The 1,153,433-nt window shown below is 35.5% G+C and overlaps 6 protein-coding genes, 1 non-coding gene and 2 pseudogenes across 11 annotated transcripts; 3 read left to right on the forward strand and 6 right to left on the reverse strand.

Moving 5' to 3' along the window:
- Positions 1 to 123,859: 123,859 nt before the first annotated feature.
- Cetn3 (centrin 3) lies at positions 123,860 to 139,164 on the reverse strand. The gene is made up of 5 exons (XM_026408777.2): positions 139,036 to 139,164; positions 136,994 to 137,129; positions 135,072 to 135,186; positions 128,983 to 129,174; positions 123,860 to 124,180 (listed from the first exon to the last, which is right to left on the reverse strand). The coding sequence occupies exons 1-5, from the start codon at positions 139,050 to 139,052 to the stop codon at positions 124,137 to 124,139; spliced, it is 504 nt and encodes a 167-aa protein (XP_026264562.1). The 5' UTR covers positions 139,053 to 139,164; the 3' UTR covers positions 123,860 to 124,136.
- A 41,750-nt stretch (positions 139,165 to 180,914) lies between these two features.
- On the reverse strand, positions 180,915 to 196,449 carry Mblac2 (metallo-beta-lactamase domain containing 2). Its single transcript, XM_026408779.2, has 2 exons — positions 195,553 to 196,449; positions 180,915 to 184,233 (listed from the first exon to the last, which is right to left on the reverse strand). Exons 1-2 carry the CDS (start codon positions 196,004 to 196,006, stop codon positions 183,848 to 183,850), a joined length of 840 nt encoding a protein of 279 aa, XP_026264564.1. The 5' UTR covers positions 196,007 to 196,449; the 3' UTR covers positions 180,915 to 183,847.
- A 157-nt stretch (positions 196,450 to 196,606) lies between these two features.
- Polr3g (RNA polymerase III subunit G) lies at positions 196,607 to 234,686 on the forward strand. 3 transcript variants are annotated; one of them, XM_026408780.2, is made up of 8 exons: positions 196,607 to 196,750; positions 206,307 to 206,453; positions 210,059 to 210,188; positions 217,590 to 217,646; positions 219,302 to 219,352; positions 222,822 to 222,904; positions 227,143 to 227,292; positions 232,417 to 234,686. In XM_026408780.2, exons 2-8 carry the CDS (start codon positions 206,337 to 206,339, stop codon positions 232,501 to 232,503), a joined length of 675 nt encoding a protein of 224 aa, XP_026264565.1. In that variant the 5' UTR covers positions 196,607 to 196,750; positions 206,307 to 206,336; the 3' UTR covers positions 232,504 to 234,686. The 3 variants fall into 3 exon arrangements, with proteins under 3 accessions (XP_026264565.1, XP_077652343.1, XP_026264566.1); XM_077796217.1 differs by having other exon boundaries at positions 222,825 to 222,904; XM_026408781.2 differs by lacking the exon at positions 217,590 to 217,646.
- Positions 234,687 to 238,752: 4,066 nt separating this feature from the next.
- On the reverse strand, positions 238,753 to 248,836 carry Lysmd3 (LysM domain containing 3). Of its 3 annotated transcripts, none has more exons than XM_026408785.2 (4): positions 248,647 to 248,836; positions 247,648 to 247,724; positions 244,106 to 244,371; positions 238,753 to 239,424 (listed from the first exon to the last, which is right to left on the reverse strand). In XM_026408785.2, exons 3-4 carry the CDS (start codon positions 244,358 to 244,360, stop codon positions 238,759 to 238,761), a joined length of 921 nt encoding a protein of 306 aa, XP_026264570.1. In that variant the 5' UTR covers positions 244,361 to 244,371; positions 247,648 to 247,724; positions 248,647 to 248,836; the 3' UTR covers positions 238,753 to 238,758. The 3 variants fall into 3 exon arrangements, with proteins under 3 accessions (XP_026264570.1, XP_026264567.1, XP_026264569.1); XM_026408782.2 differs by having other exon boundaries at positions 247,648 to 247,803; XM_026408784.2 differs by lacking the exon at positions 247,648 to 247,724.
- Positions 248,837 to 312,986: 64,150 nt separating this feature from the next.
- Positions 312,987 to 821,993, forward strand: Adgrv1 (adhesion G protein-coupled receptor V1). The gene is made up of 90 exons (XM_077795043.1): positions 312,987 to 313,050; positions 317,848 to 318,032; positions 320,288 to 320,437; positions 321,768 to 321,863; positions 323,958 to 324,062; positions 326,288 to 326,401; positions 327,266 to 327,831; positions 328,191 to 328,461; positions 329,053 to 329,382; positions 336,719 to 336,895; positions 339,097 to 339,320; positions 344,399 to 344,525; positions 344,609 to 344,794; positions 345,543 to 345,723; positions 346,852 to 347,015; positions 348,155 to 348,278; positions 349,403 to 349,669; positions 354,270 to 354,396; positions 354,978 to 355,195; positions 355,888 to 356,631; positions 362,514 to 362,887; positions 370,349 to 370,525; positions 374,149 to 374,329; positions 375,394 to 375,596; positions 380,360 to 380,489; positions 383,517 to 383,597; positions 385,377 to 385,516; positions 387,040 to 387,649; positions 394,287 to 394,502; positions 397,156 to 397,371; positions 398,085 to 398,329; positions 399,585 to 399,766; positions 400,556 to 401,367; positions 403,907 to 404,116; positions 411,012 to 411,142; positions 411,738 to 411,837; positions 412,455 to 412,634; positions 413,221 to 413,384; positions 415,405 to 415,498; positions 417,497 to 417,575; positions 417,693 to 417,831; positions 418,418 to 418,559; positions 421,432 to 421,694; positions 424,041 to 424,216; positions 424,952 to 425,076; positions 426,641 to 426,798; positions 426,901 to 427,047; positions 427,377 to 427,484; positions 435,449 to 435,713; positions 436,456 to 436,578; positions 442,714 to 442,936; positions 443,243 to 443,447; positions 447,542 to 447,688; positions 450,137 to 450,392; positions 451,839 to 452,041; positions 453,816 to 453,992; positions 454,360 to 454,542; positions 456,825 to 457,004; positions 460,098 to 460,259; positions 467,372 to 467,489; positions 468,535 to 468,658; positions 469,558 to 469,696; positions 469,901 to 470,086; positions 470,349 to 470,581; positions 472,684 to 472,832; positions 474,574 to 474,775; positions 475,257 to 475,476; positions 477,632 to 477,871; positions 479,232 to 479,381; positions 480,419 to 480,892; positions 485,107 to 485,250; positions 487,278 to 487,452; positions 489,237 to 489,372; positions 491,125 to 492,230; positions 495,009 to 495,126; positions 495,907 to 496,078; positions 498,807 to 499,049; positions 510,334 to 510,741; positions 516,909 to 517,093; positions 522,979 to 523,228; positions 523,846 to 523,985; positions 525,771 to 525,931; positions 533,592 to 533,692; positions 639,236 to 639,352; positions 653,857 to 654,035; positions 733,543 to 733,700; positions 763,042 to 763,163; positions 809,709 to 809,900; positions 813,585 to 813,759; positions 821,875 to 821,993. Exons 1-90 carry the CDS (start codon positions 312,987 to 312,989, stop codon positions 821,991 to 821,993), a joined length of 18,963 nt encoding a protein of 6,320 aa, XP_077651169.1.
- LOC113180727 (developmental pluripotency-associated 5 protein pseudogene) lies at positions 808,965 to 809,365 on the reverse strand (annotated as a pseudogene).
- A 4,118-nt stretch (positions 821,994 to 826,111) lies between the features above and the next one.
- On the forward strand, positions 826,112 to 826,389 carry LOC113180752 (ubiquitin-conjugating enzyme E2 G2 pseudogene; annotated as a pseudogene).
- A 148,166-nt stretch (positions 826,390 to 974,555) lies between these two features.
- Arrdc3 (arrestin domain containing 3) lies at positions 974,556 to 987,521 on the reverse strand. Its single transcript, XM_026385903.2, has 8 exons — positions 987,029 to 987,521; positions 983,065 to 983,146; positions 981,289 to 981,436; positions 980,234 to 980,336; positions 979,660 to 979,916; positions 979,064 to 979,226; positions 978,614 to 978,768; positions 974,556 to 977,254 (listed from the first exon to the last, which is right to left on the reverse strand). The coding sequence occupies exons 1-8, from the start codon at positions 987,306 to 987,308 to the stop codon at positions 977,198 to 977,200; spliced, it is 1,245 nt and encodes a 414-aa protein (XP_026241688.1). The 5' UTR covers positions 987,309 to 987,521; the 3' UTR covers positions 974,556 to 977,197.
- Positions 987,522 to 1,082,193: 94,672 nt separating this feature from the next.
- Trnaa-ugc (transfer RNA alanine (anticodon UGC)) lies at positions 1,082,194 to 1,082,267 on the reverse strand. Its single transcript has one exon. It is a non-coding gene; the product is annotated as a tRNA-Ala (tRNA).
- Between the last annotated feature and the right edge of the window lie 71,166 nt (positions 1,082,268 to 1,153,433).

A 1,153,433-nucleotide genomic window follows, 5' to 3' on the forward strand; every position in this document is an offset into this window, starting at 1 on the left:
AAGCTCTTTTCTGTCTCAGGACATTTGCATAGATTTTTTTTTTTCTGGAATTCTCTTCTCCCAATCTTTCACTGGACTACTCCGTCTCATTCTTCAGATTCCAATGTAATTGCTACAATCTTAGAGATATTTCCTCATCTAAATCAGGTCACATCATGTCTTGCATCATCTGCTTTATTAAACAGTAACACACGGTACTTAGACATTTCTGTTTATTATTTATCAACTGCATCTACATCATTCACTAATATCAAGAGGTATTCATCCGAGGCATGGCATCTTGTAAGCCCAGCCAATATAGGGACTGTGTTTGCTCTCTTAACCACTGGAACCCCTGCACCTAGCATGGCACCTATGATATTTGGTGGATAACAGAGTAGGTAATAGGCTCAGAAAGAGCTGATTCGGAGGCATATTTTTAGAAGTTTTTAACATACAGTAGACAGACAAAATTGCTAGAAAACATTTGTAGTAAGAAGGAAAGATGCCCAAAGACTGAATTCTAGAGAAATCTATGTGTGAACAGCCTGTGCCCAAGCAAGTCAATTTCCAGTTATCAAGATGAAAAAAATAAAATAAAATCTTTGTGATTATCATGGTAGTATTGATGGCAGTGGCTTTGAAGGTAACAGTAATGTTGGCAATAGTGATAAAGAGAAATTCTTATTTGTTTCCTACTCACCATTTGCTGCACAATTTCAAGAATTTATTTTGATTTCGAACTTTATCACAGTTGAGTTCTGCCTCCTGAGCACATAAACTGCAGAACATAAATTCTCCTCTTTGAAAACCATAGGCAGTTTTGACAATGTATTTGAATTCATTAACCTCTTAACTCTGGTACAAGTCCATATTCACAAGTATGACAATGATTAAGTTAATGAGTTAATCATTCCCTTCTCATTACAGTCTTTCTTAATTAGTTGATTTAAATTGGGGAGTGGGAGGAGGAAGGGATGGATCTTGTGTGCATTCTATTTTCATAGAGCCAGATAAGATTTCTAAAGGTTGTTTTTTTTTTTTGAAAGATGCAGAAATGTTGATATCTTTCAATATTGTTCATTGTTTTTAAAACCAACAAGTACTACTAAGCTGATCAGCATATTTTAGCAAAATAAATGATTTGGCCAGCACAATTTGCCTACTCTGTTGTGACCATGCCCCTAAATTGGGCCCTATAGGGAACATGAAGACTGGGAGGATGATGAATCATATTTTTCAGAATCAGCTGTAGTCCTGTGTAGGATTTTACATATTTCATATGTAATGCTTGATAGCTAGGTTTTTAAAACCAAGTATTAATATTTGTTCTAGTTTCCCCACATGAATTAGAACAGGTGCCACAAAAGACTTATCATTGCATTATTCAGACATTGTTCTAATAAAATAAATATTTTTAACATTTTAACATCTTCCTTTCTCACATACGATTTTTAAAACTCTCACTTTTTATTAGTCTAGTTAAAGGTTTGCCAATTTCAGTTATATTCTCAAAAAACTATCTCTGCTTCATTGATATTTTGCATTGTTTTCTTTTTTGTTTTGATTTTAATATCAAAGCCAAACAAGGACACAGAAATAAGAAACTAGAGGCCAACACCCCTGATGAACATAGGCACAAAGTCTTCAACCAAACAACAGCAAATTAAGTTCAACAGCACATTAAAAACAACATTCACCAAGATGGAGAGGGATTCATCCCAGGGATGGCTCAAACACAATGGTTCAACATAGGCAAATCAATAAACACCATACATGACTTTACCAGAAGGAAGGACAAAAACTATATCATCAATCCATAGATGCAGAAAAAGCATATAACAAAATTCAACATCTCTTCATAATAAAAGCCCTCGACAAGTTAAGTACAGAAAGAAGGTATCTCAATATAAGAAAGGTCATATATGACAAGCTGTTATGGTTTAGATATGAGGTATCTCCTCAAAGCTCATGAGTAAGACAATGCAAAAAAGTTTAGAGGTGAAATGACTGGGTTTTGACAGGCTTAACATAATCAGTACATGAATCCAGTTGAATGGATTAATTGTGTGGTAACTGTAGGCAGGTAGAGTGACCAGAGAGGGTAGGTCATTGGGGATGTGCCTTTGTCCTTATTGAGGGTAACTCACTCTCTCTCTCTCTCTCTCTCTCTCTCTCTCTCTCTCTCTCTCTCTCTCTCTCTCTCCCCTCCCTGGTGTGCTGAGATGCTTTCCTCCTCCACACCTTTCTGCCATGGTGTTCTGCTTCATTTTGGGCCCAAAGCAACAGAGTTGGACGTCTATGGACTGAAACCTCTGAAACTGTGAGCCCCAGAGAAATTTTTCCATCTCTAAAATTGTTCTTATAAGGTCTTTTGGTCACAACAGCAAAAAGCTGACAAAACACAAATCCACTTCTGAGGACACACGGAATAGGGTAACATTTTTGACTTTCCCTCTGTGATCTACAATAAGACAAGGATGCCCACTTTATTCCACATGGTACTAGAAGTCTTAGCCAGAGCCATTAGCCATTCAAATCTGAAAAGGAGAAGTTAAATTGTAACTTTTGCTCTTATTTTTAAAAAACAACAACAATTTGGAATTAATAAACGAATTCAGTAAAGTCGAAGAATACGAAATCAATATATGAAAATAAATATCATTTCTACACAGTAGGAGCCAACTGCATGAAAAAAATTCAAGTAAACATTTCCATTTGTAATAGCTACAAAAAAAAAAGTGTGGGCAACAAAATGAACACTCAAAAATAAAGTTAGCCAAGGACGTAAAAGATCTCTACCCCAGAAACTATAGAACATTGATGAAAGAAATTCAAGAATACTTAATATGTTCATAGACTTTTAAAAAAAATTTTGTTAAATTATGAATACTATAAAGGGACACATATGCTGTAAAGGGACCTTCAGATAGAAGGTAACTTTTAGAAAAAAAAAATACTAAAACTCATGTGGAACTACAAAAGGCCTTAAATAGCTAAAACAATCTTGAGCAAAAAGGAAAAAGCTGGAGGCATTGCACTAAATGACTTAAAAATATACTACAAAATTATAGTAACCATAACAGCACAGTGCTGGCATTCAAAAAAAAGAAAAGATATATAGGAGTGGGGCTGTAGCTCAGTGCTAGAGTGCTTGCTTAGCATGGATGAGGCACTGAGTTCGATCCTCAGCACCACAAAATAAATAAATAAATAAAGTTATAAAAAAGATATATTAAAAAAGATATATAAACCAATAGAACTGAATGGAGAACCCAGAAACAAATCCACACATTTAGCAGTCATTTGATTTTTGACAAAATTGTTAAAAACTCACAATGGGGAAGAATAGTCTCTTAATAAATGGTGTTGGGAAAACTGGACATCTATTTTGATCTGGGCAGTGATTTTTTTTTTTTGGCTGTGAACCCAGATGCATGGGCAACAAAAGCAGCAAAAGTGGACAAATGGAATCACATCAAACCCAAGAGCTTCTCTCCAGCCAAGGAAGCAACCGACAGAGTGAAGAGGGAGCTGCAGAAGGGGAGGCGACACTTACAAACTGTTCATAGGATAAGGAATCAATATCCAAAACACAGGGACTCAGACAACTCAACAACAAGAAGATAACCATGATATAAAATAGGTTTAAAAAAAACTGAGTAGACATTTCTCAAAAGAAGGCATACAAATGGTCAACAAGTCTATGAAAAGTGTTCACTCTCACTAATCCTCAGAGAAATACAAATCAAAATCATAGTGAGATATTACTTTATTGTAGTTAAGATGGCTATTATCAAAAAGACATAAGGGCTGGGATATAGCTACATACTAGAATGCTTAACTAGCATTTGTGAGGTCCTGGGTTTATTCCCCATCACCAAAAAACAAAAACAGACAAAAAAATAAGTATTAACAAAGATTTGGAGAAAAATGAACCCCTATACACAGTTGATGGAAATTTAGATTAATACAGATATGGAAAACAGTATAGCAGGTCTCCAAAAAAAAATAATAATAAAAATACCACATGATCCAACAGCCCTACTATTGAGTGTATATATCTAAAATAAATTAAATCTGTATATCAAAGAGACATCTGCACTCCCATGTTCATTGAAGCACTATCCACAAGAGCCAAGACATAGAAACAATCTAAGTATCCATCATTTAATGAATAGTTAAAGAATATGTGATATCTACATATACATAATGGAATATTGTTCAGTCATGAAAAAGAAGGAAAGCTTGTCACTTGTAATAACATGGATGAATATGGAGAACATTAAGTGGAATAAGCCAAGCACAGAAAGATAAATACCATATGATTCACTCATATGTGAAATCTAAAAATATTGATCTCATAGAAGCAAAGAATGGAGTGGTGGTTATCAGAGGCTGGGGTGGTTATGGGGGAAGATGTAGGTCAAAGAATTGATACATAATTCAATTAGATTTGAGAATTAAGTTCAAGGAATCTATGATGGAGCATGCTTACTATAATTACGACGATATATTGCACTCCCACAAAGAGAGTGGGTATTAAAGGTTTTCACCACAAAAGTAACTATGTGAAATACTAAATTTAACCATTCTATAAGTGTGTATAACATCATATTGTACATGATACATACAATTTCATCTGTCAATTAAAATTATAGTTTAAAAAATAAAAATTTAAAGCTAAAAGCTTTAAAATAAATAAGAAAAATAAAAAGCTAAAACTCTCCCTAGTGACCCTAAATAAATGTTGAATCACAATCTCAAATTTCCTCACTCAGTAATTTCTTTCTTGTCAGTGCACCTGTTAGTGCAAAGATTTTAAAACATCTTTGCTTTTCCCTTGGTACAGTATTCAAAATTGGAATGGTGCATACTCATCCTGTGCCTTTGGAATTCAAGAGACTTCAATTTTACATTCCTGTGTCTGTTGCAGAAAGTAGAAAAGTGAGTGATTCAGTATCAGGGAACTTCATTAGGAACTTGGGAACTGATACCAGAGATTCATTGGAGTCTTAAGAGAAGTGATTTTTCATATAGCACTTTCCTTGCAGTTTCTCCTCCCCTCCACTCCCTAAAACATTTCTGATTCTCACTCTCTCTTTCTCATCCTTCTGATTGTTTCTCCCTTGCCTATTTCTTCAAATCTTAAAATAAAAATCTTACTGGGTTCAACTTCTTTTGTCAAACTCAAAGCACATTTCAATTTAAATGCTTTGAGAGATTGATTGATTGATTGATTGATGCTGGGATCAAACCAAGAGCCTCACATGTGTTACACCCCCAATCCAAGAAATTTTTTTAAACTATACATTAGGCTCAAGGACTCCAAATTAATCAAAATTGAATCTCCATGATGCTAACATTTGAAACTATAAAAAAGAGAATTTTTACTGTAGAAGGGATCTTAGATATCATCTAATTGCAATTTTTTTGCAAATTTATCTTCATTTTACAAATGAGCATACTAAGACCTCTCTGAGAGCAAATTGTCATCATTCTCTTCAGTCAACTTAAGCCCATTGTAATAAAGCAAGCTTTGTAAAAGGTAGGAATTTGCTGAGAACTAAATCCTTTGTGAAAAGACCAGGGATCTCCAGACAACCACCTGGGTCAACAGAAAGGGCTCCTTGTTTGGTTTCTACATGATGCAGACATTGGCCATGACAACAGAGATAAGGTTTCAGGGTGGGTCCCAAGCCCCCAAGAGGACCAAGAAGAACAAGAGGAAAAGAGAATGTGGAGAAGAGAAGCAAGCTGAGCACTGACCTGAGCCATCATTCTGTCAGTTAATTTCAGATTTGAATTCTTTTACATATTCTGAAAAATAAAGAAACCAAGAATTATATGTAAGACATCAAAGAACACGTCTGTGAAAGGTAAATACCACTTAATACTTTTCACTTTGATACAAAAGAATCATTTTACATTGTTTATACTTTCTATTTATTTCTTACAATATTGTTCAACTTCCTTCTAAGCTTATTTTCCTACTCAACTATAAACATTCTGGAGGCAGAAGCCTTGTTACAGGGTGTGTACATATTGCATAGGAATCATATATGTGTTTGTATGTGGAAATGAAATACAGTCCATCATTAATTGAAAGTTCAGTATCATAGGAAGGAAATTAATATTCTATTTTGAATTAGGGGAGATCTTTACCTATATTTCAGTAAACAAATTGAAAATGAGTTGAGAAATTTCTTTGATAATTTTACACAAGTGTTACTTATTAACCTGTAATTTTAAAAACTAAAAGTAACAGTATGAAAATTCCAGTCTAGCTTTATATATGTATATATATACATATATAAACACATGCACATATATATTCATACATACACACTCCCATTACAGATAGATATATACAGATATTCATGCATATGTATATATATATATATATATATATATATATGAGAATATATATACAATTACACTCAGGGAATGCACACATACGTATGTGCATGTACAAGTGGTATATGGAAGGAAAGAAGCACATCTGAACTCTGAGCAGCCATGTGGCTAAAGAAGACTACAGCCAGCGTGACTTAATGCCCTTAAGATCACACACTTAATTAATCAATCCCTGACTTGACACTGGATAAGTCAAGTCTCCATCGATCTGCAGCCTCACTGCCACAGAACGTGGTGTTAGTGGGTGGAGGGGCTGGCAAGTGGGAGAACTCAGAGTGCAGAGGGTGGAGGGAAGAATGGTTCCCTTGGAACCAGGGCAGCCCAGAGCTTTCTCTTCATGGAGCACATAAGGGAATACAATCCTTCAGAAAAGCAACGGCAGCAAAACAAGGAAGAGCCAGCGATGCATCCAGCATGATCAGACAAAGTCCCCCAACAAATAAGAATATGTAATTCATGAAACAGACTCTGTGTATCACAGGATAAAGAAATGATTTGCCATTACTCAGTCCATCGGATCAATGTAAGGAATCAACTTTTAGACCACAATGGGTATTTTTCATACTTGTTTGTGTAGTTTAACCAATTTCACTATCTAAATCAATCAGTTTAAGAAGATTGGATTTCACCACCTGAATTTTTTTCCACAGGGATGTAGTCTAAGATTGTCGCAAGAATGTTAAAAAATCACATACACACAGTCATTTCATAGATGACAGATTAAAAATGGAATTTCTATTACAAGATAAAATGATTAAAATTAAGTGGATGGTGGTAGAAGTTGTGTATATAAAGACTACTCTAAACACTTGAGACTGTAGCTACACCTCTGGCTCCATCAAGCTGTCCCCAGGTACCCTTTCTGTAGAAGGTGAGGAGCATGTGATTGGGGACATACCTTGGGATAGGAAAGGGACTTTTTTGGCCACAGAATCCTCACAAGTTCTGAGAAGTTATTCCAGGGAGAGAGACCACATTGGAAGAGGATTGACAGTTTCGACTGAAAACAGCTTTCCAAGAGACTAATCTTATAAAGTACTGCAAATGAATAAGGGCAACAGGAGTAGGTGTTCACCTGCCAGTCTCCGCCGCACAAGATGAGAGCCTGTCTGTACTCACACATGCGCCGACTTAAAAAAAAAAAAAATCACATAAAAAACAACATCTTTGCTACGGAGACGTTTTTAACAAGTATTACAGAAAGAGCACCAGCTACCAAAAAGAGTTGCCAGGGCCAGAAGGAGCCATCAATCGAAACAGTTTACATTTCAAAGTTTTTCCAAGAAGAGTGAAAACGTCTCCCCTCCTTGATGGAAAACGGAGGAGCTGTAGTAAAGAATCAATTAACTGCCTTCTGAGTCAAGTTTTTTTCTCCAGAGTGGCCCTTTAACCCTTAAATTGATGCCAACAAGGAGAGAGAGAGAGACAGCAGTGTTTGTGTCTCCTGGGGTTTGTGCCCTGAGCAGCTTACTAAGCTGTGGAGTCTGAATAAAAATCCTCTTCTTGTGAGTTTTATTGTTCAGAAGGAGCCTTTTTGCTCTTGGGCATTATTTGAAATTAACAGGTCACTTTTACTTCTGCACTCTGTTCTTCCTGACACCACTTAATGACAATCACACCTATCAGCCCTGGGATGTTTTTTCCTCCTCGAGATAGTTCTGGATTGACTCTTAGTTGTCTCAGCTTCATTTATAACCTAGGAAATAAATGCTAACCATGCTACCTTTTTACTAAAGAATATATTTGTTTTTTTTTTTTTTTTACTATTTTATTTTTTTATTTGAAAGAAAAAGTTTCCATGTTTTGTTTTGTTTTTCCTGAGTGGGGGAAAAAGAACATCTTAAAAATTGGTAACAATTTTCTAAGGCTATATAATCAAGTTATATACTTTTGTATTTAGCTTTTGAATTTTCTGCTTAATTTTTCCATATTATTTCTAAACACCAAATTTGATTCCTGAATTCATTAGAATAAACCCTCTATAACTTCATTCTTAGATCTAAAAGCAGGTCAAATGAAAGTGCCCAAGAAAAAATTTTAATTTCACAATAAAGACTTGGGGAAAAAAAGAAAACCAACACTGGGAACATTTTGTCACTGATTTATGTCCCATAAAAGTGCTTATTTGTGCATTTCCTTTCACACAATATGCCCCCTGTGCCAATGATTCCACGACAAGATTCAAATGTGAAACCTCATCCCTTTGACCAACAGGCAATTTGTACAACCATAATGAAGACTCAGATGCCCTGATAACCCAGAAGTATTACCATGACCATTTTCTTAGATTGCAGTGTGAACAGAAAAGAAAAAAAAAAAAAAACTGCAAAGACCCCCTTCTATTTTGGCACACATATACAAATGCTGTTCATTATGTTTGCAGAAAGTACAGTCACTTTCTTAGATTGACTTATTGATACAAATTGCACAATATCACTGAAAAATATTGCCAATTTCCATACCAACATCCTTTGCAAATACAATTGGTTTTCAATGAACTCGTTCTGACCTCCTAGTCTTAGGCTGTCACTGTGTGATGTACATAATTCTCTCAACACTGATCCATTACTTCTGCTCAGTGTTGGGGGTCAGGCCAATAGTGTAAAGTCAAAGATAATTAGCAGCCCTATCAATAACCAGCTACAGGATTGCTGCCTAAGTGACAGGCCAGAAAAGCCAAGAGAGGAGGCAGTAATATAAAGTGGAAGGGAAGTGCTGGTATATTCTGTGGTTCGAGCAGCTGCTATGGACGATCAGCATCACCAGGAGACCTCATTGCATTAGCATAAATTCAAATGACAAATGCACAGTGCTATTCAGAGACTCATTAATTTGCAATGGGTGCAGTGCTCATGACATATTAGTGCAAAATTCAAATGTCTTTGTAGCAATGTGAATTTAGTTGTGAGACCAAAGTCGCTAAAATGAAAATGTGTGGGTTTTTTAGCAGTTTATTAAATTATGAACTGTGATGACTATATCCGTGCATCTTTTTAAGCAGATGAGGTCCAGCGTGCTCCAGCGGCAAATCGCATGGTTTGTGTTGATATTTTCCTGTCAGACAATTTCCAAGCAGCAGATAAGACACCAGACTGTCTGCTTTGCTCGACTGCATACGGACTGAGAGCTCCCCCTTCTGGACAAATGGCATTGCCACTCGAAAAGAAAACCCAGCCATTTATTGTCTTCTTTTTATATTTTTAATAGATTTTCCTGCAAAGAATTTCTGTATCTACCCAAAGCCAAAGACTATAACTTGGAATCACTGATTGTGAGAGTACACAATAACTTCCTAAAAAAAAACCCAGAAGAGTTTTTAATTTTTAATCCTCAATTAAAATCAGTCTTCTGTAATTTTGCATGATGCTTCTCCAAGACCTCACTTACAAGTATCTTTTTAAAAATGATTGCCAGGTTAATATATTCGAAGAATATATGAAACAGAGTAATAAAAATAGTTGCATTAGTATTGTTTCCATAATATTATGAACAAGCTCACAATTACTAGCATTCTATTGCATAAATACAAAAGCAAGCAGATACATAGACAGAGTCTTTTAAACAAAGCAACCAACTGTATGTTGTATTTGATTCAGTTGAAGAATATGAACAGACCAAGTCCAGGCCAGTTGGATCACACCCGTGCCACACATGTGTAGTGGGCTCTCTTTCTACTTTACATAAGCAATCTTCTTCACTTGTTTCAAGTTAGTCAAAGCAGCTACATCACTAGTGCATCTTTTGAAAATTAGCATACTTTATATATATATATATATATATATATATATATATATATATATATATGACTCCAATTAGTAAAACAAAAGAGTGAATAAGGTTAGTTTTGTCTGAAATTTTAACATAACCAAAATGTACAAAATGTCAACACCTATATCTCTCAGTATCCATGTTCATAGCCTGTTACAGCAGGCCCACATCCTAATTAATAGAATCTGCAATCTCATATTCACATCTAATACTGAAAAGACTTACATATAGCATTTTCAGTGGAAGTGATAGCTTGCCAAACTATTTAACACACCTCTGAACACATGGAAAAGTATGTTATCATTTGCTTTTAGGAGAATAGAAAATTCAAAAGTGAAAGATTCATTCTTTAGCCATTTGAGCTAACTAATCTCCATTGGACTATCAAAGTATACGTTAGCAGATTCATATGAAAAATTATGTTTATCACTTTTTAAACTTTAAATTAAAATGTAAAAAGGAGTTATGGCATCCTGTTAACTCTTATAGACTTAATTATGTACTTTCTGGGCATTTTGTTTATGATGAATGGGGGGGGTCTTCTGATGAACGCTGTATTTTCAAATTATATTGTGCAATATCATTGATGCTTTGTGTCATCTTCCACAATTAAAAGTAAGACCATTGTAATATATTCTACTTACTTGCAATTGAATTGGTCTTGAGTTATTTAGCAGACTCATTTTATTTTACAGTAACTGCTACAAGGAAGATATGGAGCTAATGAGGATTGAGAAGGATCACTGTACATTAAACATGTGGCAGTAGTATGTAACTGAACAATATCAGATTTATCGCTGCAGCCAGATGTCTAGCCATTGCTTTTCCCCCGATGAGTTCTCTTTTACCAAGTAATTAGAATTCCAGGCTCACGGAATTTGTTAGAGCTAGAAGGGCCACTGTTGGTCATCTCTCATTTTATGGGTGCAGGAACCACAGGATCAAAAAGTTGAGCAAGTTTACCAAGATCTAATGCCTAGAAAGTGACAAAACTGAGATAAGAAACCTGTTCTCTAGAATCCCTTCTCCAAGTTAGCATACAACACAATCACCCAGAAGGCTTATGGAAACAGATTGTTGGGCCCACTTTCAGAATTCTTGATTCTATAAGTCTGAGGTAGGGCCCCCCAAAATTTGCATTTCTAACAAGTTCCATGTGACACAGCACTTGCGAGGCCTGGAACCACACTCTGAGGACTATTGATTTCTAAACCAGTTTTTGAAAATCTGTGTTGCTTTTTCAAATAAATGTTCTCCTGATGAGCAAAGCAAACTCAAGCTAATACTCACCACATTGCTTTGGTGTCTAGTCAATAGATGGCTGGGATAATATCTACCTTGTGAAAAGTCTGGAAGGGTACAGACAAACAAAAACCAAGGCACTCAGTTAAGGCATTTAGGGACACTAAACATAAATGATCCCTGAGCTTTGCTTTTCCTGATCATAACAGAATCTAGTTAGAAACCAAGTATAGAGAACACGGCCTATCCTCCACTGTCTTTCCCTTCTTGCTATCAGTATTTAGACCAACACAGATGTTTGCCTTCTTTTCAGTTTCTGAAATAATATAACAGTCATCGACCTAATGAATCAAAGTGTCACTCATCATTACCTGTATAGCATTAGCAAACGTAGGGCTCAAGAACAGAAAAAGGAAAAGTCCCTGTCAAAGTGACCTGAAATCTCCTGTGCTTAAAGTATCATCTCAGAAGAACAGGGGTGCATAATCAAGGGGAACTTCACCAGGTCATGTTCCAGCTTGAGCCCACAGGCCAGAATTCAAACTATTTGGCAGTTTGGTCAGGTTTTCTTTTTCTATTTTTTTTTTCTTTGTGTATTTACTCATTTGGAGAATAACTGTGATGAAGTTAATCACTAAAGTGCAAAATATATTTTTATTGTTTTTTAAAAAGTGTCAGTTTAAAAAATAAAAGAGGGTGGAGTTTAATTATATATGTTAACCTTGATGCTTTTGTGGAGATGTGCCTGTTTTTTATTAAGATATAATTATCTCTTTTCATAAATTTTTTAAGTAAATTGCCTTTTGTCACTTTTCTAAAAAATTCTTGATCTCATAGAATGAATGGGTTTGGTTCCAATTCATGCCATAAATAAAATGGCATTTTTTCTGAACATTAAGAGTGATTTCCCCAAAATATCATCCCTGTTCCTGGGGTTCTTTAGTAAGTTATTTCATTAAAATATAAGTTAATATATTGGACAAGCTTCCACAGAAAATAACCTTTTCATCTAAAAAATAATTTTCAAATACAAATAGTTCCCAAGAAGAATTTACTGAGCTTTTGTTTTCTACTTGCTTTTCTACCATTGTCCCCAGTTTTCAGATAAACCAGCCAAGTCATAGAAAAATTCACATCAGTTTTGTCATGATTAGGGGTGCATCCAGGGTGCCCTAAGCTTACTATGTGCTGTGGCTAACACCGTTACACTCACCATTATTTACCTATGGCCTTCCATTACTAGGCTTCTCATCCCAAAATCTGTTCCCACTCTGGATGCTGCCTTTCTCATTTCTTCTTCAGTTTTGGACATGAGAGACCTTTTCTCTGCCATAACTCTTCAGTAGCTCAATTTTCCTGAATTTAGCAAATTTTATTTTGCTATGTCTAAATTAAACTGAATTATTTAGTGTTTTGATCATCATTATAAAAAATACATTATGAGTGGCAAACTTGGAATTATTTTATTCAGAATGTAAGTCTGGGATAATATGATTCTTCTTTACAAGATGATAGAATACTTAATTCTTAAGGGAAAAAAATCTCAAAATATTGTCCTTTTAAAAATTATTAAGTATGATCAAATATTTTAACTCAGGTATTTGGCAAAAAGTATATTAATGCAAATGACTAAAAACTAGCCCCATGTGAATACCGAGGCAGATAAAAGGTAGTCTAGTATTTTGAGTTTTGTGTGCTCTACAACTGCATTTTTATTTATCCCTTTTTATTTTAACATATATGCACGTATAATATTTTTATCCCTGAATTAAAAATAAAGCTAAATAGTTTCCGGTATACTAAGCAAGTCTGTTCTACCTGTTTCTAAAATCTTCTCTCTAATATTTTAAGACAGTTTCTGACACAGACTCTAGAAATGCAGAGGCAATAAAAATGAATATGTTTTGTCTCTAGGAAGAATCCTTATTAATGAATATGTGAACAATCTCTGTACAGTTAAATATTCTGCATCTATGCACAAAAATTCTACAAAGAAGTATATTTTTGTGCTTGAGTTGATTGGTAAATTTGATTTTAATATGAAATTAGTAAAATATGCATATTACAAATGAAGAGATTACAGGTTTCTCTCTGCCATTTATAGTAAGATCTTATATTTCAGAGCTTAATAGTGAACATCTCTGGGGAAGATTTAATAAAGCAGGTGCTCTGGTAGTGCAGGCAGTCTGCTTTTCCATCTCTCTTCTTTTCCTACCCCCAAGGGGAAAACAAACCTCAGTAAGATCCATGACCCTTGTATCAAGAATAAATCTAGTATGGTCTGGACTGTACACCACCTAAACTGATCCAGATCTCCAACCAAACCCACTGTTCGTTACTGAGTTTATAAAGTACAACATGGCCTGTGAAATTATAGGTTAGAGCATTCTCTCTTCGTCCTTACCGCAAGAAGCACAAAACCAGCTTAGAGTAACTGGCAATTGCACAGTGTTTCAAATTTAAAGGAATACAAGTTCTGTCGGGGGTGGAATGGGGGTGGGGATAGTTCCTAACTGTTCTTTTCTCCTACAGAACACTGAATGTCTAAAACATGTTCAATCCCGTTAATGCTTGTCAAATATTTCACAGTTCAGCTTTGTTCACATTTTTTACTGACTATGAAAAATCAATTTGGTGGGATTCAGATTCACGGAGATTGAGGAACTAAAAGAGACCTTAAATAACCTTGTTCCACCAAGTCTATAGGTGAAAAACTGAATCTCAAGGAAATGAAGGGATTTGCCCAAAGCATTGCAAGGAGTCTAGCTTGGAACCCCAGTCTGCAGATGCCCCTTCCCACTGCTCTTTTCATCTAATTTTTTTTCTTTCATAATTAAACAATTTAGAAAAGCTATACAATGTGATTTTGCAATTAAGATAAAGCAGTCATATCCAGGGTTATGTACAATTTCACTTATGTAGAATTTCTCTTAGTATTTAGTCATTACAGTCAAATAGTATCATTATCTTTCAATTACAGAGATCAATTTTAGTTCATTAGCAAAATAAAATGCTTGCAGAAAGTCCACACAAATTCTCCAAAGCTGCAATCTTCTAAATGTCAGAATTGAAATACATTTATTTAAAAAAAAAATGTGACAAAAGTACTTGAGGTTAAACCACAGCTGTGCAAGAATACTGCCCTCCATGATCGCAGATCTGCTAAAAAGGCATAATTCAAAGTTCCGTAAAAGAAAACGTGTGTCATTGCCAACTAATAATTGCTGTTTCCCAAGCTGCATTTTGCAGCTTTTCCGAGAGAGATTTGGGAGGTAGGATATTGTGACACAAATAAAGCATTATGTGCCTATATTTAAGCTTAGATGACCTAGAGGCTGCATAAAAGGAAGACTAGACTAATGTTTAAGACTTATGCAAGGATCACTACTTATAGGCAAAACAATTGTCCAAACAATATAGCTATTAAGGATGATGGAGACCTTTTCCAGCAGCAATGTTATCAAATCTAAATGAATGCCAATATCCTCTTACTAAAACTGTGTCGCGTATCCTGGAACAAATCATTTATAAAATATATATAAAGTTATTGCTCCTTAACATGTTCAGTTATTGTGAGATCACCATATTAGACTTTCTAAGATGACATGGATATTTCAGTGCTAAATTGTTAGCGTGTATAAACTAAAAATATGTTCTCCGATTTTCCAATATATTTTTTAAAGCAGATACACTTTTCTCTAAGGAAGGAAGTAGTGATGTAGTCATACTCTGATATGGCCACATTAATATCATGACCAGAAATGTGTGTGGTATGTCAGATTTGCAAAAAATCTGACAGACATGGTCATAAATTTAAGATTTAAAAGATGAAGCATTTCAAATTATGCTTTTATATATAAGGTCTTTTCAATGTAAATAAATTCTTCATAAATTTGGTTCCATAACTTAGTATAAAATCTTATTCTTCTTTACAATTTCCTATTTCATAGGACACAATCACTGGGATTCTCAATAAGTAGAAATTCAAGAAGTTTCTCTTAGTTTGATAATATGATAGAAAGGTGAGGAAGACCCTTCTGTGTCATACTGGACAAAGGGCAGTCATCAAGAAGAAAGTAAAGCAGGCAAGCAAGTATGTACGAATTAGGAACAGTGAAAGTTGCCAGATGTGAAGGAGGGCCATGGATAAGTCAAAAGACCAGAAGCAGATGAAATGTAATAAACAAAGATCCCTAAAATATTGTTGAGGCAAATTCTGACCCAGACAGTAAACTCTTAGGGCAGAAGCTGAATATCCTTGTTTAGTGGGAGGAAAGGGTAAACAAGTATTTATAGGATTCTTAATAAACAGACACTGAAACAACTCTGGGCCCAGCAATGGAGACTCCCAGGAGAACTACGTGTGATCAAACAGACTGGGCACTGAGGAACATGGGCTCAATGTCTGTCTCTGAGGGACTGGAGGCACACTCCTTGAAAGAGCACTTGAGTAAACCCCAGGAAAGTTCAGATGGAAGAAGGCTGAGTTCAACTTCAGGAGAATGTGTCAGCAGAGCAGAGTATGTACAGAGGGCAGAAAAGGAATAAAGCTACTCTGAGTGCATCCAGTGCTTGGTGAACTGCTGGGTAAGGCTTGTTTTTGGTTTGCAAAATTGCTAAAAAAATTCCTGGACAATCCTTGCAACTTATTATTCCTTCCCACTCTCCCCCAAGTAAGAAATAACTGTACTTCCGGCCAATCTAGCATGTAGAGGCGTGAGCCAGTCCTAATTTAACTTAGCAGGCAAGGAGCTATATGACTGTCCTTACATGCAGAGCCTGGGGATTGTTTTGTCCCAACTACATAAATACTGTATCATGTTGCTATCTCTTCTGTTTAAAAATACCACTACCGAAGCTGGGGATATAGATCAGTTGATAGACTGATTGCCTTGCTGCACAAGGCCCTGGGTTCAACTCTCAGCACTACGAAAGGTAACTGCTACTGTGCAAATCAAATTGAGAACCCCACTGCACAACTCTCCATCTGTTTTGCATTTTTTTACTTACAAACCTAGTCATTTGAATTATGATATTTACCACTAAAGGCTTTATATAAAGAAACAATTAATTGTAATTGTACTTTTTAAAAAAATATTTTTAGTTATAGACACAGTGTCTTTATTTTATTTATGTATTTTTATGTGGGGCTGAGAATCAAACCTAGTGCCTCACACATGCTAGGCAAGTACACTACCGCTGAGCACAAGCCCAGCCCCAACATGAATTATACTTTTGATCTCACACTTGATCCCATAAATGAATCTACATTATTAGGGATGCTGATTTTCAAATTGTCCTGAATCCTGCTACTGTTTCTTGGAAACTTTCAGCAATCCCCTGTTGTTTTGTGATGTCTCCCAGCCTCCTTCAGTTACATTCATCTTTTACAAAGAAAAAAAGAACTAAAAAATGCTTAGAGATATTTATGTTCTCTTTATTTAACTTAGAGATAAAGGGGAAAAAATGATAGCCCCAGGGTTTATAAAATACTGGAGTTTCAAGGAATGAGGTTTTCCATCAATAAATACTTTGAGAGGGAAAATAACAGGCTATCTTGAATAACTTTGATATTCTGTTTAAGGGCAAGAGCCCAGAAAAGATAATTTCCTTTAAAATTATTTTAATTTCTCAAATGACACATTTGTGCATTTGCATTAAACTGCAAACATTACAAATAACTCTGAAGTCTCAGTTGATGTTCATCCCAAACCAAACCCAAATCAGCTCCCAAGAGGGAAGCACTGCTTCAATTACTACTGTACTCTTCTAAACTGTTTCCTATGTACTTATAAAGATATATAAAATAAATAGAAAAACTGCATAATTTCCTTCATATGTATAATCAGTGCATCAAAACATAGTAGGATTTGTTCTTTTCCCATGAACAAAGAAATCTTTTAGTTCTAGGATTGCATAATTTAATTATTCTAAGCAAAATAAAACATTTTTTTGGAATACTGTTCTGGAAGCTAGTGCTGAATTTTGTTTTGGAAATGGCATGTTAGCAGGAGCCTCTCCTGCATAAGGAGGAAAAACCTGCTCTAATAGCCCTATCATGTCCTTGGCAGCCCCCTGACAGACAGCATATACTTAGCTTCAGGCTTATCAAAAACAAAAACAGCAATGTTATTCACACTCAGAATCCATTATAAACTTTGTACCTGATGAACCTCAAAGCAGGTTTTGGGATCACATACTCTTTTGATCTCACAACTCACTGTACTCATCTTTTATTGTCATTGCTTGTTAAATTTACAACACACACTCGCGTGCACACACACAGAGACACACACACACAGCCATTGAAGGAACTGAGTCCTATGCTTTTTTTTCCTTGTGGTGAAGGACAGGAAAGTCAATATTCAATATTTTCTGTGGTTATCTAAGTATATGCGAGAGAGAGAGAGAGAGAGAGAGAGAGAGAGAGAGAGAGAGAGAGAGAGAGACTCTCTCTTGGAGGTGGCTTGATAGAAGATGAGTTTACAGAAACTTTAAATGGTCACTTGTTCTGAGACCTCTGAGACTTAACTTTTTTCAACTCTAATATTCGTGGGCTGTTCCATTTGATGTTTGATTTGAAATGAAAAGGTTTAAATAAATGCTTGGAAGTATAGTGGATGGCAGTATTTAGCAATCTTGTTTTCTTTACATAATGTAACACACTAATGGACTACATTTTTCTTTGCTTTTTGCTGTTAACTTTGAAAATAAGCAAGTTACTGTCCAAATCAGAGCCAAAAACACCACAGGGTTTCTGGCTGCGAAGGGACACTTCATGCACAAATGTGGGAAAGGAAAAAATTGATAAACAGCCAGTTGGGAAGTGTGAAGAGATTATTTTTATTTCATGGTGTTTTCAGTGTGTAGTATCTCAGATGTTCAAAAATATATCACTGTGCCCAAAAGTTTACAATCCCCATAGTAGATATTATCCAATGTAGTAGAAAATGAGATAACTTACAATGGGGACTCTGTCCTGTGTCTCCTGCATCTCTCCCTCTTTCATTCTCTCTATTACAAACCTAATAGGGTTAAAATGCAACTTAACCAAAGGCCAGTTTAGGTACATTGAGATTTTAATGAATGGGTTCATGAGATGCGGTTCTTAAAAAAAAAAAAAAAAAAAAAAAAAAACTGTAAAACTGCTGTGTTCTCTTTTCCTAGTTATTTCTATTTTTTCCCTGGTCAAGAGTCCAGTACCTTAGGGTGATTTTTCTTTGCTTAACCATCCTCTTTCCAACATAACACCAAAGTATTATGTTCCAATCTCAAGGTTTATAATGACAGTGTTTGGACAAAACGGGAGGGGGGAGAAGCTTGAACAAATTACAACCTGCATTCCAGTCTTGATCCTGAGAGTTTTAAATGTGTGTAAATGTAGAAGTGAACATACACACACATGCAGATTACTCTGGATCTCGAAAATGATAAAATTTAATAATCTGACCAAAGTGCCAAGCTTCAACATCTTTGCAAGTTTTCTAGTGTACATTACATATTTTCTTCTACATGAAACATTACCTGCACCAGTCTTGCTTATTATTCCATTCTTCTCATTGTCATTGCCTCTGATTATTTTATTAATTATGGTTTTGACTGTATTATAATAGACTGTGATCATTTTATGACACAGAAAACATTTGGAATTTAATAAAACAAAATTGAAACTTTATTATTTAATCAATAAACGTGTGCACTTGGGAGCACAAATAGAAAGTAAATTATTTTTTTAATTAATTTTTTTATTTTTATGCGACATCAGGATGCATTATAATCGTATTACACATATAGAGCACAAATTTTTCATATCTCTGGTTGTATACAAAGTATATTCACACCAATTCATGTCTTCATACATGTACTTTGGATAATAATGTCCATCACATTCCACTATCATTTCTAACCCCATGCCCCCTCCCTTCCCCTCCCAATTCTCTGCCCTATCTAGAGTTTGTCAATTCCTTCCATGCTCCCTCTCCCTACCCACTATGAATCAGCCTCTTTATATCAGAGAAAACATTTGGCATTTGATTTGGGGATTGGCTAACTTCACTTAGCATTATTTTCTCTAATTCCAGCCATTTACCTGCAAATGCCATGATTTTTTTTCTCTGAAAGTAAATTCTTTTTGAAAAGTAAATGCCACAATAATGGAAACACAATAATATTCAAAGTACTCTTTTCTTCAAAATGTTTTTTAGTTGCCAATGGATTTACTTTATTTGTTTATTTATATGTGGTACTGAGGATCAGACTCAGGGCTTCCCACAAGCCAGGCAAGCATGCTACCACCAAGCCACAACCCCAGTCCTCAAAGTACTCTTAATAAAGGACAAAATGATACATCAATGTCATTTCATAAAGGAGAGTGGCAATATAATCAATTGAATCTTGTATAGATAGTCATGATTATAAATTATTTTTATTGTGTTCTAATATTTTGTATACACCTACTAAGACATCCAAAAATCATTTTAAATTATACAATTTTTAAATTAAACAACTATGGCATATGAGCACCAAACTGTTCACATTTGTGGAGTATTTTGTCTATTGAAAAGTAAAAGTCTATGAAGTATACATCATAAAAGGAAGAGAGAGTTTTTGTGAACCTAGAAAACAATTTAGAACCACCATGTAGTCATAATGGATGGCAGTACATGGATAACTCCACTCCGTATCCCATGCCTGTCCATTGTTGAGAAACTAGAAAACTCAGGACACATCTTGTTTCTTGGGCTCACCATCAAAATAAACCAAAGCAAATTATGGTATTCCCAGATTAATTTTGGAAGTTAGTCAACCCTCTGTTTAAGCTTCTTAAAATTATATTGGTAAAACAGTCAAATCACAGACTCCTATCTGTTAGCTTTCCAAAGATGTGGTTCTTTTGTCTTTATGCAAAAAGGAAGGTTATTTCTAATGAATAAACCAGTTTATGGGAAAAAATTCAAACAATTTCATCAAGATAAGAACAATGTTTGTAAGGAAAGAAAGAAAGCAGTATACCAAAATATCACGTTGTAAGGCAAGATTTTTTTCTTTATATTTGCAGTTTCTTACCAAAACAAGGAAATAACCTCTTCTTAATATCAGTTTTCTAAATGTTAGGTATGTCTGACAAACATAAAAATGTTTAAAACGTAATGATGTCTCCTGTAGATTTTAAAGATGAACTACATTGGGGCTGATATTTGCACACTCTGTGAATATATTAAAAGCCACTAGACTGCATTCCTTAAAAATAATTAAAATGGTGAATTTTATATGATATGTGAACTTTGTCTCAACTTGAAAACAAATAATGCTAGCACACATGACCTGACTCAGAAAGACTTCAAGGTCAGTGGACCTGGCTCAAGAGAACTGAAGACCCTGATAGCTGAGATTGCTTGCAGCAATCTAAATTGGGTCAAGTTCCTATAGCAATGCTTCAGTGCCCAAGTTTGCTGTTTTAAAATGTGGCAGCTGTGGCCCTAAAGATAAAAATACTGATATATTGCTTTTTTCTTTTTTCATTCTTTTTTTTTCTTCATTGGTTCTTTGTAGCTACACATGACAATAGGATTTATTTTGACATAATTATAAAAGCATGAAATATCTTGTTCTAATTCAGTCCCAAGTATTTCCCCTTCCCCTCCTTCTCTCCCCTATTCCCTTCCCTCTACTCTTCTGATCTTTCTGCTGTTTATTTTTACTTTCTTAAATTAGTGTCTTGTGAATATAAATGATGGTGAGATTCACTGGGGTAAATTCATATATGTACATAGGAAAGTTAGGTCAGATTCATTTAATTGTCTTTCCCAATCCCATCCTTCCTCCCTTACTTTCATTCCCCTTTGTCTAACTCCACTGATCGTTCTTCTACTCTTTTTTTGTTTGTGGATTAGCTTCCACATATCAGAGAAAACATTCAATCTTTGACATTGGATGATTGGCTTATTTCACTTACTATGATAGTCTCCAGTTTCACCTATTTACTGGAAAATGCCATAATTTCATTCTTCTTTGTGGCTGAGTAATATTGCATTACGTATATGTATCAAAATTTCTTTATCCATTCATCTGTTGAAGGGCACCTAGGTTGGTTCCGTGGCTTAGCTATTGTGAATTGAGCTGCTATAAACATTGATGTGGCCGCATCACTCCAGTATGCTGATTTTAAAACCTTTGGGTATATGCCAAGGAGTGGGATAAATGGGTCAAATCGTGGTTCCATTCCAAGTTTTCTGAGGAATCTCCATACTGCTTTCCAGTGTTCGCACCAATTTGCATCACACCAGCAATGTATGAGTGTACCTTTCTCTCCACATCCTCGCCAACATTTATTGCTAATTGTATTCCTGCTAGTTGCCATTCTGACTGAAGTGAGATAAAATCACAGTGTAGTTTCAATTTGCATTTCTCTAATTGCTAACAATGTTGAACACTTTTTCTTTTTCTTTTTTTAAGAGAGAGAGAGAGAGAAATTTTTTAATATTTATTTTTTAGTTTTTGGTGGACACAACATCTTTATTTTATTTTTATGTGGTGCTGAGGATTGAATCCAGTGCCCCAAGCATGCCAGGCAAGCGCGCTACAGATTGAGCCACATCACCAGCCCCTGAACACTTTTTCATATATTTGTTGACCACTTGTATTTCTTCTTCCGTGAAGTGTCTGCTCAGTTCCTTTGCCCATTGATTGTATTTTTGTTTTTTTAGTGTTAAGTTTATTGAGTTCTTTATATATTCTATATATTAATGCCCTATCTGAGGAGCTGATGGCCAAAATTTTCTTCCATTCGGTAGGCTCTCTCTTTAGTCTCTTGTTTCCTTTGCAGTGCAGAAGCTTTTTAATTTGATGCCATTCTATTTATTGATTTTTTATTTTGTTTCTTGCACTTTATGAGTCTTGTTAAGGAAGTCAGTTCCTGAGCTTCCATGTTGGAGTGTTGGGCCTACATTTTCTTCCAGCAGGTTCAGGGTTTTGGATCTAATTATTAGGTCATTAATCCACTTTGAGTCGAGGTTTGTGCAGAGTGAGAGATAGGGGTTACGTTCCACTCTATAACATATAGATTTCCAGTTTTCCTGCACCAATTGTTTAAAAGCCTACCTTTTATCCAACAGATGTTTTTGGCCCCTTTGTCTAGTATGAGATAACTGTATTTATGTTGGCTTGTCTTTGTGTCTTCTATTCTTTTCCATTGATCTTCATGCATTTTTTTTGGTGTCAATACCATGCTGTTTTTGTTACTATAGCTCTGTAGTATAACTTAGGGTCTGGTATTGTGATACCTCTTGGTTAACTTTTCTTGCTAAGGATTGCCTTGGTTGTTCTGGGCCTCTTATTTTTCCAAATGAACTTTAGGATAGATTTTTCTATTTCTATAAAGAATGTCATTGAAATTTTAATAGGAATTGCATTAATCTGTGTAATGCTTTTGGTAGTGTGGCCATTTTGACAATATTAATTCTGCTTATCCAAGAACATCTTCTGAAGTTTTCTTAAATTTCTTTCTGTAGGGTTCTATAGTTTTCATTGTAGAGGTCCTTTACCTATTTTGCTAAATTGATTCCCAGGGGGTTTTGTTTGTTGAGATTATTGTGAACAGGATAGATTTTCTGGTTTCTTTTCAGCAGATTCATCATTGAAGTATCCTGTATTACCTTGCATCCCTGGGATTAAACCCACTTGATCATGGTGCATACTTTTTAATGTGTTGTTATATGAAGTTTGCCAATATTTTATCATGAATTTTTGTATATATGGTCACCAAAGATATTGGTCTGAAGTTTTCTTTCCTTGATGTGTCTGTCTCTGTTTTTGGTATCAGGGTGATACTTGCTTCATAGGATGAATTTGGCAAAGTTACCTCCTTTCTTATTTTTTGGAATAATTTCAGGAGGATTGATATTAGTTCCTCTTTAAAGATCAAATAGAACTTGGCTGAGAATCCATCCAGTCCTAAACTTTTCTCTGTTGGAAGCCTTTTGATGACTGCTTCAATTTTATTATTTGAAATTCATCTGCTTAAGTTTCCCATGTCCTCCTGGTTCAATTTGGGTAGGTCTTGTATCTAGGAATTTGTGCATATCATCAAAATTTTCTAGATTATTGGAGTATAAATTTTCAAAATAGCTTCTGATGATCCTCTGGATTTCATTAGTGAATGGTGATATTTCCTTCTTCATCTCAGATTTTGATAACTTGTGGGGGTTTTTTTCCCATCTTTCTTCCATTTAATTTGTCTAAGGATTTATCAATTTTTCTTATTCTTTCAAAAAACCAACTGTGTTTTGTTGGACTTGTGTATTTTTTTAATCTCAATTTCATTTATTTCAACTTCAATTTTAATTATCTCCTATATTCTACTGATTTTTGTGTTGTTTTGTTCTTCTTTTTCTAGGGCCTTAAGGTATAATGTTATATTATTTATTTGACATCTTTCTATTATTTTAATGCATGAACTCAGTGCAATGAAATTTCATCTTAAAACTTCCTTTATAACTGTCCCAGAGATTTTGATATGTTATATTGCTAGTCTTCTAAACTTCAAAGTATTTTTTAATTTCTTCCCTGATTTCTTCTGCTATACATTCATCATTCAACAGTGTATTATTTGATCTCCAGGTGTTAGAGTAGTTTCTGTTTTTTTTTCTTATTGTTGATTTCTAATCTTATTCAATTATGATATGATAGAATGCAAGTTATTATCTCTAATTTATTTTGTATTTGCCTATATTGGCTCTGTGACCTAAAATGTGACTTATTTTAGAAAATGTTCCACGTGCTGCTGAGAAGAAAGTGAATCCAGTCATTGCTGGAAGAAATATTCTATAGATTTCTGTTAGGTCCATATTATTAATTGCATTTTCTATTTCTGTAGAAAGTTTCCTCAATTTTTGTTTGGATGATTTATCCAGTGATGAGAGAGGCATGTTAAAGCCACCCAGTATTATTGTATTGTAGTCTATTTGATTCTTATTATTGAGAAGGGTTTCTTTAAAGTATGTAGATGCTCCATTGTTTGGGGCATAGATATTTTAAATCATTTTATCTTGTTAATGTATGGTTCCCTTAAGCAGTATGAAATAACTTTTTTTTCTCTTCTAATTAATTTTGGCTTGAAGTCTACTTTATCTGATATGACAAATAGAAACTCCTACTTGTTTATGAGATCCATGTGAATAGTGTGGTTTTTCCCATCCTTTCACCTTCAATCTGTGGATATCTTTGCCTATGAGGTGAGTCTCTGGCAGACAGAATATTGTTGGTTCCTGTTTTTTAATCTAGTCTGCCAACCTATGTCTTTTGATTGAAGAGTTTAAAACATTACATTCAATGTTATTGAGAGGTGATTTTTATTTCCTACCATTTTGATTTATTTCTAGTGTTGAAAAAGGACTTGATTCTCCTTTAATTGACTATTTTTCTAGTGTAATTCCTTCCTACACTGATTTTTACTTTTATTTTTCATTTCTTCTTTATGAAAAATTTTACTGAGTATGTTTTGTAGTACAGGCTTTCTAGTTATGAATTCTTTTAGATATTGTTTATCACAGAAGGTTTTTATTTCATCTTTAATTCTGAACCTTAATTTTGCTGTATTAGTATTCATGGTTTGCATCCATTTTATTTCAGAATTTAGTATATATAATTCCTAGCTTTTAGGGTGTGGGTTGAAAAATCAGTTGAAATTCAGATTAGTTTACCTGTAAATGTAACCAGTTGTTTTTCTCTTGAAGCTTTTAAAATTCTATCTTTATTCTGTATGTAAGGCATTTTCATTATAATGTGTCCTGGAATTTAACTATTTTCATTTTGTATATTTTGAGTTCTATATGCCTCCTATATTTGAATTTCTATTTCATTCTTAAGGGTTAGAAATTTTTCTAAATATTACATTGTAAAGGCTGTGTGCTCTATTAGTTTATATTTCAGAGCTTTCATCTATCTAAATAAATCTTAAATTTGGCTTTTTACTATTATCCCAGATTTCTTGAATATTCTGTTCATAGTCTGTTAGTATCTTTTCTCTGTGGTGAACTTTATTTTCAAGATTATATACTTTGTCTTCAAGGCCCGAAAATGTATCTTCAAAGTGGTCTAATCAATTGGTGATACTTTCCATTGAATATTTAATTCAGCTTATTGATTCTTTCATTTCAAGGATTTCTGTTTGGTTCTTTTTCAGCATCTATCTCTTTATTGAAGTGATCTTCACTTCCTCTATTTTCTCTCTTATTTTACTTCTTACATCTTGTTTTAGCTCATGGAACAGTTTAACTATAAACTTTCTAAAGTTCTTCTCTGATGTTTTCTCCACTGTGGTGTCAACAAAGTCTGTTGTTGAAGCATTATGGACTGTCTGGGATGGTTTGTTCCCTTGTTTTTTCATATTGTTTGTATGTATGCCTATCTATCAGTATAGTCCTGACTTCTTTTAAATGAATAATTATTTTGTGAGATTTTTTTTTCTTAAGTGCCCTTGGTTGGGTGAATATCCAAATAATGATATTGTAAGTCAGTGTATGACCTCTGCTGATCCCAATATCAGCACCACATTAAGAGATGCCACTGAACCCTATTTATCTATAATCACTTCTGAGACAAGCCTCGTTCTATTCAACCTTATAAGAAGAATGGGAGTTCATAACCCACTTGAATCAAAGTGTGAAATATGATATGTCAAGAACTATGTAATGTTTTGAACAACCAACAATAAAAAACTAAATAAATAAATAAATAAATCCCCAGTACTGCAGGGAAAAAAACAGAATGAAGAAGTTCCCTACATATTGATATTGAAAAAATTTCCAGGATATATTAATAAAAGCAAAGTAAAGAACTGGAAGCAAAGAATGTTGCCTTTATATAAGAAACAGGTTAAGTGAGAGAGTAACAGATAAATTCATCCTACATTTACATTAAGGAAACACTGGACAGCTACTGAAGAACATAATAGAAATTATTAGTATGAGGTATGGGGGCAGAATAAAGTATATTGGAATATTGATAAGAACGAGTTTTCTCACAGTGTATGTAGTATTAGCCTATATACTTTTTAAGTTTATAAATGAAATAAAATCTAAAAGATTCAAAAAAAAAAAGAAACAAAAACTTGTTGCAATTGTTCTGTGCAATTCTTCAAATTCAGGTATAAACCTATAGTAAAGTTCTGGAACAGATAAAAAAAAAGTTGTTTAATTTAGTAATCTTACTATAACTTTAAGTGAGGGCTAAAAGGAGGGAGGATGAAAGATTGGATGTATAAGAGAGAGGGGAAGGAAGGAAGGAAGGAAGGAAGGAAGGGAGGAAGAAAGAAAGAAAGAAAGAAAGAAAGAAAGAAAGAAAGAAAGAAAGAAAGAAAGAAAGAAAGAAAGAAAGAAAGAAAATGAAAGGAAAGGAAAGAATAAATTACACCAAGATATAAAGGAGAAATACATGAATGGTTAGTATTTGAAGTAGTAGCCGATAAAGCAAGGGGATGAATAGGGTTTAAGAGAAGCAGGTAGAAACTAGAGCTAGGGAAAAAAAGATAGGAGGATTCCAATTAACGCTTTAAAACATTAGACAAAATACATTCAGATAAATTGAAGTTACAGTTTTGGCTATTGGGTTAAAAATTATTGTTCAAATTAAGGAGTTATTTACATAATCAAAGTTGACATTAGAGTTGCTTATAGTCCCATGTCAGGGTGAAGAAAATTTTTGTTGAATCTTGGTTTAGATTTCATTGGTGTTTAGACATTAAGCAGATGTCTATCAATGTTTGGCTGTGGATCTCTCCCAAGTTGCAGGGGCACAGGAACCAATTCCCTAGTTGCTATGAACCTCTTATCAGCATCTTCTGGTTTGACTGCTCAGAGGGTGCAGTGTTATTGGTTGGCTGTTTCTATTGTGTGCAGTAGTTAAGGATGCAGGCCCTGGAGTGCCCCTGTTTGCTGTGGGGCTCCGCTTTGCAGAATCCTTTTAAAGGTAGTGAAGATTCTAGAGCCTGGCTGTGAACACAGGAACTCTGGTTGTGAGTTTTTCACATGTGTTCTATGGTGGGGAAGTATTCCCCCAGCTGACACAGCTCTCTGAGGTACTATAATACTGAATCTCCAGTGGTTCACCTGGACTCTAGTTTCCACTGGCCCAGGTTGTGAATGGTGGGCATTGATTCCCTCGTTTTCTAATTCTGATGCAAAGTCCCTTTAGCATCAAAAAAATGCCCTGTTACTTGCCAGTTGTGATCACCATTCAGGCTATGCACCTATGAAGGCTGGGATCAGTCACTTCCTGCTGGGTCTCTGTCACTGGATATTCAGACAACTTCCCTCTGGCATGGTCCCACAATCCTAGGGACTGTCCCTGGGCTTCCTATGGTAATTTCCCCTAGTGTAAATGGTCAGAATCCATTTTCCTTTGTTGGGGCCAAAGCTGCTTCATTGTTGTCTCTGTCTGAGTCAAGCAAGGGAACATTGGGCAGAGTTTAGTAGGGCTAAGTGCACTTCCTAGCTGATATGTTGCTTTTTATTAGTCATTTTAAAACAGTAGGAATTCTTTAAACGAGTTGGATATTTTTTAGCTATTTGGTCATTAGATAAAAGAAATTTTACAGAAGAAATTTTAACTTGACTTCCTTCTAAGGTAGTCATACATCCAGTGAGTGTCTCTACCACTCCCAATGGTGCCCCAGTCTGGACAACAAATTACAAGGTCTCCCTCCTTCCAGGTGGTCACTGCTAGGCTTCCCTATTTGATCTGTCCAACAGGAATCTTGTTTATGCCAGCTTTGACTCTGTTCTCTGGCAAACTAAGTGTGATTTGTATTAATATATGCACTCTATTTGCCAAGGCATACGTGGAATGTTTGGACACATGGTCTCATTTTACAATCTTTGCTCTTATTTATTTTTTATATCCTATGGTAGAGCTAATCATTTTTGAGAACCAAAATGTTAGGAATAGATGGCATGTCAGATGATACCAGAGCAGATTTTTCTATAGGACACACTTTAAAAATAAATGAAGCCAAAATGAAAATGTCTTAAGTTTAATTTGGGTAGACCCTGATGTTACTGAATGGTAGTGTGTGAAGCAAGTCTGAGTGAAATTTCATTTGCATTTATTTTTTAGGATCAAGTTCTATAGATAATTGCATAGTTATTTATGAACATCCCTCTACATAAAAAGTAGTTATTCTCTTCTTTTCTTTTTAACCTAAGCATAGTCTCAGGCCCTATCTTCATACAAGATTAAACCATAGAAGGAAGTACTCTAAGAGGACTAAAATGGGCTGAGAGTTTTCTCAACTAGATTCCCATTGAATGCATCACATTTAATACATTCATCTAAAATAGTTCTGTCTACAACTAACTTTTTGCTTCTTGGACTTAGAAATTTCTTACTTCTACAAATTCAGTCAAATGATGATGACATGCATCCAGATTTGATCATCAAGATCATTCTTGGCAAAAGTTAATCAGGCAGTGCTTAGTTGAACTACTTTTATTACAACAGAGGTTCACATAGGCCATGTTGAGAGAAGGGAAGTTTATTGTGAGATGACTCATAGGCTCAAAGAACCAGTTACTCTCTGCATCAGCTTTCCAGGGCTAGGTGGTCTTAATCACTGCCCTCCTTTACTTATTTAAAATGTAAGCTTCCTCTAAACTGGTTTCCTTATGGCTCCACAGGATGCCCTGTTTATACCATTGTACCCATTTCAGCTCCTACTTCTTTCCCTTAGCTAAATCCAAACAACTAAAAAGAAAAACCTAATGGGTCACACTCATGCTGTATTAGACCATGCCATAGGTCATGGCCTCTCTGTGGAATGGCTGCCCTTGTTTCAAGTTCATCACTACTTTCCATACCCCAGCTAAGATTAACTCTTATGGCCAGAGAAGAAAGACTGATCAGATAGTACAATTAAATTCCTACAACCTGTCTATCATCAGAGGTTTTAAGCAAGAGAGTCTCCCTCAGAATGTGAAGTTGAATAAGCCCACTGGGGAAGGTTTTCTTTTATATTTTCCTCTCGTTTCTATCCATCTACATGAAAAACTAGCTCTGTGGAACAGCCTTACCTCTATTCCAACTGCAGTCTACTCTGGAACCCATTCTGATTAATTCTTTCCCTTAACTAAATATCAAATATTTCCTACATCAATTGATATTTAATGACATCTTAATGCTACTCCCAAGAGATTACATTTAAATTAGCTAATCGAAACAGAGTGGAAACCTATCTGGACTATTAGAGGAACATTCAGGAAAAGAAATTTCTACCAAACACCTTCCCAACCCCCAATTACATCATATTTCTATTTATGCTACTTAGGATTTTCCTGTTTTTTTCCATTCAATTCAAATTAATATCCAGTCAAAACATATTTTATATCTACGTCTCTATAATACTTTGTTTCAAAGAACAAAGGTCAAGCAATAAAGAAAGTCTGATGTTTGAAAATAGTTTTAAAAATTATAAACAGGAAAGTGCGTTGGAAAGTCCTTTCTGCAGGAAAAAAAGGCCAAGCCTGTAGGAGATAAAGTATACTATAGATCTGTGGTCTTTGCTGCACAGTCTACTGAGCCGTTTCTACAAAATTATTATAACTATCTAGTAAATGACTACCTAAAATAATATGCACTGTGGAATAATTTTATTTGTTTAACAAAAACTATCTCATTGTTCTCTATGAGTCTATATTCAGTAGATAGGTTCTTTAAAAGTCACACCCTGTTCAGAGTCTGAAGCTTTCAAATGAATCACTTATTCAGAGACTTGTAGAAAACAGCAAGTGAACAGCCCTAGAAAGTTCTCTAGGCAGAAAACTATCCCATGAAACTTAATGTTGTTTAAAAAAAGTGTATCTCTGCCTTATCTGCCTGGTGCCCCAAGCAAACCTGATGAGTTCTCCTACTTACTGTGTAGGGATTGTGTCAGCAGCCAAGGAGAGCCAGGGAGTCTGTAGAGCAGAGAGTAAGAACTACAGCCATTAGAGTTCCATGTCTGGGTTATATTTTGTTTTCTTTTCCTTATGTTCCCAGTAAATGTTATTTTAGGAGATGAAGGTGTGAGAAACAGTAAAGGAGATGAAAATATCAGACAAGGAATGGCAGGGGAAGCAGATAAATAGCCTGACATCTCATTACATTTTCTGGAATGAAAAACAAACAAACAAAAATCCTCTTAAGGAAATATTTTTTAAATATTTATGTTTTAGTTTTATAAATGAACACAATATCTTTATTTTACATTTATGTGGTGCTGAGGATCAAACTCAGTGCCTCAAGCATGCCAGACAAGTACTCCACCATTGAGCTACAGCCCCAGCCCCATCTCTTAAGTTAACACCTTCATACTTAATTTATCAACACTTTTAAAAAACATAGTGATATAAGTTCTGGCTAATTTTGTGCAGAAAATACTGTTTTCAGGCACAGACCATGTAAATGATCCTCAGGTTTATAAAGAATTGCATTTCTGGAATATGAACTATCAATTAAAAGAATATAACTTCACCTAGATTTTTCATAGAAGGGTCATGTGGATGGAGGGATGTATGTTCTTGTCTAAAACATAACATTAAACATTTGGGGGGCTGGGGTTGTGGCTCAGTGGTAGAGCACTTGCCTAATAAGTGTGAGGCACTGGGTTCAATCCTCATGATCACATATAAATAAATAAATAAAGTTATAAAAAAATTTTGTAGGCAAGCAAACAAGTAAGCCCCCCAAAACACATCTGCTTTATTGAAACTTAAGATATATTGAGATTCAACAACACTAAGTATGAATCATGGATCTATAATTTTCTAGCTATGCGACTTCAAACAACTTACCACTCGGACTAAATTTCCCCATCTGTATAAATAGGGTAGTAATGGCACCTGTCTCCTGGGATATTGTAAGAATTAGATAATCCATGTAAAGCACTCAGCAATAGTTATCAAAGACTATGTCATCAATAAAGTTTTGTTGCTGTTACTGTTCTCATATGTAATTACTAATAACAAAGTTCCTGACTGGTTACTAATCCTGTACATTGCCCTGTTCATCAAAGTTCTCTGCAGCCCAAAGATCCCAGACAGAAACACCAGCCAATGCCATTATATAAAATCTTCCTAAATAGTTCCTGACATCACTTTGGTCCAGCCACTTGTCTGCCTGGCTTGAATCATGCATCTAGCTCCCTAAAACCACAATGTGACCTCTAGAGCTCCAGTCCCCATTCTGGCCCTCGTCATTTAGTTGTCACCTGCCCAAACTAGCCATATACTCTGTACCACCCCCACATCTCAGTGAAAGGTCTGGATCACCTTAATACTCTAAAATTATACTTAATACAATCCAAACATTAAAATGTAATGTCTTCATAATTTTCTCCTTATTTCACTGAATCTTGATTCTTTCCTTATTCTTTTCCTGTCCAAACTGCTTCTTCCTGAGACCTCCACATCTCAATTATGAGTATCTCTATCACATCCCCCAAATTCTAAACGTTTATTCCTTTTTTCTCCCATTCCCTAAATTCAAACTATTAGCAGTTTCTATCACCTCGACTTTAACATGAATTCTGAGTCTTTCCTCATTTTCTCCATTATTAATTATTTCCCCTTGGAGGATCAGCATCAGCATTGCCTGCAAACTTGAGCCCTTCAGATGTAGAGTCTCAGACACCTGCTGGAAGGGAGGCATGGCAGAGACATACATTTATATATAAATATATATTTATACATACATATATATTTATACTTAAAATCCTCCAATGATTTTCTCTGTCCATGAAACTAAAATGCATTTTCCTTAGTCTAGCTTACAAATTGCTGACAAACTAGTTATTTCCTACTTTTCCAATTATGATCTGGTGATACTGAGTTTCTCTTCCCATTACTTGAACATGCTATGTCTGTTTCTACCACAGGGCCTTTGTAAAAGTTTGCTGCTGTGCTGGCATCATGCTTGTTCTTTGAGTCCCACTTGAGTTTTTCCTCATCAGAGAGGTATCCCCATTGTCTTATGTAATAACCAGCTTCTGGGCTCCGGCTTCTGGGCTCCAGTAGTCACTATCAGAGAGCCAACCTTCACTCTCTACTTATTACTCATTGCAATATTATAATTTTCTTCTTTGCTACTTTGAGGGTTTATTATCTTTCTTCTACTAGCATAAAGCCCCTGTGTGTTCACCCAGAACCTAGGACAATCACTGGCATATAGAAAAGCTTAATAAATATTTACTGAAATTATTAGTAAATTATAATAGCTGAGAAATGAATACTTTCAACAGTGCTGTGGGGTGTGCAAAGTCTGCTTTTAGATCTTGCTGAGTTACTCTGATTGGAGTCCGAGTAGGACAATGGATCAACACTAAACTGGACCCAGATCCAGAGGTACTTCAGTTCTAGCTCCACCCCTCTCTTTGCAGTCCCACCAGCAATATATGAGGGTGCATTTTCCGTCAAGTCCTTGCCAAAATTTATTGTTGTCTGTATTCTTGATAACTGCCATTCTGACTGGCATGAGACAAAATCTTAGTTTTGATTTGCAGTTCTCTAATTGCTAGAGACGTTGAACACTTTTTTCATATATTTGTTGATCGAATGTATATCTTTTTCTGAGAATGTCTGTTCAGCTCCTTAACCCATTTATTGATTGAGTTATTTGTTTATTTGGTGTTACGTTTTTTAAGTCCTTTATATATCCTGGAGTGCTCTATCTATATTTATATATTAGTGCTCTACCTGACATGCATGTGGCAAAATTTGTTCCCAAAATGTAGGCTCTCTCTTCACTTCATTGATTGTTTCATCTGGAAAGCAGTATGAATATTCCTTAGAAAATTTTTAATGGAACAACCATTTGACCCAGTCATCCCTCTCCTAGGTTTATACCCAAAGGACTTAAAATCAGCATACTATAGTAATGCAGCCACATCAATATTCACAGCAGCTCAATTCACAATAGCTAAACTGTGGAAGCAACCTAACTGCCCTTCATTAGATGAAAGGATTTAAAAAAAAACCTGTGGTATATATATACACAATGGAATATAACTCAGCATTAAAAGAGAATACATTTATGGCATTTGCAAGTAAATGGATAGAGTTGTAGAATATCATGCTAAGTGAAGTAACCAATCCCCCAAAACCAAAGGCTAAATGTTCTCTCTGATAAGGGGATGCTGATCCATAATGGCGGGAGGGAGAGGGGGATGGAGGAACTTTGATGGGGCAGAAAGGAGGGAGGAATGAGGAGGGGGCATAAGGGCAGAAAATATGGTGGAATGAGATGGATCATTATCCTAGGTACATGTAAGCCTGCACATACGGTGTGACGCTTCATTGTGTACAACCAGAGAAATGAAAAGTTGTGCTGCAATTGTGTACAATGAATCAAAATGCATTCTGCTGTCATATATGCTTAATTAAAATAAATAAATAAATAAATTCTTAAAAGTGTTTCTCTTTCTATCTCTTTTAAGTTCTACAACCATATTTATCTTTTCATATTAACTGGACCAAAATCTCTTGGGATTATTGTTAAGATTAACTACTTGATATAAAAGGGAATTTGGTCCATAAGAGAGAAACACTGTAAATTATACCTAGACATTTTACAGAGGACTTGGAGTTTCTTGAAAAATAAGTTATGTATTGCATATAACAATATAAATGTAAGTGAAAATTAGGTAAAGAATAATTCAACTGTAATCTGGTCACCTGAAAAATATATTTTGCCATTTTCCTTTTATATAAATAAAATATTTTTACATGCTGGAAACCCCACAGTAGTTTCAATTTTGTAATTTCTTGACTTTTTGAAAACCTGATTCAGATATCTTTCTTTTTCTCTCTCCCTTTTTAATTGTCCTCAAGCAGAAAGAAGTGATCATGTTTTTGGTCCCCTTGACCTTTAAGGCTGAAGTCTTACTACCATCTCAAACTTACAATTCCTACATTAGAAATTTCATGTTGTATTCTAATATTATGACTTTCATGCCTTTTAAACACATGAACCACCCCTTATTTGCAATAAAACTTCCTGATCTTTGATCATTTACCATCCTCTTGTCTTATAAATAACTGTTCCAGGTCTTGACTTGAATACTGGTCAACTTAAAGGCACACATCTCTGTGTTTAATCATGAAATCTACAAAACCAAGTCTTTGTTCTTATTGGAGCAGTACTGGTAACAGGGAGAGAAGTGAATCTGGAAGACAAATGGAAGTGGAGGCATAGTAGTGTGCTGACTATTACTGTTCAGGAGATCCCCTGAGTCCAGGTACAGGTTGCTGGAGGACTGATGATCACTCTGTGCTGTGAAGGGACAACATCGGTATAGTAAGAGAATCATCATAGACTGAGAGATCCTTAAAAGTAAATCAGGGAAAGTGAAAGTCTCCAAGTTCACAATCTATCCAAGCAACACTAATTGAATGCTTATTGTATTGTATGTGCATGCAGCATGAAAAATGCTAGGAATACAGTGATCAAAACTAAATTAAAATACAAAACTGAGGACTGCGAATGTAACTCAGGAGCAGAGCACTTGTCTAATAGGGGAGGCTCTGGGTTTGATGTCCAGTACTGCAAAATGAATAATAAATAAATAAACAGAACCAAAACCTAGTCATGATTTCTATTTCCATAAAATGTATAATCTAGTGTAAATTATAATAATGAGTCAAACACACCTATACAATAAATTTTAATGGAAATTATCATTGAATAAATATGCATAATGGTATAGGATCATGAAATAATTTTATCTCACTTGAATTTGGGTATCAATATTTCTCTGAGAAAGGAGCACTTGAACTGAAATCTAAATGTACACTTGAACTGGATGATTGCACATGAGCTGGAGATTGCAAAGACTGGGGGTTCAAAGAATTCCAAACAGAGAGAACAGCATGCACAAGGGGTCCCAAGTCCACAACAACAAAGCCCATTAGAAGAATTGATAGAAAACCAATATGATGATGACCGAAGCTGCTCAGACAGTGAGCATCAAGCAAGTCAAAGTCAGCATGCATGCAAATCAGCAATGGGTTCTAGCTCACGAAGTCTCTTATGAGGATTGAAGTAAGCAAAGGAGATAGTCCTAACAGAGCACATAGAAGAACGCATGAAAAAAATCCCTGCCATCATTATCATCATTCCATTCCTTTGTCTCCTGACTTCTTCTCCTCTTTTCTAGCACTATTTTGAATCTTATCAGGCCACTATCATCCCTCACAGAGACCACTTGCTCACTTCCTTCAGATCCATTCTCTACACTGAATTCTGTTTCTTCCCACAGAAAAGTATTTAATGATTCCACCTCTGATTAGTTATGAGTAACATTGATTCTGGATATGGTTTATCATATGCCAAGATTATGAGAATAAAAGCCAGATGTTATTTATACAGGTCAAAATATATAGAAAACATAGAGTTGTTACTGTCTAATAAGAAGTGAAGAAGGTTTAAATAAGTTTAAGTAAGTTTAAAAGACAAGGAAGAATTTAAAATATAAGGTGGCATTAAAATATCATCCAGAGTAGTAATTATTATCTTAACTAAGAGTCACCTGTCAGGTAGAATCTCTAAAATACCAAAAGCTATATTGAGACCAGGAAGATTAGATCACACCTGCTGCAGGTGTAAACTCTGGGAGGGCTGGAAATGCTGCTACCTGGAGCCTCTGGCCACTTCAAAGTAAGATGGACTTCAATAACATCTCTCCAGAGTAAAGTTCAGTGAGAGTCAGAACTCAGCTTCTACCAGATCGAGCAGCTCAGTAGGAGTGTCTTACCTTCTCTCAGACCCAGGACCTCACTTCCTCAACAGGCTGAGGTAAGAGTGAGAGGAAGAAGGGGGGGGGGCAATAAAATTTCTGCTTAAAGATTCCCTCATCCTCCTATCTTTTTTGTTTTCAATTTACTCTTGGCTAGCCTCCAAGAAAATACATGCCTATTCCAATGAAGGAATCTAAATGGAGGACTCATCAAAACCAAAAGAAAACGGGAGTGGTGGTACACACTTGTAATTCCAGCAAATTGGGAGGCTGAGGCAGGAGGATGTTAAGTTCAAGGCCAGCCAGATCTCCTCTCAAAATTAAAAATAAAAAAGAGCTAGGGATGCAACTGAGTAGTAGAGTATGCCAGGGTTCAGTTCCTGGTACCACACAAAGAAAAAAAAAGAACAGATAAAATGGAGACACCCTTGAGATTTAAAGGTCTTCTAACATCATTGTCTCAAGATAAAAGTCCAAAATTCTCAGCATTCATTCAGGAACTTTCATGGTCTGTATCCTGTCCAATTCTTCCAACCTCTTGTTAAAATTCTCCTCACTCAGTATTCCCAATAAGCTTAACCACAGTCCAAAATTTCTTTAATGGACGACTCCCCAGCTACCTTGGAAAATGGAATGTCCTTTTTGCCTAGAATTTCTTCTCTCCCTCCTGCCAACTCATTCTTCAGGACTCAGCTTAGAAATCAGCTTCACCAAGAAGGCTGTTCTAAAGGAACTAGCCTGGGTGTCCCGTCCCTACAAAATGTTCCCACAGCACCCATTTCCATCTCTTCACTTGTGCACCTTCCTATTTTATGTTTGCCTCCCCAACTGCACAGCAACCTCCCTGAAAGAAGAGACAACCGTGTCTTCATTCATTCCATTTTTCATTCATCCACCAATAGATTAGTGAACCTCATTAGTGAATAAAAAATACAGTAACTGTCTCAAAAGGCTAGTCCTTCCAACGTGTGGCAGAGAACCTGGCACACAATGAATATTCAGTAAATGGATACAGAGAGCCTCTGGGTGGATGGCACTTGTTCTCATCATCACTCCTGTTTGAGAAACCTGTGAAAGTAAGATTGGTCAGGCTATGAGAATCTAGAACTTACTTAGTCTATAATATTTATTTATTCTCTGGTTATCAAAAAGTATATTCAGCATTGAAAATTCAAAAACAATTTTGAAACATGAGAGTAAGAAATCAGATGAAAACTACACAAAGCTTTTATTGATATTTTAATAACATTTCTTATAGGATGTTTCTATGTATGTGTGTATATAAGGATGTACTCACTTTTTAAGAACTTTGAGGTACAATTCATACACCACAAAATTCACCCATTTGAAGTATGCCATTCACATTTTTTAGTATGTTCTCCGAGTAGTGCAACCATCACCACAATCTAATTTAGAACATTTTCATCCTCACAGAAAGAAACTGCATACCGTTTAATTAGCAGTCACTCCCCATTCCCCCCAACGGCCCACCCTGAGCCCCAGGCAACCACTAATCTACTTTCTGTCTCTATGGATTTGCCCATTCTGGGCATTTCATAAAAATGGAATCATACAATATGTAGTTTTTATGGTTTGCTTTTTTCACTTAACATTTAAAGATTCAGTCATGTTGTCTCATGGATCAGTTAGTCAATATTTCCTTATATGGCTATTCCAGATATTATTTATTCATTCATCACTTTTTGAACATTTGGATTGTTTTCATTATTTGGCCATTATAAATAATGCTGCTGTGAACATTCATGTGCCTATTTCTGTGTAGTTAGATGCTTATATTTCTCTCGAATATATACTAAGGAGAAGAATTGCTGGGTCATTTGGCAACTCTGTTTTAACAGAGCAAATACCAAACTGTTTTCAAAGTTGCTATACCATTTCACATTCACATCAGGGATGTATGAAGATTCCAGTATTTATTTATTTATTTATTTATTTATTTATTTATTTATTTATTTATTTATTTATTTTTGGTGCTGGGGATCAAACCCAGGAGCATTTAACCACTGAGCCCCAGCCCTTTTTATTTTTTATTTGGGGACAAGGTTTCACTAAGTTGCTCAGGACATCACTAAGTGACTGAGGCTAGCCTCAAACTTGCAATCTTCCGGCCTCAACCTCCTGAGTCATGGGAATGTGCACCACCATGCCCAACTTCTCCTATATTTTTTAAATGAATATTTTATTACACATGGTTTTGTGTTCTGCTTTTGGAAACTGCACAGGTTCTTCTCATTTTAAAAGAATTCTTTTCAATAGCTCCATTAGTGTGTTTGAGGTACCATAACAAAACACCACGGAGTAGAAACTTTTAGCAACAGGGTGTATTTTATCGTAGTTCTTTTACCTGGAAACTCCAAGATCCATGTTCCATCAGGGTCTGGTTTCTGATGAGGGCTCTCTTCCCTGGCTTGCAGACAGTTGCTTTGTCCTCAGATGGTCTTTCCTACGAGCACCTACCAAAGAGGAGACAGAGAGTTCTGGTCTTCCTTGCTCTTCTTATAAATTCACTAGTCCTGTTCAATTAGAGCCCTACCTTCATAACCTTATTTAACATTTATTACCTACTTACAGGCTCTTTCTCCAAGTACAGAGTCATATGGGGGGTTAGGGCTTGAATACATAAATTTGGGAGTAAGAGACACAATTCAATCCATATCAATGAATAAACAATGGTCTGTTGCAAAATTCTACATGCAAATAATGCTCTAGAAGCAAGCTACTAAAGTTAAGAAACTTTTTCCTTAAAATATATTATTTGCAAATTTTCTTTAAAATTCATTTTGTTGTGTTAGCTACATACCCTTCACGTCCAAGTGTGGATAAAAGTGTCTTTCTGAAATTTCTCACCTGCATCTACTTGCAATCTGGAAGAACAGACTTCACACTCTTTCAAAAGATATTTAAATTTTCTGTGTAGCTCAACTGTTGTTGTCTCTAACTCCATTTCTCTGCTAGAGAAAATGATGCCTTTTACACCATAGAGAGCCTGTATAATCTTGAAAGTTTTCATTTGAACTGATGAAGGTAAAGAGGCCATCCTAGACTTAGCTTTATTGGAAGCTTCTACTAAGCAAAAAAAAAAAAAAAAAAACCTTCAGATTTCCAAAGAAAACTAATTGGAACCCTGAAGCAGATGGGAAAAGCAGAGATTTCGGAACACCTCGGTGACCTCATTACAAGCATAATGAAGGAGGCAACGATGGAGTTAATTAGAAGAGAGTCAAGAAAAAAGATTAAATGAGAGTACAAAAACAAAATGTAACTCAGAGAAAGAGAGGCATTCAGCAAGAAATAGAACATGCTGATCTCTGCAAAACTATTCAGAAAGGAGGGAGATGGAAGCTAGAATCCAACAAAAGGAATGTAAACCAGGTGGCCACTGAGGATAAAAAGTCTGTAGAAAACACAAAGAGCAGGCACCTGGGGAGGAATTACCAGCTATCTGCATCAAGCAGAAAATATAGACCAGGTTGCCAGAGGAATTTAGCTGGTTATGTAAGACAAGTCTTTTCAGTTGGGTAGCACTAACTGTGTGCCTGTGTATGTGACAGATAAAGCTCAGCATTTCTTAATAGACACAAAAGATGTTAGTCCAGATTTGTCCTTTGCTAGTTAAGACCACCATAAGCTGTTGATAGGTTTACCACTTCCTAACTTAGGGACTGTTCATTTACTATATGTAGAGCTCCCCCACCAAAAAAAAAAAATTGTCTGAGGATAACTGTTTTCACAAGCAATATTTGTCCTTCAAACATAGGCTATAGGAAGTACATTTTTAAACTCGTTCATAAAACAGCTTTTCAGACATGCAGTTTGTTCATTTGTCTATGGCTCACACTCATTTTGAGAACAAGAAAACAGCTTTATAGCCCAACATTTTGCATGTAAAAGTTTGTGACAAACAAAGAGAACCATTTGTTTTTTGGCTCTAAATACAATTATGCTACTTGAATAAACTAACTGGTGGTTTAAATTATGAGCAATAAGTAGAGGAGGGATCCAGAAATTATTCCATTGACACAGACAGAATAACTTTTAGCAAATCCAACCCAAATTTATCTCCAAATGTTATAGATTGACTAGGTATGATGAGCACTTAGACTAGAAATTTTCTACATATTTTCTTTATTTGTACTTGAAATAATTAATGTCTATGTGCTGTAGCTGAACATGAAACCATAAAACACGGTTTTCTATGGTTCACCTCAATACCGTGATGGTGATAAATTTAGGGCTCCGTGTTCTCACTCATGCAACCCCCAGGGACATTGCCAAGCAAGCGTCAAATTGGACTGACCAGTCATTTTTGCTATAATCACATAGCTCTCTGTGTCTTAAGCATGCAAGATTTCCTCAAGCTCGTGATTGTCTCATGAATAATGTAGGAGGTACATTTCCCACACATGCCATATCTTTAAACCTCTCACAGAGCCATATTACATTGTAAGGGTAAATGAAAAACTAATGCTGCAAACTGCCTTCCCAGCATAAAGGAAGAAATGAAACTCTGAAATATAAACAGATAGAAGGGTCAAATTATTCCAAATGTGATTTTGGAAGGTTGATTTCAAATAAAAGGAAGGTAGCATCTCATCAGAACTTATTTAAGAATTTATACTATGACAGCCTATATCATTTACCCCCCTCGTGACAATTATTTCCTAGCAATTAGTCTCTTCTGGTAAATCAGAACCTCATTCCTTCAACCATCACTTTTCTAGTTCACTAATCTCTTTAATCACCCCAACTCAGCCCCTCCAATTATCTGCAAGGACAATTCCAAAGCCTAAAATCCCTAATTGTGAATTGTTCTCTTCTATTTCTTCTGGCCTGAGACTGTTGAAGATTTCTGAAAGGAAGTCAGATAGCCATGTTGATTGGCTTCTACAAACTTTTACCATATGTCTTTTCCCCAATTGCTTTTAACTTCCAAGATTGCAGTCAATGAATAAACAGCAACAGCTGTCCACTTGTCAGCTCTGGAGTCATTCCTGCCCCATCCCTTTATAACCTCTCCCCTTCAGCTTTCTTCATTGTAATTTATGTTTATTAGTAACCTTGGCTCCTTATGCACATTCCTTTTCTTGCTTGGCCTCTTGGACTTGAACTGTGTTTTGAACTATGGTTATCTGTATTTTCCTTTGCTTCTTTGATGACATGCATTCAGAGCAAAATACAATACTGCTTACTCGCTAAGGCTAGATTTTAGTACCTTTGATTCCCACACTTAAAGGCTCAGTAGTAACCCCTGAAAGGAATCTGTCCACCTTATCTACCGAGAAGTTACTGCCTAACCAGGTGCTTCCTTCTTCTTGGTTCCCTTCTGGTAGGAATCAATTTTAAGCATTATTCAACATTATTCAGGCCTCAACATTGTTTGATAACCCTTCTGGGGTTATCAAATTCCAGGTTGAATTATATCATTTCTTATAGTCTTTCCAACATCTACTATTCTCTAGAATAGAAAACTGCCAAACACTCTGATCCCTCATTTGTAATAGACAGCCTACTTTATCAATCGGGCTTTTGCCTTCTTAACATCTCAAGAGCAAGTACCACTTTCTCAAGAGCTGGGTTTGAAAAGTCTGCATCACACCCATCTGTAGCTCTACCACTTGAAGGTCCTCACAGGATCCTTGCAAGTATGGCAGAAACAAGGTGTCAATCATCTGAAGGTCTGCTGGCTAGATTATCTGTACTTGAAAACTAGGTAGAAAAACTTAATAAAGCAAAGGCTATGAAATATCAAAGGCATGAAGGAAGGAAGAAGGCTACTGATATCAAACTGAGTTCACAAGGATCCTGGAAAGCATTTTAAATACTGATCAAAGGTGTGAAAGCCAGCATCAGTCACAAGGGAAAGATCAGAGTAGACAAGCAACAGTGAGCAGAGCACATATACCAGGGTGTCAAGGCAGACAGAGCAGGCAGAGCAGGCGGGAGCAGACATTCCTCTCCTTATATGGAACTGAGATGCAGGCAGAGCTGGGCCTGCAGCGACAAAGACAGAATGGGTGGAACTGACTCAGCCAGGAACAGAGTGCCAAAGTCTTTGCTCTTACAGCAGAGAGCAGGAAAGGAAGTAAGACCACATCAATAAATAGTGATCCTCTGTTAAAATGAATCCAGAATTCCATTGTCACTAACTGGCACATGCTCTTACACAGCAAGTTCTGGTCCTGCTTTGAGTTAGAATTATATTCACGAAACAAGTATGTTCTATATTCCGTATGAAAGTTTCTGCACAAGATACATCTGGCAGCAGGGAGAAGAGATAACAATACAATTATAATACCACCATTTCGTCTATATAATATTTTATCATGATGCTTTTTTGAAAAATACTTATTTAATTGCATAAAAGAATAAATTTATAATATATAGTATTTATTATCATCATCATTATTATTATATAGCATATCAATGAAGACTATATAATATATGGTATGGCCCATATAATCAACACTATAAAATAACATTTGTCTCCAAGTCTTTACCAAATCACCTGGCTTATTCACTCCACTCTTGGCTATGTTCTAAATAGCTCACTTTCCTACCTGTCTGTAATTGAATCATACATAAAAGTACTCTCCTTAAGAATACTTTCCCCTTCACCCACTAGAATTTTTATATAAGTTCAATTTTTCAAATCTAAAAAAATTGTACAGAGGCAAAATAAATAGAGAACAGGAAGGAAGTCCCATTCACCTCCCTGGGAGCTGTGGATCAAAGAAAGTTAGACTGCATTGTGAGCTACTTAACATGTAGATAGTCACAGAGGGAAATTCTGTTAATATTTATTGCCAAGAAAGGCCAGAGAATAGGCTATTGGAAGTATCATCAGGTCAAAACCCATGGAAAATAGAAAGTTCTAGAAACCAAGGAGGTGGGGGCTGGGGATGTGGCTCAAGCAGTAACGTGCTCGCCTGGCAGCGTGCGGCCCGGGTTCGATCCTCAGCACCACACATAAAGATGTTGTGTCCTCCGAAAACTAAAAAATAAATATTAAAATTCTCTCCCCTCTCTCCCCTCTAAAAAAACAAAAAAAACCAACCAAGGAGGTGAAAAGATAGGGGTAAAATAGAAAGATAAGAAAGAAGAAACTGGTATTTAAATATGAAAATATGTGTAATACCACCCAAATGTAAACCATCATTACAAGCGAAGTGTGTTTGAGAAATGACCACAACTCAGTTTCATGTTAGAAGACCACTTATCTCCAGGGCTTACTTCACTCCCACAGGGTCACCTCCTTCAGAGCCATGGAGATCTCAGTTGTCATTTCATAGTGTAAGTTTACCTAGATGTCATGTAAGCTTTTACTTACACCGAAGTGCAATGTTCTACTTATTTAAAAGACTTAAATGCTTAGTCAAACCACAGGTTTCCAAGGAAAACGAGTGTTTGACAAATTGAAGGTTTACAGAAACAGTGATAATTTAGGATGGGGAAATAAGACAATTACAACTTTATAAACAATCCTGTAACCCTCTTTAATCTTGGTTCTGTAAATGTGTTCAATATATGTATATATACAAACATACATGTGAAATATCTTTTAAAATATCATTACTTGATATTTTAAATTTCCTGATAACTAGCATGGATTACATTTCAATAATACAGCTCTTTTGTTTCAGTAAATTCTCTTTGTTTCTTTGTTTCTGTTTTTAATACCATAGTGCTACATGGTGAGTGCAATACAAACTAGAATAGAGCTAGATAAGGCAGCAATTATAAAACACTGTCTCTTATGGATATAACAGCAATGTCTCTAAAAGAGTTAATATGACTTTCAGAAATACCAAGCCAGGGACCGCGGGAAAGCAATGAGAAAATTGGTTCAATATATATTGATTTGTGGAATTCTTGAGTTAGGAGCAAGAGTTTCCCATTTGGTCTATAGATCCAATCTAGGTATTCCTGAAACCAATATCCATAGTTTCAGCAGAGCTCACTGGAGATCTAGCAATATAACCTTTAATCAAATTAGTTACAGGACGGTTTATATGCAGGTCCACAAATGATGGTACCAATGTGATCCTGTGTACCCTCAGACCTGTTCATACGGGTCTTGGTGTGAAATGCTCAGACATCCCCCAGCAGCCAGGTAAATAATGGATGGCATTTAGCAAAATCAAGACAAAGTTAACATTCTGAATATATTCCTTTGCCTAATATAGCAGCAGAGAGTGATTTAAAGCAAATGCTTTAATTGTGCATTTCCTCTGACCGATCCCGTTCTAGCATTAAAACAGGCCTCCCACACTTTGTCACTCCCACCTGCCACTACTAACGTTTGCAGTTGTGTAGGCATAACCTATGTGCATCTAGATCCAAATTTAAAATACTCCGGAAGTTAGTGTTCCTTTCCCATGTACTTTTCTATACACAAACAGGAGAAGCTAAATTGAAGCAAAATCCGTATCTCTAACGACATTTTGTCTGGTCTTTTTTCTCACACTTCTTAATCTTCTTCATAAAACTGCTTTGTCAAATAATAGCAGTCAAATTCTTAAATAGAAATAGCTGAGGGACTGTAAATAAATAAAGAGCAGTATAAACAGCTCCTTGCTCCAAATTAATACATTTCATATTATATTCCATCGGTGTAGTTACAGCTTAAAGATATAAAGGGAGTGTCCAAGTAGTTGTATAAAAGCAATAAATATTATCAAAAAAATGAAACACGTTTTATTAGCTATTTAGGGCTTTCTATTTCTTCTGGCTAATAAAGTGAAATTCAAATATTACATTTGAAGCTGCATCATAAATCCATCAAAGAGCTTATTTTCCCTAAATCCCAACTTCCAAAACATATGGAAAATTGCCTAAAGGTAGAGAAAGTTGTTGCTTTTATCATACTGTGCATCTAAATTCCCAAGATGATTGATTTAACGAGGTTTGCACATTAGAAGCCTTTTCCATTGTTACAATAAGAGGAAATCACAAGAAAGATTAATGCCCTCCGCATGGTGCCACTGTATTAAAATGTCTTTGAAATGTCTTCACTCCAGGAGCACTTCCTACCCATGCCAGTACTTAGTAAAGTTGGTCTCAGTGTAAAGAATTTATTAGTTATGGCCGATGGAGCTGTTGTGCTGAAAATAAATACCTGTGATACGCTGACTTTCAAAGAGACGTATAAGCCCTTCAGTTTCCAAACAAAATTTGATTTCATGGCTTGGCACAAGGAGAGCATGTCTCTGAAATGCTTGCAAGTAAGGCCACCCACAGGTCTGCCACAGTATCTAGGGTCTTGTCACAACACCACAGTGTTACCAAATGGGAAGCAAAGCCACTCACCCTCCTATCACTTGGACAGCTTCTCACAATTAGATCCTCATTGGCGTTTTCTCTGAAGTGACGGAATGTTTTCTGACCTCATCTCTCCTCTACTTCACAGATCTAGGAGAAAAAGCACTTCAACCCACTTTACAATCACCGGGATAGTGACACATACTTGAGCCTGTCTCTTCTCATGCCATTCTGATTATGTAAGAGGCAACTTCAAAGAATAATGTCTTTAAAAATATGTTAAACTTCAGGGCTGGGGTTGTGGCTCAGTGGTAGAGTGCTCGCCTAGCACATGCAAGGCCCTGGGTTCAATCCTCAGCACCACATAAAGATAAATAAATAAAATAAAGGTATTATGTCCAACTACAACTAAAGAATAAATAATAACACACACACACATATATATAAAACTTCAATCTCCACATACAACTAAGAGCATTTACTGAGCACCAGTTATGTGCCTAGTGTTGTGCAAGGAGCTGAGTTATGCACAAAACAATTCATGAACCAATGAATATTAGTTTTTATTTTACTACCATGAATTAAAATAACAAAGTATATAACCCATGTAACAGCAAAACAAATTAAAGTAAAAAAGATCATATAAAAAAAATAGCAGAACTGTGGTCGAATGATACCAAAGTGTACATGGCATAGAAAGACAATGGCTTGCACAATATCAGACATTAAATCAACCAGTATGGAAGCAGAAAGGTTTCTATCATCACTTGAATCTTCTCGCTGGGTATTTTGCATTTCTGCTCCTTTTGCCTTTGCTCACATCCTGCTGGTCTGGAAAGTTTGTCTCTTCTCTGTCTATCCAAGTGATGCTGTACTTAAGGAGCCAACTAAAATCTCACTTTCCCAGGGCAACTCCAAACACCATCAATCTCCATTTCTATAAACCCTTTCAGTTTTCTAATCACACCTCATAATTCAGCAAATACTGACCCATACGGCTTGATGTTGGTTCCCTATAATTTTATAATTCTAGCTAGCTTGCAAGTTTCATGAGAATGGAAAACAATACTTTTATGAATTCTGCTTTCTTGCACACACGTATTATAGGAGTGAGCGCATTATTATTTGCACATAATAAATACTTTACAATTTGGTTTGTTCTAGGATGGTCTGTTACCAAAAGGTTTCATGAGATTATTTTTAAAAAGCTTGTGAAATACAAAATAGAAACATGTATTTATCCACCACTTTAAACTAAAAGAATAAAACCAGTTAATCCAAACATATAGAAAGCTCAGACACTGAGGTACAAATAACAAAGTGGTAAATGTATTTAATCAGGTCATTAGTTTAAAGCTGTAAGGATTAGAATCGTGAAAAATCCATAAGCAAACATTACAGGAACAAGCACCAACATTTGGTGATTAATCCACAGGCAAACACAATAGGATGGCCTTACTCCAAAAAAATCCAGCATTGCCGCTTGAGCATCCCCTTCTCCTGAAATGAAAATGTGAATATTCATTGTCAGAAGATGGCACAGAAATGGGACAAGGAGGAGTAAAATAGAGAACCTATACATGTGAGGCATGAAGGAGCCACTCTGGGAGAGAATTTAAAGACAATGAAGAGAAAAGCTGTTCAGGTCACTGCTGGTGAGTGGATGGAGTGAAAACAATCTGGACTCCAGGTCTCAGCTCAGCCACTGTCCAGTAGAAAAACCTGGGGAAATAATTTAAACTCTTAGAATGACAGATTCTATGTCGGTAGATGAGAATATGAAATCTCCCACACTGGATTGTTGGGAGAATTAACGAGTTTTTACCCCATTGTTCATTGTTGGCACCCCTTAAATTGAACAAATGTAATTGTTAGTATCGATAATGGGCTTTGAAATATTGACTAAGTGTGATTTAAAGGAAAAAGGGGCATTTCAATTCCTACTAAAACATGTATTTCCTTTTAGTATATTCATACTTAAGTTTTAAGAACTATACACTTCAAGGAGAAAACTGTGTCACCTGCTTAGTGGGTGTGCTAGTAGCGCAGAGACAACAGGTGAGCCTAGTAGGCATTGAACTTCCCATGTCTCCTTTCTTTGCATGTACCTCTTCACCTCTCCCCCTCTTTTGGCTTTTTCTTCAAGTATTCCAGGAATTTTCCTACCCAACTCTTACCTTCATCCTTCCTTCTTTATATCATTTTCACGCATTCATTTTTGTTTGTTCTATTGCCTACACACACTGCTACTGAGAACACAGAAAGTAAAAAAACACAAATATGAAAAAAATGATTCTTTTTCATGTCTAATAAGTTTAATGAGGTGAAATTGCCATTTTTTAGGGATCTCTCCCCCACCTCATCTCCCTCTTTCATGAGATATATGATATGTTTATATCAATGTCTAATTACAGATGTTATAATATTTTCTAATGTTTATAGTGTTTCAAGCTTATAGAAAGTAAAACTAACTTGATATTGGTAATATTGAAAAGACTCGTTCAAAGTGTGTGGGAATTTCAAAACTTAGTGATAAACCGTAAATGGATGTATATGAATAAACAATTAGGATTCTTTGGTTGAAATCAATAGAAGCCAGCTCTGAGCACCTTCAGCATAAAAAGTAATTTATCTAAAGATATGGTTCATGTTGTTTTTTTTTTTTTAAATCTAAACAATCAGGTCTTGGGAGAGGGCGGAACCCTGAGATTTCAAGAGCAAAAATTATTGTTCAGAATCCTTAGGAAGCTCTCAAAGAATGATAAGCTTCTGGGGGTTTTCCCCCTTGTATTTTCCTTTCAGGATTTGAAATTCAGGTAGTCTGACTGGCTTAGTTTAAGTCAAGGGTTCACACAGAATCTCTGCATTGTTCAACTCCAGAGGCTAAGTTTCTTTTTGATCTATGGCTGGATCAGTGTGAACTGTGACCCTTAAAAATGTACTACAAGTAATCTGGTATTGGGACATGTTGACTGATTCCATTTCAGTTCCCAAAATTAGGAACTGAAAGTTTCTTCCTTCCCTCAAAAGTGAAATTTTACTTCTCAAAGATGGAGGCAGAAATAAGAAAGATTCACCAAAGCCTGTGTCTGTGTCCAAAGTTGGAGTGATAGTAAAGAAATTCCTCTGAGTTAAATAACCTGACAAAAGAAAAAATATTGCACTTGCTTTCATAATATTTATACTCTAATTGCTTCTCCTTCTGAACCCTATGAGAGAACATTCTCATTGGTTGCTCATGAGGTGATCCTTGCAATGTTTTACTAGCTTAAATAGTGTAAGAACAGGGGTCCTCAGAGTATAGATACTTAAGTTTGTGTATATGGTGGGGGATGGGGGGAGATTTCTTAGGTGAAAGATAAGTCAGACACTTCTCTGGAGAAGAATGAGCCATAACCCTAGCCAGGAAGGATGAGTGTATTCATTCATCAACTACCAAAGTTCTGCTAGTCAGATATGCAGAAAATATATACTGCAGACCCTAGCCAATTCAGGAAAAGTACATTGTAAGCAGCTGGTGTTCAGCCAGGTGAAGTATCTTTTATGGAGCTTCCACACCTCCATGCCCGTAACTTTCATCCCAACACTTGACAATGTTGTTTACAATTTGGTTTCCTGAACTGCTAGGATTGCCGATCCCTGTTCCACATTTTGTGAGTACAGCATAAGTGGTTTAGGCTCAGGTAACAATTTTTGCTCTGTCATTTACTTACTAACTTTATGAACCCGGAAAAGTAATTTATTCTCTGTGCATCAAAATTCTGTTATCTTGGAAAAATGGGAATGTTCCACATCAGAGTTGTATATTATTAAATAAGTTAAAACATACATACTCAACAAAAATTAGCTATTCTTCCAACTCCTCTGGATACAGCAGTTGTTAGCACTACAATTAAAGTTATCCTCACCCTTTTGACTTTTGACACAAATATATATATATATATATATATATATATATATATATATATATATATATAAATTCATCTATGCTGAAAATTATGTTTCCTGTGTCTTTCTATGCTTAAACCATATTGTTGAATTCCCACAAAGAAATTTCAGAGACTAATAAGATGTATTGGGTAACAAGAGCTCAGCAGCATATGCACAGTGGTCACAGGGAAAGCTCCAGGCCATGAGATCATAATGCAATGACAAGCCATTGAAGCAGAGGGCAATAACACACTCAAGCAGTGGTACCACAATGACGCATGATGAATTTCATTAAGATATAAAAATAAATATTCAAAGAAACTAAAGATTATCGAGTGCCAGTAACAGTTATTTATTTATTTTATTGAATTTGTTTATCTTAATACACAAATTTATTTTAATGAATTTATTATTTTATTTTATTTTAATGAATTCAGTACTTGTCAATGATCAAAACATAAGAAGAAGACAATCACAAACAGATAGACAATAATGTTCTAACATACTTTTTGGTTGTCTACCCACTTCTCTACAATTTCTCTGCCTTTTCAGAACATGCAAATTCAACTTGATGTTGGTAACATTGAAAAGACACGTTCAGGTGTGTGGGAATTTCTCTCTCTTGTCATTTTTAAAATGTAAGTCAACCATATTCTTCCCAAAAAGCAGCTTCTACTCAACACCAAGATGTTAAGTTTATTTGGTCCCAGCTAATCATAGTTATTTCATTTCCCATTAGGAATGGACATGTGATGCAAAACTTTCCAATAAGAAATCAGGGGGCAGGGCCAGGGTTGTGGCTCAGTGGTAGAGCACTTTGTGTGAGGCACTGGGTTCAATCTCTGGCACCACATAAAAATAAACATAAAATAAAGGTATTGTGTCCATCTTAACTAACAAAAAAAATTAAAAAGAAGAAGAAGAAGAAGTCGGGGGAGAGGGTCTTCTGCAAATGCATAGACAGGTAAATTTCTTTATTTTTAAAAAAGACCAGAAGAAATCATAATGGAAACAAAAAATCCAGCATTTATTCCCTCTAATATTTTGAATAAACAAATAGCATATGAGGACAAGTCTTTTATTCAAAAATTCCAACTAATAAATGTAACTCTTATGAGAATGAATCTGGGCAACAACATAAATAAATGCTAAAATATTCTACAAAAGTTGGTGTGGAACTTTATGGTGGGTGGATCTTACTAACAAACTTCTGAATCCACAGATAGTGGATCACTTTTAGGAATACTAAGATTTAAAGTCCTCTGATTGCAAGTCTTAGGATGTACATGATACTACTTATGAAAAAGTCTCACAAAACAAAAGTAAATCCTAAGTCTCTATATTTAAATCTAGAGTTTGGAAATATGAAACAGAGAGGATCAAATTAAACTGATCACACGCAAGTAATCCGATGAGTCCAGAATGTAAATTTAGAGTACAAACTAATTTCTTCAATAAAACAAATGAAAGGAATATTATAAATTTTAAAAGTTTAGAGAAACATTAGCAACAAAAAGCAGTGTGTGGACTTTGGTTTCTTAATGTTTTCTATAGATGGTCAGGTAAAATTGAACACAGATTAATACATAAATAAATTGAAGGAACTATATTATTTTTACATGTGATAACAGTATTTTGGTTGTCCTTAATTGCCAAAATTTCATGTTAAAACATTTTAGATAAAATATATGTGTTTACTTCAAGATACTTAGGCAGAAAGAAGAAGCATAGGAAAGGAAGAAATAAAGCAGATTGTAAAAATGTCAGTGATTGTTAAAACCGGGTGAAGATTGCATGCTTGAAATTTTCCAAAATTGAAAGATAGTAGGCATATGAGAAAAATCTGACATGAGAAAGGATGTACCCTCTTCCCTTTTCACTTCTGAACACACTGTGATGCTAGAGGATGACTCTTCTAATGGTTGATCAGGAAAGGTGGCGGGGGGATTCAGTCCTTGATAACATCCTTGAATCAGTGGATGAACCAGCCTGAAACACTTTAGGATTTTATTATGTCAAGTAACAAATGCTTTATTAGTCATCTAATTTTAAAATAGGTTTCCTGTTATTGACAACTACAATTATCCTAATTGATAAAATGTTATATAAAATTATTTCGTTGCTTTTAAAAAATCATCTATTTAATAAACTAATAATTACATGTTCATTGAAACAAGTTATTACATGGCCTTTGAAACACAATAGAGAAGAATTTAGGGCACAGATTATTATTTCTTTTTATGTCCCCATCTACCTTGCCACCACTATTAATATATTTTGATTTATTAATTGAAATATCTACATCTATGTTTGCCTAGACAATACTGTTTGTGAGGACTCATTTGTGAGTCTGTGTGCTTTTGTATATATGCGTAGCCTCATATGGGACAAGGAATTTGTCTTTCAATCACCTCTAATCACAAGTGGCTAATGTACCAGTAAAATTTTAACAGGTGCTCAGTAAGCGCTTATTTGTAGATGATATTAATGTTGTTAAGAACAGTCAGACTCACAAGAATCATTTCCCAACGGCACACAAACTGAACTCCAAGTCTGCAAATGTAATATTGTACCTTCCCCGCCCCCACAGAAAAATGACAATAGAGCACAACCAAAGATACCAGCAGGTGTGCAACATGCAAATGGCAAGCATGGGAACTGAAGTGACTGACATTCCGAAGACATTTTCCAGCAAGATAAATTGTCAAAGCTGAGAACATTTGAACAGCAGGGCACAGCAAAGAGGCATTACATCTTCACATTTCAAGTCATTTGGCTGTGTACAGCAGAGTTACTTATAAAACTTAGTAAAGAGAAATCTACATTAACTGTTGAGCCATCCACAGGACTGCATTTGGTAAGGAGAGAGGGCATATGTGCCCATCTGTTCCGGATCTAGCTACCTTCCCAACCTTCCCTCTCTTGTCATTTTTAGAATGTAAACATTTTGAATGCAGGGAGGAACTGGGTTCTGTGGTATGTTCTGAACAGTTTCCAGCGCTTTGAGCACTTAGAACATTTTAAAGGAATAACAACATTTTGCATTGGACTGGAGGGAATAGAACTTCCCCTTCATTTGCTAAAATGAGAATATCTTTTATTCACCAAAAGCTGTTCTTTGGCTGACCAATTTAGCAAAAGAATAAAGAACTCTTCCTCTCATGCTTAGAAGAGACCTGTTCTTAAACAATGAAATGGTAATGCAAGGAGACATGTACTAGCAGAAAGCCAGTTTGTAAAAGTACTTTTCTGGACAAGAAAGATAGTTTCAAAATGTAGAAACTCAACTGGACCCAGCCAGGGTTCTGCTCTGGGAGGCCCCCTGATGCAGTGCAGCAAGAAACTGTTTATGATTAGGCCAGGAATGTGTCAAAGGGAAAGAAAACTTTTTGAATCCATGTGCCTAATTTTCTAAAATGGGGGCATGGCTTGTGCCAGTCTTTTAGAATCTTTAAGAATAGTACTCATTTCTTAAAAAAATCAAAGTTTTTAAAATCCTATTTGGAAATTATCCTATAGTTATCATCATTCAAGTGTGAAACAGTTGTAAAAATTAAAGTCATTGTGTACTGTCACGTGACATCTTGGAAACAATACAAATATTCATCAATAGGGGACTAGTTGAGTCGTAAACTGATCAATGCAGTGAAATATTACATAACTGTAAGAAGAGTGGAAAAGTTTTCTTAATCATAGAAAAACTGAGTGGCATATTGCTAAGTTTTAAAACAAACAATAGTGTGTATAACAGTGCCAGTTTTATAATAAAGAGAAGATAAATATCTGTATTTGTTGCAAGCACATGCATAGAGAAACTCTGTAAGGTCACATTTTAAATCTTCAAGTAACTGAGTATATGAAAGAGAAGAATTACAAGACTGATTTTTCATGATATAGTTACAGTTTCTCAATTCTGGATCATGCGACTTAAAATGTTTTTAAGTTAGTCCCTCTTAAGCCTTTATTAAAATTTAAGGTTTGTTAAACAAGCCACATTTTACCTTTAGGATAATTTTTTTTGTTTGTTTAATTCCCTTTTCCAAGTCAGGCAAAAGGAAGGCTGTGTTGTCTGCACAGGTGGCCCCGGAAAGGGAAAAAAAAAAAAGAGCAAGGTAAAAAGGAGTTAACTATACCATACACTATTTTTCCCTAGACAACTGAAAACCTGAATATATAAATACATGAAATGGCAAGTTGCTAATGTAAAATAAAAGAAGTAACCTCAGGGGTAGAACTGAACTCACAAGGGAATGACTACAATTCAGAGGAGGAGAAATACTAGAAGTAATGCTAAAACCCCAATTGTGTCCACAGAGACTGTAAACAAGAAGTCTAGGCAAGTGACAAACATTTTAAGATCTTCAGCAATGAGTGCTAGTGTATATGCTCCAGTCCATTTACATCAGTAACAGTTGTATTTATGGGAAATGTAGACAGCTTCACCCAAAGGCCCTGTTACCACAGGAAATGAAAGCATGGCATGAAGGGCAACTCTGCCCAGTGCCCCTGGCAAAATTCACTGTCAAGAATTACAATCCAGTCACAAAGCAGATGTCTAAACGCCTCTGTTAAAAGTTTAAACTTAATCCCTAAAACCCTTTGTCATATCCTTATTTTCTGCTATTTCTCAGTTGTTTTGAAAATAAGCAACTATAGTTTGCAGGGAATAAAAGCTGTTCTGTCAGAACACCATGGGTCCTTCTTCCTCAAATAATAACACACACAAAAAAATATTCAAGCCTGAGCTTTACCTTTAATATTGATTCAATGAGAAATAAGCTAATATTACACTAGGATTTTGTCTGCATAACGTAATGAGCATAAATGATAAACCAGGTAGTATTATTGCATTTGCTATTTAATTTATAGGTGTTAATGATAAATGTAAATCAATATAATGTAGGTATATTTTCTTATAGCAACAAAAATTCCACATTCTGATTCTTCTGAAATGTCATTTGGAAATGAAGTCACTTTTTAAAATCAGGCAAAATACACATAGTAAGGCTCGAATCTCTCCAAGTAACCCACAGAAACATAAACATAAGAACATTATATGACTGTCACTTTCATTCAGTGTGGATGAAGTATCAGATGCATGAAAGACTATGATTTTAAAACAGCAGGAAAATGTCCTAACAAATTATTACAAGGTATTTTATTTTCTATACATGATTTTTAATTTTATCTTAAACTGGTGTTCTTTCATAAAGTCCAGGCTACAGTATGTCAGAGATGGCATTATTTCATTTGTCACATCATTTTTTATATCAAAATGACTATCAGCAGTTGCAACTTAAAAAAATATCAAAAACACTGTTTAACAATTTGAGTGTGCTATAAAATCACCCCCCAAAAATCCAAAGTACAATTACACATCTCGATAAGTCATTTTTCATTGAATATCTGAAAGCAATAAAATAGAGGGAATTTCTTCAACAACACTTGATAATGATAATTCAACCTGGATAATCAGGTGAACTCTCTTAGTGAGAGGGAATTAACAGCCATTCCTTCTTGAATAGTCATAATTATTATTAAAATGTTCTTACAATTAGCCTCTTTGCTTTCTACCAAATGTTCTCTAGCCAAAAATAAATAAATAAATAAAATTGTAAAAACTCTTGTAAATTATATTCAATTATTATTTTAAATTATCTTAATATTTATTCAAAGACTGGGCGTGTAGTTCAATGATAGAGTACATGCCTTCTGTGTTCAAGATCTTCAATTCAATCTCTAGTACCACCCCCCCAACACAAACACACAATTATTTTAACAAAAAACACATTTTCCCAAGGAACCAAAAATAAACTTTAGATAATTCTAGATAAAAACAAATCACATTGATATAACCATAGAAGAAATTGTGAATTACCATATAGATAAAGATTAATTGGTATAAAATGCCTATCACTGTGTAGATAAAGATGAACTTAATTTGAGAAAGCAAACCTGCTTGTCATTATAATTTCTACAATTACAGGTTACAGGGCAATGCAAAAGTTTTAAAGAGTACTATCAATTCCCGAGAGGTAACTTATTATGTAAGATTTCTCATAAGTGTGCATTCTTTCCTTAGATCTTTTCCCTTGACTTCAAAAATGTGTGGTTTTTTTTTTTCAATTTGCACCCTTCTTTCAGTTACAAATTTGAATGGCAATATTTTATGGTCCTTCTCCCTCTTAGTAAAGACTGCTTTAATAAGATTTTAATTCCTATTTTTGTTTTGAGTCACTTCCAGCAAAACTAGTAAGATGTAACTGTATAACAGGGAAGAGAGTTTCTTCTGGACTTAACTTTCTTTCTGCTCTCACCTCAGCCTGCTGTTTTCTTAGGTACCTGGCCAGGAGTACCTTCATCTTCAAAATGAGACCCTTTTTATAAAAATATTAAGTAGTGGTGTTTAAGAAGCTGTGTCTCCAAAGAACCAAAAATGCTCACTGAAATAATGTAAAAGGTTGTGCTCGGCCCCTGCAGACTCTTTTCCTTGAAAGAAAAATTCTTTTTTCTGTTCTGCATTTTTATTGCAGCATACCTGCTGACTGTTGTTTTCCCTGTAATGTGTGATAAGTTTAATTGTTGTTCCTAGGATAGCAGGAACTAAGACTTAGAACTACTGAAAAAAAATTGGATATTATGCTGCTTTCAAGGATATGAAAGTGAACTGGAGTCAGAATTTCGGGTGGAACCTGCACATCTATATTTTTAGAAAGCTCCATGCATACTTCTGAAACACAGCCAGGTTTGAAAAGGCTTTTACTAGACTGCATTGCAGGAAATTCCCTCCTGGTATAATTTAAGATTAAATATGCCAGACTTTGAAAATAATCTGATGTTGGACTGGTATGTTCTAATGTGGTTTTTTGGAGCAAACACACACCAAAAATGTTCTAAGACTGGAATTTCCCTAAAAAGAAGTGAAAATGGGAAGATGCAGACACAAGAGAGACTGACTGAGACAACACATGTGTGAATGGGAAGGTGAAATTTTCTCTGCTCACGTTGGGCCTTATAATTCACAGTCCAGGACCTTGAGCTTTGAGACTCCTCAGAAGGTTCTACTGGCTGTGGGCAAACATGAACTACATTTGTCCAGGAACCAGACTATTGTGCCTATGGGAATAGCCAGTGCCAAGCGTACATAGCAGGGCAATGTCACTTTTAACTTACACTCAACAGGTGGGTTACATGTGCCATAGGGAGCACACAAAACTCGTGAATTACCCTTGTATTTGTAATTTTCATGTGTGTTAGAGTTTGTAACATTTTGTTCTGAATTGCAGTGCAAATATCATTCTATTAAAGATACCACAAATCTCCACCTGTTTAAAACATCATTTGTGGGGCCTAGGGTTGTGGCTCAGTGGTAGAGCACTTGCCAGTACATGTGAGGAACTGAGTTGGGTCCTCAGCATCACATAAAAATAAATAAATAAAATAAAGATATTGTGTCCAACCACAACTAAAAATTTTTAAAAAGAAAAAAAAAAGTAATTTGCCCCAGCACAAACAAGTGGAGCAGAAAGGGGATTTATGGCATCTCTTGCTGTTCATATTGGCACCTTCCTCATTGGCGCCTCCAGATGAAACCCTTGCTTGCATATGGCCCAGACCCTGATGGAGACAAATACGCTAGAACAATAATTACTGCTGCCATTTTCACAGATTCACCTGGACAACGAATATGTCTTTGCAAGTGGCCTTGTTCTCAGTGATAAGGCCACATTTCATAAGTGGGAATGTGAATCGCCACAATATCTGCAAGTGGGCACTGGAAACTAAATGTTGCAAAGATGTACAAGATTCATAAGATTTAAACACTTTGCGCCATATGATGGCAAATCTTATGACTGAATGTGCTAACCCAGTGGACTTCGCCACAGCTACAAAAATCTAATTGTTTATACAGATTTATCCGGAAGATTCCTATTGATGGATAAGAATGAAAAATCACCTGTTATTTTATTAGATATTACCAAATTCTCTCTGAAGAAGTTGTGCTGTTTTACACTATCCCATCATTGTAAGAAAAATTCCCCCCACTGTTATCACAGTCTACAACCAAACTTCTAGGTTTTTCCAAGTGTGACAGATGAAAAAAATGGCTTTGTGGCGGCATTTTAACTCACCTTTCACTTGTTACATGTGAAGTTCAGCATCTTCTCATTATGACTGAGCAAAATGTGTGGGCTTTTCTTTCCCCTGTTTTTTATATGTGTCTTATCATGCTCTTTGCACATATTCCTATTGGGTCCCTGGTATTTTTCTAAATTTTGCTAAAGTTTGTTAATTCTGTATTAATCAGGATTCTCAAGAAAAAAAAAAGAACCAATAGGATATGCATACACACATACCTATATATCTATAGATATATTTGATAAATAAATAGGTCAAAATATAGATATGAAATTTATTACAAGAGTCAGCTGATGAGGTTATGAAGGCTGAGAAGTCCCACAGTTTGCTGTCTGTAAGCTGTAGAACCAAGATGGCCAGTGGTGTAATTCATTCCAAGTCTAAATGCCTGAGAACCAGGGGAGCCACACAGGTATAGGTTTTCGGAGTCCAAAAGCTGGAGAAGCAGGAGGTTTTGCAAGAGAAGACAGGTGTCTCCTCACAAGAAAAGAGCAAGAATTCACCCTTCCTCTGCCTTTTTGTTCCATTCAGACACTCCTTGGATTGAAAGATGTCCATCCACACTGGTAAGGCTGTCCTGTCTTTGCTAGGTCTCACCATGCAAATACTAACCTCTTGGAAACACCCATAAAGTCAGAAATAATGTTTTACAATCTATCTGGGCATCACGTTACCCAATCAAGTTGACCCATAAAATTAACTATCACAGCTTCCCTAAATCAGCTTATAAATTTAATGTAAATTGAATAAAAACAGCAACAGGGAATTTTCAGTTATTGTTCTTCTGAAATAAGACATAAAGTGCTAGGTTTTGAGGACACTTTTGCTTGATTGCTTTTATTTATAAAAATAAACAACGTGTTTTTATTAGACTTGTTTGATTTTTATCAAACTTTAGCTGTATTATTTCTTCTCAGTTTCATATATTTCTGCTCTTACTCTTATATTTTTCTTCCTACTACATAATTTGAAAATAATTTGTTATTCTAGCTTCTTTCTGATACAAGTACTTTAAGTTGTAAATGTTCATTTGTGTACTGTTTCATTTCAGAGATCCTGATATTTTAAGCTTTTATTATTATTTAGTTCAAAGGACTTTTTATTTACTTTTCTTGTGCTTTCTTCCTTGACCTCTGAGGTATTTATAAGTGTGACATTTAATTTTGAAATAGTTGACATATGGGGGTAGTGTTCTATATATTATAAGATGATTGATTTCTAATATAATAAATCATGCAGGAAACACAGTCTGCATGATTTCAAATTTTTAAAAGTAGTGAAAATGCTTTTATTATTGATCATATTGGTTACATACACGTCAAAACTGATCAAATTTTGTACTTCAAATATGTGCATTTTATTGTACTTCAATTTTACATCAATAAAGCTATGGAAAAAATAAAATATAAAAAATAAACAACTTGAATTGTTTTTGCACTGCATTATATCCTTTTTATTACTATTATAAACAGTATTCTCTTCAATTATATCTTCTAACTAACTGATGTAGGCTATTTATTGTGTATGTTAATTTCATGTTCTGTTACCTTTATGAACTTTGTTTATAATAGTTCAATAGATTGTCTTGGAATTTTCTAGTTATTCATTCAGAGATTGCCTTTTCCTTTCCTAGCCTTATAATTTTAATGTTTTTTTCCTTTGTCTTATTCTGCTAAGACTGTCAGTAAAATTTTAATTTTAAAATTTTAAAATACTAATGTTGAAAATGAGTGTCATTGTCCTATTCCTGACTTTAGTGAGAAACTTACTTATTTTGTAAAATGTTATTTGAGAGATGATGACATACAAGCATGCAGATATATGTGTGGACTCGTGTAAACATATGTACATGTATATATGGTTAGTCCATCAATTCCTGTTTTTTGTTTTCTTTAATAAATTAAAAATGGAGATTGAATTTTGTCACATGCCTTTTAAATATCTATAGACATAATCAGGTAATTGTTCTTGTAAAATCTATCAATACTACCAATATTAGAACATTTTTACTTTTTCAGATAAAACTCTTTGGGTTATGATGTGTTTGTCTTTCAATATATTGCTGAATACTGTTTGCTTATATTTTATGTAATATAATTGCATTAATATTGAGAAGCAGGTTGACTTGTAGTTTTTTTCTTTGTTGTCCAACTTTAATAGTTTTGGTATTGATGTTGTACTCAGTTCATAAAATAAATTTAGACATTTTCCTGTTTTCTTTATTAAACTGGAACAGGTTCAATAGCATTGAAAATACATACCTCTAAAAGACTTTATGAAAATATGCCTTATAAAAATTATCAGGTCACAGTGATAGCTTACAAGACAGACAGCACCTTGACCATTTTTTTTTCTTCCTCTCCTATATTCCTCCACCATCCAATTTTAATCAATAGTCTTTTTTTTGAACTGCTTGGTTTTAGAATGTTACATAGGCTTATATTTCTTCCACTTGATTTGTCACTGTGAAATGATCTTATTTTACACCCAGTTTTACTTATGACACAACTATTAAGCTCATTCTACTTTTTGCCATCTTTCCTCCTCCTCCCACCTTTCTTCAAGTGCTCAATTCAAACACTGTCAAGTCATACAACATTTATACACTATTATATAACTCTTACCCTTTTATGCCTTTGTTTTATTCTTGGGAGTATATTTAAATCTATGTAATGCTTATTACAAGTTCTTTTGCCAGTGCTTCCTTAGTCATCTCTTGGCTGAAAGAAGGGCATCGTTGTGTTTTTATCAGTTCTATTCTGTTCATCTAAAACTTGTACACATGAAGAAAAGTTTGGCTGCATTTGTGATCCTTGGCTCACCCTCTCAGAAGATACCACTCTACAATTTTCGGTAGGCATTGAGTGTTGCCACTGAAAAGTATCACAAAAGTATTTTTCCTTGTAAGTGACTATGATTTTCTCACTATTTATCCCAATTATTTTTTTTACTTTAAGTCCAATAATTTTATTTATTTCTTATTATTAATTCTGGTTAATTTTTCTAGATATGTGACATGCCGTTTCAAAATGTAGCTTCAAGTTTTTGTGATTTCAGAAATGTTCTCTTGAATTATAATTTTAAAAGTTTGTTATATTATTTTATTTTGTTTTTCTTACTCAAGAATTTTAATTATATTTTAAGAGAATCCTGTCTTCTACATCTACCATTTTTTCCTAGAGTCTTTATTTGTTTGTTTTATTTTTTACTTATTTTATTCTTTTTGATTTCTGATACCCTTATTGTATTTTCATGACATTTAGTGTTTCTGTACGTTTTGTTATTTAATATGCATTTCTGAAATAATTTTACTATTTTCTTTCACCTTTAATTTCTTTCCTAAATTTTTTTCAATTCCCATTTTTATCTTCCAGAATCTGGTTATCTTTTAGTCTGAATTACTTTGTTTTTATTTCATTATTTTTTTGTGTACCTGTAACATGTATATATTCTGACAGTAACTATCCAACATTAGCATAGAGACGAAGGGCTCAATTCTATAAGATTGTTGTTCACTCCAGATTCCAGGCATGAATACCAGATAGTCACTTATACATTTATTCTGGGTTCCTACAGCTCCCTTCTTAGGGTTTAATAATTTGCTACAATGGCTCACAGAATTCAGAAAAAAATACTTCACTTACATTTACCAGTTTATTATAAAGGATAAGACTCAGGAATGGCCAAATAGAAGGGATCTGTGGGACAAGGTATGTATGCGGTAAAGTGTACACGGAGCTTCCATGCCCTTCCTGAACAATCCTCCTCAGTGTGTCCACCAATCCAGAGGCTTTCCAAACCCTGTCATTTAGGGGATTTACGGAGATTCTTATTATGTAAGCCATGATTGATTAAATCACTAGCCACTAGAGATTATTACCTCTAGCTCCTCCCCCAGATTCAGAGATGAGTTATGGCTGAAAGTTTAAGTTCTCTAATCATGCTTTGATCCTGGTGAATAGTCCTGAGCTACTAATCATCTCACTGGCATACAACTGGCACTTATTATTCCACATGAATTTTGGAGGGGACAGAAATATTCAAACCATGGCAGATTGCATTCTAGTTTCTTAGCTCAAGGAATCCATCCATCTTTAGGAACTTTGTGCGAGTGCCAGCGACCAAGATAAACACCAAATATACATTTATTTTTATTTTTATTTGTAGAAGGGTTTGAACCCGGGGTACTATATCCCCAATTCCCAGCCCATTTTTATTCTTTATTTTAAGAGAGGGTCTTGCTAAGTTGCTCAGGACCTCACTAAATTGTTGGGGCAGGCTTTGAATTTGCAATCCTCCTGCCTCAGCTTCCCAAGTCCCTAGGATTGCAGGTGTGTGCCATTGCACCTGGCTCCAAATATGCATTTCTTATTGTATCACATTGTGACATCTATGTTCTTTACTATGCCCCACGGCCACTGTGTTCCCCTTGTACTTTCCACAATTGTTGTCCTGATTCTACAAGCACTAATGTTCTTCCCTGCTAGTTCTCAGTCCCATATAGTTTCATTCAAATAGGGCCCCTTCCTTTGAATGGTAAATATTTTCTCATGTTATTTATGATCTGCTTCTGCAAGAAAATCTCACTCCCAGTTCATTTCCATAATACCTACCACCCTGCGGCACTATTTGACATTCTATGTTATTCACGGTTTACAAATGTTTTTCCCCCAATATATATGTTGCTTAGTTTATATATTTTTTTAATCTCCTGCTTGTATTGAAGACTATGAGGAGTTGAACTTTTTGTTATTGATTTTGTTGTTTCTACTAGAACCCAGAATTTCTCTAGTACTAATTTTAAGGGATTACCTTGAAAAGATGTTATCCAGGAGCCTTTAGTATAGTTTGATAAAACTAATAGCCAAATCTCTGTCAGTTTTTGTAGAAAATTAGGAGAAGAATCTGTGCCTATGTATGGAATCAAATGAAAGGTGTGGGGGAGCCCTGAGCTTTCTGAGGGAGACAGGCCACCTGAGCATTCTGTGTAGAAGGAAGCTGTGTCGACTCAGAAACTGTATCTGCAGTGTGGAAATAGCTGAAAATAAAACAGGATGTGTTAATTTAAAAACTAGTAGACATACTCAGGTGCCTGAAGGGGAAAATAATAAAAACAGCAACAACAGCTAACACAGAGCTCCTTCTCTATGCCAGGGACTGTTCACAGTAGTTTACATATGTCAATTCATTTGTTTCTCACAACCAAAACGTGAAATGGCTACTGTTCTTATTCCTGGTTTACAGATAAGGAAAATAAGTCATAGAGAGTATGAATTGTTATATATATATATATATATATATATATATATATATATATATATATATATAACAAAACTCCAATACTTTAGAAACCAAAAGGTAAAAAAATTCTAATCTGGACAATAGTTGTTATAGAGAAATTAATAGTTATTTAGTATCTCAATAACATTATGGGATCCACATTTTAAATACTTAATGCATTTTAGTTCATTTTAAAATTAAACTATTAATAAAAATAAATGTCTATAAACTCTGAACCATACTTGATGTTTGTTAATTAATATGAATACTTTAATTTGTATTTTTTGTATTTTATGTAATATATAACATCTTCTTTCCTTGAAAGTGTCTCATAACTAAAATGTTAGAATTTTTAACAATAACCCGTATATAACAGTCACCACTGACTAATTAGTGTCACAGTCATTGAAGATACACACAATGTATACACAATTCATGTTCTTGACCTCAAACTACTGGTCTTTCTGGGGGGTGGGGGGGAAGACGCTTTTAGGAAAGCTGATTTCCCTTTGATATCTGAAAATATTTTACTCAGAAATACCCAAAAATGATTACTCTGGTTTGAATAAAATGTCTAATATTTTTCAAAGAAAGCTCACAGTATGAAAATTTTAAATTTATGTTCATCAAAAAAACACCATTAAAAATTAATAAGAGAGATTCAAGACCATAGAGAAGAGGAAGCCTGCATTTCCAGTTGCTCTGTGGCTCAGGATTCAAGTATAGGAGTACCATTTCTCAGTGAAGTGGATGAAAGAGGGATTTCACTAAATTCCATATTAGATAGTCAGAGTGTCTTAGAGACCCAGAAATTCAGGTGCATTGAACAAAAAAAAAAAAAAAAAAAAAGAGTATATTGGAGCCAAGCCAGATGCTGCAGCACTGGATCACCTCAGAGCGGAGGGATAACACTCAAAGAGAAACATAATAGACAGATTTGGCATGGAAAAACCTGTAAGTCAGAAGAGCATCCCAAACTTAGCTGATTCAGAGGCTGCACAGCAAACTGGTGTTTGAAAAGTCATCTGTATTTTTCAACTGGTAAACAGAGAGCTGAGGAAAGAACCAGCAGCTTGCTGCTGCTGAGGCTTGGGAGATCATAGCAAACATTGCCATACTGCCCCAGCAAGAGCCTAACATTTGGCCTAGGGTGTACCTACCAGAATGTAATTGAAGGAGGCACAAAAAAGACTGTACTAATGGGAATTCAAGTCATAAAAATAAAGGGGAGCCCAGCTGTCTTTCTCTTTGGGTCTGGCAGCTCATAGCACCAGTTGAAGTGGGTTGGAAATCTTAACAGGCGAGTGTGAATATGCTCAGGGACTAAGCCTGGGAAGTCGTTATTTGTGGGCAACAGAGTGTGTGGAAAATTGCTTCCCCTGACCCATGAGTAGAATTCTTGGGAGGCTCTTGAGATCCAGACTCCCAGTAGAAATAGGCACCTGCTAGGACATAGGGGTGTGCTGATCTAATCTGTCAACCAACCCTAAAGATTGATTAGACCTAAGTCCCTGACACCTGAACTCCTTCACCAGAACTCTGCAGCAGCCCCACCCTGGGACTGCATCTATCTGGTCTTCAGACAGATCTCCAATTGAGAGTGCTTTCTATTCCATCAGTCCTTAGATTGGTGCAAAGAAAACACAGAGCTGTTTCCCCCAGCTTTGGTTTTAAGCCACTTCAACTAGCAGCTCAGTGAGCAACAGAAAGAGGACAGTATTAACAACTCCCAGAACTGACTAGCTGGTGCATGCCTCCCGTCCCCCACTTTCCATAGCCCAAGAAGAAATAGAAAGAAGGACAGTTGGGATTAGGCAATAGGCAATGATCATTCATTTTGATTGACTGTTTTTCTTAACCATCTCAGTGGAAATAATTCTTTCTTTTTTTCATTAAGAATCATTTTTCTGTTTTTCTTCTTCATCACCACCACCATCATCATCATCATTATTTTCATTTTTAATGATAGTTGTTTTGGGGGGTTTTTGTTTATTTTGGTTTTGTTCATTTGTTTTTCCTCTTGCTCTGCTTGCTTTTCCTGATAATAGGCAAACTCTCTGGCTTCCTCTTTTTCCCTCTCCCTTTACTTTTTTTTTTTCCTGCTTTTTGTTCTTTTTCTTTATGAACCTCACTTGCTACAGCTCTTCTGCATTCTCTGTGTTCACATTTTGAACATTATATATTTTCTACCTTCCTATCAGATTTTCTTTTCTCTAAATGAACTGTATTATTACTACATTCCAAAGCTAATTAGTTTATATAACTCTTTCCCCACCATTTATATTGTTGCAAATATTAAGGCTGTGGATGACAGAGTTGACACCTGCTTTTTCCTAGTTTACAGTTATGTATCACTTTTGCTGTTGGCAATTGCTTACCCCACATCCTTGTAATGATGACAATCAGTGTTGTGTATATTATAGATATTTATTTTAATGCTATATATTGGTTTTTATCAGTTGTTCTTTTTGTTTTTCTTCTTTTGTGAAGTTATAGGAGAGTATAAGGATCCCATAAGTTAGAGGGCAGAGAATGAGCTGGTGAATTGAACCCAAACCAAAGACAGTGCACTTTGCTCCACACACAAATTAATGACATTCAAACTTCAACTATACTTTAATACAAAGAACAAAAGGAACAAAAACCCAAACTTAATGACCATGCCTCAAGTAGAAATGGCTAGGGGTAGATCCTCAGGTCCCCTTCACAGACATGAGCTCCTACAGCAAAAACAGAAAAACAAAAAGAATTAACAGAAAGTCTGTGGATACTAGACCTCTGAGGGGAAGTCTCAAACTAAATCACTCCAGGATGCTGGCAAGACAAAGCTGTGCCCTAAAAAGGCCCCACATAAGAAAGAAGAGAAATTTCATCCCAACAGATTCATAAGATATGACTCAAATATATAAGAAATATGAAAAAAGTGAGGTAATATGACACCTCCTAAATGTCATAATTCACCATAACTGACAGAGAGAGAGAGAGAGAGAGAGAGAGAGAGAGAGAGGGAGGATTGAACAAAGGGGCACAACCATTGAGCCACATCCCAAACCTTTTTTAATATTTTATTTAGAAACAGGGTCTTGCTGAGTTGCTTAGGATCTCGCTAAGTTGCTAAGGCTGGCTTTGAACTGGTGATCTTTCTGCCTCAGCCTCCCAAGCTGCTGGGATTACAGGTATGTACCACCATGCCTGGCTCTCCAAACATATTGAAGTGGATAAAATATCAGATAAAGAATTCAAAAGAATAATTATAAAAATGATCAATGAATTCCAGGAGAACCCAGAAAAAGAACTGAATGAATGAAGAAAGGCAGTATAGGATGAGAAATTCAATAAGGAGATAGAGATATTGAAAAAAGAACCAAACAAACCTGATAAATGAAAGACACAATAAATCAAATAAAATGTTCACAGGTCAAATAAAATATTCATGCCTCTCTAAATAGAGCATTGTGAAGACAGAATCTTAGATCTTGAAGACCAAGTGTCAAGTCTTGAACATTCAAACAGTATTAAAAGAAAATAAGCAACAATGATAAGAATATGCAAGAACACTAGGACAACATTAACAGACAAATTTAAGAATCATTGGAATTTAAAGGACTATGAGATTCAGGCTTACAGAATGGATAACCTTTGAACTCCAAATAGATGAGTTTTTTTTTTAAAGTTTCCACAACACAATATAATTAAAATGCCTAACATCCAGGACAATGATAGAATTTTAAAAGCCTCAAGAGAAAAACTCCAGATCACACATAGAGACAAGCCAATTAATGCAAACTGTAAAAGCTAGGAGGGTTTGAAATAATGTGTTCCAAGTCCTGAAAGAAAATAACCATCAACCAAGATTGCATATCCAGCAAAACTATCCTTCAAAATCAAAAAGAAATAGAAAGCTTCCAAGGTGTAAGAACTAAAAGAACTCATGACTACTAAGCCAAAACTACAGAACTAACTTAAAGAAACACTCCATGCAGAAGAAATAAAAAAGAAACCACAGAGTTCACAAAAGAACAAATCTCATTTGAATATTATAAATAAATCAAAATGGCAGGAATTAATAAACATCTCTCTATAATAACATTGAATGTGAATAGTCTCAATTCTATAGTTAAAAGACATTGGCTAGCAGAATGGCTTGAAAAACAGAACCCAACTAAATGTTGTTTGCAAGAGACTTGCCTTATAGGTAAAGACAGTCAAAAGCTGAAAGTGAAAGGTGGAGATTGATATACCATGAGAATGGATCCCCCAAAACAAGCAGAAATAGCTAATCTTATGTCTGTCAAAGTAGACTTCAAGCCAAAATTAATCAGAAGAGACAAAGAAGGTCACTTGATTCTGGTAAAGGGAATGGTTCAACAATAATATATAACAATAGTAAATATTTATACCCTATGTTGGTGCATCTAATTACCTAAAAGAGACATCTCTCAAAGCCTTGAGAGACCCCAGTACAACAATACCGAGTGATTTCAACACCTCTCTCACCAATAGTAGGTCAAGACAAAAACTGAGTAAAGACTCTTTAGACTTGAAAAATAATATACATGGAATATAACAGACATCTAGAGAATATTCATCCAACAACAGATGCGTATACTTACTTTTCAGCAGCTCATGAAACCTTCTTCAAAATAGACCATATTTGAGGACACAAACAAACTCTTAGGGAATACAAAAAAAAAAAAAAAGGATGTATATATCCCTTGTATCTTATCAGAAAATAATGGAATGAAATTAGGAATCAACACCATAAAAGCCTACAAAAACTATGTAAAAAATGGAGATTGAACAATATACTTTTGAAGTATGATGCATGATAGAAGAAACAATTTTTTAGATAATAATTCTGAGAATCAAACAAAAATAGTGATACAATATATAGAACCTCTGGGACACTATGAAGACAGTTCTAAGAGGTTAGTTTATAGTTATGAGTGCCTACATAAGAAAATCAGAAAGATCCCAAATAAAAAACCTAATCACACATTTCAAGGCCCTTGAAAAAGAAGAACAAAGCAATTTTAATATCAGAGCCAAAACCAATGAAATTGACACTAAAGAAATACAAATGATCAATGAAAAGAAAAGCAAGGTTGATAAGCCCTTAGCCAAAGGAAAGAGAAAATTTACCCAAATTAACAAAATTAGAGACTAAAAAATATAAATCACCACAGACATCACAGAAATTCAGAGGATCATTAGGTATTATTTTGAAAACTTATACTCCAATAAATTGGAAAACCTAGAAGAAGTAGGTACATTTCTTTTTGTTTCTTTCCACATTTTTAAAATTGGTGCAGTATAGTTGTACATAGTGATAAGATTTGTTGTTACATATTCATACTTATATACCACAAAACAATATAATTTGGCCAACATCATTCTCAGTACTTCCCTCCTCCCTTCCCTCACCTCAGTCTCTAGTCCCCTTTCTCTACTTATTTCCCTTTGACTATCATGAGATCCCCCTTGGATACATTTCTAAACACATCTGACCTTCTAAGAAAAACTGAATCGAAAGGACATAAAAATAAAACCTAAGCAAACCAATAACTGCAATCAGATAGAAGGAATAGTAAAAAGTTTTCCATCAAAGAAAAATCCAAGACCAGAAGGATTCTCAGCTAGGCTTTTAAAGAAGAATTAATGTCAATGCTCCTCAAATTATTCTATAAAATAGAAAGGGATGGAACACTTCCAAATTCATTCTATGAATTCAGTATCACACTCATACCAAAAGCAGATAAGGACATAACACGGAAATAAAACTACAACCAATATCCCTGATGAACTTAGATGCAAGATTCCTTAATAAAATATTGGCAAATTGTATTCAACAATATATTAAGAAGCTTTTCAATCACAACAAAGATGGTTATATCCCAGGGATGCTAGGATGGTTTAACATACACAAATGAATAAATGCAATTCATCACGTAAATAGAATTAAGGACAAAAATCACTTAGTCATCTCAACTGATGCAGATAAAGTCTTCAGCACCCATTCATGATAAAGCTGCTGAAGAAACAAGATGTACCTCAACATCATAAAGGTTATATGCCAAAAAAAAAAACAAAGCCAACATCATAATGAATAAAGAAAAACTGAAAGCATTTCCTTTAAAATCATAAACATGAGAAGTATGTTCATTGTCATTGCTTCTATTTAATATAGTACTAGAAATTCTAGCCAGAGCATTAAGGCAAGAGAATAAATTAAAGGGATAAAAATAGGAAAGTAATAGGTCAAATTAAAGTCAAACTGTTTGAAGATAATATCATTCCATATTTTGAAGATCCAAAAAGATCCAGTAAAAGACTGGGAGAGCTAGTAAACAAATTCAGCAAAGTACCAGGTTACAAAATCAATATTTAAAAGTGAATAGCTTTCCTATATACTTATAATTAAACTGCTGAGAAAGAAATCAGGAAAAGAATCCAATTCACAGCAAAATAATAAAATAAAATACCTAGGAATAAATCTAACCAAGGAGGTATAAGACCTATACAATGAAAATCATGGAACAATGAAAAAAGAAATTGGAGAAAATACCAGAAGATGGAAACAACTCCCATGTTCATGCATAGGCAGAATGAATATTGTTAAAATGGCCATACTACCAAATGCAATATATAGATTCAATGTAATCCCCATCAAAATACTAATGACATTCATGGAACCAGCCTAGGTGTTCATCATTGGATGAATAGATAAAGAAAATGTGGGATATATACACAATAGAGTTTTATTCAGTCACAAAGAAATGTGAAATTGTGTCAGTTGCAAGAAAATGGATAGAACTTGAGAATATTTTGGTAAGCAAAACAAACCAAATTCGGAAGTCAAGGGTCATATGTTTACTCTCACATCTAGAGAGGAAACAGGACAAGAAAGTTGGGGGGAATCTCATGAAAATCAAAGGGAGATCAGTAGAGTAGAGGAAAGGGACCAGGGGAAGGGAGGCGGGAAGGAAAGGGGAGATACTGGGGAATGATCCTGACCAATTATATTGTTACATTGTGTGCGCTTATGAATACATAACAACAAATTCCATCATTATGTACAACTATAAAGCACCAATTTAAAAAAATACAGAAAAAAGAACATGAATAAGCAACCCAAATACTGGGAGAAAAATATTTACAATTTGCATATAGTAAAAATTTAGATATATAATATAAGTGTATATGTGTGTGTGTGCATATATATGATTAAGAAGTATCAGAATGTGTAAAAACTCTTGGGAATAAAAAATAAAAAGTCAAGTGAAACTAATTTTGAAATTGAGAAAATCTAAAACTCTTCATGGAAGAAGATTTATAGATGATAATTACATTGAGAATTCCTTATGAAAGCAAACTTGCATCTACATCATCACCCAGTAATTTCATTCCTAAGTATTTATCCAAGAGAAATTAAAGTTTCTATTTACCAAAAGACTTACACAGAAATAATCATAGCCCAAAGCAGGGAAACAGCACAAAAGAGAAAGAATAAACTATGACCTACTCATAAGAATGGAATACTACTCACACATAAAAAGGAATGACTTCTGAAACACATGGATGAACCTCAACATTATGTTGAACAAAGGGAATGGTACGCATAAAAATATCGATTGGAATATTCTTTTATATGAGATTGAAGAATAAGCAAGAACAATGTGTAGTGAGAGACAGCAGAAAGAGAGCACCATTTCAGGGTTAGGAGAAAGTGGCTAAAAGGGGGATGAAGCTAAGTTCTGGGAGTATTGGAAATACTTTACACCTTGCCCGTGGTGGTGCTTATACATGTGAACACAGATATCAACACTCATCAAACTGAACACTTGAGATTGGTGACTTTTGCTGTCGGAGACCTAAATCTCCATAAAGAAAAAGGAAAAAATGAACAATGATAATTTTTCACTTACTTATTGAAAAATATTTCTGGAACAAAGTTAGTAATAATTACACATTTGATTTAAAAATACGGACTTGTAATGATGGATGCAATTTATTTCCAGCTGTCAAGGGCCTTTAAGTTTTGGGGGGGGGGGTTTCCCCCATAATAAAAGGAAAGGTTGCAGCATGTAGAGTGATCCTTAAGCTCTTTGGTGAGCATCAGAGTTACCTCAAATGACCTCAGATAATGAGGATATATTGTGAACATACATATTGACATAATCTCAACCAAACCTATACACACAGCCAGGGCTGGCCCTTCAAAATTTGGAACATGTTAACAATTGAAAGACTCCAAGCAGGTATGGGAGCTAGTGAGCCTTAAAACAGAAGGACTGTGTTTATCTCCCTCTGTTACCAGCTCCTCCACTCCTGCTTTCACCAGTACCAAGCCAACTCTCTCACACTCTGTGCTATCTGTCTTCTGCCTTCCGCTTATGCATGATTTTTGCTTGCTCATAGCTTCTGCTTACCCGTTACTTCAGCTCACTCAGCCCTACTGTTGCCAATAAAATAACTCTCACTTACTCCATATATCTTCTGTAAGATGTCCCCAAATAGAACATCTGAGTTGGCCTAAATAATCAACATCATCTGTGTTTTGACAGAACTTTTATGCAAAATCACCTCATAGGCCATTCACCAGACAGCCTATAAACTAGCTGCACCAAGATGATTACCCTTCCCTGAGTCAGTCAGCTGCAATATGAAGACAGGTGATGTCATTATAGCAAGATATGGGCTGAGAAAATAAATTCAGTTTTCCCTCAGTAGGGGGATGCCTATAAGCAGTGCAGTAACTGTTCCTTAATAAGTACAATAATTACCCAGATGTGCTGGCACATGCCTGTAATCCCAGCAATTAAGGAGGCTGAGGCAAGAGGATCACAAGTTTGAGGCCAGTTTCAGCAAACTAGTGAGGCTCTAAGCAACTTAGCAAGATTGTGTCTCAAAATAAAATAAATAAATAATAAAGAAGTAAAATAATTAGTAGATACTGTGGCCTGTCTTGCATGTTGTCACTCTTAAATAATTAAAAAAATGTACCTGAGATCCATTGTAGCTCTCTGGGAGTGGGAAGAGGTAATTGGCAAAAGGGCACCACTCTGCAGAGATGATACTTAATTTTCTTTAAATACCCTAAAAACTATAGATGTTGAATTAAGCTTACTGAATCTTTACCAAAAAAAAAAAAAAAAGGATACCAGAAACCAAGTATGGAGCAAGGACTCAGTCACTTCTGCTGAGTAGTCACTTAAAGCAATACAATAATAGCCAATGCTTAAAGTTATCAACTCTTTTAAATCTCATGCTTGTTGTGGAGAATGGAGATAGAGATACATATGGAATGAGTCACATGTTCATTGCCAAATACCTGGTAAATGGCAGAGGTGGGATTTGATCACAGACAGCGTAACTACATGGAGTCCCTATGAATCATCATATAATTTAGCTGCTTTGTTTGCGGAGTAATCAAGATAGAATCTAGTTTGGAAATGAAATGTCAATATCGGCTTTAAAGAAGAGGAACGGACCCTACCCCCAGAACATGACCTGCTTCTCTTAAGGTGGCTTAATTAGAACTGGAAAGAAGACACCAGGAAAATAGCTCCTTAATTTATGGATTGTTTATCCGGAAAAACCCTGACTAATACAGATCCTAATAAGGCCCAAAGCATCTCCACTCCTGTTTTGAGTTTAAATCAAATTGGTAAAGTATGTGGGTCTTTATCATCCTCATTTCACACATTAAAAGACCCAAGTATAGTGGTGCATGCCTGTTATCCCAGTGGCTCAGGAGGCTGAGGCAGGAGGATCAGAGATTCAAAGCAAGCTTCAGCAACTTAGCAAGGCCCTAAGAAACTTAGCCCTACCCTGTCTTTAAATAAAATAAAAATAAAAAGGGATAGGGATGTGACTCAGTGGTTAATCGTCCTTGGTACAAAAAAAAAAAAAAAAAAAAAAAAAAACAGGTCCCAAAGGGTCAAGTGATTATCCAAGGACCCATGGGAATGTAAATGGTGAGAAGGAAGTAGGATCAAGGGCTTCAACTCTAGATGGTTTTCCTGGTGGTTTCTTGTGCAGTAGAGAGATTATAATTCACTTGAGTTTCTGTATGTTTGCTTTATAAAGTCATCCATCTATTCATCCAGTTGATAACTGAATATTAAGAGAAAAAAGTGGTATATTTATTAATCAAACATATACCTCAGTTCTCATAATGGCAAATAAAAGACTTACATGGATTACAACTAACTGAATCTTCATTGATAACTACATTCTAATAGATAAAAATCCATTGACCTAAACCCACACAAATGATCCATCAACATATTAAGAGTGTATCCATTATGTCTGTGTTTACAACAAGTTAGTCTAAAGGTGAATTAAATTACTTTGATCTCAAAATCTAAACAAAAACATTTAAATTTTCCAAGAAATTCATTACTTATTAGGAAATACTGTATTTATTTTAAGAGCCAAATTATATCTAGCCAAGACTTTATGAATTGAATAATTCACTTCAGGAAATAACATCCCCAACATGACTTCTTCATATCTGATTAATACTTTTTAGAATTCTCATTCTTTTACTTATTTATTAAAAAATAGTTACCATGTATCTGCTCTAAGTCATGCTGGACATGGGGGATTCAACAGTAAATAAAACAAATGTTAAATTTATTTTTACATCTCTGCCCTCATGAAGATCACACAGGAAATGGAGGCACAGATAATAAACAAGTAGGTTACATGTATAGTGTCTTAGATGGTCATAAATACAAAGAGGAAAAGCAAAGGAAGAAGACCGATGGAGATGCCATCAAGATAGGGTGACCACCCAGCGGCTCAGGAGGCTAAATCAGAAGGATCAAGAGTTCAAAGCCAGCCTCAGCAATGACCAGGCACTTAGCAACTCACTGAGACCCTGTCTCTAAAGAAAATACAAAAAAGGGCTGGGATGTGGCTCAGTGGTTGAGTACCCTTGGGTTCAATCCCCAGTACTCAAAAAGAAGGAGGAGGCGGGGGTGTAACCAGGCCATCCTCTTTTGCCCAGGAAAGCCTCATCCTAAAATCCTACAAAGTAGGGTGATTGGTCACTGTAAAACTTATATTGAGAAGCCAGGAATAGTGCTATAAAGATATGATCTGAGTGAAAAGAACATTCCCTCTAGAGGAAGCAGCAAGTGTCAAGACCCAGAGGCAGGAACACTCCTGGCTTATTTAAGCAAGAACAAGGACCAGTGCAACAGAGCTGTTGTATGCAACATGTGAGAGAAGGAAAGGATGACATGAGAAAGTAGGAGCCAGCGAGGTGCTCAGAGAAATGCTGGATGTCCTCAGCAGGAGGAGGCCTCAGTACTGCTGCCCCCTGCTGGGAAGAAACCTGTCCATATCCCTCTGGTTCCCAGTTTCAATATCTGGTTCTTCCAGAGAAGCCAAGGTGTAAGAGGGAACAAGAATAGTGATTGGGTAAAGGGAGGAAAAGAAATGAGCCTAGCCTGGATAAAAGGATCCCTCCCTCCCACAAAGCTTTCTCCCGCTGGGAAGTGTCATGTTGAATCCTTTGAAGCTCCTGCGTATTTATCCCCTCTCTCCATTTCTTCTTCTCTGATCCTGCTCAACCAGGCTCCTTCTGTTTGTTGACGACTCAGGGTTTTAAAGTTAGTACTACCACCAGGCATTCCTACTAATGGAAGAAGTCCAAGTTCTATTTGGCCACGAATACAATTACACCCACAGAAGTGTATTTTTGCTCTCAGCTTCAGTCTTCTTTTTGCCAGGTAGATAATTTATACAGAGCTAGAAAAAGATTGTTTGGGGGCAAATGACACAATATACTTGCCGCAGACAGACACAGCCTCCGTATAGGAGACCAAGACAATGAGCAATTCACTTAACTTTTCAACTCTCATTTCAGTATCCTTTTTACTTTAAATGGAGTGGATATTTCTTTGCCACCTACTAGCACAAGAAGGGTGTCTGAGGACACTTTTAAAATGCTTTCAACTACCCAGTTGAAAGATGCTTATGAGTGTTATGCGATTCCTGTCACTGAAGCTTCATTCTTACTAGCCCTATTTGTGTGTCTTTCCTTTTTTATTTTCAACAAACATGATCATCGTGCAGTACACCCATTGTCTGCATACTTGGCAAATTTGCTAACTAGGCATGCGTGTGCTCCTTCAGGTGTTTCATCCATATTTATTGATATTCATCAAATAGGCTGGGGGAGTCATGTAACCTGTTGGCTTTTTTATTTTCTGCTGCTCTAGTTGCAGACGAATTAAATTGTCTCTCAGATGTTATCAGCAGCTGTCAAAAAGTATACTGTACTTGAAGATCTATTTTGTATTCAGAAAGCACAAAATCACATAACACAGTCACTCCAGCAGCAAACTCAATAGTTATCTATAGCTGGTTTTTGTGGGCCAACTATGTGTCAATCATCAAATTCTTAAGATTGTATCTGGGGGCATTCCAGGAATGGGTAGCAACTATGTGACATGATTTCAAGGACTCCCAGCAAAACCCTTCCCTCCATGGTATTTTCCTAAGTAGACTTACTCTAAATGATGTGAGAGAGCCCATTAATGTGCTCCAGGTTTTGAATACAGGCTTCCCAAGTAAGCTGAAGTCCAAACACTCCCATGAAGAGGGTGATTTGGTTTGAGAAGGAAGGTAAGAGAATAAAAGCCAAAACATAAGAAATGCATTGAAAGAGATTAAACAGGCCATCACTGGATATGTGAGCCTCCCCCTGATGAAGAATAAAATGAAGAATGAAAAATTAAAATGCAGTTATATTTTAAAGGGAATTTAAAATATTTTGAGTCATTGAAAGTCAATTTCTACTAATCCATACCTACCACCTTGCAGGAGTTTCTAATCCAACAAATGCAGATTTTTAGAAATAGATAGCCTTGTGTGTTTCAAATGAGGAAGGGGTTGTTGTTGTTCTATTCCAACTCTCTATTTTTTCTTTTGTTTTCTTAATCTCTTTTTCTTTCTTTTTTCCCCTGGTATTGAAGATTTAACCCAGGAATGCTTAATCACTGCACCACATCCCTATCCCTTTTTATGTTTTATTTTGAGTCAGGGTCTCACTAAATTGCTTAGAGCCTCAGTTGCTGAGTTTGGTATCAAAGTTGAAATCCTCCTGTCTCAGACTCCTGAGTCACTGGAACTAGAGGCATACATTACCACTCCTGGCTTTATTATCTTTCTTTAAAAATACTAATAAATAAAAGAAGAGTAAAACATTTTTCTAGAAAACACGCACAGAGGAAAGAAACAAAGAGTTCAAGTTTCTGAGCCATTTTCCTATTCAAGATTCATTTAACATTTACATATCTTGATTCCTAATCTGTAAGATGGCTATATGGCCAGCCTTCCCTTCAATCATCGTTCCTCCATCATATGAAATAATGTATATAAAAACACTCTGGAAAACATGTAACTATGCAAATATTAGGGTGAAATTATCATCTTCTAGTCCTTAAACTATTCATTTTATTCTCCTATTGTATATCAAAGTTTGCCCTGAATGAACTTGCAAAGACAAACCTTTTGCATTTGTTTATACAGTTGTACTCTGCCACTTCCATAGGGGGATATGTTTATCTTTGTCCAGCCTCTGGCAAGCAGTTCACACCACCCTGGTAGCCAGAGGGAAAGAATAGTCCTGAATGAAAAATACGGTCAATCATAACTTTCCTATATACATATAGGAATACACAACCAGTGTAACTCCCCATCATGTACAACCACAAGAATGGGAAGTTATACTCCATGTATGCATAATATGTCAAAATCCACTCTATTGTCATGTATATCTAAAAAGAACAAATTTTAAAAAGGAGGTCAATCATCCAAGTGGCATTCATTTCTGGCTCAGTTATCTGTGTCATGATGAGAAATCGCCAAACTATACTTACATAGAAAGTAAAAAAGAAAAAGAAAAACCTGAACAATCATAGCATATTTTTTTCTCTGAAGGAATATTCCTCAGTCTGTGTTTCAAGAAGGTATTTTTGTTAAGGATCTTTTTGTAGACTTCCCAATATGTAACCTTTTGATGATGTAACCTACATCTCTATAAATTACATAGCATGTGTCAGAATCAAATGCTCTTAAAATATTACCAAAGGTTGCTAAATATATTTTGCACATTCCTTCCTAATTCTATGTTATATAGTAATTGATACAGAGCCCACAAAACATCTAAAAATACTTTTACAGCAAAATAAATGCCTACAGTTTCTTTCTACTCTTTGGTATATGTGGACCACAGAAACCAATGTAAAAGTACAAAAGTACAATTCAGAAAGTGAAGGAAAGAAAAGATAAAACAGCAGTCTCCACAACTCAACATTCATTTTGTCTCTCCCTCATTACCAAGCCACATGTACTTCAAAGAGTTAGAATTCATTAGAACCATGCCCTTTCTCCCCCCAAGTGATATGTAGAAAATTTTTATCTGAGTTAAGAGATTGCTTTCCATTGAGCTGAACAAATATAAAGAATTGGTGAAGAGTGTGGTCAAATACACAGTTATTTGCATATGCCATATGCATGTCCCTTTCTGTTTCCTAAAGAACTATGATCTCCTCGTTATCTATGCCTTCTCTCCATGACTCAGGGAGAATAACCCAACTCCCCATGTGGAGTGTACCTCTCCACAAAGCAAACAACAATATGAAACTCTCACTTTTGATTTAATGTACTAAATACACCAATCAGACTAAAGGGAATAGCATGATTCCATATTTGAGGTAGAGGATCTCACCCTCTCCTGTTGGATGTGAACAAGAAATTCACATGATGAATCTCACTTATATGAAGAATCAAAAGCCAAACTCACAGACACAGAGAGAAGAATGATGATTACAGAGGCTTGAAGAGGGGGGTGGATAGGTGTAGGCAAATGTTGATCAAAGAGTATAAACTTTCAGCCAGACAAGAGAGATAATCCTTAGTGATTGATTGCACAGAATTATGACAATAATTAAAAATAATACATTGTACATTTCAAAATTGCTTAAAGATTAGATTTTAAATGTTGTCACAGCAAATATGAGATGTGGTTAATATGCTAATTAGCTTGATGTAATCATTCCACAATATAAAAAATACATTGAAACATCACATTGTACCCCATAAATGTATACAATTATTATTTATCAACTAAAAAGAAAAGAAAAAGAAATACCATAGCATTGATGGTCCTAATGGTAATGACAAGGGGAAACAAATAACAAATAAAGTTGATGCTGAGTATGGCAGAGCTCAGAGTTTCAAAGAACTGGGTTCTTACAGACTTCACACCAGCCATGATGACAAAAAGCTTGCCTTACTCCTGGAAATTTTATGAAATAAATTTCAAAACTATTTAACAATTTACATTGTTTTTCTTTTATGTGTTGTTAACTTTCAGCCAAAAACATTCTAACTATTAACAACAATATTCCTTTCAAATTACCTTCTATTTTGTGTAGGTTATCAACAAGTAGATCTGTTAGGTCAGTATATGCAAGCTGATGTGTTCATTCCATTACACAAAAGTGATTAGCCCATCAATGTGTCCAAGTTGCTCTTACTTGCAGACAGTCAACAGTGGGGACACTTCATGTATCTCCAAATGAAAGCATCAGTTTAAGCACTTCTTTCATCAAAAGAAGAACCAAGTCAATTTAAAAGTATGCATGCTGGGTTGGGAGTATAGTTCAGCAGTTAAGGATGTGCCCAGAATGCTGGTGACCCTGGGTTCAATCTGAAGCAACAACAACAACAACAACAAAAATAGACAACGAGTACATGTTGCTTATCTTCCTAGAAGAACCTTTCCACTCTTCCTCTCTGATGTTTCTGAATCCTACTCATGTTTCAGTAATCAATTTCACTGCTTCTTCTCCTGGAAAGACTTTTATGACCCATGAAAGCAAGACTAGAATCCCTTCCTATGCATTCTCATAACATCCCCACGTTGCCCCCACTCCAGCTTTTTATCATATGGTAATTATCTCTTTGCTTTTATCCCCTACTACTATGTGAGTACCCTAGAGGTTGACCCTATTTAATTCATTGTTACCCTTGTGGTATTTAGCATAATACCTGCTTAACATAGGTGCTCAGTAATACTTGCAGAATAAACACAAGCCCAGAACATTTGGGATAGAATAAGGCAGAATTGCAACATAAAACAGCCATTCATTTTAGAAAATTAAAAAAAATATTTTAGAACAAAGAAATTTTCCTAAAAGACCATGAGCTAAACGTTGAGTGCTCTTAACTGTGTATTTCAAAATGTTTAATAAAGACCCTGACACAAGAAAAAGATGTACTAGAAAAGATAACGTAAGATAGTTTTTTAAAACAAAATCAGCAAGCTATAGAAAAAAAAGCTGAATTTACAACAGAAATACTGCCTTTTGCCACACTAAGATATCACCAGATACTTAATGAGAAACACCTAACAATCAAAATCAGAACTCATTCTATTTCCTTTATAGTTGGTTGTTCTTCAATATAGTTCATTCATTCTCAACAAGTCTGTAGTGCTCATGAAGCCTCAGACTGAACCCACTCAAGTGGTTTTGATATGGGTAACTCCTACTTGACCACCTTATGCTCAAGATTTCCTGACTAGAAATGACTGCTTCTATTATATATGTAACTTCTAATAATTATTACCTTTTACATTTTAGTCACTAGACACAATATTCTATATGCATAGCATTCTGAAGATCAATTACTATTTAAAATGGAACCAGGTACTACCAAAATTGTTTTATTACATCATAATTTGGGGCATCAAACAATAACTTCAAAAATTCAAGCATTATTAGAACTTGGAAGTCTCCTCAAAGCACTTTTCTAATATAGGACTTTTTTTAAAAATAGAATTTCTTCTTGCCATTAGAAAATGTCAAAATTGTAATAATATAAATTGTAACAGAAGGCTTTCATTTTGCCTAATTAGAGCAAAGAAATTTTTGTTTTGTTTTTAAAGTAATATTTTTATTCATGAACACCAACACCCCAAAGAGGCAATAAAGGGTGTGAAGAGCAGATTTTATGAGAGATAAAGCAGAAGGGTTACACTATGTCTCCAGCATATTTGCATTTGGTTTTTATTTGATGCCTATTTTCACTTTATCTAGTTTTCTAGTGATAACAAGATTTCCCATTTTTCTTCTGTAGAATGATAATGATTTCAGTTGCATACCTCAAGATGATACTTTACTATATCATCAAGATGATACTTTACTATAAAGATGCCCCTGGTAAAGATTCTCTAAGTATAATTTGTTAAAACCAAGCAAACAAATAAAGCAGGCTAGCTGAATTTCTTTTGCAAGATGCTATTTCAGTTCATGAAGGTTTATTGAGAACTTATTGTAGTTAATGACTCTATCCCTTAGAGTCATTAGAGATTAGGGGTGGAAGGTTGAAGGACTGATAATTAAGGACCTCCATCTTGCACCCTCGCCTCTGAAGTCTTCACCTACCATGGAAAGAAAGAGTAAGATAGGTCTAAATAGGAAATATGAGAGTGTATAAGGCCAGCCTAGAAAAATCCTCGGCTTCTTTCACCCTCTCAAAGTTACAAGGAGAGTCTTGGATCACCTTTACTGAGCACATGGCCCATTAAGTCTGAGCTCCCTTAGTTGGGACAGTGCATTCTGTTACTGCTGGTTGACTGATAGATTGATACATTGATTTTTGTCCATGGTAGAAGCAGTAGCTCCCCTGTGCCACTATGTGTGAGGCCAGTTTTTTTGCTTTACTAATATTTACTCTCATGGAATGACTGCTCTTATATACCAACCTAATATTTCCCCAAAATAGATTATATGTGTCTCTCATACTCTTACTCTAGCATTCTGTTTCTCCTCTTTTCCCCATAGGCAAGTCACTTTATTTTTTTATTGGTGCATTATAATTTCACATAATGGTGGGATTCATTATGCTATATTTGTAAATGCACATAACTAATTTGATCAATCTCATTCCTTAGAACATTCCCTTTCTTTCCTTTCCTTGATCCTCTACGAATCTCCCTATTATTAGTAGTAGTACTATTATTATTATTACTATTATTTTAGTTTCATGGAACTCACAGGACTTGCTTTCTTGGCACTTATGTTCATCTCCACACTGTAAAAGAAATGTATAAATATATATGTATACACATACGTGTGCACACACACACATGTACAAATGGAATTCTTTGTAGTATGCTCATATCTGGTCACAGAATAGTTTGGTAGATTTCATTTACCAGTACTTTCCCACATCCATCCTCCTTTCCTCTCAATTCTCTTCCTCTACTCTATTGGTCTCCCTTCTATTTTCATGAGTTCTCTCTCTCTCTCTCTCTCTCTCTCTCTCTCTCTCTCTCTCTCCCTCCCTCCCTCCCTCCCTCCATTCCTCCATCCATCCCTCCCTCCCACATATGAGAGAAATCATTCAACCTTAGACTTTCTGAGTATGGCTTCTTTCACTTAGCATGATATTCTCCAGTTTCATTCATTTTAGGTAAGTCACTTTAGAAAAAAAATGCTAAGAATATTAAGTAAGTATAAAATTACATACCCTATCACTATATGCATCCTCTTTGGGGTATTTTCTCTATTTTTTGTTTGTTTGTTTATGCAAAAAAATGTATAAATAAAATATAAATTCAAAAGCAGCCAACAGATAATTCCTACATAACACAGTAAGAAAAGGAGACTCAAGATTATCACACTGGCCAACTTGAGAAAGAAACTACAATTTGAAGAATGATGGTATTTGGGGCCTAAACATCTATGAAACTACATTTCACAGGGTACCACATAGACAAAAAAATCTGGAAAAACATACAAAGATTAGTAACCTGAACTTCAAAAGGGAAAAAGATAAAATTTGCTTACAACCCAGACACTGAATGGGAGGAAAATAACATTTAGAACAGCAAAAAAGGAATCTGAGAAATCAGAAAGTCTGGCAAACCCTCATCACTTCCACAAATAATGCAAGATGTGGAAGCAGATGTCAAAATGAACCAGAGGAACTTACCTGAAAAATAAACAATGTAATCATCAAAAGAGAACAATAAAAAGAAAAATTAAGAGAAATGAAAGTACAAATTATAGGGATAATTGGGGGGATTTTGAATACTTAAGCTATATGTACAAATATGAGATGTCTATTCAACAAAATGAGCACAGAACAATGGAGAAGAGCGTTACCTTGGGGCCCCTTTATTGAGTGAAAGTGAGTCTGAGAATCACGCCTCCCTATGCTTGCTAAGACATTAATGTCAAAACCTAATATTGATATTAAATAAATCACTAAATCTTTGCTAAAGTCTGTAATATGTAACTAGAAATAATTCCCTAAAAATGTGTGGATAAAGGTGAATACTCATAATAGTGTGCTGTGAGTACTACCATAAGCACTTTTTCCTTTTTTGATATTTCAATATCCAGCAGTGTGTAATTATATAATGTCAACCTGTTATGTTTGAAAATAATACCCCCACAGGGGTTGGCTTATATTACAGAATCTTTGAATATGAATGTAGTTATAAGAAATTTCCTTTTGATTATACCTATGTTGAGGTAGTTTGTTGCTATAGGCCATGGTAATAATATTTCAATTCTATAGCCCTTTCATCCAAGGATTTGGAAAGATGTCACTAAAAATAAGAGAACTAAAATTCAACAACTAAAAAACCAAAAGTTGTAGCTCTTTCTTTACTTATTGTGGAGCATTGAACAGCTAGATTCCTTTTGTTTTGTTTTGTTATTTTAACTATTTCTCCAATTTTTCTTTGGTAACACAGAGGATTATGCTAATATAAATGTAGAGGCAATTAAAGAAGCATACAATTGCATAATGAACTAGCATATATATAATTGAAGCAAAATTTATATCTAGAGCAAAGAAAAGACAGTAGTTAAAGATTGCTTTGGATTCTAATGAAAACACATCATTTTTTAAAAGATGACATGAGTGAGCTTCTTTTTTAATTGTTTTCTCAGAATATAACTGGATTCATGTTTGCAAAAGAGCACGCTATGCCTGAATGCTAGGCTAACTCCCCACTTGGAACTGAATCTGCCTGGTAACCATCAACGTGACCAACTGAGCTAACCCATGATATACTAAATAGTCCATCTTCAAAACAATTGGAAGAGCAAGGAGAAGGGAATCTTTAAGTTCAGTAAAGGAAAGATGTGATTTAATCTGTTTAGACACAAAAACTACTGTGCAAATATTTGTCAGTATATTGCTTGTAATAAAAAATACCATGCTGAAGTACTAGAAAATTATTTTATAGAAAAAATATTTATAATATTTAATACCAGTGTTTGTGAGTATCAACATAAAATTGGTAATATATTTCCTTCCTCTTCTCTCTTGTCAACCTAAAACTTCTCATGTAACCATATGTTGATGGCTCTCCTTTGTTTGTCGTTTTGTGTTAATAATACATTCGAATGTTAGAAAATTCAGAGTACCTCAGGGTGCTTCAATTTTGAATTCATGTTTCCAATTCCATTGCATATTTATTCCATAAATATTTAGAAATCCCTGATGTGGCCCAGGCATTGCAATAAGGACTGGAATAAAAGCTGCAAGTTGGATAGATATGGCCCCAAGCCTTAATAACAGTGTGGAGATGAACACAAGTGCCAAGAAAGCACATCCTGTGAGTGCCATGAAAAGAAAGACAGGAGACATGAGAGTATTTCACAGGATGTCTAGGAGAAGTGCTATGTAAAATAAACCCAGAAGGATGCGTAAGAGGTAGGAGTTAGCTAGGTGGAAGGGCAAAGATGGGAGTCATCCTGAGAGAATACTAACATATTATAGGATCTTACAGCAAGAAATAATATGGTGAATTTAAGAAGGGTCAAGAAAGCTGCTACACTCAGCACCACGAGGGCACAAGCTGGGTCTATTTCTTCAGCTCATTGACAAGTCATCATAATGCCTGCCACACAGCAGTCACCCAATAAATGGGTTGTTGGGTGATTGTGACTGAAGAATAGATAACTAAGAAAGGGGTAGCACAAAATGATTCTACACAGGTAAGCAAGGGGCAGAACATGCAAGGCTTTACAGACATGTTAAAGGTTTAATTTTACCCCAAAGATAATGGGAAATCTTTGAAGGTACTATGCAGAGGATTAGTCTATCCAGAAAGACAATTTTTCTATTATCATCTCATTAAATCTAAGATACCATTAATTATAAAATGCACTATCATATACAGTATAAAAAACAAATGCTATTAATTTAACTATGATACAAAGTAGATTATAGCACATATTCTGATTTCATAAATGTGAAAATACAAAAAAAAAGTCTGCTTCAGAGTTTGGAAATTATAATATGTGTGGAAAGAAAATGAAATGAAGTGGGAAACCACAGGTACAGAGTACCTATGTGGAAGGAAACTTTTAAGGATGCCCCAGTGGCTCACTGTGTCACAAAAGTGTAAGACTGGACCAGAGCAGCAGTAGTTAGAACAAAGAGAATGAACAGAAATGAGAGCTATCCAGGAAGCAGAACTTGTAACTGGTACATATTAGAATGAGAAAGTCAGAGGCTTTGGGTGGATGTTTGTATTATTTACTGAGCTGAAAACATCCATGTGGATGCTTTGCAGAAAAATCTGGCTAAAGATATAAATTTGTGGTTTATGAGTGGAGAGGTGGAAGATGGGGTTGTGGGAGCAAAAGATATCTTTTTATTCCCTAGAACAGCAGTTTTTAACCCGGGGGAATGACTCCAGCTTCATTGCTGAGGTTGAGCTGGAGAGGGTGATGATAAGAGACAGCGAAGCAAATCAAAATCTTCTTGGAGTAGTACAAAAGAGGAAAATAGGGTCTGACAAAGGCATCAGCTGCAGAAATGGAAAGAGAGTTCAGACATCATAGATATATTAGAGGCGAGAGCCTAGGGATTCAATTGGCTGTGGAGGCTGTAAGAACAGAATTATTCACAGGCTCCCTGGGTAGAACATGGTGCCATTAATTATAACAGATGCAAAAAAAAAAAAAGTAGCAGAAACAACAGGTTATAAAGGAAGACAGTGAGTTCAGCTTTTGTCCCTTTAACTGTTGACCATGACCTGTGCAAAGTTCAGATGAAGGTATTCATTAGGCAGGCAAAACAGAACACTGTTAAAAATTCTCTACCAGCCCATCTTGGAAGCTAGTTCCTCCAAAGAGAAGCAGGAGGAAAGCTCTGACCTGTGCATTCTGTTCAAGAAAAAGAGATAGCTCAGGTCTAGAGTTAACAAGCTTGAATTCCTGTCCTGGCTCCACTGGTTACTGGATGAGAGATCTGGGGCGAGACACTTAACATCTTTGAGCTGTGAGTCCCTAAAATTAAAGGAAATATTGACCTTTGAAAGGTGTTTTACAAATTAAACAAGATATAAAAATGCCTGGAACAGTGCTTAAGATGGGAAAAAGACTTTTATTTTTATAATCTGTTTTGATATACATGGAATAATTGATTCCAGCATTCATAATTGTATTTTTTCATTTTTTTAAAGATTTATTTTTTAAATCTTTATTTATTTTTATGTGGTGCTAAGGATTGAACCCAGTGCCTCACACATATTAGGCAAGTGCTCTACTACTGAGCCACAACCCCAGCCTCTATTTTTTCATTCTTTTATCAAATATTTGTTGGGCTCTGCTATGTGGGGGGTACCAGCAACTATCTGCTTATACCATATCTCTCCATGTCTTATTATAATGGTCTGAGTTACTTGTTGTAATTCCTCAGTTTTTCTATGTTCCCTGTAGTGATTGACGTCTCAACCTCCAGTCTGGGCTAATATGTAAGCAAATCCTCCCAAGCATGTCAGCAGAGGATAACATGAGTTTTTTTTTTCTTAATAGACCAAATACAAAGACATAAGAAATATACATTGGAGGCCAGATAGAAACAAAAAAAAATTATCTCATCAAATCTTATATATATTTTTTTTAAAAAGTAAATTTCTACATCCAAGAGAGTCAATTCCTCAAAATGATTTAAATCCCTTTTTCTGCTATTCTTAGGGGCAAATTCTATCATTAATTTGTGGTTTTTTTCTCTAACATTGGTGATTTTAATCCTTATTTGTGCCTTTCCTCAGGGATTTATTCTTCTTCGCTACTATTTTGTTATCATTAAAAGCCTTGGAAACAAAGTCATTTTGAAGCTATTCTTGCTTACATTTTTATTTTCTTCACTTGGCTTTAACACCAATTTTTAAATCTTATTCAGAGTTGCCTGTTGGAAGCTGCCCTTGTTACAGAAGAGGTCACCATGATTTATAATAGACCTACATATTTATCCTTTTGTGGTTTCTAGATGTCCCTTTGAGTACTTGTTTTAGGAAATTCCTCAACCTGCCTCTTTCTGTTAATTGATCATGTAATCAGATAGAGGCTCACTACCTTACTTTGAAATGGTTTCCTTTTATTTCATTTTTATCCTCTTCCAGTCTGCATGTGACACTAGGACATCATGGAGTCACCTGTCGTCTCTTTGCTAATGACCAACCACACAGCATCACATGCAGACATGGAGATCTTTCATCAGCTTCTTCACCAAAGAACACACCAATTAAAACACCAATATACATTTTCTGTTTCATTCATAGGTAAAGTCAGCATGACATTCCTTTGTTAATTATATAAACTTGTAGTCTAACTGGTAGAGACAGAACACCATGGAACAGTTCAGGAATCACCACACACACACACACATACACACACACACACACACACACACACACACACACACACAATGAAAAGTGTCCATTTGTAAGTAAAGTAGATAGAATAAACTAAATATACAAATCAGAGGATACAGAGCAAGTGAATGTTTCTGATCCAATAGGGCAAAAGAAAGTTCCTAGTGAATAGAAATTGGAAAAAAGTGGAAAACTCTGGTAGGCATTCAATCAAAGAAAGTCATTTTTGTTCTGTTTAAAAGGGCAATAATGTGAAAGTTTCAGAGTACTAGGAGACTTAAAGACCACTGAAATAATTTGAGATCTAATTTGTTCTCAATTCAAATATTCAACAACATCAGTGTCTTCCATATTGGTTTCAGCTCTGTGGCCAATCAGATATTTTTCTTGTAAATTTTTAGCAGATATAAACCATTCTACCTCTTGAAAATAGGGAGAGAAGAGAGGTTTTGCCTGAAAGTACGTGACAATTTCAAAAGTTGAACATGTTCCTTTAAAACTCCCATGGAACAAAAATGTTTAAAAGTGACAACAACCCATCATAATTCCATTTCCCTATGTAAAACTTTCTATTCTTTAGCTTCTCTATTCTTTAACATTAATATTAAAGCACAGATGCTACAATTTGAGGGTTGGGCTAAACATGGAAATCAAATCCAGGTGCTGAACCTTATCAGTGAGCTACATTCTCAGTCGTTTTTATTTTTTTGAGACATGGTCTCGCTAAGTTGCTTTGGTCCTCACTAAGTTGCTGAGTCTGGCCTTGAACTTGTGATCCTTCTGCCTTAGCCTCCCAAGCCACTGGGATTATAGGAATTGCCACCATGTATGCAACAACTTTTAAGTGGAGGTTTCTTATAGAAGTTTTCCAATTATTACAGGCTCCATTGTTGCAAAGTATGTAACATGTCTTTTGAAAAAGCTTTTATTTGTTTCACACAGATTTTACTTGTTTCCCATCAAAAAGAATAAATCATTGTGTGATGAGTGTACAGAGAAATTTGGACAAAGGACTTCCAGAACAGGACCAGTGATATAATGAAATGAAGCAAAAGGGAATTCTGAAATAGCCAAAAGGGAAAGAGAATAAGAAACTTTCCATAAATTTTCAGGCTTTACTGAAGGAAAGTTAAACAAAGAGGTTTATTCTCTATAATAGAAAAGAGATAGTCTATTGGGGAATATAATCTAGAAAAAGGTTTCAATTAGAAAATAATTTCTCCAGAATTTAGGGTGAGTAATTTCAAAGGTAAAATAAAAAAATATAATGAAAAATATATTAGTAAAATTAGATTTGATTTTCCAAACTTTATTATTCATTGTAGTGTGATATGCATATAAGAATTTACTGCTAATACAGAATGTAAATGCATGTTGCAAAAAATCTAAATTTCAGGAATCACTTTGTTTTCAAAAAGTATTTAATTTAATTTAATTTCCCATACTTGTGGGTAAAACTTGGAAATTTCAAAGTTTTAAAAAAACTTTCCAAAATGAGGATTTTGATGCCAGTTAGACTGAGTTATAAATCTTATTCTGACACTTACTATTTACTCAGTATTTTCTTCCTCTATATAAATTATCCACTGTGGAGTGTTGTGATGTATATAAAGCACCTAACATGTCCTAGTAAGTATGGGGAATTGAATACACCTGCTCTTTCTTCCCCTAAAAGTATAGATTTAGAAAGAAAAAAAAAAGAAAGAAAGAAATTAAGCATAAATTCACAAGGACAACAAAAATAAGAAAGAAGAACATAGGAGACAAAAGATGAAGAGAAGATGTGAAAATTTTGAAATTTAAAATTTGAAAAGCAAATGGATGAATTTTCTTGACATATCAGGATAAAATGAAACCTAAGCCTACAATCTAGTTGTGCCACAGAACCTGGAAAGTCTCAAGAACTGGCAACACCATGTATTTCTGAATGGTGCACATGGAGCATGACTGAAAACAACATTACAGACTCATCTCCGTCCTCCATGCTGAAGCCTAAGACTTATTCTCAGGAAAGGGTGAACTATGGGTGCTCTGTATTGAGGCCCAGAAGAACAGCTGAAGGCCTAGGCATGACACCAGCTGAACACGGAGCACCTAGTAGAAAGTTACATTCTGAACTACCTTTCCTCCAAACCCATCCCCTGCCTGGCTCTCAGAACACCAGCAGCCACACTGAACGCCCCAGAACAAATGGTTGGAAGAGTCTTTTCTGAATAAGCTGGCCCAAGGAAAAAGACATAGACATACAGAATAGAGGACACAGTAACCAATCCACAAAACTACAACTATCTTATATTTGATAAAGGGGCTAAAAGCATGCAATGGAGGAAGGATAGCATCTTCAACAAATGGTGCTGGGAAAACTGGAAATCCATTTGCATCAAAATGAATCTGAATCCCTATCTCTCGCCTTGCACAAAAGTTAACTCAAAATGGATCAAGGAGCTTGATATTAAATCAGAGACACGGCATCTGATAGAAGAAAAAGTTGGTTATGATCTACATACTGTGGGAGCAGGCTCCAAATTCCTCAATAGGACACCCATAGCGCAAGAGTTAACAACTAGAATCAACAAATGGGACTTACTCAAACTAAAAAGTTTTTTCTCAGCAAAAGAAACAATAAGAGAGATAAACAGGGAGCCTACATCCTGGGAACAAATCTTTACTCCACACACTTCAGATAGAGCCCTAATAACCAGAATATATAAAGAACTCAAAAAATTAGACAATAAGACAACAAGTAACCCAATCAATAAATGGGCAAAGGACCTGAACAGACACTTCTCAGAAGAGGACATACAATCAATCAATAAGTACATGAAAAAATGCTCACCATCGCTAGCAGTCAGAGAAATGCAAATCAAAACTACCCTAAGATACCATCTCACTCCAGTAAGATTGGCAGCCATTAGGAAGTCAAACAACAATAAGTGCTGGAGAGGATGTGGGGAAAAGGGCACTCTTGTTCATTGCTGGTGGGACTGCAAATTGGTGCAGCCAATTTGGAAAGCAGTATGGAGATTTCTTGGAAAGCTGGGAATGGAACCACCATTTGACCCAGCTATTCCCCTTCTCGGTCTATTCCCTAAAGACCTAATAAGAGCATGCTACAGGGACACTGCTACATCGATGTTCATAGCAGCACAATTCACGATAGCAAGATTGTGGAATCAGCCTAGATGCCCTTCAATAGATGAATGGATTAAAAAAATGTGGCATTTATACACAATGGAGTATTACTCTGCATTTAAAAATGACAAAATCATAGAATTTGGAGGGAAATGGATGGCATTAGAGCAGATTATGCTAAGTGAAGCTAGTCAATCTTTAAAAAACAAATACCAAATGACTCCTCTGATATAAGGGGAGGAAACAAGGACAGGGTAGGGACGAAGAGCTTGAGACGAAGATTTTCATTAACAGGGTTGAGAGGTGGGAGGGAAAGGAAACGAGAAGGGGAATCGCATGGAAATGGAAGGCGATCCTCAGGGTTATACAAAATGACATATAAGAGGAAAGGAGGGGTAAGACAAGATAATTCAAATGGAAGAAGTGATTTACAGTAGAAGGGGTAGAGAGAGAAAAGGGGAGGGGAGGGGAAGGGAGGGGAGGGGGGATAGTAGAGAATAGGACAGACAGCAGAATACATCAGACACTAGAAAGGCAATATGTCAATCAATGGAAGGGTAACTGATGTGATACAGCAATCTGTATACGGGATAAAATTGGGAGTTCATAACTCATTTGAATCAAACTGTGAAATATGATGTATGAGGAACTATGTAATGTTTTGAACGACCAACAATAAAAAAAAAAAAAAGAAAAAGACATAGACATAAAGATGAGAGAAGGGAAAATTTAAAAGTAAGAAATCCATCCAAAAGTCCAATATCAAAATATCAGGAATTGCAGAAAGTGAAAAAAAATGGAAAGTCAAAAAGAAAAGTTTCAAATCCTGAAAGTCATGAGTTTCCAAACTAAATGGAAACAAATAATGAATAAGAAAAGAATTATATCAAGTTATACCCCTATGAAAATGTATAATATTGACTATAAAAAAGGAGAAGATACGGGTAGCTCCCAGAGAAAGGAAAAACAAAAACATTACACACAGAGTAATAATTATTGTCCTCTTCTATGTGTCATCTTTCCACCTAGACCTTCTACCCAAAACTATAAAATCTATAAAAAACAACTGATTTAAGTCATTGGCAATAACTAAAGCAGACAGGACTTGAAGAGCCAAGTTCACATAAAAAAAGAGTAAAGCTCTGAAGTAAGCTTTACGTTCACCACTACTTTTTACCTTCAGGGCATTTGTTAATTTGTATTATGGGGCACTAAAACTAAATAAAGAGAATATTCCTGAGTTTGTGTCAGTCTCACCATGCTCAAATTCAAGATCAGGGATGCCTAGGTTCCCAACACTTGAAAAGCTAAAATCAAAAAAAAAAAAAAATTGGAGGGAGGAGCACAGAAAGTAGTAAATATATTTGATGGTTAATTTTATGTATCAACTTGATTGGTTAATTTTATGTATCAACTTGAGGTGTGCTCACTATCATTTTCCCAAGACAGATAAAATATTATGTGAATGTGTATGTGTTTCTGCAAAGATTAGTGTTAGAATCAATAGATCAAGTAAAGAGATTCATTGAGGGCCCAAATAGAATCAAAAGGTTGAGGCAGAGTGAATTTTGTCTCTTTCTCCTTCAATCAGGATAGTCATCTTCTGCCAATGGACATCAGAGCTTTTGATTCTCAGAACTTTGGACTCCAGGACGTATACCAATAGGCTCTGAGTTCTCAGACCTTCAACATCAAAGTAGGAGTTATACTGTTGGCTTCCTTGGCTCTCAGATCTTTGGGCCAAGATTGAATTATACCACTGGTTTTCCTTGTTATTCAGCTGTGCGAATTCTTATCTTCAATAACCATATTATGAGGTAATTCTCACAATAAAGATCTCTATATATAGATAGAGAGATAATCTCCTGTTGTTTCTGTTTCTCTAACAAACTCTGAACAATCCAACCTGACATCTCTTAGAACATTTTCCCCTAAAGACATTTACCCAGATTCTTACATTGCACACTTAGACACCAAGAAACCAAGCATAAATCTCCAGTTGCAATCTAAAAATGAAGCAGAGTCTTGTATTAACTATAGCATCAAGGAGACAAAAATTGGAGTTCAAAGCTCACTAAGCTCACTAAGATTAAGAGGTCTTGGTAAACACCTCCAGAATTTTAGCTGAAATTCACAAAAAAAGAAATACCTTTGGAGAAAGAAAGACTGTAAATAATATGTCTTCAACTGGTCTAAGACGATCCTACTCTAAATGTCTGCTGTAAGTAGGGTAAAATTCTCTCTGGATAGAGACAAAGTCATCAAGAATCTCCATTATTTTAATTTACAATGTTCAGCACTAGGTCAAAAATCATCATAAATGTGAGGAAGACAAATTGACTAAAGACAGAATGATAAAAATAAAAACTGGAAACATTCCCACGGGTAGATACAAGTGCAGATACTCAAGTTATCAACAAAGAATTTAAAGTAGATATAATAATTTACTTAAGAAAAGAAGTGGCAAGATAAAGAATTTATCTTCAGAACTGACATCTGTATTTTAAAACATAATAAAAGGAAATTCTAGAAATGAAAAATAAAATGACTAAATCTAAGATATCAATAGATGGATGTAATAACAGATTAGACAAGCATAAAAAAGGGATAAATGAATTGAAAAGTGGCACACTGGGAAAAATATAATCAAAACTAAACCATAACCCACTTACTTATGATATATCAAAGTGCATAAATGCATTCTACTGACATGTATAACTAATTTTTAAAAATTTAAAAATTAAACCATAAGAATAAAAAGTGGAAAAGTCAGAAAAAACATGACAATCAGGGGGCAAAGACATGTGACAGACAAGTGACAGCTTTGTGGCAGTAGTATAGGGCTACCAGAGCAGGTCAGAGCAGGAACACAGAGGTCTCAGGAAGGAATTTCTGTATTTCTCAATGCCTGTGACAATCACCCAAAGTGTTAGAAATTTAGTTCTGTTAGATAATTGGGATAAATTAGGGATACTTATGTAGAAAAGTAAAAATAAAAAAGAAGGAATTTTGTTTCTGGTGTTTGGAATTGACCAGGACCTTGCATATCCTAAGTATGTGCTCCAAAGGATTTTTAATTTCAGAGGAAACATGTCACATAAGAAAGGAAACAAAAGAGCATAATTTATGCAAAATAGTTGTATGATCATAACCATGTAAACAGATATTGATTTAAATAAAAATTATTACATAGTTTTATTGGAAACATAAGGAAAGGTAAAATATTTCTACATTAAAAAAATGGGGATATAGAAAACCATACCATAATCTTCTATGGCAAGAAATAGAAATAAATTATACTTAAAACTGACAAATGAAGAAATAGCAATAAAAGCTATTATTTAGATATATGAAGGCAAATATTAGAATAAACACCTAAAAATCATTTAAAATAGTGCCCCCTGAACAAAAGAATTAGAAGGCAGATATTTATTATTGAGATCATATGGCCTCAGGGAATGTGGTAAAAGATCAGTGATGTACATTTATGGGACCCAGGATTCTTTTGGAGATGGAATCTTTTTCTGAAATGTGCTCTAGTCTATTCACTCACTGAGTGTGCTTTCTGCTGGAACCTCTCGTGACAATACTCAACAGACTGTCCCACCACAGAGCAAAGTGAGTAGCTGCCTACATAAGGCTATTTGATGGCACTAAAACAGCATCTACCTATCATCTACCAGAATTCCCCAATGACATGCCAGATGCCTAGATTGTTTTGTTTTCTTTTGTTTTTCATTTTTTCCACCCTCACAGAGTCCAGCTATAAACCCACTGGTGAAGTCAATCAGTTTTCTTTAGGGGATTATTAAATCTTAAGAGAATCCTCAAGCTCTAGTTTGATTATGTTAAGTGGCCCAGGGTTATGGTAGCAGGCAAAAAAATTCTCTATGTGGAAAAGCCAAAACATTTTATTTTTAAAAATCTTATAACACATTTCTCCTCCACGTTGCAATCAGGTCTGCTTAGTGAGAAATGATATTAATAGCATGACAATGTGTATTTTCACATGTACAGCAAATCTGATAAGTACCTGTAGAAACAAAGCTATACAGAGGCTAAGATGTTTCTTATTAGGATGGGAGAATAGGCAGATGGGTATATATTTACTCAGGGATCAAAGTAAAATCATAGCATATAGCAACTTACTCATAGACCTGCAGAGTCTAAGCATGAAAGTGAGGCAACACCACATGTATCCCTTCCTCCACAATTTTGGGTATAGTTAGGTTCAAACAGCATTTCCTTATACAAAGGTATTAGAGTTATAAAGGATATTAGGAGATTGTTCAGTTGTCTTTAACAAGTGAGGAAGCAAAAGTGTTATGAAATTAAGGTAGGGGAAATTCTGGGAAGACAACAATGGCAGTTGGGTAGTTTTGAATGTCCCCAAATTCCAACTTAAAAATAGTGAAGACATTTACCACAATAAGATCAAAAGCCCACAGAACAAAGTCTAAGACAAAATAGGTGACTGAAGTATCCCTACTGAATCCCAAATTAAGAAGATGGGTACAAAACCTCAAGAGCCACAGGTCTGTGTTAAATCAACCTTTGCGTGTAAGGAGGTGGAGTATGTCTGACAACCTGAGGACAGCAAAGCCCCAGGTCATTGGAAAGTGTCCCAGCTAAAATAAGCTTGCTCCTTAATGAAAATAAAATTAGTATTTCAAAGGTATTCCTTGGCTTAATTGACACCACAAAAGATGGGTGAGATATTCTTACTCGTCATTTGAAGATTAGGCCACAGAACATTTGCAAATTGGTAAGTCAAAAGAGTCTATTGTTGTCAACATTTTAAAAGTTGGTACAAAAATAGGTAGCTGCATAAAAAACTATGTATGCATATGGGTAGCCTTGCCTATGTCAATCTATTAACATTTTTATACAGTCTTTCCTTTAAACAATTATTTTGTTTTCTTTTTGGCACAAAAGTGACTACAGAAAATCACTGTTTTAATTTTAAAATTATTTGGAGCAATGAAATTGACCTTTCAAAACATTATTTCAGCTAAGTACTCAAGATCCTTGTAGCATTGGGGATACTTTCATCTTGGGAATATCAAAACTGCTGTTCCCCCCTCAAAATGCATAAGAAGACCCTCCAGTATACATTGATATGTTGCCCTGAGGTTGTCTCTATTTATAATGTGAAGAATCTCATGAACAATTCTGGTTCCAGGCAGTAGTGCTCAAGGCAGAACAGAGTGGTCTGTCCCTAATGAGTTTCTCAAGTGGCCCCCAATAATGCAAATCAAGCTGCCTTGAGGCACCCTATAAATTTATTATAAAAATCTAAAATTAAAAAAAAGCAAAAAAAAAGTTTGTGTTGCTAAAATTAAAACGATTTCCCTCACTCAATGAAACTTTTAAATAGAACAGAGCAACAGTTGCCCTAAGAAACAATGGAAGAGGCCTCTAGCACTCTAGGAAGCACTTTCTTATACATAATTGTGAAAGAAGTAAAAAAAAGTTTTGATTTTAAGGAGTTGAAGTGTTTTTGGAGCCCTACATTCTTGGCAATCTTTATACTGATTTGTGATTGCACCATGAGCACTAACAATTAGTACAATTTGTTGTGTTGAAAGTTTGTTTGACTTTCTTATCATCTACTTTGCTGTCTCCAGAAACATCTTGGTAGGAAGGCTGAACAAACACAGTGATGCACCACATAGTGATGTTTCAGTAAATGACAGATAGCATATGTGGTAGTGGTGCCATAAGATTACACCATCAAATGATGTTGTAGCTGTCAGTGTATGTAAGTACACTCTCTGATGTTAGCACAATGATGGAATTGCCTAATAACATTCTCAGACACATCACCCTCATTAAACAACACGTGACTATAGTTAAATAAAAATCTTAAATTCCTTTTAGATTCCAGTTAACTTAAGATATCTGCTTCTGACCATGACATAGTGATGAGGAGACTTCCACCTTAAACAATGAGATAACCTGATAAAAATATTGGAAATAATTGTTTTCAGATGTTCAACAGACAGTACAAGAGTGTGATTCCCTAAGAAAAGAGAAGCATACACTATGAGCTCTACTGCTGGCCCAGCTTACTATCTAAACACAGTTTCCTGTTCTCAGGGAAAGGAACAGAATCCAGACTAAGCCCTGTGGTCTCTGAGTAGAAGAGACAGTGTTTGGATTCAGTGAGGCTAAGACAGCTAGAATTTGTGTGCAAAGAACCAGAAAGGAAGGAGGTAGACAGGAATTCTCAGACATCTGCAGTGTTCCCCTCAGATCTTTGGTGGAGCTCTGAGGTATGCATGTGAGAAAAGAAAGTAACTCTGGGCAAATAAAGAAGCAGCAGAAGCAGTAGGCTAATCAACTCACACAGCTCCTGCAGGGTTGGAAAAAATCCATGTTTCTACCAGCCAGAAGAGAGAAGTCTCATAATACACCAGCACTACAAAGAATCCAGATGGTTTATTCTTTTTTATTTTTTATAATTTTTAAATTGGTTAAACATGACAATAGAATGCACTTATGCACTTTGATATATCATACATAGATGGGATATAATTTCTCATTTTTCTTAGTGTACATGTTGTGGAGTCATATTGGTCATGTAGTCACATATATACATATAGTAATAATGCCTGTTTCATTCTACTATCTTTCCTATCCCCACATGTCCTCCCCTCCCCTCCCATCACTTCTCTCTACCTAATCTAAAGTAATGCTATTTTTCCCTAGTGCCCCCTACCTTATTGTGAATTAGCATCCTATAGTAGAGAAAACATTCAGCCTTTGGTTTGGGGGGAATTGGCTTACTTCGCTTAGCATGATATTCTCCAACTCCAACCATTTATTGGAAAATGCCATATTTCACTCTTCTTTAAAGCTGAGTAATATTCCATTGAGTATATATACTACATTTTCTTTATCCATTCATCTATTGAGGAACACCTAGGTTGGTTCCATAGTCTAGGTATTGTGAATTGAGCTGCTTATAAACATTGATGTGGCTGCGGGTTCTTAATAGTGATGACAAATTAGCCCTCTGTGGATCTGCCTGACAACATTTAAAAACAAGTCTCAAAAGAATATGATTCCTGGGACCAGGGTTGTGGCTCAGTGACAGAGCACTTGCTTATCATATGTGGCACTGGGTTCGATTGTCAGCACCAAATACAAAAAATAAGCAAATAAAATAAAGGCATGCTGTCCATCCACAACTACAAAAAAAAAAAAAAAAAGAAAGAAAGAAGGAAAGAAAAGAAAAGAATCTGATTCCTAACAACTTAACTGTATGCCAGGACAAGACCCAGCACAAAAAAACACAAAAAATTCTAAAACACAAACACAAAAATGCAATGTGTAGGATTCAATTAATAATGACCAGGCACAAAAATATGCTCACAACAGAGCTGATGAAATTAGCAGAGATCAATATAATGACAAGAAAAAAGAAGATTTGGCCAGGGTGGAGAGGATGAAACTTTTCTGAGATAAAAACTTGAGAACCTGAAATTAAAAATACAATATATGTGACTAACAGCAGATTAGGCACTATGAAAAAAAGAAAAATAAATTCATGAATTTGAAGACATGCAACAGAAACTATAAAAAATGAAGGATAGAGAAAAATAAAAGACTGGAAAAAGTATCTGTTATTTTGGGACTCCATCAATTGTCTAATACATGTGTAACTGAAATCCAAGGGAAAGAAAAGAGAGAAGAAGAGAAAAAATATTTGGAGAAATAATGGCTTTAAGCCTCCCAAATTTGATAAATTCTAATTATTTTTTAAATTCATAGTATTTCTGAGAACATTTCACTTTCTTTTTTTTTTTTTAAGAGAGGGTGAGAGAGGAGAGAGAGAGAGAGAGAGAGAGAGAGAGAGAGAGAGAGAGAGAGAATTTTTTAATATTTATTTTTTAGTTCTCAGCGGACACAACATCTTTGTTGGTATGTGGTGCTGAGGATCTAACCCGGGCCACACGCATGGCGAGCGCACTACCGCTTGAGCCACATCCCCAGCCCGAACATTTCACTTTCTAATGATTGATGAGCCTAATCCTTGACCTAGGCAGACAAAAAGCCAAATACTCAAAATTGGTCCTGGAAAATTGAACATGACATCTTAAATATTTTACCAAAAAAAGAAAAAGAAATAACAGCCTAAGAAATGAATTAAGGCTGAAATGTTGTGCGGTATTTTAACCTTAATTCTGAATTTCCTTGTTCCTAATCAATCTAAATCAGGCCTTAATGATATTTAAATGTAGCTACTTGTAATTCCTATAATAGGCAAACAAAAGGGAGGTTAAAATAATTCTATTATTTTGCAATGATGAAACAGACTGAATATTTCAATTATTCTCCTTATTATAGTACACATAGAACAATGCTCTGTAATCTGCTTCGATATATATAGGCTCTTTAACCACACCACCGTGGGACTAATACAGTCACTTTGGTTGAGCTGCACTCGCTGATTCAGTGTTGGAATAAAGTACTTCACAGATTAGCTTAGTCTGCAGCACTTAAAGGTCAGGATTTATTGTAATGTAAATCACAAAGCAATTTTATCTTGACAGAGATTACATACTGTTACAATATTTCTCGCTGAATCTAGTGATGCGTTTGCTTTTTCTTTGCAACTGCTGTGCAAATTGGACCGTAGCCCAGAAAAGAAAAAGAGATGGCAGGCTGCTTTGGCTTTTTAGAAACAACTTAATTCTCTTCATTTTTCAAAGTTCCACAAGGAAAAAAAAAATCTCTAAGAAAAAAAAACACACATAAAATCATACATAAATACTTGTAAACCTTTACAAACCCTGAACTCTAGTGCACACAGCTATCTGTAAATGACAATTCCTCAAATATTCTTATGTGTCTTAGGAAGGGTATAATTGCTAATAACTGACTACAGATCATTCATACCAAGCATCTTGATACATTATCTAAATTATCTCCATTTCAAGCAAACAAACAAAAACAATAAGAAGAGCTTGTGTTTTCCACTGACAGAAATCACAAACAAAAAAAAGTGAGTATAGACAAAAGAAGGTGAGGATTGGAAAGGCCGCTGCTGTCATTGTCTCTAACCAAATGCAGAGAACAGCAAAACCTTTCCCATTTTTCTGTTTCTTTGGAAACTGCTCATAAAGTAGAAGGAACTGGGGCCAAATACCAGGAAGAACTCTCTGATTATCAGGAATTAAATGAACTCCTCAAAGAGTTTGAGAAGTCTTTATTTTATAAAATTCTCAAGACAAGACTAGCTCACCCCGTCCTAAATCACTTCTCTCAGAGAATCAACATGCATAAAATATCCCAAAAAAAATCAATCAGAGTAAGTATAGAATTTTGCCAAATTTTGTCATTCTTCATACATAGTTTACATTAATAATGTACAAAAATGATGGTCAGACTCAGAACTTAGTGAGGAACTGTATCCAAGGCTGATTTTCAATTGCCATTACTCCATTTCTATTTCCTTCCCTGGAGCCACTATCAGGTACTTGTCTTCAACCCTGGTAAAGCACTTTACCTTGAATAAAAGGCGATACATTATTGTGTTGTTCATTCAAATACTGAGTAGCATAATTTTTCATTCTGGCTGTATCTTATCAAGCAAGTTTCCCACATATCATTCATTCCAGGTCAACCTTCACATATACGTAATTCAACTACAGTTGCCTATTTTCTTTCGATCACTTCAAATTTTTGCCTGAACAAATTTATTTTAAAATAAAACTTTTTTACTTCCAAAATTATAGATTTGACACGATAGTTTTAAAACAAATGTTTGCTGTATATCAGTTAACATGGTCTCCTATACCATCAATTTTCCATATGCCACATTTTGGGAAATAAAAACTATACAAGGAATGATAAAAATAGGAGTTGTATCTACAGGTTCAAATGATTTGTAAGCAATAAATGATATTTATAAAATGCAAGCATTTTAATTCATTGCATTTATTTATAAAATGCAAACATTCCTATCTACAATACCATATACAATTAGGCTCAGGCACTTCCACTCAAAGATTCTGATGTGTAGGTTGAGTATATATCCTGGTTGGCCTCAGATAGCTCTATTTTATATGTCTGTGGTTGTTCTGGAATAATTATTAATCATTATCCTCATTTGAATAGTAATCAAAGACTAAATCATCCTCCAGAAAACTGGACAACCAAACTGTTTGTGATTGGCCTCATTTTTATCTAGTGAGCAGCTTTCCTGTATTGAAAACAAAAGAAAAACAACAAAAGAAAAACCTTTCACCAGGTTAAGTACTTTAGAATTTATAACACACATTTGCTATTTAATCTTCACAACAACTTGGAGAGTTATATGTTATCTATAAACTACAAATGGGGAAACAGACTCAGGGAGGTTTATCAACTCACCCGGGCATCCTCACAAGGTATTGCATGGCACAGCTAGGATTCAGTCCAGGTCTCTGCTCTCCTTCAAATAATCTTTACTAAGAAATTGGGAGTTTAAGAAATTGGGAGTTTAAGAAATTGGGAGAAGTGGAAGGAAAAGGTTGGTGTCTGTGAGGGAGGACTATTCTGAGAATGGGCCTATTCCCTTTCACTGTGGATTTGGAAAGATTAGGACTAGAAACTGGCAAATCTGCAATGCTACCACATTCCCATCAGAAGACCCCATTTTCTACTAAAACTACATCATAAGTACTGGTTTGATTGCCAGAATTAGATCAACAGGCCTGAGAATAAAATGGGCTTTTTTGTTGGGCCCTGAAAATCAGACCAGAATTTTAATTACAAATTAAATTTTATAACTCAGTCTTCTTTTTTTGGTGCTGGAAAGAATGAGAGGGAGGTACAGGAGGCACCCCTTGAAGAGTTGAAGAGAGGGGAAGGACATGTAAGCAAACAGCAGGCCTGCGTCCCGCGCTACCTTCCTTCCCTCCTGTGCCACCTTAAGTGTTGTGCCAAACACGTCTATCCTCCCAGCTCACATGGGGGAGGGCCAAAAGCTTTACATTACACCACTGGTTTACACCCTGAGAAACGTCTTGTGAGCTGCAAAATACACTTTAAAGCAACTTTCTAAAAGGCACATCTATATTTACCAATGTGTTCCACATGATTAAACTGTGAAATTTGCCTCCAGTTTGGCAATACCTTAGAGAGATGTTGTGAGGTTTAGAAAGAAAATGCCTGTGAAGTGCCTTAAATTCCATGGAAGGAAAGCGCCCCGCACATCCAAGGTGCTGTTACACTCCCAGATGCTCTCTATATTGGTGCAACAGCAAGTAAAACCGCATAAGTTATGATGTCACAATGTTGTCATGCAACATCATCCACAGTGAGAGCAAGAAAAATCTGTTTTTAAAATGCCTCTTTCCCCCTCCTCTTCAGCTTGTTAAAGCATATGGTATCCAAAACTAGTTCACAGTGAACTTCATTTCTGCCACTGCTGTAAATGAAGTTTCTTCTCAGGCAGATGTCAGTGCTAAAAGTTTGGTGCTCATAAATACCAAATTTACATAAAATCTATATAGCTTTTTTTTCAAAGTCTTTCTTGGTTGATGTAGGCTGATTGGCTGGGAATCATAAGTTCACTTACTTATTCCTGTAATCATAATAGATTCCCAGACTCAGTAATTAGAAAAACAATAATTTTGACTGATCCACAAATGACATTTCCAAGGCTTGCTGGCTGTAAATGCCATGTGTCAGGCTGAAAAAAGAGAACAAATCAGGAAGTGAAGTGAGATATGCTTGGATTATGAATTTGGGCTTATGGTTTGAAACTATGGGTCAAAATGCAGAAGATAAAATAAGAAATTACTCTTATAGGTACTCTACTACCTGAAAACACCACTAAAATAACCTCTTCACAAAGCAAACCTGAATTTACCGTGTGTCACAGAGAGAGTGGCCACTTACTTCCTCGACAGGAATGTTATGTTGACTCAGAAGAGGAAGGAAAAAGACGACACCTATGAGAGTTAGCAGATTTTTTTCAGGGTGAATCTTTTGCTGTGGGAAGAGCAGTTTGATTAATGATTGAGAAAATCTGTGATTATTAGTTTATAATGGTAAAAATAAGGAGAGGAGAGTTTTGAAGAGTTTAGAGGGAATTCTTGGACAGTAAACAAGCTGCTCACTGCTACCTTAATTGTCATAGTCTAATATTTGCTTAAGTGTATTTTCAAGAATTTTCTGAAACAAACAATAAACTTCTTGGCAATTTCATCTTCCTAGGCAATAATTTTCTGAAATAATAAAATCAAACTGATGAAGACAGTGGAATAACAAAGTTGTATTAATAAAGCTACTTAATAGTAAAGTGATGTTAATGTAAACTGTAAGCAGTATGGGTGAAATGGCTGCACATTGGAACATGTGTTCTTCATATTCAACTGGAAAAGACTGGCACACGGAGGGCATCTCCTTTGCTCAGAAAAAGATTGATTTTAAGCAACAAAGCCGTCAAAGCCTTCTTGTAAGATAGCCCCATTTCTGCCTGGTTATCATTGCTGACCGCCTTCTTTAAGATTGTCAGTTCTTAGCCTAGTTATTCCTGTTTTTACTTGAGTTAGCATAATTCTATGTATATGGCACAGTCTAACACTTTGAAGACAAACCTCAAGTTCTCTGGGAACATTCCGTTGTTGCTCCCACAATAAAAGAACATGATCATAACACTGCTCTGCTTAAAACTTTATAATGTCTCCTTTGATCTCTGGATGAATACTAAACTTCTCATAATGTCTCTTGAAACACATTTCCCTCTGCTCCTCTCACTTCCCCACATCGATGAGCTCATACATGAAGTCTGTACATCAATTGTACTAAACACTTTGCCATTCCAGAATCTACTTGGCTTTCTCTTCCCTCCCTTTGGGGTCTTGCTGTGCAGAGGTGTGTCTGTCTGGAGAGTTCACCCACATTCCTCTCTTCCCCCTTCCACTGGTTAATTCCTACTCACAGAAAAGATCCCAAGCTGAGAAGTCACTTCCTCCAGGTGGCTACTTTCAAATATGAAGTAAAGGCTCCCCTCTGAGTTCCCTTTATAGGGCATATTAACCAATAAACCAAGAAGGGTTATTTGCTCCAAGCAGTAGCTCATGACTTGAGGTGGAAATCAGAAGGCTGGATGAGAAAGTGTAGTAAGGGTATGTGTCAAAATTCTCCAAGATAATTTTTACAATAATTTTCAATGCCCTTTCTCAGTACCTGCCACAACCCAGGAATGGGTAGACTCAATCTGGTAGGAAAGTCTTCTTTGAAAAACTTCCTGTTTATTTTGTGATATTATTTTATTTGCTTTTGTCTTGTTCCCTTTTCTTTCATTTAATTAAATAAAATTTTATGAAATCTTTATTTACTTTAACAAGTCAAACAATAGTTTTTTTTAAGTTAATAATTCCCTTTTCACTCTCATCCTGCTACAAATCACACCCCCTTGTGGTAATAAATATTCATAGTTTAATCCTTTCTCTTATCTCTCTGGTCTTGTATAGGTAATGTTGAGCTATACTTTCTACTAACATATTGTATGCAAATCTTACAAAACTTAAGTGAAGTAAAGAGCATGGCAAATATGTGAGATTAAAAAAATAAACTAGTGGTAAGGGAGAACATGGAGGGAAATGTGGGACATATTCAATGTGCAATAATTTAAACAATTCATTCCTTGCTTAGTGATGAGGCTACCTTCTGAGAAATGTCCCATTCTGAGAAATGCATCATTGGGGGATATTTTCATTGTGTGGATATAACAGCATGCACTTACAAAAACCTAAATGGTGTAGGTTGCCTGGCATAATTATGGTGCTGCCTATTGCTCCTGGGGCTATGATAAACAAAAGAACATAAAATTAAATCAAGAAAAAGAGAAAATGATGCAATCAAGAGACAAAGAAAATACAAAACTCATGAGGCTGTTGCCTGTGTAACATAGCATACTGCATCATAGTAAGTTTTGTCTTTGCTTTTGTTTTGTGTGTTGCTTTTGTTGTTGTTGTTTGTTTGTTTGTTTGTTTTGTTTTTTTGAGATTTTTTGCACAAGAGATTGAACACAGGGGCACTTAACCACTGAGCCACATACCCAGTCCTTTTTATTTTTAATTTTGAAACAGGCTTTTTCTAAGTTTCTTAAAGCCTCACTAAGTTGCTGAGGCTGGCATCAAACTTTCAATTATCCTGCCTCAGCCTCCCAAATCACTAGAATTACAGGTTTGCACCACCACACTCAGATATAATAAGCTTATTTTTTTAGTAACTAGAAGAACACACTAATATAATGATAAATGTATATGTATGGCAAATACATAAATCAACAAACATTGTCATTATGAAGTATTTTGTGCTTACATAATTGTGTGTGCTATGCTTTTATAGGACTTGCAGATCACAAACATGTGATAATGCATTGTGCTGACATTAAGATGACTATGATATAACCAGGCAATCTTATGGGACCATTGTTATATATGTGGTCTGTTGTTATTTAAAAATATTTAGAATCAAAACACAAGAGACTATTTTATATATATTTTTGCAGTACTGGGGCTTGAACCCAGATGCATCCCTTACACCCACATCCCTTTGTACTTATTTTTTTTAGATAGTGTCTCACTAAGTTGTCAAGGCTAGCCTCAAATTTTCATTCCTCCTATCTCAACCTCCTGAGTCACTGAGATTATAGTTGTGCCACGCCTGGCTACAAGTGATCATTTTATATCATATGTTCCAATACCATAATAGGGAAAAAGGAAAAACTTCATCCACTTCATTATTTTAATCCTCCTCTCTTTAGCTATTACATCCATTACAATGAAAGATTTAAATATTGCATACGTGATTACTATTCTTAGGAATAATTTCCAACAGTAAGAAGGAAGGTCCTGTTTTTATATCTCACAACCTTGCAATAGAGATTGGTAAATAATTATAGACATCATTCATTTTCCCTTTATGGGTTGCCCTGGAGACAGGAAGGGAAGTATAATTTTGGTTGCCAGTGCCAGCTTCAGATGGAACCTTTATTTCATGTAAAAGTTGATCATTCTTCAGAGAACTGCATTCATACTTACTTATGCTGATGGTGGCCTGACAGTTACTCAGGTTCCTGGGGAAGCTCTCCTAAAATTGCTTAGAATGTTATTCAATCTATTTTGACTTACCTTTCTGATTGTTTGTGATGTCTCTCCCACTGACAAATCTAAAATTCCTTAGGGCAAACATCACTAGCACCTCCTGAAATATGTACCAAGGCACTTGCTTAATGAAGGACAGGAAGAGGAAGAGGAAGATGGTTTGAATAAGAGAGTTCTCTTTAATTTATAACCTTGATACATGTTTTTTTTACATGGAAGATAGATGAATGTTACATACCATAAATGGAAAGGACAACCAATTAATCAGAAAAAAAACACCTTTAATCATTTTCAAACTGCCTATTAGAAAAAATGTAAACAAATGGGAAACTGAACATGATAAATACTTTTAGTCAAGTTAAATTAATCTAGACAGAACAAAAATTAGCTAAAAGATAAGTAAGAGAAACAGAATCGAATCAGTAAGCATCTATTTGTTTCACGCTTACAATGTAGGCAGTATTATTCCCATTTAACAGATGAGGAGCTTGAGGTCCAGAGAATTTATTGAATTTGCTCACTCACTCAGCTATTACATGCCAGGAATGAAATTCTTATTCAATTTGACTTCAAAATTAATATTCTTTCTACTGTACCACTTAATAAGAAAAACTCCTATTAAACTCTGAAAACACTAAAGTCAAAAATGTTAAAGTTTTAACTATATTAGAAGTAAAAATAGAGAACAAAGGAAAAAATTAAACTTAGAAAAGCAAATTCAACACAAAATAGTACTGGACTAAAAGTAAGAGGACCTGGGTTCTAGAGTGTATAATTCACTATATATCTCTTCACTTGGGACATAAGGCCTGCCTCACAAAAACCAGTCATTAAATGTTCATCCTCATTCACTGTCTGACTAAAAGGTACAAACAGAATCTTTAAAACTAATCAATCAACTAATCACATTAAAATAAAGCTTTGATTAATCATATCAATTATGAGATTGTTTAAATACAGTCCTTTGTTATCTAATCATAAATGAGGAAATCCATCTTATAGATCAAGGTTGCCATTGGACATCTCTCCAAGTCTATTTCACTAAGCAGAGTAGACTTTATTATATAGAAGAATCATTTGGAGAATTCACTACAATGCAGATTCTTGGCTTCCACTGCAAGAGATTCCATTCTAATTTAATATGTAAATCTAAGGTAAAACTCCAGGGTAATTCTGATTCAATAGACCCTAAGACAAAACTTTTTGAAAAGCACTAAGTGAAGAAGCCACTCTACCATGTTCCAACTGCTATCTGTTGTATACACCTTCTAAGGTGTCAGCCTCCTTCTCCTAAAAACATTCCACCCCATTAAGAAGTGGGTCAGGACAGTTTATATGTTGTTCAATGAACTGGTGCATTCCACTATAATTAATAAATCTGAATATGAATGCTAGATCAAAGCTCTTTCAATCAGATTATTTTCCCAGGAAGTCATATTTCAGATTAAGCAATTCTGGTTTGTCTCCAATAGGGATAAAAACAGAGATTATTGGTGCAAATGCTAGTAGATTTTATCGTGAGACTCTGTGGAAGCTCTCTTAAATGTTTTCAATAAAGTAGAAAGAAAACCATTAGCTGAGAAAAACAATGGAAAGTATTAGAAGTATGATATGAGAGGAAAACATGTAAAATAATCACACATTCAGTCTTCCACTCCTAGACTAAGGATACATATCATGATTACCTGGAATCACTAAGGTCCCACATGATGTTTGTGGTCATGTGTTTAAAATAAACCAATTGGTAAGATCATGAGTTTTTTCATTTATCACATCCAGCTTCAAGACAGCAGGTATGGAATAAGTGGAATGAATGTTATATTTAACCAGGGATGCCATCTTGGCTCAGCAAGAACAATTAATGGAGAAAGAAGAAATGTTGTCAAGGGCTTATGCAAGAGAGAATCATGATGATGTAAGCTAAGTAAGGAAATGTGAGAGGATATTAAGATGATGAGAAGTGAGATAGTGGTAGAATCAATAGATTGGTGGTCCTTGTGAGATGAAAGGATTACTGAAGTCAAGGTACTAGAAGGAGAAAGGTAGAAAAATAGCAAGTAATGGCCAGAGAGTAGACTGCATAGAACTGAAATTGTAGAGAGGTTGCAGTTACTGGTCAAGAGCTAAAGTATGATTGTGGGAATTAAATATTAAGGCTAATTATAAATACCACTAAAGGAGAAATAGTCAAAGAACCAAATATCTACATGACTGAAATTACCAATAAGTAAGATTAGAAGTAGTATTGGTGAAAGACGGGCAGTGGGGAGGATAAGTCCTAACGAATTGGATGGCCTTTGTCTCAGTTTTATGTCTTAATTATTCCCAATGACCCCTGGTAGTTTATGCTGACAAGGTAATTCATGGTGGGCATCTAGATGGTTTGTGCTAAAGAAGCAATTCAGGAAAGAGGCTGATTTCTCTACAAAGACTTACCATGTGATTAGAGAGTTCAGGCTTTGAGCCTGGCCAGGGAAGGGAGGGGACCTGGAGACTGAGTTGAATCAGTGGCTAATGATTCAGTCAATCATACATACATAATGAAGCCTTAGTACAAACTCTGGACACAGGTACTTGGGTGAGCTTCGCTGGTAGACACACTCTAGGTATATTGTTATATATCATTTTGCCAGAATGATGATGTGTCTTAACTCCATGGGGAAAAGACCTGAAACTTTACAATGGAATCCTCCCATACCTCACCAATGTGTTGCTACTTTTAGTAGATTCCGATTTATATCCTTTTTGCTAAAATTGTATTCATAAGAAAAAACACAACAAGGTGGGGCATGGTGGCACATCCTTATAATCCCAGTGACTCAAGAGGCTGAGTCAGGAGGATCACAAGTTTGAGGCTAGCTTCAGCAATTTGGTGAGGCCCTAAGTGACTTAGCAAGACCCTCTTTCAAAATTAGAGCTAGAAAGGGCTCAAGATTTAAAAAAAAAAAAAAAGGAAGAAAGAAAAAAGAAAAACACACAAAAAAAGTTGAGGCCATGTAAAACCTAAAACCTAGAAATTTTTGGAAGACTGTTTACCTAGAAAAGGAAAAAAAAATCAATCTGCAGAGAAAGCAAATCAGACACACCATAATTATAGAAAGGTTCTTCATGATTATCTTTTTCATAAAAGTGTAGAATTTCTTCATAACAGATGCTTTATAGGTTAATACAGAAAAGTTCTTCAGTTTGTCACAACTTACCTGAAATATTATAGAATGGTTATAAAATAGTAGAATTATACTTAGAAACTTCTAGTTTAAAATTAATCAATTAATTAAAATTGGTAAACAAAAGAATAAATTAAAACAGTAAGCATTTTTTACTCTCCAAGGCCAGTTTCAAAGACTCTGTATCAACCCACACATAAAGCTCTGACTGCTGCTCTCTGCCCCTCTTTTCGCTCTTGATTATGGGTAACAGGCCCTGCTGAACACTTTTCACTGTCTTGTGAACTGCATGTGATTAATAATGGTACAAAGAGAAAGCTAATGAGAAAGCCCTATAAAAAGTAGATACAGAAGGAATAATTATTTGATATTTGAGATTTTAAGGATCAGTAATTCTTTCTGATTCACTGGTACATAATAAGCATTTGGGGTAAAAAAAACTATTTGTAAGAATAATCTATAGCAAATGACTTGTGAATACAAATCAATGCTTTTATGATACCTTAAAATCAGTTTTTGCTTTACTTTTTGTATCAGTGCAACAAGATTAGACTGTGATTTGATTATAAACAACCTCCAAAATATAGCAACTTGATACAATGAGTTTTTATTAGCCCCATGCTAAATACTCAGGATGGATCACTGGGCCATAAATCTTAAATCACTAAGAAACCAAGCTTCCAGGTGGAAGGTTCATCTTACAGAGCTCTGTGATCATCCCAATAACAGGACTTTGATAGACGACATGCCGTTTCCTCACTTGAACTCATACCCACCTCTTGCAAGTAGAATGTAAATACCTGTGAATACTCTGTGACATATTTTACACTTGTGCACCGTACAACTCAACATTTCTTGGTAAGGAGTAGGAAAGCACTTCAGCTCTCTCTCTAGAGTTTCTTCCCTCTTAAGGCTCAAGTCTGGCTCAAAGATACATACTATCTAAAACACATCTGAGCTATCTTACCTCCAAGATACAGAGGAATCCACTGAAGGATTCTGGAATAGAAACTGACAACCTTTCCGAAACCAGGGTAAGAAGATTTGTATAAGGAAGGGACATAGCAGGACCTTGCTTTTCACAAATATTTTCTACAACCAAAGTCTATCAAATTTACATGTTTATGTTGAAAGACATTAAAATATTTTTAATTTAAATAGCAATATGTGTTCTGGAATTTCAGACAGAGAAGAAAAGCAAGACAACTGAAAGTATCCAAATTTCCCTGCCTAAAAATATCCATTTGTAGAAAATTCAAAATAAATGCTGGGACTGGTACTTGCCCAGCATGGCAAAAACAAACTTAAAATCAAATATTTATATAGGTACGTAGATATATTCAAATATATAATTATATATAATATATATTATATATACACACATATGTGCAAAAATGCATACATACAAAGATACATAGGTATTTGATACATGGCATTCTTCTACTGCACATTTAAGAAAACAATAGTTTCTCAGTATAATGAATAATGATGTAATGGAAATTTAAATCCATGTATCAATCTTAAATCTCTAAGTATTTGTAAGATAAATTAATTTAAAAATGTAATAACTAAGTCAAAAAGTATGTACATTCACAGAGTTCCTAATATATGTTGCTCACCTGTAAAATCCATGAGGTCAGGAACTTTATCTTATTTGCCTCTGGGTCAATAGTGCCAGAAAAGTGACAGGCACATAGTAGACATTCACTATGAATCTACAAAATGAATGAATGAGTACATTGCCCAAGGGCTTTTCAAAATAAACAGTACTTTCAAATGCAGTTATTCCTACAGAAAGTTGTCTATCACTTGTTGCCATCTTGGTCTAATTCATTATTTAGCTTATATATTTCTTCTTGATGCTAACTAAAAGGATAGATGTGTTTAAGGGTAGCCATTTCCTAGGAAACAGAAAACGGGAGGATACAAATTTGTTTTTCCTCCAATTTTACAAATGCCTTTTCTGGGACTTTAGGATTCAAGTTTATTTGAATTCTGCAGCAAGAAAAAGAAATGTACTCAATAGGCTAAAAACATTTTTTCCTAAATCTTAGATAGGAGACAGATGCTTATAGACGATAAGCAACTTAGTGTGTGTATGTGTGTGCATGCAAGCACCACTGTCCATAATGACATCACTCACATTTTGTCCCACATTAAAAATTGTTCATATTCCTCAAATTAAGCCACATACAAAATGCAGATACTGTTCCCCATTTCTACACAGTATCATAATCCCAGAACAGCTTTTGACAAATCCTGTGGCTTTCCTGGCTCACTTTTCTCTAATAATACAAACGAAGTATACATGTAGTAGTTTGATATAGAGCTTCTATATCTCAGTTCCTAAATTAAGGCCTTTCACAGAGCTTTTAATAATACAGTCCCACGCTCCTGGAATTATAGGCAAAGTTAAAAATCATTTTGCCTTTCAACAAATTTCAGTTCTCTCTCCTAACTGTGTGCATGCAAATTCTATTAATGCTAATGGAGGCAATGCACGTGCATACGGAATAGAACATATCTCTAAATCACACTTTAATCTTTAGCTATATAACTCTGGCGCCTGTTCAAATGATACATGTGCCTCAAATACACACTGTATGTCTGTTTTTTCCTGTCTGTATATTAAAATTTATTCATGTATTTTTAGTAGCTATTACAACATTTTGGCCGACAAATTTTCTTATTACTGTTATGCATGTGCTGAGTTTTAACTGGGTGCTAGATGTGACCATAAACATTTCTGATTTATTATTATGCAATTAGAATGTAAATTTGATTCCTGACCAGGTTATATTTGTTTTAAAAAAATGGAAATTTTCTGTTGTTTTCCACCTGGTTAAACATATGTAGTAAAAAGAAAGCATAATGTAAACAAAATAAATATAAGTAAACTGGTAGCTTGTTTTTGCAGTGAATCATAGTTATCATTACATAATACAAAAAAGATTTAAGGAATGCATATTTAAAAACCCAATTAAATGAGATCATACTTGGCTTATTTATATGAAAAATTGTTTCATTAACAATATTCAAGAAAATTTCAAGAAAAAAAGAGTTAGCCAAATAATTTTATATATTTTTACATAATGCTAAATGTTTTTCTGAAAATATATAGACCTAGCATTAGATATTCCTCAGAAGGGCCCCATATGCCTTCATCTTCACACTTCTTCTTTCCTTTTCCACTTTTCCATGATTTCCCCAAAAAGGTGAAAAAGGAAAATAATAGTGAAATATGTAAAATATATAAAATAATAGTGGAATATGTAAAATGATAATGAAATATGTAAAATTTGAGCTCAAATTTCATATACTTTAAGTTGAGGAAACATAGTATTTTTTTCTCTGTAATTGACCTCTTATTCTGGGGCCCCATTCCAGTGGAACAGAAACCTGTCAATTAAATGTAATTCAGTCTATTTGCATCTAAAACTATAATCAGTCAATGCAAAGTTCAAAGTCCCTTACAGGACTATTTTTCACTGTCTTTCCTCCTTTCCACTTCCTGAGAGTGTAGAATAGGGTGAAGTTGTCAAATACTCAGAGAGGCTCCCTTGTGCCCAGCATATTTTGTCAATTCTCTCAGAAGCAGCCTGAGAATGTCTTGGCCTCTCTCAACCACTGTCTCCAGACCTACAGTCTACCTTCTGCCAGAACCTCAGATAGCATACAAATCATACACCATACCAGACCCATTCTCCTAGCTCTATCCTTCAGCTATCTTCTCTTTTACACGATGACGTATCTGTTGTGACTTTATTCTAATTTCAGAACTTCCTAAAAGTCAACTATCCAGGCTTTTTACTGAAAGCCAGAATTAAAAGTTCCTTTCTAGTAACCTGAGTATCTCTATCACTCCCAACCATGTATACAATGTTCCTTCCCACAAAAGTAGGGAGCCAGAACATTCAACCCTGATCCCTTCTCCCAGTTAAAAATTTTCTACTTTCTCTTCCTATCTGATGAGAACTGTCTCTAAAACGTATGTTTTTCGTTCCCTACACTATGGCATTTGTCTCTTTCCTCCTTGATTCCTTACTGACATAATCAAGACTTTGTTCCAGTATGGATTAGGGTGTGTTCAGAAATGCCTGAGTCTGTTCTAATTTCAGAGTGTGAAAAACAATTTGGATGAAGCCAAACATTGCAATTCCATTACTCTGCTAGTTGATTTTTTTCCTCCTAGTTGATTTAGGAATGGCATGTGATGCAGTGCAGGGGACATAATTCAACCTATAATATAATACAATATAAATGGGTGATATTTATACAGTGGTTATTACATAACAATACAATGTTTTTCTAATCTTTCTCATACAGTATCCTTCAATAACCCTGTGATATGTATTTTGGCATTATCCCTGTGAGTTGTGTATTGATATTATCCCCATTTTTTAGATGAGTACAGAGGCCAGGAGAGGTCAAATCACTTGCTCAAGATCATACCATTACAAAGCCACTGACCCAAGAGCCAAATTTAGGCAGTCTGGACTCCACATTCATGTTCTTTATATGAAAATACACTTCATTCTTATGTTGTAACTTTTCACCATGAAAGCATTCAGTTGTCCTTCCAACTCTAGTACACAGACACACAAACATGCACACACACACACACACACACACACACGTACATTTCTCATCTCCCAATATTTTTTGTAAACTTTAGTTAGATCAATATTGTGTTTACCTTTTATAGTCAAGCAATATAGAACATTATTATTACTTTCTTATGCATAAAAATCTTCATCTTTTTCTTACCACTTTTTTTCTATTTATTTGCTTTGGATTTTGTCATAGGTAAGGAAGAGTTCCTGAGACTACCTGAGATGCAGGTGGTTAATTGGGAAGCGTTCCTGGGAACATTGCCTTTAAATAAGTGAGGACACAGGATTGGGCCAACTACAAAGCTGAACTATAATGCAATTGCAGTAACCAGTCTTGGGGGGTGAATAAAGGGGGTTTGTAATGGGGATAGACCTTTAAGGTTGTTCCCAATTAAGGCAAGTGAACCACAATTTTGTGTCCCCAATCTTTACCTTACATTTCACACAGGTATTGATTTGGCTGCTCAGGAGGAATGGATGTAAACTTAGGCAAGGCAGCACATTTAAGCCACTCAGCTCTAAGCCCACAGCAGAGGAAAGTGTGCTTCAATCCTGGAAGGACAGATCTTGGCAGTACAACACAGCATCCTCTATGTCATTTATGTTCTACATGAAAAGCTTTTCTCAGTTACTTGGTAATCTTTTGTTTTTCATATTTAGGAGTGACACTAAAGTTTTTTTGGAGCTCTGAGTGCAAGCTAGCTCCTGCGAACAGTTTTCTCTACCTCAGGGAGTTCTGGTTGGTCTTTCTTCTTGACTGGCCAGATTTCATCAAGAAGCATCTCCTGCCTAGACTGGATTATCAACACTGTGGCCGCCAAATGATGAAAGAGACATGAGAGAGGGGATTTGTATATTCAGTATGTAAATTATCAGTTAGTCACTTTGTTTTCAGCAAATTTCCATCCTCTTCCTGGTATATTTTAATCCAGAGTTTTGGGGGTTTTGTTTTGTTTTATCCACTTTGGAACCAGATCTCCAAAAGTCTACCAGGTTAGGAGAGGAAAGTTGCCTGGATATACAATTGGAAATTTATATAATTTTTATAATTTATATAGAAGCTTTCAACTAATTCTCCTATTTTTCGCCCCACCACAAACCCATTTCCAGAGGCACCTGGAAATGCCTGAAACTCTTGGATAGTCTGCAGTGCGAAAGCATCTCAGCTTTGCCTACTGTTAGCAAAGAATTTGGCTTTCTAGGTCTGCTGAGTCAGTACCATTTTTTAATCTGCTTTTCTAGCTTCCAAAATTTTGCTATTTTTCTTCCTATTTCATTCTTTTGGTTTTATAGGTATCTGTCATTTTAGGGAGCAAAGATATATTTGTTTACTTAAACACATATTCTTTTCCCCTCTTTCACTCTCATATACATATTTTAAATATGAAGAATATTCTCATATTTCTAGAGAAAATAATTTTCTCTCACCCATCTCTCAGTCACCCAGTTGCCTCTTTTGTCCCTAAATCCTAAACAATTGTTTTTATCAGGCTTTTATGTGCCCTTCAAGAGTGTCTTCTTCTATACAAAAAGAAATATAATTCCCCCATTTTACGCAAGATTAACTATCTTGGGTAAAGATCTCTTTGGGTTTTTTTTCCACAATGCCTTTATTTATTCTTATGTGGTGCTAAGGATTGAATCTAGTGCCTCACACGTGCAAGGCAAGTGCTCCACCGCTGAGCTACAACCCCAGCCCTATACTTTTGCAGTTTTAATGTGTTTGAAGTGCTTTACACATCAGAATAGAACTTCTTCGTTCTCCTTTTTTAAAAACTTTTTTTATAGTTGTAGATGGACAGAATGCCTTTGTTTATTTATATGGTGCTAAGGATCAAACTCAGTGCCTCACACAGGCTGGGCAAATGCTCTTCCACTGAGCTACAACCCCAGTCCTTAGTTGTCCTTTTAATAGCTATATAGTATTCCATTTCATCAGCTTCCTATCATGGAATATTTGTTTCTAATTTTTGCTATAACAAACCTGTAATGAATGGTTTTAGACATAATTAAACATGTGTACAAGTATATATGTATATGTGCGTGTGTGTATATATATACATATATACACACACATACATACATACACTAAATTCCAAGAAACATGTTGGATCAGGTGGTGTGCTGATAGATATTGCCAATTATCTATCAATATCTGCCAATTATCTTCCTGCATGGAAGTTGTACCAATTTTTAGCCAAAAATTGTCTGGTTTATTTATTTCCCCTACTTCCCAGCATTTAACAGAACATTTCATAAAAGTAATTGAATAGGTGAAAGTGATATACAATGTACTTTAATTTTGTATTTCTCTTGTTATAAAACTTTTATGTCTAAAACACATCTTCATTTCATTATGCTTGAGCTTCATTCTTTTTAAAAAAATTAGAGCACTATAATCATTAATCATTCTTGTAGAGTTAATTCTTTGGAAATTTTTCTGTGTGTGTGTATGCATACATGCATTTGTGTAAGCAGAAGTTCAAAGGCATTATTACAACACTGTTGAGTCAAACATGCAATTACAGTACATTAAAAGTAGCTCTTGCTACACCTACAATACCATGTGTTGATATAAAGGACAATGGAAATTATTCAAGTAGGCTACCCAGAACAAGGTATTTCTTATATAGAAGAGCATGTCTTTGACAGAATGCCTACTAACACTCAAATTATGAGGTCACTAGTCTATGATAAGGAAATATGCTTGAAATAATGGTTAGTCCATGTCTGGGATATGTTAAAATTAACTGGATATTTTGGAAAGAACATTGGGCTTAAAATCACAAGGCAGAGAATATTACATTAGCCAAATAATGTAATCATTCTCAGCCTCCATTTCCTTATCTGAAAAATGGGAATAGTGACATCAGTCCCACAGTGCTTACAGACTTCTGTTCACTACTGAGAACCATTAATACCTTGTAATCAATAAAATCAGAAATGAGGTAGTTACCTGAGTCGGGTAAAAAATATCTGCAATAAAAAAATTATAGAGTTCTCAGGAGAATATTCAAACTATAAACGACTAAGGACTATTAAGAGATATGAGCATAAACCATCTCTCTTAATAGTTTATTATTTATTTATTCCTAATGATAATAATGCATACAATCTGAAAGTACAAAACAAAATGTCATTGCAACCAGAAATGAGGCAAAAAGATAGATTTACTGATTTTGTGATTACAGAACTTACCATTTTGTGCTTATATATATTATAGTATGAAAATGTTTCAGAAAACCTGTAAGCCTTTAAATCCCAGATAAAATCCAGAAGGGAATAACATACACCGAACTAACAAAATTTAGAAATGTGCATAGCCAAACTATGAAACCAGCCTAGTTGTTGATCAATGGAAAAAGAATAACAGGAATATATACAATGAAATTTTATTCAGCCACAAAGAAAAATGAAATTATGTCATTTTCAGGAAAATGGATGGCACTTGAGAACATTAAGTGAGATAAACCAAACTCTGAAGGTTAAGGGTCATATGTTTTCTCTCATGTCTGGAAGCTAGAGAGGAAAGAAGAAAAGAACAATGGAGGGAATCTCATGAAAACCAAAAAGATCAGTAGAGTAGAGGAAAGAGACCAGGAGAAGAAAGGAAGAGGGGAGGGAAAGGCAAATACTGGGGAATGATATTGGCCAAATTACTTGATTTTTTTGTGTGCATGTACAAATATGTAACAAATCCGCGATATTATTTACAACTTTAATGCACCAATAAAAAATATGAGAAAATGTGCTTTATGAAAAATATCTTCTTTCCTGGTTTCTATAGGAAATCGTGTAGATATGTGAGATATAAATTATTCTTAAAGACTGAATTTATAGTTGCATCTTATAGTCATTCTACTTAAAAAGCTTATTATTGCTAACAAATCAAGACTTCATCTTATTTCTCTACTTTTAGATTTCAATTATATATAAAATAATTTATAACATTAAATATAATTATTATACAAGTACATTTATTATAATTTTCAAACTTAAAAAGAATAAAAACTATAGTAGTATAATATAACTCATGAAATGTATGTTCTTGCTCAAAACAATTTTTTAGTTGCAGCAATAGGTCCCCCTGGTGGAGACTGAAAGTATGTTCGTCCTATTTTTCTCTCCTTCCAAATCACTATTCTAATTTGAGCAATTGGATTAAGTACTGTAATTCCTTGAAGAAATATACAGGGAAAGCTTTTAGAGAAAAACTGGCTGATTAAAGGAGGTTAGTAGGCCCACAGATTGACTGCCATCTTCTCTACATGTAAATTTGTATTTAATAATATTCATAATTGCATGAATCAAAACCCCTCACCCTAAAAAAGAACATCTCCCAAAACATAGTTTAGTTGGTAGAGACTAACAAAATGGAATAGGCAATATAATGAAGCTTTAAAAAACCATATACTGATTAATAAGAATCTAACTATCTAATGATTCCTCTAATAGTCTATATTATTCATATATACAAGGCAAATAGCTCCTGAGGCAAGAAAGAACAATTATTGCTCATTGAAAACTCACAAGAATGTATCCAAATTGAAGTACCAAGAGGTACAATTTTCACTGTTAAGCTACTTTAGATGACTTCCTATCAAGTGATAATGGAAAAAACGTGTCAACTTCTTTCACACATGAGATAGAAGTTCTTGAAATAAAAACAAGAACCATAATTCCCATTCAATTCTTTCAGTTTTGACCACATAGAAGCATAACCCCTCTGGAACTCAGATTCTATTCCTTGTCTTCTTGAAAATTAATATTCAATCAGTGTAGGTCTGCAGCAAAAAAAACCCTGAAATTTATATATTCTTTTTTTTAAAGCTGTTTTTCACATCCTAAAGGTCCTAGAGATCCCAGAATTTCTAAGATCAGACTGTAGAACTGGAACCACTTGAACCCACAGGCCAATAACTACTTGGCAATCCTTTCTCTGCCATCAGTGTCCCACTGCCACTAAATATTTCTCTGTGACTTCTGCCAGTTTCCCCATCAATCTTAAGTTTCTGGCTTCCCTGATGTTTAGGAACTCCTTGGCCCCCATCAACACAATCAGTGTATTCCTCAATGCTTAATTTATTAGAATCTTGTTCAAACTGGTTCAAACATTATAGCAGTCTTAATCCCTTTAATTGCATGTTCCTATTAGTATATGAAGTATATAATTTAGCAAATGAGCATGTGAATTAATTAGTACTTCTGAAAACTTCTGCATCCATACTACAAGGCATACCATAAATCAAACTCTCTTTTACCTCTCCTTTACCTCAATCTTTTACCTCAGCCTGGACTCCTTGATTATATAGGACATTTCTTGATTATATAGGAACAGGTTAATGAGTCTATAGATTAACAACAACATAACAGAGGTCTAGCAATTTCCCACCTCTGTGGAAGGGGCTAGTTCCCACACTCACTTCAAATAAAGACATTTCTCAAAGTTAATTCAACAAATTTCTAATTCCATAGGAGACAAGGGGGAGGAGGAAAGGGGGGAAAAGGTAGTAAAAGACAGCAGTTACTGATGGAGAGGTGAGCCTTGCCCAGGTCTCTAGAGTGTCTTTTTAACCATCATTACTCTGAAAACTCTTTCATCTGACTCCAAGTAACTAAAGTTGTTTCTATACTAATTTATTCTTCCTTTTATCGGGTTTGTGATCTACATTATTTCTAATTTAATAATCTTACCATATTTGTGCTTGAGAGGTTTGCTACAAATGCTTTTTTGGAAAAAATATGATACATAAACTTTAAAAAGAACTTTTTCCACATGAATTAACCCTTTAGAAGAAGAAACCCTAGTAGATGCTAGGAAGCAAGATTAGCTTTTTCACAATTTTTCTTAAACTGATGGTCTTAATAACAAGTAGAAATATTAATCATGATTGTTAAGCTTATTTTGACAAAATGTTAACAGCATATGGTTATCTAAGATATATAAAATTATATTTCCTTCAAAGAGACTGAACATTTGGCTTGCTTACCTGTTTATGAATACTCCAAAGAAACTTTAAAATTGACCCTCAAGTTACACCCTACTTACCTGGATCTGAGTACAACCAGGCCCAAGAGGCACTGAAGATCCCATAACCTCCAAGATTACAGAATGACAGGAAATTGGGCACATAGGCCAATAATAGAACTACAGAATAAACCTAATCATAATGATGTTTGTTTTCATATAACTGCAATTCACAAAATACTTTCACAAATAAAACCTCATTTAATTTTCCCCAAAACCAAATGAGATAGTTAAAACAGATTTTTACTTTTCTAGTATTTCAAAAATCTTTCCCAGTTTTGTTCTTTTTTCTTTAATCTGCTACAGTAGTGAAACCAATTAGATTTGAATAGTTTTCTTTCCCAAAGAACACTATTAGAATCCAAATCTTGCTTCTTTTCCCCACTTTCTTTGTTTTTATGGCCCACGTTGTAAAATGCCTCACCATCCCTAAAGACTAAGATGAGCAACAGTTACCACCCAAGAAGACTGGTACAGAAAAACTCTCCTGGAAAGTTTAGTTTGGGCCAATTATTCACATTAAATTGAACATTTTTAGTTTAATAGCAAATGAGAAAGAAAATGCAGATCTTGCTTTAAGTATGGTTACATCTACCTGTTTGGCAGGACCTTTAAAAGCATGAACTTTCAAAACAACTGAATTGCACATTTTATAATGAAAGATTTCTTCTCAGTAGGCCAACCCCATACCTTTAACCTGCTATTAAATTTCAGGAGATTCTCAAGGGTAGGAAATATGATTTGGAAATTTTTATCACTTAGCATTTAGTTGATGTATATTGAGTGGTTTTTACTCTAAAAAGCTATCCATCAGAAATACATTTTCATCAATAAGTCACGAGAATTTATGTCCCACAACAGTATATGTTTCTTTGCTGTCAGGTTTTACATGAACTTTTTGGAAGGCCCTGGGGATAGGCAGTCTATCGTAATACCATACAGAGAAAATGATCACTCTTTTCAGAGAACACAGTAGTGTGTTGGACAAATGTTACAAGCATATTAAAATCAGAAATGGAAATGTCGGACTCCAAGGATCCTATTAAGTATCCCCAATATATTTTATAATGGAATAAAGAAAATCTATTTTAAAACATTTTAATTAAATATAAAGTGAAGGTAACCCTGCTGATCTTTGAGTCTACAAAATGTCAGTAATCTTCCTAAAATCATCATTTCATGAAAAAATATTTTATATATTCTCAGAACAGTACAAACATATAGCTTTCCAAAGTTCTAATAAAAAAAGATAAGCTGGATTTTATAAACAATAGATTATTAATAATTACACCTAATATTTAGAGTATATCTCATGGAGGTAATTTCACCTTCCACATATCTCTGATAAACTAGACTTTTCTCGTTTTAGATCCTTCTTGTCAATTTTTCATACTATTGAGGATGAAGATTTTAATAAATGCTTTAACTATATGATGTACTGAATTCAGAATAGGAAACGAAAACAAATTACCTATTCCAACTGAAAATCTATTCTACTAGAATGGGTGAACCTAGGCTATTTAACAAAGATCTCCAACATTCAACTAAGCTTTTACCCAGATGCCTGCCACATTTCGCTAAGATTTTCTGCTTCCCAAATTCTGAACAATTTATAATCCTACTATTAAAATGACATTTACTGATCACCACCATCACCCTCCCCCTCCACCCCGCCCCACCACAGCTCCACTGAAATCTACAAGAGCTTTGTTTTAGGACTATCAGGTCCAGGTTCATAAATTTTGCTCCCTTCTCCTCTCTGCTTACTACCCTAAAGACATTCCCATGTAACTTTTACCAACCATTCTCCTAAACCCAGAGTTCCCTTCATTTCAAGCAATTCCTAGGATAAAACCTTCTCTGGAATATTAATATGAAAAAAATACTTTCCTAAATTGTATCCTCAAAATGAAAACTTTAAGTCTTTACTACTCAATAATATGTACTTTCTCAATAAATATTTAAAACTGCAATTTTAATTATCTTATATTAATGTATTTTATTTTTTCAATGTTGTCTACATGAATGTAAAAATATAGTCTATCCAAGTTTATAAACTTCCAGAGGTCTGACACCAAAAACATTTACTCACAAGGAATAACACATAATACAATGCCCTGCTAAATTGAGCATAAATGTTTAATAAATGTTTTCGCTGCTGAGCTTCTGAATCTAAAATTCTCTTTTATGTTTTGTGGTTTTAAAGGTCTCATCCATTACATCTTAAGAGAATCTATAAAAATCACTGTAAGAAGAAAGTATCACCTAGTGGTTATGAGTACACTAAAATAAGAAATCGTGCAATCAAATTCCAACTCAGTTATTGCCTATTCCCTTCTCAACTTTGGTGTTTTTTTGTGGTGGTTTTTTGTTTTGTTTTTGTTTTGCATAAAAGACAATCCAACAGTATCTATCCTAAGAGGTTATTAAGAATAAAACATAACTTCTCAAATAAAAGTGATTCACAAAGATCAAGTGATCATATAACTTGGTTTGCTGGGACAGTTCTGATTTACACCTGTTGACCCACTGTAAATTATAGCTCACCTACACCAAGCAGCTTCACTTTCAAATTTTCCAGTAATAAAATCTATGGTCAGCAGTGCTGGTTACCGAGCTACTTTCTCCCCATAGCATAGATCTCTTTTCTACACTCCAACATGACTAGAGTTGGGACTGTCAAAATTATATTTCTCCTTTGCCAGCTGAATTTTTGTTAGGCTCCACTAATAGAAGGAACAGAGGACAGAACTAGGAAAGCAAGAAGAGAGAGAAAGAATCATGCTATTTCCAGTTTGCTTGTTCTTGTCAGCCTCCCTGAGCAATATTCATTCCAATTATAGTACCATGAGAATGAACCATGTGATTGGAGGACAGGAAGTGTGCTACTCCCACGACCACCTCCAGAGAAGGGAATGGGGCTGAAGGTTCCTTTGACCACCAAAGGTCAACAATGTAATCAATCATGCCTAATTCATGAAGGCTTCATAAAAACCCAGGGTCAGAGAGCTTCCAAAATACCTATCACTTAGAGGTGCTTGAAGGATAGTATGCCTGGAATGGGGCTAGAAGCTCCCCTTTATCCCATAAATGTGTCCTTTTATCTCTTCATTTGGCTGGTTACTTGTATCCTTTTAAATATCCTTTATAATGGCCAGTAACATAAGTGTTTCCCAGTTTTGAGAACCATCCTAGCAAATTAATTAACCCAAGGAGTAGGCAGCAGGAACTTCTAAATTATAGCTGCTCATGGGTCAGAAGCATAGGTCACAACCTCAAGCTTGTGATTTCCATCTGAAGCATGATGCAATTTTGTAGAACCAAGTCCATAAGCTGCTGGATCTGACACTACCTTTTGGAGACAGTGTCAGAACTTAGTTGAATTACAAATTGCCACTTGATGTCCACTAGAAAATCTGATGTCAGAAATAAAAACTAAGTGTAGGAAAAGTTTTTCCTACTCTTTTACACTACCATATAGTAAATGCTTAACAAACTGTTTTCTATATCCTCCCCATATCAACTACCTACCCAGACGACTATAAATCCTAAGAGCTACTAGTAATTACATAACTTCTTTAGAAAATAAGCTCTACTGGCTTACAACAAAAGTGAAGGAAAAGATCTTAGCTGATAAATTTCAAGCTAGCAAAGCTCACCAGGAAGTATAGCAGCAAAGAGCTAGGGAAGTTTAGCAGAAAATATGTTTTTTCATATCATGAAATACAATTGAATGATAAGTGTGGTTGTGATTTTAAAGATAAATGTGACTAATATCCACTCCCCCCATTATTTTTCATTTATTTTTATGTGGTGTTGAGGATCAAACTCAGTGCCTCATGTGTGCCAGGCAAGGGCTCTACCAATGAGCTACAACCCCATCCCCTTCCTTATTTATTTTTTTTTTTTTACAGAAAATACTCTTTCTTCATACTGCCGCCTCTACTATCCAACTTTATAAGCCTTTCAACTCTACAGTTACTGATTATTAACACTAGAAGAAATGGACAAATAATTCATATTCTACTATAAGACAAAGGTTACACAAACATGAACAGTGAGCATTCTTCCCTAGCCCACCGTAAAAATAGAACTACTGGCATCCCAGGGAAAGAATTTATATTAAAAACAAAGAAGATATCTCTTTAAGTAGGAGGGAACAAAAAAGGTATTGTTCCAATAAAGTGATAGACTAGCAAGTCTAGACTTACTTTAATGTTTTATTCTTCACTTTCCTGGAAATCAATATATTTCATGATCAAGACACAGAAGGCAATCATCAGTACACGTAGTACAAATTTTTAAACTTCTATTTGTTGCTCTGAATCAATGATTATTATTATGAACACTGATTTCAATTCAAATTTTCTATTCAAGGTGAACAATTAACTTGTTCCCAGAGAATTCTTTGAAATGGCATTCACTGTTCTAGTAATCCCTACTAGTTTTCTATTAAATTTCTAATGGCTAACTCTTAATACAATACTCTAGGAGGCTCACAGCATTTAAAAGTACCTCAAATTATATTAAATCTAAAACTTGAAGTTTAAAGAAAGGTCACTGAAATAGACAACCCAACTTTCTTCCTAAGAAAGCCCATATAATCAGGAAACATATTAGTGAAGGCCTGGAATGGGTACCACTTTTCTATGACCTATCTTCTGTAGTCATTTGTTTCCCCCTAATGAACTTTTACAAGGCAGAAGAGCCAATATTTGGAAAAAGTCTATCTACTGTTTCCTGGTGAATCACAGAATGTTCCTTTATTTTCGTTAAACATAACCTTTAATTATTTCTGTAGCTTACTATTTTATATTTTCATATTTTCTAAATGATCAAAATTTAAATCTTTCACTTTTTTATGAAGTTAGGTGACTCAAACTTTTCTCACTCAATTAGGTTAAGGAAACAATATTCAGATTTAACTTTCATTCTTATGTTAACATGCCAAAGGAGTTCAAGAACACAAAGTTAAACAGGTCAAATCCATATACACAATGTTTAGTCCCTCTAACTAGAAAGGCATGACTCTAAAAAGAAATGAGGCCTATGTTGAGTCATCTAATATTGAAACAGAATGTAAAATTTGATGAGATCTTTGTGATGGAAATAAAGGTATTATTCTATCACTATTTGTATTTCAATGTTTTAGAAACAGTAAAAATATAAAAAGATTTTAGAATATTCTATTAAAAGGGTTAAAAGATTTTAGAAAGCAAAGTAAAATAGAAAATTTTTAAACTTTAGAATACTAATAAATAAACATTTATTAATGAAAGTCTAAAAAAAGTGTACACCAAAAGAAATGACTAATGTTAAATTTAAAAAATCTGCAAAGAATATGTACCACGATTTGATTTTTTAAAAATTTTATAGAAACCTATATTATGAATACAAAGTTAAACAATGCTCATACAAAGAAAGTTAACAATAAAACATAAATACAGAAGATGCTTAATGTTGGTCCTTCTGGGAATAAGAACTTAAGTAGGTTTCTTTTTTAACATTGCTCCAGGCACACAAAAAAATAGAATGTTATATGGTAACTTCAACATTCTTAGTGTTTTTATCCTTGTAATTCTTTAAATATCACCAGTCATGATAGCAATGAACTCCTCTTGATTTACTGTAGTAAGAAAGAAAATAAAAGTCAGAAATAGATACCTTATTTGTTCAGCAAATATTACAACAATCATTTTATATTAATTTTTAAATTTTATATTATACAAAATTATAGTAAGTTGATGAACTTTATGAATATGAAAATACATATGATAATCATTTTAAATTAGTATTCTTTAATATTAACCAGGGAAAAGACAGTATATTATGTGTTACTTAGACAGTATCACAGTCAAAGCACTTGTATACACTTGATAAAACAGTTCAAAAACATGACATTTTAAATTTCTTAAATGGTTAAACAACTCCTTTTTATAATCTTTATTCTACTAGTTCACTTAGCAAACCCTTCCTTCACAAATAAGCTTAAACATATCATTCATGTAAATAAGTAGAATTCTAAAGAATGAAAATTAAATTTTTAAAAACTCAAATTGTTCTTCTTGAACTTTCAAAAGTTTATTTTAAAGAAAAAAATAACTGAAACCAGGTCACCACACCTCAAAAGTATCAACAGAAATGGCAATTTGAAAAATACAGATTTCATCTTAATTATCAAAGAAATATAGCAACTATAAAATATAGATGTAAATGTAGGGGGGGAAATCCACTGATAACAACTACCTGTAAGTTTACCAATGTCAGTAAGAATCTCCAGTTTATAGGGCATATTATTTAAGAAATAAACTAGAAATAAACAGGAAACAGATAATCTTATTAAATACAATTTTAAAAACACAGTATATACATGCAAACCCAAATTAATAAAAATGTTCAGAAAATAATGTTCTGTATCTGACAGGTGAGTTTATGAATTTATGGCTCCAAGACTTAACATCGCTTAAACCATAAACTATTATTGATAATTTTAATAATAGTTAAAAAAACTACACTGAGAAATAAAAGATCTGACTTCTAGTTATACCTCTGCCAAGAATAGTTCCTCATCTCATTTTCTTCATCTGAATATAATGAAAATCAAATGATGTTTTTAGATTGTTTCTAATTCTAAAAATCCTCAATGACAAAATATAAAAACACTGAATTAAATCAGACATTTTTAAGTGTCTAGAGAACGCCAACATCACACTAAATGTTATATAATAAATCAAAACAGACACTAAGGTTCTTACTTTGTAATATATCTAAATTGAAGTGAGAAAGATAATAAATAATACTATAAAATTATTGTTAATTGTCTGAGGTGCAAAACTATATCCTTATTCTTATTAATGTTATTCTTATTCTTAGTAATAATCCTTATTCTTAATAATGTTAAAATATTGGGGAGACATTTTTGACATATGGATATAGTAAAAATTTTCAAGTGGTTCAAAAAACATTTCATGGATAAAGCAAATACAGTAAAATATTAATTACTGAATCTAGGCAGGTGTACAGGGGTATTCATTGTAATAATTAAACAATTTTCTGTTTGAGAATATACATAATAAAAAGTTAGAAAAATTAACCAATTAAAAATGTTGAGGAAACAACCATGTACATCAGGAATAAAAAGAATATACTAGTTCCAAAGTTGTGTTGCAGTTGTGTACAATGAATCAAAATGCATTCTGCTGTCATGTATACCTAATTAAAATAAATAAATAAATAAGAATATACTAGTTGCAGAAATCACATTGAAAACCAGTTTCAATAACTATGTCAATTAGGTTTTATACCTTAAACAGAGAATACATGTTACTAACATAAAATATGACCTATTATTAAAAAAATATCTATTATAGAAGAAAAAAAACATTATTAATGACAGAAATTAGGTAAAAGCAAACCATTATTTGAGTTTTGAAATAAGAAGGAATTTGAAAGAGGTGGAAAAAGAATAAAAGTAGAATAATACTATCAGAAATACAGTAACAGAAAAAGAATAATGCAAACCTAGCAAAAAGAAACTTCAAGTTAAGGAGAAAGAGTTGTTCAGAAGCTGACAGAAAACCAGGAATCTATGTATTCAATATTAAACATTTACAAGGCACTGTAACATATGTGGTGAGAACAAACTCTGTAACATTCTCACACTACCTTCAAGGATCTTAGAAATTGGAGCAGTGATCTTTAAATTATGGTGCTAAATAACTACATTTGAATATCTTGTGAAAGCTATGACCCTTCTGTCCCCCTAATAAATATTTAAAAGTTCAAATATATAAAAACTTTTCAAAATTTAATCAGTATTGGCCTCCTTTTAAGAACCCCTGATTTAGTAAACATAGACTGAGGCATCTAGACCAAAACAGGTAGCAAGACTGTATGTTCTTAAGAAAAAGAACATAAGAACACTCTTAGATGAATTTACTATATATCATTTTAACAGTATAAGAGTCATGATTAAAACATTCAAAATCTACAAAATTCTTGTTCTGCTACTTAAGTTTTAAATTAAGTTTCATCACACACACTTAAGTTTATATTATTTATACATATATACTTTAGAGTATGATAGCTCTTCAAAGTATTTTAAGCTATTCCATACCTGAAAACATAAAAGGAGAAAGAAGCTAGAGGAATCAGATACTTTACTAACAGCCTTTCAGTCAATTAGAAGAGAATCAGTGCTACCTTTGTACATTTAACTTTATAACTTCTATCAACAATGTCTCATAAATCTAGCATAAAACAAGCATTTGACAAAAATATTTATTGAATCAAGCAAGTGATGGCTTTATTTTCTTCCACACTGCTGCCTTTAAGAAAATTTTCATAACTCAATCATTTCACAGAGTAAATCTTATTACAAGTTATTTATAATAAGAATTTTAGAGAATTACAGAGAATAAATAAACAGAATAAATACCTTAAAGAACATCTGTCTTTAAAAGGGATAAAACTAAAGTTTAGCATCAGAAGTACCAATTGATAGATTGCTTCCTATAATAGTATGTCATTTCTAAAACTCCATAAACATAGAAATCTAGTCAACACTCTGTTTTACAGCACAAAATGCATAAAGTATTATATATAAAAGCACATTCTTTGTTATTAAGGAGATCTGAGTTTTTGTTCCAGTTCTGTCATGTATTAGCTTTGTGATAACCTTGGGTAGGCTATTAATCTCTGAAAGATTTAGCTTCTTCATTTATTATTCATGCATCTATCCTATGCATGTAAAGGTATAATATTATATTTTACAAAAGTTATTATGAAAACTAGGCAACATAATTAATAATCTGAAACACAGATGTGTTTTATAATTCAAAGATTTTACACTTGAAGCATAAATCTAACTACTAAATAAATGTTAGCAATAATCATCATTACTTAAAATATGGTGCACAGCATCTTTTGAAATGGTGCTTTCTCTTTTCCAAAAAGATATGTACTATGTTTATTTAGGGAGATCAGGGTATGATATTATACCATTATCACAGCTTTATGTCTATCTTGTAGCAACTCCACATACATCATATTTATTTTGCTTTATATATAAGTTTTTAAAAATTCATTGTCCTTAAAAACTAGACAGCATGAAAATTCACAAAAGCAATTACTAAAGTCCACAAAAGAAGCATCAAAATAGTATGATCTTTAGCAGTTTAAAACACAAAAAAATAGTTTATACCTCTAACTAAATTTAGTTCGCAAACAAAAAAATCCATATTAAATACATGAAAGTATCAAAGCAATTTGTTCTTGTAAATGCTATGAGTCTCAATGGAAGACTCAATTCAAACACACCATTAGGGGAGGTTTTTTGAGGAAAAGCTAGTGTTTAAAATGTACCCAGTAAAATGAATAACATTTTAGCAGACAGAAATTGGCAAATTAGAGCACTCTAAGATTAAGGAACAGCATGATGAAAGGCACTGCACAAAAAAGGATACAGAGTATCCTGTCAAAGTGTGTACATACAGGAGGTGAGAGCTAAAGTAGAAAAGTGGAAGAATACAGTGGGAAATAAAACTAGTTACTTAAAGTGGGACAGATCATAGAAGGCTTTATACTTTACTCTGCGGGCAATGAAGAACCATTAAAACGTTTAAACACAGAAATGGTATCATCAAACCTGTATTTTAGGAAAATAATGCTATCAATAGACTGAAGAAGAAAGATTATAGAGATTTATGTACACCGAGTGCAATTAGAAGGCTGTAAAAGACAGCAAAGTAAGGGCAGGAACCACATCTGCCTGTTTCATTGTATAGCATTAGTCAGCACACAGAACACTGCTCCTAATAGGTAGCCAAGCAAAGAATAAATAAGGCTATTACAAAATTGCTAAGAAGAAATCAGTGTGTGAATTAGGACAGCAGCAGTGAACAAGGGAAAGACAGATTAAAAACATTCGAACAGTAAAATAAATATAACTTAGTTTAGAAATGCATGCAGGTTGAGGGAAAAAGCATTAAAGTATAAAATTTTACTGAGTGGTTAAAATTTTGGTGATGTTTTATCTTCGGAGAAAACTAAACTACTTCTTGAAGTATGGAACTTCATATTAAAATCTGTACAGTAGGTTTTAAAGATCTGCTTCATTTTAAATTGAATTTGCCAAATAGTTAAGCAAAAATATGATATTACAAGACGAATAACACACTGAATAAAAAGTGACTGTTTAGAGCAAGGCACAGTAGCTCATAACTGTAGTTCTAGCTACTTGAGAGGCTGAGGCAGGGGATTATTTGAGCCCAGGAGTTGCCCACTTTGGGCAACACCTTGACATCTTGTCTCAAGAAAGAAAGAAATGATAAGTTTGTAAAGGGTCTTGAAAGTCACTTAGTTTTAGAAAAATTTAGTGTATGTGTGATATCAAGGATACTTGGAAAATGGGTTTTATGCAAAACTTACTTTCTCCATCACCATCTTTATCAAACTCTTCTATCATAGCCCGAAGTTCTTCATCACTCATGTTTTCACCCAATTCTCTTGCAACTCGTCGCAAATTCCTCAAGCTTATTTTACCTGAATCATCATCATCAAATAGTTTAAATGCCTTCAGTATTTCTTCATGTGGGTCTCTTTCCAATATCCAGTCTGTCACTACAGTTAAAAAAAAAAAATATATATATATATATATATATATTTTAAACAAAACCTGCATAATCACAAAAGCATTCGTATTTGAAATCAGCTAAATATTAAATAAGAAGAAAAGCTGCAAATCTGTCAACATTTAGTCTAATATAGTTATAAATAAAATGTCAAATTAGATTCATTAAATTCATAGATAAGCTTGAAATTAGAAAAATCAAATCTATATTTTAGATTTTAAATGTCAACAATTTATCTTATTATAAGGGTATGCAAAACTATGTATATCACAAAAATGCAAAAAATAAAAAGGACTGCACATATACCTTATTTATTTAATGTCTACTATTGAACTGTACTAAGAATTACACTAGGTTCCACTGACATCAAGCAAAAATAAATCTAGTTTATAGCCAACTTCTAGAAAGAAATATCAAGAAAATATTTAGAGCTAACTAGATAAATGCCATCTGTTAACTAAACTTAATACATTTATTCTTCATCAAATTTAATCTAACTTAAAAACAAACAACAACACAAGACCTGAGGAGTTAACAAAAAGCACTGCTATCATTGATAGAGGTATAATCTCGGACAGTAGATGAAAATTCAACTAACATCTTCATGAGTAGAAGAAACTTTTGGTTTTCCAAAATGTGAGAAGTAAGTTAAAAGGATTAAATCTGATTATAGTAAGAAAGCTATATTTAAAAGAAAAAATAAAACCCTCTGAAAAGGAGATCTCCCTAAAGTCATATCCAATTTGCTCAGTATAATAACTCTCAACTTGCTGAAAATAAATGTGATTTCAGACCTTAACAATAATAGTTTACTTTAACATACTAAATGTAATCATATATAACAATACAGTCAGCTTAAATATTTTCCACACTTTCTGTCTTCAATAAATAGCCACAATAATGAAAACTGAGCTGAAAATCTGTGTTATAATTTTTTTAAGTTACTAGATAAAATTCTGAAAATACGCAAATAAACACTTATGAAGTTATTCTATATGCTATTCTATCTCTGTAAGAAAACGTTATTTATATGATTTTCATTATACCATTAAAAGTAACTTAGTCCTGTTGAGACTTTTAAAATCTTTAGAAAATTGCAACTGCTTGTAGATAGGAAATACTAGAACGTTTAAATGAACCCCAAATGAAAAAATACAATCCAAGTTCTCAACAAGTTGTTTTGCTGCTGCTGCTTTATCTGTATTTAGTTGAACAAGCACCTATTGAAGCTGATGTTATGTCATCTATACATATATTCAATATTTTAATCCATTAATTTTATCCAAATAGGCTTCCAAGTAACTAATTGAAGTATATTACTATAAGTATGCAAATCATCAAAGCTCATAAATATTCAGTCAAAAAGGAATTGGCATATATACAGCCATAACACCAAAATAAAATACCACACTTAACTCTATGGCTCATACTCAACTTATTTTGAATTTAGTCCCAACAAAAAAGCAGGACAAGGAAAAAAAAAGTGTTAAGAAATTTTCTTCACCAATTAAATAATTAACATGACAGGTGAACCAAAAAAGCAGCTTGCAAAAAAGTATTAATGTACTTAAAGAAGCAACAGGGTGATCTGGGGAACAGATGGGGCTCCAAGATGTACAAATTCTTATCCCACTAGTACTTTGTGTTAGTTATTTCAGATTTATGTGTCTATATAGTCTTGTATCAATACTCTCTTAGAATAAAAATTTCTTAGGAATTAAAATGCCCATAATTCCGAACAGCTAAAACATTAGCATATAATTTTATAGTGACTATCCTCCATGCTTTCACATTCTTTTCCTGTTCTACAAAGTAAAATTTAATTATAAGAACATTTTTTTCAATGAAATAAGTCAATTGTCATACAGGCAATTAAGATAAGTTTCATTTATTTTACAGAATACCAAATTTCTGTCCATGTGTCTATTTTCAAATGATTTCACTACACTATCAGAAATGTACTTCATCAAAATAATTAGACCTTACCCATATAAAAATCACTTTAGAATACAGCAAATTCAAAAACATTACATTAAAAGTAAATAAAAAATGACTAAAGGTCATGGTTGAAATATCAACTATATTTCTCATTGCCTTTTCAAAGGCTCTGTCCAAACATATCACACTTACTTAAGGTCAGCATGCTGTACTCCAAACTCCTTCCATGATCCCCATAGTAGCTCCTTGTTGAATCCCAGTCCACCAGGCCCCCAAAATCATCATTAACAGCTAGTTTCCCCTACTTCAAATATCTAAATTATATTCCCATAATCATCATCAATGATTAGCTCTTGTATTTCTGAAGGTTTTTTAAAAAACTTTTAAAAATAACCCTTTCCTTTTTATCCTCCTCATCATCAGGATAAAAAGTCTAGTACTTTCTGTCTACAATCTTTTTCTTCCAAATCATCTACTATATTTTCATCAGTTATCTTTCTAAAACACATCATATCCCATTCCTTAAAAATTGTTAATGATGCTTTGTTAACTAAAGTCAGAACTCAATATTATGCCATACTTTACTAATCTGGCCCAAGCCTACTTTCCCAGTCATTTCCCAATCTTTAGCCAAGGGCACTAACTGAAGTTTCCCAAACTGCAATAGTTTCAGTATCATTTTTTGTTGTTGTTTTGTATGCCTATGATGCCTTTTCTCTACTCTTGCAAACTTCTACTTGGAGATCTTATTCACATTCTAAAGGCCTAAATTAGAAGTCCCCTCTAGAAAATCATCTTCAATTCCTCATCCAGAGGAATCTTTCCTGTAAAAGGACAGATTGCAAATATTTTATGCTTTGCAGGGGACTCTAAGGTCTCTGTCAAAACTGCTAGGTTACCAGAAAAGCAACATAAAAGAATGCGTTTGGAAGTGTACAGAGTGCCATTAAATGTGTCCCAAGAGCTATAGTTCAACAATTCCCACCCATGACAAAATCATACTTTACCTCATAGTACCAAAGATGTAGTAAATTGTAAGCATCTGAAAAGAAGAATATCTTGGTAACTTTTCATTAATTCCCCTTCCTCACACCAGTATAGTACATAATGCCAAAAAATTCAGTGTTTGTCAAATAAGCATAATGAAAATACAATATTCCATTCTAAATAGGCAATTAAATGGTAAGTAATATATGCCAAAAACAGATGAAATACAAACATCCAATTTGTCTTAAAGACAGCAATTCCTAAAATACCTACTGCACTCATTAGCCTCAGGCTGCCTTGACTCTAAACTCGGATTAAATATATTTAAGTGCTTTTTTCCCTAGTATTATAACCCAATTAAGTGCCAGACTTCATTGGGAAATATCTAAAGGAACAGTACAGAAAATTAAGACTCGAATGTACTGATTTAGAGTCACTTGTCACAAAACATAAAACTAATCTGTGATCCCTTATTAGTTAAAAGTAATCAACAAATGGGTGTTATACATAGTTCTTGATTGTTTGATACCCAAACAGTAATAAAGCTTTATTGGATACTACTACTCAATAGGTGGCCTTAAAATAGCCAAAATATGTGTTGAGCACATCAAAAGGTTGATCTTTGAGAGTCAGAGCTTAAGTTTTACCATAGCTATTTATTCTAGAAGGAACCCAGTATTTATGCTTTGTTGACAGGGTGTCAGGAAAAGATAGACAAAATGGGCATCTGGTCTCCATTAAAATTATAATTTTAAAATTGTATTCATTTAGTCAGACACAGTAACATAAGCCTGCAATCCCAGTGGCTTGGGAGGCTGAGGCAGGAGAATCACTAGTTCAAGGCCAGACTAGCAATTTAGCAAGGCCCTAAGCAAAACTTAGGAGATCCTGTCTCAAAATAAAATACAAAAAGGGCTGGGGATGTGGCTCAGTGGTTAAATGCCCCTGGGTTCATTCCCTGGTGCAAAATAAAAGTATTCATTTAAGATGAAATAATGTATAGAATTATTAATGATAATAATAGTACTAAAATAGTCTGCATCTATGAAAAAGACAATGAGAAAAATATATGCAAAATAGGATACACTTTATGTCCCAGTGATGCATATATGAAACAAAATCTATTTTTTAAAATAATAATAGCAGGGGCTGGGGATGTGGCTCAAGCGGTAGCGCGCTCGCCTGGCATGCGTGCAGCCCGGGTTTGATCCTCAGCACCACATACCAACAAAGATGTTGTGTCCGCCGAGAACTAAAAAAAAATAAATATTAAAAAAATTCTCTCTCTCTCTCTTTAAAAAAAAAATTAAAATAATAATAGCAAACACTTAGTAGCACTTATATATGTCAGGTACAGGTACTTTTCTAAGCACTTCAAATATTACTGACTTATTTAAACCTCACAAGAACCTTATGAGACATTACTATTATCCCCATTTTACAATTGAAAATGAGATGCCAAGAAGTAAAATTATCAAGTTTTATAACTAGTAAGCGACAAAACCAACATCTGAACCCAGGGAATCTGGTTCCAAGGTAATCCATCCAAAGGAATTATTGCTCTTTCCTGATAGTATCATTTCCAAATATCCTAACACATTATTTCTATAAATGATTCAAGCTGAAACTTCAAATACTACAATTATAAACCTCAGAAGAACATCTATTTCAGAAGAAGAAAGGTGACACTATTCCTCTCGAGTAAATACTTTCACAAGCTAGAGGGAAAAAAAACAAATATGTTCCCAAAAGGGATAAGCTGCCTCTCTAAACAATCATATGCTCTTCTATGTTGTGGTTTCTTTCTCTTGATTTATCATTTATCTTTAGTCTCTACCACTTTTGGTTTGAGCTTTCAAATCAGAAAAAGAAAAAATAATAATAATAACTACTGTGAATCTATTTTTCTTTCTGCTTCCCATGTTGCTTCTTGCTGAATATTTAAAATAAGGGGCGTGTGTGTGTTTGTGTGTGTGTGTGTGTGTGTGCGTGCGCGCACACAACTGTATTTGTTTCCAAATTTTTTAAATACCTGAAAACAACTATATGATATGCTTGTATTATGATTCATACAAAGTGTTATCATTGGTTTAAAAAAATAATTTAATTGAAATAAACCTGAATATTTATACATTCTATGTTTAACATTCTAGGCAATTTAAGTTATAATAGCCAAGTCCTAGCCTTCCAGAATCTCTTATTCTGAAAAAGCCTCATCTATGTATGCTACAAATAATTCACTAAAATCAACTATACAAAATTTAATTATATTAAGTCCATTATCTTCAGTTGGAAGTTCCAAAATGTTTTCTCCTACTTCCAGTCAGCCAATTATTTCCCTTACCACAATACTCTCCCCACCCTCAGATGACTTATTCACTGAAATCAAGTCTATCCAAATTATATAGTCCCTCATAAACTGTCAACCTGAAGGCATGTGCTTCATCTACAGCCAAAGGTACTAACTGCTACAAGTCTCCTTTTCTCCCACTTTGCCAACAAAAATCACATACCAAAAAGTTTTGGGGAAATATTTTCCACACAGCAGGATACCAATTTTCTGTTTTACTGAGAGAAAATAATTTTTTGATCACCCTTTTAGTTTTAACATAAAATAAATACACATTCTTTGGAAAAACTTCTTTTCATAAAAAACAATAGTTCCTTGTTAGAATCTTTAGAATAAAATGAAGACAAAACTATAAATCTCACAGCAAAGTTATAAATATGTTTTCTTTGAAAACCAGGAAAAAAGGAGCACCAAAAGATAACCTGGATAAGAGCTATATTATACACCAACACTGAATAACAAAATTCTATAATCATGTTGCTTCTTGAGAATTCATGAGAATTTTAAGAATTTAAATTCAAATTCATGAGAATTTTAAAAAAGGAAAAATCTTGTATTAATTAGATAATTTACCAACAACAGCCGGTTACAAAGATTATTAAAATACACACCAACTTCATTAAAATCTTCAAAGGTGATTTTCCCTGTGGCTTCTCGGTCATAATCTTTAAGAATCTTCAGTACATCAGCTTTTTTTACATCAAACCCCAAGGCTCTCATTGCCACCTTTTGGATTAAAAGGGAAAAGCAAATTATAAAGCATTCTTTACAAAAGGGATTTCTGATTCTTGAGATTTTACATATTAAGAAATAATGTTAATAAAATGTAATTATTTTAAATGTTTTATATCTCTAAAATAGCAGTGTTAATGTAGTTGTTCTTCACCACTGAAACTTAATAGAAATATTTTTCTTTTATATTTTACTTTTTTATATGACTAACAAGTGTTTGTATATTCTACAATGTACTGAGTTAACACAAGTATAATTTCAACAACATATTTGTTCTCAAGGAATTAGAATCAAAATAGAGAAAAGACATGGCATAAGTATTAGAAAGTTATATAAGAGAAGAGACAAAAGGATTAAGAATTACCATCAAATCCTGAATGACTATTTACTAAAGAAGTGGTCCAGAATCCTGAGGTTAACAATGAAGGAAACAGAAAGAGAAGTTTTGTTGCTAGTAACAAAGGAGTAATATGTTACTGGTTAACAAAGTCTTACTTGTAGAGTTCAAGTTGTCCCTTATGAATAGATAAAGTGTAGCAATGGGACATTTAGAAAGGATGAGTGGCATTAAAATACACACTAAAATAAAGAATAGGTTTGAGGTGAACAGAACTATTTACCTTATCAGAAGGAGAAGAGTTCAAATAAATGAGAGCAGATAGCAAATGAGAAAAATAGATAGTAATAGAAATATAGGAAGCATTCAACAGAAAGAAAGGAATCTGAACCTTTATACAGTGTGTAATAAGGAGTCATAAAAGTTTGTCAGCAATGAACAATATGGAAAGAAAATGTAAGAAAGCTCTAAATCTAATGGTAGTATACAAGACAAACTAGAAGTGGGGAAACAACGTAGGAATATTCAGCTATGAAATGAGTCCCAAACCAAGACAGTCAATAGTAACAAATGGAAGACACATTATAAAGGAAGAATAGAATAAATGTGGGTAATTACCAAATTTAAAAAAAAAAAAGAACAACTAGAAAAAGAGAGTTAATGAGGACTGCAGGATTGAAAAGGCTAGACTTATGGACACATCATTGCTTTTATATGTTCTATCATGTCACTGTATAGTTCCTATTCCTATCTGGAATTGTTCTACTTAAAAATCCCTTACAAAGTTACTAAAATTAAAACTACCAAGTACACATTTATATTCACCTATCCATTAAAGAAAACTCAAAATCTCAAGATGCCATCCTTCACTAAGACCCCTATAACCCTAGACACCAATTTTCCATTTTATCTTTATAAATAATTCCAAGCCTCAAGACTGACATTTATCCCCATTAGTGTGCATCAACATCAAGTATCAAACAAATTATAGTGTTTGCACTAAAGAAAGTAGGTTGGTACTTTGTTACTAATATGTAACAAAGGTAATATGCAAAAACTTATAATGTTCCTCTAATTTCAAAAGTATGAGTAATCCCCATCCCACAAAAGAAAGAAACCAACACTGGGAGAAGAATATGATAAGAACTGTTTAAACTCCATGTTCTGAAATAGTTTAATTATGTGAATGAAAAATAATCACCTTCCATAGGAATAAACTTTTATGTTTAAAATGCCTTTTAAAATAACTTTATATTTAAAATATATTTCATTTTATTAATTAAATGAAAAAGATTTTCTAAATGCTATGCTAGGGAATTGATTCCATTCTATTACAGCACTTGTGAGTGCTTAAAATGGCTTTATAATTCCAAAATCAGTTTAATTAAAGTAATTGTTTAGAAATATATATTAAGCTATCAAAAATGCAAATCATTTTATAGAAAAATATTTTAATTTAGTTACCTTTAATTCATGATAATCTATTGCTTCATCTTTGTCTGTATCAAATAGCTCAAAAGCATCTTTAATTTCTTGCTTCTGTTCCTCAGAAAGTTCTCTTCTTTTTTTTCTCTTTGTTTTGTCAACTACAAGTTCACTTCTATGAAATGGAAAGAAAAGCCTTTAGTTCACTTTAATCCAAATATATTTTGCAAACTAGCTACAGAGTGATTTTCCAAATTTCAGACCTTTATTTATTTTATTTATTTGTATATGGTGCTAAGAATCAAACTCAGTGCCTCACACATGCTAGGCAAGCGTGCTACCACTGACCCACAACCCCAGCCCAATTTTCCAAGTTTCATAAAAGGAAACATTTTGGAGAATCATAAAGAAATTTTCCCTATAAGTCAAAGCACTGCTTATTTCAAACTTAAAAGGCTAGACTTATGGGCTAATAATTTGTATTCCCAAAACTGAATAGTTATATATCAGGTTATTATTAAAAGAAATAATATCAAACTTTCCCTCTTCCCTCCTATGCATTTAGTCTCACTTGTACTACCTGAGAACCAAAGCACCTATACCATATTCACAACATTCTATAAAATCATTTAAAAAGTTTCCAAATGAAATTAATAATTGATAATAACTACATACTTCATTCTCTTTTGATAGTACTTTTAAATAAGTTCTTAAAATTTCTACCTAAAAGAGAACCATGTAATTTATCTATGACTTATAAAATTATTTTGGCATTCTAAATTTTTAAATTTACAATGTTTTTAGATTATGTTTTTCTAACAGTTTGGTACTTTATTTGTAATTTCTTCCACTGATATTAACAAATCAACCAGAGTATTTATAGGCCAAAAGATATCACAAATATTAGAGACCAAAACATAGTATATAATATTTGCACTTAATTTTTTAAGAAAATGTGAAAAGTAATTTTCACTTAACATGTAAATTATATGTTAAAACTTCTTTCTCCTAACAAACTCTGGAAATGCTTAAAAAAAATAAAAAGCAAAATTTAAAATCAGAGATGTATTCCTTAAGAGCTGCCAATTTATAAAGTGGTCCAAGTTTTTAAATGAGGGTGCAACACGTGTATAAGCACAAGTTTTAAAACATGGAAGAATCCTGTAAAACTTTGACATATAAAAAAAGTTGACAGTATTCGAATGTGTTATCCAATTACACTTCAAAGTCATTTTGGTCTTTAACACATACCCCCAAAAAAGACGAGATAGCTAGAAAGTGACCAGCAGGAACAGTATAATAAAGCTGATTTTCCTTTACAAGTGACCTGACTTTACACAAATCTGGGCATTCCTGGGGTCAGTCATTCCCTTCCCAAGACTCAGAAAGCCCAAGTCCAGAACACACACGTGAACACAGCCAATGGGGACCACGATTGCCTTTAAGCACAGCAATGCACGTTTCTAGAATGGCATAACTTTGTGGATAAAGTACATCCTCTAAATACCAAGAGGGCAACATACAGAGGGTCAGAGACTGGAATTGAATGAAAGCTCAAGAAATTCAAAAAGGAAATCTAGGTGAGAATGCCAGTCGAAGTCACTAAAATGGGTCCCCAATTATCAAGTAAAGCATGACTCTCGGAGTACACCAAGCTTTTATGTTCTTTCCCACTTTCTTTCCCACTTTCACAGGTGAGTGATTACGTTAGCTGAGGTATACAGCAGGCACCGGGAACGGTAGGAAGGGAGAATCCAGGGCCTGATTTTTTTCACACAAACACCGGTAGAAACCTCGCGATATTTCACTCCCTCCTGGCTCGCAACAAAACCTATCTTCTGGGCCGACGCAAGCCCAACGCTCTGACAGAAATGACTGCCTTCGCCAAAAAGCTCTGGGCTCATCACCTGCGGGACCCCTGGGCCCCTGAGTGAGGGGTCCGGACAGGTTGGCCGAGGTTCCTTTCGCTAGTCCCAAACTGCAACCTCTTCCTAGCCTGGGCTGCAAATGGCTTCCCTTCCCTACACCCGCCCTTGGGCCCGGCTTCGGGGTGTGGGCATTGCCGCCTCTTTATTACCGACCTCAGAGCTAAACTCATTTTCTCTTCGGACAGAGATGTTCCTCTCAAGAACGATTTTAAACCCCTACCCAACGCAGCACGACTTCCACAAGCCGTTCAACAGACTCGAACGACCTCAGCGGCCTCTAGGACCGGCTGGATTGGTTGAAAGCTGCTAAATGTTTTGCCCAGTAGGGCGGAAGCTTCACGAATCCTTCATTTTCATTGGAGGAATTTCGCGTCAATCAAATAAACCGTTCTGCCCAGCTCTCCTGCTGCCCTTCCCACCCATTAGGTTGGCCTGATGCTTTTCCCCCCCAATCCTTTGCTGGACCATCCTGCAACTCTCCGCGTGTGGAGCGGGCGGTGGGCGGCGGGCGGCGGCTGCTCCCGCGCGTGGAGACCTGCAGACCCAAGTTGGGTGACTTGAGACAAGGCGGACAACTCCGAGGGAGGGGACAAGAAGAGTTTCCGGAGGCCGCCCTCCCCCTAGAAGGAGGGAGTGATAACTGGGGAAGAGATCTGAGAAAATTGGCTTCGCACTGGTCCAAAACTTTGGATGTCCTATGTCCTGGGGAATTGTTTAAAACACAGGTCTAAATGCTCCTTTCTCCATTCTAATTTCAGTAAGTGTGGATTTGTTTTCCGCTTACCGTTCAAGTGATTCTGAGGCAGGTGCTATGGACTATATACTTGGATTGTCACTGGGTTGGATTATTAGGCTATTTACGGTGAAGTGGTACCCAAACTACCCCTTCCTTTTTCCTCTTCAGTACAGTTTGAAATGGGTTTGACCATTTCTGTCCTTTATTTTCCACTTCTGTGAGCTATTTGTACATAGATGTTATCTTGAGTACAAGTCTAGTTATTACTTTTTCCTATTAGGCTTAATTTCTTGAAAGACTTCTATCTTCCATTTAATACTATTCCTTGTACCTATGATGCATAGGTCTCAATATTTGTTGCATTGAATGTAATCTTGTTGTGGAAAATATACAAATGAACTAAACAGCAAATTTCATAAAGTGAATAAAATAGACTGAGAGCGGGGGTCAGAGAAAGTGGAAGGATAAACAAATACTTTATGTGTAAAGGATGTATATAAAGAGAAGGAAAAATACAGCCAGGCAGAGGCCTCTTGAAGGAAATTATATGTTAGTCATAGAAGGATGAGATGAATTTGGGCAAGTAAACATCATAAAATAGAAGCTAAAAAATAATATATAAGCATAGCAGCCCTAAAAATAAAATATTTAATTTTAAAAGACCTTATTAATCACCTGAGTCTAAAAGGAAAATAGATTGCAATTATACACTAGAATGTAATGACATTGAAAAATATTATATTGAAAATATATAAATCAAGCTTTAGAAGAAAATAATTTTACTTAAATAAGAAAGGATGAAAATAAACCAAGCATGTACTTGAAGAAGTTGGAAAGGAAGAACAAAATAACTGATTATTGAAAAAGCAACAAAAAATTAAAAAGAATGATAAAATTAATAAATGATAAAATATTCTCATATTAAGCTACTTCTTACCAATATTGATAAAATTCATGGGTTTCTGTGATGTGTAATAAGAAAGAATATTGCCAGTAAAAATTGGTAATTTTAAAAGGAGGTTTAAAATTTATTAACTACACAACTTCATGAGCAAATATGTACTATCAAAACACAATAGTAACTTTTCAAGGAAAACAACAAATGAAGATAGAAAACTGGATTTGGTAAATAACAAAACTGAAAAAATATGCTAAAAGTACTTACACCAAATTATGATCATCCAGCATACTTAGATTTAATGGGGGAGTTTTAAAAACTCTTTAACAGTTAATTCTTGCTCTTTAATCTCAAAGCAGAGAAAATGGAAAATGGAGACTTTGGGGGCTTATTTTTAGAAGGTAACACAACCTTCAGCATCCTAAAAAAGCATTTAAAATTTCTCACTATAAGCCCAGTGATGCTCATGGTATCTCCAATACCAGGCTCATATTTGATGTTTATTTGTAAACATATGTGCAAAAAATCATAGACTTTAGCAAAATCAGTTTGATAATGTCTTAAAAGAGTATTTTATTATAATCAAGTGAAGTTTATTTTTAAAGTGCAAGGATAATTCAAAATATTTATTAATCATTCTAGATGAAGGAGATCATCTCAATTTTAAAAAGTTACTGAATAATATTCAAATATTCAATTCTAATAAGATAGATAATACAGGTACAGGAAATACTTTTTTTAAATGTGGACAACATACTTAAAATAAAATTTTTCTCAAATCTGGTCTCTAAAACTAGAATTTATGAGATGTTTATAGTCCTTTTATGGGCAAATAATCTGGTGAAAATAGATTTAAAATGTAAAACTAAAATGTTTTCAACAGAATATCCTCTTAAAGGAATGGTGGGGAAGTAATCTATCTGGAACATTGTGCCCTGCTACACCTTAAAGTCAGATCATCTATTACAAAATAAAAATGAAATTAGCAGCTCTGCCTCAGACATCATAAAACAATTACCAATATTATTCTTGAAATTCTCATCAGTGATGCAATAAGACAAGAAAAATGACATAAAATTTATATTATCTATTAATGATATGATTACCTGGAAAAAGCAAGAGTATAAAAGAATGTATTGTAATTGATAAAAGAATTCAGTAAAGCAGCTGATTATCATACAAAATCAATATATTTATGAAATATAATGATTAATAATAGCAATGTGAACTTCCTAGAAATAAATTTAACAGAAAATAAGTTTCCTAAAACATACTCAAGAAAATATGGTATCAGAAAAATCATTACCCTGAAACAGGAATGTCAGAGAATAAGAAAAGACTGTCAAAATTAAAAATATGTTTGCAGAAGTTAAAATTATAATAGAATGGTAAGGTGATTCAATTGAGGAAACATTCCAGAACATACAGTATTCAAACAAAAATGTAGGCATTTTGGAAAAAACAGAGGAGTAATTTATCATATATCTACTAGGAATTCCAGAGACAACAGCAAATGTTGGAAAGACTGAAAATTATCAAAGAAATAATTGAGAAATTACAAGGAACTAAAGATTAACACATAAAGTCTCCAGATTGGCAGGATTCACTAGGTCTGAGCAAGATAAATGGTAAAAGAAACAAACCTAGCCACATAAACAAGACATTTTAGAGCATGAAAAGAACAAAGAAGACTAAAAGCTTCCAAAGGTAAGAATATGACCTAAAGGAATAATGAATTAGCATCAAATTTCTCATCAGAAACACTAGATACCAAAGGGCAAGGCCTTCAAAACTCTAAACTGAAATTATTTTGAACTTAGAATTCTATTTTCTGTCAAGACAAAAATCATGTCACAACATAATTTAGAAAGCTTAATCATATACTCTGTCTGAGAGATGCTGTCCAGAAATATAAGAGTGAAATACAAAAATAACAGATGTGAAATATAAGAGTATGGAGACAGACTGGCCCACGAAAATGTCCATGTCCTTATCCCTGGAATTTATGAGTATATCATGTTGCATGGCAAAAGAAAGTTTGCAGGTACCATTAAGGTTACGAGCCTGAAAATTATGTATCCTGAGTTATGCAATGAACCTAGTATAATCACAGGAGCTCTAAAAATTAGATACTTTTCTCCATTTAGAAGCAGAAGTATTAAAGCAGGAGTCAGAGAGATCTGAAGTAGTTGAAAGACTCAATTCACTGACTAGCTTTAAAAATGAAGTAATGAACCAAAGAACATAGATTGCTTCTAGAAGTTGAGATGACTCTTCAATCCAACAGTCATCAAGAAAACATGGACCTCAGTCCTACAAAAGCGTGGAACTGAATTGGGTCAACAACCTGATCAAATGGAGAAGAACATTGATCCCCAGACTCTGAAGAAAGAAGCACCACTCTGATAATATTTTGGGAGTCCTTGCTAGACCCTAAGCAGAAAACTGGGTTGAGCCACACTGTACCTAAATGTCAGGCTTGTAGGAAGGTGACATACCAAATGGGTGTTGTTTTAAGCCACTAAGCTTGTAGTAATTTATTGTGACAGCAATAGAAAACTAATACACCTCATAAGGCAATGGGAAGAGAAAGGGGAATAAACAAGAAATTTAAAAGAAATTGGTCTAAAATGAATTAATGGATAGCTGAAGGAGTATTTTTAAGAAGAAAAATTGGATAGATTCCAAACAATGGATAGAAATGGGCATACAAGGTGAATGCAGTCAGTGACATATAAAGAAAGTATTTATTTCTTCACTGTAAAAGAAGTAAAAGCAATTAATTAGGAAAAATAAATTTAGACACAGACTTCAAATTTTTATCAAAATAAAGTCAAAATAAGTTAAAAGTTTTAATTGTAAAAGAAAATTACTAAAACAATATATCATTCAATAGTTTTACAATCTTAGAATTCAGGAAGTCTTCCTCAGCATAATTACCAAGTCAGAGCTCATAAGAGGATGATATATTTGACAACATAAATATGTAAAATATCACTGGGCACAGTGGCACCTACTTGTAATCCCAATGACTCAGGAGGCTAAGGCTGGAAATTTGGAAGTTTGGGGACAGCCTTTGCTACTTAGCAAGACCCTCAGCAACTTAGTAAAACCCTAAAAAATTAAAAAAAGTATTTGAATGTAGCTCATTGAACCCTGAGTTCAATTCCTAATTGAAAACAAAAGTAAAATATCTATGCTTTTAAGTAAAATGTGTGCCAAACTTTATAATTAACAGTTCACTCTAGAAAACAACAATGAAAACTGAAGAAAGTGATCAATACAGATGTCAAATATCAATGATTCTTTGGTTATGACATCAAAAACTCAGGCAACAAAAGAAAAAGTAGATAAATTGGGCTTTATCAAATTAAAATCCTTGGTGCATCATAATATACTAAGGAGAGTTAAAAGTCTGGATGTGGTGATACACACCCATAATCCTAGCAGCTCAGGAGGCTGAGACAGGAGAATTGCAAATTCAAAGCCAGCCTCAGCAACTTAGGGAGACTATAAAGAACAGCTAGATCCTGTCTCAAGATAAAACATAAAAAGTTAGGGCAGGGGGTGCTGGGATTGGGGATGTGGCTCAGTGGTTAAGTGCCCCTCGATTCAATCCATGGTATTAAAAAAGAAGAAAGAAAGGAAGGAAGGAAGGAAGGAAGGAAGGAAGGAAGGAAGGAAGGAAGGAAGGAAGGAAGGAGGGAGGGAGGGATAAAGAAGAAAGAAAGAAAGAGAGAGAGAGAGAAAGAAAGAAAGAAGAAAGAAAGAAAGAAAAGTGAAAAGACAAGCCATGTGGAAGAATGGGAGAAAATATTTGGAAAATATGTATCTGATAGATGATTAATATCCAGAAGGCATAAATGACTCCTATAATTCAACAATAACAACCAACCAATGAAAATATATGCAAAAGACTTGAATAGATATTTCTTCAAAGAAAATATACAAATGATCAATAAAAACATTAAAAGATATTCAGCATCACTAATCATTAGGGAAATGCAAATCAAAACAATGAGCTACCACATTGAGGTGAAATGTTCAAGGAATGACTGGTAGAATCTAAAATGTTGATAATATAGAAGTAGAGAGTACAAAAGTAGTTGCCAGAGTCTGAGAAGATTAGAAGGTTGGAAAAATAGGGAAATATTGGTCAAAGTTACAAATAGAGGAGAGGAATACATTCTGGTGATCCAGCTGCACAGACTACAAGTTAACAATGTGTTGTATGTTTCAAAACAACTACAAAATACGATTTTTTAATGTTAAACCACGAATAAATGATAAATGTTTGAAGTGATAGATATGCTAATTACACTAACTTGATCATTATACAATATTATGTATTAAAATCACATTGTAACCCATAAATTTGTTCAATTATTTGCATCAATTTAAAACAAAAGAATAGCTACTATAAAAACAAAGACAAAATAACAAGTGTTAGTGAGGATGTGGGAAAATTAGAACCTTTGTGTATTGCAATTGTAATATGATCTATATGATCCTGTAGTTCTACTCTGGATGTATACCCCAAGCAGAAACTCAAACAAATTCATTCATCCATATTCACAACATGGGTGCTGAGTTATTACCACTTCTCCTCACAGCAGGTTCTCTCTTAAAGAGAGATCTGAGCAGCATTACTTCATTGCTGTCCCATCAGCCTTGGAGGGAGATCTGGAGGGAGAGTATATTAAGAGGAGGAATGGCAAAGGCAAAGTCCCTAAGACAGAAAAAAAGGCTACTTGAGGAAGAGAAAGAAATATTTGAAGCATAATGAGGGGCAAAAGGATACATGACGTCAGATTGGTTAGCAGAGTCCTAATCATATGAAGCCCACAGACCATGATGTGGGGAGGTAAATTTTATTCCAAGGGTAATGGAAAGACATTAGCAGGTTTTAACCTTTTATTATGATCTGATTTAGATTTTAGATTCAAACTTTCTGAAACATTAAACTATATTTAGAGCATCCATTCCCCATATCTCATTTTCTTTCAACTCACAGCAAATCTGACTTATATCCTTTTCTCTCTATTGGAAATAGTTTTAGTAGGTTACCAAATACTTGTTAATTGCTAAATTCAGTTACTTCTCTTCAATTCCCATCTTGGTTTTTCCCCTGGGTCACTTTGGCACATTAACCACTCACTCCTTAAAATTGCTCTAAACTGGCTGATTTTCACTACATTTTCTAATTTCCTTTGGTGGCTTTTTTCCATCCATTCCATAAATGTTTATTTCTCTTTCCCTTACCCCACCTCAGAATTATGTCCTTAATATTTTCATACTATCCCTAAACACTCTCACCTCCTATCACCTACATGATAATGACTTCAACATTTCTCAAATTTTTAACTCTAGCTCTCTATGATTATTCTTCAAATCTAAATTTTCATCTGTGGATCGTGCATTTCTACCTCAATATAGCATAATGTACCAAAACAAAAATAATTATCTTTTAAAATCCTTCTGATTTTCTGTATTGAATAATAGCATCACCAGTCAGCCAGTTCATATAACTCCCCAGAATTATATTAATGCCACGCTATTGCCAAAGTATCATTTTTAAAATTTAAAGATATGGCTATTATACAAATATAAAATGAATATGTTCTAAGGTCTATTTAACTCTCTATGAGGAGACCAGAAAAATGGTAAAGCTGGCTTACAAAAAAATTAGATTATACTTAGCCATTTATAGAATGAATTAAATAGATTTATGTTCAAACTAATGTCCTATAGGGAAAAAAAAACCTACCAATATTTGACATTACATTTTCTACTAGAGAAAAATTTTTGCGTCTCTGTAAGTCAAAAATCTATTGTTAGCATTTTCAACACTCAACCCTAATCAAGAGCAAATAACAAATCAAAGATATATTTCCTAGAGAATTAAATAATCATTGGAAAACTTTATTAAACAATGCTCCAATGTGACACACACTCATCCTTTAGCCTTTCCTAGTTTTAAGTATTCTTGTCTCACACTTGCTCTTGATTTCATGTACACATTACATGGTGATGGAACTTTATCTGCATGACTCCAATGCATACTTGGCTCACAAAAAAAATGAGAGTGGTTGGCAAATTTAAAGTATGCCCCAAAAATGAACAGAAGGACTAGGAAATGTCCTCGGCTTTTCACAATCAGTAGGTCACCATAATTAAGAGAGTATGGCATTCGAGAAAGAATAGAAAACTATGGGTAGAGCAGATCTACTTACCCGTCAGCTGCTTCACTGCAAAGGCACCAGTAAAATTCAGTGGGGAAAAGATCCATGCAACAATTGGCACTGCAGCAACTGGATATCACACAAAAAAAGAAAAAAAACCTTGATCCCTGCCTTTCCTGCCTTTCCTGCCTTTCTCCATAAACAAAAATTAATTTGAGATGGATCACAGACTGGAATGTAAAAGAAAAAGTTCCAAAGCATCTGAAAAAACAATAGAATATCTTCATGACATTAGGGACAGACAAGATTTCTTAAACAAGACTTAATCCTAATCATAAAAGGAAAAATTGATAAATTATTTGTAAGAAAAAATAAAAAATGTGTGCTAATCAAAGACACCATTAGAAAACCGAAAAGGCAAATCAAAACCAATACATATATGTGACAATACATATATGTGACAAAGCATTAAAAATCATTTATGAAAACAAAAAAATAGGTAAAATAAATGTATAGGCACTTTGCAAAGTGGATTTTTTAAAATTTATTTATTTATTCTAATTAGGTATATATGACAGCAGAATGTACTTTGATTCATTGTATACAATTGCAACACAACATTTCATTTCTCTGGTTGTACATGATGTAGCATTGCACCATATGTGCAGTCATACACATTTCTAGGGTAATGATGTCCATCTCATTCCACCATCTTTGCAAAGTGGATATGTAAATGGCCAATGAGCCTGTGAAAAAGTATTCAAAAGTATTGGTTATCAGGAAAATACAGGTTAAAACCACAATCATTATGTATGTACCAAAATGGCTAAAATTAAATTTAAAAAAATTTAAAGACTAACAATAGCAAATAGTGGCAAGAATATAGATAAATTGCTGATATGAAGGTAAAATGATACAACCATTTTTGTAAAACTAAGATTAAACATTCACTTACCTTATAACACAGTGATTTCACTCTTGAATATATATATATACCCAAGAGAAGTGCTAGTCATACAACAAAAATATTCACAAAACTGTTCATTTCAGTTTTAGTTATAATAATCACAAACTGGAAATAAATCAGGTAAAAGAACAAATTTATGTTCATCCAATGGAATACTACTATAGATACAAGAAAAAATGTAGAATTATTGATATCGTCTACAACAAGGTTGACTCATGGATATTATTATTGCTGGTAATTAAACCCAGGGTTGCTTAATCACTGAGCTACATCTCCTGCCCTTGTTTTGAGACAGGGTTTTGTTAGGTCCTTGGGCCTTACTAAGTTGCTGAGGTTGATCTCAAAATTGCAATCCTCCTGCCTCAGTCTCCCAAATCACTGGGATTACAGGCCTACATCATCATGCCTGGCTCATGAATATTATTTTGTGTGAAATAAGTTAAATACAAAAGACTAAATGTAAATGAGCACGTAGTATATAATTTCATTTATGTAAAATTCAATAGCAAGCAGAGCTAATCAATGTTGACTGAATCAGAATTGTGGTTACCTCCAGTCAGGCAGGAATGGAGGTAGTAGTCAAAGAGAAGACAATTAGCTATCAGATTAACTGTGGGATCCTAGGAAAGTCCCTTTTTTTTGAGTTTTCTTATCCCTTTGATAGGAATTACTATTCTTCACAGAATTGCTGTAAAATTGAGTGGGCTGATAAAGTATTTACATAAGACAAATGGTAAATGCTAGTTCCCCTTTAAAATGGACCAGAGTAGCTGAAAATAACTCTCCAACTTGCAAGAAAAAAAAAACAGCAGAAGATATGGAACCCAGTCAACAGACACTTAACGAACATTTGTGAGGGTTGGTGCAAATGTGGGCCAAAATATCTTACATATAAATATTTTAAAAATATAAATAAAACTAACAAATTGTTGAATAAAATGTGTTCTATCCTCCTCCTTTGACAAACATAGTTTATAACAAACAACATGAAGTCTAGCTTTGAAGTTAGAATTCTGAGATTCTCTGGAACTCCATACTGAATCCTGGAATGTGGATTATTCTTCTTCCAGCTCATAGCCACACTGTGAGGTGCCTCCACTGTATGTATGTGGATATTCCATTCTACAAATACAAGCTCCATTCTCACCCTCGGTACTCTCTATCATCCTTGGGCCTAGGAATATATACTCCTATGGCATGGCCCTTGTCATACAAAAGCTCCAGTGGATGCTCAGAGCCATTTGGGCAGGGAATTCTGGGGCTCCAAGTATTTGGAGGCAGAAAGAGTGAATACAATGTGACTGTATCTTCTATGCCCTTGGAACTCCTCACCTTATGTGGAAGAGTGAAGAAGGGTCAGAGTGGGTTCTGAAACAGGGGCCCCTGAAAAGAGGCCTGTTATGCCCAGAACTGGGAATACAGCTAGTTACATTTAGGTCTAGGATTATCCAAAGCTCTGGCATCCAGCAGTAAATAGAGGAATGCTTTATTGACTAGAAAGAGAAAAACTCTGGATTAGAATGCGCTGAAAAATATAGTCCTTATTAAGAGGCTAAGAAAGGCCGGTGTTGTAGTTCAGTGGTGGAGTCCTTGCCTAGCACATGGAAGGCACTGAGTTCGAGCCTCAGCATCACATAAAGTTAAATAAATAAAATAAAGATATTGTGTCCATCTACAACAAAAAATATTTTTTCAAAATAGACTATAAATAAGCCACCTAGTCTTTTGAGTTTTTATTTAAATTTAATTTGTTTTCTTAATTGATACATAAAAGCATAAAAATCATATATATTTGCAAGATACCGTATGATATTTCAATATATGTATACATTGTACAATATTTAAATCAGGTCAAATACATTTGTTTCCTCAAATATATATTGTTTCTTTCTAGTGAAAACATTAAACTCCTTTCTTTAAGATTTTTGAAATACATTGTACATTATTATTATCTATAGTCACCCTACTGTAAGCTTCCCTATGAGGCACTGCATAAAACTGAAAGGATTTATTAATCTCAATTCTTTTCTTCAAATCAGAATATTTTGTAGTTAGTGATGGGTCTGGAAGTTGCTTTTGTGAGCCTTGGGTGAAGAAAAAGACATTTCCTAGTCTCTCTTCTTTGTCTGGTTTTATATTTCTTACAATCAAGTAAGTTGTTTTTAGATATTCATATTTGTAGGATATCTCTGAACGCAAATGGTGTTCTTATTAAAACCATCAGAAACAAAGAATTTTACATTATTTTTTGATGAATTCTCATTAGTAATGAGGCACTAAACATGCTAGTGAATACAATATAAAAGAGAATATTAATAGGGTTATTTTTAGCTACCACCTACATACAACATCAAGACAACATCAAGAGCAGGAGTGAAATAATGGTTCTTTTAGTTTAATAAACCACAATGTTCCTGAAAAATTCTTCTCTTTTCCTCCCCAAATTGTGGCATCTAATTATATAAAGTGATTGCTTTAGCAACGGCTTAGATATGAGTAGAATGGAAAAGAAGTAGAAGAAGGGAGGGAGGAAGGTGAGAGAATAAGAAGAAGGAAGGAAGAATTAGTCTATTAAACAAAAATTGTGAATTTAAAAATAAAAAAAGTATTTTTGCCAAAGAGTAAAATGTAGAAACTGGTTACCAGAAAAGAAATTCTGAAAAAGATACATTCATACATACATTAAAACAGTCAACATCTGAATATTAAACTACAGGTAAACTTTGTGAATGTAGATTAAAGAAGCCAAGAATCACAGTAGGAGCTTTCATGGGACAGGATAAGAAAATACATACACATATTTCTAAATTGTGCAATATACCCTACAAGTAAAATTCAATGGAATGTGAGGTATTATGTAAAATAAAAGATTATCCCTGGTGTATGACACATATGTTGTAACATGTTATAATATGTTGATCTATTATAACAGAAAACAATTAAAAATAAAATACATGCTACAAATGAACTACAATAAGACGAATTTTCACCTATTGAATTTGCAAAGGTCTAGATTTGGTAATACAAATTTACTCTGGTGAGTGTGGCAGGACAAGGCTTCCTCAAACATTGTTGTTGCTTAGGTAATTCAGTGATTTTTGGTTTTGCCCCTTTTTTCTTTTGAAATAAGCAAGAATCATTCATTCCAATAAGTAAATACCATAGATTTATACTTTTCCCAGAACTGATGATTGCCAAATATCTGTGAAAAGAATAAAGGAAAATAACAGGATAGAGCTGCTCAATTAGGGTGGTCAGAGGTCTCTCTACAACACTTGAGCTCAGATCAGAATCCCATCTGGTGAAGGACTGAAGAACAGAGAAAGAGCAAATGCACAAACAGCTTGGCATACTATAGGAACAGAGAGAAAGCCAGTGTCAGTGGAGTTCTGAACAGACAAAAATCAAATCTTTAGAAATTTTAAATCTCAAAAATTGTTAAATCTTCAATAATTTTGTGAAATTAAATTATATAAAATCACAATTAAATAAATGATTGTTTAACACAAAAGCAATAAATACTCAAAATTCTCCATTTTCTAATTATGATATTATTAACTAGCTAGTGATGGGTCTGGAAGTTGCTTTTGTGAGCCTTGGGTGAAGAAAAAGACATTTCCTAGTCTCTAGGAAGTGATCTGTATTAAAAAAAAAAAATATATATATATATATATATATATAATGGAAATGCTATACAATAATGTATTACTGTACATCTTCAGTTATCTCATACAGGTAGATTGAAATTAGTCATTATGGGAATATTTATACCACTGATATTGTCAAATGCTACAAATTAGGACTTAATTTGTTGTTTTTCTGATTGTGGGCTTAAGGAAATGATAAAATATTGATAATATATATTAACCCTAAAAGTATGTTATTAAGCATTACATTGTGCATAGCACAAGCAAATGAGGAAATTATCTTCCAGGATTCAAAAACTAGCATTTGATTCAGTAAAGAAGTCAAACACATCCCTGATGAAGACATTAAAAGTTTCAATGAACTTCATTGTTTTATTTTCATCTGACTTATGAAGACAGAGGGAAGCAGGAAAGAATAACCTTAGTAAAAAAAAAAAAAAAAGCAAAAATTGACAGATATTATTAATATTCAAATGGTAAGGTAATGGAGCTAAATAAAATTAACTAGAAAAAGTTAATGGGTGCTAAAAATAATAATAATAAGGTACATGACCAAAGGCATGTGAAATAATATGGCCAGAGTAATAGAAAGAAAACTAGGAAGAAAAGGTGTGCAGAAAACCAAGAAGAAAGGGGTCAACTCAGGTTAATAAATCAATGAAGGTACATTATGGTATACATACACAATGGAGTATTACTCAACCATAAAGAAGAATTAAATTATGCCATTTGCTGCATGGAACTGGAGACTAGCATACTAAGTGAAATAATTGGTCCATAAAGTCGAAGATTGAGTGTTTTCTCTTATCTGTAGAAGCTAATCTAATATAAAGAAAAACAGAGGAAGAGAGAGAGAAGAAAAAACAGAGTGGGGGAGGGATTCCATCAAAATAGAAGAAAGATCAGAAGGGGCTTGGGGATAGAGAAGAGGGACTGGGTAAAAGAAGGACAGTGGAATGAATCTGACCTAACTTTGATATGTACATATATGATATGCTACATCATTATGTATATCCACAAGACACTAATTTTTTTAGAGAATTATAAGTAAAAAGCAGAAAAATTAGTAGAGGAAAGCGAACAGAAAGAGGAAGGAGGGTAGAAGAAGGGCAAGTACTAGGGACTAAATTAGAGCAAATTATATTCCATGAATTTATGATTATGTCAAAATAAATTGTAATGTTATGTATTACTAATATGAACCAACACAGAAATGAAAAAATAAACAAAGGCACATTAGTATTGGGAGACATTTATTAATCAGAACAGTCATAGCATTTCTATTAACAAAGATTTATACAAAATGTTATTTTGAAAATTTTCTCTAATTATAAGAACTATAAGGTAGAAACCATTTTAAACTTACAGGTCCACTTGGTAATTGGAGAAATAATTTCTTCCTCTACCCTGAGTTATAATGAATCTATCCCTTCCTGCTTCCCCTGTACCATTTATTGTTTATAATAATGTTGTGGGACAGGATCAGGGGGTATAGTTCAGTGGCAGAGTGCAAACTTAGCACATGTGAGGTGATGGGTTCAAATCCCAGCTTGAGCATGTGCGTGTGTGTGCACACACACACAGTAAAGATTATGTTACAAGCAACAGTCTTATGGCTAAATTTTGTCCATGTTTGTTCAAGCTGTATAGTGTTGCCTCATATGGAATTTTTAAAATTTTAAAGCTTGGGAAGAAAATAACTTTAATCTTTTAGGAATACATATTAGTAATGTGCCCCATCCTGCCTAAAATAATAGAGAATGGATGAGTACTCGGGGGTAGATTATACTATTCTTTCTACATTTGTGTATGATTGAAAGTTTCCAGATAAAAAGGTGGTAGTGGTCATTTTTTTAATATTTATTTTTTGGTTATAAGTGGACACAATATCTTTATTTATGTGGTACTGAGGATTGAACCCAGTGTCTCGCACTTGCTAGGTGAGCACTCTACCTCTGAGCCACAACCCCAGCCCGGTAGAGGTCATTTTTTAATGTAGGGAGGAAACTAAGGTCGTCTTTACCTTTAAGAAACTTGCACATAACCTAATCCAAGGATTTAAAACTTTGAGGGTAAGAGAAGAACAGTGTGCATGACAAACAGAGAAGACATGAAGATATTTAGAGTATGATATGCAGAAAGCCAGGCTGCAGTCATGATTGGAGAACAGTAGGAATAAACATTCTTGGAATACTTTGTGCTAATTTTTGTGTAGTATGTTTTATAGGTGTTTTCTCTTACATATATCCTCTAAGGTTGAAATATATATCATGGGCAAAAAAAAAAAAAAACTGATATTGAACAAGTTGTTACTTTTCTTGGGTCACAAAGCTGGTACAAGGACCTTCCAAGAGAGTAACATCACAGGAAAAGCCAGTTTGCACTGGACAGAGGGAAAGAAAACCATAGACTAGAGACCCCCTTCCACTAAATAAGGCCTTAAAAATCATGTTGAAAATGTTTAATTGTGTTGCTAATGTTAAAAATTCAGCAACAAAGAACAAAGACTTTCAGTTTCCACTATTTTTGAAGAACCAAAGATCCAGCAACACTGGTGCTCCTACCTCTCACAGCCGAGGCACTGCTGCCCCCTTCAGGTGAGACTTATGGTGTCCTTTTGCAGGACTCCCTTTTCTGTTAGTTCATTGCAAATGCACTGCTTCATTTTATTCGTTAAAACCTATATAGGTATTTGAATTCATTTATATACTAATTGCATTCAGCCTGAAGTGTTTGACAAGCTAGCATGGGTCTGATCAGTGAAAGAGAAAGAAGTAGAGCCTTAGATATGATTCTCAATGTGATTTGTCCACCACATGTTGAGAACTACGCTCCAAACCATTTCTCTACTAATTAATCCCATACTCCTCACCTACAGTAATATCCCTTGCAGAGTTTTCTTGTGCTATAAATGCTAAGTGCCCTATGAGTGAGTGGTGTGATAATAAATACTTAGGGATTCAGAGGAGGGCATTATTAGTTCCTCAATATCAAGGCAAAGAATTTTGAAAGTTGGTTTGAAATTTTACAAGAAAAGAGAACGCATTTCAGAGCAAAGGGAAATCAAAAGAAAAAGCATGAGCCTCAGTAAGTACAAAATATGTGCAAGGAATGGAAAGTAGGCTAGGATACTTGAACTGAGGATCCTTCATTCAAGTAACTAACTCAGGAATTGAGAGAACAACAGAAATATTAAGACTAGAAAGGAATGCACAGATCATCCACATTGAAGCACTTCTCTTTTCAGAGGACAGTCCAGATTTTGAGGAGGTAGTTGACTTGCTCAATTTCACACAGCTATTTGGTGAACAAATTGAGATGAGATCTCTCCAATCCTCACATTCAAACTTTGCTTCAATGTGGGTTGTTTTCTATACAAGGAGAGAAATACTGAGTTGCTTCGGAGTTCCATATTGTTTTTCTTGACATCAAGCGAGGCCCTTTTCCTTCCACTCACTTTCACCTCATATTCTCAACCAAGAGCCAAACCAAGGAAGTATACTTGTGGGAAGTCTGATAAGTAGAGCAAAGGATTAGTGGACGCAACATACCACTTTCTGCCATTATATGATTACATTTGTCCCCCTCCAAAAATGATATGCTCAGTTTCTAAAGTCAACATTACTACCACACTCAGTAAGGGCAAGGAACCACGAGATGAGTTTTCAACCCCCTAAAGCAGGCATAAGGAAAGGCATGATATGCTGGCTGGCAACTCTCAAGTTCAGCATTTGTAATAATTAGTATTAGAGACTGAAAATAGTCACCAGCTTCAGTGTTGTCTGGAAGACACTGACAGACTTCCTCTAGCTTTCATCCACTGTTGGTGATGCCTAGTTTGCATCTTGGAATTCAGGACTGACAATATAGCATAGTGTTAAGATGACAGGCTTTGGAGAATGGGGTTGTGGCTCAGTGGTAGAGCACTCGCCTAATATGTGTGAGACACTGGGTTCAATCCTCAGCAACACATAAAAAAAAATAAATAAACAAAATAAAGGTATTGTGTGCATCTACAACTAAAAAAAATTCAAAAAGAAAAAAAAAAGATGACAGCCTTTGGATTTGAATCCAAGTTTAGCAGTTACCAACTAAGTGATATAATCATTTTATTTAACCTCTCATACATCCATTTGCACATATGGTGGCCAGAATCACATTTACCACCTGCATAGGATTGTTATGAGGATTGAGTACCTTTACTAAAGTTTCCACAAAATCAGACTCTGAGACAAGGTTTGGGGGAAAGTATATTATTTGGGAAATTATCCCAGGAGACAGAGTGTGATGAAGTCAGGGAGGGAAAGGAGAAAAGCCAATAATCACTGTGTTAATGAGTACATCCCCACTGCAGGCAGCTAGGGGCACCCTTACTAGGCACTCTTTGTGGAAGGGCTAGGAAGAGTAGTTATCTTCACCGTTCCATTTCTCCTTGGTGCCAGTAACTCCCTGACTTTCCTGGCCTTCCTGATCACACAGGTCAGGCACACTGCAGCATGCAGAGAAAGCCCTAGAAGTAAACAGGACTTGAGCTAGAATCCATTGCAGCTGACCATTAGAAAGGCTCAAGGCAATATGTCCAGCACACTGACAACATTTCCTTTTGTGAGATAATGTATTTACCTAGCAGTGCGTGGAAGCATTCAACAAATGACAGAGCTACTACACTATGTGCACTAAAATGGCAAAAGGAAAGTCTTCTCAAGTAAAAAAGGGAAACACTATTACTTAGGAGTTGAGATGAATGGAATCACACCAGAAACCTGGAAGTTGTCCTTCAGTCTACCTCCTTTGTTTCTCCCCACCTCCTACTTTTTTCTCCATGTTCCATCAATTTAATCACCTTAACATCTCACCCTTCCCTCTTCCCCACCCGAATAACACTACCTTAAAGGAAACACTTCGCATCTCTTGCTTAAATATGGTCTTCCTGCCAGTCTCCCTTTTGGGCCTTATCCTGACTTTTAGCCAATCCCTTCATTCAGTGTATCAGAATGCTCTTTTTAAAACCTAATTCTGATGAGGCCATCCTCTACCTCAGATATTTCAATGATTCACCACTTCTTTCTTGGTGAAAGTAAAACTCTTTAGATTACAAGACTGTTCATGATCTAGTCCCAATTATTTATCCAACGCATCTTCCCTGTATCTTATCCTCAACTCCTAAATCCAGGCATAAGATTTAGTACTTAATATATGTCATGCTTTCTCATTATCAGTGCCATTGTTCCACTCTTTCCCATATTTTTTTCATCTAGGAAATTTCTAGTTTTTTATTTGGGAATTCAAGTTGTAATCACCTTCTATTAAAAAAAAAATATATGCCTGGTACTTCCCCTTCACTATTGGTCTGGGTCAGTGATCAAATAGCATCTCATATGTCTCTTAAAACTTGTGTGTTGCATTTTAAATCTCCATTTATCTTCTGTCTTACTAATTATATTATTATTCTTCATAGCCAGATACTGAATATTTGCATTATCAATAAGTGCAGAAAATGATGTTTATCCATACTGCAGTCTAAGAATTATTTTATTATGACACAATTTTCCTAAAGCAAAGAACCGTTTCATTGTAATTATAGTGCCTCACGTAGCTCCTAGCATAAACTTGGCACTCAATAAGTAACATTTCAATTAATAAATAAAATTTAAAGTTCTGAATATTTACACTCTTTCACAGAGATTTTATCAGGTTGCCACCTGTGTTAATAAGACTCTTTAAAAGATAATTCCCTGTACAGTTAGTATTTTAAACTGGGACTCTCCTTGGTAATCTGCCAGACTTCCAGCTAAGTGGCTATTAAATTTGACCAGTTGTTCTACTTTTTCACCCTTGATTGCCTTAAAATCTTTTCCTTGGGAAGTATTTAGTCTTATTGGTTTAGCTGGTGGAGTCTAGAAGGGTGCTTGTCAAACTCAGATATATCAGAATAACCTGGAGAACTTTTTAAAGATAATGTTTGAACCCTAGTCCCAAAGATTCTAGCTCATGAATCAATGAGGGTGGGGGCAAAGCTTTGATTTTTGTGTTTTTTGTTTTATGTTGTTTTGTTGTGCCAGGGATGAATGTAGGGCCTTGTGCATGCTAGACAAATAGTCTATTACTGAATTATATCCATAGACAAAAGTCAATATTGATCTTGAAGAAAAAAATTATTTCCTATAATAAACAAATGTACAGGCCATATCTACATTCAGTATATCATTTCTGCAAATGGACACCCTCTTAGTCTTTATTTCCTCTAGATAAGTGTTGTAATCCATTTCGAAAGAAGTTATTAGCACACTTCACAAATAGCTCTTGAAGTTTAACAGTGTTCGAGTATTTTATCTTGATTGATTTGTCTGACTTCTTTCCTGCAGATTTTCTTGCTAGATGTCACAACCAAACCTTGCTCCAAATGTTGAGTGTGTTCCAATCACAAGAGGATCTGTGACTATAATTGAGGGGACTGCAGGATGAGAACAAGTCTTCCTCCACCTTCCCCTCATAAGCTGCCCAGGGGTGTCAAGGTAGTCTGCTCCTAGACCTTTTGCAAAAATTTAGTCATTTTATACAGAGATCAGAAACTGAAACTGTCTCATCCTCTGTTTTATTCTTTGTCTTCCCTCTTACTTCTGTTTCCACCCTAGAAAATGTCATGAAAAGAGCCAGCAGCTTGTTTGTTCCAGGATGGTTGGATGTCATCATGGTACTCTCCAGACCAAGAGTAAGAAGGGAGCTGTACTCTGCTTTACTCATGTTAAGCTATTATTGTCCCTGAAGTATAAAATTTGCTTTATGAGTGGTATCAGAATACTCAGGAACTGGAAAAGATGTTTCCACTTGATAAACCTGAGTTAATGATAACCTGGAACAGCTGAAGGAGCCCAAGAAAATTTCTATGATGGTCCAATGAAGTCAGAATGTCTGTAGAAGTTCTTATTTCTCATGGTTTATAAGAATAAAATATTTCTATAGTAGATTAGAGTGCCTCTGTTTTACAAAAGAATATAACGGTACTTTCTGTACCTATGAAGAAAGTAAATAATAATATCTGTGAATTTTTCTGAGTTTATAAGTAAAATTTGTTGATATATTTTTTATAATTTAAATGTCAAGGATTTTAATTGAATAGCTTCAATTAAATAGAAGATACATATTTTATTTTACAATCAAAGTTAATAATAATATAGTATTTCATAGAATATTCATTTGTGTCAATTTTGCTATAATTGAGCTATTTAACAAAAGCAAAGAACCATAGCTTCAGATTGTGCTTCAGAAAAGACTGTTGTATAAATATATAACATATATCCATTTGTTTTATATAGTTCCTTCTCAATTTTTGTTATAAGCTATTAATTTGACATTTCACTATTTTGTTTAATCTGTTTAAATCCAACGAGTTCTTTAGTGAAACATCATATTTTATTCATATTTTCTTCAATTATGGAAAGGTTTTGTGTGTTCTAATTTCTATTCTGAGTGTAATTGATAAAAAATATAACCTGAAAAGAAAAATATGAACATCAAAGTCTGAAACATTAATTTGAAAAAGTATATTAATAATTGCCTTCTAAAAACAAATGTCTCATATTAGAGGCCACATGAAGAAAATACGTGACACTTCAAGAGAAAAATTGCTTTACTAAATTTCTTCAATTAAACCACTAGATGGCAATATCTTTGTTTCTTTGTGAATAAACTAGACAAATGGCTCTTGAGGAAAACATTCAATTATATTTTTAAAAGATACCAAATTGCTGTTTCTCAATTCTATCTTAAAAAGGAAAGAAAGAAAAGGAAATCACAGGGGAAGAAATTTTAGTATATTTAAAGAGCAATTTATTGTGTTTGAGTTGTCTGATTACAGCAATGCCACTGTGTCACCGAGGTAGAAAGGGATGGCTTTTGCTTCCTTTTGGAGTATCTGAACTTCCAAGATTCCAAGCCCTTAAAGAGACCTCATACAGAAAGACACAGTTGAGCAGTGTTTGTGAATCTGTCCACATTCTTTCACTATTTGATTTTTATCTTCTCAAATAATTTCATCATTTCTAAAACATCTTTCTCCTCTTTGTGGATTAGAAACCATAAACAAAGATGAAAGAAAGGTTTTGAAGAGCAGACAATATTTGTGATGGAGATTTCCCTACCTCAGAAAATTTTACACCACATGCAAAAATTAGTTACTATACCCCAAGTCCTCTTTCTACCTCAGGATCACTACCACTGATTTTGTTAAATCTAAGTTTACACATTTAGTAACATATTTTTTTTGTAATATTTTTATTAGTTGTTCATGGACCTTTATTTACTCATTTATATGCAGTGCTGAGAATTGAACCCAGTGTCTCACATATGCTAAACAAGTACTCTTTAACTGAGCCACAACCTCAGCCCTGTATTTGTTTTTTATTTGAAACTATCAAAATATGATCATCAAAACATCAAGCATTTGATTTACTAAATTGCAATGTTTTGAAATAAAAGATTTAAACATAATTTTAGTCTATTGCAAACATAAAATGAACATATATGATTTTATTAAACTCATTAATGAGAAAATCAATTTAAAGGGAATTTTCAAAAACATATACATAAATACACAATCAAGAATATTGAGAAGAGCCAGCTGGGCATGCTGGTGCTCCGGAGACTGAGGCAGAAGGATCCCAAGTTCAAGGCCAGCCTTTACAACTTAGCAAGACCCTGTCTCAAAATAAAAAATAAAAAGAGCTGAAGATATGGCTCAGTGGCTAAGCATCCCTGGATTCAATACCTGGAACCAGAAAAAAAATGTTGGAAAGAACTTTGTAATGCAAAATTTTAATATTCTATTCTTTTCTATAAGGCAATAAAGTATGTTTCCACAAGACAGAAAATGATTGTATTTATAACAGACTAATTAATTGGCATTGCTGTGTTTAAGATTTATTTGTATTACTGTTAGATTTGTGCAAGTTAATTTCAACCCATATTGAAATGTAAAATAGCCTGTCCACAGGAAATTTGGTCAGGGTAATCTCCAGAAGATCTTCCAAATTCAGTATCTCTTTTACCTTTTCCAAGTAGTAGGCAATTTCCCCAATATTACCATTTTTAAAAAAAATCATGTTGGTGGGGATCAGTAATATCAGAGAAGAGTCTTATTTCATGTACTGCAATATTAGGATAAACCACAAGGAGGCGCTTTTTGCACTAGATTTCCTGAACAAATGGTGAATAGGGCTGATGATTAAATTCTGGACATTGTCACTAGGTTTTGGAATACATTAAGCAAACATTGGATTTCCTTAGGTTTATAAATAGATATCTTAAGAGATGAATAAAGAATTGTCCCTAAAGTAAAAGAAAATAGAAGTGACTCCTCTGACTTGACTCACTATTTTAAGCATGCTATGCCTCTGTGGATGTTAAGGGTGTAGCTCAGTAGCAAGTAGCACTTGCCTAGCATGTGTGAAGTCCTGGGTCTGATCCACAACACTCAAAAAAAAAAAAAAATCCAAATCTGGAAATGTGTCCTAATTTTTCCAGAGACTAGAATTGGTATAATTAGAAAATGCAAATGTCTACAAGGGCAAAGCAGATAAGAAAAATGTAGAAAGCAGACTGGATAAATGTAATCTCAGCATTTTATCTCATACATCTATGAGACAACTAGGAACTATCAGAAATGGAGGGGCCTTTCAGGGTTTGGAGTTCTAATAACTCGAAAGTCCTTGAGTATCAAATATCAGTGTTGGGCTGGGGCTGGGGCTCAATGGTAGCGCCCTTGCCTGGCATATGTGAGCATCACTTATAAATCAAATAAAGATCTATCAACAACTGAAAAAAAATCAATGCTATCACTTATTCTTCCCATCCCTACCTTAATGCTGTCATTAAGTGTTTTGAGGACATTGAAAGAAAACAATAAGTATTTGTTGATTTAGTTGTAATTCAGACAAGAGTTCAAATGGGAAGATCATATAACAACCTTAATTTTCTGTCAACTGTTTTATATCTCGTGTGTGTGTGTGTGTGTGTGTGTGTGTGTGTTTATGTACTGTTTTAATTTCTTCAAATCAGCGGAGAAAAAAAAGATGTGATTCAATTATTAACAGTATAATTCCAGAACAGAAATGGAAATATAATCACAGCCTGCTTTACTCCCTAAGGATTTCACTAAACTGCTGATGAGGGAAAGTGTATTTTAACTGACCACAACCCCTATAAAAAATATACCAAGGCCTCCACCATTACCACTGCCATTACCTGAAGAATTCTGACCTAAACTGAACCAATCAAACTCTTTTCCTCGGGACTTCTGAACCTGGGAATGGAGCCAATGAGACAGATAGTGTTAAATACTTGAACTGCAAGGTTAGGGCAAGATGTAACAGAGGACAGCAAATCAAAGAGAAGCAGAGGTAATAACACTCTGAGGGGGTAAAAGAAAACACTGGGTTTTTATCACTTTTTCATTTCCTAGGTAGCAAAATTATATCTTATTTCTTCACTAGGTTTTGAAGTTGCCAATTTTTTTTCTTTTTGATAAACCTCACCTATATTGCTGCTGATTTGTGTGTAAATTTTTTAGTTGCAACATACAATTGATAACTCCTATATGTTACAACACTGCCAGATGTGTGGAAATTCTTCTTGGGCAGAATAGAAAGACCTCATTTATGTGACCTGAGAACACGGTGGTCTGTGGTCTTCATGGTGCTTTTTTTTTTTTTTTTAGCTTTATTTTATTTATCTTTTTTTTAAGAGAGAGAGAGAGAGAGAGAGAGAGAGAGAATTTTTTTAATATTTATTTTTTAGTTTTCAGCGGACACAAAATCTTTGTATGTGGTGCTGAGGATCCAACCTGGGCCACACGCATGCCAGGGAGCGCACCACCACTTGAGCCACATCCCCAGCCCCTATTTATCTGTATTTTATGTGGTGCTGAGAATTGAACCCACTGCCTCACATGTGCTAGGCAAGCACTCAAGCACTAAGCCACAACCCCAGCCTTTCGTGGTGATTCTTACACCTGTTTCTCAAGTGATTTTATGTGGCATCAGGCAACTAAATCAATCAGGGTCATTCCAGGTGAATTAGAGCTGACAAGAATCACACAAAGACAAAGAAATATCTTTTTCTTTGGGTTCACAGCTCCCACAAGGGCGGCAAGGCAGGCAAGAAAGAGAGCAAGGAGCATGTTTTATTGGGGAGAAGCCAAATGAGGCAAGGGGTCAAGTTTCAGGGGGTTGAGTCAGCACTTTGACTGATACCTTGGAAGGCCACACCCATCTCATGTGCTATATGGGGATCAAAGGTAGAAAAAGGGAAAGGGACCCATACTTGCACAGCCCAGATAGAGCAGCATCCTCAGTCCAGTCTGTTTGTGGGCTCAAAATGGTCACAGCTCACACACACACAGCCCATGGCTGAAGTGTTGCTAAAATGAAATGAAATAAAACTTTCGTATCAGGTTGAGCCTTCCTGGGCATCTTTTTTGTAATTCTTTCCACATCGTATATTTCTATTAGAATAATCAAATTCTTAGTGGCTCTTATTAGGCCTTCTTCATTAAAGATTATAATTTTTACCATTTTAGCCATAAGAAATAATATTATTTTAAAATTTAAAAAATTTTCAATTTGTTGTCTAAATTATTTAATAGTCAAGTATTTTTAAGTTTCTTTTAATATTTTTTAAATTGTCAATGGACCTTTATTTTTATTTATTTATTTATTTGTCTATCTATCTATTTATATATTTATTTATTCTTGATGCTGAGAATCCTACCCAGTGTCTAACACATGCTACACAAGTACTCTACCACTGAACTACAAACCCAGCCCTATTTTTAAGTTTTAAATAAGCTGAATAGTTCAATGGAAACAAATCCTCTCATGATAAATGCATTTCTCCTTGACTCTTTGATCAACGATTCAATTACTCTTTTTCCCTTTCTTTATTGTGTTTCATTTTCCTAATAGCTTACCAGAATCTTTTTTTGGCTTACTTAATATGGAATACATTTCAAATAATTTTTTACTTTTATATTCACTCATTCACACATTACTTAGTTCAGTGCTATGTGTTAAATAAATAAGAATCAAAATTAATTATAGAAGATGCACTTTTAAGCTCAAAATGTAGATTAAAAAAAAGTTTTCCAGGTCTTTATGATTATATCCAATTATTCCAACTATGTTAACAATTACAGTACAGATAATTAAAATTCATTATTATTATTTTGCTATGAACTTAAGAGTACACCAAAAACAAATGGACTCCACAGCTTCTCTAACTCTAGTAACAACTTTCATTGCATATTATTTTTTACCGTCAGTAAGTAAATATATAAATATTAAAGGATATTAAGCTGGAGATCAATAATTAAAGCTAGTGTTGTAGGAAAATCCTGATATCGCTCAGATTTAAGGAGAGGAAAAAAAAATAAAGGGAGAGGAAGCACAATAGGAAATTCCTCCAGTAATCTGTGTGGGGTGAGATAGAAGCCAGAAATAAACTAAAGGGGAAGTGACGAAAACAGATAAATTTGAATCACTTCATGAAGATGATGGTGTTATTACTAGAAAAACAAAATAAGTAGCATTTGACTGGATTTCTGGAAGAGAAGTGGGAAAGTCAAGAAAGTTGTTTTATATACTTTTCTATGTACATAACCCCAATGTAATGATATCTTCAGGTAAGGCCTTTGGAAATAGATTAGATCATGGGATTAATTCCTTTAGAAATTGATGAGCTATTCGATTAATTACTTTAAAAAAAGAATAGAGTGGGGTGGGGTGGGGGGCCTGGGGTTGTGGCTCAGCTCAGCTGTAGAGCACTTGCCAAGCACATGGAAGCCCTGGGTTCAATGCTCAGCACCCCATAAAAATAAATAAATAAAATAAAGTATTCCATCCAACTACAACTAAAAAATAAGTATTAAAAAATAAGTATTAAAAAAGAAAAGGAGGGGCTGGGGATGTGGCTCAAGCGGTAGCGCGCTCGCCTGGCATGCGTGCGGCCCGGGTTCGATCCTCAGCACCACATACAAACAAAGATGTTGTGTCCGCCGAGAACTAAAAAATAAATATTAAAAATTCTCTCTCTCTCTCTCTCTCTCTCTCTCTCTCTCTCTCTCTCTCTCCTCTCTCACTCTCTCTTTAAAAAAAAAAAGAAAGAAAGAAAAGAAAAGGAACCACATGGCAGGGGTTCTGGCTCAGTGATAGAGTGCTCAATTGGATTTGATCCTCAGCACCACATAAAAATGAAATAAAGATATTGTGTGTCCACCTACAACTAAAATAAATATTTTTTAAAAAGGAACCACTGAAAACTCTTTGACCCATTTTACCATTTGAGGTCACATTGGGAAGACAGCAGGATATGAACTAAAAAATTGGCCCTCAGCAAATCTGTTGTCATCTTGATTGTGGACTTTCCAGCCAGATAGGTTCTACTGGTGATTTCTACCAATCATTGAAGGAAGAATTAATTTCAAAACTCAAACTCCCCCCCCACCACCTCCCAAAAAAAGATCAGGAACTAGAAGTACTAGTCAGAACAATTATGCAAGAAAATTAAATAAAATGCATTCAAACATTAAAAGAAGAAGTAGAATTGTCTGCTTTCATATAACATGATATTATTTATGGAAATCCAGAAGATTTGGCACAGTAGTAAACGCCTGTAATTCCAGTGATTCAGGAAACTGAGATAGGAGGATTCCAAGTTCTAGGCCAGCCTGAGAATCTTATAAAGACCGTGTCTCAAAATTAAAACTAAAAAGGGATAGAAATATACCTCAGTGGTAAAATTTCCGTGGGTTCAATCCCTAGTACCACTCACAGAAAGAAAGTCCAAAAGAATCCAGCTAAAATTGCTAGAGATAATAAAAATAATACAGTAGAATTTCAGAATACAATATCAATAAACAAAACTCAGTAGCATTTGTGTATATTAACAATGAACTACCAAAAAATTAAGAAAACAGTCCCACTTATAACAGCATCAAAAAAGCTAAAATACTTGGTAATAAATTTAACCAAAAGGTTGAAAAACCTGTACACTGAAAACAATAAAACATTGGTGAAAGAAATTAAAGAAAACACAAATAAAAGGATATCCACTGTTCATGGATATCAGTGCTATAAATATGTCCATACTACCCAAAGTGATCTATGGATTCAATGAAATCCCTAGTGAAATTCCAATTTTTTTCACAAAAATAGATAACACAGTCCTAAAATTTGTATGAAACCACCAAACACCCCATGTACCTAAAGCAATCTTAAGAAAGGAGAATAATGCTTCCTAATTTCAAATTATCTTAAAATTTTATGGTAAACAAAATAGTATTGTACTGGCATTAAAACAGATGCACAGACCAATTGAACAGAATACAAAGCCTGGGATTCGGGGGTGGGGGGATGTAAATATGGTCAACTAATTTTCAAGAAGGTGTTAAAAAAGGAGAGCCTCTTCAATAAATGATGCTGAGAAACTTGGATGTCCACCTGCAGAAAGAAAAAAAAGAGGGAAGGGAAGGGTGCTGAGAGCCATAGCCAAGTAGGAATGACTCATGGCATTTTTGTTTGAAAGGTGACCCCAGCAAGCCATTGAGATGATAATGATTATGTTAAGATGTGCATTCAGTTGGAGATTAGACCCCTGCTGTCTGCCTAGGCCTGCTACTTTGAAGCCCTAGCAGGACTCCCAGAGAGTTCCCATTGGTTGGGGAAGTGCAGTACGAGGGAATTCCAGAGGAGGGATCTCCTGTTGGTGTAGTGTGTCCCCAGAGAACGCCATGTGTGTGGTTCACAGGAGAATTCCCGGGGAGCATGTGTGGAGTGTGCTGGTGGAGTTCAGAAATAAAGTTTGTTCCTGTTTCAGTGGCTCGTGATTTGTGCCCAGCCAGACTGTGGCATTTGGCTGCCCATACGGGGAATGCCTGAAGCTCTGAGGTAAGTGAAATTGCTCGCCCCTGAGGGAAGGCGAGAGAATGGGTGACCATTTCAAAAAACAATGTGTTCTAGGTTTGATGAATTTTGTTTTTGTTTCAAGCTGCCTATCTCTAGAACTTTCTCAGGCAAACTGGGCAAAATGGTTGGCTCAAGGTTTGAAGTTGTTCTGCCCTGAGGAAGAGAAAATTGATACAACGATTTTTTGTTCCGTTTCTGTTTCATTCTGTTTCGGTTTTGTTTTGTGTTATCTTATTGGGTTGTATTATCTTTATAGTAGATTAGAAATTAGTAAAAAAAACAAACCGAAAGAGTGTTAAATAAATTGTCAGAGGTTCAGAAAGACATTTTAGATTAAGCAAAAGAGAAGGTCTCTCGAGCTAGTCAGACAGAGGAAGAAAATTTAAAGGAAAAGGGGCTATTAGGGAAAAAGCTACAACAAGAGGCTGCTACTAACACCATTCTATCACAAGAGGGCGTAATTCAACCAACAGCTCCAGAGACAGCTGAGTGGCCCTCAACCCCCGTAGTTGATAGATGGGATCCTGAGACAGGACCTCAAAGATTAGCATGCCCTATACTTGAGCAGGCAGGAGGACAGCGAATTCACCGTGCTCTAGATTTCAAAACAGTGAAGCAGTTAAAGGAGGCTGTAACAACCTATGGTCCCCAAGCACCATTCACCGTAAGCATGGTCGAATCCATTACCAACTTGGACATGACGCCAGCAGACTGGGCTAACATGTGTAAATCTGCTAAATGGAGGACAATATTTATCATGGAAGGTTGCCAATGAGGAATTTTGCATGGAGACGGCTAGGCAAATGCAGCAGCCGGTTACCCTCAAAGAAATCTAGATATGTTGTTAGGAAAAGGACCTTATGAGGGTCAATGGCAACAAGTTGAATATGATCCTGGTGTATATGCACAAATTGCTGCAGAAACAGTTAGGGCATGGAAGACTTTACAAGGACATGGAGATTTTAAAGGTCAATTATCTAAGGTAATACAGAGAGCTAATGAATCTTACGCTGAATTTGTAGATAGGTTTATTCAAACAGCTGCCAGAGTTTTGGGGGATACAGAACAAGCAATGCCATTAATAAAACTACTGGCTTATGACCAAGCAAATCGTTGCTGAAGAGAGGTAATTAGACCATGGAAACATGAAGATTTAAACACATATATTAAATTATGTAGAGACATTAATGAACAAGGGCAAGTCTTGGCAGCTGCAGTACAACAGGCTTTAGATGCCAGGCCAAAAACATGCTATAATTGTGAACAAACAGGACATTTTAAAAGGAATTGCCCCATAGGAAAAGGGTTTAACAAAACTAGATATCAAAGGAATAGAATACCAGGTATTTGCCCACAATGCTGTAGAGGGAGCCATTGGGCTAATGAATGCCGTTCTCAAACCACCATAGAGGGTACTCCATTATCAAAAAACGGACAAGGACCAGGTGTTTACCCACAATATTGTGGAGAAAGGCATCAGGCTCCATTGCCAAAAAACGGACTGGGGGGCCCAATGCTCTGGGGCCCACAACCACAAATATACAGGGCAATGGAGGAACCCAGCAACACCATCAAGGTAGTGCCCAGGACACATTATCCATTAAATCCCTCATCAGACAAACCAGAGGGAGCACAGGGTTGGACATCTGCGCCTCCACCAGAGCAGTACTAACTCCAGAGATGGGAGTTCAAATCATTCCCACAGGAATAAAAGGACCTCTTCCCCAAGGAACAGTAGGGTTATTATTGGGACACAGTTCTTCTACACAAAAAGGACGTATGATAAGTCCTGTGGTAATTGATCCCGATTATGTAGGTGAAATAAAAATTATAGGTAGTTCTCCAGGAGGTATATCAGTAATTTCACCAGGAGATAGAATAGCACAGTTATTAATAATACCCAGCCTGCATGATAAATTTTCCAGTCGTACTGTAGAAAGAGGTTCCAGGGGATTAGGCTCCACAGGTGTATGGGCTATGCTGTCTTTAAATTTAGATTCTCGCCCAATGCTAAAACTAAATATTCAAGGACATGAATTTAATGGGCTACTGGACACAGGTGCAGACCTTAGCATCGTATCTCGTCAAGAATGGCCAAAACACTGGCCATTACAACAAGCCACTCAAATGCTTCAAGGCCTAGGAGTGGCAACTAATCCCCATAGAAGTGCAATGGTATTAGATTGGAAGGATCCTGAAGGATGTGAAGCAACTATACAGCCATATGTATTGGATCATCTTCCTATAAATTTATGGGGACGAGATGTCCTTGATCAATTAAGTTTGACATTAACAAATAACATCAATCCTAATGCATCCACTACTAGGGCTAGACAAGGTTTTAGGAAAGAAAAAAAGATTAGGAGAACAAGAACAAGGTATAGCAGCACCAATTCAAATAGATCAAGGAATAAATAGACATGGATTGGGTTTTCAGAAGGGGCCACTGAGACAATCAAAATTACTTGGAAATCAGAAAGACCAGTATGGGTTCCTCAGTGGCCCCTGACTAAAGAAAAGATACAAGTAGCCCATGACCTGGTCAAACAACAGTTAGCGGAGGGACATATACAACCTTCCGTATCTCCCCATAATACTCCCACTTTTGTCATCAAAAAGAAATCTGGTAAATGGAGATTATTGCAAGATTTAAGAGCCATTAATAATGAGATGGTTATTATGGGACCTGCACAATCAGGGATTTCTCAATTGTCTGCTTTGCCAAAAACCTGGTATGTTTTAGCTATAGATATTAAAGATTGTTTTTTTTTAATTCCAATTCATCCTGAGGATAGTCCACGTTTTGCATTTACTATCCCTGCACTGAATCATGAAGGTCCTGATCAGAGATATGAATGGAAAGTACTCCCTCAAGGGATGGCTAACAGCCCAACTATGTGTCAAATTTATGTTAACAAAGCAATCCAGCCACTTAGAAATCAAAATCCTGAACTACAAATATTTCACTATATGGATGATGTATTATTAGCACATAAAGATAAAAACACATTGCTAGAATGTTATGCCACACTTACAAATTTATTTTTAAAATTATAATCTAGAGATAGCAATAGATAAAGTACAATTAAATTTTCCAATTAATCATTTAGGAGTTCTATTATCCTCAACCATGGTCCATCCACCAAAAATTCAAATACGAGTAGATCAACTCAAATCACTTGATGACTTTCAAAAGTTATTAGGAGACATAAATTGGATAAGGCCTTATCTATGCATACCAACAGGAGAGTTGGGACCTTTATTTGATATCCTAAAAGGTCCATCAGATCCAAATTCACCCCGCATGTTAACACCTGAAGCAAGAAAGGCATTAAAAATTATTGAAACATATATGGAAAATATGCATTTGGATAGAATTGATATAAGTTTGCCTTTATTATTTATTGTACTACCAACAAAAAATATTCCTACAGGAGTATTTTGGCAAGAAGGTCCATTATTGTGGATACATTTATCTTATTCTCCTAACATTATTCTTACTAGGTATCCTGAGGCTATAGGACAATTAATATTCAAAGGAATAAAAGCAGCAAAGGGAGTGTTTGGAATTTCTCCCAATAAAATTATTACTCCATATACTATGGATCAAATTGATGAGTTAGCTAATGAATTAAATACTTGGGCAATAATCATGTGTAAATCTAATGTTTCATTTGATAATCACTTACCATCTAATCCTTTGTTGTCTTTTTGGTCCTCGCATCCTATAGTTTTTCCAAAATGACAAGAAAAACACCTATCATGAATGCTCCAAATATATTCACTGATGGGTCAAATAATGGTACAGCAGCAGTAGTTACCCCTGATCAAACTTTTACATTTTTAGTACCCAAACAATCAGCTCAAAAGGTAGAGCTTAATGCAGTTTTACAAGTTTTTGTGATGTTTAAAGATTCTGTATTTAATTTATTTTCTGATAGTCAGTATATAGTTAATGCTATAGTACCCCTTGAAGATGCTGGTAGGATTTCCCCTTCCTCTACTGTTTTCTCTTTTTTTTTCCACTATACAAAGTCTAATCTGGGACAGAAAAGATCCATTCTTTATAGGACATATCAGGGCACATACAGGATTATCTGGAGCCCTTAGTTTGGGCAATGATTTAGCAGATAAAACTACACATGACATACATATTTTCTCTACACTAGAAGAAGCTACAAATTTTCATAAAAGGTTCCATGTCAATGCTAATACTTTACAAAAGCACTTTAAAATAACTAAGGAACAAGCCAGACATATAATAAAACAATGTCAAAATTGTGTGACATTTTTACCACAAGTTAATCTTGGAGTCAATCCTAGAGGATTGATACCTAACCATATTTGGCAGATGGACGTCACACACTTGCCAGAATTTGGGAAATTAAAATATTTGCATGTTACAGTTGATACTTCTTCTGGATTTTTGATGGGCTCCCTTCATGCCGGAGAAAAAACTAAAGATATTATAGCTCATTGCTTACAAAAATTTGCCACTGTGGGCGTTCCAAAACAATTAAAAACAGATAATGGTCCTGGTTATACTTCCACCTCTTTTAAACAATTTTGCTCATCATTTGGCATTACTCACATAATAGGAATTCCATACAATCCTCAGGGACAAGGCATAGTTGAAAGAGCTCATCAAACTATTAAAATGTACTTATTAAAGCAAAAAGAGGGAATTGGAAACGGGTATATATCCCACAAAGATAAACTTAAAATAACCCTTTTTACTCTAAACTTTTTAAATTTGGATTCATCAGGGCTTAGTGCTGAGGAAAGGCATATGTATCCAAAAAATGTACATAAGCCTAAGGTACTTTGGAGGGATATTCTAACAGGACAATGGAAAGGTCCTGACCCAGTGATTGTCTGGAGTCAGGGTTCTTTTTGTGTGTTTCCACAGGGAGATTAGCAGCCAATTTGGATTCCAGAGAGACTAACCCCCAAAGCAATTTCTACAGACCAAAAAGAAGATGATTTGACTCAAATCCATAGCAGCTGATATCCAGAGCTCCAGCTTGGCTATTCTTACATCTGCAACAGTGATTAACCAGGATGCTTTTTTCAATATCTATTTTATTATTGCCTTTTCCCACATCATAAAGTTCTATTTTATTTTTTGAGCTCATACAAACCTAGGTTAATGTTTTTCTGATCAGTTTTATTTTTTGACTGTGGAGTTTTTAAACATTGCATTGGAGATTTCACCTGTGTAAAGCTACAAGGCCTTTACTATTGTCTTATGTGTTGTACGTTTGTGTGCACACTTGTGTTTTGTGTTGTATGTCTGTGTGTGCGTATGTCCATATATCATATATGAGGAGCGCTCATGAAAAAATGGATCAGAATTTTTTTTTATTCAAGTGATTTTAATGGTTTAATTTAAATTGGGTAAACAGCTGTTGAGGATTGTTTTAATATGTGTACAAATAAGGAGGTTAACAGATCTGTTTGTTTACTTTCACCTTTCCTTTTCATTATATTTAATAATTCTGTTCATGATAATGTAAATTGTTCAGAGAATTGTTTTCTTAGTACCTGTTGGAATGTTACGTAATTTTTTTTTAGCATCATTGCCAGAATTCCTATCTTCATCCCAGTGCCACTGAAGACAAAGATAAAACCAAACTACAGCTTCTTTGATAGTTATCACAACAAACTGTATAAACTGATGCATCAGTGAATAATAACTCAACAAGTAATGCTCAGTCAAGGAGTCTATTTACTTTGGGAGGAAATGGACATATTGATGGATTCCTCTGCTTTGAACTGCTTGCAGAACTTGCCTGGACTATGTATCACTTGTATGCATTGTGAACTATCTGTTGGTGCAGCGAATTGTGGTAGTGCTGGCATATCTTTGCTGATGGTGTCACCCGTGATACAATTTTTCCAAAGGAGCCGTCAATTGTCTTGGTGTCGTGGCATTTCTGTATCCTCCTCCCTTCTGCTAGTGATGGTCTAAAATTTGGGGGCCAACAGAGGTGAGGCAAAGAACCTCACCCCCCATTGGCACCAAGGCCAAATTTGGGGGCCACAGAGGTGAGGCTAAGAACCTCACCTCCCCCACTGGTGCATAGGCCTATCCACAAGTATGGCTGTATGCTGGACTGGTAGTCAGTGATGGGGATGATCCAATTGCAGTGGTACCAACCTAAGACAGGAGGCTGATGCCTAGAGGTCAGCTCATCCGATGACGGGTAAGGACCATATGTTGTATTGGACAATCTAACAGGCAAGGTCCCTAAGCCACATTTCTTGTAGTTTAATTAAACAGAAGGGGGGAGATGCTGAGAGCCATAGCCAAGTAGGAATGACTCATGGCATTTTTGGTTGAAAGGTGACCCCAGCAAGCCATTGAGATGATAATGATTATTTTAAGATGCGCATTCAATTGGAGATTAGACCCCTGCTGTCTGCCTAGGCCTGCTACTTTGCAGCTCTTGCGGGACTCTCGGAGAGTTCCCATTGGTTGGGGAAGTGCAGTAGGAGGGAATTCCGGAGGAAGGATTTCCTGTTGGTGTAGTGTGTCCCCAGAGAACGCCGTGTGCGTGGTTCGCAGGAGAATTCCCGGGGAGCATGTGTGGAGTGTGCTGGTGGAGTTCAGAAATAAAGTTTGTTCCTGTTTCAGTGGCTCATGATTTGTGCCCAGCCAGACTGCGGCAGAAGGGGAAAGGAGGGAGGGGGAGGGAAGGGGAGGGAGAGAAAGGGAGAGAGAGAGGGAGGAAGGAAAGAAGGAAGGTAGGAAGGAAGGGGAAAAGGAAGGAGGGAAGAAAGAAGGGAGGAAAGGAGTGAAAGAAGAAGGGAAGGAAGGAAGTAAGGAAGGAAGTAAGGAAGGAAGGAAGGAAGGGAAATTGGAGCTTTATTCAGGCTTTTAAAATTTTACATACCAATATAGATATTGCTTTAGTTGGTTTGTGTGTATCCCAAGCATTCATACTTTTAAAAATTACTACATGATTTAAACATATAGTCAAGGCTTAGAATTGCTATTTCTCTAGATGGGATATAACTCAGTGGTAGAGCACTTGCCTACTACATACAAGGCCTTGGGTTCAATTTACATTATTGCCAATTTCCTATTATTCAAATACTTCTGGATTCATTTTTTTTTTAACCTGGAGGGTAGGTCTGGCATAAATTTTAGAGTTATGGCATACCTGTAATTTACTCTGGGGAGTTCTGGGATTGCCTTAGAAAGATTGACAGCCATTTGCAGAAAAACTGGAGTAATCAGTACGTGAGGAGCAGCTTTGCAAAGTTTTAAGGTGCCTCGTGCAGTATAGCATATTCCAGGGCAAAAAGCAGTGGGATTACATTTAATATCGACTAATGGCCTTTGTGCTGTGCTGGGAGGTCCATTAAGTGAAGTAACAAAGGCTGGCTGCAGGGACATCTTGGGAGATAAAGCATTCTGGGTAGTATTTTCCAGGATACTTTTATGATCCTTCCTTTAATCTTCAAAACTTGCTGTAACCATTTGGATGCAAATTGTTCTAAATTGTTTTTCAGGCTTGCCTTCCTAAGCAGTTTATTAAACAGAGTTCAATCTTTTCCTAATAACAGAATATCATTAGCAATGACCTGGAATAATGAGTCAGAAATGGAAGAGGGAGATGAAAATGATGAGGCAAAGCAGGGCCATCCAAGAAAGGCCAGTCAGTGGAAGCTTGCTCCCTGACTTTCAGGAACGGCAATTCGTTTTTGTCATGGCTCAGATCCATAGTTAAATAAGAAAAATTCACACTAGGGTGTGGGCAGTGCATGAACCCCAAATTCATAACTCTAATGGTATCACTGCAAGTACTAGTGTTAAAACAATTATCTCAGTTTTCCTAGTTACTTAAGCTCTGAGGGAAGCCAAATTGAAATTAGATATTAATTTTATGGATTTATCTTGAGAAATCTCTGATGCTAGGACTCAAAACTATTCCTCACAAATGAAGGTCTTCCTGTTTATGAGAATAGAGTAGGGGTTAACAGTGCAGACCCTGGAGCCAAGCTGCTTGCATCTTACTCCTGGCTGGTTTATCTATAAACTCTCTCAGGCTCTCTAGGCCAAAAAGAGGGTGGGGGAGGCAAGAGAGCAATAGCACTTGCTTTGTTGTGAGGAATAAGTAATGTAAGCAGATAAGTAACATAAGAAGAGAAAAATAGTATTGGATGTATAACAATGATATTTCTGTAAAAGTGTTGTACAAGGATACTCCAGGGCAAAAAGCAGGGCATTACATTTAATATTGGTTAATGGCCTTTGTGCTGTGCTGGGAGGGCCATTAACTGAAGTAACAAAGGTCTGGCTGTAGGGACATCTTGGGAGATAAAGCATTCTGGGTAGTATTTTTTAGGATAGTTTTATGATCCTTCCTTTAATCTTCAAAACTTGCTGTAACCATTGAGATGCAATGGGAGTGATAATTTTGCTGAAGGATAATTTTCAAAAAAAAAAAGTTAAAATCATGGCTCTGATATAGACATAAATTAACATGGTCAATGATTCTACTTAACTCATTCTTAATAAGAAAACTAGGAAGATGTTGAAAATTTCTTTTTCAAGGGGAAAGTCAAAGAGCAGGACATCTATACATTAGAATTATTGAAGTGAATTTGAAGAGACATAAACTAGCATTTTTGGAGGATGCTTCTGTGTTTCTTCTACCAAACAGAATGTATGTATGTGTGTGTTTACAGATAAGATTTTACACATCGCTGTCACCTAATTACCATTTACAGAGTGGTAAAATAGCTCAAAAGCAATGGTAATTGTAGAAATCCCATAAAATCAGATAGCCTGAAAGGATGAGCTCTGAACAATGCAAGATTTTCCATTGAAGCACAGTTTTTGCCCTCTAGTCTCCATTCTTTTGATCAAGATAACCTCACAGTTTATCTCTAGCACAAAACGAGGCTGGTCTCAGCAGGTTTGGTTTGATTCTTTACATAAGTATAGCAAGTCTGAATTACCACACAGGCCTTTTAGAAGTTTGCAAGATAATCTAGCAGTATAATGAATAATTACAAAACTAGCTTCTTCTGCAAATTTTCATAAGGAATTTCAGATTAGAACTTTACAGACCTCTATTATTTACTATTCCATGGAAGGAAGCCAAATTCAAGAAACTCTCCAAACCAGTTTTCATAGATAGTACCTGTTACAGTTTTGATACGAGTGTCCCCCCAAAGCTCATGGGACACAATGCTAGAAAGCTTAGATGTGAAATGATTGGGTGTAAAAGCCTTAACCTAATCAGTGCATTAATTCTCTGATAGGGATTCGTTGAGTGGTAACTGTAGGTAGGTAGGATGTGGCTGGAGGAGATAGGTTGATGAAGGTATGCATTAGGGGTATATATTTTGTCCATGTGAGGGGGAGAGAGCGCTCTTGCATGTGCACTTGCATTCTCTCTCTCTCTCTCTCTCTCTCTCTCTCTCTCTCTCTCTCTCTCTTCCTCCCTCCCTCCTGGTGTGATGTCCTGAGCCATTTCATCCACCATGATGTTCTGACAAATCTTGGGCCCAAAGCAATGGCACTGGCCATCTAAGGACTGAGAACTCTGACACTGTGAGTGCCAAATAAACTTTTCCTCCTCTAAAATCATTCTTGTCAGGTCTATGGTCATCACCACGAAAAAGCTGACTAAAACAGTACCAATGAACTTGGGGAAATCTCTCATTCTTGAGGCTTCCAAAATACCTTCATGTTACTGGTCTTACATTCCCCTAAGTCTGGGACCCTGTAAATGGGTACAGGCCAGCTTTCTTGAAAGGACTCTGAAGACACTGAGTCCATAAGGAAAGTCATTCTTAGTTTCCTGAAAGTGGTTTGTAATATCTGACTAAAGGACCATTCTCAAATATTACATTACATGTAAGACTTTGTATCATGAATTTTTTCAACTATATCATGACCAAACGGAGGAAAGATTCTTACTTAAACAATGGAAATAACTATAGTACCATGAAAAGTAAAAGACTCAATTGAAGTTTCTGAAGGTTGGGGTCAGATGTGGTCAATAGAAATCAGATATTTTTAAATATTTTGTTTCTATTACAACAAGCAGTTTATTAAATTGCTGTGGGCTGTTAACAGCTTAAGAAAAAGAAAAGACTTCCTTATATATGTAGGAAATAGAACATTAAGATAGCATCAATATTTTGTACCAATAATTACCATGAAATTTCCCTTATCATTACTTAAGTACTGTAGAAGTAATTTTGTTCCATTAGCTCTTGAGATAGTGATCTTAAGAAACCATCTGTTTGTCAACTAGAAGATTTTGGAATCTTGACTTGAAACACTGGTAAGCTCTGAAAGTTGCTTAAGCAATCCCATCAGAAGTTTATGCTCAAGGGTCTGTTCTTTGAAGTAACAATGGTTTGAAGTAGCTGCTGTACTACCTTTCCATTGGGCTCTGAGATGATCCTTATTTATTTTTCTTTTCTTTATATCAGGGATTGAATCAGGGGTGTTTTACCATTGAGCCACATCCCCAGGCCTTCCTATTTTTTATTTTGAGACAGGGTCTCCCTAAGTTGCATGGGACCTCACTTAATTGCTAAGGCTGGTCTGAAACATGCAATCCTCCTGCCTCACCCTCCCAAATTGCTGGGATTATAAGTGTATACCACACCTGGCTTGATTCTTTTTTGTTAAAGACAAACTCTGATATGCAGTTAATTGTACCTCCGGGTTAGGAAAGTATCAGAGTAAAACAAAACCTTCCATGGATGACAGAGGCTTTAAATGGTTGTGGCTAATCTATTACAGAAAAATTTCCAACATAAAGTGTCTGACAGAAGCTCCTAATATTAGTGAAACTGATAATGAAATTTGGTTGTTTCTTTACTATGCAAAACAAAACAATAAAGCCAGTTTTTAAAGAGGCACAAATGTATTTAGGGACAGTGATTAATATTATTTTCAAAAAAGTTAGTGAATGTTATCTTTAATCCAAAATATGTAGATAAACATTCTTTTATAAAGGACAGAATCTTAAGACATATATAATCATCCTGCAGAATGATATACAGAGTATGTAAAAAAAATATACCAAGAATATTAAGAAATTTAGTTTGTCTGGTATTGATCATGGACATCTGTATTTATATAAAACTCCATAATAAGTGCTAGTTTCAGATAATATTGTGGCAAGCGAACATTTTTTTAAATAACTAAAATTATGACTAATGATAATATAGTATGACCTGATATTATTAAGGAGAACACTGCCAGGCTTCTAGCAAATACAGAAGTCAAAAGAATATATTTTAGTCATTTACAATAGTGTTTTACCTGAAGCTAACACTTACAATGGAAAACCAAAACATTGACAACTCTAGGAAATTCCCATGAAGCACATAAAAATTTAACCTAAGGAAAGTTGAATGTCTTCTCATTTGACAACTTTTCCCTTGTAACTCACTGACAGTAACATCAAATGACCCTGAAGTTTACTGTGTTAACTTAGCTGTCCTTTGCTGTGGGGATGCCAATCTCTTTCTCTCTCTCTTTTCAGAGACAAGTTGAATGGGTCTCCTTCATGGTGCTCTCCCATCATGAGGTGGGTGGCCTATGCCACCACAGGCCCAAAGCTACAGGATCAACTGGTCATGGACTAACATTTCCAAAACTGTGAGCCAAAATAAACCTGTCCTCTTCATAAGCTGATATGTTGGCTATTTCTTACAGTAACAGAAAGTTAACTTACACAGGATACTCAGCTTTATCCTCCTACATAATAATCCTCTAGTCAGGGGCAGACCCCAGTTTTGTGGGGCCTAAAGATTATACAATTTGGAGGTTTTGAGAGACAGAATTTGAAAATAATGTATTTATACAAATTAAACAAAACATCTGAACTCATATCTCAGGCTCCATCCAGGATTTTGGAAGGGGTTCATGCAAGGGCAAGATCCTAAAAATATAGATTGCTTTACTTCATGATAAATCTAAATCAAAGTGCTAGGAATATAGCTCAGTTGGTAGAGTGCTTGCTTCACATGCACAAGATCCTGGGTTCCATCCTTAGCATCACACACACACACACACACACACACACACACACACACACACACACAGTCTAAATCAAATTCCCTGAGGTAGGGAAGAGGAAATTGCACACCAGTGAAGAGTTAGGAAGGAATCTGGAAGTCTAAATCAAACACAGAATTTGAATTAAATAAAACCCTTTACCCTCACCCCTAGAGTTGTCTAGTATCTCTTAAGTCTTTTAAGGGGGGTTGCCATTGTAAGATCACTTTCCTGGCCTAGTTTTAAGCTTTTTTGGGTTAGCCAAATCAGTTTTCATTCACCCACCAGCTTTTGAGAATTCAAAATGTTGTCGCTGTTGTCTCCTTTACCATTCTTGCTTCTCTGAATTTATGCCATTAAAAAAAAAAGGCTTTTCTGTCATTTGATTAAGAGTTACACAAAAGAATAGAGGAAAAGGTGTGTATATTCAACCTTTTTTTTTTTTTTAACATTGGGCATTGAACTCAGGGGCTAACACACACTAGGTAAGCACTTTACTCCAGCAAGCTACACCCCCCAGCCTTGTTGATCTTATTTTGATACAGGGTCTCACTAAATTGCCCAGGCTAGTCTCAAACATGCAATCCTCCTGCCTCATCCTCCCCAGTAGCTGGGATTAAAAGCATGTGTCATCATGCCCAGCTCAGACTACCATTCTTACCACAAAGACCAAATATGCCAAATATACTCCATTTACTCCTCCAAACTGGCTGGAGCAGTTCATAATGCCAGTAGTACAAAGTGAAATATCCGCTTACCCTTACCAATACTCTGTATTGCCAAAACTTTCAAATCTAGTTAAATAATTTCATTATTTTAATTTATATTTCCCCAATTAATAGTGAAGTTCTGGATCATTTTATGTTTGCCCATTGTGTCTCCTTGTAAAATAATCTGTTCATATAATTTATCCATTTTTTTATAAGCAGGGAAGGAGATAAGAACATGCCACTTTGGCATGTGGATTACTTTGAGGTGAAGGTAATTGAAAAAAAAGTAAATGCAGGAAGGCCTCTCTGATCTTTCCTTTTTGTTCCTAAAAGCACACATTTTCCAAGGAAAGAGGTGCCCTCCATCCCCATACCAGGAGAACATTCTTGTCACTGATATAAGGAGTCAATACTAAGTCAAATCTGTACAAACCTGCCATGATAGTTAATCTTGGTTGTCAACTTGTCTGAATTGACAGATGTCTGAAAAACTGATAAAGCAGTGTCTGTGAGGGTGTTTCTGGAGATAAATGGCATGTGGGTCAGTGAACTAAGTGGAAGAAGACCCGCCCTGAATGTGGGCACCACAGTTTAATAGTCAGGGGACTTGAATGGACTGAAAATCAGAAGAAAATCAAAGATACGTGCATTTGCAAACTTGATTCTTCTTGAGCTAGTGAAAGTTTTTTGGTGCTGCCACCATTGATTCTTAAAGCCTTTGAATACAGACTAGCACAAGTGACTCTCCAAGGAACTCCTAGTACTTCAGTCTTGGATTGGGACTGCATCATTGGTCCCTCTTGTTTTGAAGCTTCCAGCCTCTGGGTCGAGGCAGTTACTGGCTAGTACCAGCTTTTTCCTTTTCTCCAACCCGCAGATGGCCACTATGAAACTTTGCAGCTTCTAATCATGTAAACCTCTTACATAATCAAATAAATTCCTCCTGTAATTTGTATATAAATACTATTGGGTGATTTTCCTCTAAAAAACTTCATATGCCTACTAAACAACCCTTCTCTTCTCTTGTGTTTTCCCATGTATTTTCTATTCATTTTCCCACAATATACTTCCCATAGCTAAAATTCCCCTTTCCTTTATCTTAGCACACCTTCACAATGTATCACTCTTTGATAAATGGTATATAAACTCTCAGGCTTATTCTACTGCTGTGAGTTAATTTCTTATAAAAGAAAGCATCTGTATACATGGAAAAATGTTAACATCAAATAAAATTTGTATAATATTCTCTTATTAATCTTTCTTTCGTCAGTTTAATTCTCAGGTCCAGCCACAGAACCTAAGAGGGTAGAGTAAAGGTCTTAACTCCCTTAGAGCAGTTTACCTTTTTCTTACTGATTTGCAGGCATGCTTTATATTTGCTCTTTTCCCCCCTGTTATTCAAGTTGTAAATATTTTCTTCTAATTTTTCTTTCTCTCTTAACATTCCATGTGGCATCTAAATTCTAAAGCATTTTAAATGTTGTAATTGTTTTTGTTTCTATATAAAGCAGACATTTCCCACCCTACAGGATACATAATTTGAGGTTTTTTAATACATATGTAATTCTGTTTTTCACATTTAGAACTTTAATCCATCAGGAATTTATGTTTATGATGGTAAGAGCCTTTTTTCACATCAACAATGGTAGTATTTACTATATAGTTCATCTTTTATCCATTGATTTGAAATGCCTTATTTAATTAAGAAATAAAGGTTTATATAAGTACTTTTCTGTTTCCAGGTTGTCTATTCATTCCCAGACTTTGACTCTTCATTCATCAAGAAATTTTCAAAATTGCATTTCATATAAGAAATACCTTTATAAGAAATGAAATAGAAATTTGTTAATGTCATAAAAATACCAATTGTAGATTGAAATAAATGTTCACTTTAATATTTATCACACAAATGTTTACTTACATTTATCTGAAAATTATAAGAGGACAATTTGTGCAGTACATTCATATTACTATCCATGTAAGAACAATACATATAATTATTTATTCAACTACATCAGGATAACACACGTGGTTTTCATTTAAGATTCTCAGAAAGAGACATCATATAAGAAAAATGAATATCCTAAGATTATTAACAATATAAATAAAAATTATTTCTAAATGTCTTACATTTAACAACTTTGAATCATACTTACATTCTAATATTTCCCCAAATCATAAATTACAATAAGGGTCACTGTCAGGGTGAAAATATCTTATTTTAAAAGCTTTTTTTAAATATGTTATTATGCTTCAATATCATCTGATTTATTCTTGGCACATGTGGCATCTTGGAAAAGTAAAAATATACTGCCAATTTTATGTGTTGTGCAGGTAAAAAGAAAGAACACAGTTCAGGGGTAGACAGACCTGTGTTCAATTACCAGCTTTGTCCTGTTGTGTGAAGCTGGTCAATTACCTCTTGGTGCTAGAACCAGGATTAAATTAAATAATGCATATTTTAAATGGATAGCATGGATAATCAATGAATGATATCCTTTCCCTAATGTATTTCCATTTTATTCACACTGTAGCAACAGCAAAATACCACAGTCTTATGTTGTATTACAGTTTGAAATTTTTTTTAAAAAAATTGGGAACTTAAAAAATCATATTAATATGTTCTGAAAAATAACACTTTTAGTAAATAAGGAAATCCTTCGGGAAAAGTAAATATTTTCTAATAAAACTCAATGCCTACTGTACTCTGATTTTTTAAAAAATTCCTAAAATAAGATAAAAATGGTCAATGGTTAAGGACTCTTGGTTTTCTTTTGTGCTACTGATATAAAAATAATGGCTATATTTAAGGCTTATTAAGTGATTGTAGTTGCCCTGAACCAAATCTATATTCTTGGTGTTGTACTGTCAGTTGAAACAGACCTACTGCTTTGAACGACCATCACAGAGAATTCTCATGACATTCTATATTTGAACCAATCTTGGTCTCTATCTGACTCTCTGGTTCATTTGGTGGCATTTGACAGTTCAGCTCATCTGCATTAAGGATGACTCTTATACACAATCACAAATCTCTTTTTCTAATGTTAAATACATGGTGCTTGGGAGAAATGGGATTCCTGAAAAGGAAATTTATATTGTCACAAGCATAGACTATTCTATATAGCAATGCTTATATCCCTATTCTTGTATCTTTTTATTTCCTACCCTAACCACCTGACAAATCTTCCTTCCAAATTTGACTCAAAAACCCTAATAGGAAATTTTCCTAACTAAACTTCACATCCCTCCCTTTATAAAGTCCCTTATGTTTATATGAAATTTATATAAACATCAACTTGTATATATTATTATTCATGTTTCATGTGCCTTCAATTTCCAGCTATAATGTCTCTGACTTTTGAAGCTTCCATGGTGCTGTGAATGTATGTACATGACTCTGTTTATTTGTGTGTATGTGTGTGTGTGTGTGTGTGTGTGTGTATGTGTGTGTGTGTGAATAAAAAGCTAAAAATTCTGGGTGTCTGCAGGGTAGAAAAAGTTACATAATTTGACAGAAAAAAAACCTTCCTAATATTAAAAAGATCTGATTTCCAAAGCATCTTCAGCTTGGTTTTAGACATGTCAATAATAAAATAAAAATTTAGTGGAAAAAATGTTTAAAAAACCTTTAATACTCCAAAATGCTTTTTAATAAATGATTATTAAGAGCACCAAATCAAAATATTTTACTGAATAGTGGTTTAACCTTTCCTATAACTAAGGAATGTAGACTTGTTTTCATTCAAGACAAACAATACTGAACAGGAATAGGTGTTGTGAATCAGGATAAAAAAGGCCATTCATTCTAGATCAATATCTAATGGACATTTTGCAATTAATTTGAAAATCCTTCTGTGGTACAGACACATTATGTTAGGTAAAAGAATAGTTTATATCAGGATGTAATAGATCTCTGTAGTTGTTTTGATACTGTAAAATATGACAATACTGAAGTTGCTATTTAAGAAGAAAATTTTTGTTTATAATAGCTGTTAGTAATAAAATAGGATATAATAAAAATTATTCTCAATATGTGTATTTTCAAATTTTCCTGACAGTGTCCTTCTAAGAAATCTGACAATTTGTTATTAGATTATACACATTTGATTTTCACTTTTATGATTTAAAATATTACTTGCATAATAACAGACAACAATAAATAGTAGCTTTTTTACTGAAGTACTCTGCAATTGATATTTAAAGCTTTGCAATAAAACAAAATTCATTATAATTTTTCATAAGTTAAATTATATAGCATATAATGTATGCTACAATTACAAACAGAATAAATAAAATGAAGGAGGCTTATATAATTCTAGACAATAACCATGGGATGTTTTGGCTGTCATTCTAAATGATTAGATTTTACATGTTTATATTGAATTCTAATGCATTTTGAACCCCAAAACCTTTATCTTAAAATAATATACCAAAAAAATCAAGTTTACCATGTAAACACAAGGCTTTAGATGCCTTTTTTCACGGTCACCTAGGAAATAAAATAAGAAAAATGGGCAAGGAAAGTTCTTTCTGGTGTTGCAAAATGCCTCTTCATGTCCTTTTATATACTTATGGCATTTTTAGAGCACAAATTATGATACCTTTGGAAAATTATAAGCTTATTTAAGTGGTAACTTACTTGGAAGAAAAAAAAATAAACTAAAACTTTCCTCTTTTTGGCTTATTCATTTTTAATCTTTTTTCCCCCTCTAATATACAACAGTGGTATAAAAGCACTTTTGAAATGCACACTATTAACCATTTTAAACAGCACAAAATGAATTGGTTAATGTATACAGTTAATCAAAATAGATTATAGGCATAGATACTAGGGTGAGGTCCTTGAATTTGTTACACGCAGGGCTAAACTTGCAAGAGATCTCAGGGCAAAAGTAGATACTTTGTGACATATACCAGCTTTTGAAATATAGTTAGAAGCCAATCGAAAAAGCCTTTCAGCACCAAAGGTATTGAAATGCCCAGGGAGCACTTTCTCAACCAGACCTCTGTCCACTAATTCTATTAGACGTTCACAAGTTCCAACATAGTCACTTATCCTGCTGTATGGGAGCCAGTCAATCAGTGATCCATCATATACAACATCGCCACTGAAGAGAATCTTTCGGTCTTTGTCATGTAAGCAAATACTGCCTCTGGAGTGACCTGGCATGTGCATAACAGTGAGTTGTCTGTCACCAAGGTTGATCACATCCCCTACAAATGGAAACAGAATTTACAGATAAATATATTTGTATACTTGACTTCAAACATTTACAAAACACAAATACTTCAAGTGGTTTTAGGAAAATTGGGAAGGATAACACTCATTCTACTTTTGTTCCATACAAACTATATTTCTGAATGATGATTTAAAAATAAATGGTTAACATTTAATTACTGTTCGCTAGACCAGTATTTCCCCAAGTGAGTAATGTAGAACACTGCTTCTGCGAGTCATTATGATAAAGATGATTCTGTGGTCAAATAATTTTGGAACTGTTGCTTCTAAGAAAATTAACCATCTCTCTTTTTTTGTAGGGCTTTTAGAGTTTTTAATATACCAATGAATACTGTAGAAATACATAAGGTAAGTATAGGTGTACAATTTCTCAGACTTATTTGTTCATGAAACGTTTACATTTCAGAACAGCCCACTATCCTGTTGGCACAATTCATAAATGTTGTTCTAGTGATTTGTATTGTCCCTTGTTGGTTTAACCTATGGGCATTAGGGCTAGAGGAATTGGTACATATGATGATGCTTTGGCTAATGCTATTGCTGTAATAAATTACCCTTTATTTTTGACCCAGAAACCTCATGTCCTCTTTCAGAATCCATTAAACCATGGCAGGCTAACTTGCAAGTAGGATAAAATTTCAGACTCACTACAGTTATTCAGAGTGAGGAACAAATGGGGCTATATGGATACAAAATTGCTATTTCACTGGAATTAAACGAATACTTGTTAAGGTGTATAAATAAGTCAGGATGGTGCCTGGCAAATGTTAGAGTCTGTAAACAAGTCTAGAAGGCGCCTGGCATTTTGCCAGAGGGAGTGGTTTATGAAGTAACGCCAGCGAGCCATTAAGTGTGGAGATTCCTTATTGGTTGACTGCTGTATCTAGTTTATGTTAATTAAGATAATCTGTGTGGAATGTATATATACCCCTCTGGTCCTACAATAAACGGCTCCCACTCCTGCTGTATCAATCTACACAAGTTGTTCGTGTAATGCCCCCCCTCCCCCAGGTTATTTTGCCCAGCCAGCCGGGCTGCAGCAAATACTCACTTGAATTAAATCATGATAAGGTAAAATGTTCATATTGTAATCTCTAGTGAAAACACTACAGAAAGAAAATTTCAAAAATATAGCTAAGAAGTCAGTAGAGGAATTACATAGTGTAATAATCAGGATTGGTTAACAATAAAAGGAAACCATAAAGAAGAGATTAAGGGCTGGGGCTGTTGCTCAGTGGTAGAGTGCTTGCCTAGCATGTGTGAGGCCCTAGGTTCAATCCTCAGCACCACATAAAAATAAATGAATAAAATACAGCTATTTAAATAAAAAAGAAGAGATCTTTTTTAAAAAAAAATGAGATATAACAAATAAAACAGACCTAAAACCCTACTGTATCAATAATTTCATTAAGCATGAATGGGATAAACACTCTATAATTATGGACAGAAATCATCAGATTGGGTTAAAAAGAGAAATATACAATTAACAAAAAAGGAACTAGAAAGCCAAAGACAAAATCAGTTGAACAAGCTACACCACGTGCATATTAATTCAAGTGGCTATATTAGTATAAGACAAAATAGATTTTTTAAAATCTTTATTTATTTATTTATTTTTATGTGGTGCTGAGGATCGGACCCAGGGCTTTGCACATGCTAGGTGAGCGCTCCACTGCTGAGCCACAACCCCAGCCCTGACAAAATAGATTTTTAACATAAGAAATGCTACGGAGAACAAGTATATTTTTAAGAGGATATAAATCAGGTAAATACATTTTAAAAGAATAAATGTATATGCACATAAAACATAGAACAAAAATGCATGAAGGAAAATCTGACAGAACTGAAATAAGAATAAATGATTCAATAATCATACTTGGAGAGTTCAAAATTCCTCTCCCTGAGTAAAACATATAAAACAAATAAATAGAAAATAGATAAGGATACAAAAGACCCAAACAACTCCCTTCAATTAACTTCACCTAATTGACATATATAAAATACTTCACTTCAACATAGTGAAGTACACACTATTTTCAATTGTATATGGAATATTCACAAGGACATCAATGAAGTTTTGAAAAATTTAAAAGGAATAAACCATTTGAAGTTATGTTCTCTGACACATATAATTAAAATTATGAAAACTATAAATAATGAACCTAATTTATAATTTTTTTTTGGTTTTTGCAGTACTAGAAATTAAACTTAGATCTTAGTGCATGCTAAAAGAACTCTAAACTGTAACACAAGCCCTTTTTATTTTTTATTTTGAAACAGGGTCTTGCTAAGTTGCCCAGGTTGGTCTGGAACTTGTGATCTCCTGCCTCAGTCTCCTAGGTAGCTAGGATCACATGTGTGCACCATGATACCCAGCCTATAATATATTTTGGATAATAAAAAAGGCCATAATTAAAATAGACATACCAAAGAATATGTGAAATATCCACATAAATTAAATATAATAATTCTACCAAATTTATGAAATAAAAAATTAGAAAATTAGAAAAAAATATGGATTGAACTAGGTAAAAATAAAACATTAAAATGTATGGAATATAGCTAATCAGTAGTTAGAAGAAAATTGCTTTAGATGCTTATCTTATAAGCAATAAATGCTTAAAATCAATAACCAAAGTAACTATCTTAGACATGAAAAGAAAGGCAAATCAGACATGAAGTATTAAGTAACAAATAATAATTAAGAGTGCAGCAAAAATAAATGAAATAGGAAACATATCACTACAGAAAAAAATAATGAAACCAATAATTTCATTCTATTCAAAGGGAGAGATATACTGTCACTATTACATTCAATATCATTAAGATGGTAGTTTAACCCATTTTTCCCATTGCTCAACAGTGTTTAAAATTCTGAGCCAATATGATAGCTACAAACCACAGGCAACTAATAGCTAGTACAACAAAGAAATTAATTTTTTATTTTAAAATCTAAAATTTGTATTTAGATAGTCATATGGGCTTATAGCTACTATAATGCTCAGTACAGATTTAATACAATATCAACCAAAACGTTCACATATTTGTTTGAACAGATTGAAAATCTGACTATAAATTTACATAAGATGCAAACAACTTACAATAGCCAATACAATTATTATGAAATAGAAAAATAAAGTTGAAAGACTTCTAAGACCTAATTTCAAGATGTTCAATACACTACAGTAAGTAATATGTCAATGGCTAAATGACAGACATTATTCTCACATACTCAGGCAAGAATGCAGATTCCAGAAGTAGACATCCAAAATAGGGTCAATAGAATTTTGACAAAGTTGAAGGCAATTCAACCCAAGGTAATGCAGTGGGTAAGAGGACAGTCTTCACTAAACTAAATTAGAATATTTTGGATATCTGTGAGCAAACAAGAGTGAACTTCTCAACTTTCCACCTCATGATATTCACAAAAATTAACTCAAAAGAGTTAATTTGAGAGTTCATAGGAAAAGAAGGAAGACAAAAATTTTAGGAAAGGAAGACAAAAATTTTTGCAATCTTAGACTTATGGATATAGCCAAATAATGTGAATCATAAGCAAAAAATCACTAATTAGCCTTCATCTAAGTTATAAACTTCCTATTTAAATATTGCCATTAATAAAATGAAAAAGTAAGCCCATATACTGAGATAAAATATTATATGTGTATTTAATATATTTTACATATTATACACATATCAGTAGGATTGGGTATTTATGCCTCAATAATAAAAAACTCAATTCTCATCAGAATAGCTAAATACAAAAGAACTAACAAAGTCAAGCATTGGGAAGGATATGGAAAATTAGAACCTCCATAGGCTGTACCTAGGCATGTAAAATGGTATAAATAATTTGGAAAACAGTTGGGCACATTCTTAAAAAATTAACTTACACTTATCACATACAACTCAGGAATTCCATTTCTAGGTGTGTACCAAGGGAAATGAAAACATGTGTCCCACAGACAGATTTATACACAAACTCTCATAGCAACATCATTTATAATAGCCCAAAATTAGAAAAATTCAAATTTCATCCAACAGGTGCATAAATAAGTGAAGTTTTGTATCCTTACAGTAACAGAAAGAAATGAACTATGAATACATACAACAACATGGATGAATCTCTGAAACATCATGCAAAAAGCAAAGAGGAAGACACAAAGACTATGTATTACATAAGTGTATTTACTGAGAATTTTCAGAAAATCAAAACTATAGTGACACAAAATGATCATTAGGCCAGAGGTGAGAGCAGTTTCTGGTTTGATAGATCCAGGATAGTTTGGAAAGAAGCAAGAGGAAATTTTTTAAGGTGATGAAAGCATTTTCAAACGTGATTGTTCTTATGACTCTGTAAATGTACACATTTCCTAAAACTCATCAAACTATACACCAAAAATGGGAGCATTGGTGGTGGACTAAAATATTATTTATTATTATATATAATATATTATTTATATTTATTATGTATAATGTTATTTATATAATGTATTATAATTTGTATAATTATTATATATTTTATATGATTTATATTTACTTGTATATAATATATTATTAATTATTATATAATATTATTTATTAAACATTATTATTAATTATTTGATTTTGAAGTTCCATTTGTAAAAAGTAAAGCTTTTAAAAAGGATATAATAAGTGGAAACAATTCAATTGCTCACCAACTGGTGAATGGGTAAATAAAATGTTGCATACTCATAAACAAAAACATTATTTGGTAATAAAAGAAATGAAGTACTGATTCCTACTCTAATGTGGATAAACCCTGAAATCATTTAACTAAATGAAAGAAAGCAGGCACAAATGTCCACCCATTGTATGGTTCCATGTATATGAAATTTCCAGAACAGACAAGTCTGGGGTGGGGTTGGGGCCTAGAGATTTATTTGGGGGGGTAGAGAGATTCATGGGGGGCAAGGCATGGGAGACAGTGGTGGCCAAATGGTATGGTGCTAATTCTGGGGGTAAGGGAAATGTTCTAAAATTGATTATGGTGACAGATGCATAACTCTGTCACTATATTTAAAGCCACTGAACTGTGTTAAATATGTGAATTGTACACAAATTATATCTAAATAAAGCTATTAAAAAGAGATACAATAGAATTGATTGCAAAAAAAATCAATAATTTTTTATACCTTCAAATTCATTTTCTAAATATGTTGAGTACTTCTGGCTTCTGCTTTACAAGCCCATGGATTCATATTCTTTCTTCTATGAATTCCAGAGCAAAGGAATTCCTTGTTATTTGAATATCATTAGTATTTAAAAAAAAAAAGAAAAGCTAAGCAAAAATAGGAACTAAAATTTTATAGTAAAAGTAGGAAAGTGGTTGAAATTTCATTTTAAAAAGTCACTAAATTTAATCTTAACAGTAAAGAGCCATTTTGGTAGTTCGCTAATCAATCTTGCTAGCGTTCCAAGTAATATTAAATTTAATAATAATCTTGTAGTGATTTTTCTTTTCTTTCTTTTTTTTTTGGTCATATAGAGGATCTTTTGGGCAAAACCATTCTAGCCTTCATTAACTTTCCAAAGGGTTTTTCTAAACACTTTAGATTTCTAATTATTTGATTTTGAAGTGACATTTGTGCCACTGTCTATATCACCTTGCCTTTCTTCTATTTTGAACTGATCTAGCTCTACAACAGTGCTTCTCAAAGCATTGTATGAAGACCAGTCAGTCCAGCAGCCATAGTAGAGGTAGTAGTTTTCCATGTATTTTTCCTTCTTGTTCTTCTTTTCTTTTAAATGCATGATATAGTTTGAAAAGCAATTAAACCTCGATTTCTAGGATTTGACTGTGATGTCTGTTGGACATACACATTCTTAGCCCCAGTCCAGAGTTCTTAAATCAGTCTCCTAGAGAAGAGTCTCTGGAATCTGAATGCTGAACAAGAAACTTCCTTCATTATCAGGAAGTTGGGGAGCAATGAACTATACCAGTTGTTACCAAATGTTAAATGTGTGGCCAAATCATGGGTAGGAATTGTTAAACCATGAGCACTGGGTACTGGCCCCAGTTTCTGTTTTGATAGATCCAGTGTAACATGAAGAATCTGCACAAGTTATCAGATAGCAGCACTGAGGCTGTTTAGTTCAGAACCGCACTTTGAGAACTACTAGTTAGCCAGCATTGTCTATTCAGTGGTGACAACACCTGAAGAAGGATCAAGTGGAAGCAGTGTATCACCATAATTATACTATACAATTCTGTGCGATGTAACTCCATAAAATAATCTCTCTCTCAAATTGTGCTATGCAGACCCACTTCATCAGCATCACTTGGGATTTATGTTAACAATAAGGTTTCCTTTGTCTCACACCAGTCCTATTGTATCTGAAGTTTATGGCATTAAGGTTGAGAAATTGCTGTTTTAAAATAAGCTCCTCAAATGGTTGTTTTGCAAACCGAATTCAAGGAACATGGCCATATCTAAAGACTTTTTAAAGAGATGATTCCAAGCAATGTTATAGCCACAGGAATAAAGACTCTGAAATAAGTTTGGTTCTGATTATATTTACAGGGCAAGAGAGCAAGAAGCAAGGACCCCCATGTCTATCTGGGGTAGCTGAAATCTATTTCAGAATGTTAAAAAAAAAAAAAGCCTCATTTGCTGCTGCTTCTTCATCATCTTCTCAGGTCCCAGTATCACTTTATGATGGTGATTTCATGGTGTCCTCTCTCAAGAGCTAGAGTGGCCTGGAAAATGTATCACATGTGTAACATGCACACTCCTTCCAACCCTCACTCTGATGCAGCTGTCCAGATCCCAGTCATATTAGACATCTCTTGACGTCTCAAGTGACCATTCACATCATGGCATGTCATCCTTTGTCTTTTTTAATTTTACTTTAAAAATGTGTAAATATTTGAAATAAAATATTTAGGTCTTAAAATGTAAGAACATTTTTTCCCCATTCTCTATTGACAATTTTGCTTTCAAAAGCAAACAATTTTAACAATTTAAGTCATTTCAACCAACTATTCCAGATATACTTATTACCAAATAATTATCCTCCATTTCTTGGCTTATCAATTACATATGCTGTACTAATTTCATGTATGTATTGTTATTTCTTAGTTTCAAATTTTTATGTTACCTCTTGATTTTCATTATGATATTGAAGGATTTTTAGTTTTTTATTCCTCATATTCAATATACCATATCATCTTTACATGTGTATGCATTTCTCACCTTCTTACCACACTCAGATGCACAAGAATTATAATTTGACTGCTCCAATAAGGAGCTCTCTATGCCTGGGGTACTGTCTTTGTCAGAGTATAATCCACTGTACCACCTTGATACTTTCTTGTGACAATCCTTTGTATTCAATTTACTGTTTACTAGATGTCTTCCTCTTTCTTGTTTTTCTCCCTTATTTTGAAGGGGCTTATCCTGGTGGCTTCAATATGTGGGAAATAATATTTTGAAAACTTGATTGATAATGGGAAAGATAATAAAGTTCTAGGATGATAATCATTGTCATTCAGATTTGTAGGCATTTTTTTTTCTTTTCTAGCTCCAAAGCCATTCTAATCTGAATAAATAACCCTTGTGTTTAAATTTCTGGAAGCTCATAGAATCTTGTTTGATTCCAATATTCTGCAATATTATAGTAATGTGCTTTGGCTTGAATGTGTTTTTATTCATGGTACTGGAAATTCACATCTTTTAACTATGAAATATATTCTTGGATTACCTCTTTCTTTCCTACTTATTCTCCCTCACTTAATTTACTTTATCTCTACTTATACTATCCCAATATTGAATTTTCCAAACTGGTCCTCTACTTATTTAGTCTTTTCCTCACCTTGTTTACATTTTGCCTAACTGCTCTTCTGTATGTTGTCTTCTATATCTTCTACAAAGTAATTTCTGATGTATTAAATTTCAAGAGTTCTTTGTGGATGTTGTTCTGTTGTTTATAATAGTCGCTTGGATATCTGGTATGAACTAGCTCATTTTATCTCCCTAATGATACTGATAACAGTCCCTCACAAGTTGCTTTATGCTGTTTGTTTTAATATTTGATCTCATGTTACAGAATTTTCTCAGATTTTTCATAATGCTTGTTGCCTATTTAAGAACAGGGAATAAAATGCTGCTTGAAGCACAATAATGAGGGCTAGTGAACTATGCTTCATAGCAGAGAGAGCAGGTCAGAGATTACTTAAGAATTCCTCTACATGGGCATCTTCCTCTAGGGGTCAAATTCCTAGATAAGATTTTCCTAATTTCCTACCCTGCAGATAAAGGCCTGGTTCTTGGACTTCTGGGCATCCAGTAGGGAAACACACACATGCTCGCTCGCTCTCTCTCTCTCTCTCTCTCACACACACACACATACACACACACACACACACACACACACACACACACACACTTTCTTATACCTTTTGTTTTTCACACTGAGTCCCTGAACTCAATAGAACTCAGCATCTCTCAATCAAGAAAGTTCTCTATTTTACCATTCCCAGAGAATAGACTAACTGGATGAAGGTGGGGCATACACATAAGAAGGAAGGATTACAGAGTTTTATCAGCTTAAAATTATTACAACCAATTTTACCTTAGGATTCCCTTTGCCCCCACTGAGGTACCAACAACTGCTAATTTCTGAGCCTTTTAAGGCTTCTTTTGTGCAAACTGAATTGACTCTTGATTTTCCATTGCTGGCATGGTAAAAAAAAAACAAACAAAAAAAACTACTCAGTCACCACATCTACTTTCTAGCATCTAAAATAGTTCTCTTAGCCTATGTAGATTTATGCTTGAAACCAAAAATCATAATGTCTTACTAGCAGTACTAGTACAGCATTGGAAGGGAGCCAAATTAGATGTATCTGTTCAATTTTCTACCTTTCTGGAATCTGTATGTTGTATTTTTAATCTCCCCAAATAATTTTAGTCTACCTGAAACCACTCCTCTGAGATAATATCTGGTGACTCTGGGAAAATTGTCTAAACACATCCAGTGGAGACAAAAATGCCAGAACTTGAATCACATGAATATTGAAAAAAAAAATAGGCAACATGATGTCTGCCCATTCAAGATCTAGTACTATCTTCTCACAGGAAAATATCATTTCATTATTAATAAGGCAAGCTGTTTTTTCATCAAAGATAATGCACTGGATGACATGGCTGTTCTCTCCTTGTCCTCCTGTCCCTCATTTATAAGTCTGCTTTGGGGTTAGAGATTCAGTGCACAGATTTATGCTTCTCCATAAAAGGTGATCATCAATTCACTAAATGAAATGTAATAAATTATTTCAGCCACTTTGTGTTCTAACCAAAGTAATGAAGACTATATGCTGTTGAGTATGTACTGTGTGTGTGTGCATCTGTACATGGCTTTTTAATATAAGTATTTTATATCTCCTTCTAGGTATCTGGATTATGTTAATAGCAAGTTAACAGGCCTCATCCTCTAGAAGAGACAGGAAATTAATATTCCTGAGAAGTGAGGAAATTAGATGGTACTTGAGAGGATGAGGCATCCTGCTCTTAATGAAAAACAACTTTTGATAACACAGTACCACCACCTTCAAAGTGTTTGTAAATATTAAGCTTTCTTTTCACACCTTCAAAGCTTTAAAGCACCACACAAGTGGCTAGAAGGCCCTTTGCAGCTCCAAAAATGGCAGGATTCTACCATCAATTTGGATTCAGGAAACCTGGGTTCCCGTACAAGTTCCTTCCCCAAATGTCAAGGAGACCTCGGAAATGGTGTTCAGGTCTGTGTAGATCCTCTCTTCATCTATAAAACAATAATCCCTACCATTCTTTCGCCCTTGAGAGTCTGAATATCCATCAACTGTTTGGAAATGCTACCTCTAAAAGTATCAATTCTATCAAAGAAATATAATGATTAAAAGTATATTTAATATAAATACTTTTTTCATCTAAAATTGTCAGATAATGTAAGACTCTCACCTAACAGGTTTTGTTTTTTAAATACTCAGATTTAAAACATTAAGGAGACTTTGGGGAGGAGGATGAGACATAGACTCTTTTACAATTTTTTTAATATCACAATGATCAAGATATCATCTGTAAGAAAAACTGATTTTTGTAAAACATTTTATTATCTGCTATATTGTTTAGTCTTATAGTTAGCTTCACTGTAGTGCAAAACTGGATATTCTTCATAAAGGCATGTTTCAATAGACTAAATTGACAATTAAAATGATAAGATAGAAAGGAAAAAGGGACTTTCACATTCTGCTTAGAATTATCATAATTCTTGGTATGACTTATGGTATGTTCTTCATGCTTTGACCTATTGTGCCTTGGTTCAAATCATAGCTTTTATCACCATCTCGCTAGGCAAGACATTTAATCGAGGATTGGTTACCTCTTTTCAAATACGTAGTGAGGCTAAAATTCTTCTAAATAAAAGAGAAATATACCAAATATGCTGTTGTGGCTCATTAGATGAATTATTTAAGTTCCTGTGTGGAAAGAGTAGGGCCCCTATCTTGTTTTATTCCATGAATTTCTCTCTGAAACCGCTTCGTCTTTCATAACCAAAGATGACCAAGGCCATCTATTTATTAGTCCACATACTTCACCCCACAGGAAACAAAGCTTATTAATCTTTCTCAGGCATCGCTTTCAAGCAGACCAGATATCTGACATTACATAAGCTAGACATATTCTATTTTATGTCCACTATCAAGCTTTTTCTCTAGTGAGGCAACATCAAGAAAAGAAACCAATCTGAAAGATAAAAATGAATGCGCAGATTGGAATCATTGCTCTGATGATTTTCTAAGCCTACAGGTGGGAACTGTTCATACCAGGTGGTGACTGAGCAAATTAAGTCAGCAGTTCTCAAAAGCACAAAGTGCGACATGTACTCTTCGTGAGGCGTCATTCCTTAAAAGTCTACTTGCTATAAAATCCTGGAAATGTCAGACGGGTTCTCAGGGGGAAAGAAAGGGAAATCCCTGGTCACCGGTCTCTGTAGTGTTACTACTGCAACAGACACAGGAAACTGACTAGGGGGTGGTGCCAGCTTTCAATCGAGTACTCAGAATCACTACACTATACCAGAGCTACTGTCTACTGACAGAGAAGGCTGCGATGGCCTCGGCACTGATGTAGTGGGCTTTTACCCTGGGAAGGGTAAGACAGAAGGGATGCTTCTGCGATGTACCCAAACAATCCCACTATGGCCACGCAATTTTGCAATACGCAGTACTCGGACAGTCTCTCCCCAATCCCCTCCCTTAACGCGAACGCGTGCCCGTGGGGGCCTATTACCATCCTGCAGAATGAGGGTGGGCTGCACCGCCTGCACTCGGAACTGCCTGGCCCTCCAGCCGGGGCTGGGCGCCCGCACCACCTCGCTGTCGGAGAGCCAGGTCACGGTCTCAAAGTTGTCCCCGCGAGCGAGGGCCTCGGCTTCAGCGTGGTGCACGGCCACCTGGTCGAACTGGTAAAGACCGCCGGAGTGGTCGAAGTGCACGTGGGTGGCCACAGCCAGAAGCGGCCGAGGCGCCGCATCCTCTTTCGCCCCGCAGTCCTGCAAGAGGCCGGAGGAATACAGGTACTCCGGTAGGCTGCGCAACCCCAGGCCGGTATCGATCACTACGTCCTGCTCGGAGCCACGCACCAGCCAGATATTGGCGCGGTTGCCGGACTCATAGAAGCGTTCTTGAATCCAGAAGATGCCATCGCCCAGAGATTTGTGGGCGTACCACTCGAGCGCCGACATGCTGGGCAGGGGTGCGGCTAGGCAGGGTGGGTGTAGGAGTGTGTGCCTCCTACAGGCTGTCCAGACACTGGGCGCTGCGGCTGTTTGAAGCCCTCTGCCCGCAGCCAAGGAGGAGGCGCAGAGCGAGGGGGCGGGGATGCGGGTGGCGCAGGGTGGGGGTGGGAAGGCAGGAGGACAAGCACAGACGCTGTTGGGAGAGTCTGCTCCAGCACCCTCCTGTTTGGTCCGCAGAGTGCAGAGGCTGCGTGCCCACGCCCAGATGCGGGAATTATCGAAGCTCCAGCAGTCGCAGCAGCGGAAAACGTTAACGCAGGGGCCACTGCAGCGAACTGGACACCCAGAAGGCGACACTTTCTCCACCCTAGGGGTCTGACTGCAGAGTCTTTGAGCAATGCGTGGGAAGTGCCGGGCTTGGCTCTCCACTCCCTTACACCCCCGCCCACAGGTTGGCTGTGCTGCGCACTCGCAGCCGGCGCGGAAAGAGTCGGGCCAAGCCTGTTGGGTGCTGACTACGGCGCCTGCCAAGGGCTAAAAAGCTCTTTCCTAAGGGGCGGGGCCTGTCTGGAATGGGCGGAGCTAGCTGTAGGCTCAGAACGCGCTCTGGGGCCGCGTGGAGAGCGGTGTGCGCTTCTCCAAGGTGGAACCTGCGGCACTCCAGAGCTGGCGTCCGCTGCTCGCACCCCTTCCTTGCCGGCCGGCACTTTGGCGCACAGTTTTGCCCAAACCTCGAGAATAAGTGATCAGGTAACAGAGGAAGCTATCTAGGACTTGGGAAGGGAGGTAGAGAGTAGAGGGGAGTTAAAGAGGCACATGGAGAAGGTGGCAGGGGTGGGGGAGTGGGTCAGGGGCAAAAATTAATTAAAGCGCCTCTGGAATGAGGCGTTGGAAGATATCTTTACCTTTTTCTCTCCTGGTCTTTTCAGTCTTTTAAAGTCGTCCCTTCTAGATCTTACATAGATTTCTCATCCTGGAACTGTTCGCAGTGAGTTACAAGGGAATTTATGCTCTTACTGATAGGAGGAGACTGATGCAAAGCCGGTGCTTTATTTAGGCACTGGTCATTGCTGCATATTGCAGCTAAGGACAGATACTCGTTTATCTATTTTCTTAATTGTTGGCAACTTCTCTGTATCATGGGAAGGAAGGTTGTTAATATGATTTTTCTTTTAAAAAATGAAATTCTATATACCATTCCATTTCGGAGAGGTTCGTTGTCCTCTCTTGGAAGAGAGTAAAGAAAGTTGGTAGAAAAGCTCAATTAAGGAAAGGTGTAGTACCTTCTGAGGACGGGAAAAGTGGATAATGACTGGGTGTGGCCTCGTCAGCCACACAAATCAGCTCCTCTTACTAACTTCTGGTCCAGGTCCCCCCCCCCCCCCCCCCCCCCGCCTGCTTTTGAAACATCTACTTAGTCTGCAGAAATTCTCTTGAGAACTTGACTAACCTCCTTGCTTAGACGGGGGAAAAAGTAATAAAGACCCATGAGAAGCATTATAAAACATAATTATACAAACATTTATTGGGGCAACTAATAATAAGCCTGGGTGGAAAGAAAGGTGTACTGTCCTTCCCTACATTCCCAAAGTCTTTGGTGGGGGATGTGGCCCGAGTATTTTGCTAATCTAGGTAGAGGTTATCCAGTTACTCAGCTGGTGACTAAGCACAAGTCCCTGAGCTAGATGATGTGTGAACAGAATTTTGTGAAAAGATCATGATCTGGATTCTCAAGAATTTGAGGGAAACTATTATTTGTACATAAACCCTTGCAATGTAAGGCAGTATGTGATATGTATCACAGAAGAAGTAAAAATGAGGTGCTGTAAAGAAACAGAAGAAGGGACTGTTGAGGAGTGGGATTTGTGATGTCAGGGCCTTTTCAACAGAGAAATACAGTGCTCTCTGTAGTGAGGTATTCTTCCTCTGGACTGGAGGGGACCACTAGAGGTGAAATGGAACAAATTCTGTACTAGGATATGAGCTCAGCAGTAAGTCTACGCATAGTTATTTGACGTTTGCCAGACTCTGCTTAGCCATGGGCATAAAAAGGTGAATAAGTCTCCAAGGAGGCCTTCACATTTACAGTCCCTCTGTATCCACTTCAGCATGGATATTCTTTCATACTTCTGTGCATGGGCTCTTTCCCTCACTTTTGTCAGGTTTTTGTTCAAATATTAATGAATACGACAGAAGTTCTTCAGCTACCCTTTCCACAGTAGCATCCATGTTTCCTGCTTTACTTTTCTTCACCTACTTAGCACTTCCTGACATTTTCTAGGATTTTTTTTTTTTTTTTTTTTTTTTGCCATTTCCCATACTGGGCTCTGAGCTCCATGAGAGCAAATATTTTATTTTGTTCACTACTATATTCCTAATACACAGAAGATGACTTGACACAGAGAATGTGCAATAAAGACGTGGTGAATAGATGTTGAGACTCTCCCTGGGAAGACAGTCTAGGATCAACAATTACAACATGATTATAAAAAGGACCAAACAAGGAGGGTAGTACTTGGGAAGCCCAGTGAAAAGAGGGATAGGGTAGAGGAAATGGTCACAAGGTGTCATTTGCATGATATCTTAAAAGATGCTAGGGCTTGTTGAGGTGGATGTGGTAGGAAAGGCACTCTAGGCAGAACACTGCATGCAAAAGCTGGCATAGCTAGTGTATGATGCATGTGGTAAGAGGCAGAAAGTTAGACTTCAAAGCTCTGTTGATTAAGGAGAATGACATGACAATATTTGTATTCTAGAAAGATTACTGGAGAGTGCATTGAAAGGGGGTGTCTGGCCATGGGAAGTTTATTTGTTATATTTTAGAGGTCTAGATGAGAGATGCTGAGGGCCTACAGTAAAGCAGAGGTGACAGAAAGGGAACAAAGAAGAGAGAATAAACAGCAAGTAATCATCTACTATTAGATGAGATCAAAGGTGATAGGGCCAGAGCAGGAATGACCATCAGCCTCCTGACTGGAGCAGTTTAGGAGGCATTCATGGGAAAGATACTGAGACCTAACTTTCACTGCTCTAGGTCCATCTGTTTGTATATTTATTCAACTATAGCTATTATGTAAAGGAACTGTGTATGACATGGGAAATAGTGCATTTTAGTCACAGCCATAACTCATAAGATTTTAGAGATGGGACCATTTCAGAGATAACTCATTCTCTGCCAAGAGGTGGTTTTTATAGTGACTAGAATGGAGTTTTATATTCAGCTCTTGGTTATTTGAACTGTACCCATTTTCAAGCCTTTCAGAACAAATTCTGAGCAGGAATTTTCAGGAGGTATCCTGAAATGAAAGAATGCTGCTGATTTCACATTTTAAAATTGAGTCTGTTTTGCAGTTACTAATTCACTTCATTGATAAAAGACACTTCTGGGATTAAAAAGGTTTTCAACAAGCTTAGACATGTGCTTCAGGCAGCATAATATAGATTAAGGGGCAATGAAAAGGTTTCCTGAGGCTTTAACTTATTCCTGCCTTTGATAGAAATTAATTTTGTTTCCTTAGATTATCAGATAACCTTACTTTCCTTGTCTACAAAATGGAAGTTTTAATCTGCCATCCTTTTAAATTTAGTTTACACATTGTAATATTCTGGGTTGCTTGAAAACCAGTGCCTAAACTCTGCCTTTAAGAGGTTCCGCTTTTATTGTTCTGGAGTGAAGCCCATGGCTGTTGTGTTTTGTTCTGTGAACTTTGAAGTTCAGGAAAATTTTAAACGGCTTGATAGTAAGCTGATTGAATTGTACTTCCATGGGAAGATTTTCTCATCAAATTATTTAACATAAATAAATAGATTGGGAAGGCTTCACATTAATTGAGGAGAAATTGTTGTATGTAAATCATTATACTAAACAGCGAGGGATATAAAATCTCCACTCTTAATATAGTTGAAGAAACCAACAACAAAAAAACATGAACATTTCTCCTTTGGAAAAGGCCCATTTAGTATCCCCCCCCCCCAGAATTGAGGAGTCTATCAATATATATCACTTCAATTTTTAAAAACCCATTCATTTTAAAAGAAGATCTTGCTCAGATCAAGGTGAGATGAAATGACTTGTGGATGTTGAGGACCCAGTGTTTTCACCTTATGCTGGGTGTTAAGGTAAAAAGGGATGTATCCAGACAGGGAGGAAGGAGAGGCAGATTGCAGTGAAGAGACTGAGAGTCTAGATAGAATGACAGATTAGAGAGTCAGAAGGATAGATTGCAACCATCTTTAAAAATCCCTGAATACTTAGGGGCTTTGAATTTAATTCACCAGCCAAGAGGGAAGATGAAATGAGTAGCATAATCAAAGCTGTGCTGTAGGATAAATAATGTGGATGAATTAATTAAAAGAAACAGGTATACTACAAAGTTTGCAGTTAATCAGAAATGGGATGGGAAAGGGCTGAGCTGGATTATGGTAGAGAAATTACAAACAAAGAGACATTTTGAAGGAAACAAATAGGTGGTTGATGTATGGCTTACTTGCACTGTGCCTGGAATTCTCCATATTGGTTGAGTAATACCTCAAATTGGGCTATTTGAAGTAGAAGGATTGAATAATGAGGAAATAGAGAAAGATGTTAAAAACCCCTTCATTCAGCAAATTTGGCAGGATGAAAAAAAGGAACAAGGCAGTGGATGAAGCAATATAAAGGATTTTGAAGAGTTATCCTTAGGCCTTACCTGTGGGGCATTTCTTCCATGATTCAGTACCAGTATCCAGCAACTGCTACTCAAATCTGCAAGGGAAGAAAATGAATTAAACACCTGCAAGACTAGAAGCACTGACTCATGATGACCAAACTAAAAAGTTGTATTTGTAGCCAGAATGCGGTGTAATTACTAAGGGTGTCTCAAGAGCTAGGATTGGGTTTTCTGCCAATGGCAGAACATTGACTAATGATACCAATTTATACACCCAAATTTATATACTCAACTTATATACCCAAAGATTGCTTGATAAAAGCAATGATAGCTCATATACTTTATTTTTAGAGTGATTTTCCAAATTATTTCCCAGGACCTCACTTCTGAAGATACCAGTTTACTAAATTTGAAAACCTGAGGATCCCCTAGCCTTCTGTATGTCCTCCAGTTAAATTCTCATGTTCTCAAATTAATTCTCATGTTCAGACAAGTTTGGTAAACTTTACCTAGAATTGTTCTTAATCTTTAATTAATGGCAGATTCTGGACTGGAACACAGCCCAGTGGTCTTGACCATGCCTGTTAGGTTCCTACAGCTGTTTTTTATGGTGAAAGTGTGAACCCTCTGTTCACCAGTTTTGTACTTAAAAGACCTGATTTCTGTAGGCTCAGCATATGCTTTAGTGACTCAGCAATTGAAACAAGGCTATTTGGATATTTTTTCTCTTTAATGTGAACAGTTGGAATGACCTTGTTTATTAATATGAGTTTGCTGTATGAACTTTGTTTCAAGGTAACTAAATAGTGGATAAGGGAAATTAATCCTTGGTAGAATTATAAGTAATAAAACAAGAAGAATAAGAAAAAGTTTATATCACCATATTGCTATTCGTACTGGAGTAGTGGATCTAGGATCTAGTAGTGGATTTAGGGGCTGCTGAATTCATTAGGTGAAAATAGATGGCCACCTTATAGTAAATGAAACACATCAATAGCACCTGACCCACTAACCACCTTAGTCATAACCAAAAAAGACTTCATGTGCAGCTTGGTGCAATGCAGTAGGAAAACTAAATGTCTCTTTTAAGTGTTCTTAAGGAAGAAAAAAAAAGACTCTGAGTAAGCATCTAGTCTACTGTTTATTGGAAATCCTGTGAATAGAGGAGTACATTAAGCCATATCTCTAGTATGCAATCTTTCAAATCTAGAATAAGGGAAGTTGTCACTATTCGCAAATTGTAGTCTATAAACCAGCAACATTGATATCTCTGTGAGATTTTGGTTAAAATGCAAATTATCAGGCCAACTGAACGAGAATCCGCATTTTAACAAGACTCCTAAATAATTTGCTTGTATCAAGTTTGAGAAGCATCATACATGACAATGACTTCATTTCTTCCATAAATAAATGGTAAGGATAAAAAGGGACAGAAACGGGCTTAGTGTAGATCTCTTGCCTAGCACATGCAAGGCTCTGGGTTCGATCCTCAGCACCACATAAAAGTAAATAAATAAAATAAAGTTATTGTGTCCAACTCCAACTAAAAAATATTTCTTTTTTAAAAAAGGGACAGGAACTCTTAACTGTTGATAGGAAATTTAAAAGATGTGTTCATCAATTGTCATGGTGGATGTTTTGTATCTTGACTTACAGTAACTATAAAAACATTTATTTGATAACAGGAAATTGAAATACTGATTGTATATAAGAGGATAGTAAGGAATTATTATAAAATTTTACATGATATTATTTTAAAAGCCTTTACCTCAGAGAAGATGCATAATGAAGAGTTTTTAAAAATTTGATTCATGGGAATGGAAGAGTATGAAAATTAGTCATTATTAATTGTTGAAGTTGAATGATATGGTATATTAGTCATCTTTTTGTCATGGTGACTGAATACCTAAAAAAAAAAAAAAAACTTTAAAGGAAGAAAACTTTATTTTGGCCCATGGTTTCATAGGTTTCAGTCCAGTGGCAACAAGTGATACCATTGATTCTGAGACTGGTAAGACAGAGCATCCTAGCGGGAGGATGTGGTAGAGCATAGCTGCTTACCTTATGGAAGCTAGGAAGCAGGAAGAGAGAGGAAGAGCCTGGGGACAAGAAATAGTTCCCAAGGGCACATCCCCAAGGACTCACTCCTTTCAACTAGATCCCACCTCCTACAGTCTCCACCATCTCCCAATAATCCATTCAGCTATAAATTCTTCAATGGATTATTCTTTGATGAGGTTTTTTATAATCCAACCACTTCTCAAAAGCCTTATCTCTGAATATTGGATACCTTCAATACATGAGCCTTTGGGGGACATTTCAGATCCAAATTATAACAGGTAGGTACTTGGGAGTTTATTGCACTCTTTTTCCTACTTACATGTGTATTCATAGTATGGTAAAATTAAGTAAAAAGGCATGGAGTTGTACTTTACAATGAGAATAGCAAAGATAAAATCATCTTTTAATATTCAAGCAATTATGAAGGAAAACTCTCAAATATGGAGGCATTAAGGATGACTTTAGAAAATATACAATGGAAAATTATATCTGAAAATGTTCTCACTACCACATGCATCATATCAAACCAAATGCCATCCTACTTGAGTAATTCTCAGAAAAGAAGAAACAAGATTTCGTCAGAGAAGGATATTGAATATATGTCTTGATTTTGAGTAGTTGGACCCTTAAATGTATGAGGACATTAAAAGTGCAGCTCATTGAGTTAAGTCAGCTTTTTCACTTCTGTGACCAGAAAGACCTGACAAGAACAATTAGAGGAGGCAAAGTTTATTTGGGGGCTCTTGGTATCAGAGGTCCAAGTTAATAGATGGCTGATTCCCTTCCCTGTTCAAGGAGAGACAGCACATCATGGTGCAAGGGCGTGGCAGAGGAAAGTGGCTCAGGACATCACATCAGGAAGCAGAAAGGGATAGAGGAAGTTCTTACCAGGGACAAACTATAAAACTCAAAGGCATGCCCCCCACCCCACCCAGGGACCCACCTTCGCCAGCCATATCCTACATGCCTACAGTTAACACTTAGTCTCTATTGAGGAGTTAATGCACTGATTAGGTTAAGCCTTTTATAACCCTGTCATCTCTAAAGTTTCTGGCATTGTCTCACACATGAGCTTTGGGGGGACACCTCATATCTAAGGCTTAACACCTTGGTATTGCTGTTCCCTTGCAAATGTGTTAAAAAGTCAGGCATCACATTCTGAATTCTGTTAGATTTATAACAGTTATTTCACTTTTAGGCTCATTTCTTTAAATCTAGATAATCTGTATGATTTCAATTTCAAAGATGGAACCTATAAAGTAAGTGATCCTACAGGTATATTTTAACTTTGCTACTACTTAGTAGCTAAGACTTCCACCAGAGAAGTTTTCACATAGCAGTTTTCCTATGTATTAGAATTGCCTAGAAAAGTTTTGAAGCTATTCTTGCCCCAAGAGGTCATGATTTGATTGTTTCAGTTCAGTGGTTCATGAACTTTAGTATGCATAAGAACTACCTAGAGGGTTTTTTTTTGGGGGGGGGGTACCGAGAATTGAACTCGGGGCACTCAACCACTGAGCCACATCACAAGCCCTATTTCATATTTTATTTAGAGACAGGATCTCACCAAGTTGTTTAGCACCTCACTTTTGCTGAGGCTGGCTTTGAACTCAGGATCCTCTTGCCTCAGCCTCCAGAGCTGCTGGGATTACATGTGCACATCCCCATGCCCAGTACTTAGAGGGTTTTTAAAAACACAGATACAAACTTAAAACACCAAGTGTTTGTAACTTCTAATTTTCTGGGATTTTCATTCTAGCTTTGGCTTAACTCTCATGGTTTCATGCATTGCCCTCCCAGGAGCTACACTCAATGAGTCTGACTCTGGGACACATTGCCTGTCCTTATAGGCCTTCCTTTGAAATCTCGATTCAAGCCTCCATTATTCTTTCATTCCTTCATGCCTACAACACCAGCATCACATGGACAACACCAGGTGTGCCACTAGCTCAAGCAGTAGTGGACTCCTTGGATCATAGCAGCAGTAGCCTCTGGGTGCCACGGCAACTGACAATGATGAAACTAATCCTGGGAAAACAACTTTTTAGGCAGTCCTATGGAAGCAGGGTACTCCTGCCATCACTTCTCAAAACAAAGTCTTTCAAACAAGTTTTCACTTTTACATACTTGAGCCTGGGATGAGTGGGACTTGCTGATTCCCAAGATGCCATCAAGGCCACTTTCCTGTTGTCTCCAGGCAAAGTACTTGATTTCTCTTCAGTGGCACTAATGTCTTCAGCAACCATAACTTCCTTGAACCAAATTTTACATGGGCTTTTCTAGCTAAAATGCAAGTTTTTCCAAATGTTTCTTCTCTGCTTTCTACTTGTGATTACCACAGTAAACCTGGCTAAAAGTAGCCAGCAATACAAATGCTACTCTCTGAATTGAAATTTCTCCACCAGATAAACTAGTTCATCACCTTTAAACCCAGCCTCACATAAAACCTCAGGATATAAAAAAAAATGTTGATATGTTCTTTACCAGAATGTACATGAATAGCCTCTAATCCAGTTCCCAGAAGAGTCCTTATTCCCCTCTGGAACCCTACGAGCACACTCTTTATTGTCTCCATTCACATCAGTATTCTGGTCTTCTGAGCCCACACCAGCCGTAAGGCTTCTTTAGCCTGCATCTCTAAACATTTCCAAAATCCTCTCATAAACTATCTCTACAGGTTTCTGAACCACATGGTCAGGATCGTCACAGCAATGATTAACCCCAGTTCTTGGTATCGATTTTGTTATTAGCTTTTCCTCACTGTGGCCCCAGACACCTGACAAGAACAATTTAGAAGAGGAAAGATTAATTTTGGCTCATAATTTTGGAGGTTTCAATCCATGATCGTCTGGAAGGCTCCATTACTTGGGACCTGAGTTGAGACAGAACATTATGGCAGAAGGGAATGGTGGAGGAAAGCTGCTCAGGTCATGGTAGCCACAAAGCAGAGAGTAGGTGGGCAGAGACAAGAATCCCAAGGCCATGCCCCCAGTGCCCTACTTCCACTAATCATGCCCCACTTGCCGATAGTTTCCATTCTCTTCAAGTGTCCATTCAGCTCTCAGTGGATTAATCCATTGATGGGGTCAGAGCCAATCCCTTTCCCAAAGCCTCACTGGACATTGCTGCATTGGGGACCAAGCCTTTGATGCATGAGGTTTTGGGGGACATTCCAGATCTATACCATAGAAAGAGTCTTCAAGTGGATAGGATAAAAACAAGACAACCTCTCCTCATCAGCGCAAACTTTTCTTGTCTCCACTTTTTACATGTATCTGAGAATCTGTTGCCAAACCACAGAGACAGAATTGCATTGATGGGTTGTGCAGGCCCAGGGTATGCACAGGACATTCAGGACTTCGGTGCTGGAATTGAGGCCATCATCATCTCACCTGAAAACTGTAACTGGACATGAAGGGTTCAGCCATCAGTTTTGCATATTTGTTTTTCTACAGATTTGCTAATTTTTTTTTAAATCAGCCATTCTATATAGGGGTGGAGTTCTGCTGCATTTTGCTTTAAAATGTTGGTTTCTTTCTTTCTTTCTTTTTTTTGGTATGATCTGGTAAATCTTAACCATTAATTGTGTCTTTTAGCTTGCCATTCTTGTAGCATAACTAGTTCTGATGGCTGGGAATAAAGGAAGAGGTCGTGCTGCCTATACCTTTAATATTGAGGCTGTTGGATTTAGCAGAGGTGAAAAGTTACCTGATGTAGTGTTGAAACCACCTCCACTATTTCCTGTAAGTACCTTATAGCTGAATTCTCAATGTGTAATTTTTCATGTTTCAGAGAAAATTAAAATTCTGTTAGGGTTTGAATATATAACAGCATTAAGATATCCTCAAGTATAAGAAAGTAAAATAGTGTGTTTTACTTACCTTTAATTTAGCTATTCATTTGTTCTTCCCTAAACCTTTTCTAATTTTCCAATTGCTTTTTGTTGTAGATGGACAAGATACCTTTATTTTATTTATTTATTTTTATGTGGTGCTGAGGATTGAACCCAGTGCCCATGCATGCTAGGCAAGTGCTCTACCGCTGAGCTACAACCCCAGTCCCCAGTTGCTTTGTTAAATCTTTTTTGTTTTTGTTTTCTGATACTGGGGATTGAACCCAAGGTACTTTGCCACCGAGTTAAAACCTTTTTTTTTTCCCCCTTCACATTATTATTTTGAGACAGAATCTCACTAAGTTGCTAAGGGTCTTCCTAAGTTGTTGGCTGGCTTTGAACTTGTGATTTTCCTGCTTTAATCTCCCTAGTCACTGGGATTACAGACACACATCATCATGCCCAGTTTATGTTGCTTTCTTAAAATAATGAAAACAAGGGGCTGGGGATGCAGCTCAAGCGGTAGTGCGCTCACCTGGCATGCGTGGGGCGCTGGGTTCCATCCTCGGGACCACATAAAATAAAATAAAGATGTTGTGTCCACCGAAAACTAAAAAATAAATATTAAAAAATCCTCTCGCTAAAAATAAATAAATAAATGAATGAATGAATGAATGAATAAATAAATAAAATAGTGAAAACAAAACTGTATATTTGTTTCTATCAATATGCTAAGTACTGTGTGAACCAAGAAAGAATTATTTTCTAATTTTTGTATCTTCTATTTTTATTATTGATGTATTCTAATTATCAAAATAATATTTTAAAATGTCAGGTTAGGTTTTACAATGGTTTCCATTCTATGATGCTTTCATCTAACAATTTTCTTCATTTCTTGTATTTATAGAATGTAATTTTGCTCCTTAGTATACCATTTGTCCTTTTCTTCCCACTGAAATTTTCTTTTTGATGGTTGTGTTCGTTATTTTCCTGTTTTACTAAAGTCATTTTGAGTTTTGCTAGTTTCTCTAAATATGTATGTTAGTGTTCCTTTTAAATTTAGTGCTTATGTTGCAAGCTTAACTGGCTTCGTGTCTAGTGTTTTAACTTTATATCTAGCTTAAGATATAAGTTCACATTTCCAGATGTGCATGTGCTGTGGTTTAAAAGGTAGAATTCATAATTAACCACATGCCCTTTGCTTCATGAATCTTTTCCAATTTCTAGTGGAAAAATCCTTTATTAGAGGATTTATATGCTCACATAAGGAGTCTCTGCTTTTTGCTCTTGATATTTTGTCTTTTTGATAGTGAATATAGCCTAAATTCATTAGACAAATATCTTAGGGGTATAGGCATAATGTCCCTTTAACAGGGGTTTCTTTTAAAACAAGCTCTTCTTAGCTGGGTATGATAGTGCATGCCTATTATCCCAGAGACTCAAGTCTCAGGCAGGAGAAACATAATAAATAAGTTCAAGGTTGGCCTGGGAAACACAGGGAGACCCTGTCTCAATAAAAAAAAAAAAATTAAAAGGAATGGAAATGTAGCTAATTGGTAGAGCATCTAGGGTCAATCCCCAGTACCTCAATCAGTCAAACAAACAAACAAGCTCTGTTCCATGTGTGAAGAGATTACTTCTGAATACAAGGAATGTTAGTACTTGATGGTGTTTTATACTCAGAGTAAACTTAAAATTCCTTGATGTTGGTTCAAAGGCTTTGCCTGTCTGGCTTTTCTCATATCTTTCCAACCCCCTCCTACCACTCTTTCTCATTCTGTTATCTCTTCTGGCCTTCTTGTTCTCTGATGTCTTTGTCCCTGCTGGTTCCCTGTATGGAATATCTGTTCTCCAATCTTTGCATGAATGGCTTGCTGATCTTATCCATATCTCTACTCTAATGTGACTTCTCCAAGAGGCCATGCATGCTTCCTTGTGTAGATCAACCATCTCTAACCTTCACGCACTCTTGTCATCTTTCCTCTGACTTCCTTCATGTATTTGTCATTTATCACTAACTGAAACTGTATCTCACCTCATTGTATTACTTGCTTATTGTGTGTTTCTTCCCTGGAATATAAATTCCATTTGAGCAGGGGCTTTCACTACTTCCTCATTGTATCACCTATTTTCTTTCTTTTTTTTTTTATTGATTGTTCAAAACATTACAGAGCTCATGATATATCATCTTTCATACATTTGACTCAATTGGGTTTTGAACTCCCATTTTTACCCCAAATACAAATTGCAGAATCACATCGGTTACACACTCACATTTTTACATAATGGCATATTAGTGACTGTTGTATTCTGCTACCATTCCTATCCCCTACTATCCCCCCCTCCCCTCCCCTCCCATCTTCCCTCTCTACCTCCTTTGCTGTTGTTCAATTCTCTCCCCCCCCTTTTTTTTATTGATTGTTCAAAACATTACAGAGCTCATGATATATCATCTTTCATACATTTGACTCTTCTAACCATGTCTGGTTTATATAGGTATTCATGAAATAGTTGTAGAATGAATGAATGAATGCATTCCAAATCAAACATATGTACTGTATCCTTATTCTCTGAAATTAAAAAAAAATGTCTTTGCCATGTATGCTGGGAACTCACTTTTCAATGAATCTATATGTCCAATTATATATACCTACACATATATGTGCATGTGTGTCTATGTGTATGTGGAATATTTAAAAATCAAAATGTGTCCAAAGTCCTCTTTTGCCATTTACTCATTATATGGGCTTCAAAACTATTTATTTCTTCATTTTTTCATTGTACAAAAGGAAATACTTGTAATACTTTGAGAGAATGAGTGTTGAATTTTTGTATTATTTTTAATTTTTTTTATTTTTGGTAGTAGGGATAGAACCGATGGGTGCTTTACCATTGAGCTATGTCCCCACCCCTTTTTCTTTTTTATATTGAGACAGGGTCTCATTAAGTTGGTGAAGGGCCTTGCTAAGTTGCCGAGGGTGGATTTGAACTTGAAATCATCCTGCCTCAGCCTCCCAAGTCACTGGAATTACAGGCATGCACCACCACACTCGACTGAATGTTGAATATTGAGATTATCCTGTTTATAATAACTACTTGTTAAATGATAATTGCTATTATTTATATATGTATTCTTATGCTATTGCTCCCGCCAATTACGTCATCAATAGTTGAGATTAATAGAAACTAGAGCAGTTTCTCCCATATAGGTGCCTTGATTTTTAAGCTATGGAATCACATTGTTTGATAGACAACATAACAAAATGATTTTCAGTGTAATTTTTAGGGTCAATTAAAAAAATTATGCTCCTTTCATACCTCTAAAATAAGAATAAAGTAGGAATGGCCAAAAGATAAATAGATTATGGAAGCTCAACATCTTTTAATTGCAAAAGTTATTGCCTATAAAACACATACCTGTAAAATTAAATAAAATTGACATTCTCCAGAATGTAGATGAAAGAGATGTTAAATATTTAACTTACTAAAAACACCTTTGTTTCCTAATTAAAACAGGATACAGATTATAAACCAGTGCCACTGAAAACAGGAGAAGGGGAAGATTATATGCTGGCCTTGAAACAGGAATTGAGAGAAACAATGAAAAGAATGCCTTATTTTATTGAAACACCTGAAGAAAAACAAGGTGTGTGTGAGTCTGTTTCATGTTGTGATTTAATGACTGGATAAACAATGCCTAAGTATAAAATATGTGATCATTTAATGCAAGTTTATTTGATTTGCTTGGAGATTAACAACCACCTTTAAAAAATGTATGGTTGATTTGAAAGAAAAGATATTTTGTACATTTTTAAATTTTATTTATTTATTTTTTGATACTGGGTATTGAACCCAGGAGAGCTTAATTACTGAGCCACATCCCCAGCCCTTTTTATATTTTATTTTGACACAGGGTCTCACTGAATTGCCTTAGGGCTTCACTAAGTTGCTGAGGCTGACTTTGAACTTTCGATCCTCCTGTGTCAGTGTCACTAGTATTACAGGCATGCGTACCACTACCTGGCTTGATATTTTATTTTTTAAAATACTTCTTATAATAGAAGTTGTATATGTTCAGTGAAAATTATGAAAACTAAAAAACTTTTAAAAGGTGAAAATTACCCAGTCCTATGTATATAGAACAACTATTAATATTTTATTGTATGTTCTATATTTTTTCTTTATAAAATTGTGTTACATACTTTCCTTCTGCTTTTTACCCAGTAACATTAGCATTTTCACATATCCTTTTATTCTGAAAAAACTCAAGGTACAAGATTTTTTTTTCTTTTTGCTGTACTGGGGATTAAACTCAGGAACACTTTATCCCTGAGCTACACTCCTATCTCTTTATTATTTTGAGATATGGTACCTCTCAGTTGCTGAGACTGGCCTCAAACTTGTGATCCTTCTGCCTCAGCCTCCCAAGAAGCTGGGATCACAGGTGTGCACCACTGCACCTAGTGGAAAGTACAAGTTTTAGTAACTATTTGTTATTACATTGTGTAGATATAGCATTATTAATTGTAAATAATTCACTGTTGTTAGATATAAGGTTATTTACAATTTTTTGCTCAGGTATATAATGCTATGATTACTATTGTTTTTATGCATATCTCTAATTATTTAACATTTAGGTTAAAAATCGAAAATCCTTGATTTTTGGCTTATCATTTATGTGTCTGATATGGTAGAAAATATAAAATATGTATTCATTACTAATGCTAAGGGCAGAGAGGAAAAGGCTCAACAGTTTCAGAATGGAGGTGGGAAGTAGTTTTAGAGAACATGAACCCACTCCTGAGTAGTTATTTAGCACAGTAGAACTATATTGATTTTCAGTTTCTGCCCTTACTTGTCGAAATTAGAGAAATCAATACATCTTGAGTTCTCAAAACAACATCATTAAACCATGAGACACTCTTGTGATATCATCTCATTCCATTAGTATTGAAAATGCATTCCATTTTTCTCTCTCTGAAAGACAGAATTGGCTAAGAGTCAAAAAGGAAGTCTTATGGTGATATGTGATCATAATAAGCATGTTAGGCAAGATCACTTAATTTTCAAAACATATTGCTTGAAGTTACTTAATGGTTTGATAAGAAATATTTTTCCTCAAAACTACTTAACTTTTTTCTTTTATGATTATATTGCATGCTTTTGTCTCTGTTTAAAAATGAAATTAAAGCTCTCATTTTTTAGATTTAATAAAGATTAAATGAACTAAATAAATATTCTTAATAGAAAAAATGATAGGTCAGGGTATACTTTAGTCCTCTTGAAATTAGTCTTTTCTCTAGATTATGGGACAGATTTGCTTAATTTAATGTTGTCATTTAAGCACATGTCTCATTTAAAAAGGTATCAAATTCATTCAAGCATTTATGTGATTCTTTTAAACAGGGTTTAATTAAGAACATAATACAGTGTAGGAGTAGTTGGCTTGTACCCCTGGATCAAGGGGTACTTTTTTGTTGTTAACTATACAATAAAATATAAATCTATGTAGAATCATTTGCTTTCGTTTCTTTTAGGAAAAAACTTTTATAGAATTTTTAAATTGATACAAGTAAATTCTCCTTGAAATCCTCATGTTTACCTGTCATTCTTGATGTAATGTGTTTGAAAAATACTGATTCAAGGGCTAGGGGCTAGAGTTATATTTCAGTGGTATAGTGCTTGCCTAGCATGTGTGAGGCACTAGGTTTGTTTGTCAGCACTGCATATAAATAAGTAAAATAAAGGTTCATTGATAACTAAAAAAAATATTGATTGAAAATAAAGGTTTTTTAAATAAAATATAGACATTCATATATATGCTTTCACAATATACTTACTCATATGTATGTATCTAGGTTTATATATGTATATACACAGCAGTCCCCTCATTACTGGTGTTGGGTATTTTTTAAGACCCCCAGTGGATGCCTAAAACCACAGATAGTGCCTAAACCTATATATAAACACTGGTACTATAATTGATAATGGATATGGCTACTAAGTGATTAATGGACAGGTAGCATATGGAGTATGGGTATCCTAGACAAAGTGGTGATTCATGTCCTGAGTGGGATGGAGCTAGACTGCATGAGATTTCATCATGCTACTGAGCAAGGTGCGCTTTAAAACATGATTTGTTTATTTCTGGAATTTTCCATTTAATATTTTCAGATCAGTTTGACTAAAACCAGTAACAGAAACCACAGGAGGCAAAACTATGTATGGTGGTGGTGGGGGGATTGCTGTATATAAAAACATATATAAAATACATACTATGGAATAAAAACGATTGTCCAGACAGAAGTACCCAATTCTCCAAGGGAACCATTTTCCAGATGAAGTGTTATATGATGGTACCTCCACCAGTCTTCCCCCTTTTATTTACCACCTGGGGGCATTAGGAAAGAGAGATTTATAGACTAATGTCAAGAACTAAGTCACTAGAGACTAGTACAAACAATTAGGGTGGGAGATTGCAAGACTTTCTGATAATCATTGGCTGATGGATCAGGGAATTGAGATCTTTCAAAGAACAGAGGGCATAGGCATAAAATAATAGTTCATATTGTGATATCTTTAAAAGTTATAGTATTTTCAGGGGAAATTATATAAATGAATAGTATTTTCTTTGTGATAAAATTTATTATTTTTATAATGGAAAAACACCAATCAATATTATTTTAATGAGTTTTAGTCACAAGAGTATAGAGATCATCTAGTCCAGTGCTTCTCAGCTCAGGTTCCTGAACTACACAGTCTGCAGACAAAGAGACAGGATCATGACCATAGTGATGGTTCTTTAAGCCATTTTAAGAACTTCAAAGCTTAATTGAATTTTACGCTTACCTGCAGTAAGGCCACAAGGTCAATCATTGAATAAATAGGGTTTTGTTTATTTGTCAATGTATACCATCAGGGTCCATGAAAACCAGTTTAATTTTTTAAATTTCTTTTTGAGTAATTGCTACTATTTGTGCTGATTGGTATTCATAACTTTTATTCTTTCATAAAGGTCTTCCAAACAAAGAGAAATTTACCAAAAAAAAATAAATAAATAGAAAAGAGAACTCATTTTATCTTTGACCCTATCAGCTCATTGAACCCTTTTACAAATTAAAAATAGACTGTGAACTCTGTGTGATCTTATTTTTCCCATATCTTGAAACAGATTGCTATTTCATCATCACAGTAATAATTCCATTGTCATTCATCAAGTATTCCACATTATGTTGGCGATTTAAAATTTTTAAAAATGGAATTCTGATGAAGTTACACGGAAGGATGGTGCAGTGTTGAAATAAATCATCACTATTATGCTGTCCTTCAGTTGTCCTATTGTCTGAAGTATTACATCACTGTTGGTTTTTTTTTTTCTTTTTTCCTCTCTTCTTTTGCAGTGCTGGGTGTCAAACTCAGCATGCTAGGTAAACTCTCCACTACTGAACTATTCTCAGAACTTTGTATTTTTTAATTATTGTGAGACAAGGTCTCACTAATTTGCTTAGGCTGACCTTGATCTTGAGATCCTCCTGCATCAGCCCACCTGAGTAGCTGGGATTATGGGAATATACCACTGTGCCCTTCTGTCACATCAATTTCTAAGAAGATATAAAAGAAGTCTATAGAGATCCCCATCTTTGTAGTTGTTTTGTCCTCTTTTAGTTTTGAATACAATTGAGAATTCAGAATTTTTCATTTTCTCTTCATAATGGCAAGAAGAAAACTGACAGAGGAAGATATTTCACAATTCTTAGATGAATCAGAAGTTGAATGCAAAGAGATATATGCCAGCTCTCTGGGCACTAATAATGATGGAGAAATTGATTATGTAACTAAAATCTCAGACGGTGAGTCTTCAGATGACTATATCTTAGATGAATTTTCTCAAATTCAAGAATCAATGAGTAAACAATACATCTTTAAGAATTAAAAATGTTATCTGAAAAGGATCTCATCCCATAATATTTTATAATACGAATCTGAAACATCATGTTTGCTAAAATATCTTGTGACATATTTTTTTCTTTTATGATATTTGCACATAAAATTTATTCAATGTTGTTTGTAACCAGACAAATGCTGAAGTCAAAGGCAAAACCAAAAATGATTAAGAAAAAATAGATTATGTAGAAATGAAACAGTTTATTGGGTTGATTATATTAATGATTTCAATTTTTTTTTGGTACCAGGGATTGAACCCAGAGGCCCTTAACCACTGAGCCACATCCCCAACTCTTTTTTGTATCTACTTAGAGACAGGGTCTCCCTGAGTTTCTTAATTCCTCCATAAGTTGCTGAGACTGGCTTTGAACTCGCTTCAGCCTCCTGAGTCTCTGGGAATACCAGCAGGTGCCATCACATCCGGTGGTGATTATAAGTTTAATAATGAAAATGTTTTTCAAATATGGAGCAAAGATGACTGAGCCATCCCTCTTCAATGGAAGTATGAGCTCTTGAAGTTTTTTAAAGTATTGCATTTGATTATGAAAGTACTAGAAAAATAATTGAAAGTTCAAGTATCATAAGGCGGAATGTATTACAAATACATTTGTACCCAGGCACAGTGGCTCACACCTGTAATCCCAGCGGCTTGGGAAGCTGAGGCAGGTGGATCACGAATTCAAAGCCAACCTCAGCAAAAGCAAGGCTCTAAGCAACTCAGTGAGACTCTGCCTCTAAATAAAATGTAAAACAGGGCTGGGGATATGGCTCAGTGGCCAAGTGTTCTGAATTCAATCCCTGGTACCTCCCCACCCCCCCACCCCCCCCCACCCCCCCGCCAAAAAAAAAGAGAGAGAGAGAAAAGAAATACATTTGTACTCTGGAATTATTTAGATGATGCAAATGTCAGGAGAAAACCATGAGTAATGATAAGTTTGAACTCATTAAAGATATATTTGAGGACTGGGGCTGTGGATTAGTGGTAGAGCATGTGTAAGGCACTGAGTACTAGCCTTAGCACCACTTAAAAAAAAATAAATGAAATAAAGGTATTGTTCATCTACAACTAAAAAAATTTTTTTTAAAGATATATTTGAGGGGCAGAATTGTGGTTCAGTGGCAGAGTGCTTGCCTCGCAAGTATGAGGCACTGGGTTTGATCCTCAGCACCACATAAAAATAAATAAGGCAAAATAAAGGCATTATGTCCATCTACAACTAAAAAATATATTTTTAAACAAAGATATTTGAGATCTACAATCAGTATATACAAAATGTATACATTGTAGGTTTTTGTATAAACAGGTGATACAATCAATCAACTGCATTCAAAGAAAGTTGTCCATTTGGAGTAAATTTACCTACAAAACCAGTAAAACATAAAATATAAATTTGGATTTATTTTACTTAATTTCTTAGTAAAACTTCCAGTAAAAAAAAATAATATCTTTATTGAAATATAATTCACAAAGGGAAAATTTACTTTTCAAAGTATCCAATGTAATCATTTTTGGTGTAGATAAAAAATTATATGCAACCAACACCACTATCTAATGTTTAGAACCTTTTTAATCTATCATCCTGAAGAGAAACCCGATGCCCATTAGTAGACATTCTCCATTCTCCCCTACCTTCAGTCCATAGCTACCACTAATCTGCTTTCTGTCTTTAGGAATGTGTCTGTTCTAGACAGATCATACAAATAGAATGATATATTATGTGTCCTTTTGTGACTGGCTTCTTTCCCATAGAATAATATCTTCAAGGTTCACCATAGTATAGTATGTATTGGTGTTTCCCTCCTTCTTTTTTTTTTTTTTTTTGGTACTGGGAATTGAACCATTGAACCAGGCGCTTAATCACTGAGCCACATCCACAACCCCTTTTACTTTTTTATTTTAAGACAGGGTCTCACTAAGTTGCTTAGGGCATTGTTAAGTTGTTGAGGCTTGCCTCGAACTTGTGATCCTCCTACCTCAGCCTCCCAATTCACTGGCATTATAGGCATGTGCCATTGCACCGGCCCCTTCCTTTTTAATGGCTAAATACTATCCCATGAATGGCTATACCACATTTTGCTTATCCACTATCACTGGATGGACAGTTGGGTCAGTGACTCTTTGGGGCTATATACTGCTGTGAGCATTCATGTACATATTTTGCGAGGGTATTTGTTTTTATTTCTGTTGGGTATATATTTAGGATCAAATGATAACTATATTTAGCATTTTGAGGAACTGTCAAACTTTTTTCTAAAGTGGCTATACCATTTTACGTTTCCATCAACAGAAATTCTTCAATTTCTCCACCACCTTGTCCTCATGTTGTCTTTTTTATAGCCATCTTTCTAGCCATCCTTGTGGACATAAAGTGTATCTCATTGTGCTTTTGATTTTAATTTTCCAGCTGACATGTTAAGCAGAATGTCATGTATTCTTTGTTCTTTTACATATTTTCCTTGGGGAAATTTATGCATATTTTTTGACCCTTAAATTGGGTTCCAATAGTTGGTTTTCAGTATTTCTTTAATTTTCTGTAAATTTGGAAGTAACTTAAAAATATTGAAAAAATGTAAAAGAAAAAACCTCCATTGGACCCAAGTGATAAATGGCTAAAACAATTTTTCTTACGATACTATTTAAATTTTTTCAACATATAGAATCTGTTTTGCAGAAATTTCTAAAAAAGAAATATTGGAATGCATAACCCCCTCATTTCTGTTGACCTCTTTTTATAAGTGAGAACTTTGAGGGCAAGATTAAACATTTAATCTGAAGTAAGTTAAGTACCTAAAGAAGCCTGCTCTGTCTGGTTGTCTCTGTTTGTTCTTAGTTATCTTTCTTTTAATACAAGGTACAATTAACAAGTAGTTTGTTAATTGTACATAATTGTACTACTTGGGAGCATTTTCTAGAAGAAATTTAGATCCTTGATTTGGTCCTTGATTTTTAAATTTCCATTCTTTCAAGCTATTGTATGATGGTGTAGGAAACTCCCAAAGATAAAATAAGAGATGTTATCAGATGTTTGCAACTATTTTAGAAGAATGGCTTAAGTTTTGGATATTTCTAATGGATTTTTTTTGTTCTTCTTTTTTCCCCTAGATATTGAAAGGTATAGTAAAAGATATATGAAGGTATACAAAGAAGAGTGGAAACCAGGTATTATAAAACAGATGATCTTAAAATACTTTTTTGAGGATAAGTTTTCTATTTCACCATAGGAAAACAGTCTGGTTCATTTTCTGTAACTCATTTGTAATGTAAATCTTTTGGAAACCAAGAGGAAAAGATTTTGATACCATAACAAGGAAAAATTGAAGTGTTTTTTTTGAAGTTTTCAAAATACATTCTTATAAAAATAGGACTTGCTATAAAGCCTTTTGAGTTTTCTAGATTCAGAAGCCACAGTCACAATTTTAATTTGCAAAGAACACTTACTTCTTTGCTCTTGAATGATTTTAAAGTTTTTGAGGACAGAGTAAAAAACTAGTTTTAAGGATATTTTAAATCAAGCCCATGGATCTTCCTTTCCTTCAAGCAGACATAGGCTAGTTTTAGTTGCCAGCATGCCTTTTCATTAGAACCATAACTAAAAGAGTTTTGTTTTCAACATGTAAAATTTTACCTTGGGTGGAATGGGCTGTGGGGGAGGTCTCAACCAGCCCGTTCATTTGCGAATAAAAAGCAGTTGCTATAGAAATGAAATGATCCATCAGGGTCATTTTCCAATACATTAGAACTCAGTTTTCTTAATTTAAATTCACTTACCTTTTATCTTTGTTCATAGTTTTATAGAAATTGCCCTTATGTAAATTTCTAAATGGTACTAATAGCATTATCATTTTCATGGATTTTAGTGCTCTTTTCAAGTTAATCAACCAAGAAGATTGGGGCCCCTTGGAAATACTCATAGATCCCTCTCATTTATTCTATTTCATTAATAATCATCTCTCAAATGATTCTTTACATACTTATGATCTTCTATGAGAAGTTTATAAAAACAGATTAAAAGCAAAATTTATTAATTCATGTAAAATGACTTGAGACTTAACTTTTGTACAAATGCACAATTTATTTATTAACAATATTATTAAATCTGCTTTTATATCGCTTCAATTTTCTGCTTATCTCTATACTTAAAAATTAAAAGTAGGGGCTAGAAGTATAATTCAGTGGTAGAATGCTTGCCTAGCATATGTGAGGCCCTGGGTTCAATCACTGGTAGTTCTCTCCCCCTAGATCCCTCAAAATTCAAAGAAAATGAAGAAGTAGAGGGACCATTTTTAGCTAATTTAAGCAAAAAAAAAAAAAAAAAAAACATTTATTGGAGGGAATTTATCTTTCAACATCTATTTATATTTTTAAGTTTTCAGATAATTGTTAGAATTGTTTATTTCATTTCACATGTATTGGTATTGTGGTCACAAGTTCTAACTTTTGAAAAAACAAAGTTATATAAGAAATATCTATCAGCCAGAGAAAACTAACAAACTACAAAGTAGTCATATAATAAATAATGTTTAACAAAAACAGTTGTAATTCTAACATCCCCAAAGAATTATCCTAAGATTTTGTACCCACCAAATTTCATTGCACTATTTCAAAGTTATTTCAATGCATTTTTTTTCTTTATAGGAGAAAATTTATCGTTATCTGTTATATTCCTTATATTTTAGTCTAAATCTATACAGTTTAATACTAAGAAATTTTATTGTCATTAAATGGGCAACTGGCATATCTTTAAATAGTTATATCCAATACCACTGATTTCTAGAGGAAATGGAGATCTTTATATTTCTTCTTTTGTACACCAGATTGGAGAAGACTCCCAAGAGAGATGATGCCCAGGAAAAAATGCAAAAAAGGTACATTTAGTAGCAATAGTAATGCAGGTAGAAGGTTGTTGCTTAATTATGTTAACAGTATTATCAACCTGAAGTTATGTTCAGTGTTCTGAATGTTTTTTCTTAAAATATGTCTAGCATTTTGATTATTATGTCAAAGTTTTGTTTTTGTAACTATTATTGATTTTTGGGGGGTTGTTTAGTTGTTGTCCTTTTTTCAATTTTGGAAATTTTGTGTGCTAGGAGAAACTTCTCAATTATATAGACTTTTTCATTTGTATATCTACAAAATTTTTGATGATTATACTGGGAAACTGGCAAAATAGAATTATATTGTATATACAAATACCAAAGTGTATGTTTGCATTTTGTTTTTCTTTAGTAATTCCATTCAGTAAATAATTGAGTATTTGCTATTGCCAGACACTATGTTCAGAGGAATAAAACACAGAGCATTGTGGCACTGTCTATGCCTTACTAGAGTTGCCAGTTAAATGTAGAAAAAAACATTAAATGACTGCCTTCATTGAGAGGTGTGGGAATGGTTCTTCTAGGAAAAGGAAGTGGAGTTGATATTGAATGATGAGTAGGCGTTTACTAACATGAGGTGGTTGGAGGGACATGGACAAAGATCAGGTTGTGAGAGAAAATCATGAATTTGGTTCAGAGATGTTTTTTCTGGTTCCTTTGAGATAAACAGAAATATTTTACCATGTTGTAGAAAACAGGGGTGTGGACCTAGAATGGAGGTGGTAGTCATCAGCAGAGAGATGATAGTTGAAGTTGTGAGAAGGGATGAAATCATCTAGGATGCAATACGATAATTAAGAGGAAAGAGGCCTGAGCTTGGAGTAATGCCAACATTTAATGGACTGGTAGAGGAGTTTGAATCAGCAGAGCGAAAAAGTAGAAAGAGAGGGAGAGGTGAAACCAGAGCCACAGGAGGAAGAACCTATAATTGGGAGGGATATTTCAGAAAGTGGTCAGCAGTGTTCATGGAGGTTAAACAATGCTGCAGATAGGTCAGGTAAGACAAAGATTGAAAAACATCAGTTTATCTTTTTATATCAGTCATGGGTATCCTCAGGGAGAACTTTTTAAATGACTTGGATAGGTCTGTATTGGAAAAGGTTAAGCAGTAAGTGGGACCTTAGGAATGGAAACCTCTAGTGTAGATGAGTCTTTAGAGAATTTTGGCATCAAGAATGAAGAGAGAAAAAGGGAGTAGCCAGAGAAGTTAAGAATGGTGCACTTAGCAACTAAGAGAAGAGGAAATACCCATTGCTTTTTTAAGAGCTTTTTGAGGTATAATTGACATATAGTAAAGTGCACAGTTTGAAGGATATAATTTGTTTTTATGTATACATATGTGTAAAAACATAAATATCTACATATATATATATATAAGTTGGAAGTATTTCTATCTTATTTTAAAGTCTTATTACATAAAATATTTAGCTTGAATACAGAAAGTATGGAGATATCAGAGTTATCTACTTACATGTGCATGAAAGATTCTGGTGATGTCTTCATGGATCATAAATCAGTAGTAGACTTTCAAGAGCTGAAAAAAATGTGTCCATTTTAGAATTAATGTTTTCAAATATTTCTCAAGGACTGCTCATCCTTGGAGCTTTATGTATACATTAATCTTGTAAAATCTTCCAGTGTAGCAGAATTCCATTTATTAAAAATCAAAACAATAACAAAACTTTCTTTTTCCCATTCTGTTATAATATTTTTTATGCACATGGTATAATTTTTTTGGTTTCTTCTTCATAGGCTGTATTCTCCCTTTTGATGGCCTTCACTGATTTAGAGAAAGTAAACAGTACCAAAAGAGTCGTAGGTGAAAAAAGGTTTTCTTGAAGAACCAGTTACTGACAGGTGTTGAAAGAAAGAGAAACAAACAAAATTTCAAATATATGCATACATTTGGCTATATTTGGGGGCAAAATAGTCTTTGATACTTTTCCCCCAATTATTCATATAGGATTAGGCATTATATAAAACCCAAATAATATGTAGCAAAAATGCTGAGTGGACTCTATTCTTTAATTGACTTCTTTTTCTTAAATATAGATTGGTGTGATTCTTTTTTTTTTTTAATTGTTTTTTATTTATTTATTTTTATGCCGTGCTAAGGATTGAACCTAGCCTTACACTTGCTAGGAAAGTGCTCTGCCCCAGTTCTTGTAACTGACTTTTAGTTAACAAATCAGTAATTTATATAAGAATATTTACCTGACCATTTGTATAGTATCCATTTAACAGACTTATATATTATGAAATTAAATAATTTGATAAGTATTCCTTAGAGCAAAAGACTTCATGATATGAGTAGATCACATTCTTAGCTAATAGGTTTTGTCATTGATATTACAATATTTATTCAGATCTCATTCATATGCAATACTCTGTGTGCCACAGTTCATATTAAAGAGCTTTTGCCCTTAAGGAGGGCAGAGAAAGATAAAGATCATTACATCTGTCACTTTTGTTTGAGCAAACCTCACTAATACATGTTTGGGAGCTCTGAGCTCAATAACTCCTAAAGGGGAAATTTGGTATAACACAATAAATTGTAATTCTGTCAGTTATAGGTCATTCACCACAATCTAAAAATTTCTTCTTCTGTAGGTTAAGTGTTAATCTTTAATAAAATTACATCTTTCTAAGCCATGCTTTCTTCTGTTAACAAGTAATTTCTAGATATTTAGTTTGATCTTGGAAAAGAGATGTAATACTTCTGATGATAATGGTACAGTTTTTAGCCTATCATAATGCTTTGTTAGCTGGCAGAATTTATGTGTGAAATAATTCTATTTTCTATGCAGTTTCAGAATAGCCTTAAAGGCAATATTTTTATATGGGTAAAACAAATTATATATCCCAAATTAGAATGTTTAATTTATATGCTTTAAGTTTTGAGATTTATATGATGGATGTGTTCAGTTTAACCATTTTACTCTTCACTCCAAATGTAGTTCTTTATTGTACTGAATAAAACCTCTTTCTTGTCTCTTTTACCATTAGCAAGTGCATATTTATCCAACACTTCTTTTTTATTTTTCAAACCTAGTAACATTGCTTTGGTTAAAATGAAATGCTAATGACTGAACAGGAAGCTGATGCAGATAAAATTTTGGGAGCATTTCCTGGTAATAAAGTGCTTCCACCTGAGGTAACGTTTTAGCAATGTTGTCCCTAATGGTCCTAATTGCAAGTTCAAATTTTCAATACTTAGTAAAAATATATCTGGCTACAGTCTTAAAATATATCTTATGAGGTGATTATCATTTGTTTTGATTAGACATTGGAGAGGTGTGATAATTTATTTTGTTTACTCTTTGAGAAAATAAATTCAGTCTAAAATTATGTGACTGCTTCATGTGACATACTACTATACTATTCAGCTTATGAAAAGGCACAAAAATATAATCATGGTTGCTGTTATAGAAAAATATGTTAACTGGTGGTTTTATTTCAGCAGACCCAAAATCCAAAAAGGCAAAAGATACAGACAAAGGTACTTCACTCGCTAATACTGCAGATGTTTTGAAAAAAATTGAGGTAGGGTTTTCTTCTTACTATAAAAATAAACTGAAAATATGTAAAAATGATTCCTTCTCACTTTAATCTTTCAGCCTTCTCTTACTTTTTAATAAATGGATTTGGCAGAAGCAAGCCTCCACAAAAGCCAATGAGAAGGTTTGAACTTTGTTACCTGGGACGTTTGGAAACTTCCCCCCTCCCCCCTCCCCCCTCCCCACCCCCCCCCCATCCTTCTTGACCACTTACCTGGCAAAGTACCTCAACCTCTACCACAGGCTTTCTTTTCTACCATATCCCTATTTTCCCCTTGCATTTGAATTATTTGTGGAGAAGAGAGAAACATGAAAAGGTTGCCTAAAATATAGTTCTTTCAAAAAAAAAAATCTCATTTTTCCTCCTGTTAGTGTATATGTACTTTTTAAAATGTTTTTCCCCTCGTGTCTTATAATATATATAGCAGGTTCTATTGAGGAAAAAATTGTATCTTATGGAATTAATTTTTTTATCTTTTTCTTCTCTCTTTACCCCCCAGCCCCACTTACTTTTTTCCATGTCCCTGCCCCCAGTATGGGGGAGTTAATCCAGGTATGCAATACTATTAAGTTATATCCCTAGCCCTTTTTAAATTTTATTTTCAAACAGTCTCATTAATCTGGCCTCAAACTTGTGATCCTCCTGCTTCAAGTTAACAGTAAAGATACCATTTTTAAAAATAAACAGATAAAATAAATCAGAACGTTAATAGACTGAAAATTTGCTCTCCCATCCCTCTCCCAGTCATTTATTTCCCTCACTGTTGACTATCAATGTTTCTTGTATAGCCTTCCAGAATATTTTTATGTATAACAAAAACAGAATCTCCCTTTTTAAAGACAAAAGACAGTATATCCCAGTCTTTTGCATCTTCATTTTATCACTTAACAAAATATCTTGGAGGTGGTTCCATATCAGTCTATATAGAGTTGCCTCATTCTTTATTATTATTATTATTAGTTGTTCAAAACTTGCCTCATTCTTTTGGTGACTATACTATAAGAATGTGCCCTAATTAATTCAATTAATGCTGGACATTATGTTTTTTATAGTGTTTCACTATTATCAATAATGATGCAATAAGTTCATGTTGAGTATGTCATTTCACATGAGTAGATTTCTAGTAATGGATTTGTTGGGCCAATTGTTTTTTCTACATATAAAATGATTAATTATTGCCATATTGCTCTCCCTGGAGTTTATACCAAATTACTCACAATACCAATGTGTGTATTTACTATGCATTGATGATGATAATAGCAGTAAGTTACTGAGAACTTACTATGTGTCAGGCTCTTTGACAAGCTCTTTACATGCAGTATTACCTTAAGAGTTTGAAACACCAAAAGAGAGGTGGGTATTATTATTCCTTACTTACAGAGGAGGAAGTCAAAGGTGTAAACACAATTACTTGCCAGATCAAGCTGACACAGTTACTTGGTGGCAGAAGCTCATTTTTTTGCTATTTTATTTTTTGGCCCATACTTGAGCCTGAGATAACATGTCTGGGAAATAAAGCCAGAGGATTGATAAAGGAATAGTAATAACTGTCAGGCTTAACTGTGGTGGAATGACAGATGAGATTGCAGGACATCTAGCTTGTGAACACAGTTCTGGCTGCTCTTAAAGCCTCCTGGAAAAAGTTGCTGCAATGACTGTAAGAAGCTATAGGGAAGATTAATCTGCACCTCTGGGTGTGGTTTCTCTTCAGAACAAACTATTTTCTTATTCTTTACATTTAATACCATTTCCAGAAAACAGTGTTAAAATTGGAGTTTTAGATCTAGATATCCCAGTGAGTTAGCAACTTTAATATTACGAAAGCTATTTCTATTTGATTCTGTGATTGTTCATTTGTTCAGCAAAAGGAGGTTCAAACTGATTACAATAGAATACCCTTATATGGGGAGGTAGCAACATACAGTCAGATCTCATGAATAATCAGCCAGCAATAAACTGGCATACAAGTTTCTTATTTCTGCATGACATAGAGGGGAGGTTCTACGTGGTGCCTGTATAGTATTTAGGATAGAAGAACAGTTCTCCATATGTAAATGAACTGTCTTTGAAATGATTTTACATTATATTATTATTTTTTATTCTTAAATATTTAATGTAATAAGCTTAGGTAGTTAAATAACATAGAAGAGAAAATGGAAGCTACCAATCAGAAGGGCTCACACCGGTACCTTAGCCCAGAAGAAGGAAGTATTGAGATAAATTGTGTGGCTCTGGAATCACTTTTTAACAGAATGTCATAGAACTCTTCTGTTTGTTAATCTACTTAAGTACTTTATGGGTTTGGTTTGGGTCTGTGGGGTAGAAAGATGAAGTTATTTATTTAAAGATATTTGAGATGACAGTAGTAAAAATGTAGACTTCCTTATCTCTATGTCACACTGAATGTTCTGTATTTAAAAAATATTTTCCATAAACTGGTTAAATAACTGCTAATTATAAAATAATAATTAATAGTTTTTTTTTCAGAAACAGCAAATGCCTTGCACAGAGTTAAATGATTATAGCACAATTTCCATTTTAACTACACAAACTTATGCATTTCAGGCCTTTTTTATTTATGATCTGATTAAAATAGAAAAGACAAAATGCCATTTATTAATTAGTATTAACACAGTATTTTATATATATATATATATATATATATATATACACACATACATATATGTGTGTGTGTGTGCGTGTGTGTTTTACAGATATTTTAAAAGATCTATTTCATCTGCAAGTATTTTGTTTACTTGTAATTTTTCCGAGAACATTGCCAGTTGGAAAAATCACACACATTACAATGTAGTAATAACTCACAAGGCAACATAAAAGATGGTATCAAGATAAATCATCTCATGTCTATTACCTTGGTCTTATTTGTTCTTCCTGAGAGGAGTGTGTATACACAGGAAAAGGAGATCTTGCTAAGAAATTGAATCTACATGATGTCCTCTCATTGCCTTTGATTTCTTTAACTTCAACTTGGATATAATTAAAAGGATTTTAAAAATAAATATTTAAGAACCAACAAATAAATAGCTAAGTTGTAACCATCTCAGATATAACAGGTTTTCTGTTCATATATAATCTACAAAGCACATATATTGTGAAACAGATGGTGCATTTGTTGATGGATAAGTGTTCTAATTACTACTTATGAATAATCACAAATTGGTGCTGGAGTTGTGGCATGGTGATAGAATGCTTGCCTGGCATGTGTGAGACCCTGGGTTTGATTCTCAGGACCACATATAAGTAAATTAATTAAATAAAGATCCATTGACAACTAAAAAATGTTAAACGAAAAAGAATAACAAATTAGCTAAAATAAAGCCTTCATTATTAGTATTAATATGAAATTATTGTTATACCTACCTTCTAGAAGACTTTTGAATTTCTAACATTTTTGCAAAGTGAGCAATAGTACAATTTAGGAGAGTGACAGTAATAACAACAGGTCTTTTTTTATCTAATGAAGAAAATCATTGATAGTCATAATAGAAATGCAAAGATGCAATTTTAAAGTAAAGTTTATATGCCATGAGAAGGTAGCATAATGATTTTTACCAAGTGGATAAGTGTAGCCATCAGGCAATCAAAACTTTCGTAATTTGGATTCTCTCCTTTGTTTCCTCTCTTAGAGTTGCTAATGATCACTAGCGTTGAGTGTGATCTAAATTTTAATTTCCAGATATATTATAAAATCCTGCAAATGTGAAGTAAACAATGAAGAACAAGACAGAGATAGACAGGGATAGTCTGTGATTAGGATACTTTCTCCCAGAGTGACACTGGTTTTCAGCAGTCTCACTTATAAATGAAAACATGGACAATTTGAAATATTACCATTACATTCTTTTTTTTGTCCTTTTATGTTAAAAGGGAAACAAAATAACATTCTGAAAGTTTTTCTCTATAAACTAAATCATGTCAAATGTTTTAGAAGGAGGTAGGATAGAAATCATAAAAATAAAGCATTGTGCATCAGAGCTGACAAACACAGCATTACCTAAGATCCAACTATTAAGTTACAAAATCAAAGAAATACTCATGTAATTATAGGACAGTGAGTGCTTCCTTTCTTGAGTCAATTTATGGTTTCCAACTCATGGTGTGGAGGTAAAATGGGATTAGAGGAAAGTATGTTCTCTTTAGGCTGGGCTGGGAGGTCAAAGTTTAGTGCTTCCATATAAATTAATGAAAGTCACTTATACCAGGAATTGGAAAAGAGAGGTGATGGTGAAAAATCAGATGAGGAAAATGAAGAAAAAGAAGGAAGCAAAGAGAAAAGTAAAGAAGGTGATGATGATGACGACGACAATGAGGATGCTGCAGAGGAGGAGTATGATGAAGAAGAGCAAGAGGAGGTAAAGGTCTATTGGGGGAGAGTAACAGTTACCTACCATAAAGATTGTCTAATAAGTAATCAGATGTATGGTATATAATTAAAATCAATAACCAGCTTGATAGGAACCAGAAGTATATTCTTGTCACTGGCATCAATTCCTTGGTATCAAGAGGATTATTACAGCACTGAAATGATATGAAAGATAAAGTAACTTCCTACAGAAGTTTGTAAGTGGAATTCCATAAATTAAGGCAATTTATCAGATTAAGTGCAATTAACAAATCTTATCAAAACTTTAGTCAGCCATTTAAGGTAGTAGAGAGTTTAGTCATACAGGTCTGGAAGGGAGTCCTTACAGTGGTACCATGACAGCATGGACATTATTGGAGAATATTGATGGTTTAGTTTCAGGTGTCTGGCTTAATCAGGACTCCATGTTTTGGATTTGGTATTTCCAATTTAAGAAACATGGTGCATTTCAAAAGCTGGAGTTAATCAAGTTTATTGGTCATAGCCTTTTTGCAGCTGTGTCAACACTTCATACAACAAGCCTAGGCTAAGAGTTTCTTCTCTGTTCTGCTGAACTTCATCTTCAGTCCATTTCAATGTGTTTTTGTTTTTGTTTTTTGGTACCAGGGATTGAACACAAGGGTGCTTAACTATTGAGCCACATCCCCAGCCCTTTTTATCTTTTTTATTTTGAGACAGGGTTTCGTTAAGTTGCTTAGGGCCTTGCTAAATTACTGAGGCTGGTTTTGAACTTCTGATCCTCCTGCCTCAACCTCCCAAGTTGCTGGGATTACAGATATATGCAGCTGTGCCCAGCCATTCCATTTCACCTTCTTTTTTAACATATTCTGAATCTTGTCTTCACCTGAAACAGCTCCAAATGTGAAGACTTTCTGTTTTAATTATTTTGCATTACATTTTGCATTTTTTGAAATTTCTATTAATATAAATGGAGAGATGGATTTTTATGTTTCCAGTGGCTAAATGGCTGCTAAGCCCATTTGTTAAATGATTTGCTTTCCTCATTGATTTAAAACTCTGCCTCTGTCCATTATTAGATTGCCATATTTACAAATAGATGTGTGTCTGAACTCTTTTTCCATTGATCTACTTCTGGAACAAGTTGGCCTGTCTTTCCTGCTTCCCTTTTTTGTCAGAATTTTCCTGAGTGTTCTCTTTATTCTTGCAGATAAATTTTAAGTTTAAACATTTAAAATTAAACATATCTCACTTGTACCCAGCTCTCTTTCCAGATCACTCTTCTCATTGCACTCTGATTGAGACTGCTGATACAACTGATCCTTAGTCTCCTATTATTGGTTCTGTTTTAATTTCCTTCTCTAAGGGGCTTAGATCCTTGCTTACCTTTCATTCTCTCGCCATTACTCTGACTTATGTTTGGTCTCCCAGCACACTATCTAGACAAAAGCAGTCTTTGATCTTTTCTGCTCTTTGCTTCTTCTTCCCTTCAAACCTATGTAGTGAGCATTTCTGAGGAATCACAGATACTAATGCCACTAAATAAAATAGTAACCCCACTTTGTCAGCTAACATATTTCCTGTTTCTCTTGTTAAATTACCGCTGTATAATTGTTTCAGATAATCTTTGTTCTTCTCACTTCTTTACCACTTTTTCTTGCACTCTTGGCAGGAAATAGTTACTGCATATAGAAAATAGAGCCATTAGAGGAAATTCCCTTAATTTCATATTCTCTGTCTTCAAACTCAATGTCTTACCTCTTCCTTTGCTTTTTTTTTTTATCAGTGGAAGAAATTCCCTTCATCCTATTTGGTGCTAATCATTCTGCCCTTTTTTTTCAAACCATAAGCCTCAGGTCATTTCCCTTTCCATATTTTCAATATTTTTTGTACATATTTATCTCTCAGTATAAAATGTTTCCCACATTGTCCTTCCAACTCTCATGCTGTCACAAAGCTGCTTCAGCTGTCATCATTTGCTCACCTCTCTCCCCCATTGAGCAATTTTTAATCTGATTTTTACCTCCATGTTATTCAATTTATTGTTGTGAACTCTACCACAGACAAAATTTAGTCCTTATTTCACATGGCTTTTCTGAAGCATTCAACACTAGGAAAAATTATGACAACTCTTTTTATTCTAATATTTTATTTGTTCTTTTTAGTTATATTTTACAGTAGAATGTATTTTGACATCTTACACATTATTCATGGAGTATAATTTCCCATTCTTGTGGTTGTACATGATGTGGAATTATACTGGTTGTGTATTCATATGTGAACACAGGACAGTTATGTCCAATTCATTCTACTGTCTCTCCTGTTGCCATCTTCCTTCTCTTCCCTTCATTCCCCTTTGTCTAATCTAACAAACTTCTACCCACCACACACACCCATTTATGTGTGTTAGCATCCACATATCAGAGAGAACATTCCACCTTTAGTTTTTTGGGATTGGCTTATTTCACTTAGAATGATGGTCTTCAGTTCCATCTATTTACTGGCAAATGCCATAATTTCATTCTTCCTTATGGCTGAGTAATATTACATTGGATATACCTACACCACATTTTCTTTATCCATTCATCTGTTGAAGGGCACCTAGATTGGTTCCATAGCTTAGCTACTGTGAAGTGAGCTGCCATAAACATTGATGTAGCTGTGTCACTATAGTATGCTGATTTCAGGTCCTTTGGATGTGTGCTGAGGAGTGGGATAACTGGGTCAAATTGTGGTTCCATTTTAAGTTTCCTGAGGAATCTCTATACTGCTTTCCAAAGTGGTTGCACCAATTTGCATTCCTGTTGGCAATATATGAGTGAACCCACATCCTTGCCAACATTTATAGTTTCTTGTATTCTTGATAATTGCCAGTCTGACTGGAGTGAGATGAAATCTCAGTGTAGTTTTAATTTGCATTTTTCTAATTGCTAGAGATGTTGAACATTTTTTCATATATTTGTTAACTGATCATATCTCCTCTTCTGTGAAATTTCTGTTCAGTTCCTTTGCCCATTTATTGATTGGGTTATTATAACAACTCCTTTAAGACATTATTTCTTTTATTTTAACTAAACAATTAAGAAGACTGTGGGCATCTACTGTACACCAGGCATTGTTCTAAGTGCCAAGGGAAACATGGTTGCTGCCCTTTCTTTTTGATATATAATGCTTCTCATTTTTTTGTTTCTTATACTTTTTTGTGGTATCTTGAGTTCTTCCTAATAGTCTCTGAATTGTAGTAGTGTGATTATACTGGTATTATAGAAAGCTCAGTTGTTTGGACTAGAAGGAGCAAAGTGTAGATCCTAATTCAAACATGTTGCTGTCAACCAGGTCTCCTCAGCCGGCAATAATTTTGTCCTTTAAGTGATATTAATTAGTGGGCATGGTGGTGCATGCCTGTAATCCCAGCAACTCAGAAGACTGAGGCAGGAAGGATTGCAAGTTGAAAGCCAGCCTCTGCAACGTACCGAGGCCCTAAGCAACTCAGTGAGATCCTGTCTCTAAATAAAATATTAAGAAAAGGACTGGGAATATTGCTCAGTAGTTAAGTGCCCCTGGGATCAACCCCCAGTACAAAAAACAAACAAAACAAGACAAAACCAACATTAGTTAAAGTCAGGAGACAGTTTTGGTTGTCAAAACTAGCATATGAGTGCTACTAGATTCTAGTGGGTAGTGGCAGTATTCTGGACTACAGTGATTTTTGGAAAAGTCCACTTGAGTTGACTGTATATCACATCTGGATTGAAATTAAGATCTCCTTTTACAGTGGATTTAAACTGTATTGTGCAATATTTTGCTAAAACCCAGTGTAGAGTTCTTCTTGAGTCCCAGTATTCATTGTTTTTGTAAGTGGGTACATATAACTCCATTTTATTAAAAAATTAAACAAAAGCGAAAAGCTTCTTCAAACTAATAGAGAAACAAGGTATTTTGAGTGAGAAATTGAAAAGAGTACTCCATTAAAGCCTTTCTAGATGTAAAGTTATCCTTTTTGCTCTTTTTAGCTACTAATTATGTAGTTGAAAATTTGTGGCATTAATTTACTCAATGAATTGTCAATTTCATGAGCATTTTGTTTTGAAGGATAAAATGGAACAAATTATCTGTATAATACCTATATATTAAATCAAGAAAATATAGACTTTGTTCTTTAATTTTAATTTTTTTGTAGTTGTAGATGGACAGAATGCCTTTATTTATTTTTATGTGGTGCTAAAGATCAAACCCAGTGCCTCACACATGCTAGGCAAGCACTGTGCCCCTGAGCTACAGCCCCAGCAAAAACTTTGTTCTTATTCAAGGTTTTTAATATTGTAATTCAAGAAAAAAACAAGGATCAAATGAGCCATCAGTTTCAACAGCTTCTGCTACTTTATTCGTATATCATATAATTTCTCAAAATTACCTCATTCAAACCACTGAACATAGTTGAAGGAAGTGCTTATGTCTAACAACCAAGTAATATACACTTTAGGGTACTAGAGTTGCCCTTCCTTACTCATTTCTACTTTTCTCTATCAGTTGTCTTGCTTACATTTCCACACATGCATGTGTGCTGAGGTTATATATAGAATTATGACTATTTATATGGTGGTCTCATTTGAACTCTCACCCTTGCCACATCCCTTCTCAGTACAAGGCTCTGGGCTTCAGCTAGGTTTCTAGACATTTCTGAATCTTGGCACCAGAGAAGCCAGGCCAACTTTCTGGACTGGAAAAATCCTAATAACCTGGACGTAGACACTTATGTAGGAAGTCAAAGTAAGGAGATACCTCTCCATGCATTTGGTAGATACATGGTATTTTAAGTTCACTAAACGATGTATCATCCCACTAGGGAAAACTGCTTTAGATATATCTACTGTGATGAATTGGCCAAACCTTCATGTGTCTAAAGTAGTTGGTGCCTGAGAATACTAGGAAGTGGTGTCTTGAGGAAGAAAGTAGCACAGGCAGACATGTATGAAAACTAATGATTCTTTTAGAGATTTTTGAAAACCAAAGACTCTTCTTGTAAGCCTGTTTTATTTTATTACCTAAATTTGGTATTTATAAACTTAAAGGAACAGTCTTCATTGTATTCTTTAATAATAATTTTACTACTTTTTAATTTTAGTTTTACTAAGAAATGTATCATTTCACTTAGGAAAATGACTACATTAATTCGTATTTTGAAGATGGAGATGATTTTGGTGCAGAAAGTGACGACAACATGGATGAAGCAACCTACTAGCCATAAAATTTCTCAAGAAAAAAATTAATGATTATATAGCTTCTAAGCAGTTGGACAGACTTGATTTATGTTTTGTTGGACAAATATTTGTTACTGAAATAGTCATAATTGCTTTTATACATTAGTTACCTTTTAAATTTATCTGACACTCTGACATTCCTCTTTAACAACTTTGCCATCTCTCTTGTGTATGTTAGTGGATTTTTGTATTATTTGGATTTGATTATGCTAAAGAGTTTTTGCATCTCTTAATCTATGTATTCATACATACTTAAACAACTTATTCTTGTTTAACTGATCTTTTTTGTAAAATTATTACTAGTTGTAATGGATTTCTATCACCTGAAGATGACTTAATATAGCACATGGAGCACTTTAAAAACAAAGAAACTTGAAAATTATCTTTTACGTGCTATGTTCTATACTATTACATTATGACTCCTTAAACCTGCCTGGGCTCTTAAAGTACAAACTTATATGATTGGAGGTTTAATGATCAAAAACATACATGCAGGGAAAAATGTCAATCTGATGTATTTAAATTTCACATTTCACATGTCAGCCAGTACAGAGAGGCTTTCATTTGGGATGAATATTATAAATACTTGAATTTGGGGCTAACTTTATACCATACAAAATATGTTAGTGATCCTCTGTAGTAAGTTTGACATGTTCAAATAGTTGGGCTTTTGAAAAATTAGACTGAAACATCTTGTTTATTACTTAAGTACATAAGTCCTGGTTATATAAATTTCATGGTAGAAAGCATGAGTGTGAATTTGGTCTAGTATAGTGGCCTCTATTATGCTTCACAGGACTCAAAGGCTGTATAGTTGATTATAATATAGAATTAACTCAGGTCATTAATCTTTTTTGTTTAACTTAAAAGCTAGCTCCCTGCCATTTTATATTCTGGGGAGAAAATGCCTAGAAACCTCAGCCTCCAAAAACTTAAATATGCCAAAGATTTTCAATGAAATTCATATAATAGATTTCAAAAAAAGACTACTTCTCATTACCCACCAAAAGAAATGAAGAAAATTTATTTTTACCTATTGGGAAGATATTACTCATTACCCACTAACCTGAGAATCAGAGCCCTAAATTTTATTTCTACTGTAATATTAAGTTCAACCGTGAAACTTAACTTGATTAATTTTCTGTGCCTTAGTTTTTCCGCTTGTAAATTACTTCCTATAAAAAGTGTTTAAAACTAACCAGAATTTACCATGTTTACATTCTCTTACTTTAGAGAAATAAATGATCATATCTTAAATTTGATTCTTATCTTTTAAATAGTTGAAGCTTAGAAAGTGACTGAAAAACATTTTGAGAAACAAATGTTTTCCTCATAATCAGGTTTTCCCATCTTTCATTTGTGGGGAAAATTTGTATTGTCTTGTGCAATTTTGCAACATGATTGTCTCAGGAAAAAGATCATTTTCAATTGCAATACTTCCTCAAATAATTCAAGATGGGTATGAGAACCCATCTTATTAGTTTAATGCTGTACTCATAGTATGTGACTTCTCATTAAAGGAGTGTATCAAAAGATCTTTAGATTCTAAATGGAAATATGAATAAGTCTTCTTTAAAGCTGCAATCTATTAGAATAGAAACCTCATATGAAGTTTTTAGTAATAATGGCAAAGTTGTCATTTGGGAATAATTAACATAGGTGTTTTATTCTCACTTCCTTTGGTGTACCACAGCCAAATACCATTTTGTTTATAGAAATCTTATTTCTATATTTGTTTACTTCCTTTATTATAAATGTGCAGATCAAAGCTTGAACCAAGCAAATACACTGAAGGTAAAGGTATTTCTTTTCCTAGCTTTATATTTGTCTTTATAGTCCTAAAGATAGTTAGGCCAGCACCTTTGGACAGGGATTTACTCTTGAGAGGTCCTGGCCATCTCTCATTTAAACTTATTTCCCCACTTTGGAACAACTTTTTACAATTTTAAAGTATGCTAATCGTGAGATCAGACAGGGTCTGAATATTGCTTTACCAGCACAAATCATCTTTTTCTGGTTGAAGATCTGAGACTGTGAAGTTATTCCACAGGAAGGCAAGAGATATCTTAATATATACATGTGTATGTGTGTGTGTGTGTTTGTGTGTATGTATACATACATACACACATACACATACACATGAACACAAAATACTTATTGGTGATGTGTCTTTAAAATTATTATAACAAGCAAACCTGGTTGCTGTAATGTTTATTTTTCTGTATTTAACATTAAATTCTTAAAAAATAAAATTGTCTCCTTTTGTTTAATATTTTTAGTTTCAACCTTTATTAATAGGTAAGAAAAAGTATTTTGTAAATACAGGTTTTACATAGTAACTATGTATTTATTGAGCAGGGTTACCTCTGTGAAATATCTTTGAATAAACCATCACAAACAACAAATGAAAACTCTAGGTATGTAATTAATTAGGAAAAAAGTTGTGATGACAAACCAAGAGATTTGGCAGACAGTATAATATTAGTGTCATCACTGGTTTGCTAAATGACCAGATAATGCTAAGAAATTCAGACAATTCTTCTTAGCCTTTCCTCCCTTACCACCTTCAAATCAGTAGCTTTGCTTTAATGTAGCTAAAGTTTCTGGACTTTGTAAAAATCTCCTTTTAACAAAAAAAAATCTAAACACAATTTTAAGACCAATATGCTTTTAAAAATGGGAAAATCAAGGAGAAACATATGGAAAAAACCCCACAGTTTCCTCCATTAATAAATGTTCTAAAGAACTTTCTCAATTAGGATTCTTCTAATTTTTTAAAATTAGTATTTTTGAAGGAGAAATATTTTTGTCTTACCATTAAAATTTACAGATAAATAGAGCATTTTATATGATTTCATAAGCAAGTTGTAGATCATGCCTGAGCAAGTCTTCTAGGAGGAAAACCCTCTAAACACCCTTCCTCTAAAATTTCCTTTTTTTTTTTTTTTTTACATTTATGACCTATAAATAATCCAGAAGATTTTGTTTAAGCACAGCAAGTAAAAACCTTAACTCATAAACCGTTGGCAACTTTATCAATCTTAGAGTGTCTCTAGAATGTCAGTTTGAAAGTAGAGAAGAAAAGTTTGCTTTAGTCAATTAAATTCACCAGCCTGAATTTTAGATTGAATAATAAAATAGAAACTTTATTACATTTTACATCTTTTAAAATATGAAAAACGAGGCAAAAAGTTTTAAAAACCAGTTTTACAGATGTATACTTAACATAATGTTCTATTATTACATTGTGCAATTGTATAAAATACATTATACAAAAGATTTATAAATTTTGCATACATAAAATGAATTAAATAAAGCAAATATGTCTATGGTCTAACAGTGCAATATGCACATACTTATAAGAAAAATACTGATTTCCTGAGCAACATTGTTGTAATTCTAACTAAGAATGATTCCCATCATAATGCACCATTTAAATAGACTGAACTCCCTTTAACACTTTGACTGGACCTCTACTTCATTTTCTAAAACTAACTATATCCTTCATATTCCCAAATAGGTAATGTTGGAAGTAGATATTACTAAGTAGTGGTTTGTTTAAAGAACTTTCTAGGTCACTGACCAAGCAAGTAAAAGTCCAGAAAAGAAAGTAAATCAAAAAGTTCTTTGGGGAAGATAATTTGAAATTACATGTTTCTTTCTAATTCTTAACAGGGCCAGGAGACCATAACCCATCTTTTTTTCTAGGGGTGGACAGCAAAAATATTTAACCTAAATGGCTACCCATTAGTTCAAAACAACCTTTAAGCCATGTCTATCCAAAATTAAAAACAAAAACCAAAAAACCTGCCCTAAAAATAATGTATTTTTTCTTTACTTGCAACTCCCAATTTTTAAGTAAGCCAAATACTATGATTCACAGTTTTGTTACATTCGCATACACACATACAAATGTAAGGCCTTAAATTCAGACAAGGGTTTCAACACAATTAAAATCCAATATCAAACAATTATGCTTATCTAATTATATAACATAATTTGCATTTACAACAAATTGAATGTATATTAGTACTTTTTAAAAGCTAAAATTTAAAATCTGAATTCTTAAGGAATTTTTCTTTTAAAAACAAAGATTAAACTCTTTAATTCTATATATATAACCTATATACATAGAATTATATGTAATTCAAATGTACAGAAAAGGGAAACTGCCTGATTGTGTTTTATAAGGATATGATGTATTTCTTTCAAAAAGGATACTCAGAAAGACAGAAATGAATTTTAGCCAACTTCAGTATTTTCTTACTTTAAAAATAAGTAATTAGACCCCTTTGTCACAATTTCAAAGTAAAGCTAACAAAAATGAACCAGTGACTCTAACCTTATCAATTTGATGTAAATATATCTTTAAAGGATGTCAAGACTGTTCTAACTGAAATAATCTGCATTTACTATCCTAAAACTTGATTTTTCAGCAGGCTTAAATGGTATATAAACTAGCCAAATTAGCAATTAGCATAAATTGAAAGATCATACTCCTCGTTTCCAGATACCCAAGGCACATTAAAACAACTGAGAATTATTTTACTGAAAAAAATCAATTCACAACTTTCCTATTGAACACTCTGGTCATTTTCTAAAGTCCTCTGATACATACAAAGATTTTTAAATGTTTGGCTTCTTTGTCCTTGTTATGATGCTTTCTCCTGAAAGTATATAAATCCCAATTACCATAAATATTTATACCATTTCATACCAAGATCAGAGTTTCTGATGTAAGATATTGAAATATCAGAAAATATACCCAGAAAATGAGATGGTATTATATATCTTAAGGTATATTCTTTATTATACACAAAACAGGCAATCCAGACTCCACATCTCATATCTATTGAGTCATTAAACAACATTTTTAAAACACACACTTTTAAAAAATGATAGGATAGTATGCAAATGTTTCTTTTATTTAGTCAGACTGGCTGATCCACAGTATATCTTATAAAAATGGTACTATCAAGTCCTTTCAACCATCCACTTTTTGGCCTCTTTTCCTCAATGTGATGCTACAATTCAGGGGGGAAAAAAGTCTAGGTTGGATATTTTCCCTTTGAAAAACAGGTTAAGAGATCAACAAATACAGCAACTATCTCCTATTTAATGCAAAAGGCCTCTTGTTTTTATTTTTGCTTGATGAACCGTTATCTACAATAGACCTCAAAGGTAATAAAGATGTGTTTTGATTCATTAACTTGTGCTGCAAAGTGAAGGTAGAGATGAGCTTGGTTAATTAACCTATACTGAATCCAACTGGACCATCTGAAACAATGTTTAAATTCTAAAACTTATATTAACTTACATAAAGTAATATTCTAAGGCAGTAAATGTAATTAAGGCCTGTTACTATATGTAACAGCAATGATTTATCACAGTATGTAAGGAGTTATTTCCTAAATAATGCTAATCTATACATGTATAACACTTTTCATCAAAGAAGTACAAAAAATGTTTTCAAATATCAGAGGCAAATATTTTAAAAATAGAAGTAGAGGTGAGGTTAAAGGGTCTGTCTTAGGCATTCTTTAAAAGACAAGATTACATTTGGGTCCTGACCTAATCCAGTGTTCTAGTGATCAAAGAGCAACTTCCCAACCATAACACATTATTTTGGGGTCTTAAAAATATTTAATCTATTTCTCAACCTCTATTGTAGAAGTTATACATTATGTTTCCATTTGTTTCTACCTGTGTTTTCATAGCACATGTCCTAAATGTTTTTAAAGTTTCAAGATGAATGTTAAACACTCACTATCATGAATAATTTCAGAATCAAATTTTTTGCAACTAAATATTTCGGTGGTTCACAAATTTTCTTCAGTTGCAAACATCTGAAACTATCATTATTCTGATTCAAAAATTTAACATGAATAATCTTAAAGGAGAATTACTTTAACAATATTTAAACATAAATAGTCTTAAGTAAGAAAAATGATACATCTTCCAATTTGAGAACTTCCTAAGCACAAATTTAAATTCATTTCTGCTTTAAGTATTCATATAACATATTCATGGATTGACTATTTTTAACATCAACAACTAGCAATTTCAGGGATTTTATACATAATCCACTTGTAAATGGCTCAAAAACTTTTAGAAAGGTAAAAAAATAAGCATCGTCAGTCACCCTAAACTCTGCCTCTGAAGTGGATACTGGATATAATCGAGTCACCTCATTCCAGATACACTTGATCCCTATTATTTTGATTATGAGCTAATTGCTATGTTTTGTGTTGAGCAGCAGGTGGCTGAGAATCTTCTCTATATAGTTTATGATCATCTTGTTGACCAACATGTATTCCTCTAGTTGGAGGAATTCCATTTTCCATTTCTCTATGCTGTGATGGGGCTGTGATTCCTGAATGGAAATGTGAAGAGTCCACTGTTGAATGGTGACTAACATCCACTTTAGCTAAAATTTCATAATAGAGCAAATAAAATACTGGTGTTATTATACCTACTATCAACATTATCACTACTGCAGTCCACCAGCCTATTCCCCAGTCTGCTCCATAATAGGGATCCTTGCGTTGGGTGTTTTTGTTATCAGGTTCAAAACGGATTTGTTGTGCAGTTAAGGCAGACACTACCTCATTAAGGTTCTCTTTCTTGGTGTCTGTACACTTTACTATTTGTTCTATGTCTCGATCTACTTCTTTTAAAAAACTGCCAGCTGATTCACTAGAAGAAAGACAATCATTAGCTGGCAAAACTTCCTGTTGTTCTGGAGCATATTGAACAGATGAAGGACGTGAAGCCTGTCTTCCTTTTGGAGGATAAAGTGTTTCAGCCAATGAACTAAACTTTTTAACTGGAATTTTGACAGACCTAAGGGCAAAAAAGTCTTGATCACTGATGAGATTATTAACTCTCTTGATATCTGCTACCTGTAAAAAAGAAAAATTAAACATTCAACTGAATTATAAATCACACCAGAGGTAACAATTGTCACTGATCTCATTTCTTTGAGGGGCAAAAGATTTGAGCTCAATTATTAGTAATATTAAGTTACCACACCCAGAGAGATTTTAATTTTACTTGTAGATGAGAATCTAAACTGCTTTTGATCTACTAGGCTTAGGAAATCTCCAACTGCTTTTTATAATCACCCACATACTAGTAACACTAATTAATATAATTTAAGTAAATTCTAGTTGTTTCACTTTGTATATCATGCACAAATATCACTGTACTGTTGTGTCTTTAAGCAATTTGCAAAGGAAGCATTACAGATACTTATGTTCTTTATTACAATTTGGCAATTGGAATGTAAGCAAATGTTAACTTACCCAAGTGCCATCATTTATCAAAACTAAGAAGCCATCAACTCTAAGATGTACCATTATTTTGTATTATCTTTAAGGCAGGAAAAAAACACCAAATGTAATGATGAGTCATCATCCAAATTTCAAAGATGTTAAAAGTGTGAAAAAAATCTTTAAGAATATAGTAATTCATCCCTCTCATCTGTCTTCTAAGGCCATTTTTTCCCTGAACTCCTCAGTGTACATGCATACATTTGTCACATGCAATATCAGTCACAGATGATTTCTCTCCACATATTAAATAACCTCCAACTGTCCATATATCCTATGCCATTGTGATGAGGGGGAAGACAGGAGCATTTCTCAGATTACCAATAAGTATGCTAGGCTCTCTCACCACATCTAAGTTAATATTCCCATTTATTGTTCCTATCAATGTTTTAATCTAAGCTAATCATGTATTATCCAACTGATATCAGAGAGGTAATGTTGAGTCTAGGATGGAACTTAGATTGTGGTTTGGTCAACTGCATGTATGATGACACCATTCAATGAGATATGTAGTACTGTGTTTGGTGAGAACAGGATTTTAGACACACTGGCTTTAAGGTACTTGAGATATACTAGTGGAAGATATTGAAGACATGTCTGAAAACTCAAAAGAATGATTTATATCCCTGAGGAATGGCAACATTTGAGAGAGGTGTCAATAAATCCACAAAGGAGATTTAGAAGAGTAGCGAGGAAGGCAATATACAATGGTGGTTAAAAGATAGGTATCTAGGGCTGGGATTGTGGCTCAACGGTAGAGGGTTCGATCCTCGGCACTACGTAAAAATAAAGGCATCGTGTTGTGTCCATCTACACCTAAAAAATATTTTTTTTAAAAAAAGGTATGTATCTAGGTTTGAAGCCTGATTCACACTTTCTAGTTGTGTGTTGAGACAACTTGTTTAAACATTTTGCATTCAAATTTCCATACCTATAAAAGTCAGTGGTTCTACAACCTACCTTACAGATGGGCTGGGGTTGTAGCTCAGTGGTAGAGTGCTTGCCTGTTATGTGTGAGACACTGGGTTCAATCCTCAGCACCACATAAAAAAAAAATAAAGGTTTTGTGTTCACCTACAACTAAAAATCTAAAAAATAAATAAATAAAACATATGTGGAACACTTTGAGCACTAATATAAATGCTATGAATGTTAGTTATTATTAGATATTAGTAGTAGGAAAATCTGAAACCAGCCAAGTCAGGCATGTCAAGCGAAAAGCTTTTAGGAGGAAGTGGTGAACAGACTCAAATGTAGATTAGTGATCAAGTACTATGAAGAATGAAAGAGGTCATCATGTTGGAAAAATTCTCTTAGAGTATGTATGTGTAGGTGTAGGGGTACAGGACTGAAGAATAGCTAAGAGATAAGATGGCAAATATAAAGGGTGCTTTGTCATCATATAATATTTTGGGGCAGTTTTGTTTTACAGTAAATGAAGATTAATTGATAAACCCCCCAAAGGCTGACCCCATTTTCTTGAAATGCTCTTTTGTTTATATTTTATTATAGTAACTGCTCAATACTCTTTCTAAACAAGGCTTCAAAGATTTAGCGTCTACCTCTCTGAATGTACCTATAATGTTTTCTGTTTTACTAAAATTCCTTGATTGCATTTAGGATTTCAACCTTGAATTTTTTATTCTTCTCAACACCGTTTTATAATAGGCATATTTTAAATAATTCTTAAGATCATTTATAAGCGAAATAAAGCACTACTTACTGTATTTTAAAAACAATTATTATAAATCCTTTTCTAAGGTTACTATTTTTCTATTAAAAGAGCCACCCAGGGGCTGGGGTTATAGCTCAGCATAGAGAATTTGCTTTGCACATGTGAGGCATTGGGTTCGATCCTCAGCACCATATAAAAAACAAATAAATAAATAAATAAAGATACTGTGTCCATCTTTTAAAAAAAAAAAAAAAGTCACCCAAAAGGAAGCACTGCTTATCTTAATACCCTAAGTTTGTTGTATCAACTTCCCCAATACTGTGACCAATCCCATCTCTCCTCTAATGTTAAGTTATTCAGTTTTATGACTCTTCCTTTCAAATGACAAATCAGCTAATACATCCTTTGATTTTCTCCAAACACATTTTCTATCAGCTTCTTCTCTATCCTAATCATGATTATTTTGATCTAATCTCTGATAATCTTCAATTGAATTATTCCAACAATCTCTTTTCTGGATCCTTTCCAATTCCTTCTGCCACCATTTTGCTTCACTTCTATTAAAACTATAATAATGATGTTCTTTTACAATATAGACTAAACTTTTCCCCAGTTATCTCAAAGTGCTTCATCCCAATCAGCCTGAGCCACTCATTTCTGAAACACCTATTAAAATTCTTTCTATTGTTCACCTTATTTCCTTCTTGGAATCGCTGCACCATTGTTATAGGCCTGAAACACTTTCCCCCTTTCACCTCATTTTAAATATGACCTATTGTTAATTGCTCAAATGGCATTTCAAATTTCCCTCCTATGAAAATTTACTAGACTAACTGAAGGAAAGCTAATGCTTTCTCTAAAAAGCTACTGGACCATACTCTTCTCTTGGACCTCCACCTTGTTTTTGGCTTGTCTTCTGACACGACACATTCAGTCATTTATTTCCATTGGTTTATTTCTCTATAAAACATGTATACAAGATTTTTTTGCACTAAAAAATTAAATTTTATATTTTCCAATAATAATGACAGAATTGTGTCGTCGCTATACATGAACAAGTTAGGGAACAAAAACTACCACTCAGTTCTTATAAATTTTTAAATAAAAATCTATAATGTATTTATTTTGAATTTTTATTATTGAATAATTATAATTACTTAATTCAGAAAAAAAAATCTACAACCTCATGATCATAGGAAAATTTTTAAGCATTCAATTTCAACTTTTACATATATATATACATATATATACACACACATTCATATATTAAAAATCTATAAATGTGTTTATTCCTACTGCAATACAGGGAATCAGTAAAAGTTTTTCAAGTATAAAAATATTTTACATTAAGAAAAATTCTGTGAAAAGATGAAAATATTAATAAAAAAGAAAAAAATAAAGGAATTTCACACTACTAAAAAACAGCTCTCGTGTGTATGTATATATGTATATACATATAAATATATATAAGAATATACATATATGTGTGTGTGTGTGTGTGTGTATCGTTTTTAAATAAAGATTTCAGATAGCAAATCCTGATAATATTTAGAATTCCATGGACACATTTAAGAAGTATTCTAATTACAGAATTTTTAACATCAATATTGACAACACTTGGAATTACATTCTTTTGAAACTACTTTAAGTTATTAGGTGGAATTAAAACATTTACTTAAAAATATGCAAGGAGGTACATATTAGATACACCTCAGATTCTATTTCATTGGGAGTATGACAACAAAAAATTAGAAAATCAATGTTCTAACCAGTTTCTTTATCAATGTATTAACATAAAAACATGTTATGCTAAAGGCCCAAAATGGAGATAACACAGATTTAAAATGGGTTCAAATAGAGTTTATCTATTGAAATTAAGAATGTCTTTCATTTTATTAGGAACCTATCCCCAAAAGGTACTATCTTTTAAAGAATGATGATAGTGCACAATGTAAAACACCAAGAAAATTCTCACTATTCATGAGTAGAAGATATCTTACTAATACTATGAACATTATATAAGTATTCAAATAATGAGTTAGAACTAAGACTATGAGGGATGATCATGAGGCATATCCATCAAATACTAAGAAATGAAAACACAAGTTGTAAAGTAATATGCATAATATTACCAATCTTTTTTTTTTTTAGAGGGAGAAAGAGAGAGAGAGAGAGAGAGAATTTCAATATTTATTTTTCAGTTTTCAGCGGACACAACATCTTTTGTTTGTATGTGGTGCTGAGGATCGAACCCGGGCCACATGCATGCCAGGGGAACGCGCTACCGCTTGAGCCACATCCCCAGCCCAATATTACCAATCTTGAAAACAGAAATAATCAACCTTCAAATACACACACACAGTATTTCAAGCACAAAAGTACAGAAAGAAACAATACTAGTTATATCCATCCACAGACATGATACAGGATTCTGTTCAAAAACAAACAAACAAACAAAAAAAAAGCAAAATAGGGGTGAAGAAACAAAAGGACACAGAATTTATTTCAAGTAGGTTAGAGTAATGAACAAATAAGTTTATTCTGAACTGCATTATGTGAAATTAAATTAAAACTTACCGTACAACAGTACTGAAGGGCTATTGCATTTAAAGTATCCCCTTCCTGGATATCTTTTGTTAGTACAATAATGTCATCAAGCCTATCTCTTGATGTACTTCTTCGGACTTTCTCTTTTCCTCTGGATCGAAGCTCATACACTTCAGCTTCATCTTCCAACATATCAGTGTCTGTACAATTTCCAAAAGCATGTACTTGACCACTTGACTGAACTCCTGTGAGAGGAAAACTACGATTCTGATGCCTCCCTGCCATACTGCCAAAATCTGGAAAGGGAGGAAAAAACCCAGAAAACTTTGGAATGTAGCTGATCAATTTGATGTATTTACATTAGTCTTAACATTTCACTTTTTAAAAAATTTCTTAAATAATGGTTTTAGTTATTTAAAAACTTAAAACTCGAGTTTTATAATTGTTAAAGTACAACAAACATATTTGTTAGTGGAGACAACAATCCAATGCACCATTTATCACAAAACATATAGGGGTAATTATATTTTAACAAGGCAAATGCTACAGTTGTTTTTTCTTTTTGGTCAAAAAAAAATTAAGTTACTCTTCTTCTATGGGAAGAAAATTAGGCAAATTATTTTCATATACAACTATAGTTCTGAAGGAATCAAAGCATGTTTATACACACATATACAAACTGTGACGAATTCAAAACTTTCTGGCTTGTGTATTTTAAGTTCACATGAGACTGAAATATATTTACACTTACCACTCTCTGGAAGATGTTAACTTCAGAATTTATATTTAGTACAGCATTTGCCTTCTATATAGACCATGAATTTGCTCTTTGACCAGGGATTTTCTTCCCCTGAAAACTCTTCACCCAATTTAATTTAGAGTACTCATCAAATTGAATTTATGGTACATAAAGACTGAACAGATTTTTTTAAGTGTATTTTTTTAGTTGTAGATAGACACAATACCTTTATTTATTCATTTTTAGGTGGTGCTAAGGATCAAACCCAGTGCCTCACACATGCTAGGTGAGCACTCTGCCACTGAACCACAACCCCAGCCCTAGACTGAACAGATTTTAGCTGTGATTTTTATTTGTAATTTAGAAAAAGCACTCTATGACTATGACTGAGAATTGATATAAATTAAAAACATCTACCAATTAATATTTTTTGTTTACTTGCATACTCACTCCCAACACACATTCATCAAGTTGAGCTATTCTCATTCAAAATAAACACAAGAACCTAAAAAACTAATTCCACATTGTTTTGGCTTTGTTTTACTTATTCAAATAAGAAAGGATAGACTGCTTTCAGATATTGTTTTGAAAGGTGGAGCGAGGCAGTTGAGAGGAATTTAGGAGATAAATACTTCAAGCTTCAATGTGGCTCAGATTCGAAAGGAGAAGTTAAAGATCACGCCAAGATTATTGATTTGCAGAAGTGAATAAACTGTGGTGCCATTCCCTAAGCTATAGAGAGCTGGAAGAGCTAGGAGTGAGGGCATGACTATATTCGATATCTCTGACAGTGAGCTACATAGTTAGAGGAAAGGCCTAGGTTATCATTTTATGACTAATTTGCACATAAGTAATACTGAAATAGATGAGATCACCTACAGAATTCAGAGTACGAAAAGAGGGCCCAGTATTGAACCTTAAAGAAACCCAACTTTCAGGTGAGGGTGTGGGGAAAAAGGCACACTCATACATTGCTGGTGGGACTGCAAATTGGTGCAACCAATCTGGAAAGCAGTATGGAGATTCTTTAAAAACCTTGGAATGGAACCACCATTTGACCCAACTATCCCACTCCTAGGTCTATACCTAAAGGACTTAAAATAAGCATTCTATAGTAATGCAGCCACACACATCAATGTTCACAGCAGCTAACTTCACAATAGCTAAACTGTGCAAGCAACCTAGATGTCCTTCAATAGATGAATGGATAAAGAAACTGCAGTAAATACACACAATGGCCTTAAAAGAGAAAACAATTATGGCATTTGTGGGTAAATGGATTGAGTTGGAGAATATCATGCTAAGTGAAGTAACTCAATCCCTAACAAAGGCCAAAGATTCTCTCTGATAAATGGATGCTGATCCATAACAGGGAGGAGTGAGGCATGGGAAAGATGGAGGAACTTTGATTGGGCAAAGAGGAGGGAGGGTTGGGAGGGTGTATGGGGGCAGGAAAGATGGTGGAATAAGATGGACATCATTACCCTAGGTACATGTATGACTGCACATATGTTGTAATGCTACATCATAAGAAAGAAATGAAAAGTTGTGCTGCCGTTGTGTACAATGAATTAAAATGCATTCTGCTGTCATATATACTTAATTAAAATAAATAAATTAATTGAAAATAAGAAGAAAAATAAATTAGTGGGTCCCTTGGAACTTAAAGGAGCCTAATAATGAGACTATAACACAAAAATTCATTAATATACAAATGGTGGGTAGAGAAGTAGTTTTTTGTTTATTTGTTTGTTTTTGTAATAACTCTGGCTCCTTACCCTGTAAAAAAGCTCAAGATTTAGTACCTTGGTGAAGTTCTGCCATAAAAGATGAAAAAAGAATGTCCAGAGGAAAAGGAAATGTAATGCCATGGAAGCCAAGGAGGACAAATGATGTTTAGACAAAGGATTGTTATGTTTTGAACACTATGAATGAGTACTAAGAGGGAAAGGGAAAAAAAAATCAGAAAAACACAACTCCAAAAGTCTGAATTTGTAAAATGATGACAATAGATTACATTCTCTAAGTAGGCAAATCCTTATGTTTTGAAGCTATTTCATACTTGAATCCAATCCTTAAAATTTGGTTTCCAACCCACTGTAATGCTTTAAAAAATTAAGGTTTTCTATTCAGATCATATAGTAACCACAGCTATGTATTAAATAGATTATTTCAATTGTTCTCAGAGGTTCTACCTTATTTATTACCAAGAACTAGGATCTCTAACTTGACAGCCACCAAACTAAGGCAATCTACCCACATTTCACATCTCAGCAGTTTTGAAGTCATGATTACACATATTCCTACAAAGATAAAATCTTTATTTCCATTTATGTAACCAAGTCTTTTTTATCTTATATCTTTAACCAAGGGTATATGTGTGAGTCCTGTGGATTCATAGGCAAATTTTATACATGTGCATTTTCTGGGGAGAATACTGTTTCATATTCTTCAAAAGGCATCCATGATCAAAAGAGTTGAGTATCACTTAATAAACCACAATTTATACATGAGGCTATAATGACCTGATTATTGTGTCCCTTTAGACTTTTTCTCCCTAAAATCTTATTTTTAAAACTTCATAGCTTAGTACAACTAACTGAAAGTCACTAAGCAATACCTACTAGACACTTTAGATATTTATATCAATATCTCTCCATAGTATATTGCTTTATTTAAAAGACTAGAACTGCATGGATTCTCTTTCTACTCTCCTTTGCAACAAAATGCAAGCAGAGAATATAACACAAACTGGGTATTCGTGTTTGAATTACCAAAGAATTGCTTGTGCCTCTAAAGGAAGTAAAAAGACTTTGCCCAGGAAGATAATTACCTGAACAAACTACTTAGAGGTTATAAAGTACAAAGTATCCAAGTCTTCTGGCTCGATTCTTCGCCCCTCTCAAAATTCTATTAGGGCAGGAAAAAGGCATGAAATACATCTTAGGAAATCTGGAACACGCCTTCATGCTACACAGATTACAAGAGGCTAGGGGAAAAAAAATAATTACCAGTGGATACAGTGTTAAAAGCTTTCGTCAGTTCGGTCTACAACTGCAAATGGTTTCCCAAACACCGTCATACTATATATATAAAAACTGCTGCTGGTGTTTCGCTTTGACTTTCCTAAGAGGGAAGCGATAAAAGAAACACCATACGCTAGTTCAGCACTGGAACAGAATCACAGGGTTGTGTCCACCAGGGGAAAATTTGTTTTTATTTTATTTTATTTTATTTTTTAATATTTATTTATAAGTTCTCGGCGGACACAACATCTTTGTTGGTATGTGGTGCTGAGGATCGAACCCGGGCCGCACGCATGCCAGGCGAGCGCGCTACCGCTTGAGCCACATCCCCAGCCCGAAAATTTGTTTTTAAAGACTTAATTTCCCTCCCTCTCCACTGCACACTTTTTTTTTTTCCTTTCCCTGTCATCCCTAACAAAGACTAAAAGGCAGATTTTTCTGTCACAACGTCACACTTGGATGATGTGGACGAGATGCCATCAGCTAATAATCAACGCCAACGCAAAGTTGCGGGGGAAATACTGTGTTTGGGTGGGAAAAGCGCTGCCCCGGAAATCGGGCAGATAGAAGCCCTTCCTCGGAGCCTCGGTTTCCTCGATAGTTTGACAGGCACTGTGGCGGAACTGGCATCAAAGATGTTCCCTGCCTCGGGTATGTCCTCCAAGAAAAACCGGGTCCGAGCCCCAGGCCGCCGCCCCACCACACCTGCGGCCGAGCTCCGCGAGGACTCCAGGGAGGACTCAGCTGAAGTCCAACACCACTGTCAAACCCAGGACCCCACACACACACTTCGCCGCCATATTTACCTGTCCCGTTAGCAAGGGGGACGCAGTGAGGAGCCGGATGCCAGGTCCGCCGCCACCGCTCCTGTCCCGGGCAAGTTCATGACCGAGCCTAGGTATCTGGCAGTTCAGGTCCCCCAACGCTGCCGCCACCGCCGCAGCTGCCGCCAACGTCTCCGCCTTCCCGACCGTGCGCCGCCGCCACGTCCGCAAACCTGCGATGCGTCATCGCGTCAAGTGGGCGGAGGTGGGAAGGGGCGGGGGAGGAAGCGTAGGACTGAGGAGCAACCGCGAGCCCAGAACCCTAGGCGTCCAACCACAGGCCCACGCCCAGCACGCAGGCGCCTGCCGGCCTAGGGCCCGGGGAGGGGCTCTGTTTCCAGCCCTGCCCCTCCTCTCCATTTAGGCCCCGCCTCCTCTTCCCTAGTGGAATAGTTTAGTCCTTCCAAGTTCGCGCATCAACTCTAGACGCCCGACGGCCTGCTGCCTGCGCCTTTGTGCACCGTGCACACAGCGCTGCCCAAGACTGTCCCCAAGGAGAGTAGTGCTGAGAATCTGTCTGGGAGCTACTGTACATTTCTTCTTATCCTGTATCTGGAGTTTTCTTTAGGGGAAGAACACTGCAAATGCCCAGTGTTGACAGTCTTGTTTTAGAAAATTGCACAATGCTTATACCTCTCTTCATGCTAAAATCTGCAGAAGAGGCAAAATACTGGCGAACTGGGGTTAGAGCGTCCTTCGTGGCTATAGGTGAGGAAAGTGAGCCACCTAGAGCCAGGCCACAGGAAGTGTTTGCCCTGTGGCCTCTTTCTCAGACTCTATGAGACAAGCATGTCAACAACTTGTAACCTAACTTATTTCAGTTTAAAAATTAACTGGAAGTCTTTGGTAGTTAATGTTGGATTCTGTGCAATATTATTCGTTAAATAAGAAATTCGTGTATTCATATATGATATTTCTCATAAACTTACTAAACGAGAATAAACATGTTTAAATTTATGTAAATGAATGTAAAACCATTCTAGAGTCTGATGTTTCCCAGTGTTGACACTACAGAGGGTGCACTTTGACTACCAGGCTAACTCATTACAATATCCATTTTAGACAGAAATAGCCACTATGCTGGCTACATTCCTTTTCAGAACGTCTGAATACCTCCTGAAGCTGTTGAAACTTTGTCCTAAATTATTTTCAAACGGTATTTTTTTGGTTTTCTAGGATGTGTTTCAGCAAAGGTTAGGAATTCTGTATTGCAGTATTAGCCTTTATTTTGAGATGATAGGCACTACGCTCCACAATACTACAAAAAGCTTCAGAAGAAGACTTAAAAAAAAAAGTTTGTTGAAGCTGTTCTGTGTGCTGTTGCCCTCGTGACACCCTGTCTGTAACCATTTATCACTGAGACATTTTCTCATCAGTAGACAAAGGACATATTCCCCACTTGATGTGTAGGGCTTCAGCTGCTCAGCCCTCATGAATGTTAATGGGAATACAACCTTCTTTCTACATATAGGTTACTTTTCTTATTTTAATGTCAATAGGCAGTGGAATCCTTGAGAGACCCAGATAGAATTTCAAGCACTTCTACAGGACTGCTACCTGTATCCGTTGTTTAAATACTTTCTCAATATTAACTGCATCCTCTAAATCATAATTTGTATTTGAAAAAAAAATGCAATAATTGAACTTTTTACAAAAAAGCTGTGATAGAACTATATTTTATTATTCTAATATACAAAGGAAGCAGTTAGCCATGAATTTTGGCCAAGTTCCAAAACACTGGTCTGTAAGAACAAATACTTTGTCTTTGAGAAAAATGATGTCCCCAGTGCTCAGCAAAGTCAAAAGGAATTTTGGTTTTTTTGAGATCTCATCTGCCACAGCTTCCATTAAAAAGCCATAGATAGAAGAATGTGTAGTTTATAGGAATGTGTGTTTTTGTTGCCAACATTCAGGGTTTGTGAGTTGCTCCAGAGTAAAAGTTGTATGGTAAAGAGAGTGTAAATTGATGCAACCTGTTAGGAGTGTCATTTGGCAATATTTCTCAGAATTAGAAATGCAATTGACTGGACTCTTTGTTAAGTAACTACCTTACATTCACTTAGCTACATTTGGTTAAGATTTAACAGATATTTTCAAGAATGTTGACTATAAAGAAGAATATTCTAAATGTTTAGCAGTAACGGACTAGATACTTCTGGTACATTTTTTAAAATGTATATTATACTTTGGATCAAAAGAATGAATTAATCTATATTAATTTTTATTAATATTCTGATTTATTTATTTGTTTCCCTAAGAAATTTTTGTTGTAGAAAAAATACACACAAGAGCTTTAGATCTAGGCTTTATAGATATAGTGTTTAGAAAGACAATGTCCCCTTGTCGTGGAGTTTGCATAACTCTAAGCACATAAAAAAATCTTCAAAATACATTTTAATGATAAAGTAAAGCATCATATAGGAAATATGATGCTTTCCTTTTGGAATAAAGTTTTACATGTACACCTCTCCACATCCCCATTTATTTATGCAGGAGGTTGAATTAAATTTTCTTTCTGGAAAGTTACTCAATAAATTTTTGACAGTCTGAAAAGGACTAGATGTGGCAGAAAAGTGGGCATTTTTGATCATTTTTATCATATATTTTTATTATTTTTATCATATATTTTATCATTATTAAAATTACTAAAAGTGAACATATTTCATTTTTAAAGAACTAGACTTGTTTTTTTTTTTCTATAGTTATCCTGGATTGAACCATGCATCTCTTAATCATTCTTAAGTCTGTACTTAATATTAAATGATGAAGGCCTGGTGGAAGGATTCATTTTAATTTCCTTAGAAATAAAAAAAAATGAAGAAGTAACAAAACTTGAATTCTTTTTACATTTCTTATTGATTCCCGCTCTCTGATGTTTTTCAGCCCTGCTCCTTCACTTTCTGCTCTTTCCTATAACCCCTTATCAGCCTCTTATTCTTTTTTTTTTAATATTTATTTTTTGGTTTTCAGTGGACGCAACATCTTTATTTTATTTTTGTGTGGTGCTGAGGACTGAACCCAGTGCCCTGCACATGCCAGGAGAGCGCGTTACCACTTGAGCCACATCCCCAGCCCAGCCTTTTATTCTTAAGTCTACTTTCAAGAAGCAAAATTGCAAAATACTGTTGTATTCTAAGGAAATACCTAATCTCTTAAATGAATTTTAAATTGAGTTATGGGGTAATCTTTAAAAAAATCCCTCATTTCTTATTTTCAAATAATATGTATGTAGAGAAAATTATTGTGTATCTTCTCTAGAAGTCTTAGGGAAAAAACTCTGCATGGTTTAGTACCTATTTAGCTGGAATATCTATTAGAAGACCTGCCTATTTGTCTTTCACCCTGTGATTTTTAAACATGGTGATTAGTATAGTCACATCTTAGCCATAATGTGGATAAAAGAAGAGTCAAATATACCTTAGAAGTTAGAGTTGCACATCAATAAAAGAGAATAAATTCATGGCATTTGCAGGTAAATAGATGGAATTAGAGAAGATAATGCTAAGTGAAGTTAGCCAATCCCAAAAAACCAAATGCCAAATGTTTTGTTTGATATAAGGAAGCTGATTCAGAGTGGGATAGGGAGGGGGAGCATGGGAGGAATAGATGAACTCTAGATAGGGCAGAAGGGTGGGAGGGGAAGGGAAGGGACATGGGGTAATTAATGATGGTTGAATGTGATGATCATTATTATCCAAAGTACAGGTGTAAGAACACGAATTGGTGTAAGTATACTATGTATACAACCAGAGATATGAAAAATTGAGCTCTATGTATATAATATAGCATTATATATATATATATATATATATATATATATATATATATATATATATAATTTAGGTATAATATATATATATAATTTAGAGTTGCATATAAGTGGCATTAAGCCATTCAAGAATATTAAATATGACTTGAAATCCACTAGACAGGCACTATCCACTATCTCCATCTATGCAGGCTTCATTAGCTATAAATAAATACTATTCTTAAATTCTGCAGTTAGGCAATTGGTGCATGTAGAAAGAAATATTTATATACCTTCAATTAAGCAGACTATAAGTGGAAATGCTTTGTTTTGCATGGTCTTTACAATAAGTATGGGCACCCAGACAAATAAGTGCAGGTGAATGTCCCCAGGGTCTACAGCCTACTTTTGTGTGTGCCTACTCCCCCCAAAACCTAAGATGGTCAGACAAATTCAATTAAGTCTATGGCACTGAAAGAAAACATGAGATATGTGCCAGTCTATAGAATTGGGTGAGGGTTAGGGTTAGGGTGGACATGGTTAGTCTGTAGGTCTCTAGTAGTGTACTCAAAGAATCAGAAAAATTAGAGACTGGAAGCATATAGGGAGAATTGGAGAAGCAACAGCATCTTCTTTCTAGTAGAGGTCTTCCCAGATTGAGAGTGCTTCTGTGACAATCCTCAGCTTAACCAACAGTATCTGAAAAACCAAGCAAGAACTTTACAAAGTTTCTGTGCTCAAAATAAAAATCATAAAATACTGAGTCATACATTCCTAAAGGAAGGTAGTGATTTTCTGACAAAATATAGAACAAAATAACATTGTTTGGCTGACAATATTGAGCAGATACAATATTACAGGGCCCTTCTTTAAGCACTGAGGATATACACAAACAGGCCCAAAGCCTCTCCCTATGGAGCTTCTATTCTTGGAAGAATAGACAGATTAAACAAAATAAATAAATGAAGCATTAGTATGTTAGATGTTGATAAATGGATGGAGGAAGAAAATTAAGTGAGGAAGAAGTATAGAGTGTTTTGGGTCTGGGGAGTTTGCATTTTTCATAGTGTGGGTAAGGGAAGGCCTGATTGGAGAGATGATAGATGAAGTCTTCAGAGAGCCAGATTGGACGGGACTTTGTAAGTCACCGCAAGGATTTGGTTTTCATAAGGAGGATTAGGATAACAGTAACTCAGGAGAAAGAGAGGTTTGATTGAACCAAAGAATACCACCAAATGTCACAGTGATTTGTATTAAAAACACTTGATTTAAAAATACTTTTTCAGGGCTGGGGTTGTGACTCAGTGGTAGAGCGCTCACCTAGTACATGAGAGGCCCTGGATTGGATCCTCAGCATTCCTTCTTAACAGATTGTTCATTGATCAGTATTCACGTACATAAAAATATAAATGAATAAAATAAAGGTATTGAATCCAACTACAACTAAGAAATAAATATTTAAAAATAAATAAAAATGAAAATGCTTTTTTCAAGCCCCTAATTCCATGAGGCTCTTAGATTTTTTTAAAAAAGAAAAAAGAAAAAAAAATACTTTTCACTAGTTCTTTCTTGTACACATTGATTGTGACTCTGTACTTGGGATCTCTTTTTCCCCATTAATTCTAAAAAAGCCAGATTATATCTGTTAACAATGCTTGAATCTAAGTAGTTTCCCTTCTTGCTTTTTCTCATGTTTTCTTTCATTTACAGTTAAGGTTGAGCTGAAATTTTTCCCTTTTCCCCAAGCTTTAATCCTAACAGGCTTCTAAATCCCTTCGGAATTATGTAAAGCAATGAATGCCTGCTGACTTCAAAGAAGTGTTTCATACTTGGATTTACTTGGTGGCATACATGGCAAGAGCAGTGAAACCTTCTGTCCTTTCCGTGAAGAATAGTGTATTTGGCAATAATGAATGCTGATCAATGAACAATCTGTTAAGAAGGAATGTACAGAAACAATCAAATTTCTTTGATTTCTTGCTTTGAAAAGGACTTATTATCCTTGGAGTGTTTTAAAATTCTAAACCAATCTGTTATTTTTTAGGAGAATCAATTTGTATTAATTTAAACTTGATTGACTTGCTTTTTATTACTCTGTCCCTAAGATCATATTACAGATTTGCTTAGATAGCATAACATAATATAAATGAATATTTGGTTTATGAAGATTTCTAAATCCCATTGTTTTAATCATTTCTTTGAAAGGTAAATATTTTACTACACTAATCCTCTAAAGAAAATTCCTTTGGTTTTTTTTTTTTTTTTTTTTTTGGCTATGTGAAAGATAATTTATACAGGCTTTATAATTAATGCTTATGCAAAGTAAAACATTAGCTTGAGACAGGATGGTTTTTGGTCTAAAAATATTATGGTTACTTGTAAGGCAAACCAATACATAATCTGTTCTAGTAAACAGATATTCTAGCACTTTTCCTTTATTTGGTTTTAGCAACTGGATGGGACAGAGTTTGGAAGTAAATAAATGTTGAAAATTGCATGACATGGTGATTATGCTGAGTTTATAGTAAATTCTTTCATTCTGCTCTGTGTTACCTTCTATAAATCATTTTTACCTTTTTCTCAATTCCAAATTCAGAAAAAGTAGAAGACTACTGTTACATGTTGTATAAGTATAATCAGAATACCAGATGTATGGGCCAAGTTTCTAGAAAGTATCAACAATGAGATTATGAGAATGGTAACATCTACCTCTTCCAATACTTATGAAGTTAAGGCAATTGATAAAACTAACTTTTTTTAATATTTAGTTGGACATAATACCTTTATTTTATTTATTTATTTTTATGTGGTACTGAAGAGCGAACTCAGGGCCTCATAGGCGCCAGGCAAGCTCTCTACCCCTGAACCACAACCTCAGCCCAATAAAACTAAAAGCATGCTACAGGGACACTGCTACATCGATGTTCATAGCAGCTCAATTCACCATAGCAAAACTGTGGAATTAGCCTAGATGCCCTTCAATAGATGAATGGATAAAAAAGAAATGTGGCATTTATACACTATGGAGTGTTACTCTGCATTAAAAAATGACAAAATCATAGAATTTGGAGGGAAATGGATGGCATTAGAGCAGATTATGCTAAGTGAAGCTAGTCAATCTTTAAAAAACAAATACCAAATGACTCCTTTGATATAAGGGGAGTAAACAAGGACAGGGTAGGGACGAAGAGCTTGAGAAGAAGATTTTCATTAAACAGGGATGAGAGGTGGGAGGGAAAGGGAGTGAGAAGGGAAATCGCATGGAAATGGAAGGCGATCCTCAGGGTTATACAAAATGACATATAAGAGGAAAGGAGGGGTAAGACAAGATAATACAAATGGAAGAAATGATTTACAGTAGAAGGGGTAGAGATAGAAAACGGGAGGGGAGGGGAGGGGAGGGGGGATAGTAGAGAATAGGACAGACAGCAGAATACATCAGACACTAGAAAGGCAATATGTCAATCAATGGAAGGGTAACTGATGTGATACAGCAATCTGTATACGGGGCAAAAGTGGGAGTTCATAACCCACTTGAATCAAACCGTGTAATATGATGTATTAAGAACTATGTAATGTTTTGAACGACCAATAATAAAAAAAAAAAAAGTAAATCAGTCGTTTTAAAGATGTGAAACTTTTAGAAAGGGCTGAGGAAGATGTACTCTGGCCTCAGCTGTCCCCAGAAAGCAAAATAAACAACAAAAGACAGCTATTTACACATCATACTGGGGAAGATTTGCAAATCCGTTTTTCAGAAAATATGTTGTTCAATCATATCTGTTCAAATGGAGAATAATTTTCATAAAGAAACTCTAATTACAAAAAAAAAAAAAACAACTAACATTTTAATAGGTATACCAACTTTTGACCAAGTGTGGTTTGTGAACTCCTTCGTATCCCCAATTCTTAGGCAGGGTCACCAAACTATATTTTTGGTTATTGCATTCTATATATTCATTAAAACACAAATATTCTAAAATGTTTGCTTCAAAATGTTTCTTAATTAAGTGCTGGGGATATGGCTCAGTTGGTAAAGTGCTTACCTCTCATGCACAAGGTCTTGGTTCAATCCCTAGCACCACACACAAAAAAATGTTTTTTGACTAAGCAATTAAAAGGTATTCGTTGTATTAAATCCCAACTGTTGAGTATGTAGCCTTTCATTATTCCTTCTGATGAAATTAGAAATATGCATAACACCCCCCTGCTTCACACTGAAGTACAGGGGTCGTCAGGAAGAAAAGCTCTGGTGCCCTTGCTTGATTTGGGAACTGAATAAACCTTTTTTTTTTTTTTTTTTTTTTTTACCAGAGGGCACTACTTTGAATAGAAAGTGAGTGAAAGAAAAACTATAGTTACTCACAACTGAATATTTGGTGAATATTTTCTTGAAAATGAGGAAATAATGCCAGTTACTTCAAGGAAACTAAGACAGTACTTGTGACCACTGATAAAGCTCAAGTTCTCATTCAAAAATTGAATCTTAGAAAGCTTGTGTTGCCTCTGTGAGGTTAGCAGCCTCCTAAACTAAAAGAATATTGTGATGAGATTGATGTCGATATTAACAATGTGATTTTTCAAATATTTATTAAGGAAATTTGTCAACTTGGAAAATATGCATAACTCAGGGAGCCAATATTTTCCAAATAAATAATATATGCACAGATAAAAGATCCAATCAAAGTATTAGGTCAAGGTATTTTAATACGAATGAGTAAAAAAATATCCTATTGGTATGGTTTCAGATGCTACATTGCAAATAACCTTTTAGAAACTATCATTTATTGAGTTTTGTTCTAGTGTCAAAGAATATCCATGGACATTAAAATCCCTTTCTCTATTCCAACTACATATTTGTATGGAAACAGATTTTTTTTCATATACTTTAGCCAAAATAATGTAGACTGAACACAGAGCAAATGTTAAGACTGTACCTGTAATCAAAGCTAATACATGATTTTAGGACGGTTGCATACAAGGTCAAAAACAACAAAAGAATCACTGGTATTTCTATACACTAATAATGAAGAATTTGAAAAGAAAATTAAGAAAACAATTAAATTTTTAATAGCCTCAAGAGAAATAAAATATTTAGGAATATATTAGTCAGGAAGGTGCAAGACTTAACCACTGAAAACTACAAAACAGTGCTGAAGGAATTAAAGAATATCTAAATAAGTGGGAAAACATTATGTATTGATGGATTGGAAAACTTAAAATCATTGAGATTACAATATTCTCTGAAGCTATCTATGGATTCAATACAATCCCTGTCAAAATCCCAATGGTCTTTATTGAATTGAAAAAGCTGAACCTAACGTTTCTATCAAATGATAAGGGATGTTGAATTGCCAAAACAATCTCAAAAAGAAGAAGAGGAGGAGGAGGAGGAGGAGGAGGAGGAGGAGGAGGAGGAGGAGGAGGAGGAGGAGGAGGAGGAAAGTTGGAGAACTCACACATTCCAAATGCAAAACTTAATACAAAGCTTCAGTGATCAAAATAATGTGGTAGGGCATAAGGATAGACAGATAAACCAATGTTATAGAATTAAAAGTTCAAAATTAAACCCACATACCCATGTTCAAATTATTTTTGATCAAGGTGCTAAGACATTCTAAGGGAAAAGAATAATCTCTTAAACAAATGATGATGGGACAGATGAATCTCCAAGTACAAAAGAATGAAGATGGACTTCTATTCAGAGTATATGCAAAATTTAATCAAAGATTTAAAAATAGGAAGTAATGAAAACTCATAAAGGAGACATAGGCACAGATTTGCTTTCATGATTTTGAATTAGCACTTTTTTTTCGGTAAGACTTAAAAGCATGAAACAAGAAAAACAGATCTGGACTTCATCAATACTATAGCTTTTTGGCATCAAGGACAGTATCAAGGGAATGAAAGATATATATTTGTAAATCATAATCTGTTCCAGAAATGGAAAGAAGTCTTCAAACTCAACAACAAAAAGATGACTTAATTAAATAATGAACCCATGGCCCATTTGTGTATCTTCTGAAAATATACAAATATCCAATAAGTATATAAAAAGATGTTCAACATCACTAATCATCAGGAAAATGTGCTTTACTACTGAACTATATCCCCAGAAATTTTTTTTATTTTTTATATTTTGTTTTGAGACAGGGTCTTGTAAGTTTCTTATGGTCTCACTAAGTTGCTGAGGCTAGCCTCAAATCTGTGATTCTCCTGACTCAGATTCTGGAGTTTCTGGGATTACAGATGTATGCCACTGTGCCAGGTGATTATCATTTTTTTAAGTGGAAAATAAATGTTGACAGAGATGTAAAAACAAAAAAAATCGGAACCCTAATACATTGGTGATAAGAATGTTAAATGGTGAAGTTTCTATGGAAAAGTTTGACAATTCTTCAAAAATTGAAAAAAAAGAATTACCACATTACCCAGAAATTCTACCCCTAGATATAAACCCAAGAGAATTGAAAACAGGTATTCAAACAGAAACTCCTACAAGTTCACTGCAGCAATATTCACAATAGCCAAAAGGTAGAAATAACTAAAGTGTCCATCAGTAGATGAGTGGCTAAACAAAATGTGAAATACATACATAAGCTGAAGGAATGAAATCCTGCTACATGATACAAAATAATATGGGTGAACCTTGAAAAGATTATGCTAAATAAAAGAAGCCAGACACAAAAGGGCACTATTGTATGATTCCATTTTATGTAAATACAGAATAGACAGATCCAGAGACAGAAAGCAGATTAGTTGCTGCCAGGAGCTAGAGTAAGGGAGGAATAGGAAGCCTCTGCTTAATGGTTACAGATTTTTCTATTATTGGGAAGCTGGATATGTTCTGGAACTAGACAGTGATGATGGTTCCACAATACTATGAATGTACGAAATACCACTGAACTGGTACATTTTATAATGGTAAAACTGCACAATTTTGTGTTAGGAGTGCTTTGCCACAATTAAAAAAAATGAATCTAGCTATTTTCAATTAACCCAGACATCAAAGAGATTTATAAAATTATCATGCCACTTATCTCACTAAATTTTTGTTTTGGAAAATATATTTTTTAAAAAACATAGTACTTACATTAACATGAAATGAACTTGGTTTTAATTGCATTAATTAATAAATACATACTTTAAGTTGCTCTTAGATTTATTTGTTCATTTAGTGCTACTAAGGATTGAATCAAGGGGTTCTCTATCAGTGAGCTACAACCCCAGTCACTTTTAGTTTTTCATTTTGATATAGGTTCTTGCTAAGTAACTGAGGCTGGCCTCAAAGTTGTGATCCTACTGTCTCTGCCTCCCAATCACTGGGATTATAGGTACGAGACACCATCCCCAGCTGAGATTTAATTTTTAATATTGTAAATGTTGGTAGCTATTACTCATCTAATCAAAACCTTAGGTCTTCAATTTTTAAGAGGGCAAAGCCATCTTGACTAAAAAATATGAGAACCATTAAGATCAACTAGAAGGCAATCTAAGACGAGTTATTGTATTTAAGTTTCAAAAGACTTTCTAATATAAGGCAGTTGTAAATTTACATTCGCTCTTAACTGAAAGATCAAGGAGTGATCAGTTGTGAATCTACACACTAGAGATTAAAGCATAACTAGAAAATATTTTTTTCTCTTCTTTCTAGCTACCAAAATGTAAATTAGAAGATTGGAAACTGTATTATTAGTGGGAAACATGGTCTGAAGGGAGGAATGGAGTTGAAGGAAGGAAGGCAGAGGATGAAAAGCAGCAGAGTGGGCACTATCTCTACAGCTAGAATGAAGGCAGCCATGGAGAATACAGTTCCATCAGGTGAACGAAGAGAGGGTTAGGAGCCCAGCAGAATCATCCACTAAAGTCACGCAGGTGGGTTTGAGAATGGTGACAGGTTAACTACCAGTGGGTGCTGGCCTAGCAAATTCATGAGTTAATACATTAATTCAATTTGATGTGTGTATAATAATTTAATATGATGTTTTCAGCCATCTAGAACTATATGTTAATAATACATAGTTCATTATAATAATATAGTGATTGTTTATTATGTGTCACGTGTTATTCTGAGAGATTTAGTATGTATATGGCCCTACTTTTACTTTTTAATGCAACATTTTGAGGGATGATATAAGATTAAAAATATCATGATACTTCTCCCCTAAATATTTCAGCATGTGTCCTAAAAACAAAGATATTCTAAATTACTCAAGAAATGTAATATTTTTTTATATTTAAATATTCAAGATTTTCCAAATTGGAAAATCTTATCTGGGTTTCTCTTTGTGCTTATTTATTTTAAAATGAGGTCTAGGTTTTAATCAAGGATCATGAAGTGCATTTAATTGCCAGGTTTCCTTAGTTTCTTACAATCCAAAAAATGTTCCCCAAGTTCTCTTCTCCCCATTTTGAGTTTTTTGGTTTGACCTGACTTTTTATAGTCTTTAAAAATCTAGGCTATTCTGTTTTGTAAACTGTACCTCAGTTTGGATTTATTTGATTGTTTCCTCATGATTAGATTCAGGTAAAATATTTTTTGGCAATAATCCTACACTGGCAATGTTGGGCATTTCTCTGTGCATCATATCAGAAGGAACCAATGTACATTTGCCTCATCATTTATAACTGGGCATTCCCTAAGTACTCTGTGCATTTAGATTCTAAAACAATTTTATGCTATAGTTATTGCTTTTACTTCCCAGAGACTTAAGTGCTTTGTACATAAAGACACTGAGAGATTAAGTATCTTGTCCAAGGTCACATAGCTGGAAAATAATAGATCAGAGTTCTGAACTGAGATACTTGTTCCCTAATCTGCAAGATTAGCCACTAACTGCATTGTGAAGAAATCAGTAGCTGATTTTGTGATTCTTAGCTCACCACCCACCTCCAGGGTACATCAGTGGGGGCCAGGAGATGATTTTAAGCTTGTAGTGAGAATTCCTTTGGAGAGAGCTGAGGTCATGCTATTCATTCCATCTTTACCAGCCCCAGGCAGAAGTAATGGAGAGTCAGAAAATCACTTGGAGAACTTGACAAGGAGTTTGAGAAACAGAGGAACTGGCACCCAACATCTTGGAAAAGTCAAATGGTGAGTTTGACTCAGCTTTGCAGGCATAGTGATGCAAGGGAAAGTGATGGTAGTTTAGGGACAGCTATAGACACTACAAAAGGCTCTAGATTCTAAAATTACTCTACCCACAGGACCTATTGTAAAGGATAAATTGACCTCCAGGGGTCCATGATGGCTTCCAAAGGTAAATGCTAGAGAGTAAATTGCAAGCAAATGGCCTGCCCAGGGAGACCTTCCTCATGTCAGGTATTCCCACAGATGGGAATCTGCAAAGAACTCATTTGGGAAAGAACCTTCATTTACCTCTCTCTTTTCCTACTTGCCAACCCTGAAGGATTCAGAAAGGAACAGAGTGAAAGCATGAAAGTGAGAAGTATAAGATGTGACAGAAATTGAGAAAAAGAGTAACTAGGCCTTCTTTCCCATTGAAGGTTTTACAAAGCATGTCAGGCTCAAGCATGCAAGGACTTCACTCTCAAAGCTTACAGGGGAGATTAAGATTTGTTGTGTGCTATTTGAGAAATGAGATGATTTTTTAATATTTGAAAATGAGTGTGAGGCATGATATCTATTCAAGATTTCATGCAAGTACAGAAAAGAATGAAAACACTCCAGGTTTAATTGTGGTGAGAAAGAACAGAACTAAGTTAATGCAACAAAAATTGGCCACTTAGGTATTGAACTCCTTTCCAATATTTCCTCCGCAGGTTAGTTTGGGAAAGAAGTGCTTTCTCAATAACTGCCAGACTGCTTCCAACCTCAGTAACTGCCAGCCTGCCTCTAATTTAGGGGGAATTGTTTAAGGGTTATTCTTCTCCTGGGAAACTGTCCAGAATTGTGTGCTGTGTTGCTTTTATGTGAATTGCAAATAGAAGTCTTCCAATTATTGGGTGGAGTAGATTATCACTGACAACATGAAATTTTTTTCAGTATTGCCACCCAAAATTCTGCCCTTAAAATGAAAGCCAACTACAGTTTTTCTGAGCACAGGCCAAAGATTCATTTGGATATATTGATTCTTCTCTGGCTGCTGAGCCCTGGAATGTGGATAATGCCCCTCTACCCCTCATCCCACCCCCAGGGCTATATCTTTGAACTCAGTTGTAGAGCAACACTCAGAGGCAGTTATTTTTCTCTTTCAACTCAGTCCTATTCAGCAACACTCACTTCCCATTCTTTCTTCTCTCCTTTCAACCCAATTGCTTTTTTTTTTTTTTTTGGTATACTTGGGATTGAACCCAGGGCCTGTACATAGTAGGCAAGCCCTCTACCACTGAATTACATTCCAGCTCTTTTTGTTATTTTGAGACATGATCTTGCTGAATTTCGAGGCTGGCTTTGAACTTGAAATTCTCCTGCCTCAGTCTCCCAAGTGGCCAGGATAATTACAGGCATGCACAACCACTCCCCCTTTAACACTCTTCTTAAGATAAGCCAGCTTTAAGTCTTTTAATTTTGCATACTAGGCTTTGTCCCTATATGCTAGAGAAGATGATGTGGTTGTTTTGTTTTGTTTTTTTGGTTTTGGTACCAGGGATTGAACCCAGGATTGCCACACCCCCAGCACACACACACCCTCCTTTTTAAAAAATATTTTTTAGTTGTAGATGGACAAAATACCTTTATTTTATTTATTTATTTTTATGTGGTGCTGAGGATTGAACCCAGGGCCCCAAATGTGCTAGGCAAGCACTCTGCCACTGAGTTACAACCCCAGCCTCCCAGCCCCTTTTTATGTTTTATTTTGAGACACGATCTCCATAAGTCCTTGGGGCCTGGCTAAATTGCTGAGGCTGGCCTTGAACTTGCAATCTTCTTGTCTCAATCTCCTGAGACCCTGGGATCAGCAGGCATGTGCCACCGCCCCCAGACAGGTGTAGTGTTCCTGATGAGAATTAGGATGATTATCCACTGGTAGGATTTCCTTTGCTCTAGACTTGCATGACTATAAAGTTGACTCAGTTCTGCTTCAGCAGCCCCTAGGACTCATCATCAGACCTTCCATGTGTTCTTTCTCTGGACACCTCAAGGTATAGGGAGGAAGCTTGGCACTATTTATAGAAGGGACATACAAGTAGAGTTAATCTGCTTCTTAAATGCATGAGAGTATTCCATCATTGTCACAAATAAAGAAGGGCTTCCCTAAGTGCCTCATGGCCCCGACATGTGTAAGACAATTTATTAAATGTCTCTAAAAATATTTCTTAGTTAAGGGGGGGGGGAAGAACATTGATTCATGTGGTTATGGAATCATTCCATTTAAAATAGCTTAAACACTTAAATAAGGTGAAATAAAATTAATTAAAATTAAGCCAATGTGATTCTATTAAGTTATGATGACAAAGAACAGAATAGACTGCCATATGAAATTAGGAAGAAAATTGTTTGAGGTGGAACCATATGAAATTGGTATTATTCAACCATTTTACCTATAATTTGGCCACTTTAATGTAAGAAAATATCAGTTTCATATTGTTCAGTCTGATACTGATGTTTTAAAGACATTGGGATTTTAAAGCATTTCCTTGCTGTACATGCTTTCCGACTTTAATGATAATATGTTAGTCAAAGTTTTTCTTTTACATTATTTTCAATTACTTCACCCTGCCAGCAGAGTGCATTGGTTACTTGGTGATATCAATGAAAAAAAATCTTTTTTTTTTTTAAATGAAGGAACATATATACATCTGGTTCTGATTTGCCTTTCCTGCTCTCCACTTGCATAATTCAACTTGATGGTGCATAATTCTTGTTCCTTTTATTCCGTTCCATATGGTGGCAGAACAACCACCAAAAGATGAATACTTTCAGTACCTTTCATATCAAAGCTGCAGCTTTCACATTCTGTTCCATTGATACTGCATTTTGGCAGTGGATAAAGGGACACAGCTAAAGTCTGCTCATAATTGGTTTTATTTGGGAAAGATTTTCTTTTGAACTAGTGGCCACCCGTGATTTTATAATTATCAGAAATTAACTAGCTCAGCATTTCTTGTAGGAAATATTCATAATTCAGTTCCTTGCTTTTAGAAGAAAATAAAAGGAAGAAAAGAAAAAGAATAAAGAGAATCAGGGAACTCCATTTTGTTCGTGAGTGTTCCCTGTGGGATTGCTCTAATGCAGTGCTAAAGTTGTATTTGCCTGCATAGTTCTCTTTCAAGCACAATCTTAACAATGATTTTGCTCTCTCAGGACCTTACAAAGAAGAAAACTTTTAGGATTTTCTATTTTCTGAAAAATGAGACAATTCCAGTGTAAGTTTTCTGATATGACCTGACTTACCTAAAAGTGGTAGACAAAGCATTAAAGCTTTCTGCAGGGTGCACTTTATGCATTTCAATATGATTTTAAAGGTAGAGCACTTCAACCTGAAGTGTAAAACTTCTAGCAATGATGTCTGCATTAAGTGGACAAGACACCCACATGTAAAATAGAAACTTTGCAAAGCCCTTCGTGGTGCCCGAATCATACCATCAGTCAAGCCTCTCTTGGGACTGGGTTTGATTGTCCCCTGTGGGAATAGACAGTGAGAGCTTTGTTTGCAGTGGCTTTGTTTGCTTGCAGCCACTGGTAAAATAAACAGTACCTCAAACAGAAGAAATCTTTGGTAGAGCATGGGGGTCCTGAGATGGCTTTCCTTGAAAGCATAGATGACTTGTCAGGTTATCCTATACAGACTTGCCCCATTTAGGATAATTGGTTTAGTGTCCAGTGAGATCCACTGAAGAGGGACCTAGAAAGTGTGATGTTGGCTAGAAGATTCCTCTCCCCTGGAAAGAGATCCAAAGGAGAAATACTGAAGAGAAACTTGTCCTCTTTCACTTTAGCTTGGTCCTATAAGTTCAACAGCTTCAAAGACGCTTCAAGATCTTCAAGATCTATAGTTATAAAGATTTGTCATAATTTTATCTTTGGATGGTATTGATGAGATCTGTGCTGAATTTTGCCTAGTTATAACTGAAAATATATGCAATGAGTTCTTGGACTGAGAATTCACTCACTTCGAGACCTGATATACCAGAAAGTTACATGGTTATATAAAAGGACTTTAAGAAAATTCAGTAGTTTAAATTAGAAAGTTTTATAATTTTGTATTTGTTGAATGGGGAAAGTATTGTTAATGTAAATGATTAACAGAAGTATTTGGCATATGACCTGCTTATTCTGGTTCTTATTAATTATGCTTCAGGATGTAATATATAAATACGGAAGTTAAAAATTTTTCATCAAGGATTTATAGATAATTATATCAAACATTTACATTGTACTCCATACCCCCTCCTCCACCCATCCCGGGAAATTAACTTTGATTCAGCATTTGATAAATTTACTACAGGCAACAGAATGTTTTTGAAAAAATTAAATTATCTTTCACTATATCGTAAAGATTGTAAATGCAAGCCTGTAACAATATAATTGTTCGTGGATAGAAACCTTATAGTCTTTCCTCATAAATAAAGTGTAGACAGAAATCATAACCTTAGCCCAACTAGAAACTTGATGTTAGGAATGAAGGACTTGTTTGCCTCATCTCCTCTCAAACCTCAAGTAATGAATCTGAAAAGCTTCAATATTGATTCAACAAAATGAATGGCTGAGTCATTTCAGAGGCACTCTGACAAGTGGACAAATGCTGCCATGGTGACATCCTGATATGCAGCGTGGTTAGTGAGCCTTGCTGGTTTCCTCCCTCTGTCATTAAAGCAGAATGACAAACCATGGGAAGTGCCACACACACACCCTGCCTAAACCAGAGGCAACTGAGGGTGGGGGAAGGAGATTTAATTAGTTGTTCTTAAAGGATTAAAAATTCCATATACAGTTGTGTCTGATTTATAGGGAAATTCCTTTTCAAATATGAGAAAAACTGTTCAGACGTATGCTTCTTGCCAAGAAATAGAAGCTATTGTTGGTTTTTAAAGTCTTCAGACAGTAGTCTCTGTAAATGTTTTGTAAAAAGACTTCTTGAGGACAAAATGTTTTTAGCTTGGGAGGGTGAAAATTTAAAATATTTTCCATGAAACATAAAATTGTACTTAACTCATCCTTTGCTAACTAAGGTAAGACAATACTACATATGACCAGTAATAAAAATAAAATATAGTACATAATCAGATACTACCACTGTATATAATTAGATTTATAAGAACATGAAACTGTTAGGAAACAATAGGAACACGTGACTCTTACTTGACCTTAATATTCATTTGATGGAACTATTTATCAACAACCTGTATGTATGTTATTTTCTTTATAAGTTATCTTGTATAAATATATCCATATATATTAAAATCAGAATGAAAAGAAGTTATTGTAAGAATTTTCATGTGAAAATATTTTAAAGTTGGTGACATGAGTTTGTTAAATTTGGTTGGGCATGATTAGTAACATAATGCTTTCAAGATTGGATTAATTCAGAAGACAAATGTTCTTAATGCATCTAAATACATCTAGAGTAGAAAACCTTGAGATTTCAAAATATTTATGACGTATATGATAAATTGTTCACCTCTAGATAACCCAGAAGAAATAGTCTAGATAAGATGCAAAACTTTGTCAAGACAAGAGACTATGAGAACATCACTAGCAGGAGGTCTTTAGCACTTTCCCTCTGGCATACCCTAAGCTTTCTGAAGCAGTGTTCAGTCACCCCAGTGCTCAGTCAAGACCAACCAGGGCTGACAGGCTCCTCCCTGTGAAGGCATGCATTCATTTCCAGCCATAGCTGAGCTGGAATCCTTTCTGCCATTCTCTTCCCTCACACAAGTGTACACGTGTGAGCCTTTTGCGGGGCTTTCCTGCCAGTTTTGTTTGATTTTTGTTTGCAGAAGTTTGATCATGGCATCTTGGTATAGGGCAGAGAAGATGTTAAAAAAATGCCGCTCAGCAGCCATCTTGATAACTTTTCAGTCCTTCCAGACTTAGCATTTTAAGTTAGTTTTTGACATACACCTTTTACTCCTCTAAGGAACGACTCCGCTAAATTTTCCAAGACTTTCCTGAACTTTTCAACCCTCTCATGTAATACATGTCTTCTTATGCTGTCCTTGGGGGACAACTGCAGGAGGCATCATTCACATAGGTTTTTTTCTCTGTGGTCTCAGCTTAGGCCTGTCTAATTACCAGTTGTAGATGAGCAGAACATTACCAATTCAATACATTATTTTATAATATCATACAAAGAGAATGTCCATAGCAAGTTGATAGGGGTATCATATGTTGATAATTTTTATACTGATTTTAGAATGAGGAACTTGAAGCAAATTTGTTAAAGGTCAGAATTTTAGGTTAAAGCAAGCAAGAAGTTAGCCAGAATTCAGAAGCATAGCAGTTGTAAAGGTCTAGTGTGGTGGTGCACACTTTATAATCCAAGCAACTCAGGAGACTGAGGCAGGAGGATCTTAAATTCAACATCAGCCTCAGTAATTTAGTGAAGCTCTGTCTCAAAAACAAACAAGCCAAACAAACAAACAAACAAAAAAACAAAAGACTGGGTCTGTTAGCGTATAGTGCCCCTGAGTTCAATTTCCAGAATTTCAAATAAGACAAAACAAAACACTAGGCAGTGGGCTGGGTTTGTGGCTCAGTGGTAGAGCACTTGCTTACCATGTGTGAGGCAATGGGTTTGATTCTCAGCATCTTATATAAATAAATGAATAAAATAAAGGTCCATCAACAATTAAAAAAATTTTTTAAATGCTAGGCAGAAAAAAAAGAAGGGTCTAGAATAAGAAATAGTTCAGGTTTATTGCAAAGAGTCAAGAATAGAGAACATATATAGTGCATAAGAGGACTTTTGAGAACAGGACAGCAAATTCTGCTACAGAACGCCTCTTGAGGGGTGGGATCATATTCTTATTCATCTTCATATCTCTGAGGCATTATATATCAATGGTATTCCATAAATATGTGTTGGGATAGGGCATCAATGTCAAAAAAAAAAAAAGAACTTGATATATAGTTCTTGTTTCTGCATAGAGCAATGATCAATAAACCATGGCCCTTGGGACCCTTTCTGGCTGCCACCGGTTTTTGTAAATACATTTTATTGGAACTTATGCTCATCTCTTTACATATTGTCTTTGGGTACATTCACATTACAATGTGAATTATACATTAGAAGAGTTGTGATAGAAACTATATGGTGTCTTGGCCTGAAATATTTACTGTGTGGCCCTTTACACAACAATTTTTTTCTGATCCTTGGCATAAAGGTTTAAAACTGTTTTTATTTATGTTTCCTAGTGACTCAGTCAAAGCCTGACTAAACTAGGTCCTAGAAGTAGGGGTAACTGAAAGCATCTGGCTATTCCATCAGAAGGATAACAGCAAGTCCTAAGAGCCCAAGCAGGGCGGCTGTGAGAGTCTGGATTGAGCCAAGAGGAAGGTCATCTTGAGTCTAATAAGTAGTCTCTTCCTTCCCTCTCCTGAAGCATGATTGTTTGCATCTGTCTGACAGCACTGGTCACTTTGTCCTTCAGGTTTATGTCTTCATTCTCCTACTTGAGGTGGACTACATGAGCAGAGACCATATTCATATCTGAGTGTCTAGAGCTTCTCAATAAACAGGTATGCATTTAAAATATGCATTGCAGCTAGCAGGATTATGGTACTATGGGAAGAAGATAAACAAGTTGTGGCAGCTCATAGGCAATAGGCTTTTAAGTATTGTTAAGCAAGAGATGAGCTAACTGAAAATTCATTTAGAGCAGAATGTTCAAATTAAGTGGTAGTACCAAGAGATGACTGTGCTAAATGCTGTTCAGGGACTCACTCAGATTTCTGAGGCTTTTTATTTTCAAAACAACCAAGAATACTTGTCTTTTTCTGACCAAAGAGCACATTCTCAGGGTTAAAGTATTCTTAGTTGTTAAATGGATTCTCTGATTCCCTTGGATCAGGACATTATTTTCTTCGTCTCATAGATTTTTATTTTGGGTTTGACAAAGGGGCCTCCTTCTCACTTTTTGGTCCAATCACATCAATAATTTGACAAACATTTGATAGACTATATGTGTATGAGGTGCTCTCAGAAGCTCCTGTTAATGCAGAAATATTGAAAGGTGAAATGTTTAAATTATGAAAATTGTGACCTAATCAGTGCATTCTAGTTTGAATGGTTAAGCTGGATGGTAACTATACATAGGTGGGGCTTGATTGAAAGAGGTGGGTCACTGGGAGCATGACCTAGAAGTGTGCATCTTCCCTTTCTGTTTCTGTTTCTTGACCCTTCCATATGCCGTGCTCATGAAGTTTCAGAAGGAAACAAAGACTCTGTTGGGAATTGGACTAGAGGCCACTTGTGTTATATTCTGGCAAAGAACTTGGCTATATTTTGTCCACATCCTCAGACTTACGTGAGGCTAAATTTAAAAACTATGGACTAATTATTCTAGTGGAGGAAATTTTAAGACAGCACAGGATTCAGTCAGTGGCATGGATGTTGTTGGCAGCTTTTAGTCAGGTTTTCTGTGAAAATTGGGAGCAGAAAACAGAGCTAAAAGATTTTAAATACACGAAGTTTGGCTGAAAATTGCACATAAAGTTTGGAAGGCCTGGGAGGCTAGGCAAAATGGTAGCAAGATCCCTGAGAGGATGATGCGTGAAACTGTAAAGGGAAGCTAAAGATGAAATGGAGATCCCAGGAATTTAGCGAAGCCAGTAACATGGACTGTCTGCCCAGAAAAGCTGCTTGCTGTGGAGAGAGCAAGACTAAAAGAGAGCCCATATGCACTGCACCTGGCAAAGCCAAAGGGGCAGGGCCGCCCAAACCCTTTGAAGAGCACATCTAACAGCCAATTCTTTTTTTTTTTTTTTTTTTTTTTAGGGTTTTTTTTTTTTTATTGTTGGTCGTTCAAAACATTACATACTTCCTCATACATCATATTTCACAGTTTGATTCAAATGAGTTATGAACTCCCAATTTTATCCCGTATACAGATTGCTGTATCACATCAGTTACCCTTCCATTGATTGACATATTGCCTTTCTAGTGTCTGATGTATTCTGCTGTCTATATTATTCTCTACTATCCCCCCTCCCCTCCCCTCCCCTCCCCTTTTCTCTCTCTACCCCTTCTACTGTAAATCACTTCTTCCATTTGAATTATCTTGTCTTACCCCTCCTTTCCTCTTATATGTCATTTTGTATAACCCTGAGGATCGCCTTCCATTTCCATGCGATTCCCCTTCTCGTTTCCTTTCCCTCCCACCTCTCAACCCTGTTAATGAAAATCTTCGTCTCAAGCTCTTCGTCCCTACCCTGTCCTTGTTTCCTCCCCTTATATCAGAGGAGTCATTTGGTATTTGTTTTTTAAAGATTGACTAGCTTCACTTAGCATAATCTGCTCTAATGCCATCCATTTCCCTCCAAATTCTATGATTTTGTCATTTTTAAATGCAGAGTAATACTCCATTGTGTATAAATGCCACATTTTTTTAATCCATTCATCTATTGAAGGGCATCTAGGCTGATTCCACAATCTTGCTATCGTGAATTGTGCTGCTATGAACATCGATGTAGCAGTGTCCCTGTAGCATGCTCTTATTAGGTCTTTAGGGAATAGACCGAGAAGGGGAATAGCTGGGTCAAATGGTGGTTCCATTCCCAGCTTTCCAAGAAATCTCCATACTGCTTTCCAAATTGGCTGCACCAATTTGCAGTCCCACCAGCAATGAACAAGAGTGCCCTTTTCCCCACATCCTCTCCAGCACTTATTGTTGTTTGACTTCCTAATGGCTGCCAATCTTACTGGAGTGAGATGGTATCTTAGGGTAGTTTTGATTTGCATTTCTCTGACTGCTAGCGATGGTGAGCATTTTTTCATGTACTTATTGATTGATTGTATGTCCTCTTCTGAGAAGTGTCTGTTCAGGTCCTTTGCCCATTTATTGATTGGGTTACTTGTTGTCTTATTGTCTAATTTTTTGAGTTCTTTATATATTCTAACAGCCAATTCTTTATGTGGAGTGAAGGCCAGAGTTACAGGACCTGTTTGCCCTGCTAGGTTTAGATCTTGTTTTGGTTCTATTCCTTCTTTCCATGCCCCTATTCCTACCTTTTGGAATGGAAATGCTTACTCTGTGCCACTTTATGCTGGACATGTGTAACTTGCTTTTGAATTTTACAGGGACTCATAGCTAAGAGTTTGCCTTTAGTCTCAGAGGAGACTTTGGACATTTGGGCAATGCTTTAACTACTAAGATGATGGATTCTTAAAGAAGAACTAAATGAATATCACATTGTGAGATGGACATGAGTTTTGGGGAGCCGGGGGCAGAATGTTAAGGTTTGAATATGAAGTGTCCCCCCAAATCTCCTGTTAATGTAGGAATATTCAGAAGTAAAATGATTAGATTCTGAGAGCTGTAACATAATCAGTTTATCCTAGGCTGAATGCACTTACTGCATAGTGACTGCGTGCAAGTGGGTAGTGGCTGAAGGAAGTGGGTCACTGGGGACATGTGCTGGAAGAGTGTGGCCTCTTCCTCCCTTGCTCTTTCTAAGCTTCCTTACTGCCAGCAGGAAAGCATCTTCCCTCCGCCATGCAATTCCACCATGATGTGCTGCCCCACCTTGGACCCAGAGCAAGGGAGTCAATGGTCTGTGGACTGAGACCTCTGATACTTTTCCTTTAAGTTGTTCTTGTCAAGCATTTGAGTCACAGTGTTGTAAAAGCTAACTAAGACAACCTGTTATGGTGTCCCTGGGTCTTTGATAACATGGATTTAAGCTTAGTTTGTTTTTCTATTGTGTAGTTCTAAGACGATAAACATTAAAATTTATTAAGAACCTTGTTACATATTGGTATGCAAGTGAGGAGATTGGTGTGGCCAGTTGAATTATTCTTAGATAGAGATGATTCTGAGCTTCTCAATAAAGAGAAAGGACTCCAGGTTTGTGGCAAGAGCTTGGCCATCCCTATTTTATTTTCCTGTCTTGGGGCTAGGGCCTGAATAGAAGACTTCAGCAGACAGCTTTGGATACTCTTTTTTTCTTCTTTTTCTTTTTACTTTTCTTGGTGCTTTATAGTTGCAGATAATAGTTGGGTTCATTTTTATATAATCACACAAACATATAATTTAATTTACTCTGTTTCAGTCCTTGGTTCCCCTCCATGCCCTTTCCTCTTCCCTTTCTCCCTTTTTTTATTCTACTGGTCTACTTACACTCATTTATATATTTTTAGTTGATGTTTTATAGATATACATAAAGATGGAATTCACTATAGTATATTTATACATGTACACAGTATAATTCTGTCAAATTCATTCTGTGTTTCCTCTCCTTTCCTGCCCTTCCTTCCCCCGCCCCCAATCTAGATTTGGGCACTTTTGAAGTAATATCTTATAGTACTTTGGGGGTGGCCGAAAAAGAAAATAAATATTACCTAAGTTTGGTTTTACTGCTTTGGTGAATTCTTTTTTGCATGTCTAAGCTTCTACTTAAAACCTCAAGGATGAGAAATACCTTTTCCAAGGGACTAAAAAGATTTTTTGAGAAGATTTATAACGTATATTTAACATGTAAGACTTACTAAATTGAAGTAGGAAGGAAGAATTGTATGACATCATTACTTTTCCTATTAGATTAAGAAAGCTCATTACTCTTTGCTGTGATAAACAATTATTGATTTGATGACAATTACTATAGGGAAAAATACATTCTACTGATGCTATATTTAGGCAGTATTGGGAATTGGGCTAACTTTGTTTTTCAGAATGTTTTACAGAACATTCAGCTTCCCTTTCCATACCCATCTTTCTCAGTGGTAGCTGCACAGGTGTTCCATCTCCGGGCGCTCAGTAATCCTCTTTCTTTCCTTCTGTTTTCCCTATCAAAGCATAATTTGAAGAACCAAAGTCCCTCTAAATTGTAATTAATGGTTGAGGTTTAAAAAAATATCTGGATGAAAGGAGCCAGTCATATGAAGTCATATCAACAATGTGCCAAGCAGAGGGAAAGCCTGTGCAGAGGCTCTGAGTTAGGAATGCTTTGCTGTACTTGATGGTCAATATGATGAGAATACTGTGAAATAGGGGGAGAGTGCTACAAGATGAAGCTGGAGATGAAAGAGGGACAGAATCATATAGCATACATTGGTCCATGTAATGATTTGAATTTAAGTGCAATGGACATTAATTGAATAAGTTCAGCATATGATAGCATCTACTTTACTTTGTCAAATATTAGCACTAAAAATACCAGCTATACTGTTTTCTGTGATTTCATTTCTTAAGGCAGAGATCATCAGCTTTTTGGAGATCCATGTACTCTTTTTCTGTTACAGCATCTACTATAGTTTGGACCTTGAATTCCTTAAAGGCCCATGTGTTAAAGCCTTGGTCTCCAGGTGGTGCTCTTGAGAGGTGGTGGACCATTAATGAGATGGGGCTAGTGGGAAGCCCTTAGGTTATTGTGAGCATGCCATAAGAGGATTGTGGGACCCCAACCTCTTCCTCTCTTTTGCTCCTTAGCTCATGAAAAAGCAGTTTGTTGTTCCTTTACGTGCTATTACCATGGTGTGCTATTTTGTCACAGGCCCAAAGCAATGGGGCCAACAGATCCTGGATTACAACCTCCATAACTGCAAGTCAAAATAAACTCTTTCTCTTTATAAGTTGATTTTATAAGATAATCAGCTTATCTGGGGATTTCATTATAGTGACAGAAAGATCATTAACAACATATCTAGCACTCTCTGGGCTAGCATTTTTAGCTTGGTATATTTTTTCTTTTGATTGATTAAACTTTCACCTCAGAAAGAGTGCAAGTTCAATAAATTCAGCATTGTTTTAGAGATTGAAGTTCCCTTCCCCCCACAATGCCTTACAGGTTCTTCTGCTTCTTAAACACTCAGTAGCAGTTGTTAATGAGTCACTTAATTCCCTGAAGTAGATTAGAGGGGTTTACAATGCCTAGGAAGATGTCATAAACAGAGTGACTTAGGCAGGCTAGGTTCAGTTGTGAAGAATGTGTTTATTGATGAAACAGTGAAACAAGAACTAAGATGAAATATTTGTTGGTAAACATGACTTTGTCAGGGTCTTAATAAGTTAAAGTAACATTTAGCCACAAATAAGGTCCTTTTATATGCTAATAAAACAAGTAAAATGTGGGATGGAATATGCATTTTGGTAAGAAGCTTTAAATAATCAGTAAGAAAATATTTTTCTAATGTTATTGTTTTGTTTCACATTATGACTAGGATAACTAACTGATTCACTGTTTTAACCTTGGGTTGTCTTGATGTTTCATTTCCTAGACTACTGAATTTAATAAGCATGCCTGCGTGTCTACTCTGTTAATTTCCTCAACTCCAACACGTACATTTTGTACAACAAACAGGCTGTTCTCATTACCTTTTGTAGAGCCACAAAGTGCAGTATTTCCATTCTTAGGCAGTTTCTGTACAAACTGTTTTGCCTGAATAATTTTTACTTTTGATATCCAGCTATTTGTTGAGTGTTGCAGCTTTGGGGTGAGGCATTCAGTAACAACCTGTAATAATAATACTGAATTAGTACCCCAGAAAGCAGTTTGTAACTCATAGTATCTAGTTATTCCCATTCCAATTAATTAGTAAGGGTATTTATGAGCACTGCGTTTAGAACTAGGAGACCTAGGACCCTAATTCTACCTCTGCCTTTTACTAATCCACTCCATCTGCTCTTATTTTCATCCCCCCAGTCCCAATAAAAAGTGGTGAGGTAGTGTTGGACAGCTAATTTTTAACCCACCTCTAGGTCTGAGACTTTCATGAGTCTAACAATGCTGCATTTGCTTTGAAAATCTCTGGTGCAGTGGGTAGAGCCAGAGAAGTAAAAAAATTGTGCTTCAGTTGTGTACAATGAATCGAAGGACTTTCAGCTGTCATATATAACTGATTAGAATAAATAAGTAAATAAATAAATAAATAACTTTTAAAAAATCTCTGGTGCAGATGGGGGATTGCTGGATGCTCTGGTCTATTGGGGGCTTTTGGGAGGTTTTACCTCCAAGCTATGTTTCCAGTTCTTTTTATTTTGCAACAGGTCTCCCTGAATTGCTGAGGCTGGCCTGGAACTTGTGATCCTCCTGCCTCAGCCTTGGAGCTGCCATTTGCCCAGATGGGACTTTTATTTTCAAGCGGGGTTGGGGGTCAGGGATGGGGACACAACATTATCTAAGAATTTACCACGTACTAAGTGGTCAGTGAGGAGTTGGTCTTCACATGCAATCTCATTAATTCAATCCTTTTAACAACCATAAGGTAGGAATTAATACTATTTTATATATGAAGGGACAGATAGCTCATTCCAGATGTTGACTTCGGTCCCTGTTTTTATAAGTGTATGTTTGGGGTAGAGCTTTTACTTCTAATATTTCATCAATTTGTGATCAGATTCTCATGGGGTGAACACCTTAGGGAGTACTTCAATCAATGCTGAAAAAATTATACTTTTAAGAACGGTACAAGATTCAGTAAACAGATTTTCTCTTCCAAAAGAAAAGTAGGAATTGCTTACAATGGAGTATAAGGTTGGAGTGCCCCACAGTCTCTTTGAAGGATTTTGTGCCCAAGGGAGCAACTAGAAAGTTTAGCCTAAGGGGACAATTAGAAGGTGCCTAACACGTACTAATGCTGGGATGTGCTGGCAGAGGCAGGACTCTAGCTCCTGCTCCCAGGCAGGTCAGCTTAGGCGCCTCACTGCTGGAAGAATCCATTAGGGATGGCCAACGCAGGGTGTTCCCGACGCTGTAGCGCGGACTTGGTTGCCTGCTGTGCAGAGGAAAGCGTGTTACTGTGGACAGCCACCCCCACTCCATTGGTCAGGTGAGCGGAGCCCCGGGAACCGCGAGTCCTATTGGAGAAGAGAGAGGATGGAGGGGAGCAGAAGTGGGAGGAGGATGGAGCCCTCCTTCTGACCCCGTAGTGGGGAAAAGAATCAGCCGCCAGAGGAGGCGAGGGAACCCGAGCGAGAGGCAGAGGGAGGGTGTGGGAAGGAAGGACTGGCAGGGCGCGCGCAGATGTTGGTGTCCTCAGGGCAAGGTAGGCTATGACTGGGGGTTGTGCTCCTAGCATCCCAGTGCCCCAGGGAGGCGCCACAGCTTCCTCGGTGCCTCGGGGTCGCTGCTGCGGCACCTGTTGCTGGAGGTGGGAGGCGAAGGCGGTGTAGAGGGCGGGCCAGGATTGGGGCGCCCGGAGGCTGGGCGAGCGCGCAGAGCTGCGGGCTGCGGGTTAACGGGACTGAGCTGAGGGTGTGCATCCCGCCCGCTCAAGGCTGAGGCTTTGCAGTGAGCCTTATATTTCTGTCCACCTGCCCCTTTCAGAGCTTCCTAATCTCAAAGAAGGTGAAAAGTGAATGAGCAAAGTGAAAAGTTTCTTTTCTTCTCTTTCTGCCTGTTTGATTTTCCAACTCTAGCTTTAAAGTCTGCATGGAAAATAACCAGTCAAGAACGGAGCGCCATAGGTAATAATTGATAACCAGAAGGTTGAGATAGTCTTGTTAATGTTCCAAAATAACCACTGCGTTGGAGAATATCAGTGAAATATATTGATTTCAGGGAATTTGGAATTCACCTGGAATTATAGAAATATGCTTGTACATTTTGAATATCTTCAACTACCTTGAAATTTATTTATTTTTCTTAAAACTACAATTAAGAAATTATGACGGCACTCATTAGGGGAAAACTGATTTTAAGGTTCAGTAAAAACTTTAATGAAAGTTTTATTAAAAGAAACTCTTCACAACTCACAAAATCCATAGCATTTAAAAATGTATATAATGTGTTTATAAGTATAAAGCTCAAAACATACCTTATCTAATATGGCATTATTAAAAGATTCTTGCTAAAATTAGGATTACCTTAAATTACTGAAGTGCTTTTTCCTTTCTTTGTGTGTCATGTTATCAAAAGACTAGATCAAACAAAGACATTAAAGAAAAAAATGTTCCAGTTAGGACACAAATGAACACCAGCAATTTATTTTTGGATAATTTCCTAGGCTAAGTGGCAATTTCTTAAATTTATTTTATTTGAGATAAAAGTAGGCTATAGGGAGTTTCCAGATGCACTCTGAAATGTGTTATAGTAAAATAAACTAAATATATGTGATTAATTATATCTTGGCTCTGCTTTAACTTACAGTGACTTTGTACATTCAACATCTATCTGGGCCTTAGTATGTTTATTTATAAAAATAAAAGGATTGGGCTGGCTGGGTGATTGCAAAAACTTATTTCAGCTAAAAACAAATATGTTGCTCAAGATTGTAACTGTAAAAAGAAGTAATCAAAACACATCCACTAAACCTAAAGTATGACAGAATATTCTTATTTCCATGATGTTTGAAAATAGGTCACCCCTTTTGAATGCTTTGTAACTAAGGAATTCTTAGAAACCCTTTCATATTGGTTATTGTGGTTAGCACATCACCATCATAAATTGACTAGTATCGTCCTAAAGTACAGATAAAGATACTGAGATGTGGAAAGTTTGATATTCTTGTCCTAAATCCCTAGGCAGATCAAAGTTCTTTCTTAGTGCTCTTAGTACCTACTCTATACTGAATGTGAGCAATTAAAACTGAAACTGCCTATAAACTGAAGTAATTATATGAGTCTAGAATGAGGCAAAGGTAAATTATGTAACAACACTGAGTTTTTATATCCTCAGATATAGAACTTATGTGTTAAATATACAATATTTTAATAATACTTATAGCTTCATGCTGTATATATATATATTTATTAAATTGAATGACAATTGTATTCAATATCAGATAATGATAATATGAACTATATTTGGAACACAAATACTTTTCTAGTCATAAAAATGACTAGTAGAAATAATGTGGGAAAGATGAAGCTTATATTAAAACTAGTGTATGCCAGCTGTCTTTCTACTTGGAGGTGCCCAGGCTCAAGACAATGAGTGATGCTATATTTATGGGAGAAGGGTATTCAGAGCAGAGTTAGCTGTGACTAAAGTCTTTGTTCATATTCCCATGATGAATGGTAATGGTATGCTGCATTTATTAAGTGTACACTATACTTAGGAATTGTACTAAGTCCTTAAATAGAGTAACTTTATATTCAACAATGAATTAAATAGTATCCTGATTTACAGATGAAGAAACTAAGGCAGAAAGATCTATGCCCTTGGAGGACCCACAAAGATAATACTTTGTGTATTAGGTTAAGTGTGTGATACTTCACTGCTCAGAAATTCATAGGCCATGAATACAATATGAATTCTGAAAGCACTGGGACAAATCCTGGAGCCAGACTAGACCAAACCCTTTATTTTGTATTTGAGGAAACTGAGGCCTAGGAAAATTGAGACTCACTTAAGTTCACTTATTCTGTTTTCCCATTTATGACTTGAGTTATGTGTACGTTCTCATTAACTAAATATTTTAACTGATAAACTTGGTTATTCATTGTTTGATTTATTGCCACTTCATCAAATGCCACCTCATGCCCTTTCTTAGATTGCCCTTCTTTCATTGAAAATTTCAGGGTTGCACCACTTAGAATACAAAATCCTTGAGGACAGTGACTGTATTATATATTTCTCAGTATCTGTAGGATTTAGCTAAGTGGTTAATCTATTGAATAAGTGGCCGTTGTATCTACTTGCCCCTGATTCAACTCATTATTTTATGCCCCATGTACAAATTCTACACAGTGGAGGCACTGTGAAATCATCATTTTTTTTTTTTTGGCATACAGGGGGCAACTAAACAATTTGCAGATGATCCAAAGTGTATTGTGCTGCTTAGATGATTGTTTTGTGTGCTTAGAAAACTTTGTGTGTTGCCATGGAGAGATTTGGATGAGTGCTTCCCTGATTTTGTGGGAAAAAACCACATAGTTAAGCTTCACACGCATTTTCTCCATCTCTCTCTCTCTCTCTCTCTCTCTCTCTCTCTCTCTCTCTCTCTCTCTCTCTCTTTCTCTCTCTGATTTTTGACTTGTAAAGAACATTGTTTTTCATAGTCATGTGGAATGTTCAAACAGTATAGGAATTAGGAAAAATCACAGAAACCCCTCTGTTTTGGAGAACATCTAGCCAGGGAGATAGCTCTCTTTCCTTAATTCCTGACAATTTAAAGCTTTCTTTCTTTCTTTCTTTCTTTCTTTCTTTCTTTCTTTCTTTCTTTCTTTCTTTCTTTCTTTCTTTCTTTCCTTTCTTTCTTTCTTTCTTTCTTTCTTTCTTTCTTTCTTTCTTTCTTTCTTTCTTTCTTTCTCCCTCCCTCCCTCCCTCCCTCTCTCTCTCTCTCTTTCTTTCTTTCTTTCTTTCTTTCTTTCTTTCTCCCTCCCTCTTTCTTTCTTTCTTTCTTTCTTTCTCCCTCCCTCCCTCCCTCCCTCTTTCTTTCTTTCTTTCTTTCTTTCTTTCTCCCTCCCTCCCTCCCTCCCTCCCTCTTTCTTTCTTTCTTTCTTTCTTTCTTTCTTTCTTTCTTTCTTTCTTTCTTTTCTTTCTTTCTTTCTTTCTTTCTTTCTTTCTTTCTTTCTTTCTTTCTTTCTTTCTTTCTTTCTTTCTTTTCCTAATATTCTGTCACTCTCAGGCTGTTTGGATTTTAAATAAATGTATTTGTTGAGAAGGGAAGATGAACACACTACTAATAACCCATATTCTTTCTACTCCATGCAGACAGGAGTGGTATTGAAAGGTGATTCCCCAGGTCCTCACATGCCTACTTTATTCCCTTCATGAGGCTGGACCAGGAGTACAGGAGGCATCTTTATTTATATGGATGGTTCCCCAGTAAGTCAGGCCACATAGGAAGCCACAGCACCCCAGCACTGTTGTAGATGAAGTGGCAGGGGAGGATGAGGGTGGAGCTGGGACACACAAGGCTGTGATAGTACAAAGGCTGTGTTTTCTCATTCCACTGTGACACACTATACACTTTAAAATGTACCAGACCAAGTCCCTCCCCCAGCTGCTGGGCAGGTGGTCATGGGGCCCTTTTCTGGTGCAGTCAGGCATAAATCTGACTATACCTCAGAATGCAGACAGGGTTTTCTCTCTCATTTATTTAGTATTCTAGAAACCTAGAATGAAGCCCCTTCATATAAAGGGGAAACATTGTTGGAGTAATTGTCCATAAATGAGTTTTGAAGTAATTCTCATAAAATGATTAGGCATAAAGGGAGGCTGGGAGTCTCTTTGAGGCAGGCAGTGACAGCTCTTTCCATGTGTGTGAATGTAATTACATCGATAATATATGTTTTAAAGATAATGTTATTTAGTTACTTTAATTTTGTAAATTTATTTGTTATTCAAAAACCCCCTTTCCTTAGGCTCATTTTCTCTTCTTTTGGTGTTTATATGGTATATATTTGAGCATAGTGTTCTTTTGCGCTTTATTAGGGGCTTAACATGGCTTTAATCCAACCATCTGTTCCCAACTTGGCACATCAGCATATCCGAGGTGCTGGTAGGGACTAAATAAATTTCCCACATTTTAAAGGTTAGGGAAAGAGCTACCTTTATGAATAGGTTTCACATGATTCTCAGCAAGACAATGGTGCAGAAGTGGAGTAAAAATGCATTTCATTCTCTGAAGCACAAGGTCCCCTGTCTGTCTTTAGTTGTGCTGAAAGGCAATTAGCATTTCAACTAGCCAATTTGGTTACATGCAAGGAAGTACTTGGGTTTATAATTTGCTGCTTTCTGTCTGAGGCTGTTGAGTGCTAGCTCTTACATAATCCTCTCCAAGTAGCCTTCTCTCCAGCATAGTTATTGTTGCTGGTCTTAAATAACTAATCAACAGAGAGTTTTCCTTGTCTTCAGCTGTAGGGTGCCATAGGACAAGGAAAATGAAATGCCAAGCTAATAAAGGAATGATTGTAATTATAAATAGTCATTATTGAAATGTGGCACAGGTTGAAAGATATAAAGTAGCTTCAAATAAAATGCAGCCCCTGAAAGGCATTGTGTGGCACCCTTAATAGTTTATTTCTGCATGCAATATGCACAGTAAACAGAGGGTATATATATATACTGCCATTAATTGAGCTAAGATGATTCAAAATTAACAATGAAGAGGCAATTCTTAATTACTTACATTGACTTTACTTGCTATGCAAGAGGGAACGCTGTAGGGGACTATGCATCAAAGAAAAAATTTTAAGTGTTATAACAAGTGAAACAATGCTCTGAGACATTTTATGGAAGTAATTCAAGGTTTTGTATTTGTGTGCTAAAGGAAAATAGCATTTTGTTACCTTCTTTGGTCATGAATTTTGATAATTAGGTAATATTAACATGCTTCCTGTATATCCTCATATGTCTCTGCAGGAACTACTGCTATATGTTATGACAATCCTTTTGTTAGAATAATTGGAATGATATTAACTTTTAATCCATGTCATGGGGCAGTATTTCAATTTAGTTCATCTTTTAATGCAGCACTGTTTTTGCATAGCTGTACTTATATAATTATTTGAAAGTAAAATAACACGTTTTTATTATTCAAGTGATGTTGGACTGAATGAAGGCATTATGGAAGTGTTTTCAATACAAGCCTGTCAGATGATTGATACGATTTTGATAATGTGAAAGAATTGCATTGTCTTCTGTATTTTTCATCTGTGATATAAAAAGAAAGCCCTAAGTGCAGCTACATTATAGTCATTAGTTTATTATTTAGCTAAATTCAATGATGCTGATAAGCAGGAATGAAATGAAGATAGCTCAGGGATTCTATGCTAACTAGTCAGCCAAGGTTGGAAGGTGTTCTGGAAAAAGAGGGACTTGTGCTGGAAAAAGAGGAACTTGATCTGGAATGGTGGAGAGAAAGTAGAGAGAGGTCTAGAGAAGGGCCTCGGAAGTGGCTTAGACCAAAGATATAAAGGCAAGAATGATTCAGATATCTTGTTTTCTTTCTGACTGAAGTGTTGAACGAAGAGAAAAAGAGTTGGAAGTGCAATTTCTCTTTTAAAAATTGAAATATAGCTCACAGTATGTGGCCTTTTGTGTCTATCTTCTTTTACTTAGTAAAATGGTTTTAAGCTTCACCCATGTTGTACCATGTATCAGTACTTCAATTTTTATTGCAAAACAATATTCAGTTGTATGAGAATTCCTTTCATTTTTCCATTTATCAGTTAATGGGTATTTTGGTTATATTTACTTTTTGACAATCATGAATAATGCTGTTATGAACCTATATGTACAAGTTTTTGTCTATCCATGTTTTCACTTTTCATGGTTATCTATCAAGGAGTGGAATTGCTGGCTTGCATGGTCTTCCTGTATTTCACTTTTTGATGAATTGCTAGTGGTTTTCCACAGTGTGTGCCATTTTACATTCTGACTAGCAATGTTTCAGTGTTCCAGGTTTTCACATCCATACAAATGCTTGTGGTCTGCCTTTTTGATTCTACCCATTTTAGTCGGTGTGAAGTGGGATCTCACTGTGGTTTTGATTTCCTTTTCCCTAATTAATAGTGATACTAAGCATTTTTTTTTCCCTTGGGGCTCATTTGCTATCTGTATATTTTCTTTGGAGAAATGTCTTTTCTAGTCCTTTGCCCATTTTAAAATAGGGTTATTTGACTTTTTATTGAGTTGTGGGAGTTCTTTATCTATTCTTGATATTAATCACTTTCAGATATATCATTTGCAAATATTTTCTTTCATTGTACAGGTATGTTATACTTTTTTAATCTTCTAATACTTAGAAACAAAAAAATAGAAATTATGATAAATCAATGTATCTAATTTTCTCTGGGTTGCTTGTGCTTTTGATGTCATGCCTAATAAACATTGCCAAATCCAAGCTCATTTAGATTTGTAGCTGCACTTTACATTTTATTGTCTTATCCCTCACATTTAATGCCAAATTATTATGTGTAAATTTTTTTATGGGTTGAATAAGGAGATCCAGCTTCCTTTATTGCATGTGTATATCCAGTTGAAGAGATTACTTTCCTCATTGATGACTTGTACCATCATCAAAAATCAATTGACCATTATTCCTAGAATCTCAATTCTTTGTCATTGATCTATTTGTCTATCTTTCTGCCAGTGTTTCATAGTCTTGATTACTGCAGTTTTGTAGTAACTCTTGAAATCAGGAAGAATGAGTCCTCCAACTTCATGGAAAGGTTTTTTTTTTTTTGGGGGGGGGGGAGGCTCTCTTAGATCCCTTGTATTTCCATAAGCATTTAGGAACAGTTGGTCAGTTTCTGACAGGAATTGCATTATAGTTTTTTATGGTACAATTTGGAAAGTATTGACATCTTAGAACTATTAAGTCTTTCAATCCATGAGCACAAGATACCTTTACACTTAGTTTAATTTCTTTCAATGATATTTTGCAGTTTTTAAGTGCACAATTCTCACACATCTTTGGTTGAATTTCCTATAAGTGCTTTTATTCATGTCATCTGCAAATAGAGATAGATATGTCCTTTCCAACCGGGATATGTCTCTTTTTCTCTCTCTCTCTCCCTTTTTCTTTTTCTCACCTATTTTTTTCTGTCTATAGTTAGGACCATGTTTACTAGCAATGATAACAGTGGAAATCCTTATCTTATTCCTGATCTCATGGGGAGAGACTTTTGGTTTTCAAACCAATTGTTGTTAGCTGTGGATACAATTTCTCTACCAAGTTGAGGAATTACCCTTTTATTCCTAGTTTGTGAGTGGTCTTTTCATGAAAAGGTGTGTGATTCCTTTTTCAGCATCTATATGAGATGTGCATTTTTTCATATAAATATGGTACATTGCATTAATTGATTTTTGTATATTGAATCAACATTGTATTCTTAGGATAGATCTAACCTAGTCATGTTGTATAATTTGTTTATATGTTTATATGGATTTGGTTTGTTACTATTTTTTTGAGAATTTCTGCATAAACATTCATAAGTCTTAGTTTCTTTTATTTTCTTGTAATATGTTGTTATCAGGGTAATACTAACCTCATAAAATTATTTGGGAGTATTCTTTCTTTCTTTCTAAATTTTCGAGAAATTGATGTTAATTCAACCTTAAATGGTAGAATTCACCAATGAAGTCATTAGATCTGGTTTTTCATCCTAGAGATTTTTTTTTTTGGTTATCAATTCAATCTTTTTAATTGTTATGGTTTACTCATATTTTTCTTCCCCTTTTCTCCTCTTCCTTTTCATCCTTCTTTTCCTTCTCTTCTTCCTCTCTTTCTTTCTTGGTACTGAGGACTGAACCCAGGGATGCTTTACCACTGAAGTGCATTCCCAGCCCTTTCTATTTTTATTTTGAGACAAGGTCTCACTAAGTTGCTGAGGCTGGCCTCGAAATCGCTGTCTTCCAGCTTTAGCCTTGTGAATCCCTGGGATTACGGGCATGTATCACATCAATTTTGGGTGTTTTTATCTTTTGAGAGATTTGTCCACTTCTATGTTATTTAACTTGTTGGTAAACAATTATTCATGGTGCTTTTTTATTTAGCTTTATTTTTGTGTAGTTGGTAGTAATGACCCCTCTTGAATTTGTCATCATATAAATTTAAATCTTCTCCCTTTCTTTCTTAGGAAAGTTAGATAAATATTTGTCAATTTTGTTGATCTTTTCAAATAACTTATTTATAATTTTGTTGATTTCTCATATTTTTCTAGTCTATATTTCACTTATTTTCATACTAATCTTTATTATAGTATTCTGTTTTTTTTGATTTGGGTTTACAATTTCTCCTATTTTATTAAGAAGGATGATTAGGTTGTTTATTTGAGATCTATCTGTCTTTTAATATTTATACCCTTTTGTTTTCCCCCTCCCAGTACTACTTTAGCTGTAGCCTATAGTTTTTCATTTATAATTTACTTCTTTGATTCCTTGGTCCCTTAGGAAAATATTGTTAATTTCCACATATTTGTAAATTACCCACACTTCTGTTATTGGTTTCTAATTTCATTCTCCTGTGGCTAAAGAGTACTTTGTATTATTGAAATCTGTTAACTTTATTGAGACTTAAGCTGGACATGTAGCCCCAGTTAGTCAGGAGGCTGAGGCAGGAGGATCACATGAGTTTGAGATAGCCTGGGCAACATAGGGAGACACTGTATCTTAAAAAAAAATTATTGAGGTGTGTTTTATGACTTTATATAAGGTCTCCCTTGGGGAGTGCTTCATGTACCTTTGACATGATAAATATTCTACTGTTGTGGGGTAATATGTCTGTAGATGTCTCTTAAATCTAGTTAATTTATAGTATTGCTTAATTCTTTTGGTGTGTGTGTGTGTGTGTGTGTGTGTGTGCGCGCGCGCCCGCGCGCGTGCACTTCTTTGTTTAGTTGTTTTATCCATTATTGAACATTGGGTACTGAAATATCTATAATTGTTCAAATATTTGTTTCTTCCTTCAGCTTGATCAGTTTTTGATTCATGTATTTTGGTAGTCTCTTGTTGAGTGCTGATATTTATAACCAATATGTCTTTATGATGGATCGATCCTTCTGTCATTTCAAAATGGCCTTCTTGTTTACAGTACCATTTTCTTCCATAAGTTTATTTTGTCTAATATTAGTATAATGACTTCAGTTTTCTTTTGATTACTATTTGCATATTTGCATTGTTTTCCCATTCTTTTACTTTCAACTTATCTGTGACTTTGAATTTAAAGTGCATCACTTATAAAGAGCATATAATTGAGTCACTGGAAAAAAATTCATTCTGCCAATCTCTGATTTTTTAATTGAAGAGTTTAATCCATTCATATTTAATGTAATTATTGATAAGGTAGAATTGATGTCTATCATTTTTATAATTTTATATGTTTATGATTTTTCCATCATCTCTTCCTCTCTTATTGACTTATTTTATTTTTAATAGATATTTTCTAATGAGTTATTTTAATTTCATGGTTGCTTCCTTTATTATATTTTTTAATTTATTGTTGCCTTAGGTATTATAATTAATATTGGAATGTATAACACTCTAATTCAGATTAATATCATCTTAATTTCAGTGTGAAAAAACTTTGCTTCCATATCAGTCCATCTCTGCCCCTCATTTGTGTTGTTATTACCATACAAAGTACATCCTCATTCATTGTGTGCTCTTCAATATGGGGCCTATACTTACTGTTTTATGTAGCTGTTTTTTAACTCAGGACAAAAAAAAAAAAAACAGTTATAACAAAAATATACTTATGCTGTGTTTCATTTTATTCTATTTTTTGATACCAGAGTTTGAATTCCCAGGGTGCTGAACAGCATCCCCAGTCCCTTTTTTAAAGTTTTTATTTTATTTTAGTTTGAGGTAGAGTCTCACTAAATTGCTGAGGCTGGCCTTGAGCTTGTGATCCTCCTTGAAGGATCCCAGCCTCCTTCATTGTTGGTATTAAAGGTGTGAGTCACTCTGTCCGGTTTATATTGTATTTTATATTTAGACATCAAGTGAGCTTTACTGGTGCTTTTTATTTTTTCATGTAGATTCAGGTCCTTTCATTTCACCTTGAAAAAATTCCTTTAGTATTTCTTGAAAGGAAGGTTGTGAGAAACAAATTCTCTTTTGTTTTTGTTTATCTGAGAATGTCTTAATTCATCTTCAAATTTGAATGATAGTTTTGCTGTATTCTTGGTTTGTAATTTTTTCTTTCAGCCCTTTAAATATATCAACCCAATTGCTTTCTCACTTCCTTGTTTTCTTATAAGGAATCAGCTATCAATCAGGATCATGTATATATATATATATATATATATTTGTGTGTGTGTGTGTGTGTGTGTGTGTGTGTTGGACACAATGCCTTTATTTTATTTAAATTATTTTTATGTGGTGCTGGGGATTGAACCCAGGGCCTCACAGGTGCTAGGCAAGCACTCTACCACTGATCCCCAGTCCACAGCCCCAGCCCCAATCAGGATCATTTTTTTTTTAAGTTGTAGATGGACACAATACCTTTATTTTATTTATTTATTTTTATGTGGTGCTGAGGATCGAACCCAGGGCCTTCCATGTGATAGGCAAGCACTCTACTGCTGAGACACAACCCCAGCCTAGGATCTCTCTTTTTTTTTTTAGTTGTAAATGGGTCTTTTTTTTTCTTTTTTTTTATTGGTTGTTCAAAACATTACAAAGCTCTTGACATATCATATTTCATACATTAGATTCAAGTGGGTTATGAACTCCCATTTTTACCCCAAATACAGATTGCAGAATCACATCTGTTACATGTCCACATTTTTACATAATGCCCTTTTAGTAACTGTTGTATTCTGCTACCTTTCCTATCCTCTACTATCCCCCCATCCCCTCCCCTCCCATCTTCTCTCTCTACCCCATCTACTGTAATTCATTTCTCTCCTTGTTTATTTTCCCATTCCCCTCACAACCTCTTATATGTAATTTTGTATAATAATGTGGGTCTCCCTCCATTTCCATGCAATTTCCCTTTTCTCTCCCTTTCCCTCCCACCTCATGTCTCTGTTTAATGTTAATCTTTTCTTCCTGCTCTTCCTCCCTGCTCTGTTCTTAGTTACTCTCATTATATCAAAGAAGACATTTGGTATTTGTTTTTTAGGGATTGGCTAGCTTCACTAAGCATAATCTTCTCTAGTGCCATCCATTTCCCTGCAAATTCCATGATTTTGTCATTTTTTAGTGCTGCATAATACTCCATGGTGTATAAATGCCACATTTTTTTTATCCATTCATCTATTGAAGGGCATCTGGGTTGGTTCCACAGTCTAGCAATTGTGAATTGTGCTGCTATGAACATTGATGTGGCAGTATCCCTGTAGTATGCTCTTTTAAGTTCTTCAGGGAATAGTCCGAGAAGGGCAATAGCTGGGTCAAATGGTGGTTCCATTCCCAGCTTTCCCAGGAATCTCCATACTGCTTTCCAAATTGGCCGCACCAGTTTGCAGTCCCACCAGCAATGTACAAGAGTACCCTTTTCCCCACATCCTGGCCAGCACTTGTTGTTGTTTGACTTCATAATGGCTGCCAATCTTACTGGAGTGAGATGGTATCTTAGGGTGGTTTTGATTTGCATTTCTCTGACTGCTAGAGATGGTGAGCATTTTTTCATGTACTTGTTGATTGATTGTATGTCCTCCTCTGAGAAGTGTCCGTTCAGGTCCTTGGCCCATTTGTTCATTGGGTTATTTGTTATCTTATTGTGTAATTTTTTGAGTTCTTTATCTTTTATTTATATGCGGTGCTGAGGATCAAACCTAGTGCCTCACACATAATAGGCAAATAGTCTACTACCATGCTACAACCCCAGCCCCAGGATTACTTTTATATGATGATTTGCTTCTTCTTTGCTGCTTTCAAGATTTTTTTGTCTCTTGCTTTAGACCACTTGATTATCATCTTGCTTTAGACCATTTGATTAGTATGTGTCTAGATCAGGATCTCTTTGAATTTATCTTACTTGGAATTTGTTCAGCTTTTCAGATATGTAGATTTTTTTCATCAAATTTTGGAAACGTCCACTTATTATTTCTTCACATATTCCTTCAAATACATCCTCTCTCTTTCCTTCTGGCCTCCTTTATGCATATACTAGTATTTGATGGTGTCCCAGGTGACCCTGAGGCTTTGTTCACTTTTCTTCCTTCTATTATCTTTTGTGCTTCAGACTAGTTTTACTTATCTTACTGATTCCTTCTGCCTCCTTAAATCAACTCTTGAGACTTTGTAATTAATTAATACAATTAATTACAATTATTAAATACAATGATTGCACTGCCAGAATTTTTTTTTTAGTTGTAGTTGTACACAATACCTATACTTTATTTATTTATTTTTATGTGGTGCTGAGGATCGAATCCACGTCCTGCACATGCTAGGCAAATGCTCTACTGCTGTGCCACAACCCCAGCTCCCAGAATTTGTTTTTGTCTAATAATTCTTATCTTTTTATGATGATCTCCATTTGGGGAGAAATTATTTTTATACTTTGTTTAAAAATTATTATTTTTTTTTTTAGTTTTATACACATGATTTCCCTTGGTTCTTTGAAAATATTTAAAACAACTAACATAAACTCCTTGTCTGGTAAGTCAAGAACATCTGGGATGTTCCCCAGGGACAGTTTCTCTTTGTCATTGTTAAGCCCCTGTATATTGGCTGTACTTTTCTTGTTTCTTTGCGTATCTCATAATTTTTGTTGTTGTTGAAAATTGCTCCTTTTAAGTAATGTAATCTGTTGCTTTAGGAATCAGATTTTCTTTCCCATTGCTTGCTGTTACTGCTTTTGTTGTTTGTTTAGTGAAGTTTCTGAAGTAATTTTTAAATTATGTATTTTTCTTATGAATGACCACTGTAATCTCTGCTTGGTTAGCTTATGGATATACTAATGACTGGACAAAGGTTTTCTTAAATCTAGGGAACCAGTGTCTCCCAGATTTTGCCAAGGAGCTTCATGTGCATATGGGAACACGCATTTAGCCAGGAAGTGGGAGGCAAGGCAGTTTATCCTGAACTCATGACTCCATCCTGCTATAATAGGCAAGCTTAGCTCAAAAATTAATCAAGACCCTTGTTATGGTTTGGATATGAGATGTCCCAGTGAAGCTTGTGTGTGATACAATGCAAGAATGTGTAGAGGTGAAATGATTGGGTTATGAGAGCCTTAAACCAATCAGTGAATTCATCCCCTAGTAGGGATTAATTTAGTGGTAACTGAAGACAGATAAAGTGTGGCTGGAGGAGGTGGGTACCTGGGAGTGTGCCTTTGAAGCATATATTTTATATATGACCAATGGAGTGTGTGTCTGTCTCCCCCTCACCCCACCCCCACCTCTCAGCTTCTTGGTGTGATGTCTTGAGCTGCTTTCCTCCATTACACCTTTCTGCCATGCTATTCTGCTTCACTTTGAGCCCTGAGGAATGGAGCTGAACCCAGAGAAATGGAGCTGTCTCTGAAACCATGAACCCCCAATAAATTTCTCCTTAAAATTATTCTTGTCAGGTCTTTTGGTCACAGTAGTGACTAAAACAACTTTCTTGCTGTCTTCTCCAAACACAAACCAAACTCCCAAAGGAGTTTTGCAGAAGCCTTTTTCATCACACTTAAAGTGATGCAGATATACAGGAGATGGACAAGGGATATGCAAAACACTTCCACAGTTCATGTAAATTTCTCCTCAGAAAACCCTCTTATATTTTACCTTTTTGAATTTTTTATATACCTGATATAGATGAGAGAATTTTTATATCCTCAATGAAGGAATTCAAGTCAATAGAAAAACTTGGTTTGTTTTTTTTAAGAGTCCAAAATAGTCCTCTGTCTTACAATAATACTTTTATTAAGACGAATTCACTTATCTTAAATATCTTATTATAAGTAATTGCCATAAAGAAACTCTGTGTGAGATTTTTTTATTGGGCATATTACATTGAAATACATATATATTTTTGGTAGTGGAGATTTAACCAGAGACATTTTACTCTGAGCCACATCCCCAATCCTTTTTTATTTTTTAATTTTGAGACAGGGTCTCACTAAGTTGCTAAGGGCCTTGCTGTGTTGCTGAGTCTGGTCTTGGACTTGTGATCCTTCTGCCTCTGCCTCCTGAATCACTGGGATTATGGGCATGAACCATCATGCTCAGCTGAAAAATATTTTTAAACCGTTAGTCAGAAATTCACATTTTTTGAACATTTGTTCCCTAAACCATAAACAATTTGAAATAATCTTTGAATATGAATGCAAAGCAATTCAACCCTTATATGGCAATTTTATATCATATTTAAGTACTTGCTTTATATAAAGTCAGGAAACTTTGGAAATTGTTCATGTGTTAAGTTACTAAGTGCACTAGCATTTATAATTCAGTAATATGCCTACTAGTCAAGATCTATTATTATTGAGAATAATATGTGATTAATAAATTTCCTTGAAACTGTTTTAGTGAATTTTACTTCATCCCTATTCTATTTCTCACTATTCATGAGTGATATTATTTTGGGGTTGACATTTAATTTATTCATTGCTTATTGGAATATTCTAACATGGGTTTGTAAAACATGTTGAGCTGTGACTTAACCTTTCACATTTTATTATAGTTACTGACATCAAAATTTATTCTGATTTTTATAATAATTTATAGTGATGTTTTAAAATCCTTATGATTTCCTGGCAGCATCCATTTAGAAATTCTATTCCTAATCATCTAGCTCCCAAACACCTTTCCCCTCCTTCCTGAGGCTCACTTTTTTTTTTTTTTTTTTTAGATACTGGGAATTGAATCCAAGGGTTCTTTTCTGCTGAGCTATAACCTCATCTCTATTTTTCATTTTGAGGAAGGATTTTGCTAAGTATCTTAGGACCTCAATAAGTTGAACTGGTTATTATTATTATTATTATTATTTTTTGTAGTTGTAGATGAACAGCATGCCTTTATTTATTTATTTATTTTTGATTATTTATATATGATGCTGAGGACTGAACCCAGTGCCTCAGACATGCTAGGCAAGTGCTCTGCCCCTCAGCTACAGCCCCATCCCTGAACAGGTGATCTTGCTGGTGATCAGGCCCACTTCTTTCAGCAAAGAAGAGGAATGTATCCTACCGTGGATAGAATTAGGGCCTTATACTTGCCTTTTTTCATTGTTTTGCTCTATTAAAATTTCACAGTATCCACAAATAGCATTTATACTTTCAGTTAATTACAAATAACAATCACTGTGAGTTTGAAATTGAATAGGCCTTAATATACAGTAAAGTATTCGGTATAAGGATTTTACTATTCATTATGTTGGAAATAACAGATTGTTCTACCAATAAGAGACCGAGTTTGATTATGGAGAAAAGAGAATAAAATGTGCACTTTCATTTAATTATATTTTTAACATGATAAATGGCATAGATATAGTGACTTTCCAAATTATCTTCCCTGTATGACAATTACAAGATTCCTTTGTTAATGAAAGAATTTAGACTAGTGAAGAGCATGCATCTGGATCCTGATAACATGAATTGTACTTGACTTTGCATTTCCAAGGTCTGATCTTGGCAAATTCATTTAATCTCAGGTACCTCATCTGAAAATGGGCACAATAATAGCACCTTTATTGTACCTCAGATGGTCACTTTGAGGATTAAATGAGTTGACATATGTAAAGCAGTTGGAGTTGTATGTAGCCCTGAACCAGTTAGCTGCAGTTAGCTCATACTGTCACACATAAGTACAAATTGTTGATTAGGGTGCCAAAAGATCACTTTCTTGTTTAGCTTCTTTTTCCTCTTCTAGATTCCTGGAGAGGATTTAAATTTATTTTGACATCGCTAGAGCTCAAGCTTTAGCCTCTTCACAGTTTTGTATTCCTTTACTTGGATAGGAGCCCTACATTATATATATTTCAGTTGTAACCAACCACTGTAAACCTTCAAGGCTTAAAATAATCATTTATTTTGTTAATGAATCTGCAATTTGGGTAGGGTTTGGTGGGGATAGCTTGTCTGTATTCGGTGTCTACAAGCTGGATCCTCTTCCACCAATGTGCTACTTAATGATGTATAAACAAGTTGATGGTGGCTATCAACTCCTTGGCCACTTCTATTGGTCAAGTGGCCATAGAATATAAATTTAAGAATAGGGAACATGTTCTCTCTTGTAATGGGAAAGTGTCAAAAATTTGTGGGATTTTTTTTTCTTTTCTTTCTTGTTTTTTATTTTTTTAGACAAATACTTGCTGTGTTGTCTAGGCTGGCTTTGAACTCCTGAACTCAAGCCATCCTCCTACCTCAGTCTCCCAGGTAGCTAGGACTACAGGAACAGATCATATACTGGATCATATTTTAAAGCCACTAAACTGCTGGTATTAATAAAAAAAGTAACAAAGTAGCTATCATGGACTATATTGGACAGGTGTAGTAATCTGGCAATGGGGGTATGGTTTTGGGGTTATTTTAGAAAGGGAGAAAACTATTTAAATTTCCTAAAGGCATATATTCATTGATGCATTTTTCAAGTTAAAATTTTGATTTGAGGAGTGTATATCTATCATATCTATCTATCTCTATATATACACACATATATGTATTATCTGATTATATATATCATATAAATTTCTACTTATATCAAAAATGAAAAAAGTGAGTTGTGAGAAATTATTAAGAAATAGAATTTCAAAGAAGATAATGAATAGAAAATCAGTTACATAACTAGAATTCTCACCCATTAGTATATAAAAAATTAAGAGGAATAAAGTATGAAAATTTTCTGAGGGGAAATTAACATTGATAGAACTATGAAAGTTTTATGCATATCCCCTGTCCCTCTTACCCCCACCCCATGTGCATCTCTTTAAGTGTAGTGCAAGAGGCTTCAACAAAACTCCTTGGAATGTTGATTTGTGTTTGGAGATGATAGCAGGAGAGTCTTGATTAATTTTTGAGAGGGCTAAGTTTGCCTGCTGTAGCAGGATAGAAAAAAGAGTCCAGGATGAATTACTGTACTTTCCATAGCAGGGGAAAAGCAAGTGAATCCATGAAACCCATGATAGGGATGTTTGCCTTACGTTATTTTAAAGGGATTTTGCCCAAATGATAGATAGCCTGTCAAGTCAAGGGGAGCCTGGTAGTAATTTCCTGTGGGTATGTTGCCAGGGTCACAAGCTGAGAGGTAACTTGGATTATCAGACATACCCTGCAGGTTGCAGCTTGAAGTTGATGGAACTTAACAGTGAAACCCTGTGAAGGCTTCAGAAATTTAAAGAGAATGACTTAGCTAGGTCCCAGAGAGCAAGCCATCTCCTAGCAGTCCAATCATTATACAAAGTACATGTATGAAGACTTGAATTGGGTATCAACATACTTTATATACAAACAGAGACATGAAAAATCATGGTATATATGTGTATTAAGAATTGTAATGCAAAAAAATCAAAGTTCATATATAAAGGCATAAATTGGCATGAAACACTTTATATACAGAGATGCGAAAAATTGTGCTCTACGGGAGTTCATAATCCACTTGAATCAAACCGTGTAATATGATGTATTAAGAACTATGTAATGTTATGAACGACCAATAAAAAAAAAATAAATAAATAAATAAATAAAATAAAAAAAAAAAAGAAAAATTGTGCTCTATATATGTAATAAGAATTATAATGCATTCCACTGCTGTCGTGTATTTTAAAAAAATCAATAAAATATAAAAATAGATAAACAAATATAAAAATAAATAAATAAACAAAATATAAAAACAAATAAATAGTTTATAAGTTAAAAAAAAGTAAGAACCTTTCTAACCCTTTTCTTTGCTTCTCCTCAATCCTGACCTTACCCATCATCCACCTTTCTATGCCCTCATTGGCGATGGAATACAGTTGACCAGCTGAGGGAAAAAGAGAAGAGGACTCAACATTTTCTCCAACTATATGCCTCCAACCCACAGCAGTTTCTAGTGGGAGCAGGAAAAGTTAATGTTAAAATTCTGGTTAGAACTCTCATTATGTGGAGTTTGCCATGAATTTTTTTTTTTAATTTTGAAATCCCCCCAAAATATACAAAAGTACAGAGAATAGTAAAATGATCTTCTTTATACTCATAGTCCAGAATTGTCAGCTCTCAAGATTTTTCCATACTGTTTTATGTGTCTCAAACATTACAGAATATAGCTATGAAATATATGAATACTTTTTTTTTTTTACAATGCAATCAATACTTAGAATGTTGCCAATAATTCTGTGGTACATTCAGTAATGAGTCCAAATTCAAATTTCCTTGATTGTTTTAAAAACGTGTATTTATAGTTGGCTTCCTCTAATTAAAATATAAATATAAGTTCTAGATCTTCTATTCTGACATGACATTCTTTTCAAGTCTTTTGGGATCCCTTTTCCCAACCTACCATTGATTTGTTGGAGAATTTTGGCAATTTGTCCTGTAGAATTTTCACACTCTAAATTTGTTTTCTTTCTCCTTTTGCATTAATTAATATGATTCTTTATCCCATTTTCCCTTCTTCCCTTCCTTCCTTCCTCCCTTATTTTTTATTGTTATTTTTTTAGAGATGGGTTACATTATGTTACCCAGGCTGTTCAATCTCCTAAGTAGCCAGGATTATAGGTGTGTGCCACTAAGTCTGGCTTTATCCTCAGTTTTTCTTGTAAACTTGAAGTTAGCCTCAATTAGAGTCAGATTTTGCTTTTTTGAGCAAGAAGGATACACAGGTGGTGCTATGGGCATTGTACTGGTGCAGATCTGGAGGCACATCATGTGTGCTCTGTTACTTTACTGACCCTAGTATTTAGTAATGGGTTCAGGTGGTGACAGCCTAATCCCTCCACTGTTGAGTTTTCCATCAACTTTTAATCTAGTTGTTTCATCTAAGAAACAATTTTTTATTTGGTGTTACTCATAAGTGCCTTTGTTATTTTATTTGGTGTTACTGATAGGTGCCATTCTTTCATTCAGTCTTGCCCTGTAGCTGGAATTTTTCTGTAATTAAGAACTTTTTTCTTAACAGCTAAGCTATTTAGTTACCCTGAAAAGAAGTTTACCTAGGATAAACAGAATAAATGTTTAATTATTTCCTTTTAATTATTAATTTCAAAGAAGGAATTGGTGCACTAGTTACCTGCAGTGGTGGCATTCAAATTATTTTTTAAATTATACTTATGATCATATGGGTTTATATATTCAGTGTATTTCTAAAAATTGTAGTCATTATCCTTTAGATACTCAAAAATTTTAGCAAGGAGGCAATGGGACCCCTTCCATCTTTCTGTGGTGTCCTCTTGATGTGACCCCATTTAACCTTCCTTGCCAGTTTGTTTTGCATGTTTCCTTCCACAGACACCAGTTATTTCTCTAATTAGCTGTGGTTCCTTTTATTGAAGAATGGTGTTTAGAGACAAAAATCTGAGCACTAGAGGTGCTAATGTATCTGAGTTGTCATTATATCTAAGTCATGGAAAATGGACAAAACCAGGAAATACGGTGATTTTTACAAAGAAAACCAATCAGGAAGTGATGCTAATATTTCATATTCAAGTTTAATCTTTCAGAGATTTTACATAATTAAAAAATTATTGTCATTTTCTTTCCTTATGTAATTGTTATTTGCTTCTTATCTTATAGCATGTTTTTCAAAATATATGCCATATATAGAATGTGATTTCAAAGTATGTATTCTAAAATATAAAAATTATACAATGTAAAATACTAATAATACCACTAAAAATACTGAATGAAGTATAAGCTTTCTTTGCAGCTATATTTGCCTTCAGAATTTATTTTTCTAAAGATTATACAGTCAAATATTATCTTAAGCTACTAGAAACAATTCATTTGTCTGTGATTATATCATTATTTGATTCACAATTGCCTTGTTTCTTTTTGTTTGTTTGACAATACATACATAGGGTTGTAAAAGAAGTACTGACTACCTGAATTCAAATCTATTAAAAATTGTTATCTATAGGAGGAAGGAAGCAATAGGTGAATGGAAATGAGACTTCTTTGGATATACCTTGTTATATAGGTTTAATCTTGGTTTCATGTAAATGTGCTATATATTCAGAAAATAAAAAATTAGATTATAAAAAAAATTACACCTGGAGATATCACATAGTGTTTTGGAGGTCTCAACATGGAATTTAGGGATAAGTCAGGCTGGGATTGTGAATTTGGGGGAAGGTATTTAAAGCGGTGGAGTGAATGAGACCCAGTGAGAGTGACTGTGGATGGAGAGGCCTGGGAACAGGGATCCTGTATCATATGGAGGTCAGAAGAAGGCCAGGATCCAGAGAAGGAGGCTGGGGTACCTACTGCATGAGAAGGAATACCAGAGGACTGTGGCATCAGCAAGTGGCGTGAAAAAGGGACTCCAGGAACAAGGAAGTCACCTCCTGCCCTGACAGTCATGTTTGTATTGCTATCCTTCCATATCCTAAGCCGTAAGTCAATATTTCAAGTCACAGGAGCTGGCAGAAGTTAGGGAAGCAGGAAAGATTTAGAATTGGGAGAGGATGACTTTGATAATGGGAAAGTGAGTTCTAGTTAGAAGAGAAATTCAAGTAAGTCATGTAAAACCTCCTTAGCCTACCTTCTTATAACCTCATAACTCCAAGTTGATTTCATTTAATGTAAATGAACTCTGGATTTAAAAGAGCAAATGAAAATTTCACATTGGAAGAATAAAGAATCAAAAAAGTATTTTTTTTCATGAATTGTAAGAAACACAAAGAAAAACATGATAGATATCCTTTTTTTTTTTAAGTCCAATTATTGAGTGTGAGTTTTAGAAGTGAAGAAATGATAGAAAGTGAGGGTAGAGTGGGAATATAAATTCAGTGTGTTTTGTATGCTGAACTCATTGATCAAAATCAAAATAATAAAAATAGTAAAATAAGTAACATTACATTGTTAGAAAAAGACTCCCCATATTTCAGTTTATGACAGTGGATGTCCCATGTCAAGAGATGAAAGGTATCATAGTGCACACACTCAATGAATTCTAGGAAAGGCTGCCTTTGCTCTTGCAAGTTTTCTTCCAAGGTTAAGTTTTAGTTACATAGATCTCACTCAAGGCTATGAAACACATGTGTGAGGAGAATTGTGGCTTCTCTCCTTAAGTGATGCATTGCAGCTGAGGGGAAAACGTAGCATGGGAGAAACGAAGAGAATAGTTTGGAAAGAGTTAAAGAAAAGATTGAAATTTGTTTTAAGTCTGTGTTCTTGTTTAGCTTAAATGATATTTCTGTCTTTTTATTTTATTAAAAAACAGGTGAGTATGAAACATTTCACAAAGTTCTCTGTTTTGCTTGTAGGTTTGAGAATACATTTATTTAATTTCAAGTGCAAGATTGTAGTTTGTAGGTTGTAATTATCTCTGGGGGTTAACACCCACAATTCAAGTGTTAGAGTAGGGGTATTAAATGATTGGTTGTAAGGTTTAAATTTAGAGTACTAATTCCTAGTTTTTTTTTTTTTTGCTTTTCAAGAGCAGTATAATCAAGCTAAAAAATATCCAATGCAGAAACTAGGGAAGAGATAAGAGAGCACAAAGAAACACCTAAGTCACTTGAAAGTCCTTCACCCAAAGTTGACCACTGGTCTTCCAGTACTTTATTATGTACACACTGTCTTGTATACATAAATGTATTGGTGTGTTTATTTATTTAATGTAAAATATTTTATTTTGAATCACATTGAATCATGAAAGTGAAGTTTTAAATTAAATATATTCTATTTGCTGCTATGGTGATGCATGCCTGTAATCTCAGGGACTTGAGAGGCTGAGACAGGAGGATTGCAAATTTGAGGCCAGCCTTAGAAATTTAGTGAGGCCCTGAGCAACTCAGCAAGACCTTGTCTTAAAATAGAAGGACTGAGGATGTAACTCAGTGGTAAACTTAGGTAAAGCTCCCCTAAGTTAAATCTCCAGTGCAATAAGAACAACAATAAAAAAATCTATAGCTGTATCTGTATCTATCAATCTATACATATATGATCTTTGATGTTTCATCCTATGACTTTCCTCATTATTTTAAATAATTATTTAAAAAATTAAAGTGACACATTGCATTTGATTTGGGGAATTAATGTATAAAAGAAAACATGATCTAGTTATCTTTTGTTATATAATATACCACCCCAAGACTCAGTGGCTTAAATTAATTTATGGTGATCTCTCTTACTTCTGGGATAGAAGGGCTTAGGTGGGCTCTTCTTAGTTGGGATCCATAGAGTTATAGCCAGGTTGTGGCTGAGGCTTAAGAGTCATCTGACTGCTTAGTTACTCACATCTTATTATCCCTGTTGTAAGGTCATGGCTGCACATGATATGGGGAGGTGGCTGGAGGATGTCCAGGTATATGTTTTTCCATATAGCCTCTCCCTATTGCTGGCTTAGTTTCCTGGAAGTGTGGCAGTCTCGAGTAAGCAAATTGTCACTGACTTCCATTGGAACAAGCATTCCACAACAACATGGCAGAAGCTTCAAAATATTTTCTGACTTTGCTGGTGGGACTGCAGACTGGTGGGGCCAATTTGGAAAGCAGTATGGAGATTCCTGGGAAAGCTGGGAATGGAACCACCATTTGACCCAGCTATTGCCCTTCTCGGACTATTCCCTGAAGAACTTAAAAGAGCATACTACAGGGATACTGCCACATCAATGTTCATAGCAGCACAATTCACAATTGCTAGACTGTGGAACCAACCCAGATGCCCTTCAATAGATGAATGGATAAAAAAAATGGGCATTTATACACCATGGAGTATTACGCAGCATTAAAAAATGACAAAATCATGGAATTTACAGGGAAATGGATGGCACTAGAGAAGATTATGCTTAGAGAAGCTAGCCAATCCCTAAAAAACAAATACCAAATGTCTTCTTTGATATAATGAGAGCAACTAAGAACAGAGCAGGGAGGAAGAGCAGGAAGAAAAGATTAACATTAAACACAGACATGAGGTGGGAGGGAAAGGGAGAGAAAAGGGAAATTGCATGGAAATGGAGGGAGACCCTCATTGTTATACAAAATTATATATAAGAGGTTGTGAGGGGAATGGGAAAATAAACAAGGAGAGAAATGAATTACAGTAGATGGGGTAGAGAGAGAAGATGGGAGGGGAGGGGAGGGAGGATAGTAGAGGATAGGAAAGGTAGCAGAATACAACAGTTACTAAAAGGGCATTATGTAAAAATGTGGATGTGTAACCAATGTGATTCTGCAATCTGTATTTGGGGTAAAAATGGGAGTTCATAATACACTTGAATCTAATGTATGAAATATGATATGTCAAGAGCTTTGTAATGTTTTGAACAATCAATAAAAAGAAGAAAAAAATTCTTGGAAGACAGGAAACACAGGAATATTGTTTTGAATATTGTTGAATGAAGAACAAGTATTAGATACAGCCACAGCATAACAATCCTGTCCACTAAGGACTAAGCTTTGAAAAAGACTTGACACTAAGCACTGTAACTGGAAAGAGCCTTTTAAGGACCCTCTGGCGCGAAGATAGCACTAAAGAAGTGGTTGGCAGTGAAGTGACCCTCCTGCAGAGAGTCATACTAGCCCATACTAAGAGCAGAGTCCAGTGAGGCAGGAAGCCATAGCCCAAAGCAGCAAGCCTGGCCAGATGGAGGAAAATCAGCTTTGGACAGGGCACCAGGTATAAAGACTTAGTTGCAGCATAGAACAGTGTGTTCTGGGAGACATAAGACCTTTTTGAGGAATGCATAAGCCCCTGAAATTCTGGAGCATGCAAGTAGGGGAGCTCCAGGAAGTAAAATGGATTTCTTGCCAGCATGGTGCATGGCATCTGGAGGATTTAATTTAATTTAAAGAAACAATGAAGTGGTGATCCATTTGCACCAGGGGGTGTTGTGGGCTAGTTCATACTTGTTACATACTAAGGATTCCTAGAAATGAGTTAATCATTAATTAATCATTTTTTGTCGTATGACAGCCACAAGAACATTCTAGTCAAATCGAACCAGATCACATTGTCCAGGTTAAATCCAGGCTCAGTCCTTACCATTTTTGTTTAGCTTGGCAAGTAGATTTAGCACCTCTAAATCTCAGTTGTACTCCTAAACATGTTCTCTTATCAGAAAATGTGGAATTAAATCATCTACTTGAGAAAGGATTCATGAGGTCACGTGAAATAATGTATATAATACTCTTAGCACAGCTTATAGTGCTTAATTGTGTGCATTATTGTTATTAACTTATGCAATTTCCATTAATATAACTTCTACAAGGATATTCCCAGAAGTAGAACTTTAGACTGAAAGTATTTTTAATAATTAAAACAGGAATTCATTTTAAATGTTCCTGATTGGTTCACTTTTTTCCGTTACCCCAGCCTTAAGACTAATACTAAAACCAGAGTTTAAGCTGCCTTTAAAATTACACTTAATAGAAAATAAATACTATATCCTTTAATAGTAAGAAAAGAGGAGAAACAGTTAATTTTGGAATATGTGTAGGAAGCAGATCATGACCTCAAAAATCCCCAAAGAGTGGAAGTTTAAGGTAAGAAAAGAAAGTGTTGTATAAGAGTGAACGCTTTAAGAAAAGCCAGGTATATTGACCAAGCATGTTTGTAGAAGCCAAAAAGAGTAAACCCAATATATTATTAGGCAATTGCTTTTCTGTGAAGATGAATTTAAATCAAATGTGATAAATACCTGATTTAAAATAAAAAATCAGAAGATATTATAGAAATGTTTTATACAGGTCAGATTCATCTCAGTTGCTTTTTCTTTTTCTTAAAAAAATTTGTTCTTTTTAGTTATACATGACAAGAGAATGTTTTGACATATCATACATACGTGGAGCTTAACTTCCCATTCTTGTGTTTGCACATGATGTAGAGTTACACTGGTTGTGTATTCATTCGTATATGAACTTAGAAAAGTTATGTGTAATTCATTCTGTTTTTCCTATTCCCATTCCCCCTCCCTTCCTTTCATTCCCCCTTTTTAATCCAGTGAACTTCTATTCAGACTCTCCATGTGTTTTAGCATCCACATATCAGAGAGAACATTTCACCTTTGATTTTATGGGATTGGCTTATTTCACTTAGCATTGGCTTATTTCACTTAGCATTGGCTTATTTCACTTAGCAGTTCCATTCATTTACTGGTAAATGCCATAATGTTATTCTTTATGACTGAATAATATTTCATTGTGTATACATACTGCACTTTTTTTTTATCCATTTATCTGTTGAAGGGCACCTAGGTTGGTTCCATAGCTTAGCTATTGTGAATTGAGCTACAATAAACATTGATGTGACCACATCACAATAGTATGCTGATTTTAGGTCCTTTGGGTACATGTTGAGGAGTGGGATAACTGGGGGTCAAATGGTTCCATTCAAAGTTTCCTGAGGAATCTCCATATTGCTTTCCAGAGTGTTTGCACCAATTTGCAGTACCATCAACAATGTATGAGTATTTGTGGTCTCTTATTAATAAACTCCTAGGCATTCCTTGAACTGAAAAATTTTCTACTTTGGCAGAATTTTTTTTTATGTCTGATAGATGTTATTCACACTTTGATCAGTAAAAAACTGGTCTGGAATGAGTTTATTCTGGAGTCAGTGCTATTTCCGGAGGGTGTTTGGCAATCTTTTGTAGATTCATTTTAGTATATGGAAGATATGTACCTGTTTGATGTTACTTTTATAATCTTACAAAGCATTATAGAAATTCATAAAAAACAGATCGTAGGTTTTTTCATTGTACTTTTTACTTATAAACTACTATGAAATTGAGAAGCCAGAGAAGTCTAATCTCAGATTTTTCTACAGAGTTATAAGTATATTGTCAAAACATTGTAGCATACTAGATTTGTTTCTCACAAGTTCAATGTCTGTGAGGCAGATGGAGAAATAAATTAATACCTAAGATCACTGGCCTCAAACTTCCTGAGATGGAGAAATGTGTGATACAGTTTCAAAGTCATTGAGGAATGTAGAAGTTGGGGAAAGAGTAGAATATGTTCAGATACAGTCATTTCGAATTAAGACTCTTATTTTAATAGCATTTTGTATAGTCTTTGAGGCCTGTGGGTATTTTAAAAATTAGTAAGTCACGGGATTTTACTTTTAAAAAGTGTCTTGTTTAAATTAGAAAATGGCTACTTGCAGGGAATGAAAGTAGGGGAAGATTATGGGAAATGGAATGGGCCTAATTTTGTTATATTCACATATGAATATGTCACAATGAATCCCATGATTATGTACAATTATAAATGCACAAAAAATTTTTAAATAAACAAAAAAGTAGCTACTGGCAATGACAATATGTAAATGTGTCACCTAAGCACCTTATACATGGTAAAGAGAATTACGTATCTGGACCACAGTGAGCTTCTAGTTCTTTACATAAGTAATTGAACAACATTTATTTAGCCAGTGTGGCCACTTTGAAGAAGTTACTTTACCGTAACAAAGTGTGGGCAAGACCAAAATATCAAAGTGTTTTTTTTCATGTTATAGTTATGCTTGTACAGTTCTCTTCTGTGTTAATAAATGAAAGTGGTGACTGGAAGACAATATGTTGTGAACAAAATTAAATTAAAGACTACGTTTTATTACAACAAATAGAAGACTATAATAAAATAAAAAATCTTTTTTTCCTTCTTGGAGATTAGGGAAAATCCCATTCTGCTAAATAATATCTATGTCAAACTGGAACTAATATGTGAAGCAGCACACTTTCCAAGCTAGGATATCATAACATCAGCTGCTAAGTTTATTGGAATTGAGATGCAGCTGCAGCTGTCCTTGGAGTACAATCACATTTATGATTGTTACAGCTATAATAAACTGAACTGATAGAGAATTGATGAAGATTAAAGAAGAAATCAGTGCATTAGAAAAACAGAAAAGTTGTGGACTTGGTAAGTAAATCCAAGTTCAAATAATCCAGATGAAGTCAGTAGGCATACAGATGAGGAAATAGACTCCTGAAGTCCAGGGGCTCCCCAAGTGGCCACATGGTAAGCTCAGGGCATGCTAAATCAGTGGGGGCTGCTGCATTTTCTGTAGCATGACACTGCCACTCGCCAGCTAGCCCATTAGTCTAAATGTTGGAGAACAGTGTAAACTCTTATTGGCTGGAAAGTGGCTCATCAATGATATTGCCAGAGACTTTACTATTGTTTCAAGAAATTGACCTAGGAAATAGTAGAAATCAATGATCAGTTGGGCCTTGCTGGAAGCTTGAACGATAAATAGGGTATACAGCATCAGTACAACTTAGGACATTATAACCAAAGATTTATTAGCAGAAGAAGTCATGAGCTTAGACACATAGGACTTCAGAGAATTTAAAGAACAAAATCTGAAATTGCCAGTTAACCTTTTGACAACACGTCTTCAAAAACTGAACTCTGCAGTGGTTCTGTATTTCATTTATTCCGTTGGACTTCCATGTATATCCCTGGCATTTTCTGAGTCCACCACCAAGTTACTTCGATTTGCCGTGCAACATCAAATAATGTTTCAATGTCTGGTATCATTTTTAACAATGAATGGGGGGTAGAAGTGAGCTTTATTGAGTTAAAGTAAAACAGATTCTTTTAAAAAAGGAGGGGGAGGAGAGATGCTGTCCATAGTAACTTCCTTCCAGGAGTATGGTGTAGTTAGTGGGAAACACTATCTCAGCCAGCTGATCAAGCTCAACATCAATGTCATGTGGATAATATATAGTTTTGCTATGACACACTAAGTGAGAATGTCACTGGCCTACTTGGACTTATCCCCAAACCACCACCCCAGTCTAATCATGAGAAAGTCATTAGACAAATCCCAGCTGTGCCAGAAGAAACTATTATTCCTTAAAACTACCAAGATCATAAAAATAATAAAAAAAACAACTCTATGATATAATCATGTTAGGAGCTCAGCAAAAATGAGATGGTTAAAATATTTGTAGTGTTTTAGCTTGAAGATGGTACTGGGCTTTGGAGGGGGGTGGGTGGGAGGGTTGGCTATAATTCCTATCTCAAAATACCTTCTGGGCCTTTGGTCTTTTTCTTTTCTATTCCTGCCCCCACCACTTTTTTAAGCCTGAAGGATGCACAACTTATTACAGATAGAATACCACTTTTTCTCACTCTGAAAAGTACTGTTCTCTCTCTCTGTAGTGTTGAGTGCAGCCAGGATGTGGGCCTTTCCAGTGTTTCCAAGCTTTTCTTTCACCTGTGGGTCTCATGCCTGTTAAGCTGTGTGGGAGTACCTGACATACTGAGTCCAGTTGTGGAGCTCACCCAGGAACACCAGAAGCTCCACCATTTTGTTTTTTTTCAAACAGTGTTTCAATTCATTCCCCATCTGACTTGAGGTCCATTGTGAGTTTTCATTGCTCTTTTCAAACTTTCCCAGGTTCCTGTTGCTCCTCATTTATCTCAAACATTATCTTATTGTAATGTTGCTCCTGTGGGGGTGGGGTGGGGCCAGAAGGAGGACGGGTCCTCACACAGGGCAGTCTAGGATACCAATGATGTTTCCTGACCATGTGGAAATTGAAGGTCAGAAGCCTGGAACCTTGAACCACCTCTGTACCTCTTGACTACCCTAGGACTGTAGCCCTTCTTTTTACTTTGTTTTTCCCAGTTGAGGCAACTTGATGCCCAGAGAAGGGAGAGGCCCAGATATACTCATCCAGCTAGGAAGGTGGCAGAGATCAGATTAGAGCTCATGATTGATGCTGGGTCCAGTGCTAGCTTTCATTTTGGAGATGACTGAGGGCTGAACACCTGCAGTGTCCAGCTAGAAATATCAAGGCATCTACAGTAGGATGCTCACATAGGCATTGCCAAGGATATTTCCTGTTATCCTATAAAATCAAATTCCTGGAGCACTGCTGGGAGGTAGCACTCAAGGTTGTGTGCTCATGCACACAGGCATATCTCCTTTTCGACCTTTGAATGACATGAGTGTGAAAAATATTTTACCGTCCTCTTTGACTCTAGTCTGAGAGGGCATTGTGAGGGTTCTAGGGAAAAAAATCATCTGAACAACAGCTGCTTCTTGCCTAATTCCTGCCAATTGATGCCATGGAGAATTGTGGACCTGGATTTGCCAGTTCTGGTAATTTTGCAAAACAATTTAAAATGTGAATCTTCCTCAATTTTAAATCTTGGCAAAAGTGATTTTTTTGGGTATTATTTTTGTGAACACAGTATGGACTACAACACAAGTCTCTGACTTCTGTATTGAAACCACTGGACTTACAAATGAAGTCCTTCTTTTGCTCTCCTCTTTGCCTACCAGGAATGCAAATCATCCATTTAGAAAACACGGGTACCTAAATTTATCAGTAAAAGCAAAACATGACCAATAACTAGGTACAAAGGAAAAAATTACAGAAAGTGTCTTATACCTGCCCTGACCCCTGTTATATTGAATCTTAGGGGGTAAATTATTATTTCTTTTAATTTGGCTAGAATTAATTAAATCTATTTTCTGTGAAATATTAATTTTAAGAAAATTGTTTTATTGATTTTTTTGAATTTTGTCTTTGAGGTGTTATCTGAATTATAAAATTATTTTTTTGTGAAGAGTTATAGATTGGCAAAAATCTATCTATTCTTTTTTATTTTTAAAGTTTAGGTTCTTAAAACATCTACTCATAATTCAATAAATTGTTGATTTTGAAGATGGAGAGGTGCTATCTAATGGTGGCTCAAGAAAGCTAAGCATTTGATCCTTAGTTTTCTAAGGAACAAAAAGACAAGTATGTCTTAACTGTGCCTTGATAGAGATGCTGTTATAGACTCAAATTTATCAGCTATGAGGACATATCTTGACTGGTTTAGGGTTTGAAGTTTCCCTTAAAAGATTTAGAGTTGTGAGAATTTCATTTCATACTTTTTGAAAGTGGGATGGAGAAATCTTATCATTAACTGGATTCCCACATAGCTCTAAGATTGAAACTTCTATCTGAGTATCTTCCTGTTTCCTTGCTGGGCATGTGTGATCTAAGCATGAGCAGCTTGAAATGGCTTTTGTGGTCAGTTTCTGGACTTGTGCAGATGGGAGCCAATAGTCTCATGGAAATGCCAAACGTAACCATTTTGGAAAGATAGAAATCAAAGTCGAGATACTTGAGTTAAAAATCTTTATGTCTCACATCAAGTATTTACATATCCTGTTTGTATTAGGCAAAAGGTTACTTTAGTCCTAACTGCACTGTTGTTCACACAAATGAAACCAAAGTCTTATGTGTGTCATATTGTTTATTTTGAAAAAATACTACTATCTGAAAATGCATTTTGCAAAATTTTACAAACATGATTATTATACAAATATAAAATGATAGCATGTCAACGATTTTATTTAACTCATTACTTAATGAGGGAAATAAAAAGGTGTTAATAATGGTTCAAATGAGAAACAAGGAATTTACAAATAAATGAATAAAGGAATATTAAGATTTCTGGGTTAGATAAAAAACTGGTTAATGTCCTATCATTAACCTTTGGATTATCTATTTCACTAAATAAAATTGTGCCTTTACTGGATAAAATTTTCTAAAATTTTACATGTACTTTTCCTAAGTCTTTTGGAGTCTTTTATCAGTAGTAAAAAACTGCTGATTCAGCAGAAAACATTTATCTAAATGTTAGGTGGGTCTATGCAGTTGAAAGTAACTGACAAAGAATTAATATTATTAAAATGGTCACATTATCAAAAGTGTTACACAGACTCAGTGCAATCATCTAAATACCAATGACATTCTTTTTGCAGAACTAGAAAAAAAAAAGAGTTGTAAAATTCATTTAGAAATATAAAAGACCCAGAATAGCCAAAGCAATCTTGAATAAGAAGAGTGGTGCTGGAGACATCACAATACCTGATTTTGAATTACACTACAGAGCTACATTAACAAAAAAGCATGGTATTGACACCAAAGTAGACACCAAGATCGGTGGAACAAAAGATACAGAGACAAACCTGCTTAGATACAGTTTTCTGATATTCAACAAAGGTGCCCAAAAAACGTTGGGAAAAAGATAGCCTAAATGGTCCTGGGAAAACTGGATCTCCTTGTGGAGGAGAATGAAACTTAATCACTATCTCTCACCTTGTGCAAAAGTCAAATCAAAGTGGGTCAAAGACCGTCGGGATTAGACCAGAATCTCTGCAACTGCTAGAAGAAAATGTAGGCTCAATACTTCAACATATTGGCATAGGCACCAAATTTAACAAGAATCCTAAAATAAAATAAATAAATCGATAACTGGAATGGTATCAAATTAAAAAACTTCTGCACAGTGAGGAAAACAAGCACGGAGAGAGCCTACAGCATGGAAGAAGAGCATTGCCAGCTGTTCTTCAGATAGGGGATTGATATCCAGAATACATAAAGAACTCAAAGAACTTAAAACCCAAACAAACAAATAAACAAAAAACCAACCCAGTTAATAATTGGGCAAAAGAACTCAGCAGGCACTTCCTAAAAGGAGAAATACAAATAGCCAACAAATATATGAAAAAAATGTTCAACCTTTCTAGCAATTAGAGAAATGCAAATATAAATTACACTGAGATTTCATCTCACTCCATTCAGAATGGTAATCAAGAATACAAATGTAACAAATATTGGGTTAGAATGTGGGAAAAGAGGTACAATCATTCATTGTTGGTGGGACTGAAAATTAGTACAACCACTCTGGAAAGCAGTATGTAGATTGCTCAAAAAACTAGGAATGGAACTACCAAATGACTCAGCTATCCCATTCCTTGGTATATATTCAAAGAATTTAAAATCAGCCTACTATATGGATATAGCCACATCAATATTTATAGTAGCATAGTTACACAATAGTCAAATTATGGAACCAGCCAGGATGCCTGTCAAGAAAGAAATGAATAAATAAAATGTGCTTTATATACACAATGGAGTTTTACTCAACCATAAAGAAAAACGAATGAGGGCATTTTCTGGTAAATGGATGGAACTGGAGACTGTCACACTAACTGAAATAAACCAGACCCAGAAATGCAAGGTTTGAATGTTTTCTCTCATATGCAGAAACTGAGTAAAATGAGGGAGAAAAAGAAGGAGGGGGGACCAGAATTCCTTGAAGATAAAGGTCAGATCTGTGAAGGGGATTAACGGTGAGGGAGGAGGAAAAGGGAGGAACAGTGTAATGAATGTGACCAAACTATCCTATGTACGTAGGTGAACATACCACAGTGAATTTCACCTTTATGAATATCTATAGTGCCTTATTAAAAAAAACAAACAAACTTTAAATAAATAGAACAAAATCAGTAAATGGAATAGAGGGAGAGAGAAGAGGAGGAAAAGGGGAAGTGCTGGGGCCTGAATTAGGGTAAATTATATTCCTTAGTTATATAATTGTAACAAAATGAATTCCAATATTATGTATAACTATAATGCACTAATAAAAAAGAGATTATACCTGTGGTAGACTCTTACTGAAAAAAAAAAAAAAACAACTTCCACACACTTTTTTGCCTTATATCCAAGTATTGGATGTTCATTCTTAAATTAATCATTACATGAGCCTCATGTCTGTACCCACAAGCTTTGGGAGCCACCAGTGGTGGCAGAAATGTGGGCAAGGGCTTGAGACATTTAAGTCCAGTGTGGCCTGACAAGTGAGTAGAGAGTGGTTATTTACTGAGTGCAATGAAATTGCCTTTAAAGGTTCTCTTATAAAATACTTTTTATTATGGAAAGTTTCAAATGTACGCAAAAGTTGAAGAAATCATGTTGTGAACACAAAGGAAATCATCCAATGTGGAATTCAATCTTAGGTCCTTTGACTCCTGATTAAGTGCTCCATTATTATTATTCCTCTTATGATTCATGTATGGGAGTTACATGAGAGAATAAAAAAGTAGTTAAAAATATGAAGGTGATGAGAATAAACTGTAAGAAGCACTTGATGAGAAGCTCTTAAGCATTTTATAGAATCATAGCAGCCAGGATTTAAGGAGATCTTGAATATGTAAATTGAGAAATATAGTAACTGTAGAAGCACATCTTTTTAAAAAATTTTGTTAGTTGTAGTTGGACTCAGTACCTTTATTTTATTTACTTGTTTTCATGTGGTACTGAGGCTCAAACCCAGTGCCTCACATTTGCGAGGCAAATGCTCTGCCACTGAGCCACATCCACAGCCCTAGAAGCACATCTTTAATACTGTATCTACGTACACCACTTAAAACTTTATGGAAATAGACTTTAAAATTATATAAAATCACAAGGATAAGTGGAAGAGGAGAGGAAACAATAGCTATGCAGTTTTAGAGCCAGCAGGCAGATGGATGAATAGTAATTGGCTTTGCTTACCCAAAACAGCTTAACTCTAAGCCTGCTGTAGGTCTAAACAGCCAGACGTGCCCAAAGAATGCACAGTAATGTACAGACAGTGGGAGCCCCAGAAGCCTCTCTAACTTTTGATGGTAGACGGGCAACTTGATGGGAAGAAAATTGCTCCAAAAGAGCTAAGAATCATCTCCCACTCTGCCTTGTGTGACTGCTGTCTTACCCCTATCCTTTCAGATCTGTCCTGCATTCTCTCTGCAAACCTAAAGCTTGATCTTTTTACCAATGATGTGAGGCATGTTTGAGGGTAAGGCTCCTTGAGGAAAATGGGAGTAAGAGATCAGCTGTTGACTGAATGCTGAGACTCTAGTCCTTCTCCTGTTGGGTCCCAGAAGTCTTGGTCTTTATATCTGTTCAATGGAAACTGTCCCTTTATGGATGAATCTCTAATGATGACGGTGTATAATTGAGAGAGTAAACATGCTACCAATAAGAATATCTACAGAGAAGCCAGGTATCCCTTTGTACATAAGTACATCTTGGAAAGGTGTACTTATTCCTGTCTTGGTATGTGAAAGAAAACAAAGTCTGACCCAGGAATTTTTCATAAATAAATATATTTTCAGAAATACATATATATTTGTGGGTGTATACACATTAGTGTCATTTATATATGTACATATACATGTATATGTATTCACATTAGTATCAAGTATCTCTTGAAAGCTACAAATGAAGTTCACAAAAGTAGTAGACTATGGGTAGGACAAGCATATGGCTGGTGGGGCCACTGTGAGGGAGACTAATTTTTCACCATTTAATTTTGTTTTTTTTAAAAAAATATTGTGCCACGAACATACACAAGTTATTTAAAGGTAAATAGAACAATGCATTCCTTATAGATTAAACATAAATAAATAAAAATAAAGGTAATTGTGTTAGCTATATTCTGAGAGACTATTATTTTTGTCATTTGATAATGTTTCCACTCACACATTATTGCAGCATATTCACAATAGGCAAAATGATCAACCTAGGTATCTATTTATGAATGAGTGGTTACAGAAAATGTTGTATATCTACATGGTAGAATATTATTCAGCCATATAAAATAATGCAGTCATGTCATTTGTAGCAACATGGATAGAACTAAACAATGTTATTATATTAAGTGACATAAGTCAGGTGCAGAAAGATAAATATTGCCTTTTCTCACTTACCTTTAGAAGATAAAAGTTGATATAAAAAAGTAGAGAATAGAATAGTGGTTATCAGAGCTTGGGAAGGGTGTTGGGGAGATACAGTGGAGAGAAGGTGGTAAATAAATATAGGGATGTAGTTGGTTAGCAAGAATAATTTCTAATGCTTTGTAGTACATTGGGATAGCTACAGTTGACAACAATTAATTGAAACCTTTAAAACACACACACACACACACACACACACAGAAGTGACAAATGTTTGAAGTGATATGACAGTTAACCTGATCTGATCATTACAATTGTATAGATGTATTGAATTGTCCCAGTGTGCTCCATAAATATGTACACTTATTATGTTGTCAGAAACAAAATATATTAAAAACATTTCTTCTATTTTATCATTTGTTGTTAAAGTTTCAAATTTAAATTCTATTTTGGTATGAAAAAAGGAAAAGTTCGGTTTTTATAGTACTTACCAAATACAAACAACACAGATTAAAAATTCCTAGATGCTAAATAATTGATGATACGAATGATGAAACTTCTCCTGTTCCATGGGAGTAATTCTATAGTTTTAGAATGCCCCTTAGTAAATGTAATAGAATTCAGGTAATTCTAAACTTGAAAACCTTGCTCTATTAGGATCATATTTTCGGTATTAATTACCTGGTGGTCACACCGTGGGAAGATGCTTGATACATCATTGTCGTTAAAAGCTGAAGCTGAGAAGCCAAAACATCCCTTGGATTCTGCACAATGCTGTTTGTCTTTTGGGGGATCTTCTCCCATCACTCATAGATATTGTACAGTTGCTTATTCTGAAACTTACAAAAGAGAGCTAACTTTCAAACTGAGAAAAGTTTTTCTTTAAGTTGATTATTGTAAAATCATCCAACTTTGTTTTTCTTTACATTGTCATCTTTTGGGTCTTGAACCTTATCTATCTATCATCTATCTATCTATCTATCTTTCTATCTATTTACTTATTTTTAACAGTGTTAATTTTTCCACTCTGCTTCTTTAAAGTTATTGAGCCCTGAAATTGGAGACAATTGCCATGTTCTCAAAACATGCTATGCTTGTTTATTTCCTAAGGTACTCAGTCCTATAAAGTTGGATAGAGAACAACGTTAGCCTTGATAAACAAGATTTAGAATTCTTTGGTTACAACACATTGCTGTTGAGTGATGATGTTTTATGATATTAAGTGTATTATGCTAGTAATTTAAGTAAGGAACGAAGTAGAGAAAAAGAAAAAAACTTCAAAGGAAAGAAAGGGGCATCTGGAGAATAGCAGTAGAAAGGAATTAATACCTGACTGATTGAAAGAAACATGATATTGGGCTTCCTTGGTGACAATCAGAACATTAACTTTTTCAGGAACTGAGTCAATATGGTGTACTCGTGTCTTGCCATGTTCTATTCTGAAAACATTCTTTGTTTATCTAAATGTCCTAAGTTTTTTAACTAGCCATTCCCAGTTTTGAGGTGGAGGGGAGAATACGTACTTTGAGTACAGATGGTAGTGAAAATTGCATGAGCAGAGCAAAGGTGCACAGGACTAATGCTGCTGCATGCTAGAGTGGACCGGGGGACCTTCCTTGTGGCAGATCTTAACACTGGTTCACAACGTCACAGGTTGGAGATTGACATTGAAGGAGACAGAAAGTCCAACCCAAACCCATAGAACAAAAGTGTGATTCATTGTCTCAGTAACTGGAAAATCAAGAGTAAAAGTGGATTCAGAAACTTAAGCTTGGTTCTCCTTTCCACCTCTCGATTCATTCTTCAGCTATTGGTTTCATTTCCAGTTCGTGGGAGAAACTGACTCCAATCATCACAATCTCAAACCCTTGAGGTACAGATAATCTACATCCCTGTGTTTAAGCAAAAGTCTCAGAATTCTGTCTTCTTGACTTTATTACCCCCATCTGAATCATTTACATATCCCTTTGAGTTTTTTGGAGGCAAGGACTATATCTTAAGTATTCTTGCGTCCTCAGCAATTAGCACAGTGTGCTAAAACGTACAGTAGGCACTCAATATACAGTCCTTATGCTAAGCTGTAAATTGCTCTCTGAAAATAATCAATTTACATTTTAAGAGCTACTCTAATGCATTCCAGGTTTCAATTCTGAAATTTTCTTTGCTTACAGAATTAGGTGACTTGTTGGTAGAGTGAATATGATTATTAGAACTAAAGAACCTGTGGACTCTGCACCTGTGTGTTATCAAGACAGTCAAAACTTTATAGTATAATTCAGAAAATAGGAAGGAAGAAAGTAACCTAACTCTCAAGTTATCTATTTAGCACAGTAAGAGATCTATGAAGGGATGAGACATTGATTTGAAGGAACAGTTTTAACTTCCTTTGAATCATACCCAACAAGAGTGGGAGGTGTGAGAACATAGATGGTAGTTAGAAATGAGAGGGTTTGAGGACTGAAGTAGCATGCCAGTAGAGAGAAGAGGAAGAATGTCATTGATGCTGAAGTTATTCTTTCACGATTGTGACAGCATGAATTACGCACATTATGATCTTCAAACATATGTTTGAAATTCAGTTTATAGAAAAATTTAAAATAAGTGGTCTGATGTGGCATGTAAAAATTTTTTTATTAAATCTAATAAGAGAAAAAGTGACCTGTGATGTTAGTAATATTATTAATGGTGCCAATTACTTATGCCTAATCTTCTGAGTTTAATAAAACATAAAGGAAGTTCTAAACACTAAATTTTTTAGTATGACAGAGGAAAATGTACTTAGTTACTCTAAAAAAGAACTGTTCAGCTTTTGTGTAATTACCCCTGTCTTCTAATGGAAACGTCATTTTTAAAAGTTTTTTTTCATCTTTTAATTTCTGTTGAATGCCAACTTTGCCCCAACAACCTTTCTTGCAGTGTGAATAGATGAAAGCCAAGGAGTTGCAATTATCAATGATGTCACACTGTTTGAGTCATTTCCAATCATGCTTGTTTGTTCATTTTGCAGTTTCAAGCTTATTGATGTGAACCAATTTAAAATGAATTTAACTGACCTAAACATAAGATCTTAAATCTCTAATTGCCTGGGAAATTGTAAGAATGCAGCTTTTGAGTTCACTGGTCCTGACAATAAAAGATGCTGTTAAATATTTAAAATAGCCAAGAGAATAGTAGTGTCATTTAAATACATGTAACATTTACCAGAATAATAAGGTGCACACTTTTAGAAGTCTCATAATTATGAATTTTGTGGCAGTTTGGTTATTTTGCATTTTAGTTTAAAGTATTTAAATGCTTGGGAAAATGTAGTATGAATAATCTATCAGATTATTTAAGATGGAGATGTGTGATTTCTAGGATTAAAATTTAAGAGGCAGTGTAGTTGGGTCTCTGGGTAAAGGGTCTAGCAGTGGACTCTAGGATTCAAATCCTGCCTAGCCACTTAGCTTAACTGAATGACAAGACATGGTAACTAACCTGTCTGTGCCTTAATTTTCTTGCTTTTTTTTTTTTTTTTGTGCTGGGATTGAACTGAAGGGTGCTTAACCACTGAGCCACATCCCCAGCAGCCCTTTTTATGTTTTATTTAGAGACAGTGTCTTGCTAAGTTGCTTAGGGCCTAACTAAATTGCTAATGCTGGCTTTGAATCCACAATCCCCTGGCCTTAGCCTCCCTAGCTGCTGGGACTACAAGACTTAGTTTTCACACTATACAATGGTATTAATGATACTGTAACCTTCACAGAGATATGAAGGGATTGAATGCATTAATGTGTGTATAAATACCCAAACAGCACTATATAAGTATTTGTTGTCATTATTACTCTCTATAGGTCATTACAATGTTTCTTTAGGGTGTATGGAATCATAAAATGCAATTTCAGAATAAGTAGAGAAACACATGAGGAACTTTGTAGTAAGTTCACATCTCTACTATTGAAGAATTATTAGACTAGGGCCTTTCATATGTCCACTTGAAGACATATTCCTCATACTATCCCTTATATTAGCTATGATAGACAGTGTTTTTCCAAGTATATCCCAAGGATTAGTTGCATCAGAATGAATCGGATGTTATTATAAACAAACCCGAAGGACTTAAAATCAGCATACTATAGTGATGCAGCCACATCAATGTTCCCAGCAGCTCAATTCACAATGGCTAATCTATGGAGCCAACCTAGGTGCCCTTCAACAGATGAATGGATAAAGAAAGTGTTGTATATATAAACAATGAAATAGAACCCAGCCATAATGAAGAATGAAATTATGGCATTTGCTGGTAAATGGATGCATCTGGAGACTATCATGTTAAGTGAAATAAGCCAATTTCCCAAAACCAAAGGCTAAATGTTCTCTCAAATATATGGATGCTAACTTATAAAAAGAGGGGCGAGAATATAAGTGCTTTGGATCAGACAAAGGAGAATGCAGGGAAGGGAGTAGGATGGGAATAGGGAGGACACTAAAATGAATTGGACTTTAATTTCCTAAGTTCATATATGAATACATGACCAATGTAACTCCACATCATATACAATCACAAGAATAGGAAGTTATAATCCATTTGTGTATAATATGTCTAAGTGCATTCTACTGTCATGTATAACTAGAAAGAACAAGTAAAAAATTTTAAAAAAAGACTAAATGGCCTCAAACTAGAACAACTGGATCAGAATTTCTGATAATAGGAATTGGGATTTTAAAAAATGCCTGGTTGATTCTTATGCAGAACAAATTTTGATCACAATTCTCAGTTGTTTGTGATTCCCTGTTCTTCTGCTATAATTGCATGTAAACCTCAGATGTCTTCTTAATTCTATCAAGTTCTATTATACCTCCTATGCCAGGCTTTGAGAATTTTCTTTCAAAATCACAGTAGACTAAAGTCAGTCTTTCTCTTTTACACCCAAGGCCTATTCTTTCCATCATTCTAAGACATTTATTTCCTACTACCTGTCATAAGTGGGATATGAAATCATTCTGGCTTTGGAATCAAGATTTTCCCTCCTTGACTTTGGTTTAGCTCAGAGCTGCTCCTACCTATAACAAACATGGGAAAGCATTTCTCACTTATGCTTTGCTTTTTTTCCCTTCCTTTTCTCCTATTTTTTCCTCTATTTTCTTTCCACTAAGGTTCCTGGATTAGAAGTCAGGAAAGAATGGTGAAGTCAACTGTTGAAAAAGATCTGTTTTAGTTCTTTAGCCTAATGACAGGTTTGCTTGGAGAGAAGGAACAACTGTAAAAACATGTCCCGGTCCTCCAGAATCTCTGTCCCTTTTGGCCTATGTCCTTTTCTTGGACTCCATATGCACTCTGAATCTCTGTCTATGGAGGTTGCCACTGGGAGCCTGTGAGACATCACTAAGCCATCATACCCTGCATCCCCTGAATATACTTCACTGAGCAAATTGCATCTAAACCCTAGAATATATCAAGAATTTGTGTATTTGGTGATTCCTAAATAAAAAGCCATGTGTGGCCAGATGGAAATACCACATGTGTGAGCATTTTATTACCTCTTGGGCATGATAAAGATCAATGGGAGGCATTTTGGCTCATAGCATACATAAAGCAACGCTCCTTTAAAATGCATGGACTCATTAAGTTCGAGTGACTGATCACATAGATCCATTGGAATCTTAATGATCCGTGAGATAAATTGCTCACATTTTAGAGGTACATCTACATTACAAAACAGCATTTCTTTCAATAGGCCACTGCGGTGTTGTGCTTTTGAAAACAGAGCTGAAAGTAGGAACAATATTGATGACTCATAAATGCATATATTGTAGTAAGAGGAAAGCAATAGGAGTTATGGAAAAGAAGGAAATAGACACTTTACCAAATTTGCTTATTTAAAGCAATGTGGATTTTTCTAAGAAGTAGTATTGACATTTTAATTAATAAAATGGAATTTAAGTCTTGGAAATTTAGGTCTTCTTTGAAGGATTAACAGTTCCTAGCAATGACTAAATTAAAAAAAAATCAAGATAAATTAACAAACAAGTAGACATCAACCAAGAAATCAATTTATATATAGGTAAAACTTCAGCTTCAACTGTGTTAGTGTTGGCTGGTATTTTCCAGTTTTATCTGAAGAAAGATGGACTTTAATTAATTTTCTGTCCCTGCTTAGGTTTTTCTGAGACTAAATTGTGCCAATAAGTTTTGTAAGAAATTAAAGCAAATAAAGTTTACCTTATAAATACCATCATGGCATAGCAAAAAAATTGATTACAAATAGTAAAAGGAGAACTGTAAGAAGAGAGTGAAATTTTTAACTTACTCCAGCATCAAAAGTTCAAGTTGGATGGCTTAATGTTTGATGTATTTATATCTTTGTTGTCGATGAACTCTTCATTATATGTTTTTACCTATAGATACAAAATATAATGATAATATATTAGCTATGTTATGTGACTAATCTTTTTTCTTTATTCCTATAGGGATGCCCTCTGCATCTTCATTAGTAAACCTTCTTTCAGCTTTATTCATCTCTTTTGTATTTGGAGAAACAGAAATAAGGTTTGCTGGGCAAACAGAATTTGTTGTTAATGAAACAAGTACTACAGTTATTCGTCTTGTCATTGAAAGGATAGGAGAGCCAGCAAATGTTACTGCAATTGTATCGGTGAGAAATTATTATAGTTCTATTCTTATTGAAATAGATATGAAATTTCTAGTTGTAATGAAATAATTTTTTTTCTGTGAGTTTTTTTTGGAGGGAGGGTTATGCTTTTTTAATTTAGAGCTTTATACTTATACAGGGTAGTTGGGTTCATCCTGACAAACTTGTACATGCATGAAATTTGATTTCAGTTTGTGATTCCTCACTTTTCCTTTCCTTTTATTCCCCATCCTCCCTCCCCTTACTATGAGATTTTGAGTACTAGTCTATTTATGATAAATGATTTGCAGATAATACTATTCTACTCATGTCTCTTATAGGCTCATAGAGTGCTCCAGTGTAGCCATGTGCATTTGACAATAGCATTTTCAAGATAAAGACGGATGATTTTAAAGTGTTTGTGTCTTTATTTTAAAAAAAGAGCATTTTATTTTGTATAATTTGAATCCTAGCATCCCTGCTTAGACATATTGTCTACTGCAGGATGGCTTAGAGAAAATACATGAAATATGTAAATGAGAATGGTTACAATTTTTAAAAAATTAAAAAATTTAAAAAAATTAAAAAACACCAAATTCTGTTAGAGATTTCTTCTTGAGGGGGTAACTAAGCTTATTAATTTAAATAAAGTTTATTAGAATTTGTTAAAGTCTTGATCTACCTCTGCACAGTTCAATTTTTGAATGGATTGTGTATGTCATGTGTTTTAATCAAAAAGTAATGTCATAGGACCATTAAGGGTATTGGAATATAAAAGGCACAAAGTACTAGAAAATTTTGTTTGCAAAGGCAAATTTTTAAACAGTAGGTTAAACTGTCATATTATGAAACATTGCAAAAACAGAAGAAGAAAAACTACTTATGAAATCTACTCAATGTTGTAATTTTGTACATTGCTTTTAGTTTTCACTTATACATGACATATATGTATATACTTACTGAGTTTATTCTTAGTTCAAGTACACATGATATTTGATAATCTTTTAAATATAATCTTGATAGTAACCTAATAATTTTCAGGTTGTTCCATTATTTTCACTTTTCTTTTCTTTTAACCTCACAGGGAGCTTTCCCCATCATTGCTCCCAATCTTTCTTCCTTTCTCTCTCTTTTTTTTAATAGTTGTAGATGGACAGCATGCCTTTATTTTATTTATTTATTTTATGTGGTGCTGAGGATTGAGTCCAGTGCCTCACATATACTAGGCAAACATTCTACCACTGTGCCCCAGCCCCAGCCCTATTTTCACTTTTCTTGACAGTGTCATTGCATTCTGATCATTCCTTAACTGTTTTTCATTGAGGTTGCGTCTAGGTTTCCCTGATATGAATATTTCTCCATATTGTGAATTATTAACTGATTTTCATAGGTTGGATAACTGTATTTTTTTGCCACTGGCTCTTGATAACACTGATACCATGTCATTTTTCTCTAGTAAGATTTGAGCACTAGTTTTACAATATCCCTTGACAACTATTTTGATTTATCAAGTATTTAAAACTTACTTTATTTTTATAAATTAGAACTAGAAATTGACTACAATTTTTCTATACACGTTCTTCATTTTTATTTTTATGAAGTCATATTTTTTTCTCATTTTATTTCCTCTTTGATGAAAGAAATCTCATTGGGTTTGGTAATGAATTGCTCTTTTATAATTTTGTAATTATTATTCCCCTAGAATCTTATTAGCAATGCTGATTTTACAGAATTTAAGATCTTAAAAATTTAAAGAAAATTTGTAGGGACCAAGAAATTTCAGATTGGATCTTTATTGGAGTTGCTGTGGATAATATAAATTCAACTTCAGGCTGCAAGTTTTGAAAACAGCAGTTTCTTTGAAACTGATTGGGAAAAGAACTGAATTCCTTGCAGTTTTTGGCAGTTCACTTCCATCTCTTTGTGAATTTTACGTACAATTCTGCTTCTTATTAGGTTTGGTATAGCCCATTCAGGTCAATATAGAGGCAGAGAAAAAAAAATTCACAGCATTACTTTCCTATGTAATTGTTAATTTTCCATGTAGTTATTTCTTTTTCTTCTACAACACAAAGAAATGTTTTTTATATAGAATCGTTTATTATTATTATCTTTTTTCTGAAGATTTTTACTAGTTTTTAAATATTTATGTTTCATAGTTTTGTACATCCTACTATAAATATCAGCACCATTTGATTTATGCTTTGTCTCTTGACAAAGCATCAGTTTTGCTTGTCCTAACTGTTCAGTATGAATGACTTGTGTTTTGCATTTCATAGCTGTATGGAGAAGACACTGGTGACTTTTTTGACACATATGCTGCAGCTTTTATACCTGTGGGGGAAACAAATAGAACAGTGTACATAGCAGTATGTGATGATGATTTACCGGAGCCTGATGAAACTTTTATTTTTCACTTAACATTGCAGGTAAGTCATTCTTTCCCTTTTAACCTTAAGCTCATAAAAATCTTGCAACACTTAAAAATCTATTTATCTAGAGGTAAGATGACCAGGTGGTAGTGGTTTTCATAGAAGCCAGGACCACAGTGTCTCTGGCAATCCCCTATTTTGGTTACTCCTCAGACAAAATGTTTAGAAGATCCTCCAGCTAGTGTCTGGATCCATTCAGCTTTCTGAGGCATTGCCTTGACAGATGCTCCAGCAACCTCATTTTCCCTTTTACCCTTTTCCTTTTTTCCTCCCCAACTATCAGATGAATAAAGAATGAGCATGACTTGTGAGTTCAAAAGAGAAGAATACAAAAAGCAAGCGTGGAAGTCCTTTTGCCTTAGAATAAATTCAGAATACCCTGTGGGGGGGGGGAACTTGAATAGCTTAAGATTTAATTGAAATTTATGACTTGATCTGTTGGATTGAGGCAGTGACTGCTAACTTCAATCAGTCTAGTTAATTTTTCTGAGAATTTTTAAAGAATAATTTTGGAGTTATTAGTCTATTAGTTAGTTATTAGTTTTAGAGTCATTGTTTCAGAGTTGTGAAAATGACACTTGAAATAGGTGTGTTTTGCTTTTGTGAGTCATTCTTTCTTTCCTATTCTTTTATGTTGCCATTGAATATCAATAGAAACGTTTCAGAAAACTCTAGTTTTATAAGAAAAAATGCTTTAATATTTTATCTTTATTTTTAAATTATTTTTTATTATTTGGTACTGAAGATTGAATTCAGAGGTTCTTAACCACTGAACCACATTCCTAGCTTTTTTTATTTTGAAACAAGTTCTCACTAGGTTGCTTTGTGCCTTGCTAAGATGATCGGGCTGGCTTTGAATTTGCAGTCCTCCTGCCTCAGCCTCCTGAGCTGCTGGGATTACAGGCATGAGCCACCTTTTACCTTATTTTGGCTTTATGATTTATATAACAACTAATTCTTAAGTTTCAGCCCCTTATATAGTGTAAGAAAACAAATCATGTTTAAATAGAATTTCATATTGCGTAGTTAATTCCACTATATTAGTGAATGGCTTTATAGTAATTCATAACAATTTGTAATATAACATTAGTAGGCAGTGATTACTTTAATTATACTATTGTTAATAGTGATTAATAGTTTTTAAAAAGTTTTTGAAAATTATCTCATTTTGGGACCTTTTTACCAGGTTGTCTTTATTCAAATATGTTTTCTTAATCTACTTATTAAAAATATATTTGTATTTTTATTCATATTCTACATAATTAATTAGAGACAAATTCTACTGAATGATTTAATTTATTATTCTATTCTTGGACGTTTATTTTAGAAACCTTTATCGAATGTGAAGCTTGGGTGGCCAAGAACTGTTACTGTGACAATATTATCAAATGACAATGCATTTGGAATTATTTCATTCAATATGGTATGTTATAATTTGATGATTCTAATGGTTGCCAGGTAATAGTTTTTCATGATATTAGATAACATCATCATATCCTTTGATATTTGAATAAAACTCAGCATTACCTCTGTCTCTATCCCACATTCTGTAGACCTTGCATTTGTTCTACCTGAGATATTTGTGAACTGAGAAGGTTTCTAGCATCATGCTCACCACTTATAATGTCTTTCTGCATATCTTTCTACTTGTCTCATTTGTTACCTCTGTTGGCTGCTCTCTAACTCATATGTATACCCAGGTACCTTTTGCTCCAATTCCACTTACAGAAAGCATTGTCTACTGAAAGAATACTGATAAAACCCTCAGCAACCTTAAAACTGAATAGTAGACATTACAGCTCTTCAAAATTCTATAGTCAATTCCTACCCGAAAAATTTCCTGTTAATTCATGATGTAGACTAAAGATCCATCTCATTTCCCTCAGTTTTTCTCTGCAGTTTATTTTCTTCCCCTCAATACCAAATTCCTGAGCTATGGACAATCCCATGTTCAGAGGGTTTTACTTTTAGAAACAAGCACAAAAGACAGGTCTGTCCTTGAGACAATTTTTTTCTAGCACTTGAAATAAAACAGGATTTTATCTCCAGTACAATTGTATTTAGCTGCTAAGTTTTAGGCTCCAGCAACCTTCCTGAGAGTGTTTTTGAGATCTGTTGCTTAGCATCATTAATAAAATAAGATTAAAATATGATCCCAGACTCTTATTCATTTTCCAATCTAGATCACTACTACAAATGGTAGCATTATGTCCTTTTCTTAGTTCCTTATCTTTGAAACAGATGGGTTATATAGATAAATATGATCTTTAGAGTTGCCTTATCTTCATTAGAAAAGATATTAGAGTAACATAATTTAGTAGATATTTGGTAACTTGCATTAATAACATTCATTGAATTACTCATTTTAGTTTGAATTAAAGGAAATTATTATGGAGCAGGCTTCGTTAATTGCTTAATTTCTCTCTATTGCTTTCTCTCCAGGACATTCCCTCCAAGTTATCACCCCAATCTCATACTAATTAGTTTAAATGTTGTTTCCATTTCCCCCCTTTCTTTCCTTTCTTTTTTTTTTTTTTTTTTTTTGCATTATATCCATTAGTTTCTACAAATCGATCCTAATCGCTGAGATTGGTCCCAGGTCTTTGACTGGCGGGGTCTCAGTGCTGCCAGGCAGCATCTGACAGGCTCCAACGGAGTCCCATGCTCTTCAAATTAAACTAAGTAACTTTTAAGCTCAGCATAGGAGCTCAATAGGCTGACTTCAGTTTCCAGCCTTGATGATTCTATTGATAATAAACATGATACAGATGATGGTGACAATAGCCAACATTTATTGACCCCTTAGCATGTGTCAGGAACAAGGATAAGTGCTTAAAATACATTATCTCAGTGAAATCTCATCACAACCCTTTGGCACAGGTATTCCTAGCCCCTTTAATGAATAGGGATATGGAAACTTGGTGCCACTGTGAGAGGTGGCCACTGCTGCCATATCAAGCGTGGGCTCTTGGTGCATCCTCCTTCCTCCTCATCTTCCTTGAGTTTCAGCCAACCAAGCTGACATCTTTAAACATTTGAAGTTCTTACACTTTCTGTTCTTGTAGTGATCATGTCCTGAAAGTCACCAGGGGTTGTCTGGTTTTCAATCACAAATTGACCAGTGATAAGGCAAGGAGTAAGGTACAGGGGTGCTTCTAAGGACTTACTATCTTGGTGTGGAGGTTTAACTCACTTCTGTGACCTGGGCTCTGTGAGCATTTTAACTTACCATCTTTCAACTATAGAACCTTTGATTCTTTAGCAGAACAGACAACTGGTAGAACCAGGTCAAGAACCTACTCTTTGTTTGGCTAGTTTTATGCTCCCTTTACATATTATTTTGAATTTTTTAAACATTTTTATTAGCCACGATTAATTGATGCTGGGAATGTTATAGTCACAAGAATACACAATGTGAATTGATTTGCCTGTGCAAAGTTAGCATTTCTAAAGTAATAGTTTTAACCATTGCTTTCTTGTTTGATTAATGTGGGATTGTCTTTGCTTGTCCCAATAGCCTTCATCAATCACAGTGAGTGAACCCAGGGGCAGAAATGAGTCTGTGCCTTTTATTCTCATTAGGGAAAAGGGGACCTATGGAATGGTCACTGTGACTTTTGAGGTAAGTTTACTTTGGAACACTTTCAGTGAAAATACTTTAAAGTCCATACCAGATGACTATAATTTTCAAAATTAAGGTCCTTTGTAAAATAAACACAACACTAAAAAAAAGGTAAATACTTTTGCTATTTATACATTTCATGGTTAATATAAATACTTTCCTTGCTGCATATATATATATATATATATATATATATATATATATATATAATGTAAACATTATATATATAATGTTTACATTAATAAAATGTATAAATAAAATATATATAATGTTTACATGAATAAAATGTATCACTTTAAATATGGAGTTACAGATGACAAACTAGAATAATGTTATTTCTGTAAATTTCATAGAATCTTATATATATATGTATATATATATATAGACACATATATATATATATATATATATATATATATATATATATATATTTTAGTTGTTGATGGACCTTAATTTAATTTATTTATTTATTATGGTGCTGAAAATTGAACCCAGTGCCTCACACATACTAGGCAAGCGCTCTACCACTGAGCCACAACCCTAGCACTCATAGATTTTTTTATGATGAACATTTTCAAGTACAGATTTTAAAAACAGCTGTGGATTACTGAATTTTGTAGAAAATTATTTTGTATCTAGTTTCCCCCGATTTTTTCTCAAGACACTTAATGGATGGTATTAATAACAGATGCTTTGACCATGGAGGATCATGGGTGCTACAAGATGTGGCATGAAAAAGATAGGCAGAGGATGAGATGCATTTCTTAAGTGCTAGCTATAACCATTGTTTACTGCTTAATGACCATCCTCTCACCACACTGCTCTTCTATGAGGTTCACATTTAAATTTTCAGCTCATTTTTGTGTTTTATCACATATAAAATATGATCAAATGTGCTTTTTTCAAACCTTATAGTACCAATTGCTACCTTAATTATTAATGTAAATGCAGAAGATACTTGGATTGATAGAACACAAGTCTATTGTAACATAGAAAGGTTTTATTTATACTGAAGTATGGCTACATTAGAAGGTAGTCATATTAGTTACATAAGAATGTAAAATAAGTAAGACAATGTGAAAAACATCATAAACACTAACTAAATATATAGTATCCCTGCAAGTTCTACATGGAAACCTTAAGCGATTTTTCATGTTCTTAGGAATATGCATTTAGAGAATAATTTCAAAAAAAACTATTTCTAATAAAAAATATGGGAAAAATTAGAAAATAATTGGCCATGGAAAGTATATGTGCTCTAAGTTACGGTATTTTCAGCTAATCTATGTATGTCTAAAGTTATTTTATTGGATCATAACCTTTTGTTTTGTTTAAATAATTACAGGTAATATTTGTGGAACAATTTTATATTTCCATATGCTGTTCTAAGTACCTTACACAGATTATCACTGCATCTAAAAGCAGCCCTCCCCAGCACTCGGTCTCCTTCAGATTTTCATGTTCTTCTTCATAGTAATTGTCTGCATCTAACACATGTCTGTTTGTTCACCATTTGTTCTCTCCCATTATCTGTCCACATGCTTTGTCTACTATTGTATCCTCAAAAAGATCAGGCACAGAGTACTCAATAAATACTTTATTAAATGAATGATTTTATTACATCTTCATATCCAGCCTGTGAAACGGAAATTTTTATGTCCATTTTAAAGATGAGGAAAATGCTGCACAAGGTTATTAAATAATTTGCCCTAAGTCACACTGCCAGTGGTGGGACGTTTCCTTCCATTTCTTAAGGGAATTTATAATCATGAATACCCTTCTGCCCGGGAAGAAATATTTATAGAGTTCTCCCACAAGGTTTAATAGAGTGGTTTAAAAAAAAGATCTTAGAAACCACATAATTTAATTTACTAGAGTGAAGGTGTGTAATTACATTGCAGACCCTGATTGTTCTTCAGAAGGGCAGACATAGATTTGTATAATTCTTTTTTTTTAAACATCAGAAATTTATTAGTTGCTCAAAACATTACATTGATCTTGACACATCATATATCATACATTTGTTTCAAATGGGGTATGAATTCTTATTATTCCCACGTGTACAGATTGCAGGATCACATTAATTATGTATCCATGTTTATACATACTGCCATAGATTTGTATAATTCTTGATGAGCATCTTTAAATTTCAGATTTTTGTTAACTGACATCTAATCTAATGAAATATTTTGTGTTTTTTGATGGCATTGTCTAATTCTTTGCAGGTAGAGGGTGGCCCAAATCCCCCTGAAGAAGATTTGAGTCCAGTTAGAGGAAATATCACCTTTCCCCCGGGGAGAGCAACAGTAATTTATAACTTGACAGTACTTGATGATGAGGTGGGACAATTTTAAAAATTCAGAGGAGACAAGGACTCTTGTCTGTGTAATAAGAGTGATAAGAGAGCCTATGCCAAGTGTTAATTTGTGTTCAGTATTTGAAATTATTTAAGAATACAATATAAGAATGTAAGTCTTTTGTAAAGTTTGTGTATTGTGTTTGTGATAGCTTTTTCATTGCTATGACAAAATACCTAAGAGAAAAATCTCAAAAGAGAAAAGATTTCTTTTGGGTCATGGTTTCAGAGGTTTCAGTCACTGTTGACTGGCTCCATTGCTGCACACCTGTGGTGAGGCAGAGCATCATGGTGGAAAGGGTATGGGAGAAACAAAGCTGCTTACCTTGTGGCAGCCAGAGAGCAGACAGAGAGAAGTCGGGGGTGGGGCGGGGAAGGTCTGGGGACAAGGTACATTCCCCAACACATGCCCCCTGAGGCCTGACTCCCTTTACATAGATTCTACCTTCTTCAGTTTCTTCCACTTCTGATAGCCCATTTAGCTGTGACTCCAAGGGATTAATCCATTGATGAGATCAGAGCCTTCACAGTCACTTTCCAAAAGCCTCATCTCTGAACACTGCTGCACTGGGGCCCAAGATTTTACAGATCTAACCCATAATAGCAGCCAATCATACTTAAGTATGAACTCTTTACCAATTGCCTTATTAACTTTTCCATTCCTATATGAAACAGGCTATTTACCTTTGGAAAATAGTTTAATAAATGGAGACTATTTGCTCCCTTCAGTTACAGACTTTTAAAAAATTTCTGATTGATTGTATTGAAACAGTGACTTTTTATACTTTGGTTTCTTTGCTGATGTTTTGACTATTGATGTTTTGCTACTGTAATGTTCCTTTTCCAGGTACCAGAAAATGATGAAATATTTTTTATTTACATGACAAGTTTAGAAGGAGGAGCTGAGATTAACACATCTAGGAATTCAGTTGAGATTATCATCAAGAAAAATGATGCTCCCGTGAGATTCATTCAGAGTGTTTACTTGGTGCCTGAGGAAGACCACGTACTCATAATTCCAGTGGTTTGTGGAAAGGATAACAATGGAAATCTGATTGGATCTGATGAATATGAAGTTTCAATCAGATATACAATTAAAACTGGGAATTCAACAGCACATGCCCAGCAAAATTTAGACTTCATTGATCTTCAGCCAAACACAACTATTGTTTTCCCACCTTTAATTCATGAATTCCACTTAAAATTCCAAATAGTTGATGACACCATACCAGAGATTGCTGAATCATTTCATATTATGTTGCTAAAGGACACCTTACAGGGAGATGCTGTGCTAGTAGGCCCTTCTATTGTTCAGGTTACCATTAAGCCAAATGACAAACCTTATGGAGTCCTCTCATTCAACAGCATCTTGTTTGAAAGGCCAGTTATAATTGATGAAGATACAGTGTCAAGGTATGATTTACTTTAAATTTATTGCTACAATTATATTTATGTATTTTTATAAGATTTAATTTTTGAGGTGTTGGATACAACATTGAATTGTTGGGTATGAGTCATTTTCTCTGCATGGCTTCACTGTTTCCTTTGTATTTTGAATATGATTTAACTATGCAAATGAACTCATATTATGGTCATCTCCCAGGATACTTCCACATATCTACTCCTTCATTCCTTAGGTATACAGGGTTAATTATTGTTTGTGACGGACTCTGCTTTTGCCACTACAGTATATAAGGGCCAGCTTGATGTTGGGAGAACCTATCTAAGGGAAATTGTATGATGTGACAATATATTCCTGTTTAAAATTCTAGATTTGAAGAAATTACAGTGGTTAGGAATGGCGGGACCCACGGGAATGTTTCTGTGAACTGGGTGTTGACACGCAACAGCAGTGATCCCTCACCGGTGACAGCAGATATCAGACCAAGTTCTGGGGTTCTCCGTTTTTCACAAGGGCAGATGTTGGCCTCAATTCCTTTTACCATTGTTAATGATGATCTCCCAGAAGAGGCTGAAGCTTTTCTACTTAAAATTCTGCCTCATACAGTACAAGGAGGTGCCGAAGTGAGCGAACCAGCAGAGGTAAAGCTCTTCTTATGCTTTACTCTTGCCAGTATTTCTGGGATGCTGAAGAGCCATGGAATTTGATCAGACAAATCAAATTTCTATTTAGCTCAGTGTGACAGGAAGAACTACGGATATATGATTCCCTACCTGTTTATCAAAATTCACTTTTTTTTTTTTCCAGTGCTGGAAAACTGAGGACCTTGGGTATGTTAGGCTAGTGCTGTACCACTCAACTATTCCTCTAACCCTAGAATTTTTTAAAATTTATAATTTAGGAAAGTTTTCAAATATTTTTTGGTTTACCTTTTACTCTCTTACATGTAAGAATGAGTCATTGTAGACATGGTATATAAGTAAATATTAAAAATTAGAGTAGCCTAGGGGTTGGGGTTGTAGCTCAGTGGTTGAGCGCTTGCCTCACATGTGTGAGGCACTGGGTTTGATCCTCAGCCACCACATATAAATAAATAAATAAAATAAAGATATTGTGTCCATATGCAACCAAAATATAAATTAAAAAAAATTAGAGTAACCTAGATTATTTAGATTTTGATCATCTCAGATGTGAGTTTTCTGTACTTTAATATTTTATTTCTTTATTTGCAGCTTTTGTTTTACATTCAGGATAGTGATGATGTTTATGGCTTAATAACATTTTTTCCTATGGAAAATCAGAAGATTGAAAGCAGTCCAGGTGAAAGACATTTATCCTTGAGTTTTACGAGACTTGGAGGAACTAAAGGAGATGTGAGGATGCTTTATTCTGCACGTTACATTCCTGCTGGAGTTGTGGACCCCCTGCAAGTGAAGAATGGCATCTTAAATACATCCAGGAAAAACAGTCTCATTTTTCCAGAACATAAAACTCAAGTTACTACACAGTTACCAATAAGAAATGATGCCTTCCTTCAAAATGGGGCCCACTTCATAGTACAGGTACTTTAATGATAAAAAAAAACAACCAATTTTGGTTAAACTGTGAGTGTACTTACCTTTGTGAGTGTAGTCAACAGTTATTTTGCTCTCAATTTATAGTTTAGATTTTACTTGTTATTTAAAGGTATTTAGGGAGCCCCAGGAGAAATGGTGCCTGTTCCTTAGGTATACAGGGTTAAATAAGACAAGGACTCTACAAAAATGAATATTAGGCAATGTTAAATGTATACCAGATATGAAACGCAAAGTTAAATGTATACCAGATATGAAACGCAAATTTTAGACTGCACTGGATGACATAATAGAATAATTTAACAGGCTGTTGCAGCAGAGGGTAGAAGAGAGACATTAACAATTTTTTTGAGTTGATATGGGAAAATGTAACGTAAGAGTTGGGTTTTGGAATAAATACGTTTTCATAGTGAATATTATAGGAGAGGCATTCCAGAGATTAAAAAAAGCAATATGATAAAAATTGCTTTTAAATAACATGCCTCTGATTTATTTATTATTTGTAAATAGAATCTCTGGACTTTTCATTATTTAATTAAATGGAATAAGGGCCCTGAAATATATCCTTCCATCTTTGCTCTCTTATTTATGACCTTCTATTAACCAACACATTGTTTTCCTCAAGCTTTAGCAGAGCTGCACTCAGTGATGTTATGTTTTTCATGCATTTGATATTGGTTGGTTTTGAAAATTAGCAATAAAGTCTGCTTATCAAGTTTTGATTATATAAATAAATTTAATACAGAATCAAGCAATATGAATGGCTCAATAAAATTACAATCTTATGTCATCATACATTTTGTCACCTGAAATATGTTAAATGAATTTATTATATTCCATTAATTTATTTGAATCATGCTTCATTTAAATTTATTTCATAGTTTTGCTTAGACTTTATTTTATAATTTATTATTGACTCTTCTGGGATTTTTAATCATCCCCTTTCTATATAAGGGCCAACTTGATGTTAGGAGAGTCTATCTAATGTTGAACCTTGAGTTTAGATATTCTAACTTCTTGCTTCTTTCATATACATCTCAGGAATTTTTTATTGAACTCCTGAATTTTCTTGATTTTCTTCCTTTTTCTTCATGGATTATATTATTGTTTTGTGGTAATATATCTCTCCTCAAATACATGTGCAGAAAGGGTATAGGCAAGGGAAAGTTTCTCAGTTGCTGAGCAACTGAAAATGTGAAATTTCTTTACATTGATATTTTGGCTTAGTAGACATTTCTAAAATGAAATAATTTCCTCTTCAGCACTAGGAAGTCATTGTCTTTAATTTCCAGAGTTATTGATGTGAAGGGAAGAAAATTATTTGCCTTTTAGGTAACTTGCTTGTGATCTCTGAGGGCACGCTGTGACTTACCCTAGGTGTCCTGGATTACGCATATGTGTCTCCCACCTTGCTCAGCACTCGGCTGGGCAGCCTCTTTCATTCTGAAGACTGTGTCTTTCTTAGCTGATTCTCCACTCATGCTTGTGTTCTGTGAATTTCATGAGAACTCTGGCCAAGAGGCTTCCTGGTTGGACTGGGGTGGGGATGTATGATTGGTCAGTCTGTAGGGGAGGCTTACTTGTGATGTGCCGACTCTAATGTTACTAATGGTGGGAGATCTTAATTTTCATCTTTATGATTATTTTGTGTCTCCTCCAAGTGGGAAAATTTTGGTATTGTGCATGCTTTTATCTATGGGGAGAACCCACTCTCTGGAGGACCCTTAGATTTCTTTTGGATTGATGGGTAAATAGCACACAGCTTTTGTTATGGGTATGTTGTGTCCCCCAAACACTTATTATAGGAATGTTCAGAGATGAAATGATTAGATTATGAGAACTGAAACCTCATTAGTGGATAATCCATTTGATGGATTAATAATTTGAATGGACTACTGGGTGGTAACTGCTGGCAGTTGGGGTATGGCTGGAAGGCCTGGGTCACCAGTGGTGTGACCCTTTGGGATTACATCTTGCCTCTGGCTCCTCACTTTCTTTCTACTTCCTGGATGCCATGTGCTGAATAGCTTTCCTCCACCATGCCCTTCTGCCTTGCTATTCTGCCTTACCTCCAGCCCAATACAATGAAGTTGACTATCCATGGACTGAGACCTCTGGAACCCTGAACCCAGAGGAGTAAACTTTTCCTTCTATGTTATTCTTGTCAGTTATTTTGGTAACAGTGATGTAAAGCTGACTAACACAGTTTTGTTCACAATTGTGTCCCTTTCTTCCTTGGCTTGTGGGATGCTCTTGTGAGATGAGTGGTCAGATGTCAGGGATCTGGGTCTGTGAAGTGGAGTAGACCAGGCCTAGAACCAGATCTTGTTGAGCAAGAAGTTTAAACAATTATAATCTGCCACCAGGACACTTAGATGTGTATTTAGAAATTTAAGAGAAACAACTTTAAGTTTAGCACTATACAAAAATCATGCCATAACTTGTTTGGTTTTTAAAGTTGATTCTGTTAAATGGGAATGTATACTAATTTCGTGAGTTCACACTCAAGGTAGCTTGTCCAACATTTTTGAGAGTCTCTGGGGTATATCTTGTTGAAAGTAGTTTCAAAGTTTAACGGTTATTGTCCTTTCTGATGTCAGAGCTCTCGTTTGTCCTCTGCTCTGTATTCAGAGCATTCTCATTAGTATTCATCTAAGATTTTTGTCCATGATATCTCAGTGTTCAATTCTCCCTTCTATTGGATTCTGATCTCACATAGGCTACAACTCATAGGAAAACAAATTATTAAACAAATGGAGTGACACAAATATATCACACTTTGTTTTCAAAGACCCCTGGGTGTCCTGGTAATTCTAGAGGAGTTGCAATCATATGAAGTAATTGATGATGTAGAAATGTTGTTCTGGAGTAATAGAGAATATTTCTGTTTTTCTGAGAGAGAGAGAGAGAGAGAGAGAGAGAGAGAGAGAGTTTTTAATATTTATTTTTTAGTTTTCGGCGGATACAACATCTTTGTATGTGGTGCTGAGGATCGAACCTGGGCCGCATGCATGCCAGGCCAGCGTGCTACCGCTTGAGCCACAACCCCAGCCCTGAGAATATTTCTGTTTCCATTCTAGTGTTCTAGTTTATTTTCTAATAATGCCTTGCAAACAGTTTGGATAGAAACTTCTACATCTATGCTAATGCCAGCAAGTTTTTTTTTTTTTTTTTGCCAGCAAGTTTTAGATAGTAAACTTAATCTTGGGAAATATTCAATAGTTATTTCAAAGTAGCTGCAGTGTATTCCTATCTTAACAAATCTTCATTAAGAACCTTTTCAGGGTCAAACATTATCCTAGTTATTTCACTTCAGCATTCTATAAAAATATGACAGAATTTATTTTTGAGGACACTTGAAAACTGAGAAAAAACTTGAAGAAGGATGTGAAATCTGATTTTTGATGATCTTGGATCAGAAAATCGTTTGCACCATTGATTCCAGACTCTTGTTTTTTATGTATCTCTCTATTCAGTCAAAAAACAAAGCCTTGCAGTGCAGACAGTTAATGGAATGCTTGTTTGGGGGGGGCGGCGGGGTGGAAGGCAACATTAGTCACTGACACAATTCCTTGAGGTTAGCACGGTTGTTGGCTCTGGAAAGCTAGTTGGAGTAAGAAGGTTGTGTAGTTTGCCGTGCACACAATGGATAAACAACTCCAGGGTAGAAAGCATCAGACTGGGTGGAAAACTGAGGGAACTGAAGCAAGGAGAGCAAGACATGCACTCATCCTCCTCTAACTATTCTCAGCCAAACACATTAGTCTGAGATGCAACTCTTGGCAGAAATGGAGACACTATTGTGCTGTCCTAGTATCAAATCATCTGAAAGCAAAGAACTTTATGAATGAATGGAGCAATTTTGATTTAGCAGATGCTTAGGAAACCCAGACACAAAAGGTTTATAGACTAGGAAATAAGCCATGCTGATGTACCATTTCAAAATTAGCATTTCCTTTTTTTTATTTTTTAAAAAATAAATGACAGCAGAATGCATTACAATTTTTATTATACTTAAACTGCACAATTTTTCATATCTCTGGTTGTATACAAAGTATGTTGACACCAATTCATGTCTTCGTACATGTACTTTGAATAATAATGTCTATCACATTCCACCATCCTTGCCAATCCCCTGCCCTCTCCCTTTCCCTCCACCCCTCTGCCCTATCTAGAATGTGGCATATATACACAATGCAATTTTATTCAGCAATAAAAGAGATTAAAATCATAGCATTTTCAGGTAAATGGATAGTGTTGGAGAAGATAATGCTAAGTGAAGTTAGCCAATCCCAAAAAAACAAATGCCGAATGTTTTCTCTGATATAAGGAGGCTGACTCATGGTGGGGTAGGGAGCGGGAGTATGGGAGGAATGGATGAATTCTAACATTTCCTTTTGTTTAGTTTATTTAATAAACTTCTGTTGTTATTTCGTTGTTCACCAACATCAAATGTTTTATACATATATATATATATATATATATATACACACACACACACACATATATACATTGTACATATACATACACACACACATAAAATTTCTCTAGAAAGAATGTCAGTTGTGAAGTTTCAACTATATATTTACCTTTGCATTTATTTATTTTGCAAAGTAAAAGCAACATTCTAAGAATCATTTTATTTGGATTAGTCTGCCTAGCAACACTTGACAAAGTTGGTCAGTCTAACTTTTTTTTTCTTTTACTCAAATGAATACTTACCAAAAAAAAATGGAATTTTTCATGTCTTTCTCTATATATGATTTTCAAAGCAAATGTGAGAGATTTAAAAAAGACATTTGCTTTGCCCTTTAAAATTATTGATCAAAAAGTATGAAAGTATGTTGGAAATCAGTACCACTCCTGTCCACTTGTGGAAATCAACTTAATTTCTGTTGGTGGTTACTTAGTGGCATTATTTCAACATTACAAAGCCTGACAAAGGACTCTACAGAGTGGGAGATATATGATGTTTTGTTAAACTTAAAATTGCATTTTAACTTAAAATCCCTATGGCTTTTGTAGTCTGTGATGGTTCTATATTCCTGTGCCCCTCAAATGAACACTGTGTGTATCGATAAGTTGTATTTTGAAAAAACATAATGTGTAAGGTGTTGACGTTTGTATCTATTAGTATTCCAACAGAGATCAGTTTGGTGGAGGGATGAATTAAATAAAAATCTACTGTGCAGGTACTGTGGTTCTGGGTCTAGGTCATGTATTGAGGAAAATGCTGGGAAGCATACAGACCCTCAGAGAGTTCTACAGGTGTGTTAGGAAGTAAAAAGCCTGGAGCACAGAAGATGATGATGATAAAGAAGAAGCATGTTTGTAATTAAGTTCTAAGCTTACTGAGGGTAGCAGTAGAATTTCAGGAAGATGCAGCATGAAGAAGACTGGAGAATCTAGTATATCTTCTTGGAAGGGGAGGGAAATTCAGCTGAATTTTAAGAATGAGTGCTTCTTAGATATGTGAGATGAGGAAGGGAGGGCATTCTAGATGAGAACATGGAGAAAAGTTACTCTGGTGACATCTTCATTAATTACAGGGACATTGTATGTTATACAGGCATTATATTATTTACACATAAAGACACACACACATCAAGTTACAATTGGAGTTACAAATCATATTCTGATACTGGATTTGATTTTCCAGAGAAGGGAAGTGGGTGACTGGAAGTCTGGGTCAGTGGAACAGAGGCAGGAGATGTGGACAGTTAACTGGCATTTGGCTTTAAAAGTCAAGGTAGTTGGATATGGATGATGATGAGGAAAAGCAGATGGGGTTTCTGGTGATGGTAGTGGTGAGGGACCATGGAACAGAGGTAGTGATTTCTATTTGGACATTCTGTAAAGTGTGTGCATGACATTTCTGTGATACCCAGCAGCAAATGGTTATAATGATTTGGAGTTTGAGGGAAAGGTCCAAAGATTATTCATGAGATTGCAGAATATACAAAGAACTCAAAAAATTAAACAATAAGATAACAAATAACCCAATCAACAAATGGGCCAAGGACCTGAACAGACACTTCACAGAGGAGGACATACAATCAATCAACGAGTACATGAAAAAATGCTCACCATCTCTAGCAGTCAGAGAAATGCAAATCAAAACCACCCTAAGATACCATCTCACTCTAGTAAGATTGGCAGCCATTATGAAGTCAAACAACAAGTTCTGGCGAGGATGTGGGGAAAAGGGTACACTTGTACACTGCTGGTGGGACTACAAATTGGTAAGGCCAATTTGGAAAGCAGTATGGAGATACCTTGGAAAGCTGGGAATGGATCCACCATTTGACCCAGCTATGGCCCTCCTCGGACTATTCCCTGAGGATCTTAAAAGAGCGTACTACAGGGATACTGCCACATCAATGATCATAGCGGCACAATTCACAATATCTAGACTGTGGAACCAACCTAGATGCCCTTCAATAGATGAATGGATAAAAAAATGTGGCATCTATACACAATGGAGTACTATGCAGCACTAAAAATGACAAAATCATAGAATTTGCAGGGAAATGGATGGCATTAGAGCAGATTATGCTAAGCGAAGCTAGCCAATTCTTAAAAAACAAATGCCAAATGTCTTCTTTGATATAAAGAGAGCAATGAAGAACAGAGCAGGGAGGAAGAGCATGAGGAAAAGATTAACATTAAACAAAGACAAGTGGGGGGAGGGAAAGGGAGAGAGAAGGGAAAGCATATGGAAATGGTAGGAGACCCTCAATGTTACACAAAATTACATAGAAGAGGTTGTGAGGGGAAAGGGGGGGGGAACAAGGGAGAGAATTGAACAACAGCAGAGGAGGTAGAGAGGGAAGATGGGTGGGGAGGGAAGGGGGATAGTAGGGGATAGGAAACGTAGCAGAATACAACAGTCACTAATATGCCATTATGTAAAAATGTGAGTGTGTAACCGATGTGATTCTGCAATTTGTATTTGGGGTAAAAATGGGAGTTCATAACTCAATTGAGTCAAATGTATGAAAGATGATATATCATGAGCTCTGTAATGTTTTGAACAACCAATAAAAAAATAAAAAAAAATAAAGCTAATGAAAAAGAAAAAAAAAGAAATTATAAGATTAAGGGTTTAGGGAGAACCCTGTAAATATTAATAACAGGGGGATAGAAAAATCTCAAGCAGCCAGTGCAGGAGATTGATTGAAAAGGGATAGAAGGAAGAGAATGAAGTTCCCTGGTGTTTGGTGATCTTCACCCCTTTGTACTTTATTACCCACTACTATTAATGGTCTTTCTTAATTTTGAAAGTTTCTATCTTATATGCTCTTATTATTTTTGTTTATTTTAGTTGGAGAGTGTGATGTTGGTGAACATAAAACCCCCAATCCCACCTATAAGTCCTAGATTTGGGGAAATCCGAAATATTTCTTTACTGGTTACTCCAGCCATTGCTAATGGAGAAATTGGCTTCATTAGTAATTTTCCAATCATTTTGCATGAACCAGAAGATTCTGCTGCTGAGGTGGTAAGTGGGCTCTTTCTTATTGGTGGGGTCTAATGTGTTTGAGGTAATTTACAGAATATTTTTTTAATTAGTGTTAGCATATTGAGTTAACAGATCTTGAAAATGAAATAGATCTTCATTCCTTTGATAGACAACTTGACATAAGTAACTGATAAGTTACATAAGTAACTGATAGTGTGTGATTTCTCATCAACTGGAATTATTTGCTCCTGATTAGACTAGTATATTTAGATTTGATTGCTTTCAGATAGAGCCATGATATTTGACGTAATCATAGCTGAGTGTAAATCTGCTTTTTAATGGCCAAGTTGCCCTTTTCCATCACTGAGCATGCCACTTGCTCGCCTTGGGTAAGGCTGAAGTGGCAGCCTTGGGTCCTATGTTTGATACTGGAGATGATGATGGCGAAGTTGTGAAATCTGAAACTTAGGGATTTTTAATTCCATGTGTATATGTAAATTTTCACACACACACACACACACACACACACACACACACATTCACTCACATCCAGAGCACCTCTTCACCATCCCTAGTTGAATTTTTTCAAGCCTCCAGCAATCTCAGGGCAGCTCTGTCCTGTGCTACCATTCCCAGAGCTACTATCTGTCTAAGATCCTAAACGCCACCCCCCCCCCCTTAAATTTGATTTTAATTGGGTTAAGGTTAAGATCAGGAATGAGGAAAGTTGTTTTTGTTATCAAAATCTCATGTCAAAATGTGGTGACATTTCTTTTGTTTATACATTAGATGCTCTAAATGGCCAGAGAGCTTCAGTTTTCAAGATGGTTTGATTTTCCATATTTTAAAAATATACTGTTTACTTCTAAAAAGTAAAAAACATTTAGTTTATACTTAAAGAGTGGAATTGCTTTTGTTTGTCTATTTTATAAAGCTGTAAACTTCCCATTTCAACGTTTTCCCACTGAGAGAAGTCAGTTTTGGGCTCTGGGAACTGCATTCTTACCCTCTTAGGAAACTGCAGAAGTAGCACTTTCCCTTTTGCTGTGCCCTGTATACAACCCCAGCAATACTCATTCCCTCAGGTGATACAGGAGCCAGCCCTGGTACCTTTTTTGCTTTCCTCAGAACCCAGCTGTGCTCACTAGCTTTGGGTTTTGACCATTCCTAGTCAAAATAGTAGAATGGTTAGTGGTGAAGGTATTTTTTTTCCCCTAAGATGAGATATATTAAAAGGCAAGAAAAAACTATAATAGCTCTCTTAGGAGTGTAAAAAGAATAGCATAGTTACCATGGAGTATTAATTCTTTGAAAAGGCTTCATCATGATCTGTAGTGAATCTTATTATATGTTTAAAATGTAATGCATTTGAACAAAATAGAATTTGTTTCAGAATTATTATAATAGCATTCAATTATGTAGCTTCTACTAGTGTTCTAGATTGCTTAAATGATCTCTCAGCTTTACCAAAAGCTTGCAAAATTGAGACTCATTAGCTTCATTTAAAATGAGGAAATTGAGATCAGAAACCTTGCCCCAAATAAACAGGAGTCGTGATATTTTTATGGTATTTATTGTATTGGTTAGAAACATTTTATTTTGTTCCCTATTACTTTAAGATGCATTTTACACAACATAATTTCCCAGGTTTTTTTTTCTTTTTTCTTTTTTTGTATCAGGGATTAAATGCAGGGATGCTTAAGCACTGAGCCAATCCCCAGCCCTTTTTATATTTTATTTAGAGACAGGGTTGCTTAGGGCCTTGCTAAGTTGCTGAGGCTGGCTTTGAACTCATGATCCTCCTGTCTAAGCCTTGGGAGTCACTGGGATTACAGGTGTGTGCCACTCTGCCCAAGTAAATTTCCTTGTTTTAATCACAAAAGTTTATTTTTCAGTTTATATTTTGATATTCATAAAACCTCTGATGAAAATTTATTCTTCAGCAAGACTGTTCTATGTTTGTCATGATTCTTCAGCTTTTAAAATATTTGTCTTTTCATTTAAATAAATACCAGGTCAGATACATTTTTGGGCAGGGGCAATTTTCCAGATAAATTTGATTAGCAAAATTGAAGAAACCCCCCCAAATTATTATCATGCTTAAAGAGAAGACTTCTTCAATTATTTTTAATGTCACTAATACACATTCACCTAATAATACATGCATCTGCAGACTTGATTTTATTTGTGAGCATATATTATAGCGGAAATTATTGTTTTGTTTCTTTTTCCTAAATAAGATATTCATTCCCTTGCATCGGGATGGAACTGATGGCCAGGCCACCGTCTATTGGAGTTTGAAGCCCTCTGGCTTTAATTCAGAAGCAGTGACCATGGATGATATAGGTCCCTTTAATGGTTCTGTTGTATTTTTATCTGGGCAAAGTGACACAACAATCAACATTACTGTCAAGGGTGATGACATACCGGAAATGAATGAAACTGTAACACTTTCTCTAGACAGGTAATAACCCATTGAGATACTTGTTTTCTCTTCATGAAGTAAAAAAAAAAAAAAAAAAAAATCAAGTGAATTGCATTATGTTGGCCTTTAGTCTGTTACTTTTTTACAGCTTCTGGTTAGACTATGGATATAATATATTTTAGTGAACTTTTACCCTGCTATTTGTTGTGAGGAAGAATTATGTAGAGAATGTCTGGGAAGCAGTATATGAAATTTGAAGTAAGCCAATATATTGCTATTTTAAAAAAAAGAATAGACTACAACATCTCTAAAATGTTAGGTTAAGCAGATAACTCTTGTGGCTTCCTTTCCAACAGGGAAGTGGGGTATAGCTTTTTTGAGTGAGTAAAAGAAAACATTAATCTTCATTCTTTTTTACATGGAATTTAAAAGTTAAGACTTATTTTCTAGAGAATTAAAAATTACACAAATTTAAGAGGTAATTTTCCAGTCATTATCATAAGTTACTTAGCATTTCTCAGGGGGCACTTTATATTAAGAAAATATTACAAAAAAATCTAAGAATTTTTTTTTCAGTTATTTAGAAAATCTTTTCTAAAATTGAAAAGATACAGTGTTTAATTGATATTAATGATTTTTAAGGATCAAAACTAAGTTTATCTTCTATAAGTCTCTTTATATCAATGAGATAGATTATAGAAAGTTAGCGTGGCTTGAGGACATTGTACAATTCGTATTTAGAAACACTAAAATTCATAAGTAAATTTGACACATTTTATATGATATTCTTCAGGAATAAAGAAGTAAAAAACTACTTTGCATAATTCTTTGATTTTTTTTCTCTTTTATTATCAAGACCATGTAGATTTTTCTTTGAAGATGTTTTGTCTAAACACATTTTACCTACCCGATAAGTATTTTTTAAAAGTTTTTTTGTGAAAGAAAAACAAATCTGTGGAATGGCCACTGTTCATTTTGTTTGCTTTCAGAACCACAAAAAGTAAAACAACAAAAAAACGAGAAAGCAAAACCCAAACACACACACACACACACACACACACACACACACACACACTGTTTTAGTCAGCTTTTTCACTGCTATGACTAAAATACCCAAACAGAATAACTTTAGAGGAGGAAAAGTTTGATTGGAGGCTCACAGTTTCTGAGGTCTCAATTCAGAGACAGCAGGCTCCATTCCTCGGGGCTCAAGGTGAAGCAGAACCTCATGTCAGAAGAGAGTAGTGGAGGGAAGTGGCTCACGTGATGATCAGTAAGCAGAGAGAGAGTTCACTCTCCATATTTAAAATATATACCCCATAGCCATGCCCCCAATGAATTTCTTCCTCCAGCCACACCCTACCTGCTTCTGGTTACTACTCAGTTAATCCTATCAGGGATTAATTCACTGATTATGTTAAGGCTATAACCCAATCATGTCTCCTCCAAACCTTTTTGCATTGTTTCACATGTGAGGTTTTGGGGGACATGTCACATATAAACCATAATACACACATACACACTGAGTTTAAGTGAACACACACATATACTGAATCTAAATGATACAGGCTTAATATATTTTTTATATTAAGTATTAAAAGGTATTTCATGATGAAAAAAAGTCAGTGAAATATGAGAAAATACAGGACTTTGTTCATGTATCCCCCTTTTTCTATAAATTAGGTTTAAGCATGTATTAAATCTGTGGACAATGTTGAAGAAAACTAACGAAAAAAGAACAGTGATTACAAACCAAAGTTATAGCAATCTAGGAAACTTTGTTAGCTTGTTTGAGAATTCCTGCTTGCAATTAAGTATTTAAAGAATGATTTAAATTATAACTCTGAAAATTCATAGTGACTATTCTTTATATTCCTTCAAAATAGTAATGTTTGGTCATTCATTCATTTAAACATTTGTAATTCATTAAATATAACTTTGAAGTTGTTTTACTTTTTTTTCCTTTTTTTTTGCTTTTGCTTCTATTTCTCCCTTCTATGGGTAAAAATAGAATACAAGGAAGTGAAAATCATAGGGTAGAAACTATTAGAAATTGTTGGTTCTTTTCAAATAAATAAAATTAATCAAAATATATGTTAAAAATATCTTGATTCAATTAGTTACTAGTGTGTGGATAAGAATAAGCAAATTACATTTAACTGTTCAAAAAATATTTAAATAAATTTGAGAATAAAATTCATGGTTTCAAAGTGCTTATTTTATCAAAACCTTTTAATTTTGCATGTTTAACAAAAATGAATGAATGAATGAATGCTAGTATGATTATAGTGAGTCATAGGATAATATTGCAACAAAATAATAACACTTTATTATAAAACAGTGTAAAATATTCTTTTAATGTCAAGTTCAAATTCTTTGTATTTCAATTAAATGTAGACTGCAGTTGCCCTGATACTAAACAATTTATGTTACTTCCAATACCAGTTAGTTAAAAATACTCTTAATTTTCTCCTAATCAGAAACAATTTTATTATGCCATTTTACTTCAAAGGATTTTAAATTATGTGGTAATTTATCAGTGGTGCATTTGACTTTAAAAATTCAGCTCAAAGCCTTTACTTTTTAACGTGTGCTTTTCAAGACTATTTTAAAATGAAACATATTGAGGATTTGAAAGTGCTTAGATTTCCGAATATAAAGTTGTAATGAAAAATTATCATGATATGTTAGGGCTTCTCGAATATATTCCTGTGCAAACAGGGAAACATAGAGATTGCTTATAGAGTTGTGACTTCTGAAACTCGAAGAACTGGCATTACATCTGAGGATGGAGTTTCTTTAAAAAACATAATTAAAGCTACTAAGTAATTGTAAGTAGACTGAATGAGATTTGCTCAGCTGCTGTGGTTTGAGTATGTGCAGAGCTTGGCAGGCACAAGCGCCCTGGAGAGGTGGGAAGGAATGTCTTGAATGGGTCTTGCCATGCTGGCTGGCCACGGGTCATCTTCCATAGGCGGGAACTGCAGAACCTCTTGCTGGCATTTCTCAATGGATAGGACCCAGTGTGCACCATTTCCATAAAATGAAAATTAGTAGCTCTTGGGGAAAAGAAAGGGGCATTCTTTCAGCTTTTTTTTTTTTTTCACTCTGCCATTCTAAGTTTCTAGCAGTATCAGTGAATTGTGGCAAATAGTGCCTCTGCCTCCTTTTACCCCCTCCCACAGTTCTTTCTGTATTGACAGGGTAGAAACTGAAAGATTTGTCGTGTATTTTGGGTAAGTGTACAAAATAATGCCTTGTTTTTGGTGATTCACCATTTTATTTTGCAACTGACTGTTTGGTGATGAGGCTGCACTGCATGATCACAAGTCTTGAGAAATTGTGCTTATCTACCTGGCTGTGCATGATTTGTGTGTAGTTTCATTTTCTAATGATAACAGGAGACTATTATGTGAAACTTTTGGGATGTTTTCATCCCAGTAGTTTCAAATTATGAATGCATTTAAAATTTTTGATAAAATCTTTGAAACAATTTTATTATGCCGTTTTACTTCAGAGGATTTTAAATTATGTGGTAATTTATCACATTTTGAAGAACTCATAATTTTAAGTTTTCATAACCTAGAGAACAATTATTGTGCTTTTACTGGTGAAATTTTTTTCCCAACATCTTTTATGAATCTTAAAGTTTGTCCTACAGAGAATTGGCAACCCATTATCTCAACTCATCCATTATTTTTCTTAGTGTATCTAAGCAATGTCTTGCTTTTTCACTCTGTGTTTTATAGAGAGGTTTTCAAATTTGCTTTTTATGTAAGAGAAGCATATCTTAAGAACATTTAAAAAATAAAGTAAATTCATTTGTTTTATGCTCAGAGGATTTTTTTTTTTTAATTTTGAGATAGAGTCTCAAAAAATCAGTTGCTTAGGGTCTCACTAAGTTGCTGAGTCTGGCCTTGAACTTTGATTCTCCTCAGCCTCTGAAGTTGCTGTGATTATAGGCATGTATTACTGTACCTGGTTCTGAGTAGACTTTTATACTTTGTATTTTCATCCACTTTTCTTGTCTCCTAGCTTATGTGGACACAGGAAATTTTGATTAGTGAAGATATTGATATAAATTAAATATGGGCAAATTTGCTCTGAAAATTATGTTACTCTATTAACAATATAATAAATAATTGTTGTATTATTTGAATTATCTCTTCTATTAACACATGCATGCTAGGTATCAGTTGTCAGATTTCAAAAGCAAGAGAAGATGTCAGTTCATGTTGTCTATTCATAGAGTGAACTGTTCTTGACACATATTTCTACATATTAAATTGTGGTTTCATTGTGATTCTGAGATCTTATCCAAATACTTTCTAGTTCAATAGGAAGTGACATTTGGAAAAATTTAGAGCAGCTTTCAGGATTGAGAATTCTTAAGACCTTGCTGGTTTTGCGCCCTCAGAGCCTTGTAGTCTCTTTGATCATTCTAATTACACACTAAGCATAAAACCAGAAATTTAAAATAACATTTAATATATTCTTTTGATAAATATATAAGAATTGTTATAACATGTCATGCTTCTCAGATCCATTTTCTTCTTTATTTAAAAGAAAAAAAAATTGAAAGCCACAAAACTATCCTTAAAAGTCTAATCATATTACATTCATTTTTGAAAAAAATCAGTGTGGCTTGCCATAGTCTGTGTAGTTATCCAACTTGTACATAATATAATCATATGTAATGAAATTTTAGAAGAAATTCAAATGTATGTAAAATAAAAAGTTTTATTTAAAGGTATTTTCTAATCACATGTTGCAAATAATTTTTTTTTCTAAAACTAGAACAAAATCTGTAAATTTTTATATTTTCTATAAATACACTTATAACTCTTTGTTACTGTATTCTTGGGGTACATATGCCAGGTTTGTTTCAGTCAAAAAGGAAAGATGCAGTGAATTCAGAATAGTTCTTCCATAAGTGTTGTGGCTAAAGCTGTTTTGGTTTTAAGTGATTTTAATATGTATAAATTTGCTTTGAGATTTAATTCCTAATTACCTTTCTTATTATTATCTGGAAGAGTTGTAAATATTGCCTTTGAAGTCTACCAAATTCAGAAATAGACTAAAGATAACAAGTGTGTTTTCCTCTCCACCTTCTCCAGGGTAAATGTGGAAAATCAAGTGTTGAAATCTGGATATACTACCTGCGACCTAGTTATTTTGGAAAATGATGATCCTGGGGGAGTTTTTGAATTTTCTCCTGCTTCCAGAGGACCCTATGTTATAAAAGTAAGTATGAAACTTTATTCTGTACTCACAACTTAAGAAGAGTGATCTAGAAGGATTTAAAATCTTGTGGATTCTTTTTAAAGGAAGGGGATTCTGTAGAGCTCCACATTATTCGATCCAGGGGGGCTCTCGTCAAACAATTTCTACATTACCGAGTAGAGCCCAGAGACAGCAGTGAATTCTATGGAAACACAGGTGTTCTGGAATTTAAACCTGGGGAAAGAGAAATAGTAATCACCTTGCTGTCAAGACTGGATGGCATACCCGAGGTAGGGGTTTTGTTTTTCCCTTGCACTGTTGTGGAAGATTGATTGTATCTATCATGTTATGAGCACAAATATTTTAAACATTGTCAAGAAGATGTAAGAAGGGATGAGAAATACTTATGTTTGGAAAATTCAAAAAACAATCTCAAAAAGCAAAGTAAGATTCATTCAAATTAGAATGATGTATTTTGTCCTTGAAAGAGAAATACCAAACAAACCAAACATTCTGAGACTTTCAGTGTGTGATCCATTTTTATCTCCTTTTAGCTTTATTCATGTTAAACCTTATTTTATGTGATTCATATTAACTGAACTTTTAATGATATGGTTTTGAACTGAAATTTTGCTATATAATCACTTTTTTAAAGGAAAAAAATTAACTTTTGAATTAGTGAAACCAGATATTGTTCTCTAATGTTGACACACTAATGCATATGTAGATTTTATATTTGTTACTTTTATTAGTTTGACTACTAGATCATCGGTGACAAGTCCCTGACTTCTTACCATTTAGAATAAATTGTTGTTTATCTTTTCCCTTTTTGGATAATATATATGTATATCTGGCATCTCTTAACTGATAGGAGAACATGCTAAATATGTTTTAGGAGTAAAACCGGCTCTCTTGTCTTTTCAGTGAGTTGTATGTATCTTAAAATGTGAATATATTAATATTCTTGAATATACACATATTTTATTTGCTCTGAAATGTCAACTTTACATTTTTACTAATTTGACATGTTCCATTTAGTTGGATGAGCACTACTGGGTGGTCCTCAGCAGCCACGGTGAAAGGGAAAGCAAGTTGGGAAGTGCTTCCGTTGTCAACATAACGATTCTAAAAAATGATGATCCTCACGGGATTATAGAGTTTGTTTCTGATGGTCTAATTGAGACAATAAATGAAAGCAAAGCAGATAATATCTACAGTGGTAATTTTTCCTGTTTCTTACATTTTGTTTCTATTTATGGAAGAGGAAATTAATCATTTTTTAGTTTATTTCTTCAGTAACCCATTATTTTCAGTTGCTCATTCTGCTTTAGAAATTACACATAGAATAGAAATTGGTCCTTTTAAAAATAATATTTAGGGTTGCAATTTTTATGTCTGTCTTAGCATTGTGATGATACATCAGTTATATTTTTATTTCAATTAACCATATGCAGAGCCCTCAAGCACCCAGGCATGAGTCAATAGAGAACACATTAAAGCTAGGAGTTACTGCTGGAAAATATTGCAGTGGCAGGAAGTAAGAAATATTCCATCTATCTGTCTATTTATTTTTGTGGTTCTGGAGATTGAACCCAAGGCCTCCTGTGTGCTAGGCAAGCACTTCACCTTTGAGCTATATTCCCAGCCATTACATACATACATATATATTACCTGAACTTTTATATGGAGATATATATATATAGTAGATGGACACAATATTCTCATTTCATTTATTGGTATGTGGTGCTGAGGATTGAACCAGTGCCTCGCACATGCTAGGCAAGTCCTGTACCACTGAGTCACAACCCCAGTACCCCCAGCTAGTTTTAAATTTTATTTTGAGACAAGGTCTTGCTGAGTTGCTGAGGCTGGTCTTGAACTTGCTATCCTCCTGCATCAGCCTCCCGAGTCACTGAGATTATAGGTGTGCACCACTGCATTCATTGAGAAAGATATTGTTTTTAAAGAAATCTTGTCAGAGCAGGGAAATCACTCTGAGTAGGTAGGTCAGTCTTCCTTTGAATGCCTTTGGCAGATATTCTTACAGGACTTTATGATAGTTGTATCTAATTAATCACCATCTGTCTCCATGCCAAATGACTCTTAAGATCCCATACTATGATGGAAAATATTGAGTCTTGTAATTTTATTAATTTTATATCTACAGAGGGGAAATAGGATAATATATTTTTATGTGAACCTTGGGGGATATGCTAAGCAAATTGGCTTTTATTAAATTAGATTTTATTAAAATAAAGTATTATTTTTACTTTATTGGAACGATTTCTTTACTAGTTTTAATGTTTAGTGAATGTTCATATGTAGTTTACCTGTTTGTATTTCACAGCTGTTTATGGCATAATAAGACATCGAGGAAACTTTGGTGATGTTAGTGTTTCATGGGTGGTTAGTCCAGACTTTACACAAGACGTAATTCCTGTGCAAGGGACAATTTTCTTTGGAGATAAGGAATTTTCAAAAAATATCACCATTTATTCCCTTCCAGACGAGGTAAATGTTGCATGTATAATTCTCCACTTATTGTAGTTGATCAATCTCTACTTTTCATTGAAGCCAAAACATCTGGTAATACATTTTGTGTTGAAAGTGTATATAAAGAGCTCAGGTAAGACAGTGTCTGACTGAGGCAAAAGGGCAATGTTATGCTTTTGGTTTCTCTGAGTCATTCTTTACTCTTAGACTGATAGTGGTTGGTGAAATTCATGTGTCAAATTTCAGGGATTTGTGGTTTTGGGAGAGGTTAAGCTTCAGCTTATGTTTAGACTCCTTGGAGAAAGGCCATGTTCTGGGTACCCTGGTGCATTCTGAGAATCAGGACACTGTGCCAAGGGATTGTGCATCCAACAAGCTAGTTCATCTTATTGATAAAACCCAGAAAGAACTTAGTGATGGAGAGTAAACCTTCCTCAGGATTCTGCACTTAGAACATCTCTGAAGGCCTGTCTCTTTTCCCACAGACCAGCAATTTTGTATTTTAGGGTGAGGAGAGGCATAGCTCATAGGAATGATGTAAGAGAGAAACAGTGCCTACCTGGGATTCACTTAAGCTCAGATGTGGATAGCTCATCTTTTTAGGACATTGAAGTAAGGTCTCTATGACTGGCTTGTGTGGAAGCTCAGTAAACCATGTAAGAGGCCTTTGAGTGCTCATTTTGTTGTGTTCCATTATTTTCTTATAAGCAAAAAATGTGTTTACTATTTTCTTACAGAAATAATATATACAACATACACACACATATATCCTATACTATATAGGATATATGTATGTACATATAGATACATAAATAAATATATCCTATATCTATATAGAGTTGTAGACATATGGTACATCTATATACATATAGATATAGGTTATGTCTATTTTTAGTTTATGTAAGACAAAATATGTATACTTCCATTACACTTTAAAGTAAAATGCTTGTTTGGATGAATACAAATTAAAATAATTGGGGGGGGGAGTTCTGAGTCTTATAGAAATACTTTCATAAGCTTCAGCCTCAGAAATAGAAGTAAAGATTAGTACTGTTAATAGAACTTTTTTTTAAAAAAAAGAAATAATAATTTAGGAATACATAATGTAATTATATGCATAAATCAGTTGTTTTAAAATGGATATCATTTTCCAAAAGATTCCAGAGGAAATGGAGGAATTTACCATTATCCTACTTAATGCCACTGGAGGAGCTAAAGTGGGAAATAAAACAACTGCAACTCTAAGGATTAGAAGAAATGATGATCCCATTTATTTTGCAGGTGGTATTGCTATTTTTATTTGAATGAGTTTGCTTTTTTCTTAAACAGTGTATATCTTAAATTAATTTTAACTGAGCATTTTAAATAAAATGTAATTAATTGATGCTTGCATATGATTTCATGATTCATTCACTGATTGTTATTCAGTCTGTTTGAAGTTTAAACCATTTTTCAAAATATCTTCTGAAGCAAAATGAAAGTAACATTAAGTGCTTTTTTGTTATCTCTGTTTCTTCCTTTTAAATGCCAAGGTATATCTTTCCTCTGTGAGGAAAACACTTCCGTGTGATTACTTCTAATACAGAGGTTGGCCACTTTGGGACCTGATATTGTACCTAGTGACTGACCACTTAACTATAGTAGCTAATGTTTAATGGATATATTAGTTAAGGATTCTATATTTACTGCTTTTTTTTTTTTAGAACTGACTTTTGCTATATGAGGCATCTTTTATTGATGAAATTTAATTGATGTCTAATTCTTTCTTAAATCCCACTTTTCTAAGTTGTATAAAGGTCAGTTTACTGATGTGGGAACCTTTTAAACCTCTTGAATTTCTGGATTACAATTCTTAGCCTCCAGTGAATTTGTGCTTATTAATTAGTCTTATACTCAGGCTTCTGCCAAGTGTTGCAGCAAAAATAAAACAAGATATCCAGGCCTATTCTCAAAGACCTTAAAACTTCAGCTACAAAATGATATATACAAAGTGGTAGGCAGAAGATTTTAAATAATACATAATTTACTGACAGGGGTGCTGTCAGACAATGAATGCTGAAGACAATGGATTTTGTAGGAATTAAGGGAAAAGGAAGACCGCTGATGGTTGAAGTAATCAGAGGGGCTTCATGTCAGAGCTGGAAACACAGCCAAATCTTTTATTTTTTGGGGGGACACAATACCTTTATTTTATTTATTTATTTTTGTGATGCTAAGGATTGAACACAGTGTCTTCCATGTGTTAGGCAAGTGCTCTACCACTGAGCTATAGCACCAGCCCCAGAGCAAAAATTTTAAGCACAGAGAGTACTGGGAATTTCTTGTTAAGAAAAGAAAAAGGTTATCTGGAAATACATAGATGGAATCATGAAGGCTCACATGTTTCTTCTCTATGGATATTTCAGAGCCTCGTGTGGTGAGGGTTCAGGAAGGAGAGACTGCTAACTTTACAGTCCTCAGAAATGGATCTGCAGATGTTATCTGCACCGTCCAGTATGCTACTGTAGATGGGAAGGCCACAGCCAAAGAGGGAGACTTTGTTCCGGCTGAAAAAGAGGAAACCCTCATTTTTGAGGTTGGAAGTAGAGCACAGAGCCTATCTGTATATGTTAATGAAGATGGTATCCCCGAAACAGATGAGCCTTTCTATATAATCCTCTTTAATTCAACAGGTAAGCACGCTGTGTTGTTATGGTAGATCTGTTGCCTTCAGTTCTTTTCTGACATTAAGTACCACTGTCTAGTAGTTGTGCCAGCTGTACTTTCTGTGACTGTCCATGAACAAAATTGTTTGATCTACTGCTTTCTTAAGGAATGAGATGAATGATATAAGTGTTAAAACTTCTTGTGTCATATACACCCTGCTATGCTTTTGAACCTTTCTTTCATAATATTACAAAAATAGAAAATTCTGTTATAAAGACCCTAAAGCAATGGGTCTTGAGCCTATAGCTGCCACGGGCATTGCCTATGTATCCATTGCTTAGGGATTAGTAGTGTCCTGTAATGCTTTTTCCTCCATCTGGGAGGAGAGCTCACTTGGTTGGGAAGCTTAATTCTGTAGGCAGCTGACTCTAATTGGCTCCTTGATAATTCTCTGGAGTTATCCCCAAATGAGTGGCAATTTACAAGGGGAAAAAGATGTGCTCTTCCTTCTTTTCCATTCCATAAATGAAGGATATTTTGATTCTGCCGTGTGCACCCTGAGAATGTGTTGACTCTGTCTTTAGTAAATTGGAAAGGCTTTAACTTTTCTTGATATTTATTTTGTTCTTTTGGGGTTACAAGGAACTCTTTCCCTTGAACATTTTGAGAGTAAGTTGAAGATGTGATGTCCCATCATTGCTAAATACATTAGTGTGTATCTCTTGCCGTCAAGGACATTCTCCAACATAAACACAATATAACTTTCCAAAAATCAGGAAGTTAACATCTATGGGGTTATTTTCCCAGGTCCCATTCATAGTGCCCTGGTTGTTTTAATATCATTCTAGCAAAATCATCCTTTCCTTAATTATGCATTGCATTTAATTGTAATGTCCCTTTAATTTTGTCAGTCTGAAGGAATTCCTCAGTCTTTGCTGAGTATAGAAGACCACAAGCTAGGATGTCCTCGTTTTGAGTTTGTTTGATGTTCCTTTATTATTGGTTTCAGTTTTTGAATCCTTGGTAGGAATTTCACAGAAATAATTCTGTGTTCTTATCATCCATCCCTTTATAAAATCATCACAAGATTCTGATTTGCCTCTTCATTATTCTGTTCACTTTGACCACAATTTAGGTGATGACCTTCAGTTTTCTCTACTATGCTTTGTTTCCCTTTGTGACTAATAAATATTTTGTGGGGAGTTACTTTGAAACTATGAAAATGTCTTGTTACTCATAAAATATTCAGTCTTTTCATTGATATACTTATCATATGGACTTAAACTTTCTATTTAACACAGTGAGTTATTTTTCACTACTATCATTTATTTTCAGGGCCACAGTGTGCCAGATTTGACCAGTGGTAACCTATTTGAGATGACTTTCTTTGTCTTTTGGACATTTTCTTACTTTCTGACATTGCAAGCTCTTCCAAGCTCATTTTGTACTTTTCCTGTAACATTCCTAAAATTAGCCATTTTCCAAGAAGCCCTGGTTCCTTGTAGTGAAGAATGTTATTTAGTAACTAGAATCTGGGCACCCAGGTTTTGATCATCCTGGGTTCTGTTAGTGTGCAGATGGGGGTATATGCCCTTCATGTTCATACATGTACATGCATTTATAGTTCTGTGCTTATGTATGTTGAAGATCATTAGTTCATGCCATTGTTTCCATTCCTATCCAATATATCAGGTTCAGTCTAGTCTCCTCCCTTTCTATTTTTGTCATTTCCTTAAGAAATCTAGTTCCCATTATCTTTAATATATTTATGCTCGTGACCAACTTCCCCTGTGTGTAACCACTTTCTCATTGCTTCTATTTCCCTGTTACTCAGGGATTACCCCACCAGGATTTTAACTTCCTGCTCTGAGCACCCCACTCTGGCTCCAGCACCGAGAACCAAGCTTAGTTCCCATGGAGAGGGTCCCTTACCCTGTGTGAGCAATAACCCCTGACACTGGGACACTGTAGTGCCTGCCTGTCATGCCCAGTGTGAATGCCAATCTTGTGTTCTACCTTGTGCTTTTTGGTATTTAAAGAAGCAGAGAAAATGAAAGATCTCCTGATATTTCTTTCTGCTATTTCCCTCCATCTTCCTGTCTCTTGACTTTCTTCGTTGCTGACTCTCTTCCTCTTTCCCCTCTTTCTCCTTTTGTCTTTTTGTTTCTCATTTTTCACATGATCTAACTAAGAATACCCCAAAAAAGTGGAAACTAAAATCTATAATCTTTAAGGAAAAAAATGACTTTGTACAATAATGACCACAAAAGAAATCTCACAACTGCAAAAAACAGACTTACATAGACCAAAAAAAAATTGGTAAGTCCAATTATTTTCCCAATATTAAAATGAAAGAAATTGCTATAGATAAAATAATCTTGTTGAAGTAAAAGTGGAAAACCAGAAATTTTTAGTGGGAAGAACACATCAGTTATGAAGGAATGAGATCATCCATCCTACAACCATTTGCTCTAGAAATAAGCTCCGGATGACATTTATTAATATTTATTAACATTAACTTATTAACTAATTGGCATAATTCTGGTGAAATTTCTGTATTTCAAACATTTTTGGGGTTAAAATTAATTAAAATATTATCAGAAACAAAATTTCACTATTGATTAAATAGTAGATTAAAGTATCCTGAATTTCTTATTTAAGAGAATGGAAAATGACTCCTCAAAGAGTTTCAGTGAATTTTGTAAACTATGTTACTGGGGAAGAATTTTGACTTTGAGAGAGTTAGGTGGGAAGTGTGGAGAGAGAGAAAAAGAAGGAGAGCGTGCAAGCACAAGTGCACATACAAGTGCACACAGAAGTTACTGGGTTACTGGCCTGAAGTACAGGTGTTGCCAGCTTGAGGTGGCATTACATTACCATAGGAATTCTTCATTGGAAGAATTACATGCTTCTCCCTGTATTTGGCTCTGATACTTTTCCAAACATGGTGACATATAGGGATGTAATTGCTTTAGCTATGAAGATTTGATTGACAAGAATTTATGTTTTCATGCATTTTTTTCTTAGATCTGTCTTCCTTTTCTTTTCTCTGATATGGCATCAAAACCTGATGAGCTTGTGGGCCTGTGGTGGGAGGGCTGAACAAACATCACACTGCATGACCTAGTGCTGAACATAGGTGTTTATGCCTAAGAACTATTGCTCATAGTACATGTCCTAAATGGATAAAAAGCTGTGGCTACCCTTAAAGCCCTGTTAAATATTATTGGTTCATCTTATAAAGGAACGGAATGAGCTTTAAGCACCGCCTATGACATATTGCATTATAATTGTACATGATAGGAGAATCCTGCTAAAATTAGTTTTTTTATCATTTTTTATTTATTTTTTTAGATTTTATGATATGCTTTTTTTTAATTTTTATTTTTAGCATTTTCTACACAATTTTAAATATATATTTTCTTTCCATTGGCTAATTGTTGATTGACATTGATTACAATCATATATTTATGTAATTTTTTTCCTGATGTGTTCGTTTGCTATGTATAATTTAGCAAACTTGGAAATTTGTTTCCATGACAAAGTCAGAGGTTTCGTCCTCATCTAATAATAAGAGTTTTATGTGTATCAGTTCTGTAATAAATAACTCTGATCACCAGTGACTGAGTATCTGTTCTTCTAGGTATAGAATTTAATAGGAATCATTTGCCCAAGGGGCTTACAATGGATTTATGGGTGTCTGTATGTATGTGTGTGTGTGTGGGGACACTAGTGTAGTGTGACAATTGTTGTGATAGATCAACAGAGAGCAAAGTACTGTGGGAGCACAGTGGAGAGGCATTTAGCCTGGGGAGTCAAGGTAGGATTCCAGAAAAGCTGCTGCTTGAAACAGGTTCTCAAGAGTGGTAAAAGTTAGTCAGGAGAGTGAAGCTGGGCAGGACTTTTGTTCACGTGGAGTGCCCCTGGAGCAAAAGTAAAGTGGTGGGGACTTCAGGGAAGTAAGATGAAGAGACCAAACATATGGGTAGTGTGGAGAAGAAAGGAATTAGGTTTGACACCACTGGAATTGCTTATTTCTATGTATAATCAGGTCAGACTCTGCTGTTTGAAGGAAGAGACCTAAGATAAATGCTTGAGCCGATGATTCCAATAAACATGGACAGGAGCATTTTAATGTTATAGAGGAATCCTTCATTATTTTTGTGCAATAAATGAATCGTCCTAAAAATGTGAAATTAGAAAAAAACTTTTATTTTTAATTAAGCTATTATAGCAATGTATTTATTGGAAGAAATGTGTTGTTTGTTTTTAAGTTAATTAGTTCCTCTGTAACTAAATGTATTCTCAGTGTATAAAAGGAACTATTTCACAATAAACTAGGTATCTCTGAATACAATTTACATATACATGCAGATATATATGTATGTGTGTGTGTGTGTGTGTGTGTGTGTATATATATATATATATACACACACACACACACACACACATAAACATCTTTGGAGAAATAGAGCAATATTTTACACTTATTGTGTGACCTTCACTGAGGAAATTCTTGCAGAAAATTTGATTTTAATTATAAAACTATTTCTTAATTTAAAAATATTAAATTAATAGCAAGCTACCTACTTTTTTATTGCTTTGATTTTTCCATTTTTAATTTAGGTGATACAGTAGTATATCAATATGGAATAGCTACAATCATAATTGAAGCTAATGATGACCCAAATGGTCTTTTTTTTCTGGAGCCTATAGACAAAGCAGTGGAAGAAGGAAAGACTAATGCATTTTGGTAAGCCTGTTTGGATGAGGAAATTAAAAATTGGGTAGAATGAAAAAATTATTGAGTACTGAAAATTTGAAATACTTGTTAATCCTCCAAAAATAAAAAAAATGATCAAAAATTGAATAATTTTAATGTTTGTCAGTCTCAATGAATGATGAACTCTGTTTATGCTGTTGCCATTTGTCTAAACAAGAATCAGTGGAAACAAAAACATTTCAGCTGGTAAGCAGAAATTGTTCTGCTCATTCTCCTCACTCCAGTTCGATCATTTGTCAAGATTGAAAAATACAAATTATCCAAATTGTCAGAAACATTTCTAAAATGACACAGTGACTGCTCTTATTCTGTACTTTTGTTTTGAAAAAAAAATCATTAGTTATCATTAAAATATTTTCCACTTGACCTTAGAATTTGTATTCAAGTTTCTGCTTTGAAGACTTTTCAGCTGACATTTCTGTGTATTGAAAGTTCTATTTCATCTTCTCTTGGTTGGCTAGTTCACTTAAGGAGATAGCATTAACTGCTCCTACTAGAGTTATATTTCCTATGCATTCATAAAAACTAATTTTATTCAATTTATTATGTAGGATTTTGAGGCACAGAGGACATTTTGGTAATGTGACTGTGGCTTGGCAGCTGTTCCAGAATGATTCTGTTCTGCAACATGGACAAGAATTCTATGAAACTTCAGGAACTGTTAATTTCATGGATGGAGAAGGAGCAAAACCAATAATTCTCCATGCTTTTCCAGATAAAATTCCCGAATTCAATGAATTTTATATTCTAAAGCTCATAAACATTACAGGTGCTGTGTTTTTCCATCTCTTATTTTTCCAACAACATTTTATATTTTATAACTTAAATCCAATTGATGAAAGAAGTGTGTCTGTCTTGATTTTCTGATTTTAAATATCAAAGTACCCTTCTTGGTAGAATTATTATCTATTTTTATTTATTTATTTTTTATGCTGGGGGTAGATCCAGGGCCTTGTGCTTGCTAAGCATAGGCTCTACCAATGAGCTAAACCCCCAGCCCCAAAATGTTGCTTTTAGTCTCATTTTATGGTCTTACTTGGGTTCAGTTGTATAGATAGAGGCTTACCTTCACCATGAAACTTGTGAATAGACTTTTTCTACATCAAATGTTGTATTTCTCCTAAAATATTAAAGGAAGTTAGGAAGTACAAATTCATAGTGGTTTAAAGCTTTGCCATAATTTAAACGATTTGCTTTCTTGTCACTTCTGGTTTTAAGCATAGGAATTTAACATCTCCAGTTTATAGCTTTTGTTCAGGGTTGACTGATTATAAAATTGTGATGAATCAGTGTTATTTGATATGTCCCCCAAAATATGGTGAAAGCCACATGGTGATACTATGGCTCATTGATGATGCATAAATTATTTAACTAGAAGTTCATATGCTACAATTTTTTTATATGTTATACTGGAAAGTACTTCAACTGGTTTTTCATTCATTACAAATTTTCTTATTACAGGTGGGTCCCCAGGTCCTGGAGGCCAATTTGCAGAAACCAACCTTCAGGTGACAGTAATGATTCCATTCAATGATGACCCTTTTGGAATTTTCATCTTGGATTCAGAGTGCTTAGAGAGAGAAGTGGCAGAAGATGTGCTCTCAGAAGATGACATGTCTTATATTACCAACTTCACCATTTTGAGGCAACAAGGTGTCTTTGGTGATGTACGAGTAGGCTGGGAAATTGTGTCCAGTGAGTTCACGTCTGGTCTGCCCCCAATGATAGATTTTCTACTGGTTGGAATTTTCCCCAGCACTGTGCATTTACAACCACACATGCGGCGTCACCATACTGGAACAGATGCTTTGTATTTCAGTGGACTGGAAGGTGCATTTGGGACTGTTAACGCAAAATATCACCCCTCTAGGAATAACACAATTGCCAACTTCACATTTTCAGCTTGGGTAATGCCTAATGCCAATACAAATGGATTTGTTATAGCAAAGGATAATGGTAATGGAAGCATCTACTATGGGGTGAAAATTCAAACAAATGAGTCCCATGTGACATTTTCCCTTCATTATAAAACTTTGGGATCCAATGCTACATACATTGCCAAGACAACAGTCAAGAAATATTTAGAAGAAGGTGTTTGGCTTCATCTTCTAATTATCCTGGACGATGGTATAATTGAATTCTACCTGGATGGAAATGCAATGCCAAGAGGAATCAAGAGTCTGAAAGGGGAAGCCATTAGTGATGGTGAGTGTCATCTTTGCAACTAGGACTTTGAAATTTCTAGGTTCTAAAATCTTCAACTAAATTTTGATTTTTTTTAAAAAAAAGCTTGCAGATATTTATTTTTTTATTATTGGTTGTTCAAAACATTACAAAGCTCTTGACATATCATATTTCATACATTTGATTCAAGTGGGTTATGAACTCCCATTTTTACCCCGTATACAGATTGCAGAATCACATCTGTTACACATCCACGTTTTTACATATTGCCATACTAGTCTTGCAGATATTTAAAAACTGTTTTTGTATTGCCTTATTTTCTTTGAACAAAACGATGTGCCTATCAAGACCATGATAAATTCTGCACTAAATGTTTCAGAGATGCATCAAAGAGTCTTTGTTCATAAATAGGCTTTAGAAGAAGTATAGACAGATTACTGTAATAAATTTAGAAAGAATGAAAAAACTCCAAAGGAGGATCATTTATTGAAAAAACTCTAAAGGAGGATCATTTATTCCTCTCATGAGTAGTAGAGAATAATTTTTCAGGCAGAAGAATAGCAAAAGTGTAGACATATGAAGCAGAGTATTGTACCTGGGGATCTGCTACTGGTTCAGTGTAGTTGGAAGTAGATGTGGGTAGGCATAAGGTAAAAAGGAATCAGGAAAAAAATCACATTAAAATAATTACAGTATTTATAGTATCAGGAGATAAATTAGTGAATTCTGTGGAGTGTTTTGAAGAGATAATTTTTGTTGGCTTTAAGACAAACCACATACTGTTTCCATGAGTAATTCATCTGTGTGTATGTATACACACAAATGCTGGTTTTATCTATTATGTCACCAATTCACTCCATTTTATAATTTGATTCTATTTTATATTAAATGAGAAGATAGATCAGAGATTAAGTGGCTATAGTGTTGTATTTTCCCTCTGAATCTCCACCATTTGGTGTTAACTTCTGCAGTTTTTCCAGAATAAATAATATAGAAAAAAACAAACATCATGTACACATCTACCAATGTCTGCCCAAGGACTGTGCTTAGAAATATTCTATGGCATTAAATTATTCACTTTCTGATTGTGTGTATGTATACACACAAATGTTGGTTTTATCTATTATATCACCAATTCACTCCATTTAATGATTTGATTCTATTTTATCAAGGTTAACAGATGAAAGTGTATTTTCACACTTTCCTCTATTAACCTTGATTCCTTTAGTGAAAGTAATGGTGGTAGAACAAAAATGAAAAAGATTGGGGATTGTGAATACTGGTATTTCTTTCCTTTGTTTGGCTTCCTGCAAAGAACTTATACTATTTTTGAATGTGTCACTTGGAAAGAAAAAATTAAAACCACATATGTATTTATTTTTTAAAGTTATCAATGAAATATAACATATATTACAAAATATACTGAAGTGCCTGAGTACCTCAGCACACAGAAACCCCATGTATCCACCCACAACCCCAAGAAGCAGCCAAGCAACCTTTCCTGAGTAGCTTGGCCCATTGAGGTACCCAAGAAGCAACTGAGCAGCCTTATCCATCCTCCATTGCCTCAAGAAGCAGTTGAATAGCCTCTTCCTCTTCTCAGACTTTTAGATCACTGTGGTCCAGAAAAGCAGAGGCATTGGTCTTTGGGAGTCTAAATAAATCAAATCAGAGATGAAAAAGGAGACATTTCATCTGATACTAGGGAAATACAAATAATTATTAGGAACTATTATGAACTACTATATGCAAAAACCTGGAAACCTATAAGTGGATTAATTTATGTACACATATAACCTACTAAAATCTAACCAAGAGATCACAGAAAATGTGAACAGACCAATAACAATTAACAAGATAGAATCTGTAATAGAAAGTCTTCCAAAAAGAAAAGACCAGACCAAATGGCCTTAGTGCTGAAGTTTACCAAACTTTTAAATAAGAAATAATGTCAATACTTCTCAAGCTAGTCCAAAGAAGTGAAAGGGGGAATGCTGCAGAGCTCATTTTTGAGGTCAGCATTGTCCTGACACAAAAGCCAACAAGAATATACGCAAAAAGAAAAGCACAGGTCAATATCCCCCATGAATGGAGGTACAAAAATCCTCAAAAGAATACTAGCAAAATTGAATCCAACAGCACCTAAAAAAGATCATACACACAATCAAATAGGATTTATTGCTAGGAATTAAAGATGTTTCAAGATATGCAAATTGATCAATATCAAACATAAACAAAATGAAGGATTAAAAACCATATGGTCATCTCAATCAATATAGCCAAAGCATTCAATAAAATTCAACATAAGAGAAGGGAACCTATGGGATGGGAGAAAATATCTGAAAAAAAAAAGAAAATATTTATCCAGTAAGGGATTAGTTTCTGTAGTATATAAGGAACTCAGACAACTCTACAGCAAAACCCTTCAAATAATCAAATTAAAAATTAGTCAAATTACTTGAACAGACATTTCTCAAAATAGATTACATGAATTACACCAAGTATATGAAAAAAAGTTTAATATCACAAATTATCAGGGAAATGCAAATCAAAATCACAATGAGATATCATTTCACCCACTTAGAAGGGTTATTGTAATCAAAAAGACAAAAAATAACAAATATTGGTGAGGAGGTGGAGAAGGGCAATCTTTCATACACTGCTGGTAGGGATATGGATTAGTATAGCCATTTTGGAAAACAGTATTCTAGTTTTCCTCCAAAATCTAGAAATATAACTACCATGTGAACCTGCAATTGCATTGGGTATATATCCAAATCAAAGGAATTGAACTGAATATGTCGAAGTGACATTTGTTGAAACACTATTCTTAGTGGACAGTGTATGGAATTATTCTAGGTGAATGGATGAGAAAAAATATATATACACAATGGAATATTATTCAGCCACAAAAAGAATGAAATTCTAACATGAATAGAAGTAGAAAGAACATTATATTAAGAGAAGGAAATCAGGTGCATAAACAAATATCACATGTTTTTACTTATATGTGAAAGTTAAAAAGTTAATCTTGTAGAAGTAGAAAATAGAATCGTGGTGACCAGAAGCTGGGAAGGATGTAGGAGAGAGGGTTGATTAATGGGTACAAGGGTGTAGAATAACTTCTAATTTTACATGGCACATTGGGTTAACTGTAGTTGACAACAAATAATTGAATATTTCAAAATAACTAGTAGAGAGAATTTTGCACGTCCCGACATGAAAAATGATGTCTGGGTGATAGATATGCCTTTTACCTTGATCTGATCATTGCATATTGTACGTATGTATTGATGTACCCTATGTACCCTATGTATTTTTACATGTTAATTTAAAGGAAAACATATTAAAAGTGTATAAATGATAAGTATTGTAAGTACAGATAGATGAACTATAAAACTTGAATATCATTAGTTTCATCATCCACATAGTGTAACCAGCCTTCAGATCGAGAAATAGAGCATTCTAGAAGTAACTGGTGGTTCTTTTCTAGTTAGTAACTTACTACCCTGCCCACCTATGATTGGTATTTTTTAAGAGCATTAATATTGATTTTTCCTGTATTAAAATTGAGGTAAATAGAATTGAATGTCTGACTTATTTTGCTCAGCACTGTTTTTGAGGTTCATCCATATTTTTGCCTATTTTACATACCTCATGCTCATGTTTTTATAGTATTCCATTGTGTAATTAGAACAGTATTTTTTCATGGTATTTTAAATTTGTTTGCATTGTTTCCAATGTTGGGCTATTGCATTCAGCATTTCTCTTGAATATTCTTATATAAGTTTTTTGGATGAAATTTTCTCTGCTGGAATTGCTGAATCATTGTGTGTGTGTGTGTGTGTGTGCGTGTGTGTGTGTGTGTGTGTGTTTATTCAGTTTTAATAGATAAAACCTAGCAGTTTTCCAAAATGGTTGAACCTATTTATATTATCACGTTTGGTGTATCAAAGTACCATTTCACCAATGCTTATTTTATCTTTAGAAAACCATTTTGGTAGGTTTGTGATGGTTTCAAAAATTTGTATTTTTAAAGAAATAATTATATGGTCAATACAGAAATCTAGGAAAATTTAAAAGTACACATATAAAACAAAAAATAACAATCATTCTCATTACCATAATTCTAAGATCACCATTATAAACATTAAGTGTATTGTTGAAATTTTTATATCTATAAAAATATATATATCACCAATTTTTACTTCCTTGTCAAAGTAATATATATGCATTTTATAAAATTTAAAAAGCTTAGAATAATATTAAGATGCAGGGCTGGGATTGTGGTAGAGCGCTCGCCTAGCATGTGCAAGGTGCTGGGTTCTGTCCTCAGCACCACATAAAAATAAATAAATAAAATAAAGGTTCAAAAAATATATATATATATATAAATTTTAAAAAAATGTAAGGTGAATATTACCATGTTCTCTCCATTCCGAAGGGACCATTATGACATTGTAGTGTCTTTATAACTTTTTTTGTTTTGGATGATTTAGCATTTTAGCTTAAATAGTTGACACTAAAATTAGAGAAATATTGATAATGTTTGTTCCAGAGAAGTAGTCATAGAAACAAAGCATTTAGAATGCCTCAAATTTATATAGTGTTTTATATTTAAATGGCTTTTTTCATACATTACCAAATTTTAACTTCACTATAATTTATTAAATATTTTATAGGTAAGAAAATACAAGTCAGAATTGGTAAATAAATTAACTAGCATCACATGGCCAAGTTATAGAGGAGCCAAAACCTGAATATAATCTTTTAACTCAGTATTCTTTTAGTTTATCACAGAAACAAAACTAAAGAAGAGCTGACCACTTCTATATCTTTGACTCTATGCAGTCTCTTGACTGCAACAGATAGTTTTATGAGGACTAGGAAACTTACGTCATTAAAGCTGATAAATAACTCTAGAGGAGGGAGCACATCATAGGATTTATCACCAGCCTGGAGTTCAGAGGAGTGGTTCTGGTTTACTGGGCAGGAAAGTGGTCTCCATAGTAGGCACACTTGTGATAATGTGTATAATACTTGTGACTTCACTAAAGGAGCAACCTGGGTAACAATTTGTAAAACTGCCTTCATTGAGACTATTGATAGGAAACATTTAGAGCATTCTTTTCCAGAATCACTGCCAAACTCTCACTTTACATAATTCATTATCTTAGCTGAATTATTAGGCAAGAAATAAGGAGACAAACAAGAACTGGTAAAATCCTGAGAAGTGTTGTCATTGAAGTAGCATTGTTGGGCTGCATGTTATTATAAAAAGTCCCTAAGACTCACATATAATGTTTCTGGGAAGAAATGCTTTGATTTCTGTATTTATTCCACTAGTTATTTGGATAAAGAAATATATTTGACCCATGGAAACTATTTTTTTTCTGAATTCTTCATTTAGCTCAAGATGAGTTTCTAATACATCAATCTTTGAAGTTCTCTAAGAATAGGAATACTAAAGTTTTAAAGTTGTGAGTGAACTAGACCATTCCATTTTTAGACGGGCAAGTAAATTTAATAAAAAGTCATGAAGAAATGTGTATCCAAATACACATACACACAAGCAAAATACATGTATGATTATATGTATATGTGTGTAGTTATTTTTAAATCCTAAAATGGTTTTAGACAGACTGACAGAATGACTTATAAGGCTATTATTTAATTTGAAGATAGTTGTCAATTTTGTTAGTACAACATTTCATAAATTCTAGTTATTGCTTAATAGATTCATTGTTTATCACAGTAGAACATAACCTTAATTTGTATATCAGTTATATTAAATATTTACATATAAAAATATTTTTAAATAAGATTGAATTGCTTTCTAAATTAAGTTACAATTTAGGACATGACAGTTGATATGTAGCATTTAAACCTCTGTCTCATTTCAGGTCCTGGAATATTGAGAATTGGGGCAGGAATGAATGGTAATGACCGGTTTACAGGTCTGATGCAGGATGTAAGGTCCTATGAGAGGAAACTGACCCTTGAAGAAATTTATGAACTTCATGCTATGCCTTCAAAGAATGATTTACATCCTATTTCTGGATATGTGGAGTTCAGACAGGGAGAAACTAACAAATCATTTATTGTTTCTGCAAGAGATGACAATGAAGAGGAAGGAGAAGAGTTATTCATTCTTAAACTAGTCTCTGTATATGGAGGAGCTCACATTTCTGGAGAAAATACTACAGCAAGATTAATCATACAAAAGAGTGACAATGCCAATGGCTTGTTTGGTTTCACAGGAGCTTGTATACCAGAGGTGAGCAGTGAGCTGGAAAATTTTGTAATTAAAAATTTTATTATGGGTGAGATTGTTTGGGTCTGGGCTTTCTTTTATTTGGTAAGATTGCCAAAGTATTTACTTTTGTGGCCAGAAGTGTGTGGTATAGGTGGTGCTTACAAATATAAATTACAGTCTCTGCCCTTATAAATTCACAGTTTGATTCAAATTAATGAGTTGGTGGCACACGCCTGTAATCCCAGCAGCTCCTGAGGCTGAGATAGGAGAATCGCGGGTTCAGAGCCAACCTCAGCAATGAGCAACTCAGTGAGACCCTGTCTGTAAATAAAATACAAAATAGGGCTTGGGGATGTGGCTCAGTGGTTGAGTGCTCCTGAGTTCAATCCCTGGTACTTAAAAAAAAAAAAAAAAGTAAACAAGACAGCAAGTAAATCTTAGCAATTATCCTTAAAAAAAAATTTTGAAAATTCAAGTCGTATTCCACACATAATTTACTTTGGGGTACTGCTTTGGATACTGTATAAGTAAATGAACTAATATATATTAAAAGCTAGTATATATAATTGTTAATTAAATTTTATTCAAATATGAGTTTTGAGGTTTTTTTCCTTGTCCGAAGCATACTTTAGTTGTTATAACATTCTTCAGTGTTGTGTATAGATGCTTTTCTTGCCAACCTTCTTGGCCAGCTAAATTCATTAGCAGTTTTACTGTGCTTATCAGTTCTTTCCATGTTTTCAAAGATTAGTAATCATCTTGGTTTCCCATTCAGTAATATGAGAGTGAATGAAACGACTTCACAGGTGTTTTGTGTGACAGCAACAGCTCAATGTCTATGGATGTTGCCAAGAAACAGGAGAACATTTCCCTTTGCAAGTTGATTCTAATACATTTAGAAAAATGTCTATGTAAATTGAAATGATTAAGAAAAATAGGGGTGTGTAGGACTTGAAAAATTTATCTACAGCACAGGCATCATTGTAGCTTAAATGGGAATGCCTGGCTCTCTGAAATGTCACATAGTCCCTTTAGCTCTGTGGTTTGGTGATATATCATAAGAGATCTTCAAATGGTGGTCATATTTTTTATATCATAAATAGAGTACCTCTTAACTAGAGAGAACAAACATAATACAAATCTGCAACTTAAAAGAGAAATGTTCATCAACTGTGAAACTACTTTATATGAATGTTCAGAGAACTTTTATATATCAAATTTTATGTGCCTTTCTGAAAGTCCATATTATAGGTGCAGCACATATTAATTATTAGTTTCTTTATAGTAAAGAACAAGAAATTGACATTTTCAGGCACAAGAAGAAGATAACCCAAGTTGAAGTAAGTGGGAAATGATCAAGTCCTATGACTGATTTGTAGCTTAGTGATTACTAGTGCTTAATGAATATTAGTTTCCCCTTTTGGTTCTCAGATACAATGGGAAGAACTGGAATTTGAACATACATGTGTCTTGTGATTCTAAGCTGCTATCTTTCTCTCTGAGTTGTTAATATCATTATTTTAAAAAAGACCCATGACTTTTATCAAGTTATAAAAACTACTGGGGTGCCACACAAACTCAGATTCCTTTCAAGATCTGTCCTCATGTTGTTGTCTTCCTTGGTTTCTGTCTGACTTGTGTGGCTTCAGTTTTGACCTCTGGGCATTATTGATCTCTCTTTGCAACACTGTTGTTCCACATCTTCATGTTTAGTCATTGGAACCTCAGCTCCAAAGACATTTTCTGTGTGAACATCTTGTTTAAAGTAACTGATTTCTATTTCTGCCTTGTAACTCTTTATCCATCCATAGTTTTATTTTTTCTTTCATAGCATTGATCATACTCCCAAATTCCTTCTGTTATTTTAAAATCTTCTTATTTACTGGTTATCCCCCTCCACCACAAAAATGAAAGATCTTTGAGTGTAATATGGTCTTATTGTTTATTATTGTATCTATACTACCAAGAATGGAGCATGATAAGTACTCAATAAACCTTTGTTGGAGCTTATGAATATATTTTAATATTAAAACATGAAAAAGACATAGAGCAGTTCAGATTTAAGATGTATTTTGACTAAGTTAAAACTACATGAACAACCAGACTGATGGGGAAAAAAATACATAACAAAATTTTAAAACCTGCCATTATAGTTAAGATTTCAATGCTGGCTTGCCTCTTAAATTTCACTGATAGATTGTGGTGAGTATTGGTTTAGTTATCTAGGTATGTAGCTATATTCCTGTTGACTTCTGACTTTGAAAATGACTAGCCAAGCCTTTCAATGCAGAAGAGAGAAGTTTCCTCCATAGACCATAGTACCCAAGCTGAAGTTCTGGAAAGAACAAAATGGAATGGAAATAGAATGTGTCCAGATTAGAAAGAAATATTTAGATGATTAAATAGGAAAATTTTTGTTGACTTTCAGGAAGATTACACAGTTTTATTCTTAAAAAAGTTAATAGAAAATTTAATCTCTGTGATTTGAGGTAGGAGTCCTCAAATATTTTCAATATCATCATAAACAACAATGATATTTATTGGTTGCATACTGAAGTCGTTCTCAAAGTAACCCAGAGAGTCCATTTCCAAGGACCCCTGGAGTTTCCTGAGGTCCTTTCCAGGGGGTCCACAAGGTCAAAACTAACTTTTTAAATAATACTTCAGTTTTTTTATTTCTTCCTTTTAATGACATGTTGTACTAAAAACATAGCTTCTAGTGCTTTTACACAAATCAAGGTTTCAGTGTCACATTGTACCAGTTATTTATTCACCATCCATAGTTTAAAACATGCTAATTTTATGATATAAGAAGTACAAATGAAGTACTTCTGCTATATTATCAGAACATCGTAATTGTCTCCATGAATAGTAGTTATACAAATTTTGAGTCATGAGTTTAACTAGCTTCTGTTTTCATGGAACACCAGTTTCACTTAAAATGACTGACATTTAGTTATTCAGACTTGGGTATTTGGCAGACATTTTCATGAAAATAAGCAGAGTGAGCTATTGATTACAAGAAAAACAACTGACAGTTCTTGCTGATGATAAGAAAAATTCAATCTCTCAAATGAAAATTTGAATTTTGTAGCACTTTTATCTGCCAAAGTGAGCTTGACTGTTTCCCATTACTTAGACTTTTCAGATAAGATTGACAGTGATATCAACCAGTATAATTATTTTGTATGATGAAATGTGTCAACAAAGAGAAGATATGTATAACTCAGTAAACCAATATTTTCCAAATAATCATTGCATATTATTATAATATCATGCATGTGTAAAACATTGATTCAGAGTACAAAGTAGGCCAATGTATTTTAATGTAATAAAATATGCTTGAACATTGCAGCTAAATGTTGAGGAACTTCCTCTTGTCAAATTTTGGTATACTATTGCAGATAAAAACATACAATCATCTGAAAAAGACTGCAAATCTTCATCCTTTTCCAATTATGTATTTAGATAGGGCAGGATTGTCTTTATATACTTCAAGTAAAATAACAGAGAACAACAATTGGTTCAAAAAGGAGACATAAGAATCCAGCTGTTTTTTGTTAAGGCAACATGAAAGAGACTTGTAAAAATGTAAAACAGTGTGATCTTATCACTGTTTTGTTTTTAAATATAGTTACGTATAAAGATATGTTGCTCAGAATGGATTTTTTCATAGGTATTTAAGGTATGTTATTAAATAATATTTAATTTGTTCATTTTATATTTGTCATATGATAAAATATCAATAGACTTCAACAGTATAGGCAAAACTCCTTTAGAGTTCTCCGTAATTTTATGACTATTCAGGGGTCCTTAAAAGAAAATATTTGAGAACTAGATTTACTTTATGCATGGGATTGTCTTCACTCTAACTTTAACTTGCTTGTTTTTCGCAATTAAAAACTACTGTTATTTCCATAAATTTTTTCCCATTGTATTGTTGCAAAGACATTGAAAATTCCACTTTTTTCCCTTCCTGATCCTTTCAAATTTTCTGAAGGCAAGAGAGATCCTTTAAAAATACTTCTCTGAGTTATGTTACACTTTTACATTTTCTTACACTGTGTTTGCTTTTAAGTGCCTGCCATATGTTATGTGAATGAAATAAGTGTTTATCAATATAATCTGATAGCACAGATCATCACCCAAGCATGAAAGAAAATTAAAAATTAATTGGGTTTGTAATTGTTTAACACTAATCTTCTGTTCAATGCAGAAGGACAATTCATGGCTTAGAATACTATGTTTTATTTTTCCGAGTAAATACATTTTAAAAACTGGTTTTTTGATTACCTTTGTTAATACTTGATCTGAAGATTTGGCAAATTCCTGAGTTGAAAGAGGAAACAGTAGTGAGGACTGTTATTTCTATTGTGAAATTAGTGAGAATGGTTTAGAAGAGTACTGTGGATCTTGTGCATTTTCACACACTGGCCTAAATGTTTGTAGCATGATTCAAAAATCAATTAGATGAATATTTATATTAGAAAATACTATCAGGTTTTAATTTTGATTTAGTCCTTTTAAATATTTGTTTTATTTATATATTTTTATGGGGTGCTGAGGATGGAACCCAGTGCCTCACAGGTGCTAAGAAAGTGCTCTACCACTGAGCCACAACCCTAGCCCCTAGTTTTAATCTTATTCATATTAATAATTATATTGTGTAGTCTGGTGTTTCTTGAGGTGTTGTCTACAGAAGACCTTGGGTGAAAATATTTAATGCATACCACTGGAAAACCTCCTTGATTCAGGTTCCCATTCCTGGATCAACGTACTTGGTGGGGGAGGGAAAAAGCAATGTGGAATGAAAAACCTTTCTTGATGAAAAGTTTCATATATATATAGACAAGAGAAAATTATTGGTCCAGTGTGCCCATCACCTAGCTTCAGTAATTATCAGGCTTTTGCCAATCTTGTTTCATCTGAAATAGTTTTAAAAGCAAACCTCAAATATTATGTCCTTTCTCCTTTAAGTTCATAAGAATTAAAGGTAGATTTTTACCTAGCATCCTAGGTGATTTTTTTAAACAAACCCTTGATATTTAAAGGATCTTCTCTAGTTGGAAATTTATAAAGCTTGCTTTATAGAATATAGTACTAACCTGTTAAATTTTCTATACAATTTTGATATATAGCATATGTTCATACATACTCTTATAAGGATAGTGATTGCTTTTTCCTTTTTAAAACTGAAAACATTCAGAAAATTATAGATTTTGATGATGCTTTTACTAACTGAAAAATGTAGTGTGACTCTTGCAAACAAAAATCTCTTATCTTAGGCCTGGATGCTGCATGGCTATTCTCTGACTTGGAAAAATTTAAGTTGCTAAGGAACCCTCACAGATTCCTGAATCTTTGGATCTATTTGATTTATGCCTCTTGCCGAGAAAGGAAGGGCTGAATATTTATATACTTAGATGAATGATTTATTAATTTAACTCATTCAAAATATTCATTCTCAAAAAAATTTAGGGTGGGAAATGGAGAAAATCCATTGTTATTGTAATGAGAATTGAAATATATGGAAATCAGATTGCTTTTTAATGATATATGCATGCTTCTTTCCTTATAAACTGAGATAGTATTTTCATGTAGCTTTTTATTATGCATGTATGTCTGTATTTTAAAGGGCAATAAATCTCCACAGAGTCCATGAAACATTATGGTCCTCCTTTAGGAAGAGACAGAATGTTTGATAAGTGGTAGAATGAAGACACTCAGGAGTCTATGACATTAAATCTATTCTTTGTCTACCAGACAATTTGCTCAGTTTCTATTTTGCTAGTATGAAAATGCAGATGCAAAACTTTATGTGGAAATTAAATAGGATGCTGTATTAAGCATCTGGGTCTTTTTGTTACTTCCTTCTTTTCTCTCCAACCCTTTAAGGTTGGATGGCCTCACCCAGAGAACAGTTCATTCTAACATAATATGGTTGATGAGTCCCTATAAGTCATCATGCTATGCCAGATTATATAGTGAGAAACATTGAGCTTATGGAAAAGATGGGGTTAGGAGAACACTACTCAAAAACTTGGTCAGTGACATTTAAAAAGAAAGGGAATAATTAAAACGTTGTGTACATTAAATGTTTAGTGTTTCCACACTATAGTATATACAGCATATTACCTTGAAAATGACCTTATGAATATTTGTAAAAGTTGGCATTGGAAGGATTTCAGTTTGTGTGCCCTTGTAAAGTGAAGGAAGGAAGGTTATCTAAAATTGGAGGAACAGTTGTAACCCTAGAAGTAGAGAAGTGTGATAGCAGCTTCAATGTGGTGAACTGAGGCAGATGGTAGATGTTGGAGGTGTGTGTGTTCCTATATAGCTTGTTTTGGGTGGATTCAGTTTCCTGTATCCCCCATATTTTTGTGGATGAAATTGCATTTAAAAGCACATGCAAAACTCAGGTTTTATTCAAATTGTTTTTTTGCTTGTGGTACTTGGGATTGAATCTGGGATGATCTACTGCCAAGCTATTTCTCCAGCCCTTTTTATTTTGAAACAGGTTCTTACTCATTTGCTGAGGCTGGCCTTGAACTTGTGGTCCTCCTGCCTCAGCTTCTCCAGTGACTGGGATTATAGGCATCCACCACTGTGCATAGCTAATACTTGTATTTTTAATCTCTTCAGTTTTTTGTTCTTTTTTTCCCTCCAAATTACATATCTGCTAACATAAATCTAAAACTGAACTGATAGCCTGAGAGTTTGAAAGTATGAAGACTTATTTTTTAAAATGTTTCAATTTCTTGCCCCATATTTAAACTGATATTAATTTTTTTAGATCAAAACATTACCTTCTTGAAAAATACACATGTATTTTATACTTGTATATACGTATGACAAAAATATTAAAACATATTAAGCATGACATCAAATGTCCTTTTTGATCTGACTGTTGTCTCCACATTAGAGCCTCCTTGAGGCTCTCCACTTGGTACTTGATATCATTCCCATAATAATTCCTCCGGATATACTGTATTGCTTCTTATGTCTGTAAAGTTCTTCCTGATGTCATGTTTCATTCTCTACCCCCCACCTCTGGCCCCATGTGGTCTGGTCTGTGCTGAAATCATCAATAAATCCCAAGTTTGTCTTTCTCTTTAGGATTATGTTTATGCAGAGAAAGGATTATGCATTTTTTGAAAGGAAAAAAAAATCTTTTGTAAACATAGCATCTAGCACCATCATGGCACACTCTAAGAGATTCAATGAGTGAGCTGCATATACAGTTTAGAGGTCATGATTCATTTGCTTTATTTATCTATATGAAAGAATGAGAGGAAACAAATGATTGTAAATACTTCTTAGCAATCAGAAATATACCTGGGGGAACGTAGAGGCCTTCTAGTCCCTTTTAGAAAAGTGGAAAGTTGTAAATTCTGGTTAAAGAGAAGATTTCATGAAAGATTTTATCACCGATTTTAATAGATATATTCATAACACATGTCAGTAATTTATGTTCCATTTCAGATTGCAGAGGAGGGATCTACCATTTCATGTGTGGTGGAAAGAACCAGAGGAGCTCTGGATTATGTACATGTTTTTTACACCATCTCACAGATCGAATCTAATGGCATTAATTACCTTGTTGATGATTTTGCTAATGCCAGTGGAACGATCACATTCCTTCCTTGGCAGAGATCTGAGGTAAACCTTGTCTTCTTTGTTTCTTTGAAAGTGTACTGGAAAGGTTTTTCTGCTGTGTTTGTTCTGTAATTTTATTTTTATTTTTTTAAATTTTTTTTTAAAGAGAGAGTGAGAGAGAGAGAGAAGGAGTGAGAGAGAATTTTTTAATATTTATTTATTTTTTTTAGTTTTCGGCAGGCACAACATCTTTGTTTGTATGTGGTGCTGAGGATCGAACCCGGGCCGCAGGCTTGCCAGGCAAGCGCGCTAACGCCTGAGCCACATCCCCAGCCCCTGTTCTGTAATTTTAATTGCAGCTTTTTTCTATTTAAGCAACTTAAAATACTTAGGAGATGAGGTGTATATCATGGCATATATATTCTAGTATATGTAAAAGAAAATTTAAGAATTCTGAATAATATATGTTCAGTTTTATTTATTCTTTAATCCCAATATAATAAGAGTGGTATAGCTTGAGAGTATATCGTTGTGAGTATTTTGTTATAACTGATACAGAGAGAAACCATTCAGTTCTTAATGGGACTCTTACAATCAGCCAATGAGAAATTCTTTTAACTGTAATTTCATTTTATTTACATTAAATTTGGAGAAATGAGATACTTGTTTTGTACTTCAAAAGTGCAAGTTACCTCCAGTTTTATTAAAATAGTCTCGCTGCTGAATAGATGCTTCATAAATAAATGATACTTCCTATAGTGAAACTGGAATGAAATTTCTTCCTGCATCAGAATTTTAAATATTTGGTTAATATATAATGTTAGAGTATTCATATCAGTATAATTTTTTACATTAAAATATAAATAGCTTATAGTTCATCAGGCATTCATACAAATAACTTAAAGCTTATAATTAATAAATAGTCTTTGAGGAGAGTTTGAGGGACTTAACAAATTAATTGGATAACAAAATTGAGAGATCATTTCAACATTTTTAAAATAAAAAAAGCAGAACAGTAGTCAAATCTATATAATTTGAGAGAAGAAAGAAACGAATTAAATGGTTTATAACAAATGTTTCCTATTATCTGCAAATAGGTCTATGAAAAAGAATTTGCTAATCTTTGGTAAAATGAGGACACCAATAAATTTTCATACAGCTAAAATTATTTGATTTGCAGAATAATATTTTATTCTGTTTTTTAAAAAATATTGTCTTGGATTTGAACTGTTCTTTCTCTTTTCTTTCTTTCATTTTTTTTTTTTTTTGGTTCTAGGAATTGATCCCAGGAGCACTTAATCACTGAGCCACATCCCTTGGACCCCCTTTTTTATTTTTTTAAGACAGGGTCTAGCTAAGTTACTTAGGGCCTCACATTCTGAGGCTGGGTTTGAACTTGCTATGCTCCTGTTTCAGCCTCCCAAGCTTCTGGAATTATAGGTGTGCACCACCATGACCAGCAAGGTGTTCTTTCTTTATGAACTAAGATAGAGTGTGATAACTTTTTAATGCTTCTTTTTGACAAAACAGACTTGATACCCCAGATTTTCTTGTGGAAAATTTACCAGCTACATCCGGTCTGATGATGCATATCTGTAATCCCAGTGACTTGGAAGGCTGAGGCAGAAGGATTGCAAGTTTGAGACCATCCAGGGGACTTAGCAAGACACTGTTTCAAAATAAAAAAACCAAAGATGTAGCTCACTGTTTTTGTGTGCTCCTGTGTTCAATCCCCAGTACTTGGGAAATTTTTACCAATTATGAGATAAAAATGTAATTGGGAACCATTGTTTTATAACATTCATATACAATTTGGAAGAGATAAAATAGCAAATCAAATTTGGTAAGTAAAATAGTTACAAATGTTTTAGTCAAGAATTATTTAAATATTATGTTTTATAATTTTTACATTTCTTTTTCCCTAAAGAAAATAACAACATGATTCAAGAATAATGATGATATTTAGGTAATAACTGTCATTTTTAGACTGCTTTTTTTAAAAAAACACATTGATTATTCCATCTATTAACTGTAATCATAAAAATATGATTTAAATGAGATTAGAAACCAAATTTAGAGCATACCTCAGACCTACTGAATCAAAATCTTTGGAAAAGCATTTTTATAAACAAGTTGTCTGGCTACTTTTAGGCCAGTGGTCAGTGATCGGAGACTGTTTGGATTTGGTTTGTTTTCAGACTGTTGCCCCATTTCTTTCTGGGAGATAGCAGGAAGTTGCCCTTCATTCCTCCTTTTCCCTCAGTCCTCATCTATTGCCAATCAGTTCTCAAATCCAGCTATTTTCCTTGTCTTTTCTTACTGCATTGGCTCAGAATTCCATCCTTTCAGGTCAGTCATTTCTTAAGGCTTCCTCTTGCATCTCCTTTTGCTCTCTGTCCATGCTATGTACATTGTACCGTGGTCCGCCTCTTAAAGCAGATTTCTCATTTTGTCCATCTTCTGCTTAGGATTCTGAAGTTTACCTCTAATCTCTAATGAAATAAATTCTAAATTCTTGATGATAGAAGCATAAATATCTTCTATGTACCAACTCCTGGCCATTCATCTGGCTCTTTCAACTGCTCCAGAATTTATGACCTAATTACCATTCCCAGCACATGCCTTTGCCAATGTTTCGTCTTTTGTTTGGAATATCCTTCCTGATTATTATTTTCAACTGTAATAAATCCATTAGGTAGGGCTTGCTTCAAATGCCTCTTCTGTAAAACCTTTACCAGGTAGTTAGTTGTTTCTTTCTCACTTTGCACACAACTCTATCATGACATTTCTACATTACATTTTAAATTTTTTTTTATATATCTGTCTCCTACAACAGATTATAAGCTTCTTGGAAAGTGGGTCTGTGTTTAAACTCTGGGACACTAGATATATCCATTAATAAAAAAAAGAAGGAATTTTTTATTTGCTGTAAATTTTATGGAACATTGTTGAGTTATGGTTACTTCTTTCATAACTTTTTTTGGACTAATTGCTTCTGCCAGACTTCTAATTCTCAATGTAAATCTACTTTCTAAAATACTTATTAGTGGTATTAGACTCTAGACACCTGCATACTGCTCTGTCCTTTCTTACCAGCCTACTACATGCTATCATGTAGTTCCTTCATTAGGAACTCTACTGAGACTGGCAATACCGGTGACCTTGGTATGAGGATATGATATGATATTTATATAGCATATCAATATATCTTACATTACATATTACTGCATGAATAGAATACTTTAAGACAGAAAATTTTACTATGCAGCTCCTTCCTTACTTTGTTCAGACAGCTATAACAAAATGTCTTATAATGGGAAGTTTAAACAACAGATTTATTGTTCATAGCTCTGGAGCCTGGGAGATCCAAGATCAAGGTGCTTGTAGAATTGGTGTCTGGCGAGGCTCATTCTCTGCTTCATAGTTATGGCACCTTCTCACCACATCTTCTCTCTCCCTCTCTCTCTATATAAAATAAAAATAGATTTATGTACACATGTATATCTATATCCACACACACATATAAAAAGCATATACACATGTTTGCTTTAATTTTGTAAGCTTATGTAGAAATGTTATATTAAATAGAAATTTCAATTAAATTTAATTTAACTGTTTTATTTTCCTCTGGTAAGTAGTTTATCCATGCCTCATTGCTTAATGCCTTTGGATTTATAAATTTATAGGTTCTGAATATATATGTTCTTGATGATGATATTCCTGAGCTTAATGAGTATTTTCGGGTGACATTGGTTTCTGCAATTCCTGGAGATGGGAAACTAGGTTCAACTCCTACCAGTGGTGCAAGCATAGATCCTGAGAAGGAAACAACAGATATCACCGTCAAAGCTAGTGATCATCCATTTGGTAACTCACCCTGTTCAAAAGCTTTTCTTTCTACTCTGTGTGTACTTAGTTTTATTATTTTATTTTTTAAGGGACTTTTTGCAAATGACTGAAGCAGAACTCTTTGAGACCTTCTAACTTCTATGGTCTTTAATTTCTAAACTGCCATTTTGAGAGAGATTATTTATGGGAGAAAATAAAAAGAGATTTCTGAACTTAAGTAATATATTTTGGAAAGTTTTTCAGGATATTTTAAAAGTAAAAAGCAATTCCATTTATGCCTATCAGAATTCCTTTAATTTAAAAATTAGTATATGGTGATATGTTAACAAATTGAAGTATTTTCTAATTTATGTTTTATTAGCCTTTAAGAAGTGAAGTTATCTCTATTTATATTAATTTGGATCGTGTGCTGAAAAGTTATAATTTTTTAATTAGGGAACTATCATAGATGTCCGTCCTACTAAATTAAGAATATTTTTGTATGGAAAAGTAATATAAATCTAAGTAGAAACCTGGGAAACACTGGTTTTTGTAGTTATTTTTTTTTAAGTGTACAAATCCTTTAAGGTCCCACTAATCCTGTTCCACAATGGGTTCAAGAATTAATAAAAGACTCCAGTCAAATAAAAGTATGTGTTTGAAAATGTATGTTTTAAAAACCCATCAGTGTTCCTTTTTCTGATGTTTCTTTTGGAAAAAAAACTTTCTCTGAGTAAAGACAAGGGAAATTAGCATTTATACTTTTAACATTATGAAAGTTTATGAACATTTTATATCAAAGCATGTTCATCAAATCTTGGCTAGAATCTTTCTATTTATTTATTTATTTATTTTAGTTTGTTGAGGACCTTTATTTTTATTTATTTATTTATATATGGTGCTGAGAATCAAACCCAGTGCCTCACACCTGCTAGGCAAGTGCTCTACCACTGAGCCACAACTCCCGCCCTTGCCTAAAATCTTTTCTACATTAAGGCCCTCAGAATTTTGGCCTGGTGATTAAAAAAGATTGCTTCAAATGAACGAGGAATTGTCCTGTAGGCGACTGGGAGAAGAATGCCCTGTCTCTTTGCCTCCTCTAGGCTTGCTGCAGTTCTCCACAGGGCTGCCCCCACAGCCTGAGGACCCCATGAGCCTGCCGGCAAGCAGTGTGCCAAACATCACTGTGCAGGAGGAGGATGGAGAGGTCCGGTTATTGGTCGTCCGTGCACAAGGACTCCTGGGGAGGGTGACTGCGGAATATAGAACAGTGTCCCTGACAGCTTTCAGTCCCGAGGACTACCAGGTACGTCATTATCCTTTGAAGCTCCATTCGTCCTTGTAAAATAACTTCTTTAAAAACTAAGGCAGAGTAAAAATAAGGACACTACCCTTGGAGGACTGGAAGGGACTTGCAGAGTATACTAAACAAAGAAAATGAATGCTGATAGCCTTTTGGCCTTTTAACTTTAGGCAAATTAAGATGCTTTATTGTGTTGAAACCTGACACTTAAATAGCTACTGTAATTTTTTGTATTTATACTTGTCATAGTCTTCTTTCGTATTATTTGTTTTAATGTTGTAGATTTGGATCAGATACATGTAAGATTTTGTTTCTTGCCAGGTATGGTAGTGCACACCTCTAATCCCACTGACTCTGGAGGCTGAGGCAGGAGGATCCCAAGTTTGAGGCCAGCCTGGGCAACTTAGTGAGACCCTGTTTCAAAAAGAAAAAGAAAAAAGTTTCTTAAATAATATTTCAAATCCTGTTATCTCCATCAGACAGAATCCAGATTGTAAAGAAATTACATGTCTTTTTGATCATTTTTTTCTTCAAGTGGGGAGTGCCATAAAAAAGCTTCGGATTTAGAATGGACAGAACTGGGGTTTAACCTCACCTTTAAATGTGTGGCCTTGGGAGACTTAGTTTTTCCTAAGTTCAGTTTCCTTACCTGTAAAAGTGGAGATATATCATATAGCAGGGTCATTCTGAAGATAAATGGCTATGTTGAAGTGCCTTGTATTGTACACGATGCACCTGTAGTAATACCCAGTAACCTACCTCTTCTTATTATTGCCAGGATTCTTATTGAGCAAATGCTTTCAGTTTTGGCAGTTCTCCTTGAGAAAGATTTTTATATCCTTCAACATTTTTGTTTTTCCAGATTCCTTTTCTTTAAATTTAATGTTCATTTTCTTGTTTTTCACCTTCTTCCTAAAAAGACCCACACAAAGGTGCAATGTTCTGTATTTTGTGTCTTTCCTCCCAACCCCCAGAATGCTGGCTAATTGAATTCCATTAATTTTAACTACAGTCCAATTAGCTAAGTTGTCCTGAATGTCTTCTTCTTCTTCTAATTCTTTCTTAGGTTATATTTTTTTTTGCCACTGGCATTTATTGTGCCCTTAGGTGGATATGTAATGTATTCCTCAATCCATCTCATCTTGGCTTAATGTGTTCTCTGCATTCTCTTAAAGCAGTGCTTTAGTCCTCATATCAGTGTTTTTAAATTTCTACTTTGAACCTGCCCACTGCTAGTTGTTTTATAATTTTCTTTAATAATTAAAACAAAATAAAATAAGGAACCATCTGTCCCCATCCTTCACGATATGAGAAAGTTCATGCCCTTGGAGGCATTTTTGAGGATTCTCAGGGTACTTAGCTGCCCTATGTGTTACCTGTCACCACTTTATACTGTTGCCTTAATCTGTGATAACCTGATAACTTCTGCTGTCACCACTTATTACAATGTGTCAACTCTTTCTGGTCTGTGTTAGCACAAGAGTAAGATTTCTTAGTTGAGGTGTGTAAGTGTTTATGCTTATATTGAGGGAGGGGAGGTGACTGGAGGCATCATGTACAGAAGAGGAAACAACTGAATTTTCAGATATCACTGTTGTTAACTTTATTCTCATGTACCAAGTTACAAGTGATCTGCACTACTCAGGTGCATAGATCTCAGCTATCTGTAGTAATTTTAAACAGATAATTACTGAGTTACAGCTGTGGAAAGTATTCAATATATGAGATCTGTAAGAGATGGGTGTTGATGCAGATTGGACAGTGAAGGAAGGCTTTCTACTGATCCCTGAGGTTTATAGAGAAGAAAGACAGACGAAGGGACAAGAAATGCTTGAGATAGGTAAAATAGCTTGAGCAAAGGTGCCAGTTAGGGAAGGAGCTGTCAGAGGAAATGAAAGAGGAACAGTGCTTCCACAATGTGGAGAGATACATATGGTGATAAAAGACAAGGTGCACACAGAGTGGTTCATTCAGGACCTTGCAGATCAGCTAGACTTCTTTGGATTTCTTTTTTCTTAAGAAGGTGAAATACTTGAAAGGTGTTATGCATTCATAAAAGATCACTAGACTGAACCATGGAGAATGGATTAGATGGTATAGATATGGATGCAGAAAGACAAGAGAGGAATCTGTTTCATGGAGCAAGGCAAGAAGTGTTGGAGTCTTGAATCAGGTTGGTGGCAAGGTAAATGAAAAGAAGGAAGTGGGCTCAGGAAATATTTCAGAGTTAAAATGGCAGGGTTTGATGGTAACTTACTTAAAAGAATAGGGCTTCACCATTTAGTGCTATGGACAGAACTGGATGAAACATAGTTTTTAAGGAAAGATCTCATAGAGATTCTCATAGAAATTAAGGAAAATTTTCAAATTTAAGTCTGAATATCAGAGGTTGGAGATGAAATTTGGAAGGTGGGAACATATACATGGTAATAAAAGCCTAGAGAATGCCGGACTTATTTAGACAGAAAGTCTAAAGAGTCTAATGAACAATAATTTTTAAAGGTCATAGGATAATGTTAAAATTGGCAATGAACTCTGAAAAGGATGAGGTAAAAAGATAAAAAGGAAAAGCAGAGAGTCTGGTTCCGTGGAATACCAACGAAGAATATGTTCCAGAAGAAAAGTGGCCTGTTGTATAAGAGATTGCCGAGTTCAAATAAGAATATTTCCTAGAAAGAAAACAATTTTCAGTTGTGTTGTTAAAAATTGTAGAATTATTCCAGTCTACTAAATTATAGGCAAAATTACTTTCTCACTGAGAAACTATATGTGTTGGATAGCAATTATTATTATTATTATTCTATTCCAACTTTTTTTGTTAATGTAATTTTAGAAATTCTTTCTAGAATGTTCTTCATAGAGACAAAGATTTGTCTTCTTTTTCTCTCCCAAGCAATTGTGCTAGCACATGCTATGTGTTAGATTGTGTTGTAAAAGTGAATAAAATGAGGGATCAAGTACTTGGTATTGTGAGCAAGCTATTCTATTAACATACATTGGACACATTTGTATCTTTCTATAGTGTCAGAATTTATTGAATGACAATTCACAAACCACATCCATGCATGTATAATTGTATCAAAATGGATTCTGCTTTCATGTATAACTAAAAAAAAACAATAAATAAAAAAAAACACTACATCACTTTCATCACCATCAATTCACTGAGTTTTAATGGTACCCAGGACAATCACAAGTTTTTTTTTATTTCATTTCAAACTTTATTACTAATATCTGTAACACTCAAGTCGCATATTACACTTTGCACAGTGCTGTGTATGTTACAGAAAGTATAAGACAGGGGTTATCAACGGCCTCAGGGTTCTGGAGACTGCACTGAGTGCAAAGGCAAGAGCAGATAGAAAGGTAAAAGGGTCACTGCAGGTGCTCAGAAGAGATTAGCACCCCTGGGTAACTTGTTTCAGAGCACAGAACTATTCAGGGAATGAAACTTATTCTGGCCATGGTCTGGATGGCAGGCAGTTTTTAAGAGGTCCACATCATGCAGGGACTTCAAGCTGAGCTGAAACATCAGGGACAGAGTTGAGAGTCCATCACCTGTGGACCTCATCTTGCTTTCCCCACATGATCTGATAAGATGATGAGTACGTGTGGGTGAGTTCTGCCTATTGCTGTCTTAGGTGCTTCTCTTTCAGGTTTCAGGTTGAGGGGGTTGAGGGGGTTGCGTATGGTGAAATGGATAATCTCAGCACTGGATTTCTCTGATACAGGTTTAATATGACCATATGTACATGTTCTTCTGACTTAATTTGATAAGGTCACATGTGGTCATTTTTTATTAACATGATTAATTTATTTATTGGTTTGTGCCTTATGATTGTGCTGGGAAGCTAGGGTTTATGCTTCCCAATAGGTTCTATATATGGGTGTTATCTGTTTGCCCATAGAAGTTACCAAGACATTCAATGTTAGCACTTGCACTCAAAATGAGGTACTCATGGCAAACTGATGATTTATAAAATGGAATAGCTTAGAGCTAGGCATTCCTGTTCTATATAACATGGAGTTAACTCAGAGCAGGGTACAACCTGGCTTTTCATACTAGAGTTCTTCAATTTAACTTTAAAATCATTAATAGCTTCACAAGGTGAAATACAATTGCCTAAAGAAACTAACACAGAAGGATTAAACAACTTTAAAACTTATTCTCATAATTTGAGAGGAAACGTTTATATGAAATAATGGAAGGAATAAGATTTCGATTTGGAATAACTCTTTCTTTGCAAGTATGTGAACTCTTCTGTTTTGAGATCTACATTATGAATTCCAGTTTCAAGTATAATACAGGAAGGATTATTGCCAAATGGACTAATATATGCTATTGCTTGAGGAGACTCTCAGGATGAAAAATGCCATTATTATTATACATTGAGAATATAAAATTCTCAATTATATAATTTGTAATAATTCTAAATATACTTGATCAAGAGAATTCCTTGCATCTCATTAAAGTAATTATAGGAATTTGTGAATGTTGCCAATGATTTATCATTTGTCTTGACTACATTTTTGATGAATACACAAATTAAAAAATTAGAAGCCCATCTACTTTATTTAGTTGAAAAATATGTATTTAGAATTTGCATTGAACACACTTAATATCCAATGAAGTTTTAAAATTTTGCATTTACTTATCTTCTTCTGTTTCAGTATCTAACAAGGTGATATAAAGCAAACATTCTCACTTTTTGATTTCATATACAATGATTATGATTTAATTGATTAACATTTCATTTGTATTTCAGAATGTTGCTGGCACATTAGAATTTCAACCAGAAGAAAGATATAAATACATTTTTGTCAACATCACTGATAATTCTATCCCTGAACTGGAAAAATCTTTTAAAGTTGAGTTGTTAAACCTGGAGGGAGGAGGTAAGACTGACAATTTAAAAAAACATCAAATATATGCTTTTCCACATACTGTGGTGACAGCAGATTCCATTAAAGAAGTTTCTTTGAATTAACCTTACTTTTTTTCTTTTAATGAATGAATTACTTTCTCTATGAAATTTTAGTTATTACTTTTATAAATTAATATTCAACTCAATTTTCTGTAACCTTTGGTTAGTTCTCAGTAATATCTCAATTTATTATATGATATATTATATGAATACCACATATTGTATTATTCAGTTCACTTTTATTACGCTTTGATCTTTCCCTAAAGTATCATGAGGTTTTAGAACAAAATAGTACACTTATTCTAAATCACCAAATTATAATTGTCATACTAACTGCCCCTAAAACTACCCTTTTTCTTTCTTCCCTTTTGAATTTTCATAATAGCCCTATTAAAGCTATTTCCACATATAAAACATATAAAAACAAAGGTCATTAATACCTTATTCTCAATCTGATATTCAGAAAGTTCTAATTTTTCAGAGATTTTTTGAGTTAAAACATATTACATATCATGTGCATCCAAGTGAGGCTATTTGTTATATTTAGCTGAGTTATTTACATGCTTCTTTACACAAGTATTAATGTGTGTGATTATCAGGGGCTGCTAGGGTTGTTATAGAATACATGTGGTATGCATTGTATTACCTTTGTAAGTATAAGAAATTGAGATTTGTAGGGTATTCACCAGCACAATCCCTTTCATTACAAAACCTGGTATTATTGTATCATTATTACCATCATCTGCATCATCTATATGAAGAGAGTAATGTTGTATAAGCTATCCAAAGGTAGAGATTGGGTAGCATAGATATATTAAAATTGTCTTTTTGTATAAATAAGGACTTAGGATAAGTATGCAAAACCTTTCCTATGTTCCCAAAGGCCAGGGAAAAGCAACAGAGTCTGAGCCAGTGTTTGGAAATAAGGCAGTGATTAAATAAACAGTGCCTCAGCTTGGTGAATGCATGAAGTAGTAAAAATGTCCTGGATGACCTCTGGCAGGTGGCATATAAAAATGCCAGCTTTGCTTGCTCTCCAGAGACAAGTCCCCACATCTTCAAATCATTAATAAAAAATAAACAAAAAATATTTGAGAAATTTCCCTTTGTATCATTTAGAATTAGAAATACTCATCTACTTAAAAGAAAGAATGTTAGTGGCTGTACCCAATACTAATTAATAATGAAACATCAAATATTCCCCTTCTTTGTGTGCTGAGTCTCAAACCTAGGACCTCGAATGTCAGGCAAGTGCTTTACCATGACTTTCAGCTCCAACCCCAAACATCAGATATTCTTGAGATGATATTTATGATCATATCGATATTTGTGTTTTTCCGTAGAAACTTTCCTTCAGGTCTCTCGAATATATATTGTTACATAGTAATTGAGCAGGAATTCTCATTTGAAAACGAATCTTGAAGTTTCTTAATAAACAATAGTGGCAGGGAATCTACTTTTTCTCAGTGAATTAGGATTGCAGGAAAAGGTATCCAAACAATGACTCCTAGACTCATTCACACTTAGGGACTGCTTACTAATCTAATTGTAAAATAGCTTGTGGAGCTAAATTCTTTCAAAGTTCAGGAAGCAGTTCTTATTCCATACTGTTTTTTTCTCTAAAATGATTCTACATAAGTAGCCACAGTCAGACTAGATGTTTTATGCTAACCAAAATATATGTGGTGCTGAACTTTATACCTGTTTCTTATGACTCCTATATAATCATGTAGAAGTGAGAGCAAGGCCTAGATAGCTGCTGGGAATCCATTTTGCTTCTTACGTCTGTAAGATGGTTGTAGGTCCTGGGTGCTATAAGTTTCCAACTCTATTGAGGAAAAACAGAGAACAAGGTTGACCTTAAACTTGCCTGTCAACCAAGTATATTGGCAGGAGCACATATGTATAGCTGTGGTTTTGCTTTTCTTATTCTGTTTTTTTTTTTTATTGCTATTATCACTGCCCTTTCCATCATCTTTGTAAACATTTGGCAAATATAATGGTTGGCATATAAGATGTATTGGATCAAAGGTGTATAACTGCTTAATCTTTATTATGATCCTTATATATTGCCAAGGTATTTTATGTTTTTATCATGTTTTATATTATTTGATTTTACAATATTTCTATTACTTTACAATATTTCTGTCAAAGACAGGACTTTTTGCAGGTGAGAAAACTGAGATGCCACAGAGTTTAGTGTACTGCTGATGGTTTTAAAATGGGGATCTTTCACAACCAGGGCTGAAGTAGAATGTTTGTCTATTTATCTCCACAATGTCAGTGGCAAGAGGGTGAACAAGACTGAGACAGGGATTTGAATGTGTGGAAGCGAAATGTTTGAGGCATTTCCCAAATTTTGAATTGGTGGTTCTGAGTGGCAAGATGACTGTCACAGGCATATAGGACAAGATATATGTTTACAACACAAACACACACACACACACACACACACACACACACACACACTTCCCCCCCGCCCCAATACTAGTGATTGAATACAGGGGTGCTCTACCTCCAGCTACATCCCTATCCCTTTTATTTCATTTGGAGACAGGGTCTTCCTAAATTACCAAGGATGGTCTCCAATGTATGTTCTTGCCTCAGCCTCCCAAGCAGCTGAGGTTATGGGCATGTGCTGCTGAGCCTGGTTAATATTCATATGAATAGTTTTTAAAATGTTAGAAAGCAATTTACATTGTTGTAAATAGGTGAAATTTTAAAAGTAGAATCATTTAAATGGTTGGAAGTGGGAAATGTCAATCATAATTTCCATGGAGCATTTCCTGAAACCATGAAAAAAGTTTTGATAATTTGGTAGTATGACAGATGCTACGCATTATCTTTCAAAATGACCTGTATTCTGTGCAAGAATGACTATCATCAGATGATTGTTACTTCATTTTCCTCTTTGCTTGATATTTTTAAGAGCTCTTGTTTTTTCTCATTGTGTCAATGTGTGTTGTGTGGGTTGTGTCTTTGTGTCTCTCCTGTGAAGTGACTGAACTCTTTAGGGTTGATGGCAGTGGTAGTGGTGATGGGGACATGGAATTCTTCCTTCCAACTATTCACAAACGTGGTAAGCAGCTGTTCCAAGGTTCTTTACTAGTATATATTTTTATTTTCACTTATTTTTCTCGTTTTGGAAACAAAATTACTAATCACTCCTCCGTGCTTTGGTAATGGACACTGAACCCATGGCCTTGTTAATGTTAGGCAAATACTCTACTACTGAGCTACAACCCTGGTTCTTTTTAACTTTGATTTTGATATAGGGTTTCACTAGATTGCCCAGGTTGGCCTTGAACTTGCAATCCTCCTGCCTTAGTCTCCCACGTTGCTGGTATTACAGGCATCCACCACTGTGTTTGGTAGTACTGAAATCTTTATTGGCACCAACTAAGTGTAGGTCCTTCACATATTTTATCTCATTGACTGTCAAAGCATCTTTATGACATGTTATTGGCTCTAGGTTTTAGTTATCCAGCTGGAAAGTGATGTAGTCAGAATCATATCGATGTCTGATTCTGATGCCCAGGCTTTCCTCCCTGTATGAACTTACTACAATTTCCTGATTCTGATTGGAGAGTTTTGTTTGAATGTTATTTATAAAAATGATGGTTAAAAAATTTAAGGTAGTTTTTGCCAGGCACACTGGCACATGCCTGTAATTCCAGTGGCTTGTTGAGTTCAAAGTCAGCCTCAGCAACAGTGAGGCCCTAAGCAACTCAGTGAGACCCTGTCTCTAAATGAAATACAAAAAAGGGCTGGGGATATGGCTCAGTGGTAGAATATCCCTGAGTTCAATCCCCAGTACCAAAAAAAAAAAAAAGAGTTTTGAATACCTAAAAAGAGGTAAGTAGAACACTTGTAATTTCATGTTAAATGTATCACATTTACTTTCTGTAAAAAAAGAACCATGAGTCTTTATATGTAACATTTGATCAAAACAAATGGGAAAAAGAAGTTAGGAAGGAAATAGATAAGGAGAATAAATTATCAATTAATGGGGGATAATTGAAAAGAAGATGTCTTTTCAAGTAGATTCATATACAAACATGATTCAGCTTTTTACCTCAAATATTTTTACATATGTGGATAGATGTTTAGAATAATTTTGTTTAGAATGTTTAGAAAGAGAGCACTTTCTAACCCTCAAATGTTCATTTTTCCAATGTCAGAACTCATATTCCTTTTCCTCATTTCTAACTTCCATCAATGTATCACATAACCTGTACATATAGCTACTGTATTATTTTTAGAATTGTTCATTTTCTTGTCTGCAAACATTAATAAAACATAAAGAGTGAAAATGGGTATTAGGAAAACTTTAAATTCTTCCTCAGATCTTAGCATGTTCTATTTGGGATCAGAGAGACAAATCAATATTATAATATGATGCAAAAAATAGAATCAGAGTTAATGCACATTTGAAACCAAGAATCTGTTTAGTCCAGTTGACTAAAATCATAGTGAAACTACTGTTTCATAAAGGTTAGAGTAATTCTGGCTCATGTTCTTTTGAGGTCAGCAAAGGTCGTGAGAGACCTTCCTCATATACACTGTGTGAAAGAATGTTCTCTTTCACAGAGACGAAAAAGTAAAACAAGTTTTCCTTATTTATCTCCAAGAGCGTATGCAGCACTTGTATATCACATTGGTGCCAAAGTAGAGAAAGGTCATAAAACATGAATATGTGTGGCAACCATTTGTGTCTGCCTTTCTTTCTAAAACAAATTATGTGTTCAGTCAAAGCAACAGCTCTTTCATGAAGTTATTTCTTGGCTTTTCCTGTTGTTTGTCAATTACTGATTAACATTCTTTTATTTTTGCTGTTCATTGGAACTTGTTCATGCAGCCAGTCTAGGAGTGGCTTCCCAGATTCTAGTGACAATAGCAGCCTCTGACCATGCTCACGGTGTGTTTGAATTTAGCCCGGAGTCACTCTTTGTCAATGGAACGGAACCAGAAGACGGATATAGCACTGTTATGTTAAATGTGAGTACTCCATTCCTACATACATTCTTTTCTTAATTGTTTTATTCTCTTATGAAGGTGTGTTTTATGCTTTCTTTTTTGTGTGTAGGTAAAAATGAATGAAGCTATAATGTGGACATTATGAATTGTTAATTGAGTATTCATTTGGCATTTGTGTTTATGTTTAATTTTTCATAAGACTATTTTTCTGAGATTACCTCACACTTCAAAGAATATAATGGAGTGTACTCCAAGTATTTAACTTGCACAGATTTTAGTATTAGTTCAAGCAGGCTGTGATAACAAACATGTCCAAAATCTTTAGTACAACCAAAATTTATTTTTCACTCATGGTATATGTCCAACTTAAATTGAAAAGGGTCTCTGATCGTAAGTCACTTTGGGGACCATGGATTACAGTTGGCTATATCCCAGCCTTCATAAAAGAGACAAGAAATGTGGGTGTTGAGAACTGCATACTGACCTTATAGCTTCTTTGTGAATTGGATTAAATCATTTCTACTTAGATTTCTATGGTTAAAGAAGGTGCATGGCCATACCTAATGTCATTGGGTGAAGTGCCTTCTATTTTGTCTCTTACTCAGAAGGAAGGAAAATCCAAAACATTTGTGAATACCAATAATAATAATAACAATTCTATTTGATATGTGTGTATGTCCACTCTGCTTTGTTGTAAAGAAATTAAGAAGTGTTCTTTTGCTTAATGACTCAGCTTCCTCAGCCTTTGTACAAATAATTAAGCACACTAACTCAAACATGTTTGTTTTTGAGTTATTGTATTTCTTTATTATTGTGGCATGTCTTGATTAAATTTTTGTGGAATTAATTTAGCAAGTTTAGAAATAGAAACTACCTAGGAAAGAAAAAAAATTAAGGGAGTGGATCACATTTTTATAAAACTGCTGTCCAGAATTTAACACTATTTTATCTACATAAACATTATTTGGGGAAATAAGGAATAATTTTTGATTTTTAATATATTGATAAAAGCATTTCTTGCCTCTTAAATGTATTGTATTATACTGAGTCAAGCATGTTTTTGTATTTGCTATATCAAAGATGAAAAAAATATGACTTCTCTTAAAAATGATTTTTTTGACCAGTTTTTCAGAAAAATCGCACCCATCTGTGTTATGTACAATGAAGAATACACCATGTTTTGCAGTAAATGTTAAAACTTTCAAGAGGACTTGCTTAAATATAATAAGTTTGTAGTCACATTTTGTTCATTACTGTTATATATTATAACTCCATCTGAGATACAGCTAAAATTTAGGCAGAAGTTAAAAATTTTCCATCAACTTGTGATTTCATGTAACAATAACTTTTTAAATACTTTCTGTACGACTCTCTGAGATTCTTCAGAGATGCATAATGTATGGTCCCTGACTTCAATAATCTTATAATCTTGGGAATTTATGTAAAGTTAAAATTTATTATGCACTTGTCATTACGTACTTGTAAACATCTAGGTCAATGGTTTCAATTTCTCTTTTGAAACATTTTAATACTCTATTTTGCAGGTTATGAGGAGTCATGGAGCTCTGTCTCTAGTGACTTTGCATTGGAACATAGACTCTGATCCTGATGGGGATCTTGCCTTCACCTCTGGCAACATCACCTTTGAGATTGGTCAGAGGAGTGCCCATATCACAGTGGAAATATTGCCGGATGAAGATCCAGAGCTGGATAAGGCATTCTCTGTGTCAATCCTGAGTGTCTCCAGTGGTTCTTTGGGAGTTCATACTAGTGCCACATTAACAATTTTGGCTAGTGATGATCCTTATGGGGTATTCATTTTTTCTGAGAAGAATAGACCTATTGAAGTTGAGGAAGCAACCCAGAACATCACATTATCAATAATAAGGCTGAAAGGCCTTATGGGAAAAGTTATGATCTCTTATGCTACAGTAGATGATATGAAAAAACTACCTTATTTTCCACCTCATTTAGCCAGAGCAAGTCAAGGAAGAGACTATATATCAGCTTCTGGATTTGCTGTTTTTGGATCTAATCAGACTGAGGCCACAATAACTATTTCAATTTTGGATGATGATGAACCAGAAAGGTCGGAGTCTGTGTTTATTGAACTATTCAATTCTACTTTAATAGAGAAAGTGCAGGATCGCCCAAGTAAGTATGCATTAGTGTGCTGCCAAAATAATGAATTTTTAGAATTGGTTATAACAGAAAATTTTATAAAAATAGTAAGCTCTCACTTTGAAAAGATCATCTTATAGAAGTTTATCTGTAAGACAACTGGATGTGGAATACATTTTTTTCTTAGAAATCATGTTTTAGAAGTCAGTTACATTCCAAGATTTTAGAAGCTTCTGTATAATCTGTGTAATCTACTACTACTATTATACTATTACACTTGTAGTTTCAAAGCATTCTGGAATCTCTCCGGTGAGTCCAGGGCTAATCCTAGTAACAAGAGCCTGAGATCCCTTCACCTTGATCCACTTTTGGGAAATTCATTAACCCACCAAAGCTCTTTTTATTGACAAGAAACATGTATGAAGGAAGGGGACAGGGCTGTGTAGAGGTAGGAATTGTGAAAATTTGTGGAATAACTTAGGCTAAAATGTAAGATTCTAAGATTAGCATATTGACTTAGCTTAAAATGTAAGATTCAAAGTCAGTATGTAAAGCTCTTTACAAGTAAGTTTCTTCCCCTGAGTCTCAACACCAGTATGAATGTATTATGTATGGGAAGCCACATTCTTTACCACAATGAATGTAATTGTAGTCCAGGGTTATAGAGGAAATTTACAATTGCTAACATTAAATCTTAAAATTACAGCCAAGGTTAAAAATTCTTACACAATACCCCTCACTTTTTAAAAAGCTGGAATAGTTATAATAACAGAGAAATTAAAATAATAATTAGCCTTATTAAGTAAAAATTAGAGAATGCACTCTGGTTTTTGAGCACAAGCGTATCAAAATAGAAATAAAACCAAAAGGGATTATTGCACATCATAGTGGTCAGGAGTTGTGTGTGTTGGTGTCAGATAACTTATTTTTAAATTTATAATAATAAGCTATTGGACATAATTGTCTAAAGTTCCAGTTTCCCTATTTATAATACAGATGTATTATAGGGATTAAATATGAGCAAATATGCAAAAATTAATATAATAACTGGCACAAGGTAAACATTATCAATAAATATCAGCAATTATTAATAATAAAGTGTTATATATATGAAGAGTATCTGTGTGCTATGGGAGAGGAGAAACAATCAATGTATATTTTATGTTTTCTCTGTTCCCAGAACCATGCAGCATACTTCTGCATAGCTATAATGTAGGATAAAGAAAGAACAGTTAAGTGCAAGTCTGTGACAGTGACTCAATTTTTTTTTTAATTTTTAAAATTTCATCTTTTTAGTTATACATGACAGTAGGATGTATTTTGACATATCATACATAATGGAGTAAACATCCCATTCTTGTGGTTGTATATGATGTGGAGTTATGCTGGTCATGTATTTATACATGAGCATAAGAAAATTATGTCTGATTCATTGTACTATCTTTTCTATTACCATTCCCCCCTTTCCCCATTCCCCTTTGGTTAATCCAGTGAACCTTCACTCCTCCCTTCCCTGTTGCCTAGAGTCAACATCTGCATGACAGAGAGAATATTCTGCCTTAGTTTTTTGGGGATTGACTTATTTCACTTACCATGATAGTATCTAGTTCTATCCATTTGCTGGCAAATGCCATAATTTAATTCTTCTTTATGGCTGAGTAGAATTCCATTGTGTGTATGTGCCAGCAGTTGAGGGTTATGCAGGGTGAGATATAGGGGTCTAATTTTGTTTTATTACGTATGTATTTCCAGATTTCCCAGCATCATTTGTTAAAGAAGTTCTCTTTTCTCTAATGTATATTCATGGTGACTTTGTCTAATATGAAATGTCTGTATTTATATGGGATTGTCTCTGTGTCTTCTATTCTGTACCATTGGTTTTCATGTCTGCTTTTGTGCCAATACCATGGTGTTTTGTTACTGTAGCTCTGTAGTATAATTTAAGGTCTGGTATTGTCATGCGTCTGGCTATACTTTTCTTGCTAAGAACTGCCTTGGTTATTCTGGGATTCTTATTTTTCCAAATGAACTTCAGGACTGCTTTTTCTATTTCTATAAAGAATGTTATCAGAATTTTAATAAGAATTGCATTAAATCTGTTTAATGCTTTTGGTAGTATGGCTATTTTGAACAATATTAATTCTGCCTATCCAAGAACATGGGAGATTTTTCCTTCTTCTAAGTTCTTCTTCAATTTCTTTCTTTAGTGCTCTGTAGTTTTCATTGAAGCTATTGTGAATGGGGTAGTTTTCCTAATTTCTCTTTTAGTTGATTCATCACTGATATATAGGAACACAATTGATTTCTAGGTGTTAATTTTATATCCTGACATTTTGCTGATTTTATTTATGAGTTCTAAAAGTTTTCTGGTGGATATCTTTGGGTCTTTCAAATGTAGAGTCATGTCATCAGCAAAGAGGGATAGTTTAAGTTCTTCTTTTCCTATTTGTATCCTTTTTTTTTTCTTTCTTCTAATTACTGTGGCTGGAGTTTCTTGAACTATATTGAATAGGAGTGGTGAAAGAGGCCATCCCTGTCTTGTTCCAGTTTTTAGAAGGAATGCTTTCAATTTTTCTTCATTTAGAATGATGTTGGCCTTGGATTTGGCATATATAGCTTTTACAATGTTGAGGTATGTTCCCACTTTCCCTAGTTTTTCTAGTGTTTTGAACACAAATGTGTGCTCTATTTTGTCAAATGCTTTTTCTGCATCTATTGATATAATCATGTGATTCTTGACTTTATGTCTGTTGATGTGATGAATTACATTTATTGATTTCTGTATGTTGAATCAATCTTGTATCCCTGGGCTGAATCCCACTTGATGATGGTGCACCATCTTTTAAATATGTTTTTGTATGCAATTTGTGAGTATTTTATTAAGAATTTTTGTGTCTATATTCATCAGGGATATTGGTCTGAAATTTTCTTTCCTTGATGTGTCTTTGTCTGGTTTGGTATCAACGTGATACTAGCATCATAGACTGAGTTTGGAAGCGTTCCCTCTTTTGAAAAATAAGTATTTTTAAAATTTCATTCCTGATTTCTTCTCTTATCCATTCATCATTCAATAGTGTATTATTCAGTTTCCAGGTGTTAGAGTAGCTTCTATTTATTATTTTATCTTTGGTTTCTAATTTCATTCCATTATGATCTGATAGGATGCAAGGTATTATCTCTATTTTTTGTTTTTGCTAAGAGTTGCATTGTGGGCATAAGCTATGGTCTATTTCAGAGAAGGATCCGTGTGCTGCTGAAAAGAAAATATACTCAGTCATTGATGGATGAAATATTCTATACATGCCTGTAAAGTCTAAATTATTAATCATATTTTTTAGTTCTATACCTTCTTTGTTTGGTTTTTGTTTGGAGGATCTATTGAGTAATGAAAGAGGTGTGTTAAAGTCACCCAGTATTATTTTGTTGTGGTCTATTTGCTTCTTGAATTTGAGAAGGGTTTGTTTGATGTACATAGATGCTCCATTGTTTGTGGCATAAATATTTACACTTATTATGTCTTGTTGATGTATAATTCCTTTAAGCAGTATGAAATATCCTTCTTTGTATCTTGCGATTAACTTTGGCTTGCAGTCCACTTTATGTGATATGAGGATAGCAACCCCTGCTTGTTTATGAGATCTATATGAATGATATGTTTTCCCTTCTTTTAGCCTTCAGTCTGTGGATGTCTTTACCTATGAAGTAAGTCTTTTTGGAGATGGCATATTGTAGGGCCTTTTATAAAAAAACCCAATCTTCCAGTCTATGTTTTTTGGTTGATGAGTTTAGTTCATTTACATTCCGCATTATTATTGAGATATGATAGTTACTCCCTGTAGTTTTGATTTACTTCTGGTTTTTAATTAGAATTTGTTTCTCCATGATTCAGTGTTCTTTTAGTGTAGTTCCTCCCTTTGCTTGTTTTCATTTTTGTTTTTCATTTCTTCTTCATAGAATATCACATTGAGTATGTTTTGTAGTGTAGGTTTTCTAGTTGTAAATTCTTTCAATTTTTGCTTATCAGGGAAAGTTTTTATTTCATCATCAATTCTGAAGCTTAATTTTGCTGGGTATAGTATTCTTGACTGGCTTCCACTTTCTTTCAGAGCTTGGTACATATTTTTCCAAGACCTCCCAGCTTTGAGGGTCTGAGTTGAGAAATCATCTGAGATCTGGATTGGTTTCCCTATAATGTTACCTGTCATCTTATCTGGCAACATTTAAAATTCTTTTCTTATTTTTATCCTTATCCCTATGTATGTTAGGCATTTTCATAATAATGTGCCTTAATGAGGGTAATTTTGTATATTTGTGGTCCTGTAATCCTCCTGTATTTGATTTTATATTTCATTCATTAGTTTTGGAAATTTTCTGATATTATTTCACTGAAAAGATTGTGCATTCCTTTTGTTTGTATCTCCCAGCCTTTATTTATCCCAATAAATCTTTATTTATTCAGGTTATCCCATATTTCTTGAAAGTTCTATTCATGGTCTCTTGATATTTTTTTCTCTAGAGTCAACTTTGTTTTCAAGATTATATTTTGTCTTCATTGTATGAAATTCTATCTTCCAAGTGATTTAGTCTGTTGGTGATGCTTTTAATTTTATTTTTAATTTGGAATTGATATCTTCATTTTGAATATTTCTGCTGTTTTGTTGTTGTTGTTGTTTCAGAATCTTTATTCCTTTATTGAAGTGATCTATCACTTCCTATATTTTCTCTCTGACTTCACTCCTTATTCAGTCCTTTACTTCACACATCAGTTTAACTATCTACCTTTTGAACTCCTTTTCTGACATTTCCTCCACTGTGGTGTCAATGGATTCTATTATTGGAGTATCTCAGTTTGTTTGGGACGATTTGCTCCTTGCTTTTTCATGTTGTTTGTGTGTCCACCCTTCTAACAGTATGGATCTGAGGCAGTAGAGTTTCTGCCCGCTGGATTTATGGTATCCCTGAAGGTTTCCAGAACCTCACTCTTTAGGGGAAGACAAATAATAACAACAACCAATGCAAACAATATACAACATTAAACCAAATGGTTTCTATTATGATGTCTATAGTGTTAATTATCACAATAAACAGAAATGATGTGATCAGCTGTTGTCTACAATGAAAACAGCAAGTTTGCAAAAGGGTTTTCCATTTCAAATGGTGGACAGGGGGAGAACAGAAGCGATATAGAATGTGATGGTTATGAGGGAGGAGGAAAGAAGATAGATGTAAAAAACTGAGTGAAAGAGAGAACAATAGAGATAGGCTGTTAGTGGAAGAAAAGAGAGAATCAAGCAGAACAGGTAAGAGAAAATACATATGTATATGTAAAGTAAAAATTTTTTAAAAATGAAAGAATACAAAACAAAACTCCTAGTCCTCAAAAAACTGACCCATGAAAAATGACTGCCTTCAGAAATGCTCACTGAGAAGCTGCTGTCTGCTTTCTTGGTTTCATGCCACAGAACAGTCAGGAAAGAAATCTCCTTTATTCTGTCATCTTATAAACTTGCTGATGACTCAAATTTTAGTAGACAAATCAGTGTAGGGCCTGCTAGGATCTTTGCTGCTCTATTCTAAGTATAATCATCAACTTCCATGAGAGGAGCAGCTGTTAGCACCTGCACCCGAGTGCAGGGCAGGGTGCCCAGTGGTGGAGAGCCAGGTCAGGTAGCAGATATGGTGGGGATCATAAATAGGAAATAAGAAAACGAGGCCAGCCATTTAGTACACCTCCTCATTGTGTCTGATAGGCACTAGTAGAGGATCTTACATGAGTTCTTCAACTTCTTTATGCCTGATTCCTAATCTGCTGAATAATATATATCTATCCCTGAATTTATCTGTCTCGGCAGATGAATGGATAAGAAAATATGGTACAGGGGAGATTATTCGACTCTCAAAGAGAATGAAATCCTGCTATTTGTGGCAAAATGGATGGAACTGGAGAACTTTATCAAAAGTGAAATAAGCCAGGCACAGAAAGATAAATACTGCATATTCTCACTTATGTGAAGAAGCTAAATATGTTGATCTCAAAAAAGAGAGTAGATGGCTAGAGTGATTATTACAGGCTAGGAAAGGTAGTAGGAAGTGAAGAGAGAGGGAAGTTGGATTATAGGTATTCAAATACAGTTAGATGGTAGGAGTAAATTCTGGTGTTCTGTAGTGCAGTGGGGTGATTGGAGTCTGCAGCTGGTCTTTGAGCTCAAGGAACTTAGAAGGAAATGCCTTTTCTACTCAGTTTCATAACCAGAGTGTTGTTTTTCTGTAGTGGCATGATGATGAACTAAATAGAAGCACATAATTCTGTAGGCTCATTATGACTTGTAATATCATGTAAATTGATGATTAATTATACTTGAACCATTTCACTGCTTTTTCAGAAGTTTCCAATACTTATTAAAAATACTTGTGTAGGGTAATCTTTCCTTTGCCAAGCTTTTATATGAAGAAAAATCTCCCTAGATTGTAAGATGCAAGAGAGCAGGGATTTTCTATTTATTTTTGTATTTCCAATGTCTAGTTTAATGGTGGTGCATATACAGATTTAAATCCTTTGAGATATAAATAGTAGAGAGAGACATCTGGCTGATGCAGTTTTATTGAGGCTTCTTGATGACTTTTAACCCATTTTAAGAAATTTGATATATTAGCTTTTCTTCTCTTTTAGTTCCAAATTCTCCATGCCTGGGACCTAAGGTAGAAACTGTAGCCCATCTAATTATCCTTGCCAACGACAATGCATTTGGAACCCTTCAGCTTTCAGCGCCAGTGGTTCGAGTGACAGAAAATCATGTTGGACCCATTATCAATGTGACTAGAACAGGAGGAGCATTTGCAGATGTTTCTGTGAAGTTTAAAGCTGTGCCAATAACTGCAGTAGCTGGTAAGAAAAGATATCTAAGGAGCAGCGAAGTGTTTTAAAGGGTCTTGTGTCTGGATTAACAAAGCCACATAAGGACATAATTCTAAAAATCAACTAGAAAGCATCAGTACTCTTGTGTCTGTTTAGATACCAATCTAGAAATTTTACATATCTGTGACTCCAAATTCGTAGAATTCATGAAAAAACACTGGTAAAATTGTACCAAAATTCAAAAGTTATGACAGCTGAAGTATGCACAAGCCAATGAAAAGTAAACTAAGGATGTCATTGGCTTTCTCTGAATTTTTTTCCTTTTTTTGAAAGGGTTTCATGTGTAAATGACTACTAAGGAATGCAGGAAAAAATGAGTAGCCATTAATTTTGGTTCTTTGGAGTAGGCTTATCTGCCATTATCTTACTTGTTTATTTATGAAGAATATGGAAGAGACAATGGTTAGCATTATTTTATGTATAAGCAGAATGATTTGACTGCCAAATGCACACATTTGGAGACTGCCGGAGATCCAGAATTTAGAGGGAGATTTGCCCAATAACAGTTCAGTTAGAATTCTAGTGTTCACTCAAAGGAACAGGAGTGTGAATGAGGGGGATATGATGCCTGATTTAAAACATAAATCATCTGAACATGATTCTTGCTAAAAAAAAGAAAAGACAACAAGCCTGAGCTGGGGCTGTACTTCAGTGGCAAAGAACTTGCCTAGCATGTGTGAGGCACTGGGTTTGATCCAAGAAAGTGGGCCCAAATCTCCATCATGTCAGATTAGTCCCTGACTTTCTTAATAAGACTCCTATAGTACAAGAATTAAAACCAAGAATCAATAAATGGGATGGAGTCAAACTAAAAAGCTTCTTCTTAGCGAAAGAAACAATCAGAGAGGTGAATAGAGAGCCTACAGAATGGGGGCAAATTTTACCACAAGCACATCAGATAGAAAACTAATCTCTAGGATATATAAAGTACTCAAAAACCTTACCATCAAAAAACCCATAAGTAACCCAGTTAATAAATGGGCCAAGGAACTGAAGAGACACTTCTCAGAAGAGGATATACAATCAATCAATAAACATATGAAAAAATGTTCAATATCTCTAGCAATTAGAGAAATGCAAATCGAAACTACTCTAAGATTTCATCTCACTCCAGTCAGAATGGCAGCTGTCAAGAATACAAACAACAATTAGTGTTGGTGAGGATGTGGGGAAGAAGGCACACTCATTCATTGCTGGTGGGACTATAAATTGATGCAGCTAATCTGGAAAGCAGTATGGAGATTCCTTGGAAAACTTGGAATGGAACCACCATTTGACCCAGCTATCCCACTCCTCAGTTTATACCCAAAGGACTTAAAAACAGCATACTACAGGGACACAGCCATATCAATGTTTATAACAGCACAATTCACAATAGTTAAAATGTGGAACCAACCCAGATGCCCTTCAGTAGATGAATGGATAGGGAAACTTTGGTATATATACAGAGTGGAACATTACTCAGCATTAAAAGAGAATAAACTCATGGCATTTGCAGGTAAATGCATGGAATTGGAGAATATAATGCCAAGTAAAGCAAGCCAATCCCAAAATACCAAAGGCTGAATGTTTTCTTTGATATGAGGTTGCTGACTCATAATGGTGACGGGGGCAGAGGATGGGAGGAATGTTGGAACTTTAGATAGAGCAAAGGGGAGGGAGGGGAAGGGAGGGAGCAAGAGGGTAGGAATGATAGTGGAATGAGTTAGACATCATTACCCTAAGTACATGTATGCAGAAGCGAATGGTGTGAAAATACTTTGTGTACAATTAGTGATTTAAAAAATTATTCTATGTGTAATGTGAAATGAATTGCATTCTGCCATCATGTATAACAGAGTAGAATAAATAAATAATTTAAAATAAATAAATAAATAAATAAAATGAAGGCATTCTGTCCATCTTCAAAAAAAGAAAAAGGAAAAACAAGCCAGGCTTACCTCATCTGTGCACATTAGAGGATGCACGGACCTAAGAATGCCTCTAGACAACCTCATTTATTGACAGGTGGGGGGAATTAGTGTTCTGAGGAGTTAGCCTGTAGGATCCAAAGGGAATCTCCCTCCTTTCCTTATCCAGTGCTTGTTTTCTTGCCACCCTGAGCAATACTCAGCAGCAGCTTTTTATCCAGCTTTGTAGGAAAGTTTGTCTTTTCCAGCTGTATCACTGAAGATGCTAACATGCTGTTTCTGCAATAGTATAGTTTATTTCCCCAGTGAAACTGGAATTCTAGTTCTTTTCTTTGTTCTAAAGTATTGTACTCTTTTTTTTTTTTTGTAGAGAAGGAACCATGTTATGGTAATGATTGTCTATCTCACTCTAAAGAGAGAGAAGGAAGGAGGGAGGGAGAGAATCAATCTATAGTAAAGTATATAAGCATCTTCCTGAAAATGAAGACATGAAGTTGAACAACCTTAAGAAGTTTTTTCCATTATCTTATGATATTATCAAATCCAACTTCTATTAGTTTTAGAAAACTTTGTTTAGAATAGATACAGTTAATATCCTCGAAAATGTCTCCCCAAGTATACCATAAAGTTTGGGGTAAATTTTGTTTCCCTAATGTTTGGAATGTTTATCATATTCTGAATAAGTGTTAACATTTTGCTTTTTGTCCTTGCAGGTGAAGATTACAGTATAGCTTCATCAGATGTGGTCTTGCTAGAAGGGGAAACCAGTAAAGCTGTGCCAATATACATAATTAACGACATCTACCCTGAACTGGAAGAATCTTTCCTTGTGCAGCTGCTGAATCAAACAACAGGAGGAGCGAAACTAGGGGCTTTGACAGAGGCTGTCATTATTATTGAGGCTTCTGATGACCCCTATGGATTATTTGGTAATTGGGCTTGTTTGCATCTCTCTTTTACTTGTTTGTATAAGTCAAGTATAATGGCCATTTCTTTTCTGTAGAGACTCAGAATTGATTTGATTAAGTGTCCTTTTTTAACTTGATTATTAGTGATACATAGGACCCCTATGTAGACTGACAGGCATGGATAGTAATTTTTTATAAAAGTAAGTAAATCACCCCTTAACATAGAGATGGAAATCACAAATTTTTAGCTTTTTTGTTCAGATTTGGTTCCCAGATGCATTTTGTGAGTCTTAGGTAATTCTTTTAAAAATTAATTTGTAGAAATTGCCACTCAGATCTGACTTTCTGGGCTTTCCTGATAAGTAGGAAAACCTGGCAACATCAAGCCCCCCTTTCCTGCATAGTATCAGTCATGGGAGCAAATAGCAACTACCCCTGGCCACCAGGCAGGCCGTTTGTATAGTTAGCCACAGTTCCCACTGGATTATTTCACTCATGGCTGGTATATACATGACCCCTGTTGACATCTCACTTTATGATTTCTGTTGTTAGCACAATGAAAAATAACGGTTGGAAACTTTGGCAGGCCTGACAAAGTTGTGTCACAGCATGGTACCCTGCTTTTATGGGATGTAGCTACTTAGGTAGCTTAGGGGGAGAAAGAATCCACTGTAGAAGGGTCCTTGTTAGTTCTGTGTTGACTTAGTTATACTTTTTATCTGTCTTCCCTCCAGGTTTTCAGATTACTAAACTTATTGTAGAGGAACCTGAGTTTAACTCAGTGAAGGTAAACCTGCCAATAATTCGAAATTCTGGGACACTCGGCAATGTTACTATTGAGTGGGTTGCCACCATTAATGGACAGCTTGCTACTGGCGACCTGCGAGTTGTCTCAGGTAATGTGACCTTTGCCCCTGGGGAAACCATTCAAACCTTGTTGTTAGAGGTCCTGGCTGACGACGTTCCGGAGATTGAAGAGGTGAGAGGAATGGCTAGTATAGAATGACACTGTAAATTGTGCCTTGTCTTATAGTGACTAGAACAGATGACTCTGGCTATGACATTTTAGAGAGGATGTCAGATAAATTATTTCTGCAAGGATGTTCAAAGTATGGTAGGATAAAAGTGATCTTTACAAATAACAAGAGGAGGAATATTCTAGAAATAGATTTTGTCTACATAAGATTTTATTAGTATACGATTTTTTTGTGCAATTACATTGTATTTTTCAATATAATGGTGTTAAATAATTAAAAAATATATAAAACTATGTACATTTTTTTTCTACATTTGTTTTTATTAATTTGTATTCATGGTCTCTTTTGGCTTGGATGCAAGCCAATCTTTTTTAAGTGTAGATTTTGACTTTCCACTCTTCATTTATTATTCTTCAACTATTATTGAGAGTTTACTATCTAACTGCATCATTCTTACTCTAATTTCAGAGCTTATTTAACAAATAAGCTCGGTAATTTTCCTGTTTTATATTTTTCATGATGAAGAAGCAATGTGGCAACTAAAATTAGAGTCTCAGTGGGAAAGCTGATTCATCCATCACTAACATATTGTCTGAAGATAATTTTATTTTATGAAATTCAAGTATTACTAAAGCTTATACCTCATAAAAGTATTATATTAGCATTTATTCTTTAATAGTATTACATTTTATAGGAGTCCATAGAATTTCTCTTGAATGCGAATCATAATTCAATTCTAAAATATTATTCATTTATATTTAGAAAACATTTCTCTTTCCTTCTTTCTAAAGGTTGCAATACAATATGATGTTTTTTTTCCTATAAGATTTGTCAGAATTTCCATTCAGGATAACATGGGAAATAAAGCATAATAGATTTAACTTTGAGCTAAAATGCATATGCAATATTTCCCCTCAATAAAAAGGTATAGGACATAAAAGTCATATCATTGAAATGATAAACATAAATAGGAATCTTAAAATTGATTTTTATGATTATAAAACTGAATATTAAGGAATTTAAACAGCCTGTATTTCTTATGTATAATCATGCTCTGTTATTAAGTGGATAATGAATTATTCTATTCCAAGCTGGGTTTGCAAATGTTTTGGGGGAGTTTTCTTTGAGTCCATTTATACGTAGTCCATTTTATTTTTATGCTTGTATGGATATGTTTGCTGATTTTTTTACCTGCATCATTCTTACTCTAATTTCAGAGCTGGGATGCTGTTAAGGAAGTTTTCACTCTATTTTTAGGTTATCCAAGTACAACTAACTGATGCCTCTGGTGGAGGTACTATTGGGTTAGATCCAGTGGCAAATATTATTATTCCTGCCAATGATAATCCATATGGCACAGTAGCCTTTGTTCAGTCAGTTTATCGTGTTCAAGAGCCTCTGGAAAGAAGTTCCTGTGCTAACATCACTGTCAGGCGAAGGTATATGAGGTGGCTTCTTGCATCTTGGGAGTGATGGGAATTATGGGTGGTGAAGAAGGATCCTTCTACAATTAAACAGTTTGGATTTGATGGTTTTTCCATATTATAATTTATTTTATAGGTTAATGTGTTGGTTGAATTATGTTTATTAATAAAATGATCCATCATACTTATACCTGTTGTTAGTGAAATGAATAGTAGATTATACACCTTTGTGTTTTCTAATCTCATAAATTTATTACTTATATCTACTGTATGTAGAACTTAAATGCAACTTTAAGTTAAAGAACACTCAGATTTTGTTTGAAGTGCTTGATTTTCAGATTCTGTTTTTTTCCTGCATTTCTTTTTGAAGGCAGCATAGTTTACACTGAGCTCCTTTAGGAACAGATAATGTAGGATTGAGGGACCTTACAGCAAGTCATTACATTTCTTCCAAATGTACTGTTACTATTGTTATCTTCAGTAAAATCTAGTAATTAAAACTCATTTTGTAATTCTGCTTGGAAATTCTGAAATTGATACCATTTGCATATCTTGCAAGATATTTTCATAGCTCAATTAAAAAGTAAACATTATTAAAAATCATTGTTTGATTGAAAACTAGCAAAAGTTCCCTACCTAAGAAAAAAATGTTGAAAGACATGCAATTAGGAAGCACGTTGTGTTTGTATTATTATTTTAAACATAAAAAAAAGAAAAACCACAATCAGCACTGCTCTTTTGTTTGTGCAATATGCAGATGACTTTAAGTGCTTAACCTGTCTTAATTGTCCCTCCATCTTTTAGTGGAGGGCACTTTGGGCAGCTGTTGTTGTTCTACAGTACTTCCGACATTGATGTAGTGGCTCTTGCAGTTGAGGAAGGCGAAGATTTACTTTCCTACTATGAATCACCAATTCAAGGGGTGCCTGACCCACTTTGGAGAACTTGGGTGAATGTCTCTGCAGCAGGGGAGCCCCAGTACACCTGTGCCACTCTGTGTCTCAAAGAACATGCTTGCTCGGCGTTTTCATTTTTCAGTGCTTCTGAGGGTCCTCAGTGTTTTTGGATGACATCCTCCATCAACCCATCTGTCAATCATTCAGACTTCTGGACCTACAGGAAAAACATGACCAGGGTAGCATCTCTTTTTAGTGGTCAAGCTGTGGCTGGTAGTGACTATGAGCCTGTGACAAGGCAGTGGGCCACAATGCTGGAAGGTGATGAAATTGCAAACCTCACAGTTTCTATTCTTCCTGATGATTTTCCAGAGATGGATGAGAGTTTCCTAATTTCTCTCCTTGAAGTTCATCTCATGAACATCACAGCCACTTTTGAAAATCAGCCAACCATTGGACAGCCAAATACTTCTACAATTACCATAGCACTAAATGGTGATGCCTTTGGAGTGTTTGTGATTTATAGTATTAGTCCCAATACCTCTGAAGATGGCTTGTTTGTCGAAGTTCAGGAGCAGCCTCAGACCTCAGTGGAGCTGGTGATCCACAGGACAGGAGGCAGCTTAGGTCAGGTGACTGTTGAATGGCGTGTTGTTGGTGGAACAGCTACTGAAGGTTTAGATTTTATAGGTGCTGGAGACATTCTGACTTTTGCTGAAGGTGAGTCATGGTTCTAAATGGATTTCAGTTTTCCCTGGTAAGGTCATTAGAGTCAATTTTTTGGATAATGTTCAAGACAACTCTTGCTAATATGTGTATTCCTGTACGCATATTCTTGCTAACTTGTAGAAGTATCGTATGGTTTTGAAAAAAATAGTACTTGGTTAGCTTATTGATTGATGTGACATATTTAGGCAGACATGACCCTGCATGTATCTTTTTAGTTATTGAATAGTATAGTTTATTGATTATAGTGTTTATCGATTTTCAGGGAATATGTGAATTTTATTCATTTATCCACGATAGCAATGCCTTTAGAGGCAACCATAAGGTAGGTTTTAATTTTGTAAGAAAAATTACAAGAATGTTATGTACTTAAAACCACTATATGGGTAAGCAATAATACCTAGGCAAAGTGTGAGCATTTTCAAATACACTAGACAAGTCAGGATAAGTCGTCAATGAAAATAACTTAAAAGTTAAATAGCATAAAATTTGGTGACCACATTCACATTAAATTAAACGGTGTAAATTAATCTATAATTCTGTTCTTAAACTTAGGTGGGATTTAAAAATTTTATCAGTATTATAATTATATATAATATGGTCAACAAATTAGAATTAGGGTCAGATTCACTGATTTTTTTAAGGACTAGTCAAGCATCTAATATTTAAGATCAGAAAAGTTCATATGTTTAAAATAGTTTAATTGGTGGCTGGGGTTGTGGCTCAGTGGTACAGCGCTTGCTTAGCATGAGTGAGGCACTGGGTTTGATTCCCAGAACCACATTAAAAAAAAAAAAACATAAAAAACTAAATAAACAAAACAAAGGTTTTTAGTTTTATTGGGTGTGGGAAAGTTTTTACTGAAATCATTGTTGAAATCCTGCTTTGGGCAATTATAGACTCCATAAAATTTTTTTAATACAGTGTTTTCCTGATTGAAAAAGTGGTGACTACTCATAAGATCCTCACAATATGCAATGAAGTGAAGGAAATAAATCTTTAAAAATTTTTTTTTTTAGTTGTAGTCTGACATAATACCTTTATTTTATTTATTTATTTTTATGTAGTGCTGAGGATCGAGCCCAATGCCTCACAAATGCTAGGCATTTGCTCTGCAACTGAGCCACCACCCCAGCCTGGAAATAAATCTTAATTCATAGTTCCATATCTAGGATCAGCCCATTATATCTGTTGTTTAACTTTTTAACACAGACACTTTTTTTCATAAACTAGATAGGGGTATGGTACGGGCATCCTTTGAAAAGGTAAACTTTTTGAAGCATCTAATCAGCACTATGTTTTATAATATGGTTTTAAAATAGTAGAAAACATTTTCATAATGGCTTAGCAAATGATTTGGGGAATAGGGGAATATGATGTAATTGATGGAAGGGGGTAGTTTGGTAATTGATAACATTTTCCCCTTGTTTCAAAAGAAATAATGAAAATGTAATGAGGACAGAGTGGTGATAAAAATTTAGATTTTCTGTTGGCTCTGCAAACTACAAAGAAAGTTATCATACAGAGTAATAGCATTATATAAATTATTATTTTCTTGAATTGTAATTTTTGCATCACACAAAATGGACTATATTTCATAGCCGTCTTAGATTATTAGATAATATCTACTGTCTTGAGGCAATTTCAACACTGCATCAGGGTCAGGAGGGAAAGAACATCAGCATTTAATTTGCTTTCTCCTAACTTTTCTTTTTTACTCTCTTTTATCCTCTTCCCAGAGTGGGGAGGAAGTAAATTGGGACATCATGGGCTGAACCACAGATGCAGTATTTGCTTTTAGGTTGCTCACTGGTGCCCTATCTACTACTGGGATCCTAGATCAAATTGCAAAGCAAATTACTAGGCCCCTCTGGCCATCCTGCCTCCCTTTGAATTTATTTTCTGCCTGCTTCCCACAGTGCTCTACATCCTAGAAGTTGGTACTTGACATTGTCTAATTACCCAAAGACTTACCTTATTCATGCTGGTTCTTTTACTCAGTATTTGTCATCCATTTCCTGCCCCCGTCCTATTCTGCCATTTTGATCACAATTCCCTGTGTGCTTCTGGTTTTTCAGGGAGGTGTTAGGTTGAATACCTGATTAAAAATGTCCCACAATAATGCCAGAATGAGAATGAGACCCCATTGTCTTTAAAGGAACTGTTCTTAGATATAAAATGCTTTTAAAGCTTATTCTCTACTTAGGTCATTGTTCTTTAAAGACCAGGAAATAAAGCTATGATTCTTTGAAATAATTCTACCCTTTAACTTTTTAGTAACTCAGAATGTTCTTTTCTACACATTAATGAGTATTTATGGTGCTTTATGTGTAAAAAAAAATAGAGAGATGAACAAAGAAAATTTGATTTTAATGGTGTGAATATTGCCCCAAATACTGAGCTATTATAATGAACTCACATTATTTTTTACTTCACTTTTTAAGGTAGAGATTATTTGGGGCCTTTTTGAGTTCTCTACATTGGTGATTTTCTTAACTTTGGTTTTTAATTCCATTAATATTTTTTTTTATAGGTGAAACCAAAAAGACAGCCATTTTAACCATTCTGGATGATTCTGATCCAGAGGATGATGAAAGCATCATAGTTAGTTTGGTGTACACTGAAGGAGGAAGTAGAATTTTGCCCAGTTCCGACACTGTGAGAGTGAACATTTTGGCCAATGACAATGTGGCAGGAATTGTTAGCTTTCAGACTGCTTCCAGATCTGTCATTGGTCATGAAGGTGGGTTCTTTTTTCTGAGCACATTCATTTTCTTTTCTATGGGTATCATTTTTTGCCTAGTGTTTTAAAGCTTGTGATTTTTTTCCTTTAATTATTTTGTTGAACTGTGTGTTTTCATCCAAGCGGGACCTGTTTGGGAGGAGGCTTAGTGAACTGCTTAACTAGATGTAGGAGGCTTATAGAATGATACTGTGTTCCAGCTTGCCACTCTCCACTGGTGTGGGATGTCCAGGTTTTTCATCTGTTAAATGGCAAAATATTACTTATTTCACAGGTTTCTTCATGAGGATTAAGTGAGCTAATAAGTATAAAGTGCTTGGCACAGTTCTTGGCAAATATAGTATATGCTTTTTAGTAGCTATTACTATGAAACAGTGAAATATTGGCTCCCTGTTAAAAACAAGTACTAGATTAAAATCAGTGAACATTTTAGCCTTGATTTTATATTGTTTTTGTATGTTTTATAAAGAGTGCCAAACTGGAAAATCTTATGTAATATCTATATTTTTTTTGTCTTGAAATACTGTAATTTTCTTGAATCTTTATTTTTTATTGCATATCATATATAGGCTAATTTTTGTGTTTTAGATATTACAACTGTTTTGTTTTGTTTGTCTTTGAATAAGCCTCTTTTGAGATTCAAAAAAAATTTACAGATTGTTTCAGCACATAGTTTGTATTTGGAATTAAAAAATAATTTTATCTTAAAGAATTAAGAAATAAAAAGGATATAGATCATGTATATGGATCTCTACAGATGAGAAAACAAAGCTGAGAAATCAAATGACTTGACAAGGTCAAATAACTAATTTGTGACTGTGCTAGAAACTGAATGCATTTCAGTGTTTACCATCTGCCTCCTTAGTATATTCTCCCAACTTGCAAGTTTATTGAACTTATCTGTGCAAATGTTTGAGCCATTTTCTGACACTCTTTACTATTGTTAATGGTTTAGAATTGCATGTTGTCTTAGCAACACTGATTAAGAGTGACTAACAAATTGCCATAAACCCAATCTAAAGACAAATCGTTAACTATCAAAAATTTTTTTTGTAACATAGTAGAATAAAATGTCACTGCTGGGATAGTTAATATTAATGACAACAAGAATATTTATGGGGTATTTTCTGTGTGATAGTTGTTCCACATCAGTTATTTCACTTCATTTTAGCAGCAGTCCTATGAACTGGGTATAATTGAATACACAAGATTTTTACATAAGGAAATTGAATTGGAGATCAGAGGTGGAGCTTTAAACCCAGCTACACTGGATCCAAAGCCCACACTACAGTGCACCTTGTGAGGAGAGACTGTTTTGTTTGAATTTGTATTTGCTGCAGAACCTGACAATGCAAGGATTTTTGATAAACATGTTAAGTGATTTTAATTGAAAGAGTAATGAATGTGAGTAGTAATGTCCATGTGAAAGGAAGAATTTGGTAAGAGACTTTATTTCTATCTCAGAGATAGAAGTTGAATTTTCAAATAGTTGAAATCAGGAAAATACAATCTTTGGGAACATAGGAGAAAACAAGTTATCAAGGATGTAATCATGTAGAACAGCAAGCTAAGATACTGGGAAAGTAATCGCTCAGAGGACCAAGAGGGTCAGAAGAAACTAGGGAGAAATGTTCACCAATTACCAGAATAAGGAAGTAATCAATGGGTCTCATACTAATGTAACCAACAAGTAAGATTTTCAAGTGGGCTAGAGAAAATAGTAGCAGCTCTGGATGGATTATAAAGAAAAATTGGGGATAGAAAGATGATATCTAAGGATAAACTAAAGGATGTAGTGGCCTTTGGGGAGTGCCCTCAAAGCAGGGTCCTCGGACTGGGGTTGTGGCTCAGTGGTAGAACGATTGCCTAACGTGTGTGAGGCACTGGGTTCTATCCTCAGCACTATATAAAAATAAATAAATAAAATAAAGGGATTGTGTCCATCTACAACTAAAAAAAAAAAAAAAGCAGTGTCCTCATGTCCTCAGGCCTATTTCCGTTCACAGAATGCTAATGGTCTATGATGAGATAAACTTTTACACCAGTTTCACTTTGCTTTGATATCCAGAAGCATTATCTATGGGCTTGTATTCCATGTGTTCTCTTTTTAAAAATACCTTTATTTTGTTTATTTATTTATTTTTATGTGGTGCTGGAGATGGAACCTAGTGCCTCACACATGCTAGACAAGCGCTCTGCCACTGAGCTACAACCCCAGCCTTTTTATAGTATAAAATTTTGAGAAGCACTGCTCTTTGGCCCTGAGAACAAGGAAAGGAGCAACATTGGAGAAAATAAATTAAAGAGGAGTATATTGAATTTGCTTTTGCTTTGTTGAAGAAACTTGGGCAGGGAATACTGTATAAATAGAGAATTTAAGTGTTGATGGTATGGAGGCTACAAATAAAGCTAAGGCCAGGGAAGGTTAGATGAAAGAAGGAATTTAGAGCTAGACTAGACATGTGCTTTGCTGTGATATGATGGAATTTTTCATTTTTTAAAGAAAATATTTTTTTAGTTGTTGATGGACCTTTATTTTATTCACTTATTTATATGTGGTGCTGAGAGTTGAACTCAGTGCCTCACACATTCAAGTGCTCCACCACTCAGCCGCAACCCCAGCTCTGGAATTTCATTTTTAAAAAATACAAAAAATATTAATGTCCAGCATTAACGTAAGGAGTTTTTAACTGTAAGATACCTAGTATTGCGCACGTGCATCCTGTGAGTGTCTAGTGGTGATGATAGTAATGCATGGTTTCTAAAGAAACCAAGGCTTTCCTTCTGGGCACCAAAGATCTTGGAGAAATTTCAGACACCAGCACCTGTATTCTCTTTGGGTTGGATGAACTTCACCTGAAAACAGTATTCTGGTATCTTCATTTATCGACAGCTGGGTACTGCAGGAGACATAAAGAGGAAAATGGATTTGTAATTAAAATACATGGTTTAAGTGGGTTATTGGTTAAAAATCTGCATCAGCATACCAGTCTATGATTCTGTGTTTGGTATGGGAAAGAAAACACTGAATTGTTTTTATTGCTTGCATGAGCACTCCATAGCTATTTACCTTTCAAATAAAAGTGAAGGGTAATTTTTATTTCTTACTTCCCCCACTTTATTCCTAAGCCATTTCTGACAGCCTAAATTAATTTTATTTTTTCAAAATCATAATGAACCTTAAGAATTCAGTATTTTATGTATGTATTCTTTATAATACTACTACAAAAACTTCATAGAGAAATGTGTATTAAGATGAGTTTACTAAAGTGAACTAATAAAAACCTCATGGTGATTCTTCAAGGATAACTGCTAAAAAATAGAGTAAAAAATCATATTCTGTGGGCTCTCAACAATGTTAACACTGCTTCTGGCTAGTGTTGGAACTTCATCTGTGTGATTAGATTTAAAATGTGGATGATACTGGACTTTGGGCTCTAGAATTCCATTTGTGATTTACAGGAAGGAATTGCTATGTATTGAATTCTGAGGAATCCTATTTCTATGTTTTGTCCTAAAGCAATTAGAGACATGACCAGTGGTAAATATTACTTTTTCCAAATGTAATGGACAGAATTTAGAAATATGGGACAATGGACTTTACTGTGATTGCAAATCGTGCATAAATGTACTTTTTATAAACCTGTGTTAGATTTTTCACTCACCCAACTCAGCAGCATCATAATCATCATGTCATGTTCAATAGATTTAAAATTTTTTCTTTTCTTAGAGACAGCATGAAGCTTTTTTACATAAATATTTGAATAAGAAATGTAATTATTTAAAAAAATACCAATATTGGTATGCTATATTAGAAATTGTTTTTTTTCAAAGTGTTCACATTGGCAGTCTATGATTCAAATTATTCCTATTCCTATAATATTTAACCATTTTCTTTTCATTGTAGAGTCAATAAATTTGGGTGATCCATATGTATCATGTATCATTTATTGACTAAGCTATTTTTCTGTATTTTGTTTTCTATTATTTTATATACCTCATAGTTGCCATTTATCTTTATAAAAAGAATCTTGGTTTGAGGAATAAGTGGATGAAACATTTTTGTTTTATTTTCTTTATGTGTATTAGGCTAGGTCTAGACACTATTTGATAGATCTTTTGCCTGAAGCTTGAAATGTATTGTCCACTTTGGGTGGACTTCGTGAATTTTATATCAAGATGATTTTCAAGTAAAGTGGTCAGATTTTGATAGTTGAGGGTGTTCCTCCAACTTTCATTCTTGGGAAAAACCAGAAGGCAGTATAGCACCTAGGAAAATGTTTCTTATGGGATAACTTGAACATACACTCTCAAGAATTTTCCTACTGTCTTTCATCTTAGATTTTGAAGACTAAGCACTTGTTTCTGAGTCTTCCTGTTTTCCCTTAACTTTGTTGGTCAATTCTGTGTTTTGGTAGAAGGTGACCCTGTAGTATATCCACTGCTTTTGTCTCAATTGCATTTTAAATAGGCCTAGCTTCTAGGTGTCTGTGTTAGGAAGAAGAATCAATTTCAACATTTTATTGTTTAGAAAAATTTGCACACTATTCTTACTTTTGGCATGATAAATTTGCAATAGGTTTATAAGATTATGTGTTTAAGAAATACTTTGTTGGGGCTGGGGATGTGGCTCAAGCGGTAGCGCGGTCCCCTGGCATGCGTGCGGCCCGGGTTCGATCCTCAGCACCACATACCAACAAAGATGTTGTGTCCGCCAGAGAACTGAAAAATAAATATTAAAAATTCTCTCTCTCTCTCTCTCTCTCCTCTCTCACTCTCTCTTAAAAAAAAAAAAAGAAATACTTTGTTTACTTTTCACTTATCTGGATGTGTGTGTATGTGTGTGTGCCCATTGTACCCATACTTCAGATTTTGTTTCTTTCATTGTTTTCTTGAAAGTTATTTTTATGGCAACTTGTTAAATTTTCAGAAGTGAAATTTTTAAAGTAGTGTTATACTGCATATTTTTCCACATAGTAAGTTTGTGGGAATACTTTTTTTTCTTCTCTTCAACATTTCACTTTTATTTTAACCTCAGAATGGAATATTGATTCCCAAATCTTCATATACAAATTTTAGCCATAATTTTTTTATTATTTTAAGTCCCCCTTCAACATGGATCTTTATTGACCCACATTTTATTTTCTTGCTATTCGTGGGTTTTTTTTTTGCCTTTTTGCATTTAATCAAACTATCATAATTTTATTTTTGAACTATTATCAGACTTTCGACTCATAAATATTTGAAAACTATGACTTTAGGACCTTTTTATTTGTGTAAGCAGACAACATTGCAGGTGAAACATCTTAACTTCAAGGATTTTCCTATACTTTTCAGTAACAAACTTATTTTTCAGCACTAAGTTGCTCTATAAGAAATTTGTACAATAGAGAAACTCCAGAGTTTGATAGTACTGTCTGTCTATATTTTATTCAAATAAGTTATACAAATAAAAAAATTAAATAGTATGCTGGCAATTATGGCTGATTGGACATTTTTTCTGTTATACATAATATTTTAGAGAATTTGATTCTTCACTTGCAGTATTTATGTGCTAAGAAAAAAAAAAAAGAAAAGAAAAGGAAAAGCCAATACTTAGATTACTAATGTTTGTATTGAAATACTTAAAATGAAACAAAAATGAAACATTTTTGTAATGCTTTTATCTTTTTTATATGTATTCTCTACTCTCCAAAAATGATTCATTACATTAAATTTATGTGTTAAAATTTAGTATGAAAAATTATTTTTTTAGCAATTAATATAATTGTTTCTAAATTAATAAATCAATGATTTTTTATTTAAGAAATTTCTATTAGAAATATGTATTCATTTTATTATCTTTAGAAATATAAACTGTAGTAGTTTGATAAAATATTACATTTTATTGTTTTGTCTTTACTCCCTTGTTTTAAAAATGTTGGAGTTCTTGCTAAAGCTATTTGGATAACTGAGTAAAAGTGACTTTTTAAATGCATAGTTGTGGATTTCAATTATATATCTGTGTTATAAAATTTGAATAAGGATGTGTTCTTTTAAACCTTTTAAGCATTGTTCTGTTTATCTTTCTATAACAGTATTCTTTATTTTTCATTAGAATACATTCACATGTATTCATCATCATATAAAACTAGTGAATTGAGTATTTTTTCAGCAAGTCACATAGTCATCAGCTTATTTTTCTTAGTAATTTTCTTCCCACTTCTATCAATACGAAAAAGAAATTCTTATGATTTTCTCCAGTTTTATAAAATGATACATAGAGATAAAAACCAGGAATGAGAAGTATCTAAAATACTTGTTATCTGGGCCAAATGACTGTGACTTTGATGAAGTTACAGACATTGATATATAGATTTGACACCTTTCCTTTGTATTTCTTTCTATAAAACAAAATCATTGATGGTATATGTAAGTTACAATCTAAAGAAATGTGATTTTCAGGTATTTGCAAGCATTTTTATGCATGCATTGTGTAAAATCACATTGCATATCGGTGTAAGGAATTTGTTTCCTTTTGAAAAGTGAAGAAAGAATTTGCTCATGTTATAGTTTTGATCATGAGGACTTTATTATTTTCTTTGACTTGCAGAACATTCATGTTCTGGTGCATGTTTTGGAGTGTATACTAGTTTGTGTTTCCCATTTTAGCATGTGCTCTTATAAATTTTATATACTGAATTTCCTGAATGAAAGTATTTAGAAGTGGAATCTCAGTGTTAATAAGCAATAAGCATGAATAAGGCTTCTAGAGAATATAAAACAGATCGGCTTTGTAATGTTCTTGGAAAAGTTGCTGCAGTAGCTGCATGCTTGATATTTGGGTTTTGTTGAGTTCAAATGTAAATGCTCATTTTCCATTAAGTACTTATCAATGAGGACATTTCACTTGCAGGAGAAATGTTGCAATTCCATGTGATAAGAACACCTCCTGGTAGAGGAAATGTTACTGTTAACTGGAAAATTATTGGACAAAATATAGAATTCAATATTGCTAACTTTACTGGACAACTCTTCTTTCCTGAGGTAATACCACAAAGAAAAGTTTCACCATAAATTTCTAGGAAAAAACAGTGTTGAGGAAAATGGGATAGAAATCAACATCACTGTATTGTAGTTATCATCATTCTCTCTTTTCACACCCAGTGGTATGAATTCTTCTTTGATGATGTATGCATTCTTTTTCTTTTCATTTTCACTTTCTGAGTATTAAGTCAAATAGTTATTACCTCTGCCTGTATACTATAGTGGACTTTGTGTAACTGACATCTCTGCAACACTGGTATCTTCTTTCCCTTTCTCCATTTTTTTTTTTTCCTATTCAGCACTGTTGTAAAAATCTCCCCAACTTACTGCTTTGTGTGAAGGTTTTAATAGTGCTCATGAGATAATATTTACATTAAATTAACTCAGCCTTCAGCATCTTCCACACTTAGCTCCTTTCTGCTTTAAGCCTGGTTTCTCATGTCAATATTTATTATTTAATTTATTTCATTAATTCACAGACATGTTTGTTTAAATGAAAATATGTTTGGATGCATGATTTATAAGGTTAATACAATGAGGAGATCGTTTATGTTCAGTAACAAAACAAAGATGGATTTCTTTCTTTTTGACATAGGGGACAATGAATCAAACAATATTGGTGCATTTGTTGGATGATAACATTCCTGAGGAAAAAGAAGTGTATCAAGTCATTCTGTACGATGTCAGGACACAAGGTAGTTCAGAATTCAGTTTTGAACTTTTTCTTTTCAAAAAAGAAACGGTATTGCTTTCTGTATTTCTAACAATTAAATATCAATTTTAAAAATGTTACTTTAAATATTGTCTGTTCCATAGAAATGTTAGATCCAAAAAACACTAGCACAGGATTGGGAATACTTTGTGGACAAGTGAAAAAAGCTCTAAAATGTTTTGCTAAATAGTTATTTATGGAATGAAATATATTTCAAGGGTAGAAAATTTTGAAATTAATTTTATGTCAACAAACTCATTTGGATTTTAGACCAATTACAGTATATAACAATTCAAATTTAGTCATTTTTGAGTAGACATCTAGGTACTTTCCTTAGATTCTACTCCATTTCTGAAATTCAGATAACAAATACAATCAATAATGACAATAATATGCCAAGTGAAAACTTCATGATTTACTCTCTGGAAGGGTGGATGGAATGCAGGATCTTTGTCACCTGGAGATTTCTGTAGAGATGTGACAAAGGAGAACCCTTTCTGGTGACTTTAAAATGCTTTAGAGTGGGGATATGTTTTACATATTTAGATGTTAATGCCAAATTGCTGTTAGGTTTCCTAATGGGGTCCCTGATATTTTTAGGAGTTCCACCAGCAGGAATTGCTCTGCTTGATACTCAAGGATACTCAGCTGTCTTGACGGTGGAAGCCAGTGATGAACCACATGGAGTTTTAAATTTTGCTCTTTCATCAAGATTTGTCTTACTGCAGGAGGCTAACATAACAATTCAGCTTTTCATCAACAGAGAATTTGGATCTCTAGGTTTGTATTGCTCTAGAATGAATGGGGTTTCTGGCAAGGGCTTTCTAAGTATTCTACTTGTGTGGATAAAGCCATTACTAAACTAAATCAGGGAAGGAAAAAATGATATTTATTAGTTTGGTTTAGTACTTTCTAACTTCTTTAATTTTAAAAAGATTCCAAGGGAATTATCTATTTGCACAGAAATGATGTGTAACAAATCTCAGTAGCATGTGGTAGGAGGTGGCATGTGGGTTCACTGATAACACTGGACTTGGCTGGGCTGGCTCTTCTCCATGTTTTTTATTCTTCTCCTGGACAAGTAGAAGCACAAGAAAGCAAGTGAAAACCTTAGGTCTAGGCTCATGACTAGCACATCATCAATTTTATTACACAAACTCGGAGTCCCCAGGTGGGGTTTGTATGCCTTACCCAGAAAGGGCCATCGCTGATCCTCACATGGTAAAGACTGTGGAAATTGGAAAGGCCAAGGAATTGAGGTCAACAGTAGAAGTTACTGCAGTTGCTAAAGGAAAAGCCGAGGACACAGTGAGACTTATTTAGAAGTTTAAATAACTACAAAACCTTTTTGAACCAATTCAATTAGGAGCTATCAATGTTACGTATACCACCGTTCCTGGAATGTTGAGTCTGAAGAATCAAACTGAGGGAAATCTTGCAGAAGCAGAAGTTGATTTTGTCCCAGTAATTGGCTTTCTGATTTTAGAAGAAGGGGAAACAGCAGCAGCCATCAACATCACTATACTTGAGGTAAAACTCCCCTGTTATTTTCCTGTTATTATATTAAACCTGAAGTAACCCCAAAGTAGAACCTGAGAGAATATCCTAAAACATATTAATATTTCCAGGAAGAGATTTCTACCAAACAGTAGAAGTACAAGTCAGCAAGCAAAACATGCAAGCCCTTTTTAAGTAATGAATTTCATGAAAGCTAAGATAATGTGATAATTTTTAATTCTCTCTATATTAAAACATTACTCTGCCTTTAATATAAAGTTGGTATAGTTTACAACTATAATCTCCAGAAACTCTTGAATTCATTTCTGTTTCATTCCCTCTTCTGGTTCCTTTAAATCAGCTTATTATTTTTCATGAATTTTTTTTTCCAAATCACACAGAAGTTTCTCCTCCTGTTTAGATGGGCTATCCTGCTTTTGTGCTTTTGCTTATAGAAACATCTTGTGAAAAAGAGAATTTCCTCAGGGCAGTTCCCTATAGGAAGAAACTGGCCTAAGAGGTTCCAAAGGAGCATTTTGATTACTCCAAACAATTTATTGGACCAGAAAATCCATGTAGGTCACAGTCTTTGTGGGTAGAACCTGTTAAATTAGAGACAGAAGGTACCTCACTAGAGACTGATACCATAAAATGTGATTATGGTCAAGCTTAAAGTAATCATTGGTGGCCGAAATTGTACTTTAAATAATTTTTCATATTGTGAACTCCCATGTTGATTTAGGGCTTAGTGTTTCAGCTACTAAAATACATTTCCAAGAGGTTTATAAAAATAGTATTATAGTGAGGTTAGGGGATGGTATGTAGTGGAGCATGAATATTTCATTTGAAAAAAATATTTTTCAATTTACTATATATTTTGGGGATTCCATTTTTAAAAGCTTCTATTCTCTCAGGGTCTTTTATTTTTATGAATTTAAAAGTAGGATAAGCCATCTGAAGTGAGTAGCTTTTATTGATTTCTGTGGCACTATGAGCTAAGGTAGCATTATGAGATTTCCAAATCTATAAAATAAAAGGTAATATTATATCAGTATGTAATAGGTAACACAGGATTTAACAAAAATCACAGGCAAGTCATCTTTCAAATGTCTCATCTGTTAATGTAACTGAATTTAAGTAAGTGGATTATTCCTTAGTTATGTTAGTTTTAAAAACAGAAAATATATAGCCATTCTTTTCTTCCCCCATAGTCTAAATTTTTAAACATGGGTTTTCAGTTTCACTTTTCTTTCTCCCTAGCTGTTTACAACCTTTTCTGCTCTTTGAGTAGCACTAGATTAAAACACTGCAGGTTTGATAAACAAAAGCAATAGTTACACAGTGTGTAACTATTAGTGGTTGGCTGGTTCCTCCTGACATGGATTTTGCTTATCTTTACTTTTTGGGCACCAGCCTTGTTTTTCATTGGTATTATGTGGTCTAATGATTAATAATAATAACTATCACTTAAAAAGTATTGTCTGTAGATCATGTACTCCACAAACATTATTTTAAATTATTATTACAATCTCACCCCAAAGTAGCTATTATTTCTTCCATTATAAATATGATTGAATTGGAGCCTTAATATTTAAGCAACTTACCTAAAATTATAGAATTTTGAAGATCTCTTTCATTGCAAAGCATATATGTAATGTGTGTGTGTGTGTGTGTGTGTGTGTGTGTGTGTATTATAATGATATCATTCTATCCCTCATTCTAAACATTGGATATTATGGAATTTAAAATGTTTTGTTCATGTTACATTTAAAATAACCAGGTTTATATATTCATATAATTGGTTTGTGTATTATATAGGTCTAGGCTGAAAATATATTATTAAGTGGTTTCATATTGTTCAACCTATACAGCTAGGTATAAGTTTAATACTTGTATTTTTTTCCAATTTAGATATTTTCTGCTGCAATTTCATTTTGATACTTTCTATATACTTTGATGCATATATATTTGTAAGACAACTTAAAAATAGCTTTTGATTTTTAATTCTTTTGAAAGCATAATTAAAGGAATTTAATGGATGTAATTTTTGTAGGATGATATACCTGAACTAGAAGAATATTTCCTGGTGAATTTAACCTATGTGGAACTTATCATGGCCCCTTTAACCTCTTTTCCTCCAAGACTAGGTATGATGGCTCTTTTGTTTGCTTGTTTCATTTTACTTCCTTCCAGTGAAGTAAAGTAACTTCATTTTTAATCAGAAGCGTGTTTGTTCATTTCAACTATGTGAGCTTTTTACATTTATTTTAGAGAGCAGCATTATTGTGATTTTGGGTGTTGGATAGTATAAACACATTAAGAATTATTATGTGGTGGTCTTTACATTTTACAACTTATTTTATAAGCAAATTTGTAATCCTCAAAATAGAATAAGTTCTTGGGAAGGCATTTTATTTTCATATTCTTTAAACATTTAATTAGCTATTTTCATTAGTTCTCCAACTTTCAGGTGATTTTATTTTCTTTTTGGTAAGAGATCTTTTGTTTGTTTGTTGTGTTCTCTGATTCTTTTTTGACCTTTGATCTTTTTCTTTTCATGCTTTAGAAAAGACTCAGTTAATTCATTACAGACTGAAAGGTAAAATTTGAACTTTGGTATAGATTTATGTAGATTCCTTTAAAAAGATGACTTCCCATGTTGGAGCAAAAACTCCTGTTTGCAGTTTGAATGTTTTAGTATTAAGGAATTTTGTCTGAAGCCTGAGTGTGTGTGTGATGGCCCACTAGGGGTGGGGGTGAGTAGCACAGAGGGTGCCCAGCTCCATGGCCCCATCATGAGGGTAGAAAGAATATTGCACCCAGGGGACATTAACCTGGTGAAGAAGAAGCCTGGGCAAGCCCAGTGGCTTGAGGAACAGCATTCCTTATTCACATCAGAGACTCATTGTGACAAGTTTGAAAACACTGAAAGGAAGTAATTAGTTTCCTACATATTATTGTTTGACAAATTTCAGATCTTTTGCAAAAAAATAGAAAAGTGCAATGACTTGGCTGTTCCATCGAGTCTGATTACATGATAAACATTTTTCATACTAAGAAAACTAATAAAATACTTCCTGTTTCTGTGATATTCATATTAGAGGTGGCTTGAGTAGGTGAGTGATGTTCAATGCATTATGATGCTCCTATTTCATATGTTTTCAGTGACAAACTGCTGTTACTTACATCTTCTCATTTTATAGATGAGGGGACTGAGGCTAGAGAAACTAAATAATATGACCAAAATCACACAGCTATGAAATGGCAGGGCTGGGATACTCTGATGGGCACAAATCCTAGTTTTATATTATCTCTTGGTTTTATATTCTCTCAGTATTGCTCTCTTCAATCTAGAGAGAAGTGCATAAACCCCTACTCCTTTCTCTACCTGTGCAGCTGTCACAGGCAACCTAGACTAAGGAAAAGAGCAAATATTAAAAAAAACAACCAACAAACATAAGTAACAGGGTTATTAATATTTCAAGACTGAATAGAAGGTATTGGTAACATATTAAGCTTGATGGACAGAGTACAAAATAAAAATGATAAGAGAAATTCACTTCAATCTTAGTCTCTTTTTTCATTCTACAAAGTCTTCTTCTTCTTCTCCTTCTCCTTCTCCTTAATAGAAACCCCATCTTTCTTGCTTTCTGGTTTGTGCATCCCTGTCCTTGTGTCTCTTTACCAGACCTGTCTCTGTCTCTGTGCCACTCCTGGCCTGCCCTTCTCTTCTCATTTCTTTTACCTCTTTTTTCTGCCTCTCTACTCCTTCCCATCTGAAACAGTTCTATTACAGAACAGAGGTGCCAAGTTTTAAATTTTATTAAAATAATAGGAAAAGCTCCATAACCTTAATTGCTTATTATTTCATGCTGTTCGTGGTTGATTTAAGTTTTATAAGTCAGTGACTCTTGTTAGCAAAGTGGTCTTTTTCAGATGTTATTAGCATTGGTGCCTTTGTAGTCTTAAAATCTTTTGAGTAATATCAGCAATATTCATACTAGGAATTATATAATCTCATAGGGAATAAATTCTTTAAATTCTAGATCAAGCATAATAAAATTTTAAAGTTTAATAATAAAACTTTATACAAAATTTATAGTAATAAATTTGTATTTATTTAAATATGTCTGCATATTTTTCAGATTCAGAAGGCTTGACTGCACAAATCATTATTGATGCCAACGATGGTGCCCGAGGGATGATCCAATGGCAGCACAGCAGGTGATCCCACGGCTCTGTGAACCCTTCTCCAAGCTTCAGACCTTTTACCATCTACCAAATAGAAGTTCAAAATAGGAAAAAAAATACTTTCTTTACTTTCTCTTTCTGTTCTTACAGATTTGAAGTAAACGAAACCCATGAAAGTGTAATATTGGTAGCGCACAGGAGTGGAGAGTCTCTTGGCCATGTGTCCTTGTTTGTGTACGCCCAGAATTTGGAAGCACAACTGGGGCTGGATTACATCTTCACCCCAGTGGTAGGTCTTAACATCTATCCCAGACGACCTTTATGCATTATTTTAAAATTACTGCTCCCTGAGAATTATAGTGACTTATGTCCTACATAAATTAGTACACTATTATATAACCCAATTCGCAGTAAATTAGAACAGATTTTCATGTGGCAAAATAATTTTAGTATTTTAGTAAGTAATATAAATTTAGTCTTATTGTAACAATTATTCTGTGCAGATTAATTTTTCTATTGTAACAATTGATATTGGAGAATACAGATCTTGTGTTAAGGAACTCATATCATTAGATGACCTTCTCAAAGTGTTTCTTATCTTGAAATTTTTATCCTTTATTTCATTGTTTTTAACTTACTGAAACACTTTGTGTTTTAAAAACTTTTTACTTTGTTTCTTAGTAACTTTTTCCCCTTAATCAGATGTTCAGCTTTTTCTTTTCCTCCATAAATTTTACTTTTCAAATAAAACACTGTCAATTTAAATAAATTAAGATAGCTAATTCTTTGTGTTCACAACTATATTGTTTCATCCCAAACATTTTATTAAAAAATGTTTTTTTTAAATGATATTATTCCTTTTAACTTTTAACCAGATTCTTCATTTTTCTGATGGAGAAAGACATAAAAATATAGAAATCATGATTCTTGATGATGACATTCCAGAAGGAGATGAAAAATTTCAGCTCATTTTAACAAATCCTTCTCCTGGACTGGAACTGGGGCAACAGACAATAGGTATTTGACAATTTCTTCTCCATAGCCACCTCTTTCTCATGCTGGTTTCCCTAATATGGGGGAAAGGCAGATTAGAGAGACTTGATGATTTCTACTTAGAATAAAAAACATTTTAAATTAGGCATCTTGGAATTCTATGTCAGTGTTTTTGAATGTGTATATTTATGTAAAGAACCAAAAAAAAAGAGTTAGTTGGTACTAAAGATACTATTGAGTCATTTCCTCAATTTAGAATGTTCAAAACATGAACAGAGAGAATACAGAACAGATGTCTCAAGTGATGGCTATAAAGAAGGAGGAGAAAAAATAGATAAAACAAAATAAAGGGAAAGAAAAAGAATGAGCAAGAGAATTTGACTGTGAGAAGAAAAAAAAGGAGAGAAAGAGAAACAAGTAAAAAAAGAAACAAAACAAAACCAAAATTAACAAGACAAAAACACAGACCCTTAAGGGTCAATTCAAGGAAAAATAAACATGTTTAAAAAATGCTAAAACTGAGATAAAAAAAAAAAAAAACAAATGTATGTATGTATGTATGTCTACCAACCAATCACTCCAGCAAGATTACATACACACATGCACACTTAAAGAATTATCTCCACTTAGGTGTTTCAAAGTGTTGATAAAGGTGGATGTTGGTGCCTATGCTCAACTGTCATTCTGTTTCTTCTTGGGCTATGTATTGAGAGTAAGAGACACAACCTTGGTTGGGGGGTTAACTCCTTCCTCTTTTTGTGTTGTTCACTAAGCTGCCCACTGGATTGGCCTAACACTGAAGTTGTTTGAAATAGCTTTCAGCTTCCCTGCTTACCATTATAAGATAGGAAGGAATGGGAAGTACTATCAACTGCAGTTTTGTGCAGACAGATAACATTGATGCACTCCAAGTGTGGGGCTTCTGCACAGTCCTAGTAGTGATGTTCTGGTGGCTAGGGCTTAGGTCTAATCAGAGCTTAAGGACTTTGTTGAATATTGTCTTCCCTGGAGAACATACATTCCTAGTGCCAGGCTGATGACAATTGCTGTCAGGATCTCAGGAATCTCCCTAGAATTCTATTTGTAGGACAGGAAAGCCAGTCCTCTCCACGTGTTACACGTCTCTGTAAGTCTTACACACTCTGCTGCCCACAAACATGGCCTTCCCACACTTAGTCCCTAAGTGTATTCACACCCACTTGTTCAGTTTCATGACCTCTTCAGCTGGTCATGTGAGCCACCAGACTCAAAGGGTTAGTGAGTTGCACTCCCCTCTGTATTTCTTACTTGAATCGCCATGGGTACAATATTCTCCGTAACTCTTGCATTTGTGTTCTACTAGGTACACGTTGGGCCACATGATGGGACATTATGGCAGTTCTTGTATGATCTTACAGGCTTCTGCAGCAGCAAACTGCAAGGTGGCCTCCTCAAGATGGCTTCCATGTCAGGTCTTCCCTTGTCAGTTGAGAGAAACAGATTTCACAACAAGCACATTTCAAACAAGAGCTTGTTGTGCAGCCTCTGGATAGCTAAATTATGACTTTTTATCATCCATAGGTTTTTATCATCCATGCCAATAGGTTGTCTCTCTCTCTATATATATTACCCCTCCCCTCTGTAGCCAACCAGTGCTGCTGCTGCTGCTGCTCCTGCTGCTGCTACCAAGTTGGCTCCAATGTACTCTTTCTTGTTCTTTGTTCAATGCATCTTCATTTCTAAGTTTCTAAGAGACCATGATTGTCTAAAATTGAATTCCAGTGAGTTCCCTCTTTTACCCACCTTGCTGAGAAGCAGTTCTCCTGCTGCTTGAGTGTGGAGTCATGGAGTAACTGGAAACACAACCTTCCTCTATTCCACTATCTTGAATCTCTTCTAAATTTATATTTCAAACTCTTATCATATGATAATTTTTTTTCTTGTATCTTGTTAGTAGACAAGCATTTCATTTAAGGATGAAAGTTCTAGACCTTCTTTTCCATTACCTTTGCCTGACGGAGAGCTCCAGGACATGTTGAGCAGTAGCAGTGCTGGCAGTCATCATTGTCTTGTTTCTTTCTTTTTTTAATTATTATTAGTAGTTGTTCAAAACATTACAAAGCTCTTGACATTTCATATTTCATACATTTGATTCAAGCGGATTATGAACTCCCATTTTTACCCCATATACATATTGCAGATTCACATGGGTTACACATCCACTTTTTTTACCTACTGCCATACTAGTGTATGTGCTATTTTGCTGCCTTTCCTATCCTCTACTATCCCCCCTCCCCTCCCCTCCCCTCCCCTCCCATCTTCTCTCTCTACCCCATCTACTGTAATTCATTTCTCTCCCTTGTTTTTTCCCCTTTCCCCTCACTTCCTCTTATATGTAATTCTGTATAACAATGAGAGTCTCCTTCCTTTACCATGCAATTTCCCTTCTCTCTCTCTTTCCCTCCCCCCTCTTGTCTCTGTTTAATGTTAATCTTCTTCTCATGCTCTTCCTCCCTATTCTGTTCTTAGTTGCTCTCCTTATATCAAAGATGACATTTGGCATTTGTTTTTTAGGGATTGATTAGCTTCTATTTTTACTGGGAATGTTTTCACTGTTTCATCATTAAATTTGGTCTCTGCTGTTGACTTCTGAGAGGTAGCATCACATCAGGTTGACAAACCTACCTTCCATTCTAAGATTGCAGAGTATTTTCATATAATAAAGGAACATGAAATTTTATGTAATGCTTTAAAAATGACCCCTCTTTAAAAAAAAAAAAAAAGGAAAAGGTACTCTTAGAATGACCACTTGAGGTCGAGAGTTGACCTTCTTTCCAATGAAATATCCACACTCATTTCAGCATTTATAACAGCCCTTCTTATTTTCATTTATCATTGAATATTTTTGTTTTGACAGCTGTAATTACCATCCTTGCTAATGATGATGGCCCTGGAGTTCTATCATTTAACAACAGTGAGCACTTTTTCCTGAGAGAGCCAGCAGCTCTCTATGTTCAGGAAAGCGTTGCGGTCTTGTACATTGTTCGGGAACCTGCAAGAGGACTGTTTGGAACTGTGACAGTTCAGTTCATTGTCACAGAAGTGAATTCTTCAACAGAATCCAAGGACCTGACTCCTTCCAAAGGCTATATTGTGTTAGAAGAAGGTGTTCGACTCAAGGTACAGTATGCAACTTTAATAAGGATGAAGCTTATAGCTCCAATATTTACAAAATATTTTTCCCTGCATCCTCAAAAGAAGAAAAAGATATTTCCAACTTAGGTGAGAAATAAAGACATGATTAGATTATTATGTGACAAGTGCTAATGTACTATATAATATGTATAGAGGGCAACTGAAGGAATTTACTATTAATAGAGAAATATGTAAATAATAAAAATACACATATTGTTTTTTTATTTTAAATTCCAAACTTATTTAAATGGTATACTTCACTTTATATGTAAAGCATAAGCCAAAAAAAAGCTCCCAGCCCCAGTCAGTCATTTCTTTTTGCTATATTTTAATTAAACAGCATGTAACTGCTGCTTCAAACTGTTTGAGAATAGGAATAGTGTTTTAAAGAGAAAAATCCTGGATTTGAGATTAATTATGAATGTGATCTATCCTTACATAAGTTTGGTTTCCCAACTTATTTTTCTATATATTTTCTATTCCTGTATTTTGATTTTCTGTTCCTACTAAACTTTATTTTTAAAAATATAGTTGAAGTTTAAATTAGTTCATCGCATTATCTTTAGACATTTTTCAAGCTAGCTAAAATACTGCTTTAAAGAAATATATTTGCAGCCCTTTCCTCTAAACTAATTCATCTAACAATCAAATAACTTTCTCAATTTTAAGTTTTTGTAAAGTTCAACATATTTTTTGTTCATTTTTTAAACGTTCTTCCAAATTTAAAATCTTTGATTTCTTCAAAGACACACTTAAATTGTGAAAAATACAAAAGTTCAAATTTGAAGCATATTAAAATTTGTCATTGCTTTATTCACATTTTTTCTCTTAATAATTTTTTTTGTAATTTAAAATGTTTAAAATTTTTTTTTTTTACTGTAATTTTTTTGTGTCTTTTTCTCGGCGTGTATTTAAGTAAAACTTTTGTTCATTTGGTAAATTAAACATTAGAGAAATATTAAATATTTAATATTTAAATATGGATTAAATATTTTTGGCTCACACAACTGTTTTTGCTCCACATTTTTATTTTGACATATAAATAGTAAAATGCACCAATTCCAAGCATATGGATTAATGATTTTAAACATAGTATACACACATATAATGACCTGTATTAGCTTTTCATCACTATGAACAAAATACTGATAAGAACAACTTAGTGGGGAAAGATTTATTTTGGCTTAGCGTTTCAGAGGATTCAGTCTATGTCATCGGGCTCCAAGGTAGAATCATCTTGGTGGAAGGGTGGAGTTGAGGAAAGCTGCTCAGCTTATTGCACCTGGGGAAAACAGAAAGCAAGAGGAAAGTGCCAGAGAGAACCCAGACCTTTCCAGGACAACCTCTATCCCTTGTGACCCACTTAATACACGTAATCCATTCAGCCATCAGTGGATTAATCTACTGATGATATCAGAGCCATCATGATTTATCACTTTCCAAAAAGTCTACCTCTGAGCACATGAGACTTTGGACAACATTTCATATCCAAACCATAATACCTCCACTCAGATTAAAGATATTAACACTACTATTACCCAGATGGTTCTCTTTTGTGTCTTGCCTTTTCAAGAGGAAACCACTTTGTAATGTTTTAATTGACTCATTTTTGCCGATTCTTGAGCTTTGTATAAATAGGGCCTTATAGTATCTATTCTTTTGTGTTTAGCTTCTTTCATGCAACATATTTTTGAATTTTGTGTGGTTGCAGACATCCGTAGCTGATCCTTTTTTATTGTTGAATAGAGTTTTATGGAACAGATCACCATTTGTTTAATCCATTTTCCTGTTGTTGAACATTTGGGTTGTTTCTAATTTGTTCCTACTATGGCTTTTTTGTAATATATATATTTTAATTGTCAATGGACCTTTATTTATTTATATGTGGTGCTGAGAATTCAACCCACAGCCTCACACATGCTAGGGAAGTGCTACCCCTGAGCCAGAACCCCAGCCCCTCTACCATGGCTTTTTAATGGTGAATCCTAGACTAGAAAGACATTAATGAAGTTATATAGCCAGAGCAGGATAAAAAAGTATCCCAAAAAAGGACATGAATTTAATATTTTAATATTTTATTCTGTGTTATTTAAAAATGTCATTTATTTTTTAGACACTTCCATGTAGTGTACCACAGTGTTGAAAATCCCAAAAGTAATAACATGAAACAGTTGTAGCTATCACATTATGGGGACCATTATTAAATAAAAAAGAGGTGCTGTTTTTTGAAAGACATTATTTTGGTTTCTAAAATGTTTAGTAAATTTCTCTGTATGTGTTTTGCAAATATATTCTATTCTAGTAACTTTACTTCTTTTATTTTGTTTTCAGGCCCTGCACATTTCTGCTCTATTAGACACAGAACCAGAAATGGATGAGCATTTTGTTTGCACCTTGTTTAATCCAACGGGAGGTGCTAGACTAGGGGCGCAGGTTCAAACCTTGATAACAGTATTACAAAATCAGGCCCCTTTGGGGCTGTTCAGTATTTCTGCTATTGAAAATAGGTATAATTTATTTATAAGAACATATCATTTCTGAAAATAAGGAAGAAATAATTTTTGACATAAGAAAATGCAAAAGAAAATTGAGGTGTGATTATGTAAAGTGGACTTTTAAAATGAATTCCAGAAGACAGATCCATAGTCCACAAGCTCTCTTATAACAGAGAACATCAAAGACCTAATTATGGCCTGCTTAATGGTGTCATCAGAATTATTTTTTTCTCATAGTTCACACTTCTAGGAAAAGGCCTGCATTATTTTGTGATTTTAGAAATAAAAAGTAAGAAAAAATATAAAATATACTTGGTCCAAATACATGACTCTTTAAACATATTAAAATGATTATAGTTATAAAATTTCCTTTGAAACTGACAGATATTTATATACAGTATTTTAAGAGATTTAGTTTTATTCCTATACTAAGAATTTCCTGTTTTTTCCTGTCAGATGTTTTTGATTTATGTGTGAAAAAATTCAAAAAAGACAGTTTTAAAATGTGTAATGTTAAATTACTGATCTTCAGTATTTTCTGATTATGAGTGTTGCATTTGTACTTAAAAAAACTCCATAAATGAATATTTTCAAGCACCCATTTGTCTTGAAAATATTCATGTATCAAATTTGTGCATGTCATTTGGGTTGTATAAATGTAGAAGCATATTAAGCATATGCTGGTAATGTGACATATATTTTAAATATGTAGAAATTATATTCTTTTTCTGCTTTCCACAATTTCAGAGCCACTTCTATAGATATTGAAGAAACCAACAGAACGGTATACTTAAATGTGTCGCGTACTAATGGCATTGATTTAGCTGTGAGTGTGCAGTGGGAGACGATATCTGAAACAGCCTTTGGCATGAGTATGTTTAGTTTTTTATGAGAACAAAATGCTGTAACTCAGAAATGTTGCGTGTATAAGATTTACATTATTTCCATGAATTATAACTTATGGATTTATTAAAAATGGGAAACAGATATTTAATTTTATTACTATATCCATGAATATTTATTGAGTGCCTAGGCATGGTACTGAGCTCATGGAGCTTAGAATTTAAGGTGTACCAAAATAAATAAGTAAAAATCAATGTGTAGGAATCAATTATGCAAAGAACTGGGTTGGAGGAACCTGGGAGACAAGAGGGGGAAGCTTTAGAGGCAGGAAACTCAGGCATAAAAGGGCATGGCATAATTGAAGAACCTCAGTGAATAGGGAGTACAGAAATAGGGGAGATGCAGAGATCATTGAAGAACTTGAGAAATATTTTATGGATGTCAATCTTTTATCCCAGAGTTAATGGAAAACCTTTGAGTGGTTTAGGCATGGGGAAGATGGTATGGTATGATCATGTTTGCATTTTGAAGTGTTATTCATAGGACCGTGTAAAGAATTGGTTGGTATAGCAGAGACGAGAGGATGCATGGAGATGAGCAAAAGGGCAACAGATGATGGAAGTTTAGAGCAGGTGATGAACTGGGTGCAAGGGTGAGGGTGAGACCCAGATGACTCCTAGTTCCTCAGCTTGTGTGGTAGGATAGAGTGTCTTGCCACTAACTAAGAGATATGTGAAAGAGGGCTAGGTGTTGTTTTGGCGAGGGAATTAAAATAAATGTGTTTTAGCACATGTTAAGTTTGAGTTCCTTTTGAGAAGGCGTTTATACTCAAAGGAAGGTCTCTGCTGCAAGATAGACTTAGGGATCTGACATGTGTTACTGTTTTTAAAGTCATGGACATTGATTTTAACAATCTGAGAAGAGGAGCTCTAGACAGAGAAGGGAAGAAGTCCCAGCCTGAAAATTGAAAAGCATCAGATTGAATGGCTAGGGATAGCAGAGTGATCTCACAAAGGGGATTTGGAGACCTGGTGAGAAATACAGGAGAAAACAGTAGATTGCAGATACTAGAAGAGTGTGTTAAAGGATGGGAGACGGGCTGGGGCTATTGCTCAATGTCAGAGTGCTTGCCTAGCATGCCCAGGGTCCTGAGTCCAAACCCCAGTGCTGGAAAAAAGAAAAGAAAGAAATAAAACATGTTTTAGCATATTTCCCTTTAAAATTACAGTTAGCAAGTATTTATATTTAAATAGACCTTGGGAAAGTTCATATGGCTATAGAGTGAAGTATTAGTACTCCTTTTGTTATCCATAATTGTTATTTTAAGTTACTATTTTTAAGTTTTCTAGCCTCTTTCTTTCTCTCTCTCTCTCTCTCTCTCTCTCTCTCTCTCTCTCTCTCTCTCTCTCTCTCTCTCTCTCTCTCTCTCTCTCTCTCTCTCTCACACACACACACACACACACACACACACACACACACCATGGGGAATTCATTTGTAATGAAGTCATTAGTCTCAATGTTTAAATAACAAATTAGAGCAGATAAGTTTGAGAAGGAATTATGCACTGGTAAATAATGATTTATGTTTTTTAGGGGGAATGGATGTTGTCTTTTCCATATTTCAAAGTTTTTTGGACAAGCCAGTTTCTGGCTGGTGTTTCTTTACTTTGGAAGATTCAGTATATGGTATAATGTTAAGAAAATCATCATTTACTATTTACCGATGGCAAGGGATTTTTATTCCAGTAAAGGTAAACATTGCTTATTTTTTTCTACAGTGCACAAAATAAAATATACAAGTAAATGTGAGATACATTATGAGTTAACCGTTTTTTGTAATTCTCATTTTCTAGGATTTAAAGATACAAAATCCTAAAACTTGTGAGGCCTTTAAGATTGGTCTTTCCCCCTACTTTGTAATTACTCATAAAGAAAGAAATGAAGACAAGTCTTCTGTTAACAGTGTGTATACCTTCACATCTGGATTCCAGTTATTCCTGGTAAAAACAAAATCTTCATTTTATATTGCTTTACCTAAAAGAAATTCAGATTTGTAAGACTGATCTAAATGGATGACAACGTATATTCTATGTTAATGAGTAACAGGACTTTTTGCAAGTTGATACAAATTGTAGCATGTATCTTAACCTGGGGCTATTTTTGTTAGCTTGAAATGATGTATGCTTATGATATATGCATACCTAGTAATCAGAATAGTCTTAAACATTAAGTCTTAAACATCAAATACTAACTCGTTAATATAATATTTAGTGCCTTTCTGAGTTAAACTCTTTAAATTTTTATTCCCACTCTTCTGTCTTCCTTGCAGGTACAAACAATCATTATTTCTGAAAGTTCCCAAGTAAGATATTTTACTTCAGAAAGTCAAGATTATTTAATTGTTGCAAGTCAAAGAGAGGATTCCGAATTAACTCAGGTTTGAATCTTTGAAAATGAAGATCTCCCCAACTTTTAAAAAAATACTGTAATTGAAAGTTATGAGGTAGGGTCTAGAGATTTGGTATAAAAGAAAACCATAGTTTGTGATAAAGTAGTAAAGGAGAATATGAATATTGATTGGTCCCAATTAACTTTTAAACAACAGTTATGAATATTATATGTTCTTCAAGAGCCAAAGCAAATGTAATCATAAACATGAACATTTAATCAGAATTTAATTGAGTTGGAAAACATTATGGAGAAAAATCACACAGCTAGACAGATGGTATCACTAAAAATTCATGATTAACGTTGCCAATTGGGCACTCAGCATCACCCCAGAAATTTCACATTTTTCTAGCACACTACATCTTATAATCTCCTTAATGCTTAATTGATAATTTTTGTCTCTTGTGCTTCTGTACATGCTTCTTATCGCCTCATTTTCAACTAATGACCTCAGTGAAATGAAAGTCACTAGAGGGAGATTACTTATTTTCCCAACACGAAATTCAAAATCCCACTTAAAAGCCAGTGTTGCCCCTCCCTCCTGCTGCAGCGGAGGAGTGTCCTTCTGGAGAAGCCCTTCCTTTCACATGGCTGCCCCTCAGCCTTCATGAGGTTTAGTTATTCCCTCCACAGCTGGCATTTCTTTCTCCACGAAATTATTACAGTTGGCATAAATAGTTGAGAATTGTTCAGTTTACAAAGAAATCCCTTGATCTCTTCCCTTTCTAATTTCTTTTTTTCATTTATTGTCTCTCCTTTGTGGTAGGACGTTGTGAGAGAAGGGTCAGCTAGCTTTGTCTACTTCTCATGCTCACCCATGGCGACTGGGTTGCCAAATCCAGTGGATATGTTTATCACTGTCTTACACAACTTCCCACCAGCATGCGACTTACTCATCCCCAAATCTCAACCCCCTCTACTCTTGCTTTCTGATACCACAAGGCTTTCCTTCTTAAGAACTCTGTCTGCTCAGTCTCCATTGCTGGTTCCTCCTCCCTTTTCTGAATCAATATGTCTTAGAGTATTCCATAATTCAGTTTTAGTTCAGATTTCTTCTTTCTTTTCACCTACTCTGGGGAATTTCATCAGTCTGTAGCTCTTCATAGGAACTATAGGCTAGCTTTACATATCAGCTATAGGCTAATGTCTTTCAAATCATATCTGCAACCTTTCCTCTGTAGTCCAGACTTGAATGTCTAACTGCCTTTTGATGCATCCACTTAAATATATTTTAGGAGTGTGTTATAATGTATATCAAGCTGAACTGTAATTGATTTTCTCTACGAAACTTGTGTTTGAGTATTTGCTTTTATCTCGGGAAATAGTAACCTCAGAAATGCAAGTGCTCAAGGGAGAATTCTTTGATATATTTTGTTGAATTACCCCCTTTTTTTTTCTTTCACATCTAATTGATCATTAAGTGTTTTTGAATCTGTGTCTCCATACTATTTTTGAGTATAGACATTTCTTTCCACCTCAGCTCATCTCCATCTAAGCCTAATTCTTATCTTTTCTTACCTGAACTGCTAGTCTCCAAGCTAGTCTCTGAAGTTCTCTGATCTCCTCAGATTCATTCTCTATTGGTAGCGGGAGTAATCTTTTAAAAATATTGATTCATGTTACTCATTTAAAAAATTTAGTGATTCCCAATGATAATAAATTTAGCATTAGTTAGTATGCTATATATGTAGGATAACCATATTTCTTCTAGCCCAGGATAGCACTGGATCATGCCATGTCCTTGTATAATTATTATTAATATTTCAATCTCTAAAGAACCCCTACATGAATGGTAATTGTATGGTCACCCAAGAAAGGATACTTCATGACCTCCCCTTTCCTGTCTTGATTGTTCAACCTCTTAGCACTGTCAGCTTTCTGGGCTAGTTTTTATTCAGAGCACCATAACCATCTGTATCTTAGAAACTGTCATGTCATTCCTTCTAACTTCATTCCCCTAATGCATACATTTCTTTCATCATATCATCCTGACTTTTGACTTCAGTACCAGTTTTAATTTATGGTCATCATTTATTCAGTTATTGCTAGGTGAGTTTTTGCCTTTTCCTCATCGTTAATAAGAGTGATAAAGGAGGAGGTCAGTGTACACAGGCTCCTAGCTTAATGCTTGTCTCAAAAGTCCTAACTGTTGACTGCATAATTATTATTTTTTCTTTTTTTAAATTGGAGCTTTATAGTTATACATAGTAGTTGGGTCCATCCTGAAAAACTCATACATGCATGGAAATCTATTTTAGTTCATGATATCCATTTTTCCCTCCTCTTTTTCCTTTCCATCCTCCTTCCCCTCTCCATCCCTTTCCTCCACTCTGCTAGGCTTCCTTTCACTTGTCTATTATTTAATATTTGATTCATTTGTATTATCCTTTCCTTACCTCCTCCTTTCCTTATTTTACTCTAGCTTCTGCATATAAACTTTGAGTTTCTGAGTTTGGCTAATTTCACTTAACATGATATTTTCCATTTTCATCCATTTACCAGCAAGTGCCATCATTTCATTCTTTTTTATGGCTGAGTAAAACTCCATTGTGTGTGTGTGTATGTATCATAATTGTGATACATATTAAGAATATATATATACATATATATATATGTATATGTATATGTGTGTATATATATATATATTTTTCATTCTATTCCAGTCATCTATTTATTGGCATCTGAGTTGATTCCATAAGTTACCTATTGAAATTTTGCTGCTATACACTTTGAGGTGGCTATATCCCTGCAGTGTGTCAATCTTATGTCTCTCTGGAAAAATACCAAGGAGTGGGATAGCTAGGTCATAGGGTGGTTCCATCTCTAGGTTTTTGAGGAACCTCCATACTGCTCTTCAGAGTGGTTTAGTAGTCACACCAACCATGTTCAAGTGTACCTTTCCCCCCCAACATCGCCAGCAATTATTATTCATATTCTTGAGTAGTGCCATTCTGACTGGGTTGAGATTACATTGTATTGTAATTTTGATTTATATTTTCCTGATTGCTGTTGAACATTTTTTTTCATATATTTGTTGGCCATTTGTGTTTCATCTTTTGAGAAGTTTCTGTTTAGATCTTTTGCCCATTTATTGATTGCATTATTATTATTATTATATTATATTTGGTGCTAAGTTTTTTTTTAATCTTCTGGATATTAATCCCCTATCAGAAGAATAGCTGGCCAAGATTCTTTCCCTTTCTGTCAGCTCTCTCTTCATGTTCTTAATTGTCTCCTTTGCTGTAGACAAGCTTTTTAGTTTTATGGCATTCATTTATTCTTCATTTTATTTCTTGCACTTTGGGGGTCTTGTCAGCATCTATATGATGGACTATGGAGCCTATGTTTTCTTCTAGTAGTTGTAAAGTTTTGGTCTAATTCCTGAGTCTTTGATCCATGTTGATTTGGGTTTGTATAGGGTGAAATAGAGGGGTCTGATTCATTTTTGTATACATAGCTATCCAGTTTTCCTAGCACCATTTGTTAAAAAGGCTGTCTTTTGTCTGTCTAAAATATAGTTTTGACAGATTTTTCAAATATCAGATGGCTGTAAGTATGTGGATTTGTCTCTGCGTCTTCTATTCTGTTTTATTTGTTTTCATGTCTATTTTGATGCCAATACCATGCTGTTTTTGGTACTATAGCTCTGAAATATAATTTCAGATCAGGTATTGTGATACCTCCTGCTTCACTTCTCTTGCTTAGTATTGCTTTGGCTATTTTGTTTCTCTTATTATTCCAAATGAATTTAAGAATTGTTTTTTTCTAATTTTGTGAAAAATATCATTGTTAATATTTAAATGAGATTGCTTTGAATCTCTATATTGCTTTTGGTACTGTGGCCATTTTGACAATATTGATTCTGTCTATTCAAGAACATGGGATGTCTTTCTATTTGATAAGGTCTTATTCAGTTTTTTTCTTCAATGTGCTATAATTTTCATTACTGAGTTCTTTTACCTTCTTTTTTAGATTAACTCTTTAACACTTTTTTTTGATATTATTATAAATGGGATGGTTTTCTTCATTTCTTCCTCAGCTGAATTATGGTTAGCGTGTAAGAAAGCTATTGATTTATGAGTGGTGATCTTGTATTCTCCTTCTTTGCTAAACTTATTTATAAGCTCTAGAAGTGGTCTAGTGGAGTTTTTTTAGGTCTTCTAGATATAGGATCATATCATTGGCAAACAAATAGTTTGACGTCTTTTTTTCCCTATTTGTATCCCTTTCATTTCCTTTTGTTGCCTGATTGCTCTGGCTAATGTTTTGAGGACTATATGGAATAGGAGTGGTGAGAGTGGACAGCCTTGTGTTATTCCTGTTTTTAAAGGAAATTATTTTAGTGTTTCTCCACTGAGTATGATGTTGGCTTTGAGTTTGTCATAAATGGCCTTTATGATGATTAGGTAAGTTCTTTTGATTCCTAGCTTCTCCAGCATTTATTCATGTGAATTGGTGTTGAATTTTATCAAAGGCCTTTTCTGCATGTATTGAGATGACCAAGTGATTTTTGTCCTTAATTCTGTTAAAGGATGAATTACATTTATTGATTTGCCTATGTTGAAACAACTTTGTATTCCTGGAATGAAACCCACTTGATCATGGTGTATTGTCTTTTCTGATGTGTTTTTAAATGGTGTTTGCTAAAATTTTATTAAGGAATTTTTCAACTAGTTCATCAGGGATATTATTCTGTAGTTTTCTTTCCTTGATGCATCTTATCTGGTTTTGGCATCAGGGTTATACCGGCTTCTAAAAATGTATTTAGGAGTGTTCCCTCTCTTTTAATTGCATGGAATAATTTGAGAAAGAGTGTTAGTTCTTTTTTAAAGATCTAGTAGAATTCAGTTGAGAATCCATGAGGTCCTGGGTTTTCCTTTTTTGAAAGGCTTTTAATTACTGTTTCAGTTTCATTAGTTAGTATTGGTCTATTTAGGTTTTCTACATCTTTCTGATTCAATTTGAGTAGGTCCATATGTGTCTAGAAATTTGTCAGTGTCTTTAAGATTTTCCAGTTTATTGGAGTACAAATTTTCAAAACAGGTTTTGATAACTCTCTGGATTTCAAAAGGGTCTTTGCTGGTATTTCCTTTTTTTATCTCAGATCTTGTTGATTTGCTTCTTCTCACTCTTTCTTTTGGTTAGTTTGGCTAAGTGTCAATCTTATTTATCTTGTTCCTGTCTATTGTTTTCTTATTCTCAGCTTTATTGATTTTGGCTCTGAACTTAATTATTTCCTGTCTTCTACTGGTTTTAGGGTTAGATTGTTCATCTTTTTCTAAGGCCTTGAGGTGAAGCATAAGCATATTTATTTGACAATTCTTTAATTTTATAATGGTGCTATAATTTTCCTCTTAGAACTATTTTAATACTGACGCAGAGATTCTGATCTATTGTATCTTTTTCTCTTTTTTCCTAAGAATTTCTTAATTTCTATTCTTATTTCTTCTTTGATATTTTCTTCATTTAAGAGAGTATTGTTCAATCTCCATCTGTTTTTGTGGTTTCTATTATTTTTCTTGCTTTGATTCTAGTTTCATTCCATTATTATCTCATAGGATACATGGGATATGTTGATTTTTTTTTTTTTTTGGTATTTGCTAAGATTTTTTTCATGGCCTAGAATATGGTCTATTTTGGAAAAAATTTTGTGTGCGGTGGAGAAGAAGATAAATTCCGCTGTTATAGGGTGGAATATTCTGTAGATGTACATTTGATCCATTTGATTTATAATATTATTTATGATGCACACATGGAAATAATTTTTTAATACTTTTTTATAACTTTATTGAATTTTTTACTGTGGTGCTGAGGATCAAACCCCTGCCTCACCCATGCTAGGCAAGTGCTCTACCACTGAGCTACAGCCCTAGCCCCAGAAAGAATTTTTAAAAATTGTAATGAAGAATGAATAGTGAAGGACACTTTTCCATTGAATTAGACAAAATAATTGATGACATTGGGTGGTTTTTGTGTATGTCAACAGTCTTTCTTTTCAATTCTTCTGAGTTGTATACAGATAGAGAGAGCAAAGGGTGGGGTTGTTTAGTCCTTCCTGTTTTTGTGTTGCTCTCTGAGCTGCCACTTGGAACAGCCTAAGATTGAAGCTGTTTGATGTAGTATGTAAGACTCAGCTTCCCTTCTCACTAGTATGAGGTGGGGTGGGTTAGGACAAACTGTCAGCTGGTGTTTTGTCCATCTGGACCAGTTTGGTGCACTCCCAAGGAACTGCCTCTGCAGCATCCTGTGAGGGAAGTTCCAGCAGGTAGGGCTGAGGTCTCATTAGGCCTCATGGGCTTTGTTGGCTGGGGCTTCTTTGGAAAGACTAGATGGACCCACTTCTAGATTAGACAACAGCCAATGTCATCTGCAGGTCTGGTTCTCAAGACCCTCCCAAAAATCCAATCATGGGACATGGGGTTGCTGATCCTTTACTCACTGCTGCTCAAGAGCACTGTCTTCTCTGGTCTAGTCCTTTAGTGTGTTCACCATGCCAGCTCAGACTTCAGCTGGTCACATGAGCTGCCTGAGACAAAGGACAAGTGAATTGGGCTCCCTTTGCCCTGGGTGTAGTCACTGTTTTACTCACTTTCCATCTGGCCCAGCCTAGGTCCCCGGAAAGCTGTGTGCAGGACATTGTGACTTGCCTCATCTCTCCGTAACCAGTTGAAATATAGAGCGTGCTTTTCAAGCATTAGCATGCAGTACAGCCTCTGGATCAGTTAAGATTAGGTAGCATTTTTGATCTCAGGTTTCTCTCTATGAAGACTGTGTTCTGCTCCCTCTGTCTGTGGTGAATCTGCATAGGTGGTGGGGCTGCCAGGTCTGCTCCAATGTATTCCTTCTTGTTCAGTTACTGTACCCAAATTCCTGAGTCCCTGAGCCACTTCAGTGTCTAATGTTAAATTTTATTGAAATTCCTCTTTTACCCACCTTGTTAAGAAGCTGTACACCTGTTGCTTTGGTCCCAGGCCACTGTTGTGGGGTTCACACACAGAGACATGACACCAGGGTGGTTAATAAGAGTAATGTTTATTTTGTGCCAGGACAGACTGGGTGGATTTTCATCCAAAAGCCAAGCCCCTATTGCAGCAGGGATTTGCCTTATATAGCCACTGCTAGTCTCCCTTTCCCCTCTTACATATTAGCTCCTTTGCTCCCCTATATGGGAAAATACACTTCATGTGGTTATTCTATAAGGAAGTTTTGACAGAGCTGCACAGGCCCACTGGGGTGTTGGCAGAGTTGCACATGTGCCCTGAGTGTTAGCAGAGTTGTGTTTGCATGCTTAGTGTGCCACACTGCCTTTCTTTGTTCTGGGGAACACATGCATACCTGGTTACTAAAGGTGCCACATTGTTCAACAGAGTTGCATGTGCACACATCTACTAGCTGTGCTGTGCCTCTTGTCTTTGTTTGAAGAGGGCTCCTACCACACCAGGATGCAGCTTAGGAAGTAGCTTTCCTTTACTTTGTTATCTCCTGTCTCCTCCACCATCTTCCATCTCCTGAATAAGTATAATTTGTTGTGAAAGTGCTCAAATTATATAGGAAACCAGGTCGATTATATACTTTCTTTTAATTTTAAATATTATGAACACTTACCCTGAAGCCTTGTATGCATTGCCACCATGAGGATGAAAATAGTTTAGGCATTTCTCTATATGCTACTGATCAAGATGTTGGAAATGATGTGCAGCATCAGAAGATCTTGTACTCACTTCTAAGATTTATTTTCAACTAATTCCTCTTTCATTTATTCTGCATGCATGTGTGTACACACAGAGATAAAAAAGGGGAGAAGGCATTAAGCTTGGTACTTTCCCACTTAATAAAAGTATCATCCTAACGAAATAAAAGGATACAGGAGAATAGACATGTGACATTGGCTAAATTCTTCCTAGTGCTAAATTCCTAGTCATGAAGGTTTTTATATTTGAACATTTCCTACAGGTCTTCAGATGGAATGGACAGAGCTTTGCATTGCAACAGAATCTTCCTGTCCGGGGTGTTTTGACCATGGCCTTATTCAACAGAGGCAACTCTTTGTTCTTAGCAATTTCCCAGGCTAATATCAGGCTACATGCCCTTTTATTCAGATGGTCTGGCAGCACATTTATTTACTTTGAAGAAGTGTCAGTCAGTGGAACGACACAAATTGAAGCTTTGTCTTCAGGAGATGATATTTACTTAATTTTTGCCAAAAATACCTTTTTAGGTAAGATGACATGGTGTTTATAATGCAACTATAGCTATTACCCAAATCGTCCAGCCTTCATAATGTTTGTTTTATATGAAAATGCTCTTGTAACAATTTTTTTAGGTAATCCATAGACTATTTCTTGAGGGATAATGTTAATTATCAGGTATAAATGCAATTTGAGGAAAAAATAAGCATTATGCCAATACTCTTGTAGTGCCCTGAACCACCAATTTAAAGTTATGTTAAAATAAAATAAGGGGTGGTTGGGTAGAATAGAATGATCTATGAAGATTTCATAGACAAGTGCAAACAGGTAACTTTTTATCTGAATATGTTTGGGGTGTCATGAATAATTTATAGTACTAATAAAAAGTGTTCAGCAACTTTTGACAATATTGTTTCAAAAATGTTTTCTAAATAAGAATATGATTTCTTTTGCTTACCAAAAATTTAAAAAAAATTTCAACAATGTTAAAAAAAAGAAAATATTTTGCTTCTTTTCTTTCTTTATGGTTGGGTCATGGACAATAGCTAGCTAGCTAACTAACTAAATATATATATATATACTTCGTGTGGTAAATGCAAAGACATTTGAAACATTATCTAAAAAGTTATGTTTTTGTTGAACTAAATGGATTCATATGAAATTTGTTTCTTAAGTTAGAATTACCATTTTGTTATAGTCTTACTAGGCAATTTTGCCATTTTCTTTCTGTAACTTTTACTTCAAGATTTGATTATTACTCTATTGTTGTAGGAGATCAGAATTCCATTGATGTTTTCCTCTGGGAGATAGGACAGTCTTCTTTCAGATATTTCCAATCTCTGGATTTTCCTACCGTTAACAGAATTCATTCCTTCACACCAGCCTCTGGAATAGGTAAGGACTTTTCAACTGCTAACTAGTCATCCTAAAGGCAGTGTGAAACAGGATTATTTGAATCTCATTGAATTAGACATAAAATTGTCACATTCCAGAGACTGGGTATTTTAAAAAGAGTATAAAATCAGTGTCTGTACAACAATCTTCCAGAAGTCCTAGAATTTCAAAAGGCTCCTTGAGAATAAGTGACTAAAATATAGGGGAAAATGTTAATGAAGAAGAAAGATAGGATACTTCTTTTGTCTCTTGTCTCTTTTATTTAGAGAAAATGAAAATGACATTAAATATATATATATATATATATATATATTTAAATATGAAAGTATATATAAGAAGAGAGGAAATATTAGCATTTAAGGATTTTTTGAAAAGTCAGAAAGTTGGATATATGTGTAGTATATCTGCTGTCTGGAGGAATCACTTGGGCAGGCTGTAGAGAAAGAGAAGCAGCTGAGTCCAGTTGCCATGTGAGCTGGTCAGGTTGCCTTTAGGGAAGGTGTCAACAGTATAGGGAGAACACACAGTTGGTGAATCATCATGTATGCTGCTGAGGTGCCCAGAGGAACTTGGAAGCCAAGGCCAAGGGGCTACACAGGGTAGTCCAAATGAATCACAGTCCTGCTGTTGGATTGAGACATACCAATTCCATATGAATGAAACAGCACACTTTTACTAATTAAATATTATATGTAAGTCATTGTTATGTAGATATGAAGAATTCCCTAACTTCATAGTCTTAATGTCTGAGTAGAGAAGCAATAAAAAATATGAAGACACCAGTGAATAATGGATAGAGAGATTGTTAGAGGGTTGGATTTCAGAGATATTGATTTTTGAGGATAATCTAACTCACAAAAGTTAAAATGTATAAAGTAAAGCATATTGAGAAGACTGGAGGATTTGGTGCAAATATAGGAGACAGTCTATATTTGCAGTTTTTCTCTTAGGTGCCTGACTGCTTTTTCTCTGTTAGGCTTTGTGACTGTCACCCTAAGTCACCTCAACACTGACCAGGAATCACAGCTTATTTACCTCTCATTTCTTATATACACACACACACACACACACACACACACACACACACACACACGTCACTGCATCCTGCATCTCGTTTCCGTGTTTTCCACTTCTTCCTCCTCAGCCCTGCATCCATGATATATTCTCCCAGACCCCGCCACTCTCCATCTGGACTATGGTATGGCTTTCAGGTCTCTAGACTTGTCTTCATTCTACTGTCAAAATCCTGTGCCTGCCTGTTTTCTCCTTATCCCCTCCTCAGATTATCTCTTTACATTGTCCACACACTGATGCAAGTCCTCTGTTGCTGCACTCTCTTATGATATACAGCTTGATTGATTTTCGTATTTGCTCAGTATGGATTTGCTGAATAAATTATGTTTCTTTCATCATATACTTGTTTGTCTTTTTTCAGTTGTCCCTTAATTTTGTACCTTTTAATTTTTGCTTCTCTTATACCTCAAGTTTTCAAATGGCTTAACTGTGTCTACTTGAGGCACTTATTATTATTGAAAATAGTTGTCTAATAAATTAAGGATGAAGTGTGCTGCCTGAATGGGCCATTAATTAAAGTTATAGAATTGCCTTTAAAGATTTTTTAAAAATATAATAGGCAAACTTTCTAAAAGAATTTGTGGGAAATTCTGCCAGAGGTTTATTAAGGGACCCATTGTGAGGTCTCTTTATTTCTTTTGTTTCTGTGACTTGAGGTTGTGGAAGTATGAAAAGATTGTAGGTAATTATTTAGAGAGGCTTATTATAGATCCCCTGAAAGCTGAAATTATGCATTAAAGAATGTTCGGGGGCTTTCTTATTTTGTATGTGTCAAATATTTTATTAAAAATATTAGATTGCTGCCATGACTGTGAGGATCACATATTTTATTCTGATTAATGACTTGACAGAGATTATTGGGTAGTGATTGAGTTCTTTATATGGAAGGGGAAGAATGAATATAACAAAGACTGCAAGGACATATAAACTCATATTCCCCTTTACCCTTCTCTTCTTTATTAGTTAATAGATGTATTTTACATGCCAATTATGTGCCAAGCATAGAGGTAGAACCTAGGGAAACAAGGGTAAGCAAAATTATATATAGTCTGTCCTTATCCTGAAGAAGTTTAGCACATAGTAGGGAAGAGAGACATCATATGTAGCATACAATTTTCTATCCATAAACAGATAAAAAGAATGGAATATTGTACTTTCATAATACAAAATGGGGAAAAACTGACCTGGTCTAAAGAGAGAACCAGAAAACTTTCTTAGTGAAGAATTATTTAGCTGAGAACTATAGGTTGAGTAAGAGTTCATGAGACAAAGAATTGAGCATGATATGGGCTCCAGGCAAAGGCAGCAGCATGTACAGAGGTCAGGTGGTGATGGTGAGTGGTGCTTTGAGGGAAGGACCAGGAAGACCAGTGTGACCCAAAACGGGCAGGGAGGAGACAGTAGTGTGGGGTGTGACCAAAGATTAAACAGATAAATCATATGAGGACTTGAAAGAGTTTTGTCTTTCTTCTAGAAGTATTGGGGTACTTTTTATGAGAAGGTGATGAAGAAATATAGGGAGACAAGTTAGAGAGAGAGGGATGCGGAGGGAGGGAGGGAGGAAGAGAGAGAGAGAGAGAGAGAGAGAGAGAGAGAGAGACTGTGTGTTTGTTTTGAAGGGGAGCTTTTTGCTGTCATGGTAGAAAAACTTAGAGGCTACTAAGAAAAAGTATTTGAAGACACTCTGGAGACACATACTTTAGACTAGAGCTAGCTTGGAAAGTGGTAGGTGATGCAGGTGGAAAATAGGTTGGTGATGCAGGTGGAAAATAAGTTGGTGATGCAGGTGAAGTAGATTGATTCAGATATCTCATGAGTGAAATCCGGAAGAGTTGATGGTCAACAAGATGTTTGGGGTAGGTGAGAGAGAGGTTGTCAAGAGCCTTCATTTCTGCAGGTAATGGAAACATGATACAACAACTATCATGGAGGTGACATGGGGGAGGACTGGGCCTTTCTGGGGCAAAGATAATGAATTCGGTTGGGATATATTGAGTTTGAGATGCCTTTGAGTAAATATTACTGGTTGGAGTTTAGAAGAGAATCCTTAGTCACAGATAAACAATGGAAGTCACTAAGTACAGAGGATCATTTTAGTATAGGCTGAGAGAGAATGGTCTAGGAAGAGACTATGTAGTATGAGAAAAAGAACTCAAACTGAACCTTGTTGAACTCCACTTTTTAAAGGGCTGGTAAAAGAGTATATGTGGGTAAGGGATTCAGAACCTAAGGAAATCTATAGCCTTTAAAGACTGAATGTTTATTATGTTCCAGGGCCTATTTAGCACACACACCCCCCCCTTTTAAATCTCACTTAAACCTCAAAGCTCTGTATACTGCTTGGAAGGCCCCTTAACCCTCCTTTCTTAGTCCCCCAACTGTTAGCTTCACCAAAACTATGACCTCTGGACATCATCCTTTTTGGAAATCATCTGGAATAAATGGTTGCTCTCTTCATCTCTGTTTAGTCTTCATGAGAAGTCCAGGGCACATGGAGGTGAAGAGACTTTCATCCTCATTTGGTCTGTACATCCTGTAGACCACACGAACCCTGATGTCTAGGCCAGATGCCCTGTCCCACCTCCCTCAACTCCCCACATGCTCCCATAAGGCCCTGTGGAACAGATAGACTGTTACCTCAGACCTTCCTCAAAATCTTCCCTTCTCCTTACGCTGGAACTCAGTTCTCTCCTGATGTTGCTGCTTCCTCTGTAGCTCTTCCTGGCCACACTGTCGCTTACTGTCTTCATTCTTAAAGTCTCACATCTGTAAATGTTAAGAATACTTACTTTCTACCATTCAGTACTCAAACTTCTCTTTATCTACACTTCTTAAACTGTCTTGTCTGGTTGTCTTTCTTTGAGATAACTTCTGCTTTTTTTTTTATTGTTTTGCTAAATGGAAGAGTATGAGTACTAGTTACACTTTCATGTCCCAGAGTAGAGATTTAAGATTTTTTGTTATCAATTCTCTGACCCAATTTCATGCTTTTGAAATGTTATAAATGTTTACTTTCTGAGGAAATACTCATTATATGTATATATAGATGGCCCTTGACTTAAAATGGCTGTGCTTAGGATTTTCCGTTTTTGACTTGATGATGGTGTGAAAGTGATATATATTCAATCAAATCCATACTGTATATTTTGAAATTTGACCTTTTCCAAGGCTAGTGATATGCAGCATGATTGCAATGCTGGGAAGCAGCAAGGAGTGCAGTTTCCAGTTGGCCCCATAATCACGGTGCAAATAGCAGAGATTGCATTCTGTGCGGTGTACTGTAGTCAACTCGTTATATGAGACATTCAATATTCAATTATAAAATAGACTCTGTGTTAGATGATTTTGCCCAACTGGAGGCTTTTTCTGAGCACATTTAAAGCAGGTTAATCTAAGCTGTGATGTTCAGTGGGTTAACAGTATTGAATGCATTTTGACTGATGCTATTCTCAACTTATTATGGATTTATCAGGACATAATTTCATTGCAAGTTGAAGAGTATCTGTAAGTAGATTTGAGCACCCATATTTTTAATGTGAACATCTCATTATCAACTTGTTTCCTATTCATACCAATCCAATTGAGAAGTGAATAGGGAATATCTGTGAAGGTGGAGAACCCAAATCAGTGGAGCTTGGATCACTCTAGTTTTGATCTTGGTTGAGACTGTGTCAGCTAAATTTGAGGGCTTTCAGATCCATTTGAGTTTTATTTTTTTCTGAATATCTCCAGTTTTATAAAGCTTTATGCAAAATATATGGATAGTTAAAGATTCATGTGTGTTAATAAGACTTTTCTTAGTCTTTCACACAACATTTACAAACTATAATAGTACTTAAATTAATTGCTGTAAACAAATATGGTCAGTAGTTCTTGATATGTAGGAGTAAGGATATGGGGTTTACCACTATAACTTATGGGCTAACAGTTTAGAAGACCCTTATGCTTTCTGGTCCCATGTGCTATTTTAACACTCAATCAGTTTTATTTGGGAGTTTATGTTCCATTGAGTTTCTCTAAGTGCTGGAATTTGGATGTTTCTATATGGACCCCCTACCCACCTTGGCCAGTATTAAGCCTCAAGATTGTTTAGTATTATATACAACATGTATGCCCTCTTCCTTCCCAACTTCTGTAGATACAAATGTGTGCCATTGCTTTGAATTTAATAAAAATACACTTTTCTGATAACATTTCAAAAAGCATTGGCAGAATATACTTTAGGAGTCATGAATTTGTTCATACACTTTGGCCTAATAACCTTGAATAATTTATCTATTGAAATAATAAAAATTCTGTCTTTACTTAATATTGAAAATGAAATGTAAAACAACAGATAGCCAATGTATGGAAATTATTAAATATATCTTGAAGATCAACCCTACATATTATTATCTATGCATTAAAATTATGAATTTATATATTACACAGCAACATATAAACATATAATCCTGTGTAAAACTATAAATATGGGATAAAATTCTTAATTTAGATTTTTTATATAATTTTTTTACTATTTATAACTGTCAGATATAAATTAATATAGTGACTAGAGAGGAAAATATAAAAATTAAAACATTTACTGGTGTGATTATGGATATTTTTTACTTTAAAAAAATTACTTATAGGGGCTGTGGTTGTGGCTCAGTGGTAGAGCACTCGCCTAGCATGTATGAGGCACTGGGTTCCATCCTCACACCACAGAAAAATAAATAAATAAAGATATTGTTTTCAACTACAACTAAAAATATATATATTTTTAAAAAGTACTTATAAATAGATATTGAGATAGATTTAAGAATACAAAACCCATGTGAGTGCTACCAGACAGTGTTTTCATTTCTCTTAAATGCATGTGGGTGCATTGTCCAGCTGGATTGATCATTCCACAGCACTCATAAATTATTATTTATATTTAGGTACTTTTAGAAATGGCATTATATTTACTTAATTTGAGATGTCCAAGTGGAACTTTGGGAAAAGTCTTGCTTTGGAAATGGGGGAGACAGTGTATGAAAGAGTTCACTTTTCACCCCAGATGCCTTTTCTTCTTTCTTGCAGTCCACATACTTGTACTTGGCCAAGAAGGGTCTGCTCTTTACTGCTGGAATTCAGAGCTGAATCAGTTCTCATTTGTTCTGGAAGCACCTTCTGCTCAGGATGCATATTCTGTTACAGTAAAGTCCCTTAATTCAAGCAAGAATTTAATTGCTGTTGTGGGAGCTGCCCAGTCACACATGTATGAGCTGGCCTACATCTCCAGCCAGTCTGACTTTATTCCTAGGTAGGTCCAACACTTATGCTAGGTGTCTGTATACTCACTAAAATTTCATATGGCATCAAATTTCTAAGTCTCAATGACTGAGGAATATATAAAATAGAACATAGAGATGTTATCCATATCTCTAATATGAATTCTATGAAGTTCTTCAGTACTATATACATAATTTTAATTAAAACTTTATTTATGAAATGTGATTCTCCCAAAACTTTAATATTACTCAGTGTAATGTGTTTCATGAGTAATCTAGTATGTGTGTATTTTAAATTTGTTGTCGTTAACTTATTTTATGTACGCTTCTTATGCTAGTTCAGGTGAACTGATATTTGAACCCGGGGACAGAGAAGCTACAATAGCAGTAAATATTCTTGATGATGTAGTTCCAGAAGAAGAAGAATCCTTCAAAGTTCAGCTTAAAAATCCCAAAGGTGGAGCAGAGATTGGTAGCAATGGCTATGTGAAAATAACTATTCTGTCTAATGATGATGCCTATGGAGTTGTTGGATTTGCTCAGGTAAAGATACTAAGGATTTTATACTCGCAAGTCAAAGTGATTTGTTCATTCTCATTTATAAATTAGGACTTTTCTGCACCTGGTGAGTGAGTCATACTCCCTGCAGCCATTCTCTTTTCCTTTGCCATGGCTTTACCCCCTGTTCTGCATTCTAAGGTGAATTCTTCTGGCATCTTGGAATTTGCTGTCTTACACCATGGGGCCTCTGGATCAACTTGTCCTAATTTTCTTTTGTAGTTATTCTTTTTATTTCAATTTGAAATTAATTGTTCTTGGTCCAGGAGTTTGGCTCTGCTGTTAGCCTTTTTACCAGAGGGCAATGATGAGACAGACTCTTTAATACACTATACACTGTGTTGTGTCATACATATCACATAAAATTTTATTATTGTGGGGAGGATGGAAGAGAGATATAACTATATGTGCATTGCACACATGCAGATATCTTGTCTTGAGGAAAACCAGCCATGCTAATCTTTTTAGATATATTCCACACGCAGCCTTTATCAGCTTTTGCCAGTGAGCAAAAGAACAGCCATTCATGTTGCATCATGTATTATATTTGCTAGGTGTATTCTGACTTTTGAACTAGAGTTATATCTACAGCTATTATCTCTCTTCCTCTGAAATCTTCTACATATCAGGAAAACTTAATTTATATTAGCTTAAATGTTAAGAGCATGTCCACAGAGAAAGAAGTTGGAGATTGTACTGTGTCAATAGAGGTCCTTTCCCTTTCTCTACTTTGTTAGTTCAAAATGGATCCTTCATTGGTTGTTTGAAAACTGATATTATTATTTGGGCTACTGCCTTTTATTCATGTCTAGTTAGGGACAGAAAGATACTTTATATCCCATTTTGATTAAAGAAGAAATTTCCCAAAGCCTCTCAAAAACTTCTTATCTCTCATTGACCAGAACTGGGCAACAAACCTGATCAGTTGGTTTTTCATTTATTCCATAAATGCAGCAGATATTTAATAAACACTATGTTCTGGATATTCTGCCAGATGTTAAAGATGTCAGAGAATGAAACAATAAAAATCTCTCTACCTTCATTATCCTAGAGGGGATCAAGGAGACACTGACAATAGGCAAAGATACAATAAAACATGTACTATATCTGACGGTGCTAGTGCTGTTGAGAAGCATCTGGCAGAGAAGGCATATGGAGCATGAAAGAAGGGGTGTGGGTTGTAGATAGGAAATATAAAATAGAATGGTCAGGAAGGGCTGTATGGAGTTACAGAAGGGCATAGGCCTGGAGGGGTTGAAAATTGAATTATATTGACATTTGGGGTAGTAACAGTTCAGACAGGGACCCATTACCAAGAGGAGAGGCCTGCAGTGCCCTCTTGTCCTTATAGAGCAACAAGGAAGTCACTGGCTACAGTCAGTGTAGGAGGGGGATATAGGTCCAGGAGGCTAGCCAGGGGCCTGTGATCCCAAGACCATCCATAGTTTTGATGATTCACTGGGAGCACTCGTATACTTAGTGTTGAATCATACTCATAGCTATGATTCATGAAAGCAAAGGATACAAACTCAAAATTCTCCATGGGGAAATGCTCATGGGCGAAGTCAGAGGAAACCAGGTGTAAACTGCCAAGAATCCCCTCCCAGCAGAGTCTCACAGGACATACTCATTTCCATAGCATCCAGTTGTTATAACATGTGGAATTTTGCCAACCAGAGGCTCACTAGAGACTCAGTGCCCAAGGTTTTAATTGGCAGTTGGTCATGTAGTTACCATCTGCCTGGCACATACCAAAATTCTACACTTCCAGAAGGAAAACAGATGTTAGTTAATCACATTAATTGTACAAATAGCTTGGGCACAGGGAGCAACTTGAGAGCTCTGGGAATAGAGAAGGGTGTGGTGGTGCATATCTTATCATTCTCTCAGGAGATTAAGGCAGGAAGATCAAAAGACAAAGATTCTCCTGGAGATCCTCTCTAGAAATAAAAAATACAAGGGTTTGGGGCATAGATCAGTGGTAAAGTATCCTCGAGTTCATCCTCCAGTACCAAAAACAGAAGTTCTGAGAATGGTGGGAACCCTCCTGAAATTCATATTCCCAAACACTAGCTGAGGACCAGCCTGTGAGCTGGCCTTTTTAGGGACAACAATCAGGACTGCTCTGTCAATATTGTTGTACACAAGTCCCTTATTTAGCATCGTACTGAGTTTGCCCTCTTAGAAGCCTTTGGAGGGGTTAGGGTAGAAGAAATGTGTGACCTGATTCATTGTAAAAAGAATGCTCTGACTATAATATTGAACACATACTATGAGTGGGAAGGACACTCCCACAGGAGTGTGGAGACTATTGCAGTAATTCAGGAGACTATTGCAGTAATTCAGCAAATAAGCAGAGCTATGGGAAGCATGAATGTACCCTTCCCCAAGATATGAACAACTGTGAGAGGAGCAAGTTTGGGGGATGTAAGATGACAAGCTTTGGACATTCTAATGTCCTCAGTCAGTTGTTTGCAAGGGTGCTTCAATGATCATGTCATTGCATGTGGAGGGGTACAGAACATTTCCACAGCCTTTGCAGGACAACAGACAAGTATGTAGAGCAGAGCTGCATTACTGGGACAAGAACTCTCATGTTCTGCAGCGAGTGTCCATCTTCTTACCTTGAAGCTGTTCTGCAGATAGAGAGCACAGACTATCCTCAATTGTATGGGCACGGTAGATTCCACTTTAGGAACCTTGTTTCAAAATTGTCTAAAGACACTAAATCACTGTGATTTCACCATGCCAAGGTAAGTACCCTGGATTCCTTTAGTCCTTTCAGAATTTCTCAACACAGCTCTTTTTTGTCTGGACAGTCTCCTTTCAAGATGAGGTGTAATAGATGACAAGAATATCTTGAATATTTCTGGCTGCATGAAGACCTCATTTAACTAACCTTCCTTTATGGAAAATATAGAGCCAGAGAGGATTTTTTTTTCTTTTAAAAAGGCATTGTCTTTTCTGAATAAATTATATGCATATTTTAAAATCAAAGCATTTTCTTCAGGAATGTTTGCCTTGAGCAAGATTTTATTACTCTGTAACATCTGTAACAATTTGTTAAAATGCTGTGTGAAGTATCACTGTAGGATAGGATCTTTACTGAAATTAGCATTCTAAATAGAAGCTTTCATAAGCTTTAAGAAATTAATGGGGGAGTCTCTTTTCAGATTATCATAGTAAAAAGACATGAAAAATCTTACTGGAAAGAAAAAAATCTTTAAAACTCCATATTTTTTTCTTATTACCCTTGAGAAGCCAAGGATATATTGTAAGAAGGGATTATCTAAAATATTCATTTGAAGGAAATTTCATTAAATGGCTGGCAAGAGATCTTCTGTTGTGTGTTCAGTGAAGAATATTAAGTCACAGAGGTACAAATTAATCTGGAAAAAAGGTAAGAGGCTAGGAAGCATAGGTGAGAAGAAAGAAATTCTAATATAAAGCAAAGGAAGATTTCTGGCTGATAAAATAGTTGTAAGGTTTGTGAGGTAGATATGAAACACCATGAACAGAAATAGGTTAGAGGATGTGAATTTAAGCATAGAGTTACATTTGCAAATTATTGGAAGGAGCACCTTCATTCTTATGATGTGCTGCACTGGGGTGGGAGCTGGAGACCTTGTAGGTCCAACACATTTTACCATTAGGAAGAACAGACCTAGATGGATTGCCAGACCTTACTCTGGGGGAAAGGCTTCTTGCTCACCTGACTCCATGTCCTTTCCATTCTACAAACTTTTTACATGTTATAAGTACTATTTTATAAAAGAACATGCTTTCTGATTATCAAATTAATAATATGTTCACTCAAAATTTGAAAAATATAGAACAAAAATAAAAATAATCCTATAAAATTAAATCTTTATTGACTAGTATTTTATTTACTTAAAACTGTATGTTTAAAAATAAAATCATAGTCATCTTACTTTACTATTTGTAACTGTTATTTTAATTTACTGTTTCACATTGCTTATTACCATGAAATCTACAAAAGCATAATAACATGAAATAAAGAAAAGACTATATTTAGGTGATTTCAAGTCAATCCTTATGACTTTTGGTGTATTTTTCAGAATTCATTATTTAAGCAAATAGAAGAAATGGAGCAAGATAGCCTGGTAACCTTGAATGTTGAGCGCTTAAAAGGCACATATGGCCGTATAACTGTAGCATGGGAAGCTGATGGAAGTATTGATGATATATTTCCTACCTCGGGAGTGGTATGTAATGTTCAAAAATTGTAGAAGACACATACAAATTATGATTACTGTTGATATATGAGACCAGATCCTGCCTCAGTGATGAAATGTCAACACTGAATTCTTACAAATTACCACAGAGAGAAATACAATTTGAGGTTAGTTTTGTTGCTATGGTTATTGTTCCTTTTTTCTACAAAATCCAAATTATCTGTAAATAGTTATCCCTCTTGAGGTTCAATATATCAAATTTTTAGTATTACATTGTCAGAAAGATAAAGCCACCCAAACTGTGGATGGAAACATGTTATTAATGTTTAGATAAAATGGGGAGGGGGGCTGGTAAGTAAGAATAAGCCTGGGTAAAATAATCAACCTTCTGGAAAAGGTATATCAATGTGGTATAATTATAGAGGTTGGGAACCATGGGAAGAAGGTTTATTTGAGTTGCATTCATAAGAAAAAGAGGAAGAGAAGAAAGTGGAGGGGGAGAAGTTGATCTGTGGGCAGTTATAATTGAAGTTGATCCTGTGGGAGAGTTCTGCAGTCAAGCTGATCCTTTGGAGTCATTCCAATTTTAGGGCTGAACCATTGGCTTCCCCATTTTTGTAGTTCTTTACTTCATGTCACCTTCTAGTGGGACATAATCTTGGGTGAGACATTTGCTGGATGTAAGGACCATTCCCAATGAGGAGCACAGAAGCTGTTGTTCCCAGCAGCTGTGGGGTTGTATGTCCCAAGAAGAGATGTGGGTAGAGGATCACATTAGCATTAACTGGAGGACAGTATAAATTTGGAGCTCAGGTGCAAGAGTGGAATCAGGATGGCCACAGAAGTAGATGACTCACAAAAAGAGGTTTCAGGAAGCCTCTTGTCTGATGTGCAAGATGGGTTGTCTCCTTGGCTTGCCTTGGGTTTTATAGATTAGTCAAGTTTTTTATTTTGTTTTGCCCAAATGCTTCTCTGAAGAATTATTTTTAAAAAACTTTTATGGCAATATCCCCCAAAAGGAAAATTGATTATTATAGTCCACATTTCTAGTTTCATTTATTTTGAAAGGTGAGTGGAATTTCAGTGTATTAAGAATGTTATAGCAGGGCTAGGGTTGTGGCTCAGTGGTAGAGCGCTTGCCTAGCAAGTGTGAGGCAGTGGGTTCGATCCTCAGCACCACATAAAAATAAATAAAATAAAGATACTGTGTCCATCTACAATTAAAAAATATTATAAAAAAAAACTTTAAAAAAGGAATGTTACAGCAAATTCCATTGAATTTCATATTTACTTTATGCAAGCTACCAAGACTCTAAGTCATATTTCTGAATTACATATCTCCAATTAAGATTTCATACAAAAGCATGATTAAAATTATTTGTAATTTAGTGCATAGTATTACCCAAAATGTATGCTATATTATTGAAAGAATTAATTATTTTACTCAGGAATAAGAACTTTTTTTCTGTAAAGGATAGATAGTAAATATTTTAGGCTTTCTTAGCCATCTGTTCTCGCTCACAACTAGTTTGCCTTTGTTGCACAGTTGTGCTAGATGATATAAAGTAGACAATGTAGGCAGTCATAGACAACATGTAATTGAATAAGTTTGGCTGTGTTCCAATAAAACTTCATTTATGAAAAATGGATTTGGCCAGTAGGCAGTAGTTTTCTCACTCCTGATTTTATTAATAAAGCTCTTGGGTTTATATCTTCCAGTGCCTTCCCTGAGTGGCAAGGTGCATGTCAACAGGGGTAGATGCATAGGCTTGTAATACCAATTTGAATAATTGTGGTTTGTAGCCATATTGTTGGAGAGTGGGTATGAGGTGGGCATAATGGGAAATAGCATTCAAGAAGCTGACAGAATTCTGGTCAACAGGGACTTCAGATGCCTTTTAGCAAATTAGGATCTGTCTCCTTAGACAATGGAGACAGAGAAGGAGAGAGATGCTATGATTTGTGTTTTTTTTTTTTTCTCTCTCTCTCTCTCCCTCTCTCCCTCTCTCCCTCTCCCACCCCCCCCTCCCTCTCCTTCCCTCCCTTTCTCTCTCTCTCTTTCCTTCGGTTGATTCATTGTTAAGTGTTGCTTCTATCTGGAGTAGCAATCCTGACAAAAATTCTATAGAGAAAAATGTTTAAGCTGGCATGCCGCCTTCTTTTATTTTTATAGAACTTTACATGTGTTATCTAGCAGATTTTCAGAAAGACTTTGTACACTAAATTAGAAAGAAATATAAGCTCCAGGATATGACAACTTGACTATATGATTTATTAGCTTAGGTTTAGATATGGTTTACATTTTCTTTTTCCTACCATTCTTATTTTTAATGTAAAAGCTATTTATTTGTATAATAACATATTGTTGCTAAACTCTTTGTTAAATTGTATCATAATTGAAAGAAAATCAAACTTTTTAATATCCTTCCTGCAGAGTGATAATGACAGGATAAATAAAATCTTTCTCTAAAATTTTAGATTTCATTTACTGAAGGCCAGGCACTGTCTACAATTACTCTAACTGTTCTTGCTGATGATATACCAGAGTTATCAGAGGTTGTGATCATAACACTAACCCAAATTGCCACAGAAGGGGTTGAGGACCCATCAAAAGGTGCTACTATTGATCAGAAAAGAAACAAGTCCGTGATAACTACTCTGCCCAGTGACTCTCCCTATGGCCTCGTGGGCTGGCATGCCAAGTCTCTCTTCACCAGAGTAGCAGAGCCTAAAGGTAAATTCAGTTACATATTTTTCAGGCTTTAGTAAAAAGTGAATTTACTTTTGATGCTTACAAAAAATGCAAATTTCTATTTTTATATGACTTTTCCAATTTGACAAGTCATAGCCATTTTTGTTCTTCAAATTTTATGATCATGTGACTACTTAGCAATAAGGTTTTTAAAAATACTTTCAATTTTTAAAAATATACTATCATGGTAAAAATGTTAACAGTTTAGTGAAGTCATTGCAATAGAGGTAACTATTTTTTATTTGAGTTTCTCTTCATTGTTTGTTTTCCTCACTCATATTTTCTCTCTACATTTTTAGTAGTTGTATGGTGCACTGACAACATAGTGAGAAGCACATCGTATCAATGTATAAATTGCTTAACCCAAAAGATTAGTGAGAAAAAATTTTATCCTGTGAAGTGTACATTGGTCAGTCCTTGTTATTTTTCTTTTAAGTGCTGAAATCTTCACCTAAATAACTATTTGTATTGTTGGATAAATATAATTTTATGGATGAAGGTCATTTGATGTATTTTAAAAAAGGGTTAAACATAATATGTATTTAGAATATACTGTGAGATGATTCTAACATTTTCAGATAACAGTGTGGATATCCAACTTTCAAATATCTTTCATTGGAAGAGTTCATGGGAAAAAAATGACATGTAGTATTTCCTGGGTCTTTATATTTCCATGCGTTCAGAACTGAAACAATAGACTTATGATAAAATAAGCCATTTATTTTTTTATTTAACACACATTTTTGAAATACCTAGCAATTGCCAGGAATCTCACTGTGGAATTTGGAAAGAAAGACACAGCATTAGTCATTAGAAATTCATAGACCTGCAGGTGAATATTGACAGGCATTTTTACTGCATTTTATATGACAAATTAATTTTTAAAAAATCTAAGAAATGAAATAAAGTGTAGGTGTTGTGAAATACTTTGAACCTTGAGAGAGACACCTCAGTATATGAACTTCAGTATATGCTCAGAATGAGCATTCCATAGAAACATTGCCTTTAATCTTGAACATCCCATGGATCACTCTTATTCTAATGAATAGTCATTAAATGATGTCTTCATGTATCTCATTATTTATTTTCAAGAATATTTTAAACATATAACCTCTTTTCAACTTTACATATGCACTTCCCTAAGACTTTCAGCAATTTCAGTATGACATGAACAACACAGGAAGCTACATGTGGAATCAGAGCTGAGGGATTAGACAGAATGCTAGGAATGGATGGTGATTTTCAGCACAACTTTGGGGACAATGCAGACAAAGCACAGAATACGCTTTGGGAGTATGTACTGTATTTGTTTTACTTGTTTGCTTACCTGTTTAAAAGGATAGTGCAGAACATTCCACTGTGAGTACTTGAAACATCATTGACAGCAAACAGAAAAGCATACTGACTAGAGGCATGTTTGTCTCATAGAGAACATCACCAATCTGCAGTTGTACGTTGTTCGAGATAAAGGGTTCTTTGGGGACATTGCCATTCACTTGAAGGCGAAACCCAATTTCTCGCTACACACAAATAATCAAGCTATTGAAAATGAAGATTATGTACTGCAAGAAACAACAATAATAATGAAAGAAAACATAAAAGAAACTCATGTGAATGTTGCCATTTTGCCAGTAAGTATGGATGGCAATAAATATGCTAGAAAAGAAAAGAAAATGCTTGCTTTTCAATGTAAAATTGTGATGTTCTTACAGGTAAAAATCATTTTTAATGATCCTTTTAATAAAGAAAATGTGAGTAATTTTTCCACCTAAATAAATATTTAATATGAATAAATAAATATTTTATAACTAGCTTACAAAAATGACAAATTTGAATGAACTTTGAAACATTGTATTTGGATTAATTATTTGCCTGATTGTCTGTACTATTATGTTGATTGTTTAGTTGTTTAAACTAATATCTGAAAAAATGAAACAATTTAGTTATTTTTATTGTTGGTTTGATAGGGGAATAATTTCATTTCAGGATACAATTACTTGAATCCAGATTAATATTCAGATGGCTTAGGTCTAGTTTTTGCTCTGTATATCTATATTTACATATTGAAAGAGAGAGAGAGAATATGCAGAAAAATCTATAATGATGCACACACAAAAAAACTGAAAGTGGCAATAGTTGTATTAATGTTATAATTATTGGGGCTGGAAATATAGCTCAGTGGCAGGACACTTGCCTAACATGTGGCAGGTTTGATTCCCAACACTATGCATTTAAATCAACTAAGGTATTAATAAATAGTACATTGTAATATTAATAGCACTATATGTTGATTATTATAAATGTCTATATTATTAGTAAATGTCATTAGTTTTCCTGCTAGTGGTGACTTCTGAAGAGGACTGTCTGGGAAAGATACAGGAATAGTGTAGGAAGGTGGTTTCCTTTCCCTTTCTACATGTTTTCTTTTTATGTTTTAAAATTTTATTCCATGTTCAAAAATAAAATAAAAACCTTTAAGAATGAATTAAATATAGTATTACATCTAGATTTACAGGTCTAGAACTTTCATTTTTAAAGGAAAAGTAAAATTTACTAAACTTCTCTTGGAATATTATATATGAAAGGCATATTCAATACATGTTAAAATTGAGGGATAGGTCAGGCATGGTGGTGCACACCAGTAATCTTAGTAGCTTGGAAGGCCGAGGCAGGAAGATTACAAATTCAAAGCCAGCCTCAGCAATTTAGTGAGGCCCTAGGCAACTTAGTTAGACCCTGTCTCAAAATTAAAAAATTTTAAAAAAGGGCTGGGGACGTGACTCAATGGTTAAGTGTCCCTGGGTTCAATCCCTGGTACCTCAACAATAAAATTTGTGGGATAGGTTTTGAAAACTTATATATTTGCTAATGAGAATGAGCATTCCATAGAAACATTGCCTTTAATCTTGAACATCCCATGGATCCTGAAGTTGTCAGTGAGAAAGTATACAGTTGAATATGAATCTTTGTGTGTGTGATAGAGCTGCCCATTCATGTAGATGAACTCATTTGTTCTCTACTGAAAAATATCAAGTTTCCAATGCAAATTAAATATTTTTCTTTCAAAATTAGCTGGGAGTGATGGTTTATTCTTTTTGTAATTGTTTTTTTAAATAAATGACAGCAGAATGCATTACAATTCTTATTAAATATATACAGCATAATTTTTCATATCTCTGATTGTATATAAAGTATGTTGACACCAGTTCGTGTACTTTGGGTGATGATGTCTATCATATTCTACCATCCTTGCTAATTCTTGTAGTCCCAGCTACAAGGGAGATTGAGGCAGGAAAATTTCTTGGGCCCAGGAGCTCAAGACTAGTATGCTCTACATAGAGAGACCTCATCTCACAAACACAACCAAAAACAGAAAAGCACTATTTCTTTTACCCCACCTCCCAGGATGATGCTCCTGAGTTGGAAGAAGGATTTATCATCATCATCACTGAGGTAAACCTGGTGAACTCTGACTTCTCTGCAGAGCAGCCAAGTGTACAGAGACCAGGAATGGAAATAGCTGAGATAACGATTGAGGAAAATGATGATCCCAGAGGAATTTTTATATTTCATGTTACTAGGGTGAGTTGAATTTCATATATTTATAGTAATGTAGAAGCTCATCCCTGATGATTTGTTCAGTGTTTTTGTATTTTCTGGAAAACAATTGGCTTTGCTTGTAGGTATTTTAAAATAGATGAACAGCCAAATTTGTCTTTCAAATTAATTCTTAGTTCTCTTTGACCAGCTCAAAGGATTCATCAAGTTTATTTTTTGTGAAATTTCAGAGTAAAAGTTCTAAAGACCTGTCATGCCTACTTCCGTTCTATTAACTTATAATTTGAAGAGTGAAGTATGAGATAAAAGTGGAAGCAAAAAAGTTACAAGATGATGATTTAGGATAGTTGCCCCTTTTGTCTTACTTTTCAACATGTGTTCTTTATTCAAGGATGTTGGTGGAGTTATTACTGCTCATGAGGTGCCTCCACCCTTGAACATTCTTCAGGTTCCTGTAGTCCGGCTGGCTGGAAGCTTCGAGACAGTAAATGTTTATTGGAAAGCAATACCAGGCACTGCTGGCCTGGAAGACTTTAATCCATCTCAAGGGATTCTTGAATTTGCAGATGGGCAAGTAAGTTTGTCATGAACATGTTAGTATTTTTTGATTCTTCTTCAAGAATTTTATAGGTATCTACCAAATGAGCATGCATTAATGATTGCCAGTTGTATTGTAACTCTGAATGTTTCTGTGTCAAGTCAAACACAGATATTATTAATAAATGTGGGCCTAAGAAGAGAAATTTAAGAAGCAAGAATTACACCCTTTTTTTTTTTTAATACTGGGGATTGAACTCAGGGGCACTTGGCCATTGAGCCATACCTCCAGCTCTATTTTGTATTTTTTCTTTTTTTAGAGTCAGGGTCTCACTGACTTGCTTAGTGCCTCCCTAAGTTGCTGAGGCTGGCTTTGAACTCATGATCCTCCTGTCTCAGCCTCCTGAACCTCTGGGATTATAGGCACTGTGCCTAGCTCACCCTTTTTTGAACTTCCCCACCTGATTCCATTAAAAACCAAAAATTCTAAAACAGGATAATGATTGACTTAGAGGTGCCTGCAGTGTATAAAAACCTACGTGATGAACTTGACTGTATTTATGATCACAAATGCTTTTATTCTATTTCTTATTTTTAATAAAGGTTAAGGACAATTTTTTCACAATATTTTTTATTTTATTTTTATGTGGTGCTGAGGATTGAACCCATATCTCATGCATGCTAGGCAAGCACTGTACCACTGAGCCACAACCTCACCCCCTCTATTTATTTCTTAATGTTTATAAATGCATATTTTAATTTAGAATTTCCAATAAAAATTTTAAATATTAAATTAATGTCCCAAATTTCCTTTATTTTATCAAAACCTGAAAAATGAATGACATTCTAGACGTAGGTCTGCCAAGCTTAAAAATTACAAAATATTCCCAAAGTATTGTAAATTTTCTAAATTGGGTGTTTTGTAATATATAAGAATGAGATATATTTATAATATTTTCCATGAAAAAGTGGAAAAGGCATATGTACAACCATGAAAATATTAGTAACTTCATATAGCAGAATCTATAGGTAGCTTTATTCTTGCCTTGATAAATCTGCATAGTATTCATAAACTTATTGGTTGCCCCTAGGAGCTCAGGAAATTCTGTTAAAAGATAAGCATGCAAATCTACATTTTTTTTACACATAGAGACCTATTATAGTTAATGTTTTTGAAATCGTGAGTATTTGGTTTCTATTATCAGATTTAGAACTTTGCATCATTTCCTATTAACATGGAGGAGGAAATGTTAAGTACATGAGATTTTTACATTAAAAGCAGAAACTAAAAATTGATTTTTCACCAAAGCAACCTTCTAACTTTAGTTATGTCATCAGTAGTAATTCTGAGCACATAGTTGAAGTCTCATCATTTTCCAACATCCTTAGTATCATCCTGATCCTTTAAGTCCACATCAATATGGAAGACAGTCTGTATCCTGCAGTACCAATTTGAGGTGCACACATTTTAATGCGCTTCCATTTTAGCATTTGATTTTGTTCAAGCTTTCGTTTATCTGAGTGTGACATCCAGATTTCTTGCTTCTCCTTGTTGTTAAATTAAAGGTTTTAGGTAGAAAACTTCATTTTCTGGTAAAGATGTATATCAAAGTATTGGAATTTACCTGTGGCATACAAAAAGAGACTTTAAATATTGAATATATACCTAGTATAGGTTTATGACCACTAGGGAAATCACAAGGTGAACCAAGTTTATTTATAAGTTTATAAAACTTTTAACATAAACTCAGAGAAATGAATTAAATCCTGATTTTTAAAAAAATCTTTAAAAAAATCCCAAAAATCAAATTTGGCCTTTCTTCCTGCTTTTCTTTTCCCCTACATTAAAAATATATATGTATTTGAAATCAATAGAATTTATATGAATTGCAGAAGTCAATGATAATTTTTATTGTTTCATTTGCTTTCATGTAATAAAACAAAGCACACTAGGTTTTATGTTTGTACAATAGTTGTTAGAGCATTCATAGCACTTATAATATTTTTTCAAGATTAAGAAGTTCTTGTTTTTTCTATCTGTAAATATACTATATTTTATTACATTTATAATGTTTTATCTTAAAAATAGCAGACTTTGTAAATTTCTGACTTTCAACTACGATAAATATCATGATTTTAAAAGTATTACAAATCCAACAGGCAAAATTATTGCTTTTTTCTTTTGTGTCATGTTTCTAAGTTTCTATTGAAATATGTATAATGAAAAATTATTGCAATATTTCCTTCCCCTCCTCCTCCTCTCTCCCTTCCTATCTCTATTTTTCTCTTCCTCTCTCCTTTTCTTCCTTTCTTTTGTAGGTTACTGCAATGATACAAATCACCATAATTGATGATGCTGAGGTTGAACTCATGGAAAAGTTCAATATTTCCTTAATCCATGTGGCTGGAGGTGGCAGACTGGGGGATGATGTTGTGGTAACTGTGATTATTCCACAGAATGATTCTCCACTTGGAGTATTTGGATTTGAAAAACAGACTGTAAGTTAAATATATCAGGGGAGTGTGAAATTCTCATATAGTTTTAAGTAGAAAAGTGTCTGTTACTTTTGTTTTGAAATTCTTCATTACTCTTCCTTTACAAATCTCTCTTCAATTATCTTTTGAGTTTGCTGTTAATTTAGGGGCCAATCCTCCAACATATACATACAGCTTGATATAATGTGAGCTCCTAACACCAGACAATTAGAGAGGGAATGCGATTTCCTATTTATTGAGTATACTAGACCAAGAAGTACTTTTTGTCCATACCTTTTATTTTCCGTCTATTCTACAGATCACCATCCTGGCCACGTAACAGGACTGTCATGGCCTGAATGTGGCATCCCAGAATGGGTTTAGTTGATGAGGGAAATTTCCCTCAGTTTTGGTATGCTGTCATATTCTTCCCTCTCACTTCTCACTTCTCACTTGGCTGTTTTCTTCCAAGACCTGAAAGAGGGAGTTCACTTATTATTGGTTCATCTGCTGAGGGAGGGAAAAAAGCTTCTTATGATTGGTTAATCATAAGAATTAAATATTTGTGTGGCGTAGCTTGGCAACTACTATTAAAGTATCACCACATCTGAAAGTACTATAACTCTATCATAATTATTATTACATGGTCTCTGGGCCATAATTATTATGATTTTATCTTTTAAAGGAAATTCCCAGATGAAATATTCATAAAGATCCTTAAATAGTCCCCATATACTTAGCAACTTTTCTGATTACATATGTCATCACTCCCTTTATTTAATCATTTATATTTGATCATCGTGGATAATTTTCAGTGATTAAACTGCTTGACAGCCCCTTGTCTTTACTGTCCTGTGCATGAAAGGCTAGACCTACAACTTACCTCTCAGAGCTGGGCTTTTCATACTCTCCAGAATTAAAATAGAGCTTAATAATTACCTAATGATTTGGTCAATGAAATTTCAATTTCATTAGGAAATAGGAACTATAAAAGGAACAGAGCACAATTTTGCTGTGGCCCCATGAAACTCTCTTTCTTCCTTGGCAAAAAACTGCACAAGTGTTTCCAAGGAGTGATGGATTGGCAAAAGAATAGCTGTGATTATCTCTCAGACAGCATTAAAAGTCTGAAAATAATAAAACAAATTTAAAGAGGAGAGTAAAATTTTCCATAATATTAGTATCCTAAGAGAGACAGCATTAATATTTTGTGTATTTTCAACCACGTGGTATTCTTTGCATATTTTAATATGTATGAATAAGTAACTTAATTTTTTATAAAATTCCTCTATTAGCTTATGAGCTCAGGTTTAAAATTTCAGGTTTAGTGTTGAAATCTTCAGGTGGTAAAACCTTAATGTTTTTGCTTTGGAGTTCATCACACTTTTGGAGTTGGATGTTGGATATTGCGTTTTTAAGTTTCTCTTCCCTGTATGGAAAATAAAGTTATGCTACTATTCATAAGTAATTTTTGCTTATTCATTTTATCTTAACTGCTAACATAAACTTTTGTGCTCTAAACCTAATTGAATCATGCCTGGAAATAATATCTTATCGAAATAGCCTTAAATTTCCAATTTGTCTTGAGATTCACAAGTGAGATTCAGGTTATTCAGTCTGCAGTGTATAATTCCTCATAACTGTTATGTGGAGTAAATGAGTTGATGTACCTGGGCTTTCTTTACACTAAGTGTCAGTTGCTATTTTTATTGTGTAGAATGAATAGCTTCTTGGCAGCTCTTTCCAGCTGCTTTCCTTATATCCCATCTTTTTTATTGAGAAAGTCCCCAATAACATGGAGTTTATCTTTTAACATGTATATAAACATACAACATTGCACACACAGTAAACACTCTGTTAGCATTAATTGTGCCACAGATTAGACTGAGAGCTGAAGAATATTGAGGATAGATTAGTATTAATGTGTCAAAGTTAATAAGCTGCTCATAGAATAATGCAGTATATATGCCAAGACACTAGGAATATCAGAGATCTACAGAAATCTACATGTGAAACCCAAACTAATGCTATATCTGTGGAATCAAAACCATCACAGGTATACAATTGATTTATAATGGATTCCTTTTTTTTCTTTCTTAGTAAATATCAGTCTAAATATCAAACTACTTTCCAGGCCCCCTTTTTGCCAAATATGCATACACATCTGATTTCTGAGTTTCTGTGAATCTTAAAAAAAGCAAAGTGTATGAAGAACTGACAAATAATGGAAATTCAACACATATCAGTTAGCTCCAAATCTCTATTATTGGTTTGAATGCAAAGTCTCATGGAAAACCAACCAACCAACCTATATTTCATATTTGTTAAGTTTGTATCTGCCTTAAAAATGGAAGCATTGTGTTATTTTGCATTTGCACTGCAGGTGGATATTGTAGGTTCAATTCAGACTTTATTTCACTGAGTTAACATGTGTAATTCATTTGAATTACTTATTTTAATAAGGACTTGTGTAAAAAAATACTGGCAAATTAATGTATCAAATCTCCTCTCTTTAAATCAAGTTAAACCTCTTTTAACTAAAAACCTCTTTTTACTAAAGTGGGTAAACTGCAGATAATTGAGAGGACAGTTTGAAGTCTGTATTATGTGGGGAGCCTGAACACCTTTACAAAAACCCCCTAAATCTTAGTTCCTTCCCATAATGTTATTCTTTATACAAGAGTCCTATGCTAGTATTCCTAGTTGGCTAATTGTTATGGATACCTTGTCTTTAACTGATAACTCAGGTATCAGACTCCTTCTATCTCTCATCTAGGTCCTAGGCATCCTCTCTATTCACCTGACACATAGGAAAAGAGAGAATATGGAGGATTGTGTGGAAGTTTATGGCCAGAGTGTCAGCAGCATATGTTGCTCCTGGATATAATCTACTCACAAGAATTCAGTGGCTCCATCTAGTTGCAAGAGAAGATGGGAAATGCCATGTTGTTGAGTGTCTAAGAAGGATAGGAAGTGGGGTGAAATATTTTTCTCTGCCATGATTGTAACATTTCATGAATAGAATTCTAAATTCGTAAACTGCATTCATTGTGAAAAGAAGATTCTGTTTGTTTCTTCTGTTATTCTTTTTGTGTTACTGGATTTTCTTTCTTTCAGATAATGGTCAATGATTCCCTGTTATCTGATGACAATTCATATGTGACATTGACAGTTGTCCGGTCCCCAGGGGGAAAGGGCGCCGTCCGACTTCGGTGGACTGTAGACGAGAAAGCTAAGGATAATCTCAGTCCTTTAAGTGGGACACTTCATTTTGATGAGGTAATGGCAGCATGAGGACTCCTGTTATATTTCTCTAATTTGATATTTATAATTTGTGGTTTCTCTAATTTTGTCTACTTTCTCTTAGCATAATATTACCGTGAATTTATATGATAGTATTTAATACATCTGGAATATTTTGAAATTCCCTACACTGTGGGGAAAAAAATTCTTCTCTGAGGGCTGGGGTTGTGGCTCAGTGGTAGAGCACTCTCCTAGCATGCATGAGGCACTGGGTTCGATCCTCAACACCACATAAAATAAAATGAAGATATTGTTTAAAAAATTCTTCTCTGAGAGAGAAAGAGGGAGAAAACTCCCAATTCTGCTGTCAGATTGTTTAATTCACACTGTATTTCTATCCCACGGCCAACTTCTTACAGTTCCTTCTCTGACTGAGGGCAAAGTTCTGAGTATGCAAAACTTTTATACTGAGAATAGGTTGATTGTGTCTCATAATAATACAACCTCATAGATAGTCTCAGTTTTACAAAGGCTTGAAATTTTTAACATCCCTGTACACTTTGAGAAAAAAGATTGATATTATGGCTGCTCAGAAAACTGAATCAAGATATGTAATTTAAGAATGGGAAGCCCATTACAATCCTTCTGTATGTATCTCAGCCCTCTACAACAACAAGTGAAGGTGAAAGGTTCTGTCTACTTTACTTTGATGAATGAACAGGATCTCTTTGACCATATGATTGGTTTCTACAACTAGTAGAACCAGAAACTAGGGGTTGTGCTTTTTTTTTTCTTCAGAGCTTTCACAACCAAAGAAAAAAATACAGTATTTTCTTTTGGTTTATTAATAGATAAATAATAAATTAATTAGTGATGCCCTCTGACAGTCTATTTGCTCCTTAAATATTACCATTTTTGAGGTATTGGTTGCTCTAATGGCATTAAATTTCAGGTGTTGCAGGTATAGCATCCCTTTGTTTCTCAGAATCTAATAAGCAGTGAGTCAGGAAACATCTAGGTTGCATACCTTAGCTATGATCTGAAAATTTCTCACCTAGCATACAAAGAATTTAAAATTTAGAAATGAGTCATGAATTTCTGTGAAGGTTTTCCTTGGTAATAATGGGCATATTTTTCTAGTTACCAGGTTCTAACTGCTAGATTTATTTCTCAGGTGATTACAAAGGGTTTCTGGTTTTGAGCATCTTATCAAATGGCAAATAATGTTATCTTTTCCCCTATTGTGTAAAGCCATTTCTTTTCAGAGCACAGCCTCAAGAAGGATGGATTTATTCCTGGATTTGACCCTATTTGCTAATTGTTTGTCACCAGTCTTAAACAGGTTGAAGGCTGAGTTTCCTTTATGTACAATTGTATAGCAGTACCATTGTTCTTGCATATCTAGTTCTAAGGTATCCATATCTACAGGACAGAGGTTCTAATTTGGTTTTGACAACCCCTGCAGTCTTCTCCTGGTCCTGCTTATGGCTACTACTACACAGGTGGATCTCTAATCCCACAAATAATTCTCACAGCAATGCTCACTTTGACAATTGAGATACTAGTCTACAGGGCAGCCCTAGTGGTACCATAGTTAACTATATAATAGCTTCCTGGACTGCCTTAAAATGTACCAATGACTGTGAGAGTTACTCTTCCCCCACTTACAGGGAAATTCTCTTTGTGATCTTTTCAGTTATTTCTTGGCACTAGAGAAAGTCACTTCTGCCTATGTCTTTCTGCATGAAGGATATCTGAGCTCCATATTATTACAGAAGTGTGCAAGCCTCCAGGACTGATGAATGTCCACAGATGATATGTCAGTAGGTCTTTCCTGGTGAGAAAGTTATGAGATGCAGGGCCTAAAGGTTTTGGAGAGAGTACTCCTTAGATCAACATCTATTCAAGTAGAAGCAGCAGCATTGTGCAGGGTTGAAGGCAAGCTATGATGGAGTATTGAACTGACACTACCACACACTATAGCTTGCCTTCAAAAGGGACTAACAATTCAAAGTTGTCCTGAGTTTTAGAAGCGTTGAGTTTCATAATCTTGTGTTGTGTAAGTCACCACGAGTTAACTATGCCAGAAAGAGGATCTGACCTACAGGAGAGGTATTTCTTCAGATGAGGCAATTTCCAAAGGAGCCTGAAGATGAGAGTTGTCTGCCTGAAATTCTCCCAGTACATGGGGTAATGAGTCCTTTCATGAAGGGATAAGATCTCACTGGACATCAGAAAATCTACCTGGAGATCTGGGGTAGAGCCATGCTCAAGAAAAGCTTGCTCTGAGAATCTCTCCTACTGTTTTCCTTTGGTCTTCTCTGAATAAGTGTAATTTTTCTGCTAATTTTGGTTCTTTTCCCTCTACCCATTCCTGCTTCCTTCCTACCTCTTCAAAAGATTTCAATCCCAAGAATACTATTATTTCTTCCCTATCTTGTATTTCCCTTTAGCTCAATAATTTCCTAGAAACTTTGCTTTCAACGTAGCCTGGAAGAAGTAAAATGGCCCCTGGATAAAGAACAAGGGAAAGGAAACACACAGAGAAACTAAATTTAATACTCTGAGACATCACTGTGACACACATAATTTTTATCTCCACCTTTTCCTTTGCATTCTGATTTTAAAAATCCCAACTTATTCTGTATATCGCTGATTAAATTTTCTGCAGCTTGGATCCTACTGTTTGTTGCTTCTGGGGATTTTTTTTTTGAATTACACTTTTTGACATTGTTATTCTTAAATAACATCTCTTAATTTTCATCTCTTCACTCATGCAGTTCTCTTTAGTGTTACTTGTACCTATTTTGTAATAGATGCACTTTTTTTCATTTTTCTTTTTTCTTTTTAGATACACATGAAAGCAGAGTGTATTTTGACTTATTATACATATATGGAGTATAACTTATTCAGGATCCCATTCTTGTGGTTGTACATAGTGGTATATTCATGTATGAACATAGGAAAGTTACTTCAGACCCAATATATTCACTTTTTAAATGTTGTTAGGACTTCTAGGAAAATGTGCATTCCTGCTTGGGACCTTATTAAGTGTACTCATGTGAAGTGTGTAATTCCTGGGATATAACACATCACTCCCATCTCATTTACTCTATGCATAATGTGAATTGTAGGATCAGAATTAATGTGAAGAGGAAGAGCTGAAGAGAGTAGGACCACAACAGCTTTGCATTTTATGGCAGCCAGTTATTGTGGTCAGTGTAGTCTCTGTGGCATGGAGTTCAGAGACCTCAGCAAATGGTCTTAATCCCCTGGTTCTCCATGTTATTTATGTTCAGGCTGGGGAATGTATATGTGCCATTTAGTCAACCCTAGATTGATACCCCCGTAAGAGAAAATTATGCCTTGAATTTAGAAACCTTTTCTCAGTTTCTTTTTCCTTTGTTGTCAGTATAGGTCCCTTATGGTGTCTGTATGTGCATTTGAAGAAGGCGTATCTCCCCCAATCAGCCTGCTGCCAGTTTAACTTAGAAGTCCCTTCCCTCCATCTTTATATTTTAATTTGTTATAAAAATATGTGTCTTTGTGTAAACCTCAATCAATACAGATGGATGTGAAAAGAGTAAAATCCCCATGAATTTTCCTAGATCTTGCTTTGCTACTTACCAGAGGTAACCACTATTGACAGTTTCTTATATGGCATTCCAATTTTTTTTTCTGTGCATATTCAAGCATATGTATCTTATTCTTACACAAATGGAATTTTAGTCTGCAATCTGTTCTGTAACTTGCTCTTTTTACTTTAGAATTTATCTTAAACATTTATTTTTCATACTAACGCAAATTCGCTGCACTGAAGAATTGGTTATACATTTTCCACTGCATTGATTCCTGTCAGTATTTGATACTAACACCTTTCTTTGAGAGTCCTCTGTTTCACCATGGCTTTTATAGTTCTGGTATTTCTTATTTGTTTCTCTGCATTTTACATTTCTTGCTCAGTGTTCTCTTTTCCCTAGTTCCACTTTCTCAAGGATTTATGTGCTGTTGCAGTTTTCTGTCACCTATACTCATCTACTTTACTCACTTTATAGTCTTAATTCTCTTGTGATACTGGGAGTAGCCACCGAAAAAATAAAAGCGATGTAGAGTCCATAGCTAGTTAACTTTGATTCAAATCTTCACTCTTCCATTTGCTAGCATGTAATTCCAGGAAAGTTCATTAATTCTTCTCACATTTGGTTTTCTAATGCAAACCAAGGACAAGTAATGCTGAACCTGAATAAAGACTATAAGGATTACATGAAGTTATGGTTGTGAAGAAGCTAACCAACCCCCTAACACTTTGAAAATGCTTTCCAAAAACCTTTTAAATAGTTTTAAAGTCATTTAGAAAAAAATCTAATAAAATATCAAGTTGATACCTCAACTTAATACAGTAAAGCTCAACTTTTTTTTACATTGTATGATCAAAAATTAATGGCTTCCAATTTCAAAAAGCTGAGAAACTGTTTTTGTTTTCCTAATGTAGTCTGTAGTAGCATTTCTTGAACCACTGCTCTGTACTGCTGTTCTGCAGAATAATAATTGCTCTAAAAGATTGAGTGTTCAAATAGAGTTGGGAAACTCCAAACTGAATTAAGAAAGCTTTCCTGGTGCAATTAAAAAAATTACTTGCATACATTTTGAATCTCTAATAGAGAAACTCTTCTAAATATATTTCCCCATGAAACTTCCCCATCACCTTTTATCCCAGAACATTTATCTTTTGTAACTAGTGTTCCAAAAACATTGGCATTTGCTACTTGTAATCACCTGTCAGCAGTTTTTCCTATTACTTCTTGTCAATTTTTTTTGAGAAATGGAGATCATACCACATGGAAACTGCCTTATATCTAGAGTAGTAAGGTGGGTGGCAACATAACTGTGTAATGATTCTTGTTGATTCTTATGATGCATGTTGATCATTATCCACAACGCTACATTTGTGAATTTGCCTGTTGACTAAAATTTATTTGTAAATCTCCAAATCAGTACTCTTGCTTCTCTCACAGTCATTTGTGGACACACAAATAGTGGTGGAAAATAAGATTCGCCCAATTAGCACATTCCCACCTGAGGTAGAACAAGACATGACTTTTCTTGTTTCCACTCTCATAATGTAAACAGATGTCTTTGTCATTGTCAATGTATTGCCATTTTATTTCCATTTTAATTTTCTGTTGGTGAATTCACTGTTTTAAATGGCCCCCAAGTGTAGAGCTGAAATCTTCAGTCTTCAACAAGGAGTTTGTGATATGTTATAAGGAGAAAATATTGTTTTGTGTTAGATAAGCTATTCAAGTCTGAGTTGCAGTGCTTATTTAAAATGAAAAATATGTTAAAATGACTCAGAGTTTTTGCCAATGTGCACATCTCTGCAAAAGACCATAAAAGTGCCTGAACACTGATTCTGGGATTACAAAAAAAAAAAAAAAAACTGGTTGAGCAGGCAAATTTGTAACTAGGGATTCCAAAAATTATGAGCACTAACTATATTTTCAACCAATAGTACCTCAGAGAAATTACTGTAAATACAAAGAAGCATGTAGAAGAATGTTTGTGGTAATATTATTTACAACAGTTAATAGTCCTTATTAGATAAATGTTGAAAATATTGTAAATGCAAACAGTGGACTGTCCACACCAATTAAAAGGTTAAATTAAATCTGCATGCAGAAATGTGGATGACTTTAATAGTATATACTGAAAGAAAAATTAAGAAGCAGACACAATGCATTTAAGAGTGAGTGACAGGATGAGGAGGGATTTGACAAATGGTATTTAAAGGGCAGAAGCCAGGTACTTTGGTGAGCACCTGTAATCCCAGCTACTCTGAAGGCTGAGATGAAAGGAACACTTGAACTCAGGATACCAGCCTGGGCAAAATAGTGAGACCCCATGTCAGAAACAACAATCAGGGCATGGTGGTTCACAACTATAATCTCAGCTACTTGGGAGCCTGAGGCAGAAGGATCACCAAATTCAAGGCCAGCCTCAGGAACTTAGGAGACCAATTTCTCAAAATTTTAAAAAGCGCTGGAGACATAGCTTAATGGTAAAGTATCCCTGAGTTCAATCCCCAGTATAAAAAAGCAAAATAAAATGAACAAAAGAAATGGGCAGATAAAGGACAAAGACTAAGTAGAAATAAAAGGCCATCCTTTGTCCAGTGGAAATAGTGCTGAAGACCAGAAGAGGATCAATACAAACTGTGCTCCTAAGATTCAGGACAAAAAAAGAAAAAAGAATGAAACATAAAATCAGTAATATTTTGTGCCAAGCATGGTGGTGTGCATAGGTAGTTCCATCTATTTGGGAAGCTGAAGTGGGAAGTTCTGTTGAACCCAGGAGATCAAGACTAGACTGGGCAACAAAGCAAGACCTTGAGACCTCATCTCAAAAACAAACAAACAAACAAACAAACAAATAGCATTCCTGGGTTTTAACAGCAAGGGGAAAAAGTATAAGAAAACAGGATGCATTCAGCAAGAAACAAATGGAATATATGGAACAAAGGAAAACAAAATCTGAAAGGTGATGATTAAAAAAAACCCTGAAATGTGTATATAAAATTCCAGGTTCCTGGATGGAAGCACTAGATTTTCCTTATGAATTAGGCTCCTGTATTGCTGCCTCTGGTACTATTGTTAACCAGGAAGTTGCTAGAGATAACTCAACATTGACAAAACAGGCCATGAGAAGGATGTCAGTGATAATTAACTACAGCCTATCTCTAGCCTATCGATTGCAGCTGTGTCTATAATCTCAGGTCATCCATTGCTTGTTTTTCTTCTTGAATGGAGCCAACTCCCCTTACAGATATTAAATCTGTGACTTTTTACAGTTTACATCACGATGTAACCATTTGTCCTCTAAAAGATTGAACTCCAGTATTGAAATTTTTCAGTAAATTTAGGAGATGAGTTAATTTTTTTAAAATTTTTCCTATTAAGAGTATAAATGGAATTTATAGTTAGAGTTGACTTTTTTTTGTATAGTAATTCTCCCTAGATGCAACCCTTATTCTAGGCGACAGAAAGGACTGAAAAAGTGATTATGCACATAAACCTTATTCTGCTAATAAAAACACTCAAAGTTTGACTTTGGTCAATCTGGAAGATGTATTGTTCTTCTCTTTGGTATAGATGGAGTCTCAGAAGACCATTGTATTGCATGCACTGCAAGACACCGTGTTGGAAAAGGACAGGCATTATACAATTCAGCTGTTACCAATTGATGAGGTAGAAATATCTCCGGCAAAAGGTAAGAAAAATTTTGGAAATTAAAAAGTAGATTAAAGCACTTAATTAGTAGTTACAGAGATAGGCAATATTAGGCTTTCTAATTCCTAAAATTTTGCTAAAACATAAAGATGTACTCAAGGTAAATACATTTTTAAATTAACATTATAATACCCCATGTTGGTAAGACATAGATCAGATTTCATACTGCTCAGCTGTGACTTTTTAAATAAAAAATTTTTTATGAAGCAACATTATAAAATTAATTATGGTAGCTTCCTAAATGATGTGATATTAGGAGACTGGTTAAATGTGGCAGAATAGTATGCAATCATTTAAAATGATGTGGCAGAGAAACAACTACATTGAAAACAAATAACAATCACATGGGTAATTGTTATGGTAATAAAATAGGTTTCAAAACAACATGCTCAGTGTAACCCATTTTTGTCATGTGCATGTTTTCTTTCTTCCTTCCTTCCTTCCTTCCTTCCTTCCTTCCTTCCTTCCTTCCTTCCTTCCTTCCTTCCTTCTTTCTTTTCTTTTCTTTTCTTTTGTTTCTCGGAATGAAGCCCAGGGCCTCATGCATGCTCCGTATGTGTTTGTCTTATGTAAGTTTGGAATTATTTATTTGAAATATTAATAATGGTTTTTGATTTCCTAAATTTTGGAAACATATTATTTTTATAATTCAACATTGTTTTAAACCAACACATTATGTTTGATATGTAGTGTTTACCTGTTTTCATCTGAAACTAGAAACTACGTATTTTGACACTTCAGAAACAGGCATCATATAGTTCCTGTGATGACTTGTTGCTTGGATCCGTAGAGAATGTTTCAAGAAAATTTTTGTTGTGTATTCTATCAACAATAATCACAGTAAAAAATGGCCCAGAGTTTAATTATAAAAACTTTGTATTGTTACATGTCTTTTTTGCTATCAAAATTCCATCCTATTCATGGGTCTGTGACAAAAAGCAAATTCTGTGGTCAGGAAAATTCTAGCATTACTGTATGTATTTTGGGTAGTTATCCTTTTGTGTTATGTGTCATCATCAACTTAGGTAGCGCATCAATAATCATTCTGGGAGAAAGGGGAGCGCCAGGAGAAGTTGGGATAGCTCCATCATCTAGGCATGTCCTCATTGGGGAGCCTTCAGCTAAATATAATGGGACTGCTATCATCAGGTAAGAGCTTCAAGATTTTTCTTTGCTTCTATGGGGTGATGACATTGTTTAAAGGATTAGTCGTAGTACACCATTCTTAGTGCATACACAGTGTTCATGCATCATGATTTTACATAGAGGTAGCATCATTTGGAAATGCTGCACCTTTTAGACTGAAATAGAAATTAGATCCCAAAAAGGTTTCAGACTAATGGATGATTTGCATAACCTACACCAAGGAAAGCTCCTGGCGTTGAGATCAAAAGTCCATGCTTTCAGCCCTATTCTGTAGCTAAATGTGCAATATAGGAGATATATTCCATCTTTGTTAGCATGTATGCCTTAGCTGGAAACCATCTTTTAAAAAAGCATCAAGATCAAAGATTTTGATTCTAAGTGTTACAATGTCAGGACTTATCATATAACTAAATTAGTATGATCATAGGAATGTCTGTTTCTCTCAAATTTTCTCATGAGGAATAGAGGTGGCAGCCATCAATGAAGTGGCCAGATTTGACTCAATATTTTATCTTTGTGATAGTTATCCAAAGATGATTCTTTATCCTTTTCCATTAGCATGCACATGTATGAAGTGTTTATTATTCTTTGGAGAAGTTTGTTAGGCTATTCATATTTTATGCCCTATGTATTAAAAATCTGTAACAATTTCTTTTTATTCCCCAAACCTCCCACTATTCATGTTCAGTTTTTGCCAATACGCTTGTCATACATTGACACTACACTAGCTCAGTATTTTCTAAGGACTTTCTTGCAGTTTATAATTGATAGACGAGTTTAGTTAAAAGAATAAAGTTCTTGAAATAAATGAAAATTGGTTACTGTTGAAAGATTCAGTAAACATTTAGGAAAAGTACACAGTAATCAAAATGTATTGAATATACATTTGTGTATTGTTGTAGCCTTGTTCGAGGCCCAGCGATCTGGGGGGAGGTCACAGTGTTCTGGAGAATCATCCCTCCTTCTGTGGGGGTGTTTGCTCAAACGTCAGGAAAACTGACAATGCGAGATGGACAGTCTGCAGCCATTGTAGTGATACAGGTATCAATGTTGCTGGCTTATTATACCCTTCACTCTGTGTGTGTGTGTGTGTGTGTGTGTGTGTGTGTGTGTGTGTGTGTGTGGTGCTGGGGTGGGCCATGAGGAGGATGGTAATATTGCAGAATCTGTTGCTGCTTTTTATGGAAAAGGAATGTTTAAGTTTTACAGATTTTACTGTTAATGATTGTTTTCATCCCTCTCTAGGCTTTGAATGATAATATTCCTGAGGAAAAGTCTGTCTATGAGTTTCAGCTCACTGAAGTCAGCGAGGGAGGAGTGCTGAGTGACTCCAGAAGCACGGCCAACCTCACTGTGGTGGCCAGTGACTTTCCCTATGGCCGATTTTCCTTTTCACAGGAGCATCTTCGAGTATCAGAGGAAGCACTGGGGGTATGGTGTGACTTACTTAAAAATATTAATATTGTTTTTGTTTTTGATGTTGTGAATGCTCTTTAAAAGAATTCCCTTGTTCGTAGTCTAAAGTTTTTCACAAACACATTAAATTGCTCCTAACATTATTTTAACATATAACATATACTTTATAAATTCATGTGTAATTTCGACATAATCCTGGTAAATAGTCTTTCATTAGAGATAATGTTGTCTGGTAGATTAGACATCCAAATCAAATGAGAAAATGCTTTTTGCCTAGGTTAATGTCACGATCATCCGTTCGGGTGGATATTTTGGCCTGGTGAGACTCTGGTACAAGACTATGAGCGGGACAGCAGTTGCTGGCTCAGATTTTGTTTCTGCATCAGGAGAGCTCCTCTTTGAATCCAGAGAGACGGTGAAGAGTCTGCTTGTTGAAATCCTTGATGACGACCATCCTGAAGGCCCTGAAGAATTTTCTGTAGCAATTCTAAAGGTGGAACTCCAGGGAAGGTAAAGAAGAACAGGAAATGAGTAAAAAAGAGGGAGAGAGAATGAATAAAGCTACATGTGTAGACACCAATACTGAGGCGTACAACTATTCTTTTCTTGCTGTTTTTCAACCTATGTGATGTTCCAACAGCTCATAGAAGGGAAATTATGAAAAAGACTAGGTGTTATTATTTGCACTTTTCTGAATTTTAATTTTTCTCTTGAATGTACAGAGTATGTGGCTCTGGTCTGTTAATTCATTCAGAGCAGGCAGGGAATGAGCATGACACTGTGTCTAGTAATCTGGTGAGGAGAGATCCTAACTGTTCTCTAGGTCACAGGTCTGCTGGGGTGGCAGAATTGGCTTCCTGCTATTTCTGTACCTGAGAAAGAACTGGAGGGAGGGGCATCTTCCATCGTGTATCTGAAAGCTACATTATATTGTTTTCTTATGGGTGGTGCCCAACATCAGTTTTAAAGTGGGGAAATTTTTGAGTGGAAGATGGTCGGCCATTAATGGGCACTATGTTTTTAGTGAAGATGAAAATTTAACCATCATGAGTCTCTTTCATTCTCTGTTTTCATGGAACTGGCTCAGTTGACGAGATGGAAAACACCCTTAGCACATACTTGAGTACCCATGGTTGAACAGCTCACAGGTTCAGCAGCTTTGCAAGCTCCTCTCTTCTGCACAGCTTACAAAGGACACAAAGGGGGTCCTTCCACTAGAATAGCTTTTGTGTTTATAGGAATCTGGAACAAATTTTTTTTTGTATATGAAAATAGTTTTACATTTGTTACATAATTTTGTGCTTTAAAAACTTTTTAAACTAAAATATTTCTCTCTCAGTGACTTAAGTAGAGGGTACATCATCCTAGCTGGGGGAAAAATGTTTTGTGTTTATTTACAATTCAAATCTTTAATTTCCCAGAAATGATTCGGTGACTGGCAATGGGAATGAATTTCTACACATATTAAATATGTTAAAAGTCAAATTGGTCACCCCTTGAATTGAATAAGTTCATTTTGGAAGAAATAGCTAATTAAATGTGAGATCATATATGTGTTATTGATTGATTATAAGGGGACTTAAAGATTTTTGCCTTCTTGGCTTTTTAAAAAAGTAGTTTCTACTTAAGTTTAATTCTGGGAAAGAAGTGTGTCCTTCCAGATAAATTTCTGGACTTCCTTTGATCTGAAAAAGAAAGTAGTATAGCACAGTGTTTTTTCCTTGTTGCCTGCTCACTAGAATTACTACTACTTTGATACTAGTGTATGGTAATCAGCTAATTTACAACCCATCTCAGAGTACTGATAATAGTTACTATTATCATTTAATATTTTAATCCTCAGTTTTCCAATTTTGCCTAATACAAAATATTTATTTACCACTTTTCAACTTTCAGTATAAGGTAGGTTATAAATATCAGGTAAACAGAATTTGAGAATTGTAAGGACTAAAATCATTCACTGTCATTTTTTTATCTTTAGAAAATAAAGTGTCATAAATCCCTATAAGTCAAAGCTTGTTCCATGGGAATAACATCTATCTTAAAAAATGTCTTTTGTAGAAATGTTATTATATAAGTAAACTGCCCTCAATATAGAGAAATTATAATTTCATTAAAATATCTTCTTAAATCTTGATGGTTTAACTTGAAATTTAATTAACAAAAAGATACTCCTTATATTTTTAAAGCAACCCTTGTAACCTAGCAATGTAAACCTCACCCCTACCTGGTTTACTCTCTGAGTGCCCAAGGCTCATTACTATACATGTGCTCAGAAGTGATCTCCAGAGGTTTGTTTTATTTCAGTTGCTTACAAATTTTCTAATAGATTTACTATGTTCACATTGCCCAAGTTTAGTGATTTTATATTAGTTTTGGTTTCATGAAGGTGCCAGTAATTGGGAGAAGCACAGAAATCTTTTCAAAACATCATTAAAAAAAAAAAAGGAGTACCTTAGTGTTGAGTATCCTTAAAAGTATTACAATACTTAATAGAGCTAAGTTACAGGAGCTAAAAGATCCCAAAGGATCTTTCAATTCATGCTAAGCAATTATGTATTTGTTATTTATTTTTTGTGTTTTAAAATTTTATTTTTTATGACTTTCCAAAGAGGATATGATTTTACCATCCAAGAAAATGGACTTCAGATAGATCAACCTCCTGAAATAGGAAACACCTCTGTTGTTCGAATCACAATAATGAAAAATGATAATGCAGAGGGAATCATTGAATTTGACCCAAAGTATACTACTTTCAAAGGTAAGTCCAAGTGGCTTAATTGTATGTTTTCCACCATATTCTCAATTAGAAAGTACCTGGACATAGTATTCAGTTTGAATTTGCATATGTAAAATTTTCTTGGTTTGGTGTGTATGTGTGTGTGCACACATATATACCTTTATATTTTTATACTTACTAATTTTGAAAATGTTTTTAATTATCAATATGAAGTCTTGAACCATTCTGTGTATGGCAAAGCCAAATGGTTAAAAATAAGTAATTGTAGAAAAAAATTATACTTAACCTTAGGATTATTAAAATGTTTCAGTTTTAAACATTTTAATGAAAACTTCTCTAAATTATTTAATTTCCTATGTCATAAGAAATTAGTGAATATTCACTTTTTAGTGAATAATTACCTTTGAAATGACTTTGTTATTGGTGCAGGTGGAGATAGTGTCTGGATCTTGATCCTATTTCTGGAAATAGTTTGAGTATCAGTTTCCCTTTGTAGAAGTTCCCTTCTATAGAAGAAGAGTACAGAGAATTATGTCTATATCCCTTTCTAGGCAGAAAGAGAAAGCTCCCTTTCTAGGAAATGGTTTTATTCAAAGGAAGAATATAAGGGGAATGAAGGGAAGGGAGGGGAAATGGTAATAGGAAAGACAGTAGAATGAATCAGGTATAATTTTCTTATGTTCATATATGAAGACACGACCAGTGAAATTCCACATCATGTACAACCACAAAAATGGGATCCTAATTAGAATAAGTTATACTCCGTGTATGTATAACATGTCAAAATACACTCTACTGTCATGTATACCTAAAAATAACAAATAAAAATGCTATTTATTCTGAAAAATTAACATGTTATCTTGCTTGGGCAAGTAATTTATTGGCTCCATTGTTTCTGTCAAAATTCTTTGGTTATCTCGACATTTTTAAAGTTCATCAAAAAATCATTTGAAGAATTGGTTAATAATGACTTTTATGGGTAAATCATGCAAGATATTACAATTTTCTGAACTTTAGTCTACAACTAGTAAAAGTTGTGTTGAATTTTTGCATGAAGAAAGAAATAGGATTTTGACTATTTTTTCCGTTTCCTAATTTTGATTCACTCTCTTTTTGGGAATCATGGGGTAATACCTCTTTATATATAGTTTTTATGTAAGTGCAGTCTTATTTATCCCTAGATATGTGAACTCTATGAAATGATATTTTAATATATTGAGATTAGTAGATCTCAAGTAGAAATAAAGATTTTAAAATTAATTTTTAAATTGAAATCAAGCATTGAGGTTGCATTTTCATATTCATAGTATATTTTAAAGGACCTGAAACCATAACAGAATTTTTTATGTAGATTTTTAAAGTATTCATATAAGTAGCATACATTTTATTTATTTATATTATTATCTTTTAACAAACTATTTAGAACTAATCCATATATAAATTTGAAGTTTCTTAAGTCCAGCTAACATTGTCTTATAAACCAAGTCTTTATGTTTGTACATGGTACACAGAGAAGAAATGCCTATACTAATGACTAAATAGGTTGTGTGGATTCTAACCTTTACTGTTCACTATAACTTTCAACATCTAGTAAACTACATTATTCCTAAAAAAAATGAGTCATGAAATTTTCACTAATCGTTTTTAAAGTGATAGCTTGCCTTGTCACATCATGTTTAGTTACCTAGTTTAATTTGTCTGAATCGTATAAAAGTTGGTTGCTTTTTCCGGTGTACCAGTTAACTCCCAGTTCCCCTTACAGTGGAGGAGGATGTTCGAGCAATTGCCATCCCAGTGGTGAGGCTGCAAGGAACTTATGGCATTGTGACTGCTGATATCATCTCCCAGAGCTCCTCTGCTGTTCCAGGGGGCATCAGTTATATGCTGCACAGCAGTTCAGTCACCTTTCAGCATGGACAGAACTTAAGTTTTATAAATGTCTCCATCACTGATGGCAGTGAAAGGTTGGTAATCCAGGAAACAGTGTGGGCCCACATAAAACATGATATTGAGATCTGACTCTAACATGCACCCATAATACATGTGCCCATGGAGAAAGAGCAGATGAAAGACTTTAGGGGATGTTGGGCATAGGGAAAGGGTTCCCGGGACCATCGTTGTGTATGTCATTTCCTTTCAAATAGAAGAGATAATTTCTATTTCTGGAGACTTAAAAACTCTAATCAGAATGTGGAAACATCCTTCAGCGCACTGCCTTAAGCCTTAAGCAACTGAAAAGAGAGGAGGAAAGTCTAATAACTGTCCCAGGTTATGTAATATTGATGCTGATCATTCATGCTTTCAGTTAAGCACCCTCTTCTTCCATTTGGAGTCTGACTACTGTGCCTTGAATATGTATGATCAATTTGGAAAATGACTAGTTATTTGGATTTTACAAGCATTTTAATATGTTTAGACTCAGAATTGCTCCTTCTCGCTATGCAGTGAATTTGAGGAGCCTTTTGAAATTCTTCTCACTGGAGCTACTGGTGGAGCGATCCTTGGGCGCCACCTAGTGAGCAGAATCACCATCACCAAGAGTGAATCTCCATTTAGCACTATAAGATTTCTCAATCAAAGCAAAATTTCTGTTCCTAACCCCAATTCCACAATGATTTTATCCTTGGTCCTCGAAAGAACTGGAAGACTCTTAGGAGAGATTCAGGTAGAGTTATTCTTTTTTTTTTGGTTTTAAAAATAATTTTTGATAGATTGTATATGATTTTGGATTTTCTTCTCCAAATATATATGCTTATTCACAATCAATAGATAGTATTTATTAATTACCTTGTATGGGTAAAATGGTTTCTGGATAAGATGAAGTACATAAAAGTGTATTGGACATACATCTATCCTCAAGGAATTCTTGAGAGCAAGTTAATGATTCTGTTTAAATTAATAACTTCAACAAATATTTTTTATTTTTATGTGTTTTTTTTTCCTGGTACCAGGGATTGAATTCAGGGGCACCGAATCACTGAACCACATCCCCAGCCCTTTGGCGTGTTTTATTTAGAGACAGTGTCTCATTGAGTTGCTTAGTGCCTTGCTAAGTTACTGAGGTTGTCTTTGAACTCATGATCCTCCTGCCTAGCCTCTTAAGAGCCACTGGGATTATAGGCATGTGCTACTATGCCCAGCTTCTACAAATATTTATTGGGAGATTTCTAGGTGCTGATCCTGTTTTAAGTACTAAGAATATATTTGTGAATTAGATCTCTTATGTGTTCTTACAGAGTGCTCACTTTAGAAAACATTATTAAACAGTAATAAAATTAGTAAAAACACATTATCTGATGACAATTAAGGCTCTGTTTATAAAATTGGGAGATACATTTGTGAATGACCTGCTGTCTACTTTTCTTTTTTGTGTGGCACTGGAGGCTGAACTTAGGACACTCTGTCATTGAACTTTACCTGAGCCCTTTATTATTTTTCATTTTGAGATGGATTTTGCTAAGATTTTGGCCTTGAACTTGAAAACATCCTCTTCAGCCTCCTAACTAGCTGGGATCACAGGCTTGTTCCACCACGCCTGGCTTCTGGCTACCTTCAATTGTATGTTGAGGATATGATGTTGAAGCTGAAGGCTGAGGGCATGTAATTGTTAGAGAGTTAAGTATGTGGGAGTCCTGCAGAGACATAGCCTGACGTGAGTTAGGAGAGGTCCCAGTGGTCAGGGCTTGCAAGTAATGGTACAAGAGTACAAGATAGATTAGAGGGCTCAATAGGTATTTAATCACATAGAACCTCCTTTGCCAGGTGAAAGATCAATTCTAGGTGAAAATAGGATGCTATTACAGAGACTTAAGAACAAGAATAATGTCATGGATTGTCATCGAAAGCATCTCACCCTGACTACTGTTAGGAAAGTGGTTTGCCATTGAAGCAGTGTAGAAGCACCAGGATTAAGTTAGGAGGCTATTGCCCTCTGCAGAAATGGTGGTGGAAAGAGATGATCAGTGAATAGATATTGAGTGTGTTTTGGAGGAAAATTCACTGGGTTCAAATTGGAGACTGAGAGAAAGAGAGGAATCAAGGATACCTTCTAGAATTTTAGTTTGAACAATTGGCTAAATAGTACTGTTTTCTGATATTCAGAAGTTTGGGGGTGAATCAGGAGTTCTGTTTTGCCATGTTAATTTGAGATACTAGTTGACATGCCAGTGGAGGAGTCAAGTAGGCAAGGGAGTGTGTGAGTGCATGCAGAGTGTGTGGTCAGGGCTGCGGCACAGAGTGGGAATACACTGACACTCAGAGAGTTGTTTGAAACCGTGAGACCAAAAAGTGTAGATAGTGATGTGGAAAGTATGTAGCTGAGCCCTGGGCTTCTGGAATTTAGCATTCAGAGCAGAGAGCTAGCAAAGAAGACTGAAAGTAAAGGAGGAAGAAAACCAGGAAGGCATGTGCCCTGTAAGTACCATACAAGCCAAGAAAGATAGCATATAGTGTTGCTGGAAGATCAAGTGACAAGCAAGAACAAGTGCCCTGTTTTTTTTTTCCTTCATAGTTGATATGAAAAATATGAAATTTGGAATTATTGAAATTTAAAAATACATTTATTATAATGTGAAAATTTGTTACTTATAACAACTTATGAAGATTTCTGTTCATTTTACAATAGACATGCAGGTTATATTTGCAAATGCCATTGTTTTATTAAAAAATAAGCTGATGAAGTAGGAATTCTCTGGATTTATCCTATAATAGTTTTATAATATATGTATATTAGTTTTTTTCTAATACTACATATACTGCAATAATCCTTTGGTTAAAACTGATCTTCTCTATTAAAAAATAAAAAACAAAACATTTTGCAGATAAACTGGGAGATAGTAGGACCCAATTCTCAGGAAACCTTACCACCACAGAACAGAGACATTGCAGACCCAGTGAGCGGATCATTCTTTTTTGGAGATGGAGAAGATGGAGTGAGAACCATAATTCTGACAATCTATCCTCATGAAGAAATTGAAGTTGAAAAGACCTTTGTAATTAAACTTAAACTTGTGAAAGGAGATGCTAACTTAGACTCCAGAGCTAAAGATATTACATTAACTGTAAGTCTGACTTTACCTACAAAATTTCAGATTTAATAGATTTATCAAATACATTTATAGTGTTTGAAACTCTATATGCTTGTGTTGAATTGAAAATTATGAAGCCATAAGAAGTCATATTAATTCCAACAGATCAAACCTTTTTATTTTTATGTTTGTTCATGACATAGCCTGATTATTAGCAATTTTTAAAAAGTTTTAAGAGAGTGATACTTATTTTATAATCTTTGAGAAAATTTGGTGTGTTGGGAATATTTGGCACTTTTACAGAGGAAGAATTTGTTATGTCGTCTTTGTCTTCAAAATAAAGAAAAATTATTAATGTGCTATAAATCAGGTTTTTTAAGGAAGAATGCACTTGTTTGATTAGCACAATGATTTGGTATTATATTAGACCTGGATTCTATATATGTGATATGAATCACCTAGTCATGAGGGCCAGAATTACTGGGAATTAAGTAGCCCCGTATTAGTAAGCTACTGAAAACAATGTAGAGAGAGAGCACAATTTGATTTTTTTTGTTGTTGTTTGGAAAATACTCTTGTTTGGGAATCTACTTCTGTCATAGTATTCTGAAGAAAGAGAACCAGTAGGACACATACACATAGAGTGATTGCAAAAGAGAAAGAGATTTTAAGGAATTGTCTCCTATGATTATGGGAGTTGGCAGGCAGGAGACCCAGGAAAGAACTGAAGCTGTCTGTGGGCCTTGAGTGGGAATTTGTGGGGCAGGCCAGCAGGCTGCAAACTCAAGCAAGGTTCTTGAGTTATAGTCTTGAGGCACCATTTCCTTCTGCTGCAAGAAACTTCAGTGTTTGCTTTTCAGTTCTTCAGTTGGCTGGATAAGACCACCCACTATAGAGGCTAATCTCCTTTATTTAGAGTCAGCTGATCCTTAAGGTTAATCATATCTATAGAACACCTTTTGACAACATCCAGACTGTTGTTTGACGAAACAACTGGAGGTGTAGTCCTTCCTATTTGAGGCATAAAATTAAGCATTACAGGGCATTTTTGCCTCTGTCCACTTTATGCCATAGCTAGAAAATTAAGATGAATAAAGCAAAAATTAGGTATCAAATTCATATCATTTTCACGTTTTGTAAATTATAATTTTCTGCATACTTGTTCCCATTATTTTTATGGAATAAAAACCTATTCATGTTAGACAACAGTTAGTATAGTAGTTTACTCTCTTTTTTTAATCAAGTAGGTAAGCATATTATAGTCAAATGTTATTTCTATGTTTCTTCTATTTTCTCGGCTTATTGGTGCATTAATATGTTGGATGCTATAATTTCATCATAGTTGTTTATTTACTCTGCTCTCTTAATGGTCTTTATTTATTTATTTTTTTAGATACAAAAGTTTGGTGATCCAAATGGAGTTGTTCATTTTGCTCCTGAGTCTTTATCTAAGAAGACTTATGTGGAGCCACCAGGTTTGGAAGGACCACTGGTCATCACTTTCTTTGTCAGAAGGGTAAAGGGCACCTTTGGAGAAATTACGGTATTATTTTTCATTTGATTTTCCCAAGTACACCAATTTACCTATTGAATGTGGTCAAGAGGGACAGAGAGCCTGCATTTTTCTTTAAAGTTTTTGAAAAACTAAAATTACTTGGGTTTTTGAGATAAATTGAGAGGCTTCATTTAAGCACCTCTGGGCTCTCCAGATCTCATCAAATCTGGTTTTCTTTCTGAATTCAATATGATTACAGTTAGTGTGTGAAGGACCTTTCTCAGGCTTCATTGTGAAGGACTGAACTATTTCGTATTTTATTTCTTGCTATAAATATGGAGCCTTTTCTGTGTAAGCCTCTTGATTTTTTTTAGAAATTACTTATTACATTCTTTAAGGCTTTATTTATCAACAGGATATCTCCAGTTAGCAAGTGTTTTTTAAGGGGTTGCATTTGTGTGTTTATTGATATAAACTGAGGATTCTCTTAGAAGTTCTCTTGGTATTTGGCTAAAGTCAATGACAGGTATTTCTTTGCTAGAAAAATATATTTTGTGAAATTTCTACATACAGTTAACCTCTTTTCCAGTAATGGATATTAACTGATACTTCTTCAGTTGAATTTTTATAGTTTGGAGTTCAACAATGCTTCGGAAGTAATGATAAATTCTTGATAATTTATAAATATTTCCTTTATATTTAAAATAAACAAAATCAAATTCTGATGTGAATCATCAAATTTTCTACTTATTTTTATTTTAAAATATCATATATGGTTCACTAATTAATGTAATTATGGAATTGGTGTGCTAAAATTAGTTAAATTGCTTTTCTTTCTTCAAAATATTCTATTATTTTAGAAGCAGGTCAAATAATGAGAATTTTAAATCATCTTTTGCAAATTACAATGAAGGCCTGAAGTGATTCATATACTACACAAACTTACATATACTTAGAGGATTTGGCTTTGAATGTAATGATGCACAACAAAATTTATTTTTGTACTTTATAAAGGGATATTTAATTCATTTGGTTTAATATAGTGGATTATCTAACTTTGTTGGAATTTTTCCCTTTTATTTTAGATTTACTGGGAATTAAGTAGTGAATTTGATATCACTGGTGACTTTATTTCCACAAATGGATTTTTCACCATGGCTGATGGAGAGACTGATGCAAGCTTTGATGTTCATTTGCTGCCAGATGATATACCTGAGATAGAGGAGGACTGTGTGATGCAGCTAGTTTCTGTAGAGGGAGGAGCAGAACTGGATGTGGAAAAATGCATCACATGGTTCTCTGTGTCTGCAAGTGATGATCCACATGGAGTATTTGCCTTGTATCCAGATCACCAGTCAATACTTATTGGACAGGACCTTATTAGATCTGTCCAAATTAATATCACCAGGCTTGCTGGCACATTTGGAGATGTGGCTGTTAGATTTCGAATATCATCTGATCATAAAGAACAGCTAGTTGCTACAAAAAATGCAGAGATGCAGCTGGTGGTTCAAGATGGTGCCAGATATAAAGTTGACATGGTTCCAATAAAGAATCAGGTTTGTGATGTCCTTATTATTCTTTTAGGGAGTCTTTGCTTACCTCATGATTACTTATGAGTCTTGCTTAGACATTTAAACATATCAATGAAAAGGCCTTAGGGAATGCATAGTAATTATTGGACAATGCTTTTGTAGATCATAAATGACTAAGTATAGTTGTCTAGATAATAGCAGGGATTATTCAATACTTACATAGTTCCAGGATAGTATAGTGAGAGAGACTTATTCTTGCTCTCTGGAACTTGAAGGGCCTGCATTAAGTATAGGAACTGATACCTGCTTCTGTCCTTGAAATTTTGGAAATCAGTATGATTTTTTTGAGAGTATTAAGAAAGAGAGAGTAGCACATCTCTCTGCCATCATTTGAGCAATAAAAAGGCCTAAATTTCCTGTGGGTCAAGTAGATACTCCAGCAGTCTTTCTCAGTCTTTGAACCCACAGAAAGTGATTTAAGTGACTGTTTATCTTAATCCTTACAAGGATGGTGCAAACCACATCAGTCTCTCTGATAGGAGAGAAATTATTTAATTGAATTCTCTTATGATTAAGAAAGACTGCCCAAAAAGTAGCCAGATTACAGTCACCATGTGAAGAATCAGTAGGGTGCATTGCGAAAAATGGGGTGAATCACAAAGTCATCAAGAGAATAAGTTGTCTCTTCTGAGGAACACTGAGGAGTGGAATTCTGAAGCCTTTGAGGAACACCCAAATGGAGGCCATGAAGTTGGATCAGGGATATGGAAGGCCATGCTGAAGAACATGATCACTGCCTAAATATTAGGGTGCTGTTTTCATGGAGCTGTGGTGGCTGTCAGTGTTGGCCAAGAAAGGAGGATAGCAGAGAGACAAGGTTTTTGTCTTAAAGAGGCCTTCCTCTTTCCCAAACCTGGAAGTATCAGATGACTGATGGGAAGGTCCTGGGGCTGAAGTTTGGAGGAGTACTGAAATCATAGTATGACCTCTTTCTCTTTGTAGATCCTAATCAAGCAAGAACTATCATAAACAGGGAGCTTGGATTGAATGTGAGATTGCAGTTTCAGTTTATATAGGCATGGTCTTTTATATTCCTAAAAATGACAGAAAGTTTTGAGGTTTACTTGCAACAAATAAAGGGTGGTGGAAATAGACTCCACGAAACACAAAGCAAGAGAGAAATGTTGTAGCTTCTTATTTGTTTCATCCATTTTATATAAAGTTGCAATCAATAGAAGAAAGGCAGTCATTCAGAATAAGTAACAAGTCCATTACACTAATTCATGCTTACTGTGTAAGATTTTGATCTTTTGTGCACCTAGGACTTTAACTGTTTTTGGTGTTTGATACAAGAGAAAAATGGAGGCTTGTTTGTGAGACGTGGGATTCATAATTATTACTAAGAGCCTGTAGTTTTCTGAGAAACTGACTTAAGGTCATGGCCCTGATTTATAAATTTCTAAACTCCAAATCCAAAATAGTGCAATACTGGGTAAAAGAGAGGGACATTAAGTTAACCAGAAAATCATTGTATTAAGTCTCTTTTACAAATTAGAAGAAATTTTCAAAAATACATCGTGCCTAAATTATATAACTGGAAACATTCTCCAACACATTCATAGCATCACATTCTGAACAGTCAATTATAAGCTGCTAATGAATACTAGGGGTCATTCTTTAACTTTTTAAGGAATAGATTTGTATCATTTTATATATTGCATTAATTTGCCAACAAGCCTTCCATAGAGAAGATTATTGTATTATTTTTTTAACTGATGTGTACAGTTGAAAGTTGCACTCACCTAAAATATATGATATATATTACATAGACTAAGACACTTGATCTGCCTGGTTATTAGGTAGCTTTTTGTGGTACCTAGATCACTTTGAATGATAGTAGTTCTTCTTTCATTTTACTTGAACAGCATAATGGAATAGTTTATGAAGACACTTAGATTTCCTAATACCACATTTGAATTATATATAGTGTTCTTAAAATCTTCTTTGAAACTAGTTTGTTCTTATGGTTTCTAAATTCCAATGAACAGAAATAAAATTTGCTAGTTAATGCATACGGAGAAGCTTGCTATATTTGCTTACTATAACTTCTTTCATTAACCTATTTCAAATGCATGGATTATTTCTTCTTCACTCCTATAGTTGAGGATGTGTGGTATAAAATTGCACATAATTAGATATTGGTGAGTTAGTTTTTCAAAGTAACTGTTTGGATCAAGATGCAGCATGCTTATAAAACAAGGGCAGGATTTTTTTAAGGATCCACTTCCTCCCTCCCATCCGAGATATGACACATTGTTTTTTGAGGTTTGGGATATTATTACACAATATAGTTACACAGTACATAGTGCAGAGTATGTAATTCTCCTTGCTCCATACTTCTGGGTAAAAGTTAGGATTTCAGACAGGTCAGGATAGGTCAACCAAAGGGAAGACAACCAAGGCCATGACATGTTTAGTCTGTTGTGATGTGGCTACTTTCAAGTGGGTCTTTGAACAAGGAAAGCTTCTGCTAAGACTCTTGATGTAGGTTTAAGACCTTGACCATGGAGTTTAAACTGTTACCACTATTGTCTAAGAAGTGGGTTCTTGGATGAGGCACACACTGACTGCAGGAAACATTGGTTCACTGAAGGAACATGTCTAGGTTTAAAGGGCTTAAGTGGGAATGTAGGAGGAGATTTATCTTTGTGGTTGGGTCATTTTTTGAGCACTCATCTCTGTGCTGGTGTTTATGGGAAGCAGAACAGATCAAAGATGATTGAGACACAATTCCTGTCATCCTGGTCCTTCTGTCTAGTGTAAGAGAGGCTCACTAACAACCAATTAAAAAAGTATGTGGGTGCACAGTGTTGGAAATGTGCACAGGATATCATGGGATTATAAATTCTTTCTGTTTGTGCCCAAATGGCATTAAGAGTGATGAGAAATATATAAAATAGCACTGACGAGGTAGTCTTGGATCAGGGATATGGAAGGCCATGTTGAAGAACATGATCACCACCTAAAACTTTCAAGTTCCTTTTCAAACTCATCTAACCACTTTTCTGTGGGTAGATCAGTTGTTCCTCAAATCTGCTGTGACCTCAGTTCAATTTTAATGCTTAATTCCTGTCAGACCTTGAAGAACTGTTGCATCACACAAGTCTGGGATGGGCCCATGAACAGAGAGTTAAGAGGAAAGGCATCAGGGACTCTGTGCTTATGATGACACCTCATCCTTCATTCTTTAGAAAATGGGAATAAATTATCACTAGCTACCCAGACAGGTGGGGTACACATGATTAAAGTTTAATGTTATGATTTGTTTCCTTAACGTTTGAACTAAAATTCATGTTTAGTTATGTAATTTCTTTTCACAGTATGACATTGAACCAACAAATATTAGGCAAGTGCTCTACCGCTAAGCTCTCCCCTGGCTCAGTAAATGTCATTTGGAAAGAATTAAACATCTTTTGCCCTTAGGTTGCACATCATTTGAAACTGCTATGGTGTACCCTTTGTACATTTGAGGAAATGACACATGTTTAAGTTCATTATATTGGAAAGAAGAAGAGACTGCATAGAAGTGGTTGCTTTTATATTTAACAAAGATACGAAATTTTTAGGAATAGTTCAGGTTATGGGACAACTTGGGGTTAGCCATTACCAATAACAATATTTCTATGTAAAATTGTATTATAAGTTTCAAAAATACTTTTAGTGTAACATCAGTTTGTAAGTTCAGAACTTCCCCTATTTTGTTAGACTTTAAAATTTTGTCCACTGGTAATTTAATACATGATGTTAGTAATTTTTATTTATCCAACATTCAAATAATCAAGATACCTAATTCATTGTCCATTTTGAGTAAATATCATTAATTATTTATGAATTAATGAAGAGGAAGAAAGTGGGTTTTCCTGGGTTTCAGGGCCTGATAATATTCAACAGTGTGCTCTTTCCGTTCCCTTGACACATGATTTCTTCACCAACACTGCTACTTGATTCCTTTTTGAGACTATTTGAGTACACATGGAACGTTTGCAAGTTTTTATACTATGCAACGACTACTCCTCACCTCACACTCTAAATGCTGGAGGTTTTTTTAAGACTAAGGTCACACAATGATGAAATTGCTACTAAGGGAACCTCAGGTAGTGTGCTAAAGGCTCACTATATTACTCCGAAAATCATTTCTTAACAACTAAAAAAATGTAATTGATGCTGTTGGTTTCTAGGTCTTTCTGTCACTGGGCTCCAATATTACCTTGCAGCTAGTGACTGTGATGCTCCTCAGTGGAAATGTCTATGGAATGCCAACCATTCTCCAGGAAGCAAAATCTGCTGTGCTTCCAGTCCCTGAAGAAGCAGCCAATTCTCAGGTAATTGGCCCTGGTGTGGTACTGCAGCCAACCAGCAGAGGGCAGCTTCACAGAAGGACCAAGTTGCTAGAGAGTTTCTTAATATCAACTATTGAATCTGAGTAATCCTGTGAATATCAAAGTTGACATAATAGAAAAATTATATAAAAGTAATTGTCAAATTTCAACACTAGTTAGGAAATACGTTTACTTTTTTAGGGTTTTAGAAAATTTTTTGTCTTGTAGAATTTGAATGTAAGTTGTGGAATTTTAAAAATAACAGTCAACCTAAAGTTGAAATGATATCAACTATTTACTATTGAGTTACTTATACTAAGTAATTAAAATTAGAATGAAATATTAGTGAATATTTCAGATCTTTTCATGTTTGTCTTTGCCATTCAGGCTTTGGTTTACTGTGCAAGTTTGTGCTGACTTAGACAAATGCTAGAAGGCTTTCTGTGATATGGTTGCACCCAAGTATCTGAGTTGTCCAAGTTCATCTCAGGAAAAATTATTGCCCAATCATTTCAGCAATTTAAAGAAGAACAAAGGCCTTAGTTTCTTTTATTTTGATTCTGTCCATATAAGACAAAGCTAGGTCTGCTGTCTATGGCTATGGCAACATGATGTCTGTTTGAAGATGTTATGAGATATAATTCCTCCTTGCTCCTTCAGATGGGAGCTCAAATGACAAGCCTGGCTCCAGATGCTGATGTGGAATCTGTGTGGTTGAATGGGTAGGAATATGGGCAGATACAGTCTCTGGCTATTACAGAATGCTCTTTAGCTACTCTTTCCTGGGTATCTTCTTCATAGCAAGTGCATTTGCTCTGTCCTCTAAAGCGGAATCCACCAGCATTAAAAATTATTGAAAGGAACGGGTTTGTTTTCTTTTGTTCAAGAATGAGTAAGGGAATAGAATTTACTAAAAGTCTCTGAAACATTGTTGGTTTTTTGTGCTCACTGGTTATTATTAAATAGATTCGTTTTATCCCAAGCCATTCATTTGGAGTAGCTAAGTATTTCTTACTCCTTACCCGTACACAACACTTTACCACCCACCCTGAAGGGCAACATTATGTGTGCAATGTATCCTCTGTACTCCTGCCAGTATTTACACGGTGTGTGTATGTGTGCTTGTGATGTGACTAGGATGTGTTCCTATAGTCCTCCAGCCATGTAGCAAGCATGATCTCACTCAAAGGTCTTGGCAGTTGCTAACCAGAGATCTCAGTGACAGAGACTCTAGACTAGTGTCAAGTAAAAGTTGTCACTGTTGTTTTCTCCTCTGTGATTCCAGAAGCTGTCTTTCAGCATCCTCCCACACTTTCTGCTATTCTTCTTTCTAATTTTAAAAGGGAAGAGTAAGTCTTACAATAAAACCATTGATCAAATGATATTCCAAATTTACAGCTATTGAAACCAGAAGAGGTAATCTGAGCTGTCTGAATCACAATGTGAAGCTAGAAATCTGGTTTTATTTTAACTCATTGACCAGAACTTATTTCATCTATGAATCACATGTCCTGGGATGTGATGCTTGTGAAAAGGACAGTTATTTTTTTAAAAAAAAATCTTTGAAGTTTTCTGATCTTCACAAAAAGATATCAAGTTGAAACAAAGAATTGAAAATCTTAAGAGAAGGTCCAGTCCTTGATGCTCATTTTGTAAATGAAGAAATATGTTGTTATATCTTAGAAAAAGGTTGGATTTCAGTTTTAGACAAATCAGGTTTTTATATTAAAATGCCATTTAATTTTTTTTGCTTTCATTTAATTATGGTTTTATTTATTTTTTGGATATTGTCCAATGAGGGAATTGCATTTTATTCAAAAAGAGAAAGCTATAGATTATAATCTAAATTATGAAGCAGAATAAATTTTCAAATATGAGATTTTATTTCTTAAATCTTTTTTAATTGAATATATTGTAAAAAAAAAAAGGAAATATATAAACAAAATGAAATTTGACATTTAACACACTCTTCAAATTCCCTGGAAATTTTCAAATGAAATATGAAATAATCTAAACATGTTTTTCTTCAGGTTGGATTTGAATCCACTGCTTTTCAACTCACGGATATCACTGCTGGCACAAGCCAAGTTATGATTTCTAGGACAGGAACATATGGTGCTCTCTCAGTGACCTGGACCACAGGATATGCTCCTGGGTTAGAAATCCCTGAGTCCATCACTGTTGGTAACATGACCCCAATACTGGGTGAGTTGTAGTGTTTCTAAGATCAGCCTATAGGATAGGCAGATGTGTAACTGGCCACTTTCTTGGGTCATCCTTCCTCTGGACACTAAACTATTAGCTTCCTAGTATAGTATTCCCATATGTAAGTGATCAGGATTGTAAGAGCAGATTGGTGAGGAGGAGAGAAACTTCTTTTGAGACACATTGAAGACTTCATACCTTACCTCAAAACAGTGGTCACTAAGCAGAATGCTTTGCCAATACATTATGAGTTTGTTAAAAGTAGTTCTAAGTACCATATTTGGTCCATATGGTAATTAAAAAGATGTAACTTTGCATTAATTTACATGTCCACTTGAATATTTCTGATAGAACAACTGTGGTTACTTTACATACTGAATTTTAAAAATTATATCATTAACTTTTTGAGCAAGATGTAAGCATTAGATGGTTTGACCTCTGCCATGTTATACAGAACCCACTCCAAATCCTTGTGATGGCAGTTATAAAGGAGATCTCAGTGGACTCAGAATCTTTGTACTTCCCCCTCCACCTGTCATTTATTTACAGTGTCCTCTTGGTCACCAGGCAAATACCTTGTACCATCAGTCATAAATGTAGTGAATCCTGTGTAAGAACTGAGATCCACAGTCTCTCTGTGAAGATGGAAAGATTTTCTTTTTCTCAAGTTCTCAGCCAAAAAAAAAGTGGAATAAAAACCTGAAATCCTTTAGATGAGGGTGAGAGCCCAGGACAGAGAAAATGACAATATTGACAGGCCAGCTTGCAACCCAACAGGAATCCCAGTAGTTCAGAGTGAATTTAGATGCTTGGTTAAGAGCCACCATAGCATTAGAACTGCCTTGGTTACTTGGGTTTCCATAGCCACTGGATAGGTAATGTTGATATAATGTATCAAGTACTTCTTCTGCTTGATTTTCCTTTTAGCACATCCCCTAAATTAAATCTATTTCATCATCTTTTTAATCCATTTTCTGTAGTAACACTTATTTGTTACTCCCCTACCCTTTCTGTGATATGCACAGCTCCTTCTATTCTATCTATCTATTTACTTTTGTGCTGGTAACAGCTTAGATCATTTAAAAATATTTATCTGTGAATACATTGCTCTTTAAGTCTGTGTATGTTACTGCGTTTACATATGAAATTAATATTTAGAAGTTTTAGTGAATTTATAATAACTTGCTTATTTTAAAATTACAGAAGTTCCCCAAAATAGATTTATATCTTTAAATAGGCTTGATTCGCTTTTTTGAGTTTTTCTAAAAAATTTGTCAACAAAATGGAAAATAAAATATAATGAACACCCACAAACTCACTGACTAGATTTAACAGTTTTTCTACCATATTTGTAACATTTATTTTTTTCTGAAGTAACCTAAAATAACATACATGCATTGTGATATTTTGTCCTAAACTACTTCAAGACACATTTCCAAAGTATCCTGGGGTCAGAATTTGAACCAGTGCCTGACCCTTGACACTAAGTACTGGTCGACTCTCGCCTAACACTATTCTCTTTTCACTACTGGATTTGGCAATTAAGCTGGGGGCAGGGGAAGATAAGTGATGAGTAGACAGGGACTGAAAGTGGGGTTTATGTGGTTAGGGGAGCTTCTGTAAGTTTATTTATATACCTTTCCCTCCCCCAGTTTTCAATATGTTATCTTTTGTGTACTCTACCAAAATTTTGGAAAAGAAAATATTTCACTACATGTGTAAGACTCAAATTCCAATTTAAGAACCTAAGAGCGAGCCTGCTTCACTTTTCACATTTGTTTCAGGGAGCCTGTCATTTTCCCATGGTGAACAAAGGAAAGGAGTTTTGCTGTGGACCTTCCCCAGCCCTGGTCGGCTGGAGGCCTTCGTCATTCACCTGTCAGGTGTGCGGAGCAGTGCTCCTGGTGGAGCCCAACTCCGGTAAGACCAACCTGATTCTCAACCCAGAAATTCTCTGAGGAATGGTCTGGGGTATCAGTCACTACAGAGGAAAGCACAGAGGTCACTCACCTTGAAGCAGATGCAAACCATTTAACTGTAAAGCAACATATAGCCTGCATGCCAAAGACGCCACCTGGGAGGCTGGGTCTCAGCAGCCACCACTCTGTTTGCTTTACAGAGCTCATCGTGACCTTTAACTTGAGAGTGGTCACCCTGAGTCCCATCCGCAGTAGGAACTGTGGCGTCAAATATGCTTGTTTTACAGGAAACTGTCTTTTGCAAAGCTACTGAAAATACCTGATTTCCCCAAGTGGTAACAAATAACAATAAAACATCATAGTAGTGTAATAATGTTACTTATTCAAACAAGTAGCTCTTTGACTTTAATTTATTTCATTTTTTGATGTATCTATTATAACTATTCATATGGAACCAAGCATATTTGCAATGAAATATATCCCGCCTAAAAGCAGTTTATTTTTCTCATGCCTGAGATGTACTTGGCCAGAACAGCAGAAGGCAGATCTGAGAACCACACTTATTAGTTCTGGCTCTGCCACTGATTTGCTATGTGACTTTGGGAAAGTGACTTGGTCTTTCTGTTCCTCAGTTTGCTTATTTGTAAATTGAGGAAAATATGTGCACAAGACTGTTGTGCGTGCACGCACATTTATGTGGGAGAGCATCTGTTGGTGAAGTCAAACATGGCTTTAGATGACACATTATGCATATGTCATTTAAAAAGAAATGGTTGTCCAGAGAACATATTTAAAGGTCATAAATTCAAATGCCTTTAACAACACCAATAATAGCTTTCAGTGTTATAGTGCTTCTCCTAAACCACACTGTTTTATGCTGTGTATACACACACACACACATACACACTCTTCGTTCTTCCAAACAGCCACTGTTTGAACTAGATATAACTATTTGTCCCATTTTATAAATGAAGAATGATTTATACATAAGGTAATAAACCTAGTATCTACACAGCTCAGTGTTCTGGCTGTAATTTGGACCCTGACTGTCTTGTCACAGACTGAACTCTCACAACTAATTTATGTACTGATAGTGCTTGACAATATAGAGGGATAGGCCTGGGGTGTCTTCTTTAAAGGCACTCAAATTTACATTTAATTATTTACATGTTAAACTCTGTTAGTCAAAGAAAATATGTCCCTAGTCAGAATTAAGACTCATGGGCCACCAGTTGCAATTTTTGATATAGTTATTAATTCACAATAAAAATTCATAAGAAAAGAATAAAATTTTATACCATGGATGTTTCTTCCAATTTATATAGAGAGTTTTAGCTACATTTACATGGGAGAATAGTCCCGTTACTGACAGTTTGAGGAGATAAGAATTGTGTTCCTAGTACTAGTTAATATTCCTATTTGGTAGACAGAAACACTGTCTGATGTCTAGAGCACCACAGAGATTTTGGTCTTCTTTTACTCATCATTAGAGAGAGGCTGAGGCTTCAGATCCCTCTGTTAGTGGCCCCAGGATGATGGAGAAACATAGCAGAGACCTAAGAGCTCTTCATTTAGCCAAGACTTGTTAAGTACTTTCTCTGTCACTGTTGCTCATTCATTTCTTGGATATGGAATTTGTAAGGCCATGTCATTTATAAGATGCTTCATGAGCAGCATCATACATGTATAAAAGAATACTCCCTATAGTGGTAGTCCTATTTTAATCAATTCTCATGGTTTTAAATTTTTCCAGATCAGGTTTCACCATTGCTGAAATTGAACCAATGGGAGTCTTCCAGTTTTCCCCTAGTTCAAGAAGTATCACGGTTTCGGAAGATATGCAGATAATCAGATTACATGTGCAAAGACTGTTTGGGTTCCACAGTGATCTTATTAAAGTTTCCTATGAGACAACTCCAGGAAGTGCAAAGCCACTGGAAGACTTTGAGCCTATACAGAAAGGGGAAATGTTTTTTCAAAAATTCCAAGCTGAAGTGGATTTTGAAATAACCATTATTAACGATCAGCTTCATGAGATGGAAGAAACTTTTTATGTTAATCTTACTTCAGTAGAAATTCAGGGACTACAAAAGTTTGATGCTAATTGGAGACCACGCCTGAATCTAGATTTCAGTGTTGCAGCGATCACAATATGGGATAATGATGATGTGGCAGGCATGGATGTTTCTGTCCCCTTGACAGCTGTGGCTGTTGTAGTTGATACCACTCTCATTCCTATAGAAACTGACTCTACCACATATCCTGGCACAAGCGGGTTAACTACCATTCCTCAGACAACTGAGATGGCCGCCGTCATTACTGAGACAACTGGTATGTCTGCCACCCCTGAGAATCTTGTCACCGTTCATGGTTCATCTACCATGCCCGAGAAGCCTGACATGACCACTGTAACTGCCAGTGTTTCCATTCACGGAACTTTTAGTCTTGGCCCCCCCATTGTTTATGTTGAAGAGGAGATGAAGAATGGCACATTCAATACTGTGGAAATTCGTATCCAAAGAACTGGTGGGTTTGAAGGCAATGTCAGTGTAACAGTTAAAACTTTTGGCAAGAGATGTGCTCAGAAGGAACCGAATGCGTTGCCTTTTCAGGATATTTATGAAACCTCCCACAGGACCTGGGCAGTTGAAGAAGAAGACTTTGAAGAACAAAGTCTTATCCTTATGTTTCTGGATGGAGAAAGAGAACGCAAAGTATCTGTTCCAATTTTGGATGATGATGAGCCTGAAGGGCAGGAATTCTTCTTTGTGTTCCTCACAGACCCTCAAGGGGGAGCACAGATTGTGAAGGGAAAGGATGCCACTGGATTTGCAGCTTTTGCCATGGTTATTATTGCAGGTATCTTTGAAGTGATGGAGGTAAAACATGTACTTTTGTGGCCCGGAAGTTGTAATAAGATCAATCTATTTAAGTTTAGCTTAAGACAGTGAATTACTTGAGTCACTAGAGTTAATATTTTTTAATTGGTTCTTTTTAGTGATACATAACAGTAGAAACCATTTTGATAAAATTGTACATGCGTAGAATATGTCTTAATTCTAACTGGGATCCCAGTCTTATGGGCATACACGATGTAGAGATTCACCATGTCATATTCCTATATGTACATAGGAAAGTTATGTCTGATCCGTTCCATTGTTCTTCCCATTCCCATCCTCCTTCCTTTCCCTTGCATTCCCCTTTGTCTAATCCTCTGAACTTCTATTCCTCCCCATCTCCTTATTATGAGTTAGCTTCTACATATCAGAGAGAACATTTGCCCTTTGGTTTTCTGGGGTTGGCTTATTTTACTTAGCTTGATAGTCTCTAGATCCATCCATTTACCAGCAAATGTCATACACACATTCTTATTTATGGCTAAGCAATATTCCATTGTATACACATACCACAATTTCTTTATCCATTCATCTGTTGAAGAGTACCTAGGTTGGTTCCGTAGCTTAGCTATTGTGAATTGTACAGCTATGAACATTGATGTGGTTGTACCAGTGTAGTGTGCTGATTTTAAATCCTTTAGATATATACCAAGGAGTGGAACAACAGGGTCAAATGATAATTCTATTCCTAGTTTTTTGAGGAATCTCCACGCTGCTTTTCAGAATGGTTACACTAAATTGCAATCCCACCAACAATGTATGAGTGAACCTTTTTTCCCACATCCTTGATAACAATTATTGTTACTTGTATTCTTTTTTTTAATTTTTTTTATTGTTGGTCGTTCAAAACATTACATAGTTCTTAATACATCATATTTCACAGTTTGATTCAAGTGGGTTATGAACTCCCAATTTTACCCCGTATACAGATTGCTGTATCACATCAGTTACTTTTCGATACTTGCCATTCTGGTTAGAGTGAGATGAAATCTCAGTGTAGTTTCCATTTGCATTTCTCTAATTGCTAGAAATATTGAACATTTTTTCATATGTTTGTTGACCATTTGTATCTCTTCTTTTGAAACATGTCTGTTTAGTTCTTTTGCCTATTTACCAATTGGATTATTTTGTGGGTTTTTTTATTTTTGGTGTAAAGCTTTTTGAGTTCTTTATATATCCTGGAAATTAACACCCTATCTGAGGTACGGGAGGAAAAGATTTAAAATCAGCATGCCACCAGTCACATCCGCATGGTCATATTATCCTGAGTTGTTCACTCTGCCTGTAAATGTACCCTTCATCTTTTTCTCACTTGGCTCTTTTTCTTCATAATATTTCAGTTTTAACTGGATCATTAATTTGCTGATTTCTCTCATCTTTAACTAATTTCATTATCTTTTCACATTTAGATTTTGGAAAGCACTTTTACAATAAAACAGGTTTGGCAGATTAGAAGTCTGGAGCATCTTACTAGAAACTTGACCTCAATTTGTTGTAGATATGGCAAGGAAAACATTATTTTCATTAGATAATGTTAGGTGCTACTGTTGTATAAACAAAAATAAATGAAGGCTCTGCCTGTGAGAAGCTTATAATCTACTTAAAGAGACCAAATCCCCACTGAAGGTGACGAGGAAACCATTGCTTCAAAACAGAAAATGCTAACACAGGTTCTGATGCAAGGCTAAGGAATGACGGCAGTGATCAGTTAGTGAGAATGGGGACTGGCTGAGGCAAGACCCACCGAGGCACCTGGACCAATGTAGCCCATCATGTGCTTGTTCATAAGACATGGACTCCACATTTGCTTACGTTTCACACCTGGGAAATAGAGCAGGGGCTGTTGAGTATAAGCTTTCCTCAATCAGGATAGCTAAGAAGTTTCTGTGTCCTTAACTTAACCTAGTCTGTAGAAGTTCTGTCTCCTGGGAACCTCAGGAGTGAGATTTACAAGTGATGGATGTAAGCAGTTTTTGAAGGTGACTACTTTAGGGTCATTGCTTCCGGGATCACTTTGCAAAACCAGGTCACTGGGAAATAGAAAGCTGCTAAAAATGTACACGGGCATTTCTCTAGTCCTAGAAGCTCACTCATATGCTGGCCAGGATGTGAAGTGATTAGTATAGTATGGGGTCTGGTTTTATTCCAAAAGATATATTTATATCTTTTTTAGTTTGAAGATTCCTGTAAACTTAAATGTTGCTCAGAAGAGTCAGAATTCCTTAGTAGTTTTGTTTTGTTCTGGGGTAAATAACTGAACATGTAACATGAACCCTTTTGGTCAGTCCACTTTTAGGAAGGCAGATGGGTTAAATGGAGCTCATTTATTCAAAAGATATTAGTAAATGCTTATCAAATGTGAGCACTCTTCTTGGTGCTGGGAAGATAGTAGTGAGTGAAACAGCTGCTGCTGGATAGGTACATTCTGTGGGGATACACAGACTTTAAAATGTCAAGTGAAATCAAATGTAAAGGAAGGTCTCATCAGAGAGATGAGTATGTGTGTGTTAGGTGGGGAGGAGGATTTGGTGTTTTTCTTGAACTGTTTCTCAAGCTGTTTTCTACCTTGATGTTTTAGGGTAGATGTTTGGTTTATTTCTAGTGAAGATCTTTAAACACTGTAGCTCCCACTCCTCATTTCTGGATTTTTCACTTATGCTCTCTGAGTTGGCAAGATTCCTAGGGCATTGCAGATCTTGTAAATTCTTAAATGTATTATAGCCTCCACTTTTCTTTTCAGGAAGTGATCTCCACAATGGAATCATAGGATTCAGTGAGGACTCCCAGGATGGACTTGAACTGGGGGAAGGAGCTGATATGAGGAGACTGCATCTTCTTGTCACAAGGCAGCCAAACAGGTGTGACTGATATGTGTGTGAGTGTATGTTTATACCCTAATTGGGATTCACACAATAGTGGAGACAGAATGAAACCTGGATAGTAGGCAGCATGGAATTTGATGTGTCAGTGTGCAGGTGCTGTAGTCCTTGATCTGGGATTTAACACATTTGGTTCATAATCATAATATAGGGCTGCCTCAAATGTTTCCTACTTTGTGAAGTACCTCACAGATGTCAGATTATGTAGGTCATCACTCCATCATATTTACTATTCTCTGAGGACTCCATATACCATTACACTCTGAGGGACACTTGGAGTACCAAAATTTTGTTTGCATTTAATAATATAGTAACAGCCTTGAATTCTGATGCATAAATATATTTAATATGCACACACATACACATACACACACACACATACATTTTCCTTTTTGCACCTAAATGTTCTGTGAAAATGTAGGTCATCTTTTGCCCTTTATTGTAATAGCAACTATTTTTAACAATAGTGTTGTTTCATAGAGAAATTTTTGCTAAAAGATAAGTGAGAAGTGTTTACATTAGTTGGGTTCTCTTTAATTTTTGCTTTCACTTTTCTGGTACATGATAGGCAAAAAAATATTATGTGCTTTCACATTCTTGATGTAGAATAGTTCCACAAATGCTTATTCATTTCTAATAGAGTGTAGTTGAGGAATACTGTGTAGACCTTGAGCCTTAAGGGGAGAACTGGTCATTTTCAGCATTATCAATGGTGATGAACTGGATACCACATTGCTCAGGTGTTCACTTTGTTCACAGAGCCTTTGAAGATGTCCAGGTCTCTTGGAGAGTCACACTTAACAAAACAGCCGTTGTTCTCCAGAAAGAAGGAGTGAACCTGATGGATGAACTTCTGTCTGTGTCAGGAAACACGACGTGTACAGCAGGTCAAACACAATGCTTCATCAGCCTTGAACTTAAGCCAGGGAAGGTAAGAAATGATGAGGCACAAGGCGGTAAACTTCCAATGTTTCTTTAGAAGTAATCATTTTTAAATCATTTTATGGAAACTCAAGCATATTGTTTTTGTGGAATTTCTTTGTATCTTGCCTAGTTGTAATGTCAAAATCATTTTGCTGGATCACAGATTTTAGACTGGGAATTTACTGAGAATTTGAATTTTTCAATTTTTGTAAAATAAGCTTGTCAGTATTTCTTTGTCTTTTTTTTTTTTTTTTTTTTTTTTTTTTGTCCTCTGGCCCAGCTACTCATTGTGTAAACAATTCTTGAGTCATTTTCAACCAGATTAGTATTTCTGATTACTCTAACTGTTGAAAATCCATCCCTCCATTTCAACTCCCTTGCATTTTTTCTGATGATTTATTGTTGGCTCTATATTACAATGTATAAGATAATAATTAACTTAGGAAGCATGCTCTTAACTCATGAAATCTGCTTAAAATAAGCAGAATGTTTAAACATTTGTTGGAATTTTTAAAGAGCTTTTAGTAAGATATTGTATCCTTATTATATTGGTTTTCTGCTTCTGAGCAGATCTGATCCCAGCAAAACTAATTTTATATTAGTCGGGGCAAAAGATCACCCTGGAGTGCATCTGACTTAACTAGGAAAGAAATCTGCTAGCAGTTATACATAGAATGGGTTCTTGTAAGGTCTCCAATCACATCTAGGAGTCTCGAGAGGCTCAGGTGTGATCTATGTGTCTTGTTTTCTCAGTAGACTTAAGCAATATTGTTGAATAGAATGTTTCTTTTTTGAGAGAAGATACCTTTGCCTCTGGTCTAATTATGTGTAGGCACTATCTGTACACTGCTCAATTTTAGATAGTTCTTCACTTAGATTATAATATATTCTTTTTGACTGCAAGTGGTTGTAAGTAATGTTATAATCATCATGACAATGAAAAGGAATATTTTACTGGAAAATAAAGGAAAGAGTCTTTATATAATATGCTGAAATCTTCAGTTGAAAGAAATTGTGAATTCAAGCTCACTTGGTCATTAGGGAATAATAGCTCTTGAATATACTTACCCATACTTTTCTAGTGTTTTATTTTATGGTATTTGCTAAATTTGGCTTCTCAAAAAGTGGAATAAGTACAGTTATTTCTGTATTTCAATATTTGCTGACAGTTGATCAGAAAGAGTGAAGAATGATATGTACCATATGAAAGCTAAACACATTTCTTCACGTAGCAAAATGAAATTAAGGGTATTTATTGTGTGACTAAGATGCAACTTATTCTTGGATAATATGAAGGATTTCTTGTATTATTTCACAACATAATGATTATCATCAAAATGACCATGAAATGATCATGGTAGCTCATGCCTGTAATCCCAGGGCTCAGGAGGCTGAGATAGGAGGGTCACAAGTTCAAGGCCAGCCTCAGCAACTTAGCAAGGCCTTAAGCAGCTTTGTAAGACCCTGTCTCAAAATAAAATAAAATAAAATAAAGGCTGGGGATGTGGATCGGTGGTAAAGTACCCCTGGGCTTAATCCCCCGCACACATACACAAAAATCACAAGTAATGAATAAGGTCCTTGCTGATAGATGAAAATGATGCATTGTATCAAATTAGACAATCTCATGAGCAGTTGAAAACCACATCAACTTAGCTTTTTTGAGTCATGCCAGGAAGCTAACAGTACTCCTAAGGTTTTTAGATTATGTATAAGAGTGAATAATTCATAATGACAAATGACTGATAATGTGTTTTAAAGTTGAATTCAGACTTTAGAAAATAAATTATTTCAGAATGTTGAGAAAGTAAAAATGTAGAACAGAAGCAAGGTACAACCAGCAGAATATATTTAGACTTATTTGAATTGAATTTTGTGAAATTTTGAAAAAAATATGAAATTATAGAATTTATTATTATCAATATTTGGTCCTATACATTTAAAGCTCTTTAAAAAGAAAAGATATCAAAGTAAAATCTCACAAAGTCAAAACCCTTTTGTTCCCCCATCCTCAGTGTTCTTCAACTCCATACCCTGCCTTGGTCTCTTCCTGCTACCTCCAACTGAGGCAGCTGCTGTCCTGAGTTTTCCTTTATTCTGTTTTCCTTTTTTTGTTTTAATTCTTTGCATGAATATCCATTAACAACATATATTGAAACAGTGAATTATTGGATCTTTATTCTTTCAATATCTATTTATGTACCTTCATATATATATGTATTATATATATATTACTTCAAAACAATATTTTCACTCAGCATATTTTGAGATCCATCTATGAGTCTTTTCACTATATCTCTATAATATTCTGTTTTATGAATACATTTTGTTTATCCTTTTGCTCATGCACTATGTCAAGCTGTCTCTGAATGTTGGTCTTCTGGTAAGAAGCTTACCTAAAGTAAATGTATTTTTTCCAACTATATGCCCTTTTATTTTGTTTTTAGTTATAAATATTAGCATGTATCAAGTGCATAAAATGATGGGTTTCTTTGTAACATTTTCACACATGCATATAACATGCTCTGATGGTATCCACTTTCCTTATTAAGGTTACTTAACCCCTAAAAGTAAATCTAATTCTCTAGTAACCTACCACAAGAATTTTATTTTTTAATTGTATATTCATTTCTATAATGACCTATGTGTATTACAACATTTCTTGATGCTGGAACTGCCCCAAAATAGAAATAAAGTGGTAGTAGTTGTATATATTTTTCTCTTGTCATTGTCAGATACCTCAAGTTGAAGTGTATTTTTTCGTGGAACTCTATGAAGTGACTGCTGGAGCAGCAATAAACAACAGTGCCAGATTTGCACAGATTAAAGTCTTACAAAGTGATGAACCTCTAAGCCTTGTGTATTTTTCTGTGGGCTCTCGGCTGGCAGTGGCTGAGAAGAAGGCCACTTTAATCAGTTTGCAGGTGGAAAGAGATTCTGGGATAGGACTGATGATCTCTGTTAACTTTAGTACTCAGGTAAGCTTACAGCCTGTAGTCACATGTATTAAGGTTTTCTTCTTTAGCTGTATATAACAAGTGTAGTAATAAAACAGACAATAATTGATAGATTATTTTCTGAGGATGCCATTATAATTCACATTTTATTTATTACACTAAGCTTTATTCTTGCAGCAGGTCAATTTTTCTCTCATCAGTGACAGGTTTTTAAAATGTTTTAAAATGATAAACTTTGATTTTTCTTTGTTTTTGACAGAGTTAATTACAGAATTCAAAGCATCTGGTATAAATCTGTTCTATTAAGTCTCATAAGAGTTAAAGTTTTTTCAGAATGTAACTATATGAGATAAGAAGGAAAAAAGTACTTGCTATGTCCTATCTCTGAAGTAGTTGAAAATTTCATTCTTTAGAACCTCAAACACTGATTATATTTTGGGTTTCTTCAAAAAAATGTGACCTCACTGCCACATTTTCACAGTCATCCTATTAGGTGACGTCAGGGTAAAGGCAAGGAACAGATGGGTATAGGAGGCTCCCAAGAGCAATGCTGTTAACACCAAGTCACCAGATCTAGTTAGCCCAAACAATGCCCTATACTTTTGAACGTTGATTTTTTACTTTAACAACAAAACTCTTAAATAGCTAAGACAAGAATATGTATCTTCTTTACACAAGGCATGCTGGTGGGATTAGAGATGGTCCCTCAGCCCTCTCTTTTTTTCCCCTCTTGACTCCAGCCCCAGAAAACCCACAGTTTGAAAGCTATCATTCTAGACAGTCCTATTATTTATACTGTTTAAATAGCCCATACTTGGTGACTCTAGACCTCAAGATTACAAAGTTTTATTAGAATTTTTTGTATAATATATGCTTGGTTGTATCACTATTAGGTGATACAACTGTTCTGTGCTCAAAAACCAGTTTTGTGCATAAAATACAACGTGTGTATGGCCAGTGAGCTGTAGACATGCATTCGAGGCCAGGCCTAGCACTGTGAATAGTAAGCTGTCCTGCAGGTTCACCAGGCAGAGTAATTACCTTTGTTACAGACTATAGATCAACTCGCAAAAAACAACATTCTGTTACATGAGACCCTAGAAATAAACTCTATTCTACATACCTTGAGGTGATATGGTATAATTGCAGATAGAAGTATTTTGATTTATAGTTGGAAGATCTTAGTATTTTTTCTCATAGTATTTAAGATAGGAAGAAAAATGAGAGAGAGAGAAAAAAGCACATGCTTCATTCTTGCTCTTCTTCCATGACACATATCACTACATGCTCACTACTTGGGAGAATAGAGGGGGGCTGGAGATGAAAAGCAGCTGATAAAAGAGATTTGAAGTACATTTAAACTATTTTATACTGGTGATACATATAGATGATAGGAGAATTGAAGTTGCCAAATGAAGAATCTGATGCCAATATCACTAACATATTTCTTTACACTTTTTCTAGATTTGTCATAAGTGACTCTTGGTAAGACGCATGTTGTCACTAACATGTATCTCTTAAAGGACATTTATGGGATAATGTATGTCATTAATTTCTAGTTTTCCCTACTATGATGATTAATTTTATATGTTGATTTGGCTGGACCACAGGACGCTAATATATTTTGTCAAACCTTACTCTTGTGTTTCTACAAGGGCATTTTTCTATGAGATTTACATTTAAATCAGTAGACATATTCTGCTACCTTTCCTATCCCCTACTATCCCCCCTCCCCTTCCCTCACATCTTCTCTCTCTACCCCATCTACTGTAATTCATTTCTCTCCTTGTTTATTTTCCCATTCCCCTCATAACCTCTTATATGTAATTTTGTATAGCAATGAGGGTCTCCCTTCATTTCCATGCAATTTCCCTTTTCTCTCCCTTTCCCTCCCATCTCATGTCTCTGTTTAATGTTAATCTTTTCTTCCTGCTCTTCCTCCCTGCTCTATTTATAGTTGTTCTTATTATATCAAAGAAGACATTTGGTATTTGTTTTTTAGGGATTGGCTAGCTTCACTAAGCATAATCTGCTCTAGTGCCATCCATTTCCCTGTGAATTACATGATTTTGTCATTTTTTAGTGCTGCATAATACTCCATGGTATATAGATGCCACATTTTTTAATCCATTCATCTATTGAAGGGCATCTGGGTTGGTTCCACAGTCTAGCTATTGTGAATTGTGCTGCTATGAACATCAATGTGGCAGTATCCCTGTAGTACTCTCTTTTAAGGTCTTCAGGGAATAGTCCGAGAAGGGCAATAGCAGGGTCAAATGGTGGTTCCATTCCCAGCTTTTCCAGGAATCTCCATACTGCTTTCCAAATTGGCCACACCAATTTGCAGTCCCACCAGCAATGTACAAGAGTACCCTTTTCTCCACATCCTCTCCAGCACTTGTTGTTGTTTGACTTCATAGTGACTGCCAATCTTACTGGAGTGAGATGGTATCTTAGGGTGGTTTTGATTTGCATTTCTCTGACTGCTAGAGATGGTGAGCATTTTTTCATGTACTTGTTGATTGATTGTATATCCTCCTCTGAGAAGTGTCTATTCAGGTCCTTGGCCCATTTGTTGATTGGGTTATTTGTTATCTTATTGTCTAATTTTTTGAGTTCTTTGTATACTCTGGATATTAGGGCTCTATCTGAAGTGTGAGGAGTAAAAATTTGTTCCCAGGATATAGGCTCCCTATTTACCTCTCTTATTGTTTCTCTTGCTGAGAAAAAACTTTTTAGTTTAAGTAAGTCCCATTTGTGGATGTGTAACCGACGTGATTCTGCAATCTGCATTTGGGGTAAAATTGGGAGTTCATAACCCACTTCAATCTAATGTATGAAATATGATATGTCAAGAGCTTTGTAATGTTGTGAACAACCAATAAAAAAAAGAAACGAAAAAAATAAATAAATCAGTAGACAGAGTAAAACAGATTGCCCTCCTAATGTTGATGAGCATTATCCAATCATGTATAGGCCTGGATAGAACAAAAAAGCTCAGTTGAGTAAAGAGGAATTCTTCCTGCCTAATAATCTTTGAATTCAAACACAGTTATTCTTGCTGTCACAGTCATATTGAAACATTGGCTTTTCCTGAGTTTCAGGCCTACTGAATTCTGAATTGTGACTACACCATTGGTTTTCTTGGTTCTCAGACCTTCACACTTGGGCTATTACTAAACCATAAAAGTTCGCTGATTTCCAGATTGCCATATCACCCTGAAGATCTTGGGATTTGTTTGTCACCATAACTGCATGAATTAATTTCTTATAATTCTCTCTCTTTCAACATACGTCTATAGAAACAAAATGTCATACAAGAGGAAAGGAGGGGTAAGACAAGATAATACAAATGGAAGAAATGATTTACAGTAGAAGAGGTAGAGAGAGAAAAGGGGAGGGGAGGGGAGGGGAGGGGAGGGGGGATAGTAGAGAATAGGACAGACAGCAGAATACATCAGACACTAGAAAGGCAATATGTCAATCAATGGAAGGGAAACTGATGTGATACAGCAATTTGTATACGGGGTAAAAGGGGGAGTTCATAATCCACATGAATCAAACCGTGTAATATGATGTATTAAGAACTATGTAATGTTATGAACGACCAATAAAAAAATAAAAATAAAAATAAAATAAAAAAAAAAGAAACATACCCCCTATTAATTCGGACAAATACAAATACTACCTTGCAATAATAAACTTAGTAAAGAGTATTCATGGCAGTGCTGTTATACCAATGCCATTTCAACAAACACAAATGAAAGTGAAGAATGAAATCTGTAAAGTTTTCTAGGAATGGAGGGCTTCTGTTTCTGGGAAAATAGAGTCAATGTAACTTTCCCAATAAGTACAACTAAAGACCATCAACATTATTTATAAACAACATCAGAAGTCTCTGAAAGCTGGAGAGGAGAAAGCAGAAGAGCTAGAGAGCTGGGGACCCAAGTGGTAAAACAGTGGTGGGTTCCCAGTGTTTTCTTTTTGCTTTGAATCCCAGACTTTGAACTAAAGGTAATGACATACAGAAACACTAATGGGAGGAGATTTTTTAAAGCCCTCACAAAATCTGCTATCTCTAGTCAAAGGAACAGAAAAAGAGTAGCCTAGCAAGATAGATAGTACTTCAGCCAAACACCCCAGAAAAAAATCTATTTCCACACACCAGCAAAGAATGGATGAGGAATCTAGATTTCTACCTTGCCAGAGGCCTCAGGCTCTCTGCTGGCACAGTATTAGAGAGACCAAGTGGAGTGTCAGGACTTTCATCATTATCTAGTAGAATAAAATGGAACCCAGCTCCCTCATGGTGTTCAGGGATGCTCTGGGGGAGGCAGTAGGAAGGTACTTATGCCCTTCTCAGGCAGGGAAGTATCAGTTGAGGATGAGTTTGGAATCAAACTCCCACCTGCACTTAGCAATAATGAGGAATCTCCTTCTGTCAACAGAGAACAAGTGGGAAAATTAGGCTTATACTTTCACATGTCAGTAATAAAGTACATCTTCCCTTCCTTTGCCAGAGCAATCTCAAAAGAAGCCAGCTAAAACAGAAGGCTTAAATAATATTCAAATCTTGTAAAATAATATCCAAAATGTCCATGTTTTTTAATCAATCATTTGTTCTATTAATAATGCAAAGACACCTAAAATGGAATGAAAAAAATAAAAATAAAAAGGATCAACAGGTGCCTCTAGTAAGATGGCAGAAGTAAAAGTATCTGACGTTGTAATAGAGCCATCATCACAAGGCTTCAATGAAGCTAACCCCCATTAAGGGAGGGGCTAGTGGAAGAATAGAAATTATGTAGATTAGAGAAAGGGGAATGAAGGGAAGGGAATAGGAAATGGAAAGACTGTGGAATGAATTTGGCATAGTTTTTCTTTGTACATTTATGGATGTACTAGAGTGAATTTTACCATTATGCATATCCACAAGAATGGGGTTCTAATTAGAATAAAATACAATTTATGCTCATATAACTATATGAAAATGGATTCCACTGTCGTGTGTAACTAAGAAGAACCAATAAAAATCCTTCAATTAGCAATTACAAACATTCTTGAAATGAGAAAAGTAAAAAGTTTTAACAAAGAAATGGGAAGTGTTAGCAAATAAATAGAAGACAAAGAAGAGAAAATGGAAATTTTAAGAGTGAAACTTGCAATAACTGAAAGTGAATTGATAGGCTCAGTAGCAGAATGAAGGGAGCAAAGTAAAGAATAATGATCTTTGAAGATAGAATAATAGAAATTATCCAATCTAAACAGCAAAAGGAAAATAGATTGAAAAAGATAAAAAGAGCCTCCCAATGTAACAGTAACAGAAGATCTAACATTGTGTCATTAGAATCCTGAAAGAAGAGAAATCAGGAATGAAAAATACTTGAAAGAATAATGACTGCAAAATTTCCTAAAGATTGTAATCTGTAAATCCAAGAAGAAACTGAGAAAACTCCAAGCAAGATATGATACATATGAAAATTAAATACAAAGAGAAATATTGAGAGAAAGAGAAAATATGAATATCTATGGGACAAAACCAACTTGAACAATAGCAGATTTCTTACTAATCATGGGATCAGGTGAAAGTGGTACAACATTTTTCAAGTGCTGAGGTAAAAGAACCATCAACCCTGAATTTGATTTTGAGGAAAAATATCCTTCACAAATGAAGGATAAATTAGGCATTATAAAAGGAAAAAAATAATTTATTGCCCACAGACCTATTCTGAAAGAATAGCTAAGCTAAAGTTTTCTAACTAGAAAGGGAATTATAAAAAGAAAAAATGTGGGACACCAGGAAGGAAGACATGATAAGCAAAAACAGAGAAAACAAACAAACAAACAAACATGAAGAGACATTAGAGAAGATGTATATATGACTAAAAAGCACATTAAAAGATATTCAACATCATTAGCTTTCATCAAAATGCCTATTTAGAAACCACAATGATGTATCATTGTATACACTTAGAACAGCAAAAATTACATCAGTGACCATACCAAAAAATGCTGGAAGGATTCAAAGATACTAGCTCAGATCACTTACTCACTGCACATGGGAATATTAAATGGTACAGCCACTCTGGAACAGAATTTGTTGGTTTCTTAAAGAACTAAACATGAACTACCAGATGACCCAGTGATTGCACTCCTGGGACATTTATTCCAGGAAAATGAAAACTTATGTTCACATGAAATCCTGCACATCAATGTTTATAGCAGCTTATTCATAATAGCACAAAACTAAAGCAAGGCAGATTTTTTATAAAAGAAAATGTCCACTCTATTTTAAAATTTTTTAAATTTTTTTATGTTTATTTATTTATATTTTTTGGTTGTAGACACAATACCTTTACGTGGTGCTGAGAATTGAACCCAGTGCCTCACACATGCAAGGCAAATGCTCTACCAACTAAGCTATTGAGGCCCCAACAACATTTTCTTTTTAATGGGTGAATGGTTAAACTGTAGTGTGTCCATGCCCTGAACCACAACTCAGTAATAATTAAAAATAATCTATTGATACATATGACAACCAGAGTCACCTCCGCATGATCATGCTAAGTGAAAAAAATCCCCAAACTATATACTGTATGATATCATTTATATAATATTCCTAAAATTAAAAAATCATAGAATTGGAGTTTAGTGGTTTCCAGAGATGAAAGAGGGGGTGGCATAGAGTGCAGACAAAAGTCAACTGAAGGATTCTTAAAAAAAAAAAAAAAAAAAAGTTTTGGCCAGGTGCTGTGGCATGTACGTGTGGTCTTAGTAGCTCTGGAGGCTGAGGCAGGAGGATCACAAGTTCAAAGCCAGCTTCAGCAATTTAGCAAGGCCCTATTTCAAAATAAAGAATAAAAAGGGCTGGGAACATGGCTCAGTGGTTAAGTGCCTATGGGTTTAATCCTTGGTACGAAAAAGAAAAAGAAAAAAATGTCTTGATAATCTTGTCTATATTGATGCCAGTACCCTGGTCATGATTTATATTATAGTTATGCAAGATGCCACCAATAAGGGATACTAAATAAAGGGTGCAGGAAATCTCTTTTTATTATTCTTATAAGTGCATGTTAATCTACAATTATTGAAAAGTAACAAGTATGATTTTAAAAAATCAAAATATGATTTTACCTCTCTGGTGTTTCATTTCCTTTGCATGACTTCCTGTTGCTTCATCACCTGCCTTTCTTTCTTTCTGAATTTTAGGCGTATTGCTAGAAGATAAAGCTGTGTAATTCTGCTTTCCAAGAACTGGCCAGATGAGAACACAGTTATGAACCAAGTCACCATTTCGTTATGATGATAATGATTTTCACTTTTACTTAGGAGAGATTAATGAAGTTAGAATAGTCACTATAACATCCATACACTTTGTTAGGTCAGCATTCCCATATACATAAATACATTCCCATATACATAAATCCAGGCAGCATCTATTCTCCAATATTTAAGTCTTGATGATATAAAGAAGGAATTTTCCATCCTAATCACTTGAAATAATGAAAAGATCACCCATTCTAGTTATGCTTCCATTAAATAGGCCTATAGCTAAACCAAATTTGAAAACAGATTCTAATCATCTATATTTTAAACCAAATTTGAAAACAGATGCTAATCATCTATATATTTGTGCCATAGCTCAGAGTACACAAGTTCAAGAAACACTGTGAATTTACTTCTTATTCTTATAATGCCTGTTTATTCAAATCTGTTTCTATATTGACTTTCCAATAGCATACTGCTGATTGATTGTGCCATATTTTTATAAATATAAGAACATATTGATTTTTTCACTTCCTTTAAATATTTGAATTATGAAACAAATTCTACCAGAAAACAGTGGACAAAATGTATGTATGCAGTTCATACTGATCAAACACCACCACCTCTGTGAGAAATCCAGCTTTACCAGGAATTTAAAACTAGGGGCCATGAACCCCTCTCTGATATAAGAGGTTATCTTACAGATAACCTCTATTCTGAATTTCATGTTTAATTACTCCATTGCTTTTATCTGTAGTTTTACCACCCACCATATGTTTTTTGGGACTACCTGTTTAGGAAGTTATGCAAATGAAATTCTTGAAATTGTGTTCTGAGGCATGTTGGTCTGAGGCATCCTTATTTCATTCAACAATGTTTGTTAAATACCCATCCAACATGTTCTGATTTTTGTTATATAATATTCAATGCATATATGTAGTGTAACCATTTAAAATACAAAAGCCAATAAGCTTTTGAGTAGTTTCCTTCAGTAAGGTTTTTGTTCTATCATTGTTCTGCAGATGATTTTAAAAGACTGTCTTCATGGACTGTTCATTTTTTGAAATAGTTGATTATTTCCTCTTCCTGAAGGATGCTGTTCCCTTTGGGTTTCTAGGTTGTGGTACTTTCCTGCTCTTAATATTACCTCACTGGGAGTTCCTCTCTGATGTCAATGTAGGTCTTCCTAGATGATGCCTGTTGGAATCTACCCAGACTCACTCTCCAGGCTATACTATGCCAACCTATAAGTGTCACCTGAAAGCTGAGGACTCCCAAATTTTTGTCAATTGCCTCCCCTTTTCCAGACTCATGTATCTGATTTTTCTTACTTGAAATCTTTGCTTCAGTGTCTGGGGCATCTCAGACTTAATGTGTATGATAATTGACTCTTGATATCTCCTTCAACAATATTTCCCCTAGCTTTCCATCATTCATGCAGTTACTTATTCATCAAAGCCAACTGCTAGACTTTATCCTCAATTTTCCTTTTCCTTTAACCCAGCATTGAATTCGTCATAAAGTCCTCTTAACTCTATATTCAAAATACATTCCCAGTCTGGGTACTTCAAATCTTTCCACTCCTGGGACCCTAAATCAAGCTACCACTGTTTCTCACATGAACTATTACAAAAACGTGTGCCTTCTTCCTGCCTCTGTGCTTATTTCCTGTTAAAAGACTAATAAAGATAACAGCCTGAACGCTGATGAAAATATTGAATGAAGCGGGCCACTTTCTTGTATTTTCCATGTTTCCAACCATGTGCCCACCCCAAATGACCCCTTCCACCTCTCATGTGAGCTTCTAGTCACGCTGGCCTTCTGGTTTCTTCTCTTATACTAAGATGGTTCTTACTTCAGGAACTTTGTGATTGCTCTTCTTCCTGCCTAGAATATTTCTCCTGAGATCTAGAATATTTCTGCTGAGATCATCATGTAACCTATTTCTTTACTTCACTGAGGTCTTTTTTAATATCAGCTCAAGAGCTTTTGTAACCAGCGTTATCTAAAATTGTGCCCTGAGACCTTTTCCCTTCCCTTACTTTGTCTATTTTTTTTGTCATAAAACACCATGTATTAATAGATAATTAATTCCATAGCTCTTCTGTTTTCTGTAAGTCTTCACTAGAATAATAGTTCCTATGAGTGACCTGCTCTTTAATTCTGCATCTATATTTTCCAATCCTGGGCTATACTATGAGTTTCACAGTTGTTGGCTCAGTTGTAAATAAATGTGAATTCCTTTCATTCCTCCTTGACTAAGTATTCATGCTTCACTTTCTGAATATTTTTTAATAACCAAACTGAAAATATGAGAGGTATATGCACTTAGGACCTTATAACACATTCCTGCATTCCTGTATTTAAATGTGAGCAAGAGACCAGTTTATTCTTCCTTCTCCTTCCTTCTCTCTGCCTCCTCCTTATCCTCCCTACTTTACAACTACCTCCCTAACAAATTTCCAGGTAGGAATGAAATGTTAATATTTCTTTTGTTCCTTCATACTTATGTTCTCCAGCATGTGTAAACTAAAGCACAACTTTTATTTTTTTATTGGTTGTTCAAAACCTTACAAAGTTCTTGACATATCATATTTCATACATTAGCTTCAAGTGGGTTATGAACTCCCATTTTTACCCCAAATACAGATTGTAGAATCACATGGGTTACACATCCACATTTTTACATAATGCCATACTAGTAACTGTTGTATTCTGCTACCTTTCCTATCCTCTACTATCCCCCCTCCCCTCCCCTCCGTCTTCTCTCTCTACCCCATCTACTGTAATTCATTTCTCTCCTTGTTTATTTTCCCATTCCCCTCACAACCTCTTATATGTAATTTTGTATAGCAATGAGGGTCTCCCTTCATTTCCATGCAATTTCCCTTTTCTCTCCCTTTCCCTCCCATCTCATGTCTCTGTTTAATGTTAATCTTTTCTTCCTGCTCTTCCTCCCTGCTCTATTCTTAGTTGCTCTCATTATATCAAAGAAGACATTTGGTATTTGTTTTTTAGGGATTGGCTAGCTTCACTAAGCATAATCTGCTCTAGTGCCATCCATTTCCCTGTGAATTACATGATTTTGTCATTTTTTAGTGCTGCATAATACTCCATGGTGTATAGATGCCACATTTTTTAATCCATTCATCCATTGAAGGGCATCTGGGTTGGTTCCACAGTCTAGCTATTGTGAATTGTGCTGCTGTGAACATCGATGTGGCAGTTTCCCTGTAGTACGCTCTTTTAAGGTCTTCAGGGAATAGTCCGAGAAGGGCAATAGTTGTGTCAAATGGTGGTTCCATTCCCAGCTTTCCCAGGAATCTCCATACTGCTTTCCAAATTGGCCGCACCAATTTGCAGTCCCACCAGCAATGTACAAGAGTACCCTTTTCCCCACATCCTCTCTAGCACTTGTTGTTGTTTGACTTCATAATGGCTGCCAATCTTACTGGAGTGAGATGGTATCTTAGGGTGGTTTTGATTTGCATTTCTCTGACTGCTAGAGATGGTGAGCATTTGTTCATGTACTTGTTGATTGATTGTATGTCCTCCTCTGAGAAGTGTCTGTTTAGGTCCTTGGCCCATTTGTTGATTGGGTTATTTGTTATCTTATTGTCTAATTTTTTGAGTTCTTTGTATACTCTGGATATTAGGGCTCTATCTGAAGTGTGAGGAGTAAAAATTTGTTCCCATGATGTAGGCTCCCTATTTACCTCTCTTATTGTTTCTCTTGCTGTAAAGCACAACTTTTAGTGTGTTCACCTGGGAGACATTTATGGGGAAAAAGCAACATTTCTTTTCTAGTTCTCTTCTTTGATATGTTTAGTCAAAAGAACCTGTCTTTCCAAACTCCATTACTGTATGATGTATGTTTATCTCTACAAATTATTAATTAGATTAGAAAACATATAAAGCCCTATATTGCCCATCAGTTTATTTAACAAAAATAGAATTTTATTTTTATGAAATAAAATTTTGTTTATGGCATGTTCAGAGACATCATAGTTTCACTTACATGTTATTGTTTCCTTTGCAGGAGTTGAGGAGTGCTGAAACAATTGGTCGTACTCTCATATCTCCAGCTGTTTCTGGAAAGGATTTTATGAGAAATGAAGGCACATTGGTCTTTGAACCTGGCCAGAGCAACACCATGTTGGATGTCAACCTAATGCCAGATATAGGGTCTTCAAGTCCATTTCCTAAACGCTTTCAGATTGTGCTTTTGGGCCCAAAAGGTGGTGCCAGAATTGATAAAGCATATGGTACTGCCAACATCACTCTTGTCTCTGATGCAGAGTCACAGGCGATTTGGGGCCTTGCTGATCAGCTACATCAGCCCCTTGATGAAGATATTCTTAACAGAGTGCTCCACAGCATTAACATGAATGTAGCCACAGAGCACACGGACGAACAGCTCAGTGCTGTGGTGCATCTAATAGAAAAGGTAAGAAAAACTTGCAAATGGAAACACTTGGTTTAATAAAACTTGACAAATTAGAAAACCAACACAAAAGTCACATTCTATTATATCACATACATAGAATTGTGATAACACTAAACTTCTAAATATAAGAGTAGAATTCATCATACCTGACAATGAACTTTTGTTTGGATATGAGGGATGCCTGTTTGACACCCTCAGTATTCAATTTGCATAATCTTGTGTAGCAGAAAAAAATAGTTCAAAGTCTAAAAAGGCAGAACAGATGTTGGAATCTGCAGGCCCTTTCTGATTCTCCAGAAGCTGTTCACTTGTCTTTGGCATTTGATCCTCTATTGTTTTTGCAATCATAAAAAGAGGACTTGCACCAATTTGTAGTCCCACCAGCAATGTATGAGTATGCCCTTTTCCCCACATCCTTAGCAACACTTATTTTTGTTTGTATTCTTGGTAACTGCCATTCTGACTGGAGTGAGATGAAATCTTAGAGTAGTTTTGCTTTGCATTTCTCTAATTGCTAGAGATGTTGAACATTTTTTCATATGTTTGTTGATTAATTGTATATCCTCTTCTAAGAAGTGTCTATTCAGTTCCTTAATCCATTTATTGATTGGGTTATTTGTTTTTTGGTGTTAAGGTTTTTGAGTGCTTTATATATCCTAGAGATTAGCGTTCTATCTGATGTGCTTGTGGTAAAGATTTGCTCCCATTGGAATCACCATTTGACTCAGCTATCCAACTCCTCGATTTATACTCAAAGGACTTAAAAACAGCATTCTACAGGGACACAGTCATCTCAAGGTTTATAGCAGCACATTTCACAATAGTTAAATTGTGGAACCAACCCAGATGCCCTTCAGTAGATAAATGGATAGGGAAGCTTTGGTATATATTCATGATGGAATATTACTCAGCATTAAAAGAGAATAAAATCATGGCATTTGCAGGTAAATGGATGGAGCTGGAGAATATAATGCTAGGTGAAGCAAGCCAATCCCAAAAAGCCAAACTGAATGTTTTCTTTGATATGAAGAGGCTGACTCATAATGGTGATGGAGTGGAATATGAGAGGAATGGAGGAAATTTAGAAAGGGCAAAGGGAAGGGATGGGGAGGGAGGGAATAGGGGGGTAGGAATGATGGTGGAATGAGTTAGACATCATTACCCTAAGTACATGTATGAAGACACAAATGGTGTGAAAATACTTTATGTACAATCAGTGACTTGAAAAATTGTGCTCTGTGAATTGCATTCTGCCATCATGTGTAACAAATTAGAATAAATAAATAATTTAGTTTAAAAAAAAAAGAGGACTTGGAGTAGGTATTCATCCACATAGTGCTTTTAGTTTAAATGCCACGAAACAGAAACAATTATCCACTGTTTGTTCTCTGTTCCTCTTGGGTACTGGAAACTTTCCCAGAAAAGGAAAAGCTATGGGATGGCCAGATAACTTTAGGCATTCAATTTGGCCTGGATGTGGACCAACTAGGTTTTGTTTTAAACCCATTTATTTATTTACACTTCTGCAAATGATGGAGTTAAATGGAGATATGAGCCCAAGGACATACATGAAAATAGATAAATAAAAAGAGTTAGTACTAGTGGAAAACATGAGAATGTGTGTGTGGGATTCTTACCAAGATATTTTATAGTAACACATTTACATATAAGTATAAAAAGTTTTGATCACATATGTATGAATTTATTAATACTATATTTCTAACATAGTGACCTTTAAATATTTAAAATGTTTACAGCAGGGACTTAGAATATCATGTCTATTCTATTTCCCATATATTTCTTAAAATATAAAGCTCAAAGTATAAAAAAGAAAATTGTTATGTATATAGGTAAGAAGAAGAGGCCATGCCAAGTAGCTTGTAAAGCAGAGAAGTGGTTGTTATTTCACACAGAGAACATTCTAGAAAATAGTGATCTCACTCCAGAAAATAATGTTACTTAAATTTTTTTAAATATTGTTTTTAGTTATACATGGACACAATATCTTTATTTTGTTTTATTTATTATTTTTATGTGGTGCTGAGGATTGAATCCAGTGCCTCACATGTGTGAGGCATGTGCTCTGCCACTGAGCCATGACCCCAGCCCATGTAACTTAAATTTTCTAATGATGAAATGGCATGGGACATCAGCAAGTTGATTTTGGCCAAGACAAGGGAAAGCATATATGAGAACAATGTAGATAGAGCAGAGAACTTCAGATCAAATGTTTTGTAGAAGATATAAGAAAATTCTGCTGCCCCTTTTCCTCAGTAAGTTATATAAGATGGTTATATACCATTGGTCAAGAATCAACACTGAGGGTTGGGGTGTGGCTCAGACGTAGAGCACTTGCCCAGCATGCATGAGGCACTGAGTTTGATATCAGCACCACATAAAATAAAATAAAATGAAATGAAATAAAATAAAATAAAGAGGTTGTGTTCACCTATAATTAAAAAATAAATATTTTTTAAAAAAGAATCAACACTGATTTAAGTGGTTATCAAATAATATATCTTGATTGTTTTGCTATGATTATTTGTGTGCTTTACCAAAAGGAACTTTCTATTTCCTTTTAATATGGGAAAAATTGGGGTACCTCTGAAATTCTTGGGTTCTAACCTTTAAAGCTTGTTCTAGGTGAATACCTAATGGGTGTTGTGTTCAAACAGAACAAATGGGTTTGGGAACATTTGTTCAAATACCATGTATGGCAGCAATGCTTATTTTAGCATTACTTACGGTAATAACAAAAATTGAAACAAAAAATTGCTATTGAGGGGGGCCTAGTTCAATAAATTCTGGTGTATTGATGAAATACAGCCATGAATGAACCACACAAAAACATTTTAGTCAATAATGGACCACATTATGGTGTTCCCATAAGATTATAAATTCCTATTAGTATTTTTACTGTAGCTTTTCTGTGTTTACATTTGCAAATACTACCATGTGTCACCTATAGTATTAAGTACAGTAATATGCTGTACAGATTTGTAGCCTGGGAGCAGTAAGCTAAACCATGTATCCTGCATGTAGGTACTTATCAGGTAGTGAGTACTCTGTGATATTCACAAGGACAGAACTATCCACAATGCATTTCCCAGAACATATCTCCCTTGTTAAGTTATGCATGACTGTATGCCACAAAATAAATATTTCATTTTTTAGACATAGTTATATAATTAGACTACAAGAATAATAAAAGCACTGAAGATATAGATAATCACATATGGATAAGGTTATAAAACTTAACCAATAAAATTAAAGGATGCCCAGTTAAGTTTGAAATTCAGATAAATAACAACTAAATTTTAAGCATATATACATCATAAAATACTTACTTGCCATACTTATTTAGCAACCAGTTATTATGTGCTCATCTGAAATTCAAGGAATCCTATACTTCATCTAGTAACCTTTCATATATATCATGTTAAACTAATAGACACTTCAACCTCAGCTTCAGAAGTTACAGCCTAAGTCTGCCAGGGCTGAATAGAACTTGGCTACATAAAATCTTGTATTGCAGGTAAAACTGTTTCTAAGTTCTTTGAAACAGAACCCGCCCTACATAATGTTTGTTTTATTTTCCATAATGCTTTTTTTTTACTAAAATCTCAATATCTTAGATAAGATCACACACTCTAGAAGTGTTATTTATTCATGCTTGCATGATACAAATATTGTCCTAAAAAAAGCAATAGCTTTAAATGATTCATATGAAGACTTCTAGATAAAAATCCAACAGTGGGGTTGGTCATATTTTTGCAATAACATGATATTCTGCCCTCTGATTTTCCCACGCATGGTACAGTAAAAAATAATTTTAAAAGCTGTCAGTTGCCATAATAACACCATCAGTCTTTTAAAACCCTGCTGGATTTGATATTACAATTTTAATTTTACCAGATTTAGATTTCCTGGCAATTGGAGGTTAATAAAACATGAGTCAGGAGGTCTAATTTTGTGTTCTGGAAAACTTGAAAGAGCATATGAATAATTTGTTTTGTGGAAGTTTGGTAGACCATCTCCCATTTCCAATGGTTGCTTCTTTTATTTTTAACCCTGACAGGTTTTTAATTTTTTCCCATGGTTGTTTTAAGTCTTCTGCTTGTTTTTAAGTCACTTTCTATAATTTGGGTGTTTCTTTTGTATCTGTTTATGTAAAATGTCCTTAAAAAGCCAGACTATTTATTTTTTATCACACACACTTTTAATATTATGCATTTGATGCCAAGATTATTTTGTACCTATAATTTATAATAGTACTAACTGGCTTAGATATCAATCTGTATTTTACTGACTGATTTTGTATTTTATAATTGCAATAATTTTAACTAAGTTGTCTGTGACCTGAGTCAATCTGTGTTGTTTTTCGACAAGCCTATGGGGGATTTGGGGAGTCAGTGCAGGTATCTGTCAGGAACACCTCCTGGGTTTGGCCAGTCACCAACCCTGTGTTCTGGCTGACTTAAGTTATTTTCTTTCTGAATCAGTTTGTTTCCCTGGAAATGAAACAAAGATCATACTAGGACTTTCCTCAGAGGATTCTTGTGAAGATTAAAGAAGTTAACATAAAGTTCTAAGAACTCTGAAGTGCCCACAATAACCAAGCGTTATATAAACGGCCTTTTTGTTTTATTTTGTGCACTCTACTAAAAGGAATTGTTTCCCTTGAACATGGATAACAGTTTGAAAAACTCTAGAAATTTTGGATCAGAACTTTTAGTTCTTAAAATTATGTACCTGTGTCTCTGTTGGCTTCTGGCATTTCATTTTCAGAAATGCCTCATGTCAGATTGAATTTTTGTTTCTCTGTTACTATGTTTTTTTTTCTGATTTCTAGTATGACTTTTTTTAATATTTTAAAAAAATCACTCAGATATGTCTGGTGTTTTTTGTTTTCTTAATTTCCTCTGATTAAAAGTAATCTCTGAACTTTTAGACAGGAGTGTCTCTTTAGCTTATTAAAGAACTATGGTATTTTTTTTTCTTGTATCTGTTCTTTCGTATGCTTATGTCTGAGGGATTTGTCCTACTTGTCTGTTACGTTTTCTTTGAGTTCTAGGAGAGTTTCTTGAGCTTATTTTCCATTTGTTATGACCAGCTTGCTTGTTTCAGTGTCCAATCAGCTGTTCTTTCATCTTCCTTTGTAATTTCCTCATTGTTAAATTGTTATTCTGTTCCTTTCGCTGTATTTCCCCTGTGGATTATTCTGCCTTCTGCCTTCCTATCTTTGAGGTGGCTACTATAAATTCAGATCTTGAGTTCTTCTTTGAGCTTGGAATGTTACTAAGTCACACACACACAAAAAAAATATGGAGAACTCCCTCATGATTAGTCATTTCAAGGCTAATATAAACTTATGTGCAAGTTGATAATGTATATTGGCAGGAAGAGCATAATGTAGGATATAGAGAAAGTGATGACTTGGAGTTTAAAAAATTAACAGGAACTTATTAGATATATTAAAATAGAACAAAATAAGTCAGTGGCTTCATACCATTGCTTAGGTAATAGTTGAGATGTGGGCTCCTTCATTCTGGCAAGGAAAAACCATGAAGGTGATTTTCCCCTCTTATTTTTCTTATTCCTCCAATAATGAATAATGTAGTCTTCCAAAGTAGGAAGGGTCATACTTTCTGAAAAAGACAAGGATGCCAGGTGGTTTTGAGTACTATTGGTTGAAAATAACTTCTTGATTTGATTATTAGAATTTAATGACATATGGTAGCTTCTGTTCATTGAAAAACAGACAAAAATAATCCTACTTCCATTATGAAAAAATATTCTCTAGGCATTTATTTCTTTATATTCTAGTCAAAAGAATATATGTTCTTGGGGGTGGTGTAAAAATGGGACTTGTTTTAATCCATCAGGCTAACTATTGTAGTTAAGTGATCCAGGTGACCATTTGGGCTATTAAAGATTAAATAGAAAATATTTTGGCTATTGTGTCTTTTTTAAAATTGAATGTTTATTTTTGCATTTTAAAGAGCAAATGTATGTATTTGAAATACCAGTTTCTCTTAAATGCTTCATAGGTTCATGTTTGTAAACATTAACAACTGTTAATAAAGATTTTATGTAGTATGTAGCTGACATGTAATTTAAGAAATTTATTTTTGAAGTATATATTTTTATACTTGAATTTTTTCTAGATAACTGTTGAAGGAAAAAATCAAGTTTTCAGTATCAAAAGCAGAACTCTTTTCTATGAGATTCTTTGTGCTCTTGTTAATCCAAAGCGCAAGGATACAAGAGGATTCAGCCACTTTACAGAAGTGACTGAAGATTTTGCCTTTTCTCTGCTGACTGATGTTACCTGTGGCTCTCCTGGTGAAAAGTAAGTATCTTCTAATACATCAATAGTACCTTGCATGCATTTCTTCACTGTTTACCAAGCAACATGTGATGCAAATTGACATTGACATGATGTAACTCAGAATTATTTGGCCAATGCATTGTACCTGTTTGGCAAATTAAGTGAATTGTTTGAAAAAAGCCTAACAGTTCCATGAAGAAAAATGAATGAGTACTGTTAGCAATATATTCTTATTATTTCAAAGTGTGTTTTAAAAGTTGTAAACAGCCATGTCTCCAACTTTTATGTATTCAATGAATAGAAGATACACTCTGAATAAGACCAAAAAAAGGGGAGCTGATTCTGAACTTTAGGGGTCCTTTTTATTAATATCTTTATTAATTTTATTTTCGTGTGGTACTAAGGATTGAACCCAGTGCCTCACACATGAGAAGTGAGTGCTCTACCATTGAACTCTATAGCCCCAGCCCTAGGAGTGTTTTGATATGCTACTACTTGTGCTTCCAAAGGCAGCTCTCATACTCTGTTGAACTTCGGGCTGGAGTGTCATGGCAAGAAGCTAGCCAGAGGAGAAGGAAAAAATAAAATACAGTGCATTTAGAGACCTAAAAAATGTTTTATTTTGTTTGACAACATAAAAGTGGCCTATAATAGAACATGCCTGGAAATTGAAATTCAACTTGATTTTCACAGAGGAAATAGGATCTAGAATTATATTTCAGAGGGATAGTAACAAAAACAGCATGGCATTGGCACCAAAACAGGCATGAAGACCAATGGAATAGAGTAGAAGACATAGAGACAAATCAATGTAAATACAGTTTTCTGATACTAAGATAAAGGTGCCAAAATATATGTTGGAAAAAAAGATAGCCCTTTTAACAAACAGTGATGGGCAAACTGGAAGTCCATATGTAGAAGAATGAAACTAGACTCTTACCTCTCACCCTGCACAAAAATTAACTCAAAGTATAACAAAGAACGAGGAATTAGACCAGAAATCCTGCACCTGCTAGAAGAAAATGACTTCCTTAACAAGACTCCTAAAGTGCAATAAATAAACTAAAAATATCAATAAATGGGATGGTATCAAATTAAAAGGCTTCTGCTTCAAAGGGAAACAAGAGCATGAAGAGGGAGCTTACAGAATGGAGGAAGATCTTTCCTACCTGCTCCTCAGGGTGTTAATATCCAGAATATGCAAAGAACTCAAAACACTTAACACCAAAAATCCAAATAACCCAATTAATAAATGGGCAAAAGAATTAAACAGATACTTTTCAAAAGAAGAAATACAAATGGTCAACAAATAAGTGAAAAAAATGTTCAACATCTCTAGCAATTAAGGAAATGCAATCAAAACTACATTGAGATTTCATCTAATTCCAGTCAGAATGGCAATTATCCAGAATAAATTATAAGTGTTGGTGAGGATGTGGGGGAAAAGGTACATTCATACATTGCTGGTGGGACTGCAAATTGGTGCAACCACTTTGGAAAACAGTGTGGCAATTCCTTGAACAACTAAGAATAGAACCACCATGTGACCCAGCTTTCCCATCCCTCAGTATATGTCCAAAATATTTTAAATCAGCATACTATAGTAAGGCAACATATTGATGTTTATAGGAGCACAATTCATAGTAGTCAAACTAAGGAGCCAACTTAGATGACTTTCAATAGATGCATGAATAAAGAAAAGGTGGTGTATGTACACAATTGAGTGGTATATATATATATATATATATATATATATATATATATACAATTGTGTACAGATACACAATACTCAGCCATAAAAATGAATGACATTATGGTGTTTGCCAGTAAATGGATGGAACTGCAGTAAGACAGACTCGGAAAGTCAAGAGTTGAATGTTTTCTCTGATATGTGGAAGCTAATAGAAAATAAGGGATGAGGGATTTAAAAAAAGGAGAAAGAGAGAAAGGGGAAAAAGTAAGACGAATTTCATCAAAATATAGGAGACATCAGTAGAGTTGAGATTGAGAAGAGGATTTAAAAGGAGGAAGAGATGGGAAAAGGGAAGAACAGTGGAATGAGTATGACTGAGGTCTCTTATGAGCATGCATGGATGTGGCATGGTGGTTCCTGGCACTGGTTGTATTCACAGGATGCTAATTAAAAAAAAAAGTAAACTCTAAATGGATTGAAAAAGAATAGGTGGAGTAGAGGGAGCAGAGGTGGGGAGTGCTGGGGAATGAATTGGAGCAGGTTCTGTTCCATGCTTTTGTGATTATGTCAGGGTGTATCCTGGTGTTGTATGTGACTGAAAAGAATAAAACAACAATAACCATTATTTAATGAGTGACATCTGCTTAAGACTAAGTTTATGTAAACCTTTTATCAATTTTATTATTTATTCTCAATGAATGCTGTCATCAGTGTTTATTACATTGAAATTTAGAGATACTCTGAAGACTACATTTAAAAACTCATATAATAATTTAAATCATCTCTTTATTTATAGGTCCCTTTATGAACTCTGGCAGGTTAACTAAAATACCAGTTGAATACCTAAAACTTTTAATGTTAGTTTTTAAGTCCCAGGACATGCAAAGTTAAAGGAGATGGTTAATACAGACATAAAAACGTTTGTGGTAGCCTTTTTATCAGGGAGAGCAAGATATAAATAATAACATAAGTGATCTTAACTGTACACCTCTGCTCTAGTCTTGACATAGTTTTGCATTGAAGAATATGAGTGAATTATAATATTGAAACATTATAACATTATAATATTGAAATTTATATAAGGTTCAACTTAATCCTCACCAAAGGTTATACACACACACACACACACACACACACACACACACAACACACACATATATGGAGAGAGAGTTTTATATATAATAGTTACATATATATGTTATAAAGTATAGTGTATATATATATATATACACTATATTTTAATATAGTTCTTTTAAATGTTTTTGTTAGTTCATTGTAACCCATAACAATCAGTTCATTTTGACACAGTCATACATGCATGGAATATAATTTGCTCCATTTTAATCCCCAGTATGCCTCCCCTCTTCCCTCCTCCCATTTTTCATCCTCTATTGTACTGGCCTCCCTTCTATTTATTTATTTTTTCATTGGTCACCAGTCTATGATGAAGTATGGACTCCCTTCCAGGGCTACTTGACCCCACAGTCCTGCTTTGTAACAACTCCCTTCCAACCTCATGAATCCTAGGTGTTCAGACTTTCATTCCACATGAGTGCCAGTGGGTGACAAGGTTAAGACAAAGAACCAGCACCCTTTTCCCCTGTACTCTTCCTTTAACCTTGCAGGGTGAGTCCCAGTGTTTGATGTTTTTATTGAAAAATGAGCAAGGTATCAATAACTTCACAGGTGCCTCATTTCAGGAGGCTTCTTCTCTTTACCACTGCTCCTAGATGTCTATCTGAGACCAATGATTAGCAGTTCCTTCTTAGTACCTTTGATATATGTCTTTAATCCTGTCTTCAGCAATCTCTGACATGGATTGCTTATTTGTTTAAAGTAAGTTCCCACTTAAGCTACAGAATGTTTCTGTGTGTGTGTGTGTGTGTGTGAGAGAGAGAGAGAGAGAGAGAGAGAGAGAGAGAGAGAGAGAGAGAGAGAGGTGGGTGGGGGAGGAATCAGATTTGGTATTTTAGAAACATCACGTTGAAGAGGTTGTTGAAATTAAAGAAGAGGGAAAGCAAGAAACAGGAAAACTAGGTGGTAATTCCAGAGACTTGTAAGGCTGAGGTAGGAGGATGGTAGGTTCCAGTCAAGCCTGGGAAACTTCATGAGACCTGTCTTAAAAAATAAAAAGAAATTAAAAAGAATGAAGGTGTAACTCAGTGGTAGAGTGCCCCTGGGTTCAATCTCCAGTAGGAGGAAGGGAAGGATTGAAGCAAGGGGAAGACTACATAGGGGATAACTGTTGAGTGAAGACAAATGTTCAAATTAATGGAACATAAAAAATGAGAGAGATCACTATTATTTTGTTTTGCTTAAGTAACTCCAAAGACAAAGATAACCATAATTATGCATATCTATATATTGTCTTAAGCAATATCAAGAGCATCTGCTGAGAATAGAAGGTGTGGGAATTGAGCAAGGATAATGTCAAAAATGATGGAATTCAGAACAATCACCTGAAAACCAAATAAAACCAATGTCATGGATTGTTTATTGTTAATTCACTGTGACCACTGAGGTTGGTCACAGTGAATTAGTATAGGGGCCATTCAACATTAACAATTGATCAACATATTAATGTGCCCCCCCCACTTAAGTCTAGGTATGAAGTAGCTTATGGGATTGACCAAGATGAGTGCATTTGAAGGGCATCAATATAAAAGGTTAGGTGCCAAGAAGGGTTGGTTTTTATCGAGGGTGGGGAGAGTCATTGTGATATAATTGTGATATAATGTTGGTTTGCCAAGATAGAAGAATCTATGGTAGTTTTGACTCGTCAGATTCTCAGTAGATTACAGGTCGAGGAGCCTAAAATGTGTCTGTGCAGCAATGGGGGGTGGACTTCATTGGTCTTAGTTGCTTTGTGGCCTGGTCACGGGTTCTGTAGTGGTAGCTATTAAGCGGGGAGTCCCAATGATGATTTAGGAAGCTGAGTGGGGAGACTGTATTGGATCTTTGACAAGTTGTGTGGAGGCATGTGTGGCCCATGGAAATTGAAGTGTTTTCATAGAAGACTTGACACTGGGACCTAGAGCTCTGGATAAATGGTGGGTTAGGTATAGATAATTGAAGGTGCAGATTCAATTGTGGTCATTTAAGCTGTGGAAAAGTTTTTTTTTTTTTTTTTTTTTTTTTTTTTTTTTTTTTTTAGAGAAGGGTATATAGTTAGAGGAAAAAGTTATCCTTTGCTCTTTCCTTTTGTTTCTCAAATCTTTCATTTAAAATTCTCTTCGTTTACTAGCTTAGGGTGTCTTGGCAAGGTATCATTTAGATCAATGGTCTAATTATATATACTCTACATCTGTTGTGGTCCATATAACTTAAACACTTAATGCATAAATCTTATACTAATGACCTGATGTTCTCTATAATTTTTAAGGCATGTTTCAGATCTGATTTATCTTTGTTTCTCTTCATTGTTTGCAATGATAATGGGTTCACAGGTTGCAACAGATTCTCTGGGTGACTGGTTACAAATCCAGATTCCTAGGACTGCCAACCCCCTCTTGTGAGTAAGATTTCTGAGTTAGTAAGTCTGAGTGTAAACTAGATAGCTCTATTTTAAGCCAAGTTCCAAGTGATTTCAACACATAGTGAGGTTTGAAAGTAATTTCATTGCACACAGGATCTTATCATACCTAGGAGATCTTCAAATCTGAACTATTAAATGAATAAAGCCCACTCTTCAGAGCCGTTTTTCTTACCAAATGATTATATTAGTTCAAATGCTCTTATGGGTTAGAAAGGCATGAGGTACCCTCTAGGTGAAACATGGCTCTTGATATAGCTAAGGTTTAAGATGTTCTTGAATCAAACAGTGCTTCAGTTTAGTGGGGATACCCTTTTCTTACCCTGTTCCACCAATACTGATGTGAGGAACACAGAAAAGTACATTTTACAGCCATAGATTGTATCTTGATATCCATTAACCAGCTTTAAAACAACAACAACAACAACAACAACAACAACAAAAAAACCTTGTTTTAGGTTACAGGGAGGATTAGTCAAGAGGATGTGGAAAGTTTTGTGGAAAAGTTCATAACAGTTAACCATAAAGGAACTGAAAGCAAATTTTACCTAGTACTCCTGGGCTGGTAATGTCATTGTTATGTATAAAGAGCAGAATCCCAATGTAATGCATTTAAGTGGATATATGGTTGTAAATACTCGCCATTTTAGCAGAATCTTTTTTATTTATTTTTTCTTGCAGAAGCAAAACCATCCTTGATAGTTGCCCATACTTGTCAATACTGGCTCTTCACTGGTATCCTCAGCAAATCAATGGGCACAAGTTTGAAGGAAAGGAAGGGGATTATATTAGAATTCCAGAGAAGTTATTGGATGTCTCAGATGCACAAATAATGGCTGGGAAAAATTCATGTAAATTAGTCCAGTTTACAGAGTATAGCAGTCAGCAGTGGTTTATAACTGGTAACAATCTTCCTGCCCTGAAAAACAAGGTAATCTATCATTTTAAAAATTATGTTGTTAGAATCTCATGTTTTCTTTAGCAGACATCTGATCAGAATACATCTCTTTGATCAGAGTTTTGGCAGATACTATATGTGGTGAATTAATATAAGAAGTCTTTCATGTTCATGAACCATTTATAGAATGTTTAGTTTCAAAATAGTTGGAAATGTCTCTTTCCTGTTTTATTGAGTTATTTTACTCAATATATGAGTTGTATAAGATATATATATATATATATATACACATATATATATGTATGTTTTATATATATACACACACACACACACATACACACACACATATGGAAAGCAACAAAATATAGCTTTCTCTAATATTCAATTGTATACCTCACTCTTGATAAAGTTGGCAAATTATAGTTAAAGTGAGTGCTGTTAGCTGAATATCACTGAATGAATGAAGCAGAGGTAGAATGTGCATGATGGAAGACCAGTCAGATATCCTGCATTGATAAGTGAGCTCTCTATTAATACTGGAAGAAAACAGATAACTATTATGAAAATGAAATATAGTTTAGTATGCGAAATTCATTCTTAACATTGATTCGAAAATGTCATTGAATTTTCTATTCCTTTTGTTATTACAGGTATTGTCTTTGAGTGTGAAAGATCAGAGTTCACAACTCCTGACTAACAACAATGAAGTCCTCTACAGGATTTATGCTGCTGAGCCTAGAATTGTTCCTCGGACATCTCTCTGTCTCCTTTGGAATCAGGCTACAGCAAGGTACTTATTAACAACTTTTGAAGATTAGAGTTTAGTCCTTCCACATACCAGCACCATTAAACCTATTTTTTTTTTGAACTGGATATAGAGGTGGCACTCAGTGACCTAACACCACAGAATAATCTCTACAATAAGACAGAGGAGCATAGGGAATGGTCTAGCATCGTTCAGATGGCAAGCTCAGCCAAGTGATTTAACTGTGTGTAGCACATTATTTATTTATTTATTATTACTCCTTTTGTAGGTTATGACATGAGTCCTGCTCAATTCAGATAACTTTTCTGAAGTCATCAGTTAGTTTTCTGGAAAGGAAAGAAATTCATTATTTGTCTTCCTTTCACCTGGGCTTGTGGTTCAGGAGCTGACACTCTATGTTTAGAGGAAACAGCAGGATTTATAATTCTAGTCCAATCATGTTGGATATATTTTAGGATTAAAGCCAGGTAAAGGAATGGGAAGAAAAGCAATTATTTCTTTTCTCTTGACCTAAGGTCACAAGTTTCTGAGTAGTTACTATCACTCAGATCTCAATCAATGGTGCAGGGCCAGGCAATGCTGGCCGAGAAGGTCTAGGATTGTGTATATTATTTAGTTTTAGCCACAAAAGCTAAAATTATAACTAAATTTAATGTCTTTGTTGGGCAACCAACTGTCTGCTGAAACAGCAAAATTTTGGTTAGTCTCTTTCTTTTTCTGTGAAAAAACACTTTGAAGTGAAATTCCTATGCCTGAAGGCATATCTCAAACCTAATGCAGATGGTCCCTGGCTTAAGATGGTTCAACTTAGTATTCTTCTATTTTAAAATAGAGCAGAAGTGATATACATTCAGTAGAGTTCATACTCAAATTTTGAATTTTGCTCTTTTTCCTTATGGATGGTATGTGGCATGATACTGTCTCATGATGCTGAGCTGCAACACTAAGCCACGGCTCCTGGTCAGCTGCATGATTATGAGGGTGCACTGTATAGCTAAGCTATGATATGCAGGAGGTTGTATAGGTTAAGTGCAGTTGTAGCTTGTAATACTGTAGACTTATGATGGGTTTATCAGGAGTTAACCCCATCATATGTCAAGGAGCATCATTACATAGTCTGCAGTCCTCAATGTATAATTAGAAATGAAGGTTTCAAGCCCAAATGAAAAGTTTCAAGCTCAAATCCCCAATTGAGGTTATGAAGTTATATGTCCTTAGAAAAGTAATAGACTCAAGATGCATTAAAAGGGAAGGGAGCATAAACCTGTAATCTCTGGCAATGCAAAATGAGCCAAAATTTATAGAGTGAAGCATTTGAAGTACATTGGAAAACATATATAATCGGCTCAAAATTAAAAAAAAAAAAGGTGAGGAAGGAATCTTAGAAAAGCATACAAGTAAATTATGTGGTTCAAAATACAAGAACTTGTGAAATCATATGGAAGGGCAAGAACTACACATATCATGGCTATGTTATCTCTTAGGATTTTAGAGTGATAGAGAAGAGTGGGTCTGTCTTACATTTATAGGCAGGGACTGGTATTACTGTCGGAAGACCAGCTTCTTTGGTACTGGGAATGCTGTGGCAGGTGTAGTTGTATTTAGACTGTTTCTTAAGGTGTCTGGTGGAATTTGTTGGCTCACATCCTGGACAAGATGTTCCCTTTGGTGTTCCTTCTTCAAAACGTGGTCTGCTTAGGTCTTGAGTAAAGAAAACTTAAGTTCAGCAAGTACTTTTTTCTTCAAAAGACATTTCAACATCTTAAGCACTGACGAAAGGGGAATAGTGACTATTATGTTTTGTTCCAGCTGGTTGTCTGACAGTCAGTTTTGCAAAGTGGTTGAGGACACTGCAGATTATGTGGAATGTGCCTGTTCACACATGTCCCTGTATGCCGCCTACGCCCAGACTGACAACTTGTCTTCATACAACGAAGCCTTTTTCTCTTCCGGATTTATATGTATATCAGGTCAGTGATAGTGTTTTCAAGTCAATAATTTTAAATAATTGTGAGAATGAAGGTCTGTTTGTCCATAGTTTTTTTCCCCAAAAAACAATGTCAATTGATATTTAGAAAAAATATTTACTACACTTATTTCTGAGTTCAAATAGTATGTATTCGGTTTACTTGTCTTTGTACTTTATACAAATGAAATCGTATAGTTCATTTTGGCTTTGACTTTTCCCATTCAATATTTTATCTGTGAAAAACATTCATGCTTTACATACGTGGGTTGGCCATTTAAAAAATATTTTCCACATTTTTTATTGGTGTATCATAGTAGTACATATTGATGGAGATATTTGTTGTTACATATTTGTATGTGCACACAATTAAACAATATAACTTGACCAATATCACTCCCCAGCACTTTTCTCCTCCTTCCCTCCCTCTCTGCCACTCTATGGTTCTTTAATATATGCAAGATGTGAATATCATTAATCATTTCCTGTTGTTTTTTCTATTTGTTTTATTCATTAATTCATACAATAGATATTTATGGAGGGCCACTTATACTACAGACAGAGTAAAAAGTATAGGACTTAGTCCCAACTCCTAAGGAATATATATAACACAGTATGAGAAGCTAGATAGTAAGAAAGGTTATAATTTGTTGGTTTAGAGGGCAGGTTCTGTGAGATAGAATTTCAGGATTATTTGAGATAATACAGTCAAAGAATTTTGTATTTGCAATAGTTAAAAAAAAAAAACCAACCCTACCCTTTGGTTGATTTGTATTCTACAGCTTAACCATTTTAAATATGGCAAACACTGTATTAAAAAAATCATCTATCATTATTACCCTATGTACATATAAAATTACAATTGGTAGGATTCTACATCATGTATAACCAGAAGAATGTGAAATTATGTTTCATTATGCATGATGTGTCAAAGGACATACTGTCATATATAACTAATTAAAACAAATAGAAATTATTTTAAAAGTCATCTATCATTTTCCATATCCAAGCCCCATTTTGGGCATTAATAGGAACTTAAATTGTATTAGTACTTGTCAAACTAATCAATAGAATTATTCCCATGTACTATATTAAGTATATGGGTGGAAGTCTGAGAATTCCTTACTGTATATTTCTGTCCCCCATCTTCAGCACTTCTGTGCCTTAATTCACTTTTTAAAAGCTCCACAACTCTTTCTGTGAACAATATGTTTATTCTACAGAGAACTAGGTATAGGGTAATGGTTTAAAATACAAAACCTGAAGCCAGAATGTCTGGTTTCAAATACTTGATCTGCCATTAGTGAGTGTGAAACGTTGAGTAAATTACATAGTTTCCGCATACCTCAATATCCCCCTAATGATGTATGATTATAAATGATTTCTACTTAATAAGGTGGGAAATATATTGAATCAGACATTTCTGATATTCTGCTTTGATGATGTTTTATCTGTAAATGTAATTGTCATTGAGTTTTTCTGGAGACAGAGTCAAGCAATTAATTACTGTTCTTAGTTCAGTTGCTAAAATATTTCCAATATAATTTGATTTTATATAGCTACAAATTTTCCTTAATGTATCTTAATTATGAACCTAATTTAGATTCAATAGCAAAAGTTAATAATTTCTTATTCTTTTTTAGGAGGTTACCCCAGTCCTATTTTGTGTTTTATTTAGAGAAGATAAGGTCTCACTGAATTGCTTTGCACCTTGCTGTTGCTGAGGCTGACTTTGAACTCATGATCTTCCTGCCTCAGCCTCCTGAGCCACTGGGATTATAGGCATGCCCACACTCAGCTAGTAATTTCTTATTCTTAGTAATGTCTTTCATAAATTTTATAATTTCTTACTTAATATATTCTTCTTTGTCCATTATAGTTCCAAAATAGGTAAGAAATTCCATTTTACTTTAATGCCAATGAATTTATAAAGCAAAGAAATTTCATAGGCTGATGAAATGAAATTGAAAGGTACAATATTGGAATAAAAATCCTGTCATTTTACATTTCTCCATAGATATAAAATTCAAGTGTTTTTATGACCCACAAAATTTTCTTGTTTTGTTTCAAATATTGATCATCAAAGCAAAGAGTTTTTAAAATTAAACAGAGAAAGTCATCCTGATTTTATGGAAACTAGCAGGACTATAACATTTTTCCTGGGAGAATTGTTAATAAATATTTCTTTTCTGTAGCTTACTCTAGAAAAGGCAATATAGATTTGCTGATGTATTTGACAATCAACATACACCAAAGCATCACTATCTGCCTTTATTACTTTCAAGTTGGAATTAATTTCAGTAATTTGAAATTCTTGGTTTTTCCCCCTTGTCCATGACACATTGTTCTGTAATTTGCATGATCTGTCAATAATGACAGTTAAAGTCCTGTCTTTGTGCTTTAATTTTAGCTTCGCAAAGGGGTTTGTGGGAGGAGAAAGCCTATCCTCTGTTGGGCCCCAGGAACCAGAAAAGAGAATGTTATGTCTTATCTATGCTATAATTTGGGTCAGGTCCTATTGAATATCCCTCTAAATTTGATAGTAATTAACTAATTCTTTTTATGAAATATAGTAATATATAGTTAAAAAGGAATTTAACCTTTCCTTGTTTTAATCACAGTAGATCAAAGTTAATCTATTTTGTAGCTCTATGCGAAAGCAGAACAACCAAAACAATCAATGTGTAAAGTAGGCACAGAGGCCAAAATGCTTAGCAATCCTCAGTTTAGAAAGATGAAAGAGGCATATACCAAGACTTAACCATTTACACAATGCCAGAAATTTAAAGGAGGGTCATTCCTTGAGGTGAGATGGATAGGAAGAGAGAATGAGAAAATGAGTGCTGTGTGCCTTGAAATATAGCTTTATGGAACTTAGCCACAAAACAACATGGAAGAAATATAACTTAAAGCCAGCTTCCTATGATTATGCAATATGTTTTCATGTAATTATTCAGGAACTTCAGCATGGTTTGGGCACACATTACTATTTGGATGATAATGTCAAAAAACCTCCTTCATTGTGCCCTGCTTTGATAGTATACTATCAAAGACAGACTTTGGATTGTGTGTGTCCTGATTTTAACATAAGCCCCATCCATAGTCTTATATTCTCAAAGAGAACCTACAGTATTCCATATTCCATGTTTTAACATCAGTGAATATGTGAGGTGATTTTGATGTGCTTGCAGTAAGTCTCCCATGTTTACAGTGGTTTTAAGCAGAGGCAGAGCTGGCCAGGCCTCATATGTATTTAACTTTTATTTTGTTCTCTTAAGGTAGAGAAATCCTTTAATGCAAATTAAAGCTTTCCTTTTTAATTGACTTAACTTTTACTTAATTTTTTATAGGCTACTAAATATATTATGCTATATATAAATGCCAACACAGTTTCAAGTTCACTGCAAATAACTGTTTATAAAATGCTAAATATAAGGCTTATAGGTTAAGTAAATTAATACAACCCAAAGTCCTTTGAAGCAACATAATTTTTTGTTCAATGCTTATAAAAACTGCAAGAATATTCAGATTGCACTTTTTGTTTTACAAACTAAGATTCTAAAAGTTTTTCCAAAAGAAAAAAATAACATTGCCAAATGTCACATATTTACTTCAAAATTGTTTTTAAAAATAAGATAAAATTTTCTAAAATTTTCTATTAAGTTCTTACAGAAACTAAAGTAGATACTATAAATGTGATGAGTAATATATCAAAACATCTTTATTCTATTAAATGGATAAAAAATATGCTAAGAATAGAAAAATAATATCCTTAAATAGAAAAAAATATGCTTAGAGCTTAAAAAGACTACAGTTGAAGAAGTCAGAAAACATAGTTTTAATTCTGACATGGCATACAGATGTTTGGTTGTTACATTTGTGTAGGATATTGTTTAGCATGACTTTGGCTGCAAATAATAGAAAACAACTAAAAGGTTAAAACAGATTTAAGGTTCCTGGTTTAATACCTTGATGGTGTCATTAGGAGCCCAGCCTCTTCTCATATTTCTGTTTTGCTTTCCCCCAAAATGTTTTTTTCCCCTGAGCCTTGTCCCTACATGGTCTTGAGTTGGTTGCAGTAGTGTAAGCATCACACTAACAATGTCCAGATGTACCAACGGAGAACACTGTTTTAAAAGCAGTGAGATCTTCCCTGAAAGCCACCCACAATGTTTTCCTCTGCATCTCTTTGACTGGAATTGTGTTGTGTCAACTTCATAAGCCAGTCTTTTTATGGAGGAAAATACAGATAGATTTGTAGTGAAACAAGCTCTCAGAGAGCAGTGAGTATCTTTTTGAACATCACCCAACCCAATCACTGACATACACTAGTTTTCATAGATATTTGTTAAATTAATAAATAAATATTCCTTTTAAATTTAATATTATAATTTTTAATACTTTTTTTCTGAAATAGTACATATTCATATTCAAAATAGTTTAACACAGTACTCTCCCTTAGAGCTTTCTGTGATGGGTGAAAATGTTTTATACTGTCCAATACGGTAGCTCCTAGCTACGGGTTGTTGATGAGCCCTTGAAATATGTCTAACACAACCGAGAAGCTGAGATTTAAAATTTTTCATGAAAATTTAAATTTAAATAGTCATTTGTGACTAGTGGCTATTGTGTTGAACAGCACAGGTTTAACACCCTGATGATCTGGAGGTGGGTCTCCTTGACAACCTCATCCCTCTGGAATAAATCCTTTCCCTAATACACAGATGTATGTATTCCATGGTGCTTCATACAATGTCCCTATTAGAAATCTTTTCAGGGTTGACTATTTCCTTTTCCAGACCTTAGCTTATTGGTAGCAGTAACAAAAGACATTGTACTCATGGAAGAATTGCAGAAATATGGGAATCAGTAGATATGAGTAACAAAAAGTAGAAAGCATGACAGGTACTGCCAGCATTAAGTGGGGGAAAGAACAACTAACCTAAAAAGCTGATAACTTATTTAATAATAAAATAATTAGAATTGGGCTGTGTTTGGATTATTTGTAGAGAATGTCAAAATTCATAAATTGATAGATTAGTAGATGATAAATATTTTAACTAAAAATCTGTGGCAAAATATACTAATATTTATCATGTGATGGAATAAACTTCTGTTAAATGAAAAGTGTACCCCTTTTGTAAATGATGCTCAAGAACAGAGATGTTTTCTGGATATGCCAGTTTATATGCAAATATTAATGTATTTATATACATGAAAACATTCAAATATTATATAGATAAATAAAATATTAAGTCAGGTGTGATAATAGGAAAAGACTAAAGGTAGTCTCTTGAGCTTTTCTTACCTAAATCAAACATTATCTATCTTATCATTAAGGGTAATTTATAATTTACCCTTATTAAGGTTAATTTATCTTCCTTCTCAATTTTGAATCATGCAGCAAAGTCATTTGTGTCAAAGAACTAATTAAATGTTCTTTTCCAAATGAATCGGGATATACTGCCAGGAAAAAAAATAAAGGAAAATTAGTGAGTTGCTTGTTTTTCTATATAATTGTGAAGAGATCAATTTTTAAAACCTATAAAGAGTAAACCTTTAGAAGTACCTGGAGTTGTTATACTTTATTTTGTCTAAAAAGTTTTATCTATGTTTATAACATTTTATACATTGTGATTTGCCTAATTATATTAAGGAATTTTAACAGAAAAAAATCTATGTTTAAAAAATTAACTTATAAGTTTAAAGTTTATATGCTAAATGTAGTTATTCAACTTCAGGTAAGAAAGTAAATATGTTATTGCTTAAATTAGTATGCTAGTATATAGTGTTTTAGAAGCTTAAATTACTATATGGTTTTTAGAAACCTGGTATCTAAAGTATTTATTTTTTTAAAACCTTATGTAGTTAATATCCTGCCCAACGACAGCTAAGTTTCCTTAGTCTAGGACACAGGCTGCTTAAGGTTTGTAACAATATTCTTCTCTCCTAAATAAATAATGTAGCAAATAATCATGACATATTACAGTTAAGGCTAATAGAATCTAGCCTGATTCCCTGCCCCTGACTTTGGAGCTTGGTCTACCACCAGGTGTCATGTTAGCATTTTAATTGAAGCTCAGGATACTTGGTTAAACATTACTGAGCTTGTCCTATTTAATCCACTAAATTTGTATCATGAAAAGGGAATATGATGAGGAACCAAATTTTTAGATAAAAAGTCTTGACTAATACAGAAACTTCCTTCTTGTGGGGCTCTTTGTCTACCTTACTGAAATATTTTTACCTTATTGAAATATAAAAGTAGTTGGGAATATTTCCCCAAAAGGAGATCTGAGAGGCGTTTTTGAACATAAAATGTATCACAAGACCCTATGTGGGCATTTTGCAGATGCCCAGTCCATTTGTACTAACATGTGATATACTCTAAAAGCTTGCTCATATAGCTTCAGAGAAGATAATGGAAGAAAACAAAATGTTAAATCAGAGATCTGTTTGCCAAGGAAGCATTGACATAATTAAGTGAAGTGCTGCATGCAAAGTATGTTGCAAAACACCATGGGAATGCCAATTGTTGCAATGCTTCAGTAATTCTTAGACAAAATAATCCTTTTGAGGACAAGGCTGGGGTAAAGGATTTAAGTGAAAAGCACATGGTTGCTATAGGCAGCACATTTAAATTTTAAAAGGCAGAAAATATTCTTAAAATATGTATGTATTCTGCTTTTAAAATCTAGCATTAAAAGAAAAATATGTGTCAACCTGCTGACAGTGGACATCATGAAGATAGACTCAGCCCCCTAAAACCTGACCCCTTGCCTCATTTGAATAGCTTCTCCTCAATAAAAGGGGTCAGCGCATGCTCTCTCTCTCTCTCTCTCTCTCTCTCTCTCTCTCTCTCTCTCTCTCTCTTCCTGTGGACCCTTAAGGTCAGATGAGCCATTACAGCGACCCCAATGAAAAAGGGAAAAAAAATATGAGAATTGCAAAGATTGTGGATTAGTGCTGAAGTTCTAATCATCCTCTTGAAATAGTGTAAATAGGTGAATTCAAGTAGACTTAGAGATAATAAGAATAATTTTCTTCATACCACTTAGAAATTTAAATCTTTAAGTTAAAATTCATCCTGGGGATAGAACACATTTTTCCCCCTGGTTTTGGCATGCAATAGTGTAAAGTTGACTTTAAAGTTCATAATTACCTCTGATGCAATTATATAACTGTTTCTAGTAGATAAAAAAAAAAAAAGGTGGAGGGTAATTGCCAAACCTGAGGTTTGGTAGTATCCTTCACAATTTTATGCCTGAAAATCACCTCTCTAAACATCTCTATTTAGCCAAGCCACCCATTCTTAGAAAAAAGATTAGAATTTGATTACTTTTTCTTAAACAGTAAAACTTGATGAATTTAAACATAGAAAACTAAATCCTTATTAAAATTAATATGCTTAATTCATTATTTCATCAGGGATGCAAACATGTAGATATTTGAAAATTAAAGTCATTCTTTGGGCTTAATTGATATACACAAAGATTTTATACATCAGGTAAAATGTACTTTTTCCCAGGGGTGATGTGTTTTGCTATGAGCCATAGTAACAGATGATAGGCCTATGTGCTTAACTGTCCCAAAGATTTCCACTGTGATACTGTTTGCCTCTTCATGGATTACAAAACCACACATGGCCTCTTTTGTTTCCTCAGGTCTTTGCTTGGCGGTTCTTTCCCACATCTTCTGTGCCAGGTACTCCATGTTTGCAGCTAAACTTCTGACTCACATGATGGCAGCCAGCTTAGGTACACAGGTAGGAGAGCTCTGGCATGTCTAATTTATATGAGGTGAATGTTTCTTCTGTAATCCTTGGAGTGACTAAATACAGTGAATCTCAACTGAATTGAAATAAGCTCGTTTAGTTTTGCAGTAGAAGAGGATGAAGAAGGAGAGCAATATAAGGAAATGAGAAATTAAGGCCTAGAATGTATATTTTGTGAACTTCCCTCAAGGAGAAGTATCTTGATGTCACCTACAAGAAAATGACAAACATCTTATTGTCAACCAATACATTGATAACTTATATATGTTAATGTGAACATATGTTGTTTAATCTGGTGGAATAAAACATAACTCTGTTATAAATTCTTCACCTAGAGGGTGTTAAGATGATATGTACTGGGACTAGGGGTATAATTCAGCAGTAGACCACGCTTGCCATGTACACGGTTCTAGCTTTAATCCCGAGTACCATAAAAGAATAAACAAGATGATATACACTTTAAAACATCTGCATAAATAAATATTGTTTCATTTGACCTAAGAGAATACAGTTTGAAGGTCAAGACATCCACACAGGAGATGATATTTGAATTAGACTCAAATGAGTAACCAACTCATTCACACAGTTTACTGATAAGGGGAAAGAAAGGCATAGACATTTATAAAGACAAAGGGAAATAAACATAATCATTTGTATGAATCTAGCAGGTAAGAATATACTATGTAACCCTCCTACTGAGAGAACTATTCAATAGTATATTTGTTTATATATCAATACTATTTTATAAAATTAGGAACTCTCCTTGTCTGAATGGAGGACACTTCTAGAAGACAGACAAGGCTCTGCTTTTTGACTGGGTGCTGGTTATACACAAGGCATCCAGTTTGGGGAAATGTGTTGTACTATTTACTGACAATTTGCTTACTGGTTTATAGAATGCTAAAGTGTACTTTACTGAACTCTGAACAGAGCCTGAAATTTGAAATGGAAAGTTATCTGGTACGTTGGCATTCTGTTGCCTTTTTGGATCCAATGACCTATTAATTTCATAACTTCATATTTCAGAGAACAATCAAGTGCTAGATTCCAAGTAGAGGGTCCCAGATTGTGTTTTTTAACATACCTGTGAACTACAGAAGATAGCAGCTAGGGGGCTTGCATTGAATTTGACAAGGCTATTTATATTACCTCAGTAGCCTGTCTTAGCTGTCTGATCTTGCCTGCCTTCTTGGATGTAGGATCTTAGAAAACCCGCCTTCCATAATTAGAGTTTACTTGGCCTGTATTCACCACCCATTTTGGTGATGTTTTGGCAGCAAAATTTGTACAAGACTTAATTATAGCACTGCAGTATTATAGAAAATTCTTCGGTGTTCTAGCAGACAAATTTGCTCATGTCTAGGGATGTGAAAGACCAGAGTTTATGTATTGAGGCATTGCCTTCCGATTCACATTGTACTTAGAACTGATTTTAGAGAAAATAATTAGTTGAATGCAGATTTTGAGCATATTTTTAGAATAGACAAAGCAATGTGACATGAAAAAAATCATATAATGTATGACTAGTGTTATGAAATAATTAAAAAATAATTTTCCTATTTTGTTTCTGGGAAATATTGATATGTGATTGATAGAAAGTATTGTTTTCTTAGCATGCTTTACTTATCTCCTCTGATTTTTAAAATTACCCTCAAAGTTAAAAAGAATAATTATCTCCCTTAAAATATTTTTATCTAAAGCTTTTAAAAAAAAATCTTAGACCCTCCAAAATAAGAAATGAAGTTGATTGCAGGAACATAGGCTCCACTCTTTCTAATGTTAAAGTTGTTCACAACTCCAGTTATAGTATCTTTCCAACAGGGATGTATAGTTTCAGCCTTAGAACTCTCATTTGGGACCCTCCATCAGAGTTATGTCAATATCCTTAGAGTTTAAATTTACTGTAGAGAAGTATTCAAAAATACAAACTTGGTCTGTGGTTCTTGGTAAAAATCTTATGAAGCTGACTTCAAATGTCAGAGTTGCACCTATACTCTGTGGACAGGTCTGCCAAGATCATTTGGCTTCAAATATTTATTGCTGACCTAGGAATGAGCAGAATGGGTTTTGTGAGAAAGGAAAGAATGGAAATGTGGTCATCCTTGTCTTCCTTTTAGAATAATGTGGTACAGTCTGTCCATGAAACAGGCAGAAAAATATGCTTAGGTCTGGCTCTACACTTCTAGAATTATATAGAATATTATATACATTATTAACTATATGTATTGTATGTTCATCTATACCTGGAGAAGAGTAGGTAATAATTCAAAGATTATACTTGTTTTAAAAATCAAAAGATAATGCTTAACTCAAGTTTGTCATTCTAACACCTTTGATTATCATTGACTAGAAAACACCAGCAGGTGGCAGTAGAAGTTTTTGTTTTGTTTTTGTGTTTGTTTTGTTTTCTGCAAATCTGATCAGTTTTTGACTTTATCAAAAACGGGCAGCACTGGGGTTCAGTATAAATTCAAGAGTACTCTCATAATATTACTTTGGCGGGGCTGAAGGATGTTTATCTGCTGCATAGCAAACACATTTATGGTTTCCTTCCTTTGTCTTTTTGTCCCCTTGATTCAGAAGTGAACTAGATGCATTAAGCAATGCAGTAATGTAAGAAACTTGATTGAGTTTGATATACCTTGCTACCACTTACCATCTGTATTTTAATTCAAAGGAATAAGATTATTTTCATCATTTTATTTATGATGTGATGCTCATTAAGAAGTACGCTATTGATACAGAAAAATGTGTTTATTGGAGAATGACACCATTAGAACTTGTGAAATTAGGAATATATTACCATTAGTTTATCAAAAATAGGTACTTTTTTTCAATGCCAAGTCATGTTTTTCTAAAGGAAATTTGTTTTCTTTCTAAAGGAAAATTGTCAAATAGCAAAAAAATTGTGGGACAATTTACTTCCAAGTATGATTTGAACAATATCAAACAAACTTCCATGGCATTGGGTGATATTTCTGGGGAAAACATCTAATTATATCTTTGGGGTTTTGTGTCTTAGAATCACATGCCAACCCATGTGTCCCCTGATAAGGCTGGTAAACAACTAGGGCAAAGGACAAGTTTGCAGTTCAGGGTTCTCAGTTCTGGGGGTTCTATCAGGAAAAGCAATTCTCCAAATCTAAAAAAAGAAATGAAGTTTCCTCATAGAAAACATGATGATAAGATAGGACTATATTTACTTTGATTAATAATACTTAAAAGTGGGGAATGTTTGTTTTTCTCTCTCTGTTGTTTGTTTGGCTTAAGCACATTTTCTGAAACTGATTACTAAATTTGTCTAGCAAAAAAACTTATGTAAGTAAATATTATTACATTTACTGACAAGCCTGTACAGTGTCTGAACTCAGATGTCACTGTGAATATTTGAGAATTTGAAATATTTTTATTTTTTTGGCAGCAACTGGGTGTGCAAGAACTTTAGACACAAAGACCCTCTCCTCAAAAAGGAAGAGAATTGCTCTAAGATTCATTGGACTGGCTGGGGTTGTGGCTCAGTGGTAGAGTACTTGCCTAGCATGTGTGAGGCACTGGGTTTGATTCTCTCAGCTCCACATATAAATAAATGAATAAAATAAAGGTTCATTAACATCTAAAAAATATTTAAAAAAAAGATTCATAGGACTATCCTCTGGAATTTAACAAAACTTGAGCTTTCATTTTTTCCTTTGTCTAATTTCTCATTCTGCAACATTTGAGCATGTTGTTTTGTAATGGCCTGTGTCTCAGGAAAGATCCTGCTCAGACACCCCTGCTAGAAGATTCTCCTTTAATCAGGAGCTATGTCATTCTAGCTTTGGGAATCTAGCACCTGGGAATCTTTGAGAATCACTGACTGAAGCCAGAAGCCCTGTGTGACCTCCCATATGCCAGCTCCTTCTGGAGGCCAGAGACTTGGTTTCTTCCCAAGCAGCTTACGCTCTTTTGTTGACATTGATAACTCAAAAAAGCCATTGTGTGGGGTTGGGGTTGTGGCTCAGTGGAAGAGTGCTTGGCTAGCAGGTGTGAGACACTGGGTTCAATTCTCAGTACCACATATAAATAAATTAATGGATAAAATAAAGGTCTATTGACAATTTTAAAAATATTTAACAAAAAACATTGTGTGCTTAGGGCCTGAAAACAAGTATCTGACTAGCTTATTTTTATCAATTGAAGTAGAGCAACAGGAAAGATTATATAATGTTCTTTAGTCAGAAGAGATTTGTCCTTAGTTAAAAGTTTTGGTTACTTACTTATTAACCACACTATCCTTTGTTATTTCTACTTTTGCTTCTGAAAAAGAAAAGTAATGAAGAGCTTAAGTACTAGTATCAACATTAGATCTTCTCTTTGAAGATGGGAACCAGGGAAGCAAAGTCATTATTCAATAGAAAATATCTGTATGTTAGTGCAGATATAAATGAATCAAGGAAGTATTTTCTTTTCTTTTTTTTTATTCTTTTGTGTGTGTCTTTTTTTCTTTATTAGCTACACATGACAGTGCAATGATCTTGACAATTCATACATTTTGAATCAAATGGGGTATAATTTCTCATTTTTCTGATTGTACAGGTTGCAGAATCACATTGATCATACAGTCACCTATATACATACAACCATAATAATGTCTATTTTATTCTGCTGCCTTTCCTAAGCCCCCTCCCCTTCCCCTCCCCTCCCCTCCCCTCGCATCCCTTCTCTCTACCCAATCTAATGTGACACACTTTTTTTTTCTCCTCACAACATCATACACGTATTTAATGATGAGGGTCTCCTTCCATCTTCCGTGCAAATCCCCTTCTCCCTCTTTTTCCCTCCCACCTCTCTTCCCTATTTAGTGGTAATCTTCTTATCATGCTTTTCCTCCCTAACCCAATTTGAGTCACTCCCTTATATCAGAGAAGCATTCGGCATTTGTTTTATAGGGATTGGCTAACTTCACTTACCATAATCCACTCTAATGCCATCCATTTCCTTGCAAATGCTATTATCTTGTTATTTTTTAGTGCTGAGTAATATTCCATGTGTATAAATGCCACATTTTTTTATCCATTCATCTATTTAAGGGCATCTAGGTTGGTTCCACAGACTAGCTATTGTGAATTGTGCTTGCTATAAACATTAATGTGGCTGTGTCCCTGTAGTATTCTCTTTTTAGGTCTTTTGGGTATAGTCCGAGAAGGGGAATAGCTGGGTCAAATGGTAGTTCCATTCCCAGCTTTCCAAGGAATCTCCATACTGCTTTCCAAATTGGCTGCACCAATTCGCAGTCCCACCAGCAGTGTATGAGTGTACCTTTTTCCCCCGCATCCTCGCCAACACTTATTGTTATTTGACTTCATAATGGCTGCCATTCTTAATGGAGTGAGATGGTATCTTAGAGTAGTTTTAATTTGCATTTCTCTGATTGATAGAGATGGTGAGCATTTTTTCATGTATTTGTTGATTGATTGTATGTCCTCTTCTGAGAAGTGTCTGTTCAGGTCCTGGGCCCATTTGTTGATTGGGTTGTTTTTTTGTTGTTTAACTTTTTGAGTGCTTTGTATACTCTAGAGATTAGAGCTCTATCTGATGTTTGAGGGGTAAAAAATTTGTTCCCAGGATACTTCAATGTAGGCATTCAGTTAAAATTCAGATATTGAATGAGTGTGAGTGGGTTTCCAGATGCTGCTTTTTAAGAGATTAAATTAGTTCTCTTATGACCTATGAATACATCTGGTTGTTTTTATTACTGCTGTTGTTATTCTTACTAAACCCCAAAACTTTCAACCTCTTTTCCTTACTGTAATTTTTTATTCAAAAAAGTCCATTAATGTTCTATTCTCATTTAAAATGTCAAAAAGTCATTAAATCTACTTGCAAACATTTATATTTCCCTTTTTTGCTGTGTTTTGATACTCTCTTTTGTTTTTTTCCCTTTTAAAAATGTTTTGATCAATACATAATAGTTATATGTAATTATTGGGTGCAGTGTGATAATTCAATGTGAATACAATATGGATAGTGATCAGGTAACTAGCATTTCCATTTCTTCTCTTCTAGTTATTTTGAAACATGTAATAAAATAACCATAGAGTAACCTATTATAGCACAGTAGGGTAACTATGGTTATTATAGTTACCCTACTGTGTTGTAATATACTAGAGCTACTCCTGCCCATCTAATTGCATTTTGGTACCTGTTACCCTACCTCTTCTTATCCCCCTTCCCCTCTTCCCTTCCCATCCTCTCATGATCACTATTCTACACCTTCTACAAGTTCATCTCTTTGATACTCTTGGGGCTGCTTTCTTCTGATGTTCAGGGACTTGAATAAGCAAACTAATACACAGTTCAGAGGACAGATGAGGCTTTTACTTTGGTCTTTCTTACAGCATTTCACACTTTATGGAATTCATCAACATTCTCATGGAACTTTATGGAACTTACCAGTATTATTTTGGACCTAAAGTGAACCACTAGGAAAAAGCTAGGTAGCTTACCTGCCAAAAGAAATATCCTTTTCCCAAGTTCTTTCTTTCCTATAAAGTTTAGGAGTATCACTTTAATAGTAATGATTATGTAAGCCTTTTGTTCATACAAAATATTTCCAAGATACCTAACCAAATCTTTTGTAGAGATTAGTTTGTTGAATATGACTAAAAAGCATTCTGTATATAAATAGAAATATAGATTTAAACATGCCTGTAATTCCAGTGACTCAGAAGGCTGAGGCAGGAGGATCACAAGTTCAAGGGCAGCCTTGGCAACTTAGCAAGACCATCTCAAATTTAAAAAATAAAGAGTGCTGGGTACAGCTCAATGGTAAAGGGCTCCTGGGTTCAATTCCCAGTATTAAAAAAATTAAATAATATATATAGAGAGAAATATACATTTAAGTTTTATTTATTATGATATTTGACTCTCAATTTAAGTATTCTCATCTATATGGCAAAAATATTATCACTAACCATTCTATGATCCAGTAATAAAATTTAAAAAGAAAAGAAATTGAACAAATTCTTATCCTAGGGGTCATCATTCATCCATAACTTGACCATTTCTCATCTACCATATGCATGATATTAAGTGTGCAATAGGAAATTGATATGAAAAGATATGAAACATGTAAATAACTATCCCATGACCTCCAGGTAAGAATCAGGTATATGCATACTGAGAAAAAGATTGTTTCTTCTGCAGTGTACTGTATAGTATTGCATAGATTGAGGATAAAGGGCCTCAGCTTGAATAGGCCTTACAGAGAAATAGTTGTGGAAGGATGCATAAAATTTGAAGATAAAAATATAGCAAATTCTATACAGGGAAACAAGAAAAGATGCGTTGAGGTTACAGTGAGCTTGGCGAGCTTCATTTGGATAAGGCTTGCAGATGCCGCTGAGAAGCAGATGTCTTGGCTGCAGGTGAGGGGTTTCCACGTTGTCTGAGAACCATGAGGAGTTCCAGAGTTCCCATGCAGCTGGTCCTTAAAATCACAACATAAAAGAAGTGTTTTGAAGGGTTAATTTGGCAGGGAGAAACTTGAAGAAGAAGAAGAAAAGGATTAAACCAGATGAGAGGCCAGAATTAGGGAGATCAGCTTAGAAAGGCAGGGTGGGCAACATTCACTGTCATCTCATTATGATGGGTTGTGAGCTCAAACAATGGTAATGCAATGAGATCAAATGAAGTAAAATAACTAGTAAAAACATCATATTTTGCCTGTGGGAAGTTTTGCAGTTTTTGACTCCTCTCTTTAAATCAATAAAAAGACCTCATTGCAAATTTGATCTTATTTAATAAATATTAATATAATACTTACTAAATATTATATGAGGTAGATATTATGAGAAATGTACTAATAATATTCCTACTTTACAGATGAGGAAATTGTGTCATAAAGAGTTTAATTACTTGCCCTGAGCTATATAGTAGTAAGTAACAGAACTGGTATTTGAACACAGTGGCCAGCCTCCAGTTCTTGCTTTTAACCACTATGTTGTGCTACCTTATGAATGAGAAATTAATGAAATTTAACCAATCATCAAAGGAGGTAGAAAATTTAAAGGTGGCTGTGAATGAGTGATTTTATTTGATTTGAATAGGAAAGTCTAAAGAGTTTAATAGCAAGAGACGGACACGTGCAATTCTGGGCATCAGAGGTTTAGAATTTCCATAGCACATTCAAGCTAGTGACTTAGATGTTGTCTACATCTAAGTGGCACTTAGATGTTGTATAGACAACCTGTGATTATAGAACACACAGCTGATATCTTGAAGAAATTGTCTTTATGGTACCATACCAAGTGAATTACATGTATTGCCTTGTTTATTCCAGACAAGGTAAGTACAATGATCATCCCTATTTTACATATGAAAAAAAATGAGACTAAGATTTATGTTACCTGCTTTCAACTCTCACAGGTAGAATATAAAGGGAAGAAGAATTTTAATTCAAGTCTCTCTGGTCCTAAGCACATATATTTAAACAACATATTAAAATGAGAAGAATCATCTGGAGAGAATTAAAATACAAGGCTTTTTAAGTTGAGGAAGGAAAAAAGGTTTCAATTGAAAGGATTGATCTTCAGTGGGAAATTGATCCTCAATTTCAACAAGAACAAAGTCTTTGGAAACCTGTGAGAGAGATGATGGAAACTAGAGAAGTTTCAAGAGTAAATGGGTAGGGAAGAAGTGGAAGAGGCTTCTGGACCACACCAGGGAGAAGTCTTGCTATGAAAGAAGGCCATAATCAGGGGACAGGAAGAGAGAGTGGCTTTTTGACTCTGATCATGGACCTCTTATCAGAGGGATGCTGGCCCTGGGTCTACCACCAAAGAGTAGGTCTCCTCCATCCTCACTGATATTTTATTTTCTTGAAGATGAACTTCCTATGGCAGTCCCACAAAAGCATTATAGGAATTAGTAAATTTCTTTGGGGCATGTTTTCATTTGTGTGGTTTGATTGTGCTGTAAGTTTTTATCTTTAAGTAACTGTTCATTAGGGTACCTAACCAAATGACATTATACATAGAATAAAACAAAGCTCTAGTTTTATTCCACACCCCCCAAATTCTTGAATCCTAATTTCTGGATTTCTTTACATTTTTGGTATTGTTATTGAACTTCATGTGAACTTACAATCAATTCATGAAAAAATGTAATTAGCAATGATCAAATAACTTTATAATTGCTTCTGCAAACAGAACCATTAATATAATGCACAAGTTGCTTTAGCTGATTAAGATGATGTGCGTATTCAAAATGGAGTAAAATTTTAATATTGATCAAAGTATTTAATTCCAGGAAAAAGTATATTTTATCTTTATTGTTTTCCTATTTGTGTGTGCTTTTTCCTTTGTATATCAAACTTGTTTTTCTAAAGTTTCTAAATAATAAAACCTGGTTCTTTTTTCTCAGCAAGATTTTAAAATTCAACTCAAAAAAGGCTCTTCTAGCTAAGTTGAAAGTAAGTGCACACTGAAGATACAAAAATAGCATCATGGTCACACTACTGGGAAATTCAAACTTTCCCAAGTGCTGAAGTAGCAAAGCAACAGAAAGAGTGAGTAATACCCTGAATGAGGCTACAGTGACATTATCATGTTTGCAACATGGCTTTTGTTACTAGGAAAATTTGTGAGGCAAATCCAGACTTTACCAGAAAATACCAGTTTGGAATCTTCTATTACAGCCTCAGAAACATAAACTATCCTTGACTTTTAAAAGATTTCTTTTGATGTCTTTAGCTAGGGAAAATCAGTGTATGAGAAAAAATGTTTTTATGAATATTTAATGATAGCTGTAAAGAAGTTTAAATAAATATGGGAGAGTCCCAGTTTTGAAATTCGAAGGACAAATGGGTAACATCCCTCAGCTTTAAAAAATTTGGCAAAATAATGAGAATTACTCTCTTGCAAAGTTTTTATGAAGATAGATACTAGGTCATGTTCAGAGAGCATGAAATACAAGGCTCCAGAAAGGAGGAGGGCAAGGGTGCTTACTGCTGCCACACAACCCACACAGACCCTTGGGACTCTGCGTTGAGTCAGACACTGAGCACCCTCAGGAGGCATTTCTATTATTGAGGTTTTCTTAAATCAACTGCAAGGGAGGTGATGATTTTTTCACTAGTTGGTTCTGCCAAACTGGTTCCCATACTTCTCACTGTATAGACCCACAAAGGCTTTTCTGATGGTTTCCATTATCTATAGTAGACATTACTAGTAATTTTGTTTTGTTTATATTTTTTTTCCAAATGAAGTGATTTTTTTCCCCAGAATATTTTTCTGTTTATATCCTTATTGTTAGGACTTTAAAAATTGGGGACACACACACACACACACACACACACACACCCATCTACTTTAAAAATACATGTATATTAATATGTGAAGTGATTTTTTTGTATATGTGTATGTATACATTTAAATTTGAAGTAGATACATATTTTTAAAATACAGAGATAAATATTTAATGAAGCAGAACTAAGAATTATGATGCACACAATTCCATGGAATCTTTCAGCATCCTATGAGGTAGTCAGTATTATTGTTTTTTTCTCACTTTTAAATAGCATATGAGAAACCTGAGACCCTATAAGATTATGTTATTTTCCCCAGGATCCACATCAAGAACATCTGTCACTCCAAAGTCAAGACCCGGAGTCTTGCTACCTATCTGCAAAGGAGACCAGAGTCCTCCCTGGTACTTTCCCCCTCCACCTAAGTGGAGCATAATAGCAGGATCTTCTTGCAAACAGTTTTAACTTTTACTCTATAACTATGTTAATCCTGTCAGTAGGTCTTTCTTCAACCTCCTTTTTAACTCTCCAAGATCTTGGTTTCTTTAGCTTTTCAAGGATTCAACCCTTGGAGCTCTAATTGCTTGCTCTACCAAGGGAAGATCTTCCATTTAATTGTCTGTCTGCCTAATCTCCTTTTAGTTCCTGAGGGAAGAGACCATTCCTTTGTATATCATATACTATGCTAAAGTGTCGAGGATCAAAACAACAATGATAGTAAGAATGAGACAGCCCTTCCTATAGGCTGTAATTTTGGCTGAGCCCCTGAGCAAATCAACTCCCAGAACATAGACTCTGTGTTCTGCCAGCGAAGGGGAGGAACTTGGTTTCAGGCACTGTGTTTGCATTGCAATGGTGAATGTGGTTGCCAAACTGAAACATTTACATGTGACATATCAACAACCAAGAGAGTTTTGTGGCCAGATTTCATCTTTAGAATATGACTTGTGCAAGTGATTTCATGGGGTTTAGCATGGAAACTGAGAAGGTCCAGAGCTTTACCAGGGCTCAGCTCCAAGCAAGTGTTCTTGTCCTCTCAAGTGTTCTCTCACCCCTTCTAGAATATAGAAGTCAAAGTGGAATGAAAGTCAACCTCTGAATACAAATTTCTCAGTTTCACAAAAGATAAAACTTTGTTCGTAAGGTATGGATTTCCTTTAAAAAAAGAAAAAAGGAAATTTGAGAATTCAATGCATTTTTTGCCCCTTCCATAGTGTATCTCAATTTTAGCCCTTCTTTCAGCCTTCATTGTTACCAAGCTCATCTAAACCTCCTATCTAGAAGAACATCTAAATAACTTGCTATAATTTTATTCTAATTCTTTTCTTTATAATCCATTCTCTCAACAGCAGGTATAGTACTTTTAAAGATGAAATCCACTCAAATTATTCTCTCACCCAATACCCTTCAGTGATTTCCTGTTGCACATAACAGATGATCTCTGACCTCCATTGACTCAGGGTCAATCCCTGTCCAGTCTCTGATCTCATCTTCCACCACCTCCGCCATTCAGAGAGCATTAGTCACCAAGCTAACTCCCCTAGGCCCTGTGCTCCTCTTAATACCTAAGCCTGGAAAACCCCATCCCTGTGTTTTGCTTATTAGCGTTTTCATTCATACACTCTTCTTCATTTACCCTCAGCTCATTACCACCTCTAAGCAAATCTCCTGGGTATCCCACACTCCACAGTGTCACAGTTCTGTGATTTTTTTTTTCATGTTATCTACCAGAATATGAAATTTCTTGATTCTTTATTGTGTTTTATGTACTTTCTCCCTCCCTACTTCCCATCTCGTTGAATATCAACTGCACTGGATCAAGGGTTGGCTGTCTTTTTTTACTGCTACTTTTAGTACCCATAAAAAGTTTTTTTGGCACATACTAGATTTTCAATAAAACTGGTTAAATAAATGAGAAAAAACAATGAGGTTAAAGAAAATTATAGGTTTGTTCCTGAAGAACATTCTTCAGCAATCTGAAACTAACCTATTATCATTTTCTCATGAAAATAAGCATTTCCTATATACTCAGTTCCTTAAAAAAGCAAACAAAACTGAAATTTTTAAGAAGAGATTATTTATTCTGATTTAACAAATTTATATTCTTTAAAATATTACTAAATATAAAATATAATAACTGAATAATTGCAAATGGTCAAACAAAATATAGTTTCTTCTATTAAATATAATTTTAACTTCCTTATATTTCCAAAGATGAATAAATAAATAAATAAATAAATAGAAATAAATCTTTGATGGGACTTCTATTGTTGTAGTAACTTGAATTTTGACAAATGTTAGCATCTTGAAAACAAAATGCCAAATATACCTTCAAGTTTCATTTTTCTCTAATGTGAATAAAAGACTTATTCTATCCTTAAATGTACTGTTGTTGTGATCTACCTCTTGTAAACAAAATTTTATTACAAATCTCTAATTTATATGTGTTCAATTCAGAATTAGATTTATCCAGAAAATAATAGTTACAAAGGGAAGTTAAGATCCCAAATCAAAGCCCATTTATCTCCTCATCTGTCTGGCTATTGTGGATCTTAATTGTATTCTGTAACTTTTGTTCACGTTAAAACACATTCTGAGGGCTGGGGTTGTAGCTCAGTGGTGGAGCACTTGCCTCACTTGTGTGAGGCACTGGGTTTGATCCTCAGCACTACATAAAAATGAATAAGTAAAATAAAGGTATTGTGTCCATCTACAACTAAAAAAAAAGAAAAAAAATTAAAGAAAACATTCTGAGTGGGAACTTCCAGAAAACCCTTACTTGTTCTATAGCCTCTATTGTATATCTCTTCCTCCTCCATAAGTCTATGGGAGCAGGTGGCCAGGACATAGGTGATGGGGTGGGGAGAGGTGAGATGGAGGACAGAGGCAGACGTCTGCAAACCCACCTCCTTGGCCTAGGTACATGCTTCTCCAGGTGAATAGGATAGCATATGGTAAGGTTTCTGAGGGTTGAGGACATAGAGTGTTCTTAAAGATTGGGCTGAAGCAACTTTAGTCATTTATTCCTTCCTCCTTCCTTCCTTCCTTCCTTCCTTCCTTCCTTCCTTCCTTCCTTCCTTCCTTCCTTCCTTCCTTTTTCTTTATCTCTCTTTTTTTTTTCCACTCCAGAGCCATTCTACCACTGAGCTACACTCCCAGCCTTTTTTCTTTTTTGTTTTAAGACAGGGCTCACTAAGTTGCAAAAGCTGGCCTCAAACTTACAACCCCCACACCTTGAGCCTCCAAAGTCAATAGAATTACTGGTATTTACTACTATGCCAGAGGGCTTCAGTAATTTCTTATTGATAAGAAAGATTAGAGAAGAGAGAAGAACCATTGGAGTATACAGAAAAGTTTTTCTTCAGATTTTCCTATATTACACTGAAATAAGATTTTGTATTAAGAACAGGTGTAGACATTCTTGAGAGATATTAATTGTATTAATTATTGTATTAATTCTAATAAATAATTAACTCATGAATGTTTATAATGCCAAAGTAATTAATATAGGACATTAAAATGGGACAAGGTTGTTATACTGGTAGTTTGTCGAAATTGGGGCTGAGACAAAAGTGCCCCAACATACTGCAGTATGTCTAGACATAATGAGCAACCCTGACATGTTTAGGTCATGTGTATAATTGTGAGCTTCTGAGTTTTTTGTATCTGATACCACACTGAAAAAGCCCCTTAGCCTATGAGTATCTGAAAGTACTCATTATAATGCCACAGACTTTGAAAACAATTGGGTTAATGAAATATAACAATTACAAATCTCCATTACTCTCTCAAATATGTTTTTAATAATTTAGATCTTTGCATTTAATGAGTATAGTTTTGTACCTTGGAAATCTTTATATCAAACCTGGAAGTGTTGGTTAATTCAAAGTTGAATAATTCAAAGTTGGTTAATTCAAAGTTGAATACTTTGAATTTGTCTGGAGATGTATTCAATTCATACTTGTTTTTAGAAGAGCAGCATAGGCATTAACAGTTACATAAATTCAGGTGTGTAGGCACTGCTAACATATTTCTTCACTCCACAGAGGTGCAAGGGTTGCAGGAGTCTAAGAGATTAATTAACCCCTAGAATTAGAGAAGCTGGATTGTCAGTGTTTTAACTCAGGTTGTTACCATAATATTAAGTCATTGGATACTCACAGTCCCCATTAAAAATGTACTCCTCTCATACAAACAATCCACACTTGAGCAATCTTCTACTCTAAGGTTAGGAATAACGCTTTTGAAAACCTTTGCCAGGGTTAATTATTCAAGACTTGTGTGAGTATACAGAAGTCAGATGAGGGCAAGCACCTGTATTTCCTAACTCCTGTGTGTTTTAATCAGAGCAGAAAAACCTATTTATTCTCTAGGTAACAAAAAGAAGAGGACCTTTTGTGAAATTTTTGTGGAAGCACAATTTAAATCTGTCTTTTGTATACAGTAGTAATTCATTGTTCCTGTTCTCCACTTAGTTAGCCTCCTATGTGGTATATCATGCTCTATGCTAGGAACTATAGATAGAAAAACATAAGACACAGTTGAGATCCTCAAGCAATGGATAGTCTACAAGGAAGGCCATAGCAAATAAACAGAACACAATAGAGCATGGAGTCTGTCAGTATACGGTATGAATAATAAAAAAAAGGAGTTATTAATTCCATGCACGATGAGGGGTGTGGTCAGGAGAATCTGTAAATTTATGTAACTGTTAATGCCTGTGTAAAGATGAGAATGCTTAAGCTGACTTGAAAGATGAGACGTCTTCATCAGGTAGAATCTATATATAATTAAAATACAGACATTAGTAAAGGTTGAGGAATGGGCTGTGTCTGGTAAGATTCACAATGCCAAAGGAGTGTTCTATCTTGGATTATATTCTATTAGTTTGCAAGGATTCAGGGATGGTTCAACTGGGTAGGGGTGGTTGATGAGGGAAGAGAGCTGTTTCTAATGCAGACTTGGAGGAGATGAAGAATGGTCTCCAAACCTGAGCAGACCTGAGTTGGGGAAGGAACAGGAAATAAGAATTTCTCATTGGTGTTTCTAGGACAAGAATTTGGGGTCCACATACACATTTTTGTGTGTATCTTACAAGCATTTTTATTATGAATGCATTAACTGAACTAATCTGAAAAGACCAAAGTATTCATTCCTATATTATTGCTTATGAAAAAATAAGATATGTCTGTTCTGTCAGGTATTATAGAGTTTTTTGGTCTTTTATTGATACATTCAGGTAATGCCTCATATAAATTGTTTGTCTTTTATTGATGCATTCAGGTAATGCCTCATATAAATTCATTATTCATTGAGATACAAAGCTATTGCATATTTTAAAAAATAATTCCTCACAACAATTCCAATGAACATTTTGTTATTAATTCAAGTGAAAAAACAGGCAAAAGTTAATTAGTGTATTTTTCAGTGTTACTTCAGATACAACCTACTATTTATTAAAGATCCACAAAAGTTATATATCAATATAACTAACTACTGCAATATTTAAATTTCTATAAAAATATTAATTCAATACTACTTTTTATGTTTCCCTTTTATGTAAGCCCTAAGGGTCAAATTCAGTGAGAAAACACACAAAGAAGTTGTAAAAACTCCAACTGTATAACGGTAGGAAATATATCCTGTGTATATTTTCTATGATTCTACCCTTTGTGAATTTACTATTGAATTCATATTCTAGAAGTAGAAATATAATTCAGACCATACGAAAATACAGCAAAAATAACTACAGGAAAATATTTGTAGTGTTGTTTAAAATTTGGCATGTATAACTTTTTTCTAAGTTATTAATAGGCTTGGGAAAACAATATAAGCAGTTTCTCCTAAATAAAACAAGTTCAAGAGAACAGACTTCCGTCAGAATTGGCTGCTGTTAGGGAGAAGGGAAGCTGAATTCAAACAGTTTTGTGAGAAACTGGGAAAGAGGAAGCAATTCGGCTTCACAATCGGTCACCGATATTTGATTTACTCTCCTTGGAGTTTACTAGAGGCTGCCAAATTACGTATGATGCTCGCTGCATGATCCTCAGAGGTCTCTCTTCCAGCTGATGTCTGCGTCAGTGGTGGTTTTGAGAGAGGAAGCGACCTGAAGGAAAGAGTGTTTACCACTTAAGTTGGACATGGAATCAGAGGACTAAAAGAAGTGGTTTGGGACACCCTTGGAAAACTGTGTTTTATAAATCTGTAATTCCCCAGAGAGTTACTTATCATGTAGTCCTAAGGCTTATTAGGATCTTATTCTGAATGGCATCTTTTTTAAAAAAATGATTTCTTTAGGAGTAATTATGAAATGTCAAAAACATACTTTTAAAAAAATGCCTCTATGTTCCCGGTCATTTATAAATTCCAGGTGAGACTGATCAAATAAGTAATCTGACTAGCCAACCCCAACATAGTCATGATGATGATGATGTTCTCAAGATTGGAATCCAAGGAGTATAGAAGAGTTTTATACAGATAAGAAATGGAAAAAAACAAGGGAATGTGAAATTGGCTACATAGTGTGTTGTGGTTGTTGCACATTGTATTGCACATTTACTCTTTTCCCCACTAACATATTATAATTTACTTGAGGGTAAAGACTAGCCATGTGTTCTTGCTAAATCTCCTTTTATGGACAGACTGAAACAAATGAGAAGATGAGATAACCAATGTGACACTTTCCCTTGGATAAGCCTACTTCAGTTTTTAAGTTGGAAGATATTGTGGAAATAGAGTCACAGACTCAGCTGTATTTTAAATGTTTGTATTTACTTCTCCCTGTCTGCATGCAGAAGGGAGGGAGAGAAGCATCCTCTAGCAAAGGCTGCATTATGACTTCTGCCCACTGCCAAGGTTCTCTGCACAAGAGTGGAACCCAAGTTGCCCACCTAACACAATCTTTCCAGAAATAGTTTTGAAATACATAGGAGACAAAGACCTTGATAGTCACAAGTAAATTCACTTGTCAAATACATTTGGAAACAATCTGTGTACACATTTTGAAAGCAAGAGCAGTGTCAATAAACAAGGTGAACTATAAACTCAAAAGATTTGAAAAGAATGAGCAGGATTCATTCACAAAGACCATTAAAATAAGTTATGGGTTGGGCATGGTGGTATGTGCCTGTATGTAATCCAAGTGACCCGGGATACTGAAGATTACAAATTGAAAGTCAGCCTCAGCAAATTAGTGAGGCCCTTAGCGACTTAGCAATACCCTGTCTCAAAATAAACAATAACAATGACTGAGGATGTGGCCCAGTTAAGAGACCCTGGGTTTAATCCCTGGCACACACTAACAAACAAACAAAAAACCTAGAGATATGGGAGTAAAACACAAGATATTTTGTTAAGGGTTCTTTCTTTTTTAACTTTTGAAACAAGTTTCTTGGAATTTCAATTTTCTTCTTCAATGTGCTGCTTTTCATGTGTGTGATATTTATCCTTTAACTTTTTCCAATGATAAATGACATATATTTAATTTTACATTTTAATTCAATTAAAGTAAGTTCTTTTAAGACACCATTTAAGCTATTTAAACAAAAAGCAACAACAACAACAACAACAAAAAAAAAAAACCCACAAAACATCAGTGACATACCTTCAATCTGAATTTAGAAAGTACAGGACATGTTTAAAAATACCCCAGTGGGACGTTGTAACTGACATGCCTCATCTTTGAATGAGAATGTTGGAGGGTAAAACTACATGGGCAGGTTCAGATCACTTTATGGAAGACTCTGAAAGCTTGACTTAGAAGTTGGGACTTTACTTCCAAGGTTTTAGAAGGTTTCTATGGGAAAAGTGAAATGATCAGAAGATCCATTCTGGAATCACCTCTTGGCTCAGCTTCTGGGAGCATAATGGAACTACTAAATCACACAGTTTGTTAATGGCAGCCTCCATATCAATATAGCAGTTGTTTGGAGAATATCATTAAAATGTCAAGAAGTGTTGCTAATCCCAAATTTCTCATTCCTTAGTAGCTTCTTATTCCTATAATTAAGTTTCCCCTTAAACACAAGCAGATTTTTGCTATGACCTTTAATATTCAGTCTGTCTGTGAACTAGGAGCAGTCTGCTCTAAAGGGTCAATTGTTCTGTCTGGTAGGTGTTCTTTATACTATGACATCCTCTGCTTTTAGTCTTTGAGGAATCGTATGCTTTCTCTGCTTAGTGATGCATTCTTGTCTTCCATAACTGGATGATATTTGCATCTGCATTTTAACAAAACTAGACCATGAGGGTAAATACCAAATGGGAAAAACTTTGTTGTGCATCTTAATTTTAGTTGATAATTGATGGAATATTTTGTATTTCTTGGATCCTACTTCAGTACATTGCCAGACACTGCTGGATTCCACCTGGGCAATTTTTGAAAAGAAATAATTAAATGATGGTTCCAGGAAAGGTTCACATTTCCTTATTATTTCTGTCTTAATCAAGTTAAAGGGGAAAAATTAAAAAAAAAAAAAAAAAAACAGCAAAGACCAGAGCACCTGTAACCAGTGTTGCCGGAAATTATGACCCTGTTAGTTTGACATTTTTTGTGTGGGGCTAAGGGGACTGATTATTTAGGCTGTTAATAATCTTATTTAAGTACTCATTAAATGTGCTCCCATTTAATAGGCTTGTCTGATCACAAAACTTCATTAAAAATCTTAGGAAAGTTATCTTCTTAAATCTTGTATTTTTCCATTAAATACCTCAGGAGCCGTGGACTTTGGCCTGCTAATCCCAGTGTAGGAAGAAGACTGGGTATTGTGATGAGAGATAATCAGAATTTATAATAGTTCTCAGCTATCCCTAAGGTTTTAATGCACATTTTGGAAAATAAATATGAGAAAATTATTAGAGGCTGGAAAGAAGAGGTATCCCACATTTTAATGGGGGACACTTATTTTCCCTTTAACTTTGAAAAATAAACCAACTTTTATATTAAGGACTAAGTTCAAGGAAAAACATCTAAATTTCATGTATAGTGGAAAATTCCAGATCCCCTCACAGGTATAAAGAGATCATGTAACACACTCACCTTCAAGCCCAAAGCTGTTTATAGCTTTTAATTTAAAATTAATATGATACTTTTTGCCTTAATATAACTATTTTAAAAGAAAGACTTTTCTCCTTTCTGAAAGTTATTTCCAGAAAACTTTCAATATTTTTTTTTTAGTATCTTTCTCATGTACTTTGGATGAAAGGAAAAGAACTGTTGTTGGATACTCTGTGGAGAACCAGGGATTTTACCTTTTAAATCCCCACTTTGCAGATGCAGAGACAAACTTGCCCCAAGTCTCCTGCCAAGTGACTGATAGAGCTATAAATATAACATACATCCAAGTCATTCCAAAGCCTATTTTTCCCCATTACACATATGTTTATATATTATTTCATTATAGACTTAAATACTCTTCTCTGTGATATTTCCCATTTCAGAATTTCAAGAAAACCATTGTTCTGGATGGTGAAACTCTATCTGTGGCTGGACAGGCTTCTGGGTGCATTTACTGTTTACCTGTTTAAACATGATGAAGTGCTCACTATGTTTGCATTTCACACCTAGAAAATGAATGTTTTTTCTTTTCTAAAGGAACTTTTATATATGGATTAAAGTCATGGAAGATGAGAAACAACACCTAGAAATACAAAAATATATAGCCAATGAATGATTTTTAACATGAATACCCTTTGATTTAGGATGTTGGTTTCAACACAGCTGCATCATTAAATTGCTTCTGACTCCTTACTTCATATTGTGATTGCCCCCATCATGGCTAATACATTTTCACAGTATCACTTTTGAGGAATGAAAAAGATATGTTAGTGATTATATATATATATATATATATATATATATATGCCTGTGACAATTAATCGTCTTATCTTTCTAACTACTCTAGAATATCTTAATGATGACTCCTCTTTCTTCTTTATGTTGTCTGTTTTTTTTTCAAAACTTATTAAAACTAGCCCCCACATTGTAATCATGTTTTGTTTCCCCAGCCCAAAGCTCAAGATAAATAATTGTCTTGATTTGAGGCAACCACTTATCCCTGTTTGACTAGGTCAGTGTTGATTTTAGAACTGAAAATTCTGCATCCTGGTGAATCCTGAACCCTGAGGTGATCCAAGACAGTTGAAAAGTTCCTTAGCAATCAGAGCAACTTAGTCCTGTGCTAATTTCAGCTGTATAGTATCATGGGGGCATTTATTGCAGATGCAAAGAAGTCCTGTGTGTTGAGTTAGGCACACAATTGTGGTATGTGAGGTCTTGCAGTATTTCCCTCAAACTGAATTTGAATGTTTGCTGTGGACCTCTGAGCCCAATAATGTTTTGTATATGTCTCTTTCCCACATTTACGTTAATTACCTTGTACCTGGTTGTTTTTGATATGTAACTGTTCATTTAAGGACTGCTTGTAACTCTATTTGGTGAAGAAAATCTTTGGTGCTGTATACATTTTTCACAAAGCAGATTCATACATATACGTGTTCAAGATTTCATAACATGAAATTAGCTTTCTATAGCAGTTTATAATTCTTGGCAGTCTTTTAAAAGTTTGTTTGCTTCTAGGTAATTAACTCAAAGACTTCTTAAACTGTCTGTTGGATTTTACAGGTAAACTAGATGGCAATCTACTGGGTGTTGATGGAGGATTGTTAAAATCATCTTCACCACACTTAGTGTAGCACAGAGTGTGGATGTCAGGAGGGTTCTTTGTCTTGCAAAATTTGAAGGGTAAAATCCGTGGACACAAGGTAAGAGCAGAGTAATAGGATTTATTAGAGTAACAGAAAGAAAGCAGAGCTCGAGCTCCTGAAGAAGGAGTCATCCCAAGAAAGGGATGCCAATGGGTGTCTTGCATAGGGTTGTATGGGCTTGATCTATCCCTATCATTGATTAATGGGATGATAGGATTCGGGAAGGGGCCAACCAACTCTATTTTGTCTTCTTCAGCAAATCTGAAGAAAAGTGATTTCTAAGTCTTTATTAGCATAATGGTCGTGGTGAGGAGGGATTGTTGGTCCAAGAGAAAGTATATTTTATGGTTGGTCATGTCTAGGGGCTATTATGGGACTATCCTTGTGGCTTGGACCACCTAGGGTCAGAGCTTGATATTTTAATCCTCTCTTCCTTCTTCCCTTCTCTGAGACACTTTTCCTGGCTGCCAATGGGTGGTCTTTCTGTCTCATTAGTACATCTTCTCCATTGTGATAACAGGGATGCTCTGATATTATCTTAACTTCCTCAAACGAAAGTTTGTCTCTACAGAAGCTTCTGTTGAAATACAAATCTATAGGAGACAATAAACCCATCAACATATGGTAATTTTATGGATCAAATGGTTATTACACAAGCCTAGGTGTAACATGATAGGCTTTGAGAGAAGATGGAAGCTTAATTTGTCTGATACAAGATGATATCTGAATGGTTAGAGTTCTTAGCAGCTAAAATAACAGGCAGATATAGATGGCAAGAAAAGGGCTCATAACAGAATATGAGGTTCAAGAAAACAAAATAAATTTGCATTATAATTCATCTGGCCCTTCTTTTTATATTCTGTTGTTTTAAGGAGTTACTAAGCACTGGGGCCCCGAGGTTAACTTCCTATAACATGAAAGAGAAAAGGAGAAAGAGGAAGAGTGTTTCTCCTTCCTCATCCTCAGGAACATTGAAGCAGGTTGACCAGTGTCTACTTAACTCCAGCACAGCCAGTGATAGGCCAGGATGCCCTCTCCTGGCTTTAGTATAGCTGTGTAAGACGTTGTACTTAGAAAGGTACCAGCAATCTAGTTGCTGATATTATCTGTGCTTTTTTCCTCCAAGTGATCATGCACAAATTTATTTAGCAGCATTGAGAATTTATACCAATCTATTGTCCTGGAGGCCTAATCTTGGCACTGTTTTATAGGAACTTGCTCAAAGAGACTGAGACCACTTTCTTACTAGTAGTGCCTAATAATTAGGTTCCTTTTATTTTTCCCTTTGAAACTGGTTCAAATTGCATAGATCATACTCTCCTGATTGGTATCTGGCTTCAGCCTCTCAAGATCTTCTTCTAGCCAGCTAGAGATCATCAGTTCACTACTGGGATCACTTATTTTCTATCTCTGTAGCAGTATTTCAAAAAATGGTACTGAGGTAAGACTTGCATGGAGAGGTTAACAAAAATGCAGATTTAAAGTCTCCACCCCAAACCTACTGAATCAGAACCTCCTCAGGAAATTTTGCTGCATCCTAAAATTATAGAAGTATTACTCCATACTCTCACCATAAGTGATCTCATCATTAGCAATAGCTTTAAGCTTTAACTACTTTTGTATGCTTCATGATTTGCACATTTATAGCTTGGTTGCAAATCACTCATTGAAGCTCTAGTCTTGTAGTCTTCCTTGCCCCTCCATAGCTCCTTGTGGATGTGTCACATGTGTCTCAAACCTAACATGTCTAAACAAAATGCTTAATGTCCTCTTGATACCCATTTCTGTGGAGCCATTATTCATGGGTTTTCTTAGTCATTATTCATTCCCACCTCTGTGTGTACACAGTCTACTAATGAGACTTTGTCTAGTCTATCTGAAAATCCTGTTGATTCTACCTCTATATTATACCAGGACTTCATGTGCTGTTTTCCAGATTCATCTGCTACTTTTTGTCTAACCTACCATACATCTTACATAACTACTGAAATAAACTGCTTTTAATTGATCTGCCTGCTTCCTCCCTACCAATTTATTCTCTATTAAGGAGTCAGCATCATCTTTTAAAAATGCCATGCATATCATCAGTTGAAACCTTTAATAGTTACCCACTGCTCTTCAAATTCAGTTCGACATCTTAATATGTCTAGTAAGACCCAGCCTGGCAGTTCCAGCCAGTGGTCCCAGAAAACACTCTCTTCCACCCGCCTGCCCTCAGCTTGGTTCTCTGCCTTGGAACCTTTGTGGCGTCCGTGGCCCTTGCCTGAAGTGCTTTTTTGCCTGATCCTTCTTATCACTGTCTTTCACTCTCATCCTCCCACCTCCCCAGCACAAGGTATACTCTCAGTTTTTTCCTGCCCTCTGTAGTACTCTGCTTGCTGTGGTTATTAACTTATTCACCTCTATTTCCCTCATGAGGTTATGTCCCTGTGAGGGCAGAAACCATGGCTGCTTTTGTCACTGCTGTACAATCATTGCCTGCCACGGTTCCTGACTAAAGAGAAGCCATAAGTACAGGCTTATTTAAAAAAAAAAAAATAATTAAGGCTTATGTTTAACTTGCTTGTCTTTAATGTAGGACCACAAAGTTAGGTAAGAAATAGAATTTGGGTGATATTTTTAGAAACAACTAATTTGATATTGGAGTACAAATTAAAAACTAAAACCAAACATGGATATGTAATATTCAACTCTATCCCATTCTTCCTCTACCATGCTTTTATATAAATTATATGTAAGTCTTTAATATTAACCAGCCAATACTTTCTTCCTTTAGTTGTATAAGACACAGTAACTAATTTTTCCATTTGTGTGGAAAAAAGAATAAATCACAGTTGACCTTAGGTATGGAAATAAAGTAGACATTTCTCTATATACTCTAAATTGATAGAGCATATAAAAGCAAATAAAACTAAACAGTACTCTTTAACTCTTGATTTGTGCCCCCAATTTTGTGATTCTGAGTATTGCCCTTCCCTGGGGTTCTGTTAAATCACATGTGCATGAAAGAGTCATTGCAATATCAAATGTTGATGTTCATGAGATCTGTTGTGTTAGTTTTGTGTGGAATAGTAGAACTGTATTGCATTAAATCATTTTTTTTTACCCTCAAGAAGGAAGAGTGAACTTCAAGTGAAAACAGATTCTGATAGTATTCTACAATAACATTATTTGGTTAAGAAAAATTATTTGTATGGATTCTTACCTCATTACTCTGCTTCTGAGGTCTTCAGGGCAAAATAGATTTTCTTCACATTTGCATTACGAGGGCATAAAATCACAGGTATTCATAAAATTGTGTTGAAAAAATTAGTAACTTAGCACACTTCTATGGTAGGTAAAAGTATTTAAAAGCAAAATAGTATGTTATTGGCAGAAATTGGAGTGATACATTAAAACCCCCATAAATTTATTTCTAGACCTTGGAGAAAGAAATAACTCTGATTGGCCTTTGTTCATTGCAAATGAATAAGTTACTTGATGCTGAATATCATGTACTAGTTGTTGTTTTTTTCATTGTAGTATGGATTTACTTAGTCAATTTTTACATTAGTTGCTTTTGTTTCCTCCTCCTTATCTAGCCATTTTCACCTTCTCTGCTTGGCTTGTTTTAATAAAGTGGTGCAAATGTTGAGTAACATTTATTGATGTTGGCACCCTTTTCACAACCCCTCTGTGGCCTTTCTCATTACCTTATCCTGCACTCCTTTTGCTGGATTTTTGCAAAACTAATTCTAGTGCAATGTAGAAGCCATGGTGTTTAATTCTCGGACTACTGTTTTTCTCTAAAAGCTGTGACTACATCTGAGATATCATTAGCAAGTTAAATGCTGAATATCACATTGTGGTTTGTATGAGTCATTTGCCTTTTGAACAAGGTGTGCCCAAAGTTGGAAAGAAATCATAGCAAGGTCTGCACTGGAGTGCCAGCAAGTTTTTCACATGGAGTCACCACACCCAAACCTAAAGCATTTTTTTTTCAACAGCTAAGATTAAGAGTAATTAACATTTAATATAACCCTACTCATTGATTCATTAATTTTCCATGAAAACAAACATTTTAGCCATGTGTATCAGTCAGTGGTCAGATCAACCTCTCTTAATATTTCAAAGATTTGTCTTTATTAGATTTGTCTTTTACCAACAGAGACTTTTTTTTTTTTAATATGAACTGCTTTTCAATAAAGAGTAATCCTACTCTGTGGAGACTGATGGTCTTGATGAAATGACATCAGCATTGTGACAGGCTTCCCTTGTTCATTACACAGAGGAGACCTATTTGGAGAATGAGGAAGAGTTCGATGACAGTACTTTGTACAGACCATTGTTTTTTCAGCACTAAAATGTACCCTTACATCTACATTCTCAAACAGAGTGCATTTTTGTTGGTAGTGTATTTCTGTAGCAGGGAAATACCCTGGTAGGCTTATCATCTAAGACACTGTAATATAAAAACCATTCCATTATATATTTTTTAATCATTTGTTTATTTTTTTATCATGTAAAAATTGCCAGGTTTTCAAATTATCATATAATTTTCTGTGTACTTTTTGGGATGTACAATTTTATATTAATACTCTAATAATAATAATTGTAATGTACAATTTCATATTAATAAGTGAAATTGTAAGGTTGTTTATTAGTATTTTATATAATTGTCCCAAGTCAAAAAGAAAAGGCCTATCAGAAGTGTGTGCTGGCACATGTGAAACCCATGGGGAAAGAGAGGGATGATGTCATCTGTTTTCTTTTTTTATATTGAAATGGACTTATTCTTTGCATATAAGCTTCATACAGCTACGGTACCCTTTACTTTCCAGCTACTTATTTCTAAACTCAATCTAGTTGATCCATCAAGTTCACGGTACTGGTTTAGTATCTTAGGTGTTATTGATCCTTAATCCAGAGATAGGGGGACTCTCTTTGCTTTCGATTCCATATTTGTATTAATGTAGCCTAAGAGTGCTTTAGCTAGTTTAGCTATTGGAAATAAATCATAGAGGTGACTTTTGGCATCATAAACTGCAAACCATTTTGCAACTTGCCTTTTCACTCCATGTTAGGTTTCTGAAATTCATACAAGCTGGTTTGTGCAGTTCTGTTTTATGCATTTGAAGGCTGTGTTATCTGCTTCATATGAATGTGCTGCTTACTATTTGTTCCTTCCTATTCTGATGGACACTTGGATCCTTTTGCTCTGTACATACTGCTGCAGTGAACCACGCAGTATCATGGTTAACAATAAGACTGCAGAGCTGAAGAGCCTGGGTTTGCGGTTCTACCCCTACTAGTTGTGCAACTTTGACAAATCATAAATCTCTGTGCTTCAGTTTGTCCTCCTGTAAAATGGGATGTTTTTCTATGAAGTAGGCATGCTCTAAGGATAATAGAGTAAAAATAGGATGAACTTAGAATAGTACTTGTCACATAAAAGGCACTGTACAAATGGCAACTGTTAACATTTATTGACATGACCCTTTTACATTCCACCTTGCATCTGAATGTGTCAGTTTTTTCATAGGCAAATGCCTGGAAGGGTCGTTTCTAGGCCACAGCATGGACTATTTTCAGTTTTGCTCAAAAAAATGATAAATTGTTTTCTAAATGCATTGCACCAACCTACACTTCTACTAGTGTTGTATAAAGTCCTATTTATCCCCTTCTTCACATTTTCAAGTAAATGGATGGACCTGGAGACTATCACGCTAAGTGAAATAAACCAGTCCCCCCAAAACAAAAGGTTGAATGTTTTTGCTGATATATGGAAGCTAATCCACAATAAAGGGAGGAGAAGACAAGAATAGATATTCTGTAGATTGGACAAAAGGGAATGAAGGCAAAGAAGGGAATAAAAGAATGAATCTGAAACAATTTTCTCCTGTACTTCTATAAATACACCATAGTGAATCATAGTGGGATCATGTACATCCATAAGAATGGGATCCTAACTAGAATAATATATATTCCATGATTGCATAATTATACCAAAGTGAATCAAGCTGTCATGTTTAACTAAAAATAACCAATAAAAAAATGAAGTCCTGTGTATTTCTGCCTTCACCAATATTTTCAAGTTATTATACTTTTAATGTTTTTCATATACCTCCCTATTAATTTGCATTCCCTGATAAAGAATGAAATTGAAAATCTTTTATATTGGCCTTCTGTTAATTGGCATCAAATATACTTTCCTCCAAACAAAATGTATACTGCTGAATATGAAATTAAAATGTAAGGAAACTCACTTTTTACCTCTAGGAAGAATGGATAGGAATGGAATGAATAGGAATGGAATATATAGGAGCTATATCAGTAACAATTTTCTTTCTTTCTTTTCATTTTATTTTTTAAAAATTTGTTCTAAGTAGTTATACATGACAGTAGAATACACTTTAACACATCATACATAAATCGAGTATAAATTCTCATTCTCCTGGTTGTACATGATGTAGAATCACACCGAGTAGTGTAGTCATATATGTACATAGGGTAATAATGCCTGATTCACTCTACTATCCTTCTTTTCCCCACATCCCTTCTCCTCACTTTATTCTCCTCTGTCTAACCTAAAACAACTCTATTCTTCCCTAGCCACTTTATACTTTATTTCTTTCAACATTGAAAATTTGGAAATTTTTCTGGATGATGAATAGGTGCTTATATTTTGTCCTTTTCATAATACTTTTAATATTTCATAAATTTGTAAAAAAATGAATTTGTTTTGTCACCATCTTCTCTTTGATTAATATACTATTAATATACTTTTTACATTTCTTCTTTTTTCATTGTTTGCTTCACCTCTCAAGAAACTGGCAATAGACACATTTACAGGGGTCATCATTTCTTCTGAGGTAACACAGACTGAAAGATGATATCTTAAAGTGGTCTTTATATGACAGATAACTGACTGGGCTAGCAATATTCTAAATAGGATTGCTTAAGAAAATTAACATCTTGATTTTTATTATAAGTAAACAAGTTACTTACAATGAAATTTTAGTTACAAGTATAAATAGTATAATTTAAATAGTAATACCATCCAATTTATAAGAAAAGACATGATTTTAAATATAGGAAAATTTTGATCACCTCCTTGGCTAGTGATATGTGGGAGATCTAACATTTTCTTGACACCAGGCAGTGGTAGCCATCTGCAGCTCCAGGTCAGGCACTGGATCATGAGGCTAACCAACACTTGGGAGTGTCCTGTTGCCAGTATTGTTTGGTTCAGGTATTCAATAAATCACATGAGATATTCAGAAATTTATGATAAAATAGGCCCTTTGTTCGTTGATTTTCCCTAACTATAAACTAATGAAAGGTGTTCTGTGTAGGTATAGGGTAAGCCAGGCTAAATTATGATGCTAGGAGTTCAAGTGTATAAAATGCATTTTCAGCTACTGTGGTTCCAGCTTATAATGATTTTATAAGGACATATCATCTTAGATTGAGGAACATCTGTATATCAGTGAAATTGTATTTTGATGTAACATAAAAGTACCCTGTTTCTCACTTTTGAAATGATTTTTATTTTACCATAAGTTAATTGTTGTAACATAGAAATGAAAATATCAAAAAACTCCTTCCTATCTATCATAATATGTATATATGTAACATTTAATTAGGCAAGCAGTAATATATTTGTAATAAATAATTAATGTCATGAAAATGGGAACCTTGATTCTAAAATGGGAAAATTACATATTTGCTTACCTTATCTGATAATTTAAAAAATCTATATTGAAAAGTTATGAGATTAGAGTAGAAAATGCAACTTAAATTTTATCCCTTAGGATTTAAATATTAAAGGGTGAATTATCCTGAGAATGCTGAGTAGGACTCCAGTTTGTAGATTTGGGTGTAGAGTGTCATAGAATCTTTCATGGACTTAAATCATTACTTTCTCTCTTTGAAGGGTTCATTTCTCGAAGTATTACAAGACTCCATGTGAATGTGAAGTCATCTTTTCTTCATATTTCCTAACATTCTTCGTATAGTCAACTTTTATTGTTTTGAGGAAAATCTTTGAGTGTCCAGTACTCTTTGGTTCAAAGTTTTCAAAACAATTACGGTAAATTCTGAGATTATTTCAATGATATGAGAGTAGAATAAGTCTCTATTAGTCTCTTAATTTCCCATACGCCAAATTAACAAATTCTAATATCATTCAGACCCAATGATTTGAAAATTAGGTAAATCATGGAAGCAATAATCAGTTTTTTAAAAATTGCCTTGTCGATGTTGTTATGGTTTAGATATGGGGTGTTCCCCAAAAGTGCACATATGACTCAATGCAAGAACGTTCAGAAATGAAACGATGACGTTATGAGAGGTGTAACTCTAATTAATAGTGGATTAATACACTGATGTGGATTAAGGGTTGTAACTGTAGGCAGGTAGATGTGATTGAAGGAAATAGGTCACTGGGGTCATGACTTTAGGGGTTTATATTTTGATGAGCAGAGCTTACTATGTTTCCTCTGTCATGAACCAAGCAGCTTTCCTCTGCTGCAGTCTTCTGCCATGATGTTCTGCCTCAGGCCCAGAGCGATGGAGTTGACTGACTATGGACTGAAATCTCCGAAACCATGAGCCAAAATAAACTTTTCCTCCTCTGAGTTGTTCTCTCTCTCTCTCTCTCTCTCTCTCTCTCTCTCTCTCTCTCTCTCTCTCTCTCTTTAATATTTATGTTTTATGTGGTGCTGAGGATTGATCCCAGGGCCTTACATGTGCTAGGTGAGTGCTCTACCACTGAGCCACAACCCCAGCCCCCCACGCCCTGCTCTGAGTTGCTCTTGTCAGATCTTTTGGTTACAGTGACACAAAGCTGACTAAAACAATGTATAATGGGAAGACACAGTATACACATTTAACATGTACAATTTGAAAATTTGACATGTTTTCACCTATAGTAATTATCAACACAAATCAAAGTAATGAACATAGATAGTCACTATCCTCAAAAGTCTTCTGTTACCCTTTTTAATCCTTCACCTCCCATCTCCAGTGAACCAGCAATCTGCCTTCTGTCACAAAAGATGAATTTTCATTTTCTAGAATTATATATATTAATTTTTCAATGACAAATTCCAACCTACTTTGTAAAAGTTATATATTCATTCCAAGGGATTCTTTTATACTTATTTGTGTCCTTTAGAAATGTCTAAAACACATTTAGACATGGCTAGGATGTTAACAGGGACAAGTGGGTTTCAGGATAATGTCATAGTTATCTATTGCTGCATGACAAATTATACCAAGACATGGCAGCTTAAACAACAAATATTTATTGCCTCACAAAATTTCTGAGGGTCAGCAGAAATTTCTGAGACTTAGCTGAGTGGTTTTGGTCTAGACTATCTTGTAAGCTTACAGTTTGTCTACCAGCAAGGGCTGGAGATAACTGAATGATTGCCTGGGCTAGAAATTCTATTTCCAAGATGGCATATTGATGTGACCATTGGCCAGAGGCCCCAGTTCCTTGCCTGCTCTCCTGTCAGAAGGCCTCCAATTCTCATCTTTTGCCCTTTTTATAAGACCATTCAACACAGTATCAGGATTCCCCCAGAGTATATGCAGTGAAGGCTATGACCAAGATGAAAGCCATATTTTATTGGATTACCTAGTCTTGATTACTATCTTTTCTTCCATAGTCCATGTTTGAGACAGAACAGCCCTGGTCCATGTAGAAGGGGACCATAAAAGAGTTTTACTAGGAGGTAGTGATATTTGGGGCAATCTTGAAGGCTGGCTACCATAATATGTTTGTCTGTATAGTCAATTCCCTTGTGTAATTAGCCTGTACGATTCAAACCAGCAGTATCCATTTGCCATAATTTATGAGCTGATTACATAATAGTTTTAAAATTTATTGAATAACAGTTTTTAAAGCACATATTTTATTTAACATTTATCTACCAGCAATTGAAAACAACTGACAGAACTGAGATAATTAATAAGTTTTGACTATTCTGCCCTTAAGGTAATTCTATGTAGCTGAATTTTCATAAACTTGTTAAGAGTTCAGCAGTCATTAAGTCTAGCAACTTCCCTGAATTTAACTGGCACAGGTTGATGCATATCTGTGAGTGACAAATAGCAGAGCATGGGGCACTAAGTATCTGTTTTTAATGAAGGAATGTGAACCTAATTCATTCTTTACCTCAGACTTTTTCAAGATAAATTTTTATTATGGGGAACATCAATTTTTTAAATTTTTATTTGTTCTTTTTAGTTATACATGACAGAAGAATGTATTTTGACATATCATACATACATGGAATATAACTTCTCACTCTTGTGGTTGAACATGATGTGGAGTTACACTGGTTATGTATTCATATATGAACATAGGAAAATGAGGTCTGATTCAACTACTGTCTTTCCTATTCCCACCCTCCCTCCCTTCTCTTATTCCCCTTTGTCTAATACAATGAACTTCTATTCTTCCTGGGAATGTCAATCTTAAGGAGCCATGTGTTTATTTCTGAAAGTGGTCCTTAAGTCAAAATGCTCTTAATAAATAAATAAATAAAAGAAAAAATGGTCTTAATAGATCAATTTTAATTATTCATTAAATTATTCGGTGTGTTGTGAGTTTCACATATTTGGAAGCATCCATATTCATAGTGGTAAATAAAAAAAATGGCAAGGTCTCTACTGTCTGGGAGTAAATACCTTAGAATGTGAGGAAGACATAAAGGGGTAATTAAACAGACTTTAGATACTATATAGTGTCACGGTTAAAATCAACTGGACAGTAATGGGAGGGATGCAGGTCAGAGAAGCGGTTGAGATAGAAGTGACCTGTGATCTGGGAGGAGATGCAAAGACTGGAACAAGAGCATTCTAGGCAGAGAAAACGGTAAGAGCAAAAGCCCAGAGGCTCTGTGCTGAAGCAGCAGAAAAGACAGTGCAGCTGGAGTTTGGTGAATAAGACGGGAGTCCTAGCAAAAGATCACGAGGTAGACAAAAAGAGTCTTGCCATCACATATTTTTAAAGATTAACGTTTTCTTTCTTTTTTTCTCTGTTTAGAAAATACATAGAATATCTGTCTCTTTTTTGGCAAATTTCAGAATAGAGGACTACCTTAGAAGAAAGTCATTATTCAAAATAACTTTTGATTTGCTGATCTCTTCAGTTTGGGAGATCATACTGTAACAGGGGGCTTATTGATTTCACAAGGTTCTACAAGAGGTCTATAAGCAAGCATTCAGGAATAGTATATCCACAGTTTTTCTTTAATGGGACTGCATAAATTTATTAATTTTATGTGAATAGTAAAGTTGTTTTGTCTATATGTGTGTGTCATTCATTGGAATGACAAGTGCTGTGTTCTGTCTAAGTTCAGGGATGCCAATGGGAATGAAGATTGGGTCATTGAACTCTAGTCTTGCAGGTAGATGACTATCAAAATGGTCAAGCCAACTGGATTTTATTGCAGTTGAAAATGCAAGTTTTGGGGCCATTTGATTATTTTTTAATTAGCTATAATAAATTAGTTTAAATGCAGGAGATCCAAAGTACCTTTTTCAAAAACTTAAAAGGTCTAAGTGAAGGAATTTATCTCTGTAATTTATTGATCTTGTAAGTTTGGCCTGAAATGATCAAATTGAAGAATAAGTCAATTTGATACTATAGTGAATTATTTGTTTTGCATTATGTAAGCACTGGGGTTCTTTTAAGAATTGAGTAGAAAGAAATTTGTATTGTAGATAATACATCAGGCAAGTAGACACCATTTAATGGATTTGGTCTCTACCTGCTATATTTTATTCTTATGGCTGAAATATCAATACAGTAGCAGTGAAACTGACAAAAGAAAATCATATCCCATGTGAGTCAAAAAGTAAGCACTAAGATTTTTTATGGGGGAAACAAAAAGCAGCCTTCTCATGAACCCCTATTTACCGAACCAGCAAAAAGCAGTATAATGGGCATTGTGGGAATGGATGAACTTCCCTGTATGTCAGGATCTTGTTGGCAAGTCATTCAGCAAAAACTGGATGGTAAAGTCCCAGGAAGCCATGAGCTAAAGTATGAACAGGTTGTGAAATCTGAATATAAATCTTGCTTTAAGAAGCCATTTCTTTCTTATATATTTGTTCTGAAATAACTAGTTCTTATTATGAATTCTTATTGCTGGGCTGTTTGTCCATGTGGGTTTTTAAAAAATATTTACTTTTTAGTTGTAGTTGAACACAACACCTTTATTTCACTTGTTTATTTTTGTATGTGGTGCTGAGGATCGAACCCAGGGTCTCACACATGCGAAGCAAACACTCTACCGTTGAGCCACAACCCCAGCCCTGTCCATGTGTTTTAAAGAGAAAAATATCTTGCAATAAGAAACAACTGAGTATAGAATGTCACTGAGCTAGCATGAAGTTTAGCACATTGTGTACATATTTTTATATAAATATAAACATTTATAATAGAACTTAAATTTAAGTTAATTTAGTTCAGACAAATGAAAATTCACTTGTTAAGGGAAAGGCAGAATATAAATATCATGTCAGGGCTACATCAATTTGACAATAAGTTTTTACATCTATATGTTCAAGTCTTCCTTATTTTGAGGGGCTATCATTTTGCCTATGAAGCCTTCTTGGGCTGTGTGTGCTTGAAGTAGCAAAAGCCTTCTCTTTTGTTGTTTCTTTAAAGAATGTTTAAACAACATAGAAACAACATGCTCACACAGTCTAACAGGTTAGAAGAGGGAAATGCAGATTTGGTGGCTCCCTTTCTCCTTCCCAAGCCCACAGCAGCAGTGATGAATAAAGTTGGAGCATCACACATACCCTGTCCACCCGGACCCTGCTGACCTTAACCTAACTTTCCCATGTGTGATTGCCTTTGCCTTAATCCAGTTCCTTCCAAGCTCTGAGGGTCCTTAAAAGTAAGATACAGATTTTCTAGTGAACATAATTGCTTGATGTGTCCTCTGCCCGCCTCTCTGTGTAATATTTCTCTTGAAAATTTTAAAGTTTCCTTTTCTTCTAAGGACATATACATTTATTAATCCCTGAAATTTGTAAAGTGTGATGTAACTTTCAAGTTCACTCCTTCTGTCCTGTTTATTTAGTGCTATTTAGTGCTGAAGACCTTTTGCTCACAAGGAGAAAATAATGGGTAATGCTTTCTATCTAGAACCAACGATTTTACTTATTGTGCTTGGACCAGTAGAAGATCCTGGAAATTCAACTGTGGGTCTTCAGTTAGCCATATCACTGCTTAAGTGGTTAATATAGTTTTGATTAGCTCCTACATCTCAAATTGCTCATAGAAAATTAGTTTTTAAAACTCAGTGAACCAGTTTCGGAAAAAAATTAACTTGGAGGTAGAGAACAAGTTTTAAGGCTTGATGCCCTTAGTCAGTCTTGCGTCATTGCCCCAATCCTCCCTCTTCACAGCAAATGTGGTCATTGGATTTATTTTACTGAAATATTTTGCTTCCGAATAGAAAGTTTCACAGCTTAATGAAGGTTAGTATTTTCAACATGTTTGATTTTCAGTCATGCTTGAATAAATTTAAATGCTGGAAACTGGTTCAAAGAAACAAGAATTGAGGGTGGTGTCACTGATTCTTGGAAATCATTTATGGTTAAAGATTAAAACAGACTATGCTGCTGTCTGTTTCTATGGAAGCATAAGGTTCAAGGGCCACAGGTGGAAAAAAATTACTTAGCCTCTGCAAAAGTTTTTAAAAATTATTTTAAAAAATAGTTTCATTATCATACATTGTTTGCAAAGTAAATGAGATATAGAACTTCCTGGATGCTTGGTTTGAGTAGAACCAAATCAGATAGCAGACACACTGGCAGATGAATGATGGCTTTGCATACCTGTAATGAAGATATGGTTCAGGCACACGTCAGTCCCAAACCTTCAGGACAAGTATTTCTTGCTTCTCATCTACTTAGGGAACAGATCATTCTACATACTTCTCTAGGATTATGTTCTGTACCCCATCTGACATTTAATAGGTAAACATCACCTCCCTCCCCTAAAGCAAAAAGTTGGCAAAGCCTGGCCAGGCTGTAAGACTGTGCTCAGGTTGCCTCTTCCTGTACCAGTACTATGTTCCAGCTGGTTTCCCAGCCTCTGACTACAGGCCACCATCTTTCTATTCTTGACCTCAGTACCTGTCTTACAAATGAATTTGGACTTTCTTCTGTTTGCCTCTGCCCACCCACCTTTCTTGTACCCTACCATTGGTTTTCATCCTACAGGCATATTTTGTCTTTCTCTTTTGTTTGAATGGATTTTTAGTTTCCTCTAGACCTCACTTGTCAACCTTTTCTACCTCCTAGACTCTCCATTCTTCCCACTCAGCAGTCCCAGTATATTCTCTCTCAATTTAACTCTCTGATAGCTAGAGTGAGTTTTTTCAATCTCAGCCTATGGGATTTTGGCCATTTACACTTTCTTTATTACCTAACGGTTCTGTCCCATGGGATGGCAGAGGATTCTTGTTATACATTATCCTATTGATCCTTTGGTTTCTCTTCTTTGATTTAGTCTATGTATTTTTTTCTCATAATAATTTCTTGTTAGACATACAATGTAAGAAAAAACCACCTATTTCATTTATTCTTTTAGTCAAATGATATCACCTTTGCCCCATTTTAGATGTCACTCTACTACCTTGTTTAATCTGTTAACATGTTATAGAGATAATAATAAATAATGTAGAATAAATTTGAATAGCAGAAAGTAATATTTTAATATTTTCTACCTATCCTTCATTTAGATAAGGACTTAATAGTCGTTTTGACACTATTATTTGGATGCCTAGACTTTTTGCACATACATAATTATTGCTCTTTTTTAAAATTTAGATCTGTGCTTCTTGAATATTAATGTACATATTGGTTTGTGAAAAAAGAAAAGTAAGTACATATCTTGTACTTTCTAGGCAAAATTGCCCTTTAGAATCCCTTATACTTTATCTGACACCTCACAGACTTGTTTTGTTTTTATTTATTTTTTTACTTTATTATTATTACTATTTTTTGGTACCAGAGATTGAACTCAGGGGTATTCAACCACTGAGCCACATCCCTAGCCCTTTTTATTTTTTTTTAATTTCATTTTACTTATTCTAATTTGTTATATATGATGGCAGAATACAATTCAATTCATATTATACAAAGAGAACACAATTTTTCATGTCTCTGGTTGTACACAAAGTACAATCATGTCTTCATACATGTACTTAGGGTAATGATGTCTGTCTCATTCCACTATCTTTACTACCCCATTCCCACTTCCTCCCCTTTACCCTATCTAAAGTTCCTCTGTTCCACCCATGTTTCCCCACCATCCGCATTATGAATCAGCATCCCTATATCAGAGAAAACGTTCAGTATTTGGTTTCTTAGGATTGGCTTACTTCACTTAGCATAATATTCTTCAACTCCATCCATTTACCTGCAAATGCTATGATTTTATTTTCTTTTAATGCTGAATAATATTCCATTGTATATACCTACCACAATTTCTTTATCCATTCATCTACTGAAGGATATCTGGGTTGGTTCCACAATTTAGCTATTGTGAATTGGTGCTGTTATAAACATTAAAAAAATGTGGTTGTGTCCCTGTACTATGCTGTTTTTAAGTCCTTTGGGTATAAACCAAGGAGTGGGATAGCTGGCTCAAATGGTTGTTCCATTCCCAATTTTCCAAGGAATCTCCATACTGCTTTCCAGATTGGTTGCACCAATTTGCAGTCCTACCAGCAACGTATAAGTGTGTCTTTTTCCCCTACATCCTCACCAATACTTAATGTTGCTTGTATTCTTAATAGCTGCTGTTCTGACTGGAGTGAGATGAAATCTTATAGTAGTTTTGATCTGCATTTCTCTAATTACTAGAGATGTTGAACATTTATTCATGTATTTGTTGATCACCTGTATTTCTTCTTCTGAGAAGTATCTGTACAGCTCCTTAGCCCATTTATTGATTGGGTTGTTTGGTTTTTTTTGGTGTTAAGATTTTTGAGTTTTTTATATCTCCTGGAGATTAGTGCTTTATCTGATGTGAGTGTGGCAAAAATTTGCTTCCCAAATGTAGGCAGTCTCTTCACCTCACTGATTGTTTCTTTTGCTGAGAAGAAGCTTTTTAGTTTCAATCCACCCACTTATTGATTCTTGATTTTTTTTAAGTGAGGAAGGATTTATTTTGACTCATGGTTTCAGAGATTTCATTCTATGATTGGTTGGCCTTGTGGGGAGGCAGAATATCACAGCATGGAACATAGAACAGAGCTGTTCACCTCATAGCAGTTGGAAAACAGAGGGAGAAAGTGAAGAAGGGGCTAGAAGCATGTTATATTAGTCAAGAACATGCCTACATTGATCTATTTCCTCCACCTAGGCCCCACCTCCTAGGGTTTCTTTTTTTTTATTAGTTGTTTATTCTTGATTTAAATTCTTATGCTCTAGGAGTCTTATTTCATTTTGTTGCATATGGATTTGCAGTTTTCCCAGCACCATTTGTGTTGAAGAGGCTATCTTTTCTCCAATATAAGTTTTTGATGCCTTTGTCTAATATAAGATAACTGTATTTATATGGGTTTGTCTCTGTGTCCTCTATTCTGTACCATTGGTCTACAAGTCTATTATGGTATGAATACTATGCTGTTTTTGTTACTAGTGCTCTGTAGTATAGTTTAAGTTCTGGTATAGTGATACCACCTGCTTCACTCTTCTCAATAAGGAGTGCTTTAGCTATTCTGGGTCTCTTATTTTTCCAGGTGAGTTTTATGACTGCTTTTTCTATTTCTATGAGGAATGTCATTGGAATTTTGATCAGAATTGTATTAAATCTGTATAGTGCTTTTGGTAGAATGGCCATTTTGACAATATTAATTATGCCTATTGAAGAACAAGGGAGATCTTTCCATCTTCTAAGGTCTTCTTTAATTTCTTTCTTTAGTGTTCTGTAGTTTTCATTGTAGAGGTTTTCACCTCTTTCGTTAAGTTGATTCCCAAGTATTTTATTTTATTTTATTTGAGTCTATTGAGAATGCGGTAGTTTTCCTCATTTCCCTTCCTGAGGATTTGTCACTAATATTCAGATATGACGTTGATTTATGGATGCTGATTTTATATCCCGCTGCTTTCCTGAATTCATTTATTCATTCTAGAAGTTTTCTGGTGGAATTTTTTTGGTCTTCCAGGTATAGAATCATATTGTTGGCAAATAGTACTTATTTTCCTATCTGTATCCCTTTAATTTCTTTCGTCCGTCTGATTGCTCTGGCTAATGTTTCCAAGAACTATATTAAAAGAAGTGGTAAAAGAGAGCATCCCTGTCTTGTTCCAATGTTTAGAGAGAATGCTTTCAATTTTTCTCCATTTAGAATGGTGTTGGCCTGGGGCTTAGCATAGGTAGCTTTTACAATGTTGAGATATGTTCCTGTTATCCCTAGATTTTCTAGTGTTTTGAACATAATGAAGTGCTGTATTTTGTCAGATGCATTTTCTGCATCTATTGTGATGATCATATGATTCTTATCTTTAAGTCTATTGATGTGATGAATTACATTTATTGATTTCCATCTGTTGAACCAACCTTTATCCCTGGGATGAACCCCACTTGATTGTGGTGTACTATCTTTTTGATATGTTTTTGTATGATTTTATTGAGAATTTTTGCATCTATATTCATTAGAGATATTGGTTTGCAGTTTCTTTTTTATGTGTCTTCATCTGGTTTTGGAATCAGGGTTATATTTGCCTCATGGAATGAGTTTGGAAGTGTTTCCTCTTTTTCTATTTCATGAAATAATTTGAGGAGTATTTTTATTACTTCTTCTTTGAAGTTCTTGTAGAACTTAGCTGTGTATCCATCCAGTCCTGGGCTTTTCTTGGTTGGTAGGCTTCTTGATGGTGTCTTCTCTTTCATTGCTTGAAATTGGTCTGTTTAAAATGTGTATATCATCCTGGTTTAATTTGGTCAAACCATGTGACTCTAGAAATTTGTTGATACCTTTGTTATTTTCTATTTTATTGGAGTACAAATTTTTAAAGTAATTTCTAATTGTCTTTTGTATTTCTGTAGTGTCTGTCATGATATTTCCTTTTTCATTACAGATATTAGTAATTTGAGTTTTCTCTCTCCTTCTCTTTGTTATTATGGCTAAGGGTTTATCTATTTTATTTATTTTTTCAAAGAACCAATTTTTGTTTTGTCAATTTTTTCTTTTGTTTTAATTTCATTGTTTTCAGCTCTAATTTCAATTATTTCATATATTCTACTGCTTTGGGAGTATATTTGTTCTTCTTTATCTAGAGCTTTGAGATATAATGTTAGGTCATTTATTTGTTGGCTTTTTCTTCTTTTAAGGAATGAAATCCATGCTATGAACTTTCCTCTTAGTACTACTGTCTTCATAGTGTCCCAGAGATTTTGATGTATCAGTGTTCTCATTTATCTCTAAGAATTTTTTAATCTCTTCTTTGGTGTCTTTTGTAACCCATTGTTTATTCAAAAGCATATTATTTGGTCTCTAGGTGTTAGAGTGGTGTGTATTTTTTATTTTTATTATTTTTTTATTATTTTGTAGTTGTAGATGGACAGAATGCCTTTGTTTTATTTGTTTATCTTTATGTGGTGCTGAGAAATGAACCCAGTGCCTCCCACATGCTAGGTACTCTGCCACTGAGCTACAGCCTGAGCCCCCGTATTTTATCATTGATTTCTAATTTCATTCCATTATAATCTGATAGAATGCAGGGTATTACCTCTACTTTTTTTGTATTTGCTAAGAGTTGCTTTGTGGCATAATATATGATCTATTTTAGAGAAGGATCCATGTGGTGCTTAGAAGAATGTGTATTTACTCATTAATGGATGAAATATTCTATACATGTCAGTTCAGTCTAAATTATTGTTTTATTGAGTTCTATAATTTCTTTGTTCAGCTTTTGTTTGGAGGAACTATCCAGTGGTGAAAGAGATGTGTTAAAGTCACCCAGAATTATTGTGTTGTGGTCTATTTGACTCTTAAACTTTAGAAGAGTTTGTTTGATGAACATAGATGCTCCATTGTTTGGGGCATATATATTTATAATTGTTATGTCCTGTTGATGTATGGTTTCTTTGAGCAGTATGTAATGTCCTTCTTTTTCCCTTTTGATTAACTCTGACTTGAAGTCTATTTTATTTGATAAGAGGGTAGGAGACCCTGGTTGCTTCCACAGTCCATGTGAGTGGTGTTTTTTTTTCCCAACTTTTCACCTTCAGTGTGTGGCTGTCTTTTCCTATGAGATGTGTCTCTTAGAGGCAGCATATTGTTGGGTCTTTGTTTTTTTTTTTTTTTTTTTTTTTTTTGTAAATCAAATCTGCCAGTCTTTGTCTTTTGATTGGTGAGTTTAGGCCATTAACATTCAGGGTTATTATTGAGACATGTTTGTATTCCCAGACATTCTTGTTTTATTTTTGGTATTTAACTTGACTTGGTTTCTCCTTTGATTAGTTTTTCCTTTAGTGCAATACCTCTCTTTGCTGTTTTTCATTGTTGTTTTTCATTTCCTCCTCATGGAATATTTTGCCCAGGATGTTCTATAGTGCAGGCTTTCTAGTTGTAAATTCTTTTTAAAAAATATTTATTTTTTGGTTATAGGTGGACACAAGATCTTTATTTTATTTTTATGTGGTGCTGAGGATCGAACCCAGTGCCTCACACATGGTAGGTGAGCATGCTACCACTGAGCCACAACCCTAGCCCTAGTTGTAAATTCTTTTAACTTTTGTTTATAATGGAAGGTTTTTATTTCATCATTAAATGTAAAGCTTAATTTTGCTGGATATAAAATTCTTAGTTGACATCTATTTTCTTTCAGAGCTTAGTATATGTTGTTCCAGGATCTTCTAGCTTTCTGGGTCTGGGTTGAAAAATCTGCGCATAACCTAATTGATTTCCCTCTATATGTAATCTCATTCCCTTCTCTCATGGTTTTTAAGATTCTCTTCTTATTCTATATGCTAGGCATTTCCATTATAATTCGCCTTGGTGTAGATCTGTTGTGATTTTGTACATTTTGCATCCCATAAGCCTCTTGTATTTGGTTTTCCAATTCATTCTTCATGTTTGGAAATTTTTCTGATATTATTTCATTGAATAGACTGTTCATTTATTTGGTTTGGAAAAGGAAATGCCTTTCTCTGTCCCAATAACTCTTGGTCATTTTATGTTATCCCATAATTCTTCAATGTTCTGCTCATGGTTTCTTACCATCTTCACTGTGTGATCTACATTATTTTAGAGATTATATATTTTGTCTTCATTGTCTGAGGTCCTGTCTTCCAAGTGGTCTAATCTGTTTGTGATGCTTTGTATTGAGCTTTTAATTTGGTTCATTGTTTCTTTCATTTCAAGGATTTCTGTTTAGTTGTTTTTCAGAACCTTTATCTCCTTATTGAAGTAATATTTTGCTTCCTGTATTTGCTTATGTAGCTCTTTTTTGAAATAATATTTTGCTGCCTGTATTTGTTCTCTTATATCACTCTTTAATTCACAGAACATTTTAATTAGGTACATCCTGAACTCCTTCTCTGTCATTTCTCCTGTTGTGCTAGCCATGGATTCTTGTAATATAATATCTTGATTTGTTTGGGGCACTTTTTTCCCTTTTTTTTTTTTCAAGTTGTTCATGTGTCTTTTCTTCTAACCCTGTGGATCCATGTCTGCTATTTTTACGTTTTATGTTTATAGTGCCCCAACAAGGTTCCAATACCACTCCTTTGAGGGGAAGAACAATGTTAACGGATCCCAATATAACCAATATACAAGCTTAAACCAAATAGTGACTATTAAGGCGTTTACAGTCTTGTCATAATATATACAGAAATGGTGAGTTCAATTATTATCTACACTATAAATAGTAGGTTTGCAAAAGGGTTTACAGTTTCTGTTGGTGGACAAAGAACAGGGAGTAAGGTATAAGGTGAGATGTTGAGGGGTTAGGTGAAGATATACAGTTATTAAATCTTAGGAAGTGTGAAAGACAAATCTAAAGATGATGACTAGTAGTAGGAGAAGAGAGAGTAAGTGATTTTGGGGAGACAAGTAAGTGGGAAGACAATAGAGCATATTTTAAAAACCCACATAAATATTAAGAAAAATAAAAAATGTAAAAATAGAAGATAAAAGAATATACAACACAACTTTAATATACTATTCAGACGTCCCTGTCCTCAGTATCCTAATTCATGCAAATTATTTGGATTCACAAATGTTGGGAATGTGAGGGCAGGAGAATAGAGAGAGAAAAAAAAAGTCTTGAAGGAAGAAACAAGGATTGTTTTAGTTGGAGATCTTTCCTGCTTCCCTTCTCCTCCAACAGGTGGGATTGTCTGTTATTTGTTGGTATTTCCACCCTCAGGATGGTGAATGTTACCAGGGTGGGAGGATTAATCTTGGGTGCAAGGCACTTGGAAGTGGGGTATGACACCAGCTGGTCCCTGATAAATGACTGTATCCCAAGAATCTCCTTTGGAGCTCACTCATGTGATGTGGGCACCTGGTCTTATCTCCTGTAGACTTCATAGTTCCTGGTATCCAATTTAGTCTCTAAACTGTATTTTACTTACCCTCTCTCTTTCTACTTCCTAATCAGGGACCTTTCTCTCCAGAGGTCTTGTGAGTTGTGCTTTGTGGGCTGCACACCTGTCTTGGAGAGCTATTTTGTATTGGGCCGTCACTGTGCCAGGTTAGTGGCTGCCAGGGAAAGTGGGTATTTGGGGACTGTCAGGGCCTGCCCAGCCAGTGTTCCAAGCTGGGAGTTGCCCCAACTAAATATGGTGACCAAGGTGTCCCAAGATGGAGGCAGCTGCTTTCAGTGATGGAGTGTGTGTTTGTGGCGGAGGAGAACGGAAGGTGGCATTGGGCAATGTGTTCAAAGATGCAGCACCACCAACCCAGTTGGTGGGTCTGTCTTAGGCCTGCTTGTGCCCTGTAGGTGTCAGTGGGCCTGTCCTGGGCCTGTCTGTGCTCCACACTGGTCCGCAGGCCTGTCGTTTATTTTTTATTTTGAGAAAGGGTCTGGAAAAGTTGTTTAGGGCCTACTAAGTTGCTAAGGCTCGCTTTGAAATTGCAATTCAAAGCGAGCCTTGAATTGTCTCAAGCCTCCCAAGCTGCTGGGATTATAGGCATATACCACTGTGCCTGGCTGCTTGTCTGTTTTTAAATCATTTGTCATGATTTAAATATTAGAAAAATTTTTAAAAATTTCCCAAATTTCCAGTGTAGAAAAACTTTAAAACGTGCAACACTGCTTACCTTCATTTTTTTCACGTATGATTTTTTTCCCTTTTCGTTTTATCAATGCATTATAATTATATATGACCATGGAGTTCATTGTTACTTGCATATCTTTGCAGCTGCTCTGTACTTACACTAAAGAATGGCTGCCACTTGACTGGATTGACACAATTCCACACTGACATTAACTTGCTGGGCTTCATAGGCATTCAAGTTTGTGATTATTGTCCTAAAAGAAGAATTGTTGGGACCAAAGAGGTAAAGACATAGATTTCTACCCAGCAATGCTTTTTGGTTCCTAAAAGAAGTTAAAACACGATGAAAAAGGAGAAGGAGGAGGAAAAGGAAAAGAAGAAGAAAAGGATTATTGTTATTATTTTTGTTAAATAACAGTCTGTCATATAACCTAGAATAAATCATTATTAATTTTTTAAAAAATATTTATTTTTTTGGTTGTAGTTGGACACAATACCTTTGTTTTTATTTATTTATTTTAATGTGGTGCTGAGGATCAAACCCAGGGCCTCGCACTCGGTAGATGAGCACTCTACTGCTGAGCCACAACCCCAGCCCCCATTGTTAAATTTTTGACATAATTTTTTCCACTCCCGTGACTGACACTTTTTTATCCTATAGAATTTTATTTCTTTTTGTGTAATATCTTATTTGTTTATTTATGTGATGCTGAGGATCCAACCCAGTGCCTCGCAAGTGCAAGGCAAACGCTCTACCACTGAGCTATAGCCCCAGGTCTAGAATTTTGTTTCTTTAGGCAGAGGTTGATTTCTCCCTCAGTAAGTCTTCCCCACTCTTAGATATTATACTACCATTTTTTAAACAAAAAATATAATAATCTGAGGTTTGTAAATTCTAGACATTTTGTAATGAGGCTTTAGACGTCCTAAATTAGGGACTCTAATCAACTTCTAGTCAGGCTTCTCGATCAGTCCATGTGTAAATCATGGTTATCACTTGATTTCATAGTGATTTAAATAGGAAAAAGGCAAACTCTGAGCCCTTCGTACTTAATATTTCAATGTTAGTAAATATGGAGTATTTTAAGGCAGTTAGATTCACCTTAGTCCTGACTTTTCATGGTAAGGGAGGGAGGTGTCTGAAGCCAACTTAAAACCCATAGGCCTTTACAGTAGTGAGAAGTGAATACAATCAAAGTTGTGAAATTCAGCTGCCCCTGTGAAGTATGATGTCCCCAGTCCCACATAAACTCCTCTTTGTCCCTAACCTTTGTCCCAAAAGCCTTCCCCTTAGGAATGAATGTGAATCCATCTGACTTTTGCTCAGGATCCTTACATAATATCAACTCAGTTTGTAATTGCTGTGTTTTTTAGCAGCTAAATCATACTCTGGTGTTTCATATGCAAATGATTTTCTTAAATTACTATTTAGGCTCCTTTACTTGCTCCCAAAAGAGAACTTAATCTAAGGCATGGCTGTGACACACACATACATATGCACACACACATACACATACACACACATACACACACAGTTTGTTTCAAAGAGATAAAATACGAACTCAACACTTTAGAATATAATTAGTGTTTAATTGATGCCAGTTTCTTATTAAAAATATTGACTATTTTTGCAATATCATGTATTGAACAGAATTCTGTAACCTATTCTGGAAGCCCCACGATCTCATATCATGGGTCCTTTTTATTTTGAAAGTACATTCTGTGATATGTATGTTGGAAAAGAGTGCCAACATCCTAGAATCTGTGTCTTTCAAGCCCTGGACCTGGTGGTAAGAGTATAATTGATTTGCTCTGATGGGATCCTACTGAGCTAAAATCCATGTGGCCTACACCTCAGGATTCAAATTTGAGCCCTTTCTCCTCTGCTTAGCACAAATCTGTGATATGTTTGGCACAGTTTAGGCCCTGTAGCAAAAATATTTCTCTGCTTCTCTTTTTCTAGCATTTTTTTTCCCATTTTTCCTTTCACACATGCATTGTTGGTAAATATATCTCATGCTTCCTATGAAATGTGCTCAGTTGCAGCCCTAGGCTGCCTCTGTGTTTCTGCATGTTCACAGAGCAGCAGATACATGTTGTTATTGTCTTTAAGATGAATCCACACATGCCTGCATTATGCTGATTTTGTTGTTGTTATTGTTGTTGTTACACTCGAATATAAATTTCCATAATTTAATTGAACTACAAATTTCCCCAGCTACCAGAGTCTAAACAGTGTCTATCATTGGCCTGCTTTTAGTATTGTATGAAATAGCAGTTAATTGGGATTGTGCTTGAGAACTTGGAGGAAATCTGGTACAACTAGACTGGGGCAAGCTGGGCGGAGAATAGAAGGAGATGAGTTAAGAAAGAGGAGTAGGTCTGATAATGTAAGGTCACGAGGCTATACTCTGTTTAGCTCATGATTGTTTTATTCTAAGGGAGATAAGTCTATAAAATTTTGGCTGCTGTGCAGAAGGAGGACTATAGTAAACAGTGGATGCGGACAGTGAAAGCTGAGAGAAAAGTTCAGAGGCCTTTACAGCAGTCCGCATGAAAGACAGAGATTGTTTGAACAATGGAATTAGTAGTGGGGAGAAGGCATTTCAGGTTTGCACTATATTTTGAAGGTGAGGCTGGCAGCATCTGCTGCTGGATTGGATGTTGTATGTGAGGGAAAGAAAGAAATCAAGGAAGATCCCTGCTTCCATCTCTTTTGATTCATTTCCCACAATAACCAATTTTATAAGTTGTTTCTAGTTTAAGAAATCAACTTTGAACCATTCCTCATCACTCAGTTGCTTCCTATGCTTCTCTTTTCGGTCACCACCTACCTCTGGGAGCTCACAAGATTATACCTGTTTTGTGAACTTTCCACTAGATTTTGAAATCTTTGTACTTTCATCAAACTCTGTGGCTGACCAAAGACCAAATGATTTCCACATAGTTTATTTAGCTGGAAGGAAGGGTTTCCATAGCCATTCTGTTCTCAACCCTGCTTCATACATTGCTTCTTGCTACAGTGCACTTCAGTTTTGTTGGAGAAAGACTGATGTGTTGGTTTTCATTCATGTTTTTGCTTTAATAATCTTAATTTCGTGTTTCAATACATGCATCCATGCAAGTGCCTGCCTTTGATTTTTAGCACCTGGAGGACAGTTGCTGTCTTACTTGTGCAAGAACTTGTGTGATTAGGTTCTAAATTATTTAAGTTCTTTAATTAATAAATGCCAAAATGATGCAGGAATTTTGGTTCCAATGTAGTTACTGTATCTGATAAGGATTTTAATCACATTTTCATCAGTAATCAGGCTCTTTCCCTTTCATATTTGGAGTAATGACACAGGGTTTTCATGAGGCTGTACTCTGTTTAGTTTCAAGGGAGGGTCCCTTTACCACCCCGAATTTACCAAGCTCTTTATTACACAAATGTCATACCTGTACATTCTGCCACCAAAATAAATTTCCTCAAACTGGGAAGTCACTTCTGTGTTAGAAACTGTATGGGAAAGAATAGAAAATCCTTTATTTGAAGAAAAATTGACATCATTTTTGAATTAATAAATCTAGAATTCTCACCGAGTTGACTTCAATAATATGTTTTTATGAACCATGTTTAGCAAAGGGAATTAATTTCCTTTGAGTATCACCATGGAATTTTAGAAACCAAGAATGATTTATTTGCTTTGTGTCTAAGACTAACCAAGTTAAGAATGGAAAAATCCTATTAGATCATAAGAGACTGTTCCCTTCCCCACTGCAGGATTATGCACTACAGTATATTTCCTAATCTTTGTTCTTTTTAATAACATTCTTCCTGTATTCATTTGAAGTCATTACTTCAAAATATTTCCACGAAATTATAATATCATGTGTGATTTCAGATGGAGATAAATCTCTTATGTTTGTTTTATACACACCACAGTTTATTTTTTTTAATATTGAGCAATGTTTATTTCTTTAAAATGGGACAATTATACTATCCCCCTACAAGTTTAAATCATAAATGTTTTCTTTTACTTGAGTAACTTTTGCTATTATTTTTGGAATAGTGATATTTTGCTTGGAACACAATGAACTATGGGTCGTTTGTCAGATATACTTTATAAAGCAGTTATAATGTACCTTAAACCATCAAGCAAGCAGTACTGGGTTCGTTTCCTTTTTTGGTTTTCTATTGTTCTAATGTAAGAGGGGGAAGAATTGAAAGACTGGTGATTCACGGAAAATTGAACAACTCGAATAACAATATAAGTAACTTATATTCTCAGGTATTTGTTGATACCCCTCATAGCAGGTAACTTCTGTTTGTGGTCCATGATTCCCAGAAGATGGTACTTCTAGGACATAATTACTAACTTTTTCAAAGTTAAGATATATCTATAAAATGTGGCTAAGAAAGAGTATATTAAGTTAAGTCATCAGCATAATAGTCATTATGTGCATCATTAATATATTAAATGGTGCTACTGTCAACATTTCTCTTTTCAGCCTAATTGTATATGTATTTGTTGTTCTTTTTAAAGAGAGTCTGAAAATTCAATGACTTTTTTACTACAAAACAGCTAACTTTGGAAATGAAAGAATAAGCCCTAATGTTATGAATCACTTTGATAATCACATATTGTCTTAGTAATAGTCTACAATTAAATAATTACTTAGTGAATGTCAATTGTGGTCCAGCAACCCAAATAAAGCCTGCTAATTTGCTACTTTAAAATTGGCCATGGCTCATCAGTGCCTCCAAGTAAAGTCTAACTTGCTTTGGTGTGAAGCTACATTTCAGACATACCTTTCATCCCTCCTTTTCTTTTAGGTGCTTCCTATCCTAACCTTCACTTGTCTCTCATCTTTGACCCTGTGGATACTGCTTCCAGCTGCAACTGTCTTTACCTTCAGTCCTGTCTTTACCTTGTAAAGAGAATAACTATTTCTTCTTCATGCCTGCTGTGGTTTCACATGGTTTGTCTCCTGAAGGTTCATGTGTTGGAAGCTTGGTCTCCAGTGTGGCAGTGCAGAGGTAGTGAGATCCATAAGGCATGAGATCTAGTGGAAGGTCATCAGGTCATGGGGCTCCACTTTTATGAATGAATGAATGCTGTTTTGTGAGGATGAGTCAGGTAATATGGGACTGGATTAGTTCCCACGAGAATGGGTTGTTGTAACTGAAACTAGCACCTCCCCTTCATCCCTTTTCTACATGCACCATTCACCCCTTGTATATATGCTGTTACCATGGTGATGCCATTCACCAGGCCCTCTCCAGAGCCAAACAAATGTTGATGTCATTCACTGGACTTCCACGACCGTGATCTAAATAAACCTCTTTTCTTCTGATTATCCAGCCGCAGGCATTTTGTTAGAGCAACAGAAAACAGTCTTACACAATGCCCAACCTCAAATTGGTGGACAGCCTTTTTTGTTTTGATTAGATAGCTCTGAAATATTTCATATGCTCTTAGATGTTCTAAAAGAGAGATGATGCTGTATTTATCTCTTTGTATCCCTCTTTTCTCATCTCTCACCTACCACAATGTCTTCTATGTGTTTGATGATAGGCATATCGTAGGTATTTATGGAATTTGCCCATAAGTTAATAATGAATGTTATGATAATTCCACCTGGGGATAGAGTAAACCAATGTTTAATGACTAGTGTCCAATATTTACTACTCTAACTTTTCATATCTCACATAAGTGAGGAAATCTCTATCTATTATATTTTGGAACAGAATCTTTTGCTGTTTTTTTTTCTTTTTTGTCTCACTTTTACTTTGAATTCAATGGAACAATTTTATTTTATAATCTAATATAAATGATCTGATCTCATATAATTATATGCTAAATATTATTTGCACAATATTCTGTGTATTTGAGTAAAGAGTGATATTATACTCAAGGTACCCTCAGAAACATTTAAGCATTGACTCCTAAAAATCAAAGTATGTCTTTCCTATTTCTTTTCCCCCATCCCTTCCCTTCATTCCCTTTATCTAATCTACTGAACTTCTATTGAAAGACAGTGGAATGAATCGGACATATAACTTTCCTGTGTACATATATGAATACAACCACAGTCAATCTCATCATCGTGTATATCCACAAAACTGGGATCCTAATTAGAATAAGATATATTCCATGTTTGAATAAATATGTCAAAATATACTCTACTGTTATGTGTAACTAAAAAGAACAAAAAAAAGTGTGAAATGAATTCACAGCTTTCTGCGAGCTAGAAATCTCTGGTGAAATTGACACATAAAACAAGGGAAACATATAAGGGTGCACAAAGTTGTGGTAAAAAACTCAGGAGATTAAAACTTGTATAGAAATTCAGAGAATGATATTTTGAGATGGTTAAGGAAGGACTAAGAGAGGAGGGAGGATTTGACTGGTGTTTTAAGGATGAGGACAGCAGGCTCTGTCAGTGGAATGGGAGCAGAAGAAATATTTCCTTGGTCCCCCTTCTAATCCTCTTCTTCTGCAAATTCTTCTGTTTGCCCTCTGCTTTGTGCAGAATCACACTAGCCAAATTCTGGGAAAAGATCCAGTAGGAAACATGTAAGAAACTTCCTGGCCATGACAGAAAATTGCTGCAGTGTCAAGTTTCTTTGTTGCTCGGGACTCACATCTGTTTCCTTGTCTTTTTACCAGTCCTGTGCTCCTTAAATGGATCTTCTGGTTCCTGACTCCTTGACCTTTTGACCATCCTAAGCCTTGCCTTGACTTTGGAGTTCTCCTCAGCCTGCTTGATTTCTTCTACCTTTGGTCTCTGAATTCCTGGGACCTGAGTATTCTGATTTCTGCCTGGCTGTGGTTGCTGACTTGCTGTCCCCACTCAGGCTTGGCTTGTTAGTACAGCTGGCGCACTCTCTATCTGATGCTGACCTTTTGCATAGCAGCGCATCTAACCAGAGAACATCACAGTCCCTATCTCCTGCCCAGCTTCTTCTTCTCTCATAACAACTAGATTGCTTGGTATAAATGATGTGTTGGAATAGTGGAATTTTTTTTTTTTTGAAAATACAAAAGCAGGGGCGGGGGATAAATCTGTGGATGGATTTTTCAATATAGTTTGAAATTTATATTTTATTTCTTAGGCCAGTTATCTCCAAAGTGGGTATTTTGCACCCAAAATTAAGCAAGATGATCCATAGGGGTGTGGAAAGGAATTATTATAATGACTGACTCAATGTGTTTCTGTCTTAGATTTCTTTTTAAAAATAAATATACTTATTTAAAATATGAAAGAAATGAAGAATGTATTTAAAGTAGAAAATAAGGTGAAAATGTAGATATTTAAATTATAGATTAAGTCTCTTATGTGCCAGAGGGTTGCATATCAAGTTTGGGAACAAGTTTCTGGAAGGATGGATATAAATTCCACTACCTGAAAAGGTAGAGAGTGGGGACCTTACTATTCTTTCACCCTAAGCATATTTGAGGCATTTATCAGGACAACAAATATTCCATCAATAAAAATGGGCAGTTTCCAATAAAACTGTTAGAAAGATGGATGCTTATAAATGTCTTTGACAAAGAGCCTCACCCTAAGTATATATTCTACTTTGAGATAATAAGCACAATATGAAGTTATCATAATTAGCCAACCATTTAAACAGTGTTTATTTCATTTTTATATTCAACCTTTAAAATTTCCACTTTTGCAGTGTTTAGTTATGTATATGCTCATATGAAAAAAAATTGTTTTTGTTTTATACATAAATAATATTCATATTTGGTACTCATGATCCTTAAGTCCTTAGTGATTAGGGTTATTATGTAGTCATCTGGTTGAAAATATTTAGAGATCACAGATACTCTCAGTGGAAGGTGGTTTCAATATGGGATCCAAGAAATGAATTTAGAATTTCTTAAGGTTTATTCTGAAGAAGTTGACCAGATGATAACATTTATTTAATGGTTAGGTTCTCACTGGAAATTATCACTCCAATTCTTTAAAGTAAAGAAATCAGTTTTAAATTATGTATTATTTTAAAATAAATTTTAAGTAGTATTATTTTAAATAATATTATTAATATTTAAAAATATTATTAAATATTATTTTAAAATTATTATTCTTTTGTGAATATACTGAGTGTAAGTTCATGTGAGCCAATAACATTTTGAGTTACTGAGGAAAAGGGGACACACACTCTTCACACAATGATTAATGATTTTGTTTTTATCTTTAATAGCAAAAACCTGACTACTGACTGAAAATCTAATCATTTATGGGAATTTATATTCCTAGGGACTTTGAGAAATATTAATTCTTACTAATGTAGTACATGTAACAAAATCTTTTTCAACAGAGGTGATAGCAAGTTCTTTCATCAGTGTTTCTATCCGTTCCTATTATAATTTTGGTTATATATTTGAACTTTTCCACTCAAAAGAGAAAATAACATTGACCTACTCTAAAATGGTCATAAATTATTTATATTGAAAAATAGAGTTATAATCAGTATGTCTTCTTTCCATTCTACAAATACACCTAGTAACAGAGTGTTAACAGAGAACTGTGACATCTTAAACACGTGGGATGGGTCTGCCAAAAAAATAATCCGTGTATAATCAGTATAGCTCTATTTTTAAGTGATGTTGATCAGGAAAAGGGGGTTGACAGCAGAATGAGCATACTATTTTTATCTTAGATTCATTCTTTCAAGTATTGACAGCCCTGTGACCCTTCCAAACAGACAACGGGGCATGTAGCTTTTGAACTCTTTTGTAATCTGTAAACATTAGGAAGCACCAGTGTGACTCTGGATCCAGACTGTCTCATTCAGACCTCACATGCTTAATTCATGATCATTCACTTTGGTTTATCCAAAGTTCATTAAAAGGTGTGATTTGGATTTGTTCTCTTAATACTTCCCTAGAAATTAAAAAATTGTTTGACTGGTTTACCTGGAAAGAACATAAAGGTTATTTTTGCTTGTGGTCATTGTTATTGCATAAAATGAGTCATACAAAAATTGATCTTGAAACTTCTCACTTAATTTTTAACTTTTAATATGATTTTTAAAAAATTTATTTTCCTGCCTTTATTATGTATTTATTTTAGTTTCAGCCTATCTTCCTGCATCCCGAAAAGATTATGTGCTGTTGGAATCAGAAACAATGTCATAGACTCTTTTCCCCTTGTTTTCCCCAGAAGTTAATTAAAACAGAAGCTCTCTAGGTTCTCTAATTTCTTCCCAAAGCTCTGGTTGATGGCAGATTATATGTAGGACACGAGGACATGAGGGAACAGCTGTGAGTCTGCTCCTGTGCCGCCGCATAACATCAGAGTCCTGAGTGTGGAGCCAGCATCCTGGGTTCAAATCCTGGCTCTGCCAATTCTAAGCTTTATGATGTGAGCAACTGACTCAATGAGTCGATCTCATTTACTTGCCATGGGCACAAACTGTGAAAAAATTGTAAGTTCCCTATCAAGGTGCTTGACACAAGGTAAATAAAAACAAAAGCTGTGGTTATTGTCTTCATGATTACATGAAAGAGAGAACCTTTTAGCAGGGGTTTAAGGAGCTCATTTCTCCCACATTTATTTCTCTATAGTAGAAATTTGGGATTTTCAATTTGGGATTGAAATATATTTTCAATCCCAAATTGAAAAATGATAATTTTACAGATCTTTAAAAATGTTTTCTAGATTGAATTGAATGATTAAAAATATTTAGAGACAAATCAAATTGAAAGGCGATCATTCCTACATTCACCGAAGAGATTGGGAGTATTCACAGTATATCCTTAGAAATTCACATCGATGGTTTATTCACTGGCACTGTTCAAAGCCTTTTTTAAGGCTTTAAGCTTATGTAATCCTCACAGCTACACTGTGAGTAAGTAGGTATTATTATTTTTTCTTACATGCAGACACTGGGGCATGAAGAGTTTAACTTCCCTGAAGCCAAGCATCTAGTAAGCCATTTAGCAGGTAGTTTTGCCCTGGAACTTTAGCCCAAATCACTGTATATAGTCCCTTCTCTCTTCACCTCATTCTATATTAATGAAATACACATGCATTTCTGATCATCAAAAGGACCAATGTTCAAATTCTGTGTCCTATTTAGTCAAGAGTTTGTGTTTTCCCATGAATACGTTGAGGCTCCTGGCACATTGTGTGTATTAGACTACAGAAATGAAGAGAATGCCTTCTCAGTGCTCAGCTATTACTGAGGGCAGATGGAAGCAACACTTGCACTGATCCCCATCCATCCAGGGAAATCAAAACTTTTGTATAAATTTTACTCCTGGCCCAAATTGTAAATCTTAATTTCTAGACTTTTTACTGCTGTTTTCTTGTTATATTAATACCATTTTCTTGGTGATAAGTATTCTTAGGATTTAGTAGAAATTACTTAACCAATTGGGTGTAATAGAAGTTTTACTTCTAACAGTGGTAGCATAAAATTTTATTTTTTAATTTGATGATTGACGTACACGTGGAATTTTAAAACTCCTTTTGCAATTGTGTTATGATTATAACAAGATTAAGTTAAATAGTAAATTTTAAGAAATGCCTTTAACTTTAATTTTTTTGCTGGTTGCAGGAAATTTAAATTTGATGTGGAAACCTAGGTATCCTCAATTCAGAGTTATGAGCCCTATTTATCACAATTTATGCATCACTTCCCATTACACATCCCATGAAGGATATGCTTCTTTTCTATAAAACCTCATTCTGAAATGAGTTCCATGTGAATATTCACGGGGAAAACCACACCAATGAAAAGGCACTTTCAAGGTGCATGTGTTCATTATATTTGAAAATACTTACAATGAGTTGCTTATAGCTCATTATGGTTTTTCTCCCATCTCAGCATCATAAATCTTTGCAGATAAATAACATGGTATAGTAATTTGTCACCATGGCATGAATTATTAAGGTTTAATAGACTCTCAGCATGGCTACTTTGACAGTGCAAACCCAATCCTTGGATTGGTGTGTGCTACTAGGTGGGACTCTCCTAATGGATCTAAGTTTGGCTGAATAATAAAGCTAACCTGAACTGAAGCTTTATTTTGTGCCAACCACTGTGCTAAACCTTTCATGGAAACTCACAAGGGTTCTAAACCATCTAAACCTCACAAGGGATCTTTTGGTACTTCTTTTGTTCCTATTTTAAAAATTTTAAAACCAACTTCAAAAAAAAAACAATTTACTTAACTTGTCAAAGATCACACAACTCTTAAGTGGAGATAAACTGTGTAGGCCTTACCTCCAAACCGTTTGAATATTGTGCTAAGTAAAACATAGCTACATAACAAATGTATTACTAAAAGTTACTAGGTCAGAATTTGTTCATATTATTATTTTATCTAATAATTAACCTTTAACAAAAGAGTTGTTTTCCCCATTTCTCATTGATTTTCACTCCACTAGAAGCTGCTAGATTCTTTTCATTAACTTTATAGGTCAAGTGGCTAATATCTTTAAACAGATCGTTAAATCTACCAGACAAGTTTATTTATTAACAGCAACAAAAAACAAAAACAACCTGTTTTTCAAGAATCTTTTTCTAATTAACAGTTGTCATATGATCACAGTGGAATATATTTTAATTACCTTCAAGATCTCGTAAGAGACTAATTCTCTAAGTAATTTGGAACACTTATGAACAAAGAGATTTTAGCCTCTGCTCATGTGTTCCTCTCAAAACTAGATGAGTTGTGATGTTTATAATTTTTTCTTTTCCTTTCTCTTTCTTATGTTAACTGAGAGATTTACCAGTTACAAAAAAGTACAAAGACTATAACAAATATCTCCAGAGTAAATTATTGTTCCTACTGTTATATTTTCTTCTATTTTTTTGCTAAGAAAACATTGCAATCATACACTACTTTTTAATACTAATATTCATTATTCTTAATTTGTGACATGATTATCTTAGAAAATAGTAACTTACCAAGACAGAATTCTTAAAATAATCTTAGAAAAGGTAGTATAAACAAATGTAATTAAGGTAACATACACTTGATCACTATATAAGATGTTAATTATCATTTTAAATGACATGCAAAGAAATAAAAATAATAAATAATCTCTTTAAAGGACCTTGATTGCTGACAGTAACTTTTTAAGATTTGTCGTGTGGAATAATGGTGGATTTGGACTTTAGAATTCAGTGGCTATTTGATCTCCCTGATTTTAGTATTACTTATTAATCTCTGTGTTGTTTGGTCAGAAATCTGAGGAAGTGCCACATGAACTGAGCATGACAAGGTCCATGACCTTGTTTGTTTTTCCATTGTGTCTGAGGATAAACTCTTCTAGAAACTCAAAAGTTCTACAAAAATTAACATTGATTGTGAGATTGGTAGAAAAGGAAATGAGAACAAAGTGCAAAATACACAGTGAATTTTTAAATGAACCACTCATGAATGTGCTGCCAAATGAGAGCTGTGGGAACTGGATGGTGTTGGGAGGCCCCCCCACCACTACAGGGACACTCTGGGGAGGAGTCATCCAGCCTCCAGATCATAAACTCTGCCCTCATGTAGTACTCTGCATGGGCACACTTCATCCTTAGGCAAAGTTCCAAGATTAATTACTGTAAAAGAGTAGATTGATTGATTTTAGTGCAGGATTTCATAATTTTGCATGTGTAAACATTTAGAATCTAATAATGAGACTTCCAGTCACACTTGAGTTATTTCTTCATATGTTCAAGTCGTTGAAAGTTTTTGATCCTCTTAACATTTGGGATGACAGGGTTTGGTTGAGATGAGCATAGTCAGAGAATCAGCCTTTTTATAGCATTTCCAAAAGGTTTTCCTGGGTGTGGTCTAACACCAAGGCTTGGGAAACTGGCAAGATATGCAGCAATATTTGGGTACAGGATGCCATTTGCCTCCCAGTGAGTATACAGCAGAACTGCAATCTATCCTCTATTGTATTTTCATGGGATTCCTTCTAGAATCCCATTCCAGTGAGTAAATTGCAAGTAAGCATTATATTTAACAAGTAAATGGCAATATTTAAAATGTGGATTTAATATAGTAATTTTTCATTTCATTTGAAATTGCACTTTAATAGTTAGGTGATTTAATAGCATTTAAATATATGAAGATACTTTAAAATTGGTAACAATATTATACTAAAGTAAATCTAAACTATCTTTAATCTCACCACCAGTATTAGAAGACAATTTTAGATCAGTTGATGAGGACCCTTTTGTGGTAAGGCCTAGTTTGATCTTTGAGGAGCTCTGTTGGTGATGATTTGTACACTGAAGTGCAAAACCAGTGTTTTATAGTTTTAACTATAATGTACATATTATTTTGTATTCAATTATATATTCCAATTTAATTTTGGAGCAAGTATTTTTCATGCTTCTTCACAGTCTACAATTTTTTTAAGAATGGCTATTTTCATATCATAATTCATTAAAACTTTCATATGATGTTGAATATTTCATTTGTAAGTCAGTAAAAAACATTGGTGCTATATCACTGAATTTTTTGTTGAATCATTTCCAAATCAAATCAGAGAGAATGAGCAAAGCTTCTGTCCCTAGCTGCCACGTGGCTCTCATAGCAATTGCAACACTATCAGCTGTCAGTTTTTGTTTCATCACTTTCCTGGAATTGGAAATTTTTATTTGCTAAACGTATTTTAAATGTTCATTATTTTAAGGACTCTAAAAAATGAGGAGAGAGAAAAAATGGTGCACAAAACTACATTTATAAATGGAGCCATGGGTAATTCCTTGGAAGTAGAGGAATGTTTATAGCACTGCGTCTATAATTAGATACAAGTGGGTTGATCTAATTTGAAGGTGACTTTAAATTATGGCCAACCCAAATTTTTTAATGTAAATTAACTTTAGCAACCAAGAGTGGATAAAAATTAACTACCATGGCTTGTGCCAACCTTGTGCTAATAGCTGTAGCACTCAAAATAAGCAAGCAGAACTTTAGTGGATCAAAACAAAATCAACAATTTTAACCTGCTTCACATTCTCAAAGTTTCCATCAAATTCTGAGTTTAACAAACTGCTGAGGAAATTATGTTTCCTCTATAATTAAGAGAATCAGCTTCCTTCCTTCAAAGAAGAAATGTGCAGGAGAATTTCACCTTGTGTTATTAACCCTTCACTGCGGACAGCATGCTATCAATCAGAAAGCAGACTGTCAAACACCTCAAATCCCAGATGCTCAGAGGCACTGTCTTAATTTTGAAATTGCACTTGTCTTCTCTTTCTGCTCTTCTATCACCATCATCTTTATAAAAAGAGCACTTGTAGAGTGTTTATTCAGCTGAACACTTTATCTGCCTTATTTTACTTAAATATTTATCAGAGCCCTTAGGGAGATATATTTCACTATTCCATTTTTCAGATATGGAAACTGAGCTTGGAGGAGATAAATAATTCAGGTTACCCAATCAGGAACAGAAGCTGGGACTGGATTGAGATATCCCAGATCCCAGGGTTTGTCCTCTCAACCTCTGCAATCAATCATCTGAGTAGATGCTGAGGTGGTTTGGCTCCTATAGTTCTGATAAATCAGTCTAGATCAGTCTAATGTGGTGGGAGGTGCTAACTCTTGCAGGAAGCAGTTCCAGAGTGTGGACTGCTAGGCTTCTTCTGATCCCAAAAAAGCCTTCCTTGACTTTCAGGAAACCTGCATTGGTTTTATGACAGGCCACATTGATCAGACTAAACGGAAGCCCAGATCCAGAGAGAAATGGTGTAAACATCTATTTCCCAGAGGCTAGTTCTGTTTTATTAACAATCACATCACCAGGTTTTAATCTTCCTGCCATTTTCAAGGCTTTTCTTTCTTGCATCTTCTGTATGCACAAGTCCCCAAATCCAGTATGAGAGGTAGGTAGCAAAAGTTTATGGAAATATTATCAATTCTGAATGTATACATGTAAGAGTTTGAAATATCCCCACTGGTTACTGTTTTAGTAACTTTGGACATTAAAGTACATAATATCTCTGTGTCTCGGTTTCTTATCTTTAGAATGAATATAATAATGAAAAGTTTTTATGGATTAAATGAGATATCAGTATAAAAATATTGTACACATTGTCTGGCATATGGTAACCTTGCATCCCTGGTATTTTTCACTTCATAATGATTACTTAAACCATTCTTTTGTATTTTTTCTTTGAATACTGCAATTCAGGCCTCTCCATCTTTATTTCTTAATCAGTGGAATATATAGTGGAATGAATATATACATATTCATTATATATTATTGTATGCTATATAACTATATATATTAGGAATTCATAGTGTTCATAATCCAGGGACCTAATCCTGGTGGATCTGGGTCATGCCTTCTCCATCTTTTTCAGATATTGATACTGTCTAAACCTCCTAATCCCAAGCTAAGCTGTTATTCTTAGGAAACCACACTTCAGAGTCACTGCTTCTGATTGTTGCATTACATTAACTTCTACAGACCAGTGTTCCCCCTATAATCACTTTTCTGTGTCATTATATAAGCTTCTCCAAATGTTTGTCATTTTTTTAAATTACTTTGAAGCAGGTCCTTAAGACCTTGCAGATGCCCTCCACACCTTGGTGTCTGTGTCTATCCTGTCCACACTTGGTGCTTCTCAAGACTTTACTTAGTCTTTCCCCTCCATGTCAGGCAGCGACTGTAACACCTTATATCCCCTGGTCATTTTGGTTGTTTCTAGGCATACTTTCTTCTTGGATGGTTCCAAGGCATGGGCTTTGCTTAGGCTTTTTGGCTGTAGCCACATAGGGCTTTGAGGAATTGCCTACGAGGGCCACTAAAATCCATATTTACCTTTCAAAGCTCACTGAAGGTCAAAAAATTGTTTCATATGTAAAATTTGAATTATATTTATCTAAAAGCTTATTTTTTGTTGTTGTTGTGGTTTTTATTTACCTACTGAAGATCACCCCTTGGTTTCTGACTGCACATAAAGCATTGCAAACAATCTGCTACCTTAGACACGGCTCAGCCTCTTTCCTCAGACTATCAACTTCAAACTTCTTTTCTAGTTTTCAGCTGCTAATAGCGTCCTTCCCATAACCAACATTGAGAATTAGAGACTCATAAAGGACTATAGATTTTACATAGAATCTATTCTTTTTGCCCAAGGGCACTTTATGCCCGCCTCTTCACACACACACACTTCTCAGAGGGGTCACTACATTCCCAAATAGTAGGTGAAACAGAAAGTCTTGCCCAATTACAGTAGCAGTTTCTTCTGGTGACTGAAGAGATGATGTTTACATGGGATTGGGGATTTCAAAATGAAGATAATATGATAAAATGATGTTGGGAAGTATAACTGGTATGTATAAAATTTCATTACTACAAATTCAAGTTAGTTTGCCTTGTTTAAAGTTTTTCACAAAATTATCTTTTTTCTTGCTCAAATGAATTTTAGTTATCTAATTATTTATCGGAGATTCAAGTGAAGTTTAATTTAGGCTTTGAGTTTAGTTTTCATTAATTGAAATACATATAATAGCTTGGGTCTCACTGAATGTTTTCACTGCTAGAATAAATAGGAAAAATATTTTCTAAAAGGAACATTTTGCAATACTGTCTTAGTCTGTTCATGCTACTATGACAAAGTACCATAGATTGTGTGGCTTTTAAACAACAATTCTGGAAACTGATCAAAGCAGCAGCAGACTATAAGAGTCAAGTGAGGGCTTTCCTTCCTGGTTTGCAAATGGCTTTTCACATGACTGAAGGGCACGTTAGCTCTGTGGCCTCTTCTGCAAGGGCACTAATCCCACTCATGGGTGAAGAGGCCTCTTGACCTAATCATTTCATAAGGTACCACTTCTTAATACCTTCACCTTGGAGTTGGGTTTTTAGCATATGAACTTGAATGGTGGGGGCACAAACATTCAGACCATAGCAAATACTCCTTTGAAAATTGTTTTGGCTTCCTGAATAAAAAAATATCTTTTTTCTCTTTAGAGTCAGATTTTACTTTTCATCATTTTAAATTCAGGTGCCTATTCAAATTTATATGTCTATCGAATTTAATCATTATTTTTAATATGCCAGTGGGAAGGGATTAACATTTTATAGTTATTTCTATAATAAACTGAGCCAATCAAGGAATATATGTTTTTTAGGTGAATTAGAGCAGTCACAATATCTCTAGTACCCTTTCCTCTAATTGCTAGAGATTACAGAATTTATTTATTTGCTCATTATAAAACAATTACACAATTTACTAGAAAGTGAAGAGCTCAATGACAATAACATTTAGCATGTAAATGTGGAGTTTTACACTTGCCATTTTGTAAGAAAATCGAACCCAAATTCTCTACTTTTAGAAATTCCTTATAAATATCATCAATAAGCTATTGCCCACCAAATCCAATTGTCACTTGTTATTTCTTATCATCCTTTGATATTGTTTTCCACATCCTACTTTGTGGAACTCTCTTTTCAGCATTTTAGTTTTCAAATCTTTACTATAAAGCCATGTAAACCCTTCAAAAAGTGAGCCCTCCAATGTTCCCACCCACTTGGTTAAATAAAACTCTATCAACAGAGTTCACGTTCCCTGTGTGTCACTCCCTGAGTGTATGCTCCTTCCTACCCAAATAGATGTTACCATAGTCCAAACTTTGACATTTACAATTCCCATGCATTTTTTTGTTGTTTTGTTCTGTTTTATTGTTGTTGTTTGTGATACTGAGGATTGAACCCAGGGTCATGCACATCTATGCACGTTCTTCACCACTGAGTTGCATCCCCAACCCTCCCATGTGTTCTTACTGCACTTTTAGTATATATGTGTATTCCCTTGGTAATTTGTCAATTGCCATATTTTTTGTATGTTTTCAGTATTCATCTACCAATGCATATGTGTTTGTTAGCACATATTTTTGGTTTTTCATTTGATGTGGTTATATGAGATTCTTCCCTCATTTTTTGTTTCCTGAGGTTCTGCAGTTGACAGCCTCCTCTGACGACGGCACAACCCTTCCCTGTGCATTCCCTGTGTATGCCCTACCTCCCACGGCTTGGCAGTTTTCCTGCTCTCCTGAGCTCTGGGACTGTTTGTCTAAAACCTGCTGAGTATCTCCAGCAGGATATCCTCAAGTACCACAAACTTCACCCTTCAAAATAGGGAGTTTATTATCATCTCCCCAGACCTGCAATTTCTTTTGCTTTTAAGTCAAATAATAGCTCACTATAACCCTGTGGTCAGTGCTATTATATTTAGTCATTCTGAAATCCCCTGTGATCTTTATCCTTCACAACTACTTTAAACCATTGAATCCTCCAGAGGCTAAAAGTAAAAACTAAGCTTCTGGAATAAGAAATAATACCTGTAACTGATAAGTCAGACAAACCCCTGAAGTTTTGTCTTGTTTTGGTTTGGCTCACTTTGTTTTTTTTTTCCTCTGTAAGAGTCTGAGGTAAGTGTCTCATATCAAATGATAGCTCTACTCCATGAAGCACTTTAATAACTTGGGACACAGTATCTCTTGCCTCTTCAACAAAGGACCTCAGGGTGACCCTTCCAGACTGGAGAGGGACAATGCAAGTCCAAGGTCAAAAGTGGACTCTGAAGCAAGGCTTGAATTGTTCAGAACATCTTCATTCACATTCTACTGGATGTAAGTTCTGAGTAGCAGCCTCCCCTCAGCCATGATTCTGTACCATAGAAGCACAGGAGAGTGGACCTAAGTGGACAGTGCATGCCACATGTAGCTTCATGAGTAAGTCTCAGGAACTCTCCTTTACCTCAGTCCACTGTCAGCTGCTATAGTCTGTCTTCAGCATCTCTTGCTTAAACTATATCTAAAACCTTTCTCCTGTTTACATTTACTTCTTCTAGTTCACTTGCCACACGAATATCAGAATCATCTTTCTAAAACTCAGTGTACTGTTATTTCTATCAGGAAAACAAAACAAAACAAAAAGCCCAGTATTTCTCTAGGGTGTCTAAAATGCTTATGTGATAAACTCCATGATGTATGACAGATTATAGAATGTCACAGCTTAATCCCAGATTATTTCTCTGGCCTTGACTCTTGTCACCCATTCCACATATTTTATATATTGAACACATTTGCTACCTCACCTTACCAGGTGATGTACTTTCATAGTTGTATGGCTGGATTCTTGGATTCTTGGATTCGTGGAGTTTCCTGTGTCTAGCAAGCTCTTTCTCCCCTTATCCTGAACAGTTGTTACCTACTTTAGGCAGATTTCCTAAGTAACCCTGTACTGACGGGGCATTCAGAGCTGTTTTGTCTGTGTCACATGATTTAAACCTTGGCTACTCAGGATGTGGTCTGCAGCATCACAGCCATTCCTGGGAAGTTCGTCAGAAACTCTGAATACCGGGCTCAACCTGACCCACTGGATCAGTAACCTTGTGTGTATCTGATTCCTTTGGGATATGAAACTGCTCAGGCACTAGAGATAGCACTCACCACATGAACAGTGGTTCTCCATGCATTGTCTCTGGGGGACCTTCCGTTCCTCTTACAGGAACTGTATCCTGTTCCATTTGAAGTTCTTAAAACCTTCCACAGAGCATCCTGCCTCATGGTGGCTCCATACATTTAGACTGAGTGACCCGATTTGTATTTTATCTTGTCTTTTCCGAGTATACATCGTCTTCTAAGAAATCACACTTGAAATTTGGATATTTTCAGCACTAAGCCAACCAAATTTTTTCATCTCCATGAGAAACAGAAGCATCTTTGTCTTCTAAGACCACGCATGTCCTTTTAAACTTACAATAGTATACAGGCATGTGTCACATAAATTGGATAGAATTACTTGCAGTTTGTGATCACAATGATTTATTATGCCTATAAAGAATCCATTAGCTAAAGGGATGTTTTCATAAACAAATTTTACAGTAAGATTTGTTGTAATGTTAATAAATAATAATGCATCTGTCTTAATGACAGAAGGGCCTCTGAATTTTAATATATACTATAAAACCTCATCACAAGTTAGGAATTTCCCATGAAATCAATTTAAAAGAATACAAAAAGATTTGAAAATATATATATTAACATTTAAATATTAGTGAATATAAATCTAAAATTTGAATATATACCAGAAGATGTACATAAAACATCTTGGAAACTAAAAGGTATTGTTAATACTGTTCTTTCTTTTTTGTTACTTATGATTAACATTTTTCTAAATAACTTTTAATCATTATTTTATCCAATATGGATTATATTTCATTAAGTACATTTAAGGTGTTGAAAATATATAGAAATATATGTATTTTTTTTCTGTACAATGTTAAGGAAAGTAGGTTAATGTTTATGGACTACAAAACATTAGGAAATAATTTTAAAGGTTTGTTTTTCTATTTATATTTTATTTTATTTGGTCTTCCATAATCTGCCTTTATTTTCTTTCTTTCTTTTTTTGTTTCCATACTGTGAATTGAACCCAGGGGCACTTAACCACAGAGCCATACCTCTATCCCTTTTTACTTTTTTATTTTAAGACAGGGTCTCACTATATTGCTTATAGCATCACTTAGTTGCTGAGGCTGGCCTCGAGCTTGGGATCCTCTTTCCTCAGCCTCCAGAGTCACTGGGATTATAAGCATGTGCCAACACACCTAGCCATATTAATGCTTTATAATAAATGAACTCAACAAAGTCAATCTATGTTTAAAATATGTATTAATTTCAGTCCTGGGTGTTGACTTTCCACTTACAGCCTAACTTGTTCAGGTCTTCTGTTGTTTCTTTTTTCTTTAATATGGTTTGTCTAGAAAAACTTTGGTAAAGAAACATATTTTTTAACAGTATTATTTTAAGGACAGATTTTGGTAAGATTCTTGCTACAAAAGCTTCCTGGGCTATAGGGTCAGATGTTCAGTTTTCTCATTAGAAACACTGATGCCAATATTTACTTTCTGTGCTTGTCTAACAAAACGTATTTATTTCCAGAGGCATGTGATAGGTCTGTTGGCAAACTCTGAATAAAAATGAAACAGATATAGTGAATGAGAATGACAACTTAAAAAATGCTTTTTCATTATAGACTTAATTGACCAGGAACATTCTTACCCAATCTTCTAAAATTCATAATGACTGCATGGTAATGGTCTCTTATTTTGGGGGTAGTTTTATAAATGGATTTTCATAACTCAGTATTCAATGTATGAATTCTTGTCAATGAATTAGTATTGCTTTGTGTCTGAGTGTTTTCAGTGATTTTAATAAAATAAAAAGGACCCAAGTGTTGTCTTAGCATGCATAATAATTTTATTGCCCTAATTTACTTGGTCTTGCACTGCTATAAATGGCTCTACTTAATGGAAATGAGGAAATATTATGGTTCAAGACCAGTAAAAATAACTGTGAATCTTTTTTTCCTTTAAAATATTTATTTATTTTAATTAACAAATTTAGATTGTGTACATTTATCTTGTACAACATCTTGCCTTTACAGGTTTTAACGAAATATTTCTCAAAATGTGAGTACCCATGTGATAGAGACAATTCAACTGGATAAACACTTAGCACCCCCTGTGGGCCTTGCACTGTGCTGAGACATAGACACAAATGGTTCCTGATTTTGAGAAGGACGTATTAAGACAGAACATTTTACTATGGGGTGTCAGTGCTAAAATAAAACTTATGAACTAGTGCCATAATTTCTCAGAGAAGGGGCCACTTCATTTATCCAAAGGTTAGAGAGAATAGATGACCCTTAGCTGAGTACTGAAGAGTTCATAGACTTTTTTTTATTAGAGCTTTATAATTATACATAGTAGTTGGTTCATCCTGATATACTCACACATGCATGGATATGGATTTGGGTTCATGATCCCCCTTTTCCCCTCCCCTTTTGTTTCCTGTTCTCCCTCCCCTCTCCCATTCTCCTTCCCATACTCTACTTTCTTTTGCTCATCTATTAATATACATTTGATTGATTATTTATATAATCCTATCCTTCTCCCCTTACTCTAGCTTCCACATATGAGAGAAAATGTTTGACTTTCGTGTGGCTGAGTTTAGCTAATTTCACTTAGCGTGATAGTCTCCATTTTCATCCATTTACTGGAAAATGCCATAATTGCATTCTTGTTAATGGCTGAGCAGAACTCTGCTTTGTACATATAAATAATAATATATATTGCATTAAGTATATAAATAATTTTATACATGTATATATCTCGAAACTTCGTGATCCATTCATCTATTGATGAGTACCTGGGTTGATTCCATAATTTACCTATTGTGAATTGTGCTGCTATAAATATTGATGTGGGTGTATTGTTGTAGAATATTTTAGTCTCCCAAGAAGTGGGATAGCTCGGTCATATGATGTTTCCATCCCTAGATTTCTGAGTCTTCTTATGCTTTTCCAGAGTGGTTGTACTGGACTTTTGATGGCTAACAAGAGAAGGATGGGGAGAGAGGTACTAGCTGAAGTACCCAGGTAAAATAAGTAACATTGGTCAAAGGAGGCACCTTTGACCAAGGGAATCAAACAGCAGTTTAAGATGCCTGGAGTAAAAAGTAAAATTAAGGAGCAATGGGAAATGATACCAGACTGGGTAAGTAAGAGCAGTCATCAAAGGCCAAGTATCAAAGAAGTGTGTGATTTTACCATTGATGGGGAGACAGTGAAGACTTGGAGCAGAGGGATAATGTGGAAGGGAATCAGTTATGCAAGAAGTAACATATCCAAGAATGTAGTTCACTTAGTGGAGCTAGATACATTAAAATTTTTATAAATCAAATATTTTTTTCTTAATTCAGTTCTACTTTTGATGTCCCAAATGAAAAAAATTTGTCTAGGTAAAATGTTTTCTTTCCTCAAAGTAATATAACTGTATTTTAAAATTAGCAAATCTTTTAAAATCACAAATTATAAGAAAAAACTATTTTTGCCAATATGACCATTTTACATAAATGATGAAAGTGAAGTATGGCAAATATGAATGAACAGGCATGCCGTTACAATTGAAAGCACAATTTCTTAAGAGTAATATTTTAATAATTGCCCATTCCTACTTCACTTCTTACTCTACAATAGGCATGCTTCCCAGCTGATGGACAGAATTGAAATCCGAGTCCACACAGCCATAGGCCTGAGAATTTTTTGCTATGTATAAGCTAAGAAAAAAGACTAATCTTAATCTTTGTTGATTATAAAAATTTGGGCACCTAAAGTCTTAAAACTTAATTGAGTATTTAGTGGTCATGAATAAGTGTTCCATAAGAGCAGAAGCATAATGTTGAAACAACAAGAACCATGAAGAACTCTAGCTTTAGGTTTTTACTTAACTCATTTTGTTTTATTTTCCTTCCTCATATAAATTGTTATAAATTTTCCACTTGCTAGGAAGGATTTCTCAAGCATTGCAGTACATTTTAGCTTATTTTGCTTGTGTATAAATCCATGTGTAATCATTGTAGCAGGTGAGAGAATTCAAGGAAATGGTGACTTGATAGGAAATGAGTTTGCAAGACTGTGAATTTTTTTTTTCCATTAGCGGTATGATTTTCAAATATCCCATTTCATTTTCATGTAAAAGGTATTTTTCCATCTCTTCACTGCTACATAACTTTGACCACTAGGGGGCACTATTCCCAAGCCCTCTTTCCCAAAGCAGCCTGAAGATCTTCCCCAGTAGTCTTAAAAGCTTTTATTCATCTTTGCTATTTTGTTTCTAAGATAAGGATTCTTTTTTTTTTTTTTTTTGCTAGTAAGTTTCTTAAGCTGTTTAAAAAAACAAAATAAACTTCAAATGTTTTCAATGGTTACCTATTTTTTAACTATTTTTCTATGTTCTATTTCATGCAGAGGTGCTAAACTTTTTAGAAAACAGACCATTTGTTATTAATGTCAGCTAAAAGTTCTACTAATCCCTTTAAAATAGAATTAGCTCACCAATATTTTTTCTTTTATGCAGTAACATGTAGATCTCTACATATATATCAGTTCTGAACAGTTGAAATATTAGTCAAAAATGCAGAGTTACAAAAAGCAAATTATCTTTTGGGGTTGTTGTGGGTTTTGTGTGTGTATGTATGTGTGTGTATGTATTTATCATACAAACACAGTATGTGAACAGCAAAGATAAGACTGACAACACATGTGGCAGTGAAAAAAAGGATTTTTTTTTTTTTTTTTTTTAGTAGCACAGAAAAGTCAGTCTTATCTTTGCTGGCCACACACTGATAGGCAGGCTTCATATATATAATTACATATGTAAAAATTAAACTAAAGTCACTAGTGATATTAGAAATAATCACCTTCTGGATATTTCAAATGCACATCAAATTGAAATCCATTGATTTTTTTCAAACTTGTTGTGTCAGTCTTTTTCTTAGCTAATACATAATCTAGTTTTATCAGTTTATTTATTGTATGGCTATTATATTCGAGCCCCAATTCTATTTTGTTTATAGCAGTAACAATACAGACAAAAACCCTTTATACTTGGGTGTTTATATTTGGTGGAGGTGATTGTGGTCGGGAGGCAAGGGTGTACACTAGGTTGAGATGAAGTACAGTGAAAAAGGGTAACACTGTTGTAAAGGGAGAAAGGATGGTGGAAGGAAAGCTTTGACTTGGGAAGACCAAAGGAAGTCTTCCAGGGACAGTATGATTAGAGCAGAGATCTGAAGGGATTGAGGATGAAAGCCCTGCATGTAACTGGGGGGAAGAGGGTGTTCCAGATAAAGCAAAAAGCAAGTGCAGCCTTGAGGGTTATGCTAGGAACAGTAAGGGACCGTGAGTCTGAAATATGAGAGGGCCTGGCTGCTTATTAAATCAGTGAGTTGTGAGAACCTTGAGGATTTTCCTCCAAGTGAATTGAGAAGTCACTGATGAGCTTTGTGCACAAGACTTAGCTTTTCAGAGGATTATTAACTTTGTAGTAGAATCTCAACTATATGGGGCTGGGATGAAAGGAGGAAGGTTAGTTTACGTAGTTTTGCAATTGTCTAGGCAAGAGATGACGGTACTGTGTAAACTTGAGGAAGTTTCTTAACTGTGTTGAGGCTATTTCCTCATCCTAATGTGGGGATAATGAGATCTGTGTATCAACTTGTTTTAAGGATTAAATGACAGAACATGCTGGGTCCATTTGGCCAACGCTTCGTGAAGCTGATTCATTTATATCACACACACACACACACACACACACACACACACACACACACACAGTGTATTTCGTTCGATCAAAATCATGGCTCTGATTCTTGTAAGAGTCAGTATTCTTATTATTCTCCCAGCCTCTTCTTCTTGGTCAAATATACTTTCCACACTAATTGTCTTTCTCAGCACATTTTTGAGCTTGTGTTTCTTTGCCTGCACACAATTACACACCTATGATGGTTCCCTGTAATGTTAGCTTAAGTTAGACATTATGAGTTTGGTTTCTGAAAGCTTTCACTATTTGGCATCTGCTTGCTGTTTTCTGAAAATAACCTGCCTTACAACACTCTTGTGTTTAATTTAGGTTCTTTGCAACCCCAAATGTCTTTTTACTGATAGCAGGTGTGAACCTGAGTGCACACACACAGATGTATGAGCAATAGAATTATTTAATCATAGTGGAATTGAGTCAGATCCCTTCTACTGGATGGTAATAACTACCTCAATTCTGGTTTCCCCAGGACTTTTCCTGTGGCTTTACTTTGGTTTGGGGGACTCTTCTAATAGTAAGTTACCTGCAGGAGGTAGACAGGGGCCTGTCTTAGGCACAACTGTCTTAAAAAAATATAGTAGAGCCTTTTCTATCCAGAAACTATTTCCAGAAAAGTAGCTATAGGTTCCCACTGACCTCAGATACCCAAAACTGTGAGGATTTTTCCTGTTTTCCCTGGGAGTTGGCATTGTCTTTCTTTACTTCTTCACTCTCTTTGCTTCCTTTTTATCTCTTCTCTTACCTCTGGGTCCATAGATCTGTTCTAGTCTAGAGTGGAAAGTTTTGCCCTTGCTCAGTATTCTTCCAGACCTTTGATCTCCTTGTTTTCTCCATTCTGCCTTGACTGATGCCGTCCCTGGGCAATTAACACTACTCAACAACGTAGCTTTGCTTGAATTAGTGGGGGTGGTTAGATATGACAGGGAACTTCAGAAGGGAAAATGTTGGTTATTTCAGAACATTATACTGCCACTTACCCTTTTAAGTCTGATAACTCCTGCTTGTCTTTTCAGGCCCATCTTGCTTATCAGCTCCCTTTAGCATCCTGCTGGCAGCTCCTGATCCCTCACATCATAGGAGATAAGCACTCCTCTCACACACTCTGCTCCAGGGGCATTTTATATGTGTCTTCTATCCTGACTCTTATCACTTGATATCACAGATCACTTTCTGAATTGTTGCTCCAGACTCAAACGTTGGGTCTTTAAGAACACAGAGACTGCCACAGCTATAGGGTGTTTGTTTTATTTGTTTGTTTGTCTTAGTTAGCTCTGACTACCATAACAAAATACCACAAACCCGGGGATTTAACCACAAACATTTATTTCTCACAGTTCTGGAAGCAGGGCAGTCCAAGGTCCGTAAGGTAGGTAGCAGTCTGAGGCCTCTTCTCTTGGCTTCTAACATCCTACTATGTGCATACACACTAGAGAAGGGGATGCTAGCTCTCTGCTATGTCTCCTCGTGAGAGCACTAATCCCATCGGAAGGACCACCTTCTACATCTCATTTAATTCTATTTACCTCCCAAATTCTCATCTTCAAATATTATTATCACATTGGGAGAGCTTTAACATTCAGTTCACTTTGTTTTTAATATATAATATTTTTGATGAATGAGTGAAAACATTAAGTATATATATATGATTAAAAATTCTCTATTCGTATCATGGCCCTTTAGCCAGACGATTGGATTTTTTTTCAGCTAAATTCTTGTTATATTCTTGTAAAATTAGAAATTAATGATTCCACATACTTTACAGTTTTGTTTTTCTGTCTTTGTATGCCATTAAAAATGCATAAAATGGTATTATTTGTTGGCAACAAGGTGCTCATAGCCCCCTGAGCAGTTCTGGGCCTTTTCATCATCTGCCACATCCACTACCAAGCCCTGGTGATAGCAGCCGCCTGTGAACTATTTTGGCAAGTTTTGCTCTCCAATACAGAGTTATGTGTTTAAAACTCATGGAGATTCATAGTATGTATGTTCAACAGGGGGGGAAAGTCCAAAAAAACACGAGCATCTGATTCAGCAACAGTGCCTTGGTTGTTATTGATTTAAGTCTGTGGCTACAGAGGAATTTGTGCGTTGAGCCCCAGGCATGCACCATAGTTCATGGTGCCACAAGTTGGAACACCTGCTGAGTGTTCCAGAAGCACGTCCTGGGACGTAAAGCCATGCTTCTCAAAATGTGAATTTAAGAGTCAGCTCGATGCGGATTATCTTGAATCCTTTTAAAATATGTTTTTCAGAATTTTTGAATTAAAATCTCCCATAATGAACAGTTGCCATCTGAATTTAGAATAAATTTTCAAGGTGATCCTATGTAGCCTAAACTTTATGAATCATTCTAAGTGGGGGGGGGGGAGTGTGTTCTTCAAAGGAACCATGTGATTGTGTGTGAGTATGGGCGTGTGCATGCAAGCGTGCTACTGAGGGAAGAACCCAGGTCCTTGCACATGTTCCACAAGAGTTCTAACATTCCTAACCCATTAAAAAATTGTTTTGAGATATCATCTCACTAAATGATATCTCTGCCTCATCCGCCCCAAGTAGCTGGCATTACAGGTGGGCACCACCATGCCTGGTCAAAGGAGCCTTTTTGATTTCTTCTGGGGAAGTCAGTTTTGGATTATGGAAACAAGTTCATTATCACTGGACTAGTCTACTTTTTGTTTTTTGTATTTTTTTTTGCATTAATTGTATCCTCCTCCACTCTCATACATGTACACATTCTGTCTATCAAAAGATATATATGTATGTATATCTATAATTTTTAAATTCACTGATATAACATTTGTTTTATCTCTGTGACTCTTTTAAATGACATCAAATGTACTTATAAAAATCTTCCTTTTATAAAATGTGGAGTTTTTTCCCCCTTGGGCAGCTTTTCTTAAGCTTTATCTATTTTATTAATATTCTTAAAGAATAAGATGATGCTTTTGTTAACCTTTTTCTCATAAATATCTTACCTTCATTATTTATGTTTTATCTTTTTGATCTTTGAGTATTTGATATAATTGTTTTAAATCTTCTATTTTGAGTATTTGTTTCTATCTCCTCTTAATTGTATGGTTTTGCCAAATTTATTTTCAGGTTATATATTTCAAATATTTTTGTATTTTTCTATTAAAGAGTATTTATGTATTTTTCTATTATATGCTTTTTTGAGGGGTACTGGAATTGATCTCAGGGGCACTCAACCACTGAGTGACATCCTCAGCCCTATTTTGTATTTTATTTAGAGACAGGGTCTCAATAAGTTGCTTAGCACCTCGATTTTACTGAGGCTGTCTTTGAATTTAAGATCATCCTGCCTCAGCCTCCCAAGCTATGGAGATTACAGGTGCACACTACAGTGTCCAGTGCTATTATATGTTTTAATGTTTTCTTTCTTTAAATTGTTTTATATTGTTATTACTAAGATAGCCTTATGTTGCTGTTTCTAATGCATTTATATGTTTGAATAATTGTATACTTTAGTTTTAACATTTTTTTATTTAGATGTCACATGTAAGAAATGTATAGCTTTATTTTTTTATTTTACTGAATCAGTTATTCTCTCTATTGCTTGGTGAATTTAATCTTTGGATATCTAATGTGGTATGATATATTGGGTAGACTTCCACATTATTTTGTGTGTTCTATTTTTTCTTTCTTCTTTTTCTACTGGCCAGTGTTCTGTTCAATTGATATTCTCTTTAGCGTCTTGTTTTTCTACATATTTCATTATTTAATATGAATAATGACTACAGTTATCCTTTATTTTTTCTTCCTTAGCTGCAAAAAGGATTTTATTAATTTTGATTTTTTATTTTATAAATTTTCTTCAATAAAAGTTTATTATCATTACTTCAGCAAATAGATAAAAAGTATTGATATATGTAGTTACTTAGAGTATTTACTTTTGTTTCTTGTGTATGCCTCCCTGCTGAGTTTATTTTTTTTTTCCAGAAGAATCTACTATCATAGGGTTTTGAGTGAGTATGTTGGTACCAGGTATTTCAGTTTTTATGTGTCTAAAATGTCTTTATTTTGCCTTAATCTTGCACAACAGTTTGGCTTGGTTAATATCTAGATTAATAGCTATATTTCCTCAGCACCTTGAAAATCCCATTATATTGTTTCATCCTCCCTGTTGTAGTCATAGAGTTTATTGGCAGCCTAGCTGTCATCCTAATGGGGATTATTTCTCTGTTCTTCCTTTGGTAGTGTCTGATGTCCTGCCCTTTCATTACAGTATTTGTGGGTCTAGCTTTATCGTCATGTAGTCTATCCTTATTTATTCCACTTAATACTTTGGGTGTACCTTGCACCCAGTGAAGTATGCTTTTCTTTAATTCTGAAAAAGTCTCAGCAATTACTCTTTGTATCCTTTCACCATTTCCTCTATCCTCTGTTTTGAGTTTGGATGATTTGTTGTGGTACTTTCCTGTGTTGTAAATATTCTGTCATCATTCTTAACCTTATATTTCGGTGCTCCATTCTGGGCAGTTCCTCGGTGTTCACTACCTTTTTATGAATTCACTCTTTGTTCCCTGGCTAGAGTCATCCTGTTCATTGAATCTTTTACTTTCAATAACTATCATTCTTAGTTTCAAGATGTCTGTCTTTTCAGATTTACCAATTCTTTCTTCACTTCCATGTGTATTTTATAGATGCTCTTTCTTTTCATTGATAATTTTCTATTCATTATTCTCTGGCCTTTACTAGTATACTCTTTTAAGATCTTTTCCAGATTTTTTCTGAAATTGATTTTATCCAGAGTACGCACATATCTAAATTGATGATTAGGTTAATTGCCTTTCATTTTTACCTGATGAGTGTCTCGATTTGTTGAAATTTCCATCTCTGGTTCACAACAGTATTTGATTATATTTGATCCAGACTCTCATTTTTGCAACCAACCTTATTTTTTTCTTTTTAAAAATCCATCAAGATATGTACTTAGAAAGGATTTTTTTTTTTTTTTGTGATCCCATTAAGCATCTTGAGCTGGAAGTCCCAAGCAGCCTGGTTTAGCAAGAGAGGAGAATAAAAAATAATTTTATTGGAGTTACCTTTTAATACTTTTTATTTCAATTAGGACAAAGCAACTTTTTATTTTCTTACATTCATTCCAGTTGTGGAACTTATGGCTTTGAAAATTCACTTTTATTAACTTAAAGCTATTCTGATTTTGACTACCTCAATTTTTACAACTCTTTTGGCTTTGACTTTTAATTTATTTCTTTCTGCAACACATATTAATATAAGTACTGAAGAATATACTTTTTGGAGAGAAAAGGTAATGGTGAGGCTGGTAATGTTTCAGGGTCAAAACATATTAGATTATTAAGGACATCCTTATTATATGGGTACATCTTTGAAGGCTTTCTGTGATCTCTTGTGGATATGACTCTGCTCCCTTGGTCAGAGACTCTGCTTAATTTTTGCAGTCTATTAATTTGCAGTCTATTTTATTTGTCTATTTTATTTTCACTCACTTTCACCGAACAAATATTTTAGTGAGCACTAATGATTTGCCAACCACTGTTCCGTGCATTAGGTATATGGTCATAGAATCTTTACCTCCTGGAGCCCCATTACAGTGTATTGTATGATAGTTTTGATCAGACAGAGTATTTATTAGTCATGGAAAAAACTGAATGAAATTAACAACTCTAGGATTTTCATTTTGTTTTTGTGCACAGTGAAGGTCGAAGTACAGTGGTGACTCTAGGATCTACTTTTATCATCTTTTAACCCAGAAACTGTATCTAAAACTATTCTCTTATTCTTTTTATCACATGCCTAGCAAACCACCATATTTGTATAAGCTTGCCTTTCATGTTCAGTTTGCTATAGTAGAAGACCATCAGTTATTCTGATGCCATAGTTATAGACTTAAATCCAGGAGAAAATTGCAGTCTATTTTATTTGTATATAATTGAAGGTGCCAGTTTTAGAACATATGTTCAAGTCTTTGAGCTTGTAAAACAAAGTTAAACAAAAGCAATGATAGTAAAGTATATTGTCAGTGTAAGTCTCAGAATTGCATATTGAAACATAGTAGTCAAAGACAGGGTCTGTTTTTCCATTAGTTGTAAGAGGTGTCTTGGAGTTTCTTTAATTTGGTAGCTGAGTGAAGAATGACTCAGGTGTCGAGTACTAGTTTTCATTGACTTACTTATTTTGTTCTGCTTTGCTGCTGTGATTAATGAATTTTTGAGCAGTGATGATTAGGCTAATTGGAGTTCATCATCCAAATTCCAGGGCCTAACAGATGGAACATGAAACCGAAGGTCAGGAAATGTGGATTCCATTCTAGCCTTACAACTTACTTTCCATGCAATTTGAATTTTTCCTATATTATGGAGACACTGTTGATTAATGTCATTGTGGGGGGGAAAGGGCTGTAAATGACAAGGATATAAAATATTATGAAAGCAAATATGGGAAAAAGTGATAATAATTTAGGGAAAAAAATCTTTCTCATTTACCTTGGAATATTTAGAATTCATAAACAACTTTTCAGTGGAAATGTAGACACTGTTCTCTATACATGGAAGAGTTGCATTTCTTTTCACTTCATTTTGAAATAATAACATCTGCAACACTTGAATAGTGGTTTCCAAGTTTTAAATACTTTGTCATTCTAATCTTATATGATCCTTACAAAAGCTCCATAAGTTAGATCATTTATTTCTGTGTGGCCTTATGAAAATCAGACAATAAAATCATCTTTTCCTAGAGATCCTAAGAGCAATTGGATACATTTGTCTTATCCTGCAAAGCTGATGCCAGTTTAGTTTCATAAAAGGGGAGATTCTGTCATTCTCACCTCAGTTCTTCACACAGTTCAGAAATAACATGGGTGCCAATCATACAACTTGGTGTTCTTGTTTGTCATAGGACTCCAAAATGCCATCGTCGGCTTGTTTTCTCCTTAAAACCTGTTCCAGTAAATAGTTCCTAGCATTTATTGCAAACTAGCAGACCAGCAAAAGAACTGCTATTATTTCAAGAAAGGGATGTGAATAGGCTATGACTCTACCATCCCCAGTGGCTATCTTTTAAAGACTTGGACGTAAATCTGATTCTATTTTATCCAAAATAGAGTTGCTTTTATTTTGCGACATATAAAAGCACTCTCAGTGTTCAAGCTATCCAAACAAAGAGAAAATGCATTATCTAGTAATTTTCTTTTTTTCTCCAAGAATACAAGATAAGTCAAAAGGCAGAGTATAGTTGGCACTCTGAATTTATGAGACATCCGTAATTTTGATGATGATTCCTCTTATTCCAAGCTTGTCCTTTACTGGAAAAGAGACAATACACAGGTGACAATACACTAAAACTTGGCTGAGTTTCAATGTTCTGCCTCATTTGCAAACTTATACACTGGAAACAGATAGGGATTTTGTATACACAGCCACATCTGTAGCCACAGTAAATTTGCTTCTAAGACAGTGTTGCTAAAATAGAGATGGAAACATGTCCAGAGCTTGGAAGCAAAATTTAGGATACAGCCAGCAGAGGTGTCTGATCACAGGACTTAGCGTAGGTTCTAAAGTGGGGGAGGTCAAAGATCTTCAGGGCCAGTCATACTATAAATGTACAAATGAAGACAAGTGTCAGGCAAAGAAAAGTGGTGACAGTGGGGACATGAGGAATATATGCCCTGTCTTTCCATTCACAGTCCAAGTATTAAAAACACTCTACTGGCCAAACAAAATATGTGCACAGGCAGAAGTTCATTTTCCAGTGTGTGACACTTACTGTTAAGCCAAGCTCAGTTCTCTCAGCTGGTTTAGTTTGGTAGATCCCATTAGCTTTGTTAAGTGTGTGTTAAGCATGTAAGGGTGTTTTAAAGTTTTGACTGAAAAAGAGTTACTTGCCCTATCACATTGCTCTCATCTTTTCTCTGATTTTTTTTTTTTAATTTCCCCAACTCTCTCTCTCTCCCACACCCCTACCCCTGGCATAAAAATACAGGATCTACAGGATTCAGAGGCCAAAACTCTACTCACAACAGGTTGTCATTGTTGTCTTTGGCCCTAGAAGGCATAATGCAGTTAATATGAGGTGGCAGCTGTTTGGCCACTAAATAGTGCCAATTTTTATTTCATCTGAATATAATGTTTCTTTCTTTAAATTGGTTTTGTTTCATTTCAAGTTTGGTAATAACCAGGCTTATTCTAAAAACAAAAAACAAATTTGTAATAACTGTCCTTCCCATAGGTACTGGGACATATTTCAGTGCCTAAAATAAGTCTCTGTATCAGTGACATTTTCCAGTTTTCCCTTTGTTGGATAACTCAAGATTTCTGTTTACTCTTCTCTTCGGATCACTGGAAAAACAGAAGACGTTAAGATATTTGAATAAACTTCCCTTGGATTCTTTTCAAATTTCTTACATAAATATTTCTGTAGGACTTCATAAACAGCAAACAGAACAATTACACAGAGTGACTTCCATTAGACAAGGGATGAAAACCATTGAAGTACCAGAACCAGGGGGACAGATGAAACACATACATATATGATAAATATGTTAATGAGCAGTAAATATGCATTTATATTTGCTTTAGATAGGTATTTGCTTTTCAGACAAGTAGGCCTATCTGAATAATATATTCAATTAATAGCTTATTGAATGATACACTGTGATCTTTTTTCAGTTTCTGAATTAATTGTACAAGACACATGGGAAACAAAAAGCTGTGCTCTATTCTAAGCAGAACAAAAGGAGAAGGAGGGAAGGAGGGGTGGGGAGGGAGAGAGGGCGGAAACGCCACAAAGATTGGAGTCAGCTAAATTGAGCCTACACTAGTTAGTAAAGACAAGAAGAGGTGGGAGCAGCAGAAGGGAGGAACACTCAGGTGGGGAATGACATTCAGCCAAAGCTTTTCTCAAAGATTCATAGTAAAGGCCATTTACAGATTCTCATGTGAATGTGTGGTAATGGACTTTATGTTCTCCCCAACTTCTTGTTCTTCTATGAAAGAGACACGGAATAGCTATCTGTGCTACAGGAGAACTTTCTGCATACCCCTATTGCCCCTCCCCCACCGCTCTGGAATTTCCCTCTTATTTTTCTCCCCTTTGTAATAGAACATGGACACTAAGAAAATAGCATCCTTAGTCTGGAGTTTTCCCAAGGAAAAAAAAAATAAAAAGAAAACCTGTTCCAATAGAATTCTTAATAAGATCATGCTAAGTACTTCTTTTAAATAAATATTCTAAACAGATATTATAATCAACTGCAAACAAAACTTTACTTCAAACTGATGTCTCATTGCAGTACTGTAGAAGGTGATTAGGCAGCTCCATTTGCTCTAAATCAGGATGTCACTTATAAACCTCTGTGAGAATTAAAGTCAAGAAAGATTTTCTGACATGGTGAAAAGGAATTGGTTGGTATTATATGACTAATCTTGTGAAAATTTCCAATACAAATAATAAACATTTTAAAAGATGAGAATGACCTTCAGAAATGAGTTAAGCTGAGTGGGCTTGAGAGCTTCTGGTATGTTTCAAATTCATCATTCTCAAATCAGTTCTGTCTCATTAATTTGGGGTTTTACTGCTACTAGGAATCGATCCAAAACCATTTAAAACCTGCTAGATGGTTTCCACTTGAGTCAATGCCAACCCAGTTCTCCAGCTGAAAATATAGGAGAGATTGGAGACAAAACTGAGAGAAATGTCTAACCCCAACATTTGACCATGCAGATACCCTGAAGAATTTAAGGATTTAGGAAATTTGGGTCAGATGCTCTGGAAGGATGGTAGTCACAATTCAGGTGCATATGATATAAAACCATAAAAAAATATAGTTATTGTTATATTTTGACATACAATAAAAGCCATCCAGGATTAATTTGTAATATTGTAATGACTTTAAAAATCAAAATGTGATGATGCACTTGCTCCTAGAAAGCCTGAGCAATCTGTGTTATTTTAGCCAATGGTTTCCATCTTTCTTCTTGTGAAGCCTTGTATTAGAGCAATTCATACAGAACCATACCTTTTATTATTCTTACTCTTTGGTAGATGCTCATTGAGTAAGGAATTGTTCAAAATTGGAAGGTTGAAGCAAAAAACTAATCTAATCCAAAAGTGAACAATCAGAGTGATTAATTTGCCAGCTTTTCTTTGGCAATGACTCATGGGCACCATTTATTGGCAAACACTTTATGGAAGTTAATCATGTGTATTGTGGATCCTGAGTGCAAAGATGGTAGTAAAGAAGTTTATGAGGATTCTGTAATCTTTGGCTAAATGTGTGCACTGAACAATTAGCTAACAATGCAAGGCAGTATTCAATTAAGGAAACTCTAAGAAGCAGACCCAATAAAAAGTTAGTTCTGGAAAACTAGTAGACCAGGTGTATTTGAGTAAAGTCTTATAACTTGAGTCATCCTCTGGAGGGAGAATAAAACTAGATAAAAGGAGAGATGAAAGGGAATACTATGAAATGTATATACAAGATTGAGGAGTTTACCAGGGTTAATAGTTGGTTGTGATTTTGAGACCAGGGAGAAGTTTGAGAGTAGTAAGGTCACAGTGAAGATCACAAAGTTAATCCTTATAGGTCAGGACTCAAAACCCCAGATGTCCACAAGAAGTCAGATAGGCTGTTCAAATGAGGCTTCAGGGTCTCCGGAAGGAGCGGTAGAAACTAGTGAGTATGTACCCTTTCTGAGAGGAAACTATTATTCAACTCCAACCAGTCATTCCCTTTCTTATTTTTCAAGAACAATTGAGTATCTGAACTGTTGTGTGAAATATTTGGGTTTTTAAAACTAAGCATATCAAGCAGATCAAACAAAACCTATCTGAAGGCTGATTTTAATCCATGACACTCCAGCAAAATTGGGTAGGAAAAGGGAGTGTTAGCACTTTTCCGTAAGAACAGAGTTATGAAGAATATATTAGGAATGTTGTCACAATGGCTGTTATAACAGGGTTTTTGAATAGAAAAGATCAGAACTATAGGTGCCAGGAAGCCTTTTCTTTCCTTTCATTAATTAGAAGTGCAGTGATACCCAAATAAGTAGTCAGCAAGATTTGGTAACGGATTAAACTGGCCCTTATGTGTTTCTTTAGGGTGCTTTGGCTGGGCCAGGAGAGGTGGTAGCTCTTTAATGCTAGCCTGGTCCTCCCTTTCAGAAAACTGCCCTTTGTCTCATCACCAACCTCTGACTACGCTTCACTTTCAATTACCTAGAAAATTGAACAGTGAAGGTAGGTGGACTGGTTGGATGGTTGTTGATTATTTTTTTAAAGGATCTATTGAATCTAGGACATAGAATAAAATGCTCTCACCCCTGGCTTTAGAACCAATTCCCAAGTCTGCAAATTGCTGGACTTATAACCTTGGACAAATCATACACCATATAGAATTTGATAAATTCTTTATTCTGGGGCTATTGCATATTTGCCTTCACTTTCTGTTATAAAAAAAAAATTACCACACTGTGAGTGGCTGGATATCCAACTCCAGGTGTTTGAGCCATCCATTCAAGAAGAATCCTTCCTTGTCAATTCCTAGTTTCTGATGGTGGTCATCTGTCTTTAGAGCTCCTTGGTTTGTAGCTGCAATGCTCTCGTCATGCCTCCTTTGTCACATGACCCTCTTCTCTGTGTGTTGGTGTGTCTGCACATGGCCATCTTATAGGCCACCAGTCAGTGGGTTTGGAATCCTCCCTAATACCGCACAGTCTCATCTTCACCGATGATCTCTGCAAAAATTATTTCCAAATACAGTCGACTTCTAAGGTTTCAGGTGAACATGAATTCTGAAGAAGTACTATTCAACTCACCACATGCCTCCTGTTTAACTCTCTTCTTCATTGTATTTACCATATTCATAGTTACATATTGATTTGTTGGCTTACCTTCCTCACATGGAGAGTTCATGAGGGCAAGTTTCTTTTTTAAAAAAATTTTGTTTATTTATTTTTATGTGGTTCTAAGGATTGAATCCAGTGCATTACATGTGTGAGGCAAGTGGTCTGCCCTTGAGCCATAGAGTGCAAGTTTCAAGTCTGTTTTATTCTTTTTTGTGCTTGGATAATTGTTGGTATCTAGAAGTTAATCAAAAACTATATATTCTTGAATTAAATAATTTATTTTTTCCTCTTAGCTCTTTTTCACTGGTAAAATAATGGGTTGAATTTCTGGTCTCTAAGGTAACTTACAGTTTTAATAATATGTGATTCTGTCTTTTCTGTGGATGCTCAGTGACCCTAAGTTGGTCTGTGAATCTGACATTTGCATGTAAAAGACCTATTTTTTTAAAAAAAGTATGATTATACCACATCTTTTATTTAGGTTCTACTTAAAAAGAGAAAAAAATAAATAAACAAATGACATTGAACCACTACTTATTTTGCCTTATGTTGAAGAGAAAATTATAAATGAGAAAACCAAATTCAGATATTCTCATTATTTTAAATTCAGTAAACACTCATTCTGGATTATATAGGGAAAAAAACACTAAATATTAAGAAAACTGGAGCTGGATTGTAGCTCAGTGACAGACCACTTGTCTAGCACATGTGAGGCACTGGGCTCAATCCTTACACCACATAAAAAAATAAACAAAATAAAACCATGCTGTACAACTACAAAAAAAATAAATATTAAGAAAACTGCACCCCAAATCTAAATGTACTTTAATCAGTTTCTACTTTTATTTTCAGCACAACTGTTGCCCTAAAAGATCTTTTTACTTCAAATAAACAATTTTTTATAGGAATATAACTCATTTCTTTGTTATTTAAGAAGATGTGGAACAATTGTTTCTCATGGAAGTTAATTTATCAGTTTGAATTATTTAACTGACAAACTGGTGGAAATTTGTCATTAGTTTTGACACTTTTAACAGTTCAGTGTTTCTGAAGCATCCTCTTTGGAATTGTTAAATTCTGCCAAGAAAAAGGAGTCCACCTAATTCTACCAGTAAGACAAGGGCACACCTATTGATTAAAACATGATTTTGTATGCATTAAATTGTAGAATGTTTATTTTTAAAATGAAATTCCAAAATTCTAGTCCCTGTTTAAATGGTGAGGCTAAAAAGCAAAATAGTACAAGTTACTTCCAGGCTAATGAACTAGATTTCTTCCTATTCCAAAGACAATTTTTCTTTTTTCTCCTTTTTCCTCACCCCCATGTATCACAAACTGATCATTCCAATAAGGAGGGAGGAAAATTGGCACTGGGAAGAGGCTGGCCAGGATCTGGGTGTCAGCCACACCCATATCTACTTCTCACCTTTCCAATCCAGAGGGCTGTGGTCCAAGTCAGGGCTTCAGAACCAGCAGGGACTCTGTATCTAAGGATACTTCATTCAGTAAACTTGACAAACACTGAAGCATGGGTGAGGGTCTTCAGTAGGAGAGTTTTGGCCACCCCATGACTTGCTTTCCACACAACAGATACTAGGCCTGCAGCCAAAAGATAAAATTAAACCCACCTAGGGAGGGTGTTAGACAAGAAGTAGATAGCAACTGATCCTTTAATGCTTCATCCCCCACATATTTAACTGAGCACCTACTCTGATAAACATTTTAAATGCTTAGCAAACAAAACAAGACCCATCACTGTCAGAGCATTTTAGAACAATGTTAGTACAACTGTACAGACACGGCTAGGGTCTGATGGCTAGAACAAATATCAAAATTTCAGATTGTGATGAAAGCCACAGAGGAAAAGAGTAGACTGATAAAATGAAAGTAATTTTAATAGTGTGGTCAGGGTGGTCTCTTATAGGAGATGATATTTGAGCTGAGACATGTAGTATGGAAAAGAGCCAGCCAGAAGGAGTATATTCCTGTTCAAAGGACCTAATACAAGGAATGGTTTGATTGTTCAAGGAAGTAAAAGGGGCTGAGGTGCTGTAGCAGAGTGAATAAATGGGCAAAGTAACATGGATGTTGAGGTTACAGAGTACACAACGCAACGATCATGAGAGCATTGGAAGTCCATGGTAGAGGTTTTTGATTACATTTTAAGAATGACATTAGCAGAGATGGAGATCAGAGCTATGGTAGAAAAGAAAATAGTGAATTGAAATTAGGATAGCAATCATTTTGCAGTATCTGTGTGATTATATTTATTGAGTAAATTATTTAAAATGTTTCTCAGAAGAATTGATGCTAAAGTCCAGATTTATGAGGTATCAGAGTGCTATTGAAGGTTGGAAAGGGGATATAAAATAAGCCTCGGAGGAGGCCCCTCAGATTTTAAGAGAAATTGGAGGAAAAGAAGACAGGTCCCAAATTAGGATGAAGAAGGTCACAAGTACAAGTACTCTGCCCCAGTTTATGTTCTTGTCAAACAAAGGTATATTTATTCTGCAGGCACCAAGGACAATGTTCCAGGGTGAATGAGATCTCACATCTCCCATCTTCCTGTGTCATCAATCACTGATGTTATTTTATAGAATAATAAAATTAATATGTAGTTGAATTTAAATAAATATGATGATGTGGAGCAACATGTAAAATTCATATAAATTTTAAAAGATTCAGTATCTCTCTCTCTCTCTCTCTCTCTCTCTCTCTCTCTCTCTCACACACACACACACACACACACACACACACACACATACACATACACACACACACAAGATGCCCTTGGCGAGGACACAGAGGACACAGCCTCAGACGTCCCAGGAAGAATCAGAGACTCAGATTCTTTTCCCAAATTGCTGCTGGGGTAGAAATGTCTGAGATGTACTAAATGTGTTACAATTTATTCTCTACAACCACCCTACAAGGTAGATATAATTAGTTTGATTTTAAAATCTATGGATACTTAAGTTCAGAAGTTAAGTAATTTCACTGATGTCATTTATTAATTACTGGTGATAGTACAATTTTCATCCAGGACTTTTTGGTTCTGAAGCTGCAATCGTTATAGTATAGAAGAAGATGAGCTATGTACAAGAAAATATGAAAAAGAAAACATGCTACACAGTGAAAAAAATAAATGCAAGTAGGTTGAAGACTGAAAAGTAAGCTTTGCTTTTGGCCTTAGAGCCTGGATTAATATTGAAAAATTAATGTGAACCACAATGATATGCAACTGTTCACTAAGCAGAATGACTAAAATTAAGAAAGACAGTAGAGATAAGCATTTTTAGTGGGAACATCTGATAAATATATGCTACCTTGCGACCCATTCATTTCATTCCTACAAATAGACACAAGTATCCCATATAAGACAAGTACATGAAATATTTATAGCAACTTCATTGGTGGTAGTCCCAAATTATAAACAATCCAAATGTCCATCAGAAGTAGAATAGATACATTGTGTATATTCATTCAACAGAATATACATGACCATGAAAAATAGTGACCTATGTATACATGCAAAATGAATTAATCTCACAGATATTTGTTAAGAAAAATAAACTATACATGAAATAGTACATATTATATGTCTGAAATTCAAGAAGAAGCAAAACTATTTGATTTTCATGCACATATTTATGGTGATATTTCAGGCTGTAGGTGTTGAGTGGGAAGGGACATGAGTGAACTTTGTAAGGAATTAGAAGTGATCTATATCTTGATATTGATAGTGGCAACACGGGTCTATACATTTTAAATTTTTTACCGATAATCTACAATTAGTGTACCCTACTGCATATTTGCTATACTTTAATTTAACAAATTAAAAATTAATTCTTTTCTTAAATATCATGCAAAAATGCTTTGGTGAGAATAAAAGGATAGTAAACAAAAGAGAAAATGTAACTTAAAAATGAAAGAATCAGACCAACAGGTCCCATGCCTGTATCATAGGAGATCAGAAAGTCGGAAAAGAAAAATATAAAAGGGAGGAAATTGTCAGAGAAACAATACTCTAAATTTTACTGGAATTGAAGAATGTCTCATAAAAGCTCTTCAAATGCTTAGCAAATGAAACAAGGCTCATTATTATCAGGGCATTTTAGAACACTGTGAATACAAAGACAACCTAAGAGTTTTCTTCGGAATTGGTTTCAGAGTTCTTAACATCACTACTGACTCCAGAATTCTAACCATGCTGTTTTTATATCAGATTTTTTTCCCCAGCTAACCTGTCACTCACTTGAGAGGAAAAGTAAAATATTTTTAGTTATGCAAGTCCTCCAATAATTACTTTCATGTACCATATCTCAGAAAATTAAAGAGAGAGAGAGAGAGAGAGAGAGAGAGAGAGAGAGAGAGGGAGATGTGCTTCACTAAAAGAAGGGGAATGCTGAGGAGGATACAGAATCCAGGAAACATGTGGATGTGGATAGCAAAGGGGAGACACAAAGGAAATCCTTAAGGGACCTAAAGGGAAATTCCAGATGACAGCTGCAGAGCAACCAGTCTGTTATAAAACTAAATAGTCTTAAAAACCATGCATGTGTATTTCTTTTAATGAACATAAAAGTTAAATTTAAATTGATGGAAAATTAATAAGAAGCATTATAGACGTATATATTGGAGATAATGAATATAAGAGCAGAGTCTCAGAATAGGTATCTAGAAAAAGAGTGTGATCATGATCACAGGAGGTAAAATGCAAGGGACTTTCATTTTCTTGTTCAGGAAAATTCTCTAGGTGCTTTCCTCATTACAGGGTGTACATGATGGCTAGTTTTGATTAGAGTCTGACACAGGTATTCTGAGATGCTTTCAAATAATTAGCCAGAAGGAAGCAAAAATTAGATCAACAACTAAATCAATAAATAGTAGAATTTTAGAATGTAATGTAAGGTACATTACCTTTCATCTAGACCAGTCCTCTCCTTTCAAGGTGGATCATATTATATTGACTATTTGGAAATGACTCAGTATGGTACACGGTGTTCTGATGTGGAGTTTCTTTGACAAAGGAGGGATGTCTTTGCTTCAGTTTCATTAATCATTTCCAGAATTATATATTGTTACACATGAAATTGGCACAATGACAATTGAATATTTCTGAATGTAGGAAAACTGGCAATATATCCATTAAAGTATTGCAACCATTGTATTGAAAAACAGGAATGAATAGACGAAAACTTTTGTGCTTCATTTGAAACCATGTTTATCTCCTAATGAGATAAACATTTTGATAAATTCATTCTCAAAATGAATTTCTTATGCCTGCCTTTATGATAAATTAGTGTGTGTGTGTATGTGTGTGTAGTAGTCCAGATGAGGGATAACAGTGGAAAGGGGAGAGGGACTGATATATTCAACAGGTATTTTAAAAGTATAGCAAGTATATAAAAAGAATAGATTTGAGAAATAATTGCAAAGGATGATGAAAAAAAGGTGCCTGGTTCAAGGGCTTGAATAACCTGAGCCACTGAGTGATACACAGAACATGTTGATGCCAGCACACTGGATGGTTTAGAGCTTTGGAGGGGATGGTTATGTTTGAGTATTTATCTCCAATTATTTCACATAATTATAAATAATCAATTTATAAACCATGTTCTACTACCTATGTCTTGCTTTCTTCCTAGGGATGATGTGGTTAATTGAAAATAATTAATGCTAAGTATTTTACTTTACTTACACTAATAGTGATAGGCCTCAGTCTTTCTTTATATTAATTCTAACTTTGCAGAACAAGCAATAATTATTTTATAAACAACAACAATTTTTTAAAAAGCTATAGCAGAGAGGGAATCTGGTGTGTGACCCTTGCTTGATATGGCATTCACTTATCTTTGTATCTAGATGGTCCACTCTTCCTAAGTAGAAAACTTCTTTTTTTTTCCTGTTCCTTATGTCTTTTACAGAGTACTCCTAATGGATAGTCTCTGCCTTTCAAGTAAGAATTAGTTTAATTGTATTGTAGAGAGGTAATAAGTTTTCCAACGCTAAAGAGGGGACAAGTCAGAATTATGGATTATTTTGAAAGTGACTTGAAGTTTTGAAGACACCTGTGTTTCTTGCTTTACTAGTAAAAGAATGAATAAGATTCCCATAATTATTGTTGATCCTTGAAAATGCAAAGCATGATTTTAATTATTTCTTTGCAATTTATGTTAGCTTTTCATCTAACAACCATTTAAGATAAAAACTTAAAGAGAGAAAGGTTTTATTTAAGCTCATAATTTTGGAGGTTTCAATTTGTAGACAGTTGGCTCCATTGTTTTGGGTCTGTGGTGGCACATCATTGTTGGAAACACATGGTAGAGCAACACTACTCACTCATGGCTGAAAGGAGAAAGAAAGCAACAGGAAGGGGTGAAGTTCCCACTTGATGTCATGCCCCCAGTGACCTAAAGATTTCCCACTAGGTCCCACCTCTTAAAGCTTTCACCTTTTCCCAAGAGCCTCAATCTGGGGAGCAAGATTTTAATGCATGTGTCTTTGAGGGACATTTAAGATTCATATTATAGCACTACCTTAAATTTTAAGTTTACTAAACCATCTGATCATTACTAATCTCAAATAGAGCCAATGGAATGAAATTATATTTTATTGTTGTCACTGTTTACTCATAAGAATTAACATTTCCCTTAAGTTAATGTAATTTCTTAGTAGAAGCCAGAGCTATAAATAATTGGCATATAGTTAATAATATATATTTTAAAGTGAATAACTTAATGGTGCTAGCAAAAGAAAAAATCAACAGATTTCCAATTCAAGTTGAAACCATATGCTTGTAAACATTTCCAAATAAATTTATATCTTAAATATAACAAATCTTCATTCAACAGCTATTTATTAAATTCTCACTAATCCAGCCAATGTGCTAAGTATTAGGAATATACCAATAAAAGTGGCTTCTGGCTTATCTGTAGATATATGATATACAGTATAGTCAAAGTACTATTGAACTTCCACAAGTCCTTGTTTTACTCCAAATAGTGTTTTATGACTTGGGAGAATCAAATTTTCCCCTTGTAAATCTAAACTCAAGTGAGCTCTCCGTGAACACAGTTATAAATGGAGAGTGCTGGAATTTCACTTCAAATGTCTTCCATATAGACTCTGGAGTGGACTTTATATAGCTCTTGACTTGTCTGTATTGATTTGGCTTGTTTTCTTATGTACACTTCTTCATTATTCCCTGTAGACCGCTGAACTGTCCATAGAAAAATTGTTCACTATTTTTTTTAAAAGAGAGCCACTTGATTTTCTGTTGAGAATCATTGTGTCACCTATTTTATCACTTAATAATACAGATTTTAGTGTTCATACAAAATAAGTTAAAAAAGCAGTTTCATATAATTTTTTCATTTGAGCACAATTATATTCACCCATGAGGCTCAACAGTCACCTTTTTTAAACTTATTTCCATAATATGGAAACATATTAACAGAAATAATCTTGAAAGTTATGTTGCCAATTTCAACTCTGTCTCCACATTTAAAGAATTAATGATAGCCATTAACTGAGTTTCAATCATTTTCTTAAAGCAACATAAAATAGCAGAGAATAGCAAAAATGTAATTGAATTGGGATCAGATAAGCCCAGTCCCAGCTTTTCATTGGTTAACTGTGAGACCTTTAAGTTTCTGTTTCCTTAGCAATCGAAAAAGGATAATAACCTTATGGGATTAAGAGAATTAAATTCGAGTTAAAGTGAAACAACTGTGGAAACCACAGAAAAGTACCACACTGTTAAGAACCTAATAATGTTGATTACTTCCTTTTCCATTTATTTGAGCCAAAACATTACCCAATATGCACAAAACACTCTATTTTAGGACAATTCTAGAATTCATATGCCCATTTGGACAACTTCAAGAACTGAATTTTCTTGGAGGATGCAGCTCATTGTTAATTCAGTTTCTCTTCTGTTTTTGAACTGAGCTATTCAAATATTGAAGACTCTAGATAATTCATGAATTTCCTGATGTTTCTTCTCCAAGAATAGTTATGCAAAATTAAAACAAAATTGAAACTGATTCAAAATTGAGAAACTCGTAGGAAGATATGACTTCATTTGTAACATAGAATCCTCTAGTTCTTTAAAATGTGATTGATTGACCTCCAAGTTATTTACCAGTTGGAAAAAATAGAGTCCTCTGTTGCTAGCTGTTTATTCACCTAACCAATTTCATGTAAACAGTGGCATCTATTTGAACAAATTGCCTGTTAACTTAATGACAGTAAATCACCTAAAGTTTTATACTTATTAATACTTTTAACCTTCACAATAACTCTACAAATGTAATTATTATCTCCGTTTTACAGATGAGGAACGAGAGTTCCAGATAAGTCTATAATTTTTCTAAGTTCATACAATTAGTAAGTAATGGAGGGCTGGAGCTATAACTCAGTGGCTGAGCACTTGCCTAGCATGCGTGAAGCACTAAGTTTGATCCTCAGCACTCAGCCTTCTGAGCCACTTGCATTACAGTCATGTGCCATTGCACCAGCAATAATTTATATTATTAATATAATTTTAGTCTTATGTATACAATTTAGTAGTGATTTATATATTTCCATAGATCATCTTCAAGTATGTGAATCAGTATATCATTTATGTGAATAATGGTCTACTAGGCTGTTAATTAAAAAGTTGTTTGTGTCATAGAAAATAGCATAATTAGGGTTAATTCAAGGTGCTCTCTTGGTGCTCTGTTTCTACTTTGCTGTGGACAAAATATTTCTGACCCTCAAAATTTATGTGTTGAAGCCTAATCTCTAATATGATGGAATTTGGCTGGGGGCCATCTGCAAAACCAGGGGACCCTCACCAGCCACCTGGTCTGCTGGCAATTTGATCTTAAACTTCTAGCTTCTGGAACTCTCAGGAGTAAATGATTGTTGTTTAGGCAGTAAATGATTGTTGTTTAGTTATTGCAGTCCAAACTGACTCTCATTTCTTCCTAATTCCAAAATAAATAAATCAGAAACATAATATCTCCTTGTTTCCAATTTAGAAACAATGCATCCCTTTATTTTTTGTTCCTATAACTTCTATTGCCTATACATTTTACCTGCCATTCCAAAGCAGAGAGATCTGTATGTTGGGTCTTACATAGATGAACTCAAAATAAAATAAATAACAAAAGCCTGGCTCTAGAATCAGGCATGCAGAAAAATATTTGTTGAGTGAATGAATGAATGATTAAATGGAGGAATGAGAAAATAATTATCAGGGGGAAAGTGCTCTTATACTCAAAAACTTTCTTCCTGTTTTTACAAATCTTTTTGTAGAGCAGTATAATATTTTGTTCTGTTGTTGTTCTTTTTAAATGTGCATGACAGTAGCATGTGTTTTGACATATTATACATACATGGAGTATAACTTTTTCTAATTAGGATAGTTTTCTGTACTTTGCAGAGCAATTCTTTTATTTTTTATGTTTTTTTCATTTTTAATTTATTTTTTATTATTAGTTGTTCAAAACATTACAAAGCTCTTGACATATCATATTTCATACATTTGATTCAAGCGGATTATGAATTCCCATTTTTACCCCGTATACATATTGCAGATTCACATCGGTCACACATCCACATTTTTACATACTGCCATACTAGTGTATGTTGTATTCTGCTGCCTTTCCTATCCTCTACTATCCCCCTTTGCAGAATTCTAACAAAAACAATGGTGCAGTAAAATTAGCCTTTGATATTATATTCTCTATTCCACTCTACACTGGATACAGTAGATGGGAATTCTGTTTTGTAGTTTAAAATGTAGGCATACAGAGAAGGGAAATGAAACTCTCCATAATTAAAGGCAAGTAAGCATATACTCCATGTTATGTGTGAATAAAAGGCTTTTTTATTTATAAGAAACATCTGAAGTCACTCCATTTCCTTTATGTTCCTAGGAAGAGAAGTATAAACTTTGGCATCTACACAGTAAGGTTAGATTCAGCCTACGAGTTAATGAACTACAGTTAAACTTGGGTAGAAATGTATTAGAATTTCCAAGTTTCTCTTAAAATTCACTCAATTATATTTCCTTTCCAGCTCATACCCATGCTTAAATTTAAGGAATTCCATGAAAAGTTGAATCAAACTATTTTCAATCTACAACTCTGAAGCAAAAATGACAATTCTTCACTATGTATTTCAAGTAAACTTGTCACATGATTTCAAAGTAACTTTGGCAGTCTGGACTGTGTTATTTGTATAAAAGATTCTGGTCATATATTTACGTCCAATATAAAATGGAAAAATTCACATGGTTTTATTCTAAGGCACTTAACAACAAACAACAACAAAATTGCCTATAATCTGAGTTTTCTGAATCATGACCCAGTTCCATCAGTAAATGAGTGGAGGAATACGAAGCTCAGTGTACTCTATGTGAAGAATTTCAATGTCCATTCCAGGCATAGAAACTTTATTTCCACAGAATTCCTAAACTCAGTCATCTAAGAACTAAGAAATAAGACTTTGAGAATCTAAGTTCTACATGTAAACATTTAGTTTAACCTTTATGATATTTGGATGACCTTGACATGTCAGCTGGCCTTTATGCCTGTTCTTCCTTCAAATGAAAAGATTTTGTGCTCTTCTTGAGAACCTGTATGAACAGGAAGTATGTGGCCTTAGTGACTTTTCAGATATATGAGTACATCATTTTGAGTGGTTATTTTAAGTATTATCAAGTGGTGAGGAACATAGGCTTTGGAATCAGCACACTTGGCCTGAGTCCTGGCTCTGTTGTATCTTATATCTGTGACCTTAGAAAATTTATTTACTTGTTTTAAGTCTCAGTTTCCTCCTCTATAAAACAGAGGCAGTGATCTCTAAATTGCATAGGTTATTGAAGGATAAGATGAAGTAATGTCTATAGGGCATTCAGCACAGCAGCTAGTCCATAATAACTATTCGTTAAATGGTAATTATTATTATTATTACTGATAAGTTAGTAATTCTTTGGCTATGTACCAGTTGAAAAAGACTAGTCACTGTTAATGGATGACTCATAAAGATCTGTTTCTCAGAGAGAAAAATATGTTTTTAAAGAAAAGAGAAAAAATAAAACTATAATTAAATACTTCTATAAAAATTCTAAAGTGGGGAAAAAGAGCTCTTTGGTTTTGGTAAACTTGACTGTTGCATTTTATAAAGCAATCTGTAAAAATGTCTTCATCTGTGAGTGGCAGATATCCAAAACACTCTACCAATGGTGAGCTATGAAGAAAATTGAGGTATATACTGACAACCTGTATTATTTTGTTTTTAATGATAAATGACAACATTTGATTGACTAACATTTTTAAGCCATATGCTAAAACAAATACCTGAACCCAACTGTGCAAACACTGATGGAGGGAACATTTTCTATCTCCACCTGTCCTTGGGTCTGAGTAACGGCTATGAAATTACTTATTGGTGTGTGTTTGTATCTTTTAATTGTTGTATGTGGTAAGAAAACAAATGACATGCTAAATGATCTAACTGCTAATATTTAACATTAGCAAATCTGTACCTTATTTTATTTACAGAAGCAGAGACAAGAATACACAAAGGACAGAACATGTACAGAATATGCCATTTTAAAACTGTAAATATGTTGATTGATTTTTGTACTGTATTTTCACCATGGTAACATTAAAAAAAATATCATAAAAACCTGTTCAGGCGAGTTTATGCCATTTAGTAGTTGCCAAAATCTGCTGCATTACATAAAACACCTCCCGACACACCTAAGACACTCAGAGGCATATTTACTTTAGCATTCAAATGTCTTTCCTTTGATTCTATCCATACATTTATGTAACAACCCAAGTACAAAATTTAGGAAGTCAAGATTTGTTCGAAAAGGTAAGTAGGAAGGAAGGAAGGCTGCCACAAAAGTTACATAATAGATATTACATTCTCTAACATGAAGACCATGCAGGAATACCTAAGAATATTAACAGTTTTCTGGCCAATGTGGGAAAAATATGGCTAGCTATGTGAAATTAGTGGAAATAACTATACCATTGAGTAAAATGTTATCAATAATAGCAAAAGTTTAGATCTGGTAGTGACAGAATCTTCCTGACACTTAAATGTTCTCTTAAGGAATAGAATAGAAACACTAATGAAGGAGATACTGGCCTGAGTATGGATTAATATATGTGTTATGTGATCACAGATAATGTGGAGAAGACACCAGAAAGCGAGTATGGCATTATTCCAGTGTTTTGTTTATGGGAACATGTTCCCATCAACCTATACTGAGCACAGTTAAGCAGAAAAAAAAAATATTGGTTAGGTTTCCATTTCTTCCTTACACATTTGTGCATAGGGAATTAGTGATTATCACTCAGTTCCATTTATGTTTTATGTTTAATATTTTGTGAAAGGTCTTCATATAGTTTTTAATGTTTCTTCAAATAATTTTTTAAAGTTGTAGAGAGAAAATGTTGATAAAAAGTTAAGCAAAAGGGAATCTGTCACTATAACATGTATTAGGTTCATAGAAATGTCACTAGGTTGGTGAATACCATGAAAACAGCCAATCTAACATTGTCCAGTGTTTTATTGGCTGATAAATAAAGATCTCCTGGTATTTGACATCCAATTAAAGTTGCTCGCAATTTTCTACTGAAAAGGAATATTGTAGACATACATGATTTACAAGTAGGAAAGAATGTTTAGAAATAATCATTTGTGATTTTTTTTGTCTTAAAATATCTTGTTTTTATCATTTGAAGTGATATTAAAATAACTTATTTGTAAGCTAACTGTAGAGAAGAGTATAAAATTTTGTGGTCAAGAGAAGCCAACTGTGGGCTGGGGATATAGCTCACTTAGTACAGTGCTTGCTTTGCAAGCATGAGGACCTGTGTTCAATCCCCAGCACCACCACAAAAGAAAGAGAGAGAAGCCAATTGGTTTTGAAAATGTGAGCTACAAAAAAACTCACAAAGTAATTAATGGTATGTAGATAATTTGGATTTGAAGCTTTCTGCTCAAAACAGAGTATCATGATAGCGATAAATGTTGTAATTAAAGAAAAGATGTAGGATCTGAGACATATTAAATGCATATTAAATTTCTATTTTAAGCCTAAATGGAATACCACATGACTGGAGTTATCTTCCAAATCCAAGCAAACCAAAAAATGGAAAAAAAAATTCATGACATTAGATAATAGTCAGTGGAATTAGTTATCTCTGAGGTACAGTAGATGAACAAGGTAAATTTAACAATTTACCTGGCTTACTTACTGCCTTGTGAGTTTTTCCCAGTCTGTAGCTGTCCCAAGCAGAGCCTGACAGACTCACAGAATTTAGGAGATAAGGTGAATGTCTGGGGAAACTCAGATGGTTCGAATTTTCAGGATTCTGTTCTGCAAAAAAAGAGAACTTCACAAAGACAGAACTCTAGAGATCAGCAGTTCAGCTGAGTACTAATGAGGCCATGTGTACAGAAACTTCCCAGGGTTGGGGAATGAGAAGGAGCAGTGCCAGTTGCTTCACAGGACCAGTGCATATTCACACCTGTTAGACTGAAAACCTCAGGATGTACACATAATTGGATAGATTACTCAGAAATGTCCTCTCAATCATGAGGAATATTAGCCTTAAACTGATCACTTTAGTCCTGCCTGATAGGTCTTAACCACAAGAATTGAAAAAAATCAAACAGCTTTCAAGTGCATTCCAGAAGAAAGCTCAAAAATGTTTCTAGGAAACAAATATTTAACACCCAAAGAAACAAAATCATAATGTATTTATATTCAATAAAAAATATACAATTACTGTAGCTGTGTTTAAAATGTTGAGACATGGATACTAAAAATGAGGCAAATTAGACTTTTATTAGATGACAATATAGGAGATAAAAAATACATTGGATGAGATTGACAGCAGATGAGAATAATCAAAGTAAAGATTGGTGAACTTCAACACAGCAATAAAAATTATCCATCTTAAAAATCAAGGAGCATAGGGCTGGGGATTTATCTCAGTTGGTAGAGTGCTTGCCTTGCATATGAAAAGTCCTGGGTTCAATTCCCAGCACCACAAACACACACACACAAAAAAAAAAAAAAAAAAAAAAAAAATCAAGGAGCAGAGAGAATCAAAATAAATCAATAGGACATCAGTGAGTTGTTAGAAAATTTTAATGATTTAATATGTGTGCAACTGAAGTTCCAAAAAGACAAGAAGTTAAAAGAGAGTTAACATAGAAAAAGTATTTGAAAAAACAATAATTTTTAAATTTTCAAATCTGTTTAAGCTGTAAAACCGCAGGTCCAAGAAGTTAGATGAAACCCAATGAAAAAGCAAGTTAAAAATCAAGACACGGGCTGGGATGGTGGCTCACTGGTAGAGTGCTCTCCTAGCGTGCATGAGGCACTGGATTCAATCCTAGGCACCAGATAAAAACAAACTAATGTATCCATCTAAAAAAACTAAAGATACATAAATATTTTTAAAAAATCAAGACACATTATGATAAAATTACTCAAATACAGTGGTAAAGAGAAAAATCTTAAAAGCAACAAAAATAAAAGCAAAAACGATTACATATAGAGGAAGAAAGATAAAAATCATAGCAGATTTCCTGTCAGAAATAATGCAAATGAGACACTGTGGCATCATGTTTAAGTACTGAAAGGAAAGAAAAAAGAAAAAGCTGTCAATCAATATATCTTTAAAATGAAGGTTGAAAAAAATGTTTTCAAATTTACAATTTAAAAGGAGTTATTACTGCAGACCTGCACAACAAGAAATGTTAAAAAAAAAAAAGTCAGGCAGAGGAAACATATATCAGATGGTAATGTGATTCTGCAGAAACAAACAAAAAATGAAGAGCATCAGAAAAAGATAAATAAAAGGGTAAATATGCAGGAAATTTTTTATTATCTAAATATATTTTAAAGATAATTAGCTCTGGATGATGACAGCAATACAGTGTGAGGTTTACAATATTTGTAAAAGTAAAAAGTCTGCCAACAATATCACACAGGTCAGAAGAAAAGCTATGAAGTGTGCTGTTGTCAGGTTCTTATACTATATGTGAAGTGGTGCATTATCAACCAGTGTCCCTTCTAAACAGGTAAGCAAACATTCTTAGTGCAGTTTTAGCAGGTCAAATAGCTAGCCCAGTCATGCAAGTTCAATTTAGCATCCAGAAATCAATTACAATACCACATTAACAAAATAGAGAAATATCTTTGATAATCTCAATAGAGAAATAGCATTTGACAAAATTCCATGTCCATTCCTAGTATAAATTCCCAGCAAAATTGGAATAGAATAGGAATTTTCTTAATCTGATCAAGGATATGTCAAAAAACATTTAACATATGTATATTAGTTTTCCAGAGCTACCAACACAAAATACCAAAGACTGAATAGCTTACATAGCAGAACTGTATTTCCTCACAATGCTGGAGGCTGGAGCCTTGAGTTCACAGGAGCAGTAGGTTGAATGCAGTATGAGATGTCTTCTTGTTTTTTGGATGATCATCATCATCCTGGGTCTTTACATCGTCTCTCATCTGTGCCTGCACATGACTATGCAGGTCCAAAACATCCTCCTCTTACAAGGACAGTTTATAAGACATTAAGATGGATTTTATCTAAGAAATGGGGGAATTGAGGTATATTGGTAAACCAATCTTCATATTAATAAACTCCTATTCTAAAAATTCAGGCAAGGAAAAGCTTATTTATGGTTAAAAGAAATAGTCCTGTATCATTACAAAATTGATATTTCAACTGTGCCTTGAAGGATGGACATGATTTGAATCTAGGAAGATGAGAGAGAAAGTCTAGATAAAAGGAGGAAGAACAAAGGCAAGATTTGGGACATGATGATGAAACACGTTTGGGAAATAGCAAAAAAAAAAAAATGCATTTGGAATAGAAAGTTTGGTGTACAAAAGGCAGATAGGCTTAGCAGGAGAAGGGATGAGGAGCAAATAGGACTGTGTTTCCTGGATGAGCAATCAGAGTAGATCATTCTCAACTCTACATTTCCTCATATTTTATTCCATACTCTGCTGTAACACATCATGCATGTGTCTGGCTTCAGCCTTTGGCACCCTACCATTAGAACAGACAACATTTTGCTTGTTATACATGTTCAGTGGCAAGGAGTCTCCTAGTTTTAAAAATGTGAAGTCTAAGAATCTATCATTGTAAAAACTAAATGGGTTTTGGATAAAATACTAGAAAGTCGCTTCAAGAATGAGTTATGGAGAGAAGAGTAACAGTGTTCCTAGTAAAGTAGGGGAGGGGCCAACATATCTTAAGGAGTACAAAGAATTTAGGTCTTTTTAAATTTTTTTTAAATTTTTAATTTGTTATATGACAGCAGAATGCATTACAATTCATATTACACATATAGAGCACAATTTTTCATATCTCTGGTTATACACAAAGTAGTCACACCATTTGTGTCTGCATACATGTACTTAGGGTAGTAATGTCCATCTCATTCCACTGTCTTTCCTACCCCCATGCTCCCTTCCTTCCCCTCCTTCCCCTTTGCCTTATTTCGAGTTCATCTAAATTCTCCCATGCGTCCCACCCCCAACCCCATTATGAATCAGCATCCTTCAATCAGAGAAAACATTTGGCAATTGGTTTTTTGGGATTGGCTTACTTCACTTAGCATGATATTCTCCAACTCCATCCATTTACCTGAAAATTCCATGATTTTATTCTCTTTTAATGCTGTATAATATTCCATTGTGTATATATACCACAGTTTCTTTATCCGTTCACCTACTGAGCAACACCTAGGTTGGATCCAATATCTAGCTATTGTGAATTGTGCTGTTATAAACATTAATATGGCTGTGTCCTTGTAGTATGCTGTTTTTAAGTCCTTTGGGTATAGTGGGATAGCTGGTTCAAATGGTGGTTCCATTGCCAGATTTCCAAGGAATCTCCATACTGTTTTCCATATTGGCTACACCAATTTGCAGTCCCACCAGCAATGTATGAGTGTGCCTTTTTCCCCACATCCTCAACAACAATTATTGTTGTTTGTATTCTTGATAGCTGTCATTCTGACTGGAACGAGATGAAATCTTAGAGTACTTTTGATTTGCATTTCTCTAATTACTAAAGATGTTAAATATTTTTTTCATATATTGTTGAATGATTGTATATCATCTTCTGAGAAGTGTCAGTTCAGTTCGTTGGCCCATTTATTGATTGGGTTATTTGGTTTTTTGGTGTTAATGATTTTGGGTTCTTTATGTATCCTAGAGATTAGTGCTCTATCTGATGTGCGTATGGTAAAAATTTGCTCCCAAAATGTAGGCTCTCTACTCACCTCCTTGATTGTTTCTTTTGCTGAGAAGAAGCTTTTTAGTTTGAATCCATCCCATTTATTGATTCTTGATTTTAATTCTTACACTGTAGAAGTCTTATTAAGGAAGTTGGGGCCTAATCCAACATGTTGGAGATTTGGGCCTACTTTTTTTCCTAATAGGTGCAGTGTCTCTCATTTAATTCCTAGGTCCTTGATCCACTTCGAGTTGAGTTTTGTGCATGGTGAGAGTTAGGAGTTTAATTTCATTTGTTGCACATGGATTTCCAGTTTTCCCAACACCATTTGTTGAAGAGGCTATCTTTTCTCCAATGTATGTTTTTAGAACCTTTGTCTAATATAAGATAACTGTATTTATGTGGGTTTGTCTCTGTGTCCTCTATTCTGTACCATTGGCCTACAAGTCTATTATGGTGTGAATACTATGCTGTTTTTGTTACTAGTACTCTGTAGTATAGTTTAAGGTCTGGTATAGTGATGCCACCTGCTTCACTCTTCTTGCTAAGGATTGCATTAGCAATTCTTCTGAGTCTCTTATTTTTCTAGATGAATTTCATGACTGCTTTTTCTATTTCTTTGAGAAATGTCTTGGGGATTTTAATTGGAATTGCATGAAATCTGTGTAGTGCTTCTGGTAGTATGGTCATTTTGACAATATTAATTCTGCCTATCTAAGAACAAGGTAGATCCAACTTCTAAGGTCTTCTTCAATTTGTTTCTTTAGCGTTCTGTAGTTTTTGTTGTAGAGGTCTTTCACCCCTTTTGTTAATTCCCAAGATTTTTTGTTCTTGTTTTTGTTTTTTGAGGCTATTGAAAATGGAGTGGTTTTCCTTGTTTCCCTTTCAGAGGATTGATCACTGATATACAGACATGCCTTTGATGTATGGGTGTTGATTCTATATCCCATTACTTTGCTGAATTCATTTACTAGTTGTAGAAGTTTTCTGGTAGAATTTTTGGGTTCTTCCAGGTATAGAATCATATCATTGGCAAATAGTTCTAATTTGAGTTCTTCTTTTTCTATCCATATCCCTTTAATTTCTTTCATCTGTCTAATTGCTATGGCCAATGTTTCAAGAACTGTGTTAATAGAAGTGTTCCCATTTTTAGAGGGACTATTTTCAATTTTTCTCCATTTAGAATATGTTGGCCTGGGGCTTAGCATAGATAGCTTTTAATATATGTTAATATATGTTCCTGTTATCCCTAGTTTTCCTAGTGTTTTGAACATGAATTGGTGCTGTATTTTGTTGAATATATTTTCTTCATCTATTGAAATGATTGTATGATTCTTATCTTTAAGTCTGTTGATGTGATGGATTACATTTATTAATTTTTGTATTTTTAACCAAACTTGCATCCCTGGGATGAACCCCACTTGACCATGGGACAGTATCTTTTTGATGTTTTTGTATTCTATTTGCCAGAATTTCATTGAAAATTTTTGCATCTATTTTCATTAGAGATATTGGTCTGAAGTTTTCTTTCTTTGATGTGTCTTTGTTTGGTTTTGGAATCAGAGTGATATTGGCCTCATACAATAAGTTTGGAAGTGCTCCCTCTTTTTCCATTTCACAAAATAATTTGAAGTGGTATTAGTTCTTCTTTAAAGGTCTTGTAGTACTTAGCTGTGTATCCATCCGGTCCTCGGCTTTTCTTGGTTGATAGGCTTCTGATGGTGTCTTCTGTTTTATTGCTTGTTATTGATCTGTTTAAATTGTGTATGTCATCCTGATTCAATTTGGGCAAATCATATGACTCTAGAAATTTGTCTGTGACTTCAATATTTTGTATTTCATTGGAGTACAAAATTTCAAAAGAATTTCTAATTATCTTCTGTATTTCTGTAGTGTCTGTTGTGATATTTCCTTTTCTGTCCCGTATGTTATTAATTTCTCCCTCCTTCTCTTTGTTAGCATTGCTAAGAGTTTGTCAGTTTTATGTATTTTTTTCAAAGAACCAACTTTGTTTTCATATCTTAAGGAGTACAAAGAATTGAATTGTTTGTTTTTTGGTTTTGATAATGGGGGTTGAACCCAGGGATGCTTAACCACTGGGTCACATCCTTAGCGCCCCCCCACTCCCTGCCTTTTCTCTCTCTCTCTCTCTCTCTCTCTCTCTCTCTCTCTCTCTCTCTCTCTTTTGTTTTGTATCTTATTTATAGACAGGTTCTTCCTGAGTTGCTTACTGCCTCTCTAAGTTACTGAGGCTGGCTTTGAACTCTCAATCCTTCTGACTCAGTCTCCCAGCTGCTGTTGTTGTACAGTCATGCACCAACATGAGCTGCTGAGATTTTAAGTTTTTTTGAAAAATCAATATTCATTATATTACTGTTTAGATGCAAGCAGAGACAAATATATCTATTCTGTTTTCTCTGTTGACCGGCACAGCAGGCCTCTAATTGACAAGAAGAAGCAGAGGATTTTTAAGTCCCTTAAAAAAGAGATTATACATATACTGTTTTTTTTTCCAGGGGAATTATTCTCATTCTTTTCCTTTGGTTAAAATGTGTATATGTTATGTGTAATTAAAGACAGCATTGTACATTCTATTGACATTTATTCTATATTGCCAATGTGAATCTATGATAAGCTTTGGATTAACAAGGATTGAGAAAGAGTGAACTAGAATTTCAGCACTTGGAGATGGGACTCTTCTTGAGTTAGCTTTGTAGGCAGCAGCATGGTGTTCTAGAAAGAACACTAGTCTTACAATTCAGAACACCAAAATTTGAACTCCAAAAGTCTCTAAAACTTTCTTTAATAACTTTTAAAGATGTCAATTACAGTTATCAGACCAACTTTAATAATTTATTAAATTGGGATAAAAACATTAATGACATTATATCATTATATATGAATTACACATATATTCACACACAGTCCTTCCCCCCACACACACACACACACATGAGAGGGTATGCAGCAGCATCCACCCAACTAGTACACAGTAGTTTTCTGCAGTAATACTCTTCATCTTGCCTGGCATAGTGCTGTATAAACAGCAGGTGCTCAAAACACTTTCTGAATGAATCAATATATAAAGAATATATGAATGAGAACTTTTAAAAAATTCCTTTTTCTCCATTATTGTGTTAAACATGATGCTGTCAGAATTACCTTCTACCTTGTCATCACAATGTGTCTGAATAAAAGAACAATGTTAAAAATCCATCTATTCTTAGCTTATGTCATCTTAAAGATATGTGAGCTTAATATGCTGGGAGATTTTGTTTTTGATAATGGGGGTTGAAACCAGGGATGCTTTATTTCATGATTTCATTTCAGTTTTAATTTAAATTAAATTAGTTTGGGGTAGACTTGGCACATGTAATACGTGATTCTCCAAGAATTCTTACTTCAGAGGATTCAAGATGGCAGACTAGAGGAAGGCTGCATTCCTAGTTGCTCCTTCACTTGAGATTCAAGCAGCAGGAGTACTGCTTCTCTGCCAGGTGGGTCAAAGAGAGATATCACTAAAACTCAATACTGGGCAGTCAAGAGTATCTTAGAGACTCAGAAATTTGGGTACATTAAACAAAGAAGAAAGACTACATTGGAGCCAAGGCAATTGCTGCAGCAGCGGAAGCAGTAGTAGTGATGATGGGAACAGATAGTAATACAGTGGACAGATTTAATATGAAAAAACCTGCAGAAAGCAACCTGCCTTTAGCTAATCCAGAAGCCGCATGTACACTGGTGCTTAAACAGTGTTCAGTGTTTCCGAACTGGCAATGAAAAGCTAAGGCAGGAAGACATCTTGAGGTAGCCATACTGTATCAATTGCTCTGGGAGCTGGGAAATCTGAAAAAATACAGCTGCACTGTTCTGGAAATCACCTTCCATGTAGCCAGGGTGTACGTAGCAGAATGTGAGCAAAACAGGCAAAGAGAATGTTTTACCCAGGGGATTCAAGTCCTCAGTTCCCCCTTTATAAAAATCTGGTGGCTTATGTGAGCAGCTGAAGTGCGTCAGGAATCTGGACAGGCAGGTGTGAATACACTCAGGGAATAAGCCCAGAAAGCCTGAAAAGGCTGTGTTTATGGGCAGCAGAGGAGGTGAAGAATTGGCTCCCCCACCTGACAAGCAGAATCCTTGGGAGGCTCCCAAGATCCAGACTCCCAGCAGATATCAGCAACTGCCAGGCCATAGGAATATGTTGATCTAATCTCTCCAGAGTAGAAGCCACCCCAGTAAAGCCCCTGAGGCCTGATTAGACCTAAGCCCCACCTGCTGGAACTCCACTCATAAAACCCTGCAGCAGTCCCACCCTAGTAGTGCATGGATCTGGTCTGTGCAGACAAGCTCTCCAACTGACAGTACTTCCCATCCCATACTACATTATACTGGGGAGAAGAGAAGCTGAGATTTATTTGAACCAGCTTCAGTCTTAGGCTACTTTAACTGGCAACTCAGTGAGAAACACAAAGAGAGACAGGGATTTGTGATGCCTGGCCCTTGCTCTTGCTGTCAGAACATTGCCTAAGAAGAAATGGAAAGAAAGACAGTCAGGCAAAGTCAGTGTCCATCTATTCCCATTGACTATTTTGACCACTGCAGTAGAAATGATTCCTTAATTTTTTTTAATAATAATCTTTCTAATTTTCTCTTTCTTTCTTTCTTTCTTTCTTTCTTTCTTTCGTTTTGCTGTGCTGATTGGTTCATGACCATATATATATATATATACATATGTGTTTCTTTTTTCCTCATTTTTAGCATTTTTAAAATATATGAGATACAGGCTAATGGAATGGATAAATTATTCAGGGAAATAATAACATAAAAGTGTCCAAACCTTCAGACTGAGATGGACATCCAGAACTCCAAGCAGAGAAGATCGAAAAAGAACCTCTCCGTAAGACATTTTAATTAAAATGCCTAACATACAGAACAAGGATAAAATTTTAAAAGCCTCAACATAAAAACATCAAGTCACATTTAGAGCCAACCCAATCAGAATCACTTTTGATTTCTCAACATAAACTCTACAAGCCAGGATGGTTTGGGAACAATGTATTCCAGGTCCTAAAAGAAAATAACTGTCAACCTAGACAGTTGTATTCATAAAAACTATCCTTCAAAATCAAAGAAAACTAGAAACCTTTCAAGATAAGCAGAAACTAAAAGAATTCATGACTACTAAACCAGCACACATAACTTAAAATACTACACACAGAAGAAATTTTAAAAAATAAACCTCAAAGCTCACACAAGAAAAAAATCTCATTTGAAGAGTAACTAAGCAAATTAGAAACAGGGCCAAATTAAATATGATAAATAAATCAAAATGGCAGGAGTCAATAAGCATCTCTCTCTAATAATGTTGAATGGAAATGGTCTTAACTCTCCAATTAAAAGACATAGATTGGAAGAATGTATTAAAAAAAAAAAAACAAGATACAACTATATGCTGCTTGCATGAAATGCACTTTTCAGACAGCCACAAGCTGAAAGTGAAAGGATAGAAGTTGACGTACCATGTGAATAGAACCTCCCCCCCCAAAAGCAGAAGTAGCTACTTTCATATCTGACAGATTTCACACCAAAATTAATCTACAGAGACAAAGAAGGTCAGTTCATATTGGTAAAGGAACAATCCAACAAGAAGAAATAATAATAATAATAAATAATTAGCCCCAAATGTGGGTGCAACTAATTTCATAAAAGAGGTGCTACTCAAATTGAAGCCCTAATACTACTGGGTGATGTGAACACAACTCTCTACCATTAATAGTATGTATTACACATGTTCCAAATTCAGGGCTAAATAAATAGAAGGTTGAATCAGTAATGTGAATTTTAAAAATAATTCTGTAATTGTGGAGTACAAAAGAACTTTATACTTTATCTTTTCAAATTTCTAGCTACTACTGATGAAGGAATTAGGCCAGGAAGAGGCAAGTAACTAGTTCAGGTCTTCAAATAAACAGTTCTCAAGCACACCTGTGATCCAGCAACTTGGGAGGCTCAGGCAGGAGGATCACAAGCTCAAGGGCAGCCTGGGCCTGGCCAACTTAGTGAGACCCTGTCTGAGAATTAAAAAAAAAACATAGAAAGGACCAAGGATGTAGTTCAGTGGTAAAGTGTGCCTGAATTCAATCTTCAATACAAAAATAATTTTTTTCTCAAAAAGGAAAAGTTACTTTAGCAATTTTATGAGATCCATTATCCATTTTTTTTTAAAAAAAATTATTTTAGTTGTAAATGGACACAATATCTTTTTATATATTTATTTCTATGTGGTGCTGAGGATCGAACCCAGTGCCCCACACGTGCAAGGCAAGCACTCTACCTCTGGGCCCACAGCCACAGCCCATCCATTTATTATTAAGTAATGTTGGAACTTATGCAATTATTGCCTAAGGAAGGTGAGTAAGGTGAGTCTTTCACTGTGAAATGGAGGTTGTATCGGCATGGAAGGCCTCACTGCAATCCTGACAAATTGACCCGTGTGATAACTGCCCTAAGAACAACTTTGGGCAGAAGTTTTCGAAGAGAGTTGACACACTCTTTGGACAAGAGAATTTGGGAGGGGCACATCACTTGAAAACTAAAATAATGCCTTGTCACAATGTTATGATTTATTTTTGAGCACTTTATTCACTTTTAGAAGGAAATTCAAAGAATATTAAGGCTTCTCCTTTGAAGAAAGCAAGCATTTTTGAGATATAATTTAGCTAGTTTCCTTCGTATATACAATCACCCCTTTGGGGGAACTAATCATTTATTCTGATAATAATTATTGACCACTTTATAGTCTAGGCACAATAGTAGCCTCTAAAAGTATAAGGTTAAAAACTTGAACTGACAAAGGGAGATTAGTGGAGGAAAGGAACAAGGACTGGGAGGGGAAAGGGAGGGAGGAAGTGCTAGAGAGTGATATTGCCCAAATTATATTGTTATAGTCTGTGCATGTATCAATACATAACAACAAATCTCGTCATTATGTACAACTATAATGCACTAATAAAAATGATGTAGAAGAAGAAATTCTTGAATCCTGGGGGAATTTATTGATGGAGACATTATTGTGTTAATATTATTGGTCCAAATTTTCCTTTGCCAGCTACATTTTTCATTAGAAAATGTATATGGTTCTTGTGTTTGGAATAAAAACAAAGTGATAGATAGAAATCATGAAAAGTATTGTACTTCATTTGTTAATTTATTCAGAAAGTATTTCTTAAGCACCTACCAGGTACCAGACACTGAGCTAGGCGCTTGGGATACATCAGTAAGTAAACATCCCACTTTTGCACAGATTACATTCTAGTGGGTGAGACTAACAGATACAACAATGAAAAATATTAAATAAGTAAATTACAGAGCTTGATAGAAGGTGATGAGTAGTGTTTGGAAAAATAAGAGTCAGAAGACTTTCATGTGGAAAGCAGATAAAAACAAAAGGTGTAATTTTAAATAATATAGTCAAGAGATGCTTCATTGTGAAGGTGATTTCCAAAAAAAGTCTTAAATGTAGTTTTAATAAAAATCCAAGGATTAAGGTAATCATAGAATTTGATTTCTAAACTCACTTGACATCTGTTTTGTTAAATATATTATGTAACATGTGATGGTAAAATCAAAGTAAAAAATACAGCTTCGGGTTCTTTTCTTTTCAATCAGCTTTGATTTAAACCAGGAAGGGTGTTGTCACTCTGTTTCCTATTCTCTAATTAGATAAAACAAAATTATTTCATAGGATTTTGGTTTTATCAATGGTAAGAATGAGGTTTGCTTTGAGAATTTCCTCTTATGAGCACATAGCAACATGTAGCATAATTTCATATCCTTTATTTTTTCTTAGAAATATAAAAATCCATTTATATATTTCCATTTTTAGAAAGACTTAGATGAATTTGGGCAACAATTCAACTGATTTTTTTTCCTTTGAATCATAAATATGAGAAAGCAGTTTTTTTTTCCTTTTTTAACATTCTTCATCAAGTTTAGTATGACTTAAAAATAGAAGTATCTGTTTCTTCCAGATTGTGTTCCTGGTATCTGCATATGTAAGTCCCCAACTCACTGAGGACAGCTGTTCAGCCATGGCTGCCATCACACATTACCTGTATCTTTGCCAATTTAGCTGGATGCTCATTCAGGTTGGTACCTCAGTCCACTCCCTACTCCCTTCTACCTCGCCAATAAATCTGGAAAAAGTGGTCTTAGTATGACATTCTTTATACTGAAGTGGAAGTAATTCGATATAGTCATCACTGCTTTTACAGAATATGTTTTTAAAAAAAGGTCCCTAGAAACTGTCCAACATGGTGACTTTATAAAATGAGAGAAATCTAGTAGGATTTGAAACAAGAGACTGGTAAAAGATGAGGCTTCCAATACAGTTCATGTAAGGCACGGTGTGAAATTTTAATTTTTTTTCTGGGGGGAAGTAATAGAATTCTATTAAGCAAGGAAGTGATGTGATACAATTTGGATTTTATAGGTATGTCCCTGTCTGTAATGGATGTCCCTGTTTGTTTTTTGTAGACAGGAAAGAATGGATGGTGGTAGTGAGCCAATTACATAGCATTGGCTGTAACCAAGAGAGAGAAAAAAAAAAGTAGTGTTTACTAGGGAGAGAGCAGTATAAATAAAGACAAATAACTAGTTTGGATATTTAAAAAAATAATGTATTGCTTTAGGATTGTAGAGGTTGGTTATAAGGAATGCAAAAGGTAAAAACTGGAGTGTTTCCCAAGTTTCTGGCATGCATATGTGGCCTAAAACTATGATCACTGGAGAAGGAGAGATAGATGGCAAGTTTAGTTTGGGACAGCTAAGTGTGAAGTCCCTGTGAGACCCCTAATAGGATCTTTGGCAGGGGGAGATCTTTGAGGCCTCTATGGTGTACTATAGAAATGCACTAGAAAATAATTGACTTTGAGTTGGAAAATGGAGCCATTGCTCAGGAAGGGATCACCTGGGGAAACTATATAGAATGTGGCCAAAATATACCCCCACAAAGCCTCCTGAGGAACTTATTAATGTTTGGGGAGAGATCTAAACACTCCTTTTCTGACTGAGTTTGCAAGTTCTGTTATTCTATACTGGTTTGTTTGACAAAGAATTGGACCATGAATAGTTACTAATGTTGCTAATTAAATGTCTCATCTATAATGCTGCCTTTGATAATGTTTTTTGCACAATGGAGTTGTTAAATCATTTTGTGATAGAAATGGTCTCATGTGTTTCTCTCTGTGCATGTGAACTGTTTTATGTACACAGAAACATGTAGGCTCTTTTTTATGCTTTTTGTCATTATCATTGAATAAGAAAGATGATGGATTTGATTGTATAGCAATATTGAATTAATAATAAAAGCAGAAAGAAAGTGAAGTGGTATTATTATGAAAGAAAACCATCCAGGCTCCGGATGGGGTATTTTCCCAGGTATGGTGAGATAATGGTGGAGGCTGAAGGAGAAAAGAGCTGAACTGTTTAGTTAAGAGAACTAATTAGAACAAGTGTTGCTTAGATCTGGGTTTGAATTCATTACCACTGTCCATGTAAGCTTAATCAAATTAATAACTCCCTGCAAGGTTTGCTTCTAAATTTGCATATGGAGATAATAATTTCTAACTCATAGAATAAGTGTTTTACAGCTCTTTGAGCAGCTTTAATCATGGAAAATTTGTAGTGTTCTCTAACACACCCTCAAAAAATAAGAAATAACAGTAAATCTAAATCATATAACATATAGTGTAAATATGAAATTAGAATAAATCTCCTAGATTTTTTCGTCTCAGAATTCTTTAGGTTTTAACTAAGCAAAACTTTAGTATGTGCCTAGTAGTTCTAATAAGTGCCCACATATCTTCTGGAATGGAATTCCCAGGGTGTGCTGAAAGTCTTTGTCCATGTCCCTGACCTATTCAGAGTTTTTGATTAATGACTTGCATGAAAACACAGGAAACCACTTATCAGATTTACAAATGACACAGAGTTGAAAGGATAGTTAAAACAACAAGCTGCCTGCATTAAGACTATGGCAGAACAAACAGAGAGAAACAGTACTGATAGATGGAACACTGGAGAGGAAAAGATGTTATCTGATGAAATTTAATGTAAACAACTCAAGATTTTAATTTAACATAAAATCAGTAGTAATCAGATATGTGACCAGGACACCTCACAGACTTAGGCCCTTGGATAACAGTATGGAGGCAGCTGTGGCAACATTTTAACCTACAGTGTCCAGTCTACTTGGCACACAGTAGCCACTCTCATGTCATGTTTCAGCAAGATGGTCTGCCATCCAGTGAGGGACTCTTCTTTATTTCTTTCTTTCCTATAAGAAACTTCCAGGCAGCTAGAGATAGTTAATGGGGAAAGAATTGGGGGAGGGGTCTATAAACAGCAGAAGGTTTACTACTGGACAAAAAAAGGTGGACTAGGTAACTATACTTGGCAGAAACAGAACAAATGGGTCAAAATTAGGGAAACAATTTCAGTGGAGTAGAAGAAGGGGATTGATGGGGAGGAAGGAGGGATAGCATAAAGGAAAAACAGGAGAAGGAATCTAACCTAACTTTCCTGTGTGCATGTATGAATATACAGTGAATCTCACCATCATGTACATCCACAAGATACTAATTAAAAAAAAAAATAACTGTCAGTAAATAGCAGAAAGATCAGTAGAGGGAAGGGAATGAGGGATGAGGAGAGAAAAGAAAGGGGATATATTAAGGACTGAATTAGAGCAAATTATATGCCATGCATTTATAATTACTTCACAGTGAATCTTAATGTTATATATAACTAATATGAACCAATAAAAAATGAAAAAATGGGGAAACAAATTTTGATTCATCTTTAGCACTTTCATAGCCAATATAACTGTCAAAAGTTAGAGAGACTAGAAGTAGAGTGAATCCAGTCACTAAAATATATATGTTCAGAGAGATTACCAACTTTTTCACATGTTTTAGATGCATTTCCTGCTTTAAGGGAGTTTTAAACAAGACAGTATAAAAACTTTCACCCAATTTAATGGCAGTTGGTATCTTCTTTATCTTTTCCTCTTAAATTCGATTGTGGCTGATGTACATTCAGTACATTAATTAGATTTCTGTATGGTTTATGGTTTATGGTGTAGGAAATCTATTTGAAGTGCCAGTGAAGTTTAATGTATTTCAGATGGTGCACCACATTTTTCATGGTTTGTGGTGTGGCCACAAGGGAAAATTCAATAACTTCTGTATTCTAGGCAGGTTACTTTTAATAAGTTATTTTGTGGTCAGAGGTTGTCACTTTACCAACCTATATTTTCCCATTTATAAAATGCTGTGTGCTAAAATCTTTCCTGGTTTCTTCTTTTCTTTCCTTTCTCCATCCTTTCCTTCCCTTCCTTTCCCCTCCCTCCCTAACTCCTTTGCTTCTCTCTCTCTCTCTCTCTCTCTCTCTCTCTCTCTCTCTCTCTCTCTCTCTCTCTCCATGTGTGTGTCTCTGTCTCTCTTACTCTCTTTCTCTCTTTCTGTCCCAAGAATTGAACCCAGGGATGTTAAACCCCTGAGCCACATCCCCAGCCTTTTATATGTTTTGCTTTTGAGATAGGACCTTGCTGAGTTGCTGAGGCTGGCTTAGAAATTGGCCATCCTCCTGCCTGAGCCTCCCAAGCCACTGGGATTACAGGCGTGCACTATCATGCCCAACTTGGAATCCATTTTTAAAACATCATATAGGAGGCCAAACTATTGTCAATCTATGACCATTAGTCAAATTGAGTTGAAAAAATATTAACACTTTAATGATTTTACTTCATAGTTTTAGTCATATAGGAAGGAATCTGGTTCAATGCCTGTGAGTGCATAGTTTAATGATAAGTTAATCATTAATTTATAATATTTCACCTAAGTTTGTCAGAATTATTAATGTTTATTTTTAATCTGCATTAAACCTTCACATTTAGAATAAATGTATATAAGTGACCTTATTTTGAAAAAACAATTTTTTTTTTACTGAGCATTGAACCCAGGGGTGCTTAACCACTGAGCAACATCCCGAGCCCCCCCTTTTTAACATATATTTAGAGACAGGATCTCAATGAATTGCTAAGTGCCTCCCTAAGTTTCTGAGGCTGGCTTTGAACTCACAATTCTCTTGCCTCAGCCTCCCCAGTTGCCAGTGGGATTACAGACATGCACCACTGAGCCTCATGTGAAAATTTATTTTATTTTTGTATAATATCTTTTTAATGCCATTATAGTAAAGGTGGATTATATTTTAGAGTAGCTAAAGGAAAAAAAATATGGGTAAACAATTTACATAACCTCTCTAAGCCTAGGTTTTCTTATCTGATAAATTAGCTTGTAATAACAGTAGCTCTCTGAGAACTGTGGAAAGATTAAAGAATTCATACATGGAAACAGCTTACAATGCTGCCTGGCACAAACTAAACACTCTATTCTCAAATTATCAGTTAAATTAATTGTTGGGCTAAAATATCAGAGACTTCGAAACTTCACTTTCACAATGTAATTTAGACCTTTTTTACAGAAGAGACTCAGTTTGACACAGTGGAAAGAAGGCTGACTTTGAATGAAGCAGACACTAACCAGCTGCTAAGCCTTGGCAAGCTGGATAATCTCTAACCTCTTTATTAAAGTACATGCACGACTCATAGCAGGCTTCCTAACTGAGGGCCTTGATTCTTTTTCAAGCTTCCATTTTCTCTAACAGGAAAGCATAGAGTGCACAGTGGGAATCTAGTAACAAAATATTTTGCTTATTTTGTTTTAAAGCAAGCAACTCCCAAATTCACGTTTTGGCCATGGAAGTTGAGTTATCCTTCTGTTTGCCCTTCATATAAGACCGCTCAGTGGAATTATCAAAATCATTTTCCATTTCCTTAAGACCACAGGGTCATGTTTACTTTAAGAAAGACTGAGGGGCTGGGGTTGTGGCTCAGTGGTGGAGTGCTTGCCTGGCATGTGTGGGGCATTGGGTTCGATTCTCAGCACCACATATAAATGAATGAATAAAATAAATGTCCATCAACAACTAAAGAAGAAAAAAAGAAAAGAAAAAGAAAGATTGACAGTGAGAGTTTTAAAATCTTGTACCATCTTTATTTCACTAGTTGTTTTCTTTTCATTCTTTTTTTTCTGTTTTAATTTGCTTTCATTTTAGAGATAGCACATACTAGTGATAGAAAACAAACACTTCAGAGAAATATAAAATAAAATATATCTCTTTCTTGCTATCTGGCACAGTCTCCATTTTCTGTTCTACTCTCAATGCCACACCCAAAGCTAAACATTGCTAATGGTTTCCTGTGTATACCTCCAGGAATATTCTATGGATAGACAAATCTTTATAAATATATAAACAAGTACACATGAGTGTCCATTTCTGTGTGTGTATATTTCTGTTAATGCATTTATATATGTGTGTAAATTTGGACATCTTTAAATTCCCTATGTACAGCTGTACATTTTTCCTGTGCTATAATATGGATTACCATTCTATGATTACTTTTTTGGTCTCTGATTCATAAAATTCTTGCTATTACCAGTTATTGTTTGCTATTGTGGATAATGTTTTCTTGAACATTTTTGCACTATGAATATTTGTTTACTTCGGGAGTACCCATAGAATAAACTTCTAGACATGCCATTGCTGTTGTTTACATGAAAGATACTCCCAGTTGGACTGCTAGATCATGAGTTAAGCCAAGAAGGAAAATAAATTGCAAGTAAATTGTTTGAGATATTCATTTACAATGGCAGTAACCAGAAATGTAATTTTGCCTGTGTTTTCATTTGGCCCAATTTAATGATCACTTCCTATCATAACTTTAACTCACTATATGGCAATGTGCTCCAATTATGAAAAATACTCAAATCTTGTATTATCCTTGCAGTCTGTGCATCTCATGCCTAGAGACACAGTTTAATCCAAATGTAATGTTTTATTTCGAAACTAAAGCTCATTTGAAAAATGTATTTTTAAATGGTAGAGTAAGGTTGGAAATTACAACTGTACTTGAGCATTTATTCACATCTTCTGCCTTAATTTTTTCACATAACCAGTTTATGAATAAGCAAATATGCAGGTTATTTATTCCTTAATAGAAAGGCTACTTAGTGCCAGAGCATAACAACAGGAAAGGAAATGCTAAAATTATCCCTGTTTTTCCTTTGTCATTGATTTAATTTGAAGGGACATCAGAAGTATTAAGGACAACAGACTGGTAATTACTGAGATAAAAATGACATACCCAGGAAATACTGAATTCTCCAATCCTCAAAAAGCCTTGCAATTTATTTCATGCAATAAATATTAAGAAGGAGGGAGGAAAACTGGGGCAAGGACATGTGGTAACATTTATTAGAGTCTCATCTGAAATGGATGATTAAAAACACATGGTAATGAAGAGATTAATAACATCTATCATCTCTGACTAAATTTTGATGCTATCAGTCAGTTCAGGGATTCTAGTGAAACGATTAATAACCAAATATTAAAGAACTTCCTGGATACCAATCTTTTACCAATCCACACTCCATGAAAATTTAGGGAATTTAATTAACCTATTTTTGTTATCCATATATTTTATTGGTGAATTATTCATTATAGATGGTAGTGTGATTCATTGTTACATGTTACATGTACATGATATGACAATATAATATGGTCAGTATAGTTCCCCAGTATTTCCCCTTTACCCTCCCTCCTCCCTCTCCTGTCCCCTTCCTCTACTCTACTGATCTTTTGATTTCATGAGACACCCCACGCACTTTTTTTTTTTTTACTTTTTTCTTCTTTAATTTCCACATTTGAGAGAAAACACATTACCTTGACTTTTGGAGTTTGCCTTTTTTCCACTTAACATAATGCTCTCAAGTTCCTTTCATTTTCCTTCCTGAAAATAACGTAATTTCATTCTTCTTTATGGCTCAATAAAACTCCACACATGCACCACATTTTCTTTACCCACTTATCCATTGACACACACCTAAACTGGTTCTATAATTTGGCTTAATAATATGTTAAATTATATGAAGATTATATAAATAAATTAATGAATCTTTATTTATGAGACTTATGAGAGCATAACTACAACCTGTGATAATCAAAACATTTAACAAGGTATGTCTTATTTTCCTCTGTAGATACTTGGAAAATGGTAGTTATTGGTAAAATTTTGTTTTGTTACCAGGTGTGGTGGCGCATTACTGTAATCCTAGAAAGTTGGAAGGCTGAGGCAGGATCTCAGGTTCAAGGACAGCCTCAGCAACAGAGTGAGGCCCTAAGCAACTTAGCAAGACCCTATCTGAAAATAAGAAATAAAAAGGGCTGGGGGTGCAGCTCAGTGATAAGGCTTAACTGGGTTAATTCCCACTACCGAAAATAAATAAACAATAAAAAAGAAATAAGAATAGAAATAGATATGTCTATGTAGGAATGTTAGTAAACATGCTTACACACCACAATCTTACTTCATTCATATTCATATTTGACCTAAATCATATCTGGGTGTTTAAGTTGGTGGTTTGCATTTTAAACAGAATCAGTTTAAATTCTAATAGCCCCAATTGCTAATTCTGAGGAATGTACTTTTCCCATCTCCAGTTTCCTTCTGTGTAAACAGAAATGAGCAAATAAAATATAGGAGATAAATTGTCTGGATTAAATGAGATGTAGCTTAATGTGAGGTATATACACATTCTTTCTGGAACAAGCACATTCTTTTATATATGAATAAATTCAGAACTATACCAACATCAAATGGTAAATACTCAAAATAGATTGTGTACATTTTCATTTACTTGATGTTTTTCAATGAAGATTACATGCAAAGTATTTTACTAGATAACTACAAAATTTAATTTTGTATGATAGATATAAAAAATTATCTGCCATACCTCACAGTTATGTTTCATCCATTTATATTCTACAGCCTTTGTCAATTTTCTTTAAATGTTGGTACACAATGAACAGGGAATGAGAAGTAGTTATCCTCTACGTATAGTCATATCAAGAAAATACACCCCACTCTCATATAAACTAGGGATTGGGAAGTGATAAGGACAAGAAAATAAACTCACATGCACATGGTAATATTGTGAATGTCTATGTGAATTTCCATGGAAATTAATCATAGATTTAAAATCAGTCTTCACAGGGTACTTTTGATAGTGTTTTACTTCCTAGTTCTATAACTAAGTAGGAGAAAAAGGTATGATTTTATCTCACTGCGTTGGTTTTCTCATCTCTAAATAAGAGGTCATGGTCAGATGATCTAAAAGGCCTGTGCTCCTGCCAAAATTTGTTGTCTGTGTAACCATGCCATTAATATTTTTACTTAAGGAATCATTATTTCTATAATAATTCAACCATTGTGTCAGGAAGTTATTAATAACTTTCAGTTTAACCTCTCCTTTTACCAGAGTATGAAATTAAAACCCATGAGAGCAAATAATATTGGCAAAAAAACATACACTTTATTCATCCAGGACCATGTCAAAGATCCAAAGCAATTTTCTAATCATCATGTTTTTTTCAAAATTTTATAATTTAAAAATATCATTGTTTATATTATTTATTTTCACCTGGAAGATTATCTTGGGGGAAACTTTGCAAATTCTTTTTCTATATTTCTGTAGATTCTGTTTATAATATGAAGTTTTCAAAAATATAATTTCATAAGGTTCTTTACACTTATTCACATTTGCTTTTAGTTAAGTTCTCCTAAGCACAGTCACTCAGGTAATCTTCATATCCTGGTAATGGTGGTAAATATGCAAAATCAAGTGCATCATCCTTTACTGGTGAGCAATAATAAAAATAAGAGGGTTGCGGGGGCTGGGGTTGTGGCTCAGTGATAGAGCACTTGCCTAGCATGTGTGAGGCACTGGGTTCAATCCCTAGCACCATAAAAATAGAAAGAAACAAAACAAAGGTATTGTGTCCATATACAACTAAAAAATATATTTAAAAAAGATGATGGTAGTTCAGTTATGCCAAGTTGGTAGTAAGGATGTGGTAAACTACTAATATTACTAATTTTTTTAAACTGCAAAGTATTTTTTCTATTGTCTCTTTCTAAGTGGCCAATTTGATGGTGTATAATGCTGATGATATTTTTGAATCTATTAGGACTTGTTTTCAGAGACAACATCACATCAATTTGAACAATCTTAGTGGTAGGAAACTTGGTATTCTGAGTGTGTGCAAATTATAGAAACAGTCAAGTCAGATTAAAGTAGCTGGTTAAATTTGATATAACGCTTTGCTTAAAATCCTACTAATTTTAAATTGATTCATTATATAAAAATTGAGACATTTGTAAAGTGTCTGCTTTTACACAGATGGACATTCTTCAGTTAGGCCCTCCAGCAACTGTCTGACCTTTACCATCTTGAGATGGCTCAGAACATGTTTCTTTTTTTTCTTAATTGGTACATTATAATTATATATAATAATGGGATTTATTGCTACATATTTGTATATACACAATATAACAACATAGTTTGTTCATTTTTGTTACCCATCATCATATTGTGTTTCTAAAGACATTTTTAAAGCTTACAGATAGAAATGTAGAGACTTAGATATCGAAATATTTATCTTACACTTAGTCTTTAGCAAGAAAATCATAAGACAGACAAGCCATGCTCAAGCTAGCATGAGGCATGTTTGAGTGATAGTGACACCATTTAATTGCATGCTGTTAGTTCCAGCATTGGTTAAAAGCTCACAAACACTAAGACATGCAAATCACCTATATATTTTTATATGCATACATTTATTTATTTATTCATTTATTTATTTATTTTTTTGCATTGTAGCTTTTTATTTTTTTTATTGGTTATTCAAAACATTACAAAGATTGCATAATCACATCAGTTACACATATTTATACACACACACACACACACACACACACACATACACGTATCTGCCAGCATGAAATTGCTGTGTAAACATATTGATCTCTTGATACTCTTAAGTTAGATTACAAAGAAGGAGCCATGATTTTAGGGACTGAGGATAGTCAAATGTTCTATTATCTTCTGTTGTTTAAACAATATCAATAATTGGAGGTTTTAATTCCACTGCTTGAGGATAACAATACACACCTCAGTCAAGTTGTTTTGGAACATAAGTTGAGCCAATATAACCAAACATTGCAATGACAAAAGAGATAATACGTTTGTAGGATAACTTGTTGAACCCAAGAATTGTAAGTGCAGGTGGACCTCACATGGGACTATGAGCAAGGGAAAAGTTTTGTCTGCCCAAAATATTCTCTACAGTCACAGTTTCTTTTTTTTTTTTTTGGGGGGGGGGCGGAGCGGGTACCAGGGATTGAACTCGAGGGCACTTGGCCACTAAGTCACATCCCCAGCCCTATTTTGTATTTTATTTAGAGACAGGGTCTCACTGAGTTGCTTAGCGTCTCACTGTTGCTGAGGCTGGCTTTGAAATCACTATTCTCCTGTCTCAGCTTCCCAAGCCACTGGGATTACAGGCATGCACCATTGCGCCTGGCCCACTGTCTTTACTATGCTTGTGTCTGCCCCTCCAGTTCATGCGCCCTCTTATTTCAGTGGACCCACCTAGACTATCAAGGAATCAAGGAATTCATGATAGATGTGACCAAACTAGGTCAGCCTTCTCCCCCTAATCAAATCATCTGTGTCTAGGGAGCAGAGTCAGGGAGCATAGGAGCTGCTGAACCCACTCTGCCCTCCTCTAGGAAAGGAAGGTAGACAATGTTTAGAAAAGGGGAGCTCACGAGCTAGGTGTGTCCCAGCACATGCCTGCCTTACTGTATTTAAATAAAATTCAAGTAAGATTTGAAAGGAGTTAGTCAAAACAAATCTTATGTATAGACCACATAGTAATTCTAGAATAATTAAATATTGTTTTATTGCACAAGATTTGCATTCTGTAGCTTTAAAAATGACAAGTAATGGGAAATGCTGTTCTTGGAGTGTACCTCAGTGATTGGATTCTCTTAAGAAGGAATAGATAGGTAGGTAGATAAATAAACACACAAACACATATATATGCATGTATACCTATATGTATATTTTTTTCAAATTGTCAAAAGCTTGTGAGAGTTTGAAGCTTGTTTGGCTTAATCAAGTATTCAAGAATTTAGCAACACTACAGAAGTATTGCATATATAAATCTAACAAACAATTAATTTATCTCAATTTTGTCTGAGCCTATGGTAAAGGTCAGACAGTTGCCGAAAGGTCTAGTGATCCTGATGGATCTGATGTCCATCTGTGTAAAAGCAGACATTTTGCAAATGTCCCAATCTTCATCATGGTAAATCAATTTAGGAGTCATTTACCTCCTTCCAGTACTCTCCTTTCTGAGTCTTCCAGCTACTGCTCCATTGAGCACTGAGTCACGATGATTCATGGATACACACAAATATCTACTTAATAACCAGCACTTCTCTTTTGGAGATAGATTAATCAGTGATCCTTACATTGTGTGCAGTTTTATCCTCTAACTCGCAGTATTGATTACATCAGCATCAGACTATTGACACATCCCATTTACTTGGGTCCACATCCTTATGCTAAATGTGAAAAGAGGAAAAACACTTTTGAACCTTATAATTTTTTTTGAAAAGGAGTTAGAACAAATTTACATAAGCAGCAACTCAAAACATGCTTTATAATTATAGATATAAGCAGATGTACATAAAGATAAGAAGTGCTGACAGGAAATAAAAATCAGAGACAGAAATATCCAAGTAACCAAACATTTTTTTCCTTCACTAGTGTAGACTAATAGTAATCCCTCAAGGCCAATTTGGTCCAGATAGAATCTTCCCTGGAAGCCTCAGTTAACAGAATCTGAAAGCTTTCCCACAAACACTAGAAATATATTTTTCTCACAAAAGAAGGGTTTTTACTGTATAATTGCTTGCTTTTGATCTTAACCTATTTCTCTTTGATCACATATTAACAGCAGATTTGAGAGTGTACACATTTGTCAGGACTTTATATGTAATATCTCATTGTGCCGGGTTTCTGTTCACAACTAAATGGCTCAGAGGTCACTCCAGGTAAACTGGGCTAACTGGGCTGCGCAAAATAACCACACAAGAGACACAAATACCTTTTTCTTTGGGATCACTGTGATGGCTCCTCTGACCTTAAGGATCCACAGGAATAGAGAGCGAGCATGTGTTGACCCCTTTTATTGAGGAGAACCTATTAAAATGAGGCCAGGGGTCAGGTTTCAGGGGGCTGAGTCTATCTTCATGATGTCCATTGTCAGCAGGTTGACTGACACCTGGGTAGGCCATACCCAAGGGCACAGTAAGAGAAGGGGACACACACAAGGCACTTCCATGGAACATTCTATCCTAAACAGGGCAAGGGGTAATATTACAAAGGAACAGGTGAGTGCAGCTCTACCCATGGGGCTGTAGGAAGACCCGTGCTAAGACACAGTTACTCAAACCCTAGAAGAGCAAGGCAGTCTAGCAGCATGGGTGCCTGATGCCTCATTGCCCAGCAGGGGAGTTAACTCAGTCACATGTGAGGTTGGTCTCCCACATCATTGAATCTTTATAATAATCTTCTTGTACACATAACCGAGGCCCTAGAAACGTTGTTACTTGGGTTTATCCCCTTACTGTTATATGTATGTGTGTGTGCGCACACACACACACACACACACACACACCACATACATATGTGTGTGATTCATCTATATTCATGCTTTCTACCACATGAAATTGAGAAGGATGATTTATCCAGTGAATAGTTGTAAAATATGTCTATCATGACATTCAATGTCATTACTGTATTAACTCACAATTAAATACAAGAATTCCTTGTGGAAATAAAACACTAGAAGACAGAATATATAATTTCTAGATTTGGCTTTGATATAAACTAGGCATGGGCTTTGGGGCCAAAAATAATATCTGCAGGCCTCATTTTCCTTATTCCCATGTACCTAACCTCTCTCCACATCCCCTTCACTCTCCATGTGCTGTCCCCTTGTATATATTTTATTTTAATAAGAAATAACAGATATAAGTATAAGTTAAATATTGCCCTTAATTATTTGTTGCTCAGCTTGAAATCTAAGATTCAGGATAGTAAATACTTTCCCTGTCTCTTTCATTCCTGTATCCTCACTGGCTTGACTGATTTTTGAAATTTAGTAAGCACTCAAATGTTTGTCAAGTGAATTACAAAAAAGAGGTAGTGTAAACTGAGAAAGAGAAGCCACAAAATCTATTCCATTATTTTTCTCTCCCTGCAATCAATTTCTGTTTCCTATTCTCTGTCTCCCACTGGGACTCAGACTAGGGTCATTTTCACAATTATCCCCATTCAATGGAACAGTGTCTGGCCCTGCCATATGTTAGGCCCTCAAAGAATAAAAATTGTCAAAAAGCAACACAAATAATAATAAATGATGGTGAAGATGTTGGGGGGAAGTACACTGATGCAGTCATTGATGGGACTATGAATTAGTGCAACCCCTATGGAAAGCAATGTGAAGATTCCTCAGAATACTAGTAATGGAACCACCATATAACCCAGCCATCCCACTTCTCAGTATTTATTTATCCAGAAGAACTAAACTCAGCATACTGTAGTGATACAGGCATATCAATGTTTATGGCAGCACCATTCATAATAGTCAAATTATGGAATCAACCCAGATGTCTGTCAATAGAGGAATGGATATATACACAACGGAGTTTCACTCAACCAGAAAGAAGAATGAAATAATGGCACTTGCTGGTAAATTAATGGAAGTGAAGAATATGTAAAATATGTTAGACCCAAAAACTTAAAGGTTGAATGTTTTCTTTCATAAGTGGAAGCTAGAGCAAAATAGAGGAAAAGGGGAGGGAAAGATAGGATAATATAAAGAAAAGATTATTAATGTAGAAGAAGGAGAAGCAGAGTGGAGGGAAGGGTAAAGGGAGGCCATTCAGAATGAATTCTTTAAAAGACATGTTATGTGCATATATAAATATAACACAGAGAATTTTACTTTTATGTGTATGTAGAAAGTACCAATCAAAAATAAATAAATAAAGGAACAAAAGGAAGATCTGTAGAACAGAGGAGGGAGAATAAGGGAAGGAAGGAGAGGAAGAAAAGCCAAAGGAATGAGGATTAAAATCAAATTTCATGCAGGGGTGATTTTGTCAAAATAAACTCAACTCCTATGTGTAATTATAATGCTCTAATTTTTTTAAAAAGCCTAAAAACGTAGGGCCTTTTATTTCGTTATCAGCATGAATTGTTCACATGGGAAGCAAATTTGAATATCAGTGCACATTTCTTCTAGGACAGATTTACAGAACAGTCACAGAAGATTATAATTGAGATAAAAACAGAGCAAATTAAGAAAAATAAAAGATACATAAGTAAACTAAATATTTTCTTGTGTTCCTAGACTTTTGAAGTGTGATGAATTTCTTGGTTATATGAAAGAATGTATGTATGAACTAACTTTTTAAAAAAATCACATCAAAACAGTAATTATTATTAAGTACATCCTAGGCCTTTGCTGGTCCCTGACTCTTCACACTTAAGCCAAGTAAGTTTGTGAAATACCATTAAACCAGAACCTGTTCATTTTTTGTTTCCTTTCTTAGTCTGTGAATTTCTGGTACGTGCTTGTGATGAATGACGAACACACAGAGAGGAGGTATCTGCTGTTTTTCCTTCTGAGTTGGGGCCTTCCATCTTTTGTGGTGATTCTCCTCATAATTATTTTGAAGGGTGTCTATCATCAGAGCATGGCACAGATCTACGGACTCATTCACGGTGACCTGTAAGTACACTCAGGAGGGCACGTTGCCTTCTTAGCTTTTCTGTGCCGGTAGCTTTCCCAGCACGCTGTCTGAAGCGTGACTTCCTCTATGATTTCTTTAAATTAGAATCTATGGCCTCTCAGGTTCCTCTGATAGATGGAATTTTCTCAGGTGAGTTGGTATATCAAAAAGTTTACAGTAATTTATACTTTAGCATATTTAGTTTATTAGGTTGAGTCAAATGATCATGTCTAGCAAAATCAAGGCATGATGAAAATTTTGATAATCAGCAAAAAAAAATTTTTGGAGTATGGACATTATCTAGAGTGTGTTTTCAGGGGGAATTGAAGGTAGCAGGTATCATCAACCACAAGACCCCTAAATACCAAAAAAAGGTATCAAAAAGAATGCATTGTCTATATACTACATGAGGAGACAATGTCTTTCTCAGATGTTCCTATCAAAGTACCCTTGTAATCTTTGAAATCCAATGCTCCTTTACACACACATATGTGTGTTTGCTTTAACCCAGAATCAGGCATCTTATAGCTTTGAAGATTGTTTAGCCTCTCCTTTATTGATTCTGCATGCAGGGAAAAGCTAAAGCAAACGTTTGTAATAAAAAAGCTTAACCAGCTCCCTTAGTTTCATGGAAATAAAGGAAAAGTAACATTCTGAACAAGAAGGAAAAGTCTATCCATAATCGTATGAGGAAAGTATTACTTAATTATTTCATGGTGGATTGTGAAGATAAAACTCAATTAGTGGATGTGAAAAATGTTTAAAAGGTAAAATAGTATACAAGCAGAAGTCATTTCACTAGTGTGTCTGATCAGTCATATACTTAACAAATACCTCTTATTGATGTATGCACATGTATTTCACATTTAGGCAGTCACAGACACATACTCTACACAACATTCAGCCAAAGCCTAGCTATATAAAACACACATTTAAACTCGTGCTGATATGCTATTTTTAATCAATCTTTTTATTGAGATTCAAGAAGATTTTCTTATGCTGATTATAGTATTATAATGTATTTTATCCATACAAAATTCAAAAAACCTATAATCTTATAGAAAGAAATGATAGTGTATTTTCAAAATTATACTACTATTGACTATTCGCTTTCATTTAGATCTTGGGCTGTCAGGGTTAATTTTAGAAAATTGTGCATCATTCTTTGTTAAATACAAAGTAAATGTGAGGCAAGCCCTGGTGGCCAGCAGCCTATTCCTTCCATGAGTTTCATGAATTCTTTGGCAAAGCAGGGTCATTTGATGACAGTTTTATTTTTACATGTGTCCCCACCCTGCCTTGATAAATGAGACGAGATGGAAGTGATATTAACTCAGAGAAACTCTTGATGCTTCTGAAAGGATTGCTACAGGGAGTACTAAACAACCATACAAGAATGTCCAGATAACTTACTCTTAAAATATTTGCCGCCTTAAGCTTTTATAAGATGTTCTCTATGACCAACTAAATTATAATAAACAAAATGTAAAAAGATTTACATGAAATTCTATCTGGTTTTAATGTTATAGAATTATTAGACCCAAAGTGACTAGATTCTATATTATAGCTTACTTTTCTACTTAATTCATATAAAATACTCCTGTGAACTTATTTGTGATTCAAAGGATCCATATTTCTAATATCACTTCAATCTCAATATAAGGATATAAATTGGCACATTATTTGTATTAAAGTATTATTTACCTATATCATCATTTTAAAGCATGCCATTTCTCTAGAGGTAATGCTACGATTTATGCTTCTGTGATTTATCTAATAGCTCATCTTTTGTGCAGAGGTCACTTTGTAGGTATATTAAATTTCCCCATAGTGAAGAGATTTCTCTAAATCGCTAATGCATTAATATATGTAAGGTGTTATTATTTAAAAGTTTTTGTCAAATTTAATGCCGATCACATTTTTAAGAAGTCAGGAAGTGACCCTTCTTTTTGTATTAGCAGAACAAGACTGTAAGTCTGGTGTTATTTCTTCCTTAGTAATAAGACTACTCACAGGAAGCTAGCCAGGCCTAAGGTTTTCTTATAGAAAGACTTTTAGTTATATATTCATTTTCTTTAAAATATATACAACAATTCATCTTTCCTATTTCTGGTTCTTCGTTAATTTTGTAAGTTGTCTTTTTTCTATAAACTTTTCCATTTAACCTAACTAATCAAAATTTTTATGTTTTTATTAATACATTACAGTTCTACATAATAGTGGGGTTCATTTTCACATAATCATGAATTCATGGAATATAATTTGCTCATTTCAGTATGCAGTGCTTCCTTTTTCCCTCGTCTCCTCTCCTCTACTGGTTTTCCTTCTATTTTACTTTGATTGGTGGCTTATACTTATGTATAAAGGTGAAATTCACTATGGTATATTCACATATGTACATAACATAGTTTGGTCAATTCCATCTCATAGTTTCTCCGTTGTTTTTAAAGTTGTGTGATCTGTAGTGATATATTCTTTTTCATTCTTGATATTGATGATATGTATCTTCTCTCACTTTTTTCTCTCTTTCTTGATCAGTTTTTCTGGGATTGATCAATATTGTTCTTTCCCAAGATTAATTTTGAACCACGTAATATTGTCTATTATTTTTCTTTGACTCATGAGTTGCTTAGAAGTACATTATTTAATTTCCTATTTTTTATATATTTGAATTTTATTTATTTATTACATGTGTGTCTGGTTTGAGGAATATATATAGAAGTCAGGCTGTCAAAGTTGAGCTTGAATGATTATCAACTCCAAATTTCTAAATTAATCTCTCAAATAGCATGCTTGGCAGCACTAACTCAGCCCACATAACTTTAAGAACTTCTTGTGAATCATTCACAGATAATTTCTTAATCATTCTCAGAAGAATGTTTGTGAAAGAAATAGCCAGTGTGAACAACAGTTCTACCCTTCCTGGTGTTAATATTACTCCCCAATAAATAGTATTTCATTCTGATTCACCCCAAGGGAACAGAAAACATCTCTTTGTATGTACCTGAAGCAGCACTTTTGCTCTGAAAGAAGAATTTGCATGGAGTAGACCTGACTACATCAAAAATGTTTTCAAAGAACAAATAATTATGGCATATCATTTTAGGTTTTATGACGAAAGCATAGTTCTAGTCCTTAAGATGCTTGTAATATGTGAGAGCAATTCAAATAAAAAATTATGTGTCATCAATGACTACTGCCAGACTTGAAAGGCCCCGGATCCTGTGAAAGATGGTTGTGTTATTCTACACCATCAATTTTGGTTATTTCTTAATTAGTCCGTGTATTCTTTTATTATTTATTTATTAGTTCTAATCAGTTATACATGACAATAGAAAGCTCTTCAATTCATTGTACATAAAAGGAACAGAATTTTTTGCTTCTCTGGTTGTGCTTGAAGTAAAATCACACCATTCACACAATCATACATGTACCTCGGATAAGAATGAACGTCTCATTACACTATCTTTCCTACCCATTTGCCCCCTTCTCCCCTCCCCTTTGACCCATCCAAAGTTCCCCCATTTATCCCATGCACCACCCCATTTATGCATTAGCATCTACTTATCGGAGAAAACATTCAGCCCTTTTTTTTGAGACTGGCTTCTTTCACTTAGCATGATATTCTCCAACTCTATCCATTTACCTGAAAATACTATAATTTTATTATCTTTTAATGCTGAGTAATATTCCATTGTATATATGTATCACAGATTCTTTATCCATTCATCTATTCAAGGGCATCTATGTTGCTGCCACAGTTTAGCTATTGTGAGTTTTGCTGCTGTAAACTTTGAAGTGGCTGTGCTAGTATAGTATGCTGTTTTTAAGTCTTTAGGGTATAGACTAAGGAGTCGGATAGCTGGGTCAAATGGTGGTTCCATTCCAGGTTCTCTAAAGATTCTCCATATTGCTTTCCAGATTAGTTGCACCAATTTTCAGTCCCACCAGCAATGTATGAGTGTGCCTTTTCCCCCACATCCTCACCAACACTTATTATTGCTTACGTTCTTGATAACTGTCATTCTGACTGGAGTGAGATGAAATCTTAGAGTAGTTTTGATCTGCATTTCTCTAATTGCTAGAGATGTTGAACATTATTTCGTATATTTGTTGATCAACTTTATTTTTTCTTCTGAAAAGTACATGTTCAGCTCCTTAGCCCATTTATTGATTGAGCTGTTTTTTTTTTTTTTTTTTGGCATTGAGTTCTTTATATATCCTGGAGATTAATGCTCTATCTGACATGTGTGTGGTAAAGATTTGCTCCCAAAATGTAGGCTCTCTCTTCACCTCATTGATTGTTTCTTTTGCTGAGAAGAAGCTTTTCAGTTTGAATCCATCCCATTTATTGATTCTTGATTTTATTTCTTGTGCTTTACGAGTCTTGTTAAGGCAGCTGGGGCCTAATCTGACATGGTGAAGATTTGGGCCTACTTTTTCTTCTATTAGGCACAAGGTCTCTGATCTAATTCCTAGGTCCTTGATCCACTTTCAGTTGAGTTTTGTGCATTTTGAGGGATAGGGGTTTAGTTTCTTTTTTTTTTTTCTTTTTTTTGCATATGGATTTCCTATTTTCTCAGCACCATTTGTTGAAGAGGCTATCTTTTGTCCAATGTATGTTTTTGATGCTTTTGTCTAGTATGAGAAAACTGTATTTATGTGAGTTCATCTCTGTGTCTTCTATTCTATACCATTGGTCTACAAGTTTATTTTGGTGCCAATACCATGCCATTTTGATACTGTAACTTTGTAGTATGGTTTAACATCTGGTATTGTGATGCCTTCTGCTTCACTCTTCTTGCTAAGGATTGCTTCAGCTATTCTGGGTCTCTTATTTTTCCAAATGTGTTTCATTATTGTTTTTTCTATTTCTATAAGGAATAACATTGGGTTTTTAATTGGAATCACATTGAATCTGCATAGTGCTTTGGGTAGTATGGCCATTTTGACAATATTGATTTTGCCTATCTAAGAGCATGGGAGATCTTTTCTTCTTCTTCTTCTTCTTCCTCCTCCTCCTCCTCCTCCTCCTCCTCCTCCTCCTCCTCCTTCTTTTCTTCATTAATTTAGATCTTTCTATCTTCAGTTTCTTTCTTTAGCATTCTATAGTTTCATTGTACAGGTCTTTCACCTCTCTTGCTAGTTTGATTCCCAAGAACATTTTTTTGGGGGGAGGCTATTATGAATGGGGTAGTTTTTCTATTTTCTCTTTCAGAGGATTCATCACTGATGTATAGAAATGCATTTTATTTATGGGTATTGATTTTATATCCTGATACTTTGCTGAATTCATTCATTGAGTCTAAAAGTTTTCTGGTGGAATTTTTTTTGGATCCTCTAAGTATGGGATTATGTCATTGGCAGATAATGATAGTTTGAGTTTATCTTTTCCTATCTATATCCCTTTAATTTCTTTTATCTAATTGACCTGGCCTATGTTTTAAGAACTATGTTAAATAGAAATGGTGAAAGAGGGCACCCTGTCTTGTTCCCATTTTTGGAGGGAATGCTTTCAGTTTTTCTACATTTAGAATGATGTTGGCCTAGGGCTTAGCATAGATAGCTTTTACAATGTTTAGATGTGTTCCTGTTATCCCTAGTTTTTTAGAGTTTTGAACATGAAGGGGTGTGGTATTTTGTCAAATGCTTTTTCTGCATCTATTTTGATGATAATATGATTCTTATCTTTAAATGTAATTCATCACATCAGTAGACATATTGATTTCCATATGTTGAACCAACCTTGCATCCCTAGGATGAACCCCACTTGATCGTGGTACACTATCTTTTTGATATGTTTTTGTATTTGATTTGCCAGAATTTTATTGAGAACTTTTTTATCTGTGTTCATTAGAGATACTGGTCTGAACTTTTCTTTCTTTGATGTGTCTTTGTCCGGTTTTGAAATCAGAGTGATATTGGCCTCATAGAATGAGTTTGGAAGTTTTATTGGTATTAGTTATTCTTTAAAGGTATTGTAAAACTCAGCCATGTATCTGTCTGGTTCTGGGCTTTTCTTGGTTGGTAGGCTTCTGATGGCATCTTTTATTTCATTGTTTGAAATTGATCTGTTTAAATCGTGTATACCATCCTGATTCAGTTTGGGCAAATCATATTACTCTAGAAATTTTTTGATGCCTTCTATATTTTATTGGAGTAAAAATTTTTCAAAAGAATTTCTAATTATCTTCTCTATTTCTGAGTATCTGTTGTGATATTTCCTTTTTCATCATGGATGTTAGTATTTTGAGTTTTCTCTCTTTTTCTCTTCATTAGCATGTTTAAGGATTTATCAATTTTATTTATTTTTTCAAAGAACCAACTTTTTGTTTTGTCAATTTTTCAATTGTTTCTTGTTTCAATTTCATTTTTTTCACCCTAATTTTAGTTATTTCCTATTTTCTGCTTCTTTTGGTGTTGGTTTGTTCCTCTTTTTCTAGGGCTTTGAGATATAATGTCAGGCTGTTTATTTGTTGACCTTTTCTTCTTTTAATGAATGAGCTTAAGCAATAAACTTTCCTCTTAGTACTACTGCCTTCATAGTGTCCCAGAGATTTTGATGTGTTATACAGGAGTTCTCATTCACCTGTAAGAATTTTTTTATCCCCTTCCTGATGTCTTCTGTTATCTGTACATCATTCAGTAGCATATTATTTAGTTTCCAGGTGTTGGAGTAGCTTCTATTTTTTATTTTATCATTGGTTTCTAATTTCATTCCATTATGGTCAGATAGAATGCAGGGTGGTATCTCTATTTTTTTGTATTTGCAAAGACTTGCTTTGTAGCATAACATATGGTCTATTTTGGAGAAGGATCCATGTGCTGCTGAGAACGAAGTGTATTTGCTTGTTGATGGATGGAATAGTCTATATATGTTTGTTAAGTCTAAATTATTGATTGTTTTAGTGAGTTCTATAGTTTTTTGTTTAGTTTTTGTTTGGAAGATCTATCCAGTGGTGAGAGAGGTGTGTTAAAGTCACCCAGTATTATTGTGTTATGGTTTATTTGATTCTTGAAGTTGAGAAGGGTTTGTTTGCTATACATAAATGCCCCATTGTTTGGGGCACAGATATTTATGATTGTTATGTCTTGTTGATGTATGATTCTCCTAAGTAGTATGAAGTCACCTTCTTTATCCCTTTTTACTAACTTTGAAGTCCACTAACTTTGATATGAGGATGGAAACTCCTGCTTGTTTACACAGTCCATGTGAGTGATGCATTTTTTCTCATCCTTTCACCTTCAGTCTCTGGATGTCTTTTCCTGTGAGACGAGTTTTTTGAAGGCAACATATTGCTTTCTGGGATTTTTGACGTGTTTTACAGGAGTTCTCATTCCAGTCTGCCAGTCTTTGTCTGAGTTTAGCCATTGACGTTCAGGGTTCTATTGAGACATGATTTGTGTTCCAGGTCATCTTGTTTATTTTGGTTTTTAAGTTTACTTGGTTTCTCCTTTAATTGGTCTTTCCTTTAGTGTAGTTCCTCCCTTTGCAGATTTTCATTGTTGTTTTTCATTTCTTCCTCGTGGAATATTTGGCAAGAATGTTCTATAGTGCAAGTTTCTTGCTGTAAATTTTTTTAACTTTTATTTATCATGGAAGGTTTGTTTTCGTCATTAAATCTGAAGCTTAATTTTGTTGGATATAATATTCTTAGTTGGCATCAGTTTTCTTTCAGAGCTTAGTATGTGTTGTTTCAGGATCTCTTGGTTTTGAGGGTCTGGGTTGCAAAATCTGCTGAGATCCAGATTGGTCTTCCCCTATATATAATCTGATTCCTCTCTTTTGAGGTCTCTAAAATTCTATCTTTATTCTATATGCTAAGCATTTTCATTATAATGTGTCTTGGTGTAACTTTGTACATTTGGTGTCCTGTAAGCCTCTTATATTTGATTTTCCAATTCATTCTTCATGTTTGGCAAATTTTCTGATATTATTTCACTAAAGAGATTGTGCATTCCTTTGGTTTAAATCTCTGTGCCTTTCTCTATCCTGATAAATCTTAGATTTGGTCTTTAGATATTATTCCATACTTCTTGGATATTCGGATCATGGTTTCATACTATCTTCACTACATGGTCAACTTGATTTTCAAGATTGTATATTTTGTTTTCATTGTCAGAGGTTCTGTCTTCCAAGTGATCTAGTCTGTTGGTGATGCTTTCTATTGAGTTTTTTATTTAGTTTATTGTTTCCTTCATTTCAAGGATTTCTGTTTGGGTTTTTTTCAGAATCTCTATCTCTTTCTTGAAGTGATCTTTTGCTACCTGTATTTGTTCTCTTAACTCTTTGTTGGAGTGATTAATTTTTTCCTAATTTGCTCACTTAGGTCATTCTTTAATTCACAGATCATTTTAATTATGTACATTCTGAACTCCTCTGACATTTCATCTACTGTGCTATCAATGGATTCTATTGTTGTAGTATCTTGGTTTGTTTGGGGCACTTTCCTCCCTTGTTTTTTCATATTACCGTGTGTCTTCCTATCTTGCAGTACAGATCTGAGATATTACAGCTTCTACCCTCTAATCTTGTGGTGTCCCTGCAGGTTACCAATACCTCAGCTTTACAGGGGATATCAATGTTTACAGCACCCAATACAACCAATATGCAGCCATAAATCAATTGTTTTCTATTTTTGACATTTACAGTTTTGTCACTATAAACAGAAATGATGAGTTTGGTTATCTTCTACCATGTAGCCACTAGGTTTGCATAAGGGCTTACAGTTTCTAAGTGGTGGACAGAGGGGGAGGTTGGCTATGATGTTTATGAAGTAGGATGTAAGAATACAGAGATATTAGATTATAGGTCTAATGAAAGGGTAATCAGAAGAAGTTGGCTGTTAGCAGGAGAAAAAAGAGAGGCAATCCCATGCAAGGCTGCCTGTTGCCTCTGCAACAGGATGGTATCTATTAGCACACCTAGTAGAAATACCTCTGGTGCAACCAGGTCCACAGGGAACTTGATGATGGTTTTCTAGGTCCTGGTTGTTGTCTCTAGATGGAAGCAGCCACGTCCCTAGTTGTTGGTGGCAGTAGCATCAAGGCTGTAGGTACCTTGGGCTTTCAGGCCTCAGTCCGTGTCCCAAGGTGAAAGCTGCCACAGCTAAAGATAGCAGAGGTGGCAGCAAAGGTGGCAGCAGAGGTACCCCAAGATGGTAGTAAAAGTGTCCCAAGATGACAGCAACTGCTTTCAGAGATGGGGCTGAAGGATTAGCTAGCTATACAGTGGCACTGGGTGACCTATTTGGTGATGCCACAGTGTGGCCTGCAGTGCTGCAACAAGTAGCTGCCTCCTAGCCCTGTCCAATGTATCACAGTGGAGATTACCATGTGGGAAGGGATATGGAGGTGACTACAATATCCCAAAATGGAGATAGTTTGGGTTGAGCCACACATTGGTGAATAGGAAACCTCAGCACAGTGTTCTTCTCTGGGGCAGTGTGCCACACTGTGTGGGTTGGGCCTCTCCAAGAGGGCCAGCAGGACTTAATTTCCAAATATTTTTGACTTGTTAGGTCTATCTTTTATTACTTTTGTCAGAGAACATTATCTGTAGGGTTTCAGTTCTTAGAAATTTGTTGAGTTGTTTTGGAGTCCAGCTTCTGGTTAATATTGTCACATGTTCCATGCTCATTAAAAACAAATTCTCTACCTGTTGAGTGCAGTTGTTTGTACACACTAATTATTCAAGTTTGCTTGCAGCTGTTCAGAGCTTTTGCATATCCTCTGCTTTTTATCTACTTGTTCTTGGCTTATTGAGAAAGGTACACTACTATGCTTGTGAATTTGTTTATTACTCCTTTCTGTATTATACACTTTCAAGCTACCACTTTAGAACATATAAATTGAGAACTACTATCACTTCCTTATGACTGACTTATTATAAAAGTTTTTTTTATCATCTCAATGAGCGTCTATTCTTTGTAAGATTTTGGTGTCACAAACCTTAGCTACCCCAATAGCTTTCCAATTCCTTCCAACAAATGGTTTTGTTCATTTGTTTTGCATGAATCTTGCCCAAGCTATGTCATTAGAGCTTATTTAGTGGATTCTATAGAGTGCATATATATCTTCAAAAATTATAATATCTGGTTAAGAATAGTATAGCCAAAGTAAAAATTCTTACCAAGTGATTTATATAACCTATGGTTAATATTTTAATGGAAAATGATAATAATAGCAGTTAAAACACTTTAATTAAATATTGGTGTTCTCTGACTACTGACTTTGCCCTACTTCTCTTCCTATACATTCTTACCTATTGTCATGGCTTACTACTGTTTTATACGTGATAGCTCCCTAGAGTTGTCTTTCTTGCCTAAAACCTCTTTCTAAGCTCCATATCTATGTTATATATTCTGATGTCTAATAGACATCTTTATCAAAGTGACACACAGGAATCTCACATTTAGCATAGTGAAGTAATCACTAAGCTTTGACCCACATTTGTTTTTTTTTTTTAATAATTTTTTAGTTGTCAATGGACTTTATTTATTTATATGTGGTGCTGAGAGTCGAACCCAGTGCCTCACACATGCTAAGTAAGCACTCTACCACTGAGCCACAATCTCAGCCCAACCCACATTCTTTTTTATAAATACTTTTTTTAGTTGTAGATGGACATAATATATTTATTTTTTAATTTATGTATTTATTTTTATGTGGTGCTAAGGATCAAACCCAGTGTTTCACACGTGCTAAGCAAGTGCTCTACCACTGAGCAACAACCCCAGCCCCTTGACCCACATTCTTTAATGAAAGGTCCACTATCCATCTAGGTAAACAGGCTGCAAACTTAAGAGTTATTTCTACTTTTTTTCATTATATTCCACATCCTAAAATTGACAGTTGTTTTCTAATCTGACTCCTGAATATCTTCCAGTATTATTATTGTATCTTCAGTTCTACCTTTGTCATCTTTGGTTTGTTAGGTCACCTCCTAATACATGTCTAACATCTTCATTTTATAATCTATTCATTAAATTCTTCAGAGTAGAAAGGATCATATCACTTTGATGGTTAAAACCCAGTAGTTTCTTTTCATTGCCTTCAAGGTCATGGTTCATTAGGTCATCCACACCTTGACACTAAACTGCTGAGCTAGCTTTTTATATCATTCCTTAAAACCATCCTCCCCTATGACCCCTGTTTAACTAAATTTCTTGATGTTTTCCATGGTCTCTTGTGCCCATATCTTCATATATACCTTTTATGTTCCCAATGCCTTTATTTCATTTTGTCTACCTAAAACATTCCTATTTTTCTCCAAACATCAACTGAAATATCAACTTAATATAACCTCAGTAGAATTATATCCTTTCATAAATCCTATGATTATATCAGTTATACTATATTGAAAATTATTTATGTCAGCATTGTAATTTGAGATTCAGCCTAGAGATCAATGCTTAATTTCAGATTACCTAGTAAAAATTAATAAGTTTATGAAGGATGAGGCTTTTATACCTTAGTGGAAATATCTGAATTAGAAGAAAGGAAATTTAGAGTAAATTTAAATATATGGTATTTTAGGGGGAAAATGACATTTTTTTTTCTATACAATAAGACATACACACACACACACATCACACTTTCTCTAAAGATTCCATACAATAATATGATTAGTAAAAAGTATCTAGTATATCTAGAGGTCAATAAATGTCTCAAGATTTTAAATTCCACATAAGACATGTCAAATCTTGTAAGAAGGAAATTTTCTCATATGTGCATTTAAGATCAAATTCTAATTTAGCAAGTCCAATGGGTTTTTGAATCTGAATTTAAATCACTCAACCTGAGTTGGAGAAAGGCCCAAAGAGCCATAAAATACAAAATGTACTTTTTTTCTGTAACATGGAAACCCCAAGACAGTCTTATTATTGATTCTTTGTCACTGAGCCAAATGATTCTATGGATCTATTAGGAATCATGAACACTCAAAGTTAATAAAAGATGTCTTCTATACTTCTCAGGGAATAGTGCTTGACTAAAATAAAGGCAAAAGTAAATGAAATCTGCCCTTGAGTGATTGCCATTGGTTAATAGTACTATGTGTCTACTGAGTAGTTTATGTTGAGTATCTTTGAAAGTTGCCACCCATTTAGGAAAGGGTGTTGGTTTCTTAGCTACTATAGGTAAAGGAAACAAGCTGACACATTTAAAGTATAGGAAACAGAATATACAACTGTGTCAAAGCCAGGGTGGAAACAAAAAAATATGGTCCTAAGGGTTACCTTGAGATAGAGAATATGCCATCAATCTGGGACCCCACTTATGTGAATACTGCAAGATAGAGTATTTGGGAATGAATGTCAGAACCATGTTATACAGAAGTGAAGACAATGACTTATCCAGATCTCAGTATGCTTACTCTAAACAACAAGAACCCAACAGGTTAATAAATGTCAATATCAGTAAAAACAACAACATAATAAGTTGTTTTGTATTTCTGAAGTGCTTGTTTTTTTTTCCTTTTCATTAAATTCCTAAATCATAATAACTAAAACTTAAAAAAAATCCAACAAATATTTATTGAATAATGATTATGTATGAAGGTCTAAGTGAATTCTCTTCTACAAGCTTAGACTTTGATCATAATAAATGCATATATTCATAACTTAAATTTAAAAGTGATTAGGTTTTTCATTTTTTAGTAATTTAATTTCTTAGTATTTCAACTTGGTGTTTTATTTTAGATCCTCTTAACAAATATTCATTTTAACCTACTCTGACTATCTTGCTCCTAAACTAAATTACCCTTTTTATAAATTGCTCAGTCCTGTGAAAATAACCTAATTTTGGTAGCTATTACTGGGAAATAATGTTATTAATATAAAGGACAAATCTCTGCATTCTAAATTGGAACTATGTAGAAGTAATTGTTCTGCATGGGAAATATGATACCATATGAGAATCTTTATTTTCATTAAATTACTTAACAAGAGAATCAAGGAAAGAATGCTTATAAATACAGAGAGCCTATGTACTAGTCTAAGTGTTGAAGTCAGTAGCTTCACTTCTGTGAAAGTAGAGCATTGTGAGGTTCTCTTTCTGGATTTGCTCAGGCAGGGGTGTACTGTGGAAAGTGCTTATGCATCTGCACACATACGCACAACCCAGCACATACAAATGCATGCACATAATAATAGCAGCTTGAAACTAGCATGTTTCATGTATTCAGACCCTAAAAATAAAGATATCTTGAAACTATGCTTCCACAGGGTCTTAAAATTATAGACTGTAAGGATTGGAAAAATGTACAGCCTGCTTTAATAAAGTCTCAGGCACTAACTCAAAAGTGTATCACATTTCAAATCCCTGTCCAAAGAATTGTTAGATTCCTGAACTTCTTATTCTAGTGCTTCATTTATTAAACTTTTTATTGCTACTTGTTATTCAGCTCACCTGCTAATGCTCACCTTGCTCCCTTATCCCAGTTAGAGTCTTATCTCTCAGCTTTTTGACTACTCCATTATCTCACAGAAAAATTTCAGCTGCTGCTTTGAATTACACCCTCAAGTCTACTCAGGGTTTTCAGATCTTCCTCTTTACGCAGACGGTGGAAGCTAGACAAAAGGAGGAGTTTATAAAGTGTTAAATCCAATCTCTGACCCTATGGGAGCAACTGTTACAGAATTGCTGACAGGTGTTCATTCATTCTATTTGAACTCCTCCACAATGAAGAACATATTTTTCAGATGAAAATTTGTGTTTTGTAGATTCTCAGGAATAAGTTAGAGCTTTTCAAAGCCTCTGTAGATATCTAATGCTCTAGTTTTTCCTCTTAAGGCTTTTAGGTTATTTGCCTAAATGGTGTTCTCCTCTCAGGCAGCCATGATGTTAAATTTACTTGGTTTTAGTGGTTTTAACAGCAACACTATCTCTTTATTTCCAAGGAATAGATATATCACAGTGGCTAAGCTTTAAAATGGGTCAGATACTGAGATCCTTGCAAATTGGAGCTTTCTTTGGAAATGAAGGAAATGAACCTTTGAAAGAGCTCTAGCTCCATTTTGTTTCCCCCAAACCTTCTCCCCAGTAAGTGTCAGATTGCATCTTCCAGCCCTTACAGTATTTTTTTTCATTTTCATTGTTTTCTTGATTATTCTTATATATTGACTTTCTAAAATTAACTTTATTTTGTTGGGTCCAGTGGCACATACCAGTAACCTTAGCCATTTGGAAGGTAGGTGGATCACAAGGATCACAAGGTCAAGGCCAGCAAACTTAGTGAGACCCTTTCTCAAAATAAAAAAAATAAAATGGGCTGGGGATATGGCTCAGGTATTGAGTTTCCCAGGGTTCAATCCCAGGAACTCTCCAAAATAAATTAATTAAGTTAATTAACTTTATGTCTCAATTGTCTATCCTTATAAAATAGCTTCTTGGTTTTGTTATTGGGTTAATATTTGGTTTATAATTTAACTTATGTATAACTGCCACCTTTATAATATTGAATCAAACTAACCAAGAATAAAGGATACATTTTTATTTATTTATTCAATTCTAGTTTTGTATCATTCAAGATTGTTTCAGATTTTTAACATTCCTTGTTAAATATACTTGTACATATTTAGTATTCTTTGTTGTTATCTTAAATAGAATTTCTCTATTACATTTTGTTTATTGAACATAAAGTGAAACCTGTGTTGATTTTATACATATTTTGTCCAATTAAGGAATGTTTTTTAGGGCTGGGATTGTGGCTTAGAGGTAGAGCACTTGCCTACCATGTGTGAGGCACTGGGTTCGATCCTCAGCACCACATAAAGTAAAATAAAGATATCGTGTCCACCTATAACTAAAAAATAAATATTAAAAAAAGAAATGTCTTTTAATTCATATATGTTGAGTGTTTTTAGTGTGAATGTGTGCTGAATTTTTTTCAAAGCTTTTTTAGCATCTTTGAAATCAATCACATGATTTTTCTTAGGGATATGAATATGGAATATGGTTTATTAATGCAATCAACCTAGGTTCCAGAAAGAAATATTCCGTGGTCATTGTATTATTTTCTTAATATGGTGTTGGATTATCCTTATTTTAATTTTATTTAGTATTATTGCATGATTATTCATGAGTGATGTTTATCTGTATCTTGATTATTCATGAGTGATGTTTATCTGTATCTTTCTTTCTTTGTTATGTCTCTATTGGTTTAAATAACAGTGTTTTACTTGCTTTATAAAAGGATATGAGATGTTTTTCTTTCATTTTATTGAGCATGGATCCTTGTAGGTTTGATAAAATTCCCCCTGTAAAACCATCTGGGCTTGTTTCTGGGGTGTGTGTGTGTGTATGTGTGTGTGTGTGTGTGGTGATCACTTAATAACATTCTCTAGTTCTTATATGATAATTGGTCTGTTTAAACTTTCTAATTCAAATTGTTCGTCTATAGTTACCCATGAATTTATTTATTTCATGTAGGTTTTCAAATTCATGTGCATCATGCATCAAAGACTACAAATCCTCATCAGTTCTTTATGACATACCCACAAACATGAAATTTTCCACAAGTGATCTCACCAGATTGACCTGGTTTGGCTAATGTCAAAACAGCATGACAAAGTTCCTTGTTAGCTACTTGTAGCTGTACTTGTGGAAAATGAAGAGAAGCCATCTGATAGCTCCAAAAATTTTCCAGTATATATTTTTCAGAATTTAGTGTGAATAATTTCAAGGGCCTTTATATTCTATAGCTATGTTCCCATAGTCATTAATATTTAAAATGCACTAGTAAAGCATTCAGTTAATAAGCGTTTCCATGAAAAGACAAACATGAGAATTTCTTTTTTTTAATACTTCATTTTATTCATTATTTTTATGTGACGCTGAGAATTGAACCCAGTGCTTTTCACATGCTAGGCAAGCGCTCTACCACTGAGCCACCACCATAAAGATGACAATTTCTAATGATCAATTTAACACTCAAGGTTGAAAAAACCTCTAGGGTTATTTTACCTATCATAATTACTGAAAAAATTGTGAATATATTACTTTCCTCACTTATTCCTTCTGTATTCATTAAACACCCTTTACATAGGATATCAGATAAACCAATCCCATGATGTCCTATATTAGGGAAAATATTACATAACATTTACTCAAACTTGCTCTCCAGGACCCTTCTCTGTAAAGGAGATACTATCATCAAGTAGCATCATCTAGTAAAGTAATGTTTATTCAATTCCCCTGACCAGTTGACATTTGCAAATAATCTCCATGGCCCAGTGTTAGCCTGTAACTCTCTCTGATTAGTAGTATGAAAAGCATCCAACTCTTAGGTAAATGTGTTTAATATCTGAAATCTGTACTTTGGCCAGTTCATTATATTAATATATTCTGAGATGTGGTTGTGACTGTTAAATTTTCCTTGATTGGAGTGCAGTGGCTTTCCACTGCTTAGCAGAAATTTAGGAAGTAGACAGACAAGGAATCAAACACTGACATTGCCATGTTCTGACTGTGAGACTCTCAGCAAGTTACTTACCCTCAATGAGCTTGAAGTTCCTCATCTGAGGAACAAGGATGATAAACCTGCGTCATAGGATTATAAAATGGATTAAGTGAGATGACATATGTAGGGGAAAAGCATATGCAGTAGCTGGCACAGAAGAGGGGACAATAAGTGACAGCCACATGTATAGGTCTGTGAATGTGCATCCTCATATGAAGTAGTAATTCCATATAACCTATCAGGCAGGCCAATTAAACATTATGGGCACAATTAAATTTCTTAAGAGTAGCTTATAATTTTTCCACCTCCAGTTATTCTGAAAGAGTCTTAAAATTATTTATGCTCTTTTATTTTATATTCATCTTTGTCATTTAATTGCAAATAATATACTGTTTAATCTTTCTGAAAAACACTGACTCAGCTCTGGTGTGGGCCCCCTTGCCTGTTCTCTTCACAGTAAGAGGATATGTGTAAAGAGATTACATCTCAAAACAGGAAGCCTGAAGTTGAGCGCGATGTACCTTTAATGCAAGCTACTTGGGAAGCTAAGCCAGGAGGATCACTGGATCCCATGAGTTTGAGACCAACCTAGGCAATAGAGACATACCCTGTCTCAAAAATAATAAATAAAAAAATAAAGAGAGAGAGAAACTGGGGTCCCACAATTTCTTCCATAAGAATGTCCCCAGTTGACCTAAGGACCTGCCACTAAGCCCCACATCTTAAAAATATCGCTACCCACCAATATTGCCACCCTGGGGAATAAGCCTCTAACATATAAACCTTTGTGGGGATACACTTAAACCACATCCAGATCATAGCATTTTCATTATATATGTATCTTTGTCCATTTGTGCCAACACTTTCCACAGCCTAAATTCTAAGCATGGAATGCCTCAGTCGAAAGATAGGTATTATATAACTTTCTACATTTTATGAATTATATTATGAAAATTTTTCTAAAAATAATGTACTTATTTATACTAAAACCATAAATTATGACACAGGCAGTTCTCCTACATTCTTGCCAACTCTGGGCACCTTAAGGTTTTTGTAAATATTTGCAAATGTGCTATACGTCTCATGTGTATTTATCACATATATTATGTGGTTTCTTAAATTTCCTTGTTATATTTTAGTCACTTCATTTGTTGTGAACCAGACACTATACAAAGTGCAGATTTTTGTTTATATGACCCCTATGAGTTTGAATATCTTTGCATAGATTTATTTAGTATTTTCATTTCTTTTTTGAATTGCTTGTTCAACTCCCTGTATTAATTTTTCTCTTGATTATTTTCTCATGTTTTTAAGTGATTTGAAGAGTTCTGTTTTTCTTATCCTTGTTTTGTTTTCTTGGAGGTAAAGTGATGTGCTATCTTAGGTCTTTTAATTTTTGTCTCTCCTGAATGTTTCTCTTTTAACATATATTTCTACTATCCATTTTAAAGGAAATTTACATTCTAATATATATGGTGAGCTATTGTGTGATATCAAACTATTTTAGAATTATTTTATTTAATTATTTTAAATATTTTGTGTGCTAAGTATAATTTCCAGCTTTAAGAATGGGATTTCAACATGTTGAGAACATTTAAAGTTATCTACTCAAGGTCAAAATGGTGAAAATATGTGTTGCCTCAAGAACCTTAGTCTGTGTTCATCTTAATTTATTAACTAGAAGCAGAATCAGGAAGACTAATGATTACTTTTTAGTGCAAAGTGCTGACAACTTAGGCATCTGAAAATCAAGCTGGAATAAAGCATTAGAAAATAGGTAATTGTAAACTGCAGGAGATAGAGTTATAATTATAGAGATGTTTGTGAGATTGCAATTCATCTAGCTTATTTTCTGTAAAAGTTTTAGGGAAAATGAGAAATTTGCTCACCTTTCGTTTTCAGAAGCTTTCTATTACAATGTAAAGACTCATTTGGAAAACTGTAAAAATCTCATGCATTCAAAAATGTTCAAGGGTGTATTATTCAGAAAGCAAATTAATTATTTAAATAGGAAATTCTGTTGTAGACATCTCTAATGAAAAAGTAAATGCCTACAAATATAAACAATTTATCAAAAAGGGTATTCAATTGCAATTTAAGAAAACCATTTTTGGCTCAATTGGATTTTCTGACAGTTGCTGTTGGTGTGTATTATCTACTTTGTACCTCCTCAGGAGTAAGGATCTGCCTATCACTCTTTCTTGAAATAATGTTTTTTTCTTTCTTATAAAGTTAATCAATATTTGTTTCAGAGATAATAATAAAAATAAGCAGAGAAGATATAATTTTTAAAATGAAAATCAGATATAAATTCATCATTCAAACATAAGCACCTCCAATCATTGAAGTGTTTCTGTTTATGCCTAAACATATGATTTTTGTTTTAAAATTGAGATCACACAGTTTTATTTCCTGCTTATTTTACTTAATCACTCTAATTATTATAATTTCCTGTACCACTAAGAGTACATCAGCATTATTAAGGAATTTACAATGTCTATTTTACAATTGAACTATCAAATGTGTTTCTCATTCCCCAGCATTCAACACTTCAGTTCTTACCTTTCCCATGTTTAAAGTCTGCAGTGAATTTGCTTTTATATTTCAATGTCACATATTCCTTGAGATGAGATTACTGGATTAAATTAAGAGATTTTTAGGAAGAATGAGATTGCCAAATTGTCCTTCAGAAAAGTTAAGACATTTTCCGTTTTAGCAAAGTAAGTAGCAGTCAGCCAGCACAAGAGTCAGCCTCAATTGTGAGTTTTACTATCTTTGTGATTTTGGTAGGTAAATGCATTATCTTTGTCAAGGTATCCTGAGAAACAGAACTTAGAAGATGCGTTTGTGTGTGTAAAGAAATTTACTATAAGGAATTGGCTTGTGCGATCGTGGAGACAGCACTTCCCATGATCTGCAAGTTAAGTCAGCAATCCAGAGACCCAAGAGAGTTGACCTTTCAGCTGGCCTCCCTGGCCTCCAAAGTCAGAAAACAAACAGATGGAAGTTTGAAGACCACCAGGCAGAAAGAATTCTCTCCTACTCAGGGAAGGATCAGCCTTCTTGTTCTATTCAGGCCTTCAGCTGATTGGACCCACTCTCCTTAAAGAAGGAAATCTAACTTATTCAATCTACTTAAATGCTAATCTAATCCAAAAACACCTTCCCAGAAACACACAGATTAATGTCTGAACAGTTATTTTTCTCCTTACCCTATTTTTAATATTTAAAGAATTCTGCAATGAATATGCCATGCCAAATTTCAAGTTCACATATAAAATTTACTATCACACATAGAGAGATATATAGTTGTTTCTGTCACTATTTTATGAAACCAAGAAATTTGTACTTGTATGTGTGTGTGTGTATATATATGTACAAGTACAAATTTATATTTATACTTTACTTATAAATTGTTTGTACTTTACTTATAAATTTGTACTACTTGTACTTTACTTATAAATTGTTCATACTCTTTGTTCATATTTCTGTTTCTGTTATTCATTTGTAAGGGCCTTGTTCATATGAAAATATGACTATTATAGAATCTAATGAAAATATTTGCCACTATATGATTTATGTTTTTAAATGATAGTAAAATTTATTCATATTTTCTTATATTTTTCTTGCCTTGCTTGTATTATTTGAATTTTTTTTAATTTCTTTTTATTCCTCTATGTTTTAGAGAGTTCTTTATTTTCTGCCTATCCATTAGCTTATTTGGACTTCTTGCTGTCACTTTTCTCTGTTCTCTCAACTGTTTCCTACTTGCTAATTCAATTTCAAGTAACATTTATTTTCCTTTTAATGACATAAAATAATTTATTATTTGTGGTTGATATTATTTTCACATCTGGAACTCAGGAAAAGTATCATTGGTATTTTGTGTTGCAGAGATTAACCCTGTATTGTTTCTTAATTGAAGTAAATTTTTTTCTTCAGCTTCTTGGGTCCTTGCAGATCTTTAAAATTTTATTTCTAAAATGAAAAATTTGGGTTTGAATGTATATAGTTATAGATATTTCTTTCTAAGCTTATCTGATTCTTAGTAGGTCCTTAAGTTCACAGTCATGGTATAGGTCCAATCCTAATGAAGTTTTCCTAGTTTACACATTTTTTTCTTACTGGTTTTTTTTTCCATTTTTGTGGAGTCAGAGATACCAAAGTATTGTGAGTACTTATCACCATACTTCATCTTCCACATTTATAATAATCAAGCTTCGTTCCTTGTCAGTTTTCAACTCTGCATGGCCAGGCACTCCTGGAGTTTGCCCGCAGGTCGTCTCTGGGTTTCTACATTGCCATTCTCCTCATCACCACTTCCAGTGAGGATCAGTTGATATTACATCCTCCCCATCCCTTTGTTTATTCATTAGACAACTTTTGTATAGACCCTCTTTTGTTTCTTTTAGTTGGGGGAGAGGACTTTGTTTTCTTATATCTTATTTACAATTCATACAGTTAGCTAAATTTTTTTCTGGCTCTTGTTATTTTCTAAACCATCATCATCTTTTCTGGATCTGGGAGACCTTGTCCTTTCTTCTCATATATATTGATTTTTAAAAAAAATGTATTTGCTCATTCTAGAATGAGATCTTTGTGCAGCTTTACATTATCTAGTATATGAAAGTATGATTTTATGGCTCTGTTCACTTTGTTCCTATTTACAATCTCCTTTTTCAAATACAAAGTTTGACCCCAGATATATACTTCACCATAAAACAATTAAAGTGATTGATGAGTATACATGTTGGTTTATAGGGTGGAAGTTGTATTTACCTGCCATTATCTACACAGCCTCATTGTCTGACTCTTGAAACCAGTGGACTACATGAAGATGTCAACTTCCAGTGGATACTCCTAACAGGGTTTTTCCTATCTCTGGGTCTGGAATTATATCTTGTTTTAGAAATAAAGCTGCCAAACTATACTCTAACACAGTCGCTTTTCCACCTGCCATTCCTATGGATTTGGTGAGCTGCAGCCTCTGAAACAAGGCATAAATTTCATTAGTACTGGTTGAAGGAGGGACTGCTGGCAGAAGGGAAAAAGAACTCTGGCTATCTCACGAAGAAGTTCTTGAGAGCTGCACAGCTTTATAGTTAACAGAGACCTGGCCCTTTTAATCAAACAAATACCATATAAACCATTTGGTAACTTGTTTTCTCATGGGAAATTAAGATGGAAAGGGATGTAAGGTCAAAGTAATTATAGGTAGCACATGAGGAATCAAACCCAGTGTGTCTGACTTATCTATACATTCACAGCTACTGTCAAACAGATACTGGTAATTCTGTTGTGCTTAAAACAGAATAAACAATGGTATTTTATTTGAATATCTGATAATTTCTCAGAAAGTAGAGGAAGCAGCGAGGCAAACTGCCTGACATAATTTTGTTCAATTCTAGAAATAGAAATGAAAAGATCCCAGGAGAAAACTTTACTTTCCTTATGGAGTCATTGATAAACAGGGAACATAATTAGATAGGTATATGTGCACACTAAAATTTAGGAAAATCAATTTTGAAACAGACAAAAATAAGATAATATTTCATGAACGGAGCCTATAGAAGAAAAGTGCCAGAGGAATGAACCTTCCAAAAATTCAATTCAAATGCATAGCTAAAAATAATTTTAAAAGGGGGCATAGAGGAGACAGTCATCAAAATCAATATGGGTGTATGTACTCTTTTTGGTGTACTCAGATATAATAAGAAGGAAGAGCATAATATAATAAAATATCAATAGTATAAAAAGAATGGCTAATGTAAAGAAAAGAAAAGCTTAAACCTAAAAATGATAAAATGATAACTGGAGGAGAGAAGAGACCATTTAAAGTTTATTTCAAACTTAAAAATTCATTAATGATAGAGAAAATTTATACAGCATGAGGCATTAAAGTGTTAGTAAAGGAAAGCTACTTAAGTTCTATTTTACTTCAATCTTCTCTGCCAAATAGAATCTTTGGTTAGATGAAAGGCAAAGACTACCTGTAAAAGACTTGAAATCTTAGAGAAATGAATTGATTAAGAAAGCAGTGGGTATTCTAAGTCATTTTATATATTCTCTTCCTGTACAAATAAAACTCAAATGTGAGAAAACTTGATGAAGTGACATTGAGGAATATGGAATGCAGGACAGTTTGATAATTGAAAACTAGGCAGATATTATAACCAGTTTCATAAATTGAATCCTGAACTCTCCTTGTCTAGGAAAAATCCCTCTAAAATATAGAGGTTTTTAATATTTATTTTTTAGTTGTAAAAATATCTTAACTAAGCTACTTCTTAGGAGCACTTAGAAAAAGAAAGCCATAGTAAGCTAAGATTACTTGTGCTGTTAGACCAATTTGCTTTGTAAGGGGTGGAACAATGTAATCAGGAGAATGCTAGACATTATAATCTTAGAAACATTCTCTCATGATTGTCTTAAGGACAAAATGGACTGAGTATGGCTGACTTGTTTTATGATTGGCTTAATAAATCTATCAAAACAGTATTGATTTAATAGTTCATTTTGTAGTCTAAAACTGAAGAGAAGTGCTAGAGACCTAGAGTCTCAGGAGAGTAGACATGGCGGTAGGAGGATGTCTCATGACATCATGCCCAGGTCATGTGCACCTGCTAACTAGTGAAGCTAGGGGCTTATCTGTAGAGGAGAAGTCCTGGGGAGTCAATATGGCTTTCTTCAAGTGAAGAATGGACAAAGAAAGAGAGGTCTGGGAGAGTGAAATGAAAGTGTCAAGCATTAAATGGAAGTTAATCAAGTAGACTTTAAGTTCTTCTTTCCTCAATGGTTTATAATTTGGTTACAAAATTCAATGTTAAAAACCTGTGATACTAACATGTATCTTTAAAGTGGTTTTAAATGCACTACATTCAATACTACACTAGAAATGGACAATTTTTACATTTTCTCCAAATTCATTTTAAATTTTAGAGTTTATCTATGCTGGTTTTAGAGGAAATGCTCTATTTGACCATTTTGCTGTAAAATTCTGGTTGTTGCTAAATATCACCTAAGATGTGATCTATAATCCAAATTGTCTTCTCCTGAGATAAAAAGACAATCCAAAATACTTACATAAAGATTACATAAAGATGAAATTTAATGAAGATTCTCAAATATAGCTTCAAGTTGCATGAAAACTTAAGTCAGCAATTCCAATTTGTTTTCTGTTCCTGTTTATGATTGTGAAAAATATGCTTATGTTGCATCCTTCAACTTTATTATCAGCAGTTTTATTTCTCTAGGTACTCAACCCAGATAAATCTAGAGTCATCATTGGCAGATCCTACTCACCCAGTTTCCACATCCTGTTAGTCACTGGGCTGTTTATTCTGATAACATTTAAAACCTGTTCTCTCCTGTCCATTCCTACTTCATAGGCTTAATTCAGGTCCTCCATAGATCAGCTTCTGGCTATGTATACTCAAAGCCTATTTCTTCTCCATGTTCTTCTGTGGCTGGACTCAGCTGGACATTTCATATTGCTAAATAATCTCTGATCCTGAATATCCTCACCACTGACATCTTGTACAGTTGATGATGGCGTACAATAACTTCACCCTACATGGAAATATCTGCAAGCTACATGACTATATCCCACACACTCCAGCAAATATAGCCTCCCTTCAGTTCCCCCTTAGCCACATCTCAGCCTACCAGTCATTCCAGTACAACCCAATGCAAGGAGTATGACAGAAGGGAAGATGGGATTTAAAAGACAGTGACCTTAAGTGATTGCAATTAAAATATTTTACTTTCATAAAGTTAACAAAAACACATGACCAGGTGACCATATTGTTAGGGACATTTCCAGGGCCTTAAAAGGGACTCTGCAAGTGAGTGGTCCTGAAACTTCAGCTTTCTTGGCTTCATGCACATCTGCTTCTCCATACTCTTATTGGACCTGAGCATGAATACTGAACATTTTAAAATACATACTTCTCCTGCAGTCTTTGTTAACTAGCATCATTTTAATAATTTTTCTTCCCTGAACTCCCTATCTATAGTATGAGTATCCCTGATCTGAAATGTACGATGGTATTATAGATTCTGGAATTGTTTGGACTTTGGAATATTTGCATAGATTTTACTGACTGAGTGTCTCTAAAATCCAAAATCTGAAATTCAACATAACCTGAAAAATTTTGAGTATCATGTCAACACTCATAAAGTTTTGGATTTTGTATTTTTGCATTAGAGATGCTCAACCTGTACTTTCTTTTCTCTCACCTTGGTCTGCCTCATACTATTCTGGTGTTCATGGCTAAAGATGCCCATTTCTCTCTCTATCCTGGGAGGTTACTGGTGGATCCTTATATCCGCAGACCAGAACAAATATAAGAAATATATATATTTTTTTCTTTTATGATAATGATTTTCCCCTCGTGTTAGTGTATTGAAAGAACTTTCCCTGTAGTAGAGAGATAAGATGGAGAAAGAATTGAAGAAAACTATATGGTTTGGATGTGAGGTATCCCCCAAAAGCTCATGTGTGAGAAAATACAAGAAGGTTCAGAGGAGAAATGATTATATTCGATGAGTCTTAATCTAATCAGTGAATTAATCCCCTGATTAGGATTAACTGAGTAGCAACTGAGTGGTCCGGTGTGGCTAGAGGAGGTGGGAATTGGAGCGTGGCTATGGAGTATGTATTTTGTATCTGGCCAGTGGAGTCTTTCTCTGCTTTCTCATCATTACATGAGCTGCTGAGACTGCTATCCATGGACTGAATCCTCGGAAACCATGAGCCCCCAAATAAACTTTTCCTCCTCTGCAATTGTACTGTTTGGGACTTTTAGTCACAGTGGTTAAAAAAAAAAAGTTGACTGAAATAAAAATAAATCCCCAAGTAACATATACAAGAAAGGCAATTGGAAATCACAGAAAATTAGTAGTATGCAGTACAAGAAATTCATTCCTAGAAGTAGGCCTTTTTAAATTGAAGTTTCTAATCAACAGAATTACCCATTTATTCTTTTCCATAAGTGGTTCAATTCAAAGGTTGTATATTCTATGAGTCCTCCTCAGAACAACTCCAGCAAAATTATGACTCTTTCATTTTCTGTAACACCTTTCACCCCTATTTTATCATTTAATAGACATCTTATGGTTAAATATTTACCTGTCTCCCAAATCAGGTAAATTTGTATAAATGTTTTATTCTTCTTTATAACCTCAGAGCCTACCCCCCCAGTGTTGTGCTAATAATGTTTGACAACTGTTTGGTGGGGCAGGGGACAACTGATCTGTAGCATTAGTTCATTGCCTTTTTGTAAGTGCTCCCACTATGGACAAAGACAAGATGCTAATGCAACATCTCCAAACACGGGGCTGGAAAGAGGTAAGCAACAAATAGTACAGGGTTCTAGGGCACTTTAACCATACAGATGTAGTAGACATATGAATATTTGTAAAATGAAGCAAAATCATAGAAAGTGCTGAGGTTTGAGTATTACCTTTGCTTTTCAGATAATTAACTTGTTTGTAAGTCTATATAGTTTCATTTTGAATAGTTGCTGTGTTTCACCATTGGTTCACCAAATTCTAGAAAATTTATCAGTGTGTCCTTGTGAGCCCCAGAATAGCATTGTTTGTGGCTCCTTAGAAGTAAATGTTGGTAAATCATAATCATTTTCAGAGGATCCTAAAAAAAAAAAAAAAAAGTCGTATTTGTAGTGAAGTGTGGACACAACACTGACCTTAAATTGATGCTGACGTTATCCTCAGATGATCTGTGGCATTTGTATGTAACTTGCTATCTCTTGAGTTCACAAAATCCTCAAAATGTGTAGGTCCATCAGAGAAAATTATAGAGTAACACTAAGGCTGCTGCTCATTTCCTGAAGTTCCTCAAGATGGGACTTTTTCCCACATGAAGATATGAGGTAAAGACTGCAGCTGTGACTTTCCACTCAGAATCACCACAAAATGATCTTTCCTCGATGAGGAGTAAATAGATGTGGTATTGAGAACATTTTTTTATTTCCACTGACAAGTTTGTACTAGTCCAGCATCACAGTTTGACCACAGGTTCTCAAATTGTACTACTTGGTCTTGAAAGAGAAACAAAACAAAGCAAATCATACAGTCAGGTCTGTCCCCAGAACAACTTGCTACTGACCTTCCCTTGATGAAGTAAGATATTCCTGAGAGATTTCAAAATGAATTTTATATTTTATTCTAAATGTTCACTCCTCTGGTGTTTGCTGTGTCGTATAATAAATACCCATGTATATCAAATAGTAAAAAACAATCGAAATAGTTTATGATTAAAGGTACAACTTTTTTAGTATTTTAACAATTTAATAAGTTGAAATCTTAGCTGCTTTAATTTCTAATTTTGATAGGTATAACCTACACAAACAATAGTTTTTTTCTTTATTTATTATCATTTTAATTTATTTTAATTAGATAAATATGACAGCAGAGTGCATTTTGATTCATTGTACACAATTGCATCACAACTTTTCATTTCTCTGATTGTTGCACCATATGTGCAGTCATACATGTACCTAGGGTAATGATGTCTATCTCATTCTACCTCATTATGGATCAGCATCCACTTATCAGAGAGAACAGTCGGCCTTTGGTTTGGGGGGATTGGCTTACTTCACTTAGCATGATATTCTCCAACTCCATCCATTTACCTGCAAATGCCATAATTTTATTCTCTTTTAATGCTGAGTAATATTCCATTGTGTATATATACCACAATTTCTTTATTCATTCATCTATTGAAGGACACCTAGGTTGGTTCCATAGTTTAGTTGTTGTGAAATGAGCTGCTATAAACATTGATGTGGCTGTATTAACTATAGTATGCTGATTTTAAGTCCTTTGAGTATAGACCAAGGAGTGGGATAGCTGGGTCAAATGGTGGTTCCATTCCAAGTCATTTTGGGAACAAATTTTTGCCACACACATGTCAGAGACAGCACTAATCTCCAGGATACATAAAGAACTCAAAGAACTCAACACCAAAAAAAACAAACAATCCAAACAACAAATGGGCTAAGGAGCTGAACAGATACTTCTCAGAAATAGATATACATTCAGTCAACAAATATATGAAAAAATGTTCAACATCTCTAGTAATTAGAAAAATACAAATCAAAACTACTCTAAAATTTCATTTTATGCCAGTCAGAATGGCAGTTTTCAAGAACATGGACAACAATAAATGTTGGCGAGGATGTGGGGAAAAGGCACACTCATTCATTGCTGGTGGGACTACAAACTGGTGCAACCAATCTGAAAAGCAGTATGGAGATTCTTTAGGAAGCTACAATTTTTTAGTATGACTTTAACAAAAGCATGCTATTCAATTTTTTAAAAATTTTGTAATAACAAGTGAAAAGTTAATCATTTATGTCATGTCAGGAACCAGTATTCTATAATATGTGTGTATAAATTTGTGCTGTAGTGCTTACTAAACTGAGTGGATTTTAACACACTATGCCTTCAGGTGTTTGGAATCAAATAGAAAGACTGAAAAGATCAACAATTAAGAGCGTATGTTTAAAAATTTTTCAAAAATTAAGTATTGTTGTGTAAATTATCAGTACATATTTTACGTGTTTCTAAAACTCCACAAGTTGCTTTAATTACTGAGTTCCATTAAGGCATCATAGAATCCAAAGACATTGATTAGATCAGGGTCACTAGCAATATTGTCATCATCTTAGCATCTCATTGACAAAAGTTGACCTATGATAGGTCACAAAATAGTTTTTAAATGTGAGTTACTAAAGACTGGCTGGGGTAGGAAGTAGATGTGAGTGGAGAACAGAATGAATGGGGATGCATAAAAGCTGAATGCACAATGCCACATAGGCTTCCTAAGAAGTGAATAATGATCTCATTCACCGTTTCTGAGAAGCAGTGCTTTCATACACAGTTCCTAGGGCAGATCAAAAGAGCCACCTAAATTTGACCAGACATCTATCCATCTTCTAAAACAAGGGGAAATGCTTGACAGGGCACAAAGGCTATGTTGAAACATCCGTGTCAGATGAGATGGTCTGTAAGGCACTGTTCATTGACTCTTGTTTGACCTGTCCAGACATATTTATGAATCATAAGAGAGGCTTAGTTTTTCTCTGAATCCTAAGGTATTTGGAAATAGGAAAATCAAGTTGACATTTGCTCAAATGGATTTTTTTTTTTTTTTGGACTGGATATTGAACCCAGAGGGGCTTTACCACTGAGCCACATTCCTATCCCTGTATATTTTTGAGACAAGGTCTTGCTAGGTTACTAAGGCTGGCCTCAAACTTCCAATCCTACTACCTCAGCCTCCCAAGCCTCTAAAGTTACAGGCATGCGCCACCATGCCCAGCCAAAATGGATTTTTTTTAAATTTTTTTTAATTGTAGATGGACACAATACCTTTGTTCCCCATCCCCATTCAGGTTTTTTTTTTTTTTTTAATGTAGTAGTGCAGATCAAACCCAGTGCCTCATATGTGCCAGGAAAATGCTCTACCACTGATCTACAACCCTAGTCCCTCAATGGATTTTTAATGGTCAAAAATAAAATGAGAGGGGCTGGGGTTGTGGCTCAGAGGTAGACTGCTCGCCTAGTATGCGTGAAGCACTGGTTTCAATCCTCAGCACCACATAAAAATAAAGATATTAAAAAATAAAAATAAATAAAATGAAAGATTTTAGGACAAAGATACTTTAAGATATTTAAACCATTGGAAATTATACTTTAAATGGTGTTCACCCCATAATAGCAAAAATAAATAAAAAAATAAGTACATAAGTAAGTAGGTAAATAAATAAATAAATAAATAAATAGAATAAAAATTGAAATTGTCTAACATCTAAAAATGCCTGGCTAACTCATATACTACTTGCGTCAGAAACCATCTGTAATCTTCTGTAGTCAATGAAGATCTGCACTAGGATCCACTTTTCATTGAAGTAGACTATATTAACCTTAATTTCTAAAAGTGTTCTGGAGTTTTAAAATTTTGTTTAATAATCATTAAACAAAATAATTATACTCATAACATTATGAGCTACATTATAATGATTAATTTATTTTTCTCTCCTTCCTTCTCGACTATAAGTTCTGAAAATAAGACACAGACTTTATTTGACCTTGGATTTTCTGAATAGTATACTGAAACTATTTGATGAATGAATTTCTTAGAGATGACAGCATGTTTTACTGGGTCCAATTTGTGTTACAAATATGAAAATGCACAGAAAAAAATCAGCAACAGTATTTTCCTCTAGGGAATGAGATGGGGAGAGGTTATCAGGAGCTCTTTACTTTGTGCTTCAGAGTCTTCTGATTGTGTTTATTACATACATGTTCTACTACTTTCATAATTTTTTTAAAAAAGTTTAAAACCAAAAACCATGATAACTCAAGTTAATAATTTAAAAAAATTTGCAAATGTCTTTGCTAAATTATGTCATCCCTTATGTTGTTTTCTAAGGAAGAGAAATTATACTTGAATACTTTCATAATTATATTTATGGCATGACTTATGCTTTCCATTCATTAAGGCTTTTCCTGTTTAGATTTAGTGAAGCCAGAAGAAGGGAAAGGGGAGCAATGCTAAGAGACATGGCTTCACACTTAATAACCTCCACCTTATTAGCTTGGAATTGCATTGTTGGTAGTAGTAGCAGTTAACAGACTTACACATTTGCACTCCAGCAGTTTCCTGCCTGAGAAATGATCCACAGTCTCCTTAGCACTGAGGGTTCTCCCAGGTATCTGGACTTACCTTGACTCTCCACTCTTCAAGTCTAAAATTTCCCCTTCTCTATATTCTTCCTTCACAGTATATCTCACATCTGACCTTTTCTTTCTATTTCTACTATTTCCATTTAAATGTAGGACTTGAAATATTGAAATACAAACAACTTCAATGGCCTACTAACACTCTTCAATTTGTCTTCATATTGGGATCAGGTTGTTTACCTTCCCCTGTGGCCATTTACCTGGTAACCAGTTTTCTACATATTGTTAAATAAAATAAATTTTATTTTCTTAAACTAACCTTCAAATCCCTGGATAGCTTTTCAGCTAGTTCCATAGCTTTAGACACTCCATTTATTCTAGTCTGGTTGGAATATTTGTCATCATTCCCCTTTGAACAATGTATACTTTCCTTTCTCTGCCCATTTGCTTATACCATTTATTTTAATAAATCATCTTCAGCCTTATCACACTCTCTGTTAAAATCTTATATATACTTTGGGGTTAAATTCCATAAACTTCTTCTAGAAGCCTTGCTTCATTTTAGGGACACTCTCTCTTCTATGAGTAGCTTTCTATTTATTTAAACATTCTTAAGGCCGGTGCCACACATTTTCCTGTATCATTATTTATGTAGCTTTTCTCTTATTACTTTATTCACTTCTTATACATCGAGTAGTGTGCTGAGGTAATAATGGTATGGTAAAATATATTTATAGATGTTTAAAACATGTAACTAGATATATAGATGTTTAAAATTCCTCATTGACCTTTAATTAGCTGATTTGGGCTATGACTTGCTTTAACAACAATAATATGTATCTTATCTATTGGACAAAAATTTATTGGTCATCTTTTTGGCTCCAGGCATCATATGGTAGAAGTTCTTCAGAGCTTAACAGTCCCTGGAGGGTTTTCACTCTTCCATACACTACTCCCCGCCCTAGCTTTGATTCCAAGCAAAGACACAAATTCCCACACTCATGACCTAGGCCTCTTGCTTTTCCTCTTTTCCTAGATGAATCTCTTTAAGCAGATTATTGGTTAAAGAAAAGAAAACCTCTGGACCCTGGAAGGAGGGGAACTTTATCTTTTGGATCATTAGTAGATGAAGCAGACAGCTGAGGGATCAATTGATGAATTTTAGGTATCACGTGGCAATTGGTGAAAATGTAAGATTACTCTCCCCCCACTCTGTCTGGAGAAGATAGACTTAATAAAGATGGGGGAATAAAACATGATGCAACCAAGGAAGAGAAGCCATTAAGTTTGTTTGATTATTTATTTATTAATTCAGTAGATATTTGGGAAGCATCTTTTACATGCATTCTCACTAGAATCATGTAATCAGTTGAAGGTACCATAATAAAAGTAATCCCTGGCATTAATCTTAGTGATAGTAAAAGAAGAAAGTACATGGATGAGAAAAGGAAGCTAATAAGAAACAGAACAAAGATTTTTAAAACCTGAAAAAAATAAAGAAACAGAACAGGGAAGAGAATTTTGGTGTTAGTCTAGAGTATAATACGATTGTAAAACCTAGGTATATTCAGGGTGTAAGTTTGAATTTCAAAAGAACCATTTATGAAACAATTGTACCATTGTACTCTGTAGTACTCATCATTTACATGAAATGATGACACTGTTTCAAACATGACTTGCTACAAGTACATTTTTCAGAATGAACATGGTACTTAGAGCCGTGTTCTATTATAGCTAAGCCTTCAATTTTGACATATATATATATATATATATATATATATATATATATATAGTAGGAATATATTCCTACTAAGAGGTCTTGTTCTCTTTTATGGTGTTAATTGACCAGCTACCAAACCATGGGAACTGCATTCGGAGCATAGATGTATTCTAGGGCAAAAGACAAAGTAATTGTAATTCCACATTGAAAATGAGGGCAAAAATAAGCATCCTCCCCAAACGTGATAAATTTTCAAATTAAGAGGTTACCAGTGGATTCATGGGGGTCCACAAGATGCCTTTTGCTTTGCTATCTGAAGGAGAGCTGAGGCTGCTTGTTTATATCATGCTGTCTCTTCACCAGTGAGTCAGGAACACTTTATCCTCCTGTGGCATAAATTCAAGGGGTGATTGCAGACAAGCAGTCAGGGCAATTATTATATGGTCTTTTCAGTTTTGTGGCAACAAGTTGTAGACATGGCACCAGCAATGTGAATTGTTCTTGATTAGATTTTCAAGGCACAAATGGACACGTATTCCTGAATGTGAATTTGCCCCCAGGATGTTTTTTAGTGTGTGGTTTTCTGGTGACTTGCATCACCTGAAAATTCTGATTTCTTGGTTTCTCTTACAGAGATTCTGATTCCCCAGGTTTGGGAGAATCCTCAGAGAATTCTAATGCAGACTGAAGTTTGAAAGCTATGGATGTAGAAGGAAAAGAATCTCCTCTTGGCATTCAATGTAACTAAACTGCTAATAGGAATAAATGGCTTGTTCAAAAGTGTAGACTATGGTTGATACACTGAAAGACAATGTAAAACAAGCGTCTTGCCTTGAGAGTCTTCACAATCTGCCTTCCTGAGTTTTTACCAAGTGGGTCTTCTGTATTCACTTAGGAAAAGAAAGTAATGTCCAGAGACCTAATAAAGAATCTGCTTTTGAAAGGGAAAGGAAGAACTTTCTGCAGACTTCTGAGTGTCTCCTTCCCCTCTGTCCTGCCAGCCACATGTCCTGCAGGAGGTCCCAGGTGGGCTTCCTGGAATACATTTATTCCTGCCCTTAAATACTTGGAGTCACAGTTGACGTTCCAGAAAGCTCTGGTAGCCAGCTGAGTTTCTCAAACAGTTCTCTCTCCTGTCCCAGGACCTGGACAGAGGTTCCATGGGAGCTGCCATCAGTAAACTGGATATGGGAGATTTACATAGCAGCCTAGTAAGGTAGGGGTTTTTGGCAGTATCTCTTCAAGAGAGGTGTTGAAAGAAAAGTTGAGATCTGTGTTACTCAATATCCTAACTTCAAACTGTTTGCTTTGGATTCTTAGGTGTGAAAGGCAATTTTTTGCCTTTCTAAAAAGAATAAACTTGTTAAGTCTTGCATACCATATTTTCTCTAAATAAACTAAAAGGGAAAATGTAACTGTACACTTGTACAAACAAATTAGGAAGTTATTTTTGATTCTCTTATGAAATAGTCATATTGAGGTTCCCTTAAAAATCAGTCTCCTAAAATGCATTTATGCTGATTTGATAAATATCTTCATATTTTATAAAGCAAAATTATATTACTTAGAATTTATGCTAATTAGAGAAAACCTGGCCCAAGCTGTCAAGGCTAAACCCTAAAGCTTAAGTAAATTAATTGTCTGTGAATGACTGGCTTCAATCATTACTGAACTCTGGTTCAATGTGTCACAGTATTTTGACTTTTACCATAGAGGTGTTGAGTTCCTGTTATGGAAATCAGTCATTTCCATATTGTGAGATGCTTCCTTCAGGATGGCAATGTGAGAACTGGTAGCTTCAGACTCTCTTCCTTTCAGCTACCAAACCAGATGAAACAGATTTTCTCATCTCATGGGTTCCAACAAAAATCCTTAATAGAAGTTTGTTGCTTCATTGAATGAGTTTCCATCCCTGGACTTATCACTGTGGACAGGAGAGCAGATTACATTGAGTGTCCGCATCATAGGCTCATCCCTAGAGCAAGAGCAAAGAGGATTGAGGTCAGCTATGGTCAAACCACATGAATCTCAAAGGAAATTTTAAAGTGTTTTTGCCAGAAGAAGAATGAGTAACTGGACAGGCAGCTAGCAGCTCTGCTACAGAAGTATAAGGGTAAATCAGTAGTAAGGAAAATACAGCAGTGGGCCTTTGGCAGCCATCCTTCAGATGTCCACTGTGGTCTGGTATGGGTGATCATTCTTAGCTACTACAGTCTTAACCATCCCCCATCATCTCAACTGTTCAATAACTATGTTACACTGTACTGCAAAATGAGGCCAACATTAAGACAGCTCATCTATTTCAGTGGCTAAACAGTGACAGATGTAATAGTGTGAGCATCACAATGCCATTAACTTACCTAGTGTCTCAGTTTGTTTTGTGTTGTTATTTTATATATAATATAGAAAACCTGAGACTGAGTAATTATTTTTTTTAAATTTTTATTAGTTATTGATGAATTTTTATTTATTTATTTGTTCATATGTGGTGCTGAGAATTGAACCCAGAGCCTCATGAATGCTAGGCAAGCACTCTACCATTGAGCCCCAACCCCAGCCCCAGAGACTGAGTAATTATAATATAAAGAGATTTGGCTCATGATTCTGGTGGCTAGAGGGTCCAGGCAGCATGACACCAATATCTTGGCAAGGGTCTGGTTATATCAAAACATGGTGGAAAGCAGAAAAGAAACCAGCCATATGCGGAAGAGGTCTAGACATAAGGCAGGCATTCTTTGCAACAACCTAATCTCATGAGAACTAAACCAGTCACATTACACCTGACCCACTTCTGAGAGCATTAATCCATCCATGAGGTTGGATGGATTAATTACCTTCTACTTGGCATACTTGGCCTCACCTCTTAAATGTCCCTTTTACCTCAACACCATTATACCAGATATGAAGTTTCCAGCTTGAGAACAAATTACATCCAAACTTTAGTACCTAAGTTATTTTTCTTCTGTGGGCGGAAATTGGATGTGTTACCACATGGTCTCTCCATTTATCATAGGCATCTGATGATCTGTAAACTGCTTTACTATTATGTTTTAATTATGAAATTCCTAGAATTCCCTAGAAATTGTCATTCAAATTAAACAGTTATTGGTTCAGTACTGGCCCTCAACTCTTCAATTAATGATACCTATTTAAATTTATAGAGAAAGAAATTTAACTCTTCTCTCACAGAGTAGTTCCTCATTCATTTGTGTACAGATTTCTTATTCTCTGTTCCTTTCTCACCCAAGGTTTCTGATTGTTGCTCAGTGTATAATTATCATTTGAAAAACTGAAACATTAATTCTCACCAAATAATTGAGTTGGTGTGGGTCTTGGTGATCAAAGTATGCCATATTTTAGAAAGTTTTAGAAGAAAAACTATGTTTTTAAACACAATGTTTTTGTCTTAAAGCTGCAACATGTTGGTATAATTTCTTCTCCATAGATTGCAAATGATGTTGCTATCTCTGTAAGATTATCTGGTTTTCATTATTTCTAGGCAATTCCCAGTAATCATTCCTGTCAGTCTGCTACTGGTGTCAGCTTTTGTAAGTTGGCCTTGATCCTAAGAAGCAGGAGTTGGAATCCAACATGTGTCCAGTTCCATTTCTCAGCCCTCTGAACTATGTGACTTTTTTTAATACTGACATACTCACTGGCCTGCATCATGTAGTCTGCTGATTACAGAGAAAAGAACTTGCCAGACAGCTTCCATTTGTATGTGACTTTCTATTTTAGAAAGTACTTCCCTGCACATTATTCCACTTGATTCTCACAGTAGCTGAGGTCTTATTATGCTGTATTTGCAGGTTGAGAATAGAGTTTGGGACCCATAGTGACTTTCACTAGATTATGTAACTTAAGAAATGACAGAGTCAGACTTTTATACTGAGTCTGCATTCTTTCCATCATGCTCTTGCCTGGAATCCATTCTTGCATTTGCAGACTGTGAGATAGTGCTAAGCATACATGGAGGACACACTGCCATTGTGCACAAGACTCCAAAGTTTGTAAGGCTAAGGAATGTGTGGGCATCTCAGTTGGAAGACATGGGAGCTTGACAGAAATTGAGAAGAGGAATGAACCTGTAGACAATATTTTAAAGGATATTAAACCTACTGAACACCACTGCCTTCACATCTAAATCTCTAAACTATTATATAAGGGGTACTTACTTTAAATATAAGTTCTTGCTTTACTTGAATATCACAATTCAATAAGATAAATATTTCCATTGACTGTCACTAGACTTGACGTATGTTGAATTTTAAATACTTTCAAGCTTAACTATGATTTATAAGCACATGAGGATTTGCTTTTTTTTCCTTTTAAGCCCTTTCAATATATTTTCAAATTTCAATGTAAATTTAAGATTTTTTTCAATCAGAAACAGAAATTATTATTTTTTCAATCAGAAACAGCAATTATTCTAACTTAGTTAGCTTATTGTTGGAACTTTGAACTGCCAAGGGAAAATATTTTATCTAACTTTATTTTTGTCTCATTTTAAGAATGTCAATAACAACTGTCATAACTGATATTTTTGAAGCTCTATAATGTAAAATGACATAAGGTTGTCACTTTCATTTACTAGCAAATAAGATGTGACTTGAATTCTAACTGAGGCCTACTGTCTTTCCTTGGTGGTGTTATTTTTCTCTGAATTTCCTCATGATGTTGTATTTACAAAGTTAAGCGCAGAAAATCCAATTTGAGAGGCTGGAAGCAGATCAAATGATTTAATGAACTCAGTTTTATTGATATTAGGTGGGGAAATCAAAGCTGAGACTAATAATTTCTCTGCCCATAAAAGAATGAGAGACCTAATTAAGACTACACAGAGAAGCAGGTTAGAGACTGCTTATTTTCCAAATTTCCTGTATGAAACAGTCCTGGCCCATGTCATTATCTTTCATGTGAATCCTTACCAAAGAAGATAAAGTATAAGTAAATTTCACTGGCTATCCTGAATGAATGGCAGCAGGTAGATGGAGTGTGGCTTTCCTACCCCCAAATCATTGCATCTAGTATGGCATAGACCCATAGTGTTCCTTGTTCTGGCTTTTCAGAAAATACTTAGGCAGATGTGAATTTTATTTGAAAAGAAGAGTAGCATCTAGGTAAAAAGCACAATAGTATCTGCATCTGGATCAGCTCAATCCTTTGGAGTCAGATCTGCTTCAGATGTGATTCAGAGGCTTAATGCAGGGTATCCCCTTTGCTTTAAGATTTATGGAAACAAATGCCTCTAAGCCATTTTCTAAGTCTTGAATATATTTGGATTCTTATTTGTGTAACCCCTGTAATCAAGGCTAAACACAGTCACCTAAGAGTTTGCTTGGCCTGTATTTACTTGAAATGGCTAACACCCATTTATAGGCTCATAAATCCTTCAAGTGTTTCCACCGTGTGGATTTATAGAACCCCACCCCCCACTTATGAGAAACTAAAATTGGGTCACAGATAAGCTTGATTATTTGTGGTGAAACAGTTTTGGGGAGAGGAATACAGCAATTTAGTTTCCCTTAATGTGAGGGATGAATTTGTTCCAACCGGTTTATAAGCTGTAGTTTCAACCCGAAGCTTTCTGTGTTGCTATTTTAAAATGTCACATTAAAAGAAGACAGAAGAGGCAAAATAATTGATTTTGATGTAGACTGTTGAGGCCTTTGAAAGAAAATTTGGGATCTTATGGCTATTTCCATAAATTTTAAGCTTTTGATTATCTCATGTCTTACTTCTTTGGGGAGCAGTTAAAATAGAAATGATTCTTTTTACCCCATTGAAGATTCTGTAGATAAATTTAAGAACCAATGATTTTAAAGGAGAACTGAAGATTAAACAGAAACTTTTCTTTATAAGCAAACATATGCTAAATCTTACAATTAATGAAGCCAATATTTAAATATTAAAAACACAGTGATGTGTGGTTTGGTGATGAGTTGAATACAGATGCTTGGTGTGGTGAGCATGAAGATTAATACGTAGGTGTTCATAGCAATATTAGGGATGAGGTATGAGAGTCCAGGTGAAAAGAGAGAAGGCCCTTGTGAATTCCATAAGGAAGTGACAAAACTGAGGGTTACAGATTTGCACAGAAATGTGGTGAGGGTGGAATAGAAAGCAAGGATTTGATACCAGAGATATAGTCATTGCTATATGTTCCACTTAAAAAAAATGCATGTGTTTTCTCCCTATCTTTGGTTTGGTTTTTTGAATCAAGATTACTTTTCCTGAACTGTTTCAGGTTTAGTTGCCAGAATCCTGAGTGAAAGACATTAATAGTTGCTGTGTGGTATCTACTTTGAGACTATAAATCGTATCTGCATCCATGGTCTTCATCTCATAATGCCCAAAGGATCCTGGGCCACCCCAGGCTCCAGGGATGATGACGTTTACAGGATACCAAGGGCCCAGCAATGCTTTCTTCTGAAGTATGAGTAAGATCGTTAGAGCTACCTTTCCTGTTTTGAAAATGTAAATAGGTATACTGAGAGAGAGAGAGGATGAAAATCAGCAAATGTCACTAAAATTAACTTTAAAATATTATTTTAGGAGCTAAGTATAATAATTTATACCCATATTAGAACTTTGCAAGTTAAAGTTTATCCTTTTAAGTTATCCTTTTTTTAAAAGGATAAACTTTAACTTTGCAAATTAAAGTACATCCTTTTAAGTTTTTATCTTAACAGACTAGTAGTTCTCAACCTCCACAACACAATAAATCACCTGGAAAGCTTCCAAAAACTAGTACTGGTGCATAGGCCCAATCTTGAACCAATTTCTGCACCTAGGGCAGAGGGTTCAGGCTTGGTATACTTGAAAAACTTCCCAATTGATTCTAAAGTGAAGCCAGGAGTTAGTTCCTCCTCCTCAATCACCCTAGCCTATAGCATCTCTTTGTCTTAGCTGGCTAATTCTGTAGGTGATCTTAGCTAGTGCCTCCTTAGTATTGCCAATCTTGTCTATGTTTGATGATTTCCAGAGTACAGGAATGAAATGAGGAAGGAAGTGTGTGTTAATAGCCTATTTTAGGAAGGGAAGCAACTTTTGTATTATTGAACTATTTAAGTAGATTAGTAAACATTAAGGCATTTCTCTATTAACTACTTTCTATATTCTGCCAACACTTAAGATTTGAAAACATTAAACTGTTCTTTACATCCTTTGTAAATCAGCATTGATTTGTTTCTCTCCTGGGATTAGCTAAAAGCATTCAGTTGCATGCATATTTTTTTAAAAAACTGAATTTAAAATGATTTAGAGATAGAAAGTTGAATTCCTAATTCCTCTGAGTGTACAAATGTTTCATAGTGAGGAGTACTAGGTTCCACAAAAACTTTTCCTTTTTGGTTTAAAGAGAAATTGGTATGTTCTCCCAGACCAACTACAGTGTGAGGGTTTTCCATTCGGTTTAGAGTTCTGCTTATTGCATAATGGGCTAAAGAGGTTAAATCTTTCCTTTCAGAGGAAGTCATACCCTTTAAATTTCTTGCCAGGTTATGTGACAGTTGAGACAATTTACATCCACTAAGATTTCAGTAACTTGATGCAGTAGCCTTGGCAACAAAATTCTGCTAAATGAAAAGCATCGAATTGCATAGCATGGCCCTTATAGTGATCTCCCCATTGACTTCCCTGGGAACTGTGCCAAGATAAAAGACTTTAGAGTTTCCATTACTATTTCTTCTTGCAACTGCAGCTTTTTGAGCTTTCATTAGGCTAGGGAAGTTGATTGCCTGTAACAAGCTTCTCTGACTAATGCTGGCAATCTTGAGACCAAGTGCCATCAAAGTAAAAGACCTACTACACATTAACTACAGTATGACTTGTTCTACACAATTCTCCCTCTTTTTCACATTCCCTTACTTTCTATTCTGTTTTTCTGTTACCCCTTCTCCTGTTTACACTTTCCCACCTCCTGCCCCATGTAGAAGATAACTTGTATAAAAATCACACAGGGCAAGATCAGGAGCTAGTATATTCCAGAAGCAATAATATTGACTAAAGGCAGAAAGAAGAATTTTTGAAGCTATGTCTCACCTAAACTTTTTTTTTAATATTTATTTTTTAGTTGTAGTTGGACACAATACCTTCCTTTTTATTTTTTTATATGTGGTGCTGAGGATTGAACCCAGGGCCTCACACTTGCTAAGCCAGAGCTCTATCGCCGTTTTAATAGTAATTAACAAAATGGATGCATAAATACTCAAAAAGAAAATGAGATTTAGCATAAAAATCAGTGGCCTTTGTGGACATATGCTGAAGACAATGGATATAATTACTTATGAGTATATAAGATCTTGTTTTTCTGCTAGGGAAGACATCGAGGAAGGGCAAGCTTTCAGAGAAGATGGTTTGTTTCAGGTTAAATACTAAACAGGTGAAAGACAGAACAGTGGTGTCCTCTTTTCCCCACCTTTCTGCTACAAGTTCAAAATGGCATCCTGGAAATGGAAACTGCCAGTCAGCAACAGTAAAAAGGAACTACAAAACCCACACATTTTCATTTCCATTACATGTACTGTAATTATCTCCACTGACAACCTGAATAGGGAATTGAAAGAAAGATATTTTACTATTTTTGCTCCACCGTGATCATTCCAAAAGCAATGATATACTGTTACTGTTACATGCATAGAATAGCGCGGCATGTTAACTTCAACACACAAAAGTACCTAGATTCTCAACAAGCAGAGGTGATAAATTTTAAGAGACAGGCACCATAATAGATGAGATGATAACTAAGAAAGTGCTGTCTAACAATAATTGCTCACTACTAATTGTTTGTTTCTATGAAGTAGATACTATTATTATCAGCATCCTGATTTTAAAAATGAGAAAACGAAGTCGTGGTGGAATTACACAAAATTTATATAAAGTTACACAGATAGCAGATAACTTAGCTGAGATTTGAACCTACTCCATGGTCAGTGCTTTAAACCATTAGCTTATGGTTCTGTTAACATCCTGCACCTCATAAGTTGTTTGCAAAAACTTTAAGCAAAACCATAAGAATTTGCAAATCTTTTAGAGCATGGCATAAGATAATGTCTTTTGAAAAACAAAGCACAGATCATTTGACTGTTGTTTTGTAAATATTAATTAAACCATTATTTTAAAATCCTGCCATTTAATAATGAAATAATATTTTTTTTTCTATCTTGGTACAATTCTCTTTCCCTGAATGACAACAGGTTCTAAAAATTAGAAGAGTTCAAGATTAAACCTCTATTTAATGGAGGTTGGTAGAGGTAGGTGAGCATGCGTTATCTTTTATTAACTAGGCATGACTTTGAATTTCAGTTACGGAGGAAGAAATCCTTGATGTTGGAGCTTTTAGGGAGGTTTCATAGCACTTTGAACATGAACACTGTAAGCTCAAAGGCAACACGCCTGTGTGCTAAGTGGATTTTAGAGATGTACAAAAAGACCTGGCAGGTAACACTGAAGGTCTCAGTTAAAATGCATGATATATGAAAGAATCAATATTTTCATAAATAAAAGTTTATACCTGCTCTTACAATAAATGTGGAACCCGAAATCCACAGGACCAGAAACTAGTCCTCACTTTACCAGCTATCTGACTAGAGGAAATTAATAAAGTAGATAATGGTTGCAAACTCTTTGATAATCCAGTCAGAACCCAGAACTTTTTTCTCTTGAGAAATGTAAAGGTATAAACTCAATGATGTTCTTGAACCCCTAAACCTCACCAAAAAAAAAAAAAAAAAAAAAAAACCCAGGTTAAAATTTTATGCATTAAATCCCACAAATACTTTACAATGCCTGCTTTATATGACTCTGTTAATTTGTAGTGCTGTGAAACTGTGATACAGTGAGTTCATTTCCTGTTTGGAAGCATGGCAAGAAAGGCTCCAAACATGAAAAGGGGTCAAGAAAACTATAGGGCTAGGTTGGTCAGGCACTGACTGGGAAGAGGAAGGTCACTGACGTGGTAGCTCTGCTGTGTGCTGAAGACATACCAAAAGTACCCGACGATTTGCTTATAGGAGAGGCAGCAACAAAGAGTTTAATTTTGTTCTCTTGTTTTGGTGTATTGTACTTCATACGTTGGTCCAGATTGTCTAATCAGGATCTCATTAAGGAAAAGCTTAGCATTGTTTGAGTTTTCTTTCCCACAGCAGAGCTAAAAGTAAACAGCAGCCAATAATAAACAAGGAACATTGCTTTTTCCTGTGTTGTACAATGGTGAGTGTAATTTATTGACAATATCGGTGGTGGTATAAATACTGAATCTTACACTGAACTTTTAAAAGAGCCCGCTGATTTCTAAACTTTACCAAGACGGCAGACTTTCTTTTCTTGCTAGTGGAATTTATTTTAAAATCAGGATTTGTTAAATAATAGGCTTTGTATGTTGGATGACCCAAGAAACCCGCTTTCTACTCAGTTCCAGTTTTGTTTGGTTTAGTTTAATTCTTTATCCCAATTAATGTTTCTTGTTTTTTATAAAAGAAGTAGGAAAGATAGGTTTCTGGGGTAAAGGATCCTGCTTCTGAGTTTTCTCTGAAGCCATCTGGGTCATGATTTAAAGAAGGATCCTGAACCAATTCCAAGATTGCTTCCTCTCCTTCCTTCCCATAAACCCAAGGCTGGCCTAGATACTGTCCCGGTTTGTGACTGATTGCTATTTACCTTTGGCTGTATTTCCAAAAGATAGCAAGCTATCTTTGATATCCTTAAAGTTAATTTTGTCCTTGACCTACCTCACACTCTACCCCTACACATATCCTCCTAGTCGTGCTTACTCATAAGTGGCCAGGCTTATCTAACACACTAATGTAGCCATCATCTGGTGACACCTTTCCCAGCTCCAGTTCAAGACATCACCATCCACTAAGTTCTTCTCTTGAAACCTCCTGAGCCAAAGGCCAACAAGTAAAAACCTAGACTTCTCAGCTCCCCTTCCTACTTCTTCATGTTATAAAGATTGGTGTATATCCGATTCATGATTTTATACTGTTTATGAACCAAATCGAGTGTTAATTATGGAAATTGCCTATCTTTCTGCAGTTTGCTTTTCTAATCAATAAAAGGATTTAGAGTTTGTTCCAAATGATGCATGTATTTCATTTAGTTCATTCACTTAAACTGTTCTCTATGCCCAGGTATGAATATAATATGATTTATTTCTCCAGTTTATTAGCTAGCAATAAATAGACATGTAGATTTGTCTGAATTTTTCTTTGTTTTAAACAATGGTTCAATGAACACATTTTAAGATATATGTGTATAAAAATTTCTCTAGAATGTATAGCTAGATTGGAAATTGCTGGGGTTTTGTAGATATATCTTAAAAAGTAGACATTGACAAATTACTATTAAAAATGGTTCCATCAATTTAATACCCCCATCTGTCATGTAGGGGCATGTCCCCCACAGTTTCACCAATATATTGTGCTTTGCCCTTTCAAACTATTGTCCTTTTTTTTATGTTGATTTATTGTGTAAACCATTTTCATTAATATAATCATATCAATAAGCTATGTTGCAAATATTGGCTTATAGCTCTCCTTGTCTTTTAAGTTCTGTGTATCAAATGAAGTATTCAAGTTTGATGCAGTCATGTTAACCAATATTTTCCTTAAAATTGGATTAAGAAATCATCTTTTCCAATATCATAACCTCTTATTGTCTTCTAAAATACTGAAGCTTTGCCTTTTACATTAGATATTTTATTATTTGAAATATATTTTGTTAATGGTGTAGAGATCTGTTTTTTAATGATAATTATCTCAATAGCATTTAAATAATTTATTTTTCCCCATTTATTCATTAAACACTAACTAAACACTATACAAAAATTCCCATTCCTGAGTACATAGCATTTCTCTTCTGCTCCATTTGCTTCTCTGTTTGATATCATACTCTTTTAGTTGCTGTATGATATTTCACCTTTAATCTATAAATGGTGAGCTTATATTGATAGATATCTTTTTTCCAATAATTTTTTAGTTGTTGCTAGACCTTTATTTTATTTATTTATATGCAGTGCTGAAAATTGAACCAGTGCTTCACACACATGCCAGGCAAGTGTGCTACTGCTGAGCCACAGCCCCAGCCCCTTGATAGATATTTTAATATTAAACAATCTTTGAAATCCTTGGATCAACCCTACCTTTATTTTAGTCTACTCTTGTATTAAAATTTAATTTGGATTTTGGCATGTATATTCATGAGCAAGATTGGTTATAATAATTCTTTCTCATGTTTTGGTACTAACTTGTAACACCAAAAAATGAGGTGGTAGGGACTGGTAAAATTTGTGTATGGTTGGATTATCTGTTGCATGGAGATTTGTTTAACATTTTGCTGTTACAATTTTTTGATTTTGGAGGTGTGAGAAAATTTTTGACTCTAATTTCCGAATACTGTACATTTGGGCTAGCCATGCTTATTTCTCGTTTTTATTGATCACTTGTGCCATTTTTTTTTTTTTTTAGAAAATAGTTCATCAAAGTATTCAAATTTTCTGGCATAAGATGATTCATATTTTTTTTATATCCAAGGCTATGTCCCCCTTTTGCTGTTAACATTATTTTTGTGTCTTTTTGCTTTTTAATAATCAATAATTTCAACAATTGCTAATATCTTGTCAAAGAAGCAATCCTTTAAATGTATTTTTTTTCAGATAGTCAATGAATTTTATTAGATAATAGCTATATGCTGTTTTGGATGGAGAAAATACAGTGAAAAATAAATAATTGATCCCTGATCTTGTGGAGTTTATGAGGTTGAGACAAATAAAAACAAACATAAAAAATAAATAATATATGGGATATTAATAAGATTAAAAATGTTTTAGAAAATGGAGCAAGTTGAAGGAGGTCTGCTAAAGGTTAGGAGTAACGTGGGTTTCAATTTTAAAGAAGCTGGACAGGAAAGGCTTCATTGAGAAGATGAGATTTGAGCAACGATTTAGAGGAGATAGGGAAGTGAGTCATGTTGAGTGACTGGAAAGGAATGTTCCTGCTAGGGAATAGCCAGTGCAAAACCCCTGAGGTAGAAGCATGCAGCCTTATCTGAGGATTTGAAAAAGGCAAGTGTAGTCCAAGTAGAGTGAGCGAGAGGAAGGGAAGAGAGGTCAGAGAAAGTAGGTGAGTTCTGACTTTAAGTTTACACCCAGAGGGCTCTGGGAGGAATGACATGATCAAATTTACAGCTTCAGATGTAAAGAGAAGCAAGGTAGAAAAGTTAGGAGCTACTACAACGATAGAGGCACAGGTGATTATCAATTGGATCAAGGTGGTAGTAATGGGGATGCAGAGTTGGACTTGGAGTCATTTCCAGGTCTACTGCTTTCATTCCCTTTTCTTTATTTCCTTAATGTTGACTTATATCTTTCTTATGATTTTCCTTGGACTATCTTTTGTTGAATAACTCTGTTTTCTTTTTTGTCCTATTAATTGTAATTAAATTATTTAACTAAGTCTATTAATTATTAATTTATTCTTTCATTTCCTAGGTTTTTGGTTTTTTGTTTTTCTTGGTGGGGAGTGGTGCTGGTGAAATAGCTCAGTTGGTAGAGTGCTTGCCTTGCATGTACTACGCCCTGGGTTCAATCCCTAGCAACACACATACACATACACACACACACACACACACACACACACAAATTTTTTGTTTTTAGTAACTTAACAGACAAGGTTCTGAAAAGAAAAAAAAACTCCCATTATGATTATGGATTTATAAATGCTTATTTATTTCAGTATTTGCATTATGTTTTAAAAAATTGTCTTCATAGGTACATAGAGGTCCCACATTGCTTTGTCTTCCAGGAGAGGTTGCTCTTTGACCCTTGATCTTTATGAATGGCTAAAAAAAAAAAAAGCCTTCCCTTCCATTAGACTGCATTTAAAGTACTGCTACCTGACATTCTGTTCTGCTGTGGCATTTCCTAACCCTTTACTTTAAACTTTATAAGTTGATATTTTTAGGAAAATTTCATGTGGCATTTAAATTATTTAAATCAAATCTGGAGCTCTGATTAGCTCACTAGCTAATACATGTACGTTTACATGGCTTAATACATTAACATTTATTGTGATTGCTGATAAACTTCAAGTCATTTCCATTAACTCATTTTGTATTTTTCTATAACCTAGAGGGTTTTTTTTTAACCTTCTTTTTGGTTTTACTCCACATTTTTGTTTACTAGTTTGTATGGTATTTAAATGTATATAGATACGTTAAATACATATGTATAAGTGTATGTATTTGTGTATCTATATGTGTGTGTGTGTGTGTATATATATATTTGCAAATTTTTAAAGCTAAGAATTCTTCAGCCTCTTCTTGAATGACATAAGGTCCTTTATTTTTAGTGGGCTTTATAATTTTTTATAGTAAACTCAACTAGAGAAAGGATATTTTCTATAAATTCCCTGTGCCCTTTGTTGGAGTACTACATGATTTACAGGTTCCAGACAAGTTTTATCTTAATTTTTAAGTTTCATGTTCCTTAGCTAACTGAAAGTGTAAATTTGGATATCACATCTATATGGGGCAACATTGAGAGTTCAAAATTTATGACTGGTAACTATTTTCCACTTCTCTAGGCAAAGATTTTTCTGTTTCCCATTTTATGATCTTGGCAGCCATTCATAGGGCCCTAGGTTTCTGCTGCAATTTAGTCTTAGCAATCTGCAGACAGGGCCATGTCACCTGCACACAGGTATTAAACATAGCCTCCCTGGTTACTAATTGTTCTGTAAGCCACTGGACCTCAGCCCCAATGTGGCATTTTGTTGCAGCTTTATTTTTGGCATATGAGAATTCATAATTCCATATTTTTAGTTAGATTATATAAACTTAAAACTTTTTTTGCTTTTGAGCAAAAGAAGATTTTTTTATACATCAGTACTATCATATTATCAACCACATTAACTTGAAATTTAACCTCTGTATTTTTACTTTAAACTAATATTGCTATATTGGTAATATTGTTTCATATTACTGATGCTGCCCTACTTGGATTTATTATTCACATAAAATTTATTTTTCTTTTGTTTGGTGTCACCAAATATTTTAATTCCTTTATATAAGGTGAATAAAGTTTAGCATGCAAAATTTATTAACCAACTGTAGTTTTGTCATAACTTATATACCAAATAAATTTTAAATATTCATAAGGAGGTAAGGAATATATTCTTAGTTTTAATGTGTTTTTTTCTTGAAAAATCTGATGAAAACAATATACTCATTTCAAGTAATATGTTAAAATAGTGCTTACGTGGAAGATTCACAATGCCTATGAAACCTATCCTTGTACATCCAATTAAGAATCCTGGCATTAAGATTTTTCTGATAGGAAATCAGATGAAAAAAGGAAGGAAGGAAGGGAGGGAGAGAGGGAGGGAGGGAGGGAGGGAGGGAGGGAGGGAGGGAGGGAGGGAGGGAGGAAAAAGAAAATATTTTTTAATGTCAAGGATTACAAAACATAGATGACCTCCTTATCAGGGACCCAGATAGATCTGACATTTTACTCTACTCAGTAGCTGACAAGCTAGCCTGTGAGTTTCATGTATACTAACAGACATAAGAATTTGGGGTCAGGGGGCACAGTAATTTTATTATTCATGGCATAGTAAACCATACAACCCCATGTTTATATTAGTTCTCCTTGACCCCAACACAATGAAAGGGAATGCAGAGCAGCTTCAGTGGCTCCTATACCCACAGTTGGTTTTCACCACAGCTAAGGGTCCCCAGGTTTTGGAGACCCCAATCTTTTATAAAAGGTATAAGCAAACCTGCCTGAATCTGCATATCTTTATCCTAAGTAGTAAACAAATCTGCCACCTGCTCAAGAAGGAAACACTGTCTCTCTTTCCAAAGTGATTCATACATTCTTTTTTTTTTTTTTTTTTTTTAGAGAGTGAGAGAGGAGAGAGAGAGAGAGAGAGAATTTTTAATATTTATTTATTTTTAGTTCTCGGCGGACACAACATCTTTGTTGGTATGTGGTGCTGAGGATCGAACCCAGGCCGCACGCATGCCAGGCGAGCGCGCTACCACTTGAGCCACATCCCCAGCCCTCATACATTCTTAAAAAGAGGATCCAGAGCAAAAGCTGTTAGTGCCTGTGCTTGCAAGCCACACAGAAGCCAAGAGACCCATGGAGAATTGTCTCCCAATATTCATCCTATGAAGTCAGCAGGAATGTTTATTATCAATTAGTTGAGAGAGGGCAATAAAGTTAATAATAAGGATAGACAGTTAATTATCTTTTCACTATAATCAGATGAATAAGAAAGAAATAAGATATACATAGTGTTACTGGTTTTAAGACAGATAAGCATTAAAGTTATTGACTAAAGAAATTCCACCAGTGGAAGCGAAATGAATTTATGAAATTATACAAGGGGGATTTGATCTAGTTTCTGAGGTCAAGGAAAGTGTCCCTGAGGAACTGACGTTTGAAAACAGGGCCTAACAGAGACATAGGAATTATTAGGTGAAGAGTAGGGAGTGCAGTATTCTGGGGAGAAGAAAGACCCTATTGAAAGAAAGGACACTTATTATTGCAGGACCAGTAAGAGGCCCAGGATTACTAGAGCAGAAAGGAATAGTAGGGGCGAGAGTGGGTTTGGGCCTTGCTTGCCAGGAGTGCAGGGGCACTGAAGGGTTGAGAAAGGATGGTCCCTTTCTCTCCCCTCTGGCCTTTCTCCTCTTTGACCCACTTTCCTTGCCATTGTTCAGTGTTTCTTTTCCTTTTACACCTCCGTTTTTACATTCTCTTTTCTCTTTTTTTCTATGCCGACTTCTCTTCTCAACCTTGTCCTCCTTCCATCACTACTGAAAAGGAGAGAATGACCTTATTATATCTTCATTTTTAAAAGCCCAACTTGATTGTTGTATAAGGGACAGGTTATAAAGTGTGTTATTCAGTGTTATGACAACAAAATATCTGAGATAATCAACATTAAAAAAGGGAAGGTTCATTTTGGGCCACAGTTTTGGAGGTTTTTCAGCCTGTGGTAAGGTAATACATCATTCACCATGGGAGTGTGGCAGATGAAGATGCTCTTGGTGGCTAGGAAGTAACAAGAGAGAAAGAGCATATGTGAATGAGAAGAAAAAGGAAAAGAGAACCATGTGAAAACCAAAAGGAGACCAATAAGTAGAGAAAAAGACCTAGGAGAGGGAGGAGGAGGGAAAAGGGAAACACTGGGGAATGGCAATGGCCAAATTATATTGCCATATTGTATGCATGTACAAATGTGTAACAATAAGTCCCACCATTATGTATAATTACAATGCAGCAATAAAAATATGGAAAAAAATAATGTCATGTCTGCTACAAAGACAGAGGCGGGGAGAGCTGTTTGGATCCCAATATCTCCTATAAATACGTGTCCCCAATAATCTAACTTCTTTCCAGTAAACCCCATCTCTTAAAGCTTCTACCACCTCCCAACAATGCTATAGGTTGGGGACCAAGCTTTCTACACATGGACCTTTGGAGAAATTCAAGATCCTAACTTCCCTAGCATAGGGAAATGGATGAATAGAGACCATGACTTTAGAGAGATTATTGTTAGCAGCCTGGAAAAAGCTGATAGTGATCTGTCTATAGACAGTGGCAGTGTAAGTGAAGAGAAATGAATGAATTCAAAAAATATTTGTAAGCTATAGTTGGCAGACCTAGGTGATTGAGTTGATTTAGAGGCAGAAAAAGAAAGTCATGGATGATTCTCAGATTTCTGGCATGGGTAACTGCACAGGCAGAGTGCCTAGAAAGAATTAACTAGCCTCTTGGGATTTATCTCATAAATTCACTTCTATTTCAGTGACAGAAAGTATTTTAGATATATACACATAGGGAACCTGACTCTCTCCAGAGCTCTCAGAACTAACTTTGGTGCAGATGAAAGATGAGCTGTAGGGAATTGAGATGTCACACGTGCCTTCTGACCTTAATATACAACTCTTTTTTTTTTCCTTGAATTCTGAGAAGAAAGAATACTTTTGTGCTATAAACTGGTAAATAATTGAACTTCAAATTTTCTGGCCAGTATGATCACTTTAAATCTATATAATTTAAATTTTAATTAATTAAATTAATGCTCCCTGTGTTAATTCTAATAAGGTTAATGTCCTTATCTCATGTTGTCTTACTACTCACAGACATACTACATGCAGTGATAGTCGACTATATCAAATATATAGTTGAATATCACTATATTGTATATATGTACATATATATATATATATATATAGAGAGAGAGAGAGAGAGAGAGAGAGAGAGAGAGAGAGAAAGTCTGATGTTTCTGGTATGTAAATTATTCCTTAGGATTAAGAAATTACTAGAAGCATCTTTTTGGAGTATTTAAAATTCAGTTGACAAAAATCTAACTCAAACTAGCACAAAAACCTTCAGAACCAGTAATTCTAGATACAAAGAATGTCACTAGGGTTCAGTCTTGGTCTGTGAGTTCCTTCTGGAGTTCTTTGTTATCTTCATTATTGGGTAGGCTTTCTTCATGAAGCAGGGAAGGAAGTCACAGGCTGCTCTAAGCCTACAAGGTCCATCTGAGTTGCCAGAGGAAGTGTGTTGTTTTCTCACCATGAAAAGATGGATGACTACCTGAGCCATGTAGTCATCTCTGAACCAATCACTGTGGTCCTGATTGTCCCATCACAGTCACCTATTTGCCTTGGCCAGTCGACTGTGAATTTTCTCTACTACTGGTTTGATTTGTTCTCCATAATAAGAGAGAGATTTGATCCCAGAACTTACAGGAAGGTGGATGGGCATGAAAACCAACAAACAATAAATGTCTATTTCAGATTATTAAATTAAGAAAGTGTGGGAAAACCATAGAATGGTTTCAGTAAGAGCAGATGTAGAAATGAGAGTCTAGAAGATTAAACAAGAAACATAAATGTAAAATGAAGGAGAGGTAGTTTAGCAATTCTACAAATAAAATATGGAAAGACTTTAGTATGTTGCTTGTGAATCTGTAGGTGCCAATGATTTAAAAACAAGAAAATCACCTGTGGGCTGTGGCCCACCCCTGTAATTCCAGCAGCTCTAGAGGCTGAGGCAGGAGGATATTGAGTTCAAAGCCAGCCTCAGCAAAAGCAATGCACTAAGCCACTCAGTGAGACCCTGTTTCTAAATAAAATACAAAATAGGGCTGTGGATGTGGCTCAATGGTCAAGTACCCCTGAATTCAATCGCAAAAAAACAACAACAACAAAAAAAAAAAAAACAAGGAAATTCAAGAATAAAAAGTATATACAGAATCCAGAAATGATAACTTAGTTTTGCTGTTTTGCTACCCTTCAGTTAAATCCTTAAGCTGAGACTCCTCAGCTAATGAAAAAGACTGAAAATCAGTGGAAAGAATTCAGAGGAGTCCTACAAAGATAAGTAATGGAGAGAGAATAAAATTTAAAACCCAGTAGATATGTATAGACCACTTTGTCTCTACAGAATAAAACCTTCTGAGGAAGTTAAAAGATGGAAAATTATTGCAATAGTAAAGAGAAATTTACCACTTTTAGATATATTTTTCTAATTCATAAAGAAGTGGGCATTTTTCTCTCTGCATCTCTACTCAAGATAAAACAATAAAAGAAATTTGGGACGACACATGAAACACTTATACTACGGATAGAGAAATTCATTCTGAGAGTTAATAAGTATTGGAATGAGTTTTGAGCCTTCTCTGGGATCTTTCAAAATAGAGTTTCTTATTGAGTTTGGCAGAGGGGGACAATGTACTGCTACAAGGTAGGGTGACGAGTTAGATGGTGAAAACCTTCATGCACAGAATCACATGCTGTATAAATTTGCTTCTTAGGAGCTGGAGCATAATGGACTTTGAAATATTTGTGGAGTGAATGTGTGGTGAGGTTACCTTGCATGTAAACTCAATTGTCAATCATCTGTGTACGGAATCCGAGGATCTACCAAATATTCCATTTATGTTGGTGTTGTCATCCTACATAGCAGACTCATAGGTAGCCAACCTTCTAGCTACTGTGTTTTCAGTGAATAGAAGCTTGATGTGCTATTCGTTCAAGTAAAAGATTATGACCATGTGATACTGCTACAATATCTAACTATCTACAACTTTTGGTCATCAGATTGTCTTCCACTATCATTATCACCAATAGAGAATTCAGTAATTATGAAAGATGGGGTTTATTAATATCATCAGTTAGAGTAAATTTAAAAAAACACATGGTCACAACACCTTTATGAATAGACTTGGTATCAAATCCAGGTCAAATTGGAATTGAGCAAGAGACTGGGTTCAGCAAAGAAACTTAAGGACCATCATCTACCCAACCTTCTCTTCTTCTCTGGTCATCTCATTATTATAAGTGATAACGAGACTGAAGCTGACCTATGTTAATTGACTCACACAGTATCAAACAACTTCTTGGTGACAGAAACTGAACTAGAACATATTTTAAAGCAGAAAATTGCTTGAAGCTAGAGGAGAGCTTTTAGAGACCATATCTTAACATGAATGCTAATTTCAGTTGGTCAGTACTATTACAACTTCCATGCCACCAAGAGACTTAGTGATTAACTATTTTCTTTTACTTGATGCTTTGAAAACAAATTCAACACATGACATTAAACATGCTCAATATGTTGATTTTCTCGCCTTTTCCTATAGATGAGGAAAGTATTTGATTTCATGGAAATTTTGGCAGTAATGCTAAAATGAGTTATCCATTGGGAAGTAGTTTTAAAGATGAAGAAAACTGGAAGTTATTTAACTGCTTCACAGATATTTTAAACTTGAGACTCTTGGTTTTTTCTGCTGGTTTACCTGTGATTTAATTAAGCTATATGCCTGTAGCCCAGGAGAACATACTAGCTCAGTTCAGTCATGCCTTCTGGACATGAGGAGGCATGCCTGCACCTTGGAGATTCAGATGCTGCAAAGTGTAAGCAGGATACATTCACAGCTTTAGCCAATCACATTGCAGAGAGCTATCTTTAAATATTAAATCAGAATAATGTAATCTGAATAAAATTTCAGCATCATAAAACATGGCAGTTTTTAAAAAATAATGCCCTACACATTAGCAAACAATCTATGTCCTGTTTCCTTTATGCAGTTGTAAAATTTAGTATGTCAGAGCTTTAACAAACTCACCCTTGTAGACTCATAAATGGGAGGCACCCTTGAATGCAGCCTCCATGATGGTTGTACATGTGATTGAGAATCCTGAAAGAGTTCACTGTGTTAACTCCAATTCTTTATTGAGATCTTTAAAACTTGATTTCTGGACTCTTTCTTTCTTTCCCAAGAGAACAAACAAGTTATAGTTTGAGCCAATAGAAACCCCAAGCATTTTTATTAATGTTTGCTCAGCAACAGTTTGAGCCTTGTATGGTTGCTGTATTCACAGTTCAGTGTATATCTGCAATTTCCTGTCCCCCATCTGGGAAGGCCAGATGTAACTCTTAAGAGAAGAGGCACCAAAGTTCCAGCTCTGTTTACTATTTTAAATGTAATCAAAGAAGTAAATCTGTAGTGTGTCCTTGGCTATAATACAGTAGAGTTGTCCCCATTTGGAACACAGATCCATTTGCGTTCACTTGCTTCTTGAAGAATCTCTTTTCCAGATACAGTTATAGCAGATATTTTAGTGGTTCAAGTCCTTATGTCTTAATTTAAATATATGTATGTGTGTGTATGTGCATATGTATATGTAATGTGTGTGTGTCTTTATATATATATATATATATATATATATATACATACCTTTATCATATATATATATATACCTTTATCTCTAAATGGCGATAGTCTTCATGACTCTAAAAGTTCTTATTACAAGGTTTGTAAGGAGACTTACAACAAACTTTTGCTCAGTGCCCAGCCCCACCACCCCATTTAGAAAGGCAGGTAGTGCAGTCTTTAGGGAGAGATTCAAGCCAGATCCACTTCTTGGAGTCAGACTCAGAATTTGTCTCCTCCTCGGATTTAACCTTGAACCAGTTATTAAACCTCTTTGTGCCTTGGTTCACTTGTTTGTAAAATGGGAGTGATAATACTAGTAATTACCACTCAGAAGTATTGTGAGGATCAAATGACTCATTCCAAGTGACTACTGAGCAGAGTACTTTGCGCTAGGTAAGAAATCCCTTATGTGTTAGATATTTTTGTAAGTGTTCCTATCTCAAGCTTATGAAGTTGCTGTCCCTTCTATGAGAAATATTCTTTCAGGCCTTCAGAAAGGCATTTCCTGACCATCTTTTTCACTCTCTAATCGGTTGCTGTTTTATTTTTTATAGCTCTGACCACCACCCAGTATTATAGTTTGTATCTAGTTCATGTTTTAACTTTATTTCATTAAAAAGAATGTAATCTCAGTGAGGTCTTTTATGTAGGGCTGTATCTCCAGAGTCTAGAACACTGTCTGGTTTATACATAGCAGGTATTCAACAAATACAAGATAAATGGATGAAGAAATTATTATAAAAGATATTTACGATAGAATGCATTTCAACAGATAGATGGATATTTCTATCAAAACTTTCTAGAGCACAAAATAATCACAGTTACTCCAGAATTAATCAGATCTTGGTTTTAGGCTATGCCTGTGAAGGATCGGAGAACACTGCGGTATACCCAACTCTGAAGAGTGATTAGCAACAAAACCCTGACCTGAGTTTAACTTCTCCACATCAATTTTGTTTTCTTTATAAATGAAGTTAAACATATACTTAAAACAGGAAGAGAAAACGGCACACCTTTAAAGGATTGAAGTCATTTCTTCATAGACGAAAACGGCAAGTCTTTCCATCATTGATAGTCAGTTTTTTTCAAGTAGTAATCAGTATCGTTTTTTTCAGCATTAAATATTAAAAGTATTTTCTCACTTTCAATTTTGAATCATTCAATGATGAGCTGATGTCAAAGCTATTGCTTTGTTTTGGAACATACCACAGATAAAGTAGCCAAAAGCTCTTTAATCAAACCAGGCTAAGTAAAGATGGGGATGTTAGAAAAATGGAAGACCTCTGAACCCACACCAGAATTGTACTTGCTTTGATATTATTATTTCAGTATTCTCAAATAAGAATAAGTTGACTTTGCCTTTTAAATTTTCCTTTATGTGCAGACTGGCAGTACCTTAAAGATAAAAGAACAAATGTTTCTAGAATCTTAATCATGTGCAATATGCTTAGCATTGAACAGAATATAAAAATGCACAAGCTGAAGCCTTGTTTTTGAATAGCTTCGAAGTCTGGAGCAATAAGACACAAAAGTCATAAGACACCAATACACATCAGCAAATCATTCTGTTCTACAGAAATTCAGATAAAAGAAGGATCACCATGGATGATCAAGTTCAGAGAAGGACTTGAGGAGAGGGTGAGGCTGTAACTGGACATTACAGGAAAAAAAAAAAAAAAAACAAGACACTTACTAGGTAGTTTGGAAGGAAGGGAGGCCAACCCATGCATGAAGCACAGGCAGCAAAGGAAATTTAAAAAAATATAGTTCATTTTACTCACACTTACATAGGGGTCTTTGGGCCAGAAATAAAAGAAATCCACCCAAAAGTATCTGTAAAGATGGATAGTCTTGTAAGGATACAGCAGGGTCTCATGGAAATCATAGGCAAAATACAGATGGTCTGTGGCCACATTGCTATTATTAAAATTCACTATAAGAAACACCACACTTTGACCTCCTCAGGCAAAATTTAGTGATTGTGCTAGAGTAAAATAGTATTCATCTGCGAGTTCAAAGATCTGGATTGGAACTCAAGTTTCCTCACCTAAGAACTGTGGGCAACTTCCTTAGCAAATAGTTCTTCTGTTCTTACAACTGGGATGACATCTCCCCTGACTGTCTAAGAGGGTAGATAAGGGGTGTGTGTGTGTGTGTGTGTGTGTGTGTGTGTGTGTGTGTGTGTGTGTGTGAAACACTCTATAAGAATATGGCTGTAAGTTAATGTCACCTAAAAGGTTTAGTCCCTTATTAAGAAACTTACATGGAACCAAATGATAATCTCTGAGGTGTACTGATCTGATAAATAATGCAATTTAGTTTAGCCTAGCGATCAAGATTTATTTGTTTGTTTGTTTTTATTTTGTCTTTGCATATGTCAGGATTCATGAAATCCTAACAATGCTATTTTGCTACTGAATCTTTTTTTTTTTTTTTTTGCGGGGAGGAACTGGGGTTTGAACCCAGGGATACTTAACTAGTGAGCCACATCCCCAGTCCTTTTTATATTTTATTTAGAGCCAGGATCTCACTGAGTTGCTTAGGGCCTCATTAAGTTGCTGAGGCTGGCCTTGAACTCATGATCCTCCTGTCTCAGCCTCCCAAGCTGCTGGGATCACAGGCGAGCACCATGGGGCTGGGTTTTCTGGCCCATTCTTTATAATTCACTCAATGGAACATTTTTCCTGTAACTAGATAAAACCTTGGCAAATGTCTTGAAAATTCTAATTACTCTTAGGAAATAGAAAGTCCTATGACTACTTTAAATCAGAGTCTTGATAAAATTATTTCAAACCCCAGTCCCATGGAATTGTCAAAGAGGCTAAATTTTATTTAGTTTAAACAACTGTCTTTCCAACAACAATAACTTACTAAGGCATAAACCTTGCCAATAGGGAAATGGATGTGGTCAACTTCTTTTTCTTTGCACCTTTTCACCTCTACTAACAAATCTTTAGTTCTGTCTCTCCAAAGCTGAAACACAGGGATCGAGGATAGAAATGGAGGCAGAAAATACTGGCATATTTATTTAATTGGTACTATCATAAATCGGCTGCCATCCTCTGGAAAGTTGCTTCTTATTTGCATTTAGTAATTCAGTAATACAGCCCCTCTTTTCTGAGGCCTTCAGACCCTTCTGGTAGGTTCTGTACCACAAAAGCTAGTATTATCTCATCCCAGCTTTCTCTTGTACAAGGCACCAGAAACATCTATGTAACACTTTTACCCAGTAAACTATTGAAGTGCAGGTTTTCTCAGCGCAGCCACCTTGTTTTCTAGCCTACTACCAGAGTATTGAGCCCGGCTGAGCCAGGCTCTCTCATCTTTCAGATTTTCCAAATGGGAGTACCAAACTCTCCATCCCTCCCCCACACTCCAGGAGGCAGGTGTTTATGCTGTACAGGAAGCACAACTGTAGCTTTCTCCTGTCTCTCTCCCCCATCACACAAAACAAAACAAAATCTTCCTTTTTCTAATTTTTGACACTCTCCTTCTCTGACTATGTAATTTTCTGACCCATGAAGCTCTTATATCAAACCTCGTCTCAGACACTGTTACGCAAGTTTTTACAAAGCTGTCTGTCTTCTTACTTTGATATATAACTCTTCAATGTCTTGACCAAAACTTCCAAATTGTAGCACCAAGATTTATCTACTTTTATAAAAGTAATGGTTGTAAACTTATTTAATAAATGAAAGTCACAAAAAGTTACAGCCTTCTTTGCCTCTTAAGTAGTTAGCCAGTACTAACAGAAGATTATTTCACTCTGGTTACTTTGCCTGCACTTTTATTAAACCACCTACAGATAGATCATGATAACTGAATTATAATCAAGTTTTTAAAAAATTCAGGCTTGTTGGTATGGCTTTCACATTCAGCCAATGATTATAGCATATTCTAGTTTTCCATTAAAAAAAATAATACTATATTAAGACTACTGAGCTGAATCAATAGATAGTGATCCATGTTAGCAAAATGCCTTTCAAAGAGAAGGATGGTTTAAAATTTTTAAAACAATCTCTAGGTAAGCTCCTAAACTCTTAAACACAGTTTACATGGCACAACAGGTTTATCCCCATAAACTTTCATGGTAAGTAATAAGTAAACTAGTCTCAACTTGCTGTCTAGTTTGAAGTACATGGTAATACTACAACTCCCTTTACCAAACTCTTAAGAATATTTGGTAGCAAAAGAATATCAGAGGCAAATTAGGTTGGAGGGAGTCATGAGCTGACCTTTAAAAAACCTTGTAACATTTCTAAAAATATTTATAAAATATTCAAAGGCCTACTAACTTCAGGAAACACTGATATTTGTTGTATGTTCAATTTTAGTAATAATAGTCTGTTAATCAATGTCTGACAGTCATTATTTATCCCAAGGTGATCATTTGAGATGATGGGGATGCATCACTTACAATGGAACTACAGCAGAAGTTGATTCTGCTAGGGGAGTGTGAAAACACATGAGTTGAAAGAAAACTTTCAGTTTTCTTTCATGTGTTTTCACACACTTAGTGTTTCCTGTTTCCCAAGTGTGACTCAAAATTCATATGTTTATAATTGGATTTGTCAGACCAGTTCTCTGTTTAAATGTATTGGCTGGTGATTTGGGATGTTTCCCTCATTCTTCTGAAGAATTTTTATGAAGTGGACTTTTCACACTTAGGACCTTAGGAAATTAATGTGTCACATTTTTAAAAAAAGATTTATTTTTAGACTTTCTACATAGTAGCATACTTGGAATGTGGTAGTCCCTTTGGGATAAATAAGTGAAATATATAAGTAAATACATGCATATTATGCTGATTGGTCATAACATGGACATAACATGTCCATAACATGGACACTTATTACCCTATATTTTAACTCAGAATTGTAACAAATATTATCACTGAGTGTAATTACTAAATAGCTTTTGTTAAAGTAGATACTGGGATTTAAGGAATAACTATATCTAATGCAATGGATTCAAATAAGGAAAAATTTCAATGTCAAATAAATTTCATATTCAAATCTCTGATGTCTCTTGGTTATTTTTGAAGGAAGAGTGCTTTAGGTGATTAAGAAACAAACTAAGCATAGTGAGAATAACAGTATAATATAGGAAGTTGCAAAACACCTCATACACATCCACAGGCTCACCAGCGACTCAGACAGTATTCCTCATGAGTCATGTGCTGACCTACCAGGGAGAATCCCAGATGTCCTCCTCCAGATCTTGCTGATAAAGAGCTAGGAAAATAATTACCTGTACCTATTTGGGTAGTATGGTAACAGTGAAGGTCTCTAAGTTTGAGAAATAAAGTGGTAGGACTTTTTCCCAATTGAGTGAGGTCTCCCTTGAGTTCTGTCTCAGCATTTCAGGACCAACATTAGTCTGTCTGGGGCAACCACACATTGGTAAGGACACTGGTGTATGAGTTCTCCTATTGTTCTGAAAAGGGCGTCTGTGATCTAGCTCATTGATTCAGTCATAGAAAATCTCAAATCTCACTTAGCCTCTAAATAAGGAACTTTATGACTCTCTGACCTCTCACCTGAGATTAACTATTCACAGCACTTCATAAAGACCCATTTCATTTTTTGTCATGGCATTATCACTGTCCAGTGTAGCCTATAATTATTTGTATGCTTTTTCATGTTTTCTGTCTCTTAGGAATCTATGCCAGATTCCAATCGTGTTCTAAGAGGAAACTTTACTTTTTTAAAGTCCTTCTAACATCTTACATCAAGATAACTTTCGATTAAACAGAATTAAAATAAGCAGTATCCACTAGAATGTAGGCTCCAGAAGGATCTGAATCTTCTAACCCTGGAGCCTTGAATAGTCTCTGTCCTATATTAGATGCTAAATAAATACTCATCAAATGAAAGAGTAGAGATAAAAATGCTTGCCTTGTGGATTTATCATGAGGATTAGATGAAAGATTTCTTGCAAAAGTGCCTAGCAGAATACCTAGCATGAGACATAGAATCCAAATATACTGAGAGGCCCCATATGGCACCCAGATATGCCAAACTTGACTTTTAAATGTATGGACTTCAACACATCCACTGGGAAATACTGATTTTATGCAAGTTTTAAATATATGGACTTCAACACATCCACTGGGAAATACTGATTTTATGCAAGTTTTAAATATATGGACTTCAACACATCCACTGGGAAATACTGATTTTATGCAAGTTTTAAATATATTTGACTTTTGAAATTTATGTTTAGCATCCTTTGTTTGTAAACATGAACTTTTTATAATGATGAAAATCTCATTATGATTTCATTAACAATCCATCTTATGTTTGGTTCATCAAAACTTACTTCATGTAAAAGATGAAAAACTATCATAAGCATTTTGGTGGCAATGGCTTTTTTCATTTCTTTCTTTATTGGACAGAGGTCAGAGTCTAACTATGTTTCTTACTAACCCCAAACTTCTGAGCTCAAGAAATCCTCCTGCTTCGTCTCCTGAGTAACTGGAACTACAGGCTCATACCACTAAGCCCAGCTGATTCTTAACCGTTGTATCTCATCAAAGATTGAGAACTACCCATAACTTTATTTGACCAGTATCTTAGTACTATTTATTTGATAATGGTTAGACTATAGAATGAACTCCCAAGTCTGTCTGCCTTGCTTTTTATTTTCTTTTCTTCTGTTTTTCTTCTGTTTTTCTGCTTTTTTCTTTCTCCCTCCTTCCCTTCTCTCTTCTCCACCCTATCCTCTTTCTTTTTCTTCTCTTGCTCTTGCGCGCGCGCCTCTCTCTCTCTCTCTCTCTCTCTCTCTCTCTCTCTCTCTCTCTCTCTCTCTCTCCCTCTCTCTCCCTTTTTAATTTTACATCAAGGAAAGCCACAGGCAGTGCATCACTTGGATTTCTAAGCATGTACACATGTTAACATCAGTGCCTCTGCCCTGAGTTTTTATAAGAATTTTTAAAAGGGAGTTAGCAAGATTAAGGTATCTGATTTTAGTGTGTATGATAGCCACGATAGCCTCTATATATTCTTGAACTCTTCTCCTTAAAAAAAATGCAGTTTATAATGTAATTTTCCAGAATTGTATTCTGATTGCATTTGTTGAATGGGTCGTGGTGCTTTGTGCTATTTAACAGCATTGAAAAAGAAGAAACTCTGCTATGCTTCTTTGTAAGATATCACCTGTAGGATTGTCAGGATAGTCTACTTTTAGACCTAACATTTTAAATGCTTTATGTGTGTTTAAGATATTTATGACAGACTTCAGTTATAGATTAGGAAATGTTTTTTATTTATCCATACTGGAAAAATTTAGAATGAAAAGACAGGAAAAAATAACACCAACTGCTTCTTCTGCCCCAGAAAATTTTGCTTCATCAATATTCCTGTTTACTACTTTAATCCAGTATTAGTGCTTTCTTATATCATTAAGTATTGATTCATTATGGGCTAATAAAAGCAAGTGGAATTTTTCAGGGATGGTGAGTTCTTTTACCTCTGTGGCACTTCCCAAGGTCCTCTACTCGGCTTTGATCTATGATTCATGTTTTGTCATTTTCATGGGGTTGAAGAGTCCTGGGAAGGGAGCAGTGGTTCAGGAACTCTTCCAGATGTAACTGTGATTAGATTCTAGAATGTCGAATTCTTTTGAAATTCTCATATGGTGGCTTTCGTGAGCTTTCCTCCTCAGTTATCCTTCACAAGGACTTTATTGGAGGGGTACCTGTTTTTCTCTGTGGTCCCTTTTTCTAAAATTAATAAAATACACAGTTCTTGTAAATCTTTGAACCAGTCAAGTCTGTATTTTAATTCTATGTGTTTATTAGTTCTTGTCCCTGCCTCTAGTATCGGACACATACACATATCCTTGACCTTGAAAGTTTTATGGCCCCAGAGGAACAAAGATTAATCATAATTATAATCTTCCTGAAAATCTCGCCACGCTTCCCTTCCCTTTATAAGAACACAGATGATTCCTGAACCAACAGGAAACAAAGTTGAGAAGTTTTTGAGCATTGCCCTTTTTTCGCTATTGTCCCAGAAAGGGGATAGAGCTCTCCCAAGACTGTACAAGCCATTTGTTAAAGTAACAGATGTCCTCATTCTTGACAAACATTATTCCACTTCTCTTGCGTGCAGTAACTCACTTATTCCTTTGCACTTTTCCCCACTCTCAGGTAGCTTTTCTGTCAGTCAATACACTGCACCAAAGTGCTGTGCAAAGTGAGGATGTCCTACACTCTGTACTCTGGTCTCCCCAGGTCAGGAGGCATGTCTTGCCCATTACAGTATAACCAGAGCAAGGCAGAGAGAAGACACATAGCCATTGCTTAGTAAATACAAATTAAGCAAATGAATAGAAGTCACACAAACACCAGCATTGGATTTTGCATTAATGTAAGATCAAGAACTTTGTCCACTATATGATGGAGTAACTATGATGCTGTCATGTTGAAAAGAGTTGTGCTTTTCCTGAACGGTGTGTGTGTGTGTGTGTGTGTGTGTGTGTGTGTGTGTGTGTCCTAGAGACACAGAGAGAGAGAACCAAAACAGCTTCAAATGAGAACGAACTAGGATGAACATATAGACCATTTTTAGCAAACAGCATTTTTGTATCACTCTTAGTTTCATCTTGGTTTATTTTTTCTTTGCTTAATTTCTCTCATATTAAAATTATTTTTATGTTGCATATATGTCTTTATAAACTAGTTAAAACATATTAAGGAACACCAGTTAAACTTTAGTAGTTTATAGAAATAACAAAGGAAGATCCAGTACCCCTTTGCTGAAGAGGAAAGTTGGGGGAAAAAAAAAATAAGGATGTTAATTACTGTTGCCCAGATATTGAAATAACATGGAAGGCACCTGTCTTTGTAAGTTTGAGCTACCATTTAAAAAATGCTCTTGACTGGTGAATACAGACATCTGTGTCTCACAGTTTTGAAGTCTTTGGGAAGTCCAAGATCAAGGTAAGGGCAGGTATTTAGTCTGGCAAGGACCCTCTTCCTACTTTATAGACAGCTGTCTTCCTGCTGTAACCTTGCATGCTAGAGAGAGCAAAGCAGCTCTCTGGGGTCTTTTATTAGGGAACTAATTCCTTTGAAGTGCTCTGTCTTCATGACCTAATCACTTTCCAAAGGCTTTACCTTCTAATAGTGTCACCTTGGGGGTTAAGGTTTTGATATATAATTTTGGAAAAATACACCATTTAAACAGTGCCAGAGCTTATAACAATGCTTGCCTTAACTGCCAATGAATATGTCTTCAGAATCCAAGTATAATAACTGTGAAAATAACAGCTTAGTCATAATGGAGGAAGACACTGAGCTTTTATATGCTCCTCTGTCCTTCAAAACAGCAACCACAGAGAACACCTGTAAGTAAGCATTCCAGAGTCCAACTTGAAGATTAACCTTTCTGTGGCTTTAAATCTGTGAATTACTGTAGACAATTTTGATTACCTTGGAAGTACCAGACAGAGATTTACACATTTTTTCACATTTGTTGTGATACCAGGGATTGAATCCAGGGAGGTGCAGTTGTTGCCCAAAGTGGTCTTGAACTTGCAATTCTCCTGCTTTATCCTCTTAAGTAGCTCGGATTACAGGTATACACCAATGTACCAAGTTTTGACACATATTTTAAAGGGATGTGTGTGTCCCTTGTTTTTAAATGACTGAACATTGACCCAGGACTTTCACATTTAAGTTGCTACTGTGGTAGCTCTGAAGGAAATGCTTGCTCTTCTGAGAAATAGTAGCAGGGTTAGGGTTAGTGATGACTACGCAATAGGATCTCTGACAAGCTTGCTGTTGAAAAAAAAAATTACCAACTATTTGAGTATCACATGAAATGAAATATGAATACAGTTATGTGCCACACATGGTTAGAAATTGTATTATTTGAGCAAAGTAATTAAACCAATTCACATACTTAGATTTTCCATCCTTTATTATTTATCACATGTACTATAATTTGACTTTCTCATATATCCCTCACCAAAAAAAAAAAAAAAAAACTTTTGAAAAAAAGAAAAAAAATTGTTCAAATGTTACAAACAAGTCTTAGGAGGTTCAGGGAGGTAACTTCACTCATGCCAGTCATAGAACTATTCAACATCAGTGCTGGGGTTCAAAGCCAGGCACATTGTTCAGTGTCCACATCTGTAAGTACTCGCTTTCTCACTCTGGTTATGTGAAACCATCATGCTCTTTCTATCTTAAATTCAGAATGTCTCAGGCCATAGTGGGCTTTGGTGTATATCCACCATTACCAACCCCAGTTCAATCAGTCTCTGTTCCTGATGATGGCAGGCAGTGTTATCTTCAAGCAAGCATTAGATTCAGCGGAGATGGTTCTTCCTGACTCCCATCCAGACACCTAAGTAATAGTCTTCCACACAAATCGTGAAAAGCTTCCCTGACATTGGCAAAAATGTGATAATATAAAAGTACATGATACCCTCTCAGGTGGCTTGCAAATCATACTCCTGAATTTTTTAATTATCTGCGTGTTTTTTAAATTATTTCAGTTTTTTAGGTCATGCAACTTTTATTTGAAGAAAGTTAGATGAAAGAAAAAACTAGTATAACATCATAAAGGGAAGTTTTTGAAGACTACTCAGCCCAGCATTAACATTAAGAAGTTTGGCAATAATTTAAAAAGTTAAGAACTTTAGCCAAATTTTTTTACTGAATACTAGATCATGATACTTTTTGAAAATGAAAAGAATTCAGAAAGTTAATAAGGAGACAGTCCCCTCTTTTTTAAAGCAGATTTTTGGACTATTTCTCAGAAATTAATGTTCTTCTGCCGTTACCATTTCATTTCACTGCCTTGAAATCCTGTTGTTGAAACTACAGGACTTGAAAATAACAGGAACATCCTGTTGACAGAAATAAATTCCTTATGATAAAATATTGCTCAACAGAAGCCAAATTTTTTTAGAGACGGGGAAGGAGCATTAGTGGGAGGGGGGCTTATGAGTGCCAGAATACCAGTTTGGATTTGTTGCTATTTCCTTCTATCTTTGCCATCTCTCTAACTGAATGAAATGTATTGTATGGATTTTTATATTTTTAAAACATTTTAATGTGTCATTAAAAACTTTCATGGGAGGAACAAGCATGGTCTATGTTGCAGGGTTATTACTAGTGAGTATTATGCTCAGAAATGTGCATGTTCAGTGTTTATACTATGATTTATTCCATTGTCCCCTAGCCCTTAAGAATTCATATACAAAGTAAAATAAAATACTTGGAATACTTCCTTTAAAGGATTTTTGATTATCAGCAGAATTTGGTCCCTGAAAACCTTTTAGACTATTTTTCCATTGAGTCTGATCTGTGCTTTGGAGACCATTACAGCACTGGTCTGAGTTTAGCCCTGGGCAGGCATCCGGGGTCCTTGTGTCATCCCCCACAAAGCCAGAAGGAGTCTAGGATGACTTGTTCTATTTCTATCACTTCTAATTGTAAGATTCTACAAAGAATTTTTTTTAACTGAGATGAGGAAACGCTGTTGTTTTTCCAGAGGGTAGCTCAGAGTGATGGGTAGATTCACAACATCCTGCTTTCTGATAGTCAACACTTGGATCCATCCAGGATACAGGCTCCAAGAGGCTAGAAAACACTTGCTCTTATAGAAAGCCATCAGGTACTTGGCCTTTCTCATCCACACCCTTTTCCATCTCTAGAGGTTTTAGGCCAGGGGTTGGAGGAGAGGAGGGGACAGCAGTGTGGCAGGTGAAAACCATCAGTTCAAATCCCTAGTGATATCTGTGAACTGATGGGTCAGTCCACTTCTGCTGACACATCTGGTCAGGCTGGCTCATCAGCCTATGGTGGTGTGACCATGGCAGTCTGGTCTTCCTTGAGTCAAATGGTCCATAACTAATTCAACATTTTGACTCGTAGCCAGGTTTCAACACTGATTTTGCAGAAATGCATGTGAGTCATGGGGAAAAGCAGTGAAAGGAAAGTTTTCCTCCTTTCCCTCATGCAGAGATATTATGGACACAAGCAAATAATCTTATTTGCATGACTGAGAAACATAGCATCTGCTGATTGGTAAGAAATTCAAGAATGAAGGGGCTGGATTCCCACATTTCTTCTATGAAGTCTTCACTGGCTGCCCCAGTTGAAAGATTTTCTTTTAATTGAACACAACTATTCAGCAATTCCCTTACATACAAACAAATGTGATGAATATTCACACTTCAGCCTGCTATTTGGCATCTTCTTTTACTTTGAATACAGATTAAATCTAGTATGTACATAAGAGGATTTTGGTTTAGTCAGAGATGATCATAATAACCATATTTATCTCTATCTTTTATTGAGTATCTACAGCTCTGATCCATGATCTTTACCTAAATTGACTCATTTGTTTTTTATTACACTCCTCTGAGGTAGATGCTGTTGTTCTCCCATTTTGTATTTTGGGAAACTGAGGTATAAAGAAGCTAAATATTGGTCCAAATTATAAAGTCAATAGAGATGAGCCTGGTGTTATTCCAAATAATCTGGCTCCAGAGTCTCCATTCTTAACACTATGGTTTTGTAAGTAAATTATCTTACTTAATCATTAAGAGCTTCTACCCACTCTGCCCTTGCCTCCACCTTATACCAGTATCAGCAACATCATTTTTCTTTTGAGAAACTTCTTCACACAAATCATGACGGAGACTGCATGATATTTGTTTATCTGGTTTCCAGCTTGAAACTTGGAGCTTTAAAAATCTTACTTCTGTATCTGCATGATCTAAGCTTTAAGATTTTAAAGCTTCAAGGAAAATGAAATGTACTGTTTTCCCCTTAAAACTAAGAATTTCCCATAAAGTGGATAGAAGTTTGGCCTCTATCTCCTTTAGTTCCAGTTTTACTTTTCTTTTTTGAAATTAATCCATGATGTCTATCTCAAGTTTTCCCCAGGCATTTGACTCATTTTTCTTAACCTTTTAAACATTTACTAGATATCGCTCATATATTGTCAGTGTATTATTGGATTTTCACAATGTTCTCTCATTGTTACCTTATATTTTTCTTGTTCCAGGACATTTTAAGGAAGGAGTTAGGAACTCAACATTTCTTAAGTTTCCTGCTATAAGTGTAACATTGCAGAGCATACAAAAATGACAAGTAATTAGCAATTAATAGTATCATTGGGGTCTGGGGTTATAGCTCAGCGGGAGAGTGCTTGCTTCCCACATGTGAGGCACAGGGTTCGATCCCCAGCACCACATAAAAATAAATAAAGATGTATTGTATCCACCTTAAAAAAAGTCTTTAAAAAAATAGTATCATCATCAATCAGCTCTAGAAACCACATATTGAGCATATTAAGAGCATTCAGATATCTTAGAATGCATTTTTGATGTACAACCACTATTCGGCAAATATCAACCTTCTAAAATATTTGTTCAATAAAACATCAATGAAGGAAATTTAAGAGAACATAAAATAGATAGAAATACATCCCAAGTTCATGGATTGGAAGAATTATTAATATTAACATGTCCATACTACCAAAAAAATCTATAGATTCATGGAACTCCATTAAAATAACAATGACATTCTTCACAGAAATGGAAAAACACTCCTAAAATATGCAAAGACCCTGAGTAGCCAAATCAGTCTCTAGAAAAAATGAACAAACTGGAGGCATCATACTACCTTACTTCTAAATATACTACAAAGCAGTAATGACCAAAATAGCATGGCATTGGCAGAAAAACAAATATATAAACCAATGGAATAGGATGGAGAGACACAAATAACCCTACATATTTACAGCCAATTATGTCTTGACAGAAGCACCTGTTAATACTTGGACATAAGGTGTCCCCCAAAAGCTCATGTAGGAATGTTCAGTGGGGAAATGATGATGAGAGCTGTAACCTCATCAGTGGATTAATCCCTTTGATGGATTAATAATCTGAGTGGATTATTAGATGGTAGTAATTGATGGATTACTGTAGGCAGGTGAGGTGTGACTGGAGGAAGTTGGTCACTGGGTGCATTTCCTTAGATTATATGTGTCCCTGGCTCCTTCTCCCCTCCCCCCTTTTCCCCTCCCTCTCCTCTTCTTCCTGGCTACCATGATCTGAGAAACCTTTCTCCACCATTCCCTTTCACCCTTCTACTTCATTTTCAGCCTAGAGCAATGGAGTCAGCCAAACATGGACTTCACCCCTGAAATCATGAACCCCAAATGAACTTTTTCTCAGGTTATTCTTATTGGGTATTTTGACCACAGCAACAAAAAGCTGACTAACATAGCACCAAAACCACACATTTGGGAAAGGGCACCTTCTTCAATAAGTGGTGCTGAGAAGGCTCGATATCCACATGCAGAGTAATGAAACCAAACCCCTCTCTTATCATATGAGACCCACAACTATGAAACAACCTGAAGAAAACAGGAGAAACACTACAAGATGTTGGTCTGGGCAAGAATTTTTTGGATAGGACCTGAGAAGCACAGGCACTAAAAGCAAAAATAGACATAGGGAATTACATCCAACTAAAAATATTCTTTTCTGCACAGCAAAGGAGACAATCAAAAAAGTGGAGAGACATTGTGTGCAATGAATGAAAATATTTTCGAATAATATTCAGAATATATAAGGAACTCCAAATGTTCAATAGCATCATTATCATCATCAACTTCTTCATCAAATAATCTAATCAGAAGATTGACAAAAACCTGAATAGACTTTTCTCAAAGGAAGACATACGACATACGAATAAATGCCAAACATGTATATGAAAAGATGTTCAACGTAACTATCAGGGAAATGAAAATCAAAACCACAATGAGAAATCATTTGACCTCTACTGAAAAGACAAGAAATCACAACAAGGCTGTGTAGAACAGAAACATACAATGTTAATGGTAATGTAAATTAATATATCTATTACAGGAAACAGAAAAAAAAACCTCAAAATAGAATCCCCATACGGTCCAGTAATCTCACTACTGAGCTATAAATACCAAGGAAATTAAATCAGTATGTTAAAGAGGTGCTTCCGTGTTTGTTGTAGCACTATTCGTGATTCCCAAGATTGTATTCATCCTGTGTGTTTGACAATAGATGAATAGATAAAGAAAATAGAATGTTACACAGCAAAAAAAAAAAAAAGGTGTGCATTTCTCTCAATTGTAGCAACCTGGGTAGAACTGAAGGACATTCCATAAAATAAATATGCCAGGCACAGAAAGACAAATCCACATGATCTCACTCATGTGGAATATGGAAAAGTTAATCTCCTAGAAGTTGACAGTAGAATGGTGATTACCAGAACCTGGAGAGTAAAAACCTTCTTCACCCGAGAGAAGGGGCAGGTTGGTCGGGTGGTTGGTCAATGACTGCAAATGTACAACAGGAGGAAAGAAGGTTTGTTGCTCTGTAGTACAGTTAGGTAAACGTAGTTAACAATGCTGCATATTTCTAAATAGCTAGAACAGAGGTTTATTGAATGCTTCTACCACAAAGAAATGGTTAATGTATATATTAGTCAGCTTTCTATCACTCTTATGAAATATCTGAAATAGGCTGATGATGAAGAAAAGAGTATTATTTACCTATCACATCGGAGTTCAAAGAGCACAGTGCAGGACCACCCTTTGACTACTTCGCCTCATTGTGGGTAACAATGGTGGGAACACCTGTGGGACAAGAAGATTCTATCTGGAGCATGAAAACAGAGAGAGCTGGGTGAGACCAGCTTGCTCCTTTTATAGCAACCCTGTCTTAAGACCTCAAAAGGTCACATGTGAAGTCCCTCATGCTCCCAATAACCCTTGGAGCTCCCACTAGGAACCACCTCTTAAAGGTACCATCAACTGTCAATGTCCTTTGGGGACCAAACCTCCAATCACAGTGGGCCTTGGAGGATGTCTGAACCTTATGCAATCTTTAGCCATGGAGAATGGATATGGTCATTACCCTGGATTGATCATTACTTGAGTATTTAAACACCACATTATATCCCACAAATATGAGCAATTATCACATCAATAAACTTTTTATAATTCAGCCTAAGAGGATTGAAATGGACTCTGCAATAGAGTTACTAGAGTTGAGACATAACTCTATGATCTACAATGAGATAATGACCTTAAAATGATTGACTTTTAACCTCACTTACTCACACTTTTGTTTCAATGGTTAAATGTCCTTACTGTATTCAGACACTATGCTTAAATTTTACTTAAAGTTTGAGGAAGTATATAGTATATTTTACATAGAGGATGACTAACTTCAATGAACAATTTCTTAATGATTTTTTGGAGGGGTTCTGGGGATTGAACTCAAGGGCACTCGACTACTGAGACATATCCCCAGCCCTATTTTGTATTTTATTTAGAGAAAAGGTCTCACTGGGTTGCTTAGCACCTCACTTTTGCTGAGCCTGGCTTTGAACTTATGATCCTTCTGCCTCAGTTTCCCAAGCCACTGGGATTACAGTTATGCACCACCACACTTGGCTTAATGATGTTATCATTTAAGAGCACCAGTTATTGCAATCTGATATAAATTTCCACATGAAGATAGAAGGTTCAAAGGTGTGACTGAGTGCTGAACATTGCAAGGAATATTAAAGAAGTAATCCAGAGGAATCTATAGACCTAATTTCCAGGGCAATTAGGCCATGGAGAATGGATATGGTAATTACCCTGTAATGTGGCCACTGTTCTGCAAAATATGGTAAATAATTAAGAGTTGAATTACCCTTCTACAAAACCATTTTTGCCCCTTTGAGAAATTATCACTGTGCTATAAAGATTTTCTGCCCCTCAAACCCTGTATCCTCAATAGAGTATACCCTGGTAACACTCTCATAAGCAGAGAACTACACTTCCTTTATCACATTTATCATGGTATGTAAATGAAGCATACACAAGATTATTATAAGAATATTTGGGAGGGATCACTTCAAAGCCTACAAACTTTTTCATCAAGAAAAGGAAATATGATTTATGCTAACAGCCAAGCATGGTGGTGCATGCCTGTATTCCCAGAAGCTAGGGAGGCTGAGACAGGAGTATAGCAAGTTCAAAGTCAGCCTCAGCAACTTAGCCAGCCCCTGAGCAACTTAGCAAGACCATGTCTCAAAGTAAAAAATAAAACAGGCTGGAGATGTGGCTCAGTGGTTAAAGCCCCTGGGTTAAATCCCTGGTATAAAAACAAAAAGTATGCTAACATGTCATGTGAACCCCAATTTTTCTAAGCTATTAATGTTTTGAGTTCGTGGAAATATCATTTTTAAAAAACATGAAGGATAAAAATAGCTTCTATATAAAAATTTTTAAATAAAATTAAAATAAATAATTGTGTCTATAACATTAACGAAAGATATGCACCCTGTCTGCAAAATGAGCATTGCAACTTCACAGTTATATTTGGATACCCATTGTCCACCAGTGCTGTCAATGAAGTCATATGGCGTAAAGAGGGTGCAGAGGACATCAATAAATTCTTGAACACGAATCTTGTAATCTGATAATTACCTTTGTAAATGTATTTTTTGTAAAAATTTATAAAAACCTATAATTTTACCACCCTCAGGAACAAGGAGAGGTATGATTATAAAAATGTTTAAGCCATCTTCTTAGAGGCTTGGTGAGAAAGAAGAGGGGCAGGATACCTTTGAATGCCCTAAGACAATGACATTTTCTAATACCAATTTGTTTTTTGTTTTCATTTTGGTTTGGTTTTGTCTTTGTTTTTTTGTTTTTGTTTTTGTTTTGTTTTGTTTTGTTTTTGATACCTGGGATTATCTCAGGGGTGCTCAACCACTGAGTCCGTATCTCCAGCCCTATTTTGTATTTTATTTAGAGACAGAGTCTCACTGAGTTGTTAAGTGCCTTGCTTTTGCTGAGGCTGGCTTTGAACTCAAGATCATCTGGCCTCAGCTTCCTGAGCCACTGGGATTACAGGCATGTGTCACTGCACCTGACCAATTTGGTTTTATAAGAGAAAACAGAGCATTAGTACGTGCAAACAATAACGTATCAGCTTAATCTTATTCTGATGACATGCTAAAGGGGTTCAATTCACTGGAACCTAGAGTGAAGTTGGCAAGCTGGGTCCAACAGATAGATTTTAACAGTATCATCAAATTGTTCAGGGAACAGGCTACTCAGACTTAGGTTTCTTGGGAAAAAAATCATTTGGTGTATCATGATTTGAATACTTGTTTTCATCATTCCTATTAATTCTTTTCAGTCTATTATTTATCTTTGGAGTTATCTGTAAATATAGCTTGCCTTTTTTAATGGATATGGGCAACTCTGTCTTATTCACCAGGAACTAATTATATACAATATATGATGGTATTTTAATGCATATAACTCCTTCAAAATTTTAGGTAGTTTAATAGTCAATGAATTAAAATATGTTCTTTTTTAACTTGATGAAATAATATTGCTGTTTTATCCACATTTTTCTTTCCTTAATCCTTCCAAATATATAAACATATGAGTACATATTAAGTATTTTAAAATGAGCTTGATTGTCTGTTGACTTTTTTCTGAGGCAGCTGTCAATACATAGAGTTAGTAACCCTAACCACAGTGCAAAGTAAGCTCTTAAACAGGTAGACATGGAACTGATAGCCTGCTGCATCTCAAGAGTGACAGTTGTGTGCTCACTCTCAGAGATCTCTATCACTTGCTCCCCACCATTGGTTTAACTATGGCCATTATATTGCATATAAAATATCACTGAAGTTACTTCAAGTTCAGGAGGGGAGGGCTATAGAAGTGTGCCACAGCAATTCCTGTGGATATTCAAAGCAGGAAATTAGGTACCTTTGACCTCAGAGGACCTGGAATTAGAAGCTGGAAACCAAAGTTATACTCTGTCTTTCAGGGACCACAGAGTTAGTCACTTCTGGGATGTTGTGAACATCTGAACTCTCCTCCCACCCCTTCCCTGCTTTCTTTATCCATTTTTTTTTTCTGAACATTCATTGTGTATTTACTCCTATATGGCCATTTTTCAATTCTAGTGAAAAACTGGTGACTCTCTATGTTAAATTCTCAATAGCAAAAAAAAAAAAAAACACACACACAAAAACAAACAAACAAACAAAAAAAACAGAAACCTGATTGTCTCAGCTTCATTTCTAGAGCAGAGTCCCAAGTTGTAAGTTAGGGGCAAGCCAGAAGAATGGCTTCTTTGGGTCAGGCATGCATCTCAGGGCTGGTCATCTGTGCATGGGGGTGTAAAGATAAAGATACACATATTGCACTCACAAGCATAGGAACTTTCTTCCTTCAAAAGTTGTTTTGATGCATCAGAAGTGAATTTGCCTCTGTCATCCATACCCACTGTACTCCAGCACTCACCTTCTCACCTTGTCCTGCCACTCTGTAGATCTGTTGGGTTCTCTCTCTTTATTATAAGCTCTTTTTTTTTCTTAAGCTTGACGTTCAGATTGCTCATCTTGGCTTCTAAATATCTTCAGTCTCTGCCTCTCTTTATCATTTTTCTCCTGCTGTTTTTCTTTCCCTCTGGTTCTTCAGGCTGCCAGGACTGTCATGTGCTCTGAAACCTCTGGGTCTGGTTCTTCCTGGTATTACACAGTCACTGCCAAAGGGATGTGAGGATTAATTTGTGAATTATGTCCTGAGTGTGTGCTAGCAGAGAGCTTCTCAGACTTTTACTCTACATAGGGAACACCTGGGGATGTTGTGAGAGCAGGTTCTGATTCCTGAATGAGCGTATGGTGGGGTGTAAGGTTCTGTGTTTTTAACAGCTTCCAGGTATCGCTGGTGATGCTAATGGAAGAACACTACAACTGCAAGTAGGGCATTTATTGTAATTAAGATCTCCCTGATAGAAGGGACCATGTCTAGGGCACCTTTTGGCTTTGGACTGATCTGGCTTTACATGAAATACAAGGTTGTCTACACATATTTTTTCAAGTGAATGGTTTTCAAAGATTGTTAAAAATCAATGAAATAATTAAACATTTCTTATGGATCTGATTGTGCAAAGCCCTTAAGAAATATAGAGAAGGACTGGGGATGTGGCTCAAGCGGTAACGCGCTCACCTGGCATGCGTGGGACACTGGGTTCAATCCTCAGCGCCACATAAAATAAAATAAAGATGTTGTGTCCACTGAAAACTGAAAAATAAATATTTAAAAAAATCATATCTCTCCTCTCTCTCTCTCTCTCTCTCTCTCTCTCTCTCTCTTAAAAAAAAAAAAGAAAAGAAATATAGAGAAAATATTATAGCCCCTGTCCACAAGGAGAACACGAGCACATTCACCACTAACTCTAATGTATCTTTACTGGAACTGTGGGGCTCATTTTAGAATTGTAGAAGTGGCAGTGAAAGCAAATGAGCCTGTTCATACTACAAGCAATTTGACCTTTTATAATTTAAGTGGCATTTTCTCCACATACACAATAAAGCTAATAGGATTATTATGTTTGTGTGTAATAATGCATGTAAGAATTATTCAGCTTAGGAAAGTACTGTATATAGTTTTCCTCCATCCTAAGTCCACATCTATCTTTATATTCCATTTCACTTTTTGGAGCTTATCTGCCCTTTGATTTTAATATTATTTTTGTTTAAAGTTTAGACTTGGAGAAAAGTGCATTTTAGAATTTAGTTGGATCCCGTTGGTATGAAAATTGTTGTATCCTCTACAACACAAAGAGAGAGGAATATATTTTCCTATCTTGCAGGTGGTTAAGCTCAAACCTATTTTCTTCTTATTGAGTCTTCATAAATGTGTTGTTTAAAAAAAAAAAGTTAGTGTATTTATAGGGTTTCTCTAAGCCTCTCCTGTCACTTTGGATGGACCAGGAAATACATATATACATGCAAATACATGCACACATATATACATAGATTCACAGGTGAACCTGTGTTGAAAAAGAGCATCGTTTTTAGAAAGAAAGTAAGTTGGGCATGCAAGTAAAGGAGTATTGAACCCATAACTATTGGCTTATGATTTCCCAGTCTTAGTTATAAATTTTATTTATAAAGGATAACCATCTACATAAAGAATAATATCTGTATGCTTCAACGAATAAAACCAATAAAAGGTATATTATATATTCTACACAGAGTAGAAACTAGTTTTCAATAAATAATGATCAATGCTTTATTGACCATACCTTAAGTAAATTTGTAGACTGAAACTGACAGACCATTTCCATTACTCTCCAAGTTAAGAAGGATATCAACATGAGTTTGCAGGTGGAAAGGAAAAAGCTGGTTTGAAACAAAATATGTAGCTTTTGATGACTACACCTATTGTGAAAAAAATACAAAGTTGTTGCCCCAGCAGGGGTTGGCACAGGAGCCTGTGAGTCACAGCTAGTACCACTGACTATCGAGAACTACTTACAAAGAAGACCTTGGAAACAAACATTTATTAGTATATCATTACCTATGTCCTTTTAAATTACCTATGAAACCCAGATGGAACCCAGCTGCCTGGATTTCTTCAAGTCTCCCAGCCTGCCAGGGTCAACTTGTGGTTTAAAATATAACTTAAATGAATCCAGATCACAACCTCCTGTACAGGGAGTTCCCAGCACACAGCCTGGGGCTTTTAGGGATTGTAAGTGGAGTTCAGGACTCTGAAGAGGATGCCTCAGCTTCTGAGCACCTTCTTAGGCTGATTTCATAGAGAAGTAAAGAAACTGAAATATGCTCATGCCACCCACATAAAATTTATAAAAATCAAGTTAGGTAATGTGAATGAAAACATTTCAGTAAGGATAAAGCGATACTGAGGGGAGGTAATAATCTTACTAAATTAGAAAGTGACCTAAGGCATTGTGAATGTTCTGAGGGAACACTTGGAAGAGGGAGAACTGAAGGTCGTGAGACAGCGCTGACTTGTTTCTTCTGGGTAAAAATAGAGAAAAGAATGAAGTCCTGACAAGATTTTGAAACATTGGCATTGTCTGTGGGTAGTAATAAGGGGAAAAAAATTACCTACTCAAGTTTAAAAGGGAACAGCAAAACTTAGTCATGTGATTACAGAAACTCAGAAGAGCATCCAAAACCAGAGAGAGAAGAGTCACCAGAGTCCTTTGAAGCTGGATGAGCTGGTGATTCCAAGGAACACAATCTCCTTGCTCTTTTATAAGAAAGCAAATCCTCATGGTCTTTGTCTCCTCTTCTGGGGTCTGCCAGATCTGTTCCTGAAGCAGTGAGTGCCAGCACGTTAATCAACTCCTTCCACAGTCCTGGTGTGTGCATAGCATTCAGTCTACTCATTTCTCACATTTGTTTTTTCCAAGAATTTGTTCCCAGCCTTAGTTCAGAAACTAGTCTATCCATCCACAGTTTCCTAAGGCACCATATCATATTCAAGTGATCTAATGCTCAAAACTACCTGTATGCACCACTTATTTGGTTGGACTGGAGGAAATTCCCCCAAGGGTAGGATCTAGTTCATTTATATTAGACACTTTTACATATATGTGGTAAATTTTATTATATTCCAGTAGAAATCCCATTCAGGCAATGTTGCTAAGAAAATTAGAAAAATGCCCATTAGCTTTAAAGGAAATGTTAAGTGAGAATTTAAAATAAGAAGGTGTTAAGAATATGAGCTATAATTTGGGGATGTGCAATGACATGGCTTGTTCCACCTACTTTCCATGGACTGAATTTCCAGAGTAGACAGCCTTGTCTGTTATGGGTACTTGTGATTTAACCCTTTTAGCTAGCCCTACCTCATTTGAAAATATTAGTGTCTCAGAAGTGAAAAAGACTCAGGGAGAATATAAAAGACAAGTAGTTTTTGTTCAAGAGAGATGGGTGGAGGCACAACTGGATAGGTGTGGGCAATGGGGAGGGCCCTGCAATATTACTGTGACTTAGGTAAGAAGGAAAGTAAAAGGGGCTGCCAACAAGACCAGCATGCTGTGGGACCAAAGACCTGATCCTTTGTGATCTGACCCACATTATGTGGATGATGAAGTTAGGGGAGTCTCAGTGGTCCACTCCTCATGAGAAGTCATGGTCTCTATAGAAATAGAGAAAAGGGATAGTCAGGATCAGGTAATTTTCCTGCACCTCTTTCTGAATGAATGATCCATGTCATCCTACAAGTTAAGAGGACTTTAAAGGAGATTTTTAAGAGTAATAGAACTCAGGGAATTCCGTTTTCTTCCTGAGAGGTGCTGTGGACATACCTGATTACTTCCAGCCCCCTGCATGTCCACTTTGTCTATTATGTTCTTTAACAAAGATAGTGAATTGTTATCTGGATATAGTGTTCCAAGAATTGTTCTCCAAGGTAAAGGAAAATGTTAGGCAAACTCTTCAAATAACAAAAGTAAGCCTCTCCAGTTGGTGGCCAAAGGGGAGTGTGGGTGTTGGAAAATCATACCTATGCCTTAGCATTCTGGACAAAGCTTTATACACCTGGAACAAGTCACAGTAGGTTTAGTAATCATCCACGAATTGAATTGAGATGACATTTTTCAAGGCAAAACATAAGGCAGTGTGTTCCTCCATTAGTCTCTGAATTCATCTAAGCAGCTTTAGGCCAGTCTGTCTGTAAATCCATCATTCAGATGGAAAAAAAATCATTTGAAGCCACTGTACAAAATAATGTGTAAGCAATATGAACACTGTTTGTAAGGCAGAAATATATTTAATATCAAGGCCATTAGTGTTTGCCTGTTTTATTTAATCATGGGCCTTTTATCTAAAAGAAACAGGCCTTACTGCATACAGGTGAGTGTTCAGGGAAGGATTCAGGCTTTGTGTTGTCCAAATTAAATTCTAAAACCAGGAAATTCATCATTCTGACATCCCTTTGCAGATGTGCAGTATGTTTTGTAGTATCTGTTAAGATGAGTCTTGTTTACACAAAGAATACATTTAACAGGTCATGTTAATTGGAAGTGATATCTGAGTAAGGCCTTTAGTAATGTATCTCAGTTTAAATGTAAAATTGAGGCACTATTTTCCCAAGTGAATGGGCATTTCTCTGATTACCTGTATTTTGGATCTTGAGATTTTCCTCTAAATAGGTTATATGTTCTTTTTCTTGAGTTTTCTTCAAAGTCCAATGTTTATGGCTGTATTATAATACAGGCTTACAGACATTATATATCAAAAATGGAGAAGATTTTGGGGAAAATAGAAGAGAGATTGTTTTCTATTATGATTTCTTATAATTAATTTATAGCCTTGTAACTTTTAAGAAGTAAGTCTTATATAAGAATACATATCTCAAAAGCACAGTTTTAGATGATGATAACCAATTTAACAGCAAGAATTTTGTGGGAGATTCTAGTAAAGAACAAGAGGATGATATGACCCATTAGTAAATATTTCCAGTTGAATCTCTAAAACTATTTTTCTGGTTATTATACTGTAACCAAATTATATACTTATAATTTAATAATTATATAATTATACTGTAAAGTTTACTTTGGACTCTGTTGTTCTATGTAAACTCCAGGAATAATAGATACAATGGCACAGCATATAGCTTCTAAATGGAAAATAACCTTCATTTTTGAGAGACCAAAGGAATCTTAGGGAAATGTATAGCTGGGAAATGACAAAACTGCCATCTGCTCAAAAGCTAGGATTGTGAATGTGACAGAGTGGAGCCCTGGAATCCTCAGATTTGCCTTTAAAGAATACTTTCTCTCCATCTGGGGCTGTAGCTCAGTGGCAGAGGGCTTATATAGCATGTGTGAGGCTCTGGGTTTGATCCTTAGCACCACACAAAAATAACTAAACAAATAAAGGCATGTTGTCCATCTACAACTATAAGAAAAATTTAAAAAGAATACTTTCTCTGCTGCCCAAGGGACATTTAGGCCAAGAAGATGAAGTTGGCAAAGCCAGGCAAAGAAATGCTTTATGATTAGCTCCCTAGCAGTTCCATGACCCTTCATCCTTTATTTCCTGAACTGGACTTATGCCAGGAGGAGGAGTCCAAAAGGGGAGGGGGAAAGAAGATGAGGTGATAGAGAAAGTAAGAGGATTGAAAGAAGAAGGAGGAAGGAAGGAGAAGAGAGGAGCCATAGCCTAGCACCTTCTATGCAGAAGCAGCCACAGCCCTTGGAGCCATAGAAACCTGATCAGGCTTGACAGGACACAGTAACTCCACAATCAGCCCCATGACCTGAAACCCTAATGGTATTCTTCTTTATTTGAGGTTAGATAGAGGGAGGCAATAGAAATGAGCCCTGGACTCTCCCTGGAAAACATGGACTAATTTGAAACATAAGCTGGATGTGACCAAATCAATGATTCTCAAAGTGTGTTCCAAGAAACATGAGTCCTATCATAAGGCCCCTAAGAGAAAGAGAAAGGAAGGGACCCATTTTTTCATGTAAGTCCAGAAACAGTGGGTTACACAAACTTGACTAGGTGCTTTTGTGAATAAATTCAGTCCATCTTCACAGCTGATTTCTGTTGCAAATACTCTTACACTTCTTATTTAAAGATGAGTGAAGGTGTAGAAAGGTTAAGAAATACAGCAAAAGTCACTCATTATTTAAGATGTGGTGCTGGAATTCAGTGCCAATCTGATTCCGGAGTCCAGGTATGATGACTATATGACTTCCTACAGTCTTTTTAAATGCAGATCTGTACCCTGAATCTCTGAGATATATACAATGTACATGTCTCACTCTTATTTGACCATAATCTTTTTTGAAGTTTTCTGAGCTTCTCAGGAACTTCCATAGAACCTACTTTGTGAAGCCATGGGTAGATTTCAGCAGGTAGCCTCTTGTCTAACAAAGCTTCAATTTGGCCACCATCTAGATACAAAGAGCTAGTATAAGTGAATTGACACATTCTGAATTGAAAAAAAAAAAAAAAAAAAAAAAACATTTATATTGAAGTTGTCTGAGCTCTTCCTTCCCTACTGTCTTTCCAGATGTTTCATTCCAAACATCTACGCAGCCCTGTTTACCGCGGCCCTTGTTCCTTTGATGTGCCTGGTGGTGGTGTTCGTGGTGTTCATCCACGCCTACCAGGTGAAGCCACAGTGGAAAGCCTACGACGATGTATTCAGAGGGAGAACCAACGCTGCAGGTTTGAAAAGAACTCTGTTTGCATTTTGGAGATAGGAGTTTTTCAGTAGTGGGAAAATGTCAGTGAATATTTTTTAATCAAAAAAAAAAAAAAAAAAACAGAAAAATGTTAGGCTCAGCTTTTAGCTCTTAAGGCTTAAACTAAGCTTTACCTTCCCAGTGTCTCCTGCTTCTGGTGCTTCTGACATCTCTTTCTTCAGGGCCCTGAAGACTGGCCTGCTGCTGTCAAGTTTTGTCCTAAAGGTATTAAGGTCCATGTGAATGAGTCACACAGACTGGGAGCCGCTTCCCAAGCTTTCCTCAACTCATGCAATAATAATCTGCACTCAGCTTGTGAAACCAATTTATTTCCTGGAGATTTTGAGACTTCTTCACAGTTGAACAAACCTCCACAATGCTTGTGAGCACTATATTCTGCATGTGGCGCTCTGATTGTGCTGACAGATGTTTAAAAACATATGTAATCAGACAGCTTCCTAAGTGACTACACATGTCCGGTTACTTAAGAGTGCAAGTCTTTCCAGCTCAAATTGGCTTTCACTGCAGTTCATTTTTTCCCTTTGAATCACACTTAACACAGGTTTTTATGATCTGGTTCTTTTTTTGTTGTTGTTGTCGTTAGATTCCAGTCTCCTGGGAATTTTCTTAACTAGGAACAATAACCACACACCTACAGACAAAAACTCTCACTGAAGTGTTGTGTGAGTCATCAAGATACAGCATTGAAGATCCCTCTTAGGCCCATGATCTTCTCTTTTCTAAGCTTTTACAGATCTGAAGTCAAATGAATGGCAGTCTTAGAGGAATTATTCACATTTTAAGTGTCTGTCACATTTAAGCAGGATAGCACATAGGAAATCTCTAAAACAGTGCCTAATATATTATAAAGGACTCAATAGATATTGTCACTTATAAGGTGTCACTTTGACATTAAAAAAAAAAAAAGTCTTCTAGTTCCTGAACTGGATCAGGAAGGTGCAAAAAAAAAATTTACTAATACGATGAAGAAAAGAGACTCTTTCTGATTAGTTTGTGTGGTAGTTTTAAGATATTAGTATCTAGATACCTCTTCTCTATTGTCTCTCATTCCACATGTGATCATTATGTAGGGAGAAATATTATTTAAAATTATGAATAATCTTAAATTCCTCAATAAAAATAATTTATAATGTAGAAGTACTACTTTTTTATGGTGGAGAGTACTGGGGATCTAATCCAGGAGTATTTTACTACTGAGCTACATCCCTAAAGCTTTTTTATTTTTTATATTTAGACAGGGTTTCACTAAATTATTTAGGTCCTCACTAAGTTGCTGAGACTAGCTTTGAAATTGCAATCCTCTTGCCTCAGCCTCCTGAGTCCTAATTTTTAAGCTTTTATCCAAAAGCTGCGCTTTATTCAACTTAGATTTATTTTATTGAAACAGATGTTATTTTTTGGAAAGAAAAGTTGTTGTTTTTTCTTTCCTTAAATGATAAGTTTTGTTTAGTTTGTTTATTTATTTATAATAATAGTGGCCAGTGTTTTCATATTATCAATGGGGGGCAAACACAATGAGTTAATCTTTGCAGACCTAAATCACTCCATACACCTCTTGGATATGATCCATCACTGATGTAATAGATAAAACTATACTCGATCCATCACTGATGTAATAGATAAAACTATACTCTAATTATCTGAAAAGCAGCCCTCAAGCATTCATCATAATGCTAAAAGTTCCAGCACAATTCTGTCTCAAGTAGGGAGTCCTCTCTTGAAATGAAATATTAATAGAAATATTGTCTTGTGGTTGTTTTTCAAATATTACGTTATTTCTAATTCCCCTATTCCTATGATAATTCAGTTCAATAGTTGAGATAATACTTGGACTCTGATTAGTCTCTCTCTAGTCTTTTTCTTCACCATTTTGCGATCTCAGAGGTCATACTTCAAAAATATGAAGTGAATACTTTCACTTCACTGTAGTCAAACAAGGTCTTCCTCATTGCCCAAAGTAGAAGTCTAGACTCTTAGCTCTTAAGAGTCCCCACAGATCTCCCCTGTTAGTCACTGTTTATTCTGCATCCTGACATTGCCAATCTATTTATTCTTTTCCTAAAATCACCTGCCATGTCTCTCACATAAGGAGGCCTCTACTTTGAGTATCTCATGATAAGTTGATAACCCTTATGTGCTCAGTGAAAGGGGAGCATGAGGATGGATGAGAGAACTGGAAGGGGCTTCTCACCCTCCCATAGTCTTCATTAACTCCCCAAAGCTGTTCAAAATATCCTGTAATCTAAGTAAAAATTGTGTGTTTGATAAGGTAGTTCCCATTGGCCTCACCGCGCTTCTCTTACAGAAATTCCCAAAGGTCTCAATATTCTAACTTGTCTGTGAAGCCTTTGGAATTGCCTCTTTACAGAATTGCTGCAGATTGGAATTACCTGTTTCCTCTTTCATGACCTTAAAGTATTTACTCCTAGTGTCATAGCACTTGTCATAGAAATGAATGGTGACTTGTTTAGGTTTAGGTGTGTATGTTGATTTCTTCACTAAATAGATCAATTAATATTGACTATTCATCTTTATATCTCTAGGGCCTTGCAGAGTGCTCAGTTGATAACAGAAACATAATTAATGTTTATTGAAAAAAATGACTAAATTAATAATCATAAATATGCCATAAAATTCTACCAGTTTAAAATGGATATCCTAGCCAAATGTAGTATTAAGAGGAATTGTTGGGGCTGGGGTTGTAGCTCAGAGGTTGAGCACTTGCCTCACATGTGTGGGGCACTGGGTTGTATCCTTAACGCCGCATAAAAAATAAATAAATAAAACAAAGATATTGTTTCCATCTACAAATATATATATATATATATATATATATATATATATATATATATATATATATATATATATATTTAAATAAAAAGAAAAAGAGGAATTGTTAGGCCCTGCATGATTACACACACCTGTAATCCCAGAGGCTCTGAAGGCTGAAGCAGGAGGATTGTGAGTTCAAAACTAGCCTAAGCAAAAGTGAGGGGCTAAGCAACTCAGTGAGACCCCATCTCTAAATCAAATACAAAATAGGGCTTGGGATGTAGCTCAGAGGTCAAGTGCCCCTGAGTTCAATAGAACAGTACTCCCCCAAAAAAGAGGAACCATTATATATTTTATCAAAATGAAATGATTTCTCTTATTGATCTATTTGTAGATAGCCCCTTGAACGTCTTGACAATTAGTACTATTTTTTTTCTTTTTCCATGATTTTTTGTTTCCCAAAACTATGTGTTCAACTTTGACCTTGGACTGACCTTTTCATACTGTATGTGTAAACTACTCTAAGTAACCTTCATTTAAATAGGCCCCACTTACCTCAATCCAAAATTTACAGGAACAAAATTTTTATCTACACTAATCAGGAGTACTTGACACTGTTTGAATCTTGCTAAATTTTATTGCATTGACCTGTAAAATATCCCATCAGAATGGCATGGTAAATAAATTCATGCTTTGCCTTCTGCTCTGCTCCATATACATAATAGTTCAAAATAACAAAACAAAAGAGTATTAAAAAGATGAAGATCTCAGTGCATTAAAAAATAGAGCAGAAACATAAAAAGTGAGCTGGCTGATGTTCTGTGGGGCCAGAATGAGGTAGATGTAGAAGAATCCCAAATGCTATGATGGTAAAATGGAAACTAAAAGCCCCTAACACATGACAGACTTGAACAATAGATGCTGCATGGAAAGAAAGGAGCTGCTGCAGAAGCTTGGGAAGGCTTAAAGGAATCTGGCAGGAGAAGACGAACAACACATCTCATTAAGAATCAGGGCCAAGTGTTCAGAGTTCACACCATATCTACCCATCCATGATGTCACCATGGAGACAGAAGGCCCAAGACATTAAAATGGTCCTCTTTTTTGGACTGTCAGCCCAAGGAGGCCTGAGAGGAGGCAAAAACAAAACCTTTCAATAGAAAGGTAGCCAGAGAGAAAAATCAGAGAAAAAGAAAAGGAGCAAATGCTTCCTACTCAAGATTATTTGCAATCTAGAAGTCTCCAAAACAGAAGGAAAACTAACAAGGAAGCTAAAATCAAAAAGTCAGTTAAATCCACAAGCATTTCACAAAGCAGAGTGATCTATAAGTAACTTTGAATAAACATGCTAGAATTCTAAAAAATATGAAGCAGGAAAGAGCAAACTGGCCCAATAACCCACTCACCTAATTGTTTCTCCATTGTATTTATTTACTTTTCAAAACGTTTATCAAGAAACAATTTACATGCCATAAAGTTCCTCTGTTTAAACTGTACAGTTTGATGGCTTTTTAGTATGTTTACATGGTTGTGTAACTATCACTATAGTCTACTTTTAGAGCATTTTCAATATCCCAGAAAGAAATGTCATACCTATCAGTAGTCACTTACCAATTCCTCCACTTATCTGAACCCTAAGCAACCACCAGTTCAACCTTCTCTCTCTAGAAGTGTCTGTTCCCAACACTTTGCAGAGTAAAATCTCAGAAAATGTGGTTTTATGCATCTTTCACTTAGCCTAACCTCTTCAAGGCTCATCAGTGTTGTAACATGTGTCAAAATCTGGTTTCTTTACATTGCCAAATAATATTCCACTCTATGGATATAAAACTCTTAATCAGTTAATGGGTATTTGGTTTGTTTTCTATTTTTAGATTTTACAAATAACACTGAAAAGAACATTTATATTCAGGATTTTATAATGACTTTTTAAATTTTTCTCTTGGGTATATGTGGCAGTACAATTGCTGGGTCATATATTAACATTATGCTTGACTATCTGAGGATCTGCCAAACTGTTTTCTGAAATGTGTGCCATTACCTGTTCTTGTTTGTTTGTTTGTTTGTGACAAGGATGGTCTCAAACTTGCAGGCTTAAGTGATCTTCCCACCTCAGCCTCTTGAGTTCAGGGATTACAGGCCAGCAGCATTGCACCTGGCTAGAGGTCTATTTTTTAAATAAAGTTTTTTTTTAATTAACCCAGCCATGCCCATCTGTGTATATATTGTCTATGGCTGCTTTCACAATGCTAAGTTGAGTACAGAGAGCATGTGGCCTGTAGAATCTAACAATATTTAGTATCTGGATCTTAACAGAAAAAAGTTGGACAATGAACCACTGGAAAAAAAAGTATAATATATTCATTTAAAAAAGCATATAAACACAAAACAAAACCAAAAATAAATATGAGCAAATGAAGATGGACAAACATGAATGTAAAATAATTTCAGAAACAATGGCAGTGTAAAATACACTATTAAAATTTTAAAATATTTTAATGTCTGAGATAAACTCTGGTTGAGACAGAGAAGATGGAATTAATGAGTGATTTTAAAAAGATACAGTTGAGGAATTCACAAAGGAAGTATACAAAAAAGGAAAAACATGAAAACAAATCCAAAAGGCATAAGAATAAATAGATTATCAGGAGAAAAGAACTGGGGAATGGTGGAAAAGCATGATTTGAAGGGATAATGGTTGAGAATTTTCCAGAATTAAAGAAAACATCGTAACCACACATTAAACGCTATCCTCATAAAAGGAGGGGATATTGATGAAACATTGAGCATATTAGCATAATATTAAATACATTTTGAAAGCTCCACATCTATAGTTTTGGAAATATGCATAGGAAGCAACTTTTCTTTGCTTCTAATATCGTATCCTATTATGATAAGTGGCACAAGCCCCAGTCAGGAACTTAGAGTCTGTGGTGTAAGCAGATGCAGCTCAGTTTTCTGACAAACAAGCTTCAAAGGCAACTCACAACCTTGTCCCCAGAGCATCTACTCTTGCCTGCTTGTTTTATGCCTCCTTGTACACTTAGCACCTGAGGAGTCAGTTCTAATGTGTCTCAAGCACATCCAGCTTAGTTCTCTGCAGTTCCAAGAATGCAACATAATCCTTCTCATAAAGCACTTTACTTAGATGGCTGATAGTTTAATTGTATTTTCCCTTCATTCTTGTACTAGATGAACATTTGTAGACCATCAGAAAATATTATGAGAATTGCATTTTCTAGAAGTAAATTAAGAATAAAAGTCAAGTCCCTTTTCTTATAAAATTCAATTTCCTATACAATTTATGCTATATTTTAAGTATTTTTTTTTCAGAAATTGTCAAGGGTTTGAAGTTATTTATATATCACTTTTAACAATAAATGAGGTGCATTTTGAGAAAGAAGGTTCAATTTAATCTCTGTGGCCAAGGTGAGTTTTTTAAATTAATAATCAGAATGATTATGATTATTTCCTTACCTAGAGCTTTAGGTTTGATGAGCAGGTACAATTAGTTAACACCAGGAACCAAAGTATTTGAACTGAAGAGCTTACATAAAAAAAAAATATTTTAGGCCCAGAATCTTCCATAATTTCTGTAGAATTATTCTCCAAACTGATCCTGTTCTATGCAGATTAAATATGCATGAAAACAGGCAACTTCCCCAACATTTTTCTGTTGGTCTTAATGAATACAAGCAGCAATATCTTATGGTCTACATTTTGAGTGATATTTTTGCTTCTGACATCCCTTAATTCAGAATTTAAATAAACTCAGTGAAATCCAGGGGAAAAACAAGGAAAGAGCTCCTAGGAAATGGAATGCACTCAGTGCTATACATGTCCCCCACCTCATTCTCTTCTGTCTCTGGGCATGGCTTGGGACAGCATTAATAGCTTGGCTTTGGGGGCCCTCACTGCTATGAACTGAATGATTGAAGGTCAGTGGCTTCTAGTGAGATTCATTAGCTGCCTCCTCCCTTCAGTGGGTTGGATACACCAGAAAGATGAGTCATGATAAAGGTATACTAAGCTAAATTTCAGTGTCTCACACAGCATTTTAAACAAAGCCTATAATTTTCAGGTATAGTTAGTTTTGATCTCTGGCAATGATAAGCTTGTCTCTCCTTTTAGACTCATTAGAATTTGCTGACTCCTTTCTGATTCATCAGCCAGTTCTTATGTGAGGGATGATTCATGGACTGGGAAGAAAATTAATTTGAATAAAAAGAGGAAGTAGGTGATTACAAATCCCTTTGTTATAAAAATCCCACACATAGATTTAAATATGATGTTTAAAAATGGAAAGGTGGTTTGATCCAGTTGACCACGGGTAATGTGAACCTGACACATTCAAAATCTCCAGGTGTTATAATGGCCACTTCTCTTACCTGGAAGCATTTTTTTTGAGGATTAGTGCTTCCATTTCTTGTGAAGTTCCATTTCTGCATCCTGAAAGAGAACAACTCTAGTAAATTAAATCAGGCTTCCATTGCTATTATAAAATCTATTGAAAGCTTGTTATAATGAATATTACAAAGTTTCATCCATTACAACTTAAAGCTGAGTGACATTTTTACTCCTGACATTGTAAAATTTTCAAATCGAGTTCCAATAAATCCAATGAAATTCAAAAGAAAAAGAAAAAAGAGGAAGAGCCCCTAATAAATGAAATATATGGTGTTATATTCTCCAAAGATTACTGCCATAATATAGGACCCTTCTTTTAAGACATGGAGGCTAATCTTCACATCAAGGGGTGGGGTCTACTTGTCCTCTTTTGACACCTGGGCTGACTTTGATCTTGCTTAGGTAAGTATAATGTGAGGGAAGTGATGTTGTCTCATAATGGGTCTGTTGTTCAGAGAACCAGCTATTTCAACTTCCTTTGTCTTGGAAGTCAGCCACCACATATGTCCAATATCACTCTCGATTAACCACAGTACAGAAATCCCAAACTGATCATGAGGAACAGAAATTCAGAGAGATGTATTAAGTCAACCTGTAGTTGCTTCAGTCAGCCCAATCTGATTTCAGATACGTGAGCAAAGAAGCCTTCTTATAGGTTCCAGCCCCAGTAGATACCACACAGAGCAAAAAGGCTACCTTGTCCAGTTGGAGGACTGTGACAGATAATAATTTGCACTCATTTAATTTTGCACTTTTTTAACATATAATCAATAGCTAGAACTCTCTGGTTCTAGAACCCTCATTTTTCCCACATCAAAGTTGTAAGTACGTCAGTGTCATCTTAAATATTATTGCTTATAGAAATGTTCATGGTTTATAAATAAAACTGGGAAATGGGACTTTTTTCCCAAAACACAACTGAGGCTTCTGCTAATGCAGAGTAGAATTGTTATTACCTAGTAGTAGTACGTGCTTGAATGAGATCCAGGATGACCAACATAACAGGTTTCACATGTCCTTGGCAGCAAGCTGCTTGTTTGCAGTCTCCTCCCAATTTTATTGCTGAAAAGAAAATACAAAAACAATGCCTAGAGACCTAAGGAAAACCACAGACCTTTTGCTATACAATGAACAGTCTCTGTGAGCAGTCTTTCCATCCTTTGCCTGAACTGGTGGGAATAATCCAAATATTTCAAGATACATTATGGATATTCATCCTCTGAGTAGAGTTATATCTGTGCCCTCAATCTTCAAAGATTTGAATCAAAAATGCTTGAGCCTATAGATGATATGTTGTTACTATTTGTTTTCTGAAAACATTTGGGATTTGAAAGAACAGGTTTGGAAATGTAACTCAATGGTAGAGCACCTGCCAAGCATGTTGTGAGCCCTGGATTTAATTTCCAGCACTGAATAAAACAAAACTCCTAGAACAATAACATCAGTGGTTTCTGAAGGCTGTGCACATCCATTTGAAGAGTAAAAGGTAAAATTATAGAGTTGAAAGCTTAAATTTCTGATGAAGCCCCTGATTTCTACATGTAACCAGAGAAGAAAAAGGACTGAAGAACTGTGTCTTTCTTGAACTCAAGTTTCCTGATTTTTACATCAGTGACTGACTTTTCCCTACTCTCAGTTGAATACTGATGACTGGCAACAGAGGTAGTTCCCCCTTCATCCTATTTCAATACTAACCTGTTAGATTTAACCCACATTTATTTTCTAGTTAGGCAAAGAGCATAACACATATTTGTGGGCTGCATTTGCATGTAAGTAACAGGCAGGAATTTACTTGGATCCTGATTATCCATGTCATGGTCATTATCATCATCATCATCTCCATCACCTCCATCACTAACTACTGATACTTCCCATATGCCAGACATTGTGCTAAGAAGTTTGTATATACATGTTTTTTCCTAATTTTTACATGTAGCCTATGAAACAGGTATTATCATTACTCTAATCATTCAAAAAAAATGGGAAGTACAAGGCTTAGAAAAGTTCCACATTTATGGCGCTGTTGATCATGCAGTTGGGCTGAGAAGCAGACGTAACTCACAAGCTCTCCAGAGCCACCACTGCTGCCAGCACCAACACTCGACCCTAGCCATTCTGGTACCGAGACTCATCTATAATCACAACACATAAACATTAATCTTGGAGAACTTTAATTCCATCAAAATAATTATTAGCTTCTATTACCCCGAAAGAACTTGAAGGAGTCTGGGCTGTAAAATTATGTCTTCATCTTCTACTTCAGCCTGTGTTATCCAAGGAGGATTGCCCACTGTTTTTCTGGAAATGAAACATCCCTAGGCTTTCTCACTATTCTCATAGGTAATGCAGGTGTTATAATATACTTAATTTTATATGATTGTTTGGAGGATGAAATACTAATTCACATAAAGTACTTAATATACTCCCTGGAACTTGCCAAGCATTCAATATGAGTTGGTATTTTATTAGCATGACAGCTATTTAAATGTGTCCTTGGTACAGAATGCAGATATATACATAACTCCCTCCTTCTATACTCTTTCTAAATATTTCTCATATATCCCCCTCCTTTTCTTTCTTCATGATGATGCCTAGTTTTCTAGTGAGCTCTGGCTGCTACACAAAATATCAGAGTATAGGTGTCTTGAATAGCAGACTATTTTTCACAGTTCTTAGGGCTTGAAGTCCAAGACCAAGGTGCCAGCTGATTTAGGTGAGGACCCATGTGTTTGTCAGCTTTATGTTTCTGTGATCAAAATACCTGACAAGAAAAACTTAGAGGAGGGGAAGTTCATGATGGCTCAAGGTTTCAGAGATTTAGTCTATGGTTGGCCAGGTCCACAGCTTTGGCCCCAAGATGAGGTGGAGCATCGTGCTGAAGGTTTTGTCAAAGAAAAGATGCTCGGTTCATGGTGGGGTCAGGAAGCAAGCGAAGGGAAGATGCATCTTTCCAAAGCAAGCCCCGAGGGACCCAATTCCTCAAGCCAGACCCCATCTGCCTACAAGTTAACACCCAGCCAGTCCATTCAAATTAGGATGAACTGATTAGGTTATGTTCTCATAAACTAATTATTTCACTTACGAACATTTCTGCATTGACACAGGAGCTTTTGGGGGATAGCACGTATCCATAACCACCCTCTTTGCAATGTAGCTGTCTTCTCACTGGGCCCTCACATGGCATGGGGAGAGATTCCTCTCATATCCCTTCTTGTAATATCACTAATTCCTTCATGATGCCTCCACCATTGTGATCTAATGGGGCCTTCTGAAGGCCCCATCTGAAATCCTCATAGTTGGAATCAAGGCTTTAACATACAAGTCTAAGGGGTCAAGGACACAGTCCAGTCCAAAGCACCTGAGTTATTTCACCAGTCATCTCAGGCTATTGCCACTCTCTAGAGACTAATATTTCTGGATTCATATCTCTCTCCACTCGATACTAAAGGATTCTGAAAGGCACAACTGATTATGTCATTTAAATCATTCCATGATAATCCTTAGACTATAGGATAAAAGAAAATTTCTACTATTTCATCATATAAACTCTATATGCCCTAGCCATACTTACCTGATGCTGTTACCTAAAAGTAACGTGACTAAGTCTAGACTTAGCATAGCTGAGCTAGCTCTCACTTGAGTATATTGTTTATGCTGGTGAAAGAATGGAATTGGATCAAGTTTGTTTCTTTCTTTCTTTGGGAAGGGAGGATAGTACTGAGGATTGAACTCAGGGACACTCAGCCACTGAGCCACATCCCCAACCCTATTTTGTATTTTTATTTAGAGACAGGGTCTCACTGAGTTGCTTAGCACCTCATTGTTGCTGAAGCTCGCTTTAAATTTGTGATCCTCCTGCCTCAGCCTCCCAAACCACTGGGATTACAGGCCTGCACCATGGTGCCTGGCAAGTTTCTTTCTTGATACCCATCATGAATAGGTTTTACCATTTTTCTAAAGAATTTATTCCCCCTCTAATTGTTTTGTATTTATCCTGAAAAAATTACCAATGAGTCATTACTTCCTACTTCTTTGAAAACTACATAAAACAGTCATGCATGTTTATTGCTTCAATTTAAGAGAAAAAAAAACACCCTTTTTTAGTAGATGACTGATGTCTTCCATTCAACTTTTGGCTAATTAAAATAGTGTCTGGCTTTTTGAAATGTATTGCTAGAATTTGTATTTAGACCATGGCCAAAGAATATATATAAAACAATTAGACAGTAGAAATGCCCATTTTTTCAAAGCTATTTTGTTTTGCAATATTAGTGACATTGAAAGCATTATAGTTTTCCCTTGACCTAGTCTATGAATGACATTTACTGGCATCAAAATGGTAATCCATGAATACCATGGCTCTGTATAGTGGATCAAATCACAAGTTCTTAGGTCTAAATTCTAGGTTTGCAATTTTTTCCATGTATTACTTATTGCCATTCTCATTGTTTAAAGTTACTCCAATGTATGATTCAGTGCCTGTGCTGTTCTTTAAGAAATATATGCTCTTCAAAGTAAGTTTGTGTGATCACACTTTAATTAAATTGATCAACTGGTAAAACATTAAAGAAAGTAAAACAGGTTTGCTAGTGCTAGATAAATAGGAAGTGGCAACAGGTATTCTGGGAAGTTAGCAACTGAACCATAATTTTATTTAAAAATACATGATTGACACAGTGCCAACCATACTTATTATAATGTTTTTCACATTACAAAACTCAAAAAGTTAAAAAGAGGAAAATGATATTTCTACAATATGTTGTTTTCTTTCAGAAGAAAAGAACACTATATCAAAGGTGAAGTTTGAATTCACTGGGCCAAAAGGCAATAACAAACTTTGGTCCTCACAAAGTACTCTTTGAGTTGCCTTATCGTAACTGAAATAGGCTGCCTCATAAAAAACACATCCCTTGAAACCAGTTACAAAAGACCCCTTCTTCCAACTAATTTGATGTCAAAAATATTTTTGTTCCTTCCTGCACTTCAAGGCCACAATGTCCCTGCATAAAACTTTCTTATTTTGAAATCTGTGCTTTGTGGTTGCACCATCTTCCCGATCATGTTATTGTGGCTGTCATCTTCTTGACATTCTCCATTCTTCCCCTTTTCCTCTCCGCAGATCTCTGAACACACCTCTCTCTGTCCTCCTCTCCGGGTTGCTTCTTCTTACTTGTTCTGTAACCTCACTGTGACCCTCCTTTCTTATTTCAACCTTTCACTGTCCTCTCAGAATCCAGTGTGGAACCTGAGATTGGGGACTTCAAGGATATTTGCATTAGCTCCTTCAATTTCCTCACCAACGGGCTTCTCTTCAAGTAATTTTTCCAACCACTAGGCCAGTCCATGCCACACAGTCCTCTTCTTTTATCAGCCAGTTAGTGGGACTCTGTAATGGATACTCATTTATTCTAGGTAACCTTAACTGAGCCAACTCTGCTTCTCAGAAATCCTTTGGATTATCTTTAATTGATTCTTAAGTAATCTTTGAAACAGAGCCTGCTGCCCGTCAGTGTTATGTGTAATACCTTCTATCCACTCTATCTAAGAGATTAAAAACAACATGATGTTATCTCAGTCGACTGTCCTTATTTTCATCTCTCCTTGTTGTCTCCTTTCTTGGACACTATTCCTCCTACTTTCACAAGAAAATAAGCAGCTCCTTCTCACTAAAGCCAATCCTCCCAATTATATTGTTCATCTATTTTTCCTTTGCTTGGAACTTGTTTCGTTGAATTTTCCATCATAAAAATCTCTCCACTAGGTCTTTCCCCTCCATCTGAAAACATGCCTCTCTTTTCACCACCTAGAGGAGCTTACTTATAATATTGTTGCTTTATCAAGTTACCGCCCTGCCTCTCCCAGGCTTCCCCAACAGACTTTTCCAGCACTTCACACTCATCACCTTGTGTTCACTGCTAATCACTGAAAGCACCTTGCTTATTCTCTTTCCTTCATCACCCATAACCTGGACACCAGATCCACCAGCTTATCCTTAAGCTCCTTTGCAAAAATCAGAGCTGGTAACCACCCCTGCCTTGGAAATTCACCTTGGTTTTCAAGACACTCTTTTTATTTTTCTGCTGACTCAAGGTCATGCCTCTTTCTTCTTGTGACATAACTCTGAAGTTATTGCCTCTGCCTTTTTTATATCATGGTAATCATTTTCAAATCTTCCAGAGTCCTGCTTATAGGCACACATTTTTTTTTCTGCTTTTAGACATACCCACATGGTTTCTTTCTGATATCTCATCTTCAATAAGCACAAGAATTATCAGCTTTGCTCCTCCACCTTGCCCCAGTTGCTCCAAACTCAGTGTTATTCTTCCTCCCTTTCTTTTCTTTCTTCTTCTTAATCCTTTTCTTGCTTTCCCAGTGTGGTTTCTTTCACTGCAGACGTAGACTTTTTGATCAGTGGTTGTCAAAACAGAATGACCATCTGGATCAATCAACTATGCTTTCAGAAATTCTAGTTTGAAAGTCTACAGACTTACTGGATCTCTGGTGATGAGGTCGCAGCTTTCTCATTGTTTTCTGGTTTGGAAGCACTGCTGTAGCTTCTGTCTCTGTCCTGTGTGCTCATTCCTTTCTGTTCATTGTAGGAGCCACTCCTCTGCTGTTCTGCCTCAGGCCTTCACTGTTACTCATTTAGCTCACTGTAGTAGTGACCTGTGTCCCTGCCTCCCACCTTCTTGCCAACAACCTGTTTACTGTCCTATAAGACTAAGCTCTGTTTTGATCATGCCATACCTCTTCTTGGAAATGTTAAGTGGCTATTCATTTGCTATAAAATAATTCTTTGTTCCTTAACCTGGCCCTCAGGAACTCTTCGTGACCTAATGCTGAAACATCTTCTCATTACTCACCTTCATGGACCTTTTCACTCCAGCCAAGAAAGGCAGGGTACCACAAACCTGTATTCAAGAGACACAGGAGGCTGAGGCAGGAGGATCACAAGTTCAAGGCCATCCTGGGAAACCTTGCAGGAACCTGTCTCCAAATAAAAAGTAAAAAGAACTGAGGGTGTAACTCAGTGATAAAGCATCCTGTATTCAATCACTCTCCAGTACCCCCCCCCAAAAAAGCCTCTAATCAAAAGGTAGAATTTGCACTCATTTACCATTTGCCTTTTTTGCCTCTCTTTATGTTATTTCTACTACATTAACCTCAGTATTTGCATATTGTTATACTGCTCATCTTCAAGGCCAAACTTATATAACTCCTACTGTTTCCTTGTTTTTTCCCCCAGTACTTTTCTTTTCCAGCCAGAGCCTCACACAATGCTATGGAAAACTTCCCTCACTCAACTACATTCCCATCACCATCACTTTTTATTTTATCTTGAGACAAGGTCTCACTAAGTTGCCAAGGCATGCCTGGAACTTGCCATCCTCCAGCCTGAGCCTCCCGAGTAGTTGGGATTATAGGTATGTGACATGATGCCAGGATTTTTTTTTTAAACCAGTCTTCTATCCCAAATACTGAGTACTTTCTTCTTCTTGTAATTGTGGAACCAATAACAAGACAGAGCATTGACTGAGCATTGACTTCAGCCAGCCATCCGAGACAGTATTGTCTCCTTTGTCATTCTCTGCTTAGACATGGCCTACTCTCTCCCTTGAGTGTGCTATCTGTTTGAGTCTTACTTTGCTTTTACATTATTTTCACCTCATTTCCACTCTATTGTCACTTATAATAAAATTCTCTTGCATGATTTTTGGTGTCTGACTTTAAATTTTCTTTCATTGGAAGACAGTTTGCAGTTTCAGCTCCCAGCTCTCCTGTGACATAGTACTACTAGCGTGGTCAAGCTGAATTTTACCCCTGTCTTAGAGAACAGAATGCCTAAAAGCCAGAAATTGCCCTTCAGAGAGCTGACTGAAACTGGTTAGATTCAAGTAAGCGGCCAGAGAGATCACCAGACAGCCTCCAATGTTCTTATAATAAAGTTCATTTATATTCCTCACTTTTATTAGCCTATTCCTTCCCCTCATTTCTTTTGCCCTAGATCAATAACTTCCTGACCCCCAGGGACAAAGGACAGGAATTTGTTTTGTGAGTTTATTTCCCATTTCACTCTTGGCAAAGAATAAAAGTCTCCCTCACTGCTCAGTCAATGCACTTTTTTTAATAAAGATTTTTTTTTTAGTTGTCAATGGGCCTTTATTATTGTTTATCTATATGTGGTGCTGAGAATTGGACCCAGTGCCTCACACATGCTAGGCAAGTGCTCCACCGCCATCTGGAACAGATAAAGTGTAAATAAATGCACTTTTGACCATTATTTTTCTAGTCCCCTGGTAGTTTTTTGTCTCCTCTTCCATGAATGACCATGGAAAAGGTTGAAACCTGCAAGAATATCTGCTCTAACCATTCTGTACTAAAACCCAGTGAGGATTTCCCATTTGTAAGATAAATAAAATAAAGTCAGACTCTGTCAATACCCTAGGATCCCTCAATAGTACTGATGTCCAAGAGAGATGGGTATATGAAGACATCCCTCTCATACATTTCATTCAAAACCAAGAACTGAGAGTCGTCCCTGCCTTGGTTCCCAAGAACTTGTTGTAGCATGCCTGTTCAAGTTCAGCAACTTGTGGCTTATTTGCTGAATCTCTGTTGTTCAAGCTTGTAATCTAATTTAAGAACCATTTTTAATAACTTTATGATATAACTTGGGGAAGTGGCCCTTAACCCTTTTGCATACAATTTTAAGAGTAATTTAGGCCTGATGTTGAAAAGTAGAGGGAAATAGAGGGGTTTTTGTCACTATGTTGGTGTTATGGTTTGGATGTGAGGTGTCCCCCAAAAGCTCACATATGAGACAGTGCAAGAAAGTTCAAAGGAGAAATGACTGGGTTGCAAGAGTCTTAACCCAATCAATGATTTAGTCCCCTAATATGGATTAACTGAGTGGTAACTAAAGTGGTAGGGTATGGCTGGAGGAGGTGAAAATTGAGGTGTGGTTTGGGGTATATATTTGTATCTAGAGAGTGGAGTCTCTCTCTGCTTTCTGATCACCATGTGAGCTGCTTCCCTCTGCCATCTGCTCCCACCATGATGTTCAGCCTTACCTGGAGCCCTGAGGAATTGAGTCAACCTTTTGTGAACTAAGACCTCTGAAACCATAAGACCTCAAATAAACTTTTCCTCCTCTACAGTTGTTCTGGTTGGATGCCTTTAGTCACAGTAGAGAAAAAGCTGACTAAAAACAATTGGAAACATAGCAATTCCAGAAATAACAACAGGATTAATGCTATTAAAAAAGAATAAGGTTGATAATAGATAAAGATGGTGACCTAAGTATCCTCCAGATGCTTGATATAGCCTCTAAAATGAGATGATATAATGCCCATTCCTAAGTGAGTCAGGTGTATGCCGTAAGACAATAGCCACAAGAGTGGAGATAGTCCCTTTGCCTCTGTAGTAGCCTTGCTCGAAATCAAAAAGATGCTGCAAAAAGCAAGAGAAAGTGCAAGTCTCCATGCCAGCTGGAACAGAGAAAGTGTCACTGCTCAGCCAGCACAAACAGTTAAGCAAATGCAATGAGATAATAGGAAAGTCAGAGCACATGGGCATGACATGTTGATGAGCTTTTGGCAGAGGAAAATGTACACAGAGAAGTCCAAAGCAAAAAGCAAGATATCAGAGGCTAAGTTGTATATCATCTCAACCAAAGCTGGGAGAGGAATAAGTGTCCTGTAGTTGGCTCCAAGTTGAGGCACCAAGGAATATGTTACAGTGAAGCAGAGAGCTGAATCTCCAAATCTCAGTTCTTGTATTCCAATGAAAGTAAATTTAAAGTTGGACAGGAAAAGCCATGAACATATAAGTGACAGTAGAGTGGAAGTGAGGTGAAAATAAAGGAAAAGCAAAGTGAGGCTCAAGCAGAGAGCATTCTCAAGGGAGAATGGGCCATCTCCAAGCAAAGAATAACAAAGGAGACAATACTATCTCCAAATTTATTATCATTTGATGTTTACCAAGAGAACTGGGAACCTCCTTCTTCACTCCTTGACAATCAGGTGTTCAACTCCTCCTTTATGGTGGGCTGTATAGGTTCTTTGCTTGTTTGTTTGTTTTTTGTTTTTAACCTCAGTTGGTCCTCTCCAGAACTGTCATGGTGGCCATTCTAATCAGGGTGCTTCATCTACAAGTCAATCTCATGTTAATTTGGGAATTGGGTCAGTGGCCAGTCAGAAGTTACCTTACTGCCTGGGCACCACAAACGAATCCTCCCTTCTTGGGGCTGGGGCTGAAGCTCAGTGGCAAAGCATTTGCCTAGCATTGGTGAAGCACTGGGTTCCATCCTCAGCACCACATAAAAATAAACAAATAAAATAAAGGCAGGCTGTTCATCTACAACTACAAAAAAAGTTAAAGAAAAGAAATGAAAAGAAAAGGAATTCTCCCTTCTGAGCTAGTAGAGACACTAGGCACCATAACTTCTGGTTTTATATTGACCTTTATGGTTCCTAGCAAGAGTTATTCTCATAGATGGGCCTGGTGACACACGGCTGTAATCCCAGCAGCTTGGGAGGCTGAGAGAGGAGGATCGCAAGTTCAAAGCCAGCCTCAGCCATTTAGAGAGGCCATAAGCAACTCAGCGAGACTCTGTCTCTAAATAAAATATAAAAAGGGACTAGGGATGTGGCTCAGTGGGTAATGCCCTGGATTCAATCCCCAGTACAAAAAAAAAAAAAAAAGTCCCAGAAATCCTTCTTACTGAGACACCCTCTAGAGGCCCCATTATCTTCTTTAGTTGTATTTGTTTATCCTCAAGGTTTGTGTATCAGTGTTTTTCTACAAGGTATCTGCTACAAATTATTTATTCATCTGCCTTGGCAATAACTTAAAGAAAACTTTAAGAGTTACTTGAAATAAACATGTGATCTCACATTTTACTGCTCATTGCAAGCTACTCCCTGACAACTACCTTTTCCTATAGGGCATATACCTGTGCACACTTGCCTGCATGTTAATGTATATATGTTTATGTATACATATGCATGCATCTTCATATTTATATAACCTTGGAAAGAAGATCCCTATTTAATCCATCCTCTCATCTATTTTGTTTTACCTAATGCATTTTTATGGTAAAGAAATACATTTCTTGAAAAACAAGTAATAGTTAAAATTTGTATGGAACTCTTATTAAATATTCTGCATTTCAATCACTATGTCCTCACTAAATATACAACATCTTATTTGGGAAGTACTAATATTATATTCAGTTAACAGGGAAATTGACTAAGGACACACAGCTAGTAAATGGCCCTCAAATAATCTGGCTCCAGAATCCATGTTCATAACTATAAAACTATTCTGGCTGTTTGAATGTATAAATTGAATACAGTCATAGCGTTTCACCTTCCATGCATACTTTTACTTTCCTAATTGGCTGAGAACCCATATTCAAAAGAGATCTTTTAAAATTGAATTTGACAGAAGCAAATTATAAACTTGAGTATAAATAACCTTCAAGAAAGTAAATAATGTGACTTATAATTAGGATGCATCAATTTGAAATAAGAAATCAAATTGATTTGTAGAAAAGAATAAAAATGTTGCATAGTTATTTCAGATTCTATTGTATAATTTTGAAAAGACAATGTAAGTCACTATAGTTTCAAATTAATAAGTAATTAAAGTGAATAATATTTTGTCCTTAGGCACATTTAGTTAAGTCTTGAAGAAGCGCAGTGGTTTCCCTGGCCCCATCCTCCCCCTTAAGGCCAAGAGTTCTTGCAATAAATACTAATTCATTGTTATATGATATACTAAAGTGGCTTTGCCATTACAAGGGATTGGTTTTTTACAAGTGTGTTCCATCAAGCTGGTAAATGGATAAACTTTACCAGGAAAAAAGACGAGAGGACAGAAACAAACACAGAACAAACTAAGACAACTTAGAATTCTTGTCTACCTATTAAAAATGGGCTTAAAGAGTAAAAGCAACTTCATATGGGGCTTACAAAACATAGGAACTGAAAGAATTATGTGACTACTCATTCATTTGTCTTATCTACTAATGTCTAACCCATGGCTCCTGGAGTTAAATAAGATCCCAGTTCTCTTGTTCTTAAAATAAATAAATAGAAACATAGTTTTGGATTTAGGGGGAAATTAAGCTACAGCATTTACCTTCCATTTTTTAGTAATGTCAGACACTGTGAACCAGCTCAACCATTACAGTTTGAATTTCTGATGGAAGAGGAGAAAACATGAAATGGAGGAAAAATTAAAATTAAAAATCCACAAAAATGAAAAGCTACATGTGACATGGACAAATAGAGGAAAAAAGTAATAGTTATCATTGGGTGCAAACACTTCACTCAAATTACCTTGGTCAGTAATATACAAATATTGTCAAAATAGGCAGAGAGGAGTTGTGAGGCTTTTTTGGACAGCCTCCTCCCTCTAGATCATGCACATGATATTCAATCTGGGGATCACCTTTCTTTCTTAACAAAATTGTTTCTTTCCTTTTCTCTGTAAGGACTTGTTCCAAGTTTGTTAGTAAGAATGAGCATTAAGATACAAGTTGATTCCCATGTGCAAAAATTTCCCCATTCTACCTGTGGGTGCTGTGCTTTTGTTTAAAAGGATGATGATAAGCTTAAGCAGATATCTGGCTACTTAGGGGTCAGTTGTTGCATATTCCTGAGAACAGCTCCGTATGTGGTTTGGTATTCATTTTTTTTTCCATTTACACATATAATTATTTAACAACAGAGAATAAGTCATATACCCAAAGCTTTGAAGAAATAGAATACTTATTCTAAGGAGAGATGATACCCTGAAAATCTGATAGCTATAGGAAGAAGATATATGACTAATCACATTGACAGAGAAATAAAGGATTGGACATGTGTAGACTTTTTAGAATAGTGACATTGGCCAAGGAAATTTTTTTAAAAAATCAAATGAAATTTTTTATATATTTTATTTTATATTTATTTATTTTTTGTCTTGATGGCTAAGGAACCAAATTAAAGAAAGGAAATGAACTTTGAGGTAAGCTGGAATTTATCCAGCTTAAGAAGCTACCTCAAAAATAGTTCTGGGAACTGACATATTTAACACCCCATAAAAATATTTTCTTGCATGCACAGAGTTATCCTTAGTGTTAATTTTTCTGAGACATTGTGTCAGTTTTCACTGGAGACTTCAGTGCTGAACTTGAGCCTGTTAAACCTTAATAACTATTCTATGATGTCCTATCAAACTATCTATAAAACTTAACTGGCTGTTCATGGCCAAATGCAAAGTAACTAATTACTAAAAATTGTGAGGCTGTCTAGTAAGATTCAAAATGCAGATGCATTATACATTTGCATTGTATTACAAAAGCTGGTGTGTTGGAAATTGCTGTTAGATGCCTGAGCATGCCTGTAGATAAGTGTTTTGAGCTCTTTAAAGACTGAGTAACTGGTAGTGTAGTTAAAAAAACTAGGTTAAGCCAGTCTCCAATTGTTAGTCGGCTGATTTCATGTTTGTTTTAGAACTCTGGTCTCCTAAAAACTTTCATCATAATTTCACTTTATGAAACATTTATGAAGTGTGTAGAAAATTACTATGTCAGCTATGAACCCAAGTGATAATTTCCCCTTCCCAGAGTTCCAGGACATTTTTTTCTCACAAGAAGAAAACTGTTTTACCTTTTCCTTAAGAGTCGCAGACTTAATTGACACACACACACACCTATACACCCCCCGGCAGCAGAATATTATCTGGCAACTTTGAAGTACATGGTTCAAATGGAATTACTCTAATAACAGTTCTTGCAAGGTCCATGTGGGTATGTCTCATCTAAATTGGTTATTCTCCTTAGATTCAAAATTATAGCCTGCAAATTGAAAATTATATATAGCTTTTGCTAGGCGAGACCATAATTCTAGGCTTTCACCATTTTTTTCCCTATCCCAATAAATCACACTCAAAGTAGGCCTGACACTAAACTGTCCTTTAGCTTCCAGGAGAGCCCTAGCTTAGCAGTTGACGAGGCACTGCTACTCAGGTTCTCAGTAGACCTTGAGACTTATGGAGAATTTGTTCGCTTTCTCTTCATCTCAATAAAATATGCTCCAGGACGGTATTGACTGTCTTCTGTTCCTGTAGATCCAGTAGCTCACCTGCACAGTTCATTCTAAATCAGGCTTTCATCCATCCCCTATCAGTAACGGTCAGGTTCAATCCATGTCAGAGGGTGATAGCTATAGACCTCTAGTATGTTTATGTTCACTGTACCTATTTTCATATCCAAGATACCTACAAGCTACTCAAGTAACCTTCCAGAGGTTTACACACTGTGGATCACAACACATTGGTGAGTCCCGTTGACAACATACTTCAAATAGAATGAAATGGAGTGGAAAGGAAAAGCATAGAGTCAATAGAATAGAACAGAATAGACTAGAACAAGATGTTAACTTAGGCTTCATAAAATTCTTCTTTTGTGATTGTAATAGTTCACATTATAAAATTAATTTATTTTTGTGATTTGTGGTCAAAGAGTTTTTTTTTAAATATTTAATTTTTAGTTTTAGGTTAACACAATATCTTTATTTTACATTTATGTGGTGCTGAGGATCAAACCCAGTGCCTCACGCGTACTAGGCAAGCTCTCTACCACTGAGCCACAACCCCAGCCCCTGGTCAGAGAGTTTTAATGTCAGCATTATTGAGTAGACTTGACTCCTCGGTGTCTCTGAAATTGGCTTATCTACAGATATTTTGGATAAACTGAATTGATCCTGGGAAATGATCATAGCTTTTCACCCTTCTTCTCTTTCCCCCTCCTACTAATAAACAGACAATCACAGGGAAGAATCACTGGCCATAGGAATTATTCATATGCTTACACAAGTCTGCAAGTCACAAGCCTAAATTGTGTTCAAGCCTCTGCAGCCCAGGAGCCCCTTTGTCCTTCTGCAAAGCCCAAATCTCTCTACACCTTTGCTACTGTTTAAATAGAGAGTAAAAGAAATACTGAGCATACAAATTTAATCCCACAAATTTAGTTTATCATATTCCTCTTAGCCAGACCTACAAAAATTGAATTAGAATTTAGTTTTTATTTATTCATTCAACTAATTTTTGGACCCTACTTTGATGAGAAAGATTTAATTCCATATTCATTGGGCTTATATTCTAGTAGGGGATCAAACAATAAGCAAACGTGTACATTGTATTAAGGTTTTCCAGAAAAGCAATAGGAGATACACTATAAAGTATCAGCTCAGGTCATGATGAAGACTAAGAGGTCTTCTTCACCGTCTGCCATATCAAACTGGAGACCCAGAAGACATGTGGTCTAGTTCAAAGGCCTAAGAGCCAGAGAGTGAATATTGTGGATTCCAATTCCACATCTAAAGACCTACAAACCAGGAGTGCTGAGGGCAGGAGAAGTTGCGTGTCCCAGCTCAAGCAGTCAGGCAGAGGAAAGAAAGCATTTCAACCTTTTTACTCGGTTTAGACAGAGGATGCCCACCCACATTGGCTAGGGCCCTCAGCTTTGCTCAGTTCAAAAATTTAAAAGCTAATCTCTTCTGTAAACACCCTCATAGACACACCCGAAATAATTTAATCAGATATCTTGGCATCCTTTAGCCTAGTGAAGTTGACATATAAAATTAAGCATCACATAAATTATATAATTAGATGTTTATAAGTACTGTGAAGAAAGTGAACCAGGAAAGAGGGAGATGGAGTAGAAAAAAAGATGCTGAGAGGTCCATTTTAAATAGGTTGCCCAGAAAGTTTTCAGTGACTGTTTGAATGTGATCAAACTTCAACGTATCTGACAATGTGTTGGAGAAGTCATGAAGTGGAAAGGAAATTCCAAAATTGAAACCACATAGAGGACTAGTGATCAAAAGTGAGGAATGCAGACTACCCAAATGAGGTGTATGGGGTTTCTTTGAACAGTTTGTAAACCTAATCCATAAGCTTTGCTGTTACTTGTTCCACCCACAGTATCCTAATGCCGATTTGGAAGTTCATACATTTTGCCTTGTCATCTTCTGAATACCTCTTGGTAAATTTGCTGAGAGCACTGGTTGGTGACCAAGTATTTTGGAATTAGTGTTGACCCTTGTTAAGAAAGTTCAGGAACACAATCAATATTTTCTCACCAAGACCTGGCTCAGATCACTGAATCTTCCTTACCTCTAAATGTCTGTCAATTTAAAAATAAAATTCATGTTTTGAACCTTTGGATAACTTTTTTTTTTCAATTTACCTTTTTTTTCTAATTTAGATATGATGCATGCCTATTCTTAGAAATAGATTAACAAATATCTTAACTCCACACCATTTTGCAGTTGGGTTCCTTGTTTTATTTTGATGAGTTTGTTTTAGTAACACATCTCATATTGTTAGAATCAGAAGGTCAGTTGAGGTAAAATTAAAACAAGCACTTTAGAAGATTGTAAACACAGAATAAATTTCAGCCTTATGTAAATGCAGTGTGATTTCCATAATAAAGCCTTTATTGTTGTCACTGGCACATAGCTTAAAGGCTGCAATTATAACAAAACATAATACTGTACTGCATTTTCCTTAAAAATGGCAATTAGATTCATTGAAATCATATTTTCCACTAAAAAAAAATTAAGAAATGGGATGTGTTCTCAATGGAATCTACCAGCTCCTTGAGAACACTTTCTTAGTGATAGTAGTACTAACTCGCTTATCCACTTGCTATTTTTTTCTTTCTGTAATTTTTTTCCACTAAAATGTTTTCTAAGTACATTGCTTTTCACACTAGTGACTCCTTGCTAATTTAAGTATTTAAATACTTTTGATGATTTCACTTTTCCCCCCTGTAGTAGAATGTCATCTTGACACAAGCCTGATTTCCTTAGTATACTCTTTTTTCCTTTTTTTTAATTGTAATGATGTATATAACATAAAATTCAACATTTAACTATTTTCAGTGTGTAGTTCAATATCATTAAGTACATTTACAATGTGGTAGGGACACCTTTGCTATCAAATTTTCCAGAACTTTCTCATCATCCTAAACATAAACTCGCTATCCATTTAATAATGACTTGCTGTTCTCCCTTCCTCCCATCTCCTGATAACCTCTACTCTACTTTCCATGTTCATCTCTATAAATTTGCTTATTCTAGGAACTTAATGTGAGTGAAATGGTTTGTCCTTTTGTGTATGGCTTATTTAACAAAATGCTTTTCAAGATAATCCATCTTATAGCATATATCAGAATTTTATTCCTTTTTATTCCCAAGTGTCTTAGTCTGATTGGAATACTATAATAAAATACCACAGACTGGCTAACTTACAACAAAAATGTATTTATCCTGATTCTGGAGGCTGAGAAGTCCAAGATCAAGGCGCCAAAAGTTTGGTGTTTGCTAAGGGATCTGCTTTTTGATTTGTAGTGAGACCAATGTTGAGAATCATGTCTGAGTGTCCCGTTCCCCCATGTTAACGATTGAACACCCAAGAAATGCTGAGGCAAGAGCAAAAAAAAAAGTTATTTAATGGATAGAGAGATAGAGATAGTACTACTATACAGACTCCTCTGCAGAGGACCCTCCAAGTTGGTGCCCAAGGGAGTGGGGATGTCCTACCCTTTTTATCCTTTCTTCTCATGCCCCCTCCTCCCCTGATCTTGTCTACATGGTCAAAAGGTGGTAAAGGAACTTTCCAGGGTGCCTCTCCATATCTTCCCAGAAAGGAAAGAGAGGAGCTGCCTGGGAGGTACTTCATTAACAACTCCTTATTGGGAGAAACAATTCCCTGGAGGAAGGTTAACATGTTGCAGGACAGAGAAGAGCCCTGGAAGTGTTAGCAATTTATTTCCTCTTGAATCAACCCCCATTTTCCTGACCCAGTCATTATTACCTACACTGACTGTCCTTTTGATCTCCCTCCACCTCAATAGAAGGTGATTTCTTGGTGCATCCTCACATGGTGGAACGGGCAAGGAAGCACTGAGGCCTCTTTTATCAAAGTACTGGAGAGAAATGTTTGAGCTCTTTTTTTTTTTCCATTTTTGAATCAGGTTGTTGGTTGTTTTGTTTATTCCGAATAACATAGTCTTTTATATAGATACCTTTATCCCTTGGGCCCAATCCTATGTTTGAGGAGCTTCTTTTTAATGAGAACATTGACGTGGTTCTGTTTTATGTTAACTAGTCAAACCCTAAATATAAGTTGTTTCTAACATTCCTAATTATAAATACCTTCTTCACTAAACATTGATTTGCAGGCAGCAGAGAATTTGAGTAGCTCATCAAATGTGAGACAACTTGGGAAATAATTAACTAACGTTATTTCCACTAAATAGAGCATGAATTTTAAATTTGCCAAATGGAATCTATAGTAGTTATTTAATAACATGCCTTCCCCCCACACTTTCACGGCCATCACCCACTCCCATCACCTCTTCTCTTCTTACTGAGGCCCTAAAGAGGGTAAAAGATGGCTCTTCAGTTGTAGATTAATGACAAAGCTGATGAAGCTTAAGTTTCTGGACCTCTCACCTGCATAGATGCCTTCTGAGATTCTGTACCTAATTATGGTTTTACACTTAAAAGAAATCCCCAGGTTTTATGAGTCTCAAGTCCACAAAACCCAGCTATGGCTCTGGGTATGGTTCCCCCATTTGAAATCATGTCTTAATTTCTGTTGCAGAGCTAGAAAGCCAGCATTGGGGCTGTGGTTCAGTACACTGAGATATTGTACTGGGCTTGGTTCCTTTCAGAGTTTCTGATCTGGAGAGCCAAGCAATCCACTTTTCTGCAGAGTTCCAGAAAAATACAGGCTGTGGGTGTTTCTAGTCAGCCCTAGTCTATTCTATTGGCTTCTCCACCAGGTCCTGTCAGCACATAGCACTTGCTGTGCTCTAGTCACTGAAAAGAACCTGCAGGCCAAATTTTGGGAATCTGGGTCCTAGTAGTCCATATAAATTGAGCATATCCTTTTGTACTCTGCACAGAGCCTAAATAGAACTTTGTACTTACACAGTGAAAGCAAAGAGTGAAATTGCCCAAGCTGCTTCCTAATCTGAGGATTTTTGTGAGTGTAGCATAGGCTGTTTCCTAATTTCATCAGAAATTTAAAACAAAACAAATAAACAAACAAAAAGAAGCCCTCTGGCCCTTTATCAAAGTACATGATTTCATTAAAAATGAATTTTGATAAAATTTAAATATTAACATATTCTCTCCTGTTCTGGTACAGGCATTAATGACAAAGGAAATAGTCATCTACATAAAATTTTTCTTAAATTATTCAATTTTCTCTGTGAATTATAAAAACAACTCAGACAATTTGTATATTTATTTGATTAAGGATATAGCTGAGCTAGATATTAGCACCATTCCTTGCTAAAAACCTCCTCTCTTCTCAATTAGAAGCTCAGATTCCTTCTTTTTCTTCCACTCCTGCTGTTCTTTCTTTCCTTTCCCTTCTTGATCTTTTGCTTTTCCTTTCCAAACAGTTCCATCCTAAATCCATTTGCTGGTCAGGGCAAGGCATGCATCTGCAGGAAGGAGTCCAAACATGGGTGTCCATCTGCAGTCACCACTAGGAGGGTATCCATGTGAGGGTGGTGTGGCCCAGCATGAAACAGCAAAAGGCGGAAAGGCCATGGGTTGTAAAGGTAGGAATGAAAGCAGAGGGATTCGAGTACATCAACTAGGTAACTACATTAAGAATAATGTATTTAAATACGTTAAAAATAATGAGAAACACATTTGCCAAGTGGAATCTAACAACGTGCCCTCCCCCCCCCCCCACTTTCATGGCCATCAGTAATAGAAAGGGTAGTTACAAAATTTGGAAAGGGAGGAAACTAGAATTAACCCCATGGTGCTGAGTTGGAACTGGAAGTATTGGTGTGAACTAATGATTTTCATTATTTGGAGATACCCACGATCAAACTTGATCATAAAAATATTAAATAAAAATTCCAGAAATAAGCAATTCATGTTTTAAATTGTACACCATTCTATGTAGCATGATTAAGTCTTATGCCATCCAGTTCCATCTAGCTAGGACATTAATCATCTGTTTGTCCAGCATAGCCACACTGTACACTACCTGCCCATTAGTCACTTAGTAGTCATTTTGGTATCAACTGGAGCAAGTATTGCTTTGTTCAAGTAACCATTAATAAAATCTCAAAAGTACAAGAGTGATACTGGCAATTCAAATATGTCAAAGAGAAGTCCTAAAGAAAAAGAAAAATTCTCAGCTTCATAATGGGCATATATATTTAGGAAAAAACAGTATATATGAGGTTCAATACTATTCATAGTTTCAGGCATCCTCTAGGGTCTGAGAATTTATCCTCCAAGAATAAGGGAGAACAGCTGTAGATGTAAGTATGTGTGTGGGTGTGGGGGACAAACATCTAATTTCTAGCTCTGGTTACTGAGAGAGCATAGAAGCAGCAAAAACAATGACCACACCTAGCCCCAGACCACAGTTTCTAAATATCATTCTCTCCCAAGAGAAAACAATACTAGAAAGTAAAGGTCTGAAATATATTGGGCGAATAACAAGTAGATGCTAACAGAAAAATGAGGGCCGTAACAAAGGTATAGAAACCTTCTTGAAGTATGGACAATTGGGGCATCAAAATAAGTGAGAATAAAAATAGATAATAACTCACTAAATAAAATAGAAATCTGGAAGTCCATATTATAAAAATAAAGAACAAATCAAATATTTGATAAAGAAAAAGATACATAGTTTTCAAGTAATGCCACATAAGATTCTAATTAATTACAAAGATCTTGCCCTTTGAAAAGGCTCACTTCATAGTGAAGAATCCGGGAAGCCACTACTTTCATCAAGTGGCCAAAATGAGTATCTTCTTTAGAGGAACAAATGGAATTCTTGTGCCTCTAGATAGAGTGCTATTAAGAAGAACCTAGCATCACTTTTGTGATTTCTGCCAAGATTTACAATCTAACTCTAATCCTGGGAAAACATCAAATAGACTCAAATTTAATGCCACTCTAGAAGAAAACCTATCTGGTAATTATCAAACGGATTCATGTCAGAAAAGTCAGACACAGAACCATTGGGATTAAAGAAGACTACAGAGATGTGTCAGTTATACAAGGCTGGATCTTTCTGTATAAAGGAAGTTATTAGAATAACTGAGACATGAGGATAGTAGTGATATTTCAAAGTTAATTTCCCTATTTGATGATATTGTGTCTACCTACAAAAATATCTTTGTAGAAAATATACATCAGAGTACTCAGAGAGTAAAGGAGGATCAGGTTGGCAACTTCAAAATGGATCAAAAATTTTAAATAGAACTTTTATGTTAATTGATGATGATGGGTAAACAAGGACGTGAGGTCTGTCAGGAGGGTTCTCAGTAGTGCAGTTCATTTTGAGATCTTTCATCAGCTTGAACATATGTTTATTATGGCTTCTAACATCTCTTCACCTTCTAAATCTTATAAAACTTGTTATCTAAATATCAAATAAAATTCAAAATAGACAAATAGAAATGGTAATAAAGTTCCTTAGATATGAAAAAAAAACCTGTTCAGAAAACCATTGAAACACATTGTTTGAGAACATGATGGGTAGAATGAACTCAGGGTTGACAGTAAATTCGTCATTTCATCTTTGCTCTTAACCTTCACAATATATTTTCATGTCTTCACAGTAAAAAAAAAGAAAGAAAAAAAAGAGTTGAACATGTTTTCCATCACACAAAAAACGTATAAGATTTCTGATTTTAAATGCCTGGTTGGATTATGCTAATTTGGGGAGCACCCTGCTTCCTTCCATTCTGGTAGAACAGATTCACTGGGACTCTGTAATCCATGTGGTATTTCCTGAACAGTCCAGCAGGTGGTAGTCTAGGAGAAGGACAGTTCTGTTCCTTCCCAGTCATCAGGCCTAAAAGCAGACCCATTGGAAAAGCATGAATAATGTGGACTCAGGGATGTGCTTTGCCTTCTTTGGCATGAGAATAGGATTTCCGAGATTGTTCAGGTAAAATGGGTACTTAGGTATAGAGTATCTAGCACAAGAAAGACGCCAAAATATTTTTGTGTATATGTATAACTATGCAATCTTCTGAAGCTAAAAATTTCTTTTTTTTTTTTAATCATTTCTAGAAATTCCACTGATTTTATATCTCTTTGCCCTGATTTCTATGGCATGGCTCTGGGGAGGACTGCACATGGCCTACAGACAGTTCTGGATGTTGGTTCTCTTTGTCATTTTCAATAGTCTGCAGGTAAGCCTTATGGTCTGTTTATTGATAAGATACATTCAATGAATATAAGACATGGAGTCTCAATGTCAAAGATATAATAATTCATGTATAGATGAATTTGTGCACTTCTATTTAGTTTATAACTCATGCAGAGTTCCCAAGTGATGCTGACTCATCTAGCTTAGGAGCCACAGTTTGAGAAAAGAGGAGTTAAATGGAGAATGCAGAGAGGAAAAGAAAGGAGGTTGGTTGATTGGTTCAAAGGAGAATTTTGGTTTTGTTTTCTTTCCTTGTAAAAAGAAACAACAAAGGAGGAAGGGACAACTGTAGGACACTGGCCATGGCAAGATCACAGATGAGGCAGGAAGAACAGAAGGGTTAGAAGGCCCCTCTCTGAGCCTAGGAAAGAAGAATAGCTGGTGGACAAGAAAAACTGCTTTGGAGCTGAGACTTGGGATTTACATCAAATGCACTGCCTTTTTTCTTAAGGCAGGAAGCAAGGTCATTTGTGTAGAGGAATGTGTGGAAAGCTTGAGATGAAAATAACAAAAGATATAGAGTAATTTCTGAGCAGAAAGCTAATGAATTATGTTGGAAAATGGTCAAGAAACATATCTTTTAGAAACCAGTGGAATTCAACAGAGATTAGACACCTGTAATTTGTAATTGAACCTGTCATTAGTAATTAAATAAATGCAAACCTTAAGGTTATGATGGTAGCATGTGTAACCTATCACAGCACTTACACAGAAAACTTATGGAGCTTTCATAGAGGCTTGAAAATAAAGAAGGACTGTTAGCACTGTACTGTAATTCACTGGGAAGTATTTTTTTTTAATTATGATCTCTTTCTTTAAGGAACTTATTGCAAGTTAAGTACAAACTAAAAATATTTCAAACACATGTTTAATGAGATTAATTCAAACTAGGTGACATTAATGTCTATTTAGATCACTATTGCGACACAGTGGCACACTCCTGGTACAGATAGGTGCTCAGTGAATCAGTCCTAAAATTAATGCCTAATAAGAAACCCTTGGAAAACATCATCTCTCCAGAGTTGATTGGGGTTCATTTAATTTATAAATTGCTTCAGGTCTTCCGTTTAGGAGTTTCTGTGGAATATCACTGTAGAGTAGTGAGACCTTCCAAGTATGTTCCATGAAGATTTAATGGTTTGTTTTATTTTGTTTTGTTTTGGTTTCTTGTTGTTTTGTACTGGCCCTTGTGTTTTTTACTAGCCTTTATCAGTACCAGTGTATTAGTTGGCTATTCATCACTGTGACCAAAATACCTGACAAGAACAACTTAGAGGAAGACAAGTTTATTTTGGCTCATGGTTTCAGGGGTTCAATCCATGGTCAGTCAATTCCACAGCTCTGGGCCTGAGGTGAGGCAGAACATCCTGGCAGGAGGGCATGGTGTAGGACTACTGTCCTGCTCAAGGTGGCTAGAAAGCAGAGAGAGAAAGGTGCTGAGGGTGGGCGGGGGAGCTGCATGCAAGATGATCCCTTCCAGGGCAGACCCCTAGTGACCCATATCCTCCAGCCACCTGCCTACATTTAGGTAACATCCATTCAAACTAGGATGGACTGATTAGATTACAGCTTTCATAATTTAATAATTTTACCTCTGAATATTCCTGCATTAACAGGAGCTTTTAGAAGACACCTCATGTTCAAACTATAACAACCGGTGACCACAAAATTACATTATGGTTCTTGTGCTTGCCTACTTGATTTTGCTCAGAGATTATTGCCTCACTTTGGATCCAGAATATTATGATATCATATGTCTTCTGAGAGTGATGGATAAAAATACATATATTTATAATATTGTTTTTTATATTTACTATTTGATGCATTATAAATAAGAATATCTTGATCATGTACAATGTTTTTAGGAATTTATTAATCATTTTCTGAAAGATCAAGGTTAAGTCATCATACTTCTAATACGTTTGAGGATTTAAGAAAATATACATGAAGTAGTTTGCAAACATGATAATGCAAATACTCCAATATATCTACTATTAGTTTATTGCTTAATAATCTTCCTTGAACTGGTTATAAAAAAAAAAAAGAAGTTCCCAGAGAACTTAATTTTTATGCAAGATGTTATTGGTTTTTTTTTTTTATTTACTTATTTTGCAGCCCTGAAGATTGAACCCAGGGATGCTTGACTATTGAGCTATGGATCTAACCCTTTTTATATTTTATTTTGAGATAGAGTCTAATTAAGTTATAGAGGCTGACCTTGAACTTGCAATCCTCCTGTCTCAGCCTCCCAAATTACTGGGATTGCAGGTGTGCACCACCTCACCCAGCTTGTCCTCATTATTTTTTTTTAAAAATAATCAAGAATATATAAATAATGAGGACAAGCTGGGTTTTGGTTTCTTGTTTTTTATATAGTTTATTTTTTTAAAAAATAATCAAGAATATATAAATAAACTATTGGGTTTCAAAGTCAGAAGAATACAGAGAATTAAGGTGGAAACATCCTTTATGTTGATTCCATGGGAAGCGTTTCCTAATTTTAGTACTTACTAAATATCATGTCAGCATGATCATGATAATTGTATTTTTGCTTCTTCCCCATGTTGTTCTTAAATGAGGTAAACAAATCCTGAGCTTCCTTGTACTTTATTTCATTTCAAAATAGGAACTCTGAAACTTAAGTTAACTGTTTCATACTTACTCTGTAGCTAGCCCACATTACAAAAGCTTCAGGACTCTCCCTCTCACCTATGGATGGGCCACCACCAGACCCATCACCTGCTGGCTTTCCAACCCCAGCAGGGAAAAAACTTATTCCTCAGCAGGAAAATCCTATGAGGGACTGCCTCTCCCCACCTTGTGCCACATTCTATCCAGGAACCAGTCACATGGTATCTAATACTCTGACCAGGCCTGGGACATGAGCAGATTTCAAAAGTGAAGAGTCTAATTACAAAAGCCGCACAGAATGGGGAAGGCTTCTCTTACCAACAGGAGGGATCAGGCCAAGAATATAGACGTTCACCATACACACTCTCTCAAGTTTGCTGTTCACTGATTCAAGTGTTGACAAGGCCAAGGACTACTATAGTTGAACTCCCAGGGAACTTCATCACTGTGTCATCAGTTTGGCTGTACTTATGATATATCATACAATCAGTGTCTCTCTCTTGTCTGCCAGAAATTCATATGGAGTTATTTTTTTTTAATTCCCTGGTCCATTAATCCAGGAACCTTTATTTTCTAAAAAGTTAGTTTGTCATTTCTAAGTGAATTCACTCTTATTTTTATACTGTTACGGTAAGATTGCAATAAATCATCGAGTCCATCTTAAAGCAGGAGACAGAACCTTTGTTCACCAGTTGACGGTCCAGATAACACCAGCTGGTGGGCCAAGGGGTAGGCTGCAAATCTACACCCTTCGACTCCCTCCTGGGGTTTGAGTACACCTTTTATTAGTTCAAAACCATATTAAAACGTAAGTGGCTGTTTCTGTATTTCAGAACAGTGAAGAAACGTCATGAGATCTAAAATCATAAACAGAAAAGGGAGTGGACCAAAACATCCCTAGTTGTGTACAAGTTAAAGAATGGTTCCTAACATCTACACAATCAATCTCTGACAGGGTACATTGTCTGGGAAAAATGGGAACCAAAGAGAGAGCACTTTTACATTGTACAAGAATTGCCATTTTGTGTTGCCAAACATGCTATGCTAACCAACTGTTGATAGGGGGCTTTCCCGAAGAACCATTTTCTACATTACGTGGAGTCTCAGGGAAAAATGGAGTCTCTTTGGTCATTGCCCATATAGGCTGGCCCATAACATTCCCCCCTTTTCTGGAAACAATAAAACCTTTGATTTATCTTTTAAATTAGATAAGGGATTGTAATGGCCAAGCATATACATTAACTTGACTGGTGAAATAGGTTGTTTTAGCAGCTTGGGCCTTATAACATAGTCCAAGCAAGAGAAAAAACATGACTAACATTTTTTTTTTTTGGACCCAGACTGGCCACCATTTTGGGATTTAACCCAATTATTTATTTATACTGACTGTAATTTTCCCCTCTAATGTTAGGAACCTCTTACTGCTGTAAGGAAAAGGGTGATGACCCCTTTTGCTGCTTAAAGCTCAGAGCGGGCAACATGCAGTGGGGCGAACAGTTTGAAGTCCCTTTTTCGAGGGGTCCATGGTAAAAATCTTGTTCAGGGAGAACAGGTTGTAAATTCACCTGGGTGTGGGTGCTTCTATGAGAGAAACAAAAAGACATGAATACTGAACCAAGATTAATACGAAATAGCAGTTGTAGTATCTGGAGCTTGACAATGAATACCATGAAGATGATAGAAATCAATAATTGTTTACTAGAAGTGAAAAAGCTGAGAATTTGTCCCCACGACAAAGGTCTAACAAAGCCTCATAAGGCCCTTTTTGGGGAACGTAAATCTTTAACATTATCAGAGTTATCAGGAATGTAAACACAATATTTGATTACTTAATATAATCTGATTTTTGTAAAATATCTTTTTATTGGCATGACCTCTGTGTTCAATAGAGATCCCTTTAACTTTGTTCCTTAGGGCTAGATAATTATACTAAGCAAACATTGATTAAGCCTCCTGTGTAGGGGGCTAAGAAGATCTGTAGGCCTTAGATGGACTAAAAATTTCTGACTCTGGCAGTTTTTCTTAATAGTTATCAGGCATTCCTGCCCTAGAATTTTCTTTTATAGTCTCCAGTTTTACTTATTCTTGGGGCTAACACAAATGTACATCTTAAGTTACATTAAAATAATTATTGTTTCTTTTTTTAAATGCCCAGGAATTATTGTGTTTTGGTTTTAACTGTTTTTGTTAGATTTTTAAGATCAAGCTGGTCAAACTGAACTTGCTCCTATCTACTGATAAGAGTCAGCTGAGTTCCCTTAAGGGACCCTCTTGGGGAAGTTGTGAGCAGCCTTTCAGTTCCAATGGTACCATCTGCGCTAGGATGGGTTGAGATCTCGCTGACCGTGTGGCTTCCCTTGAAAGCATTAAGGGTGTCTTCCCTTTTCAATGACCCTCCTTTTTTGCAGCATGTGCACTGATTGGCTTTTCATTTTCCAGTGTCTCTTTAATCTCCCTCTCATTAATCCAGAGGTTGTGTGGCCCAGAGTTGGAAAGCTCTTCTTCCCCTTTTCTCTGGACTCAAACTGACTCAGAGGGCAAGACCCAAATACTGATTTTCTTGGTTCCTTTATTTTAATCTTAATCCTTAAGTCTTAGTCTTAAACATCTAGCAAGCCAGTCTTACCAGTTAAAGTAAGAGTACTGGGTTTTAACGTTGATATATAACTTTACAGTTATTTTCATCCCTTTTAATTATTACCTGTCTATAGATAATGACTTAATATCTCAAATTAACTTAGGTTGTTATGCATTAACAGCAGTAAAGTCTACAAGAAAAATTTAAAATCAAATACACAAAAGTAAAAATATATTTAGTTTGTGTATAATCTTGAACCTTGGCTGAATTATACATTATATCCCCTGTTTGAGATCACAATAATCTTTACAACAAAATCAATCTTTTGAATACAACTTTAAATGAACTGAAATCTGGCCTAATTTGGAGCCATTTTAACATTTAGTAAAATGGGAGGCAGAGCCTTATCTCAGATAAGGTGGGGCTCTTCACAAATCTTAAGTGTTCTGTTTCTGAAGCTGATCTTTATCTCTCTTTTAGATATTGTTTTATAAGGTTTACATATATTATTTCCTGAGTTTGTATGCATGTTAGCTAACATAATGTGACTTTACATCTAAACATGAATTAAAGAAAGGCTAATAACTTTTGCATGGAAAAGTGGCAAAATATTTTTATGTTTTACATTATTAACCTTTAAATATATCAGGTTTTCATTATCTTTTAAAAATATCTTTAAATTTTTATATCCCAATGTAAAAGAAACATAAGGTTTGGTTACAAAACACCAAATGAAATAAATAAATCTCCAATAAAATTTTCCATCTTTATAAGTCTAAAATTACCATTACAGACAACTTTAGTTTGGAGAACACCAGCTTGATAAAATGTTCCTTTAAATTTTTTACTCTCAAGACTTGTATATCTGAAAGATAAGAACACATTTAATATGTAAAGAAGAGTAATAGTACCACAGTTACATTGATGTTTTTATATTAACCATGTCTAGCCTTTAATGAAAAATGTAGACTCTGTAATATAGTATAATACTCCTAAATAACAGTTGCTGGTTAACCAGAGTTGTAAAAACATTAATTTCTTTAAGACTAGTTGCTCTAGAGAATAAAACTTAACAGACACAATGTAAAAAGTAAATTGATATTTTAAGAAATCCTTATCATTTTAACATATAGATCAAACTTTGGTTTATATCAGTACATTAATATTTGACATTAAGGAAAAACCTTGACTAGTTGTAACTGTTTATGTGATTTATATATAACCAACTTAGTTCCCCAAACCTTTTTAAAATTTACCCTTCATTTACATAGACCTTTTTATTACTTATTTAGGTCCCCTTTTTGTCTCCCAAGTTGTTTAAATTGATAAAGCCAATACATATCCAAATTTGTAAACAATGAATAGAAATAATCACCAGGCTGATACTCAGGTAGCAGACCCAGGTAGAGCCATCTCAATTATAAAACACTGAAACAGCTATTATCCATACCCATCACCCAGATGTGTTCCACACTTCCAGTCATTTAAGTTAGAATCATCCCCAGACCTCCAACAAACTGAAAGGCTATCACATGGCCAGCCTGGGATCCTCCAGGATGCTTCTCCACACTAAACCTGAGATCATTCCAATCAGGCAATGCACATGCCACAGTCATTAATATCTTGCATATCATTCTTAGCTATAATTATGTCCTCAAGTATCATTCAGTGTTTAACCTGGACCACTCAAATTCAGACCAACATACAACATTTATTTCAGATTTTCTTCTAGGGGTTTCTCACTGACTGACAGTTTTGTCACATGTAGAGAATCACATGTAGGTAATGAGGATAGCCCGGAGTAACAGGCATGAGCTACTTGGACATACTGGAAAATACATTTTCTAAGAAGGTTCATACACACAGAAGAAGCCTTCTGAATATTGAAATGTATTCTTCCTGGAATGCATAAGCTGGCAAGGGAGCAGAATTTTATGTACTATCGATATGCGACACTTCTCTGTGTGTCAGTTATGAGACTTCTCAGCATCTCTAGGGTCCTGTTTGACGGTCTCTCTGTAACTGACTTATACATGTTCATTATACAAGCATCTGGCGTCGAGATGTTCCCTGGCAGTTTTTGAATCATTCCCTATTTCAGAGAAGGGAGTTGCAACATGGACTTTGTAGCTAAAAATATAGAGCCCATATTCAGACATAAAGATCAGTTGGTTAAAATCATTTTCATTCTTAGCCCCATGTCTTAAACTGCTAGGTAGCTGGGAAATAAGTGACTCAAAGGTGGGAATGTTTTTATCCATTTTTTAAAAAATCATTCTTTGGTGGCCACTAGAGTGTCTTGAGTTCTTAAAATATTTGTCTTATGTAGAAAAATTATGTTTACTCTTTCTCTCCACCACACCACATCCCTTTCTCCTTTCTTTCCTCCTCTTTTCCCTTTATTCCTTCTTTCTTCCCCTCTTTCCTTGCTTTTCATCTATATATTGTGGTGTATGTTGACGTTCATTTTTTAAATTAAAGCCATCTTTTATTAAGAGCTTTTCCCTAATGAAAATAGCCCTTGAGATTTAAGAAATGGGATATATTTCTTTTCTCATGAAAAAGTACAGATTTCATCTCAAATGGAATGGAGAAGAAAACTAATAATCCATCTTTAATTTTTCTCAGTGAGAATTTCCATGTAGTGTCCAGAGGAGCTTCATGCAGGTGTCTGCTTAGATACAGTACATATTTAGTCTTGGCTGCTGCTTTTTGAGGATAAACAGCTCTTGGGAAACACACATTGTTAAATAATCAGTTACAGAGGACTAATTGTTTCAAGGCACTCCCTTTGCAATTGCTTTCCAACAGCCAGCAGTAATACGAAATGTCACTTTGTTTCCATTGGAGACCAGTGCATGAACTATTCATGAAGAGTGGAAATGCAGTCTCCCCAGAAAACCCTGGAATAAACATGTAGAAACCAGGGGAGGTTGGAACTCTGTCATTGATTTGTCCCAGAGCTATGTCAAGTTCAGTGGAAAAAAATCACTACATTTATTTTGTAGAGTGAGATTCAGAAAGCCTAATGATTGCTTCATGTGCTCTTCAAAACACCCCTGAACATTTCCATAACTTTACAAATAAATATACAGAAGCTGAGATGAGGGGGTATATTTAAATTTTCTTGATCAGCTCATACCATACTGTCCAGTGTTCAGTAGCACTGGGGCTGGTGAAAAGTCATTGTCTTTGTTTGCAATAAACTCTGACTCCCTTTGACAGTGAATAACATGTCTCAGATTGCCTCCTCATTAGCCTATAGATTGGCCTGGCAAAACTCTTCAGACAGACTGCAGGATATTCACTTTTGTTTGAGCTGGCTTCTCCAAAGATCAGTGTCAGGATCTGATCTTCCAGTAAACAGCTTTCACTGATGGAGTTTCAGTAATGCAGGCTTGAACAGACTTTACCTTCTGATGCCTCACTCCGTTCTTCCAAACAAGTTCCCCACGTCTCCTGTCCTAATGCCAAATGTCTTTTAGTTTATTTCCTTGTGTTGTTTTTGTTTTCCATGTCACAGTCCTCCCTCTGTGACCTCACTTTTTGTATCATAACCCTGTAACATGCCATCGCTAGGTTCTGTCACCTTTACTTCACCTGCAAGAAGATCTAGCACACTCTGGTACTTGAAATGGCAAGCATATAAGACTGAGCAAGACACATACCTCCTCTTCAAAATCATTTTGGGAGAACAAAGCAAACAGTGTCATATAAAACTGGTTTTTAACCTGGTCTTTCAGATTTCTTGCCTTAGTGTTAGTTTATGATTTTTTTTCCAGGATCTAAAATCATATTCTTATTTCTTGTATTATTCAAATATGAGGGTAGGGAGAGCACTTTTTTTTTTTTTTGAGGGGTGGTACTGAGGACTAAACCTAGCTCTACTACTGATGTAGCTCTTCCACTGAGATAAATCCCAGTCCTTTTAAATTTTTGTTGTGAGACAAGGTCTCACTGCATTGCCTGAGCTGGACTTGAACTTATGATTCTCCTGCCTCAACATTACAGGCTTGCAGCACCACGCCAGGCCAACAGTATATTTTTCGTATGTATGTTTTACAGTAACATTCTTTAATATTGGGCTGTCAGGTTCAATACAATGAGCATGCAACCAAGTGCCAGGCAACCCTAATTTTACTAAGCAACTTGACATCTATTTTCCAAACAGAGGTGTTGATTTTGGCCCTAAACTCTGTTCTAAGGATACTGTAAAAATGTATGTAGATAAATAAAATTTGTAAAACATGTAATTTTAAAACATGTGAAACTTAATAAATAAATGAAGAAAATTAAGTTTGTCTTGAGAGCCACATAAAGACAAATGAGAGACCAAAGATATTAGTCTTTGAATGTGCTCTGATGCCATTGGTTCTGGCCCTGAATGATCTTGTCCACTCAGAAGAGTTCTCTTCAAGATGATCCTATAACTCCTCTGTGACTATCACCATAAGTCATCTTGGTTTACAACATAGAGCTATTGCATGTCATTTGTCAGCTTTTAAATATATAGCCAAGGACTTCAGATTCAAGCAAGTAATTTTTTGGCTGAAATGGGATGGTGGGGAGACCATAGAGATTGGTAGGGACTGTAGAAGAACTGGGGAGTTCAGACTCCCCTGAAAACATTGGAATGAAAATGGAAAAAACAAACCATGTTTGAGCCAACAGAAGCTTTTGCAGGGTAAATTCCTACCACTGGCAGTCACTCTACAACCTCTGGATAAAAGTAAGTTCATATTTCTTCTTCTAGATAGATTTTAGTTTTCTTTTGGAAAATGAATAGATCACCCTTATCCGTGAGATTTCAGGCTTTGTGAAGGCTCATCTAGTTACAGTTTGGTTCCTTTCTTGGGACAAAATGGAAGTTTGTTCAGAGAACCCAAGTGACTCAGCTGAATGCTATAGCATTTTCTGGAAGCTCCTCCTCCTTGGCAACCTCTGAGCTCCATTTCTTCCTTTCTCAGCCCTAGGGGACTCTTGAATTGTTCACTGAGTTCTTTTAGCTTCTGAGCAGCTACTTTCTGTGTTGACTTCTAGTGTCTCACTTCAAGCAGGCAGTCTCAGAAATGGAAAATGACTTTTTAGTCCCCCTCTTTTATTTATTTATTTATTTTTAATGTTCACCTCTCAAGTCCTGGTTGCCTTGGTGAACTTTGGTGAACTTAAATCCCCAACCTAGGTAGATTGCTGCAAGTCCCAAGCTGCAACTTTCTGTTTAGCCTCTTGGCATCTCACTGAATTGGAAAATTTCCTTATGGAATATTTTTTTAAAACACAAAAAGAAAATAAGAAAAAAAATATAGGGCATCCCTTTCATTGGGTTTGCTTCACTCCAGAATCATGGCCCCTCAAGTACTGGCTGATTCCATTACTCTTTGATAACCTTCAACCATTGTCTTCTTACTGTTACTGTTCTTGTTGTTGTGTCTGTGTCTGAAGTATTTTCCCAGCTTGCACAGTTGTGCTCAATGAGAAGTTAATCTGTAACACCTCCATAAGAGCCAGCAGCAAAAGTCTCAATAACTTTAGTTCAACAAATATGGAATAAATAATTAATTAAATGAAGATCTTGAGAACCATTGCAGTTCATCAGCTTGTCGATGGGTATTTCATGCAGAGCTGCCGTCCTAGGAACATCATGATAAAGAAGCTTGTGTGTGCTATCTCTTATAGAAGCTGATGAGGTCTACTTCGTGTCTTGTATATCACCCAAATTGAAAAATAAATGAGGAGAACTGAATAAGATCTTAGAGTCTATAATTAAGCAATTGAAGATTGAGATTCAGATATGCCATTCTAACTACAAAATGATCATACCTATGTTACAAAACTGAGATTAAACCAACAGGAAAAAAACAGCGTATTCAACACAGAATAGCTATTCATGGTGTATGCTCTAAAATGTCACCATTCCAGCAAACAAGTCTGTCTCTCAGAATATGGATAGAAAAATGTTGATTCCAACTTTACAGGAAAAAAAAAATTTTAATGGCATAAACTCAAATACAAACTGAACTTTCTTTAAGCCTCTTTACATGGATGGTCTGGGAAGTTCTGTCTTCCATCCTTCAGACTAAATCAATTCCATATCACTATTTCCTTGGCAAATAATTCTCTTTCATTTGAGAAATAGCATTGGAATACCAATCCTGACCTATTATTTTTCAGCTATGTGATCGTGGGCAAGTTATTTAATTTCTTCAAAATGGAGATAGTGCTACTTATTTTATAAGGCATCTGTGAAAATCAACTGAAAAAATACATTAAAATTTCTAGCACTTAATAGGTGTACAGGAACATGAACTGCCTTTTTCCTGCCCCTAAGGTTTAATTTAAGATTGCATTTTGACTTAGATTGTTTCACATAAACAAATACTTTGAGCTTCAGATTTTTACAGCACATCACTAAAACCAGCAGTATTTCTCTAATTGCTAATCATTCAGTTTGTTCAGAAGTTCAGTTATGTCACAGGCCACATAGTCACCAATTCAGTGATCTTATTTGGCAAGAAGACCTCAAGACATAGCTATTCTCTCTTTGATGTAGATATAAAATTTGTCAGTTATATTTTGTCCTTTGTTCCATGACTAATGTTTTAGAACATTTTGAGGTAATATCAGACTCTCAGTTTTGGAAATCTCAGGTTAAATGTACACAGACAGTCCCTGTCTTATTATGGTTCAATTTAATGCACTACATAAAAATAAATAAATAAAATAAAGGTATTATATCCATCTACAGCTAAAAAAATATATTTATTTTTTTAAAAATTAAAAATAAAATAATATTCAAAGTTAATATGTAGTGTAATATTAAAACCCACATCATAACACCGGGAATCTTACATTTATTTATTCAGTCATCCAAGAAGCATTCATCTACCAGAATGTGTTTATGTATGTATGTTAGATTACACATTCTGTATTTTAATGTATATTAAATAAAAATCACAACAGTAAGTCTAATATTTATTTTTACTATGTGGAATTATACTGGTTTCATTTACTTCTTTCTATGACCAGAAAAATAGGGACTATCTGCCATATTACATATAGGGAAACAGAAGCATAGAGAAGTTCAGCTGAGTGCAAGGACACATTTCCAGGATTGCAAAGCTGTGATTCTGTAAACATGATCAGGTTATCCATTATGTTATGTAATAGTGAAAGACTATGAAACCTCTTTTTATTTGCTTCTTCCACAGTGCTCTAGCAGAGACTGTGGGTATAGTAGCTATTCAACAAATGCTTGTTGAATTAACATTTCTGGCTGAATTAAAATATATAAAAGAAAAAGTAATGCAATTCAATAATTTTTTTTTGTGTGTGTGTATGGTTCTGGGGATTAAACCCAGGATCATATTACCACTGAGCTACATCCACAGTCTTTATATTTTATTTTGGGATAAGATCTTACTAATTTGCTTAGATTGGCCTTGAATTTGTGATCTTCTGTCTCAGCCTCCCAAGTTGCAGGAAATACAGGCGTGTGCCACCATGCCCCACAAATGTTCGTCTATCCTAACATTGATATTCATTATAAATTCATTTTTCTCCAAAGAACAATCTCAGTTTAGTTGAAGACCTTTTGAGGGAGCTATTTGACTGTAGAATTAGATGGCATGTCCAGAGAGGGGATTCTATGGTGAAAATGCTTCTGAAAATTTATATTTTTCGTTTCCCCAGTTTTATAATTTAGTAAGAGCATCAAGTCAAGTTAGCAAATGAAATTTTTACTACTTCTGAGGACAATCATTCTGCAACAAATAAAGGGTACAGTTGATGGTTTATCTCTGGCTCTCTTTCATTCCCTGCTGCTTTCTCTTCCCACCTTTCACTTTCTTCCCCACTCCCAGAAGCCCCTGCTCTTGACTGCTGCTGCACTGAGCTCCTTCTACGGAAACAATGAACTGTTCCATATTTTAAAATATAGATAGGCCTCATTCAATAAAGAAATATGAGACCCTGAGAGACAAAGGGCTATAAGAAACCGAGCTTTGGATCTCATGGTCCACACTCACATACATGAAGGAAGATGCCCATTGGAAAAGACCCAAAAGTCACATGCATTCAGCTAAACAGGCAGCTTGAGTGGACTCCCACCCTGGTAACCCTCGCCCTTGACCTCACTGTTTTCTGATATCCATGACACAAAGTAATTTTCATGACTATTGATTGATGCTAACATGGCAGCAAATGCACAGTACAATTAAGATTTCTATCATTCTCTAGCTTTTTCTCCATTTAATTACTTGTTGCAGTGACAAGACAAAAACATTGTATAGTTGAACTAACTACATAGGTCATATGAAATTATGGAATTAGAAAGAGATTGGAAACTTTGGATTCACTCCAAAGTTGAGTCCAGGAAGCAATTCTCAGAAATGTGCCTAGGTCTCCTAGAAATGAATTGAGGATATGAGAGCTGGAACAGTCAATGTTCTTTTTGCTTTCATTTGCTTATCTCCTCTTGTGTGTCTGTGTAGCCTCTGGTTGGCTGGTATCCTTGCAGCATTCTGTACTGAGATTTGTGCTTCTATCATGAGTGTTCACCTCCATCTTCAGCACTAGCCAGAGTTGGAGAATCTCCAGTGCAATAGTGCAGAAAGAAGATTTTTTACAAGAATTGTGTAAGCTGATTACTACAACAGACTTAGTGACCTCATCACCTCCTAAAAGGAAGTTCTTAAAAGAATTTTTTTTCCTTAGTGCTGCAACAAAGATTGATAGACACGTTAAAATTGCATGTTTGCCCCAGATTTTTTTTTCATCACAAAGTCCTCAAATCCTAGCAGGCTATCTGTTCATGAGGCAATTCTACCTATTACAATGAGTTGGAAGGACTATGATGCTACTAAATAGATTTTACAATGGTTCTCAATGTTTTCTAACTACGATAATACATTTTTAAGTTATCCACTTTTTGTGAAGAATTAATAGGAAAATAGGATGTTGTACTGGGAAGCCTCTCTTCACTGCTCATCCTAAGTAGGAAAATTCTGTCAAGTGTTTTTGACTCTATGAGGAATCTGCTTCTTTGTTATTTTATTATAGTAATACAGGTGCTTCTCAACTTGTGATGGAGTTACATCCCAAATAAACTTATCAGAAACTGAAATACTGTCATTTGAAAATGATTTTATACACCAAACTTACTGAACATCATGGCTTAGCCCATAAACATACTCAGACACATTAGTGTTCATTTGGGCAACATCATTTAAAACAAAGCCTAATCTATAATGAAATATTAAATATTTCATATAATTTATTGAATACAATACTGAAAATGAGAAACAGCATCATTGCAAAGTAAAAAAAATCATAAGTCAAATCATTGATAAGTCAAAGACAGTACTTGTGTTAGTAATAAGTTTATTCACTACTTTCATAGTATTAATAATGCATTTACAATACTCAGAGTCTATTAAAAATGTTCATGCTTGAGACAAACTTAAGAAAAATAGCCATCCCAGTAGAATCTCTTCTTTATCAATAATATTATAGTCCTATGAGAGTATTTTGAAAAAGTTTTCTATAATAGCCTCTTGCTATTCTTTTATTTAGAGAATTCCATTCATCATAATTTAAAGGTTTTTTTTCCTTCATAAGAAAATAATTAAGTAGCCATTCTAGAAAAGTAATTGGCAAAAGCTTTTCACGTTTACTTAAATTTTGTCCATTGCAAATTTATTAATTTCAAACCTGTTTTAATGTTTAAAGAAATGTACAATAATTTTTTAATTGGCCCAAGATAACATGTTTGAATTTTTTTCATCAGTGTCAATGTGATTTCAGGTGCATACAATCTTCAATAACATGAAATAATATTCCATCCAATGAAGAGTGACAATGTTCATTGGCAATAGAATGCCTTCTCAGTTCTGTTCTTTTTATGGGCTTCACTTTAAATTAACAGAAAAATATTAGAATAGCATGCTCTGTACATGATCTGCAAATGCATGTGGGTCTCTAAATCACTGCTGTGGGTTTCTAGTCTTCCCAGGTTTTATTAAGATGTGCTTATAAAAAATCCTCATTACATCCTCTTCTTCTGTGCTCCAATATGTTGTTACTTACGTATAAATGATAAAAGCCACAGTATTTTGCAACTGGTAGATTTCTCTTAGTACACTGTCATTTAGTACTTTATTCTTTGGACAGAGTCCACAGTGTTTGTTTTTTTATGTCTCTAAACCATATAAATCAAACATTTTATTAGGAAAAGTAGAGTCAGAGAAACAGAAAGGTCATCTCTACCAAAACAAAACCACATTTCGTTAGTCCTTGATATTTAATTTCGTCATGTGGTCTTCTTTCTCAAGCATGGAATGAACATTTTTAATGCAGAAGTGCATAGACCCTAACTATAAAATCTGATTAAAATTCAGCTCTGTTTGAGTCACAGAAGGTTTCACTAATCAGTGTGAGTTGATAAAACCACATGTGCTCCTGATTTCCATGCTCAGAGACACTGCTCTGTCTCCCACCTCCTTTCAGGTGGTAGGGCATAAGACTGGTTCTATCCTGCTGTGCTTGGGGTGCTGTTTGTCCCACTGTCTACCACTATGAATTTCACAAGAAGCATCCCTGGCTGCCTCCACTACTCCTCACAGCCCTGTTTTTCTCTAACCCATTCCATCTTCCACAGACCTCCCTTCTCATTCTCTACCTTCTGAATTCTGAGAGACCCTGTGTGTCTCATAATTCCCTTCTTCCCTGTCCAGCAGCCACTTGCCCCTACCCAATCACCTCGTTTATTCTCTGCTCCTCTACATTATTATCTCCCAGAACATATATGGTCTTTTTGTTTTTCTCCTACACCACATGGGCCCTTCCTGCTTCCCATGGAAGACCGAAAGCATGTTTACCATCAACCAAGTTTTCTCTGACTTAGTGATCTTGGATCAGGGACTTCATTTTTACAGATAGAAGGACCAAAGCTGGAAAGGTTGACTTGCTTTGTCACTTTTCCTTTCTAAATGTTTACTTATTTAATGTCTTTTCATGAGGGGGCCAGAAAAGTCAATGAAAAGTGTTACTGTAAAAAGACACAAATGGAAAGTTTATAAGCAGTTAGCCCAAATATCAGCAGATGTGAATGCAGCCTCCTGGGAAGTTAGTGGTGCTTAGGGGTCATGACGACCTGCAATCAAAGCCCTTAACTGAGAATTAGGAAGCACCGATTTGTCACTGTCAAATTGTGTGACCTTGACCGTACTGTGAAGCTGGAATCTCTTCATCTATAAAAAATGAGTAGAACTGGGCAATATCCCACCTACCTCTTGGATTTCATGGTTCTATTTAAAAACTTTATAAAAATGAACAGTGCTTTGTGTGAAACCAAAAGAGTTTTTGTAAACATTGCTTTTGTCATTCATTCTTTTTATAGCATTTGCAAGTACACATGTTCTCTGCTTTTCTTTTGCTTGAAATTGGAAAACCGAGACTTCTGAGAGTGAAATGATCTCTAGAACAGCAGGCCCTTAAGGGTTTGGTCTGGGAACTAAACTTGGGTTTCCAACAACCACTGGTTGTCCAGTAGTCTTTCTGGGATACCACTCATCTTTCTTCATTTGTAGGTGGTCTATAAGCTTCTCTTTGCTTCAATTCAGATTTCTCAGGATTAGCAGAAGAATACATTTTGCACTTGAAACCTCAATTTTGAATTTATTCAAACCACTTACTCAAATCCTAATTTAAGATAATTGAATAACTGCTCAATAAATATTGACTCAAGAGACACAATCACTTCTTTATTAAATTCTAAATGGATCATAATGATAATAATTGTCTATCACTTACTAGATATTATTGGAAAGTCACTGAGTTTCTATGCACCTCAGTTTCCCCCGCTGAAAAAAAAATGGAGATAATAATGGTATCTACCTACCTTAGGATCGTTAAGATTATTGAGTAATATGATACAGACACTCATTGCCTTACGATGGAGTTATGTCCCTGATAAACTCATCAGAAGTTGAAAATGTTCCAAGTTGAAAATGCACTGGATACACCTAACCTAACAACATCATAGTTTACCCTATTGTAAACTTGCTCAGGATGCTTACATTAACTCACAGTGGGGTAAAGTCATGTAACACATGATTTTATGTGTTAGTTTTTATTGAAGTACTGAATATTTCATGTAATTTGCTGAATGCAGTACATTGTAGCATTGCTTATTTTCCTCATGCTCACATGGCTGATTGGGAGCCATGACTCCATGGTCACCACCCAGCAATGTGAAAGAACATCTTAGCAAATATTACTTAACTGGAAAAGATCAAAATTAAACATTAAAGGTATGGTTTCTATGGAGTGTGTTTTGTTGTAAAGTCAAAAAACCTGAGTAGAACCATGGTGAATTAGAACATTTGTATGTGTGAAGTATGACCATGTATAGGAGATGGAAAGGTGCTCAGAAAATACTTGGTGCTCTTATTATGAGAGTGGTGTTTGCCACCTGGTGTTATTTGTAACCACTGTCAGTAATAATAATAGAGAAGTTCCTAGGGATATCTAGAAAACTCAGAGAAGGCTCTAGGAAAGATCTGGTCTTTGAGCTGTTTTGCAGAGGATATGGAATTTGGATGCGTCTAGAGGAAAGGAAAGTCTCTTCTGGTTCTTCAGTAGAAGAAGGATTGGGCAAAAGCACAGGAAGGAGAGAGCATAGTTAGCTTTGCTTGACTGCAATGAAGTTTATGGGAGGAGACTGGAGAAAAACAGAGTTGAAAAAGCCCTGGGTGCAGGTCAGTGATAAGAGCAACCCTTGGTACAACATTATTATGTGGTATATTGGAACAGTTTAGGGAACTTTTTAAAATGAAAAGATTTCTTTAAAAAGATCATTCTTCTTTTAATACCTTGACTATTGCAGTAATGAATTTTGGTCTCTTTCATTCCATCTCTAAAGACAAGTTCTAAGACATTCATCAAGGAGTTTCTTCTGCTGGAACACAGAAGAGTTATCATGGACACTCTTGCTGTTCTCTGCATTCCCCCATACTGACCCTGAGAGAGTGAGCTCAGAGCAGCATAAAAGGAACTTACCATAAATAAATAATGCATAAATGCATAAAATAAAATTGTAATCCAGTGCATAATCTTCTTGAGATCAGAGCCATGACTTTTAGGTTTTCTGTGCATCTCACCATCACAGTGCCTTATAAAAGCTGAGAACCACTGAATTGAACTCCTGGGAGCACTTGCACTTAAGCACACTGCACAGATGGACACTAAAGTGAAAAAAAAAAAATTGGTTTCATCCTTAAGACACAGAAAATGGCACCAGTGAGGGGCCCGATGAGCTTGGCTCTGTTTGTATCTATCTAAAACCACAGGCAATTCTCTTTTTTCTCCATCTCCATCTCTGTTTTATCAGCTGGAATTTATCGTTTTTCTTTTCCTTTTGACATGTGTTTTCTATTGTATCCCTCTATTCTTATTTTTTAAATCAGTCTTGATCATTCTCGCACATCGGCAGCTCTGTTAGTAATCCAAAAGATAACCACGTATGGCCTGTTCTCTGAGAGAGTGAGCCCTTAGCACACAAGGACTCAACCCTATATTTAAAAAAACAAAACCAAAGAATCCACCTAACCATGTTCCATAGAGAATTTGTTTTCATTTTGTTTTAGAAGACATGGTGAATTTTCCAATTCAGTAAGAGTGAAAAGAATAAGAAAAAATTCAATCTTGTGCCTTTTCAGAATGCCATTGTGCATTCCTAGCAGCCATTAATAACGGCAGGTGTTGTGAGGAATCAGACAGGCAACTGGATTCCTGAAGTCAGTCCAGAGTTGACTGCTTATGTTTTTAGAACTGCATGAAGATGAGAAGTGTAGGCAACTGCTGCTGTGCAGCCAACAGGAGTCTTGCAGCTGCAGGCCCTGAAGCTCTTTGAAAATCGCCCTTAATTGTCTTTTGCCTCTGTGTTACCAACTTATCACCTAACCCTGCGGTGGCTTTCATGCTGTGTGTCACCAAAAGCTAGCATCTGCTACCTTATAGAGAGCTGACAACGATCCTGAAGATGAAATCTAAATGATATCTCCACAGTTTCAGGTGGAAGTAAAGCAAAGGTTTTAGAGTTCTTGTTATTTTGGCTTGAGGCATCATGCTTTATATTTATCAACTTTGCAGCCTGATTTAGGGCTGGCATTAGGAAAAATAATAAAACCACACACACTTACTTCTCTTTTGGCCCCCAGAACTCCTCCTCTATTGGCATGACTTTATAACTTTTTATTGGCAAGTTCTTGGCTCAATTATATGAGTTATATATCTTCCACACCAATAAAAGACTTTTCTAGCCAAAGCAGCAATTGGACTCATAGGCATAGGGAAAACAGAGTGCTGTGTGACATTTTGGTTTTGTTTGGCCTTTCTGGCTCTTTTGGCAAAGGAAATAGTTCTTACTCTTCAGTACTGACCCAGCCTCAGGGCAGTTCAAAGGCAAAGAGAAAGGGTAGAGCCAGCAAGAGAACAGCATAAGCCAGGACTTGCCATCAGCTACTGATCAAAACCTAGAACTTAGACCAGGAACTTAGAGATTTAGGGTGTTTACACCAAAAGTTACAAACTCCAGTGTCTGCAGGGGCAAGAAGCAGATGGCTTGGGGCTCCTTGTAAGAAATAAGTGTACCTTGTCTAAGGGGCAGCAGCTCTTGGCTCTAGACAGGAAGTAGATGTAGTAGCAAACAGATCTTCTAATTTTTCTGAAAAAGTCAGAAACCAAATTTTTGTGTGACAGCTCCTGATTTGTTAATATCGGCATGTATTTTTTAAATATATATATATATATATATATATATATATATATAGTTGTAATAGACATATCTTTATTTAATTTATTCATTTTTATGTGGTGCTGAAGATCAAACCCAGAGCTTCACACATGTGAGGTGAGCACTCTACCACTGAGCCACAACCCCAGCCCCGCCCCCCGTAGGTATGTATTTAAGAACAACCTTTAAACACTGGAGTCAATGTAAACACCATGGGCAGGCGGTGTGCAAGGCACCAGTCTGTGACCTATGCCTTCCTTGTAGCCTTTCCCTCACACTCTGCTAATCAGGGAAGAAAATTTTTCCAGTTTTGTCTTTCACGGATTTTCTACACTGATTTTTTTTTTTTTAATCCAAGTTGTTTTTAGAGTTCTTGGACCCCTTTTGTGAACACAGTCTGTAATAAACCCCAGCTCCCAGGGTGGCCTCAGGATGATCCATTCATTCTCCTCAAGTGACCTCAAGTCCATGGCTGACCTGATAGGGGGGAAGAGAGAGGCTGGACATTCTGGAACTCTTCTGGACTGGGGCAAAAGACTGGAGTCCACCTACCTCAGAACTGTAGCCCCTTAGCCAGCACATGTCCATTTAGCCTTGATATGTGAGGGAAAGGAGCATGTCAATGTGAGCCAGACCAGATCCTGCTCACCTGTGCTTGTCAATATGTGGTATGTTCATGCAGAAGAGAACAGGACGCTGTGGGACTGGTACAGCACAGGGAGCGAAGGGGAACACTGTTCCCATTCCTCAACTGTAAGACAAAGTCATGGAAATCAAAAGCAGAGGCCCTGACTAGCCAGGCCAGGGGAAATGTTGTGCTCCTCCCTATAATTCAATGAATGTGCCCATCCCTATGCCAGGCTATTGGAAATCTTCACCAAAAATAGAAGCAGTGGACAGTGGTCCAGGGACTGGGATGGAGACAACAAACTATTTTTGTTCCAAGTGGAAGAAAGAGGCCAAACAAGAGATTAAAAACAGGGACAAGTGAAAAGAACTTGTCAGCCCCCCAGCTCATGGGTGTGTTTCTTTATGGTGTGAAAGTCGGGCCAGAAGTCTGAAGAACCGAGTCAGGACCTGAAGTTTGGCTTAATCTGAGTTGTAGTTCAGAAATGTGCAGAGCACTTGGCAACCCGCATGCCCAATGTCAGGCTCCCTCCCTCTCTCTTTTTTTTTTCCTCTTGACTTTCTTTTTTCCTTCTTTCTTCAGTGGATTTTGTTCCCCAGAGAGGAAAGGATGACCTCAGCCAAATATGAGATACAGGCTCATCTAATTAAAATTTTTGTTTATTTACTTGTGATTTTAAAAGGAATATGAAGCACACTAGAGAGACATTTGTGTCTGGAAAGAGTTGAGCAACTCTAAAGCTGTAACATGCGGCAATTGGTTAAAAATTGCTAAATTATGTTTCTTTATTTTTCGCAAAATGTCAAATGTTGTTCTTTAGCTTCTATAAAGGTCACTATGGCTTAAAAAGAAAAGAAAAGAATACAAAAAAAAAAAGACCAAACTTGGACCATTAACTTGTTATTGAACTTCAGAAGTGTTTTATTTACCAGTAAAGTTAAACCTTAAAATGTTTTTGTGACGCTGAAACAAGAAGAGATGAGATTGCAATTAATAACTTGCTGCTAACTTTCCTCTTCTCTATGGGCCTTTCAGTGAAAAACAACAAGGAGAACATAGTTTGGCAGCCAGTTACTTATGATCACTCTGTGTGTGTTCATATATGTGCAATAAACAACCAGGAAGTGGGGGGAGTTATAATATTTTCCTCATGCTTTTCTGACCTTACATGTTCTTGAACAGACTATAGCTGTGGGAATAAAAGTCTTTTAATGAATACATTTCACAGTGGCATTTACCGAATGGTAACCAGGGACTTGCTCTTCCACCAGAGAAGTCATTTTTTTATAATTGATGATGAACGATGGAGCACACACACATGCACACACAGGAAGAAGAAGAGAAAGAACAATTTGTTCAAAGAGGTTTTCTAATAACTGTTGTTATTCATTACTGCAGTTTGTGCTCATCATAGTGCATTGAGACACCATAACTCTATTGGGGGAAATAAAGTGAAAATAATAAAATAGCATTATTTAATAGCATGAAATCATAAATTTCTATTGAATTGAGCCTTTTGACCCCATTACAAAGCTGAGCAGTCCAGCAAGAGGTAGTCCACGAAATGATTATTGTCATTATTGTCATGACATATTTGTGACATTTTAAAAAGAGAATATACACAAATTTATCTTTGGTAGCGCCCCACCCAGCTCCCACGTTTGGCTTTTTGTTGTATTTGTTCTGGTTGGTTTTGGGGTTCTGTTTTTGTTTTCTTTTTGCTTGTTTTTTGCTTCTCTTGCCCCCCCCCCATGGTTCCCCAGCTTGTGTCCTTTGGCTGAGCTTGTCTCACTGTTAGGTAATTCCCTTTGAATATTTCACAGAGCTAGTTTCAGAAAGGTCTCTTGCCAGGATATTGGTGTTTTCAAGAGGGACTCCCAGGCCTCCTGCCCATCTTTCCTTCTCCTAGAGATAAAGCAAACATGCCAAACCCACCTGCCTTGGCCATCTGCTTTCCAGGCTGTGGGAGTAGCAAGTATAAGCTCTCCACCATATGTCCTGGGTTCAAATCCTGGCTCTGTCACTTATCAGATCTATGATCTGTGCATTCCTGTGCCTCAGTTTCCTCATCTGTAAAGTAAGAAAGATAATGACGCCTATCTTACAGGATTCTTGTGAGGACTGAATGAGACAACAACGCATGTAAAATATCTGATAGGATGGCCATACATAGGAAGTACTCACTGAGTGTTAATTATTATGTTACTGCTATTATTCTTGTCTTAGTTCACTCAGGCCTCTATAACAAAAATATTTTAGACTGGATAATTTATAAACAATGATAATGTGCTGTTTATAGTTCTGGAGGTTGCCAGGATCAAAGTGCCAGCAGGTTTTGTGTCTGCGGAGGACCTTTTTGACAGAGAGGTGCTGTATTCTGTATATCGTCACACGGCAGAAGGAAAAAGAGGCTGGCAAGCTTCCACAGGGCTCCTTTACCAGGGCTCTAAGCCCCTTCCTGTGGGTGGAACCCTGTCAACCAAGTCATCTCCTAGAAGCAGCACCTCTTAATAGTGTGGTTTCGTCATGAATTTTGGAGGGACACAAACATTCAGACCTAGCAATTCCCAATATGACCATCCATGTTTTTACACATCACATTTTCTGAATTACTGTGTAATTACTCTTTCACTCTCTGAGCTATTTGCTGTAGTTAGAGCTAGACGATACTTAATTTTTATCTATCTACCTACCTATATACCTGTTCTATTCCAGGAACTATTTTATGTGATCTGGATAAACCAGAAAACTGAGAAAATACTTTCCTACTAACAAAACTGACAATAATGCCTGCGTTTGAGAAACTTATATTCTAGTAGAGAATAAGAGGTAGAAGGAAAATATAGACAAAACAAATAAACACAAGAGAATTGCGTATCTTGTTAGAAGGTAAGTGCCAAGTTTAGGAGAGTGCAAGGCAGGGAGATGGGCTGCATTTTAAATAGGTGGTCAAGGAGGCTCTTTGAAATGGCCTTGCCTAGTGGCCTTCTTTATGGAGAAGGAAGCAAGGAGGGCCTCAGTGTCCACCTTCAGTTGGTTTTACTTTCTTTTCTGAATAACATATGTGTTTTCAATTTTCTTCCACATTTTTATGTATTATTTCTGAATAATCATCAGGGAGTTTCATTATCTTATTAATACGACAAAGGAAATGTCTCTTAGACTCAGATCCTTTGGTCTATTTTTGGCCTTTATCCTAAAATTTTTCTTTTCTCCTTACTTTCTAGTATATTATGAGTTTATGTCTCCAAAAGCATCACAAAATTAATTTCAAAAAAATGTCTTTATAGCTCAGCTTTTCTCCCATATGGAAGCTAGAAGGAAAAGAAAAAAAAAATCATGAAAGTAGAAGGGAGTCAGGGAGGGAGGAGAGGAAGAGGAGGAGGTACAGGAGAGTGAAATTGATCAAATTATGTTCTATACATGTATAAATATGCCACAACATAACACACCATTCTCTATAAGTGGTACATACCCATAAAAAGTATCTGTCCTGTTTTCCCCTCCCAGTTAAGTGGGGTTAATAGTAGGTCCATTATATAAGATTTTATTTTAACTTTGGCCAGTTTAGTATTGCTGCATCAAAAGGAAGTTAGCATTGGCTTAACATCACTTAGCAAAGTAGGTGCAATGTGAGCAAAACTAGACCCAAAATACTTGAAGATTGAAGAGTCCTGGTGGTGAATTTAACATGCCTGTGGAAAAAATTCTTGACTTCTAGTACAGACACCTGAATTAACATGATAAAAGAGACAAGGAATGGGACAAAACCAGGCTTCATAGTAAAATGCAAAAGGTTTTCCCCAAAACTCTGTTCATAACAAACTTTAGCATTTAAATTACAGGGTCAGGAAGAAAAATTTTTGATTAGTTGGTTTAAGTCGGAGAAACAACACGAAAATATGTAAATGTAAAATTTTCTGTAATGCTCTCATATTTGAATTTGTATGAGTTTTTAAACTAATTTCTTTCTATATATATATTTTTTTTTTTAATTATTTAATACTAGAATGGATTGGATTATCACTTCAAAAGTGAGGTTTAAAAATCTCTAGAACTATTCTGTCCACATTTTGTGAGACAAACGAGACATGGAGAAGGGAAAGAGAGAGAGAGCCAGGCGGGCCCTCAGAGACACCCGATTTCAGCTGCTGTGCCAGTGTGCAGTGCAGACTTCAGAGTAATGGGTTCGGAAAGGCTCTGCAAGACCAGCAGAGTGAAGTCACAGCTGCTCTTCTCCATTTCCTATTGCATATATTCTCAACATTCAGGACTTGCCTCTCTTGAATCAATCAGAGTGGTACAGGGCTAAGGCATTCTAGGAAACTGAGGCAGTGCAAACACACCCCCCTTTAGACCCCGATTCTTGCAGTCAAGTCAGAAAGATCTCAGACATGTCACTCAGAGTAACAAACTCTGAGTTTATTGAAGGGATGGAAAAGGGAATAAGGGGACACTCTCAAAGGAGAGAATGGGTCCTCTTCAAGAGGAGAAGGACAACATGTCTCTCCTGCACTCCAGTTTTATTGGGAATCCCAGAGAACTTTCCAGAGAATCCCACCCAGGTCCACTTCTTGACATTTGACTGACAGGAGGATGACATTAGACATTCCAGTCCCCACTGCCATGACAACTCTAGTTCACTTTGTTTCATGCTGACTGGTCTTAATTGGATTCATACCTAGAAATTCTTACCGATTTTATGGTTAGGAGGAATTATCCTTATCTCCCTGAGTTCTGGGATCTGGTCTGTGAAAAAGGTTACAAAGCCTTCCCCTTCAGGGTAACTTAGGTTTGTTTCTCTTATCAACATTATTTCGGGCCTGGTTTTCTCCTGCAGATTGGTGAGGAATGTGGCATATCCTGTCCACTTAAGCTGGGCAGGGTTGCAGGTAGATTGCTTCTTGGAAAAGAAAGGAAGTGTGGGGGGTCAGCAGAGTGGGCCCATTTTATAGAATTATTCCCTTAACCTTCTGTTCCCATCAAGAGTAGACAAGCACAGCCATTGACATTCTCTCAGCCCGGGTGAAAGTCTTTTAAACTATGAACTGCTGACATGATGTGCAAATACTTGTCTTTAAAAAGCTCGTGTCGTTTCCTTTTCGTGGTGTGTTAGGTTTTCATCACTGTGACAAAACTCAACTGATGAGGAGAAAAGATATATTTTGGCTCATGGTTTCACAGGTCTCAGACTGTGGTCACCTAGCTGGGGTGTTTGGGGACCTGTGGCAAGGCTGTACATCATGTGACAGAGAAAAGCTGCTTGCCTCCTGACAGCCAGCAAGCAGAGAGAGGCAGGCCTAAGGTCCCAGCATTCCCTTCAAGGACACACCCTAACTTCCTTCCACTAGATTCTACCTCCTAAATTTTTCGCCATCTCCCAGTAGTGCCATCAGCTGAGGAACAAACTTTCAACACACGAGTTTTGGATGACCTTAAGACCCAAAATGTAAGAAGTGGGTCATATATAATACATTTGTTAAAAAAAAAAAAGTAGCCATTACTACAAAGCCATCCCTTGGTATCTGTGAAGGACTGGTTCTAGGACCCAACTGAGAATATTAAAATTTGCAAATGCTCAAGTGCCTTATGATGTAGTATTTGCATATAGCCTATGTATACCTTCCTGTATGCTTTAAGTCATCTCTAGATTATTTGTAATACTTAGTACATATAAATGCTATGTAAATAGTTGTTTTATTTGACAACTATTTGTCTAAGGAATGAAGAAAAGTTTGTACCTATTTAGTACAGATGCAGTGTTTTCTGGAACATTTTCAATCTGCATTGATTGAATCCTCAGATATAAAACTTGCAGATATGGGGAACCATCTGTAATTCTTTAAAAGGATCAGGAATATAGTCAGAAGATACAGTGAAAGCTGGAACCTATAGCATCACATCATAGAGTTATTAGAGTAAATTACATGATCCATGAGACTGCATTGAAAATCTCTAAGTAACACTAGTCTTTGAAAACCATAGCAGAGAGTTAAGGATTTGGATCATACGGGCCTAGTTTGAATTCCACATGCAGTACCATCCCTAAGTCCTAGTAAGTGGAATGACACATAAAGTGCTTAGCCTGTTGCTTGGCACATAATAAACAGAAAAGAATAGCTTCAATATTTAGAATAAGGAGGAGGAAGAGGAGAGAAGAGAAGAGTTTCATGGTCTTAAATAATTCTCCAAATTTATTGTGAGTCTATGTACTTGGTGCTAGAGTTTTAGTGGTAACTTGATCAACAAAACATGGAAACATATATCACAAATTAAATTGGCTGTAACAAACAGTGATTATACTCATAGATAATACAGAGAGGTTTTATTTCATTCCCACTCCTTTTGACCATGCTCTTATGTCCATATGTAATTATCTTCCCCTTTTAAAAATGATCTTAATTTTCGTCAGAATCCAGCTATAACTGTACCACTTCCTTGAAATCATCTGCACCCTTCCTAGTTTACAGTAATCTCTTCTGATGCCAACCCCCACATCATTGTCTTCTGTATTTTTGCTCACTTGGCACCTCATCCAACACTGCCTAGGGCTGTTCCCTAACCAGTTCCCTGAAGACCCACTCTCCCTGTTCCTTTGTACTGCCTGTAAAGCTTAATTACAGGGCTGGCACAAGGTCCTCAGTAAATTCTTGTTGAATTAAATCTCTTATTCGAAATCTCTAATGCCTCTACTCCCCTCCCACAAATCCCCTCAATTTAGGGAATCTCTTGTCTCGAATGACCAACAAGTTTTAGCACCTCATCCCAAACTGACATTTTTAAATTATTTACATGCTTCATAATTTTCCAGTGTGTACTACCAAAACAATGTTTATATCAAAAACATATTTAATTATCCAACATTTTTCCTAACAACTGTGGTACTAGCCAGGAGCATTGGCCCACTTAGAGGAGTTGAAATAGCTAAAGGTTACGTGCTTTGCCTCAAATAATAGACTTAGTGGTAGGGTTAGGAATGGAAATGAGGTCAGCCCCCCAGAACAGTCTGATGGCCTTGAGCAACCAGGAAGGTGAAGTCGGTGCCTCACTTAACTCACTAAGTTTACTGGAAGTGCCTATTTTTCTATGTGCCAAATTCAGTAAGTCATGGAGCAAATGTTTATTTTGCTATGCTTTGAAAAGTTGCTTTTCTTCTTGTAAGTTTTCTCTGTGGACGAATTCCAAGATATGACTTAATCTATGTTTGCAGCATTGAACTAGAGGCAGGATTTGTCCTGTAACTTGGCTCTGTAATTTCTGGACCACTGCTGTAGAAAGTAGGAAGGGTAGAAGCAAAAAAAGAAATGCCTGGTGTTTGACTCTCCATTCAAGGTCCATTCCTGTCTTAGAGGCAGTGAACAACATACCTAGAGTCCCCCTAACATCTCCAGGTAGGCATCAGCTTCTCAGAACAGTCAGGTGTTTGCTCAATAATTATTTCCAGAATGACAGTAACCAAATAATTCCCTCAGGTTAGAGATGAACTAGACATTACCAATATGGAAGCCCATCCCCAGTCAGAGCTATTTGTTATTACCCCTTAAATTTCTTCTGCAGGCTTTCTTTAAGCTGAGACTTTGTGTTTGTTAAATTATAATAATCTCAGAGTTTTAAGATACTGCAAGGGGATTGCCAAAAATAGTTTATAACTTAGAAAAAAAATATCACTTCAGCTGGCTAAACCATCCATATAGTCCTACGTAGGTAGACAAAGTGAAAGCAAGATCTGATTGACAGCTTGGATCCAGGAAAAGAAATTAGGAAGCCGACTTCATAGGAGACACCAGAACTTTCCCTGAACCATTTTAATTCTTTTTTCTGTTTTCATAATACAAATTTGGGATGCTTTCAAAATCAACAGACTGTCATGCTGTTGATTCACAGCCTAAACAACCTTGTCAACCCTTTCCTAAATAGTCACTCTGATTCTTGAACTTGCTAGAAGTATGCTAGCTTTACAGGTCTTCAGAGTTTTTCATGCTGCCTGGAAGAGTGACTCTATAACGTTGTTTAAAATATAATCACACTGCTTAGTGTTAGAATTTTGAACAATCAACAGGATTCGTTTGGGGTTTACAATGCAGTCATTGGGAACCATATGGCTTGTTTAAGTCAACATCTGTGATTCCCTTCAGTTAAATACTGAAAATAAAGTGCTACAAGAAGATTTTATTCAGTCTCAAATCTAAAGCTCCATCACTTTTTTTCTGTTGGTTACTTTAGCACCTGATCCTAGGTGGAAACAGTTTTCTTTTCCTTCCATTTTCACTCTCAGCTGTTTCCATGGCTTAGGAAATTTTGTAGAAATTTTTGAGTTGAGCCACTCAGTACCTTGACGTTGTTCAGAGGTTTGTTGTTTCTCTTTTGGTTGTTTTCTGGGTCCTCTTTCTACTAATAGAGCAAAAATGCATTGCAGTATGGCTGTTAGCTTGCAGGATGGTCTTGTCATTTACAGTGAATAGAAAGAATACAGGTCCTAAAGCCAGCCAGTCCTGACCTGCTGAGCTTGGCACTAAATATTTTAACTTCTGTTTTTAACACCTATGAAATGTCTACAGTAATAGCTTATGTACAGAATTGTTATAAATGTGAAAAACTACTTATTTATTACTAAGTATTGACCCAATATAATACCTAAGATATTCAGGGGCACAGAGCAATGATAATAAATTAAGACTTCTTAGTGATAATTTCTTCCCAGCCACTGAAGGATAAACACAGCTTGTCCTTATCCAAGAGTTCTAGAAATAATACATGTTCACTATTTAAATAGTTTTCTATAAAAAGCTTTTGTTCAGCAAAGAAATAACCAGCCAAACAAAGAGACAACCGACAGAACAGGATAAAATATTTGCAAATTATACTATATCTGACAAGGAATTAATATTCCAAAATATATAAGAACTCAGACAACTTCATACCAAAAGAACAAGTAACCCGATTTAAAAATGGGCAGAAACCTGAGTAGAAATTTCTCACAAGAAGGATGGCCAACAGGGAAAAGTGCTCATTGTCACTAATTATCAAGGAAATGCAGATCAGATCCATGATTGCCTCACCACAGCAAGAGCAGCTATTAGCAAAAAGACAAAGGATAACAAGTGCTGGCAGGGATGTGGAGAAAAGGGAACCCTTGCACACTGTTGGCAGGAATGTAAATTAGTATAGCCATTAGGCAAAGCAATATGGAGGTTCCTTAAAAAATTAAAATTACAACTTCCGTATGATTGATTAGTCCCAAAGGAAATGAAATCACTATGTAGAAGAGACATCTGCATTCCATGTTCATTGCTGCACTATTCACACTTGCCCAGAAAAGGAAAGTGTCCATCAACTAATGAATAGATAAAGAAAATGTGGTACATATACAGAATGGAATACTATTCAGCCATGAAAAGAATAGAATCCTGATAGTTGTGACAACATGGATGAACCTCAAGAACCTTCATGTTAAGTGAAATAAGCCAGGGACAGAAAGACAAGTACCCTGTGATCTCACTCATGTTGAATTTACACAAGTTGATCTCATGGAAGTAGAGAGTGTAATGGTAGTTACAAAGTCTGGGGTGGTTACAGGGAATGGGGATGCAGAAAATGGCCAGAGGATAAATAATGTACAGTTAGGAGGAATATATTTCAAGAGATCTTTTCAAGAAAAAGGAAAAAGAAGTTTTGTTGTTTTGTGTTAAAGGAGAAACACAGGGGGGACTCCTGTCCCAGAGGTTGTGATTCTGCCCATCAGGGGGACAGAACTTCTATTTTGTCTCCCCTTGGGGTTTATCATAAAGTAGTTAAACCTATAAATTTACTTTCTGTGAACAATTGGTCCAATTCTTTAGCACACACCAATTCCATTGTAAATTAATATTTGGAGAGCAAATCAGTTTTCTGAAGCTGAAATGTTTTTTTTGTTTTATCACAACATTTATATGTTATAATGTGATTACTCTTGTCTTTTACTGAGCTGCAAACCACTTGAAGCCAGGTGCTGTGTGTTTCATCTCTGTGTTCCAAACCTTAACGATGCCTTTTCTCAATAAATGTTGAATTATTGAATGGATCCATGAATGAACAAATAGTTGAATGAATGCTAAGAATAACAAAAGTCTTATTATACCTTTCCAACATATTTCCATATCCCAAATTCAAACGATTCTTCTCCACCACTCCAGCCACCCTCCCCCAAATACACAAACCCTGGAAAGAAAATAGTGAAAACGTGGAAGCACATTCTGCCATTCTTTCGGCAGGCTGGCACTACTTCCATAATGATCTTCCCTGTGTTCCAGTACTTAGCACTTGAATCGTCATTCTTTGATTTCAGGCAAATTGGAAAGAACAGGATTCACTAGAAAATAAATGTTTTCTTTAAATTCCTGGAGGATTATTATAAAAACAGTGAGGCAAAGATTCTTCAATGTTGAAAAAACAAAGCAAGACTTCTGTAATTAAAACCAGAAGACATAGTATGGATGAGAGAAAACAGTAATCAGCCTAAAAGAGGAAACGCCTGGACTTAAAATACAGCCATGTGTCGTCTAACAATGGGGATAAGATCTGAGAAATACATCATTAGGCAGTTTCATTGTTATGAGAAAAATCATCATCGTGCGTGCGTCAAGAAGATGGCTAAGATGTCAGTAGGTGTTATACACTTAGGGAACCACCATCATATGTGGGGTCCACCATTGATATTAAGTGTTGGTATTTGACACTTGGCTGTACTTAATTTTCTCTAGACTAAGAGATGGATATAAATTGTTCTGGGCATTTTAAAATCACAATGATTTAGAATGTTTTGCTGTTGCATTTATGAGTTAGAACTCTGAAGTTCATTTCCTTTTTTATAAGCAAATATAGTTGACATTTATTTACCAGAGGGGCTCCGTCTTCTCCAACTCATGATTTTTGATGTATGTAGCAAGAAGATCAGAAATCATTATTGAAAATATATTTTAAAGTGTTCTCTTCCTCTCTGATTCTCTGTCCTGCAGGTTATAAGCCAAGCTGAGTTAGAAAGCACTTTGGAGAGAAGGTAGAGTTCTCCTCTATCTGTGGGTTCTGGAATTGCTTGCCATTCTTGGATTCCCCTCTATGTTAATGATGGGCAGTCTATGGCACTCTTGTTTTCTCTCAAGTATATTTTATAGGCTGCCTTTATCTTTGGGAACATTGTAGATCAAAATTTGATCTTTTGTTTTGCAGGCTCAAAAACAACTCAATTTTGACAAGGCTCCAGAAAGCTGATTCACTATTCCATGGTGTACTAATTTACAAGGGATTTGTGTGTAGCTAATGAAATGGACCAATTGCCCACAGAAAGTAAATTTATGGGTTTAACCTTCTTTATGATAAACCCTAAAAAGAGACATACAAGTATAAGTTCTGCAACTGTATCATGTTCTTAAATTATTTTTTAAAAGTCAAACTTTAATTCTAGAAAGACTATTTTTTGATATATCTATTTGACAGCACATTGAGATTTTTGCAAATGAAGAAACTGGAAACCTGGGTATTCTCTTTTTTTTTTTGGCAGGCTGAGACTAGAGGCCAGGTCTCCTGGGTAGAAATTTATGTAGTCTTCATGAGCTGAGCCCTGCCTACTGCCTCCTGAATCCTGTAGTGGGACTGGGGTCAAAAGTTGGAATTAGACATGGTCCAATTTTTTTAGCAATTGTATAATTAAGGGGGAAAAAAACACTAAAAGAAGTAGTTCCATTAAGCCTAAGTCATTGGATAGAGCCCTTTTCTCTCCACTTTTGGGGAAAGGGAAAAAGAAGTTTTTAAATATAAAAAGAAATAGGACATCAATAAATCAAGTACCTGATTCCCTAGTCAGTGAAGAATAATCTACATGCTCACTGACTATCGAAATGATCATTTGTCATTGTTTACCAAATACTTTTCTTTAGACTATAGTGTTGACTTTATTTTAACTACTTACATCAATATCAATGTGGCCTTAATTAGAAGGCCTTTCAGAATTTCAGGAACATTTGAGTTTTGTGGTTACATTTGTGTTTCATAATACCTTTATGAATCATAATTTAGGTTATTTCTGAAAAGATTTCAACAGGTAGATTCTCATCATTTATCATTCAAAGGCATTTATTAAGTAAATGACTACATTAGATTTTGAGGGTTCAACAGAGTAGTGACAGGAATGATCACAAACAGAATGCGTGAATCACAGGCTGCATTCTACTCTGGGTGGCAGATTTGAATAAAGTTATCACACACACGTTATTGCAAACTGTGGTAAGCCTAAAAGAGAACCCTGCAGGTTGCTGTGGAAGCCTAAGGATAAGGATGCCATCTAACAGGGAGGACTTGTGAGGAGTGAAATCAACAGGCCCCAGCAGGAGTATCTGTCCTAAAAGAGGATTCCAGGCAAAGAGAACAGCACTATCAGGACCTGGCCACCCTACCTGTGTAATAAATCTTCATGAATGATTGAATAAATCAATTTGCAAAGGCCTTGAGGTGGGAACTTGAACTGAGAACTAGGTAGCTGGATTTGGATAGTGAAGTAAGGGTGTCAGTGATGGCCTAGGAAAGGTGGCTAGAATCCAGCTAATGCAGAGGCAAAAATATATAAAGATTCAGGACTTTGTCCTCAAAGTTGTGGCTAGCAATCATTAGATGACCTAAGTAGTGAATGAAGTTACATCTTCTATTACAGACACTTATTGCAGGAGAGGAAGTAAAGAGAGCAGTGATATAGAGATTTTTGTCTGGGTGAAGGTATGAGATGGTGGTGATTTTGTCTAGCATATTAGCAGAGTATCTGAAGACAAGTTGAAGGTTCCAGAGATTTTTTAGAGATGACATTGATTTGGCTGTTGATGGGTTGGGTTGGGGGCTGCAGGAGGAAGGAGAAAGGGGGTTATTGCAAGTATCCCAGGCCATCTGAGTAACATCAGTATCTATAAATGACCTGTCTGGATCTTTCCAACTCCACTAACTCTACTTCTGCACCGTACCTCTGAGAGCATCCTGAAGTCGTTTCACTCTGCCACTAATCTGAGATAGTTTACTACTCAAATACAAAGGAAGCAAACCCCCTGTGCTTCAGCTACTCCACACTCACATTTCCAAGCCTGCAAAGGAGAATCATGCTCTTAAGAAAGAACTCTTCAGAAGTTCCAAGCCCCTCTGAAGGCTCATAGGAGGAAGGATGATAAAACTTAATGAAATTGTTGGAAGATTTGAACAATAATGATTGCAAAGTCCCTGATAGGGTGCATGGCACATAGAGAAACATAATGAGATAGAATCCACCTTTCCTCTTTTTTGTGCTGCTTCTCATATCTTATGTTTCTAGGAATCCCACCTGAAACCTATTATGATTTATTACTATAATAATTGGGTGTTTTTCAAATTTAGTACTTAACTTTTTGGATTTGTGTTTAGTGGTTGTGCAATCACACAACATATTAAAAGTATGTGCCTGCCATGTGTGGTGGCACATATGTAATCCCAATGGCTCAGGAAGCTGAAGCAGGAGGATCACAAGTTCAAAGCCAGCCAGCCTCAGCAACTTAGTGAGGCTTTCTTAGTGAGTTATAACTTTAGTGAGTTGCTATCGCTAAATAAATATAAAAAGGGCTAGGATGTGGCTCTGTGGTTAATTGACCCTGAGTTCAATCCCTGGTACCAAAAGAAAAAAAATAATAATATGTACCTACTGTCAAGTAAGCAATAACTACTTATAGAATCAAGAGCATGTCCCATCCTTAAACCGTAGCTACCTTTAAATAAAAAAGACAAATGTCCATTATATCACTGACTTCAACTTCACATACTAAAAATTTATTAAATCAGAAAGACCTAACTACTAGTATCTCAATCCTATTAATTTTACACATATGTGTTCAGCCTGTGTCATGAGTATCACGGGAATGGCCACTACCTCTTTATGTGCAGACAATTACAGGTGTTCACAAACCATACAAAGTGCCTCAGTCACCTTTTTGGCATGGTGACACAGACTCACTATTTTTCACCAATAAAATAAATATTAATGTATTGTTTTTATTACCTGTATGAACATTTCCTTATACAAATCTAGAATGTTTCCTTGTATTTAATTTTTTTTCAGAAAACATGGGGATATTGTTTCTTTGTCATATAAATCCCACATTTTTATTTGTCCTAAAAATTATAACCTACATTAGCATAATTTAGCAAAATATACATTTTTTAATGAGCGTGGTGATTTTAAAGTCAAGATATAAACCACTCTGTGCACAGAAGACTTACAAAATTACATAAAGGAAACCAAAATTTGGGGTTTTGGATTTAGTTCCTTAATTTTAGAAAATTTTCTTTTTTAAGACATAGTAATCACCTTATATACTTAAATTTATTATTTTTAAATGAATAAAGTAGTAAAATATGACATAATCTTACATATACTCCTGAGAACTTTAAACACCACTCACATACAGAATTCAGCTTTTATTGCCTGTATGGTAATATACCTTTCATCCCCTGCACCTACAGGTGTTTTGTAATTTCAATTTAGCAGCCTATAAAAATCTGATTATAATCAGAGAGATTAATCCAAAGAAATGCAACAGCGTGTTCTTAAGGAGGAATCATACTTAAGTGTTGGCCTTATGTTTACTACTGATTTATGTAGAATTTATCATAGATATGTTGTAATTAATAAAATCTAATCTTTTTCTCTTTAAAAAATTGTGGTTATAGGAGCAGCCCCTATAACTATAGTTGTGGCTTAGTGGTAGAGCGTTCTCCTAGCATGTAGGAGGCACTGGGTTTATCCTCAGTATGACATAAAAATAAGTAAATAAAATAAAGTTATTTAAAAAGTCATCTTTTTAAAAAAATGTGATTATATACCTTTATACCTATTTACTTGGGATTTATCATGGAAATAGCTGCCAAAGACAGCACTCCAATTTAAGACCTCCAAATTTCTTGAGAAGATATCTTAAGGACAAGGTGCAGATGGCACAGTTAGACCCATTTCTTAGTGAAAACTGAGCCTTTAAAACCTACGAGCTCTTCGCATAGGGATCCCAGATTTTCTTGCCCTCGTTTTTCTAGGCCTTATAGTATGGACTTTTTGAACTTCGTATGTTCACTCATCTACTCAACAAATATTTTTTGAAAATCTTAGTATTTCCAAGGCTTTATGCTGGACTTAACAAAGGTGAATAAATCCAGTTGTCTTGCTTGAAGAAGTTCAGGCACTGTGGTGTGATGCAGGAGACCAGCTAGAAACTGGCAGTTAGGAGGCAGCATAACAAGTGCTGTGAAAGGGGCTGAGCATGTATGTAGCTCAGTGGTAGAGTGCTTGCCTAGCATGCATGAAGCCCTGGGTTCAATCTTCAGTGCTGGAAAAGATAATAATAAAATAAGTACTGTAAAAGGCTAGGACTCTTGGATCAGGTTTTCTAACCAGTACAGGGTGGTGGGGTGGCCAGAGAAGCATCCCTACATCTTAGAGGAAGCTGAGACGAAACCAGTTAAAGCAGGACCAGTTGGATTGGGGGAGGAAGATGAGCAGAGGGAACAGCCAGTCTACAGGGCAAACCCAAGAAAGAACATGGCACGTTTGGAGGAGCTGCAAGTGACGGGTAGTTCAGTACACCCCAAGTGTCGAGTCTGATGCAGGAGTGGTGGTGACAAACAGGAAACATACCGCAGAAGGCTTATTAGTGGGTTACAGACTGTTCTCTACTCTGAAAGTGTTGGGGAACCACTGAAGCATTAACAGCTCCCTCTCCACATGCTGCCATCTTGCAAAATGACCTATGTGAAGGAAAAGAACTGCCAATGCCTTAAGGAAGATGGTTAAGAATTGTATTTAGAATCACACTAAGGCAGCCCAGCGCTTTGCATTGCTTTCTCCTCCACTTCTGGGAAAGAGGTGCTTCTTAGCTGTGTAATGCATTTAAGTATCAAGATCCGCTTGGCCTTCTGATGCTTCCATATTTCTTAGAAGCAACAATCCCCCTTGACTGGCAGGAATGTGATGAAGTACAAGGAAATAAATCAGTCATATAAAGAATGAGGTTAACTTTGTGCAAATTCTTTCAGCAATAAAAAACAATAACACCTTAACTTTACAAAGCAGGTTTATAGTCTGCAAATATGTACCTTACCTTTATTTTATTTGAGCCTCATAAAAATCCACTGAAGGAATTGGTATTTATATCCCCATTTTCCTAATGAAAAAAAAAACTGAGATTCATAGAAAGTATTGCTCAATTTAATAATGTTTAGCAAGCAGCAGAACTGAGTTTCATTTCCAAGATAACCGACTTTAAATCCTATTCTTTCCAAGAGATAGGCAGTTTTCAATCAATAAAATGAACAAAAATCTTTACATTTTTTGTTAAATTATCAATTACAAGAATTGATCACTCCATTTTCTTAAAGATTAGCAGATAATGAATAAGGTCCTAAGACTCCAAATAGAAAGCAATATAATGCCTATTTCTCTGACTTTGTGTCTATTTTGGCATAGGGAAAACAAATACTCTATTTAAAATCTATTTTTAAAAGGGAAAACAATTGATTTGGTGTAATGGTAATTAAAAGAGGTACAGCCAGATATTTAGTCAGTGAGACAGTCTCACATGTGAAACTTATCCACTCTTTATAAAGTTTAAAGTTTCTGCTGAGAAAGAAATTTGAGAGTGAGGCCCACCTCCTGGCAGGCATTCTGGGCTCAGGACTTCATTCACATGCCTCGCTTCTTGAATTCCAGTGTATGCTGTTGGAAATCAATACCAAATCTCTTACTTCATTTTATCAATCACAGGAACCACACAGTAAACACAAACTTTTAAAGAATAATATGGAGCATTATTTTGTTGGAGAAAGATAAAATAGTTGGAAGGACATCACAAAATTTAGGTAAAGCCTTCCCTGGACCCATCTTCCTTTACTGATTTCCTCTGCAAGCAGCAGTCTAAAGTCTGGGGAGTGGAGGAGCTCCTGGTAGCCTCCACACCTTAGACCAATGAGTGGGCATGAGATGCTCTGAAGGCAGGACACTGCCTCTCTGGAGCCTGCAGTGCATATCTCCAGACTATTACACATGAATTTGATTCATGATTAAATAACACTCAGCTATTACATATGAATATGAATGAACCAAAGATAGGAAAGTATTTAAATTGCCCATCATCCTCATGTAAGAGAGCTGGGTGAAACCTGATTTTTATAAAATGAAGTTGGCACCTCTGCTTTTACAATGTTGGGCCCTCAGTGAGCAATTGCTAGCTTGCCATATAATACACTGTCATTACCAATAGCATGAAAGGAGGTGATGTTAATAAAAATGCTGACTCAAGAGGCTAAACCCCAAATCCCAAGCCAACCAGAATGTTCACAGGCAAACTAGAACTTGAAGTACCCTAGCAATTGCCCAACTATAAATCCAACCTTCAGTTCTTATTCCAAAACCCTGCTTACATATAAAAACATTTCCTTACATAATTAATGAGTTGGGGGAAAAAATTTCTCTGGAAATAGTAGTTTCAAGGAAGTTTACATCCAATATTGAGTGGTTCTTTCTGAGTGTTAAGATTTGGTATATAAAAAAAAATTTTTTTTGGCTTCTCTGTATTTTTTTCTCTCTTCCACAATAAATATGAACTTAGTTTGCTTTTAATTTTTTTTTATACTAGGGATTAAACCCAGGGACATTTTGCCACTGAAGCACATCCCCAGGTCTTTTTATTTTTAATTTTGAGACAGAACCTCAGTAAGTTGCTTAGGGCCTTGCTAAATTGCTGAAGCTGGCCTCAAATTTGCAATCCTCCTGTTTCAGCCACCTAAGTAGCTGGGATTATAGGTGTGCACCACTGTGCCTGGCCTTAAATTTTAATTTTTTTAAATCAAAACATTCATAGATTTTTAGAGCTTTGCAAGTAAATCGATTATGACATACCATCAACAGAGAAATCCTAGTATTCTTATTTTCTTAATAAGAAAATTGCAACAAAAAGATCTTCAATGACTTGTCTCTACAAAACAAGCTAAGAATCATAAGAAGAGAGTATATGAAAACAGTAACATAATATTTTCCACAACATGTATTCTAATTCTTAATATCTGGAATTATTATTTATTTCTGATTAGATACTCTATTATCTGAAATCTATCAATGCAAAGATTCCAAAGACTATGATACCTCAAGAAATACTTAGAAAGAATTGCAAATTAAGTTTTCTTAAAGTTGCAAGAATACAACTTTCTGATCACCCTGCTGTGAGAAGTCCTTGATTAAAATATGGTTTTTTTTGTTTTTGTTTTTTGTTTTTTTTTTATTGGTTGTTCACAACATTACAAAGCTCATGACATATCATAATTCATACATTAGATTGAAGTGGGTTATGAACTCACAATTTTACCCCAAATGCAGATTGCAGAATCACGTCGGTTACACATCCACATTTTTACATAATGCCCAATTAGTAATTGTTGTATTCTGCTACTTTTCCTATCCCCTACTATCGCCCCTCCCCTCCCCTCCCATCTTCTAAAATATGTTTTTGAAGTCCAAACTGGCAAAACTCTGGGAAGCGTCTACTGGTGAGATATCCCAGTACTTGCAAAATAATTTCTTTTTTCCTTTTAAAAACAACATACAAGTTTTAGGAGTTCAATATATGCATCTTTAGCTGACTGACTGCCTTTAGCACCTTGTAGACAGGAAGAAATCAGGAATATCAAAATTGTGCATTTCCAGAAGAGATACTGGTGTCAGATGTGATGTTAAAATTTTCAGGAAGGCACACCTACATTGGTCTTGCGTTGCAGAGAACATGAGATATGCAGTGTGACTCAGTATTTCTCTTCAGATGGAGCATTTGATTCAGTTTGTAGTTTAAAGGAATTGAACTCTGTGCTACACAGTCTTTTGCTCTAAACAAGAAAACTAAAGATCAAAGTGGGTGAGGTAGGAGAAGAAAACCTTCATACCAAGTGTGAACAGTTACTGAACAGGCTGCTCTAATGTCCTGAGTCAGATTACTCTCCTAATCTCAAAGGATCTTTTCCTTGACACTGCCACATACTGCATATTTTGGTTCATTCTCATCACTTTCTCTGTCGTAATTGTGTTTCTTCCATATGCATCACTTGCATCTGAAATGAACAAACTCTTCTTTCTCATTGATATCTGTTCTTGACAAGCCACCTCATCCTCCTGGAACAGCATCTTCTCTTGGCTGCCCTGATATAATTGTGGCTGTCCTTTTTTTTTTTTTTTAAATCTGACTTGCCAGACAAGTTAGTTGCCTTTTGTTTACTTCTTTGGTCATTATTCCTGTTCGAATCCCCCAGCTGTATTTAATCCTGAGCACTCAGCCTTTTTCTCCATAGAGTGTCTTCCAAAACCACACACACACACACACACACACACACACACACAAACACATGGGTGCACGTGGGTACATATGACTTCTGCTTTCACCATTACACAGCTACTTTCCTCACTTCCTTCTCTCCTCACCTCCATTCTGGTACTTAAAATATTTTCCATATTTTCGCTTCAAACATGTATGAACTTTAGCTTCCATGATAAAGTCATGTCATATTTCTATTGGCACAACGTCATCCAGTTTTCCCCTCTCATCATCATCCTCAGAGACACTATTCCTTACCACTATCCAAACAACTTTCCATAGAATGATTAAGTGGGATGTCTGAACACTATTTTTTTTTCTTTTGGTACTGGGAATTGAACGCAGGGGTGCTTTACCGCTGATCCACATCTCCGTCCCCTCTTTTATTTTTTATTTTGGGTCTCACTAAGTTGCTTAGGCTGGCTTCAAACTTGTAATCCTCCTGTCTCAGCCTCTTAGAGTCACTAGGATTAAGGGTGTGTGCCACTATGCCCGGCCTGAACACAAATTTCTAAAACCTTGTTTTCAAAAAGGCCATTTAAAGAATGCTGATTTTAAAAAATGATGTTTTAAAGTACCTGGAATATTTAAATAAGCACAGTAAAATTTAGTAGTTTTATAATTTTAAATAAAAAATATTCTTATTCAAAGCTTACCATAACTCAGTTATTTTCTCCTCTTTGCTAAAACTTTTAAAAATTATTCTCAGATTTCCAATCTCTTCTACATTCTTTAGTCCCATCTCAGTACTCTTAGACCTCCAGTCTCCTCTACCCCTCAGTCTTACTATCCAACTCGATTTGGTACTTCGGAAAATTTTCTAATCTAGGAATTTTCAATGCAGCAGGGTTTCTGGAGTTAGAAGTTCCTGTTCCTGTGACTTTCTTAAAAAAACTTGATTTACAGTACCCTCTATCTTTTTATATATATATATATATATATATATATATATATATATATATATATATATCCTGTTGATAGACCTTTATTTCATTTATTTATATGTGGTGCTGAGAATCAAACCCAGTGCCTCATACATGCCAGGCAAATGCACTACCGCTGAGCCCCAGGCCCAGCCCAGTGCCTTCTATCTAGATGGAGAAGTCTGACACCTGATAAGTAGCATCATGACTGATTGGAGTGCCACACTTTGAAACCCCCAGAAACATGGAGAACATGGAGATACTCAGAGATGAAGTGCTGTAACCAAGGCTGGAACAAAAAAAAGGCTGAAGTACAGGGTTATGTCATCTGGCCATGAGGTTACTAAGGCATGAGCTCATCATTATCGTGGATATTTATCACACTGAGAACTTTGACCAAATAGTTCTTGTGCCCACAAGCAACACAGAGAAATATATTCATAAATTACACATACAAAACTTGGTTGTATAAAAGGGACAATATGTTATCTGTACACTAAGTATTTATGACAAAAATAAAACCTATTGAAATATTCCTAGGAAATATAAAATTTAGAAATAGATACCTATTTAAACCTAAAAACTGAAGACCTGCTGCTTCCCACGTATTTAGTCATGAACGTGACTAAAGCCACAGACTTCTGTTTTGACTTTACTAGTTCTGAATAGATAAGTTATCTATTCAGATACATTATCTTTTCCTTAACCTAGTAAGGAATTACAGAAGAACTTGACATAGTTTTTGGTGAATATTTGGTAATTATTTATCCCATTCAAATATTTTTAAAAGTTCTTGAGCAGTAACTGCTCCCCAAGATTCCTAAGTGTTCCAGTTGTGCTTACCAACCAACAAATACCAAGGTAAACCCACTTGTTTCCTTTCTCTGTATATTTAATATACAGTTGGATTATGGGTTCTTATAAATAAGACTATTATTAACAAAAGTAACTTTAAATATTAAACCTAAGCACAATTTAAAAGATGAATCAATTAAAGATGAAATTCCTACTTCTCTCACACCTAAAAAGAAATACAAATGCCGAGACACTGCATTTGTCTTTTCAAGTCTGCCATTGGGATGAAATTCATTGTCTGCTGCTAAATCACTGGTGGTGCACAACAGCAGCAGGTCAGCAGCCCAAGAGCAGGTGGAAGCCAAAAGCAAGGGATCATGGAGAATGCCCAGGGGCATCTGAAGGGGAGGGCAAGACCATAAGAAAGAGTAGCTGAAGTCTGCAAACCCAGCCCCAGTAGAAGAGCCAGAGATAGCCAGTAGAAGCCCCAGTAGAAGAGCCTGACAGTCACCCAAGGGAGGGTTTAGCACACAGCAGCCCCACCTCCAGCCAGACACTACCCAGAGGAACAGAACCTGGCCATGGAGACTTCATTCTCCCACGAAGAGTCCTGGCACCTGTGACATGTAAAACAGAAAGACTGAACGGAACCAGAAGTTGTACTGAACAACTCCTGGATCATCTGGCTATAGTTTCAAAAGAATTAGAGGACTAAAACCAACACAGGCCTCAGACCTGTCTGTCCTCACCTCTCCTATTCTCTCTCACTGATGAAAATTTAAAACCATTGTCTTTTATTTAACAAATATTTCTTAAGCTCCACCTACAAGCTAGAGATCACACTATAAGTTTTAAAAATACAATACAGTGAATTGTGCGTGGTCTCTTACTTTTTGAAGTTTTCAGTTTAATAGGAGTCATCCTTGCTCTTCTCTCTCTTTTTAAACCCAATTTTGTAATCTTTGAGCTGCAGAAAGATCAATTCCAATGGAGATACCATTTATTCTGAGTGTCTTATTCTGCACTGTTTCTGAAGGATGTGACTGATTAGGAAAGCTCATCTGAAACCTAGGCATCCCTCATTAGGAGTTGTTAAGCCTTGGAGAACTTGTAAAATGATCTCAGAAATGTAAAACCCAGGTGAATCACCTTCCTGTTTTAACCACTTCTCCCCTACTACTGCTTCATGTTAAATTTGTGCCATGGTACTATGGTACTGATAGAAATTATGGAGATGGCAACCAGAATCTCCTGTGCTTTTTTTTGCTCCTTAGTGATTTGAAGAGTACTTATAATCATTTAGACTATCATTTGTGTTTCACTGAATGTTGGATAATAAGTTTTAATTTCCACCTCAAAAGAAATGCAGAATTGCCAGGTGTTGTGGCACAAACCTGTGATCTAAGCTACTCGTAAGTCTTAGGCATAAGATCCAAAGTTCAGTTCAAAGCCAGCCTGGCTATTTGTGGAGATTGTCTTAAAAGTAAAATATCTGGGGATATAGCTCAGTGGGTGAGCACTTGCCTAGCATTCGCAAGGCCCTGGGTACCATCTCTAGTACAGAAAGAAAGAAAAAAAAAGATAAAAAGAAAAGAAAATGGTCATGATGAGGATCAATCCAGATATAATCTAAAGACTTTTGAAAACATTTTTCATGATTGTAATAGGAGGACCAACAAAGTGAAAGACAGTACATAGAAAGAATTCTCTTCCTTTAGCCTTTGTGGTAAGGAATAGGAAGCACAGATGGATTATGTATGTCCTGCTTCTGAAACAGTTAACTTGTTACTTGGTAAGACATTGTTGTATTCGTGAGCAGCTAGAGAGCAGGAGCCAAATGTCTTTTCCTTGCTTCTCAGTGCCTGATGGGTAATCAGCAATATTGGACCAAATAAGTGAGACTCCAGATTCTCTCTTAGAATTCCTTTCCAGATCAGCATACAGATGAGAGCTTGAGATCCAACAGTATTTGGAATGGGAACTTGTTTTTAGTCTGAGGTCAGAAACCTCCACAGCTGAGTACTTTGGATAATGAAGGTCCTTTTTCTATATTTGCCCAGCCTGGTCTGGACACAGGCACATGTCATACAATCTGCATTTAAACATTCTTTCCTTTCCATTTTAACAATGTTTATGTTTCCTGGGGCACATCTAAAAGTTTCAAAATATTTACCATATATTTCTACGCTTTTAAGAAAAAAAAATATAGTTTTCACATGCAAGTTATTTTCAGCAGGCAGTTCCTTTCCTGAAGCACAAAAGGCTAGATAGAAAAACAAACAAGAGAGAGAATGTGCAGTTTTAACAAATGGGTCCTTAGAGATGAGTTTTAAAGCATGGGTTTTGTTTCCTGATCCAGCTTTTACCCTATCACTTCACAGCACTTACAGAAATCCTAAAATAAATCAGTAACATTTGCGCAGTTTTTAAGGCTGACAGTTTAAATTTTTTCCTGTTTTGTCTATTGCTGTGGCCAATGCAATTAGGTCATAGCCATGTGAAAAGTTAGTCGTACAAGAAAAAATTTGGATGTGTATGAGTGTTTTCAGGAAGATTTTTCTTCTGCTACTACTCACAACATCATTTGGACATGAAGCAAATTTACTTACCTAACTTAGAATATTGTTTCCAAAAGAACAAACAACCCTAATAAATAAATGGTAAATAAAAATGAAAACAAATGTTTATATGGTTTAGAGAAATGGCTTTCAAAAATATTTTTAGCAGATACACCATTGATTTTAATTTAATAATACCACAACCCAAGAAGGCATCATTTTGATAGAAAGGAGAGAAAGGCTTAAATTATTACAGTATTCCAGAAATGGCAGCAGAGATCAAATGCTAGTATGTGTACCTTTTGTACTGTCCTCTAATTTCATTTTACATAAAAATTATTTGCAATTCTTAAGCCTTGGGTGTTTTCTAATAGACTTTTTACTATTTATACCCATAGATAAAAGTTTCAGGTTCATGTTACTGGGGATGTAACTCAGTGGTAGAACACGTGCTTAGCATATGCAAGTCCCTGGGTTTAGTTCCCAAAACAAGGGTGTTGGGGATTCAGGCTCACAAGTGTATTGTTGCTTCTACACTCTTAGAAATATTAGCAACCATAGGAGAGTACAGATTTCACAAAATGAAGACACTTATTCATGTTTTCCAAAAAATCTTGAGGTTAAGTCTTTGGTCTTTAATCAGCTGCATGTCTTGAGTATATCTTTGTGTATTGATTTAAGAATTCTGCATCCAAAAAGTAAAACACCAGGATGAACAGATACAAAAGGCACGATTTAACACATTTATTGGCTGATTGTAAAGGTCAAAATTACCAAGCTTTATAGAAGCACCATTACAAGTATACAGTGGAACCCTTGTAGAAATCATGAAGGAGAGCCAGTGTGGAATGTCTAGAACACAAATGCAGAATGTGAATTGCTATCTGTGACGTCAGCATAGACATTGTCAAGAGTTTGATCAGATTGCAAAAGAATTTAAAGGGCCGGCAGCTCTCGAAGAATGCATAAGATAGCTTTATTATTCTTACATAACATGTACTGAGAAGCAAGGCATGCTAAATATTAAGCAATCCAATGAATTCCTCGGAGTCCCTACCCAGTGATTGTACTTCCAAATGCGATAAGTAGGTGAGACACACAAAGGAAATTAGGAGGCTCAGTTAATACTGCCCTTCCAGATATTTACAATGTGAGTGGAGCATTTGGTACTCCCACTTCAACCATTTTACTAAGAGAGAGGGTGAGAGAAAGTGAGATAGATGGGAAAAGATGGTCATTTTATAGAAGGCAAAAGATTTGCTTGCTTTTTTTTCCCCTCCCTTATTTAAAACTTTGTTCTTTCATTAGTAACCTTGGAAAGAGAAATATACATTAAGACTCAGAGCAAGACAGAGACTCCAAAATACATGGTTTTCCCCTACCTCCTTTGTAGAGGTTACAGCAGAGTTTAAAACAAGCCAGCCTCACTCCAGCTCTTGCCACAACCTAGTCTTTACATATGGGTTCCAATCACATTGGCTGGAAACTGGCTTCACTTCATCCAAGGGCCTAGTTGGAAGGGTATTCATGGCTTCCCCAAGTTTGAGCATTCCTGGCTTTTGCCACTGGTGCTGCCACTCAGCCAGGGATTGAAGCATCCACTTGATCTGGGGCTCAACAAGTGGGAGCCATAAACCACGACCTTAGGGGATCTGAAGATTCCAGAGCCTTCTGCTAGAGCATGGCCTTCCTCACTTGCTTACTGTAAGGGATTCAAGATCCATGCAGATCGAGCAGGGCTTCCAGCAGTTGCATTTGGACCTGAAACATCACTGGATCTCTCAGGTCTTCCAGAACTTTCACCCACAGTGGAATAGCTTCACATTTTGGAAATGCTCCCATCTTGAGTTCCTGGAAACCAACCACTGTCTTGCGGAGGCGAGTCCTAACCATGCCAAGAGGTTTGTTTTCTAAAGCAAAATGTACACAGCTAATTAGAAATACCTCTACCATTCTATCTACTTTCATGTATTTGTAGGGCTTATATTTTAACCAAGATAGAAAGCTATTTTATCAGTGAAAAGTGAGTTCTCCTAAAGGACATTGATGAACGTTTTGTGACATTTGGATTTACAGTGGCCTCTTGCTATACTGCTAACATGTTCTAGAATTCTTGGCTTTTCATAGAATTTGGAGAACATTTGTAGAAAATCAATTCTGCATGCAAATGTGTTTATTCTCCAGTGTAATGGCAGAACTTCCTTTGACATATTAATGTTTTTTTTTTCTTTTGCAGGGACTTTATGTTTTTGTGGTCTATTTCATTCTACACAACCAAATGTGTTGCCCTATGAAGGCCAGCTATACCGTGGAAATGAATGGCCACCCAGGACCCAGCACAGCCTTCTTCACCCCAGGGAGTGGAATGCCTCCTGCTGGGGGTGAAATCAGCAAGTCCACCCAGAATCTTATCAGTGCTATGGAAGAGGTGTGCTTATCCCCACCCCCCATTGATAGCCTCCTTATGTCAAAAAAATTATAAGATAAATGATGCTTGACAACTTTTATATCCTTTACCTGTTGACATCCTCTGTTTTCTGGTCCTTTCTTTCCTCAGGGTAGTAGTAACATACTTGTTACATAATTCTTCTTCTTCTTCCCTACACTGTGATCTATACTGTCTAGTAATTTGTAATGAGAAGTCAAGGACAGCAAAATTTAACATCTCCTTCTTCAAGATCTTTTTTAATTTGATATGGCAGTGAGTGAGTCCTCCTAAGAAGTAATTTATAAAATAGTATTTCTCCTAAAAATGTTTCCACAGTTTTCCTCCTTCACCCAAACACTCAGTGAAAAGAAAATAAGCTGAAATTTCTTTCACCTTGAAGACTAGAAAATATTTTAGAACGAAGAAGGTTCAGAACCAGTGCTTCTGGGGCACTACTGAAAAGTCCAGCCAGGATTTCATCTATAAAATCTACCTCCTGCAGCTCTCTGCATTCTGTCCACATCAGTTTGATTTCCTGTGTCTGAATCACATTGCCACTAACCTGTCATACAATCCATAGCATGAGGCCACTGCTCAGATTTTAAGGCAAACCTGGATACATCTAGCCAGGAAGGGATGGTAATGCACATCCATGACAATCTCTGTGGGGCCTGAGATGTTCTTGGCTATCATTCCTCATGCAGCACATATTGCCCTCTCTGTATTAAGAAGCCAAGGGAAATGGCATTTGTCTTTGTGTCCTGCAAAATAACAGGAATCCAAAATATGTTTCTCTGAAAGGAAAACAGCTTATTGATCAAGCAATAGGAAAGAGGGAGGGAGGGAGAGAGGGAAATAGATAGGTGATCCACCTGCCCAGAGACATTTTTTTGGTCCTCCATGGCAATTTAGAAAGTAATTTTATTCCTGTCAGGTTAAAATTAAAGTAAATGATCACAAGTCAAATTGTATTTGTATATAAAATGTGTATATATATATATATATATATATATATATATATATTTGAAACAAAGGAAATTTCATGTAAAGAATTATTAACTGATATTAGGAAAACAGTAAAAAAGATGTGTGCCAGGGCTGTGGGTGGGGAAAATAGAGAGATATTTTGATCAAAGGGTACACATTTTAGCTATAAGATGAGTAAGTTCAAATATAATATTTAAAATTTGAGATAAGGTTATAGAACCTCTAAATACTTGGAAATCTAGTACCATTTCTGTATCCCAAAAGTTCTTTAAAAAATAGAATTATTTCATCAAAATTGACACCAAAAAAACAGATATTTTTATAATGAAAAGTTCAGAAATGAATCTTTAATAACTTTTTTTTTTGTTTTTGCAAATGATTAGCTGATCTAACATTTATCTAGATATGAACACTCATAGAAAATAGCCATTATCTGCATGTGGCTATTTAAATTTAAACTAAAATTTTAAAACACTAAAGATTCGATTTATCTTTCACCCTGTCCACATTTTAAGTGCTAACAACCATGTGTCTGGTAGCTTTAGGTATTCGAGAACATAGACATAAATAATTTGTATCATGGCAGAAAGTTCTTTTGGACAGTGCTCATCAAGATGATCAACTTCACATTAAAAATTTTAAGGAATCATCTCCTTTCAGTGTACTTTTTTTTTGGTACTGGGGATTAACTCAGGAGCATTTTACCACTGAGCTGAGCCATATCCCCTTTTTGTTTTGTTTTGTTTTGTTTATTTTGAGGAAGTATCTCACCACATTGCTGAGGGCCTCACTAAGTTGAGGCCTCACTAAATTGCTGAGGCTGGCCTTGAACTTGCAATCCTATCTCAGTCTCCCAAGCTGCTGGGATTGCAGGCATATGCCACCAAGCCAGGCTTCTTTCAGTGTAATTTCTAAAGTCCTCTGGTCATTTTTCTCAGTATAAAGTACCCCTACAGTCTCTCAGAAAACCTTATGCTAAAAGAACTGATTGCATTTCTTCATAGAAGAAGAAATGCAATCAGTTGTCCAATATATGAGAAAATGTTCAATACCTCTAGTAATTAGAGAAATGAAAATTAAAACTACTCTGAGATTTCATCTCATCCCAGTCAGAATGGCAATTATCAAGAATACAAGTAACAATAAATCTTGGCAAGGATGTGGGGGGAAAGGTACACTCATACATTGCTGGTGGGACTGACAATTGCTATAACCACTCTGGAAAACTTGGAATGGAACCACCATTTGACCTAGTTATTCCACTCTTCTGCATATACCCAAAGGGCTTAAAATCAGCATACCATAGTAAGGCAGCCAAATCAATGTTTATAGCAGCTCAACTCACAATAGTAAACTATGGATTCCAACCTAGATGTCCTTCCACAGATATTTGGATAAAGAAAATGTGATTGATATATATATATATATATATATATATATATATATATATATATATCAAATTATCATATATAAATAAGAAAGAATGAAGCATACTCCAACTAAAGTATACACACACACACACACACACACACACACACACACACACTGGAATATTTCTCAGCCATAAAGAAGAAGAAGAAAATTATGGCATTTGCTGGTAAATGGATGGAACTGGAGACTATCATGCTAAATGAAATAAACCAATCCTCAAAAAACCAAAGGCTGAATGTTCTCTCTGATACGCTAACTCACAATAAACAGGGGAGAGGAAGTTCACTGGATTAGACAAAGGGGAATGAAGTTAAGGGATAGGGATTCGAATAGGAAAGACAGTAGAATGAATTAGACATAAATTTTCTATGTTCATATATGAATACACTACCAGTGGAACTCCACATGGTGTACACCCACAAAAATGGGAAGTTATACTCTGTGTATGTATGTCAAAATATATTCTACTTTTATGTATGACTGAAAACAAAAAAAATTTTTTTAAATCTTATCCTAGTAAGCAGCAGCTGTGATGGTCCAATTCCTGGGCTAGAGCCACTGCTAGAGTGTTCATTGGGATGTTGCATAGCCACATAGCTCAATGTGTACTCTGCATTCCTCAGAGACTTGGAACTGGCCTTGATCCAGCTGTCTAGGAGGGACTGTCGGAGGCATTATAAAAAGACTTTCACAGAAGGAAAGCCTTGGAAAGGAAAGGAAGGATTAAGGAATTGTTTACCAGTAACATAGAGGAACATGAGTACATGTAAACATTTAATGATAGAACTTATTTTCTTAATCATTTAAATGAAAACAAGGAGGGGTTTAAAAAACATTTCTTTTTCAATTTAGTGTGTTCTTATAGATAACTACTATATTTAAAATGTATTTTAGATTAAAGATTAGGAGTAGTCTTTAATATGTATATGTACATAACAGAATTTCCTTCTGCACATCTTAAAAAATAATAAAGTATACTTATTAGATTAAAATTAGTGTTATTTCTGTATACATTACAGGACAGAAATCTACATGTAATTCTAATACAGAAATTATTTAAATCACCAGATTAGATTGATACAAGGAAAGACATAATTTCCTAAAGAATTAAGATAAAACTAAAGGTCTTAATTTAAAAATAATTCAGTAGCTATTTCACTAGGTCTTTATAATGAGATGTGGAAATAAATTGTTAATATGCATTTCAAAATGAATGTGAATGCATTCACATTACGGTTTCCTTTTCCCTTCATCCCAATTCAAAAGGTGCCACCTGACTGGGAGAGAGCGTCCTTCCAACAAGCCAGTCAGGCCAGCCCTGATTTGAAGACAAGTCCACAAAATGGAGCTACATTTCCTACTGCAGGATATGGCCAGGGGTCGTTGATAGCGGATGAAGAGTCACAGGAGTTTGATGACTTGATATTTGCATTAAAAACTGGTATGTATGAACCCACAAATTACATTAGAAGTAGGAACTCTTATATGATACTATTTTTATCTTCTCAAGAAGTGGCAACAGTACCATCAGTACCCTTAGCACATCCTGATTCTCGTGACCCTTTCCTAATCCCAGTTAAACTCTAGAATATTTTGTTCTTGGAACCAAATATAGCACAACCTAAAATAATATATAATTTGCTTTTAATAAAGAATGAGGCATACTCCAACTAAATGTAAATTTCTCTGTCCTATAATCTTGCTAAAACACCAAGATACTATTGAGTCAAGTTCTGTGTAAGATAGCTAGTAGAGATTTCACTGAGGGAATTTTGCCTCTGACCTGCCAAAAAGATCTTCTTGTGGAGTATTTTTCAAGCAGAATCTTGCAAAGGCAGCATAATGAGTGTTGTATAGTTCTATAGTTTTCAAAGTGCCATTACATACAGCATTTCATTGACCCTTTATTTCATTGTTCCTTTATATATACATATATATGTATATTATTTCATTGATCCTTTATATACACATGCACACACACACACACACACACACATACATACACACAAACACACACAGAGTTTCATTGCCCCTTATGTTTATATAAAGTGGCAATGAAACGCTGTATAGTCAATCCCACTCAACCTGTGACCCCAACGAGGAACTCTTACAGAGGACAGAAATGCAGTCCTAATCACCACAGTTTAGCAGTGTGTGATGCTAGAAATATGCTAAGTCACATGAAGGACCCTGGAAACATGATTAAAGGTCATGTGCTCTTCAGGAAACTAGTTAATGTGTATTCTTCTAGTGTCTACATGTTTAATTTATAGTATAGATATAGTAGATAATTCATTCATCAAAATTCTATTCTTAAAATATAATTGTGAGATAATTTTAGGTTTTTCAAACCTTATTGGTAACTTTTTTAAAGTTGTTTTTTAAATTTTTTTTAGTTGTTGATGGGCCTTTATTGTTATTCATTTACATGTGATGCTGAAAATTGAACCCAGTGCCTCACACATGATAGGCAAGTTCTGTACCACTGAGCTACAACTCCAGCCCCTAATGGGTAGTTTTAAAACATTCTTTTCCTCAGAAAAAAAATGTTGAACTGTCACTATTATTAAAATATATATGAACTTTTAATTTCTAGATATCCAAATAAGAAAGATATGTCCATGCTTAGGTGAACTTGCCGAAATATTTATTCAAAAGTACATTTGATTATATTACAGTTTGATTGGCTATGAGATATATTGTTTTGATTTTTGAAGAACCTGTACTTTTTAAACACGTATAGAATGGAGGAAGGGCCTTACAAACTGAGGAAATAGAATTAGTCAAAGCCCAAAAGCTTGACACGGTGGGGCCTGTTTGGCAAGAAGCTCTTCACAGTCATTTCTCCATAGGAGGATCCCTTGATCAAGTGTATTTGAGAAATGGCAAAGATTCTTACTACATATTATTGTTTTAGTAGTTCTAAAACTCCTAAAGAAGCCCACTTTATTTAGTTCAACCTGGTATTTTTTTTCAGATACTTGTTGTTTAGTTGTAAAGTGGACACAATATCTTCATTTCATCTTTATGTGGTGCTGAGGTTTAAACCCAGTGCCTCACATGTGCGAGGCGAGCACTCTGACACTGAACCACAACCTTAGCCCCTCAACCTGGTATTTCTGAAGCACATTTATTGGTATAGATTCATTTGGGGAAGCAGAACTCTTGTTGATATTTTGCATGATATTAAATTACTGTTCAGTCATCACGGTAAGGAGTGAGATTTTTGTAGAACATAGCCATGAAGGTTTTTGAGGAGAGGCCTAACATGTTCCCATCGGTTTTTGAGGCAGAATAACTTTTATGAAAGTATGAAGAGTAAATTTAGAAGCAATATCAGAAAGACTGGGAGTTTATTACTGTAGTCCAAGGAAATGAGGTCAAAGCCTCAAATGTTAGGAGTGAAAACAAAATAAGAACAACACAGGAAGACCGCTGAGGAGGAACCCAGGGGACAGTTGCAAAGCTCCTGCTGCTGCCCTGGGCGACTAAGGAACAGTAATCAGACATTTGTTTATTTGTATTTATGTTTTGTCAGCAGGGGGAAGCTGAGGAGTTAAGACTTAGATTTTAGGCCTAGTAGTTCCTGAGTATTCAGGTTGGGATCTTAGGTGAGTGTCCAGAATGGAAGTTAATACTTGAAAGTGATCTGCACAGAGATTGTATATAGCTTATACCTATAGCTATGGAAAAATAAGGTGAGATCTGGGAGAGTAGAAGGAGAAGGGGAAAGAGATGAGGAACGGAGGGGAGAGAAGGAAAGGGAAGGAAAACAGGAACAAAGTCCTATATAATAACTACACTGAAGAGTAAATAGACAAGGGTCCCACAGAGAAACTCTGGCATAGTCAGAACAAAAACAAAAGAGGGAAGAGAGTTTTAGGAAAGAGAGAATATGATCAGCTACATAAAACAACCATTGGAGTTAGAACTGAAAAGGAGCTTTCAGATTAAAAATCATGCTCAGGGCAAATTATGTCCCCAGTTCTACATACAGTGTTGTCAGTTGTTGATGATCTGATGCTGGAAACATGAAACAAATTCCTGGAGCATAATTCAATTAGATCTGCATGTTTTATATATATATACATATAACAAGTACTAAATGCATTTGATTCAGGAATGTATGGAATGACTTGCTTACTTATAGATTTAGTTTAGCATTCCTCAGAGTTCCCTAGGCTCATTAGGAAATAAATACTTTAAAAGATAAAAATAACAATCTCTAACATTGGTTCCTTATATTTTTAGAAAAGGTACTATAATAATCAAGCACTCCGCCCAGACATTCTCCATCACAGAATAAGGTCAAATAAAGGAGCAATTCACATGCCATTCCATCTACAGCTGAATTTACAATTGACCTATAGGCCAGATTCAGCCAAACATGGTGTTTTGTTTGATCCATGTCATTCTAATATTTTTGACCCAATATAAAAGTTTAGAGACAGCCCATAAAAACCCAGAATTTCTAGAAAAATTTAGCAACAGAATACCTGAAATCTAGATTGCACTGCTCCATTGGAGCTGAGCAATGACTGCCCTTTTGAACATAAGTGCAGATTGTCTAGCGTTCACAGTTTCCGCTTGATCTTGTCTCTCATATGTATTTGAGTATCAAAACTATAAAATTTACTGATTGTAAATTATGGTGTTTAAAAATAAAAATTTACATTATTCTTTTAAACTGATATAAAGGCATCTTAGTATCTTAGCAATTTGATACCTAATGTTTTTTTTTTATTTCTTGAATGTATGAACAGGCTTTTCTTTTACATTTGGATGGATGGATGACTTCCTAGAAAGAGGACCAAATAGGTCTTTCAGTCGTCAAGTTTTGATAACATTTCCTGTGCCCTTTCAATTACTCTATTTTTTATTTTTTCAATAAATAATGTTTAGATATTTGAGCACATATTAAAAGACTTATATGAGCCAAATGTAGTGGCACACACCTGTAATTCCAGCAACTCAGGTAGCTGAGGCAGGAGGATCAAGAGTTCAAAGCCAGCCTCAGCAACTTAGTGATGCCCTAAGTAATTAACCAAGACCCTGTCTCAAATTAAAAAATAAAAAGGACTGGGGTGTGGCTCAGTGGTTAAGCACCCTGGATTTAATCTCCTGTATAAATAAATAAATAAATAAATAAATAAATAAATAAATAAATAAATTCAGTGATTAGAATACCTTTACTGGGTATACTAGAGAGAATTTAATGTCATTTTAGCTAAGACAATCTCTTTCTAATTACATTAAACTGAGAAAGATTAGACCTCTAAGAGGGAAAGAAAGCTCAGATAATCCGTTTCCAAACAGGAAAACACTATCACTTCTTTTTAAGCACTTAGAAATGTGCCTTTATCTTCACCTCTAACAACCAAATTCAAAAATGAGAAAGACAATATTTTTGAGACCACAATGTTGGTGTACAGTTTTTGTTGCAAATTTCAAAGTAACAGTAAAACAAGTATATTAGTTTAAAATAGGAAGTCCTGACTCCAAAGCCAATCTGTTTTCCATCTGAATTTTTAATACTTATTTTTTAGTAGTCATTGGACACAATACCTTTATTTCACTTATTTATTTTTATGTGGTGCTGAGGATTGAACCCGAGGTGATGCACATGTGAGGCGAGCGCTCTACTGCTGAGCTACAACCCCAGCCTCCCCATCTGAATTTTAACCATACTGAATTTTGCTTAAAACCAGAAAACCACTATTGTCATTTTCTAGTTCATAAAGTGTTTTTCTATGAGAAATCCACATTTTACTCTAAAAAGAATACGTACCTCCATTAGTTGGTCTTGAAGGGCACCAGCCTTTCTATAGGCAAGTGAGACTATCAGTTCTAAAATAGTGGTGTCTTGGATATTATTGTTTGTTTGTTTTTAAATAGAACTATCTGATGTATCATCAGTGCCCCCAACCAAGCCTTTAGGAGAATGGGAACAGTTACCCTTGGACAGCCTTCATTTTAGGGAAGAAAAAGCATCAGGCTAAATAGAAGAGAGACTCAGTCTACACTGAGGGTGAGGGTAGAGGGGAAGGGAATGTACTATATTTACATTCCTAACAAGAATTGTCTTGAGTACTGACACTTTCATGTAGATCCAAAAGCTGACAAGATCCTAGAAAATATCAAGTTTGGAGCATATTTGGCATAGAAACGCCTCTCTTCACAGACAGCTTCCCCCAGAGCTACTAGCCTGATTCCCCATCATCCCCAATGCCTTAGCTTCCAGTTTTACCTCAGGCCAAGGACTCAAATGTCTTAGTAAACATTTCCCTCCTGGAAACCCAGATACGACTTCTTCTTCAGTTAGAAGGAAATGAATGGCAAGTCTCTGAACACAAGTGAAAACATTCAGAATTAAGACCCAAAACAAACTCCTCAAGGTTCTCTGTGAGAGATCACACATCAAACCACTGTTGCTTGTTAAAACTCCAAGACCTTCTGCAGTGTCGTGTATCAGAGTTAGTTGGAAATGAAAGGGAAAAATTCAAGATTGGAAAGATTTTGAAATTTTTTCCTCAGAAAAAAGAATGAAGGAATGAATATGACCTTCTTGTCCCTTTCACACTGGGAAACTGCTAAAAATTAAGAATGGGCCACAAAGTCAGAGAACCCTGTGTTGAAATCCCAGTTCTGCAGTCTATTAACTGTGTGACTTCAGCAAGGGACTCAGCCTTTCAGTTTCCTCATTTATCAAATGAGGATTATTATAATTAGTTTGTAGGTTTTTATGGGGCTTGGAAATCATCTATGCAAAACACCTAGGACAGTGTCTGGCAGAGTTAAGATTCAGTATATGTTATAAATTATTTCTTGGGTTCAATTTGTTGTTATATATAATAATAATTTTAAAAGTTCACAATGTATTCCACAACACCTGCTTGTTCCTGTGCCATGACATTCGGTGGCACGGGATTAGAAAGAATTTAAATATGTGCCAAGCAATTTGAAATTTATTCTGTAGACAAAGACGAACACTTTAAACTTCATGATGAAGGAATTGACAGATCAGAGCTGTCCTCAGAAGAGGCAATATGGTGTAGAAGAAAACACCTTCCATTTAGGATCACAAGGCTGGTAGATACCTCCCTTCTGTGACTTCCCTGTGGTCTGATGTGGGCACTTCAGTGGACATCTCTGATTTTCACTCAGTTTCTGCATCTGTAAAATAGGACTAATAATCACCCCCTTTTGTTGTTGTTGTTGTTGTTTTGTGGTACTGGGGATTGAACCCAGGGCCTTGTGCATGTGAGGCAAGCACTCTACCAATCAAGCTATATCCCCAGTCCAATAATCACCCTTTTCCTAACTGAATCGTGTTTCAACATTAAGAAAAGGAGAAGTTCAAGATTAATGTAAATTATTGCATGAATTCCTTCAAAGTTGCCTCCTCTGTCCACCAAAGGGAAGAGTTGCTGTTATCACAATAGCTGGGTTTTTCTCAAAATTTTGGTTTAAAAGATAAATACCAAAGTACCTTTAGAGAAAATCATAATACTTACTGCCAAGTATCATTTGAGACCACTCAGTGAATGACAAAGATATGAGAGACCTAGTTTGTGTTCCCAGTTCCGCTTAGTCATTCTTATGTGTAATATGTGCCCTTTCTGAGTCTCCGTGATGGATTAATATTTGGATATTGTGTGTTTATTTTAACTAGGAAGACATTAGGAAGGAGGACAAGGTAGGTCATTTAGATGTAATAACTCAAGGGGAGGCTAGAATGTTCTTCCATCTCTCAGGGCCCTTGGCTACTCAACAAGTTCAGTGCACTCAGTACTCTGAACTTTTCTTTCTAGGGCGCTTTGTCCCTTGGTCACCAAAGGCTTTATTACAGCATTCCTTATGGGATTTAAAGTAGGCAGACTCTGAGATCACTGTGGATTGGTACCTGTTAAATCATTAAGACTGCTCTTCTTTGGTGCTGAGTGTGGGCTCCTCCCTGGATCTTTCTAGCTGGTCCCATGTTGGGCAGTTCTGTTTCTAAGCCCTTGAGCTCGTTCTTGCCCAGTTAAAGATGCTATGGATCTCACGGTCTCGGTCACCTCCTCCTTGTAGGATGGCCACTATCTTACCAATTCCCTGAAGTTCTTTCAAGTTGAACAGTCCTCCTATATCGCTGGCAGAGAAGCATGGCCATTTATCTTTTGAGAACAGGCTTTCCTTCAGAAGCCAGGCAAATGCCATGCATGATTCAGGAAAGCTGGGAGAGCACCAAGGGTCAGAAAGGTCCTGTTGGCTCTGAAGCCGGGCTTAAGACAGGCGCTGCCGTGCTGAGACAGCAGGAGGAGATGCAAGAGAAAGCAGAAGAGCTCTGGAAAGAGTCAGCAGATCAGGGGATGAGATGGGCAAGTTATGTGACATTGAAGCAAAGGAAGGAAGTGAAATTTCAACAGCAGCCTTTAACAGAGAGGGTGTGAAGGACAGAGGCCCAGGAGAGGGAGGGCTTGGCCAGAAGGAGCACCAGTGTGTTTGCACTTCCTTCTCCACATAGGTTACGCTGAGGCAAATTCACCATCTTTTCATTGCTGCCAACTCTGTAGAATTGTCCCTCCTCTGTCTCAGACTATCATAGGCTGAGAAAGATGTCTCAGCTACCCAGGAAACTGGGGTTTCATTTTCTCCTTTTTTGCGGAGTCTAGTGCCAAGCAGAGGGGGAGGAGCTGTGAGCTCTGGTGATTCACACAAGCATACCCCGTGACCACATCCCCACTGTGTGTGTGTGTGTGTGTGTGTGTGTGTGTGTGTGTGGTGTGTGTATGAGAGAAAGAGAGAGAGAGAGAGAGAGAGAGAGAGAGAGAGAGAGAGAGAGAACAAGTATATGAGCATTCATATTGTTCTAGGTATTACAGAAAAAAAAAGAACAGGTGTTAGTCTGGCATAGTTTTAGAATTTATTATTCTGAATTGTGAAAAAAAAAAAAAAGTAGTATTGGAGTGTCCTGAAAACAGATATCAGGTACTGTCTGTAGTTAACAGAAGCTGGCTTCATAGAATCCCTGTGTGGATCTGTTTCAGCACAGCTAAACAATTACCTATATCTTGGAATCAGCTCTGATCATTCAGAGCCAGTGTCTTTGGTGCCTATTTTTCTTTGCAGATCACTGACCAACACTGAGTATCAACTTATGGAGCTGCTGGGCTCAGTGGGAGTTGTGAGGTTGGAGGGTTTATGTTTTCTAACAACAAACCCTGCTCACCTGCTGAAAAAAAAAATCTCATAAACCTCCAGATTTTTTATTTTGATACGACCTTAATTGAGAAACACTGTTCTTGGTAGTAAGTTCCACCTGTCTACCATGCAGAAACAAACAAAAATAAACAGACAACAATGAAGACCACAAATTTGTGTCTTTAGAGATTAATTCTGGTTTGAAAGTTACCAAAGTCAATGTCGATATACTTCCATAACTGATAGGGATTAATATCTATTTTAAATGTATAGTTCTTTTTAAAAAAATTAATATAGAAATAAACATGTTTTGGCTTAATATAACTCAAGAACTCACTGCACTGTTTTCATGTTTATTCTTTTGTCATTGCAGGTGCTGGTCTCAGTATCAGTGATAATGAATCTGGTCAAGGCAGCCAGGAGGGAGGCACCTTGACTGACTCCCAGATTGTAGAACTCAGGAGGATACCCATCGCCGACACCCACCTCTAAGGCCTCACTAACTGTTCAAATGAGGATACTTTCACATTTGTCTTGGTTTTGTACTAAGCCTCTAAGTACATGCAGCTGTGAAATAGGAATCCATGAGTTGTACTGATTAACACAGAAGTGATTGTTATATTTGGAATATAAATGACTTATATGTCTGCAACCTGAAAATACACTGCTATATAAATACCCATTTAAATAGGTTAATAGGATATACATATTACAAGAATATTAGTTGACTTTTAATCATTTTACTTGGCTAACATTGTTTAATGGAAGTAATAACCAATAAAAACACTGCAGGATTCATTTGGCATCATGCAGGCTCATTATTTGAGGAAATGTGTGTGAGCAAAAAAGCAAAGTGTATCTAGATGGCGTCAAATATCTGTGTTCTTCTAGCACTGATTCAATGACCTGGATCAAAGCTTCACTGCATCTAGGAGACTTAATTCCTGAGATCCATTAAATTATGTTGTGCTGAGGGTTCTGCACCTAAGTGCTGACAGGGATACTGCAGTTAACATAGTCTTTCACCAACAGTATATATTTCTGCTCATCATAAAATTAGGGATCTGAACTCTTTCCAGAATGAATGTCTTGTCCCCAGATAAAAATAACTCCACCAAGCCTTTCACACAGCTGAGAAGTAGATCATTCAAACAATACAGAGTTTGTTTTGGAAAAAAATAAATTCTTGTTTTGGATTTTTAGTCTTTCTTTGTCTTGGAATGAGAAATCAGAAAGTACAGCCCAGAACAAACCCTGATGTGTTAGAGGTGATTTCATTGACTGTTGTTCCAGGAGAATCATTAGGAACAGAAAAAGATTGTGCTGAAGAAGGCTTTGACCTTTTATTTTTTAATTCCTAAGTCTTTTTGAGAAAACCAGTGGCATCTCAGGAAATTTTTTTTTTTAATCTGGGAGAATATTTTATTCTGTTAATAACTTCCCTTAAAGTCACAATTAAAAATATCCAAGTGCCCTATCCTTGTGTGGCTTGCTCCCTCCTCCTCCTCCTCCTCCTCCTCCTCCTCCTCCTCCTCCTCCTCCTCCTCCTCCTCCTCCTCCTCCTCCTTCTTCTTCTTCTTCTTCTTTCTCTCTCTCTCTCTCTCTCTCTCTCTCTCTCTCTCTCTCTCTCTCTCTCTCTCTCTCTCTCTCTCTCCCCTGAAGTGGCTTCATTTATCTTGATGAGATGTCAAATAAATCTCTCCTCTTCCTGTGAGGACTCGCCCTAATCTGTCTCCTCTCTGCTATATTGAGTTTTGGTTACTAAATGGTCCTCATAAATAGCAAGCAAAGGCTGCCCAACAATGTCAACAGCATAAAAACCAAGACTGTATCTTTGGAGCACTCAATTTTTTAGGAGCTTTTGGAATTATGGTAATAAGATTGAATTCACCTTAAGGGAATTAACCTACAATGTTGCACTGTAGTCCATTTAAGTTAGAACTGATTCTCCTCCTTGTACCCACCCTAACTTAAAATGTCACTTTCCATTTAGTGTGTTTTTGAAATCTTTGAAATCAGTAAGCATTTGAAAATTGTTAGTGGATTTTTATTGCATGATGATGATTACAGAAATACGAATGTTCACTGTGTGGAATACTCTAGTCATATTCACTAGTAACATACTTAGCAGATATCTAGCCACTCAACTGTCTGACAAAGGTAATTGTTGACAAATGGTGCTTGTTTCTACATGGTTTCAGAATCTGGGAAACCCTAGCCAAAAAAAAAAAACATGACAAACAGGGATACTTTTCTTTCTTTAGTTTACTGGATTTCTATTGCTGTCTGTATTGCCATCTTGATAAGGAATCACAAGGACTACCTGCCACTGTTCTTTTAAATATTGGAAGGAAAACCTTAGTACTGTGGCTTCTAGGGCTGGTGATGTGACTCAGTGGTACAGTGCTTGCCTAGTATGTACAAATCCCTGGGTTCAATCCTTGGTCCGCAAAAACAAAGTTCATAAGCCAACAGCAGCAGTATTTCCCTTCCTGTTTCCTCCCAGTGTAGACTAAAATGAGACACTTGCTTTTTCAGGAGGAAGAAGCAAATCAAATCAAATTCTCAAGAATGAGATTGGAACACTCAGATATCACCTGTGACCTTTCTCATTCAGTTAGGCTGCAATCTCTTTTTATCCAAAACATTTCTTTAATAGCTTTATTAAGATATAATTCTTATTTTACAAAACTTACTCACTTAAAGTGTACAATTCAAGGTTATTTAGGATATTACATAATTAGGGTTCTTTAAATTTTATGCTAAATCATCTTTATTCTAGTAGCTAAATTAGAGAGTATTGTTTTTTTCTTGATCTTTTAGAGATTGCTACAGATATTTTTCTTAGGAAAAAAATTCAAATAGATAGTGATTATTGAATCAATCAGATATTATACCATCTTCATGTTACCAAACAGCTTTCATTTTCAAGCTATAATTCATTGAGTTTTTTTCTGTAATTCATTCTGCTCAAGACCTATAACCAACATTATTGCATTTGACAATAACCTATCTTATTAGGTCATTTTATGTTGCTATAATAAAATACTCAAGGCTGGGTACCTTATAAACTGAAGAGGTTTATTTAGTTTGTAGTTTTAGATGCTGAAAGTTCAAGATAGGGCAGTTCCATCTGTTCAGCCTCCCATGAGGGCCTCCTGGGCTATATCACATGATGGATAGCATTATGGCAGACAGCATGGTAAGACAGGAATCCAGAGAGTGGCTTTCTCTTTTGTAACAGCCTGCTCTTAAGGGAACTCACTCAATGAGACTAGCATTAACCCCGAGGGCGGCACCCCCAATGCCCTAACCACCTCCCACTAGTTCCCACCTTTTAATGGTTCAATCACTTCAATGAGGACCATTCCTCCAACACTTGATCCTTTGCAGGACAAACCACATCACCATAGCACCTAGATGACAAGATGAAGATGGACTCGTTTGTTAAGGATTATTTGCGGGGGAGGGGGCAAACTGAGAGCAAATTCCTCATTTCTCTACTATTTCATGACCTGTTAGTCATGAAACAGTTACTATTTCACCTGTCAGGTTTTGTGTGGAAAATTACATATGCATGAATATTTTGCAACCAAATGATTATAATCTACAAGCTCTCCTACTTATCTGGTTCCACAGTAGGAAGTTAGAGAAGCGTGTGTTTGTCATTTCATGGTTGATTTATTATGCCTCTGCTAAGTACATTTGAAATAATAGGCTGCACTATAACATTCAACCCTTGATAACAGGTGATTTCTAATCACAGTGAACCAGGGGAAGACTGTACTCTGAAAGTAAGGAAGCTATGTCCATCAGATGGTTAGTGCCCAAGTTCCAGAGAAACATACTGTCCTCTTTCATAACTGAGCAATGCCTCTATTACATACTGTTAGGACCTAATTATTGATAAAATCAAGACCTTTCCATATCTAGCCACATTTAATTTCTCAAGACAGTCCAAAAGATCATGAGTCAAAAGTCTTTGCTTCTTGCCAATCACCTAAGATAAAAACTAAACTGGAGAGTTGACCTCCTTTCTAGTAAAGGAAAACAGTGACAAAAATACTTGGAAAAGCAACTAATTTACTTTCTGATACCTTATAATCCCTCTCCTCCCTTGCCCCCAGCAACTAATTTTTTAAAGAATAAATATTATAAAGCCAACAAAATAATGTTTTAATAAAATGCTCAAAAATCATGATTTGACAATGTGGATTCTTCAGCAAATATGACAGAACAACCCACTGGGAGGATGAACAAAAAGATGAATAGATTTTATTTGAATTTACCTTTGGTCCAGGGATCCAAATGTGGTATAACTGGAAGAGACAGACTATTTTTAGACATATAAAGCATTTTTTTTTAATCTGACAAAATTTCCCTTGAAAGACTTCTCACCTCAGTGCTGGGATGCAAGTGAGTAGAAGTGGTGATGCAGCTACTGCAAACATCACAGCTCAAGAGGCTGATAGCCAAGTACAAGCAACTAACTCTGAATTCTTCAGAAGGAATTGTGTCAGGCCCCATAAGTGAAGAGAATTTTTTTGAATAGGAGGCATGGATCATGGGTCCCCAAAATACCAGTTTTGAGTTTGGTGAGTCCTCAGAAGATGAAGTGCACTTGTGAGATGTTTCATCACAACATCTACCCAAATGGCAGAGACTTCATCTCCATCCTCCACAGGCCAGGCAATGACCCCACTGGACTTACAAGAGCAGATTTAAGAAGTGAAACCTGGTGTGGAGTGTGGAGAAGATCCTTCTGTCACTGTCGGTGGTGATGACAGAAGTGGAGTTAAGCATGGATGCTTCCAAAGTGTGGTGGGACCAACAGGAGCAGTTTTACAAGATTGCCCAGCAGATTGTGCAGAAGTCTCTGGGGATCTGAGACTGCCCGTGCGAGGACGGCGAGAGAGCATGGTGCAGTTCCAGTGCTGCTCTTGGGACACTCAGTGACAGTGCTGCCAGTGCTGCCACCAAAACAGGCAAGCTTGCACAACCATGACACTCGTTTTGTGTTTTACAAGTAGAGATTATTCTTACAGCCTAGGTACAGCCTATCCATTTATTGTGCATCACAATCACACTTAGAAACACTTTTGGGAACACTTTGTAAATGGTTGATGAGAAATGGGAACCCAGAACAGAAGGTTATTGCCAGCCATGAAGACCATTGGCTTCTCCGGTTGCATTTTTAGGAGATGAGTGTTCATGTCATGATTGTTGGTACACTGCTAGAGCAGGCACGGGAAGATCTTTGAAGTTTTAGTGACTTTTTCTCCTGAGTCCATAACAAGTTTTTCTTTTTCCAGCTAAAAGTTGGGTCACTCTGGGGCTCTGCACTGTACACTGTGGTTGCACCAGGACCATTCCTTGCTCTTGAAGTCAGAAGGGATTCTACCATTAGTTGGCGCAGAGTGCAGAGGTGTGCCTTTCCCCAAAAAATGGGCCTGGCTAGGGACCTGGACTTCAGCTTCAGGCCCCAAGTAGAGGGAGCACTTTTTTACAGCCTATTATTTTGGTGCTGTCTAGGTGTCTCTGATAGCAGAGAGAGGTGAGCAGCACAGTACCCCTAGCAGACACCATAAGAAACAATAGGTCTGTTGTATGGGGAAGCAGATGGCCTGCCTGTTTCAAACAGGTTACATTTCAAAAGGAGATTCTGTTTTTAAAATAAGAGATGGCCTATGCAACATGCAATAGATTTCATTTCACATTAGCCTCTTTCCTTCCCTTTTCGAATATGTCCAGTAGACATTTGTCTTGTACCAAAATCTCACATTTCGTGGTGTTAACAATTCTGGTTCAGGGGCTCAGTATTGAGCTTCTGTGGAGGCCAGGTTTGTTTCTTCTCAGAAATGTTTAATTTAATGATTAATCATTAAATGTTTGAAATTCCATGCCAGGACTTGTGTTTGGAAGGGTGGAGGAGGAGAAATGTAGTGTTTGCAGGCATGAACGAGATGCAGCCTCTCCAGAGTGGGAAGCAGTGGGTGGTGTGGAGACTGCTGGCCTGCTTCAAGACCACGGGGACACAGTCACCTCTGGGCGTCCATGGGAGGTGGAAGAGGTGCAGCATTCTCTTTATAAAACATAGTATTTTTATTTATCGAGTGAAAAAAAACACATGCTGTACAGCTTTTGTGAGGGAATTTAATTCCTATATTAAAAAATAAAGATCTACATTTTCCCCTCTTACAACAAAAGACTTCTCACATAGCAAAGAAAATTTTGGATCTTCATTCTTTCTCTTTTTATTCACCTTTCTATTTTTCCTCTTATAGTGCATTTATGTCAAATAATTTCTGAAAAACCATTAAAACATTTTAAGTAAAGCATATCCTTCACACAATGTGTGACAGACTACTGCTTATAAAACAAAATTTCAACCAAAGTAATTTAAACATCAAATTGTCTTTTATTAGAAATGTGTGTATCAAGCAGTATCCTGTCTACAAAATAGAGAGAATTCTGTTGGGCATGGCAGAACAGTTGGTTTCCATAAGATAACTTGATTAGGATCAAGGAAACAGCATGATACAAAAAGCAAATTGGTTAACATCGGGTAACTTCAGGTTATTTTTTTGGTAAGGTTCAAAGCAGAAGGTACTTCCTTGTACCAACACAGGTTGACTGTGTTTGTGTGTTGGGCACACACTGGCATGTTACCGAGATTGAACCCAGGGACACTTTGTTGCTGAGCTACATCCTAACCCTTTTTAAATTCTAAACTGAGACAAAGTCTTGCAAAGTTGCCCAGGCTGGCCTCAAAATTGTGATCCTCCTGCCTCAGCCTCCCACACTCTGATGCCACCACATCTGGTCACCAGGTCCTTTTTGATCGATTGCTGTAAATCTCCTATTTTCTAAGAAAACTGGCCTGTTTCAGGGTTTTTATTTCATGTAGTTGCAGTTTGATTATGGCTTAAGTGACTCCATTTTGGTTTGGTCTTTGGGGGTTTCATTCCAGAGTTCAGTCAAAAACAAAGGCCTCTCATAAATTTTATTTAACATTGTAAGTAAGAATTCTAATAAAAAAAATTGATTTATATTAAAATAAAGTGCATCTTACTGCTCATGAGAAGTAAAAAGTACCAAAAATACTAAGATGGGTAACGGTTAGCCTGTTCCTCCCAGAGCCTCAGTCACCAACTGATAATTATTTAGCTGCTGGAAATGATATGCAAATTAAGATGCCAAAGTGTGAGTCAGCATCTAAACTGAGACAGAGGGGCAAGCAGAGTTGAAAAAAAAAATGTTTCTCTTTCTGTTTTTATCTTATTACCCGGGTTTTATGACTGATAACAGTTCTAAAATGTTTTAGTTACTCTTTAACTCAGAGATATGGACACTGAGATTGGAATACACACTAGATTAATCAGTTGCACTGAAATATCCATGGAGGGAATGCTCCTCTGTCCCTGGAAAACATGAATTTGCAGATCCACTGCACAGAATGAGAATCTTCTCCTTCCTCCTCCAGCAGCACTGCTCCTAGGCCCACCTACTGTGCAGCAGGTGTATGGGGATGTTACAGAGGGGTGGAGGGAGTTCCATTTCTGAATACTGATCCTGGTCAGAACGTTAGTAAAGAACCAAAATGACTGACATATTCCCTCCTCATAGAGGTAGTTTTTCTGCTATCCCTTACACTGCTGAGCTGGAAACCCCTGATTATTTTTCCTCACACAAGTCCCTCCTAGATTTTTCTTATCAAGTGTTGAAATATGAATTCCATATTAAATTCTGGGTTTTTAAAAAATGATTAAATAAATACCAGCTCTGTTCCTGCCATAAAAGAGATAAGAACAGTTGGTATGTTCTGCCTTCTAGGATTTTCAACAACAATTATGTTTCATCAGAGAGGATGTAGAAAGACACTCAACTGTTAAGTGTTCCCAATGAAATGTGCATTTCTACTAAAAGCAGAGGATGGGATTATTTTTATGCATGTAGGTGAATTATTTTGCTCTAAGACTAAGACCGAGGCAGGATGACATAGCCCTTTTGCTCTCCTCTTAGCTCAGAAGGACTGTGATTCTCTGTCAATCAGTCTCTCCTCCTCCTCTATCTCCTCTTCCTCCTCCTTCTCTTTCTTTTCTCTCTCTCCCTCTCTTTCTCCCTCCCTCCTTCCCTCCCTCCTTTCCTCCTCCTTCCTTCCTCCCTCTCTCTGTCTTTCTCTCTCTCTCTCTCAACTGTAAGTAGACTGAAAAAGAGGTTAGGAGTTAATAAGGCCAAAAATTACCCATAATAAGTTCAATCATAATTCATTTTCTTTACATGGTGTTCACTTTCCTTTGAAATGCAGGCTACTAGACGATTCCTGCTGATAGCTAGGAAGTCCTATGGAGGAAATTACTTTCCTGGATATAAAACAAAGGAACTTATACAAATTTTTAAAAAAGTAAGACAAATTATGAACTCCACAACCAAACAAAATAAATAAAACATAGAATGGATTTTCATAATGACTCTAACATCAAGAGCAATAATAAATCGTATTCAGGTTGAAAAATTACAGGTATATGCAGTTGCTAGAAAGAAAGTACAATTTGCACAAGCCTTAAAATAAGTGATAATTTGGACTTCTTTAATAATACAAATATTTAAGTCAAGGATACAAAAATTATAAAATACCTGACAATTTTAGAACACAAAGGAGTTACCAAAATATACTCAAAATTTGTAGTCAACTCCAGATTGATATCTGCCTGGTTCACTGAAAGGTGATTTTCCAAGAAACAGAATTATTAACTAAATGATTACTCTGGAAGGCTTCCTTTGCCAGTACCTAACATTTTTCTAAAACATCACTAAATTTAGCACTGGCATAATTACATGTAAGCCAACTCAGATACTGCTTCATGGCTACAAGAAGCGAATCATAAATGTCCTACTCACAAAATGTGCACTATTCTACTACACACTTATCTTGATTTCTGAGTACTATATTTGTAACTATATGATCCTATTTCATGCAGCCTACAGAAGTCTTTAGCTAAGTTCAGTGAACTTTATATTTTATTCAAATTCTATCTCCAGAATACAAGGCTAACAATTTGGAATCATAAAATTCCTTCAATTTGTGGGCATTTAAACTATTGACCTGTTTTCCTCTCCATTCTTCCACAAAATTTAGATTGTAATTTATGTAAATGTGACTGTAATTTAGAAACTCCAAAGATGCCAAGCCTCTTAACTTCAGTGAATTGTACTTCTCTTAGCATCCACACCCTCTTCTGAGCTTGGTTGTGGACTACTTAGACCTTCAGAGGGGTCAGATGCCAACTGGAAATAGAATACATTTCATGCACTTCATCAGCTTGGTTCCGGGTGTCTTGTGATAAAATGTGTAGAACCCAATAAACAATAAACAATAGCTACTTTCTGTTTTAGATCTAAGCTGTGTAACATGAAGCAGAGGGAGGGAATTGCTCACTCTCTGCCTTCTTCAATGCAAAGTAAAAATTAAGCTCAGCATGTCATCACATCCTTACAAGTAACTTATGTGAATGTTCCTTATAAATAGACTTTGAGAGTGCCAAGGTTTCAGTGAAATAGGAAACCATTAAAATGATTTATCATTTATCATTTACATTCTGGGAAGAACAGAGAAACCACCTCAGGCAATAACAGACACTTCAAGGACTGTAAAAGAATCAAAGATGATGACCAAAATTATTAAATTAATTACTAAATCAGGTAGACTTAAAAAAAATTAGGTAGACATTTAAAAAGCAGCCTCCTACAGTTACATCTGCTGGCAGCATGCATGCTGGTGGCAGTCAAGGCAGGACATACGACAGGGTTTAACAAGCCTCCTCTGATGGTGGTGGCTACTGATAGTTCTTGGTTCTCCCTAATAAGCTCAAAGTTTTATATCAAAGAAAGGATGTCAGATGCTTTAAAGAAAAATGTAATAATGGTATGAACAGTATATATGTTCTTCATGGTACAAAATTTTGGAAAATGAAAAAACTGTAGAAAGAAAACTTTTCTGAAGTTACTTGAAAGAATATTTTTAGAGGGTCTTAAAAATATCAGTAATTTAGGTAAAATAATTTTTATAAAACAATCCCAGTTCATAGCTCACAAAAATGGGTATAATAAAAATCTAAATATATACAAGTACATATATAACTATTACATATTTATGAAATCTAAATATATACAAGTATTATGTATTTATATAAAGATGTAACACACATTTATATATTTATATGTTATATTTATAATGCAAATATATATTGATACATACATATTTGTATACAAACACATACAGGTATATAGCAATTCATTAGCAGTGTAATTAGAGAGATTTTCAAATTCGTTTTTTGGTTTTTCTATATTTTCCAAGTTTTCTACAAAAGAAGATGTGTGATCTTTAAAATCAGAAGACATGTGTCTAGTTTTTTGGAAATTATTTGAGCCCTGGGTTCAGTACAAGTAGTATTTAAGGCATGTATTCTTTTTCTCAGTCGACCTCTAGAGAAGCAACTATCACTGTTAAGGTTTTTCATCTGCAGATGTGGACTCCCTGTTCCTGGTAGGAATAGTGTGCCTGTGAAATCCTATTCACAGATGACATTAAGTGACCATGATTAGTGCACAGTGAGCTTTGGGACACTAGCCCTGCAGGTGCTAGAGCTTATGGGATCTCTGTCCCTGAACCAGACTTACTTCTCAAGGAAATCTCTACTTCAGACACAGAAAAAAAAAAAAAAAAAAAAAAAAAAAAAAGGTTGGGGGACTCCAAGCCAAAGAAAATTTCTGTCTCTGACAGTTGGGTAGAGGAACAAAGGAATACATCTATCCTCATCAATGGTGCCACAACTTTAGATATTTAATAGGTAATAACATAAAGGCAATGGTCACAGAAGAATCATACATGGAGTAATGAATATTTGAGAGTAATGAACATTCAGACTTTGGGATTTATTCCATGTTTCAGAAAGAAAACTATATTTCAAAAGCAGCTATAAAGGGTAAAAAACTTTTACCCTTCCAACTTTCTGTAATTTCAAATAACTCACCCAATCTGATCACTAAATTTTCCTTTGTTGAATAGAATCCCACTTTTCAGTGACTATATTGAAGTACTAAAAGGCAAAGGGAAAACTGAGCCCTCTCCTGTGCACTCCTTCTTTAATGGCACACAGTCCAAACATTGCCCACATACCCTGCCCATCACCACAACATTCCTTCACTCAGCAAGCTCAGGACTTCAGGCCTCTCCTATTTCTCCCCATGGTATTTTGAAATGTATGTACCTTACTTCAGCATTTAAAAAAAAAAAAGCTTTTATATGTATATAAGTATGCATTTAAATATATTTAAGAAATTGAAATTTGATGTCTGATTTTTAAAAGTATTTTTCAATAAACTTATTGTACTTCATTTATACATGTATATAATAGATGTTGGCATATTCTTCTAATTGTACTTGTCAAAAATATGTCAATCCTTTTTTACACTAATCAAAGCACATTTAGAAATATCCAGCTTAGTTCTAAAATTAGGTCAGTATACTTACAAAATGTTTCCTATCTCAGGAGACCATCCATGCCCCATACCATCTGTTTTCTTCTGCCTACCTATCAGTTATAAGCCTCATAAGTAATATTGAGTCATATTTTTTGGCTTTTGTATTTCTTTCTTTATTCTCGTTCTGTAACAATGTCAAAGACAACAGCAGAACCAAAGACACTAAACAGGATAATTAATACTTGTTATTGTAATAAACAAAATTCAGATTTCCATGACTTAATACCAGGTTATTTATTGTTTACACACTAAGTTCAATATCTTTCTTCTCTCAATGATGACTCAGGAATGTTGGCTTCCTCAATTCTGTGGGAGTATCATCCTTGAGTCCCTCATATTCCTTCATTTCTTGCAGGTTGGACTATGAAAGAATGAGAGAATGGAAGCTTTCATGCAATATTTTGTGGTTAGAACCAATTGGCCAGCACCCAGTCACATGGTCCTATATAAATGCTAGTGGATCGAGGAAAGAATATTGAGTTGTGTGTCAGGAAGGAGTCGATACAGGTGATCACCAATAATCTCTATCATATAGAGACATTCTTTCCATTTTTCCACAACCCTGCATCTCAGGTGGACAACCATAATCTCATGTGCGTCTCTATTCTGCTTTAGTTTTGTATCACTGTGACCACAAGGACCTGAGAAAAACAATTTAAAAGAGGAAAAGTTCATTTTGGCTCAAGACTTCAGAGGTTCAATCCATGGTCAGTTGACTCCCTTGCTCTGGGCCCAAGATGAGGCAGAATATCATGATGAAGAGGGTGGCCAAGTAATCCATGTACAGGGAAAAACTATTCCTATTTGATTTGATTGTAATAATGGAACAATTAGGTTTCAAACTATGTTTATCTTATTAATTATTTTATCTGTATCTTTTATGAGAATATGATAGTTCTTTTGGTTTAAATTACCTGATTATTGCCAATGAAACTTCTTTTAAGTGAAATTAGTCTAAGGCTTTATACCAGATCAAGTTTTTCTGACTGGATGGGGAAATATTAGGTGTCATAATTAAAAATGAAGAAATAGCTTAGATCATAGTAAAAAAAAATCCCCCTGGCTTTTTTACTTACAGGAAATCATAGATTTTTCTTTTCCAAAGACTAAAAAAAAATTTGTGTGAGTAATAAGACAAATTTTCACACAAATAATCAATAACATGAGCTAGACAAATGTTGTTTATAAATTCCTTTACTTCTGCCATTTATCTGGAAAGTTATTCAATTTAGGAAAAAGAAAATCATTTAAATTGCAAAAGAATAGATGCTTTTCCCTAGGAGTTTATTATAATATACAATAGACAAATTTCAAATCATTTTAATGTTAATAGTCTAAAATGCAAAATCATAAATGTCATAATTAGATTATTTCAGTTACAGAAAAGATTCACTTGTAACCAGCTCCAGTGATAAGAGATAATTGACAAATTGTTACAAAATTACAGGAGTATCTCATGAAGGCTACGGAACTCTCTCTTCTGTTTATCTGTGTATGTGTGTTTCTATCTCCCCCTTCCCTATTTCTCTTCCCTATCCTGCATCCTCTCTAGACTAGTCTCTGGGCTTCCAGATGATATAGAAGAAAATGTCCAATAACATATACCAACATATCCTCCATTTAAGAGAGTACCCCAACTGTATCAGTCTAGCTTTCCATCACTATAATGAAATAACCAAGATAGTCAACTTGAAAAGAGAAAAAAGTTTCTTTTGACTCACAGTTTTGGAGCGACAGTTCAAGACTGAGTGAACCCATTGTTTTCAGGCCTGTAGTGAGAATGCCAGGTGGCAATGGTGGAAAGAACAAGGCAGACCAAAACTGCTCCTCTTGGCCAGGAAGCAAAAGGGGAAAAGGAAGGGCCATATTCCCACAATATCCTTTGATGGCATATCCCCAATGAACTAAGGCCCTCCCTCTAGGTCCTAACCCTTAAAGATTCAGTTGCCTTCCAACAGCACCCTTCTTGGGACCAAACCTGTAGCACGAGGACCTTTGGGGAACATGCAAGATTCAAACTATAGTACCAACTGAGTTGCTGACCTCAGTTCCTGGAAATGGATCTCCAATTGTTATAACTTGAATCAGGCTTTCAACCTCTAATCTAACAACTTTTCCAGCATTGGGTTATTTCAACAAATGATAAACAGAGGCCCATCTCTGGTACAGTTAAAAGAAAACACAAGGGGCTGGAGATGTGGCTCAGCGGTAGCGCGCTCGCCTGGCATGCGTGCGGCCCGGGTTCGATCCTCAGCACCACATACCAACAAAGATGTTGTGTCCGCCGAGAACTAAAAAATAAATATTAAAAATTCTCTCTCTCTCTCTCTCTCTCTCTCTCTCTCTCTCCTCTCTCACTCTCTCTTTAAAAAAAAAAGAAAAGAAAAGAAAACACAATATACAATAATAAAGAATGGTTAGAACAATATTAACCTTAAAACCAAGAAAAGTCAGCTTGCACATGGATTAATTGGCTATTTCAAGTACAATTTTTTTTATTGATCTGACTGATGAACTGCCTGCATTGGTGGCTTGTTATATGCAGTCTCAGTGAGCCACATAAAGATCCAGGTTCACAGACTAATTCCATCAGTGGCTTCTGAAGACATCTCACAGCTATGAAGAAAATGCCCAAAGACATATCTTGAGATTTTTATAGTCTTCTCAATATTTCCACCTTTCCAAATTCTATCAGTTTTTCAAGCTCTCATAAGTCTGGTTTCTTTCTTTAAATTACTAGTTATTGACAAATCCACAGTACTCTTTTGGGGGATAAAAGAAAAAAAACATTTATATATATTCCACCAATCTAGTATTGCCCCATAAACTCAGCTTCAGGACTTACTTCACAAAGGACTCAGTACTCAGTTCACGAGGACCATGATGATACCATGTAGTATTTCCACTGCACAGCAGTTCTCTTCATCTGCTACATTATTTAGAAACTTCCATAGTTTGGTTGTTTGTTTTTAGGGCATGTAACCTACTTTTCCAACTATTCTGCCAGTTTGTGGAAGCTAGGCATCTTCAATCACAGTAATAATAATATATTGTGGAATAACAATCTAAATCAAAATTTAACAGCTTAAAACAACAGATATTTATTGTCTCATGTAATTTCTGAGGGTCAGGAACCTGGGAGAAGCTTAGTGGTTCAAGCTGCAAGCTGCAACCTCATGAGAAGTCTCCTGATGGCTTGGCAAGGGTTACGGGATCCAGTTCCAAGACGGCTCACTCAAATTGCTGGTAGCAGGAGCCTCATTTCATCACAATGTGGGCTTCTCCATAAGGCTAGTTGAGTGGACACTATGTCAGCTGTTTTCTACAAAACATATGCTCTGTCACAATCCCTTTTTATGACTTAGTCAATAAAGTCATACACTACAACATCTACTTTGTTCTCAGCAAGTTGCTAAATCCAGTCCACACTTAATGGATGGGAAATTAGACTCCACCCTTCTAAAGGAAGAGTATCAGACTTTGTAGACATGTTTTTAAAACCGATCATTTAAAAATGACATCTTAAGAGTCTACCTTTGAGACAATATGGAACTCACTTTTTTTTTCTTTTCTTTCTTCTTCTTCTCCTTTTTTTTTTTTTTTTTGGAACTGGGGATTGAACTCAGGGGCATTCAACCACTGAGCCACATCCCCAGCCCTATTTTGTAGAGACAGGGTCTCACTGAATTGCTTAGCACCTTGCTGTTGCTGATGCTGGTTTTGAACTCACCATCCTCCTATTTTAGCCTTCCAAACTGCTGGGATTACAGGCATGCCCAGCTTCAATTATTTTTGTTCAATACTGAGAAAAATTCACCAAAATAAACTAAGTATAAGAGCAAATTAAACTCATACCTCAAAATTTTTGCTTCTATTTCCAATATCTAGAAAAAATTAATGTTTATTAAATACTACATTTATTTTTATTAAATAAACAATATGTTAATCCTTTCTTCTAATAGCCATTACTTAATCCTTATTTTATGTTAGATACTATTAGATGATAAAGGGACACAAATAAATTGCTACCATTTCTGCCCTAAATATACATTTAAATCACCTTGGAGAAATATTTAAAATATTTTTGCCTAACTCAATCCAGAAAAAATTAAATCAAAATCTCTTGAGGACAGGGCTTGGAATTTGTATTTTATATAATTCTTCAGATTCTAATATACAGTAAAGGACATCATAAACCATTGAACTAGATCATTTTGTATGTCTTTTTTATTTGTTTTCATCCATAATGGTCTTCTGACATTATAGATCTTGCTTATATAAGATCTATAAAACAACAGATATATTTTGTGCCCAAAGAGGTTGAGGGGAGGAAAAAAAATGTGTTTCTCAATCCTTGGCTCATGATGTTTCTTTAGATGTTTGGTATCTAGAAATTACATTCCCAATTGCTAACTCTTTTCCTTGATTGACATACAGAATGTCGTGGATACCACTTGCATCTGCTTCTATTGCTAGTTGTGACTAAGATTGTAACTAAATGGGGCATAGAGTTTCTCTTGGAGTAGGAACAGGAATTCAAGCAACCAGAGAGGGCCCCAGAGATTTTCCCAAAGGGAGGATCTGGTTTGTGTGAGATACAAGCTTACTTGAAGTTTGATAGCAGGGCTTAAGATGAGATGATTGCCTGTTCCCTATGAACACTGCACCCCAGGTAGAAATGAAGGCATGAGCTTCCTTATTTCTTCTTTCTGTATGTAGAAACTTACCAAAATCACTTCTCTCTGGTTGGCTATAGATCTTGCCTCTGGGTGGAGCTGAGCTCAGTGAAAAACAGTATAATTTTGAAAACACTGCACCTATAATTGAAAAGATTTCTGAAGGTTTTTATGATCTTTCTACTCACTGTCTTTTTACCATCCAAAATCAGTCCAACTGAATCTGGAATTCAAGGGACAGCTGTTCAGGCTTGGCACCAAACAACCCTAGAGACTCAGGGTGTGACTCTCTAGTAAGATCAACTGTCACCCAGGAGGCATCTCTGCATACTTTCTAATTATTTCCATTGCAAAAGGTCTTGAGTTATTTGATGAATCATGTCATTTTTATTGAAAAGCAAACCAAGGATGATAGCAAACCTATTGCCACACACACACACACACACACACACACACACACACACACACACAAGTCACAGGCTTATAAGTGGGGTCTGGAGGAAGCAAATCTATACCTGTTCACTAATTCCTTGGGTTACAGACACCAAGAATGGTGCTCAGAGGGCAAACATCAGGTCATCTCTATGATACATTCCAACAAGGGCTGGGATTATGGTTTGTTTCATGTTAATTTTTTTTAAATTGGAGCTATCTTTGACCAAAAAAAAAAAAAAAGACTGATGAAAATATGACCTTTAAAAACTGTTCCTGATACCCATACTGTTTCTCTTTAGTCTCTTGTCATAATAATAATAATAATAATTAAAAAAATTCTTGCTCACCAATAAATGTCAAGCACTATTTTCTGTCCTTCATACACTTTATATCTTATAATTTCATTAACTTTACTAAATGCTATTTACACTGATTATCCCTGGGTTACAGGGAAACAAAGCTCAGAAATATTAAGATTTTTTCCAGCAGCAATTTCCACTTTGATCTTTTCCTCTCTTTCCTTTTGCTTCTTTTCCAGCTTTCTTTCTTTTCCATTTCTCTGGTTTTTTTCCCTTGATATTTCCTTTCCTTTAACTTTTTGTAAGAACAAGACATTTGATCTTACACACATAAAGTTTGAACTCCAGAAAAGAAAAGCATAACCTGAACCAACTTGAACTTGTTCAAAGACGTGGGGAAGAGCCATACTGGGGCTTTACTCCTGACCCAACCTCTCTTCCCTTCTTCTTGTCTCAGAAAAAGTTGCCTGGCTTGCCTGACTGCCAAAACAAGTTTGATGAAGACATCAGCTGGTGACACTTGCCCTGCCTCCCGCCCACCTGCTTGGAGAAGAGGTTGGTAAACTTCACCTCTGACTCCAAATGGTCTTGGTGCAATGAACCTCTGAATCCCATTCCACCCTGGAGCCAACCACCCCAAGAAATCTGGAGGATTCAGACCTGTGAAATTTTAACCATAATAATGCCTTACATTTGTGTAACCTCTTTACCAAGAATGCTCTCACAGGTCATATTATATAACCACTTAACAGTATCTCATTTATTAAAGTGTATGTGAGATTTAAGATAAAAGTGAGGATGTAGTACCCCTAAATTCACTTGAGACCCTGATTTCCAATATATCATGCTATCACTGTTTATTTTAATAGTTATCTAATGCAGTAGCATGAAAAAATTCACAGAGAGGCATTGGTGGCACACACTAAAACTATCTCTGGCAACATGTGTCTAGAGTCACATGAGTAGTTTGCCCCAAAATATATGCAAGTTGGCAATATTCCACTGAAGTTTAGATTCTTCAGACTGCTGTAAAACCTCTTCCTGGAACCTGCTGGAAGTCTATACTTCTTTTCTAGGCAGCTCATGTGTGGGAAAGAGCTTAAAGTTATAAGGACTTACTCAGAAAGACTTTTCTTCTTAGGGAGCATTGAGGAAGTGAATGGAGATAATTAAGGTTTAATTAACCTTCACAGTTGGCTTGTGAACTAGGACTCTATTGGGCCCTTTAGGAATTGTCTAAAGAACTTGCATGAGATTAATACACTCCCCCTAAACCCAACTTCTAGTGGACTTTTGTTTAGCCTCACACTCTTGGCTGTCCCATATTCCCATCAGAAGTCCTAGTCCTTCCCAAAAGTCATATATTTATGGCCTATCAAATGAAAAGAATAAAATGTTAATTCCTACAAGACACCGGAGTTTCAAAATCCAGGCTAAATTTTTGTCATTGGGAAGACTCCTAGAAGCAACACTCCTTTATAAAGATAAATTGGCTTGTTTCCAACTGAAACAGGTAGTTTATATTAGATCTCAGCTTTTGCAAATCAGGCAATTTTTAGTCAGTCAACATGTAAAATGTTGTTTATCTAATTTTATATATCTTGGAGATAAACAAGCAATTAATCACATAAACTAAGACATTTTTAAGAGCAAAACGAAGCATGCCAAGACAACACATCATAAACATGAACTGACGAGGGTAGAATAGGACATGTGGTCAACCCACCCATAAGTGAATATTTGAAACAGTATTTCTCTGTTCCTCATAACTTTTTATTACATCAGAGTGTGGCAAGGATGTTGTTAGCTTTCTTTGTTATACTGAGAAATGAATTTATTCCACTTTCTTGAAAAATAATCTTACATTCTAAGCCTCAACCAATCTGTTTTAAGCTTCATTGTATTTTATTTTATTACTTTATTTTAGACTTGAAGAGATTGATTGGTTCTTGCTATGTTGGCTGGGCTGGTCTAACTCCTGGGCCCAAGGAGTTCTCCTGCCACAGCCTCCCATGTAAATGAGATCACTGGTACCACTGTGCAGGTTTATCACATGTTTTATTTTTGTGAAACTAAGATGTAGGTTTTTCACATATCTAACTTACTGTAAATCTTCTAGACAATTTCTTTAAAATACCTACAGTCTTTTCCATAATGTCCATATTATTTTCAAAGATATTTAGTTTTATGTTGTATAACTTGAAAGTTTATTTTGGAAACAAAGTGTCAGTATTTTCCAAATTCTCCAAGTTTTAGTAGAACCTTGGATTCATCTTTTAAAAGAACTTGATCAATTTACTGTTCATCAACAGATCTCATAAGCTTAATCTCAGCCCCCACTCCATGAGTCAGTTGTTTGCCTGATCTATATATAAGTAGATACACATATAGAAATATGGAGATAGAAAATACACAAATAATACAGATTTGTAGAGGAAAAACCCTTCCAGCGTTTCTTCAGCATTATACAGCTTTTTTCTTCTACATTCATAGATAGTAGATGAAGGATGCATTTTATCGGGCCTAATTGAAACACACACACATAAGGGAACTTGATTTGAACACTCCAGATTTTAAGAGTGCTCACTTGGCTACATTTTTTAATTTCATTATATTGAACATGAGTTATGTATTTATTTATTTTTTCCAGCTATACACATTTTTTAAAATTTTCTGAAATTCTTTAGAACTAGGTGAATGAAGTACAGCCATGAACACAAATCAGGTTGCCAGGAGGGGAAAAAACAGGGATGGTCAGGCCAGAGGTAACTGTAAAAGTCAGAAGATTAACCAGCAGTCGACTGAAAGCAAACATGACATCGCACTTGAAAAATGTGTCCTTTAAACAAACATCCTTTCATTTTATACCATATAGAGTGTTGACCAAATGGGAAAATTGTACTGGGAGAAATGAATCAAGGTCATCCAGTTCTAGTTGTTCTTGAGATACTGGATTCCAGAGGGTCTTGCCATAACAGAGTCTCACTAAGTTATCATCCTTTTCTGAACTAGTAGACATGGTTGCTTAAGGTAAAGGCACTAAGAACTTCCTATGATATCTATTTTCCTAAAAAGTCATCAGCTGTTCATGAACATTCTGTGGAATCTAAATTTTTGGCATAGGGAGTTATTCTGGATTTTCGAGTGGACTTGATAAATATGCTTTAGTAAGTTATTTTATTTGTTCATTTTACATATACATGATAGTAGAATGTATTTTTGTATTTTAACATATTATAAATACATGGGCTTTAGTAAGATTAACTAAGCAATGAATAAAATAATAACATCTAACATTTTATATAGTATTTACTGGGGACTATAAGTATTTTATATCTACTGTGTCACTGAATCTTTAAAAAAAAACAACTTGTGAAATAGATACTTTTTTTTTTATCTCTACCTTGAAGACAAAGAAATGTGAACTATTTGTGTTGAAATGACTTCCCAAGTTCATGCAGCTATAAAGGGGTAGAGCTAAAAGTCAAGCTCCTACAGTGCAGTTCTAACACTTGCCTAACTTTCCACTACACTACTTTTGAAACCAGAATCAGAAAACTATGTAACGGGCTCTCACAGAAGCCCAGACAGACTTCTGTGAGAACAAAAGGATAAGGCAAAAGGAAAGGGAAGAAGAGGAAGATTTTACAAAGGAAGACACAGAAGGATTTTGATATTCTTTGTACTTTTGAGATTGTAAAGAAAACAAAAACATGTTTAGGTTGATTAAAGGGAGACTTGTTGAGTGGGGGGAATAACATTTGAACATTTTTAATTTAAAAAACATCTAGAATATGCAAAGAAATGTGGCATATCAAATTTAGCAAGGCAAAACAAAACACCCAAATAAATGTTTGCTGAGTTTCTCCATTAAATTCTATTTCATGGAGAAAAATACCACATTGGCAAATTATACAGAAGGTCCATGAACAAGAACCATTAACAAGAAGTATAATTTTGTTTCAAAAATGAGAAAAGCAGGCTGTTGAGAACTTGAATAATTTGTTCAAGATCACACAGATTGAAATAGCCAAATCTTTTGTGTTTCCTTGATGACCAATAATTACAAGTCAGAATACTCATCATCAAGAATGATTTTTAATTCCTTGGGCAAGGAGAGCTCAAAGTGTCCAGAGATGGAGAGAAGGAATGAACAAGCATCAGAATGGATGAGTGGATAGATGGATGGATGGATGGACTGACAGATGGATGATATACACATTTCATGAATATAAAATTATCTTGACCAACCATTTTCCTTTCCTGCTTTTTCCATTGAAACCATATGGGTTCTTTTGTTTAAAACATTACTCAAAATTTATCATTCATTTTATTTTTTGGCTTGGAGTTTTTTTTTTTTTTTCTTTCTTTGTTTTGGTGCTGAAGACTGAACCCAGGGCTTTGCATATGCTTAGCACTTTACCACTGAGCTACACCTCCAACCCTTACCTTTTACTTATTTTTTAATGTTTTTTTTTTTTTTTTGCCTTTTATGTATTTATTTTTGGGGGGAGTACTAGGGATTGAACTCCTTGGCAGTCAATCACTGAGCTACATCCCCAGCCCTATTTTGTATTTTATTTAGACACAGGATCTCACTGAGTTGCTTAGTGCCTCACTGTTGCTGAGGCTGGCTTTGAACTCACAATCCTCTAGAGCCGCTGGGATTACAGGCCTGCGCCAGACACCATGCCTGGCTTTTTTCACCTTTTATTTTATAAAAGTTTTAAATGGAAAACCATTTGCCTCTAGTTCCTTTGGTTTGAGGTTGTTTTCACTTTTATTTTTAAAGTAACCCTAAATACATTCATTAGTGGAACCTTGAGATTTTTCTACTGGACTCAGGTTCCTTCAGGGCCACAGTTGTCTCAGGGCATTGATTAGCAACTCTGAGCTCTCACTTTTTCAGAGATCCCTGCTAAGTCTCATTTTATGGTTTATCCGGCAAACATATCTTATTCGCTGCTTGTGTTTTTGTATTTATCCTTTAGCTTTTAAGGAACTATATTTGGGAGCAGTGGCTTCTTTCTACTAACCAAATCTTGACAGGTGAACTTCACATTGTTTGGCGGCATTTTAATTCTTTCCAGATAAACATTAATTTATCTAGTTAATTGACTAGAAGTTATAATTCAACTGCAAAATGAGAGCTATGTATTCTTTTCCTTCTGACCAATTCACATACTCTGGAGTACATCATCTTCAACAAAAGATGACCAACTGACTGTGTAACTGTGAGAATTAATGAGGCTTGGTGATGCTGATACAGGTTTTAAGGTCTTTGGAAAAGTGTAGTGATGGCCATCAAAAGTTAATCTTTAGGCTCAGCCTAAGGATCCACCTTCATAACACTCAGATTTTTTCAGAGATTGCAGGTGGTAACTAGCTTTTTCCCAAAGCAGATCAACATGTCTTGGAGACCAGTTAAATTATACCAGGTGTGATTAGATGAGGTCCTCAAATTCTAGCATGACTTAAGAATCATATGGAGGGCTGAACCCCATCCCCAGAACTTCCAGTTCAGAAGGTCTGGGGGCCTGAGAATGTGCATTTTTAACAAGTGTCTGGATGCCAAAGGTCTTCTTCTTGCCAGGGTACCACGCTGTGAAACCACTGCCCTAGGAGGGGCTCTTTTCCAACAGTGGAACTGGAAGAACAGTAACTTCAAAGTGAAGTTATGGAAACTTCCCTAAACAGGTCAAGGTGAAGGTGTTTAAAGGTCTGGTTTTTTGGTTTTTTGGTTTGTTTTCTTATCATTTGTATATTTGTTTGAAAGGGGGATGTAAAGAAAAAAGAGAGACATGGCTACTAATCTCTTGCCTAGATCAAGTATTATTTGGTTAAATGTGTATTAATGGCTGCTCCTAAATCCAGTGCCTCTATTTTCACATCCTCTCCCTCTCCCAAAAACAAAGACAAAATAAAGTGAAAATCTAAACTTAGTGCTGTGGTCTCTTACCAGCAGTTAAGAAGTTAATAACAGCAGCAATCGAATTGCTCAGGTCAGTGGAGGGTAAAACCAGCATTTGGAAACACTGTGAGAACACAAGTAGTTTCAACTGTGGAAGAGGCCTGAGGAAATTACAGAGGGAAAACTTTCCATCCAAGATTCCAGTTGCCAAGGAGTTTGTGTAGGTTACTGGAGACCTCGCCCCTCAGTGGCTCCTCTGTGACTCACTGTGTCCCCAGGAAGCCTCAGACTCAGCAACCAGAGAAAGCTCAGAAACTCTGCCTTTGATCTCCCTGGGATGAAATGCTCCAGAGAACTTTGGTTTCTAAAACGGATGTTTCTGATCAAACGGACAGTAGCAGAGCCTATAGTCGGATTCCTAGAAGTCAGCCTGGTTCTGACCCAGGTGGGAAGGTTGAGATTAGAGAAAGCTGTATAACAGGTCCCACTATAGCTGTGGCAGAGAAAGAGGGAAGAGCCAGATTGCCCTTAGACCCAGCTTCGTTGTCTGGTGTGGCTTGGCACTTTCAATAACTTCTGTTATTTTCCAGGAAGCCCATTCAACACCCTCCCGCCCCCACTTACAGTGCTGAATGGGCTCCTACAGGTAGCAGCTGCCATCCAGAAGAAATGACTTTTCACTATGGATATGTTTTATCCCTTGCCATTTGCTCTTGCAGGTTGAAATCCAATACCAGCCACAGGCAAATGATTTTCCTTTTCCCTACAAAGAGGAGTACCCAGTGCTGCAATGCTTAATCAAACTTTTCCTTGGTTTAGATCAGCGCTTCTCACATTTGCATGTACATATGGTATAATCTGGGGATCTTGCTAAAAAGCAGTATCTGATCCTATGGTCTGTACTGGTACCTAAAATTCTGCATTTCAACAAACTCCCAAGTGAAATTGATAGCGTCTCTCTGAGGACTGAGCTTTGAGTAGTAAGAGAATGCACTTTTAACTTTGACTCTGTGCAAGATCACTGTGAGAAGTTGTTTGCTATTTTTTTAATCTGATACCCAGATGTGCAGAGATTTTGATTTTACTAGTTTGAATATACACTGTGATAAGAAACTTGCATTTCGTATGATACCACAAAATTGTTTTTCAATCACTTAATAATGTAAAACCAGCTGGGTGTGGTAGCGCATGCCTGTCTGTAATCCCAGCAGCTTGGAAGGCTGAGACAGGAGGATCTCCAGTTCAAAGCCAGCCTCAGCAATGGCAAAGCACTAAGCAACTGAGACGCTATCCCTAAATAAAGTACAAAATAGAACAGCGGATGTGGCTCAGTGTTTGAGTGTCCCTGTGTTAAATCCCCAGTACCCCGCTCACCCTGCACCTGCCAAAAAAAAAAAAAGTAAAACCAGTCTTAGTTCCTGAGTACTACAGCAAAACAGCAGCTTGGCCAGTTTGGCCTAGGTGACCTGTAGAGGTTGTTGGCCCCCTATCTAGGCTGATCTACCTTCTTTGTTTTGACCCTCAACTTGATTTTATCAGTTATAACCATTGCCTTCAGCTTGATTCCAAAATAGTCTCCTATTATTATTGGCTGTTTTGCCTTTTGTATTTTGATTTAAAACACCTGGATTTAGAGGTACATTTTTTTTTGTGGTTGTTAGTAATAACAACCACACAAAAAAAAACATTTTTGTTAAAACAAAATAGTGTTGGGGGCTATAAAATAATCTGTCAAAGTCCTTTGTAAAATATGGCAAAGTAGTTCTAGTATATAACAACTATAGAACATGTGTTCTCACACCTCTCTGGGTAGCAACGATTTTCAATTTGATCATGAAATTCCAACACTTCCATTAGTAAAATGTCAGTATGTCAGAAGAAATAGACTTTTTAAAAGGTGTAATTTACAAATGAACAACTGGTGATCAACTGCAACTACATTCCTTACACGAAAACATGATTCTTTCTATTTACAGACAAATTTTGACCTTGAACAGAAAACTAAACAATTTTAATGAAATCTATGGTTAAAACACTCCTCCCTTTTCTCAGTTACTTGGCAGGTTGTACATTTTGTAGTAACCTGATGGAGAGTTTTATTGTATTTTAAGCTGCTCAAGAAATCAAAATTAAAAGCCTGTTGAGTATTTTTTTTTATGTTGGGGGAGTAAGGGAGATTGATCTACTTATTTTAGTTACAATACTTGGCTGGGTACAGTGGTGCATGCCTATAATCTCAGCTAGGTGGGAGGCTCAGGCAGGAGGATCCAAAGTTTAAGGGCAGCCTGAACAACTTAGTAAGACCCTATCTCAAAATAAAATACTGGCAATTTATTAGATATAGCTCAGTGGTTAATCACCCTGGATTCAATGCCTAGTTCTACAAAAATACATACATACATACACACATACTTACTTATAAATACCCACTGTGAACCTATACTCAGCTCAACCCTTAAAGAAATGACAGTGGAAAACACAAACCATGACTTTTGAAATAATGAAGCTTACAAGATTGTAAGCAGATAATAACAGAGGTATCTCTTACAATTGTAGATAAATCTGTAATTTCCAACTATAATAAAATCAAATGTTTAAATTTTATAAAGAGTGTATTGGGGAGACTCATTTTTTAACAAGATATTTCATTGCAGGCATCTTTGAGGAGTAACTGTTAAACAAAGGCCTAAAAGAAGCAAGGATTATTCAGAAAAAAAAATGGAAAAAATACCCTCTGAGACAGAGAAGTTCCAAAGCTCTGTGGGGCCATGACAAGCAGAGCTCAAAGAGGCAGAAGGAGGCCAGCATCTGCTAGGACCAGAGAAGCAGGCAGGGCCATAGCATACCAGGTCTGGTGGCGAGGTGGAAGACACTGGATTTTATTATGTGGACAGTGAGAATTAATTTTTTAAATATTTCACATGGGGTAGTTACATGGACAGATTTATATTTTTAATCTTTATGGGGGGTAAAACTTATGTTTGATTTGTTTACCATCAAGTATCAAAAGAATACCAGCACATAGCAGGATTCAATAAATATTCACTATTGTTATTAAAATAAATTACCCAGCATCATTCTAGATACTGCTTTGAAAACAGATGAGACAGGTGTGCAAAGAAGGAGAGTGGAAGACCTATTACAAGATATTCTGTGCTCCCAACAAAGGACAGTGACATTTTGGACAAGAGTGGCAGTGGTAGAGATTAAGTGAAGAACAAAGTCATGATGAGACAGGACTAATAAGATTTGGGTTTTGCGTAGATGTGAGAAGGTGAGAAAGAGGAAAAAAATAAATGGTTCATATTTTACTTGAACCATTACAGGTTTCATGGGATAGATTAATCAATTTGAAAAACTTTTTAGTTTGAAATATCTATGAAATAATCAGTGGAGAATAGCAAGGTTATATAGGCCTGGAAATCAAAAAGAACACTAATAAATTGGGAATATAAATGGAAATATACAAGTGGGTGTCATTGGCAAGTACATAAAATTTCACTACTGTCTATAATAAACGATAATTTAGTCTCTATGATGTATCAGGCACCGTTCTGGTCATTAGAAATATATACTAAAAAACAACAAACTTTCATTTGTGAAACTTTTAGAAAATAGATGAGTTACATTAAATGGAGTACCAGTTAGTACAGGAGAAAGAGAGCATCTCAAAAAGGTGGCATATAAGAAGGTAAAAATGAAGACAAGGAGTAAGTCATTGAAGACTGAGGACAGCATGCTCCAGGCCAAAGGGATGGCAATGACAGGCCATGGAGGGAAGTACACTGAGGAACAGCAAGAGGCTTGGTGAGAGAAGTGAAGTGATCAAAGAAGCAACTAGAAGAAGAAAGAAGGGTTAGATCACGTGGACTCTTGGAGTCCATGAGATATTTTTCTAGATGGTTTGGAAAATCATTGGAGGACTCTGAACAGGTGTGCGGGGATGTGAAATAATATGATTTATATTTTTTCCAAAATTTGTCTCTGCTGAGAGTAGACTTTAGGTGTGTATTAGGATTTCCCAGAAATGGGCTGATGATAACAGACAGAGAGATAGATATATAAATGGGGATTTCTTAGGGCAATTGACTTACATGATTATGGAGGCTGAGAAGTTCCACGACAGGTTGTCTGTAAGCTGGGGCTGCTAGGATGCCAGTAGCCTGGCTCAGAGCAAGTCTGAAAGCCTTAGAAGTAGGGAAATCAATGGTGTGATTCTCAGGCTAAGGTCAAAGGTCTGGGAATCCAGGGTCCACTGGTACAAGTCCTAGAGTCCCAAGGCAGGAGAGCTTGAAATACTGATGTACAAGGCAAAGAGGGCGAGGGTCTCAGCTTCAAGAGAGAGGACAGAAATTCTTCCTCCCCTTTTTGCTCCATCAAGGCCTCCAGCTGATTGGATGGTGCCTGCCCACACTGAGGGTGGATCTTCCCACTCAGTCCACTGACTCATGCTCCAATCTCCTCTGGAAACACAGACACATTTAGATGTAACACTTGGCTTGTTTTCTTGGTATTTCTTTATCTAGTCAAATTGAGACCTAAAAGTAAAAATCACAGGAGCAGGGAGATCCACTAAGAACCTCTTAGAGTATTCCTGTTCATATATTATATCAGTACTATGGGTTGGAATTGTGTCTCCAAGTTCATATCAAAGTCCTGACCTCCTTCTGATAATATTTGGAAACTGTCTCTTTGGGAGCTAGTTAGGTTTAGAAGGGATCTGATGTAGAGCTCAAGAGGATTAGTACTCTGAAAAGAACAGACATCAGAGAAGTCACGTGAGTCCTATCTATGGTATTGTTCTGGCAGCCTGAGCAGATTAATATAATTAGAAAGAAAAAAAGAAAAGATCCGTGGAGGGTGGTGGAGACTAGAAATACCCCCTTCCCGTCAGCTAGTTTGAACACTGTGCAGAGTTCTAATTTTCAATGTGAACAAAAGCACTGAGTTTGCTAGGCATGGGGAAGAAATCACTATGGTTCCTGAATAAGACTAAGCTCCTGATCAGTACAAACAAAAGAGCAGCTTCTGAGCTCTGGAAACTTGCATTTTTCCTATCAGTTTCCCTGTCGTATTCATTTACTGCCTCTGAAAAAGGCCAAGGCAAAAATGTGAAGGGAGCAGTTCCACAGGTTGTGAATCAATTCTCCAAGGAGACTCAAACTCCATCTGCTGCTCTTTATTAGATGGCTCTGAGCCATAAAAACCTATTGATGAGTGGTAGTCATTACAACAACAGAGATCAGGCAGTGGCCAATGTCGTAAAAGGGTCGCCCCTCTTCATAGTTGTGTTTTGACTGTTCCTCAGTGCACTGAGCACATGAAGTGGTTCTATTCTACCCACCAGAGTGAATTCTGGTGCTGGAGCTCCTCAGAGACACCTGCTGTGAATGAAAGGTAATATTGTGAAGACTGTTACTGCTTCTAGAGCTATTGCAGACACGTGCCAGCTCCTACCCCTGTGCTGGACTTGATAACAGAATGGATCTAAATTCAACTGGAAATGCAACTAGTTAACTTTAATTTATTTAAATTTCCCAACCAAAACCAAAATGCATATAGGCTGCTTTACTGTATTTAATTTTGTGAACATACTTGTGGGGACAGGGTACAATGAGACTGCACTGAGGCATAGATATATTAATATCCTAGTCTATTCCTAGGATACCTATTTCACAGCAGTGTATCTAGTATCTATTTTTTTTTTCAGGGAAGAAGCCTGAAAAAAACAAAAACAAAAAAACTGATTTTTTTTCCCCCTGGATTTTTGTATCTATCCAGTCTTGTTTCTCAATCCAGATAAAAGTATCCTTCCTCTGTCATAGTAAGTGAATTAACACTGAATTCTAATAGCTTTCTCCCACCTTTGTCAAAGTGTTCCATATGGCTCCAAATGTGAGGGGGTTATCAAACTTGTAGCCCAGATTCATTGGCCAACTAATCCTAGCTATGGGACTGTTGAGAATTCAACAAGGAGCCACCAAATCTAAGATTCCACTTCAGCCTTTGCAGTCCTAGCACAGTCCCCACAAACCTTGATTCTGATGTGATCTATTCAGTCCTGAACCCAAGATTATACCTTCATGCCACACTATTATCTCCCATACCTTCGGCTCAAGGAATCTACTGAGATAGCAGTGGTCTTTCCTAATTCTGCTCCATTTTAAAGCTATAGTAAGAAAGTTGCTAAAGTTTTTCCAAATACTAGTTTACAAAAAAAAAAAAAAGATGATGTTTGGATCAGAGAATAGATTATTGATGCTCAACAAATATCCTTGTGCTTTCTATATTCTCCAAAATACCTTATTTCTAATGTGAGACTAGTTCTGCAAATAGGCTGAGGGCAGAAGGAACATAGTCACTTCCAGATCCAGAACCTTAACACACCTCATCTACTGGCTCTTCCCCTCTCTGTCTGCTTATAGACAGGAGGTATAATTGCATAACTATGAAAGGATGGAAGCCATTATACCTGCATCAGACCAGAATATGAGGGAGAAATGTGTCTATCTTTGTCATTTTAAACCATTCAGATTTTAGGAGTCTGTGTGGTGTAGCTACTAATATCTATAACCCTGTCTCTATCCAGTCTTGTTTCTCAATCCAGCTAAAAGTATCCTTTCTCTGCCATAGTAAGTGAATTATACTGTTTTCTCATAACAGTCTAGAGACTGTCTTCTTATTAAAAATTGCAAGCATTTTTTTCTAAATTGTTTTATTGTTTTTAAATTTATATAGAGAGAGTGTCAGAAAATAAGCAAAAAACACTTCAGTTCTCACCATCCGGTCTTGAGCATTTTATTGGACATCCCCTCAGATATCTAACCATGGGGCTTTTTACATATACATTTTATGTATAACATACATCATACATGTGATGATGTTTTTTTCTGTTCTTATCTAAAACTCACTTTTACACTCAGTAGTAGGTTGAAGAAATACTTCCAAATCTTTATATATATATATAGAAATTTTTTCACTGCTTAGATGTTTTCAAATCTTTAAGCCAGACTTTAACTTAATAGGTACTTAAATTGTTTTTGATTTTTGATTCTTAAAAACATCACTGAATGGGGACTAGAGGGGCAGAGAAGTGATAGCTGAATGTACAAGGTTTCTTTCAGGGGTGATGAAAATATCCTAGAGTTGAGTGTGATGATTGCACGTATCAGTGTCTATTCGAAGTCACTGAAGTGTACTGACTGAGTGGGAGCATGGTATGAGATTTGTATCTCAGTAAAGTTTTTAAAAACAAACACCTTTGTAACCATATCTATTTATCCTTTTGCAGTCATTATCTTAATGTAAATTCTGAACTATGTAACCATTGAAAGGACTGATAATTGAAATTCTTCTATCTAAGGGACTGTCCATTTTACATTATGAAAATATATTCCTAAAATACTGAATATGAAAATGTCTATTTTACTCCATAATTACCACTAATAGGTTTTTTGTTTTGTTTTGTGTTTTTGTTGTATAAGGATCTCACTCAGCCTGGCCTTGAACTCCAACCTGCCTCAACCTCTACAGTAGCTGGGATTATAGGCGTGCAGCACTATGCCCAGCTTACTACTAGGTTTTGACCACTTTTTTCATTTTAAAGATCTAAATGATGAAAGAAAATATGTGCTATTTGTTACTTTTATAACTTGCTTTGCATCTTTTTTAGGTTTATTAATCAACTATATTTCTTCTTTGTCGATTACCTGTTTATATGCAATGCTTATTTTTAATGTTTAATATTGTTTTCTAAGACATTTGAACTTTAGGGAAATTGTCCCAAATCTTTGAAATAACAAGGTTGTGATATTTTTCAATAACGTCTGTAAAATTAGTAGTTGTAAAAATAACACTGTTTCATAGATCTAAAATATATATTTTTTATTTTAAACTGCATTGTTATGGTTTGGATGTGAGGAGTCCCCCAAAAGTTCATGTGTAAGACAATGCAAGAAGGTTCAGAGGAGAAATGATTGGGTTTAAGAGTCTTAACCCAATCAGTGAATTAATCCCCTAATTGTGATTAACTGAGTGGTAACTGAAATGGTAGGATGTGGCTGGAGGAGATGAAAATTGGGGGGTGGCTTTAGGGGTATATATTTGTATCTGGCAAGTAGAGATGCTCTCTCTCTCTTCCTGATCACCATGTGAACTGGTTGCCTCCACCACACTCTTCTGCTATGATGGTTCTGCCTCACCTGAGTCGAGCCAGCCTTCTATGAACTACAAACTCTGAAACCCCGGGGCCCTAATTAAACTTTTCCTCCTCTACAGTTGCTCTGGTTGGGTGCTGAATAAAACATGCACTAATATTTTTGTACTACAAAAAGACAAAAGCTGACAAAATATATTACTATATAACATTTTGTAGTACAAAAAGAAAAAAAACCAACCAACTAAAATATAATACTATGTTTACATATAAGATACAAAATATATACTACATATAAATGTAATGTATAAAAATTAAGCTTAAAGTGAGTAGAACTGGGGAAATATTGAAGAGTTATAAAACAGGCAACAATTAATAGAAAAAATCAATATATTCCAAAGTTAGTTCTTCATAAAAACTAATAAACTTGATTAAATCCCAGTAGGACTGATCAAATAAAGAAAAGTAGGAGAGAGAGAAAGGGAAAAAGTAAACTACTAATATCAAAAACAAGAGAAGGACCTTCACTACACGTCTATAGACATTAAAATAATGATAAATGATATGAGTAACTTCATGACACTACATTAAAGAATCCATAAGAAATTAACATTCTTTTAAACACACAACTTACCAAAACTGACTCAAGGAGAAATAGAAAATCTGAATGACTTTATCTCTTTCAAAGGAATTGAATGTATAACAAAACCTTCTTAAAAAAAAAAGAAAAATAATTACTACATTGACTATTTTTTTAAAAAAAAAAAGCAAAATGTTTTAGTCACATTGATTAACTGGTGAATTGCATCAAATATTTAAAGAAGAATTAATTCTAACCATAAACAAACTTTTAGAAAACAGAGTAAGAGATAAAGCATTAAAAATAGACAAAAATGGTGATCGAAAATCATTAAACATTAAACATCTCTGCTCATCAAGAGATATCATTAAAACATGAAATAAAAGTTACAGATATCAGAAAATATCTGCTATACAATGTCACAGGAATTCAGAATATTTGAGAAATGTTTACAAATCAGTATGTATGCCAATTATGCCTTAATTTGAAAACTATGACACTCCAATGATTTTAAATCATCCTAATTTTGGAGATAATACAGTAAAGGCGTATTCATCACATCTAAGTGTCCATGGATGGATGAATAGATAAGCAAATGTGTTGTATAATACAGTGGAATATTATTCAATCTTTAAAAAAAAAGGAAATTCTGATACATGCAACAGCATGGATGACATCGAAGACAGTCACAAAAGGACAAATACTACATGATTCTACCTAGATGAGGTACCCAGAATAGTTAAATGCATAGAGACAGAAAACAGGTGGCTGTTCAGGGGACAGGGAAATGGGGCATAAGTGTTCAATTGGTGGAGTTTCTGTTGGGGAAATAAAAATGTTCTAGAGGGGAAAGGTGATGATGTTTGTGTAACAAGGTTAATGTGCATGTACTTAAGGCCACAGAACTGCAAACTTATGTGGTTAGAACTATAAGTTTGTTATATATATCTTACCACAATAAAAAAAGAGAGAGAGTACTTCAGGAAAAAATATTACCTTTTACAAATCTGGATTAAAGTAGATAGTCAAAGGCATATCTCAAAACTAGGAAATAGCTAAGTGGTTCTACAGAAGGTATTTCTGTTAGAATCAGCTTACTTTAAAAGCTGATAAACAGAGCTGATAAGCTCATTCTCTCCCCATAAGTTTTTCAAACCTTAGAGTGACTTACAAGGTTTTGAAAAAAATCGAGGGCCCACCCTTCAATCAAATATCCTGACTTCAACACAACTTCCAGAAGATAATAGTATACAAACATTACATAACTTTAAACTCAAAATCAGCAAAACTCAGATCAGGAAAAACAAAACAAAACAAAAAAACATGCAGATCAGAAGAAACACAAACACTACATGAGAAATCCCATTGGAAAAGGTAGCCCACAGGCAGGAAGATGAGTATGGCCATAATTGTAACTGCAATACAGATTGGAAATGGTGAAATACACAAGATATTGCTCCAATAAAAACCCAAATTTTCCTGGAAAATGAGACATCTTTTAAAATATGCAAATGTTTAGTTTTTTTAATAAAAAAAGTTCATCAAAAATTCCTGTTCTAGGAATGTGTCAGCATGAGCTCATTTGTGTTCAATAGATTGTCCCTAAACACATAAACTTGCAAAAGGCCCTATGTATTGTTGTTATTTTATAATAAGAACCAGAATCACTACTTAACTGAATGGTAATTGTTCACTTTTTTAACAGAGCAAATAAAATTGATCAAAAGATATTTATTAAGGCTCTAATAAACTGCTTAAAACTCTGGTGTTACTCTGTCCTCTGAGAAAGTAGGCAATAAAAAAGTGTACACATTGTTCAAAGACCAAAGTTTAGGTGAACTCCAGGGAACCATGTGTAACAGAGTCAAATGTTAGGTTTATATGGAGACACAATAAGGAATAAAAACAAAGTTAAATTATCATTTGGGTAAGAAATATTCACATATTTATAAAGCCAATCCACAAAAAATGCATAATTTATTTGAATCATTATGTCCATTTTGGTTTTTTCCCTCTTTTTAAATCCTTGATAAAGTCCATTTCTCCCTGAGTGTAGAAGGTTGCCCAAACTGTACTATTTTTTTGTAAGGTTCAATCCCAGAAATCCCCTTGGTGACCTTCAAAGGAAATTTTCTTGAAACTCATTTAACTGTGCCAGTTGGTTTTTGTGGTCTACCTAGTAAAATATGTTATCTATAGAAATGGGATTATTCCAGGTCAGCTAATGCTATTATCCCATTACTTCTTTTTGAACTGTAGAGATCTAAATTAATATTTATGTAAGCCTTGTCCGCCGATATTAAATAGTCTAAAAAGGAGGTATGTTTATTATTTGTTATTCCTGAGACACAAACGGGAACCTAGTATTTAATGAAAGATAAATCTGGGACTCAAACTTGAATGATCTGACTTTAGATCGTTCGTTTCCTCTTGTTCTATGAAAAATTCAAAACTAGAATAAACTAATTAAAGGTCTTCTCCAGAGAGCAGAAAGTTATCAAATAGCCTATTTTAAACACAGATAAGTAAAGACAAAATAGAAATTTTTTTTGTTTTTTATTGATATGATGAAGTGACAAGGAAAGTTAATTGAATTAAAAGACAAAGCATTTCATTTAAAAAAAAATATTGAATTTTACAAAGTTTTAGAGAACTTGTTGAAAAGTAGGAATGAAACTGGACATAGTGATGCACGCCTATAGACCTAGCAATTCGAGAGGTTGAGGTAGGAGAATTGCAAGTTCAAGGCCAGCCTCAGCAACTTAGCAAGACCCTGTCTCAAAATAAAAATTTAAAAAGTCTAGGGATGTAGTTAAATACCCCTGAGTTCAATCCCTGGTGTCTCAAACAAGAAAAGTAGGAATAAGCAACATATATCCACAGATTCTGAACAGTTTTTATATTTTTAATGAGAAGTGGCTTATTTTCTTCATCATTAGTTCACAAAGAATAAAAAATACACCTGTTTTATAACTCAGACACGAGTCTTTTGAGTTATGTGTGGAATTTTGGAAAATAAAAACACTACTGAAATATTTGAACACTTAAATAATCCTTTCAACATTAATTTCCCTGGATTAAGTTCATTTAACTTCAAATTTTTGGAATTGTTTTCCAAAACATGGATGAGGTATATTCCATAAATCCATTCTAAATGTATACGTTAATTAAGTCTACACCTCTCTGGCAAGCCGTTGCTCTTTGATTGACGCTTGTGTCTGGCTCCAAAGCCCACAGTGAAGGGTCAGCATGGGAGGGACTTTCTGTGGGACCCGTGGTTAGCAATGGCTGTGTTCCAGAGCCAAGGTTACCACAAGTTGCCCACATGAACAATGAAGAGAAGCTGTGTCTCTACCTCATGGCTCTTTTAAGAGTTTGTCCCACTATTGCACCCAGGCCAAATCCTCTTCCTAAGAGAATCTTTCCTCCACCCTACATTTCTCTCACTCTGCAGACATCTTGTTAAATTTCTAGAAAGTACAGTGATGGTTAATGTTTCTACATCTATACCTTCCCCTCATTCACCACAATCTGACCTCCACTCTCACTGCTTCACTAAAAGTTTCCTAAAACCTTTCTAAGGACTTTGGTGTGCACAATTTTTGCCCTTCTTGCAGAAAGTGCCTGTTGGGACTGAGCAGCTCCACCCTCATTGTTGCTGTCCTCCTGCCTCAGTCTTTCCTTTCATTTGTTGGATGCTGAAATAAAGTGACTTCCATACTTAGACCTCCTTTCTTTGGCTGGCCCTAGACCATCTCTCTTTCATTCAGGCTTTACTGGGATCGGTATATACTAGCATTCCACAATCTACCTCCCTTTTCTGATCTTTGAGAACCTGAGCTTTCCAAATGAAAGTCCTGTGCTTCCACCAAGATGTGCCTCCATCACCTCAGCACCAGCATTCCAAAATCCAAAATTTTCTTTCCCATGAAAATTGTTCTCCTTCCTCTGTCTCGGGCCTTTCTTGGGTGAGTAGTACTATCCGCTCCTTATTCATTCAAGACAAAGAGATTAAGTCATTTCTGATGTTTGCTTCCACCTAAGCCCCCTCTTTAAGTTGTGTAACCGATGTGATTCTGCAATCTGTATTTGGGGTAAAAATGGGAGTTCATAACCCACTTGAATCTAATGTATGAAATATGATATGTCAAGAGCTTTGAAATGTTTTGAACAACCAATAAAAAAAATTTGTCTAAAAAAAAAAAAGTTGTTTAGTCTCTTTCTTGAATTCATTCCCTCTTCTCTCTTTCCTCTGACTCCATCCTAACTCAGACTACCACCATCACTGTTTTGGACAATACTGATAGCTCCTGAAATCTCCCCCAACTTCAGTCTTTCCTAATCTAATACGACCTGGTGATGATCAAATGCAATGAAATTTTTTCTCTTATCCAATAAGGTAAAATTTAGTGGGAAACTCATTCTGGGTTTTGGTAGGAAAAAGAATAAAACATTACTATGTTAAAAGACAACATAAACCCTAATCTGTCTTCTACATGACTTCCTACCAGCAGAGTATTTCTAAAGTAAAATATGTCTATTACTTCCTAGCTTAAAATTTCCTAACTGCACTTTGTTACCTTCAGAATTGAGATAGGGAGAAGAGGGGTCTGTGGTTCAGCTCCAATCTTGTCTTCTTATCTACCTTTTTTCCACCCCTATTTCACTCCATCCCTGCCAGTTTGTTTTTAACTTTCAGGGATCATTATGCTCTTTGATAAATCTGAGCTTTGTACACCCAGGGGTTTTTCTGCCCAGAATGCCCTCTTCTCACCTGTTCTTCACCTTTCAGATTGTCTAGTCCTCCTGCAGCATCTGCCTTCTTTTTACCTCTCAAGACTCATGGCTCACCATTCTCCTCCGAGTAGGTCAGCATTTAACCCTTCCCAAACTTCTTTTCATTCTTTGAAATAGATCCTTCCTAACTGGTGGATCTTTTTGCATGCAATTATCTGTCTTGAACATTTGTTTCCTCTCTGCTTGCCCGACACTTACCTACACAACATTCAGTCCAGATATTACCTGCTACGTACCTGATTTCCCAGGCCATCCTCTGTGCTTGGATCAGAGTACACTTTACCATTGTCAAAGCAGTCTACTCTATAGTGGTTTTTAAAATCTGTCCTCTGATTTGTAAGTGCAGAGTATTAAGTAGGGCAATGTTACCTATCACAGGAGACAAACTTCTACATATGAATAGTTTAATACAATAGAGGTTCATTTCTTTCCCACAAGAAGTCCAAAACAGATGTTCCTAATTGTGAGGTGGCTCTCCTCCAAGTATGAGTCAGGGTCCCAAGTTCCATCACGTGGCTCATCCAGATTTAATTCATGTTCATTTTTTTTAAAAAAGGGAAAGGAAATTTTATAAGACATGCCTGCTGATACCACACATGGTCTCTGCCCACAAGCCATTTGCCTCAGGCACATGGCCCCACCCATTATAAGGAGAATTGGAGAAAGTAATAAAGCTGGGCACCCAGGAAGAATAAGTGATTTGGCAAATAGCCACTCAGCCTCTGCCAGAGGGAGGCTCTGCTTTTTGGCTCTCTTTCACCAATGCCTATTACAGAGCTGACCCATATTAAATAATTGAGCAAATGAAAAGCAATAGATCTTAAATTCTCTGCTCTTACCAGACTAGTAGGAAAATCCATAAATTAAAAACCCATATACAACCTAGAGATATTCAAATGAGAACCAGAAGAGATGGCTAAGTAATTGGAAATTAGGTCTCAGTAGAATGGCTAAAAGTTCTATAATGTTCATGGAATGAAATAGCATGAGGGAAAAAAATATTCATGCTCTTAAAACTTATCAAACTCTAATAAAACTAGTTTAATTATTACATTTAGTTTACCAAAATATGCTTGTTCATTGTTAGAGATTTTTGTTGGTTAAGATTTATGACAAGAAATAGTACCCCTGGTCATTTAAAAAATTTTTTAAATTTTAATATTTTAAAAATGAGATTGGGGGCTGGGGTTGTGGCTCAATGGTAGAGCACTTGCCTAGCATGTGTGAGGTACTGGGTTCGATCTCTAGCACCACATATAAATAAATAAAAAATAAATAAAAGCCCATCAACAATTAAAAAAAATTAAATGAGATTGGCTACATAAAGTCATGATAAGTAAATCTTAAGTAACACCTGTTGTATGGATCTTTGAAATACCAGGAGCAAGAAGAAGAGATTTATCCTTTGGTCTATTGTGGAAAAGGATGTTAATTTTTCAGATTAAAAAAAATTTTAAAAAAAACATGATTTACTTATGATGCAAAAATCAAATTTGTTTAAGTCAGCCACAACTTTCTTTGGTTATAATGTAAAATCAATGATATCAACCACAACTACTGGCTAAAGGAAAACCTAAGCAATTAAATTTACTTACTTATTTCTACTGATATACTCTCATAATAATGTTAAGTTACAGCCTTAAAATAATAGATGCCTTGTAGTAATTAGAAGTATATTGCCAAGACATTGCTACTTGGAAAAATTAAAGAAATTTATTATCTAATAATGTCTTTTTAATTTTGCTTCTGGCTATTGCTTTCACATTGCAGTAAAGTGATAAAAATGTGTCAAGGTCTGGCTTATTTCACTTAGCATGATAGTCTCCAGTTCCATCCATCCACTGGTAAATTCCATATTTCATTCTTATGACTGAGTAATGCTCCATTGTGTGTATATATACCACATTTTCTTTATCCATTCATTTGTCATGGGGCAGCCAAACCTCCAAAGTCAAAGGTTAGATTTTTTTTTTTTTTTGATACATGGAAGCTAATCCAAATAAGAAGAGGGAGGGAGAGGAGGGGGAGGAGAGGGAAGAGGAGAGGGGAATTTCATCAAAATAAAAAACATTAGTGAAACAGAGGAAGAAGGGGATTGTGGGAAGGGGAAGGGACAAGGGAAGAACAGTGAAATGAATGTGACCCAAATTTCCTATGTACATATGCCACAGTGAATCCCATCTTTACATACATTTTCAAGACACTAATTTAAAAAAAAAAAACTACAAATAAACAGTAGAAAGATCAGCAGATTAGAGGGAAGGGAAACAGGGGTGGGAAGAGGGAAGAGAAAAGGGAAGAATTAGAATAAAATTATATTCTATGCTTTTATAATTATATTAAAATGAATCCTAATATTATGTATAACTAAAAAGAATCAATAAAACAACAACAACAACAACAAAATATCCATATGTCTTCAGAAAAGTCCAGGTGGTCCAAGGTGAATACAGTGCTTCTCTGGGACAGGCAGAAGCAGAAAGCAGAGGATGGAGTCAAAAGTTCTTTTTGAACCCTGGAATTTCCCTTTTTTTCTCACAAGATCAGCCATACATTGTAAAAGATATTTATTACATTAAAACCCAAATCATCAGGTGTTTTTTTTTTTTTTTAGAGAACTGAAACTACAAGTCCACTTAAAGAAAAAATCTTCTCTCTTCTTTTTTATGCCCAGTTAACCAAAAAGTACACTTTAAAAGCAAAATATATAAAATAAGTAATAATACTGGTAGCACATACTACCATAAGCAAAAGTCGTAAAGTGTTAAAGAAGTTATTAATATTTAGGAATCACCCCACATAAAATTACTGTTGATGGTCACAAACTGAGCAGCTTACACAACAGACAGGCATTGTCTCACAGTTCTGGAGGCTGGAAGGCTTAAGGTATCAGCTGGGTCGATGACCTTCTAAGGGCTCTGAGGAAGAAACTGCTCCTTGAACCTCTCCTGCCTGGCTTCTGGTGGTTTGCTGGCGATGTTCAGCATTCCTGTTTCTGCAGCATCACCCCACTCTCTGCTTTCATCTTCACGTGGCGTTCTCCCTGTGTGTCTGTGTCTAAATGTCCCCCTTTTATGAAGACACAATCACATTGGATCAGAGCCCACCCTACTACAGATGACATCATCTTGGCTAATTACATTGACATTTCCTAAAAAGGTCATAATCTGAGGTCCTCAGGATTAAGACTTCATGTAACTTTTTGTGGGTCACATTCTTTATACAACAGTAGGACTCAGGAAGTACAGATGTGTTAGTCCCCACTTGTCCATACTTTAATGTAGAAACTTTAAAATAATCTCCCCATCCAGATTAGACTCTTTTCTGTTAATCAGCAAAACTGACTCCAAAGGCCCTTTGATGGGGTTGATGGGAAGAAGGAAGGTGGCGTGTGTTCCCTAAAGCATCAGCAATACTGACTGATTATGAGCTCCAGGAAGAAGAGGTGCATTTATAAACCAGGCGAGACTGGAAAGTCACTTTTAACTAACTTTATGAGCACATTCTTCCCCCTGAAGTTCCATCAAAATGCAAATATAGACTGTGGAACATGAGGGATCTTCTTTTTGTAACAAACACATATACGAAGTGATTTCTAGCATTGAAAATGGCAGCTTCAATAAAAATCTGATTTCCCACACCAGCTGCCCCTTTAATCATAAAGAGCAGAGTCATCAGACAGCCTTCATAAAAACTAATCGGAGCAAATGAGATATTTTCCCTTTTGTGGAGTCTTCATTAAAAACCTTAGTGCGTTGCAGAATTAATGAGCTGGAAGCAGGTGTGGAGATTTTTCAGTCTAGGGATTTCTGGGGGTATTCAGCAAAACCCCAAGAGTTCATGGATATGCTAGGGTGAAGGCAGGTGGGTAGGATGGAGTGCGTAGAGTCCCAGGGCCGTGGGAAGAGGAGCAGGAGGAAAGGGATTCTGGGCTTGTCTGCTCATCCCAGCCAAATCCAATCTGGACGATCTACTTTTGTCTAACATACATATTTGCATCTTTGTTCAAAGAAATGTTTTCACAGTTTATGAAAGTGAAAAAATTTAGAGCCAGGGAAATTGTGCCTCATTAAAATTCCTATATCTAGCCCAGTGAGCAGCAACACCCGGTAAGAATAGAAGTTGTCTTTTCAGTCAGTTCATGTTAAGCTACATCTTTCCCATTTTTACACAAAATGCAAGAAGGAAAACCCACTAAATTTCCTTTTAAGACAAAGAACTTGTCTGTCTTGATCAGGTGAGTTTGCAAAGATTCCATCCATTCATAAAAGTTATCTAAGGCTAACTATTCTAAATGTGGCCCTCTCAACAAAGCAAAATTTTGGATAACATAATGGTGTAACTCTTATGTATGACCTGTTATCTTTTAAGCGAATTAACAAATCTAAATCTTTATTTCTCATTTGCATTTCTTTTTCTCTGTTTCAGTGAATATCATCAAATTTTTAGAGGTCCAGTTAGCACAATTGGAGTTGATTGAACCAGAGAAGTGTTTTGTTAAGTAAAACACTACAAGGTTAAATTTCAAAGGGAATAATAAATACTCTTATTTGTTACAGATAAATGCTGTCAAGCTAGCCTGAATTAAAATTCAATGTAGTCAGAAAGAAAAATTTTTATCATGGCCAAATAAACACATATCTTGTTAATATGAACCATAAGAAATTAATGTAGTTAACGCTGAAATTTCATCTCATTTCAGTTAGAATAGCAATCATCAAGAATACAAATAATAATGGCAAGGATGTGGCAGAAAAGAAAACTTATACAGTATTGTTGGTATTTTAAATTAGCATGACCACCATGGAAATCAGTATGAAAGTTCCTCAAAAGACTCAGAATGGAACCACCATATGACCCATCTAAACCACTCCTTGGAATTTTTCCCAAGAATTAAAATCAGCATACCATAGAGATACATGCATACCCATGTTTATAGTGGCACAATTCACAATAGCCAAGTTATGGAACCAGCCTAGGTAACCATCAACAGATGAATAAAGAAAATGTGATACACACACACACACACACACACACACAATGTACCTTTGTTCAACCATTTTAAAAAAATTATACCATTTTCAGAAAGATGGATGGACTTAGAGAATATCGAGTAAAATAAGCCAGACTCACAAATTCAAGGTCATATGTTCTCTCTTGTATGTGGAATTTATAGAAAAAGAGGAGGAAAAAAGACCTCAGGAAAATAGAAGGGAGATCAATGAAGTTGAGGAAGGGGATGGGAGAGGGCTTGGGGACATACTAGGGAATGAAGTTTATCAAATCATTTTTTGTGCATGTTTGAATAAGTCACAATGTATAATCTTAATATGTCAATTAAAAATCAGTGTAGTTAGCAAATGAACTATTTTATTTTTGTTGGGGGGGGCAGCATATACTGGGGATTGAACTCAGGGCTCTCCATCATTAAGCTACATCCCAGTTCTTTTTATTTTTTTTATTTTGAGATGAGTCTTGCTAAATTGCTGAAGGTCTCACTAAATTGCTGAGGCCATATTTTAAATAAATCTACTCTATGTATTCTATTTTAATACATAGAGTTTTCTTATGTGCCCAAGTGATCCTGGAAATGTCTCCTTTCCTCTTCATGTTGGACATTTGTTTGCTTGTATTTTTTTTGTTTGTTTGTTTTTGTTTTGATTTATTGTGGACACTTTTTTTGGGGGGGGGATACTGAGCCCCATTCCCAGCCCTATTTTTGTATTTTATTTAGATATTGGGTCTCACTGAGTTGTTTAACACCTAGCTGTTGCTGAGATTGGCTTTGAATCTTCAATCCTCCTATCTCAGCCTTCCGAGCTGCTGGGATTACAGGCATGTACCACTGTGCTTGGCTTGTGGAAACATTTTTTAAATTTATTTTTTAAATTTTAATTTGTCATATATGACAGCAGAATACATTATAATTCATATTACACATACAGAGCACAATTTTTCATATCTCTGGCTGTACACAAAGTAGAGTCACACCTGATTCATGTCTTCATATATGTACTGAGGGTAATGATGCCCATCTCATTCCACCATCTTTCCTACCCCCATCCCCCCTCCCTTGCCTTCCCTCCCCTTTGCCCTATCTAAAGTTCATCTAATTCCCATGCCCCCCACATTGTGGACACTTTTTATTTGTTTTGCTTTTTGTTCTGTGGTGCTGGGGATCAAACCCAGGGCCTCAAGTATGCTGCACAAGTTCTCTACCACTAAGCTACACCACAGCCCCATGGATATTTATTTTCATTAAAGGCAGAGATGGTCAAGAAGGGATGAGAAAAGAAAAGGAAGTTCCCTCCCTCTGGTAGGGTGAAGAAAAGGGAGTCAAAAATAGGAAGGGAAGAGGATAGAGAGAATTAGGAGAGAAAAAAATTTTTAACTAGTTTCTCCAACAATCTTGGATTGAGGCAACCTAGGTCGAAGGAAAGGGAAATAGGAAAAGGAGAAGAGAGAATGGAGAAAGAAAGAATGATGGGAAGAGGTAGTAAAGAGAATAAGATCCTTCTCATTATTATTATTATTATTTTTTTTTTTTGCTTCTCCTAAACTCTTGTTATCCTCTCACCCAGGGACACCATTAGCTTAAGTGAAAAAGTGGAATGTATTGGAAAGATAACAAACAACTTATAGAAAACACCACTAGACAGAGAAGGGACTTGTTTCTGCTGTGGCAAGTTTTTAGGCTCCAGGGAAGATTCTCTCCTTCTGGTTTTCTTGTCTTTCTCCATGTCTTCCTCTCTCTGCCTCTTTGTCTCCTTCTCCCTCTCCACCTCCAACTCATAGTACCTCCCTTCCTCTTTCTGTGATTTTTTTCTATTTATTTATTTGTTTGTTTATTTATTTATTTATTTGCAGGCTGTCTTCTGTTTCTCTATTCACTTAACATCCTTGGCTTCCTATATTCCCTGGGAATCTCTTCATTTTGAACAAACAGCAGTAGTTAATTGGTGTACTTGTTCCAAATATGTAATTTAAAATATTTGAAGTAGATTAGATCAAGTGTCTATTACTCCTGATCAACTTGTTTCATCTAATTGCAAGGTAACTACTCCTGTTGCGTGGTGGGGAGAGGCACTAGGTAGCTGAGAAAGAACAAGCAACTTTGCATATTTTATACCCCCTTCTCAGCCCTGTCCCTGGCTCTCAGTCAGTGTCCTCAGTCTCTGGTTCTTACTATTTAAAGAATCTTCAACCTCTTATAATACTGTTTCTCACAGTGTTGTTCAGATCACTTGCATCCAAGTATGTCTGTGAAAAAAAGTGCAAATACCTATGTGCTTATCCCAAACCTACTCCAGATGTCTTATGTGTTAAATTCACTTTGGAAATTGACTTGAAAACTTATTACTAAGACTCCTTCTATTGGAAAGCATATTCTGAGCTTCAAATAACCTTTCAATGATTTAACCTCTAAAATAAGTATGTTGTAAATAATACCTATGAACATTAATAGCAAATGCATATGCACACTCTTAAGATTTAAAGGATATTCATTTTAAAATTCTAAAAAGGAAACAGAATCTGCTATCATGCAAAAATTAAATGGAGGTCAGGCACAGTGTTGAATGCTTATGCTTCTAGCAACTTGGGAAGTTGAGGCAGGAGTATTGCAAGTTTAAGGCCAATCTATATTTTGAGACACTAACTCAAAATAAAAAATAAAAAGGACTGACAATGTAGCTCAGTGGTAGAGCACAACCAGGTTCAATCCCCATTACCTAGAGAGAGAGAGAGAGAACACACAACAAGAAGGCAGAACTCCCAGACTATTTACCTTGTACATCACAAGTACCACAGGTCTATAAGAAACCCAAGAAATCTGCATTACTTTTATCACATTTCTGCCTCTTCTATGTCCATCTTGATAATTCCATATTTTAAGTTTATTTTCTCTTCATTTCCACCTCTGTGTAGATAATCCTGGCATCCCTGTCCCATCAAGACTGGGCACTAGATCTAATCATAAGCTGTTTTATCCTGTGAAAGTCAATCACAACAAAGCATGTGAGTCCTCCTTATCTACTGGTGGATCCTTAGGAAGTGCTTCCCTTGGGCTAGCCTCATTCTTCCTCTGGGCTTCTGCTTCCTGAATTTGGAAGCATATATCCCTGGGTATATACAATTTTAGATCAGGAGCCATGACATAAAGATAATATTTCTCAATGGAAAATGTATTTAACTGAAGATTTGGATAGAAGGGATTTAATAATTCAAGTGGAAAACAATGTAAAAAGGTATTTTTGCATGAATATTATTTTAAAATGGATATGTTAAAGAGAAAGAAAATTCACACAATAAATTTTTTTTTTTAAAGTGAACCTTCAAAATAATTGTGCTATGCCTAGGGTTGTGGCTCAGTGGCAGAGCCCTTACTTCGCACATGTGAGGCACTGGGTTCAGCCCTAAGCACAACATAAAAATAAACACAATAAAGATATTATATCCATCTATAACTAAATATATTTTTAAAAAATTGTGCTATATACCCTAAGTTCCTTATCCTTTTTTTCCCCTAAGTTCCTAATATTCATCACATTTTTATCTTGATAGTTCTATCTGGTTAACTGATCCTGAATGTGAAGAACACACATTCAAGAACCATGCAAATATCCATTTAGACAAGGAGAAAAGCAACACAAAAATGCAGTTCAGGCCCAGTATGTCATCTCCCTCTAATTCCAACCAAGCCCCAAGGGTCAATGATGTCCAAGGGGCTAGGTAGGAGCCAAAAGAAAACAATTTTATTTTCAAATTAAGTGTATCTTTCAGAAGATCTTCAACAAAGTAAATATCCTCTGGAGCTGGTTTCATAATAGGTTCCTCTCATGAAGACTGGCTCTAACCAGTTCTTGGGAAATGTGCTTACAGACAGGGATTGCCCAACTGATTTCAGTAGATGAGAAAGTACACAAGGCAGCAGAGGTCATGCCAATGATTGTATACTCCACACACATCTTTATGGATAAACTAGTCCACAAAACAATGCCATGTACTTACTTGTTATTAGGATTTAGATAATACCATCCAAAGAGCTGAGGGCATTCTTCATAAAAACCTGAAGGAAAACAATGATGTTCATTCTTCTGGCTGGCAGGGTGAAAAACACCTCCATGGGGGTTGGCCATATAGCTATATAGCTAGAAAAGACAGCTGCCCACACAGTGTAATTTAAAGGAAGCCAGAAGGTCCTGCCTGTTGGAAAATATTTTCTTCTTTGATTTCTCAGAACATAGCCCTTCCTGTATCCCTGGTTTCTGTTTCCACCATTAGTCACCAGTGAGCTAGACACTACATAGAAGTATGATCACCATAATGCCACAATGGAAATGAACCGTGCTCTGGCAGAGGCGCTGGGGTTTCCCCATTTATACAATAAAACACATTGAGAATGATTAGCTTACCTGGACTGTTGGCCTGAAAAACAAATATTAGGATTCTAATGATGTGCAACATAAATGGCACTTGTACACTCTTTATGAGAGCTAAGGCATGAGTTTCACAGGCTACTACCCAGAACAGAAAACTGAGTTGGGGCCCAGCAGAGGGCACCCTAGGAAACCAGCACAAGATGCCTAGTAGTGGAGGCAAATTTACTAAACCCGTTTTTTTTTTTTTTATTTGCTTTGTAATTTTTTTAAAGTCATCCCTGATCACTATAAAAACAAAAAACAAAAAACTGGACAACCTTAAGGTTAACAAGTCATGAGTGGAGTGCCCAGGAGGCAGCAAATTACTCCTGAATTCCCTAAAGTGACCAATAACAACTATCATCATCATCATCATCATGGTCACCCCCACAAGCCATATACGACTCAATCACCCTGGGTAGTATCAGTCACTTTCATCCCTCAAAATGTCATATAAAGGAGCAGGCAGCCACTGATAACACAAAGGAAGGGCATTAGAAAGGTGCAGAGGGGCATCAGGGGCCCTTAAGCACAGCCATTGAAGGGCAACAAGGGTAGAATCATCTCTGATTGCTCTGTAATGCACATTGCTGGCAAGGCCACCAATGAAGGCTTTCTCTGAGACCCGTTTGCTTACATATCTGTAAAGTCTTTATAAGAATTGACAGATGGCGCCAGATCAGTTAACTTGTACCAAGCCAGAGGATCCCTCATGCCACACGGCATATAAATTGTTCTTGAGGAAAAGCATGGCATTCACTTTAGGTACATTGAGATGACCCCTAAGTAGACTTCAGGGTGTGCTTGCTGTATCTGAGGAGAAAGAAATGAATTTTGAAAACTAATATCAGAATAAAACAAATAATGGACAATTGTGTAGAGCATATATGAGTATCCAACGTAACTTCATATAGCCAATAACCATTTCCTTTGCCAGTTACCCTGCAATATGATATTAAAATAATTTTTTAACAATGATTCTATGCTATGATATTTTGACAAGCAAAGAGGATTGAAGGGCTGTCAAAGCCTGGAACTATCCCTATCACTGTATTTATACACCTTTTGTAGAACATCTTCCTCCAGTGTACTAAAACTCCCTGTGTGTGGATCCAAGGGTTTGGGTTTGATGAATGCTCAATAAACATAAATTTGATAAATAAATCCAATACATTCCTTTGAATTGAGGCAGAACTCGGGTGACAGCCCAATTAGAGATACTAGGAAGATATCTAGTCAGGCCAGTGAAACTTGGTGTATAGCATGTGCTCACAGGCAACAAGCATCAGTGATATCCAGAGAGAAGTTCTGGAACATGCCATGGATCAGTTGGCAAGAGCCCATGAACAGTAAATTCAGAAGGGATAGCATGAAAGTTCAGGAAAATCCATCAGCAGGGAGCAGACTATAAACCACTGGACTAGTATCAGGGAAGATTATGGTCATTGAGATAGCATTTCCAAAGTAAAGGCTGAGTCCTAGAATGTAAGGTCATAAAGATAGGGTTCTAAATATGTTTAGAAGTATATTTTTTCCAAAACTAGATTAAATGAAAAAGAAGATTTGCTTTCATTGACAAGGTTAGCAACAGTATCAGTCTAACAAGAGGTGTTATTGGTTCATTTCACAGATCAGGAAGCTGAGGTTTAGTGAAAATTAGTAACTGGGCCACAGCTTTATAACTAATTTAAATTCCTCATCCTGTTAAAAAATAAAGCCACCCAACTCCAAAACTAATGATCCTGCTTTTCTTATTTAATTCTACAACTCTAAAAGCTTGGTTACAAGAACTTGTGAGTTGGACTAGCATTGAATCCTTCACACATATTGGAGCACTGGACTAGAACTCCTCAATGAGCCCTTAAATGACTCCAGAACTGGGGTTGGAGCTGATTCTACTTCATTTGTTCCCTACTTGCCTGCATATTGGAATTATCTGCAGTCTTTATAAATTACTGATGCCTGAGTTCTACCACCAGACATGATAATTTAGTTGATTAAAGGTATGGCCTGCACATCAGGATTGTTGAACATCTCCCCAGATGATTCTAATGTTTATCCAACCTAGAAATTACTGGCTATCAGCAGAAGTCATGAGGCCTCTATGGTTTGCCTAGAAGAGCAATGGTGGCCAACCTTGCATGTTTCAATGTGACAGGAAAAGTACTGGAAAAATCATGTGCTTATTTTTTTTTTCCTCAGACAAGCAAACCATAACCTACTCTTTGCTTTCCCAGGTTAACTTCCTAGAAAATATGCCAAAAGTAAACAGGCATACAATTAACCTTGAAAATCAAATGGTTGCATGTCCTTAGATTCTGGTTACCTGTGACCAAATGCAAGGTTTTAGAACAGGATCTCCCAAATTGCTCCTTACTATTCTATGCTTGACTAAAACCCTTACATCACTGCACAATGGAATGTGACCCCCAAGTCAAAAATAAAACAAAACATTTGCATTTCTTTCCCGTTTAGTAATGGAACTAGAAACAGGTTGAGGTGTCTCAAAACAACTTGTACTTTCCCTTTCCGGCTTGAGACCTGACTCATGCTATAGTTACTAATGCTGATGTCCTGAAATGAAATAGTAGACGTACAATTTCTGATTGTGTAAATTCTAGATGTTTTATTTGCTTGGACTAAATTCAAATAATAGAACTTGTTTATCATTTAAGGTACATACTTAATACAACAAGTCCAAAAGGCCTCCACCCTAACTCCCATTACCAGAACTCTTGTCCACAGCTTCCTAGTAAAAAAAACAATTAACTACAAACAAGTACACATTTGTCCAGTAGATTATCCTTGTTTTCCCAGGATAGTTCTGGTTTGCATCTATTGCTCCATCATAATTATTAATAGATACCTCTTTCACTCTCAGATATGTCTATGTTTAAGTGATAAATTATCTGTCCAGATGACATTAGATATCTTAACTACTGCTCAAGGGGATAATGTGCCAGTATAAAAACTAAATGTGGGGCTGGGGATGTGGTTCAAGCAGTATCGCGCTCGCCTGGCATGCGTGTGGCCCGGGTTCAATCCTCAGCACCACATACAAACAAAGATGTTGTGTCCGCCAAAAACTAAAATAAATAAATAAATAAATATTAAAATTCTCTCTCTCTCTCTCTCTTTCTCTCTCTCTCTCTCTCTCTCTCTCTCCATCTCTCTTAAAAAAATAAATAAATAAAAACTAAATGTTGTGGACATGCTTCTGATAACTCTGCTGATGTATTTAAAGCCTTAAATGGCCACCACTCACAAATTAATGGCATGTTGGATACTACCTTAACCTTTAATGAGTTATTGTCTTCATAGTTTTCAGAAACTATGGCTGAAACACTAATTACTTTTGTGCTAATTGTTTACTACAACAACAAAATAATAATAATAATAATAATGATTTGCTGTCTTGTTTATCATTGTCGTAGCATGATCCCTGCCCTATGTTTGCTTTGTCCAGTAACCTGCAACAAATTGCCACCATGAACCTCTGGACTGTCTTAATGCCTTTAACTGTCCATGCCTGACTTGATTGGGAACAAGGACTTCAGGTCACTTACTCCAAACTTCGCCCTCTTTCAGCAGGAGGCAACTGGAAGATGTTGTGGCCCATTTTTCCACAGAAATGGAATATAGAAATTGACAGTGGGGAACTGTTACAGTGGTCCACTTCATGTTTTAAATATAGCCCTTGCAGGTCAGCCACTACAGATTACCTTTAAGTAGACATTTGAATTACCCTTCTTCCCCATCCTAGGCCCAGTTATCTGAATTATTTCATTCCATCACAGGAATGAAATAATTCAGATTTCGGGGATGGTGCCAGAAGATCTAAGACTCTCCCCAATTAACAAGTGAATTATGGACCCTGTTAGGGCACAGCTGGATGTAGTCTTTGAATCACCTCTTTAAAAATTTAGTTCCCCCAGATGGGCAGAATCATAGCCTCTGAGACAGAAGTCCCCCATGTTTTCTCTTTTGCTAGCAAAGCAATGAAACATTTTTTTTCTTTTTTCTCAGAAATAAAATAAAATAATTTATCTGTCCATCCTACATCTAGTTCGCTCAATCTGCCTTCTCTCTACAACTACTATAGGGAAACCTCATGATTATAATGTACTCCTGTAGCTCTTCAGGAAAATAAGGTCATTGAAATATAAATCAGTAGAATCCAAGTTTCTTCTTTAGAAACAAGTTAACAAAAACTTTTAAAATGTTTTAAGAAGGTACCAGCCAGGTGCAATGTTGCACACAGGTAGTCCCGCTGACTTTGGAAGCTGAGGCAGGAGGACTGCAAATTCAAGCCCAGCCTGGGCAACTTAGCAAGACCCTGTCGCAAAATAAATAATAAAAAGAACTAGGATGTTGCTCAGTATGATAGGTCCTGGGTTTAATCATCAATGTTGGGGATGGGGAAGGGGAGAAAAAGATAGAAAACCTGATTAATTAAAAGTTATAAGTCCTATACTTCCTGGCTGAGGATATATGTGCTTTATCTGTTTCTGCAAATCTAATCACATGAACTTAGAGAAGTTTATACTTTTTTCTTCTTCTTTTTTTAGTTGTAGATGGACACAATATCTTTATTTTATTCATTTATTTTTATGTAGTACTGAGGATCAAATCCAGTGCCTCACACATGTTAGGCAAGCTCTTTACCACTGATTGACAACCACAGCCCAAAGTTTATTTTTTTTGATTCAACTTTTCTCCTATACAAAAGATTGATTTGAACTAAATGTTCTCATCTTTTCGAGCTAGAATTCTGTGACTCTAAATTGCTAATTTCTCTAAGTATTTTATTTAAACCATGGGGATTTTTTTTTAATACTTCTGTATTAAACTGAACTCATAGGTATTTACAGATAAAAATCTGTTGAATTCACTTTATTCATGTCTGCTTCACCATTATAATCTACACATGTGGTGATTAAATATTATTGAAGACAGCCTTGACTTTACCAATTTCTAAATATTTTAGCTATGCACATGGATACTCTAGAAGGTGAACTTCTACAGTTAAATTGCAATTATTTAATCATTTTCCACAGTTGATTTAAGTGTCTATGAAATATTGGGGCTATTTTTTAAGCAGAGGGCATTTTGCTTGTTTTAAAATATAAATAATGTCAGTTATATGTACACCTTTAAAGGACAAGCACAATGTTTTCTGCCTAATTGTAAAAATATTATTGAATTTATTTATTCTCTTACTCAATAAACATGTATTAAATAGAACTACAATAAGCTCTAAGAATACAGAGTCAAATAAAATGTAATCTCCCAAGTAGGTTACACCTAATACACCTCTATTCCTGTGGGTTACTTGGCATATCAGTAGCTATGTGAAAAAGGCCCATGTATCTTAGTTAAATATGAGGTCTACAGTGGCCAAACATGAATATAACAATTGAAATATGTAATAATTGATATTATTATGAAATGCTAAATAAAATTACAGAGTTAAGAAATGAAAATAAGAGCCAAAATATCTCACTGAATTCTGGAAAGATACCCAAAGAGTCTTGTGCTCAGTTCTTGGCACTACCTTGCATTCTCAATGGAAAAATTGAATTGTACATCAATATGTTTAGGAATTACCTAACACTACCTATACTTTATAATATATATTTCATTTCCCTTAGGCTACTTACAATATTCAGAAAATTTAAAAAGTATAATCTAAGTATTCTACATTTGGGGACTGGGGAGATGAAACTTTAGTCTAAAAGCTGCAAAGAGATTTATAAAATTGAACCATTATGTATAAAGACTTTTATTTCCAGGAATGATAGACCAGCTCATTCAAACTAACCCCTGAATGAAAATGATCCCAGATAAAGCCTAGAAGACACAGAGAAACATAGCAGGCTCTAGAAATGGTAAATTCAAGGATAAATCTAAATTGGCCACCTACACTGACATATTAAGTAATGATTTCTCTTAGAGTTAGAGATTATGCATATTACATAAACAAAGTTGAAAAGGGTTAAATGGTGTCCTAATGCTTTAAGTTCCTTATATCATCTGGGAAGTGGTAACAGCGCTAATTTATATTAAAATTTGGTATGTATGCAATCTCTAAGGAAACAACCAAAGAAATAAAAGAATGTAGACTTATCAAGCTAATAGAGGCTTGAAAATATTTTTAAAAACAATCTAAAAGAAGACAAGAAAAGAAAGGTGAAGATACAGAACAAGTCAAACAGAAAGCAAATAGTAAGCCAGTCGACATAAATCTAAATATATCAGTTATTAAATTAGTTAACTAACAGCAGTTTATGGCCAATAGATTAACAACATGATGATAAAACAGAACCCCTTCAGTCACAAAGTAATAGCGTATGTTTATTACACCTTCATAGGTATCCTTCTCCTCAAACTTGTAATATCTGACAGTGCCAAAAAAAAATGTCACTTTGTGCTTTGAATAACTGAAATATTCAAGACAAATGTTCGAAGCATTATTAACTAGTATTGATCAACCAAAAGTATTTGAAAGGAAAATTTACATGGAGACTCCCTGGCTGGATCAACACATTTTGAAATCCAAAATTGGTCAGGTTATGTGTTTTGCTACGTCAAACACTTTGCTAGAGATTCTGTTATAATTTACTAATAAATTGTAAACCTTAGATACATTTATGCAGATGATAATTCAAGACAAGCCTAAGCAAATTAAAGTTTTGAAAGTGAAAGTTTGCACTGTACACTAGTAATTATTACACTAGCCAAGAAGGCATGATTTAAGACCTTCTCTAGGGGAAAAAAGAAAGAAAGAAAAAAAACTATTTCATTTTATTTACCTCCAAATGCATGGATTGACATTCTAACCAAATCAAACTACTTGTAGAAAGATAGGTCATGGTTATCCAAAGGATAGTCTGTATTTCATGGTATAAATTTGTTTCCTTATTGTGCTATTTATCTTTCAAAGACATTCTTGTATAGTACTATTTTTTTTATGTTACTTTAGTAAAAGTAACATAGACAAACAAGAAAATTCCTGGAGAAAAGTGCCCAAGATAGAAAAGGTTCTGGAAAATGTGTAATTAAGGAAACTGCTGAAGAGACTAGAATACAACATGGGAGACATGCTTTGTATATCTGACCTCAAATACTTCAAGGAGGCAAGTTCTATACTTTAGAGAACAGAGCTTAGGCCTGTGTTTTTAAAATCCAAGGAAGTTAATTTTAATTCAATATAAGGAAGAATTTTGACACTTATTGGCAAGAAAATAGGTCCCCAGGGGAGAAGAACTGGCATTTCTGGTAATGCTTTGATGGTGTTTAGACGCAGTTATTTGTTGCACATATTTTGTTACTTTCAAAGCTAGTGTTTTCTGTTGGTGAATAGTCTTTCTTCCCATCTCATTTGAATTAATGAGGTTGTATTGCATAGTTGAGTAGTTTATAGTTGAGTAGTTTAAACTACATATTGAGTAGTTTATAGATTCATTGGGATAGCATCAGAGCCCTATTTCAGGCTAAGAATCCAAAGAAAGAATTCCAAACCAAGTCTCAGCCTTATTTTTTAAACGGAAATAATTGCTGTCATTGCCACAGTCACAAGGGAAAGGGACCCCTGTTTTTGGTTTCTTGCATTATTAACTCTTTGGTCAAAGTCCAGCTCTGAACCTGTCTCATGAGAGTCTTAGAGCTTCAAGTAAAGCTGCTGAATGTCTAACATTCTCAGACTTGATAGGGATGGTCTCTCTGTCCCACACCAAGATTCATAAATGGAGAATTCCCCAAATATAGAAAGGGGCTTGGTTACTGTGTAGCCAAAATGAATCATGAATGTCCTCTATAAGCCAAACCTTTGGCAGCCTAACTTTAATTTACAGGCTTCCCACCATACTTAAAGTTCCTGAAAAAAAATGTTCCCACTCAGCCTAAAGTAACTGTCTTTCCCCCATATAAAGGGAGCCTGCTGAGGTCTTATCCGTCTAGAAATTCAGGATTTCTGGAAGCTGCCCAATTCTCCTGGAATTATGCCATGACCTTGTCTCAATATTCTGTAAATTATGGGCTAATATATAAAATAAGCCACCTCTAAAGGATACTGTATAAGCTTAGGGATGGAGAGAAAATGTAGAAAAAGACATAAATATACATATTAAAGAAAATATGAGTAGACACTACCATCTTATTTCTGCAATTCCTCTTGATGGTGTATTTGTATTGATGATTTGCCACCTCTACTATAAATTTCAAGTTTCTTTTGCCCTCAGTCAAGAGTTTACCCATACCTCTATCCTGAGAAAGCTGACCCTTTCCTTCCAATATTTGATTGCTGTGGGTTTCCTTTAAATCTAGGTGCTGGGCATGGCAGTATTAAGAGGCATCCCAGAGGTAGTAGGTTTCCATCAACACCCTTCTTGATCCTGTTGTGTAATAATAGTCTTTCTCCTTTATAGTCAGGATCAATCATTCCTATTATATCATAATCCTTTTCTTAAAAAACGATTAATGCTATTTCAGAATCAAAGAAGTGACAGCCTTAGTTTACAATTCAGTTAAGCCAGTTTTTACTTGATACCTTGTAGAAGCAATCCTCTCTTGTCTACTAAGACCCCTAAGCCAGTAGAGTTTAAAGGGACTGAAGTAGAATGCCAATTTTTTTAGTGATTCACTAGGCAAGTTGGTGAGAAGTTTCATCCCAACAGTGAACACTTGTAATCCCAGAAACTTGGGAGAATGAGGCAGGAGGATTGCATATTCAAGACTAGTCTTGGAAATTTAGCAAGACCCTGTCTCAAATAAATAAATAAATAAATAAATAAATAAATAAAAATAAGGGCTGGGGTTGTAGCTCAGTGGTAGAGCACCCTGAGTTCAATGCCCAGTCTCTCTCTCTCTCTCTCTCTCTCTCTCTCACACACACACACACACACACACACACACACACACCCCTTTCATTCCAGTTCTGCTCCTTAATGACTACCTTCATTTATTCTGGCAATGGAAGCATCAGTACCATAAACTGATCACTACGTCAGAACACATACCTTGTCTTATAGACTAGCACCTCAGCTTTGCAAAGTGTTATCTCTGGCTGGCACCATAACTGAAGATTCATTGTGCCATTTCAAAATTCTATAAGGCACAGAGCAACTGGATGATGGGACACAGAATAAAGCCAGTAACCCAATGAACACTACTAGTCTGTTTTCTTATTTCTTCCACCATAAAGTAAGTTCCTCCCTCATGAAGTATCATATCATATAACATGGTGGGCAAAATAAAAGGAAATAAAATGCAGTATAATCATGTAATCATTGTGATGATTGGTTTGGGGTGTCAACTTGAGTACCTCAAGGAGAGCCCAAATAGTTGGTAAAACGTCAATTATTCTCCATTCTTCAATAAGCATTGAGCCCATCCTTCTGCTGAAATGAAAACACAGGTGGTCTGGCATTTGATTACAATGAGTGGGCTGCCCCAGGTGTGATTGTGAGCATAATTCCAGAGGAGATTAGCATTTGATAAGGTGGACTGAGTGAGGAAGATCCGCCCTCAATGTGGACAATCATCATCCACTCAGCTGGTGACTCAGATGGAAAAAAAGTAGGAGAACGGGTGATTTGGGGTTCTTTGTTTTCAAGTCATTTGCCCTTCTATTCATACCTCTGGACATCAGAACTCCAGGTTGTTTGGCTCCTGGGATTTTCGCTAGAACCCCACCCTCACCCAAGGGTCTTGGGACTTCTGACCTGGACTAAGAAATTCATTTCCTTGGTTGTAAGGCCTTTGGGTTTGGAGTGAGTCATGCTTCTGGCTTCCCTGGTCTCTAGCTTACAGATGACCTAACATGGGGCTTCTTAGTCTCCATAATCAAGTGTGTCAATTCCCCTAATAAATCCCTTCTTATAGATTTCTCCTATTGGTTCTTTTTTGAACAATGCTGATTAAAATAATCTTCTATTCCCAAATAATTACAATCATCATTATAGAAAGATTCCAATGTAATTAATAGGCTACCAGGATAATATGGAAACTGAAATGTTAGTGGTTCAAGCCCAACTAGGGGCAATAGCATCCTAAAATATACTTCACAGTTTTCTGGTCAGAGTCATTTCTGGTTTGGAGTGTTTGGGGAAGACTTTCTTGATTATTTAAACTGAATTCTGATTCTTCAACTCTCCCAATGATTCTGTGATCTACCCAATGCACTATTTACTAATTCAACCAGAATTAATTTTAGGTGCTTTTTACTACAAGATGAGGAACCTTCCTGATACACTTTTTATAAAAGTTGTTTGTGAATCAACAATCCACAAATTGAATATTCATCTAACTGCTTATTCTAAATCACTGTAAGATTGTCTAATAGGAATCTCAGTCATAACATGTTGGAATCATACTCCTGATGTTTCCATCAGACTCCTTTCCTCCCACAGTCCTCCCTCATAGTTTATGTTGCCACCATACACCCCATTGCTCAGACCCAAAACCATGGTCTTTCATTCTTCAGTTTTTATCATTCCTTCAAACAACTGTAACTAGCAAGTCCTTGCAGCTTTGCTGTCAAAATACGTCCTAAATTCATTTCTTCCCAAATTCCACTACAGTCAAACTATTTGGCACCTTTATCGTCTCTCACCTGGACCACTACCTTAGACTTTTTAATTAGTCTGTCTGTTTTCATTCCTTTTACCATATGGCTTATTCAGCACACAGCAACCAGATTAATCTTTTACAAATTAGATCAGATCATAAAATGACTAACTTTCTGAACGGAATGTTTTGTGTTTCCCCAAAATGCATACATATATTGAAATTCTAATCCCAGTGTGGAGATTGGGCCTCTATGAAAATAACTAAGGCTAACTGAGGTTATCATGATAGACTCTGAATCAATAGAAGTAGTGTCCTTCTAGGAAGACACTACCAGATATACCAGAGAATTTGCTCTCTATTTGCATGCCCACCAGGGAAAGGCCACCATATGACAACATAATGAGAAGGTGTCCGTCTGCAAGACAGGAAGAAAGCCTTGCCAGAAACTGGTTATGCTCCAACCGTTAGAAGTGTGAGAAAATAAACTTCTATTGTTTTAGCCACTCAGTCTCTGGTATTTTGTTAAGGCAGCCCAAGATGATTAATACAACTCCCCACTTTCACAAGTGGAATAAAATCCAAAACGCTCACTATTGCCTGCAGGGCCCAACATGACCCTATCCTTCTGTAACAGTCCTTTCCACTGACCCTGGTAAGCACATGGCTCCTTAAGTATACCGCTCAAGGGTTGTGTCTTGCTTTACCATTCTGGGTCTACTTTCCCTGAACTTCTCACATTTCCTTCATTTTGACTGCCAATTAAAATCCAAAATTCATCTCTGATAATCTAGTCTAAAACAGTAACTTCCAACCCAACTGAAGCCTCATCCCTCCATTCTCTCATTCTGTTTATTCTCCTTCATAATGTTCCCCAAAATTATATTATGTATTTATTATTTTACTTGTTTCCTAATACCCTCCCACTGGAAGATAAACTCCATGAGGACAAGGACCTCACCTGTCTTATGTATTATAAACACACTCCTATTGAAAATTATGGGCCTCTAGGCACTGTTTTTGGAAAACAAACAAACAAACAAACAAACACACGGTCCAAAAAAACCTTTGCACAAGAAAGAGTAGGCAAAAGTTTTAAATTGCATATTAAAAGTAATAATAAAAAATTTCTAGGAAAAAAATCAATAACACTGTAAGTCAAATAATGTACTAAAAAATAACAGAGTAATTATAGAATAATAGTGTGGCTTTGCAAAAAAAAAATAGAGAGAAAGGAAAAAATTACTGCTTACTACTTATAAGAGAAACACCTGCAAACTTCTTTTTAATGGGCTATAAAAAACAGATGTCCAAGGCAGCTGCCTTGAACAATTTTACTTTCTATGGTATAGCTTCAACCCTTGGCCTTACTCCCCCAGAATTTTGTTACTGATGATAAAGCTATAGTTTTGTGGTTGTTGTTTAAGGAGGGGGGAATGTACCTGTGGTTCTTTATGTTGACAGTCTCATTCAGCTTTTCAGCTAAAATAAAGACAAAGAAACATGCTAAAGATTTCCATACTTTAGTAAATTCTCCCTCCTAGGCTCCTAGCAGCACTGCCACCATGCTGTGAGCAGCACTGCAGGACAGCTGAGCTGCATTTCATAGTAGGGGTGTCTTGAACAACCAGAAGGACAGGCACAACTTGGCTATGTCACTTTTCTGCTTTGACCCTGTGACTGGAGTATGCTGCTCTGGGATTTGGTTAAGTAGTAGATAAGCAGGTATTTATCTAGTGCTTGCTTTGGGTCCAGAATGCTGTTAGCTCAGCAGGGTAACACACTCAAAGATAAAAAGTTAGAGGCAAGAGAAAAATGCAAAATAAGAAAAAACTAAGTTTAAAAAGCCATGTCGCACTATTCTTCAACTCTGCACCCACTTCACTGCTGACTGCCCAGTTCCTCTTCCCCTTGCCTCTTTCCCAAACAAGCTCCACAGAAGAATAGTCTTCAGTCTCTGGATACCTATTTTCATATCCCACTTTGTCCTCACTCAGTCTCCAGCTATTTTCCTTTTATCTCAGTTTCTCAGATTTCCCTGGAAAAACTCACGAGTGACTTTCCAGTTTTCAAATCCCTTATGTTCCTTTTAGTTCTCACCTCAAATAAATTACCTACTGTGTTGCCGCTATGAACCACTTCCTCCTGGAAACTCCCACTCTCTTATTGCCAGAGACACTAACTTATCAAACCACACCTTTGTCTTCTTTACTGGTGCCTGCTATTTAAATGTTTGGTTTGTTGTTGTTGTTGTTCGTTTTTGTTTTTTTAAATTATCTTATAATATTTCCTTAGGAAATTGTTCTGATAACTTCTAGATTCACATTCCTTCCCTGCACTTAACTTAACCGTCTCATGTCCTTCCTCACCTATCAAATTGCCTTTTCTCTATCTCCATCCTACAATCCCAGATAAATCAAACTCAACAGGTTCTAAGCAGTGATTTTCTCTCCAAACTTCCTCCTCAGTCTGTTTTCCTTATTTCTAACAAATGGCATTGCTATTTTTATACTAAATGGTTTCCTTCTGCTGAGATTACACTTGTGTCCCACCTGTCTGTCTATGATGTTTACCTATCTTCAAGTTTGAGAATTCCGGTCTGGCCAGGTAAAAGTAACCATTGCCAGCTATGTGCTAATAGTCTTAAAGAGATGTCAACAAGTGTACATATAGCACTGAATTGCAAAAGAGAAAGTTTCAGAGAGTGGAAAGAGTGGAAAAGTCCTGAGATAAAGAGTCTGGTGCTTTTAAGGGACCATAAGCAGCTCCATGTGGCTGGTATTGCTGAAACATTGAGTCAAAGGGACAGTGGCATTAAAAAAAAAAAAAAAAAAAAAAGCTGATAAGGAAAGTGGGGTCCCAATCAAGCCATGGTGAAGATTTTTGTACTCTATCTAACTACAATGGGAAGCCAGGAACATTTTTAAGACTAGGCGTGACAAAATTCAAATTGGGTTTTAAAATGACTTCTCCAACTTCAGTGTGACTAGATTAAAAGAAGCATGATTGTTAAAAAGGCAACTAGTTAGATGTCATTATAATAATCCAGCTAAAAAATAATGGATGACAGAGAACACATCAAAATTTTTGACAAATCCTCTCTTATAAGCAAACAAATGAGACTATGTTGCTTGATTAAACTAATAATCTGTTTCAGGATGTTCCATGGTCATTACTGGCTGCATCCTGTGACCATCTGGAGACCAGAATGACCAGCCAAGCCCTGTGTCTTCATGCACATACACACAAAAACAACTTTTACAAAATTCATTGGCATGCTTCACAAAGTTTGCTGTGTTCTTTGAACTCTCCTGACCTTGGGAAATACATTGCACACAGAAAACTTTTCAGCCAGTTGAGTTTGGACTCTTATTAAATGTCACATGGTCTCTGAAATGTACATTTCTATTTCTTTGTTGGCTTCAGAATCTACATTTTTCTCATAGAGAAAAGACGTATTGAAGATCAGTAAAGAAGAGAAATGAAACATACTGGAAATACACTTTCTGAGATGGGATCCAGGATGCTACTCAGCCCTCCATGGATACTGAAATCTGCAGATGCTCAAGGCTTTTCTATAGAGTATGCAGTATTTGCATATAATAAATGCACATCCTCCTCTATATGCTAAATCCTCTCTATATTACTTATATTACCTGTTACAATGTAATTTTGTGTTAGTAGCTGTTATACTGCATTGTTTAGGGAATAATAGTAAGACAAAAGTCTCAATATAAACACAGTTTAAAAAAAATAGATTTTTGATCCTTGGTGTGTTGAATTTACAGATGTGGAAACTATGGATACAGAGACCAACTCCATATGGATTAAAAAAAACTAGAACTACTGTCACAGAAATAATATGCATATGCCAGATATAACAGTAAGCAAGGAAGTAAGCACATACAGGAAACTTTCATGCGATCAATGTGCCAACAAAATTTCAAAAGCAAACATTCAAGAGTTCTAACTACATTGTCTATGTTCCCACAATAAAATAGAAAAATAGTTTGAAAACAAGAGCTTAGAAATTTAGGCCTATCAAACAATTATTAATTGAGTGTATTTAATTTGTTTCTTCTGAAACTTAATGGCTTGGTAAGTGATTCAAAATTCTTAACTTTTCTGATGTAGATATGACCTAAGTATTGATTTTCTTAGCTCACAGAAGGAAAACTGGGTAGGATTGGAGTAGGGTTATCCAGTATGGATAGACTTTCCATTTATCTGAAGTCAGTAGCTGTTTTAAAAAGATGTATTTTGTGAGATATTAGAAAATATGACATTAAATATATATAAGATAAAATTAACCTCATGTTTAACATTTAACCAATTTCTTTGTGCATCAAATCAACCAGCACAAAAATAAAATAAAATGGGTTTTAAGAAACCAATTATCGAGTCTGGCTCTCAATCCAAAGCTATAGGCCTCATAGCAGGGACACAGTTTTAAAGTTAGTTAGCAATGTTCATTCCACTAATATTTGTTGAAAACCAATTATAATCTTAGTCCCATACTAAATATATGGATGACAAAGCCATTGTCCCCAAAGGAACTCACTTAGACTATCAGATAAACATTTTTTTTAATAATTCAATAATTTAAACCCCACACCACACACATACACACAAACGCATACATACACAATTAGACAAGTTTTATTTTTAAAATGTCATACAAGAAACAGAGAGAGACGTAAAGCTTTATTTACTACTATCTTTATATAATTAAAGCCAAGTGAAAAAATACATCATTTTCAAGTGGATTCTTAATATCATTATTGTAATCTGGATAACATGAATTTTTCTGGGTTGGTTATTTCCCTACCACAAGTATCAATTTCCCTAAGAACATCTTTAAATATTTTTAAAGAAACTCTTAGTAAGAATGTGAATCCCCAAAACAAGGAAGGGAAACCATTGTATTGAATTTCATTGTTGAGAAGTGTTTTATCTCTGAGACTTCCAGGAATAATTAAGTTTGTTCTTGAAATCGGGTTAATAGTAGCTTCACCTGTCTGGCTTTAAAGTTACTGTTTCTATTTGCTCAAAATAATAGGAAGATACTTCCTTAATTCTTCATACAAAGCTGAGACATGACATCTGAAGCATACTCTTAATATATTAAATAACTAGAATGCTTAGTAAACTTAGTGCTAGTGAGTAACATTTACTTTTCCATGTTTGTGCCTCTTCCGTTTCTGATTTTGAATGGTTACTGTGACATCTCAAGCAGAGTACAATACTGAAATTTCAATTATTGTGACTTCTTAATCAATATTCATATTCATTCATTCATTCAGAACATATTCACTGAATATCTCACATGCCATTGGCTAATAAGGACATAACAGAGGGGATAAAGCAGTAAACAAACAGAAAAGGCCCTTAAGTACATAGGCTGCACATTCTAGTGGACGGAAATAGATACTATTAAGAGTAGCTAGAAAATATCCATGGGGTGACATATGGTGACAAGTGCTCACAGAAAAAAAAAAACAAATCAAGGAAGAAGATATGGAATATTGATTAATAATAAAATATGCAATTATAAAAATAGGCCCACTTATTATTTGGATACCATGGTGGTTTCACATGTCTGCATGTACGTCTACTTATTACTTATAAATACTTACAATGGATAGGATAACTTGTGGGTTCATATTATGTTCAAAATAGCTGGGTCTGTGTTTTTTGTATAATTGATCAAATTACTTTTTGAGGATGATGAACAAAGCCAGACATGGTGGCACATGCCTGTAATTGCAGCAGCTCAGGAAGCTGAGATGGGAGGATCTCCAGTTCAAAGCCAGCCTCAGCAATGGCCAGGCGTTAAGCAACTCAGTGAGACCCTGTCTCTAAATAAAATACAAAATAGGGCTGGGGATGTGGCTCAGTGGTCAAGTGCCCCTGATTTCAATCTCAGATACTAAAAAACAAACAAACAAACAGGACTGGGCATGTGGCTCAGTGGTAAAGTGAAAGCACCCCTTTTCTCTGGGAAAGAAAGAAAGAAAGAAAGAAAGAAAGAAAGAAAGAAAGAAAGGAAGGAAGGAAGGAAGGAAGGAAGGAAGGAAGGAAGGAAGGAAGGAAGGAAGGAAGGGAGGAGAGAGAAGAGAGAGAGAGAAAGAAAGAGAGAGAGAGAGGAAGGAAGAAAGGAAGGAAGGAAGGAAGGAAGGAAGGAAGGAAGGAAGGAAGGAAGGAAGGAAGGAAGGAGAGCTAAAATTAAATGAAATATTTTTGTGAATTCTATTGTAGACCTCAACTGGGGTCAAATTATGTCTGAGAAGCTTATCTGTTTTCATTGCTGTGAGGGAAAACTGGCTTTTGTTTCCTCTACAAAGTGGAGAATATAAAAGATTGTTCCCTATGTGTCCACCAGTCTGCACTCTACATTTGAGGTCCCTTGACCTTTTGCATTAGATTTTTCCAAGGTTCTAGGAAGGGCTGTTCATGTTTCTAATTGGGAAAATCTTAGAGCAAACTTGAATTAACAAACATGGCTAGATAGTCATTCCGTCACATTGCATATCACTTTGATAAGAGCCCTAGATTCCTTAAGGTTTTCCATAACTTAAAACTCCTAGTAGGCAGCTTCCAAGCTTTCAAAATTAATTAATCCCACAAAAAGTAAAATATTCTTCAAATACACAGAATTTTGAATAACAATTTACAATTCTAAATCAGACAAGTCACTTGGAACTCCATTCTCACATTCCATAGTTTTCCTATAATGAAAGCACATCCATGTTTTCTTTTCTTTTTTTCTTCCCCTAATATGGTGATGTGCTAGTAGATGTTTGACAGCTGTATCTTCAGGGTAAATAGATCTGATGTATAGTGTTTGCTCATTTCTGAGCTTCCTATAGCTAATTTTGTCCTATCAATATGAGGCTAAAGGTATTTGCTTCAGTGCTAGCATATTTGCCGAGCATCCATGAATCCTAGGTCCCCAGAAACACACACACACACACACACACACACACACACACACACACACCTTAGCTGCAAATATGATGTCACTGAATACAAGTTGGAAAGACATGCTCATAATTGTTTCTCATGATCAGTTTACACAAGTTCTAGCATATCACTGATATATTTCTAAGCATCCCACTGCAAGACATTCAAAATTTGACCTGTGGAAAAAACCTAACTATTTGTTATGTGATGGGTCACCTTCAAAGATTCATGTTAGGACTTGGTCTCAGGCTGGTGGTATTGATAAGTGCTATGGACCTTTGGGAGGTGGGATCTAATGAGAGATCCTTGGGTAAGTAGGAATATGCCTTCAAAAAGGACTGTGGGACCCTGCCCATTCTCTTCCTCTCTTTCTCTGCTTCCAGATGAAATATTAGCCCCCTCACAAACATTCCCACCATGATGTGCTACCTTCACCAAAGAACCAAACCTAAATGGCCTCGTAATGCTGAACTTGAACGTCCAGAAACATGAAACAAAACAATCTTCTCTTTACTTCATATGTAGCCTGTGTCCAGTATTTTGTAATGACACAAAGCTTACTATTTAAGGGAGATTTGGGGGTTGTATTTGAGAAGATTAGACATAAGATATTGGGATCTGGAATATAATTTATAAATAATTAACTGCTAAAGTATAGTCTTTGTTGGTATTAATAATAATGATTACTGATGATAATTTTATACCTCAAAGGAAAAAACTAAAGATTTTATTTCAAATATAAATTCATAATAATTAAATCTCCTAAGACATTCTAAATTTATAATATATCAATAAGTAATTACTATTATTTTTCATTAAGAAATAAGGGTATAATCAAATTTTATTCTTTGCATTCCTATACAGAAATAAAAAACAGCATGGGATTAAATGTAATAAAAATACGAACAAAGCATATTTAAGTATAGTGACTTTATTTTTATCAATAAGAAGAAAAATTAGATTCTTTTGAAGATAACTAAAAATGAACTATTTTAAAATCTTATATAAATTTCCCAACAAATATCGTAATAATCCTAAATTCAGAAGTGATATTTTTAAATCTCTGAAGTATTACATAATACATTAAATTCTTTATCATGCTTATAAATGACACATAAAATCATATGAATGATGTTTTGCCATTGTATGTATGTTATTTATAATCTTCCAATTGTAATCCCTGTATATGTGTAGGAGAGAAATAGACAGTTAACAGTGACTTTTAACCACACTAAATTTGATAAATTCACACACACACACACACACACACACACACACACTCACACACAAATTCTCTCAGGATTTTCATATTTTATAGATTTACATACACCCATCTTGCACAATCATTTGTTTCTAAATTTTTAAGTGTTTATGCTGGTGTAAATTGTATAGTTCTGAATTTCTATCCTATTTTAAATTTATGCTTCTATTCTTAGTCATATCTCTTTGGAGTTCCAACCAGAAGTCAATAAGCCCACACTTGAGAAGAACCAGACTTATACTCTTATACCCCTGGCTTCAATAGATTGTCAGAAATGCAGAGCATCTTCTTAATTTTACAAATGCCAATTCTGGAATTATCAAATGTCTGTAGGAGAAAATTAGCCTCAAGCCTAGGACACAAGTTCTGCATTTCTATTTTCTTCTAAATTTTGGAGTAATTCTTTCCCCACTTCTTAAGCTTTCAGTAATTACTTTAGCTTCAAGTAGATTTTGTTCCCCTGTCTTTTCTATTTGAACTTAATAGAAGGTTTGATCTCATACATAACTATCACTGCAGGAAATGGACATCCCTAGTACTCAGTTTGTGTGTGTTTGTTGTTTGTTTTGATTTGCTCATATAGAATTCTGAAGTCTAGTCATCATCAAAAAATATGGAGAGGAGACAATCTGTCATATAGTATTACTTGCCCCCAACCAAGCCACACACCACCTCTGCCACCACCATTATTACAACAACTGGTGTGGTTATGAAGCATTCAGCACCAGGGCCCAGAGAGTAGCAGTAGGAGAGCTGGCTCAGAGTGGTAAGAACGAAACAAATGGGAAATGGGTGTCCAGGAAAGGAGATGGGAAAATTGGAGGATTTTGTGGGGCATGTCAGATACAGTGGTCATCCCAGAACTACAAATGTGAGCTACTTTGCTAAATTGAATCAGGAAAAAAAGAAGAAGAAAAAAAACCAACAACAAAAAAGCAGATGTATGTTTTCTTTCTAAATTCATTCTCTATAGACAAAGTTGTTTCCCTGTGGAAATTAAATCTACCACTGTCTCCAAAGTTAGCAATTCTGTTCCCTGCCACTTGGGGCATTGAAAAAGAGACTAACATTAGGGTTAGGATTTCCACACTCAACGGAAAAATCCATGCTTAGCACCATATAATTTCAAGTCTTCAGAATAGAGGAATGCAGTCGGCTGGAAAAGGACCAATTTATTTTGCTTTTTAATTCTTTCTGATGAGACATTAGATTCATCCAAGACCAAATTTTCAGAGATTGCCATTTTAGGGACTGTCAATTGGGAGCCGTGTTGAGGAGCTAAATATGTGTATGTCTGAACTCTGAGCCTGCTGAAAATGTTCCAGCTGCCAAATAGAGGGAGTGAATGTTTTGTCAGCATGCAGCTGAGGGGCGAATGAGGACAGCCAAGCTGGGTACACTGCCACAGTTTCCTGTGCTATTCAACTCACGTCATAGGTTTTCTTTTTCTCCAATCAACTCCATCTTCACCTCTTGCTGCTTAACAAGTCCTTATATATTTAAATTTAATTGTAATTCTTTGTCGATTTTGTGTGCACTTGAATGTGCTTTATATCTTTCTTTTAGAGATTGCAATAACTTCGTCCTTTATAACTAAAGCAATCTGTCTCAGTCTCACAATAATGCAGATTATGGAATAGCTCTATCATGCAAGACAAGGAAATGGTGTATCTCAGCTGGATTGAATAGTTTTACCATGTGCCTGGAGAACTTTGTTAAGCAAGAACTGTGACTGAGTCACATTTATTGAGTGCTTTCTACATGTCTGGAATTGTCCTAGATTACAGAGAATAAGTGCAGCAAGGCATAATCCTTCTAATATATTCACACCTTAATTATGAGTATATTTGTGTTTTAGGAAATACAGGATTGTGGTCATATCAACACTATCATATCAACAAGTAATGCCAACAAAGATAATTGAAAGTACAGAGAAACCACAAGCAATTCCTTTTAGGGAATTCCAGGAAGACTTTTGAGAAGAGACAACATATAACAAGATATCAGAAGAGTAAACAGTAATAAGGAACCCCAGGTATGGAGAACAAAAATTGTACAGATTAAAAAGCAAAGGAAAGGACCATATGTCTGAAGGTTAGGCCAATGTGTTCCCTAAAAAGCACAAAAGAAAGAGGAGGGGTCAGAGTACTAAATCCTAACAAATCTTTCAGCCTTTCCCAGAAATATAAATCCAGAAAATTTATCTTATTTCTGTACACATTATTCTAAAGGCATCACCATATTGGTTCCCAAAGTAACTAATAGCCTGTCATCAAGAGAATACGGTGTTGGAGCAAGGATGCTCAGAGATGCTGAGCATGGGATGCTCTTAGCTTGAACCAAGTTTTGTATGTTGTAAACGTGAAGGCATTACATGGATTATAAATTATTTCCCTGATTTATTATTTATTCTTTTATTTCATTGTGCACATTTATATTTCATAGATCCAATAGATTATACAGTGTACTCCTCAGTGTCGTGGATAATTCTATGTGTTTACCAATTCCTTTTCCTCAGCACACAGAAAGATTATATGTCTTGGCCTCCTGTGAATTTAGACTGGGGCTGACATATGACAACTAACTAGAAGTATGACCCTTGAAAGCATCCCTCTTGATCCTACCATCTTTCCTATAGGCACTTCTGTGAAATCTTAAAATTTAGATGTTGCAGGTGGTGCTCTACAAGGTACAAAGCCCAGAATTTCAACACACAGCTTAGAAAAAAATGACTGAGAAGACCTGACTATTCCATAAAGAATTATGATATGAGCAGGAATGAGAACTTTGTTGTGAAAGCCACCAAGATAGCTTAGCATATCCATACTACAGCAGGCGAGGGTGGGGATGTCTACGGGGGTTCTAGAGCTTCAAAAACAATTTTTTTTAATATAGTATCAGAGATTGAAACCAGGAGTACTTAACTCCTGAGCCACATCCCCAATCCTTTTATTTTTTATTTTGAGACAGGGTCTCACTCTATTGCTGTAGGGCTCGATAAGTTACTAAGGCTGGTCTTGAATTTGTATTCTCCTCCCAAGGATTACAGATGTACGCTAATGCATGTGGCTAAAGCTTCAAGATTAGTGGCTTAAATATAAACAATAAGGACAGACTATAAGTCATATTAAGTATAGAGATTCTAATTTAAGACCCTTCCCCCCAAAAAGCAAATTTTGGTCCTGTCAATGGGACAACTAAGATAAAGGGAAATAGTAAAGAAACTTGTCTCCCCTCATCAAGGATGAAGATGGGAAGTCCTCCTTGATAAACATAACCTTGAACTAGCTCTAAACTTGCTGTTGCCTTTGTGACTGAAAATACCCAAGCTAAAAAATCTGCATTAAAGTAGTCATAAGTCAATAGAGTCCCCTGGTAGGAACAAAATGTAGGTGTTTTAAATCCAGGTCTCAAAATATTCTCACATATAAATTTCCAAGGAAAGGAATGAAACCAAGCACTATGAGCAAAGAAACAATGAGAAAGAAAAATGACATCACCACAGCAGAACTGAATCTGCAGACTGTAGACACTAAAACTATAACTACAAAGAATACACTCATAAACATGCTTAATGCATTTAAAGAACACATTTTTAAAAAATAAATAGAAATTCTAGAAATTAAATATGCAAAAGCTTATGTAAGATATTTTACAAACTAAAAGCAGTTTACAGACAGAGCTGAAGAATGAATTAGTGGGTTTGATAATTAGGCTGAAAAACTGCCCAGAATTCTGTACAGTGGCATATACATTAATACTTCTAGTAGAAGACAACTTAAAAAAAATGGCTTAGAATATTCTAGGGTTGGTAAAAGATACAAAACTTCACATAAGGAATTCCAAGTAAAAGAAATTATGTAAAAGAAATCCAAAACTCAACTCATTATAGTTAAACTGCAGAAAAAGGTGAGATAAAGAAAAAGGAAGATTTAGCCACAAGGACAAAGAGAATGGGAAATCTGAATAGGAATGTGAAAGCCAAATGAATTTAACAGAATTCAAGTAGCTTTCTATTCTATAATGATAATAAGGAAAGTAAACATGCAATCCAATGTACATCCCAAACTCGTAAACAACCCAGCAGTGGGAGTATCTGATAATTTGGAATTGAGAGCAAATTTGGGCCTTAAAAGGATTCAGTGAATGTTTAAGCAGCAGCTTGAAGCCAGGAGTGATGGTGCATACCTGTAATCCCAGAGGATCACATGGCTGAAGCAGGGGCATCACAAGTTCAAAGCCAGCCTCAGCAACTTAGTGAGGCCCTGTTTCAAAATAAAAGGGGCTGGGGATGTGGCTCAGTGGTTAAGCACCCCTAGGTTCAACTCCTTTTACCAAAAAGCAAATTGAAGAAGAAGAAGAAGAAGAAGAGGAGGAGGAGGAGGAGGAGGAGGAGGAGGAGGAGGAGGAGGAGGAGGAGGAGGAGGAGGAGGAGACTGCTACTGCTTGATACCCAACCCTGCAACTCCATGTAGTTTGGGGATCATCATTTTCCCACCCCAGCAGGACACTGAAGGTTTGTCCCCTAAAATGGATAGAACAGAATATTCTCAACTACTGAGTTCAGAACATAATTGAGGGCAGGGCTGCTGTGCTAAAAATAGAGGGTTAAATGAAATGTTTCACTACATTATGTATAACCAGAAAAATGAGAAATTATACTCCATTATAAATGATGTATCAAATTGCATTCTACTGTCATGTATCACTAATTAAAATAAATTTAAAAAAGAAAAAAATGAAATGTTTCCTACTAAATATTGAGATACCTCCATTCCTCCACCAGCTTTCTGACTGAAACATTGGCCCCCAGGCTTTAACTGCAAGGCATGAAAATGGAAGAATCTCTTCTGGGGAATCTTCCAGCTATCATCAAAATACCTGTAGGTACAAATGTCAAAAGTTTCCAAATGAAATGATTTAGCCAAACACCTTATAACAAAGCCCCCTTGATCAGTAACCCACACGTGGACATGGAATTCCAAACATCTTTTTAAAGCCCCATTCTTTTTTTTTTTTTTTTTTTTTTTTTTTTTTTTTTTTTTTTGCTCTTTATTCTCAATGTATTTTATCAACACTTACTTATTTATATTTAATAATGCCATTTGCTGATCTGAGTATGTAGTTACTAATGTGATTTTGAAAAATATGCTTTTAAAAATTTTATTAATGCATAATAATTATATATAATAGTAGAATAAATTGTGACATATTCATGCATACATATAACATAATATGAACAGTTTCATTCTCTAATACCTCCCTTGCCCTCCCTTCTTCCCTCCTGCTGACCCTATTCTTCCACTCTACTGGTATCCCTTCTATTTTCATGATTACTTGAGAGCTGACTGTCAAGGGTCAGTATGAAATACCAGGGGATATGAGAAAGAGACACCAAAACAAAGAAACAGAAAGCAGCATTTTTTTTTAAGAAATATAAGCCGTAAAAGGGGAAAAATATTTTTAAAGTTACTTTTATCTTCAGAGATATAAAACAGTGCAGCCATCAAAGAATAGGATGCTTTATTGAAAGAAAGACCAGAATAAAAGAGGGACTAGAAATTATAAACATGATAGAAATAATTAGAAGGCCTTGTAGATAAAGTTGTGATAAGCTCCCAGAAAGTAGCGCCAAAATAAAAAAATTAAAGAGATAAGACAGAAAATAAAAGAAAATTAGGACATTAGCCCATCATGTCTAGTTCTTGAATAATAGTAGGGGAAATGTTCTGGAGAAAACCATCAAAAAAGTAATCCAATATCATTTTACAGAGCAGAAGTTCATGAATTTCTAGTTCAAAAAGGCTCATAGAGTACATGTATGAATGCACCATAGTGAATCTCCACATTATGTACACGCACAAGAGTAGGATCCTAATTAGAATAAGATACACTCCATGTTTGCATATATATGTCAAAATTGACTCTACTGTCATGTATAATTAAAAAGAACATGTTTTTTTTTTAAAAAAAAAAGGGTCATTGAGTGCACAGCATAGAGTGTATGTACCATCTTAAGGGACCTCACTTGGAAATTTCAAAACACTGGGAAAGAGTTTCCACAGAGAACAACAGGTCGTGTACAAAGGAAAAGAATCTGAATGAGGAGCTACAGATGTAACTCAATGGTACAGCTTTGAGTGGCATGTATGAGGCCCTGGGTTTGATCCCCAGCATCACAAAAACAAACAAATAAATAAATCTTGGAAAAGAATCACAGTGGCATGAGGATTCTGAACATAGTAAGTGGTGATATCCAGAAAATACCAAAACGGTGACTTCAGAATTTTGAGGTAAAAATCATTTCTAACTTATAATTCTGTAAAAGTTAAACTAAAACCAGTCGAGAGAAACATAAGGCTTCTAAGTTAGGAGTGACCTTCTGTTTTGAAGAATTTGAGAGAGTACCTGAGCATTCATCTTCTTATTCCTTAAACTACATAAGTATGTTCTCTATATGATATTCAAAGCATCTCATCTATCATATAATTTAAAAGAATAATAAAAATACAAAAATGAGCTAATATGGTGAAAGGTTAAAACTAATGGAACTTAGTAATGGGTATATCTATATTTGATTAAGTATTTGCTATACTTTTTGTATATTTAATATATTAATTACATTTATTTATTTATTTATTTATGAGAGGTTGGGTTTGATGACACACACCTGTAGTAATCTCAGCTACTTGGGAGACTAAAGCAGAAGGATCACAATTCCACAAGTTCAAGGCCAACTGAGGCAACTTTAAAATGTAATAAAATAAAAAGGGCTGGGGATGTAGCTAAGTAATAGAGGAGCCCTGAGTTTAATCCTCAGTATGGAAAAACAATTAAAAAGATTGGGTGAAGAAGGAGTGCAGAGAAAGGGGTGACAACACAATATTAAAAGAGCATTCCCTTTTTCCAGAACTGTAAAAAGACTGTTCTTCATGGTGAGCTCTGATCCTTACCAACTTATTTTTATCATATTTATAGGCAATAGTTGGACTCAGTGAGTGGTATAGTATAGATATGTGGTATCTCCCAAAAGGTCACATGTGAGACAAGGCAAGATTTAGGAGTGAAATTATTTGATGATGAGAGTTGTAACTCAAACAGGATTAATTCACTGATAGGGATTAACTGGTGGTAACTGTAGACAGGTAGGGTTTGGCTGGAGGAGACAGGTCACTGAGGGCATGCCTTTGGGGTTTATATTTTGTCCCTGGTGAGCAGAGCTCTTTCTGGTTCTTGATTACAGTGTCCTGAGCAGCTTTCCTTCTACATACTCTTCCATCATGATATTCTCCCACACTTTGGGCCCAGAGCAACAGAAAGGGACTGAGACCTCTGAAACTGGAAGCGCCAAATACGCTTTACCTCCTCTACAGTTGTTCTTGTGGGGTCTTTTGATCACAGCAGCAAAAAAAGCTGAGTAAAATGGTGAGCCATCTATTTACTTATAACCACACTCTACTTTTATCTGCTAAATTACAGATCAATTGGCTTATTCCACATGCCATTCAAAATACATTTTGATGCTTTTTTTCCCCTAGGTATTCTAAACTAGGAATAGACAGGCTGTCAGGACAAGCCCAATGTCCTCATAATGTTCTCTTGTTTATTAAGTCATGTGGGCTTTGAGTTCAGGCTGGCTGAACCCTAACCACGTAATATTGCCTTAGGCAAGTTGCTTTGCTCTTTTTCAATTTCCTCATCAGTAACTGAACTAAATAATGTGTCCAACTTGTAGATTTCTATTTTTTAAAGAATTATTGTTATTGTTATCACTATTACAAATGCCAATGTTAGATTAATTAAAAGTGGTTATTATAGTCTTCTAGCCCTGATAAGTTTACATAGAAACATTGTTGTATTGAACAGAGATAATAAAATAATAGCAGAGTAAATACAAACATGATTTACACTAAAGATTGGTACCTATCTAAGAGGTTCACTGAACTATGGAACTATTCATTTTTGTTTGATATTCTGTTAGTAAGATTTTTTTTTTCCTATCAACATTCTTGATCCTCTTTACAGGAATGTAGATAAGAAATTTTGGTTTGATAAAAAAGATATCTCGCCATAAAAAGAGGAAAAGCAAAGATACACTTTACCTCTTTAGAAACTGAAATTGTGGTTATTTCTATCAAATAGCTATTATTTGGCCAAAGACTCACAAGGCAGTAAAGCAGCCCAAACCCTAAGTTTCTGGTAGTTAATTGTTACCTCACTTGACAGATCTCATGAGTCTCAAAACTCAATCAAAGTAATGTTAAATTCAACATTTAAAAGATGAAATGAACTGCAGAGAAACATGTTTTGTAATATTAGAATACAACATAAATCAATATATCTTAACTTTGATTTATATATTAATTTCTGCCCCTTTGCATATCAATATAAAATTTCTGAATTAGTTCTAAAATTATAATGCTGTCATTATCCCCTTATATTTCTTCAATAAAAATAAATCATTTTCAGAGTTCAATGTCAGTGAATTTGGGATATTAAATCTGCAATAATTTGGTTATGACCCTGATTAAATCAAAGAAATCTTGTCCCTTCTAGCTGATATAATTCTAGGATCTAGATACAAATTTAAAATGTGTTAGTGTTATCTCTTTTGGTCTACTCAGATTCCACTCTCTAGAGACTGAGATAAAACTGACACCATCCCTAGGTAACTCAGGAGAAGGGGGATGAAAGGAATGGCACATCCTTTGGATTGAAGGTTGGTTCTCTTGCTGGAGCTAATTGCTAAGGAAAAGGCTCCCTTTATCTCCTGAGGTTTCTAAATTGCTGGCCTGTTAACTAGGCTCTATTTATCACCTGTTTGCTGTGAACACCAGCCTGCAGATAAAGGTAACTCAGAGGGGAGAAGAGCTGATCTAGGGAGGGAGAAATTTCTTAATGACCATGTTCAGATCTTTGTTTTTGGTCTTGCCTGAGATACATTGAACCTTGGGCCTAATTTCACAATGGAAGAAACAAGACAAAGAATAACTTAAAGAAAACACAAGATTACCCAGAAAAGAAAAGAAGAAATTAAAAATGTTACATGATTTAGCTGTCAACTGCTTTTACATAGTCATAACAGTCATGACAAGGTAAACCTTGAATACTGATTTAACTAAAATAGCAAAGTAATTACATGAGGTGGCTGGGAGATAAGACAGGTGGGTCTATATGAAGATAGTATTGGGAAAAACAGTGATAAACCCACATCTTGCAAAGCAAGAAGTCAATAGATTATGCCTAAAGCTGAAAAAAAATCAAGAAGCAGCAATATGCATATATTATTTAGAAATATGGTCAAAAAATTGCCTGTCCTCCAAAACAAATCACAGAATTAAAAATCATATCTTCTTGGTAGTTGTACTTAATCTAGAAATTCATATCCTTCTGTTATGAAAAAATGTTCTTGGCTTACTTATTTGGCTATTTTCTTCTATTCATTTTATCTTATCTTTCTAAAAAATTTTCCAATTCGGATATTAGAACTAGTTAGTAGGACTAATTAGTTCCTTTAGTCTTTTAGTTGCTAACTCTTTCTCTCTGTAATTACCCTTCTCATTTTTGTTTGTTGTTGTTGTTCTATTTCCTGAGAGATTTCCTCTATCTTTCCAACTTTTCATGGAATATGTTTTTTTAAAACTTTTTTTTTAGTTATAGATGGACACAATACCTCTTTGTTTATTTAATTTTATTTATCTATTTATTTATTTATTTATTTATTTATTTATTTTTTGTGGTGTTGAGGATTGAACCAAGTGCCTCACCCGTGCTAGGCAAGCATTCTACCACTGAGCCACAACTCTAGCCTTTCGTGGAGTATGTTTTTTAAGGAAGTGGTTTTTTGTTGTTGTTTGGAATAGACGGATAATAGATGATAGACACATGGACACACTGATATAGTTCCTCTTATCTTTTATAAATATGAAAGACAGTATTTCCATTTTCTTTCTCCACCTATGTCCATGTTGCTTTAATCCCTTGTTTCCACTTGTCTTTCAGAGAGTGTCTTCAGTCCCAAGTACTGCTAGGGGACCAGGGTGGGACAGAAAAATCAGTGCCCTCTCCAATGTGGTTGCATGACGTGACCTGGGATTTTTTAAGACCTGGGGAAATCTCAGGGAATTCTGAGCATATTTTGGATGCAGTATATTGTGCGGGACCTTTACTTGGTGAATGATCATTGGAGAAATTCTGCTCTCAGGATCTTCAGATGTTCTTGGCTGATCAAATGACCCTGAGGTGACTTTTCCACTTCTTGGCCTAGAGAGTCGAAGCAGGAAGTAAGCATTCTGGGAATTCAGCATGTTAAAGTTCATTAAATTCCCCTGTTTCTTACCATGGTCTCCTAGTTTCCAGTTGGCCTAGTGTCTTCCATTTCAGAAATCGTCTCTGGAGTAGACTTGCAATCTTCTTAGTTGAGGATGTACCATTGGTCCGTTACACAGAGGAGAAGAGCTCTGGGGCAGGGAGGTATCTGACTTCATCTTACATTTTCAACTCAACTTCTATTTACAACTTCACCTTTACTGCAAAATGTACAACCTCCTACAATTTAAGCATTGAAGAAATCTGAAATAAAAACAAATTTGCTTCTGACTTTCCCCAAAGTTGCTTTCCAAAGCTTTAATGGGTAATTACCATTTCTATTTGTCTGTTTCCAAAATTTTATTGTATTGAATCCCCTTCTGTCCTTTTTGTCTTTATGTGTTTTGCCGCTGTCCGGCTGCAGCAAAATAACCAGGGGGTGACAAACAACTTGTGTACATTGATACAGCAGGAGTGGGAGCCATTTATTGTAGGACAGGAGGGGTATATATACATTCCACACAGCTTATCTTAATTAACATAAACTAGATACAGCAGTCAACCAATAAGGAATCTCCACACTTAATGGCTCGCTGGCTTTACTTCACAAACCACTCCCTCTGGCAAAAAGCCAGGCGCCATCCTGAATTGTTTACAGACCCTAACAGTGTTTATTTCTCTTTTCAAATTACTTTTTTGTCATTTTGATGAGATTATAAAGAGAAAGAAAACACAAGTATATGTATTTGATCCTTAATCTTAACTTAGGACTCTAATCTTTTTTTTTTCTCATTATTTTAGCTGTTATGGCAAGCACTCTAGAAGCTGTAGATATTAGGATTATGTAAAATGTCCAAAGATAGATAGATATCTTTCCTAATTATTTAGGTTGAACAGGTGTAGGTAAACCACGAAAACTTCTATTTGATTCTCAAAAATTTACTGAGCTAGCTGGGTGTGGTGGTGTACACCTGTAATCCCAGTAGCTCGTGAAGCTGAGGCAGTAGGATAGAGGGTTCAAAGCCAGCCCCAGCCAAATTGAGGCGCTAAGCAAGTCGGTGAAACCTGTAGCTAAATATAATATAAAAAGGGCTGGGGACGTGGCTCAATGGTCAAGTACCCCTGAGTTCAGTCCACAGTACCAATAAAAAGTTACTGAGCTATTTTTTTATTTTATAGCAACTTATGCATTGCTTAAATTAAGAAAAAAAACTTTGTTTTCTAGGTTTTAAAATGAATTACAATCTTCATAATTTCTACACATTTTGAATTTGGTAGGTGATGGTTTCAGTAATGCAGGCTACTTTATCATTCAGCTGTTGTCCACCAAAATATTTTTCTGTACATATTTAAAATGCTTTGTTATGGCATCTAAACCATATGCCAGCCCTACAAACTATATTTTCAATTGATTCATAATCTTTTTTTTTTGATACTGTGAATTAACCCAGGGATGCTTTACCACTGAGCTACATCCTTAGTACTTTTTATTTTTTGTTTTGAAACAGGGTCTTGCTAAGTTACTTAGGGCCTCAATAAGTTGTGAAGCTGGCCCCCAACTTCTCGTGTCTGAGCCTCCCAAGTAGCTAAAATTATAGGTGTGTGCTACAGCACTCAGCTCCCCAGCCAATTTTTTTATTATTAAAAAATATACATATATATATGACCTTACTTACTTTAGTAATTACTTATTGAAAATTGCTTATTTTCAAGAGGGACTGTAAAAGAAAGGAAAAGGAAAGGTACCAGAGAATTAGATGAATAGAACTATGTTATGTGCAGATTCAGACAGGGTATAATGAACCCCAATATTCTGTATAATTATAATGCATCAATCAAAAAATTTTAAGTGCTTATTTCAGATGTATCCTAGTAAAATTCTTTCTTTCTTTTCTTTTCTTTTTTGTACTGGGCAATCAACCCAGTACATTTTACCACTGAGCCACATTTCTAGCCCTTTTTAATTTTGAAACAGGGTCTCACTTAAGTTGCTTGGGGCCTCACTAAATTGCTGAGTCTAGCTTTGAATTTGCAATCCTGCTTCAGTCTCCTGATCCACTGGGATTACAGGCATGCTCTACTAAGCTCAGCAGTATAATTTCAGTGTTATGGAATTTATGAAATTATCTCTGCTAGATTGTAAGCATCTGGACATCAAAAATAGTTAACACATTTACATTTATGTGTTTTTCTCCATGTCTAATACAGTGAGTTGAATTTGGACCTTGCAAAATAAATGGCTGCTGCATTGAAATACAACTTATATTTTGTTGGGTGGTTGAGCACATCTGTAATCTCCTTGACTTGGGAAGTTGAGGCAAGAGAACCACACATTTGAAGCCAGTCTGGAGAACTTAGCGAGACACTGTCTGAAAATAAATAATAAACAAAAAGGGCTTGGAATGTAGCTCAGTACTAAAGTATCCTTGAGTTCAATCCATAGTATCTCAAAAGAAAAAAAATCTAATAAACTCATAATAGTCTTTCAGTAATTTTAACCAAATATCTGGCATTAAAAAATGTTTATTTTTTTTCTTTTAAAAAAATACCAAAAAGAAGGAATTTTGTGGTAGGACATAGGAGAAATAATTGCCCAACCAGGTTAAATAATTAGTATAATTTTATTTTAAGATCTATTCCTAAAATTTAGTTGTGTAGTTTAGGGCTTGGCTTTTGTTGTTTTGGAATTGGCTTATAAATGATATTGAAGTTCCCTATGGGCACATGCGAAGTTATTATCTCATGTGTTCTTTGCAAGTACCAGGAAACGGAAGAAATATTACTTTTATTTTCTGAGGATGAAAGTATTCACAGAGATCAGCTAGTTAGTCAGGGCTTCTCCTTCACCGAGGTGTTTCAAATAGATACAATTTGACATCACACTGTCATTGACAATTAAATAAATATTGTTTGCAGCAAATATCTTTAGTATTGTATATTCATTTTATAGTATCTTCCAAAAGCTAAGTGATTCTCACGAATTCTGATTCCCTTAAGAAACGTATCAAGAAGCACCCAAAGCTCCCTTGCATTAACCAACCTGCAACAAAATTAAATTCTTTGAGAGCAAAGATCATTTTATTTTCTGTTTCATATTTCATCACCCTAAACCACTGATGGACATAAAACAGATATTCAATGCCGTTATTGGTTGAATAATTGATAGCGTTTCCAAATGGTCTTCTCTAATTTTAAATGGATTTTATTAAAAATTGCTACTAGGCAACATGAATTTACGTTATGATTTATGTTATCCTATGTATTCGGGTGTCCCCAAATAATATGAATCCAGATTATACTTGCTGTTAAATGTCCAGATTTTTAAAAATACCTTTATTTTATTTATTTATTTTGGTACTGGGGATTGAGCTCAGGGGCACTCAACCACTGAGCCACAAACCCAGCCCTATTTTATTTTTTATTGAGAGATGGAGTCTCACTAAGTTGCTAAGTGTCTCGCCATTGCTGAGGCTGGCTTTGAACTTGTGATTCTCCTGTCTCAGCCTCCTGAGCCACTGGGATTATTTATTTATTTATTTTTATGTTGTGCTGAGGATCAAATCCAGCACCTCACAAGTGCTAGGTGAGCACTCTACTGCTGAGCCACAACACCAGCTCAAATGTCCAGATTTTATTTGGAAAATGTGATCTTTTCCCCTAACATTCTGTTCTACTTTAAACTTATACCAGTATAAAATGTGCATTGGCACTCACCAAAAACAAATATAGATGTATTTTACTCCATCCTGCCAAAGAACAGTCCAGGAACAAATGTTCCAAGGCTTACTGATCTTCAAATACAAAACTAATGAATCATGTTCTAGTACTCATTCTTTTACCCGTTTGATTTTGCCTGGTGCACCACATTTAAATATTTATACTTTTATCTGTAAAATAGAAATGCAATTGCCTTCTGCCTTCTGAGTAGTTTCAAGAATAACCAATAAAAAATATATTTCAATTCTAAAATACATGTGTGTCCATCAACCTATGAAGTCATGATTGAGGAAAAAATAATTATCAAGTATCAAATTATACATAGCACAGTATTGGGCACTATAAAGTTATATCAGAAAGAAATAAACCTCCTCAAAATTTACTTAAATGCCTTCTTTAGAAAATTTTAAACCATGTAGTCATAAATATTTAACATTTAATAAAATACACTTAGATCATGCCGAGTAAACTATGAGAGAATTACTGAACAATCTAGCTGTCGTTGGTCTTTCCAAATACACACAGCTGTTGTATTTAAGAGTGACAAGTTACCATTATGGCCTAATTACTGGTGCTTACATTAGACATTTACAAAATATTTACAATGAAATAAAAGAATCCACACCACCCAATTTCCTTAGTACAACTAAATTCTATAGTCACCCTACTCTCTATTTTTTTTTCTTTTTTGTTTTTGTTTCAGGGGAAAAGTAATTGTCATCATGTGCTCAGCATCATAGAATTAAAAATTACAGCTCCCAAGTCAGCTCTGCTTAAATGTGCTTGTGAATATTCTTTCTGTGTAAATTTCTAAACTAACCTCTTACCTCCAAGCAACGTACACATGTATTTGAACAGATTTTGCTATTGCAAAATAAGTAGGAAGGAAATGATACAATTACAGAATAAGGCATCTTCATACATCAGGTAGCTAATAAAGACCATAAAGACTTCTTACAACTTGATTCTTTGTACATATTTAATGTCCTTTGGTGGACATTACTAAATCTGCTAACACTATGTAGGATCTTCCTATACTCATCTGCTGGTGTTTTAGGATGATTGTCATGGGTGTTAAAGGTGATGATACTCAAAGATGTCAATGTTGCTCAATGGTAGAATGCTTGGCTGATATACATGAGGCCAGCACTGGGAAAAAAAAATGATGTTGGTATTTGGTGACTTCAATTAAAAGAAGATTTTAAAAACTGGACATCCTTGAGTAAGAGTTAGTAATTGAGCAAAGATTTTATCTGGGGTAGAATTAGATATTAACATACAATCTGTATAATTTTTTTTTTGGGGGGGGGCTATTCCAAGGATTGAGCCCAAGGGTAGTTAACTACTGAGCCACATTCCTGCTCTTTTTATTTTTTTATTTTTTATTTTGAGGCAGGGTCTCAGTAAGTTGCTTAGGACCTTGCTAAATTGCTCAGGCTGGCTTTGAACTTGTAATCCTCCTGCCTCAGCCTCCTGAGCATCTGGGATTATAGGTATGTGCCACTGTACGTGGATACGATCTGTATATTACATGTTTTCATGATAATGCATTTACTTAAAATAGACACATGGGTCTATTTTGTTTGGATACATTTGGGGTGATTACAATGGTTGGACCATGAGTTTCATCTTAATTTTTTACCTGTTTAACTGTTCATATTATGTGTCTTTCCTGCACTTTCCTTTTTTAGATAGATGTTTCCCCTTGTATTTAGAACTCACTTTTGCACATGTGTTCTTTTGCCTTCTGAATATGATACCCCAGGTATTTCCATGGCCATTTCCTGTGCTTACTCTAGGCCTTAGTCCAAACGCCTGCTTATCTAGGAACACTTTTTGGACACTTCTCTACAAATAGTAAGGTATCACATCCTTGCCTTTTTCTATTTTTTCTCTGCAGCACTTTCACCAAAACTCACAAACATGTGCTTATATCTCATCTTTTTCCAAGACTTAGTGTAAGTGTTGCTGGTTCTTGAAAAGCCCTTCTCTAATCTGACAGTCTTCACTCTTGTATCCTTTGTGGTCCATAGTACCCTATACTACTTCTAGCATAATATCAATAAAAATATAAAAATTCAATATTCTTACTCCATTATCTATTAGAGAAATCCTGAAGGCCATGTTTTATTCATCCTTGTATTCAAGGCAGGCAAATAATTGCTGAATGTATGTGGAATGAAATTAAACATATGAGACATGTGCAAAGAAGAGTGTTATTCCCAATCCCTGTAGGGAAAAAAAAAAAAAAAAAACAGCCCAAACAACTCACAGAAAACACACATATGAGAAACAATTTCAATGTTTGAGTATAAAGCTGAAGGCAAAGAAAATCAACAGTCAGATTTCTGGTTATGACAGTATGAAGTAGTCAGGTAATAAAGGTAATAATTATAATAACCACGCAAAATAGTGTTTGTTTTAAAAAACAATAATTTGGAAGCCAGGTGTGATGGCACATGCTTGAAATCCCTGCAACTCAAGGGGCTGAGGTTGGAGGATCGAAAGTTTGAGGTCAGCTAGGGCAGTTTAGCAAGGTCCTGTCTCAAAATAAAAGACAAAAAGGACTAAGGATGCAGTTAAGTGGAAGAGTGTCCCTGAGCTTAAACCCCAGTTCAAAAAAAGAAAGAGTGGAAGAAAAGAAAAAAAAAAAAACAATGATTTGGGGACAGCAAGAGAAGTCATAGGGAGGACAAACACTATCAAAGTCTTATATATGCATGGATTAAAAAACTACATTCCTAACTGGAGGCAGAAAACAAGAAAAAGAAAACTGTCAGAGAAGTTAGAATTTTAGGGAGAAATCCTTCAAGAAAAAGAACCATAGAAGGGGTGAGACCCAAATTTTGAACTTAAATTTCACCCAAATCCCTAGCTGATTGCTGAAGTGTGGATAAGCAGGAAAGACCACACAGGGACAGTTCAACGTAGGCAGAAAAGAGAGAATAACTTACCTTTCCTAAACATAATTACATTGAGCAAGATTTATGACTTTGTTGATCTTTGAGTCAATTCCCAACCCTAGCCCTGCTCAAGAGGCAGAAAGCTGAGGCTTTATTGGCATGAGGGGCCAGAGGAGTATTTGGAAATTTGGAGAGGATGGGAAGAGATAACTCTTTTTAAAAAAAAAAAAAAAAATTTTAACACAGTGCCTTTATTTATTTATTTATTTTAATGTGGTGCTGAGGATCGAACCCGGGTCCCGCCTGTGCTAGGGGAGTGCTCTACTGCTGAGCCACAATCCCACCCCAGAGATAACTCTTAAGTCAAGAGTTACAGAGTATGAGCCTCAAATTTAAAGAGTTTGTCCAAATTCTTGACTAACTACTAAAATTAGACAGATCATAACTATAATATATGAAAGGGAAGAAAAAATGCTGGAAATTGTAAAAATTTGGGTAAATAGATACATACTACATGCCTACATTTCATCACTTAATTTGCTTCAAAGATATATTAGAGCAAATATTTTAACATGAGGAAGGAGGGAGAGTACTACAGATTCTACAAATATTAAAATGATAATGAGGGAATATTTAACATTCTTATTCTAATACATTAATTAATTACATGAAATAAACATTCCTTAAAAAACAAACTGCCAATTTGGATAAGAGAAAAGTAGAAATCTAACAGTCAAATATGCATTTTAGAATTTGAATTCATAGTTAAAAACTTCACACAAGGGACTGGGAATGTGGCTCAGTGGTAGAGTGCTTGCCTGGCATGCATGAGGCCCTGGGTTTGATCCCTAGCACCACAAAAAAGGAAATAAACAAAAATCCCCCACCAACACAGACCCATATTGAGACCCAGGTGGCTTTCCTACTGAATTGTATCAAACATTCAATAAATAATACTAATTGCACACAAACTGCATGAGAAAATTAAAGAGAGGTTGAACAATTTAACTCCTTTTACAATGTATTATGCCAGTACCAAAATTAAGAACAAAAATGAGAAAGAGAAGCTGGTGAATAATATCTTCTTAATATGTATTAAAAGAAAAAAATCTTAAAATATTTGCAGATCAATCCGGCAACAAATAAAATATGTCACCAAGGAGACCCTCATTATTATAAAAAATACATGTATGAAGATGTGAATTTGGTGTCAACATACCTTATATATAATCAGAGATATGATAAATTATTGTATAATGGTGTGTTAAGAATTGTAATGCAAAAATAATAAATAAATAGATTTTTTAAAAATAAAATAAAATATGTCATCACTGAGATTATGTATTTTTAATCCCAAGATTTCAAGGTTTATTTAACATTCATAATTAATGTAAATTCAGCATATTAATAAAATAAGTGAGAAAAAGCCATCATTATCTCATAGTTTCAGGAAAAGCATTTGGCCAATTTCAATACCCATTTATGACAAAGCAAACAGGATAGAAAGGCATCCTCTATCTCATAAAGAGCACCTGTGAAAAACCTACAGCTAACCTTGTACTTAATACTGAAATATTTCCTCCTCAAAAACCAGGGAAAGCTCTGCTTTTATCACATCTATTCAGCAACATTACTCTGGAGGTCCCAACCATTGAAATAAGACATAAATAAATAAACTAAGATAAAAGACAAGGTCAGAAAGGAAGTAAAACCATATTTAATCACAAATACCATGATTGTACATAAAAACAAAAAAGTTTTAAGGAATCCACAACCAAGTTTTAAATATTAACCTGTACTTTGATATTTTCACTAGTCCCTATAGTTTACTTGTGGATTCTTTAATATTTCTGATTTTTTTTTTTTCTCTTCAGATCCAACTCCACTGTGCATTACAAGTTAAAGTGGCTGGTAAAAGCCTCTCACAAGGCTATACTTTAGTGGTCACCTTCATAGTTCATAAAAGCATCCCAACTGGCCTAATGAGAAAGTTGAGTAAGTTACCCTGAAATCAACCCTCTGTCATTCTTCTTAGGCTTATGAGCTAGTAAAAACACTCTGGCCCTTGAGAACATAAAACGTAGTGTCCCAGAGATGCAATCATCACAGAATATAAAATCCAAAGGGCTGGGGAGAAGGTGAAAGGGGGGTGGTGCTAATACCAACCTGGCTCCTTTGCTGGTAACTCTTGTTATCTTGTGCTGTATTTAGAAAAGATTAAATCAAAACTGTTAAATTAAAACATGATGAGTGACAGTTCTGAGAGACAACAGCTGTGGCATTAGATTTTCATCATGTCAGGCCTGAGATCTGCATTTCAGGTCACTTTTTTCCATTGGCACTCATCCTGAAGGACAAGAATTATTGTTCTATTGGCTATTTTTTTAAACCACCTGTTGCCTCCATGGGGTAAAAGATTAATAGGATTTAAATGGGAAATGAGCCACTTCAAAGGTATAGGTTGTATGGCGTCTTCATAAAACACTTGACTTCAAAACTTTAAGAAAAATATTACCTGGTGTTATGATCAGTATTAATCCCTTATATTTTAGTCTCTTTATGGATAAAGAAAACCTTTTGAATCATAACACATTTTCAAATGTACACCACAATTAGGAATCTGAACAAATATCTGTTGTTTTCTAGGTTGTATGAGAAGTATATTTTTTGAAATAGTTATACCTAAAATATTGTCAAGTAAATCAAAACTAACTAAAGGATTTAAGATGCAAAAGGAATTGATTTTTTGCCCTTTTAGTGAATGCATAATTTCGTAGACATGAAACTAACCTTGTCTATAAAATAAAGTTATTGATATCAAATATCAATATTAAATATCATTATTTGGATAAACTAACTGTGGTATATCCATACAATGGAATATCATCAGCAGTAAAAACCAAGAAACTGCTGACACATGCAGGAAAATACACGAGTCTCGAATGCCTTATACTAAATTAAAGAAGCCAAATTCAAAAGGCTCTATACTGCCTAGTAATCTCTACCTGGCATTCTGGAAGAGGCAAAACTAGAGAAGGAAAAATAAACACACACACACACACAAAAAAAAAAAAAAAAAAAAAAAAAAACACCACAAATGAGTGGTTTCTGGAAGCTAGGAGGGAGGTTTTGACTTCAAAAGGGCATGGGGTGGAGTGGGACTGAAGGAGTGAAAGGACTGTTCTGGGTTTGTGGTCTTGGTTACATGACAGTATGCATTTGTCAAAACTCAGAACTGTTCACTAAAAATGATAAAACTTATTGTATATACATTATAACTTAAGTTTTTTTAAAAATCATTATTTCCACAGAAGTGTTCCCTCCACACTCCTGCAAAAAAAAAAAAAAATTAATGTGAAGAAAGTATTAATGGTCTTCATAGATACTGCAGATCTGGAAATCCTCATTAGACTCTAAATGTACAAAATGAGTCATCAGACTGTTCTATGAATAGAAAGTGAACTGTGTGAACCACAGCATTTCAGTACAGATATAAGCCTTAGGAAGAGTCATTGATATCATTTTTTTTTTTGCATCTGTTTTCAGATATTGTGAGTAAGGATAAGAGGTTCTGTATATTTGAAATGTTGCTCTTTTGCATTTAAAAAATTAGGACACTTACTTGAAAGAAAGCCAAGAATTTTTCAACAGTAGATCGCTACATTTAGTTCTGGAATGCTCTCTCTACATATGTCTTTCAACTATCTTCATAAATTGGGAAGAGTGGATAGAATTTTTAGCTTGGCCCAATAAATCCTGGTTTTCTAGCCTGAAAATGTGTTTACACATCTATTTATCCATCATTTATTCCAATATAATTGAATCTCATTTCTTATTAGTGGTCTAATTCATAATTTACTGTAATTTCAATTCAGCTATCATTTTGGATTGACTTTTGCTACATACTCCCAATACCCTACTCAAATGAAACCATAGCCACCATGTGACCATTGACATATACATATAAAGAGAGGGATATTTACTAGAGTACAGAATAAGGATTTTGGGAAGCTGATATACCTCTGCAAAATTAAATTTTATTAGGAGAATTCAAACGGCACACATTTTGTATTGGCCAAAATGAAAGCTTTAAGCTAATATTATTATTTTTATTATTGCTTGCAGAGGAAAAAAACACATTTAGACTGATCTAACAGTGACTTTTTATTATGCCAATCAGCCCCTTGGTAAAATATCTCTAATAAGAAACTTTGGAAAACTTCTTTGAGCTCCTTAATATTTCAAATACTATAAAAACCACCACATACACACAAAAAAATTGGAGACAACATAATGATTATTTGATGTCTACAAGTAGCATAATAAGAAATGTTCCTTCTTTTGCATTCCTTAGTAATTTGGATGGTTTGGAAGGGAGAAATGACTCAGTTTGAAATACAGCACATAATGAAACAAACAGAAAAGCGCTTTGTAATATTGCAAAAGCACATGCTTTATTTATCACAAATGCAGACTATTGTTTCAGGTTCTTCTAGTGGGGGGGGCAATATGTGTTCTCCCCATCAATATTTCTGTAGTGGTTAGATTTCTTTGATCATAAGCAACAGAAACCAAATGAAGCTAACTCATGACTCCATTAAAAATAACTTAAGCACTGGGTGTCGTCCTGCAGCCTGTAATCCCAGGGGCTCTGAAGGTGGAGGCAGTATGATCTAAAATTTGAGACCAGCCTCAACAAGTAAACAAGGCAGGCCCTAAGCAACTTAGCGAGAACCTATCTCAAAATAAAAAATAAAAAGGGCTGGGGACTTGGCTCAGTGGTAAAGTGCTCCTGGGTTCAATCTCTAACACCAGAAAAGAGAGAGAGAGGGAAATAAGCTAAATTATAGTTAATATAAAGTAATAAGTTACAAGTAAACATTGGAATTCCCAAAAATTTTAAATAGTATAATATTTAAAGGGATACTAGGTAGCTTTTAGAACAAAAGGAAGAGTTACACAATTTGGGACTTGGGAAGACAGCAATTAGGGTTGCTCTGATATTCTTGGCGGGAAAACAAAGAAACAAACAAAACATCAATTTAAGATGAATTCATGAGATTGGGCCCTAATCCATTAAGACTGCTGTCCCATAATAAAATAACGTTTAGACAAACATGCAGAGAGACTATCATGAGACCACAGAAGCAAAAAATAGAGAAAAACATCTACCAGCCAAGGATCTCCTAGGATCCATGTCTACTTTAAAAGTCAGGAAGAGGCATGGGAAGGTTCTGCCCAGAGTCTCAGACTGAGATGGGCCCTATAGAAATCTTGCTCTTGGACTTCTAGCTTTTAGAATTGTAAGAGAACTAATTTCAATTGTTTAAAGTCACCCAGTTTTTTCTTGCAGTAGTACCAGGGAACTAATATCCTCCCCCATTCCTGTTTCTTCACTTGTCATACACCAGCCCTGGATTTTAACTTGTATCATTACTGTTAAGACAGCACTTCCCAAATTTTAACATGCACACATTTCCTGGCAATCTTGCAAACTACAGATTCTGATTCAATAATTATGGATGGGGTCTTAGAGTGTACATTTCTTACAAACTCCCCCATGATACTACTGCTGCTTGACCATGGTCCAGATTTGGAGAAGCAAGAATATAAGAGAGTTAGCCAAGAGATGTCTTTGTCAGGCACTGTCAGATCAAGGCTTTGTGCCATAAAGGTAGCTTAAATGAAGAAACTCATCCAGTGAAATTAAAATAAAATAATAAACAAGTAAAATATCCAAGGGATTAAAAAATAAGGAAAATTTTAGCCAGTAGTGGTAGCACATGCCTGTAATCCCAAGGAAGGCTAAGGCAGGAGGATCACAAGATCGAGACCAGCCTCAGCAATCTAAATAGACCTTGTCTCAAAACAATAAAAAGGTCTGGTGGTGTAGTTTTGTAACAGGGGTTCACTTGATGCTTTGACTATATCTCTTGTGGCTTTGAAACTTAGAACGTGGTTTCTTTTTCCCCAATCTTCTTTTGCTAAAACTTCTCCTCCTTATCCGCTTTTCCTTAAACTTCTCCTTGCTGATCTCTCCTCCCTAATCTCATTTTCTCTGAATCACCTCTATAAAATCACCCCACCCTGTTCCTATTTATGGGCAGAATAACAGCCTTTGAGACAGGAGTCCCCTGTGTTTCTCCTTTGCTAGCACAGCAATAAACCTTCTTTTTACTTTTTCTCAAAACTGTGTCCTTGTTAATGGATTGTCATCAGGGACAAGGACAACAGTTCAGTAGTAGAGCCCTGGGTTGGATTCTTAGTACCAATAAGCAAATAAATAAGGAAATAAATATATAAAAAATAAACAAATAAATAAGGATTCTGGGTTGGATTCTTAGTACCAATAAACAAATAAATAAGGAAAATTGGGGGCTTGAGGTACTTAGAGGTAGAGCTCGTGCTTAGCATATGTAAGGTTTTGAGTTCAACGCCCCCAGCAATTAAAAAAAAAATTAGAATACAGAGATTTCAAACTTGCTTTCTAAAGAAGTAAATTTATCAATATAATAATTTAATATTTTGCAGGGCCATTTCCAATTTCATATATAGAGAGAGCCATTCCTTTTTTATGTTTTGAGGTATTAGGGATTGAACCCAGGGCGTGGCACATGCTAGGTCAGTGTTCTACCATTGAGCTATATATCTTTAGCCCTTTTGTTTATTTTGAAAATGATAGGGTCAGCCAGGTGTGGTGGTGCATGCCTGTAATCTCAGCAGCTTGGGAGGCCAAAGCAGGGTGATCACAAATTCAAAGCCAGCTCAGCAATGTAGCAAGGCTATAAGCAACCTAGTCTCAAAAAATAAAAAGGGCTTGGGATGTGGCTCACTGGTTAAGCACCCTTGGGTTCAATCCCTGGTACCTAAAAAAATGGAAAAAAAAAAAATGCCAGGCTCTCCTCAAGTTGTCCAAGCTGGCCTCAAACTTTTGATCCTCCTGCCTTAACCTCCTAAGTAACTGGGATTGCAGGCCTGCATGACCATGCCTGGGGGATTGTATTTTTTAAACAGTGATTTTTAAAAAGGAACCATTGCAGACTGAAAGATGAGTGAGCACTGTAACAATACAAGCCAGCTATAGTGGGAGTTAAATTTCTTTTGCAGTTGAGAATAGTCATGATTTGAAAAGGTTCATAGAAGAACTTGAGAGATTTTCAAAACATCTACACCCAGCTTTAACCTTCAAAGTATTTTTTAAGGCCTGGCATCTGGCCTGGAAATTAGAGTTCTGTAAAGTTCTATAGGAAATTCTGATGTAAAATCGGATTAGAAAATATTACTCTAAAATATAGAAAATTTATTCTATAGGTAATGATTTTTTTTCCTCCTTGAATTGCTAGGAATCATATCCAAGGTCTCCCTCATGCCATTCAAGGGCTCCACCAGTGAGCTACATTTTCCACCTCGATTTTACTTTATATCCAAACTTTCAATTAAAAAGAAAGAACCGTGTCTATCTTAATATACAGTTAAAGCAACACAATCTAATATATGAGACCAAATTTAGAAATACGATTGCCTTTCATCAAAACTTCAAACACAACTTTAGAACAAAGAGTTCTAGGTTATAAAGATTTGTCCTAGAGTCTGCATAATATAAAACTTCCCACCTTCATCCACTAGCTGATATTTTTCAAACCGAAATGTACATAGGAAATCATTGATAAGCTGTTTAATGAAATAACTTCTAGGCTCCAACCCAGGACATTCTGAATCTGTAGTTTGGATGTAAAAGAAACTGCATTTTAATCAAATAGCCCCAGCGCTTCTGAGCAAGTGATCCATGAAGAAATGTAGCCTATTTCTCTCTCCATTTTAAACTCCTGAGAGGAAGAAATGAGCATGACTGCTCAAGAAGACGTTTCTTTTTAACAGTCCATCTAGATCTATCACAGAACCTTTCAAAGGATAGGACAGCCTGAAAATGAGCAAGACATTTAATCAGCAACTGAGATGACAGATAAGAACGTCTTTATGAAGGTCTTGGTTTTTACAGTAAGTCACTCAATGCCCGCACACGATGCCAAATTCCAGCCTGATTTGCGTCACCACAATTGTGGGTTTGTGACAAGCTTAGTTATCAAATATGGGGACGATAACCTCACAAAATGCAAGACAAAAATAAGACAAGAGTTGAGTACAAGAGAAGTGAAATCCGAGTGGAGGTCATGTCCAAGTCGTTGTGGAAGGACGGTGCCAGGGACTTGTTCCAACAGGTTTTGATGAAAGAATTTGTTTAGTGCCCTATTTCGTTCTCAGGCAAAGAAAACCCAGCAAGGCAATTCTCTGCTTGGTCGGGATTCAAAAGCAGTAAAATCTGTCCTGCTCTGTTGAAAGCGAGGAGACCAGTGTGCCGTGCGGGACACACTCGAGCAGCGTGTGTTTGCAAGGTCTTGCGAACTCCGGGCGACCAGCGGAGCGCGAGCAGCTGACGGGGAAATCCACTGGCAGCGAGCGCAGTGAGTCAGCGCTGAGTCACGCTGGGCGATACGTGCCGGCCCAGGCAGCCGCGCTGCGGGCTGAGGTCGGCGGCTTCCTGGAAGACCCTCCCCCGCGCCCGGAGGGCGGCGTCGACTGCGCGCAGCTCCAAGGCCCCCACAGGCACACGGTCGCCAGCACGCACGCCTCCTTGCTAGGGCCTGGTGACATCCAGGATTCACCGCCTAGGGGAAGACTCACATGTGACCAGTGTTTACTGAGCTCAGGCGGATGCTTTCATCCCATGTGTTTCCTCAAAACTGAGATTCCAGTTGTTCTTGCTTTTTTTTTTTTTTTCGTGTTGTTAGGTTTTTAACTTATTTTCCTTTCCTTTTTCCTGGCAGAAGAGTTAACACGCTGATCTTTTTATAGTTTCCAATATTTTAAACGAAGCACAGGAAGAACGCGTTAATAGAACATGTGTTGCAAATTAGGCACCAAATCATCACAGGGCTATGGGTCTCAAATTACTATAATGTGGCTTCTCTAGAAGCTTTGAATGTTGGATAACTGGGGAGAGGGGAGTTATTAACTGTTCTGATTTACTGTTTGTCAATCTTTGCTCTTTTCCAAATCTCTTTTATAATAACTAAAATATTCCAAAGACTGGAAACATACCAATAATAATTTGGTATGGGATTACCAAAGAACAGAGGGGACATGTCTTTGTGTGTTCTGTACCTCAGCTAACATCCTGTGGTCTTGATGTACAAATGATACTTGTTGGTCATACCAAGTGTCCCGGTAATGATGACATCTATGCTGAAAGTCAATAGCAGGTACTGTGTCATTAAAGATAGCTGGTCAGGGAGATAGTCCTGGTACAGGTGAGTTATGGCTATTATGGACACTTTTTGGCTGGTTTACAAAACAAAGGCACACTGGGTGTTTAGAAGTTGTGCCAGCTGTTGCCAGTAGTTCTGCTTCTTTGGAAAAATGGTATTCTTCTTATCCATGCGTGCGTGTGAAATGATGCAAAACATTGAAGCCTCCTTGTATTTTGACTGCTTTTCTCGAAGGGAAGGAGACTGGAGTAATTAACTGACTCACCAAGGTCACGGAGAAATATGACTATGCAACTTTTTTAAGGAGGGAAAAGCCACCAAATGAGATAAAATAAGGAAACACAAAAATGTGAGACAGATGGTGAAAGCCCAGAAAAGCAAAATGGGTAGTAGAGGCCAGAAATACAATCTCATACATTTGAGCTATTCAATACAAGAGATACAGTTAATGTGCTAGTCTTTTCTTTAAAAAAAAAAAATCAAAAATTTTTATATAAAATATTATATAAATTTAACTGGATGATATACATTGTTTACTGTTTAAAGAAAAACAACTGTGCTTGATTCAGATTCATTACTCTTAGCTTGTCCAAGGTGCTGCCTTGATACGAAGTCAAACTTCATTTTTAAACCCAACTTCATTTTTGAAAGTGTGAACTTGTGCTGGTTACTTGGTTTATCTAAGCCTGTTTTCTCCTCTGTAAAATGGAGATCACTGTCACCATTTTACCAATTTATAGGTAATATTAGGTGAAATAATGACTAAAAAATGTTTAGCACAAGCCAGACATAGTGGTACATACCTATAATCCCAACTTCTCTGAAGGCTGAGGCAGGAGGATGGCAAATTTGAGGCCATCCTTGACAGCTTAGCCAGACCCTGTCTCAAAATAAAAAGTGAAAAAGAACTAGGGATGTAGCTCAGTGGTAGACAGCCCTGGTTTTAACCCCCAGTAACACCAGACACTAAAAAAAAAAAAAAAGCACAACACCAGGCATATCTTAAAAAATATTTCACTAAATAAAGCTTGTATCCTGCTTAATTAAGTAGTGGGGAGGATAGAGATGGAGTGGGGGTTAAGACTTAAATATATGGCTGGGTGTGGTGGCCCACACCTATAATCCCAGTGGTTTGGGAGACTGAGGCAGGAAGATTAAAAATTCAAAGCTATCCTCAGCAATTTAGTGAGGCCCTAAGCAACTTAGCACCTCAACAAGTTATTTTGAGACCCTGTCTCAAAATAAAAAAGGGTTGGAGATATGGCTTGGTGTTTAAGCACCCCTGAATTCAATCCCCTTTACTCCCCACCCCCCCCCCAAAAAAAAAACCATAACTTCAATATATGAGCTTTGAATGTGTTTAAAGGAAAAATTGCAACCAATTTAGTCTAAACATTTAATTACCTTTTATTTGGAATTCTAGAATATACAGAATACAATGAGTGGCTGGGCCCGGTGGCACAAGCCTATAATCCCCGAAGTTGGGGAGGATGAGGTAGGAGGACTGTAGGTTCTTAGTCAGCCTCAGCAACTTAGGCTGTATGACACCTAGTGAGACCTTGTCTCAAAGTTAAAAAATAAAAAGGGCTGGGAGTGTGGCTCAGCGGTAAAGTGTGCTCCATAAAGTGTGCTCGGGTTCAATCCCTGATACCAAAACAGCAACAACAGCAACAACAACATCAAAAAAAAAAAAAAAAAAAAAACAGTGAGCGTTCCACTGGGCATGGCTGAGTAGTTGGTTCTTGTAAGATGGGAACAAGGAAACAGAATAAGAAAAAAAAAAAAAAAAAAAAAAAGCAGATTGATTAATGTCAGGTTGCTCCAGGTTATTTTTCTTGTAAGTGTAAAGCAGAGGAGACTTCCTTATTATGGTCATTCAGGTTGTTTGGGCCCTTTCCAATTCGTGGCTTTGAATCTCCTGTTTACGGGAAAAACTGGTCTGTTTGGAGTTTACCTGCTTCCTTCAAGTTTCAGTTTAATTATGTGATGTGACTTATTCCATTTTGATTTGGTCTGTTTTATCCTGGTATGGAAGCTCAGTCAAACAATAGCCTATCAAATTTAATTTAACAGGGAAGACACAATTTAGGCCATAGTGATATCTTTCAAAAATTATTCCCAAAAGCAACTGCTTTGAAAATAATTCTAGTTCTGTTCAGGTGGTGAACATCATCACTAAAGTAACTGCATTTTATGTGGAAAATTACTTGTGATAATGGGTTTTCATATACCTCCTTTTATAAATTCATTTAATAATCTCTGTAATTTTTAGCATCATGGAATCCTCATGGCGTCATCTCTGTACTTTTGCTAAGGCATGATGTAATGTCCTTTCCTCTCTGTGTATTCAAATCCACCTCAATCTTTATGCACAAGTAAATCTAACAATCTTTTCTTGTTGTTGTTGTTTGGTATCAGGGATTGAACCCAAGCACACTTTATTTTATTTTGAGACAGGGTCTCACTAGGGTGCATACAGCCTCACTAAATTGCTGAGGTTGGCTTCAAACCTACCATTCTCCAGCCTCAGCCTCCCAAACTGCTGGCATTACAGGCATGTGCCACCATGCCAGACCAAGTCTTAAAAATCTTAATGCATGGGTAAAATCCTATAATCTTAGTTCATAGGAAAGTTCCATTTTCTCTATGAAGTCTGATCACTAACACTCAAAACCAAATGGATCTCATCTCTCTGTGACCTTGTAAAATACACTTGCTATCTATGTTGAATTTTTTTTGCTGAGGGAGGGAGGGGGAGTTGCTGGAAATGGAATCCAGGATCTTGTGCATATAGGCAAGTGCTCTACCACTGACTTATACCCCCAACCCCTGACCAATCTCTTTAACACTTTAAGTTTTGTGATGTTATATGATGGTATCAGTGTTTCATATATCTTATACATGTCTTTTTTTTAAAAGAATTTTTAATATTTATTTAATTTTTTTTTTTTTAGTTTTCAGTGGACACAACATCTTTGTTTGTATGTGGTGCTGAGGATCGAACCCGGGCCGCACACATGCCAGGCAAGCACACTACCCCTTGAGCCACATCCCCAGCCCCCTTATACATGGCTTTATAAATGTCTCTCCAACTGAATTATAAACCTTCTTGAGGCCAAAGACAGATTTTTTTTTTTTTTGGTACTGGGAATTGAACTCAGGGTACCTTAACTCTGAGCTACATTCCCAGTCCTCTTTTTATTTTTTCTTTTGAGACAGGGTCTCACTAATTTGCCCAGACTGGCCTTGAACTTGAGATCCTCCTGCCTTATCATTCCAGGTAAACATAAGACTAGATTCTAAGACAAGCTGTTTCTTTTTTAATAGGCTTCAGGTATCTATTTTATTAGCATATATTTAAAAGCCTATTTCAATGATTTTACTAGAATTGAATATAACTCAACAGTGAGTGTAGCCAGGCTCAGTGGAACATGCTGTAATCCCAGGGAGGATGAGGCAGGAGGATCTCAAGCTGGAGGCCAACCTGGGCAATTTAATGAGACCCTGTCTCAAAATAGAAAGGACTAGAGATGTGGCTTGGTGGCAGAGTGTCCCTGAGTTCAATCTCCAGTACTGTAAACAAAACAAAATAGTGAATGCAGTCAATTTTTAAAAAATATTTGTTTAGCTCTAGATGGACACAATGCCTTTATTTTTTTTTAATGAGGTGTTAAGGATTGAACTCAGTGCCTCACACATGCCAGGCAAGCTCTCTACCACTGAGCTACAGCCCCAGCCCTCAATTGTGTTTTTTGAGTCAATATATGAGTTCCTTTTCTAGTTTGAAAATGTTTTCTTCATAAATTCTAAGCAAAAGTCAACAAAAATGCAAATCTTGAGAAAGATTTCAGTAACATAAACATGGAAACACTGGGGTGTGGAAGGTGGTAATGCTATATGATATATGAACCAACCTTGTTATCAGTTTGTGGAGAAAAGTAGGAGAAAATAAAATGTATTCGCTCTTAATCAGATTAGCAAGGTCTAATAACACAATGCACATCATAACTATCTCAAAAAACAAATAGACATGGCTCCTTGTCCTAAGTTCCAGTTAATATTTGAATGTTCTCAGAACCCACATTTCCCCAGGGAAAGAGAATCACTGAAGGAGCAGCCCATGAAATACACGAAAGAATAGCCGTGGACTCCTTTGTTTTCTACTTTAAGGAACCAAATCAAGAGAACAATTCTAGGGCCCAGTGGGATAACTTTTGATCATGCTCCATCTTTGAGTAAGCTCCAGGAACTGTCCTCGCTGGGTGCCTAGTTGATCCACTGAGGTCCAACAGGCCAGACAGGCCTTGACCCACTAAGTAATGAGGGCTTTCTCCAGAGTCCTGTGTGAGAAGGAAACATCAGAGAGAGAGGCATCTACACGCAAATGATGACAATGGTGATGATGTAATCACTTGTTTCCAACCAGGATATTCCTAGATCTACTCTGGGACTTTCCACAGCCAGACCAAAGTATAAAGCTGGCATTCATCCCAGTAGATGAGGGCTTGTTTTAAGTCTCCTCAGCAATTCCATGGACGCTGAGGAAACTTGAGCAATAGCAAAAAAAGAACAAACTCTTTCCCATGGCTTCAAATGCCAGAGTTGCCTTTAAAGTTCAAGGTGATTACTTATAATTCTGTGTTTATTCCACAAGTGTACGTAACATATCTCAGTGTGACTGCAGAATGATTTGCTAACATTTCTAGATGGGTTCTGAAGAATGCAAGAACATTGGGTACTCTAATACCATAAGTATAAGCCAAGGAATGTTTACTCTTGTTAATAATTGTAAGAAAACAGTTATGCTTATGAAAGTACTTGCCAAATGTTGATCCACATGAAACTTTTCTTTTCAACAAGACCATCAGCTAAAATAAAAGACCTTTGTGAATTAGGGCAGGCCTAATTCAGGTGACATCTGGCACACATGCATGTGTCCTTTTTCATCTAGCCAGGACTAAACCTGCCTCTAAATTGGATTACTTCCTGGGAGAGAACTTCCTTTCTGATGGAAAAGGCAGATCTTCTCAGGATCCAGCAGTGAAAGACACAAAGGCCCAAATGAATTAAAGATAGCTTGAATGCAGTCTAAAAGTCTGCTGTTACAAAGCTTTTATCTACACTTTTCATGAATATAGGGAATGGTTGTGTTTTAACAATAAACAGATTCACCATATGAATAAAATCAGTGTTGGTTAATGATAGTCTCAGCATTTGCAAAGGTTTTGCCCTTGCATCTGTGCCTTTGCATAATATCCCTTTGAGGCAAATTGTCACAATATCATTCATTATTCCCTTTGTATAGATAAATTAACTCAGTCAAGAGATTAGATGCTTTAAATAAGGCCCATGAGGAACCTAGCAGACTTTATGCCTCTTCTACCAAATACAGCACAGACCACTAGGGCTTGTGATTGAGTTTTAGTATTTGAGGACACGGATTCCTACTCTGTTTGTACTTTGGGTGGAGTAGATGGTGTAACTAGGATTACCTAGACATTCTTGGAAAAAAGGTGTGGGATGCTTAAACCAGAAGTGTCTTGGGTGCTTTGTCTAGTGAATCTCTTAGATCAGAAGGAAGCCTCTTACACTGTAGATATTGCTACCACATCAGAAATGCTATACTTGTCTACTCCATACGGGATCTTTTATTAATAAGCCCCCTGCATGAGTCATGGGTGGATGCCATGCTTGAGCTAGTGCTCTTCAGTGAGTGCTAGGGCAAGGTTCAAATGAAAATTTTCTGCAAGGAGGAAACCTCTATGGACTTTCGGATTGGCTGCCATGTTTCCACCTAAGAGAGGGGGTGGGGTTTGGGAACAGACTTTCCTCACTTGAAGTGTAGTTTTCTATCCTGGCTCAAATGTTAACAAAGCTAGAGGCACTTAGCTCTCCCTGAGCAAATTCTCAAAAACAAACCAACGAACAGATTTAAAAAAAAATATGTAAAAGGGAATCCCCTTAAATACTAACATTAAGAGCTGTTCATGAATGTCTTGTTAGCCTCTAAACATTTATAATATTGATAGCTGGCTGTGACATGCTGTGCACACAACAGGTAATTGTAGCCTGCCCATCAAAAGCTCAGACTCACAGTCAAAATGAGCAAGCACACAATGATGATAGTAATACTAATTTATTACTATTTTATAATTATAATAATTATGATGGCTGTGATGTTGTTCATGATCATGATAAATAACATTTATTAAGGTCTTAACATGTGCCAGGTCTTACAGTAAACTGTATCTCTCATTTAATCTTTACAACTATCTTTAAGCACTATTCTTACTTCTAGTTTACAGAAGTTGAATCTTAGATTAAGAAATTTGCCAAAAGTCATCTAGCTATTAGGTGGATGAGCCAAGATTCAAGCTCAAGTCTGTATACCTCCAAGCCTTGTGATATTATGAAAAAAAAATACACACAAACACTTATTTAGTGTTTAAATAATGTGTATGGGTCCATGTGCATATCATAGTGGGCTTGAAAATTCCAGACCGAGACTGAGACAGCTACTAGGTAGTTTTGTTTTTCTATTATGGACTTTAAACTAACCCCAGAGCCCATCTCCACATATCCTGGGATCAGGTGGGCATCAAAGGGCCCTTGGTCTGCCACCCTTCTTTTGTCTCCCACTGGTCTCTGTTGAAGTAAAGTCCACTGGGTTCTGTTTCTTTCAAAGGTGTGAGCTCCCTTCTGACTATATTCTGAGAGTGGAAGCATAACCTCCCACATTCTCCATCTCCCGTCTTCTTGAACCTATTGGGGGTCCTATTGCCCTTCTCAGGACCTAGTGGCATGTAGGTACTAAACAGCTCTCCTTTTATTTATTTATTTATTTTTTAAAGAGAGAGTGGGGGGGATAGAGAGAGAATTTTTCAATATTTATTTTTTAGTTTTTCGGCGGACACAACATCTTTGTTGGTATGTGGTGCTGAGGATTGAACCCGGGCCGCATGCATGCCAGGCGAGCGTGCTACTGCTTGAGCCACATCCCCAGCCCAACAGCTCTCCTTTTAAATCTCTTCATCTTTGCACTGGAAAAGCTCCTTCCTTCCCCTTTTCAGTGGTGGGAACTAACCGTTTTCACACTGTGTTTTGTGATAGAATCTGTGGTGCCTGGCTCTTTCAGGCTCTTGGTCTTTGGCAGCTTCCAATCCCTTTCTTCTTCTTCTTTTTCGTTCTTTCTTTCTTTTTTTTTTTTTTTTTTCACTCTCCCCTCCCCATACTGGGAATTGAGCCCAGATATGTTCTACCACTGGGACACGTCCCAGCCCTTTTTATATTTCATTTTGATGCAGGATCTCCCTAAATTGACCAGGTTGGCCTCAAACTTGTGATCATCCTGCCTCAGGCTCTTGAATCCCTGAGATTACAGGCGTGTGCCACTTCACCCAACTGCCCTTTCTTCTCTTTAAGGGTTGTCTTTTGAGATGATCCTCTCTACCGCGGCCAAGAGCTGCTGAGTGCCTTAGTTTATTTCTTTAGTCTATATCCTTGCTTTTCTCTCCACCTCCTTGGTACTGGGAATCAAACCCAGAGGCGCTTTACTCTTAAGCTTTTCTACTCTTAAACCCAGTTCTATTTATTGTTTATTTTGAGACAAGGTCTCACTAAATTGCCAAATTGACCTTGAACTCACAATCCTCATTCTTCAGCCTCCCAAATCGCTGGGATTAAAATGCATGCCACTGGCACACATCCTCCCTCTTTTTGAGGCAGTATTTCCTTCCTTTCTCCCTCCCTCCCTCCCTTCCTTCCTTCCTTCCTTCCTTCTTTCCTTCCTTCCTTCCTCGGGGATTTAACCCAGGGGCACTTTACCAGGAACCACATCCCCAGCCTTTTGTTTATTTTGAGATAGGGTCTTAAATTGCTGGGAGCCTCCTTAACTTGATAAGGCTGGTGAGGCAGTATTTTCTGTTAACCTACTAGTACAAGAGAAATGTAGGAAAGAAAAACTTCAGAGATTATTTCAAAATATTATTTTATATTTTTGCACAGAGATGTGTGTATTTGTGTGAACTATAATGTATTAAAGTAATTATCTTCTATGAGGGCAGTGTCCTAACATCATAAATATGGGTCTTATAGTTACTTTTCATAAATATTCAGGATTTATTATCTGCTAATGAAGCAAAACTAATATGTGAAGGGATGCTACACTTTTATGATTCACAGCTACACTTTCTTTAGCAGAAAAGCAATTAAGATGTGTGAAAAGCACTCATTTTTGTGTGTGTGAAAAAGTAATCAGCTACCATTTCTCAAACATATCCTAATTGTCTTTTGTGCTAAGAGCAATGCAAATGTGAACTATAAAATTTTAGCCACTGGGAAATTTTATTCTAATTTCATTGCAGTTTAATTATTAAAATCTTCAGCTGGTTAGAATCTGATTCTGAACTGTGCTAAGGTTCGGAAACACACGTTATCTGAGTTTGACCTGCTTGACTTATTTGTGTTAGTGGCCATATCCTGGCTGCATGGCCAGGGTCCTGCATTTCATACTGGAAAGCTCTTTCTGCCATGAGATCACATAGAACCTGAGCGTAGAGGGGAGACTCAGAGGGAGGGAAGGAAAGTAAATTCCATTTGGCACCTCATCCAGCTGCTTTCTACACATACACTTTGACATGACAGAGAAAGGGATCATTGAAATCTCATTTCTGTTAAAACAAAATGAAATTTATAAAACACAAAACATATAGAAACCCCTACATATGTAAAATCTGTATGTGTTTAGAAAAGTCCAGAAAAACACATATCAGTATGTTCACAGTAGGAGCTGGGGGCATTGCTCAGTGGTAGAGGACTTGCTAGCATACAGAAGGTCTTGAATTTGATTCACCTGCACCACCACAAAAAAAAAAAAAAATTTACAATTATTACTTCTGAGAGTGAAGCTGAAAACGGTTGGTGAGATGGACTTTGCTTTCAATTTAAACAACTCTATAGTGTTCTGATTTTATTTTCCTCATTCATATAGTCCACTTGATTTAGTAGGAAACATATTTTTTTTTCTCCAGTTCCTGTTACAGAGCACATACAATTCTTAAAACTTTCTCAGTGTTTCCATAGCCAAATTATGGAACCAGTATAGATGTCCATCAATGGGTGAATGAATGAAGAAAATGTGGCATATATTCAGAATCTTTTTTTTGCATGTGTACCAAGGGTTGAACCCAAAAGTACTTAAACACTGGGTCACTCAGGCAACTTTGAACTTGCAATCCTCCTGCCTCACCTTCTTGAGCTGCTGGGATTAGAGGTGTGTGTAACACCCTGCTACACAATAGTTATATTCAGCCATAAAGAAGAATGAAATCATATAATTTGCAGAAAATGAATGGAGCTTTATATTAAGCAAAATAAGCCAAATTAATGAAGTCAAAGGTTACATGTTTTCTCTAATGTGTGGCAACTCAAGAGGAAAAAGAAAAAGAAAGGTAGGGGGAATCTCATGAAAATCGAGAGGTGGTGACTAGAATATAGGAAAGGGACCAGGGGAGGGAGGATGGGAGGGAGGAGGGGAGGGAATGATATTAGCCAATATATTATTATATTGAGTGCATGTATGAATATATAACACCAATTCCCACCATTGTATACAACTATGATGCACCAATTAAAAAAATGTAGGGGGGGAGAACTTTCTGGATGCTGGGAGTGTCTTTTGCTATTCAGTAACAAGCCACTGACAAGATTTGAGTTTATGCTAATGAGCTGAGAGGGTGGGGTCCCTAGGGGCCTGCCACCCTAAAGATCAGCTGATTACAGGATTAGAGGTTAGGAACTATTGGCCCCACCTACCAACTTCCGGGAAAGTGTAGGGGCTGGAAGGAAGTTCTATAAAATCTCTCCATGAGGTTTGATGAGTTTCTGGGATGGGGAACACAGGAAAGTACTGGAGTAGTGTTTCCCAGACAGACATGGAAGCTCTTTGCTCCACTGCCTCACCTTGTCCCTCCTGTACCTTGCCTTGTTCACCTCTTCATTTGGTTACTCATCTGCAACCTTTAAAATAAACCAGTAAATGTAGGTAAAGTGTTTCCCTGTATTCTGTGAATAATCTTAGGAAATTATTGGACCCAAAAATTACGCAGGAACCTCAAAAACAGGTTGCAGCCTGAGACAGGATTGACATTTGAAGTGAGGGGCAGTCTTGTGGGACTGAGACCTTAACCTGTGGAATCTGACCCTATTTCTAGGTAGATTGTGCCATAAACGAATTGAATAGAGATTAGTGTCAAGCCCACCCCCCACCCCCATGGGGTATGCTGGGGAAATGTTGGGGGTGGTGCAGAACTCACAGTTTAGGTCAAAGAAGTATTCTGTGCTAAGTATGAGAATAAAGAGAAATACAGTTTGGGGTGTTTTTCTTTTACATCTGTCAATGGACAAAAACTACAACTTAATTTTAGTTGTTTTTATTTTCTCATTCTAGGATTGGACAACACTTTATTTCATAAAAATAGAATTAGTATTCAGATGGGCTGGGGATGTGGCTCAAGCGGTAGCGCACTCGCCTGGCATGCGTGCGGCCCGGGTTCGATCCTCAGCACCACATACCAACAAAGATGTTGTGTCCGCCGAGAACTAAGAAATAAATATTAAAAATTCTCTCTGTCTCTCTCTCTCCTCTCTCACTCTCTTTAAAAAAAAAAAAAAAAGAATTAGTATTCAGATGGACTGAAAAAAATTTGGATTTATAGACAGAGAATGACTAAAGAAAGCAAAAACCAAAAGAATAAAAGGTGGAATGGCCATTTTTGATTTACTTTTCTTATGAGGTGGGGACAGAATAATAGAAAAATAACCAGTTTTTTAGCATGAGGATATTTCAGGTTATTTCATTTGTATAAAAATTAATTTCAAGCTGGGTGTGGTGGTGCATACCTGTAATCCTAGGGAGGTTGAGGCAGGAAGATAACAAGTTCAAAGCCAGTCTCTGAAACTTAGTGAGGCCTGAAGCAACCTTACGAGATCTAGTCTCAAAAAAAAAAGGCTGGAAATGTGTGGCTCCATGGTGAAGTGCCCCTGGGTTCAATACCTGGTACAAAGGGGGGAAATATTTAATTTTATTATTATTATTATTAAATAAATCAACTGAAACTGACTTATGTGAGATATTTGACAGTTATTACCCCACTTCTGATTAATCACAAGGTCTGATAAATGGGTTCATCTCAGCTCGGTGACATAAAGATCTTCAGTGTAAGTGGCTCCATTTTGATTTTTACCCTGATCTATTGGAACCCTGCACTTAATCCAAATCATTGGCTTGTAATTTTCATACAATACACCTATCATTGTAGTACTTGTTGAAAATTTTTGTTTTTAGAACATCAAATGCCAGCATCATGATGGGACAGGTCATGTTAGAAGGGTTGTTAGAGGTGTTCACTTTATTCTGATGCAGTTAGGTGTGGGAACCACTGCTGTTAGGCAAAGAAGCATGGTTATGCAAAGAAGAACAGAGAGAAATATGACCTCTTCTGTAGAAGGAGGTCTGAAATCTACAGGCCTCAGCCTGACTCTTATACAATATGTTCCTCCCAAAGCTGATCTAATACACTCAGCAGCAAGTAAGTCACATATTAATTCTTTCTCTACACTGTCTCTGCCCAGCCACCCAGAAATGCAGTATATTAATGAAGTGAAGGATGTGCAGCAAGCCCAGTTCTGTGGTTGGGACATTGCCCTGGCACACCTCCTACTGACATGTGCCACTCCTGGAATGCTGGGCCACTCCACCCTCAGACTCACTTCTGGCTGAACTGGGGGCATCCTGGCTCCAGCAGAGAAGAGGCTTCAGTCCTGGTTTTCACACTTGAACTTTTGGATCAAGAATAAAAGCCAAAAAATGCAACCTATCCCAGGCAACAGCCAGGATGTTGATGCTGCCAGGCAATTCCTGGCTCACTGGACCACCACCTCCTACTTTTGGACCAAGGTTCATGATGCAGACCTTGCTGACAAATCACTCTTCCTGCCAGATTTCTTCTTTGCTTAAGTTAGCACCTGGTAATAAGTTGTGCACTTTATAAAGTATATTAATAATTTTAGACTAGTGGAATACAGAAAAAATAGATGCAATATTTATTTTTAAATGATGGCCTTGGGAATAGAAGAGCTTTAGAGAAGGCAGGATTTTATTTTTAGTACTATATCTGCTCTAACAAGCTTAAATTTTCTTGTAATATGTTGCTACCGACATGTGATTCATCATATCGTCATCTCAATTCTAGTGTGATAGTGTTCTTTCTCTACTCAGAAATGTGAGGTGCATTGGATTTAAAATGCTGTAAATAGTTCTTAATCTATTTGGAAGAGTTGACTATGGCTTAAAGTAAATAAAGATGTTTGTGGTACCCATTAATACAATAGATGGTAGTAAAATATGGTTTAGTAAATCTAAGAATTTTGAGAGAGTGATAGACTCCATAATAATGGAGATTATTTCAAAGCTTTGCTTCTGCTACTGGCAATTAAACATTGAATTTGCATCTCATTTCCATATAGTCTATTCATGTCACTTTATATTTAATTGGTAAATTTACCTTAAACAATACATTCATGGCTTCATTGCATTTAAAATTTATTTTGAAAATCAGAGGCACAGAAAAGCTAGCAAGGCTTGCACATTCTAGTGGTAATCTGTAAACCCAGCTACTTAGGAGACTGAGACAGGAGAATTGTAAGTTCAAGGCCAGTCTGGGCTACTCACTGAGATCCCATCTAAAAAGAAAAAGAAAGAAAGGGAGGGAGGGAGGGACGGAGGAAGAAAGGGAGGGCAATTAGCTAGCAGACATTTAATGAACACATGCCCAATAAAGCAATCCCAGTCATCTCCTGACACCAAACCAGCTACACATTTTATTGGAACAAACTGCATCCAAGGCTGACATGTCCAAACAATTGTATCTTATTGCTGCTATTCTTAATGCCATTTCAGAACTTTATTTTCTATTTCTTATTTAACTGGTATCAAGGAGATATCAATACTGTTCCAAAAATGCTGAACAGAGGGTAGAAAATAGAATTTTCGATACAGCGAGTGGGTTAACTGGTGAGCACCAACAGAGATTCCCATAGGTGCTCAGACTGGTGGAACATGTTTTTTTTTCTTGATCATAATTATAGTGACCTTTTCATAACATGAGAGCATAGAGTTTAAACTGTGTATCTGAGACTATAGAAGGTTAGAAACTTTATATATTTCCTATCTAATCACTTTACCTTTCAGTTCTGAAATTTGTGATCATCACATGCATTCTTACTATGAGAATGATGAACACCCTCAAGTAAGGAGAACAATTTCCTCTATTTGTTCCAATTTTGACCTTGGGGAAGACAGAAAGTTTTTTTATTAGACTTTTTTATTTTTTAAATTTTTTTCATGTAATAAATTTTATTAAGACAGTGTCCTTGAATGTTTTACTCCATTTGAAACATCTTCTTTATTTTTTTTTGGCTTCCTCAGGTTTGATTTATCTCTAATATTTAAATAGTGTATATATACTCAAAGTGGATAGAGAGATGTGATGGGAGGGGAGGGGCGGGGAAGGGGGAATAGGAAGGGCAGCAGAATAAAATAGACATCATTATTGCTGTATATATATAGGTGACTGTATGACCAATGTGATTCTGCAAACTGTTACAATCAGAAAAATGAGAAATTATACCCCATTTGATTCAAATGTATGAATTGTCAAGATCATTGTACTGTCATGTGTAACTAATAAAAAAAATGCAGGAACCTAGCAGGGTGTGGCAGCACATGCTTATAATCCCAGCTGCTAGCAAGGTTGAGGCAGGAGGATCTTGAGTTCAAAGCCAGCTTTAGCAATTTAGCAAGGCCCTAAGCAATTCAGTGAGACCTTGTCTCTAAACAAGAACAACAACAAAAAAAGTCTAAGGATGTCACTCAGCTGTTAAGTGCTCCTGCGTTCAATCACAGTACTAAAAAAAAAAAAAAAAAAGTAGACTTTTTAATTATTATTATTATTATGCTTAAGTGTTCAGATGAAGCAAGCTGTGCAAAGCAAAACTCACATTTCTCAGGAGATCCAACATTAATTCCTGACTGCATTCAGTCAAAGAATATGGATACCTATGTGTACATATATTTTAGACTCTATGGTTTTGTTTCCAGTATTTAAAACTTCACTTCTTGTGCTTTTGACGTATGAGAGTCTTCCTTTTGGAGGTCCAAACAGATTGAAAAACAAATTGTGAAATCCAACAGCACTAAGGCACATTGCATCACTCCACTCTCCGCCTCAACGCTCCCTTCCCACTTTCTGCCTCAAAAGATTTCCTAACATCCTGAGAGCATCACCAGTGAACTGACATTTTAAAAAGACTGAAATGGTTTCAAAGCTCCTGAAGCATTTGTATACGGAATGAATCCACGTAATCTCAAATACATATATATGTCTCCTTCCATCTCAAAGGTGGTGGAAAGGAACGCTGTCGTTTTGTCATTAAAACAATATTCAGATGCCATTTATTTTATTTTACTCATCATTTCCAGTATTTTGTTAAGAGGCAAACAAAGAAGAATTAGTTCTGGCAATTTAAAATTACCACAGTACAAAAAATATAAATAAATAAATTTTAAAAAATCACAAGGCTGTGTCAGCTTTGTTGTCTTTGCAAGAACCGTGAGTGCAAGTCTGTTCTCATTGGTGGAGGCATCGCCAACCAGGGGCGGGGCCACAGCTGCTTCTGTTACAAAACCCTGAAGCTGGAGAAGTTCTGAGTGGTTAGCTCCTTTATAGTCAGTGGGGGCAATCCCAAAGACAAAGCTAAACCACGCTGAGTTTTGATATTTTTCTCAACAAACAATTGTCAGTACCTGTTAAGTTAGCTGCCATCATCATCATCAGTTGCAGCAGCTTTGGTCATTATATTTTCAGAACAGAGATAAGTGCTCCACACACCAAAGCAATAAATAAATATTTATTGAATGAATGAATGATTCAGTTAGTCAAGAAATAAGAACGGTTACTTAAAAAAGAATAATGTTATCTTTGTTTTACTGTGTAACATAATGGCACTTGATAACTAGCTATATTCAATTTATTTTGTTTCAGAACTTTTTTTTTTTTTTTGACATCAGGAAGCAGGGCTTTATTCTGCAATATGGAGGAAACATGGTTTGCCCACCTGCCCCAGACATAAATCGTTACCACTCAGGAACTGACCGGCAATGCCCTTTGTAGACCCCTTGTAGGTTCTAAAGATAAACCAGTCTAAAGACAAAAATTCTTTCTTTTCTTAAACACACCCGTATCATTATTTACAGAATTCACTTTTATACTGGTATCAAAAATTATACTAAAAAGTTATCACTATACTAACTTTATTTTTCCCCTCTTATATTTCTTTGCTGTATCTCTTCACTGTCCCGCTGACTTTTGCTTCCTATTCTCTTGGTATATACTGTGTCCTTATCCTTCTTTAGGTTTTCTGCACATCTCTTGGCACCTCGGATGACTCTCTGCTCAGATTTATTCTCCAGTCTAGGCTGCATGCCGGGCTTTCTGGACCTCAGACACCTGAAGTCTGCATTTGTGGTTGCTCCTTTCTCTTCCTAATTCCTCATGGGGACTGCTACGCTTTTGTCCCTCACTTCCTCCTCTGCTGTGTGAGGCTGGGAAATCTGATTCCTGAAACTTTACTTTTCTTCTCTCTTTGGCTTAGAGCCAGTGAGGTGAGATACTTAGCTTCATGTTGGTTTTCCCTCTCTTCATGGATGTCCTCTATATGTACATCTGTCTTACAGTATCCCTCCAGATTGGCCCCAGGACCAGTAGATACCCAAATCTATAGATGCTCAAGTGTCTGACATAATACACATAATATTGCTATAGAACCTATGCATATCCTCCTATATCTCTAAATTATTTAGAAAATCAATATAGTGTAAATGCTACAAAAGTAGCTGTTACAGTTCATTGTTTAGGGAATAATGACCAGGAAAAGTGTCTGTACATGTTCAGTTCTGATGCAATTTAAAAATTTTTTTTTTCAGTCTTTGGTTGGTTGAATCTGTGAGTATAGAATCCATGATATCAGAGGAAAGACTGTGCCTGTTCAGCCAGGGTAATCTTTCTAAAAGTTCTTGTTGACAGCAAGAACTTGGAAGCGCTGTGTTTTTGAAGGGATGAGAAGACTGGCATTCATCGCATCTCATTTAGTGACTGAAGTGTGTGACATGGGGCAAGCCCTTTGTCCTCAGTTTGCCTCTGTTTATCCATCTGGAAAGGAGAAAAACAATACTCACTAGTCTGGTATGGAAGGGATTGCCAAGGACTTTGTGATCTATGCAGGAAGGTGACATTTACAGTTGTTATCTCTTACAGATGTTTGATTAGTAGCTGTTTAGGTACTGAAGTACTTTTAGAAATAGGAGCAAGGGGGAAAAAGCAGAGACAGGCTTACAAACTTTAATAATATGTATATACCTCCTTAATATGTTAACTGCATATTTGATTTTCTTTAGCCTATAGTTACAGATTAAAAAACATTCAGTTTGGAAGTTTGGACTTTTGTTTGTTGGTACTGGGGATTGAACCCAGGGTTGCTTCACCACTGAGCCACATCTTAAGCCCTTCTTATTTTTTTATTTTGAGACAGGTTCTTGCTAAGTTGCTGAGGCTAGCTTTGAACTTCTGATTCTCCTGCCTCAGCCTTCTGAGTGGAGTCACTGGGATTATAGGTGTGTAAAACCACACCAGGCTCAGACCAATGTTTCTCTGTTTTTGGTGTGGTTTTGGGAGTTTGTTTGTTTGGGGTTTGTTTGTTGGTTGGGTTTTTTTTTTTTGTACTGGGGATTGACTCACTAAGTTGCTAAGGCTGGCTTTGAATTTTCCATCCTCCTGCCTCAGCCTCCAGAGCCACTGAGATTATAAACAGGCGTGTGCTAACAAGTCCGTCTCAGTCTGATGTTTCTTAACCAGGGTGGGCCACACTCTTCTTGGGGAAATTTACATCTACACCTGCCCTGATCTCATTATATTTTCCCTGGTAAGAGGATTGGGACCAACCTCTTTTCTTTTTCATAAAATAGGATATTGAGGCCAGTTGGCAAGCATAACATTCGGACTAAAGTCTTTACTTCCTGATTTCTAATGGGTTTTTGTTCTCATATGATGGGAGATCTCTCATTTGTTAATTTCTTTTCTTTTCAGTTTTGGGTAGTGGGTATTGAAATCAGAGGTGCTCTACCACTGGGCTACATTCCCAACCCTTTTAATCTTTTATTTTGAGATAGGATCTCACTAACTTGCCTAGAGCCTTGCTAAATTGCTGAGGCTGGCCTTGTACTAGCAATCCTACTGTCTCAGCCACCTGAGTTTCTGGGATTACAGGGATGCACCACCCAACCTGGCTAGTTTGTTAATTTCTATTTATATATATTCATGTAATTTCTATTTACATTATTGCAACAGCCCCTGGAAGTTTATCAGTGCTGCTTTACAGTTCATAACATTTCCCCTTTCTATTTCTTATCTATAAATCTTTCTGAGAGTCATCTTGTTGTAAATAAATTCAATCTCTTATAAGTTTTCAACACACATTCAACCTGTATTAAAGCAATTATCAATCTGTATGGTCCTGTATTAAAGAATGTCTGTCTTCCTTTCCCTACTTCTAATTTTTTTTTTATTGTTGGTCTTTCAAAACATTACATAGTTCTTAATACATCATATTTCACAGTTTGATTCAAGTGGGTTATGAACTCCCAATTTTACCCCGTATACAGATTGCTGTATCACATCAGTTACCCTTCCATTGATTGACATATTGCCTTTCTAGTGTCTGATGTATTCTGCTGTCTGTCCTATTCTCTACTATCCCCCCTCCCCTCCCCTCCCCTCCCCTTTTCTCTCTCTACCCCTTCTACTGTAAATCATTTCTTCCATTTGTATTATCTTGTCTTACCCCTCCTTTCCTCTTATATGTCATTTTGTATAACCCTGAGGATGGCCTTCCATTTCCATGCGATTTCCCTTCTCACTCCCTTTCCCTCCCACCTCTCATCCCTGTTTAATGTAAATCTTCTTCTCAAGCTCTTCGTCCCTACCCTGTCCTTGTTTACTCCCCTTATATCAAAGGAGTCATTTGGTATTTGTTTTTTAAAGATTGACTAGCTTCACTTAGCATAAACTGCTCTAATGCCATCCATTTCCCTCCAAATTCTATGATTTTGTCATTTTTTAATGCAGAGTAATACTCCATTGTGTATAAATGCCACATTTTTTTTATCCATTCATCTATTGAAGGGCATCTAGGCTGATTCCACAATCTTGCTATCGTGAATTGTGCTGCTATGAACATCGATGTAGCAGTGTCTCTGTAGCATGCTCTTATTAGGTCTTTAGGGAATAGACCAATTTTGAACTCCAGGAGATAAATGTCAGTATGCTCATTGTCTTTGGAACAATAAGAGCAAATAAAAGCTTATATTCAGGCAATGCCTTAGACCCATGGTTCGTTCTCGTTCTCTTTCTCTCTCTCTCTCTCTCTCTCTCTCTCTCTCTCTCTCTCTCTCTCTCTTTGGTGGTGGGAGGGGCAGTACCAGTGATTGAACTCAGGGGAGCTTAACCCCTGAATCACATCCCCAGCCCTTTTTTTAAATTTTGAGACAGTGTCTTGCTAAGTTACTTAGGGCCTCACTTAGTGCTGAGGCTGGCCTTGAATTTGGGATCCTCCTGCCTCAGACTCCAGATATGCTGGGATTACAGGCATGTTCCACCACGCCCAGAAGACTAATGGTTCTTAAAATTTAGCAAGTATGAGAATCACCCAGAGGGCTTTTTAAGGTGTGCATCTCTGGGGTAAAGCAAGAATTTGCATTTTTAAGGTTCTAAGCGATTTCATTTTGAGAACTGTTCTCTTGCACAGTTTTTATTTTAACATATTTTCCTACTGCAGTAAATTAATATATATATATATATATATATATATATATATATATATATATAGTATATATATTTATTGTATATATATATACAAATATATAGTATATATATTATATATATTTAGTTGTAAATAGACACAATACCTTTATTTTATTCATTAACTTTAAAAAAATATTTTTAGTTGTGGATGGACACAACACTTTTATTTTTATATGGTGCTAAGGATCGAACCCAGTACTTACATGTGTTAAGCAAGCACTCTACCAATGAGCTACAACCCCAGCCCCAGTAAATAGGTTTTGTTATTCCATTTTCAAACAAGTTACAGGTAATGCATGGGAGAGGCAAAACCAAATTTTCCATCCTTTATATCTAGTGCTGCAGTATTTCTCTTAGCACCTTCCCCTTATCTTGGAGTTCCTTTATATATATCATAAACTCTCAAGAAAAGTGTACAGGGCTGGGCACAGTGGCACATGCTTGTAATCCCAGAGGCTCAGGAGGTAGAGGCAGAAAGATCACAAGTTCAAAGCCAGCCTCAGCAACTTAGCAAGGCCCTAAGGAATTTAGCAAGACCCTGTCTTAAAATAAAATATAAAAAGAACTGGACTGGGGATGTGGCTCAGTGGTTAAGCACTTCTGGGTTCAGTTCCTGGTACCAAAGGAAAAAAAATGCATACAGGAGATAAATTAATTTTTAAACTAGAAATGTGGTATGTTTCAGTTGTGATCTTGGGGAAATTATTTACCTTTTACCCCCACCGCATGCCTCAATTTTCTCATCTAAAAATTGAGAATTAGTGATATTTACCTATAGTATACTATGTAGTTGGCCCCCCAGTTTCAATCTATTCCTCTTCCAGTGTGTAGCAGGCAGTATGGTTCAGGGACTTGTGTCAACTCCAGGAATAAGTTCTAATTCATCCAAATCACTCAAAATAATCATAATCCTCTGGATTCTAGAAGATGAACCTTAATTCTATAGTAGCATTCCTTCCCACCTGCTACATGCTACTGTTTCAGACTTGAACTAAGTTAGGCTATTATTTTTTCCTTTATTGTAGAGGCACTTTTTCTCCTTTGCCAGGTAAATAAAAGGAAGCAGATTTCCTGCTAATGGTGGTCTTACAGAGAGGAATTAGTGTTAGGGGAATCCTACACTGGATGTCAAGATAGGCAGATCCTAGGGACCTGTGACAATGTGAAGACACTGATGCTGCCATCTCCTCCAGACTCCCAGTTGAGTATGCTGACAAATGCCTGATTATTTATGTTAGCTAGAGTTGTTTGCTTCCCCTCCCACCCCCGCCCCACTGTAACTTATAGTCAAACACCCATACACTAACACAAAGGATTAGGGTAACAATTAAATGAGGTAATGCATAAAAAGGATGCCAAGAATGTAATAAGGACTTACCGAATGTGAGCTAACATAACTATCAGGGAAGTAAAAAAACTGCACTATTAGTGATTAGATCCTGGTCTCCCTTCAAATTATTTCCCCTTCTCTATCAAACTCAAAAGTGACCTTAAATGCCATTGTTAGCTCCTGATTGACAGCTCCCTTGGAAGTTCTTTCATGAGTAGGATTAGAGAAACCAAAACAGCTAGGTGAGTACTTATGTCAATGAGGGAGAATTTGGCTATAACAGAACAAGGTTATTCTGAGATTTATGGAATCATAGAACAACAGACTGAGTTAACTTTTAGAAAACATATTTGCAAAATACGCAGCAGGTATGAATACTGGTGAACAGCTGAAGCAATGGAGGTCTGATTAAATGAAGTGCCCCAAGCCTCAGAGCAGAGCTGAGTCTCATCCAAACCTAGTGCTCATGTTACTTCCAGTGGACGTCTGTACTTTTGGCTGTTAATCAGGCCACCTTTCCTCCAGGGCACTGCTCCTCCACTACCTTAAACATGTGATTCCTCTGGGGCTGCCAAAAAATTTGAGTTCCTTTATTTTTCCCACTAGGATAACACAAAATTATTGTTTCTTCAATAACTGTATTTAAAGTCATTGCTTCACCACAAACATATGAAAACTAAAGGTGTAACAGGAAGGAAAAAAATAAAGGGTAACTAGGGGATGCTGATTATCTGCAGTTGGTACATAGTTCCATTAGGATATAGGGCCTGGAGTACCCCCCAGCACATAAGACAAAAATTTTATAAGCATTGGCTAGAGATCAAAGGAAGAGCTCTACTTGAAATTTTTAAAAATATGGTTCTGACAGTAAGTACTTAGGAGACTCTTGCAAGTCACCAGAATATGCCCTGGACTCTGCAGTGTGCATGTGTGTGTGCGTGTGTGTCTTGGTGGAGGTGTTGTGTCATTGCCTCATTCTTGGCATTCAGTCAGTACTCAAGAAAACCAGATTGAAAATTTGGAATCTGTGCTTCAGTGGATTGAAACTGGCCTCCAGTCACTAAGGAAAAATCAAAACAAAACACACAAGAATTTAGAGAGGACATTTTTCCTGCCAAAAAATAATTTTTCCTTGATGTTATTTCTTATTTGGGCCAATATTCCAATGGAAAAAATAGATAGATTGGTCAAGAGTTCAATATAATTTTCTGTGACATTTGACCTAAAGTAACACCGTAAACAATTAATGACAGAAAACAATATTTCGTTCTGCAGATATATATACGTGACTTTTCGTCTCTGACCGAATATTTAAAAGAAAAAAGTAGAAAAATAGAACAATCAGTAGGCTATGTTACTTGAAATGTTAAATCTCAAGTTTGTTTATTTATTCAATAAACATTTATCAAGCATCTATTATGGGCCAGGTACTGTATGCCAGGTATAGAGCTTGGGATGCATTATTGAACACAACGAAAACAGTAACAAAATTGTACATGAAGATGAGGCTTAAATACTTTTAGGCTTCTAAGACTCTTGTAAACAAGTTTATTTGCTTGCTGTTATTGTTATCATAACTCTTGGCTCTTATAATACCTTGACTTTGAAAATCTAAGTTTTATCTAAATTTCCTGTCCTTTTTGGGCCAAACTGGGGAAGCTTAGAGGGGGTTACACTGATCTTTATGAGGACAGAGGGACTGACTATTGCTATAATTTGGAGGGCATAAGGGAGAAAAGTGTCCTTCAAGTGAGGAAGAATCTACGTGAAGGGAGATATTAGAGTTTCTATAGGAAGTGAAATTCTGAAGAAAGGTGGTCCAGGTTTAAGCCAGATCTAACTTATATTTTTGGTGTGACGTAGAGTATAAATGCCTCCTCGGTACTTAGAAAAAACTTCAATAAAAGCTCCAACACTCAGTATACTTTCGGTGGGATTTTTTCCATCTATTCCTACTTCTCATCATTCTTTTTTTGTTTTCCTTTTCTTTTCTCTCTTCTTTGTTATATCAAATTGTGTAGAGAATAGTTTACATAAGTCTTCCTAGTCATATCTGGATTACATATGGTTTTTAAACATTCAATATAATATGATTTTATGTTTGGGAAAAATACTGCCCTTACAAATTTAATTTTTTTTTCTTGGTACTGGGGGTTGAACCCAGGAGTGCTTTACCACTCAGCTATATCCCCAATCCTTTTTATTTTTTATTCAGAAAAAGGGCCTTGCTAAGTTACAGAGGTTGACCTCAAACTTGTGATCTTCCTGCCTCAGACTCCCAAACTGCTGGGATTACAGGCTTGCTCCACCAACCTGGCCACAAATTTGATTTAAGTACTTTGTAAGTATATTGATAGCAACCTAGATACTACTGTCTTGACAGGGGATGTCAACTTGAAGCTGGCTTAAGATATTTATGATTTTCAAAAGAAAGGCATGGGCGTACAAAGCCCAAGACATAAGCAGCCATAGAATCCAGTCCTTAGACATAAGATGGTTGGTCGGACTTTGCTGAAACTTCTGGCCTCAGGTGCAGCCTGAGTATGGGAGTAGGTATGGAAGCAGTTATGGCTTCTGCTCATGCAAAGCTGGCTGTGTGTCAAGCACCACTGTAACCCTTGAATTGCCACAGTTTCTCCCTGAGGTAGGCCCATTACTTGCTCAGTTGCACAGATTTGCAGCTGTTCTTTGACACATCTTTGGACATGGATAATTAGAGAAATAATAGATGCTCTATCATTGGGAACTCTGATCCATTCTGAGAGCAAAGAGCTCTTTTTACTCTCAGAAAGGATTCTCAGGCCTTGTCTTGACCTAGCCTCAAGTGGCCCTCCTACTTGGTTCCTGAACTTTGCTAACTAAGAGTCCACATGTGTCCAGAGGTGCTGTAGAATCTCCAGACCCATGTAGGAATAAAAGCCTTCAGTTTATTTGGAAATTTCATTATAGAAGAAAACAACTAGCTGGGTACTTTCATCTTCACCGGCAAATACAACAAAGGATGATAATGAGGTAAACTCTTTCCCTCCCTTCCTCCCTCCTCTTTCTTGCATCTATTTTATAAGCAAGTGCTTAGGGTTTTTTTTTTTTTTTTTTTTTTGTGTGTGTGTGTGTGTGTGCAAGGTTGAGTGCTGGATGCTGTAATTGCCAAGTGCTGGGTAGAAAAAATGGGATCCCTCTCTAGTGGGTAGGGCAGTGTCTAACTCCCATATCATGTCTTGAGCTGTATGGACTTATTCCTCACTGTGTCCCCGGCCCCTAATTAGAAGAACAGACAGCAGAGAGTACATGCTTAAAAAATACTGAATGAACTAATGCAAAGTCTAGTGTTGCTTCACTAATTCAAGCATGCTCTTGAAGCCCCGTCTGGCTAAGGCCACCCCTACAGACTGCCCAAGTTTCCGACAGGAAAAACAGAACCAGCGTACATTCAGATCTTGCAAGTGGTCATCTGGATACATAACTTGTGAAAAAGTAAGGATATTCAGGTTGAGTAACGATACTCTGGGTTCCCAAACAACACATGTTCGTTTCCACATTGCTAAAGCCTCCTTGCTAGGACATGAAACCCTTGCAATTTAATATGTACTATTCTCAAGGAGCTGAGGCCAAACCACCCCAAGCTGTGAGCGCCTTGGCTGTGCACAGCAGTCAGGGTCAGGGCAGGGCAGGACTTGGCCTGATGCCCCTAGAATAAACCAAACAGCGACAGGAAGTGGTTTCTGTGATTCAGGAGGTGGCACGCTTCCTTTTGAGTCAGAACTGAATCACAGCCGTGAGAGGCAAAAAAGACCCATTTCTTTATCCCATACTTTTTCCCTATTCCCAGTAGTAAATTTATCATAGTCTGTCATATGATATATCCTGTTTAATTTACATGTTTAACAATCAACCCTCCCTCCAAAAGAAAAGAAAAAAAAAACCTAGTAAATCATTAGGAAATGAGAAGGAAGAGGGAGGAAAACACACAGATTGAAATGAACCCAAGCATCACTGTTTCGTCATAGGGCCACACTCTCAGAGTGTGAGAGAAAAGCAGTGGTCTGAATTCACTGTGGTCATGGAGACCCCTGTTCTCTCAACTCAAATATGACCCATTTCCAGTGGAAGCAATTAGCTCACACTTACATAAACCATGTTACTTTAAATGGCCCTGCCCTCCTCTTCACTCGCTGACCCTGGCTCACTCCCCGCCTGTCTGCTGGACCGCTGTCCGCAGTGCCGTCCCAAGCATGGCCCTGGTTCAGCTGCGGGTGAAAGGATCCTGTTCTGAATGTACTGAATGCTCCTGGCAATGCTGTAAATTGTTTTGAGGCTTAAGGAAAAACCCCTTAGATATCAACAAGCCATAAAAGCAGGCATATTGTCTGCATATCTTTTCCCCAGTGTATGTTTTAGTCTTTAATATTAAAAGTTCTGGTAACATAAATATACTTCATTATATTTTTATCTGATGAACTAGTTTGTTGCTTCCTTCCACCCTAATCTGTTTAGATTGGTAGCATGTTTCAGAACAAAACTTCAGAGACTCAGCCTATGGGTTTTATACTTACTCTTAGGAAACTGATGATCAGGCTGGAACCACAAGTCTTATTGCCACATTAATATTCCATGGTTCCTTCTGTGAACTATTCTACCAGTTTAAAGAACTGTTAGAATTCAAAGTCACATAGACCTGTGTTCAGGGTAATCGAGAATTTTTGGAGTTGGTGACCTTGGGAAAGTCTCTTAAACTCTCTGAGCCACAAAAATCCTCATTCTATAAAATGGGTTTCTAACATAAGGATAGTATTACTGTGAGAATTCAAAGCTTTTACATAGTGCCTAGGACATCTTTTAGTTTATATTTGGTGTTTGAGATAAACTAGTGTTCTTCTTCTTTATTTACAATACCTTTTCTTGGGAGATAACAACAGCATTTGGACTCAGTTGCATGGGCATGCTGAGTCTTGCCCTTCTTCCAGTTGTCAGTCATGTCCAGCCCCTTTAGCAATTGCATCAACAGCACCTGTAGCACATGTGATACCAAATGGCAATTCAGGTTCCTTAACAGTGGTGCGGAGGGCCAGCCAGGAAGCAGGCTATAAAACCAAAGCCAGCTCTCTGGGAAGGGCAGTTGTGGCTTATGGATGGCTGCCAAATGTGAAAGGAGTCCTCATCTGACACATTGAAGGGAGCACTAGTGCTACTTAGAGGACAGACCAGCAGCGAGCGTGTGCCCAGTTCAAGTGGGGCAAGGGCTGGCCGACAGGTGGGAATGCGAACGCCGCGTCAGATATGAAAAGCACTTTTAAAACATCCATCCCTCCATCCCCCATCTTTCCAGTGCCTCTCATGTCCCCTGACGCCTGGCAGAGCCTGGTAGCTTTTAGCAAGAAGTCATTGTCCCTCCCCTCCTGCCACAACACCACCTACTTTGAGGTCCAGGGCGACACTATGTACTCACTTTGGAACCTCCACCGTACCCTGTGGTAGCCTGACTTTTGACTGACTGCTCTGCCCGAGTGTGAGCCCCTAAAGACATCCTTTTACCATCCCTCACCCGCAACACAGTGAGCAGCCCACAGCAGGTGCTCAAACCATGTTTGTTAATGCGGAATAAATACAGAAAAGTCGGTCAGAGAGGACATCGTTGCCATGAGAAAACTTGAAAGAGGAATTAGTGGCCTCTGGCGCCAAGGTCCCATGAGTGTTGGTTGGATCAGCTGGTTTTGAGGATAGGAGATTGAATTCAGAACCCACAGTGAGACAATACGGGGGAAAAGAGGATGAAAATGGTTTTGAAATTGCACTTGGCTTGGGAAATCCAAGCTGGATGCAGGATATCTGGAAGTCTGGGCATTGTCTGAGTGGAGCGTTCATTGTGTGTCTCCTGGAAGCTTCTGTTTAAATAGCTACCAAGGCTAGGTGACTCAGCAGTGGGAGGATGGGGCATTCTGGCTGCCTCCCTGGTTAAGTGACAAATCACATTGCCCAGGGTGTCTGTGGAGGTCTCTGATATGACACAAGTTCATTTCTTTCCTGCCCATTAGCCAGGATGCCAAATCACCCATCTCTAATCTGGTGACTGATAGAATTTGCTTGACAGCCATGACCTCATGTGTCAAGAGTAGAGATTTATCTTAAAAATGGACTTTTATCAATAAGTTCTGTTTCTGAAACTTTGAGGTTTATTTTAAATTTCCAGGCTATCTCCCTTTCAAGGACTCTTGACTATCTTTAGGTTAAAGTCAAAATTTAATACGTTGGCAATCAGGGTCCTGCAAGGAATCTATACCTATCTTCCCAACACATAGACTTTTCACTTGTTTTGTTTTCTCCTTCATACTGGTTTGCTACATTTTGTTTCTTTGTTTTTGTCCCTGGCAGATAAATAGTAGCAGGATAAAACTTTAAGAAAGAAGCCTGGGAGGAAATCCTATCTAGTAGCTGTTTCCTGAAAATTGCAGAAGTTACTAATATTAAAATTTAGTAGCACGACATTTTCATATTGGTCATTAAAGAACAGTAGTCTCTGGATTTTTTTGTTTGAAAAATGTTTCTCAACTTTTCAGTAAGGGTCCAAAGATCAATTGAAAACAATACCTATAGGAACAAGTAACTCAAATTTGTGAGTTGGACTAGGTGTCAGTGCTATGTAAGAAATAAACTAAAGTTTCAAACTTATTTTTAAGCACCGTAAATGCTTCAACATTTCTGCAGAGTTGGCCATATTATATAACTTTCATATTATATTTTTGCAACCCCTGGCTCGTTTTTGGAAAGTAACCCATGCTGTCTGCCCACAATCACAGTCTTCATCTCTAATACCATGCTTCCTACTCAGAACAGTTTTCCTGATGAGAACTTCCTCAGTGCATCAGTGTGGTCTCTGGCAAGCAAGGGCTTTGGGTCACACATTTGTGTTTCCACAGAACTTAGTTCAGTAGGTCCTGTGTGTGCAGCTGGCTTAATACCTTTTATTTGATTTGACTTTGAAAGAAGAGCTCTTCGCTTGCCTCTGACCCCTACAGATTCCACTCAAGGATAATGGTGAATTGTGGCTTTTTATTTACCCCGCCCCTGGGGTTTTTCATTGTTAATCTAATCATTACTTGGAATATTAATTTCCTGTAGCAGACAGTGGCCATTCTACAAATCCTTTATGGAGCCCAGAGGGAACAGTTGCCACTTGAGATAAATATTTGGGTAACAGAAAAAAAGAGAGTGATCATTCAGATTGCAAATTTGCCTGCAGACTTTACTTTTTCTGCATTAATATATGCTGTAATTTGTGAGTCCTTAGGAAATTCACTTTAGATTGCTTATAAAAATGTGTGTGTGTGTGTGTGTTGTGTGTGTGTGAATGATACTGCATATTTTACCTATTTAACTCAGGGCACTCTATACTGAGCTATATCCCCATCACTTTAAAATTTTTTGTTTGTTTGTTTTTAGATGGGGGTCCTTCTACAATGCCCTGGCTGGCCTCAAACTTGTGGTCTTCTTGCCTCAGCCTCCCAAGTCATTGGGATTACAGGCATGCACCATGACTTTTACTCGGCTGCTTACAATTTTTAACACTATTTAAACACAAAACAAAATGAAATAGCATCTTTTTCCATTAACTGTCTGTAGACATTTAAAAATACATAGGTAAGCACACAGAAGAAACTGAAACATCTACATTCTCAAAATCCAGATGAAATTATGGTTCTACAGTATATACTTCCCAAAATTTCCCCAGATATAAGAAATTATACTAAACATGCTGCTTTGTTACTTTTTAAATTTAATAATACTTGATAAAGTTCTTTCTACAGCAATTTAGTTGCTATAATGGATTATTATTTTATGGCTTCTTCATGATATATTTAACCAAAACTTATTTTCCCTACAAAGATGCTTTTTGTAATTTTTTTTTCTAAATTTCCTAAAAGTAGAGTTATTTAATTGAAGGTTATGCTCTTTCTGAAGTGCTTTTTTTAAAAAAAAATTTAGTTGTAGATGGACACAATACTTTTACTTCATTTATTTATGTGATGCTGAGGATCAAACTCAGTGTCCCATGCATGCAAGGCAAGTGGTCTACCACTGAGCTACAACCCCAGCCCTCTGGAGACAATAAAATTGTCAATATATGACATAATTTCTCATTAGAACATTTATTTAAATTTATATTCCTTTGAAACATGTAGATTTTTTTTTTGAGAGAGAGAATTTTTAATATTTATTTTTTAGTTTTCGGCAGATACAACATCTTTGTTTGTATGTGGTGCTGAGGATCGAACCCGGGCCACACGCATGCCAGGCGAGCACGTTACCACTTGAGCCAATTCCCCAGCCCATATGTAGATATTTTAGAATCACCATGATAATCTCTTTCTGCTGCAAAAAATACCTTTAAAATAGAATGTGCATTAATAATATGTGTTAACAAATATTTATTAAGCACCTAAGTTCTAGGCACTGTTCTAGGTACTGGAAAAGTTAGCAAGGTACATAAGGACCCTGCCTCAGAGAATTTAAGTCTTATGCAGTTCTGTAACAAACATATAATATAATTTCAGGCTGTCACATATGCAGGGAAGAAGAGTAAATTGGTAGGTGTATGCTGCACTTATGCAAAAGTGGGATAGGAGTTCCGTGTGGTGCGCACACTGTGATCCCAACAATTCTGGAGGCTGAGGCAGGAAGAACACAAGTTTGTGGCCAGCCTCAGCAACTTAGTGAGACCCTGTCTCAAAACAAAAATTGAAAAAGACTGGGGATGTAGCTCAATGAGAGTGTGTCTCTGGGTTGCATTCTGGGTACCACAAAAAACAAAACAAACAAACAAAAAAGACAGTGGGGCCTGGGAAGATATCATTGTTTTAGGTAGATGGTCAGATAAGCCCAGTATAACAAAGCAATATTGGTAGAGAAAGAAACTGTTTCTAAAAGGAATAACTGTTTATTTCAAGAAATTTTGAGTCTAAAGAAGTCCAAGGAGAAAAGTTCCCCATAATCTTAGCACTTTGGTTTCTTTTATCCTTTGTCTTTTTATCTTTTCGGTTTTTGCTTTGTTCGACTCATCCAGATCATCAGGATCCCAAACGTCCTATGCTCACTTATTTAGCATATTCTGAATGATTCCTAGGGCTGGTGGATCCAGTGAGGAGACTTACTGCTCACAAGTCAGGGTATTATTCTGTGGGTGAGTAGTTACCCAAAGTTGTGAAATTGCAATGTCCCTTAGTAATTTGGTTTAAAATATTCCCTTTCCCTCCTCCTGAAAAGGTTGCGTGGCATACACACGTTTGCTTTTTTAATTAAAGTGGGTTAAAATTCATTCCCTTGGGTGGAAATATTTGCAAAATTTCAGATCATTGGAGAAACCTCAGAAGACCACAGGGTAGGCACTGGGAATTACAGTGTTTAGATGAATACTACCAAATAGGAAAAAACTTACTAGAGCAATCTTGCAAATTCTTTGGAGGATATCCTGCTGTGTCTGGGGAAAAAAATAAAAACCCAAGCCATGGTGAATTCCCTCTCTGTCAGGCCTCTTAATAGCATCTTTCTGGTCCGCAGATTTGCAAAATAAGTATTTTTTGACACTTTTTTCCCCTTGACATCCCATATTCACTGCATCCTCAAGTCTTGTTTGCTCTACCCTCAAATTAAATCCCAACTCCAAATGTCTTTCATCACATTCATTGTTACCTCCCAGGTGTACAACACAATCCCTTCTCACCTGGATTCCTACAACAGATTCTAACAGGCCTGCTTTTCTTACCTGCCTCCTGTCTTAGTCACCTTTCCACTATTGTGAAAAAATACCTGAGAGAATCAACTTAAAAAGGGAAAAGGTTTATTTTGACTTACAGTTACACAGTTTCCGGTCTGTGATCAGTTGGCCCTGTTGCTTTGGGCATGTGGCAAAGCAGCTTATCTCATTGTGGTCAGAAAACAAAGAGAGAGGGGAAGGGACTAGGGTCCCACTATCACCTTCAAGTGTACAATCCCAATGTTCCAACTTCCTTCCACCAGGCTCCACCCTGATGAAGTTTCAGCACCTTCCAAGAGAAGAGGTTGGGGGTCAAGCCTTCATCATATAGGCCTTCAGGGGACACTTATCCAAACCAACACTTCCTTGCCCCACACCCACCCACTCCACCCCCACAAAACACAAGAGCATGCATCTATTAGAGCCAGAGCAAGAACAAGATGCATATACAAATTGGATCATTTGAAGAGAGTTTAATAAAGGGAATATTTACAAAGGTAAGGAGTTGTTGGGGGAAATAAAAAATGAGTGGTGTCATATCTCAGTTACTGGTTACTGGAGGGCAAAAAGCCAGACCACAGATCCATCTCCTGGGTGCCCACTTCACAGATCAACGCCTCACCCTGTCACTCCAGGCACAGAGCAGAGCAAACAAGGTAAAGAGTGGATCTGCAGGGCAGACAGAGGCAATGGTAGCAGAGCTCTTTCTTCCCTTCTGTACATCCTCTGCCCTGTGCCCATCTCAGTGGCTAGAGGGATATTTCTTTCCCCACCCTCCTAAGGGAAGATCATTGTAAACATACCCCCGGCTGCTGTCTCTAGAAACTCTGCTCCTGGGCATCCTTTTCTCACCCTCCTGAGAGGGAGCCAGTCTGCAGAAGGCGGGCCCCGCTGCTGTGCTGCACTACTGTGGCCTCCATGCAGCTGTGCACTCACCCGTGTCTCCTCCTGCCTGATGTTGGGAGTTCATACGAGCAAGTCCACTTGGCCGACGAACCTGACAACTGAACCTCCACAGGTAGTAGAGCTGGTTTCTTGGTGGTCTTTTTACTCAACTTTTCACTGCTGTGACTAAAAGACCTGAGCAGAACAGTTTTAGGGGGAAAAGTTCATGTGAGGCTCATTTCCCAGGCTGAAGTCCAGACAGCTGGCTCCATTCCTCAGGGCTTGAGGAAAGTCTGAACATCATGGTGGAAGAGTGTGGCAGAAAGGGAGGTGGCTCAGGCAATGATCAGGAAGCAGAATGAGTGACTCCACTCATCAGATATATACCCCCAGGATCCAGCTCCTCCAGCAACCGCTATCTGCCTTTAGTTACCACTCAGTTAATCCCATCAGAGGATTAAGTCATTGATTGGGTTAAGACTCTCATAACCTAATCATTTCTCCTCTGAACCTTTTTGCATTGTCTCACACATGAGCTTTTGGGGAACATGGCATATTCAAACTATAATACTTGGCTTCTGCCTTTATTTACTTTAGAACAGAACCTCTTTCAATCACTCATCCAAGAGCCTACTATGGGGCAGATGCTGTTCTGCTGCTTGGGATACATTAGAGAGAAAAAGAAAACTAGACCAGAATTTCTTGCTTTATTTCACCATTTTTTTTTTTTAAACCTGGGTGTGGAGATGGGCACAACTTAATGGGGCTTTTCTTTTACTTAAATCAGAGTATCATTTGATCAAGACAGGAAGTTCTTATCACAGCTCAGAGGTCTTCCTGGCATGACCTTGCTCCTCCTTCCTCATCTCTATCATGCCCCCTTTCAGTCCTGTTGGCCTGTGCTTTGAGCACACCAAGCATCCTTCATTCTGGTCCTTCACACATGCAGTTCCCTCTGCTTGGAGCCTTCTCTGCATAGCCACATGATCTCGTGCCCCATCACCTTCCCAGCAAGGTTGGGAAACCATCCACCTATATAAAAGGAACCCTGTACACCACCTCTGGTCTTTCTTCATTTTCTGTATTCATCATTTCCTTTACTCATTTGACTTATCTTCATATCACTTATCACTACTCTCTGTGTGTGTGTGTGTGTGTGTCTGTCTGTCTGTCTGTCATTTCTCTGCCCAATACAGGGAACATGTTTTGTGTTTTTGCCATGCAGACAATAATCATGAGAGGACACATGCTTGATATCATGTTTACTGTCTGCCAGGCACTGTTCTGAGTGTTTTTCGGTAATTAACTCATTAATAGTATATCTTATCATTTCATATCAACCTTCACAGGTAGGAACTGTTACCATCTGTACTTTACAGATAAAGACGCTGAGGCACAGAGAGATTACATAATATGTTCAAGGTCACAGAGTTAGTTAATGATGGAACACAATTTAAACACAAACAGAATTATACCCTTGATGATAATTATAAACCATAATAAGAAAACTTTGTTTATTTCACGTTCTACCCCCCAGGGCATAAAACAGTGTCTGGCACTCAATATAAGTGAAATAATTGATAAATGAAAGAATATTATGTGCTTCTTAGGGTTGTTTTGAAGATCAAAATATTAATACATGCAAAGGGCTTACATCAGAATCTGGCACATAGTCAGAACTCAGTAAAGATTAAAAAGGAATGGTGGAAGGCTATACAAAGTTATAGTTAACCTTGGGCTATATCAAGAGATTAAACCCAGAAGCACTTAACCACAGAGCCACATCCCCAGACCTTTTTATGTTTTACTTTGAGACAGAGTCTCACTGTGTTGCTTAGGGTCTCCCTAAGTTGCTGAGGCTGGCTTTAAATTTGCAATTCTCCTCCCTCAGCCTCCCAAGCCACTGGGATTACAGGGGTGTGCCACTGTGCCCAGAACCCTGTCTCTCTTCTGAGCAGCAACTGGATGCTGTAATGAGTTCTCAACTTAGAATTGTTCTCAAGCTATGCTCAAAGATACCAATGCTGGACTTTGAGGTGTACTAATGTCTTCAGGGTTGAGATCAAATAATAGAACTTGCTTACTTTCAGAAATAAATATCAAACAAGTGGATAGAATTTTTTAAAAATCTGTTTGCTTTTTCTCTCCCCGCCCCCTAATTTTTCTTTAAACATCTACTATTGCATCTTATCTTCTGGGTACAAAACTGAGTGGACAAGTAGCAAATACTAACAGGAAAAGACGGAAACAGCCCCAGCTGGAAACCAGGAAGCAGACATGCTTTATTTATAAATATCAGATCGAGGAGGTGTGATTTACAGCACCAACACTGACTATTCTTGAAAAATAAATAAAATCAATACGTAAATATTGTTTATCTATCTATCTAGGTATCTACATCTAGTTATGGACATGTTGGTAATACCTTTTGTACTAAACCAGGGTTTTTTGGAATGAAATAAATAAAATCTATATTTTATCCTATGACAATGAGCACCTTGAATTCCAGGATGTTCTACTTCCTGAACAAGTTAGAAAATGGTTGAACTAGAAGACCAAAAACAAAGAAAAAGTAAAACCCTTCTGTTGGAGATTTTCCCGTGGCTCCCCCATCACTTAAATGAGGAAACCCACAAGGACTTTAGCAGAGCTGTGTTTGCAGTGCAACTGTTGGCCTGAGTTCCTTCTCTGCCCCAGTGGAACTCATTCAAGAACTGGGAGTGCCAAGAACCGTAGTTGTACAAGACACCATAAAGATAACTTGTAGTTCATTATTTGTTTTGTTTTGTTTTCTAAAATCATCAAGAAATTCACGATTCCTTTGTTTCTAATTGGAAAAGCCTAAAGGAGAAAAGCCAACTTAAAAAGAAAAAGTTGTTATCCAGAAGCTTAGAATATTATCTAACTTAATTATTTTTGCAAAATAGTAGTCTCATGTAGGTTCTGAATGGCAAGAAAAATTTGTCATTTGAAAGTAAAAATGTGAAAATAACATGTCATTTGAAGGGCCTAATTATGCTTTTTGGAAAGGGTACTGAACTGTAACTATTTTCATTAGTGGGCATCGACTGCAAATTCCCACTTCAATTGGTTTTGCCATTGCCCCCAAACCACGCCCTTTGTGTAAATATTAGTGCAATTTCTACCGCAAGCATAAATCGCGGGGATAATAACCAGATCTCCTTGAACAGCTCCACTGAGTTCCTCCTGGCTGGAAGGAATCTCACCCAGCAGGCAGCTGAAACATGTTTATTTAAAATGTTTAAACATTCACTTGGTGCAAAATAAGGGAACACAGCAGCATGTTTAATAGCAGTTCACTTAGCAGAAAGAAGAGAAATAGACTTATGCATTTACAATAACTTCTTTTTTTTCACAGAAAGATGCATCCTAAATCTAAAAGAGGAACACATAAATACCCCCACAGAGTTACAAAATCACTTCTCAAAAAAATAAAACAAACAACAAAAAACCCTCAAACTTGGAATGCCCCGTTTCCCTATTTTCCTTTCCTCTTAAGTGTTGCTATTCCATATATTTCCCCACTGTATCTTTCATCTTGATAAACTCCTTAGATTAAGAAAAAGTTTTTCCCTTAGGCTGTGTTATTGAAACCAGACTCATCTCACCTGTAGGAGCTGGGCAGCCACAGGTATAACTTTTCCTCTAAGAGAATGATTCCTGCTTGCTCTAAGAATCAGCCTGGTGCTCACAAGAAAGCAGAAAAAGAGACATTATCAAGTAAGTCAGTGGATCAGTCTAGGGCCTGCTCTAGCTGTCAAGTTGCTACAACTGATAAGAATGTTGTGCATGGGCTGGGGATGTGGCTCAAGCGGTAGCGCGCTTGCCTGGCATGCGTGCGGCCTGGGTTCGATCCTCAGCACCACATACCAACAAAGATGTTGTGTCCGCCGAGAACTAGAAAATAAATATTAAAAATTCTCTCTCTCTCTCTCCTCTCTCACTCTCTCTTAAAAAAAAAAAAAGAATGTTGTGCATAATTTGCTTCAGAAAAATGTAGGTAGGTAGGGCTGGGAGTGTCATTTAGTGGTAGAGTGTGTGAGGGTCTGAGTTCAATTCCCAGAACTGGAAAAAAACAAAAAGTACACAGAGCTAAAGGAAGGGGACCCTTTTTTTAAGATATAGATCAAAAGAAAATATTGCAAGCACCTTCTTATTATAATCTCAAGATAGAGCTATTTTCCCTAGTGCCTAGCCTCATATAAGACTTGACTCAGCTTTTGCAGCATTTAAACACATCTGGTCACATTACACAAAATAAACAGATATTTCTCATTTCTCTGTTTCAGATGAGTCTTGTATGTTTGTGGTTTATACACCAAATAATTTGTTTTGAGGCAACTCAACTTTGCCAGGTGTTAGTCTATTTTCCTTCACTGTGACAAAATACCCGAGATGTAAGGGGAAAGGTTTATTGTGGCTCATGTTTTCAGAGGCTGCAGCCCATGGTCCCTTTGCTCTGTTGCTTTGGGCCTGTGGCCATGATGGAAGCATATGGCAGAGGAAGAAGTCTATTTTAGTCAGCTTTTTTGCTGCTGAGACTAAAGGACCCAACCAGCACAATTATAGAGGAGGAAGAGTGTGAGGGCTCACAGTATCAGAGGACTTAGTCCATAGAAGGCTGGTTCCATTCCTCAGGGCTTGAGGTGAGGCTAAACATCATGGCAGGAGAGGATGGCAGCTCTGTATTGTGGTGATCAGAAAGGAGGGAAGGAGGGAGACAGGGAGAGAGGGTGGGGAATCTCTATTTGCCAAATACAAAATATATGCCCCAAAGCCACGCCCTAATTCCTACCTCCTCCAGCCTCACCCTACCACTTCAGTTACAACTCAGTTGATCCCAATCAGGGGATTAATTCACTGATTGGGTTAAGACTCTCACAACCCCAATCACTTCTCCTCTGAACCTTCTTGCACTGTCTCACATGCGAGCTTTTGGGGGGATACTTCACATCCAAACCATAACAAGGGCTGTTCATATCACCAGAGAGTAAAGAGAGACAGAGGAGCTGGGGTCCCATTGTCCCCTCTGAGAGCACATCCTCAATGACCTAAACTTTTCCCAGTAGGCCACACCTTCCAAATGTTCCACCACTTCCCAGTGGTGCCACAGGCTGAGGACCAAATCTTTAATAGAAGCCCCTGAGAGACATTCCTGATCCAAATTCTAGCAGCAGTAATGTAAACCTCAATATGGCCAAAGAGCAAATGCTCCCACTTCATTTTACCCACATCTCCATGAAAAGCTGTGAATATCTTTAAAAATATATATATATATATATATATATATATATATATATATATATATGAACAATCTCTATGTTTCCAGATAGAATTATGAAAATGAAAGATTGTCATTACTATTTCAAAAAATAATGTTGGGAACACCTATTTTGTAATGGAATTAAAAGGTACAAGTGATTGTAACAAAGTTTGAAAATTGTGTGTGTAATTGACATTGACAATAAATACAAGGTTCACAAAATTCAATGCATTTTTAATACTCAGACCACATCACTCAGTCACAAACTAAACTCTAGAAAACTTTCAACACAAATTCATTCTACAGTGGTGTATCCTGAATCTCAATCATAAGATGTGTTTTTAAACCTAAACTCAAGAATAGTCTTAATTTTTTAAAACTAGCAATGAGCTTAACCAGGACCACTAAGTCTATTTCACTTTTAAAGTTTAAGATTGATTACAACTGCTTTCACTATGTTACACTGACTTTCTTAATGCAGTTCCTAAAAATTTTGTAGTCAGGAACACACTATAGCATATATTCTGGCATTCCCAAGTTCACAGATGAAAATAAGAACTAGGAAGAAAAACAAAAGCATATAACCTGATTTATGGGTGGAGGATTTTTCTATTTTCTACCCTCTCCATCCAATCTAACATACAGTCCTGTCTATTCTACATTAAAGTCCTACCGTTCATCCTATCTGCTCTTCTTTCCCAGCCAAGTCACAAGTGCAAGCCTTCCTGTGTCTTTCCACCTATACTCTTGCTCCTCATGATCTATCCGGCACATAACAGCTAAAGAGGTACTGTAAAACATGAACCAAATCATCTGACTCTCCATTTAACACTTCACAAAGGCATTCCGTTGTGCTGAGAGTAAAATCTATACCTTTTGTTATATCCATAGCACTCCTATGAACCATCACCTTGGTTCTCATTCATTGTGTGCCAGGCACACATTTGTCTTTTTCCTGTGTCTTTGATGTGTCAGATATTTGCTACTCCTTCTGTTCAAAAAGTTGCTCCTCTGGTTTTTATTTTTAACACACACTAAATGCATTAATATTTATTAATATTCATTCTGACAAAGATAAACATTGATTTAAATAGCAAAGTTATTGTTTTAATCATTCCTCTCTTTTCTTTCTTTCTTTTATTTTTTACCCACTGGAGAGATATTGTTGGTTTATCATGATTTGCCTTCACCTCCTTCTTGGGCATATAATGATCTGCTTCCTTGTCAACTTGAAATCAGTCAAGGTCATGTGGCCAGTGCTGGCCAATGAACTGTGAGCCTAGGTAAGATGTATCCCTTCAGTGACCTCTATGCTCTTATGTGACCCATTTCTGATCATCATTCAGGACTTGGTTCGAATGTCATCCCTTTGGGAAGTCTCCTTACTGCCAACCCAGTGATTCTGCCCACATGACCCTCAATATTTTTTCCCTTCATTACACTTTTTACTATTTAAAGTCATTTATGTGTTTATTTATTTATGTGGTACCCTATGCCCCATATTAAGTTTTGTAAGACAAAGACTTTTTTATCTTTTTCTTTGCTCTATCTGCTGTGCCTGCTGCAGTGTTTGGCTTGTAGCTAGAGTTGTAGAACTGTGTTTTAAATATGTGAGCAAAGTGAAAATTAGAAACACTTGACCCCCTCTCACTTTTAAAACCCTCCAACATGAGAACAACAGGCAAATCTCTGTTAGACACTCATTGATCCCTATATTGATCGATCTACTCATTCACAAATCAACTTTTAATAAGAATCTAATATGAGTCAGGCTTATATAAGATAATGCAAAAGTGAGTAACAGGATGCAGCCCTTGAGATGCTCATGTTGTGCTGGAACTGTATGCAGCATCTATTCTATGCAGCTATAATAAAACACCTGAGACTGAGAACTTTATAAAGAAAAGAGGTTTGTTTGGCTCTTGATTCCAGTGGCTGGAGGGTCCAAATAGCATGGCACTGGAATCCTGGCAAAGACCCTCTGGCGCATCACAACATGGCTTAGAAATGAAAAGAGGACCAGCCACATGTACAAGGAGGAGCACAAGCAAAAGAGAGAGAGAGAGAGAGAGAGAGAGAGAGAGAGAGAGAGAGAGAGAGAGAGAGAGAGAGAGAGAGGAGCAAACTGGTAGGTGGTGAAATAAATAAAACAAAAACATGGTGTACAAGAAGATAATTTGATATGTGACTTGAAAGAGAAGACAATCTGAAAAGAACACCAAAGCTAATTTGAGAGATGGAATGGTGGCACATGGCTTCTGGGGAGGCTGAGACAGGAAGATCATGAGTTCCAGATTAGCCTCAGCAACTTAGTGATATCCTGTCCCATGCTTAAATTGAAAGGGCTGGAGATGTAGCTCTGTGGCGTGTCCCTGGGTTCAGTCCTCAATACTGCAGAGAGAGAGAGAGAGAGAGAGAGAGAGAGAGAGAGAGAGAATCCATCCCCTCAGTCAAACTCACATCCAAGGCAGAACATTATAGAGGAAGAATTGCCTTGAAAGAGAGGTTGTGATAAATTCTTTCTCCCTGGGTATGCGGACTGCTCCTGCCATTGCTTACACGTTTACATGAAGGTATCAGATGTAATTATGGATAGGGGATCTCGGGTGTGAATGCATGAAAATATTATCCATGATGATTGTCTAAACATCAGCCTTGGCAAAGCATTTGGTGCAAGATGTGAGAACTGGATCAAGCCCCAAAGGCCAATGCCCAGCCCAGCTCTCCGGGGAGTCTTACTCAGTAGGAATGGCTGGAGTCCCAGGAAGTAGCATTTTCACAAGGGTCCAGGAATCTGTTGCATCTTTAGCTGGACCAGACTTTCAGGTGCTACAGGGATGGGCAGCCAGCTTATAGAATTAGGGCACCTGCTAACAGCAGTGGTTCTCCTGTTTACCCTGTTCCATTTCTATGAATGATTCCATGATAAAATACATAACTGAAGTGACTCTAGAAGAAAACTTACAAGGATATGTTGAGCAGGCTAGGAGGAGGACCGGTCCTGAAATCAAAGTGTTTCTGCATATAATTTTCCCATAACTGTTCCTATTCCTTTTGGGGACCTGGAAGGTGAACAGAAAGGGGGTGTATGGGGAATGTGGGAATGGAGCACGACTCAATTAAAGTGATAATGATCATTGCTTCTAAACTTATTTTAAAGTTGAAGATTCACAGGGAAAAATTCATTTCTTAAAATTCCAAACACAATATTTGCATGCCAAAGAACTTATATGCCCATGTTTTAGTCAGCTTTGCATTGTCGTGATCAAAAGATGTGACAAGCACAACTTAGAGAAGAAAGGTTTATTTGAGCTCACAATTTCAGAGCTTCTTTCCAGAGTTGGCTGACTTCATAGCCCTGGGCCCAATTTGGGGCAGAACAACATGGTAGAAGAAAGCAGCTTAGTTTTTGACAGCCAGAAAGCAGAGAGAGCTGCCTGTAAGGAGCCAGGGATAATATAATCCCCAAGGGCATGCCTCCAGTGACCTACTTCTCCCAGCCACACCCTACCTGCCTACAGTAACCACCCAGCTAATCCACTTAAATTATTAATCCATCAAATGGATTAATCCACTGATTAGGTTACAGCTCTCATAATCTAATCATTCCACCTCTGAACATTTCTGCCTTGTCTCACAAATGAGCTTTTGGGGAACACTGCATATCCAAACCATAATAGCCCATAGAATATGTTTCATACACTTCTGTGAAAAATTTTTTTAAAGATAGAGTGAGAGAGGGAGGGAGAGAGAGAGAGAGAGAGAGAGAGAATTTTTCAATATTTACTTTTTAGTTATTGGCGGACACAACATCTTTGTTTTGTATGTGGTGCTGAGGATTGAACCCGGGCCGCACGCATGCCAGGCGAGCGCGCTACCGCTTGAGCCACATCCCCAACCCGAATTTTTTTTTTTTTTTGATATTAAGAACCAGTTCCTTCAGCATCACCAAAATAAATAAATAAATAAATAGACAAACAAACAAATAAATAAATAAATAAAATCCAGCTACATTCATTCTTTAGGGTCACTATGACCACTTACTCCTTCATTCATTTATTCAACAAACATGCATGGCACTTAAGACACTTTAGTGTTCACAAACTGAATTCTACTACAGAAGGTAAACAATAAGTATAATAAGCAGTGAACTCTTACCCTAGAAAGTGTTGTGAGCTATGGGAAAATACCTAAGAGGGAGAAAGAGAGAAAGAAGAAAAGTGGTTCAGTAGAACTCAGGCAGTAGCACTTTATAATTTACAAGAGGGGTTTAGGGCAGGCTACTCATTTGAATAAAGACTTGGAGGAAGTGAGGTCTGACCCTGAGAGGAAGCTACAGAGCAAAAGCTGTAAGGTGCAAAGCCTGTGTGGCTCACTCAAGGAACAGCCAGCAGTCAGGTGTGGCTCAAATGCTATGTGAGTGGTAGAGATGGGATTTGAGGTCACTGCAGGATTAAGGGCAGGGGGGAAGTCTAGAGGCAGAGGGTCTCACAGGCCATAGTAAGAAATTTCGTTTTCTGAGCCACTGAATAGTTTTCAGAGGACAAGGGATTTGATCTAGCTTGTGATGTTGAAAGTTTCTCGCCCCCCCCTCTTTCAATTCTAGGGGTTGAACCCAGGGACACTCTACTACTGAGATACATCCCCATCCTTGTTTATTTTAAAGTAAGGTCTTGCTAAGTTGCTGAGGCTGCCCTTAAACTGAAGATTGTCCTGCCTCAGCTCTTCAAGTTGCTGAGATTACAAATGCACCCAGTTCTTTAAAGGCTCTCTGTAAGCTGTATAGGAAATACATCCTTACAGGAGTAAGGGCAGAAGCAGAGAAGATGCTTGACAGTTAATGCCATATTCAGTGTTAAGGCCAGGGCAATTTAGACCAGGATAATTGTGGTAAAGAGGGTGAGAAGTGGTTGAAGTCAGAGTAAGTTTTCTCTTTTCCTTACATTCTACAAGTTGAATGTAGAATGTAAGGAAAAGAGAATTCAAGAATTTTTCTCTGGTCTGAGCAAATGAAGGACAGAGGTGGCATTAACTAGATGTATTGTTGTGTTTTACCTAACAATATACCTTAGTTGAAAGTCAACCAATCAGTATGAACTTAATTAAAATGGGGCATGAGTATACATCAGTTCAGTGAGCAGCCCATGAAAGCAGATTGCCTGGTTTTATATCCTGTCTTACTACTTACTAACTGTGTGACCTGGAGTAAGTTAAGTAACCTCTCTATGCCTCAAAATTCTTTCCTGTGATATAGGGATAATAATACACCTACCTTGTTGGGGGCTGCCTTGAACAGGCTGCCCGGAACACACACCTTTAAGTCTTAAGTAAAGAGGTACTGGACTGGTATTGCACCCTGCAATGCAAGTGGACTTTACCTCTGCTCAGATAAGAAAGGTGCAGCTCTGGGAGTGGGCGTCACCCTATGGGGTTGAATTACACCCACCTGTTTGTTGTAATCCCTTTTGCCTTTTGTTGGATAGAATGGTCCATGGTTTAGCTCCCTCCCACACCCCCCCCCACACCTACCCCCCCTACCCCCACACCTTTTAATGAAACGCAGGTTTGAGGTATGCTCTCTCCCTTTCTTGTCTGCCTTGCCTCCTTGGTGAGAGTTGGGTCAGCGGGGCAACCATATAATCTAAAGAAAAAGGTATTTCTCTGTGTCATTATTTCGTGTTAGCCCAGTTCACCTGGACTGACCCTGACTGGTTTAGCTGTGTGTTGCAGCACTACCTCATGGAGTTGCTAGATTGAGGGAATTGATAATATGAGAGTGCTTAAAAACAGAACCTCACATATATACATCAGCTAACAGTAAAATGCAAACAGTAGCTGTGGAGAGGTTGTAGCTCTTTTCTTCATATTCCTTCAGAGTTGTTTTTTCCCTTTTCTTTCCATAATGAGTTACTAGGTGACTTTTAGGAAGTTATGAACCTTTCTGGGAACTTCAAAATAAAGGGTAAGTATGATTTTCATTTACCTGTCACATGAGAATTAACAGAACAAAATAACAAAACAAGTGAACAAAGCAGGGAAAATGTGCACACAAAGAAATATTAAAAAGTTAAAAGCAATTGTTTTCAGATTCATGCTTTTGACTTTATGTTAAATAGGGGAAATTTGTGAAAAAGAGACCTGAGATATTACAGAGTGCAACGGGCCCTTCATTTATTTCACATCCAGATACAAATGCCCGTCACCTATGCAGGAGCAAGGAGACCTCCTAGTTTAATGAGATTGACTGGAGCCCTTTCAGTTAAATCAGAGCAGTCTCAATATCTATCACAGGCACCCTCGGAGAGCTCCTATTTCTACTTCTTCGATACCAATTTGCTATTATCTGTTGAGACCTCAGGCTTCAGCCCTCTCTGATATCTTTTTTTCCATTCTGGTCCCAACACTGAACATAATCTGGGTCACCACCATTCCATAAAGCACCAGTAATATAAGATTGAGTGGACAAATTTTTACTGAAGCTCATATTAATAATAAAGAGTTATAGAGCCACAGAGTGTAGGAAACAGCTATAAAATCATTGCCATGCCTCCTAAAATCTGATAGTCTCATCACACAGGGTTTTAATATCCCCTTATAGCAATTTCAGTGACATTTTTGAGACCCCAGGTCTTTCCTTTTCCAGTCCCTTCCCATTCCCAAGACTGCTAAAGTTCTTATTATTATTTAGAGTAGTTTAACTCTTCCTATCTAAGCAATGCTATTCTGTATTTTCCAATCGGGTGTATGAATTATATTGATAAATGTAAGAAACATTTATTCCAACCCCCATCAGATACGTAAACTATCCGAGAAGGCAAAGTATGAACCTATTCATTCAGTTATATTATTTGAGCAACTATACCATATACTGTGCTGTCTTAGGCAATAATGAGTAAATTAGGTAGTGACCCTGCCTCAGCAAAACTATGGTGGACTAGCAGGGAAAGATGTTACTGAAAAAAGAAAAAAGCAAATATATCATGTCAACTCTCAGAGTAATGAGACTAGTTCAGAGGCTATGACAGCCTATAGCTCTTGACTGCTTCCAGGTGAAGGAACTGAAACTGAGATGACATGAGATGAGATGAGATGTGAAGGGGCAAAGCTGAAGGCCCTGGGATGGAAGCAATCAGGGCAATATGAGCAGCTAAAAGAAAACCAGTATATTTAGGGTCAGAGCAAAGGGTATTTACTATGGGGTTACAGAAGGAGGCAGGAAGCAAATCCCACAGGGTATCATAAGTACCAACTGATATGGTCTAAAGGTGTCCCCCTGAAAATTCATGTGTTGAAAACTTAATCCCCAAATTCATGTTAATAGGAGGTAATTGGGGTTAGATGAGGTCATGGGGGTGGGGCCCCCTTGGAAGCATTAGTGGTTTTATAGAAAGAGGAGGAGACCTGAGCTAACAGCTTGCTCTGCCTCACCTGTGACATCCTGCACTTGCTCTTATGCCATAAGAAGATCCAACGAGGTGCCCCACCAGGTGCCCATGAGGTGCCCAACCAGGTGCCCAACCACGACGAGCAGGTGCCACTGTTGTGCTCCTGGACTTCCCAGCCTCCAGAGCTGTAAGCCAAGTAATATTTTTTTTTATAAATTATCAGATCTTACATATTTTGTAATAACAGCAGAAAATGGACCAAGACAGTAACCTCAGCAATGGGAACTGCCACTCTGGCTGTTCTAGGAGAGAATGGAGTAGAAGAGACAGAAGTAGAAACAAGGAGTCCAGGCAAGAATTTATGGTTGAGCTAGGATGTAGCTCAGTGGTACAGCACTTGTCCAGAATGCATGAAATCTTGGGTTTCATCTCCAGCATCAGGAGGAAAAGAAAAAAAAAATCATGCTGGACGGGTCTAGCTTCTAGGAGTGCACATGGGAGAAAGGGTTTATGCCAAATTGTTTCTTCTATATATGAACTAAATTATGTCCCCTTTAGCACATTGCATATTTCAAATAAAGAAAAACAAAGATATTTCTACATTAAGGTTTCTCAATTTGGCACTATGACATTTCAGAAAGGATGATTCTTTGTTGTGGGTGTTGTGCTGTGTACTGCAGGATATTTAGTAACTTCCCTCCCTTATTCACTAGATGCCAGTAGCAACCTTATCTGCCTCCCTCCCCAAGTTATGACAATCAAAAATGTATACATACATCACCAAATGTACCTTGGGGTTGAGGGTGTTGGGGAGGGCAAAATTTTCACTGTTGAGAACAACACTGGTCAATATAAACATAGATATTCATGTATTTGAAATTATCTGAGAAAATGTTTAAAATTACCAGACTGGGAAAAAAAATTCAAAACTGGAGTCTTTGAAAATAATTGAAATGAAAATTACTTTGAGGGCATTCTATAGTAAAATTTAATAAACTGTCCATTTAGGAAATTCTATGTTTATTTATTTCAGACTAGGTTTTCTAGAAGAATTAGATCATTATAGGAAAAATATAGACATAAAATCCTTTTTCTTTTCACCCTGACATAATCTTCCAGGATGACTGAAAAGTGCTCCTAGTTATTTACAGGACTCTTCCTTAAGCAGAAGCAGGCACAATGCAAATGCAGATACTGAGAGTTACGGGGAAGAACTTTGTTTTTCCCTTTTTGAAGGTAGGGCCTGGATATTTTAGATTTGCATGAAAAATGTTTCAGGTTTAAGGCTCCTGGAGACTCTACCTAACACTTTTATCATTTAGGAGTCTCAAAAAAATGTTGTTGAATAAATTACTATCTCTAAATTTGGCTAACTGTTGAGCTCAACCTTGTAAAAAATTTTGGCCCTACATTAGTTTTTTGTTGTTGTTGTTGTTGTTGTTGTTTTTAATAGTCATAACTTGCTTTAGAGAAGGGAGAATCAAATCAGTATTAAGATTTTAACATCTTTGGTTTGACTGAGAGCAGGCTGACTAGTATCTTTGTAGCAAGTAAGACTTTTCTTGTCTTTGCCCCCGCACCCCAAATGCTCCTCCCAGCCCCCAGTCAGTAAAACGCAGGAACTGTCAGTTTGGCAGACTTCTCTCAAAGACTTCATGGTAGGAACTTTTCAGATTTTATTCTTTCCTCTCCAAAGACCTGTTCATCTAGATGATCTGTGCTTCACTTTCCAAATCATTATTGGCAGATAACAGGAGTTTAAGATTTATTGTTTTTAATTTAAAGCATTGCATTCCAAATGTACACAACAAAGTATGATCTTTGATAGACTTCAATCCTGAACACTTCAGCAGTGTCACATGGCCCAGGATCTCCCCTATTTTCTGAGACCTTTTTTTACTGATTTGTTTATAAAGAAATGTTCCCATGGGGCTGGGATTGTGGTTCAGCGGTAGAGTGCTCGCCTGGCACGGGCGGGATCAGGGTTCGATCCTCAGCACCACATAAAAATTAAAGGCTTTGTGTTGTGTCCATCTACACCTAAAAAATAAATTAAAAAAAAATGTTTACATGTGGTTAAGCAGGGGCTTATAAGAATATGAGCCTACAAACACTGTGTGATATTAAACTAAGATTCCCTTTAGGTACTTTCAGATTTAAAAAAAAAACATGGGGAATCTTGGCTGTGGCCGTGACTCTTGGGCAGTGGCAGAGATCATGCCTGGCATGTGTGAGGCACTGGGTTTGATCCTTAGCACCACATAAAAATAAACAAATAAAATAAAGGCATTCTGTCCATCTACAACTACAAACACTTTTAAAAAATGAGGGATCTTGATTGTTTATCTATTTAGTGGATCACTGAAGTTAAACACTTAAACATACTCTAGTGATCAGAAAAACCTTTTGCATTGTGGGTTATGTAGGTCAGCCTACCAAAAGCATGCCTCTTTCTCCAGGGGCTGACAGGCTCTCATGGAAAATACTTGGGCTAAGTAGACAGAGCACATATGCACAGTGTATCTTTCTTTCTAACATACACAATCTGTTTTACATCATTGTTGTTTCTGCCTAATATCTGGACAACTTTTTCCTTCATTGTGATTTATGTTAAGAGAAGACCCTATCTTTTCCATGACATTTCTTATTTCATATGAACTGAGTTTTAGAGATGAGAATTTCAGGGCTGGGGATGTGGCTCAAGCGGTAGTGCGATTGCCTGGCATGCGTGCGGCCCAGGTTCGATCCTCAGCACCACATACAAACAAAGATGTTGTGTCCGCTGAAAACTAAAAAAAATAAATAAATATTAAAAATTCTCTCTCTTTCTCTCTTCCTCTCTCTCTCTCTTTATAAAAAAAAAAAAAAAGTTCAAGGCAACTTATCAGCAACTTATCAAGGCCCTAAGCAACTTGGGGAGACCCTGTCTCAAAATAAAAAATAAGGGCTGGAGTGGAGTTGTAGCTCAGTGGTAGAACACTTGCCTGGCACATGTGAGGCACTGGGTTTGATCCTCAACACCACATAAAAATAAATAAATAAATAAAAGTAAAGGTATTATGTCCATCTACAATTAAAACTAATTGAAAAAAAAATAAATAAAAAGGGCTGGGGATGTGGCTCAGTGGTAAAGCACCCCTGAGTTAAATTTCCCAGTATCCCCTCCAAAAGAATATTCTTTCTTTTTTCTTTCCCTTTTTTTTAAAAAAATAATAATTTAAAGTATTCTTTCACAGTTATACATTTTTTTTAAAAAATCATATTGCAATCTTGAATACAGTAAAAGGGGGAAAAAGAAGCAAAATTAGTCAAGGTATTCAAAGATTTCTAGCTTTTTAGATTCATTTTTTGAATCGGATCTATTAATGCCTTTGGAGCTATTGTAGCATTTTCAAAGACTGCCTTCCTATTGTCATTATATATTCACAAGTATCGATGCTAAGATTTTCTTCATCTTATGAGAAAGTATCTACAAAAGGATTCTGGACAACAATAACTCAGGTGTCACTAAAATGACAAGGTATATAATTTTCCAGTCTTGTCACCAGAAATAACTAAAAATTTCTGTATGTATAGTCAATGGCAACTGTGTCATGATTGCTACCTGGCCAACAAAAATCGCAAGATACTGCTCAATGTCAGAGATGTTAAAATGTGAAAAAAAATGCATTTCTTGGAATCAAAAAATTGATTAAAAACAGTTGTTATGAGTTTGTAAAATAACATAGTTAATTGTAAACATCATACCTATTTCATATTTTTTATTTAAGTATTCCTGTGTTTATTGAGGTAATGAGAGGTTACCATGGAGAATATCGTGCCTGCTGCTGTTTTAGAAGAAAAATGTCACATTCCAGAGTCTGTGGCAGCTCCTAAAGGAGTGCTATTTTGGGAGGTGTTAAAATGGTCATCTTGCCCCCAAATATACCTTAGATCTCTGTAAGTCTTTGAAATTCCATAGTATTTAAATTATTTTAGGTAAAATATATGTTAAAAACATAGTCAGGACATAGTAATGTGTTAATCTATGTTTAGTCAATAATACCTTTGGTTCAAGTTGTTCATCAGAATAATTTCGGAATTGGCAGCATAGTCAGAAAGAAAGTAATCCATCCACAAGAAATAAGAAGATAATAATTGCAAAGTATCAAGTATGTACAAGAGGCAGAGTATGGCAAAAATTAAATATAGGCACATGTCACTTAATAATGAAGCTAGATTTGGCAAATACGTGAGTAGGCATTTTCGTTGTTGTGTGAACATCATAGAGTAAACTTGTATAAACCTAGATGGTGTAGCCTATGGCACTCCTAGGCTATATTGGTGTGTGTATATGCTATAGCCATCTTAGGACTATGATGAACATAACAACACAGTGGGATTATAACAAGCACAAAAGCAAATTATGCAATCGAGAGATGTAGCAAGCCCCAAAATACATGGGATTGCTGAAGACAGAATATGGCATACTGTTTCACAGTAAACTTTTTAAATATGTATGCTAAATAGGCGACATACATAGATATATGTGTAGCAAATAACCAGTAGCATAATTATTATCATTATTCTACTGTACATAATTGCATGTGCGATACTTGTATATGATAGGCAGTGTGGTAGGTTTGTTGACACCAGAATGACCACAAACACACGAGTAATGCATTGTATTGTGAGGTCACTAGGTGATAGGAATGTCTTCAGCCCCATCATAATCTTGTGGGACCAGCCTTGTATACACAGTCTATTGTTGGCAGTAAAGTCCTTAAGTGATGCACGCCTGTACATAAACGCTGTGCATACTAAGAGGAACACAACCTACCTCACCCCGAATAAATGACCATCTTAACTGATCTTAAAGGTCTTGAGGTGAACAAACAAATCTGGAATGTTTTCTATATCTATTTATTTGTGTCTTGAGGACATTTTAAAAAATGATTGGAATTCTTTAAAAATGGGTTATTTTGGGACTGGGATTGTAGCTTAGTGGTAGAATGTTTGTCTCACATGTGCAAGGCTCTAGGCTCAATCCCTAGCACTGCAAAAAGAATTAAATTAAAATTGAAAATGCATTTAAAATGGGGCTGTTGTAGCATGCTGAAGAACAGGCAACTCCCTGAGTGAGACTTTTGGAAATTTCCTACTAGGATTCATCTACTCCTCTGTTCTGGAAATGACATCCCTACCTACCTGCATCCATGAACACGCTTCTCACGTTATTCTCTACTTGTCTCCGTCATGGTTGCCAAATCCAGTCCAACAAGACAGGCTGTCTATTCCTTCTGTTTTACTTTATGGGAGAAGAAACATTTCTCAGATTTCTCATGGTTATAGGCCAGAACTGTTTCATATACCCTGCGTTAGAGTTATTGGCAAGAATAGAGGGCTTATTGTGATCACTGTATGAACCAGGATTCACCTTGAATCATTTGGGAGGGATGAATGCCCTAAATAAAAAAGGAATTCCATCGGCAATGAAGCAGGTAGAAATGACCACAAACCAGGCCACCCAAACTTTCTGTATACGATCTCACATGATTTTTAGAAAAATGAATGATATTAATTCTGTGAAGTCCCTAGTAGTAATAATAATAATAATGGATCTTTCTGAGCACAATACACTGTTTTATCCATCTGCTATATATACTACATATACAACAATTCTTACAAAGCCCCATTTGGGATGTGTATGTATTATTGTTATCTCGGTTTCATAGACTAAGAAAACTGGGGCACAGACAGGTGATGTAACTTGTCCATAGCTTATAAGTGGTTAAACTGGGTTAGAACCCAGGCAATCTGCCTCCAGAACTCCACACTTAACCAATTTTCTGGTTTTATATTCAGACCAGGTCTCTCTAAGTTGCCCAGCCTGGCCTGAAATTTGTGATCCTCCTGCCTTAGTCTGCAGAGTAGCTGGGATTCCAGGCATGCTCCACTGTGCCTGTTTTTTAGCATGTATTCTTCACCGTACTCTGTACCATGGTTTGAAAATGTCCCCTCAAAAGTTTGGTTGTTAAAACTTAAGGGCCAATGTAATGACATGTAAGGTAGGAGTAGGCTATGAAGAGTTCTTAGAAAAGAGGCTTCAGACAGCATTCAGCTTACTTGCTCTCCCACCTTTAGCCATGTGAGGACACAGCATTCCTCTCCTCCCAAGGACAGAGCGGCATCTGGGAAGCAAAGAGCACCTTTGTGCTGGATGGCTCATCCTCCAAAAGTATGAAAAAATACATTTTGGTTTTTTATAAATTATTCACTCTGTGATGTTCTGTTACAGTAGCACAAATGGAAAAAGACACATGGCAAATAGTTAAGTGTTCAACCCCTGTTAGCTGCTACTATGGTCTCTTCTGGCCTTTGTTCCTCAACCAACGTTTAAGGGTTCTTTCTTCTTGTTTTGTCATCTGAAAAGATGAAAAGGCATTCACATTTTTTAAAAAAAATGTAATGTAAGTGTTTTAATAAAAATTTGATAGAGCCGGGCACAGTGGCTCACACCTGTAATCCCAGCATCTTGGGAGGCTGAGGCAGGAGGATTGCGAATTCATAGCCAATATCAGCAATGGTGAGGTGCTAAGCAACTCAGTGAGACCCTGTCTCTAAATAAAATACAAAATAGGGCTGGGGATGTGGCTCAGTGGTTGAGTGCCCCTGAGTTCAACCCTGGTACCTAAAGAAAAAAAAAAAAAGATAGAAAGTTTTTTCAAACTGTAGATCATAAGCTACATATAGGTGGGCCACAAAATTTATTTGAGTTTGTAATGAACAGCATCTTAAAAATAAAATATAACTCAATAGGATAGGATAAAACAGTGGAAGAGAATAAAAATATCAAGGTACACACAAAATTATAAAATAAGTTAGTCTTGTGAAATTTATTTCAATTACATGTGTACATTGGTTTTATTTTTTTTTAATTTTTTTATGATTATGCAATTTATTTTTTTTAGTCATACATGACAGTAGAATGCATTTTGACATATAATAAATACATGGAATGTACATACATCAATCATATTGTCTATCCTGCTGCCCTTCCTATCCTCCCTACTCCTCCCCTCCTCTCCTATCCTTTCTCTCTATACAATCTAATGTGACACACTTTTTTAAAAATTTTTGTCATTACAACATCATATATGTATTCTGTATAACAATGAGGTTCTCCTTCCATCTTGTACATTGGTTTTATGTGATCTACATTAGCAAGTAAAATTTGGTGTGGTCAAAGAAATTTGACAAACTTCCTCTAAATTTTAATTGCTTAAAATGTGAACCAGTTTTTACATTTTACTGGGAGCTACTTAGAAATGCAAATCTCAGGCACCACACCAGCCTTGCTGGGGGTCAGAATTTTTCAAAAAAAGCAAGAACTTCAAGATTCTCCATTACACACTGAAGGTAGAAAAGCCCTCCTCTATCTCTGGCCATCGTTTGCTTAATTCCATGGCCTTTTACTGGGTATTTCTGTGGAAAAAGAAGAGAACAAAAGTGAGCATGGAAAGAAAATGATGCTCAGGTGATCCATCTGATCCTCAGGCTCTTTTAAGGTGATTTCTGTAATGGATAACTCAGAGAACATGGCTCACTGAGCATGCCTTGCCTACCCCTCCTTGTATTTCTCCTCTCCCTCTCCTCCCCCTGCCCCTTTGGCACCCCCCCCACACACACACACACAAACACTTCCAGCTTCTTTTTGAGAACAAAAAAAATGGGGAAAAATCTGCCAATTCCTAGACTGATGTTTCCAGAGGACACCAATCAACAGAGTCCAGTAGCTCCTGTGTACTTTGGACAGCACACGGATCTTTTGTCATGTCCACACCCCATTACACACAGTTCATTCCTAGAATATGTCTGGTCACTGAGGCATTTGAGCTTGTGACCTCTAGACTATATTATCCTTGTTTTAGACTTTTCCTCCTAGTATTTTCTCTCCCTGGAGATTGAACCCAGGGCCTCATGCATACAGAGCACATGCTCTACCATTGAGCTCCATCCTAAACCTTCCTTTATAAATGTTGCTCTGCTGTCATTAGATCCTCTTTGGACATTCCCACGCAAAAATTATTATTATTTTTTTTACATTAAGTTTGTGACCCCTGAATCAGCAAGAGTTTAGCTAAAGTGTATTATTCCAACTATAACAAAAACATATCACTCAAGGTTTCCTGCTGCCTGTAATTGATTTCCACAGTTTTTACATTGTTAGCTTTCATTTTGCTTCTAGGGCCTTTTTCAGTGGTTCTCAATTATTTTTCAGCTCCTCTTAGTGTAGTTTTGATCCTCCTAAGTATATTCCTTTGCATTGACTCTTCAAATGTTTATTCTCTTGTTCCATTTATTCAATATGTCAGAGACTTTTTTGTTGGTCTGAGAGGACAAATTAATGTGATTTCAACATAATGTCCTTGAGAGTAAAGTGCCTCAGACTGTGAGATGAACTAGCACTTAGCAGAGGCACAATACTGGTGAGCACGTACAAACGTCCTTACAAAACATTTGGGTTATTAATGGAGACACCAAGAGTGAGAAGGTCTGAATTTTCTCTTGTGAATACTAATTTTCTCATTTTGATGGCTTTAACTTTCTCTTCTATAAGAAGGATGCTTCTGGCTGCAAGTAATTGAAGGCCAGACTCACACTGGCTTGGGCAATGAAGGAAATTTACTAGCTCAGAAGGCTGGGAAGTATGAGGGGAGGTCAGGTTTCAGGAATAATTAGGTCAGGGTTCCAGCTCTACTGATCTTTTGAATTTCTGCACTCTGCTCTGGTCTATGTCTTAGTCCATTTTCTGTTGGCTATTTCTGAATGCCCGAGTCTGGGTAATTTGCAAAGAATAGTCTTTTATGTAGTTAGTGATCTGGAAGGCTGGGAAGACCAGGATCCTGGTACCTGATGAGGGCCTTCTTGCTGCATCATAACTTGGCAGAGTATATCACAGGGTGAGACAGAGCAAGTAAGCCAGAGAGAGCTTACTGTTATAACAAACCACTCCCTCAATAACCCATTAATTCATGGATAAATTATTTCTTCCATGAGCCCCTAAGAACTTGTCATCTCCAAAGGTCACAGTTCCAAATAGCACTAGCACAGGAATTGGGGAATTAAATTTCCAGCATTTGGAACTTTAGGGATGCATTCAAACCAAAGAAATCTACTTTATTTTTAGCCTGGCTTCCTTCGTAATAAACAAACAGTAACTGAAGTGGTCCCATGTATAATGACTTCCAGAGAAAAAGGGAACATTTCTTCTTTGGCAATTGAGAAATTTCTTAGAAATACTCACAAAATTCTGCTTATATTCTTCTGGCCAGCAGGGGTCATTTGCCCATCCTTGAATGATTAGTTGTGTCCAAGGTAACAAGATGAAGACTTATGATTAGCTCATGAAAACTTCAAGGCTAAAAGTTGTGGGGTAGGGAAAACAATGATCATGAAGGATGGGTAGAAAACTGGACCAAGATCCCATCTTCACTACTTATACATCGAGGTAAGGCCTTCATTAATTATGATAATCTCACTTGTTCTTTCACATACAGAGAAAAACATTTTGTACGATAGCCCTTCCTCTTTTCTTTTTCCATGTGGCTAATGCTTAAAAGTAAAAGAATAAGAAAAACAGTCTTAAGTAAAATTAACTTCTTAATCAGCTAAGGCTGCCTTAATAAAAAACAGACTTAAAAGGCTTAAATTTATTTTTTTATAGTTCTGGAGGCTGGAAGCCCTAAACCAAGGTAAAGGCTGATTCAGTTCTCTGACCTCATCAGAGGTCATCAGAGGTCATCAGAGGTCTCACTAGGTCATAAAGTCATCTCACTCGTTCTCATGTGGGAAATCAGAGAGGTAGATATCTGTCTTCCTCTTTGTATAACCCTATTGGATTAAGACTTCATCCTTAGGGTCTCATTTCCTAAGACTTTCTCCAGATACTATCACATTGGGGGGCAGGGCTTCAACACATGAATGTGGGTGAAGGGGGATACCAATTCAGTTCATAGCAGTATCCAAGTGTTAACCATGGCCTAGGTATTTTTAAAGCATCATTTCACACTCATCTTGGTCCATCTATTGTGAGAGTTTGTGGGAGGGGATGAAATGCAAAAGGAACATATTTGGTCTCTGTCTTCAGGAGCTTCTGGTCTTCCCAGGGAGGCAAGACCAATAAATCATAAACCAAATAAACACTGTGGAGGTAGAATAGAAGCTGGGGGAACTCCAGGGATCAGTGAGGATTGGAGTGAACAAAAAGCCTTTATGGAAGAGTTGGTGCTTAAACTGCAATTTTAAACTGGATGCAAGAGAGTAAGAAGGATGAGACAGGATACAAACCTAGACCAGAATGGTGCTAATGGAAGTGGAGGGAAAGGTCCAGTTACCATAGTGGTCTTCACTAAGAGGACTTCATAACTCGGGCAATGTGGATGAGGAGAGTGGTTCATGAACAGAGATCAGAAATTCCAGACAGTGGAAGGGGTATACATGAGGAGGGAGGAAGAGTTTATTCTAGAAATATTTGTTTTGAGCAACTGGACAATTTACCAAATAAAGCATCTATAATATCATTGAGAATAAGAGAAAGGAGATGAGAAAAAAGTGGGTTGGAGATGATGGTTGTTTGAGTCATCATAGGGGTTGCTAATTGAGGCTGAGGGAATGAATGATCTTCTGAGAAAATATAAAGAAATGTGTGTAAAAAAAAAGAACTAAGTAGACATCACCGTCACCCTGAAAGAGCTGTCAATAGTGAATGGCACTGTAGTGCAGGCCAATGAAAATGTAGTGAACTCAGTTCTGATCTTCTCAGGGGATGTATACACCTTGTTCAGTGCTACATAATATGAATGTTTGCTGGTTGGCTTGCTTATAGAAAGAGTGAATGTTAGAACTCTGAAGTCCAAAACGCCTAGTGTGCATCAGGGATGTTTTGAAGTTAAACCAGCTTTTCCACTTCCATTTTAATTGAGTGTTTTGAGCAACTGTATTACTCACACACTAGACAACTTCATGAGTTGAAGTACTGCTCCCTGCAATGGAGGGGTTAATTAGTTCAGTTTTCAGAGGCATCATCTGATTGTCAGATCATCCAGGTACATTTGCTCAGGCATTCCTAGTGGGCAAGGTGCCTGGGAGAGCACCGCCCCATGACCTGGTTTTCTCCTTGCAATTGGGTCCTCTCTCCTGGTTCTACCTTGGCCTCTCCTCTCTTTGGCAGGTCTGCTCTCACTGACCTTTCTCTCTGAACCAACAGCTGCTGCTGACAGTCCAGCCCTCTGTGAAGTTTACCTCTGTGAAGGCCATGTGCACTGGGCTGCCTTTAAATTTCCTATCCCCACTTGCACATCCCTTGGGAGCGCAGGGCTGCTCACAATTGAACCCAATATTTTAGATCCTCGTCTCTTCACTAACTATATTTACCATTCTGGTGTCTGGTTCTCATTGACTGCTGTTGTGGAGGCACGAGACTGAAGCTAACAGTCCAGGGGGCTCTCCGAAGACAAACCTTAGGTCAGATAAAGGGTTAATTAATAATATGTATGTAGATCCGTGTTCAAATAATCTTAGATGTGACTCACTTCTAATTTGATGAATGTGTCATTTGAGGTAGTTGCTCAATCCTTCTTGAGCATGGCTTCTCCATCTTAAAAAAAACCAAAACAGATATAATGTCAACCTTTGAAAGTCATTGTAAGGATTACTAAGGTAATGCACATAAAAAAGCCCTGTATCTTTTAGGAGCTTAATAGGATGGTATTTATATGACAGGCCAAAGAAAAATATATGTGTGCCATTTCTCTACTTCCCCAAATTACTCTACATTGGATTAGAAGAAAGGAGAGTAAAGAAGACAAACAATCTTTTCCTTAATTTAGGAATATATACTCCAGGTACTAACTGATCAGAGATTTTTGACTTCTATGATATTATTTTGTAAGCTAGTGCTTCAGTGTACTGAAGAATAGTACCTTAGAGAACTAAACGAGTTAATAGATTTTCCTTAAATTGGAGCAATTTTCTTCTCCATTATTGAATCAAGAAAGCTAACTGTCAAAGAGGTATAGAATAATGCAGATAATACCCTAAGGTAACAAAACTCTATTATGTTATATTCCATTAGAGCTGAGCCAAGGGTATTTTGGAAGAAAATTTCACTGTGAAATAAAGGGGAGATTGGTAGCAGAGTCATTATGCTACTTTTTTCTGCAGGTTTTTCTACTTTGTCCCTAGTAGTGTTGTCTCAATGGAACTATCCCAGGTTCCCTGTTTCCCCTTGAAAGAATCTAATGTTAACCTTAAGTTGGGGATTATCATAGAAGTAAACAATATTAAGTGAACAGTTAATTATTCAACCTTACTTCAAAGGAACGTTTCAGTTTACCTTATTATTTTCCTTGCTTTTTTTATGCAAGGCTGAGTCACAAGTACTTTCACCATAAATAAGTAGGCAGGTGACTTTGCAGCTGCTGCTGGGGACTAAGCCAACTCTTCCAAAGTTTTACTCTCTTGTGACTCCTATACCAACTAAGATTCAAATGCTTGTTTTTTACAAATTAATGTTTCTTGTCATGAATTTTATAAAACCAAATTCATTCTTTATTTGCTAGTAATGTCTTGGACAAGTTTAAATATATATGTATATGTTTTTTTTTAAATTGGCACATAATAATTGCACATATTTATGGAGTACAGTGTGACATTTCAATACAAAAACATGTATTGAAATGTCACACTGTACTCATAAATATGATCAGATCAGATCAGGGTAATTAGTATACTCATTACCTCAAACATATAATTTTTTAGTGTTTGAAACATTCAAAATTCTGGCTACTAGCTATTTTGAATAATCGATTGTTGTCAACCATAGTCTATTGTGCTATAGAACATTAGAAGTTATTGAAAAATTTTTTCTCTTATATCTTGGCTTTAAGAATATATATTAAGTAAGTATATATATATATATACTTACTTAATATTGGAAAAAATATAAGTAACCTCATATTATAAATGGGAATTCCAATTATCTTAAGAAAAGGAATTATGCCTAATTAACCAAACTAACACCAAATTACATAGTTTGTAACAATTTAAAAGAAAGGTCTCTCCTGATTTTTATACTCCCAGAAAAGGTTTAGAATATTTTGCTAGAAGAAATTTCACAGGTTGTGGAAAACTGTCATTTGTATTGATAAGAAGGAAGAACTGATGTCCAGAGAGTTTACTGATGTGTGCTGTGTGATTAGATGGAGAGGTAGACTGGGATAGGAATTTTTAATTCCTGACTCAGTGTATTTTCCAAAGTAGTGTGGTTACTGGATAATGTTTTGGCCAACATAAAAAAGAACATGGTGAGCTTCTACTATTTTGAAATAAGGTGGTGGCCTACATAGTAGTATAAATTACTTCCTAGGGTAGAATTAAGTTGTATAAATTTTAAGCTACAGATCAGTTAAAATAGAGGGAAATCATCCATTTTACAATAATATGAAATCTTAAAGTTCTACCCAAAGCTGTGGAAATTTAGTCAAATTATATCAGGCACTCTAAGTAGAAAGATTGCTGGAGGGAGCCCCAAAGACCTTTGTTTTATAGTAAGGAAATAGGAAATGGGGCCCCAGAGAACATAAATGACTTGGTCAAGTTCATTGAGCAAATTAGTGTATTTGGACCAGAACTTAGTTTTCTCATCTCACATTTTGTGTGCTTACCCACCACAGTACCTGCATCAGGCCAATTAAAAAAAAAAAATAGGGAATGGTGGTGGAGGATTCCTTTCACCTATACTGATTTTACAGTTTAGCACTGAATTGGCCCTATATAAGTGAGAAATAGCTAACTGTATGTATTCTAAATAGGCAGCTTTTCCTTATGGATGCGACACAGTGGCCATATGTGTTTTGGAGGGAAGAGGATTGTTTGGGTTAAATTGTGTTTTCAAAAAGATATGTTAGAGCCAGGTGTGGTGATATATGCCTGTAATCCAATTTACTTGAGAGGCTGAAGCAGGAGAATCCAAAATTTGAGCTTAGTCTGGGTAATTTAACAAGACCCTGTCTCAAAACTGAAAATAATTTTAAGGATTGGGGATGTGGTTCAGTGGTAGAATAGCCCTGGGTTTAATTCCCAGTACCTCTAAACATCAAAAACAAAAACAAAAAAAATTTTTCTCTCTCATATATTGCAGTATATATTATATAAATTATATATAATTATATATATAATTTATAATACATAACTTGTATAATTTTATAATTTTATTTAAAATATAATTTATAATATATAATTTATTTATTTATTTTTTTTTTATAATATATAATTTATATATAAATACAAATACATATAAATATCATATAAAATATAAATTATATATTATATATATTTTATATGACATATGACTATATATTATATATAATATATATACTATACATATATTTAACACCCAAATATCTCAGAATGGGATCTTATTTGGAAATGTGACCTTATTTGGAAATAAATGTTTACTGAATATGTAATTGCTTCTTATGAGGTCATACTGGAGTAGGGTGACCCTTCATCTAATGTACTGGTGTCCTTTCAAGAAGAGACACAACAGAATGTCATATGGAGAGACAGAGACACACAGGGAAAAGATGGCCATGAGACAATGGAGGCAGAGACTGGAATTTTGCAACTTCAAGCCAAGGAATGCCAGATTTCCATCACTACCAGAAGCTGGAAGAGGCAAGGAAAGATTTTCTCTTCATGTTTCAGAAAGATAAATGTCCTTACCAACATCTTGATTTTGGAACTCTGGTTTCCAGAACTGTGATATGAATACATTTCTATTGTTTTAAACCAGCTCCTTTGTGGTGCTTTGTTTCAGCAGTCTTTGTAAATAGGAAATTAACCTGGGGGCACTGAAAGAAGAGACTTTATAAGGAATTTTCTTGCTCAGTCTGCTGAAACAAGGAAGTCGGCTCCAGATATAAAAGCTCAATAGCCTGAGGCATTTGACCAATGCTCCTCCTCTATACAGCATGTATTCCTGTGGCAGCTCCTCACAAAGATTTTCTAGAGTTGGCTCTCCAGATTGGGGGGAGGCCAGAGGGAGGGGAACATTTTCTCCTCTGTCCCTGTAATTTTGGAATTAACAAACTGGAGAAGAAAAAAAATGTGCTTTTGTTCTTTTCAATTCTGTGTTATGTTCTTGTTGGCAACGAGCAAACAGTTTGCATGATGCATGTGCTGTATCATAGCTTCCTGTTATTATTCTAAACATATTGAATACTACTTTTTGGGATTTTGAGTTGTCCAGCTGTCTAGATTACAAAAGTGTGCTTTGCATTAAAGAGGTGGAAATGTGGATTTCCTTAATAGAATAAGCTAGAAACTGGCTGTTTATTCTGTCAATTTGTATTTCTATCATTATTTCAGTTAATTCATTTGATAAGAATTATCTGTTAAGTACAAATTCACATACACATATATATGTACTTACATTATATATATATATATATATATATATATATATGTATTTACATTACCACAAATGTAAATATATATACTACACATACATATACATGTTAACAGATATATACATGTTAACACATGTGTGTGTGTGTGTATATCTATCTATCTATCTATCTGTAAATATTTAAATATTTACATTTTGGGCACCAGGATTGAACTCAGAGGTGCTCTAACCATTAAGGAACACCACCTCACAGCCCTTTTATTAAATTTTGCAACAGGGTCTTGCTAAATTGACCAGGCAGGCTTTGAACTTGCAATCCTCTTGCATTAGTGTCCCAAGTAGCTGGGATTATAGGTGTGCATGTAGCACCCAGCTAAATTCCTATACAGGATCAGACTTCTTTTGGCAAAAACATCACATCTTCTAAAATAATCACAGTGTAAAACTTTGACTCTTAGTAGTTGTATCATCACTAGATCTATGAGTTGGTAAAATAAACATTTTATAAAGTTAAAAATTAAGACACTGGGCTGGGGTTTTGGCTCAGTGGCAGAGCGTTTGCCTAGCATGTGTGAGGTACTGGGTTCAATTCTCAGCACCACATATAAATAAATAAAATTAATATTTAAGAAAAGTAAATACTATTTAAAAAAAATTAAGACAGTATATTTGAATCTCTCACATTCTTCAGTTCACTGCTGAGACTGTTTTGTGCAACTAGTAAAGAGACCTCTAAACTATATAAAATGATGTTCTGATTATCTTAACTTTATTAATGTTCCCAGAGACCTACCATTGACGGAAGTAACAATCATTCTGTTTGGATAAGAAATTGGTTATAAAAATCCTTGCATTTAGAAGTAGAATAAATCTGTTTCCAGTTAGAATTAGACATGCTATACCAGAAATTCTTAATACGAATATCATATTTAATCTTGAATCATAGTAGGATATATATATAGATCACATTATATGTATATATGTTAAAAAGTAAGGATATATATATTATTATATAAAAAAGAATGTATGTATATATGGATGTGTATGTAACACATATTTTAAAAACATGTAAATACTAGATACTACTCCTAAACAATCTAATTGGTGGTGGTTGTTTTTTGCTCTGTATGACTAACTTGACATTACTTGTATAAGTTTGTGTCTATAAAACAGGTTTGAAAACGTTTTAACATTTCCCTTTATGTTTAGCTTTGTGCTCACCAATAATGATGCTGTGTTCATTCCCAGGTAGGCATGCTTTTGAATTTTCAAACCATAAATTATCTTAAATTTGAAGTTGCTGTTCATATCATTATTTTTCTAACTTTTTTTGGTAAAAGAGTGCAGATTGCATTTCTCAAAAATAAAAATCAATTTTCTTTTATACATAAAAATTTTCACGAGTTGAAACATTTTTCTCCTCTCTGTATTGATTTGAAAATCAGGTAGAAGGAAAGGCAAAATACTGCATTACTATCTTGCAAGTTTTAGCAAATGCTGATTGTTGACATAGGAATTTCAAAATTATAATTGCCCACTATCTCAAGGATTATGAAATTCTATCTGAAGTATGTAAAATGATTCTTGGAATCATTTGAGTAGGTAGATTTTGGTCAATATTCTGGGGTAGACCTTGATATTCTGCTTTCCTAAGGAGTTTTCAGGGGGATATTGTTCCTGGTTTAAACACTACTGGATATAGGAAGAAAGTATTGACCACTGTTCTTTTTGGAAATAGAATTGGGAAATCCATTCTATATGGTATGAAACATGAACAGGTATCAACAAATCAGGATCTCCACAATTTGGGGATTTTCGGGATTCCAGATGGTATTTGTCTGTGGGCTATAAGAACTGGGGTCCCTTTTTCTGGTCATTTAACATAAAAGCAGATATGAATAAGGGGTCAACACTAAAAAGTTAATCTTAACATAGATGAGAGTATGTCCCCAGAGCCCTATATGGATTCCTGGATCCAGATGTGTTTAAAATGTCATCCCTGAAATTATTAGTTTATACATTGTCTTACTGAAGCTAGTCTAAATTTCTTCCTCCTACAACAGAAGTTGTCATTAATATACTAAGTTCAGCCACTTAATAAATTATGACAAGTGGTTTGATAAGTATAGTTAATAAAAAACAAAGACGAGACAACTCAGATGCCATTGTGTTCCAATGCTAACTTAGAAGCTAAGTGGTAAATTTCCAAATGTTACAATGATGTAGAGTATTATTTCCTTATAAATTAATATTTTAAAAAAGTAAATACTATAAGATGTACAAACTGGGGCTGGAGTTGTGGCTCAGCAGTAGAGTGCTCACTAAGCATGTTCCAGGTGCTGGGATTGATGCTCAGCACTACATAAAAATAAATAAAATAAAGGTATTGTGTAAAAAAAAAAAATGTACAAACACCTTCAGGAAGAAAAAGATCCTGGATAGCTACTTTTCCATTTTACAGATAAGAAGTCAACTTGTACATCTTTGTCAATGCCCATCTAGTTACTGAATGCAGAACCTAGGTTTCCCTTTCTCATCCTGTAGTCACTTTTCCTGTCACTTTTATTCCTTATTATACTATATACCTGTGTATATCATTTAGTTGAGTGAACAAGGCTGATAGCACCTCTGAAAAATTGATTATGAATACAAAATGTACGTGTAAATGTCTATTTGTAATACACTTTGTGTGAAAATACATTTGGAAGTATTGGGAGACTCCCACAGCAAGTTACATAAACAACTTCATAATTCATGAATGCATGTAAAACACTTCAGACAATATCTGTTTCCCAAAACTTCAAGTTAGCAATCTCCATGAAATTCATTACTATTTTAAAAATTTAGAAAAATTGATTTTTTTTCAACAGATTTGCTCTTTTGAAACAGTGACTGACAAGCATCATAGTGGGAGAAAATTAATATCTGAAAATAAAATCTCCTTGTTAGATTTGGTTCTTATTTAAGAATGAAAATTATGTACATACATCTTACACATTTTATAAAAAGCTTCTACAGTTTTAAGTAAAACAATGATTAGTATAAAAATTCCTTTCAGTTCTAATTTAGCTCAGATATAGAAATAATTCTTAGAATAGCTGATATTAATAGTGTTTGCACGTATAGTGTTACTAAAATGATCAAGAGTCAAATAAATCTCCAAACAATTATACAAAAAAGAAAAAAAAACACTTTTATTTTCCACAAGGAAGAGCAATAGGAAAAATTAAATCATTTCCCACATAGTTTTCTTAAAACAGAGCCTACAAGGACATATTCAGCACCAAATAAAAAAAGAAAAAAGAGAATTACAAACAGCCATAGAATATAATCTATAAAGCAAACATTTAATATTGCACTTTGTTTTGCTAACATTTTGGATTTTACTTTTCCCAATTGAAAAATCAGGAATCTATCTTGAATACCGGAATACAACTGTGAACCTCACATCTTATATTGGGAATTGACCAATATTTAGGGGGAAAAAAAAAGTAATGCCTCTGAATGACAGGGAGACAAAAACTTTAATGGGAAAAATAAAACTTTATTTGATAAAGCTTTATAAACTTAAAATTTTATCACATCTTGTGATCCTGTGCCAATTATCACAATATTGGTCATTCTTGCTTCTTGTGTTACTTGTGAGAGTACGTGGTAATAAGTATTCCAATGCTATGCATATCAACAATTGTTCCCTAGTCAGTTAGACATAAGAAGAGAGAAAACAAAAGGGATTTTCTGACAACCCCCTCCCCCCAAACAAAAAGAAAACCACCAAATGCCCTTTACGCCAAATATTCTACTAGCTTCTTTTGAGGGGGACATTCACAAAATGATTAACAACAGTAAAAAAATATTTCACCCCCATTTCCTTATTATCTAGTATTTGTTTGCTACGGGAGCCCAAACCCTTTAACCGAATCACTTAAAACGCGATTCATTTTTACACTGGGCTTTCTTCACCCTGTCAGCATTATTTCAAACATGAATTGTCTTCCATGTTTTCTTAAAGGCCACTTATGGAAAAGCCTATTTGTTTTGTATGAAGCTTTAAGACAGTATTTAACCAAGCACCAAGCCAGAGTTACTATTATTTTCAGCCACTTTATTAATTGTGGGGATAAATGGTAAGATATATATACCCATTTCACACGTATGTTGCAATATGAGATGCTGATTTTCATTAAAAATATCACAGCTGAATTCCTTCTTAAAAAAAAATTCAGTACACTTAGTACCTCAGATTACGGTTTTAAATATTATCATGAATGCTGGTATGTTATGATCCAACTGTAAATTACTTAAAAAAACCTAGGATTTACTGATGTGATTGCTCTTTTCTCACTGTATACTCATCAGAGTAACTTTTCATATTTAGCAAATTGTTTTTTAGATAATGGAAAAAAAAATCATCCCAGCAAACATTCTAGTGTTTTTAATTGTGAAGTTATACACTTTTAGAATAAACTTGGGTTTTTATACTGTCAACTTGACCAGGATAGCAAATGTATAAATTGAACTCTAATCATATATATATATATATGTGTGTGTGTATGTGTGTGAGAGAGAGATATACACACACATATATATATCCTCATTAAAATACTTTGCATCGGCAAAAATGATTTCCAACATATGTGTTTTGGAGGCAATTAAGTAACTCTGTATAAAAATAAATGTACTTTTCCCTCCTCTCCCCAGTGACTGGAAAATTTCCACTATTTTTAAAATAATAATAAAAATACTAGTTTTTAAGAGCAACAGCCCTTAACTCTTTGCTGGTGCCTGCCATACTGCCTTTCTATACTCCATTCTTAACTCTGCTAGTTTCTTCTTGTATGTAATGACAAAAAGGGGATGTGGGTGGGTTATCACTTTTGTGTATGTCCCGTTTCCAAATTTCCCTCTCCAAAAAGCCAAATAAACAACAACAACAAAAAAAACTCAACAGTGCAACAAAACACAAATAGCATTCCAACAGTTTGGCAAGTGATGCGTTCACCTGAGATTAAGTGATTTTAGGCAGTCAGTAACAAAATGCTGCTTTGCTGTAATAGTAGAAAGGCAACAAATTCTCAAAAGAAACCAAGAAGTTCTACAATCTTGACAGGTCTCTTATTAGCTTCCTCCTCTTATCTCTTTTTCCCCACATATCTGTTGCGTATCTACTACAGTAGGCTGCAAAACATACAGCAAAAAGGATTGGCTTGAAGGCATTTGATGTTTGTAAATAAATCCACAATAGGATCCAAGCTGAAGAGGTGATACATGGTCAGCCTAGTAGGACAATTCTGAGCATGTGCATACGCAGGTAAAGTCCAGGCTATATTAAATAAAAAAAAAAAAATGTCAGTGCGTTTTTTCATGTTAAAGTTTTTTTCAAAGCTTTCTTTTGTTCCTTGTTGTGCAGACCACAACAAGTTTTAAAAGAGTATCAAGAGTCTGGCTTAAATGGAAAAAAAAAAAAAAAGCTGTAGTGACATTGAACTGCACAATGTAAGCATTGAGCATGTGCAAATTTTCAAATCAAAAGAAGGAAATCATCCCTCTTTACAATATGGTGTCTTGACACGTATGACCATAGGTTAAAGATGACTGCTCTTATTATGTGCCAGTTTTAAAGAAGAAAAGCTTAGATCTTCAAGCATATTGGAGCAGTCCCAGAATGTTGCTGTAGGCTTCTGAAGCATGATCACTCGTTGTTTCATGTATTTGCCATTTTTCTGGGCAAAAGCAATTCCACTTCCTCTGAAAACGTGTCTCCAAGATACTTCTCTGTCCTCAGCCGGAAGAGATACAGTTCGGAACCCACATCAACTTGATTTAACCAAGTGTTCCTTCAACGAGAGGGGCAGGATGGTCTATCATCTGAAGTCTGATCGGGATTTGGATCAATCTAGAAAACAATGGGAAACATTTACTGTTATTTGATGAGCTATCTTAAGTTCATTCTAAAAAAAAGGAAGAGGCAGAATTTTATGAAGAATTAGTTACAAGTGAATTATATTTAGATTGTCATTCTTCTAAAATATTTCCCCGGACAGCCAGGAATCCTCAAATCAAGCCACAAATGACTGACTTGCCTAGTAAGACTGAAATGTCAGAATGAAAGTGTATTACCACGATCTGAACACATGGCAGAACATTTTTAGCATCTAAAGAAATTCTAATGCACTAGAATTATAGGATAGGAAAAAAATACATCCAATTAAAAAGTTTGAAGAACAGATTCTGAATATCCTATTTTCATTGAATGAAGAGGATCACTTATTACACCCAAAGGAAAATGACTCTTTCAATTAAGGCATTCAGAAAAAAAAAAAAAAAAGAGTACCAAGAGTAAAAACAATTCTTGTCTAAATTTAAGAGTATAAAACATTATATAATATTTCATTATAAAACAATGGTGTGAACTCCAGTAACCCAAAGAACAAGCTAAATCTTGTGATTTACAACATTATTTTGGATATCTAGACCAATCTTAGAGGTACTAAAAATGTGGACCATAGGCACATTTTCCAGTCATTTTGAAAAATCCTAAAATTGGATTTGTTCCTCACATCCTTCCCTTTATCCACTGTTCTTCCTGTGTAACTGGACTCTCCCACCTTTTGGGGACCACTCACCCTCAAGAAACAGCCTAACAGTAACTTTTCTCTAAGAAGCCTCCTTAATTCTCAAGGCCCAATAAGCTGCTCCTGAGTTGTTTATTCCTAACATTGCTAATATAATATCTGGTTCCAAGTTTTTTTTCTCACTATTCTATGAACTTATTCCCATTAAGCACAAAGCTTATTCATGTTCACTGCTTAACTGCCATCAAGATGAGGTAGATAAAAATAGTATACCAGTGTAGGAATTCTGTTTAATTATTTTGAAATATACTACTTTACCCTGTAACAAATGTCAAAATATACAAGAATTAAATTGTAGGAACATGAGGAGTAAGATAAATTCTCATATTCAATTAATGCTTGTAAAATGCCACTTTTTCTATTGATGCTTGAAATATAAAATTACCCCCAAAACAAAAAATGAATTCAATGAGGGTAAGATCATTATCTTATTTTTCTAAATAAAAAGTGAATAGTCATAATTACTTCTGTGTCAAACTTAGTAAATTCAACAACCTTAATAACTTTTAATCTCCTGTTCTAAATTATTTGTTCTTTGATTATCATGATAATCAAAACCTACTTTTTAAACTCTGCAATACTAAATCCAGCGCATTTCATACTCAAGTTGGTGCTCTTACCTCTGAATAAAGAGGTGGAGGCAAGAACCGAAACTCCTGGATATATGCAAACAGTGGTCCTTGAAGCGCTCTCTCAAAATCATCACAAGCACTCATAGGTGCAAGATTATTCCGCCTTTGTTCCTCTGTTACCACTTCTGCATAACTGGGTGGTGCTGAAGGAAAAAGATACACGCAATTCGAACAGCATGTTCTTATGCATGTCAAAATACACAGAATAGTAGGTATTAAAAAAGAATGTCAAAGCAAAATAATAATTTTTTTGGTAATTAAAGCTAGGGAGACATCAGTTTAAATTTAACATTAGGGGTACATACATCTACTCTTTAAAGAAAGATTAAGATTTATCTAGGGTCATATAATATCAAAAGCAAAATAAAGTTCTTACTACTATTACTACTACACACTATTACTACTACTAATCGGTTAAACTTAGATGGGCATTATTACCTTCAGGTCTTTCAGGAAGAGATAAACCAAGCCAGTTCATATTCATGCTACACTGACTGCTTACACTTGAGGTTCTGCTGCCAAATGGATGCAGAGGAATGGTACCGATGACAAGTGGCAAATTAAGAAACAAATCCATAGCTCCAGGAATATCCACGTATACCTAAATATTGAAAAGAGATATTCAGTTTAGAATAACAAATGTGATTTCACAAATAACCCAGTTTTAATATTAACCGAGGTTCCCGCTCCCTTTTCAGTTTTTCTACATATTTGTATGTATGAAATATAAAAATCAAATCCTAGGCCAGTAGTGGTGGTGCATGCCTAATATCCCTATCTATTTGAGGCAGAGGGATTACAAGTTTGAGGCTAACCAGAGCAACTTAGCTAGACCTTGTCTTAAAAAAATAAAAAAAAATTAAAAAAGGCTGGTATGGATACAGCTCAATGGTAGATTGCCTCTGGGTTCAACACCCAATACTGCACACACATGCACACAAAAAATCAAATCAAATTCTAGATCTAAGATAAAATTATTTCTACATAACTTCATAACTTTTTAAAAAAGCCCTCCTCTTAAAATCTAGACTTACCATTAGTGAATATTCCACACGAATTATACTACAATCGAGGATAGAAGGTGAAACTGGTGGAATTTTCAGCAACTTGCCATTCCACGTCTCTGTCTTTCCAGATGATAAGGATTCCCCACGCAAATTAGCCACAAGTTGTTTCACTTCCTTCATTTTCCCTTTGGCATAGAAGGCCTGTGTTTGGTAAATGGCTGCCTTTGGCACCACCATTCGGGAAGAGCAGTTCTCAATCTCAGCAAATATCTGAATTGATTCACCTAGAGAAAGAGGAAAAAAAAAAAAAACCAACGTAATGTAGACTCAATGTTAGAAGGTTTAACTAACTACATGGATGAAGAACTGTCCTTGGAGTAAGCAAGTAACTTAAAATTCATGAAAATGACTGACTCATTTACACAGTAGCTGTATGAAAGGGACTACTTTCTAATTTGTGAAAAGAAACTAGATAAGTGCAATTTCTGTCATTTTACAGAATACTGATGTGATGTTTCTATTTGACACCAATACTATAAGTTTATACACAATAGCTAGGTGAAAAAAGATCACTTTCTGTGGGGATCAAGCTCTTACATACCTGGGGTATAGCCCTTCCTTTCAATTTTGGCACTTAAGGATATTGGGCCTGAGGTACAGAACCAGCAACAGAGAGTCTTTTCTTTTGTGCCTGCTTGGGGTGACTGTAAGAAACAAATTGAGAAAAAAATCAATGTATGAAATGGCAAAATAACAAAATATTTGAAAATATAATCCTAATTCTTGGAGAATTTAACAACTAATAGTGTCACTTTGTGATTGCTTTTTTTCCATGCACCCAAATGTATTTTTTTCTCTCATGGCTTCTGCATATACCATTACTTTTGTCTTTAAACAAATTTCTATCAAATTAAATGAAAAAAGGACAAAAGGCTTAACATAGTATCCCATAGCTTTAGCCCATCTATTTACATATACAGTAATTTAAAACATCTAACCAAACAAAAAAACCCTTTCCAAATTTTATTTAAACTACCTTAAGGAAAAGCAACACAGAAAGGAACTTGGTTATAATCCAAATGTTAACATCTTTGAGAATGTAAAAATCATATGCAAAAAAAGGGGAAACTGCCCATTTTTAAGGATTATTCTTGTTTGCTTTAAAGATGTTATCATTTGCTAAAAACCAAAGTTTTTAAAGTCAAATTTGAATTAATCTCATAAAAATGCCATTAAAAGACTCATTTTAAGCAGGAATTAAGTTTTTTCAAGAAAGTGATAATTCCCCATCATTTGACAACTATCCCTAATTGGAATAATTCAATATAAGTACAAATTTTAGATTATGATATTTCCAATTATGTAATATTATAATTAATGACATCACTGTTCCTCTTCCACTAAAAATTATCCAGGGAACAGATTTATTTCATACAACATATTGGTCTTACTTCCAAATTTACTTTAAGTTATTATAGTATAAAAAATATGAGCATATTCTTCATCAGTTTGTATCCTCTTGTATTTAAAAATATACATATGTATGAAATTTAAAAATGAAGTTATTTTAAAGTTATAAAAATTCCGTAGTTCAGGTGATCATTATTTAGTATTTATATGTCAAGACAAAGAATGAATAATTCAGTCAATTCTTACCAGTAATGAAGGAGTGTTGATATCTATATGCTCAAAGACTGTAAATTCCTTCTTTAATTTTACTGGTAGAAGCCAAGGCCTGTGCAATTCGGCTTTCACCCAATAGCGCACACTGCCATGTCGGCCTTCGAATGAGGTAGCAAGTGGTCTGTGCAGAATATAAAGTGAATATATTAATCTTATACCTCTTTCTAAGAATTATACAGTAGGTCAGAATAGAAGTGTTAATACATTGTACTGTTTATGTACCAATGAGGTATAAAATCCATGATTTAAAAAAATTTCCAAAGGGATAAGTCACTGGGGAAAAAAACTTTTATTTCCAAATAACAATGGATAATAGCTAAATATCATGGAAATTTCTGCCTTAAAAAGCCAGAAGAATAACAATCCCTTTAAACTAAAAAGAGGCTACTTTTAATGCTAGTGGCAAAATTATGAAAGTATGATAAACAATTCTTGCAAAGGTCAAGAGTTTAAAAATAAAGTTAAGAATGGCTTAACTATTTCTATTGAGCAATTCTAGACACTAAACATTCAGACCAAATTCCCTATAGTGCTCCATTTCTCATTAGCAAGAAATTATTTTACCTCTTTTTATAGCAACTCATTAAGGTCCAAGAAAATGCCTAGAATAGTCCTTACAGTTTCAAAAATTTCAGATTTCGTAAAGTCCACAGAAGTCTGAAAAACTGCTTTCACATAATATGCTCTAATTCTTCTTTATTTTCTAACTTTACTATCTAAGGCTTAAAAAAATTCATATCAAAATAAGGACTGTTTCTGAACTCTGCCAATTTTCAGGTTTTATTAAAAATACACAATATTTAATAATTTAAGATAGAGTGTTAGCTTTGACTGGTAGATGCATTTCACTTTTTTTTTTTTTTTTTTTTTTTTACATTTTAGACTATCACATTAACTTATATAATGGAGCAATAAAATACAGTACTTCTAAATCTTACACTTCATGCTGGTCTTCTAGAGTTTATGTTAAATGACCGGTTTACAAATAGAGTATTTAAATATAATACTCTGAAAAACATTTATGAATGCTACATTTAACAACTCAAATACTAGAATTAAGAAAATACAGAATTATGTTCACCTGGCACTTGATAAACGCTTATGTAATCTAAATTTATCCTCCAGAATAATCAGTACAAGTGCCAGTTTTCAGGTTTTAAGCTCTGTTAAAAGGTGTTAATAAAAAAATAATAATCTTTCTCAATAATTTGTTATTAAGGTATACTAGATTCCAAGCTTTATATTAAAGTATTCTGATAGCTATTTCAAGTGCAGGTCATAATATGACCTTCTTAACAGCTCTCTGCATGGAAGCTAACGAATGTGTATATAAATATCACTACTGAAGTTAGGCTATTCCTTTTTATTTTTACCTTCCAAATTTACTGAACCTAGGGTCTCAACCACTCTGGGCAAGTGCTCTACATCCCCAGCCTTAAACCAAGTATTTATAAAATGCTAACTATTTGATTGGTATCTTCCATTCACTCCCATTAAATGGAATACTCTTCATGTTTTAAAAACCTCATAAACGTTGGTACAGAATACTAATAATTCTGCTTGCTTTCTATAATTTTGCCACAGACTAAAAAAATAGCTTCTTATGTTTAATATATTGTTTTCCTCTAGCCAGTTTTTGTAATGAAAAGGGTTTTTTTAAAAATAAAAATAAATTAAAAATATTTAATTTTAAGAGTGCTTTTGACAATGAATGTCTATAAAAAATGCCTATTACTTATAAATACTTACGTCTGTGGAAGCTCGAAGCTGAATGCATATTCATGCCTTCCTGAATGTATAGTATTGAAGCCTTCTTCGGAATTATCATCATCTAAAACAAAAAACGAAAGCTTATAATTAAATGTTTAACACAACTCAAGGTGGTACAACTTTAAAGATGCTCATAAGATAATTAAGGCCATAAGCTTTGGAATCTTGAGTTCTAATTCACTCCACTTCTCTTGATAAAATAAAAATCCTTAACTTTCATCTGTCCTGTTAAGAGGGGGATAATAAACAAATACTTGTACCCTATAGGCTTTTTTTTTTTAAATGACCCAAACTGCAAAGCATCCTTGTCTAGTACAGCATATGCTAAACAATAGGTTCAAGTTTCAATCATAGTTACCTTTGTTGCCAACTGTTTTAAAATATTAAGACTATAATATATAAAATGAAAAAGACTGATCATGTAAAATTTTAAAAGTATGTCAGTTGGAGCACATTACAGAATGGAATATACATATCACAACTCCCAAACCACTAGAAAAGTATCAAAAATGTTGGAGTTTTAAAAAATGATTTTAATGCTGGTTTCATAGCTGAAAATAATTCCATATTGATCTAGACTGATCACAATACTCAACACTCATGTTGTCCTACTCCTAGCAATAGCTTAAATCTCATGTACACAAAATATACTTTATTTCATCACAAAGGACAGGACTTAAGAAGATGCCTTCTAACAAGGAAACAAAATTGTTCAATATCCTTGAAAAATGAAGTATAATTAGGTACTTTCCAGTTGTTAGAATAAGGAATGACCTTTCATTTTATAATCAATTTCTTTAGGTCAAATGCATTATGTCTTAAGTGGCATGAAGAAATATATTACTGAAAAATGTGGGAGAGGTTTTCAATTATTAAAACAGTACTTTTAGCCTCAACTAGGTAATACAATTACGCAATGTATTTTCTGGATGGAGAAACCTTTATAATTAGCTACCAGAGCAAGGAAAAACTGGATTATTTAACTTTTCTTCACCAAAGTATTAAATAGACACAAAAATGTGATGCTTCCCTTATATCAAAGGAATGGGAGGAAAAGCACCTACACATCGATTTTTCATCCGAAATCACTGGGACTCGCTTATGTCTACAGATTATTTCCCTTGTTCCCTGGGTAAATTCCCCTGAACAGATCTCAGCACTGAAAACTAGCTGGGGAGTTGGGGGTCTTTTAGATAACGTTCTCCGTGAAGGCTCCCAAAGTTTGCCTTCCTCTGTCTTTCTTCCCTTCTTGCTTCCTTTTTATGCCAGCTCAGCAGTCTCATTGAGGCGAGCCACGGCGGGCCGCGCCGTGGTAAACAAGTGCCTGGCTGTCAATCAAGAACTAGACCGGAGCAGGAGAGGACCGGCCTAAACCGGCGCGAGCAGATCCCAGCCGGCCCGCCCGCGCGCCTCCGCAGCACGCGCGCTCCGCTATACATACGGCATACGTCGCGCGGCGCTCGCGCCCGTGCCCGCGCAGCCTAGCCTGCTGGATAGGGGGCGGGGCGACTGCGCCGCGGCGCTTCCGCTTTACACGCCCCAGCCGGTGACCGGTTCGATCTGGCTTGGGCCACCCTGACACCTTTACAGTAAAGGCAAGGGAAAACTGGGTGGTGAAGGGGAGGGAGCCACGGTTTAGGGGAACAAAGGGATAAGGGGCAAGAGATATTCCCCTAAGGCCCTACACAGATTTCGATGTTTGAAATACTTTCCCCTCTCCTGGACAGCCACTGACATCCCCCCCCCCCCAGGTCAAATTAGGGTAGCCTGTTTGGGGACCGGACAGGTGTGCAAATACGCTTTGTTTGCACTAAGAAGAGAAAACAAGCATTTATAGACCCATTTCACCCAGGAAAATGGGGTCTTGCTCTTTTTCCTAACCCAAGTCCCTCTTAATGGGGTTTTTAGCTAAAGTTGCGCCCAAGGCCATTTGGCACCTGTAAGGCCGGTGGGAGCTTCTGCATCTAAAATGTTAACCGTTTTTTTTCGGGGGGTGGGGAGTGTCCCAAGCAAGCTGCCATAAAGGACAACAGGACACAGTATGACATGAGCACCGGGCGCCAAAAGCAGTGCGAGAACGAAGGCGAACACGAGAGGAGGCGGCTGCTCTGGAGGGACCTTTACCGGCGCACGCCGGTTCCAAGCCTCGCCCCAGACACCGCGAGCCCACTCTCCCCACCCGCTTGTGCCCAATCCAATCAGCGCCTGGCATTGCCTTAGCAACAGGCTAACAAACCCGACTCCGCCTATCACTGGGAGACCGGGGCGGGTCTCAGTTACCAGGCTAGTTTGAGAGCTCCCAGTTTTAAGTCATTGAAACTATTCCTGGCTAAGATCATGTCCACGCGTTGCAGGGGTTGGGGGGCATCTCGTGGGGGTGTGGGGCAGATAGTTTTCTTTACCATGAAACCATTATGCAATTAGTAAAATTAAGTTTTTCCTACAAATCACTGTTCTACTTTTTTTTTTCCATTGCAAGTCTCAACTCCTTAAAGGAAAAATCTTTGTTTCTTCTCACCCATTTTATACAAGGCTGCAATTTCCAGAAAGGTTCAAACACAAACTCATGTGTCCACTTTTTAACAAATGCCAGGACTGTCATTAGGCATTTGCATTACCTATTGGTGTTATCCTTGTGAGATTAACTTGAAATTATTACAGGATGCAAAGTACCTTGTAACTATGAAAATTCTAAACTGATTTCACCTTTAAATTTTCACAATAATGTATTTAATGCTGTAAGCATCCTTCATTTCTCACTTGCCTTAGCACTCTACCAGGACATACATTTTTAATAAAGGTAAAATATGCCTCTCTCCTTTCTGTAAAATCGTCAAGACTTGAACTAAATGGTGCATTAAAAAAGAGAAGCACAAAAATTACATAACCAGTTTTAACATTATATTCTTCTTGGGCTAGGAATTAAGTCATCGCCACCACCTGACGCGTGTAACCAATCTGCTGAGAGCAGAAGAAGCGCCCCTCCTCACCACCCCCCAGAACTGGTCCGAAACAGGATTGAACCGCTTCTAACAAAGGGTGGAAACTTAGAAAAACAAGCTTAGAGTCTCCTATATTTCCACAATGTAACCATTTAAACAATAGATTGGAAATCTCTGGACCCCTTCTCCCTTTGACAACCCTTTATCTCCCTCTTATAACCAAAAATCAAATCCAACGTGCAGTACACTTTTCAATTCCATCTAACTGGCATGGGTTTCATTGAATGCACGTTCCGAAGTTAGACATGATGCTTGGAAAAGAAAATTACTGACCCTGAATGGCTTCGTATACTGACCTAATCCCTATCATAATGTCAGATACTATCCTTTAAAATGAGAATGCTTGGTGTAAATTTCTGAAGGAATTGGAGAGAATAGGGAAAAAACACGTGGGGTGTTGATAACCATATGTCAAAATAATCCAGGGCAACCCTTTATCAAAGAACAATGATCAAGTCTTTAAAAAGTCTTTTGCATGTCAATATTGAAATGAAATACATCTACTGACCTTCTTAAAAATGTTATTTCACTTCTTCACTGAAGATCAGTTTTTAGATCTAAGGTTGTAAAGTAAAAGAAAAAACAATCTAATATTGTGCTGCAGCTTTTTGCAATTCAATTGAAAACATATTAGTAAAATTATTGAACCGGATTTAAGCTGAATTTCTAAGTAAGAAGCAAATGGATTACAAGTGCGTATGGCAGAGGCACAGACCAAGCCGGGTATAGAGGTAGTTGAATAAGTGCAGTTTGCAGTCACTTTGCAGATGCCTGCATGCATTACGGTTTAACACACGAAGAACGTCAAGGAGAATCAAAATCTTCCAACTTTGCTAATCTTTATCAAACTGCTGTTACGCTAAAAGAACCACATTAAATGAGAAAACCGAAAAGGTACTTTTCCCCAAAAAATTAGTCTAATGACTTACATAAAAACTTACCTCTTTCGTGCCCAATTAGGATGTCTTTATGGTTGAAATATTCTACTTCTTCAGTGTAATTCTGTGTATAGGCAGTATTGGAGCCGGCGTTTCTAGATTCAGTCCAGCGTACTTTCGCATGTCCTCTTGCATGAATTTTAAGAGATTTTACTCTGATTTCTCCAGTAACTTCTAAATTCACCCTTCCTGAGACAGTATCCCCACTAGAATACACAGGGACATTGCTGTCATTAAGACAGTCAAAGCTTATTGTCAAACTCTTCACCTTTCCCAGCACCATGATTATAACAAAATCTATAAAAATATAATGTAAGACAAAAAAAAAAGTCAAGATCGCATATAAAATGTGATCTTCACTTAACACTGATCAATGTCTTTGCCATGCAAAAACCATGCAGGCAGGATCAGTGATTCTTCACAAATAGTTCATTGAGATTTCTTAAAAAGTCAGGGCAGCAGAGAGGCTGCTGCTCCGCGCTCCTGCTCGTCTCAGTGGTCTCCTTACAAAGACGGGCGGCTGGAGCCTGCCAGCTCACTTTAAGAGCAGCTTTGTGAAAAACAACCCCAGTGCGCACGCGCACGCCGCGGCTGCGGTCCGCCCTCCCTGCGCGCCCCCACCCGGGCCGGCTGGCTCGCTCGCTCCCTGGCTCGCACGCTCGCTCGCGGGTACAGTAGGTGCAGAGCTTGGCGAAGGAGACAGTGGCGCTGCCGGGAGGCAGAACCTGACTTCTCTTCATTGTGGGCTCCTATTGGTAGGCAGGCTACCGTAAACCCTCGACGTGCTATCTGGAACCCTTTACCAAGCACACTCTAATAGAAAGATAATGGTGGAGCGGCCGGGAAGCGACTAGGGCTGGGTGGGGAACTGTTTGCACAGCCAAGTAAGGCTAAACTGCTGAGTGACCAGCCCGAAGCGTGCGTTACCGGCACTGCAGGGTTTTACCAGCTGCCTGGATGGGAGGAGGAAAAAGTGATGTGTGAAGAGGGGTGGGGGAAGGGGAGAAACCGGTCGGGCAAGCGGCTGGTTGCTGAGTTTAAGCTAACGAATTTCAAAAGAAAACGTAATAAAAGCCAGGCAAATATTATTCATAGACAAGAGCATTCTTGACTAAGGTTTTTCTTTTTCTTAAAAACAACAACAACAATAACAACAGAACTTTGCAGGCAGGATCGAAATGAACTCAGCAGAGGCCAAAGAAGCCTTAAAACAGAATACTCCAAAAGAAGAGAAACTACAATCAGATCAATAGGCTTTGCTTTTTCTCTTAATTGCCTTCTCCATCCTCTAGATAGAAAATAAAACAAAGAAAACTTTGTTTCCATGATGACACCGGAGAAAAGGCTTGCCCACTTCCTCGAAGGAAGGAAAAAGTCCTTTTTTAAGACGCCACCTACGGCTTCATTTGCAGGGTATGACAATTACAACTCCTGTGCCCACGGGAGTAAGAATAGAGTTCGGCCCCAAAGTGTACCACCTTATAAGGGGCAGTATGACATGGTGGTTTAGCTGACATGTATATAACAACACCGAACAGTCTTTGTTAGAAATTAGTGAAGCATATAGGATGTTTTTTTAAGAAGTATGTCTTGGGATATAAATGAGACTTAGTTCTGTAAAACTTCATTTTCAGCGGAGAGCCTCGGATGGTTCAACATAGTGATTCTCATTCTACAAAAGATAGGTGCATTTCTCATTTCGTTGTAAATGTTTTGGTAAAAAATAGCAAGTGCCTTCCTCACATCGTATTGGATTCAGAGTATAAGGACATAAACTCAGATTACTGGCAATCAACATAACACATCATAAGAGAAATTTAGAAAGAAAAACTTAAGAATCTCGAACTATATATTTGACCAAAAATGCTTTGGAAAAATTTTAGTTGTCCATGTTTAAGCATTTTAGATTGTTCTGTAGAGTATATTTGGATAGGTTGAGTCTGAGAGTCCCAATAAACTAAACTCATTGGTCCTGCTGTTTGTTTCAAAATAAACTAAATTTTATTTAATTTTAGTTGACAACTCATTATCCTGGATTCAACAGTATATCTAGAACATAAATAGGCAAACAGTAACTAGTAGGCAAGTCATTTATCTTTTGGTTCAGATTGGTATGGTTAAAATTTGAAGTTTAGTATTTATTTGGAAGAAATAGCCTTTTCCCTCTTGGTTGACACCTGGTGGAAAATCTAGGTAAAGTACCTGGGACCTCATGCCAGCTTTGATAACATATACGGCTTATGTTTTTTCTCCCCCTAGTGGTAAAAGTAGTGAATTTGCTAGAATGTCAGCTTTTCCTCAGCATATGGTCAATAATATTCATTAGGCTTTCAAATATTGAATAAGGAATAAAGTTAAAAGTACAGTACACAGTGAGTACATAAGTTCATTACCAAATACATGTTTAAGTTATGGAGAGCTACTTTACAATGCTGAATTCTTACTAATTTTTTTCAAAGTAAAATGTAACCTGTGTCAGAAAAAATAAGAATTAGTATTTAATTACACTAGAATTACTTTGATAAAAAACAACCTTAATAAATTTTGTAGTTTAGAATTACTTTGATAAAAAAAACCTTAATAAATTTTGTAGTTTGGAAAATTGTTTTAAGAAATTAATCATGCCTATTACTGGATAATTCGCTATTTTCTGTGCTTGAAGCTTTTGTCTTTCATACTTATTTTGCTACTTTTTCTTTATTTTTTCCTGTTTCTTCTAAAACATTTTAGTAACTGAAAAGTTGCCAAGAAAATTTTATCTGTTGTCATTTGTGTGTAAGATTCTATTTATTTACCCTCATTATCACCTTTCTTTACTTTAGATTTGGTCACGTATGACTCTCAAGTGTCTAAACTTGAGTTATTTCCACTTTGTTTTCCTCTCTGTGTTTATTCAAACAATGTAAGCCCAAGAAACAAACAATTCTGGCACCTCTAAATGCCTGTTGATCTTTTCATTTCTAAAATAACAAAAAATAACATTTGGGCCCGATTTTGAATGTTTTCTCTCATGATTTTAAAAAGTCCCCCTTTTCCAGACTCCCTCTCTAAAGATCTACCCTTTAGACAGCTGGAAATGCTGTGCTGTAGCCATTCCCTAGGGTTTCTCAGCTTGCTTCACTGGGCCCTTATTGTATTTTGTATTAAATTTAAACTATTCATCTTTACCACCAAGGCTCTTTCCTACTGCATCCCAGCCTACATTACATATGCTATCTCCTCCTACTCATCTGCTAATTCTCTGTACTCCTGTCAAGTACATCTTCTGTCCCCTTTGTTAGCTAGTCTTGCTGTTGCCAATGTGCAGTTACATGCTGCTTTTTGTGCCCAGAACAACATCCCACTACTATGTTATCTCTTTTTCCTTCTTCTCCTCCTTCCAGTAGATTCAGTTGGTACAACTGAATAAAATTCCCACTGGACAGAATAATTTCTTCTACTTTTCATGGCTTCTTCTGAGCTTATTAATTAGAAATCACTTTTTATGGTAGTTTCTTGATTTTGAATCAAAACCCTGCTTTTATGGTTGAAAGTTTGAAACCAATCTCAAGAACTCTGTCAAAAACTCACAAATGATCATTGCTGTCAAGATATATAGTATTGAGGCAATATGTCAAAATTACTGCCAAGTCTAGAGTTCTTTACGTATTATAATACTGAACGGTATCTATCTACCTACCTACCTACCTACTTACCTACATATATAGCAAGCCATCTCAACAAAAAGATTTGGTGTTTGGTTGTAAGAAAAATCATACTAGTAGACAGAACTTGTTTCTTAAAAAAATATGAAATACAGAATTAATCTTTATTTTTTATTAGTACCTGACAGACATGAGTGCTGTTGAACTAAGGTTTTTGTTGTTTGTTTTTAAGTCTTAGTTCTGGACTTCACGATTTTGAAGCTCTGACATGAACCCTTTAACATCATCAGAATGCAAAAAATTTGACTTTGGCATGGAGGCTAAAAAAAAAAAAAGATGTTCAATAAAATTAGCAAAATGAATAAGTTTTAAAAAATATTTGGGAGTTAAATATGTGTTTGTTACATTCTTTATACTTAATAGACATTTAAATATGTTGTAGATTTTGTGATGATATCCAGACCAAATCTGTCCTCTATTTTATGCAAATAATAATTTGTGTGATTATGAGTACCAGATAATCTGTTCTTTCTGACTAAAATAAAATCACTCATATCTTTATATCTACCAAGATATATTACTGTTAATATTTGGTTATTTCCATCTAGATGTGTAACTAAAAAATAAAAAAGCATTGCCAATTAAACTATAACTATACTTCTTATCCCACAGAAGATGAGTGGGTGAAGTTCATTCATTGGGTTCAAGTAGTATCTGGCCTGTGGCCTGCAAGAAGAAACAGAAATGTTAAATTTCTTTTACTAACTATTTTGTGATTTTCAATCAAGTACAACTTTATATGTTTTTTTTTTTTTGATAGACATCGGGTTTTAGTGGCAAAGTATAAACAAAATGAACTAGTTCCCAGTTTTTGACATCAAAGTTGTATTTGGAACTGGGGGTGATGCTGCACACCTGAAATCCTAGTGACTTTTGAGGCTGGGTCAGGAGTAGTGCCAAGTTCAAGGCCAGCCTTGGCAATTCAGCAGGACCCTGTCTCAAGATAAAGTAAAGCGAGCTGTGGACATAGCTCAGTGCCCCAGCATTCAATCCCCAGTACTGAAAAAAACAAAAACAAAACAAAAAACATCATATTTGGCTAACTGCTACTTCATATTCAGTGTCTTACTTGGGAATATTATCCTTTGAGTCATCTGTATCTTCTGTTGATGAATAGGGGTTTATAAATTATATAATAAAGCCCCAAAACTTTTTAATTGCTGCCAATACCTTCTCAGTACTGTTTGATGGAAGTTTATTTTCAAGAAAATTGAAGTTTGTTTTGTAAAATTGTTTTATTTGCCATTTTAAATTAATATTTTTAGGTTACCATAATTTAAAATTTGTAAGAGAGGATTGCTCATTACCCATCCTTAACCATCTAGTGTTCATGTTAACTATATTTCCTGTTTGGGGGGAATTTTACTTGAGGACGTAGCTATGATTAAAAAATATATTTGCTAGGGAAGAGTTCTAAGGAGGAGGAGTGATTTAAGTTTAATTTCCTGAGAATCACAGCCTTCATAATTCCATGTTTCAAAGTTCCTTTTATTTTAGAGTCAGGAAACAGATTAGGTATAGCTAAATCTTAAAATCATGCATTTTATCTATGAATTGGTTGTATATTTGTTACTTTTGTAACATAAACATCTTTTTAAATTCATGTATAAACTGTCCACATCAATTCATTGCAATGGAAAATTCCTACTCAATTTCTAATTTTGTTAGGAAAAAAATGGATCTTTATTTAATTTACTTCTATGTGGTACTCAGGATCAAACACAGTGCCTCACACATGGTAGGCAAGCACTCTACCACTGAGCTACAACCCCAGCCCATAATGTTTTTATAGTTGTGTAAAAATTTCAAATTATTTCACTGTAAAGAATCTGGCACAAAGGACTTTAATGCTTTGTTGTGTTGGACTTGAACACATGTGAAGACTTTTATGGACATGAGAGTACACATGCTGTCATAAAGATGCACACTGCAAAATATCCAAAATGAACAACAAAATTAAATTTTTAACAATTTACAGATGAAAACATTCAGTTCTGGATCTTTGCAAAGTAGAAATACAGTTTTGGTCAATAACCAAAATAATCTTGTAAATAGGAAGCTGTAGTAGATATAATTTTATTTAATAGTTTAACATCCAAATCATATCTTTTATGCTCTTAAAAATGATGAGTGCTTTGCATTCTCTGGTGGGCCACTGGAATAGAGAGAAATCATTTAGCTTTAAATTAATTTTTTATTTGTTATTATTATTTTGATCTGTTTTGATGACACTTAGTGGAAACCCTCAGAAAGGTGAATGTCAGAAGAAACTAAGCTGAGTAATTTTCTCTCCCTTGGGTGTTTTTGCAAATGAATGAAGGAAACTTTTTACATATAGACAAATGGCCAATGGGAGATGTTGCAAGGGAATGAATGACTGTAAAATTAGAGTCATGAACCCTCAGAGGACACTATGGTTTGAGTGTATCCCCCAAAAGTTTAGTGTTAGAACCTTTGTTCCTCAGTGAGGCAGTGTTGGGAGATGGGGCCTAACAGGGATGCTTGGATGATGGGTTGGAGCCTACATGAAAGTTTTAATGCCTTTCTTAAGTGAGTAACTTCTAAAACCCAGTTTTAGACATTTTGTTATAGTAATGGAAAACAAACTAAGAGGATAATATGGAAAAGAACAAACAGTTATACATTTTTCTCTTTCTAGCATTAACCTTTCTCATTTTCACAAACCTCAGTGATATTGGATTCTAATCACATCACTTTTTCCAACTTATACTGGGGATTGAACCCAGAACCTTGCACACGTTAGGTAAGCGCTCTTTCATTGAGCCACATTCCCAGTTCTTTTTATTTTATTTTGAGACAGGATCTCACTAAGCTGCCCAAGTTGGCCTTGAACTTGTAATTCTCCTGCCTGAGCCTCCTGAGTTGCTGGGATTACTGGTATATACCACTGTGCTCAGCTGACATCACTTTTTTTTCTGTCTGACTGCATAAATCTTGGTTTTATTTTATAAATGTTTTTATTGTTATATGTTCATTTTCACATAATTCAAATTATTAAAAGTTTACTGTTGCTGGGTGTGGTGGTGCATGCCCAGCAACTTGGGAGGCTGAGACAGGAGGATTGCAAGTTCAAGACCAGTCTCAGGAACTTAGTGAGGTCCTAAACAATTTAGTGAAACCCTGTCTCAAAAATATAAAGGGCTCAGTGATTAAGTGCTTCTGGGTCTGGTTCCTTAGTTCCAGAAACAACAAACAAAACAAAAACAAAAAAGTTTACTGTTACTTCAGATTAAATAATGGAATGAAATGTTGACTACTGGCTAGGAGTGAATTATATAAAATCCACTAAAAAAGGAAGACCTATCAAGAGAGTAGTATGAAGGCAAAGAGTAAGAGAGTTGTCTCCTGGTGGAAGTGGGGACAGAGAAGGGTGAGAAGAGAGTTGTGACTATTAGACCATCTAGGGACACCTCAGGGTCAGGCTCATGTCAACAAGTACACATGGGGCAGGCATGTCTTGTAATAAGAGGAAGTCTAGAAGATTTTTAGGGGCTTGGGAAACTTGGTTGATTACAGAGGATGGGAGGATGGAAAGTGGGTTGTTCCTGGGGGATGAAGCAGGGTTGTTTTTTTTCGATTAGAAATGTATAAGACATGAATATATTGGCCAACAAGTTCAAAACTGTGAGATTGTATACTGATTGAGAAATATGTGTATTAGACAGGGGTTAGGGGATTATAATTTTAACAACCAGAATAATAGCATATTTTATAATAAGCACTATCCTTTTTATTCATTATTTTACTTAGTTCTCTTAACTACGTAGGAGAACTGGTGCTGTTGGGATTGACACCTGGGCTTTTGATCACTAGATTGTCCGGCAAAAGAGTACAGTAAGCTTTTTATTTTGATCAATAAAGTGTTACCTTCTGCAAGAAGGCTTCTGTATCATCTGTCCCTCGCTTAGTTTAGATTATGTTTCTCCTCTTGGTTCACAGCATCTTTAAAATCCTATTCCTTAACGGTTTTTTTTTAATGTGGTGTGTACATTTATTATCTCTTCAGTAATACTCCAAACTTCTCAAGGGCATTTTCCCTGTCTTATCTAATATGCAGTGTTAATCATTTTTACAGGCTTGGTACTTAGCATGGTACATAATACACACTCAATAAATGTTTATGTGATAGATTGATAATGGGTTCTTATCTCTGAGCAATTTTCCATTGTAAAATTGTAGAATCTTATGAGTAATTCTTCCAGTAACCACATGAAACCACATGAGACTGAAAAATTAAAAATAAGTTCAAATCATCATTAAAAAAAATGAATGCTGGTTGTCAGTGTCACTACTGTGATATAGTATCCAAATCCAGTTAAAGTAAATAAGGATTTCTTGTTTTTGCTAATGTAAAGTTTCTGTGGTTAAAAGGCAGATATAATATTAAAAACACATTTTCTTTTAGCATTTTTCTGCTTATATTGGAACATTATTTAAAACTGTTGAACAAGGAGCCTTTTAGCCTACTGTTAAGTGGACCCTAGGGAAAAATACAGTTGTGTGCTATGGCAGAGAATAAAACACCTGAGGGGAAGCTACATGAAACTTGCAATATTGCTTACTTGTATTTTAAACATACTTAGGGTATAGTTGACATTTTAAGTATTCTGAGCATATTTGAAAATGTGTGACATAAAGGTTTATTTCAAAGATTGATTATATAATATTTTATTTGATATATGTTGATTTATATATAAATGATATTCATCTTAGAAATTAAAATCACTAAAATGTTTCAGTGTAGAGGCTGTTCTTAGTTCAGTGATCAGATATGTAAAGCACTGATTGCTAGAAATATATGCTATTTAAAAATTTCCATTTTTAAATGTTCAACATTACTTTTTAAAATAATGAAATAATCAGGTGGAATCACCAGTTCTTGATGTATGGCTGGATGGACAACATGGCTGTAGGAGAGGCATGTTAACTGGACACATACTGTAGTGGAGGAAGAAGAACCAAGGATGACCCTAGATTTCTGGTTTAGGCAACAGAGATCTATTCAGGCCCTTGACATATTGCATGATGCTCACCTGCATTGGGGAAAACCATCTGCTTTACCAAGTCCACCAATTCACATGCTAATTGCTTCCAGAAACATCCATACAGACACAGTGAGAAATCATGTTTAACTAACTATCTGGGCATCTTGTGGTCCTGTTAAGATGACATGTAAAATTAACTATCAAAGCATCTATTTTGTGGGGAGGGGGGAAAAAAACTCCTTTTAAAATGCCTAGAATGGCATTCATTCCTTACCATTCTTAAAGAGAGGTAAGAAAATAGTCACTGTGTTCTGTGGTACAGTTGAGAAAGGCAGAATGGTTAGATTGTGACAGGAATATCTCCAAAGTGTTGCTGTTTTCTTCTCATTGAATTCTGTTAGGTGACACACAATTTTTATTTATCTCATTACTACACTTGATTAAGTGTGTCTGTCAGGATTTTCTTAAGTTGGTTTTCTTTCTCCTTTGGTAATAAGGGAAGTGTTTTGTGGCGAATTTCTCTGAAGCTTTGCAAGTATCCCATTTCTCAACAAACTTTCCATACACACACACACACACACACACACACACACACACACACACATTTTATATTGATTAATGTGGGCCTTGATTCATCACTATATTTATCTGGATGCTATAATTATCCCCAATTTAGCTTGTGGAAGCCCTGTTAAGGTGACTTATGCATTCTCTTGGCCTGTATCCACCATATTTTGACTACTTTCTTATTTTCTAGCACATATGATATTAAGAAGCTCATCATGTGCTTTCCCTGCTCCAGCCCAGGCAGCTGGCCTTTGGAATATCATACTTCAAGGCTATCTAGGGGAGTGAGCTCTGATATATATGCATATTCATATGAATGTATATATATATACACACATTTCCATGTCTACTTATTAATAAAGTCTTGAATGTATATTAATACCATCAACTGTAATCTCGCTCCTCAGGGTTTTTATTTCAAAGTTACTGTCCTGGAAGGTAGGGCCAGAGAGATGGAACAATAGAAAAACAGCTGATTAATTAAGACTAGCTTACTTCAGGTTCCACCTTTTTTGGTAAGCATTTTTTTGTTTTTCTTTTTTCACAATACTGGGTATTGCAACCAGGGATACTCTACCATTGAGCTACATCCCACCCCTTCTCTTATTTTTTTTAATTTTGAGACAGTCTAAGTTGCCCAGGATGGCCTCACACCTGCCAACCTCCTGCCTCAGGATAGCTGGGATTATAGGCATGTATTGCTGCACCTGGTTTTGGGTAAGAATTAAACTTTATTTCTGTGACAGCTGAAATTGTCCTGGTTAGGAAATTTGGCCGTTACCTCTCTAGTCCTGAATTCTTTAGAAGGTCAGATAAACAGCTTAGTTTCAGCTTGATGATGTCCAACTTTATGTCAATTTTTTTAGTCTTAAATTTTTTTTTTTAGATTTTTAAAAAGCTGTGTGAAATACATATAACATGAAATTTACCATTTTAACCACTCTAAGTATACAATTCAGGAGCATTAAGTACATTCAAGAAATTTGGCACAAGTGACTCCCTTTTGATTTTTAGGTTGATTTGTTAAGGAGCGTCAATCAACTCAAACTCAGAAGCTATAAAAGTAAAAGAACTTTATTTGGAGGTCTTAGGAATTGCAATTCAGGAGACAAAAGTTTGGATTCCTCTGAATCAGTGTTCTGAAGGAGGTAGGGTAAATGGGAGCTTATAAGTAAAAAGTTCCTAATCATTACAAGGTAATTAAAATTGGTTAAAGAGAAACTCCTGTTGAGTTTGGAAATGAACACAAGGGCTACTTGACAGGGGCTACGTGTGCGATAGAAGATAGAGAATACAAAACTAAACCAAGTGGAAATGTCCAGAAAACAAAAGTCTGATAAACTCTTGATATGCATTTGGAGTCTCTGGTTGTTCCAGTCATTCCAGATGCCTTTAGTCAAAGGGAGAAAGTGACCAAAGTTCACATTCCAGGCAGCAGCTTGAGCCCTGTGTAAGTCTCATTCCTTTAATGGCCTCCTGGCTTCATTTTGAAAAGCTCTTTCAGTGTTGCTTTCATAATACTTTTCCTTTTAATTTCACAGATGCTTAGTCCATAACAATGGCTTCCAATAGTTTTTATTTAAGACAAGGAAGAGTGAGTTGAATACAAGTTGGTTTGAGAGATACCTGGCCAGAAGTGGAGTGGATTTTTATCTTATAGTCTTTATTTTCTCTATGCAGCTATTGCTGAGGAGGGATCTAGTTGGAGGTTTTTTTTTTTTCTAAGGATTGAACTCGGGGGCACTTGACCACTGAGCTACATCCCCAGCTCTTCTTTGTATTTTATTTTGAGACAGGGTCTCACTGAGTTGCTTAGGGCCTCACTGTTGCTGAGATTAGTTTTGAACTCAGCATCCTCCTGCCTCAATCTCTGGAGCTGCTGGGATTATAGACATGCGACTAGTTGGAGATTTGAAGAGAGCAGAAAGTTCTGAAATTACATGGAAAATGAGAAAGTAAAATGAGCAAAAAAAATAGAAAAATTTATGATAGATGTGGAAGACCATACTTGGAATAGAAATTGAAAGTGAATTGAGACACCAACATAATGATTTCTTCAGCAGCTTCCAGGCCTAGGTGTGGAGAAGGTAGTTTGCATGGTCAGGCAAGCAGTTAAAGCAGAAAGATGGGGAAGGATAGAGAACATTGACTGGAGAGAGGTTAAAGTGCAGGGAATGAGTGTTGAAGTGAATGGCTCCTTAAAATATTAAGAAAGTAAAGGAAGAGAGAGTGATCTAGAAAAACAGTAGATGGGTTCTTAATAGGTTCCAAGGTTCTTTTGTGGTTTGGTCTGCCAACGTCAGAAACCAGCTTCCTCCAATTCTAGGGTGAAGAAGGAACTTACTGTAAATGTTTAGTACCCCGTAAATTTAAAAGTCAGGCTGAATAAGTCATGCCTCTGAGATACAGGAAACACCATAACTTTGGTGTTCAAGGTATTGGGACACCTTATTTAGAGCACTACTGGGAAAATTAGCTCTATAGTTGTCCTTTCATGAATTCACTTTGGGGTGGTGGTGGTTCTTTACGTTTTCTACTATTATCAAGATAAGTTTCCTTCCTTCTTTTCTTTCTTCCTTTCTTCCTTACTCTCCCCCCGCCCCCAACTTTCTTTCTCTCCTGGGATTGAACCAGACCACTTTACCACTGAAATACATCTCCAGGCCATTTAAATTTTTTTTAATTATTTTTTTTTTTTTAATTTTGCTAAATTGCTGAGGCTGGCCTGGAACTGGTGATCCTCCTGCCTCAGCAATCTGAGTCACAGGTATTACAGGTATATACCACCTCTTTCAGTTTATAAAGACAATTTCTAACTCCTATCTTCAAAAACTCCCCTCCCAGGCTACTTTAGAAATTCAATATTTTAGTGTAATCAGTTTTATTGACTAGACTCCACTTGGTGGGTATATCATAATGTTTATTTTTCTCCAGTCATAATTCCCAGGAGTGCTTTATAGACTCTCCCAAGACAATTTCTTGATCACATTCCACAATTTTCTCATTGCTTTCAGTTATTAAAAAAACAAAGCAAAATAAACTAATTTCATTCTACTATAAAAATCCAATCTTAGATGTTTTAAATATAATCCCTTCAGTTCCCTCTACTAGGGCCTAACTCTTTTGTCAGGGAGGAGGCATATTAGAGATGGTGAGATTACTTATTGAAGGTGAGGAAGTTTCCTTCCCCAGAAACCTCTGCGTGATTTTATTGCAATTTTTAGGGTTGTTTAGCTTCATTTTGGTTCACTTTATCACCGAGGATGCCTGCAGAGAGGAACACTGATATCTCCCTTTAGTTCAAACATAACCCCCTTAAGAAGCAGCTCTTGGGTAACTCCAGGGCTTGACTTTTGTCCTCTCTTCTCTCTCCTCCATATTGAGTGAAACAGGAAAGCTCTCTTCTACTGAATTATAAATGTTTGTCTTAGTTCAGGCTGCTATAAGAGAAAACCATAGACTGAGTGGCTGAAATAACAAATGCTTATTTCTCACAGTTCTAGTGAGTGGGAATTCCAAGGTTCCAGGTGCTGGCAGATCTGGTGGTTGCTAAGAGTACTCTTCCTGATTTGCAGGTGGTCTTCTTTGTGTCCTCACATGAAAGTAGAGAGTGTGGGCAAATTCTTCATATTAGGACATTCGTACCTCTCATGCAGGCTCCATTTTCATAACCTGATCACCTTCCCAAAACTCCAGCTCCTAAAATCATCATATTGGAGGTTAGGATTTCAGCATGGACATTTTAGGGGAGAGGACAGAAACAATTTAGTTCAATAATAATGAGAAAACTTAGAATGGGCTGTAAGTTTCTTCTACCTTCTTAGGCTCTACACAATATGATGATCTATTTTTATTCTACTTTCCTGAGTTCTGCCAACTAGCTTCCCTCAAAGTTTCTGTAAAGCAGCATTAAATTGTCAAGGTGCTATTAATTTTATCAGAAGTACTATCAATATGATCATTTTGTTTGACTCCCTATTGGAACATGGTGGGTCAGAGTGGTGGAGAGGAGGTTACAGAGTGTGGAGAAGAGTTAGTCCTATTGTGAAATCACTGGTCACAAACCGAGCTCACTAACAATATTTCACTTTTTATTTTGAAGGCTTTTTGTATGTAAACAGGGTTGGGATGATTAAAAAATAAACATTTCTCTTTAAGACTTTTGAAAGACATTCTTAAACTTAAGTTAATGTTAAAATGTATTCGTTAATCTGAAGCCCCATAGTTCCCTAAACAGAAATTTGAATAAAGAAGAATTTTAGATTCTGGCTTAAATGTGAAGATGACTTGAAGCATTCCCAGTGGCCAACAAGTGTAATGACGATCATTCCCAGAGTAGTACTGACTACTAGCTTTCTCAGCTAACTTCCTTCTGAGTGACATTTCTGATATCCATATTCTTCTTGTTAAGAACTCAATAATGGACTAGGTTAATTAGAAATAAGTAATTTTACCTTGCATCAATCATCCTCCTGTCAGAATAAATTAACCTTTTTAGCTCCTATTTTCTGGAATTCCCAGCCTCCGCAGACACTGTTCTCGAGGCATTCAGTAGCCTCATAAAATTTAAAACTCATTTGAACTTGGAAATACCCATTATTAATAGAATTATTAAACTTAATAATCACAGAGATTTACTCAGCTCACTGAAGATAAGCTTAATTCAGGTACTTCATAAGCTTATTTCTTCCTAATTGTTTGATCCAGAGAAATTCTATTATTATCTCTCTTTTGACTTATAGCATGGGAATATATATTTATGTTTATCTCAAATTGTAGGAATAAAATGGGATAAAACCTACAGTGGCCTCTGTAATGCACTACCAGAATGTTTCAGATCATTAGTATTGGAATTATTTTGAAATATGATCAGTCGGAAGATTTCACTTTTCCACTATTGATGTTAACTGATCTCTAATATCCTGGAATCTTTCCCCTGGTCTCTCCATATTCTTGCCAGGGAGAAAAATAATGGCAAAGTGTTAGATAAGATGGTATTCTGACCACTTCTGGCTTCTAGAGTTCTTTCCATGGCCCAGGGAACAGATGTATCAGTCAGTCCATCAAAGAATAGAGCTTGCTGGGCCAGCCCATGGGAGATTTCACGACACCCCATTGCAAGTAAACTGAGTAGATGTATTGAGATAACTTTACTAAGAGTATAAATATTAGCTCATCTGCTTTGTAAGGCAAAATAATACAGTGAATTTCATCAGAGGTAATTTGGAAAATATTCAAACATTTGGCTTTAATTAGAAAGGAAGGAAAATATATCAGAACTAGATTCCATTTGGGCAGGGTTTGTTTATCCTTTTCATCTTGAGTTAGAGCCAAAACTCTTTAGTTTTGACTCGTTTTTAAATGTTTCTCCAAATTTGGTCAGAGCCTTTGGCCTATTTAGAGATAGATGCAGTTTAGCTCAGTATTAAATAAGGAGAATGATGGTACTTGCATATTAGCACTCACCAAATTGAAGAGCTGAAGAGGGTCCTAGGGTGGGTAGACCCTGTGTGCCTACAGAGGGGCACCACCAAGGAGGAGTAAATGAATGCTTCCTGGAGGTGGAGGAAATCCTGGTCATTAGAGTTTCTCTTGGGCAAAGAACATAATGTATTTAGAAAAAAGACAGCTTGGGGGTAGTTCCCTTACTGCCTCACAACCATTAAGGACAAATTGCCTTTCAGTAGGGCCTGGTTTTGTTCACTTCCTTAAAGAGCTAGTGAGAAGGTTTGGAAGTAGAATTGAGGACCAGGCTAACTTTCTGCTATCTGTGAGGAGAATGAAATGGGGCAGTCTGGGAAGAGGAGCAAGGAGCCATCTTGCTAGACCCTGAATTTGAGGAAGAAAATGAAGTAGCTTCTTGGCTAAGGAAAACCTTTGAAATCCAAAATTTTTCATGAGTGATTTTCAAAATTAATGTTTGGATAAATGATGGTAATTCATGTTTTAACAGAAGTATAAAAACACGGGCCAGAAAGTCTTCTTAACAGCCTGGTTCCTCAGTGCTCACCTGTCTTTCCACCAGGTAACCACGGTTAACTGTTTTCTTATGTATTTTTCAGTTTTATGCAAATATAAGTATTTTTATTTTTCTATTCTGCTTTTTGATGCTGAATTTAATATATTATATGTATTGTTCTGTACTTTAAATTTTTCACTATGACATGTATATATATATATATATAATTTATTTTTCTTTCTAATTCATACATATTAATTGTACATGTTTATGACATACACTGTGATATTTCAATACATATATAAATGTGTACTGGATAGATAAGGGTAATAGCATGTCTATCTCCTTTTTTCTTAAAACTATGTATTTTGGCTATGTTTTCTCACTCTATTTCATAGATGCACCATAATTAACCTATCCATGGACACTGAGTTTTCCCAATTGTTGACATTTGCAACATTGCAGGGTGTAAACCTATGTAGACCTTATTTTGCATTCACATGTGTGCTTACCCTAGGGTACATTCTTAGTAGTGGTACTCTTGCTTAAGGATATATGCAATTGTAATTTTGATAGACATTGCCAAATTTCCCGCCTAAAGAGTTTTACTAATTTAAATTCTCAATGGAAATAAATGAAAGTGCCTGTTTTTTTCCCCACAGCTTTACCAATAAAATGTTTTATCAAGTTTTTACATTTCCACAAATCTGACAGGTGGCAAATAAATTTGATTTCGTTTCACTTTTTTAAAGTTCAATTTTAAACAATTTTGAAACTATCTTAAACATATAGAAAAGGTGCAAGTACAAAGAACCCCCTGCCCAGATTATTTAAGAGTAAGTCACTAATTGTGCTCTTGAGTACCTTAGATTACATATTTTTTTTTTCCTAATTTTGATACTAGAGATTGAACCTAGGGGTGCTTTACCACTGAACTACATCCTTTTTTAAAACTTTTTTTTTTTTTTTGAGACAAGGTCTACTTAAGTTGCTGAGGCTGGCCTCAAACTTGTTATCTTCCTGCTTTAGCCTCCCAAGATACTGGGATTACAGGTGTGCACCACATATATAGGAGGTTATATATTTTATAAACAAGAACATTCATGTATATAGTCAAAGTAAAACCACCAGTATCAGGACATCAACTTTGATGTATTACGGCCATCTAATCCTCAGACTCCATTCACATTTTTTCCATTCTCCCTATTATGTTCTTTGTAGCAAAAGAAACTAGTCCAGAATCCTGTGTTCTGCTTAACTGCTGGGGCAACTCTTCAATCTCTTCTGCTTTCCTTCTTACTCACAATTGTTCCAGGCTCATCTTGTACCTTCCCTGTCTTGGACCTATGATAAGCTATTGCTTTATGGAATCTTTTAGTGGAGAATGGCATTCAGAAGCCAGGATCTGAGTGCTAGGTTTGCTCCTTGCTGTTGGCCTCCTTAATAAACAGACAGATTTATTTACAGTGATATTTATTTTTATATAAAACAAATTATGAATTAATACCTTACCTTTAATTCCTATTTAGCACAAAAGAATTCATACTAGTTTTCTTCCTTTCCAGAAATATTTGTTTTTAAGATACAGAGATGTTGTTACATTTTTCTCTATTTTCTATACAGAAGTTTTTAGTAAATCAACCTTTCCCTGTAATATTTTGTGTGAATTACTTAAAACTTCTTAAATCAAAGTTGAAATTTATGTTCAGAAGCATACAGTAGTTACATTTGCTTGATGAGTCATTTGCTTATTTAACTAACACTTAGTGAATTCACTGTATGCTTTAGACACTGAGGATCCATTGGTAAAAAGAGAGACAAGTTGGCTTCCCTTATGAAATTTATATTTTTAATGGCGGAGTCAAGTGTTATGGGTTAGATATTGAGGTGTCCCCCAAAAGGTCATGTGTGAGACAATACTAGAACATTAATAAATGAAATTATTGGGTTATGAGAGCCTTAACCCAATCCGTGATTCATCCATGGATAGTGTGGTAACTGTAGACAGGTAGAGTGTGGCTGGAGGAGGTACGTCACTGAGGTATAGATTTTGTCCCTGGGGAGGAACCCTCTTGATTCTTGATAGTAGTCTCCTGAACTGCTATCCTCCTCCACGCTGTTCTGTCATGATGTTCTTTCTTACCTTGGCCCAGAGCATGGAGTCAGCCATCTATTGACTGAGACCTCTAAAACTGTGAACACCAAATAAAGTCTTTCTCCTTATTGTTCTCGTAAGGTCTTTTGGTCATGATGATGGAAAAACTTGACTAAAACACTCAAGTAGTGAACAAGTTAATGTTTGAGATTCACATTTGATTCCAGATAGTGAAGAAGCTACAAATAGAATAAAGCATAGAGAATGTGAGCAGTTGCAAGTGCTGGGGTAGCAGGGAATCTTCAGTGGACATCTGGGTGACAGAAAGGAAAGAGACGTTTTGTTCATGTATCCCAAGGGCCAGTGTCTGAGGAGTCCAGCCTACCTGTAAGGAATAAGCTAGTGTCTGGGCCAAACCTGAGTCAAAGATCCAAACTGGATAGGAAGGCAGCCACCCAACAAAGCCATGTGGACCTCTTAGTAATTAACTTGGAATGGGTCACATCTCAAATCCAGGCCTGTTAACACTGACTCCTCAGCTTCAATTCTGATAAAAACAACAACAACAAAACCCAGCAGAAACAATTTCATAAGTAATCAGCAAAGTTCTGTTTTTTTAAAAATATAAAAAAGTAAGTAAAAAAATGAAAAATATAATTAATCCTTATAGCATTATACTATCTTGCAGGTGAAAAATCTCAGGTTCTTAAAGGTTAATACTTTGCTCAGCATCACATAGCTGGTAAGAAATTGAACAGAGATTAATTACAAAGCCCAGCTCTTTTCACTTTTGCTATTATCAGACTTCAACATTTTTTTTTTTTTTGACGGGGGGTGGGGGGAATGCCTTCTAGAGGAAGCTCCACTGTAGGGCAAAATTAAGTTTCATGTAAGAAAGAATTCTCTAGACCATGAGACTCTTGCTAAAACTTAATAAATATACCTTTGTCATGTAGGCCAGGTCCCATTTCAATCCCCAGAAAATATAAGCTAATTTTTAATCACCTTTTTAGGCTGAGGCATTATCTCTTATTGTCCAGAATCAGGGATATATTAGATAGTTATATACTTGCAATAAACAAAATTTAATATCCTCATAAAATACAAAAATGCACAATGTTTTTTTTTTAAAGAGAGATTGAGAGAGGAGAGAGAGAGAGAATTTTTTTAATACTTATTTTTTAGTTCTCGGCGGACACAACATCTTTGTTGGTATGTGGTGCTGAGGATCGAACCCGGGCCGCACGCATGCCAGAGGAGCGCGCTACCGCCTGAGCCACATTCCCAGCCCCCAAAATGCGCAATGTTATAGGTCAGCTACCACATGATACTCTTGTAAATGTGCATCTCTGAAATCTTCCACCAGTGACATTATAGCTAACTTCAACCAATGAATTCAGCAAAGTCTTGATCATAGACTGGTTACCTTAATAGATTTTTTGAGATGAGATATGAGAATTCAGTAACCAAATTGTAGTGATGGTTGATACTGCACTTAAAAACATCATATAATTGAAAAGACAAATAGTCCATGATTAGGGAATAAAATAATAATATTATATCCATAAAATAAAGTAAAAAATAAAAACAGAAGAGGCAATAAAAGCAAATATTTGAATCACTTATGTATAATGAAAAGGGAATGTCACTGTGGAAGAATGCTATTTTCCTTATCTGTAATTTGGCATAAAGCTGAGATAGCATAATTCTACTGGCTAGTGGTAATCACTTGGGAGTGACTGCCTAGAACCCTGTATTGAGAAAGATTGTGAAACCTAAGCAGATTTCAGCAACATAGAGTGCGTGGATTGACTGGCCATGAAAGAGGCAGCTCTGGTAGGGGAGGAAGGAATGGTAACATTCCTTTTGTGAGGAACCCACTCCCACAATAACTAATCCACTCTGGCAAAAATGGACTTGATCCATTCATGAGGGCAGCATTCTTTAGCCTAATCACCTCTTAAGGGTCTCATCTCTCAATACTGCTGCCTTGGTGATCAAATTCCTAACACCTGAACTTTGGATACAGTCAAATCATAGCAGAGTGAGTTTTTGTTTTTAAATAAGTCACAAGATATAAGAAATACTAGTCATAATGTAAAATTGATAAAGTTGCATGCTAATTATGTAGGTATGCCTAATATTACTACATGTGCATGAAAGACAAGTATTAAAAAGTAAAAAATTGAACCATGGATTCACCAATATTTATAGTGATTAATACCAACATTCAAAGAATTGACATTCCAAATATATAAAGATACCGACAAAATTAATAACAAATAAATTAATAACCCAACAGAGAAACAAACAAAAATTTGAAGAGCCATTTCACAGAATAGAAAAATTCAGTGTCCATTAACACAAGAAAACACCTCTGAATAACATCACTTCACACCCATAGGATTGGCATAAAATTAGAAAATTTTAGAAAAAGAAGTGTTGGTAAGGGGAAGAAGCAAAAGAGAACTGCTCTTGAGAGACTGCCAGGTAACGATGTGGAATTTACAGAAGGTTTCACAACGAGACTTGGAAAAGATGAAGTTAACATTGCTCGTAGTGAAAATATGGACAAAATGCAGGCAGAGGAGAAAGTCCTGGACTATATGGAAAAAATGCAGGAGAGGAGAAAGCCCTGGAAACAAAATAGCATCTAAAAGGGATAAAAGAAAAATGGGAAGGATATGGATGATAGAGTCTCAACTGTAAATTTTAAAACGTACCAAACAATCTTGTGTATTGTTTATGAATGTTTACACATGTTGTAAAGATACAGCACTATGCAGGATAATGACAGGCATCAAATTGAGATAGTGTTTTACTTCTCGTCTCGAAGAGGGAAAAGGCTGAATCAGTGTGTGTGTGGAGATGTGGATGATTTCATTTCATACTTTTCCTTTAAACCCATGATGGGTACTTAGATATTTCTACCATTTTTCTCTGTATGTTTTGACAGACCTGAAAGATTTCACATTTAAAACAGGTATAAAATTAAGTATTGTTATTGTTTAAAAACATGTGGCAATAAGCATTTTCCAATATGATGCCTAATATTATATAATGAACTCAATTAGATGTTGGATCTGTTCAATCTTTCAAATTTATACCATCTGTTGATTTATTTGGAGTAGTGAAGAATTTCTTGCATAAAGAAATATGCTTTAAAAATTAGGTGATGTAACAAAGCTTCCTCCCCTCCACCCAAGAAAAATAAAGTATTATATTACTTCAAAGAAAAGCACTGTGATTTAATTAGGTTAAAACTACTTGAAGATAAAATACACTCCCAATTTTAATAACTCTTGAAAAAATACTTGTATCCTAATCTAAGTAATGCTTTCCCTCTCCGGAGTTGCAAAAGTACAAATAACTAATCATTGGATGCTTAATCGGCATCCTGTTCCTATGGCTGTGTGGTTGAATAGGTCATAACAAAACACAATTGAGATTAGAGTTATATAAACAAGATCAGATGGTGGCATTCCCCAGGGGCAAGTCTACCAGATGAAGGTTTAAGTGATATGCCCTGACCAGGAGGGATGTTTGAAATACTCTTTTTTTCTCATTGCTGAATTAGAATTTTATTTATATAGCATTTTCCAAGATCTATGGAACATTTTGATGTGTCAGATATTTAAGAACTTTGTTATTCAAACCATTAAAAGAAATAAAAACCTTCTCCAGTGGAAAAAAAAGTTTATTTTAAAGATCTATCTTTTTTTTTTGTTGTTGTTTTCCTTCTAAAATGTCTCTCTCCTGAAAATTAAAAAAAAATGCAATAAAAAACAAAAGTGATCTCATGAAAATAGAAGGGAGACCAATAAAGTAGAGGAAGGGGATCTAGAGGAAGGAAGGAGAAGAGGGCATGGGAAAGCACTGGGGAACAAAATCTACCAAATTATGTTATGTCCCTGTACAAATATACCACAGCTTTTAGATATAATTATAATGCATAAATAAAAATATAGAAGGGAAATCAAAAATAGAGCAAGCAGGTAAAGAGGAGGAGAAGGAGAGTGTAAGGGAAGGTACAGGGGAAGGAAATTGATCAAATTATGTTATGTGCATGCACAAATATAGCATAATAAATCCCACTATTATGTGTAATTATAATGCATCATTGAAAAACAGGCCTTTTCCCTTTTCCTCTGTATCCTAATCCAGGTGCCTATAATTTGAGTTACTGCAAAGCATTTTGGAGCTCTCTTCTAGTTTTCTTCGTCCACGCCCCCCACCCGCCACTCCCCTAATTCTAGTCAGTTCTCTACTTAAAGATGTACAATAGTTTGCCAACTGGTTGAAATTATTCAGCCTTGTTTTGAAGATTTTCTTTCTTGTTAATAAAAATTTGAACTCTCCCTTTTAGGTCCACAAAAGTTGACTTGTGACAAAATTTTCATTGGTTTGTAGTAAAAAAATCAATATGAACATATAGTTAGGGTTGTAAATAGTGAACATTAAGTAGATTTAAAACATTGAAGTGGGAGAGGCCCTAAACAGCTTAGTGAGATCCTATCTGTAAATAAAATATGAAAAAAAAAATGGGGTGGGGATATGGCTCAGTGGTTAAGAACCCTTGGGTTCAATCTCTGATAACAACAACAACAACAACAACAACAAAAACAGATGTTTTTTCCTGCCTCTTGTGATAAATTGTATTTTTCCCCTTAATAAAATGATGGTGACAGTTGGTAGAATTAAAAAATAAAAAAGATCTTTCTTAGGTATGCATTGGCAATGGTGAGGGTTAGTTACTTTCTTCCCATCTCCCCATATTTACCATTTTTGCCCACCACTTCTCTCTATTACACACACACATACATACACACACACAAACACAAACATACAACACCTCACATTCTCTTAAAATTTTTTGCCAGTCAGGGAAACTTAATGGTCTCATCCAAGTGTTTTGCATAATTTATACTCAACAATCTTTCCTATTTTCACCTCTGTCTTCTCATAGTCATTCCTGTTTCTCAAATATCCTGCTAGTTTAATGTAAGTTCTATGATTCCTATAATCCATATAGGATTATATAGTTCATATTTAACAGGATAGGTTAAAATATAAACAGCAAAGCAAGAATCTTCCTATAATCCTATAATCCAAATTTCCTCTCCTTCATTTAGTCTTTTCTATTTCACATTTTGTGTCTCTTCATTCATCATCCTTAGCACTTATGAAAACATTAATCAAAACCTCTGATATTGGTTACCATAAGATTTTTTTTTCCTGAACATGTCTTTTCTCTCCAACCAATTTTAATGTAAAAGAAAGAACTTTTTTCATTTACTTTAACCTTTTACCTTACAAAGATGGGAAATAAAGAGAAGTTTGGTTCCAGTAAGATTGGCAGCCATTATGAAGTCGAACAACAATAAGTGCTGGTGAGGTTGTGGGGAAAAGGGTACACTTGTACATTGTTGGTGAGACTGCAAATTGGTGCAGCCAATTTGGAAAGCGGTATGGAGATTTCTTGGAAAGCTGGGAATGGAACCACCATTTGACCCAGCCATTCCCCTTCTCGGTCTATTCCCTAAAGACCTAAAAAGAGCATGCCACAGGGACACTGCTACATCGATGTTCATAGCAGCACAATTCACAATAGCAAGACTGTGGAATCAACCTAGATGCCCTTCAATAGACGAATGGATAAAAAAAATGTGGCATTTATACACAATGGAGTATTACTCTGCAGTAAAAAATGACAAAATCATAGAATTTGGTGGGAAATGGATGGCATTAGAGCAGATTATGCTAAGCGAAGCTAGCCAAGCCCTAAAAAACAAATGCCAAATGTCTCCTTTGATATAAGGAGAGTAACTAAGAACAGACTAGGGAAGAAGAGCACGAGAAGAAGACCAACAACATTAAACAAGGATGAGAGGTAGGAGGGAAAGGGAGAGAGAAGGGAAATTGCATGGAAATGGAAGGAGACCCTCAGGGTTATACAAAATTACATACAAGAGGAAGTGAGGGGAAAGGGAAAAACAGTACAAGGGGGAGGAATGAATTACAGTAGTGGGGGTAGAGAGAGAAGAGGGGAGGGGAGGGGAGGGGAGGGGGGATAGTAGAGGATAGGAAAGGCAGCAGAATACAACAGACATGAGTTTATCAATATGTAAAGCAATGAAGTGTAACTGATGTGATTCTGCAAGCTGTATACGGGGTAAAATGGGAGTTCATAACCCGCTTGAATCAAAATGTGAAATATGATATATCAAAAACTATGTAATGTTTTGAACAACCAACATTAAAAAAATAAATTAAAAAAAAAAGAGAAGTTTGGTAAGGACATAAAAGCTTGTGTAAAATATTTTGAGTCTTAATAGACCTTCAACTGTGTTTTCTATAATGATTTAATAGTTATAAATTATAGTGTCTCTTCACAAGATACTCCAGTTTTCTGCTGTGCAGGTCCCCTGGTGTTTGGTGTGTCTATGGACTGGTTTTGATCAAGGAGATGTAAGTGTAAGTGATGTGTTACTTCCAGATGGGAGCTTTTTGGACAAGTGCAGATTAACTGTTCTCTTTTGTGCCACAGAGATCACCACTATTTGGCTTAGATCCTGTAAGTGCAGAGGAAAGTCTCCAAATAACCTCAAGAGAACTTGAGATATTAGTGAGAAGTAATTTTTTGTTTCTTAACTCTAAGATTTTGGAAGTTGTAGATTATAGCAGTATAATCTAACCTATCACATGAAGTAAATGTAAACTTGGGTTAGTAAAAAATGATAAAATTTCCAATTTTCTTTTTTGATCATTTATAATTTAATTCATTGAAAATGTCAAAGAATGTAATTTCAATATATTATTTTTCTTATCTTTAAAAGTAAAGAATAGACGAAACCCAAATAATTTAATGAGACAATAAAGACTCAAAATCTCAGCGTCATCTAGAAACATATAGAACAGATTTAAAAATTCACAGTACTGAGATGGGCAAGTGAAAAACAAAACTCACATAAAGGGTAAATTCCTTTTAAAAGAAGTGGCTGAATATAGTCCTCAAGAACAAAATTCTCATGTGTCATCAATGCATATGAAATACTTCTTTCGACTCTAAATCTTCATGATTTCATGAAAGCTGATTTTAATCAGTTTTTATAGTATTATTTTGGATTTAAAATAAATAAAATTTGAGAGCTGGAAGTAATTTTGTTTAATATTTGATCTTATGGTCTAATATTTACTGAACAAACTCTTCACTGAGCTTATGTGCTAAGGGGTTTGGTGCTAGAAAGTACTTTCTGCACAGGATAGGTTAAAATATGAACAGCAAAGCAAGAATCTGGTAGGGTCATGTAAGGAAGTCTTGACTGGTAGGAAATGGGTTACCATGATTCCTCAAGATGGTTGTTAAGTACAAAAGTTGACTAACCTCCTAGCTCTAAATTAACTTTTGAAGGCCTTGTGACTGGCACAAAAATTTTTGGAGCCTTGGCGCCATCTGCTGGCCAATTATCAAACTTTCATATTCTCTCCAACTTTTTACAAGAAACAATATTTATATGTTTTTTTGCCGGTTGTGGTGGTGCCACCTGTAATTTCATCGGACTGAAAGACTAAGGCAGGGGGATCACAAGTTCTGGGCCAGTCTCAGCAATTTAGCAAGACTCTCAAAATAAAAAATAAAAGGGCAGGGCATGTACTTAAGTGATTAAGAGCCCCTGAGTTCAATGCCGTGTACCAGATTGAACACACACACACACACACACACACACATACACATATATATTCTAATAAGTGCTATTATTGTTATAAGAAAAATATTTAAGAGTTGGGGTTGTAGCTCAGTGGAAGAGCACTTGCCTAGCATGTGTGAGGCACTGGGTTCGATTCTCAACACCATATAAAGGTCCATCAGCAACTAAAAAATATTTTAAAAAATTATTTAAAATGTTTCTCCCAGTAACTGGTGTAAAATAACAAAGACAGGTTTCTGTGTAACACAAGCTACATATAGTTACATGGCAATTTCAATCTTGAGCAAGTTCTTTTATGTTTGTATTGGATTCAGTTTTGACGCATCACATACATAAAACTGTCACATTTTTCTTATTATAAAACAATGTTCTTTTCCAAAAATAAATTAGACTTGTTAAATAAAATCTAAATTCATTTAGAAGATTAAGCTGGGTGTGTGTTTACATGCACATTTAAATATCAGAAATTATTTTTCAAATGCAAGAAAGAAGAAGGAAGCTGGGAATAACATTGTTAATTGTGTGTTTTATACCCAAAGCTGTGTGATATACTTTTAAAACATGGTCTTAGTTACTTTCTACAACTATCTTTCAAAGTGGGTACTGTTGTCCCAGGTTTACTGCTGAAGAAACATGCAAGAAGTTAAGGACACAAATGCTAACATTTTAGGAAATAGCCAAGTTTATTTTAACAAAATTATTGTAATTGTTCATATTAAACTATGCTAAAAAATTGAATTAACAGATATTTTCAGTATTTTTTTCTCTTGTAGTGACTGATTTTGTCATTTTAAATTAGATTAGTTGGGTGTTTTATTTAATTCTGTCTTTAGGAAGATAAAAAAATTGAAAGGTTGTATTCTTTTCTATCTCACTCTTATTCATTGCTGTGACCAAAAGCAGCATTATTTATGTAGTAGGTGCTGAACAGATTTTGACAGAAAAAAGAAGAATGAGAGTGAGAATGGGGTCAAAGAGAAAGAAAGAGGAAGAAAGAAAGGAAAGCAGGAAGGAGACAGAGGAGAGGATAATCTGGTGCTTGTTATATAAAAGGTATGGTAAAGATATAGGAAGGCATTGGGGTTTGTGGAAATAAAGTGGAGCAAAGTTAACATCTGTGGGGGTTTGCTATATGTCATACACTGTAAAGCAGTTTATAATCATAATTTCATTAATCTTAGAACCAACTATTATGGTTTAGATATAAGGTATCCCCCCAAAAGCTCATGTATGAGGTAATGCAAGAAAGTTTAGAGGTGAAATAATTGGGTTATGAGAGCCTCAACCTAATCAGTACATTACTCTCCTGACAGGGGATTAACTGGGTGGTAACTGTAGGCAAGTAAAGGGTGACTGGAGGAGATGGGTCCCTGGGGGCATGCTTTTGGAGTTTAGGTTTTGTCTGTGGTAAAAGGAGGTGTCTCTCTTTCTCTGTTTCCCAGTGACATATTTCTGAGCCGATTTCCTCTGCCACCCATGTCCACCATGATGTTCTACCTTACTTCAGGCCCTGAGGAATGCAGTTGGCCATCTATGGACTAAGACCTTTGACACTGTGAGCCACCATATAAAATTTTCCTCCTCTAATTATTCTAAAATCAGGTCTTTTGATCACTATACAAAAAAACTGACTAAAACACAACCAAGTGAGCTGGTTGTTTTTGTTTCCAATTTTACAGATGAGAGGATTATGCTCAGTGTGGTTAAGTGATTTACACAAGGTCACACAGTTCAGCAAGTAGCACAGTGAAGATTTAACTCTGTGTTTTTCTGACTTATAAGGCAAAATTTTAATGGCCCATTCATCAGCAAACATTCACTGAATGGTGTAGCCCCCTTCTCAGATAAAACTAGTTTAGAGTATTTCTTCAGTCAGATTCTCTTCTGGAATCCAGACTTATGTACCCCAATTTCTATTTAGATCCCCATTTAAGGGTCTATACACAACTCAGTCTAAGGTACATAAATGAAATTCTAGATGTTAGCCCCAACTTTTACCTTTTCCTTGATTTCCATTTTGTTTGCAAATATACAGCCAGCAATCCAGTTAATAAAATTAGGAAGTTGGGAGTCAACATCAATTCCTTCTCTCTCTTTAACTTTCAGATCCCATCTTGATCTTTCACAAGGCTTTCCTCCATCTCTTCCTTGATTCCTGTCTTGCTTTGTGTCTGCTAGACAAGGAGGCCTTCTGGCAGTTTTGAGAGCAGATCAAGTTCTTTCTCATAAGAAGATTTGCACTTGCTATCATCTTGGATTGCTTCTTTGATCTTTTCTCTCAGGCCTTAGCTTAAATGAAACCCTTTCAGAAAAATTTAGTCCTGAAAAACTACATTTAAAAAAATCAGTTTTTAGGCAGGTCTCTTGCTATTCTTTATCATAGTATTCAACACATCCCTTACCATACTTAGCAAAGTCTGTAATTGTCGTACCTTGTTTATTTGTTTTACATCTTCTCCTACTATAGACTGTATTCTATGAGCCCACAAGATTTGTCTATTTGTTTCTTTGCTGAAAACATATGGCTTAGCACTGGGCTTGGCACATAGAAGATATTTCATAAATACTGTTTTAATCAACAAATAATATTCAGTGAAATCTCTTGAAGACTATCGATGTATTCAGAATGCTTCCTCTAAGGCACAAAACTATATGTTTTACAATAGGAAGCTGTTTGTTTTACTATCTGCAGAAGCTGATTGTTTTACTATCTGCAGCATCTAGCAAGGTGTTTTTTGCAAAGTTGACTATTTTACAAGTGAGTGATCATCAGAGCGGTCAAGTGGGTCCTCCAGGTGATGTGCTGTTGTGTGGAAGGTTGGAGATCACATTCTCTGGTTCTGTCTTTTGCATCCTGCAATGTTGACATAAATGGGTACTTTGAAGAGGAGAGTTTATGTCCTCCTATGATCCACAACATCTTATTCCTGCACCTTATAAATTGATTTCTAATAAATTTACAAAAGAGAAGTAATGTGCTTATTATGCAGGGAGTCTAAGACAAGCCCCACCTTCCTATGAGTTCACTCAAGTCTCCTGTAAAATGTAATTTTGGAGTTGCTTATTTAGATTGCATTATGTAGAATTCAGCCAATTAATTTAAATATGCAAGTCTGCCCAATGGACTTGATGAGAAACTGTGACATACTAATTCATTTTTTTTTTTTAGTAGTCATCAGATGTAAGATTACTCTGATGTAAAAGAACAGGTTAATGAGATGAACTCTATTAGCTTTTAAACAAGTGCGAAATAATTTGTTTTCACTTGGATTTTCATATAGTTCACTTCATTTAATAGCTCACTAGTAATGCTAGCATAGAGCAGTAGACCAACACAGAAATAAACTACTTTTCAAAACACTAGGGCTGTTTTGTGTTAGTTTGGTCATTAAAGGATCTGTGATAGTCTCAAAAATTGAACATTATCTCCCTTAGGATTTTATAAATGCTTGACAAATATCTTAATAGTCTAATACCAGGGACAGCACACTAGGGCCTGAGAGCAAATCCAACCCACACTTGTTTTTACATGACTGCAAACTGAAGAGTCTTTGCATTTTTAAATGGTTGGAAAAGCCAAAAGAAGAATAACATTTTGTAACACATGAAATGATATAAAATTCAAATTTAGGTGTCCACAAATAAAGTATTATTGAGACACTGCTATACTCATTTGTTTATGTATGGTCTATGATTCCTGTTGTGTCATAACCACACAGTTGAGTAGCTATGACAGATTATCATCAATGGCAAAGACTGGCCTTTTACAGAAAATGTTTGCCTACTCCTGGTCTCAAGTATTATAGTAGAGGCTGCCCATAGCCCTCAGGTCCTACCTCTGAAGACTTTCTTTGGGTCTGAGCACTATAGAAGCAGCACTCAACCAATGAACTTTAGTGGATGAATACCCTGTCTTCCTCATTCCAAGGTTGGGCATGTCCTACCTGGGCTGTCAGTGCCTCCCTTTATCTAAGATTAAGCCTGATTACCACAGTGGCAACTGTCTTGATAAAACAAACTTGCTGACTTACCACTCTAATACAGGGTGTCCTGGGACCTCCTGCCAACAGAGTCCTGGTATGCTGCTAGGAAAATCCAAACTAAGACAAATGTGAATCATTCCCACATGTATTATTTATTCTGTCACTTTGATGCATAAGCTACCCAGGTGTGATGAAAAATTTATCACTAAACATTTGGACCATTTTTTTCTTACTACTAAAGGAAAGACAGGCTTTATTAATTGATAGTTTTATTCTGTATGACATTTATTGGCTAAATTTATCCTGAAAGATGTAGTTTGATAATTTTCTCATAGTTGAAACATAAATGTCTATTCCAGGAGAATGATTCTTGAAATATTGAATTAATCTTTCATATTGCCAAGTCATCCCTTCATCTTTTGTAAGATTTATACTTTCTTGTTTTATACTAACAAAACTTTTCTACTACCTCTTAAGAAAACTATTGCTCAAATTTTATTTTTTATTAATAATAGGTGGAATAAATAACATTGATTCCCACCATTAAATATAATTACAGTGTACCAATAAAAATATGGAAAATAAATAAATAGTAAAAAAAATAGATGAAATAAACCAGTGTAAGAGGTAGCCTAGATAATTTTTCCTTATGAAAATTTGCTATAGATACAGTGTTTCAAAACTCTGTAAAATGTTTACATTTTTTCTATTTATACCTTTCATGGTGTTTTCCTTAGTGGTTAGTTAAAATCAGTTAAATAGTGTAGACCTAAATCCCTATCATTTATTCTTTGTTCTGTAGTTGTCTACCCTATGAACAAAACTTGTCACAAGTACTTAAGTTACTTAGAATTGTTTTACTTGCTTAATGAATACAATACTTGATGTCCTTTAACTGTTACAAGGAGAATAGCAGATATTTTAAAGATTTAATTGAAAAGAACCCAAGGAATAAGTATTTGATTTCTTTTGGCAACATTAATGCTTTATTGTTTAAACAAACAAACTATCTCAGATTACTTTCAGATTTTCAAGTTTTTACCTTTCTCTCTCTTTTTTAAGTGTGTGGGAATGTACAATTTGTTTAAAGTTTTGGAGACATATGGGTGTGTGAAAAAGTTGACACACCTGTATTTGTATATTCATAGGTTGTATTTAGAATGACACAGGAGATAAACAGCAGCGCTTTTCTTTGAAAAGTGGAATTGGAAGATTAGGAGAATAGGGTCCCAGGTGAGAGGAAGATATACATTCCCTGTACACTCTTTTGAAGTATTTGTATTTTTCTTTTGACCATTTACATTTAAAATGCAGTTAAAATAAATGGAAGGAAGAAAGAAGAAGGAAAACAAGAGGACTATTGGTATTAGAGGAATCTGGATTTGAATATCCATTATGCCACTTACTCTTTTAGTCAGCTTTTCACTTCTGTAACTAAGAAACCACCAGAATAATTTTAGGGGAGGAAAAGTTTATTTGGGGGCTCATGGTTTTAGAGATCTCAATCCATAGACAGAAGGTGCCATTCCTGGGGGCCTGAACATCATGGTGGAAGAATGTGGCAGAGGGAAGTGGCTCATGTGATGATCAGACAGCAGAGAGAGAGATAGAGATCTTCACTTGCCAAATACAACTATATACCTCAAAGCCACGCCCCATTGACCCACATTCTCCAGCCACGTTGCACCAACCTTCAATGATCAATTAATACCACCAGGGGATTAATTCAATGATTAAGTTAAGGCTCTCATAACCCAATCATTTCTCCTCTAAACTTCTTGTGTTGTCTCACACATGAGGTTTTGGGGGACACTTCATATCAAAACCATAACACATATTATATGATTATTTGCATACTACTTAATCTCTCTTTTCATCTATGAAGTGTTTATTTCATATAATTGCTATAACATGCAATTATAATATATATAAAAGTACTTAGCATACTGCCTAGCACATGGCTGCCAGTAAATGGCTATAAGACCATATACAATGATTAATATTTAAGGTAGTCCTCTGCTCTGAGTTTTACACAAGACCGATTCTTCTTATTCATTCACTCAAAAAACTTTGTTTGGCATTCCATCATCAACAGGCACAGTAATGGGCTGAGAAGTCCCAACACATCACATCTGTCACATGCGATTTGTCAAAGCCATCACCAGATTCAAGGGCAAAAGTAGCCAAATCCACCTTTCAAGGAGAGGAGTCACAAAGCAATTGTGGTTATCTTTAATCTACCATAGCCTTTCTCTGGTGGAAATGTTTCCTCCCATAAACAAAATACACTCACTTTTCTTCCATGTTCCTATAAAATAAATCATTTTATTACAGAATCAGCTCTAAATCCAGGACTTTTTCATCTGAAGCAGGTCCAGATTCAGATGAGGGCCCTCATGTGTGTGTGTGTGTTTGGGGGGGAAGTACAACTCTTTGATATCAGTTCCAATTATTCTAAAGAGCTGTGCAGTGAAGAGGCAGGTTATATGTCCCTATTCCCCATTTCCCTCCTCTCTACCCTCTTCCCTGCAAAAATCCTGGAAGGACACAGAAAACTGGGCCACAAAGTACATTCCCATTGAAAAGGAAGAAAACAGATGTTTTACTATTCAGAGTTCTCTTGGGGAACATGACCAACAAGATGTATTGTAATGCCAGATTCGTGGGACCCCATTAGACCTCCAGGAGCCGAATCTGATGCAATCACACAATAGTCTTTTTTGCAAGCTCGAGCCTAGACTTACAATGGTTTCCGACACAGGGAGTGAGTCCCGGTCCTTTGTTCAGTGAGATTTTATAGGTTTTTTGAGGATACTCTATGTGTCACAACATCACACAGCAAATCATTTCACACCACGGGAAAATCAAACAACAACTCTTAACATTGATTAGCACATTCACTGGCGGGAACAAATTGGGTAGGGGTGATTGGTTAGTACAAGGGGCGGGGGTTTCCGTTTGAACTGATTGGTTTAAGCCACGAGAGGCTAAACTACATGGTTTCCCAACATGTTATCAACCACCATAAACTACTGGGGGTGGTCATCTGGAATTCCAGGTATTTTCCCCATCTCATGCTGATTGGTGGTTGTTAGGGTTTGCTATGGGTCCTCACCTAGCCTAACTGAGTCAGGGATACCTGGGGTGGCAGATCTCTCCAGTTATTTGCAGACAAACAACTCAGCAGGGTGGGTATGTGCCTAGGAGTGCTCTGTGGGTTTTTCCAAGGACAAGGGTCACTCCCCTTCCTTAGACACGCTTTGCTCTGAGGTACAGGCTGGTTTCTCAAAAATGGAGTCACATCAGTTTCTCAGTATATAAAAGAGGATTTATTTATTAGATTGGCTTTGCGTGATCAGAGACTGGATAGTCCTACTATGGCCATCTACCAGGCTGGAGAACTGGAGGAACCAGTAGCTGCTCAGCCCAAGAAGGTGGAGCCTCAGCACAAGAGGAGCCAAGGATGCAGCCCCAGGCTGAGATGGAAGGTCTGGGAACTCTCTGGAGAATCCCTGGTGAGGGATTGGAAGAGGGAAGAAGCCAAAGTCTGAGGTTCACTGGCAATGGCAGCACTAATAGATGCATATGCTTGCTTCCACAGGGCTTCCTCCTTCTTCTGCCTTTTGTTCCATCCAGGACCTCAACCTTTTAGACAGTGTTGTCCACATTCAGGGTGGGTCTCCCCATATCGTGTGGTTTCACATGCCATCATCTTTGGAAACAGCCTCCCTGACACAGCCAGAAGTCTCTTAGTCCTAGATGTCTCTCAAGTTGACAATTCAAATGGACCAGCACAGAGGGTTATGGTGGTTAGTGATCATGGTAGGCAGAAAAAGCCCCCTCAGAGATGTCCTAGTCCCCAGAACCAGTGAATATGTTACCTTATCTAGTGAAAGGGGTTCTGCATGTATGATTAAGGTTAAGGATTTCAGAAGGAAAGAGTATTAAGGATTGTCCATGTGGGACAATTGATTCACCTGACTCCATTAAAGTGAAAGAGGAAGGCAGGAGAGAGACAGAGGGTCAGATTGAGACTGTTGCTGACTTTAAAGATGGGAAAATAAGACCATGAGTCAAAGGTTGCAGTGACCTCTAACAGTTAGAAATGATCTTCAGATTATAGCAGCAAGAAAATGTGGATTTCAGTCCTATAATCTCAAGCCACAGAATTCTGCTAACAATAGTATGAGAAGTTTGTTAAAAATTGATGTAAATGAGTTATTCAAGGGTAACTGTGTAGATCTATATTGCCACTTTACTTAAGACCATTTATAAATAGATAAAGCTAAGGCTGAGTCTAAAGATTAGTAAATATGACATCTATGGCCATAGCTTTCAAACAGCTTGTAGTTCATTTTTCTAACAATTATTTTCCATTTTTGTGACCTTAATCCTGTGTTCTATTTGTGCATTAACTTAATACACTATAAAATATTTATTTTTTAATAAAACTTAAAAACAATTTCATTTTAGAAAAAAAATGTATATCCTTTCTACAAGTGGAAAGCCAACACTGTCATAAATATAGAGTACCTGTTAAAATATATAATAAAAAATTATTATTTAGTTCTCGCTATTATTTAGTTCTTGTTATTATTTACTTCTTTTTTATACTCTGAGCTCAAAGCTGGATCTTGTTTTTTTTCAAAAAGCTGTAGAAAGATTATGCTAAGTGAAGCTAGCCAATCTTTAAAAAACAAATACCAAATGACCCCTTTGATATAAGGGGAGTAAACAAGGACAGGGTAGGGAGGAAGAGCTTGAGAAGAAGATGTACATTAAACAGGGATGAGAGGTGGGAGGGAAAGGGAGTGAGAAGGGAAATCGCATGGAAATGGAAGGCGATCCTCAGGATTATACATAAGGACATATAAGAGGAAAGGAGGGGTAAGACAAGATAATACAAATCGAAGAAATGATTTACAGTAGAAGGGGTAGAGAGAGAAAAGGGGAGGGGAGGGGAGAGGAGGGGAGGGGGGATAGTAGAGAATAGGACAGACAGCAGAATACATCAGACACTAGAAAGGCAATTTGTCAATCAATGGAAGGGTAACTGATGTGATTCAGCAATCTGTATACGGGGTATAATTGGGAGTTCATAACCCACTTGAATCAAATTGTGAAATATGATGTATTAAGAACTATGTAATGTTTTGAACGACCAACAATAAAAAAAAAAAAAGCTGTAGAAAGACTCTGAAGAGACATTGGAATTGTTATCTCTTTGTGAAAGGGAATTGAAGAAAGGTGTCTTTCTCACAAGCCCCACCTGCACCATTGGTACAATGGATTCCATTTTGGGACACTCTTTGTATTGTGTGAGCCTACTCTACCTTTCAGGCTTTATTACTGTAGTCAAATCAGACCATTCATCATGTCTGGAATGCCTCCTTTCCCCAACTCTCATTCTCTGTAAAGCTTTTCTCTCTGAATTAAATTATAGCAAATAGAAGTGATTTCTTCTGCACTTTCTTAAAGGTGTTTTTGTCTGCTCTTGCCTGCCAGCTGATTACAAATACATGGTAAAGCCATTATTCTCAGCTTTGAGCACACATTGGAATTGCTTGGGATCTTTAAGAATACTGGTGTTTTAGGCTCTAAATACAGACATTCCTATTAATTTATCTGGGGTGTGGTTGGATGGTGATGGTGGTGGGGAGTTTAAAAGCTTCCTGGATGTCTTTAATATGCATTGAGGACAGCGGCCTTTAAGTGATATTTTACTCTTATTTTTAATCAAAGAGAGTTTTAAAAGACTTATTTTATCTTGAAATCCTAAACATTTTTTAAGAATTTCCTAAATGATAAAGAAGTATTTTTAGATCTTTATATTTTTGCAAACTATTAAATTTAGAATAAAAATGCCTATTGAGCTTTTTAATTTTATAAAATCATTGGGACACAAATCAGAAACGCCATGCTAAGAATAGTGTGAATGGATGCTTTCAATTAACTTTATGGAAATACTGCTTTTATTTTGTGGTATTAAAATCTGGCTTTTATATTAGGTACTTTGGGGATTATTATCAGTTCTTTAGTAAACTGTGTAGTTTATGGTAAGACATAACATTTTGCGACAATAAAATGACACGAATAATAAAACTTCGCCATCTCTCCTATGGATGGATATGGTCACAGTTGCCTATATTTCTACATGTTGCTTTAAATGTAGAATATTCTGTTTCATTATACGCACTCTTTCTGAGTAATGCCTTTTAAAATTGATTTTGTTCTCCAGAAGAAGGAATGATTTTCCTGTTTAGCATCTGAGTATGACTTTATTAAAAACAAATATGATCTAACATTTTATTGAGTTTTCTGAATAACTGGATAATTTCAGAAGATGTGGAAGAAATCCAAACCACAAGAAACAACTATTGGGGAGGGGGAAATTTTTGGCAAATTCTTGCTATATACCACATTTAGCACAGAATTAATTAAGTGCCTGTTAGTCTAAATGCTTCTTGCAACCTGCTTATAGAGAAATATTATAAAAAGGCTATTGAAATGTGTCCTATGTCTAGCATGGGGTTTCAGAACTAAAGCTACTGACTTTGTATGGGAAAGGCTTCCTACCATGAGAGATTCATCAGGCAGCTTGATTTAAAGAAGCAGGACCAGAGAGTTCATATGAGGTGGGCTTATCAATGGCACCGAAAATGGGAGCAAAAGAGAAAAATAAGGTTTTTCTTGTCTCGTGTGAAAGAATGGTAGTGAGAAAGATTTTCTCAAATTGGAAACAATCCTAAAATTTATTTGACTTTGGAAATGAAAAAAAAATCAAAATTAAAAGAAACTTTTAGAATCTATTGATAATAATAAAAAACTGCCAATCATGCAAGAAGAAAAATGTAACCAAATTATCATTTGAAAATGTGATCAAAGAACATATAGATAAAAATGTAGAAAGATAGTATTAAAAAACTGTGTTATCTGTCAAGTTTTCGAGTTTTTATTTCTTTTCTTGTAAATAAATATTCACTTTTGTCCCCAGTTTTTAAAATTTGTAGCTTTGTATTCTACATGAACATGAATGTGCCCCTATCATTCTCCTAGAAGCAATCCAGCTTACTGCAGGACTTTTCTTTATTTCCTTCCAGTACAGAATTTATACCATCTTATTCTTTGATTCTTGCTTCTAAATCTGTGATTGTACTGACAGCTTATTGGAGGTAAATGTCTAGCTTTGTCCTCCTGGGTTTTTCATCCCTATCACTGGAACCTCTAACATGTTAATGGCTATTTCTGTGCTAGATGATCAGACAGCTGTATTTTAAGTTGTTCTGGATAAACTAGCTATAAATATCTTTTGTAGTTATTAATGATGATAATTTGGGGGCAATGTTAACTACTCCATAAAGGAGGAAAAAAGCATCATAGAGTTTTTTAGCATTTTCTGTTATAACTATTTATTCTTCCTTTATTTGTTTCTATTTGGAAAGCTAATTTGTTGAACTGAAATTGATTGATCCAGAATGCTGAAATGAAAATAACCTGAAACAGATATGGAGAAGGAGGTGGAGGGCAGAGAAAGGGGAAGGGGTGTGGATTTTGATTTGTAGATATGTAGTTATATAAAATAACTATTAGTTTTGTAGCTTGTAATGGGGCACCTGAAAACTTCCTTAGTCATAAGACTTGATAATAAGGCTTCCCTGCTGATCTCCATTGGTTAACCTACCTCAGGAGGTGATTTACTGCAGTATAAAAGATCATTCCTAAAACTTACCAGTTACAGTAGTGTGAATGAATCCAGTTTCATGAATGATCAAATCAGTTTAGATTGTGGCATATATAATTTTGAAAACGGTTGTATCACCTATTTCATGGGTGTAGAAAATTAAGAGTCATAAGTAAGAAAATCTCCCAAATACCAGAAAAAAGTTAATGATATTTAATTTCTAAAATTGAGTGAGGATAGAAAAGTAAATAAAACCATATTGATGTTTTAAATTTAATCAGAAAAAGGTTATGTTAATTTTGATATTTAATTTTATTTTCTGGCTTTAGATGATTTTAAAATTGTAAGTGATAGGGAAATGGGAGAATATACTTTGTATAAATTTGATGTCAATAATGTGCCAGTGATATAAATACTAAGAGTAAAATAAGGAATTTCCAAGAGGAGTCATTGTTTTGGCAAATAGAACTTCCTTGTGTATTATTTGTTCAGGGATCAATAAAACCCCATTATTTTACACAAAAAATTATTGGTAAATTATAATTATATATAATAGTGTGATTAATTATTCCATAGAAATATGTATACCCAATATAACAATAGAACTGAAACACTAATATTGAAAGTGATTTAAGCGGGTGCTGTGGCCTACACCTGTAATCTCAGCTATTTGGGCATCTGAGGCAGGAGGATTCCAAGTTGAGGCAACTTAGTGAAACCCTGTTTCAAAATAAAAAACAAAAAGGATTGAGTGTATAGCTCAGTGGTAAAGCTCCCCTGGGTTAAATCCCAGTATGGAAAATTTAAAAAAGCAATTTAAAAAATTCTTTTATCAAGTCATGATAAGTCACATTGGTAACTTGGTAGATTCTAAATCAAGACCATTTGGTTGGGAAGATGTCAGCTCAATAGGGCAAGGGTATCCTTGCAAAACTCCTGCAGTCAGTCATTCTCCAGCTCCATGATAGCTGCATGCCACAGGACTCTGAAGGTACAAATTCTGGTTATTAGCAAATTCTACAATTCAAACTTTCCATGTCTTGTTTTCCCTTGCCCTTAGTTCTCCTAATAAATTCTATATGATGTGTTCCAGAGTTGGTTTATACATTAGTGTTGTGTTTGGGCTCTGGATCAGGAAAAAGATTCGGGGTTGGGCCAGTGGTAGAAGATGCAAGATGCAGTTAGGATAATAGACATGCTTTATTCAGTGATGGCCACAGCCATTAGCTAGTCCCAGCTTCAGCTTCAGCCCGAAGCCAGTTCCATTTTAGTCCCTCTTCCACACCCATTTCCATAGGCCCTTTTTTTAATGCAAGCCAAAGAAGGCACACTGCCAACAGGTTATATAAGGGAGTGAGAGCACATGTTCACAAGTTACTGTTCATGCCCTTGAGTATATATGCAGAATCAGTGCTTCTGGCCTTGACTAATCATAACATAGCTGGTTCCCAGCGCTGGCTACACACTAAAAACATAACATGGCCTGCTGGAAGTTTCAGCGAAGGTGCCTAACTACAGCTGTTTGGGGTCTGCCCCAAGAATCAGCATCTGTTCTTTGACATTTTCAGCTTTGAAGTGGCTTGTCCCCTACCTGCATCAGATAGATGTGAGAGAGAATTCATTTGCAAAATTTTTCCTATGGGATCCAAGAATATACAATTAACTCATTTGTTAAGAGACTCTCATGGGAGGATCTTGGTAGAACAAAATAATATGTATAACACTGAGGTTCTTGGCTACCCAAAACACAGACTGACCCTAGAGAGTTTGGGCAGACTAGGGAATGAGTTGGATGTATACTCCACAGTTTCAGAAGCAGAGGAACAGAGGAAAATTCAAGGCCTTGGGAAGTTCAACAATCAGGGTGATTCTGGGATCTCTCATAGAACTCATGGAAAATCTTCATAGAGCACTAGCCTTGAAATGCCTCAGCTACAAATTCCTTCTATTGTGTGTGACCCTACTCAGGTTTCAGATCCTAAGAGAGAGATTCACAACTAGATGGGCTGCAAATTTCCAGGTCAACTACAGCAGGAAGGAATCTTCACAGTTTTGCTCACATGCTTTCCCTTTGTTTGGCAGATCCATCTGGACTCTGTAGAATAGAAGCCCATAGGAAGAACAGATAACTGCTACCAGAATAAAGTAAAAGGGTATAGAGCAAGAAACATAACGGATGTCTACTACAGGTTCATTGGGACACACTATCAAACTCAGTAAACCTCAAAAGACTCTGGCAGTAGGACAAAATAAATTATCTACTTTATTAGTTTGCTAGTCCTGTCAGCAAACACCACAGATTGGGTGGCTTAAAAAGAGAAATTTATTTTTCTCACAATTCTGGCAAATAGAAGTCTGAGACCAAGGGTCTTGCAGAGTTGCTTTCTTCTAAGGACTCTCTCCTAACCTCGTAGATGCCTGTCTTTTTCTGGTATCTTCATGTGGTCTTTTCTCTATGTGTCTATGACTTAATGTCCTCTTCTTATAAAGGACACCAGTTGTATTGCATTAGGGCCATCCATATGACCTCATTTTAGGACACCAAGGCATGGATTTTGGAAGGATGCTATTCAACTGCAACAAATTGTTGAAGGTTAAATGACGATATATTTAAGTGGGTAGCAGAATAAGTCTCCAACAGGTGGTGGCTGTAAATATTGTTACATAGTTCAGAATGTTTGTGTTGAGGAGTGGATATCACTGGGTAGACTCATACAAAGATGGCCAAGTCATGGTTCTTGTTTTGGGAAGCTCACTGATGTATATTTGTGGGTGAATTGTTAATATATAACATAAGTGCACTTGTGTAGGTATATGGGCTGTATGTTAAGTTCATATATAGTTGTGTTTATGTAAAAGTGTGTGTGTGTATAGTATCTAGCACTAAGTAATACCATATAAGTTCAGAAGAAAATCAGTTCCTGCCTTGGCAAACTGTACCCTTTCTTTTGTGCTCAGAGAACTCATAATAATCTTTTTAACCATCCTTCTCAAGGAATGGCTCAGAAGCAGCCACAGTCAAACAAACCAAAAGTAAAACTTAAAGTAAGAATTATTTTCTATGTTTCCTTTTATTATTTTATTTATGATAATGTTCACAGATTCTCAAATTTCTTGTAGTTTGTTTTTTTTTGGAGAGAGGAGATTTTGTTTTAGATAAGGCTATATATTTGCTTGTGTAGAGCTCTTGTGTATATTTACTGTTCCTTAGATTTCCAACATTCAGCAAGTTATTTATCTATATATTTTAAAGTAGTAAACTTTATCTTGGCAAACATTCACACTTAATACATGAAAGTATTGTAAAAATTTGAACAGTAGAACTAGAAAGAGGAAAAAGTCCACAGTTCTTTTTACATTTTCCCTAACTTCTTCTGTCCCCTTCTCTTAATGGCAGCAGAGTTAAAGAGTTTGATTTGCATCCTTTTGACTTTCAAAATGATCTTTTCAAAAAAATATATGCATAAACACAAACTTTGAGGACATTTTTGACAGAAACAGAATTATTTTATAGGTATTATTCTAAGGCCTTTCTTTCTTCCATGAGAAATATTTGCTGTTGTGGTTGAAATTTTGATTCTAAATCCTACCTTTCACACATCTTCTCTCCAGGACTCTTGATGGTCCATGAGTCAACCGTCCATGGGTGGCCAAATACAAATAGTGATCTCTAAAATAGAATAGCTGGGCAAGTGTTCCATTTCTTTCAGAGGAAGTCTTTCTGATAAGTGGCAATGGTCTGTGAAGAAGAGGGCTAGAAGTCTAAGAAGGGCTTCCTGCTGCTACTTCCTGTCCAGCTCCACTAGCTGGCCAGACTGTGGGGAAGCCTCTCTCAGAAACTGAACTTTGACCTGTGAACTCATGGCCCAGGAAGAGCAAGCCATAGAGAATCAGTGGAGCCTAGTTTTGTTTTAAGACACAGTAACTCCACCCCTAGTCAAATTGATCCAAGAATGAGGCTAATGCCATGAGTAATTCCTCTTCTCACAGGAGGAAGAAGAGCAGCCAGGAAGTGGGTGGAGAGGTGGCCTGGAGTTCAGGAGGTGCTGTGCTCTGTCCCACATCTGGTGTGGTAACTTAAGGCAGAGGGAGAGATGTCCCTTCTCCATCATTCACATCTTGGAGATCTCACCACTTCAGTACATAAAGATCTAAATCATTTAACAGTTTTGTATTGTTCCATGACTTACATTTATGTAGAATTTTAGATAATTAAAAATTCCATCACAGTTTCCCCCTAATTTCCCTCTCAAAGCAACTCTAATAGGTTGTTTTGTAGGCAAGGGAGTGAAGCCTTAAAGGGGTCAAGAGAAGTGTGCGTGAATTCAAGATTTACAGATGCCTGGTTTAGTACTCTTTCCATGAGAACATACTGCTTTTTATTAAATGAAATTTATATTTAAATGAAGTAGGAATAGTTAGCTGCTGTTAAACTTATCTGTTCAAGAGCTGCTTTTCTGAAAGGCTTTATTTCAGCTCTCTGCTATACATTTTGATTCAATAAGTGTTGATGTGTTTATTTTGTATTCTTTTTTTAGTTTATATATTTTGATCTCTAGCATCTGAACCTAAGTCTGTGTTTAAGATCATTCTCTACCTTATCAATCAATATTTTTTGGGTCAGTATTTTATCAATCATTATAAAGCTGCAACAGATACTCATCTTTGCAGCCTCCCTTCCAGCTAAGATATCTAAGTTTAGCTAATATTTTACACCCATGTTAGGCTTTGAATTGGTTGATATTGGCCTAAGAAGTAGAAGTGGGAAATCCTCTCTGGTGGCAGGTAGTTGACATACATGTGTCAATAAATCCAGTATATAGGGGCAACAGGGACAGCAACAGCAGTGAATTGAGATGGTTTCTTGTGATCTGTGCCCAGATGGTGGCGGCAGTGGAACAATCTTTTGCACCCAGGACCCAGCAGTTGTGTGATACTTCGTCCCCACTGGTCTGATCTGGGTTGTGGGCCTGGCTGATGACTGGCTTTCTTTATTACTGCTTTGTTTCTAGGCCTAGTTCTTCAAATGTTTTAGTAATTATATAAGCTCTCAAGTTTCCTTTCACTTTTAAAATTCACATAAAATAAATTCAGTGTGTGATTTTTCAGTTCTATTGGTTTTTACAATGTGTAAAGTCAGTATCCACTTCCACTCTTGTCATGATATGAAAGAGTCAGTCATGCTTTGAATTCTATCATGCTGCTCCTTGTAGTCATCTCTCATTCACCCCCACCCTAATCTGTTGTCTAGCCTTTGTAATTTTTCCTTTTCTGGAATCATTGATTATTACCCCCAAACCTTTTGGTAATGTTATTATAAATATTTATATTTTAAATATGTATCAATAAGTTTCTTTTTTCTTAAACAATAATAGCTAGGATATATTGTTTGTTCAACATTTGCTCTATTTTAGTTTTACTAAGTATGTTAGGTGAATAAACTCATTTAGCTCTCACTGAACTTCAAGAACATAGTTCCTCTTAATAGTCCCATTCTACATATGAGAAAGCTGAGGCACAGAGAGGTTAAAAAAACCTGCCCATGGTCATATAGCTAATAAGTGTTAGAGACAGGAATCAAACCCAGGCATCTTGGTGCCAGACCTAGGTTTTTAACCACTATATATACCAGTTTGTAAATCAGCCAGGATTAGTTTCTGTTGCTTGCAACTATAAAGTTGAATGATAGAATTAGTGAAAAATTCTCAAAGTATATACTCACAGATGTTTTATGATCAAATTGGGGAGACAGATGTTATTCAAATAATCTCCTTAATGAATGTATAATTACAAATGTAGGTAAGTGAAATAAATGATCATAATTCTTTAGTTCCTCATAAAGGAACTTGATTTAGACTAGGGCCTTAAATATTTCTCTGAGAAACTGATACTTGACAGTCAATAGTGTTTATAGGTCTAGGAAGCATGTAATTGGGGTCTTCCACAGGAATCCTCAGGTGCCAAGGCCTTGAAGCAAGAGGCAAGGTGCCTACTACAACTAGAGCATGGATAGAGGGGGAAGCTGGACTTCTAGCCAAGGTAGATGCAGCTAGGGAGATAGGGAGGTGGCTAAACCATGTGTCCTTTGTAGATCACAAGTACTCAAAAAGGTTTTGCCCTTTTCTGGCTCTGCATAAACTCAGGAGTCTTTTCTCACCCTTATAAAACGAGAAAGTAAAGCTGCGCGGACAATGCACATAATCCTTGGCTTTGTTTTCTCATAGTTCAAGACTCAAGATGGGAAGATGGTAGGCCTAGGATCCTTTGTGTAGATGTCTCATGGAAGGTACTCCTGGATTACATGAGTGACCTCAAGAGTTCTCTGGGAATATGTTGAGATCTACATGATGTGATTTGGAGCAGTATTTGTTGGGATCTGCTCATTGGTAGGCCTGAAATTGCTAAAGAATATTTTGAAACTTCATGTTCATGAACCATGGTATGTATAATGCCTTCTATTTGATGTCCCTGAATGATTGGTAGGTATCTTCATAAATGAAACAGAGTTAGCAAATAGACACAATATCTTCTCTCTGCAGGTTTTCTAGACCTAGGCTTCACAGATCCAGGTTTCAATGGACCATGGCGATGCTATATTGCAGCATTACAAATAAAGGTGCCAAACACAAGGAGACAGGTTAATTTTTTCCTGGACTGTACAAATAGTTAATTCTCATGTTTTATGACTTTTGATCTGCATGATGAGTATTTTGACATGTCTATTTCTCAGACATATTTATACAAATTTTTGTTTAATTGGATTAATTTGATAATACTAGCCAATACATTCATATTTGATAGACCTAGGCATCCAAAAAACACAAAATTGAATTTTACCTGGATACTCTAAGAGTATTTTTCAATAACCTAATTTAAAAATCAATAACAAATGGGCTGTAACAAAAAAAAAAATTTTAAAACTTTAAAAAATATTTTGTATTGACCAATCTTTTAAGATATCCAAACGGATGGGCATAAGTTATGCTGAGAGGAAAACTTTTATGGATCTGTGAAATCAGGAGGACGATAAGGCATTCAGAAAATAAGTTAATATTCTGAAATGCATTAATTAATACTTTTGACTACCCTGACCATTTAAAGATCCTTAGAGACATATACCCCAATTTCAAATCCAATTAAAATGATATCCATTACTAAATTAACCCATGTACATTCAAATCTTGATATAAAATGACATAGTCTCAAGACACTGATTAATTAATCAAACATGAAAAAATATGTCAAGAAAATTATTAATCCACCTATTCTGATGTTATATCTCAAAGGTCTGCAAGCTTCTTATATAAGTATTATATACTATATCAATTTTTCTTCACTTCCTTTAAAAGATAACACTAAAACATTTCACCATATGCTTGTTTAAATACAGTGAAAAATGTTATTTTCAAAGCATATGCTAAAATAATTAGGTATCTCTGAATACAGCAAGGTTGAACAGAGAACTGTATGAACTAAATTTAAGTGATTTGCTGCACTAGTGTCCATACATCAGTATCTTCTCGGGGCTATCTATCATTGTTTTAATGAAGAAAAATCTAAGCACTCGAATATGATGAAAAACATTTGCTGCCATCTACCACAGAGACGGCAGTGGATTCCAAGATTATTTCCTTCCCTTTTCTGTGTAAGTAAACCTATGAGACTTGTGTTCCCCGTCTCTCCCACAGAGGGATTCTGGCATCACTCCAGCTTCGTGGACATTCCCATAATGTTCTGTAGCAGGGAGTCTGCTTTTATCTAGGCTTAGCCACCTTGCTTCATGCCACCCCATGCGATAATCTTCCAGTAATGGTGAAAGGCCTGAGTGTCTTTTCTTCAACAAAGGGTTTGTTTAAAACATGTCTCTTGCTGTGATATACTCAATCTTGGGAAGAAAAGAAATGGAATTGAAATAGTTTCTCTATGATGTAATGATAAGGGTGTGGCTTATTTGTTGTGCAAAATCTAAGTATAAACATTACTGTTCTGAAATCTGGAAAACAAAACATGGTTTTAGTGCAATGATGGAGCCCAGCAAGGATATTATATACAACTGCCTTTTCTTCATCTTTTCTGTTCATTTGAATGTGCAAACATTTTCCAGGGTAATAAAGATAGTAGGACTTGCCAAATTTTAAAGTTGATGAGTTGAATAACACTCCCCACTTTTTTTTTTGTTTGTTTTAGGACATCAGTTACATTTTATTGATAACTGGAGTCTGAATTTTTTTAAAACCTTTTTTTTTTTAAATTCCTGACTGTAATGAATAATATGTGTTTATCTTCAGCATATGTTGTTTGCAGCCCAATTCATCGCCAACTGATATGGTAAATTTCACTAATTTTAAGTCTTATTTTTATATTATTAAAGGAGAATATTCTTGGTTTCGCTTAACAAGTGTAACTGTCAGCAAACAAATGTAGCTCATATTGCAATACACATAGAAGATAGATGCTATTGAGCGTGATGACTCGTGATCCTTCAGTGGATTCTTTGCCTTGTTTCTTTTGTGACACTTGCTGTTGGTGAATATTGAAGAAATGAATCATTTTCTCTAGCTTTCCCAGCAGTTACTTTCTAATCAACTTGTTTTTGTTTTCACCTTTTATCAGGGGAATAGTAACTCCTGAGGCAAAAAGCTATAATGAGCCCAATCCTATTCCCTAGTGCAATGGATGAAACACTTTAGTGTGCATCAGATTTGCCTGGAGGCCTGTTGAAATACAGATTTCTAGGCCTCATCCCCAGTGTTTTTGATTTGGGAGGTCAGGAATGGGACTGGATAATTTGCATGTCAAATGAGATCCCAGGTGAAGACAGTGTTATGGGCCTGGGAACCACATTTTGAGAGCCCTGTTTAATAGTGTAACTCTGAGCCTGAGCGTCTGTCATGTGGACAATAACCAGTTATCTGTGCTTCCCAGGGGAGGTGGTGAAACATTCTACGGCTTATTGAGAACAGACTCAACTAGCTCCCAGTTGCCCAAGTTTTCCTTTCTTTTCTTTTGTGCTACAGGGCTTGGCCACTTAGCTTACGTTTCTCATATATGCACTTCCATTGCAATTAAAGTTCCTCTTTATTTTCCCCACTAAGCCAGGTTGTTAAAAAGAGTAAGTTCTTTTGTCTTTACTGTGCCCAGATCCTTTTTTTTTTTAATAGGGTTTCAACTAATCATTTTGGAAAAAAGAGAATTACAAAATAAATATGCTTAAGAAATTCCAAGTTTTAAAATTTCTAATTTCAGTCATCTCTGGCCCCAAATTCTGAATTGCCTTTAAAATAGTAGCTGAAAGTGTCAGTGGGTTTGCTTTTGGATTTTATTTTCTATAATGAAGCTCAGCAAGGGTAAAATTCCCTTCTGGCCTAGTCGAATGGTCTCTTTCCTTTATGAGAATCAAGCAAGAAGAGCAAAGGTGCCTTCTTAGTTTAAATGAAAAATACATATCTTTAAGTACATCTAGGTTCATGCTGGACTTGAAAATTTTTTTGTCTATTTGATATTTTACCTCTGAAAGATAATCAGCCACATTATTCTTTGAAAGGTAAAATGAGTAACTATGACTTTAAAGCCAGACATTTACACTGAATCGTGATGTTTTGTATCATTAGCCATATGACTTTGCCGATGTCAGTTAAAGACTGAGTTTTCTCACCTGCAAAGTGGGCATGATGATACTTACCTTTTATAGAGATGTACAGGAGACAACATTAAAACACTTAGCACCAAGTCTTAGAAAGAGGTGGTTCAATGGTTGGCAGCTATTACTGTCAGTCATGATGATATTATTAATGAAAATAGTGAAAGTTTGAAATATTAGAAATACCAAGAGACTTTCTTGTAAATGGACTCCTGGTAAAATTATCAAATCCCAAATTTGGAAGAGCTCTCAGAGGAAACGTCTCTCTATCATTACTTCAGATTTTATTTATCAAGCACTTACTATGTACCAGCTACTCGATACTCTCTGATGTCTGATGCAGAACATTTACGGTGGCAGATTACTCATAGACTCTATTCCCGTGAACCATTTTCAAATAACCTTGAGGGTTAGAAATTTGCTCACTGAATCATTATATATTAACCTAGAAAACAACATGAAGCTCATGTTGTCAGCATATGGCAGTTACCATAAGTAACTTTCTCTAAGAACTCTGAAATAAATTTGTCCTCTGTTTAAATTTAAGTACATATAGTAGAGGAATTGCAGATATGTACACACTCACCTTAAAAATTTAAGTAGTTTCAGGGACTGCAAACTCAGATGTTCCACACACCTAGACAGTTGCAAACAGTTTCAAGGCCTATAACATGGATAAATTTTGACACCACTTGTCAGAGTTATTATTTCCTTGAGTGTTGGGTGTGAGCCATATTTATAGCAGGGACATAGTCCTTTTTGGTAAACTAGATTTTATTGTCTAGGAGCAGAAATCAAATCCCTGGTGTTGCCATGGACTGAAGTGTGCTCCTCAAGAATAAACATTCAAGTCCTATCTCAGCACTTGTGAATGTGGCCGTATTTGGAAGTAGTATCTTGGCAAGTGCATCAAGTTAATATGTTGTCATATTGAGTTAGGATGGGGCCTAATCCAATTACTGGCATCTTAATAAGAACAGGGAGTTAAGACGCAGACAGACACAAGGAGGATGCTCTGCCATTTTGGGGCAGAAAATGGAGTGATGCTTCTACAAACTGAAGGTATGCAAAGGACTGCAACAACCAGAATCTAGGGAGAGGCAGAGAAGGATTCTCCCCTAAACCTTTTAGAAACTGCAGCCCTACTGATACATCAATTTTGACTTTGAGCCTCCAGAACTGTGAGATAAATTTCTGGTGCTTGAAACCATCCAAGTTTGTAATGTCATGGTAGCTCCAGGAAATGAAAATGCTTGGTATTAGGGGGTGGTGTGTTTGCCTTTAGATAATTAAGGAGGAAATGTGTTGCTTACCAATGATGGTATAAAGATTGGTATGAAATCTTGGCACCAACTTTCTTCCTTGTGCTCATAGGATCAAAGTCTACTTGTTTCCTTTTTCGACAGGAAGAAACTGGAGGAGAGAGAAATGGGTTTTAAAATTGGACTGAGACTTGAGACATAAAAGGATGTGAACACTAGAAAACAGAGATGGTGGGGCCATCTTAGAGTTGTGTTTCAAAACTGGGTACATATTTGCTCAGCTACAGTGGACATTTCCTAGCCTGGAAGCTAGGAGCGGTTCTCAGTTTTGGCCAGTGTGATGACAGCAAAACCCAATGGGTGGAAATTCTGAAATCTATTTTAATAAGGATTTTTTTTTCTTTCATGGTAGTACTGGAGATTGAACTCAGGGCCACTCTATCACTGAGTTATACATCCCAAACCCTTTTACTTATTTTTAAAATTTTGAGATAGGGTTTTGCCCAGGCTGGCCTTAAACATGGGATCCTCTAGCTTTAGCCTCCTAAATAGCAAAGATAATAAGTGTGCACTACTGTGCCTGGTTTAGTAAGGACATCTTTTGCTATCCATTTTCTCTTCCCACCTTTTGAGTGACAGAGTGAGTATGGTGTAATGCACACTGGTGACCTCAGGTGAAAATCCTCAAAGGGGACAGAGGAACAGACTCCGTTAGCTGGGTAACCTTGTGGAGCACAGCCACTTTGCCACTATGCTCACTTTTGGACTCTTAAAAGTGTGGACAGAACTTCTGTTTTATTCCTCTAACTGTATCCGGGAGCCTATTTATCATAGCACTTGAACTCATCCCTAAGAGTAGCACCTCATTCTGTAGATGAACTATCTCATCATAGTGATCTGGAATTCCTTGAGTCCCGGGAACCTCTCCTTGATGACCTTGAACTGGAGAGTCAGGGCAGGTGGACAAAGAACAACATATATTCACTTAACATATTTTACCAACTTTTGTATAAAAGAAGAAAGACATCACCTTATAAACTGTTATATAAAAGAAAGAAATCACTTAAAAAAACTTATAAGAACACCCTAGCTTCTAATACTAACTTAATACTGTTGGCATTTTTAAGGTTTAAAAACCATTGGCTACTTTAATAGATAACTTCCAGTGATTCATTGCTGTGTTACAATTTGTACCCCAATTTAGTGGCTTGAAGCAATAGGAACCATCTTGTTTTTGTCCTCAAGATTCTGGGGATAAACTGAGTCCAGTTAGGTGGTTCTTACCTGGGATCTCCATGCGGCCTGATTGTGGCTGGGGTTACATCACCTCCATGCTCACTCCCTCACCTGTCTAGAGGTGGATACTGGCATTGGGTTGGGACTGCAGCTGGGGATGTTGGCTGGGACATTTTCTGTTGTTTCAGTGAGGTCATTCCTCTTCATGACATAACCAAGATGACCACACAGAAACCGTATTGCCTTTTATAAGCTGTCCTTTGAGGTCATATCATTTAATAGGCCTGACTTGACTCAAGGAGGGGACACATATCTTCTCAGGGACAAGTGTCCCAATCATGTTGCAATGACAGACCTGGGAGGGGAACCCTTGTTGGAAAGCAGGGTCTCTCACCGTTTGCTATTACACTGTACCTCCTTCCTATGTGCAGAACATGTTTATACCTGCCCCCTTCGCCAGATCTCATTCCATTCTGGTGTTGCTCAAAGTCCAGGACATTGTCATTGAACTCAGGCCAACGCACATGAGGATGCTTGAATGTGGTCCTTTGGGTGCATCTTCTTGAGTATGCGTCTCTCAATTTGAAAACATGCAAGCTAAAGAAACAAGTGTTCTTCCTCCCATATCCCTAGCATACAATGTGGGAAAGTTCACAAGGGGTAAAATATGGGGCATAGAACACTCAGTGATATAGGGCACACTTCCAGATCCTTCCTAAGGGCTCAGTCCATCTGCCTGGGTGCTGTTTATTGTGTCTTTTGGTTCCACCCTCTAGGCCCTCTGAGTCATTTTTTTCCCCCTAATAAAAAATGAATTTGCAGTTCAGTGGTCTTCTCTGTCTTCTTCCTGCCTGTAGAAAGGTAAAGGTTCAAAGTTGTCTTTGTACTTAGTGTTAATTATTTATCTGTCCTTTATAATCTATTTTGGCAGTGATTTGGCCAGAATACAATCCTGCTCAGAATAATGACATGTGTTCATGGATGGACTGTACATATGGTGTTGGTCTCATAAGATTATAATGAAGCTGAAGATTCCTACTGCTTAGTGAAGCAGGTTTTGTAACATTGCAATGTCTATGGTGATGCTGGTGGACACAAACCTTCTGTGCTGCCAGCAATATAAACATAGAGCACATACAATTATGTAAAGAATACAACACTTGATAATGATAATATAAAACTATGCTACTGGTTCATATATTTACAATAGTATACTTTTTTTTTTTTGCTATGCCAGAATGTACTTCTTTTACTTATAATAAAAAGTTTACTGCCTGTAATCCCAGTGGCTAGAAAGGCTGAGGTAGGAGGATTGTAAATTCAAAGCCAGCCTCAGCAATTTAGCAGGGCCTTAAGCAACTTAGTAAGACCTTGTCTCAAAATAAAACATAAAAAGGGCTGGGGATGTGGCTCAGTGGTTTGATTCTTGGTACAACAACAACAACAAAAAGTTTACTGTTTATGTGGTAGTCTCATACACTTTGTATTTATCACATTTTTTGATAAAACCATTTGTCCCTTGTGCTTGATTTAATCTCATGTGGTTTCGTTCAACATGACCCTAGGGAAAATAGACTATGCCATCTATGTTTGTGTAAGAACACTCAGTGATGTTTGCACAACAATGAAATGACCTAACAGTAACTTGCCTAACAAGGCAATTCTTAGACCATATCTCCATAGTTAAGTAACATACAACTGTAATGTTTTTTGAGATTTATTTCTAATGTATACATTATAAATATACACAATGGTAGGATTCATTATACGTAAATGTCTATAATATAATTTGATCACCCTCCTTCCCTAGTACGTTCCCTTTTCCTCTCCTCCTCTCTCCATCTAATCTGCTTGCTCTACCCGACTGATCTGCCTTACATTATCATTATTATTTTTTAGTGATGGATTATGTGTAGGTATGTATGTGTATGTGTGTGTATGTGTGTCCACATGTGCAGGACTTATTGTGTTATATATACATGGACATTCCATAATTTGATAGATTTTGCTGCCCAATACTTCCCCCAAGCATTCTTCTTCCCTCCTTTTTGATCTTCTTCCTGTATTGGTCTCCCCCTTATGTTTTTGAATTTTCTTAAAAAACATTGTACATGTGCGTTTAAATGTATCACTTTTTAATCTTTTAGACACAGGCCCCCTCCTGATCCTTCAGTTTAAATTCTTTTCTACCTTGGGCTCAGTATGAGACTGTTGGAACACCACATCCTGAAGAATCTTGCAGCTTAGCTGTTTAACTGAGAGGATCTGAAAAGCACACCCCTAAGTCCCCTGAAAGAGCTTCAATGTGATTGATGGGTTCTGTGGGTACCACTTTAGATCTTTTTAAAATCTTGAAGAGTTCTGCAGTCATGCCCTCAGTTTTATTTTTAGACCATGTTTTTCTAATAGTGCATTCGCTTTTCTCTCTTTCTAGAAACTATTTTCTAATTTCAGAATCCTTTGTTTAAAGACACTGGGGATGAGAAATTGTTTGATTTTTCAAATCCAACAAGCTGTGGGTCCTCATATTTACCAGTCTATTTTTAATTTATCTCTTTCTTTTCTTTTTTTTTTTTGTGTCATAAACAGTGAGAAGCCAGGTGACAGTTTCATAGTCTGCCTGACATCTCCTTAGCTAGATCTTGGAGATCATTAGGTGCACTTTCCATTTTCCATATTACTGCAGCAGCAGTGTTGCCAAGCTTTAGGCCTCTCCTCACCTTGCACACCTTTCCCTCCTGCCTCCCTTCACACGCTTGAGCCCCAGTTGACAGCCTCCTCCAGGCACTCTCAGCATCCACTAAAACTTTGATGGAGGCTTTATAGTTTTTATTAACAGCCTCCTCAATTTTTTTTCTACTTTCCGTTTACCACCTGGTACCAAAGACAATGCTACAAGTCTTAGGGATTTGTTGCATCAGCTCCCCACTTGAAGGTTCCAGAATTTTTCTTAATTAATTATCTACTATTATGAAACAAATCACACCAAGGTATAATGGCTAAAAACGTCAGTCATCAACTTCTTATCATGTTTTATGGTACTGGTGTCGACTTGGCTCACCTAAACTTGAGTTCAGTCCTGTGGCACCCATAGCACTCTTGGGACTTCAGCTTCAACTGTTGGCTGGAGCACCTACTAGCCACGGCCATTTTGTCCTTGTGTGGTCCCTCAACTTCTTCATGGCACAATGAGTTCCACGAGCGAGAACCTCAACGGTCCTCGGGGGAAGCTCTTGCTTTCTATTATGTAGCTTGACTTAGTCACAGGCCCACCCAGATTTAAGAAAAAGGAATATGTACATCCCATTTCTAGATGGAAGAAAAGTCACATGGTCAGAATAAAACATAGCATGGGAAATTCTTTTTATTTGTTCCAATTACTTATACGTGACAGCAAAATGCATTTCAACTCATTGTACACAAATGGAGCCCAACTTTTCATTTCTCTGGTTATACACGACGTCAAGTCACACCATTCATGTAATCACACACGTACATAGGGTAATAATGTCCATCTCATTTAGGATGGGAAATATTTTAATGGCCATGTTGGAAAATACAACAAGCTGAATCAAGGAGGGCTTGATGTATACCGGTAAGTGCATGATCTCCTCCATGCACATGTTGGTTTTGCTACTCCATTTATTATCACAACCACCCTATCATCTCCCACTATTCAAATCTACTCATGGCTAAAGAGTCAATTCAAATGCCACTACTCCATAATGCTTTTCTAGGTCTTCCAGTGAGATTTGCTTTTCTCTCTCTGACTCACAGTACATTTCTCTCTTCTCTTATGAAGTTTACTGTACAAGACTTAGCATTATTGTATATGTTAACCTGACTTATCAACCCCTCCAGCTTTAGGTGCCATGAGGGTAGAAGCCTTGGATTAGTTTGCTTTGCTTCTCTGGAAGATCCTTATCTTTGTCTTCTTAAAATTATTAAATTTGTTTAGACATGTTTCTTAAATGAGTGGGGTTGAGTATTGAGTTAGAAATTCTTCAAATAGTTCAGTGATAAGTTAGGATGAATATTTCCTTTGCTTTAAAGTATCATAAAGATCATTATTTTCCCTTTATGTGCCATTCATAAAAAGTTTTCACAAGACCAGACACATGAAGCTGTTTTATCTTTATTTAAAATACTTTAATTCAAATTAATGATTGAAATAGCTAAGAATATTGAATATGATGAAACAACAAAATTTCTCCAGATATTTTCCTGATCTATAATTTTAACCAATGACTTTAAGTGACTTTTGTTTTTATTACTAGCTAAGCACTTCTAATGGATTATAAGTAACTTTTGCTATTGGATCAGATACATTATTTCAACTAAGTGTGGATGTTTTTGTAATTATTAGATTGATTAAATTATTATGTTTGAGGCACTCTATTTTTACTTTTATGCTCAGCCAAGGCCAAAACATAAACATGTGCAAAATCAGATTTCAACCAAATGAAAGTATATGTACCATTGAAGCCTATACCTTTGAAAATAAAATTTATTTAAGGATGTAGTAAGCCAGGTGTAGTGGTGTACACCTGTAGTCCCAGCTACTTGAGAAGTTGAGGCAGGAGGATCACTTGAGTCAAGGAGTTTGAGGCCAATCTGGACAATATAAGCAAGACTTGGTTTAGGGGGGAAAAATGAAAAGAAAGAAAGAAAAAAAAAAAACGAAAAACAGTTGGCCTTCAAGATGGGCCTCAAAGATCCTTACCTTTGATTTTCAAGGTTTTACATAGTCCCTTTCCTCACTGTACTTGGGTTGGTTTATGTGACAATTGGAATATGGCTGATGTGATGGTGTGTGACTTTGGAGGCCAGGCCAAAAAAGGCAGTACAGGGACTCTTCTGCTTTGCTGTCTTCAATCACTTTCGGGGAGTCCAGGGGCAATGTCCTATGGGTGTTTATAGGGATCCAACTTGACATGACTGCAGTTGTCTCATTTGTAACTGCCATCTCACCCACCAGATAACCCTGGCAAGCATTCCGAATATTATAGGATAAACAAAGTTGTTTAAATAGCCAGCCAACCATTTCAGTCAGCCACCAACATCCAGACTGTTTCTTTACCAGTATTTGACATATTAACCGTATCTATTTATTTACTTATTTTTGGGAAATCCCAGGACATTGTAGTTGGCTGCAGGTAACCTTTGTCTATGGAAGCATATAATCCTCTTCCTCTTCTTCCAAGTGCAAAGATTCTACTATCTTGCTGCTACCCAAGACAGGACTTCTGTTTGTAAGTCACTAAAATGTGTACTCTGGGCAGTCATGACTTTGAGTACCTCTTTATTCGGTCTCTTGGCTTCTCCTGCCTTTGGTGAACAATTTTTTGTACCCTGAATTTTTCTGACATAACATGCAAGAATCTTCTGGAGAGTTCCACACAAAAAGGACTGAGACTTCTTGCCAAAATGGTCAGAAACAACTTATCAATCACATGACTGAGTCATCTTGGAAGCTGATCTTGTAGCCACAATCAAATCTTCAGGTGACCTTAGTCCTGGCACCTAATATGTGATGTCCTTAGAAATCTGATCCACAGCTGCCCAGCCAAGTCACTCCTGAATTCCTGATCCCTAGAAACCATGAGATAATAAGTCATTATTGTTGTTTTAAATCTCTAAATTTTGGGGTAGCTTGTTACATAGCAATAGATAACTCATACAAAGAGATGTTTTCTAAATTCACAAAATTTAAATAAGGCAAATAACTATGATAAAAGTGAAGATACCATAAAAATTTCTTTAATTAGATAACTATAAAGCTCACAGCACAGATATTTCCCCAGTAAGTAGTATAGTTGTCAAGAACTAAGTAGGAAATATGTTGGACATAGATTTGGCAAGGAAATTATTGGTTTTTACTGTATGATGACTTGAAGATGGGTACCATACTGTACATATGTTCAACTGTGACAGCTAAAGTTATTTCTTCACTAGAAATTTTTGCAACAGGTTCCACCTATATACATTAAGCATATAGCTCTATTGACAAAATCCCCCTTATATCCTTTTGTAGATGAAAATATACCTGTGAAAAATCACCTTATTATTTTTTGAAAGTTTAGTTTCAGTATAAATGATGCATGGGTCGTGTGACATTGCTGGATGCTTCTCCATATGGGGAGCTGAGCCTGCACACACACAGTAACACATGCATCACCACATACTTACTAATGAAGCAAGGTAAAGAAATAGAAAAGCTTTTCATTCCCTCAACACGCAGCTGGTGTGTGATGCCAGATGTAAAATCATTGATGTTCTTGCCAAGTTCTCTGGATCATGTCATGATTTATTTAAACTCAGACAATCAAGAATAGTTTGATTTTTGAAACAGTTAAATTCAAGGAGACTGATGGGTATGTGATTAAGAATATATCTTCTATCTTACTTTCTTCAAAGATAATTGTGGTTTTTCCTCTGAAGAGTTAGTGGCTCCACTTTCTAATCCCTCACCTCCTACAGAATTACTATATAATGAGGCACATAAATTCACTAGAGCTGTAATTGAAAAAAAAATAACACACAAGTATGTTGTTTTGAAACAAATGTTACAGATCCCTATTTAAAATTGATAGTGGATGACATGTCTTCTTTTAATAGTCTCAAGCATTTCCTTGGGTACTTTGTAATTCATGATATTGGAATTGATTATAATAGATATCAGGCTTTAAGATGTCTTCCTGATGAAATGTGAGGTTGGGGTAATATGTGGCCACCATCTGCAGCATCAGGATGCAGAAGCCCTACAGGAGATTACAAGGGTTGAATCCCTCTACCCCTCTGACAGAGGAATCTTTTTATTTGGCAGTAGGAAGAACAGAGGTCATTCTTTGTGACTTGTCATCATCAGAGGCAGCTATAAGCTAGAACCATGGGAACAGGGAAGTATTAATGAGTTTCTGCCATGTGCCATGCTCTTGTGTATCTTACTCAACTTTCAGAAAAATCTATGCTTGAGCACCACAATTTCCCTTTCCTCTCACCCATGGTAAACTTTTTTTTTTTAAATAGTGCTATAAAATAGATAACTCAAAATGTATCATTGCAACTATTTTTAAACACACAGCCCAGTGGTGTTAAGTACACTGACACTATGATGCAACCATCACCACTGTCCATCTCCAGAATTGCAGAGGTGTGTACATCAAGGAGCCTTCATCTTTCAAGGATGAGTCATTTAGGAATGAACAGACTCATACAGGATATACAGATTAAGAGATTAAAAACCCTACTCTCAAGTGCAGCTTGGAAGTTTGCTGTCTGGCTTTGATTTCTTTAACATATGAATGGAGGGGAGCCCAATTCAGCCCACAACAGGGTGTTAAAGATTAAAAGTGTTGGGGCAGAGTTGCCACCAATTGTTCTGGTTGTACATTGCACAGGTTCTGAGATTATTATTCACACTCATAGGTTGTCATCCAACAAATCTAGAATATCTCCTTTGTGCCAAGAGCCCTGCAGGTATTTGGCAGGTATGTGATAAAGGGTAAAGTCACAGCCATTCTTGCAGCTGCCTTCAAGCAGTAATTAGGGTATACCTCATCATCTTCTCCCCAGCTCAAGGGAAGGGAGTTGGAAGAGATATCCTAAAATCCATAAGTCTTAAGTGCAACTTTTTATTGGATGTTTGTCTATACACTCTACTTCATAAATAGGTAGAATCTTACTGAATTCTTACAATGACCCCAAAATGTAGGTAGGTATATTTATCATTTCTATTTTCTAAGTGAGGAATCTTAGGTAGGCAGGTGTTAAGTAAAACCTATGGCCACAGAGTGGAAGAGCTGGATTGAAGCCCAGGTCAGCTGATTCCAGGAGCGCCATGTTCCCTTCCCCATGCTTGCCTCTGTTGTGCTGCTTTGCAGGTGTGGACACAGGATCTCCATGGAGCGCCTTGCAAGTCCATCATCTGAAATAAATTACTCCTCAAGGGAGGCTTGGGCAGAGGAAGGGTCGGGAGAGAGGCCAGTAGTGTTCCTCCAGGGGTGCTCCTTTTATTTGGAAGGGAATATTAGATGAGGGGAAAGTATTTCCTACCATGAAAATACACTGGTTAGCCCAAATGCTCTTTTGTAAGTCACAAAAAGGCAATCATACCTCCAGACTTTCTCCAGGAGAATTTGCATTAAAAATACAAGCATTTATGACAATTATGATGTGAATGATAATCTCAGAACCTGTGCAATGTATAACCAGAAACAATTCGTGGCAACTCTGCCTCAACACTTTAAATTTTTAACACCCTGTTGTGAGCTGAATTGGGTTCCCCTTCATTCATACATTAAAGTGCCAATCCCAAGTACCTCAGGAGTAACCGTCATTTGAAATAAATCTTAAAAAGAGATTATATTAGAAAAGAAGCGACAAAGGTAGGACCATAACCCAATATGACGGGGGTTCTTATGAGAAGAGGAAGAGACATGAGAGCACATGTGCAGAATGGTGACCATGTACCATGTGAAGGGCCAGTAGTGAGTTGGCCATCTGCAGGTCCAAGTAGAGGACCTAGAGGGAATCAATCTTGCTGGCACCTTGGTCTTGAGCCATTTTTTATGGCTGTCCTAGTAAATGAATACAGACTCCTAAGATTTTCACCTCACTTAAGTAAAGAATGGGTGTGAATATGCCATGATGGTACTTCACAAGGGAAAACATGCACAAACACACACACACACACACACACACACGCACACACACACACACACACACACACTCAATATAGAGAACTCTTAGCATCTTAGAGGTTGGTGCTTCTAATTCCACACCCTCTATTCTTTACACAGCATTGTGTTACCTCTCCTTTGTTGCATTGCTTATGTTATAATTATATATTTACTGTATAATTATTTGAATAGCTCTTTCCAATTACGTTATGTGTTTCATGAGAAGAGACCTTCCTTGTGTTCTCAGTACTTACATAATGAATGGCATGTAGAGAGTGATCCATAAATATTGAGTGAATGAAGGAAGGATCTCTGAACTTATTTTACTTATTTATTTATTTATTTTTTGTACTGGGAATTGAACCTACTGGCACTTCCCATTGAGCTACATATCCAGCCATATTTTTTTTTTTATTTCTTACATACATTTATTTTTAATTTTGAGACAGGATCTTGCTAAATTGCTTAGAGCTTTGCTAAGCTGCTGAGGCTGGCCTTGAATTTGTAATCCTCCTGCCTCAGCATCCCGAGTTGCTGAGATTACAGATGTGCACCACTGTGCTTGGTTCTGAACTTGTTAATATCTTCAATCAGATTATTATCTGATTGACATTGATATATATATCTAAGAGAAATGAAAATAAAATCACCATATAGACTGACAATTTTTCTGGTTAAAATGATTGAAATGTATACTCAGAAGTAAAACATTACTTCATTAGGGCATTTTGCTTAGGAGATTTATTTTTATTTGATGACACAAAATCCTGAGGTCTGAACCATTTTCTGTCATTAAAAGTCCCATGACTTTTCTTCACGCATCAGGTTCAATATGCCAGCCAAATTCTAGTAATTACATGTTTCCTTCTTATAATTCCCAAAGAGTGTGAATTAGAAAGATAACTCTTTTCTCTCCCCCGTTGGTCATTATGGACATTTATTGAAACTATCAGTGTGTACAGCAGCTGGTGGAAAATAGCAACTTGGGCCACAGCCATAGTTTTGTTCTTTTGCTCAACAAAACCCCACAAGTTAAAGAATTAAATGATTTAGTGAAGTTTGAACTCAAAGGTGGATAAGCTAAATTGTTGATAGTTAAAATGATTACAAATAAGAGAAGAAAACTTGAAATTCCTGTACACTAACTTTAACTGGTCTTTTCAAACTTCTGTTTATTCATATCAAAGAGTAAGAATTTCATGTTAATTATATTGTTAAGTTTAATTATTACCCAACCCTGTAAGATTGCACAATTATTGCCTCACATTTTTAGATGAAGTACTTATGGCTGAATGAGTTTAAGCAATGTGCTCAAGGTGACCCAGCTAATCACTGGAGTTCAGGCTTTTCTTTCCTTTTATTCTAGTTACTGAAATATTACTTGTTTATTATAGATAGTATATAAAATAGACAAAGGATTAAAACCAAAAAATCAACAATTACCTCCATAGTCAGAAATAACCATGAAGAACATTTTGATGAATGGCTTTCTATTGTTTATTTTTTATGATTATGTATTTTGTAAAATGTTTTAAGTATACCATATATAGTATTTTGCAATCTGCTTCTTAAAAATGCTAATTTTATTTCACTGAAGAGATTTCTATAGTATCATTTTTAGTCATTATGTATTGTTCCAACTTGTTAATAAATTATAATTAACCAACCTCTTATCTTTGGACATTTAGTTTATAGTTACTTGCTATTAAAAATAATTTGACTAGATTCTTATAAACAAATATTTTTTTAACACCCATGACAGTTTAGTTCAGCTCTGTTTATGGAAATAGAATTAGCTATGTAAAGGTACAAAATTTTTTTCATATTAGTTATAATTTTAAACAGAACATAGTTTCAAAAAACTTCAGTTGGCAATTCACATTGTCCATGTATAAATCCTATAGAGAAAAATAATTTTCTTTGAATTCCTGAATTTCTTGTCTCTTTATCTAATGTTGTTTTAAAGGCTATTTAGGCACTCAGGAATTTTGTTTAGAATGTTTGATGAAGTGTGAAGAGAGTAAAGGCACTATGGGATGACTGCCGCAGTCTGGCTGGGCACAATTCAGGAGCCACTTGTCAAAAGAAACTAACTTTATTTTTAGAACCACACACACCACACAAAACAGCTCCTCAGGAAAAACCCTCAGAGCCCAACTGCCACCACGGTTTTCCCACAAGCCTCTCACACTAACACACGCCTCTCCACCTCCCACAATCCTCCTGCTCTTGAGGCAGATTGTCTGGGTCGCATGGGCGGAGCCAAAGAAGTCCCCCAATGAGCAGCTCCGTGGTTTGAAAGGGCAGGGAAACAGCCCAATGAGCATCACTGCAGAGGAGCCAATCAGCTAGATGTTGCTGGGGCCGCTGTGAGCCAATCATCAGCCAGCAGCTGGAAGTTTGCTGGCAGCTGGAAGTTTGCTGGGGCCCCTTCGGCTGTGGCTCTCAACAGGATGACAAAATATACAAATGTCTCAACTCAGTTTAGCCCTCCCTTTATCCTTCCCTTCCTTCCTTCCTTCCTTCCTTCCTTCTTTCTTCCTTCCTTCCTTCCTTCCTTCCTTCCTTCCTTCCTTCCTTCCTTCCACTAAAATGTGCCAGTGAGCCAGCACACCATTGTAGACTTTCTCTACACACGTCTGTGAAAGGAGGCAGGCAGACAGCTTTCAGAGAAGAGTCCCCGTGTTCAAGATGGCTCACTGTTTAGAATTTACCATGGTCATTATTAAAACTGTGGACCTATGATAATCAAGTGGAGCACAGAAATAACTCTGAAAGCTAGATATTTCACTATTTTGATCTTCATTGAAAGGTCTCACCTCACCTGTGCCATGCAATGAATATGTAAATTAATAGAAAACACTATGAATGGTTAGAAAAATAACAAAGTTGGCTATACAAGAAAGCACAGAAAGCCTAACTAGATTCTGTTTTTTGTTTTTAATGAAAATGTATTGTTAGAAAGATGGTTTTGGATAAAAAGAAAGCCACAAGTGATTACTTCTTTAAGCTATCCATGACTAGGTCACCTGAGCTGAATTCCTCTAGCACTTAGAGGCCATAATATGACAGTTCAAACATTTTTATTTTCAATGCTGGAATCAAACGCAGGGCCTCAAGTGACAGTTCCAGCCTTAGAGGCCACAGTATGAAATCCAGCAATTTACATTGCCTACGATACTTGAGTGAGAAATATTCCACAACAGACAATAACACACATGTTCTAAGTGCTTCCTTAGGATGTTCTGAGTGCACCCTTAAAGTTACAGAAATTTTTCCTTAACCAGAGACATGTGATTATGAAGCTGTATTTTACTATTACTGCCAACATTTCTTTTCTTTTCTTTTTTTTTTTTTTTGAGGGGCTACTAAATGAATTTCATACATTCTCCAGAAATAACCTTACTTTTCTTCCTCTTAATCTTGGTAAATCGCTCCCTGTTTGACTTTCCATTTAAAAACTGTCTTTTATATTCCTTACTTTTCAAAATGTCTGATCACTCATAAGTCACGTGCAGATTTGGGGATAAGAAAAGTTATGTTTTTGTCTATGTTTATGTTTACTTAATCTGTATTAGAAGTTTCCTAATAATGGACATTGTGTTCCCTGAGAACTGGTAGGAGGGTAACAAAGACTTACTCACTACAGGACTTCCAAGGCACAGGTGACTCCACACAGACAGGAAGTAGTCATGAACAAGCAAGAGGCAGCTAGAGCACATGTGGACAAAGAAGAGGTTCCTTTCTAACACAAGTTAGGGAAAAAAAAAATATATATTTTTTGTATTAATTTCCTTCTATCTGCTATTGTACAATCTTAAAGTACAAGTTATTTGAACTTTTGTGAACAACAACAGAAAAGTTTTATTGCAAACAAAAATGCTTACTGAAAGGAAATGCATTTGTTTAATTTTGTTCATTTTTGATAGTGTAATATAGTAAATATTTGAGATTTATTTCATGTTTAGAATGCAAATAAGTTTTAGTAGAAAAAATTAACTGAAATATTATTCTGCTTGACTTATTTGAACTAATATGACCTTTAAAATATAACATTAACTTCAAATATGTAAATATGTTTATTACTGTTATTGAAAATAAATTTAGTATTATAATTAAATATCAATTTATTATTATTACTATGATTGGACACCAATTGTTTTGCCAGGTTGCGGTGCATAGTTTTCTAAATTTTTTTTTTTTTTTTAAGAAAGATGGCTTTGTGTGGGATTTATCTCAACATCTCGGACTATGAATTATATTGTAATACATTTTCCCATGAAAACCCATGGGGTTATAGTTTAAAAAGCATTTAAAATTCATATCTTTAAAAAATTATTTTTCCCTTTCCACATTTAAAAAAATTTTTAGTTGTAGATGGACATAATACCTTTGTTTTATTTATTTATTTTTATGTGGTGCCAAAGATCATACCCAGTGCCTCACAAGTGCTAGAAGAGTGCTCTACAACTGAGCCACAATCCCCAGATGCTCCACATTTTTATTGGTGCATTATAGTTGTACATTGTTGCAAGCAGTGTTATTAATAATTACTTGGAGGCAGATTGTTTTTAAATGCAAGCATATATTATATCACACCAATTACCAAATAAAAATAATTAATGCAAAAAGTGTGGGGTGTGCAGGAGCACTCCAACTAGCATTCAATGCACACTAATTAAACACTATAGGCAAATCACAGAATCCTAGGGCAACCATAAACCTCAGAATCCGATGCCATGCAACTTCCCTTAGCCAAAGAGCATATGTTGTCCTTGTCTGGTGGTTCTCTCCAGCTGATAGCTGGACATCAGGAAATGGTGGAGTCACTCCAGGGACAGACAGCAAGGCGGCCAGTTTCACTGATGTCCTTGGAGCAAAACCTCCTCTATGTGGCAGGACAAGCAATTTAAATACAGTTCCAAGTTGGTGGTGTGTGTTGGTGATTGGTTACACCCAGTGAAAGTCATTGTCCATTGGTTATGTCCAGAGAGTGATGTAATTGCAACTGGGTATGTTCTTTGCACATGTCCATAGAGCTGTGCTCCCTATCAAATTGTAGCCAGTCATTGCTAAGCATGTCTATGGCTAGTGCCCATTACAGCTCTTTATCAATTGCAAGCAGACATGACTAAGCAATTCAATGGCTGCTGTTCTTTATGGCCAGCAACTTAGTAATCCCAGTATGTCCCAGCATGTCTATGGCAGATGCTCCTTTCATACATAATAGTGGTAAAATGCATATTCTTGGGGCTCAGACCAGACCTCTTGTATCTGACTATTTAAAAGCATCACAGGTGATTCTGTCTGACCCCAAATCTTGAAAATGGCTGCCTTTAAAGTGATGGATCTGGAACAGTCTTTTTGTTTTCTGCATTTATCCACATGAAATAGTTGCTGAGCACTGGTCTGTGATTATGAGACACTGTGCCTGGCTCTGAGAGGCATAAGAGGACAAACATGGCAGGGCCTTGCCTCTAAGGCATAGGATCTTGTAGGGAAAGTAAAATCCTTGAATACAAATGATGACTACAATGCAAAGCAATATATTTGATGATAAATGAAAACTGTGAGAGAGTAGGAAACACTTCTAGTGGGGGAGTCTATGTGAAGATGCAGTGGAACTTAAAGAAGCAGAGGACATGTGAGCTAAAATTGTGTGTGTGTGTGTGTGTGTGTGTGTGTGTGTGTGTGTACACATAGGAGGGATGGCTGGAATTTCCAGAAAGTGGAGATTGTACTACAGAAAAAGGAAATGGCTGGAGTTAGGGCAGTGAACTATGGTCAGAGGAAGATCACAGTTAGCTTGGCTCATGCCCAGGGAAATAGGAGAAGGTAAGATTGAAAGACATTTTGGACTGCCTTTCTGAAGCAGTTTGGACTACCTTTGTTCGGCAGACAAGGGGGAATCACAGAATTTCTTTTTTGAGAAGGATTGACATAATCAAGACAGAACTCAAAGTGAAAACTATCTTATAGATGGATTGTTTGGAAGAATCATGAGGCTATATGGTCAGGGAGCCAAATATGAGATCAAAGCCAAATTAGAGATGAAGCAAGAGGAAAAGAAAGCAGCAGAGAGTTGCAAAAAAGTGCTGAAGGGAAAAAAAAAAAAAGATTCCACTTGGTGTTTAATTAGATATGGTGGGGGTGGGTGAGGAATAAAGCAAGATGACTCATGGCTGGAGCTGCCGAGAACAAGTGTACCCTTAACAAACAAGGAAGTCAGCATAAACCAGCTCTTGGGGAAGTTTAATTTTAGAATTTTCAGTTTGAGGTGCTGCCAGGGTATCCAAACTTAACCCCTTTATTGAGACTTTGTTGCAGGAGCTAAGAGGCTTGTCCATTCCATTATCAGAAAGAGTCCTGCTGTTAACCCATCACTGACCTGGGTTCCCCCAGTGGGTTCCTCCCCTCCACCACAGTTCTGTTTCCTTTGTGGATGGGCAGCATCAGGGAGTTTTTGTAGATTTTTTAGATTTGACACTGAAGAATCTGAAAGACAAGTAAACATTTCCCTTGCTAATATCAATTACTTCTCACATAAAAATATCGATGTGTCATTAGGTTCTCTTCACTAGGTCTCAGCAAAGATAGCTTCCAGACCAGCCATGAAGCTGTGGAGAGAGGACAGAGGAGTCATGGGGAAAGAATGTCCTATCCCTGTCTTACCACCCCATACAATTTTATAGGTATGTAGGTGAACTGAAGGCCTGGACTGAAGCCAGGATTTGAAAGATGGAGGGTCAATCTGGACTTGTCAGCTTGGAAGTGAGTGGGAAAGCAGATTTTCTGAGCGTATGCTGAATCAAGTTTTGTTTTACAATTCACATTTTGTTAGTGGCTGCCTGTGTCTTCCAAAATAGATCCTACTGTACTGGGGCCGAGTGAGTCATTCCATGTTGTTTTCTTCCTCAGTTCTACTCTGTATTTGTTCCTATCAACATCCTTCTTTCTCTAGCCATTTCACCAATGATCCTAAGTGTTTCTTCCATTTCCACTGAGATCAGTGTAGATGGAAACCACCATCCCACCCACCAGGTTTATGGAGTACTTTGGGTGTGTAGAGTGTCATTCTAGGGGTTCCAGTCATATGGGAGTGATCAAATTAGATAAAATAGAGGCCTAACTTTATATGACAATTCACAAAATGGTTATTGAGAGGCCACTGAGTCTACACATAGGAGAGATTATTAGGTTGGGTATTGCCTGCTTATTGATAATGGAACCTGAGTCCTTATGTGTTTTTGCGATAATATAAATACGTGTTCAATATTTCTTATGATGTAGGGTCTGAGGATTGTTTTCCACTACTTTCTATGCCCTTGTAAGCAGAATCCTTATTATTGTGCTTGTGTCACTCTTTCTATATGATTTCTCTGTATCTGCCACCTCCTCTATATTGGTTTGTCTGTTGGCCAATTAAGGAGAAAATTCCATCCTTTCACTTGTCTTATTTTCAATAATGTAGAAATAAAGTATATATCATATTTAGTTCTGAATCACTAGTTAAGTAAAAATGATAAATAATTGTCTTGCTATATACATCAGACTACTATGCAAATGGCAAAAATACTTTTTTTTTGCATTAAATAGAGGGCAAGAGGAAATAGTGCCCTAATTCAGCAAGAGATATTTTTGTTTTGCATAACGAAGACATTTCTAATTTAGGGAATGGTGGTAGGTCTGGAATTAGGGAAGAGGTCAGCAAAAGACTAATGTAATGTATTTTCTCCTTTTCTGTAGATTTCTATGAATAGATCAGAGCTGACCTCTGAAGGATGTTTGGGTACAGGTGAGACTGATTGAGGCAAATATCCTTACAGAACCTCACCCACTTTCCTCACCACACAAGTACAGCCTTCTTGCCTGCTCCCCCAACACTGACTCCTTTGGAAGCTCCTGGTTTGACCCCTGCCTTTGCGGTTTCCTTTGGTGGCTCCAATGGTATATGCAGCAGAACCAGCTGGGGACACATCTTTGTGTAGTGTTTCCTCTTTGTCATCTCTATTCTAAACTACTGTCTCTGGTTAAAGCTTTGTTCTAATTAGAGCAAAGGCTAAGCAAGGTGAACTTCAGTCTAGGAACTTTTCAGCTCCATACTTTTAGGAGTTAGAGAAGAGTTTATCAAGAAATCTTCTCATGTATTACTTTTTAAAATTCTGTGTTGCAGGATCCACCTAGTTAATTGATTACTCATTATTACTGTCATGATTGCAGACAAGGTACTTATAATATCAAAGCTTATTTTCCTACCACAAAGTGGGTCTAGGGGCTGGGATTGTGGCTCAGTGGTAGAGTACTTGCCTACCATTATGTGAGGCACTGGGTACAATTCTCAGTACCGCATTAAAAAATAAATAAAATAAAGTTATTATGTTCAACTACAACTAAAAATATTTTAAAAAGTGGGTCTAACAATACTCAACTTATAGGTTTGTTCTGATGATTCAATGAGATAATGCCGGTGCCCAAAAGACCTATTTGATGAAAAAGATCAGTTCAGTTTGCTCCCAGTATTGAAATGTGATAACTTCACTGGTAATTCTGAATTTCAGAGTTTTGAGGATGGCTTAAATAGTTTTATATTAACTTATAATGGCAACTGTTAGCTGAGTGCTTACAATATTAAAGGCACTATGTTAAGCACATAACATTAATCTTCACTACAGCCTCAGGAGGTAAGTTCTATCATGTCCATTTTATACAGCTTGAATAGAGAAGTATCTTGCCTAGTAACAGCTTGTTCTGTCTGCCTGACACTAAGGTCTGCATAGTTAACTATTATACTGCCTCCCTGTGAGCATCTTCTGAAAACAGGTGTCATGTTTACATGACATACATAATTATGTCATGTAAATTACAATACATAAGCTTTAGTGATTCTTCTATGATAACTGGGAAGTTGACTGTTAGTGGAAAATGTTGCATTTGGGATGGAACAAAATCACAAGTATATACTTGGGATTTTATGATGGGGTTTATCATGGATCAGGAATATCCAGGGACTATTTCTCTTCCTTTATAGAACATTTTCATAAATATGGGCTCTGTAATCATATTCCTGGTATTTGCATCCCAGCTCTGCCACTTAGAATCCCTGTAACTTAGGACAAGTTCAATTTTCTGAGCCTCAGTCTCCTCTTCCATAAAGTATGATAATAATATTAGCCACCTCATAGAGCTGTTATGGGGATGGAATTAACACATGCAGATTCCTTAAAATCATGACTGATACTTGGAAAGTGCTGGAAGATAGAAGTGTTTCTATGTGATTCACTTTCTGTGTATTTTCAGGTTGTCTCCATGTGTGCAAGGTTGTACTTTTGCTTATCAATGCATAGATTTACTTAGCAATGTTGCGATGCTTGTCCATAGGATCAGAGTCTAGTTTTGAAGTGTTTTAGTAGATTATAATAAAAGGAAGCTGATTCTTACCCTCAAATTTCTTCCATGTTTAAAAGCAATTACTGCTTAAGAATTAAAAGGATTAATTATATTTTAAATGTTTAATTCTAACTTTGTATTTGTGAAATTGAAACCCGTTAAGAATCAATGTTAATAAAAGCTAAATATATCCAATGACCCAATTGGGTTTAATTTTAGTAGCAATTTCAAATTAGTAGTAAAAGTGAATTAAAAATGTGTAGCTGTGTGGAATCTTCTATCCTTTTTTTTAATGCATGCACATGACTGAAGCACATGGTTCGACATTCTAGCTTTTGTGCCTAGCTCAAAAAGGGGTTAATAAAGTAACGTTATGTAAAGTGCACTGAACTCCTCAAGAGAGAAGTGTTATATTAATACCTGCCTCACAGTGATGTTCTCAGACTTAATGATAGAAAGTTTGTAAATTGCCTTGGTAGTCCCAGTCACATCCTGATGAAGCATCATTTTGCTTTATTGCAGAGAGCTCTAAGTTACACAGAATGCAAGTTAAGGGGGAAATCATATCCCAGTCTTTATTTTACAATCAAAAGTACATAAAATGAAGAGAAAACATTTTGTTCCAGTTGTGAGTGGTAGACTTGATCATGTTTATGTTTCTCTATTATTTTGGGGAGGAGGTGGAATTTATAATGCAGTTTAATTGAACACTCATCGCTAAAGTACATAATGGCAGAAACTGTGGTCATGGTACAAAGAGATCTTTAAGGACACTAGTATTCAAATATTTTAAAATTAAATTCCAGTTTTAAAAGAGTCAAGCTCCTTTTTATATGATTACTATTAAATTTGGCATTTTTGAGACATGTCTTAAATCGATAACCTGTAATACTTACAAACATCAGTAGGGAGAATAGTATTGTAAACACATATTCTTGCTGTAGGGTACATTTTAAATGTCTAAACACTAATCAATATAGCAAAATTAAGTATTGACTAAAATAGCTTTATAATAAGTAATTATTGGTTTGCTCTTTTGGAAATTAGACATTTTCACTTTGGGAATAAAGAGTAAATTTACTGTCATGAAATTAAAGTGTTTTTGACCTTTTTGTACAACTTTCCTCTCTCTATGAAATGATTAGGTTTAAATATGATTGCACAGCTGTATTATGTTGCAAGCATCAATTTTTAATTATTATAAGGTCAATGTTAGAACAAATGTGATTAGTACAGTACCTCAGTGCACTTATTTACTTTCCACTCGAAAACCACCCTGTGTTTACCCAAACCAACCCAATTTCTCTCTGCTGATATGGCTAATTAGACTTAGGCCAAATCCTTTGTCTCTTGGTGTTCACCCCATGTATGTTATTTTGTTGATTCTTTCAGTTTTTTAAAATATAAATTGCTTAACTTATCTCTTCCCTTCACAGAGGGACATTTATTTTCTGCTGTATCTGTGTATACCTATCTCTTTGTGTGCATAGATAGGAATAGCTCTGTAATCCTTCTGCCTTGCAGAACATGGGCATTTTTCCACACAGTATCACTAAAGACTGATGTGTATGAAATGTATCTACAGGGAAAAGAAGTCACCTTTCTACATATAGATTTCTATGATTCTTTGTTTACAGAGATTCCCACTGGTCCTTATTTTTCCCCACTGCTCTATATGACTTTGGACTTGGTATTTTTAATTTAAAAGACACTGCATATAAAATAATAGAATTATACATTATCTTTATGTTACTTATTAAAATTATTAAGATTTTCATCATAAATAGTAATCCAGATTTTAAAGCAAAAGTGGTTTTGTAATTCTAAGGTAGGTCTTCAGATTTCATTTTCTATTGATATGTTATTTGCTTTTTTACAGAAGCAATCGTATTAGATTTAAAATTTTGTTGTATTTAATAAATGAAGCAGCATAAGATTTCCTACATCCTGGAGGCTGCAGGCCAGATATTCCATCTTCACTGCTTGGGGAACAAATATTCAGATGCTGACTGTGCTTTGGGGAGTTAAGATGCAGCGGCAGACAGCAGACCATCCCTTGGCTATCCCAGGACTCTTACACTGGTAAAGAGCAGGGTGGTGATGAAGAAGGCACATTTTTGCCTTTGATTCCTTCTTACTTCCACAGTCCCTTGTGTAGGGCTATAAGGAACATGTATAAGAACTTACCCCTATGTTAGATGCTGTGTCTTCCTTCTCCTTTCCTTTCTCATTTATTCTCATGCTGGTTTTCAGTCACATAATCTGAAAATAGTTGCTTTTAAAAAGAAGCATGTGAGGTGATCTTGCTGAAAAATTCCAAGGCTTTATATATAGGATCTAATGGTAGAAATCTAGACATTGAAATAATGAGTCAGGAGACACTTTGGATTAGGTGGTTTTTTCCTGAACTTTTAAAATTATTCTATTCATTAGAAAGTTTATTCTGAGTGGTTTTATGAAAGCCCAGTTATGGCAGCCAAAGCTGTGAGCCTCCTTGAAGCATCTTAGATTCAATACCCAGAACCTCTGACAGTGCAACACAGGCCTGTGATAAGCTAGCATTTTAGTTACTAGTTTCAGAAACTGTGTTCTTCATTAATAAGATATGTAGCCTCGGGGCTGGGGTTGTGGCTCAAGAGGTAGAATACTCACCAAGCATGTGTGGGGTGTTGGGTTCGATCCTTGACAGCACATAAAAATAAAATAAAAATATTGTGTCCACCTATAACTAAAAAAAAATAAAATATTAAAAAAAGATATATAGCCTCAGTATATTAATCATGTTTATATCTACTATATTTATTTGCTCAACAAATCCAAAAAAGGTAGCTACAAAATTTGTTTTAATTTTTCTGACAACTTACATATCATTAGTATTAACATTATGATAGAGGGGTTCCATGATTTAAAAATCACAAATCTAATTGCCACACTCCTCTTATTCTCTCATTGCATCTCTCCTACTACCTCTATTCTCACTACTTACACACCAAAATATTATGAATAATGAATGATAAACACTGATAGAGAAATTATTTTTCTTATAAACAGGGCATCAGGAAAACAAGCAAAACATTTTGATTATACACTCAAGTTGGAAAACAATCATGAATGAATGATTTAATAGAATGTAAAAGCCATAGAAACCTTGTTGGTCTATTTATAAATCCTGCCTTGCTCCATTCAATCTTGAGATTTGGGCAAAAACATTTTGAACCAGGGCAATGACATTATTTTAAGAGATCTTATATCCAATGCAGCAATAATATGGAGTCTTCTCAATATCTTTGTTCGGCCCAACCTTCTTTCCAGGACATAATTAAAACATCTTCAAAAGATGAGAGGTCCATCTATAGCACTTCATTTTAAGTCTCTAACTAATATTACTAGAATTGCATTATCTTTCAAGTCTGCATTCGTTCAAGTCTGAGTTAATCTCATTCAACTTTTGGACATATGATAATTTACATAGATTATACAGTTCTCTCTGGTGATCAGAGGAATCTAGTGTAGGGAATGTAGGGAGTGTGTGTGTGTGTGTGTGTGTGTGTGTGTGTGTAAAATATTGTCTGCAATGAAGGTGCAAGCAGTATCTACAGTTACATTTTTAAATAAAATAAATTCTGTATATTATCTACCTTTGTTTGCCTAGACATTAAATATTAGTCATGATTTGTCACTTTCCTTTTTGTATGTATATAATACAGAAAACTCAGGTGATCTACATGGACTGAAAGTATTGGGGAAGAGTTTGGTCACCAATTAATTTTTGCCATTGTGATAGACATTTGTGGCATAAACTTTTATGGTCCATTTGAAGCTACAGGGCTCCACTGTTCTAAAGCAAGAAGGGACAGAAAACTTTGCTAAAGGTATGGTCTCTAAAAGACTATTGGAAAGTGGACAGCCAGGAGTCATTTTACCTAGCCCAGTCATATCTTCCCTTTGGTGTGGAGAAAAATTTTCATGAAGCCATGTGGATAGCCAATTGTCCTATGAAAACAGTATTGACCTCATCAGGAAAATAAAAATTAATATCATAATAAGAGATTATATTCACTAGACAGCAAGCATTAAAAATTAGGACAAGCAATGGTGAAGAGAGGGAGGAATGAAATTCATAAGCAAGCGATTAGTGGGAAAATCAGCAGGAGCAACTACAGGCAATATTCACAACACTTAAGCCGCATGTCAGGCATTAACTCTTCAGTTACTGAATTGTAGGAATGTCTCTGAAGGTCAGTAAGTAGCTGGGTAGAGTGATCAACTTGTCCTGGTTTGCCAGAAATTTCTCCGGTTTAAAACCAGATGTCCTATGTCCCAGAAACCCTCTCAGTCCGGGGAAAGTCAGGATAGCTTAGCCATAGCTATTGCAAGGGGTCCTCAGGGGTTCAAAGAAGCAGATATTTATCAAGTGTGAAATTATGTCAATATTTTAAAAAATGGTTAAGCAATATTGATATATGTGAATTGAATGGTTTTTTTTTTTTTTGTATTGGGGATTGCTTACAACTGAGCTATATCCCCATCCCTTTTTATTTTATCTTGAGACAGGATCTTATTAAACTACCCAGGCTTGCCTCAAACTTGTGATCCTCCTGCCTCAGACTCCCACATAGCTGGGATTATGGGTGTGTGCTACCACACACACTCCTGAGAATACAAATTTCTAATGTTTTGTGTGATGAAATAAGAAGTGTGCACAAAACATTCCAGTTGCATTACTGAAACATGGTGGTTGTCTGGAAGGAAGGTGTTTGTGGGGTTGCTTTAGGTGATTAATTATCTGCTTTTTTTCATGAAATATCAATTTACTTGAAAGAACTGACAGAAAAAAAACTATACTTATTCATATTTGGGAATAGGGTAGACAAATTCTTTAAAATGAATAAGTCCATAAATTCATAGAAAATAATTGGCAGTGTTTGTTGCTTAAAATAAATTTTGAAGTACAAATTAGAATTTTGGAATACTTACATGAGCTACTTTGAGCGTGAGAGTTTCTTCATACCTAAGAACTTTTCTGTTGAAGTGCTATTATAATAAATATGATTTTTGATATTATATAATGAAATGTGTGAAAATTTGGAGAATCTGCATAACTTAGTGAATCAAGGTTTTTTTTCCAAATGAACAATGCATTTTGTTAAGAGATCATGTATGGGAAAAGGCACACTCATACATTACTGGTGGGAATGCAAATTGGTACAACCACTCTGGAAAGCAGTATGGAGATTCCTTAGAAAACTTGGAATGGAACCACCATTTGACCCAGGTATCTCACTCCTCGGTTTATACCCAAAGGACTTAAAAACAGCATACTACAGGGACACAGCCATATCAATGTTTATAGCAGCACAATTCACAGTAGCTAAATTGTGGAACCAACCCAGGTGCCCTTCAGTAGATGAATGGATGGGGAAACTTTGGTATATATACACAATGGAACATTACTCAGCATTAAAAGAGAATAAAATTGTGGCAATTGCAGGTAAATGGATTGAGTTGGAGAAGATCATGGTAAGCGAAGTAAGCCAATCCCCCTAAATCAAAGGCTGAATATTCTCTCTGATAAGTGGATGCTGATTCATAATGGGGGAGGGCATGGAAAAAATGAAGGAACTTTGGGCAAAAGGGAGGGTGGGGAGGGGTGGGAGTATGGGGGCAGGAAAGATGGTGGAATGTGATGGACATCATTGCCCTAGGTACATGTATGATGGCACATATGGTGCAACAATCAGAGAAGTGAAACGTTGTGTTGTAATTGTGTACAATGAATCAAAAATGCATTCTGCTGTCATATATACCTAATTAAAATAAATAATAAATCTAAAAAAAAAGGACAGATCATGTATGGGATACCTTCAGAGTACAGAATAGGCCAATGGATCTTTTCATAACAGAATAAGCAAAGTTCATTAATATGGTTTCCAATTCAAAATTCAAAATAACATTTGTGAAATTTTTATAGTGGTTTTTGTATAAAATTAAAGATAATATCCATAATTATCTGAAAGGATTACAAAAAATTCCTACCTTCTCCGATTTCATTCTTGTGCAAGGCAGAAGTGTCTTATAATCCTTGAAACAACATATCACATAGCAACTAATTAAATACAAAAGACATGAAACTCAAACCCTTGTATTAGGTCAAGCATGAATGAAATCTAGAGAAATGTAAAATAATGTTATACTTCTAATCCTTTTTTTCCTTGAAAATAAACTTATTTAAAAATATATTATTATATCATTTCATAATGGATTATTATGTAAAATAGATATTTTAAAACATTCTTATTAAATATACTGAGATACAGCACGTATCAATAGATAAAACCCTTTTACACAAAAACTTCTTGAGTCCTCAATAATTTTTAAGTGAAAAGTGACGCTGAGATTAAGAACTAGACAACACTCCTCTTGTCCCTTTACTGAGCGTCAGGCAGGGTCCAGATGCCTCTCCTTTTTTCAGCACTCCTCAATCCTGATAAAAGCCAGAGCCTCATGGTAGCCCACGGGGCCTTCTGCTTTAAGTCTTTTTTTTTAACATTTTATTTTTAAATTTTTATTTCTTCTTTTAAGTTATATATGACAGTAGAGTCTATTTTGATATACTTATACAAACATGGAGTATATCTTATTCTAATTAGGATCCCAGTCTTATGGATGTACATGATGGTGGGATTCACTATGATGTATTCATATATGTACATAGAAAAGTTATGTTTTTCTTTTCCAATCTCCACTTAATGTTCCTCCAGATACCTGGCCTTCCTACCCCTCAGAATAGGCCAATTTATCTGACTTCAGAGTTTTCCCATTTCTTTCCTCTTCCCTGAGTCCTCTTCTCTCAAATCTTTATTTTTTTCATATAACTTCTTGACTATATAAATGTTACCTTAAGGGAATCCTTCACTTTCTCCTCTAACTCTATTCTACTTTCTTAAATATTCATTATAGCAATTCTAATTACTTGATGATATACTTTAGATTTTTATTTTGGTTTGATTATTGTTTATCATTTTATTATTTTTTTATAATTGTTAATTTATTTTTATTTTAGCTTTAATTATTGATTAGTAACACTGCCACTCATGTCATGGACTTTGTCATAGTCACTGATTGAGCTACAGGATCTAGAATGTACCAGGCATATGGCATATGTCTGTTGTATAAAGAATTTAATGCTTTGTCTTAATGCCTTAGAGGTAACTGGGTAACTAACTGTAGCAGCCTTATCCATCCCCTAGCTTGTAGCCCAAAGTTGGAGGACTTCCTTGAAGGGAATTTCTTTTTTGAGAGAATTTCTTTATACACATTCGGAATCAAGTTGGAGAAAGAATCCTATGTACGACGCTGGTAGGATGGTCACAGGCCAAGGTCTTCATGGGATTCCTATTTAACACACGAGACCTCGAAATACCTTAGTTCTGGACCTGATTCAGGGTCTATTTTGAGGCTAAGTTCCCACTAGTAACACACCATTTTATACTTGAACTCTATTCTATATTGAGGAACTCACTTGACAGACATAGCAAGGCAGAGAGAGTATATCAATCCCTACAGTCTGTTGCTTTTCCTGAATTCCTTTAATGGATATCATCCTTATGTTGTGAAAAGCTTTCCCTCATCCAACTTTTTTGGTGAGTTTGATACTGTGAAATTTTACAACTACCAGAGAAGATAGCAAAAATTCAACTCCACTAAGATTTTGTCTGTGTATAGGTCAGATCATGTTTTGCACACAGGGAGCTTTTCTTATGATAAAGCAGTAAGCATGCAATGATCTATCATTTTTTTTCTCCTCATAATATTGAGGCCATAAGTTTCTTCCCACCTTTCCTCTTATTCCATTAATTTGTTTAAGAAAGATTACAAGTATAACACATTTGTTTGAGATATGTTAAAAGGAGATATATTTTCATAAAAGTTAAGTGAAAAGAGAAAACTTTAGAAATAAGATTACTTTTTAAAAATCAACTAGAGGTTAGGGGATGTGGTTCAGTTGTAGCACATTGGTCTAGCACACACACGGCCCAGGGTTCAATCCCTAGAATGGAAAAAATAATTATATTTTCAAAGACAAGTTTTAAGCAAGTAATTAATCATAGTAAAACACATTTTAAAAGATGTATCTATTATGATCTTCTCTGTATTATTTTTTTATTTTATAGAAATTATACATTTTTACTTCAAGATAATGTTATTGAGATCTTAGAATGAATCATTTAAAAGTAAATTTTAATATATTATTTCTTAAAGTCCTTAAATCATTCTGAGGTAAAGACAAATTCATAATCACTTGTAAATAAATAAACTGAGGCTTACAGCATTAAATAATGTGTCCAAGATACTCCAGGTAGTAAAATAACTGGGAAAGTCAAAATTTATGCTCAAGTCTTCTGATCTCTAATCCAGTGTTTTTTTCTTTTTTTACTATTATACTTTCTATCAAATGGTTCTGAGGTACCAAGGCATGTGTAAGAATTCTTTTTTATCTTGGTTAATTACGTGCATGTTGATTTAATACTCATGTAATAATTGAGTTATCATCTTTAGCAAATACCAGAGGATATAAATGGTGCCAGAAAATTATGAAGTACCATTCAAAGAATACTATTTGTTTCCAAAAATCCAATTTCGATAGAAGGCCAAAAGGAAATTTATATTATCAAATAAATGGAGGGCTGAAGGAAAATAGAATTTGGATGAGTGCACACAATGAGATGCGAGATGCTATCATAGAAAACTGATGGCATCTTTTAGAATCTGTTAAAAGCCACAACACAAAGAGTAGAGGGAATTTGAAGTCTCTTCAGATATCTACCAGCCTCATCATGAGGATATCTCCTAGATACTCAGAATGGCAATTATTTTATCCAAGCAAAGCACTTTTCTCTGTTGTCAAACATTAGGAAGAAACATAGGCAGAGTGAAGCAAAGAGAGAAAAGCATGAGGGAATATATTTATACTGATTTTAAAATGCAGAGTGTAATAATAGTTATTAATTGTACTAAAAAACACTAATTAGATTTGTATTTAGTTTTGAAAGCAGCAACCTTTTCTGTGATTTCTCAGTCATTTTAAAATGAAAATATAGGAACTCAAGAAAGCAATTTGATTAAAACTCTTTAATTTCAACATTGGTAATTACCACAATAATTTTTTTATTGCAGTACCTTTGAAGATTAGTTGTCTATTTAATTTTATGATGCATGTCACTGGTATACCTAACTGCTAGAAGATGATATGATAATATACTTATCATTAGTGCTTACTGATGTATGAATTAAACATTGGTATAAAAGATGCTTCTCACAGTCATGTAAATGTTAATTAAATGGGTAAGTATAAAAACCCTTCCTTTGAACAACTTTTAATTTAAGCAGTTAAAAAATACGTTACACATCAAGATGTTCTGAATCAGGTGTTTTGGGTAGAAGGAAATGATTCTGGCAGGTCTCCCCCCTTGAGTCATCAAATGAGTGTCTGTTTTTGAATCAAGTATTTTGACACAAACTTTGAATATAATAAGGTGATGCTGAAAGATTACTCACAGAAATATAACTCATAAGTCAATGGGATGACGAGGCTGCCATGAAACACTAGTATAATTTTTAACTGCTTTAAAAATACAGCATGAAGGAAGGGAGAGGCACCTCCTGGTAGTGAGTATGTGGGCGAGTTACTGTAGGCTCATCAGAGGGCTGTGGCCTTGGCAGATGGAGAGCCACCAGCTTTGTGAGAAGATTTTAACCAAGAGGATAAAGTTGGTTCTGAAAATTCTGGGGATGTTTATTAGTCAAAGACCAGTGAATGTACAAGCTCCTTTAAGTTTTTTTTTTTTTCCCCCTGGGAAAGACATTGGCTTGTTGGTGTCCTTGCTATATTGCTTTGTAAGTTTTTCAAATTTTAGCACTGTCTTTGTCTACTACTGAGTGTTATTCTCAAGAGTACCAAAGGAGGCCATTATAATCAGTGGGCTCTGTTTTAAAAAAACTAAACTAGAAGGGCTGGGCCTGTGGCTCAGTGGTAGCGCACTTGCCTGGCATGGGTGAGGCACTGGTTTCAATTCTCAGCACCACATACAAACAAATAAAATAAAGGTCTATCAACAACTAAAAAAACCCCCCAAAACTAGTAAAAGACTCTCCATTTGGAAGAATTCACTTTTCATAAAAGGCAGTAGGGATTATAAATTTTATGTATACATAAATAAAGTATATATAGTTGTAGATATATTTATATTAAAAGCAGGAATAAGATAAGAAAAAGACTCATTTTTAATTTGACAGTCATATAAAGAGTTGAGTGTAAAACCTCAATTGACTGGCGCCAAATTTTTAATTTAATTTATTTAAGGGAGATTTGTATCCATTATATCTTGAGACCCTGGGAAGCAGTTTTAACTGCTTTTTAAAACCTTTGTTGGATGGTTTGTTTATTGGAAATAAACATGATACAATCAAGTGAAGTTTAAATGTTCAGGATCCTGAACTTGTATGTTGATCTCATCCTCAAAATACTATAATAGAGAATAAAAAAATAATTGGACCCTTAGAAATATATAAAAACATCTTGACTGTTAACTAATTGATCTGTTTTCATATATGCCTTGAAGTTATGACACAGTGGTTACAGCTACATACCAGTTATCAGAAAGGATGAGTAGGAACATTCATGTACTGTTCTTTGTGTCTTTCTTAAAAGATGAATGTTGACTTTTAAAAAAAACAACAAAACAAAACTCTCTCTGTGTGTGTGTGTGTGTATGTGTGTGTGTGTGTGTGTTTTGCTGGGAATTGAACTTAGGCTCTTGATCATAGTAAGCATGCACTCTACCATTGCACTACACCAAAGCCAAGGTTAGAGTTAGTTCTTGATCACAGAATTTTCCAAATAAAAATGGCTGCATTTTTATCATTTTTTAAAATGAGATTTTAAAAATTATGGTGTTGAAATCTGGGCATATACCTGTTATCTCAGTTACTGGGGAGGCTGAGGCAGGAGATTTGGGAGTGAGAGTCCGGTTTGGACAACACAGTCAGACTTTATTTTAAAATAAAATATAAAAAATTAAAAAAAACCCACAGTGGAGAATTAATAGTGTCTTTTATTAACTAATATTATTTGTGACTTCTAATTAAGACAGAGGTAGATCACTAATGAAATAGTGCAAAGTGTAAACAGAGGATGGCTTATAAATTCACAGATTGAATTTTCCCACCTTTGCCTCTGTTCAGTATTTTAAGTTATTTTATGATGAAAACAATTCCCTCCTTATAAATGTTCCAAATTCATAGGATAAATTTAGTATACTTCTTCTGTTTTATTTCAACTTTTAGTCTGTTAGTGACCATGGCAACCATGGCCTTGCCATGTTTTACACTTGTGTTTTGGAATTCTGATGCTGTAACTAATCTATACCTGGGATGACCTATGACCCTGCCTTCACTAAAGTGGTGATCTAACTAGCCCAGTTCCTCAGTATAATTTGGATTGAAATCTTGCTCATGGCCTTGGCAAAATCTAAGCTTGTGAGTTAGGTTTATTTTGTCTTCACTGCCACATTAAAAGTAGGTATGAAAACTATGCATTATTGGACATAACTTTATAAAAAAGAAAATTGCACCTATGTGAAGAAAACCATAAAATCTATTGAAGTCTGTTAAACAGTATGAAACACATCATTCTGTCAAGTGAGAAGAGTTAATGATATAACATTAAGCATATGAATGTTTATGCTTAATGTAATTCTAATTAGAATCTTAATGATGTTATATTTTAAAATAAACTGGGTAAAATAATATTATTTAAATAAGAAAGAATGAACTCAAAGTGTAGTCAAAAAGTTAGGAAAAGATGAACAATGTGAATAAATTTGTTTTAATAGGTTTCAAAATATTAAATAAATAAAGTAATTTTAAAATATTAAATAAAATATTAAAAGTCAATTATTAACAAATAATATAGAACTACTAGAAATATACTAATAGAAATATACTACTAGAATATTGGAAGTCTAAAATAAAGTACTTAAACCAGTATTCAAGGGATTTAATATATGGCAATTACCTGGAAACAAATGTTTGATTTAGTACATTGTATTAATACAGCTAGCCATTCATTTGAAAGAAAGTAAAAGAGAGCCTTTCAATCTTTCAGCATATACAACTTATGAATTACCACAGGAGAAAGGGCTTATGTATCACAAATCCATTGAAAAAAGTTATGAATTCTCTGCTAGTTGAGTTGAATTTTTCCAGAAGTAAAGATAAACTATGCTACACCCCTATGCAAAAAGAAAGCCACAGAAAACTATGTCCAGGTTTCTAACACTGATGACCTTGATTGGGAGGTGATGATTTATATGTAGGTAGAGGGAAGACCAGAAAACACACATATAAAAATAAAAAAAAACCAAAAACAAATAGAGCCTTTCACAAATGATGTAGAAGAGTGTGTGTGTGTGTGTATGTGTGTGTGTGAATGTGTGTACAAAGTCACAAAGAGAATTGTGAGGAAGTGACTAAAGTGTTAATGGTGATCATTGTAGTGTGGTAGGATTTGTAATGATTTTTGCATCCTTTTACATATTGATTAAATTTCATTTCACAAAGAACATGTGTAACATTTATCAATGTGTATCTAGAACAACAAGTGTTGTTTTTCTGACTGGAGGGGCAACCAAATATTAGGGATAAGAAGAGGACAAGATTTTACATGTGCAACGAGAAGATGGTATAAGGTTAAAGTGTAACGCAGCAAGTGCTGATATTGTGTTTTCCAAAATTTATTGACATGCTAAGGAAATTCCAATTTGGTATCAAACATAAAGATTATATTTATTTTCATTTAATTTTTGTAGCATTTGTAAGGGAAAAAGGATAAACCTGTAACAAAAGAAAGACCATAAATTTGCTGACTCTTAACTATGATGGCTTTGTATGGTGCCTACTAAATTTGTTCTCTCCTTCCCACTCTACCTTTTCCTGTGTGGTTCTGGGTTAGAATTGCTGAAGAAGAAATGTGAATGAGATTTGTCCTACAAAGGTGGCATAGCTACCCTTGTATTCTGAAGGTGGCCTTGATTATAGGTAGAGAGGAACAGGTACAGGCACTGGTGGTTTTTACCACACATTTGCTTTTCCAGTGGTGTGTCAGTGCTGCTTGCTGACTGCCAGACCTGTGGAGGAAGTGCAATTTCAGTTAAGACTAAGTGGTTCAACTGAGAAATCTCCAAAGCAATAGCCATAAAGAACAAACAAATGTTCAGGGACTTTTACACCATTGACTTTCATGGGAAGTGCCTGGGAGGTCTGATGTTTGGTTTGTTTACATCAGAGATGGTTAAAAACTTTTTCTCTGATTTTTTTTTAACTTTTAATTCTCCAGGTCCTTTTATAAATATATAAAGTCTAGTTTTATAATTAATTATTTATTCCATGTTCTCATAGTGGTTCTTCTTTCTGAGCAGATCCCAGTACAGAATGTGGTCCTTGGAGATGGAGGGCTCTCATAACAAAACTCTCAGTCATAAACCATTGGCTAATGGCTTGTAGGAGGTAGAAGAATCTTGAAGAGACTATTTATATAGCTGAAAGAACCTTGATAGACTCTTGTTAAGACGTTGGAGAGTAGGCTGGAAACGTAACTCAGTTGTAGAGTGTTTGCCTAGCATATACGAGGCTCTGGGTTCCACTCCCAGCACTAGAGGAAAAAAAAAGCTTGAATGGTGGAAAAACATATTATTGAAGGTTGGATAAAAAGGATTCCCATTTTATAATGGAAGATTTGGCAACTGATGGTAATGCAGAAAACAGAAAATGCATCTAATGAATTTCTGGATCTGGCTGAGAAGATTTAGACATTACCAATTAGTTTTTAAGTTGGTGATAAAAAACCGGGAAGAAAGATATGACTTCTAAGTGCTTATGATAATTTTCTCATGGATCATATTGCTTAGGCCACAAATTTTTGAAAAAAAAATGGGATGTAAATTTTTTCAGTGGAGTGGATTATGATTTTTCACACAGGTAACCCACAAAGCTTTGAAAGGACCTACATAAGATTGGATTGAAAAACACAAGATAATACAAAAAGAAAGGAAAATTTTTGCATCTCTAACTTTTGGGGGGCAAGATGAAGAACAGTACTTAGTTATAAGAATGGCCATTCTCATGGAGAAAGAAGGATGAATCAAAGGGCAGAATGAAGATCCCAGAATGAGCAGCCAAAAGCTTCAAAGAACAATTTCTAAGTAACAGGACTATGCCATCATCTGGAAACTGGTGGTACATGCCCAGATGGATTTTGGAACTTCTGTGGACATACTGCATACCTCCCATTTTGTCTCCTTGTGAAAAAAAAGTAATATGTTCAGTCATCCTATACCTTCTGTTTGTGGAAGATAATTTGTCTCATTAGTTAACAGATCTTAAGATTTATAGGATACATCCTTGAATAGGGGAAACACAGCCTATCTACAATTGGACCAGATTTAAATGATAAGTTATTGGACCTGCATCTGAATCCTGGTGCCATAATAGGATGAAAATGTTGGAACACTTGAAAGAGAATGAGTGGGAAAGCATAAATTTTAGTGATCAAAGGTTAGACAGATAATAAAAGATTGCCCTTTTAATTTCTGTTTCTCTTTATACCCACGTCCTTGTATTCTTGCCTATTCTATTAAAGTTTAATTTCTCTTCTCTTGAACATTAGTGACTTGCTTGACCCATAAAAGAATATTCCAAATAAAAATTCATTCTCTCCTGGTGGACATGGCGTGTTTCTGACTCTCTCCCCTGCACTTCAGATATAATTTGTCTCATGTTTAATTGCACTTAATTTTGTTTTATTTAAAAAAATACTTATTTCAGTCTCAAGGGATACATCCTTTGATTTTGTTTTCATTCAGTTATAAATTTTGTAAGACAGATTCAGTGTTCTCCTCTCCCCAAGTTCATAATGATCTCTTAATGATTATAATTACTTAACTCATTTCTGGAATGCTTGGAAAATAGGAGGACGAGTGTTTTTTTAAACTATTTTTTTAGTTGTAGATGGACACAATACCTTTATTTTGTTTATTTTTATGTGGTGCTGAGGATCGGACTCAGTGCCTCATACTTGCAAGGTAAGTGCACTACCACTGAACCACAATCCCAGCCCGAGGGTTTTTTTAAAAAAACTCTTTGTGGTCTTAGAAGCCCTCCTAAACTTGTTTAGTATGAGCTGTTAATCACCACATGAAATCTTCTTTCTGTACAAAATTGTTTTGAAAACTGGAGACTTTTGATTTTTCTTGAGTTGTCATTAACCATTTTTCTTATTTTTCCCTGATCCTGTCCTGACTTGGCCTAATAAGTGATTTTCCTTATTCTCCAATGTGTGACCCTGGTATTTTTTTTCCCAAGATGCCTAGAGTTTTCCTGTCATAAAATATTTGCATTTGAGTTTCCTTGAACCCCAAATTCTGTGCCTGGTTCCCTCACGTCCTCCTGCACTGAGCTCAAATGTCATGCCCTCTGAGACCTCTCTACTCTAAAGTTACTATCTACTCTAAAGTAGCTCCAAATTCCACTCTTGTCACCATCCTATTATTTGAACTGATTTTCTCCATAGTATTCATAATTACATGGAATTATTATCCTTGTTTGTTTATTCCATATTCCCCCTTGATCTTGTTTGTCCTGTCTCACTGGCATGTGAAGTCCAAGAAAAAAGAATTTTTTAATTGTCTGTTTTAGTTATTGTTGTAGTCTCAAAATGTTGTAGAATGCCAAACTATAGAAACATAGCAAGCATTCAAAAAATATTTATTGAATATACGATGGGATGCTCATATTCTTCTCTCACCAGCATTGAATGGGCCATGGGAACCAGCTCACCCCAGGAGCTCCTGATGCAGTGCACTGGGAATGGCAGTGACATGGTGGGTACTAAAATGGCCCAGACTGGTGGCAGCAGTAACATGGTAAAAAGTTCTACTTTAACAAGTTTGAAAAAAACCTCAACTCACTCTAAAAAGTTGGATTAAAAAATATTGAAATCTTAGCTTTCTTATTCATATTTTTGTGCTTAAAACCTGTCTTTCTGCTTCAGCAGGCAAGAATTGGCAAGACTGTCAAAATGAAAATTTTTATCTTAAATATTACTTTGCAAATGGAAAAAGTTTAAAAATTGAAAGATAAGTCCTTTCACTAGCTTAAACTTCAGAGAGAATATTTGCTTTCCTCTCACTTAAGTACATTTAGTGGCTTAAATCATGGAATCAATTGTTAATCTTATTTGGTGTCATTTGGGTAATTTTCTGTCTTACTGTGTAAGATTACAGATTCCGGAGGAAGTATGTAGTTTTTTAAGCCTCTCCAAAGAGAATTGTCTATAAAAACTTGTAACTTTTTCATTCATTAAAAGTGTGAAATGTGAGACTTTTAGGGGTTAACTACACCCCATTCTCCCATTCTTTCCTTAGAGGCATACAGAGGGTTACGTTTTCTCCCAAACTTCCAGCTGGGAGGAGCCATGTAACTAGTTTTGGCCAATGGGGTCTAAGCAGAAGAGACATAATTTTGTCCTGAAATCACTGTCGTGGGACCTTGCAGGTCTCTCTTCCCCTTCTACGGTGTCTCAGGAGGCTGCATATTCCAGATGGTACAGCCATAATGTGGCAGAACCTCCATAAAATGGCTCCCTAAGTGACTCTCTAGTGGCCTATATGGAATATGCAGCATAAGTCCCTGAGCCATGGCATCCCTAAATGACAGTTTGTGGACCTATTTTGGGTTCATGGCATGGGCAAGAAATTATGGTGTTTGATCACTGATATTTTGTGGTTGGTTGTTACTGCATTGTAGTCAATCCTAAGTGTGTAATATAGTTGAGAAATGAGAACTGGGGTTGATTTTTATTAGCTTATCTCTAGTAGAAGAGATTTATAAATATTTAAGGAATCACGTTAAACTGTCTCACAAATTTCTTTTTTAAAGAAAAAAATTGTGCAATGTGTGTTTTTGTTTAATGAAAGGGAATACTTTGTATGTTCTTGATTTTTCTTGGTAGTGTTGAAAATGTAATCATGTACTGAGGCTTCTGGTTATGATATTACAGACACCTTGATATGTGGATACAGAGAGGAAAAATCTAGTATTCTGTGGTTTTAATTCACAAAACCATATTTTATTTCCACTTAAAAAGAAGCTTCAGCTAAAACCATTTGTTATTTTTTTTCAGTTTTCATTTTGCTATTGAAATTAGCATTTTTATGACCACAAATTATTCTTGTTTGTTAATTCCAAAGATGTCCATAAGCAAGAACAGCCTCCTGAACTGTTAGGCTTTGGAAGAGGAGAGTAAATCAATGGGTAGATAAGACCATATATCATATTAAACACAGAAATTCACCACAAAATCATTACACTAAAAAGCGACAATTTTGATTGATTAAAATGGTATGGGGTGGATAGTGTTAAATCACTGTGAATGATGTGACATTATAATTTTACATATCATATTTCTGCCAAGACAATGAAGGTAAAAGGCATTGTCATCAGATGATAACAGACAATAAGAAGAATCCTGATGTTAGATTTATTACCTGGTTTAGATTTAGAAAGAAGTAATTCTTGTCCTGTTCCACTTATCAAATGACTGTAAATTCAGTGATGATGTAAAATTCTAAGGCAGAGCCACTTATAGGTTTGACAAAGTGCCAGCTATAAAGTATTTATTGTTCTCAGTGGTTCTGCCTTACACACTTAAATATTTATCAGAAACATAAGCCTCTCTGATAAATGTTACTGATCTTTGTGGCAAGGCTTTTTTTTTTTTTAACACATTTAGATTTTTCATCAGAAACCACGTCTACATTTTTATTATGTTAATAATATCAAAATCATAATCTGAAAGTGCAATATGTGACTTCTTTTTACTCCTTTTAACTTCTGATTTTAAGTGTGAGACTTTTGAGATAGAATTTATAGTACGGAGATGAGGATGACCTTGTTGCACCATTGGCCTAGAGGAGGCCTAATTTTCTTAATGTTTTCCATCTATCTAAGCTAGCCGAGATTTTAGTTGGTGATGGTTTCTAGTACAGTCTGAGAAAGTTTATGGTGTCTGCAAGTACTTAGGTGCTAGTTTTAATGACATCTACTTCCATATCCTACGTCTGAAGGGCATAGGGGCAGGATGTTTCTTTACTGTAGGTGCATGGAAATCCTTGTTTGGAAGTATAACAAGTTGGACTAAGGATTAGCACTAAGTCAGAGGAAACAGATATGTGCTGAGCCATAATTTGTACGCTGGTATGCACTGAATGGCCCAAGAACCCTGGGAAAACAGGGATATTCTGCATAGGAGACAGGAGACTGGATTTGGTTAGATCCTCTCGGTAGGGTATTCAAATATGAGACAAACAGTACAGCCACTCAGAAGCATAAAGCATAGAGAACCAGAGAAAGAAGACAACCAGTGGACTCCACAAGGCTGCCAACGCTACCATCTGCAAGTCGCAGGCTGATGGAAGAACTTGAGAGTAGGGAGAAGTGGCTGGAAAAGTAGACATTGTAGAAACTACAAGTCCTGAGCCATTAGGGAATGAAAACCTGACACCAGAGGCAAGTGAGGTTGGTAGAATAAAGCTATTGAAAAATATTTTTTAATTCCTCAATTCCCTGGGTATCCTTACAGGAAACAGACTTCATGTTAAAGTGGCCCCCCCCGACCTGCCCTTTCTCAAGCTAAGAAAATATAATGAATTCATAATATCATAAAATTTCAATGCTACCAGAGAACTTAGAGCTATCTTGCCCAAACATTTCCTACTTATTTTCACTATGAAGAAATTAAATGCTGGAAAGGATAATCAAGTTAGCCAAGTCTCTTACTCTGTTCTACCAGCTGAGCATGTACTGTGCCCATAGATTTTGTAAGATCACACAAGCTGTTTGTATCTGTTTCCTATGGCTGTGGGACAAAGCAGGAGCTCAATAAATGCTTTTAAATCACTATTTAAAATAGTCATGGTAAAATCTTGAGGCATTTACTAGTTTAAATTTATTTGAGTGCTGGTTTTAAATCATTAAAAATGAGAATAAGGCAAAAAATTGAGATGCTGACTCTCTTTTAACCCTACCTAGTGTATTTTGTTAACACTTTCTCCTCTGCACATCACATACAAATAATTAAAAGGAGTCATTGACCTAGTTTCATTAGGAATGTAAGTGAATTAAGGAGGTTTTTATATTCACCAAGATGGTCCCGGAAAATTAATCGTACAAGGCTGGCATTTGGGGTTCAAAAATTGCATGGGAAATGGGACAATGACAGCATCCTACGAATTTATAGTTAGGTCTCCACACCTGCATAGATTCATGGATTAAAAATGAAGAAGGTTTCGTATTCTGGAACATTTTCTGATTCAAGGACAAGGAATGTTAGTACGAAGTTAAGTTCTCTGACCCTCTAATAATTTATAGGAAGTTTTAAGTGTCAGTCTCATTTTCTTGAATATCAAAGGCTAAAGATTATTTTGAATAAATCAGAACTTTAAAGAAGCCTCTGGGAAATATTACAGATCTGTTGAGAAGACTATTTCATAGAAGGGAACAATTAGTTGAATTAAGGAATATTTATTTAATTTTAGCCACCTCTGTTTTTTAAAAAGAAGACAGAAAGAGCTATCAAAGGTCCATCTGCCACCCAATTTTCTTTTAGTTTTTAGTTTTATTTTCCCTGGAGAGAAACCCTTCAAAGCTAGAATAAATAATTCTCCAAGACAGCACATAGCAAAGGGAGAATGCTAGTTCTAATCTTCATCTGATTTTGTCTTAGAAGTTATAAAGACAAATCTTCAGTTTTGAATTGATTGTGAATTATGGATTATAATGGAAGGTTGGGTTTCTTTTGCTAAGAAAGTTTCCTACTTTAAATTTCCTATAAGAGGACTTCTGAGAATTGAGATGATTTATGAGACGTTATTAAAGAACTGGGTTTAGGAAAGAGAGAAATTCAGCAATTTCTAACCTGTCTGCTTTGGAGGAGTAGGAAGAGCAGGCAAGGCCATGGGCAGATGCAAGGGCACAATCTGACCATTCACAAGATTGCTCATGTGCCACATGGGCTTGTTTGCATTCTGTATGACACAGCAGGATTTTTTTTAACTTTTTTTTTTCTGCAAATCCTAGAACAAAATGCTAAAGAAAGCAAAGTCAAGAAAACTTTGGAGTCCTTATTCATGTGAAATAAAAGAAAATTTAAAAAAGGTCTGATGAAGATCCTGTAAATAGGCAACCTTTACATCACACACTGAACACCATAACAAACTTTTCAAATATCTTCTAAGGAGCATCTTAAAATTATCTTGCCAGCCTTGATAGGGGAGTGCTATGTACTCCCGAAGAGAGATCGAATCATCTGAATACCTTCATAATTGTTTAGAAATCAAACCTTTGTTTTTTTTAAAAAAATGGTTCTACAGGACTCACGGGACTTTGACTATCCTAACTTCACAGAAGTTCAGATTTAAAGAGTGGTTCTTCTCTAGTTTGATACCTATTCATTCCACATCAGCTAGGTAATTCGCTCTGCTTGACCTACAGTGGCTCTCAAGCCTTGGGAGATGGACGTGTAAGGTCATGTTTAGAGTGAATAACATGCCACACCATGCTCCTTGAGTCAGTGTTGGTATCCACAGGTGTGCACTATAGCTGTAGACTTGCCACAGGTTCACCAAATGGCAGTGCAAGGACAAATAGGACTGTTAATGTTGAAATTCTAACTAAAAATTGGTCCTTCAATTGGCTACTTAATTGTGTATGTTTGATATTCATTTATCATTGCTCCTTTAAAATTGAGATTGTTTTGAAGATTTAGTTGCTATTTTTAGGCTATAACTTCTCTATTCTTTCTATTTATCAGGCTATCCTACATTTTTGATGCATATCAAAATAAGTTATAGATACCAATACCCTTCACTGCCAAGTATTTCCATATAATGAAATATATGGAAATGTTTCTTTGAGTAAAAATTTATATATAGGAAAATTCTCAAGTAACAGGTGTACAATCTGATGACGTTAATAAATGCATATGTTTGTAACCAAGACTGCTGCCCATTACCCAGAGGTTTCCTTTGTTCCCCCTTCTGGTCAATCCCTGCTTCTACACCACTGTCTTGATTTTTTTTCACTACATTAATTTTGTTTTTCTAAAAATTTAAATATATGGAATAATTCTTATCTATTCTTTTTGTAAGTCAGCAAGTTTTTTAGAGATCCATTTATATTGTGATCAGTGTTAATAGGTAATTGTTTAGAGAAATGCAAATTAAAACTACACAGAGGTTCATCTCACTCCAGTCAGAATGGCAATTATCAAGAATACAGTAACAATAAATGTTGACAAGGATGTGGGGAAGAAGGTACACTCATACATTGCTGGTGGCACTGCAAATTGGTGCAGCCACTCTGAAAGGCAATGTTGAGATTCCTCAGGAAACTTGAAATGGAGCCACCATTTGACACAGTTATCCCACTCCTCAGTTTATACTCAAAGGAGTTAAAATCAGCATGCTACATTGACACAGACACATCAATGTTTATAGCAGCTCAATTCACAGTAGCTAAGCTATGGAACCAACCTAGGTGCCCTTCAATAGAAGAATGGATAAAGAAAATGTTTATATATATATATATATATATATACACACACACACACACACACACACACACACAATGGAATATTATTCAAGTCTTAAAGAAGAATGAAATTATGGCATTTGCTGGTAAATGGATGAACCTGGAGACTATCATGCTAAGTGAAATAAGCCAATCCCTGAAAACCTAAGGCCAAATGTTCTCTCTGATATGCTGATGCTAACTCATAATAAGTGGGGTGTGAGGTGTGGGAGGGGAATAGGAGTTCACTGGATTAGACAAAGGGGAATGAAGGGAAGGGCTGGGGGATGGGACTCAGAAAGATAGTAGGATGAATTGGACACAACTTTCCTATGTTCATAATACATGCAGTATAACTTTCCATTTTTGTGGCTTTACATGATGTGGAGTTATACTGGTCATGTATTCATATTTCTGGGATTTCACTAAATCTGTAAGCCTCAGTGAGGATATTGGTGGCTACCTCTGCAGAAAAATATGTGTACATTTCTATAGGTTAAGTGTGTATATCTTAGGTTTCTACAATTCTGGTTCAGCATTTATTTTTCTTTTTTGTATACATATCTATTTTTCTCTATAAACAGCATAAACAAAGCCCTGATATGAGTTTGCCAACAACTTTTCTTAACTATAAATTGGTTAATATATAGCAAGATGTTTACTATGGCAAATATAATAACCTTTTTTTTTTCAAAACAGGGGTAAATAGCCATTTATAAAATTGGGGTTATGCCTATGTAATTTTTACAAATTAGAAATATAGGTGCATCTCTAATTTGTTTCATAAGGAAATACTAATATTATGACGGTTGGGATTTTTGTGAAGCAAATATTTAATGACCTTGCCTAGTCTTTCCTTTTGTATGTGTATGCCCTTAACTTTTAAATTATAGGATTCTTTTTTACCAGGGTTGTTTTAAATGAGCTCAAATTATTTACTTTGAGAGGCTCGTGACTTGGGCATTGGACTTAGGGTTGTGAATTATTACATCTGGTTGGTGGTGACCATTGTCCAGGGTGGTGGGGCTCATTGAGTCCCCTCAGGTCACTGTGAGGGCAGAAGTCTGGAGGCCCAGAATCAACCCTGCCCCACTGGAGTAAGCCACTTTTAATCTGCTCTATGGCTTAATCTTCTGAAGAATAATTCATTTGAAAAAATAGTTTCACAGCTAAAAAAAAAAGCTCACAGGTATTAAGAATTATGATTTATTTTCAGAAAGAAAAGCTCTCCTTCACAGATTCTGGCCAGTCCTTATTGTAGAGAATAAAGCAGTTTTAGACTTCACAGTTTGTGCTTGTGAGCTGTTTCCACAGATCTAGCATCTTGTGTGAGGTAGAATACACAACTATTCATGAGGTTTCAAGAGATTAGCTATCCTGTGATTTTCCCCAGGCCTGAAATTATTGCTCACAAGTCACTTCCTAAGTAAAGCGGTTGCAATTTTAACTGTTAAGCATTATATTATGTCAGTGCCATAGACTTATTAACAATACTGTATTAGTTTTTAATGACTTAAAAACAGCAGAAGATTATTATCTTACAGTGGTGTATGTCAGAAATCTGGCACAGGACTTACCTAAAAGCAAGGTGTTGGGAGGCTGCATTTCCTTCTAAAGACCTCTGGGAGAATCAATTTCCTTTCTCTTTTCAGCTTCCAGAGGGTGTCAGTGTGCCTTTTTCCTTTTTCAGAGGATGGAGAAGATGCCTGCTGGGAGGCTGAGAGTCTCCTCTCCCAGCAGCCAATACTCTGGCTTTCTTATCCTCAAAGCCAGCAGCATTTGGGGCATCTGCTGCACTTTAGAGACCCTTGTGATTACATTGTACTCACCTGGATAAATCAGCCTAACCTCCCTATTTTAAGGTCAGATGATCAGCAAACCTCATTCCATCTGCAACCTTAATTCCCCTTTGCCATGCAATTTGATGTGATCATAGGTCCTGGGGATCAGGAAGGCATTATGCCTACCACAAATGACTTACTTATCATTTTCCTTTGGTTATCAGAAATCAATTCAATTTGTCACACAGTTATTTGCTATTCTTTCATTCAAAAGTGGAATTCTGAGTAGTTTTCCTTTGGATATAAAACTCCATGATTCTCTGCCATTGCTTAGGTTGGACTATTGTGGGCAGAAACTTCAAAGTCAGGGCTTGTTGTCTCTTAGGTGTCCTCATGGACATCATGCTCCTTCCTGGGTGAAGGGAAGGCTTCACTAGGTGGAAAAGGGAGACTCCACTAGGTGGAACAACTAGAAAGCAATGTCGGAACTTCAGGATAGATTTTAGCACCAGCCCCTTCACTATTATTCAACCTCTACCCAGCAGTCCTCCCTCACAGTTTCTGCAGACACTAAATTCCATGCTTCCAGTTTCTGCCTATTGCTTAATACTCTGAACTAGTAAGGGCAACCCCTATCTTGTGAAGCCCCCTTATGCTATATGATGAGCCAAGAGTAAACTCTCTGGACGCTGTTGCCTTGGCATCTACGGGTGACAATACAATCCATACCCTCTCGTTATACAAAATATGTTTTTAAATAAAACTTCACAAATTCCTAGCTACTTAAGGTCATTCTTGAAGAGTTATTAAAAGCAATTGTACTTTATGGGAAGTCAAGAGCATTAGGATTCATCTTCTGTGTATTCCTCCTTGCATTTAGGGTTGTGGGTGACTGCTCTGTCTTTTGTGTCTGTCCACAGGATCAGCTATTCAGAGAACCCAGACATGTCCAGGAGCCCTGGAGGAATAGGCTCTCTAACTCCATTAGCTCAGAGTCCTTGTTTCCCTGGAGAAAGTAGGGTGAGCTGCCTGACATTTTATTAAGACAAATTTTCTGGAATAAGGTTTACTCAAAGTAGAATTTTTCTGCTCTTAGCTTTGTTAAGCTTCCTGGACATGTTGAGAGGAATTCTGGAAGGCTTGAAGTCATCTTCTTATTCCACAAACTCTTCTGAAACCCAACACATTAAGGAAACATCAGAGCTACAATGTGTCTAAGGAAGAATACTGCAGGAGAATTTTGAAATAAGTTGTTAGTATGCTAATGACAAACTTCATCTAGTTCCTAACATTTCTTTAAATGAAAAGCAAAGAATTAATATTAGTTCCTGAGGCATCTTGAATTGCATAAAATATAGCATGTTATTAAACATTATTCCACTTGTTGACGGTCATTTCTTAGCTTGTGTAGGAATATTGCCTTCCTAAAATTTAAGGTCTTTAGGGACAACCAGTCACAACAATTCAGGAAAATATTTGGTGTGTGATAATAAAAGACATCAAAGAATTTTAATGATGAGATGCTGAAACTGCTTAAGATTCCTTTGGGCATGTGTAACAGAAATCCAATCCCAGTTACTTTAAGCAGAAAGGGGATGTGGTGGCTCTTGTAACCAGAATAGTTCTTGTACTGGAAGAAACTGCTGGAGGAAATAGGACCTCAGAAACTGAAGGTCTTGCAGCACCTCTGGTCTCTTCCCACCTTTGATCTCTACTGGTGTTTGATTGGTGTTGTTCTGCATACTAGTCCTTTTAAACAAAGCAGAGGTAGTCCCAGAATCCTTTCTTTCAGTTTCAGCAATACCTTAGAGTGAGAATTCATTCTGCTGGCGCAACTCTAAGGAAAGACTCTGGTCTTCCTTGTGTCCTGTATGCAAATCATGGGAAGAACAGTCTTCTCTTGCTAAGGGGGCACAATGACAATAGTTTTGGCTTGTGTTCCTTAAGTGTACCACCTGTTACTAGGAAGAGTCCTGGGAAAACAGTGATGATTTGGAGGGCAGGAACTAGGGAAGAGAACCAAGCTTGAACTTCAGACAGAAACTATAAAGGGATATCAAATAATTCAGAAATTAAGAGAAATATGTTTAAATGCAGTATTTTAAAAAGCAATTACCTACCTAGGTTTGAGGATTGGCTGCCTGTTTGTTAAATACAGTTTTACTGGAACTGGGACTGAGAGGGGGTAATGTGAGCCAGGCAGGTTTGTGAGAATGGTCAGATGTTGTCTTTAGGGCATGCAGAAAATATTAGGTGTAGGAGCCGTGGGGCCGAAGTGGCTTGTTAGGTTTACAAAGGCTAACTGACACCCTTCCTCTGCCTGAGCTCAGCTGTGCAACAGCCATGGGGGTTAGGCAGATGAAGATTTAAAATCATTAATACTATTTTTTTTAATGGGAAAGAAAGCATTTGGAGAAAGTGGCTTAGGTATAGCTCATGGACCCTCCTCCTCCTCACCACTCCATTGTCCCTCACTACTGGATTTAGCACTTGGCATAGCTGAACTGGAGGAAAGTGCAGGTATGCAGAGAATTGCCAGTTTCCTGGGTCTCTGGTTTGCACTGGTTCAGGTAAGACAAGAAATAACCTTTGATTTCCATTCCCTTTAGATTTTAATAAATTAACATCACCTGCCAACCAAATCGCTCCCTCCTAATTCATGGAAAGAAAAAGAGGCAAGAGGTAAGGAGTGCTACCAGAAGGTCCCTTTATATGAAAATAAGGAGTCAGAGAGGAGTTTCCACTCAAAATGGCTTGGAAGTATCTTCTTCCTTTACTTTCAAATACATTAATACCCTTCTTCATCAAGGAAGATACACCTGTGGGCTGAGGCTGGCCTGAAGGCTGATGTCTATACTCCTGGTTAAGGAAAGTCCACAATCTGGACTTCCAGCTGCCAAACATCACATTTATTGACAACTAGTGTCTACCATTTGAAATTTATCAGTGTTGGTCTCTGAGCTCAGGAAGGAAGCTGGTATCAGTGAACAAGGTGGGTCATGCCAAGAACCAAATTACTGCTCTGGGAAGCAGGGAAAGGAGAGACTGGAGAAGAGGTATCAAGATCTCTTCATGAAGAGGATGCCCTTGAGTCAGGCCCTGTGGCAAGGGTATGCAAAACAAAGTAAAGGGCATGAGTGAAGTTAAACATCCTGGGATATGTATCAAATATTCAGGAATTGGTAAGATATCTGAGTGGTTGTAAGTCCAGTGGAAGAAAGTTAACAAAGCAAAACTACCAAACACTTAAAACGCTTCCTATGGACTAAGATCCATGGCCTTTGTATGCAACATATTATTGAAATCTCTTAAAAAACTTAAGAAGTAGGGACACTATCTTCATTTGATCAAGAGGTAGCTGGGATTTATAGAGTTTAAATAATTTTTTTCTGTGCACACTATTTAGGAGATTAGAATACGATCCAGGACTAGTTGCCTTCAGATTTCCTGAGCTTAATATGGATAATGTGTTGAAGTCAAGGTTGTAAAGACCAGGTGGGGACATGCTAAGGATCTATTATCAAATTTGCTAAGTTGCTTCAGATGGGGAAGAAAGCAAAAGGAGATTGGTAATATACAGGTTTTGTGCATGAGTGCTTAAAATTTTTTGACTATACTTTGAATAATTGCTTTAATAATCCATATTATACATTCATAACATAATAGCTAAAAAATCTGAACAGAGCAAATATGAGTCTTAATTTTATATATTTTTCTCATGCAGGCAAGAGAGACAAGCCAGTAATCAAGTGTTAAACAGTATAAATAACATTAAGGTTTGGTATAAACAGAGTCAGGAAATATATTTGTGATCATAGAGATGAGAAATCCTCACTGAAATAGCCTCTCATTTTTAACACAGCAATTGCTGTTTTTATATTTAATAGTAGATTAGCCTGCGCTATCATTTGTTACCACTAGATGGCACTACAAGACTAAAAGTTACATTGCTGTTATGCAAATTTTTGGGTGGAAAAGTGCACTAAGAAATAAAAAGAGATGTTTTGGGGGAAGACTTTAAAAATAAGTAATTTTATCCTAAATATATCTTTTTATCTCTTTCAGAACATTATATCAATTGTATAAAATAGTCACTCCCAATAAAATATCCATTTAAAGTTAACATTTTTAATTAGTTTTGGTCTGACAACATATTCATTCACTCAAAGATCTAGACTTTGGATTTAGACTTTGGATTTTTCATTTGTGATGGTAGTTTAAATTGTGGTTTTAATAAAAAGAAAGCAGACATACGACAGTGTCCTGTGCCTACTGCTATCTACATTTATGAAAGCAGTATATCTTCATGGTGTTGGAGAGATATTCTCTTGATTCTATGGTCTCAGTGACTTTAATAGAAGGAGCTTTGTTCCCTTTAGGAAAGCCATTTTATTAAAAGAAGAGCTTTGTTAAAATCCACAGAATTTTATTGCCTAAATTATAGGATGAAGATTTCTCAAAAGAAAAAAAAATCATTTTTTTTCTCCCTTGTTGTAGTCTTTGCAATATTATGCAGATTTTAATTGGGATAAAATGTTTTAGATTTTAGAATTCTGTTTTGCAGTACCGGGGATTAAACCTAGGAATGCTCTCCATTGTGCTGCACCCTAGCCCTCATTTATTTATTTAGTCCTTTATTTATTTGAGACAGTCTCACTAAGTTGCTCAGGCTGGCCTTGAACTTGTGATCCTCCTGCCTCAGCTTCAGCTGAGTCACTGGGATTATTAGGTGTGTTTCACCACACCCCATTTCTGATTTTGGACTTCTGATTTACTTTTTTTTTTTTTTTTTTTTGTGGTGCTGGGGATTGAACCCAGGGCCTTGTGCATGCAAGGCAAGCACTCTACCAACTGAGCTACATCCCCAGCCCCATGATTTACTTTTTGATATTGCACAGTGTTTCATTGTGATGGTTTTACAGTGTTCCAACCCTGCTCTGACTTGTGAATCCTGTACTTCCTTTCTTGCCTGTGACCTTGCTTGCCTGTCACAGTCCTGGCTCTCAGATCAATAATGCCCATTACTGCTGTACTCACTGCTCCTGTGCCCATTAACGTGAACGCTTGCTTCTCATTACTTTTCACTCTTGTAAATTTAGTTTCTTTTATAGTCTTACTCTTTTCTTCCCAGCTTTCTTTTGGAGCATCTTCTATTAGCATTTTTATTTTTCATAACAACAGAGAAGATTAAAATAACTTTGTTTCCTCCAACTTACCTTTCCTATCAATCAGTTTTGTGACTACATGACACAAAAGTGAAAGGTTGAAGAAAGCTTACTTTGGGTGACCAGTTACCAGTTTTTGCTACTTCCTATCAAAATTCATTTGAATTGATATTTATTCCCTGTGAGAAGACTGGATATTTGGATTTATGTAAACATAGACTTTGTCTCATCCCATTTCCCACAGTTGCTCAATTTTTTCATTGTTACTAACCAATTTCATCCAATTATTTCCTACTATGTTTAGAAAGCATATGAAGAAATGAATAGGTCTGAGATTTAGGTACAGATAACACTCTCCCCCCACTTTAAAAACACTTTACTCAGGACCAGTAACATTAAAACTCTTCATATATATATATATATATATATATATATATATATATATATATATAAACTCTACAGATATAAAAAATATCATTGAGCTATGCAACTTCACTAAGGACAAAGTACATGACATTGAGCTGCTGTCAATATTGTTACTGCAGGGATATTGAGGAGGAACAAGATTCAGCGCCTAGAAACCTCCTTTCTGCCATCCTCAGGCTTGGAGCCCCCAATACAACCCACAGCCAGGTTTCTCAGGTGTGGCCAGTGCTGGATTGTCATAGGACTGCCTGCAGATTATCTGATCAGTCAGTCTGAAAGTGTCTTCTTGTTGGGAGAGGCAAATTTTGAATGTTTCACCAATTTACAACAAAACAAAACTAAACATAAACCCAATATTCAGGATAAATGGGGCTTAAGGGAACCAATAATCAGATCAAAATTACCAAATGCTCCATAGTTTCTATGGCTGTAAAACATGAACAAAATATGGCCCAAAGTATACAAAAGAGAAAGAATTGAGAAATTACAAAGTCAAGCTAGTACTTAAAATCTATTTTAAACATCTGAAAGAAAAACAGACCAATTACAATTTATCTTTGAGTAAATTCATCTGCCAGAAACTTCTGCTGATAGGCAGTGGACTCTAGGTCACTGCTGCTGTGTGGTCCATGGACCAGCATCATCAGGACACCCAGGATCCATTCTAACAAAATCAAATGTCAGGCCCCACCTCAGACCTAATTAATTGAAGTTCGGATTTACCAGGATTTCCAGGTGATTCTAGGTATGCATGATAGTTTGAGAAATACTGATTTAGGTTATGGTTAAATTTAAGACAACTGAGTGTTTTTAAGTTTCTGAAAGGCGGCATCTCTCCTTTTCTTTCTCTTTCTCCTCCCTCTCCTTCTCCCTTCTCATAAAATACTTGGGGAACATTATTTAAAAAAGATTTTTCATTTGTTTTTGAGACAGTGGCAAACAATAAGAATATTAACTTCTTCTAAATCCCAATGGAAACTTAATAAAGGGGAAAACATAAAATAGCTTCAATGATTTAAGTAGCAATATATTACTTGACCTTTCTTCTGAACTGGACTTTGTCCCCATGAAACAATTATACCAACCAACCAAACAAAACCAAAAATAAACATACAAAACCACCACTGAATTTGCATTCTTTAATTTTTTGATTGCTCTCCTGTCTCTTCTAGTGGGAAATGATTTCCTTCATTTCTTCAGCCTCCTCCCATGCCTCACCTCACCCGCCCAGCCAAGTTCCAGCTGGTAACAGTTTATGAAGCATGTTGCTGTGTTAATACCTTGTTAAGGCTGTTTCAGCTGTTGGGTCTTTGAGGGGTCAATGTCAGGACCATTTTACTTTGAACTCTTGATGGGTAGGGTAAAGCTGGGGACAGAAGGAACTTCTACCTTCTCACACTGCAGGAAGCCTTACATCTGTGGGCAGGTCTTCCCATGATGCAGTGCTCTGGCTGTGTAAGCAATTAGAAGTATCTGCTTCCAGTCAGATGATGAGGGGGATTTTAAGACATTTTAAATTACAAGTGAAGTAGACACAGCACCATTAGCGTTCTTTTATATTTTTATATTCAATATGGCCAAGTATAGGTGTCAAAGACTGCATGAATATTATAACTATTATTTCTAACAGGAGATATGCAACATTTCAGAATTTATAACAGAAAAAAAGAAAATGAAACATTTCCCTCAATCTTATCACATCAGCATATTGTTTAGAATTCTCTGACTTCATGAGGATATTTTCATTTGGAAGTTGATGTTTCAGAAGCTAAAAATAACATCTTGAGCATGAGTTCCTTTTCTTTTCAATGTAGCATAAGCAACTTTTTGTCTTTTTGTTCAAGAAACTTATACTGTTCAGATTGCTGTGAGGAGAAGAAAGGATATAAAAATACCAGTGGCTCAAATCTTCTATAATCTTGTTTCATTCCTGTTGCAGCATACCTAATCTAATTTTTTTCCTCCACAAAGAAAAATGTGGTGTAAAACATACTTTTTTTCACACTTTTTTTTTGGGTTAATTTAAACATGGAATTTGAGTGGTCAAATTTTACTCTTGCTTGTAAGGTTAACTATAGGCCAGAACTGTTTGTTTCTTTAACATTGACTTAATTCTGACTGCTGTTGACATTTTTTAAGGTCTATTTCTTTTAATGCTACATAATTTAAGGGGGGAAATCAAGACTAATTAGTTGTTAATGAGAAACGCATATAATGAGAAACAAATGTAACATTAATGTCATGTACAATGTATGTCTGTGTGGTTTAAAAGGTAGGAACACAACCATTATTCAAAATTAGGGAATAAAATCATCATAATAATTACTAGCAGATGTGTTGTAACTTGTAAGTCAAAATTTCTTTTTTCAGAACAATGTAGTGCAATGTAGTGCATGTACAGCATGCATTTGATAGAATTCTTGATGGCTATATATATATATATATATATATTTTTTATTTGTGTGTGTGTGTGTGTGTGTGTATTCCCGCCCCCCCCCCCCGCCGGAAAATTCCTGGTATACTTAGAAGATTAGAAAAGATTTAAGGTAATGTTTCCTCTTCCTTGCAACTTTATTATTCCCTCATGAGCATAAAACTATTTGTTGACTTATTTTGATGTCAGATTTGGTTGTTGGAGCCTATCACTCTGTCAGAGTGTTGTACAACATGGTCAAAAGAGCATTTTGTGTGTTTGCAAATTATGCATTTACCCCTGTAGGCTATTAAATTTCATGCAGTGGCTGGAATGGAATAATCAGATGACCTCATGGATTCTCAGCATCTCTGAGACCAGTGAACTTGATCCACTGGTCCTCAGCTTTGTGTGCACAGATCTTGCACCATTGACCAGCATCTTGAGGTCAAGGAACAGAGCCTTTCCAAGTTCAGAGAACTGGAGACAGGGGCAACTCTGAATCTTTTGGAATTATGGATAAGTGGGAATAAATGATTGGGCTCAGATGTGAGGATGAGGATGAGGAAAGGAAGACAAGTGGAATGGTGAAACTTAATCCAAAAACATCACCACATGTTAGGATTTTAACCCTTGATCTGTTGGGTGGTGTAAACCTATGAAGGTGATCATAACAATGATTTTCATAGACCTGCCCTCCTGCCTTCCCTCTCTCTATCCATCTGTCTATCTATCCCCACCTCCATTCATCTATTTTGCAACAGATACTTATTAAGTGTGCTCTGCATATCAGAGCAAAAGTTACAGCTATGCATAAAACAGGAATTCTCTGCTATTATCAAGTTCTAGTGATAATAATATCTAACATTATTTAGATTTACTGTATTCTAAGAACACTTCTAACTACTTGAACACAGTGTCTCATTTAATCTTTGTAACTCCTTATACATTATTTTAATTGAAAAAGTAATGAGAAGGCTGTGGTAAAATATGACATCACTCACAGTAAAAATGAAAACAACACATCCTTTTAGAAATACATATTTGTAAGAAAAGTTTCTAAAAAAATTTCATGACATAAGCATTGTAGCTCCAGGAAGAATTATTTATATAGCAGTTTAAATATATGTGTCTATGTGTTTGTGTGTGGATTTTAAATAAGAGGGACATATCTCCAGAGTAATACTGAAATTAACTCTGATAAAACAAATTGGTAGGGCAAGGCAAGCATTGAAGTATGTGTAGGGAGGGTGTTTAATATTTACATTAGTGTCAGCTATTAACGGGCTCCTAAAGACATTTTCTCTAAAAGTACAGTGCATGGACCACTTGAATCAGAATCACTGAAATGTTATTAAGACTGTAGGTCTGCAGGTATTTCTCTAGACATTGTGTGCCGAATGGCTGGAGGTAAGGCTCAGGAATCTGTATTTTTACCAGTTCCCTAGGTGATTCTTAATCACACTAAAGTTTGAGAACCACTGATGTAGAATGCTTTTTTCACAGTCTAATATCTCAGATGGTCTGTCTCTATTTGAAATTCTCAAAGAGTTATGTTGTCAGCTGGTGAACATCTGTCTAGAATTCTAATACAAGCAATAATAGTGTGTAATAACATACAATATCCATTAATGTTGAACAAGGGTGTCTGTTCTCTGGCATTATGAAACCTACAATATTGCTTTCCTTTCTATGTGTATTACGAACCAGTAGCATAAATCTCAATTTTTGTCTAACTTTATCTCTCATGGCTGTTCTTTCATTTATCATAGCCAATGCTTTAGTTTCTTTGTTTCCTGCTATTTTATTATGTCCCCAATCTTCTTTATAAACCAACTTATTTTGGAAATATTTGCTTTTAGAAGGGTAAGAACAAGTTATTACTAATCAAGCTCTGATCAGGATAGATCATTACATTTTAAAAATGTGTATTTTCTTATCAGTGGTCAGGGTAAGAGAAGATGGGCTCCTCTAACAGTTCTAAAACCTCAGTAGTTTATTGCACACACAAAATTTATTTCTTGGTGTGCTCCAAGTCTGACATGGGTGTGAAGGGCTTTGCTCTTCATGGACCATGGGCTCCAGGAGGCTGTGTTCTGTACCTGCATCTGAAACACAAGCTTCTTTGACAAGGGGGGAGAACTGAAGGGTTTTGAATGCTTTGCTCAGGAAGGAGTGCGTGTCACTTCTTGTCACTGACCCTGAGCCCTACCTGATCATGTGGAGTGACCTATAAACAGGGGCAGGGAAATAAAGGGAGGACAAGAATATGTGGTAGGCAGTAATATTTGCTATAATTTTGGTAACCTTAAGTTTCTATTCTGGCTCCACACTTCTTGTGACAAATAAAGCGGGTATGGATAACTGATTTCATTTAACCAGGAGGGAGGCAATATGAAGACATCTCAGCTATAAGACCTTATTGCTAGCATCAGTCAGGTGAAAACAGTTCTTTTTTCTTAAGCCTCAAAAGTCAAGCCCTACAAAAATCATAAATAATGTATAAGACAGAGATTGAGAAAAATCATGATACAAAGGAGAGACAGAATATTTGACAAAATAAGATCATAGTGATAATTTTCATCCAATGCAACAAGTCTTAAAGACATTTCATTGCTAACAACAACAACAACAAAAATGCATATTGCCAGGGACTATAAGAAAGTACACAGATAATTTTTTTGTTTAAAATTTTTATAAGTAATTTATTTGAAAATGTGTCAGCTGTTGTTGAGGGAGCCAAAGTCACAGCATTGAATAAGACAGAGGAATTTCCTGTTGTCCTGGAGCTAAGAAGAGCCCAGAAATGGCTGGATCATTTCAGTTTTACTTTGAGTATACTCATTATCCTGTTCAGTTATCTCTTTCAATCCTGACAGCAATCTCAATCTCATGAGGTGATTGTCATTGAAGAATGAACACAAAGAGAGACTTTTTAGAAAGTATATTCAAAACAAAATCATGCATCGTCATCATCATCTTCTACCATTTTCCTGTTGCAGTGTTTATTGAGCACTTCCACATACCACACATTTTACTACACATGTTGCATATGTTTTCTAATTGAATTCTAGCTTCATTTCCTATGGCTCCAACACACAAATTACCATAATGTGATGTGGCTTAAAATAATACAAATGTATTATATTATAATTCTACGTATCAACAATGCAAATAGTTTTCACCAAATTAAAATTGAATTTTAATTAAAATTGTTTGCAGGACCATGTTCTTTCTGGAGGCCCTAGAGGAGGAAGAGGAGGCTGTGTTTTTTTGTTTTCCTCTCTGTTTCTGAGCTCGTGGTGCCTTTCTCCAGTGATGGCATAAATTTGAGATATAAGTATTATATATTATGTACATCCATCTCCATCATAACCTTATGTACCTTTTCTCTCATGCCTCTTATACACACATAGATATACAGAGATGCTTTATTCTTTAGAAATAATTTTAGGTTGTTTAAATTAAGACTAAATATCTGTTCCTCAGACATTAACCTGAAATCCCTGTCTTGAAATGGTCATACCAGATTCCTGTCAAAAGCATGGTTGGAAAAGTTGGTATTTTGAAAAGATAGGATTTTTTTAAAGTTATTTTCTCTGGTTCTCTATTCACTATCATTAAAAATTAAATGCAGAGCCAACATAAAACATACATAATAAGCCCTTAACTGTTCTCATTTAAAGAAACAGTATTATGAAGAACGTTTCTGCACCTTCTATAGAACTGTTGAGTACATTCATCATGTAATTGAATACTCTTTACAAAAATATTCACAGGAAAAATCCCTTAAGGTTAATAGGGATACACAAATCATCACTTTCCCTTTTATTTCCATGACTGCCAGAAAACACTGAGCCTAAATTTGTGCTCAGTTTGTTCTCTTCTGTAGAAATTCATGTTCATTTTTTTCACTTTAAGCCATATATTTACAGGTTTCTATTTGTTTATGGAACATGGACACAGTATATACTTTAAAGAAACTAACAGTATCAAAATCATTTCTAAGATACTGCTTGGAGTTTCTGGCCAGCACTTTTAAACTAATGATTTTGAAAAATGATAGATTTGAGAAGAAAGAGACATTGCAACTTGTGTAATAACAAAAGCACAAAAATTATAATGCTGTTGTGGTAACACCGTTATTTATGCCTCAAAGGTATCCAGGGCAGAAATGCACATTGGCCACATGGATTTCATTTGTCAGAAGATTGATTTTAGGGTACTCTCTAGAAATTCCTTGTCATACTTGTGACTTGATCTACCTGAAACTGAGATATTGATGTGTTTTAGGTTAGCTCTTTTGCTGCTGTGACCAAAAGACCTGACAAGAACAATTTTAGAGGAGGAAAAGTTTATTTGGTGCTCATAGTTGCAGAAGTCCTAGTTTATAGATGCCAAGTCAATTGCTCTGGGCCTCAGAGGAGGCAGAACATCATGGCAGAAGAGTATGGTGGAGAAAGGCAGCTCAGGACATGACTAGGAAGCAGAGAGAGAGAGAGAGAGAGAGAGAGAGAGAGAGAGAGAGAGAGAGAGAGAGAGAGAGAGACTCCACTCACCAGGTACAAAATATATACCCCAAAGGCATGTCCCCAGTGACTCTCCTCCTCCACAGCCTACCCGCCTATAGTTACCACCCAGTTAATACCTTTCAGCAGATTAATACACTGATCAGCAGATTAAAGCTCTCATAATCTAGTCATTTTTTCCTCTACACCCTCCTGTATTGTCTCATGCATAAGATTTTGGTGTATAATTCACATCTATACCACAACATGAAGTGTTTTGGTTCAAAATTTTCAGTGAGGTAGAACATATAATGAGACATCTGAATTTCTGATATCATCTTAAAGGATTTTGGATAAATGCATAGTTATATTTACTGAGCAAGTCTTCCCACCTTGCATGCCATGACATAAAGAGTGTCTCTTCTTGAGTGCCTGGAGTATTGATCATTAGATGTTGTGTCCTCGGTGCTGTGCCATAATCCCTGCCATGTAGAGATTGCTGCATAGCTGTTGCTGAGTTACTGAGGGAAAACTTTAAATAGTGTGTACCTTTGGAAGAAGTAGTTGTTATATTTCATAAGTGATAAAAACAATAGGGTTGACTTGATTATGGAACTGGTGATATAATGATGCCTTGGGACATTTATTTGCAGAATTAATATGGTGACTCATGTAAAGAAAAAATGTTTTATCCTTGGACTCTCGGTGAGGAAAGACCAAGTTGATGAGGCTAATAGGGGTGACAGGATGATACATTTCTCCCTGACTGGTCTGTGAGCTGGCTTTGAGCTCCATGGAGAGAACTGAGGGAGGAGTCACATTATAAAGACTTGGTGGCACTTCGGGTAGAAGTTAGGTGGATGTGGAGCCCTGGAAATAAAGTGTCACACATTCTGGAGAAAAGCTTCGTTCTCTTTGATTGGGCTGTAGATCATGCATTAGCCTTGGTACCCAGGATCTGAACTGCCACATGTCTGTAGCAGCATCCTCATGGAAGGCACAGGTGACAAAGACTGTGGTTCAGAAATCAGTCAATTTGTTCCTGAGTATGAGTGAGATAAATACTTTTGGTGATTCTCAGAAGTTACTGGTGAGGTTTTTATGGTCAAGAGTGTTTATTTCTAACTCCCTGATATTTTCTTCCTTGTGAAGTAAGTTCTTGGACTGTCTCCTCCATAAACAACATCTTCCCCTCTTTCTCTTGGGCATGAGACTGGCTGCACAACTTCTTTACTTATGCCAAGTTCTGAGAAGGAGCTGTCCCACCTGGCAAGCCTCTGCCTTCTGCTACCTGTGTTAGATAGAGGAGGTATGTATCTAATTCTGGGATGTAACATTAGAAAGCCCCACGTGTCAGTAGGTATAAGCTACATTCTCTGGTAATAATTTAACTAGTATTGAAGATATAATTTAACTAGTAGTAAAGATGGCATTTTTGACTCCTATCTCATTTTCAGATTCTTCAGGGCTTCATGAGAGAATGTAATAATTCCACAAGATTTTGAAATATAGCATTATATTCCATGAAAAAAAATCAAGAGCCCTCATATATGCCAGTATTTCTTAGTCAAGGGATGTCAGCTTCTCCAGGTGGCATTTAGCATTGTTTGGAGACATTGTGGGTTGTCATGATTGGTGGTGGGGCTGCTGGAATCTAGGGAGAAGAGGCCAGGGATCTGCTAGACACCCTCTGGTACAAAGAACAGCCTCCCAGAACAAAGAACTATGTGACCCAAAATGTCAGTGCAGCACCAAGTTTCAATACTTATAAACAAATAAAATTAGACATGTAATGAGAAAACTCCACTTATAATAGCAATAATGACAACAAAAAAGAAAAATATTTAGGAATAAACCTCACAATGAAGGTACCAAATCTACATGAAGGAAGTAATATAACACTTCTGACAAATGAATTGAATGACATCTCTCCCTCATGGATAGGATATCACAATCTTATCAAAATGCCAGCTCTCCCTAAGTTGATTTATAGGTTTAATATGTTTCTAATAAATATACCAACCAGCATCCTTTTGTGGAGTTAGATAAGTTGTTAGTAAAGTTCATATTGAAAATAACATGTAAGAGTAGCTATGAGAGGGGCTGGGGTTGTGGCTCAGCGGTAGGGTGCTGACCTAGCATATGTAAGGTATTGGGTTTGATCCTCAATACCCCATAAAAATAAATAAAATAAAGGTATTGTCAACTACAATTATATATATATGTTTATATATATAATATATATTTTATATATATAAAATTTTATATATTTACTAGTTATATATATATATATATATATATATATATAGAGAGAGAGAGAGAGAGAGAGAGAGAGAGAGAGAGAGAGAGAGTTACTCTTTAAAAATATGTATTTTTAAGAGTAACTAGGAGAACTAGGGAGCATAGGGTTATTACTGACAGAGAATGTAAGGACTAACTGCCTTTTTAAAGACAGCCACAGCCTCTGTAGTAAGTATGGTCTAGCTCATGAGTCAGTAGACAGACCTGTGGAATAGATGAAAAGGCTTAGAGGTATTTCCAAAGTACATATGGAATTTTAGTGTACATAAAGGTGTTAATCACTGGAGGGGAGATGAAATATTTAATAAAGAGTCTTGCTTGAAACCATTTTTAAAAGGATAATATATAGTTTTCTCATATCAATTAGCAAAAAGTAAAAATAAAATGGATTAAAAATCTAAATGTGAAAAAGGTGAATCCGCATAGGAATTAGAAGAAAATGAGTGAATCCTGCTAAGACCTGGATTTAGGAATTTCTCTAAGTATGATTCCAAATCCAGATGAATGAGGGAAAAACAATGGATAAATTTGACCATATGGAAATTTTTTAATTTTTGTGTTTAAATATATAGTGTTTGGGGCTGAGGGTGGGGCTCAGTGAAAAGGCGCTTGCCTAGTACACATGAGGCACTGGGTTTGATCCTCAGCACAACATAAAAATAAATAAACAAAATAGCCAATCCCCAAAACCAAATGCTGCATATTTTCTTTGGTATAAGGAGGCTGATTCATAGTGGGATAGGGAGCAGGAGCATGGGAGGAATAGACGAACTCTAGATAGGGCAGAGAGGTGGGAGGGGAAGGAAGGAGGCATGGGGTTATTAATGATGGTGGAATGTGATGATCATTATTATTCCAAAGTACAGGTATGAAGACACGAATTGGTGTGAATATACTGTGTATACCACCAGAGATATGAAAAATTGTTCTCTATATGTGTAATAAGAATTGTAATACATTCTGCTGTCATATATAAATGAAAAAAGACAAAATAAAGGTAAAAAACAGTGTTTATTATATGACATATAATATAAAGACCTTTCGAAATTGAAGAGGAAAAATATGAAAAATCCTATAGAAAAATGGGCAAAAGACATTAATAGCCAATTTATAAAAACGTATTCCAGGGCCTCAAATATTTAAAAAATATAGAACTTTGTTCATACCAAGAGTAACTCTAGTTAAACCTCAATGAAATATCATTTTCTCACATGGAAGACTGGCAAAAATTCCAGAGTTTGAATGTGACTCTTGATAAGGCTGTGGGGAGGGAGGCACTCTAAACTAGGGGAATGCAGAACTATCATGCCTATAGGGACTACCCACGCCTTTATCACTTGGCCCAAGGACAATTTCTCTATCTGATCAGTCTTTGCACATCTTTGCCCTTAAATTTTGTACTGCTCACTGTCCCCACTTTTTTTTTTAAAAAAAACTAGTCTCTGCTCTGATGGCTTTCCTTTTTTTTTTTTGTTCAGTAATTTTTTTTTATTGGTTGTTCAAAACATTACATAGTTCTTGATATATCATATTTCACACTTTGATTCAAGTGGGTTATGAACTCCCATTTTTACCCCGTATACAGATTGTAGAATCACATCAGTTACACTTCCATTTCTGATGGCTTTCCAACTGTGTTCTGAGATCTACATTTCAAACATCTTCTTCTTTCTAATCACCTTATTTAAATCTTTGGAAATAACACATGTGGGACTTCTTATGGACTAGTCTTTCATTCTATAACACTGTAATATTGGATAATTTTCTTAATTCAATTTTGATCTTTCCTTTATTCAACATCTTCATGTTTTTCTAGATAATCTCACTTCCACAACTTCAAACATCACTCACATGCTTATGATATCAATTGTATATCTCATAGAAACTGATTAAGTCCAAGCTGAATTTCTCATTTTCATCTATGGCCCTTCCAAATTTGCTCTCCATTCTGTGCCACAATTACAAGACCCTCCAGATGTTCTGTAAGATAGAAACTTTGGGATTATTATTGTCTTTCTCCTTTTCTCATTGCCCACCTGAAAGAAGTGTCATGTTGAGGGATCCATTAAACTGGTTTCTTTTATTTTCTTGCCCACCAATACTGCCTTGATTTAAATCATCATGCCTCTCACCTGGTTTAATGATGACTTTAATATTTTCCTTGTTTCAGTTTCTCCTCATTAATACTTTTCAACATTGTCAATCATGTTTTCTTTCTAGGATGTGAATCTGATTATGTCTACATGTTTCTTCAATATCTTTAAGACTCAGTATCCAGGTATGTTCATTCACTTGTTGGTTGATGCATCAGCAAGTAATTTTAGGCACAAACTATGTGCTAAGGCTGTTCTATGCCTGGGGATATAGAGGTAAGACATTGTCTCTTCACTAATTGACGTGGTTCTCTTCTCTTTCTTGGTTAGCATCTCAGGAATGCAAGGCAATATATTTTTCTTTTCCATGGCTGCAGTTTACAAAAATTCAGATATCTCTCTCTCCTTTTTTTTTTAAACCATGATGCCATCTTTTATCCTGTCGCTGAATGACCTGTTCCTTGAAGTGTAGTTTTCTTCTCTTTTTTTCATTGTTCTCTCATTATTTTATGGAACAAAAATCCTTAAAAGAGAAGTAATGAATGCTGATGGCAATGTTGATAATAAAACAGCTAACATCTATTGAGCATTTACTGAGTGCTAGACACTTTGATAACTACATTACTGAAATTAATTAGATTCAAAATTTGATTTCCTATGCACGTTTGTAGTTAATATAATGCTTAGTATATAGTAGGCTGCAAATACTAGTAGTGCCCCACACATGCTAGGCAAGTGCTCTACCACTGAACCACAATCCCAGCCCCAATATTTTTACTTTTAAAAATAAAAAGTGTTGCCAGGTGTGGTGGCACATGTCTGTAATTCTAGTGGCTCTGGAGGCTGAGGCAAGAAGATTGCAAGTTTGAAGCCAATCTCAGCAACTTAGCAAGGCCCTAAGCACCTTAGCAAGAGCCTGTCTCAAAATAAAAACAACAACAACAACAAAAACCAGTAGAATGAATTGGACATAACTTTCCTATGTTCATATATGAATACACCACCAGTAAAACTCCACATCATGTACAACCACAAGAATGGGATCCTAATTAGAATAAGTTAAACTCCATATATATATATATATATATATATATATATATATATATATATATATATAATATGTCAAAATATACTCTACAGTCATGTATATTTAAAAAGAAGAAATAAAAAATTAAAAAATAAATAAAAAGGGTTAGGGATATGTGGCTCAATGGTTAAGCACCCCTGGGCTCAATCCTGAGTACCAAAAAATGTGTAATATATGTATCTGAATAACAGTATAAGAATTATTTTATATATATATATATATATATATGTAAAATAATACTATAAATATTTTTTCTTTTAAAAACATTCATCTAAAATAAAGGATATTTACAATGTCATAGAACAATACTCTAATGGGTCATGTAAAGTGACACACATTTCTGATATACAGAAATATATGCATATTATGATACAAAGTTAAGGTATAAAACAATATGATAAGCTGACACATACTACGGCAATGCAGGAAATGGTTGTTTGAAATTTGAGAATTGTTCATATTTCACAAGTGTTTGTTATATGGGATGTTTGGTGGGCCCTGAACTCTGAAAGTATTTTAACTTGGAGGGTAGCTTCTGAATCAGAATGTTAGAGCAAGTCCAAACAAGTGTGGAGGGAATTGAATAGAGGAGATAGCCTCAGGAAATAAAAAAAAGAAACAGAGAAATAAGGGAAAGAAGGAAAAAAGAGTTCAAACTTAATGTTCAATTAATATGTGATGAATAACAATCTGGAGCAGAAATAAAGAAGGCAGTTTTTGATCTCTTCTGTAGAGAGCTTTCTCTCTTTCTCTCCATCTGTCTCTCTTGAAGCCTAATTTGGAATAGTTTCCTGGCGGTAAGAGAGAGAGGTTTCATTTAAAATGGGTTCAAGTACATTGAATATGGTGGGAGGGTAGAATGAATGAAGGCTCAGATACGTTAAATATTTCTCTTTTTTTCTAGATTGATCTGGGAGCTTGGATGTGACCCCTTTACATGTGTTTACACAGATTTTGAGTTCTCTTAGCCCGGGATAGCTGCACACTTGCAAGCACTGAGGAAGCATTATACCACAGGCTTATTGTTCCTCTAAGTGCTGCCGCCAAATTAGTGCCTGATGTAATACCCCAGGACTCTCCTATTTCAGCTTTCTTAAGAGATCTTGAAACAGCATTATATCCAAAAGCTTAACACTGACCCAACATTTTTTTCCAACAATTGAATGCCCTACTTTTTCATAGGAATGTTTAAGAGAGAGAGAGAGAGAGAGAGAGAGAGAGAGAGAGAGAGAGAGAGAGAGAGAGAGACCTCTGGGAGAGAAGGAAGTGGGAGTAATACTTTATTATAGTATTTAATACTATTTCTTCTTAAAGCTAATAAAAAAGCAAGTTAAAGAGATTGTAGAGGATATGAACATACTTTTAGGTTTACAATTGGATTATTTTGTCTGTTTTGTTGCCACTAAACTACTCATTTTTTTTCTTTTCAAAGTGGAAATGATTAAAAATGATGAAGAAATATAGTATAGGCCTTAATATTCATTCAGTCAAGTGTATGGCTAGAAGTTACATGTACATGGATATGATGCTATCTTTCAATTTCCTGATAGAAATATATTATACTGTATAATATATTTTAATCCAGTCATTTTGAATATTTAACATTGGAAATTAAATATTATTTCAATTGACAGAAGGTTAGATATTTGCTATATTGAAAGTAATTTCATTTAATACATTTTCATTTTTTTAATCTAGAATAATATGCAATTAGTACCAGATACAAAAATCTAGTGTGATAAAAAGAAAAAGTGAGTCATTTTTCTCGTATGTGTCCATTTCTGAAATAAACTACATTAGTATTACAGTGTGTAACCTTCTATACCTTTCTTCATGTCCATACCAAAGTATCAAATGTATATACATGCATGCAGATTTTCAAACAAGACAAGATTACTGTACATGTTGTTATACCCTTTGATTTTTTAAAAGAGCTCCAGAATATAACATTCTTTTTAGAGGCTGATTTATTTTACATACGATGGTCATACTATGATATGTTTACAGGAACAAGATATCATATTCCTGTAAATGACCTTTAAGGTGATTTCCGTTTTCCTTTAATAAAAGAATAGACTGATGCTCTCATTATTGTCTAATAAACACCCAAATTAGAATTGTAATTTTAGAGATATTTGAGATTTCACTTTTAATAGATGTTACTATATTACTTTAAAAAAATGTTAACATTTTATATGCCCTCTGTTGCATAGAAGGCACGAGTTTCTCTACATTATTGGCAATATTGTTATATTTTTAACTTTGCCATATTTATAGGTCATTTAAACATAGCATCATGACTTTTTATAAAAGTTTTGATGTGTAAGACTGTTGTGAAATCATATGCGGTTGCATGGGTTTCTTCACAGTTTGGATATGTGCTGCCCAAGTTTACCAACCTTCATATTGATTCTGTTTGTTATTAGTTTGTAGGACCAGTTTTCCGTCTCTTGGGCTAGTAATTAATGACTTGCCGACTCTCTCTCCTGCCTTATTTACTGGGGTAGAAGCACAAGACTTTCTGTTCGCAGCTCTTTAGGGTTCAGAAACAGTTGTTTCAACACAGAGACTGGTCGCAATCTTACTTTCTTATGAGGCTAGCAGCATTTCAGCTGCTGGCTGAAGGATTTCATATAGCAAGTGCTCAGGAGAAACTCTCATTGTTCATTGGGTTTGTTGACTTTCAGTAGCTGGACTCAATTGGAAACACAGAATTTGAGGTCTCTGCCTTGAGTCTTGAAGGAAAAGCTGATCTTTTTCTTTGTGATTCTCCCCTGCCTTTCATCTGTCTTTAGGAGAAGTCCTATTCATGGTTTTCTGTGATTCAGGTAGAACTCAGGACCTGGGAGACAGCCCATCATCTCTGCCCTGTGCTTGCAGAGGTTGTTGAATTACTCCGGTGGGATCGTAGAAGGCAAATGTGTCAAGGATATTTGATGACACTGCTTAAATTCTCTGTGTTAAGATTTTAAATTACAGGTTTGCTTGACTTACAAGCAGAAGGTTTTGAACTTGTGTTATTGAAATTGCTTTCCTGATGAAATGCTTCTCAGTTTGGGGTTGTTCAGCTCATGAAGTTGTGGAACCAAACCAGCATAATGATCCCAGAATTTTATGAAGAGGTAAATTTAAGATCCTAGTTATTTTACTTAAAATTGGGGCCTCCATTTCTTTATCTGTGGAATAAACATAGTTATTTTTACATTCTAAAATTATTTTCTTTAAAAATATTTTTTTAGTTGTTAATGGACCTTTATTTTATTTGCTTATTTATATGTGGTGCTAGGAATCAAATCCAGTGTCTCACATGTATGAGGCAAGCACTCTACTGCTGAGCTACATACAACTCCAGCCCCACATTCTGAGATTATTTTTAAGGTTAGATATTAATAGAAGTTTTGTAAGGTGTTTAGCAGAACATCTGACACATTGTAAATACCTAATAAATAAGAACTGAAAAAGAACATTTTAAGATGAAAGTTTTAAGTGAGCATGCGTATCCTTAAATTAATTCTCTGGTTCTGGCAAGTCTTGCACTGTGATTTCCTATTATTAAATGTTTTTTACCCTTGTTCTAACAAACAGCTCTCTATGTCTTTTCTTTACATGCATCAAAGTTTCTTAGCAGTTTAGAATTTCCCAGCTCTGTATAATAGCCAAGTTTCCCTCACAGTTTTAGAATTTTAATTCAATATATTAAAAATAAAATGCACACTGCTGTGGGTTCTTTGACAATCAGTAGTTTACTTGTTTCAATTTTTAAAACTTTTTTAGATAATGCCAATCATTTTTTTGAAAGAAATTATTTTTAATTGATTAAAATTGGTTTACCATAAATAATAGCAGTGGTGGACAACTCACTGAATGGAATGATATAAATGTTTTCCCCCTTCTTTAGTAAAGGTTTCAGGTAAACCTTGGGTTAAAGGAAAATCTTAAGCAGCCTTAGGCTCTGCAAATAGCAGCTACAACAACAAATCAAAGAATGATGTTTATGTTCTTCTGTAGAAAGATCGTTACCAATTGATCTTTTCAGCAAAACCTACACACATGAATAGCTGTAGAAAAACTGTAGTAGCATCAGTGTATTCTTTGAGAATGACTAACAATGTTATATGATATGAGAAGCCATTTGAAAGCATTCTACCTGGAACACTTGGAAGTGTTGAATTTTATTTTGGTTACATATGTGTAAAAATTCATGTCACTTTTTTGTCTTGGAAATTTTATTATTACATTTAATTGTATATTTCATAATGAAATGTATCTGTAGTGACCATCCATGGTTCAGGTACAAAGCAGTTATCTAGAGAGTTTAGAGAATAGAACTTAGGCATTTATTCATTCAATGAGCATTTATTAAGCACTTACTAAATGCTTAGTTTTAGAGTAGAATGATGGAAAACAGAAAGGGTCAAGGTCCTCATGAAGTCACAGCTTAGTGGAGGTGCCAGGCATACATGATTATGAGTGCTTAGTAACAATTGTGATAAATGGCATGAAGGGAGTCTGCAGATGGAGAATTAGGGGAACCAGTGTGTGATTGCCTTATTATTCAGATGTCATACAATGGAATTAATAGCATTCCTGAGACATGATATCTGACTGTTTTATTTTTTTTTCTTTTCTTGTTGAGGAGGTATAAATTTATTTGTTTTATTTTATTTTAAAATTGATCAATAAATATTCTATATATGTATGCTGTACAGCATGATGTTTCAATATATGTATACATTGTGGGTTGATTTAGAGCTAATTAACATGTTTATTATCTCACATACTTATCACTTCTGTAGTGAGAACACTTAAAATGTATTCTCTTAGCAAATTTCAAGTGCATAGCATATCATTATTGACTGTAGTCATCATGCTGTATGACAGATCTCTTGAACTTATTCCCCCTAACTGACCAGCATCTTCCCATTCCCTCAGGTCTCCACCCTCTAGGAAATACCATTCTACTGTTTCTATGAATTCCACTTTTTAAAAATTACACATGTAAGTGAGATTATGCAACACCTGTACTTTCGTGTCTGGCTTATTTCACTTAGCTCAATGTTCTCTAGGTTTATCTATGTTGTTGCAAATGCAGGATTTCTTTCATTTTTATGGTTTGATAGTCTTCATTTTAGTTTAGTCAGCATTTTTTTTGTTTTTAACCGCTGCGACCAAAAAGACATGACAAGAACAATTAGAAGAGGAAAAGTTTATTATGGGGATCATAGTTTCAGAGGTTTCAGTCCATATATGGCCAACACAATTCCTCTGGGCTGGAGGGGAGGCAGAACATCATGGTGCAAGAGTGTGGAGGAAACAGCTGGGAACATAGAACCAGGAGCAGGGAGCAGGGGGAGACCTCTGCTCATCAAGGACAAAATACAACCCCCAAAGGAATGCCTCCAGGGACCCACCTCCTCTAGGCACACCCTACCTGCCTACAGTTACCATTCAGTTAATTCCTGTTAGGGGATTAATGTACTAATTATGTTAAGACTGTCATAACCCATAACTCTAAACCTTCATGCACTGTCTTATGAGCTTTTGGGGACACCTCACATCTAAACCATAACACACTGTGTATGAATAACTTGTGTTTCTTTTTATTCATTTACCCATTGACAGACGCTTAGGATGACTCTCTAAGTTGGTTGCTGTCAATAATGCTGCAATGTACATGGAGTACAGAACATCTCTTCAAGAACCGGATTGATTTCAGTTCTTTTGGATAAAGACCCAGAGGTTGTGACTAGGGATGTTGCTCAAAGTTATAGTGCTGGCCTACCATGTGCAAGATCCTGTGTTCAATCCCTAGTACTGAAAAAGAAAAGACCTAAAAGTGGGATTATTAAATTATGTGGTAATTTTATTTTCAAGATTTTGAGAGATCTTTATTTTCCTTAATGATTGTATTGCTTTACATTTCAACCAACAGTGCAGAGATGCTTTTTACTCCACATACTCTTCAAAAAACTTATCTAGGGTCTTTTTGATAATGCTAATCCTGACAAGTGTGAGATGATATCTCATTGTGGTTTTAATTTGAATTTCCCTAATGATTACTGATGTTTAGCATGTTTTCATATTTCATATATCTGTGGCAATTTATCTTATTCTGAGAAATGTTCTTTCTCAAGACAAGTTCTTTGTTCTCTTTTTAAATTTAGTTATTTGCCTACTTGCTATTGAGTTGTTGGTTACAATTACTTTGTTGACTGCTTCTTTTGTATGCCTAGACTTTTAAGTTTATGAAGTCCTATTTGTCTGTTTTTGTTTTTGTAGCAATGTCGGGGCGTTTTGGATGTGATACTTGTTGCTGGACAGGGAAAGGAAGAGAGTGGGAAGACAACTAACTAAAGAACTAACTTTAATATGGGTTATGCACTTTAAATGCATTGTCTAATTTAATTTCAGGAATAGCTGTAAGAGAGAGAAATATGATTTCCACTTACACATGAAGAAATGGAAATGCAGAGAAGCCTGGTTACCTTTCCCTGCTCTTCCACTTCCATATAGGACCAAGTTTAGGGCTAAACTTAAAACCCTCTGTCCCCACCAAGCTAAGTCCAGCTTTCTTAGCCCTTCTAGTAGATTCTTCAAGTTTACTAGTAGCTTCCCCTTGCCTGAGGCCAATATACTCTGACTTATTATACGAGGAGAGTTCTCTTTCTTCACTTGAGGCTCTCAAAGCAAATAGAAAATGAGACCTGATTTGGGCACCCAAAATGAATGGAAAAATATTAAGGCTCTCATGAATGCTGACAACAGCTTTACTTGAAAAAAGTCTAAGTAATCTGTAGAAGCAGCGGTAAATGTAGGAAGTATGGTCTCCTTGGTCTTTAACAGAAAAAAAAGGACAATTCTGTGAATACTCCTTAGTTATAACTTTTATGCAACAGAGGACCTTTAAATTATAATCTAAAAAGGTCTGATGAGAAAATATGCAACGGAAAAATGTTTTGAAGTCATGCAAGCTTGTAAGATTGAGTAATTATATATATTAACTTATATAATTATATAAGTAAGCTTATGATTTGTGCAATATCCTCTAAGAATGTAAAAATGATTCATGAAGGTAGAAAAGACTGACACAAATACAGGAAAGAAGAAGAAAACTGCTTTCAGGTGCAGAGTATTGAATGCATAATTCAACAGTTAAAAAGAATAAATTTATGGCCAGCTGATCAGTTAACATTATTTGTGGCTTCCTGTGGTTACGTGGTATCGCTAATTCCACTCGCTTTCCTGAGCCACAAACAACACTCATTTGCCAGTTTGAAAATTAAGCTGACACACTCCATAAATGGGTCTAAAAACCAACTAATAGGAGTGGAAGTTGGTGAATATTAGTCTGTCCATGTCAGTTTCAGGCTTCACGCGGAACATGAAGCCTGCTTCCCAGAAATCTCAGTTCCATTGGTATTCATTTGGTATTAGACATTAGTTATTTACTTATAAAATATGTGCTCATTACAAAGGTCTGTGAGTGCACTTGCATTAATTATTCATCCAAAGATTCTGAAACACGTTGGAGGATCTGAAAGGTAATTTCTAGCTACTGATGGGAAATGTTACGCATGAGAGCTCATCAGCAAGGTTTCAGGAAATGGCATGGATTTGGAAGGTAGGAACCAATTGGGCATTTTTGTCATTTCCCTTAAAGTTCTATGCCATTTAGAAAAACAGAATAAGATAATTAAAAATTAGTTCCTTTTTTTCCTGAAAAGTCAATACATTACAAATATGACAAAAGTGCATAAATTTATGTTATTTAACTCTATCCTCCAACCCTCCATGTTTCTTTAATGAGAAGATTAAGAATTGCCAAATTATAATTATAGAAATTATATTTGTTTTACTATTTCCATTGTTTTAATGGGTTTATGTTGTGTCACATTTTAAGTTCAGCCTTTATGAATGCAGGAATCTAGGCATAAATCAGAATTAGAAAACTATTAATTCATTTTAAAATCCTTCATTTTAAAATGTTCTTTATAATTTCCCATAGAATTTGTTTAAATAAGAAGCTCTCAATATCCTAAGGTGTTCTTCTTAATTTTCATAATTTTTGTTTTGGAAATTTCAGCTTTAATTATTCTAAGACAAATATTATTATTTAATATAAGATATATATCATTTATTGATTTTATATATGTGAATACAGATAACATATGCACATATTCCTTAAACAAAGCATAAATAGATGTCACTGTTAAAAATTCAAATTATGCAGAACAATAGTTGGCAACATGTGGACTTCTCCCTTTTTTATTCTTTCCTACCACCTTCATTTCTTTCCTGAGTAGTAACAGGAACAGTAATTTTATGAATACCTTTTCTATTGACTTTCCAGTCATTTGGATACTAATACATACATACATGCACATACATACATATATATATATATACACATACATGTATGTATGTTTTTTCCAACATGGAAAAAAAGTATTTTAAAGAGTTAAATTTATTAGACATGTTAGGAGAAATCATCTCTCACATGAGGAGATAATTATTTTTATAATCATTAACTCACTGTGTTTTCTTTTGAGTTCAATTACCTAGTGTAAATTTGTAGAAGCCCTTCATTAATGGTAAATATTGTAGTCTTTTTGTTCTGTGGAACCAAATACAAAGTGCTTGGAATACATTACAGGCTAAAGTTTTTTCATTCTAATTAAAGATGAAGATATATTTGTATTTTTTCTTTAGCTAATCTGTGAAGGCATCATTTAAAAGCACAGGAAAATATGAAAGTATATGGTATTTAATCTTACAATGAGAAAGAGGAAGGAGCTATAGTAAGGAATCTCCAACTTTCTTGGGATATTTAATAAAGTAGAAATGAATTCTGATCTTTCAAAAGAGTTAGAGCCCTTATGTAAAGATAGGAAGATCTGGGGTTGGGGATGTGGCTCAGTGACAGAGTGTTCATCTAGCATGTGTGGGGCATTGGATTCGATCTTCAGCACCACATAAAAATAAAATAAAGATATTGTGTCCAACTACAACTAAAACAGTATATTAAAAAAAATAGGAAGATCCTACCTTACATGTAAGAGTGAAATAGAGAGAAAAGGAATAGTTGGTAAAAAATTTAACCTATTTTTTCTAGGAGCTATTAAAAATATTTCACCATAATAGACTTTTTCCATTTTTTAGATATCATAAATAATTTATGCATATGGATAAAATAATTCAAACAATACAAAATGATACTAAATATACAGTAACATTCTCTGACTCTGTTCCTGTGCCCATTATTAATTCCCCTCTAAGGGTGATTTTTCAGAGTGTTTCTTTACCTTCTCAACCTCCATGGTCCAGAACTTAATTGTTTTTATTTTATTTGAGCTAAAAAGATCCAATAAAATAAAAACCAAGAAAAAAGAATCTTTTATTCTCTAATAATAAGGCCCCGTGCTATCAAGATATTTGAACCCTAAGCTGTAGGTTGGGATTTTTTTAATTGTCAGATGCTTCTGGGGTTCTAACTGGGAGTCTTAAGAGCTCAGGAGGCTGTTCTTGCCTTTGGACATATTTGGAATTAGCAAAGAAGAATTTGTGGTAATAAAAATGCTAATTTATAGAGCAAAACAAAAGCTAAAAAATAACAAGTGTTAGTAGCTGAAGCTACTTTTAAGTGGAAATAAAGGATAATTTTGTGAATTAGAATCACAAAAAGGGGGCGGAGGTTGTGGCTCAGTGGTAGAGCACTTGCCTGGCACATGTGAGGTTCTGGGTTAGATCCTCAGCACCACATAAAATAAAATAAAATAAGATAAAATAAAATAAAATAAAATAAAGATATCGTGTCCACCTGCAACTACAAAACAAAACAAAGACAAAAAATTTAGAGCTTTGGTCTCTGTATCCACTTAAAATTAAGACGACTAGAGCACAATTATCAGAAGCCTCAATACGTACTTTTTCCTTCAGAATTATCAATAAAAACAAGGACCACATAAAGTGTTCTCCTTCTTTAAATTCAGACACAAGTAAGATTCTTTTTTTGGGTTCTACCCAATCTAGCAAATCCCTTTAGTCTACACTGACTTCCTATCCCTGGAGCCAGATGGCTAGATCCTTGGAGTTGTCATTGATGTAACTTGCTTCATATATTATAATAAGCTTATCAAAAGAAACTCTTCCTTTTATACTTGTAAGAGATATTGTTCCATTGTTTGGCAATCAAATTGATTGATTTGACTTTTCCTAATTTATGTATCATATTAAAAATAGTGTAACATTTATACATACAAGATTAATTTAATATTAGATAACACATTATAAATCAACACTTATAAATGAGAAAACCCCTCTATTCATCTCAATAATATAGAAAATTAGAATGCATATTTAATAAAATTCAACTTCCATTCATAATAAAAAAACTTGACAGTTGGGGGTAAGAAGGAAATTCCTTACCCTGATCAAGAGTATGTACAAAATATTACAAGAAATATTACACTTAGTAGTGACATGCTGAAAACATTCCCTTTGACACCAGGCATAGATCAAAAAGGTGGCTATTGTTTCTATTCAACGGTGCTGAAGGACCTATTCTAAGTAATCAAACAAGAAAGAGAAAGAATTTCCAATTATTGGGAGAAAAAATAAAAACTGCTACTTTTTTGACATTATCCAGTTAGCTGTAAAAAACTATATATTATTTAGATTATAAGTAAGTTAATAAATATGCTGACTTAACACAATAATCCCATAAAGTATTTTAAAAATTCTATTTACAATAACAGCAGGAATAAAAAGTATCTATGAAGACATTGCAAAAGATATACAAGCTGTGGGGAAAATTATAAACTCTATTCCAAGATATGAGAACAACTAAAACAGAAAAAAATCATGCTTATAAATAATTTGAAGATAATTATGCAGATTTTGCTTCTCCTTAAAATAATTTTTAGGTTCAATAAGTTGAAATCTAGTTTCTTTCTCTTTGGGGAACTTCAAAAATCTATTGTCATATATCTATGAAAAAGTTAACTGGGTAAGAATAGCCAATACATACCCAAAGAAGAAATAGGCTGAATTGGTAAAATGGAGACTTAGTTTTGCCAAAATTTAAAATGTATTATAAACCCGTTGTAATTAAAATGTTTCAAGAACAGAATGATATGTAATTAGAGCTACAGGAACAGAATATCAATGACACAAAGATACATGTGCAAATGGAAATTTGATTAATAACAGAATAAGCATTGCTTATTGATGAGCAAAAAGGCTTTTTATTAAATGGTGCTCTGATAATTGGTTGTTCATGCAGAAAAATAAAAAATTTTAATCCCATATTATCCCATAGACAAAAGCAATTACTAGATAGAAGAGCATAAAAATAAAAATGCTAAAGCAAGGAATAGCTTTTAAAAACAAGACACAAAAAGAACAATCTGTAAGTGGATTATTGCTAGCATATTCACCCACATTAAATTCCTCATTGAGACACATCATAAAGAGAGTCAAAAATTCAGCCATAAATTGTGAGAAGATATTGGAAATATATGTAGCTGACAAAATTTGTTTTCACAATATATGAGAATTAAAAGGAAAACCCTGAATAGAAAAATAGAAAAAAACATAAGAATAAGTATTTCAGAAGGGCAAAGACAAATCATGAAGATATGGAAATATTTTATAAAAATCTAGGAAATTCAAAATAATCCCAAAGTAAGATGCCTCTGCACAACCATAGATAAGCAAAAAGTTAAGGTTGAAAACATCCAGTCATGAAGAGGCTAAGGTGCCCTCTCATAGTGCAAAGTATGTAAAAATTGGGACAATCACTTTGCTGGTAAAAGTGGGTGTGTGCATATCGTATGACTCACCAGTTCCACTGATAGGTGTGTACCACAGAGGAAATCTTACACATGAGCATTGGTAGAACTAAGCAAGAGTATTCAAAGCACTTTCTTGTGATAGTGAAGCAGCAGTAATGGAAGTAGCAATACCAATGATAACAACAAAGCAACTGGACACAACCTAAGTCTCTACCAATAGTAAGAATGCATACACAAATTGGGGTATATTCATACAATGAAATGCTATTTTGCAGTGAAAAAAATTACCTCAACCCTGTATGTATCAGTATGAATGAATCTCAAAAGTATGTTGATGAAAGAAAGTTAGCCATAGGAGAATATCCACTATATCATGTGAAAAAATACGCAAAACTGAAAAAAAAATTAGGATACACCTATATGTGATAAATTTACAGAGATTAAAAAAGGAAGGAAATCGTTGATATAGTTCAGGACAGTGGATATTTCTGGGAAGAAAGAAAAATGGTATCATGGGAACATCCAGGAGGGAGATGATACATCTAGGTAAAGGTAATTTTCTATTTCTTAAGCTGAGTGGTGCTGTGTGGATCCTCAGTTCATTATAATTCACAAACCATATGTATGTATCACACGTTCTTTTTCTATCTGTATATTTCAAAAATAGAACGGCATGGTGGAGGTAGGCAAGCCAGTGCTGGTATGGTAACCCTGTCACGAACAGAACACAAGCAAGTTCTGTCTTTGTGCTTCCCCATCCTTAGGACATGGCTTTTGCTGTGAAGCTTTCTTTCTCTCCAAAGTCTAGTCACATTCTGCTAGGGAACAGCTGAGGAGGGAAGGGCAAAAAGGCTCCTTACAGTGTAGCCAGAAGTCTTCAAAGCCCTTTTGCATAGGCATCATCTAAGGATTTCCAATTACATGTCATTGGCCTGCCAAGGAGTGTGGAACATTTTGGCTATAACATTGACAGCCTCCACAAAATAGAGTTCCCATAAATAAGAAGAGTGGGTTCCTTTCTTAGAGTGCTTGTCACAATCTCTTAAGTAATTTCTGCAGAAGAGTTCATGTACACTTACTTTTTGATTCCTTGCATGACTGTTTGTGGCTTTACTTGCTTTCATTTTATTGCTTTATTTAAAAAATTTAAAATTCAACCTGTGAGGGCACATCAGCCTAAAGATTAATATATAATCTTTCTTCAGATTAAATATATTTTCTTGAGAGTATCCTTATTTTATAATTTCTTAACATTTGTTTTTCTTTTTCTTAAAATTCTTTTATCTTATAATTTTGTTTTCTTTTTTAAAAAGTATTTTTGTATGGTGAACCAATATCTCAACTCTTTTCTCTTATTTTTAATTTTTCTTTTTGCTTCAGGAAATTTGAGTTTTTCTTTCAGATCATTCATTAAGTTTTTGGTATTGTCTATTATTTAACTCTTACTCAATTTCTTATCTTGTTAATAACATTTTTGTTCTTTTTCAAAATATAAGTCAATTATATATTTTAATTGGCAAAGATTCTTGTTCTAGCTGTTTTCGCTCTCTAAGAGCTGATTTTTCCTTTTTCTCTTTTCTTTTTTTCTTGTCAGTGGCACTTTACCATTGAGCTACATTACCAGCTCTTTTAATTTTTTAGTTTGAGACAAGGTCTGCCTAAGTTGTAGAGTCTGACCTTAAACTTGCAGTCCTCCTGCCTCAGCCTCCTGGATATCTGGGATTACAAGTATGCACCACTGAGGTCAACCTGACTTTTCCTTTATGGATACAATAGCCACTTTGAATCCTTTGATAATACCAAATACAGTTTTGTGTGTATCTTCTCCTGGGTCAAATTTTCCCTCTTTGTTCAATTTTATTCTTTCTTTTGTTATATTGGTTTTCTTGAAATGGTAGATTATTAGGTTGTCCATTTACATTTAGGAATGAAAGATTAGGTAAAGTAATGTGAAACCAGGTGTAATATAACAGAAATGTGAATGTAATAGGTTATACTTTATCTTATTGATTTTTAAGTAGAAAATTGTGAATGTATTGTTTCTTCTGTTAAGCATAGGCCTGTTTATGACACATCCTATGTACTTGTTACTAATTATAGTCAGGAAAGAGGAAATCAAAACTGGTGAATTTGAGCCATATAATTCCAGGAGAAAAAAGTGAAACTGTCCCAGGATATAGCAAAGAATTTAAGAGAGATTATCATGTAACCACACTTATAAGATGCCAGCTAGTTGGCTACAGACATTCAATAAAAATTAACCAATTAAAAAGAGAGTCATTGTGTTCCAAGAATGACAAATCAGTTAAATTTTCTTTAAATGCTCAAATCTGGGATGCCTTTAAGTGTATCGTTATTTTTCATACCACCAAGGAGGGAAAAAAGTGCTGCTTATATTCTAAGGTAAATCTTAGGATTTAGATGTTTAGACTTGCTTAGTTATATAACTTTAATTCTTGTGCATATAGAAAAAGGCAAATGTAAGTCAAATAGATTGTTTAAGTGTAAGTAAATCTTTCAAGTCTTCTGACCCACTTCATTCACAGTTCTAGGTGTCTCTGTTTTTCCATATGATTTGACCCTTTTCACTATCAAGAGTTATTAGTAATGTGGCTTTTCTGAAAGTGTGCTTCATTAATTGTCTCTGGGCTTTTCTTCTAAGCCCCTGCACCCCTTACCAGTTTTCATGCTGATGCTTTTGTGTTCTTAACAGCGGTTATCAATGGAAAAATTCCAGTCAACCACAAGGTTGATTCCAGTTACAATCCTACATGAAACTATCCTTAAATAGTTCGATATCTGAAAGGTCAAGTGCTTGATGGAGTCCAGTTATGCCCCTTTCATAACAACCACGTAATATATAAAAAAAGCAATGGCAACTTTATGTCACACCTGCTCCTAACCTACTGAGAGTCCATAATGTCATTTACTCTAACACACACCCAGATTTCAAAGCTGTTATGTGGAAAAATAAAATAAGTCTCTTAAGTACATCTTATTCTCTATCTCTGAAAGACAAAATTCCTAATTTTATAACCTCTATAAGTCATAAAAACGTTGGTAAGAAATGTAGTTATTTTTAATCATGCCAATTGACCAAGTTAATAGATAATTTCTATAATTATAGGAATATTGGTCAGATACAGCTCATCAATTCACTCATAAAAAACTTTATCTGAGAAAGGAACAACATTTTACAAACTAAAATTAATATGAATAATCAGCTGTAAGTTTCTTGAGGTAGAAAAAATACAACATTGTGGCAAAAAGAAGTTTAATTAAATAATCAATAATTTAGGCATGAATTCCTTATTATTTTCTTTGGGTAGGAATTCTTGAACTTTGTATCAGGTGTTATGTTCCACCCAAGTGTTAATTGTTAGCAAACTAGGTTTATAACTTAAGCTTGTGTTTTAGATGGTACTCTTATGTTCTTTTGTTTCAAAATTATTAAAACCTTAGGAATTAATGCATATCAGTTATGTGGGTTTTTTTTTCCCCCCTGGAACAGATGATAAAGCTTGGTACTTGGTCTTCAGGGAAGGGCTCACTTCCCACAGGGAAGGGCAAAGTCCTTTACATTTATCTCCTAATCATAACCTCACTTCTTTCTGCTGTTTCCTGTTAGTGCTTAGTACAAACTTGGCACCTCCATGGGACTCTGCCATTAAAGTAGTTCCCCCCTCTGCTCAAGTCCCCTGTGGCTTCAGATATAGGAGATTTCTCATTCACTTTTTTTTTTTAAATCTCAAAGTTGCTTCAGTTTTCATTTTTTAAAATATTTTTTAGTTGTAGTTGGACACAATATCTTTATTTTATTTACCTATTTTTATGTGGTGCTGAGGATCAAACTCAGGGCCTCGAATGTGCTAGGCAAGCACTCCACCATGGAGCCTCAACCCCAGCCCCTGCTTCCATTCTTAGTATTATTCAATATTTAGTCCCTTTTGTCTATATTTCTAGTATTTTAATGTGATTTGAGGTCAAGGAAAGTGACTACGTGTAGAGTCTGTTATCTTTATTTAGAAACCCAAAGGATATAACAAGATGAATCAAGTTGTGTTTTCAAACAAATTAAATTCTTTTCTTTTGTGTGTGGTTTAGAAGCACCTTAAATTTTAAGACATACATGGTTTGTTGAGTCTGCAGCTATTTATTATATTTAGGATTTATATGTAGGTTATGTTCTCATGGCATACAGATATGGTGGATGCATGCATCATTTTTGCAAAAAGATTTGAATTTACTCTTGAGGTAATCCAAATTTAGTTTGAGATATCCCAGTTGTGTATCTCAAATTTAGAACAATTTAGAGCTCCTAAGGAACAGATTATGTTTTAATTATTGCATTTCAGAGTCACAAAATATTCAAAGTCATTTTTACCACTAGGATATGTTCCATAAGGAAATAAAATCTAAACTGAAGTACCATTCCTTCTGTTGCTAAGAGAAACATGTTCTTAAAAGGCTTACCTAATGGAGTTGGATTTACAGACTACTTTTCAAGCAGCTCACCTCACAGCCATCATTGACTTCCATAACTTAATATAGAGAAAATTAGTTTCTTCATAGATTATGGTTGTAAGATTTATTAGTGACTAAAGCATGTAATCCTCATAAATAAGCCAGTTCTGGGCTAGATTGTTCAAGGCCAAAGGGCTCACGTGACATTTTTCATTTGGGTACAGAAAGGCTATTTGGACTTATAGGATCATTGAGCCTACATTTCTCGTAGTTGACACTGATCCATTCAAAGTCTATAAAATATAGAGATGCCTCAGATACCTTTAAAGTTTTAAACTAAATAATTCAGACACCTTATAATTTTTTTGCCTGCAGGCTCTCTGAAACTTAGTGAAGGCAAACTGGGTCAGTACTTAAATGGAAAATAGTCAAATAAAATATGAAGCAAGGGATACCTAAAGTATTTGTAATTTCTTTTCTCTCTATTTTTTTTTTATAATTTTCATGCAATGATTTCTGGTATAGGGTTAGTATTGTTCTATTGTGAGGAATACTTTTTTAGGTGGGAGTTTTAGTTCTTAGATAAAAGTAGTAATGCAAAATATGAACTATTTAACCTTTAATGTTTGACCTAACTAGGAACTAGAACATACATTGGTAAATGTTAATAAAATATGATTTTGTTTCAGAAATTGTATATACACACACACACACACACACGTATGTATGTATTTCATTTTCTCTTGTTTTGTTCACCAACCCCAAAAGAGTAAGGAAGTAGGTTAATGCATATTCCAAACATTTAAAATATAAAAGTAGTATGTGTATGGACTATTTACTTACATATTTATGTATAGATGTAAATATAGTTCTTTAGCAGTTGAGTAAAATTTTCATATATTTCAGATTGTAGTATTTGAAATGCCTTGAATTCTTTTTTGCAGTTGTCTTCTATAGAGAAATACATATAATATCTGAGTTTTTTGCTTAGTAGGTCATCATACTTAAGGAAACTAGCTGTTCTTATGTGCTTGGTAAAAGCAGGGTGGAATAACTCAGTATTAGCTACTTCCTGTCTTCCCTTTATCATTGCCTGCATCTATCTAGAGAAAAGGTAGTGTTTAATTTTACTTGCTCTGGTTCTTCAGTATCATTCATCCATTGTATTTTCAATGTCCCTTAATTATATGTATAAATGTTATAGGAATGATAGGACCGACAAGTACTTGGTTCCTTGCAATGAATCAGATCATGTGATGGCCAAATAGGACATCTTCATTCATTCTCAGGGTTGCAATTCTACATTGACAGTCCTCAATTCCACCTCCAAACCTGAGTTTCAAATTTTTAAATCCAACTGGTGATTTAACTGTCTTAATATCTGAGGTATACTTGAAAATTCTGCTTGTTTTAGGATGTCATTAACTGCAAAGAAGTTTGAGAAATGTGATCCCATAGTATACCAAGGCATTGGGGAACCCAGATTTGGGGAACAGAGACCTGCCTCAGGCACAGTGTTTCACCTTAAGTTTAGTTAATCATTTCAGTTTTTCCATAGTTGCCAAAGTTAGAAGTCTTGGATAAATTATCAATTATTTTCCCTTTTTATAATTACTCTTAGTTACCAAAGTTTACCAATTCTATCTCTTTCAACCAGTGTCTCATGATTATACTGCTATTTCATTATTTCTTATGTGGCCAATTGCCTCCTACCTGCATGCTATTTACCTTGATCCTCCTTTCTTGCTGTTGCTACTCAAAAATATAACCTTTTGGGGTAGGGTTGTGGCTCAGTGGTAGAGCGCTTGCCTAGCATGTGTGAGGCACTGGGTTCAATTTTTAGCATCGTGTATAAAAAATTAAAGAAAGGTCCATTGACAACTAAAAAAAATTAAGAAAAAAATATATAACTTTTTTAAGGAGAGAACTTATGGCTCATCAGGTATAAAAGTCAAACAAATTTGATGTATTATACCTTAATCCTTGCAATCTGGCTTATATCAGCATCTGCAATGTATATATCACCTGTGCTCCTGAGTATAGAGTTCTCCTTTATTTCCCAAAGATATTTTGTCCTTTGCATCTCTAGGAATGCTGCTTCTGTTCCCAGCAATGCCATATCTTTCAAGGTGATAGATGTTCACTAATTTTTTTTCCCTACCTAAAATGTTGGCAAGAATTTTCCTGTGTCTCTTTGTAGCCGATATCATATTTTTCATGCTTTTATGAATAAAACTAATGACATTATTTGGTAATTTGTGTGTATGTGCATTATGGTTAACACTGAGCACAATACCTAGGAATGTTACAGATACTCAACAAATATTTATAAAATTAATGAATGACCAATGCTGCAGTTTGGATCTGGAATGTACCCTAAAGGCTCATGTGTTGAAAGCATGGTCCCCAATGTAGCAAGGTTCAGAGGTGGGGCTTTCAGGCAGTGATTGGTATCATGAGGATTCTGACCTTATTTTATAATCAAATGGATTAACTAAATAGATTAATCCATTGAAAGCTGAATGTTCTACTGGGAGTTGAAGGAAGTAGGTCACTGGGGTGTCCCTAGAAGGGTTTTTCTACCCTCTCCACTCCAGAAGGGTTTATCTACCATCCCCACCCCCTACCCTCCAATTCTCTCTCTTCCCAGCTGCCATGGTTTGAACAAACAACTTTCTTCTCCCAGGCCCTTCTACCAAAATAAATCTTCCCTCCTTTAATTTTTTTTTTTTTTTTGTTACTAGGGATTGAACGTAGGGATTATTAACCATTGAGCCTTGTCTCCAGCCCTTTTCTTTTTCATTTTGAGATAGGATCTTACTAAGTTGCTTTAGGGCCTTGCTAAGTCACCAAGGCTGGCTTTGAACATGCAATCCTCCTGCCTCTGCTTCCTAAATCACTGAGTCATTGTGCCTGGCTTTTGTTCTTGTCAGGTGTTTTGGTCAAAGTTGTAAAAAGTTGACTAACAGACCTTAAATAAATATTGTTATTAACTCATAATTAGTAGTATTACATAGCTATGGCAAGTCTTTATTTAAGTCAGTTAGAGGTTTAATTAGAATTTTGTTTACTATTGGTTTGTCTTCTTACCCAGCCCCCATTTCTGATATAGAATAAGGCACTAATATTTAATTGAGAGTTGAGCTCTGACTCACTCATATGATCAAAGATGAACAAATCTCCTGACTGCTAAGAGCTACATTTGAGCCCATTGAGGGTTTTCCAATAACCCTGGCCACACTATATTCTCTATGATCTAGAGCAGAATTGATCAATGTGGCCTCCAGCCTTAACTTTACATGTGCTAAAAATAGGGATGTATTAAAAAGTGCAGCTTTAAAAAATTTGAGGCAATGATGATTAGAATTGACTCGTTTAAGGCCACTTTATCTCATATTTTTGAAGCTTTCAAAGTCCTAACCCTTTTCCTTTTTTCAAATAGCATTTTTTTAATGAAATTGCTTTTATTGAAAGGCACATGAGGAACCTTATTCTTACTTTAGAATGGAAATATATTTCTAGTTGATGGGATCTTGTCTTTCAGTATTTAGAATTCAGCAGCAGTTGTAAAGACTTTACAGAATATCCTTTTCCTTAGAGCCATGATGTCCTGTTTCCTATAGTGGTCCTTGATAAACCTCGAAATTCCTGGATTCTGGACTCTTTTTAGTCCTACCTTCCTGACTTTATTAACTCTGTAGAGTTTGGGTTTACATTGTCTACCTAGTTTCTGTCTTCTGGGCTATTTTATCTCTGGTGTCTCAGGAGCTTCCCTGCTATTATGAAGATTTTGAGGATACCTGTTGTAGTCTATCTGTACTTACCTGTATGTATCTCCACTCTCTATCCCTTTGCCATACTTGAAATTTGGTTTGTTTTAAACTTAAAGAAACTTGGATAATTAAGTCAATAATTTGATTAGAAGTTAAGTAGTTTTGTAGTTGATATGCTTAATTTCCTGGTGGAAACAGTCAGGCTTTAAATCAACTTTTCTTTTTTTCCTTGTATAATGTGAAATCCTTCTGAGAAAAAAAAAACTATCTTGCTGACATGACAGTGGCTTACATCTTAAAAATTTTAAACATGGTATTCCCCAGGCAAATTTGAAAACAAATCAATTGCCTTAAAAAAAAAAAAACAGAGCTTGTAGATCATAAACACCTATTTCCTAAACACAATAGGGAAAAAAATTTTTCTCTCTTCATTTTCTGTGATTGCAACAGATAGTAAATGGTCCCCTTGAATTGTTCTAGAAGAGAGGAAACTTGATTAAATTCACTTAAAGTTTCACAGGACTTGGCATACTCTATACTCCATATCAGTTAAAGAAATGGTTATTTGAAGGATTATCTCCTTTCTGTGTCTTGGATTTTTTTATCCCATTTTTTGACCCATTACTGAACTAGAGGTTTCACAATTTTGGCCATTTCTTACGTCAGCTTCTGTCTTTTTGAATTTGTAAGCCTGTATTTTGCATTTCTCTGTTGTCTTATGGAAATGTGACTTGTCTCTGAGTAAATTTCCAGAATGAAGGAGAGCTTGGAAAACATCTCATTATCACAAAAACACAGTTTCTTATAAGCTCTATTCCATATGTAAATGCCCACTCATTTGAGTTTCTTTTCAATGTTTGGCATTTCAGTTTGTATACATCTACATATTTGTATATAAATTATCCTATGCAATTGCACACTTTAGGAGAAACTATTATGGGGGTGGGAAACATTATGTTAAATAATTACCATTTTTACAATTTGAAATATTTTTTTCTTTTTTCTATTTTTAAAACACTACCCTTACAGATCTTGCAGCAATGACATTGAAGGTTCTATAGTTCCGAACCCTGCAATTCAAATAACATATTTTATTCTTGAGTAATTAAAGTTCATTGTAATTGGAGATTTCTGTAAAGCTCTTTGGCATATTTTCATAGTCTCTACCTTGTCTATTCAATTGGTAAGTTAGTGTTTCCAAACTTCTCCGTGAGAAATGCACCTAACAGCTTGTGATTCAAATTATGCAATAGAGGATTATATATTTATACTCAGAATTATTTGTGGTGGTATTTGTGTATGAAAATGATACTTGCGATCTCTGCTTACTATCCCATCATGTTATTACCATTGCTTAAAACCATGAATGATCTGCTTTTTGTCTAAGAGATGAGTCAAACTCTCATGCATGCTGACACAGTTGACCTCTGGCATTCCCTAATGCAAATCCCCCCAACATGTCCCAGGCTCCCATGTGGCTTTAGGCTGCTGGGCTTTTGCACAGGCTGTCTGTTGTCTTAGCCTGTAGTGTTCCATCTGCCTGCTTTAGTCCTGGAAAAGTCAAGTCTTGGCTTTAGTGTAGCATAACCTTAGGTAAAGATTTTCCAAGTAGTTTCACGTGCTCTGTTGTTCTTTATTCTTGGTGTGCTTTTTACACACCATTGTTATAGTAATTATAATATTCATATTTGTTGAACTGTCATATTAATATGGTGGACTAAGAACTGAGACACACTTTCCACTTTTACTTGGCTGAATCTTAAGATAGGGTGGCTTTGACTAAGGAGTCACCATTTTTTTTTTTCTTCAGAACAGGTGGAAGTAGGAGTCATTGTGCAATGAACATAATTCTAAGTCTAGAACTCTTTGATAGGACTCACCTTAAACAAGTGTAATTTCACAATTTTATTGGTCTGAATCCATGGACCCCTTTATGATTCATGCACTGGTACTTTAAGGATATTCCATCAAAGAATATTCTACCTTAACTAGTGATATGGAACCATGGGACAAATGCATTATCTGTACCTAAGTTCAAGGAGTTGATCTAGGTATAAGGCAAAAATTTGAAGTGGGATGATTAGAGGCAGGCTCAGGAATCAGTCTTTCTGTATTCTGCCCCAAAATAACAGTTAGGAGGTGAATTGGTAAAGATTCAACACTCACATGAGGGTATTCTTTCCTAGAGTTATCATGTAAGACCTGAAACATGATTGCTGTATTTTTTTATTTATGTGATGATTGGTGGTGGGATATGGTTACCACCTTGTGAACTGGAGTCTCCTCTGCCCCACTTTCCAGTATGCTCAATCCCATCTGTTCAGTTCATATGAACAAGCTACTTCTTTGGAAAGACCCAGGATGCTAGAAAGCCTCTAGAATGGAGGATAGCTCTGGAATACAGGAACCACTGCCTACATAAGGTATAGCAATGATGTTGAGTGAAAGAAAAAGAAATATTTATTCTTCAGTGTTTCTGGCTAGATGAAAATGATCATAATGAGTCAATACACCTAGAAATGATTGACTAGGATTAGGCACTTCTCAGGCAAAAGAGCAAAGGCTACAAAAGCCTTCTGATTATGTCCTCTTGCCCTCTCAACTTTACATGAGTAGTGTGTTGAGAAAATAATGAAATTGGTGGGAGGAGACTAGAGATCATTGCAATTTAGGAATGACTCTGAAAATCTGGTCTGACTTCTAAAATAAAAGTGATAATAAAATCTCTTAAGATCATGTAATCTGAATGCCTCTGCCTTCCCTATTTTTATTTCTATTGCTCCAAGACTCCTTGAGTATAGAGGGAAGTGAGTCCTTAGTAGTAAGAATATTATATTTCCCTGTGTCTTTTGAATGTCTTCCTTCTTTGCATCTGGAGGCATGTGCTTTGTATTTTCATTTCTGTGTCCTCAGCATCTAGCATCATGCTCAGGTCTATGCTCAACAAATGAATCCTGAATGAATGAATTGTGGTGCATGTTTCCCTTTGATGAAAAACACACATTTTATGGGATTGCTGGCCTGCTTATTTGCATTAAACTTATGACCCCCATGTGTATGGCACCCTGTAAATGTTCTTATATGAATATATATTTCCACCTCTAACTTTTGTTTTAAACCCCTTTTGAAGTTGTAAACTGACAAGATCAAGGCAGGATTTTTCTATGAATGCCATTATTTTCAGCATTCACTCATTTTAGAAGAAAAGGAAACTTCCTTTCCTCACCTCCCACAGCCTGAAGAAAGTTTCCTTTTTGAGAACAAAATTACCATTTGTTTCAAGATTTCTCTTCAATTATAGCAATTTCCACATGTTTTTAAACTATTCTCAGTGAGAGAAAAATCAACATTATGTGCTTTTGAAACAGGCAGATCTGGCAGGCACAGGTTTAAAGGAATCATGGCTGAAACAAATGAGTCGGAAGATCTTTCTTGTTTGCTCTTGGCTATTGCCCATGTTGTCTATGAACTCAGAAGCAGGACAAACCAGACTTTTTTATTTTTTTTTTTTTTTGAGTGCAGTTAAATTGCTGCATAAAGTGGACCTTGAAATGCACTATCAAACAGCTCACCCTCTCCTTAAGGATAAGACAGCATATACAGCTCAAGTGTATTTTTTATGTTCACAGGCTTCAATAGGGAGAACATTCAGGAAGAATCCATTGCAATCAACCAGCTGTGGCCTGCCAATTCTGGTTCCTGACAGGTAGCAAGCTGTATCCTTGGCTGTAAAGAATCTCAAACAGCCTCGATGTGCTCTCGGGAGGGTAACTGTTTAGCCTAAGCAATTCAAAGAAGCATAATTGTGCTTCACAGTACACAGAAAGTCACCACATCTGTTTCATATTTTTGGCTTTTAGAACTGAACTAGAACAGAGAAATAAACATACAGCTTTGAATATAAAGTAAAAACAAGTTCATGGTGCACAGATGAGCATATTGTATGTAACTCAGTGAAAATTTCCTTAATGAGGGTTTCTTTTGGTAAAGTGAGAAATATTTCTGGTGTTAATCAAGGTTTTTTTAAAAAAAGATTTAATAGAAAATATTATCTATTTAAATGTCAAGGCAGCCTATCATTCCTCCTTAAATCTATTATAGTCAATTGTTGAGATGCTGCAGCAGCGTTCACGTGACCTATTGCAAATATTTGGGGCGTCATCTGCACTGCATTAGCCTTTCTAGTGGTAGTTATTTAAAAAAAATAATTTGGATGTAGTAGGCTAAAAACATTCAAGGCAATGAATTAGAACTTCATTAACCACTTTCATCCTTTATTTTGGTTCAAATGTAAATGCAGTCATTTGATATCTAAGTGTATATAATATGTGATGACTGTCTTTTAAAAAATGTAATCTAGCAGAAAATACATCTTAATTTGAATGTAACACTGCTTTAAATATAATTTTAATATTCTTCAGCATCTGGCGTCTCAAAGAATGAGGTCATTTGAGGTTAAGAAAACTTTTCCCTGCAAATAATAAAAATAATCTTCAGACAGTGAAAAAGGCAAGTATTTATTTAAAATGATCAGACACCATGGAGAAGAGGGGAGAAAGAAGCTAACATGCTTGGAAGTTTTTCTTTTATAGGGGTTATATATTATGATATTGAATTATTCTTATAATAACTATCATGCAGAAAACATTTTTGAGATCTTATGAGTCTTATCTTATACCTGACATGAAGTAATTGGCTCAGTTATCAAGAGATATGTTGATTGTACTCAGATCTCTCTTACTCCCTCTGCTTCAGTCTGCAATTATATGTTTTCATTTTTATTTTTTACTGTTTGCATTCCCAGCAGCCCATAAGCTACATGAGGTCAAGGACTATGCGTCCTCTACTGTACACCCAAGGACCAGCTCATATGTGAATAGCAGCTAATCAATATTTGTTGAAGTTATAGATGTCTGTCCCTGTTTTAACTTCTTAGTGTGTTGACTCATTTAATATTCCCAGCAATCCTATGAATCGATTACTGCTATCCCCATTTTAGACATGAGTAAAGAAAAGCACAGAGAAGTTGAGTATCTTGCCAAAAATCACATAGCAAGTAGGTAGAGGAAGCAGGATGTAAGCCCAGGCACTCTGACTCTACCTAGTAGTCTGTGCTTTTAATTACTAAAAGAACTCTTGGCAAAGTAAGAAATACTCGATGTTAATCAAGACTGATAAAAGATCTAATAGAAAAAAATTACATGTTAAGGAATACTGTCATTACCCATTGTCATGGTACTTGTTCATTTAACAAAAACACATTAAGTAACTTACACATCACTGTTAGACATCTTAGATTGTCTCACTCAAACCTTAAAGGTATCCAGTATGTGTATGTTTGTGTGTGTGTGTGTGTGTGTGTCTATGTGTGGGTGCACATGTATGCATATGTGTTAATTTTATTCTCTATGTGTTATAGATGAGAAATTGAAGCTCAAAAAGTTAAGTAATTTGTTGCAGTCCTGTAATTCACACTCAGGACTAAAAGCAAAGCTTGCTTTGTTGCAAATTCATGCTTTTTGTCAGGATACAGTGCTCACATTTCTTTCCATTCTCTGACTGTTAATATAATAGAAGATCTTACTGGCCAAAGTGTGGTAGCACCTAGAAAAAATATTAATCTTTTAAATTTTTGCTTCCTTTTTTCTTATTTCATTATTTAAGGTTTGTGAGTAACAAGGGTCTGTTATTTTCCTCCCTGGAACAGAAAATGGGGCAGGGCAGATTCTCACCTTTGTAGCTGATTTAGGCTGACAAGAGTTTAGTGCGGCCCTGAAGTTATGGACCGAGAGCCTTTGTGATTCTGTGCTGTAAGCCAGAAAGAATAAATTATTCTTTTCCCTTCTTCTGTCATTTTAAATCTGTAGAGGAATTGTGTGCAATAAAAACTGGAAACCTGCTCCTCTATTGTTAACATATGATTTTTTTATAGTCTGTTGGAGGTTAGAAAGAGGGGGTGCATAGTTCAAGTGTTATTTTTAATCAGGTACCTATAACTCATTTTATATCAGAAACCAGACGAGTATTGGTTAATTACAGCGATCATATAATCTTGCAAATGCAAATAGTCTGACTCAGATTTCAGTTTGTTTGGTACCAACTGATGATTAAAGAATGGTATAGCTTTATAGTTGTTTTACTCCCATCTGTGTGCACCAGGCAATCTCCACTTACAGATGGTCGTGATTCAGAGACAGGTTGCCACATGCGAGAAAAGTATGTTTCAGTTATTTTAATAAGATTTATTGCAGTAGTCACAGTTAAATGCTTAAACCTTAATGATAATTGCTGCTAATCTTTCAAGAAAATGATTAGAGTTTAATAAACCTCAAGAAGGATATTTTATTGCGAACTTAAACAAAATTGCAAAGGTAAATTTTATGTTTATTTCCTCACCTAATAAATTTGAACACTGTGTATAACTTTTTCCATTTCAAGAAACTGAATTTTATATATATATCACACACACACACACACACACACACACACTCTCACACACATACTCACACACTTCATTGGGACCAATTAAAGACCTCTAGTTGTTACAAAACCAATAATGGATCAAATGGAATTTGAAATATACATTAAAACAATTCCTTATTAACCTTGAGCTTTTGTTTGTGATAAAATAGACATACCTTAACATTTACCATTTTGGCCATTTTTAATTGTATAGTTAAGTATCTAGAACCCTTCCATCTTCTCAAACAGAAATCCTGTAGCCATCCAACAGGAACTCCACATTTCCTTCTCATCTTACCTCCTGGCAAGATATGTTCTGCTTTCTGTCTCTGTGAATTCTTTGCCTATTCTTGATATCTCATGGCTATGGCTTGTCTGCTTATATCCCTCCACATTGTATGTTGGCCTTCAGGAACTGATGAGGTAAAAGAGGATGTGTACCTACATATGTATTAAGTATGTGTACAGACATACACATGCATATGGCACATGTCTTATACAGACACCCATGATGGGATTAATGCCATATGTAAAGGCTTGAGGGAAGTAGTTTGTTCCTTTTTGCCTTTCTACCCCAGGAGGATGCAGTAAGAAGATGACCTCTTTGAAGCAGTGATTGAGTTCTTGCTAGCATCTGAACCTGGTGGTGCTTTGACCTTGAACTTTCTCGCTTCTAGAACTGTGAGAAATAAATTTCATAAAAAATTATAAATTTCCCATCCTGAGATATTTTTTATATAGCAGGAATGAGATAAGACACTCTAACAAGTAGAATCATAAAATATTTCTTCTTTTGCACCTTGTTTATTTAGCATTGCTTTTATTTCACTTAGCATGTTTTCAGAGTTGATCAATATTCCAGAATTTCATTCATTTTTATGGCTGTGTCGTATTCCATTGGATGCATATAACTAAATTTTATTTATTTATTGATGGATATTGGCATGGTCTTTGGGATGGATATTGGAGTACTTTATAATGTCTCTGTCTCTGCTTTCAATTCCTTTTTTTTTTTTTTTGGTACCAGAGATTGAACCCAGTGACACTCAATCATTAAGCCACATCCCCAGACCCCTTAATTTTCTATTTTGAAACAGGGTCTTACTAAGTTGTGTGTGGCCTCACTAAGTTGCTGATGCTGTCCTTGAACCTGTGATCCTCCTACCTCAGCCTCCCAAGTCACTGGGGTTACAAGCATGCGCCGCCATGCCAACTCTGCTTTCAATTCTTTTGGGTAAATATCCAAGAGTGGAATTGTCAATCATGTAGCAATTCTATGTTTAACTGAGGAACTGATGAACTGTTTTTTTTTTCCTTCTCAATGGTCATACCATTTTAAGAGTCTACCAGTAATGCATGAGAGTTCTAGTTTCTCAATATCTTTAGCAATACTTAATATTTTCCATTTTTTAAAATAATAACCATCCTAATGGGTGTTTTAACCTTGATTTTATAGGTTAAATGACTACATACTTTAATAATCATATATATTTATTTATACTAATTTTGTACAAATTGTCACTAAGTTGTAATTTTGAATGATCTAAATTTGAATAATTTCATTGTTTTGTTTGGCCAATCTCTCTGACTAAACTGGAAAGGTCCTTTACTTAAAAGTGGTTCCAATACACACATAAATAGCATTTAACCTTTTGTGAAAGCCTTCATAGAAAAGTAGCTTTGTTTGAATACATAAAATTAGTTTAGAAATAAAATTCATAGCTATGTGCAGAAAGATGAAATGATACAGGTTATAATTCAGGGCATTTCTGTTGTTGGTCAGGTAGAATAAAGTGTTTTTGCTAAGTAAATTGACATAGAATACATAGATATGTATATTTAACTACACAAATACACATGATATGTGTATATCATAAGGATAAAAATCTTTATGAGCAGGAGGCTATTGCAGAGAAGATATGGGCAAAATAAATAAGTTTTCATGGGCATGAAAATCTGAGATACCCTGGTTGACTGTATTTTAGAACATCTTAAAGGAGACACTGACATTCTGGGACTGGGCTAACAGAAAAAAGTAAATCTACTTGCACATTCTAATTGTGGATTTTTTCCTTTTCACTCCAGGAACCTAAATTTTACTTGGTTTGAAGAGGATTTATGTTTTTTCAAAGATTGCTCTGTGTTAAGTCCATACTTCTGGCTAGTGGAGACTGTGTTAGGAACTAGCTCCACATTTGAGAAGCTACTCAGAGGAGAGCTGGGTCCCCTGTTTTGGGAGAAAAATCAATGCGTATTGAGTTTTGATTGAAGATGGCTACAAACCATCCTTTAGACACATTTGAAGGTTTAGTGTTTCATTTCTTGCACTAAGCACCAACATTTTATCACCATATAATTCTACGTTTATGTAGCTTTGGAGCTTCAACTTTTGAGTTCATGTCTGAAATAAAAATCCTTAAATTATTTATTTGTGGTTTTAAGATGAAATAACTTAGTTATATTCTTTTTTCCAGAATTGAATTCAACATGCCTTACACAATTATTATGTAGAAAGACTCATTTACGAAAGCAGATAGAAGTGAAATCATTCTTTTTTGAGATATACAATGTTGACGGCATTTTCAATGAATGATACAATTTCTGTTTATCAGTAAGTATGTTTATAATAATAATGTTAGTCCAAGAAAAGTTCTGCACAACTCTGGTTAGGGCAGTGTAAAACATAAATAAAATAAATTATGCCCCTTTCTCAGACAACTTATGTTTCATACTGCACAGAAATGCATTGCAAGTTGAAGTGTTGGAAACATTTAAAATACATCCATAAAGGAGAGACCACATTGTCAGGAATAGCCAGTATTCTTATTATACTGGAAAATGCACGTTAGCCTGGGTATTTGTGAAAATAAATGAATCATTGCCTCTTTTCCAATGAATGAATCATGGGCTGAATGGATGCAAGGGTTTGAGTGCTCTTTCTTTGAGCGATGGCAAGAATTTTTCATCATTTTACATATTATTCAATATCTCTGTCACTATCCCTGTTGATAAATGATATGAAAAGTGATCCATTATCATTTAAAATCAATTGAGATATTTACAATTTATACTTTACTTCTATAGATCTGAAAGTGCTTTCCAAAAAATCAATTAATTTGCACAAAAGGTTAGTCTTATTATCACCATTTTATGGACAGATTCAGAGTAAGAGAGGTTAATTAACCCATCACAGAGTCCAAGAGGCTGAAGTGGCAAGGCGAAAATGGACTGAGCACCAACTTGAAGGCCAGGAACTCTGCTTTTAGCATGGATTTTACTTGATTGAGATCAGTTACTCTAGCCTAAAAAGCACATGCAATAATTCTGAATTATCAGGCAGAAATATGGTGTGGATTAAACAATTAATTTCTGAAGTCCTTTATAAATCTGAATTATTATTACATTTTCTAGCCTTAGACTACTAAGTAGGTCTAGCACTGGTATCTAAAGCATAAATTAATTTACAAAGTGATTCTCACTTTTCCTGCGGAGAGATAAGAAACTCCTTGTTCTGATTGGAAATCTATGTGCACCGTGGTACATTTTACTCTGCTTTCCTTAATTGATGTCTTTGTATCCAATTCCCTAAAAAACAGGAAATTCATCTTACATAGACAGATATCATGTTCAATGTACTTGCATAAAATGTTCATGATTCTATTATAAATGTCTATCTCTTTTTTCCTGGAGATTCAGTTTAGAAATAATATTAGGTAACTAGTCTAATAACATTTTGCTTTACTAACATTTTATACATACATCTGGAAAGACTGTTGAAAATGCTATTTTCTCCAAAAAGTTTGTCTAGGTTATCAAGGTTTGTGCTTATGTTTGGTTCTTTTTCATTAAATATACTTATGGAATATCCCAATATCCAGGGGTTGCTTTATTGAAAGTTTATTCTCTAACTCTTTGATTGAGAAACTTATTGTTAGAAAGACAATAATATCAAATATTTTATTTAAAGGAAATCAGAGCTGAAGTTTGAAAGATATAGGGACTAACACTACTTTAGTTTTATGCTTTTGTCAGGGGTAAAATGAAATTTAACTAATGAATTATTTTTCATATAGAAATGAAGTACAACCTCAAGATTGTATTAGAACAGCTTTGAAGTCATTGCTTCAGCAAATATCTATTGAGAAGTTATTACTTGCAAGGCATGTTTCTAGATGGTGAGAGTAAGGAAACTATACCACTGACAGTGTAGGAATTTCTCCTCTATTCCTAGATTTTTAAAAAATTATGAAATGGTGTTGGATTTTGTCAAATTCTTTTTCTGAGATTATACTTTAAAAAAATCATTTATTCTATTGCTATGGTACATTGCATAGATTTGTTTTCATATGTTGAATGTATTTTGCATTCTTTAAATAAATTCCCATTTGTCATAGTGTATAACCCTTCCTATAAATTGCTGGTTTTGATTTGCTAGTATTTTGTTGAAGACTTTTGTGCCTCTCTTCATGAAGGCTGTTGGTCTTGATTTTTCTTTCCTTATAATGTCTGTTTCTCATACAAGGATAATTCTGGCTTCATGAAATGAACTGGGAAGTATCTCCACCTCAGTTTTTTTTTTTAATTGGGGATAAAGTGGGGAGAATTTTTAAAGGACTGGTTATTGACTAATCAATCGTTCCTTAAATATTTGGTAGAAACACCAGTGATGGCATCTTATCCTAAAATTTTTTCATTAAATCTTTCTGATTACTAATTCAGTCTCTTTGTTATAAGTCTGTTTAGATTTTTCATTGTTTCTTGAGTATGTTTAGGTAGTTTTTATTTTTTAAGGTATTTGTCCATTTCATCTGGGCTATTTAATTTATTGGCATACAATTATTTAAACTGTATTCCTAGTATTTCTTTAAAGTCAGTAGTGATGTTCCCACTTTTATTTCTGATTTTAGTAATTTCAAAATTTACTTTTTTGTCCTTTCAAAAGCCAACTTTTTGTTTCATTGATTTTTTCTATTTTCTATTCCCTGTTTATTTATTCTCTCATCTTTATTATTTCTAGTTTTTTTTGAATACTATTTGCATGCTATATCATTTTCTCTCTTTTCACTTTTATTTGTTCTATAAACCTAAAGTATATCTCTTGTGGAAAGTATTTACTTGGATTATGGTTTTAAAAAAATCTTCCAATTTTTGCCTTTTAATTGGCAAGTTTAATTCACTTATATTTAATATAGTTACTGATAAGGTAGGATTTGCATTTGCCATTTGCTCTTTTTTTATAAACATCTTATAAATTCTTTGTTTCTTTACTTTCCATTTCTGCCTTATTTTTGTTTTGTTAAATATATGTTCTATATTGTACCATTTTAATTCTTTTGTTATTTCTTTTACTATATTATTGAATTATTTTCCTAGAAGTTACTAGGGATTACAATCAATATCTTAGTTTATTACAATATAGTTCAGATTAATATCAATTTAATTAAAAAGTATATAGCATTCTCCTATGTGACTCCATTCTAGTCTTCCTTTCTGCTGTTATTGTTATACAAATTTCATTTTAATAAATTATATGACCATATATACAGATTAATAATCTATATTTTGTACTGTTATCTTTTAAATCATATAGAAGAGAGATATCTACTGTATAAAAATATATGATTTGCCCTCATGTTCATTGTGGTTACTTGTTTGTTTAATGATTTTTCTTTGCCAGTTCTGTTAAGTCTATACCCTTTTGTATTAACTTTATTTAATTTTTTTCTTTTTTCCTTTTTTCAACATTTTTATTGGTGCATTATAGTTGTACATAATGATGGGATTTGTTACATATTCATAATGCACATCACTATTATTTGGCCAATAGTGCTCCCCAATACTTCCCCCTCCCCCCTTGCCTCTTAGCTGTGCTCCCTTTTGTCTACTAATCTCCCTTTGATATTCATGAGATTCTTCCCCACCCATTCCACCCATACTTCCCCACTGCCCCACTTTTTCCTCTCTAGCTTGCACATATGAGAGAAAACATAACAACCTTCTGAGTTTGGCTTATTTAGCATAGCATAATGGTCTCTAATCCTGTGCATTTTCCTGCAAATGACATTTTAAGTTTTCTTTCTAGTTGAATAAAACTCCATTGTGTATATATACCAGATTTTGTTTATTGATGAACATCTAGTCTGGTTCCATAGTTGGGCTATTGTGAATCATGATGTATCACTATAATATGACAACTTTAATTGTTCTGGATAAATACTGTATAGGAACACTATAGCTGAATCATGTGGTGGTTTCCTTCCTAGTCTTTTAAGGAACTTTCATACTGATTTCCAAAGTGGTTGTACTAATTTATAAGCCCAGCAAGAGTATAAAACTGCTCTTTTTCAATATATGATAAGCCACAGGCCAGCATCATTCTGAATGGAGAAAAATTGAAGGCATTCCCTCTAAGATCTGGTACAAGACAGGGATGCCCTCTCTCACCACTTCTGTTCAACATAGTCCTCGAAACACTGGCCAGAGCAATTAGACAGACGAAAGAAATTAAAGGGATAAAAATTGAAAAAGAAGAACTTAAATTATCACTATTTGCAGATGATATGATTCTATACCTAGCAGACCCAAAAGGGTCTACAGAGAAGATATTAGAGCTAATAAATGAATTCAGCAAAGTGGCAGGATATAAGATCAACACGCATAAATCAAAGGCATTCCTGTATATCAGCGACAAATCCTCTGAAACGGAAATGAGGACAACTACTCCATTCACAATATCCCCCCAAAAAATAAAATACTTGGGAATCAACCTAACAAAAGAGGTGAAAGATTTATACAATGAAAATTACAAAACCCTAAAGAAAGACACAGAAGAAGACCTTAGAAGATGGAAAAATATACCCTGCTCATGGATAGGCAGATCCAACATCATCAAAATGGCGATATTACCAAAAGTTCTCTATAAGTTCAATGCAATGCCAATCAAAATCCCAGCTGCATTTCTTGTAGAAATAGATAAAAGAATCATGAAATTCATATGGAATAATAAAAGACCCAGAATAGCAAAAACAATACTAAGCAGGAAGTGTGAATCAGGCGGTATAGCGATACCAGACTTCAAACTATACTACAGAGCAATAGTAACGAAAACAGCATGGTACTGGTACCAAAACAGGCGGGTGGACCAATGGTACAGAATAGAGGACACAGTAACCAATCCACAAAACTACAACTATCTTATATTTGATAAAGGGGCTAAAAGCATGCAATGGAGGAAGGATAGCATCTTCAACAAATGGTGCTGGGAAAACTGGAAATCCATTTGCATCAAAATGAATCTGAATCCCTATCTCTCGCCTTGCACAAAAGTTAACTCAAAATGGATCAAGGAGCTTGATATTAAATCAGAGACACGGCATCTGATAGAAGAAAAAGTTGGTTATGATCTACATACTGTGGGAGCAGGCTCCAAATTCCTCAATAGGACACCCATAGCACAAGAGTTAACAACTAGAATCAACAAATGGGACTTACTCAAACTAAAAAGTTTTTTCTCAGCAAAAGAAACAATAAGAGAGATAAACAGGGAGCCTACATCCTGGGAACAAATCTTTACTCCACACACTTCAGATAGAGCCCTAATAACCAGAATATATAAAGAACTCAAAAAATTAGACAATAAGACAACAAGTAACCCAATCAATAAATGGGCAAAGGACCTGAACAGACACTTCTCAGAAGAGGACATACAATCAATCAATAAGTACATGAAAAAATGCTCACCATCGCTAGCAGTCAGAGAAATGCAAATCAAAACTACCCTAAGATACCATCTCACTCCAGTAAGATTGGCAGCCATTAGGAAGTCAAACAACAATAAGTGCTGGAGAGGATGTGGGGAAAAGGGCACTCTTGTTCATTGCTGGTGGGACTGCAAATTGGTGCAGCCAATTTGGAAAGCAGTATGGAGATTTCTTGGAAAGCTGGGAATGGAACCACCATTTGACCCAGCTATTCCCCTTCTCGGTCTATTCCCTAAAGACCTAATAAGAGCATGCTACAGGGACACTGCTACATCGATGTTCATAGCAGCACAATTCACGATAGCAAGATTGTGGAATCAGCCTAGATGCCCTTCAATAGATGAATGGATTAAAAAAATGTGGCATTTATACACAATGGAGTATTACTCTGCATTTAAAAATGACAAAATCATAGAATTTGGAGGGAAATGGATGGCATTAGAGCAGATTATGCTAAGTGAAGCTAGTCAATCTTTAAAAAACAAATACCAAATGACTCCTCTGATATAAGGGGAGGAAACAAGGACAGGGTAGGGACGAAGAGCTTGAGACGAAGATTTTCATTAACAGGGTTGAGAGGTGGGAGGGAAAGGAAACGAGAAGGGGAATCGCATGGAAATGGAAGGCGATCCTCAGGGTTATACAAAATGACATATAAGAGGAAAGGAGGGGTAAGACAAGATAATTCAAATGGAAGAAGTGATTTACAGTAGAAGGGGTAGAGAGAGAAAAGGGGAGGGGAGGGGAGGGGAGGGGGGATAGTAGAGAATAATACAGACAGCAGAATACATCAGACACTAGAAAGGCAATATGTCAATCAATGGAAGGGTAACTGATGTGATACAGCAATCTGTATACGGGATAAAATTGGGAGTTCATAACTCATTTGAATCAAACTGTGAAATATGATGTATGAGGAACTATGTAATGTTTTGAATGACCAACAATAAAAAAAAATAAAAATAAAAAAATAAAAAAAACAAAACAAAAAAAAACTGCTCTTTTTCTTCAATCTTCTTCTGGTTTACTCAAATAACTCTTCACTTAGACTAATTATAAGCTAATGGTTTAACAGATATTTCTTTGCAACCAATGTCCAAGATTTTTTTTTTTTTTTTCAAGAGGCCATGTGTGTTTTCAGGACATGTCTTCAACACTAAACAAAGCAGTTGACAACTCTGCTTTTTTGTTCACTTTCTATATCTGCAATGTTGTTGTCAGACACAGGTGAGGGCTTATAGCTTCTCAGGTCTACTGAATATGTGCATATCCCTGGTGATGTGCATAGACCTAACAATACACATCCTAAGAACATAAAACCTTCTAGATTCTCAGGAATATGTCAGGACTTGGACATCTCATTCCTCAAAATTTTCTTCCAGGTTTTTGTTTAGCTAATTATTTATTTTACCTTCTGCCTCAGGCAGCTATGATGTTCAGCAATCACCTGTTTATTTTCAGTGGACACTCTGAGGATAAATGTTCTTGGCATGGTGCAGCTATGAACCAGGTCACATAAAGGCTGTGCTTTAAGTGGACTCTTCCAGGCAATCACCAGACAGGCCAGATAATGATATTTTTCTGAGAGAGAAGTTTGAAAGAGCTCCAACCACATTTTGTTCCCTTCAGTGGCTGCCAGCTGCTATATTCACCATGAATCTGGGCTTTTGGTTTACAATGCTACCATAGATCTTTGCAAGGATACATGAGAATGAGGCAAACAAAAACATCACAAAGCTTATTGCTATTACCAAAATTTAGCTGTTTAAAAATACTCCTTCATTTCTGTAAACCTTTAGTTAATTCACAAAGTTCTGAAAATGTTGAACTTGATTTTTTGTTGGGTGAGGGCAGGATTCTGATCAATTTTTATGGAGGAGATAATTTTCAGAGGTCCATATTTGCCATTTTTACTGATGTCAGCAGAACACTTATGAATAATTTAAATCTTTCCTAATTTTTTAAGGTGTTCAAAATTAAATCTGGTTGTTTTAGGAATTTTTTTGAAAATAGACTGTGGTAGGAATTTGTGTGCAGGGTATTCATTTGAAATTCTAGAGGGGAAAACAAAGAAGGAGATATAGATATAGATAGAGATTAAATAAGAAAGAGAGAGAGAGAGAGAGAGAGAGAGAGAGAGAGAGAGAGAGAGGAGAATGATCCTCTATAATATGCAAGCAATGAGACTGGGACTACATGGAACTTCTTCGGAAGTACACAGAAAGCTTTCCAGACTAGAGATGAATTAATTTAAGCATCGGCTTTTGTTTCTTAACTCCTCCATGTTTCCAGTTCCCCAGTATCCACAGGCAGAGCAAGTTCCTGAACCATGCATACACTGGGGGAAAGTGGTGGTGTTTTCAGGAGACAGTATCAACACAAAACCCAAGTTCTCAATAGCATTGTTTCCCCCAGCAGAGATTGCAGTCAGAGATAAGATCCAAAGGACAAGTTTTGGAGTGCCTATGCACCATTAGCGGTCTCCAGAGCAGAACTTGTAGGAAATTGATTTATTGATTATAAAGAATTTGCTCATGCAACTATGAAGGCCAGAAAGTCCTAAGATCTGCAAAGTAAGTAGCATGCTGGAGACCCATGGTATATACTGTTCCTGTATAAGACGGAAGGTCTGAGAACCAAGAGAGCTAATGGTATAGTTCCAGCCTGCAGGTCAGCAGGTGGGAGACATGAGAGGAGTTCATACTTCAGTTTGAGTTCGAAGGCAGGAAAAAAGTCTAATTTCATAGGCTGTCAGGTAGGAGAATTCCCTCCTAATTTCAGAGGACTGGATAAGGCCCACCCACCGTTAGATTACATTACTTAGAGTATCAGTGTTACTCTTATCTAAAAATGACCCCTCAAAATCATCCAGAATCATGTTTGGGCAAATATCTGGGCAACTCTTGGCCAAGTTGTGTTCAAACACAAAATTAACCATCACATTATGGTATTTGTACAACTAGTTTCTAATCAGAGAATAATAATTTTTGATACAAATTAGCAAATAATTGCTTTATAGGACAATACAGTATAGTGTTAAGAAATTCTAAGCCTCAGCTAATCAACTTCCATGGATAGAAAAAGAACTATAGTATTCAGCTAAGCTTCAGTAGTATTCCCAAAGTAATATAATGCATTGGAAGAAAAATAAGCATCAACATATTCTGTTTTAGTTAAGACAAACCATTTATAGCTATAAAGGTATACTAACAAATAAGAAAAGTATACCACATTTTGATTATGAATAACATATGTACTATATTTAATGTCTCCATCTTCTCGGGTGTATGCATTATCATTTATTATTAAGGTATGCTGTAGAGGGAATTTATATAGTATATAAATGTTTATTAATTTATGACCCAAGTTTCTCTAAGCAGAGCTATAAGTAAGTTATTTTCCATTTCATTCAATATCACAGTTTTAGGTGCTATTTTATATTAATACTGAAATTCATTAAATTTGTACTTAGCAATCTATGTTTCTTCTATTTTAGTGCTATATGACAGAATTAGATTTCTAGCCCCAGGGTACTGAAAGGTGACAGCAAGGTTCTGTTGCATTTTTGAAATTTATTAGATGTATTTTGAAAGCAATATCATATGCTTAAATTGGGAAGATGGGTTTTTCCAAGTCCCCTTAAAAATCTTGTGGCGGTGGTGGTGGGGGGAAGGAAATTCATGCATTAGAACAGAAAATGCAACTTTACCAGTACTTGTATAATTTTCTTTTTCTTTTTTTTTTAGTAATAAAATACCTATGGATATAAAGGTTACATTATATTGTTCTAGTTTTGTCAGGTAAATCAGATGTTTAATTTATAGAATGAAGTCCTTTTTCAGATTTTAATACATTATTGTTTATTTGGTGCTGATTAACTGTAATTGAAAAAATTCCTGATTTAGACTAGATTTGAAAATTTTGTGCTTATATTTAAGATTTTTGCCTTTGGGGTTAGTGTTAGTATGGGTTAAGACTTTTGAGTATATTAAGAAGGAATAAATGTATTTGCATGTGGGATGGGTGTTAATTTTGGTGGGTCAAGTGTAGACTTCATGGGGTCAAATTGTGTCTCTCCAAAATTCATGTCTTTTTAGAATTTTAGAATGTGCTCTTTCCTGGAAATAAGATCTTTTCAGATGTAATTATTTAAAATGAAGTCTGAAATAGAGGTTTTTAGACTTGTAGACGTCATTATCTGAGAATAAATTGTTGTTATTTTAAGTTACCCAGTTCATGGTAATTTGTTATGGAAACCCTTGGGAACTAAGACAGTATTTATGCTCGGATATGTCAGGAATGAACAGATAAACAGAAGTTGGAACTCACTAGACCTCTAAGAACACATGAATATAGGACAATCATAGATTTACATGTCAAATATAGTATTGGTGACTAAATCCATACCATAGTATTGCTAGCAACTTGCCAGGTTTATATATAAAGACCACATGTTTTCAACTATTTAAGGAATTATGTTATGCCATAGAACTTTTTTAGAGACTCAGAACCCAGTTCAAAAGAATTTTCCCAAGAATCCCTACCAAGTACACAATCATCAGGTAACCTCCAAAGATAACCTCAGATATCTTCTTGAAGCATGTCCAAATATTCCTTCCCAATTTTCCACTATATTTTCACTGAGACTAATGCTTTTCTGTAATGTGTTCATCTTACCTTTACATAGCACTCTATCACGTACACTTTATCCATAAAGCAACACTTAATAAAACCTAAAAAAAGAACACAAAACAAATAGATATATGAATATGAATGTGTATTATATCTCTTATCTCTTATAAGAAGAATCTAAACAGATATAAGTAAGCATTTAACAGTACAATGAAGCTAACAAACAACAAATGTTATTTTTAGAGGGATTATCTTTCCTCTTTTCTGCTTGTTGATCTACCTCTACTGTCATCTTACTTCAAAACATATCAAAAACAACATTTGTTTCATGATGTCTTCTTTAAACTCCAATCCAGACAGTTACCCCATAGCTATGGCTGGCTTCCCAGTGATCTTGCCAGCCTCTTATTGCTTTGTAAATATTTGCATATATGATTTTCCTCTACACTTGATTATCAGCCCCTAAGGAAGATCATTGTACCATAAAGGCTGCTTTTTCCCCCCACTACTGAACATTCTTTCTATTTAAAAACTGTTTTAGCAGTATAGTTAACATGTAGTGAGTTGGATTTATTTTAAATGGACAATTTGACAAATTGGTCCATGAAACTATAACCACAATGGGATATTGAATATATACAACACTCCCCAAAATTTCCTTATGTATATAGGCTAAGTTTAAAAGAAATCTTAGCAAAGAGGTTGATTCTAGAAAACTTAAAGATTTCTTGTCAAAAATGTCAATGGAGGGGAGTCAACATTTCTCTAATTCGTAGCAGTTAAATCAGTAGGACCAGGTGGGATCTCAGACTCATTCTGGCCTGTTGAAATCCTCTTGCTGCACTGAATCTGTTAAAGAAATAGTATTTTGGGTTTGTTGTCAACACAGTGAGTCTGGAGCAGTCAGAAGGAATAAAAGCTAACACTGCCGTTCATTAATTCTCCATTGTACATTTTTGGTTCACATTTTAACTCTCTGAAATGAGAATGCATCTTGCAATCAATTCCATGTTATAATTTAGTAGTTTTCTTTTTATTAGTACACAATATAATAGTGAATCTTAATATTAAATTTTGTTTTATATTCTATAACATCTTCCAGTTTTCTGTAGTTAAGAGACCAGAGGGCTGGGATTGTGGCTCAATGGTAGAGCACTTGCTATGTGATTTTTATCATCAGCACCACATTAAAAAATAGAGTTATTAAAAACCCTTCCTGTTTAAAAAAATCAGAAAATAAACCCCACTGTACTTCCTGTGAATTTCTAGTTCTGAGTCATTTTTAATTCTGTATTCTTGACCAATCTTCTGGTTATTTCATAGTTTCATTGACAGTTGGAAAGACATTTAAAAATGATAGTATCACTTGATACTAACATGATTTGACCTACTGCTGAGATATTATGCTCTTCAAAAGTAAAATAAAATAATATTTTAAATGATCCTGAGTCATCATATATTTAAAAAAGGACATGTTTCAGGGACCCCCACCCCCAAATAGGCAAAAGTATATGGGACCAGAATAAAGGACCAATTAAAGGAGAATATGAAAAATAAATCTTATGAGTTTAATCTAGAGCTACCTGGTCAAATAAGAGGTAAATATCAGAAATTTCATATTATAATTATTATTGAGTGTTTGTATTTTGGGAGGCTGCTCTTTCAATGTACTGGGTTGTTGGCTGGCAAGTACCACATACTGTTGTAAATAGAATGAAAAGGTAGGTAGGTATGACATTAATCACATGACTGGCAGACTGTGCAGGTGATCACAGGATAGAGTGTACTGTGTCGTACCAGACACAGTCCAGGGTATTTTGATGATCTGTAGAATCAGAAACTTGATTTTGTTGGACACCGAAAGTAGATTTATTTCTTAGGGAAAGAGTTTTGTTAATCCAGCACTTAGGATCAAATTGTCAACAAATAATGAGAAACGGCTATCAAATGATCTGTCCTATTAATATTGACCTGATGAATACTTTACCTCATTTTAGACAGAGCTATGTGGGAAGCTAAATTATAATTAGAAGACCATTTGATGAAAACAGAATCACTACAAGTATAGTTAATTGTGTACCAACAAAACATAATGTATAGGTCAGTGTGGTTCAGGGCACTATCTCTTTTTGACATGTTTGTTCAAAAAAAGCCTTTGGTTGGTCACGGTGGTGCATACCTGTAATCCCAAGGGCTCTGGAGGCTGAGGCAGGAGGATCAATAGTTCAAAGCTAGCCTCAGCAACAGCAAGATGCTAAGCAACTTAGTGAGACCCTGTCTTTAAATAAAATACAAAATAGGGCTGGGGATGTGATTCAGTGATTGAGTGCTCCTGAGTTCAATCCCTGGTACCAAAAAGAGCCAGCCAGCCAAACAAACAAACAAACAAAAACCAAAAACTGAAATCTAGCCTCTGGTGTTTAAGCTTCTCTTATCTGTATACCATAGTGGATCATCTACATATTATCTGTTTTCTTTGACTTTCTTAGGCTACTATCTGATTGGTTACATTTCAAGGTGCCTCAGTTGTCATTATATGCCTCTCCTAATAGGTGTTTTTATTATGTCTAAACTCTGTGTTCATATATTACAGAGAATCTCTTGATTTACTTTTGCACCTTCATAACCCCTTATACTTTCTACTCTGCGTGGGTGGGAGACTTATAGACTTAGAAGTTTGTATGTATTTGAATATTTTAATTATTTATATTTCAGATCATGTTCTAATTCTTGATCAGGGAAACACTGTTATTGTTATTACTCTCATGGACTATTGTAAGGACACCAGATGTCAGAGTGCCTCTAAGTATTTCAGGTCCTTAGAAATGTTTTTAGAATTTAGATAGGGCATGTGTATAGACCCAAGGAAATTGTAGAGGGTCAAAATCCTTTATTTGGCAGCTTCCTTGAAGGAAATTTTAATGTTCTGGTATAATCAGAGTTAAGAGTGAATGGATACATTAAGCCTTTCTTGAATATCCTTGTTTCTTCCATTACAGTTACTCTGACAGACTTATTAGTTTCTTTATCTTCCTTTTTTGTTTCACTGTTTTCTTTTATCAATAACAGAGAATGATTCTCAATTCATGCAAATGAATTATACTATACAGATAAATGTAGCTGACATTCACTGAATGCTAATTTTATTATTCAGATTTAGCATGTGCATAAATTAAATTATGTTGTTCAAGTTTCTTTATACAATTGTTATGAAATGAATGGCTCCTAAACTAAAGCTATTCTCTTACTAACTTTGTTTTTACACTTCTTTATAAATATACCTGTGGAGATTATTTCCCTTTCCTATTTTTTTTAACCAAGGAATAATTATAAGTAGAAAGTTAACAATGGGAAAGATCTGAGTTAATTTGCATGAAATTATTGTTAAGGAGCAAATTACAAGTATTGTAATATTGAGATTGTATGCAGTACATAATAATTATGTTGTTATACTTTATATTTTGGCTATTGGCCAAAATTGTCGATTTTTAAGAGTAACCTTTGTGAAAAAGCAAGTATGTAGGTAGAGAGCAGGCTAATGGGAAACCTTACTGGAGAAGTATGGTATGGTGGAGACTGGCTGTTTGCCAAACTACACATCCTTTTCTTCTTAGTCATGGAGTGACATGGCATTTCCCAGACTCTGTTGTATTCAGGTACAGTAGTGTACTGGAGATGTGTTCATTGCAATGTGTCAAGAAGTGACAAGCTCCATTTCCAAGTTTGACTTGTAGAACTCTGACAGTAAATCTTCCAACCTGTTCTTCTTCCACCATCTTGTCACAGTTGGGCCCAGTAATCTGGAAAGGTGTATAAAAGTGGTACAACATTATAGAAAGGAAAAGTCTCTTACTCCCTGAATTGCTACTTAGAAGAAAGTCCCTGGCTACTCAGGAAACAAGTAACTTGAATTTTATAAAAACAAGAGATAAACTTCTATTGCAGTTGAGGCATCATATATTTTTAGGTTTGTTACTGTAGCTTGAATTAAGTAACACAAAAGTTTTTTTTGATAATCCTTTCCTAATTTTCAGTAATTCCTAATCCATCAAAATTGTACATAGTCTTAAACATACCATTATACTTGTTAAGTTTATTTTTGAAGGGCTTTATTGCAATGATACAATTATTATTAGTTGAGGTCTATTATTAGAAAGCAACAATAAAAATCAAGAAATCCTTGAATTTATATGTAAAGGGACTTTATAATTTGATAGAAACAAAAGTTGTCTTTATTATTATTGTACACACTGACTTCTAAAAAACCCCAGAAAACACTATGAGAATCATGGTGGTTTCTTCATTATTTGTTATATATTTGGATTGCAAATGCTTAATACATAGTCAGTAGAAGGTATAAGTTCTCTTTTCCTTCTTTCCTCTTTCCTCCTTCCCCTACCACCTTCCTTCTTACTTCTCTCAAGTATAACACAGAAGCACAATGTGGTTGAGATACAGCTGTTTTGAGACAAATACATTTTTTTTTCTTGCCCACAAAGACTGAGTATACCATTAAAGGAATGACCTCATATTTAACTAGCTACATATGAGATATGCTGCACAGGAGAACTACATACCACTAAATGAGCATATAATAATAAGAAATTACATATGAAAAGTGGATGAAGGGAATCAGAGAACTCTCCCATGAGAAACTAACAATGAAACTGAGAACTAAACGATGAGGATGGGTTATTAAGGCTTACTTATCCACAGGTAAGTGAAGGAGGAGGACATAAGACTCTCAGGGAGTTAAAAGGCAGAATAACTGAAGAATGGAATCACACACTGGTTAGGATTAAGGAGAGGCTGAAGAAGGAAATAGCCATTGAATGAGTGAGGGGCTCCCTTAGATATATTAAGGACTTGGACTTTATATTGACCATAAGAGGATACTGTGTGTTTTTAAGAAGGTGAGAGGCATGATGAAATTTGTATTCTAAAGTGGTCACTGTCTGCAGCCAGATGAGGTTTAGAGAGGGGGAAACATCCACATGTGGAGTCCACTTCAGAAGTGAAGATGTTAACACCAATAATAGGTGATGCTTACTGGTTGAGTGATGGCAGTATAGGTGGAGAATTGAGGACTTCTTTGAAAGATTATTTTTTTTAGCAGAAAGAATTAACAATCTTTTGTGACAATTGGATTTGAGTGTGAGGGAGGAATCAAGGATAATTTCCTGGTTTCTGGCTTGAGTCACTGAGTTCATAGAATGACATTTTACAGAGACAGAGAACACTGGCAGAAAACCAGGAAGACATGACATTATCATTGGACAAGTTTAATTTGAACCTGTGAAGTAGCCAATGGTCTTGTTTAAGTATTACCCAATGTGTGTTTGTTAGGCAAGTATGTAATTAGGCAGCTGGGTTAAGGATCTGAGACTTAGAAGAAAGGTCTAGGGTAGAGATAATACTAGATTATAGTGAAATAAAAAATAATTTTGTCTCACCTGTTATTTCATAGATGATAGAAATTATTCACAGGGGACATATAATGCTCTGTTATTACACATAATTTTAACATCAGTTTATGTATTCTCTACAATTTATGAGGGATTATTAATTATCTCTATATTTATAATGGGGAAGTCTATGGTTTCCTCTTACCTTGAAGATAATAAGAACTTCTTCAAAGGATTCAAGTAATTTACCCAACTAATGACTGGTAAAGACTCTACAAGAACAAAGACATAATTTGACACATGCCTGTAATCCCAGCAGTTTGGGAGGCAGAGGCAGAAGGATGACAAGTTCAAAGCCAGCCTCAGCAATTTAGCAAGGTGCTAAGCAACTCAATGAGACATTGTCTCTAATAAAATACAAACAGGGATAGAGATGTGGCTTAGTAGTCAGGTGCCCTGAATTTAATCCCCAGTACCACTTCACACACACAAAAAAAATATTGACTGGTCCTGAAAGACCATTTCTCTTGTGGCCTGCTTGTTATGGAGACTAGGTAAAATTGCTGAGTAGAAAAAGGGTAAAATGATGGGACATGCTAACCTGCTCTTGAGACAAAAACACCACACCTGTAATTTGCAGGACTTGGCTGCCATGGCCACAACACTCATAGCTACTTTTCCATCAGTGAAGAGGGCAAGGAGTGGAGAGAAGCACAGATGCTTTCTCTCCTGAGGGAATGGCATTCTTTCTCAGTGGCTCTGTCCATAGAACAATGACTACAACTTGTCAGACTTAATTAAAGCTTGATTTTCTAATGGAGAAATGGAATACAGAATGGCATTTCTTTATATACAAATACCTAAAGGGAAAGGAGTAACACTTTAAAAATTATTTTCATAAACAGTGGCTGTGGGTTGTTTCTTTCTGAAGATTTTCAAAATAAGAAAATCATCTGATAACCTGAAAGCAAGGAAATGAGCCAGAGAGCCCCTTGAGAATTGTTTCTGCCCAGTGATGCTAAGAATGCACAATATTTTTGAGACTCGCAAATATAAAATAAACATTATAATTGCTTACTATCTGAAGCTATTTAAAGTGATGCTCTGTTCAAAAAAAATGTAGTATCCAAATAACCTGGAATTTCTATACAGTTTTTTAATTTTAGCAATTCTATTTTAATATTTAAATTTAAAACTCATAAATTCATTCAGTCAGGAACCATTGGCCTAAGAGTGTAAACTAATATCCTTTTTACCTTATAGTAGCATGGCTATTTGTAATCCTAAATAATCATATTTATATTCTGACATGGTGAAGACTTTTCCTCAGAAATAAATAGAAACATCATCGAAAAGAAACAGATTAAGGGCATCTTTGAAAAACTCCTATCATTCAGCAAGTACTAGTTTACTTGAAGAAGCTTCTATAAGCTTCTGAAATTCCTTCATATGCAATATGACTGTAGTACCATTAAAAACATATTTATACAAGATCTTGCTGAGTCTTTACCAGAGGCCACTAGAGACTCCTCCAGCCAATTATATATGGTAAGTCTAACCGTGATTTAATACTTCCAATGTTAGCCACAAGCAAGTGACCATGACATATCAATAAGTTCTTATATCTTTTGAATTATCAAGGGACATTTGAAATACAATCTCTCTTGGTACTTCTTCTTTTTTTTTTTGGAGGAAGATAATATATCCTGTATCAATTAACAAATATAAGATTCATCCCTATTAGATTCATTGCATATTTCTCTGCTGTTTTTTTTAAACCTGGTTTTACCAGAAACAATGGTTCTTAAATAGTAAAAAATGTCAATATACTACATCTTGGTTTGGACAACCATCAAAAATTAACTTGGCTCTATTAGATTTTAAGCAATTCTATCATAATGAAAGCTGCATAATGAAAGGCAAGGGAAATTTTAGAAAAAAAACTTCAAAACATTTCAAAATCTGAAACTGTAATTTTTGAGACCACAGAATGGTAATTTTATGAAATACATGAAGTTAAGATCTTGAATTTAGAAAGAATTGTTAATAGATTTTGCAGGTTATTAAAATGATTAAAAGTGCAACTAATCAGTTTCAGAGCCTGAAGTAGCTCTGTAATTGTAAGATGCCAGAATAAGCATGCTTATCCTAAAAAGTTCTTTTGATAAAAAGAAATTATTACAGAATGAAGAAAGTGAATAGAGGCATTGAGCTTTTAGTGTAGAGTCTTAAGTCTTTGGTAAGAAAAATAATTACCTGGAGAGTTTATAAAAATCAGAGATTTAGGCTTAATCTTCATCCTCCCAGAGTTTTGGATTCTGTAGGGCTAGAATGGGGCTAGTATTCCTGACTTTTAATTAATTAGTTAATTTTAAATTAGTTTTTGATGGGTGCATTATAATTGCACATAATAGTGGGATACATTGTGACACATTTGTACATGAACATAATTGGGTCAATTTAAGATCATGTGTAATATCTCTTCTTATTAGTTTACTGTCCTCTATCCTGCCTTTTTAAAAGTGAACCATCCCATGTCTTCATGATACAGGTATTATGGCACTATGTTAGTATGTGCCAAAATGCAATTTCTTGATAATCTAGGTAATCTCAGTATCATAACATTGATCAAAAGATTTCAGTCCCCAAATAGTATATAATGTATGATTTCTTTCTATAAAGTTAAAAAACTAGCTGTTTTTCTGTGTTCTGTTAGAAGTCGGAATAGTGATTCCTTTTGGTAGGGCACTGTGATTATAAAGGGACTGACATAGGGAGAGTTATTTAAGTTTGCCTTTAAACATTTTTGAACTTTTATTTCACTCACCTCAAAGAATACGTATTAATCTTGAAATTTAAAATCCAAAGAAATAAAATAAAGTAAAAAAATGTAGTAATTATCACAGGTCTGTGAAATTATTTTGTAACCTTGATCAATGAGTTGCAGTACATAACTGAGAACCCACAATAAAACTGGACATTAATAAAATGATTCTTATAGTTGAAGTTAAAATGAGGAAATTGGTAGTTCTTTTATTTTTTTACAGATACATAACCTGAATTGGCAGAGAGAAAAATTAATACATTGTAGCTTTCTCCATGTTTTAAGAACAATGGAAGAGTTGTGGAACTCTTGTTTCTTGACTCTGGAGAATGAACTACCATATAATTAACCCTGGAAAAACCATTTTTAACAAATTTATTGAATTTTCATATTTTTTAAGTATTTTGTTGAATTTTTGTTCTCTCTGAATTCGAATCAGAAAAATGAATGACTCAGGATTTCAGGATCTGTGATTAATCTACACGTATAGACCTAAAAGATTTCTGATGATCATGCCATTGTCCTATCCTGAATGGAGTCATTTTATGACATGGTTGTATAGTGTTCAAGATTTTGAGGTTATCAACTTTAAATGCCTTTTGGGAACTGACAAGTAACTAATTGAAACACAAAGCTGAACTTAAGAAATTGAGTGGCAGGTGTTTGTCTTACTGAAGTACGCATGGTTCATTCAAATTTATGTTATAATACCATTAAAGCCAAATAAAATATCACAGATTAGGTTAGAAATGCTTTTTTTTTTATTTTAATGGGTCCAGGAGGTTGTTTTAATTAGATGCTATTGATACTGGTGAGCATTTCTTCCTTGTAAAGTACTGGCCTGAACATTGCAGGATGATTATCATTGTTCCTCTGTCCCCCATTCTTCTCACTGGTTGCATATCCTACTTCTGGTCATCCTAAAAACCATTTTCTTCTACATTTTAGGAGAGGGACATAATTCCACCATAGGCTATATGCCCAGTGCTAAAATTAGGGAATAGTGTTATCATATAGTAATGTGTGCTGTTTTACCTTGACCAAGCTAAAAATTGTGAACAAATAATATACTTTTGCTTCTGCCATTGAGGTCTATAACATTTAGTGGCCCTTTGGCTTGTCTTCAAAGGAGATCTTCTCTCTAGAATAGACAAAAGTTCTTTGAAAGTTTTAAATCATATTATTCTGATCCAATGTTAATTAGGTTTATGTATTTTTTATACATATGAAACTATTCCAGAAATTCATTAAGAGTTGATGGGTTTTTGTCTCAATTAGGCACTCAAAAATGTATTGATTAGTATTTTTAAAAGCTAATGAATCGAAGAATTGTTTAAGGCACAGGAAGTGAACCAAGTCTGTGACCTTTCTGGCACAGACTTTACCTCTCTAATAGAATTACACATTTACGATACTATATAAATAATAAATAGCAATGGGTGGCAAGCCCAGGGGGAAAAAAGAGCGGGAGGTGAGGCCTTCTACGGTTTGGCTGTGCATTATCTTCAACACATTTGGTGCATTGTGGTTGTTTTGAGGACTAGGCTTCCAGAGTGTTGCTTGCTAATGGATACTAACTAAAAGGTGAGAAATCTCCCTGTCACTTGCTGTGGTCAGAGAAGGAAAAGATATTTGTTAAATGGTTAGGCACACATCCAGTAGTCAACTGATGGCTTAATGTGGCATTTATCGGAAGGAGTTGAACCTTCCCCCTCAGACAGACCTTGGTTTTAAGCATGCATTGAAATTATTCCTAAGTAAAAATGTAGGAGGAAGGAGGAGACATCTTGGGGATGAGAAAAAAAAGCATGAACACTGGTTCAGTAAAGACCTGTGCTTAAATGATGGTTTTATAATGCATTTACCTTGGGAAACATAAATATTTCCTAGCTAGTTTTCTCACATATAAAATATAGACAAATAATAACACTCTTATGTGAATGAATGGAAGCAAAGCCTGCAGGATGTTCAGTTCCTCCTGGCCTTTCTTTCCTCCTTATCTTCTTTCTTTTCCTTTCCTTACTTTCCCATTATTTTCCTTTCTTCTTTTCAGAAGTTATGTGTCAAATTTTATGACAATGTATTGGTATATTTCTGTACATGTAGCAAAGATAATTTTGAAATTGGAAATGATTTTTCACAGGAGTCACTGTATTTTTTAGCTCTACTAAAGTAAGTACATAGAAGTCTGGCTCATTTTTGTAGTCATATCAAAGTATACTCAATTGTCAGAAGTATTTCATTAGATTGTATCTTAATTCCTGAGCTTCAGTTTCTTCCCATCATTGTACATATTGGTATTCTCAGCTTCTCTTTTGAGAAGGCTCTGTGGGCATCATAGCAGTTTGTGCAGGGTGATGTGCAAAAATCATTAACAAACAGTAGGTTAGTGGATTAATTGCAAAAAGAAGTGGTAGAGAGGAAACTTGAAACATGATTTTGAGCCTGCTATCCAAATGTTCTGCAGGAAAATAATTCTATTAGTTTTATTTTTACATAGGGTCCATTAGATATAGTTCAAGGCACCTTATTACTTTTCTACTTTCTTTACTGGTATTTGGAGATTGGGACATACTTATCTTTGAATCTTTTAGATCACATTAAATCTTGTTAGGTCCATATTGTGTTCTTTAGGGTCCAAGATTAAAGTCAAATTGCCAGAGTAAGAATATCTAGGGCTGGGGCTGTTGTAGCTCAGTGGTAAAATGCTTGTCTCTCATGCGTGAGGCACTGGGATAGATTCTCAGTACCACATAAAAATAAATAAAGATACTCTGTGTTCATCTACAAATAATAAAAAAAATATATATTTTAAAAAAGAATATCTAAAGATTAGTGAAATTCTGGTAAAAAAATTAAAATCTGCATCTCTCTATAAAGTAAATGATGAAAAATACACATAGATGTGCATATTATATATTTATACTAAGCAATGATAAATAAACTTATTCTTTATAACAATAATAATTATTATTTTATAAACTTATTAAGAGAAAGTGAGGTTTGAAAGATTTACTTGTTAAGGAGAAAGTAAATGGAAATGTTTCTGGAATATCATTATTTCATGGACATTAGTGTATGTCATGAAACTCTTGTCCTTTTTTTAGGAAAAATGTGCTGGAAATAAAATAAATGATAATTGGATAGTGATCTACATCATAACAATATTTAAATATTCTGGATGCTTAGTTCATTATATTTTAGAGACTCATGTTTGATATGAAAATAGTAATCCTTTTTATAAATGCAGATTGATATTTCACATTTCAAGTCATATATTTATTTAAGGTAAATATCATTTAGGGAAAATATATATACACATACAGATATGTACACACATATATGATAAATGATACCATGCTTTTGTCTTTGTCTCTGTCTTTATTCATCCAGGATTGTCAGGTGTAGCACTAGGTAGTATTATGTTCTAAACTGGGTGCTTACATTATTAATAATAGTACTTTCTGAGATTGTATGCCTGAAGGAAAAGTCTCCAGGAAGCTTTCTTGATCCAGCTGTTCCCTTCCTTTTCTCTTTTGTAATTTCAAGAATAACTGTAGAATGTATGGAAATGTAACATGCTGACAGGAGGAGGAACTGGCCTGAATAGGCAGGTCTCCTGTTCTTGGTCCTCTTTGATTAGGATGTTTTGCAACACTAGCCCATTAAGTAAAGTTGCTTTTGGGTGTAAAATCCAGAGCAGAATGGGCTTTCAGAGTCCTTCAGCTGCCCTGTGAAGTGGGGATGGTGTAGTCTATGGGCCATAGGTAGCTTTCCTGACCCTCAGGGGACCAACTCACCCTGAGTCCTGTGGCGTTTATTGTCCCTGGTTGCCTATCTGTGAGCAATAATTTGCTTCACTCAACTCACTATGTGAATGTTTTGTCAAACTGGACACATGTGAGTGAATTGACACAAGGGCATGGGTGTTTAGAGTCCTCACCTGAACTAACACAATGATCCTGCTTTACAATGTCTTAAAAAATATATAGAGAGAGAGTTGTACAATTACTATTGTCTTTTGTTTTAGAATTTAATGTTTTAATTATGAAATATTTGGTGGTGAAATTTGGGAAGGTATTGATGCTTGAAAATCAGTTTACTTAAAAGATTGGGAAGAAATTAAAATAATTTCAGTGAAAAAAATTCCATCCATTTTTAGCAACAAACTGCCTATAATATCATACTTCCTTCCTGAAAACAGGCTAAACCATGCCATCGTGAGTAAGTCATGCTCTGTTCATGATTCTTTTTTATGTAACATATGCAAGGTGTATAGAAAAGCTATGTGTGTCTTTCTTTTTCTAAACAACATACATGAAAAGAGCATGCTATGACATTATTTGGTGTCTGTATTAGTCCAAGGACAATGCTTTCCTAGTTCTTTCCCATGCCATGAAGGCAGCATTCAATTTTAAAAAAATATAACAGCCTTATCTAGCTTTATTTTTAATGTAACAGATTTATTTATGTAAATATATATTTTTAAGAGCAGTTTGAAGTTCACACCAAAGCAAGAGGAAGATAAAAAGATTTCTCATATACCCCCTCCCCTTACACATGCATAGCCTCCCCTATTATCAAGAACCCCACCATAGTGACACATTTTAAAAACTGATGAACCTACAGTTATAGATCTCTATTACTCAAAGATCATTAGGTTCACTGTTCATTAAGGTTCACTGTCAATGATTTTTTGAATCAGGATGTAAAACTTACTCTTAGATCTTAATGTGATTAGATGTTCACCTCTGTATTTGAACCATTCTGACAGCTTTCTTAATCTAGATAAGTCAGAGGACTGAGAACAATGAAAGTTATAGCTCTTCCTTTCCAGAGATGGTCTAATTAGTTTTGAACATTTTGTGAAAAACTAAAGTAATCTTATTTGTAATAAAACTAATAGTCTGAAAAAAGAATACTTCTTTGAAGCCAAAAGAAAAAATATCCAACTTACATTATTCTTTGATTTTGGATTAAAAAACTGTTTTTTTCTAATTGGAACAATGTGTATGTGATGTTTGACATCTAGAATTCCTCTTTTTAACCTGAATCTTAGATGTGATAGTCTTTTGATACTTTCCATATCTACTCTCTAAACTTAACATTTTGTCTTCTGCCAATATTACTAAGTACCACAATTAATGGTGACACTATTCACTGTCTTCTAGATGGTGGAAATCCTGTTAAGCAGTTTGCATATAATTACTCATTTTTTCTCCTTGAAACTCTGGATTAACACTATTATTTTATTCTTAAGCAGAGTTAAGGAAAAAACTAATATCTAAGGAAAGTTTGAAAATCCTTCCCAATATTGAATGTGATGAAGATTAAGAGTTGAGACTTCTCTAACTAAAAATACCATATCCTTACTTTATTCAGTGATTCTTCACATCTAGGGTAGGCAATTCTTCACTGTGTAATTCTTTGTTGAATTAGGGCAGTTGGGATCTCTGGTCCTTCTCTGGTTAATTTATTACCAATATAGATCTCTGCACATTTCCAAACCTTCCTTAGAGGAGGTGGTGTTCAGTGCAGCTCTGGGGAAGACAATTGATATAGTTGAGTAATCAAAGAATGAAAAGTTAAAAGCCATGGCAGGATGAATTCCTATAATCATCATGATTTTGAATTTGACTAGTTTTTACCAGTTTTTTTTCTTTCAGTGCTAGGGATTGAACCTAGGGCATTGTACATGCTAGGCAAGCATTCTACCAACTGAGCTATATCCCCAAGTCTCTTTACCAGGTGTCTTTGGAGGAAAAACTACATGGAAGGGACCAAAAGGTAGAATTGGTTTCATATTTGAGAGGCTTAACTGCTATTTATAAAACTACACAGTGTTCTCAAAATATTGCTGGGAGGTACAGGTGTTTCACAGTGGTAGTAAAAAACAGGAGAGTTTTTAATAGATAGTCTAAACTCAAAGCAGAACTTTAGTCCCTAGAAAAATTAGCCTAAGGATGTAAAAGGGATGGAATTCCCAGAACTAGGTACCAGGTTGGGCTCCCTTAAAAAGGCTTTAGCATAGTTTTTGACTATTGGACATGAAATCGGAGCCATCTCTAGCAGACAGCATGACCCGCAGCTGATTCAGGCAGCAAGTGCATTGGGAAAAATGTTCTATTCTCATTGCAGGTCACAATTGGTCACAGGGAGGGGCAGGACTAAATATATTGCAGTGCCTAAAAACAAGTCAAGACATGTGAATAAGGAAGATGAAAAAGACATACTGAGGAATTTAGCTTCCTCTGAGCTGGGGTGGTGGTTGCCCAAAGTAGGTGTGAGGGGATAAGATGAAAGTGAACAAAGGAAAAAGAGTTTAACTATGTCCTTAGGTGCTGAAAAGTTCACAGTGCATCACAGGCAGGGGTCAGGCGTGTGGGCGAGGCTGACAGAAACTCTCAACAGCATTGTTCACATTTATCATTGGGCCTTTAAAACATTATTTTGTTAAGTTTATTTTTAACCAGCACATAAAAAATGAAATTATACGTATTAATGGGGTTTGGTGTATGTGTATATGTGTGTGTGTGTGTGTGTGTGTGTGTGTGTATGAAGTACACACATATGTAAAGTTTAATTCAGATTAAACATCTGTTTTCTCAGTCATACCATTTGCTGTTTCTTTTCTTTTTTTCTTGTCTTTTCTTTTTTCATACTGGGGATAGAACCCAGGGGTGCTTAATCACTGAGCACCATCCCTAGCACTTTTTATTTTTTGAGACGAGGTCTCACTAAGTCACTGAAGGCCTCACTAAGTTGCTGAGGTTGGCCCTAAACTTAATATTCTCCTGCCTTAGCCTCCCAACCATTTGCCATTTCTATAAGGTAAAAACTTTCAAAATCCTTTCTTCTAGCTTTCTGAGATTTACCATACATTTCTGTCATTTACATTTGTCCTATGTGCAACACAGTACACCAGAACTTCTTGCTTCAATCTAACTGTAGCATAGTAGTCATTGACTGACTTCTCCCCATCAACTGCCCCTTCCATATTCCCTGGATGCTGGTAACCAACATTATACTCTTAAACTATGAGATCAACTCAAATTTATTTTAATTAATCAATTATTTTCATCTGGTGAGGTGTCTGTTCTGGTCCTTTATCCATTTTTAGTTAGGCTTTTAATTTTCTTATTGTTGAGTTCTAAGAGTCATCTGAATATTTTAGATAGCAATTCTTTATCAGTTTTGTGGGTTTTTTTTCAAATATTTTCTTTTAGTCTGTGGCCTGCTGCTCATTCTTTTGTAGAAAAAAAGTTTTTACTTTTAATGAAGTCCAGGTTATTATTTTTTGCTTGGCTTTGGTGTTGTATCTAAAAAGTCATATGATAAAAAGATCATCTAAATTTTCTTTTGTTATCTTTCATAGCTTTCTAGTTCTATATTTTACATTTAAGACTGTGATATACTTCAAGTTAATTTTTGTGTGCAGGCTAAGAGCTACTTGTATGTCTTTTATTTTTTCTGTTGGTTTAAAAATGTCTTTATTTCAACCACCAATTACATGTTTATTAGGTTAGTTGATATTGTACCAGACAGACTGCTTTCTGTTCATTTTTCCTCTTTTACCTTTGTGTGCTTTATATCTAATAGTTTCTATTAAGTTTTCAAGTTTACTGACTGATCTTTTCCTCTGCAGTGTACAAAATGCTATTAATTTCATCCAATGCATTTTAAGTTTTAGTCACTTAAAATACACTTTAGTGTGTTACAGTTATATATAATCTTGCGTGTATGGAATATAAATTCTTCCATTTCAGTTCTCAGGACTTCCTATTTCCCACCCCTCCTCCTTCTTCTCTCCTCCTCTTCCTTTACTTTATTGTTGTTCCTTCTATTCATTAATAGTTTTTAAAATTGGTTCTTTACAGATATACATACATTTCTTTACAGAAATTCACTGAGGTGTATTCACATAAGTTTTCATATGAGTAGCATAGTTTATTCAATTTCATTCCAAAGCACCTTCCTTTTCCCATCCCCATTCCATTCCCTTTCTATCCCATCCTCTAATCCATTAGTCCCCTCTATTTTCATGAATACCTCATCTTTTTAAAATTTTTGATCTAGTTTGTGCTTATGAGAAAACATTTAATTGCTGACTTTCTGAAACTTATTTCACTTAGCATGATGTTCTCAATTTCCATCCATTTACCAGCAAATTCCATAATTTGATTCTTCTTTATGTCTGAGTGGAACTCTACTGTGTAGATATACCACATTTTTTTATGCACTTATCTGTTCATGGCTCTTGAGCTGGTTACATAACTTGGTTATTGTGAATTGTTCTGTTATAAACATTGATGAGCCTGCATCACTGTAGAATGCATCACTATAGTTCTTTTGGATAAATACCATGGAGTGGGACAGCTGAGTCATGTGGTGGTCCCGTTCATAGTCTTTTGAGGAATCTCCATTCTGCTTTCCAAAGTGGTCATGTTAAAGTGCACTCCCACCAACAATGTATGAGTGTACCTTTTCCCCCACATTCTTGTCAATATTTATTATGATTTGTGTTTTTGATGATTGCCATTCTAACTGGAATATGATAAAATTTCAATGTAGTTTTGCTTTGCATTTCTCTTAATACTAGGGATGTTGAACATATTTTCATATATTTGTTTGCCATTTGTATGTCTTCTTTTTTATTGTAAAATTTTAAAATGTGAATTTTATTAAATATTAGCAAAAGTTGTTTTGTTCTCATGTGAAATTCTCTCCTGCTTTGAAACCTTGTATTTTAATTGAAAAAAAAATCACTACATAAAGTACAATGCAAGAACTATTCAGGAGAGTATTTTGGATCCCTAGTTGGTACTGTAAATGGATCTGCTGGGATTTTTCTTGAGCCTATGTGATTAAACCTCTTATTATAATTCCCAAGAAATAGAGATTCTTGCAAGTGTTAGCAGGATTTATGCAGACTGTTTCTCAGAAGATGTCGTTTTCTCTACCTCAAACATTCTGACTCTGTTAGTAAAATTATAAACAGATTGATGGGATAAAATGTGGAGAATTGGAAGAAATAAACACTTTTCCTGTAGGTGACTAACTTCACAACATACTTTAAAAATACTTTTTATTTGTTCTTTTTACAGTAGAATCTATTTTGATTTATTTATACAAGCAGGGACTATATCTTATTCTAATTAGTATCCCAGGCTGGTGGATATACACCATAGTGAGATTCACTGTGGTGTGTTCATATGTGTATGTTGGAAAATTATATCAAATTCATTTCACTATCTGTCCTATTCCTATACTCTTCCCTTCCCTTCATTCCCCTTTGTCTAATCCAATGAACATCTGTTCTTCCCCTACCACCTTGTTGTGGGTTAGCAATCGCATATCAGAGAGAATATTCAACCATTGTTTTTTTTTTTTTTCAGATTGGCTTATTTCATTTAGCATGATAGTTTCCAGACATATCCATTCACTGGCAAATGTCATAAAGTCATTCTTTATAGTGAGCACAATATTGCATTGTGCATATATACCACAATTTCTTTATCCAGTCATCTGTTGATGGGCATGTATATCGGTTTCATAGCTTGTGCTATTGTGAATTGTGCTGCTGTAAACATTGATGTGAATGCATCCCTGTAGTACGCTGATTTAAACTCCTTTGGGTACATACTGAGGAGTGGGGGTAGCTTGACAAATGGTGGTTTCATTCCTATTTATTTATTTGATTGAACCCAGAGGGCTCTACCACAAAGCTATATACCCAGACCTTTCTATTTTTTGTTTGTCTTATTTTGGTGCTGGGGATTGAACCAAGGGCCTTGCAAATGGTAGGCCAGTGCTCTACCTGATAAGCTACACCCTCAGCCCCCTTCTTCCTTGTTTTTGAGGAATTTCCATACTGCTCTCCAGAGTGATTTTACTAATTTGCAGATTAGCTTTGAACTTGCTATCCTTCCTCAGCCTCCCAAGCCACTGGGATTACAGGCGTGTGACAGCACACCTGGCTGTTTGTGTAATTTTCAGCTTTAATTGTTCCATTTGATTTTTGTTTACTTTGTGTGATCATATCTTCTGCATGTCTCCTTTTCCTGATCATGTCTTTCTTACTTTACATTTTTTTAAAGCAGGTTGAGGATTTTTTAATAGTTGTTTTAAGGTCTTTGTTTGTTTGCCACTTCTATCTGCTGTTTGTGAATATGTTTTTATTGACTTTTCTCCAGATTTGTGACATTTTTTCTAGCATTTTTGTACTTTATAAAATGGATCATTTTTGACTAAATGCCAGATGCAGTGAATTTCATGTTGCAAGGTACAGAGTTCTAGTACATTCTTTTAAGTGTTATTTTCCCCTTGGTATGTATGCAGTTATATTCTTTGGAACCAGTTTGAGATTTCTTTTCTTTTTTCTCTTTCTTTCTTTCTTTCCTTTTTTTCTTTTATTTTCCTTCCTTCCTTCCTTCCTTCCTTCCTTCCTTCCTTCCTTCCTTCCTTCCTTCCTTCCTTCCTTCCTTCCTTCCTGTCTTTCATACTGGGAATTAAACCCAGTGGTATTGTATTGCTAAGTTACATTCCCAGCCCTTTTATATTTACTTTGAGACAGGGTTTTGCTAAGTTGACCAGGTTGCCATTGAACTTGTGGTCATGCTCTTTCAGCCTCCTAAGTACCTGGGATTACAGGCTTGGGTCTTTGCACCTGGATCAGTTGGATTTATTTTGAGGCTTTCTTTTATATTTTATTAGTGAGGGTAAAGATCCCCCTTTAGACTAAGGCTGATATATTTTCACCTCTAGAAGATACTGTTTTAGTAAGTGTCTACATTGATGTGACCAAAATATCTGACAAGAATAATTTAGAGGAGAAAAATAAGAGACCCAGAATAGCTAAAGCAATCCTTAGTAGGAAGAGTGAAGCAGGTGGCATCATTATACCAGACCTCAAACTATACTACAGAGAA

Source organism: Urocitellus parryii, chromosome 1, assembly GCF_045843805.1.
Source record: "Urocitellus parryii isolate mUroPar1 chromosome 1, mUroPar1.hap1, whole genome shotgun sequence".
Taxonomy (NCBI): domain Eukaryota; kingdom Metazoa; phylum Chordata; class Mammalia; order Rodentia; family Sciuridae; genus Urocitellus; species Urocitellus parryii.

Excerpts from the sequence above, each read along its gene's own strand:
- Lysmd3 (XM_026408784.2), bottom strand. The coding sequence starts at position 244,360 with ATGGCAGGGAGGCATCAGAATCGTAGTTTTCCTCTCACAGGAGTTCAG. Across the intron at positions 239,425-244,105 it reads CCCTTCAGTACTGTTGTACG|GTAGCAGATATCAAGAGAGT; the intron begins GTAAGTTTTAAT and ends TCTTTTTTACAG.
- Polr3g (XM_026408780.2), top strand. The coding sequence starts at position 206,337 with ATGGCTGGGAATAAAGGAAGAGGTCGTGCTGCCTATACCTTTAATATT. Across the intron at positions 217,647-219,301 it reads CAAAGAAGAGTGGAAACCAG|ATTGGAGAAGACTCCCAAGA; the intron begins GTATTATAAAAC and ends TTTGTACACCAG. Across the intron at positions 227,293-232,416 it reads ATGAAGAAGAGCAAGAGGAG|GAAAATGACTACATTAATTC; the intron begins GTAAAGGTCTAT and ends CATTTCACTTAG.
- Mblac2 (XM_026408779.2), bottom strand. The coding sequence starts at position 196,006 with ATGTCGGCGCTCGAGTGGTACGCCCACAAATCTCTGGGCGATGGCATC. Across the intron at positions 184,234-195,552 it reads CACCCTCATTCTGCAGGATG|GGGATGTGATCAACCTTGGT; the intron begins GTAATAGGCCCC and ends TTCCATTTGTAG.
- Adgrv1 (XM_077795043.1), top strand. The coding sequence starts at position 312,987 with ATGCTAGAGTGGACCGGGGGACCTTCCTTGTGGCAGATCTTAACACTG. Across the intron at positions 374,330-375,393 it reads AGCTAGTGATCATCCATTTG|GCTTGCTGCAGTTCTCCACA; the intron begins GTAACTCACCCT and ends TGCCTCCTCTAG. Across the intron at positions 385,517-387,039 it reads ATAGCACTGTTATGTTAAAT|GTTATGAGGAGTCATGGAGC; the intron begins GTGAGTACTCCA and ends TCTATTTTGCAG.
- Arrdc3 (XM_026385903.2), bottom strand. The coding sequence starts at position 987,308 with ATGGTGCTGGGAAAGGTGAAGAGTTTGACAATAAGCTTTGACTGTCTT. Across the intron at positions 981,437-983,064 it reads AGCTTCGAGCTTCCACAGAC|ACCACTTGCTACCTCATTCG; the intron begins GTAAGTATTTAT and ends TATTCTGCACAG. Across the intron at positions 979,917-980,233 it reads AAGGAAGGGCTATACCCCAG|GTGAATCAATTCAGATATTT; the intron begins GTATGTAAGAGC and ends CTCTTTCTCTAG.
- Cetn3 (XM_026408777.2), bottom strand. Across the intron at positions 129,175-135,071 it reads TGAAGATTTTAATGAAGTTG|TGACAGACTGGATATTGGAA; the intron begins GTGTGTATTTTA and ends TTTTAACTGTAG. Across the intron at positions 124,181-128,982 it reads TAAAGATGGTGATGGAGAAA|TAAATCAAGAGGAGTTCATT; the intron begins GTAAGTTTTGCA and ends TTCTTACTACAG.